The sequence below is a fragment of the Nycticebus coucang genome, chromosome 5 (genome assembly GCF_027406575.1).
Source record: "Nycticebus coucang isolate mNycCou1 chromosome 5, mNycCou1.pri, whole genome shotgun sequence".
In the NCBI taxonomy this organism is placed as follows: Eukaryota; Metazoa; Chordata; class Mammalia; order Primates; family Lorisidae; genus Nycticebus; species Nycticebus coucang.
In genome coordinates, this window is record NC_069784.1 from 120,409,436 (window position 1) to 121,562,868 (window position 1,153,433).

At 39.2% G+C, this 1,153,433-nt stretch overlaps 2 protein-coding genes, 1 non-coding gene and 2 pseudogenes across 14 annotated transcripts; 4 read left to right on the forward strand and 1 right to left on the reverse strand.

The window, feature by feature from the left end:
- Window positions 1-2,669: 2,669 nt before the first annotated feature.
- Window positions 2,670-46,847, forward strand: STX11 (syntaxin 11). Of its 4 annotated transcripts, XM_053592707.1 has the most exons (3): window positions 2,670-2,794; window positions 2,909-3,102; window positions 45,099-46,847. In XM_053592707.1, the coding sequence occupies exons 2-3, from the start codon at window positions 3,030-3,032 to the stop codon at window positions 45,965-45,967; spliced, it is 942 nt and encodes a 313-aa protein (XP_053448682.1). In that variant the 5' UTR covers window positions 2,670-2,794; window positions 2,909-3,029; the 3' UTR covers window positions 45,968-46,847. The 4 variants fall into 4 exon arrangements, with proteins under 4 accessions (XP_053448682.1, XP_053448683.1, XP_053448684.1 ...); XM_053592708.1 differs by lacking the exons at window positions 2,670-2,794; window positions 2,909-3,102 and adding an exon at window positions 14,170-14,385; XM_053592709.1 differs by lacking the exons at window positions 2,670-2,794; window positions 2,909-3,102 and adding an exon at window positions 14,170-14,334.
- Window positions 46,848-66,732: 19,885 nt separating this feature from the next.
- TRNAL-UAA (transfer RNA leucine (anticodon UAA)) lies at window positions 66,733-66,815 on the forward strand. Its single transcript has one exon. It is a non-coding gene; the product is annotated as a tRNA-Leu (tRNA).
- A 44,276-nt stretch (window positions 66,816-111,091) lies between these two features.
- On the forward strand, window positions 111,092-644,622 carry UTRN (utrophin). Of its 9 annotated transcripts, none has more exons than XM_053590883.1 (75): window positions 111,092-111,537; window positions 117,872-118,042; window positions 220,634-220,695; window positions 248,021-248,113; window positions 249,321-249,398; window positions 249,756-249,848; window positions 252,585-252,757; window positions 255,747-255,862; window positions 256,551-256,711; window positions 261,259-261,462; window positions 262,898-263,079; window positions 263,897-264,047; window positions 265,152-265,271; window positions 267,474-267,575; window positions 270,083-270,190; window positions 270,439-270,618; window positions 271,545-271,714; window positions 275,707-275,830; window positions 280,686-280,773; window positions 285,763-286,004; window positions 286,176-286,356; window positions 287,743-287,891; window positions 288,552-288,764; window positions 297,330-297,443; window positions 298,053-298,208; window positions 302,565-302,735; window positions 305,215-305,394; window positions 307,848-307,982; window positions 309,954-310,103; window positions 312,212-312,373; window positions 313,149-313,277; window positions 314,744-314,917; window positions 316,717-316,872; window positions 320,946-321,116; window positions 324,266-324,445; window positions 326,774-326,902; window positions 327,211-327,381; window positions 329,443-329,604; window positions 330,027-330,164; window positions 334,547-334,738; window positions 335,758-335,930; window positions 339,562-339,712; window positions 340,959-341,134; window positions 345,376-345,511; window positions 346,643-346,792; window positions 349,589-349,664; window positions 355,515-355,729; window positions 357,789-357,906; window positions 361,289-361,494; window positions 364,525-364,679; window positions 379,259-379,448; window positions 466,933-467,105; window positions 490,422-490,578; window positions 517,207-517,336; window positions 538,117-538,385; window positions 545,551-545,697; window positions 548,540-548,618; window positions 552,591-552,651; window positions 570,605-570,666; window positions 572,909-572,983; window positions 580,902-581,103; window positions 587,953-588,038; window positions 592,236-592,393; window positions 595,211-595,377; window positions 600,068-600,179; window positions 614,085-614,221; window positions 619,355-619,393; window positions 619,612-619,677; window positions 621,149-621,214; window positions 629,106-629,264; window positions 629,572-629,812; window positions 632,732-632,840; window positions 634,634-634,726; window positions 640,742-640,764; window positions 642,612-644,622. In XM_053590883.1, exons 2-75 carry the CDS (start codon window positions 117,964-117,966, stop codon window positions 642,618-642,620), a joined length of 10,305 nt encoding a protein of 3,434 aa, XP_053446858.1. In that variant the 5' UTR covers window positions 111,092-111,537; window positions 117,872-117,963; the 3' UTR covers window positions 642,621-644,622. The 9 variants fall into 9 exon arrangements, with proteins under 9 accessions (XP_053446858.1, XP_053446862.1, XP_053446861.1 ...); XM_053590887.1 differs by having other exon boundaries at window positions 287,746-287,891; XM_053590886.1 differs by lacking the exon at window positions 111,092-111,537 and adding an exon at window positions 112,184-112,224.
- LOC128585704 (RAC-gamma serine/threonine-protein kinase-like) lies at window positions 525,993-527,478 on the forward strand (annotated as a pseudogene).
- A 374,970-nt stretch (window positions 644,623-1,019,592) lies between the features above and the next one.
- LOC128585585 (phosphoribosyl pyrophosphate synthase-associated protein 1-like) lies at window positions 1,019,593-1,020,361 on the reverse strand (annotated as a pseudogene).
- Between the last annotated feature and the right edge of the window lie 133,072 nt (window positions 1,020,362-1,153,433).

Below are 1,153,433 nucleotides of genomic sequence, written 5' to 3' on the forward strand. Positions count from 1 at the left end.
TAGACCGTTGGGATGTCCTGTCCTCCCTTCACTGGGGTCCCACCATGGCAGGTTGGAATACCAGGCCAAGAATTCAGACCCTTGATCCAGCCTTGTTTCCCTGGATCTATACCATCTTTCCTATGCAGCACAACCATACCCAGCCAGTGTTTCAAACTTTTTCTTCTTTTGAGAGAGTTGCACTCTGTCACCCTGGGTAGAGTGCCATGGCATCATAGGTCACAGCAACCTCAGACTCCTGGGCTCAAGTGATCCTCCTGCCTCATCCTCCTGAGTAACTGGGGCTATAGGTGCCCACCACAGCACCTGGCTAGTTTTTCTGTTTTTAGTAGAGATAGGGGTCTCACTCTTGCTCAGGCTGGTCTTGAACTTATGAGCTCACGCAATCCACCTGCCTCGGCCTCCCAGAGTGCTGAGACTACAGGTGTGAACCACTGCACCTGGCCTCAAAATATATTTGAAGTTTGCAGGGGTCCAACTGTTCTTAAAAATCGAATTTTCACTTGGATGATATGCTAAAACATTATAATTCAGAATTACCTGCATACTTGACTTGGTGAGTATGAAATGTCACCATTTAGATCTGGTTTGACAATTGCAGAGGGATGAATGAAAGCTTGACTCCAAGAAAAGATCACCTGATGTCTTGCTCATCTTCAGCACTACAGAAAAGTGGTGGGAGAGCTGAGTCAGCACACAGCCCTCCAGCAGTGTAGGCAGGCCTAACAAAGGATCTGCACCCCAGAGTTACTACCAAGCTCACATCAGAACGGAGATGCACCACACACACTATTTCTTTTTTCTTTTTTCCTTTCCTTTTCTTTTTTTTTGGAGACAGAGTCTCTTTCTTGCCCAGGCTAGAGTACCTTGTCCTCAGGCTAGCTCACTGCAACCTCAAACTCCTGGGTTTAAGTGATCCTCCTGTTTCAACATCCCCAGTAGCTGGGAACACAGGTACCTGCCACAACACCCAGTTAATTTTTTTTTTCTATTTTTAGTAGAACCAGGGTCTTACTCTTGCTCAGGCTGGTCTCAAACGCCTAAGCTCCAGTTATCCTCCTACCTCGGCCTCCCAGAGTGCTACGATTAGAAGCATGAGCCACCATACAGGCCTGTACACAATATTTTTTTTTTAATTTTTTCTTTTCTTTTTTTATTGTTAAATTATAGCTGTGTACATTAGTGTAATCACCTGTACCCATTCTAAGATGCACCATAGATGTGGCCCCACCCATTGCCCTCCGTCCATCAAAACCTCCCCCCTCCCTTCCCCTTCCTTGGCCCTTTCCCCATAGTCTTGTGCTATAGTTGGGTTATAGTCTTCAGGTGAAAGCTATAATTTAGCTTCATAGTAGGGCTGAGTACATTGGATACTTTTTCTTCCATTCCTGAGATACTTTGCTAAGAAGAATATGTTCCAGCTCCATCCATGTAAACATGAAAGAGGTAAAGTCTCCATCTTTCTTTAAGGCTGCATAGTATTCCATGGTATACATGTACCACAATTTGCTAGTCCATTCATGGGTCGATGGGCACTTGGGCTTCTTCCATGACTTAGCAATTGTGAATTGGGCTGCAATAAACATTCTGGTACAGATGTCTTTGTTATATTGTGACTTTTGGTCTTCTGGGTATAAACCTAGTAAAGGAATTATAGGATCGAATGCAGGTCTATTTTTAGGTCTCTAAGTATTCTCCAAACATCCTTCCAGAAGGGACGTATTAGTGGGCATTCCCACCAGCAGTATAGAAGTGCGCCCTTTCCTCCACATCCACGCCAACATTTCTGGTTTTGGGATTTTGTTATGTGGGCTACTCTTACTGCAATTCACCAGCAGTAAATATAGTCCTAACTATTCAATAAAGACATTCTCATTCAATGAAACTTGTGTTTTGGCATTTTACTTTAGGGAGAGTTTTAGATTCTTTCACTCTTTAATCAATCATTGATTGATGATTCAGGACAAACATATAGTTTAAAAGAAAAAATCACAAAAAAATAATGGTCATGCAAATGAGAGTCTATTGTAGTCAAAATAAAGAGAATCATATGAATAACAAGTGAAATCCCAAACATCTGAATTACTTCTCTACTTTGAGAACAAACCCTTGGGGTTTTGGTTCATCAAAACAACAGTAAATCAATGCTGTTCATTTTAATATTAATTTTATACTTTTAATGTGTGGATTGGTTTGGATTTTATGTTTTTTTAATGGGTCTATAGCCACAGGGAATTTATATCATCTTTATGTTTAAGTAATACTGCGTCCATAATATATTTAAGTAACATTATAGTAGACATAATACGTTTGCACCATTTTTTTCCCCCCCTGAAGAAAGACTTACTCCTTAATTTAGTTGGAGAGATGCTATGCCAGGTCCATGGAAGAAATAAGGCATGGATACATTATACCCGGCACCCACATTTACATTGTAATCAGTTGCAATTCCAGTTTGAATGGGAACATTTGTTCTGTAAATGTTTCTTTGAGACTAGAGATACAGAGTTGCCACAAAAGTTCCTGTTTCATAATTCACCTTTGTCCATCACTAACTTAGAGAAAATAGCATTTAAAGAAAACAGCTGAAGCAGCCTCCTTTCAACACCCAAGGCCAGTGATGCAAGGCTGTGTCAGCCGCTACCTAAGTTTCCTCTTCTTGCTCTGGACGCACAGTAGGGTAGTGCGGTGAGGACGGAGAGAAACAGCTGCCAGCTTCTGTCTGCAAGTTCTCCGCTGCAAGATCATCATCCCCAGGGGCAGATATCCTCGGGAGAGACTGTCCTTGGCGTAGGTGAGTTCACTGCCCAGACTCCAGTCTGTTTTCACTATCACTTTTACTCAGTTCATCATTTCAAACACATTTGTTTTTTGTGGTGCCAATATTGCACTTTGAAATTTTCTTCAGGTCATGGAAGGATGCTACCAGGCTGTGGTCCAGGCACTCACAGAAATTATAAACCATCTGTGAAGAGGGAATCCATCTATCTGAAGAGTGTGTTAAAGGGAAAAGTAAGACAAATCAACACATGGAGCTGCCGCCAGGGGATGAAATGGAGGAAGGGGAGGCAAAAGAGAAGGAACGCAGGCCTCAGCCTCAAAGTAAGGCTTTTTGGTAAAGAAGTCACGGGGAACAAAATAAGATGCAAAAATGTGTAGTTTTATTGTGAAAATCACGCTTGTTGGAAACTAAATAATTCCAATTCAAACCCGGTATTTCAAGGCTCTGGCTCAGGGATGATTTGTAATAGGCATCCCGTATTTGTTATATTTCTGCTTTTCTGTTTCACTTTTATCTGCTCTGCAGAAGAAGCCAGTGGTGCAAAAAGGAGTTTACCAGAAATGAGTATTGAGTAACAATCTCGTCTAAAAATACTTTTGCAATTTGTTATGCAAAATCACAGTGGCAGAAAAACTGCTTTCCATTAAGGGCTAATAAGCAGATAAACTATACTATCGCTAAACCAGATTTGTTTTTTAACCTATTCTCTTTCACAGAGAACTTTTCCACTATTTCTACATATTAGAGTGCCAACAAGTTTTAAACTTCAGGCCTCTTACAAGTATGCAAATATCTCACAGGAAAGTTTTCACTTAGTTGAAAGTTGTGTTAAAAATACAACAGTGTTATTTTAAAAATTGTAGGTGGGGTAAAATTTAACTAATACCAAAATAATATAATTTCTACTATTTGTTTTCTCTATCTCCTCGTTTAACTATGCACACACGAGAAAGAAGCTTACTAACCAACGAGCAGTTGGCTCCTCCAGGCAAGTCATCTCTTGCGTACTTTTCTTTTTGTAGTAATTTTTCTAAGTTTACTGGGAGTTTCCTATTTCTTTTTGAATGTGAATAACAGGGTGAAAGAAATAATTTGCTTTGGAAAGTCCTTATCTTTTGGTTCTTTTGTGGTCTTTCGTGTGATTCTTAGATTCTTTATTAATGGTTAAGAACCTGGACTTTTGGACACTTGTATTTCAATCTAGGGTCCCTTTTTTTTTTTGAGACACAATCTCACTTTGTCACCCTCAGTAGAGTGCTATGGCATCATAACTCACAGCAACCTCAAACTCCTTGGACTTAGGTGATTCTCTTGCCTCAGCCTCCCAAGTAGCTGGGACTATAGGTGTCCTCCACAACACCCAGCTATTTTTAGATTTGGGGGTCTCACTCTTGCTTAGGCTGGTCTTGAACTCCTGAGCTCCGGCGATCCACCCACCTCGGCCTCCCAGAGTGCCAAGATTACAAGCATGAGCTGCCACGCCCAGATGAATCTAGGTTCTTCTACTTGATGGTGCCTGGACAGTGGGCAAAAGATTTGAAGTTTTACTTTACTTTACACCTCTTTCAAATGGAGTTGGGATGTACATACCTCACGAATTAGTGATGGGAATTAAATAAGATAATATATGAAAGACAATAGTGCTTGGCATGCTGTAACAGAACAGCAAGTATTGGTTTCCTTTAATACTGGCATTAGTAGTATGAAGTATATATGTTCTTTTTGTTCTTTTTCCTTTCTTTTCTTTCCTTCTTTTTTTTTTTTGAGGGACAGGATCTTGCTCTATTACTTAGGCTAGAGTGAAGTGGCATAGTCGTAGCTCTCTGTAACCTCAAATTCCAAGGCTCAAATGATCCTTCTGCCTCAGCCTCCAGCATAGCTGGGACCACAGACATGTGCCACCATGCCTGGATAATTTTTTCTAAAAAATATTTTGTTGAGATGGGGTTCTCACTATATTGCTCAGGCTAGTCTTAAATTCCAGCTTTCAATCAATTCTTATGCCATGGACTCCCAAAGTGCTAGAATTAGAAGAATGAGTTATATCTCTCACCTGAGGTTTATATTTTTTAGTGATCTGGCACTTGCTAAAAATTTTACAGTTAAATCTTAAGCTTCAAGGAGCAGAAACTGCTTTTTGGTGAGGCTGTGTACATTAAGTAGAGATGGCTTGTTTGCAGTACTGAAAATTTTGCAGATTTCATCACATACCTAGAATTAATTTTTAAACCTATTAGATGTAGAAATATACTAAACCTTAACAAGTAACCTATTTACTTTATAACTTCATAAATTCTCATTTATGATTTCCATAAATGGCAATTCATGTAGAGAAGCTATATGCAAAAAGCGTGGCCTATGAATCTGAAAATATTTTTCTAGTCTGTCTGCATGTACTTACTGGAGAACCATTTATATGACATACAGCATGGTTTCGTCATAAAGCTACCAAGTGCATCAAAATAGGAGATGATAATGTCACGAGGGAACATTTTTGTAAGGACTATAGTTGTAAAATCTTCAGAGCTGGCATTTGGAGACTGTGATCCAGCTACTAATTAAGGATGCTGTATCAGTTAAGGTCCCCAAGGGAAATAGCGCATTCAAATTAGGATAATTCAAGCAGAGTTAATAAATAAGGAGACTACTATAAAAGTGTAGGGAGGGTGGAGAGGAACCAGAATGGAACCCAGGGCTGAGAGTCACAAGCAGGGAGAGTGCTGTGAGCCAGGAAGGAGAGAGTGATGTAGAGTAGACTGCCTTAGGGGGACCGTGACCTTCTGTGGAGGGCCCCAGAGAGCCCTTCTGTTTGGAAAAAGTTCCCTGGCCTCATTCCCTGCCTTTGCTCTCCTGCCAGAGTCCCCTATTGGCTGAGCCTAAGGGAAGCCATGGGGCGGAGGCACGTGTCAGAATAATTCATGCAGATCAGCCTCCCCGGTACTCTAGCCAGGGCAACTACGTGAGACTCTGTCTCAAAAAAAAAAAAAAAAAAATTACATATACACACACACACACACACACACATATTTATACATACATATATACACACACACATTTATACATACATATATATACACACACACATTTATACATACATATATACACACACATATTTATACATACATATATACACACACATTTATACATACATATATACACACACATTTATACATACATATATACACACACATATTTATACATACATATATACACACACATTTATACATACATATATATATACACACATTTATACATACATATATACACACACATTTATACATGCATATATACACACATATTTATACATGCATATATACACACACATATTTATACATACATATATACACACACATTTATACATGCATATATACACACACATTTATACATACATATATATACCCACATATTTATACATGCATATATATACACACACATTTATACATACATATACACACACACATTTATACATGCATATATACACACACACATTTATACATACATATATACACACACATTTATACATACATATATATACACACACATTTATACATACATATATACACACATATTTATACATACATATATACACACACATATTTATACATGCATATATACACACACACATTTATACATACATATACACACACACATTTATACATGCATATATACACACACACATTTATGCATACATATATACACACACATATTTACACATACATATATACACACACACATTTATACATGCATATATACACACACATTTATACATACATATATACACACACATTTATACATACATATATACACACACACATTTATACATACATATATACACACACACATTTATACATACATATATACACACACACACATTTATACATGCATATATACACACACACATTTATACATACATATATACACACATATTTATACATACATATATACACACACATATTTATACATACATATATATACACACACACATTTATACATACATATATGCACACATATTTATACATGCACACATATTTATACATACATGTATAATGGCAGCCTCCCCACCTGCTGCCATCATATAAATCTTGGATTCATTGTTTCTTGTATTCACTGGTGGCAAGTGTTTATAAAAGAGTTGTAGGTTTATAAATATGCACTAGACAAGATCCTTACAGGAATTAAATTTTAAATTGCCTTTTGAACAATGGGGGAAAGAATCTAGCTTACAATCTATGCTCTGAAAAATTTTTTTCTAACTATGTGAGAATTGGGCAGATATTCCTCTAGCTTGTTATATCTGGGTGCCTTCCTCTAAAAGGATGTCTCAGGGTCCTGAGCTCAGTGCTTACTTTGTCATACATTAAATCATCTGTGAACACATAGTTTTTGAGAGTCTCCAGTGTGCTAAGTACTGTGCTAGGCTTTGGGTACTAAGCAAAACAACATAATCCCTGCCTTATCAAAACTTACAGTTTAGTAAATAAGTGAGTAGAATGATTCACTCAGTATACTCAGGTACTTAGAATCGTTGAAGATGATTTAAATCGTGTTGGAAATCTGCATTCCTAAAGAGAATCTGTAAGAGCCACAGAACCACATGAACACTGAGTGTCCAAATATCATATTTAAACATGAAGATTAGAGAGCTCAGAGCAGACGCTGATGTGCAGAAAAGCTACAGACTTATTAAGCAGCCCATTTCCTCTCTCTTAAAAGAAAGACCTTTAACTTGAATTTTAAGCTGGCTAGTTCTGGAAAAGGTTATCCAAATGTGATTTGCAGCTGGGCACGGTAGCTCACACCTATAATCCTAACACTCTGGGAGGCTCAGGCTGGTGGATGGCCTGAGTGTAGGAGTTTGAGATCAGCCTGACCAAAAGCAAGATCTCATCTCTACTAAAAAATAGAAAAACTATTCAGGTGTTGTGGTGGGCACCAGTGGTCCCAGCTACTTGGGAGCCTAAGGCAAAAAGATCGCTTGAGCCCAGGAGTTTGAAGTTGCTATGAGCTATGATACCAGGGTACTCCAGCCAGGGCAACTGAGACTTTGTCTCAAAAATAATACACACACACACGCACATATATATACATACATATATATATATATTTGATTTGTGAAGCAAGGCACAAGTGGATACCACGATCTCGAAAGTGCTAAGAACTGTTTGCAATACTAGAAATGTTCTATTGTGCATCATACAATATAGGTATCCTAGCCACTATTTGTGGCTAATATGACAGAGGAACTGAATTTCGAATTTTATTTTAAGTTTAATTAATTTAGATGTAATTAATCACATATGGCCATGGTGAAGTACAGTGCAGATTTAGAAGATGTCCTGGCTGGGTTGGCTGAACACAAGTTGCTTCATTTAACCTCATCTCTCTTTTCGACGGGGTTAATAACAAGGTTAGTAAATCAACATCATGTGCCCCACAGGGTATGAAATAGAGAGAACTCTGTTTCAGTCTAATGAAATTAAGTGTTGGCAAGATGGTGAAGAGACTGGAACTCTGTGCATTGCTGGTATGAATATAAAATGGAGCAGCTGCTTTGGAAAACAGTAGAATGATTCTACGAAAAATTAAACATACAATTGCCATCTGATCCTACAATTCCACTTCTGGGTATATACATCTCAAAAATGAAAGCAGGGACTTAGATATTTGTATCCCCATATTCACAGCAGTGTTATTTGTAATAGCTAAAGGGTGGAAGCAACACAAGTGTCCACGGAGGAGTAAATGGATAAACAAAATCTGGTGTATACATACAAGGAAATACTATTCAGCATTAGAAAGGAAGGAAATTCTGACATATGCTACAAGATGGATAAACATGAAAGACATAATGTTAAGCGAAACAAGCAGTCACAAAAGGGCAAATATCATATAATTCAACTTACATGAAGTAGAACGGTCAAATTCACTAAGGCAGAAAATAGAATGGTGGGCTCTAGAATTCTACCGGGTATATATCCAAGGAGTATGAGATCAATATGTCAAGCTTGTCTCTGCACATCCATGCTCACTGCAGCGCTGTTCCCAATAGCCAAGGTACGGGCTCAACTTAAGTGTCCTGCAGTAGATGAATGGATAAAGAAAATGGGGTGTCTGAACACAACGGAGTCCTACTATTCAGCCTTAATAAAGAAGGAAATCCTGTCATTTGTAGCAACATAAGTGGACCTGGGGGACATTATGGTAAGTGAAATAAGCCAGGCACAGAGAGCTAAACACCACATGATCACACTTCTATGTGGAATCTAAAAAAGCAGAACTCAAAAAGAAAGAGTAGAATGGAGGTTACTGAGGGCTGAGTGGGGGAGGGGATAGGGAGATAATGTTAGAAAAGAAAAGTAGAAACGTGGCTGCCAAGGGCTGGGGGAGGGGAGAATGCGGAGTTAGTGTTTAATGGGTATAAACTTGCAGTGGGGGAAAATAAAAACTTCAGGCTATGGATGGTAGCTGGTGGTTACAAGGCACTGTGAATGTACCTGCTTAATACCACTGAGCTGTATGCCTTAAAATGGTTACAGTAGTAAATTCTATGTTTTATAGATTTTGTCACAGTAATGCAAAAATCTTAAGCATATTCTCTGTCCTCAGAGAGTCCTCAGACTAGCAAGAAAAAGTGCAATGGTAATCAGTGATTACTATGTGGTGCCGGGATGTGGAATGACTATTTGGCTGAGGACAGTGGAGTTGCACCTCAGAGGGGCTGCTGGGCTAGATGACCTCCCCGTGGTAGGATTCCATGAGTTTAGGAATCCTGCACACGTTAGGAATGGCAGCAGTGTGCAGAATGGTGGTCATAGACCAGATCTTCATCCAGCTGCCATGGCCCTCGCCTGCCCTGCTTCCTTGGGGCCTCACCCGAGGGCCCTCATTAGTCATCGCTTGTCAAAAAGCCCAGCCGGAGGTGAGAACTAACCTCTCCAGAAAAATTTATAAACCGAGAAGACCAACCCAGGGGGTTCAGCTGGGTGTGGGCGGATTAATTACATAGGAAAATCCAGATCGGCCATACTGCAAACCTTGTCATCATCAGAATGTGCCTCCTTTCACAACACAGCTCACACATCTCACTCTGACAACCAACCTGCGGTTTTCCAGCTGAATCTCTCTACCTCCCAACTACAGCCATTTCTTGATCCCCTGGAACTTCTAATCCATTGACCCCCGCCAATACCTTTTCACTTAGTCTCAAAACTGTCGTTCACATTCTCTCTCCCCCCCTTACCTGGTTTACGTGTCATGTTCCTTCATCATAATCATTCTTTTACATACACACCCTCTCTTTCATCATACTCACCGGGCAATTCCAAACTTTGGTTACATGTAGATCTCTGCCCGGTTATTTGTACCCAAGTAGGTAGATGAGCCTGGTGCTATACCAACCGTCTTCCTTTCATATTCATGCTTCCTGACCTTGAATGAGGCTTTACTGCTACCCAACAATCTAACTCTATTTTCTGAGTCCATTTACTTTCTCGCTGTCCTGGATGGCTCACACTTTCTCCTTGCTCCTCAAACTTCCTCACCTGTCCTCAATCTTAGCTGATGATCTTGTTTTGTATTTCATTAATAAAGCATGTTCGTGCCCCCACATGCACCAGCATCTGTGTCAGACATCCCATACATTCTGATTCCCCAAGAGAGCGATGAACACTCTCTTCTCCTCTTTAACCCCAATTTTCCTCTCGTTCATTGGATCCCACACCCGTTCATCTGCTCAGGAACATTGCTCCAGCAAGTATCTCCTTCTCTCCTATATCACCACTTGTTCCTTCCCCTTTTGTTCATGCCCATGAACAGGCAAACATGTATATTAAAAGTATGTTAATTAAAAAAAAAAAACAAGCTCCCTATCTAGATGGCTCCTTCCAGTTTGTGCTCCACTTCCGTCTCCATTTACTCTCTTTTTATTCTCTCCGAGCTCACTCCAGACAGGCTTTGGTCACCACACCACCAACACACTTCTTATCAAGGTCACCATTGACCTCTGCGTGGCCAGGCCTCTTGCTCAGTTTCCAGTGCTTATTTTACCCATTTTAGCAGCATTTGATAGTTAATCATTCTTTCTCGAAGCATTTTTTCACTTGATTTTAGAACACCGTTGCCTTTGTTTACCTGCTGCCTCACTGATCATGCCTTCTCATTCCCCTTTCTTGATTCCTTACCTTCCTGACCTCTGAACTTCAGTGTGTCACAGGACACAGACTTCAGACGTCTCCATTCTGTCTGCACCACCTACATGCTGAAGCCCTCCAGACGTACATCAGCATCCCAGACTCATCTGACCAGTTGCCTTTGCGACAATTTGACAATTCCAAACTTAAAGGGGTTTGTGTAGAAGACAGTTGTTGTTGTTGTTGTTGTTGTTTTGTAGATATAGAGTCTGGATAAGTTGCGCAGGCTGGTCTTGAACTCCTAGCTTTAAGCACAGCCCATATCTCAGCCTCCTATAGTGCTGGATTACAGGTGTTGAGCCACCATGCTCAGCCTTCTTGGAGTAAAAACCTTGACTTGTCTTTGGCTCCTCTTTCTCTCTTATGCCTATATCCGATGAATCAGTAAGTCCTATCAGCCTCTCCTTGGGAACACATCCAGAACCTCGCCACTTCTCACCAGCTTCACTGCTAGGGCTTTGTACTAGTCAGAACTCACCAGAGAAATAGAAGAAACAGGATATAGTGCAGTGGTTCTCAACCTGTGGGTCGCGACCCTAACGACCCTTTCACAGGGGTCACCTAATATCAATTATTTACATTACAATTCATAACAGTAGCAAAAATTACAGTTATGAAGTAGCAATGAAAATAATTTTATGGTTGGGGGTCACCACAACAGGAGGAAGTGTATTAAAGGGTCGTGGCATTAGAAGGGTTGAGAACCACTGATAGTGCAAATATAGGTAGATACTATCTATCCATATATTGATAGATCTTATACATATGTTAAATAAAACAAAGAATTGGTTCATATAATTGTGGAAGCTGAGAAGCCCCAAGATCAGTTCCAGTCTGAATTTGAAGGCCTGAGAAGCACAAGAGCCAATGGTATAAGTTCTAGTCTGAGTCCAAGGTCAGTTCCAGGAGAAGACCAATGTTTCTTTCAAAGACAGTCAAGCAGAAACAGAATGAATTCTTTCTTACTCAGCGTTCTTGTTCTATTCAGGCCTAAAATGAATGATCCCACCCCTCTTCCCCAATCAGGGAGGGCTATCTGTTTTACTCAAGTCTACTAATTAAAATGTTAACCTTAAAAAAAAAAAAAATTAACCTTATCAGAGAAGCCCTCATAGACACACGCAGAATAACATTTAGCTAAGTAGCTGGTCACCTCCTGGCCTAGTCAAGTTGACACATCTAATTAATCACTACAGCTTTCTAACTTGCTGATCTGCTTTTATCTTTGTTCCTAATCTAGCCTCTACATAACTGGATTTTAAAAATAAGCCTCATTATTTAGCACCTCTGCGAAAAATTCTTCAATGTCTTCTTATCTCAGATATTAAATTAAATTGGACTATCATGACCACCAAGGCCCCGCGTGCTGTGTTCCCACTCTTAGTCCCAGGGCTGTCATTCTTCCCCCACTCTTTCTGTTCTGCTCACACTGAGGTTTTTTCCAAGAAGCCAATCATGCTCCTGCCTTGGGGTCATTACATTTGCACATCCTTAGGCTTGAAATGGTCTTAATCCACCTTCTCACCTCCCTCAATAATTTTCTTATCTCAGAGCCTTGCAATAAACCTATTTTAAAAAATATAGTACCCCTCATCCCTCATATTTTACTTCCTTGTAAAATTAACTGCATTTTTAAAAACAGTTTTAGATTTACGGAAAAATTGCTGCATGGTATGTAAAGTGCTACAGAGAGTTCCCATAAATTCCATTCCCAGATTTTCCTATTATTAGCATCTTACATTAGTATGGTACACTCAATCACAACTAATAAACCAATTTTAGTTCTTATTAATAATTTTCTTAGTTTTCGTGTAATGTCCTTTTTCTGTCCTGGGGCTCTGCTAGGCTGTGGCACTGTTTCAGGCTTCCCTTGTTTTTGATGACCTTGACAGTGTTGTGGAATGTGAGTCAGGGGTGTCCACTGAAATTTTGTTTGATATTTTTCTCACAATGAGGAGTGTCAGTCAGGTGTGTCCACTATAGAAATTTTGTTTGATGTTTTTCTCACAATAGCTCAGGTTATTAGTTTTGGGGAGCAAGGCCATTTTCATCACATCCTATCAAGAGGACATAGCAGTACGACTCCTGACTGCCACGTTGCCCTCCAGCACCTGGCTGAGTTAGTGGTTGTCAGTCGATAAAGCTACCCTTTCTCCCCTTTCCACATTGCACTTTTCTGCAAGTCATTATGCATAGTCCACACTGAAAGAGTGGAGAGTTATTCCTCTCTTTCTTGAGGGTGGTTTATTTAATTATTTAAAATCCCTCTGCATGGGAGATTAGTCTCTTTTCCCCATTTCCTTATTTATTCAATATTCATTTATATCAAAATAGACCTATAGTATGTTTTACTTTGAGTTGTAATCAAATAATATTTTATTTACTTTGTATTTCCTCAAATTGTTCCAGCTTTGGCCACTGGTAACACTTCTGTTTGGTTCCTGGGTTTCTGACATTCCTCCATCCGTGCAGGATTTGTTGATTTTTGTTGTTGTGTTGTTTTGCTTTTTAACACTTCCTTTCTTTTAAGCTTTGGCCGGGTTTTTCAAAGTACTTGCCACCACCTCGCATGACGTGTGCGTTCTCTCTCTCTCTCTCTCTCTCTCTCTCTCTCTCTCTCTCTCTGCGCTGAGATGCCGGGACCTCGAGGGCAGGGTCTGGGCAGCACCTTGTGCCCACAGTGGTACCGTCCGCGCTCAAGTGGACGTCCATCTGATGTTCGGGGAATACGCACCGGCAGGTGTCGCGGCCGATTTGAGGGGGGCTCGTCGGCGTGGGTTCTGGGAAGGCGGCGCCGAGCCTCGGGTGACTGGTCCCCGCGGGAGCAGGACCAGCCGCGGACCCTCGCGGCCACACCTACGCTCAGAACCGCCTGGAGCGTCTCCGCGCGGAAACGGACTGCAAATGTCACCGGCGCAGCGGGGATTCCCAGGGAAAGTCCGGCGCGCTCCTCGCCTTGGGGACCGCGGGATGAACTGCGGCAAGCACCCCCGCCTCCCGGCCTGGGCCCGCCGCCCACGGGGACCCCGACAGCCGCCAGTGCGGCGTGGGTTCCGGGCAGTCTGGAGCTCGCTGACCCCGGGTGGGGCGGGAACCGGCGCGCAGGGAGCGCCGCGCCCCAGCGCTGTCACCACGGGGCGGGGCCTGGTCTCCAGCTGTGGTCGCTTCCGAAGCGGCGGGGGCTGGGCCGGCGGTGCCCAGATGCGGCCGCGACGGCGCGGAGCTCGGGCGGCCGCGGAGAAGCCGGGAGCCCGGCTGGCCGGAGTCGCGCGACAGGTGTCGGTCCCCATCGCTGAGCCAGCGCGGGACCCGCGCCCGGCCAGGAGAGGAGCTTCGTGGCTCGCACGCTCACTCCGGGTGCTGGTTCGTTTTTCTCTCCTTGGGTCCCCTTTTTTCTTCTCGCTCCTCCTGGGGGTAAGGACGCACCCTCCTGGGCTGTGCCGGGTGGCGAGTGGGGCGAGGCCGAGGGACCTGCGGGGATGCGGCCCGGGAGGGACTGTCGCTCGCCGGGGGACTGTCCTCTGTGCCTTGGGGGGCGGGGTGGGGCTTCCGATCTGGCACAGGTCCTCAAGCCGCCTCCAGTTACCTTGGGGAACACAGCATTGGGTTTCTCCCGTAAGTGGAATGATTTATCTTTGATTTCCGAAAACGAGCGATTTAGTGCTTGACAGGACTTCCTTCAGAGACAGGCTGCTTTTTTCAAGTATCCAATTGAGACAGGTTCTGTAAGTCAAAAAACTGAAGTGTTGTGTTAATCAGTGGAGACATTCTTTCAGTTTGATCACCTCCTCATTTCCTATTAGGGTTCACTTTCTCAAAAGCACCAGAATGGGTACTTCTTGACTTGAACTTGACTGTGACTCAGAAGCCGCTCAGTACAGAGTCCCGCACTGTCTAGAAACAGTTCCTTCCAAGTCCGCCTAGGACTTTGTTTTATAAGAATGGGGAAAGCAGCAGTGGCGATGCCTAAGAGAACCACACCGTCCCCACACCGCCCCAGAGGGAATTCTCTTTTTGTAAAAGAGTCCCAGCTGAGATCTGTATTACTTCCTGTGGTTCTCAGGCACTTGTTATAAGACTTTTCTCAGCAGAGGGAGGAGTTGTTATTTCCACACGAGTATCCAAAAATGAGTCACAGGGCTGCTCTCTTAATGGTGAAGCTTTGTTAATGAACTTTTGAGACGTGAAGTTTGCTCTGTCTGTATGTAAGATTCTAGATGTGAACTGCCTGCCTGCTAAACTGGGGCGGGCTGTGTGGGAAGTGACAATTCAAGTTTTCAGTTTCCTAAAGCGCCTGATAGTACCACATACCAGCCAGGGTCACTAGGCTGATCTAAGATAACCATAAAAATCATGTGCTTTGCCACAGAAGCCCAAGAGAAAATTAATTCCATTATCAATAACCGTTTTTGCTATTGTTTTCACCATATGGTAAAAATACGTCCTTTTTCTTAGTGATTATAAATTACTCTGAAATTCAGATATTTGAGGCCGTTTTTCATCACTAAATTAGTGTTAAAACCACACGAAAATTTGTGAAGCAGGCAGTGCGAGCGGAAGGCGAGAAATTAAAATGTTGAAGCCAACAGGTAGCTCTGGGTAGCATCTTAGGAGGTGGACAGTAAGCAGACAGCAGAGAACAGCCCCAGGGCTGAGTGGAGCTGAGTGGAGCTGAGTTCAGCCCCAGCCAGCAGTTATCAGGAACCTTCTCTCTGCCAGCCTCTCCCGGAGCTCTGGTTCTACAACCATGAATCCTGCTGACAGGGGCCTTAAAGATTAGTGGGGAAGGCCAGCAAATCTACTGGAAAATCTCATATATGAGGTGAATGCTTCGATAAATCCAAGCCTGGAGTGGAATTACTGACCCAATCTGACTGATGTTTTTGCAGATCCTGGGATTTGGAATGGACTGCATCATTCCTGAAAGAACAGGGAAGCTTTTGCATTTAGTCATCTGCTTTTCTTTGTAGGCAGCCTATTCCTTTCTGTGATCTAAAAATACGTTAATTAAAAAAGCATGATTTTTAAAGTGCTTCAATTAATCATATTTCCTATTATTAATAACCATATAAAAATAAACCCAGCCTATTATCACCCCTTGGCAATTACAGGCATTTTTAGTCATTACCTTTTTAAAAATAGTGTAACTAATTAATAATTTATAACTTTATAATACTGTATTGAAGCAACTTTCTTCAATAACAGCAACTGTTTTTATAGTTCTGGTTCCTCTTATTAAACACACTATAGCTGTATGAGTCAGATGAGTAAATTCGTTGTATCCCAGTTTACTGTTGGGATTGAAATCTGCTGAAGTGCTTTTGGACTTGGTGCCAAAATATATTAAATTTCCCCAATTCTCTAAGATATCCAACTAGTGAAGGAAACAATACTCGATTGGAGATCACTTTACATTAACTTTCATACTTTATTTCTCTCTTAAGAGCCTCTAATTTACTTTTTCTATAAGAAATAAAGGATCGGGGCGGCCCCTGTGGCTCAGTCGGTAAGGCGCCGGCCCCATATGCCGAGGGTGGTGAGTTCCAACCCGGCCCCGGCCAAAGTGCAACCAAAAAATAGCCGGGCATTGTGGCGGGCACCTGTAGTCCCAGCTACTCGGGAGGCTGAGGCAAGAGAATCGCTTGGGCCCAGGAGTTGGAGGTTGCTGTGAGCTGTGTGAGGCCACGGCACTCTACCGAGGGCCATAAAGTGAGACTCTGTCTCTACAAAAAAATAAAGAAAATGCAATGTTAGTAATTGACAGGGCCTCGAATTGATTGCAAGCACCTGGCTCCGGAGCTTGAACTCTGAACAGCTCTGCTATGATATGTTGTTTCAATGATGAATGAGCTAGTGGTGTTTAGGATGTTGTGGCAAATTAAATTGGGCTAGCCTCAATACCTGAAATGCCCTGGGCAGCATGACACCTCTTCCTCTTACCTTCATTCCAAGAGATACCTGATTGATCTAGGAATAAGCCTGGAACAATCAGACATTTTCTCTTGGGAATTTAAACATTTCAGGGAAGACCCACAGTGCCTCAAGATTCCCAGGACTTAACCATTGTGGTGGCATGGCTGCCTTGGTCACCACCCTTCCCAGGCCCTGGATGCTTACTTAGCACTTGTGTTTCTTAGAAGCGCTCAAGGCTTTTTGTTGCTAAGATCTTCCAGAGGGAAGCAGAAAGGCTGGCAAGTGGGAAGATTAATCTATCAAGCAAGATCAAATTGTGGAAGAATCAATCACTAGCAAACGCAGGCGGGTACAAAACCCAAGTCTAACATTTCTAGCTTGGGGTCTGCCTTCTGGAGCCATTTGGTCTGGTTTACCCTGATGGTGGTGCCTGCCTTCTTCCCTGCTCTCATTTCCAGAGTCTTATTAAGTGAACTTGATTCTGCTGTGTCCTCTGTCGTCTTGATTTTAGCTTGGCAAATGATTCAAGTGTCTTGGGTCCAGATCCTTCTTTCTATCTGGGGTCTCCAAATAGATTCTTTTGGTCCTGACAAAGGTATTTTGACTGACAACTCTGCTCACTTGCAAGTCTGATCTCAACTCTTAACTCTTCTCATTGATGATTCATCCCCCCCTGGCTGGGACGAATATTCTTATTTTAATTAAGAATAAAATTAATTAATTATTTATTGATTATTATTAATTATTTAATTATTCTTATTTTAATTAAGAATAATTATTTTTAATTATTTTTTAATAATAATTATTAAATTATTTAATTATTATTTTAATTATTATAAATTATTTTTATAATAATTTAATTATTTAAATTAAATAATTTAATTATTTTTAATTAATTGTTAATTATTAATAATTAATTATTATTAATTAATTATTATTTCCTCAAAGACCTCTCCTTTGGACCATTTAAGGATCATAAACACTGAATCAGTATACCCAAACTGAATCAGCAAACCCACCTATTAAAGTTTTAAAATGTGCAAAGGTCTAAAACTTGAAGTTTTGAAATGTTTTCTCCCCATATGAATTCAATGTTTTATTCAACATTTCTTCATATTTATTGGGAAATCATGATATTTATAGTTGCCTGTTGGATAATAACGACATGAAGCCTTCTTCCGGGGTGATTAGACCACGTTTACCCCTTGGTCTGGATTCCTGTTCTGTCTGCAAGTCATCTGGTGTTCACATGAAGAGAAAGGGAAGGGTCTTGGTTAATATTTCTTGTGGGTTTGTCTTGCCTTTTCAATTCAACTGTGGTTTCCCTGAGAGCAAAGAATTGCTAGAGTTGGGGGCTTGTTCCGTCCTCCCTTAGGCACTTCCCAGTTCTAACCATGCTGTGACTTTTGCTCATAGTAAAACCATCTGTCAGGGTTAGTCATTTTTTGGCTGCTCCTTTTCAATCTATGAATACCAGACATTATTTGTGTATCTCATTCAACTTCTTTTAAGTCTTCGTAATTTGTCATTTTTAATATGAATTCGAGTTTTAGAATTGGTAATTCTCGATTATTCTTCCTGAGCAGATTAAATATATTTTTAAATAGATTTATTTATTTACTTATTTTTAGTGGATCAGGATAATCAAGAAAATACTAAGTGCCCTGAAAAATATTTCCCATTTCGTATGCCTGTTTTACTTGTTTCCCTTTTCAAAGTTGGAAAGTGGTGTTCCATCCTCCTTGCATAACTTATTGGATAATGATGTGATTTTTTTTAGCTGTTCAGAATACTGGAAATTGCCCTGTTGCTATCTTCATATGGAAACAGTGAGCAAGTATTTTGTTCTGTCTTCTGTTTCAGTTTCAGGGTTGCAGCAACGCCTGCCTCTTCTCATGGTTTCATTGTGATTCTCTTCTACGCTCCTCATTATGTTGATTAGTGACACAAATCTGTTGATTTGGGATAAAGTAGGACACAGTGTGTAGGCTGAATTCTGAATTTTACTATGTTTCCCACCTCCTCCTCCCTTACCTGATTACTGTGTGTGGTAAACCAACATACGTGTGTGTATAATGATGTTTAGCTGACAATATGATTTAGCTCTTTATTAAGAAGTACTAATAAATATTAGTAATAATAAATATTATTTATTTTAATTTTCTTAAGAGCCTGGAAGAACAGAATTAATAAGTATTATCATTATTGTTATTGTTGCCTGTATTCACGTTTCATAAATGAACAAGCAGAAAACACCTAGAGAGATGATTAAAGGATCCCACAAGATTACCCAAGGAGTCAAGTGCAGAGGCCTGCTGGATTATGCTTCCCAGTAGTTGTCTGAAAGGGCAAGTTTAACATCTCAGGTCAATTCCCAGGAAATAGCATTGAGATTTGCATACAAGAAGTTTTTTTTAGGGAAGTGCCCTGGGGATTCGCGGTGGGGAGTGGGGAGGGAAAAGAGAGAGAGAACAGGATTTTACAGAGGGAGAAATTGAACAGTGGTGCGTGAACAGCAGCAGCCTTGAGATGAAGAACTTTGGCACTGGGGTGTCCCTTCACAATTGTCCTCTGTTGCTCTGAGGGGTTGGGCACTCATGCCCCTCATATCAGCTAGCCATTGGACATGGGCCGTGGCTCTTTTCCGTCAAGGGTAATTCTCAGAGCTGTGAGCCTTTGGCAGCTAACCTCCCCAGCAGCTGGGGGAATAAGGACCTTGATCTTGAAAGGATTTGGATACTACATCACCCTCTACCTTTGTATCCAAGAGAGCATTCTCCTAGGCAATGCCTCGCTTATGTCTGACACAGACCATCGCCCTGCAGAGTGGAGCCCAGAAAGTTGGCATTTTGTCCAAGGCTTTTTAAAATTTTTTTTAGACAGAGTCTCAAGCTGCTGCCCTGGGTAGAGTGTCATGGCATCATCATAGCACATAGCAACCTCTAATTCTTGAGTTCAGGCAATCCTCTTGCCTCAGTTCTTTTTTTTTTTGTTGTTGTTGTTGTTGTTTGGGCTTTTTTTTTTTTTTTTTGTATTTTTAGTAGAGACAGGGTCTTGCTCTTGCTGAGGCTGGTTTTGAACCGGTGAGCTCAAGTAATCCCCCTGCCTCGGCCTCCCAGGGTGCTAGGATTACAGGTGTGAGCCACCTGTCTGGCTTTCTCCAAGGTTCTTAAGGATTTAGCATAGCTGACCAGAGAGCAAGAAGACAGGTGGCCTTAATGCTTGGACGACTAGAAGCACAGAAGAAAAGCCAGGGGAGAGGAGGCCCTGGTGAGCTCAATGGTGCTGCCTAATCAAGAGGGCTAACCTCTCACTCCATACCCAGAGCACAAGCAGAGTGCATGCTAATCCTTTCTATAACTCTAGACTTTAGCACTGTGAAATATTAAAAGAATTTTGTGATATTAACCTGTAGTTCCTCTCTCCTTCTCCCTCTCCACTCTCTCCTAAGCCCTTGAAAGGCCTCTGACCAGTCCAGTGAATCTCAGTTGTAGTCCTTAGAGCGTAAGCATCAGAATTACAAGGATAATTCAAACAAACAAAAACAAACAAACAAAAAGAAAAAAAGAGAAAAAGTCCAGGGCCACATTCTAGATCTACTGGAACAGAATCTAGGGATGGGGCTCATGAATTGACAATTTTCAGCACATCTTTCTGAAGATTTTGATACATGCTGTAGAGTTTGGGAACCACTGTCCTAAACCATCATGCCCTTGAAGTCCCTGAAAAGCCTACTGGGACTTTTCAGATTACCAGGAAGCCATGGGAGCCATGGGACAACAAAGGACCACCTGAGCCTCAGTGAGGGTCATCTCTTGTTTTTCATTTAAACTCCTGATGTGGGCAACAGAGACCCTGGCCCAAATTCCTTGGCTGGCTTCTGTCCAAGGTTGTTGGAGAGAAAAAGGAGAGAGGAGAAAGAGAGAGAAAATGTCTCTCTGGCTTGGCCTTGTACTATCTTAAATAGCAGGGTGAGAGATACCATTGTTTTCAAATAGTTGTAGATGGAGGAGGGTGAATCAGTGTTCTTAAGGGGAATCGGTAAACTTTTTAGGACAGCGGTTCTCAACCAGTGGATCACGACTCCTTTGTAACAATGAAAATACATCGCGGCATTAGGAAGGTTGAGAACCACTATTCTAGGAGAATAAGGAGGTTTTAGGAAATCTCATGCCAGATGAATCTTTGAGGTGCTATCTTAAAATTTTAATGACCAAGATGAGAGATAACTTTGGCAGAAAGGTTAATCATTCATAAACGCAGGAAAATACATGATCTGATTCATTGAAACAGTCTATAATTTTTCTTCATGTGGAAAAGCATTTTTAAGCTTAGCAATTTGGGGTCAGGTCATTGTAGGAAATATTAGTCACCTAAGGAATTTCTGATAAACTCCTAGGATATCTTTTTTTTTTTTTGGAGACAGAGTCTCAAGCTGTCTCCTTGGGTAGAGTGCACTGGCATCACAGCTCACAGCAACCTCAAACGTTTGGGCTTAAGCGATTCTCTTGCCTCAGCCTCCCAAGTAGCTGGGACTATAGGCACCCACTACAATGCCCGGCTATTTTGTTGTCGTTGTTGCAGTTGTCATTGTTGTTTAGCAGGCCAAGGCCGGGTTTGAACCCACCCAGCCTTGGTGTATGTGGCTGGCGCCCTACCCACTGAGCTACGAGTACCACCTCTCCTAGGATACCTTGATTGTTTTATTTCATCCTGTAACATCAGACTACTGTGGTTTCTACAGCTCCATGCATTGTGGCTGTACTCAGGCTGTCTGTGCCTGGGTTCCCTTTCCCTTCTCTCTACCAAGCTAATTCCTGTTAAACCATCTAGACAGAGTCGGCCCAGACAACACCTTCATGAGGAAGCCTTCCCTCCCCTTCACCCAGGTGGAGTTTGGCATCCTCCACTGAGCTCTGAAAATAGACCCGTATGTCACCTCGTCATAGTAATTATCATCCTTATTCTCCATGCTAAATCCTTAAGAGCCTTGGACAAGGCCAGGCGAGGTGGCTCACACTTGTAATCCTAGCACTCTGGAAGGCCGAGGCAGGGAGATTGCTTGAGCTCACCCGTTCAAAATCAGCGTAAGGGCAAGAACTACCTTTTTCATCTTTGTACCAGAGACCTAGACTCCTTGAGAATGACTGAGAAAAGTAATCATTCTGGTGAGCATACTTATTCAAAAAATATTGATTAAGGCTTTCCTATTTGCTGGCCACTCTGGGGTATGTTGCAAACATGGAACTTACCAGCAAGTGGAAAAGATAAAGAATTAGTAGTAGAATGTGTTGTAAAACAATTACCAATACAATATAGTGAGTATTAAGAAAAAGAGATTACTGGCAAGTATGACATTATAGAACTTGAAATCCAGCCTACTCTAAGATCAGAGAATGTCCCATCCTCATGAAACATAATTTATATAAAAATAGAACTCAGGAGACTGGCTTTGGTTATAAGATGGAGGCTCTTTTTAACAAAATATCTTTTGGCCTAACTGGTTCAAAACTGACCAATTTCTGTGTGTGTGTAAACTTACATTACAGCTCTTTAAAAGTTAGGGTCTTTTTTTTTTTTTTTGAGACAGAGTCTCACTCTGTTGCCCTGAGTAGAGTGCTTTGGCATCGTAACTCACAGCAAACTCAAACTCAGAGCTCAAGCAGTCCTCCTGCCTCAACCTCCCGAGTGGGAGTGCTGTTACCTGCCACAATGCCCAGCTAGTTTTTTCAAAGTAGAGACAGGAGTCTCACTCTTGCTCAGGCTGGTCTTGAACTCCTGAGCTCAGGCAATTCACCTGCCTTGGCCTCCCAGAGTGCTAGGATTACAGGAAAGGGCTCTACACATTAGTTTTAGGGATCTCATTATTATGACCTACAAGTGTGCTTGACGAGTTGCCTTTGGGTTGTGTTGTAGGAGACACTGAGTGGAGCCCATTGCATCTGGAGGCCATGTCTGCTCAGACTCCACATTTTTCCGGTTCACTTTCAATGCCTGGATGAAGAGGTCACAACCTTAGCGTTGTAATTTGCAGGTCCACCCAGCTGAGCAGCTCTTGCTGGTCCTTTTCTCCCTTTCTGGCCAGTTCTTGTTCTCTTATTATTTTTGTGCCTGCTTAATTCTCTCCATAAATTGTAAACTTAGGGCAGAGATTGTGACTTCTTGATTTGTTAACCTTTAGATCCTTTGTTAACCTTTAGAAAGTAATCAATGGTTCTCTAGGGAGAACCTATTTTTCGGTTTAACATGACATTACAAAGCAAATAAACCACCTGCTGACACGAGCATATTGAACCTCTGAATGCTTTCGGTAATGACCACGAATGCCACCCATTTGGCTGATTGCAGGGGAGGAAAGAGTAAGTCACGGAGCAGTGCTTGCTAGATGTAGGTGGAGGTCTGTAACGCTCTGCTGTGTCCCATTGAAGTCAGCTTAAACACAGCCGCACCATCCAGCATCTTGACAACATTGAAACCAACACATGGAATGACAAACCAGGTGCAAGTGAACATTAAGCTCAGGCTTGAAGTCCAATTTCAAGTGAATGGACAGGCGATGTCCTATGATGACCGTCTACCATGTAGACTCATCTCTTCCCTCCTATCCTTGGCATGGTCCTTGGTTTATTTCAAGTATAACTTAATTTATGTTCTAATTTTTTGCTATGCTTTTACTGTAAATGCATAAACAGAGCATGTGAATAGTAAGGGATAATTCTAGACATTTGTTCTTCCATTTTATATTTTGCATAGTTTGAGCTTGGTTCATCACTGATGTGTAAGTAATGAGTTTAGCCACTTTGAATCCTGTTGAATACTTTATTAATTATAAATTAGTTCCATATTAATATTTACATTACGAATTTGCATTTCTTGATTAAAAAGCTAGGGTAAATAGATTATTTTCTTTTTGAAAATGGATTCTTTAGAGGATGAAGCTTATTCCTCAAGGAATCATAATTATAACAGTGTCACTTCTTCTGAGAAGATTAACAGTTGGGAGAGGAAAATCTGGTTTAGTCAGCATACGTTTTTGTTGGTGAGCTGGAAAGTTTCTTAAGTTATTAACGACCTTTGCTAAAACTCCAAATACTATAGATGTTTCCCCTTTCTGCTGACAGGTAGGTACCCACTCCCACATCTGTTAACAGCAGCACAAACACTATTTTCATTTTTATTCTTTCCATCTAGTCCTAGTAACGAAAATATAGATCAACCTTGTGTCTGATCTTTTCTCTGACTTTTGGCTACGTTAGTTAAGTCTAAACTAGCATCGTATTTTTAATTTATATTTACTTGGCAAGTAGCAGATAATGAATACCGTTTTGTATTTTCATTGAGAATATTTCATCCTCTGTAAATTGTATTTCTATATATTTTGCCCTGTATTTTATTGTTATGTTACTTTTTTTCCCAGTTGGGATTTTTCTCTTCATACGATAAATGGTGCTTGTACTATCTATTTTGGTGCAAATAATTTCTTTGAATCTCTTACCTTAATTCTTAATATACCTGGGGTTTTTTTTTTACAGAGATTTCAAACTTTATAGTCAAATTTAGTTATCATTTTCTTTGAGATTTCTTCCATAGCTTCATATCTCATTGAAGTTATCATTATCCCAAATAGTCAGCCTCATTTTCTGTTAGTGTTTCTGTTATTGAGTCTTCATTTTTAATCCTTTGATGTCCTCAAGGCATTTTATGGGGTTTCTGGTAATGGTCAGAGAGAATTAAATTTTTGCTGGCTGATTGAAGGGAAATCTGTAAAGAGGTGTTAACGTGAGAAAGAGAGAGAATCAAGCAGGCAAGATGGACCGTTTAGAAGAGTTCTTAGTTACTCCCAAGCCAAAATCCATAGCCTTGCCCCATCGGTTAGTGTTTTGGATTTCCAGAAAGTCTTTTTTTTTTTTTTAATTTTTTTTTTTATTAAATCATAGCTGTGTACATTAATGCGATCATGGGGCACCATACACTGGTTTTATAGACCGTCTGACACATTTTCATCACACTGGTTAACATAGCCTTCCTGGCATTTTCGTAGTTATTGTGTTAAGACATTTACATTCTACATTTACTAAGTTTCACATATACCCTTGTAAGAGGCACCCATTTCCAGAAAGTCTTTTTTTGTTCTTTTATTGTTCTTTTTCTAGTTTTTAGTTTTATCAAACTTACATGTACATAATAAAAGAGTCAATAAGTTCTATAAAACATTTAGTGAAATAAGCCAGGCACGGAAATCCAGATAACTCATGTTCTCACTCATATGTGGGCACTCAAAAAGTTGATTTCATGGAGATAAAGAGTAGAACGATGGTTATCAGAGGCTGGCAAGGGTAGTGGGTGGGATGAAGAGAGCTTTGTTAATGGGTACACACATAATAGTGAAAATGAATGTTTGATAGCACAGTAGGGTGACTGTTGTTAACAGTAATTTATTATATATTTCTAAATAGCTAAAAGAGAAGATCTGAAATGCTCAACATAAAGAAATGATAATGTTGAAAGGACGGACATCCCACCTGTCCTGAAGTGATCATTACATGCTTCATGCGTGTATTATACATGCAATGCATGCACCTCATAAATATATATGGTTATGTATCAATAAAAACGAGATAAATATGGGGATAGAAAAATGAAAAGTGAAAGTCTGATGAAAAAAGTCGGCACCCCTTTTCTGTCTTTTCCACCTCACCAAAGGCAACCATTTTCAACCACTTGTGCTGATTCTTTTGGTTTTTATCTTGATATAATAACACACTTCCTATTGCTTCGTTTTCCAGTTTTAGGCCTTATCTATTGAGTTCTCCATAGAGAAGGTGTAGCTCAGTTTTATCTCTTCCTTCACAAGTCATGCACCCTTCCTGCCCTCCAACCCCCCTGTATATCATAATTTAAGTCAGCTTAATATTTATTCACTACAGTTTTATGCTTATGGAAATGCTAATCACAGCTGAGCTATGTATGACACCATGATTACTTTGTTATAACTATTCTTTTGGTTTCCTGGAAGTTAATCGTCTAGAATTTTTGTAGCTTTATACTTCCAACTGATTATCAACCCTAAATTGTTTAAATCTCCACTCAAGAAATTGTGTTGTTTTCTGTTTAAGAAATTTTGAATTCTGTCATTTTCGTCTTCCTGAAGAAATCTCTCCAGCAGCCCACTCACCTAATCCAGACTGTTGGCCTTTTCCGTCAAGTGCAGGGCTATCATTTTAGATTCTGTCTGCCATCCTCCTGATGTGCTGTTGACTCTGTCCTCTGTTGGATCTTGTGCTGGGATTCTATACTCTGCATATTTCTCACTTCACTTCATTGGTTTGCTGGAATGCATTCTCCAGTATCTTCCCGAGAAAGAGAAGAAGGGAAATAACACTTTTTCAGATTTAGGCTATCTGAAAACATCTTTATTCTTCCTTCACAGTTGACTCGTACCTTGATGAGGTATAGAATTCTGAGTTGCAAATATATGTTCCTCAAACATTTAAAGGCATCATTCCACTATTTTTTAGTTTCCTGTGTTGCTGTTTATAAATCCAAAGGCATTTTGACTCCTAATATTTTGCATGTGATCTGTTTTTCTCTCTCCTCCACCCCATCAGCTTATAGTATGTCCTCTCTGGAATTCCTGTTGTTTGGAATTTGAATGTACAGGACTAGACCTCTACATTTGTTGTCTTTACTCTATTTTCACTTTTTTTTTTCCTTTCTTTCTCCTTTGTAGAAAAGGATAGTCCCGTTTTTCTGCCTGTAGGATATAGGTCAGTGTGGTGGGAAGTAAGTAAAAGAGGAGGGCTCAGACGTCCAACGTCTCACATAAAAATATTCACTTACTCCTTCCCTTTTCAGCTGGTAACTCTACCCAAGTCTAGAGTCCTCTGTTACCCTGTTCAAAGTCTAATCTGTCTATTCTCCTTCCAGGAGAGATTAAAAAGCTTCTAGCCAAACCCAATTTGCTGATACCCCACCATCACCCCCATTCCTCTAGGTACTCGGCCCTTCATTCTGATTTCTGAACCTGTGGGTGTTTATTGTAGGTTGTGATTTAGGTTGCTTCTCGGCCTGTTAGCTGAGGATTCAACTTTCTTAAATGTGCTAAACCAGTTACCATTTATCCATTTGCTTTACAACTTCCAAAATTGTGTTGCCTCTCCCTTCTCTCCTATTTTTTACTCTAGTTGGCTTATGCCTTTTAGAAAGTTCCTTTAGCGACACAGAGTATCTCCCCAAAGATAAAGAAGGCGTCATGTCAATAAGGTACCTACATTCATATGTTTATCGCAGCACAATTTACAGAAACAAAGATGTAGAATAAAACTAAGTGTCCACCAGCTGATAACTGGATAAAGAAACGTGGTGTATATACACCATACAATACTACTCAGCTATAAAGAAAAATGAAATAATGTATTTTGCAGCAACCTGGATGGAACTGGAGACCATTATCCTAAGTGAAGTAATTTAGCAAAGGAAAATCAAATATTGCATATTTCCACTTATAAGTGGGAGCTAACCTATGGGGTTATGGTCATACAGAGTAGAATAATGAACATTGGAGATTCCATAGGTAGGAGAGGGGTGAGGAATGAAAAATTACCTCTGGGGTACAATGCACACTATTGAGGTGATGGGTACATTAAAAGCCTCCCAGTATACAATAAGTCCATGCAACAAAACTACACTTGTACTCTCGAAATGTATTGGAATCAGCCAGGCAATGTGGCTCGCGCCTGTAATCTTAGCACCCTAGGAGGCTACGGTGGGTGGATTGCCTGAGCTCACACGTTCGAGACCAGCCTGAGTAAGAGCAAGACCCCGATTCTACCTTCACATGAAAGCTATATCCCAGTTATAACCTAAGAATAGGGAGAAAGGGGAAAGGGAGGGGAGGGAGGGGGGAGGGAGGAGGAAGGAGGGGGATTAATGGGATTACACCTGCGGTGCATCTTACAAGGGTATATGTGAATCCTAGTAAATGTGGAATGTAAAGGTCTTAGCAAAATAACTAAGAAAATGCTACAAAAGCTATGTTAACTACTGTGATGAAAATGTGTCAAACGATCTATGAACCAAGTGTATGGTGCCCCACGATCATACTAACGTACACAGCTATGGTTTAATAAAAATAAAAAAAATAAAAAGAATAAAAAAGACCCCGATTCTAAACATAGCTAGGCATTGTGGCAGATGCCTGTAGTCCCAGCTATTTGGGAGGCTGAGGCAAGAGGATCACTTGAGCCCAAGAGTTTGAGGTTGCTGTGAGCTATGACATCACAGCCCTCTATGAAGGACGACAAAGTGAGACTTTATATTTTAAAAAAAGTTCATTAGTGGGGTTTTGAAGGGAGCAAAAGTAAAGATAAATTAGTGAATTTACGGAGAATATAGAAGGCATCTTTGCAAATATAAATGTGTTTTCTGGCTGGAGTAGTAGATTAAGTTATTGGCACATAGGAATGGATATATTTATCAAAATAGCTATTCACTGCCTTAAAACATAGAGAATGGAACACAGGACTGGGGTGTTAGGTAGGCACGCTTGAGTTTGCATAGGGGATGGGGAAGGGTGAGGGACATCTCTGATTGTCATCAAGAAGGGAGGCAGGATAAGATGGCACGCCATGATGGGGATTCTTCAGGTGAGGATACATTAACGGTAGTAAGTAAAAAATTAAGTTATTCAGTTATCTCTTACAAAGTTTCCTATTAGTGGTCATGAAGAGTGTGTATGTTTACCAACATGAGTGAAAACACAAGTGTTATCTAAGAAAATACTTGCATTTGTTCAGAATTCATTCACTGTGTGTAAATACCTTTTGAAATTGATAGTTGTATTCTGATTGGCTCAGAGCCAGAAGTCCAATACAGGGCTTTTCAACTTTACAGCTTTATTTAAACACTAACCTGTTTTATGTTGTGTTATAGTTGAATAGTTGAATGATTGAAATTATGAAATTCATTATAAATATACAGAAAACGATGAATTTCCCCCACAATCTTCATAGTTCTGTCTTGAAATGTATCATAAGTCTTTGCCAGATAGTTGATATTGGGGAAGTTGTATAAGTCAGTTTTGGCTTTAGCTATTTCATCAGTCTTCAACTTTCCAACATTTTTATTTTTTTCTTTAAAAATGCTTTATGTAAGCATTCTTCTTGTGTAGAAAATATCCATGAGTTTTTATAGAGATGGAATCTTATTATGATGCTCATGTTGGTCTCCAACTCCTATTCTCAAGTAATCTCTTGGCTCAGCCTCCCAAAGTGCTGATATTACAGGTGCAAGCCACCATACCTGGTTAGAAAAAAATATTTTTAAAGGATTGGGACCATAGCTCTTTTGCTCACCAAACTAACCTTATCATCTCATATTGCCTGGCACATAGTAGGTACTCAACTACTTGTTGAATAAATACATGAAATTACCTATCAGAGTGATACAGAGGTTTTTCTGTTTAGGGCTGAACAGGGACTTGTATGTTTTAGGCCTGGACAAACAGATTTTTGAAATTGTATTTTCCGATATAAGATAGGAGAAAAGTAGTTTGATTAGTATTTGGTTTGGGCAGTTTTTATGTCTTCTCCTGCTGGCTTGTGGCCAAGTATGACAGGTTTCCAAGACCTCCCTGCTCTCAGGCAGTATATGAACCCCCTAGACAAATGACCCACATGGATTTCCCAGTTGGGTTCCCCCCTCACTGCCAGAGCTTCTGTTGCCTTTCTTTCCTTCCATATTCCTTTCTCTGTCAAATAAATTCTGCCCTGTCACTTATTAGTGTGGTCCATGGGTTCAATCTTTGAATCTCTGAGACCAAGTACCTGCCACTAAGAACTATTTCAACAAGAAAAGTAGCCTATGCAAATACATGTATTCTGAAAGATGTTGACAAGAACATGAACCCATAGTCCACTTTACAAATATTACTTAAAAGCTCATTAACAGGCTGCCCAACTTGTTTTTTAAAAATAAAATAAACCTGGCTTGGCGCTTGTGGCTCAAGCGGCTAAGGCACCAGCCACATACACCTGAGCTGGCGGGTTCAAATCCAGCCCAGGCCAGCCAAAAACAATGACGGCTGCAACCAAAAACCAGCCGGGCACTGTGGCAGGGGCCTGTAGTCCCAGCTACTTGGGAGGTGGAGGCAGGAGAATCGCTTGAGCCCAGGAGTTAGAGGGTGCTGTGAGCTATGATGTCACAGCACTCTACCCAGGACAAAAAGCTTGAGGCTCTGTCTAAAAATAAATAAATAAATAAATAGTAAAAAAATAAACCTAATAAATGCCAAAATGCCATTATTTCTATGCTGTTGCATAAATTTTAACCAATAAAACTGAAACACTTTAATAGTATGTTAAAATTTAATTATAAAGAATACCGAACACACACACACACAAAGAATACTGAACAGTAAGTAGATGATGGCATAATATTTAAAGTTTTATGCATTTCATGATTGCCGGGGATTATTCTACATGGATACTGATAGTCTATTTGTGAGAAAAAAAAATGAAGTTATTCTTTAGCCACACAATTTTATGCAAATTTGAAGGGATAGAAAGTTAGCCACTATATGAACATTACCAATATCACCGCAAAGTTTCAACATCCCTTTTATCCATATAAGTGAAAATTAAAAGTTAGTATTAGTATTAAGACATGTAGAAGATTTCCTTTTCAACATCTATAGGTGTTGATTTCCTTTTCAGAACAATTGTTACAATGGATCAGTTTAAACGGGGGTAAATGTACAAGAAATTTAGTCAGCTACTTCTTTTAGGTTAGTTTTGCTCTAGAAGAAGTTGTCTTCTTTGATGGGTATCATACAAGGTATTCACTTTGATAAAATTTTAGTATGATAAGTTAGTTTTCTTGGCCCTCTTTTATATAGTAAGTGGGAAGCATCTAACTCCTACTTCCCTGAGGTTCTGACTGAACACAGGGCATCAGTGCTCTGTCCTTCGAGTTATAATATAGAAACGGAGAATAATTCTTCGGTGCTATAGGATCATTTTCGATCACGTGGTACGCACACGCTTATAGTACTTGTAGTATCTTGAATAAACTATCTGGTGAAATAAACTGATTATGGACAGCGGTACTCCAAAATAATGATTCCTAAGACTGCGTTTGTAAAATACTTCAAAGTTACAAAGCGCTTTCATGCATTCATTCATTAATATTTTTATTTCATATTTTACATACATTAAATAACATATATGATTTACATTATTTAATGATCAAAAGGTAACCCTGACAAGGTAGGTAATGTTGTTATCATTTTACATTTGAAGAAATGCACACTCAGGGATGTCAACTGTCTCACTCAACTTCACATGGCGAGAGATGAAAATGGGGGTGAGGCCTCATGTATCTGCTGCATTTGATTTCCAGATGAAATTAGCAGTAGAAGGAGCTGCTGTTTGTTTCTTCTTAGGAAATTGATCAGGGCTTCTCTCCATGAGGTGAGGAACAGGACATTTCCCCTTCGTACTCCTGGGTCTGATTGAAAACTAAACATAACCTACCACCACTAACAACAACACCTTATTAACTGAGGGGAGGGAAGGGAGGACTAAGCTTACCTTTATGAGATACTTATGAAGGAGATGCTCGATGGATGTGTAATGAATTGAGATTGTTACTCTGCTCCCAGAGGAAATCCTAGCCACTAACTTTATAAACACCAAGTCTTAAAGGTATTAGTCCTCAGACTGGCTTAGGGACTTCAAGGTTTGTTCAGAGTCCTTGGTATGTACGGAATTTGAGTAGCCACCCTGAGATTCTTAAACGTGATGGCATAGAATTTCCTCTCCATTTCTGAGTTGTCCTTGGAGGTTTTTTTTTTAATTTTTTAAACTTTAATTAATAATCACATTGGGGGGAGGATGGGCGGAGGGAGGGTAGGTGGGATTACACCTGCAGTGCATCTTACAAGGGTACATGTGAAACTTAGTAAATGTAGAATATAAATGTCTTAACACAATAACTAAGAAAATGCCAGGAAGGCTATGTTAACCAGTGTTATGAAAATGTGTCAAACTGTTTATAAAACCAGTGTATGGTTCCCCATGATTGCATTAATGTACACAGCTATGATTTAATAAAAAAAATTAATAATCACATTAAATTAATATGAGGGTACATACAACATTTAGGTTACAATGTCCTTGGAGTTTTTTAAACCTGATTTCACCTGGACAAAAATTTTGTTGGTGGAAAATTTACAAAGTACAGTGTAACCTGTATTTGCCCCATGTGGTCCTGCATTTCTGAAGGGTCCGCCTGGGAAAAAGATACCCCAGAGAAATCGTGTCGTTTACCTGGGAAATGGAATATATTTCACAGTAACAAGATCAGTTCTTTGGAATTCAGTAACCACAATATTCACTATAGAAAAAAAATCTGGATGGATATGTATCGGATTTTCACATTGGTTATTTTATAGAGTTTTTATATGTAGCTGTAGTTGATGGTGCAAAAATTTTACTTTTCATGTAAAACAATTCTGTATTATTTTATTTATTATTATAGGCTGAGTATCCCTTTTCCAGAATGCTTGGGATCAGAGGTATTTTGGATTGCTGATTTTTTCAGATTTTGGAATATTTGCTTACGTACAATGAGAGATCTTAGGGCTAGAACCTGGGTGTAAACATAAAATTTATTTATGTTTCATGTATGCCTTGTACACATAGACTGAAGGTAATTGTATACAATATACTAAATATTTTTGTGCATTAAATAAAGTCTGTGTATACTGAACCACCAGCAAGCAAAAGTGTTTCTCTCTCAGCCACCCATGTGGACAAGCTAAGGTTCAGCATCACCATCCTTACTGACCCTGAATATATACGCCACGAGGAACAATCATTTTCTTACACTTATTCACACAGAAGTACTTAACAGTAAAAAAATGGCATACTATTAATACAGTGAACAAATAGTGACTAAGTGGCCCTGTAGCATCCCCAGAATACCTGTGTCAGCTGTTAGCAATAGCAACAAACAGTGGCAGGCTTTCAGCCTCCCCTGCGGTGATGTATTTTGATTAAAAGATTCCCGTACACTGTATTTTTTTAAGGTGGGAAGAAACATCAGAAGCAGTTGAACGACCATAAAGTAGGTCCTGAGGGCTGGGGAGGCCTTGTGCTGGACGGCTTTTTTTTTTTTTTTTTTTGTAGAGACAGAGTTTCACTTTATGGCCCTCGGTAGAGTGCCGTGGTGTCGCACAGCTCACAGCAACCTCCAACTCCTGGGCTTAGGCGATTCTCCTGCCTCAGCCTCCCGAGTAGCTGGGACTACTGCTGGACGGCTTTTTAACATGTTCCCTCCCAAGTCGTTCTGCCTTGGTAACGGTGGGTTTTGTCTTGGTCATCCCTACTTGGTTTTATAAACTGACATGGCTCTTGTTCTGCGGTGAACACACAGCTGCTCCAGTCCTTTCAGTAAGCCCATCAAGCCTTTGCTGTCGTGTTGCCTACTTTTTCTGCAGTTTTAAAAAGTCATCTTCATTGTCCCTGTTATCATGAACACCGTATTTCAGAACCGTTTTGGCTGTTTCACCATCAGTCAGTGAAGGAACACTGGAGCCTCATTATCAATGTGGAAAATGTCTTCAATATCCACTTCTTCCAGCTTACTCCGGACTCCGAAGGTATATGTCGTGCATATATGTGAGGAGGCCGGACATCCTTTTTCTCTCACTTGACATATGGAATCCTTCAAAGTAATCACCTTGTTCCTCATCATCCCTGACGGCATTTGCAGAGGTCGTGCCGGGCTGCCACACGGTGTCTGCAGGCTCTAGGGCAGTGGCGTCTAGGGCTTCCTTCACACTGAACTTCTGAAAACCTTCCACACCTGTGCCTCTGTTCACTGCTGCTAGCATGCTGTTCAAGGAAGTGTTTATATATTTACTCCTGATTAATCTCAGGATACCCTGCTCACATGGATGAATGAATGAAGTCACACTGGGAAGGGAGGAGTGGAGGATCCATGACATCAACATTATTTTTGATGAGAATTTCAGCTGGAAGATGAACAGATGTGAAGAAATAACAATTTCTTGCCGTCATCATGCTAGTCCAGCTTCCTAGCAGTGGATGGGAAGCACTGGTACAAAGTGCTTGTGAAACCGATCAGAAAAGAAGTCCCCAGTGATCTGTGCCTTTTGCATAAGGATGGGCCAGAAAGAAATTCTTCCCTTGAAAACAGTGAGGAAGCCAGCTTTTGCCTATCATAGCAAGTTTATACTTTACCTTGACTTCTGCATTAGCACATCCCAGTGCAGTTATTCTGTCCTTGTCATCCTTAATTCCTAAAGGGGCTGTCTCATCAGCCGTTGGCAGTGTCTTTCTGGGGAAAAAGTGCCAATGCAGTGATGTTCCATCAGCATTATAGACTTGTTCTTCTTTCAGACTTTCATCAGCATTGACCTTGGCAAACTCATCAATGAATGTCTCTCCTGCCTTGTGATCAGCAGATGCTTTATCATCACAAATCTTTAAAAATTTAATGCTGTGTCTTTTCTTAAATTTCTGCAACTAGCCTGTAGGCTATTTGGCTTTCTTCCATTTTTTCAGTGCTCACCAGTGCACTACGGAGGGGCGTGTGTGCACTCTAGTGCTTGATGGTTCTGTTCTTCCAATACATGATGGAGAAGTTCATTGCGAGCTTTATGCAGTGTTTTTCCTCTTTGTTAAAAAACTAACTTCTGTTGATCTTATCACTGTTAACTTGTAGAGGTATCTGCAGGCCTTTGTGACATTTTCAGTAATATCTTTACACTACAAAGAACAAACCACAACACCCAAATCTACAGTGAGTGCTTCACATAGTTCTTGGCCCCACGTGGGGAACCTGTTGTTTGTGTCCAGTGCACATGCATGATTTTATTACCTTTTGCAGGTGTGCTTAGACGGAGAAATCAGGAAGATGTGCAGAAAAGATACCTGGCAGCTGAAAAGGGCTGGGAGGGTCTTTTTTTTCCCTTACGGGCACTGAATAAAGTGCCTGCATTTTGACTGCAACCCACCACATGAGGGTAGGTGTGGAATTTCCTACTTGTGACGTGTTGATGCTCAAAAAGTTTTGGATTTTGGAAAAGTTCAGATTTCAGATTTGGGGGTTAGTAATGCTCAACCTTTATTATTTTATTTTATTTTTTTATAAAGAGCATTATGAGTTGCTTTCATAATCAGAAATACAAAGATTTTATAATACAATAATTGGAAGAAAGAATTTTAAACATCAAATAATAAGCAACCCATGGTGTTAGAGTTCACTTATGGTCATAGATGAGACGAGAAATAAACTGTCAGTGGTGTATTAGCAAATGCTCTGTACAGAGTGTTTGCGCTCTGCCAGGTGTTGGTCTCGGAGCTTTACTGGGCTTATCTCGAGTCAGCCATCCTGTGAGGTAGTTAACACGTAGGGAAGACCAGGTAGAGAAGGCGGCTCACAAAGACACGTGATATATTGGAGGCTTGAAAAGCACTCATCTGTTAGGAATGGGCCTCTCTGACTGCTGAGAATCCCCAAACCAGAGAGAAATCCCAGGCAAGGTCTGGGAGTGGCTGAGGTGGGATCTGAAGAGGCCTCCACATGTCTGCCCAGGCTGAACACTTGGCCACTCTGCTGTATTTGCCTGAGTAGATGCAGAACTCTAAGCAGATCCTATAGCTCTGAAAGGAAGTATCCTGATTACCTTTAACATGACTGTGGGTTAGGAAGGCCATAATTGATTTCTGATGTTCCTTAGAAACCTAGTCCTTGCTCACTAGTTTTGGTTCTTTTTAGTGTGGGGGAAAGAAACTTCTCTGGTCCAATCTTTGATGACAGAGGAAGGTTTGGGCTGTGGCCGTAGGGTTGTGTTGGTTGAGAAGTCATACTGAGCCCACCCACTATTTATTTTGGTGATCTGAAAGGTAGCCTTGTGATACACTTAAAACTACCCACCCCCATTTGAAAACTGGCTCTTCGAGTTCTCAAAACCTCTTGTCAGACTGAATTTCAGCCAAGGTTTAAACTGTGGACTCTCGCTGTGCTCTCCTGGGCCCGCTGCTCCAGGCCTCCTGGTTAACACACTGCATTGACCAACAACTTGCGCAGAGCCTCTGTGCAGAGTCTACTTGTATGTGAGATAATCTTTTTTTAGCTTCTTTTTTCTTTTTAACTGATTATGACCACAATCCTCAAAAGAAAAAGAAAGACTGTCTTCAGACACACTCAAAAAACATGCTTTCCTGTGTGCGTTTTGTATTGATTTTTGCATATCAGTAGAATATCATAAATGTACACTGAATTAAAATCAATTTAGTATAATTTAGGCCACAGTCCATCAAGTAGATGAAACACATCATCAGGGTAATTATTTGGTACATATTGCTTATGTCTGTATTTTTTAAATCCTAGCAATAAACTTTTGTTTGTAAAGGCATGTGAATTTACTTTCCTGAAATTATGATTCATGTCAGTCTTCTAGGTTTTCTTTAAAGAAGAGTGGACCTTAAGGGACACAGAGAAACCCAAAGAGGAGTGTGTCAGGTAGCTCTGTCAGTAAAACAAACCTTTGCCCAGTAACAATTTGTTTCTCTCAGCTGCAAGTATCTAATAAGCTAATCCATGCCAACCCTCTGCAATAGTCACGTGGCAGATAGTGAACCCTGGTGGGTCATCCCCCGTACTCAGCTGGGCTAGGTCTTGCAGTTACAGTGGAGGGTCAGCTGGGAGCTTTTCTTCCTCTCCATGTGGTCTTCATCCTCCAGGCGGCTAGCTGAGCTTCTTCACCTGACAGTTTCAGTGTTCCCTGAGAGGGTAAGCCCTAAGGCAGTGGTTCTCAACCTTCCTAATGCCACAGCCCTTTAATACAGTTGAGAACCTCTGCAAGGTATCAGGGCCGTTCAAGTCTCTTTTTGCTTCACATTTTCTGCAGTGTTCTTCGTCAAAGGAAATCTCTTGGCTAAATCCAGATTCAAAGAACAGAGAAATCAAGCTGGGCATGGTGGCTCATGCTGTAATCCTAGCACTTTGGAAGGTTGAGGTGCGTGAATCACTTGAGTTCAGGAGTTCAAGGCCAGCCTGAGCAAGAGCGAGACCCCCGTCTCTACTAAAAATAGAAAAACTAGCTGAGGTATTGTGGTGGGCACCCATAGTCCCAGCTACTTGGGACGCTGAGGCAAAAGGATTGCTTGAGCCCAAGAGTTTGAGGTTGTTGTGAGCTGTGATGCCATCGCACTATACCGAGGGTGACAGAGTGAGACTTCTGTCTCAAAAAACAAAAACAAACAAAAAACCAGAGAAATCGACACTACTTCTTGATGAGAAGTACTGTTAAGAATTTGTTGCCATTTATTGTAATCAAGTATAGTCCATCTCTGAAATCATTCTCATTTCTCTTGCAAGGAAAATGACTCCCACCCGCATCCAGGGATTCCTTGATGACTCATCTGATGATGGCATTAGCCTCTAAGTCCAGAGACTTATCCCCGATCTGTATCAGATCTGGGTACGGATCAAACTCCTCAGATCCAGCTTCTCAGACGCTGATCCTCCGGATCCTGAGACAATGAACCAACAAAAGACAGGCTGCCGCCCCCTGCACATCTAACATGGTGATGAGACAGGAAAAGGATGACAAAAGCAGACACTCCATTTAAAGGAAAAAAAAAAAAAAGAGCCACAAATAGGATAAAATAACAATCTCACTGGCAGAAAATTCTGATTGAAGGAACTGAAAAGTGAAAGTGTATGTGTTGGAGGCCTCAAATGAGCAGAGTGATTAAAAAGGAGAGCCTGCTGTTTCACACTGGGCTCCCCAGCATGCTTTGAATAACCCCTCCTGCTGTTCGCTGTAGAGGAAAGAGAAAACAAGAGACACTAGAGACATTTTAAATTATTTCTTTTAGCCTCAGACATTTATAATCTATCTCAATGAACACTCTTCAGACTCTCAAATTGTGCTTTGAATGAGCCCGAAGAAAATATCAAATGTGTTCTTGCTCAATTCACTTTAAGACCCACCACACATTTATTGTTGTTTTAAAGTAACTTTAGAGCAAGAAGAAAACAAGAACTTTGGGGAACTCTTTATATTAGCTTAAAAATTTTGGAAGTTGAAAGAATAATTTTCCCTCTTAAATGTGTCCTTTTAAAAATCAAAACATAGAGCACTGGGTTTACTCAATGGAGTGATGTTATTAAGTGTGGATCTGAATCAGCCATTGGCAAGGGTGCACTTTTGTCCTTCAAGGGTTGCGTTACAGTGGTGTGTTGCCCCTGTGCCTATGGAATGTTCTGGTCCCTGACTGATGACTGTGGCAGTGGGGAGGGCTGGATGAGAGGGGCTGGACAAGGTGTACAAAAGTGATGCCATGGGATTGTCAGGTTGTGGTCTCCTCAAGGATGAGAGGGGTTGGATCCGTCCCTGCTCAGTTCACCAGGTTATATGCCCTTGGGTTGGGCAGCAGTCACCCAGAGGAAGGGGCCTTTTTCTAGTTTCCACAAAGATGTTATATAAGCTGTATACAAAGGGTCATCAAGGACCAGTCGTGGACTTTCTGATTTGTAACCATCATTTTCTTTTGACAGCAATTTAAAAATTGGCATAAAATCAGGACACAGGAGATATACAGAGGGTGCCAAAAAACGTATACACATGGAAAAAACTGTACCAAAATTGTAATACTTTGGTCACATTTGACTTCTGCAATTACAAGAGATACAAGATACAAGGTAACAAATGTTATCAGTATATGTTGAGTATTACAATTGTCATACAATTTTTTTCCTTTCTTAAAATGTGCATATATTCCTTTGGCACCCTTTGTGTATTATAGGATCTGAGAATCAGAACGTGGGTGCTGACCAGAAGTCCTCATTTGGAGTGCGTAATCTTGAGGGCAAGATCTTTTTTGCTTCACAAATAGCTGCACAGCATATACAAAGTGGGCAGGTGTCCACACATGCACTTTATTTCCTATCGAAACAAGAATGCTAAATATTTTGAACTCACATTAAAACAGAATAAAGTCTAAGGCACTTCTTCATTGTGGATACAGACAGAGAGGTCCCTGCGTGTGTTTGCATTTGTTCCCCTCCAGGGATCTCCAAGGCGACCTCCACAGTAAACCTCACATGCAGCTTTGTGCCTTGTTTCCCACGTTGGAAGTTTCTCACAGTTTTTGTAAAAAAACAAAAAAACAAAAAACATACTTCTGTGAAACAGGAAAAATTTTGTTTCTTGTTATGAAGCGAAATTGGCTTACTGTATGTATTATTGTGTAACGAATTACCGCAGACTGGAACAACAGAAATTTCTTCCTCACAGTCCTGGAGGCCCCATGTGTGGGCTTCTTCTGAGGCTCTTCCCTGGGCCTCCTCATGGTCTTTCCTCTGTGCACGCATGTGTCCGTGTTCAAATGTCCTCTTCTTATAAAGATGCTAATTGTATTGGATTAAGACCCACCCTAAAGACTTCATTTTAACTTAATTATCTCTTTAAAGACCTTAACTCCAAACACTGTTACATTCTGAGGTACTGGGGGTTGGGGCTTCCACATATGAATTGGGAAGCCTAACAACTGGGGGGCACGTAATTCAGCCCATAATAACATCTAAACACTTTTTTCCTTGTCCCTTTCACAGCAGGCACAAAGCCTCTCTTTTATGCTCAGAGAAATGATTGTGTGTTATGTTCATAAACGGTTCTTCCCTTAGAGGCAAGTTGCAGCAATGGCTTTCCCGGCTGGGCTTTGTGGCATCTGTCATTTTGGCTGTTTATGTAGCTGTCATCCCCATTTGTTAACCTTCTGACACAGGTAGGAGCTGGCTTTCTGAATCATTCCTTCCTGTTATGACAGAAAATTTTAAGATTTTTTTATGCCAGACATAGTAAGCTCTTTACATCAGGATCTAGGTCCCCAGGGCCAGCATATTTAACTAATAGAATATTAAGTCCTCCTTCATCGTTCACCCTGAACATTGTTAGAATTTATTCATGTACATGACGGTGCCTCATAATAGTAAAGCTCAATGTTCAGTTTTGTTCAATTCCCCTTTGGTCAGTGTCTGCAACAATCATTTAATATGATTTTCCATTCTAAAAGGAATAAACTATTGCAAACATTCTTGGTTGCTCTACATTTTGAGCTTCATAGATGGTTTTTATGCCACACACTGACTGAGAGTGAGTTCTCAGTTGACCTTGATTTCTTATCTAGCTTCCATTCCCAAAAGCCAGAAGGCACTGCTTCTGAAAACCACCAGCTTTCCCCAGGGGAGAGAGTCTGGTAGCCATGCTTTCTTTCCTCTTTGTTCATTGTTTTCTCAAGACTGCCCCCAACCTGAGAACTATTGTTAAGTTCTCCAGATGCATGCTACTTATGAATAAGAAAGCTGCCATGATAGGTAGCTATAAAATAGATCACAAACTAGGGTGTGCATTAGAATCACCTGGAGATCATCCTGGACCCACTGGATCAGAGACCACAGGGACAGGTGTCTGTAATGTTCACAGCTCTCCAGGTGATTCTGTTGCCTCCTAAAATCTGAGAGCTGCTGGAACAACCATCATCTCTTTGCTCTTTTGTTTTCTCTTACATAAAATTTTATTGCTCGGGGGGAAAAAAGTCTTAAGCAATTCCTCCTTCCTTTCCTGTTGGATCTAGTTTTCAGAACAGGTTATACGCATGCTTGAAAAGAAAATCAGAAAGCAGAAGAAGATTTCTGGTAATTGTGAATTTTTTTTTTTTTTAATTCTTCACCTCCATGTGAATCAAAGCCAGATTGATTTTAGCAACTTTATGACCACAATTCACCAGAGTTTATTACTTTATCCTTTCCTGCAGTGAGAATTGTTTAATTTTTCTTTCTCATTTGCCAGAGTTCACTTTTTAGGATTGTATAATACAGAATCCAGCTACTGGACACTGAGGTATTTTGATGTTCTTCTTGTACCCACGTCTGTATTTTAGTATAACATTGGCAAGGTATGTATTTTTAACTTTTTTTAGAGACATTCTTAGAAATAGCAGCCTCTTCGTTGACTTTCTGTTGTAGTTTTCCTAATGCTTGCTCGTGGGCAACAAGGAGACCTTTTATGTCAATGGGGGTGAGTTACCCGGGGCTGGGCTGAGCCAGGAAAGGTGGGCAGGAAGGGGAAGTGAAGGCCTTGTCTGTACCTCCTCAGGGAGTCTGTACATCCCCTGCACACTTCCTTCCTCTCTTCTTATCTCTTCCTCTTATGTTATGGACTTGGGCCTTCAAGGGAGCTCCAGGGGCGTCCAACCTGCAGCCCGTGGACTGCATGCAGATTATTTGAGGACTGTTTTGCTTATCTGTAGTGTCAGACATTGTGAAAAAGTACAGCCAGGCCTTTTATTTTTCCTCATTTAGTTTTTGTTAGTGTTTGTGTATTTAATGTGTGGCCCAAGACTACTCTTATTCTTCCAATGGGCAGCAAAAAAGGAAAAAGGTTGGACATTCCTGGTAGGTCTTGACCTGATTTAGAACATATGACTTTATGTGTATTAGGTCTTGAGAAAGAATGATTTCTCTGAATATCTTCCAAGACCTTTTTCTGTATGGTTGAATTTTGCTTTGCTCATCATATTGTAAATGAGATGATTTCCCCAAATAGCTTGTTCATGGCTTTGGGAGAACAAACGGGGCATAGGACTTGCCTAGGACTAGTGGGGTAGTGAAATGATCCCTAACATCCTGGGGTGTGGCACTACCCATTATCTTTCATTGAAGTGTCTTGTAAGACTTGGCCCTAGATGCAAGGAAGGAATCTAAGATCTATTCTTGCTTGTTCATTGGAATATATCCATTCTATCCAGTGTGCCTATCACATAGTAGAATATATCAGGTTTTAACGTAAGCAGATGGATACAGCTCAACTCCGAGCTAGCCGGCTAACGTACTTTCCCCGGGTAACATAAGGTGTCAACCCTGTGGTACTACTGACACTTTAAAGAAGGAGCTAATTGGCAGCACCTGTGGGCTCAGTGGGCAGGGTGCCGTCCCCATATACCAAGGGTCCCAGGTTCAAACCCAGCCCTGGCCAAACTGCAACAAAAAAATGGCCGGGCATTGTGGTAGGTGCCTGTAGTCCCAGCTACTCGGGAGGCTGAGGCAGGGGAATCGCCTGAGCCCAGGAGTTGGAGGTTGCTGTGAGCAGTGTGACGCCACGGCACTCTACCGTGGGCAATAAAGTGAAACTCTGTCTCTACAAAAAAAAAAAAAAAGAAGGAGCTAACAGCATTTATAATTTTGTTAATTTGTACTTCCTTATTTAATAGTGGAGTTTTTATGACTACCATTTCACACCTTTGCTAAAGATTATTTAGTGTAATGGTTAAGTGGTGGTGTTCTGGAGCCTGAGTATTCACTTCCTGGTGACCTTGGTTAAATTCCTTTATCTCCCTGGCTCATGCCAGCTCTGGTAATGGCAGTACCTACTTCATAGAGTCTGCAGGAAGACTGAAGAGAGTATTGCATGAAAGGTGCCTAGAAAGTATTAGACATACAGAGTACAGTTTTGGTCTAAGTCATTTATATTTCTTCTTCTTTTTTTTTATTGTTGGGGATTCATTGAGGGTACAATAAGCCAGGTTACACTGATTGCAATTGTTAGGTAAAGTCCCTCTTGCAATCATGTCTTGCCCCCATAGAATGTGATGAACAGCCTTTTCATTGTGTTTGAGTGAATGGATTTTTGGTAATATTAATTTATTTATTATTTCTTAATACTATGGGGAGACAAACATTTTGGTTGTGTGCGTTACTTTCGTAGTTTGAATCAAGGTTATAATTCTGTCCACCTCCCAGACGGTGTGCATTGTACACGGTAAGTGGGAATTTACCCTTTCTCTCATCTCCCACCTGCTTGATCTCACTGAGTTTTACTACCAGAAGTGCACCTGCATGTTGATCATTTAGTTCCAATTTAAAAATGAGCATATGTGGTGTTTGCTTTTGCATCCTTTAGATCAGCAGTGTTCAACCTGTGGGTCGCAACCCACAGGAACTGTATTAAAGGGCCGTGGCATTTGGAAGGTTGAGAACCACTGCTTTAGATACTTCACTTAGGAGGATGGCCTCCAGTTCTACCCAGGTTGTTACAAAAGTTGTTAATTCATAATTTTTTATGACCCCCTAATACTCCATGGTATATGTAGACCACCTTTTATTAATCCAATATGTATCGAAGGAAACTTGTGATTGTGACTTGTGTTGCTATTAACATTTGAATGCACATGTCTTTTCCTTTGGGTACATATCCAGTAGTGGGATTGCTGGATCAAATGGTAGATCTTTTAGTTCCTCGAGCTATCTCCATACTACTTTGCATAGAGCTTGTACTAGTTTGTAGTCCCAGTTCCTTTCTCTCCGCATCCATGCCAGCATCTACTGTTTTGGGACTTCTGGATAAAGCCTTTTCACTGGGGTTAGGTAGTGTTTTATATATGTACACACACACACACACATACAGTATCTTAACCCATTATCTGCCAATTTCACCTCAATTTGTGTTTCAAAATGGAGAAATATTTGAATATCAAGAAATTCAGGCCAGGGAAAGGCTTCAGTTTTGGTCCAGGCTGGGTCTTTTTTCTGCCTCTAAGTCATAGTGCTAAGACAGTGACCTGTCTCATTGTTGAAAAGGTCTAGTCTTGATTTTAGTAACCAGATAGTAGAAATAGCATTTTAAACAGGTTAACTTGTTGTGTTAAAAATCTTTAGCATTGAATAAAAACTCTAATTTATGCAAATAATGGTCATGGCAGATGAGAGATCATGAATAATTTTCCATTTATCCCTAGATCCAGCTTCTCAGAATTCCATTAGTGATGCTATAGAATTAATAACTTCAACTTGAGATCAAGATCCCTGATAGATCGTATAGCCATTAAGTGCTACTACCTCCCCCCTCTTTTCTGCAAACCTTATAGAAGAAAGAGAATCTTTTTTTTTTTTTTTTATTGTTGGGGATTCATTGAGGGTACAATAAGCCAGGTTACACTGATTGCATTTGTTAGGTAAAGTCCCTCAAGAAAGAATCTTTCCAGCCACATAGTTGCAAAATGGTCTCAATTTTGACATATACATACATGCTTCTAAAAATGAAACCTTTTCACTTCACTGGAAAAAATATGGATATAAGGAACACGATTTTGTCTTGCTTAGCAAGGAAATTATCACAACCACCCTTGTAAAAACACAGAAATTCTTCTTGAGCCTCCAATTTGTTTCAAAAATGAGTAATAGTGGGCAAATATTGCTGCTGCATGATGGATAAATGGGAATGTGTTATACTATTGCTACTAAGCTGTGTATCATTGAAATTTTTCATACAAAAAACTTTTTAAAAAGTGTTGTTAAGGATGTCTGCCAGTAGGGAATGATATTGGGGAGAGGACTAAGAAATATCGACTTTTAAAGTGTACACTCCTAATTAAATTTCCATTTATTTTGTTGTTTTACTTCAAGCATGTTTTAGTTTCATAAAAATTTTTAAGAGAAAAAACGTTAAGTCCTTGTTTATGTGGTAACTATTCTTTTAAGAGTTGTTAGCAGGTACAAGAGGGGACACTGAAATAGACAAAACAGGCAACATTCAGCGTTGGCCCCAAAGCCTTGTCAATTGTCCTTATTTAAAAACTCTTAGCTTACAAAAAAAAAAAAAATTAAAAGGGGCGGCGCCTGTGGCTCAAGGAGTAGGGCACCGGTCCCATATGCCGGAGGTGGTGGGTTCAAACCCAGCCCCAGCCAAAAAAAACAAAACAAAAACAAACAAAAAAAAAATTAAAAACTCTTAGCTTGCAAATCTTTTCTTCTTATTTTCCCCTTTTCTGTGTCTTGATTTGTGATGGCTGGAAAACGTAAAGCGAGGAAAAGAAATCGTTTTCCAATGCAATCTAAAATTTTAAATTGCTGTTTGAGTTCTGGGCACCTGTGATATTTGACCGCAGATACCTATCGGCCTTAAAAGACAGCTCCATTCATGCCTTTGGGTCATATTATTTCTTTTCTTGTAAGCACAATGCCATAGAACTTTTAGCTCCTTTAATGTACTTGCTACCTACACTCAGGAATAAGGAATTGGAAATGCTGAGAGTAGAATCTTTATTTTAAGCGTCGACTCCCTGCACACAAATATGTGACTCTCGCTAGACGAATTTAACCTCACTATCTCTACCTTGCAGGCAAAATGAAGGACCGGCTAGAAGAACTTCTGGAGTTGTCCAAGAGCTATGACCAGCAGTTTCCAGACGAGGACGATGACTTGGACTCGGTCCACCAGGACATCGTGTTCGAGACGGACCACATCCTGGAGTCCTTGTACCGCGACATCCAGGACATTCAGGATGAAAATCACCTGCTGATGGTGGACGTGAAGCGCCTAGGAAAGCAGAACACTCGCTTCCTCACTTCCATGCGGCGCCTCAGCAGCATCAAGCGCGACACCAACTCCATCGCCAAGGCCATCAAGGCCCGGGGCGAGGACATCCACCGCAGGCTGCGCGCCCTGCAGGAGCTGAGCCGGGCAGCCGAGGCCCAGCACTGCCCGCACTCGGCCGTGGCGCGCATCGCGCGTGCGCAGTACAACGCGCTCACCCTGACCTTCCAGCGCGCCATGCACGAGTACAACGAGGCCGAGATGAAGCAGCGCGACAACTGCAAGATCCGCATCCAGCGCCAGCTGGAGATCATGGGCAAGGACGTCTCGGGCGCCCAGATCGAGGACATGTTCGAGCAGGGCAAGTGGGACGTGTTCTCCGAGAACCTGCTGGCCGACGTGAAGGGCGCGCGGGCGGCGCTCAACGAGATCGAGAGCCGCCACCGCGAGCTGCTGCGACTGGAGAGCCGCATCCGCGACGTGCATGACCTCTTCCTGCAGATGGCGGTGCTGGTGGAGATGCAGGCCGACACCCTGAACGTCATCGAGCTCAACGTGCAGAAGACGGTCGACTACACCGGCCAGGCCAAGGCGCAGGTGCGCAAGGCCGTGCAGTACAAGAAGAAGAACCCCTGCCGGACCCTCTGCTGCTTCTGCTGCCCCTGCCTCAACTAGCCCGCAGCACACCCGGCAGCCTCTGCCCTGGCCGCCGCCCAGCCCGAGGGGACCGCAGGGCAGCGCCCTGGGAAAGCAGCCAAAGCCGGGCCTCTGCACGCCCAGCCCCGAGGGGACCGCCGGGCAGCGCCCCGGGAAAGCAGCCAAAGCCGGGCCTCTGCCCGTGGGGAGTCGCCTCAGCTCCTTAGGGAACGCCGTCTTTAGGGAAGGAAGAAACCGAAGGTTCAAGAATTCCAGCCCAGCTGGTGCTTGGAAAGATGGCCCAAGATGCTGATGGCTCTTCAGTAAAGACGGATTCCTACTGAAGTTACCCACATTACAACTAAAGTATGACACATTGCTCTCTTACCCTCCCCATGGGGGATAAATAGATAACTAACGTTCCTGACTGTAGGGTAAATGTCCAAGGCATGCCTCCTAATAAAGACTCAAGGAGGAAGTCAGTTTTTTAATAGCATGAACTCATTATGAAAGCTTCAACTTGTTTACCCTGTCCCGAAAGTTCCTGGGTTCTATTCCATTGTGAGTGAAATTGGCTTTGGAAAAAACTTTCCAAAAGACATCCTTCCTTTATGATTTTTCATATAGTTGATGCTATGTGATTCCCTCCCAATGTAGACCTTCCTGCTCACCTTCCCTACTTATCACACTGAACACTTCCTATTTCCTTATCTCTTTCACTTTTAACATCATCTACCAGATTATATTTTTGGATTATTTTTCCAAATATTTTTAAGCACTGAATATTGAACAAGCACTCCAATTGAAGTATATATCAGTCACATTTTATGTATTTTTTCACAGATAAAAATTATTTTAAATGTATATTTTTACTTATTACATATGCATATGTATGTAATTGTAAAATACTAATATTCACTAAGACGTGTAAATGATGACCAAATAGTTTAACTTTACTTTTTTTGTAAAGACGGTACTTAGCGTTGGTTTGCGTGTTTTGTGTTTTTCCCACTGTAGTCTACATCTCCATAGTCCAGTATGGGTCAAAACTTTATTTTGAACAACTCTGTGTTAGTTTTGGCAGTAAAGACAGGTTTTGAAGGCTGAAAACAAATACAGAACTAGAGATAATAAAATAACATGCTTAGAAATATTACCTTTGTTTTACTGTGATCATTCTTTTCATGCACTGAGATGGAGTAATTTAAGTAAAATAATTGTAATTTTCAAGTAAGATTAATAAATGTTACGTTATAAATACTGGTTTTATATTTTTGTGTCTTGATTATTTAAATCTCAGTTTGCTGTTTTATTATTGTTAGCATTTTCTTCCTCCTAGCTCCTTGAGGCCACTACACCTGCATGGAACTCTGAGTGACAGAGGGAAAAAAAATGAAAAATTCAAAGCAGTCACATGAAGATGTCTTGTTTTTTCTCCTGAGTTACAGTAGTTTAGCAAAGTCATTAAGCTTTAGAGATATGGTTTCATTTGCAAACTTTATAATGTACTTACCCACACTGACCATGTTTCCTGTCCTTCTGAGTCAACTCTTAACTCTTTCTACTCATGAATTAATACGTGAGAAAGTTTAGTTGGTTCATATTTTTCAGGTCCTTCAGGAGGTGGAATTTTAAAAGGAGTAGAAAGAAGAGTCTGTGAACTCTTCGTAGCTCATTACCTGACCCATGCATGACCAGGAAAATCTAGCCCTGTCCCTAACTTGAATTTCATGGTTAAATATGAGAATTGTGGAAACTGAGTCCCACCAGGCTCTTCACAGGCTTATCTCATTTGTTTCACCCAGTTATCTCCAGGGATATGTTTCACCGTTGACTTAATTCCTTTTTTCTGAGGGAAGGGAGCAGGGTCTTCACACAGCTCCATTGCTATGCTTTTCATTGTAGAGAAAAAATATTACAAATAGAGACCAATAGTTGGTTTCGACAAGAAAGAAAGCTTCCTAACTTTGACTTGTTTAAACCCATAAAGCATTTTCTTTTCTTAGGACCATCATAAAAGTAAGTGATTTTTTGCGGCTTTGTATATTTTTATATTACCTACATTTTACATTGAAGAGGCCGATAAGACTGCACTTGACTGTAAGAGACTAAGTGAAGTATTGTCTATGGAAAGGTGAGACTCTTTTTCCTGTTCTTTAGTAACCATCTGAGTGTGGCACAGTGGTTAAGAGTATAAATTCTAGACCACATTCCCTAGGTTTAAATCCTTTCTCTGCCACATACTACCTGTATGACTTAGCTAACTTCCTTATCCTCAGTTTTCTTATCTATAAAATGGGGATACCAGTATCTACCTCATACCTTGGCCACAATCAAATTACACATAGGTAGTGACAATTCCAGAAATGTCAATAGAATAGGTGCTTACCTATGATGCATTGGTATCTAGGCATTAATAAGAGTTAGAATGTATTTTTTTTTTATTATTGTTTCAGGTTAATTTGAGAGTACAAAGAATTAGGTTTGCATTTGTTTGCACTTGTTAGGTAGAGAGGAGTTAGAATTTTTTAAATACCAACTATTCAAAAATGTTTGAACTGTGGCATCACAGGAGTAATTTTATTGCCTTTCAAGATAACAACTTGGAAAGTGATCTTTTTGTGCCAAGGCCTTTCTTTATATTTCTTTAAATACAGTCCCAATTCTTTATAATTTAATGTCATATGCAAATGTTTTTCAGTGTCTACCTTAGAAATTTCTTATCTTGACAGGAAACTACAGAAGATTGTGTATAGCTTAAAATAGGATAATTATAGCCTTGGTTTTTCTATATGAATCCTACTAGTCTGTTTTTTACCATCAGACATATGTCTATTCCTTTCTTTGAAATATGCGAAGTATTTCCAACTGCAGCATGCAATTCATTAATTTGTAATCAAGATGATAGTTGGAAACATCCAGTTGTAATCAGAGTAACAGTTGACTTGTTTTGATAGTAGAATTGAAAATCATTGCAATTAATGAAATAGGCCTATTAGAAATGGAAAATGAATAGGAACCAGAATGTAACTTCATCATCATGTAAATGCTGTTTTTTATTACCAACACGTTATTAGGAATAGGCAAGACATCTCTATATGTGAGCATGTTTTGTTGTAAAGATTATATGTTTACTGATGAAAAAGTCAGTTTTCTGAACTGATGTTCTGAGTGAGACTGCAGAGGATGCTTTCAACACAGTGAGATCCTGCAAGTGAGAGACAAGTCCCTAACCCTACCATTTTGTAATTCTTGACATTTATTTTTAAAGTATGTTTTATACCCTATTTTAATTTTAAGCTTCCATAGCCATTTCTTGGACCTCTTCTATTTTTCCTAATTAATACCTCTACATTTTCATAGTCCACAACCAACTTTTTATTTATTTATTTATTATTTACTTATTTATTTTTGACACAGAGTTTTACTTTGTAGACTGGGTAGAGTCCCATGGCACCATAGCTCACAGCAACCTTAAACTCTTAGGCTTAAGTGATCCTCTGGCCTCAGCCTCTGAGTAGCTAGAACTACAGGCGCCCACTACGTGCCTGGCTAGTTTTATTGTTTTTAGTAGAGATGGGGTCTCACTCTTCCTCAAGCTGGTTGAAAACTCCTGAGCTCAAGCAATCTACCCCCGTCTCAACCTCCCAGAGTGCTAGGATTACAGGTGTGAACCGCCACACCTGGCCTACAACCCACTCTTTTAGTCTTCCCTCTGTATCTTAGCATCCCATAATAATTGATAGTAAAAATAAGAGAGCATGTAAAATTATACATATTAAAATATATATACAGCGAACTGCTACAAGTTGACCACCTGAGGGACTGTAACCCTACTGTACTGATAGGTAGAGAGTGTCTGGTCTATGAAAATTAGGCCAATTGAAGGAGGAGGTCAGTGTGGGGATCTGGTCAACTATGGAGGTTCTAATGTGTATGAGATAATGCTATGGAGCCCACCACCTCCCCTACCCCTCAGCGTTCCTCCTGTTCACTGTGTCTTACCACAGCAGCATCACCGAACAGCCACTTGCTGAGGTCAGACGATGGCTCTGTCTCCCTTACCTCAGCAGCTTCTGATTGGTCTCGGCCTCTCGTCTTGCTGTCTCCTGTCCAGTGTCTACTCTGTACTGCAGCAGAGTCACAGTGCCTTTTTGTTGTCACTCTGTTGTTATTGTTTTTAATTGTGGCTAAACATACGTGAAATGTATGTTCTTAACCGCTCTTAAGTACACGGCACTGTAGTATTAAGTACATTCTTTTTTTGTGTAACCAATCTCTGGCACTCTTTTCACCTTGCAAAACTGAATCCCTATTCTTAATAAATAATAACTCTTCAGTCCTCCAGCCCTGGTAGCCACCAACCTGCTTTCTGCCTCTGTGAGTGTGACTGCTCCGGGTACTTCACAGACATGGAATGGCACAGCATTTGTCTTTTTGTGTCTGGCCTATTTCACTTGGCATAATGTCACCCAGCTTCATTCATGTTGTAACATGTCAGACTTTCCTTGTAAAGCTGAATAATGTTCCGCTGGATGTATATACGTGTGCGCACACATCCCGCATTTGTTTATGGATTCGTCTGTTGATAGATACTACATTGCTCCCACCTTTTGGCTGCTGTGAATAGTGCCATTCATCTGCTTAAAACTGTGATGGCCACCCACTGCTGTTGGCATAAAATCCCATCTCCTCAGTGAGACCGCAGGATCCAGGCCCTGCTTGTTTTTACTCTCACCCCCACATGGCCTCTCCTTATTCAGCTTTGGGCATTCCTGCAGGCTGTTTCCCTGCCTGATTCCCTGCCCAGGACTTGGCCCTGTGTTAGTCTGGGTCCTCTGAGCAACAGTCTCCAGGAAGGGCTGAGGGGTGCAAATATTCTATTAGGAAAACTGCCCCAGAGAGAAAATGGGAGGGAGTCGGGTCAGGGTGAGAGCACTGTCAGACTGAGGCGAGGCTGACCCCAGTGAAGGTCAGTGAGGAGAAAGGTCCTATAGAAGCTCAGTCTGCATGAGAGGTATTTGGCATCTCCCAGGAATAATCCTTTCTGCACTCAGTCACTGGCTGGGGAAAAGGCTGTATGTCAGAGCCCAGAGCCCACCTGCTTGGTTCACGGTGGGAGCCGTGAGGTGCATCCTTACGAGCCGTGTCACTCTCATCTTCACCATGCGAGCTGTGTTTCTGCTACTAGACTGCTTTTTTTTTATTTTTGAGAACAACCAATAGCATCATATTTATATTTGATTCTTAGCACTTTGCATGCTGTTCTTTTATATATCTTCAGATATTTGTGTTCCATATGCAGAAATAGAGATATTCAGAACTTCTTTCTGTTAGGAATGACTTTCTGTGTATCTTTTTGAAGGTACATATTTTACAGCAGACAGCACAATATCCAGTCTCGCCTTCCAGAGGGGGAGAGTGCTGGTGGCTCTCAGAGGCCGGGATGGGAACAGTGTCCTGGGAGCAGGGGTGGGACTTGATGAAGGGAAGGGACACGAGATGGAGAAAAGGCCACCAGGGGAGAAGTAGATCCCCCGGAGAATGAATGGCCAGTCTGAAAGGGGCTGAGAGGAGAGGGGATGGAGGGCGCAGAACTGGAGCAAACTGAGACCAGGATTGGGTGCTGTGAGGCAGAGCCTGCAGGAAACCTCTTAGTAAAGGTACAGACTCAAGTTGGATGCAAAGAAATTGTGAAACTAAGTTTTATCTGGAAAAGAAGGTTTTTTCTTTTTACTTTTCCAAGCATATAAAATGAAGATTTTAAAAAATGGGAGGGCAAAAGGAGGGGGGCTGGTGTACTCTCACCTAAGGGGCACAATGTAAGGATACACCCTTACATTGCACAGCCTCTGGGTGAAGGGCTCAACTATAACTTGAACCTAACAAATGCAAACAATGTAACCTAATCATTTGTACCCTCGTTTTAATCTGAAATAAATTTTTTAAGAAAAGAAAAAAATTGGGGACAAAATGTGTTGGCCTGGGTTTCAGCTGGACATACCAACGTGGCATCTAGTGGGGTAATTTGCACAAAAGTACGTAGCTCCCTGCTCCTAGTCATACAAGTGGCTTTGACCTTCAGTCCTAAACTCCCCTCAGTCACTGAAGTTGCTATGTATGAGCAGCACCCGGCAGCACCTGTGGCTCAGGGTAGGGCACCTGGCCACATACACCGAGGCTGGCGGGTTTGAACCCAGCCCCAGCTAGCTAAAACAACAATGACAACAACAAAAAACAGCAGGGTGTTATGGCAGGTGCCTGTAGTCCCAGCTACTTGGGAGGCTGAAGCAGGCAGGAGACTCACTTGAGCCCAAGAGTTTGAGGTTGCTGTGAGCTGTGACGCCACAGCACTCTATCCAGGGTAACAGCTTGAGACTCTGTCTCAAAAAAAAAAAAGAGAAGCACCTGAGATGGCTTGGTGTATTTATCTCTCTCAATCTATTTCTCCAAATATGTCAGGGCACCCACACCCATTCCATTCATCTGCTTGAAACTGTGATGGCCGTTTGAAACAACCAGCCTGCTTAGGAATCCCAGAAAAATCTAACTGCCTGTGTAGTGCGCAGAAAAATAACTGCCATACTTCAAACACACTGCAGGAGTTTGAAGATTAAAGAGAGAATGGAGAACATTAAATAGCTCTTGCTTAGACCAGCAAGGCCCCCAATTCTCTCCCTGCTGAAGTCAACCCAGCAGACTAACTGTCATGTGGGCCCCAAGTGCCTCTCAGCCACCAGCAGCCTGGGCCCCAACACTTTCAAAACATGGATTTGGACCAAATCAAGAAGAGAATCTCCAGGAGGCAGGGAGCATGTACAAGGAATGTAACACCTAGATAAAAGAGAAAAGATTATTTAGCCTCCACGTGACAAAGACAGGAATTCCTCTTGTGGGCAGGAATGTTTAACTGGTTCATTCTTTTGCCTTGCCCTGTGGTTTACCCTGATGTCATCTTCTCAAAAGGGCGGAGATGAGGTAACCTGGTTTTTCTTCATAATCTTCCTCCACAATCTGTAATCTGGTTTATGGAAGAAACTTGTCAAACAAGAAATGTTACCTAGTGGCAAGATGTTAGGACATGCAGTTACCAAGAGAAAGTAAATTGTTTGGGAGATAAAAGACCTTGTCTGTTCTCTGAAACTCACTGGGAGGAGAGCTGCTTAGTCTTGGTTCCCTGCATTGGCCATTATCAATATATGAAGTGACTTTGCAAGAAATTCTCATTTCCAAAAGGAAACCACAGCTTTATTGGGAAAAGTTGCATCTTTCTTCACAGATAAGAGTGTCAGGGCTACTTAAATGGCCTAGGAGGACGTGGCAATGAAAAAGAGAAAGCCTTTTCCTTCTTGATAAGAGACACAAAGGCTTAAAATAAGTTTGTTTTTTTTTTTAAGGAATAATCCAGTGGTGTGAGTGAATTTAAGTCATAAAATAAAAAGAAGACAGTGTTGGGAGGCCAAAGTGGGAGGATGGCTGGAGGCCGGGAGTTCAGGCTGCAGTCAGCTGGGATCACACCAGCTCACTCACTCCAGCCTGGGCTATATAGTGAGACCTTGTCTCCGAAAAAAATAAAATAAAACGAAAGTAAGAAATAAGGAAGGATGACCTCTTCCTAGATGGAGGGGAGGTCAGAAAGCACGAGAACCCTCCATGCAGAGTAGGGCAGACTAAGAAGGAACACAGCTGAGGTGGACCAAAACTTAGAAAGGGAACGCTGGAAATAGGACAAGTGAGCTAGCCCAGTTTAGTTTCATCTGTGTAACAACAACAGAAATCGTAAGTGAACACTGGCTTGGCTGATTATGTCCACAGGGACCATGGTTACAGCTAGAAGGCGGTAGGTTTTCTTTCTTTCCTCTGTGTATGCCCTGTTAATATAATTTGGTCAAAGTACATATTATAATAACCTATGGTATAATTTTTTGCGGGGGTTTAACTTCAGTGCGGTTAGCGGGATGAACATGTTAAAATTTTTTCCTAACACCTAAATGTGTTTATAGATTTTTGATAACTCAAAGCCCCTTTGTGTTCATTTGAAGATTATTTTATTTTCCTTTTTGTACTTTCTTTGTAAAAAAAATTTTTTTTAACACTTTGTCACCCTTGGCCTAGTGCCGTGGTATCATAGCTCACTGCGACCTCAAACTCTTGGGCTCAAGGCGATTCTCTTGCCTCAGCCTCCCAAGTAGTAGGAACTACAGGTGCCTTCTACAATGCCTATTTTTAATAGAGACAGAGTTTCACTCTTGCTCAAGCTAGTGTCAAACTCCTGAGCTCAAGCAATCCACCTGCCTCAGCCTCCCAGAGTGCTAGGATTACAGGCCTGAGTCACCTAGCCCAGCTGTAAAAAAATTTTAAAAAGCTTGCAAGTCACTTTTCTCTTTATCTTCCTATTGCATTATCTATCCTCTCTACTGAATAAAACTGGGAGAGAATGATGCTATCGTTTAGTCTCATTTCTTTGTTCAGTCTGCCTTTTTTACCTAGAAGAAAAATTTTAAAAACATATGCATATTTCTATTTTCAAAATTGTCATGACTTCTTACAAACAAAGTAGAGGCTGTGGTTTACACCTCACATGAAAACTCATGGAAATCAAAGTATACCATGTAGCAAGGGAGCAGGTGAATTCCTCCATAAACCTTGCAAAAACAAACAAACAAACAAACAGAAAAGAAATATTTATGTATTGAAATTTATATTAGCAACTCCTCTGGTTTATTTGGCAGGAGAAAGGGATGTGATTTGCCAGCAGCTCCCAGACCCTGTATGGGCTTGATGGACAGGATTCGCCCTGCCCTTACCTGCACCTGGACCCTACACAGCAATAAATCATCAGATGCAGTTAAAGGGAACAGGGGAATTTACTGCTCCCCAGTACTTGGTAGCATAAAGACAGCCTTACCTCATCTGTTTTTCATGGTACTGGGTCAAATGTGTGGGCCCACGCAACGCTGTGTGAAGTGGCCAGGAATTCTGCCCTTACCTCTTTCCTCTCCTTTTAGATGGGATCTCTATGGCTGTGCTATCTTATGGTGATAACTACCAAACTTTTCTGCAGAGAAGATGGACCACTATGACCTCAGCAGCTGTCTTAAGTTTGGCTGATAAGAAGCCAGCACACGGTCTCAGTGTCGCCCAAAGTTCCCATGCGCTGTCAGGGTGAGCAGGCAACATCCTTGAGCAACTGACACATAAGCTAGAGTCATTGTCCAGGGCGTGCAAAATGGCTCTCTTTCTCACCTTTGAAACAGATTGTTTTTGAGTGGTAGGGGTCAGGTCATCATGCATCCAGCCAGGTTCTACCCAGGCACATCATGGGATGAAGAGAGACCATGTGGGCATCAACTCATGGCTGCCCCCTGCCTATGGCTCTGGCCTGTGCCTGTGCTACGTGCATGAGCCGTTCACTCAGTGATCCACATCTAAAGATCTAGGCTAAGAGCTCTCTGGCTCAGCGCCCATAGCACAGTGGTTACGGTGCCAGCCACATACCCCGAGGTTGGCAGGTTCGAACCTGTCCCAGCCTGCTAACCAACAATGACAACTGCAACAAAAAATAGCCAGGCGTTGTGGTAGGCACCTATAGTGCCAGCGACTGGGGAGGCTGAGGCAAGAGAATCACTTACACCCAAGAATTGGAGGTTGCTGTGAGTTATGATGCCATGGCACTCTACCGAGGGCAACGTAGTGAGACTATCTCAAAAAAAAAAAAAAAGAAAGAGCGAGCTCTGGATTTTAACAGCTTACTGTTCTTCTTGAACGTGTCACAGGTTCCTCAAACTCATCATTCTTCTCTTCCTCCTACAAACCTTCAATAGCCCTGTTAGCATCCTGTCAGCTATCCAGAGACAAAACACCAGTATCATTTTCATTTCCTTCCTGTCCATCCACGACTAAATTAAATTGAAGAATTATTGCCAATACCGAAAGAAAAAGGTTAATATCTGTGGGCTGTTGTCCAATTAATGTAATCTAAAATGCATGCCAAATACCTAAGGTGTAAAGGCAATTATAATTTCCTATCTGAATTTTTCTAATTGACCCAAAAAGAAAGTGGTTCACAATTCAGAGAATTGTGTTTTGATGGACACTTAAATTCACATAATCCTTCATATTAATGGTTGTTAATTCAATAAATGTCTACTATGTGCAGAGCTGATATTAATTAATTTTTTATATGTATGTAAGTTGCCTAGGACCAGCTTCTTGTAGACCTGTTGTCTCAGTATTTTTTTTCATGACAGAGTCTCACATGTTGCCCTCAGTAGTGCTGGGCATCAGAGCTCACAGCAACCTTAAAGTCTTGGTCTTGAACAATCCTCTTGTCCCAGCCTCACAAGTAGCTGGGACTACAGGTGCCCACCACAATGCCCCGCTATTTTTGATTTTTTAAAGACCAGGTCTCACTCTTGCTCAGGCTGGTCTCAAACTCCTGAGCTCAAATGATCCACTGCCTGGGTCTCCCAGAGTGCTAGGGTTACGGGGTCACAGGCATGAGCCATGGCACCTGGCCCCAGTATGATTTTTAATAGTGTCATTTTTCACTTTCAGAAGTGTCCTGTTTGAGTGATAAAGTTATATGGTCAGCCAACAAATAGATATGTAATCTGAGAGTACCCTTGTTTGACATTTTCTAAGTTCACCCTGCCCTTGAATCTCTAACCAGTTTAGTCTGAGCCTGCATCCTGCACTGCTGCAGGGAGACCAGGCCTTTTGTGATTTGGTGGAGCCCATAGGGACAGAGGAGGGCCGGGGTTTCTTCACTGCTACTTCCTGAGGCCATCTTTCTCACTGGCGAGTGGAGGGGGGGAGAAGCAAAACAGGGCTGCGCTTGTAGCTCTACCCCCTAGTTGGCGGGTTCAAAACTGGCCGGGCCAGGCGGCACCTGTGGCGCAGTGAGTAGGGCGCAGGCCCCATATGCCGAGGGTGGCGGGTTCGGACCCAGCCCCGGCCAAAAATTGCAACAGAAAAATAGCCGGGGGTTGTGGCGGGCGCCTGTAGTCCCAGCTGCTCGGGAGACTGAGACAAGAGAATCGCGTAAGCCCAAGAGTTAGAGGTTGCTGTGAGCCGTGTGACGCCACGGCACTCTACCCGAGGGCGGTACAGTGACACTCTGTCTCTACAAAATAAATAAATAAATAAATAAATGAAAAATAAAACTGGCCGGGCCTGCTAAATAACAATGACAATTGCAACAACAACAAAAAGAATACAGGCGGGCATCTGTAGTCTCAGCTACTTGGGAGGCTGAGGCAAGAGAATTGCTTAAGCCCAAGAGCTGGAGGTTGCTGTGAACAGTGACGCACCCACGGCACTCTACCCAGGGTGACAGCTTGAGACACTGTCTCAAAAAAAAAAAAAAAAAGAAATAGAAATATTCCTAAAGGGGGAAAAATGTTAGAATAAAATTATACAAGGAGGAGACAATTTTTTAAAAAACTAAAATATTAAAATTAAAATACAAGGGGGCAGCACCTGTGGTTCAAAGGAGTAGGGCGCTGATCCCATCTGCCAGGGTGGTGGGTTCAAACCCAGCCTTGGCCAAAAACTGCAAAAAAAAAAAAAAAAAAGGAAAGGAAAATTAAAATACAAGGGTGAAAATATGAATGTAATGAAAAACGCAATTGTAAGATCAAATAATTAGATTTAAGATCAAAAACATAAAAAGCTATAAAATGTAAAAATCAGATAAAGTGTATGAACATAGATTAAAAACAAAAATTCTAAACTGAACTAGAAATAAACATAGTCTCAAAAAGATATAAAATTCATATTTTCTAAGGGAAAGACAAAGATAAAGAAAATAAGAGAAGCAAAACACTTAAGAAACAAAGAACTAAAGTTGACATGGGGGAAATTAGATAGAATAAATTACTACGATGATGCATGTACAGTGCTTCTCTCACAGTCAGCTGATGCTGAGGTGGTGCTCCATAAAGCAAAATCTGTCTTTAATAAAATTGGAAAACAAAAGACAAGGGGGGAAAGAGAGGAGTACAGGGCAGGGAGTCCTTGGCAACATTCCCATTAGAGTTTTCTAGAATTGGGCCTGGGATAGCTAGGAGGTAATTGCAGAGCAATACAAGGACTCCAGCCCCTGGCCCTCATCCCCTGTCCCCAGCAACCTTGAATCTCTTTATGGTGTCCATTAGAGATGACCAAGAGCTGCTGGAAAAAGCCTCATCACAAACAGGGTTGGTTGACTTCACAAGTGCTCAGCCACCAACTCTGTTCTTTGGCATCCCAAAGAATAGAGTGCTCAGATATCCAAAAGTGCATCCAAAGTATTTAGTAGTTTCCAGTGTGAAGCAACCATTGACCTCCCATTCTCACCCCCAGACAAGAACATTTCTCCTGGTAGTAATGGTAGTGATAACATTCCGAAAATCTATGAGCTGGCCATATTTTTTCATAATATAAATGGTATAAAATATGGGCGTAAAGTATCCTGGAGGTTGAAGCATTTAACTAATGTTGAAATAAAAGAATGATGCTACAAAGTGAGAGATTTGTGGTACATTGAAAGTGACATTTACGGGAGGCTGAGGCAGGAGAATCGCCTAAGCCCAGGAGTTGGAGGTTGCTGTGAGCTGTGTGAGGCCACGGCACTCTACCGAGGGCCATAAAGTGAGACTCTGTCTCTACAAAAAAAAAAAAAAAAGAAAGTGACAATTAATTCTTCAAGGACAAGAACATAACTTAGGAGAAGGGAGCTTCAGGGATCCACACAATTATATTTATATATATGCATATATAATTTATTTATATTTCATATATAATACTTTATATGTATCTCATATATAAGTATATATATGCACATACAGAAATATAGAAGTAATGTATATAAATACAATTTATATATGCAAATATATAGATACACACACTCATAAAAGACAAGTGCACCCTCTGGAGATAGGCTTACTTATGAGAAAGGTAAATGGTCAGATAGCAAACCAACAGCAGGGAGGCAATCAAGAAAGCAACTTCTAGAGAATATTTTCAGTTTTGCTCAGTCTACATATATTTGCATGAACACTCAACTAAGAAAGCTTTTGGCAAAAACCCTGCTGTGAGAACAGTGACCATAAAATCTGAATATGTATCCGAATTACTGGACTCGGAAATGTGGATTCAGGGAATTGGAGTGGGGCGAGAGAACTTTCATTTCCAACAAGTTATTGAGGGTGATTTTGATGCTGTTTGTCCAAGGACCACACTTTGACAACCACTGGCTTACTTTTAAGCCATGTTAACCACAATATAAAACAAGAAGACTGGAGGTAGTTGGCTTCGGATTGGCTGTGGCTCAATAAGGTCTTTAAGGACAAAATCTCTTTCTAACCTACTGTTCCCACATCTTTGGGTGTCAGCTGCCCTGTTGCCACCACCACCACTCCACTGTGGTCACAGTGTGCCTAACACAGCTCCAAAAATTATGTCTTTACATGATCCCATTCAAGACAGAAAGGAAAAGCAAAGAAATAACACAAGGCTTTTACTTCCCAAGGCTTTGTTTTTCAATCTAGAAAGAAAATCTTTCCCAGTACCCCAAGCCAAGTTTCTCTTTTCCCTCATTGGCCAGAACCGGATCACATGCACTTTGTCACCCCACCAATTATTACATTGACAAGAGCAATGGAATGAAAATGCTGTTTTAGACTAATAATGATTTATTCCTTGGGGCTGGGGAAGGGATCTCTCTCCTCTGAAATCAGGGCTCTCTCCCTACCGCCTGAATAAAATAAGAATTCCTTCAGCAGGGACAAAGGTGGGAGTGGCTGCTGGGTAAGCAACAAACACTGGCTTTTGCCAGCCATATTTTATGTACATTATTTCACTTAATTTTCACAACATTTTTCTTAAATAGGTGTTCTTGTTTCCACTTTATAGACGAGGAAACTGAGACTTGAAGATGTTCAGTAAATTAGCTACACATCTAGAAAAAAAATTAGAATTTGAACTAGGGCTATTGACTACAGTTTGCATGGTACCTTTACACTACTAACCACTGCTGCCTCTTAGCTCAGAAAAATCAGTGTTGTCATAATGACAGCCCTCAATTATGGACAAAAAGGTTAATTTACATTTTGTTTACTATATTTTGTATGTGTATACTAATTTCATAAAAATTTAAGACAAAAATTTAAATTCTGTAAGTACTTAAATAGAAAAAATGGTCACCTAAATTAATATATTTCTTCTTTTTTTTGGAGACAGAATCTTACTTTGTTGCCCTAGGAAGAGTGCTGTGGCGTCATAGCTCACAGCAATCTCAAACTCTCGGGCTCAAGTGATCCTCTTGCCTCAGTCTCCCAAATAGCTGGGACTACAGGTGCCTACCACCACACCTGGCTGTTTTTAGTAGAGACAGGGTCTTGTACTTGTTCAGGCTAGTCTTGAACTCCTGAGCTCAAGCAATCCACCTGCCTAGGCCTCCCAAAGTGCTAAGATTATAGGGGTGAGCCACTGTACCTGGTCCTAAATTAATATATTTCTAATGAAATCACATATCTTAATTTTTATTACAGTAGTGCCCCATCTTTCAAAGAGAAATGTTCCAAGACCCCCAATAGATGCCTGAAACTAAGCTAGTACTGAATCTTATCTATACTATGTTTTTTTTTTTTTTTTTTAGGACACATTAAAATTTGCTTTAATACTTCTTTGGGGGGAAAAAAAAAACACACTTGTAGTGAATGAACAAGAAACATTTTTATGCTATTATTTGTATCTACCATGCCATGAATTCATCGGGGAAGAGGTTCCAGCAGCTCAGGGAGGCACCTTGCCATTTAATGTGACAAAGTGTTGATTGACTTTTGAATTCGTGGGAAATAGGTCCCAGCACCTTGTATCACTGTTACATGGGGTCTATTGGTTATCCTGTGTGCCCCTGCTGTACACATATTATGCCATGAGCTCATGGGGAATAAATAGGTTCTTGCTCCTAAAAACATGGGTTCACTAGTACTCCTGTGTGCTATGTTATATGCTTATTATGCCATGAATTCATAGGGAATGGGTTCCAGGAGCTCAGGCTCCTTTCCGTTAGTTCTCACAAAGTGAGCTTCTCTGGGTGGCGCAGGCTGGCGCTTCAGTTGAACCCAGGTGCCTTTCTCTTTGGCTTCCTTCTTTTTCTGATCATTTTCCTTCACGTGTTTCAGGAAGCTATCTCGGCTCTTAGAGTGCTTAATATGCTCAATACGAACATTAATCCTCTTCGCGAGGATCTTGCCCTTAACTTGTTTGTTTACAACAATGCCAACAGCATGCTGGGTAACATTGTAAACTCTTCCAGTTTTGCCATGGTAACATTTGTGCGGCATGCCTTTTTGAACAGTACCCATTCCCTTGATGTCTACAATATCACCTTTCTTATAGATGCGCATATACGTGGCCAAAGGAACAACTCCATGTTTTCTAAAAGGCCTAGAGAACATGTATCGGGTGCCTCTCCTCTTTCCCTTTGTGTTTGTCATGTTGGTGAATTACGGGAAGATGGCGTCTCTGGCCGAAAGGCTATACTATGTTTTTTTGATCTGATCACCCAGAGCAGGGGTCCTCAAACTGTGGCCCACGGGCCACATGAGGTGGTGTGATTGTATTTGTTCCCGTTTTGTTTGTTTACTTCAAAATAAGATATGTGCAGTGTGCATAGGAATTTGTTCATAGTTTTTTATTTAAACTATAGTCCGGCCCTCCAGGTCTGAGGGACAGTGAATTGGCCCCCTATTTAAAAAGTTTGAGAACACCTGACCTAGAAGGTTACTAAATGACTCATGGGATAGGGGTGGGGAGCATAGACAGAGTGGAGAAGCTGGCAAAGGGAGAATTCATATCCTAGGCAGAACACATTGGTGTAGTGCAATTAAAAATTTAAGAACTGTGGCTGGGTGTGCTGGCTTACCTTCACCCTGGTAACCCTAGCACTTTACTAGGCTGAGGCGAGAGGATTGCTTAAGGTCAGGAGTTTGAGATCAGCCTGAGTAAAGAGTGAGACACCCTTTACCCTCCCCCCAACTTCTCCTCTTTACAAAAAAATAGAAAAATTAGGGGGCACCCATAGCTCAGGGGTTAGGGCACCAGCCGCAAGCTCTGGGGCTGGTGGGTTTGACCCCTGTCTGGGCCTGCTAAACAAACAAACAAACAACAACAACAACAACAACACACACACACACACAAACAGGAGTTGTGGCTGGCACCTTTAGTCCTAGCTACTACGGAGGCTGAGGCAAGAGAATCACTTGAGCCCAAGAGTTTGAGGTTGCTATGAGCTATGATGCCAGAGCACTCTACCAAGGGTGACAAAAATTCACCAGGTGGTAGTGAGCACCTGCAGTCTCAGCTACTTAGGAGGCTGAGGCAGGTGTATCACCAGAGCCCAGGAATTTGAGGTTGCAGTGAGCTAGGATGACATCGCTGCACTCTAGCTTTGGAGACAGAGCAAGAACACCATGTCTCTAAAAAGAAAAACAAAAAAACAAAAAACCGAAAACTTATGATTTGTTTCTTTCTGGAATTTTCCATTTAATATTTTCAGACCACTTTTGACTGCTGGTGACTGAACCAAGGAAAGCAAAACCTTAGATAAAGGAGCCTACTGTATTATAAGAAAGGTCAGGGAGGGATGGACCTTTCTAAAGTCTAATTGGGAACTTGCCCAGTTTTGCATGTTCACATTTGTAAGTGTAGCTTATATTTCACTCATTTAACTTTACAACTACATGTGTGGTGGGAAGATGGGATTTAGGGAGAGCATTGGAGGGGAGTTACGCAGAGAAGAGCAGACCTGGGGGAAAGTAAAAGAAAGACGAGGAACGAGGGATCTCAATTTAGTATGACTAGGATGATATGAGTAGGAGTAAGATGTTTCACATTCTAGTTTCCTTCTATAGGGTTTGATTTTCACACAACTCTTACAACTTGAATCTGTTCAGGAAAAGACATTTTCCTTTTGAAGGAGAAAGGTAGGGGAAAAACCACATTTCAGGGAATTCTGGAGAAGACTGAAAGTAAAAAAGTGACTTGGAGAGAACTTTTAGGCAACCCATTCGAGAGTTTGAGAACAAATGAAAGAAGAAGAGTTAGATTTTAGTAAGGGGTTCAGCAAGATCATTCTTTTAAAATAGATGTGTGGAAACACAACATATACCTGTGACCACATCATCAATGCTGGAGAAACTAACTTTGGCTAACGTGTGTATTAGCTCTCCACAGTTGTATGAAAAAGAACACAAAACTTAGTGGCCTAAAACAACAGATATTCATGACCATACATAATTTCTCACGGTCAGGAGATTGGGGCATAGCTGGGTGGTTCTGGCTCGGGGTTTCTCCTGATTTTCCACTTGTGTTGTTGCCCAGGGCTACAGTCATTCAAATTTTGACTTGAGCTGGAAGATTTGCTCCCAAGCACACCCAAGTAAGATCTCAGTTCCTAGCTGGTGTTTACTAGAGGCTTCAGTTCCTTATGATGTGGACCTCTCCAGAGGGCTCTTGGTGACATACAACTGGCTCCCTCCAGGCCGGAGTGAGTGGGACAAGAGAAGGCAACCACGATGGTAGTAGCAGTGCCTTTTAATGACCTCATCTCCAAGGTTGCGCCTCTTCACTTTCATTTTATTCTATTCATTAGGTATGAGGGACCACATTCATTCAAGGGGAAAACTAGTCTTTGCCTATTGAAGAGAGGAGTACCATAACATATATGGACATATTTTTTAAACTACTGCAGAATTTAGAAACAATATCATGGTTTAAATAAGCACACATACATAGTGAAGAATAGTTTAAAAAACAGTGTGAACTATTTCTCATAAGAAGTATGTCAAATGCAGTTTCCTGAACCTGAAGCTATTTCAATGTCATAAATCTGTCTTAATACTGTCGTATACTCTCTGATATTGATGCCGTGTTCCATTCGAGGCTGGACAAGCACCACCACCACCCCCCACCCCCCCATTTTCTAGGCCTAAGCAAACAGACTTTTTCTCTCCAAACTGCACTCTTTGAATACCCCCTGCCACTAATCAATTTAGAAGTCTGCCAAGCCCTGGACAAGTGTAATTACCCAAACAATATAAAGCTCCCACAGGAAAGACCCTCAGGGGGAGTTTCCCACTTGGGACTCTTCCCTCTGCCAGAGGCCCTGGTTGCCCTTCTTTCATTCTATTCTGTTTTATCTAATAAATCCTATCTTATCACTGATCTCCGTAGTCCTTTCTTCCAATCTCTAAATCCACAGATCAAGGATCTACTGCAAAAAGCAATTCTGGCAACAATATTGCCAGTAAGAACAAATGGCATTGCAATGGTTTTCACATTGTGTTCCAACACTCAAGTAAGTATTTGCTATGCCTTGTGATCGTCAGCAAGTTTGGCAACTTTTCCCACATTTGGGGAATTTCTTCCATTTTGAGGGCTGCTTACTGAGGCAAAACGCCAGACCCCAGGGCAGCTAGGATTCAGGGCTGGAACTTTGGTTCTTGTACCCAGATACTTTCGTGTAAAAAGTAGATTTGGAAGACAGCAGCATGGCCCAGAATCCAGTTTCCAGTAAGGATGGAGGAAATGATCCCAATAATAGGATCAGCCTTTGGATTCTCTCTCCAGAGCTCTGCCTTCCCCATGTTGAATTTATTCTCAGATAGTCTGTCTTTAGGGCACCTTGTGCTTTATTACCATTTATTCATTCTCAGAAATTTCATTACTGCTTCATTTAAGCAAAGTAACTTAGCAGTCAAAACAGTAACAGTTTTGTTATGCCCCTATATTCCATGCATCAGAAATTAGAATAGGATACCATGGGCACATCTTGTCTCTGCTCTATGACATGGGTACTTAGCTGGAAGGACTCAATGGCTGGGGAGATGGGTCAATTGAAGGCTCATTCAGTCACATTTATAGCAAGCAATACTAGCTGTTGATTGGGGGCTGTCAGTTGGAGCAACCACATGTGGTTACTTGGGCTTCCTCACAGAATGGTGGCTAGGTTCCAAGTTCAAGCAAACAAGATCAAGAAAACAAGTGATGTCGTACCTTTTATGATCAAGCCTTGGAAATCACATAGCCACACTCTTCCATAGATACAAGCTTTTCCAGGTTCAGTTAACAGAGACCATAGACCCACCCATACCTATTAATGAGAGGGTATCAAAGTCACATCAGAGATCATTTGGAATGGCAGATACTGTTGGAGCTCTGCTGTATGGCAGATTTTATCTATACAAAGAGGACCACAGATGGACAAACTTGTGCCAGGCCTTAACAGATGACTTAAAGAGCAGCCAGAGAAATTTAGTATAATCTTGGTTCAGAAGACACGTAAGTAAGTAACAGTCACTGCCAAGTGACTGTTATTCAGAACTGTCTTCTAGGATTGTTGAAAGCTGAGTCTGGGATTAAACAAAAATATCATTCAAATAGTGCTATGGTTTGACTGTGTCCCCCTCACACCTACTTTACAAGGTTAAGATGATTTTTTTTTTTTATTTTTTAGAGAGGGTGTCTCACTAGGCTGCCCAGTATAGGCAGTGCAGTGGTGATTCATAGTAATGATGACAGTGCACTACAACCTTGAACTCCTAGGCTCAAGAGACCCCTCAGCCTCGGTTTCCCAAATAGCTGGGACTATGGGCACTTGACACCTTACCTAGCTGAAAATTAAATTAGATACAATACGTAGGGGCAACCCTACCAGTTGCTATCCTGAGGTGCTTTCACAGGGGCAGCTGTGACAGAGTTGACTGGAACTCAGGGAACCAGGGCAGCAGGCTGGGTGACAGCCTCCATGATCAGGCGGGGCAATATAACCCCACTGCGTAAGGAGCCACTAGTGAGGTCTGACAAAGCCTTGGAAGTTCTCGGTCAAAGACAGCGCAGCCCGCACTGTATTACGGAGGGCGTGGTGGGACAGCTCCGGGACTGCCTTGTCACTCTGTAATGTGCCCCCTGCCGCTCCAGGGCACAGGGCCTTGGCTCTGCGCTAGACTCGAGGTCCTGAGTGGTGGGGAAGGGAGTGGAAGTCCAGAGAAAAGGGACGACGGGACGAACTGTACATCACGTGTACAGAGGGAATGGGAGTGCTGCAGGACAGGACATCAACTCCTATTAACAACTGCACTGTGGCGCCGTGGGAACACCGCCATCTGAGGCGGTGCAGGGGGTATGGTGGCTGCAGCCGCCGGGGAGGGCGATATGCCACGCTGCCCTGCATGTGGGGTGGCGCAGTGTACACACATAGAGCCACACAGCTTCTTCCCGTGTGACTCGGGGCACATGCTAGGAAGAAAAGCAGCCCACAGGTGCAGGGATCCAACAATTCTGCTGCCGCCAGGGCGACCCCTTCCTTGAAGTTTATTCTGTTTAGAATAACACAAACTAACGCCTCCCTCTGGGCTGGATCCGCGCACCGTAGGCCGGGAGCCTCTAAAACGTGCTCCCAGAAACCCGTAAGTTGCCTGGCAGGTTTGTTTCCGGCGCCCGCGCACCTCGAAATTGAAAGTAGGACTGTCAGGGCAGCGGCACTGCCCGGAGCAAACCGCCTGCCGAGCGCCGCCGCCACCCCAGCAGAGAGCGCGCCCGCTCGGCTGCAGTTGTCTTCGCCGCCGTGGCAGCCCGGGGACAACAGTGAGCGGCGGCGTCTGGAAGCCCAGATGACAGCAAGGAGGCCGCCAGAGCCCGCAAAAGGAGAGCAGAAAGAGCAGCGACAAAGGGTCCTCGGAATTCCTGCGGGAGGGTGTGCAGAGGACGGTGGAAGTGGGCTTGTAGGAAGAGCGAAAGGAAGATTGCTAACCTGTACCAGGATGGCCGAGTGGTTAAGGCGTTGGACTTAAGATCCAATGGACATATGTCCGCGTGGGTTCGAACCCCACTCCTGGTACATCCAGTTTTTCCTCTTTACTTTTTAAACAATTAAAATGTCAATCTCGCCAAACACGCCAGGCCTTGGATGTGAGAATTCCGCCCGGCTAGGAGAGGCGTAACCCCCACAAGGCGAGCCTGCGGGGCGCGGGGCGGCGGCGGAGCTCCGCAGCTGCAGGGCTGCAGGCGGCCTGGCGGGGGAGGGCTTGAGACCTCTGCAGAACAGTCTAAAATGCACTTCTTTTTTTTCCTCCTTCATTTCACTAAAGTTAATTGTGTGCACACAACTCTTCATTAGCTCCTAGAAGAGAGGGACTGTATGCATCACAGCTGACTTGGATTCGACTTAGAAGTTTTAAATACTAACAGCCTAGTCTACTTTTTTCCTGCCTGCCTTCCTCCCTCCCTTCCTTCCTCCCTTTCTTTCTTTCCTTCTCTTCCTTTCTTTCCCTTTCCTTCTGTCGCTTTCCTTCCGTCCTTTCCTTCTTTCTTTACCTTTATAAAAAGGAAACCCATCTAAGACTTCTAAAAAGTTGCCAGGGCAAAGATCTTTTTTCCTTGCTCCAATCAGTTGACAGTAAGATACTGACTCGGTGCCCCGTAACCACCGCTAAAATCAGGAAATTAACATTGTTCATTTTCTACCGTACAGTTCTCAGACCTCATTCAGTCACCAGTTGTTACAAGAATGTTCTTTATAGCCAGAGCCTCCTGTTCGGAGTTTGTCGGGGCTCCTTAGGCTCCTTCAAACTGGATCAGTTCCTCAGCTCCTCCTGACTTTTATTTTTATTTTTACATAAACATATGTTAATTAGGTTTCCTTTTTTTTTTTTGCCTTCACAAAATTAAAAAGACTTAAAATTTAATAACAATAACAATATTTAAGATAAGGATTGCCCTTCTGATTTTTATACTCTTGACACTTGTGAAGATGACAGGCCCGTTTGTAAAATGTGTCTTTGTCAGTCCTGAGTTTTCTGATGTTTCCTCCTGATGACATTGAGACCCTGCTTCTTCAGCAGTTCTCATTGCATCCTCGCAGGTGGTGTGATTTTGGTATCCTATTACTGACATTAACTTAGTTCATGTGATTTAAGTTTGTCTGCCAGGCTTCTCCATTATAAAGTTACTTTTTTCCCTTTGTGACTAATACTTATTTTGCCTGAAGTGCTTTGAAGCTGTGTAATAGCTCATGCCTTGTCAAACTTTTTTTTGTTTTGTTTTGTTTTTTTCAAACTTTTATATTATTCAATTCTTTATGGAATTGTAAGTTATGTAAATATGTGCTCATGTCGTCCTAATCAATGGTTGCAATCCATTCTATCATGACTCTTTTTAATGCTCAAAGTGTCCCAGATTTGGCTAGCAACAGTTTGTTCAAGCTGACTGTTGACTTATCTTCATCATTCTTTAGCTCTTCCTTACTTTCTAAGATATTCCAGGTTCCTCTTGAACTTTCCTGACCCAGCTCTAGAATCAGTCATTTTCCAAAGATCTCTGAACTTTTTAAGTAGAGAACAGTATTTAGAAAGCAAGATCTCAATGCTACGTGTGGTCATTAATTTTCAGGTGTTGCTGGTCCCAGCCCCTCTGGTAGATAGAATGTGTGTGCGCACACAGGCGCATACATCTGTATTTATCTATGTACATATCTATTTATATACAGGAGTTCATATCTCCACTTCAGATTCAACACTATAGACTTCGTTACAGTTTTTCTCACTGTCCACATTTGTAACTACTGAACTCTTCACTCCCAGTTGTAGATTTCTACCTTGCTTTGGGCCATCTAACATCTTTAGAATTAAATTGTTCAGGAAGGAAAGAGGAAAAGAAAGTGTCTAGGTAGTTTGGAAATAAACATCTTGTCAGCACCTGAGAGTTGGCTGAGTTAGTCCCTGATAGATACTTGGGATTCATAGATAAATAATAACTCAGCTTCTGTCTCAACCAGCAGAGATAATGAGGGACAGAGATTTTAATAAGCCACTTTTATAATGGAAAGTTTATGAATTATACCAAAGGGTCTCAAGGAGCAGCTTGGAAAGTTGAGAAGTGAAGGAAGAGAAGAGAAAATTCTTAAAATATAGCAAATATTCTGAAATTAGATTTGAATCATTTATATGCATGCCACCACTTAGCTTATAATGATTTTCTAATAATTATTTTAACAATAAGAACATAAGTCATTCCTTTGATTTATAAATTGGAGTGTGGATTTATATAAGTTCTTTTTATGAATTTGAACTAGTTTTAAATTTTTCAGAATTCTTTGATTTGATGATCTATTAGGATTTTTTTTGAACTCTGTTCTGTGGGAAAAGCCCGTAGCAATACATTTAAACAGTGACACCTACTGGTTAATTTGAGGGAAATTTATTTGTTAAATTCTGTCTGCCTTATCCTGGCTATAAAATCCCCCTAAATTGTTGTTCCACAGTTACTGTATTTAGAAGCAGATTCAGGCTATGTCTACCCGAGGTGATAAATTGACTTTCTTTTTTCTCTCTTAGTCATTAATGATAAATCTGCTGTTGAAAAGAATCATAACTCAACTGATGCAACTTGCATGATCTATTTTAATCAGGTTTGGTAAAGTAAGACACACAGACACAAAATGGCTGTGGTGAAGGAAGACCCCCTAGAAACAGGACATTCACCACGACATCCAGGGACACACAGAGTCCATCAGGGTCAGACAGAAGCAAAAGTAGGGAGTGAAAGCAGAGGCCGACAACAGCCTTTATTGTGGTTTTTGCAGGAAGGAATGGATGAGCCAGGATAAGCATGCTTTGGATTGGCTAGTTTGAGTAATTTCATTGGCCCTAGGGTGTAAGGGCTGTTGGGAGTTGTCTGATTAGCTAACCCTGGTAGAGACAGTCCCTGCCCACTGAGTGAGGCCCCAGATGCTAGAGACTCAAGATTACAAAAAATAAGAAAATATAGTTAGTTCAGCATGGGTTTAGACATTCTTCTAGTTCTTTTTTTTTTTTTTTTTGCAGTTTATGGCCAGGGCTGGGTTTGAACCCACCACCTCTGGCATATGGGGCTGGCACTCTCCTCCTTGGAGCCACAGGCACTGCTCATATTCTTCAACTTCTTTAACTTCTCTCTTGTCTTCTTTCTGCAGACAGGGTGGGCCTTATCAGATTTGCAAAATCAAGATTCAGAAGCCCAAAGAGGCAAACACTTAAGTAGTTTTTGAGTCATTTCTATCCACCTAGGCTATACAATATACTTGTGGAATTCAAGTGTCAAAGTTTATCTTTGGCTTGGGGTTGTATTTCCATTATTCATTGCTGTAGTGTAGTAAAGCCAGCAGTTCCTGAATAAGATAACTCTTTTTTTTTGTATGTTTAAGAGACAGGGTCTTGCTTTATTGCCTGGGCTAGAGTCCAGAGGTGTCATCATAGCTCACTGCAAACCTCAAACTCCTGGGCTCCAATGATCCTCCTCTCTCAGCCTCCTGAGTAGCTAGAACTACAAGTGTGTACCACCCTCCCCAGTTAATTTTTCTTTTCTTTCCTTTTTTTTTTTTTTTTTTTTTTTTGTGGAGACAGAGTCTCATTATGTTGCTTAGGCTGGTTTCAAACTCCTGACCTCAAGTGATCCTTCCATATCAGCCTCCAAAAGGGCTAGGATTGGCTTGACCCTTGTAGCTCAGTGAGTAGGGCACCATTCATGTGCACCAAGGTTTGTGGGTTCAAGCCTGGCCCAGGCCTGCTAAACAATGACAACTGCAACAAAAAAAATAGATGGGTGTTGTGACAACTGCAACAAAAAAAGTAGTAGTCCCAGCTACTTGGGAGGCTGAGGCAAGAGAATCGCTTAAGCCCAAGAGTTTGAGGTTGCCGTGAGCTGTGATGTCACTGCACTCTACTGAGGGCAACAGAGTGAGACTGTCTCAAAAAAAAAAAAGTGCTAGGATTATAGACATGAGCCACCTTACTTGGCCATGAATGAGGTAGTTTAAAATTGCATTTAAAAAATAGATTATTAAGAAAAGTGTTGAATATTTGTCTCAATTCCATAATCTCACTTATATATAAACAGAGGAATGTGTGTTTGTGAAATACAAATCTAGCTCCAATGAGGCAACACATTGCTGTTCAACTTTTTAAGAGTCAACTGATTCATCTTTTAACCCAAGCTCTAATTTTTGTTAGCTGTGTGATTTTGGACTGGCTGTTTAGCTTCTCCATGCCTTTGTTTTCTGACCTATAGAATGTGGTTCACAATTATAGTGCCTGTTAATTTGTTGTGAGAGATAAATGTGATGTTGATAAAATGCTTAGAAACTGCTTAGCAGGTAGAATGATCAATAGATTAAGCTACCATTATACTTTAATGAATCTTATAAAGTATACATATGGATTGACTGGGAGACCAGTTTTGCTCCACATGCAAAGTTGCTCATGGAATTGATTCTGTTGGATGTACACTGTATTTTCCATAGCAACTGCAGTGGAGTAGAATAAATCATGAGCAAAAGATATAATTTTTGAAAGAGAAATTTGGGAGAGGGGCATAGATTGCATTTTTCTGATTTGTTTTATTAAACTCTTTTTTCATTTAATAGTTTTTAGATGTCTAATTTTCCATCATCAACAACCTCCTTTGAAACAAAATTCTGAGTAATTCCCTGAATACTTTTTAAGTTAAAAAAATAGCAGCATTCTAAACACTAACTTTTCAAATGCACAATAAGAGAACTTATTGTTTCCCCCTGGGTATCACACCCACTGGGTTAGTCACAAATAGCTATATTAAGGATGTTGTTCACATTTTTTAAACACTAGCAATTCTGACCCACCCAGTTCAGCTTTTTAAATACAAACTAACTTGAAACTTTTTAAAAAATTCCACTGAAGAAAAATAAGAAACCCATATCACTTGGAAGATATGCAAAATGATATATAATATTCTCTTTTAATTGCAGCAAACTACATCCCAGAGTGTAAAGGGGTGTTGAAGTCTGTTATTTTGCAGGCCAGCTCTTTTGCTGTGATTCAGTGTAATGCCCAATCCTATTAGTACACTACAAAGAACAACGTGTAAAAGTACAGTCTTATAGCTGGCTAAAATAACAAATGAAATTTTAGAGTGGTCTAATGAGTTGAAATGACCTCAGTATTATACAAATCAAGTTAGTCGATTTCTTTAATGCTGATATTAGTCTCCTATGAATAATGCTCAGACCAAAGTACGGTGAAGATGAACTTGGGTAATTATGGGTGGAGAAGCCCGCTGGGTGAATCTGGAGCGAAAAGTATTTCTCCCACTGGATTTCTTTGTCCTGCTTCTATATCCCAGCACTAATGACTGCTTACAGAGCACACAGCAACTGCTGCCTTTGCCATCTTTTCAAAATGTCTGGAAAGTTTTGTAGAGAGACACTGACACTGAAAGCTGGCAATCTTCAGTTGCAACTGAGCAATTCATTCATTCAGTATGTATTTTTAAAGTGTCTAGAATGGACACGCCTATGCTGGGTGCTGGGGTATACCAGTGAATAAGATAGACAAAGTCCTGCCTTCATGATGTTAAATACCTAATCGTACCATTAATTCAGTCATAGTTCTTTCGTGGCTTTCTCCCTGAACTGTGGGGTGTGATTGAGAGGACGAGAAGAGAGGCAGAGGCCTTTCACAGAGTGATGGAATGGGAGCGGGGGTAGCCAGTAGCCACCTGCCCATCACTGGGAGAGAGTCTACATTCAGCTCACAGAGAGACAGGGGCAGAAAGAGGGAAGAGGAGAGGTGGAGGGAGAGGGAAAGGAGAGAAAAAGAGAGAGAGGAGGGGAACAGGGAGAGAAGGAGAGAGAAAGGAAAGAAGTAAGAAAGGGAACAGCTCCCGTGGCTCAAGGAGTAGGGTCCCGGCCCTGACCCTATATACCTGGGGTGGTGGGTTCAAGCCCACCCCGGCCAAAACTGCAAAAAAAAAAGGAGGGGAGGAATAAAGAAGGGAGAAAGAGAGGAAGTCTCCCAAACCTCACTTGAATCCTGGGTCGAGTTGTTTTAGAATCAGCTCCACCCTTGTATTTCCAAGTTAATTCAATAAATTCCTCTTTTATGTGTGGATGGATGCGTGTTTGTATTGGTTTCTTATTATTTGAAGCTGAAAGAATCTTGGCTAACTAACATAGCTGTTAAGGATTGGTATATATTTGAGTATCTTTATAAATGAAAAATGTAATGTTTCAGAAGGGGAACAGGTAATGGGTTCATGGAATTTAATTACAGGCTTATCGAATGTAAGAGTTGGAAGAGATTTACGTAGACGGTGCTTCCAATGACGTGGAAATAACCCCCTCTAAACTAGTCTGTAGCTTAGAGGTCCTTAATAGTGATGACCCTGGCCCTGGCGGCCGTTTTGGGAAAGTGTGGGAGCACTTTTGGCTTGTCTCAATAGCTCGTGGAGCCTTCTACCATGAAGAAAGGCCAGGGATGCAAGGCCTACTGCAGGATGTGGGAGTCTCACACAATAATGAATTGTCCTTCATCCTGCAGGGTTTTGGAACATTCACCAGGATATTCCTGTGGGTTCAACGGCTGTTTATCTGAACACATAGCCTAGGTCCACCTTTCTTTCTGCCTCCCTCCCTCTCACTCTTCTTCCCTCCTTCTCTCCCTTCCTTCCTTTCTTCTTTCTTTTTGAGACAAAGTCTTACTCTGTTGCCTGGGCTAGAGGGCAGTGGTGTCATCATAGCCCACTGCAACCTCAAACTTCTAGCCTCAAGCCAGCCTCCTGCCTCACCCTCCCAAGTAGCCAAGACTATAGGCATGTGCCACCACACTTGGCTAATTTTTTTAATATTTTGTAGAGATAAGGTGTCACTATGTTGCCTAGGCTGGTCTCAAATTCTTAGCTTTTTTTTTGTGTGTGTGATTTTTTTTTTGGCCAGGGCTGGGTTTGAACCCGCCACCTCCGGCATATGGGACCGGTGCCCTACTCCTTGAGCCACAGGCGCCGCCCGTCAAATTCTTAGCTTTAAGCCATCCTCCTGCTTCAGCCTCTCAAAGTGCTGGGATTATGGGGTAAGCTATATGCCTAACCCAGTTTTTCATATTAAACACAAAATGTTTATGCAGACTCTCATTGTGCAGTGACTTTTTCAAGTACATAGCTACAATGAACATCAAGGGGAAATTGTTCCTTAGTTCAACACCCTTGCATCAGGATACACGTGTGGCGGCTGTGTTCCTGGATTGCATGGATTCTGTCATTGATAATCACGCTCTAGCACTTACATATCAACTCTCAGACCTTTCCCCTTTTGTATTTCTTCTCGCTAGCATTAGCATCCAATAATTTTGAATTATTACTATGATTTTCGACAAATGGTGATTTTTTTCTGTAACTGTTATTCCCCCTACATTTGTTAGTTGACATTTGACTGTAAGATAGACATTTTGTTTGTTCTTCACATATTTATTTGTTGATTTCAATAGTGGTTCATGCAGTCCTATTTTATTTTATGCATTTTAACCCATTATAATTATTAACTACAGTTTAGCTGTTCAGATTTTCCCAGGTTTAGCCAATGGAAGCCCCTCTAACATGGTTCCTGTACTATTTGATGGTTTACACTGGGCACTTCTTTATTTTCTATACAATTGCTTTAGGCTCATCTAGGACGTTTCTGTCCATCACCCTGGGATCATTCAGATTTCTAAGGAGACAGGATTCCTTAAAGGGGTATTAAGAAACCAAAATCTGGGTACCAGGTGTGTTTGCTAGTGGGATTCATTGCTTCTAGTCCCTCTCCACACGTCGAGCCGTGAAATATGTGTGTGTCCTGCTGTGTGCACACCAGATAGTAATACTCAATACACGGGTCATTACAGACGTTCTGAGATACACGAAAATCCAGAAAAGTAAAATCTGCATGGACAGAAACAAATGAAGCCCTCCCAGCAACACCAATAAGCCGAAACTTGCACAGATGAATCAGAAAGGTCCCTGTCAACTGTGTTTCTCGGAAGTAAAATAATGGACCATAACACCATGTCTCAAAACTTTTGTAGTGACCTAAATATATACTGATACTGAAAAATGAATACAAGTCGCATTTGAGCACATCTTGTCATTGCAGAAGTCAAACGTGACTTAAATATTATAATTTTAATACAGGTTTTTCCTTTATTAAACTGTGTATACATTCTTTGGCACCCTCTGTGTGTGTGTGTGTGTGTGTGTGTGTGTGTGTGTGTGTGTGTAAATATAAGGATCCCTACATCTATACCTGTATCTCCCTATACACCTGCAATTCCAGGGCAGCTCCATAAGGTTAATTCAAACTTTCTTCTCTCTCATCTTTGTACCTACAGTATGGTAAGACATCTGTCTCCCGTTATCCTCAACATACTCACTTATTTGCTTAATCTCCCAGTGGGCAACCAATTTCTAGTCAAAAATGCTGGCCAACTGGGTCCAGCCTACTTGCTCTGGTCATGCTGACCTGACATCTTCCCCAACCCTGGGCCATGCCTGTATACCAACTAGCTATGAGTCTAAAGGCTGAATTTGAACTTAACAGCTCTTTTTCTTTTTTCTTTCTTTTTAAAACCAGGTTTTGCTCTGTTGCCCAGGCTGGTCTTGAACTCCTGGCCTTAAGCTATTTTACCTTTTCCTCCCAAAGTGATGGGGATTTTATGTGTGAGCTGCTGCTCCTGACCAAGACAGCTCTTTTAAAAGTCTTTATTTCAGCTGGGATTTTTTCTTTTTTAAGTGATTGAGATTCTTTTGATTGTGATTATGTCATCCAGTCCATTAGCTATCCTTTCTAGTTTGGGGCTACCCAAACAACTAATAAATTTTTACTCCATTTGTTGACAAAATCTTGAACGCAATAGGAGCAAGACTTTCTTGCTATTAAATACATTCTTTCCAGGTGGAATTACTGCATTAACACACACTCTGCATATGTCATTGTCCAACCAGCTTCAAACTTACTTTTAATGACTATCTGATCTGGCATTTATTCACTGTCACCACAAGAATATTTGGAGATGTACTTTCTAATATGATGCCAAAATTAAATTGCAGTCTGCCTTTGGCTGGTGCAGTGCCCTTCTTTAAAAAATTATGTCCGTTTGACCTCAGATGTTATTAATGAACTTATGCTGGCTACTACTACTCATTGCTTAAGTTAAGTAACTTGCTTAAATCGTGGCCAGGGAGGTGAAGACCTGGAATTTGAAATCAGGCCGGTATATCTCTAAAGCCTTGCTCTTGCCATAGTGACTGCATCAGTTTGCATGAGGATGGGGAAAGGTCCTCTTCTTTCTGTTTTTACATTATTCCAATTTAATGAGATATCATCAGAGTGCAAGTCTCGGCCTAGAGGTACACTCAAGGGCAAGACAAGGAAGGGTAAGTCTAACAAGGCCCAGGAGTTACCAACTGCCCCATTTCCCTAGGGGTAGAAAGGCAGCTATTTTTAAATAGCTGCTTGAACCCCTTGCTAAGACGTTCTGCTGAATTGTCCATTTGATGTATAGATTGAAACCCAATTTAGAAAGGCAGGTGTATGTCTCCTAAAGAGCAAAGCATTTCTAAAATACAATTATGAAATTAAATTATCGTGTAAATACCTACCTAATAATATGCGTGTAAAATATCTACCTAATAATATTTTAATCTCTCAAAATATCAATATTTCAAATATTTGTATTCTGGTTCAACTTTTTAGTTCCAGGGAAGGTAAGGATTTTTTATTGTTGTTTTCTTCTTTTTTTTTGTGGTTTTTGGCCGAGGCTGGGTTTGAACCCGCCATCTCCGGCATATGGGACCAGCGCCCTACTCCTTGAGCCACAGGCGCCGCCCTGTTTTCTTCTTTTTAAACACCGTTAATCTGAGGCTCACTAAAGCTTAGAAATGTGTTAGTCACTTAAGACATACCAATGTACTTGATAAAGATACCTTTGCCAGACCCCTGCCCAAAAAAGAAAGAGAGAGAGAGAAGAGAAAACAAACAAAAATCTCCTGAAATATAGGAGCTGTCCACTGAAGCTATTTTGCAGGACTTCATAGAATGTTGTGTGTAAAGATCACATTCTTGAGATCATGTGGAAGGGGTAAGTTCAGAGGAAAAGGAAAGATTCTGAACAAAGGCAGACTTAAGTCAACAAACAGGAAGAAAAAGCCCCACAGAGAAGTCTATGAATTCAAAAGAAGAGGTGGGAATCCTTATTTTTGGAATACTTAGAGATATACTGGGCAAACTAACAGGGGCACTTCTGGGGGCACAGTGTCAAATGGGCAGCCACTCAGAAAAGCCCTCCCTCTGGGACCCTGCTGCTTAGGGCTCCTTGGCTCTCTGAGCTTCTGGGGTTGGCTGCCTGTTGCCTCTCAGGATAATGGCCTGTGGGCCCCTAAGTAATGACGGTGCCTGGATGCCTGCCCCCCATGCACTAGGCCCTTGAAAAGAACCCTGCCAGTCATTCATTTTATCCATAAAAATACATCATTTCTTTACTAGGTCTTCATACAAAAGTAACATTTCCATCCCTCGTGTCAACAAATAAATCTAGATATTTTCTCCTGGTTTTTTTCATTGTTCAGAAAAAAATGTTGCCATGACTTCTGGTTGTTCCCTTCCCTTCTTCTGTTTTCCATTTCTTCCATAGAAATTGAAGAACAGTGTTGAACTGGACACAAAGCTGGCAGGAATAAACCCCTCATTGTCCAGCTTATCTCTTAGCTGTGAACAGCAACAGGAATATGTCTGGCCAGTGATTGATAAGTACGGGTGTTACTAGAAAACTTCCAGGAAAACATTCTTAAAAGGTCATATGTGTGTGCCCTGTGCCTGCTCCTAGGAACATGGATGTGATGGCTGGTGCTTCAGCTATCATATTGTACCATGAGGGTGGAAGCCACAGCCTAGGGCTGGAAGGAAAGTGAGCTAGAAAAAGCTCTTAAGGCCTCAGTAAAGCAAAGCCACCATCCTAACCCTGGAATACAAGCCATCAGTAAGATTGAAAATGAACTGTTATTTGGTAAAGGCTTCTTTCATATGCATCCAATGCTAATCCTACCTGATATTTGTAAAAATTACTATAAACATTAGTATTAGTATAAGAAATATTAAAATAAACAAATCACTGTCCATTAACCCACATTTGGCTTTTTATTTTTATCATATGTCCTCGCAATTCTGCTGTGAAATACTGACCCATTGTCAGTTCTAAATTGTCAAGTTCTAAACCTATTTACCTGAACATTGACCTAGAAAAAAAAAGTATCTAACTGAAAATACAGTACCAAGACATCCCCCCACCCCCCACCCCCCAGTGAAGACTGTGAAGGAATAGTCAGAGTTGCTGCAGGAAACAACGACAACAACAACAACAAAATTACCAAAGTCTTTTGTTGATCAGCTGATAAACAGTACCAACTCCTTGTAGTCTGGGAAAGAAGATATGAACTGACAGATGGTCAATTGGATCTAACAACTAGGAGATCACATCACATACTCAGGAGCCTGTTAGGTAGTGGGAATGGGGGTGGGACAGTACAGGGGGTTCAGGCAGGAGGAAGAGCTGAGATTCTGCACATACACATATCAAAGGCTAAATCCAGCACACAAACCAATTTGGGTGGGTTTTTTTTTTTTTTGGTTTTTTGGCCAGGGCTGGGTTTGAACCCACCACCTCCGGCATATGGGACCGGTGCCCTACTCCTTGAGCCACAGGCACCGCCCTTTGGGTGGGTTTTGATTGTATTCAATGGCAAAGTTAGTTAAAAAGTCAGTTTGTTGGACTTTTCAAATCCTTTGAAGCCAATTAATACTTGTATTCAAGCCCAACCTATGTTAGAGGAACCAGAAAACTGCTGAGCAGCCTTTCTTGGAATGTAAGATCTTTATGTCAGACACTCCAGTCCTGCCAAAGTCCTTCCTAGGGGCCTCTGGGAAGGGAAGGAAGCACTCACCCAAACTGACCCCAGTTTGATTTTTTTTGTTGTTGTTGCAGATTTTTTGGTCTGGCTGGGGTTTGAACCTGCCACCTCCGGTATATGGGGCCAACGCCCTACTCCTTTGAGCCACAGGCACTGCCCACCTAGCTTGACTGTTCATGTGGGTATTGACCGGGGAAGGCCTTGGCATCTAGGCAGCTGTTCTGTTGTATCCAGAATTAGGCACTTACTACCTGGAGGGAAGCAAGTTCCAGAGAAACTGACCTGCTTTAGAGGGCTGAAATCAGATGGAAATTTGAAACTTGGAAACATTCCCCTCTGCACCCGATTTTCTATAATTGTTTCCTTTTTGGTAAAACTTGGTATTTTGTAAAGTCATCTATTCACATAAAGACAGTTTTCTTCTTTTTATCTCTGGTTCTCAGTGCCTTGTATTACCGCTTGCTAAATATATTTCACCGTTTTATTTACTTCAGGCTGAAGTGCTGACACCATTATGTGGCTTCCCCACATCTAGCTCCAGGCTGCACATTTCAAAGATAAATCACTGTAATTATTTATTCTCTTGAAAAGGAACAGGAGGTGTAAAAGCCAAACTAATATGCACCTTGAGCCCACCCCAATGACACTTTGGAAACCGGTTGCTGGAAACCCTTAAGTTTGGCTCTGTACCTCCAGATCCTCTAATAGTGTGAACTAATTGAGGTTTGTGGAATGAGTTGGGAAATTTTACTTATTTTTCAAACGCTACCAACCATAGCTATTATCTATCTATCATCTGTATATCAATTATCTATCTATCTATCTTTCTGTCTATGGTTGGTAGCCTATATATATATATATATATATATGTTTTTATTGAGTCCTACTATTGTTGAAACCACCAAGGAGTTCCAGCCTAGGTCTAGTTACTCATTGCACAAAGACCCAATTAGTGAGACAAGGACTGCCAAAGAAGACAGGGATTTTTTAAAAATATATGTCTTGTTAGGAGAATGGGAGAAGCTGTCTCAAATCTGTCCCTCTAGCTGACCAAGGTCATGGGCTTTTAAAGAAGGTCCCATGTTCTTTGGGGGCATGTCCTGGTGTAGCTAACAAGGGGCTGTGTGCATTGGGGGAAGGTTGTAGGAGATGGTGAACTTTGGCATCAGGGGTCTTCCCAGGGAACTTCAGAATCTCAGCTCCTTTGTCTTATAGAAAATCCACCATTTCTGGGAAACAATTCAAAAGGACAAGTAGTTAGCTAAATGATTACAAAAATACATATGGGGGTCATTGAAATTTGTTCATGGAGCCCGTTGCAGTCCAGTGTCAAGCCTCAGGGTTGGCTAGTTCATCAAACAAGTGCAGAAACAAAGTGAAAATTAGAGGTGTGGACAGAACTTTCAAAGTCAGGGCTAAAGAAGTATTTATTAGGTTGCTTTGGTTTATTTTTAGAAGGCATTTTTTTTTCTCACTAATAATGGTCTTAGGTAACTTAAAATGTAACCATAATCACAAATACTAATCCTCTTCCCTTCATTTAAAAAAAAAAAGGAAAGAAAATTTGCTAAAAAATTATCTCCTATTCTACTTTAAGATATAAATAGAGGTTTTCTGAAATTTTTTTTCCCCCTCAGGTACATCAGCAAATAATGGCCCACAGTTCAGTGGTAGTTTGGATTGATTTTGCAAGGACAAAATGCAGAAAGGCAATCACTGTTCTCACTCAGGAAATGCTCCAGCTGTGGGAACTTAATGTTGAGTATAACCTCTTACCCCATGATAATTGCTAAGTTATGCTAATATATATATATATATATATATATTTTTTTTTTTTTTTTTTCCTGCTACAAAATTTTCTTGGTTCATTCTTGGGGAGCACCTTCCAGACCCTTGGGAAAAAGCCTCGGCTGGTCAGAAGTGGTTCATGTTTTAATTCTCCCTATTCTTGCTCTTGTTATTTTAAATGTTTTTAAAATTTAGTCTTCTAATTGCACACCATACAAGGAAATCTCAGTGGAAAATACTAGGGGATAACAACTCATTCTTACCTAAGCAATTTTTTTGAGATGAAGGAAACAAATCACTAGAAGCAGCCAAGAAAATATAACTTACATAGTTCCAATTCACTGAAAGTTAGTTTTCTGAAAGTTAACTTACAGGATAATATGATATATCAAATTTACACGAATTCATAAAATTTACTAATAGTGAATTTAATACGAATGCTTATTCACTATTTGCTTTCACAGGAAGTTCAAGAATGTTTCAGTGCAGACTTTTTTCTTATACAAGATTGGGAGCTGGGTGCTCATGTCTGTAGTCCCAAATACTCAAAAGCTTGAGGCAGGAGGATTGCTTGAGGCCAGGAGTTTGACCTCAGCCTAACTAAAATAGTGAACCCCCCGCCCCCCGAAAAATAGCAACACCAAAAAATCTTAATCTGGTGTGGTGGCGTGCACCTGTGTTCCCTACTACTCCAGAGGCTTAGATGGCTTAGATGGCTAGGATTTGGAGGCTGGAGTGAGCTGTGATTGTGCAACACAGCAAAACTCCATTATCTCTAAACTCCATTATCTCTAAAAATATGTGCATGTGTGTGTGTGTGTATGTATATATATATATATGTATACATACACACACACACTTACATGCAAGATTGTTTTAGCTAAATTCTGATTTCCTTTAGATTGCTTTAAACATGAAATAAAAATTTATTGCTGACAGAGCTATGAAAACATTCCTGTTGGGGCTAATAAATATGTAAGCAAAATTGATAAATCTGCTAAACTAATCATTTGGCAGGTTTGCTTGGTGTAAAGTTGGCAGGTAATGACTTGCCTCCTACCCTCACAGTACAGTGTGTACACTGCACCAATCCAGGGGCCTCTGTTTGCATCAACTAAGATATGAATGAGGCCCCTTGGAATTATGCAGCACAGAGACCTCCAAGCCACCCTGGGTACTACAGTGTCTGGCCACAGCCAAGGGGCATATGGGGAGCTCTCGTAACATGACCAGTCGTTTTGTGGAGGAGCACACATATCCTCGGATTCAAACCAAGGGGATGGAGCGGGGTGAATGATACGGCTTGCAGAGTGTGTGCTGTATACTCTGTGTACCTCCAAAATTCATGTGAAATCCTAATACCCAATGTGATGATATTCGAGATGAGGCTTTTGGGAGATAATTAGGTAATAACCTAATTAATCACCAAGCATGAGATCAGAAGATTGGGTCTTTGAGCCATAGTGATGCTAGCCCAACCTCCCAACCCTCAGGAAAGTGAGGGTGGCTAGAGATTGAGTTCAGTCATGTGGCCAGTGATTAAATCAATCACTTCCTTATAATGAAACCCAATAAAAAGCTGGTAGCAGTAGCTCATGCCTGTAATCCTAGCATTCTGGGAGGCTGAGGCAGGTAGATTGCATGAACTCATGAGTCTGAGACCAGCCTGAGCAAGAGTGAGACCTCATCTCTACTAAAAATGAAAAACTGAGGCAAGAGGATTGCTTGAACACAAGAGTTTGAGGTTGCTGTGAGCTATGACACCATAGCATTCTACCAAGGGTGACAGAGTGAGACTCTGTCTCAAAAAAAAAAAAAAAAAGAAAAAGAAAAAGAAACCTCAATAAAAACTCCAGACACTAAGGGTCTGGTGAAGCTTCCTGGTTGGTGAACCCATCAATGTCCTGGGAAGATGCTGTATCCTGACTTCATGGGGAGAGAGCATGGAAGCTCTGCATTTGGGGCCTTCCCAGGCCTTATCCTATGTCTCTTTAATTGGCTGTTACTGATTTGTATTTTTACAATAGAACCATAATCATAAATATAGCACTTTCCTGAATTCTATAAATCATTCTGGCAAATTATTGAACCTGAAAGGGATAGTAGGAACTCCCATTTTTTTAGCCAGTTGGTCAGAAGTGAAGGTGACCTGGAGACTCCTGGACTTGTAGCTGGCGTCAGAAGTGAGGGCAGTCTTGTTGGGGACATTCCTTAAACCTATGAAGTCTGATGCTAATTGTTGGGGGTTAGCATCAGAACTGAACTGCAATATCATAGCAATCACGTTTGAGAATGACTATTCTAGGAAAAGGTGATTAAGAGCATTAAGTGAGCCTGGGTGTGGTGGTTCATGTCTCTAATCATAGCTCTCTGGGAGGCCAAGGTGGATGGATTGCCTGAGCTCAGGAGTTTGAGAATAGCTTGAGCAAGAGTGAGACCCTATCTTTATAGAAAAACTATAGTGGTGGGTGCCTGTAGTCCCACCTACTTGGGAGACTGAGGCAAGAGGATTGCTCAAGCAATTTTGAGGTTGCTTGAGCGATGATGCCATGGCACTCTAGCCAGGGTGACAGAGTGAGAATCGGTCTGAAAATAAAAAGAGCATAAGTGAATGCCAGAATCAAAGGATCCATTCAGGTCAGAGCAGAGGTATCGTCAGGGTCCCACTAGAAGGGGAGGTTATGGAAGGAATTAAAGGGCAGATAGGAATGAGGCACTGAAAACCCCCTGTGGGAATAGGAGTAGATATTATGAATCTGGACAAAAGTTCAGACAGTGCCTATATTTTGTGGAACATTGTAACTCAACACTCAAACAGACATGCTTCATGGTCCCCAGAAACAAAGGCTGTGGGTACAGACCCATAGGTGCTGCCTAGCATCACCACCACCAAAAGTCATTAGAAGAAAGCTCTCTATTTAACCAGGACTAATGAAAATACTAGAGTTTTCCTTACTATAACTGGATAGAGGCCAATAAGTACAAGATTTCAAGAATTTAAATTCTTCCCATAAGTAGTTTCATAAATAAAATATGACAAGCATACAATAATTTTAATATATTTTGGTGTCCTGGATGTCTTGATAGTGAAGTGTAAATGGGAAGCTCTTTGTAAGATTGTGTTGTCAGCAAGAAAGGTGAGGGGACTGGCTGGCTTCCAGGAGGTCTCAAAGGGTGATCTTTATCCTCATGAAATGATCGTAGTACACGGTTGTTCCCATCTTTAACTCAGATAAGCCAAGTTACACTGAGTGAACCCCAGAATCTGAAGTACATAAAGTAAAATACATACTTATTAATTTATTGTATACAAATATGACTGAAGATTCTCTGTACACAAACTACAAAGGAAAGAAAAATTTATTAAAATGTTATATGGTCAGCAGACAGCTAGAACAAAACAAATCTGTTGCACCTGTTGCAACTTTGATCCGAATGTTTATGTTTCCTCCAAATTCATATGTTGAAATCCTCACCCCCAAAGTGCTAGTATTAGGAGGCGGGGCCTTCGGGGTTGATTAAGTCATGAGGGAAGAGCCTTCTGAATGTGACTAGTACCCTTACAAAAGAGACCCAAGAGAGACCCCCCTCACCCCTCCCACCGTGTGGGAGATGCAGAAAGATATCACCCATGAGTCAGAAAGCTGGTCTGTGGCCTTGATCTTGGACTTCCAAGCCTCCAGACCTATGAGAGATAAATTTCTGTTGTTTGTAAACTACCCAGTGTATATTTTTTGCTATATTAGGTAGAACAGACTAAGACATGCTCTTGGATTGCCTAATGGCTCAAGTTTGTGAGATGTAAGGTATCCATCTCCACTGTGGTACTCTACCCTCCCGCTCTGTGACCAGCCTTTGGCCCTGCTACATGGCATTGGCTAAGCCCTGCAACACTTGTCTCTGTAACTGTCCTTTGCTTTGCTTTCTTTACTGATCAATGTTCTCTGCTGCTTGATTCTTCTTTCTTTAGATGTGTAACTAATCTTAATCAAGTTACTGCCACATCTTGCAGGCCTGAGAGTAATTCTCCTTGTTATTAAGTTGATTTTATATACCTTTCCTCTAGTTCAGTATGTAGTGGTATTATGTTTGACTCTCAGAGGGTTATTTTTAAAATCTCTTTGTTTTCTTCTAGTTTAAAAATATTTTAATAGTAAATACAGAAAAGTATAAAGTACAAAAAGCATTAATATTTTCCCCACTCAGTTGGAACATAATTATATTTACTTACAAGGTTTGTTTCTGGGTGTCTGGGTGGCTGCCGAGTATTACACTTTTTTTTGAAACAGTGAGATATCATTGTTAATGAGATATCATTTACATACCATCAAACTTAACCATTTTAAGTATACAATTCAGTGATTGTTACTAAATATATGGAGTTGTGTAACCATCATCACAGTCTAATTTTAGGACATTTCTATTAGTTCAAATTGATCCTTCATGCTCATTTGCAGTCAATCCCCATTTCCACCTCCAGCCTTAGGCAACCGCTAACCTACTTTCTGTCTGTAAAGATTTGTCTCTTCTGGACATTTCATCTAAACAGAATCATACAATATTTGGCCTTTTGTGACTGGCTTCTTCCACTTCACATAATATTTTTGAGGGCCATCCACGTCGTAGCGGTATCAGTCATTCGTTCCTTTTCATTGCGGGATGGTCTTTCATTGTGTGGATACACCACGTTTTATTTATTCATTCATCTCTTGATGGAGGATTGAGTGCTTTTTACTTTTTGCCTATTATGAATACTACTGCTGAAAAGATTTATGTGTAAGTCTTTGTATGAATATATGTTTTCATTTCCCTTGAGTAGATATTTAGCAACCTCAAACTGTCTCTTGCCTCAGCCTCCTGAGCAGCTGGGATTACAGGCATGTGCTGCTACGCCTGCTAGTTTTTCTATTTTTGGTAGAGATGGGGTCTCACCCTTGCTCAAGCTGGTCTTGAACTCCTGAGCTCAAGTGATCCACCTGCCTTGGCCTTCCAAAATGCTAGGATTATAGGTGTGAGTCACTGCGCCCAGCCTCTTTTTGGCAGTTTAAAGTTTCTTTACCCAGGGCAACAGAGAGAGAAAATACAGCCCCCGCTGGATGCAGCTTTTTTATCTTCTGCTTCTTGTTAGATCCTGGTTGCTGTCAGGGTACCCAATCCTAGAACTCCCTCTCCTTTTTTTAACCAGCTCATTGTAATTGAATGCTTTGGTCTGGAACCCAGAGAACAGTGTCTTAAGTAGATGCAATGTTTTCTACTCTCCTACCATGAGTAGGCTACCAGCACACAGACAGGACCAGGAAATAACAGCCCTTGATATAGTTTCAGAATGGCGAATTCTGTCACTTACTATCATGTTGACCTATGAAGTTCATGGTAAAGGAGGTGATGATCTGTAGTTTCTGGTCAAACCTCACTGGGGATCCTGAGTTCATATCGGGATATCACAATATGAGGTTTTTCTAAGAAACACAACCTGCTTTTCCTCTCGGACACCACCTCTTTCCTTAGCTAAGGCAGGAAGTAAAGTCTTACCAGTAAAGTCTTTACTCCTTGCTCCTGACAAATTAGTATATTGCACTATGCACAATGTTGCAAATTAGCATATTGCACCATTTGGAACTCTCTGTGGCTCTTCGTCAGGGATTGGTTCAAGAGGAAGCATGTGACACATTTAGACCTACTAAGACGGGGTGAGACTTGGTCTAGGTTTCTTTTTTATTTTTTTATTTTTACTTTTTTTATTATTATTATTTTTTTTGGCCAGGGCTAGGTTTGAACCTGCCACCTCCGGCATATGGGACTGGCACCCTACTCCTTGAGCCACTTTATTTGTGGTTTTTGGCCAGGGCTAGGGTTTGAACCCGCCACCTCCACGCACATGGGACTGGCGCCCCACTCCTTGAGCCACTTCTGAAAGGATTTCATTCTTCTCTAGTAGACTTGAGGTTGCAAGAAAGTAAGGCTGTACATTAGCTACCTTGCCTTGCTGAGGGAAAAGTCTGGCTGGATAGAGACCCTCCTTAGTAGAAAATGGAGCTGAGAGATGACAGAGACGATGACACCCGATTCTGGGGGTCTTCTGTGAGCCCCTGTTTCAAACGACGCTGTCAGTGAATCATACCTGGAGTTTTTAATTATGAGAGGAAGCTTTCACTAGGTTTCCTGCCATATGCAACCAAACTAGCTCTGATTCACACACTCTTTAAAAGAGACACTAATAAATTAGAACCAGCCTAGAGGTCTCGCTCACCTTCTCTCCTTCCTGAGAGGGACCCACTTCCAACTGTCCTTGGGAGTGTTCTAAAGTTTCTCTTAGTTCTTGTAAATAAAATCTCCCTTTGTTACCTGGGGGGTGGGGTGGGGAACAAGCATAGAAAAGAATGGTCACAGGGTGATCAGAACCGTGTCAAAGGGGGAGGAACAAATGGTGTTTGGCTTGGAGAAAGAAGGGCTGGTATATTAATGTATCAGGAGGAGTAGAATGTGGAAGGTACAGGGATATATACCATAGAGAATTATCTTCAAATATGTAAGAGATTCTCAATTTAGAGGTGATTAGATTTGTTCTATTAAGCTCCAGGCAGATAAATTAGAATTCACGATAGGACGATCCTGGAAACAGATTTCAACTAAAAGTGTTTAAATTTACCCTGTCTGAATGGAGTGAATTGCAATAATAATGTGTTTGCTATGTCTGCAGTGTTTTAAGTGACTTATTAGGGATGTTGACTTATTAGAGAGGTTGCAGAGTAGATTCAAGCAACCCAATGGTTGCTGTTTCCTGAACTTCAGTTATTTGAAGGCCATCTGTGTAATTTTTCCCATGTGGGAGAGGTACAAGATGTACGATTTTTTGTTTGATATTTTCCTTGCAGCAACTCCCTTTTATGTCTAAATATGCTTATTTTAAGATGAAACCTTATATCACTACTATAAATAACAAAAATCAATGACCAAAAAAAAAATGTAGTAAAATAAAATAAAACAATGTTACTAAACTCCTAACTGGATGTTGTAAGGCAGAAGCATGCCTGTGGTCTGGTTTCTCTTTGTTAAAAGGGAGATTAATGTTTGAGGATTTGATAACACCAAAATGATCATTTCTCTTTCTCTATTTAGAATGAGTGAATGAAAATTGAATGAGAAATGATCTTCTCACTAAGCAATTCATTGCTTTTAATGTCTACGTGCCAATTAAAATCGTCAATATACTCACGTTTGGGAAGCCCACAGTAGGGGTGTGATTTACACTAATGCACCCCAGCTTTTTCACAATTTGTCACATACAGAGAACAATATTTGTTGGCACAGTGGGATAAACTAAGGCATATGCTCAACATGTAAGTAAGTCTCCTAGGGCAGCTGACTCCAGGACAAGGAGTACCCACCACCCCTACTGGGGGCAGAGTTGATAGCTATATGGACAAGTTAGTAACCCTCCCAATTAGCATTTCATTAAGAGTTCTTTTCTTGAATCTATGGTTCTATACTATTTACTCTTTTGTAAGTTTTGAGATCTAAACACTCTGCTTGTAGTAGTTCTCCCCCCTGCCACCTTTTTTTTTAAGACAGAGTCTCACTCTGTCACCCTGGTTAGAGGGCATCATAGTTCACAGCAACCTCAAATTCTGGGGCTTGAGCAATCCCTCTTGCTTCAGTATCCTGTGTAGCTGGGACTATAGGCCTGCACCCCTATACCCAGCTAGTTTTTTTTCTTTTTAGTGGAGATGGGGTCTCATTCTTCCTTAGGCTAGTCTTGAAGTCCTGGTCTCAAGCAATCCACCTACCTTGGCCTCCCAGAGGATTTCAGGCATGAGCCACTGCACCCAGCCTTGAAATAGTTCCTGTTTGGATACATGTCTGAGAGCTCATAGGTTGGCAAAAAAAAAAAATCTCTGTACCTTCTGGAAAATTCTCTTGTGAGATATTTGGCATTCTCCCTTGTACATATGATAGAGGAACAGTACTAAAATCAAGTTGCTATGTTACAGTGGGAAGACAAATCCCCCTTCCTCCCCGACCAAATGAAACCAAAGACTGCTTCTTTTCCTGGGTTTATGCTACCCTTTTCTCCAACCAATGCACTGGAAAATCTGACTGAATCAATTGTGAATGTGTGCGTGTGTGTGCGTGTGTTCAGTAGCCTTTTTCACAATGTTTCTAATCTTACATGCGTAATTGCACATTAATTCTGAAAACAGTTGGTTCATTCTAAACCAGACACTCAGGTAAGACAATGTAGTTGTCTTTAAGAGTAGTATCTTCCTTATTTGGAAGAATTTGGAACTCTCTGTGGCTCTTTGACGGGAGAACATCTGATACCAGTTTACAGATTCCATGATTCATTAAAGAATTTTGGTTTAATCATATTCCTTTAGATTTCTGTCTTTATCCTAAAGATTTCTCCACAAACATAGTTCACTATTTTCCTGAATGGATAAATTATTTCTCTGAATTTATTTGTGTATCTGTGTTCTGTGTGGTCTTTTTTCTAATTGTGGTGATGTATGTCATTGGCGTTGAGTTTTTCAAGTTCCTTTCTGGGGTGGAAGATCATTTTTGGCTTCAGACCGGAATGTCCCAGAATAACTACTGTTTAAAAGACTCCTTGTGTGTTGTAATTTCAAGGAACTCTCATGATTGAAGCTGAGATCTATGTATAGGCACCAAACAGAGTAGGAATATTTATATCCCTGATGTCTGCTCAAGGATTCCCGTTACTTCACAACACATTTAGCCCCCCATCCTCCACTTAAGCCTGGAAGAGGCAGAGCAGTGGGTGGCATCTAAAGATACTACGTAAGAGGCAGGATCTTGATTCTCCAGGCTTATCAATCACCTACGGACCGTGTTAAAATGTAGATTATACAGATTCTGATTCAGAAGATCTGGAATGGGGCCTGAGAAGTTGCCTTTCCCCAGATGATGCTGGTGCATAGTTGGTGCACTATACTTTGAGAGACATTGGTCTGTAGTCTTTTCTGAATTTTCCTGAAAGTAAGACTCCCCTGCAGTGGCTGTTGTACATGCAAATCTTTCTTGTAGGAAATCTGATTCAGAGGTCTGTGCTGGGATCTATAATAGCTCGTCATTTCTAGAGTCCCTCCATGCTCTGGTTCAAAGTTGTTTCTTTGATCTGCCCACATTCCTCTACTGCTCCCTTCATTCGCCTTTCTCCCTCCTTTCTTCCCTCCCTGCCTTCCTTTCCATACAAGTATTTGTTGAGCATCCCTTGCTATATGCTGGGACAGTTCTGAATAAGAGAGCGAGGTCCTGTCCTTGTCTAAGTCTAGCAGGTGAAACAGACAATACGCAAGGAATCAGGTCAACAGGAGAATTCCGGTTTGTGACACATGCTAAGAAGAAAATTAACAGGATAATGGGTGGGAGAGGAATGGGAGGACATTTAAGCCAAGGCTATCAGGTAGCTCTCCAAGGAGGATGGTTAAATGAAAATTTGTATCCACCTTCCAGCCTAAGACACACTACTTGCTGAACATGCCCTGTGTTTGCAGGGCACAGGGCCTCTGTGCCTTTCACTGTGAGAGCCTTCTTACCAAATCCATCTGCAGTTATTTAAAGACCAACCTAAATGCCATCTCCTTCCTGCCCGCTCCCCAGCCATATGTGAAGCTACTCCCAGAAACCCCAAAGCACCTGCTGTACCTCTATTCTGTTCTTAATCGTTCTTCCTTAAATCATAATTGCTTTGTGATAATATTGGCCACATTTGGCGAGCACACACTATTGTTTTACACACATTATTTCAAATGAATCAGTAACATTGGTGGGTGACATGATTATCTCCACATTACAGATAAAGAAACTCTAACTTCAGGAGGCCAAATAAGTTGCCTGAAATTACATAACAAGCAAGTGACAGCGGAGATTCAAACATGACCTTCCACTTGGTCTGTTTTGTCCCTCTTGCCAGCTTTTAAGCAACATGAGGTAAGTGATTACTATATCTTTGTTTCCTTAAATTAAAAATAACAATCCAGTTGCAGAAGAGGGCTCCCATCTGTGTGTTACAAAGGAGAAAAAAAACAAAACAAGGTCGCAGAATTCCCTTCCCACCTTATGTAAACTTATGGTAACAAAACACCACACCCTGAGAGGCTTCAAAGCAGAGTGAGACTGTCTCCCAGTCCTGGAAGCTACTCGTGTGCCTGTGCTCCCTCAGAAGGCACTGGAAGCTTCTGTTCATGGTATTTCTCCCAGCTTCTCGTAGTTCCTTGGCTTGTCGCCTCATAACTCCAGTCTTCACATGGCACTTTCCTTGTATGTGAAGCTCTGTGTTCAAATTTTCCCTTGTTATAGGGACACCAGTCATGCTGGACTAGGGGCCCACCCTACTGACTTGACCAATTACATCTGGAACGACTCCATGTCCAAATAAGGTCATAGTCTGAGGTACTGAGGATTAGGACTTCTAAACTATGTTGGAATCCTTCTTGTCTTCCTCCTGATCTCTAAGGAAAAGCTTCCCATCATCACCACTGATTATGTTAGTGGTGATATTTTCATATGTGGTTTTTCTTAGGTTGAAGTAGTTTCTTTCTGTTCCAAGTTCAATAAGATTTCATCATGAAAGTGTGTTGATCTGGTCACATGCTTTTTTCTGTATCAATCAAGATGTTCACGTCTTTTTTTTTGTTCTTCATTTTGTTAATGTAGTTTATTACCTTGACTGATTATTGTATGTTGAACCTTCTTATATTTCAGGAATAAATCCCCCTTGGTCATGATATGTAACCCTTTTAATATGCTGTTGAATGTTGTTTGCTAGTATTTTATTAAGGATTATTGCATCAATATTCACAAGGAATTTCTTCTCTGAATGTCTTTGCCTGGCTTTGTTATCAGAGTAATAATGCCAGCCTAATAAAATGAACTTGGATGTGTTCCCTTCTCATTAATTTTTTGAAAAAAGAGTTGAAGGAGGATTGGTGGCAATTCTTATTAAAATATTTGGTAGAATTCTTCAGTGAAGCCATATGATCCTGGGATTTTTTTTTTTTATTGGTAGATCTGTTGTTTTGTTTGTTTGTTTTTGAGACAGAGTCTCATTCAGTCCCCCTGGGGTTGAGTGCCATGGCATTATAGCTCACAGCAACCTCAAACTCTTGTGCTCAAGCAATCCTCTTGCCTCAGCCTCCCGAGTAGCTGGGACTACAGGCACCCACCACAATGCCTGGCTATTTTATTAGAGATGCCATCTCACTCTTGCTCAGGCTGGTCTCTAACTTGAGCTCAAGCAATCCAGCAGTCTCGGCCTCCCAGAGTGCTAGTATTGTAAGTGTGAGCCACCATGCCTGGCCAGGAGATCTGTTTTTTAAATAAAAGAGTATTTTAATTATTGTCTTTAGAAACTATGAAGACTGTATGTGAGCTGGGAGTGAGACTGTGCCAGGCAACTGCCAAAGAAGAATCATCTATTCTATGACTTGTCTTTTGTCTTGTCCTTCAAAAATATGTTATCAGCTATGATTATTGTTGTTTATCACCTCACATTATTTTCATCCAAGAATTTATCATAGTTTACTTCTCTTCTACATCAATTCTAGACTCCTTTTTTATGTAGTTACATGCCACATCCCTGATGTTCTGTGCCAACTTGCCTTTTGATTGACATCACCTATTTGGTGCATTCATTTTCCCCAATTGCTGCGTCTCATGTGTGGTAGAGAAAATACTGTGAAAAGATTTTTTTTCTTCCTACCTATCTCATTACAGCATCCTGACCCACTTGCCCAAGTAAATGCACACAAATCAGAGATCTTTTAAGAACCAAACTGTTAGTTATCTTGATCTCTTGACTTACAAACTGATGATGTACTTGCGAGACGAGTCTTCAGACATGGCTTCTGCTTTCTCTTCCGATAATCTAGTCTTAAGTCTTCTCCTGGACAGCCACAACCCAGGTGATCTTTTGGGAGGTTTTTGATTACTGAGCCATTCTCTTCCCTTATTATTGGTCTGTTTATTTTCCTTTTCATCATGATTTGGTCTTGGTAGGTTGTGTGTTTCTAGGAATTTTTTCATTTTTTCTGGGTTATTTAATTTATTGGCATACAATTGTTCATAGTATTCTCTGTCTTAGTTTGTTTTTGGAGGCTATAACAATACAGAAGACTAGATAATTCATGAAGAAATGGGGTTTATTCAGTTCACGGTTCTGGAGGTTGGGAAGTCCAAGATGGGTGACACATCTGGTGAGGGTCTTGTGCTGCTTCACAGCAGGGTAGATAAGAGGGAGTGGAAGCAAGTGGTTATGAAGAGACGCATGCCGGGATTGGGCTGAATTTTTTTTTGGGGGGGGGATTGGGCTGAATTTTTAACATCCCACTCTTACAATAATGAAATCAGCCCCTTGAGAATGGCATTAATCCATTCATAGGGGCTCCACCCCCATGACCCAAACATCTCCTACTAGGCATCCCCTGCCCAATGCTGCCACATTGAGGAATTAAAGTTCCAACAGATGAAATTTTGGGGGACACTTTCAAACCATAGCACTCTTCTGATGCTCTTTATTTCTGCAGCATCAGTGGTAAAGCCCACTCTTACCTTTCTGATTTTAATTATTTGAGTTATTCTCTCTCTTTCTTTTTTTCTTAGTTTATCTAGATAAGGGTTTCTCAATTTTGTTGAACTTTTCAGAAAACTCTTAGTTTGGTTGATTTTTAAAGATTATTTTTCTATTCTCAATATCATTAATTTCTGATCTAATCTTTAGAATTTCCTTAAGATAGTAAACATTATGCTATCTGCTTTTTTATAAAAACCACAATTAAAAAAGAAGAAGAAGAAGAAGAAATTAGACCAGTCTCCCTAGGGGAAAGAATGAGGGTGAGGAACAACAAAGTGTCAGAAGGGAACTCTGGAGGGTGATGGACTGTCTGGATGGCAGTGATGTTTTCACAGGTATGAACGTATATCATAACTCCTCAAGTTGTACGTTTTATCTATGAGCAGTTTATAGTATGTCATTATGCCTCCAGAAAGCTGTCAAATTGTGGATTTTCTGAAAACAAGTTAAACATTGAAATTTGCAGGCACATGTTATTTCCAATGAACTTTTTAGTCTAAGTGTAATCTATTCAAAATTCTTTAACTGAAGAGAACGGTAGGTATATTTGTCTCCTTTACGCTACATGTTCATAACATCGCAATGTTGATACTGATCTGCTGTTAAAATTCTGAGTCAATTACTCTCAGCTTCCTTCAGAAGCAGCAGCGTTGTCAAGGGACTGAAGCCTGATGGAAAGATACACTCTCATCCATTCTTCATCTTGACTCTTTCTCTGTCACATTTTCAGGTATTCCTCCCTGGTTGTTCAATGAAATGATACTGTTCTCTTAATTTTTAAAAGAAGACAGCATTTATGACCTTCCAGACACTTGTATGTTTAACTTCGGAGATTGTTTTTGTAAGAGTTTTATTTATCAACAATAAAACCAACAGTGATGTCACACTACCCCAGATGGCTTTAGGATGCTAATTGTGTTGGTGAAATCATACAGTTTAAATCACAGATGTGACTAATTTTACACTAGTACTTAAAAAAGAAATCGCTATGAAAACAAATGGAACTTAAATCACTACCATGTATTATACATTTTTTAATAGGTTAAAAAAATGTTTCCAGGCAACTAGATTTAGGTACAATTTAACATTTTTGTCTTTGGTTCTTGATGAGTACCATGTCAGGTTCTCCTGTTTTTTGCCTTTGAAACTAGAAATTCTCTTTTCACCTAATTAATTTGATTCTCAGCTCCACCACCTTGAACCCATACAACAACTCCAGCTCCACAGAATGGCTTCATTTGCAATTTAAATCTCAAAGGCTTCCATTATTCCTGTTGAAGGCTTTAATGTAATTTATTAAACATTTACTCAAAAGATATTATTAAATGGACATCAAACTATGTGCCAGGGCTCTATATCAGAGATACAATAGTGAATCAGGAAAACAACAGATATCAAAGAAGCAATTATAAGATTGATGAGTGTTACAATAAAAGAAGCACTAAATGTTCATTATGGGAATATTTCTTTTCCCTCTGGGTTTCAGGAGAAAAAAAATCAGGTTAAAAAAATGACTATACCTTGGGGTGTGTCACACTTTATGGGGGCAAGACATGATTGCAAGAGGGACTTTACCTAACAATTGCAATCAGTGTAACCTGGCTTATTATACCCTCAATGAATCCCCAACAATAAAATAAATAAATAAATAAAATAAAATAAAATCGTAATAATGACAAACTTTCATTCATACAAGTTATACTACAATTTGCTCTTATACAAATAATAATGAAAATTATTATTAAAATATAAAAAAAAGACTATATTTTTCCTCCAATTTCCTATTCCTGGCAACTCAAGGTATTTAAGTAGAAATAAGTCCTCTGACTAATTTTTTTTTCTTCCTTTTTAGGAAAATAGAAACATCCTTCATAGTAGTAGTCATACTTCAGCTTAGCTGCTGACTTGGTAAGATCAGGTGTTTATAATAATTCTTAGTTTTCTCTTGGCAGTTACAGCTGGTTTTTCACATTTTATCAGCTGTCTCTGCCTGGGAGATACTTAAAAGCTACCCTCAAAAAATGACTGCATTCCTATGCTTCTAAACAGTGGTTAAGCCAGTTGTTAGACCACATCTACAAATTGGTTTTCTAAAAGACTTGAAGAGACTGTTTTGATCTTAGATTTCTGGAAATACCTGGGCACTCTCAGAGAAAAGACCCTGTTGACTTTAAGGCCATGTTTACAAGTCAATAGCACAAAAACATGTTTGCTATGAAAACCATTTGCTACATCTACAAGCACAGTTAAGCTTGTCAGAGAATAAGTAAATGAACAACTTGACTGTCTTCTGAAGGATGAATGGGCCAGTCCCAACCCCAGCGTCAACAGCAACAGAGGAAGGGGGTAACATCAGTTTGAAAATGCCAAAGAGAGATAAGGAGCTTTTCAAAAGGACAACCTGAGATTATCTTTCAACCAGAACTAAGTCAAATAGAAGATAAGTTACATGTTTGCACAGAGAATCCCAATACCCTGTTTCCCCGAAAATAAGACAGTGTCTTATTGTCAGGTGTGCTCCCAAAGATGCTCTTTTTTTTTTTTTTTTTTTCTTTTTTTTTTTTTCTTTTTGGCCAGGGCTGGGCTTGAACCCGCCACCTCCGGCATATGGGACCAGCACCCTACCCGTTGAGCCACAGGCGCCACCCCCAAAGATGCTCTAGGTCTTATTTTCAGGGGACGTCTTATCTTTCCTGTAATTAGGTCTTATTTTCGGAGGATGTCTTATTTTTGGGAAAACAGGGTAGTATGTATCACAGGCCCGGAGTCTTGCTCACTTACGTGAGAGACATTTTCTTCATTTGTCACCTCAGTTCTCAGAACCAGGAAAGGGCTTTGGCACTTACGTCCCCCCCTAATCCTTACCCTCCTAACATACCTGCTGTGAAGGGGGGTTTGTGAGACCAGGTCAGCTTTTCTCTTGACTCTTTAATTCTTTTGACTGACAAGGACAAAATATTCTCTTCAGAATAATCAAGCAGTTTGGATGGGTGTCAACTCTTCTGGTAGAAAGAGCCCTGAACTGTGGGGAATCACTTAATTTCTCTGGGTCGCTCTCTCTTTTTGTTTCATGTGTTGGATTAGAAGGTTGCACATCTGAATCATGTGGGATACTTATTAAAAGTAGAGATTTCTAGGCCCAACCCAATACATTCTGACTAGTGGTCTGTCATGTGAAGTGGGTGGGGTGTTACATCAATGGGAATGTGGGTTGAGGTGTATTTTCTAAAAGCTCTGCTGGTGATTCTACTGGGGGATAGGCAAGTTCTGCTCTAAAATGCTCAGAGGTGGTTTCAGGAAACAAGGCTACTTATAATTCCACAGTAATACCTTAGTGTTGTTCTGCATAAAGTCCTACAGCCTCTGCTGGAAATACAATATTAGTTGTATTCTCCCATCTTCCACACACTAATCCAGGTTGACCCCAGGGTTATAAAAAGTAATAATAATAATAAAGTCAGTACTAACATTCACCATAGTCCTGACATTGATCTTCATATGTCTTTATTAATTCTATTAACAACAATATGAGATAGAGTATTAGTATTATCCCCATTTTACAGATGAAAACCAGGGCATGGAGAAGTCAAGTGACTTACATGTGACAGTCACACAGATCACAGACTATGCTGGCTGAACTAAGGCTAGCTTCAGGGAATTTTCTGCCTGGAGAAACCCAAGTTGCTTCTGTCTAACATTGGGTGGAAGTGTGATTTTAGAAAAAGTGCAGGTGTTGGCATCAGACACTTACTCAAGGTCTGGCACAAACACTCACAAGCTCTACAATCTTGGGTGACATTACTTAGCCTTGCTAAGTGCCCTTGGCTGTTTGGGTTGCTGTACAAAATACCATAGACGGGGTGGTTTAAACAACAGAAATTAGCAGGGCGTTGTGGCGGGCGCCTGTAGTTCCAGCTACTTGGGAGGCTGAGGCAACAGAATTGCTTAAGCCCAAAGAGGTGGAGGTTGCTGTGAGTTGTGATGGCACAGCACTCTGCCCAGGGCAATAGCTTGAGGCTCTGTCTCAAAATAAATAAATAAACCCCAGAAATTTATTTCTCATAGAAATAAATCTTGGAAGTCCAAGATCAAGGTACTGGACAATTGTTTTCTGGGGAGGGGCCTCTTCTGGTTTTCAGATGGCCATCTTCCTGCTGTATCCTCACCTATTTGGGAAAGAGCAATTGACTGCCTTTCCTCTTCCTGAGAGCTAGAAGACCTGACCCAAATTATTTAAAACATAATACCTGTCTCATTACAGGTTAATTCACAAGTCAATCTGTTTTCCCCCATCTATTCATCCTCTCTAATAAGAATTTGTCACACCTATGTTCCCCATTGACCCCCTCCTTTGTAAAAGGCATCTAGGAAGGTATCTGACCATCACCACTGAGACACTGGGTGATGTTCCTGTGATTCTCTCTATGTGCATAGTAGTTGGAAATAAACATATCTCTTATTAATCTACCTGAACTGTAAGTTGATCTTTCAGGGAAAGAAGGGCAAGTTTCCACAACCCCTACAACATCTATTGCTCCACATTTACCCAAGGCCAACTTCCAGTGAAGAAATATAGCTCTGAAAGCATTGGCCCACGGCAACATTCTTCTCCTTGCCAGAATTCTTTAGTAAGTGAGCTGTCACCCAGCCCCGCTGTTCTGTCTCTGATCAGTCAAAGGGGTGTAGAAACATTTATGCTCTCTCCTCTGGAAGAATTCTTCTGTGACCTCGTTCACCTCCATTTCAGCTTATAGAATGAGTGAACATCTTGCTGAAAGAGGGAAAAAGCTTAGTTTTCATGGAGATTCATAAACAAGCTGAGATTGAGTTTCCTTTTTTGGAAAATTTTCTGGATTTAAAAAACGTCAGTTCTACTTTTAATATTTTCAAAATGTATTGGTTATGAAATTCTTGGAAAAATAGAAGGTGGTATTGAAGTATTCTGAAGAAACTGCAGAGTAATCACAAAACTACACAACTGCATCAGAAACAAAAGCACTGACAGAAAAACCTCTTTTTCAACATCAATGGAAAAATAAGTGTAACCGCTGAATCTCTATTTGGCAGGACCCAAACACTTGGCTTCTTAAGGTAACCACTGAGAGGCTGGAGGTCAAGTCGAGAGAGGTGCCAGGAAGACACCACACCGTTATCCAGCCAACTGAAGACAGTTCATCAATCCCAAAGACAGAGAAGTGAACAAGGCAACTGCTTGAATTTAAAAAGTTAGTCCTGGCAATCTTGGCTTAGTTGATATAGTGACCCTGCAAGTTAATACTGAACAAACCACACTCTGGTCTTCACTACCTTATCATTAGCTGAAGGAAGGTAAGCAAAATCCGTAGAGTTCTGACACAGCTGGACTGAGCCTTCTAATGGAATAGCTCTTGGAGAACCTTCTTCTATTGATGGCATGGTAACAAATAACATTTACTGATGATTAAACAAGGATTTATTCACACCAAGAATAGGCAAAAATGTACTCACATGTTTTTGTGTCTTAACCTCTCTTCTTTCCAATCGTAAGTTTTCCTTGGCACAACTTTTCTCATTCACTTAGTTCCAATTTTATTTAATCTTTATATAAATAGCCTTAAATCCCATAGAGAAATCAGCAAGTCACTAAATAATTAAATACTAAGAAAGTGACGGCGAGGATTTTTTTTCTTTCTTGCTTTTTCTCTTCTCTTTTTTTGGAGGCAGAGTTTCACTCACTTGCTTTTTCTCTTCTCTTTTTTTGGAGGCAGAGTTTCACTCAGTCACCCTAGGGTTGAGTGCTCTGGCATCACAGCTCACAGCAACCTCGAACTCTTGGGCTCAAGCGATCCTCTTGCCTTAGCCTTCTCAGTACCTGGGACTATAGGCGCCTGCCACAACATGGGCTATTTTTTAAGAGATGGGGGTCTCACTCTTGCTCAGGCTGGTCTTGAACTGGGCTCAGGCAATTCACCTGCTGTGGTTTCCCAGAGTGCTGGGATTACAGGCATGAGCCATCGCCCAGCCCTCTCTTTCTTTTTTAAAAAAAGACTGGTTGACAGTCAGTGATCTCAGGCCTGAAGTATTTGACTTTCCCCTTTGTTTAGGACTCCCATCAGCCTATCTAGGCAAGTGATCTCCAATTAAGATGGCGATCTCCTGCTGCCCCTCCTTTGCATTTAACAAGTTGAGATTTTGGATTTTGCATTGTTTTAGAGACTTAAATACAATTGCTATCTTTTTAGTTAATGTACTTGTAGTTATTGTAACTACCCTGAGCTAAAACATGAACTAGATATTTGCAAACTCACACAAAATGTGCTTTGACTTTGGAAAAAAATCACTGCTTTCATAATTTCAAAGGACAACCATCAGAACTGTATTCTTTCCCCAGTGTGGGAACATTTTTAAAATATATATTTTAAAGGATTTTGGAACTACAAAACATACAAAAGCCCCAGTGTTTAAATTAGAAGTTAGTAAACTGTTCTAAAATCTTGCTAAACTAATTCTTGGGACTTGTTTGCCCAAGCATTCCCTGATGTGTTGAAATTGAAGGAAGAAAAGGCTCCTTTTCCCACCCTTCCCCCACCGTGCGGGAAGAGCTGGAGCTAGAAGCCTGGCAAGTGAACCCCAAAAGGAGACTTAATCCCTTCCCAGTAAGCGTGGGTACAGTGAATGCTACTGGGACAGGATACCGGTTGAGTATAAGCCTGGCCGGAATTCCCAAAACAGAGCACAGCCGGTTGGCAGAGGCACGATCCTCCAAATTCACAGCTGCTACCAGTTTCCCAAACTGTTTTTAGAATCTGCAGGGCTGGGAATGGAACAGGTTACCCTCACTAAGTGTGGCTTGGTTTGCAAATCTAGGACAGGAGCCAGACAGAGGATTTTCTCCCATAATTCCGAAGATGATGTGTGCTATTAGACTATTAGAACTGGGCCCTTGCAGATCGTTTAGTGAATCCACCCACTCATTTTGCAGGCAATGGAGGCTCAAAAAGTTAAGCAATTTGCCTAAGGTCCCATAATTGGTCTCTGAATAGAGCTAGGACTCCAACCTAGTATTTTCTTCCAAATTATTAAATAGTTGATAAACCAAACGGTACATTAAAATTTTCATATATAATTCGAAGATATATAAAACATAGACTTTGGCATATACATTTAAATGTAACCTGTAATAAAATACAAAATATCAATATTTACCAACGTACCCATTTGTAAGCATAAAATTCAGTGACATTAAGTATATGTACTTTATTTAATATATATTTCAATGCCCAGGGTCTACATGCAAATTGAAAAGGTCAATCAAAACTATTTTCCCTTATCTGGCCAGGTGCAGTGGCTCACACTGTAATCCCAGCACTCTGGGAGGCTGAGATGGGTGGATTGCCTGAGCTCAGGAGCGTGAGACCAGAAAAAAAACCTAGCTGGGTATGTACCAGGTGCCTGTAGTTCGAGCTACTTGGGAGGCTGAAGCAAGAGGATTGCTTGAACTCAAGAGTTTGAGGTTGCTGTGAGCTATGATGCCACAGCACTCTACCCAGGGTGACAGTGTGAGACTGTGTCTCAAAGAAAATAATTTTCCCTTATCAATCTATTATTTAATGGACACTTACTCTGCCACCATACTCCTATTGGAGTCAGCCTCGGGGCTCTCAAGGAGCTTATTGTTTATTGTTAAGGCCTTGCTACATAATTGGCATATAAGTAACTATGAAAGGCAGTGTATGAGATGTTTTAAATGACAGTGCTGACAACAATGGTGAAGAATCCAAAGGACACATCGTCATGGGATGAGCTCCAGAAGAGCTACACAGAGAAGGTGAACTTCAGCCACATTAACAGAAGGGAGAGAGAAGATGCGAGGATGCTTCAGGTGAGAGAACAGAGTGGTGCAAGGCCCAGAGGTGGCTGTGAAAGACTATCCAACAAAGAGTGGACAGACAAGTTTGATGGTAGCAAAACTATAGTTTGCTGCAACCCTTCAATGGTCAATTTTACCATGGAGGGCCCAGGGGTGTTCAACATTTTTGTTTTTCTCGGTTGCACACTGGAAGAAGAAGAAGAGTTGTCTTGAGCCACACATTAAATACATAAACAGCAGTGAAAGATGAGTCCAAAAAAGGTCTGTGCATACTTTTTGTGATATCCAACACCATAGCTGAACAAAAAACAGCCCTCACAAAATCAGCCATGCATTCTTCTGGCTGTAGGTTAGACACTCCTGCTATCGAAGATGTGTGGGATGAGACAGTTACCATGTTAGCGAGTTGGTGTGATGGCCAAGCATAGGATGGATTGAAGGTGGAGGAGTTGCACAAATGAGGCAAGTTAGGAGTCCATTACAGAAGTTCAAGTACACAGAACAGAAGGGTTGGCAGGATTGGAAATGGGTAACACAGATACATGAAACAGTGCAACAAAGAATGAATAGGACTATTTAATCAATTAGATTTTGGGAGTGGGGAAGAGAGGCAAAAATACTAGGTTCAGGGCGGCGCCTATGGCTCAGTCGGTAAGGCGCCGGCCCCATATACCGAGGGTGGAGGGTTCAAACCCAGCCCCGGCCAAACTGCAACAACAAAAAAAAAAATAGCCGGGTGTTGTGGCGGGCGCCTGTAGTCCCAGCTGCTCTGGAGGCTGAGGCAAGAGAATCGCGTAAGCCCAAGAGTTAGAAGTTGCTGTGAGCCGTGTGACGCCACGGCACTCTACCGAGGGCGGTACAGTGAGACTCTGTCTCTACAAAAACAAAACAAAACAAAAAAAACCATTGATATTTTTTTCTTTCTGGAAGGTTTCTTATACCTTCTCTTCCAACTTAGCAATTGAGTGTTCATTTCTACAACCATGTTTATATATTTTTTGTTCCCTGTAAGTTTAACTTTTAGAGCCTCTAATTCTTATTTCATTATTTTAAAATCTTCTATTACCTCTCCACGGATATTGTTATTATTTTAGTTTATTTTTTAAAGATGGGGGTCTCACTGCGTTGCCCAGACTGGCCTTAAACTCCTGGTCTCGAATGATCCTCTTGAGTAGCTGGGACTACCTTACTGGGCTTCTCTGTAGATAGTAACACTACTTTTAAAAGTATTTTTTAAATACTTTTCTCCTTCAGCCAGCCTAGTCTTTATTTCCTTCTAGTTGCCTTCTTCTGTTTATACATTTTATTCCATCATTTGTGTGAGAAGTTGTCCTCGGGTGTCTGATAATTTCTAATTGAGTATTGATGATTAAGGGTTTTAGTATAGAAAGCTGAGCAGAAGCTCTCAGTACATAGGCGGCTCTTCTTCATTCAGTGCCATGGGTAGCTGTTTGTCTTGTAACCTCCATGTCTAGCTTCAGGTGTTTCTTCCTGGGCTGTTCTGGTTTCCCACAGAATGTACTTCTTGTTCCCTGTACGAAGGACAAAGAGCTGGCTGCCCGTATTCTGCTTGTTGTACTGGGAGTGGAATCTGGGGATGTCAGCTTTGGGTTTACATAGGCAGTCTCCTTTGTTTTTGGCATAGTTCCCCTAACCTTGATTTTGTTTCCCTCAACCCAGAGCTCCTCTGGCTTCTCTGTTCCAAGAATCTGTTTCTGATCTTCCCTGGGGTTACAGTGCCCAGCTGCATAGGGTGGGCCAAGGAATTGAGGGATCTAAGTACTTGTTTCAACCAATCCCTTTTTATCCATTCTCCAGCATCCTCTATTTCCAGGGTACTCGGTACCTTCAATTCCTGGGCTTTTGCCCAGCATTTCACTGGAAAATAGATTTGTTCTCTGCTGCCTCCACTACTGACTTAGACTATACTTTAGGTCTTGTTCATTAATATAAGCAAAAGTAAAAAAAAAAATCCTTACTTAATACATCTAAATTATGTATTCACCTCAAATTAACAATGTAAATAACAAAATAGCATGTGATAGATTTTATTTTAATGGAGCTAAATTGCTGCTGTAAATATGAATATGGTACTTATTACTGTGTTGGGGGTTCTTTTCAGTGCATCATTCATACACACCGTGTGTTGAATGAGAAACACATTACCCATCTCTCCCAGTTTGAAATCCAGGGTAACCTTTCTTCAGATAGCAAGATTTGTTATCCTGTGAGCATGATTTAGCAAGGATGTGTCATTTACCTACTGAGCTCACATCTGTTCTTTTCACTTTAGTTTCTAATAAATAAGACAGTACTTCATGGTGCCAAGAAGATCATAAATGCAAGGAAAAATCTGGCTCTTATTTTAGAAGTATTTTCTGAGGAAATTTTGCACTGCACACCTGAGTTGACTGGAGATACTTTCGAGCTCTTAGACCCCTGGGCAGAGGTGAAGGTGAAGGAGAAGGTGACTCTTTTATCCAAGGAAGATATGTGCTTGTTTAGAATCACAGAAATGAAAAGGCACATTTTCCTGGATTTTCTTTGTAAATACCATGTGACTAAAGATACTTATTGGAGAAATGGTGCACTCGATAGGGCGACATGGTTTCATGGTAGTGTAGGCAGCTAGGAGTGTGAGGTCTGTGGTAACATAACTGCGCTGGGAAGCAGTTTGTCCTTACCCTTATTTTATAACACAGAACTGTTGAATTGGTTAAAATAATCAATACTTAAAATTGTCTGCATAACACCAATGAACTCCTCAATATTTTACCCTTTTACTGTGATGGAATCCTTGGGATTGCACTCAAGTTTCCCACAGCTGGAAATGCCTAACAGTCACTGAGAAGGCTTAGCACTTGTTGGGGCAGGGAGTGGGGGCCACCCAGCTCGTTCTCCAGCGACAGTTCTCAAACTGTTGCCAAACTGCAACAGAATGGGAAAACTGATGTCACAATATGTCTTTTTTCTTTTCTTAGAGACAGGGTCTTGCTCTGTCACCCAGGCTGGAGTGCAGTGGTATTTTCACAGCTCAGTGTGACCTCAAACTCCTGGGCTCCAGTGATCCTCCTTCCTGAGCCTCCCAAGTATCTGGGACTGCAGAGCATACCACATGTCTGGAAAATGTTTTTGTACACACAGGGTCTCACTATTTTGCCCGGACTTGTCTGGAACTTCTGGCCTCAAGCAATCCTCCTTCCTTGGCTTCCCAAACTGTTGGTGTTACAACTCTGAGTCTTTGCACCTAGCCAATTGTGTCTCTTAAAGGCGGGGTAAGAACACAGAAGATTTTGGTATATCTAAAAACTATAAGATAATTTTCTAGAAGTAAATAATGGTTGATAAAGCAGGGGCAATTGATTAATATAATGTGGTCAGGCTTAGGTAGAAGTGGTGTTTATAATATGGAGAAGTGGTGCCCAGAGGGAGGAGTCCTGGACTGGGGGTCATGAAGATAGTCTGGACTATCAAGCAGGCCCCTTACATATCTCGCAGTTGGGCAATTTCGAGTTTGCCCTCCAGAGGGGCATCAGAGTGTTGAGCTGACTAATCAGGCATTCCTGGCCAAAGAGTTGCACCCAAGCAAGAGAGGCGTAGCCTGTGCTAGAGTGGCCATCTATCCGTAAGGGGATGCCTTCGGGTTACATCTCGGCAGTGCTGGTATTCTGTACTCATACTACTTTGTAACTGTCCACTTACTACGTCGGTCTTTCTCACTGGATCCTGAGCTCTTTGGAGATAGCCACTGGGGCTTACTCCCATTTGCACACCCAGCTCCTGAAGCAGATCTTGGGGATTCCAGGAATGTTTTCAATAGAGGAATGTGTGCATCCCTTGGACGCACCCAGGAAGCTGACCTCTGGGCAAGGAAGCCACAGAGGCAGGCTGAGGGTTAGGGCTTCTGTCAAACAGGCTGAAACTTAGGGCACATTTCTGTTCCAATGGTTAGCTGGAGTTTGGGACAGGAGGAGTAATACACAAGTAGACCTATGTGATGTCTAACCACGGCCTAGAAATCTTGCTGGTGGTCCCCACCCTTACCAGGCTAAGGCTGCAGATATGTTTGGATTAGCATGTGTTGGGGCTTTGGGGGACAAGAATAACAAAATGTTCCTCCCACCAACCCCCACCAGTCAAACATCCCGCACTCTCCCTTTGCCTCCAGTCTTCCTGTAGACCCACTCTTTATCCAGTTAATTTGTATATTAGACAGGCCTCATTCTGTTGCAAGTGACAGAATTCCAACACAAGCTAAACCAGGATAAAGGGAGTCGGGCGTGGAAACCAGAGACTCTCACTTCCTCACGTTGACTTCTCACACTTTTTTATCTCACTGTGCAATCATTCATTTTCTCCCTGAGTAGGTATAGAACTCCAGCCTGTAGGAAAAGCAGGAGAGGGGCCTGGAGGGATTGTGAGATAGTCTCAGTTGTATGTTAGAGTTCCCTAATTACAAAGAGGAAAAAGAGAATCATCCTGCCCAGTGCTGCCAAGAAGATGACTCAGGGAGGACAGCCTGGGCCTGAGCTCCTGGGCCCTCTTAGATTACGATTGGCCGTTCCTGGGTCCTAAGCCCACCCCCAGGCTAGGCCAAGTGATTGACAGCCCCACAAAAGCTGACTGCAACAGGAGAAGAACAATTTCTCCAAAAGAGGGAACAAGATGCTGGGCAGACACCAGGCAACAGATGTCTTTTAGGATTCCTACTTACCTGCAAAGGCTCATCTCAGGTGTCACCGCTCGGTAACGCCCACCCCTCCTGTCCTTGTCCTGTTGGGTTACATCTCAGCAGTACTGCCATTCTGTACTCATAGTATTTTGTAACTGTCCGTTCACAGGTCGGTCTTTCTCACTGGACAAGGAGCTCTTTGGAGAGAGCCACTGGGGCTTACTCCCATTTGCTTACCCAGCCCCTGAAGCAGATCATGGGAGTTCCAGGAATGCTTTCAATAAAGGAATGTGTGAAGATGACCTCAACATGGCAGCGGGTCATCCTGAGTTAGGAGAAAAAGGAAAGGAACACGGTAGAAGTAAAAAGAGGTACCAGACACTATGGCAAATGTGCTATATTAACTAACTCATTGGATTCTCACAACACTCGAGGGAGGTATTATTCTTTCTATTTTATAGATAGGAAGCTGAAGGTTAAGTTCCACAGGTTCGTGTCGTTAATAACTGCCAATATTGTAACAAGTATTTAGGGAGCTTAAGTCCAGCCTAGTTCTCCTTCAGCTATACCACCTTCCTCTCCTCTTTCCCCTGCCCCTCTGCCCTCCTCTCCCCTTCTCTCTCCTCCCATCTCCTCCCTACCCTTTCTTAGGCTCCTCCCCCTTCAGGTTAACAATGAACTCAGTATTACCCAAGGATCCTCTCTTTACACTTCTTAGTAATTTGGGTATCCCTCCAAATAGATTATTTTATGTATGTATGTATTGAGACTGAGTTTTACTCTGTCGCTCTGGGTTGAGTGCCCTGGCATCATTGTAGCTCACAGCAACCTCAAACTGCTGGGTTCAAGAGATCGTCTTCCCTCAGCCTCCCAAGTAGCTGGGCTACAGGCATGTGCCACCAGGTCTGGCTAGTTTTTCTACTTTTAGTAGAGATGGGGGGAGTCTGACTCTTGCTCAGGCTGGTCTTGAACTCCTCAGCTCAAGCAATCAACCCATCTCAGGCTCCCAGAGTGCTAGGATTACAGTTGTGAGCCACTGTGCCAGACAGATTATATTATTTTATTTTACCTAAATGTATCCCCCAGCCAGTTGTGTGTCTTTTATTTGCTTCTCTATCTGTAAAATTAGAGGGTTGAAGGAGACACTCTAAATTAATCTTTTCCAGGGCCAACATTATACAACTATAGAAAGTAAATTAAACCAAGTACAAGCTTGGCACCTGTGGCACAATGTTTAGGGCGCCGGTCACATACACCCAGGCTGGTGGGTTCGAAGCTAGCTTGGGCCAGCTAAATAACAATGACAACTGCAACAAAAAAATAGCCTGGCATTTTGGGTGGTGGGGGTGGTGGTGTCTGTAGTCCCAGCTACTGGGGAGTCTGAGGCAAGAGAATCGCTTAAGCCCAAGAGGTTGAGGTTGCTGTGAGCTGTGATGCCATAGTACTCTACCGAGGGCAACATAGTGAGACTGTGTTTCAAAAAACAAACAAACAAACAAACAAAAAACCCCCGAGTACAATTAACAAATAGGATAAACCCAACATGGGTGTGTGGTGTGTCTTTTATTCAGGTTTTCTGATGCTCAGGGGTAGTCTTACCTGAGCAGGTGGCCTGGGCTTCCACCCTGTAGTCACTCTGAGGCTCCTTCTTCCGTTTTGGGGCCTCCTTTTTCTAGCCCTTTGCTTTACTGGTTGCTCTTTTCTCTCAGCAACTCAGTCCTTTTATTTTGCTTTTAGCATCTTCTCTCTCTCTCTCTTCTGTCTTTCCATATAGTCTCATTCTGTTGCCCCAGGCTGGGGTGCCCTGGCTTCAGCCTGGCTCATAGCAACCTCAAACTCCTGGGCTCAAGCAATCCTCTGGCCTCAGCCTCCCGAGCAGCTGGGACTATGCCCTTAGCTTTTCATTCCTCTCCTTGCCTTCTCTCATCAGACTTGGTCTTTGGAGCCTCATTTCCTCTGTACTAGGCTAGGCTGCCTACTCTCAGATAAATGGCCAGCAATATTCCCGAGGGTTTTAGGACTCTAGGTAACCTCATGGGTGGTCTGAATCTGAAGAAACACTTGAATTTGAAGAAGTCAAGCTAATCATGAATACTTTGAAATTATGATCCATTCAGCATGGATTCTCCATTCCCCTAGAGCAATTTCTAGACCCCCATCCCCAATCATGCAAAGTGGCCTATTTGAGGCTAGGCCCCTAGGGCATAGTGGCTCACAGTATGGTTCCCCAGCCATCCTGATCTAAAGCTGTAGCTTCATGAGCCCCCCAGACCTACTTTTGGGAATTTTGGGGGGACGGAGGGCAATCTGAATTGAAAATATGTGCCCCTGGTTATTCTTAAGCTCACTAAATTGTGAGGAACTCTGGCTTTGTGCTGTTTATTCTCTGAAAGTTTCATGTGTTATTATTTCTTGTTTCTTTAGTTCTATTACAAAGAATTTTATTTATATCATCTATCTTCAGCTTGCACAAAAGTACTAGATATTTGCCTGAAGAAATCAGCAACAATATTCAACAAATATTTCAGTATCTACATGTATTACATACAAGCTGCAGATTTATACTTTGTTGACCCGAAAAAGATAAGGAAAGGCAAATTCCCTAAAACCCTCCTCACACTGCCCCCCACCTCCCCTAAATGTGTCCATGTGGGGCTTTATTCATAGTCAACCCCAAGGGTAAAGCTGAGGAGTGTTTTGATTTTAATTTTCTTTTTTTCAGAGATGGGGTCTCACCATGTTGCTCAGGCCTGGACTTGACATCCTGGCCTCACATGATCCTCCCATCTCAGCCTCTCAAGTTACTGGGCTTACAGGTGTGAGCCATTGCACCTGGCTTTGATTTTCTTTTGCACATTGTGTATTTCCCCATGTTTATATTGTTTAAAGAGAAACTGCATTTTTCTATTCTTGAATAAAGTTTAGCCGTGAATGTTTTCTTTGTAGCTCTTATATGAGGATGCAGTTTCCTATATAGGAACAATATCCAGGTGAATCGTGTCTGCTTATTATGCAGACATACATACGCATTTGTATGTACATGTGATCCTATGTGTATGTTACTCATATCATGATCTTCTATGTCAGGGGCTTTCTCTCCTATCGTGACACCAATTCCATTTTCTTTAATTTTCACTGTTTTATGGTGACTGTAAAGACCACATCCCTATCACTTTCTCCAAATTCTCTGCAGTGATCTATGGTATGGGGAGACAAAACCCCACAGAGCATTTTCACTTACCTCCCAGCAGCCCGTCTCCACTGTTCCCCACCTAGATCCTCAAGATGTGAAGGAAAACCACACTGTCTGCTCTAGCGAAATACAGCTCTCCCTGGTCAGCATCTCCCACCAAATGTGGTTTCCCATTTAACAAAGGAAGCAAGAGCAGGCCCAGCTTAGGACCTATGGTCATTCCGCAGTCTCTCCCTGAGAGAAGGAGTCCAAATAGTTAGGACCTGGGTCCCAGGTAACTCGCCACATGTGCAGGGTGAGTCACTTATATGCAGACCGTGGCTGCTGTTCCCTGTGCCCCATCCCTTATAGTCTTGGGGGAAACATGACTGGTTGTGCTCTCAGAGTTTAAAAACCTGGAAATTACAAGACCCAAAACATGGGTGTTTTTCAGAAATTTTGAGCAAATAAATTAATATTTGTGTTGCCTGTGACATTTTACAAAGTACTTTACATTTATATCATTTTAAGTGACAAAGCCTCAAACACGCCAATGTGGCCTTATTATCTATTTTAGTTTCACTGAAGAGGTGAAGGAACCACTGAGCTAGAGCCAGCCCCTTATTATCTATTTTAAAGAGGAAATCTGAGTTGCCAGCAACTCATCCAGGATACAGTGAGTAATGAGTAACTTGAAGTGTCTGAGTGATGAGTAACTTTCAGTGTCTGGTAGAATTATCAGTTAAACAAAATCCTCTGCCTCCTTTGATGCAGCCAGGCTCAAGTAGCACTTGATCTGTTCTGTTCTTATGGCATTTATCAGAGATCTTGCATATATTTACTTGTTTACACGCCTTATCTCACCTACCAGATTCTAAGTTCTTTAGGGTAAGATCGCTATCAGATTTATCTTTGCATCACCCACAGTGCCAGCAGACCTGGAAGACTCCTAATTAGGGACTGTTAAATGAATGAAGTGCATGTATAGTTATACCCATTTTAAGTTAATCCTTTTAATTTTATTTGACTTCTACGTAGAAAATCATGAAAAGGAAGGAAGCTGAGCTGGACATTTTATAAAGAAAATTCTCTTTGGGGACTCCCTCCTCCCCTTCCCCAAACACTGAGGAAGGGAGGAGACTTTCATTTTATTACTAACAAAAGGCTAGTGAATTTTCTCTCCAGAAAATTCATTTAAGGCCCCTAGTGGTTTAACGTTTACTGCCGCTAAATGAACTCTCAAATATTCAGCCAGTAATAAGCTAAAGCTCGTTTATCAATCATCCTTGCCTCTTAATTTACACGAACTAGGAATTTAGGTTGCAGTCTTTTACTTTCTCCTCCCACAGGCACACAGGGAAAGAAATGTGTAAATAAGAAAAATGCACACACAGCACAAACCCATTTCTTCCCCAGATATATTTTGGCCAACCCCTCAAGCTCGAGAAACAGGCTCGGTAACAGATGTGTTTGTGTGCGTATATTGAAAAAATAGAAGAAGAAGGTACTCTCAAACGCTACTCGCAATATCAACCAATATAAAAAGAAATTTCACGTCTCGTTTTTCATAACATTAAAAAAGACTCTAAGAAAATGATGTACAATCAATCTACCGCTGGAACTAGGACCAAAAAATAGGCAGCGTCAGCAAACTGAGACGGACCGAGTTGGGGGTGGGAGGCAGACGGAGGTCGACCTCTCACCAAAAGAAATCGTCCCAGCTAGACAGCAGGTTTGCCCAGACGGGCGTGGTTACATTTTCTGACAATTTGAAGAAAGGGAATTGTGTTTGCGCGAGGCATCCAATTCTAGCTGCGGGCTTTGGGCTCCCGGCACGCACCGTTCACTCCGGGGGCCGCGCCGGGCGCACCTCCCCAGCCCGCAGCGCGCACAGCCGGGCAGCTGCGGGCTGGGAGGGCGCGCAGGGCTGGCGCTGATTGACGGGGCGCGCGGTCAGGTGACCCAGGGCGCCAAGTTCCCGGAGCGGTGCCTGTGGTGGCCGCAGGGGGCCGGCTGAGGCCGAGCCGGGAGCGGAGATGGGCTGGTCTCCGGAAACTAAGTTGCCAGGCCGGCGGGAGAGCCGAAGGGGAGCGGGAGCGGCGGCGGCCCGCAGGTCCAGGCCTCCTCGGGAGACCGAATCCCCGCTGCCCCGGCGTGAGCTTCTCCCCAGGGGGGCGGTGGCGCGAGACCGATTGGTCCTGCGCCGCACCCTCCCTCCGGTGCCATCTGAGCTCTTTTCCAACAAAGGGGCAGGCCGGCGGCCGGGAGGAGGAGCGGGAGGAGGAGGAGCCGCCGCAGGAGCCAGGGGCTCTCGCGCACAAAGTTGTGGAGTCGCCTGTGCTCGGAGGCGGGGAGCGGCCAGCTGCTGCCGGCCGCGGGCTTTCTCCCGCCGCGGGGCGAGGAGGAGCCTCCGGGTCCCGAAGCCGATTGGGGGATCGCGGGGAGCGGTGCCCCCCTTCTTTTGGGTCATTTCTGCAGACGGAAAACTCGCTAGTGTTTGGCAAACTTGGTGCCTGCGCTCCCGCTCCAGGTTCACGCTTTGACTGTTTTGTTTTTGGCGGAACTACCAGGCAGGAAGATTGCACAAGTCAGGGGCGTTTTCAGTAGGGTGTCAGTTTTTTTTCTTTCGGATCTTGTCTGTTTCTCCACGTTTCATTTTTTTTTTTCACTGAACTCACATCACACACACCCCCGAGACTACTACGACCCAAACAAGTCCCGAGCAGCCCTGGCTGGCTCGGGGCGCGGCGGCCTCGGAGAGCAGGTAAGCCGGTGCATTATTGAAGCCCGGGGCTGGGTAATGTGACCAGAGTCCCGAGGGAACGGGCGGGGGCCGGGAGGAGGATGGATTCCTTCTGCTGCTGCTTCTCAAGTCTCTGAGTCGAGGATGTAACCAAGTTTTGAGTGCACTTTCCTTGGAACCTAAGGGGAGCTCTCCGCAACGGAAGAGAGAAACGTGAAGAGAGCTCGGGCCAGGAGGTCCTAGGAATGTGCTATCAGCGAACGACCCAGACTTCTCGGACTGGTTTTGTGCTGCCTCCTTGCTCCCACAACCCTGCTCCCGGCCGGGATGAGAGGGTCGCGCGTTTGTGCCGCGCGCAGTGCAGGGCGCTGGGCCAGTGATCTCCAAGAGGGGACGTGGCCTCTTAGGAGAGCCTGTCACACACACCCCGGCCCGGGAAGGCGGGGCTCGGGCGGTGTCCGCAGGGAGAGGGTGATCAGAGGGTGGCTGTGTGGTTGCTTTCCAGATGGCCGCCCCACAGGGAACGTGCTCCACCTCTGGGTGGTTGCTGCTCCCGAGGGTGGGGCTGGGAAGAGTGTGGCGCGATCACCAGCACCCTGCCAGTGGCCCTGGATAGAGGTTAAAGGCACCAGGGCGAAATGGGGGAGTAGTCTGCAGTCTACCCTTCTCGTTTCCCCACTTTTGGCATCGCTTGCTGTAACTGACAAGGTAATTCAAGCCCCCCGTTGGCCCCAGGTCCAAAGCGCTGGTTGCCCAAGGCCACTTACAAAACCAACAAAGCACCAATTGTAGGCTGTGCAACTTTCAGATGGCGCGTTGTTAAAAGAGATTTTCCCCCAAGCCCCAGATTACCAAAGGGAGTCGTTCAAGGGTATTTTCAAGGGAAGGAGAGAATGTGCCTGACCTCCAAGAGCCTTGGGACTCGCACTTTGTTTTTCAGTGAATTGGAGAGCCTTGGGTCTGACTTCCTGGCCTCGCTCTCTGTGCTGTCCAGGGAAGGCCTCCTCTTTCTCAGGCTTCAGGTCACTTAGGTCACGGGGCCACGCAGGTCAGTTCCCCATGCCGGGCTTGGGAGGGTCACTGCACGGATCGCCCTGGCCAGAGCGCACGGAGTTCGAGGGGAGGCCGGAACAGCCGCGCTCCTGGCCTCGGGGGCCCGCAGCAGTGGCCTTATCTATTCCTTTGTAAATTGCCCCAGTCTCAGGCAGTCGGGCTGGCCACCCCTCCGGACTGGTTGCGGGTGGGCGTTGGGGGAGACGCAGGCTGCGGATGGCGCAGGGTCGGGCGAGCGCTGGAGGAATGCGAAGCTCGTGGGTACCTCAGCGATCAGGACCAGGAGCCATTCCCCGCCCCCTTTACCAGCTTGTAGGAGACCGACAAGACAGCTCTTTAACTCTCCTAACCACAGTAGTATTAACCTTCCCTGGAGCGCTTCCGTGTGTGAACGGCAGTTCTTGGTACTCAGCGATTTCTTTTACTATGTTTCAAGCAGAGTGGCAAACTCTTGTCCCCTTGTCTTCACTTCTACTGTCTTGTATTCCGCGTTTTGGTTCCTGAGTGAAAGAACAGTTTTTGCCCAAAGACTTAACATTGCACTCCCAGCATAATGGACATTGGTGTGTGTGTGTGTGTGTGTGTGTGTGTGTACACATACATATATATGGTGTATATATTATATATAGTCTAATTCTCAAAATTTAACAAATTAAAACATTTTTGCCCTTAAGACTATCTATCCTCTTGTCTTTTTCACCTTAGCTTTATTGCCACATGTTATTTTGCCTTCTGGTCCATACAACATCCAGAAATGTTCTGAAGGAGTTGGTGAATGCAGAGTTGAGTGAATTGATTTGAGTGAGAAATAGCTGGCTAAACTTTCTGGAACATCATTTTCAGGTAAAGGAAATCTAGGGCAGTGGTAACAATGGATTACAATTGTATAGGGCTTAATGTAGTACAAGCAGTCCCAGGTTGTGAATAAGATAGGTTCTGTAAATTTGTTCTTATGTTGAATCACTATGTAAGTTACCTGTCATAGCCCCCATTCATAAGTGGGAGCTACCCTTAAATTGAATGTTTGTAATTCCAGGACTGCCTGTATCTTATTCGTTTATAATCAATTTCTCATGTAGAGTTTTGTGGGAGATCACATTCCCTCCATCTCAGAGGTGTGGAAGTGGAGGGTCATGTTAGGACACACCCTCGTGTGAAACTTTGTTGCTGCAGTCGTGGATGATTTAGAAGGAGGTGTCCTTTGCCTTGTGTTACTCAAACTGGAGGCTTCAGGCCATTAGTGGCAACAAGATGTCAAAGGCCATCCCTGTTTAAATGGTCGTTGTTTATTCTCCCTTCTCCTTATTTTTTCCTTGCCCTCTGGTCACCTTTTCTGCTGTACCTTTGCAGCAGGTAAGGGATTTTCATTATAAAAAAGAGAAAAAAAATGAAAGTTATCTTAACAAAAGTGGCAAGTAAAACATTATAATGAAGCATGACTGCTCATGTGCAAATGAAATGAAGTCCTGTGTCAACAGTTGACTTTTTAGTGGAGTGGACAAAGGCTTTGGGCAGCATTGAAGTGGAGACTCTTGGGTAAGACCAATTGTGAAAGGAAGCATTAGACTTATATTTTAAAGGGAATACTCTGTAGTTTTTTCCAGGAAAGAGAATTTTCTTTAGGCAAACCTAATTTCCATATACAATCTTCTGAACAGAGTTTTTGGTTCTTGAATATGATGAAGTACATTTAAGAACTTAGCAATCAGCTGGGCATGGTGGCTCATGCCTATAATCCAAGCACTCTTGGAGGCCTAGGCTAGTGGATTGCTTGAGCTCAGGAGTTAGAGACCAGCCTCCACCAGAGTGAGACCCAGTCCCTACTACAAATAGGGTGACTGTATTTTCAGTTACTCAGGAGGCTGAGGCAACGGGATCACCTGAGCCCCAGAGTTTGAGGTTGATAGTGAGCTATGATGCCAGGGAACCCCACCCACGGCATGCAGTGAGACTCTGTTTCAAAAAGAAAAAAAAAAAAAAAGAAGAACTTAGCAATCTTTTACAGTTATATACCTGAACAAAGGAATTTAATCATATAATAACCCATAAATTCTTAACAGTAGTAGAGCCACATAAAAAATGAAAAAAGGTTTTTATATTCTCATAAAACCTGTCAGATTGATGATCCAATCCTGTATATCCAACTGCCCTTTGTCATCTCCACTTATATATCTCAGAGGCACCTCAAATTCAGCAAGTCCAAACCACATGCTTTCTCCTGCTGGCTGCCTCCAGTTTTCCCCAGCCCGGTGGATCAGCCCACTCACCCAAGCCAGAACGGGGGCAGCATTTTGCATGTAGTGTCCTGAACCTCTGAAGTCCTGAACCCAACCCTATTGCCCTTCTTTACTGAAAATTGAAATATTTCATATATTTACCCATTTCTTTTCATCTACCTTTATTTAGGCCATGGTTGTTTCCTGCCTATAACATTATTTTATAATGGAAAGAACAGCACAGTAACTACCCAGGTACCTTTTAACTAGTTTCCTCACTTTGCAATATTTGTTTCATATCTCTCTCCTCCAGGCATCTCTCTCCCTCACACTATATGTCCATGCATGTGTACATACATACATGTATCAACATATATACTGATCTAGATAGATATGTGCTACCCTATGTGAACTGAAGTTAGAGATATTGTCACACTTCACTGCTAAATATTTTGTCATGTGTTTCTTATACTCCAAGATATTCCCCTGCATAACAATGCCATTCATTAATGTTAAAAAATTTTAACCCTGATATAATGTTGTCTAAAACACAGTCCAAGTTCAGATTTTTCAAATGATACTGTAAAATATTTTACTCTTTAAAATTCTTAATTTAATCACATATTACATTTAGTCTCCTTTAATCCACAGAGTTCTCTCCCTGTTTTCATGACACTGCCCATTTGAGAAGCCCCAGGCCATTTGTTTTGAAAACTATCCATAGTCCAGATTTGTCGGCTGTGAGAATCTTCATGTTTAACATTTTGTCAAGGAGATAGTCTATTCCATGGCATTACATGGTGCCCCGTTGTTACTTATGTGAAGTTTGATCACTTGGTTAAGGTTAGGAATTTTTCCCCAACATATTATTATGAAAAATTCCCAAATATACAAAAGAGTTGAAAGACATTTTCATTGAGTGTCCATATATGCATGGCCTGCGTTCCTTAATTAGCATTTGCTGTATTTTGCCATAGTTTCCACTGTCCATATATTAGTCTGGTCTACCTATAAGCCACAATGATCAAAAGGCCAATCTGGTCATGTCCATTCCCTGCTTAAAACTGTCTGCTGGCTCCCTATTATTCTTCAGACAAAGACCAAAAGCCTTACTTAGCATGGTCTCTGAGGCCCCTGACCCTGATCTTGTCTGTTCTACCTCACCTAGTTCAGCTGTCTTCTATCTAAAAACACTGTCCTGTGCTCAGCTCTCTGACTGCTCCATCATTCTTACTACCGCTTTATAGAGGAACCTCTTACCTTTCTCTTTTCCCTTTTTTTTTTTTGTAGTTTTTGGCCAGGGCTGGGTTTGAACCCACCAGCTCCGGCGTCTGGGGCCGATGCCCTACTCCTTTTAGCCACAGGTGGCGCCCCCACTTCCTTTTTTGACTAAATTCTTGTTGTCCTTGCAGGCTTAGCTCAGGTGTCACTTCTTTCAGAAGGCTTCTCTAATTGCCCGGGGCAGGTCAGACTCCTCTGCTGTATGCTCTTATTACTCTATATATCTCCCTTGTACATTTGCAGTCTATGAGTATGGTAGTGAAGTCATTCATTACATAATTAATTGCTTAGTGTCTGTACGTTCCATCACGGCAGAGGCAGTGTCTCTTGTTGATAGTCATATGTCCATTACTTGGATCGGTTCTTTACACATGGTAGGCATTCAATAAATAGGTGATTAATGAGGCCAGGCGTGGTGGCTTGCACCTATCATCTCAGCATGTTGGGGGTTTGAAACAGGAGGATTGCTTGAGAGCAAGAATCTGAAATCGGCTGAGCAACATAGTGAGATAATATCGCCTTAAAAAAAAAAAACCAGAATGATCAGCAGAGGGGTGGTGGTGGCACACATCTGTAGTCCCAGCTACTGAAGAGTCTGAGGCAGTGGTGGGACTGCAAGCTAATACAACCTTTTTGGAAGGAAGTATGGAGAACCCTCTAACCACTCAAGTTAGACCTCCTGTTTGATCCTGCAATCCCATTACTGGGCATCTACCCAGAAGGAAAAAATCCTTGTATCATAAGAACACTTGCACTAGACTGTTTACTGCAGCTCAATTTACAATCGCCAAAATGTGGAAACAGCCTAAATGCCCACCAACCCAGGAATGGATTAACAAGCTGTGGTATATATACACCATGGAATACTATTCAGCCATTAAAAAAAAATGGAGACTTTACATCCTTTGTATTAACCTGGATGGAAATGGAACACATTATTCTTTGTAAAGCTTCATAAGAATGGAGAAGCATGAATCCTATGTACTCAATTTTGATATGAGGACAATTAAGGACATGGTGGGGGGTGGGGGAAGAAGAGAGTAGAGAGAGAAAGAAGGAGGGAGGGGTGGGGAAAGGAAGAGCAGAGAGAGGGAAGGAGGGAGGGTGGGTGGGACCTTGGTGTGTGCCACACCTTTTGGGGGTAAGACACAATTAGTAAGAGGGACTTTACCTAACAAATGCAATCAGTGTAACCTGGTTTCTTGTACCCTCAATGAATCCCCAACAATAAAAAAAAAAAAAAAAAAGTCTGAGGCAGGAGGATTGCTTGAGTCCAGCAGTTCAAGGTTGCAGTGAGCCATGATTGAGCTACTGCACTTCAATGAGAGCAATAGAGCAAGACCCTATCTCTAAAAAAAAAATTGCTGAATGAATAGTTACTATGTATAATTGTATATAACTATAGGAGGTTGGACAATTAAGTTCCTGAACTCATCCTAGAAAAAGTGCTACATTACCTCCCTGCTGAAGACCCTACAATCATCTTTGGAGTACTCTCCCTGGGAAGTTATGTACTGGCACTAGTACCTAGTCCACCCTTCTAAGCAATTTTGGAACTGAGAGCTGTCATTATACAAGGTCTGACAGTTAAGTTCACACAAAAAAGTTCTTTGAAGGGTGGACTAGGTGCTGGCCTTGGCGAACAGTGTCCCAAAGGGAATACTTCAAAGGTGACCATAGTGTTATTTCAACAGTGAAGTAGGTAGCATTTTTTCCTAGGAAAGAGTTCACAAACTTAATTGTCTGGACTCCTATATTAAAAAAATACGTTTTTTTCAAGTCAGTACTTTCCCTTTTCTTTTTAGGTATTGATGTCAAACTGAACTCCTGTGGAAAGTTGAAAGTCTTAAAAAGAGGACTTGGAAAAGTTTTTGGATTACACTGAAACTCAGCCAAGATGGCCAAGTATGGAGAACACGAAGCCAGGCCTGATGATGGGCAGAACGAGTTCAGTGACATCATCAAGTCCAGATCTGGTAGGTGGTGGAAGCTCGAGACAGTTAGGCATTTTTATATATAAGCTACTTAGGAGACATAGGTTCCTTGGCTTGTTTTGCATTGTTAAATTGTGAGGCAAACTTCTATTAATAAACTTCATTCTGGTGAATGACTGTTATTTTGTAGAAAAGTAATATAATGTCTTTGTATTCTATCTTACTTTCTCAGCCCAGTTTTGTCTTGTTTGTTGACAGGGCTTGCTACTTGCAGCTGAATGCTATTCATTTATAAGACCACCCCATTAAAATATGAAAGGATAGCTGAGCATTTTTTGCATATATTTTCTGGAAATTGAAGGGATTATATGCTTAAAGTAGGATGTGCCATAGTTCCTGGAAGGAAAGATCTCGCAATTTCATTCTCTTACTATATATCCTCACCTCTATCCCTGTTAGTGGCCATTACTCGGCCAATAGTTGTCCTCCTACCTTGAATCTTCTTATTCCAAAGGTAACGTTTTCACTGAGGTAATCTAATAAACTAGACTAAGATGGATTAATGGTTTTCATATGGACATTTAAATTGGGGACCTCACCATCCCCCTCTTCTGATCTTTATGTAACTAAGTGTTTTTTTTTTTGTGCGATTTTTGCCCGGGGCTGGGTTTGAACCTGCCACCTCTGGCATATGGGGCTGACGACGCCCTACCCTTTTGAGCCACAGGCACTGCCCATAACTGTTTCTTAACTCTGGCTGTACAAATGTCTCAACTGGGGAGTTTTTAAAAATGCAGATGCATTGGCTCCACTCCAGACCTATTGAATAAAATTGTTTGTATTTTTAAAAAGCTTCAAATATAATTCTGGGACAGGCTTGAAAGGGAGATATTTTTGAGCAGGCAGGGCCTTTCTGAACTTTGAAAATTACACAGAACTCCACTATGGGTGTGAGCACTATACTTAAGTAACTTTGAGAACTACTTTGAGGTATAACATTATATCTAGTGTCACTTGAAAAACAAAAAAGGAACCCAAAGCTGTTTTACTGTGTGAGCCATCTTTGTATTATGTTTGGAGTTTATTTCTCATTCTTTGAAACTATAGAAATTTATACTAAAACTAATATCTAAATGAATTGTCATAGAGTACACATTTTGCTTCATGAGACTGGCATTGGTTGATTAGTAGAGATTTTGGTTATTAGAGATTTGGCCGCAAATATTTTGTGACTGTTGTGTAGCTTGAAGGATCCTTTGGAATTGCAGCTTCATATCCAGTCAGTCATTGTAAGAGTTCAGTATTGAGGGATTGATTAGGCCATACTAGTTTCCCAATATTTTCGAAGAATACTTGAGAATATTCTATTTCTCTAAAATTCTTTCTGGTTTGTTCCATTTCTCTAAAATTCTTTTTGTTTCTAATGTTTTATTAGTACAAAATACTATGTAAATATAAGGGATTATTAATGTCCTTAAGAGTACAGAATATATATTCAGAAATACGTCAATACAATAAAGAGGAAAATGAAAGAGAGGCAGTACAGTGTCTCTGTAATGGCCATGTTCTATAAATTCTTAGGAGTTCTATTCTTAAATAGCTTTCTGAGTCAACCTCCATTATAGCTAGACCTTTGATATTTATAACTTGTACGTTATTCATGTCCATAAAAGAGTAATCATATAAGTTTAAAAATACTGTGTATATGTGATGAGCACAGAAACTTACAAACTACTCTTTAAAGGTAAAATTATTATTTAAAAAGGCTGACAAATCTCATATACTTAGGGGAACGTTTGCTATATTTTTAACAAATGCATATCAATTAGCCAAGTAATTCTATTTCTAGAATTTTTCCATAAACAGAACTTAAAAATGTACATTCAAGAAGATGATCACAGTATCATTTATAATAGAAAAAATTGGAGACACCGTAACTCTCTAATATTGGGGATTGGTTTGGTTATGTTTTCCAGAATATTTTGAAAGGATCACAAGTTCTAGGATTGTTAATGTGTAATTGAAAAAAACATGTCATGGTCAAACAACTTTAGGAAAATACTGTTGTAAGACTGCTCTGTTTCTTTACTGTAGTGCATCTGAGCAGATCATACAGCATCTCAGTGGACCTAATTAGAGTATAACCATAAAGTGGAAGATTATACATTCATAAAAAGTGATATGGATGGGTATACATATGGATATGGAAATATGGTCTTGATATAGTAAATAAAAATATATGTTATCTGAAAAGTTATTATTTTTACAAAAACTGGTATATTATACACTAAAATATTAGTTGTGGTCATCCTGACATTTGGAGATTATTATTTTTCTCCTTTTGCCTATGTGAGTTTTCTAAACTTCTTTACTGAACCTATATTACTAAGTTCTCATATTTTTTAAGACTATCAAATTGTTTAGAATGTTAATGTCAAGCTTATGACTATTATTTTTTTTTTTGGCACCTACTTCAAAACACATTGAAAGTTTAGCTGTTGCATACCTGAGCTATCAGTCACATTCTTTGGGCTGGATAATGTTGCAAAAGCTAGTAGATAATTTGGATTTGAATGGGCCTATTAGCTCTCATTTTGCTTTCTTGAAGGCATTTTTTGGATTATTTTAAGGTAAGTGCTTAGTATACAGGGGTAATAGCTCAGGATACTCCAACATTTATATTGGATTATCCCTATTTTCAGGGATTTTTTTGTTAGATTAAGTCATAGGAATCGTCAACGTATAATATATGGTTTTGAAGACCCTCCTCTGACATGTTCTATGCTGGATTTGTTGCTTTTTCATTTCTTAAAAAGGAATATTTTCTTATAGGGGAATTTTGATTCTAATCTGCTTCTTCAGATTTCTTTGGGGGATGGTTGGGAGGTAGGAGGATGGAGATGGCAGTGGAAGAAAACTAATGTTGAGAGTGCATTGATCAATTTAATCTTGGTTTGTGAAGATTCTTCTTTATCCTCTCCAAATCTTTAAGTTTGGGCTGTCAAAAAGCCTGGCAGAATAAAAACATATGCATTTTATGATTAATAATTTGGATTGTTCACATCATGCTCATTCAGTATTGGTTTCATGCTGTGTGTGAGGTTTTCAAAATTGTATTTATTTAAAGCCATTTCCACCAACTAAACAAATGCGAAGTTATCAAGGGTTGATAATGAAGTAGTTTCATGAATATAAAAGCCATACATTTATTTATGATTGCAGTGTATTTGCCTTGGATTTGATCTTCAATGATCAAGGGTTTGGGGTTGTGTAAATGTAGACCTTTCTTTCTCTAACTTAAAAGCATGTAAATCAAGTTTGTCACCAATGAGTGTATAAGGCTAGAAAATTATGTTTTCTCTTCTTGTCTAATCCTGAGATCTAAATTTTTATTTGTTTTTATTTTTTAGAGATAGGGTCTTGCCCTGTCATCCAGGCTGTAGTGCTGTGGTATGATCATAGCTCACTGAAGCCTCAAACTCCTGGGCTCAAGGGATCCTCCTGCCTCAGCCTCTTGACTAGCTGGGACTACAGTCACTCACCACCATGCCTGGCTGATTTAAAAAAAAAATTTTGTAGAAATGGGATCTTGCTATGTTGCCCAGGCTGGTGTCAAACTGCTGGCCTCAAGTGACTCTGCCACTGTGTGCTAGGATTACAGGCGTGGCCACTGCATCCTGTCTCTGGGATCTAATTGTTGAGGGAACCTTAGGCGCCACCTAATCCAGCCATGCCTGTGACACCCTCACTCTGCCTCTGTTTGCACACCTCCAATGATGGGATCTCACCAGTAAGGATGATAATGATAATTCTAGCATGTTACACTTACTGAATACATTCTGTACACAGATGGTGGAGTTAAGAGTTGAATCCTCACAAGCACCATTTTACATTTGACAAACATAAGCCACTCTGAAGTAATTTGCTGCCCTGGCCTTCTTCCTATTTCTCCAAAGGTTCAGTTGTGCCTGTCTCAGGGCCTTTGCACATTTTTCCTCTTTTAATCTTTGCCTGGCTGGTTCCTCGCTGTCATTAAATGAAAGCTTAAATGTTTCTGCCTTTAAGGGAGCTTCCCTCCTGACTTCAGAAAGTAGCTCTGCCAGTCACTCCTGATTGCACTGCTATATTTAAGTTCCCTATGTTGTTCTTATTGCTAAATGGTGCTTTTGCTGGTGTGTTTGATAGTATCATTCCCACTAGAATTTAGCTACTTAAGAGCAGGGACCAGTATATCTCTGGTACCAAGCGCAGTCCTTAGTTTATAATAATTGGTAAGCAATTTACCTATTATTCAATGAAAAATCTGCAGTTTGGAAGTGCCTGAGGTGGGATTAGAACTCAGGTGATCTCACTCCAGAAACCCTGCACTTGACCTCCATGGAGTGCCCAGTCTCCCAATTTACAAGGCAGTTTATTCTGTTGTTGCTAGATGATTTTTCTTCATTTTGTGTCTAATTCTGTCTCTTAAAAATTTGCATTCTGGCTTGGCACCTATACTCAAGCAGCTTAAGTGCCAGACACATACACTGGAGCTGGTAGGTTTGAATCCAGCCTGGGCCCGCCAAACAACAATGACAACTATAACCAAAAAAATAGCTGGGCATTGTGGTGGGTGCCTGTAGTCTCAGCTACTTGGGAGGCTGAAGCAAGAGCATCTTTTAAGCCCAAGAGTTTGATGTTGCTGTTAGTAGTGATGCCACGGCACTCTACCCAGAGTGACAGCTTGAGACTGTCTCAAAAAAAAAAAAAAATTGCATTCTATTAACAGTATTTAAACAGCCTTTCTGTCTTTTCCTGCCTAGTTAGCAAGATTGGGACCCTGAGCAGGGAGGCAGAGCTTCTTTGGACCCCTGGCTGGCATCACAGCCCTGCCAGCAGACACGACCCACTGCTGCTGGGCCTGGCGTGGCCTTCTTTGATTTTTGGCTCTGGTGTCTGCCATTCTCTGTTGAGCATTTACAAAGAGGAAAATACCAAAGGACAGGCAGTCCTTTGGGTGGAAGATAGAGAATTGATAATCTGTTTCTGACGTGAATTCCCTTTTCTCTTTTCCTCTGACTGCTGCTCAAGGCTGTTAACTGGCCCAAGTTAAAGAATGCAGTGGATCTCAGATGCCCTGACATTTGGCACAGTTTAGGTCCTGGTCTGACGCCCAAATAGGTATCTGTGATATTGAAAAGGTTGGTAGAGGTGTGTGGGGGAGGGAAGCAAAGTCAGGGTAAGGAAATAAAAATAAAACAAATTATTTAATATGGAACATATATACCTGGTTACATTTATAGCAAGCGTCTTGAAAATCTGCTATGTTTGCGATAAAGTAAACTTGCTTAACAAGATTCAGTTTTGTGAAAATTCTGAGGAGGATTACCTTGTTTATCTTTCCAAGGCCTTTCTTGAGGAAAGACAGTGTTTATGTTGTATTTAGGGAGTCATTGGTCTACTTCTTTCTCTTACATTTAAAGAACTATCTGTGAGGGGATTTTTCTGAACAGCTTAAGGGACGGTGAAAAATAGTTCATTTTGTGTTTCTCCTAAAGCTTTTCTTGGCTGGAATACCTGTGCTTTGAAGGAAAGTCTTTGAGCAGGTTGGTTTTTTTCCATGAGCCCTGGGGATTTGAGGTGATGGACAGTTAATGTGATGGAAATTCAACTCTGGGAGAGGAGGGCAGCTATTCTTGTGATGCCTGTAAAAATATTCTCCATGTTGTTACCTCATTATGCTGAAGTAGTGCAATTATAAGAAAGTTTTCTGTATTAATGTGATTCTCATGACCAGTTAGGATGGCTGTGAAAGCTTTATAGGAGATCCATTCACAACCGGAAAATGTGAATTGCTGAGAATGAAGGTAAGCAAAGGAAGTGCATTAATTATATAGACAGGATGGAAAACTCAATTTTTATTGAACCTTATTTGAACCCAGGAGTTTGAACTAGATGCTGATATGATGATTTTTCTGGGAACAAGAGAACATGCAAGACCATTTGAGCGGTCACGAATATTAGTTAAAATTTAATCTAAAGCAATGGAATAGGGTACTCAGGTGGTTTCAGATGTAGATTTTTCTCCCTCCCCCTTAAAACTCTGTGTGGAGCATGGGCATCAACTATGTCGTGTTTTTATCTTTTTGTATGGCTTAGCTGTTTAATAATAAATAGACTCAATTCAATATTTGAAATGTGACTCAGTGTGAGTTTTCCTTATGTACTCTCGAGATGCTGGTTTGTGCTGTGAGAATTAAAACGAGGTCTTCGACCTTTCACTTTTGGTTCCTCTGCCCCTGGATTGACACATGTGAACTCCAGGAGGGAGGTGAAGCATCCAGCTTCCGTGTAGCTCTCCGGCCTTTGCGCTTGTACCTTTGAATAGTCAAATATCTGAGGTTTATTTAAATCCTATGAGGCTTCTCTATCAGCAGCTCATTCTCTTGGCTCACTTAGTAAGGGGAAATATTTTGTATGCTCATCTCGCAGCTAAGATTGAGGTTTAGGATGGTACCACCTCACCTTCAATTAAAAAAAAAAAATTCAATTTCTTGGGCGGGGCCTAGTGACTCACACCTGTAATCCTGGCACTTTGGGAAGCTAGGCAGGAAGATCACTTGAGGCCAGGCGTTCCGGAACAGCCTGAGCAGGAGTGAGACTCTGCGTCTATAAAAAATAGAAAAAATTAGGCACAGCTGCATGGGAGGCTGAGGCAGGAGGATCTTTTGAGGTGGAGGTTTTGGTGAGCTATGATGCTGCCATTGTACCCTAGTCCAGGTGACAGAGTGAGACTTTGACTAAAAAAAAAAAAAAAAAAAAAAAGAAAAGAAAAATCAGTTTCTTAAAAAAGGAAAAATCAATTTTGTCTTTCACAGCATTGGAATGCAATAACATATAAAGAGTGAGAATAGTATTTTTTGTGTGAAAGTTTTCTAAGGAACTTTTTTTGGTGGATTGATGGCTAGTATTATTTATGCCTGGTTCAATAATCTTAACATTTAATTGTGTAGCAAAACTTTTTTTTTCAAAGAGCAGAAAAAAGTAAATAATGACATTTCTGATGTAGCAGAGAAATTCAATAAAAAACTTGATTTTGTGTCTCTAAAGTGGTTCAACTTTGAAATAAACATATCTACTGAAATTTCAAAAGTATTATCTGTTTGGATATTTTTCTCCAGTTCCATCATCTTAGTAGTTGAAAATACCTTCAATTCCATTTTCTCATTAAGTTTTTGGTATAGAATGTTTATGTGAAGAAGCTGGGGGAGGGATTGCATTTTGAGGTTGATACTAATTCACTGGTTCTCTTGCCCCTCAAAGGCTATGTAGGAGTCAGGCTATTTAACATTGATTTAGTCATTTTTAGATTTATGCGTATGCTTTTATTTTGAAAATTGAGATTTTTCTATTTTTATTTTTTAGAAACAGGGTCTTGCTGTGTCACCCAGGCTAGAGTGCAGTGGTGTGATCACAACCCCCTGTAGCCTTGAACTCCTAGGCTCAAGCAATTCACCCGCTTCAGCCTCCCAAGTAGCTGGGACTACAGGAACACATCATCAGGTGTGGCTACTTTTTGTGCTTTTTGTAGAGATGAAGTCTTGCCATGTTTTCTAGGCTGGTCTTGAACTCTTGACTTAAAGGGATCCTCTTACTTCAGCCTCCCACAGTGCTGGGAGGACAGATGTGAAAATTGAGTTTTGAGCTTGTCCTATGTGGATTTCCTAACTCAGGTTATATGCCAGAGCCAGCCTTCTGGAACCTGACTCAGATATGTGGAATGGTGTCCTGGCCTCTGGAGTCTTAATAAGTTTGGTGGTTTTTCAACTTAGTGGCTGTGATTGATAGACAGGGACAGCTGAGTCAAGTGTCTTAGAGCCCTGGTGACAGTGATCTGCATGTCAGAGGACCAAGGAGACCGCTAGTCAAATGCTTGTCATCACGTGTATTTAAAAAGACAATATATATCATGATTTGGGCATTTTTTTTCACTTACCCTGTATTTGAAGATTTTGGTTTATGCTGAGTAAAAGTAAAATGTAGGTCAGGAGAGTGATACAACTTGTTGCCTGCCTTTCTTATTGTGGCCCATTGAACCAGAAGATCAGACCAAAATACTGAGCACTGAAATGCTTCTTCAGGGAGCTCCTCAGTTGCTGCCTCAGTGTATTGAACCGCTTCCTGCTGAGAGCCTAATGTCACATCCTGAACACTTCCCTTCCTTCATATACAAGTATGGAGTCCTCTGGTCAATTCATCAGAAGAAATGTATTGTGTATATTTTGTAAGATGTTGTTTCCAACACATATGTGTTTTTGAGTCTTGGTGAGAAAACATTCTCTCTTCTGTCCTCTATGATAGTTTTCTCATCTTCTTTAAAGTCAGAGAAACATAATTACATATGTGTTTGCCTTTCTGTTTTTTAAAAATTCTAAATAGAGGACGGTGCCTGTGGCTCGGTGAGTAGGGCGCTGGCCCCATATGCCGAGGGTGGCAGATTCAAACCCAGTCCCGGCCAAACTGCAACAAAAAAATAGCCGGGCAGTGTGGCAGGCACCTGTAGTCCTAGCTTCTTGGGAGGCTGAAGCAAGAGAATCCGTAAGCCCAAGAGTTAGAGGGTGCTGTGAGCCATGTGACGTCACAGCACTCTACCCGAGGGTGGTGCAGTGAGACTCTGTCTCTACACACACACAAAAAAATTCTAAATAGAGCCAGGCGATGGTGGCTCATGCCTATAATCCTAACACTTTGGGAGGCTGAGGCAGGTGGGTTGGTTGAGCTCAGGAGTTCGAGACCAGCCTGAGCAAGAGCAAGACCCCATTTCTACGAAAAATAGAAAAAAAACTAGCCAGGAGTTGTAGTGGGTGCCTGTAGTCCCAGCTACTTGGGAGGCTAAGGCAAGAGGAAATCTTGAGCCCAGAAGTTTGAGGTTGCTGTGAGCTATGATGCCATGGCACTCTACCCAGAGCAACAAAGTGAGACGCTTTCTTTAAAAAAAAAAAAAAAAAAAAAATCTAAATAGATGACATATGGTACTTATGTTTTATATAGTAAAATAGATTTGAAACACAATAGTTTGCTTACCATTCTTTTAAGATGAATGAATTTTAACAGATGAAGTGATTTCTATGTCGAAGGTGAATTAAGGAATTAAATAATTTATGGATTACCATAGCATACTCCCAATGGAACTATGAAAAAATCCCAGAGATCTTGTGTTAACTTTATACTCCATTAACCAAATCCAATCAAACCAAACATGAACCCCAAACCTTATGTAAACCTTGGGTTATTTACAGTAATGTCTTAGAGTTCCAATCTTTACTCTCTTTGAAGATACAGGAAGGAATCTTCATGTCTTCATTGATAAAATAACCTTCAAGACGATTTGAGATACATAGTTTCTGCTCCTCATATCACAGCGTGGAATTTGAGATCATGTCTCAGAATTTAATGGCACCTGTTTCTGTGGCAGTTTTAAGATTGGGGATCAAAAAGGGAGCACCTGAGAAGGCCCATGTGGATCATAATCCGTGTGGGAATAGAAAGTTTTATGCAGAGTTCGGCCACCTTGAAATGTGGGGTTAAGGTTTAACGAGCCAGCCGGGAGGAGGCTTTTCAGATTTACTTAAAGCAAAGAGACAGCGAAATCTACCCCCAAACAGAGTCTTAAAAACGAAATTTCGGGGGCGGCGCCTGTGGCTCAGTCGGTAAGGCGCCGGCCCCGTATACCGAGGGTGGCGGGTTCAAACCCGGCCCCGGCTGAACTGCAACCAAAAAATAGCCGGGCGTTGTGGCGGGCGCCTGTAGTCCCAGCTACTCGGGAGGCTGAGGCAGGAGAATCGCTTAAGCCCAGGAGTTGGAGGCTGCTGTGAGCTGTGTGAGGCCACGGCACTCTACCGAGGGCCATAAAGTGAGACTCTGTCTCTACAATAAAAAAAAAACAAACGAAATTTCGGTTTAACTTGTTCACAATCCATTTGTCAAAGTGAATTGGTACATTGCCAGTGTTGAAATTGTTTTGTCTTTTAAATTTAAAATGCAAATATCAGCGTGGAGCTGAGGAAATGAATCTGAATCTTACTTGTGTCCAAGACTCCTGGCCTTGCCCACTGTTGGGGGGTTCTTGAATAAACCTCTTTGTGTCCCGTCACCCCATGCAGTTCTGCAGAGTGTAAAGATGTTTTTTGTGTGTTTTTACATGTGGTATGGTGCACTAAATGTGTAATATATCAGGCTCTTAATTATATCTTAACTCCCCCTTTAATACTGTTCATATAGAAAAATCAGAGTTGAATTAAGTTATTTTGACTTGCCTGTGCTTTTCTCAGATATGTGACCTGTTATAAGTCAGAAGAATGTTGCTATGTGGAGAACACACACGGGCTGGTTGTGGGTCTCCGGGTGGCAGTCTTGTTGGGCATTTGATGTAGGATGGCTCTTATTCTGGGGGACTTGGTATCAGGGCTCCTTGCTTGGAGAGGGGGACTCTCATGTATGTATATTCAAAGGAGACATTCAGGGGTGCCGAGTGCCCTCCCCCCTTTCTAGCAGCGCTGCCCCCCGCCCCTGGCTGGCCCTCTCCCCCGTCCATGTGGAGGAGGCACATGGCAGGTGAGCAGGTCTGCCTGTGGTTCTTTTCTGACCTCGGTGACTTTGCTTGTTTTGTTTTCTATGTTAGATTTTTCTTGCCGCGCCCCCCTCCCCCATGTTAAAACGTCTATTCTTCAAACAGCATAAATGCCACTGAGCATTCTGCTCCCCAATCCCCACGCCGAAGTCCATCTTTCCCCTGTCCACTCTTTCTTCCGGGGAGTGTGTGGATGGATGCTGTTCATTCATCAGCTCTCCGACGCTAGCCTTTAGCTTAGTCTCCACACAAGGTGAGTGCTCAGTAAAGGCTTGCTGTGCTCTCTGATTGCTGAACCGTGTGCATAGACTCATTCAATCAGCAGATGTTACTGTTCAGTCCTTGTTGCTAGATGCTGGGCTCAGAGGTGAGCAGGACTCACGTCTCGTCCTGAGCTGCTCTCAGGCTAGTTGGGAAGCGAGGCATCAACAGATACCCACACGTGAACCAGGGAAGGCTACAAAAGGTGGTGGGGTCACAGAAGGAGGAAGACAATTTTTTGCCTAGGTGGGAAGGAGAACGCCTAGCCAGAGAGAGGGCTGTGAGAGGAGGGGAATGTGAGATATGTCTTTTTTTTTAAACAACATCTTGCTCCCTTGCCCAGGCTGGAGTGCAGTGGCCTCACTGCAACCTCAAACTCCTGGGCTCAACTGATTCTCTTGCTTCAGCCTCCTAAAGTGCTAAGATTGCAGGCATGAGCCGGTATGCAGGCTAGGCAGTATGTCTGGAGAATGTGTAGGAGGCAGCCGTGTAGACAGTGAGGGACGAGCATGCCAGGTTGATGGAAAATGACCAATGCTTTTTGAGTGCCCGTGGCTGGTAGGTGTGTATGTGGCTGGAGTAGTGAAGATGAGGGGAGAGGTGAGGGCCAGATTTTGAACACTCTTTTTTTTTTGCACTTTTTTTGCCAGGGCTGGGTTTGAACCCGCCACCTCTGGTATATGGGACCAGTGCTCTACTCCTTTGAGCCACAGGTGCTGCCCTTGAAAGCTCTTTTGAAGCAAGGTTTAATCTTACCCTGTAGGGAGCCCCTGCAGGATTTTAAGTGGGACAATGATCCCTGACTGTGCCGTTCCTCAGGATAACTTGGTTGGCAGTAGGAACTGGAGATTTAGAAGGGAGCACCACTGAGGGAGGCTGGGTAAGAGTTGTGAAAATAATTGAAGTTAGAGATTATGGGGACATGGGCCAGAATGGTACAGGCAGAGATGGAGTCAGGGAAAGGATCGGAAAGAGGTTAGCAGTTAGTAGCAGCAGGTATAAAGCCTACTATGAACTTCCCCTTCCTGGGATTTGTTTTATGTTTTCCAAATCGTTTTATAATTCAAGTTTTCAGCACTTTCAGTTATTAGCTCTCTCTCCAGAATTCATATTCTTAAGGAGTTTCTTAACAATTTAGTTATTTCTGCTTCTTAGAGAAGTTGATTACTGGTGTTTTTCAAACATTGCCTCTTGGTCAGTATATGTATGCAACTTTGAATTGAATTGAGTTTCAATAGCATTTGTATTTCTTTGTCTATGTACTGAAAGAAAGGTCATACTTTGGGAAAAAGTAGATTACTTTAAATGAGAAAAAAGAGGAAGTCTATTCATGTTTATGCAGTATACTGTAAGAGTTCTTTGAAAAGGTAGCAATGAAAGGTAACATTAATCTCATCTTAAAAATGAGGATAAAAGTCTTAGACAGCTAAAAGAAAATCTATATGCAGAAAGAGCCTGGAAAGCTACTTCAGACTTTAATTGAAGAGTAGAATGTTTAATGTGATGCTGTGAAGATAATGTCATCCTATCTTACAAATTTCAGCTTGAACAGATAGGATAGAATAAATGCAAATTAAAAATAGATTAAGAGCAGATGTTGAGAAATACCTTTCATTTAGGGAATAATTAAGTGGTGCAAAGGCCATTGGAGTTCAGTCAATAAAGCTGGGATGCTCAGAAATCATAATTATTCAGGTAACAGATGCTTCTCTTACTGCGACCAGGCTCTGCTGTGGAGGTTTTGGGAATAGGAGAAAGAAGAGGCATTGTCATGCTGGTTTTAAGTTCTATCTTTCAAATCTGAAGTTCAATAGGCTACCTAGATTCTATTTAGGTAAGCTGGTATTTCAGAAATGGTGGTTCCCTTTAAGAAAAAAACAAAGGTCTGGTTTGTAAACTCTTGCAAGCATTTTTGGGTTGTGTCTTTGTGGCACCTAAGTTTTTGATTTGGTCAGTGAGGGACTTTTGTATAGCATTTTGCTGCCTTGCTCCTATGCTATATGGATCAGCACAGGGTGAATGAGTCTCATTTTCACCCTTTCAGCATTCAAAATGTCAAAGGGAGGACTTGGTGGGTCCCCTGATGTTTCTGGTAGGAGCCATGATCAACTGTGCTGATAACTCAGGAGCCAAAAATCTGTGTATCATCTCTGTGATGAGGATCAGACTTCCTGCTGCTGGGGTGGGTGACATGGTGATGGCCACAGTTAAGAAAGGCACACCAGAGCTCAGAAAGAAGGTACAGTGGTAATTCAACAAAAAAAGTCATATGGAGAAAAGGTAGTGTGTTTCTTTATTTTGAAGGTAAATGCAGGTGTCATAGTCAACAATAAAGTCGAAGTTCAAGGCTCTGCCATTCCAGGACCAGTTGCAAAGGAGTGTGCAGATTTGTGACCCAGGATTGTGTCTAAGGCTGGCAGCATTTCGTAATTCTCCAGCTTATTTCTAAAAAACAGTTGAAAGTGTTTGGCCTCCCCCCCCAAAAGACAGTTTCAGTTGAATGTCTGTCTGTCACCTACAGAGGGTAGTTAGGCAGGATTTTATGAAAACACATTAAACAGTTACACAGTTTTAAAAGTACATGGATCATTACAAAAGTTTTGAGATACTCAGAAATCAAGAAATGTAAAATCCATGCGGATGGAAACCAATGGAGCCCTCCCAGCAACCCTGATGAGCAGAGCAAGTGAAACTTGCCAGGGGAATCAGAAAGGGCGCTGTCAACTGTGTTCCGTGCGGGTGAAATAATGGACCGTCACACAGTCTGTCTCCAAACTTTCACAGTGACATGTGAAATAGGTTACTGTGAGAGCTTCAGGGGAGGGGTACTCGTGTCTGGGGGCCTCAGGAAAGGCCTCTTGGGACAGTAGATGTCAGGCTGTGATCTGAAGGATGAGTCCAAGGTAGAAAGAAGGGGGTGGGTGGCAGGGCTGTTAAGACAGAGGGAGTGGAGGGTGGATCAGTGGTTTGGAGGTGAGACTGATGAGTTGCTCGGAGTGTCTGAAGCAGGCTGCTGGAGAACTGAGCTGAGATCAGTCAAGGATGTTGTAAGCCACCATTAGGAGTCTTGGATCGCATCCTAAGTATTTAAAATTAAAAACCTCTGACAGATTAAACCTTTAAAAAACTACTTATTATTTTTTAAAATCTTAAGGTATTCAACCTGAAGAAAGGTACAGGAAATGATATATCACATATGCCTGTGCCTTCCTTTGAAGTTCATCAGCTGTTAATATTTTGGCATATTTGCTTTAGATCATGTTTTGAAGAGCTAATCATGTCAGCATAGACATATAGTAAAACTAATTTTGAGTACGAACAAAAGTCGAGTTGCACCATGTATCAAGAGGTATCGTATAGAAAGTTCAGGTGTCTGTAGAAAGTACTCTGTAAAGTTCGTGTGTTCATAAATATATAGCAAAATACGGAGTCTTTCATGGAAGTTACAAACACCAAGTTAAAGATTGTGGATTTCTGTAGAGGAAATGGGAGAGGAGGCTCTTCAGTCTTGTCTATGATATTTTAATTTCTCAATGAAAATAGAAATAGTATCTGAAACAAATAGAAAGTAATGCTAATTTGTGAAACTGGGTGATTGTCTGTCTTCAGCCCAGTTCCTTGGAAACAGAATTTGAGACACAGATGTGTGTGCACTTGAGAACAATTCCTTAAAGAAATGAGGGAAGAAGAATTGGGCCACAGGAGAGGCTGAACCATAGTCAGGGGCAGCAGGTCCACCATCCGACCCATTGGGGGCTGTGGCGCTGGGATGGTTCTTCAGGGATTTCCTACATGGAGACAGTGGTGCTGAGCCTGGGGACCCATGCTTTCACCAGGGGGCTTGAGGCTGACCCTGGGAAGGGAGTGAGGTGAAAGTCAGGCAAGGCAACTACCTTTAGCCAAGGGCAACTGTGACAGTGATGCACAGCTGCCTGTCCCCAGCTGCTGACGTCCAGCCAAAGCATCACCTTGTCCTGAAAGGCAGATCTGTGTAGGGGACAACAGCATCTGCTATAATCACGTCCTGTGTGTCATTTTATTATTATCTATTATTGTGTTATAATCTATTTGCATGTTTAAAAAATGTGAAATATTTTTAAAAGCCTCCAGTTCTTCCCAAACCACTCTCCCAACACATACACGCACACCACACACACATCACACATCATACCCCATTACCATAAACCCCAGCCGTAATACCATATCAGGTCACATACTGTTGTGTTTTCTGTTTTCCCTATGGCTTTGGCAACTGGGGGGGACTTCCTCTCTCCTGCTCATGGTTTTGGAAGGCCTTGCTGCCTCTGAAAGGGTTTAAGTGGAGGGACAATTGGGTCAGACTTGCTCTAGCTGCAGCATGGGTGGCGTGGGTTGGGGTGCTGGTTGGTGCAAGGCTGGGGTCCCGGAGGACTGTTGAGTGGCTGTCCTGGCTGAAGGGTAAGAGATATTTCAGACTGATGTTAAGAGGTAGCTGGGAAGGAGGAGAGGAGAGAGTCAAAAGCTTTAGGTGGAAGATGGACCTGACTGGACACGGTGGTGGTGACGGATGAGATGGAGAGGCAGCAGCCTGGTTCTTGGCTTCAGCACTGACAGGTGAAGCCTTTCTGTCAAGGTTTTGTGGGGAAGGCAATGGACATGGGGATCGCGAGTGAAGTTGTAGAGTGAGTTTGAGCTGCCTATGAAATGTCTGGGAGAAACACAGACGCATATATATTTTTTTACACATATATGTTATCTCCTACATATATTGATGAGAATGGCTTGGACTAGGGTCAATCCTTAAAAATTGGCAGCTGGAATCTTGACTACTCTCCTCAGATATTTGTTGAGCTCTTTTAAAGATATTATGAAAATTTCTTTAAGAACTTCAGTGCATATTTTATTTTTCTTTGCTTTCTCTGAGATTTTTGACCCTAAGAATGAACATCCGGAGGCGAGACTCTGAAAGATGGTCGATGACGACAGTGATTAAGATGAGGAATAAGGAAATGGTCCTTGATTTTTAATATTGCCAGCAGATATTGGCCCCTTTGTTATGGACTATATTTATCTCCCAGAGGCATAGGGAGCTGACTTACAGATATTACTTTAGCTAACCTCCTTGGAGGCTTGGGGAGGGAGAAGAGAGGATATCTTTATCAATAAACACTTGCAGTGTATACAAAATTTTTTATTCTTGTGCTTCTGCATATTTTCTGGGAAAAAAAATCCACATTTTTTTCATTATGTTCTCAAAGGAGACCTATGACCTTCTGAAAAGTTAAGTCTTATCATGGGAAAAGTGACATATTATCAGGGTATCAGGGTTGTGTCTTCCTGCTGTTTCTGTATTTTCTGATGGAAATGAAATTGGCAGTCTAGAACTCTGGCATGAGTTTGGGGCACTGCTGGAACTCAAATTCTGGGCCTTATTTTGCCTCTGTTGTTTCAGAGCCATTCAAACAAAAGGTCTGATTGCTAGAATTAGAGTGAGTCGATACAAAGTTTGAAGGGCAAAATTTCTGATACTATTTGACCCAGTTTTGCATATAATGAATTTTTATTTGTTGATGAATCTTTCCCTTTTGTTGCTAAAAGTGGCAAATAATCAGACATAGATTACTAATTAACAGTCTGGCTCAGCTATTTTTCTTTTTAATTAATGGAATTTATGCTCCATCAAGCTCAGGTGGAGTGAGGATGGCAGTGCTTTGTCTTTTCTGACATCAAAGAAAATTTCTTGGTTAAAATATCTATATGTTAGTTGTGACTGGCGTGCATGTGGCCTCTGCTCCCAACCCTTTCCTGCTGCCAGAGAGGTGACTTAGTGGCCCTGGCTGGTCATTCCACATCCAGACCACGTCCCCCCCTCAGATCTCATGCTGTTGAGTCGTATCACCCACTCAGCCTCAGTTGTGAGACATCGCTCTCTCCTGCTGTCCCTCCCTCTCATCTCCAAGTGAGTTTAGTTTCTAGGTCACTGTCATGTTCTCCAAAAGTTACTCTTGTTTCAGTGATTTCAAGGTAGATGCAGTTGATCCTTCCCAAACTCTATCCTCGTGATTTCCTGAACTTCTTTCTCGTGATCATGTCCTCCACTGCTGTGGTTATATCCTGGCCTCGACCACGTTATCATTTATGATGCAGCCTCTCCATGATCTGGATTTTAGGGTCCCTACTTTCTACCCACTGTGTGTTATACTTGTAGCTCACTCCCTCTTCTAACTCCAGGACCCGTGATTCTACCAGGGTCTTGAAGCCATTGGTGCGACAGCTGTTACTCTGTCGTCACCTCTGTCCTCCTGTCCTCTCGTGGCTCTTGGATTCCATGGTCAGCCACAGTCACTCCTTGCACGTGCCTTCAGCTACCCTGTTGTTCCTGCTCCATCACAGGTGTGTCAGACCCCACCTGGTGAAATCCAACCCCTCATCTGCTCCGTGCCAGTCCCCATGAGGGGGAACATGGCTAGAATAAAATATACAACCCAAACTCCTGCCCTGAGGACAGCTCATGATCACAGGGCTTGGCCGTCACTCCCATTGTCCTAGATAATTATTTCATACTGTCCCCTCTCTCTTGAAATAGTCACGGCTTCTTCCCCATCCTGACTGTCAGCTGATGACTTTCTAAGAAAATTGAAGCAAACTGAGGAAGAGCCTACAAGTCGCAGTACCACACCTGTCTTGCACCACGCATCTGTCTTCATCCAGAAATTGCCATGACCACCCCCCCCCCCGTGTAGGAGGTTCCCACCTTCTTTTATTTGCTCAAGGACCTCTGCCTTCTCTCTTCTGCAGCCCTACTGTTCCCCTTGCGTGGGTCCCTTCCATCAGCGTACAAACATGGTACTGGTTCTCTTCCCCTGGCCAGACTCCACTCTGATCCCAGCTGACTCTCTTGCTCCCCCCCCCGCCCCGTGCCTCTGCTTACTCTGAAAGAGTTCCTCAAGGATTTTATACCACAACAATTGCAATTCCTTTCTTTTCGTTCTTTCTTAAAACCACTCACATCAGGCACAGCCCCCACCAGTCCACTCCTGCTCTTAGCACCAGTGACCGGTGACCTCTGTGCTGCTCACTCTGGTGGTCAGTGCTCAGGCCTTGTTTTGCTCCATCTCAGTATCCTCACCCCCGTGATCACGCCCTCTTCCAGGACATGCTGTTTAAACCTGGCTTCCCGGACACCTTATGTGCTCCTGGGTTCCCTCTCTTAACACTGGATGGCCCAGGTAGTCCTTGGACCTGCCGTCTGTCACCACTCACTGCTTTTGTTCCCTTTCCTGGTTCCAAATATCATCTGAATGGTGGACTCAACTTTCTCCCGTCTCCCAGACATCTCCCCTTGAACTGCATACTTGTATTTCCAACTGTCCACTTGACATCTCCACCCATGTGTTCAAATGTGAAAATCTGAACTCCTCTCCCCTCAACCCCCATCTGATCCCATGGTCTTGCCCATCTCAGAGATAGGCGCTCTGATTCTTCAGTTGCTCAGACCCTCAAGCCATCCCCTTTAGTCTTTTCTTTCTCTTATTCCCACATTCTGACCTATCAGCAAATCCTGCAGGCTGCATTGTCCTAATACTGTTTGTACAGAATCTGATCCTGCTTTACCATCGCCCCTGCTGCCGCCCTGCCCCAGGCACCATCACAAATTCCTGAATTTCTGCAACGACTTCATAGAACCAGATATTGATGCATTAGTTTCTCCTTCTGGTCTCCCAGTTTCTTCCCTTGGCCCACTGAGGCTGGTCTGAACCCCTATTAGAAACATCCTTTTCAAAACAGAAGCAGATCATGTCACTCTGGGTTCAAACTCTTTAAGTATCCACATTCTACTTATAATAAAAGCTAAAGACCTTACACAGGGGTGTCCAACCTTTTGGCTTCTATGGGCCACATTGAAAGAAGAATTGTCTTGGGCCACACAGTAAATATACAAATATTAACGAAGGCTGATGAGCTAAAAAAAAAAAAGTCCTTGCAGTTGGGACTCTAGGCGTCTGCCACAACGCCGGGCTATTTTTTTGTTGCAGTTTGGCCAGAGCTGGGTTTGAACCCATCACCCTTGGCATATGGGCCTGGTGCCCTACTCACTGAGCCACAGGCTCCGCCCTATTTTTTTTTTTTGTGTGTGTGTTTTTTTTTTTTGCCGGGACTGGGTTTGAACCTGCCACTTCCGGCATATGGGACCGGCGCCCTACTCCTTTAGCCACAGGCGCACCCCAACTGCTCTGGAGGCAAGGCAAGAGAATCGCGTAAGCCCAAGAGTTAGAGGTTGCTGTGAGCCGTGTGACGTCATGGCACTCTACCCGAGGGTGGTGCAGTGAGACTCTGTCTCTACAAAAAAAAAAAAAAAATGATAATAAAATTAAAAAAAAGAAACTTAAAAAAAAAAGTCCTTGCATAATTTTTATGGTATCTGTCACCACTGGAGGATAAACATAAAATCCTCACATGATAATCCTAATTATGTGGCAGCCTGCTCAGAGAGTCTTTTAAAAATCATCGATCAGGACCAAAGTTTTCAATCACTAATACAGGAAGTATATATATGTGTATATATGTAATAAAACATCTTTTAAAAATATTTTATATTATATAAATAAGAGAAAAGTAGGTGACATAAAACTAGAGGAATATTTGACATTGTATTTGAGAAACTAAGGCATCAGTATCAGGTTCAATGAAAGTCATTGCAATTCTCAGTGAGTTCTCAAGGTGCTCATCAGATATTTTGATTCTAATTTTACTCTTTTTTTTTAAGTTATTGTACTTTTTTTTTTTATTATTAGGGATTCATCGAGGGTACAATAAGCCAGGTTACACTGATTGCAATTGTTAGGCAAAGTCCGATTCTAATTTTACTCTTAATGTGCTTCATTCTTGAAAACAGTTGCTCATGAGTGTGGGTGCTGCCAAAAAGTGATGACATGAATAAGGTGTAATTTTGAAGTGAAGGAAATTTGTCTTGGGGTAATAGGACCTATCGAAGTACAGTCAAGACACATGGTCACAGTTTTCTTTATGTTGAATGTCAGGTTGCAGCTCTACCATGCCATTTGAAAATTGGCAGGTAACATATTTATGTTACTGAAAATGGAGTCACAAATGCACCAAAATGTCAACTATTTTCCCAGAAATCTTAAAATTTGTTTTCAGTTTTTTGTATCAAATTGAAAAGCAAGGCTGCATATTTTTTGATGCTTACAGGGATGTTCATAGGACTGTGTTTAGCAAATGTGTCAAAAGGCATAAGATGATTTACCATAACTTCAAGTTTCCTTCGGAGTGCTATTTTGGTTTGAAACATTATATTGTTAAGTTGTTTTCAACTTGAAGATGCTTGTTTAACTCATTTAAATGAGTGGTTAAATCCACTAAAAATACTAAATCTGTAAGCCAGTTTTCATCATCAAGTTCTGGCATCAATTTGGTTTTTGATACCATAAACAACTTGATAAAATGCTGCAAATCATAAAATCTTTTCAACATTTGGCTTAGTCTTAGCCATCTTACTTCTGAAAAGTAAATGATGTTGCCGTAGTCAACATCAGTACTTTTAAGGGATTTCTGGAATTGGCGATGATGCACTCCTTTTGCCCTTAGGAAATTCAGTCTTGATGATGATTTGAACGATGTTATCCACTTATAAAGTGTTTGCACATAAATTTTCTTGGTGTATTATGTCATGGCACTTCATCAAATGTGAGTTTCAGTAGGCAATTCCATTGTGTTCTATTAATTTTAGAAGTCTCTCTCTTTTACCTGCTATCATCCATGTCTATACCAGATGTGTTGACAATGGACAAAGAAGGTTTATTTTTTATTTTTTATTTTGAGACAGAGTCTCACTTTGTTGCCCTGGGTAGAGTTCCAGGGCATCATAGCTCAGAGCAACCTCAAATTCCTGGACTCAAGTAATCCTCTTGCCTCATCTTCCCAAGTAGCTGGGACCATAAGCACCTGCCACAACATCTGGCTGGTTTTTAGAGACACAGTCTTGCTCTTGCTCATGCTGGTCTTTAACTCCTGAGCTCAAGCCATCTGTCCATCTCGGCCTCCCAGAGTGCTAGAATTACAGGAGTGAGCCACCATGCCCAGCTCCCCAACAGAGATTTTTTTTACTGCTTTGTGTAAATCTCTTGATTTAGTTGTGCCTTTTAATGGCACTAAAGAAGCCATTTCTTCAGTGACATTGTATTTGTCATCTATACCTCTGATAAAAATGGCAGGTTGAACTGTATTTTTAGTATCAGTGTTATCATCCATCACCAAAGCATAAAATCTAAAATTAGCAGTTTTACTTCCTGAACTTCTTTTGATAGATTTTCCAATTTCTTCAGTTTGCCAGGCTATAGACTGGTGGGTGTGACCAACTGATTTTTAGAAATAGCTTCTCTTTTTTCAGGGCAAATTATGTACACCATGCTTTCCATGCATTGCTTAATAAACTCACCGTCAGTAAATGGTTTTGATTTTTTTGCTATTAAATAATGCTGCTACATAAGTAGCTTTCACAATGGAATCCATCTGAGTTGTCACTTTAAAATTACAAATGTGTAATCCCTGAGAAAAACATCAGTTTAATCCTTTTACATATTTTATTGTCCTGATTGATTCACTCCATATTAGCCTTTGTGTTTCTCCAGCGCTGATGACAGATCACTTAAATTATTTTTAACAGTTAGACATGAAATGGGAAGACCGAGGTCAGTGTAGTGTTGATATATGTCAGTGTGTGGTTGCCAACTGCCTTTCCTTTTCCAAGATTGTCTTTTACTATGTCATTATATTAAGTTTTTATTTGGCATGAAAATGCCCATTTAATGAAATGGTGATAGTTTTCCTATGAGATGAGTTCTGGCTTCGGAAGCTTCCTTCAGGTTACTACACACTCCAAAAGGGCCCACATGTAGGGTACTTGAACGTAAGGATGTGAATACTTCACTTTGTTATATGATTTTTATTCCTATTTTTTTTTTTTGCCTCAGAAGTCTTTCTGCAAACATCTTCCTAAAAATTGTTTTAAGTACAATTTTTATTTTAGCATAGTTTTAGATATACAGATATATTTTGAGGATAGTACAGAGAGTTCCCATCTATCCCCCATCCAGTTTTCCCCACTGTTATCGTCCTATATTAGAATTGCATCCTTGCAGACACGTTCTTTGATGGTGGCCCATTTTGTGGCTTTCTCCACAGCACCATTTCAGAGCATGGGCCTGGGAGATGGGTGGCCCACTTCAGGCTCCTGAGGATTCTTTCTGTTTTGGAAACACAATTAAAAAATCATCGCTTTGGTTGTGAAATTCTAGAAAATCTTAAAATGAAAGAGCTTACCTTAATCTCAGAGAGGAGCTGGATTCTAGTTTTGGCTCAGCAAATAATCAGCTCTGTGACCTTGAGTCAGTCACTCAGTCTCGAGGGCCGATTAATTGATTTGTTGGTAATGTAAGGAGTGTGGCTCTATGACCTCACACTGATGGCTTTGTAAGCTCCAGAGCACCAACCGGTTAAGGCTTACTTGTGAAAGTTGTGGTTATAAAAGGTGATATTCTATTACTTTCTTCCTTCTCACAGTAGTTTCGGTTTTGTCTGCACTGATCTTGTGATCTTCCCAGATATTTTACATGCTCGGATTCTGGCCAGCAATATTGCTGTCGAGGTTATGGAGATACAGGCTGTGTGATGGCATTGGAGGGAAGTGTTGCATCTCTAGATGGGATGATCTATCAGGCATGGCATGATATTACTATTTTATATAATAGTTTAAAAGAAGAATAAGGAAAATCCCACAGGGTTTAAAATTTTTATTAGCACTCTCCTGTAGATGTATTTTAGGGAGTGTTTCAGGTTTGAATCTAAGTGTGCCACCTACTAGCTGTGTGACCTTGGGCAGATTGCTTAGCTGTTCTGTGTCTCAGGCTTCTTATCAATAAAGAAGGAACGGCACTTACTTTCTAGTGCTGTTATAAAACTTAAATGAATATATATATATATAAATTATAAACATCAATGTTTATAATAACACCAATAAATGTTATTACAACATGGGTGTATTTCTTTACAATCTTTTTAAATAACCATGTTAAAAATAGTTTTAATCATAGTGTAGTAGCAAAATTTGTTTTTATATATTAAATATAATCTAGAATTTTGCTTTTTATTTAATAGGAAGATATTCTAGGATAGATTAGACTAAGAATTTTCATGGTTAATTCTCATGTGGAATTCTTTTATTTTTTTTTCTTTCTGTGTTTATATATTGTATATATGTTTTTCTGGTAGGATTTTTGAAAAAGTAACTCTGGGCCAGGTGCAGTGGCTCATACCTGTAATTCTTGTACTCTGGGAGGCTGAGGCAGGTGGACTGCTTGAACTCAGGAGTTCAAGACCAGCCTGAGCAAGATAGTTGGTGATAGTTTTCCTATGAGATGAGTTCTGGTGATAGTTTTCCTATGAGATGAGACTGAGCAAGAGTGAGACCCTCAGTCTTTCTATTTTTTCCTAAAAATAGAAAAACTATTCAGGAGTGTGGCAAGGGCCTGTAGTCCTAGGTACTCAGGAGGCTGAGGCAAGAAGGTTCGCTGGAACCCAGAAGTTTGAGATTGCTGTGAGCTGTGATGTCATAGCACTCCAGCTTGGAGCAACAGAATGAGATTCTGTATAAAAAAAAAAAAAGAAAGAAAAGAAAAAATAACTTCATTATGCAACATCTCTCCTCCCCCATTTTGTTTTATTTTATCTTACTTGCTGAGGCTTGATACCATATTCTTTTGGCTGGGATCACCATAGTTGACTCACGCAACTAATTTACAACAGTTTATTTAGATCATTTGCAAATGTGTTAGTTATACACTAGTGTATAAGGAAACCTCAAAATACAGTGACTTGAAGAGGCTTGGCGTTTATCTCTCTCACTTGATAGTTTAGAGTTGGTGGGTGGTGCAGGGTAGCTGGGGGTGGCTCTGCTCCACGTGGTCTCTCAGGGATCTTGCTTCCTTCTGTCTTGTTTTTCTGCCATTCCAAGTGTTGTCTCAGGTTCTTGGTGGAAGCCCTCCCCTCAGTGATATGTCCAAGTTCCTGTCTAAGGAATGAGAAGTAAAAAATAAGCAGTTTTCTTCTTAAAGGATGTGACCCAGAGGTTGCATTCATGATTTCTTTTTACATCTCACTGTTGCATCTTAGTCACATGGCCTCTTCTACGGGGGGTTGAGAAATGTGGTCTGTGGTGAGCAGCTGTGTAATGAGCTCAAACTGGGGCGGATGGGGAAGATGACAGATTTATGATACTAAAAAGAGCTAAGGGGAGAAAAGAAGGGGAGAATGGATAATTACAAATTCACTCTTACACCAATTTGGTGGACCAGATTTGAGTTTGGAATTCTCGAGTTGCTCAGAGTTCTGTGCCAGGACATGGTGGCAGGGGAGAGCTGGCACTGGCCAACTTGCAGATTTTCCTCTTGGTCTGCTCAGGCTGGCTTCATTCTGCACTGAGAAGGGCTTTGCACCCAAGTTTGTGGTCACTTGGCCAAGTATCCATGGTCTCTCTCCCTACCCTACTTGCAAACAGTGGTGTGCGTGGTGCACCCTTGGGAAGTGAGCTCAGCATTCATTGGAGTGGGATTACCCGAATCTCTAGACTGTGCCTTAGAAGGAGCCACATGGCTCTGAGCATGCTTTTCCCCTTGGTCCTCTGATCTGTGTATGCCATGGAAAGAGTAAGACCTTCTAGAAGGCAGGTATTATGGCAAGATCCTCTCTTGTCTAGGTCTAAGAAACATTAACTTGATTCAGCTGTTGAAATTTTCCACTTTCCTCAGGCTTCTGCTTCACTAGCATTTGTTCTTGTCATTTACAATATGCATGTTATCTCCTTAGTCCATTAGGAGTAGATGAAATGTATCTAAGATGAAATGGGGGACCGTTTTAACACACGGTAAGAGTAGGGACGGTGCAGGCTGGGAGGCTGCAGTGTATTCACTCATTAGCTTAATGTTTCCAGCAGTTTAAAAAAAAGAAGAAACTACCTCTGAGTGGCCCTTGTGATTCCATGGCAGTGTGCCCAGACTAGAGGGAGCCAGGGTTGGGAATGAAAACTAAGATTCACTTTGAAAATCCAGGGGAAAAATGTAACTACGCAAGTCCTAAGAATGTGCTTAATGGCTTGCGTCTTCTGAGAGCAAGGGGAGCCCTGGTGTGGACCTGGCATCCACGTCCTCTGTCTGCCCAGCCTGTGGGGCCCTTCCTGTGACTGGCCAACTGGACCCCAGACACAGATTCTAACCTATCCAGGGCTGAGCTCAGGGATCACGACAACTGGCTGATGGGAATTGTAGTTGAATCTCCAACATGTGAAACTGTGCTTGGGTTGACCCGCAGATCTCCTTCCATCTGGGGTGCGTTATGATGAACTCTCAATGCCCTATGCAGATCCCTGGGACCCAATGTATTTCGGAATTTATAATTTTCTTTATTCCATTTCAGATGCCTTATAATCCATATATCATATATCATGCAAGGCTTTCAGAGGAGTTTGGGACAGCACCCTATAATCAAATATATTAATATCTCTGCAGCAAATGTGTGAATACTCACACTAAGTGAAACAGAAACGAGGTTGTAAGTTGCTTCAGGTCAGTTCGCCCGTGTTTGCTGCCAAATGGCTTAGGAACAAAACCCTTTTTGGTTTCCAGAGCTTTTCAGATCCTGGCATTGCGGATAAGGATTGTGCACCTGGAATGGTGACCATTTTCTCTGTGTTTATTCTGTGTCCACTTGACATGTGTAGCTTTGTAAATGCTCCCAGCAGAACTAGGAGGAAGATAGGTTTTTTGTTTTTGTTTTTGTTTTTTTCTTAGAGAGAAGGAATCTGGTTTAGTGAGGTTGAATGGCTTGCCCAAGATTAAGAGAAGGTGCTCCCTGCACACAGAGCCCAGGACCCCCAGGCCTGGGTACTTACTGAATAAGGAGTTTCTAATTTTATTATTGGGGACATTGGAACATAAGCTGGCCTGCAGGATCTGATTGCACATTTAATGGTAGCTGAAAAATAATATAGCAGTGAAAAGTGCCCTTGGATGGAGTCGTCCTTTGTAACATTGCTTCTTAAGAGAATGCTGAAAGTTCCACCAGCGGAGTCCGTGGCCCGGCCTGCGGCTTATCCTCCTGCCTGCAGCTCTCTGGCTGCTCCTCCAGGCCTGGCGGGGGCAGTAGGTCAGGGCACTGCTGCGGGGTCTGATGGCAGTGTGGGCGGCACTGGGGTGAGTTGTAGGGAATAATGGAAGACAGGTTCAGGTGCTCGGTGTGGATAGAAGAGGTCAGGGAAGGGGGAACTGACCATGAGCTGAGGTTCTGACACTAGGTGGGCAGGGCCCAATTCCAGACCCCACTTCCTGTTCTCACCTAGCACAGTTAGTGCAGCTGCTAGGCGGTGTTTTGCCTCAGGCTAAGGCAGCCCCTTTGGGTGGGCAGTTGGACAAAAGCAGCCCCTCTGGAGAGACATAGTCCAGTGCATACTCTCCTGAGTCCTCTGTCCCTTGACGCCCTCCTGTGTGCCACTGTGAGGCTGGATTTCAGCCTCGGGTGCCACCTTGGCCTGGCAGAGGGTAGACTTGAGACAGCTTGGCATGAGTCAGAATTTACCTGAAAAGCACTTTATACGTGGTAGGACTTTGGGATTACTTGGCGATGATCTGGTGGAAGGGCTGTGACCGCCATGTGTCAGATGAAGGCACCATGGCACTATGGGCTGCTGAAGGTCCTCTTGAGAGTTGGGTGTTCAAGGCTCCATTGCTGAACCAGTTAGGACTGGTTCCTCACTTCCTCTTCTGAAGTGGAAGAGACAGCCGGGGCATTTCAGGATGTAGGAGTATTTCTCCTGTTGTTTCCTTCTGCACTGCCTTCTCATCTTTCGTTGGTTGTATTAAAAAGCAGATAGACTGATACTGTTCCCTATTTGGACATATGAGGCGATTGGCAGCTCTTATTCAGGTCCCAGTGGGTTCAGTTTTGGTGCCAGCTGAGTCAGGATACACGGCCATAAAACAAGTATCGGAAATTAGAAAGTCTGGGTAAATATGTTTAGTATAACAATCGCTTTCTTAGCCGTATCTTCATTTACATTGTGTTTATTTAAAATTAAACATAATCTGTTAAACTTTTACTTTACATAATGTATGAGTTTAGGAGTCTTAGCCAAAGTCAACGTTTTTTATAGGAAGTACCTGGTATACATTAACTTTTAAAATTGTATCCAGTTAGTGACACCATAAAAGCTAGCAAAGTGTGAATGAGTTGATTGCTTGCTAATCTGGAGCATGTGTGGGAAATTCATTTTAGATGGAGAAAATATTTCCCAAAAAAGTAGAGGAAGGTAGAGAACTAAGTGTGTATGTGTGCTGGGCCCTTTCAAACGTACTATTTCATTTACTCCCTACAGTAATTCCATAGGAAGATATAATTGTTTCTGTTTTGCAGACAGCTTTGTGCCTGAGTTCTTAGTACTTAGCACTTACAGTAGGTGTTTTGGTCATAGGTAAAAAGACTTACACTCCGTCTAATTCTGAATTTTTATAGAAAGTCACAGAGGAAGTAGGATTTCAGGAAAAAAATCAACAAACATGTAGAGAGGGGAAGCAATGATTAGTAAGATAAGTCTATCCAAAAGCAGATAGGCTACAGAAACTGCTTGTTAAACTTCAGGTGCAAGTTTGTCTCGAGGTTTCGTATTAGGCAAAGCAATAAGAAAATGGTTAGTTATGAGAGTGATGTAATCCTTACATTTTCAAAAATACATTTGCTTGGCTCGGCACCTGTGGCTCAAGCTGCTAAGGCACCAGCCACATAAACCTGAGCTGGTGGGTTCGAATCCAGCGCAGGCTGCCAAACAACAATGACAGCTGCAACCAAAAATAGCTGGGTGTTGTGGCAGGTGCCTGTAGTCCCAGCTACTTGGGAGGCTGAGACAAGAGAATCACTTGAGCCCAGGAGTTGGAGGTTGCTGTGAGCTGTGATAACACGGCACTCTACGCAAGGTGACAGCTTGAGGCTCTGTCTCAAAAAAAAAAAAAATACATTTGCTAAAATGAGGTACAGTTTTTTTTCCTCCCAGCCTTGGGGCCCCAGCATCCTTTTTCCCTAGAACCTCATAAATAGGGCAGAGAAGGATGTGGACAAAGCTGTCTCTCCAGCTACAAGTGATACTTAGATTCAGAGAACTCTCATTTGTGGCCTCTTGGATGATAAGCCAGGTGCAAATAAATAAGTTCATGAAAAGAAAAATAGAGATGGGAGGAGGTTCTCCAGTGATTTGCCTTAATCCAGGAACAAATCGAAGCTTTCTAATCTGATTATCTTGATAAATTATCAAATTTTGTAATATTAATATGAGGATGGTACCCTCTCTTACTTTTCTTTCATAGATTAAGTTTTAAAAATAGTCCTCAGACTTTCCTGTCAAAAGAACCCTTTGGAATCAGATCTCAATGGCATTTTTCCCATTGTTGTATATGCGTTTCTGCTCTGGCAGCCGGTAAATCTTAACATAAGCTTTCTTTCTGGGCTTTGCGCTTCCTTCCCCTTCCTGGAAATAGTTTCCAGATGAGATTGTTTTCTTTTGACAACCTCAAACTGTGCCTTTCACCATTTTTTTGACCTATTATCTTTTTGCTGAGTTTCACTTTTTGGCTTAAGTATTCTACTTTTAGGATTTTTTTTTTTTTTTTTTTTTTAGGTGCTCTGTATTATATCCTGAAAATACCAAGTGTTAAGAGCCTGCACAGTGGCACTGCTAAAGATGAGTGCTGTGGCTTTCCCTGTGACTTCTAATTCTTTAAGGAAAATTTTTCCTTCATTAGATTTCTTCTTTTTTACTCTTTTATGTTCAACTAGAGCAGGGGTTCTCAACCAGTGGGTTGCGACCCACAGGAACTGTATTAAAGGGCCGCGGCATTAGGAAGGTTGAGAACCACTGATTTAGAGGATGCCAAGAAATATGACATTGCTTAGTTTAATTCTTTTATAATGTCTATTGAAAAAAAAGACAAACTTGCTTAAAAATTGTTTGAATTAAAGTTGATTTTCATAATATTTAGTTCGTTTTTTTTCTCATTATTCCTTTCATATTTTGCCCAGTGAAGCCACATGAATTTCACCCTTTCAATGTTTCGGCCCTGGGTGGTGTGTCTGTCCAACAGGCTATTAAGCTGTGGGCCTGGCATTTTCCTTGGAAGTGCTATTTTGGGACATGCCAGAGTTTTTCTACTTTTGTGTTGCATTTTGCCAGAGACCTTGGCAATTAAGGATTTGTTGATAAAATGACTTAAATTGGTTTATGAGACATTTGCTTGGTCTTCAGGATTTAGATGATTGTTGCTCCGACTAACTCGGGTGATGAGCGTCCTTCTGCTCCCCTCGTCATGATCTCTTCTGTACGTGAGGGAGCCTAGTATATTTTCTTGTAGAATTTTGAATGTGCTAAGATTTATTTGAAACATTGTGTGCATCTGTCTTCAAGGTTTGGTCCCGAGTTATTTAAGGTAAATTTTAAAGGTACAAATTCTGGGGACTCAGTGGAGTAAAAATAACGGTTCTGTTGTGTTAAGATGATGTGAGCTCAGCGAGTTTGGCTAATATTGTTAAGAGGCTGTTGCTTTTGTCACTGTCATTATTACAATTGTCATTTCCTTTCTTCATTCCTGGCCTCCCTTCCCCTCCTTGCTGTATTTTCTCTTGATTTGCTGCTGGCTGTTGATGGTGACACAGGGGACGTCTCCTAACCCAGGTTACCAGGTCTGGCTGAATGGGCTCTGACCCAGGATCCCACCCACTGGAATTTTGCCTTTGTGCATATCATAAATAATGATAATTATGGAAAATGATTATGAAATAATGAATTATAAACTGATTGGAATGTGCCTGATGCTCAGACACGTGCAATTTGACACCCTGGTTAGATTTCACCAAGTAGGAAGTTGGGAGACTGAAATCTAAGGAGATGAAGTATTCTGGAACAAAGAAAAGTTTCTTATAGGTGAGATAACCGAGGTCAAAATATTAACCAAAAAAATTAGTGTCACTCGCTTACTTTTTGGTCTGAGCTCTGATGATGCCGAGCTGGCTTATGCCTCATTTACTAAGTCTGCTTTTTCACATCTGTGAAGCGCTTCACAACTCCCGAAATTCTACTTCTGCTTTGTTTATCACATTGACTGACTGCCCTTTCATGCTAATGGGGCTGGCGTGGGGGCTGCAGACAAGCTTGTCCTGTGGTAATGCCTGTAAGGGCACCGCAGTGGGAATCGGCTGATGACTTTCAGTGTCGAACATACTCACACATGTTTTGGTGTTTGCTTAATTTTAACCTGAAACTCCACATGAAATAATTTGACATATATGAAGTAAAGTAGTAATGAGAAGTACGGCAGTATTTAATGGGGTTTTTCCTTTTCTTTCTTTTGTTTTTTGGGAGACAGAGTCTCATGCTGTCACCCTGCATAGAGTGCTCTGGCGTCATAGCTCACAGCAACCTCACACTCTTGGGCTCAATTGATCCTGTTGCTCGGCCTCCCGAGTAGCTGGGACTACAGGTGCCCTATTTTTAGTAGGGATGGGGTCACACTCTGGCTCAGGCTGGTCTCAAACTCCTGATCCACCCACTTAGGCCTCCCAGAGTTTTGGGATTACAGGCATGAGCCACTGCACCTGGCTTAGTAATTAATGGTTTTTGAACATTCCTTATGCCAATCATGATTTAACCTTTCTATTCTTATTTTACATGCACACCCATATACATCCATACTGTGTATACAGAGGGTGCCCCCAAATATAAGAACAGATAAAACAATATTAAAATTGTAATACTTGGCCTGGGCACAGTGGCTCACACATGTAGTCCTAGCACTCTGAGAGGCCGAGGTGGGTGGATCACTTGAGCTCAGGAGTTCAAGACCAGCCTGAGTAAGAGCAAGACCCCATCTCTAAAAATAGCCAGGTGTTGTGGCAGGCACCTGTAGTCCCAGCTTCTCAGGAGGCTGAGGCAAGAGAATCACTTGAGCCCAAGAGTTTGAGGCTGCCGTGAGCTATGATGCCATGGCACTTTAGTGAGGGAAGCAAAGTGAGTCTCTGTCTCAAAAAAAAAAAAAAAATTGGACACTAGTTTCTGTTGCTTAAACATATGTGCATGTTTATTTGGGATTTGGCTGTTTTTGTTTGTTAAAGATTTTATTTGTCTGGGTGTTTGTGTGACAAGTGATCTCGGTGAGTCCTTGTGGAGTGCACCTTGTTGGCAAGCATCCATGGAGTGCATCCAATGGATGTACCTTCTCTCATCTGTGAACCTACTTCAGCTAAGCCACCCACCAAATTTGTGAGTGGTCTTTCTCAGCTGTCCTGCAGGTGACTTTGTGGACCAGGAATTTATTGCCACACCCCCTCCACTTTGTGACTTAGCACCAAATGGCTTCCGTCTTTCCATAGAAGAATGTGGAAGTTTAAGAAACCTCGACTCAGAAATGTTTTCTGCACAGGGGCTCATTCAAGGAGACTGACATTCTTTTTTTTTTTTTCTTTGCAATTTTTGGCTGGGGCTGAGTTTGTTAACCCCCCACCTCCGGCATATGGGGCCAGTGCCCTACCCCTTTGAGCCACAGGCACTACCCGAGACTGACATTCTAATGGGAAAAGTTTCCTTCTTTCCAGGAGAAGGAGAAGTGGACTTCACAGGCCACTGTAGTAGGTCTTGCTTTGAGCAATTTATTCCTTATGAATACTATTCAGCCATTAAAAACGATGGCCATAGCCGGGTGTTGTGGCGGGTGCCTGTAGTCCCAGCTACTTGGGAGGCTGAGGCAAGAGAATCGCTCAAGCCTAAGAGTTTGAGGTTGCTGTGAGCTGTGACACCACAGCACTCTTCCGAGGGTGACATAGTGAGACTCTGTCTCAAAAACAAAAACAAAAAACAAGCAAACAAACAAAAAAAATGGAGACTTTATAGAGTTGGAACACATTCTTCTCAGTAAAGTATCACAAGAATGGAGAAGAAGAATCCGGTGTCCTCAATTCTAATATGAAGCCATGTATGTAGATGATCTAATACAAACCCACATAAGAGAAAAACTCGAATCAATTCAAATTCGTGGGTAGGGAAATGAGGGAAGGGTGAGAGGTGGCTGGGGGATGGGGGTTATGGTGTATGGCTCACCTCTTGGGGGCGGGACACAATTATAAGAGGGATTTTACCTAACAAATGCAAACAGTGTAACCTAATTCTTTGTACCCTCAATGCACCTGAAACAAACAAACAAAATAATAAAAGAATTTAAAAAAAGGATAAAAGTGACATAGGGAAATATGTAGAGAGGGTCTGATTCTGATCTTTTAGAAGATAAATCCTATTTAAATGTGGAGAATAGCACTATTTTGGCTTGCCTAGCAATTCAGGGTCTGATGTGCCCACATGTAAAGAACAGAGATGTTTGCAATCAACTCATGCAATGATGTAGGAAGCATCACTCTTAGATTTGGTGATTGTATTAATCATGTTTTTTTTTTTTTTTTGTAGAGACAGAGTCTCACTTTATGGCCCTCGGTAGAGTGCCGTGGCATCACACAGCTCACAGCAACCTCCAACTCCTGGGCTTAAGTGATTCTCTTGCCTCAGCCTCCCAAGTAGCTGGGACTACAGGCGCCTGCCACAACGCCCAGCTATTTTTTGGTTGCAGTTCAGCCGGGGCCGGGTTTGAACCCGCCACCCTGGGTATATGGGGCTGGCGCCTTACCAACTGAGCCACAGGCGCCGCCCTAATCATGTTTTCTTAAGTGACTGTTAAATTCTGATGACCACTAGCTAGGTGGATTAAAGACTATTATTTGTTAATATTCTCATATCATTCAACTGCATTCTTCTCATCAAAACTAATTGATTTTTTTATAATGAACAAAATTGTCATATGAACAAGAGCCAGAACAGGCTTCCCTCTATCAAATTAAGGATGGGATGGAAAAAAAGCAAGATCAATTTTTGCGATAATCTGTTTGGAATGGTAGGGGATGTTAAATATTCCTGCATCAGAATCTGGGTACAGCATTAATATTTATTTTGCATTTAAGTTTGAAGTCACTTAGGAGTAATTACCTTTATTTTTTTTCTGAAGCTTTCTCAGAAACATTCAGGTATAGAGTAAATAAAAGAAGCCAGTGCAGTGGCTCATGTCTATAATCCTAGCCTAATATTCTTTATTTGGGAGGCTGAGGTGAGAGGATTGCTTGAGATCAGGAGTTTAAGACCAGCCTGAATAACATGGTGAGACCCCGTCTCTACAAAAAATAAAAAACCCAATTAGCCAGGCTAGGCAGCACATGCCTATAGTCCTAGGTACTTAGGAGAGTAAGGCAGGGGGATCTGGTGAGCCCAACAAGTTTGAGGCTGCAGTGAGCTATGGTGATACCACTAGACTTCAGCAATAAAGTGACACCCTATCTCAAAAAAAAAAAAAAAAAAAGAGAGAGAGAGATAAGAAAGAGCATCCTATTCAATATTTCCTCTCATTGCTTAGTATGTTTTGGTATATGACTCAAAGTGGGCAGAATATTTTTCATAAGCTTCCATGATGTCTAGGGGCTTAATCAAATTGGTCGTATGTGAGCTTTTAAACCATGTAATTTGGGCAAAAGCTTGCAATTTTATGAATATTTTTGGGAACCTTACCTATTAGCTTGAGATGTTTCTGCCCTCCTTAGGTGTGGTGTGGGAGGGCTCGGCGCCTGTAGCACAGTGGTTATGGCGCCAGCCACATACACTGAGGGTGGCGGGTTCGAACCTGGCCCTGGCCAACTAAACGACTGCAACAAAAAAATAGCTGGGCGTTGTGGTGGGTGCCTGTAGTCTCAGCTACTTGGGAGGCTGAGGCAAGAGAATCACTTAAGCCCAAGAGTTGGAGGTTGCTGTGAGCTGTGATGCCACCGCACTCTATTGAGGGTGATATAGTGAGACTCTGTCTCAAAAAAAAAAAAAGTACAGAGGTGTGGTGGGGGAATCTTGGTGTCCGCTGTACAGTTCTTTCTGGTCTAAAAGGTGGTCTTTAGAAAGCATTTCTGTATTTCATCAGGTTACTATCAGAAACGTATGTGTTCTCTTTTAGCCAAGATGAGGATTGCTGTCTGTGTTTTCAGAACTTACAGGCGTCACCAAAGCGAGCTGAATATCTGGGTTCTGGAAACCTTTGCATTGGGTGTGTCTTTCTTTCATTACTAATATTCTTTATTTTTTTTATTCACAAGTTTATAATCTAGTGAGGAGGCAATTGCCTAAAATCCCCATCATTATTAATATTCTTGATACAATTATGCATTTTTCTTTAGTAAATATAGATGAATTTTGGGTTTCTCTATTTATTAACCCTCATTTTCAGAGATAAAATTTATCGACATCTTTAATAAAGCTCTAATGCAATTTAGGATTTTCAGTACATAAAGTCAGCCTGTCTTGAGGTGCCAGAGTAGAAGCTGTAATTTGTCTGTGTTGCATTACTAAGCGTAGAATAACATTTCACATTTTAAAGTAAAATAAAGTAGTCTTATGCTAGCACTATACAATTTCACTATATATGAAATCACCGTATATCATATTCTGAATATTGAAGTCAAATTTCAAATTGTACCTAATCATGAAGATAAAAATTAACTGACAGTCTCAGTTGATATTATTAATACGACTGTGCAAAGTCGGTTTTGACCATAAATATTCATCAAGACCATCTTTGGGACGCACGATGTTGGGCACCGTGTCTTGTTTGCACACCGTCACTGTGTGGAGCCCAGTGGCAGGCTCCTCGAAGTGGCACCAATTTGAGAGTCCTCCTGAGTGTCATCTGAAGACAGCAGAGCTTATCGTGAAAAGTGGTAGAGCAGTTTGTGTTTGCTTGCTGTCATGCTGCTGTTGTAATTATAGCAAAAGAACAAAAAAGGCATAAACTCATGCAGCCAAATGGAGTGGAAACCGGATAATTATGGACGGGAGGGGAAGATGATGGTGGGCTGGGAACTGCCGCCAGGGCCCAGTGGGGCTCTCGGCAATGGCTTCCTCATGGCCCTCCCAGACTGTCAGCCCTTTGACTACAAGACTCCAGTCCTGTCTAGGGTTAGGTCAGGGACAGTGGAAGAGTTTGGAGCTAAAAGCTGACAGTTAGGTTGAGTCTTCTCTAAACAGCCCCCTTAGACTCCTACATCTTCCCTTTCTTCCCCACCTGCCCAGGAGGAAAAGAGGGTTTTATCTCCTCTGGAGAAACTGAACTGGGGATCCCTGGCCAGAAAGGATGGCAAGGCTCTGATTTGACATCAGGAAGATTAAGTGACACCATGATGTTCCCCAATTCCTGATAGGGTTTGAGTGTGTCCCTCAACGGTGATGTGTCGGAAACTTAACGCTCAGTGCCACGGTGTTGGGAGGTAAGGTGATTCGGTCATGAGGGCTCCCCCCTTATCGAGGCATTAACGTGATTATCGAGGAGTGAGTGAGTTATCTTGAGAGTGGCTTGGTTATAAAAGCAGGTTCGATTTCCTCTTTTTATTGTTGGATGGCAAAGCAAGAAGGCCTTTGTCAGATGCCAGCGCCATACTCACAGACTTCCCAGGTTGCAGACTCTGAGTCAAATAAATTTCTGTTGACTATAACTTACCCAGTCTGTGGTACTCTGCTATAACAGTGCTGAATGGACTAAGATGGTCTCCTATCACCTACTAGCCCCCAGTTAAAGGATGCTTTTATTGGGAATACTGTATAGGCATATCATATAAATTAATTGCTGTACTTTGAGCCTACCAGTGGTTGGCAGATAACATTCAAGTCTACAGGCTCGTGAGAGCCTCTTTTTTTTTTTTTTTTTGAGATAGGGCCTTACTCTGCCTGCCAGGCTGGAGTGCAGTGTACCAACTATAACTCACTGCCACATCAACTTCTGAGGCTCAAATGATCCTCCTGAATAGCTGGGACTACAGATGCAAGCCACCACACCTGGCTAATTTTAAAATGTAGTTTTGTAGGGATGGGGTCTGACTGTATTGACCAGGCAGGTCTCTAAGTCTTGGCCTCAAATGATCCTCCTGCCTTGGCCTCCCAAAGTACTGGGATTACAGGGATGAGCCATCGTGCCTGGCCATCAAGCCTCATTTTGAAAGGCTGCTGGGAGTTAGCAGCTGTTTGAGGGAAGCCTTTGCCATTAGAGCTACATCAAAACAAACAGGAAAGAGGACCTTAGGGGAAACAGAGGAATGTGTCATATAATGATTGGATTATATGATATTAGTCATATAATATCATAATATCCTCCAAGAGATAGGAAAATAATAGCATCTTTGAAACAAGAACAGAATGTGATTAAAAATGAGGTTCAGAGAATAAGAAAGAGATCTTAGAAATTAAAAGTATGATATCAGAAAGAAAATCTCAATAGAGATTGGAGGAGTGGATATATAAAGAAAGTCTTATAATGTTTGACTTACAGTCAGGAAGGAGCTTTATAAGCCTAGTATTGGGAAATGTGTAAACCACTGTCAGAAGAAACAGCTCATGGGGGACATGGGGTGGCCCCTCAGGAGCGTGCCCGGGGCAGGCCTGCTGTGTTTTGTTACAGTACTATTTTTGATCAAAAAACCCCCTGCATTTATTACTTGTATAAAAATTGAAACATATGTGTGATGAGGGATTTAGTTGAGAAATCATTTTATTGGTAAATTTTATCGATAGTATAGGAGATGTTGGTCTATTTTGGCAATCACATAAACTTCTGTGAGTGATTTTGGTCCCCCAGTTTTCTTTTCTTTCTTTTTTTTTTTTAGCTCTCTTTTCCCAGCATCAATTTCTTGCTACAGTCAGGCAAGATTATCCTAACATTTTCAATACCTCCTCCAGGCTTGACAAGCTTTGTGGCTTTAGAAATCATCTAAATCATCACATTGTGCTTATGAATTGTAAATACCCAGATTATTCTGAGGAAAGTTTCCCTTCTGACATGACAGCCACGTATTTTCCACGCTGCTATTTATTACAGGAATGTTTTCTGTTCAACATTTTACACTTGGGATATATTTAGCTCACTAGTAATGAAATAGAAATGCGAGGAACTGGGAATTTTACGAACGCTGAGCGGGAGCAGATTTGCAAGCTGAAATCTTATCTTTCCAATGTTTTCTGACTTATAAACCACTTTTAGTAGTAAGTGGCTTCCTTCTGCTCTTCACGGTCACTTACAACCATAGCTATCTGTTGGGGTAAAATACACCCTCACTGATTTTTAGATCTGGAATATGCTTTAAGGGACCTATTAGTCCAATTTCTTTGCCTTGTTAAGTGAGAAATTTCACTCAGGGGGGAGAAAATGGTTTTCCCAAGATTTATATGGGTTTATTATTTTTAAGATAGAGTTTTTACTCTGTTGCCCTGGGTAGAGTCTCATGGCATCATAGCTCACTACCTTGAACTCTTGGGCTCAAGTAATCCTCTTTCCTCTGTTTTTTTTTTTTTTTTTTTTTTGCTCTTCATTTTTAGTAGAGATGGGGTCTCGCTCTTGCTCAGGCTGGTCTCGAACTCATGAACTTAAGCAATCCACCTGCTTCGGCCTCTCAGAGTGGATTTTCCCAAGATTTAACTGTTGTGTGATGACTGGGGCCACACTTAGTATTCTTTCTGCTTCTGTGGGCTACCTGGACCTCAAGGTACTTCTTGCTGACTTTTCTTCAAATCTCATTCATTGCCGATGGTTGTCTGGTGGATTTATATGTGAAAGGGATGCTTCTGAGGGAATTTTAGGCTTATATTTATTGTGTGCAGTTGACGGGGTTTTGTTAATATTTTGAAAGAGATGTGAGGTACTGAGCCCATAGATCAGGGTGACCTTGGGCTTAGAATCTGTTTCAGAGACAACCAAACCATGGAAAGAATGAGAGACAAGGGATATGGGAGGAAAAAGTGGAGGGGTGCAAGGATCATTTTTTTCCCATTGGTGGGAGAGAGTAAGTTACTGGACTGGGGCTGCTGAACAGACATGGCCAGAACTTGTCTTAATTTGTGTAAGCGGGACTATGATATTTGGCCTTACAGAGAAGTTCTGATCATGCAACTAGGGCTGTTGGCTGCTCTCCAGATGCTGTCGAACTTGATTTTGGTTTCTCCTCTGAACCTCTTTTCTGCTGGTTGGGCCTCTGGCTATTGCCCACTGGCCTCCTAACTCCATCCAGGCCTGGCCTCGCCCTCTTTTGTCCGCCTGTTGTGGATTTCAGGGGTTGGATGGTTAAAGCAAGTTACAGTAAGATGTTAACAATGACTCTTTTTCTCCTCCTGGAGGGGGTGTTCGTGTATTCACAAGAGTTGTTACAGAAGTAAGACGGGGTGAATCTCTAGTTGGTTGACTGGGACAGTCGTTTAATGTATTTTGTGGCCTTGCCTGTCTGGGAACCTCCCTTGGCAAACCCAGAGACTTAATAGTTCAAGAGTGAATCTTTTTGGAAAGAAGTGGGAAAGATTTCATCATATTAACACTTGGGAGTGTTGAATAGTTGAACTGCTCATTAATTATTAAACTTGTCAATGTCCCTGGAGAATTTCTTCTTTTATGGTTACCTTGTACTAAAACCAAGGAAACAATATTTTTATTTATTGTAAAATAGCATCTTTATTGATTTTTTTATTTTGAATTGCCTTCTTATACACATTTGTTATTCTTTTTGTAGTAAATAAAAATATGTCCCATTGAAAACAAAATGTAAGCGTTTCTTGGTGCATGACATGTTTATATGTCATAATAGTGATGTGGATTAGGGTTTTCTTTTTATTTATTTATTTATTTTTGCAGTTTTTGGCCAGGGCTGGGTTTGAACCTGCCACCTTCGGCATATGGGGCTGGCGCCCTACTCTGTTGAGCCACAGACGCTGCCCCTTTTTTATTTATTTTTGAGACAGGGTCTCACTCTGTTGCCTGGGCTGGAGTGCAGTGGTGTCATTGTAGCTCACAGCAACCTCCAATTCTTGGGCTCAGGCGATCCTCCTGCCTCAGCCTTCTGGGTAGCTGGGACTACAAACACGCCCCACTGTGCTTGGCTACTTTTAAAATTTTTTTGTGGAGACAAAAGTCTTGCTGTTGTTGCCCAGGCTGTTCTTATTGATCTTCCACCTCAGCCTCCTCAAGTGCTAGGATTACAGATGAGAACAGCTGGGTTTTTACTCTTTGTTCTCATCACCTTTATCCGCTGCCTGCCCCATGGACTCCTTTGGGAGTTGAGTGAAGCCAGAAAAATATTTTAAATGAATAAAATAGAGTACGTGACATTATAAAGGAAACCAATTACTTTGGCATGGACTTATCAAAATACTTAAAAAGCCCATTATAGAGGAATATTTGCTGTTCATTAGTATAGTCAATAACAAGCTGGAACAGCTCTGTTAGACTGTTTTTGAAATAACAGTGAGGCAAATGATTTTTTTTAAGATATCTGCCTCTGTTTGTAAGGTGATGGGAGAATGGTTATGATTTTCTTTCGTTGGTAATGCACTCAAAGATACTGCTAATAGTGTGTTTTGTGACCTGCCTTTATAATGGAAAAAGATGAAAAATTCTGTTAGAGGTTAATGAAAATACCTGATTGTTTTTCCAGTCGAAGTCTGTAGACCACCTGCCTTGTAATCACCCCCGAGGACGATGAGGGTTTAAAATGAGCATTTGTTTCTTTAGAGCTTGGCAGCAGCAGCAGTGTGCTGTGAAGAGTGTTCTAACACAGACAGCAATTTTAAATGGAAATAACTCTTTGATGAGTGTGCCATAGGCCAGGGACTGAACCGGGCATGGTCGACAGTATTGATAAGTGCAGTAATGGTGTGTGGCCTCCTAGACTGTCGAGACTAGTACAAGAAGCATGTGTCAAACTGCAGAGCACAAAGCAGTTGTTCATGGCACAGGGGATCAACATTCTTCAGTGTTGTAATGGCCGATCCTGAGGCCACTTCACCAGGCCTGGCATGGCTGGGAGTGGTCAGGGAGGGCCCTCTTGAGGAAGCTGTGCAGGTCAACAAACAGCTCAAGGTGGTAGAGGGTGTTGACTGAAGGCAGAGCCTGTGTGTGGTCCAAAGTTGGCAGAGATTGGCCCACAGAAAGCCTGAATGAGGCTGGTGATTGGGAGGAAAGTGAGCAGAGAGGTACATTGACATTGGCAGAAAGACGCCGTTTGCATTTCACTCAATAATATTTCTAAACCTGACAGATGAGGCATCGTTTTACTTTTTAGTTCGAGGCCATGTATAATTTAGTGCATTAATGGACGGATCCATAAAAGCTTTAGGAATTAGTTTGGCATCTATAGGTTGGAAAAGTAGATTGTAAAATTTATAAGAACAAGCTGTCTCGCAAGAGCTAGAAACTTAAAACAAGAATATTTTCTATTGTTAGGTGCCTTAACATTTTTCCTCACGGAGCTTTTTATTTGGCTTGTATCTAAGGAAAACCTAAGGAGAAGGGAGGAATCGCTTTGCATCTGTATTTACTGAGCAGTCTGAACCGTGATGTCTGTAGAAACGCATACCTTGCTGTTCCTAGGCAGATAAGTGCTGTCACACATTCGGATTTTAAGGCGACAGGCACCACACCTGGCAGACGCTCAGACCCAGCATGCCAGGATTGGGCTCTGCACAGAGGCAGGAATGTAACCATTCTGGTTGGGGCAGTTGGGGAGGGACTCCTTTATCCACGGTTGCCATACTGTTTGGCCCAGTTTTTCAATTTGACTCCATTAAAGCACATTCTCCAGCCGAGGGGTGCACAGACCTCTGTGTCTTCAGAGCATGTGCTGTTGCTTTGGGAGGACGTGCTGAGCCCAGGAGAAATGGAAGTGACATCTGATTCCACAAATGGAGATGGCAGAGAGTTCCAGGCAGGTAAAGAAGACGCGCGTACAATGTTGTGGTTACTTAAATTTTTGGCCATCTGTTCATTGAAAGGAAGCTGAGGCATGACTCAATCCGCCAAGAATTAGTGAGAAAATTCTTGAGTAACAGATTCTAAATTATTTGTCCTCTGGGTAACCTAGGAACTTAAAAGAAATTTCTTTTTGTTAATAATAGGAAATAAGATAGTTACACAGCAAGAATATAATGATGCCAGTCATTTAAAAACATTTTGAAAAATGGTTTGTTCTGTTCACCAGACCTAGACTTTCTAGGGGAGGACCATTCTCAGCCTCAGAGCTGAGCGCAGGGGCTGGCACTTAATGGATGTTCGACTACTGTGAATGGATTGGGTCCAATGTCTAATGACACATTGTAGAAGTTATTCTATCACTTTTCTGCGATGGAAGATTTGCCCAAAAGTGTTTGTTGTGTGAAAGTCATATGGGGTAGAAATTAAACTGAGTTAAGGAGCGTAACCTTGACACTGTTCCAGATCTCCAAAACCCAGAAATGAATTAGTGTTCCTGCATTCATTGAATTTGTCCGTTGCTCTCTGGTTTGGTCACTGGCTCACTGTCATGGATTTTCATATCTGCTAGTGCCAAGTTCCATGATAGGCTGCTGGGAAACAGATAGATAAAGCAAGACCCCTGCCCTGCTCACAGGCTTCTGAACACAGCGATTCTTCACAGCGTGGTAAGAGGTGTGCTGGTGACACATTCGAGGTGCTTTGGGACCACAGATGAGGAATAATTCATTTCTGGAGTTTTACTCTTTTTTTGGAGGGTTAGGAAATGATCCTCTGAGAAGGGACTAGAAAAGAGGCAGAGAAGAATGTGGAAGGGAGGAACTCCAGGCCAAGGGGGAAAGTGTTTGTGAAGGCAGCGGCTCAGTGAGTCACACAGTGAGTGTGAGTCACATGATGAGATGCCATTTTCAAGTTTTATAACTCACCTCTGCTCACGGCCTGTCATCGCCCCATTCAGCCGCACTGGCAGCTTTCAGCTCTGGGAACAGCCTCCGTGTGCAGGCTCTTCCCTCGCCCGGAACACCCGGAAGACCGGCTCCCCAGCTCCTGGTGAGCTCCTCTTCCCTCTGGAGGTGGGCGTGGGATTAAAGGGCACCACGCCTGTCCTGACTCGCAGCTGAAGTGGATTTCCATGCTGGTGCCTGCACCCCCCACCTGTTGTTTGCCTCGGCTCACCGCTCATGGCCTTGTTTACTTGCTTATCTACTATAGTGTTAACAGGTGCCCAAGACTGTGCTCTGCTGTGGGCAGGGACCAAGCTTGGCTTGTTCACCTTTGTACGCTGCCTGTTCTATAAGGGGTGAGAGAGCCTTTCCAGTGAATGAATGAAAAGGCATCATTAAAAAAACAAAAACACTTGTAATGGACTTGCTATTCCTGTTTATTCTTTAAAGTTTGAGGTAATTCTTTTATTTTTTTTTATTTTTTTTAAGTTTGAGGTAATTCTTAACTAGGCACATAGGCACTCAGCTAAGAATTTTATTCAAGATCGTTGGGTATTACCTTGAGGTTAAAAAAAAGTAGATGTAGTTTGAATCTTGGAAGGAAAAACCTGAAAATAAAAACCCTAAGGATTCTTTAAATGAAATTTATTGGGAAAAGGGAAATTCCACTTGGAATGCTTAAGTTATAAGTTAAAGTGAAATTCATAAGTTAAAAAAATTGAACATAGTGTGTTATTAAATCAAGCCATTCTTTATAGTAATTTTTTTTAGTTATTTGTTACACTATATTTTTATTTGTATTGCTCACTTCTCTGACACCTACTGATAATTTTTTTTTTTTTTTTGAAGCAGAGTCTTACTCTGTTGCCTTGGGTAGAGTGCCATGGTGTCATATCTGAGAGCAACCTCAAATTCCTGGGGTCAAGTGATCCTCTTGCCTCAACCTCCTGAGTAGCTGGGACAATAGGTGCCCACCACAATGGCTAATTTTCCTCTTTTTAGTAGAGATCAGGCCTTCCTCTTGCTCCAGCTGGTCTTGAACTCCTGAGCGCAAGAAATCCACCTACCTTAGCCTCCCAGAGTACCTCCTGATAATTTTGTTGATTTATTCTTATCTGTGATATAACACTTTATTCTTTTTTTTTTTTTTGAGACAGAGTCTCACTGTGTCACCCTCTGTAGAGTACTGTTGCATCACAGCTCACAGCAACCTCATACTCTTGGGCTTAAGTGATTCTCTTGCTTCAGCCTGCCAAGTAGCTGGGACTACGGATGCCTGCCACAATACCTGGCTTTTTGTTTGTTTGTTTGTTTTTGTAGTTGTTGTTGTTTGGCAGGCCTGGGCTGGGTTTGAACCCACCAGCTCTGGTTTGAACCCACCAGCTCTGGTGGCTGGCGCCCTAGCCGCTGAGGCCTCCTCCCCACTTTTTTTTTTTTTTTTTTGAGGTAGAGTCTCCCTCTGTTGTCCAGGCTAGAGAGCAGTTGTGTGTCATTGCCACTTGCTGCAACCTCAATCTTCTGGGCTCCAGTGATCCTTCTTCATCAGCCTTCTGAGTTGAATAGCTGGCACTATAGGTGCATGCCCCCACCCTGGCTGATGGTTTCTTCTTCTTTTTCTTTTTTGTAGAGACAGTGTCTTGCTGTTGCCCAGGCTGGTCTTGAACTCCTAGCTTCAACAATCCTCTTGCCTTGGCCTCCCAAAGTGCTATGATTACAGGTGTGAGCCATCAAGCCCAGCCTGAACACTTTATTCTTATTGTTAATATCATTATTTTTAAACACAGATATCAATCTTTTTATTCAATACAGTTTCCCTATATTTCTGTCTGTGGGCTAAATATCTTTACCATTTTTTCTCCACTGCTTTTGTCAATTTTTATAGCCCACCAATGGCTTCATTTCTACACCATCTTATCCACACTCTGATTTTTCTTCCACGTGTCACACATAGAAGAAGACGTATTTCCATAACCTATGATGAGCTATCATGTTGAATAAAATTACACAACAAAATTTAACTGGTCAGTTCTTTAGGAATGGCAGGTGGAAAATGTTATGTGTAGTGGCATATTGAAAGAACGAAAAATTTAAAGGTGGATTGCTTAAATGAGTGGGGTTGGTTTTCCCAGTGAGTCTTCTCCAAAGGAGAATTCCATATGTGGGTCTGCTCATCCCTAGGGGCTGCAGATGGGGCTTCTGAGCTTCAAGCAGGGATGGGGGTAGTTTGCATCTCCTGATCGTGCCTTGGCATTGTCTCTTGCCCTTGTCCTGGACCTTTTCTTCGAGAAGTGGAAAAGCATACACTTACACACTACTCTGCAGGTGAGATTTTGGTGATCTCTACCTGGGGGGAGGAATTGTTTTTGTTTGCCTGTTTGTTTCATCTATTCATTCAATATTTATTGGCCAACTATTGTGACTGTGCTGATCACCGGGCTTTTAAAAAAATGTTGTATGCGACCCAACCCTTACATTATTTGGGGGCAAACTGTTTCAAGCGAGGACGCCCAATAGAAAGAAGTTGTGTGTCAGCAGAGAAATGCACTGTGGTCTGTCTTTTTTTTTTTAAACAAAATTGCTGCTGGCAATAGAACGTGGCTGATGCGCCTTCTGACATCAGTGCCTAAAGCTGGGCTTCTCTGCTGAGCTCTTTGTGCTGCGGAGGCAAAAAGCATTTTGAGAGTCTTCATTTCACCGGAACCTTGCACCTGTTGCTGGCTATTCTTGCATATGAAATCCAGAACCTAGAGTCACTTGCTTTCATTTCCTTCTCCTCCCCCCTCTTTCCGGGGTATATGTGTGTGTGTGGGGGTGGGGTGGGGTGGGGTGGGGAGTTGGATTAGTAACTCCCATGAAGAATAACCACTTTCTTCCGTCTGGGCTATAGTTTTAATGACCTCAGGAGTAGTAGCTTTGTCTTCCTGTCACTGAAAGACTCACATCTGAGCAACCTCAAGAGTCAGAGGCCCGTCCTGTGCCAGAGTTTGGGACTTCAGGGGAGGGGAGTGAACAACTTCAGTGGCAGCGGTTGCCACCCAACACCTGGAACCTTTCTGCTATTGAGGAACATTTATTTCCTCTTGGCTTCATCTGATTTTTGGCTACGACTCCAAGGAAGACAGGAAGTATAGTGTAGTATCATTTACTTGCATAAAAATAATTTTGAAACCTCCAGGGAGCTGCTTTCGAAGGTACACGGTGGGGGAGAAGAAGGAAAGGCTCTGGGGCCTGTCCCTGGGACTGAGGTTAAGGACACTCACAGCATGAATTTGGTGTTTTACTCCCTCCTGAAACTTCAGCTACCTCATTTTTCTTTCTTTTTTTTTTTTTTTTTGTAGAGACAGAGTCTCACTTTGTGGCCCTCGGTAGAGTGCCGTGGCCTCACACAGCTCACAGCAACCTCCAACTCCTGGGCTTAAGCGATTCTCCTGCCTCAGCCTCCCGAGCAGCTGGGACTACAGGCGCCCGCCACAACGCCCGGCTATTTTTTGGTTGCAGTTTGGCCGGGGCCGGGTTTGAACCCGCCACCCTCGGCATATGGGGCCGGCGCCCTACCGACTGAGCCACAGGCGCCGCCCGCTACCTCATTTTTCAAATGAGAGTTGAAATATTGACACAAGCTTAACTTGGAAGAATTTTGCAGCCACCAATGAAGATAAATGTGAAAGAACTTTAAAGTTCAGGGACCCCTAGACAGTACATTTTTATCTCAAATTATATCCTGATGGTCAAATGGGAACCTGGGTAGTTCTAAACCTTTACTGCAGGGACAACCTCCAGGAAGTTATTTTAGCCCAACTTTCCTAATTTAAAACCAGCTCTGTTATATTTGATTTGTTTATACTTTTGTAGATAGCTTTCCTCATGGACATTTGCTGGAAGAGAAACATTTCATGTGAAGTGGAGCTTTCTGTGCTTCACGTAGGTGCTCCCGATGTGTAAGCTGCAGGAGGGCCTGCTCCCCACCAGTAGGGGCTGCCTCGGAACAAGAGGGCCCTGCGTGGGATTTTACCTAATTTCTAAATCATTTCTCCTTTGTACCTTCCGGCAGTGTTTCTAGGTTCCTCCTTCCATCTGCATCCCTCTGCTTTGCGACTCCTCAGACACTTTCTTAATAGGCTGTCTGTGTATGGCTTCCCTCGGCCATGGTCACTCCCACCTGTTCACTCTACCTCTGCCCTCTGCTTTCCCCTTTTTGCATGTGGTGGCCTGTCGCTGTACTTGAACCTGATCTGAACTTGAATGGCCACCTGTAGCACATGGGTTGAGTCGCCTTCCCAGGCCTGGGCATGGTCTCTCTTCACCCCTGCACCGCGTGGAACAGAGTAGGCGCTTGGGAAACCTCTCAGTCAGCCAGCTGGCGCTCACAGGGCGCCTCCCTGGATTTAGGCCCTGGGAACCTGCGGCTGCGTCTCGTGGCTCGTAAACTCTTGAGTGATAACCATGACTGGCATTCTGTATTCTCTTCTGGTTACCTCTTGGGACCTCTTAATAGCACATGGACACCCCGGGGCTGATATAACAGCTCCCTGCCCTGTCGGTTCCTTATCATCGCTTCTGCCTGATTGTATCCCCTGGATCCTTCATCTTCACTCTCAGCCCTAACTTGTCACAAGGGAATGATTATACCTCATGCCCAAGTTGACAGATATGACACATGAGAGTCTGGGTGGCTGTGCCCATGGTTACACTGGACCATCTGTGTGTGGTACCAGCTTCAGCTGGCTCTGCAGATGACTCACACATGTCCATTCCCACATCTTCTGAGGCCGACATCCTCAGAATTGCATGAAGGGAAAAACAGAATCCTGTGATCAGGGTTGAGATGCATATAGGTGTGTCTGATGGACGGTAGGTGGGGACAGAGGTGCCTGGTGGAGGGCGGAAGCCGATACGCTGGGGACTTCACTGCAGGCTTGGCATCTCCATGGGCAAGCTGGATTGTGGTGTTTCCTGGTGGAGGGGGGAAGCCGCAACAGCCAACAGTGTCCAGGGTCTGGCACCTTCAGCTGCAGAGGGCCAGCAGGAAGACAGGCTGTGGCTCAAGTTTTCTGAGGTAGAGATTGTCACTGCAGGTGGGCCTTACAGGACACCCGGTCATTCCTCCTATGATTTCACTGCTATTTTTTAAAGTGCATACACAAAGGAGTAATCGCTATGTATCTCCTCCTACCTTCCCATGAAGCTTGAAAGTTCTAGAGCTCTCAAGAAATTGGAGAGTTCTTCATAATGCCTCACCAAGGCACTTTAAGAAAACTCACTTGCTGTCCTTTGCTCATATTTGTCCTTACCCAGGAAGCAAATATGTAGACAGTTTGATGACATCACCCCCTTTCTTTTTAAAAAATAATATTTAAAAATTCCTTCCTCTTTTTTTAAATATTTGTGTGGCTTTAGTCACGTCTTTCACAGTCTCCTTCAATAACTGTTCCGGCCTCCCTGAAGAACTCTGACAATGGCCTTCCTTCTTGTCACTGGAGTGAGACGTCGGCAGCTGGAGGGGCCGCCCCAGCACCTCTGCCTTAAGTTGTCAGCTAGGTAGTGTTCCTGCTGTGGCCCTGGCAGATTGGGTCCTGCTTCTACAAAGCAGTAATATCACTAAGCACCTGTGTGGCATTGGCGTCAGCCATAACCTCAGTGGGCTCCAGGCAGTTCCCACTTCTGTTTGGACTCAACACTGCCAGTGAGAAACCCCGTCCCCCCGCTGCTGTTTTGAGAGGAGGGCCACCCTGGGAGGGAGCCATGACTTCCCCTCTTAGCATCCTCCTTACCTCCCGGGGTGGTGGGAGAAGCTGTGTGCACCCACTTACCTCACCCTACCCCCTCATGAAGGGATTCCGTGGGCTTGTGGTCTGTCTTGTAATCTCGCTACTTTCATGCAGCGTCCCTGAGATAATTGTAAGAAAGGTTATAATTTAATCCTGAAATACAACTTCTAGGAATTTTCCATTTAACTCATTCTTCCAAGTCTTTGTCGGTTTGCACATTAGAAAATGAAACTAGTACTTAAACACGATTTCCACCCTGCTGCCCTTTTATTCCCTTCTTTTCATTCCTTAAAGCAGGGGTCCTCAAACTTTTTAAACAGGGGGCAAGTTCACTGTCCCTCAGACTGTTGGAGGGCTGGACTATAGTTTAAAAAAAAAACAGCTGTAAACAAATTCCTATGCACACTGCACATATCTTATTTCGAAGTAAAAAAACAAAATGGGAACAAATAAAATCACACCGCAGCATGTGGCCCACGGGCCGTAGTTTGAGGACCCCTGCCTTAAAGTTAATGCCTGAAGTCTGACTCTGTGTGGTTGGGGATACTTTCTAAGATCTTCAATGGTTTTGGACTTCGATTTAAGTCTCTTTAAAATACTTTTGTTGATTATAGTGTCATTCAATCCCATTAATATACTATAATGGAAATAAAAGCATGATTCCAGATTTTATTTATATCTTCATGCTTTGGAAAAACAATCTCATGAGAAAACACTCAACCCACTAAATACCATCCTTGACATTACTTTTTTGGGTTTGTTTGTTTTTTTTAAAAAAGATTTTCCTGGCTTTTGCTTTTAATAATCATTTTAACTATACTGACAGTAGCGTACTGAGTATTTTTAGGTATGCGTTGTGATAATCATGTGAAAATTCTTTTAGTGTCAACATGTGGGATTCTGTTAATAGTCATTATGGTGATCAAGGACTGAGGTAGATCTTCCTATCTAGGTGTGAATGAATTAAGAAATCCCAACAGTGTGCTCTTTGATTATTTTAGAAGTTGTATTCTAAACAATAATACTGTGATGAAAATATTAAAGGGAGTACTTAGACTGTGAGATTTTGGAGGACAGATTATGCCTTTTTCATTCTTGCATCCTTGGGTGTAATGCCATGTAGGTGGCAGGTACCATCAGGGGAGCAGGTGACCTGAGGAAGGATATTAGATCCCATCTTGCATGGGTGACCTTTAGGGATTTTGAAGGCAGCCAGTTGTGGGTACTCTACATAAGTCACTTGAGGGCTCTGTGGGAGGGTGATTGGGAGTGAAGATCCCCTAGAGGTGGAGGGAACATTGCAGGTGGCTTTGCCAGGAGACCAGGTAGAAGAAGGCTTAGAGGAGGGGGGAGGCAGGAGACTGAGAAGCTGCGGCTTTCACCATCCTTCACTGCGCTTATAATGTCCAAAAAGAGCTCTGAAAATCAAAAGGTATTTTCTTTGTAATTCATTTTGATAGTGAAATCTGAGCTTGACCTGAGCTCGTTTGGTGCTGAAGCTTGACCTGTACAACTAGAGTTCCTTTGAAATCCTTACTCATCCCACTCCCTGTTCATTAAACATACACATTTGCCACGGAACGATTAACATGTTTGATTAGGGAAGATTGTCCTGGATCGTGCTGTTTCCTGTTTTCAGTGTGACTTGTGCTGTATGACTTTTCTCAAATAGGATAAGTTCTGACTTGGCCACACATCTGGCCTTAGAGTTTTGGGCAAGGGGTTGTGAAACTATTTGACCTGAGTTATCTCTTTACGAGATAAGGTGGTGAGATTGACTGGATAATAGAGAACTAGAGAGGAAAAAATCCTTTCTAGGAAGGCTCAATGATAACACTACCTCATTAGTATGAAGGGAAGCAGAACTTTGGGAGGGGTTTTGGAAATGTTCATTAGATAAGGCATGATTTATTGAAAAAACATGAAGTTTTGAAATGTTGCTGGTACGTGCCCTTGGACCAGAAAAAGGGGACAGTGGGAGAAATTTGAAAGAGAACGATAGATTAGTTCACAGTATTGCATCCATGCTAATCCTCTGGTTTTGATAAATGTGCTCTGATTATGTAAGATGGCAGTATTTGGAGAAGCTGGATGAAGGGAATATGAGAACTCTGTGTACTATTTTTATAACTTCTTTTATAAGTCTAAGACTGTTTCAAGATAGAAAGTTTAAAAAAGAGAGAAAAAATTGTTCGTTATATCAGGAAATGGCATCACCCAACCTGCTTTTAAGGAGGGAACATCTATTAGTAGGAGTCTAGTTTTCTTGCAGAAATTGAAGTCTAAAAAACACAAATCAAGTAGAATTTCAGTCACCCCTTCTCATTTTCTTTTCTTTCTTTTTAAAGCTGACCCGGTTTCTATCCTAAGATTAATTTATCATTTTCTGATCTAAGGGGAATGTTTGACTCTAGCGTAAGTGCATGAAGAAGAGTTATGAAATGAAGCCCGTAGCATCTTGAGGTTGTGTGGGAGACACCAGAACTGGCCCCTAGCATTTGGTCTCCCTGGTATCAGAACGGATGGTTTGGCTCTGGCTCTTGCTTGCTGCTCTGCAAGGTCAGGTGTAGGTTCATTATTCAGGACTGGCAGTTATAATACAATGTTCACAGCCAAGAGGGTTTTGTAGATAACAGGAAGAATAAAGAAAATGTGTGCCTTTCATGGCCAAGGTCGGCTGGCCTGGGTTTGGTGGTGCTGATGTTGCCGGGTGTGTGTTTCCCCCCTGGAGAGAGGATTAATTTCCCAATGCCTTTGCTTTACTCTCTCACTTCAGCACCACCTCCTGTAGTTTTGGCTGATTTGTTTTGTAATTCTCTCTCCACTCCAGTCCTTTCTTTCCTTTTTGATGAGAGTAGACATAGGCTGGCAGCCAGTTGCTGTTGAGCTATAATAGAGCTAGTGGTATGAACAAAATTTGATTATTGCTGTCAACACCAGATTGAATAAGAAAGTGCATACCCTAGACAGATACTTGCAACATAAATGGTCTATTGATTTCACAAGAACTAGGAATGGGGCCACCGTGTAATCTAGCAGAAGAACGGATCTGTGAATAGAGCAGGTTCTGACCTGACAGAACAGTTTTAAAAAGAGCCCCTTCCTATTAGACCATTTTAGAAGAACCTTGAGATAACTTGCGATACACTGATTTAGCTCTTGATTTTCCTCCCTTTCAAATATTCACAGAAACGCCAGTGAAGCTTTTGCTCTTGTGTTTGTTCACTGGTGTGCCCCTCCACCCCCCAACATAGGATCTAGTTCAGAAGTTATATTGGTTGTCACAGACCTTATTTGGCCCCGACCTATGATGATATTTCCACTTAGCTTAATATGAATACTTTAGAAATTTCCCACAATGGAAAGTTCTATTTGACATGTGAAAGTTCAGTGGTCGGTTTCATAGTTAGCTGGATGCCAAGAAATAACTAAAACAATGGATTACATAGTGCAGCCTTGGGACGTGGAAAATTTTTTAGAAGATGGACAAAATCATATCATTAATACATGTGGCAAGGCCTGAGGCCTTACACTGAAAAGTAAAGAAAGAAGTTTTTATTTTTTTAAAGTTAATAGCCTTTTGGTATTTTTCTTTATGGTGCTTTATATAGATTTTACTCTGTTTAGTTTTTTGAGGGAATCAAAAAATTAAATCCTAAAATAGGATGTTTTAGAAAAGAGGTAATTAACATCATGGTACCTGAATTTGTTCAAACATGGTAAGGTCTGACAAAAGGGATGATCCCTTTGATTTAGATTTTTTTTGGGGGAATAATTACTGTTTTTCTTGTAATACCACACCTTTGAGAGGGAAGGAGAAATTATTGCTCATTTCAGATCCTCACTTGCCCTTCTTGTTGATTACCTTCAAAATTCGAGATCCTTTTTCCCCCCTTGAGATAGAGCCTCACTCTTTTGCCCTGGGTAGAGTGCTGTGGCATAGTCATCACTCATAGCAACCTTTATCTCTTGGGCTCAGGAGATCTTCCTGCCTCTCAGCCTTTGGAGTAGCTATACTATAGGCACTGTCAAGAAGCCTGGCTAGTTTTTTTCTATTTTTTTAGTAGACAAAGGGTTTCGCTCTTGGCTTAGAGTGGTTTCCAACTCCTGAGCTCAAGGGTTCTACCCATTTCAGTTTCCCAGAGTGTTAGGATTACAGGCATGAGCCACTACACCTGGCCCCCAAATTTGAGATTCTTAATCTTATATCATGTCTGGTCTAAAATTTCTTTCTTTAAGTAATTATGGCTATTTGCTTACAAGAGGCTAATTTAATTGTGTCTGTTTCTGTTTAAGACACATACATAGTCCAGGCACCGTGACTCTCACCTGTAATTCTTGCCAAGGTTGTGTGGATCACCTGAGCTCTGAAGTTTAAGACCAGCCTGAGCAAGAGTGAGACCCCATCTCTACTAAAAATAGAAAAACCATCTGGCATTGTGGTGGTTTGAACAAATTCAGGTACTAAGCCACTTGGGAGGCTGAGGCAAGAGGATTGCCTGAGCCCAAGAGTTTGAGGTTGCTGTGAGCCGTGATGCCACAGAACTCTACCAAGGGCAAGAGTGAGACTGTGCCTCCCCTCTTCCCCCCAAAAAAGACACATACCTAGAGACAAGTGGAAAGAACCAAATTGTGAAGATTAAAATGTTGTATTTACATTTACAATTTCATTTTCTTACAAGTTTTTAGAAGCAGCCCTTTGGTAGACAAAGAAAGGCCCATCTACTTTACTAGCCTCTTACTAGAGATAGTAATTTGAGGCCAAAACGTTTAGCTGATGGGAACACATACAAGTCTACCAGTAAAGATGTTGGAATTCTTTGATGCCTCTTGGAAAATAGCCATCATCCACGATGGACACCGGTTCTCAACCTGTGAGTCGCAAACCGTTTGTAACAATGAAAATACATCCTGCATATCAGATATTTACATTACAATTCATAACAGTAGCAAAATTACAGTTATGAAGTAGCAATAAAAATAATTTTCTGGTTGGGGGCATCACACCATGAGGAACTGTATCAAAGGGTAGCCGCATTAGGAAGGTTGAGAACCACTGCTTTAGGATCTTGCTTCAGCATTGTAGCCAGTATCCCTTCTGGTCAGGGGGTGCCCATGCCTCACTGGTTTGTTCTGTATTTCAAATATTTAGCCCTGTCTAATCCTTATCTTAAACATTGTTATTGTTATTAAATTTTAAGTCTTTTTAATTTTGTGAAGGCAAAAAAATGGAAACCTAATTAACACACGTATATGTAAAAATGAAAAAAAAAATATTTAGCCCTGCCTATGGAGATGGAGACATTCTGGGGCTACTAATAAAAACTGGGTTTTGATAGTCATCAAGGAACTGCAAATCAAACTGCAGTGAGATGTTGCTTTATACCCCCTAAAATGCCTGCAATAAAAAAGAGGTAATAACAAGTGTTGGCGAGGAGATAGAGAAATTGGAAGCCTCATACACTTCTGGTGGAAATGTAAAATGGTGCAGCTATTTGGGAAGGCTGTCTGGAAACTCTTCAAAAGGTTAAGCACAGAGTTACCATATGACCTGGCAGTTTTCTTCCTGGAGATATTATCCAAAAGAAGTGAAAATTACATTCGTATAAAAAACTTGTGCAGAAATGCTCACAGGAGAATTATGGGTATAAGTTAGAAGTGGAAAACAACCCAAATGTCCAGGAACTGATGAATGAATAGGTAGAATATGGTTATTCCATACAATGGAATATTATTCAGTCTTAAAAAGAATGAAATAACTACATACATGCTGTAACCTAATGAATCTTGAACGCATTATGCTAAGTAAGTTGAAAGAAGCTGGTCACAAAGACTATGTACTGTGCGATTTTACTTACATGAAATGCTGACAATAGGCCAATCTATGGGGACCAGAAGCAGATTTTGTTTATTTATTTATTTATTTAGAGACAGAGTTTCATTTTGTCATCCTCAGTAAAGTACCATGGCATTACAGCTCACAGGAACCTCAAACTCTCAAACTTAAGCAATTCTTTTGCCTCATCCTCCCAAGTAGCTGGGACTACAGGTGCCCGCCACAAAGCCTGGCTGTTTTTTTTGTTATAGTTGTCATTGCTGTTTAGCTGGCCTGAGCCGGGTTTGAACTCGCCAGCCCTGGTGTATGTGGCCAGCGCCCTCCCCACTGAGTGATGGGCACTGAGCCCAGAAGCAGACTTTAGTGGTTTCCTCAGGCTGGGGAGAGAGTGACTGCTTCTGGGACGATGAAATGTCCTAGAATGGATTGTGATGATGATGGTCATACAACTCTGTGAATACACTAAAAATCATTGAATTATGCACTATAAATGTGTTACTTGTATATTATGTGAATTTCATATCAATAAATTTTTTACCAAAAAAATAAGAATTGGGCTTTGATGATATATAATCTGTATCATTGTGCTTTTCGCCCTGTCTCTCCTCACAACACTCCCAGGGGACAGCTGAGATCCTTTCTCCCATTTTATGGATTTGGAAATTGAGGCTTAGAGCAAATATTTTCCTAGCATCGCACAGCTTCTTGTCTATGGAAAATATACAGATAAGGAGGAGAGTGGGACGAGTATTACTTCTTTTTTCTTTACCTCCAGGAAGACAGATGCCTTTTAATTCAAATCAGTGTATATTCTGACAAAAATACATATGTGATGAAAACCTTTGGTAACAAGTAGTTTCTATTTCAAAGCAAGAGAGAAAAAGGATTAAAGAAGGACTGAGAAAGTAGATGAAATAGCTTGAGTGATGCTTTTCTTTTTTTTTTGCATGCCTGTGGATAGCATGTGCATACTTGATAGTAGCAAGAGGGCCAGACAGAGACCCGAAAATAGAATAGGCTGGAAAATATGAGTAAAATTGTCACCTCTTATATTTTTGTGAGGTTAAGCTTATTTTCCCCGTAACAGCAATTTTGAAGGGTTTAAGAAAAAATCCTTTTGAGTTTTATTTGTTCAAGTTTTATATAGATAGGCAGATAGATAGATGCTAAAGTGAAGTAGGCCCAACTTCTTCTTTGAGGTATAGTTAATATGTAGCCAAATTCTTCAGGTGGTTGTATGCTCAGGGCTCATGCCTTATTTATACGCCTTGTGGGTAGGGGGTGGGTGGAGTGGTTCCTTACCCTCCCACGCTGTCAAAACAGGAAGCAAAGTAATAATGTCTCTGTAGCAGATCTGGGACATTCAGAGGCCCTTAGTTGTGACAATTAAAACAAAAACAAAAACTGATAACAAAAAAACTACCCAAGGAGTTGTCACTGACTGCAAAGTGTAGCTTCCTGTCGGGTACTCAGAGGAGGTTGGGTTAGGTTTTGTTAGATCCTTTCGTGGGAAAAATAAAAGCCTCTCAAAAAAACAGGACATCCCAGTGTGCAGTTCGCAGGCGGCTTTTGTTGTCCGCTTCCTCTGCATCCTTTTCCTCGTTATCTGAGCAGATGTAGGTGATGAGCGGACTGGCAGCCACCACGTTTCATTGGAAAAAGTGCAGATTTGATTTGCCAGGGCATTTGCCTCTCCAGGCTTGCAAGCGATCGCCAGGTAAGTTTGTCAATTTGCTTGCATTCAGGCCAGGGAGGTTTTGCAAAGAGGACAGACGCCAGTGAAGGCAGGGCTTTCTCAGTCACAAAGCTGCTACGCGCAGGCCAGGCTGGTGCTGGGACAGAGGGCCTGTCCTTCCCCATGTCACATCTGTGGTGGACTCTGAGGAGCAGCAACCAACAGTGTCTGCTTTGTAATTCACTTCTAAAAGGGGCCACTTTCTCAGAGTTATTGGCTTCTTTAAAAGCAGTAGAGGAACCTTCCGTTTGTTGGGACCAGCAGGTTTCACTTTATCTCTCTGTATTTTCGAAGTAGTTCACTTCGGGTTGTGTTGAGCATTTACCTGTCACATGAAGAAAACATGTTTTCTATGTTGACGGATATTGTTAGGACCTATCCCATTTGGCATTTGACTTACTCTGCTGGCTAAACAGGCATTTTACTTTTTGAAATACATAGTTGAGAACTAAGATGAGAGAATGAAGCATTTCTACTTTGGGGGATAATGTAACTGATGGGGTTTTGGTTTTCATGCAGGCTTGTCTCTGGGAAGTACAGACAGCACTTCACACGGGGAGGGTGTCCTGGCTTTTCTGTCACTGGAGTTTACTTCCGGGGTGACTCAGTTTCTCTGAATGGTTTAGATGTCCATATCTTTTTTCCTGCATATGTGTGCACTGATCGTATGAGCTTTCATATGAGGAAAACCCTAAAACGCTGTGTTTTCTTTGACCATCGTATCGTGCGTGAATGTTGTTACCATTCAAAAACTTTGAGGCTGGTAAGAGTTTTTTTAAAAATTGTTTTTCTTTTTTCTGTATTAGAATTACTGTCGTTGAATTTGTCCTTCATAACTCCAGTGAATGAGGTGTTAAGTGTATAAGTATCATTCTCTGGGGAGCAAATTTAAACTACAGTATTTGGAGCAGCCCGTGTCTTCAGTAAATTTGGTTTCTTGGACAAGGGTAATGGGAGACTGGTGTGTGAAGCTTCTCTTGTTTGGCTATTTTCTCCCTAAAAACCCATGAAGTTCCAACACAAAATCAAAATACCTTTCAGGAACCTGAATTAAAAGTCTGTGCATGGGAGCAGCACGTGCCCTTTCAAAGATTTCTTTGGACTCTCACTTAATCCTCCTCCTTTCCCTGGCATTAATAGTCTCTGTAGTTTGCTGGTCTTTGTCTTGCTACAGAGGGTCTGGGGTAACCATAGAGGTTGAAATCAGAAGACAATTAGAAGAAAAATACAAACAAACCTTTCAATAGTAGGCAGGCTTTTAAATGAGTAGATTATAGCGTTAAATGTATTTAAAGGCTGTTCTGGTTGAGTTCTGGTTTATTTAGATAGCATTCTTTCTTGCCCTATGACCAGTCAAAAGGCTATAAGGTAATAAAAAACATTTATTTTTAATAACATGTATTTCAGGGCATGTTATTTTAATAATAATAAAAACAATCAATGGGTATATGATTTCAAATTCCACAAGGGCCTGGGCTCTCTTCTTGTTTCTCATTGGTTGTTACCCAACTTGGATTTCTTTGTGTGACTGTAGTGTAGATCTCTTTAGTGATCTTATTAGAAATAATGATGTTAAAGTTAATGTTTAAAATAATTTTTGACTGGGTGTGGTGGCTAATACCTGTAATTCTAGCACTTTGAGAGACTGAAGCGGGAGGATTGGTTTGAGCTCAGGAGTTTGAGACCAGCCTAAGAGGAAGACCCTATCTGTAGGAATAATATTAAAAAAAAACAAAAAAACCCCAAAACTTAGCCAGGCATGGGTGGTACATGCCACTATATTCTAGCTCAAGCAACAGAGTGAGACCCTGTCTCAAAAAACAAAAAACAAAACCACCAAAAAAACCTGTAGGCCTGGAACAGTGGCTCATATCTGTTATCCTGGTACCCTGGGAGGCTGAGGCATGAGGATTGCTTGAGGCCAGGAGTTCAAGGCCAGCTGGAGTAAGGTATTGCTGGAGCAATACTTCCTCTCTACAAAAAAATAGAAAAAAATTAGCTGGGAGTGATGGTGTATGGCTGTTGTCCCAGCTAATTGGGAGGCTGAGGCAGAAGGATCACCTGAACTCAGAGTTTGAGGTTGCAGTGAGCTGTGATGAAGCTGCTGGACTATAGCTGGGTGAGACTTTGTCTCAAAAACAAAAACCCTAACATTTTCATTGAATGTTAATAATAAGTGAGAGAGATGAAGTTTTTTTTTTTGTTTTTTTAAAGGCTTGAAAATGTGAAACAAATTATTTGGAGGCCTACAGGACACTGAGGCATCTATTAATGCCGGGATGATTTATGTCTGGAAGTTGCCTGTCTCAGGAAACCACTTCTGGGAGGCCCTGCTTATCTTACCATGCTTCCTGCTTTCCTGCTGCAGACAGGCCTCTGTGTTAGCTGCTTCCTCTTTAGATGGACAGGTTAAAAGATTCACAGCCTGGGCTCCCGTTACAGTCACCCAGGTGCTGGAGCCCCATAGCCAGACACCCTGATTTAATTGGATTAAGCCCTGACTCTGTGGCTTTTTGTAACCTCTCCAAGGGTGTCCCCTTGGAGCCATGGTGCAGGGAGACAGGGAATGTTGTCATTCCCCAAGGAGAGAAAGCTCTGTTACCTCTGTCCCCAGCACCTGATTGCGGGCATGGCAGGCTGGAGCCTCAGTACTTGCCCGAGGGAGGATGAATGACTGAAGTCTGAGCAACAGGAAGCTGAGAGATTGCACAGAGGGTTAGTTTTGGTCTGGACTCATGCAGGGGAGTGTGGTATGTTAGACAGAGCATTGGCCATGTCTGAAAAGACACATCCAGGAAGAGGTCACAGGGAATAGGCAGCTACTCTGGGTGAATGTGGAGACAGGGCTCCTGGCTGGAGGTGTCTTTATGAGGCAAGGCAGGTTGAGGGGCTGGGCAAGTGTGAATGCAGCGTGGGGCCAGTTGGAGATGCTACCAGGAGGCTCTTCTGAACTCCTGATTCATACATGGCTCTTTCTTTCCTTTCCCTCCCTCCCTTTCTTTGTTTCTTTCTCTCTCTCTCTACTGTGAGACAGAGTCTCACTCCATTGGCGTGGGTAGAGTGCTGTGGTGTCATAGCTCACAGCAACCTCAAACTCTTAGGCTCAAGTGATCCTCTTGCTTTAGCCTCCCAAGTAGCTGGGACTACGGGCACCTGCCACAATGCCCAGCTGTATTTTCTGTTTTGTTTTTTTTTCTGCAGTTTTTGGCCAAGGCTGGGCTTGAACTCACCACCTCCGGCATATGGGGCCAGCGCCCTACCCCTTTGAGCCAGAGGCGCCACCCATATATTTTCTGTTTTTAGTAGAGATGGAGTCTCACTTTGCTCAGGCTGGTCTTGAACTCCTGATCTCAAGCGATCTACCCACCTCGGCCTCCCAGAATGCTAGGATGACAGGCGTGAGCCACTGTGCCCAGACTCAAGGCTCATTCTTAGAAAGCTCATTGCAGTTGTTGGAACTCCTGCAGGTTTATGACCACTCTGGGTTGCTGAGGACTTCTGTAATTTTTTGTTCTTTTCTCTATTTGGTTATCATTTATTAGCTACCTGCCTAGTAAATGCCTTGCTCTGGGGAAGGTGTAGGGACATACACAATTCTTCCTGTACTTAGCTCAGGAAGGGGCAGTGTGAAGGTTAATACAAAGTCTGGTGGTGGCTGGAAGGAAGGGGTGTGATTGTCTTTGTCATATATTAGGGACCACCTGACCCTCTGATCGATTGTATTCAGATAAAGGAGCACGGAATCTGGAGTGATAAGTGTAGCGAGGTCTGTCTGGAAAACTTCTTAGGACTTGTGCATTTTGTGTTGATCTTAATGTTTGTAGAGAAAATGACTTGGTGGTGAGGAAGCCCAGGTAAATATAATTTGCAGAGGTACAAGAATTAGAATTGTTAAGTTGGGAGAAAAAGGTAGAGAGAATGAATTGTTTGAAACAAAAGAATTGGCAAGGGTAAGAAATGTGATTAACATGGTACTAAGCAGTTCTTCAAAGGATGGGATTTGGCCCTCAAGATCTGGGTTCCAGGTACCCCTGCCATCGACCCTGAGCCTCTGAGATGGGGTCTCCCCACTTGTAGAATCCCCCAGGGGGTTTGTGGTCAGGATTTATGATGTAACACATGTTAAAGTACTTTGCAAGCTATTGTAATAGTTTCAGGTAAATAAAGGTAAATAAGTTCTGTAAAAGTTACAAAAATCTATCCAGTTGATAATGGGCTTTGCCTGGTGTTTCAAGTCTAGAAATAGGAAATCAAACCTCCTATTCATTAAGGTATATGGCTGTACATGCTGTGGTCTTTCTAGTGTATTTTTTCTTGGCATTACTTGAAAGGCGAGCTCATGAAACTGGTCTTGGATCTGTTTCATGTTTTCACTTGGGTTCTTTGACCTCTACTCGGAGGGCTCCAGCTGCTTCCTATTCTAACTGTTCCTAAATCCTGAACTTGTTGGAGGGCCATTGAGGGGGCTAGTGTGGGAATTAGATAGGATCTGGGCACAGCGACTCCCTTGCTCCCGTCCCAATATTTTGACCTTAATTTGAACAGTTTGGTGAACTGGCAAGTCAAGTAGTTTTTTCCCACTGAACTAGAACTTCCATTGTTCTGCAGAGGAAGATGAGTCATAGCCGAGTTCTACCATTGTGCTGAAGTGAAATTTTACTCTAGTACTAAAGGAACACAGGGCAAACCTTCTGTCTCCATCTAGGGTATTGCAACTTGGGTTGCAAGCTGGGCAGGAATCCATGTGGTCCTCTGTAGAGCTGCTCTCAAGTAAAAAGAACATTTTATCATAAGAAATTTTTGACCCCAAGGCTCATTTTTCGTCATGTATTTAAAGTGTCCTTAAAAATACCTTAAGTAATAAGGCTCCTTCTTAAAAAAAATTCCACACATAGGCGGTGCCTATGGCTCAGTGAGTAGGGCGCCAGCCCCATATACCGAGGGTGGTGGGTTCAAACCCAGCCCTGGTCAAGCTGCAACAAAAAAATAGCCGGACGTTGCGGTGGGTGCCTGTAGTCCCAGCTACTCGGGAGGCTGAGGCAAGAGAATCGCCTAAATCCGGGAGTTGGAGGTTGCTGTGAGCTGTGATGCCACGGCACTTTACCGAAGGTGATAGAGTGAGACTTTGTCTCTACGAAAAAAAAAATTCCACACAAATGAAAATTATACACCATCAAAACTTGTCTTTCCCTCTTCTCTTCCATAAGCAGTATTAAGAGTGTCATTTGTCCTGCTACACTTTTTTCTATGAAGATACAAATGTATACCTTTATTTTTACTTTCTGAAGCCAAGTTGAAGCCATCCTGTATCAGTGGCATCTCACTTAAAAAATTGCTAAGACTACCTGTGTACACATATCTTAGCTCACTTGAGTAATTGCTGGGACAAATATGCTTTTACTGTTTAATTATCATCCACAAAAGAGGGAGAGATTAGAGTAGTATATAAATGTTTGAACTTGGATTTCTTTTTTGAGGAATTGAACCTTTCTTACTGTGTTTGTTGACCGTTCGGATTAATTCTTCAGTGATTTGCCTTTTCATGCATTGCCCATTTTCTTCTGTTGTTGATCCCTGACTTTTAAACTCTTAATGATTACATAGGAAATTCCTGCGAAACAGCATCGTTTGAATGGCTCCTTTGAATGTATTTTGAGCTTTAAGCTGGCTAACCACTACCTTAAGAGACAGATGTTACTTCCAGATCCCTGGGCCAGAGCTTTCAGTCCTTGGACTGAATTTCTGTATTTCCTCTTTCTCTTTGGCTGGTGTGGAGCCATTGTCATCCCAAACTGAGCTGAAACTAGTTATTAGTTAGGTGCCCTCGCTATTTCATTACATTTTTTACGTACTGATAAATTATTTTCAGATGGATGGTAAAATCCCAGATTTATTTATAGGAAATCCCATTTTCCACATGTTTTATAGAACATATTAGAGTTAGCAGAAAAAGGCTGTGGAGTTGAGCTTAAAATTAAATCCCAACTATGCTATCTCCTGAGCCTCAGTTTCCTCTGTTGCCAGTGGAGGTAATGGGGGTATTGTAATATTTAAAGGTGTATGCAAGATTCCTTGCATCTAACTTGGCAAATTGTGGGGAGGATTGTAATAAATGGTGGGTGTTTATGTTTGTAGAAACTTTAAGTTAATACCGGAAAAAAGACATTTAGATGCTAAATGAAGATAAGACATTAGTTTCCATGATGTTCCATATGCACCACCATATTGAAAAGTTATCAGTTTCTCCTCAGCCTTTAATTTAGGATTTGGTAGTGATTTTTCACAGTAAGGCATCGAGGTTATACTTCTACGCTGGGCTCATTTAACCACAGATTCAGAACATGGCAGAAAAGAGCTATATGGGACAGCAAAGAGCTTGTAGTTGCTTGGAGGATATCTTTGTGGCAGGGTGCCCAAAATGTTTTGCTGGTTTTGGAGTTCACTGTCATTTGTTCGGAAAGGTTTTTATTGTTTGCAAGGAAGCAAGGCAAGCAACGCGAAAGGGCACATGCCGCCTCCCCTATGAGTCTGTGCTGTTTGACCTATTTGCCTTTGGAGTGTTATATAAAAAGTTTTATTTAGTCTGCAAAGAGTTATTTCTCCAAATAGAGGAAAAGTGTCATGGTAGTCTGGAAACATGATAGATTTCAGCTGAATGCTGCTGATCCAGATTGTTGGAGAAAAGTGGTGGAGGCGGAGATATGGCACTTGTGAAATGGGCAGTTGCACAGATTCTCCCAGGTCACTTAGGGATCCATTTGGCCCTTTGACACCATCACTGACCCTTTTCCCCTGGCCCAGCCAACCTCTTGCAGGAAACCTATTGCCAGAATAAGTCTCCTGGCTTTTGACCTGACCTATTTTCTTGTTGACTTCTGGGTTCTGGACCTTTCACTTCTGCTTGGGCTCCTTGGCCATCACTCCCTTTCTGGTTAAGTAGCTCCGGATTGTGTTTGGCAGGAGAAATCTATTCCCCCGGCAGATTCACTTTTCTCCTGAAATAACGCTAACCTACCATGCAATCTGGCATCTGCCAATCTTCTGAGAGCTGTCAGTTAGTGTTAATAAATATTTATTATCTAACATTAACAAGTGTTGCAACAGGAAAAGTATAGTCCCTTTATTTTTGTGACAGTGGCTGTAGGGACTTCTGGAAATAGAGGAGAAAAACATTTTGAAATGAAATGAATTATTGATTTTATCTTTGCCCATGTGAATTTTGAAGAACATTGTTACATTCTATCTGCTCACATGCATTAAAAAGGGATGGTATATTTCATAGGGGTAGATATTAAACTGGGAGGTTAGGGATATTTTGCAAGTGGGTTGAGGAAACAGTCCTCATTTCCCCTTTCTTGTCCTACAGGATCCTTCTTAGTTACTCACCTTCCTATCTATTTCTCCTGGTGTTGCAAGGAGAATCTTACATTTTATAATGAGAACTTATTTTGTGACCAAATGTGCACTATTTTTAAAAAAAGTCCTTGAGAGTGCATTCTGTGTATTCCTGAATTTTCTGCTGGCCTTACGTTGCACAATTGCTGAGTAGTAAAATCCAAATAAAATAAGAGATTGAAGGCAAATCTATTCCTTGATAACTGAAATAAAGAATCGACATTTATTTTCCATAATTTGGAAGTCATTCAGTAAATAGTGTTTGCCTGGTTTTATGATAAATCATTGTTACCGTTGGGTGTGTACAAGGAAGACCATAAGCATTGATTTCCTGTGATTTTCTAAATTTTCTCATCTATTTGTGCTTCTTGAGTAGTGCTCAGTTTTCTATCAATTTCCACTATGCTGCACCTGGTTAAGAATTAAAAGTTAAGGGGAAAAAAATAGGATCAAGGAGCCAAAAATAAATGACTCAATGAACATTTATTGAGCACCTGGGGTTTGCTGGCTTCTGTGGTAGTTGATACAAGTGTTGGGGTGTTTTATTATTACCATTATTATTTTTTGAGATAGTCTCACTATGTTGCCCTCAGTAGAGTGCTGTGGTGTCACAGCTCACAACAACCTCAAACTCTTGGGCTCAAGGGATTCTCTTACCTTAACCTCCTAAGTAGTTGGGACTACAGGTGCCTGCCACAACTCCTGACTAATTTCTTTCTATTTTTAGTAAGGGGTCTCGCTCTTGCTCAGACTGATCTCCAACTCCTGAGCTCAGGCAATTCACCTGCCATGGCCTCCCAGATTGCTAGAATTACAAGTGTGAGAGCTGCGCCCAGATGGGGGATATACATCTATATATATGATATATATAAATATATATTAAATAAATATTTATTTATTTTTTGGCCAGGGCTGGGTTTGAACCTGCCACCTCTGGCATATGGAGCCGGCACCCTACTCCATTGAGCCACAGGCGCCACCCCAGCCGGGGGTTATTTTAAGAGTAACAGTTCTACTCACTAGCAGCCCAGACGCACCGTGTGTGCCTTGCATTCAGGGCACAGAAATTGTGATGAACATTCGCAACCTGGAGTGTGTAGTGCAGGAACCTCAGTGAAGCACTTAACATCCTTATTTTGTGACTGTTTTCTTATTTCCTACTTGGGTATCAGCTTCTAGATCTAATGCGCTGAATTAGAAAGGTAGTAGGTGTGAATGTTGCTGCAATTTGACACCCTGATAATAATGAGATATGCCGGCTGATGGGCGGATTGTAGAGGAGATGAATAAAATAAAAAGAAGCACAAAAAAAAATCTTAATGTTGAATCACCAGGATCAGTGGGGCACTATTGAAAAAGTAATTACCATGTGAAAAGACTGTTCCTCTGATGTGGCTATTCAAGTTAAGGTTGGAAGCTTGGATTCAGGGTCTAGAATCCTATTTTTATATTTTGTCAGACCCAAATATAAGGGTCTGAGTTAGGCTTTTCTGCGCCACCATGTGGGTTGGTACTTTGGAGCTGGTGTTCAGTGACTTTCGAAGGCCCAGTGACTGTTCTTGGTACCTAGCAGTTCTCCAGAAGCAGGGTGTGTCCTCATGGTTGTTAGGTTATTGAGAATTCACTCCTGTGGTCGTTTAAGGACACCTTTCCTGGGAATGTTTTCCTGACCTCCAACTTTGGATTGGGAACACCTCTTCCCTGCTCCCACAGCTTCCCTGCCAGAATCACATTCAAAGATTCTGAGATATGTTCCTCTGTCACAAAACATGTGGTATGTTATTGATCAATGGTTTTGAAATTGTGGTATATTACTGTAAGGGGTGGGGGTGGGTGGGAATCTACATTTTAATAATCTATCCTGAAGGTCATTGTGTATGTTTGAGAACCTCTGATTTAAACTATGAGCTTGAAGATAGATCCATCTGTTCTTAACTTGTTTTTGAATCTTCAGACCTATCTCCAGCTCCTGGCACATTTTAATTGCTGAAGAAAAATTGGGGGAATTTTTCTGAATGTGATAGAATGTGAATGTGATAGAATTCTAATAAAGAATGCGTGGAAAGAAGGTGTGCCTAGCGAATCTGTCATCATGGTCAAAAGCCACCTGACTGATTTTTATTTATTTGTTTATTTATTTTTTGAGACCGAGTCTCACTTTGTTATCCTTGGTAGAGTGCCCTGGCAGCCACAACACCTGGCTTTTTTTTTTTTTTTTTGGAGATGTGGGTCTCACTTTTGCTCAGGCTGGTCTTAAACTCCTCAGCTCAGGCATTCCACCCACCTTGGCCTCCCAGAGTGCTGGGATTACAGGCGTGAGCCACCGCCCAGCCCCATCTGAATGATTCTTGACCATTTTTCCTTTTTGTTTTGTAAACTGATAGTATGCAAAACTGAACATTTAATATGGATATATCAAAGTTAGCTTGCTTATTTTCTTGCTCAAGAAAATATACTTTATTGTTTGCACTTTACCTTTTTAAAAATAAACTTTCATTTTAGAATAGTTTTACATTTGCAGAGAAGTTGCCTATATGGCACCTAGAATTCTTGTAGACCTTGCACCCAATTTTCCCCGTTGTTAACATCTCACATTATTCTGTTCCATTTGTCACAATTCATAAACTAATACTGATACATTATTATTCATTGTCATTATTGTTATAATATTGATCAAAGGCCTCCTTAAGAGTTATTGTTGAAGATTTGTAGATTTTATAGATGCAATAATATTTATAAGATATGCCTATTTTGACGAGAGTTAAAACTCAAAACTTATAAAATTCTTACACACAGTCCTAGTAGCATGTAGACCCACAAAGCAAATAGGCCAATACTTGTGATAATTAGATTATAGGACATTTTTTAGATGTCAGGAACCTAAAAAGGGGAAGGTTACTTTTGAAGGCTAACATTTGCAGCCTGTATTACTCCATGTAAATGAAAGTAATTATTTACATCTCAGGTTTAGTTAGACATGGTAATTGTTTTAATTATTCATAATTTATGGTATATTCAGGTACTTCTGTACTATGCAAAAGATTTAACAGGTTGGCATAGGTCGCAACCAATCAGATTGGTGTCCAAATAACCAGAAGTGGTGCTGGCTGGTAGATGTGTCTGTCCTGTTAAGGTCTAAAATGTCCTGAAAATGTCTCCAGGCATTGGCAAATGTGTCCTAGGTGACAAAATAAATTCCAGCTGAGAAAGCCCTGATCTAAAGTGGTTAAAACAGGTTGGCACTGCTCTAGTAAGTACTTTCTAAATATTGCTGTTATTATTATTTTTGATTTCTTCTTTGGTTTATTTATTTCTGATAAATTTTAAAATATACAGCTTAGCAAGACACATTAGGATTTCTTTGTAGTGAAATCACGTTTTAACATTAAGGTTACATTTTTGATGGTAAGATTTACTTAGAATTTGTCAGAAACATACTGTGTGGTTGGAAGAAATGTTAAGTTCTATTCATAAAGGAGGTTTCCAACTTTTTCCCCTTTGCCTCACCTGATATCTTTCTTTCTGACACTGCAGCCTCTAGACAGGCAGGGCCTCTAGGGGAACACGTAGGTATGGGATTTGGGGAGCAGTTGTTCTTCTAGACTTTCTCACACCCACCCACAGATATTGCATTGATAATGGCTCAGCAAGGGTAAGAGCCCATGTTTTGGTTTGTGCCAAATTCCCCTCATTTCCCCATGATGATATGTTATTAGTTATCCTGATCCCTGTTATTTGTTAAGTTAATCTGCGCTTCAAGGATCTCAGAAGATCACAGCCTTTTATTTTCACTGACTTCAGTTGTAATATATGTTCTGGGTAAGTGAGAATACACTTAGACATGTAGGAGCCAAACAATTTAATATCCACAAACAATGTTTTATATTTAGCCTTCCTATTCACTCCTCTTCAGTGTTCTAGAAACAGATGCTTAAATTGTTTAAACTTCTGTTACTGATTCTGAGGTATCCATTTCCCTATTAACAGGATGAAGATTTTTTTTTTTTTAAATCCTCAAATCCTAGAGAACAGAAGATTCAGTGGGGTAAGAGGATCAGATAAAATCCATCCATGTTAGGATTACTGGACTCAGTACTTGTTGGGGGAACTCTGCCAACCTTATCTTTTTCTTCTTGGAAATTCACTTAGCTGTTTTTGGCAAACATTTGCTGATATTGATTTGGAAAATAATTATTTTAAAACAAGATCCTAAAAATCACTTTATTGCAAAGATATTTGCACCAGAATGTTTATTGCAGCCCAATTCATAATCGCTAAGTCATGGAAGAAGCCCAAGTGCCCATAGACACATGAATGGATCAATAAATTGTGGTATATGTACACCATGGAATTTTATGCAGCCTTAAAAAAGACGGAGACTTTACCTCTTTCATGTTTATATGGATGGAGCTGGAACATATTCTTCTCAGCAAAGTACCTCAACAATGGAAGAAAAAGTATCTAATGTACTCAGCCCTAGTATAAAACACAAGTACGGTGCATTTTACAAGTGTACATGTTAAATTTGCTAAGTGTAGAGTATAAATGAACACAATAACTAAGAAAATGCGGTGAAGGCTGTGTTAACCAGTTTGATGAAAATATTCCAACAGCACATTGTATTCCATAATTGCATTAATGGTACACAGCTATGATTTAATAATAATAATAAAAAGAAACAACAAGATCTTGTTGGTTAAATAATTGTTAAGTCTACTTAGACAAATTAGTAAACTTATTTCAAAAGCAGGGCTCTGCTCTTGCTGTAGAGAGAGGAAAAGAGGTAGGAGGCTCTTGGTTCCCAACCCCTTCTTGTCCTCACATGTGCTCAGACAGTTGTGTTGAGTCCAGAACTTGGGCTTCAGAGTCAGACTGCCTGATTAGAATTCAAGTTCTTCCATTTCCTAGTTCTGTCACATCTGGGTAAGCTGCTTAATTTTAACTGTCTGTGACTTCTGCTGAAAAATGGGGACAGTGAAAACATCTACCTCATACTGACATTGTGGGGATTAGATCACATAGGAATTCATATGGGAAGCATTCCATAGATAGTGCTCATAATAGCCAACAGCAATAATGTTACTCTTACTATTAATACATTTTAAATAACAGTTTAAATTACTTTGTATATGACCAACTATGTTAACAATTTGAATTACCCTAACAGTTTATATGTTACACGCAGATACATACTTTATGTGATAAAGGTAAAATGAATCAGGTTTAGTAGAATTGAAATTTGGTTTCTCTTGCCTATTCTCTGTAGGTGATAGTGAGCCAGGGAATAACTAATGGATAGGAAGATGTAGATATAAAATTTGGGTAATGTAGTCTTATGCTGAAAGTGTCATGACTTGAAAGTTTAATGCACCAACACGCTGCTGTCCCATGGAAATTCTTATTCTCAATTTCTTAATATTAACTATCTTCTTATTCTATGAACTCTTGTGCCCTTAAATAGTCTTTATTTCCTAAAAATTCCAATCTTTAAAAAAAATTCCAGTTTAAAAACAATTTTTTTTAGAGATGAGGGTCTAACTATGTTGCCCAGGCTAGCCTCAAACTCCTGGGCTCCAGGGATCCTCCTGCCTCATCCTCCCAAGTAGAAAATTCTAATATTCTTATCTCCAATGTTGAGTTTATTTTCTTTTCAAAATCACAATAGTATCCAAAAATATTAGAAAAGAAAAAATATACATTTCTATTATCTTTACAAAGTAATAACTTTCATTTGTTATTTTTCCATCTAGTCTATTTATACTTTAAAATAATTGTAATTATATAATATTTCTAATTTTTTTTTTTAGTTTTGTATTATTTCATACACATTTGCCGTATTTCTTAAGTTATAATATATTTAACATTTTTCCTGTTTGGGGGTATTTAGTTTATTTCTACTTTTTCAACATTATGGGTAACAGTGCAGTGAAAATTATCTTGATTCTTCTATAAAAGGGAGACAATACAAATACCACAGCACTGCTGTGAAGGAACAGATGCAAAGCAAGTTTCTCAGTTGTGACCCTTTTACTCTTGTTTTGAGAGCCGTCCTGTGCATTGTGGATGTTGAACAGCCTCCCTGACCTCTTCCCCACTAGTGGTGACAAAGAAAAATGTCTCCAGACCTTGCCAGGTGTCTTCCGGGCACAAATTTGCTCCCACTTGAGGATCCCTGATGTAAAGTCTTTGGTACAGCCCAGCACTGCTCTAATGAGTGTAGTAGAAATATTTGCTATTATTATCATTGTTGTTGGTATCATTCTGCATTTATTCATTTCTGATAAATTCCTAGAAATAGAATTTCTGGCATAAGAGGTTTACTTTTAAGGTTTATATGAACATGTCAGAATCTCTGGGGGTCCAGCCGGTATCCAAATGTGAGTACCCCTTTCCTTTCAATTTTATCTTTAATTACCAGTCCAGATGAGCATTTCTTGTATTTCTTTATTTGTATTGCCATATTGGACATTTGAAGATTCTGGTAATGGCCTTTGTTCACTCATCTTTTTAAATTTTTTAATTTTTTGCACTGCTCTGCCATCCAGCAGTTTAAGTCAGGAAGTCACACCCTCAGTCTGGGCATTGTACCTCATAGCTCAATCCCCCGCCCCCCTCCTTTTTCCCCCCTGGAGAACAGAGCCTCACTCCTTGAGGGAGGAGATCATCTTGAGCTCAGGGTTGAACCACTTGAGGTTCTGGGCCTGCACGTTCACTGTCTGCTCAGGCCCATCTTCTTGGTCGGGAACTGCAGCAGATCCTTGGTGGTCGTGGGTTTCTGGGTAAGGTAGCGGTGCACAGAGCCCTCAGTCACTTGCACATCGCCGCTGCTGGGTGTCGCCGGGCCGGATGGTGGCTGTGGGGCTGACCTCCCAGACAGGCCCTGGGGCCTGGCGTCCAGCCGCGGCCGCTTGGCTGCTGGCGTCTCGCCTGTACGCTTCCCTTGCTCCAACCAGTTGGCCGCGGACCCCGGGGCTGAGGCGGTGCTGGGTGTGCCTGGGGGGCCGCTGGCCCTCGAGCTGCCTCCTGAGGGCTTCTGGAGGAAGGCCATGAAGAGGGCCGAGGAGGCCTTGCTGTCAATGTCAGTCTCCCGCAAGCGGTTGGACTCCTAGCTGTCTTTTCTGCGCTTCTGCGGGGCCGGTTCCTTCTTCGCCCCTTCCTCCCTGTTTTCACACAGCTCATCAACACCCTTGGGCCCCTCCTCCTGCCGTGGGACTTTGGGCTTGCCCTCCGGCTCGTCCTGGGAGCTGCTGAAGCCGTCCAACATGGAGTCCACCTGGTGGCCTTCGAAGTCCTGGAAGGCCTCATCATCCGAGCCCTTCTTCCTCTTCCCACCCGCCTTGGTGGGTGGCACCTTCTTTGCCTGAGGGGCTCTGCTGCCCCTCTCGCTGCTGGCCATGCCGTTTTCGGATGACATCTGCAGGGCGCCCTCTAGGTCGGGGACGCGCAGCTCTCTGGCCTTTTTGTCTTCTTCGCCCTGGACCTGGTGTTGGTCCCGGTGCTGGTCCTTGGGCCGCCCCTGCTGCACGATGCTCAAGTGGCTCTGCGCCTTGTTGCTCCTCCGGGCCTCCCCAGCCTCCTCAGCAGTGGGTGTGCGGTGCCGGGCCAGTGGCATGAAATTGTACCATTCGTGCACCGGGAAGGCCTCGAAGGACCTGTCAGGGCCCTGGGTGAAAATGTAGTAGGACGTGTTCTCTGTCACGCTCCCCCTCTTTATGCCTTTGAACTTCCGGCCTGATTCGCCGCTGACATGGAGCAACCAGGGCTGGTCCTCGGCCCGGAAACCTTGGAGGCCAACGCCGTCCTTCTTCCCCCGAGCCTCGTCTTGCTGCTTGCGGCTGAACTTGGTGCCCGCACCGGACAGGGGCATTTCTGCCTCCTGGTACATTTTTATGTAGCTCAAGTCCCGCTCCAATTGAGCCTGACTCCAAGTAGCAAAGTTGACTTTATCAGCTGCATTAAATGCCATTATGCTATATTTTTTGTTCGTGTTCTTGGGAACACGAACTACGCACTCGGTGACAGTCTGGTCCACAGGGCCTGGGGTCGCCATAGGCAATGGTGAGATCGGGTCCAGTCCGACCAGATTCTTCTTATCTCTCCCGAAGTTCACGTCCCTCAGTCCGCGGAAGCCTCCTTCTCCGTGTCGGGTCTGTGGCCACGAAGCAGGACCCCAAACCCCAGACAGCTCCAGAAGCAGTGTTCGGCCAGATCTGTCCCCGCCGTCTCCTAACCTGGAAGTGAAACTTTCCGAGGCCACCTCTCGTTGGCAACCGCCTTGGAGGTTGTCTCCTGTGCCGCTCCTGCCTCTCACCAGAGAAGGAAGTGCGAGCTGTGTCTGAGACAAGTGAACCAGCTTCTGGCACTGGCTTGCTTATATAGCTGGTGAGGCCACGCCTCCCTGACACGCCTTCCTGACGTCAGCACAGATGATGAATATTCAAACAGCCTCTGGGTAGCACAGTGATTGAGATCCTTTCGGTTGACTGTGTCTTTCCCAAACGGTACTTTGCTACTGCTGACTAATGCACAGTAATCGACAGTGGCCCATAATATGAGACTTTTAAACATTTAATTGTAAGGTGACGTCTTTTTTTTTTTTTTTAGAAGAATAATTTTATGGGAAAAGAACTCAACTTTGTATTTAGTGATATGTGTCACATAACAGACGTGGTTGCCTCTAGTTTAAGTATCCTTTTGGAAATGATCCCAGTCCTAGCCGTGCCAGAGGCTGCTGGTACTCCATCTTCGTGTTTTTGTCACTTCCAGTGCACTGGGACTTCTACCTGCAAGACAACTGCAGCCCTTTGCCTGACGGTGTTCTCTGGCTAGAAAAGCTCACACCAGGGCTGCCAGGTAGCGCCAGCCCCAGCACCCCGCAGGTCCCCCAGCCAGTGACTGCTCTCGTATCAATTCTCAGCTCTCTTGCATCCCACCTATCTTGAAATGAGTATTTCCCATCCTACCTTGAAATGAATATTTTACACTGGGTGTCTGAGTTCCTTCCAGCTGGATTACAATTCGTTATAACTTGCTTGGTAATGGCTCATTTACTGGCCACTTTTCCTTGTGTCTCCTTTATTTACTTCCTACCCTGATAACCTAGGATCAGCTCCAAAATAAACTACCCATATGCAAATTTTTGTCTTAGAATCTCCTTGGGTGGGTGGGTGGGGGGACCAAACTTCCATGTTAGCCAACTTTTTCTTTGGCCAGACCAGTGCAAGTAAAGATCAGATCAGAAGAATAGAAATATTATGAACACCTTTCTATAGTAAGAGGTAGATAAGTTCAGTTTCACTGATTCAAGAGATTGCTTGGAAGGTAAATAAATACTTTTGTTAGGCCACTGCCAAGTGTGTCTTAAGAAAAAGTCTCCAGACTGTATAATGAAGTTAAAGCCATGGTAGGATGGCATTTCATGTCCCTGCCTAATGTTACTTTCCACCCACTTCCTTCATACCATGGGCTGACTTAGGGGCCTGCTGGATTTCAGAAAGACTGTTTTTCTTTTTTTTGGGAGACAGAGTCTCACTTAGTACAGTGGTCTTCAGTGACATTAGCTGCAAGTGAATGTGACCCACAGTGACACAGAGTGAGTCCTGGCCAGCATTAAGTTTCACTTTTTCCGTGTGAAAGTTCTTCCTTTGTTGTTTGTGATTAATAACTGGATGGGCTATAATAAAAGCCAAATGATTTAATTGTTGAATACAGTCTTGAAGGGCATGAGAAACTGCCTGTTCAAATTAAACTTTGCCAAGCTGTGTTATAAAGGTCTGCATCGGCACTTGCATAGTTTTAAAAATAAGGCAGAGAAGGCTGGATGTGGTGGCTCACACCTGTATCCTAGCACTCTGGGAGCATGAGGAGGGTGGATTGCTTGAGCTCATGAGTTTAAGACCATCCTGAGCAAGAGAAGGCTCGTCACTACTAAAAATAAAAAACTAGCTGGAGTTTGTGGTGGTGCCTGTAGTCCCAGCTACTTGGGAGGCTGAGACAAGAGGATTGTTTGAACCCAGGAATTTGAGGTTGCTGTGAGCTAGGCTGATGCCACAGCACTCGACCCAGGTGACTGAGTGAGATTGTCTCCAAGAAAAAAAAAAAAAAATGAAAGAAAGAAAAAAGGAAGGCAGAGAGCTGGCCTGGTGGCTCATACCTATAATCTTAACAGGTTGGAAGGCTGAGGTGGAAGGATCACTTGAGGCCTGGAATTTAAGACCAGCCTGGGCATCATGGTGAAACCCTGCCTCTACAGAAGAATTTAAAAATTAGCTGAGAGTGGTGGTGTGCACCTGTAGTCTCCTAGCCACTTGGGAAGCTGAGGCAAGAAGAGGCAAACTCTTGAAACCCAGAGTTTGAGGTTGCAGTGAGCTGTGATTATGCCACTGCGTTCCAGCCCAGACACCAAAGTGAGATCTTATTTCAAAAAGAGGACAAAATAAGGGAAAAAGACAATGACACACCATTTTTCTTATGATACAAAAGTTGACTGTGCTTGATGCAAGCCTTGGGTCCTGGTACCAGATGACTTATGAAACAGATGGGTTTGCCCTGTGAGCTAGCACTTTAAAGCACAGGTGTATTGAGGACCTACTCTGTGCTAGAATGTTCAGAATGAGTTTATTGCACTAGACATGTGATGGAAGATTAGCTATAGATACACCTATTGTGTTAATAGCTCAGTTTTTCTTAAGTTTTGTATTGTATTTGTTTGCTATTTGAAAGATGATTTGGAGGAAGTTTCTCAGTCTTCAGCACTTTAATTTTATTATATTTTCCAAAGAATTTAAAATTACATATAATAATGGATGGATACACAGCCGTGCTTAAGTTTAAAAGTAAGGAGACCAAGGTGCATGAAATACCGTATCTTACAGGACTGTGTTTTGTTTTGTTTTTTTACTTATCAGCTTTTTAACGTGTTTTCTAGGCTTTCGACTCAGAATTTAGGAAAAGATCGTTCTGTCTGTACTTTTACCCCTTGTAGAAGAAACTAATTTCCTCAGATCTTAATGAAATATTTCTATACATATGTCCATTTGCATAGTTGAGTTGCCACAAGGTCTGGCAGTTGTAACTTTCAAATCCTAAGGCTAGGTTCATTTTGAAATTGACACCCAGACAGCTTGGTTTTCACAGAACTGGTGTGGTATAAGATACTTGAGGCCTGACTCACGTGGTTCAGTCCTCCTCCTTGCAATGTTAGTACTACTTGATTGCTTTTCAGGTGGATCTTAAATCTCCTCTCTCTGCACAACTTCTAGTTCATAATTTGGCTGATGGGAATTTTATTGTGCGGTAGCAGTAACGGCAGACAGGAAGGATACGAACTCCTCAGTCAACTAATTCCCTTTATAGTCTTTCCTTGCTTAAAACCACCCATCCAACCAACCAACCAAAACAAAAAAGAAGATGAGATCATATGGGCACGGAAGATACACAACATATTTTGTTGGCTGGGTGTGGTGGCTCATGCCTGTAATCCTAGCACTCTCCGAGGCTGAGGCAGGAGGATTGCTTGAGCTCAGCCTGAGCAAGAGGGAGACCCATCTCTTCTAAAAATAGAAAAAATTTTCCAGGTATTGTGGCAGTTGCCTATAGTCCCAGCTACTCAGGGAGGCTGAGGCAGGAAGATTGCTGCTAGCCTGAGCAACAGAGTGAGACTCTATGTCTTAAAAAAAAAAAAAAACAACAAAAAACAAAACACACAGAAAAACCCCCCAAAATATTTTGTGATGAAGAACTAAGTTACCATATAAATTCAAAAAGTGAGTATGGGCCATGTCTAGGGCTGGGCTTCATGGAGGCTGGAGGGAAATGTTCTGTGTAGCGGGCACAGCATTAATAGGGCGTGGCTGTAGGAAAGCCTGGTGAACCACATGCTAGGTGAATACTTGGCCCTGGAACCTATAAATGGACCTGAATTTGAAGGCAGTGGGTAATGTTTGGAAGTTCTAAGTGTGATGAATTCATGATCGGAAGAAGGCTGATCCGTCAGAGGTGTTTAGGATGCAGATGGTGAATAGATGAGGGGTTATTGTAGGACACTGAGGGCAAGGTCTGGAGGAGCTAGATGTTGAGGCTAGGAGCATGAGAATGTTTAGGGCCTGTTGATTAAATTGACTTATGGCAAAGCTCACATCGTGGATTTTAATATTTAAAATTCTGTTGCCAAAAGCTGAGCTCACTCTATTTTCAGTGCAACTGTGATGGAAAGAGCTTGTGTGTGATTCTTATTTCTTGTTGGAGTGACCCTATCAGTTTGTACTGATAGGGCACTCAGCTGATACCAGTGGAAATTGCTTCTGACTGTGACCTGTTGCTCTCCACCCGCTCTCTTATGCTTTCCCCAGGAAAGGCACAAAGAGTGTTTTGGGTCACACGTCCTTCCTTTCAGGTCAGTTTGTGTGGGATTACCCTGTGTGGAGATTTTGTGTGTGGTGCGATCTGCACGTTTAACTCACCTGAGGCTGGAAGCTCAGGCACTTGCAGCTTAGCTCTGCCTGCTTTGTGCTTTTATGTCTTTTCTTTTGTTTTTTGTTTTTTTTTTTTTTTGGTTGCAGTTTTTGGCTGGGGCCGGGTTTGAACCCACAACCTCCGGTATATGGAGCTGGCACCCTACTCCTTGAGCCACAGGCACCACCCTGTGTTTTACTTCTGATATTGTATTTCCTGGTTTGTGGTCCGCAGCAGGGATGGGTGATGGAGAAGTATTGCAGATAAGTGGGTATATTAGTTTCCTTTTGCCGCTATATCGAATCAGCACCAGTTTGGTGGGTTAAAACAACATATATTTATATTATTTTATAGTTCTGAAGCCAGGTCAGAAGTCTGATACGTACCTTGCTGAGCTAAAATCAAGCAGGGCTGCGTTCCTTTTGGAAGCAGTCAGGGAGAATCCATTTCCTTGACCTTTCCAGCTTCAACAGGCTCTCCTGCTGCCTTCTTTCATTTAGAAGGGTCCTTGTGGTTCCATTGGGGGTACCAGGATAATCCAAGATAATCTCTCTACCATAGAGTACTTCCATCTGCAACTTTAGTTACCTAATACACTCCTAGGTTCATGACATTAGGACATGAACATCTTTGGCAGGGAGAAGAGAGGAGAAGGTGCATTATTCTGCCTACCACAGTGGATAACTCTTGATCTGCATTTCTTTTTAAAAAGAATGTCCGCAGAAAGGGTTCAGAATGGTGGATAATAGTCTAGTCATTCCTCCTTGTCCAAAATGAATTTCATCATTTTCTTTTGGTAGCTGAGTTAATAATTAATTGCTCTTCCCCCACCTCCCGAGACAGAGCAATGGCCCTGGAAAGAGTGCAGTGGCATCACCATAGCTCACTGCAATCTCAAACTCCTTGTGCTCAAGTAATCTTTCTTTCTCAGACTCCCAAGTAGCTTGGATTACAGGCATGTGCCACCAGTCTTGGCTAATTTTTCTATTTTTAGTAGAGCCAAGGTCTCTCTTGTGCTCAGGCTGGGCTTGAAATCCTGAGCTCAAGCAATCTGCCCACTGCTGCCCCCAGAATGTGGGGATTACAGGGGTGAGCCACTGCACCCAGCCATCATAAGCTTTTTTAAAAAAATAGGGTGAGTTTAGTGCCAACCTCAGAATTAGAGTTAATGAGTATCTTTTTGTGATTTAGAAGGTGTCTTTTTACTGTGTTTGGCTTAAGGGATTTTGTTTTGTTTGTTTTATCCTTTAATTTCTATTTTGACCTTTTATAAAATGAGAACTTGTAGTACTCCTTAAACACAGTGTTCTTAAAACTTTTTTTTATTCAGAGAGCTACTTAAAAAATTGATGAAAGGTATGGAATTTCTGCCTCTGCTCAAATCCACGTATTTAAGTACATACATTATTTTTCTCACAACTTTAAGAAGTTTGAGAAGTCGCTGAAACTTATCAAGGTACGTTCATTTTATTCATGTGTGTTCATTCATGTCCATGGTTTTAAATTTTGCAGGACCATCTGACATTTTTGAGTAGGTTTTTTTTCTTTTTCAACAAAATATTACATATATATTTAAAAAGTCAGACATTTCACCACATAAAAATTATACCCTACTCCCTAGGGCAGGGAGAACTCTCAGCATGAGATGGTTGTTTTTTTTTTTTTTTGGTTTGTATGCATTTACTAGCATATTGAAATATGAATTTCTATTGCATGTTTTTAATAAATGTAAGACTGTGTTATTTATTTTGCTTGCAGATTTCTCTCTCTCTCTCTTTTTTTTTTTTTTGCCTTAGCTAAATATATTGCATCTCTTTCCCTGACAGGACTGGTAGCTCTAGCATGTTCTTTTTAAATACTCTTTTATCTTTTATTTAGCATGAACATAATTCTACAGACATACTGAAATTATTTTCAGATTAACTTATATGTTTCACATAGTTGGTGGCAAAAAAGAAAAAACCACGAGAAGAAGGAATCAGAGTAACCTCTTAGTTGCTAACATCGGCTGTGTTCTTCATCTCAGAGAGTGGTTGTACAGGGCTGGGGGAGGCATACATTATAAGAACAGGGGGTTGTTAGCAAGAAATAGACCTCCACCTAACAAAACGCCCACTGCGACTATTTACAATGTTTGAATCTCAGCAAAAATACCACTTGTGTTCTGAATTCCTTTGTTTCAACTACATAACTCAGTAAGAAAGTTTCCTACACTTGAAAAGAATAGGCACTGTTTAGAGGCCAAGTTTTGCCTTCTTTTTGAGGCTGAATGTGCTCTATTTTAAGCTATTCTTTCTTTTCAAGTTAGGAAGGGCCCTCCGGTATTTCTGTGTAAAGCAACAGTAATACTACGTGTTTTTAAGTTAATTATTTTTATTCCTGCTGATTTATTTAGTGCCTTTTGCGATAGCATCTAATGAGCTCTGTGTTTCTGATGGTACATTCTTTTTATTTATTTATTTATTTATTATTTTTTTATTGTTGGGGATTCATTGAGGGTGCAGTAAGCCAGGTTACACTGATTGCAATTGTTAGGTAAAGTCCCTCTTGCAATCATGTCTTGCCCCCATAAAGTGTGACACACACCAAGGTCCCACCCCCCTCCCTCCTTTCTTCTACCAGTGCTTGGAGGCAGATTGCCTGGGTTAAACTCTGCTCTAATTTGCTTTAGCTGTGTTTATTAACTGTTTCTCATCTTATTGGCTGTGTATATTAACTCTGTTTTCTCATAGTCCTATATCATGGCAGTTATAATGATTATAATAAGATAATGAAGTGAAAAGTCAACCAAGAGAATGGGAAAAAATATTTTCAAATCATGTATCTGTTATGGGGCTAGTGTCCAGAATGTATAAAGAATTCTTTTTATTTCTTCTTCTTTTTCTTCTTCTTTTTTTTTTGAGACAGAGTTTCATTCAGTTGCCCTTGGTAGAGTGCTGTGGCATCATAGTTCACAGCAACCTCAAACTCCCTGGACCCAAGCAATCCTCTTGCCCCTGTCTCCCAGGCACCTGGGGCTACAGGTATCCACCATCATGCCCAGCTAGTTTTAGAGATGGGGTCTTGCCTTTGCTCAGGCTGGTCTCCATCTCCTGAGATCAAGCAATCCACACACCTCCGCCTTCCAGAGTGCTGGGTATTTCTTTTTTTTGAGACAGAGTCTTACTCTGTTGCCCAGGTTAGAGTGCCATAGCCTTGGCTTAACTCACAGCAACCTCAAACTCCTACGCTCAAGTGATCCTCCTGCCTCAGCCTCCTGAATAGCTGGTACTATAGGTGCCCACCACAATGTGTGGCTAAGTTTTTTTTTGTTGTTGTTGTTCTTCTATTTTTAGTAGTGATAGGGTCTCACTCTTGTTCAGGCTGGTTAAAGAATTTTTAGAACTTAATCTAAAGACTAATAACCCAATTGAAAAATGGTCAAAGGGATAGACATTTCTTCAAAGCAGATAAACAAATGGCTAACAAGCCCATGAAAAGATCATTAGTTGTTAGGGAAATGCAAATCAAAAAACCACAATGAGATTCCACTTTGCACTCACTAGGATGGCTATAATAAAAAATATGGAAAGGGACACGTGTTGGCAAGGATGTGGAAAAACGAGAATCTTACATGGCTGGTGGAGATGTAAAATAGAGTAGCAGTTTTGGAAAACAGTTTGGCAGTTTCTAAAAAAGTTAAGTGTGGAATTATCATAGAACTCAGCAATTTCTCTCTAAGTTATAGACCCAGGAAAATTGAAAACAAATGTTCACACAAAAACTTGTTCGTGAGTGTTCATAACAGCAGTATTCATATAGGCAAGAAGTGGAAACAACTCAAATCCCCATCAACAGATGAACACATACACAAGGTGTGGTCTCTCCACACCGCGGAGTATTACTCAGCTGTAGGGAGCAGTGCAGTACTGATCCAAGCTGTAACATGCATGAACCTTGAAGACACACTTGGAGTGAAAGAAGCCTGGAAAACAAAGCTTCAGATCACATGCTTCACTCCATCTGCAGTGTCTGCAGTAGGAAAATTCACAGTGGCAGAAAGTAGATTATTAGGGCTTGGAGGAGTGCAGGAATAGAGGCTAACCGCTGTGGTCAGCAAGTTTCTCTTTGGGGTGATGGAAGCATCTGGAATTAGATAGCGATGATTTTTTGCACAATTTTGTGAAAATACTAAGAACCACTGAATTGTACACTTTAAACGGATGGTCTTTATGACGTGTGAAATACATCTCCATTGGCGAAAAAGTCATGACTTAATAGAAGAGAAGGGATGCCCTATGCCTCAGCATGATCAGCCCTCTGCATCAGTCACTTCTGCTGCTGGCGCCATCATCATCTTCATTATTATTAAAAAAAGATAGTTTCAGGCGGCCCCTGTGGCTCAGAGGTGTAGGGCGCCGGCCCCGTATGCCGGATGTGGCAGGTTCAAATCCAGCCCTGGCCAAAAACTGCAAAAAAGAAAAAGATAGTTTCTTGTATTTGCAGTTCTTTTCTTCAAATTACACAAATATTAGCAATTTAGTGCTTACAAAATATTTTTGAAGGTCTGCATTTGTGACCAGGTCCTGGGATGAAAAGCCTTTGAATTACTGTGGGTGTTCATGGTTTCCCCATTTGGCTTACATGGCATCTTCTTACTATAATATAAAATAAAGTACTTCTTGGCAGGCAGGTCTTATGGCATTTCTAGATTTCTTTTTTTTTTTTTTTTTTTTACCTCTCTTTCATGTGGTTTATCTTATTGGACATTTTCAACCCCAGTGATGGAGAAAAAGCAAAGAAATCAAGAATAGGATAATCCCAAGGAATTCCTCAACCTCTCTTTTTTGTTGTTGTTGAATAATTTCAGTGAATAAGGCAAATATTTTACATTTGTCAAAAATTCTATTCTTTGTCCTAAGTTATTTACAAAAGTTGGCTTACAAAAATACATAAAGCAAAATAAAGTAAAAAATGAATCAATGGAGATAAAACAAAAATAATTTAGATGTTAAAATGTAACTAAAAGTAAAGACTCTAAACACAGTTGAATTCCTCAATCCTGATGAACTTTTCTTTCTGTGTTTTCTCCATGGTTAGGCAAGGAGTTTATTCTTCTTTTGGGCAATAACTGCATGGTATGAGACTTCCCGTAGTACACTATGCTAACATAACCACACTTGGATGGTATTTGAAAGTGTTTTATGTAAAATCCATGTTGAAAATGGGCTCCCTTCTTGAGTTGGTTATCCAGAATTAACAACTGGACTGTGCTTGCTAAATGTGTTGGCCATACCTTAAACCCTGTGAGCCTTTCAAAACTATTAACAGATGAGACTGTTGAGACCCGGGGGCATTTCATGGTTTTAAGGATTAAATGGTATTTATGCGAGTATCTAAATGTCTATAAATCATAATTTATTAATGTGTCAGAATATTTAATTATGGCTAGGGAAATGTACACTGGCTATCTAATATAAATCTAAAATTGACCTGGGCTGTAACTTTCGTTTCTGGATTTCCTTCCTTAGTCTGAAAGGGCACTCTAATTTCATTATTATTAATATCAAGATAGTTTCACAGTTTCCTGGTCGCTGGGTGTCATGGGGACACTTTTTGCCAGGCTCTTTGTTTGGATATATGACCTTGTTTGACTTGTCTTTGATCTCTACATATTGTACCCCTGTTGACTTGGCCTGGCTAGTGCTGTTTGCCGTTTCTCTCTGGCCATTGACAAAGCTGTGACTCCTTCTTTCTTAGTGGGAGACCTGCCTGGTTCATGGAGTCTAGCATTCCCTTGTCAGGTGGATGCTGGGGTCTTGCTTGCTGGTGGGAGTGTATCCCTTGAAGGCCTTAAACACTGGTGTCCTTGTTCCCTCCCTTTTCCCCTTTGTCTGAGGGTACCTCTTTCCTGTTCTGGCACAAAGCGTGGCCTCTGACAATTGCCACTTTCTACATACATGACAGCTTGATGACCTGCTTTATTTTCTTCCCCTAGGGTAACTACCTTTTTATGCTTTATAGTAGGTTTTTGATACCCAGTGTCATTCTGATTTGAACTTTTCTAGATTGATTATTATATTCTAAACGTTAGTATGATTTATTTACTTTTTATTACTTAGAACAAATAATTTTAATGAGTACTGGTAATTGATGCGTTAAACAGTTATGTATAAAACTGCTATAGGTATCTGTAGTTGAATTCTTTTATTAAGATTTCACTTCTGCTGAAAAGCTTATCAAAGTAAAAATGGTCTAGCTTTATAACTTCCTTTATAAAAACAAATAAGTCATAGTTAATATTGATAATGCTATACTGTAAGCCACAGATTAGAAAAATATGTACTGTATTTGTCCCAATGAATGGAAGGCGCAAAGCTATAGTTCTTCAAATTCTTTTGACAGTTATATGTTTTCCTGTTACTAAGTAACATTTATTTCTATGTGCAAGAAACATTATACGTGTGCTTGTATATAGACCCAAGTTTGTCATATTCTATTACTAGGTGCTGTACATCTACTAAGTTAAAATATGTGCCACTTATTGGACTTTGGCACAATGATGAATTTATACATCAATCTGTATGATGTTGGAGTTTAGAGCCTTGGTGTTGGCTGACAGTGGTGTGGATCAGTGTGTGGGGAAAGACTGAGGGAGGCCTGGATGGCTTTTATTTCTTTGCACTGGGAGCTCCATGCACTGTATCTTTTCTGGTGAGCTGCTGTGACCACTGTTGTGGGGCTGCACCCTGTGTGTGGCTCTGTCTCACAACCCACAGGGCAGGCTCCCAAACCCCACTCCATCTCTGTTTACAAGCCATGAAGCATTTACTGGAAGTGAGGGACAGGGCCCTGCTGATTGACGCTATGTTACAGCTTGCCTTTATTAGTATTTCTTGGTTCTCCCATCAGTGAGTCTCTGATTTCTTCATCAAAAAATAATCTTGCACAGAGTCATCATCCTGTCTGCTTTTACAAAACACTGAGCTTTGGAAAGGGAAATGATTATTCATCAAAACGCTAAACACCAGGATAAAATGTTCCTATTTAGATCAATCAGGGCCAATTTAGTTTTCTAATGAACTTTAGAATTGCTTTTCTGGTCCGCCTTTAGGGAATATTTTTGTAACAGCTTTTCTCTCTTTTAATGTTTCTAGAAGTCATATTTTCATCTTTGCCGATGATAAAAGGATCTTTAAACACGTGAAAAAGATAAAATGAGAAAGTAAGTGGATACTCCCGATGGTGATGGTGTGACAATTTTGAAGAAGGTTGAAAAAGCAATAGATATAACAGATAGATCCATGTTCTTTTTATTGAAATGGACTAGACAGAGGTCTAGATTGAATACAGTTTCTTTAGACTCAGTGAACCCATTCAGCAAACTCATTTAGTAATTTGTAAAATCGACAACCTGTGTTAGGACCTTGGCATAGTGTGGAGATCAAAGTAGATACTTTTTGCTTGACAGTGTTGCAAGATAAGATTCCGCATAGGAGAGATCAGATGATTTAGTGCCTGTAAAGCATGTTAACTTAGATGTTCCAAAGTCCAAAGATTTGATTAGAAAGGAACAGAATTTAGGACACAAAGTCAGATGTTCCAAAGTTCAGAGAGTTGATTAGAAAGGGACAGAATTTAGGAGACAATGTCAGAAGGTTACTGGCTTTAGGTTGGAGACAAGAAATGATAGTAGCTTGGACTGGGGGATGACAGTGGAGATAAGGAGCTGTGGATGGACTCAAGCTATAGTTAGGAATTTGAACAATAGGAGTTGATAGAAATCATACATGTTGGTATTAGAAGGAAGAGATGTCAAGGATTGTTTCAGGGTCCTGGTATGAACAAGTGAATGGCTGAAGATGCAGGATAGCAAGTTGGGAGAGACGGGAGCTACACTAGATTTGCGAGGATACCACCAGTTCATTTGAGGTGTGTTAAGGGTGAAATGAGTCTGAGAGATATCTCAGAGGAGATGTCAGGTTGGTGGTTAGATACTAGTAAGTTTCTGTATCTTGCTGCACAGCAAATTATTTCAAAACTTAGAAGCAAATCTGTACTACTTCTCTGTTGCTGTGTAACAAATTACCCAACAACAAATAATTATCACCCCATGCAGTGTGCTGGGTCAGGGATTTGAGAGTGGTGTCGCTAGGCGATTCTTGCCCAGGGTCTCTCATGATGTGGCCCTCAAGCTATTGGCCGGGGTTGCTGTCCTCTGGAGACTTGCCTGCAGATGATTCCAAGATGTCTTATGCATATGGCTTTTGGCATAAGGTTTCAGTCCCCTGCTGGCTATTGGTGGGAGGCCACAGTTCCTCACCATGTAGTGCTCTCTGTAGGGCTGCTGGAGTGTCTTCATGACATGGAAAGTGGCTTCTCTTACCAGGAGAGATATGAGAAGTGTGAGGTGGAAGCTGTCATATCTTTTATGACATAGTCTCAGAAGTCCTCATCATCACATCTGCCATATTTTATTTGTTAGAAATGTGTCACCAATTCCAGTCTATGCTTGGGATAGACGGGGTAGGGGTAGGGAGTTAAGCTCTACCTCTTGAATGGATGATTACTGAATAATTTGTGATCTTTATTTCTCTCTCTCTCTTTCTTTTGACAGAGTTTCATTTTGTCGCACTGGGTAGGTAGAGTGCCATGGTATCATCATAGTTTACAGCATCTCAAACTCTTGGGCTCAAGCAATCCTCTTGCCTCAGCTTCCGGAGTAGCTGGGACTATAGGTGCCCACCGCAATGCCTGGCTGTTTTTAGAGATAGTTCTTGCTTTGCTCAGGCTGGTCTAAAAATCCTGAGCTCAGGCAAACTTGGCCCCTATTAATTCTCAGGAGAGATTTGGGCTTACAATACGATGTTGGGAGTTTTGCACATAGATGCTGTAGAAATGAGTAAATGAATGACCACTTAGTAGGAAAGAGTAAAATGAGACGATGCCTAGGCCTGATCCCTTAGGAAATCCGACATTTAGGGAATCTGCTGTGGAACGGTAGAGGAGAAGGAGAAAATTGAGTCTCTTTAAATGAGGGAATGAATGTGGAAATCATGAGTTGTGCATGTGCACAAAATTTTAGTTCTAAATATATTGATTATACTTCCTTATACTTTCTATTAAAAATAGGAAGCAGCATTAAGAATGCATAATGATGGTAAATAAAGTATTTAATGTCTAGACAATGAAATACCCAAGGAGCTTTGAGTAGGACATTATTAAGGAATATGTTCTGTAATGAAAACATGTTTGTAATGTGTTTTAAAGGCAAGTTAGAAAATATTATGTATTTTCCTTTTTGTAAAAAAAAGAAAAAAGGAGATTAAAGTGTCTAGGAATGTATACAGTGTTAACACTGGTTATCTCCGGGTGGACAGGGAATGGATGACTTAAACTTTCTTCCTTGTGTTTGTCTAAATCTTCCTTAATAATACGAATTGCTTTCATAATAAAATGTTTTCAAATATCCCCTTCCAAAGTAAAGCAAAAATAATTAAAATAATATTTTAATCGTGATTAATTTCCTCAATCGTGATACTTAAAACACGATTGAGGAAAATTATAGTGTAAAATTTGGCTCTGAACTGCCTGGCATTTCGTGACACCATCCCGTGACAAAGGGATAGAATGTGTGGATAAAATAACACTGTTTTCTAGTAGGAAGATCTCAGATTTGTCAAGACAGAGATTATTCCTGGCCCACAGAGGAAGGGGAAGAGATGCATGTTGCCCTCCTAAGCCATTTCACATGAACTACGGAGGTGTTCTTAAATCTTATTGATTTAAACAGTGAGCATATTTTTAAATGTAGGTTCTGCAGTTACGCAGGCAGAGGGTGGAAGGTGGTGACGTTTGTAGTATCTTGAGAATACGGTGGTTGACATTGTCTTAGACCAGAATCCTTCACATTTCCAGATGATTTGTAACCACCTGATTCCTTAAGCCTGGCTGGGGTCAAGAAATCTGTATGTTATGACAGCTCTCCAGGGGATGCTGATGTTTAACTGTATCGGGGAATTTGTGCAGTCTGCCATTCTTTTGGATAATGATGACGGTAGGTTTTTTTTTTTTTTCTTGAGTAACCCTGACCCTTGGGATCTGGTGACACCATCTCTGACAGTAGGTTTTATTGAGAATTAACCTCCTTGTATAAATAAATTGTTTAAGGCATAAAGCTCTCCAAGAGGAATTCAATGGAGTGGTTCAGAGCCCTTGTTCTACCTGGTAGGGCTATTGGGATGAAATGAGATAATGTGTACCAAATGATTACTCCTGTGTCTGGCACATGGAGCATTTAATACATGTCAGTTTTATTACTAGAAAACATTATTTGTGGACTGAGGCTCTGACGGCACCCTCAGTGCCTGCACCTGCTCTGTTTACTGGCCCTTCTTGGATCAGAATGACAGGGCATGTGACCTGAGGACTATTAGATTTCTGTCTTACTAACATCCCCTTTACAGAGCTAGAATGTCTCACTCCATATTGTTGTCCAGAAATATTTCTGAATTTCTTCCCTTAGATTTGTCTCAGTGGTGTAGATTGAGTTAGATTTGAAGTTAGCATCAAGTAAAATAAACTCTATTACCCCGAATTAAATAAGAAACAACTCATTTTTCTCAAGTAACCTTCAGTCCATAGGTAGATAATTCAGGGCTAGTTACCTGCTCAGAAAAAAGTGGCTGCATCTGTGTTCCTTCCAGAGGAAGTGGGTAGGCCCAGGGCAAGATGTTTGTAGTAGTCAAGTCTATTTTTATCAGTGAAATAATAGTTCTCCTGAGTTTTCTACTTAACGTTCTTTTGATCACCTCTGGCCAGAACTGGGCCATATAGTTGTCACGAGTTGAAAGGGGAGGTAAACATTTTAACTTGCCCCCTTGCTAAAGGGAAAACAATGGGATTGTTCTTATAAGCAAAAAGGGGAGAAAGGACGCTTGAGACAAGGCAACTAGCCATGTCTACCACAGTTGAGTTTGAGGAAATATTTCTCTCTTGAGTAAGATGGCTAAAGCCACAGCCACAGTGAAAACAATTCTGATTCTAAAATTCAGGCTACTTGTAATTATATTCCAAAAGAAGATATTCTGAAAAGAAGAGTTTTAAAAGATGAAATTGGAACCAAGTGAGATTTCCCCATTTGTCTCATTGGGGAATGTATCAGTTGAGACATATTAATATCTCTTCTTTAAAACTCACACTGACATGGACATGAAAATGTGTGTTGCTGGCCGGACGAGGTGGCTCACGTCTGTAATCCCAGGGCTCTGGGAGGCCGAGGAGGGTGGATTGCCTGAGCCCAGGAGTTTGAGATTAGCTTGAGGAAGAGCGAGACCCTGTCTCTAAGAAAGAGCCAGGCATTGTGGCAGCTACCCAGGAGGCTGAGGCAAGACAATTGCTTTGAGCCCAAGAGTTTGAGGTTGCTGTGAATTATGACACCATGGCATTCCACTGAGGGCAACGATGTGAGACTCTATCTCAAAAACAAAACAAAAACAGAAGAAAATGTGTATTTTGTATGTTTCCCCCTATTTAAAAAAAATTTGGTAAAAGAAGTGTAAAGTAAAATTTATCATTTTAGCCATTTTAAATATGTATTCATATTGTTATGTGACCATTACCACCGTCCTTCTCCAGAATTTTTCATGATGAAAAACTGAAAATCTGTATCCATTGAGCATTAAGTCCTCACTCCTCTCTTCCTCTCGGCCCTTGGCAACCACTGTGCTCCTTTCTGTTCATACAAGTTTTGCTGGGTACCTCCGGTAAGCGCAGTCATACCCCGGCTGTCCTTATGGGACTGGGTTGTGTCTCTTAGCTTGTGTTTCAAGGCTGACTAATCTTCTATTGTAAGTATATTGTGCTAATTCATTGATCTGTTCATGGACACTTGGGCACTTGGGTTGCCTTTTTTTGGGGGGCGGGGAGACATGGTTTCACTTTGTCACCCTGGCTAGAGTGCAGTGATGTCATCATAGCTCACTGCAGCATCAAATTCCTGGGCTCAGTGATCCTCCTGCCTCAGGCTCCTAGCAGCTGGGACATCAGCTAATTTTCTATTTTGAGTAGAGACGGAGTCTCACTCTTGATCACGCTGGTCTCCAGATCCTGAACTCAAGCAGTCCTCTTGCTCAGCCTTCCAGAGTGCTGAGATTACAGGCATGAGCCCCAGTCCCTGGCCATGCTGTTGTCTTTTAGATACTGTAAAGAACGCTCCTATAAACATGTTATAGGAGCGTTCTTCAGACCCTGCTTTCAATTCTTTGGGGTATATTATTACATGTGCATTTAACTCAGACCCAACTTCTCTTTGACAGGACCCAAGGTCATGGTGGATACAGATTATCCATCCAAACCTTTTTTTTTTATTCATTCTTGCTAACCTCCAGGAAAAAATCATCACCATGAATTATACGTTATATAGTCCATAGGATCAGGAAAGGAAGGGAGTAATTGTAGTGTTCCCAGAAGACACCAGTCATTGTATTGCCCTGGTGTAAAATGACACTAGGCTTTACGGTGCCATTAGGAAGGAAATAAAAAAGAAAACAGAGAATGTTATCCTTCCTTGCAAAGTCATGTTGACTGTGCACATGGATTACTATCTGAGATTCTGGTCTCCTACTTAAATGATCGAACAGTGAAAGGTATTCTATTGAAGGAAACCCAAGTCCTGGAGTGAATGCTTTTGTTGTTTTTGTAAAACTGACTAAAATGATTAGTACCCTTCAGTTTAAAAGGATAAAAGTGGAAAGAAGATATAATTATCAGCTATGATCTTACTTATTTCAGGAGAGTTTATTTCATAAACTTATTCTTCTAATCTTCAACTGTTAAACTAATCTGCACTTTTCGAAACGTGAAGTATGTTTAAGGCAAATGAAAGTTAGACCTATTTTACACTGAAGATAATTAGCAACTTTCCTATACATGGTGATGGTTCAGACTGCATTTACAATTTTTTTAAACAGGCAAATAGGTGTCAGGCTGGGGTGGCTCACGACAGGAATCCTAGTGCTCTGGATGGCTGAGGCAGGAGGATGGCTTGAACTCAGGGGTTCAAGACCAGCCTGAGCAAGAGCGAGGCTATCTCTACTGAAAATAGAGACATTTGCTGAGTGTTGTGGTGTTTGCCTTTAGTCCAAGCTGCTTGGGAAGCTGAGGCAGGAGGATTGTTTCAGCTTGGGAGTTTGAGGTTGCAGTCAGCTATGATGATGCCACTACACTCTGCCCGGGTGACCAATGAGACTCATTTTTTATTTTTTTGATACAAAAAAATAAAAAAAATAAATAAAAAGGTGAATAAACATCAGACTCACAGTAGACTGTTAAATAAAGATAGTTTTAATGGCTTAGCTGATTTGTGCAGGTGACAGAGTGAGACTGTATAAAAAAAGAAAAAGGGGAATAAATGTCAGACTCAGACTATTAAATGAAGATAGTTTTAATGGATTGACTGGTTTGTGTAATAAAAATAAATAAATAAAGATAGTGCTGATTTGGGGCATAACCCAAATGTTTAATAGTTGTAAGAGTTGTTAGCACCCTCATGTTCAGGGTTGGCCTGAATATGAGGTTTCTTGCAGTTTTGTGCATTCTAAGAAGTTTGTCTCTCCAATCCTAGCGGAATAAGATTTTCACTTGAAAAGGTATCAGAAGCTGATGTGAATGTTTTACAGAGTTATGTAAGTTGAAAACAAAAAAGTATACATTTTTCAGTATGAGACTAAGTATGTATTTTACTCATTAACTTTCAACTTATACCCTTTTAAGCAAAGTATTCTATGCCTTAAAGGCTGAGTTCCTAACTGTGACGTCCATGGGAGGAAAACTCCTGAGTTTTCAAAGGGAAATGCAGTGTCCCTTTCTGACATGGTTTTCCTGCTTTTTGTAAGTATTTATCTTGGACACAGGATGACATTTTAGCGGACTTGCCATTTTGCAAATTTAATTATCAAAATGACTCTTCTTCCTTTTCTGTGGTCTTACATTTTGATTTTAACTTGTCATGGCTCAACAATTAAAATATTCCAGTTAGAAACCAAATAGTATCAGTACAAGAGAATCTCCAAAAACCACTTCAGAAACACTCTTACTTTTCTTATTTTAAAAATTGTATTTCTAGGATCTGGCATGAAAGGACATCAGTAAAGGGCAGAATATCCTCATTTTTCTCCAGGTTTGTATTCTTTTTCTGAAAGTGAGTAAAACGTTACGCCTTTGAGGAAGTCTGTGTAGGTTGGTGATCTATTAGTAGCATGCAGTTTGCATTAATTATTTTTTTCTTCCCTTCTTAATAACTGATTAGCACCCTGATCATTTGGCCCTGAAATACTTAAATTTATTACAAAAGGTATATTTTCAATGATTCAATCGCTTCTTCTGTGTTTCTGTAGTGAGTAGACTTGAACCTGGGAAGAAAGTCACTTCTATAAACCCAGTTATTTTATGTCTGGCTAATTGTCTCTTCAGCCTGGAGGTGGAAAACTCACTGGAAAGGCAGTTGCAAATAAAACAATTTAACCTGGTGACTTTCAGTTTTAGAAATATGTGATTTTAACTATGCCTGGTTCAGCAGCCTGGCTCGGCTCCCTTTATATGCTTCTGTCTCCCGTCCTCTGGGATTTGGGAGCTTGCGTGGTGGCATCTGAAGTATCTCCCTGCCTCCTCACTCCTTCCTGTCTGCGTGTAATTACAGACAGGCAGTATCTCCCATACTCTCACCATCGCCACCAAAGCACACAGAGATACAGTCAGACCTTGTGTCAGTACAGTTTATTTATTTATTTTTTTAAGCTGCCAAATTCTCCTCCCTTCCTACTTATTTTCAAAGTGGAGAAAACCACGCCTTTTATAGGATGGGCGCTTTAAAAGAAAACATTACAGAAGTATTATAAAAAAATTCTAAAGTGTAGCGAACAAGAAGAATAGAATGTAAGAATCTCTGAGAATCTTCCAGCTTAGAGATACCCTTCTGATGTTTTGGTGGTTGGCTTTCTAATCATCCATGCGCACAATGTATTAATGAAACACTATAGGTATTCTTTTTTTTTTTTTTTTTTGAGACAGAGTCTCACTCTGGCATTCTGACTAGAGTACTGTGGTGTCATAGCTCACAGCAACCTCAAGTTCTTGGGCTCAGGTAATCCTCTTGCCTCAGTTTTTCTATTTTTAGTAGAGACAGGGTCTCACTATGGCTCAGGCTGGTCTCCAACTCCTGAGCTCAAGTGATCCACCTTCCTCGGCCTCCCAGAGTGCTAGGATTACAGGCGTGAGCTTCCATGCTTTAATGATCTGCTTTTTTACTCCTTAATGTATTGTGAAATTCCTTCTATATATTCATTACATGTACCTTAATGTCATTTTAATGGCTGTATTTATGCATGAAGGTATACTTTTAAATGGTTCCCCTGGATGGACATTGGGAAAACTGGCCCTTCCTGGTGGTCTGAGCTTCTTGGTGGGAAGCCCCTCTCTTACAGTTTTACTGGTTGCTTGATGTCTCCTCCCCGAGTATCCTTGTCAGGCCCTAACTCATTAGGTGCAAAGAGGAGCTTCCTTCCCTGATTGATTTCTTTTCCTGTGCATTAAAAAAAAACTTGTATTTGTTAATTTTATTTTTTAAGGGACTGGCAATACCATCCTTCAAGTTACCCCAAAGCCTGGGAATTTCTTGGGTTGCACTTTCCCCTTTATTATTCTTATGATAGATAATTCAGTAGTCTCATCCAGCATGGATCATATTGGTCAAAAGATGTAGTTTGACAGGAGGAATAAGTTCAAGAGATCTGTAGGTGACTGTAATTAATAGCGATGCCGTGTATACTTAAAAACTGCTAAGAGAGTTTAAGTGTTCTCATCATGAATATGTGAGTCAAAAAATATTAAAATTTTGTTTCTTAAGAACCAAAGAATTACAGAGTCTCATTGGGAAAACGGAATGCATGGTACAGAGAGAAGATCATCACCCCTGCCTCTAAGTCCTACAACAACCTCACCTTCATGGGTGAGGACTTCATTACCTCTCTGTCCCTTCAGTCTTTCCAATGTGCAATATGGGGGATTATAATAAGCCTCACACTGGCTGCTTTCTTCCAGCCTCCCTCTCCATGAATCCATTTTTCATATTAATTCCACTAAAGCATACCTCAGATCATGTCACACTTTTGCTCAGAAGTCAGCAGTCTGCAGAGCCTTCTCTTTGGAACTCTTACTGGGGTCGTCAAAGTCCTTTGCAATCTAGATGTGTAGCCTGTTTCCAAAATTCAATGGACTTGCAGCTATAATCAAAAATGGTCAAAGAGGCAGGGACTGGTGGCTCAGGCCTGTAATCCTAGCCCTCTGGGAGGCCAAGGTGGGAGGATCCCTTGAGCTCAGGAGTTGGAGACCAGCCTGAGCAATAGTGAGATCTTGTCTCTAGAAAAATTAGCCTGTTTTCCCAGCTACTCAGGAGCTGCAGCTGTTCTCTCTTCTACAGTGGCCTTCTTAACCATTTTTATGTGCCTTAAGCAGCAATTCAAGGCCTGGCTCAAATGCTGCCTATTCTTTGAATCTTTCCCTGATTCTCTTCTCACTCCCATCAGGAAGAAATATTTTGCCTATGAATTTATGAATGCGTCTGTACCTGATATATTTGTTATCATTGTTTATCTGCTACTTTGGCACTTGTTTCACCTGCCCCGCCCCCACTCCACCCCTGGACCATGGCTTTTCGAAAACAGTGCCTGGATCACTTTTGGGACTGAACATAGTTGATGCACAGTAAATGTTAACTGTTTCTTTGTTCAGTGTTTTTTATAAAATAGATGCACAGCTTATTTTCATTAAATGAGTAGGAAATATAAAACTTTAAGCAGTGACTATAACAAAGACTTGGAAATATTTCCAATTCTTAAGTCTATTTCTTGGACCAGAAGTCTTACAAAGTGACCTAAGCCAGTGGGGTCATGTGCAACTATTAATTTTTGCTTTATTTTTGATTGATAATGTTTAGCTCCACGTGCCTAATAGTAAGGCATGAAAGGGGTCCATTGTCTCAGTATCAGGATTATGAACTTCAGACCAGATTCTGCCATGAACATTGCCATTCATTGAGCAATCGTTATCAATAATCAGGCTCAAAAAGCATTTCATACAGCCTGTTACACAGACTTGGTAAGCTGCAGCTCTAACCTTTTGAAGGACATGGGGAGTCACAGGGCACAGTTGAAGTAAATACAGCAAGGTCTAGACCGGGCAATTCGGTGCATTGACTGCTCTGCACTTGAACTTTGCTGGTCCAGGTTGTGCTGTCGAGGTAAAATACACACTGATTTCAAAGACTTAGTAAGAAAAAAAGACTGTAAAATATCAAGATCTTTAAAAATATTTAGTAGATGTTGACTTGGTAATATTTGGGAGATTTTGGGTTAAATAGACTTACTATTAAAATTAATTTTACTCTTTTAAATGCATCTGGTAGAAATTTTAACATTATGTATGTGTCTGGCATTATGTTTCTCTTGGATGATGCCATCCTAGGGAGTGGGATTTAGTTACTTTTAAAAATCAGCATCAGATAACTAGACTGCTCCTAGCCAATAGCTGAACACAGGGCCTTTAGGGCTCTAGCCTCCCCGAGTCACTACATTTTATACTCTGATTAATCAATGGTACGGCATGTCTAGAAAATATTTTGACCAGTCCATATTCATTGAATAACACTGTATTCACCAGTGGGAGAATGTTTGTAACATTCTAATTATGGCAATTATCAAACCACAGTAAAAGCACATTTGGTCACATTCATTAGATTAATTAGCAACGTCTCTTCTGTTGATGACAACAAAGATAACCAATGCCCTTGTAGTGGCCCACTGTGATGTTTAGCCTTCCTGATTAATGTGCAGCTGAACTTCATCAGAGGGTTAAACTGGGTTGGGCTAGCTGAGACCTCCCCAGAGTTGTTCGCATATTGGGATCCGTGTGCCTCACAGTGACCATGGCAAGCTTTTCTGGTAGTAAGCCATCTTAGGTGGCTTTTTTTGTTTTTTGAGACAGAGTCTCAGTTTGTTGCCCTTCGTAGAGTACCGTGGCGTCACAGCTCACAGCAACCCCAAACTCTTGGGCTCACATGATCCTCTTGCCTCACCCTCCCAAGTAGCTGGGACTACAGGCGCCTGCCACAACACCTGGCTATTTTTAGAGATGGCGTCTTGCTCTTCTCAGGCTGGTCTTGAACTCCTGAACTCAGACAATCCAGCCACCTCAGCCTCCCAAAGTGCTAGGATTATAGGTGTGAGACACTGCGCCTGGCCCCTTCCTTCTCTTTCTTCCATCTTTTCTTTTATGATTCTTCTTCTCAACTTTACAAAAACAAATGCTCCCAATCTTTTACATACACCACCCTCCAATCTTACTTTAGTGCATTGCTGCAAGGCACCAAACAAGGGGACAAATTAAGAATGCAAAGCAAAGAGCTCGGTCTTAGGAATGATTGAAATGGTTAGTGGCTTATTGTATCCAGGGCCTTTTTGCCCAGATACTATTCATCTACTCATCCATCCATCCATCCATCTCTCCATCCATCTATCCATTTATCCATCCATCCATCCATCCATCTCTCCATCTCTTCATCCATCTCTCCATCCGTCTATCCATTTATCCATCCATCTCTCTGTCTGGCCGGCCATCCATCCATCCATCTTAGAAAGAGAATTCTGAAATGAGATGTTCCCCTGGGGACTTGCAGTCACATGGGTTTTAAATAGAACACTAAAATCAGACTACTCTTGTCAGAAAGTAAGTCTGAATTGGCTGATTAGTTTGACAGTGAGGGCTAGTTTTGCCAATTAGGTAACAGAGGAGACATTTTCTATTAATTGAATGAGCTAAATTTGCAGCTCCTTAACAATACGCTAGAAATTACATCTTTTTAACTATTTATATTTGTGATAAGTATTAGTTGTCAACTTAAAAATGTACATGGGAGTTCTTTTAGAGATTCGTGAACAGCAGTCTTTGAAACCTCTGCTTTAAATTAATAATATGTATGTTTAATTTTTCTAAACTATATGATAAATGTTATACAGGAAGCTTTAAAAAGAGAAAAAATGGTGCAAAAATCCACTCCAGGAGGGAATTGTTAGAAAGAGACAGACCCTAAGAGTGTTGGACTTGCTGCAGAGGGGCAGACTGGTGAGCCACGCAGGCCTTGTGGCCAAAAATTGCAAAATGCGGCCTAGGCCCCCGGCAGGTCTAGGGAAGGATGTTGAAAAGGAGTATTCAAGGATGCAGGATGGAGGGAAGTTTGAATGTTAAAAAAAGTGAGACTGGCAGAAGAAGGTGGTGTGTTCTGAAAATGAAGACGAAGAATAGTGGGAGAGAGACTCTCCAAGGATGGGGTATAGTAGAAAAGGCTTGGTAGCTCCACCATGTTCATTCTGGCCTTCAGGTTATCCAGATAATCGGCATCCACTGGAGACACTTTATTTTTGACCTATGGGTTCTTTGAGGGCATGTTGTTTGGTGCTAGCTGGGGACTCTCTTGCTTGGCAGAATTCAAAGGACAGGATTCCTTATGTGAATTGTTGGGAAGCCAACTGTCATCCTTTGATTCACTGGACTTGCTAGCTTCAGAATGTTATCATTGGCTTTTACAGTGTTCACTCCCTGATTACAGCTGCTGCTATTCTACATGCATACTCTTTATTTGAGTATGGTGACTCAGTGTCATGATGATAAAGACATACCATATACAGGGAAGGGTTTTCCTCATCAGCTCTGTAGAAAATAATAGCATTCCTATGTATGAATGCACAGAAGCATTTGGGTACTGGAAGTTTTATTCTCTTTCTCTTTGGTTATTTTTGTGCAAGTTTTTGTTTGTTTATTTGAGAATTCCTGTTTCTTGGATGTTATGTTGTTTTATTGTATGGATTTTTGAGAAAAATTCCTCATAACATGGGAAAAATAATGAATTGAAATAAAGTAATTAAAATGAGAATATTACTTCTTGGGTATTTGTGAGCATGAACATGTTTTTGCTCTATATTAACATAGAACCTGTCATGAGAAAGTCTGAAGGTCAGATTCCCTGGAAATGTATTTTACATTCAAAATTTTTTCTCCATTTTGCTTGCATGAGTTTTCATACATCAAGAGTCGTATGTTCATGAAATAGTTGTTCTTTCTTGAGATTTCTGTAAATGGTATGTAGAAAACAATGTTTAATAAGAATAAAGTTAGGAATTGAATTTCATTAGAAATTTTGTTTTTTTAAACAGAGTCTGACTTTTTGCCCTTGGTAGAATGCTGTGCTGTTATAGCCCACAGCAACCACAAACTCTTGGGCTCAAGAGATCCTCTTGCCTTAGTTTTTCATTTTCAGTAGAGACAGTGTCACTCTTGCTCAGGCTGGTCTGCAACTCATGAGCTCAAGCAATTCACCCACCTCAGCCTCCCAGAGTATTAGGATTACAGGCATGAGCCACCATGCCCCAGCCTTCTTAGAAATTTTCTTCCATAAATTAGTTAAGTTTTTTTATCAGTCACTAAAACAATTGTTTTCTATTGGCTTTTCATGACAATGACTGATATCATTATGACTCATTCAGCTTTTTTTAAATAGCCCCTCCTTGTTCTATGACATTTCAAGTGATTTTAATAAAAATCTTCACTCCCAGGACAAAAATTTAAAGTGAAGTGTTTGTAAGGTTTACATTTTTTACCCCCATATCGAGTTCTTGTTTGTTTGCATTTGCAACATATGTTATATGGTTGATACCTAGAATACTTAGAATTTTTTTCAAAATTTATTTCCAGAGGGAAGATTTCAAATAGTTCCAGATGCCTGTAAATCTTATAGATATTCTTTCAGGTTAAGTTTAGCAGCTCTAGAAAGTGCAAGCAGGAAAATACTGCCTCTTGTGTATTGTTTAAAAAAACTTGAAGAGTTTTTCAAAAGAAAGAGTATTTCAAAAAGAAAATAGATAAGAGGTAAATAAACTATAAAATTAGAGAGAGCTCAAGAATCAAAGGTTACATTTAATTCTGGAAATAATTCTTCTGAGGTAAACTAATAGTTCTGCAATGTTGTGCAGATTAGATGCAAAAAACTGTCTCTGAACCCCAGCTACTTCAAGGTGCATGCTGTTGAACTTGAACTAGTTGAGAAAGTCTTCAGGATATCTCTTAAGTTTAGGAGTTTTGCATTTTTGAAAGGCAGCATCATGAGTCCTTAGGGAAATGAGAATCAGAACTGCAGTGACATGCCACTTTATACCTACAAGGATGACTATACTTAAAAAAACAAAATAACAAGTGTTAGTAAAGATTTGGAGGCATTGGAAGCTTCTTACATTATGGTGAGAGTGTAAAATGATCCAGCTTCTGTGGGAAACATTTCGGGGATTCCTCAGAATGGTAGCATTGTTCTTAATAGGCAAAAAGTAGAAGGAACTGAGTGTCCATTTTTAGATGAATGGATAAGCAAAGGGTGGTGTATCTATATTTAGATAAATGGAATATTATTCAGCTTTCTCAAGGAGTGAAGTTTTGGTACATGCTGAAAAGTGGATGAACCTTGAAAACATGATGCCAAATGAAATAAACCCGACTCAGAAAAACAAATATTATATGATTCTACTTACATGAAATTTCTAAAACAGGTACATGCATAGAGACAGAAAGTAGATTAGAGTTTGTTAGGGGCTGGAGTGGATGGGTAGTGGGGAGTTCTTGCTTAATGGTTAATTAAGAAATGAATGGAATTTCTGTTTGGCTTGATGAAAAAATTTTGGAAATAGACCGTGGTGTTGGTTCTACCACCTGTAAATAAAATTAATGCTACTGAATTGCACACTTTGAAATGATTAAAATCACAAATTTTGTGTTGTATGTTTTACCACAGTAAAATAATATTCCAGAACTCATTGATTGGCAAACTTACAAAAGATGAATTTTGTGGTATGTGAATTATTATCTCTATAAAGGTGCTTAAAAAAAAAAAGCAATGCAGTTTTGACAGTAGGAAGAGACAGGGATTCTGATTTGATGTATGGTGTTCATCGTGAGACTAGCCCTGGACCCCTGAGTTCTCAGGACGGGCTGCCATCAACTGCCTACTCTGGTCTCTGATAGCAAGCTGGGCGTTTTGGGTGGGGTAATTTGGTTCTCAGCTGGAACATGTTCCTCAGATACAGAAAGTGACACAAACTATAAATACAGTTTAGGCAGGCCGTGGACGTTCTAGAACCCATTGGCTCCAGATTGTCATGAGATTTGGAGCAGTTCCAGGAAGTTTCAGGATAGCAGAGCTTGTGTTTACCAGGTTTTGTTTTGTTCTTGTTTTTGAAGAATCTCGATTTTTTTTTTTTACAAAAACATTTTTAAAGCATGTATTCCTAACTCTGTACTCTTCCTTTTTATGGGTATAAACCATTTTCAGGATTGGAAATTCTGAAGCTGGGGTTACCTTAGCTTATTATTTTGATGTCGTTATGTATTTTAGCCCTCTGTGTTTTCTTGAAAATGCACAGTTGTACTCAATATGCTCTTTGTTGTCAGGTATCGAGTCTGAGGCTGAAATAAGATGGTTGGTATTGATTAGCCTTTTTCTGTCCTTCTTCTGATCTTGGCATGAACCAGACTTCCGCTGCCTTTCAAGGTGTATTTTAAAGGTGCCTTTTCTCCATTAAGCTCTCTTTAACCTCATGCTACCAGGAAGTGCGTCAGAGTCGGGCCCAGAACTCAGTTAGACCTGGTTGTGTTTGGGGCACTGTATTGACTGGTGGGGGATGCTGGGCCGTTTACGGCGCTTCTTTCTCTGGCCTTCAGCCTTCTTTGAAAAATGGAGTTTTCTTTCTCCTTTTCACTCCATCCATCTCCACTTCTATTCCCCGTTTTATAGAGTGAAGCAAAAGTCTTGTTTTTAGGCTGGGTGCAGTGCTTACATGTCTCTGGTCCCAGTGCTTTGGGAGGCTGAGATGGGAGGATCACTTGAGGCCAGGAGTTTGACACTAGCCTGGGAACATAGTGAGACCCTGTCTCTGAAAAATATTAAAAAATAAGCTGAGTGTGGAGGCCTGCACCTGTGGTCTCACTTACTCAGGAGGGGGATTGCCTGAGGCCAGGTATCAGAGGCTGCAGTGAGATATGATCAGGTCACTGTACTTCAGCCTGGGTGACAGAGACCTTGTCTCTTAAAAAAAAATATGCCGTTTAAAGCTTTGATAACTTCAATGTGTAAGTGCAGCAAACTTACAAAAATATTTGGAATTTGATTATCTAAGTTTCTTGTATACTTAGGTAGTTTTGAGACTGAAAGGTGCATTTTTAGTTTTAGGTTTTTTTTGGGTCCTCTGAAGATGTCAGATTTTGAAAGAAACTTAGGGAGTTTAAGCACTCAGCTCGAAGGCAATCCGTGTCACGCCAGCTCTGTTTTTTTCTTTTTCTACATATTTGTAGTATTTTACAGATTATTATATAATATTTATTATTTCCATGTGACATTTTGGTACATATTGTTTGAATAAATGAACTGCTATTGTTCAGACACCAACAAATTAGGTCTATACCGAGTAGAATGGTGTGAACTCTGTCTGAGAAGTAGATTTAGAGTGGGGGTGATTCACATAAAGTACCCAGAAAAAGATGTGGGAGCGTAGTCTGAATTGCTTCCGAAATAATCTTTTTTGCTAATGTGAAATGGGCTTTTTAGGCTGTGTTAAATTTCGTGTTTGTGAAAGAGGCCTCAATAAAGTCAATCCAAGTTTTAAATCATCCAACGAGACATTTCTTTTTTGGCTTCAAGACGAGGGACTTCTTTTCTGAATAGCTGCATTTTGTGGAACTCATATTAGGTTAGTGCCAGCCGACTGGACACTCTTAAATTGCTTCGAAACATTTACCAGAGGATAATGCTCTCTCCCTAAGAGCAGTGAGCTTTAGCGGTGGTGTACATCTTCCCAAGATTTGTGTGCTTCTGTGGGGGAAACAACTCCTAATTTCTCTGCCATGTTTCCAGCTGAGGGTTTAAATGGAGATTTGTTGCTAAGTTCTGCAAAAAGAATTTTCGATGTGCATTTGAATTGGTGAAGTGAAAACATTTTCGAGCTAGTTTCCTTGAAGATTTATCAAGTAGTTTTGTTGCTTTCCTTCGCTTTCCAAAGAAATAAAATTCCAGGCGAGGCCGCAGGGAAGGCCCTTGGATCTGCGTGAGCATGTCAGAAGCATTTTAAGAAGAGTAAAATATTTAGAGGAAGAATTTGGAAGTAGCCTTGAGGGATTTAACATATTTTTCTTCTAATTCAGTCTCATGTTTGTCCCTCTACTGGAGAAAGATCATTAATGGATAAGATTTGCTAAGCCAGCAAAGGCTTTCAGAAGCTGAACGGTTTTCCCAAATCCAAATTAAAAAAAAATAGTTTTTTGAGTTTAAAAACCTAAAGGAATATATCAGGAAAAGGTGGATTTGTGGTGTAAATTATTTTTACTCTTTTCATGCAGAAAGAATCATGTATAAATGAATTGTGTATAAATAATCATGTTATATTTAAGTTTGTTGTCTACATATACATTTTTGCTTTGTAGAAATTAATAGAACTAATTGGCTTGATGGAGAGAGTTGAAATAATTTGATACTGTTGAAGTTCTGTATAAATTTCTTAGAGGGCAAAATGATGGATCAGAATAGCATGACAGATTTTTATTTGCTCTATTACCAGTCTGCTAGTCTGTTTTCACTGGTCTGATGCAGCCAGCTGGGTCAAGGTTATTTACCTTAGGTTTCCTGATGTGAAGGTCAGTTATATACTAGTAAGTGTTCCAAATGTATTGTGTTTTTAATCTCATAATTGAAAGGCCACAGGGTAATTCTTGTTCTTTTATTGCATTTCTGTTAGAAAATAAGGTGTGTGTGTGTGTGTGTCTGAGAAAAGAGAAATGCAAACTAAAGGCTTATAGAAATATGAATCCCGTTTTCTCCCCTTTTTAACTATATTAGGAAAATGAATGCAGAAGTGTTTATAAATTTTGGAATATTTTTTAAACACTTGGATGTTAGACAATTTTTCTTTTATAAGCAAATGCATTTTTTTTTTTTTTTGAGATAGACTCTCATTCTGTTGCCCAGGCTAGAGTGCCATGGCATCAGCCTAGCTCACAGCAGCCTCAAATTCCTGGGTTCAAGTGATCTCCCTGCCCCAGCCTCCCAAGTAGCCAGAACTACAATGTGGGGCTAATTTTTTCTATTTTTAGTAGAGATGTGCATCTCCCTATTGCTCAGGCTGGTTTTGAACTTCTGAGGATTAAGGAATCCTGCCTTGGCCTCCCAGAGTACAGCTGTGAGCCTCGACGCCCTGCTGTACAGGCAAATACTTTATCAATTACTTAGACTCCTATTTAGATATTGATTATACCCAAAGAATAAAGACTCTTATAGAAATTTTACCTTGTTAATTTTTATAAATACTTCTACATGGGGGAAATCCACTTTAAATTTTGATTTTATTGTACATATGATAAAATAGAAAGACCTTATTTATAATTTGATAACAGGTGCTCGTTTCTTTGTCAACTTTTTATCAGGAGAGAAACCTACATAGCATCAAGTACTTTAATATGTTTTCAAAATAAAGTTAAGTGCTCTGAAAAGAGCATTTATGTAAAGAAAACATGAAGTGTAATAATATTTTTCCCTTAGTTTTTTTTTTTCGCCATTTTTATGGCCCCCAAATTCTTAAGTTGTATGCGTGTTATGAAACTAAGAGAATTTAATATAAATTTATGACCTTTCTATATTTTTTATTAATAGGATTAACGAATAATGGATATGGAAAAGTTTATAAAATAAATCCTTTTGAATCTAGTAGGACAAATAATTGGATTTTCCAAGCTTCACTGATATTTAGTACTTAATTCATTTTGGTGGTCTGGTGTAGCACCCTCTGCAGGTTGAAGTGTGGTGGTGGCTTTATGTTCTGAGTATAATCCCCCTTGCGGTAAAGGCTCAGATCTTCAGTTATGTAAGCAAGTACTCTTACCTACTGAGCAAGTGCTCAATGAATGGCCTATGTGTGGCATTGAGTGGCTGATAGAAAGCCTGAAATAGGAGGTGATGGCTGTCTTCATTGTCCTTTCTGGAAAGACACCTCTCAATACTATTAACATCCAGAAGTTTCTTAGAGAGCAGTTTTGCTTTTTCTCCTAGCCACTCCCTTAGTGTCTTGGGGTCAGTCTCCAATTACCTTTATGGCTCTGTGGAGGTGTACTCTTTTCTGAAGCTGCTGATATATTTATTCCAGGAATGACCTTTAATTACAAACTCTCCTTCCAGAATGGGGTAAGGACCAAAGATACATGAACTTAGTGAAGTAGGAAGTGAACTTCTGATTATCCTGTTAAGGATCGGTGAGAAGGTGCGTGTTTATATGCACTGTGGAGAAAGCAGCCCCTCTGGGTTTGACACGGGCAGGGCAGACCACACTTGAGGCTCCTTCGTTATTATTCTGCTGTTATGATGAGGAGGCAGCCAGTGGGATGGATGGTGGCCATCTGGGCAGTAACACATACAGATGGAACCGTGGCTTTCTGCACTGATCCAGATGTTCTGGGGAGGGTTAGAACTACTTACAGATTATAATGCTACTTTGTAGGCTTTAAGCCAACAATGAGTTTTTTTTGCTGGTTTTAATAGAAAATTTGGGAAAGGTTGAAAAGGGTATGATTGTAAATAAGAGAAAGGGATCAAGTGCACATTTATTTATCTGCCTTGCCTACACTTCTACTTAATCCTAACAACAATGATCTGAACACCAGCTCCTTGTCAACTGTTTTTCACTTACAATCACTAATCTTTACAATTACCTCGAAAGCTAGTATTATTTATTCCCATTTTATAGGTGAGAACTTTGAGGCAGGAGACATTACAATGACTTATCCAAGGTCACACCATAAGTGCGTTGGAGTGTGGGCTGTTTGGTTCTGAAGTCCCTTTGCTCTTTTTGTGGTGTCACAAAGCCTCATTGTATGTAACCAAATCATTCTTACCATCTTCAAGAGATTCAGGGTACTTTTGTTTTTTAGGGTCAAATTCATTTGTGGTGGCTTAGAAAAGGAATTTGTAATCAAAACCAAAGCTGGTAATGTTTTTGAGTGCCTCTGGTTTCTCTGTCTGTAAAATCTTTGACTAGATTAGGATTGTTAAAACTGTTTATCAGTCCTATTGTAGGAAAATGGGTTACAGAATTGACCCTAAATCATGTACTATTGTTCTAGAGGGTGGAGGGTCGCTATTCAAAGGAAGGAAGTTATGAATTCATTAGTTTTTTTGAATAACTTTGATTTTTGTTTTGAACATGCTAACATTTTGGTCATGCTGAAATTTTACTTAAACAAAATGCAACAGAAAATATCACGTGTGAGAGAAAGTCAGATCGTGATTATATCTTATAAAGCTGGATTTAATAGCTGGCAACAATATGCTTGGCTTAGGGTGAGACCGCCAGGTCCCTTGGGAGAGGTGCCCGAGCCTCACCGCGTTGCAGGTGCCGTCGACTGTGTACGTGAAGAACCAGGCGGACATCACGTTCTGCATTAGCTGTGCTTCATCGGGCCCCATGAACCCCACTCACAGGACGGTTTTAAACTCCCCAGGATAGAGATAAGCTTATTTAGTGCCCTAAAAGGTACAAACTCTTAACACTTTCCCCTCTCTCTTTTTCCCTCCCACAGATGAGCACAATGATGTGCAGAAGAAAACCTTTACCAAATGGATAAATGCTCGCTTTTCAAAGGTAACCAAGACTTTCAAAAACTTTACAACAGTTCAAATGTCTTATTGTGATTGATGGAGTTTGGTTGGAAGTGCAGCAAAATTTCCCCACGAGATGTGATCTAACAGCAGTCTTCTGATATGTAGAGATATGTACTCTTCCTTAATTCTCTTCTAAAGTATGCTTTAATGGAGATTCTAAAGCGAACAGTTTGTATGATGCTTTTTACTTCTACCCGGCCATCTCCAGACACGGATGCCAACAGTTTTCCTGGTCTTGGTTCTGTGAATCCTGGGCACAAGGACAGGAATACCCTGTTGGGAAAATTTGGTGTTCACTTGCTTAAAAGAATGGTGATTTCATTTTGCCAGGTTAAAACCAAATTGTTATCAGTCTCTCTCTGCCCTGTCAAAACTATTGAGGGCCTCTGGATGTGGCTAATAATGTTGATTCTTTTCTTGTGTACTTCCTCAGTTTTTTCCCCCAAGTATCTGTTCTCAACATTTCTAACCACTTGGAACACAATTGATGCTCTGATCAATACATTTTTTTAGGGGCGGAGCAGGTGGGAGAGAGGAATTGACAGTGCTGTTTCAAATTTGTTCTATTGTGATTATTTTTTAGTTAGTGAAGTTGAGATTTCAGCTACTAATTCTAAGAGGTAGGAGGACAGTTCCAATTAATGGATTACAGAACTCTATTATAGCAAGATGAAAAATAAAGGTTGCTCAGAGAAATAGTCTTAGAGTCTTTTAAATAGTATGAAAACTACTTTAAGTAGGAGTTATTTTTTAGTATTTTCTATTTGAGAAAGTTGTAAGGTCAGGAAATTTAACAGTGGTACTTCTTTGAGGAAAAATGAAGACATTTTAAGGTTACTTTTGACTGCCAGCACTGTTTAAAAATTGCTCTGTGTCCCAATAGTTAGAGTTGATTGATTGCAATATGTCTTAGGTTTTATAAGTTTTTTTTGAAGGATATTTAAAATCAATTTTTTTTTAGATTTTCATACATTCAGAGAGGCACAAATGCAGTTTTTTACATGGCTGGGGCAGGTAGTGGTGAAGTCTGCGCTTTTGTGTAATTATCATCTGAAAAGTAAACATCATACCCATGAAGTAATTTTTCCTTCCTTGCTCTCTTCCACCCTCCCACCCTCTTCTCTGTGGAAACCATTATGTTGAGGGATCTTTTATTTTGCTTCTGAGAATGTAAGGAATGCGAGAACTGACTTGAACCAAAGAGTTAAGAATACGGAGAATTCAAACAGAACTGCTTACGGAATTGGTGATTTGATATGTAGGATTATTCCAAAGCTAACTCAGCATCTTTTGGTAAAATTTAAATTGTTTTATTCTAGAGACACAGGTAACTGCATGTGTGTTTTGGACTTTTGAATATGGCACATGACCATATTCTGGGAAACAGAGTTTTAGTAGCTGGGAGAGGCTGGGTGTGAGCTCTTGTATTCCAGCAGTCTCATGAGTACTCGGATGGGTGAGATTATTCATCCTGGTATTTAGTGAGGATGACATGGTGGAGCAACTGAAGCAGACTTAATTTTTAGCCGCTTAATTTATTCATGGGGAAGCATTGCCTTAGAACCACTTTCAGAGATCAATTTGAAAGCATCGTGGTCTTAGTAGACCTAAGTTTAGGGAACATTTGAAATGGGTGAGTTACTTTTGTACCAATTTATGAAAATGGGAGAGACATAGACAGCATAAGAGGATGTGTAAGGTATGTAGAAAAATAGAGATGACAGTTGGGAAAGAATAATTGAAAATAAATTTCTCAGTATTCACGGTGGGTCATTGACATCTTTAAAAAGTCCTCAAAACAGAATCCAGTAGCACCAGACTGGTTTAGTAAATGAACTTGATATTTGAATGTGTACCTTATTTTACAGTATAAATGGAGGCTTTATATCCCATGTAAATTATTTGTGTTGGGATGCTTGTAATGCTTGCGAAGACAATAGGAAGCATTCGGTAATTTTTATCATTTTTGATGAAAGTTCTAGTTATACAAATTGGCACAGAAGCTAAAAGCTTGTTTCTGTTTGGAGAAACAGTATCAAAAATGGATTGGTCCTGAAAACTTTTTCATTCAGATGACTTCGAGTGAGAAATCAAAATCTGGAAGGAATTTATCTGAGAAATTATGAGTATCTGGATATAATGAGATGGAGGACTTACTGCAGTGACTTTCAACTTCATCCATGCTATACTTTCATTCCCCTAGCTGTCTTACGCCCATAAACCCGGCTGCTTTCCACTGGGCGTGGCAGAAGACGAACCCGTCTCTAGACTGGGAGAGTTCCTTAGACTTCCATGCCGCTGAACCCTGTCTGTGCTGGGGAAAGGATGTGTCTGTGCACTTCCACGCACACATACACACAAATCATGTTGAAGGGAATGAATTTTGTTTTATTTCTTTATTTTCCATATCCTTTGAGGTATATTGTGGTATTCATCATCATTAAACTTTAGAGTATAAATATTCACTGGTCTCCTTACTTTCCTGGGTCCCTTTATGGAACAATAGGGCCCCTGTGCTGAGAAATTCAAACAGCCACTGATGCCATTTTTTGGCCATTTAGGAATTTGTTTAAAAATAGACATTTGCCTCAACATTTCCTTTGTGGTCCCCTCCCATCCAAAGTTTCTGTCAAACACCAGGTTTAGTTAATTCCAGTACATCTATGCATTCAAAAATCATCTACCACTCTCCGTCTTTACTGGCACTGCCCTTTTTCAAGGCACTATTATCTGTGTTGGAAAAGATTGTGAAAGAGGTTAAAATGGGCAAAGATGAATGGATGTCTATTCTAGTGTAGTCATCTGGGTTATTTCTGCCTTATATTATTTCTGAGGTCCTTTACTACTCTGTGGGTTGTGGATAATAGATAATAATGCAAATGAATCTTGTCCATAAAATATGCAGATTAGTTGGAATGCAATTGGTTATTGCCCTTTGAATAGACCAGTTTTTGCATGTTTTGTAAATTTACTTCAGTTTTTCATCTTTTTGTATGTAAACATGTGGTTCTTTGCATTCTCCTCTGAGCTTGCTATTAAATCTTGCTGGTTCCCTCATCTTTGACATAAAGCTATTACATTTATTACATTTGTCTGAGAGTCGTGACTTTGCCTTTTTTGAAAGTTATCCTTGAACACATGGACCACTGTAATAACCGGCACCTTCTCCACCCTTCCTTCCATTTCTGGTGGTAGCTACAGTGATCTCAGTGGGTAAGCCTGGGTGTTTATTTCTCTTCCATAAACTCTTTCATTGTTGCCCATTGTCCTTTCTAAGCAAAATAAATTTTTAAATTGAACCTGTATCTATTTAAGGTGTATGGTGTGGTGTTTGGGCCTCAAGTGGCATTGAAGGCCCTGTGTAGTTTCCCCCAATCTACTCGAATGTCATTTTACTGAACTCTCGTTCTCTAGTTGTGCTCCAGCCATATTTTCTGCTCCCCACCTCCCTCCACCCTGTCCCAGTGGACCTTTTCTGGCCTCTGCCCTTTCCCCTGGTCTCTCCCTGGCCAGCTCCCGCTCCTGCCCATTGCCTGAGCACAGTGTTGCTTCTTCGAGATTGTGTATCCCTCAAGGATACTTTCCCTAAGCTCCCAGACAGGGTAGATTAAGCTCTTCACTCTCCCATTGTTATCCTTTGAAGAACTTGTCATAACTGCACTTTATTTATTTATTTGAAGACAGAGTCCCACTCCATTGCCCTGGGTTGAGCGCCATGGCCTCATATCTCACAGCAACCTCAAGTTCTTGAGCTCTAGCAATCCTGCTTCTGCTTTCCAAGTAGCTGGAAGTACAGGCGCTTGCCACCACGCCTGGCTAATTTTTCTATTTTTAGTAGAGATGGGGGTCTCACTCCAACTCCTGAGCTCACACAGTCTACCTGCCTTAGCCTCCCAGGATGCTAGCATTGCAGGAATGAGCCACCATGCTTAGCCGTAAATGTACTTTTTTTGTTTTAAGAGACAGAGTTTCACTATGTTGCCCAGTAGAGTGCTGTGGCGGCACAGCTCATAGCAACCTCCAACTCTTGGGCTTAAGCAATTCTCTTGCTTCAGCCTCCCAAGTAGCTGGGAATACAGGCACCCGCCACAAAGCTCAGCTATTTTTTGGTTGTAGTTGTCGTTGTTTGGCAGCCCGGGCTGGGTTCGAACCCGCTAGATCGAGTAGATTTGGTGTATGTGGCTGCTGCCCTAGCCGCTCAGCTACAGGCTCCGAGCCCACAAATGTACTTTAAATAATTGTCTCTGTCCTCTCCTGGATAGAAGTAAACTCCATGGGTGCAGGGACTGTTTATTTGTTCACTGGCACAACTTTTGGCACTTAATAGGGACCCAGTAAGTGTTCATAGGCTTTATAAGTAAATGAATGACACAGACATACATTTAAGATGCCAAGTACTATCTATGATCATAAACCTGTTGGAGATGGTTGTGTCGAAAAGAGACTGGAGTGTGGAACTGAATATAAAATGGATAAAGTTGTGTATTGTCATAGATATGAATTCAATGCATCAAGACTTCTGCTGCATTTATTCACAAAAATAAGCAAACAAATCCAATGATGTAAACTTTCCCAATTTACCTGATTTCTTGGAGTTGTGTTGGAGCCATTGTTTACATAACCACTGGGATATAGTGCGTATTCGTCTTCCTATCTACCGCCATGTTTTTCTTCACATAGGATCCACCTTCTAAATTCCCTGTGAAGAAAAATGAGATTTAAAACTTAAAACCAGCTCAAGTCATTTGTTGTTAAGGGATTTGGCAAAGAGCTTGAGAATACTGAATAATGTAGGTCTCTAACTGTGTTTTGATTTTCAACTATACACAAAAGTATGGTAACTAAGATAGCACTCGTTGTAAATATGTATCATTTTTGCTGTAAATCCTTGTTAATTTGTCACAGTGTATACAATGCTTTGTACTTCGGGTACCCTGTATGAAAAGTCATACAGTGTAGAGTAAATTATAGTTCTTGGATTTTGAAAAGTTATGAAGTGCTCAGAAAAAACTGATTATCTAAAGGAGCTAAGAGTTAGGAAATTAAATACTTATTCCTAGATTTGCTGCTCATTTATTTATGACCTCAGGCAAATTATTCTCTAGCTTTATTTCAGGTTACTTGATCTATAGTTCGTTAGCCTTAAATACACTTAATCACTATTATCTGCCTCAGATGGCTTAGAAATGTTGAAGTATTGCTGTGAAGCATAGGTGATTATAATTACTTAGAAATGCTAAATAAAATCCTTATCAAGTACCCGTAACCCTGTGATCCCCTGGATCTGTGTGCCACACATATAAACCCAAATGGAAAACAGCGCTGGCTCCTTAAGCCCACTTTATTCCATTGTATGGTAGGTAAAACTTGAGTGTTTTGCTCTCCCTCATTTTCAGAGTCTTGGGTTTGTTATGGGGCTGGTTTCCCAAGGGATGCAGTGAAGGCCTCATTGCTTTGCTGTTGGGAAATTCGTTCTGACTTTGAGCCTGCATTTTCTTTGGCTGACTTTCAGAGCTGCTCATCTGGCAGAGCCCAGAATGTACAAATTGTAGGAGCTCTTGTATCAGTTTGGTGAGACGATGCTCAAAAAATGCTTAACAAATAAAGTTAGAGGATATGCAAGCTTAAAAATGTTGAACTTTTGTTTGGGCAAATTTCTGTTTTTCCCTTTTCTAAGACAAAAAGGAGCCAAGTTTTCGTAGAAGTTATAGTTCCAAACTTCAAAGTTAAATTGACAGAACGTAAGGGAAGACGTCTGGGAAGCATTTTTTATGGATTCCGTAAAGGACGACCTATTCACATGTGTTCCTTTTGGAGACAGTGGGATGCTGTTTTTAGTGTCCTGTTGTTTTTCTACTTTTTTCATGTTGGCAGTTCATCGTCACAAAAATGGGGATGGGAAAAGGTGTGGAAGGAGATGTGTAGAAGGAATGCAAGAAAAACAGCCCTTTCCCACCTGTAGATGATGTTCAATCCTCTTTTTACTGCTGTAAAGGAGACTTAAAAGTTTCCTTTCATGGTGAGAAATACCGTCTATAGCAGAGGTTTGAGCTTGATGAGTTGCATATTGGGGCTGCCTCTCGTTATTTCCGAAGTATGTGTATGGCAACTCAAGGAATTGTTTTAGGAACCACCCGTTCACATGATTCCTTAAAAAGAAATTTCAGTTTAAGCGTATTCGTTGATACCTCTAAAGAGAAAACAGTAAAATCCACTTTGTATTTCTTTCTTTTTTGTTTTAAGACAGAGTCTCACTATGTTGCCCTGGATAGAGTGCCATGGCATCACAGCTCGCAGCAACCTCAAACTCTTGGGGTTAAGTGATTCTTTTGCCCCAGCCTCCCGAGTAGGTGGGAATACAGGCACCTGCCACAACGCCTGGCTATTTTTTTTGTTGTAGTTGTCATTGTAGTTTAGCTGGCCTGGCTCATGTTCCAACCCACCAGCCCTGGTGTATGTGGCCAGTGCCCTAGCCAGCCACTGAGCTTCGGGCACTGAGCCCCCACTTTGTATTCTTAAATACCTGCTTCCAGACAGGTTTTGGCTATACCTCTGTAGACTTTATTGTTGGTGTCTGTTTTGTGTTTGTTCAGTTTGATTTTTTTCATTTGGTTGTTCTCAAAACTATACTTGCAAAATGGATTTCATCTGGTTAAAGTTAAAAATAAGTGATTGTCGTTAAAAATATTTTGTTAATCCTAGCACTCTGGGAGGCCGAGGCGGTGGATTGTTTGAGCTCAGGAGTTGGAGACCAGCCTGAGCAAGAGCGAGACCCCTGTCTCTACTAAAATTGGAAAAACTAGCCAGGCATTGTGGCAGGCACCTTTAGTCCCAGCTACTTAAGAGGGAGGAGGATTGCTTGAGCCTCAGAGTTTTAGATTGCTGTGAGCTATGACAGCATGACGCTCTAGCCTGGGCAGTAGAGTAAGACTCTGTCTCAAAAAAAAAAAAAAAAATATATATATATATATATGACATATATATTAAATGTTATTTAACATGCTGTGCTGTGTACATAACATGTACATAATAAATGGTTTTGATTGAGCCTATTTGTGATTGTGAAAAAAATTTGGTAATATCCACTGAATCTTGTAATTGATGAACAGTTTGGGGATTGATCTGCTGAGAGGAAATGACTTTACCCTTCACCTAGAAAAGGTAATAACTTATGCTTTTCCCTCCAGCCTTATGTGGCCCCACCACCTCCAGTTTCAGAGATGGGCTTGGGTTGTACAGGGATGGGTAGGCTTAAGCCAGGGTGGGCAGTGGGCTATGAAGAGTTAGTGATTTTGGGAAAGAATCTCGGCCTTTTAAATGAGCAAAGAGATGCTGGACTCATGTTCAGCTGTTATCTAACCTGGGAAAGTTTTAGCTCCAATTGTTGCAGGTTGGCATCCACCTCCCGTAAGAAGAGTCTGACTTGGGGGGAAGCTGATGCTGCTATTTGCGTTCTTTTCATCTGTTGGGGGAATAAAAATCCTGCTAACATTAGCACCCCTTGGTACCAACACAGCGTACAGAGAAAACACCCTCACAGCTGAGTACGCGTGCATGAGTGAGTGCATATGGGTAGTTGGCTAAAGACTGTAAAGTCTGGACAGAATTTCACACAAATACGGGGTAAGTAGAAGAGACAGCAAAGCACCTTGTCCCCGTCAGAGACAGGCGTATGTGCCTTTTGTCCACCTCCTGAGCAACTCCCGTGTTTACCGTGTAAGACTGGAGATCAGATTTATCTGATGCCTGAGCAAAAAGTTGAGCCTATTACTACTATGTTTTTAAGAAGACATCCTAAGGAAAAGGAAGGGTAGCTTTCTCTTCTTTAGGGAAGAAAGGAAATTTCTTTTTATTTACCTTAACATTGTCATTAGCCATGCCATTACCAGTGGCTCACCCAGGTCCCACAGAAGCCTGTCTTTTGGAAAACTATGTTCTTCAAACCTTTTTACCTCATAGTCAGTTGTGCATATGTGGGAAGAGCTGTGGTGTCTACTGAGTTTGCCTCCAGCTCTCTCCTGCGTGTGGAGTTGGGTTTTATTCATTCTCTGGTTTTCTTCATAAAGTCTTTCCCCAGGCTGATATCTTTCAGTGTTTTTGCTATGCTTTCTTTGAGGATTTTTATCATTTCATGCCTTACATTTAGGTCTTTTATCTATGTTGAATCAATTTTTGTCAGTGGAGAAAGGTGCGGGTCCAGTTTCAGTCCTGTAAGGTAGACGTGCATTTATGGACTTGATTTCAATGTGAACACTCTGTAAACCATTGGCCTATAGTTAATGTGGTGTCACCTGTGATTACCTGAACCATCTGTTTCTCTTGTCTCTATCTTCCTTTTCTTTTCCTCTCCTTTCCTGTTTCCAAGTGAACTTCTGAATGGAATCTTTTTCAATTCTTTAAGAACTTGTGCTGACCACCATGAATTCTTAGAGAATGGCTGAGAGCCCTGCATTCACTAATGGTTTAAGAGACCGTAGCACATCTGAAATGGTTCTCCCTTGTCAGGTGTTTAAGGATCCCCATCCGTGTTATTACAGTGGCTCATTTTGCTTTGTCTCCTTACTCAAAAGAAATGCTGCCTCTGTTCTTTCACTGTGGAATTGAATCACAAAAGTAGATACTGAAGATTATACAGTCTTCATTTCACTGAAGAAACCACACACTCTATAATTGTGATGAACCTACCTTTATCATTTTGCTTAATCTTTGACAAGAGACACAGTTCTTTTTATAAAAAACTATTGTTTTTTAATACTCAGTAACACATAGACCTTGTGAAAATGGAAGAAATACAAGTATAATTGTTAACTTAGATGACATGGTAAGCATTGTGCTCCCTGATGCATTACTGAGTGTTAGAAGATGAAGAATTACAAGACCGAAAGGGGTCTATGTTTTCTATCAGTGCTGAGATTTGAGATTCGTAAATTAAAGATTCTGGTTTGAAAAGACTGAGAAATACTAAATTCATTCTTCTTTTTGAATTTTTACAATAGCCAACTTCTTGCAAAAACAAATGGGAGAGAGATAGTAACACTTACAATGTATTTTCCATGCTGGGCATCAGTTTTTAATTATTCGGGGCATTCAGATGTATTTGAGAAGAGGCAGATACCTTGGCATTTACCTCCCTCTATGTCTGTAAGCATGTGTGTATACAGAGGCCATAGATGTGCCCCAGGCGTGTGCATATGCAATAAACAGTGGGCATAGTGACTGAATTGAACAGACTGTCTGAAATCCTGTTTGGAAAATAGGATGCAAATAAATAACAAATAGTCAGTGTCAGAGAGCTATATCGATTTTTTGCGGGACACACATCAGACATGTTAGTTTTGAGAACATTTAAAAACCCTTCTCTTTTCACATTACCCCATATTATGCATACTTATAACTTGATTACTTATAATGAGTGAGTTTAGGTAAGTCACAGGACAGAGTCTTGTCTCCTTATTACCCCTGTTACTTTGTACAATTTTGGCAGTTTACAGTCCAACCTAGATTGTAAATTCCCCTTGGTATGTTTACCATGTTGTGTCTATACCATTTTTTTTTTTCTTTTTTTTTTTTTTTTATTGTTGGGGATTCATTGAGGGTACAATAAGCCAGTTACACTGATTGCAGTTGTTAGGTAAAGTCCCTCTTGCAATCATGTCTTGCCCCCATAAAGTGTGACACACACTAAGGCCCCACCCCACTCCCTCCCTCTCTCTTTCTGCTTCCCCCCCCCCATAACCTTAATTGTCATTAATTGTCCTCATATCAAGATTGAGTACATAGGATTCATGCTTCTCCATTCTTGCGATGCTTTACTAAGAATAATGTCTTCCACTTCCATCCAGGTTAATACGAAGGATGTAAAGTCTCCATTTTTTTTAATGGCTGAATAGTATTCCATGGTATACATATACCACAGCTTGTTAATCCATTCCTGGGTTGGTGGGCATTTAGGCTGTTTCCACATTTTGGCGATTGTAAATTGAGCTGCAATAAACAGTCTAGTACAAGTGTCCTTATGATAAAAGGATTTTTTTCCTTCTGGGTAGATGCCCAGTAATGGGATTGCAGGATCGAATGGGAGGTCTAGGTTGAGTGCTTTGAGGTTTCTCCATACTTCCTTCCAGAAAGGTTGTACTAGTTTGCAGTCCCACCAGCAGTGTAAAAGTGTTCCCTTCTCTCCACATCCACGCCACTATCTGCAGTTTTGAGATTTTGTGATGTGGGCCATTCTCTCTGGGGTTAGATGATATCGCAGGGATGTTTTGATTTGCATTTCTCTAATATATAGAGATGATGAACATTTTTTCATGTGTTTGTTAGCCATTCGTCTGTCGTCTTTAGAGAAAGTTCTATTCATGTCTCTTGCCCATTGATATAAGGGATTGTTGGCTTTTTTCATGTGGATTAATTTGAGTTCTCTATAGATCCTGGTTATCAAGCTTTTGTCTGATTGAAAATATGCAAATATCCTTTCCCATTGTGTGGGTTGTCTCTTTGCTTTGGTTATCGTCACCTTAGCTGTACAGAAGCTTTTCAGTTTAATGAAGTCCCATTTGTTTATTTTTGTTGTTGTTGCAATTGCCATGGCAGTCTTCTTCATGAAGTCTTCCCCCAGGCCAATATCTTCCAGTGTTTTTCCTATGCTTTCTTTGAGGATTTTTATTGTTTCGTGCCTTAAATTTAAGTCCTTTATCCATCTTGAATCAATTTTTGTGAGTGAGGAAAGGTGTGGGTCCAGTTTCAGTCTTTTACACGCAGACATCCAATTCTCCCAACACCATTTATTGAATAGGGAGTCTTTCCCCCAAGGTAAGTTCTTGTTTGGTTTATCGAAGATTAGGTGGTTGTAAGATGTTAGTTTCATTTCTTGGTGTTCAATTCGATTCCAAGTGTCCATGTCTCTGTTTTTGTGCCAGTACCATGCTGTCTTGAGCACTATGGCTTTGTAGTACAGACTAAAATCTGGTATGCTGATGCCCCCAGCTTTATTTTTGTTACTAAGAACTGCCTTAGCTATACGGGGTTTTTTCCGGTTCCATACAAAACGCAGAATCATTTTTTCCAAATCTTGAAAGTACGATGTAGGTACTTTGATAGGAATGGCATTGAATAGGTAGATTGCTTTTGGAAGTATAGACATTTTAACAATGTTGATTCTTCCCATCCATGAGCATGGTATGTTCTTCCATTTGTTAATATCCTCTGCTATTTCCTTTCTGAGGAGTTCATAGTTTTCTTTATAGAGGTCCTTCACCTCCTTCGTTAGGTATATTCCTAGGTATTTCATTTTCTTTGAAACTATGGTGAAGGGAGTTGTGTCCTTAATTAGCTTCTCCTCTTGACTGTTATTGGTGTATACAAAGGCTACTGACTTGTGGACATTGATTTTATATCCTGAAACATTACTGTATTTTTTGATGACTTCTAGGAGTCTTGTGGTTGAGTCTTTGGGGTTCTCTAAGTATAAGATCATGTCGTCAGCAAAGAGGGAGAGTTTGACCTCCTCTGCTCCCATTTGGATTCCCTTTATTTCCTTGTCTTGCCTAATTGTATTGGCTAGAACTTCCAGCACTATGTTGAATAGTAAAGGTGACAGAGGACAACCTTGTCTGGTTCCAGTTCTAAGAGGAAAAGCTTTCAGTTTTACTCCATTCAGTAAAATATTGGCTGTGGGTTTGTCATAGATAGCTTCAATCAGTTTTAGAAATGTGCCACCTATGCCTATACTCTTCAGTGTTCTAATTAGAAAAGGATGCTGGATTTTATCAAATGCTTTTTCTGCATCTATTGAGAGGATCATGTGATCCTTATTTTTGCCTCTGTTAATATGGTGGATAACGTTTATGGACTTGCGTATGTTGAACCAGCCTTGCATCCCTGGGATGAAGCCTGCTTGATCATGATGAATGACTTTTTTGATGATAAGCTGTAATCTATTGGCTAGGATTTTGTTGAGAATTTTTCCATCTATATTCATGAGTGAGATTGGTCTGAAATTCTCCTTTTTGTTTGGGTCTTTTCCTGGTTTTGGTATCAGGGTGATGTTTGCTTCATAGAATGTGTTGGGGAAGATTCCTTCTTCCTCAATTTTTTGGAATAATTTCTGCAGTACAGGAATAAGCTCTTCCTTGAAGGTTTGATAGAATTCTGGAGTGAAGCCATCTGGACCAGGGCATTTTTTGGTTGGAAGATTTTTTATTGTTTCTTTGATCTCAGTGCTTGAAATTGGTCTGTTCAGGAGGTCTATTTCTTCCTGGCCAAGTCTAGGGAGAGGGTGTGATTCCAAATATTGATCCATTTCCTTCACATTGTCAAATTTCTGGGCATACAGTTTCTGGTAGTATTCAGAGATGATCTCTTGTATCTCTGTGGGATCAGTTGTTATTTCCCCTTTATCATTTCTGATTGAGGTTACTAGAGATTTTACTTTTCTATTTCTAGTTAGTCTGGCCAATGGTTTATCTATTTTATTTATTTTTTCAAAAAACCAACTCCTTGTTTCATTAATTTTCTGAATGATTCTTTTGTTTTCAATTTCATTGATCTCTGATTTGATTTTGGAGATTTCTTTTCTTCTACTGAGTTTAGGCTTAGATTGTTCTTCTTTTTCCAATTCCATAAGGTCTCTTGTGAGATTGTTGATGTGCTCTCTGTCTGTTTTTCGAATGTAGGCATCTAAAGCGATGAATTTTCCTCTCAAAACTGCTTTTGCAGTATCCCACAGGTTTTGGTAGCTTGTGTCTTCATTGTTGTTATGCTTAAGGAAGTTAGTGATTTCCTGTTTGATTTCTTCCTGCACCCATCTGTTATTCAACAGAAGATTGTTTAATTTCCATGCCTTTGGATGGGGTCGAGCATTTTTGTTAGAGTTGAGTTCCACCTTTAGTGCCTTATGGTCTGAAAAGATACAAGGTAAAATTTCAATTCTTTTGATTCTGTTGATATTTGTTTTGTGTCCCAGGATATGATCAATTTTGGAGAATGTTCCATGGGGTGATGAGAAGAATGTATATTCTTTATCTTTGGGGTGGAGTGTTCTATATGCGTCTATCAAGCATAATTGTTCTAGGGTCTCATTTAAATCTCTTATATCTTTGTTTAATTTCTGTTTAGAGGATCTGTCCAGCTCTGTAAGAGGTGTGTTAAAGTCCCCTGTTATGATGGTATTATCAGATATCATATTGCTCAGACTGAGTAAGGTCTGTTTCAAGAATCTGGGAGCATTTAAATTTGGTGCATAGATATTTAGAATTGAAATGTCTTCTTGTTGTAGTTTTCCCTTGACCAATATAAAGTGACCATCTTTGTCTTTTTTGACTTTAGTTGCTTGAAATCCACATGTATCTGAAAATAAGATTGCAACTCCTCTTTTCTTCTGAATTCCATTTGCCTGAAAAATTGTCTTCCAACCCTTGACTCGGAGCTTTAATTTGTCTTTTGAAGCCAGGTGTGTTTCTTGCAGACAGCAAATGGATGGCTTGTGTTTTTTAATCCAGTCAGCCAATCTATGTCTCTTCAGTGGGGAATTCAAGCCATTAACATTTATGGAGATAATTGATAAGTGTGGTAGTATTCTATTCGTCTTATTTGGTGAGAGTCCATTGCTTAGTTTTATCTTTTGCATCAGTGTGGAGGTTAGGTTCTGTCCTTTGATTTCTGAGTTCTTACTTTGCTGCTGATCCATTGTGGTGGTCAGTGTGCAGAACAGGTTGAAGTATTCCCTGTAGAGTTGGTCTTGTTGTGGTGAATTTCCTCAATGTTTGTATATCCGTAAATGATTTGATTTCTCCATCAATTTTGAAGCTTAGCTTAGCAGGGTACAGAATTCTGGGCTGAAAATTGTTCTGTTTAAGTAGATTAAAGGTAGATGACCATTGTCTTCTTGCTTGGAAAGTTTCATTAGAGAAGTCTGAGGTCACTCTGATGGATTTGCCCCTGTAGGTCAACTGGCGCTTACTCCTGGCAGCTTGCAGAATCTTTTCTTTTGTCTTGACTTTGGACAGGTTCATCACAATGTGTCTTGGAGAAGCTCGGTTAGAGTTGGGGCGACCTGGGGTCCGATAGCCCTCTGAAAGCAGTGTGTCAGAATCTTTGGTGATGTTTGGGAAATTTTCTTTTATAATATTCTCTAGTATGGCTTCCATTCCTCTGGGGCATTCTTCTTCCCCTTCTGGAATTCCTATAACTCGTATGTTGGAACGTTTCATAAAGTCCCATAATTCTGACAGTGAACGTTCTGCTTTCTCTCTCTTCTTTTCTGCCTCTTTTACTATCTGAGTTATCTCAAAAACTTTGTCTTCTACCTCTGAAATTCTTTCTTCTGCATGGTCTAACCTGTTGCTGATACTTTCCATTGCATCTTTAAGTTCCCTGATTGACTGTTTCATTTCCTTCAGCTCTGCTATATCCTTTTTATATTCTTCATATCGTTCATCTCTGATTTGATTCTGTTTTTGGATTTCCTTTTGGTTATTTTCCACTTTATTAGCAGTTTCCTTCATTGTTTCCATCATTTCTTTCATTGTTTTCAACATGTGTATTCTAAATTCCCTTTCTGTCATTCCTAACATTTCTGTATAGGTGGAATCCTCTGCAGTAGCTACCTCATGGTCCCTTGGCGGGGTTGTTCTGGACTGGTTCTTCATGTTGCCTGGAGTTTTCTGCTGATTCTTCCTCATGAGTGATTTCTTTTATCTGTTTCCTTGCCCTAATTTTCCTTTCACTTCCTCTTGCTCTTTAAGTTCTTGTGCCTGTGGACTAAGGGTTACAGGACCAGAAAGGTGAGAAGGTTGAAGAGCAAAAAAGGGATGAAAGAAAGGAGGACCGAGTGATAGGAAAAAAAAGAAAGATAGAGAAAGGAGAGGGGGTAGGGATAAGGAATATTGACAAAAAGAAGAGAGGCACAGAAAGAGGGAGACAGGGCAATATAGGTGTACAGTAGGGTACTTTGACACAACCTTAAAAAACCCCACCTTCTGGGGGTTGGGTGCCCAGTTGGGTGGTTCCCTTGAGGTCAGCAGCTCTTTGCTAACCTGGTCAGACACAGTACCCCACCTCCACCAAGTAGAGAGGAAAGACAAAAATGCTATAAATCAAACTAAAACAAGCAAACAGAAAACTTTATGGCGATAAAATTTGGTGAAAAACCAAGTGATAGCGGTAGAAACACTAGCAAAAATGAAGTTGTAGTTATTAAAAAAGGCAGCAATGGGAAATTATAATTAAACTAGAAAAATTGAGAAAGAAAAAGGGATCTGTATGGAAAAGATTGAAATTAAGAAACAAAAGAACATCAACAACGTCAAAATAAACAAACAAAAAAACCCAACCAAACAAAAAAAAAAGAAAAAAAAATACACAACCAAAAACAAAGCAGTTTGTATATGTTGTTGAATATTGTCTGGGCAACACGTGGTCTTTTGGGGTATGAGATGTTAGTCACAGTTCTGATACGACTGGAGGCTGCTGATTTCTCAAACCCCAGCAGGTAGACACCCTAAATCTCTCTTCAGCCCACTTAAAAGGCACTTTGAACTTGTAAACTTGCTGAGCAGAAGCTTTCCCAGCTTTTTCGCTGGAATCACTGCTGAAGTGGCTATCCACTTACTCAGTGTGCCAAAACCGGTCTCACTCTGCCCCTGAGGGTTAGGGCTGCAAGGCGGCTCAGACCCCACCCTTAGGCTACTTGGTTGCTGGGTTACCAGCTCCCACCCGTTTCTAGCTCTGCTACCCTGAGGGCGGAGCTTGCCGGGGCAGATCACTGACAATGGATCCGTGTGACCCACCGCCAAACACTATTAGCTCCGTCTGGCTCAGCGGCTCAGACTGGGGCCCTAGACAACGGCCAAAGTTCTCCGCACTCCCACTCAGGCCTTCCCCAAGGCAGTTCAACTCAGTGCCAAGTCCAAGGACATCAAAAGAGTTCACAGGTAAGGCCTTTCTGGTTTGCAGTCTCGCTGCTACTGAACTTACAGTTGTGGGCGGGTTTAGACGGGTTGAACACACGCGACCACTTGCCGTTTTTCCACTGTTTTAGTCCTCCTCTTGGGGTCCAGAAGTCTCTCGCTGACTCCCTGTATCCTCATAGGAGTGATGATAGGCAGTTCCCACCAGCCAGAGATGCCTGGAGTCCTATCTCCCCAGACTCACGGTGCCCAGATGCAAGGAAGCTGTTACTCGGCTGCCATCTTGGTCCGCCCCCCACCATTTTTTTTTTTTAATTGGGGACTCATTGAGGGTACAAGAAACCAGGTTACATTGATTGCATATGTTAGGTAAAGTCCCTCTTATAATTGTGTCCCATCCCCAAAAGGTGTGTCACACACTGAGACCCCCACCCCCTCCCTCTTTCTGTCTCTCTGCTCTCCCCTTCACCCACCCCTCACAGTGTACTAGGTCATTAATTGTCCTCATATCAAAATTGAGTACATAGGATTCTTGCTTCTCCATTCTTGTGATGCTTTACTAAGAATAATATATTCCACTTCCATCTGGGTTAGTATAAAGGATGTAAAGTCTCCATTTTTTTTTAATGGCTGAATAGTATTCCATGGTCTACATATACCACAGCTTGTTAATTCATTCCTGGGTTGGTGGGCATTTAGGCTATTTCCACATTTTGGCAATTGTAAATTGAGCTGTGATAAACAGCCTAGTGCAAATGTCCTTATGGTAAAAAGATTTTTTTCCTTCTGGGTAGATGCCCAGTAATGGGATTGCAGGATCAAACAGGAGGTCTAGCTTGAGTTCTTTGAGGGTTCTCCATACTTCCTTTCAAAAAGGTTGTATTAGTTTGCAGTCCCACCGGCAGTGTAAAAGTGTTCCCTCCAAGTCCACGCAAGCATCTGCAGTTTTGAGACTTTGTCATATGGGCCATTCTTGCTGGGGTTAGATGATATCTCAGGGTGGTTTTGATTTGCATTTCTCTAATAATTAGATATGAGGAGCATTTTTTCATATGTTTCCTAGCCATTCTTCTGTCTTCTTTAGAGAAGGTTCTATTCATCTCTCTTGCCCATTGATATATGGTATTGTTGCTTTTTTTAATGTAGATTAATTTGAGTTCTTTATAGCTCCTAGTTATCAAGCTTTTGTCTTGATTCAAAATATGCAAATATCCTTTCCCATTGTGTAGCTTGTCTCTTTGCTTTGGTTGTTGTCTCCTTAGCTGTACAGAAGCTTTTCAGTTTAATGAAGTCCCATTTGTTTATTTTTGTTGTTGTTGCAATTGTCATGGAAGTCTTCTTCATAAAGTCTTTCCCCAGGCTGATATCTTCCAGTGTTTTTGGTATGCTTTCTTTGAGGATTTTTATTGTTTCATGCCTTAAATTTAGGTCTTTTATCCATCTTGAATCAATTTTTGTCAGTGGAGAAAGGTGTGGGTCCAGTTACAGTCTTTTACATGTGCCAGCACCATTTATTGAATTGAGATTCTTTCCCCCAGTGTATGTTCTTGTTTGGTTTATCAAAGATTAGGTGGCTGTAAGATGTTAGTTTCATTTCCTGGTTTTTCTATTCAATTCCAGATGTCTATGTCTGTCTATTTTTATGCCAATACCATGCTGTTTTGATCACTATGGCCTTGTAGTACAGCCTAAAGTCTGGCATGCTGATGCCCCCGGCTTTGTATTTATTGCTAAGGACTGCCTTTGCTATCCAGGTTTTTTTCTGGTTCCATAAAAAGTGCAGAATTATTTTTTCCATGTCTTGAAAGTACAATGTTGGTATTTTAATAGGGATGGCATTGAATGTGTAGATTGCTTTGGGAAGTATAGACATTTTAACGATGTTGATTCTTCCCAGCCATGAGCAAGGTCTGTTCTTTCATTTGTTAATATCTTCTGCTATATCTTTTCTTAGGGTTACATGATTTTCTTTATAGAGGTCCTTTGTGTCTTTTGTTAGGTATATTCCTAGGTATTTCATTTTCTTTGAAGCTACTGTGAAGGGGATTGTGTTTTGATTAGCTTCTTATCTTGGCTGTTATTGGTGTAACAAAGGCTACTGATTTGTGGACATTGATTTTATATCCTGAGACATTACTGTATTTTTTGATCACTTCCAGGAGTCTTGTGGTTGAGTCTTTGGGGTTTTCTAAATATATGATTATATTGTCAGCAAAGAGGGAGAGTTTGACCTCCACTGCTCCCGTTTGGATGTCCTTTATTTCTTCTCTTGCCTGATTGTATTGGCTAGAACTTCTAGCACTATGTTGAATAGCAGTGGCAATAGAGGACAACCTTGTCTGGTTCTAGTTGTAAGTGGAAAAGCTTTCAGTTTTACTCCATTAAGTATAATATTAGCTGTGGGTTTGTCATAGATGGCTTTGATCAGATTAAGAAATATGCCACCTATGCCTGTACTCTTCAGTGTTCTAATTAGAAAAGGATGCTGGATTTTATTGAATGCTTTTTCTGCATCTATTGAGAGGATCATATGGTTTTTGTTTTTGCTTCTGTTTATATGGTGGATTATGTTTATGGACTTGGGTGTGTTAAACAAGCCTTACATCTCTGGGATGAGACCTACTTGATCATGGTGTATGACTTTTTTGATGATAAGCTGTAATCTATTGGCTAGGATTTTGTTGAGAATTTTTGCATCTATGTTCATTATTGAAATTGGTCTTAAGTTCTCCCTTTTAGTTGGGTCTTTTCCTGGTTGTGGTATCAAGGTGATGTTTACTTTGTAGAATGTGTTGGGGAAGATTCCTTCTTCCTTGATTTTTTTGGAGTAATTTCTGTAGTATGGGAATAAATTCTTCTTTGAGGGTTTGACAGAATTCTGGTGTGAAGCCATCCAGACCAGGACATTTTTTTGTTGGGAGATTTTTTTATTGTTTCTTTGATCTCAGTGCTTGAAATTGGTCTGTTCAGGAGATTTGTTTCTTCCTGGCTAAGTCTAGGGAAGAGGGTGTGATTCTAAATATTGATCTATTTCCTTCACATTGTCAAATTTCTGGGCATAGAGTTTCTGGTAGTAGTCAGAGATAATCTCTTGTATCTCTGTGGCATCTGTTGTTATTTCCCGTTTATCATTTCTGATTGAGGTTACTAAAGATTGTACTTTTCTATTTCTTGTTAGTCTGGCTAAAGGTTTATCTATTTTTATTTTTTTCAAAAAACCAACTCCTTGTTTTGTTAATTTTCTGAATGATTCTTTTGTTTTCAATTTCATTAATCTCTGATTTAATTTTGGATATTTCTTTTCTTTAGCTTGGTTTAGGTGTAGATTGTTTTTCTTTTTCCAATTCCGTAAGATGGCTTGTGAGTTTGTCGATACGCTTTCTTTCTGTTTTTCAGATGTAGGCATCTAAAGTGATAAATTTCCTCTTAGAACTGCTTTTGCAGTATCCCACAGGTTTTGGTAGGTTATGTCTTCATTGTTGTTATCCTCAAGGAAGTTACTGATTTCCTCTTTTATTTCTTCCTGCACCCAACTATCATTCAGCATATGGTTGTTTAATTTTCATGCCTTTGTGTGGGGTTGAACATTTTTGTTGTAGTTGAGTTCCATCTTAAATGCCTTGTGTTCTGAGAAGATACAAGGTAAAATTTCAGTTCTTTTGATTTGGTTGAGGTTTATTTTGTGTCCTAGGATATGATCAATTTTGGTGAATGTTCCATGGGCTGATGAGAAGAATGTATATTCTTTATCTTTGGGATGGAGGGTTCTACATGCATCTATCAAGCACAGTTGTTCTCGGGTCTCACTTAAATTTCTTATGTCTTTGTTTAATTTCTGTTTAGAGGATCTGTCCAGCTCTGTAAGAGGAATGTTAAAGTCCCCTGTTGTTATGGTGTTATAGGATATCATATTGCTCAGACCAAATAAGGTCTGTTTCAAGAATCTGGGAGCATTTAAGTTGGGTGCATAAATATTTAGAATTGAAATGTCTTCTTGTTGTATTTTTCCCTTGACCAATATGAAATGTTCATCTTTTTCTTTTTTGACTTTAGTTGCTTTAAATCCACTTGTATCTGAAAATGAGATTGCAATCCCTCTTTTCTTTCGACTTTCATTTGCCTGAAAAATCGTCTTCCAACCCTTTGAGTTTTAATTTGTCTTTTGAGGCTAGCTGTGTTTCCTGCAGACAGCAAATGGATGGCTTGTGTTTTTTAATCCAGTCAGCCAATCTATGCCTCTTCAGTGGGGAATTCAAGTCATTAACATTTATTGACATAATCGATAAGTGTGGTAGCGTTCTATTCATCTTATTTTGTGACAGTCCATTGCTTAGTTTTATCTTTTGCATCATTGTGGAAGCTAGGTTCTGTCTTTAAATTTTTGGGTGCTTACTTTGCTGGTGGTCCATTGTGATGATCAGTGTGTAGAACATGATGAAGTATTTCCTATAGAGGTCATTGTCTTGTGGCAAATTTTCTAAATGTTTGCATATCAGTAAAATATTTGATTTCTCCATCAATTTTAAAGCTTAGTTTGGCAGGATATAGAATTCTGGGCTGGAAATTGTTTTGTTTAAGTAGATTAAATGTAGATGACCATTGTCTTCTGGCTTGAAAGTTTCATTAGAGAAATCTGCAGTCACCCTGATGTATTTGCCCCTGTAAGTCAATTGGTGCTTACTCCTGGTAGCTTGCAAAATCTTTTCTTTTGTCTTGACTTTGGACAGCTTCATCACAATGTGTCTTGGAGAAGCTTTATTTGAGTTGAGTTGACCTGGGTCTGATATCCCTCTGAAGTGAGTGTGTCAGAATCTTTGGTGGTATTTGGGAAATTTTCATTTCTAGTATTCTGTAGTATGGCTTCCATTCCTCTGGGGCATTCTTCTTCCCCTTCTGTGATACCTATAACTCGTATGTTTGAATGCTTCATGAAGTCCTATAGTTCTGCCAATGAACATTCTGCTTTCTCTCTCTTCTTTTCTGTCTCTTTAACTATCTGAATTATCTCCAGACCTTTGTCCTCTACCTCTAAGATTCCTTCTTCTGCATGGTCTAATCTCTTATTGATACTTTCTATTCATCTTTAAGTTCTCTAATTGACTGCTTCAATTTCTTCAGCTCTATCTGCTATATCCTTTCTATATTCTTCATATCGTTCATCTCTTATTTGATTCTGTTTTTGGATTTCCTTTTGGTTATTTTCTACTTTCTCAGCAATTTCCTTTATTGTTTTCATCATCTGTATTTTAAATTCCCTGTCATTTCTAACATTTATTTATAGGTGGAATCCTCTGTAGTAGCTACCTCATGGTCCCTTGGGGGTGTTGCTCTGGACTGGTTTTCCATGTTGTAAGGATTTTTCCGCTGTTTCTTCCTCACTAGTGTTTTCTTTTATCTGTTTCCTTGCCCTAATTTTCCTTTCACTTCCTCTTGCTCTTTAAGTTACCGTGCCTCTGACCTAAGGGGCACGGTGAATCCTTTTGATGAATCCTTTTGGTACAGGAGTAAGATGATGAAAAGATTGAAGAGGAAGAAGGGAAAAAAGATTTAAAAAAGAAAAAAGAGAAAAGTGAGGAGATGAGTAGAAGGAAATATTGACAAAAAGAAGAGAGGCACAGAAAGAGGTTGACAGAAGTAATAAAGGTGTACAGTAGGGTACTTTTACCCACACCTTAAAAACCCCCAACCTTTGGGAGTGCTGGGTTGGGTGATTCCCTTGAGGTCAGCAGCTCTTTGCCATCCTGAGCAGACACAGTACCCCACCTCCTGCAAAGAGAGAGGAAAAACAAAAATACTATAAATCAAACCAAACCAAACAAGCAGAATACTGTACAGGATAAAATTGGGGGAAAACCCCAAATAACAGGGGCAGAAACACTAGCAAAAATGAAGTTCTTATTATTAAAGAAGTCAACAATGGAAAATTATATTTACACTAGAAAAGTGAAGAAAGTAAAAATGAAGAAAAATCTAGGGGGATGAAGTTGAAATAAAAAAACAAAAACAGAAGCAAAGCAATATATATATCTTGCTGAATATTGTCTGGGCAATAGGTGATCTTCTGGAGTATGACATGCTAATCACAATGCTGATGCCGCTGTATGAGATGGAGACTGGAGGCCTCTGCTGACTTCTTTGCCCTCAAACCCTGTGGGGTTGAGAGCCTAAATCTCTCCTCAGCTCGCTTAGAAGACACTTTAAAATGTTAACCTTGGCTGAGCAGAGGCTTTCCCAGGAAAGCACTTGTTGCTGGGATGTCTCCTAAAGTGGCTGCCTGCTTGTCTGGTGTACCAAAACCAGCCTCACTCTATGCCCATGAGGGCTGAGGCTGCAAGGCAGCTCTTCTACCGCCAAACACTTGAAGCTCTGTCTTCTCCTCTGTCTCAGTCCTGACCTTTGGTGCTGTTCACAATCACTAGATCACTCGCCCAAGGTCTTCCAGCCTGGCCTTACTTTGCAACCCTGAGGGTGGGGCCTGCAGGGCAGTTCTCCCACAATGGCTGTGTGTGGCCCACAGCCAAATAATGTTAACTCCGTTCCAGCCAGTGGCTCAGTCCTGGACCCTGGGCAACACTTAAAGTCACCCACACTCTTGCCCAAGTCCAAAAAAACAAAACAACCCACAGAGAAGGCCTTCCCTGTCTGCAATCTCGCTGCTGTTGTAGGTATAGCTGTGGCAGCCTCCAACCGAATGCAACCACTTGCCACTTCGCCACTGCTTTTGTCCTCCTCCTAGGGTCCAGAAGTCTCTCTCTGTCTCCCTGCATCCCCAAAGGGATGTTTCTGGGCAGAGTCCTCAAGCCAGAGGTGCCTGGAGTCTTCTCTCCCCAGTCTCACTGTGTGTAGTTGCAAAGACGCTGTTACTTGGCCACCATCTTGCTTCCCTCTAGTACCATTTTTTCTTTTACACCTATAGTTCATGTGGTCAGTGATGGACCACATATATGACAATGGTCCCATGAGATTATAGTAGAGATGAAAAATTCCTGTCACCTGGTGACATCATAGCTTTTGGAAGGTCTTAGCATAATGTAGCACTCACATGTCCTTGGCAAGGCTGGTGTTAACAAACCCATTGTACTGTCAGTCATATAAAAGTCTAGCAGTGCAAATATGTACAGTATGTAATACTTGGTAATGATAATAAATACTGGTTTACTGCCTTCTATGTTGTACTTTTCATCATTCTTTTAGAGGATCCTCCTACTTGTTACAAAAATAAAGTAGCTGTATAGCTGGGCGTTGTGGCGGGCACCTGTAGTCCCAGCTACTTGGGAGGCTGAGGCAAGAGAATCGCTTGAGCCCAGGAGTTGGAGGTTGCTGTGAGCTGTGTGAGGCCACAGCACTCTACCGAGGGCCATAAAGTGAAACTCTGTCTCTACAAAAAAAAAAAAAAAAAGAGAGAGAAAAAAAAAAAGTAGCTGTAAAACATTCTCAAGCCATGCCCTCAGGAAGGCACTGCTATCATAGGAGATGACAGTTTCTTAGGTGTTACAGCCCCTGAAGACTTTTTGTTTTTTCACCATGGAGTTGAATCATAAAAGTAGATCTGGAAGGCAGTGATAGTGATGATTCTGACCCTGTGTGGGAACTAGGTCAATGTCTGTGTGTCTTAGTTTTAACATAAAAACTTAAAAAGTAAAAAAAAAAAAAAAAATTTAAAAGAATGTAAACAAACACAACAGATTTGTGTTTTAAGCTAGATATTATTACAAAAGGGTCAAAGGGTTTAAAAAGTTAAGAAAGTTTATCAAGCTTCTTGAAGAAAGAAATTTTAAAAATAAGTCAGTGTAGAGAGTTTATAAAGGTTACAGTGGTGGGCAGGAATGTCCCAGGCCTTCACATTCACTCACCACTTCCTCACTGACTCACCCAGAGCAACTTCTAGTCTTGCAAGCCCCATTCATGATACGCTTCCTGTCCAGGGTGTTCATGAAGTTTGTGGGCAATTTACTATTAACTATTTTAAATTGCCCACGAACTTTATGTCCACCCTGTATAAGTATACCATTTAATTTAATCTTTTATATCCTTTTTTACTGTACCCTGTGTTTAGACATATTTAGGTACACAGATACTCCTATGGTGTTATAATTGCCTTCAATGTTCAGTGCAGTAACACGCTGTTCAGGTTTGTAGCCTAAGATGTGACAGGCTGTACCATACAGCCCAGGCTTACAGGAGGCGTGTAGGATTGTGTAAGTGTGCTGTGTTGTTTGCACAGTGGCGAAATTGCCTCAAGACACATTTCTCCAAAGGTATCCCTGTCATTAGTAATGCATGACTGTTTGAATTTTGAGTGCCTTGAAGGGAAGGACCGCGTCAGTCATCCTTGATTCCTTAGTGTCAGTGTACTACATGGCAGACAGCAGGCACTGATCCATCTTCAACCGCAAAATCGAAGACCCAGTTCTCCTACCGAGTGGCTGGTTGTTGGTACAAAGAATTTTTTATTCAAGTGTTTACAGATTGTTTTCTGGGTCCCACGTTTAGAGACTGTGATACCAAAGCCTCAGTGCTTTAAAGTGGTGTGCTAGGAATCAACAGTTTTCATTTTTAATTCATTGAAATGTGGTACATGTCTTTCTGCCCTCCTGGGAAGTCATTAAATACACCCTGACCATACCTCCAGTGATTAAATATTTCCTTTCCTCTATGTCACAATGCTGTGCACTCATAATTTGAAGGGTAGTGTAGCACAGATGTTAAGAACGTGGATTTGAAATCAGATTTTGTGGTATCTGATCTTGGTTCTGCCTCTCATTTGTATGGCACTTCCATGACTCAGTTTTCCCACCTGTAAAATGGGGATGATGGTGGTTTTTACCTTAAAATATTATAAAGAAATAAATGATACATGTAAATAATATATCTGAATCTTTATAAATCTCTTAGAACAGATTCAATATACAGTAAATGCTTGTTGTTATTTCTAAGAACATTTTATATTTCTACTGCCTACTTTCATATGGCCCATAAACTAAGAATGGCTTTTACATATTTAGGTGGTTGCCAAAAATCAAAAGAAGACCAATATTTTGTGACATGTGGACATTATATGAAATTCAGATTTTGGTGTCTACTAACAAAGTTTTATTGGAACCCAGATGTTAACGACTGGCTCGTTCGTTTATGCAGTGTCTGTGGCTTTCAGTTAGAACAATAGGCTGTCACTGTTTTTGAATGGGACGTGTTCTTACGGGTTGTCATATGACATATTAGTGAATCTGAGACTTGAGAAATCCTTCTCCGTGAATTGACACGGCCATGTCGTCATGTTCAGCACCTGCTTTTACCTTCCCCCTTGAGATGCAGAAGTGCTTGTTTTCTGAGTCCCTTTTAGATTGTCCATATGTTATAGCACTTTTATGATAGTATAAAACAACAAAGTTATGCATGTGATATAAATGATAATATCAGCTATTTATTAAATATCTGCTATCTTAGGTTTTTAACAGATAAACAAATAAATGTAGAAAGTCCAAGTAACCTCCCCTGAATTCTGTGGCTAGTAATAGGCTTCCTGTCTATAGATGATGTCATTGATAGATACCTATAAATATTTGTAATATGGCCAAATATTTATCTTTATTTTTGTGTAATGTTTTATGTTATTTTATTTTTTTAGAAAATGGAGAGTGGATTTGAGCAGTGGATTGCTGCTGCCCAATGTTATATTAGCTGCCCTTGACATCACTAAGACCTTTTCTGTGCCTAGATAACCCGGGGAAGGTTTCTCCACACACTTTTACCTGTATTTGTTTTTGTTTCTTTGCTGTGTCTAAGATATGAAAGAGAATCTAGTCACATAGTGGCTAATCTGCTGAACCAGGCTTTGTGCTTGTTTGGGGAGAAGGAGGCTTAGAGGTGGCAGGTGACAGAGGGCCACTCTGCCCTTCACGTCCACTGACAGCAGGGGGCAAGTCTTCAGCGTTCTGGAAATTTCTCTTGGCTTTGCTTCTGAAGTTCTGCCTCTGGAACACGGGTCTCTCAACGTGCAGCTCTGTTCCTGAGTGGGAAGGAGGGCGGTAGTCTCTGTGTTCCTGACTTTGTCACTGCCTGTGAAAAAGGCAGCTGGGAATAGAAAAGCAGCTTTGTTTCTGGTACAAATAAGTAACAGTTTATTCTTTGCCAATTTTCTACTGAAAACTTTATCATACTTGTCTTTACATGGAGTATGTGAGCAATGCAAAAGGCTCATGCTAAAAATCATTAACTGAGTTAATAATATTTATTTAAAGCAGGTCCTTACCTGCCTAAATTGAGAGGGGAGAAAGGAGTGTAAGCAATACAAAATTTTAGGCAACTTCTAATGTCTCCCTTCCCTTCCTCCATTTCAAGCTTAGAGTAAAACTTTGCTTCATATGACCTGTATGTATATATTTTTAAGTGAGAAATAATTACTTGCTAGTTTTAAAGAAAGAAGATAAACTAATTATTGGTTATAAAATGTATGATTGGCTGGAATTTAGGACTATGATTCTCCATGGAGATTTCATATTAGAAGGGAATCATTTGGTACAAGATAATAATATAAAATTTATTGACAGTACGCTTTACAGTCTTCAGGAACATTTTCATATTTTACATTATTTAGATGCAGAGACTTAGAAGGGGATTAGGCAGCTGAGCCAGGTTCATCAGGTGGTAACCCTGGGCTTAACACTGAGTCCTCCCCATTTTCTGTGCAGTGATCACTGTGTCAGTCACAACCCATCCTGTCACATACAGGCAGGGATCTGCCAAGCCTAGAGTGAATGCAGGGGGTACACTAAGGGTGATTATCAGCGGGAGTTGATTCTACTCATTAGTCAGGGACGAGAGGCTGGGAATTCTGTATGTTTTAGTAGTCAAATCCTGGACTGGTTCCAGACTTAAACACAGAGCCCACAGGGCCTTAATTGTTAAGCAATTAAAAACCAGAAGTACAGACTAGTGTCTGGGTGCTGACAGATGTCACCTGCTCCCACAATGGAGGTTCCGAAGGACGTTGTCTTCTGTGAATGTGAAGTGTGATGGCCGAGTAGGAATCTGCTGGCTGGCAGTTGGCTGCACCCAGGGGCGGAGTGCTCACTCGCAACGTATGTCTTTACTGTTCCCTCCTTAGGAGTATATACTATACTTAGGGCCTATGAGTGTTAGCAATAGGTTTATTTGCTCACTTTCTAATAAATAATGCAATTGATTTTATTTCGCTTAAAATGTTCTTTATGATTTCAAAATTCCCTGTATTTGTACTTGTTCTTTCTATGCAAGGCAAACTTGGATAGTCTGCAGATCATGTACAAGTTTTTAAATGAAAAAAAGAAAAAATTAAAAGAAAACCCACTGATTTATTTGGCCGGTTACATATGGAATTTCTACCATTGAAGTAATCCTTATTTTATTTTTTCTTTATAGAGTGGGAAACCACCCATCAGCGATATGTTCACAGACCTCAAAGATGGAAGGAAGCTGCTGGATCTTCTAGAAGGCCTCATAGGAACTTCTTTGGTGAGAGTGTCATCTTTGAGAAGGAGGCTAGGGGACGTCTCCAGTCATTGCTAACACTTGATGAGCCTCTGTGGGTACTTGAAATGTGAAGCCCGAAGTAGGAACATAAAAAAAAAAAAAGTGTTTTAACTAATGCTATAGTTAAACCAAACAATAGTTTGGCTTTCATGAGGGCTTTATTTTTCTCAAAGATAAAAATGACCTTAAATGTTCATTGCTCTGAAACAACTTAGGTTGTGAATTACCAAAAAAAAAAGAATTTGTAAGCGAGGGAATATGTTTTGAATAGTAGAGAGTATAGAGACAGATTTAAATACTACCAAATATTTTAAAAATGGCTGTTACAACCAACATATGGCATCTGTTTTTATTGTCAGTATTATCTTTGCGTTTGTTTCTTCATCAAATCCAACTCTATTACTTTATATGTAAGACACTTGATACATGAAAAGCTCTGCTAACGAAGGGGATGTATTTTATGGGCAGGTGTTTTAACAGCAGAGGTAGAATTCCTCTAACAGTAAGAGACGCACTCTCGGTGATGAATTTCTTTCTTGCTAAAGGTGGGAGGTTGTACTCTCTCGTTTGCCCTCCAGGTGGTGGGCAGACACTTGTTGGGAAGGCTGATCCCTTTCTCAGATCGGATTCCTTGGCAGTGGAGTAGAAAGAAGCTGCCAGGTTACCTTTCTCCAGGCGGGGCGGCATCCCTGTCTTCCCAGGGGGCTCTGGTAATGCTACCCGGAGCCTGGGATGAGAATCTCTGAATCCTCCCTGGCCAGACCGGGCACAACTTCTAAATCTATGTGTGTCCAGACCAATTTAAATAAAATAAGATTCTTTCCTGGAGCATTGATTTCCAGACTTGTCTGCACATTAGAATCATGGACAATCTTTAAAAAATTCCAAATCCAGACCATACCTTAGATCCATGAAGTCACAAACTCCAAAGGCAACTGGATACAGGCATTTGGTGATTTTTGAGGCTACCTGGGAGATTCCAGTGAGCAGGCAAATTAGAGAAGCAGTATTTTAGGGTGTTGTTAGTTGGTGAATTTGTGTACCGTAAACACCTTCCTCTAGGGTGGTACAGAGACCCACACCAGAGCTGCGCACCGACCTGCTTTTCTGTGCCTGTCTCCATGTCAGTGTTTGCCAGATATATGGAGGAACGATCAGTCTTATTTTGCTTTTGTGTTTTATTTTCCAGCCAAAGGAACGTGGTTCCACAAGGGTCCATGCCTTAAATAATGTCAACAGAGTGCTGCAGGTTCTGCATCAGAATAATGTAAGCTTGTGATGTGAATTTGGGGATTCTGGGCTGCCATCAACATTATTTGTTGTGAAACCAGCCACCTGCCTGATGCGTTGTCATCAACTGATACTTGGAAACCCTTTTTCTTATGAGAATATTGAACCTTTTCTAGGAGTGAAGGAACAGTCGTGTGCTTTTTCTGACAGCTTTATTGATGTATTCTGTGTATGATACATATTTGAGATTTAGGTTGACCTGATTCTCTACAACGAAATTTCTCTCATCATTCACTTATCCTTACTGCTGTCGACATGTACTAAAACAAAAACCTAGAGCTCCTCGAAGAAATTGTCCTAAAAACAATTTTTTTTTTGTCTTTCATTTTAATAGGTGGACCTCGTGAACATAGGAGGGACTGACATTGTGGATGGAAATCACAAACTGACCCTGGGATTACTTTGGAGCATCATTTTACACTGGCAGGTGGGGAAGTTTCCAGTCGCGTTTTAACAGAAAGTGAAAATGACTATGTGTTATTTTCCCAGAGCTGCCATGACAAAGGACCTTGAGCTTTCTTGAGTGGAGCAAATTGGCTGTCTCTCCATTCTAGAAGCTGGATGTTTAAGATCAAGGAGTCAGCGGATTGATTCCATCTGAAGGGGAATCTGTTTCCAGCCTTTCCCCTGGCTTCTGGGGGTTGTCAGCCATCCATGGGGTTCTTGGCCCGTGGCAACACAGCTTCAGTATTCTCGTGACGTTCTCCCTGTACGCTTGTCTGCGTCCCAGTTTCCTCTGTTTGGGAAGACATCAGTCGTGTCGTATTTAGGGCCCCTGCTACTCCAGGATGAGCTTGTCTTAGATAGTTACCTCTGCGGGGTCTTTATTTCCCTGTGAGCTCCCATTCTGGGCGTTAGAACGTCAACATATGAATTTTGGAGAACGTAATTCAACTCCTAACACTTTGGAATAGAAGAGGCTGACAAACTACTCTATTTTTCTGGCATGGGAAAAAAATAACTACGTTTCTTATGTTAAATTTAAGGCATTGACATTATTTCAGACTTACAGAAAAGTTGCGAAGATAGTCCAAAGAATTCCCAGGTTCCCCTAACTCAGATCCCCCTATGTGTTTTTGGCTCATTTTCTCTCTCTGCACCTAAATACTTCAATGTATACTTTCTTTTTTTTTTTTTTTTGAGACAGAGTCTCACTCTTGTTGCCCTGGGTAGAGTGCCAAGGTGTCATAGCTCACAGCAGGCTCAAGTCATCCTCCTGGCTCAGCCTCCTGAGTAGCTGGGACTACCGGTGCCCACCATCATGTCTGGCTAATTTTTCTATTTTTGATAGAGACAGGGTCTTGCTCTTCCTCAGGCAATCCACCCACCTCAGCCTCCCAAAGAGCTAGGATTACAGGCACGAGCCACCATCCCAGGTTCCTTGTGTATTTTCTAAAACCATGGCATTCTCCTGAAAACAAAGAACTCCATTATGTAAGCACAATATAATATTAATATAGTAATGTAAAGCGTGTAACTAATATTTATAACACTGATGTTATCATCATTATAACGTGTACTAAAACATAACATATAATTATTAAAACCAGGAAAATAACATTGAAATAATACAATTATACGACCTGCAGAGCTTAAGGAGAATTCGTCAGTTGTCCCATATGCTTCATAGGGAAAGAAAATGCCAGACCTTCTGTTACATTTATCATCATGTCTATTTAGTCCTTGTTAATCTGGAACAGTTTCTGAGTTTTTGTATTTCATGATATTGATATTTTTGAAACGTCCTGGCCAGTTATTTTGTAGAATGTCTGAGGTTTTTTTGAGAGCACGTTCAGGTTACTCCTTTCTGGCCGGGATGCCACAGAAGTGATGTGAGCTCTTCTCAGGGCACCCTGTGGGGGCAAGTGCTGTCCATTAATTCTTTTTTCTGGAAATGTTAAGTTCAGTTGTTTGGTTAGGGTGGTATCTGCCAGGTTTCTCCACTGTGAAGTAACTGCCCTTTGTTCTTTCACACCCGTAGTCCCAGCACTCTGGAGAGGCTGAGGTGGGTGGATTGCTTGAGCTCAGGAGTTTGAAAACAGCCTGAGCAAAAGCGCGATTACATCTCTAAAACTTGCTGGGAGATGTGGCAGGTACTGTAGTCCCAGCTATCTGGGAGGCTGAGGCAAGAGGATCCCTTGAGCCCAAGAGTTTGAGGTGGCTGTGAGCTACGATGCCGCTGCACACTTTGAGGTGACTGAGTGAGACTCTGTCTCAGAAAAAAGTATTTTGTGGGGATATATATTGAAATTATGTAAATATTTAGTTATTATCAAATGTTTATCCATTAATTTTAGCATCCGTTCATCATTACTCTTACCTGGATCGGTTATTATGGTGATGCTCAAAAATTGTGATTTTCTAATTTTATCATTTCTTTTACATTTTTTAGTATGCTTTCTACTTGTACTTATCTCTTGTTTCTCTGTGTTATCTATCTGTTCATTCATTCATTTACATATCAGTGCAGACTTATGGATTTTTACATGGGTTTATAGTATTTTACTGTTCATATTCACTTTGATGCTCAAGTTTTCTTAGATTTGGCTGGTGTGAGCTTCTTAAATTGGCTTCTGTGTCCTTTAGGTATATCTACATCAATATTGAGCACGTTCTTAAAATATATGTACTTCATTAGAATAATAGCATAAATATTAATTCTAGAGTATAATTGTTATTGCTATATGGAAAGGTATTCCATGCTTCGAGTTTGTAGTCAGTCGAAAGATATATTGATGTACACAGCTATGATTTAATTAAAAAAAAAAGAAAAAAAAAGATCTTCCTTTCTGTTTTATTTTAGTAGAAAATAAAAATTGAGTTTTCTTCATTTGAATATGTTTTTGTAAATGTATAGTATTAAAATAGGACCTGTTTTGAAAATGAACACTGCAATAAAGTAGTGTTCATTATAACCGAGCACAGTGCAAATGCTGTGTAGGGTTCAGTAATACCGGAAAGTGAGGTAAAAATCACCTCTAACTTCTAGTACCCAAAATGATCACAGTTAAAATGTTATGTTTCTGGGGTTTAAAGGAAAATTTGAAATAAAATGAATGCCAGTTACTTGCTCCATCATGATTAATTAGTACAGTACTCCTTACTCAAGGACTTGTTGGACTAACTGTGTTGGTGACAGGCAGGCCTGCTTTCTCATGAACAGGTGAAGGACGTCATGAAGGACGTCATGTCAGACCTGCAACAGACCAACAGCGAGAAGATTCTGCTGAGCTGGGTGCGCCAGACTACCAGGCCCTACAGCCAAGTCAACGTGCTCAACTTCACCACCAGCTGGACAGACGGACTTGCCTTTAATGCTGTGCTCCACCGACATAAGTGAGACATCGCTCTACTTAACTGTGGGCTCTACAAATTTGTCTTCTCTCTGTCCCTCCCCTGTCACTCCCCAAAGTCCTTTCTCCACCATCACTGCTCTCGTTTCTGCACTTTTTCTGTGAAAACCTTAAGGAAAGAAATATCATGGAAGAACACTACCCATTAAGTCTTTATTTCCGTGGGATTTAAATGCTGCAGTGCAATTTCCATGGGTTGTCCTGCATAATTATAAGTTAACAAATTCACATAGTTCAGTTCCACTCATTTAGCACTAACTAGTAATGTATACAAAGACTTGTGTAAGCTTATATTCTCATACCAAAAGTAAAACTCCATAAATTCAATTAAAAATAGTCAAATGATTTTCTTGTGAAACTTGTAAACAGATGCTAATTTTATGGAAGACCAAAGGTCCAAGAATAGCTAGTACGCTTCTGAAGAAGAACCAGACTGAAATACTTTACAAAAAGAAACCAAAGCTGACTACAGAGCTCTAGTAATTAAGACTGTGCAGTACTATAATGAACACTATAGTATAATAATAAGCTGAATCATTGGAAATTGCCAATACCTGATTGTTTTTGATGTATACCAATGGCAGTTTCATATAGTTCAACCTAACAGAATAAAGAGCTCAGAAATTACATAGGAAACTAGTAATTACAGATTACTAGATGGTATGGGATAATTGGTTATCTGCATGTAAATAAGTGCATTGGAGCCTCCCCTCATCAAACTCAAAAAATAAATTCTACATGGACCAAGGATTTAAATGTCAAAGTCATAATTTGTTATGTTTTTTTGCTGTTGTAGTAAATGATCAGTTTTCTCAAGTTTTATTTCCTGTATATTCTTTGCTGGTATGTGAAAATATAGACGTGTCTGCATTTCATAATTTTGTATCTGGAAACTTACAAATTTAGTAAGTTTCTGTGGACTGTGGCTTTTTTTTTAGCCTCCTCCCCTTTAAGAATGTCCTTGAATTTTGAGTGTTTTATTTCTTTCCTTCTCTGATCTTCAGTGCAATGTTGATTTGAATTGGTGATAATGAGCTGAATGTTTCGTTCTTGATAACAAAGGGAGTACTTTATTGTAAGAATGATGTTTGTTGCGGTTTTTTTGATATGCTTTTTATGAAGTTAGAAAATCCTTCCCTCCCAATCTTCTCCTACTCTTCCATTATCAGTTTAAGGAGGTCGTCTTTGTTCCTATTTGTTTAAGAGATTTTATCAAGAAATGGTTGAATTTTAGCAAATGCTTTTTTTCCATTTATTAATTAATTGATACAACAAGGTAGAGTGTTTTCTATGTACTAGATACAAGTTATACAGCAGAGAACAAAAGAGGCAAAAATCTCAGTGCGTTGATGCGTATGTTCCAATAGAGGGACAGACATTACTAAAAGGAAATAAAAATGTAAGTTATAGAGTACGTAAAAATGGTAACATGCTGCAGAAAACTACATCAAGCAAGAAAAGAGGCAGTATCTGGTATCTGGTACACCAGTGACTGTAGTGACCAGAGTGTCCCTGACTCTGGTAATAGATGAAATGTTTTGGGGGAAGGAGGTTGGGGAAAGCAAATCCCAGAAGGTAGATGAGTCTAAGATTCAAGAACAGATAGAGGGCAAAGAAAGTTATTAGCTTTTGGGAATGTAAAAGCAATAATAATGTCCAATTTGAGAGATTAAAAGAAAATTAAGATAAAAATGAAATATGGTACCAGACAATGGTAATGTGGAGAAGAAGGATTGGTTTTGTTTACAGATTAGAGCTGCATTTTTTTTTCTTTTCTTTCTTTCTTTTTTTTTTTTTTTTTGTTGAGTCAGGGTCCCACCCTATGCCCCTGAGCAGAGTGCAGTGGGCGTGGTAGCTCACCACAACCTCAGACTCGGGCTGCGGGCACCCCGCTGCCTCAGCCTCCGGAAGCCGCTGGGATTACAGGAGCTCGCTGCGGCGCCCGGCTGGGTTTTTCCATTTTTTCTTCATGAGTCGGGGTCTCACTGTTGCTCAGGCGAGTCTCGAACTCCTGAGCTCAAGCAATTTTCTGTCCTCAGCCTCCTACAGTGCTGGGATTACAGGCGTGAGCCACCGCACCAGGCTTTTTTTTTAAAAATTGTTGGGGATTCATTGAGGGCAAAAAGAACCAGGTTACACTGATTGCATTTGTTAGGTAAAGTCCCTCTTATAATTGTTTCCTGTCCCCAAGAGGTGTGTCACACCTTGTAACTTCCCACCGTGTACTAGGTCATCAATTGTCTTCATATCAGAATTGAGTACGTAGGATTCTTGCTTCTCTGTACTTGTGATGCTTTACTAAGAATAATGTGTTCCACTTTCATTCAGTTTAATACAAAAGATGTAAAGTCTCCATCTTTTTTAATGACTGGATAGTATTCCATGGTATACATAGACCACAACTTGTTAATCCACTGGACTGTTTATTGCAGCTCAATTTACAATCGCCAAAATGTGGAAATGGCCTGAATGCCCACCAACCCAGGAATGGATTAGAGTTGCATTTTCTGTTCTGCTAACCTTGATCATTTAATTGGAGAATTTAGTCCATTAACACTGATTATAATAATTGATATATTTAGATTCATTTTTACCACTTAGTTGGAGCTTCTCATTTCTCTTACCTTTTCCATGTCTTTTGTCTTTCTTGTCTTCTTTTGTATTGGTATATGCCTTCTCCTTTGGTTTTTTCTTTTACTCTTTGGGAAATATTAGATAGTACTTATACTCTTAGTGATTTCCCCAGAAATTAACCATTAACCAGACATATTTAACCAATACAAAATTCTTAGAGTGTGTTATCTTTTATTTTCATATTTATAAATTACTTTCAAATATTATATATTTGAAAAGCTTTTGGGATATAAAAATAAACTTAAAATCTAAAACTGAAGTATATTACAGTATAACAGCGCCTACTTTGTTTCCATATATTTCATCTTCACTGCATTTTGTTTACATGGTGATTTCAGACCTGATCTCTTCAGCTGGGATAAAGTTGTTAAAATGTCTCCCATTGAGAGACTTGAACATGCCTTCAGCAAGGCTCAGACTTACTTGGGAATTGAAAAGCTATTAGATCCTGAAGGTATTGTCCAATTTTTAATTTCATCTTGATTTTGCTTTACAATTTTGAATGCTTGAAAAGCAGCGTTTTTTTTTTCTTTTAAGAATAAATTATGAGAATTGAGGAACCTTTTTCTTTTTGAAGTAGGTACAAGGCATTGTATTGCAGACTAGCTATTCGTAATTTATACTTAGCAATTTGTAGGTTCCTTTAAGTAGAAATTTAATTATGACATTGGATAATAGTTCATCTAAATTAAGAGATTTAAAATTTTAAGAAAATATAATTATTAAACAATTCAATGTTTCATTTAGTTGACTGAAATGCATTTTTATGTGAGCTTCTTGCCTATGACGTAAAGACTTTAGTTATAAATTTTGCAGGGTTGAAGTCTAGGCTTACTTTCATAGTAAGAATAAAGTCTGTGTCTTTATATCATAAATAGCAACATATGGGAGCTTATCTTTGAGCATTTTGGGGAGTTGTTACAGAAGATTTTAAAACATAGGATATTGAACAAGAATGAATCTTTGCCTTTGTCTCATCTAGTGTGATGGGAAATAGCAATTTACTGAGCTATGGCATTGCACAGATTATATATTAGATATTGTTTATGGGAGCACTAAGAGTTATTTTATATCTAATATTGAACGGTTCACCTATTTTAGACATCTAATTTAAGCTAGATCTTATATTCTTCCACTTATAGATGTTGCTGTTCCACTTCCTGACAAGAAATCCATAATTATGTATTTAACATCTTTGTTTGAGGTGCTACCTCAGCAAGTCACTATAGATGCCATCCGTGAGGTAGAGACGCTCCCAAGGAAATATAAGAAAGAATGTGAAGAGGAAGAAGTTAACATACAGGTACAGGTGAATTTTTATTAAAACGTTTGACTTGCCATATTTATTTTCTCACGGGTAATAGTTAAAAACATGGTCCAAGGGTTTTTTCCTTCACTGAGAACCTCTTGGTTTCATCTAAGTTCCGATTATCAGTTAGCGTGTTGTCATGTGCGTGTAGTAGGAAAGCCTAACTCAACCAACTTCATTATGAAGGAAAATATATTATTTCACATGACAAGGCTGGAGTTAGGGTCTACGGCAGTTGATCACGCTGCTTCATGATGCTAATAATCTGTGTTTTTCCATCTACTTGTCGCCATCTTTTATCCCTGTTGTCATGTGATGAAGATGGGTATCCTCATATCAGGCTAGGTTTTTTCTAAGTACTGATTTTCTTTTTCTTTTTTGTCATTAAAAAAAGAACTTTTTTCTATTTTAATCTCACAAGGATGATCCAAAGATCTTTCTTTGTTTTCATTTAGGAGGACTAATCCATTTTAAGCTATTTGGCAAGGTTTTCATGAAGGGGATTACAGTGGTTTTATTCACAAATGAGGTTTTATTTTTTAGGAGATATAGATAAAATCATAATGTATTTTCTTCCTTAATTATTTTGAATTGATCCATTTTTTATCACATCCTATTTTATTCTCATCATCCCTTTGTTTAGAAAATGAGAGAATCCTAAGAGTTGGGTGAGACCTTAGAAGTCAGTTGGTTCACCATTTTAATGACCAAGCAAGTGAGGGATAGATATGGATTTCAAAATTATAAGAAAATGTATTTCAGAGTGTCAGAAAGCTTGGGCTCTGGAGCTAAAATTTTACCCTGTTGCTACTTGTTTTGGGTCAGTTACATAATCTCTTAAACGCAGTTTTATCTGTAAAATGTGCTTAAAACCACCCACTTCATAAGATAATGAATTCAAAGTACCTAAAACGATACTAATAAATACTCAGTAAGCACAAGCTATCATTATTATAATTTTTCCTGTCAGTTTGTTTTGGCATGCTCCTTTAACAAGTTTCTCTTAAAATATTATTTAATTCCCATACAGTGATAACAGTCATGAGTTGACAGAGCTTCTTCTTTTCTTCCTCTGAGATTCAGAGAACTTAGTTATTACATTACATTTTCTTCGAGTAGTAAGTACCAATTCTTTTATTTTTTTCCTTTTCAAAAATAGCATAATTTATACAGAAAGCAAAAAAAAAAAATTATTGAGAAACAGAGGATGAGAGAGGGGGCCTGATTATGAATCTAAGGCTCTTCTTGGCAGTTTTAAAAGTCAAGTGATGCTGAGGAAAAGCCTTAACTTTGTATAATTGGCTGAAAAAGTACCAGGAAACACTTGCCACTAGCAGTATAGTTACTATCCTGTGTTTTGACGGGGCATCCTTTTAGGTAACTCAGGTAAGCTGGCTTTGACCCTTGGGTTTATTGGACTGGGAAAGATAGGATATTTTAATTCATAGACATAAAGCCATTCTTTCTTCAAAAGAAAAGAGACTTCATTTGCCTTTCATAATACACAGATAAAACTATCACTTCTGGTTAGGGTTCATGGTGGCATGGTAAGAATTTCAGAAACCATTTGCTGTTTGATCAAGTCCAAGTGTGTTAACACGAACCTCTTCATTGGCATGCTTTCATTTGTGTCTTAGAGGCTGAATTATGTTAATTGAGAAATAAAATGTGATCGAGTTTTAATCATCTATTCTCTGATGTAATTTGCCATCCATTACTCTCCAATGAATGCTAATAACCCGACTTTCTCTCCTGCTTGTTTTTTATACTAACATACGCTTGTGGTCAGCAAATAGTTCCTGCGTTTCTGTTTAAATGTCTGTCCGTTGAAAGTCTCCTCATGTGTTTTGATTAATACCTTCTGCACATTTGCATTTAGACAGCGCCTTCCATCGCCCACCTCCTGGATGCTGGTGACCATCTGGGTGACCTTTGGCTGATTGCTAACTTTTTTAGTTCTTAGAAATCCTTATTAAGGCGCAGCAGTTTGGTACAAAATGATCTCCAGGGTTATTTTAGCTCTACAGTTTTAGGATTTTAGGTCTCAAAGTTAACTTATTTTCTCTCTGTGTTTGGCACCATCTGTCTCAGTGTTTCAGTTCCACACTCATTTTTTAACTTCTGTATTCAGTTTACTGGATGCATGAGATTCTTCTGCCTAAATGGTTTCTTGTGTGTGCTTGTCTTTCTGTTCCAGCCTGCATATTAATTAAAATCTATCTTCTCTTATAGTTTGGAAGACCCAGCAATAAGAGTGGACTTGCCTCTTTCTTCCCCAAGATTCTTGTGTGTGGGGTTTCCCCTCTATGAAATGTCCTTCCAGCCACCGTTGTGTTGCGTGGCAAGCTGCCTGATTTTCTTCAATTTAAATGGAACCTTTTCAGAGAAGTCTTCTCCAATTCACCTGTCAAAATCCAGCACTAGATACATACACACACGTGCGCAAACACACATACACACTCTCTCTATCTGTTTCTTATAAACTTTGTTTTCTTGTAAACTTTGTTAAGAATTTTAAATTATACCTTGGGATGGGAAAGCCACTGAGAAGTTTTAAGCAGGCAAGTCTTAGTTTTGATTACATTTTCAAAAGATCATTCTGGCTGTTGTGTGAGAAATGGATCGTGGAGTTGGGAGTGTGGGTTGGCAAGCAGGAAGTAGAGGCCCCCATCCCGTTGTAGTCCAGAGGAGAGGTGTAGATGGTTGTGAGGATGGCATGGATTTGAGATAAGTTTTGAATTATCTGGCTTCCAAGTTTTTAATTTTTTTTTTAATTTTAATTTTATTTTTATTTTTTGGAGACAGAGTCTCACTTTGTCACCCTCCATAGAGTGCAATGGCATCACAGCTCACAGCTACCTCAAACTCCTGGGCTTAAGCAATTCTCTTGCCTCAGCCTCCCAAGCAGCCGGGACCATGGGCGCCTGCCACAACTATTTTTTGGTTGTAATTGTCATTGTTGTTGGGCAGGCCTGGACTGTATTTGAACGCGCCAGCTCTGGTGTATGTGGCTGGCACCCCAGCTGCTTGACTTCTAAGTTTTTAGTTGCACTAATTAGGTGCATGGAGGAGCCATCTGCTAAGATGAGGAAGCCTGAGGAGGAACAAGTTCTGGAGAAAAATGAAGGTTTAAGTATGAACATGGTGTGATAAGCCTGTGAGGCATTGAAGTGTGATGCCAAGTTAGTAGCGGGATAAAGGACTTGGGACTTCAGACTCATAGGTGAGACGGTTCTTTAAAGCCAATGGTAGAAGATGAATTAACTCATGCAAAATATACAGAGGGAAGAAAAAAGAGCCCAGAGCTTAATTTTGAGGAGATTCATTACTAACAGGTCAGCAGCTGCTGTTGAACCCAGTGGGAGACCAGTATGGTGTCATCATAGAAGGGTAAGGAGGACTTCGAGAGGCTGGAGATGGTCAGCCCTGTAGAAGGATGCTACCAAGGGCCAGAGTGAGAAACGTGGGGTGATCAACTCTTGGGTTTTGCATGGAAAAGTTCTAGTTTCTGTTGGTTGTTCTAGCACAGTTATTATCAAAAATATTCTACATTTTGCTTCATTATTTGGTCACCCCCCAAAGGTGATGTTAGAAATGTAGATTTGGCAATGGTAAGGTTATTGGTGATATCAGCACAAGCCTTTCCAACTGAGCAGTGGGGCAAATGCACTGAGCAGTGGGGGTGAATAAGAATGTTAACAAACTGGCTGTTAAATACAAGAGCATTTCTTGTATTGTTTTCTGAAATTTCTGAATGTTTGAATTAGTCCATTTAAAAATTGTGGTTGAGAGATGACCAAAGTGGAGGTAGGATGTGGGCAGGGTTTAAAGAGGCTGGGCTCTCAAAGGGACCAAAAGAACCAGAGAGATGGTTGATTTGATTATAAGATATTAAGGAAATACTCAGTTGCTTAGAAAGAGCTTGAGAAAAATTTATTCCATGAGCTCTTGAAGCAAACCAAAAAAGGACAAGTAATTGAGGGAGTAATTGCTTTAAAAAAAAAAAATCTGTACAAGAGCCTGTCCTTGTGGCTGTCTTTTAGTGTCTAAAATGCAATGCCAACATGCAATTCAATGAAAGCAATTTACCTAGGGGTCAAAGCAGAGTTCTAATCTTTCTCTCTTTTTCCTTAATTTGCTTCCATCCTTGCAGGCCAAACCTGTTCCAGCTCCTTTATGAAACTTTCCTATTTTAGCCCTTGGTGAACGCAAATGTCATTCCTTGTTGGGACCATGGCATTTATCACCGTGCTATTAACCATTTTATGTTTGCTCAGAAGTGATTCATTTGGCTTATTTCTCTCTCTGGAGCTATATTAGACTCTCCCACAGAACTCCAGAGTGCGTGCCACGTTTGGACTCAGCCATTCCAGCACAGTGCATCCGTGCGCTCTGACTAATTCGCGTGTGGCATTGCTCCTCTGACTCCTGGGATTGGGGTTAATGCCTCTGATATGGTGGTACCTCCTTTAGGTTCTCCATATCACGTGTCCTTGTCTTCATGATAATTGTAGTTTTTCTTCTGGGCTTTGTTTTTATAGGGGACAGCTCGAGAGGAGGAACGCAAGAGTCTGGGAGCTGAAACCTCCGGCGCTGTCACCGAGGTCGACATGGATCTGGACAGCTATCAGATAGCACTAGAGGAAGTGCTGACCTGGTTGCTGTCTGCTGAGGACACTTTCCAGGAGCAGGATGACATTTCTGATGATGTTGAAGAAGTGAAAGACCAGTTTGCAACCCACGAAGTAAATATCTGTAGTTGCTGAACAGGGTCTATCTGCCGTGGGAGTTGACCCTCATTCAAGGGCTCTCTCCTGATGTTTGTTTACTGAATTCTGCTTTCTGTTAAGGTCATGGCTGATTTTAGGACTTGTGATAGGGCATTGTGATAAAATTGATGTGGGCGACTAGCTGCATCCAAATTAGATTTCTGATTTCAATCTTATTATAACGCGTGTGTTTTGTAGAGCTGCTCTCTTAAAGCAGTGCACAGTAATGCTCGTTTCTGAAGTGTATTGTTATAGTGAGACACAAAATGACAAAGCTGTACAACAATCTTTAAGTTCTGAGTTTTCCCCAGGAAGTGATTATTGTTTTCAATTGCACGATTAAGCCAATTCCTACCCAGTGTTCTTAACACTTTTTTTTTTCTTTTTTTGCGACAAGGTCTTGCTTTGTTACCCGAGTTGGAGTGCAGAGATGTCATCATGGCTCATAGCAGCCTCAAAGCCTCAAACTCCTGGGCTCAAGTGATTCTTAGGCTTTACTGCCTTAGCCTCCCAACTAGCGGGGACTATAGGTGTGCGCTACCATGCCCTGCTAATTTTATTTTTTTTGTAGAGATGGGGTCTTTCCGTGTTGAGGAGGCTCCTGTACAAGTTTACGGTAATGAAAGTTTCCTCCTCTTTTGAGGATATAAAAAATTGTTGTTGTGAATTTGACTATGGAGATTTATTATTGGTTAAGTAGTTGTTTTGTATAAGTATGTTAATTGACAACTCTTATTTGCTGTTTTGGATCGAAAATAATAGAATTGGTGATAATCCTGAAGCAGTTCATCTAGGGTGAGCATGGTGTTTTATTTATTATATTTATTTATAATTTCATGTTCATGATCTATTAATAGCACAATCAATAACTGGTATTTATCAGATGAAACATTGTTCTCTTTGAGTTGTTTCTGGTTTTATATACACCAGGTGTGTATTCCTATTTTCAGAGCTTACAACATTGGATCAAAGTCTTCCCTCCCTCCCTCCTTCCTTCCTTCTTTCTTTCTTTCTTTTTTTTTTTTTCTTGAGACAGAGTCTCACTGTGTCCATCACGGAAGTGTAGTACCTAATCATAGCTCACTGCAGCCTGAAACCCCTGGGCTTAAATGATCCTTCTGCCTCAGCCTTCTGAGTAGCTGGGACTACAGGCATATACAATCACACCTAGCTAACTTTTTTACTTCTTTTAGAGACTGGTCTCACTAAGTTCCCCAGGTTGATCTCAAGCTCCTGGTCTTCCAAAGTGCTGAGATTACAGGCGTCAGCCACTGCACCCAAAGTCTACTTAATTTGTTCTCTCCTGGTCTACCTTCTTCTGCAGCATTGCTATGAAGGACAGGCATTAGCAACTTACTCAGGTTTATTCTGCAGTGAGTGGCTCACAAATCATCATGATGTACCTTTCCAGGCTTTCATGATGGAGCTCACTGCACACCAGAGCAGTGTGGGCAGTGTCCTGCAAGCGGGCAACCAGCTGATAATACAAGGAACTCTGTCTGATGAAGAGGAGTTTGAAATCCAGGAACAAATGACCTTGCTGAATGCTAGATGGGAAGCGCTTAGGGTGGAGAGTATGGACAGACAGTCCCGGTGAGTGGAAAGCCAAGAAATTAACCCTTTAGTCCATAGACTGCTTACGGTTTAGTTCAAGTGGAAGTGCGCATGTGTGATCAAACAAGATCATTGCAGAACTTGCTTCATAAAACTCAGACCCTTGTTGGTACTGTTGCTGGAATGTTGCTCCATCTTTGTTTTCCCTTTGATGTGTTAGCCAAGCCAAAAGATAAAAGTTGGCATAGGGAACTAAGCAAAAAAGGAGAAAACATTGCAGAGGGACAGTTAACTATTTGCAGTAATATAATCAGCTAGCCGCTAACTCCGTATGAAGATAGGACTGTGTACTATTCATCTACCATCCCATTCCGTGCCTCTTTTTTTCTTTTTTGCAGTTTTTGGCTGGGACTGGGTTTGAACTCGCCACCTTCGGCATATGGGGCCGGCACCCTACTCCTTTGAGCCACAGGTGCCGCCCCCATTTTGTGCCCTTCTTTTAGAGCTTTCCCATGGCTCACTTTGTTTCAGTATTGTGCATTACAGAGCAAACTGCATTCCATTGCCATTTCCACCTATTTAATAAACAGGAATTCCTGATTGAATAAAACAATGATTCTGATATGAACACCGGGTGCTGTCACTTGCATTCTTTCGCTTTGTGTTTAGTGGCTCCGTCTAGGAAGAAAAAGAGACGTTTTTTCCTCTTGGTTTCTATAGCTGAAGCCTAAATGCTACTTTGAATGTGTGGACAAGGGTGTGTTGCCTTGCTCCGTGCCTCTGCTGCCTGGAGCTTGTATTTACCTTTGCAAAAGGAAATAGCTTGTGGGAATAATGCTGTGCCCCCCCACGCCAGGCTGCACGACGTGCTGACGGAACTGCAGAAGCGGCAGCTGCAGCGGCTCTCTGCCTGGTTAACACTCACAGAGGAGCGCATCCAGAAGATGGAAGCCTGCCCCCTGGACGGCGATTTAAACGCCCTACAGAAGCTCCTAGAAGAACATAAAGTAAATCCAGCTCATATTTTAATAATACCTTATCAAACATGAAAGAGCAGCACTTAGCATTCTCAGAGGCTGACGACTCATACCCTTAGCACAGAGAAAGGACACAGCTTCAGGGCCGTGTTTATTCAGCAGCTCACGGGGTAGGGTTCACGGGGATGTGACTTTTCGGAGTCAGGAGTGAAAGCACAGGTAGCATTTTGTTTTCTTAGGAAGGGACAACACTTCCGTAGGATTCCAGAAGGGTTTTTGGACTCGCACGTGGTTAAGAACCAAGCGTATTGGCGTCAGCGCACACAGGTGCTGCTCCTAATCCTTTCGGGAAAACGGTTGCTTTTTCTCTGACCCAGGAAAGCATGAAGAATTTTGGGGAAGGAACCAAAATTTGGTGGACAATTTAATTTGGTCACAAGTTTAGGGGGTAACTTTTCATAGTTTAGATAAAAAAACAGAGAGTAAAATATCCTCTCTGTACATTGTTTAAAGAATTTTATTAATCAGTGCAACCTGTCGATAACTAATAAAGCTTTAGAGGTACCTTAAACACAACAGGAGCAGGCATTTGACAACACTGTTGATAATGTTGAAATAAATCCCCTATGTACATATGTCCAATGACTACGCCCTTACCTGGAAAAGGATGGGAAGTGTCCGAATTGCTATCAGAGTAACTTCTGGCTACCATATAATGTTCTCCTTACCTCTTATTTAATATCATACTGCCTTAGATAAAATGATCTCTGACTATATATTTAAGCTCTGGACTTTTGCTTTAACAAGTCTATATTTTTGTCTTACTTCCTAGTATAGAACAATCCTTTTATGGAAAAATAATTGTTTTTCTTGCCACCACTTGAAATAAAAGTGATCATATTTCCCATTTTCAATCTGTTATGACATTGTGTTTTCAAACCGCTGTGGTTCATAATGAAATGTAAAGAGGTATAATGGGCTTGGTTCATGAGTAGAGCACTTAGGGCAATGATTGGAAATTTAAATATGATGCCTCATTGAGTGTCCTTAATTACTATTGACAACTAAGTACATTTTAAATAGGTAAATGTAAAAGAGTAGAAATCATGGTTTATCTTAATTTTTTTTCTCTAGAGTTTACAAAATGATCTTGAGGCTGAACAGGTGAAAGTAAATTCATTAACTCATATGGTGGTCATTGTTGATGAAAACAGTGGGGAGAGTGCCACAGCTGTTCTTGAAGATCAGTTACAGGTAAGGACCCTGTAAAGTGAGATAATCCTGAAGGGTGTGGGGTCTGAGACCCAAGCACGGGTTGCCCCATCCTTCACAGCCTGTCTTAGCATTCACCTAGGAGGGTAGAAAAATCAACTTTTGGTTGTACTTCCCAGGTGGGGTTCTTGTGGGTTGTAAGAGTACCCATGTGTTGGTTCCTTTTCATCAGTCCTCCAGGGGAATGGATGGGTCTGGCTGTGCTCTCCAGCTTCCTCCTTCACGCTATTAACAAGATTGGGAAGCATGGGAACTGATCTCTGCAAGTGGCCTACAGACTTTTTGGTCAGAATCACTTGGGGGAGTTTGTTCCTAGGCTCTAGGGCAGCGGTTCTTTGCGACTCACAGGAACTGTATTAAAGGGCTGCAGCATTAGGAAGGTTGAGAACCATTGCTCTAGGGAGACCTGAATCCAGGTGGAGGAAGGGATAGTGAATCTGCATTGCAAAGAGAAAAAATTGTATATACATGTTAAAATTGGAGGCTTTAATATCTGTGTGTCTTTGGCAGATTACTATGTAAACTTCAAAAGTTTTGGAATCCTCAATAAATTATCTTTTTTTTTTTTTTTGCACAAAGGCACTAGTGTTTCTTTGTAAGTCTTTATAAAGAAATTTGTTGTGGCTAAGGCGCCAGCCACATACACCTGAATTGGCGGGTTCGAATCCAGCCCGGGCCCGCCAAATAGCAATGACGACTGCAACCAAAAAATGGCCGGGCGTTGTGGTGAGCGCCTGTAGTCCCAGCTACTTGGGAGGCTGAGGCAAGAGAATCGCTTGAACTCAGGAGTTGGAGTTTGCTGTGAGCTGTGATGCCACGGCACTCTACCCAAGGTGACAGCTTGAGGGTCTGTCTCAAAAAAAAAAAAAAGAATTTGTTGGTATTTCATTTGAACGTTACCTAAGAAGATGATTTCTAGACTGTAATTAGATGATATAAAGTCATTTTTCTTTTATAAAGAAATGTCCTGAGACCTCAGTGCTGTAGTATTTAGTTATTACAGGAGTCTGATGGGTAGGTATTTCATGTGTTGACCATTTAGTCGTGAGGAAACAGAAACCCAGAGAGGATAAATAATGCTCTAGGCAGGGATGTCCAAGCTGTGGCCCATGGGCCATAGGCTGATTTTGTGAGGACTTTAATTTTGCTGATCTGTGGTGTGGGATATTACAAAAAGAATGGACAGACCTTTTTTTTTTGGCTAACCAGCTTTGTTAGCATTTGTGTATTTAATGTGTGGTCCAAGACAACTATTATTCTTCCAATATTTCACTGAGGGGAAAAAAAAAGGTTAGATACCCTTCTTCTAGGGATTTACCTAGACAAAGAGTGGACATGATCAGAATAGAGACATTGGCCCTAAGTTCTCTAGCCTTTGTGCTCTTAAAACTTGAACTCAAGTGTTAAGCATCGCAATAGTATAATATGAATTAAATAATTCTTGTTCACATGTGAATAATGAGGAAACAAATATTAGCATTTGTTAGATATTACTTATGATAAAATAATTTTCAGGGAAATCATGAAGAATGATTTTTAAAAATTAGATAATCAAATATAAATTTGATTATGTAGTATTTCTGATACTTACAATACTCTGTTGCTAATTTATGGAGAATTTCTATGGAAATTTTCATGTAACATAAACAGCAAAACAATTAAGCATGTTACTGTTTTATAGAAATTCTCTTATTCAAACCATAGTTTTTATAAATTAAACATTTTTCTTAATTTTGGTACTGTAGATGGACAGTTTCTTGGTATGTGAAAGATGGTAAAGAAATATAATTGATTTACTGATCTTTTTTAAAAAATGATTATAGCCTGGAAAATTTGAAGTACATAAAGTAGACATGTAGATATATGTATAAATGTCTAATGGTCATGTAAAAACCACAATGAAATGGAAAAGAGTAGGAATTTGAAGCCAAAGATACAGGATAATGTTCTACTAGTATCACTTTCTAGCTCTGAGAAATAATCTGTTAAATTCTAAAGGGATTAGTTTTTCTCATCTGCGCATTTACAGGATTGGTCTATATTATTTTAAAGCAACTTTTATAAAAATCATTCTAAAAATTGCTACCATGTAATAAAAAACAATGGAAATCATGAATTTCTGTAAGGATTGTGATAACTCTCTTTTAACACTGTGATGACCAAGGATAGTTTTTTCTTTTCTAGAAACTCGGTGAGCGCTGGACTGCGGTGTGCCGTTGGACTGAAGAACGTTGGAATAGATTACAAGAAATCAATATGCTGTGGCAGGAATTATTGGAAGAACAGGTATGAACGTGTTATTCAGAAGAGGAAAAATAAATAGTGAAAAGTAACCTATGTTTTATTGTGGCATTAGAATACAGTTACCTTCTTTGGTTTTCTTTGAAAGGAGAATATACAAATAATTGCTTCTTTAAGAATCAGATTTCTGCCCATTTTATAACTGATCATGCAGCTTATTTATTGAGATCACATCATATGACTCCATTATAATCACACTTAATTAGATCTGTGCTCATCATTTAGAATGTTAGTACTTCCATGATTTGTTTGACATTACAATTACTATTGGATTTATGTTAGGTAGTGTGTACAAATTTGCATCAGCACAATTCCTACCATGTGGTTTATGTTCAGTAAATAATGTATAAATGAATCCACTCAATACATTGTGAACCTGGAATCACAAGAATTTTTCTTGATATTGTTAACCAGGATAAGTACTGAAATTAATGGGAAAATGTTATTTGGTGACACCTTTGATTGAACACTTGGTTAAGAGCGTATTTTTTTCCACTAAGGATTAACCAATGGCATGAAGCCCCTACCTTATGTTTTTAGACAGAGTGGTGGCCCATTTCCCAGCCTTCATCCTTCCAGAAAAGCAACCAACCAAAAAAAAAAATAGAAAAAAGCGAAACTTTTCTCCCCAAATGCTAAACAGTTGTGGTTTAGAAAATAAGCAGATACTCTATTCCCACATCTCAGAGTGTCCATTTTGATTCTTTTAAATGCATTTCATTTCCATCCACAAAAAACAACCAAATTCTCTTTAGGGGGAAAAAAACCCCAAGCGTATGATGTTTTGTGGTTTACTAAATATGATGGCAGATAGTACATCTTAAAAGGTAGGCTGCAGAATTTATCCAAATAAAAGTTATTAATCACTACTCTCCCCCCATCTTTGGTCATAATTTTCTTATTAAGAATCACATGATGGGCCTGATTCTGATTTCCAGTATATTTACATTTCACTTTATGAATATTTACATGTACTTGGAACCTTCTATTCAAGGCCAGAGAATCTCATGGAATAGTTAACATTTTATTTCAATAATGACAATAGGAGACATTGATTGCTCGAGGAAACTTTGGTGTTATTCTTCTATCCAGTAAAGTAATTTCAAATTTGGGAATAGCTTTACTTTGATAATTTTAAAAGATATTAAGAAATAGGAAGTGGCTACTATTTTGATCATTTGTATTACTTTAGCTTCTACACTGACCTTTGGCTCATGTTCTTTTAGTGATCTGGCATTTTGGTTATATCTCTGTACGTGCGTGTGTGTTTGTGTGTGTGTGTTTGTGTGTGTGTGTGTGTGTGGTGTTTGTCCTTTTTCTCTCCTGCCATAGTTATTTATTTCCATATCTTATCAGCCATACTAGACTGGGGGCAGGATTCCTATCTGTTTTTAAGTTTCCTAATCTTCATTCTTTTTTTGGGGGGGTCAAATATAGAAGTGAGAAATAGTTGTTAAATTGATCAAGGCTGGGTGCGATAACTCACACCTATCATCTGAGGGGGGTGGATTGCCTGAGCTCAGGAGTTTGAGACCAGCCTGAGCAAGAGGGAGACCCCTCTAAAAACAGAAACATTAGCAAGGTATCATGGAGGTGCCTGTAGCCCCGGCTCTTCAGGAGACTTAGGAAAGAGTATCCCTTGAGGTTGTTGTGAACTATGATGCCACGGCACCCTACCCAGGGTGACAGATTAAATTAATTATTATTTAAATAAATAAACAAATAAATATAAACAAATCGATCCATCAAGAAAACAAGTGAGGAAGAATCAATCCCATTGCAAATACAGAAACAAGATGTTTTCCTCCCAGCTATATAGAAAAGGGTTTCTGTGGTAGATGGTACATTTTGGGAAGAATGATCTCAATGCAGCACAGTTGTTTTCTGTCTCTCCTTCAGGGTTATCTCTAGTCCTTATTAAATATCTTCTGCTCAGAAAACATTGGCCAGTGAAGTTTAAAAATCTTTATATTGGCTTTGGGCCATCCTCAGGCTTCCTTGTTAAATCATAATTGCTGTTGAGTGTTAGTGTGATTTCCTGGGTGACTGGATGGAAAGATCATTCGTTTGGGGGTGGGTTACAGACCCTGCTCTGCTATTAACTAGCCAAGTGATCTTGGACATGTAACTTGACTTCTCTCTTTTTCCTCCTCAACTGAGGGGCTGGAACAAGACAATTTCTTAGCTTCCTTCTGCCTCTAGAGAATTATAATATTTTTCGGGAGACTTGGATAGTTGGATTTAGCCTTTCCCTTCTACTTAACTCTTGAGAATTATATAGGTTTAGTTACAGGTATGGGGATAATATCAGGTTGATCTTTTGTAAATCTGATGGATAATATGAATATTTTAAAGATAGGTGTTTGAAGTCCTTGTTACCCCCAGGAAAGGGGAAGCCTCTACTTAAAAAAAGTTAGAGATTGGGGACCTTGATTGAATTGACAACAAATGATTCTGCAGACATATTTTTCAACTTTTGTCATTACCTGCAGTGTTTGTTAAAAGCTTGGTTAACTGAAAAAGAAGAAGCTTTAAATAAAATCCAGACAAGCAACTTCAAAGACCAAAAGGAACTGAGTGTCAGTGTTCGACGTCTGGCTGTAAGTAAGACTAATGCAATGGTGTTGCAAGCCTGTGTTATCTTAGTATTTTATATCAATGGTTAATGCAATTTAGTGCATGCAGACTCATTACCCAATACTAGACTGGACTGATGTGGAACCAGGAGTCTTAGGTTTAGCACAGTGGACTTCAACACATGTTAATTTTACGCATGTTTACATTTCTTATCTGGGATAATAAAGTCCCTGCTAATGGGGAGTTGTCTAATAAATATCTGAAATACTAGATTCTGAAGGAAGACATGGAAATGAAGCGTCAAACTTTGGATCAACTGAGTGAGATTGGCCAGGATGTGAGTCAGTTACTTGACAGTCCCAAGGCATCTAAGAAGATCAACAGTGACTCAGAGGAACTGACTCAAAGATGGGATTCTTTGGTTCAGAGACTGGAAGATTCCTCCAACCAGGTACCTCTTGATCTGGATAGTATGTTGTGTCGTTATGTAAAAATTTAAATTTAAATGTTCAGGTTTAATTTAGTTTTTATGAAATAACATATTAGTAGGTGAACTTAAAAGCTGATTCCTTATACCTGATGAAATTTCGGCATGTGAAAGTCTTCCCCCTTGGTTTTTTAAAGTAAATTTTTATAGATCTTCAAAAAAAAAACAACTATTATAATATCTAGTAATTTAATTTGCAGTACCTGATAACACTTAGATAGGTATCTAATAATGTTAAAGTCTTAATCTTATGGATCTTGAAAATATTTGCATTAGTGGATCAAAAATAAAACTTTGGTTTGTACATGAATGTTCATGGCAGCGTTACTTATAATAGCCCTAAAATTAGAACAAGTTAAATGTATGTCAGCAGATGAATGGATGAAACAAAATATGGTATATCCATACAATGCAATATTACTTGACAATAAAAAAAGAGTAAAGAGTTAACACATGCACATGGATGAGCCTTGAAATTGCTATGCTGAGTAAAAGAAGCTGGTTACAAGATCACATGCACTGCGATTCTTATATGAAATGTCCAGAATATGCAAATCCATAGAGACAGAAAGTGGATTAGTGGTTGCCAGGTCGTTCACCTTGCCAATGGATATGGGATTCTTTTGGGGATGGTAAAGAGTGGGGGTGATTATACAGCTCTCTGGATATACCACTGAAGTGTACATTTGAAGGAACCATTGAAGTGTACATTTCAAAGGGAGAATGTTGTAGCATGTGAATTATATCTCAGGAAAGCTATTATAGAAATTTATTTATTTATTTATTTATTTTTTATTGTTGGGGATTCATTGAGGGTACAATAAGCCAGGTTACACTGATTGCAATTGTTAGGTAAAGTCCCTCTTGACATTGGGTGATTTTTATTTCAGGTGACTCAGGCAGTAGCAAAGCTGGGAATGTCTCAGATTCCTCAGAAGGATCTTTTGGAGACTGTTCATGTAAGGGAACAAGTGATTACAAAAAAGTCCAAGCAAGAACTGCCTCCTCCTCCTCCTCCAAAGAAGAGACAGATCCACGTGGATATGGAAGCTAAGAAAAAGTGAGGACAGAGACATTTTTCAAAATCCATACTGCACATAATGAATTGGATACTTGCTTCTTGTTTTGTGCTATTGCGGATCATATGCAAATTTAGACATAATTAGTATTATGGAAATTCAGCTACTGAACTACTCACTGCCCCTGAGTTTCTGAATATATATATATATATATATATATATATTTTTTTTTTTTTTTTTCCCCTCTCTTTACACTAGCTAAGCATCTCAGTTGTCTTGGGTGATTTTATTTATCCCGTATTCACTTTGAAGATGTGTGCGGCTAACCCTTTCTTCCCTTCCCTTCCCTTCATTCACCTTGTCTATGACTATTTATTCTTTCATTAGCCACAACTCTTGACAATTTTGCTTTAGGTCGACATCCTCTTTCTTTGTGAATCCACTTCATCCTCTCACCACTGAAAAACACTTAATTCAGGGAAATAATTTGCTTTAATTAATTAATTGAGACGGAATCTCACTTTGTCTCCTTGGTAGAGAGCCATAGCATCATCATAGCTCACAGCAACCTCAAACTCTTGGGTTCAAGGATCCTCTTGCCTCCGGACAGGCACCAGCCACTATGCCTGGCTAGTTTTTCTGTTTTTATAGACATGGGGCTTGCATTTGCTGAGGCTGGTGTTGAACTCCTGAGCTCAGGCGGACCCACCCACCTTGGTCTCCCAGAGTGCTAGGATTACAGGTGTGAACCACCACTCCTGGCCAGTAATTCACTTTTAGTCTCCTTCCCCTGCCCCACATTCTTTTTTATGTTTTCTTCTTTCTGTTGTTAATTTCTTTGTCAGGTTCATTAGCATATTCTTCTTGCTTGGTTTAAAGACCCATCCTTAGCATAAAATGTTACTTTTCATCTTGATTCAAAAGAAAACCCAGGATCTTTATAAGAAGGGTAATTACAGCTGACATATATTGAGCTTTTAGAAATTCTACTATGCTATACAATGTCCCATGTACTGTACCTTACCTGTGTATAACAGAAAATCCTCAAAATCGCCCTTGGAAGAAGCTATTCTCTTGCTTTTCCAATAGAATCCCAGTACTTGGGTAAACAGCAATTATTTTGAGTCTGAATAAAAATGATATGCTTTACCTAATTTAGCTTATGTTGGACAAAGCAAGATTCCACTTTTACCAGATGTTGTTATTGTGATAATAAGCCTGTTTCTGCCTCTTAATAGCTTCTCCTTGTAGGACCAGTGTGCCTCTGAGGGGCAAGCAGCAGCAGTCGGATGTTTACTTTTGGAGCTGCGGAGAAAGGTGCTCCTGATGTTAGTATTAGAAGAGATTTCACATTTCCTCAGTGCATAATATCTGCTGGGTATGTCTGGCCTTCCATCTTTCTAGGGCTGACTTTGTGCATTTGGAAGCACAAGAGGTTGTAAAAGACTAGGTACATAAGTGTGAAATCTGTGTTTTAATATGACCCTATTGTATGGGGTGCATTATGCTGCCAGAAACCTAATGCCAGACCCAAAGTGACTTGAACAATGAGGTCACTGCTGATATTACATTACCGAAAGTCCAGAGGTAGGGCAGTGTTAATGGAGGGTGTGGTTAGCAACCCTCCATCTGTGTCTTTGTCATCCTGGGATGTTGGCTTTCACCTTCAGCTTTGCCTTCTCAGCAAATTTCCCCCTGGTCTCACTGGTCAGGATTTAGTCACTTGCTCATGCCCTGGGTGCAAAGGAGGTTGAAACTGTCTAACCTTTTTTTTTTTTCAGTATGTGCAGTTGTGTTTTAAGGGACTCAAACAGCGAGGAGGAGGAAGTGTGGACAGGAGGTGTCTGTTGGTTGGCAACCAGCTGTGGGGGCCATAGTCATCAGCTCCATGACTTCCACTTACGCAGACATTCTTTCAGTTAATTCTTGAACAGATAGAGGCTTGAGTTCATCCAGTTCACTATGGTTCAATCTCTTTGTTACAAAGGTTATTTTTATGCCCAAATTCTGCCTCTCTAAGTCTACCCCTGTGTTGCTAGCTCTTTCTGGAGTGATATAGACTCCTGTATACCTCTTCAATCTGTGGTCTGCCCAACCTTTGAAGATAACTTCACATACTTCACATTCTGATTTTCGGATTTCTAAAGTTCAGAGTATCCCTCCCCTTTCCTGGTGTGACATGGTTTCCAGACTGGTTCATAACTTCAGTCTGCTGTAGAAACCACTATTAGCTTGTCTTAAAATAGACTGCCCTAATAGTGGAGGGCCTTGAACAACTGCTTAGCACATTGCCCATTTTAACATATGATTAAAAAGTGGCAGCTTGTTCCCCCTTCTCTTCCCCGAGTGTTACTGGTGGCTGTTTTTACCAGCCCAGGGCATGGTGGGGCAGCTATTTCTTAGAATGTGGGTATCCATGACTGTAGCCCGAGATATCACATCGTTCTTGCTCATATTGAAAGCAGAATTTTACTGAGCCTCTAAGATGATTTTAAATGTGTGATCTCTGTAGAGTGTCCCCTTCTCTGAATGATTAAACAGAACTCTGCCATTCAACAGGAACGTACTCCCGTTTGAGTGTCAGCTCAATCCCTGGTTGTTTACTTAGACGATCACACAATTCTTTACATGTTGCAAGAAAAATTTACCTTGATGAAAAGACAAATATTCATAACTCAGTTTAAATGAAAATTGTCCCTCAAGAATCAGCAGTAACAACTTGTGTTCCTGCTTCAAGTACTGAGAAGCTCAGTGAGGAGGATACAAGCTCAGGGGACAGTCCATCACGGTTTGAACACCAGCTCTACCCTTTGTTGGTTCTGTGGCATGGAGCATTTAATTAAAGCCTCTATGAGCTCAAATTACTTCATCTCTACAAGGGATAATAATAGTATATACATCACAGGATACTTGGGAGGATTCCTTGGGTTAATAATGCGTATAAAACCCTTAGGAAGGCATCGGGCATATGGCAGCTATCAGTGCCTGTCTCCTCCATGGCTCCCTTGGCTATGGTTTTGACCTTCTCAAGACCTCTCAAGCCTATCCCCTTATCTTCCTTCCCCTCATTGCTGTTTTAGTTCTGGCTCTTGTTGCTGCCACAGCCTTTTCTCTGCTCCTGCCTCTCTTTCCGGCCTCCTCCTCAGCACCGTAAACAGAATCATCTCAGTCCCATGCTTCGGTTCCTCCCTTGGCCCTCAGCTGGCCTTTTATTAAGTCCAAACTCCTTCATATGTCCTGTGGGCCCTTCCTGTACCTGGTCTGTGTGATGCTTGGCCACCCTGTCAGTTGTCCCTCCCTGCAAGTATTATACGATACTCACTATTCCAGACACCCCTAACTACGTGTAGTTTGTAAAATGTGGCCTTCCCTCTCCACACTCTCCCTTGGCTAGGAAAATGCCCAAGTGCCATGCTGTCATTCTCCTTTAGGGAACCACCCTTCCCTGATTGGATTAGTTGCTATTCCTGTGAATTCCTGGAATTAGCACTTAGCAAATTCTTTCATTATTGCCTGCAAATTTCCACTGCGTACTAGACTAAAGGCTCCTTGAAGTCTGAGATTTGTGTCTGCTTCACCTTCTTATCAGCTGCTTAGCCCACGGCCTGCATATAGTAAGGCTCAAGCGTGACACATTAAACCCAAGACGGCATTGACTTTAGTAATGCCTATACTTGTTCTGTCTGATACCGTCTAGCCACATCTGGTTTCATTTCCTGGAAGAGTTCATAAAAATACAAGTGATTCTTAAGAGGTTCACCAATTTTTTTTAATATATAAAGTTTTAAAATATTTTATTTAATTATTTTCTTCAAGTATTTATTGACACTGTATCATATTCTTACTCCATTCATATTTTTAATTGTAAATGCGTGGTCTTCTTTTGCATGGTTACTGTATTTCGGGTAGCTGTTTGGGGGGAGTCTTTAAAGACACATACTTGGTGAGTATTTGGGTTGCTCTGTCTTGAGGAGCCAAGTCAAACAATAGAAGAAAACAAATGACAGATGGTAACATTTGAATCTTATATTAGGTTTGATGCTATCAGTTCAGAGCTGTTGAACTGGATTTTGAAATCAAAGACTGCCATTCAGACCACAGAGATAAAAGAGTACAAGAAGATGCAAGAGACCTCAGAAGTGAGAAAGAAGCTGAAGGTAAAACATAAACCAGAAATATCCTAGCGCATAAAATATTTCATCTCATTAGATTTTTCTGTTGGCCTGGAGATGGTGAGGGATCCAAAGGCTTTCTGTAAAATAAATGCAAGCATTAGGTAGCTTTTAGAACATTGTAGTAAATTGCGAATTGTAGTAAATTCACGCTGTCATCACATTCCTTTTTGGAGAAGGGTTTTCCCCCTTCTTTTTTCCTCCTCAACCATTGAGGTGTGCAGTAAGGATCACTTCCAGTAGTGAGTCCATTATTTTTACTATTTTTTAGCTTGTTGAGATCTACTTTAATCTGATACCTAACGATTTATGAGTTTGTGTAAACATGCTAAGATGTTTTGCCTTCCAAATAAAATTAACTATTGGAAATTTCAAAATTCCTTCAGTATATCCTCTCCAAAGAAGGGACACAGTTTTTTAAAAACAATAAATACTATTAAAGTGCTATTTTGCACCCATATGTGTGCATTACTGAAAAATGTGATGGGCATTTGCAATGTTTTATTGTTCCTGGCACTCATATATCCCTCTAATGTCACTTGCCTTAATAATTTGGGCACCTGATGTAAGTCTGTAGAAGCTTCTGTGTCAGCCATGGAGTCTGTTTTTGTTTTTAAAGAGTTTGGAGGGTATTTAAAAGCAATGTGTGTATAAATATGTAAGGTAGTGATTTTTGTTTTGTTTTGTATTTTTGAGATAGAGTTTCACTATGTCACAGCTCACAGCAAGGGCAACCTCCAACTCTTGGGCTTAAACGATTCTCTTGCCTCAGCTTCCAGCTGGGACTACCGGCACGCCGGGCTATTTTTTTGTTGTAGTTGTCATTGTTGTTTTTAGCTGGTCCAGGTTGGGTTTGAACCCACCAGCCCGGTGTATGTGGCTGGCACCCTACCCACTGAGCTACGGTTGCTGAGCCCCCTAAGGCAGTGATTTTCAACCAGTGTACCTGGGTGCAGGTGTGCCATTAGAGAATCTTAGGTGTACTGGGAATTTTTTTTTTTTTAACTGGGAAAATTTTTTTTTTTTTTTTTTTTTGAGACAGAGCCTTAAGCTGTTGCCCTGGGTAGAGTGCTGTGGCATCATAGCTCACAGCAACCTCAAACTCCTGGGCTCAAGCGAGTCTCCTGTCTCTGCCTTCCAAGTAGCTGGGACTACAGGCGCCCGCCACAACGCCCAGCTATTTTTTGGTTCCAGCCGTCATTGTTGTGTGGCAGGCCCAGGCCGGATTCGAACCCACCAGCTCAGGTGTATGTGGCTGGCGCCTTAGCCGCTTGAGCCACAGGCGCCAAGCCGTTAACTGGGAAAATTTTTAAAGATCATTAATTATTTTTGAAAGTTCAAAGCACATTAAATTACTTTTTTTTTTGGATCAACATAATTTACATGTGGAGCGGAAGTTTAACTGTAGGTTCAAGTGTGCTGTGAGATAAAAAAGGTTGGAAAGTGCTAGGCAACACAGGAATTGAGCGGAGGCCAGGACTACAGGGTATCTCTGCACCATAGTAAAGTTCAGAGGATGACGTGGCCTGAGTGGGCACCGAAGGACGGTGCGTGGGGCACAGCCGAGCCGGACATCCGTGAGCAGAGGCCCCCAGGTGGGCAAGAGTCTCGGGATTGCTGGAACCTCGGCTGCATTGTGTATGTGTATACGTACACGTACAAGTGCAAGGCATACGTATAAAAGTGGAAGTTACAGCTGTAAAGCGGGGTGGGCAGTCTGAGGCCGACCCTGACCCGCTGTGAATGTGTGCATGGGCAGTGGGTTTCCTCCTTACGCCATTGTAGATGCTCTTGTTCAGGTTATCACTGACCATTCGGTTTCCATATCCAAAGAATGCATTTCTGTTTTCATCAGACCAGCGCCCTCTGCAGCATTTCCCACTGTTTACTCTCTCCTCCTTCCTAGATTTTCTCAGCTGGCAGCGTCATAGTCGTGATGATCTTTCTCAACTGTAAATCCAATTGGGCGGCTGCCGGGCTTACCGTCCCGTGGGACCCCGCAGCGCCGCGGCGTACACGGCCCTCCAGAGGGCGCTCTTCCCTCCCTCTCCCGCAGCCCTCTCACTTCCCCACGTGAACCCTGAGCTCCAGTCCCCGACTCTAGCTCTGGTCTTACTCTCCTTCCTGTCTTTACTAGGGACTGTTTTCCTGGTTCTGCATAGTTCTCCAGTCAGCCCACCTTGCTGTGTGGCTGAATGCCCCCTACTACAGGAAGCCCCTCTTAGTCTCCCTAGAAAGAGTTAGTGATCTTTTGACTTCCATATGGCTTTGGCTGTACCTCCCTGCAAGGCCTGGAATCTACGCCTGCCTGTGAGGGCTTGGAAATCAGGGGTAGGCCAGGCACAACCGCTCATGCCTGTAATCCTAGCACTCTGGGAGGCCAAGGCGGAAGGATCCCTTGAGGTCAGGAGTTCCAGACGGCTAGCCTGAACAAGAATGAGACCCCTTCTCTACAAAAAAAATTAGCCTGGCGTTTTGGTGAGCGCCTATAGTCTTAGCTACTTGGGAGACTGAGGCAGGAGGATTGCTTGAGCCCACGAGTTTGAGGTTGCAGAGAGCTATGATGATGCCACTGCAGTCCAGCTGGGGTGAGGATAATTTTTCATTGTTCACGCTGAGCCCTGTAGTTTCGCACTTGGTGAAGCTCTTGGCTCATGGGAGGGTGATAATTGTGGGTGGGCAGGGGCATGGGGAAGGTGGTTGAGCTCCTTTATCAGAGCCCTCTGCACAGAGTTTGGAGAGCCAGAAATAAGGCCCATCTCCTATCATTTCTTATGTCTTACTATTCTGATCCTCAAACAACCCAGTTCTCAAAGACATTCAGGTGGAAGAGAATTTAGTAGTTACAGTGATCTTCGTGGAGCAAGTTCCACAAAATAATGATAAGATAAAGTCCATTCTGTGATCCAGGAACAATTTTACTGGCAGAAACTGTAACTATGACATCTGAGGGGATTAAAACAACAGTTGTATATGGTTATGTAAGGCAGGATTGGCAGTTCCTATGTGTTTCATTTAATATTTAAATAAGTTTATTTTTTGTTTCAGACAAATATTAATAGATGCCAAAGAGTTGGAAAAAGTGTAAAAAAAGAAAATTTAATTATTACCCTAATCCTTCTTTTTTAATTGCAAATTGGGGAAAGATTCAGCTTAATTTTTTTTCTTTTTTCTTTTTTTTTTTTTGAGACAGAGTCTCACTTTATTGCCCTTGGTAGAGTGCTGTAGTGTCCCAGCTCACAGCAGCCTCCAACTCCTGGGCTTAGGCAATTCTCTTGCCTCAGCCTCCAGAGCAGCTGGTAATACAGGCTGCTGCCACAACACCTGGCTATTTTTTTTTGTTGTTGCAGTTTGGCTGCGGCCGGGTTCCAATCCCTCACCTTCGGTATATGGAGCTAGTGCCCTACGCACTGAGCCACAGGCGCTGCCCCAGCTTCATTTTTCTTTAGTGAAGTAATATCTCATTCTAAGAGCTGAATTACCTAGATGGAGAATCTGTAGTCTAGTCTCCAGCTACTATAAGAAGTAGCAAAGAAATAAGTTTGTAACAAAGAGCAGATGATCATTTTTTCTCCAGTTTAATGGTGTCTTTTTTACATTGATCCTTAAACAAAAATAAATGTTGCTTCTTAGAATTCCTTACTAATATCTTCCGGTCTTTGACTATAAAAATGGTTGTTCTACCTGGTCACATTAAAGTTTGTGAAGATCAAAATTGGATGGTTAAATTTATTTGATAGTGCTTACATGTAAAGAATTCACAAGTGGGATTCTTCACTGGATTGACTGCTTGAAGTAATATGGGTCACCTAGAAGTTTTGATTGTGTTATGATACTATTTGAATATTTAGCTAATATTTAAGTATCAACTGGGGATAGGGGAACAGGAGGAATTTCAAATACTGAGTCGTATGCCTGTACACGCGTCTGTGTGTTTGTAATTTTGCTCATCCTATTCTCCTAGCCCTGACAAGACTTTTGTCTTGAGAATATCAAACTATAGAGATAAAAGTATTAAAATTAAAATTACAAGACACTCTGGAGGTACCTGTAACTTAATGGGTAGGGTGGCCGGCCACATATACCAAGGCTGGCAGGTTCGAACCTGGCCAGAGCCAGCTAAAACAACAATGACAACTGCAACAACAACAACAAAATAGCTGGGTATTGTGGCAGGTGCCTGTAGTCCCAGCTACTTGGGAGGCTGAGGCAAGAGAATTGCTTAACCCCAAGAGTTGGAGGTTGCTGTGAGCTGGGACACCAAGGCACTCTACCCAGGGAGACAGCTTAAGACTTTATCTCAAAAAAAAAAAAAAAAAAATTACAAGGCACTCCTCAGGCATAAGGAGCAAAATGCTAAGATTAGGGGCCTAATATAATACCAACAAATAATTCTGAGCTTCAAAAGATTTCCATCCCTTTTTCTTGTTAATTTTTGTTCACTGATCAGTGTTGTTTTGACTCAAATCATTATTTTTTGTGGTGTAGCATACTCTGGGCTATGTAGGTGAATAGGTATCCTGGATCTAAAACTTAATTTTGATTATTTCTTCTTGGTAGGAGCTCATAATTATAGTGTACTTTTTTTTTGTTATAAGAGAAACCAACGTTTTATACTTGTGATCCTTGTTAGAATTTATCTTTTCAGTTTTATTCATCTCTGTGACTGGAGAATAGTCTGGAATTGCATAGCTTTATTACTGGAGTATTCTTTTAGGTAAACTTTGACTAAAATATCTAAAGAGAATGTGGGAAGCACATTCAACCCAAAATTTAAAATGAAATCCTATTATATTGAGAAGAAAGTCTGCAATATTCTTATATTGGAACTTATTTTTAGGGATTAGAAAAAGAACAGATGGAAAGAACCCCCAGACTGGATGAATTAAAACAAACTGGACAAATCCTTGTGGAGCAAATGGGAAAAGGTATGGCCTTTGATGTTTTTATTTCATATTTTTTAGATGGTGGAATCAAATGATATTATAGTTTGACATATCAAATATTTAACATTCTCACCCTTTTTTCATTAGAAAAATGATTTTCAAAAGTTTTCTTAGCTAGCAGAATCTTTTAAAAATTGAGTTTTTATATTGAAGTTGATTATGAAAAACAGATAAAAGCAAAGTCGTTGTGTTTTTATATGGCATTAGGCCACCGGAAACCCTGATCCTTCAGTAGAAAAGTTAAAATTCAGTATTATACTGTGTAGAAGATTGTAAAACCTCATCCTGTGGGGTTTTATGTTGGGAGTATTTTTTGCAAGGGGTTACCATAGAAAACTCCACTGCAACATTTGGGAAATGAAGTTGAACTAAGGTAAATCCATGAAGGGCATTTGATTTTTGATTACTTTCAATGCATTATATTAATTTACTACAGTTTTCTATAGTTAAATTGGATAAGGTGTTACTTGTATTTGAAATTTTTACCTGCACCAAAGAATTTCATTTTTTTTTTTTTTTTGCTACAGCTTCCAGTGACCCAGAGCAGTTTTAAGATTAATATTCTAGCTACGCAGTTTTGCATATGGGTGTCTTGTTCTAGCTTTGATAGACTTTTCTTATATTCCCTATTCCTTACTCTAGTAATAGTAAGTGCTTTGGAAGTCTGCGGTAACTCTCCTTGACAAAAGCCACAGACATCTAAAGCAGAATTAGAAATATTAGTTTGACAAGAATCTTCAGAACAGTAGCCCTAAAGCTTTTTATTTTTTGACTTTATTATGGAAAATACAACTGTAAACAAAGCAAATGGAATGGTATAATGAACTTCCTTGTGCCAGTTACCCGGTAATTGATGATGTTCTGTAATTCTTGAACTATCTATCTATGCCTTTATTCACTCTGCAACTTCTTATTTCTGAAGTAAAATGTACTTACATTGAAATACACAAAACTTAGCTGTAATATTTTGGTGAATAGATATACCTGTGTAACTTACACAAATCACTGTATGGAGAACTTTCCATCTTTCTAGAAAGTTCTCTAGGGTCCCTTTTGGAGCAGTGACCTTCTTCTACTCCCAGAAAATTATTGCTCTTATTTTATTTTTGTGTATTCTGTATGCACACACATACGTGTATGTACACACACAAAATGCAATATATGACACGTGTCATGTATGTTCATTTATTTTGAAATTATGCAAATGTATTATCATCAGTTTATATATTATTAGTGAAGGTTAATTTTTCTCTAAATAAAATTAAATATACAGAACAGTATTTTCTTTCAAAATCTACCCTGAATAGAATATCTTACTTATTCTGCGTGTGGCCACCTCACCTGGAGATTACTCTTGCAAATATTAAAGGTACCTAGAGACACAAACAAACCATGATTTCCTTTGAGATGCTGATTCTTTAAATAGTTACAATAAATTAAGTGCTGAATTTATGTCAGTTACAATTGCAGATTCTTTTCTTCCATCTCAACATTATACCTTGGCATTCAGACTTAATCTGGTATGAATGTGGGATAACTTCATGAGTCTGCGTTCTGAATTTACCCCCATTTCTATGTCAGCTTTTAGGTGATGGTGGCAGAATTAGACTAAGTAGAATGACTCTTCCCTAGCAATCTTCATCTCCGTTTACTTAATCTCAGTGTCCTGGGTGGACGTTGGGGAGCAGTGATGTGTCATAGTGAGAACAGCAGTGATTGAGGAATGTGAACTTGCAGTCTCCTGTTCTTTTCTAGTTTCTTGGAACCTTTTTATTTCTTTGCTTTGTCATCTAGAAAGTGAGGGAGTTTATTAGCTGACTATAGACTTTGCTGGATAAAACTTTACTGGGAGTAGGCAGGTCCTAGAAATACACATGCTGGAAATTGAATTCATTTGAAGTGCCATTCACAAAAGGCCAAGTACTATTGCAGCCCAATTCATAATTGCTAAGTCATGGAAAAAGCCCAAGTGCCCATCGATCCACGAATGGATTAATAAGTTGTGGTATATTTACACCATGGAATATTATGCAGCCTTAAAGAAAGATGGAGACTTTACCTCTTTCATGTTTACATGGATGGAGGTGGAACATATTCTTTTTAGTAAAGTATCTCAAGAATGGAAGAAAAAGTATCCAATGTACTCAGCCCTACTATGAAACTAATTTATGGCTTTCATATGAAAGCTATAACCCAGTTACAACCCAAGAATATGGGGAAGGGGGAGAGGGAAGAGAGGGAGGGAGGAGGCTGGGCAGAGGGAGGGTGATTGGTGGGATTACACCTGTGGTGCCTCTTACAAGGGTACACGTGAAACTTAGTAAATGTAGAATATAAATGTCTTAACACAATAACTAAGAAAATGCCAGGAAGACTATGTTAACCAGTGTGATGAAAATATGTCAAATGGTATATAAAACCAGTGTATGGTGCGCCATGATCGCATTAATGTACACAGCTATGATTTAATAATAAAATAAAATTTAAAAAAAAGGCCAAGTACAGCATCAGGGAATATGTAATATGTGGTTTTATAAAGGTATGACTCTTTCCCCTAATGTATACTTGTCCATTTTAATAGGAAACTTTTTATATTTTGTATTACCATTTTTTCTCAAGCATTGGTAAAACTACAAATGCATTCATTAGAGGACCTTAATTCTATTTATTTTAAAAATATCATCCGTTTTAGAAATATTTTAGTATAGGAGTGAGAAGCTGGGAAATGTGGGAACTAAACTGAAAAGGGTCTATGTTTCAGTTCAGTTAGGAAGGCTTATCAAATTCTTCAGTAAAACAGAGTATTTGAACTCTTTTCCTGAGACTAGTTTCATCGAAAAGCCCATGACAACCAAGGGTGATAGGTCTTTTCCTGTTTAATGCATTTGACTTAAGTTTTGTGTTATCTCGTGGAGCATAAAAATGTTTTTTAAAAACAAAATCGTTTGTTTCATTTGACATTGTGGTGGATACACCTGGCTTTCTTGATTTAACTTATCTCATTCCTAGAGATCATCAGCTAATAAAATTAGAGTAGTTGGGCAACCTGGATAATGTGGCTTTTTGAATTGATATTCATGGCTAAGTATATAACAGTCTACGAAATCTGATGAAGGTCCTATGTTTTGTAAACATTTCCCTTGATGCTAATAGCGATATATTGAAAAGTGCAAAGTCAAAGCAGATTAAGTGCAGGAATATGTCATATTTTGTCCCTTTTAGATAATTAATAAAAGGATGTGATAATTAATTTTGGCTTTTCACTAGTTATCTTCTAAGAATGAAATGTTCTATAGAAATAGAAAAATTTATATTTCTGGATCTCTGGGAGTAAAACTATTATTTGTAAAGACAATTTGCAGTTTTCCTTTTTAAAAATGCAATTTTTAAAAAATCATTACCTAATGTCATTGCAACCAGCGGTATCCTAACCTTAGAGAAGGGTGATAGAAATTTTGAGAATTGGTTAGTCATAAGATATTGTTAGTGAATAAACACCCAAAGAAGTTTTTTTTTTTTTTTTTTTTTTTTAGCTTTCTTAGTACCTGAAATGAGTGTCTCTTAACCAGTTTTCTAGTTGAGCACTGATAATTTTCCATCTCAGAAGTTTTATTTGCCTGCTTCATTTTCTTCCTTGCTTGGCATCAATTACCCTGACATAAAGCAGGCTATGCTATTATTCCTTTGACCACCCAGGATACAAATGAACCTGGCAGAAGCAGAGCCTGTATCTCCATTGTTCAGATTGTTAGGAAAATGCTGATTTGCTTTGTTTACGACTCCCATTAACAGAGATAATTGAACATGGCTTTTGGTGTGAATGTTTTCTCTAGGCATTACCTCCATGACCGTGGATGGTGAACTCCAGCTAGTGACATGAGAGATGTACTCAAATTATGCCGTGGAATGTTCACATTGCTAATTTTGAGTGGATACAGGGTGCTATAGAAATTTTAAAAGTTGTATTGTCTGTGGATCCTAAGTGACCTTTTGTTTTACATGCTGTTTTTTTAGTATGAGCCCTCATTACTGGGATTTTGATTGCGTATGTTTACAAAGCAGGATTGTTTTATTGTCCTCCTACCCGAGTAATAAAAATGTGAATGCCCCTCCTTTCAACAGGCATGTGCTCCTCTGAATAGAAAGATTCTTTTGCAGATTTCCTGTACTTTTTCACAGTCATTTCAAAGGATTTGATTGTATAGTATATTAAGGGAAGGACTATGATAAAACCCATGATATATAGCTTTGTCATTTCTGAAAACATTCTTCACCTTTCCAAAATAGGAGACAAACAAAATTATGAGATTCCAGTAATAAAAATAATGACATTTAAAAAAATGAGTTTATAAAGTAAATAATATTAGTACTGCCTTGATATTTTGATATTATCTATGTGATGTGCCCAGTGGGTTTGCTGATGCGTCTTGCACCTGCTCCTGACTTAGCTAAGTTCCTTCTTCACTCACCAGTGCATTTCTCCGCAAAAGGAGTTCTTTCTTGCCATTGTTTTTGCAGTATACACCTCACGGTTTGAGGCTGGAGATATTTCCTCGTTTTTCTAGCCAGTTATCTTTTTTTTTATGACAGAGGTCTAGAGCCCCAGACAGATCAGGGCAGTTGATTTATTCTTTAGCTCAGATTCTAAGCTGGTGGGGGTAACCTGCCAAAGATGGAAATAACATTCCGTAGAAAAGCCAGTGGCTGAAGCTCTGCTGATGTGCCTTTTGTGACAGCCACACTGTTCTTGAACTGCTCTCCAGATGTCCTCCTTCCTTGGTCAGAGAATCAAAATAAACATAATTATTTTTAAGTGTGTTGTTTTGTTGTTGTGTTAAAAGGGACTTAAGGAAGTGATCATTATATGTGACATTGCCCCATTATTATGAATATGTTAGAATGTTTAGCACAAATTCAAGACGAATTTTGTAATCTTATATGAAGTGTCTGTTCTTTTTCATGTCTGTATAGAAGGTCTTCCTACTGAAGAAATAAAAAATGTTCTGGAGAAGGTTTTATCAGAATGGAAGAACGTATCTCAGCATTTGCAAGATCTGGCAAGAAAGATTCAGCTACAGGAAGATATAAATGCTTATTTTAAGCAGCTTGGTGAGCTTGAAAAAGTCATAAAGACGAAGGAGGAGTGGGTGAAACAGGCTCCCTCTTACCGGTCTCCCCAGCAGTCCTTGACAAGTTTGAAGGATTCCTGTCAGGTAAGGAGCCAACCGTCCGGAAGGTGAAAGAATTTTATCCCCTGCTGGTATTCAAAGAATTCTATGCCCTGCTTCTCATATAATGAGCCTTAAGTTAATTCTACTCTGATAGACTTTCTGTGAGGGCGATCATCTTCAGTGAGTTATGTGACCATATTTTCTCTTATGTAGCGGGCATTGACAGATCTCCTTGGCATCAACCCCAAAGTTGAAATGGCACGTGAGAGCTGCTTGGCTCTGAAGTCTCGGCCTTTTGCCCCAGATTTTATCCAGCAAGGCTTTGATAGAGTCCTGGGCCGTTATCAGTCTGTACAACAGGCTTTTGCGGCTCATCAGCAACAGCTAGAGAATGGTAAGCCCAGTCCCTTGGTTTTCTTATTTGATGACTTTAATGTCTCCTCTCTCATTTTACCTTAATTTAACAATTACTCCCAACAGTTCGACCTTTAGTATACTGGCTTGTTTTGTACTAGACTCACTGTTTTCCTGTTGCCTGTATTATTCAAGGTCTGAAAGTAGACTGGAGTGAGATTTTTTCCTGATTCACACTTGTTTGTAAAAACACAAACAGCTTTCACATGCTCTAGAATTGTGTTAACAGGATATAATGATTTTTAAAGAGTTTTTTTTTTTTTTAAAGGTGAAATGTGCTGTTGTTTTTTCCTTTGACTAAGGAAGTCACTTCATATGTTATTTGTAGTTGGACTCAAAAGAATGATCCCTCACTTCTGTTTGCTCAAAAATGATTAAAGTTTTAGCCATACCATCACTTCTTTTTAAAAGGAACTATTTTCCTTTTTCAGAATCTGAAAAATGTTAGCCTTCTTAGGTTTGGAATACATTTGGTTTTGGGAAGTTAACTGTTAGAGATTTTGAAAGCTCGTCCCTCCCCAGCTGCTGTTCAAGTTAGGAGTTGTGCTGTATTGTGTATTGGTTTGGGTCCTGCCTCCTTGAAAGCTCCGTAGGTAACCGCACCTTAACTTCAGCAATTGTTGATGGTGTGATGGCTTGAAGAATCTGTATGTGTGCATGATAGGCAAATGCTTTTGTTCTAGAAAGGCATTTGGGCACCATGTCTTTGTTTACTGAATCTGGTTAACCTGGAATGCGAAATAAACCAGGCTTTCATTTTTGACAGCACTCAGTAGGCAGTTTAACTTTTGCTGCCAATTGGCATCACCTCTTTGTGTTTCAAATGAACTTAACTTCCTGTCCATACAAGTGTTACTGTAAGTTATTTTTGTGGTAGTGACTGGCTTTTGCAGCCCTTCTTTCTCAGAGTACCCGGGCAGCTGGGTGCAGTGTATTTCTGTATGAGGTCCACTACTCTGTGGAAGGGTTTATCTACATGCTTGAGTTTACAGGAAGCCTGGTTGAGAGGATCTATTTTTTGTTTTTTAATTTCTTGTGTAGTTATTGGGGAAGAGGTGATTATATGGGACAAAAGGGACATTGTTCCATCTTCAGAGAGACATTTCATCATGATGAAATGAAGAATAATGACAGTGGGTTGGTTAATATTTCAAATGTCAACATCCGCCTGAATGAAGTCACTGTCTGACTCTCAGAAATGCCAATGGAATGATCTATTTCATTAACTAACAGAGACCCTTTTTAATTATGGGGTCTCACTTATGTATTAGAATTCACTTGTTATATATAGAAGACTAATGGTACTCATAATAATAATATTAGGTTCTTAACATTATATTCTCAAAGTAAATATTTTTAAAATAAGCAGAACTGAAGAGCCAAACTGGACGTGAATATTTGGAAACACTGACAATGCTGAAAGATACGTTAAGTGATTCAGAAAATAAGGCCCATACATCTCTGAATGTCCTTAATGATCTTGCCAAGGTGGAGAAGGCCCTTCAGGAGAAAAAGGTAATGTAGGTTAATTTAGGTTAGAGCTCTAGTACCACTCATATGATATAATGGGAGTGATTTTTCCAGAGATTAAAAAAAATATTGGTCATTTTGGTCAAAATTGTTCTACAAATTTCTAATAATTTGAAGGTTAGTTACTGTAAGACCTCAGAAAAAGAAAAGATAGTTGTTAAATATTTTTAACAGAATGAAAGCATATTTTCTCCTATTGTAATTAACCTGAAATTCTCAAGCTATTTGTAATTTTATCTTTAATAAAATGAGGAATATCTATCAAATTGATGTGATTTTTTTTTTGTATGTTGAAAAAAAAATGCTTCCTTGATCATTTAGCTGAGTATCCTATGGGTCTGTACTATTTTATTAGATAAAAAAGACCAGCTGCTGGGCACTGTGCACTCTGCCCACGCTGTGTGTGTCGTTCTAGGGGGTTTTGGTGTTGAGAATACGTTATGTTGCCCACACACAACAGTGCAAAGAAAATGCTTTCGCTTTTTTTATTATGCCTTTATTTTTCATGAGCTTTTCACAATTGTTTTTGATGAAAATGCTTTTTAATGCTTTTCAAAGAGACTTTCGACTTTATGTAGCCCCTATTATTATATCTCTACAGACACATTGTTGTGCCTGTTTTTAATCTTCTAAAACTTTTTCCAGACCCTTGATGAAATTCTTGAGGATCAAAAACCTACATTATGTAAACTTGCAGAAGAAACAAAGTCTTTGGTGAAAAATGTTCCTCCTGATGTAGCAAAGACATACAAGCAAGAATTTGATGATGTCCAAGGAAAGTGGAACAAACTAAAGGTCATGGTTTCCAAAGAGCTACATATGCTTGAAGAAATTGCTCCCAAACTCAGAACATTTGAGGTAAATCCAGAGGCCACTGGGAGTTTACGTTTATTACAGGGTAAATAGTAATTACCATGAAAGATTCAAATATCTATTATTTGAGTATTTTACATTCTTTCTAGCCCCAAATTTATTATGTACTTTAGCTGGCTTTTATCAAAGACATATTTTTAATGTGCTGGAGAACACTTGTATTTCTTTTGCCTTACAGAAAACTCTTCTTGGTCGAAGTAAACTGGACCTTGAAGATAGAAGAAAATTGCTTAAAAATGGTCAAAATAATATTTCAGGCATGTTGCAAGGGGTGCCCATGTGACCTCTACAATCTTTAGATCTACAATCTTTAGATTGATTGGAGTGGTAGAAGGAGCCCAGGTAGTAGCAGATAGCCAAGTTTGTGAACTTGTTTTTCTCCTTTTGTTTGTTTTTTAAGGTTTTTGGCATTTGAAGTTAAAATGCCAAGTTAGGCTATTGAAAAACATTGTTAGATTGGAAAAAGTAGATAGTTTCAGGGACACAAAAGTTCAGAAGCAGGATCCCTTGCTGCATCTGACAATGTTGACGGATGTTATCAGTGTCAGGTAAGACAGTACGGATTATAACATTTGTCTTTGAGAAAGATGGAAGTGGAGTTTCCAGATCCACCTGGTTTTCTGATAGTAAAGACCTGGATAGAGACTGAACCAGTCACACACTCTGTCCACCAAGGCTTCCTGTCCTCCCAGCACCTCTTTACCTTGGGCTTTTTTCTTCTTTTCCATTAATCAGGGATCTTTTCTTTCTTTTTTTTTTTTTTTAAATGAATAGATCTCATGATGTAATCTATAACAGTGCCTGGCACAGAAGGGGCACACCATAAAAACTTTTTAATGAATGAAATGAGATGATTAGGAGAAGGTTGAGATTTGGAGATGGCTTATATATATAGGATATCCTTAAAGTTTGTGTGCAATTTACAATGTAAAACTGTTTTAAATTGCACATTAACTTCCTGTGTGTGTGTATACATATGTATATAGTTAAGAGAGATATCTATTTTTGAGAGATATGTGCCAAATCTATTTATGTAAATTTAAATATAAAATACAGAATATATTTACATATAAAAACATAAGAATATATACATATTTAAATATATAAGTATAATTAAATATATAAACACATATACATATATGTTTGTATGTGTACGTATATTTGGATTCAGAGAAACGTGTAAGGAACATTGACAATAAAAGGCAAAGATTAAAAATGAAGGTGAGACTTATGAAAATGTGAGTTTTTGTCATCAAAGTCAGAGACCAGTGATAGAAGAGGGCTGGGAGACTGTCCAGGTCAATGGGGAGAGGCTCCAGCCAGATTCCATGAGAGGTGACCAGTGAATTTGGAGGGACCTCTTTTGACTTAGGAACTAATGGGCAGTTCCCATGAATGACCAGCAGGAGAAGACAGAGGAGGGGTTGTGTGTCTGTGTGAGCGTGTGGTGGTAGTGGCAGGAGGTAAGTGTAAGTGCGGTTCTAGACTGGGATTTCACTGGAAGAAATAATCAGGAAGAGTGATGTGTTCGGTGCCGCTCAGAATTTTTTATCCACTTAACTGTGTGACAATATACACTTTTCCTTACATATTGCCATTTGTAATTGTTCCCAACTTTATTTTATTTTATTTTATTTTTGTAGAGACAGAGTTTCACTTTATGGCCCTCGGTAGAGTGCCGTGGCGTCACACAGCTCACAGCAACCTCCAACTCCTGGGCTTGAGCGATTCTCCTGCCTCAGCCTCCCGAGTAGCTGGGACTACAGGCGCCCGCCACAACGCCCGGCTATTTTTTTGTTGCAGTTTGGCCGGGGCTGGGTTTGAACCCACCACCCTCGATACATGGGGCTGGCGCCCTGCTCACTGAGCCACAGGCGCTGCTCAATTGTTCCCAACTTTAAAAATGCGAATTACCCTTTTCCATTCTAAAATTTTGATAATCCAATTCAAGCATTGGATTATCAGTGATTCTCAACCCTCCAGAGGACACTTGTTAATATCTGGAGACAGTTTTGATTGTCCCAATTGTGGGGGAGGATGGACAGTGAGTAGAGACTCGCCATGCAGCTAAACACCCTACAGTGTATAAGATAACCCCCTAAACAAAGAAACTGTCTGTCCCCAGTTGTCATTAGTGGGAAAGCGGAGCTCATCTTTTCAAAATAGCATCCCTTTGTTTTCAAATTTAAGTCTGAGCTGTAGTGGGGAAAATTTAATGAAGATTAACTTCAAGGTTTATTTTAGACTCAGAAAAGTGTATTTTAGGGTTAGCTAAATGTGTGCCAGCATTTTAATATGGAATTTAAAGAGAATAATTATTCTTCCAAAACACAGAAGAGAGTCCTGTGGGTATAGTAACCCAGCTTTAGGCTTCAGTGGGTTGTTTACTAACATTGGGATAGGTCGCTTAATGTTGTTCCTAATTCAGGCACAACAATTAAAGTGGTGGGGTGTGTGCAGATATTTATTTCCATTAAAAATATCCCACATCAACTGTGTGTGTTTGGTATTAAGGTTTATTTATTGGGCTTTTGCAATAGCAGATTTGTAATGTCTAGTTTTTTCAAAATTTGCTTTTTTGTGTGCTAACTATAAGATTATTGACGACATCTGCATTTCTTAATTGTGCAACTTATTCACTGAAACACACACAGAGTACCAAAAAATGTCTACACATTTTTTTTTTTTTTTTTTGAGACAGAGTCTCACCATGTCACCCTGATAGAGTGCCATAGTGTCACAGCTCACGGCAACCTCTAACTCTTGGGCTTAAGTAATTCTCTTGCCTTGGCCTCCTAAGTAGCTGGGACTACAGGCACCCGCCACAACACCCAGCTATTTGTTGTTGTTGTTGTTGTTGTTCTTGTAGTTGTCATTGTTGTTTGGCAATCCCAGGCTGGATTCAAACCCGCCAGTCCCGGTATATGTGGCTGGCATCCTAGCCACTGAGCTACAGGCGCCAAGCCAAAATGTATACACATTTTAAGAAAAGAAAAAACTGCATTATATTTTTTTATACTCAAGTCACTTTTGACTTCTGCATTTACAAGGGATACAAGATACAATATACAAGATAACAAATATTGGTATATACTGAGTGTTATAATTTTAATTTTCCTTTCTTAAAATGCATATACATTTTTTGCACTCTCTGCAAGTATATGTATTTCAATAGATTTCAGAGGTACAGATGATGGCTTTTGTGTGACATGGATAAGTCGTGTAGTGTTCAAGTCAGGGCTTTTAGTGGACTCATCACCCAAGCAGTGTATATTGTACTCAGTGGGCAGCTTTTGCTCCCTCTTGCTCCCCCATCTCCTTTGCTGGGTCTCCAGAGTCCTTTATAGCACTCCGTATGACCTGTTGTTTAGTTCCCACTTATAAGTGAGTACATGAAATATTTGTTTTTCCATTCCTAAGATACCTCACTTTGGATAGTGGTCTCCTTTTCCAGCCAAGACGTTATTTCATTCTTCTTTAGGGCTGAGTAATACTCCATGGTATATATATAATATATGCCACATTTTCTTTATTCACTCATTAATTGATGAGCACCTTGGTTGATTCTGTATCTTTGCAAATTTGAATTGCGCTGCAGTAAACATAAAAGTGCAATGTCTTTTTGAGATCTTACTCCTTTGTTTGCTTCCAAGCAATTGCTTATTACTTAAGTACTTATAATACAATTGGGAAAACTTTAAAAATTTCCCCCAAAGTTATTAGATAATTACAACAAATATTCATTTGCAAGTTAGTGTTGTTTTCCCTTTTCAAATGACCTGATATTTTAGGCATTTAAATTCTATTTGCCTGTAAGTTATGAGGCACAGTAGTTTTTAGATTCAATGCCAATTTATAATAATGTTTCTTAGGAGCAAAAATAATTGGCTTGTTTATTTTTAAAATGCGTTTTTTCATTATGTAAGTAATACATGAAGAATGCACATTGTGAAGAAATAACAGAACTATTTAAAGAGCACACGTAAGAGCTCCAATCTTCCCTAATATCACTTTTGGCCCCTGGAGGCAGCTAATATTAACAATGGATCCTGGCTGGAAGTTAATGTATTCAAATTAAAAAAGAAGAGTCCAGGAATGCGGCTAATTCTAACAATTTTTTTTCCACATTATAGAAACAAATGATATTGGAAAGCCATGAGAGACATTGAAATAGCTAGCACACCACAGAGCTTGGAGTGTGAATCCCACTATTTAAAATAATAATTAATACCTTTTGTTGACACAAGTGATTTAAAGTTAGAAACTATTTTCATGGCTGTATGCTTGCTTTTTAAAATAATAATTGTCAAATGCTCTTGTTTATGTGCAAATTAAAAAAAATTTCATTATCATGGGTGCATAATAGTTGTAGATCTTTATAGCGTACAGGCATACAATATGTATTAATCACATCAGGGTAATTGGGAGTAACCATTGCTTCAGGCATTTATCATTTCTTTGTTTTAGGAACATTTCAATTCCACTCTTTTAGTTATTTTAAAATGTACCCTTACTTAATGTTGACTATAGTTATCTTGTTGTGCTATCATATATTGTTGATTCTATTTAACAAGGGTTACCTTTTCACCCATTACCAATCTCCCCACTTGTTGCTGTCCTTCCCAGACTCTGGTCACCATCTTTGTGCTCTGTCTCCATGAGATCAGTTGTTTTTAATATTTAACTCCAAGATATGAATGAGAACATGAGAGATTTGTGTTCCTGTGCTTGCATATTTTACTTAACAGAATGTTCTTCAGTTCTGTCCATGTGGTTACAAATAGCAGGATTTCATTCTTTTTTATGGCTATGTAATATTCTATATGTATATGTCCCACAAACTTTTTATCCATTGATCTGTTCAGATGGACACATAGGCTCATTCCAAATCTTGGCTATTGTGAATAGTGCTACAGTGAAGATATCTTTTCGATATGCTGAATTCCCTTCTTTTGGATACATACCCAACAGTGGGATTGCTGGGTATGTATTTTTAGTTTTTTAAGGAACCTCCATACTGTTCTCTGTAGTGGTTGCACTATTTTACATTCCCACCAACAATGCGCGAGGGTTCCCCTCTCTCCACAACCAAACAGCCTCAGAATTCGTTATTACTCATTTTTTCTTTTTTATGAAAGTCATTTTAACTGGGATGAGATTACATCTCATTATAGTTTTGATTTGACTAATGATGTTGAGCATTCTTTTGTGTATCTGTTGGCCATTTGTATGCCTTCTTTTGAGAAATGTCTAATCAGATCCTTTGCCCATTTTTAAATCAGGTTATTGTATCTGTTTTTTTCCTATTGAATTTTCAGAGCCTCTGATAATAGGGTGGCCATAAAGTTCATGTGCAATTTTAAAATAGTCAACTATTTTAAAAAGGTGCTGAGCTTCCCAGTCAGACCTTAGTCTTTGTTTTCAGGGGGCACATCGCCACTCTCAGAACTCAGCATGGGCGGGGTTCCATGCAGGGATGTTGATAGTGAACACATCAGGGGTTCTCGGATTCTGGTGTGTTCTGGTGTGTTCCTTTTGTGGGATGATTGGTTGGGCTACGTGGCTGTCTGTGTTGCTCTCCTCCTTCCTTCTCATGTCACAGTATGAGGGCGGGAGACGGGGCAGACACGTAAGAATTATCTGTGCCCACGTGGGCCTGGCTTTGTCTTAAAGAGGGAGGGAAGGAGGAAGGAAGGCGTTGAGGCCATAAAACTTCCTCCATAAAACATATTCCAGTGACTGGAGTAGTTAAGGCTGTTTTTTTTTTTTTTTTTCAATAAGAGCTCACTGTAGTTAAAACTCCTTGGAATATAATGCTTCCATATAAATTTTGAAAATCCATGGCTCAGGAGACTATCAGTTTTCCTTATTCAAAACTAAGCTAATGAATTTCCCAGTGATACAGTAGTAATGCATGCTTAATAAACTCTGAATGGAGATTAACAGGGCAACAGTCTGTGCTGAGACGTTAAATGGACTAGTTTTCAAGATCGTATTTTATGAACTCTGCATTTCTGCCTTTTTTGGATGCCCCACCTGACCCTTCCCTGAGCTTTTCTTCCTAAGAAGTCATCTATAATTTGATCTTAACGTGCTGGAGCCAACCCAGAAGAGGCCTGTAAGTGACTGAATATACCTGAGAGTGGCATGAACCTGTGTGGAGGGTGACAGACGGGCTGAAAGCAGAGGGCGGGGGAGCTTGAGGAAGGACCTTCTGTGCTCTGCTTGACATAAAGGCTGTGGAAGTGCTTGGGTGGGAGGGCGCACAGTATCAACAGAGGAGACAGAGAAGCCTGGCTCTGTTAGCACTTTTTGCTTCTCATCTTCATCAGAGAACGGCCCTCAAAGCTAGAAAGGGTAGAATAGTCATTATGGAGAATGCCTTAGAGACTTACCTGTGAAGCATGTGGAAAAACCACTCAGCCCCTCCTGATGCATAAACTTGCATCCCAAATAACAGTACGATTTTTATCCTCAATCTCAGGGTCACTTCATGATCTTGGGAGAAATCGCTAGAAAAATGGAGGTGGACAAATGACCTAATTAAGGAGAAGTGTTAGTTTCTAGCTGCTGAAGACCTACAGTAAGCTTGATGTCAGTTCCTGGCAAAGTGGTGAGATAAATGACCAACCAGAGACCCTTCTGTGTACTTAGGAGACAATGTGGTGGCCACCGGGAACCAGCATGGACACCACTGCTGAGCCTTGCCCAGACTCATTTCCTTTCAGGGCTGCTTCCTTTTATTTATCTCTTTTTATTTTTTCGGAGGGAGGAATACTAGATTATTAGATACACAGGATGATAGAATCTCACATTTGAAGATGCAGCTTCATGTAGTTCAATAATGCTCACAAATTATCATTCTTGGCAAGCCTTGATTTCACCAAAGTATTTGTGATCATCTCTTGCGACATTCTAAGAAGAAAGAAGAAGAAAACTAGGTAGATGCTACTATTACAGAGATTGCTGTATTTTGAAAACTAAGCCAAAAGTTTGTCCATTAATCAATGAAATGGTGTCCTTATGGGTAAATGCTTGGGTAGGCCCTGTCACTGGCTTTATTTTTCGCTCAACAAACATAACAACAAAAATAGAAAAAGGACACCCCTCTGTCAGATTCGTAGGTGAGAGATAGCTGGGAGGAGGAGCTGATGGGACAGTTAAATGACTAAAAATTTGAAATGTTTTGTGAGCTTGTTGTTATGCTATTAGCTATGATTGTTAACAAGGCAAAATTTTATATTTGTAATTATCAAGTTCTGAATTTATTACAGATATCAATTAAACAAAATACGAAAAGGAAATGTATTTTAAGGTAGTTTATGGGAATATTGGAGGGTTGGTTAAATGTATATTGTGAATGAATGATCTATAAACAAAAAAACAAAAGAAATAACTCTACAATAAGAAAAATAGAAATAAAAATATTTTACATGGCATTTTATGAGTATACTATCCATAAGTTAATTTCTGTCGTGGTGTCCAACATTGTTAAGCATAAAAATATTTCGCTTCAGTGGTATTTTAAGGACAGTAGAAAATGGATGTAGTTTCCAGAGCATGTTGATACAGTGGTGTGTGCACTACCCAGTATCATGTCCTGTAGACATCAGAGGAAAGATTGGGAATGTTGAATCAACAGAATACTAGAGAAAAACATGTCAGCTGCCTTCTAACCTGAAGGGCTTTTTTGAACAGAAAAGCAAATTTGTCTCTTCCTAGGAATGAACAAGAAGCAAAACATTGAAGAAGCAAAAAAATTTCAGCTCAGTACTAGGGAAATTAACAAGTGAGTCTGTTTAATGATAGAAAGGGAGGGAGTTCTTGGAAAGAAATGACCATCACTTTAGAACTGGAAATCAAGTTGCATCTAATTATTTACATGTGCATTCTTTAAGGCCCATTTTCGGTGTTACCCCCTCTGAAGTCTCTGTCTGCAAAATGTTTGCTTCCTCATTGTCTTTGAACCCTCAGCACCATAGACAATAACTGTATTGCAGTGGATGGTTACCACATGTTGGACTATCTTGGGGTCTCGGATAATAAGGCATCCAAACAACTGATCTAAGAACAATCTATTGTATTCCATTCCCTATGCTATTTGTTCATTCCTGCCCCCGAGGAGCTAACATAAGAAGATTTTTTTCTAAGTTATGTGACAGGAAAAGGTGTTGAAGCTGATTATACCTAGAAAAACATTTTTCCCTATACTTTGAATTTTTTTTTTTATTTTATTAAATCATAGCTGTGTATACTTGGAATTTTTAAGCAAAGAGGTTGCTTACATTTGGGCAAAATAGCTTGGTTCACTGGAAAGTGTTTTAAAATTTTTAGAATGATTACTGAGCTGTCATCTCTTGAGGATTTTAGCCCAGAATGAAGAAAATAATTATTTTCAGAGTTGGAAGATTTAGAAGATGAAATAAAATAAATGAAACTGATACTATCAATGTTTTGAAAACTTGCCCTTTCTCCCCTTTAGCTGTAGATCTTGCCATGTAGTTGAATGTCACTGAGTAATATCCTCCTCTGTTATTGTGTTTCATTTAGGCTGATTCAAAAGCCATTGAGAAGTGGACGGATGGTGTGAAAGACTTCCTAATGAAAGAGCAGGCTGCCCAAGGAGACGCCACAGGTCTACAGAGGCAGCTAGACCAATGCTCTGTGAGTTCTGCTGATCTGAGGAAATCTGTTGTAATAAATAACATTTTCTTCTTTTTCTTTGTTATTTGCTGCCATTATTAAAATTGTAAGAATATGATATGGAATTAAACCTGGATAAAATATCTTTCATCCTTTTACTTTATAGCTAATAAAAGACTGACAGAGCATTCCTATTTTTACGTTTGGCTATCGTTGTTGTAGCATTTTTGGATGGGTTAACGGGAGAATAGTTCCTTGGGAGCCAATTGTATATTGCTTTTCTTGTGCCACATAGTGAGGATTTAAGAAATACATATTGAAGAAACAAAATTTGCTAGTAATTCTGAGTATAATTTATATTTGGTGAAATCATCAGGCTTCTCTAAATTAATTAAAAGACTATTCCCTACTGAGAGTCAAGTATTTCCAATCTCATTTGGCAGATGGCTGTGTGAGGCACCAGGTGAAATGAATTTCATAAGGCACGATCGATCTGAAGTAGTTAAATGTCCTGACTCTTAAGCCAGAATCTGCTTCTATAATATTTGCAGGGATGCAAGCAGATAGGCTAGAATTACGGTGTCACTTATGTAGGAATGAATTCAACATGGGCATATTTTATGTGTTCAGGCCTTTGTCAATGAAATAGAAACTGTTGAATCATCTCTGAAAAACATGAAAGAAATAGAGACTAACCTTCGAAGTTGTCCAGTTGCTGGAATCAAAGCGTGGGTGCACACGAGACTAGCTGACTGTCAGACCCAACTGGAGAAGTTTAGCAAGGAGGTGAGCTTTTCAGTCATACTCTCTGTGGTTTTCAAGAGGTGTAGACAGTGGCTTCTCTTGAGTGACTAAAGCAATTTTATAACCCATGCCATTTGAAAACCTGATCTAACAATTACAGCACATGTGCCAAGAAAGGTGTATTTTTTTTTTTTTTTAAAATTAAGGGAATATACTGATTGTCTAATTTGGCCTGGGATTCACTTTTTCTTCTTGTGTTAAATCCAGCTTAACACACACATTTATGTTATTTGCTTTACTCCTAAAACATCTGAGTATGTGACTCAATAGTTACGGCTTTCATCATTTATATAATGAGCACATATTTATTCATCAGCTGCCTTAGTTCAGGCATCATTCTAGACACTGGATACGCAGCATCGAACAAGGACAAATGAACTCCCCATTAGGAGCTTGAATTATAGTGAGGCAGATGGAAAATGAATAATAATGTGAGGTAGGACTCGCAAGGGGTTAGGGTTAGGTGGGTTATTTCAAAGAGGGCGATCAGGGATTTTGAGACCAGGACATTTAATAGAGAACTGAGTAAAGTAAAGGAAGCTATGTGAGGTTCGGGTAAGAACATCTATGCATGGAGAAAAGCAAATTTTAAATCTCAGTGGTCAGAATGAGCTTTCTGTGTTCAATAAAGAATGAGGACAGTGTAGCTGGAATCCAGGGCATTCCAAAAGTCCTCACACATAGGAGGAAAAATGGGAAATGGTAGCTAAATGGACATTTATCTACAAAATATTCATTACAAAATTTTACAAAGAGGTGGCCAACCCATAGAGAATCTATTGCAAAATTTTGTAAAAATTATGTAGAGCAGAGAGGAGTTAGGGGATTATAGAACAGGAATATATGACGTTGAAGGTCAACAGAGGATGGATTAGACATAGGCTTGCAGGCAAGGTCTTTGGATTTTGTTTCAGGTGTGATGTTACATAGAAAGCAATTTGAGGGTTTTGAGCAGGGGAGTGACATGTGATAGGGATCTTAGACGAGCACACTGGCTTTCATGTGGATACTTTGCTCTGGAAAGGCAAGAATGAAAACAAGAAGAACACGTATGAGGTTATCGTACTTGGAGACAGCAGACGGCCCCTGGCACTAGGAAGGTAGTGATGGAGGTCATCAAAAATACTGGGTTTGGACTATATTTTGAAAACAGGGGACCCAAGTGAAGAATTAGATGTGTAATAGAAGAAAAGTGAAATGATCAAGGACAGCTTGGGATTTTTGCAAAGCTGCCACTTTGTGTGAACCGTGGTACTCTTTAACTGGAATAATGAAGACTCAGGGAGGAGAAGCTTGTGTGGGTGCAGGTGGAATGATGATCTCTATTCTGGAAGTGTTAAATGTGAGATGCTAGATGCTAAGAAGGAAAGGTCGGTAAGAGGGGAGACCCTTGGGGGTCCCAGAGGCCAGTGGAGGAAGCTCATTGTGTCCAGTGCTGATCACTGCTGAGGCCGATCAGAATTGAAAATCAAGCTTAAAGTCCGATATGAGGAAAAGACAGAGGCTTTTATTGATGTTGAGAAAAGTGAGTGCCACAGAGTAGTGGAGAAGAAAGTCACAATGGAGATTGTTGAGCAGGTGGTGGGACGTGAGGAACTGGGACAGGTAGGGTTCACTTGGAGAAATTTCTCTGTTTAGGGGAGCAGGGAAATGGATGTGTGCCAGAGATGAGGATCCAGAGAGGTGTTTTGGTTGTTTTTAAGAATGAGAGATATTATAGGATGTTCGCATGCTGAAGAGGAGGGCCTCGTTTAGACAGAGAAAGAAAGGAGGCAGAAGGGATTGCGATGAGGCCATTTCCCAGGCGAGGTCTGTGATCGCGCGGCAGAGGACACTGCTGTGAGTTCGCCCTCCGGGGTGATGGGCGGGGGGGGGGGGAACCACGTGGGGCAGCAGGACCGGGAGGAAGGTCTCTCCTGATCGCTCTCATTTCCTCAGTGATGTAACGGTGACACTGTGTACAGCTGCAGTGACTGACACAGGGATGAAAAATAGAGGAGAACACGTGAAACAGGCGTGTTGCACAGCCCTGTGGACAGGACAGGTTTCTTAATCCGGTGCTTTTGGCTGATGTTTATTTAGGAAAAACTTCTATTTGCTTAACTGAATATTTTGTTGTTGTTTTACCCCGACATCCTTATGTCAAGCATATTTGAATGTAAAGAAAAGTTGAAATAATAATACAAAGGACACCTACACACCTATTCAGAGACTCGCTAGGCTTTCCTGTTTGCTTTTTCTCCCTGCCTGCCCCTCTTTTTACACACATGCACACGCACACATATTTTATTTTTTGCTAGAAACGTACTTTGGACAGGGAGTTGAAAACATCATAACCCTTCACTCCTAAATACTCCAGCATGCTTCTCCTGTAAGGGGCGTTCTACAAAACCACACTATCATTACTGCAGTTAAGAAAGTGATAATTTTACACTATCATCTAATGTCCTAGGCAAATGTACATTTTTCTGGATGTGCTATAAACTGATGCCATGTACCTGAAGAAACTGGGGTTTGGGGGTGAGTAAAGAGGGAAATGGTTTGGAAGTGGCTTGGAGGAGCTAGGAAGGCAAGAAGAAGAAGTCTCTGTCTGTGTCCATCCGTCCATCCATCCACATACATATGACAACAAAGAATTCATTGTAAATTATTATTGATTCAAAACATGGGAATAAATATATATAGGACATTTTTAAGCATCCCTGAGCAAGGAGGTAACCATAATTATCTCTAGAGCAATTCTAGACTCTTGTATTTCATGGACTATTAGAAACATTGAAGTGGTTTTGGACAAACAATGTTACCAAATTTTTTTTTTTTTTTTTTGTAGAGACAGAGTCTCTGGCCCTCGGTAGAGTGCCGTGGCCTCACACAGCTCACAGCAACCTCCAACTCCTGGGCTTAAGCGATTCTCTTGCCTCAGTCTCCCAAGTAGCTGGGACTACAGGCGCCCGCCACAACGCCCGGCTATTTTTTGGTTGCAGTTTGGCCGGGGCCGGGTTTGAACCCGCTACCCCCGGTATATGGGGCCGGCGCCTTACTGACTGAGCCACAGGCGCCGGAGCCAGGATATAAAACACATCAGTAAACAAGAACAGTCTATTTCCCCTATTATATCCGTGCTATCATGAAAGAAAGAACATTTTAGGGCCTCCAAAATAGAAGGCATATCATCTCAGGATAATTAATTATAATTTTGAGGTTTTTAAAAAAAATGTTCATAACAGGTCTTTATTTTTCACATTTTTCTGTGGATTCTTGAAAATTATATAACTGCCTACTGTTCAAAAAGTACTAGTATAGAGGACTTTGTGGAAGTGGGCTCCAAGAATGTGTGTGTGCATGTATATATGTGAAAGTCTCACCACCAGCTTAACTTCCTGAGTAGCACGGCTTGAGAACTGGGCTGTGTGTGTTGCTGGCACTGGCTCCTAGGGTGCATGTGGGGGCAGTGTAGGGAAAGCTCCTGTTTGTCTCTGATGTTTGTGACTGGGGTCCTGTTTCGAGGGAGGGACCAGGAAAACCGCTAACTGTTGCTTCACCCTCACACTTGTGAAAACCATCCTATTCCTATGCTGGCCTTTGGCTACTGTCAGCTTAGGAGCCCAGTAAGCCCTGGTAAGGTGGCTGCTGCTGTGACATTTCATGTGAGCAGGAGCCGAATATGTCAAGGGCAGGTTAGACTATGACTGCAGAGTGCTGCCCTCTTCCCTGGTAAAAGTCAGCCCTGGATATGGCAGGAGCTCCCTGAAAATATTTCTGGACTTCTGTGAAGTTTTTAACTAACTCACTGAATCAGAACCTGACAAATATCTATTTGATATTTTTGAAGAATATTTGTGTGTATCTACGTGGGATATATAAATAAAGTAGATTATCAAAATCAAAATTTTATAGAGCAGTGTTTTATGAACAACTTTAATAGCAACCTCTCCCTTTTTGCCTTTTAGAAGTGAGATCCTAATGGGGAAATCTGTGTAAAAGGAGAAAATGCACATTTTGGTTGCTTTCAGGATTGTTTTTTCACAATAAACTCACGTGGTAGGAGGGCCTTATTGCTTTAGCCTGGATCCCTCCATCTGGATTACCGTCAGCAGTTGTGCATTTTCAAGACTGTCCTAGAGATGTCCAGATTATGTTATGGACATCCAAAATGTGGTCTAGAGTTCCAGTTACAGTGTTGTTCTCATTATTACATATAAGCCACAGTATCAGCACAAAATGTGTCAAAGCTTTTGTTGTGGAAAGTTATCCCTGTGTCTTTAAGTATTAAAAACTGGAAATTGGCATTGAATATACTAAAATTTGTTTGTTTGGGGAATGGCTTTTCCTTTCTAGATTGCTATTCAAAAAAGTAGGTTGTCTGAAAGTCAGGAAAAAGCAGTGAACCTGAAGAAAGACTTGGCGGAGATGCAGGAGTGGATGGCGCAGGCAGAGGAGGAGTACCTGGAGCGGGACTTTGAGTACAAGTCACCAGAGGAGCTTGAGAGTGCTGTGGAAGAAATGAAGGTGAGGCTGGGACAGCCAGCGGCTCCAGGCTTCACGCCTCCCCTCCTCCCTTTGAAACCAACTCATCCATCATTGGATAGCTGTAAAGCACCATTGTGTACACAGCATCTTTCATGGTTGGATTTCAGATTTTAAAAAGGGGGATGACTGCTGCTCTGATTTTAGTGGGGAAAGAAAATTAAGAGTCCATTTGTTCAGCCTGGCTCATGAGTTGAGTCCAGGAAGACCCTGGAGACAATCTCTTAGGGCAGAACTTTGGGAAGCCACAGAAAATGCCTTGAAAACATCTGGGTAGTAGGCATAAGGAAGAATTAATTGTATATTTTTAGTGGGCTCAGTATATCTAACATAAAACTTGCCATTTTAACAACTTTTAAGTGCACAATTCAGTGACATTATGTTCCGAATGTTTTGCAACCATCACCACTATCTATTGCCACAATTTTTCAGGAAGAATTATTTTTTTCCAAGGAACAAGAAAGACTTCCTGAATTGGTTGGGATTTATCTGTATTTTACCAGGTAGTGATCCCCCAGGGAATCTGTGGAGTGCACGTGGATCCAAAACTTTCTTAGAGCAGGTGGTAAGAGTAGTAGGAATGTATCAAGGAATTTCACAGCGTTGGATTCACTGGGTCTATTTCCTAGAAGCTTGTATTGTGCTGTCAGTAATCCTGAGCACTCTCTTTTTTGGTATAATGAAAGAACCGGGCATCATCCCCAAATTTCTTTTTTTTTTTTTGTAGAGACAGAGTCTCACTTTATGGCCCTCGGTAGAGTGCCATGGCCTCACACAGCTCACAGCAACCTCCAACTCCTGGGCTTAAGCGATTCTCTTGCCTCAGCCTCCCGAGTAGCTCATCCCCAAATTTCTATCACTGCTTCACTGCCCTTGAATGTTCAAGACCAAAGGAGGTCATGTCTGAAAGGCTATTTTTTTTTTTTTCTATAAGCTTAAATGAACACAGACTGTTTTACCCCAAAGTTAACTTCCCTGGAAGTGTAACTATAGCAAAAATCTCTGTGCAGTTATTTTTACAGGATCATCTGACATTCATGCATTATTATAGCGTATAAGTCAAAGTAAACATGACAAGAGACCTTCATTGAAGTGTTATTTTCACTGAAACATCTTATTTCATGTAACTGTTTTTGAAATTTTTATTTATTTATTTATTTATTTATTTAGACAGAGTCTCACTCTGTCCCCCTGGTAGAGTGCCATGGCATCATAGCTCATAGCAACCTCAAACTCTTGAGCTTGAGCGATCCTCTTGCCTTAGTCTCCCAAGTAGCTGGGACTATAGGCACCTGCCACAATGCCCAGCTATTTTTAGAGATGGGGTCTCATTCTGGTTCAGGCTGGTCTCGAACCCGTGAGCTCAGGCAGTCTATCCTCCTGGGTCTCCCAGAGTGCTAGGATTACAGGGGTGAACCACTGTGTCTAGCCTGAAAGATTTTTAGATGTTCAGTAGATACGGTATTTTAAAGGTGGCCCACCAAGTTAACAATTATTTTAATTTCATTTATTCTTTTCTTTTACACTTACTAACATTGTAGTTTGGGATTTTCTAAAGTTACTGTAGACGAGAGTTTAGAAAAATGAGATTAAAATCCTTGATTGGTCAACATTTTGTTTATTTTTATTCTTTCAAACAGCCTAGCAACTTAAAAAACACTAGACTTAATTACTTTCCCCCAAAATGGGGAAGTTCAAAACCATTAAGCAGGAGAGACAGCTGAAAGGGAAAGTGAAAAATCTGTTTCAAGTTGATTTCCTGAATGTGAGAGTGTTCATGTTGTGAAGTCAGGGAAATAGCCATTTCTGGATCAGAGAGTCCCAATTTAACTTTATCACCTTGGAAATGCCTGTGTTCTAGGAGGAAAAAAATACGTTTCAATCATTTGGAGAACTTTGTAAAGGATACCTTTACCATGGTACACATCTATTTCTGTGAAAATTCATGAATTTCAGTCTCATATGCTTAGCCCTCCAGTGATCAGTTATAATTAATTCACTTAGATTCTTATCTAGGACTCAGAATTTGAAATAATTTAATGTCAGGAAAGATAGTTTAGGATAACATAGATGTTAACGCTGCTGTTATGCAGTGAAAATGTTTCTGGGTGCTAGGTAGGTTGGGATGCATGCGCAAGTTTTCAGTGTTAACAATCTCATTTCAAAAACACTCCCTGCAGTGATTACCTAAATAATGTTCCACACCAGCAGTTGTAATCATCAGACATTTTAACTTTGGTTTAGTTATTTCCAAAAGAAAGACTGAAATTGGTTACTGAGAAAGGGAGATGATTTTCTTTTTTTTTATTTTTTTATTTTTTTATTGTTGGGGATTCATTGAGGGTACAATAAGCCAGTTACACTGATTGCTATTGTTAGGTAAAGTCCCTCTTGCAATCATGTCTTGCCCCCATAAAGTGTGAAGGGAGATGATTTTCAAGTGTGTCCTGTCTTGGAACAGAGGGCAAAGGAGGATGTGTTGCAGAAGGAGGTGAGGGTGAAGATTCTCAAAGACAACATCAAGTTATTAGCTACCAAAGTGCCCTCTGGTGGCCAGGAATTGACGTCTGAGCTGAATGTTGTGCTGGAGAATTACCAACTTCTTTGCAATAGAATTCGTGGAAAGTGCCACACTCTAGAGGTATGTTGTTTTTGTCAGTTCTGCAATCAACTTTGCAATGTGCTGACCATTTCTAAACTGACCTTTGGAAAAAAACTTTATTTTCTTTTAAATACTGATGGTAAGGAAAAAGTCGTTCTTGGGGGAGTAGATAAAAACGAAAGAGATATTAAAAAAAAATAGGAGGTGAAGATCTGTTCATCTGATGAACATCCCATGAAATTTCTTGGGAAAAATCTTTTAATATTTTCCGACTTTCCTTTTTTTTATGGATGTGATCAAGCTTTTTATGTTACAGATGATCTGTAGTGTTTGGTCCAGTCCTCAAATTTCTGAAGATGTTGTAAGATCTGCTTTGTTTTGCCTGATGGGAGTACACAGACATGAATTGAAGTTCTTTTATTTTGAGTGGTGTCGAAAGTTAGAGAGTGGAACTTCTAACTTCCTTCCTCTGAAGGGAGAGTGGAACTTAAATATGTTGGTAGTTTGCTGTGCCTTAGATAAAGTACCTTTTTGTCTCTCTGGACGTTAGATTTAAGATGTAGATGATTCTGTGTGTGAGTTTTTTTTTGTTGTTGTTAGATAAAACTAAGTTTTTGCTTGTTTAACCTTAGTATAAGTTTTGTCTATACCTTGTTGGAATATCGAAGAAACATTTCAATTTATAACAATTTGATTTAAATTCAACTCAACCTAAAACAAATTTTGGTATCAAAGTACATCCTGAAATGGTATTAAATGGCAACTGCCATATTTAATCTAAATTCACTCATTACTTGCATATTCTGAATCAGTGTTGTGCTGAGATAGTATCTATAATTGAGAGTGGTTTGTAAGAAAGCTACTTGATTGGGAATTAGTCTGCTTCTTGGGAGTGATTTTTCTATGAGTTGTCTTTTTTCCCCATAAGAAAAGAGGCTCTGAAGGATACCTGTGAAACTTACTAAATGTACAACGTAAATGTCTCAACACAGTAACTAAGAAAATTCCAGGAAAGCTATGTTAACCAGTGTGATGAAAATATGTCGAATGGTATATAAAACCAGTGCATGGTGCTCCATGATTGCATAATATACACAGCTATGATTTAATAATAAATTAAACAAATAAGTAAAGAAAGAAAGAAAAAAAGAAAGAAAAGAGGCTCTGCTGGCATCTAAGCAGACTTGTGGTCTGCTTTTTGGCTTGTAGGGGGCTAGAAACCTCTTTTTCCTTCTGCTCTCAGCCGAAGAGAAATTTGCGGCTGAGGGTGTAAATCTCGCTTGTGACATTTTTTGTATGCTTGGTTAACTGAGAATAGTTTTTGTATTTCTAATGGATTGGAAAACGCATGTGTACACACGTGCACACACACACACACACACACACACACAAAGAATCAATGGCAGAGACTGAATGGGGCCCCTAAAATCTAAACTATTTTTTGTTTGGCCCCCTTTAGAAACATTCGCTGGCCTTGTTTTGGAAAGCATACCTCATATGCAGCCAGACTGGAGTGTGTCTTTACTCAGTCAGTAGATCCCAAAGAGGACAAACCCACTCCTCTTAAATTTACCACTCACGTACGTTAAATAGGTCCCTTATATGGAATAAATATTTCTGCCCCCTTTTTCCCCCCAACATGGAAAATGTAGTGGTGAGGAATGAGTGATAGCAACTTACACAGTAGGAAAAGCATAACTCCATTTGGGGTGAGCTGTGGTGCGCTCTCTCTCTCTCTTTTTTTCCAGAGACAGGGACTTATTCTGTCTCCTAGGCTGGAGTGCAGTGGCATCATCATAGCTCTCTGTAACCTCAAATTCCTGGACTCGTGGAGCCACAGACACTACCACCCCTGGCCAACATTTAAAAAAATATTTATATAAAGATGGGGTCTCACTCTGTTCCCCAGGCTGGTCTTGAACTCCTGACCTCATGGAATCCTTCTGCCTCAGCCTCTCAAAGGTGTAGGATTATAGGAATGGACTGCTGAGCCTGGCAGGGCTCTCTTCTTAAATAGAAATGTCTTCTGCATTTAGAAAAAGATTGACTGTACAGCAAACTCTACGTCAGTTAGCTCTGAGTTGGAGAGGGGTGGGGCCCAGGAAATTTCAATTCTTATAAAATTATTAAAAGAATTTATGAGTGATTTTTCCCCTTTATTTAAAAAACAAAGTTTTTCTCTTTACCCCCCTACTGATTATATAGTTTGAGTTTTGATATTTAAGTCAGATCTGGAATTTATCTTAATGGAAAGAGTGTGGTGGCTTTTTTTCCATTTCTCTTTGTCCCCTTCCCCACCAGCTGGTCTAATACCATCTATTGAAGTATTCAAGTTTGTTTCATTTGTTTGAAAATCCAACTTTATCGGTCTCCAAATTCCCAGATACACTTACATCTAAATGAAATGATTACTGATTAAAGAGAACGGGTAGCGCTCCAGTTCCGATGGACGAAATGGCTTCTTGTCTAATTTACGTTGTTTTGTGGTTTAGGAGGTCTGGTCTTGTTGGATCGAGCTGCTTCACTATTTGGATCTTGAAACCAGCTGGTTAAACACTTTGGAAGAGCGCGTGAAGAGCACAGAGGCCCTGCCTGAGAAGACGGATGCTGTCAACGAAGCCCTCGAGGTGGAACCCGTGTTCTGGGGGGCGTTTTTGTTGTTGTGAGGAGGCTACATGGGTTTTAAAAAGAGTAACATGATGTTTTATTGGGCAAACCCATTTCCTTCCTCGGTGGTTTTCAGTGTCACTTGGCATTGTCTTCTGTAGCCTGAAGTGTTTATATCATCAAGTGTACTTAGGTCATTGGTGACCGCTGCATCAGCCCCGTGAAGTGGCAGCCTGTACATTTTAGACGTGGCAAAGCACTCTAGTGGTTTTCCCATTTATTTTCCAGTCCCTGCGCAGAGCCCTCTGTAATTGGGACACCTGCTCTCCTGTTTCATCGTACAGTTACTTGTAGTCTCTAAGCACAGGAATGACTTCGTTTGCAGTGGCTTCTAGTCTGTTCCCTTCAGATATTGAAAGTAAAAAGACAGGCTGAGAGCAAAGTAACTGAGACGTATGTGGGACCCTGTCACAGGAACTTGTCATCACGTCTGGCCCTGAAGTTCTTTGAGGCTGAGAAATGCACCTTATTCTTTGATTCTTTGTTGTTCCTCAGTTCCCAGCAAGAGTGTGGCACATGGTGACTTAATGACTACTTCTTAACTTAATTACAATGTAAAGAGGAGTAGGTTTGCTTATAAAAAGAAAGAAGGAAGGGGTGGTGCCTGTGGCTTAAAGGAGTAGGGCACCAGAGATAGCACCTGTGGCTCAAAGGAGTAGGGCACCGGCCCCATATATTGGAGGTGGCGGGTTCAAACCAGCCCTGGCCAAAAAGAAAAAAGAAAGAAAGATGGAAGGTACATATGTTTTAAAAACTGTAATAACATGGATGTGTGCCTTGAGTGGATGACTGAGGTCAGACATACTCACAAGACTGAAATGTGGCACCTGCATTCTCCATCTGGGAGATGGAGGCTCTGCTGGAATAAAGATGTCACTTCTCAAATAAAGCAGAGGGAGAGATTAAAAAAAAATGAAAAATATGAAAAGCTTACTTTAAAAAATATTTTCCCAATATGAAAGTTTATGTACAATACATTCTAGAAATACGGAAAATAGAGAAATGATAAAGGAAACTCTGATAAACGCTTTTAAACATTTTGTGTGTCTCTTCCTAATTATTATTATTATTTTTTCCATACACACTTAGAAAGTAGTATATTGCATCAAAGGCTTTGGGGTCACAAAGGCTTTGGAGCCCAGATAGAATCTTCACTCTTCTTTTATTTAAATTATTTAACCTCTCTCAACTTCAGTTTTCCCATCTGTAAAATGGGAATAATATTTAGTCTATATTATTAATTAGATTTACATATACACAGAATGTATGGATAAAACAGTGCGTCTATACTGTGTCTGTCATAGAAAAATAATGTCATTTTTACCTATTTTAGTAATATAATTAATGACAGTTGAGATAATTTTGCTTGTATAGTACTATTATCTGCCTTCCAACATTGCATCATACCATAAGCTTTTCTCTACATAATTAATAATTTTTGAAATTATTTGTATAGAATTATATCATCATATTCATGCTGATTTCTGGATTTTTTTTTGAGACACATTCTCACTATGTTGCCCTCGGTAGAGTGCTGTGATGTCACAGCTCACAGTAACCTCAGACCTTGGGCTTAAGTGATTCTCCTGCCTCAGCCTCCTAGGAAGCTGGGACTACAGTTGCCCACCACAACTCCTGGCTATTTTTTTTTTTTGTTGCAGTTGTCATTGTTGTTCAGAGGGCCTGGGCCGGGCTGGAACCCTCCAGCCTCAGGATATGTGGCCGGCGCCCAACTCACTGAGCTATGGGTGCCGCCCTATGATGGATATTTTTATGAATTAGTAATTTATTTAATTTCTGGTCTTATTCCTTAGATAGATTTCTAGAAAATAGAATTGCTTGTTTAAAAAATGGACATTTTTAGGATCTTTGATACATTTTGTCTTAGTAAAAGCATTGATTTTTTTTTTTTTTTCCTGTCCCTGGAACAGTCTCTGGAATCTGTTTTGCGTCACCCAGCCGATAATCGTACCCAGATCCGAGAACTTGGCCAGACTCTGATTGATGGTGGGATTCTCGATGATATAATCAGTGAGAAACTGGAGGCTTTTAACAGCCGATATGAAGATCTGAGCCATCTGGTAAGAACCGTGTGAGTGTTGACTGGGTCCTGATGAGATGGAGCTGACCCTAAGCCCCGTAGCATATAGAGCAGGGTCCTCTAAGTACCGCCTGCAGGATGCGGCCCCGCCGAGGACATTGATCCGGCCCTCAGGGTGGTGTTGCCGCCACTGCCTGTCCTGCTCCAGTGCGCATGTGTGGAGTGTGCGCGGCACTGTCCGCTCCCTCCTCTCTGTCTCTCGACTCCTCCTCTCAGTCTCGGACTAACTGATGCACACTTGCATCACTTGTTACGACTAGCTGTGACAAATATGGAACCGGACATTGACCATCTCATTAGCCAAAAGCAGGCCCATAGGTCCCAATGAAATACTGATAAGTTTATTGATTTAACTTTAGTTGTTCTTCATTTTAAATATTGTCTTTGTTCCCGTTTTTTTTTTTTAATTCAAAATAAGATATGTGCATAGGAATTTGTTTATATATATATTTTTAACTATAGTCCAGCCCCGCAACGGTCTGAGGGACAGTAAACTGGCCCCCTGTTTAAAAAGTTTGAGGACCCCTGATATAGAGTCTTAATGTTGGAAAGGTTTTAATGTTGGTTAAAGTTGGTAACAACTATAAAGTTGGCTAATGTTGGTTAAAGTTGGTAACCAATACTAATGGGAACATTGAGGTCAGTGACATATCGGGGAGGGAAGAATCGACCTTGTACTTACACAGCAGGCGGAACTTGATTTATAAAATTCATCTTTGATTTTATGAACTATTTAATTTTCACTAAGGCTCATACTACAGCCATATATAGAATAACTCATATTATTCTAGTAACTATGAGGGCCATTACGATTTGACATAAGCTGTTATGAAAGCCATAGTCTCTTAGTTCAGATCCAGGTTGTTTCATAACCTGCAGGCCCATATAACTCACTAGAGACAGGACACTGTTCTTTTATAGAAAGTTTGGGAGGATGTTAGATGCTTTTAAGCACATATTAAATAATAACTGTTGATGATTGGATGAATAGCATCAAGCTTTTACCCCAGAGCTTAGCATATAGTGGTTCAACACATATGAGTTTGGACAATTAAGTTAATGAACTCATCTTAGAAAAAGTGCTATATACCTCATTGCTCAATATCTCGCTGTGGCTGATACTCCTTTTGGGAAGCTATGCCCTGACACCAGCACCTAGTCTAACGTTCAAAGCTATTTTGGAATTCTTTTATAGAGCTGTTGTTATATGAGGTCTGAAAATGAAGTTCGTGAACTCATCCTAGAAAAGGCGCTTTGAAGGGTGGATTAGGCACTGGCATTGATGCCCAGCTTCCCAAGGGGAGCACTTTGAAAGTGACTATAGTGATATTCAGCATGGAGGTATGTAGCACTTTTTCTGGGATGAATTCATCAACTTAATTGTCAGACCTCCCATATATCTCTAGAAATTGTTTTGACTTTGGAAAAAAAGATTCAGATGTTTATTGATAGACATTTTTGTTATATTTTATGTTCTTATTGACAGACCTTGCTGATTTCTAAAAACACTCTAAATTTATAATAAAACAATTTTTTGTCTAATTTGTTCTGTAAGAAATCTTTACATTTTTTAATTTTATCGTATATAAAAAGAAGTAAAAGTTAGTAATTCACCTACGAGGTATGTAAGACCCTATGAAATGTAAGAACATTTGGGCGGCGCCTGTGGCTCAGTGAGTAGGGCGCCAGCCCCATATGCCGAGGGTGGCGGGTTCAAACCCAGCCCCGGCCAAACTGCAACAAAAAAATAGCTGGGTGCTGTGGCGGGCGCCTGTAGTCCCAGCTGCTCGGGAGGCTGAGGCAAGAGAATCACTTAAGCCCAGGAGCTGGAGGTTGCTGTGAGCTGTGTGATGCCACGGCACTCTACCGAGGGCCATAAAGTGAGACTCTGTCTCTACAAAAAAAAAAAAAAAAAAAGAAATGTAAGAACATTTTCATTGTTACCATTGGTAGTTATTATTTATTTACAAGGAAAGCTAAAGTCTTGAACTAGTGCTTTGTTAGATTTCTCTTAGTGGCCAAAGCACATGTATTCAGCCATTTATGTTTGTGCTGAGCACCTAATGATTCGGTTTCTCCCCTGTGTAGGCAGAGAGCAAGCAGATTTCTTTGGAGAAGCAACTCCAGGTCCTGCGGGAAACTGATCACATGCTTCAAGTCCTGCAGGAGAGCTTGGGGGAGCTGGACAAACAGCTCACCACCTACCTGACAGACAGGATAGATGCTTTCCAAGTTCCCCAGGAAGCTCAGGTACTGCCCTGGATGTCAGGGCTTTTGAATGAAAAAGAGAGCATATGTACTCATTTTCTCAACTCTAAGAGAACTTCTCCTGCCACTGAAAACTAAGAGTTTGTAGGAGAGACTATCCTTACTGAAGCTCTTGGGTCTCGGCACCTCTTGCTCTCTGTGTGAAACCCTGGTAAACGACCGACATCTTTTAATTGTAGTTTTCTTTGGAATTAGTACAATTCTTTTTCTTAATAAGGAAAACATTAGAAGTGACAAATGCAAGGACTTTAGCATATGGTAGCACGCGGTAGTCTTACAACACAGCAGCTTGTATTATTATTATTATGCCAAAAACTTGTTAAAACTTGTATAGGCCAGGTGTCAACATAGTGTTTACCCCTGGAATCCAGGCACTATGGGAGGCCAAGGAGTGGATTGCTTGAGATCAGGTGTTTCAGACCAGCCTGAGCCAGAGTAAGACCTTTTCTCTACACAGAAAAACGATAGCCGGGTGTTGTGGTGGGTACCTGTCGTCCTAGCTGCTCAGGAGGCTGAGGCAAGAGGATTGTTTAAACCCAAGAGTTTGAGGTTACTGCGTACTGTGATGCCTCAGCACTGTACTCAGGGCGACGAAGTAAGACTGTCTCAAAAATAAAATCAATGAAACCTGTACAGGTGGTCGTCACCATTATGTAAATATATTAGGTATTATATAACTATATGGAACTTTTGCATTATTTCTTTTAATATGTTTTTTTAAAAAGACATCCTCTCCCTCTCCCAACGTCTTTTGTAGAAAATCCAAGCAGAGATCTCAGCCCATGAGCTAACTCTTGAGGAGTTGAGAAGAAATATACATCCCCAGCCCCCAGCCTCCCCCGAGGGCAGGACTGCTCGAGGAGGAAGTCAGATGGATGTGCTACAGGTAAAGAGGGCAAGGAGCATCCTTTTGCTTTTCACTATCTTGTGTGTAGAAAGAAAAGGAGAAAGAGGTCATTGGGTGACCTTGGATGTGTTTGGTCTTCTTTTTTTTATTTTTAAGAGATCATTCCACTTATTTTTGACATTTGGATGCATAAGGACTCATGTAAAGCAGTTGTATACCATTACCTTCAAACCCCGTATGGTAAAATACATGCACAGTCTACCAAAAGGCTAATACATGGCAAAGCCTAAGGATACTACTGTGTAATATTGTGAATATGGAACTTGGAGACTTTAGTTACAGTACTATATTATCTATTCATTTTGAAAACATGCATTAAAATTTTAAATGCAAATTCATTCCTTATTTGAAATAAAATCCTCTAAGTTATAATAAGCGTTGGTCACAAATTTTCAGACCTATTCATGAAATCATAAAAAGAACCTAAAGAATTCTGTAATGCTGAGTGGGAGTCTGTAATAAAAACATTGCATATATTTCCAGTGTGATGTCTTTAGCATTTGTTTACTAAAATAAAATGCAGACATCAGTCTTTCAAAGTACAGGATCAGAAGGCAGTTTTCTTCTCCTTTGTCAATTTATGAAATGCATATTCATCCTATTTTACCAACAATTGTGTTTTGCAAATACGTAAAATTATATTAGTTAATACTAATGAAACACAGGTAGAATTCTAGCATGTGCAAATCAGTGATCGGCCACATCACCTTCTCTAAGAACACGATTCATTTTCCTCTTCTTCTCCATCTTCTTCATCATCACCTGGAAGTACTGAGTCATTCTTTCTGATGCAAACCATGGGGCAAGATGATGTATGGACAGTGCATGGCATCTCGGACAGCAGAAACAAATTGTTGCATGGGTGGAAAAATACTGTTTGATTTTTATGGTTGACTTGAGAAATGACAGAGCGAGCTGGATTTAGAAGTTAGCATTATATTGACTTTTTCTTTAATGCGGAGCCCCTGTCAGTTTTGCTGTGGCTGATGGACTGGGCAGGCTGAGTTCACGTGGGAGGCAGCATCAGACATCCAGTTCCTTAATGGTCTGAGTGACATTGACTTTCAGTCTGAACTTGTGATGAAGGGCGTTTTGAGTTCTAGGTTGTGGATGTATATTTTTCATATGGGTGAGAAAATTAATGAAATTTTAATTCCAGCGAGGCCAGCCAGCTCAGTCCAAATTTGTTATCAAAATGTATGATCCCTGGGATGGAGACACCGCATGTCAAGTGATTCATGGCACTGGGCGGTGCAGTTCACATGGGTGATTAGGCAACTTCACTGAGGTCCTTTAGGAATTTGTTTTTTCTTTTCTTGGTCATGTTATTGCATGTTTTGTTGGTGCTTTACAGATTTTTAGCAGTGTCTGTTGTATTAATATCATTTGATGAGAGAGAGTATCATTCTTAGATGAACTGCTTATTACTTTCATTTCTCACACAGAGGAAACTTCGAGAGGTATCCACAAAGTTCCAGCTTTTCCAGAAGCCTGCTAACTTTGAGCAGCGCATGCTGGACTGTAAGCGCGTGCTGGATGGTGTGAAAGCAGAGCTCCACATTCTGGATGTGAAGGATGCAGAGCCTGATGTCATCCAGACCCACCTGGACAAGTGTATGGTGAGGCTTGTGGGGTTAACATGTCCGCTGGGTTTTCCAGCAGCAATTATGACTAGTCCAGCACTTAAACACTTGGTTTTGGTTCAGCAATCATTATCCTACAGCAGTGTTGTTCAATCTTTTTTATCTTATGCACACATGAATCTATAGTTAAACCTGAGCAGCACGCTTAAATTATGTTGATCAAAAAAAAGGTAAAAAGAATATGCTTACTGTGCTTTGAACTTCCTTTGAAAATAATTTAATTAATGATCTTTAAAAGTTTTCACAGCACACTGGTTGAAAATCACTGACCTAGAGTGTCCTGAACAGAGGGATTGATGATGGAAAACATGTTAAAAAATAAGAAATGTGGTCTTTTTCCCCAAGGAGATTAGAAGGGATAAGAGAGAGAGCTTGGAGAAAGTAAAATTAATTATTTCAATGTAATGAGATAAAGAGACTGGAAAGTATATAACATGATGAAAACCCCAAAGAAAGTATATCTTAATCATGTAAGTTCCAGAAGGCTTCAGCAAAATGTGACTGATAAGCTAAGTTTTCCAGGATAAATTTGAGTTAGCTAGAAGAACCATACTTAGAACAGATGTCAGGAATATTCTTTCATTAAGAAAATCGTTTTCAAAGAAAGTAAAATTTTAACTTTTAATTTATGAAGCTTCAGCCTAAGAAGTAAAGAAAAAAATTATACTTAGAGTGGATGTCTGGAATATTATGGCATAAAAAATTCATTTTCTGGGAAAATATAAGCTTAAAAAGAAGTTTAAACTTAAGATGGGAAAGAGGAAATGATATAGAGGGCTTTATTACTTTTTTAGTCTTGAACTTTAGAATTCAATTGAAGAGAAATTTAAAAACAATGCGGCTAAGACGACACAATTTTAGAATTAGTGTTCTGCTGGAGAATCATGAAGAAACTTAACACGTGACTGGTTAGGACAAGAGAAGGCTGGGAAGTGTTTGTGCTTTTCAAAACTGCTCTCTCCACGAGTCTGTTTCTTACATGAGAGGAAGAATATACAGATAGGATAATTTTTAATGTGTATGTGCATATATGTAAGCATTTATTTCCTTATTGTGATATAGCGGCAATCAAAGCAAATGCTGAACTTGACCTCCTGGAGCGTAGTTCAGTGGTGACAATGTCCTGTGATAGGTTTTTAGGTTAAGATTACGATGTAATCTGCCCAGAATAAAACTTTTTGGTTTTAAGGTAACTAGGAATAGGAAAGCTCTGAAATTGGCACATAGAATTCTGATTTCCTGTATACATCTTAACCTATGAATTTTATATATGTTTTCACTGTATCAGTCCTGCACGTCCACTGTGATACACCTGGCACTTCAGAGAAATAAAAGCAAAAATATAAATGTTAATAGTTTCAAATCTTAACAACCAGAAGTCCCAGTGTTGACTTTTTGTAGTCAGAGCATTGAGGATTTTTTTAAAAATGTAATTTTAAAGATGAGAGACATTCAAGTTTTAGTTCTAATATTTTCCTATTTTATGTAGGAAAAATGTTTATATTATCAAGTACTGTTACAAATATTTAAAAAATGTCCTTTTTAAAAACAGGCATAAACTCCATATTTATTTTCTTGTCTGATTAGGAAAAGTTACTACAACTTTGACTTCACTTGACTTGACCTTTGAGCCCAATCTGAGAATGACAGTGCCCTTTGTTCTCCATAGTTAGGTTTTAGCTGTCAATCAGCTAAGGCGTGTTCTGAAATAATTCCAGTTGTCAGGTTTTCATTACAATGTGTAATTTGTCTTACTGTGGTTGTTGTTTTAAAAGAAACTGTACAAAACTTTGAGTGAAGTGAAACTTGAAGTCGAAACTGTGATCAAGACAGGGAGGCACATTGTTCAGAAGCAGCAGACGGACAACCCCAAAGAGATGGACGAGCAGCTGACCTCCCTGAAGGTGCTTTACAATGACCTGGGCGCCCAGGTGAGGAGCGGCCCCCGACACCTCTCCTTCTCCCCATCCTCTCTCGTGGATTTTAAACTTTCACTTCTCAGAAAACACAGATTTGAAATGTATGGCTGTTCATACATGTGTTTGATTTATTGCGATCATTTCTATTATATTTCTTTGACTGTGTGTATTAATATTATGATGATTAATAGTTTTACAGAAATTTATTTTTGATATTTAGTCCAGTTTATTATTTACACTTTTAATGACTATGGACGTTGCGGGAATTATTTCAAGAAAACTCTCCAAACAGTAGTCTCTGTATAAACTCAGGTTACTGACCCTGGGTCTTCTGGATCTAACAGTAAATGTGAAAACAACTGGGCTGTAGTAAGGAGTAAGTGACAAGAAGTTCCCATTAAGCTACTAGGAATTAAAATCTTCCCAGAAATCTCTCTAATTTAGGCATTTTAGTAATTCATGCTGGTGTCATTGGGCCATTTACGGTGGGTGACCAACTGGGTCCAGCAAGCTCAATGTCTTCTCTTATTGAGAATCTTTGCCCCAAACCCAGGAGAACAAGAAACTGTGTAGATGTGAAACGTTCTTAGCAATATTGAATAACTGCTTTAGACAATGTTCTGGATTCTTCTCCAGATATTTAATATGAACTACTTTCAGGTAAATTAAGATGGAAATTTCTCCATGAGCCTAGAGAAAAATAGCTGACTGTTACCAATTTAAAATCAGTAGGAATGACCAGCCTTACTTTATCTAGGTAATTTTGACCTCACTTCTGCAAGATGAGGTTGTTAATTTGATGCCTTTTGATAGATTGCCCATCTGGAGCATGTGTCTTTGAGCTTCTCTTTAGTACAACTGGAGTTATTTGTTTAGTATTACTAGGCACTTACTAGGTATTTTATGGTTGGAGTGTTATGGCTTCTTTTAGCACCAATATCTTCTTGTGACTGATTTTAACATTAAAGAATTTCTTAAAATCTCACTCAACTGAGACTTTGTGTCAGGAGTTATATGGGCAGTAGAGATACAGTTGTCAGGAGAAACATAAATTATCTGTTTGTCTAATGGAATATGGAGTAATGAAAGTGGAAAACGTTAAATCAAGGAATCACATAAAGTAATGTCAGATTATTGGTCTGAAGTGTTATGGAGGAACATACGTGGTACTTTGAGAGTACAGGTGAAGGGAGATTTGGCCCTGTTTTGGGTTAGGAAAGCTTCCCTGGGAAGTGATACGTAAGCTGATATCTGAAGGATGGGAGGAGTAACTGGGGTGAAACCAGGGAAGGAACTTATCTGGCTGATGGGGCAGCATGTGTAAAGGTCCTATGGCCAGGGGCAGCATATTCTATTTGTGTGGTTGGAGTAGAGAGAGCCAGTGTGGGGAAAATGTTGTTGGAGAGATGACGCCAGACCCTGCTAATGCCATAGAATTTGTATTAAAGATTTTAATTTCTGTCTCAAAAGCAACAATCAATTTTTGCAGAGTTTTGAGTAGGGAAATAACATGCTCACATGTGTTCATTAAAAGATCACACACAGCCATTTGGAAGATAAATTGGAGAGAGGCAGGACTGGATGTGGGGAGGCCAGTTAGGAATTTACTGTTGTACTCTAATAACAGATGATGGCGCCTTGAACTGGGGGAGCAGTGAGATGGAGTCAGTGGCTTGGTTTCAACATATGTAGGAAGTGAAATCAATAGGTGGTTTAGATATAGGGGCACAGAGAAAGGGAGAGAGAGAGAGAGGGATCAAAGATGACTCCTGGGTTTCTGCTTCATTATGTGGATGACCCCGTCACTGGGATGGAGTGCTGAAAGGAAAGGTGCGGAAAGGACGTGCAGAACTCATTATTGGATATATTGAAATTTTAAGTAATTTTGAGAATGTTAATTGGTGATACCAGGTCCTCACATGGTTATTCAGGCCTGGAGAATATATGTAGTCTGCAAAGATGGATTTTATGAGTCATCTGTGTGGAGTCAGTAATTAACATTTGTAGGGATGGTAAATTGCAGAGGGACAGGGTATGGTGAAAAAGAAGAAGGTCTGCTACCCAAGTCTTAAGGAATGATGCCAGTTAGTAAGAAATCTGAGGAAGATGATCTTGCAAAGGAATCTGAAATTACCAGCAAGCAATGGTAGGCACACCAGGGAAGCCAGGGGAAGATGGTGTTTGGAGAATGAGTGTAGTCTGCTGCTTCGCATATTTTTTGAAAGTTAAATATGTCGTCCACTTAAAAGTGTCTATTTAGTCCATTGCTATTGGAGTTATTATTGAACTTAGCAATGGCAATTTCTGTGGAATGCCATGGCATGAGGTCTGTGTGGGAATTGTAGAGGGAGAAAAGTCTTTAGGGGAGGAGAGGCCCAAGAAGAGAACTTGTTGAATGTGAGAGAATAGCTGATGTGAACAATCTTGTAGAGAGAGAAATGGTTGAATATCTAAGAGGGAGGAGGGATCAATGATTTTGTAAAAGATCCACAACTCGATAAGTGGATCCTAATTCAGTACACAGTATGTCTTAAAATATATTGATCTGATTGAGAAAAGTGCAAATTGTTTTCAGTTTAACTGTAAATTATTTTCATCCTCTTTTTGTACAAATCTTCGATGACATTAAGTTTTATGATGATTATGTAGCTGCCTGGGCATGTCAAAGTCAGATAAGTATCATTTAAATATATATATATATATATAGTGGTGCCTGTGTCTCAGTCAGTAGGGCGCTGGCCCCATATAACAAGGGTGGCAGGTTCAAACCCAGCCCTGGCTGAACTGCAACCAAAAAATAGCCGGGTGTTGTGGTGGGCACCTGTAATCCCAGCTGCTCAGGAGGCTGAGGCAGGAGAATCGTGGAAGCCCGAGAGCTAGAGGTTGCTGTGATTCCTGTGACATCATGGCACTCTACTGAAGGCAGTAAAGTGAGACTCTGACTCTGTCTCTACCAAAAAAAAAAAAAAAAAAAAAATATATATATATATATATATATATAATTCCCTTTAGTATAATCCAAGCATTTGTATCCTAAAGTCTGCACTAAGATGCTCTTAGAGTCATGAATTTTAATTAAACTCTGTCAAAAATAATGACACCTTTAAGAAGGAACTTAACAATGAATCTTTTAAGTATGAAAGAAGGAAATTGAACATTGGGAGGAGAAAAAAGAAATGTTATCCTACGTGACTTATTAACGAACTTCAGTCCTTATATTATTTTATATTATAGAAGACAATTTTATCTCATCTAAGACTTATCATTTAGGTGTTCTTATCTCTACATACCTACGTATAAAAAAATAAGACTCTATGAATTGTGTTGTGATATCCTAAGTGCCGTCTCTGCTTTACATTGTGAGTGATTGCTCTTGGTTTGAGACCCACCAGGTAATTGTGAAGGGTCAGACTGGGCTCAATCTGATGGCTGCCCCACCCTGAATTTGGCCTTGATCTCTGTAAGCTTCATTTTCCTTATTTGTAAAATAGGAAGAAGAGCGCCTGTCATAGCCAATTTTGTGATAGTTGCTTAACGTGTGTAAGATTCCCTAACGCTATGTGGAAACTGTAGTAAGAGCTGGGTAAATGTTGGCTCTGTTCATTTTGCTTTCTGTTAACAGCAGTAAGAACAAAATAATAGTAACATTGAAGCTGTATAGTCACGTACTGTATTTTAAGTTATTTGGTTTTTTCAAATATGTAATTATGAAAATAATGCTATTTCCCTCTTCCAATTCCTGTAATACAGTATGTATGTGTTTTTCGAACAGTCCTTCTTTGAGAGGATTCTAAGATGTCTTCTTTTCAGAATTATAATGGATATGATTTATTGATTTCTTAACTTTGTTCCAAGAACTGGGATGCGACCTAACTACGTCTGCTCCTCTCAGTCACTACTTGTTATGATCTTTTGAGCATTATCCCAGTGTCACGTAGGAATTACATTGTAGAGCTAAGATTAAAACCTGAGGCTGACACTTAGGAATCAGTTTGGACTTCTAGTTAATATTCTGATTGCTTCCTGTCTCTGTTCATTCCTGTCCCAGTCTCAACCTCTGTCTCCCTGTCTCTCTCCTTTTTTAGGTGACAGAAGGAAAACAGGATCTGGAAAGGGCGTCACAGTTGGCTCGGAAAATGAAGAAAGAGGCTGCCTCCCTCTCGGGATGGCTTTCTGCCACAGAAGCTGAGCTGGTGCAGAAGTCCACTTCGGAAGGGCTGCTCACGGACTTGGATACAGAAATCGCCTGGGCTAAAGTAAGTCGCCATTCAGAGGAATCACCAATGGTATGCCGGTGTAACCTATGGTGTTTGTTCAGAGCAATCTGGGCGGATACTGTTTCCCTCCATTTAAAACTAAATACAGCCGGTTCTTTTTTTTATTTTTCTGCATTATTTTATCCTCTTCTCTGTCCTAAGAAAAATACTTCTAAAGCAACTATTTTAATAATATGTTTTTATCTTGATTCCAAAAGCATTAAACTCATATGGATCCTCAAGGCCTTATGCTTATATGGTACTTGAAAACACGGAAAACAGTCTTTCTTTTTTACCAATAACTAATCTTTCTATTGAAAACTAACAGATGTAAAGAACATAGCATCAGAATAAGAAAAGTCAATACAAGAGTTTCCTTTTTTTTGAAACAGGGTCTCATTTTGTTGTCAGGGCTAGAATGCAATGGCATCACAGCTCACTGCAACCTCACACTCATGGGCTCAAGTGATCCTCCTGCCTCAGCCTCCCAAATATCTGGGACTGCAGGCATGTATCATAACCCCTGGCTAATTTTTCTATTTTATTTTGTAGAGACAGGGTCTCACTTGTGCTCAGGCTGATGTTGAACTCCTGGCCTCAAGAAGTCCTCCTGCCCTGGCCTCCCAGAGTGCTAGGATCACAGGGTGAGCCATTGTGCCCAGCTGTAGAGTTTTCTTTAGCCCCATCCTTACGTTGAAATCACAGAGATTACATAGTTATCTGCCAATTCTCTCTTCTGAGGTAGATTAGGATGGAACAAATACTTGTTTTACCAAGGCAATTCTGTTCACCTAAATTTATTTCCTAAGAAAGAAGCAAATATGCTAGAGAGAAGTGTTGAAAATAAATGATCAATGTTGTCACAGATACAGTATTTATATAAAGCCCAAAGTACCAGTTTTGACACCTGCTGCAGAGGTTTGCTGTGGGCCCCTAAGAGAAGATGCTTAGAGGTCGTGAGGTGGCACAACTCCTGCCCACTTCCCACTCTCTGTGGAGATGACAACCGAGAGAAAGGCAAGATACCAGGCCCCGGAAAGAATGTTCTCAGTTTAGAAGACAGCTCGTGAAAAGTGTGATCGTGCCATTGAGCTGTGCGAGTAAAAAGACGATGTAGAAAAGGATGTCTGGGGGAAATGAAGAACCTTGTACATTGTTGGTGTGTTGTGGGTGAATGTAAAACAATGGCGCCACACTTTATTTTTTTTAAACTTATGTTTTTCAAGGAAATAGGATCTTCCTTGTGTAATACACTTTGAAAACTGTTATTGTTCCACGAGTAAGATGTTGTATACGCTAATTGAATGAAATTTGCATATAGTAATTCAAAGATGGGACCAAAAATCATTTATAATCAGAATAGCCTGTTTTCATTTTCTTTTCCAGGTTCATATGGATATGCACCGGCATAAGCATACATTTAAAAAATAATTATGTTGTATCTAGTGTTTCATGACCTTCTTTGAAACACTTTAATATTTTCCTTTACCTATAACCATTTTTGCCGAGTGTATTAGGAGATTCATCATATTTCATTCTTACTTTGTTTTTTATTGTCTCTTTCCTCAATTCATGCCATTTACATTATTAACAATTTTCACTGTCGTATACAGTACTAGGATGAATATACTTGTAACTAAATCATAGCATACATTCATAGCCATTTCCTGATGATAAATTCTTAGTCCTAAAATGATTTGGTCAAGTGACGTGTCCATTTTAAAGTCTTACCTATTATGTAATTGTCCTTCAGGAATGCTGTACTCATCACCTGCTGGTGAATTCCTACTGCTTATTGCAACCACACCTTTGAGAACAGTAGGCAAACATCATATTTTGGTTATTTAATTAGAATATTTTCTGTTAGTTAATAAGGCATGTGTAGCTTTTTTAATAATTAAAAAAAAGGTTCAACAATAACAATAGCAGTGGGGTAGATACCCGCGTGTTGCTTTTTGATTGAAAGAACTTTGTAGTTTTAATTTTGGAAACTAGTACTCTCTCTTTAATTTTGTGACTATTCTTTTTGCCTGGTTAAACTTATGAATGTGTGAATCAAATTGTCATCCTACCATCCAGAGTATTATCTTTGCATAACACATTGTAAGACCAAAGCTTAAACTTGTAGTTCTTGTATGATTTATTTAAAATGAAATGGTTTTTGTAATGTTTATACAATAGATTATATGTTAAGTCACCTACTTCCAGGATATAATCCTTGCAAGTATATGTAGTCCATATCAACAGACTCCCTCTGCTGATCTAGCAGCTAAATTTATTACAAATTCCTGAGAGTTGTTAGTTCTGGGATTTTTCTGCATTGCTAGCTTAAATTCACTGAAAATGAAATTGAATTTTTACATCTAGAATTACGATGAAGATAATTGGTGTTTGTGTTTCTATTTAATAAATCGAAATTATAGTTAAAATAAATGAAATCATTATTTTCCTATTCCTGTGTTTGTTACATTCATTGATATTAGCTTAACTAAACATTTTAATTTTATTGCTTTCTTTCTTTCTTTTTTTTTTTTTAAGAGGCATAGTCTCACTCTGTTGCCCTAGGCTAGACTGCTGAGGTGTTAGTCTAGCTCACAGCAACCTCAAACTTTTGGGTTCAAGTAATCCTCCTGCCTCAGCCTCCCAAGTAGCTAGGACTACAGGTGCCCACCACCACCCAGCTAATTGTTTCTATTTTTTTCAGTAGAGACGGGGGTCTCACCCTTGTAAAGGCTGGTCTCAAGCTCCTGAGCTCAAGCATTCCTCCTGCCACAGCCTCCCAAGAATGCTAGAATTATAGGTGGCAGATACCACACATGGTCAAACATTTTAATTAGGAACTTAAGAGCTCTCACTATGTTAGTAAGTTTGGGAGTTTTGGAAACCTTTGCTGTATTGTAAATTATCTAGGGAGTCTTGGACTACACCTTATATGTGGAAGAAATGTTAAAAAAACTTAAGGTTGGGGTGGTGCCTGTGGCTCAAAGGAGTAGGGCGCTTGCCCCATATGCCGGAGGTGGCCGGTTCAAACCCAGCCCCAGCCAAAAACTGCAAAAAAAAAAAAAAAGTAATAAAACAAAACTTAAGGTTGTATAAACTTTTATAATGTTCTGTAAGATCATGTAGGTTTTGGTATTTTTATTTTCTAGAATGTTTTGAAGGATCTGGAAAAGAAAAAAGCTGATTTAAATTCCATCACCGAGAGTAGTGCTTCCCTCAAGAACTTGATCGAGGGCAGTGAGCCTGTCTTAGAAGAGAGGCTCTGCGTCCTGAACGCCGGGTGGAGCCGCGTTCGCACTTGGACTGAGGACTGGTGCAGCACCTTGATGGTATGTTTCCAGAAAAACTTCATGGTGAAATGATCTTCTCTCATTGTTTTAAATTGAATATAGCTTTGATTAAATTTCAAATTCTGTTTTCTCTGTGTCATGGTAATGTTTTGAATTCATTTCATGAGATTTCATTTTTTTTCTTTGAAAAGGCAATACCTAGGAAGAATTTACAATGTTTCTATTAAAGATTGAAATATTCATGGTATACATAGAAATATGTACTTTAACATTTTATTAATTGCACCTTACTTGTTTCATGTTAATGATGTCATAATGTATTTCATTTTCATACTATCATGAGCGAGTTTTACATATTATCTTTACAGTGCTTAATAGTGGTGTACCAGTTATGGGCCCAGTTTCTAGCATCTGTTGGCCTATGTAAAATTCTTGAATACTAGTTGGGTGACATTGGTCAAGTGACTTAAACGCTTCTTAAGCCTCAGTTTTCTTGTCTGTAAAGTGGATATTATATTTTCAACCTCATACAGTTTCTGTGATGATTTTGTGATTGAAAACATGTAGTTCTCTTAAACGCCTGTTCATAAAACAACCAATTCTAGATATTGTTATGATTGTGATAATCATTAAATGCTGTATGTGTATTAGTCTTTGGTTATACTGCCACTCCGTTAATTATCTCGTAAAGTATTGACCACTTAACCTTTATAGTGATTTTCTGTCCTTCTTACAGTAACAAAAAATATGTAGCAGCCCCACCCTCCCTTGCCATAGAGGAAATTGTTGTTTATAAATTACTTTTTTATTTAGACATACTAGAGATTGGTAATTACCTAGTAATTCTACAATTAGAAAAAGTAAATTATTATGTATTTAAACATTTGTTCAAATCAATGGAGCTATGTAGGGCAGTGAAGATCATGGGCTCAGGTCTGGATCTGTCATAGATTGAGAACCACTGCCCCTGGCTTATTATCTGTATAACCTTAGCTACATTACTAGGCTTCAATTTCCATATCTAAAAAATTGGAATAAAAATATGTATTATATATCTAGCAGAGCTAAATTTTGACTATAGTAAGTGAATATGAGTTTCTTGACTTATAGAATAAGTTCATGAAATATTTTATATATTCATTTTTGTTATTACTAGTTTTATTCTGTATCTTATGACCCTTACTTTTGTGTTCTTTAGTCTACCTTTCAAATTCTCCTTTTAAGAAGTACCTTTCCTCGTTCTATTAGAACATTTGATTAACCTGGTTGATGGGGTGTGTCAATTCTTCCTACTTAGAATGTAGAGAGAGCACTGTTGAAATTGAAATAATCATTTATTAGTTCACAGGTTTCTCAACTATTTGTCCATATTATAGATTAATAATGTATATTATTTATTTATTTAGAGACAGAGTGTCTGTCACCCAGGCTAGAGTGCCATGCGTCATCCTAGCTCACAGCAACCTCAAACTCCAGGGTACAAGTGATCCTCCTGCCCCAGCCTCCTGAGTAGCTGGGAGGCTGACTGGCTAATGTGGCTATGTTCGGCAGAGATGGGGTCTTGCTCTTGCTCATTCTGGTCTCGAACTCCTGAGCAATCTTTCCACTTTGGCCTCTCAAAGTACTAGACTTACAGGTGTGAGCCACTGCACCCGCCAGGGTGTGTCTTTTTAAAAACTCCTTTTTTCAAAATTTTCCCTCGTTCCTATATCCTATAAAATATAGACCCTAAGTATTAATGACTTCCCTATCCTTTTGGGTCAACTTCTAACTCTTTGCCTTAGTCTCTGCCACTTTGCTTAGTCGTAATCTGCATAATTGTTGCTGCTGTTTTCAAATCTGTCTGTCAAACACGTTTTATATCCTGCTTTAGGATTCCTTACTGAAGTCTGTGCCAGGTGTAATATTAAGTGCTGGTGACACTGAGGTGAAGAGATCTAGGCTCTGTCCTCTAAGCAGAGCATGCAGAATCTTAATCCATATTTTTCATCATTCTTTTATATTATTATTCCTTAAACGAATTTTCAAAAAATATGATTTAAGGGGACATTTGAGATCAGTTGTTATATAAGAATGAGGAATAAGAGATAAACTTGAAATTGAAAAAGAAACTTTCACCTTTTATTCTACATCAACTTTTTATTGTGCTGAGGACTCAATCAAATAAATTTAACAAGTCTTTAACCACTGCTGTGCATTTTTAGGGATGAGATTTATTCACTGAAGAGAGCTCTGCAGAGAAAGGTGGAAATCTTCCTTTAAATTCAGCATACAATTTGCTCTTTGAAGGTCTTTTAAATCTCTTCTATGATTATTGCTTTAAATATTTCATGTGATTATGTGAGCATTTTATTCATTCCTTTGTAGAACCATCGGAATCAGTTGGAAATATTTGATGGAAATGTGGCCCACATAAGTACTTGGCTTTATCAAGCTGAAGCTCTCCTGGATGAAATCGAAAAGAAACCAGCAAGTAAACGGGAAGAAATTGTGAAGGTAGCAAATATGGAGGAATTACTAACCCTTTAGAGAGGGGAATGCTCTGTTGTCATGTTTCCCTGTGGAAAGTGCTAAGTTACTTACACACATTCTTCCCAAGCAGTAGATTCACTCACATTTATTTTGGTAGGAGAAACTGAGATTGCCAGTGAGTTCTGTGGGAATAGTGCTTACTCTGATTAATTGTGCTGAAATCTCTTATTGCAAATCCCAGATAGTTATTTAAACCATCTCTAATGCTGAGTGAGCATCACACCCATATTGGATTTTCCCATGAGATGATTTTGTGTTTTTATTACTATTAGCGTTTACTATCTGAGCTGGATGATGCCAACCTCCAGGTGGAAAATGTCCGTGATCAAGCCGTTATTTTGATGACTGCACGTGGAAACTCAAGCAGGGAGCTTGTAGAACCAAAATTAGCTGAACTGAATAGGAACTTTGACAAAGTGTCTCAACATATCAAAGGCGCTGAAGTGAGTAATTATATTTTTATAGAAACCCATTTTCCTGTGAGCATGTACCTAAATGATAGATATATTACAATATCTACATCAAAAACTTTTAAAATTAAGATGATTTTAATCACTTTTCTTTGTCCTTATTTATTTGTGATTGTGCATATGAAGGAGAGAAAACAAGGAATTAATATCGAAGAAAATAACACATTTGATGAAAGGGTTTAAAGACTCAGTTGAAGGTCAGAATTAGTTACAAAATAATGAGACTAATTCCAAACCGAGGCATGAATAGTAAGCCCATTATTTTAATAGTCATATTTTATATGTGTGTTCAGATTTTTATGTTTTACATGTTGACAGACATAAAAGTTACAGATAATTTGACTTTTCAGACATAAGGTAGAAAAGTACTGCCTGATTTTATAAATTTAAAAAGGAGCTTTATTTAATTAAGAGGATAATAAATAAGAGTATTCCTTTAAAATGGTACAGTTTTTCTGTGTGTGTGTGTGTGTGTGTGTGTGTATCTTTCTCTCTTTTTACCCTTGTTTTATGAGGGCAGGAAAGGAAAATTCTTACTGTTGTGTTCTCAAGATCTGGGATGTAGTGGGTACCCTGTAAATGCAAAGTTGAAAAGGTCGAAGCACTTTGATGGTTTTTTAGATTTTAAAAAAAACATAGCTGACTTTGAGGTCATTCAAACCAGGTATTCATTCTAATATCTGAGTTTTTAAGGATCTCAACTGTGCCCATTGAATGGCATTTTTTGAGTATTCAGTTAATTCAGTCTCTAGAGAGTTGTGTGTTGAAATTATCAAAGAGGGAGGATCCTCTTTTTTGTAGGAAGTAAATGTTATTTAAACTGCTTTGGTTTGAAAAATCAGAGATAGTATGCCAAATTATGCTTCATACTCCCTATGAATATACTTAAGTAATTCTCCAGCTTACCTTGCTTTCGCTTTTGTCTCTGACCTTCTCCCTTAGCATTCTGATTTCAGCTCATTTTATTCTCTTCAGTAGTTCTCTGGGAGATTTTTCTTGGTATTAAAAAAAGGCACAAAATGTAGAGGTAGGGTGAGACGAATTACAAAGAAACAAAATTACCATTGTCCTCAGCAACAACCTCAGCCAACATTCTAGAATACATGCCTATTATTATTTGTATGTATAAAATATTAAATATTAACATTTTTATATCTTTTATGTCTTTGACATCTTCGACATGATTTTTAACGTCTGTGGAATATTCTAGTATATGATCCGTTACAATTTCCTAAGTGTTTTTTTTTCTACTTTTATTGTGCTTTTATAAATATTTTATTTGTTAAAACTCCATTTATGCATATCTTTTTGATCATCTCTTACTAGGCCCTTAAATGTAATTCTTAGAATTCCTTGAAATCAATGTAAACATTTCAGATACAAAGGCTATTAGATAGACTTTCCAAATAGCCCAGTGGAAAGTTTGTGGCAGTTTATACTTTCACAACCACGGTGTGAGAGTGCTAATTTCTCCATACTTAGCCAACACCAGGTGTTATTTTTCTGCCTTTAGTTTTATTGTAATCGTCATATTTTTAGTTACAAAAATAGGAAGTTTTTCTATATAAACATGTGAAAATATGGCATTGGGAAATAGGTACGTCTTTTAAGTTCTGAGTGTCAAAATCCAAGGAGAATTAATTCTACTGGGGAAACATAAATGGAGGGAGATTCTGTGGGTGACTTGCACTGGGGACCAGGTGGCTGTTCTTCCTTTCTGTGGCCATGGCAGGCTCCTGGATTGTGGCCGTGTTTTTTGCTGTGCTCATATGTGGTCTCTGAGTCCACCACGCAGCACTCCAGGCAGCCACCATTGCTTGCACACCACCTCATATACCTGCCGAGAGTTGGGAGAAGATGGGCCATTCAGAGAGGCCCAAATTGGTAAAATTGTTGCTATGTGAGTGAATGAAACTAAAGTTAGTTCAAATTAGTGCCAGTTCCCCTCTTGATGCCCCTTCTTCCCCTCTTGATGCCCCTTCTCTGTGATTAATGATGAAAATACATTTTCAGAGTGGTCTTTTCCTTCTATAGTTGCTAATTAGTCAACAACCGTTATCATACCAAAGTTTGGTCACCCCTGAAACATTTGAAGCTGGCCTGCCTTTCTCTGATTTGGAAAAATTAGAAAGTGACATAGAAAATATGTTAAAAGTTGTGGAAAAACATTTGGAATCCAGTGATGAAGATGAAAAGGTTAGTTGCAGGAGAGTTTGAAAGCTATGAATGTTTTCATTTCTCTTCTCTGTGAATTATATTTTTATATCAATAATGCTCATCCATAATTAACTGTGAAACAATGACACAGATCCGCATGTGAGTTTCCAGTGTGTATCAATGTAAGATTTGCCAAGTGATTTGTGTAATGCTTAAATAAAAATAGACACATGTTCTACTAAAGGTAATACTTTTTATTATTATCTAACTTCTGTTAAACTTGCTTTGAGATATTTTAACTTAAAATATAAAGTATTTGAAATAAAACCCCCAATTTTTGATCATTCGGATTAACATATCTTGAGTTACACTGCCATTTTCTGGTTCGTTCTTCTACTTGGAAGCTGATAGTGACACTGTGCATTTTTTTTTTTTTGAGTAAATTTTTTTTAAACATTCAGACAGATGAAGAGAGAGCCCAGATTGAGGAAGTTCTACAAAGAGGAGAAGAAATGTTACATCAACCTATGGAGGATAATAAAAAAGAAAAGCTCCGTCTGCAGTTATTACTTTTGCATACAAGATACAACAAAATTAAGGTATTATAATGAGACAGTCTCCGTTGCATTTGAATAACTCATTCAGCCCTTGCCTTGTACGTTGTTACATAATGGACACTTTGAAACACCCCAGTCGAAATATTATCCCCTCTGTTCTAGTGTATATTACTAGTTAATGCTTATATTTTTGGATGAAGTAGGACTCAAAGAAAATAGAAACATAAACACTTACTGGCTATTTCTTTTAGATTTCTGATTATACATTAAACCTGTAAGAGCTATATCCCTTTCAGAAGTTTTCTTACCAGCTCCCTTTTAAATGGCAATCTTTCCAGCTGCATTTTAAGTATGCTGGTGTTCAACCAGAAATCTGTTCTTTGCTAACTCCTTCTATAGTCCTTTTATTTGTTGATTTGGGTGTCTGAGCGGCTTGCTACCTATTAGGCATCTCTATCTGTGTATGTTACAGCCTCGCGATCTGTGCTAACCTGAACTTGCTGTCTGTCTCCTTCTCCCATGTTTCTTACTTTATCCCCCCTCTTATCTAACTACAGTCATGAGCTGCCTAACAGCATTCGCGTCAACAGCATATGCAATAGATTTCCTACAGGATTATAATACCATATTTTTTACCCTACTCTTTCTATGTTTAGATGTGTTTAGATACACGAATACTTCCCACTGTGTTACAGTCACCTACAGTTTTAGTAACAAGCAGTACAGGCTTGTAGCCTAGGGGCGGTGGGCCATACCAGATAGCTGAGGGGTGTAGGAAACTCTTCCATCCGTATTTGTGTAAGTACAATGCATGATGTTTGCACAGCAACAAAGTCACCTAAAGGCACAGTTCTCAGATCGTGTCCTGTTGTTACGTGATGCACGACTCTACTTTAAAAGCTAACCATTCTCTCCAGGGAGCAACGTCAACATCATTCTCCACCACTTCTTGCTCCTCACCTGTGTAGTTGCCCCTATCACACAGAGTAAGGATGAAAACCACGGGGTTAGACTGAAGCAAGATACGGGGCTGTCCTGCAGTTAGATACGGCTTTACCAGTCGCTTGTTTTATGACCTTGGGAAAGTGACCTAACTTCTCTTAGTTCACTGTCCTTTCCTTAATTCAAACTTACGGTTTACTCTTATGGGTTGTTACAATATGTCCAAAAAACCTGTTTCTTACGTTCAGCTTTTCTGACTCGGTATCATCCACGCCCTTCATCTCTTCCTCTGAATTATTCCCCCCAAAGTCATGACTCATCTCGTCATTCCTTCAAGTAAAATACTGTGCAGTGAAATATTGCAAAATACAGGAAGAGCTTGAAGTGCAAGGCTTTTAATATAATGACATGTTAAGCGTTCAATCTGAGCCCCGGGCACCTCCTCTTATATTGCTGTCACCTCCCAGGTAGTGCCTGGTACAGCCATGCTGGGTTTCTTTACGTTTCCCTAAACGCATCACCTGCTCTGGCACCACTGGGGTTTTATGCCCATATCCTGAGCAGGTTTTGTCTTTTTATTTTACCTGAAAAATGCATTATCCTTTAAGACTCAGCCCCGTTTTATTTCGAACATCTGTCACATCATATTGCAGTTCTTTGCTTTATTGTTACTGTTTAAAAAGAATCTTTTCCCCCTATTACTCCTTCGAGGATTCAGTCCATAGCTTACTCAGCTTTGGGTCCCAAATCAGAAATGATTACTGGGATAAAATAGAAATAATCTTTAGACTTTTAATATATAAAACACATTTTTTTTTTCAAAGTACTAACATATTATTTCAGGCTCATTTCATCTTGGTTTTACTAGCTTTAGTTATTGTAATTAAAATATTTTGTCCTAATTCATTAGGCCAAATACGTTATGTACTTCCTCAAATGTACACTTTTCAAAGTTGAGATTGTTCTTAAATGTGAACAATAGAGTCACTTGGGAGAAAAAAACAATGCCCAAATCTAACCCCCCCAAAAAGATTAAATCAGAATCTCTCAGGTTGTGTCGAAATGTGGACATTTAAAAACAAAACAAAACAAAAAATGTTCTAAATGATTCTATTGTGCAGTCAGGGTTGAGAAACACCAGTTTACAGGGCTCATTTTCTTATTTGAAAATGTGTCAAGTGACCTTTTCTCATTTGTTGACTAGAATATTACTGTTTTAAAATATGTCTGAGCTCTTTATAAAATACAGATATTGGTTGGGCATGGTGGTTTATACCTGTAATCCCAGCATTTTAGGAGGCTGGGCCAGGAGTTCAAGACCAGCCTGGGCAACATTGTAAGACAAAGTTTCTGCAAGAAATAAAAATACCTGCAGGCCTGATGGTATGAGCCTATATTCCCCACTACTTGGGAGGCTGAAACAGGAGGATCCCTTGAGTTCAGGAATTTAAGATTATAGTGGGCTATGATCAAGTCATTCATTCTAGCCAAGGTGACAGAGCAAGACCCTCTTTCTAAAAAAAAAAAAAAAAAGATATTAATTTCTCATCATACTTGCTATAAAATATTATCTTACTGTGTTTATCTTCTAATTATCTTACCTTTGTCAAGCAACCATTTAAATTTTTTGTGTACTCACACTTGATTCTGTTTAGTTTCATGTTTTTTATATCATTGGATAAAAGCAAAAATTAGGAAATTTTTATAAAATTCTTATTTCAAGTAAACTCTTTACTTTATCTGAACTTTAGTTTCCTGTTATGACATAGTTACATCATGTAACATTATATCTGTAGTACATTTGTGTTTCTGTGTCCTAGGAGAATTCTTTTAAAGTAAAAATTATCCAGACATAAAGCCTGGGGCAGATCTCGAGGACATTTTTTTTTTCTCATAGGGCATTTTGATTGATCGCTCTCTTGGGGAAAAAATCTATTTTGGGAATGTAGAAGGCACATGTTTAAATCTTGAACTGCTGTGGTGCTTCTGCAAGAGCATGACAGCTCAGAAAAAAATCTAATCTGGGTACAAAAAGAAACAGTCTTAGGGCGGTGCCTATGGCACAAGGAGTAGGGCGCCAGCTAAAACTGCAACCAAAAAAAAAAAAAAAGAGAGAAAGAAAGAATAAAAGAAACAGTCTTAATGAATATGAATTTTTAAAACTTAGAACACTATATTTGTAAAAATCTACTGACCCTCCTCCTTCACCTGAAGGCCTCTGGTACATTTGGCCTTGTAGAAGGACAGTTGTTTATGTAACTGCAGGGGCAGCACCAGGAACCCTGGTGGTGGTGTACTTGTGAAGGTATAGATGTGCCTCAAGTTTAATCACGAGGCTTGGTTGCATTTAGGTATCGTAACTATTTTCAAAATCCATAACTGAATGAACATGTATTTGTCATTGTTTTAACCATCATCCTTGAATTTATATAATTAATTTTTTGGAGATTCACCATAGGAAAAGTGCTAGCGTCTAGGAAGATGCCTTAATTATGAGGAGCTATACTTTGTCCCTTTGTGAATAGGAGACAGCATTTATTAAGTTGTAGCCATCTAGGAGTAAAGGACCCGAAAGTCCAGTGGGCCATTCTGGAAAGCATTTTAATACTTAGATCTGTGGAGAGGGTCCTAAACTTCCTGTTAGGGCAAATGAGTGGTCATGAGCCTCAAGTCTGTCTGAATTTAGCATGTTAGGACCTCTCATCTTCTGTAGGTTTTCACGTTCTGTAATAAGGTTTTCAAATGTTAGGGTTTTTTTTTTTGTTGTTGTTTTTTTTTTAAAGTCAGAGTCTCTGTGCCCTGGGTAAAGTGTTGTGGCATCCTAGCTCACAGCAACCTCAAACACTTGAGCTCAGGCTATCCCCTTGCCTCAAGCCTCCCAAGGCACCAGGGACTACAGGTGCCTGCCACAACACCCAGTTCAAAGGTTAAGATTATCTACTAAATTTCCTGGTTGTTATTTTAAACCAAGCTTCCATTGAATTTCCTGTATTATAGAAACATTTTTAATTTATTTATATTTAAATATTATTTATACATTCGGTAGTGAGGTCCAGAATATTTAATTTCATTGTCAATGTTTGATAAAGAGTGAAATCGTAATGGCATGCAAGCGTTTGATTTCACACACTGTTTTGTGATGGGCAGCGGAGTCTCACTCCCTCAGTGGCTCAGAAAGGGGTTGCTGTTTCCTGTTTGCTAAATGAGTTTAGATGACATTGGTCTTAAAGAAATTCTGGCAAATATTAACATATTTGTGCTGTTTAACAGCAGACTGCAGATAAAAATTAGAATAGAGATGGATAATGGTTTCTGTAGTAAGGCAGCTTTAAAATTAAAGAAAATTAAAACTGTTTGAGTTTGGTTCGTGGTATTGAATTTCTTCACACAACAGTCTTACACTTTTTTTTAAGAAGTTTTTACTTGCTTATTGTGGAGCTATTTTATGATATATGCATTATTTTTTAAAAATGTTTTTATAGGTAGTTCCTATTCAACAGAGGAAAACAGGTCAGCTTGCTTCCGGAATCCGTTCATCACCTCTCCCTGCAGATTACCTGGTTGAAATTAACAGAATTTTACTTTCCATGGATGATGTTGAATTATCACTTAATATTCCAGAGCTAAACACAGCTATCTATGAAGACTTCTCTGCTCAGGAAGACTCTCTGAGGGTAAATCTCCAGACACCGTCTTTGAATGGCTGTAGTTAATGTGGAAAGAAGAATTGGTCATTCTGCTGACTTCCATATATATATATATATATATATATATTTTTTTTTTTTTTTTTTTGTAGAGACAGAGTCTCACTTTATGGCCCTTGGTAGAGTGCAGTGGCCTCACACAGCTCACAGCAACCTCCAACTCCTGGGCTTAAGCGATTCTCTTGCCTCAGCTTCCCGAGTAGCTGTAGCAGGTGCCCGCCACAACGCCCAGCTATTTTTTTAGTTGCAGTTCAGCCAGGGCCGGCTTTGAACCCGCCACCCTCGGTATATGGGGCCGGCGCCTTACCGACTGAGCCACAGGCGCCACCCCGATATATATATATATATATATATTTTTTTTTTTTTTTTGCAGTTTTTGGCCAGGGCTGGGTTCGAACCCACCACCTCCAGTATATGGGGCTGGCACCCTACTCCTTTGAGACACAGGTGCCACCCTATGGTCTATTGATGTCTTTTAGAATTTGTACCAGGAAATTAATAATGTTTGTGAATAAGAAACCTTTTCTGTGTTCTCCAATAAAATATAATCAAATAGTTTTAATTTTTTAAGGCAGGTATGGATTTTTCAGTGTGTACAGTTATTATTTATAATATCAAAGCCTTTTCTTTTAATATATACAGACCATATTCCTGTCTTATAAACTTGATTATCCATTGACTTAAAATGTCAGCTTTTATCAGGCCATCTATAATAATTTAAGGTGGGTCCCTTGTTGAAGTGTGGAATGCCATCCTGATTATAAATTAAAAAATTTTAAATTCTATTAAAGTATTTCTGTATAATTTGGTCACAAAGAAGTCACTGATAGATTTATAGTTTTGATGGTTTCGTGTTCATGAGCAGCAGTTATTATGCCTCATCATTATTTTAAGTGAGAATTATACAATATAAATTTTTGATCATCTGCTATTTCTTTTTTTGTTGTTGCTTCACTGAATTTTGTTAATGTCTGACAATATATTTTTAGAATATCAAAGACCAACTGGACAGACTTGGAGAGCAGATTGCAGTCATTCATGAAAAACAGCCAGATGTTATTCTTGACGCCTCTGGACCTGAAGCCATTCAGATCAAGGATACTCTTACTCAGTTGAATGCAAATTGGGACAGACTTAATAGAAAGTACAATGATCGGAAAGGGTATGTGCAAATACAGTTCATATTTAATTTTTAAACAGTGGCTATAAGTTAATGGGCCGTGGAAATGGTCTTCTGCACACTGAGAATAGTGAGATATGTTTCACTTTCTTGTAGTATACTCATGCGTAATACATTGTGATGAGGGTAGTTCCTTAGAGAAAGAGGAATTGGGCCAGGTATAGATGACCATTTATGGCATAACATTTGGATAGTATGTAAACATTTTTAATTTTTAGTGTCTAGTGTCCATGTGCTTTGAAAAAATTTAAGAAGGATTTTCATTAATATTCGCTTTGTCCATATACTTGATGATAAATGTGAGTGAGGAACAGCGACAACTCCAGATAATTAGAATCCATATATAATCCCAGACCCTTTATAAGCTTCTGTTTAAAAGGATGTTTTTTGGCCTTCTCACTATATTTTGACCAGGTCTATTAATAGAAATAAAAACTGACAAGATTTTTGCCAGTAGCTCTGAATATAGTAAAGAGGCAGATAAGATATGAAATAGCCAAATATCAAGTACTGTATATAAAGAAAGCTAGCACAGAATAATACGCTGGAGACAGGCACATAAAAACTAGGCATCCTGTTTTTTATCTTTTAATATTATAGCAGTAATATTTTCCTTTGTAATTTTCTCAGTCACTCTTTTTATATTATTTACAAAGTTTTTGGAGTTCCGTTTCATCATATGGAATATGCCTGTTCACTATCTATCCATTTATTTATGGACTATCTGATAAGCATTGAGTGTTAATGCAAGGAGGCACTGTAGCCTCACACAATTAGTTATAAGGATTCTAGGACTGATGCACTAGGTACATATAGTCTCTTGCTCAGGGTCCAATGTATATAGTAGAAAAAAGTAGACAGGCAATTATTAGTGCATAGTATTACACGGGGGGGGGGGCAATACAGAAGGCCATCTTAGGGACCTGGAGGCATCAGGGAAGGCCTTTTGGAGATTGTGAATTTAGTCAGGTGAAGAATAGAACACAACATTGCATAAGATCATAGATAAGAGAGTGGGTGATGCCTTTGACGATATGAAAATAGTCTAGTAGAGCGCTATGAAACCAGGAAGGTCTAAAGTGGCCCTGTCAGAAGGACTCGTGAGTCATTTTCAGCAGTTTGTATATTGCTGTAAGAATCTTAGGGGCCCATGGCAGTGTTTTAGCATGGAAATGACAGTTCACTGGCTGCAGAATGGATTGGTGGAGGACAGGACCGAACCTGGAGAGACCAGTTGGTGCTTGTGACATGGCAGCAGCTTGATTCGGGAAGGCGCTGTGGCAGTGGAGACTGGGGGATGTTGGAGAGTTAAATGGTAGAACAGATGAAGCATGTGACTCATGGGATGGTGGAGTAAGGAAGCGGGAGGAGTAAAAGATGAGCCCCAACTCTTTGGCTTGGGGACCTAGGTGGGTGATGGTACCATTCTCAGCAGTAAGGAACATAAGCGACGACAAGAGTTTGTGAGGAAGATAGTAAGGCCAGCTGGAATATTAGAACTAGCCAACTTTTTTTTTTCTATTTCAAATCCAAACAAAGGATGGGAAAGATAAACAGATTTCTCTCCGTGGTCAGGGAGGTTTGCGATTCGAGTTGCTTGACTCCGGGACGTGGCAGCCCTTCGGGAGTCCTTGCTGCCACCCCTACGAGCAGCTGGATTAGAGCAGAGGCGATGGCTTTGCGGACTCCACCGAGCAGCCTCTGCACAGCGCTCTGCAGTTCAGTCCAGAGCTATGCTGCTTAGATTGTACCAAACTTAATGTTCTGTGAAAATGATATTGATCTTTTCTAAGTTTAATGTTTACATTCAAAGACTTTAAATCTTTGGAATAGCTTGTCCAGTTATATTTTCTATTCAGATTGCAGTATCTCAAAAATCTGGAAATTTTGATGGTTGTGTAGTTATCATACATTTTTATGAACAAATGAATATTTTAATATCTTCTCATAGTGTTTGTTTGAAGCGCTTTTATTTTTGTCATGTCTAAGAGAACATTGCTTCCCTGTAGGCAGCCAACAAATATTAAGTGAATTTTAAAAATAATTTTCATGGAAGAGAACAAAGTAAGCATTATTTAGGGGTTACTGAAGTCAGGAACCATTTTATTATTTTTAAAGTAAGAATAGTATAGTTTTATTATATCAAATAAAAATTTTATTAATAGGATTAACATTTCAGACATCTCTTATAAACCTCTTCCAGCTCTACTGCAATAAACAAAAGATAGAAAAAATTATTTATGATCTTAATCCTACAAAACTTTTCCTTCTTATATTTATTTTGTGTATTTGAATAGAGGAAGCCCTGAAGTTTTATTCTCTTTCATTTCTAAAAGTGTTGGGTTTACGCAGAGGTTTCAATAGCCTTTTTTCTCATTCCTAACTTGGATTTTTTTTGGCTTTCTTTTTTTTTCTTTTTATTTATTTTGAGACAGAGTCTCACTCTGTTGCCCAGGCTAGAGTGCCATGGCCGTAGCCTGGCTCATAGTAACCTCAGACTCCTGGGCTTAAGTGATCTTCCTGCCTCAGCCTCCCAGAAGCCGGGACTACAGGTGTGTACTACCACACCTGGCTAATTTTTGTATTTTAAGTAGAGACAGGGTTTTACTGTTGCTCAGGCTGGTATCAAACTCCTGTGCTCAAGGGATCCTCTCGCCTTAGCCTCCCAGAGTGCTAGTTACAGATGTGAGCTGCTGCACCCAGACCCTAACCTGGGTTTTCCATGCAGTTCTGTACTGTGCTGTATTCAGGTAAATGGGACACTCAGGATTAGCTCCTCACTACCCAAAGTACTTCTTGGGCTGCCATAACAAGGTACCACAGGCTGAGCGGCTTAAACTACAGACATTTATTTTCTCACAGTTCTGGAGACTGGATGTCCAAGATCAAGGTGGCAGAAAGGTTTGTTCATGGTGAGGCCTCTCTTACCTTCTTGGCGTGTCCTCCATCACCCGAGAGATCTCTGTGGTCCTTCTTCTTCTTCTAATAAAGACGCCAGTCCTTGCAGATGAGGGCTGCACCCCATGACCCCATTACCTTCTTCAAAGCTCTGCCAGCAATTACAGTCACTTTGGGAGTCAGGGTGCAACATAGGAACTTCGGTGGAACATAGTTCTGTCCATAACATAGAGATGAGGGAGTGTCAGAAGACTGCGAAGGGTTTTGGTCTTTTGGGCTTTATTCTGGGAACTTTGTCCTGGCAGTACAACAACATTTTCTTTGTTCTGAGAGAATAATGAATCATAGTTTACAATTCATGGCATTTAAATGTTAAGTGTATAAATTTGGGCAGGCTAATGTTCCTATAGCTAATCAACTTTGATTTTTTCCAAGCCATGGGAGGCTGAATCTTTTCCATTTAAAGCTGCCTTAGTGCGTGCGCGCGAGTGTGTGTGTGTGTGTGTGTGTGTGTGTGAGTGTGACAGAGAGGGAGGTGGGAGGGAATCATCAGCTGTAACCCCCTATGAAAACTGGTCTTGTGGAATAACAGACTGTGAGTTCACTCCTTTGAGGGCTTTCAATTTAAATGAGATTTGAATTACTTTTTTAGAAAAATTGCTTCTAGGCAGTTCCTGAAAGTTGGGAAACCTATTTTCTTTGTGTTGTCCTCCAGTTATTTTGACAGGGCCATGGAAGAATGGAGACAGTTCCATTGTGACCTTAATGACCTCACGCAGTGGATAACAGAAGCTGAAGAGGTCCTGACCGATACCTGTGCTCCAGGTGGCCGTCTAGACTTGGAGAAAGCCAGGCTCCACCAGCAGGTGAGCGCCACCTCCTGTCTGAGGAGGGGCATCTTCTAGAAAAGGTTACATGCGTGGTTCACATCTGGCTGTTAAGACGAGGTTCAGAAGAGGGAACCAAATACACTAATTTTCTCGGAGTCTATAAACAACCTGTAATTTTTGTTTCTGTTCTAGTTCCTGTTTCAGAGGTTTAAGAGAATTTGGTCATGTAGAATTTTCAATCAGGGTTTTAAAGAAATTTAAATCAAAAATACTCTTTCATGGCGAACTTGAAAAACAGTTTTGTCCTTAAATTTTTATATTCAGAATAACATTTGTAATATTTTGTACCCTAGACTTTATCAAGTACAGAAAAATATGTGTACCTCACCTTTGTTTTCTGGGCTTTAACACTTAGGCATCTCGTTTTTCTTTGTATTGTTGATAATTATCATAAAAGCAGATTATTCCTGAGCTATAGCAGGACAGCTGCTCATGTAAGTCTAATTCAGTCTTGGGAAAATATAACACCATTGCCAAGTCAGTTCTGCTGATAATGATAGGTCTTTAAAAATAATAGTAAAAAGCTACCAAAATTTCAGTTTTGTCATTGTTAAAAATAATTTTCATTAAATTTTTAAAATGTGTTTTATGTACAAGTTTCATGAGAAGTTAAAAATAATGCTTTTATTTTTCTTATAGGCATGCATGCCAATGTATTTTTGTTGTTTTTAGAATTACAGCTAAATGCTTCAATTTTACTTCAAAATATACCTGTAATCTAATAGTTAAAAACTTGTAGAGCAGTGAAGCAATGTCTCAATAAAATGCACTTTGAAGTTAACATATATACGGTAGGGCATAAGGGTGTATGAGGTATATATATATATATATGTATATATATATATTTCTTTTTATTTTTTTAAAAGAAATTCTTTTAAGCACTTATTTGGAAGAAGATGAACAATTTGCTTTAATCAAATATGATTGATCCTTATGCTTTAGTGTAAACAGCTGTTATTTATTTTATGTTCTTCAGCTTTTCTATTTCACTATATTTTGCCTGATGACATTCATGAGATGGGTTAGATTTCCAAATAGATTTTGTTTAGTGTGTTCATTGAAATGTAATTAAATTATTTTAAAATACCTTTTTCATGAACATAAAACGTCTTGGAAGGAATTTGTGTCTCTATTGCTTAAATTGATGCCACACTACTTATGTGAAGTCATTGCATTGTTAATAATCGTAGTGGAATTAATCTTGAGTTGGGCTTGATTGTAGGAACTCGAAGAGGGCATCAGTAGCCACCAGCCCAGTTTTGCAGCGCTGAATCGAACTGGGGATAGGATTGTCCAGAAACTCTCTCCAACAGATGGAAGCTTCCTGAAAGACAAGCTGGCAGGGTTAAACCAACGCTGGAGTGCCATCATTGCAGAAGTGATGGATAGGCGACCAAGGTAACTGCGTTGTGATTGTGGCACAGGAGTAAGCATATTTCATAGGTAGAATTTTTGTAAATACACTTTGATGAGTTTAAAATTCTTCTATTATCTGATGCCACAATAGGGATTTTTGTTCATTTTGAAAACCTGGACTGCCCACAGTTCCCCTGACTCTATTTTTAGGCTCTCCATAAACTCATACTTTTCTACTCAGATACCTGTATGCGTAAAAATCTTTAAATCTTGTATTTTGGACTGTTTATTGGGATATGATGATTATGGTGGGAAATAAAAGTAGTGGAAAACACACACCAACTTCTGGTTTGAAAATCTGAGTTCAAGGGAGGCCTTCTCCTGGCTTATTTCCTGATTGAAACCACATTAGTAATTTCTCTCACTACGTTATTCTTAGCGTCTTATATCCGTATATGTGAGTGCTGTGCAAATAAAAATATTCTTCATCTATATAACGTAATAAATATATCATTGTTAACTTATGTCGCATCATAAGGCCCAGATTTTATTAGAGCATCTTCTGGTACAAATATGTCGGATTACCAGTGAATATAATACTCAACATTATACATATTTTATAGATATAAAATTAATTTGAAGTTATTTTCTGAGATAGTCAAGATTTAATGAGTAATTTTCCTTTTGCTTAATTCATTCCATCTCATTAATGATCTTTTTGTTTATTTGTTGGGTATTGCTACTTTGGGGTTAAAAAGTCCAAGTTTTGGGTGGCACCTTTAGCTCAAGCGGCTAAGGCGCCAGCCACATACACCAGAGCTGGCAGGTTCGAATCTGGCCCAGGCCTGCCAAACAACAATGACAACTACAACCAAAAAAAAAAGCCAGGCGTTGTGGCAGGCACCTGTAGTCTCAGTTACTCAGGAGGCTGAGGCGAAGAATCGCTTAAGCCCAGGAGTTTGAGGTTGCTATGAGCTGAAATGCCACAGTACTCTACCCAGGGCTATAGCTTGAGGCTCTGTCTCAAAAAAAAAAAAAAAAAAAAAAAGTCCATGTTTTTTATTGACTAATTTTAACACTGTAGGTAATGTTTCAGTGATAAACTATTATTTTGTTAAAGAACTGTTGGGTCCTTTATCAAGTCCAGTATTATAATATGACCTAAAGTATTCAGGTATGATATGGCCTGTGGTGGCTTTTCCTTTAAAAATTTATGATTGTTTTATGTGTTTTGGTAAGAGACAAAAAATAATTTGTATGTTTTGGTTGAGAGATTGCCATGTGACAGAGAGTATTTGGCACTTTACACACATAGCCATATTTAATCTTCACGACTTCCCTCTCAGGCTGTGCCCCAACACCTGGGCCCTAGACCAGTGCTGGTCTGTGGCCTATTAAGAGCTGGCGCAGCATCACTGCTAAGCTCTGCCTCCTGTCCTATCCCTCCCTGCCACTTCTGTGATCAGTCCCTGGTGCTGAAAGGGTTGGGACTGTTTCTCTTAGAGGGCTGTTAGGCTGTGAAAACTGAGGGGCAAAGGGGAGAAGTTAAGTAGCTCGTCCAAGGTCTCATAGAAATAAGTGATGGTGCTATTCTGTGCTCTCAAATACCATGCTGTGCAAACCTGGGGAGAACACAGAGCCCCCGGGCCAAAGTTTTCTCTTCTTTAAGTGAGAGCTATATCACCCATCAACTCAGAGGATTGTCATGAAGATAAAATTAGAGTTTGTAAAATGCCCTGACTGTTCAGAATAAACTCTTAGAATGTCTATGTTTAACGCGAGTGTTTGTAAAATGTGCTCTGACTGTTCATAATAAACTCTTAGAATGTCTGTTTCATGAGAGTAAGTTAACCCAGAACTTATTCCAAAAGCATGTTATTGCTACATTTTGCCAATGACTGAGTCATTGATTTGATCAATATTTATCAAGTCTTATGTTTAGCACTGGGAACGCGTAACTAAGGATCTTGGAGATTACAAAAAAATGACTGAAGAAAACATTGTTAAGGAGATATTTTATTGTCACAGAGACAGGTGGGATGGGCTGTGGAATTTAGGTATTAGAGAAGAGGGATACGGAAGCTGTTTCTTGAAGGATTTATAGCAACTTCCCATAAATGTTTTCTAGGGAGGGACTTCTAGGGAGAAGTTGTGAACCAGCCAAGGGAGGCATGAATACCATGGCCATGGGAGAGATCTCCAAAGGATTGGACAGAGAGGAGGATTTAGGGTTCCAGGGGTAGGATTGGAAGCTGAGGTCCCATAAGATTTTATGTGCCAGATGAATCAGTTTGCTTGGAGACTTCTAGCTTAAAATGATGTATCTGTCAGGCCTTTTAAAAGAAAAACATGTACATCCTGGCAGGTATTAACCTTAAATGCAGAAATTTTCCTACAGATTTTCAAATGGATTCCTGTGGGTGTACCAATTATAGCTTCTGAAACTAACAAGGTGAAGGTAATACATATTAAATATTTAACTCATTTTTTGGAAGGGAAAAGAATAATAAATCTTTTGCCTAATATCTTATATTTTGACAAAAGCCATTATTTTCATAAATTCATGTTAAACTTCACTAAAGGTTTGGAATCTGTATTAAATTGGGACCACCTTGGGAGAGCGTCTATGTGCACTGTTATCAGAGTCATTGAGAATGACCATGTGTTTCAATTTGTTTTTGTATTGAGTGCCTATAGTTAAATGTTTGCGCCATTCAGCAACTTATGGTGTTATTCCTTAATGAGCAATTGTTATCTCCTGTTTGAATGTGAATTTATAATTTGTTTTTCCTCTGAAAGATAACACTTTAAATGCAGATTTTATTTAGCTAGTTTGCAGATGAAAATGTTGGATGACTCAAATATGTCTTATTGAAATCACTTGGTAATGTTACTTTCCTTCATGGTTCTATTTTCAAAGTACTAAATCAGTCATGATTACGAAACATTAGAAATTTAAATTTCAACTTTTTTGGGGGGGAACAAAAGGCCGATAGAAGTATTTTGGGTGTTTCCAAAGATGTTATTTAAGTTAAATACTTTTCAGTAAGGAGGGAAGAGGACCTGTTTTATAATTGACAGTCTTAACAATTAGTACTATTGCTTGATTGATTTATTTTTAAATCTTGAAGTAGTATTCTTTCCTGTGGGTACTTAAAAATTATGATTTTTGTAGTGATTTTCATTCATTTTAAACATAATACTCACAAATATTATAGATTTTTATTATATATTTAAGTATTATTTGATATTTTATTACATATATTACACTAATATATAAGTATTGTTTAATATTTTATTGCATATATTGTACCATCATTTTAGACCTTTTGTGATTAACAGTAAAAGTTATAACTAGTTATAAAAACATAAATTCTTATTAGGGATAACACAATATAATTTATTTAAAAATTGCATTCTGTTTTTAAGCAAGTAGTTAACTACAGAAACTATAAAAATAATACCACCAAGCTTTTAATAGCTTTCAAACCCTTTAAAAATATATATAATCTTATTGTCATAGGAATTCTAATCATATTCCTCTCTTTTGACAGATGGTTTATATTCTTATAAATGCTATTCTTATATTTGAAAGATCTAATTAAGGCAGTTCCTTTTTATATTCATTTGACTGTTTTTCTTGCATCATTTAAAACTTTTGCTTTGTTTTTTTTCTATATCTCTTTTTACAACTTGTGCTGTATTCAAATATAATACTTAGTATAATGAACTAACCAAATTTGCATTTTTTTCTTGTCTTTCCTAATACCTATAAAATTTTCCAAGGCAAGTATCTTGCCTGGTTCTGATTCTTTCTGTCCTATGAATAATGCAGAGTAATTGTTGCCACCTAATGTGACTAAAGTGTCATATAATGATGACTTTTTATTTCCATGGAGTACTCAAAGAGAATTATGTTTTTTTCTTATTATCTTAGAGAAAGACATTCTTGCATGTTTTAAAAAATGTCCATTATGTTTCACAGTGGTATCTAACTTTAAAAAGTCTTTTGTATTAAATGGCTATATAATTTTTCATGATGAGAGACGATTCTTTTGGTTCACTGGTTTTCAATTATGGAAAGATTCTTCTTCCATTATTATTAAACAGTTTTTAGTACTGCAGAATCTATAGTCTATTACTAAGATTCATTTAAAAATACTCATAATCATTAGGAATTCTTTATTTTGAGAAATATTTAGTAGGCTATCCAAAGCAAATGTATAATGTTGTGACTAATTAGGCAATTTTTCTTAATATTTTTCTATAATACTTTCTTTCAGATTAAAGGGAGAGAGTAAGCAGGTGATGGAATATAGAAACAGGCTGGATGAGATTATCTGCTGGTTAACAAAGGCTGAGAATGCTTTGGAAAAGAGATCAGTTGCTGAGCTGGAAGAAAACCTACAAGAATTAACAGTAAGTGGTTTCTTTGTCTGTGTATTTGCTAGCGCCTTTTGATAATTGAGCATTACACTTAAGAATAAGATAATTCCATTACTAAAGAAGAGGGAAAGAAGCTTTGTCCCTTCTGGTACATGCGGTGGACTTGTAAGAGAAAAAATAAATTTTTTTTTTTTTTGAAAGAGCAACTGCAATTTTTTGAAAGAGAAGGTGTTCATAGTTGTATATGTGTACAATCTTTAAAAATGCATAAAGGTGTAGGGATGTGAAATACAGGAGAACCTCCGTAAGTTGACCCCCACGAGACTGTATCAAACTGGTCAGTGTATGGAGATGGTCAATGTAAGGAACTAGGCCTGCTGTACTGATCAGTTAATGTGGTACACAGCTGGTTTATGAAATTAGATCAACTGGAGGTTGTCAATGTAGGGTGCTGGCCAACTATGGAGATTCTACTGTATATCCAAATCTGTACATATTTTCATACACATAAACTCTTTTATTTGTAGTGTTAAAATTAAAATACTTATCACAGAAGAGTAAGCTCAATGTACTCTTATTGAAGATAAAGGAATTGGGCGGTAGGTACATGTATACATAAAAGTGTGCATGAGAGGGTATTTACTAATTAGTTAAGAGGTTTTTGTCTGTAATGGAGTATGGTTGAGGCATTTTTTTGGGAAAGAAACTTTTAATAATGATAAAAGATCTCATGTGGCAAACGTTTCTTGTTTTCCTTTTAAGTTCGTAGTTTTCTTGGAATGTCCCTTTTGTAAACAACTTGGGGAAAGTTACACAGGGTATGGCAGTATTTTAGGATAGGGTAGCAAGGTGGAGATAAAATCAGATTGTGAAATTAATTGGCAATGTAAATATAATATAATAATACAACATAATATAACATATTTTGATTAAAAGGCAGGGTGCCAGAGAGTGCGTTTGTGCACGTGTACACGCAAATACTCACTGAAGATGTGTGCCCAGTGCTCTATCAGTCACCATTTGTCAACACGAATTCAATGTTTCATTTAAGAAATTAAAAATCCATATTTATAAGACTATTTTCCAAAGAGATTTCTAGGGTAATTCTTGTACTTTCTCCTATTTGATGACCTTCTAATGACACCTGTCTTCTGCCTCCTTCAGGACTTAACCCAAGAGATGGAAGCACAAGGTGAAAAACTCAAATGGCTGAACAGAGCTGAGCTGGATATGCTTGCAGACAAAAGTCTGAGTCTACACGAAAGAGACACAATTTCAGAAAGCTTAAGAACTGTAAATACTACCTGGAGTAAGGTGTGTGTACAGAGTTACTGTAACATATTTCTTATATTTATTGGTTTGCTTGTCAAAGAAGTGAGGTCTTGTAAAGATTATGCCTTTAAGTATATCCACATATGGGCATGTTTCACTAATGCTGACTAATGTTTTAGTTATATTTTTCATTTGTCTTAGAAGCATATATTTTGAATATTTTTATTTTACATGGTATTTTTTTTTTTGGTCAAGGTATTTATACATTGTATACTACACTAAATAATGATACATGCTGGAATTAGGCAATAAAATGCTGAATGCTTATACTCTGAAAATGAAGACCTTGAAGTAGCTTCCTGATGTGTATGAATTATCACATGTGTGTTTATTTTTAATGGTTTTATTCATTCAATATGTATTTGTCAATAGTAGTTTCCATTGGCATAGAATGGCCTGTGACTACCCATATGACTAAGATACCTCCCCCCCCCCCCCATACCATTACTTTTTTGCAGTTGAAGCAGTTACTCGATTTCTTTTTGTTGGGCTGGTACCTACCACACTAGAGTATGGGGTCTGTGTGGAACACTGAATGGATGTGTCTCTACCCTTGGTTTGCATGGGCTCCATATCAGTCATTTTCTCTCTGGTTGATCCTCTTAAAATGGCAGCCATTACCCTATCGCTGAAGACGTGGGTGTTTTGTTGATCCCATCTTTGCTGCCTGGATGATTCACGGTCACTCACCCTTCGGTAGCTCTGGCCTGGACCTTTCTCCTGGACCTAGACTTGCATATACAACTGCTGCTCAACATTGTTGTTATTGCTTAGGTCAAAACCTTGGAGTGAGTCTTATAGTAAATAAATTTTATCTCAAAAAAAAAAAACAAAAAACAAAAACCACAAAATACACTACATCAAAAAGTATACCCTGGAGTCACCATCACCAGCTTCTCCTTCAAAGTACATGTCTGCTTCATGGGTGTGTTAAGGATGGCTAGATAGCTACATACGATAAGGCAAATGTAGCAGAAGTTTAACAGTTGTAGATGTCAGGTGGCCTAGGCTATTTCCTGCACAATTCTTTCCAACTTCCCCTAGGCCAAAAGTATTATAAATGTGTCTTTCTCATAACCCATTGCTACTAACTTTTTCAAGCCACTGTCGTCTCTTGCCTTGCTCACTGCAGTGGCCTCTTTGCTGGTTTCCCTACTCCATCCTTTGCCCTTTGTCAGTTTCTTCTAGACAAAGCAGTTTATTAAAACAGAATTTAGATCACTACTAATGGTTTTCTACCTTGCTCACAATGCTTACTGTGACTTGTGATGGCCCTTGGGGTGTGGCCTCCTGCTCTCTCTCTGACTTTATCTTCTTGCTCTCTCTCCCTTGCACTCCTTCATGGACATACGAGCTCCATGTCACTTGCTGACCTAAATTTATCCATATTCAATCAAAACACACATGTTTATTTAGATAACCCTAAAGCTTCTATCATTGCAGATTTAACTTAGATTTTAATAGAATTCACTGTGGTGGATTACAAATGTCTAAGACCAAGACGAGAATCTCAACAAATGCACTTTGTAAAGTACTAATCTGTATATTTCATTTGTGCAAGCATTCATTTTTATTGGACTCCCACTTTATGCCAGGTATCCCTGGGAATAGGATGATACTGATTCTAAGCCAGAGATCTTATCATGAGTCATACAAGTGGAGAAGCAATTAAACCATGCAGGTTGCCATGGGGCATAAAGGTGGCACTTCTGTCTGGCCTTGAGGGTAGCCCTGGAAAGTTTCATGGAAGAGATCACATCCAGGCTAATTTGTGAAGGATTTTTTTTTTTTCTTTTTGAAATGATCTTCTATTTTTATTTATTAATATTAGTTGTCTATTTTTTGAGACTTTGGGAAAAAAAAGTATTGGTCAGGTGAAGAATGGGGGAAAGGACCTTATAGGCAGCAGGGGTAGCAAGAGAAGGGTCTGGAGGAGCCAGACTATGACCCCAGTGCACTGGTTCCTGGAAGTAACTCAGCATAGCCTGGGAGGCCGAGAGATGTTCTGAGAGACAAGAGTCTCCAGTCCTCACCTCGCATCACAAGGAATTTGAGCTCCATCTTGAGAACAATTCACTCCTTTGAGGGTAGTGGGCAGCTATTGATGGGTTTTGAGCAGAGGAAACTTGTGTTTCTGAAAGATTACTATAGCTGTGCTATAGAGGTGGATGGAGTGATCCCAAGAATGGCTGTAGAAAGATTAATTTGAGTCTTTAGAAAGGTTTACAAGGTGAATGGCAGGGAAGACAGAGGATGTATTCAGATTCGGACATGTCTGAATATCCAGTTGGTAGAAAGAGTTGGTCTGAAGGTATGTTTTTGGGGGTCTTCAGCCTCTCAAAACTCCATTTGGTACATGAAACCAAACAAGGACTCACGGGCAGACTCAAGTCCAGGGTGAAGGGTAAGAAGGCCACAACACCTGCTGTGTACGATGTTGGGGCACAGGCAGAGAAAAATAAGCCAGTGAAGGAACCTCAAGAAAGCCAGAGAGGTAGGAGGAAGATTGGGATTGCAGACTATTAACATAATTCAAAGGAGGGAGAGTAGATGGCATTTAATGGTAGCTAAGGACTGGTTGATGTTCTTGTTAGCAATGTGAGTGGGGCAGGGAGCTCTAGCAAGATGGTAGTGGATAGTGAAAGTGGAGACAGAATCTCAGGTATTAAGGCCGGTAAAAGCTGTAGTTACCATTCAGAATAACACCTGCTCTTTCAAAAATATGATCATCTTTATTTATATAACATTCTTCACTTTCTCTTTGGCCCAATGCAATAGATTTGCAGAGAAGTGCCTAGCATACCAAAGGAACGTGTCCGGGAGTCCCATCCTGTTCCACAGACAAGGATTGCTGGTAAGAAACTGTCTATTCCTTAATGCAGTTGGGTTCCCCCCCCCCTAATTTATGATGTGAGCATTATATATGAATTATAAAAACTTAAAAACATCATACAATTTTATTTATTGTTCTATTTTTAATTAATTACTTGAAAATAATGCTTTGTCTAAATCCAAGACATATTTGGCTGTGGACTGTGTGCAGGCCTTTGTTCTCATGGGAGAGAAGAACGGAGCAGCACCAGGGCAGCCTCAGGTCCTGCTGCAGGAAAGGGGAGAGACAAGGGAGGACAAGTGTGGACTGATTTCTAGGTCCCTGCAGCTTCTCAGGAAATCAGCTCTGACCCACTGCTCTGACACTTGGTTGCCATGTGGAATTAGCCCTGACCACAACTGGACACAAGAGATTTAGATGCCCTTGGAAGCAGGTTGGGGATGGGGAGTTAGAAGAGCTCACCATCCCGGGGAAGCTTTTTACTAACAGGTGCTGCCCACTTAGGTGTGGAGGAAGAATTATGCTTTCTCACATTAGTTTCCTTCTCTCTTTGTCCAGGTTAAGTCACAGGCGACTATGCCCCCATTACTGTCACTACTGGCGCGCAGGCCTCTGAACCACCTTGCCCTGCTCTCCCTCTGCCGTCACCCAGCAAAACCCCAAATGTGGTTAACCTTGACACCCACTTCCCAGGCCGCAGGTCCTTCTTCCTGCTCCTCCCTCTTCCTTCCTCTTCCTCTACCAACTTCTTCCTATTTGGTCCTTTGATTTCTCTTCTTCCTCCTCTCCTCCTCCTCCTTTTCTTTAGGAGTTGGGAAAAGTGATGAGAGACAAATTTTTTTTTTTTTCATTTTCTGAGATTTGCAAGCTTACTGAGGGCCAACTTTGTGTAACTTGTACAAGAATACTTAGGGCCCAGTTGGGTGCCTTGATGAATATCCCTAACACGTGAATTGATATGTGAGTACCTTGCTCAGCCCCATAATCATGGGAATGGATCTGCTGCACTTTATCAAATCTTTATGGGTTATCTTACTTTTAAACATCATTGTGGCAAAGGAGCAGGGAAGATCTGAGTACATGTTTAGAAGTATGAAAAGCTGACAGCAGAAAAATACTTTCCAAATAGATGGACAGTACGTTCTTTTTTTTTTAATTTATTTATTTATTTTTATTAAATCATAACTGTATACATTAATATGATCATGGGGCATCATACACTCGCTTCATAGACCATTTGACACATTTTTATCACAATGGTTAACATAGCCTTTCCGGCGTTATCTCAGTTACTGTGCCAAAACATTTACATTCTACATTTACCAAGTTTCGCAAATACCCCTGTAAGATGCACCACAAGTGTGATCCCACCGATCCCTCTCCCTCTACCTACCACCCCCCCTCCCTTTCCCACTTCCCCCTATTGTTAGGTTGTAACTGGGTTATAGCTTTCATGTGAGAGCCCCAAATTAGTTTCATAGTAGGGCTGAGTACATTGGGTACTTTTTCTTCCATTCTTGAGATACTTTACTAAGAAGAATATGTTCCAGCTCCATCCATGTAAACATGAAAGAGGTAAAGTCTCCATCTTTCTTTAAGGCTGCATAGTATTCCATGGTGTACATATACCACAATTTATTAATCCATTCCTGGGTCAATGGGCACTTGGGCTTTTTCCATGACTTAGCAATTATGAATTGGGCTGCAATAAACATTCTGGTACAAATATCTTTGTTATGTTGTGATTTTTGGTCTTCTGGGTATATGCCCAGCAGAGGGATTACAGTACGTTCTTAAAAGGATCCTCCTCCATGGGGCAGGGCTGAGACCTGAAGCTGTTCTGACTGTGTCCTTTTCTTCCTACACAGTGTTTTAATTCAGTTCCTTCTTCTTCCTAAGATTATATTTAAAAAGTAAAATCCATTTTAAAGTGAACAATTTAATCGAATTTAATACATTGACAATGTTTTGCAACCATTACTTTTATCTAGTTCCAAAATATTTCTATCTCCCTAAAGTAAAACCTCTTACTCATTAAGCAGTTTCTCCCCATTCCCTCCCCCTCCCAGCCCCTGGCAACCACCAATCTGCATTTTGTCTCTATGGATTTATCTATTCTGGATATTTCATATAAATGGAATCCTACAATGCTTTCTCCATTTAGCATAACGTTTTTGAGGTTCATCTGTGCCAGCTTCTTGCTGATTATACTCATCACAGAGTTATGACTAGGCACTCTGCTCTAAGAGACAATCTTGCAGGACTTTCTTCTGAATACTTCTTGCCATCCATTTCTCAACTAATAACCTCATCTCACTTTTAAAAGATAGAAAAACTTTTGTCAGACAAGAGCTTCATTTTCCCACCAGAGAATCCATCAAGCTCCCTGTGTTTGCAGACCATACACTCTGCATACTTCCTTTCTGTTCACAAGAACAACGATGATCTCTTTTCCTTTCTAAGATCCACAGCTTCTAGGCTAGGCATGTTGGCTCATGCCTATAATCCTAGCACTCTGAGAGGCCAAGGCAGGTGGATCTGAGCTCAGGAGTTCGAGACCAGCCTGAGCAAAAGTGAGGTTTTTGTCTCTACCAGAAACAAGAAAAAAAAGTAAATTAACTGGGCCTGATGGGGAGCCCCTGTAGTCCCAGCTACTCTGAAGGCTGAGGCAGGAAGATCCCTTGAGCCCAAGAATTTGAGGTTGCAGTGAGCTGTGACGCCGTGGCACTCTATTCAGGGTGACAGAGTGAGACTCTGTCTCAAAAAAACAATAACAAAAATAAGATCAACCTCTCCTCTTGTGCTTTGGATCTCATCTTCTCTTGACTTCTTACTTATTCTCTTTCTCTGCTTCTCTCCTGGGTTATTCCCACTGCTGTACATTTTCTTGCATGCGTCTCTAGTTTATTCATTTCAACTGATGTATAGTATTCTATCGCATGGATAAACACCACAATCCTCAGCATTCTCCTCTCTGACTGTGCTTACTCGTCCTCTAACCAGAGACAAGTTTTTAACTACATGGTTCAGCTAGTCTTCGGGCCAGTAAACGTGGAGTCACCCTCCGTTCTTCCCTGGATTTCAGAGCCAGTCCATCAGCGAGCTGTGTCAGTCCCACGCCCCCTCCCACCCACTTCTCTGGTCTTGAACACCTCATCTTATGTCTAGATGATTAGAATATTGTCCTGACTTGTCATCCTGGTTCTACTCTTGTCTCGCTAGACCTCCACAGTCTATTCTTCTGATAGCAGCTGGAGTGATGCTTTATAGACAGAGTTTGATTGTGTCGCTTCTTTGCTCACAGGCTTTTAATCACTTCCATCCACATGGGTGAGATGCAAAGACTCCCACGATCCAGAAGACCATGCATGATCTGCCCTCTTCCTGTCTGTCTAATCACATTTCTTAACTACTTGTCCCTTTGTTTATTCTACTTCAAATACACTGGACTTCTCGTGTTTCAGATGTACCAGGATACACACATTCAGCATGTATCTTGTCTCTTTCTTCTTGCCTTGGTTTCACTTCATAACACATACCCATCTCCCTACCAGAATGCAGGCTCCAGGGGAGCAGGCCCTTGGTCTCGTCCACTCCCACACCTCAGGGTCGAGAAGAGTGCATAGCAGCTAGCAGGTTGTTAAAAGGTACTTGAAGAACCAAAACAATGGAATTTTTTAAACTACAAAGAAAGCTAAGTGAAGATGGTGAGGTATTCTGATATCTAGTGGTGGGATACGGGGGGGACCTTCTGCTTTGCCCCCCCCCCGCCAGAATGCTGTGTGCATACTTCTGCCAGCTGCGTGTGGGGTTCTCCTTGTTCTCCCTGGTTACTACACCCTACATTTTGTTCTCAGGCTCCCTTTACACTTTAAAAAACTGAGGACCCCAGTTTATGTTTGCTTATGCGAATTATGTCTATTTATACTTACTTAACTAGAAAGAAATTTCACAACAATTTGTTTAAACATAACAATAATAAATCCATCGTGTTAACAAAAACAATTTATTTTTAAACATATTAACTAAATCTTTATTTTCCAAAACAAACAAAAACTTAGAAAAACTTAGAAACTTGCTTTACGTTTTTCAAGATCTCTTAAGTGTCTGGGTTTACAGAACGGGCCTGGATTCTCATAGCTGCCTCATCAGTTGGTCTCCTGGGATACGACGTATCTTTTATTCTGTAGCCTTGGATAAATCACCACATGTCTCTCACACATGGGAGAGAACGAGTCTGAAAAGACAAATAACTTCTTAGGATGATGATAATAGTTCAGGCACCCAGACCCCATGGAAGGGTCTCCGTCACTTTGCTACTTTGCTGCCGCATGGCCTGGGGATAAGGGGTATTTTATTTTAATTTGTATTTTCTCAATTATTGATGAGGTTGAACATTTTTTTCCCTATTTTTATTTTTATTACCTTTCTTATTTCTTCTGTGGATTGTCTGTGGACTTTTTTTGAGCTTTAAAAAAGTATTTTTGTTACTAATTCTTTATCTGGACTGTGCATTGCAAGTACTATCTCTCTCAATAGTGCAAAGGCTTTTAAAATCTTATGGTGCTCTCTTCAGAGTTCTTAACCACTAATGATTTATTAATATTTCTTTTGTGTGTTTTGTTTAGAGTTCATTCAGTGCTCTGATGCCATAAAGATATTCTATATTTCTAATAACAGTTTTGGTTTTCATATTTAGTTCATTATAAACCACCAGGAATTAATTTATCCATGGTACATGTGAGGTTAAAGTTTGTCCCATTATTTCCCTATTCTAGCCATGGGTCACCTGTTTGCCAGCATCATTTATTGAACAGTAAATGCTTCCTCATTGATCTGTAATTTAGTCTCTGCCAAGGTCAGGTTTCTCAGCCACCTACACTCCGTGACACTTTCAGTCTGGGTGAATGTCTCAGTCTATAATGCACTGAGTTAATTATTATTAGCTAAATAATGTAATTAAATATATGGGGGGGCATATCCCTGTACCAACAATAATATTTTGATAATATGCTCCTGTTGGAAATCTCAGTTGGAAACTGAGATTGCTTTATAAGAAAAGCAATTTGGCAATGAGTATTAAATTTATATTTTCTGACTCAATAATTCTGCTCTGGGAAATCTTGATAAGAAATGTGCAAAATACTCTACATGAAAAGAAATTGCTTGCAAGTTCTTTTTAAAAATAAAATTTTGGGAGCAATTTATCTTGCTGACAGTAAAGGGTTACATATGAAATTTACTAAATGTAGAATATAAATGTCTTAGCACAATAACTAAGAAAATACTGTGAAGGCTATGTTAACTAGTTAGATGAAAATATTTCAAATTGTATATAAAGCCAGCACATTGTACCCCACAATTGCATTAACGTACACAGCTATGATTTAATAAAAAAAAATTAGTGACTATATGTATAAATTATCACATAGGTGTTCATAGCGAGGTATGTTAAAAATGAAATATGCTTGTAAAGTTAAATGAAAAAGAATAAAAATTAAGAATAAGTTGGCTTTATAATCAAGGTAAAAACATCTTGACAAAATAAAATGATTCTCCTAATTTTCTCATGGTTGCTATATTTTTTACTTCTGTTTTTCTCGGTACTGGTGCTGATTATATTTAAGCTTTGCGGCCCTGGGATGTTGTGAAACTCTGTTTAGTTGGTTTTATAGCCACCAAAGATGTGGAGACCGTATAGGCAACTCCCTTGCCCTTTCGGTATGGACAAATGAAATGTTTAGAGTGTTGTTGTTTTTTTTTGCTTAAACTGAATCATACTTTAGTACAGACGCCACCTGTCCCTATTTCACCACCACGATCAGAATGTCCTGTTGTTTATTTTTGCTTTCCCACACTTTTTTATTTCAGCTCATCCTGCCGTCCAAAAGGTGGTGCTAGTTTCCTCTGCGTCGGAGACTCCTGTTCTGTCTCATCGGACTGCAGACATTTTAATTCCTGCTGATCTTGATAAAACTATAACAGAACTAGCCGACTGGCTGGTATTGATCGACCAGATGCTGAAGTCCAACATTGTCACTGTCGGGGATGTGGAAGAGATCAATAAGACCGTTTCCCGAATGAAAGTAGGTACACAGTGAAAGGCTGGTGTGGAGACCCTGCAGCCGGAGGTGTACCAGACCGGTCTCAGTCCTCCGTGTTTACCCTACACTGGGAGAGAATGCAGTTGGAGAGATTCTTTATCTGTCAGCCATCCCTGGCTAACTCCAAAGAGTAAAGCTTTCCTCCCATTTATACTCTCATCAGATCAGGTTTACTGATGTAAGCTAAAGACTCAGTGTATTTTTAAGATCTGAAACTGATGTCACACAGCTAGCCACGTTAATATAAATGCAAGTTAATGCTACATTTAATGCCTATAGTGTGATAAAGGATGTTTTCCTAAAGCACCTTTACAACTTATATTTCATAACAAGATTGTTTACCTTCTGGCTTTAGAAGTGAGAACCCCCTGATTAATGTGAGTATTACTGAATGTAATATATATGCAGATTACTACACATACACCATTTCATAAGAATTTCTAAAATTCTTTATCCATATGTAGTGATGCTAGGCTCTGGACTGTAAACTAAAAAGAATATACCAGGTAGAAATTGGGAATGTACAGCGTAATCATAACAGCAGCCATGATTAACTTTTACTCAGTGGTTATTGTATGCTGCACAGTTTTTGAAGTATTTTATATGCATTATCTCATATGCTTCTTTCACCACCTTGTGAGGAAGGTACTGCTTTTTTCCCCACATGACCAATGAGCCGAAGCTGGGGCAGAGGCCCCGAGTGCGTACAACTAGGCAGGTTGCCATGGCAAGGCAGAGCCTCATAAACACCACAGGGCAGGTACAAGCAAACTGGGTGGGGGAGCTGGGATGAGGACGGTATGGCTTCTCCAGTGATGGAGTGCAGACAGTGTGGGTTTTGACATCTGCAGGGAAAGTGATAACATTTCTGGTATAGAGAACAGGGTTAATGAGGAAATGAAGGACAGCAGGAGGAAATTAGAGCCAATGTTTGTACAATAAAGAACTAGAAAGGGAAGCAAGTGGGAAAGGCAGCTCCCGCTCTCTTTGTGTGGGCGCCTGTAGGTGCGCAAAGCCCACTGGACTTTCAGTCTGTAAGTAACTGGCAAACACATCTCTTTCCATTTCTTTTTCTTTTTAAAATTGTGGCTGGGAGCTCATGATAACAACGCTCTGCTTTAGTAACAAGGCGACTAGGATGGATTGGAGGCAAGAGATGCTTCAATCAGAGAAAAGGGCCCTTTCTGAGTGGCTAAGACGATGCTTTTGCAATTAGTGAAAATAAGGAGTAGGAGAAATGGGGTGTGAATGAAGGGCTGAGTGATTAGCTTTGGATGCGTTGTGTGGAGCAATCCTCATGCCCTTCAGAAGGAGGTGATCAGCCTTCATTGAAATGTGTTCTGGGATTCGAGATGTGAAGTTGTGAGCAATTCATTTGGAAATAACGTTTGACACTGCAGGAGTAACAAATCTACACAATTTGTGAATTCATCAAAAGGAAGGGCTGGAAGGGAACCCGTTGCCACCGTTTGTACTTGTAAATTGTGTTTTCTGTTCTTTATGACTATTAGTTCTATATTTAAAACATGCTGTTCTCCTGATATGGTTACTGTTTCTCCCATTTGGATCAGTGCTGAGAGATGCCAACTACCCAGAGCAGCAGTTTTTCATGTCTAAGATGATTTAAGTTGCACTTATTCCAAAAAACCACTTTCTCAGGTATCACCCTCATCCTCTATCTGATGCAGAATGGATTCGAGAGGCTGCAGCCACAGCCATGGTTTCCACAGCAGTTTTTACTCTTCAGTGGGCATTTCTTACTCAGACACAATATAACAAAGTGTCAGTATTTTATTATTTCATTTTGTGAAAACTAAAATACGGAAAGGTAAAGCACCTTGCCTGGTAACCCAAGTGTTAAGTGGAAGGACTGAGATTTGAACCCAGGACGTCTGATTTCAAATCGTGCACAGTATTGCTGATGACTCCTAACCCCGCACAGGAGGAAACAGCAATAGTAACAATTTTGATGTCATGTTTTGCTTCATTTTCTTATTGTATAGCTTATTAACTTGTCTTACTAATCATTTCTAATTAACAGATTACAAAGGCTGATTTAGAACAGCGCCATCCTCAGCTAGATTACGTTTTCACCATGGCACAGAATTTGAAAAATAAAGCATCCAGTTCAGATGTGAGAACAGCGATCACAGAAAAATGTAAGTTTTTAAAAAGAAATAATGTATCATCCTCTTTTCTTGCAAATGGTGCCACACACATACATTTTCAACTAGGAAATAGTATTACTTAGTATTTGATACTCTTTATTTATGAAGCTATCTAGCTTTCTCTTATTTTTTATTTTTTTGTGGATATCATCACAGTTCCCTTAGGAATTCCTTTTAAGTAATGACTGTTAATTTTAGTAATTATTTAACATTCAGTTTTCTTTTAAGTTAGGATTTCTTTTAAAAGAATCAGAAAAGTAAAAGAGAAACCATACGAATGCAAATCCATCCTGTTGTACAGTTCATTCACGACACCCAGGTCTTCCATGTTTTTAAAGGCACCTCAGAATTTATTTTGTGCAGTTACTGTGTGCCTATGTGACTAGCACAAATTTGGGAATACTTCAGTTAAAAACAAAATAAAATAAAACAAACAAAAAAACCCATACGAAACAATGGCAAACAAAAATCCCTGTTTGGAGTTTGCATTCTTGCTCAAAAATACCTGTTAAATCTGTGTGGCATACAAAACAAAGTCCAAATGCTCAAGAATGACATCTAGCGACTGTCCCGTTCTGCTGTCATCGTCCCATCTCTCACTCAGCCCCACCCGCCTCATCTGTAACTATCCTGGACTATATATAGGCACATTCTCTAAAACATCCCGACATTCCGGCCTCCCTACCATTAATCCTGTTATTTCTTTTCCCTCTTGGCCTTTTCTCCCCGGGTGAAAATTCTACTTAGCAGCTAAAATGCCACCCCCTGTGACGTCTTTCCCACCCTCTTCTCATGCCTGGGGACCCGTATTTTCTATATTTAGTTTCTGTGGTGGCCTCCTCCCCTCTTAACTTCATTGTGGATGTCTTAGCTGCTTTAATTCTCTCTCTCCTCTATAGATTGTGAATATATACCTTTCTGGCCTTGGACCCTTCACAGTTCCCAGTGCCAATCAGCTACTTTATAAATATTTTGTGGCAAAATATAAATGGGGAATGATAATCTTTTTCAAAGGAAGAAAGTCAACCATTACTACTGTAGAGAGTGTGTTTCAATTTAAAAATTAATGTGGCAGCAATAAGATTGCGAGAATTTTAGTGTCTGAGAGCATTGGCTTATTTTTTACTGCATAGACCATTTTCCTTCTTCTTTTGATTAATTGATCAGTTGATTGCATCTGTTATGGATCTCTCCCCCTCACATGCGGGGGAGCACCTCCACTTTAATGATACCAAACTATCGACAAAGCCAGCTCTTGTGTGCTTTTTCTACCATCTCATATTCTTTTTTCCATCTCTTCTCTCTTAGTCTAAAACTTCTAAGGTTTTTAGTTTTAATTTTTTTGTTAAATTATAAGACTTTCCTTCCTCTGAATACCTTTTTTTTTTTCTCATTTAATGTCCTCTCTTTGTTTTCTCCCAGTTTTTTTTTTTTTATTGTTGGGGATTCATTGAGGGTATAATAAGCCAGGTTACACTGATTGCAATTGTTAGGTAAAGTCCCTCTTGCAATCATGTCTTGCCCCCATAAAGTTTTTTTTGTGTGTGTAGCGGCTGCTCAATCTTCTTTACTCCTGATCACGTGAAAACCTCTTCTCAGCTGGAGCATACTGCCAATAGTAACCTGTTTTTTTTTTTAGCACTTGCAATGAATAAGCTATCTTGCTTATTTTTTTTATCATAAACCTGTGATTTTTATTTCCCTTGATGTCTTTAGATTTATTTGTTCAATGTTAAAGGATCCTATTAGTAATAGAATGGGTCATAAGTATTTTATGTAACTTTTTAACTGACAAGTAGAACATTATGACAGATTTGATTTGTCCTTTCTTTACCTTAAAAACTCAAGCAATTTATTTAAACTGTTAAAGAATGCAACATTTAACAGATCATCTCATTAAACAAATTTTTTAGAATTATGGCACTTAAGTGTAACTTACAGCCTGCTGAACAATCTTAGCTTGATAGCTTTTATGGTTTGCTATAACCATTATTTTCCCAAGAATTTTATCAAAATGTTCGATTATGACTCAGCTGGAGCATTAGCTTATAAATGTCTTCTTGAGCCTTTCAACCTTTCAGTCTGCCTGGCATCCAAAGCATCATCTAGTACTTTGATTTTGACCTTCTACCTATTTGTAATTAGTAGGTTATTACAGTATTCTATTGTTTACTAGTACTTCAGTTCGAAATCATGAACTTCCCCTCAAGTCATTAATCAAAAGTTGGTTTCCTTAGCTCTTTCTTTCCTGAACATTTGGACTTTGTTTTGTATGCCACACAGATTTAACAGGTATTTTTGAGCAAGAATGCAAACTCTATAAACAGGGATTTTTGTTGCCTGTTGTTTTTATATGTTAAAAATAAAGGGTAACAGGAGTGGTGACTCTGGCTCAAAGGAGTAGGGCGCTGGCCCCATATACTGGAGGTGGTGGGTTCAAACCCCACCCAGGCCAAAAATTGCAAAATAAATAAATAGATAAATAAATAAAAATAAAAGATGAGAGGAAATACAGAGACAGAAAGCTATAATGAGAGAAAGAGGAGGAGGAAGAAGAAATAATTAAACAGAGGAAAGAAAAGAGCCAGTAAGAAATTGTTATGATGAAGAGCTGCTGGGAACATACAACTTGAATCTATTTTACTTGAGCGTTTTTCTTGAGGTTGAACAAGTAAGAAGCGCTTGCTTTTATAGAAGTTCTATGCTACAATAAACAAATGTGAAAAGTATTCTTTTTTTTTTAAGAGACAAAGTCTCACTTTGTCACCCTCGGTAGAGTGCCTTGACGTCACAGGACTCACAGCAACCTCCAGCTCTTGGGCTTAAGCGATTCTCTTGCCTCAGCCTCCCAAGTAGCTGGGACTACAGTTACAGCTGCCCGCCACAACGCCCGGCTATTTTTTTGTTGCAGTTTGGCCGGGGCGGGTTTGAACCCTCCATCCTTGGTATATGGGGCTGGCGCCCCACCCATTGAGCTACAGGGTGAAAAGTATTCTTAAACAGTTCATTTTCTTTTAAAATAAGGACCACCTTCAAGAATTTCCTTTGAGGGTAACGAGTGGCTCTGTCTCCCACTTTCGGTTCTGTCCCAGCATGACAAACCAGGTTCTATGTGTACCAAATTAGTGGATGTTTTTATTGAGAGATGTTTTAGGGCATTTAAAATACAGTTTAACTCAAGACTTTTCTCAAGAACGGTTTCATGACGTATCAGTTGTGTAGTGGGGCAGTCGTCTGTCACAATCGCTTTCAAATGTATTTGTCCACTTGCTTCCCTTCCTCTTTGCTGTTTATAGATGTGTGATAGATTTCGGGTCAGGTATTTTCCTGAGAGTTGCTTATTGGGATTTATTTTCTGTCGTGTTTCCCCCAGTGGAGAAGGTCAAGAACCAATGGGACAGCACCCAGCATGGGGTGGAGCTGAGGCAGCAGCAGCTGGAGGACATGATTGTTGACAGTCTCCAGTGGGACGACCACAAGGAAGAGACTGAGGAGCTCATGAGAAAGTACGAGGCCCGACTCTACATTCTGCAGCAAGCCCGAAGGGACCCACTCACCAAACAAATTTCTGATAACCAGGTAAGACTCCGTAGATAGTTTTTGGCAGTGTCATTTTATTAGGTACATCTTTTCCCCTATTGTTAATTGTATCGTCCAGGACCCTGTTGGTAAGTTTTCCCAAGCTCTTAGACTATATGTTGAAATTTATATGAAGGATTTGATCAGAATGATTTTTTTTTAACTTTCTAGAGGAGTGTGCATGTCTCCTAGATTTATAGATGGATGACGCTTTGCAGGTGGAGCACACCCAGGAACGTTCTCAGAATTCCAGGGACCATCTTTTGCCTCCTTCCAGGCTTACCCTGAAGGCTATTTTTGTTTACAAAATTTTTTTGAAATTTTCATTTGAGAGCTGTTGTGCTGAACAAATCAGGTCATAAGTAAGTTTAGTTTCTCTTACAATGTTTATAAACAAACTGTTTTATGAATATCATAATAACAGGTATCATTTTGGGGTCAGCGGGGTCCTAGAGTCAGTACTACTGAACGCCTATGGTATTTATGAAGTGCTGTTTGAGATTCTCTCTACAGTCATAAAAATATCATTGAATTGGAGGTTGTGGTTGTGAAGTTCTATTTTGGTGTAAGACTTATTTGCTCTTTAGCAAGAGCAAAGTGTATGTTTGTGAAGACTGTAATAGAGAATATGTAGGAGACAAAATCTAAGACATAAAACTATGTTCATATTCTCCACAAGTGTAGACAGTCTATGGTTATCATTTAAGAAGCACTGAGCCATTTGTACCAGTTTCTGGATTATTCTCTAGGTGTATGACACCTGCTGGTCATTGTCACTGAATGAGTTAAAGGTAGTAACACAGCCCCTGGATACTCAACCAGGGGAATACAATTAAGAGTGGCACCACTCTGTAATCATCATATTCAGAATATCCCTTTCTAATCAACAGTGTAGTTCTTCTGAAACCTTACAGTGAATTTTTTTTTCTAATTGCTACAAAAAACATTATAGAAACATCCAGTTGTCCTTTAGCTCTGTGGTCCCCAGCCCCTGGGCTGTAGGCAAGCCTGGCGTGTGGTCTGTTGGGAAGCAGGCCACACAGCAGGAGGTGAGCAGTGGGTGAATGCAGCTTCATCTGTGTTCACAGCCGCTCCCCACTGCACACATCACTGCCACCCAGATGAACTAGGGCCTTAGATGCTCATAGGAGCCTGCACCCTACTGTAAATGGCTGTGTGAGGATCTCGGTTACATGCTCCTTGTGAGAATCTAATGCCTGGTGATCTGAGGTAGAGATACAACGTACTTAAATCATCCTAAAACCACCCCTTCCATCCCTCCAGTTCACAGAAAAGTCATCTTTCATGACATGAGTCCCTGGGGCCAAAAAAGTTGGGGACTGCTGCTGTAGATTTCATGAGGAATATCTGGGTCTAGAGATTCTCAGAGATTAAAAAAGTGTGTCAAATAACCAGTGCCTACAGACAAACTCAGCATCAGTTTGACTACTCAGGCAAACTCCCAGTAACCTGGCGTGGCTGTCGCGGACCGCCAGTCGTTGGGCCTCAGTCCGAGGGTGTTCAGGGTGAACGTTACAGGTGGATTGAAAGGTCGACGCAGGGTGAATTGACAGACTACTACACACCACGGGTGATGAAGAAAGTAGCTGCACTTTATTGATTTTTAAGTCTGGTATTTATACATTTTCTTTCCAGGGTTAAAACAATGTAATCATTATTTTGCTTATGCTTACAAATTATCTTTGTGTCTCCAATTATCTTTGTGTCTCCATATGTGGTTTATCATGCATTATATGTTTTCAAGGTTTTGTTCTTTGGAGGGAGGTGGTTTATTTTTTCAAGGTTTTTGTTCTAGGGAAGTGGTTTCATTAGTAACACCTGGTTGCTTCCCCTTATCTAGGAATGTCAAGGCTTGTAACTTCTCTTAGTTCTGTAATTGTTCTCAGTTTCTTATGATCTTTTTTAAAAACAGTTGAACATATTCTTTTATGTATAATGCTTGACTACTTCTATATATTTTTACTCTAATTAGTAACTATATTTTGATTTATAGTTAATTGCTTGTTAAACATTAAACTACTCTATTGATTTGTGTTACATATGAAAATTAGTGAAGTAAGATGTTTTTCTAAGTAAAGTTTTATTGCAGATGGTGATAATGCATGTTGTTAGAGAAAAGTTTTTCTGTGAGAGGCACCGTGGATGGTGGGTGTGCATATCGTGATGGAACATTTTGTTTGCCGTGTCTGCATTGTCTCAAGTCACTGACATTTATGGTAGGGACGTGCTGTTGTGCAGGCTCTCTTGGAGCCACTGAGTCCGGCACAGCCATACTTGCTGTGTTTAATTGTGGATCAGTAAGTCACTGTGTTTATTCTTAGTTTCTTAAAACAATCAGGCATTTAAACTTGACAAACAGGTTTTAGACAGGTTTTAGGCTTTTATGCCGCACCTCATGAGTTCCTACGTTCACTAAAAGGCATGCTAGGCAACTTATGCGCTGCTGTTGTAAGCCAGGGGGACTGGGGGTAACGCTCCGGGGAGCACAGACCGCCTAACCACGTACTTTACAACGCGGACAGAGCCATCCCACCACGGCCAGATGCCGGGGGTGCAGCACGTGGCCTCCTGATCCTTCAGGTAGCTCACTCTCTAAACATCCACAGTGATCCCAGGGCAGAGGCAGAGGCTTCCATATGGTCGGCTCATGGCATTTCTCCAAGCACATACCAAATGACTCTCTTTGTGTTCATCCTTGTCTGATGTGTGTTCCTATAAGGATCACAAGCATAGAAGACGGAATGAAAAAGACCAATGGTTTGAAGAAGTAAAATACCTCAAAGAGATAATAGCATCATCTGTGTACCTCTTTACTTTCTTTGAAATTTTCATTCTCACTTCAAGAATTATTTTGGATTAAGCTTACATGTAAGAGTTTGTGTCCTATTTAACTTTTTTACTGTGATATCTGTCCAAAACATGTTGGAACCTCCTGGAAGTATCTTTTCTTTAGTGATACTAGTTTCGGAGTGACCACGTCTAACAATTACACTTGAACTTGCACCTTAGATGTTGCTTCAAGAACTGGGTCCTGGTGACGGCATCGTCATGGTGTTTGACAATGTCCTGCAGAAACTGCTGGAGGAATATGGTAGTGACGACACAAGGAATGTGAAAGAAACCACTGAGTACTTAAAAATGTCATGGATCAATCTAAAACAAAGGTAACTCTAAGGCCTTGACAAGGAAATGTGTATCGTCACGTTGAGAATTTGTCACTTTGGTTTTCTCATGGAAAAGCCAAATACAGATATATGACCATTATAAGTATACTTTATTATTATTATTTTTTTCTAGTTTTTATACTGTGATATGCTGGGTTAGTGTTATGCTTAATCCAGAATGTCTATTTATATGACATCTACTTGAAGTTCTACAATGGAAGTTTTCCTTGAGTGCGCCTATACCTTGCCAATGATCATTTTATGTGTGCTGATCTTCTTATGCCCCTTGGTATTATCTAACATACATTTGTAGTACTATGATGGAAGGAGCACAGGTATTTAAAGATGCATCAGGGAAATATTATCCCTAACAATAATTATAATAGTGTGCTGTTTGCGTGCAGCATTCTAAGTCGAGGACCAGACACACAGGGATCCAACGTGTATTTAGGGTTTCAACTAATTTGTAATCTTTTCTTCTCATTACTCTGTCTAATCAGTATATTTAGGGCAGCCTAAAATAGCATGTGTGTTTACAAGAGATTTGCCTGTCACTTGAACATCTAGAATTTGAGGAACTGTAAACAGTGGTTAGCATCTCTTTAAGACTGTGTATTTATATTCATCATTAGTAAAAAAAGTGTTTACCTTATGCATAGTATTGGGAATGCCTGGTTGAGGTGAAATTGCACACATTTGCTATTAAAATACAGCTTTCTTAAATCTATTTTGACATTAAAACACACTTATTTTGCTCTGAATCAAATGGGTAATGTTGGTGTTCTTCCTGATTTATATTTCTGATAATAAAGGGTGGCCAAGAATTTAAAAACAGTTTGTTGTGGGAGAGTTTTGTACATTTCCTGAATGTTATTTTTAGTTAGAATCTCGAATGCAGTTCTGAAAGCTCAAAGAAGATAATTACGAGGGCAGTGTGTGATCTTGAATTCATTGCTGGACACATGTAGTACCTAGGATATTGGAGAAAATAAGATTGGGCTAGTAAATGTAAAACTTCACAAGTGATTAGAGCAGAATGGCTGTAAGATTGATCTTTTGAGCATTTTACTGTTTTACGTTTTTCATTACGATGGTTTATTTGGATACACTAAAGTTACCAGAATTAATGCAGGGAGGAAGATAAATTAAAAACAGCTTTAACCTTTAGAGAGATAGTCCTTAAATATAATTTATCTGCGTGTTTTCAAAAATTCCATGTATAAGAGTTAAGACTTTGTTTTTGTTGCAAACAATACCAGAAAAATTGATCACGTAGGAATGTGTGACCTGCTTTATTTACCAACTCCAATTCTTTTTTTGCTTTTACTTTGTAAATATTTTAAGACAGCCTACAGAAATAGATTAGATGGAAGAAGCAATTAAAAATTAATTATATGCCAAGGTGATCTTTCATTTGTCATAGCTAAGGCAACCACAGTGTTCCAATTCTTTTATAGTTACAAGTGTTTATCCTTATTCTAATTTTCTTTTTGCATTTTTGGGGTAACATAATTAATTATATTAATATTTAGACATAATTTAGATATATTGTTATCTATAAAGCAGGGAGAATAGAACAAAACTGGCTTACAGGATCTCTCTGAATGATAGCTGGGATTTCTGTATATTGAAAGAGTTTTGTCTTTCAAACAATGATATTTATAGATTTTGATTATTCTAAACGGACATCTTTCTAGAATATATAAATTTTTCTATGCCTTAAACAATGTATATGAACCTATATTTAACATTTTGGGGGATTTTTTGGCATTATTATTGCAAAGATAGAATTTAGGAAATCTAAGAAATGTTAGTGACATTATGGTTCATCTAAACTAGTGTTTATCAACCATTTTTATGTTATTGCTTCCCTAAGGAGCCTTTTTGGACTCCCGTTTCTTACAAAATTTTAATACCACAGTGTACAGCGTGTCTGTTTCTGTAATATATGGTGGTACTTTATATATAAAAAGAATAAACTTTTCTGTGCCCTTCTTTCCACAAATAACCTTTGTTGAGAATACATGCTCTAAACGAATGCTCTCAGGCTCAGAGAAGTTCAAGGACATGTTCAAAGTCACAGAACAGAGCCAAGACAATATTTTTCTATGCCTAACGATAACGATGTTCTTCGTGCTCTGAGTTCTAAAGAATTGGTAGTCATTTTATTCAGGCTGCTATGTTTGTGAGATTTTGTGCTTTATTTTTAGTGGGTAGGTCTCACTGGGTTTCTTCTCATCGTCAGGCACTGTGGAGGCCTCTTCTTGTGTATTATTTCATTTAATCTTAATGTCACCGCAGGTGATGCATGGATGAATAAACTGAAGTACAGAGAAGTTAAGGAATTACTCAAGATCGCACAGCTCAGAATGGTGGAGTTGGGATTGGAATTCTAGCCTTTTTGACTGCCCAATCAGGCTCTTCCCCTCTTTAAAAACGGTTTTTGTTCTTTGAATCACAATGTCAGCTATTGCTAATGAGTGCTTTGTGTACCTGCTTCTTGGATCAGTGGTTCTGCTTACTGGTTCTTATCTGCGTTGAATTTAGAAACCTGGTCAGATTAAAGGTATGGTGGCCTCTTCTATGAATAATGTAGCACCTTCCAGCACAGGTCCATCATACCTACTGCAGTGGCTGCAAGAGGCCTTTTACCAGGGCTCTCCCTTATCTCTCTGCCTATTCTGTATCATTGTCAGCCACATTCTGGAGGGGTGAAGGGTTGTTGTGCTTGCACATTGGATACTATTAGTGCAGCATAACCTGTGAGGTTAATATCAGCTTTCAAAGGAAATGTGTATGAATTGCAGTTGGCCAGAGTAATTTGGCTATTCACAGTTATGGGTTCATGATCCCTTATCTATAATGCCAAAATCCACAAAAAGCTTTGATAACAAAAAGTTTTGAATTGATGTGAGGCTATTTGTCATCGTCTTTATTTCTCTTGCTTAGTGGTGAATAGCCTTGGTTCTAGCTGCAGAAATATTGATTGGTTCCTCAGACCTTGCTCAGGGGTAATAGGTAATATAGATACATTTATAATATTAGTTTTCCAGTGTACAAAATTTTTTTTTTTTTTTTTTGTAGAGACAGAGTTTCACTTTATTGCCCTTGGTAGAGTGCCGTGGCATCACACAGCTCACAGCAACCTCCAACTCCTGGGCTTAGGCGATTCTCCTGCCTCAGCCTCCCGAGTAGCTGGGACTACAGGCACCCGCCACAACGCCCGGCTATTTTTTTGTTGCAGTCTGGCCGGGGCTGGGTTTGAACCCGCCACCCTCGGTATATGGGGCCGGCGCCCTGTCACTGAGCCACAGGCGCCGCCCACAAAAATTCTTAATTCTGAAACACAGCTCATTCTCAGTAGTTCAGATTGTGTGAACAGTAGGCCTGTCTCTAACTAATCTACAGATCTGGACCACTAGTTTTTCACCTATGACCTTCCTTTCCCTTCTGTCTCTTAATGCCAGTTAATAATGTTTTTAGTGCTAATTGCGATAGGAATGGCTGAACTGGGTTTGTGGTAACTTTTGGAATGTGGGTGGCTGATTTGGGTCTGACATGTTACTTTAGCTCTACGTGTAGACTCGCCAAGGCTAAGACAACGTTTTATATTTGTGTGTGTATATACTACATACACACAGTTATCTATGCTGAAGCATTAGAAGGGAAGTGAGACAACATTATAATGGCATGCTCTAAAGAATGTCTTTTAAATCTATAATTCTATGTATTTTTCTCCTAGTCCTTGTTTCCATGAAGTCATATTTTGCGTTGCCTGTTTTAAGGCGTTTCTGGGATTGCACACGCAGAGCAGAAAGCACACTGAGAGTGGTGTCTGGCAACCTTTGGCTAAAATTCCACTTTATGCACTTACCTTCTGTGTGAACCTGCAACAAGTTATTTCAACTCACTGGGTCTCTATTTCCTTGGTTCTTAAACTTGGAGGATCTTGAGCATAGTGAGGTCAAAATTAATTACATACATAAAAGTTCTTAGTGCGTGGTGTATGCTGAACACAAGGGTGCCCAGATGGCCATCCTCTGCTTTGTCATATTCTGTCTTTCTGATAAGTCCCAGGCCTTCATTCTGCTTCACGTTACTTATTACGGTTAACTTAGCAGAAGGTTGATTCATTGTAAGTTGTTTTTCTACAGTCATCGTAAAGGGTCTCTACTTAAATTAATGATAAAAATACTTGGTTTTCTGCTTTACCGAATGTAGGATAGATATCCTAAATCTTTTTTTTTTTTTTTTTAGTCCCCTCTGCCTTCTCATGGCTCAGCTTCTCTGGGCTCAACAAGCTCTCCCACGTCTGCCTGGGAGGAATCTGCGAACTTGGTATATTTATACTGTGCTTTAGGAAGCCCTTTGACACACATTACTTGTTCCTGAGGAGTGCTGCTTCTGGGTGGTGACTGCGCTCCATGGAAAGAGGATTGTGGTTTAAAGCTATGAGCCAGCCCTGCAGGCTGTTCAGATTCTTCCTCTTCCATCCAGTTGTGTAACCAGGGCGATGTTCAAAACATTGAGTAATCAGTAGCACAGGAATCAGCTAATCAGGACAGACTCCCGATATCCTAAATCTTTATTGCCAGGTGAAACTTCTTAGAAAATGCAATTTTCTTGGTTAGTGAAATCATTACAGTTGCTGGCTTTATGTTGCCTTTAAGTGTTTTCTGATGAAGTTAAAGTCTAACTGTCTTGGGATGAAAGGCTACAGAATTTTAAAAAGACACAATTATTTCATGCAAGAGCCACAAATACACATTTATCCATGGAGGGAACTTCATTGTCTTCTTTTGAAATGATGTTGTATTTCTCGTTAATTTGTTAATAATGGCTAGCTGGATATGTGGAATGGAGAGTCGTCGCTTTCCATTCCGATATGTAAACACCGTGTATCTCATATAAAATACTGTGTTAAATATTGCGTATACTAAAGATTGAATTTGTGAAGGCCTTGACTATTCGGAAAACAGGTTATGTTCTAAAAATTTAAATTTACTTTGGATCGTTTTCCTAATTTGTTGTATATTGTGAAGCTTCTCCCATTTATATTTCTACTCTTCCAGTAGTGATTATTTATCGTTCCTTAAGGTTAATAAAAATGAAGGATTTTTCTTCAGTATCTATCTATTGTTCAATTTGGTCAATTCCTTTTAATAGGCATCAGTAGAAAACACTCCTATTGAGATTGTATCAGGTAGGCTCAACCTTTGAGCTCTTCAGAAGACGCTGTAGTGGCTGTCATTCCCAAATCTACAGCCTTCCGTGAAAAGCACAGGTAGCCTTACCCTTCTAGCCTGAGGTCAGAGATTAGGGTCAGTCAACTTGATTTATCCTCTCAGAAACTTACTTCTTCCCTTGAAAGTCACCTTCACTTTTCAGCCTGTTTCTTTTATTTTTCTTGCTGGCTTTTCATTTTTAGTTTTCCCTTCCAAGCTGGGAATAAAACTGGCCAAGAAGAAAATTGCAAAAATCATATTCTTCTGTATTTTCCTTCTTAGTTATGTTGCTTTAAGATTTCGAGTACCATTTTATTGTCTTAAAAAATGTTGCCAACAGTGTCTTTATGGTGTATGCCTGAGAATGCTAATTCATTTTGTAAATATCAAGCGTAAGTATGCAGATATTTTCTCAGTACATTTTGCTCTATATCAGACAAACTAAAAGGCTAGTGCCCATAGTCCTTGTTTTTGCTTTCATTTGTTCTTTTTCCATGGATTAGCAAATTAATTAAATGAGCATTTATTTACTTTCCCATTTGGCAAACTCTATGATTAAGCCTGAAGACTTGAATCACAAATACATCCTATGCCTGCCCCCAGGAAGCTTACGTTTAATAGGGGTACTTATGTAATATAAGAACAGGAGATTGTTTTGGAAGGGAGAGAAATTGAAGAGATGCTATGTAAGAGAGAGATTTCATTAGCTTAGGTAAATTTAGAAAGCATAGCTTAGAAGGTGACTTTTGAGTTGATTTTTATAGGTTAAGAAGGAACCATCTGAAGAAAATTCCAGAGGGAAGGGCAAGTATGTGTCAGGAGGCACAAAATCATAGAATGTGGTTGAAATATGATTAAGAAGAGAGTAAGGGCTTGGTAGGAAGAAGAAGAGGCCAGATTGTGCTGAACTTTGTAAGACATGGGAAGGAGTTTGGATGTCATAAATACAATGGAAAGCCATGGAGTTCCGAAGTAGGGCAGTGACACCGTCTAACTTATATATGCTGCATAAAAACTTTGATGGCCCTGGATTTTAGGTGGAGAGTAAGTCGTAGAGGTAAAAAAAGAATAATATGGAGAACAGAAATGAAGTGACTGTTGTGGTCTAGGTGGGAAATGGTGGTGACCTTGGCTATTGTGAGCCAGCAATAATAGAAAGAAGGTGGTAGATTTGAGAAGTGCTTTCGAAGTGGAAAATCCACTTTGGTGGATTAGATATGTCATTTCAAGGACTAGAAATCATCAAAGATGTTATTTTTATAAAATGATGAGAGAGGGGCACCATTCACTGATTGACAAAGGCTGTGAGAGTTTTGGGAGGACAAAATCTAAAACCTGGGTTTTTGGTCCCCAAAAGACCACAGATCATTGTGAGTATCTGCAGTGACTAATTCTTTACCTCTACTGCCTTTTTTTCCCACAGCATGCCCTAATATAGTTCCAGAAAAATGTTACTTTATTTATGAAAGAACTAAATTACCTTGAGACTGTATACCCATTGAAAAACTTAAGGAGTTGTTTTATTAAGTTTTCCATCTGCCACTTAAACTACTGATGCAACTGTTTTCTGCTCTAAAAGACATAAATATATTTAAGTCTCTTATCACTGTAAAGGTCATGTTTTTAATACACTAAAATATAGCAACACATATCTGTGGGTTTCCTAAGATACTCTTATCCATTGATGTCTTCAAGAAAAGATGTATCTATTGTATTCAAATACTCTTTTGACCAATTATAAGCCCATGTTCACTTCATTAAACAATATATTATACCTTATAGCTTAAAATACCAAATATTATTTAACACCTTCAAAATGACATTTTTAAAAGGCAGTTATGTAGGGGGCCTTGTTTTGTTATCTTACATAATAAAACATAAAACCATAGCTGCTTTTATTACACAATCTCTTTAAGAGCTAAGAGTTTACATTTTAACAAAATCCTCATTCCCTTTAATGTAGACTATTATGAATCTGTCACCGTGGATTTTCTTAAATCTTTTATGGGAGGCTATTTATATTTTCAGTGTGTACCATTTCTTGCAGTGAAGACTTCTATAGTCTGTTACTTTTTCTGTTTAAAGAAAAAAAAAATTATCCTGCTAATGTTACTCTCCTAAACTTAAAAGGTTGTATGTTTTAAGTTTGCAGCCTATGCTTATCTTTGTGATTTTTAAAAAATCACAAAAATCATTTTTAAAAAATCTTCCTTGCCTTTGTCTTCTAGCCACAAATCCTAAACTTAAAATCATTTCTTTTCTTGCAATAGTGTTCCTTCTCCTGTATTCTCTCATTACGTTTCTCTGGTCTTCCTCCAACACCGTTCCAATCTTTCTTGAGCCGTAGCAGTCAGAACTGCCAAATGTAAAATCGACATTGAGAATCGTAGACTAATACAAGTTCATCACTGGGTGGGAGCTGAGAAATCTTCCCCGTTCAAGCCTCCCAGCCCTTTATGCTGTCTGCACACCCCGCATCCTTTCTCATCAGTGACCTTTCATTTACATGCAGCGATTCTTAACGAAGCCGAATGTGAAGCGAGGGATGGAGGTGAGAATGGCGGAACTCTTCTAATCCCTGTGTTGGATTATGGAGTTTTAAAAGGACCCCTGGAGATTTTGCAATGGGTCTTTTACTGATCTAGTATAAGCCTCTTATTTTAAGGCTGAAAAAAATAAATTAGAGATTTGAAATGATTTACCACAAGCTATCTAGCTAGAAAATGGCAGAGGTGGGGGAATTCTATCATTTTCTCCTGAGACCTGTGTACACATGACAGTAAGGGCAATTTATTAGCCTCGGTGGTACAGTATGCATATGTATTCCTAAGCCTCTGACTTTAGGGACTTCTTTTGCTTTATGTTATTGTAATAAATCATGAGAAATGCCTTGAAATCGATTAAAAAATCTTATAAAATTCAGTATTCTGTACTCTAGCCTTCGCTATTATTTTTAAAAATAAACTTAAAGGTAGAGGAGACCAATACAGTTGAGCTACATTCTAGTAGAAAGTTCATACGAATTATGTTGATTTCAAAAACCACAATACAAATTAACGTACATTTTCACTAAGTATGACTGTAAGTTTAAAAATGTATTTTTGTTATCACAATATGAAGGCAGTTTGGATTGTTGTAAACAGAGTTCATTTTTCATTACGTTCATTAGTTTTAGTAGTTGAGTGCATGCTAAAAAATTTGACACCAGCTACATGTGCATTTAAAAAAGTTCACCAGGACACTTATTACAGATTGCACACTTGCACGTTGCAAGCAAAACTAATTTCCTAGTATATAACCAAATTCATAAGCAAGGTTAGAGAAAATTTTATTTATTGTTTATTATATTTTGATATATTTATGTGTGTCTATCTTATTTTCTCCTTAAAATATTGCTGTAAGGGAGATATTATTTCTAGCACTGTGTTAATTTAGTCAGTAAATACTTGTTGAATTGCTACTCTGTGTGGGTGCTAGGGATACCATGTGCATGATGATTCAAACAGATGAGAAAAATCTCTTGCCCTCATAATCAGAGTCATAGTCACATGGACAGAATAATGGTGGCCAAAAATGAGGAGGTTATTCTGGCTTGTCTGGCTGGGCCCCTTCTTATCCCATGACTCAGTAAAAGTGAGAGGGAGGGAGAGGGGTATATCAGAGGGATAAGATGTGAAGACTTCACCCATCATTGTTGGCTTTGAAGGTGGAGGAAGGGGCCACGAGCCAAGAAACACAGCAGCCTCTAGAAACTAAAAAAGGGAAGGAAATGGCTTTATTGTTGCAAGCAATTTGCTTTTGGTCTAGTGGAGATCTTCGTTGGACACTAATGGACAGAACTTCAAGATAATACATTTGTGTTGCTTTAGACTACTAAGTTTGTGGTACTTGATTACAGAAGCAGTGGAACACCCATAGCCATGAGCTGCATCAGGAAAAGGTACCATAGATTTGGATGGTGTTTGTACTGAGTTCAGTAGACATTTACCAGGTGGGAAGGGGAAAATTAGTGGAGTCTGGAGGCAGGGGGAGGGAAGAGGAAGGGTATTTAAGGTAAAAGAAGTGAAATGTAAAACTCTGGATATGACAGAGACTGTAACCTTTTGGAGAATTACTAATTGAGTCATTTTTGTAGATGAAATGCATGAGGCTTGGAGTGATGAGATGATTCTTGGGGAGGTGAGCAAGAGCGGGATCAGGGAAAATCTTATGTGCTAAGCAGAATTTAGGGATGGTGAAAATGATGCTTGAGGAAATAAGGCAGTTTGCTCAAGCTTTTATGGCTATTTGGTAATGGTGCGTTGTCCACATTGATCCCAAACTCATATTCTTCTGTTTACACAAAGTAGACATCTGTTAAGAAAACAACTAAAATTTGTTGTTGTTGTTGTTTTTTAATAGTTTCCTAGGCGATGAATATTTTTAAAGAGTATTTTGTTGTTCCCACTGATGACCAGCAGATAGTTGACAATTTGACAGTAAGTCTCCTAGTTTCTAGATTCAGAATGTTCTACTGGTCATTAAAGTGTGTTGCTGGAATTACGCTGTCTGAGGCCAAGAGCTCGTGATCTTAGCTCACTTTTCCTGTGAAGCATGACTTTAGGCTTTCTACTCCCTGCTAACTTGGTTCCTTATATGTGGTGTATAAATGCTTCTCGTGTGTAGAGAGTCCTCTGTCTCCAACCTTAGGGTTCTCAGACATTTACATCCTTTTCCTTAATCTGGGCAGAACTCATCTCACTAATCTCTAATGATCTATTTTTTATGACAGCTGTTGCCATATTATGTACATTTGAAAATTCTTAAATAATAAGAGGATTCTGATTATGGACAATGAAAGTGTGTGACTTTATTACATTTTTTAATGACCAAATTTTATATATTGAATATTCTTAAAATACGAATAGCCTGTTCATGACAGATTAGTTGAATGTGTATATTCTTTTAACGCTTTGCTTTCTAGTTCTTTGTTGGCAAACCCTTTTTCGGTTGTTCTTAATATTTTTTTTTTTTTTACATATACCACAATTTATTTATTTATTTATTTTTATTGTTGGGGATTCATTGAGGGTACAATAAGCCAGTTACACTGATTGCAATTGTTAGGTAAAGTCCCTCTTGCAATGTTCTTAATATTTTTTTCAGTTGATCTCTTATACACTGAAAATATGGGCAGGATTTGAGGATAAAACTTGATCAACAGCACCCACCTCAATTATAATATGGGTAACTTCTTAATTTTAAACATTAAAGAAATATACACCTATGATTACCAAAAAAAACTACCTAGTTTTATAACAAAAAATAGTTATTCTCTCTTTACTCACTGTAATCCTCCCTCAGAAGCAGGAGGATTCTCCTTATATCATTTATGCATTTTTATATTTAAAATATGATGAGTATGCCATTATCTTTTAGTTCATCAATATTAGACATTGTCTACTGATGTTCTGTTTTGGTAAGTATTTAGGAAATGGCTTTTTTATGCCACTATTGACTTCCCTTATTCATCATTGAATTTTCAGATAAACATATTCAATGGTGTTATTATTATTTCTGTCTAAACATTAAGAGCCAAGCATTGACATTTACTGTCATTTTGTTTCTTTGCTGTTTGTTTTACCTAAAATTAATAATTGGCTTCCTTTGTGTGTGTCTACTTTTCTTTGCACCCACTGCTAACCCTTCCACATTTTCCGAAGACCTGACAGTACAATTTTCCACAAAGTCACTCACATTAAGGAGGCTATCACTTCCAATATTATTTCTTGGAGACATTTCTCCTGAAGACACGCTTTCTAACCCTGGTGCACAGCCATCATTCTGGGTGTTTTCTTTGCTTTTCTCCTGGTTTGGAATCCCTAGTTCTTGGATCTCATGTGTTTTTATTGCTTTTTGCTTTTGGTTTGTTTTCCCCTTGGCACATTTCCTCTTTTTTCCTGAATGTATCCTTTGTAAGTTTTGTCAAGCTAAAGTAAGAATGCAGAGTAGTTGCAATGGTGATGACAGCCCTCACCTTTCCAGTTTGAATTCCTTCACTCTTTTCTGTGACCTGCTTTTACTGTCAGCATGAGCGCCCCTTTGCTTCTATCTGGGTTGGATCTCTGTTTTAATGCTTCTCACATCTTCTTCCTTCTTGATTCTCAAACTGAGTTTTGTGGAGATAATCACCTAGGAGCTTCTTAAAAAATGGTCTGTGGGAGAAATTTTAAAGGCATATTAAGAGATAGGTTGTCATTATTCCATAAATACATATTATTATACTGTAATAAGAACTCTGAGGAATATGGAGCTATAAAAAACTATTTCTGCCCATAGAAAGTTTATAGACTAGGTAGACAGACAAGAAGTCTCTATGATATAGTTAAAGGAAAACTTAAGAGTAAGACAAAAATCATAATCCAACAGCTTTTCAAAGATAAATAAGGATAAATAGTTGTGTGAAGAGGAAAACTTACCTCTTATGAACTCAGAGCCAGGAAGTCTACTTTGGATAGAATGTTCTGGAAGTGGCGGCTCTTAAACATTCAAGAAGTGGTAGGATTTTGAAAAATGGAGATGGATGGTCAGAAGTATTTTTTTATATGGATGTAAAATTTTTATGTGGAAAGATCATTAAGAATATCTAGAGAAAAAGCTCTTTGACCTAAACAAAGTATTGGGCAAAACTCTGGGATAAAGTTGGAAAAGTTGGTGATTGATTATGGAGGGACATTAAATTCTAGGTGCGGTAATTTGAATTTATTCTTTGAGTTAGTGAATACATGCTGAGATGAGAATTTATGTATCCAGAGTGTCCTGTAAATGGGTTGTAGTATGTAATCTTTCGTGTCTGGCTTCCTTCACCTAGCAGAATGCATGTGAGATTCCATCTGCATTGTTCCATGTATCAGTGATTTACTATTTTTATTGATATGTGAGTACACTGTTGTATGCAAGAACCGTATTTTGTGTATCCATTTGGGTTGTTTCCACTTCTGGACCATTACAAATAAGGATGTTGTAAACGTTCACATACAGGTTTTGTGTTGACACACGTTTTCACTTCTCCAGGGTGAATATCCAGGGATAGGATGGCTGGATTGTATCACAAGTGCATGGTTGGCTTAAAGCTGCCAGCTGTTTTTCAAAGTGGCTAGACCATTATACACTCTTTCGTGCAATGTAGGAGGGTTGTAGTTACCCCACATTCTCACCAGCACTTGGTGCACTCATTTTCTGAAAGCAATATGTGGTGAGGTTTGAATGCACATTTCTATAGTGATTGATGGTGCTTGTTTGCCCTATGAAACATATACCTCCTACGGTGATCTTTAAATCTTTTACCCATTTTTTAAAGAATACGTTTATCGATGTGTAAAAATGATACTTATTCACTATAAATTCAAAAAATGCCAAAAAGTACAAATAGGAAAGTAAACCAATTTAAAGCCTAGTGCTTAAGAAGTTAACATACCATACATTTTTCTCTTCTGTGTATAAATGCAGATAGAAGGATCATGACAAATGGATGGATGAGTGAATAGATAGGAGAAAAAGATAAAACATGAAGTCATATTAGCTACACTGATTTTTATTGAGATTCAGTTCATATACAGTAGTCTCTTCTTACCTGTCGTTTCTTTTTCTGTGGTTTCAATTACCTGTCGTACAGTACAATAGGATATTTTAAGAGAGAGACTGCATTCATAGAACTTTTATTGCAGTATGTCGTTATAATTGTTCTATTGTTAACCTCTTATTGTGACTGATTTATAAATTAAACTTTATCATAGGTATATGTATAGGAAAAATCACAGTGCATGTGGTCCCTGGCCCTGTCTGCAGTTTCAGGCTCACTGCACATCTCCCCTGCAGGGAAAGGGCACCTTTTGTGCTATGAACTTTACCCTTTTCACAGGGACAACTCAGTGGTTTTTAGTACATGGACCATGTTGTATAACCATCACGACTTCTAGTTTCAGAAAATTTATAACCCTAAAGAACATTCCATGTTGTAAGCAGTTAGTCTCTGTTGCCCTCCACCCCCTGGTTCATCTACCTTCTCTCTTTAGGGATGTGATATTTTAGAAATTTTACATAGATGGGCTTTCATAATATATGGTGTTTTGTGTCTGGCTGTTTCACTGAGCGTCTTGTTTTCAGTGTTCATCCATGTTGTATCAGGTATGAGTCTTTCATTCCTTTTTATAGCTGAATAGTACTCCTTGTATGATATACTGTATTGTGTTTATCAATTCCTTGATCAATGGTGACATCTAGGTTGTTTCTATTATATGATTAGTATAAATCATGGTGCTATAAACATCTGTGTGCAGATTTTGGTATGGAAGTATGTCTTCAGTTCCCCTGGGTTTAAATACCTAGGAGTGGAATTGTTGGTCCCCATTTTTTCTTTTTTTTTACTGAGTTGTCTGTTTTCTTATTATGGGGCTCTGACATATGCATAGTTTTAAATGTTGGCTTTAGAGATATGTGTATCTTTTAACTCAGGTAATTCCAGGATAGTTCTATGTTCAAATTTTTATGTAGATTGAATGAAGGGTTTATAAAAGCTTGATTGTCCAAAGTGTTCTAAACATAATTAAGTCAAATTAAAAAATAAACTTGTAGGTGTGTCCCCACCCATTACCCTTCCTCCACCCTAACCTCCCCCCTCCCTTCCCCTTCCTTGGCCCCTTCCCTACAGGCGAAACTTACTAAATGCAGAATACAAATGTCTACATACAATAACTAAGAAAATGCCATGAAGGCTACATTGAACAGTTTGATGAGAATATTTCAGATTGTATATGAAACCAGCACATTGTACCCCTTGATTGCACTAATGTACACAGCTATGATTTAACATAAAAAAATAAAAATAAATTAAAAAAACTTGTATTTAATATGAATTGTGTAAAAATACATAAAGTTGACCCTCTAAATTATTTTTATTTTTATCTTAAATATTCAGCTTTCACTTCCTAGAGTTGATTTAGTCACTGATTTTATGAATATTTCTGGATATTGCTTTTTGGGTGCCTCGTGTTATATCAAGGTATTGACTTAGAACATATGGGGGAATAACTTAATGTGCAATTATAAGATGTGCAACATAGTCATCATTATGTTACGATGCGGACGTGATTTTGTTAGTATTCATGTGTCTCCCTCTCACTCTTCTCACAATCCACATGCCTCCTCCACTAAGGATTATTCAAGAGACACATATAAATAAGTCTCCAAATTATATTCAGTGACTTAAATAAAAGTTCCTTTGAAGCTGTCTGTTACTCTTTTATTTAAGGTATGTGTGCTGTGGAATGTCACCCTGTAAGTAATGGAACCTGCCTGTCCTGTTGTTACTTTCAGTATTGCTGACAGACAGAATGCCTTGGAGGCTGAGCTGGGGACAGTGCAGGCCTCTCGCAGAGATCTGGAGAACTTCCTAAAGTGGATCCAGGAAGCTGAGACCACAGTGAACGTGCTGGCGGATGCCTCCCAGAGGGAGAATGCTCTTCAGGACAGTGTCTTGGCCAGGGAGCTCAAACAGCAGATGCAGGTAAATGCCCGGGAAACTACAGACAGTGTTTGCATTTGTACCACGTTCTATGGATCCATCTCTGTGCAAATTTATTACTGTTAAAAGGTGAGGCTGCCACCTTGTTCTGCTATGAAATCCCTGCTCTCCTGTGAATAATTAGTTCCTAGAAATAAAATCTGTAAAATATTTTCACTTAATATTAGAGGAAAAAACACCACCTGGTTTTATGAAAGTAATAATTATTTATTTAGAGTTAGAGGCTCATAGCTATTCTGTTTTCTGTCATTTTAAGCCCTGTTACAGTTAGCTTTATGGAATCCTAAATTATAAGGACATTTTTCAGTAATGTGAAGTTGTTTCTTTCCCCATTTATTATATATACTTAATATAAAAGCTGCAAAAGCTGTACGGCTTGGTTTACAACGAACAATATTAGCCTCGAAGGTATTACTTGTATGTCTTTAGCTTGATAATTATGATTGTATGTACAGAACGAGGTTCGAATTTTTCTTCTCCATGCAGTATGCTAATAGTTACAATTAATCTCATGAAGCATGTGTGAATCTTTTTTTCTGCCCCGCCCTTGAGCCTCCCATTTCGTCTGCCTGGATTGACCTATTCTTGGCAATCATATAGGCCTTCTCCCTTAGATCTTAGCTCCAAACCTATGCTAGTAAGAACCTTTCCTTGCCATTTCAGTCTCACATCAGTTTGACCAATATTTTTTCTGGTAACAGCTTGTGAACATGTGTCCCCTTGTCATTTGATGCATGTCTCCACCTGTCTCAGTTGAGCACACGATTCTTAAAGGACGTGATATTATTCCACATCGTTGCCTATTCAGGGCCCTGTGTGCAAATCCTAAGTAAATACTAACTGCCACTCTTGGACCGAGGCTTCACGATTATGAAATTCAGTATTGATGACCTTTTGAATTGGTTCTTAGGAACTCTTTTTCCCTTGAAATATCAAAAAACTCTTTCTTAAAATGTCAATAATTACGTGGCTCTGGATAAAAGGTATTGAGTCTTTTTTTGAACCAACTTTTATTCTTATAGTTCTTCTCTATGTTTGAAATTATTTTCATTAAACAGTTATAAAATTTTTTAAAAAGGCATCTTTTGGATTGGGCTTATTTGGAGCTTGTTCCCATGCATAAAGTCTCTTACGGTGTTTTACCATTAGGTTCCTAAGACTAACTTAATGAAAATCTATGTTTCTTTACATGAATTCTTATTTCTTGTTCATTTTGTAATAGCTTTGTGACTTGGTAGTTGGTATGACTGGACAAGTGTAAGAGTTAAATCCAATCCTTTGTCTCATTCTCTGGAGTCTCATGAGGTCACAGTCAATGTTCATTGACAAAATATTTACCCATCATCTGGATTTTAGGGGATTATAGAGGGCTGTAAATATGGATAGCCGCTGGAATATATTATTTTTAATGATTTAAACAACTATAAGCCTGACCTATAAATGTTCCCAGATAATTTATGTAATGGTGTTAATTTCAATATCTATGTTGGCTATGCACTTAAGTGGTGACAGTTTATAGACCAGCAGTGAAAGGAGGCTTGAAATGAACCTTGGTAATGAGCACCAGTGACACAGGCCTGTTGCAGAGTTTAACCATGTCTTCTGACACATTTAATCTTAGGATAGATTCTTACCATAACCAAAACTCTCCTCAATATTTAATGAATATTCAAACTGTGGAAGACAAATGTACATAGAAATGTTTAAAGTCTTTCTAAATAAAAATAGCTCAGCACAGGATTACTTGTCGAGTAGCAAACAGCATTGAGAAGGAAAGGTTGCTGACAAAAATACTAAAATACATTATAATATGTATAGAAATGACTTCTCAAAAATAATTTAATGTTACTGAAATGGAATCTTTTGGCTCAAAGAATGTAATAAAGAGGGTATTTATTAAGAGCCTTCTTAAATCTCTGTTTATCTAAAGATAAACACGTACATTTGTTTAATGTATAGGATGCGTCACAAAATGGAAATTTGCATGATTTTTCCCTCTCTTCCTCCTTTATTAAATGCTCTTAATTTTAAAGCCTTCTCCCAGTCTATTTAAAAAATATTCTATGGCTTTATTTTTAACGCCTTCTAGGTAGATAGCTGTTAGAGACTTAGTACCTTTCACAGAATATTTCTGAGGTAAGAAAATTTTAATTTTCCTATGGGCCTGTGTATTAATGAATCTCCTTTTGTGTGAATGATCAGGCCATTTAAAATAGAGACTTGTTTGGAAATGGAGAGGTGCTTGTTGAAGGAAATGACTGTACAATAGCACATCAAATCATAAAATAAATTTTCTGTGATGTGATGGTGGCAGCAGGTGGGTACGTGTGCAGTGCTGAAGCTGGTGTTTTGTCACAATGAATAAGTTGGTTTTATATTCGGTTTAAGTTGCATCTTGGGTAAATTTTGATAAAGGACAGTTCTGAAGCACATGGAAGATGAAGATGAGTTTGGAGGAGTATGCTGGGATACACACCATTTCTGTTAAGGATGGATGATCATTCGGATTTCTGTAGTTATGTTTATTGCCCTGTGGCAAGGCTGTTAGGTTTTATCCCTCAGCCAAGGCCTTTTGGTACGAGAAAAGCTGATCCTTGGGAGACTGCAAGAGAGACAAGCTCCTTGAGAGCCAAGGAGTGCAGATCTTAAAGGGTCTTGTATGTCTTGCTAAGCATTGTACATTTTAGCCTGCTGTCAGTGGGGAGAAGGAATAGAGGATAACTGAGCGAGAGTGATGCAATGGGGTTTCTGCTTTATAGGAATCTGATGACATTTTTGAGGAATGAGTTTAAATGAAGTAAGAATGACAGCAGGCAGATCTGTTAGGGCATTCGTGTAACCCATCCTCTGGTTCTACTGACCAGACGGGAGGCAATAGAGGGGCGGGACCTAATGACTTGACAGTATGGGCATCGGATGGGGAAGAGTCGGGAGGTGGTACTAGAGCCCGCACCTGGGAACCCAGGGAAAGGAAATACCACGGCAGGGGTGAGGTTGGCGGGAAGTGTGAGAAGATGGCGTGGATTCCATTTAGACCATGTTGAAATGAGGCATTTGTGTAACACCCAGGAGATGCCTGGTTTGTATGCAGGTGTTGCTGTGAATCTGTATTCAGACAGTTTGGCCAAAGATGCAAGAACTTTTTATTCTTTTTATTTCATTTTATTTTTTGCTCTTGAGTGAAAGACTTCTAACAAGTTTATTAATTCAAATCCATTTATTCCTAATTTTCGTGCCCATGTTCTAGATTATTATTATTTTAATTCTATTTGAAAATTTAAGCTTTCCATTTAGCAGCACCAATTAATTGAGATGTTCTTATTCTTTTCATGGATAAAATATTGAGACCCTGCTGCTTTCTGGGGTGGTGTTTCAATACGTAGCTGGTATTGCTCTTTTAATTTGTTTTTAGGATTATTATACTTTTAGCCTAATTTTTCTCCTCTTGTTCCATAGACACAGATTTTGATTGCAGAGTGTTTCAGATCTTTTTCTGCACCTACCTCCATGCATAGCCCTGTGTTTGGGGGTAAATACTTCCCATGTACCAGTTCTGGAAAAGAAATGATGACTTCGTATTTTTATTTTTATTTTTTTGCAGTTTTTGGCCGGGGCCAGCTTTGAACCCGCCACCTCCGGTATCTGAGGCCGGTGCCCTATTCCTTTGAGCTACAGGCGCCCCCCGACTTCCTATTTTTTATAACAACTCCATTGGTATATATAATCCATATACTGTAAACTGTATTAGTATATAATCCACACACTATGCGGTTCATCCATTTTGAGTTTACAATTCACTTGTTTTTTAGTATATTCACAGAGTTGTGCAAACCTTGTTGTAATCAAATTAGAACATTTTCATTACCTCGAAAAGAGATCGTTTACCCTTTAGCAGTCGATTCCCCATTTCTACCCCGGAAAAGTCACAGATCTGTTTTTGTCTATTTGCCTATTAACTTAGTGTTTTAAATCATATTATTTGACTACAGCCTATGCTTTTGGCTTCACATGTGTATTAAAACACTGTTAGCCTCACCAGAGGGAGGCAGTGTGGATTCTTAGCACAAACCTTCAGGGAAAAAAATATGCCGCAGGAACCCACAAAATTCTGCTTGATAAATATGACTCTATAAGACCCAGTAGAACTTTAAATCATGCTAAAATGAAGGACAAAGAAAGACAGATGAAGTGAAAGAAGAGAAACAAATATTTAAACCCTGTATTTCTTTCAAAGACTCATGGTACAGTAGAGAGAGCTGAGGCTGGGCACTGCCCAGGTTACTAATTTGAGCCGGACACTGATAATGAGAAACATCTGGGTTCTATTTCTGGCCGTGCTCTTTGACCCAGTCATTTAATCATTTGGGGTCATTTTGCTCATCTCCTGATAGTACTTTACTCCCGTGGCCATTTGTAATGGTATTCAGACTGCAGCAGAGAGCGTCTCAAGTCTGTAGACCTACACATCAGAAGCCAAACATTCTAAATTGAGTCTTTATATGATATAATTATGGTCTCATATTTTCTATTCATAAAATTAGAACAGTTTTATGGCAACTAAAATGAGATCAAGAAGATGCTGCCTACAGGGGGAATATTCAGTAGTCAGTTACAGACTTTATTTTTTATTAACTTCGCCATTTAATTAGATGAGTACTAACCTATTTCATTTCTAATGGCTTTCCTCCTGGTCGGTCATAAAGGAGGGACTCCATGGGCAGCTCTTAGGGTATGTTAGGTAAAGCACCATACCCCCTGCCAGCATTTTTGTTTGGTTTTTGTTTTGCTTTTTTGTTTCCCGTGATCTTGTGCTGAGACCAGTCTGGAGGTGATTTATGAGCACTTAATGTATGGGCTGCTATCTTTGGAGTCGGGTCCCCTTTAGGTCTTCCCGGGATTTATAACAGCGTCTCTTATTCACTCATTCACAGAGCATTGCCAGAGCTGTATTTATCAGGTGGTGAACGCACCCCTCTTTAGAGAGAGGGTGAATGCTACTTTCTCTCTTAATATAAACCAGCTACAAGGCGTGCACTGTGGTGGCGGCAGCGATGTGTTGAATCTCTGTTCCCAGGGGGACGTCTGCTTTGTATCTGCAGCTTTAATGTTTCACTTAATATCCTCTTTGGCTTCTGAGCGCACTCCTCTCCGGCAGCCGGCAGCGCTTGGCGGCTCGACAACTTGCTGCATTTCTGGCCCTGCCAGGCTGAGCAAGTGAGGGCTGTGAGCATCTGCCGGGGGTCTTCCTGGGTGGCGTTTGTGCTTTTGAAATTGAGAAGAAGTTGAAGGAATACCAGACTGCTTTTTTCCTAGAACCTAACCCCCGTATCTTTCAAATGCATTCCTGGAAACGAGCATGCTCAGAGAACTGGCAAATCATTGTCCAGTGACCGGGAGGAAATCATCGTTGCTCTTCATTTATAATGCAAATTCTGAGGTGTCTTCACAAGTGTGGTAAACTTAAAATGATGGCTGTGGTGAGAACGTCTCTGCAGAAAGTTGTGGTTTTGTTGCATCGTTTACAAAGGATGGCAGTTTCCTCTCCTCGGTATCAGAAGCTCTGTAAGGTAACTGAGTGATTGAGAATAAGGATCTCGGGGATCTGACAATTCTACTGTTTCTCAGGCTCTAAAAACTACTGTTTCAGGTTCTCTTGTCAAGAAAAAAATTTCCTTTCTTAGTAACTGCTTCTAAAAGCTGTTAAAGTGCATTGCTTAATTATATTCTGTTTAAGAATCTGAAATAGGTACTGTTTTAGTACATAGTTTATTTTGCAATTGACACAACCTTGTCTTCTGAGACCGGCTTGTGAACTGTTTGGGAAAAAATACGGCAAAACTACTCTATTCATTAAGACCTGTTACTACCTCTGTGGTACTGTGCAGTGTCTTAATACTGAATGGCCTGTTAATCTTATGTAAATTTCAGTAAAATTAAGAGCAGATTTTAAAGTAATCTTTCAAGAGATCATTTAAAAACTATCCATCGTTTTATAGCTAATTTTTTTACAGTGAAAAAAATTAAAGCACATTTAAAAAATGATCAGACTGAATCTCATCACAAAACATCCCCTTATATTCTTGAATCTTCACTTACTGTAGTTGAAAAACTTAAAAACTTAATTTCCTTTGAATGGGTGGATTAAGTGGACTTTCAGGAGGCAACTTGTTTGACAGTTGTAAATTTCTACTACTACCTCATCTGAACATAGACCATTGAATCAGCTGCTGCTTTTATTTATTTTTTTTTTTTAAAGCTAGGTGTTTTCTTTTTTTTTTTAATCGTGGTTTTGTTTTAGTCAAACTATGTTCAGGCTGTTTCATTATTTTTGTCAAAAAATTAGATGTATTTCATGTAAAAGGAGGAAATTCTAATAGGAATGCTAAAGCACCCCCATGTTCTTCCCTCCTGTTATAGTCTTTGTACCAGTCTCAAGGATGCCTCTCTTTGCTCTGTTAGCTGTCCAGATTGATTTGTAATTGGAAAAACTGCTTCTGAGACAATATTATTTTTCTGCTGATATAAAATATGACGTGTTCAAGCACCCAGACTGTGCATATAAGGCAGCAGATTGGAATGGGGAAACAGCATTCTATTAACTTTATCATATTGCATTGTTAATTCTTACAGTTTTGGCCAGTTAAATGTATTTATTTAATAATTTTTTTTCCAAAAAGTTTTGGGAGACAGATGAAGGTAGTGAGACATTCTTTGCAGAAATACGTAGATGGGTTTTCATTTGCATCGTTAGTTAAAATTCAATACAGCTTAATGAATGCAATTGCAAAGATTTTTAAACCTAATTATTTCAATGTGTTGTGTTTTGGTCCTCTTCAAAGAATAAGTTTATCCTGGTAAACATTTGTGCTTTTCATAAAAAGGCAATTTTAATAGTAGAGAAGAAAAAAGCTCATTTACTAATGAGCGTTATTTTTTTAAACTACCCGTATGAATATGTAAAATTTTTTTAAGAGCAGGGTCATTATTCTGAACCATTTTTATGTGTACTTCCACAAAACCAAATAGTTTTCTCAAGTCATGTGACTCAGGTATTCAGTTAGTGCAAGGTATGAAGTTCTGCAGAAAGTTGCTAATTAGTTTCATAATTATACCTCAAATAGGCACAAGTTACAGAAGTTATAGGTAACTCCTATTAGATGTACTCTTTGGGAATACCTGAGATTTATCATTTATTTCCTAAAGATGCCATTAACATTTAAATAGTTACAATGAATGGTAATTTTTTTCTTTTAGAAAATTAAAATTTGTATTATTTACTGTTGAAATGTTATCTTTCATATATTTTCACAAATGCAAAATTAATAACTGCCTAGGTAAGGTAATGAGAAATGTACAATTCCAGCACGTTCCAGCAGGTGTCAATATAAGGCAGTGATATGTGAGGTTTTGGCTAAAGAAATGGAAATACAGATTAGGAAGTGACAAAATTACTATGAAATAAATGAGCGAGTAAGATTTATATATTGCATGGTCATATCTTCAAAACTTATGTTAGTGAACTACATTAGTTCACATGATATAAATAAAAGTTTTAGTTACAGAATGAAGTGTAAACTAACAGTTGCTGTCTCAAATACTGACAAGCGTCTGTACCATCTTGAAAACACTTAATTGTATTTTAATTCTCAATAGTCATATGTTTTACTTAAAAATTTAAATAGGTTTAGCATTTATTTGCTTTAAGACACTAAATTCTCTTCGTCTAAATTTTAAATAAGGTCATGACTTTTCTCCTTCCCTATATCTCCTACATTCTTTAAATTTAGTTTCTTAGAAAAAATGCTGTAAGTTTCAATATTCTTAAAAATGTAGAGACAATCTACTGTAAATAACATTTACAGGCTGAAGTGAATGAGAAAGATGTTGCATAATCCAAGTGAAATTTGACAATTTTAGATTCCTATTGGCATTCTGAGATCCAAATCTGTTAATATTTTAATCTCGAGCTTAATGTCTCTTTAAGATCACTTTTTTTTTTTTACATATTATATTGAATTTCAGCCTGTTTTTAGACTTTTTCCTCAGCAGCACTTATTCTTTCTATGCTTATTTTTATATTTCTCTCATCAGTCAGAATCTGTCAGTGTGTATTATACAAGTGGAAATGTGTGTAAAATATTCTCACTTTGTGGATCTTCCTGAAGGTTTCAAAGAGAATGAGATAATGAAAACAGGCACTTCACAGTTCTCAGAGTTAAAATATACTTTTCCCCCTTTTAACTTATTTGTACATTCCTTTGTATTTTTTGCCTTTAAAAGTATTTATTCCTGGTTATACATCCCATAAAATATGAGTTGGAAGCTAAAATATAAGTTCTGTTTACTTGAAGATATAATTAGCAGCATGGAAATGGCCCTGATGACCTAAAGTCACCCTACACTATTTACTATTTTTTCCAGATTTAGTTTTGATTGCTTAGTTTCTTTAAAATATTCATGACTATAAAAAATAATTTTTCTTCTCATAGAGCACAGTAAAAGCCAAACTAAATGTAAATGATTTTAAAAATAATATTGAATGTCATTTGCCTTTATTGTTATATAATTACTTTGGGGTGTTTTATGTCATTAAATCTTTGGATTAAAAACTGGTTTTCTTAGTTTATGTTGAGTCAGAAAGGATTTTTACAAATCTCTTTTTTCTCAGTGTCGATTTTTATAGAATGTTTAATAATTGAGGGCATGGTAAAAGCAGCTTCTTGTAGAGTAGATTGGGATGTGAATCGTTATAGAAGAATGAGAAAAAATTAAAAATTTAGTGTTGTAAATTGAGTTCTTCGTGACTTATACATTTTCCAAATTTTGATTTAAGCAATATGACTTCTGTTTGCCTGCATGTGTATGCAAATAACTTTAGCTTAAGCTGATTTTAATCATCTCTAGACTTTTTGGATCACGTAGTCCTATCAGCAAAAATTTTGTAAACACTTAGCTATAGAGAGATAGATATATATTTATTGAAAGGTTATGCACATATGCCATGGTAAAAATCATATGATGAGTATTAGTAGAGAGGAAGTTTGTTCTTTACTTTCTACTCTTGGCTTCTTGTACCCTCTGGGCTGTCTTTTTCTATGTGGTATACACACCATTTTGGTGGCAAGTAGTTTACATAGAGAGTGAAACTGTTGCTATTCTTAGCCTGGCCTTTTGGGAGGCTAAAGCTTTCTGGATGCTGCTGATCTCAAAGTCATCCCTGGAAAACTGTGCATTCTGTGGTATCAGGGCAGCTGCCTCTGAGTACTCTGCAAAAAATAGAAAGACCAGAACATTCCACCCAGCAAGTCATGATTGCCTGGTGATTTCTACCAAAACACTTGTGCTGTGTGTGTGTGCGTGTGCATGCGTTCACCCGTGGACAACCCAGAACAGTGTAGATGCTTGTAGTGCCAAGGGGTAACAGATTATGATCACAAAGGCACACTAATTTCTCAGCAGAGATTCACTGCTGAAGTACGTTCATACATTATTTTTTGTTTACAGGTATAGTCTCTTATGTTTTGAGGTAGCTAAGGTAGAAGATGAAGTTTTTAGAAGATGAAAATATTGGATGGAATGGTAGATTTTCAAGAAGTTTTTTAAACATTTTTTATTTGCAAACATTTCCCCACCTTTTTTAAAGGTGGAAAACTCTGCTATCTTTGAACAATTAAATCCTCAAGTGTTCTAGGGTGATAGAGCTTCACTTTGTCATGATTTGAGTGTTGAGATGTATGCATTTTAAGGTCAACACTCGGAGATTCCCTCAGTTTTTCTCGACAATCAAATCCATAGAGATTGTTTGGAGCATAGAGAAGGTCAGAGTCATGACCCTGTAGTCTGCAGGTTAGAATCTCCCCATGAGGATGGTGCCTATGGCTCAGTAGGGCGCCAGCCCCATCTACCGTGCGTGGCGTGTTCCAACCCGGCCTTGGCCAAACTGCAACAACAACAACAACAACAACAAAAAATATAGCCAGGTGTTGTGGCGGACACCTGTAATCCCAGCTACTTGAGAGGCTGAGGCAAGAGAATCGCCTAAGCCCAAGAGCTGGAGGTTGCTGTGAGCTGTGATGTCACGGTACTCTACCGAGGGCAACAAAGTGAGACTCTGTCTCAAAAATAAAGAAAGAAAGAATCCCCCCTTGAGCATATGATGAATCGTCTCTTTTTAATCTTGAGAAACTCTTGGTTTGGTTAGTTCAGAAAATTCATGAAGGCTGAGGTTTTTAATGAAGAAAAATGGCATACAAAAGAATTTGCCTTTTACTAGGTTCTCTACAATGATGCCTTAGAATAATGAGGTTCTCTAAGTTGTGCGAACCCCCTGGGTAGACGGCTTTGCCCTCTGTTTTCTCTCTATTTCCACACTTCCTGATCAGACTGACGTTCCAGATATTCTGACCAGACTGAGGTAGAATATCTACATTCCCACGCCACGGTCAGATATTTTTGCTGTGACTTCCGCAGGCACAAGCACTATTTTCTTTTCTTTTTTTTTTTTTTTGCAGTTTCTGGCCCGGGGCTGGGTTTGAACCCTCCACCTCCGACATATGGGGCCGGCGCCCTACTCCTTTGAGCCACAGGCACTGCCCACAAGCACTATTTTCGATGCCTGCTCCCTCTCCTTTTGTAACAGCTTCCCAAGCTGATATGTTTATCAGAATTATTAATTTTTAAAGTTAGCTAATTAAACATTTTTTAGTCAGGAAACTCATGTATGACTTTTAGCTAAAAACACTATAATTAGTTCTGATGTAATTCTTCTTCGCTTAATTAAAAAATAATTCATATTGTTCTGTAAGATTGGATTTTAAAGTTGTTTTATAGACATGATGTCATTGTCATTTGGCTAAATCTACAAATATTATACTAGTACAGATCAGAAAGAAACAGAATGTCCTTCTGAGAGAGTTGGAATAGTGTTGTGGATAGGAATAAAAGGTCTCCTTTATTTTTAGGGGTATTATTTGATGATTGTAGCTAAAAGGTTAAGAGTTTTTGTTTTCCTAGGGGTAAAGTTTATTAAATTAATTTTTATTTCAGAATATTAAGGGGATACCCACCTTTTGGTTACGTGGTTAGCTTTTATACATTTTAAATCAGAGTGGTAAGCTTGCCCTTACCTAGAAAGTGTGTGCGGTGCCCAGGCAACGTACCATTTAGTTGTGAATTTAGCCTTTCCCTTCTCACCCCTCCCATTTTTTCAAATGGAAGTTTCCAAGCTATCTGTACTGCTAGATTTTACATGTACAGACATTATCCTCTCTCTCTCACTCTGGACTACGAGTACTGCCAGCTTCTCTTAGAATATTTGGTAGTTTATTTTTAGTTCCGTAAAAGAAGCAATTAGTAGAGCCCTCACCGTAGAGAGAGAAGAATATAGAAAATTTCACGCTATGGTAGTTTTCTCAGTTTCACAAAATGTATTTATTTCCAAGCAAGGTAAATGAGTCCAAATAATTGAAACTGGAGAGGCTGTGAAGTGCATCTGAAGATTTCTTTCACTTTTCCTTTCTCTATTTTGTTCAGTTCTATGGAATTTTAAAAGATTAATTTGTTACAAAGCTCACTTATAAAAGCAGACAGTACCTTTTAATGCTTCATAAATAGTTTGCTGATATGAAAGGATGGCTTGATAAAGTCTAAACAAGAGTTTTGGAAAGACATCAAATGGAAGAAGATGTGAAACTGTTTTTACAATAAACGACTGTTTTGCTTTTAAGAGAATTGAGAGAAATAATGGCTGAGTCTAGTAACAAAATGACTGTTAGCATCTTGGTGCTGCTGCTAAGATTTGCTTACATTTTAGTATTTTAGAGTTACAGTGTGTTTTATCATATTTGCATCATTGATAAATATAATATTAATTAATGTATTATATTATTGTGTATCATTAAAAGATAGGAAAGTAATCTTTAACAACTGGAGAAACAAGTTTTGTCAAGTAAGAGGTGAAGGAATATGCCCATAGTTGCTTAGCTTGTATTGGTACAACTTGTACTCAACAAAGGTCTTCTGGTTCAAGATCACTGTCTCTCTACACTTAATTTCAAATTATTTTAGGAGTTATACTCAGCTAAAATAAGCCATTCAATAGTAGAAGATACAGAGAGGTTAAACATGCGCTGAGGCATCTTGGAGCATGAGAAGATGTTGGAAATCATCTGATCCAACCATTTCATTTTATAGATAAGGAAACAGAGATCATGTATAGGGGATGTTTTGTTGCTGACACTTTTGGAGAGTGACTTTGTACTTGTTTTCTCACAGTTTAAGCACAGTAAAATATATTCTTTTCAGAACTATTTTGATGTTCAAGTTCTAACTCTATCATTGGAAGAGAACAAAGATCTTGTTGTAGTTTAAATTTGTACATTGGATGCTTTTGCAGTGTTTTCATTTTGCAGTTTTGTATAAAAAATGGATTTGTTCTTTTTAATTCAAGTTAATATAGTTGGTTCTGGGGTTTGATTTATAATTTAGTTTGTGTTTGAGTCTTAATAATCCAAATATCAAATTATGCATTTGCTGAACCACCTAGATGCCTAGCTCTGTAGATCCAAATGTAATTTTTTTTTTTTTTAAGTGACAGTGTCTTTGCTCTATTGCAGTGGCCCAATCATAGCTCTCTGCAGCCTTGAACTTCTGGACTCCAAGTGATCTTCCCACTTCAGCCTGCCAAGGAGCTAGGACTATAGGTGTACACCTCCATGCCTGGAAAATTATTTAAGCTATTTTTTATAGAAATGTGTTCTTGCTGTGTTTCCTGGCTAATCTCAAATTCCTGGGTTCAAGCGATCCTCTCCCCTTCCCCTCCCAAAGTCCCAGGATTGTAGGCACGAGCCACTGAGCCTGGCCCCAAATGTAGTTTTTTCATCATTATATTTAAAAAGGCATAATAAGGCCAAGGAGGGTGGATAGCTTGAGCTCAGGAGTTCAAGAACAGCCTGAGCCAGAGTGAGACCCCTGTTTCTAAAAAAAAAAAAATAGCCATTGTGGCTGGCTCCTATAGTCCCAACTGTTCAGGAGGCTGAGGCAAGAGGATTGCTTAAGCCCAAGAGTTTGAGGTTGCTATGAGCTATGATGCCGTGGCATTCTACCGAGGATGACTAAGTGACTCTCTTGTCTCAACGATAAAGAAATAATTAAAAATAAAAGTAAATAAATAAAAGGTCATAACAGCAATTAAAAAAAAATCAAAAGGAGTCAACTTTCTAAACTGGGATTTTTTTAAATAAGAACCATCTTTTTTAAAAATTTTGAATTCAATTGAAAGAACACATATTGAGTGGCTGTCCACGTGCCAAAGATAGGTGCTGAGTGCTATAAACGTAAAATGCAGTGTTGCGTTTTCTATGTAAAACAAGGAAGGTAAATAAGTTGTGCTGGAGAATTTTAATGGTTAAGAGAGTTTAGACTGGTCTAGAGGGAAACTAGGTCCAAACAAGATCCATGTACCAGTTACATATCAAGTCATCTACCATCTCTGCGTTTCAGTTCCCTTTTCTGAAGATGGAGTTGGAATCTCAATCTCTCTTTCTCTCTCTGTTTCATTCTGTCCCTGTCTCATAAACTTGTTGTAGGAATTAAATAAGTTAATATTTTAAAAATGGTAAAAACAGAAAAACAAAACAAAACAAAAAAAAATGGTAAAAACAGAGGCTGGCACCTAACTGCCTTATGTGTGGCTACTACTGTGACCACTATCACAACTCTATTCTCACACACTGGTTGTGTGGTCGACTGAGATAAGCCATGTGATCTGCCAGCACAGCCTCCTGTCTCTTGGGAGCAGTAGTGTTATCATCACCCTCCTTCATCTCTGAAGTAACCCTTCCCTCTTAACAAGGAAGTTCATATTATAGTTGGCCTAGAGAACTTTTCTAAAAAATTCATGCCCCACAGACTTTGGCTTACTCGGTCTCAGATGTAACCTGGACCAACCCAGGTTACACAAACCACTGCTTTCAACCGTGAAGGAGGAAAGAAAACTCTGAAGTTTTCCCCAGGGTTATTTTCTTGGAGACACAGCTCGAAGACTTAGCAAGAGCAAACTTCCCTTGCCCAGAGGGTTTGTGATAGAAACTCCTGCAGGATGGGTGTTCCTTAATTCAGGAGGAAATATCTTTGGGATTATTGGTTAGGCTTCTGGATAGCACCTGGAAACCTAGTTAACCCACTGTGAAACTGACATAATGCTCATTTACATAAAATATCTATTTAAAAAAAGTCTTATTCCATTGCCAGAAACTAATCAGAGCAAAGGAAAGATGTCATCTTTACTGTGATGTAAGAGGGAAAACGAACATATTTGCTTAGTGTGGAAAGAAATACTGAGACTTAAAGGTGCCTGTCAGAATTTTCAAGAATTATGCATTTTGATTCTATCCATTTTGAATCTGAACTTATCCCCTAAACATCTAAATCTATTGTTCTTGGTTTAGGTCTTGTATTAATTATAACCTTTTAAAGAAGTTCTTGGTGTTTGGCTCAGAAATTTTATAAAATGAGTTTTGCTTTTTTCAAGGTATACTTTGGATAATTAGAGAGGGAGATGAAATGGGAACCTTTTTGGTTGAAAACGTTATCCGAGGGAGTATTTATTCTGGGTTCAGGATTTTAAAAGACAAAGGTGTGTATGCACCTGGCCAGAGCAAGCTGCCATGGACCAGCATCCCTCAGGCCAGAACTATGTGAAATACTTTTCGCTCTTCAACTTTCTTCTGGGATTTTATAACCTTCCTTTTAAACTTTACATATCATGAATGCTTTTTTAAGTCTTTTATTGTGATTTTTTTTAAACAGCGTCAATAAACTTCTGTGAAATGGCTGCACCATAGTTTATTCAAGCTACCCACTATGGTTAGACAACAAAATTGTTACCAGTGTTCTCATGACAGACAATTCTGTGATGAATATTCTTATAATCACTGAGTACAATCCGAATTGTTCCACAATATGTTTTTGAAGTAGGATCACTGGACCCGAAGGACCAGAACATTTAAAGGTTTTTGACAGATGTTGCCAAATTTCCCTCTTGAAAATTTCCCTCTTGTAGTTGTTCATGTGTTCACTACTGGCTCAAATGTCTAATTTTTTTTTGCAGTTTTTTTTTTTGGCTGGGGCTGGGTTTGAACCCGCCACCTCCAGCATATGGGGCCGGCGCCCTACTCCTTTGAGCCACAGGCACCGCCCCTCAAATGTCTAATTTTTGTACCCTCACAGACAATAGATGATGCCAATTAAAAATATCTTATGAAATTATTAGATGAAAAGCGTAACCCTGATGTAGAATATAAACTAAGACTTAGGATAAATGACTTGCCTAAGTGTGAAGCCAAATATTCCGTCTTAACAACTGTCTGAATGCTACATACTGAGAACCCAGACATTGTGGTGTCTACAATGGAGTGTGGCAACACACGCGTGCAGTGTAATAAAGCTAGAAGTTGTTAGAACACAAGAAGGTGTGGTAAGTTCTGAGGTGACGACGTCAGGGAAGAGTTTAGGGAAAAGGTGGTGCTAATGTGAATCCTGAGGAATAGGAGGAATTCTAGCAGAAAGTTCTGAGAATAGACGACTGATGGGGGAAGATGGAGAGCACAGGAGTATGCTGCATGTTGGGTCCATGTGCATCAGAAATGCCTGTGAGGTTCATCCGGGTACATTTTCCCCTTAATGAACAAATTGCTCGTTTGATTGCCAGCCATGTTTGCCAGATCTTTGACTTATGATCATTTCCGAAATTTAGCCTATTTTCAAAGGAAAAATGTTTGCAAATATTGGTAATATCCAAACACAGGGAGCATTTACAGAAAGAAATTCTAAAAAAGAAATTGAGTGATATTTGAATCCTTGAAATAAGGACAGTTCTTCAGAATATTTCCTTTAAAGGCAGCAGTCTTCCTTTGGATGCAAATTGTTTTGGTTTGGGATTGACAAAAATGTTATAAGGGAATGACACAGTATTTCAAGCAAAAATAAAAATAGTTCACAGTGGAAGTCAATCTACTAGTATAGACTTTAATTATAGTGTTCTAGAACTTTAAGGTTTATACAAATTGTAGAAATTACTTGACCAGTTTCCTTCTTTTATAAATGAGAAAGCAATGGCTTAACATGTATGCAGAGCTGTGTTCTAAAGTACTTTAATATATTATTGTGCACTCCTCAAGGTCACAGAGCCCCCTGGTACTTCATATTTAAGCTTCCAGGAGATTAGTCTGCAATATTCCACTGCATTTTATATGCACTTTTTTTTTTGAGACAGAGTCTCAGTTTGTCACCCTTGGTAGAGTGCCTTGGTGTCACAGCTCACAGCAGCTCCAACTCTTGGGCTCAAATGATCCTCTTCCCTCAGCCTCCTGAGTAGCTGGGACTACAGGTGCCCTCCATGATGCCTGGCTGTTTTTAGAGATGAGGTCTGGCTCTTGCTCAGGCTGGTATCAAATTTCTGAGCTCAAGCAATCCACTTGCCTTGGCCCCCAAAGTCCTAGGATTACAGGCATGAGCCACCACGGTGGCCGATATGCACTTTTAAAAATAGAATTTATATTTAACTTTATCGTGTATTATAATTAACTATTTCTTTGTTTTACAATCTGAATTATAAACTTGTTAAATTGGAGGTTGTGTCTTATTTTAGACGAGTCCTTTGAATGAAATAGTATTTGTAATTGAATTAACAACCCAGATTTCAATATTTCCTTATACCCTATGTACTTTGACTCCAATTTTTTCCTTTTCAAGAGCTTTATTGATAGATAATTCTCATATAATTCACTGATATTTTAGCATATTTATAGAGTTGTGCAATCCTCACCACAATCTAAGTTTAGAACACTTTTTATCTCTCAAAAAGAAATCCCCCATTCTCATTACTAATGAGTAATCAGTCCCCATTTCCTCCCACCTCACGGCCCCAGCCCCAAGGAACCACAAACCCCCTTTCTAGGTTTCTTCTTTTGAATAGTGAAATGTCAGTAAGACTTTGATACCATAGTGTTTGGTAAATGTCATGGAAAATAATTCTAATTTATTGTGATAAATTTACATTTTTATCTTAGAGAATTTGATAGTTTTGAGTTTTAATTATTCATAACAACTAAATAGAGTAGCTTATGTGAAATGATTTGTAAACCTTATGGAACGGAACTATATATAGTGATTTACTTGTCATATTAATTATAGTACTATAAAAGTAAAGTATGATGGGAAAAATGCTGCATTTGGAATCAGAAGGCCTAGGTTTGATTCCTTACTTGCTGTTTGATCTTATTTAATGCACAAGTGATACACACATATAAATCCTCAGTTTTGTCACATAGACAGTAGGAATAATATGCATTCTATTTATTTTAGGAAGATATTAAAGGCCCAGTGTGTTAATGCATAAAAATTTGCTGTGCAAAACTAGAGTGTTACTGAAATTGAAATATCAAATTTTATGTGGTTTATTTTTCTATTAAAAAACAACAAAAACCAATGACAATATTTATCGACATATGATTTGACCACTGTTCACTGCTGGAATGCTTTTGAAAAGAGTGAAAGAACACATTCAGTAAAGCTTCTGTTTGTCTCCACTCAGGTGGCAGAATGTTGAATACAAACCACCTTATGTCTTTGTGCGGTGCTGGGCTCGTTCATTTTTCTTCTTTCTTAAGGAATACAGCCAGCTTCTGTATTAAGGTACATTCACTGCCAGTAAAATCATTTCCAAACAACTTAGATTCAAACTGGGAGTACATAAAAGGATGCATGTCTTCAGAGCAGGACTAATAGCCCCTGAGGCCACAGTTTCTAGTCAAAGGGAATGTTCTGAAGTCTTTATTCAACCTGAAATTAGGGCAGCCATAATTTTGAAAATCTGTACACCAGTAATCTTAGATGCTGGTGAGCACATGTAAAACTCAGGAAGGTTTGAAGAAGATCTTTCTTGAATTTCAATATTAATTGAACATTCTGGAAATTATCACATGATTTTTGAGTAACATCTATATGGTGAGTGAGGTTTTGAAAGGTAATGAATAACCAAAATTTAATGATTGTAATGACCCAGTGCTGTTTTGCATTACTTCTTAAAGCAGAACCTAGATTCGTTCATTACATAGACTGTCTTTGTGGAAGATCCTTGCATGATGTGGTGGTAAGAAAAGGAAAACATTTACTCGTTTTAAAAGTAATTGCCTCTAATGGAAGCCTAATGATCTATTACGCTTATTTCTAAAAGCTGAGCAACAAAGCTTGATAGGAAGCTAGTGAAAGATCTGAGAAATTATACAATCTAAACCAAAATTTCAGGAAATTACATGTGGTTGGGAATCAATACTTCATTAGACAATTTAATAATTCAGTACTTTACTTGTGCCAAATGTCATCCTTCCTTTAAAAGCTGGAGTGATTTCTAGAAATGTGTCTGCAACAGTGAGGGTTAGCTAGGGTAGAGGGCTGCTTCTGGCCAGCCGTCTTGCAGGTTTCAGTAGGGTACGGTCTCTTCAAGCTTCTGATGCAGATTCAGCAGGGCAGTGAGAATAGAATTTCCTTGTAGGTATTGAGATGATTAAACTTAACAGTCAAGGGTGCCTTTGAATATTTTCAAGTTTAGCTTCCTCAATTTTTTAAAGATAGGGAGGCAGAAGCTTAGAGGGGTTGAGTTGTCTGTCCCAGGATTTAATAGTTAGTGGCTGTAGCTGAACTGCTTTGATAAGAATATATTCTAGTTGGGGATTTTATGGAACTATACTACAAAAGTGCATTTTACAGGTTTCCAACCAGGAGTGTTGACACCAAATAAATCAAGTAGCTAGAGTGGACAATTTACTTGAGGATGGTTCCAATAAATAAGTAAAATACACCTCTCTAGGTGAAATGGGTATGACGGTATCTTAACAGCTGTTGAATCTGGTTGTCAGTGTATGGGTGTTTATTTTATCATTCTTTGAATTATTCTCGAATATTTTCATGGTAAAAAGTTTTGTGAGTAATGACCGCACTACGCTAACCTGGCTTGGCCAGGCCCCCCGAGGCCTTGCCTATTCACCTGTGCAGAGTCGTAAGGGAACTCCAACTGCCCGCTCTGCGCATTCTGCACGTTTCTACTTAGGAGGCTGACAAATGCCTAATAGTTGAAAAGTGTCTTGATTTACCTAGTGTTAACATGTACTGAACCTGTAGCTTTCATTCTTTTAGAACATTTAAATTTAAATGGAAGACATTTTAAAACGCTCATTTTTTTTTTCCTTTTACAAAAGCTACGCATGCTTATTACGAAAGTTTGACTTCCCCAAGCATGACATATGCAGTGTTGATATCCTCATTTGCTGTGTCTTCCACATTTATCAAAGATACTAGAAATGTATCAAGGTTCTATTCTTAAGCTCTGGAACTATCCTTGTCTTTATGTAAGAAAGACACATAGGCTTTGCCAAAAGAATGATTTACTCATAGCAGGTTTCTGCAATACTCTGTCCTAACTACATCTTTTTGTGATGCTTTTCTCATTTCTCTCAGTTTTTTTACTTAAAGCTGCCGCTTGATAATTTGACTTAATCACATACGGCGTGCTTCTTTGAGGACACATGCTGCTGTTGTCTTTGAATCATTACATGTTAAACCTCCTTATATCTAGCACTTTTTACATTGCCAGATAAACTGAATTTTCCCCTTATCTGGTGAAAAAATTATAGAAATCATAATGTTTAAAAATAGGGTTGTTCCTTATTTGTTGAAAATTATATCGAGCAGCATACTTAATCCTGGTTTTTAAGAATGAATCAGAATGCATGTTGTTAGACTAGAAACGACTCAAACGGTGTTGGAAGACTTTAAAATTATTTATTTATGGTATCTAATTTGTGCTCTTGATTAACCTCCCTGCTCTTTAAAGTCAATCAAAATTAGCAAATAGTTTATTGAAGTTTGGGAGAAATTTTATTTAAGGCTCAAAGCACTGAACAGAGCAGTGAAATGTTTTCTTTACTTATAAGGGCCAGAAATTGAAGACCAGGGGTCAACCACACTATGTTTTTTTCTGATACGTACCTGGGTAGTGCAGGTATATATGGGAATATTGGGTGGTTGATTAGGGCTAGAAGCAAGTGAGGAAGGGTACTCAAAATAGTTCTGCATGATATTATTTTACATTGAAATAATCTTTTAGGAGATTAAATAAAGAATTAAGCTACTTGTGAAACAGGGCAGCGAGGGGAACCCTGGGTTGGGGGTGGGAAGATTATCTTTCTGGACATTCCTTCACCTGAGTGAAGTGAAATGGATATGTGAGCTAACCGTGCTGAACTTTGTTGGTTATTTTATCTCTCTGTTGGTTTCCCTGAGGCATAAAAATTGTTGTTTTTCTTTAAGAAAAACCTCTGCATTCTATTGACAGAGGTATGATGACATCAGCTTTTGAAGATGCATCTACAGCAAGTAAACTTTAATTTTGTTTGGCACATTCATATAGATTTCATTAGTTTTAAAAAATAGCATTTACATTTTATTCCCAGATATATTTAAAAAGTGCTTACTTGGATAAATGCAGAAAGGAAGAAAGAAGAAAATAAAACCTGCCAGTTGAGTCTGCTCCTCGGCGGGGAATATTATGAATGTCTTACTTGACTTCGTTTCACCCTTCTTTCCTTCCTGGACACAGGCATACCTTGTTTTGTTGCACTCTGCTTCACTGTGCATTGTAGATAATGCAGTTTTTACCAGGTGAAGGTTTGTGGCGACCCTCCATTGAGCAAGTTTATCAGTGTCATTTTTCCAACAATATGTGCTCACGTTGTGTCTCCATGTCACTTTTTTTGGTAATTCTTGTGATACTTCAAACTTATTATTACATCTGCTATTGTGTTCTGTGTTCAGTGATCTTTGTTGTTACTATTGTCATTGTTTGGGGGAGCCACACACGGTTGCCTTCTATGACAGCAAACTTCACTGATAAATGTTGTATGTTTGGAATTCTCCACCGACTGGCCATTCCCCCATCTTATTCTCTCCTTGGGCTTCCTTATTTCCTGAGACCCAACAATATTACAGTTGGACCAGTCAGTAACTCTACAATGCCCAACAATATTACAGTTGGACCAGGCAGTAACTCTATAATGCCCAATAATATTACAATTGGACCAGGCAGTAACTCTACAATGCCCAACAATATTACAATTGGACCAGTCAGTAACTCTACAATGCCCAACAATATTACAGTTGGACGAGGCAGTAACTCTAAATGCCCAATAATATTACAATTGGACCAGTCAGTAGCTCTACAATGCCCAACAATATTACAGTTGGACCAGGTAGTAACTCTGCAATGCCCAACAATATTACAATTGAACCAGTCAATAACTCTACAATGCCTAACAATATTGCAGTTGGACCAGGCGGTAACTCTACAACGCCCAACAATATTACAATTGGACCAGTCAGTAACTCTACAATGCCCAAAAATATTACAGTTGGACCAGGTAGTAACTCTACAATGCCCAACCGTATTACAATTGGACTGGTCAATAACCCTGACTATTGTGGAGTTATCAACTGGTCCAGTTGTAATATTGCTGGTCTGAGTGAAATCAACCCTTTATTTTAAATCAGCGGTTCTCAACCTGTGGGTTGTGAGCCACAGGAACTATATTAAAGGGCCACAGCATTAGGAAGGTTGAGAACCACCACTGCTCTAAATGAAGAGCTAGAAAATGGTTAAGTTTAGTGAAAGAAAGCATTGAAAGCTGATAGACCAAACGCCAAGCCTCTTCAGGTTGTGAATGCAAGGGGAAAGTTCTTGAAGGAATTAAATGTGCACTTCAGTGAATGCATGAATGATGAGAAAGTGAAACAATCTTATTGCTTGATACCAAGAATGTTTGAGTGATCTGGCTAGAAGATCGGACTACCTACAACATTCTCCAAAGCCAAGCCAAATTCAGAGCAAAGCCCTACTTCTCTTATGTTCTGTAAGGGTGAGAGAGAGATGGAAGCTGCAGATGGAAAGTTTGAAGCCAGCAGAGGTTGGTTCATGAGGTTTAAGGAAAGGACCCATCTTCCTAACATCAAACTGGGAAGGGGAAGAGCAAGTCTGTGAGGGGCTGAAGACTTCAGTGGGGAAGTAACCGCAGATATGGTGGAAATAGCAAGAAAACTAGAATTAGAAGCTGCAATCTCATGGTAAAACTTGTGTGGATGGAGACTTTCTTCTAATGGATGAACAAAGAAAGTGGTTTTTTGAGACGATTTCTACTCCTGATAAAGACGTTGTGAACACTGTACAGTGATTGATACACAATCCAATAAACTTAGGATTTATTAATAGAATACTACATATTAGATAAGCTTATTTAATAAAGCAGATGCTTTGAGAGGGTTTGAGGGGATGGACTCCAGTGATGAAAGAAGTTCTGTGGATAAAATGCCATCAGACAGCATGGTGCATTACGGAGAAATCTTTTGTGAAAGGAAGAGTCAACTGATGTGACCAACTTAATTATTGTCTTATTTTAAGAAATTGCCACAGCTATCTCCACCTTCAGCAAACTTCCCTGATCCATCAGCATCCATCAACATCAATGCAAAACCCTTCACCAGCTAAAAGATTCCAACTTGCTGAAGGTTCAGGTTATCATGAACATTTTTGAGCAATAAAATAGTTTTAAATTAAGGTGGGTACTTTCTTCAATGTTGCTGTCATCAATAGGTTCTTGGAAACTGTGACATTAAGTGAAGTGTATGACAGAATCAATTTTACCATAAGTCAACTGATATAAACAAGAGTTAAGTTTCTATGGCATATTTATTACCATAAAACATCAACAAACTTCTAAATAAAGACAAAAATACTTCTAATATTAAACATCAAAATACATGTGAGCTTTATATACACTTAAGAAATATTAGTAGGCCAGGCATGGTGGCTCACACCTATAATCCTAGCTCTCTGGGAGGCCAAGTCGGATACTTGTGCTCAGGAGTTTGAGATCAGCCTGAGTAAGAGCAAGACCCCATCTCTACTAAAAATAGAAAAAACACTAGCTGGGTGTAGTGGTGCATGCCTGTACTCTCAGCTGCTCAGGAGGCTAAGGCAAGAAGATTGCTCGAGCCCAAGCACTTGAGATTGCTGTGAGCTGTGACACCACAGCACTCTACCCAGGGCCGCCGAGTGAGGCCCTATGTCAAAAAAAAGAAAATAAAAAAGTAAAAAAGTAAGAAAATTATTTATCCAGTGTTGTGAATCAGTGGGTGCTGCTGGTTGTAGTGGTGGTGGGCTAAATCAAGGAAAGTGAGAACTGTGAGGACCCCGCCCTCCCCCCATGCACCCTCAGATCCATCACAGACCCCGCAGCTCACTGAGAGCTTTTGGTTGGTTGGTTTATTGTTGTACATTTGCACGATTATTGTACGATTTAGGAGTTTTTGTTTTACAATCATTTGTATTCATTTATTTATTCATTTTCCAACCCAATTATTCCAGTGTAGGGTGGCGGGTGGCCAGAGCCCATCCCGGCAGGTGCAGGTACCAGGCATGGACAGGAAGCCATTCTCTTGTCGGCCACTGACACTCACACAGTCATACTGCCGGGACTGTGCCGACGCTCCCTGGAGCATCTCACAGGCTCAGCCTTGGGATGTGGCAGGACACCTGAGTTCTGGAGAAAACCCACCCGACGTGGGAGAACTCAGCCTCCATACAGACAGGGGTCCCAGCCAGGAATTGAATTTTTTTTATCATCAATATTATAAGGAAATTATGTTGAATGAAATGATATTAAACAAAACAATGTTATTTCAGGCCCTGCAGTACATTGTTTTTTTTTTTTACATAATGGCATTGCACATCTAATAGACTACAGTACGGTGAAAACATAACATTTTTGTGCACTGGGAAACCAAAAAATGTATGTGACTCACTTTAGTACAATATTCTTTTAATTGCTGTGCTCTGAAACTTAACCTGCAACATCTCCAAGTATGTTTACCTGTATGTGAATCATTTGTTCACACAAATTTGGAATCACATTTTATATATTGCCTTTTGCTTTCTTAAATGTTAGGGGATTTTTTTGTTTCTCCTTAATAGCATTTTCCTAGCATTTTTATATTCTTTTATTTTAGAAGTCATTTTTTATAGGGCAGTGGTTTCTTTTCCATTGTACTTTGTATGTTGGACAAATAACTTTTTCTGATTTGGACCTTAAAGTACTGCAATGGATTCTTTATGTATAAATCTTTCACTGTACCTGATGAACATTTGTTGTTAGAAAAGGTTCATCTGCGTGACTTGACTCTGCTAGATCAAAGGCTACACATTGCCAGATGACTTTCCAGAAGCCTGTCCCAGTGTCTCACCATCCTCTCATTAAGCCTTGCCTTTTATAATTGTTGACATTTTTATTAATTTGAGCATTTTATTCTGCAAACTTTGATGACTTATGACAATGTTTTTCATATTATTTGGCCATGACAAATTCTTTATTTCCTTTGAGGTGTTATACATCTGTTTGATGTTTCGGCACTTGGTTCGCATCCCTTTGATGTTAAGGAATGCTGATTACTTGGGAAGCAATTTTCTCATTGAAGTTATGAAGTATATTGTTTTCTAAGTATTTGAGAACAAAATCTAAGTCACCACAGTAAAACATTTTAACACTTTATGAAAAAAACGAGGCATCCTAATGATTTTATTAAATATCACAATATTGATAGATCTGTTGGTTGCCCCCAAAGAAGGCAGAAGTTAAAAAGAATAGCTCTGGGATTATTTAAATAATTAGTTTTTTTCTTTGGAATTTACTTCTATATTTTTAATTAATTCTGAAAAGATTTAGTCTACTCCTGACCCAGCAGGGATGGGTCAACATCAGTACTCAGTTCCATGTGATTTAAATCAATAGAACGTGTTTGAATTAGAGGGGTGCGGTGGAAATAGAAGGCTTTCCGGCGTATGTATCATGTCTGCGTCTGCATCTGTATCTCCACTTCCCTGTTTCTTTATCATTTCAGAACTATTGTTCTTCGTAATTTGACACTCTGTTTTGTCACTTTCGAGCTCTTTTGTACGTCTATGCAGTAGAAACAGTAATCTACATCTCTGAGGGTTTTTATAAGCTAGACTGTGTATGTTAAGGTCCTACCCAGCACATTGCTTACAGGTGTACAGATTATCCCAGAAACATCATCCTTATCCCTCCGTCCCCCATGGTCTTCAGAAGGACCAGCAGGTATGAGAGAGAAGAGGAGTATGAAGCGGAGTAGTTTCTACTTAACTATGAATGACTTTGCCTTAAGAAATCAGTGAGCTGATGTTAAGAATTTCAAGAATTGAAAATTACATCTTATTAATCCTCAACAACAAAAAAAAATAAAGAAAATTACATCTTATTACAACACTTCATAAAATTATGGCTGATCTTCAAGATTGTAATAGATCGACTATAGACAAACATGACCTTTTAAACTCAGGAACTTTATACAACTGAATTAGTATTATTCTACTAAAGGTGTATTCTTAATGTCATGTGAACCTGGCTTTTTCTGTCTTGTTTTTCCCCCAAACACTGTAGGGAACATTATGTAATTGTTGCTGCATTTTGACGGTTAGAGTTTGATGGTGTGTTGGATGGTTTTAAAAGACAAAAAAGTCACTAAAATCTGCAATTTTTTTTTCTGAGCCTAGTGTCTCATGATATTCTTGGAAGGATGCTGTCACCCGGCTCCCCTTTAGCTCTCTGTTATTATTGTGTAAAACTCTAGTGCTCTGAAAAACTTTTCCCCATTCCCAGTGAATGTAGACTTCTCTCTCTGGCACTGGCTTGATATCACCTCCTGATTCTTAGGCCTGCTTGTACAACCTGTGTACCAATTTATGTGACCCACTCAATACATCATTTTTTTCCTTTCCTGACAGTTATATCCAAAACAGCAAGATAACAAAATTTGTAAGAAAAATAAAATTTTCTTGCATCAAAACTTTATAGCACGTCTGTTAAAGGTTTGCTATATGCTGAGAATCACACTCTGATGTATTCAGCATTGGCATATGATAAATATTCGGGAATACTTGCTGAAATGTGTTAGGATAGCGTGCGACTGTGTTTGTTAGACAGGGCATAGACACCAGAGATTCCTTTGCAGTTTCATTGTTAAACTCCAATTCCAGATCTGTTCCCATTCTTCTCTCCTTATGATTGAATAACTTTCCCCTTACCATCAGTTTGGCAACCTGTCCATTATTTGTTTAAAATTATTTAGAAGTGAATCAATATTTTATTTACTGTGTCATCTCTACTTTAAAAGCCTACTGTCCTATATATTTCTTCCAACTAATCTCAGAATTTTTTCTTGCCTTTCGTCTTTGATATATGAACTTAATGTTGAGTGTAAACTAAAAAATTTTCATTTTCAGATTGTGTTGATATAAATGCAGTTTCCTGGTATCTAGATTATTTAGACATTAAGTAGAAAAAATTATCGGGAGGATTTTAGAGAGCTTTTTATTCTCATTTTGAATCCTCATCTTTTTTGGTAAATGTTTGCCTTTGTGAATTGCTAAAAAGAATAATTTTCAGGTTTTCTACCTTAGTAGTATTTATGTTCACACAGCAGTGATTCTTGGGAAGTTATCACATGGAATATATTCTGTGATTTTGTGGGTGTGTGTATCTTAACACTTTAATTTGAGAGTATTTGCTCAATTTCCTAATGGAAATAAATTCTGATTGTACCCCATTGATCTGAAATGTGACATTTATCAGCGATCACAAATGAACTTGGTTTTATTCGGTACTATTTATAAAACGATGTTTGACATTTGGAAATAAAGTAATTGATACATAGTGTGTTGGTTGGGTGGTGCCTGTGGCTCAAGAGTAGGGCGCAGGTCCCATATGCCGGAGGTGGCGGGTTCAAACCTAGCCCCGGCCAAAAACCACACACACAAAAAAAACCAAACATAGTGTGTTGGTTATTTGGTGTGATAACATCATCTTAGGCAAAAACACAACTTCAAATCATAGGCAGTTGATACACTCACAGATCTAATTGCTATAATACAAACCACAAAAGACAGAGAAAAAGAGAGCAAGCGAGATGGTGTCTAGGACCTATAATAATTAGCATTTTCAGTAACTACATCTGTTGCTGCAATATTGGCAGTATTGCAAGAGAAAGTGTGATTGTTGAGATTGGCTAATGTTCAGTTTAAGTACCACACAACGTACTGACATTTCCAATATTTTCACTAGTTTTGCATTTCCTCATTCCAGTAAGTATGTGTTTTTGAGTTTGCATGAATGCTTTGTATTATATTTTAAAAGTTCCTCAGACCTCCTCTCCAAGTTGATCTGGGTTGATTAAAGCTATCTTTCCAGTGGGACGAAGTAGCATTGATCCAAATTGTCATAGCCATATGTTATCCAACACCCTAGAATTCGATGCTGTGAGTTTGATCCTACCTAAAGTAGTTACTCCCAGAGTTAGAAATTCTCTCTAATCTACAACACACATTTTCCTCGAATGTTATTGTCTTAGCTTTCTTGGAATTTCTGATTTAAACTGTAATTTCTAATTGAGGTTTAAGAGGCAATATCAACGCTAAACATTTAGTGCAGCTTAAGTCAATTAGGGTAATTTGACAGAAAACTGGTTAACAATGATTCCTCACTCACAGAGGGTGAATCCCTCTAAGGTGGGGGGGGGCGACATGAGCAGCTGTTGCTGCCACATACACTGTGTGATGTCCTTGGCCTCATTATACAGCCTTTTCCTACCCGTTTGCTGGTTTGGGATGATGTTAAAGTGAAAAAAGAAAAATAATCAATTTTCTCTTTTAAGGTAAAACTCACCAGTGAATCAACATTTGAATCATATACTAAAATACATAAACAATCTTAGAGTCTGCATAATTGCTGATGAGAATAAATGTGGAGGCAGAAATTATGTTTCTGGAAATATTATGACGAGCTGCAATATTTCCCATGTAAATCTTGTTAGCCCTGTCTGTAACAAACAGGATCTCCGTTGAACTCTATTCTGGGAGATGGTACGTACTGTGAAAGTGATTTCTGTGGCCCAATTTAAAAAATTCTGCAAATTATGTCTTCTTTTGGAGCTGCATGATGCACACAATATTTTCAATGCTATGAAAAATTCTGTTATTTAACTTGGTTCATCTCAATATTTTCCAAACATTTTCTTTTCCCCTGAGCCAATTTTTTATCATGGAAACAAGTTTGGGAAATGCTGTTCCTGCCATATCAACATTTATCTGCTAATCCTGTTGGTTGAAGTTTACAAAAAGGGGCCATCCGTCTTACTAGGTCAAGGCTAGTTGTCTGACTTTTAATAGGCATTTCGAACTCTTTGTAACTTTGATGGCATTATCAGGGTGGGGTGGGATGCTGGACTTCATCAATGCACTTAGAGATGGACACGCGTGATGCCAAAATTGACCAGATGCTGCTGTATAAATAAATTTATGAATTTATTATGGGAGGTGTATTGTCCAAAGACTGGTATGCCCCTAAATCTAGTTAAGTATAACTCAGAGATAAACTGGAAGAGAGTAAGCAAGAATAAGGGTTGATGAAATAAACTTACCTTAGGATGACATTGTCCTATTTTGTTTGGAACTTTCCCAGTCTGGGCATTGGCATCTTGTTGCCCAGAGAAATCTCTCATTCTTGGGCAAATCAGAATGGTCATTCATTCTACTGTGCTGTAACACACAGCATAGCAGTAGTGGTTTCTTATGTTTCCAGATTTCATTTTTCTCTCACCTCCCTGGGGTTAACAGACCTTATGTGTCAACTTGACCAGGCCATGGTACCTAGATCTTTGGTCAGATTGTTCCTGTGAAGTTGTTTTTTTAAGGCTTAAATCAGTAGACTTTTAGTAAAGCAAATTTTCCTCCCTAAAGTAGGTGGGTCTTGTCCAATCAGTTGAAGGCCTTAATACGTGTAGAAACAGACTGACCTCCCCAGAGGAGAAGAGAATCCTGCTAGCAGATTGCTTTTGGACTTGAACAGCAAATCTTCCCTGGGTCTCCAGTTTGCCAACTTACTCTGCAGATTTTAGACTTGTCAAGTCTTCACAATTATGTGAGCCAATTTCTTAAAATAAATCTCTCTTGAGGAGTGACATTAGCAAGATGGTGAAATAGGAATAGGAGTTCTCTAGCTTCACTCCCCACACAACCCCCCCACCCCCCAAGAAACGCAATTAGCAGATATGCACAGGCAAGAATGGTATCATAAATATCCCAGGACTTGAGAGTGAGGCTGAGACGGCCCTTTGGTTGCAGAACTGGGAAGAGCTGTGGTGGAACATCAGGAAGAAGAAGGGTTCTCTTTGACTGTCCTGCCCCTCCCCCGAGCCCTGCATTACCATGCACAGAGAATTTCCCTGGACCCGCTGTTGCTACTGTGGGAAAAGTGAGTTTGAGATGGATATGCAGCTTCCCCACCAGGCCAGGACCCCTTGCAGCAGGGAGAGAAGCAAGAAGGACATAAAGGACTTCCTTGTGGGGCGATTTTAGAAAACTCTTCAGGTGGCGTGTACTCTCAGACATGCAAGCAGGAGCCAGCTCCTTTGTGCTTCCCTAGCTCTGATTGGCTTGGTTCTGAGAGAGGGATTTCATCCTGGTATTTGCAACTTTCACACCACAAAGCAAAATATGTAGTAGCAGCGCAAAATATAAAAATAAAGTATTCAAAGCACACAGTCACAAACAACCAGGAAACCACAGAGGAAGAGAGTGAGGGAGAAAGAAACAAAGGAAGACAATTAGAAAAAGAGTACAAAATGGCAGAGGCCGTCCTTCCCCAGTAATGACCTTGACTGTGAATGAGTCACGTTCTTTCAGTGTAGAACTGAAAAACAGTTCTCAAATTCATATGGACCCACAGAAGACTCTGAATAGTCAAAGCAAATCTTGAGCAGAAACCTCAAAGCTATAGTCATCACACTCCCTAATATCAAAAACTGTTATTGAGCTATGGTGATCAAAACAGCATGGTATTGGGACAATATTGACAAGATTCTGCTTTGACCAGTGGAATAATACAATAGTCATCACACTCCCCAATGTCAAAACCTGCTGTAGAGCTATGGTGTTCAAAACAGCATGGTATTGGGATAACATTGACACAGTTCTGTGTTGACCAGTGAAACAATACTATAGTCATCACACTCCCCAATATCAAAACCTGCTATAGAGCTATGGTGATCAAAACAGCATGGTATCGGGCTAAAATTGACACAGTTCTGTATTGACCAGTGAAATGAAACAGAAAACCAGAAATAAACCCACACATTTGCAGTCAACTGAAGGAATGGATTATCTTATTCTGAGCCAGAACATTTTCTTTTGCTTTCTGAAGTTTCAGTAATGCTTTAGCACTAGGAGTCTTCTCAGCAACCTGGTTGGCCTGTCATTGATTTTTTTCAGTGGATGTGAGTGTTGTCCAGAGGAATCACTGTAATACTGGCATTTAATGCTTTCTGCCTGCTTCTAGAAGGTGTTGGGGGAAGGTGTTAAATGAGACTGTTGGTGGCAAGACCATAAATTCAAATATTACCTTAAGACAGAAACAATAAAGCATGAAGAAAAGATCCAGCTGATTGTAGGAAGAGCAAACGAAGGAGAAACATAAGTGGAAATAGGAGCTACCAAATCATTGAAAAAAATACAGAAAAGTCTCAACTTCTCCCAATGACAGATTCCTGGGAGGGTTTCCAGTGAGGTTTTGAACCTGTTAAGTTAAATACATCTTTTTAGTCTGGGCTAATCTTTCTAAATAAGTACCAATTCTAGAATAATTGTACAGTTTTCCAGGTACATATGGATTTCATGTCAATTGCATGTTTTGCAAGCAAAATAACTGAATGAATGAACAAATAAATGGGCAAATCAAAGGAGCCAGGTGTTCCCTGAATGTCATCTGTCAGCTTCCTTCCTTCAGCAGGTTGGTCAGAAAGAGCCTCACCAATTAACTTGTAAATGAGTTCCTTGAGATGCCTTTCCACAGTTGTGTTAATTGGATAAATTCTTTTCAGTATTTTGGGCTATGGAGTCTGTGTGAGGTTAGAAATATAAACTTTTTCTAAGTTGTTTCCTTCCCAGGAAAGTTATATTCATGATAATCACAGGAGTTGAGAAGCAATTGTTGATATTAAACAAAGATAACTTCTAGTTTTCAATATAGTCTTTTAAGAAACCCTGAGTATTCCAAAGGCATAAATTAGAGCACTTTGTTTTCTTTTACCAAAGGCTTCATCTTGTTCCATTTACAGTGGGTATAATATTTGATGGAAAATTGAGATACAGGAAAAATACTAAATTATTATGAAATATTATTACAAATAAATCATAAGCATTTTAGTATATGAAAAACTGTTTAGGAATACTTCTATTGAAGGCCTGTCTATAACTCTCTAGTCCTGTCATTTCAGGGAGGAATCAGTATTATGTATTATAAAACTGCACCCTTCTCAATGGGACAGCTTCCTAGCAGTCTTTTCCTGTGTTATTTGGCATAATAATAGCATATTTCTCTGACCTTTGAATGTATGCACCTGATTGTTTAACTCTGAGCCTTAATAAGCATTGTTTTCTCTGCCTGTATAGACAGGTCTCTTTAGGAGTTAGCTTGTCTAAATCCTTCTGTTGTCAACTCAGGCATTAGTTTTCCCGGGAAACTCATCTCGACTGCTTCTCCCTCTAGACACCTGGCCTTGGAGTTTCTCTGTGCTCACAAAGCACCTGGTCCCAGCCTGTCGTTTTCATCCTGATTATTTTCTGCACTCTTTAGTTCAAGTTAAAGGACTACAGGTAATGGCTGATTGCTCATTTTGTCACCTGATGTGTGTTCCATTCCTGTTTGGGCCATCTCAGTAAGCAGGTTGATGTCTGTCTCAAAAGTGTTCTCCTAAGCATCTGTTTCTCTTTAGTGGAAGCCACACCATTTTAACTGGACAAATAAAGTAGCCATCCAAGTATTCTTTTTGCTTCTAGTATTACTTTACTACAGTGTAAGCAGCCTTGGTGATTTTTTAGACACATAAATCGAGTCATGTCAATTTTCTTTTAGACATTATAAAGGCATTCGTTCCAACACAGTTGTGGTAAAATCTAATCCTCCTACTCTGCTGTATTCCGTCTTCCTAGCAGGAAGGAAGGGGCAGGATCATTTGTCTCTCTGCCATTTTTTCTTAAATCACTCCTGTACTCCTGGTCCCCTACACTTGAGCCATATTGGTTTTCTTCCTTGTGCATACCAAATGTTCCTATCACAGGACTTATCTCCTCGTGGGAATGTGTAATATTTTATCTGATGTTAATTCATTTACTCTAAACTAAATGAACAGTGGGCCTTAAAGCCTGTATTGGTAAAATCTTGAACCATTTTTAAGAAGTATTGATTCTGAATTATTACTTAAGTAATTCTCACAGTTAATTATAATTACCGTTGGGCGGAGGCAAGAGAATTGCCTAAGCCCAAGAGCTGGAGGTTGCTGTGAGCTTGACGCCACGGCACTCTACCGAGGGTGACAAAGTGAGACTGTCTCTTAAAAAATAAAGTTATAATTACCGTTGAACATAATAAAGTAGAGCTTAGGACTAGAAGGACAACTTATTGGATATCTTTAAATTATAAAAATGAGTCATAAAGGTGAGACAGATAACCGTTAGCAAATCTTTTGGATTAAGCCACAAACAATAATACTTTGCAGCAGCAAGCATTGTAACGCTAATGATAATTGTGAGTCATTTATATTTGTTTCCTCTTCAGTCATGGATCAGTGTTTGCTTTGGAAGTTTGTGGTTTCTCTGGATAGGTTTTTAGAAAAGATTTTAAAAATTGAGATCAATTTCCTATAACCTAGAATTAACCAAAGTGAATGTCTTTGATAGCCGTTTTACTTTGGTATTTGTATTATCATAGTTATTTAACATCCTAGAAGAAGACCCATTATGTCTTACTCATTCTTTTTCAAGAAAAGATTACTTTAGTCTCCCAAAATTATATGCCCACTGGCTCATTGGATGGTCTCTCTGACATCTATGCCAGTTCTGCACTTATAAACTGTGAACTTGCGTTTCTCATGCCAGGTTCTATTTCAGATACAGGTGGACCTCAGCTTAGCCAGCCCACCATGGCACTCTACCACCTGGTGTAGAAATCTGTTAGGAATACAGGAAGACTGTTTGTGGCCTTTATTGACTATTCCTTTGCCTTTGAATCTGTGAACCAAAATCTATTATTGAATAAAGCCCCATGAATTCCGTTCTGACCCTGCATTACTGATTTTCAAGCATAACTAGTGCCGTAATACTGTCACACTGTCGTGGGTTACATTCAATCGAAATGATGTCTCAAGATATCAGAGGATGATTTTCACAGGGATTAGACAGGAATGGGTTCTGTCTTCCATCTGTGCACACACTGTAAATTCTTAATGCACTGATGAGACTTTGGGCTGAAATAAATTCACTGTACTCTTACTATGGTGAACAGAAAGAGAGGCATTCTATAGTATATAAATGATATGTTTAGCAACATAAATGAAGAATATTTTGAATCATCTACTGGCCCAGCTATTCAATTCCCACCATCGGTTAATTATTAGGAAATCGTCACCACAATTTCATATTTCCTGTATCTAACCTAGTGTGGCTGTAAGTATGAAATAGCACATCATCTCAGTTTGATGTCGAGGTTTACATTTGGCAGCCAATCCTCTTAGTAGTATCAGCATCTGACAGTTTTTAGTGCGAGACCTGCTGAAGTTATGTTTGTGGAGGCCAGACTCGTGAGTGCTGGATTATGTAACATTTACTTTGAACATCCTCCAGTCCGATGTCATTATGGTGGAGCTTTGTGGATGAACTGTAGGAGTTTACAGCCCTCGGCTTTGTGTCTAGTGAACTTGTCTCCTGGACGGCTTCCACTCATCCCAGAACAGTTGAGGTAGATTTTTCTTTAAGAATGTGTTCTTTTTATTCAACTCCTTGTAAATGTCCATCAGTCTTGCTTTGCATGGGCAAGATGTTGAATTTCATCCGTAACACAGAACTACTGTTCTACTGGGAAGTGTACTTGTGGGGGAGCATCATCTCAAATTTATTGCCACCCACTCAGTACCATTCAGAGCTTGCTTGGGAGTTTAGGGAGGATTGTCTGAAATATGCACTCCAACTACTTCTCCAGATATTCAAAATCTCTCCCTGGAATTAGCAGACCATTGAGGAAGCCCTTGCTTTGTGTCAGTTTGTTTCTCTAACAGCTTGCTAAGATTAAATTGCACCTTAGTATTTCAAAAAGAAAATACATGTGAGTGTTAATGAAATTACATTGTAATTTAGAAGATGGATCTGTTTTGCAAACAAAATTAAAACGTACAGAGACCATTCAAAGAAGCCATCTGTCTCTATTTGAAAGTTATAATTGGGATTATAATTTTTAATGTCATCATCATATGGGAACTTTGACATATCAACTTGAGGTTTTATCCCTCCTTTGTAACATCATACAACTTCCAAATTTGGAAATCTATTTGCCTGAAACCTTTTCTTTGTATTATAAAATTTATATTTATTTTTTATTGTTGACGCTACTGGGTACAGTGGCTTTTGAGTAGAATATTCTTAATAAATATTTCTTCAATTTGTGTGAACATTTTGCCACAAACCAATCTTCAGCTTGACATTTGAATTTATACTTCTGTGTATTAATTAGGTATGTACAAAACAGAGAATTAACAACTGCACTTCAGTTATAGACTAAAAGACTTTAGCGTTCATTTTCATAATCTGTGTGCTTCAAATAATTATAATAATCAACTGTTAATCAGAATACTTTAACAACTGAACCCCATTTCAATTTTATTTACCTATTCAGCTATTCATTCATTTGAAAAATATTTAGTATTGTGCTTGTTATGTTCTTGGCACTGTGATAATCTTTACCTACTTTTTTTCATCTGTCATTACTGCTTAAAGTTTGGAAATTAAAATACTTTGTATTACCTGCTATATTAGTTAAAGCTGCTGTATCATCAAACACAAAAATAGCCAAAAAAGTTAAAACATACCAAATATGTTTTATTCAAAGGCACATATTGTAAATGACGCATTTAGGTATAATGTTTAATACATTTTTTATTCCTTCCTACAGAATTTTTGTTCTTTCAAGAAGTGCCTTTTTGAAGATAAAAATTAAAGTGACCATGAGCAACTTTGATGCTCTTAAATTATCTGATCCCTTAAAATGAAACTATTTGATTTTATTGACACTTAGCAAATAGGCCATTATGTTAGATATAATTGCTTCATGATCATAGTAAGTTAAAAGTCATCAGTGACTCCCTGAGGGTCTTAGTAGCATATTATGAATTTGCTATCTATATGATTAAATAACCCTACAAATTCATATTATATTAGTCAATACAAGCATTTTCTTATTGTGGCAACAGACTAGACAGCTTTGGGATTGTTATTATAGTTTTTGAAATCATTAATTAGCAGTATGACCACAATTTCATATTCATAAGTAACATCCAGCTACTTTTTACACCATGAGAATTATTTGGCATCTAAGCAGTGTCTTCTTTAAGTGATGCCATTATTCTCTGAGAACTCTTCCTATCAGTTTGGCCACTCATTATAGAATGAAGCAGAATACATACTCACCGGGGCAGAATACAGTTTTACAACTTCTTACACCAGAATGTGAGAGAAGTCCAATTTACTCTGGAAACTGTTGGGTGTTGGGTGTCTACATGGAAAAAGGTGTTAAAATGCCTTGTGAAATTTTACAATGCTGAATACATTTCTTACTCTATGTGATTTATTTCTGGAGCGTTCCTTTGATCTATGTGAAGTTGCTCTGGAATTTGGTTGAGTTTGCCAAAAGTGCCAAAAATATAAAGCATCCCACCTCTGCTAATTCTAACACATAATCTGGAGAAGACAAAGTTAGGTGGACTCCACAGAAGGGAAGGGGCCTTTAAAATGATCTCACGTCTCTCCTAATTCGGAAAGTCTGATTTTGTGCAGTGTTCATATTACAACTGAGTTAGAAATACAGAAGCATTTTAAAACAATGTGAGTGATTCTACAGCCCACCCAGAAAGGCATTCCTTCTGTAACGTGAAAGGTCTTTAAAACTGGAGTAGCTTACCCCATGTGTAAGTGTGGGCACCCCTTGGCCCAGAGCTCGCTCTCTCTCATATCCAGGGTACCTACGTGCATGAGTCTGTCTGTCCGTCCGTCTCTCTTTCTCTTTTTTGTTAAATTTGCATACAGACTGTTATAGGTTAAATTCCCTTTGAATTGTTGATTTACTTTAGATGCCTTTTGCTTTTTAGTGACCCTAGTTTATTTGGGGTTAGCTCATAAATTTAATGAGGTCATTGTGATGGCCATGATTGCAGAATGGAAAATATCACTACCGTGTGCCAGTCTGTTTAAATCGTTTTTACGTACCCGCCTGTGGTGCTAAACCCTCCGTTTGAATTTTATTGGCTAGTATGTTTTGCTCCAGTACCAGTCTCTTTACCTCTTACACCTGGGTGAATTAACGTGGGTGTGAGTGCCGTTGCTCTTTCAGCTTCTGTTCCAGTCTAATAAAGGCACCATCTGCTTAACTGGTAGACATATAGGCCTTTCTAATTTTCAGAACTGTTCTGAGAAAGTACAGTTTCTATGGGGCAAGAAGAACCAGGACCCTTTACAATGTATTATTTGAGACATGTTCAATTTCTTCCATCCATGTGCTGAAATGTATGTAGCGAATGAGAAGCAGCCTCCAGAACATTCCTCCGTTTCTCACAGCCTTTCCCCATCTCTTGTGATACATCTGTTTCTGTATTTCACTGTCTGCTTGTGAAGTCTCCGTGAATGTGGGACAACACAGCTCCGTTTTAGACAAACTCTTTACTTTTTTCCTTTTTGATTCTGCTACTTTTTAAAATAACATTATCATGAAAATGAGGAGGGAATAAGGAATTATTGTAGAGTGATAGGGCAGCTTTGAGATATCACGCAATAGGAGGAAAGAATGGAAAGGAAAGGAGAAAAAAAGAGGAAGTAGGAGTTTTTTTTATTCACGTAGACTTAAGTGAATGTGTGAATGAGACAATTCTATATTAAGAGCATCTCCAATGCAGTATTAGTAGGGTGATTGAGCCTGTGATTTAGTGCAGGAGCTCAAGGAGCATCTGGAAGTTAGACTGTGATCTTGGGCAAATTAGTTAACCTCATTGGGCCTCAGTTTCTCCATCTATGAAGTGAAGAAATTAATAATTATATTACCTCTTAGGGTTGTTGTGAGGATTCAATGAGCTATTACAGATAAAGTGCTTAGAAAAATGCCTATCTGATTGCAATATTCATTTTTAATAATAACTGTTAGTAGAAGTAGGACTAACAATTTGAGTGAGTTAGAAAAATAAGAATTACAGGGTGGGGGAGGAAGGGACAGGTGAAAACCTACCTAACAGGTGCAATAAACACTATTTGGGTGATGGGAACACTCCTAGCCCTTGCTCAAGTATTACAGAAGCATCCATGTAACCAAAAACATTTGTATCCCTGCAATATTTTGAAGTAAAAAAAAATGAAAAACAAGAATTGCTAACCTTTTAGAGATCAACAGTTGTTTTATTGCTAATGTAAAGAGACCATTCTGCATGTGAAACTTTTCATGGTTCTCCAAAGAAACCATATACTTTTCTAACTTTACACTTTTTCTTTTGCCTAGAATGTTTTTTTTCTAGAAAGTTTTGCTGATCCTTCAGGGCTCAACTCAATTGTTATCTTCTCCGGGAGTCCTTTTGGACCTCCTGCAGGCAGAGTGAGTTCTGGTAGCACTTGGTTAATATCTTAATACAGCACTTATATAATGATAAGGAGACACCTTACCTTCGTACGTCCTCTCCTTCCTGGCTAATGCAGACTCTTCCCATGGTTTTAATAACCAACATGTGTATGTAGTCTGTGTGCATGAAATTGGTGGCTGTCATGGATGGCTGATTGAGAAAAGTAATGTGATCCTCAGAGTGTTCACAAGTCAGGTTCTTTAATACATCAATCACAACCTTGTCTTTTACTTTCAATATGAGATCCCATTTTGAGAGTATAACAGATATCTGATTCCTTTCCTAACAAAGCCTCAAGAGAACGCTTAAGCTGATTTATTCATGGAAGAGGAGATGTTTATTTTCTTCCAACTCCTCCTCTTATTCCTCCTTTGCCTCTTCTTTTTGTCCTTTTTTCTTTTTTTTTTTTTTTTCTGAGACAGAGCCTCAAGCTGTCGCCCTGGGTAGAGTGCCGTAGCATCACAGCTCACAGCAACCTCTAACTCCTGTGCTGAAACGATTCTCCTGCCTCTGCCTCTCAAGTAGCTGGGCCTACAGGTGCCTGCCACAACACCCGGCTATTTTTTGGTTGCAGCTGTCATTGTCATTTGACAGTCCCTGGCTAGATCTGAACCCACCAGCTCAGGTGTAGGTGGCTGGCGCCTTAGCCGCTTGAGCCACAGGTGCTGAGTGGTTTTTGTCCTTTTTTCATCTCTTCGTCCTTCTTCTCCTCTTTCCCTCTTTTTGGGCCCAGTTACTTTAGTTTAAATTCAGGCTTATGTTTATTCATCCCTTTAGAGATTTACTTCATCTTAGTATAAATAGATTTCCATTATATTCATTAAGTATTTTTATTGTATTTTTCATGACATTTAATTAATAACCAGTAGAACATTTTCTGTTTTAACATGATTCATAAATAGTTTTAGCGTTACCCTTCTTAAATCTATCAGTGAATTAGTGTTTTATCTTACAACAGATGGTGTCCTACAATTGAGAAAAAATATTGGTGATATTATAGCATAAAATTTAAAGATAATAGGCATACATAAATTTGTGGGATCACCTGACAGGAGACATATACTTGTTTATTATTTTTAGATGGATTAATGATACATTTTTTCTGATCGGTGCAGGTATATTAGAAATCATCTATACTGTAATGTTCTATCACCCAATCCAAGAGAGAGATAAAGCATAAACATTTATAGGCTTCTATTGATAAGTGAATCTTTTAAAGATGTTTCCTGGTAAAGAGGAAATTTAACTCTAAAAAACAGGAAAAGGTTGTAGAAACTCCCATCTGCTTTGGAAAGTGATTATTGCTCTCATTGTAGACCAATGATTATTACAGATGATATCTGTTTCATTCTGAATCATTTTTGTTTTATAAAGGAGATTAATTAATATTAGAACAAGATTATTGGGAACTTTATAAGTATTAGTATAGAGAAAATGTTGGTAATGTGTTTGGGGTGCCAAGTATAAGTGGCATTTTAATGAAACACTGTAGCAGCTCTGCCAATCAATCCGGTTTCTTCCAGAAAATTATAAAGGAATCTCCTATATAAACTTATTTCTTACTGATTTTACTCCATTTGTTGAATAGAGGACTGAACTTTGGTTTAGGTCCTGATTTTGTAACTTTAACTACCTATGTGAATTGAGTTAAGTCATTTAAATTCTCTTGGCCTCATTTCTCAAAGGTCGAAATGATTCATTTAGCATTATGTTTTACTGATCTTAATAGAAACATTAATGGCACCGGGAAAATGTGAGTCTATAAAGCCATTTTTTCATCATTTAAGGAACTTACATATAAAAATACGCCTTTAATTCACCTTTGAAATTTTTTTTACCAAGTGTTTTATTTGTAAGTGACAGTGATAGGATTGAGGGTTAAGGCTACTTTGTAAATCACTTTAAGTGATTCTAATTACTACCTTTAACTACTCTATTTCATCTGTAGATTGAAAAGGATCCTTTTTAGAACACTGGGGAAGGTGGCTTTTCATTTCATTATAGCACACAGAATTTAGTGAAGAAAAAATGGTAGACTCCTTTTAGGTAGATTTCTAAATCAGCTGTTTGAAATCTTTGTGTAAAAATGCTTTGAGATTTGCAAACTACAGAAATAGGAAATGGTTTCATTTCCAATATTTCCAATTCACTCTTTGCCTTGTCAGTGTTTTACAGATTTTGAAAGGCTTTGAAAAAGGATTATTCATGGAATTTGTTCCCTTCATTTTTGGGAAATTATCCCACATTGGGAACAGAAAAATAAAAAGAAGAAAAATATCTGATACTTTTAATAAACTCTGGAATTTTGGAGGGCAGACAAAACTGTATCTTTTCAGTAATAAAAGAAAACAAATAAAGTAAAATAATTATTAAGACAGAGGAAGAAAAAAAAAAAAGACATAGGAAGAAAGTTCTATAGTAATTCAGACCTAGAGAGATTATTTCTAGTTGGGGAAATTGTCAACCTGATGGACATTTAGTGCTCGGTGTCTAGAGGTAGCAATGGAGGGAAAGGAGGAGACAGCTCAGTGGTAGCCCAGCAGTGGGATGAAGTGTGGCCAAGTCGTACCTGTTAAATAGGAGCATATTGGGAAAATAAGAATAGAAAGGTAGTATTAGGTCAGATGACTAGGATTTCAAGTTCTTATCAAAGAATATGAACTTGATTATTTCTCGATTTGAGCAAGTTACTAAAATTTTTAGAGCAAGGGAGGGTGTCACTGTGCTTTAGAAAAATTAATCTGGCCACAATATGTAACATAGTCAGAAGAGAAGTCAGAGGAAGGAAGAAGAGCCAGGCGTGGGGGCATTATCATCAGCTCAGGGAAGAGTCAGTAAACCACTGAAGAAGGGAAATGTCAATAGAAATCAGAAAGCAGGAGACTGGGGCTGTTAGAATCAGTAAAAAATAGCTGCTGATGTCTGGTTATGAGGGGTGTATGAGAGAAAGAGAAGGAACCATTGGAGATGCTTCCAAAATTTCAGCTTAGAAGACAGAAGGGTGGTGGGGGAGCATTACCAGAAAGAGGGAAGTGAGGCTGGGGGCAGGGCAGAAGAGGTAACGGGAGAGGGAGGAGGAGTTGCTTTTTGGATAAGTCAGCTTTCCAGCTAGGGTTGGCCTACAGGCAGCTGGTGAGGATCAGTACTAAGAGGATCAGTACTAAGATAATGTAGGAACTCAGAACTTCAGGAGTGCAGTTTGGGTAAATAGCCCTAGGAACTTAGATTAAAAGTCAGTGCTCCATGAGGCAGCTGAGCACAGATAGTTGTTGACAGTGAAACCAAATACCATGAATGCTTTGAGGGGGTAATGAGGCTGAGAGGTTTCTTTTTAGCAAAGTAAGAGAGCTGAATGTGTTTCCACTCCGAGGAAAGAAGGCGGTGGAGAGGAGAAGATGAACGATCTAAGAGGCGAGTATAATGCTTCTGAAATTCCACTTCCATTTCCAAAGCACTGATTAAAATAGAAAGTAAGGCACTCTAATGGCTCAACCAGGATTTATATTATTGGATTGGAAATAAAAGCCCTAATGAAATACTTTCATTATGAAGAAAATGTCTATCTATTTTCTTCCATATACATGGAAGAAATGGTTAGATGCCTCCTCAAAAGAAACCAGTGGATATATTTGAGCTCGAGCATGTAAGCAAGTAAGTTTCAGACACAGAACAGCCATGTTATACTGGTTAGTGATGAATTCATTAATGCTGAGTAGATGTCTTGAAAAAATTGTCTCTCTTCTTCATCATATATTTCAGGTACCCTCATAGGCATATGAAAAGCTACATAATTACACAAGCAATCCCCTAGTTACAAACATCTGACTTATATACAACTCACACGAATGGAAGCTATTATAGTAAATCCCCAAGTTAACATCATCCAACTGATGTATGACTTGCAATTATGATGGGAGGCTCTTACAGGTAATAAATAGGTAAATGTATCTGCTCCAACTTACATACAAATTCAACTTAAGAACAAACCTACAGGACCTATCTCATTCGTAACCTGGGGACTCTCGCTCATAACCTGGGGGCAGCATGTACTATTTTGCATTGGATTTTTATGGTTTTTGCTTTCCAGGGAGAAATTTGACAGGATAATCTGTGAGTTGTTTGTGTATTTGTTTACTTAGATTACTTGTGACTTCTTGACTTGCTTGGTTTTCAGAATGAAAACCTTGAACTTTATTAAGAAAATATTTTGCCTATTTTGGCTTATAAATAGTACCAGATCTAAAATCACCACCATTAGAATTTATCAAGGTTTTTCAGGGTAGCTGAAAAACTTGAGAACTGAGATAAAGAAATAGGTGCTGAGTTCAGAGAAAAGTTGCCAAATATGTGATGAAATATAATAATAAAAATATCTATGAATTGATTTGGTTTAAATATTTCCCCTGGTATCTGTTAGTCCCTATTACTTATTAGAATCACCCCTATGTAACATGGAATGAAGTCTGATCTATAACTTCACTAAGGTTATTTTTGCTTTCTCTGGACCAATTGATTATAATATAATTTGTCTTCTTCCATAACAAAAATGACTGAGAAATGTTGACTGCTTAATGATTTTGAAAACATAAACAAAATTGGAGCTTTGGTTCTGAAACTGAAATAGAAAAATATTTAATTTCTAGCTGAAAAACTTTCTGTTGACAGTGAACTGAGCAAATAATTTTCTTTTCAGACAATATTTCTACAGCTGCATCACAGGAATTAGGGCCTGACAGTGACCAATAGTTCATTTTCATTGCCTCAAACTTAAAAGTAAACAAATATGGACTTGGAAAATTATTAATGAAAAAAGTATGTTAAAAAGTGGTAGATGTTTGTTTAAAGAATTAATGAAAACCCCAATTTACATTTTTAAACTAGTCTGTGTTATCTCTCACCTTTTCAATTCATTTGCCATGGTACTGCCAAAATTATCTCAACAAATATTTAAAAATTCTCCTTATCGCAGGGTCCATAATAAAGTTACCTATCCTTAGCTATTCATAGTGAATATCAGTATAACTTATGATTCAAAATAATGTTCACAGTTTCAGAAACATGTGCAGGTTTTCTGGCTACAGGTGCTGCTTCAGGCTCCTCCAACTCAGACCCCTCTCCCATCTGATCGAGGACTCGACTAGATCAACACCCAAATGACTTTCAGATCTCAGACATGGATCTGCTTTCTTCCTCCCCTTCCTGATGTTCTTCTCCAATTCTCCTCTCCCTTCAAGATATTTCCATAGTTCAAAATAATTCCTCATAAAAATAGGCCTATAATACTATCACTCTGGGAGGCTGAAGCAGGTGGACTATTTGAGCTCTGGAGTTCAAAACCATCCTGAGCAAGAGTGAGACTCCATCTCTACTCAACATAGAAAGACTAGCTGGGCGTTGTGGCACATACCTGTAGTCCCAGCTACTTGGGAGGCCGAGGCAGAGGATTGCTTGTGCCCAGAAGTTTGAGGTTGCTGTGAGCTACGACACCAGGGCACTCTACTCAGGGCAAGAGTGAGACTTTGTCTTAAAAAAAAAATTGGTAGATTTGGTAACAGTGGTTTGTGCGTGGCACAACTGCTAGTAGGCCACTTCATTTTCCTCAGCACTGAGTTCGTCACTTGTGTAATATCAGGTTTGTGCTGTGGGTTTTCTTTTGCACAAAATACAGCGTGTCTTTATTTCCCCTGCCTGTCTCTTTTAAGTGGTTCACTTTGCAGGCTACAGTTGATGTCTTATGTGTTTGTAGATGGTTGAGGAATGACATTTGGTGTACACCCACAGAAGGGGTTTCAGACCCCTTTCAGGAGTCTTTTAGCCTCTCTGTGTTGGGGGAGGAAGGGGGAAAATGGGGGGTCGAGTTAAGGAGTGTGGCTTGGATCCAGTGGTACTGGATGAAGAGGGTCCGGCTGTCTGTCACTGTCAGCCAATAGGCAGAGATGGGGATAGGTCTACAACTTTATTGGTCAGAAAGCCAGAGTTCTGGAAAACAGCGAAGAGTAGCCTCTCCAAAACTGTTCTGATTTTCTGTTTCTAACATTATAATTTCAGACCTTTGGGTTCAAAGTGAAGACTATGTTAATCCTTATCTTAAACAATAGTCATGATTCATAGTAAATAATCAGTATAACTTATGATTCAAAATAACATTCTAATTCAAAAGTTAACCTCCTAAATCAATCTACCTGAACTACTCAAGATAGGCATCCTTAGGGTCAGAGCTAAATTTACAAAACACTAAGAATGGGAGATAGAGGGTGAAGGTCAGGCAAGACCCAGGCAGACCAGACCAGCTGTGGCGTGTCTGCCTTAGCCTGCCTGACTCCACCTTATTCTCACTACAGGTGCTTTCAATAGCATTGTCTCCAGGAGGAGGATATTGGAAACAGTGGTGCTTTGCACATGGGCATCACATCTAAGTGGTGTCATTTCCCACTGTAGAGACCAAGAATTGTGAACGGAAGTAGTCGCTGGTACGATAATTTTGTTTCTTCACATGGTTTCAAGTAAGAGCCATTTTGAATAATATTGATAACCCTGATCTTTCTGTCTTTGAATTTGGTTACTCTGACTGTAAATAATAATTTTATAAAAACTGTGAAATATATTAAAATATAGAAAAGGTGGCAATGTAACCAATCTAAATGTACTGTTCAGTGGTGCTGAGTACAGTAATGATGGTGCACCTCTCACCACTATCCCTGGAACTTTTTCTTCATCCAGAACAGAAACCCATTGAACTCTCAGTCCCCACACTCTACCTCCCAGTAGCCTGTGGGAACCATCATTCTAGCTTCTGTATCTATGAAGCTGACTGCTCTACCTACATCATACAAGTGAAACTATGCAGTATCTATCTTTTCATGCCTGGCTTATTTCACTAAGCATAAGGTTCTCAAGATTCATCCAGTTGTATGAGCATAAGGTTCTCAAGATTCATCCACTTTTCCTTTTTAAGGCTGAATATTATTCCATGGGATATAGGAACCACAATTTGCTCATCTATTATCTGCCTGTGGACACTGGGTTGTTGCCACCTTTTGGCTTTGGCGAATAATGTTGCTGTGAACATTGGTGTGCAACTATCTGTTTTGAGCCCCTGTTTTCAATTCTTTTGGGTCTATATAAACAACTTTTAAACCAGATATTTATTCATGTCTTATATCTCTTGTCCCAAGGTACCCATCTTTTGAAAAATCTATGTACATATCATATTCTTTTGTTATTGTACTCCTGGGAGAAAGGTGTTAGTCCTTTGAAACTGTGTTTTACCCTCTTTGGAATGTGTGCAGAACTCCATTCCTTAACCTTCCATCTGGAACCATTAGTTTCTATCCCATAAGAATTCCACTGAAGTTAGGCTCTTCAGAAGCTCTGCTGATCTGTTTAAACTATGTTTCTTTAGAACTTCCAACAATTTTAGCTTTTCCTTGATTTTTTTTCTCTAACAGACATGCTTTTAGGTAAAACTCCTTCATCCTAAGTTGCTCTCTGATCTGGCTTTTGTGGTTAACTCATTAGGTAATGGGTATTATCTAATAGAGTCCATGGAAACATCCTGTTGATTCTGTTTTGTTTGGTGTGTTGTGATTGAGGGTTCTTACCCTATAATGAATCTCACTTCCCATCACGGTGCCTGAGGCCGGGGGTTCCAGATGGGATGTTCACAGCCCTCACCTCTTTGGAATCCAGTGGGTTTTGTGGATGAGAGCAGCCTGCCCTGGGAGACTGGAAGTTCTGGGACGGAACTAATCAGGGCACATAACCTGTATGGACATTCTACCTATAAATTAATGCAAATCTTTGGGCTGTACAAATAAGGCTTGGCAGCTATTAAATTTGATTAGTGATTACCATGTGTATAGCAAATTGATTATTATATTGATAGTTCTTTCCATGAAATTTTCTTTTACTCTGAACTTGGCCATTAACAGTACTCACAGCTCTTCCCCTTTGACCAAGAGACACAAATCCTTACTGCCACCTTCAGTTTAGATATCATGTGTGAGCGAAGCTATAACATATTCATTTGCTGTTGCTCATTTTTCCAAAGGCAGTACAGGCTTGGCGCACTGTAGCTGAGTGTTAGGGCACTGGCCACATACACCAGGGTTGGCGTGTTCAAACCCAGTTCTGGACAGCTAACCAGCAATGACAAGTACAACAAAAAAATAACCAGACGTTGTGGCGAGCACCTATAGTCTGAGCTACTTGGGAGACTGAGGCAAGGGAATCACTTAAGCCCAAGAGTTTGAGGTTACTGTGAGCTATGATGCCACGGCATTGTACCGAGGGCAACATAGTGAGACTCTATCTTTAAAAAAAAAAAAAAAGAAAAAAAAGGAAAGGCACTACAAATATAATATTTAGTTTTAAAAAAAAAATTTGTAGTAGGAAATCTACCCTGACTGTAGACTGCTGTCGGTCTCACGAGCTTCCTGTGTGCTCTTGTAGAGATATTTGCAATATTCCTTTTTCTTTTAAAGTGTGACATCCACACTAAACAGTACAAAGCATCTGTGGGCAGTGTAGAGAATCATAATTAGAACAACCGGTCAGGAAAACATTACTGTGGTCCTTAGATGCTGTCTGTGTCTGCATCCTGGGTTGTGTTTCTCCCTCTTTTCTCAAAGTGTCACCACTGCTGTGAATCTTGTGGTTCCCATTCTGTGTACAGCAAGGACGTGGGGACACTGCCTCCTGGATGCTCTTCTTACAAACGGTGTGGTGTAGAGACTGATCGTTTGCGCAGATGTTTCTGTGAAATCGCAGCGCTTCTCATCTGAGCTGAAACGTGGCTTCTTGTTTAGCCATGGTGTAATTTAGATATTTGAAAGATCATTCCACCTGGAAGGGCACTTTAAGATTAACATATATTCATGTCATTTTGGCATATTGTACACCGTAATGTAGAATGGAGACTTGGAAAATGGAAGAGAACTTCAAAAATTTTAGAGCATTCAAAGTGGCATTCTCATTGGGAGTTACTAAGTGTATACCAAGTCTATCATGGGAAGGCTTAACATTCCAGAAGAGAACTTAGTCATGTTAATTTTCATTATTTGCAGAGTGCCTGATATTAAACAGGTCATTAATAAATTGAGAAGACGTGAACTGAACTGTTTATCTGTCATATGTATGTTTCCTTTATTCTGCACCCCACTAATACTTGCCCTCTGTGTGTCGGCCTGAAGATTTGCCTCAGTTTCAGTGTCTCTCTACCTGACTATGTGTCCTGTGCTGCAATTGTCACAACTCCTGTCCCTCATTTAGTTCCCATCTTTCACAATAAGCATCCCAAGAAGACTTCTCAGGTTTCTTTTCATCTGTATGGGGGAGAAAGAGAAGAAAAGAAGGTTTTTTTTATTATTTTTGTTTTTGGTTCTTCTCTCTTCCCTTCACACATGTAGTAGTATCAGAGGCGACGTCCCCTGACCTCTGTTGAGGGCGTCAGAAAGACCCTTCTCTATCCTTGGCTGTAGCCGAACCCCTTAAGAGACATTCTCTCCTAGGGTAAGAATTGAGAACAAGTTTTTGAGATTTCCCTGCTAGAAGTAAATATAGATGGTAAAAATAAGATGAGGGGAGAGGTTGGGCGAGAGAACTAACAGCTATTGTTTTATTCTGTCTGCTAGTCACTCATTAGAGGGAGAGAGAGAGAGAACTAACAGCTATTGTTTCATCCTGTGTGCTAATCATTCATTTCACCTGGTAACTGTTCCGTGAATATCTTATGTTGCATAACTTGTGTTCCACATATTGGAGCAGGGAGGGAGAGCTTGGAAAAACATTTTATTTTGGAGAATTTAAAAAGTATTCATGGCTTGTCACTCTTTAAATTCCAAAAACTACTAAATTGCTGGAATAAATAATTAAGAAAAAAGGTTTTGTGGTAGAAAGGACTGGCAGGGAGAACAGAGAATTTGGCATATGTGTTGGAAAATCATTGTCATTTAGCAGGTAATCAAGAATGTTAAGAGAGGTGCTTGACATAATTTCAGCAGAGTGTAGAATATTTTCTTTCATTCTGTCTACCACAGATCAGTTCTTTAGTTTGCCTCGTCTCCCATTTCTTGTTTGTGAGGGCTTTGTCTTTTATCTTCTTTTTCTTTTTATTAAAAAATAAAAGGCCTTTAAAAAAATGTAAACATTATTTTAGTTGGCCTTGGGAAAACAATGATGTCATACTTCATTGTGGTACATTAATGCTCTGAATAAAAGAAAAAGGGCAGTGATTTAGAAGGGATGGAGGCTGAACTTTCCATGATGAAGCAATTCTGACCTTTGCTGAGTAATCTTTAAGGCCTGGCATTCCCACCTTTCATATGTGAAGAAAATATTTTTCAGATACTTTGGCTTCTAAGGGACCAGAGGAGCCTGAGGATACCCCAAAATGTAAATAAAAATTTTCGAACATGCATCTTCTTAAGTTTTCTGAGTTCCCTGGGGACCACTCAGCTGTTAGAGTATCTTGAGAGAACCAGAGTTGAGAAAACCCAAGAGAACCAGAACTTGAGAAAACCCAATTTTCTCTCAGTTCTGTTCTACTTGAAAACAATTTAGGCTCAATTGCTATAAAGAATGTGAAAATGAATCTTCTTTTTTTTTTTTTTAACATTTGGATGTTTCGTTATTCATATTGTCTGTATTTGTACTATATATCCAACTGTTAAATGTATCTTTTATAAATATGCTGAAACTAAAAGGGAAAGGGAATGCTAAGAATTGTTTTAAATATAGTCTTAGGAAGAGGGGACACATGTCTCTACATTGAAGGTCTGGGAAGTAATAGATATGGACCCACAGATTGATATGTGGTAGCTTTCTTAACAACTTACTTTCCCCCAGGAAATTCTGTAAATATGAGGAGTAAAGTAATAGCAAACATGATTCTTATGTCCAAATGATCTTTCTTGACAGTAGAGATGTATGATTTTGTAGAATATTGTCCTCAATATTGAACCGTGGAAACTCCCTTCTCTAATGGCCACTCATTTATTTATTTTCATCCCATTTTAATAATAAGAACATTCCAGTGAATAGATTTCATGAATGTTTACATAATGTGTAGGAATATACTTAACTTTATATGCTAAACTTTTACTTTTTAAGGTGTAATTTACACAATCGATAAATGGCGTAATTTAAGACTTTGCCAATGCTTCATTGCACATTTGCAAAGAGGCATTTAACAAAATAAACTTGGAATGCACATTTATAATGCTTTTCCCTGTTCCACCAGATATGATATTCCTTACAGAGTAAAGAAATTGGAAGTGTAACCTGCTGCTTCTTCATTTTGGTCACACAATTTTTTTTTTTTTTTATCAGAAGTGTGGCATTGAATTGTCTATTGTTTTGCAGGGAGTACATTATCTTGGTGAACACACAATTCCTTTCCCATAGTCCCCAGAGCAATCTTTAAAAGGGAAAGTCATGTAAATATCAGTTAGTGGGCTGTACCACACTTATATTCTTTTGAGTTCCATTTGATGAATTGACTGGATATTTTTAGTCATCTGTTAGAGTCATGTTCATTCTTTTTCTTGCCTGTGATATGATGAATTCTTTTAAAATCGTTTTATTCAACTCCAGGAAATTGAACATACTTGAAAAAACATTATTTTGCAGTTTGTCAGAAAATTTATCTCATCACTGCCTGACTGCCTTGCAATCTCAAGCACTGTTAGCGTAACTGTGTTTACTCAACTACTCATGGTGTGAAAGGTGCTCAGGTTAGAAGGGCATTAGATTAGACAGGCTTTCATTCTGCTCAGGTCTGGCTGAGCTGCATGGCCGAGCCAAGGAGCACAGCAACCCAGCAGTCAGAAGTTGCCCAAAGAACTCCCATCGTTCAGCCCCATTCGGGCAAAATACAGGATCGTTCTGTTCTGTAGTAGCGGAGTGCCCAGGCAGGTGGCTGGTATGGGTATCCAGGCATAGGACGTGTGGATATGCTTCACAGTGATCAACAACTCAGGATCTAAGAGCCCAGTAAATAGGCCATGAACATTTGGTTTTAAGAAAGTCTTCACAGCAGGGGTCCTCTAGAACTGTCTTGATTAAGGAGATTGTTTGGAGAAGCCCTGTTATCCATTGTGGGCCTTTCAGATTGGCTGTCACTTTGTGACTATCTATTGAGGGACTTTGTTGATCATCCCTTTATTATTTTGCATGAATTTATATTACATTTATAAAATATAAAATAAAACTATAAATTATAGAATTAGAGTTGCCGTGTGGGTGACAACTAGAAGATTTTGCATCCGTTAATCTGCTACAGATGCGTAGATGGGATGTGTTAGTTTCTTTCTGCTTCTGGCCAAGGTCAAGATCAACCAAAACAATGGGAGTGAGTCTTATCTTGTTAATATGGTTTTTTTAAACAGCTTTATTGAGATATAATCCATATTCCATACCCTTTAGATTATATAACTCAGTGGTATTTAGTATATCAGCAGAGTTGTACAATCATCTATTTCAGGATACTTTCCTCAGCCTCTAGGCATTATCTCAGACATTCCCCCAACCCCTTGACATCACAAATCTACTTTCTGTTGGTATACATTTGCCACTGTGGATGTCTTGTGTAAATGAAATCATACAGTTTGTGGTGTTTTATGGCTGGCTTTTTTTACTTAGCATCATGTTTTCAAGGTTTGTTCATGCTGTAGCTTGCGTGGGTATTTCTTTTCTTTCTTGGTCAGTAATATATTCCCTTGTATGGAGAGACCACATTTATTTGTTCATTCATCAGGTGAATTTCCAAAATTGTTCCCACTTTTTCTTATTATAAATAATACTGCTAGGAACATTCATGTACAAGTTTTTGTATGAGGCTAGGTTTGCATTTCTTTTGGGTAGAAGCCTGTGAGTATGTTTTTAGTCTTTTGTATGTGCTTGCAAATGTTGACATCTAGTGTGAAAGGTTTTTAAATACATTCAATAATATAAAACCTCCAGTTTTTGTAGGTGCCAATTAAAAAGCTTTTTGCATTTTTCTTCTCTAAATTGATAAACCTGTCACTCTTATTGGTAGCTATCTTTTCTTCTTTAAGGATTTAATAATCCAAATCATTAACATTTTAAGCCCCGTTAGCAATTTCTTTGGCTTGTGACCTCTTAGACAATTATTTTGTTACTTTTAATATGAATGTGATGACTATTGATACCATATTTGGGTGTTTATTTATAATTTGTATTTATGAATTTTAAATACCTTGTAAACATATGTGATAGTATTTTTAAAAGTGGAGAATTTTAAGATATAGTATGTTGTAAGTTTGTTTGTTTTTTGAGACAAAGTTTCACCCTGTCACCTTAGATAGAGTGTAATGGTGTCATAGCTCACAGCAACCTCAAACTCCTGGGTTTAAGCACTCCTCTTGCCGCAGTCCCCTGACAAGCTGGGACTGCAGGTACTCACCACAATGTCCAGCTGGTTTTTCTAATTTTTTTTGGTAGAGGCGGGGTCTCACTCTTGTTCAGGCTGGTCTCAAACTGATGAGCTCAGACAATTCACCTATCTCAGCCACCCAGAAGGCTAGGATTATAGGAGTGAGCCACGGTGTCCAGCCTTGTTGCAAGTTATTAATAGATGTGTCCCTTCCACTGAAATGTTGAGTTTTGTGACTTTCTTACTCTTGTAATGAGATTAATAGCTTTAAATTGGATTCTCCAAGAAAGAAAGAAGATAATTCTTGCTTTTGCTGACCATATGATCTTACATTTAGACAACCTTAGGGACTCAACCACAAGCCTCCTGCAAGTGATCAAGAAATACAGTAAAGTCTTGGGTACAAAATCAGTGTCCACAAATCAGTAGCCTTCATATGCACCAATAACAGCCAAGCTAAGAATGAAATCACAGACACAAAATCCTTCGCAATAGCCTCAACGAAAATGAAATATCTGAGAATATACCTAACAAAGGATGTGAAAGATCTTTCCAGAGAGAACTCAGAAACCCTGAGAAAACAAATAGCAGAAGATATTAACAAATGGAAGACCATACCATGGTCATGGCTGGGAAGAATTGACTTTGTTAGTATGTTCATACTACCCAAAGAAATCTACAGATTTAATGCAGTCCCCATTAAAGCACCAATGTCATCATTTGAAGAACTTGAAAAAATAATACTGCATTTGATGTGGAACCAGAAATAATAACAAATAGCCAGTGCAATTCTAAGAAATAAAAACATTCTGGGGGCATCATATTACCAGACTTCAGGTTATACTACAAGTTGAAGTGATCAAAACAACATGATACTGGCATAAAAATAAAGATACAGATCTATGGAATAGAATAGAGAATCTAGAGATGAACCCAGCCACATATCACCATTTGATCTTTGATAAACTAGACAAAAGATACACTGGGAAAAAGAATCCCTATTTAATAAATGATGCTGGTAGAACTGGTTAGTGACATGTAGGAGGCTGAAACCAGACAAGCACCTCTCTTACCCACTTACAAAAATCTTTTCTCATTAGATAAAAGATTTAAATCTAAGACATGAAATAATAAAAGTTCTAGAAGAAAGCATTGGAAAAACTCTTAACAAAATTGGCCTGAGAAAAGATTTTATGAAGAAGAACCCCTTGGCAATTGCAGCAATACCAAAAAAAATAAATAAATGGGACACAATCAAGCTAAAAATCTTCTGCACAGCTAAGTTTATAATAATTAAAGGAAATAGACAACCTTTAGAATGGGAGAAGATACTTGCATATCTGATAAAAGGCTGATAACCAGAATCTACAGAGAACTCAAACTAATTAACAAGAAAAGAGCAAACAATACCATTTATAAGTGGGCAAGAAACTTGAACAGAAACTTTTCTGAAGAAGACAGACAAATGGCCAACAAACACATGAAAAAAGGCTCATCGTCCCTAATTATCAGAGAAATACAAATCAAAACTACCTTGAGATAACACCTAACCCCAGTGAGAATGGCCTACATTGCAAAATCCCAAAGCTGCAGATGCTGGCTTGGATATGGAGAGAAGGGAACACTTTTACACTGCTGGTGGTATTGCAAACTAATACAGCTTGTATGGAAAGAAGAATAGAGAAACCTCAGAAAGGTAAAAGTAGACCTTTCATATGATCCCATGAACACTTTGCAAAGTGTCTGCCCAGAAGAAAAAAAATCATTCTACCATAAGGACATTTGCGCTAGAATGTTTATTGCAGCTCAGTTCACAATTGGCAAAACACGGAATCAACCCAAGTGCCCATCAACCCATGGATTAATAAAGTATGGTATATGTGTATACCACAGAATACTAATCAGCCATAAAAAAGATGGAGACTTTACATCTGTTGTGTTTATCTGAATGGAGTTGAAGCACATTCTTCTTAGTAAAGTATTACAGGAATGGAAAATCAAGGATCCAGTGTACCCAATACTAATATGAAACTAATAGATCATGTTTACATGAGCGAAAAAAGAGAAAAACACAATTAAATCCAAATGGGGGAAGGGGAGAAGAGGGAAAAGAGAGGATGAAGGGTAATTGGTAAGCTCTCACCTAAAGTGCACAATGTAAGGATACACAGCACACCCCCTGGGTGAAGGGCTCAACTATAATTTGAACTTTACTTAAGAAACACAATATAATCTAGTTATTTTTACCCTCCTAGTAATCTGAAATTTAAAAATTGAAGATTATAAAGAAGGTAGGCTTTAGTAGCAGAAATATTCTTTTCTTCTTAATTCCAAGCATGTTAATACTCATCTTTGTAGCTTACCCCAGGGCTATAGCTTACAGTTTTAGAATTTTTGCAGTATAGAATTCATATACTTGGATTTTCACTTGTTTGTGGTGAGTCCATCTGAAAATAGCTTTTTCTTGTTCCTTTTTATTGATTCGTTCTCTAGTTTCCTTTCTTGAATTCCGTCTTATCCTACCTTGTATGGGTCTTACGAAAGAACATGATTTGGTTTCTGCCTTGAACTGTCTTTAAGTTTGATTCCAAATTATCACAGAGGGACTTTGAGTTTTTTTGTGGTAACTGTTTTGTGATGCTGTGGTTGAAGTCATGCATCTTTACTGCTGTCATGTCATCATGTTCACAATCTAATGAATTTATTTGGCCCTTACATTATATACCCTTCCACTGCCTTCCTTGATATTGTGCATTCATTTATATTACATTTACAAATTACAAAATAAAATTATAAATTATAGACTAACATGTTTCTTGGAATAAAAACATGAATACAGCAGCATGTAAAGTTGTAATGTGAAATGTCACATGCCCGTGGTTCTATCCTTCCCAAGTTCCACAACCCAGAATAACTACTGTTTCTTATTTGGACTAACAGAAAATTTTAAAATAGGTATATTCAAGCATTTGAGTCACATACATGTTCTTTTTTAGAGAAATGATGTTGTTCCATAATTGCATGTGGGTCAACATCTTGACCTTCCCCATCCACCTGTAATTGACATTGGAAAATGATGTAACTAATTTCAGCTTTTCTGTCTGCTTTGGCAGACAGGAAGCTCTAGGGTGGAGCTGTCAGGAGCCTGGTGCTCAATTAGAGTTGCCTACTGTAGCTCCAACTTTCTGACTTAATTTTCTTCTCTCTCTTTTTCTTAATTATTCTTAAAAAAAATTTTTTTTTAAGTTTTATTATGGCTTCTTTGTGTGAGCCATTTTTAACAATTTTAGTGAACAGGAGGATTTAGTAATAGAAGAGAAATATTTGACCATAAGCATCTGATATTGTTAGATCCTAGTCTGTGTTTGTATAATTTTAGTACTTTGGTAGCTCAAAACATAATATTTAAAAAATTGTTTTTCCAGCATGGTAATGGGTAGTGAAATACTCCAAAGGGTTACCGTAGATCACAAACTCAGGAAAGCATTTCATCTAATGAAAGTACTTTTTAAAACAACAACAAACAACAAAGACAAATGATTTTCTAGCTGAAATATTTGAAACAATTTTGAAGTATAGGGAGACTTTCCTTAAAAAAAAAAAAAATGCTTATTACCCCCCAAAGATAAACTCTCGTTTATCTGGTATCCTGTTGGAAATCTCATTGTTTTTATTCATTGGTGCCGTATTTCAGTAGGAAAAATAGTTCGTGTTTTTTGTCATTCTTTCAGAATGATTTATCACACTTGGTGCTCCTTACCTCTAGACCCTGGATGGATTCACAGGAAGCAAATCACTAGAATATCTGTTTAAACAGTGAAAGAAGTTACTTAAGATGCAAGGCTATCCTTGTTTGCCACTGTACATAGAATTTCATAGTAGCACGATATCCACATATATCTGTTTGGAAAATTGTATCAGAATTGATTGTCAATGAATCAAAAGTACTAAATCGTGCTCTGTGTTAGCAATGGTATTTAAACTTAATTTTGGAAGTTGTGTGTGTGTTTTGTTTATGTTTTCTTTTCTTGTATGATAGAAGGCCGTACTTTAAACTGTGGCTCTTGGTTATGATCCCTTTGGAAGACAACGGGGGTGAACGGGCCCATCTATCATCAAGTGACTAGATTGCTAGGATTCCATGCGTATTTAAAGAGCTTGAACTAGAATTCCTGTTCTCACATTCTTACATTTGTGAGTGGTTAACTTAGCCAACTGTATGTTTTAGTCTCTTACGGATCAGTCAAACAAAGCTATTCTGTAGCATTCCCTCATTAGTCTTTTCTGTCAGTCAAATGCTTGCCATGGCTTCTACCCACATTGTTTTGACATCCTCACTGCCTATTTGCCCTCAGCATATTGCAAGCTAGGTTCTCTTCACCCACAAGGAACTCCCTGCTTACTTCTTCCCTGGCTTTACCTAATTTTATCATTCTGTACCATTTTACAATGAATTTTCTCCTTTAGTCTCATCTCTTGACTTATCACATACTCTTAATTTTATTGCCGTACTTGGCTATTTCTTCCCTTTGTCTTATTGTTCACACTCTTCCCTTTACTCAATGCTTCATTATTTTTCTTTATTCAATACTTAATTACTCACATTTCTGTCTTCAAGGATTTTCCCTAGATGTACTGTTCCATGGCTTTTGCAACTATTTGTTTGCTAATGACTCCTAAATCTTTATCTCCAGCCCCTATCTTTCTCCTGAGCTGTAAATTATTGTGTTCCATCTGTTTACTGGACCTTCAAGTTGGTGATTCAGTGGACCCTTCAAAACTCAATCCATTTCTCTAACTATATTCCCTCTTTTGGTTGATGTTGCTCAGTCATCCAGCCAGAGATTTAGGTATCATTCTTGAACACTTTGTTTCTATCACTTTCTACATCTGATCAATCAAATATACAGTCCTCTTGTTTCTTACTTTTTCTTTATCACTTTGTCAGTACTTCTAGAATCATGAAGCCATATAAACAGACAGGGCGATGTGGGCTATGTTAGGCTGCCTATAGAATGTTGCTGTGGGAGTTTCTATGTAGAAATGGGGGCCGTCGTCAAAGGTGACTTTCCAGGGGAGACGGTCTGCAGAAGAATGTGTTGGCATTTTCCAGGCTGCAGAGCTGTGGGAGGGGTTGGGGTGTTGCATGAGGTATTTGTTACAGGGGCAGGAGAGAGAGGCTATTTCTATGAAAAAAAGGATCCAGCATGTGTCAGATATTCAGCAACATTAAGATGTGGAAAAAATGGCTTCGTGGACAAAGTATTTTAGGCTTAAAGATAGAGCAAACTATGGGGTTATGATAATTATGTTCAAATAGAGCATTGATTTTCAACCAGTGTTTCACAGGATACTGGTGTGCTGTGAGAGCCTCTTAGGCGTGCAGTGGAAATTTTTATAGATCATTATTTAAATTATTTTCAAAAGAAGTTCAAAGCTCAGTGAGTATATTCTTGTTTTTACTCTTTTTTTTTTTTTTTTATCAACATAATGTAAGTGTGCCATGGAAGTTTAACTATAGGTTCAAGTGTGCCATGAGATAAAAGAGGTTAAAAAAACAGTGAAACAGAGGAAGAATCATCTTTTGAAATTGTGAGTTTGTTCTGAGGAAGCTAAGACATAGCAGACATATCGTGTAAGCACCTTTCCCCCCCTGCTTAATATAAAGAAGAAATTTGGGAATTGGATGTTTTGAGAAGCAGTTCCCCATTGTGTCAGGTGTTAATATGGAAATTGGCAAATGCTTATCAAGTATATCAGAGATGGAATTGAATCATTATGAAGAGTGGACTAGAGGACCTCTAAGATCCAGTCGCAAACAGGATATATAAGAGTGTTCCGACGTTTAATACTAAAGAACCTCAGAAGCTTTATAGTTTTAGCTATAAAGATTGAAAATATTCAGGGTGGCGTCTGTGGCTCAAAGGAGTAGGGAGCCAGCCCCATATACCGAAAGAGGCGGGTTCAAACCCAGTCCCGGCCAAAAATTGCAAAAAGAAAAAAAAAAAACTATATATATATATATATATAGTTTTTTTTTAATAAGAATATACAATTAATAGACAATGTCTAAACTCTTTTACATCTTTCTCAACAGGTATCGTAAATATAATTTATATATTTCTCTACTGAGTTTAGTAGCTTAAAGTTTCTTGCGAAAGTGCCAGGAAAAAAGGGTCTCACTTAGTTTCATATCCCTTAAAGAGTATCTTATAACTTACTGAGTTGAGGCAGGTAGATGTATAATCAGGAGTGCAGTTTATATTTATTTGTTCAAAGCTCTGTTCTCATGAAAATTGCTACATAAATACTTGTTTTAACAACTGTTATTATTAGGGGTTTGTATGAAAGTCTGCCAACATGGTCCCAATATTTATATTAAAGATCACAGTGTTTTGAAAACAGTTTCTCAACTATGAACTTTGTTGTTTTTGAAATCTAAAATATACTGCAGTTATTTTCAGTGATTGCAGTTGAAATAGTTTTATTCAGTCTTTTTTTTTGCATGTGTGTTCTTAAAGAACAGAAGTTCGTGGACAAAGAATACCTATTTATTTCAGTTAATAAGTAAATAAAGCAAAATAAGGGATTCTTTTTCTAGAATTGAGGAAGGTCAATCACGAAATACTATTCACTTAATCATTACTATCCTAGGGATACCAACTCATTTTCACCACTGATAATAACCCATTATTGAAATTACTCCTTGGCCCTGAGGCAATTATAGATTCTGGATGCCATGTTTATATTAAATGATACTCATATGTCAAAATACTACTTTTAGAGTTTGAGTTTGTCTTACACTTTTAGTAACTTCAAGTGAGTAGAACCCAGTTATTAGAGAAAAAACACTCGTGACCTGAATAATATTTCCATGAATAAAGTAATTAATTTGTGATTGGCTAATTTTCTGCTTTTCAGTTCATGGAAGTCTTATTGCTGAGGAATCTTGACACAGGCAATGCAGGTGTTTACATGAATATAAAATCAGCAGCTATATTTAGCTATAATTAAAATCTAGTACAGTATGTAAAACCTATTTATCTTTGACTAGAACTTATTTCCAGTTAATGAGGTCTCAAACAAGGCATACGGTGTATGTCCCTTTTTGAAAACATGATATTTTCTTAATTACCGTCTATGTTTGGGTTAGCCAATTTTGACTCAGTTAAAAAGCTACAAAATCATGATCTGAACTTCTCTTTTTCTTGGGTAGTTTTCCTTTAAGTTTATACTATTTGTACAAATACCCACTATTATGAGCCAGAGAGTTTAAGGTTAAGGTGTAGTGTGAGTCCACAGAGGTTTGGACTCATTTGTGTAAAGCCTAATTTTTTTTCTTAGTTGTTCTAGTCATGTTTAGATCTTTCTTCTTTTCAACCATTTCTTTCTCTTTTTTTTCTTATTGTTTCTGAGGGTACAAAGAATTAGGTTATACTGTTTGCATTTGTTAGGTAAAGTCCCTAATATAGTTGTATACCATCCCCAAGGGAGGTGCTATACACTGTGTTCCCCCAACCCCTCCTTCCTGTCCTTTCCCCTACCCTCACTCCCAACTCCCCCCACCCCTGAATTGATTTGAGGTTTTCACTTATGTGATTATGTATTAGATCATCTACTGCCTTTATATTAGAATTGAGTACATTGGATTCTTGCTTTCCATCCTGTGGTACTTAACTAGGAAGAATGTGTTCCAACTCTATCCAGGTTAATACAAAAGATGTAAAGTCTCCATTTTTTTTTTTAATGGCTGAATAGTATTCCATGATATACATATACCACAGATTGTTAATCCATTCCTGGGTTGAGGGGCATTTAGGTTGTTTCCACATTTTGGCAATTGTAAATTTAGCTGTGATAAACAGTCTAGTGCAAATGTCTTTATAATAAAATTATTATTTTTTTTTTTCTGGGCAGATGCCTAGTAATTGGATTGCAGGATCAAATGGGAGGTCTAATTTGAGTTCTTTGAGGATTTTCCATACTTCCTTCCAAAAAGGTTATTATTAGTTTGCAGTCCCAGCAGCAGTGTAAAAGTGTTCCCTTCTCTGCACATCCACGCCAGTATCTGCAGCTTTGAGACTTTGTGATGTGGGATATTCTCCCTGAGGTTAGGTGATATCTTAGGGTGGTTTTGATTTGCTTTTCTCTGATAATCAGAGATGATGAGCATTTTTCAAATCTTTGTTAGCCATTCATCTGACTTTATCAGAGAAGGTTTTGTTCATGTCTCTTGCCCAGTGGTAGGTGGGATTGTTTGCTCTTTCTTTGTTGATTAATTTGAGCTCTGTGCAGATTTTAGTTATCAATCCTTTATCAGATTCATACCCTGCAAATAGTTTTTCCCATTCTAAAAGTTGTCTATCTGCTTTACTTGTTGTATCCTTAACTGTGCAGAAGTTTTTCAGCTTAATTAAGTCCTATTTGTTAATTTTTGTTGTTTTTGCGATGGCCACTGAAGTCTTTCTCATAAAATCTTTCCCCAGTCCAACCAACGTCAAGAATTTTTCTCACACTTTCTTCTAAGATTTTTATAGTTTCCTGTCTTAGATTTAAATCTTTTTTTTTTTCCATCTTGAGTCAATTTTTGTATAAAGCCTAAAGTTTGTTCTTAGTGGTCCTAGTCATGTTCAGATCTTTCTTTTTCCAGCCATTTCTTTTTAATTTTCTGTTAATCTGTTGTTATTATCACTTTGCTCATCTTTTGTGTGTATTTGTGTGTTTGTGTGTTTGTTTTTCTAACCCTAACCCCAAGAGGCAAAGGTGATAAACTTTGAGGGATTCCCAAGTATGTTTCTTCATTTCTGAGTTTTGTGTTTGTTGTCCTGGCTCTCAGCTAAGTTACACTCCATATGGCTCAGTTCCACCTGTTTTATACTAGGGGCAGGAAAGTTGTTTCAGAGATAAAAGGTTACAAATCTGCCCACCTCCTTCACTCTGCCCAAGAACTCTACAACTTCCCCTTTTCTTATCTATTTAAATGGAAATACTTCTTTGTTTTGGGATAATTAAAAACAAGCAAACAAACAAATAATGAAGAATTTCCCCAGCCCACAAAGGAGAGGATTTTTTTCCCAGTAGGACAGTTGTTTTATTATAAGTGTAAAGTGTAGTCACCCCTAAAATTGAGGGAATAGATACTGGTAGGATCCCATTGTATCTACTTCCCTGGGTGGATTATATTTATGACTGTACTATGTAAAGTAGATCTTATATTATCAGGAAAAATTTGAACCTGAACCTAATGTAATACTTTTTTTCTTCTTCTGGGTTAACATAGGCAAACTTTTCATTTTTCCATGGAGTCTCCCAAACGCTCTGTTTTAGACCTTATTCTGTCCAACGTGATCATATACCTTCAGGAAAAATAATAGTTGATTGCCCTAGAAAATTCAATGATGCATGGGAGAAAAAAGGACAAGGCAAAAGTTAATGGCGTTGTTTAACAGTGGGCTCTTGCCTCTATCAGAAAATAGTGGTATGTAGGAAGTAAATACTGGAGTGCATAATTTTTTTTTATTTAAGTGCAGAGAATTGCACCTTTATGGCTGGGCGTGGTGGCTAATGCCTGTAATGCATGCTATCCTAGCACTTTGGGACCCTGAGGTGGGAGGATTGCTTGAGACCAGGAGTTCTAGACCAGCCTGGGAACCTCATCTCTGCAAAAAAATTTAAAAAGTTAGCCAGGTGCAGTGGCACTGGCCTGTAGTCACAGCTACTCAGAGGCTGAGGAAGGACGATTACTTGAGCTCAGGAGTTGGGAGTGAGCTATGAGGAAGTCATTGCACTCTAGCCTAGGCAATAGAGCAAGATTCTGCTTTAAAAAAAAAAAAAAAAGAATTAAATTAATAACTTAAATAAGCCAGCTGTGGTGGCTCACACCTGTAATCCCAGCACTCTGGGAGGCTGAGGTGGGTGAATTGTTTGCGCTTAGGATTTTGAGCCAATTTAAGTAAGAGCAAGACTTTGTCTCTAAAAAAAAATGAGCTTGGCATTGTGGAGGGTGCCTGTAGTCCCAGCTACACGGGAGGCTGAGGCAAGAGAATCACTTGAACCCAAGAGTTTGAGGTTGCTGTGAGCTACGACAGCACAGCACTCTACCAAAGGGTGACATAGTGAGACTCTGTCTCAAAAAACAAAACAAACAAATGAACAAAAAAACCCTTAAATACATGAATAAATAAAAGAATTGCCTCTTTTTAAATAGTGGTAGACCTTAGATAATATTTAGTTATAAAGTATTTTGTTTTAAAGTTATCTTTAAACTTAATGGTTCTGTATTTTTCCTTGGTCTTTTGTTTTAGTTCGAATTGAACAGAAAACACAAATACTTGGGTAAATAATATAAATATGATTTACATCATGAAATGGTGTTTTGCAGTATTAACAAGGTAACAAATGCACAGGTGACTCTATCTCTTTGATTAATGACAGGAGACAGAATATTAAAGCTTAGAGAAACGTAAGAAGCTGGAAAAATAAAATGAGATGACTCAGAAATGGCAGCCTTAAGGCCAATGACCAAAACATCTATGTGGAACAGAGGGGATGTTGGGGCTTGAAGACAGCAAATAAAACAAGGAGAAGACGGTTATGGAAACAACTATGTGGGTGATGTGCTTCTATGGGCTTCTCAAAGCACGGTTCTGATGTCGGCTGAAAGTGGGGGTTTGAGTAGAGTTGGCTGCTAGTTATGGCAGAGGGGGAGAAGGCATCTCTTTAAAAAAATTTATGTCAAAATGGTGTTCAGTGGGCCATCACATTGAATCAGCACACCTTTACTGAAAACATACTGTGTAGCACTCACTCTGGGGGTTCATTTCTCTTACTCTGTGAACTTGAAAACCTTTTCTTGTTAATCTTTACCATGGGTCACTGAACAGATTCTGTTTCACCTGATTAAATAAAGGGTAACAAGGACCAGGTCTCCCCCTGCTACTTTACTGTATACTCACTTGGCAGTTGACTTTGTCACACTTCTACCCCCTCCACAAGATTAAGAAAATTAGTGGTTACAGTGTCATGCAGTGAAAAGTTATGGAGGCCTACATTTCCCCACCTTTTTAACCTCCATTTATTTATTAGAGAAGTATTCCCTTAAGTGTGTGATGAGTCAACATTTCTTTTGCCTAAGTCCGGCAAATCAAAGCATTGTTTAATTTAAAATGTTATCAATTGTGTTCATGCTAATTTCTTTCCCATAACATTTAATTGGAGACTTTTTTTCTCATTTACCAAAATGTTACTAGGTTCCTCTGTGGCTGTCTGCTATTTGAACGGAGAAGCAACTCATTAGAATAATAGAATAGCATGACTGCCATTCTTCCATTCTCATAGATTTTTCCTTTTTTACAGAGACTTTTTTTAAAGGAAGCAGTTCAAAAATGTATTATGTTAATAAAATATAAGATCCGTATTCTCCCTCGAGGCACTTTTTTATTTGGCCATGCCATCCTTCCTTTCTTCTCTAACATGAAACTGATTTTCCCAAGTACGGAAAATCTTTCATAAAAATTCAAACCAGAAAAATAAAAACATCACTTTGGGGGTGGCTTTTAACCTAACTAAAGATACTGCACGTTACAGAAGTATTTCTTGAAGATTACATTACGTAGACAGCTTTCTCGGTACCCTGAAAATCAAAGTGAGTTCTACATTTTTAAGTATTTTCTTTCAGGCACACCTGTTGCTAATATTTATATGTAAATGATGCCTGTTTATATGTGAGTCCCAATGAAGTGGATAAATGAAAACCTGTTTGTGAATTGCTCATGTTTGTTACTCTTGGACAGATAGTTGGGATGGCTCCTCTTGCTACACTATTTTGTCCAACAATCTCTCGTCCTCCTTACCTCTTAGGCTCAGAGAGGATTGGAAGGGACAGCCAAATCTTATTCTAAAAAATGCACTTTCTAGAAATAAAGAAAAGCCTATTCTGAAAGCTCAGTTTGGGATTTTTTTTTTCCTGCTATTCTAGTTCTTAGAGTTAATCCATTATTTGTCACCCAAGAAGGCTTTCTAGTAAACTGATGTATTTAATTAGATCCTTAAAACCCATGGGATTTATAGCGATCGTTTCTGTCCATTGTGAATCTGCTCACAGTTGTTCTTCATGAAACCCTGGAATGGCTTTTCATGTATTTTTGTGTCAACCTAAAATAACCTCAGAGAGCCAGGCTCACCAGAACTGTTGTGCTTATTTGATAATAGCAGAGGATGGCAGTCTGGGGTATGTGTGCTGTGACAGTTCATAGGCATCTCCCAGTGGGACTGGGGCCAAAGAGAGACTTTGAAAGACAAAGGCAAGTTCACTTAAGCTGTTTTGTAACAAGAATCTTTGCTTACAGGGCCTTGCAGGAGTTGGCATTAGCTCATTGGTGAAGACAGCTGTACAGTCGGGTGTCCTTGTAAAAGTGCTTGTCTGGAATCTGCAGCCTAGAGGAATTCCCTTGTGATAAGTCCTGTCACGGGCAAGCGTGCGGTACACGTGGGGATTTCTTATGATAAGGGCTGCTGTGAGCATTCATGCATGAAGACTCCCAATTCTATTTTGCTAGTGTTTGACATAAGAGATTCCAGTTCGGTACTTTCAGCTTGATGTGTGGATAAATCAGAATGTAAGCTCCTCCTAAGTAAGAGTTTTATGTCTTTTTTTTTTTTTTATCATGATATCTATTACCTTTGCCACATGATAGATGCTCAAAGGACAATACATGGTGCCATTGTTATATTTTCTTAGGGACTATGTTGTTTAAAGGACTGCTGTAATAAGCGCTTCCCATGTGACAGACATTATGCTAATTTTTTATCTATTCTTTCCACTTAACTTATTATTGGAAGACTTTATAAGTAAGTGGAGTGGAGACAGGTTAAACTCTTGCTGAAGGTCGTACAGAGAGTTGACTTGAGACTGCCCATGTTGTTATGGTCTCATCTTCTTCTTCTCTGGCTGTTGCTCCAATTCTCCTCTTCCTTTTTAATGTAATTAAAAAATTACATTCTTCGGAGGCACCTGTGGCTCAAAGGGGTAAGATGGTGGCCCCATATGCTGGAGTTGGCGGGTTCAAATCCAACCCCGGCCAAAAACTGCAAAAAAAAAAAAAAATTACATTCTTCTCTTTATACTAGAGTGAAAATATATGGCTAATTTATTATTTTTCAGTTATAGTTCAATGCTGAGCAGTTTACCCTAAAGATCCATTCATTCCTCCTTTGGTTGGAAAATTCACCAACAGAGCGAAAAAGAACAGGAGGGAGTGATGCCAGGGGAAACCCGTACAACTTTGAGATAAATTCTATTTTTGTTTTAATGTTAATGTTTAACTTCTGATTCTTTAGCAGTATTTACTCAACTGTCAGTGAAATGATAAATCTTCTACCTCATTTCACAAGAGGGCAGCACTTTCTTTGAAAATTTCAAGTATGACTCAAAAAATACAGTCAAATTAACTTTTTCCGTGATGAAGTTAAGCTTGAGTGATTTGCAGGAAGAAGGGAGCCTGTCTTTCTTTGAGGCAGTTCATGAGTAAGATCAATGCAAATCTGCAGGCTAACTTGGTGTCCTTTTAAAAAAATGAAGAGATGGATTAAAATCAACCCCTAGAATTTTTGACTTGAAATTTGAATTAGATTAACTACTTTGGTAACTTTGTATAAATGTATAAGAGTCTGCCAAGATCATGACTTTCTCTTCAATTATGGGATCACATTAAGGACGTATATATGGTGAATATATTCTAATTTTTTTTATTCTTGTCAAATAAAAAGGATGCATTGAACAGTGGTTGTATGTTTTGTATTCTGCAGGTCATTTGAGGGGCAAATAAATGGAACTGTTTTTTCCTCTCAAAGAGCTTGCTCCCTCTTGGGGTTAGACAGAAGGTAAAACAAATTGGCAAAACAACTTATAAACAAATCCAAGCAACATGGAAGTAAAGTACATGATGATCATACAGCACAGAAGGTAAAACAAATTGGCAAAACAACTTATAAACAAATCCAAGCAACATGGAAGTAAAGTACATGATGATCATACAGCATAATGGAGATGAGCTATTTGGATGGAAAATTGTCGAATAAAAGCTATAGGGCAAGGCTTTGAAGAGAGAGTGGAAATTGAATTCAACCTCAATGGCAGAATAAAATTTGAATAGATCCAAAAACCAGGGATGCTGTTGTTTAAGAGAATAGAATCCCATCAGTAGAGGAAAAGTAGAGTACACATCAGGGAAAGCTAGAAAGGCATATTGTTGGACATTGTAACTAGCACTTGGTGTGAAGAGCCAGGCCATGTTATGGCACCTCCGAAGCCAGGCAGTGTAGAGCTACACTTCCTAATAACATAGACATAGGTGACGATCTACATTTAAATTTAAATATACCAAAATGTAGTTCCTCAGTCCTATTAGCCACATTTCAAGTGTTTAATAGCTATACTGTTCTATCGAACATTACATATACAGAACGATTCTATTATCACAGAAAGTTCTATTGGATAGCAATGCAGTGCAGTGTAGACATTTGGGGGTTGGGATATGAAGCGCCATTAAAGGTAGAGGAGGCCATAGGGTATGATGAAGAACATTTGAATTTTAAAGCTGTGAGCAGGAAACCAACTTTTTAATTGGGTAGGTGTTCCCCACAATGTCATAGTATTTACATTTTACGTTAGCTGCTATTTGTACTCATTTGTGAAAATAGGGGATGAGATAAAAGGAGCGACTTTTTCATTTGTTTCCTAAGAAATTCAGTTTGGTTGGTCATGCAGATAAAGAAGATAATCTGAGGATACAGGGAAACGATGGTGTGAAGGATGGTGGGAAGTAATCCTGCAAGGAGCTGAGAGAGTATCAAAAACATTAGGAGATTTTGATGTTTAAATGGTTGGTATGTGACGGTATATATATTGTTCATTCCAAGTTGTTTTGCAGTTTTAAAATTTTTGAGCTTATGGGTAGCTGGTATGTATGACATTGATTTAGTAATTCAATTATTGTGTTTTGGTGTGTGCCATATATCAGAAACCGTCGTAATCTCTGGGAATACATCAGTACACAAAATGGAAAGACTTCTGCTATTTTAGAAATCGCTTCACTGATTTGTTGTTCATATTGTATCATTTAATATAGCTTTTTAATTGTGATCAGTGATAAACTTTCATGTAATCTATGTATATTTCTTGCAAAAATTGTGTTACTAATAAAAGTCAGCGTTAACTCTTTAACAAGTTGTAGTAAACATTTTGGAGAAAATATGCAAAGATATTAAAAGATATCATTCATTTCGCTTCTCCAAATAATATACTGTAATAATATATTTTCAGGTTTGGGGGTTTTTTTGGTTTAAGATAGACTCTCACTTTGTCACTCTAGGTAGGTTGCTGTGCTATTATCATAGCCCACAGCAAACTCAACCACTTGGGCCCAAGCTATCCTCTTGCTTCAGCCTTCCAAGTAGCTGGGACCACAGGCATCTGCCACCACATCTGGCTAGTTTTTCTGTTTTTAGTAGAGACAGGGTCTTGCTTTTACTCAGGGTGTTCTTGAACTCCTGAGCTCAAGCAATCATCCCATCTCAGCCTCCCAGAGTGCTAGGATTATAGGCATGAGCCACCACCCCTGGCCAGGTTTTTTTTTGTTGTTGTTGTTTGTTTGTTTTGCAGTTTTGGGCCGGGGCTGAATTTGAACCTGCCACCTCCAGCACATGGGGCCAGCGCCCTACTCCTTTGAGCCACAGGCACCACCCCCTGGCCTGTTTTTAGAGTTCTTATTAATTTTTTGAAATGTATGAAAGTTTAGTAGAACCCATGCCCCCTAAAAGGCACTGTTGGTATTGCATATAAATATAGGAATGCCTTAATTGTCCTGTAACTAAAACCATCCAATTCTCAATGACTTTTTATTGAAACTGAGGACCAATCAATTATATAGAATTAGTGAATGTCTTTTTGATAAGAGTGTTTGCTCAAGTGTCAGAGGAACATTTTACACAGAAAAATCAAGGTCCGGACAAAGGTCTCAGTGTCAGCCAGCTAGATAAGCGTCACAATGAAATCACAACACAGATCTTTTGACTTTCTTATTTATCCCATGAAAGATATAATATCTAAGGGCCAGCATGAAGTAATACAAATAATCTAGTTCATAGGTAACATCAGTTACTACTCTCTCATATGTTTAAAAAGTTTTTTCCATATTGCTTTTCAGACTGTCATAAAGGTAGAATAACCTGATTCATAATTTCTGTGAGAAAATTATGTTCTAATGACTTAAGGTCTTGCCATCCTGATCTATAATCTTTCTGTAAGAGTATGTACTATTAACCAGAAAGTAATTGAGACGCATTAAAAATATATATGGCATGGCTAGAAAGGAATAACCACTGGCTTTGGGAGTGGGAAGATACTGTTGAGTGCTGGGCGAGATGATACAACTCACTGAGTCAGAAAAGATTTTGGAGGCTTGGCGCCTGTTGCTCAGCGGCTAGGGCACTAGCCACATACAATGGAGTTGGCAGGTTTGCAACAAACAAACAAACAACAGTGACAACTACAACAAAAAATAGCTGGGCGTTGTGGTGGGCGCCTGTAGTTCCAGCTACTTGGGAGCCTGAGGCAAGAGAATCACTTAAGCCCAAGAGTTTGAAGTTGCTGTGAGCTATGATGTAACGGCACTCTACCGAGGGTGGCATAGTGAGACTCTATCTCAAAAAAAAAAAAAAAGATTTTGTAGGAATATTTAGGTTGCATTAAGTTTTCTAAATTCATTTCATATTTTTCAATAAGATATGTATGGTTTTGTCGCCTTCTTAATAACATCTATGGTGCTTTGAATCTACTAAATAACATAAAAAGTGTCTATGTGGCATATTTTTGGTTTTTGTACATTACCAACAGCAGTTAGTTTAGTGATCAAGATGGTTATTATAATTTTGATGAAAGTGGCAGTATAATAATGACATCAATTTCATTATATGAATGTCTTGTTAATTATAAAGGCATCCAAAGTATTATTGCAAAAATATTTTGTGCAATAGCAACTTTGAGTATTTGTTCAGCCTTCCAACGTCACGGTCTCAGTGCTGCTGTGCATCTTATAGTCATAAATACTGGATTTGGTATAGAGCTTTTAAATGTCCTGTTACTGCTTAATTTTTCCATATTTTAATGTTAAATTTAAAACACCTGCAGATCCAATTCTGGATTTAACTTGTGCTGGACATTCTCTGTTTTGGGCAACTACTCGGTCTAGTCCCAAACAAGGACATGGTTGATGCCAGAGTCAGATGGCGTCTTCCCCTGTCCCCTGTCCCCAGGCATCTGCTTCAGCATTTTGTGATGGTAACAGTCACTGAGCATCAAGCATCCTTTCTCCAGACTTGACAGTGGGGGTCCAGGCTGTTTCTTTTTTACGACTGCACTTACACATGTGAAAGGAGTTGCTATTTATATTGCCGCATCTCCCTAGCTGCTGGGAGACTCTGGTGGTGGATCATTGAGTCCAACTCAAAAGACTAAGCGATACTTCAACTGCCTGAACAAATACAGCCAGGCATTCATTTTTGAAAGCAGAAAGCTCGAGTTATATATAATGCCTATTTAGACACAATGTTGTTATTTAAATAAGCAGGAGTTAACTAGTTATAGAATAACTCTTGAGAACAAAGAAGCTTTGTCCCTGTGTCCTTTAGAAAAGTTTACCATTGACCAACTCACTGGTGCTGAAGGCTTGTTTCTGTTGAGGGCTGATGTGGTAGAATGTTAGACCATCTGGCACTTCGAAACTTCTCAAACGTTCAGAGGCAAAAATAATTGTCTCTGGTGGTGTTAACTTTCAGATATAATGATGCCACCACTTTTGGAATAGATATCTACCTAGGAAGATAAATGTGTTTGACTTGGGGATTTTCCATCTATTGATTTAATTTTATGTGAAAAAAGTAACACATGCTGTGATAAAACTTTCACACAGTAGAGAAGATTTAAAATTAAAATATCCCATTCCAGACACTCAGATCTACAGTCTTTCAGAGATAACCATTATTGCTATCTTATAAATCTTTACAGAAATATTATCTATAATATGTAGCTAAATAGCCCCCTCCTTTTTGGGCATATTTATAGATACATCGAGAGACACATATGTATAATTATAGATATATAGATATTTATAGATATGTACACACACATGTACATACATACAAATGTATCCTATGTATATACATACATATTAGAGATTATTTATTAGCCATTGAAACCATTTCCTCTTTTCTATAGCCACACAGCACTCCATTATGTGAGACTGCCATAATTTATTTACCCAGTTACCTATTGGTGGGCATTTATTTTAGCTTTTGCTATGTCAACTAGGACTTTTGAACATCCTTGTACCTATATCTGTACACATGTTTATAAATTTCTTGGGGCAGAATTTCTGAGTCATAGATTATATGCAATTTAATATTTGATGAGCATTGTTAAATTATCACCTACCTCCAAATTCGGTAGATAATAATAATCTCCAGGAAATGTAATGGCTTACCCTAATTCTGTTGAACACAGGGATTCTTCACTTTATAATCAGCCTCCTGATTTTCTTGTAAGCTGTGTAGTACATTGGGTTCACTGTCTGTGGAGTACGTTACTGGAAACTTTTTGGGAGAAACAAAGGTATAATGTGGAACTCATTGCCCAGAGCAGACATATGAGAAAAGTGAGATAAGGTACAGAAAATAAATATCATTCTAAGAAAACAAGGATGATTGTGGTCTGTGAGTTTTTTGACCACAAATAGGAGGGGAAGCCATATTTGTAGATGTAAATGGTTCATATGCTCAGGGTACTAACTGGCTGTTGATGAGATCAGTAAAAGTTAATCATGATTAGGGAGTTGAAGTAGGTTTGGGGTATGATGCTGTAGAGAATTTTGAATAGAATACTAAGCAGGAAAGTGGAAGGGCCGTGGTTCAGTTGAAATAGTAACTCAGCTATGAATGGATTATCCTGCAAGTATCAGAAAAAAACCCACTGCTTGGTACATATGTATTACACCCAGAAATATAACTGATCTCATGGGGTTAGTTTGAACTTCCTCTACATTTACTCAATCTTCAGTTCCTTAAATACAAATTCAGATTATAGGAACAATGCCCTCTTGGGGAAAGTACCAGTTTTTCACTCCTGAGTGAAAACGGCTTGTACTTTCAATTTTGACTTATTTAATATTTTGAACATTTCATCACTGTTATTAACATTTGTACTTTAACTTGGCTTCAATTTTCCAAATCTGGTAGCCTTTGCACACCTTTCAAAAACCCTTTAAGGATCTTTATTCCAGAGCCCTGTGTGATTTAGTTTCATATCCCACAAGCTCGTGCTGGCAAAAGACACCTGGCATTTTGAGGCTTGGCCGCCTGAGCTTGCTTCATTCTTTTCTGATGGTGCATACTTTTTAGAACGGATATGGCCTGGAAACATTAACTGCTCTGGGCATTATTTTTAGTCACCTAATAAAGTACTCTCTGAATTATTAAATATTTAGAGGGTTGGTGAAGGTTGACCCCTGCACATGGTTGCCTAATTCAGAAGCAGATCAATTGGTATTTCTCTTCCTAAACCTTACCTCGCCCACCTCGTCTTCATAAAGAAGAAAAAGCTCTTTGTGCCTTTTCAAGTGTCTATAAGAATCTTCTAGCTATGAGTTATAGAAATATGTATACACACACACACACGTGTAAAGTGTTTGAATCATTTTCTCATGAATCATAATCTTTATTGCCCAATTACCACCTGCATAATAGTCAAAATAGATGGCTTTATTTTGAAGAGGCGAGCAGTAAAAATAATTCTTTGTGTACAAAGCATATCGCTTAAACTTCCTGGGATGAAAGGAGAGCTCCCCCTTTCATCAGAGGGCTCAGGTCTCAATCTTTAGATTGAACTTTCTGCCCTGTAGGGCTGTATATTACCTTAAATAGCTACCAGCTGACAGACTTTGCTGATGTTAACTAGAAAACCGTAATGTAGGGAGTGGGTCTCTCCTTAATGGAACTTCTGTGGTACAAGACAGTGAATTGAAATCACAGATCCTCATTAGGGTCTTAAAGCTATTTTATGTTTGAATTAGTAAATTGCAAATTAGAAAAGTTATGAAAAGGAGAATTGTGTATATGTCTTTCAGTAAAAAGAACTTGGATCTTTCTTTCAGTCCGAATGGGCTTTTAACAAGTAAGTTTTTCTACCCATGCCTGAAGATCCTCACTCTAGATTAGGCGTCCTCAAACTGTGGCCCGCGGGCCACATGAAGTAGTGTGAATTGTATTTGTTCCCGTTTCGTTTTTACTTCAAAATAAGATATGTGCAGTGTGCATAGGAATTTGTTCATAGTTTTTTGTTTTTAAACTATAGTCCGGCCCTCCAACGGTCTGAGGGACAGTGAATTGGCCCCCTGTTTAAAAAGTTTGAGGATGCCTGCTCTAGACGTTGAACAAGCCATGATGTAGCGATTTATGTGTGATCACCTCTTGACCTCCATATGCTTCACTTTAGAGGCTCCTAAGAAGCTTTTCTTCTTTTCTTTTTGTTCTTTGTATTAGCCAATATAAAGAGCAACCTGGTTAGGTATTCTCTTCACAGTTTTAAAAGTTTGAATTTAGTGTTTACTAGGAAGTGCTCTAAGATCCACTCCAAGAGTTAGGATGCAATTTGTTTTTTGACAAAGCATTTAGACTGCTCTTTTGACTTAAGTCTTATGGCCTTAATAAAATTCATAAATAGATAATCTTCTAACAAATGACATGAAATCTAGTTTTTAGGTGTAGAAATTTTCAAATTACCCTCACCTTTGAAAGTTCTTGGGCAAGCCATATAGACAGTTAGCTCTCTCCATTTTAGCACTGGAATGTGTTTTTTATTGAATAATTTAGATTGAGATTTTATTGAGTCCATTCTTAAATGTTCCTGTGTTCTTGGTGGTTCTGAAAGTTTTACTTTCTCATGCAACTCTATGTCTATATTTGAGACATGTCTTATTTATCTAGAAATTCCAGGGCTGTTCCACGTTCCTCTGTCACAGGGATTGGTGGTATTAAGTTTATTCTTCCTCTTGAGGATTAGTGAACAATTTGTTTGCACACTAGTTGAAACTGGCAAAATGTCAACCACTTCAAATGTCATCATTCAATTTATTAAGTCTCTTTGGTGATACATTGCTTTCACTGGAGGCCTCTATTTTTTGTTTTAATGATTACAGGATTACAGACATTAATGTATCAGAGGGGGTGTTCGGTGAAAAAGGGCTATGGAAATGTAAGGTATAGTAGCAAGATGATATTTTGTGTAGACTTTAAACTGAGAAAGTGTTCCCATCTTATATTGGATATCAAACACAATTCATAATAAAATGTGCTCTCTGCTAGAAAAGCAACATTTACATTTTACAAATCATATGTTACTATGTTATCAAACAGCAAGTTACTTTGAAGAGTATATCAAATATTTAGCTATTTGAATTTTTTAGAGTATCTTTGGACTTTTACATAATCTATTTGCCTTTTATACTCAAAACATAACATTTTTAGTTGCTTTCCAGAGTTTTTTGAGAATATAGTGGCCCTGTACTGAAAACTAATTACAACTTTTAAATGTTGTTTTGAATGATTTCATATCCTTTTGATGATCCATTTTGAATCTGGATCCACTGGGTTTTGCGCCTTCTGCCTTTTTCTTTTTTTCTGAAAAGGCTCTTATCATGATTTCATTAATGTTTTAGTTTTTGATATTTTACAACTGTAAGCAACAGAGCTTTATTGAAGCCTTCGCTTTTCTGCACTGGCGGAGGATGTCAGTTCTAACCGTGGGAAGTTGATACAGAGGCATCGCCTTCTGGACATTCTACTCCAGAGTTCTGTATGTGGGAAGGTGCTCTTCCTCTTTCCTTATCCTGTCTAGGACACAGATACTTAGAAAAGTTCCCTTGCTCTTATCTTTTGGGGAAAAATCCCTGACACAAAGGATCCCTTTTCTTTTTCTTTTCTTCCCTTCCGTTCCCTTCCCTCCCCTCCCCTCCCCTCCTCTCCCCTCTTCTCTCCTCCCCTCTCTTTTCTTTTTTTTTTTAATTTCAGGGTAAAGTGAGGGTACAAACAACCAAGTCACAACATTTGAATTTGTTAGGTAGAGTCCCACGTGTAGTTATGCCATATACCCCTACTTTGTGCCCAGTCAGTGGCAGCACCCCAAGCCCCCATTCCTTCTCCTTCATTCCCTCCCCGCAGCTTGAATTGAAAAGCGTTTTTCTCCTACGTGGGAGTGAATTAGATCGTCTACTGGCTTCATGTTAGTATTGAGTGCTTTTCCATTCTTGTGATGCTTCACTGAGAAGAATATGTTTTAACTCCGTCCAGGGTAATACAAAAGATAAGATGTCACCATCTTTTTTATGGCTGTAGTCCATGGTATACACATAACTGCAGTTTGTTCATCTGTTCCTGAGTTGATGGCAATTTGGGTTGTTTCCACATCTTGGTGATTGTAAATTGAGCTGCAGGAACAATCTAGTACATTTGTCCTTATGATAAAAGGATTTTTTTTCCTTCTGGGTAGATGCCTAGTCATGGGATTGCAGGGTCAAATGGGAGATCCAATTTGAGTTCTTTGAGGATTCTCCATACTTCTTTCCAAAGGGGTGTGTTGGTTTGCAGTCCCACCAACAGTGTAAAAGTGTTTCCGTCTCTCTTGGTCTGTGGGGCTGTCTGCAACTTTGTTACTTTGTGATGTGGGCCATTCTCACTGGGGTTAGGTGATAGGACAAGGTGGTTTTGGTGATAGGACAGGGTGGTTTTGATTTGCACTTCTCTGATGATTAGGGATGATGAGCATTTTTTCACGTGTTTGTTAGCCGTTTATCTGTCTTCCTCAGAGAAGGTTCTGTTCATGTCTCTTGCCCAGTAATAGAGGGGATTGTTAGATCTGTTTTTGTTGATTAATTTGAGTTCTCTATAGATCCTAGTTATCAAGCCTTTGTCAGATTCGTAATATGCAAATACATTTTCCCATTCTGAAGGTTGTTTATGTTCCCATTCTTAGAGGTTGCTTTAAGTGTCCTGTCCTTAGCTCTGCAAGAATTCTTTCTTTGCCCTGATTTTTCTTTTTTTTTTTTTTCCTTTTTTTAAATTTTATTTTTGGTTGTTGTTGCACTTTGGCTGGGGCCGGCTTTGAACCCACCACCCTCAGTATATGGGACTGGCGCCCTACTCACTGAGCCATAGGTGCTGCCCTCCCTGATTTTTCTTATGCCTTGTGTTTAGCCTCGGGTAAGGATATAAGATATTTGAGGCTGCACTAATAGCATATCATTCTTGTCTTGGTATACAAACCCATTAAATATAAAGAACCCTTTAGAGAAAGATTTTGGTATTCTCTGTTGTTCTGCAGAGGTTTTATTTAATTCACTCTTCTGATATGTGCATGGGGGATGGCGTGTTTGCACACGTCTCTGATCACAGCCATCCAGCACCCTGGGTGGTAGCTGGAAGTTTGCCCAGCTGAGAAAGATTGTACTTTTTCTCTCTTGCCTTTATTTATTTATTTTTTGTATGGTGCTGGTGATGGTGACAATGCTGGTGGTTTCTTTTTTCTTGCATTTATGTAAAAAGTTTATTTGCTGCTGTTGAAAGATCTCTGCATGTGGCCATAGAACCCTCACAGACCAGGTTCCCTGTGGTCAGGTTTTGTGCAGGTTTCTTTTGCTAAGTTTCTGATGGTTGGTCTTCATGCTGAAGTCAGTGCTATTTTGATCCTAACTGTAGGTTATTTTTACTTGTGGATTTCTGAATAACCAACCATTAGATTAACACATTTGTTTTTGAGATCAGTAGTACCTGTGTATAAATCTGGAGTAGGTGTGTTGGGGGAAAACACATATTTTGCTAGAAAGCTCATGAAGCCATTTCACCCCTGGGGACATGTAGGTTTTTTATGAATAATAATGAAAATACTTTAAAAGCTTGTTAAATTTGTATAGATGGGCATATGTAAAACACGTGCTATTTAAACACTGATAATGAAAATAAGTTGGGAATGAAATGGAAAGAAAAATAATAATAACCACATTGTAAATGGTTCCCTGATACATTTTCAGTTTTTTCTGCTATTAAATGTAATCTCTTACTACATATGTTTATATGAATGCTAATAATTTTTATATTTAAGCAATTCAACTTGCCTTTTTGGAGATGCATATTCTAATTTCAGGGTCCCCCTCAGCCCTTTGGTCTGTGTATGCTCTGGAGCAAAAAGTAAACTTTGTTATATTGAGATTAATATCATTCCACTTGTGATGGTATTATCATCAAAAACACTTTATGTTTATGATGAAATTTTGCGTACAACTAGAGAAATATGTTCCATATGGATACTTCTGTCATATTTAACTTTTATTGGTATGTAAATAGCTATGTAATGCAAAAGCATAATCACATTTGCCTTGGAATCATTTCTGTAATATCCCTATAAAGAATTTATAATTTGGATTGAAGTTTTTCCTTTGAAAGTATTATACTTAAAACTTTGTGCAACATTGTTTCTCTGAGTGCCAATAATAATTTAACATCAAAATAAAAGACACATTCAAATTAGTTAGTACTCACATTTTGAATACAGTAGTTTTACTTGTTAAGTTTTAAGTCAAAAAAAAGTCAATTCCCTGTATGAAAGTGGTCGGAATGATTTTCAGTGTCATCAGTGAGATCAAAGCCCTTTCCTTTTAAAGCATTTTCCCTATCATTTTAAAAGTAACTGTGCATATTTTCTTTTGTGACTTGTATTGTTCTGTACACTCACTCCCTTTTCTTTTATGGGTTGGCTCCCAGTTGGAATATGGGTCCTGCGATCCATTCAGGATCGAGACAATGTAAGAGATACCGTATTGAAGTTTGGGGCAGCAGGCCTCCAGGAAGTGGGAGTGAGCTTCACTTCAAACTGTGTGCTGGGTGGTGGAACGGGAGGACGCTGATTAAAATAATAAACAACTGCTGGAGAGGGAAGTGGATTGCCACACTGCTGTCAGCTCAGGCAGAGGAGTTGCTGAGGCTGACTGAGGCTGCTCTCCCCTGCCACGGAGCCTGCAGAGGGGACCCTGAGATTCTCTGCAAGAACTTTTCTCTAGACAGATAGAACAACTTTTAAAACAACTTCAGTTCTGATGCCTTGGCAGCATCCCTTAGGCTGGGTCAACCTAGGGGAAATGGACTAAAACTAGCTTGGTGGTTACCATAGCAACCCAGGCTGCTGGTGTCTGGGAGACTGAGAACCGGTGGCCTCCTGTCCCGGGGTAGAGCGCTCTCTTCCTTGTTCGAACTCTACATAAGTCATGCTCTTTGAAAACTGGCTCTTTACCCAGGAATTTTTTTTTCTCTTTTTCTTTCTGAAATCAGTCTGAATGGAGGAAGTTGGTAATACTTGGCTTTTATTTTTTTTCTTCTCTCATGCAAGTTTCCAGGATATAGCTTTTTTTTTTTTCTTCTGTGTGTAATTGAGAACAAACTCTAAGCTTGGGGCCCAGGAGGAACAGTTGTGGCCTGCAGGTCATTAGCGAGGTGAGCAGAAGGGAATCCTGGGCTTCCCAGAGAAAGAGGAGACCATGCCCGCCTCGTGGAACGCAGCTACCAGAAAATACACGAGCAGGTCTATTCCTTGCGAACTCTGAAGTCCATGAAAAAACGGACCCACGGTGGGGTGGCTAAAATGTCCCAGCGCAAGCTGCTGCTGCTGCTGGACCATAGCTCAAGGGCAAGGCTTGTAAAGGATTTTACAAAGGATTTTAAAGTATAGCTGGAAAAGATACGGTTTGGAGAAGTGAAACGCTGTTGTTTGAAGAAAGTTTGCCGGAAAGATGTAGGCTTCAAGGGTTTCTGGACGATGATTGGTCTGAACTTCAGCTTACGAGAATTGCTGACAAAATTTGAAAAGGTATGCAGAAAGCCAACTTCCTGAATCGACCTTTTCCTTCTTTTCTTTTCATGTGTGTGTGTTTAACGATGCTGTTAGGTGGCAGATGTTCTACTGAGTGGTTATTTAATTTATAATGCATATTTGATTTTGATGTCTTCTCTAAATTGGCTTTTCCAAGTAAAGAGCAAATTAGCAATTCTTTCCTTTGGTCTGGAGGGCTTCTCCTGAGGCTTGTCACTTTAGGAATTCCACACCAGAAGAAATCCTTTGTACTCAAGTCTGCTGGTAACTTAATTGAAACTTCTTTTGGAGAAAAAAAAAAAACAAAACTAAAACAAACAAAAAAACTCAGTAACAAACACCTGGTTTGGGTGCCAGAGCCTGACTTATCAGTCCTGGATGGGTTCTGTTTCCCACACCCCTTAGTTTCTCCCTCCAGACCTCCCCGTGCAGCCCTTCTGCCTGAGGGCGCAGTTCTGAGAGGCAGGAGAAGTCCCCCCACCAGGATGGCCCATCTGACCACAGGCTTTATATTTTTATCTGTGTATGTCTTAAACGTGGAGCACTTGTATGCACTGTGGGGCTTTAATGCTCAGATTATTAAATTTGTGTGCAGTGCCTTTTTTCCATACTATGGCTCTTGGCACAGTGTAGGTTGAGTCTAGCCTGCCAAATGCTACCTCACATTTATAGTTAAAAAGAAACCCTTCACATGCCACACTGGGGCTCTTGCCCTCCCTTAGCATCGAGATGCCCAGCACCAATCTTCTGATTTCCAATCTTTAAATTAAAAGAGAGGCAGAAAGTGGTGAAGTCCTGTCTCGCTAAGTGCCTAAATCAATTATTTATCAGTTGTTAAAAGCTGTCCTCAGCGGCTTTCACCATGGGTTCCCTGTGGTTCAGTGCAAGTATAAATACTGGAGAAGCAAGATGGTTCTGAGTCATTAAAAGAATAATGGGCTTTTCCATACAAACTGCAGTTGCCAGAGGGAAAAGTTGGAAAACCTTCTCGCCATTTGAAAGTTTGGAGGTTTTTCCAAAACAATTACAGTCATTCCTTGCCTTCTGGTGGTAGGAACATTATAGTGGGAAGTGTGGGGAAAGAGGAATTTAACTCCTCCCGGCAGGTGCTCCCTCCTGGACACAGTTGCACCCCATCCTCTCCACACCCCAACTGCAGTTGTGAGGATTAATGCTTGTAACATGGGCAGACTTTGACCTCTCACTTTAATGTGTTGTTAAACATCTAAATTCTTGAAAGGAAAAGATGGTTCCCTGTCAGCTTGCTCACCAGGTAGAAGGAGCAAAGAAAGGAAAGAATATCTTCCTTATGGCAGCTGGTAACAGCAGGTGACAAACTTTATGACCCTAAAAGAGGTCTGTTGCCTTGGTTTGTATAGATTTCTCTGTTTCTTCCCTAAAAGGTATGGGGCATATGTTACATGAATAATTCATTACTTAGGCCCCCTGAGAGGCAGTAATTGTGGGCAATAGCTGGACTTTTGTGTTGTAATTGCTGCGATTAGTCTTAAAAGCCTAGGTCAGAAACCAGAGGTTAGCAACCTGCCTCAGCCTTCAGGCCTGGTGGAGTTAGAAGTTCTGGTCATGTTAATATATTTCTTCTGTTTAACTCCCAAGCCTTAGTTTCTGAATATTTCTTATTTTAGTAGTTGGATTGACGGTAAAGAAAGTCTACTGGTTTATTCCTGCCAAAGGTTTGATTTGGGATTTTTTTTTTTTTTTGAGACAAGTCAAATTCAAAGAAATGATCCTGCTACCATCACAGTCTGAAGTTCTCCACGTGTTTATTTTCACATTAGACATCCTTTATAGAAACCTATATGAAAGTTAATCTCTTTGCCATATTTCACCTGGAGGAAGTTGTCATACATGAATGTATTTCCCCCCAACTTAAGTCTTAAATCCTTTGTGTATTTTTTACAGAAGCTGTCTCATGTAGTGAACCTTTGCTACATTGATTCATTGCCAGGAACACTGAGATTATGAGAAGGTACCATCACCTCACACCTCTCAAATACAGCTACCCCCCTTCCCCCATCCCTAAAAGCAGTAACGCCCTTTCTAGGGAGAGGTCAAGGCCCCCTGCTGTAACCAGAAGCCACAGGTTACCTGCAGAAGCTGAATCGCAGGCTTTCCACATACAGAGGTTGAATCCCTTTGCTCTCAGTTCCCTTGTCCTATCTTCTTACCAGTATTAGTGACCTGTTTCTAGACAGAATGCAAACCTTGGTGATTCAACATGAATCGCCACAACAGGTAGTAGTTGTAATTGCTGACTCTGGTGTTTAGGCTCTGACAATTAAAAGGTGATTCTGCTGTGTTCCTCAAGCCGTTTCAGGTTTTAAGAGAACTGGTGTTCCATTTGGGGATAGTAGACCCGAATCTCGCTGTGTTCAGTAGTTGAGGCTGGCGGCTGAGTGGGAGCCCTTCCAGGGATGACTAACATGGATGTTATAGAGTCAGATAATTCCAATTCCCAGGGAAAGCAGACCTTCAGCACAACTTCAAGGCAGCAGTTTGCTTGTGGGGATAAATTTAAAGGGGTGTTCTAATTGGTATTTCTGAATTTTAGAGAAATCCAGTGGTTTTGTGATTTTTTTTTTTAATTGGGTATCCATTCACATTTGAATATTTGGCCCATGATTGGGTATCTAGTCCCCGAATGTAGGGGCCAGGATTGCAGCACAGGCAGGATGGGCAGATTGTACTTAATACTCATTTTAGTCTTCTAGAACCAGAAAGGACAATGCTGGGAGTCCCTGAGGTTCCAGGAAGCAGGAATGGTCGTATTCCCACAAGGTGACGTCTCATCATGGGTCAGGGAGCCCCCGCTGGAAGGAACCAGGCATATCCCCGAGTGGTGCATAAAGGGGAAGAACTAGAATGATCTACTGGCAAGACGAGCCTGCCAGCAAGCAGGTCCTCATTGCCTACTCTGGTGATGAGGGGTGAACAGTGAGTCCAGGGATGACTGTCTGGGGAGTCATCTCCAACTCACTGTTGACTTGAGACCCACACTGGTCCACCCAGGAACCTCTCTGAAATAAAATCTGTGGGTTAGTTTTATTGCCACCCTGACTTTAATTAATTATTTTTTCCTTGAAAGTACTTCATAAAGTATCTCGTGGCTTTATGGAACTATTAATATACTGGCACCCTTGAGCCCTTTGCTTATATCCTGACTTTACTTTGTTTAGTAGTCACAAAGAAGAGAGTAATGAACAGTTTTAGCCCAGTGACATTTTGAATGATTGTTGCCTTTTATTAATTTATGCAGCCCTTCTCCTAGATGATTAATGATAATGGTAGTTCTCTAAGGGTTTTGTTGGTATGGGACCATGTAGTTCCATTCTCTTGGTGAATCCTTGGAGAAGATGTTTCCACAAAGACAATGCAGAGAGAAGTCACTCAATGCTGAATTTCTATATAGCATTTACTTCCTTCAAGATGACTCTAATTTTTAAAATGCCAATTGAGGCTCTATTGTGTTGCTCAGTTTGCAATACTGAATTGTAAAACAAATAGGTAAACTTCACATTTTCAAGGTCTACTCTTTTATTCCAACTGCATTGCGTATTACGAAGCATGTGGTGTGTACCAGGTGCTAGTCTGAGTGAGACGTGGAAAAGATAGTGGGGAAGACCTTCCCTCGTTGAGCTTCCAGCCTAGTGGGAAGATACAGACCTTACACCAGGACGTTTTAAAGGACAAGTGCCTGCTTGAGCAAAAGCAGAGGGAGTTGTAAGAGTAATTGTATAATAGTAGTCCTGGTTAACGTCCATGCTCATAAAGTCTCTCCTGGAACAATTACATTTAAACTGAGACTCCACAGAAGAGTTTCAGGTGAAGGAAGGAGAGATGAGATTGTGTGTCAGTGTGCTCCTGTATATGGCCTGTGGGCGGCCCCAAGTGGCGGGAAGAGATGGGAACTTTCTGGGCAATAGGAACTGCTTCACTGGGTCAGGGGTGAAGGAGTTGTATGCCTTGGGATTGCAGTTTTAAACATTGAGAATGCAATCATTCTTATCTGTTCAATTTTGATTACACTATCTTATTGGGGGAATTTTAAGGTGAGGCAATACTTTGGCCTCATGAAATAGTTAATAACTGCTCTTGAGAAAGTTGTATTTGTGTGCTATCTAATCTGCCTTTGTATGTATTGCACCTCAGAAGGGAAGCTGCTGGGTTTTAATTCTCTACAGTTTTAGTGTATTTTAGAAACAATTGGTTTAGAGATGAGGATTTGGAACTATTTTTTGGTTGTGAAAGATATTTCTGCTTGTAGCAGTGTTTACTGTGTTGAAATTGTAAATGTAATTTGTTTATTGACTTTTGTGATTACCAGTTGGCTATTATCTTAAATGTGCAGTACATTGTAAGTTTGTTCCACTCAGTAATTTGACTTGTTTCTACTCTATTGTATTACCTATACTTTTAATCACAGTTAATGGGAAAAGAACATTATTAGCATTGATTTCTTAATTTATAAATGTTGCTATAGACCTCGTGATCTTACCTCTATTGTTAGCCAAAATATAATTCAGTACAGTGATTAAAATCTGTGAGATTAGTTGTTGGAAGAAAATGAAGTTTATAGAATAAATTTAATAATTGATTGGGATCAATAAATTAAGTGAAATAATGAAGTGAATAATAAATGGAAATGATACATTATCTCCAAAGTCTCACAAACTGTCTCAAACATATTTACATATGACATAACCCTTGATAATTTTTTTTGGTTATTATTATTTAGGTAATATCTGATTTTTTTAAATAAGTTGTGATTCATTTTCAAAACCTAAAGCTCTAGGTAATCCCACTGAGCTCCTGAAAGTCAGTTTGAAACTGTCTCTGAAATCCAGTCTATCTTTTGAAGGGAATGGTGAATTTATTTTCCCCTAATGTTTAAGTTTGTTTATTTAGCCTGAGCTTTGGGACATGATAGGGAAGCTGTTTTAACTTCCTTCTTCTTTGCCTTCAGGAAAGGGGTCATAACTCCTTCAGGGAAAACATTGCTGAGGCTGTGTAAGGTCAGGTAAATACGCCGTGCAAAAATAAACCAAAACTATGTCAGCAAGACCCAGAGAGGAAGCATTTATTCTAACACATGTTGGTCATTGAAGATTTCCGGGTGCTACTATTCTAAACCTGTTTTCTGTCACAATTCAAATAATAATTAAAAATCTGGAGGAATATTTTTGCTTATGTGGCTACAACTTGCTTGATGATAGATCATTATAAAGAAATAGTATGTGATCACATTATAAGGTGTTCCCAGTTCCATCTCATTGGGTTGTATCATGAAAGAGTATAAATTGGTATTAAAAGATTATTAAATAAGGAAAAATTGAATAAAAGTGTTTTTCTTTGTTTGTGAAGTTCATTTTGGCCTGGATAGTGGATGTTGTGCACAAAAAGACCAATTATTGATCAGAGAGCCTCTGTGAGCTTTTGCAGCCACCTTCTGGGGGGCTGCTCTGAAAGGTTGCCTCTTAGGTTTTTGATGCTGTTTTACTTAGAGACAAATATCTAGTCCTCTTTTCTCTAACCGCTGGCTTTTCTTAACATTCTAGATTATCCTTGCATTCTTTAAAGACACTTTTCAAGTGCATCCTTCAGACCCTTCTTCTGCCCTGTTTTCAGATGTCAGTTCACTGCCCAAATATCTTGTTATGGCCCCTCTGTGCACATGACCGGCTTATGTGAAATGCTTGGAAGAGCATTGCTTTGTGCTTCTAGATGGATTACACTTCCATAACTAATGATTAGTAACTATTCAGTGCTGCTTAATGGTCGTAAGGGCTTGCAGGTGACAGAGGTACACATTAGTAGGGCCAAGTGTCCCAGCTGTGCAGTGAGAGTCAACCTTATTTCATGGAAGTTTAATTTATTGTAGCATTTAATGCCACATCAAGGCCATGATCTGACAGCCTCCCATGCTGACATCCTGATTTTAGAAGCAGGGCATCAATGCACAGCAATTTATGAAGGAGCATGATTCATTAACTGCGTTTAATTCTAAATTTCCAGGGAAAGCTTAGGCAGGATTTTGCTGTGCAGGCTTCTAAATAGTTTTAGGTTCTCTCTATTAAGTTTTAAAAAACAAAACAAAATGATTGCTACACTCCCTTCCAATTCTACAGTTGTCTGTTTTTTTGAGTTTTTTCCTGTCACGACGGTGGCTAATTTGCCAATCAGGGTAAACTTAGTCATACATTCATTCTTGGGTTTATATACTTATTTTGTATCATCTGTCATTATATTTTACATGAGGCTCATTCTATGTCACAGATACAGAAGAAATATTAAGATGATTTTTCTGTTTGGGGAGCTCTTAGTAACTAAATATGCCACCAAATGTTAAATGAAACAAAATGATGTGTGCTGATTTCCTTTCCTTTGATCCCTTTTTGGGTGTTGCTTTTTTTCCCTAAGTTTTGATGATGTTCACGTGTGGAAGGGTTTCCACTTAGTGAGTTATCTTCCACCATGAGCACCATTAGTGCTGTTAAAGACAGCTTTGTGGAAATATTTACCATCATTGGCTGGGCCAGTTGTGCTGTGCTGTTACAGCACGGTAGCTGGGCTGGAAAACACGTCACCTGACCTGAGGTGAGGAGGCAAATGAGCACCTGGTCTTGGCACCTACATTTCCTGAAGTCGGGGGATGCTCTTGTAAAATTTAGAAAACTATTCATATATCTTAATCTACTTCTATCTTTCTACTTTTCTTGGATGTGGAAAGAAGCAAATAGGCTCATCGGGATGTCGTGGTTTGAAGTTGTCTTGTGATTTGAGGTGTGGTCCACCCACAGTGACGAAGTTTAGGAAATTTGAGGTCAGTTTCTCCTTGGCAGTGTTAGAGCAAAGAGATGCCTCGCTGGTGTCATTGGGCTTATTGAGAAAGATGGCCACCATGCGAATACATAGCATACGCTTGAAAACGTTGCAGACTTCCCTGCTAACCTTTCACTGTGTCTCTTTTGATGTCTTAAAATGCAATTCAAGACACAAAAATAGAACAACTCTATTCTGAAGAATAGGAATCATGTTGTCTAGGAGATGACACCAAAGAACTTTTCAGCAAAACTTTCTTTTCTCTTTTTCACTGAGATTTTCTATAGGAAGCATCTGAAACTACAATTATAATGAGATTGTCATTTTCCATGCATGATATTGCCCACCCTGAGAATCTTGCCTCAGTGTCTGACTTTCTTCCCAGGCTGCCCTTTGTGTATTCTGCACTTCTCTGGGATAGAGTTGCCAGTGAAATGCACAAGATTGCACAATCTCAGAGTTTTTGTTCTGTACTTAGCCCTAGTTCCGCAGATTACATTTTGCAGGGGGATGGGATTTGTTTATGTCCTGAGGGTCAGAGAACCTCAGAGGCTTGCAGATTTGGAGCATAAATCTTGTAGAAGATGTCCATCAAACTTTGTTCCTCTCACCCACTCTGCAAATCGGACCCTTTTAGTATCATGTTAGACATCACAAATCCTATCAGAAATGATGATGAGCAGTTCTGCCCCTTCATCTTATGTTAAGTGACAACTTCTTAACATGCTGGTTGGCACAGTGAGGTGCAGATGGGCCTACTTGTGTATTTCTGTTTAATGTTGGCTGTGGGCAGTTGAAGAACAGTCTCTTGGTTTTTGCTCTCTTAAGCTTTGGTTCTTGAGGGAAGGCATGGATGTGATTATCAAGAGTTCATGTTAGATAACTGAAAACATTCTGAACATCCTATTGAAATTTTCACTGTGCTCACTTACAATTAGAGAGACTCAAGAGGGTGTCAGTTTGGGCTCCTATAACAGAATACTATAGACGGAGTAGCTTATTAACAACAGAAGTTTATTTCTCACAGATCTGGAGGCAAGGAAGTCCAAGACCAAGACAAGCAGCTTTAGTGTCTGGTGGGGTCCTGGTGTTCTGGTTCATAGATGTCACCTTCTAGCTGCATCCTCACATAATGGGCAGGGCAAGTCAGCTCCTCTCTTTGATAAGGACACTAATCTCATTCATGAGAGCTCCACCCTCATGCCCTAATCACCTCCTAATACTCCACCTTGGGGGTTAGGGTTGCAATATACTAATTTTGCCTGGACACAAACATTCAGACTGTTGCATAGTAAAAACTTAAGAGTAGAAGAGCACTAAACTGTGGCCTTTAAGAGTTAGCTCTCCTGGGCGGTGCTTGTAGCTCAAGGAGTAGGGCACCGGCCCATATACCAGAGCAGGTAGGTTCAAACCCGGCCCTGGCCAAAAACTGCAAAAAAAAAAAAAAAAAGAGTTAGCTCTCCTTACTAATTCAGATTTACTGCCTAAAATAGAAGTTTTATATTTCTGTTGTGTGTTGCTTTACTGTCCATTTTTAATTCATACCTTGGAAACTCACATCATACCTTCATAGCCCCCTCTGGTGTCTGTTTTTCTCTTTGTAAATTCACATTTATTTATGGGATGTCAATGGCTATCACACCAGACATAGCTACAACTAGTTTGCTTTTGTTAAATTCAGGAGGAAAAGATAATGATTAAATTAACATAGATCATTGTGTTGACAATCTTATAAGTAGGCAGTAGTAAAAAAATTGATTAAACCCCATGTTCTAAATTTTAAACAGTTACATTTATCTATTATAAAAAGAAACATTTTGGAGGAATAAGTTCTAGTGTTCTGATTACTGGAGGATGACTAGAGTTAACAATAATATATAATTTCAATAGCTAAGAGAAGGATATTGAGTATGCCAAACACTAAGAAATGGTAAATGTTCGAGATGATAAATATACTAATAACTCTGATCTGATCACCATACATTATACGTGTTGAAACATCCCTAGTATGCCATGAATATGTACATACATATTATTGTGCATATAATTAATTGTATATTTGTCAGTTAAAAAATTAAATTAAATTTAAAAAGAAATATATAGAAGAAAACTAAAATTGCCTGTAATCTTTTTATAGAAAGATTATGCTATTTTATTTATTTTTATAGCATCTTAAATGTACATGTGTGTAATTATATACAAATACAGATGCAAATTTAAATACCTACTTTTAAAATGAAATTATCATAATATATAGTTTTGCATCTTTTGTTTTTAAACTTTATTTTGTATTACCACAAATTTATTATAACAGTTTCTACCTTTTTTTTTGAAACAGAGTCTCTCTATGTTGCCCTTGGTAGAGTGGTGTCTCAGCTCACAGCAACTTCAGACTCTTGGGCTTAATCGATTCTCTTGCTTCAGCCTCCCAAATAGCTGGGACTACAGGCACCCACGACAATGCTGGGCTATTTTTTGGTTGCAGTTGTCATTGTTGTTTAGCTGGCCCAGGCAGGGTTCAAACCTGCCAGCCTCGGTGTATGTGGCTGGCGCTGTAACCACTATGCTACGGGCACCTAGTCAATAGTTCCTACATTTTTACATCGGAAACAATTAATGTATTAAATGTTAATTCATAAAGTCTACCTAAAATTCAATGTTTTATTCTGATTATAAAGTATCAAACATATAGTGTTTTATATGTTTGATAGTGATTATAATACTTCCTCAAAATATGAACCAACTTTTATCACATATAAAATTCTCATTTTAGGTAAACTCCAGCAAATTTATTTTATAAAGAAAACTATTTTCCTATTTAATAAGAGACAGCCTTGTATTGTTAGTTTTTATTTCTTACTGAGGATAATCTTCTATATGAAGATGTTCTTTTACATTTTTAGAAATTAATTTTATAAGATTAAAGGGGGCAAACTATTAGTAAGTTTGTCAAAATGTGAAAAACATTTGAGATTATCTAACATCTTAGTGACATCTCTAAAGCATCATATTTTAAGGGAAGTTTTGCCCAGGTGTAAAGGCAAAAAAATAATAGATATGGGTATTAGTCAAAGTTTGATGATTTGTCAATAAACATATGAAATTTCAAAAATTGCTCATTGAATTTGGAATACATCTGACTAGCTGATGCATGACATTTAGATTATAATACATTCTTTTTAAGAACTGAGAAATCAATGTATCAAAGATTTAAAGATGATTATTTTCAGTGTAAGAATTTAGAAATGCTCAAATTGATGTCATGGGAGGTGAAATGAACCATTTTGCTTGAAAGCAACTCATCCGTGAATATAAAAAAGCAAAGCTCTGTACAGAAAACCCAATAGCTAATACTGATATTTGCATTATCTCTGCTTTTTTCTCTTTAGGACATCCAGGCGGAAATCGATGCCCATAATGACATATTTAAAAGCATTGATGGAAACAGGCAAAAGATGGTAAAAGCTTTGGGAAATTCTGAAGAGGCAACTATGCTTCAACATCGACTGGATGATATGAACCAAAGATGGAACGACTTAAAGGCAAAGTCTGCCAGCATCAGGTCAGAATACTCGATATCAAAGTACAAATAATGGGAGGGAGCTATCTGTGATTTTTATTATCAAAAAAGACAACCTTGCTACCAATGCTACTTTCTCAGAAATAGTTTAAGATTTAAATGCAAAGACTATTTTCTTGAAATTTCTAATTTTAGCTCCATTTGTGTCCAATGCTCTCTGCCAACTGTTCTGACTACTCATAAATGTTCATATCATATTTTAAACCTAATACACTATTACTGACATTACTAGCACCTGCTAATTTCTGTTTAACATGACCCAGCATTGTATTAAGACTTTTACAAACATTATTTCATGCTAAAAAAATCCTAGTAAGGTGGACGGTAAAATCCTTTCTTATATGAGGAAAGAGAGGTTTAAGGAACATAAGGCACTTGCCAAGATTTTGGACTAACAAGCTCCAAAATCAGGATTTGCATCTAGAGCTTGTCAAGTTTTGGCAATGAGTGTGTTATGCTTCATCATGCTGCGTGTACATTGAATTTGAAGATGTATTTATAGACATTAAATATCTTGTAAGGACATCAAAACAGAAAACTGATGATTCATGGCTGCATTTGGAGAGAGTAAAATTAAATAGGGAGGAACCTTCGGACTAGAATTCTGACTAGGAAAAGACCTTGAACAATTACCCAGAGCGACAGAAGAATTATTGTTATTGGTAGCCACGAGAATTTTAAGATTGTATTTAATTGACAGTGGGCAGTTAATCCAGATGTATATGAACTATTACATATAAGTTTAGGGAATACTGACTGAAGAAAATGTTGTAGAGAAACATCCAAAAGAGGAATGTTGATAGAAAGTCCTAGATCAGGTCTTTTTCTTTTTCTTTCCCCTTTTTTTTTTTTTTTAACTTTTTACCGTGTTTCATGTGTACAATCTTAAAACTATGTAGTCTTGAATTTGTCTCTTTGCCTTTACCATTTACTCTCTGATCTTGGGTAAATTAGTCCCTCTGAACCTTAGTTTTCTTATTTATAAAATTGGAATGTAAATATTTAACCCTCATGATCATTGTGAAGGTCATTTGGTAGTTGCTTAATCAATGTAAAGCCTGTCTGAAGAAGCATCCAGCTTCTGTGTTCGTTTTATTTATTTATTTATTTTTTAATACCTATATGTGGTACAGTGGATCTCTTTGAACTGGTTTTGGGATTTCATAGAATGACTTCATGAAGAGCAGAAGTCTTCACTGATTATTTATTGTGAATGAATTTTTTTAAAAACTGGCTTCCAATATAATTTCCTGCCAAGCATAGTTGTACACCCCTGTAATCCCAGTGAGTTGAGAGGCAGGAGGATAGCTTGAGTTTAGGAGTCAAAAGTTGCAGTAAGCTATGATCATTGGGTGACAGAGTGAGAGACCCTGTCTCTAAAAAATAAAAATTAAAAAAAAAATTGTCCTGAAAGGTTTTTATTCTGGTGGGGCTCATAGAGGGGAATTTGCAGTTCCTCTTACATGTAAGGAGGGAAGTAACATAGAAGTGCATGGATGCCTCTGTGTAAAGGTCTCATTAAAAATTGTGTCAGCGATAGGAACAATCCAAGATGGCGGCCGAGTAACAGATTCCCTGCAACAGGGCACGATGAGTCTTGGGAGATGAGACTCCAGGCATCTCTGGCTGGTGGTATCTACCTATGATCATCCTTTTGAGGATACAGGGAATCAGCAAGGGACTTCTGAACCCCAAGAGGAGGACAAAAACAGTGGAAAACTGGCAAGCAGTTGCGTGTGTTCCATCGGCCTAATACTACCGGCAGCCATAGTACAAGCAGCAGTGACACTGCAAACCGGAAAGGCCTTACCTGTGAACTGCTTCGGTGTTTTTAGACTTGGCACTCAGTAGAACTGCCTTGGGGAGAGCTTGAGCAGGAGTGCGGAAAACATTGGGCATTGTCTAGGGCCCCAGACTGGGCTGCTGAACTGGATGGAGCTAACAGTGTTCAGCTGTGGGCCGCAGGGAGCCATTGTGAGAGAAGTGCCCTGGCAAACTCCGCCCTCAGGGTCACAGAGCAAGAATCGGGCAGGAGCTAGTAACCTAGTGACAGAGCAGCCTAAAGGCGGGGACTGAGCTGCCTTACAGCCTTAACCCTCAGGGGCAGACTGAGACCAGTTTTGGCACACTGGAGCCTCGGGCTGTTGCCCTGGGTAGAGTGCCATGGCATCACAGCTCATAGCAACCTCAAACTCCTGGGTTGGTACTGCCTGGACCTCCATAAGAGCTGCGCCCGCCGGGCCTCTGCATGCCCAGACCAGGAACTGCAGGAGCCACAGAACCCTGCATACTCCATTCTGTACCCTCCCTGCCTCCCCACCAGCCACCTTGTCTGGTCAGGGACTCTGGTAGCCGCGTGCCCTCCAGAGCCCTCCCTGCCTCTGTGCAGAGCCCTTCTCCTAGCCAGAGACTGCTGGAGCTTTGGGCCCTCTGTGCCAAAGTCACTGGGCGCCAGGGACACCCAGAACCAGGCGCACCACCTTCCACCCTGTTGCCGGATCCGGGTGTGTCACACCCCAGAGCTGCTTCCACAACCAGAACTCGCTGATGGGGAGCCCCAGAGGAACTACACAGGGTCATTCCCTACAAAGATCCAGCAACAATAGAGTGATCCCTCTGGGGTCTAATCTTGGAGAGACATCTCCCCAACTCTGAGGACAGCCAGAGGCAAGGGTGAAAAACAATCACGAGGCAAAATCAACAGAAAAACTATGGCAATATGAATAATCAGAGTAGATCAACTCCCCCAAGGATAATATAGGGCAGACACAGCACAAGATCCCATGCACAAACAAATAGCTGAGATATCAGAAATCAAATTCACAATCTGATAGCAAATAAGATCGAATTAGAATTCCAAGCAAAACCCAAAAGATACCTCAAGAATTCAATGAATTCAAAGACCAAATGACCAAAGATTTTGACACATTGAGACAAGAAGTTGCAGCCCTCAAAGATCTGAGAAACACAGTAGAATCCCTCAGCAACAGAATGGAGCAAGCAGAAGAAAGGATTTCTGACACTGAAGACAAAGCTTTTGAATGCTCCCAAACTCTCAAAGAGGAAGAGAAATGGAGGGCAAAAACAGATCACTCTCTCAGAGAGCTCTGGGATAATATGAAGAAAATCAATATTCATCTTACAGGGATCCCTGAAAGTGACGAAGTGGCTTCACAAGGCACAGAGTCTCTTCTCCATGAGATCATGAAAGAGAACTTTCCAGACATGCCAAAAGATTCTGAATTTCAGAGAGCAAACAGTTTCAGACTCAACCCAAATAAGACATTGCCCAGACACATCATAATCAATTTTACTAAAATTAATATGAAGGAGAAAATTCTGAAAGCAGCCAGACGAAAGAAAACCATCACCTACAAGGGCAAGAATATAAGAATCACTGCAGATCTCTCTGCTGAAACCTTTCAAGCTAGAAGAGGATGGTCATCGACTTTTAATCTCCTAAAACAAAATAGCCTTCAACCCAGGATCCTGTACCCAGCTAAACTGAGTTTCATTTATGATGGAGAAATTAAATACTTTAACAACATTCACATGTTGAAGAAATTTGCCATAACTAAACCAGCTCTCCAGGATATTCTCAGACCTGTCCTCCATAAAGACCAGCGTAATCCTCCACCACAAAAGTAAACCCACCCAGAAAATTTTGATCAAATTCCAACTTCCACAGTCACAAAAGGATTAAAAATGTCCATGGGACTCTCGAAAGGCTTATCAATATTCTCAATAATGTGAATGGTTTAAATTGTCCTCTAAAGAGGCACAGGTTGGCCGAGTGGATACAAAAACTCAAGCCAGATATCTGCTGCATACAAGAATTACATCTTACATCAAAAGACAAATATAGACTCAAGGTGAAGGGATGATCATCTATACTCCAGGCAAATCTATACTCCAGAAAAAAGCAGGCATTGCAATTCAATTCGCAGACGCAATAGGCTTTAAACCAACTGGATAAGGATGGACACTTCATATTTATTAAAGGTAATACTCAATATGATGAGATTTCAATTATTAATATTTATGCACCCAACAGGAACGCACCTCAATTTATAAGAGAAACTCTAACAGACATGAGCAACTTGATTTCCTCCAGTTCCATAGTAGTTGGAGATTTTAACCACCCCTTTAGCAGTGCTAGATAGATCCTCCAAAAAGAAGCTAAGCAAAGAAATTGTAGATATAAACTTAACAATTCAACATCTGGACTTAACAGACATCTACAGAACATTTCATCCCAACAAAACTGAATATACATTCTTCTCATCAGTCCACGGAACATACTCCAAAATCGACCACATCCTAGGCCACAGATCTAACCTCAGCAAATTTAAAAAAATAGAAATTATTCCTTGCATCTTCTCAGACCATCATGGAATAAAAGTTGAACTCAATAACAACAGGAACCTGCATACCCATATGAAAACATAGAAGCTAAACAACCTTATGCTGAAGGATAGATGGGTTATAGATGAGATTAAGAAGTTAATCACCAAATTTTCGGAACAAAACAATAATCAAGACACAAGTTATCAGAACCTCTGGGATACTGCAAAGGCAGTCCTAAGAGGGAAATTTATAGCACTCAAAGCCTTCCTCAAGAAAACGGAAAGACAGGAAGTTAATAACTTAATGGGACATCTCAAGTAACTGGAGAAGGAAGAACACTCCAACCCCAAACCCTGCAGAAGCAAAGAAATAACCAAAATCAGAGCAGAATTAAATGAAATTGAAAACAAAAGAATTATACAACAGATCAATAAATCCAAAAGTTGGTTTTTTGAAAAGATCCATAAAATAGATAAACCTTTGGTGAACTTAACCAGGAAAAAAAAGAGTAAAATCTCTAATTTCATCAATCAGAAATGGTAACAAGGAAATAACAACAGACACCTCAGAAATCCAAAAAATCCTTAATGAATACTACTAGAAACTCTACTCTCAGAAATATGAAAATCTGAAAGAAATCGACCAATACCTGGAAGTACACCACCTACCAAGACTTAGCCAGAATGAAGTGGAAATGTTGAACAGGCCTATATCAAGTTCTGAAATAGCATCCACTATACAAAATCTCCCTAAAAAGAAAAGCCCAGGACCAGATGGCATTACGTCAGAATTCTACCACATCTTTAAAGAAGAACTAGTACCTATATTACTAAACCTCTTCAAAATATAGAAAAAGAAGAAATATTACCCAACACATTCTATGAAGCAAACATCACCTGGATCCCCAAACCAGAGAAAGACCCAACAAGAAAATAAAATTATAGACCAATATCACTAATGAATATTGATGCTAAAGTACTCAATAAGATCCTAACAAACAGAATCCAACAACACATCAAAAAAATTATACACCACGACCAAGTGGGATTTATCCCAGGGTCTCAAGGCTGGTTCAATAACATAAATCTATAAATGTAATTCAGCACATAAACACACTAAAAAATAAGGACCATGTGATTCTTTCAATTGATGCAGAAAAAGCTTTTGATAATATCCAGCATCCCTTCATGATCAGAACACTTAAGAAAATTGGTATAGAAGGGACATTTCTTAAACTAATAGAGGCCATCTCCAGCAAACCCACAGCTAATATCATATTGAATGGAGTGAAATTGAAATCATTTTTACTTAGATCAGAAACCAGGCAAGGTTGCCCATTGTCTCCATTGCTCTTTAACATTGTAATGGAAGTTTTAGCCATTGCAATTAGGGAGGAAAAGGCGATCAAGGGTATCCACATAGAGTCAGAAGAGATCAAACTTTCACTCTTCACAGATGATAAGATTGTATATCTGGAAAACACTAGGGATTCTACTACAAAACTTTTAGAAGTGATCAAGGAATACAGCAATGTCTCAGGCTACAAAATCAACACCCATAAATCTGTAGCCTTTATATATACCAACAATAACCAAGCCGAAAAAACAGTCAAGGACTCTTCCTTTCACAGTAGTGCCAAAGAAGATGAAATATTTGGGAGTATACCTAACAAAGGGCGTGAAAGATCTCTACAAAGAGAACTATGAAACTTTAAGAAAAGAAATAACTGAAGATTTTAACAAATGGAAAAACATACCATGCTCATGGCTGGGAAGAATCAACATTGTTAAAATGTCTATACTATCCAAAGCAATATATAATTTTAGTGCAATTCCTATTACAGCTCCATTGTCATATTTTAAAGATCTTAAAAAATAATACTTCATTTTATATGGAATCAGAAAAAAACCTCAAATATCCAAAATATTACTCAGCAATAAAAACATAGCAGGAGGAATCACGCTACCAGACCTCAGACTGTACTATAAATCGATAGTGATCAAAACAACATGGTATTGGCACAAAAACAGAGAAGTAGATGTCTGGAACAGAATAGAGAACCAAGAGATGAATCTAGCTACTTACGATTATTTGATCTTTGACAAGCCAATTAAAAACATTCAGTGGGGAAAAGATTCCCTATTTAACAAATGGTGTTTGGTGAACTGGCTGGCATCCTCTAGATTGAAACTGGACCCACAGCTTTCACCATTAACTAAAATAGACTCTCACTGGATAAAAGATTTAAACTTAAGACATAGAACTATAAAAATTCTTGAAGAAAGTGCAGGGAAAACTCTTGAAGGAATCGGTCTGGGTGAATATTTTATGAGGAGGACTCCCCAGGTAATTGAAGCAGTATCAAAAATACACTACTGGGACCTGATCAAACTAAAAAGCTTCTGCACAGCCATGAACATAGTGAGTAAAGCAAGCAGACAGCCCTCAGAATGGGAAAAAATATTTACAGGTTATACCTCCAATAAAGGTCTAATAACCAGAATCCACAGAGAACTCAAACGTATTAGTAAGAAAAGAACACGAGATCCCATTTCAGGCTGGGCAAGGGACTTGAAGAGAAATTTCTCTAAAGAAGACAGACACATTATCTACAAACACATGAAAAAAACCTCATCATCCTTAATCATCAGAGAAATGCAAATCAAAACTACTTTATCATCTAACCCCAGTAAAAGTAGCCCACATAACAAAATCCTAAAACCAGAGATGTTGGTGTGGATATGGAGAAAAGGGCACACTTCTACACTACTGGTGGGAATGCCCACTAATACGTTCCTTCTGCAAGGTTGTTTGGAGAATACTTAGAGACCTAAAAATAGACCTGCCATTCAATCCTGTAACTGTTTTAGTAGGTTTATACCTAGAAGACCAAAAACCACAATATAACAAAGACATCTGTACCAGAATGTTTATTGCAGCCCAATTCATAATTGCTAAGTCATGGAAAAGCCCAAGTGCCCATCGACCCACGAATGGACTAGCAATTTGTGGTACACGTATACCATGGAATATTATGCAGCCTTAAAGTTAGGTGGAGACTTTACCTCTTTCATGTTTACATGGATGGAGTTGGAACATATTCTTCTTAGCAAAGTATCTCAGGAATGGAAGAAAAAGTATCCAGTGTACTCAGCCCTACTGTGAAGCTAAATAATAGCTTTCACATGAAGACTATAACCCAAGTATAGCCCAAGACTATGAGGAAAGGGCCAAGGAAGGGGAAGGGAGCTGGGAGGTTAGTGTGGAGGGAGAGTAATGGGTGGGGCCACACCTACCGTGCATCTTAGAATGGGTACAGGTGAAACTTACTAAATGCAGAATACAAATGTCTGCATACGGTAACTAAGCAAATGCCATGAAGGCTACGTTGAACAGTTTGATGAGAATATTTCAGATTGTATATGAAACCAGCACATTGTACCCCTTGATTGCACTAAAGTACACACCTATGATTTAACAATAAAAAAAACAAAAATTGTGTCAGCATCAGCGAATCACTTGTTTTAAAAGACAGAGAAATTAGAGCGTGTTGGGCAGTGAGATAATACACTTGTTTAAGAATTGCGTTTTCAACTGTCTAGATCCTGTAAGCTTCCAACTTTCTGTTCCACAACATGTAAACAAATACAAATATTAAAAATGTTAACACAGTAAAAAGCATCCATTGAGGAGCCAGCAGAATCAACATTTTAGGGTAATGAGGTAAAAGTTACAGGGTGACTTGTTTTCTAGGCGGAGTTCGTGAACTTAATTGTCAGGCTTTGTAGAAGTAGAACTGAGTCCACTCCATCTACATGAGCTGTGAAGGGAAGAGGAGAGAAGAACCGATGGCTGTAGCCATAGTATCACACGTGACAGCGTTAAGAGTTTGTACCAGCGGCAGGGGCTAGATCTGTGTCTGTAGTGACCCTTCACACATTAGATATGTTTAGCTAGAAGTGAATGATGTGTCCTTTGTGTTTGTCTCCAAAAGCATGGTAAAATAAATTACATTATCATAGTCATTATTAGTTGGGTATTTATGAAAGAGTAAATGGTTTATTATTTCTCAGCAATGGACCTTCATCTTGGAAGCATAGCCCCTACAGGAGCGGCCCAGGATAGGGTTCGGTAGAGGTATACCCGGGGCTGGATTGACTGTTTACAAACGCTGGCTTTGCCACTTAGTAGTTGAGCCACCCATATATGCCTCTGTTTCCTCATATGTAAAATTGGGATAGTAAGAATAACTTCCTCACTGGGTCGCATGAACATCTTGTTTATTTATCCTCTGTAAAGTATCTAAAACAGTGCTACATGGTGAGTACTTAATAATTTTTAGCTACTACTATTGTCATTGGTTACCACCTCGTTTGGCATTCGTCAGTTTAAAAGTCATAGATAGTCTCTCTACCCCATCTTTTTTCTACCTTAGTCACTAATGTTGGGGGTTTCTGAGAATGTCATCAATAAATAGCATCTCCCTTTTCTGCTGGATTCTGAACAAGTACAAAGCAGAAGTGTGGTCAATAGGTTGCATCATGTGGCCAAAGGAGAACTCACATGCCATGTTGATTACTGACAGAGGCCAGGCTGGAAGAGATAACTTAGACTAGAGGTGATTGGACTAGTAACCGAACTCCAGAATGAAACAGAATTACCAGCAGTCACTGGTTCAAGTGGCCTCCCATATGGAAGAGAAGAAAAGAATTCAGTCTCTGTGGCCTGTGCTCAAGAGGAAAGGGTGGACTGAGCTAAGCATATCCAAGTTACTCACCCTGAATTTGTCAATCAGATTCATCATGCTGCCTCTGCAGGGACTGATTGGGGAAACAGGAGGAAAGGCCACAGTGTGCTTAGAGAGAAAACCCTCCCCAGGGCCTTGGGGTGTGTTCTCCCTACCCAATATGCAGGCATCCTCCACCTCCCAACTTTCTGACTCCTTCATTTCTTATGGCAGCCGTCCCCAACCTTTTTGACACAGGGACTGTTTTCACGGAAAACAAATTTTCTTTGGGCAAGGTCGGGGAGGTAGGAGGTGGAGCTCAGGCAGGTGCTGATGCAGTTTGGTCAGGATCCTAAAAGGCCATGCCCAGGAGTTGAGGACTGCAGCTTACAGGAAATGACGCCTCGATAGCAATTTTCTTTTTCTTTTTTTGAAACCAAAATGTGCATTTTTTATTGTTTGGAATTCATTAAGGGTAAACAAAGAATTAGGTTACACTGATTGCTTTTATTAGATAAAGTCCCTCTTATACTTGTGTTCTGCCCCCAAGAGGTGTGCCACACACTGTGTCCCCCACTCCCCTTCTACCTCTGCCTCTCCCCGCTACCTCGTTCTGCTACCATAACCTTGAATTAGATCACGTATTGCCTTCATATTAGAATATAAATATACACATTGGATTTTTGCTTCGCCGTTCTTGTGATAATTTACTAAGAACAATGTTTTCCATCTTCATCTGTGTTACTATGAAAGATATAATCTCCATCTTTTTTAGTGGCTGAATAGTATTCCATGGTATATATGTACCACAGCTTGTTAATCCATTCCTGGGTTGGTGGGCATTTAGGTTGTTTCCACATTTGTGATTTTAAATTGAGCTGCGATAAACAGTCTAGCACAAATGTCCTTATGATAAAAGGATTTCTTTTTCTTCTGGGTAGATGCTCAGTAATGGGATTGCAGGATTAAATGGCAGATCTAATTTGACTTCTTTGAGGATTATCCATACTTCCTTTCAAAAGATTGTATTAATTAGCAGCCCCAGCAGCAGTGTAAAAGTGTTCCCTTCTCTCCATATCCACACCGGCATCTGCCACTTTGAGACTTTGTGATGTGGGCCATTTTGGGGCTAGGTGATATCTTATGGTGCGTTTGATTTGCATTTCTCTGATGATCAGGGATGATGAGTATTATTTCATATGTTTGTTAGCTATTCATCTGTCTTTAGAAAGGTTCTATTCATGTCTCTTGCCCTGTGATATATAGGATTCTTGGATCTTTTCTAGTTGATTAATTTGAGTTGTCTATATATCCCAGGAATCATGGTTTTGTCCAATTCATAATATGCAAATCTCTTTTCCCATTCTGAAGGCTGTCTGTTTGCTTTGGTTATTGTTCCCTTAGCTGTATAGCAGCTTTTCAGTTTAATTAAGTCCCATTTGTTTATTATTGGTGTTGTGGTGATTGCCACAGAAGTCTTTTTCATAAAATCTTTCCCCAGGTTGATATCTTCAAGTGTTTTCCCCACACTTTCTTTGAGGATTTTTATTGTTTCGTGCCTTAGATTTAGATCTTTTATCTATCTTTTTTTTTCTTCTTATTTTTTTTTTTTTTATTGTTGGGGATTCATTGAGGGTACAATAAGCCAGGTTACACTGATTGCAATTGTTAGGTAAAGTCCCTCTTGCAATCATGTCTTGCCCCCATAAAGTGTGACACACACCAAGACCCCACCCACCTCCCTCCTTCCCTCTTTCTGTTTCCCCCCATAACCATAATTGTCATTAATTGTCCTCATATCAAAATTGAGTACATAGGATTCATGCTTCTCCATTCCTGTGATGCTTTACTAAGAATAATGTGTTCCACGTCCATCCAGGTTAATACGAAGGATGTAAAGTCTCCATTTATTTTAATGGCTGAATAGTATTCCATGGTATACATATACCACAGCTTGTTAATCCATTCCTAGGTTGGTGGGCATTAAGGCTGTTTCCACATTTTGGCGATTGTAAATTGAGCTGCAATAAACAGTCTAGTACAAGTGTCCTTATGATAAAAGGATTTCTTTCCTTCTGGGTAGATGCCCACTAATGGGATTGCAGGATCAAATGGGAAGTCCAGCTTGAGTGCTTTGAGGTTTCTCCATACTTCCTTCCAGAAAGGTTGTACTAGTTTGCAGTCCCACCAGCAGTGTAAAAGTGTTCCCTTCTCTCCACATCCACGCCAGCATCTGCAGTTTTGAGATTTTGTGATGTAGGCCATTCTCACTGGGGTTCGATGATATCTCACGGTTATTTTGATTTGCATTTCTCTAATATACAGAGATGATGAGCATTTTTTCATGTGTTTGTTAGCCATTCGTCTGTCGTCTTTAGAGAAAGTTCTATTCATGTCTCTTGCCCATTGATCTATGGGATTGTTGGCTTTTTTCATGTGGATTAATTTGAGTTCTCTATCGATCCTAGTTATCAAGCTTTTGTCTGATTGAAAATATGCAAATATCCTTTCCCATTGTGTAGGTTGTCTCTTTGCTTTGGTTATTGTCTCCTTAGCTGTACAGAAGCTTTTCAGTTTAATGAAGTCCCATTTGTTTATTTTTGTTGTTGTTGCAATTGCCATGGCAGTCTTCTTCATGAAGTCTTTCCCCAGGCCAATATCTTCCAGTGTTTTTCCTATGCTTTCTTGGAGGATTTTTATTGTTTCATGCCTTAAATTTAAGTCGTTTATCCATCTTGAATCAATTTTTGTGAGTGGGGAAAGGTGTGGGTCCAGTTTCAGTCTTTTACATGTAGACATCCAGTTCTCCGGAGCAACACCATTTATTGAATCGGGAATCTTTCCCCCAAGGTATGTTCTTGTTTGGTTTATCAAAGATTAGGTGGTTGTAAAATGTTAGTTTCATTTCTTGGTTTTCAATTCGATTCCAAGTGTCTATGTCTCTGTTTTTGTGCCAGTACCATGCTGTCTTGAGCACTATGGCTTTGTAGTACAGACTAAAATCTGGTATGCTGATGCCCCCAGCTTTATTATTTTTTTTTTTTCTTTTTTTTTGTAGAGAGAGAGTCTCACTTTATGGCCCTCGGTAGAGTGCCGTGGCCTCACACAGCTCACAGCAACCTCCAACTCCTGGGCTTAAGCGATTCTCTTTCCTCAGCCTCCCGAGTAGCTGGGACTACAGGCGCCCGCCACAACGCCCGGCTATTTTTTGGTTGCAGTTTGGCCAGGGCCGGGTTTGAACCCGCTACCCTCGGTATATGGGGCCGGCGCCCCACCGACTGAGCCACAGGCGCCGCCCCCCCAGCTTTGTTTTTGTTACAGAGAACTGCGTTAGCTATACGGGGGTTTTTCCGGTTCCATACAAAATGCAGAATCATTTTTTCCAAATCTTGAAAGTACGATGTTGGTATTTTGATAGGAATGGCATTGAATAGGTAGATTGCTTTGGGAAGTATAGACTTTTTTTTTTTTTTTGTAGAGACAGAGTCTCACTGTACCGCCCTCGGGTAGGGTGCCATGGCGTCACACGGCTCACAGCAACTCTTGGGCTTACGCGATTCTCTTGCCTCAGCCTCCCAAGGAGCTGGGACTACAGGCGCCCACCACAACGCCCGGCTATTTTTTGGTTGCAGTTTGGCCGGGGCTGGGTTTGAACCCGCCACCCTCGGCATATGGGGCTGGCGCCCTACTCACTGAGCCACAGGCGCCGCCCGGGAAGTATAGACATTTTAACAATGTTGATTCTTCCCATCCATGAGCATGGTATGTTCTTCCATTTGTTAATATCCTCTGCTATTTCCTTTCTGAGGATTTCATAGTTTTCTTTATAGAGGTCCTTCACCTCCTTCGTTAGGTATACCCCTAGGTATTTCATTTTCGTTGAAACTATGGTGAAGGGAGTTGTGTCCTTAATTAGCTTCTCATCTTGACTGTTATTGGTGTACACAAAGGCTACTGACTTGTGAACATCGATTTTATATCCTGAAACATTACTGTATTTTTTGATGACTTCTAGGAGTCTTGTGGTTGAGTCTTTGGGGTTCTCTAAGTATAAGATCATGTCGTCAGCAAAGAGGGAGAGTTTGACCTCCTCTGCTCCCATTTGGATTCCCTTGATTTCCTTGTCTTGCCTAATTGTATTGGCTAGAACTTCCAGCACTACGTTGAATAGTAAAGGTGACAGAGGACAACCTTGTCTGGTTCCAGTTCTAAGAGGAAAAGCTTTCAGTTTTACTCCATTCAGTAAAATATTGGCTGTGGGTTTGTCATAGATAGTTTCAATCAGTTTTAGAAATGTGCCACCTATGCCTATACTCTTCAGTGTTCTAATTAGAGAAGGATGCTGGATTTTATCAAATGCTTTTTCTGCATCTATTGAGAGGATCGTGTGATCTTTATTTTTGCCTCTGTTAATATGGTGGATAACGTTAATAGACTTGCGTATGTTAAACGAGCCTTGCATCCCTGGGATGAAGCCTACTTGATCATGATGAATGACTTTTTTGATGATAAGCTGTAATCTATTAGCTAGGATTTTGTTGAGAATTTTTGCATCTATATTCATGAGTGAGATTGGTCTGAAATTCTCCTTTTTGTTTGGGTCTTTTCCTGGTTTTGGTATCAGGGCGATGTTTGCTTCATGGAATGTGTTGGGGAAGATTCCTTCTTCCTCAATTTTTTGGAATAATTTCTGCAGTACAGGAATAAGCTCTTCCTTGAAGGTTTGATAGAATTCTGGAGTGAAGCCATCTGGACCAGGGCATTTTTTGGTTGGAAGATTTTTTATTGTTTCTTTGATCTCAGTGGTTGAAATTGGTCTGTTCAGGAGCTCTATTTCTTCCTGGCTGAGTCTAGGGAGAGGTGTGATTCCAAATATTGATCCATTTCTTTCACATTGTCAAATTTCTGGGCATAGAGTTTCTGGTAGTATTCAGAGATGATCTCTTGTATCTCTGTGGGATCAGTTGTTATTTCCCCTTTATCATTTCTGATTGAGGTTACTAGAGATTTTACTTTTCTATTCCTCATTAGTCTGGCCAATGGTTTATCTATTTTATTTATTTTTTCAAAAAACCAACTCCTTGTTTCATTAATTTTCTGAATGATTCTTTTGTTTTCAATTTCATTGATCTCTGATTTGATTTTGGATATTTCTTTTCTTCTACTGAGTTTAGGCTTAGATTGTTCTTCTTTTTCCAATTCCATAAGATCTCTTGTGAGATTGTTGATGTGTTCTCTTTCTGTTTTTCGAATGTAGGCATCTAAAGCGATGAATTTTCCTCTCAAAACTGCTTTTGCAGTATCCCACAGGTTTTGGTAGCTTGTGTCTTCATTGTTGTTATGCTCAAGGAAGTTAATGATTTCCTGTTTTATTTCTTCCTGCACCCATCTGTTATTCAACAGAAGATTGTTTAATTTCCATGCCTTTGGGTGGGGTAAAGCATTTTTGTTAGAGTTGAGTTCCACCTTTAGTGCCTTATGGTCTGAGAAGATACAAGGTAAAATTTCAATTCTTTTGATTCTGTTGATATTTGTTTTGTGTCCAAGGATATGATCAATTTTGGAGACTGTTCCATGGGGTGATGAGAAGAATGTATATTCTTTATCTTTGGGATGGAGTGTTCTATAGGCGTCTATCAAGCACAGTTGTTCTAGGGTTTCATTTAAATCTCTTACATCCTTGTTTAATTTCTGTTTAGAGGATCTGTCCAGCTCTGTAAGAGGAGTGTTAAGGTCCCCTGTTATTATGGTATTATCAAATATCATATTGCTCAGACTGAGTAAGGTCTGTTTCAAGAATCTGGGAGCATTTAAATTGGGTGCATAGATATTTAGAATTGAAATGTCTTCTTGTTGTATTTTTCCCTTGACCAATATAAAGTGACCATCTTTGTCTTTTTTGACTTTAGTTGCTTTAAATCCACTGGTATCTGAAAATAAGATTGCAACTCCTCTTTTCTTCTGAATTCCATTTGCCTGAAAAATTGTCTTCCAACCCTTGTCTCGGAGCTTTAATTTGTCTTTTGAAGCCAGGTGTGTTTCTTGCAGACAGCAAATGGATGGCTTGTGTTTTTTAATCCAGTCAACCAATCTATGTCTCTTCAGTGGGGAATTCAAGCCATTAACATTTATTGAGATAATTGGTAAGTGTGGTAGTATTCTATTCGTCTTATTTTGTGAGAGTCCATTGCTTAGTTTTATCTTTTGCATCAGTGTGGAGGTTAGGTTCTGTCCTTTAATTTCTGAGTTCTTACTTTGCTGCTGATCCGTTGTGGTGGTCAGTGTGCAGAACAGGTTGAAGTATTTCTTGTAGAGCTGGTCTTGTTGTGGCGAATTTCCTCAATGTTTGTATATCCGTAATTCATTTGATTTCTCCATCAATTTTGAAGCTTAGCTTAGCAGGGTACAGAATTCTAGGCTGGAAATTGTTCTGTTTAAGCAGATTAAAGGTCGATGACCATTGTCTTCTTGCTCGGAAAGTTTCATTAGAGAAGTCTGCGGTCTTGATGGATTTGCCCCTGTAGGTCAACTGGCGCTTACTCCTGGCAGCTTGCAGAATCTTTTCTTTTGTCTGGACTTTGGACAGGTTCATCACAATGTGTCTTGGAGAAGCTCGGTTAGAGTTGAGGCGACCTGGGGTCCAATACCCCTCTGAAAGCAGTGTGTCAGAATCTTTGGTGATATTTGGGAAATTTTCTTTTATAATATTCTCTAGTATGGCTTCCATTCCTCTGGGGCATTCTTCTTCCCCTTCTGGAATTCCTATAACTCGTATGTTGGAACGCTTCATAAAGTCCCATAATTCTGACAGTGAACGTTCTGCTTTCTCTCTCTTCTTTTCTGCCTCTTTTACTATCTGAGTTATCTCAAAAACTTTGTCTTCTACCTCTGAAATTCTTTCTTCTGCCTGGTCTAACCTGTTGCTGATACTTTCCATTGCATCTTTAAGTTCCCTGATTGACTGTTTCATTTCCTTCAGCTCTGCTATATCCTTTTTATATTCTTCATATCGTTCATCTCTTATTTGATTCTGTTTTTGAATTTCCTTTTGGTTAATTTCCACTTTATTAGCAGTTTACTTCATTGTTTCCATCATTTCTTTCATTGTTTTCAACATGTGTATTCTAAATTCCGTTTCTGTCATTCCTAACATTTCTGTATAGGTGGAATCCTCTGCAGTAGCTACCTCATGGTCCCTTGGCGCGGTTGTTCTGGACTGGTTCTTCATGTTGCCTGGAGTTTTCTGCTCATTCTTCCTCATGAGTGATTTCTTGTATCTGTTTCCTTGCCCTAATTTTCCTTTCACTTCCTCTTGCTCTTTAAGTTCTCGTGCCTGCGGACTAAGGGTTACAGGACCAGAAGGGTGAGAAGGTTGAAGAGCAAAAAATGGATGAAAGAAAGGAGGACCGAGTGATAAGAAAAAAAAAAGAAAAATAGAGAAAGGAGAGGGGGTGGGTAAAAGGAATATTGACAAAAAGAAGAGAGGCACAGAAAGAGGGAGACAGAGCAATATAGGTGTCCAGTAGGGTACTTTGATACAACCTTAAAAAAATAAACCACCTTCTGGGGGTGCCCAGTTGGGTGGTTCCCTTGAGGTCAGCAGCTCTTTGCTAACCTTATCAGACACGGTACCCCACCTCCACCAAATAGAGAGGAAAGACAAAAATGCTATAAATCAAACCAAAACAAGCAAACAGAAAACTTTATGGGATAAAATTGGCTGGAAAAACCAAATAATAGCGGTAGAAACACTAACAAAAATGAAGTTCTAATAATTGAAATAGGCAGCAATGGGAAATTATAATTAAACTAGAAAAATTGAGAAAGAAAAAGGATCTGTATGGAAAAGGTTGAACTTGAAAAACAAAACAACAATCAACAACATCAAAATAAACAAAGAAAACAAAAACAAAGCAGTTTGTATATGTTATTGAATATTGTCTGGGCAACACTTGGTCTTCTGGGGTATGAGATGTTAATTACAGTTCTGATACGACTGGAGGCTGCTAGTTTCTCAACCCCCAGCAGGTAGACACCCTAAATCTCTCTTCAGCCCACTTAAAAGGCAGTTTGAACTTGTTCACTTGCTGAGCAGAAGCTTTCCCAGGGAAGTGCTTGTCGCTGGAATCACTGCTGAAGTGGCTATCCACTTACCCTGTGTGCCAAAACTGGTGTCCCTCTGCCCTCGAGGGTTAGGGCTGCAAGGCGGTTTAGACCGCACCCTTCGGCTACTTGGTTACTGGGTTACCAGCTCCCACCCAGTTCCAGCTCTGCGACCCTGAGGGCGGAGCTTTCCGGGGCAGATCACTCACAATGTCTGCCTGTGACCCAGTGCCAAACACTATTAGCTCCGTCTGGCTCAGCGGCTCAGACTGGGGCCCTAGACAACGGCCAAAGTTCTCGGCACTCCCGCTGAGGCTCTCCCCAAGGCAGTTCAGCTGAGTGCCAAGTCCAAAGACACCAAAACAGTTCACAGGTAAGGCCTTTCTGGTTTGCAGTCTCGCTGCTACTGAACTTACAATTGCGGGCGGGTTTAGACGGATTGAACACACGCGACCACTTGCCGGTTTTCCACTGTTTTAGTCCTCCTCTTGGGGTCCAGAAGTCTCTCGCTGACTCCCTGTATCCTCTCAGGGGCGATGATAGGCGGATCCCACCAGCCAGAGATGCCTGGAGTCCTATCTCCCCAGACTCATGGTGCCCAGATGCAAGGAAGCTGTTACTCGGCTGCCATCTTGCTCCGCCTCCTCGATAGCAATTTTCATTTCTGCTCCTCTGTTCCTTCTTCTCCTTCCTTTGAAGCACAATCTGCTCCTTACCTGGCCTTCTATGGTGAACAAACTCTCCTACGTCTTTAATATTTCAATAAACTCTTCCACCACCTCTCTCTGTAATTGAAAGTTGCCTTTTCCCTTAATTGCCTGCTTTACTTGAAGTACTCTTGAAAAGAGATTAATTTCCCTATTTTCCTCATCCAGCAGCCAATGGGAATAGTCCAAATCTCTAACAGCTGCTGTGGATATCAGACAGGCCAGCCACAAACAGCAGAAGACACACTGGCTGAAAGAGGAGCCTGGCACACTGGGACAGGAGAAATTGCAGCCTAACTGCCACATCTTGAGCATTTCTTCTCTGCCTCTCAGCAACTTCTTGCAGGTGGACATGTCCACGGCCTGCCCACTCTTCACCTCATTCTTGCTTCCCCCTTATCTTGAGGAGGCTTGGCCACAGATGTCACTGATTTGGGCATCTACTTCCCTTGTCTTTTCTGTGCTTTTCTCAGCTCTTATTCTTGACGTCAGTTTCCACATTGATGACTTTATATTTTAATTTCCAAGTTTCTTTTTACTTTATCTGTAAAATTCTTTATTCCTAATCTTAGTCACATAGGCCTGCTCATCCTGGGACTCAGTCAACATTCCTGTCATCTTAGCATCCCTGAGATGATCACGCTCCAGGAATCCCAGGACAAAATGTTTTCTGGACCACACATTTCATTTTACTACATTCCACCTGGCCATGTCCATCTGAACGTGATGAGTTTTGCCCTGTTAGTTAGAAAAGAGCTCTCTGCAGTATCAGATCAAATCAGAATGGTTTACATCATCATCAGTAAAACACCTCTCCTTCACATTACAGTTACAGACTCTGTCCAGAGGAGGGCTTTCCTTCATTAGCTTATTATCTACTGGGCCCTTTACTTAACTTTATGGTTTTACCTAGCATTTATAATCTATCTACAGTATTCTTACTGGATTGGTTAAAAATGCATATTCTCTAGTATTTTCAACTGTTAAATTCTTAGCTCTCTTTTACTTTTTTCTTTGGAAACAGGGCTCCATTCTGTTACTGAGGCTAGAGTGCCATGATGTCATCACAGCTCACTGCAACCTCACACTCCTGGGGTCAAGCTACTTCCCAAGTAGCTGGGATAACTGGCATGAACCAGCATGTCTGGCTAATGTTTAAATGTTTTGTAGAGACACGGTTTTGCTATTCTATTCAGGCTGGTCTTGAATTCCTGACCTCAAGCAATCCTCCCTCCTTGGCCTCCCAAACTGCTAGGATTACAGACACAAATCCCCAAACTCAGCCAGCTTTCTTTTTGTCTTTCCTTCTTCTTCCTGAACCTCCCTGTCTTTCTTCTAATCTTTAGCTACTTTTCAGACTTCTACTTACTGTAATGTGCAATAATCAGCATCTTGAGTTTTTTTTCTCCCTGAACTTCCTCTTTTTTCCAGTCTGACACTCTGATCACCCCTTGCCCCACATCCTCTCCTGTTCTTAATCTTGGGCTGTCTAATGTTGCCCTACAAAGTAATACATGGTAACGTTTCTTCCACTGTAATTAGACACTTTCTACTTATAATTGGCATTATGTTTTTGAATGATTTTCTATCAATCATGTTCACCCACATGCCAATTTTAAATGATTTCAAGATTTCTTCTTTTGTCCCCAAACCTCTGTCTTTGCAGGTGGCTTTGCTTCATTTTTTCTGAGAATGAGGCCTTCTGCTTGATGCCTCTTGTGCTACTTGGCGTATGTAATATTTGTGGGATCTGTATTTCACATTGGCCTTTAATTGCACTAAAGTTGATTTTAAAGTTTTTATGATGTAAAAGTTGTCATGGCAGGAAGTATTTCCTCTAGTTTATCATCATTTTTAGGAAAGAAAATATATGCCAAGATCATAATAACAGCTAATATTTGTTTAATATTTACATGGGAGATCCTCCCTAAGTGCTTAAGAGACATTATTTCCTTTGATCATGGTGTTGTCATTGGAATGATGTAGTAATGTGTGGCTCAATACCTTGGGTTAATATGTTAAATATTATTTTACATTCCTTTTGGATGACCATGATTAAACTTTTAAAATACTGAAATCCAACATGCCAAATATTTTTTAACAATATAAAAATAACATATTCAATTATAAATTTTATAATTTTACTTAAATCGTTATAAGAGAAGACATCTAACAATTTGCAATTTCAGCTAAAAAATAGGCTTTTAGGTATTTTTTATTCAGTGGAAAAAAATGTGAATTGGAAATACACTAATAATTTCTGTACTGTGAATGATATGGTTTAAATTTTTATGTTAAACTCACTTAATTTAAGATTATGTTAATTAAATATCCACTTATCAGTTTAATGATGTTTAATATAGAACCTTATTAACATACTGTTTCAAAAGCCAGTGAAATTGTCAAATCTAATGAAAACAGAGTTCAAAGATAAAATTCTATCTTCCCTTTCTTTTTTGAGTCTCTTCAAAATTCAGGGCACTTTTTTAAAAAGCCCAGAGAGAAGATTAACCTTTAACATAATCATTTACATCTGATGTTATCACATTTTACAATGTCATGGATACCACTTTTAGCTTTAGATAGTTGGTTTTGCTAACCATCTTGTAAAACTACTAGAATTTCCTTTTCCCAGATCTAATAGAGGAAGATTCCACTTCTCTCCTCTTTCTTTTTCCCTTCTGCAGTACTTTCCAATAGAACTTCCTGTGGTGACAGTTGTCTGTATCTGCACTAGTCAGGATAGTAGTCACTAGCCTTACGCAGCCTGCTGAGTACTTGAAATGTGTACCAATGCAACAGAAGATCTGAATTTCAAACTTTATTAATTTTAATTATCTTAAATTTAAATATAAATAGCCATATGTTGCTGTTGGTTACCATATTGGAAGCACAACTTCGGCGTTCTTTTCAACGCAGTCAGACTAAATTCTGAGAACTTGACTCTTTTCTCTTGGTAGGTCTTAATTCCTTTCTGGGAATAGGAATAATCCCCTTTTAATGTTATTTCTTACTCTTTCACTAACTAAGGTATTTTATTTCATTATAACCCAATTTATAATTTGTAGATTTAACCATGAACCCAAAAGAAATTGTGGTAAGAATGCCACAAATTCAACTCTTAATTCTGTGCAGCCCCTACACAAAGATGGTATATCTTTGATCTCTCTTAATTTGGGTCATTATATTACTTGGTAGAGCTCCTTTCTAATTGTATCTTTACTGGTCCACAAGTACTATATATCCCGAGCATTTTCTATCTGCCCTTTTAAATGCAGTCCATGATGAAAGGAATGTAGTAGAAAATAGCTTGGACTTTGAGTTGGATCCCAAATTTTCACTATGGCTTCCTGAGCAAATTCTTCCTTCTCCGGGCCACAGTTCCCTCGTAGAGCTGTTGTTATGTTTCCTATCTTAGAGTACATTTGATTTTCTTACCTTTGTCCTAACTTGCCCCTAGACCTGTTGATGACATAACTTTCTGAAACAGGATAGCACCTGCTGTCAGAGGGGGTGTTCCATAAATGCATGCTTGTATTAAATAAAGGAAAAAAACTATATTTTAACAAATGCCCCTCCCCACTCACTCACACCATTTCCATTTAAAAACTATACTTTGAGAAAAGGATTAACTGCTGACAGATATGGTTTCTCTGAAAGATAAAGGATTTTGATCATTTAAAGCAAATATTAGCTTGTGATTTTCTCTATACTTTCTACATTCTTAAATGATGGGGTACCATTTTTATGGATCTTTGCCTTCTAACAAGTTTTTCCACTACATTTTAAAAAATAGTCACTTGAGAATGTTTAGAAAGTTGTAAGAAATCATTTAATTTAGAAAGTGGTAACTTGTGTAAAGTATATTTTGTAGTACGTGTAGACGCCAACCTAGGTTGATAATATGGTCAATGAAAGATATCTATTGCTTTGAACGTACCAACTGCCAAAAGAATGAACTGAAGCAGTTAAGCTGTTAGAGTAAGTGGTTGTCGAAACCTGTGAGTGCCCACAGATACGTGTTAAATAAAGAAATATTTTAGGGTGGCGCCTGTGGCTCAAAGGAGTAGGGTGCTGGCCCCATATGCCAGAGGTGGCGGGTTCAAACCCAGCCCTGGCCAAAACTGCAAAAAAATATTTTAAATGAAAATTTGAAAACATGATTGATAACTAGTGATCAATCATCTTGGAGAAACTGAAGTTTTTAAATGTTTATAGGAAAATAGAGAAAGTAAAACTAAATTATACAGAAATTGAAAGTTTCTTCTTACAAAGCATTCAACCTACTGCCCAAGAAAAAGCTTTCATCTTTCCAGATGAAAGAATCAAAACAAAACTAGAACTCTGAAGGCTCCTACAGAAGCATGCATTTACTTGGGCATATGGTAGTAATCCACTAAACACTTAGTTATAATCTGTTGGAGAATATCCAGAACAGATTTGCCAGGCAAAGATTCTGCCAGATCAGCTCGCTGTTTACTATGGAAAAATAAAGTTGCAGAGAATCCCATACACCAAGGTTTTCTTTTTTATTTCAAGGCCACTTAGTTGCCTCTTTTAAAGAGTCTTACCTTCATCCTTATAGATGGTTCTTCAGATACTGAGTGCCTTAAGTTTCAGTGATCAGTTTCATTATTTCTGTGCATTCAAAAGTGTTAATTATATTGGCAAAGACATTTGTGTGCTCTTCAATAAAATAAGTGTTTGCAACTAGATTTCAAAGGACAATAACATGTGATTTAGTTATTGATTGATGAGTTCAACTACAAGCATTGAAGATGTAGGATCAAATCATCTGAAATAAGAGGTCAGGGTATGCACATACGTGTTCTGAACACAGAAACACTCCAGCACTTGTTGATTGAGGACATCTGGTTTCTAGTTGTCTTTTGCATTAAAGAAATGGCAACAACTCAGTCAAATGTACTTGTTTCAAAGTGGCTAATACTGAAGAGAGTTTTCAGTTAACATAATTGCAATTATTTAGTTCTGCTCTGCGACAAGTAAAATCATTGTTTATCAGGGAAAGGTAATTACATATTTGGCCCAGAATTAATCAATATGAACGCAGGCGAGCTGGAGCCTGAGCAGAATCAGGACTTGTTAAAACACAATTTTGTAAAGTGAGGTCAATTATAGCACCTGTGGAATAAACAGACGTGATAGTGCAAGAAAACAAATTTTCTAAGCATACAGTTCTCAGAGAATGATAAAATGCTTTGAGCTATCCTGTATTTATAGCATGGCTTACTTACAATAACTTTGTATTATAGGAAATATATTTTTAAACCACGATCCAGTGTCTTTGTTGGAGGTGACATTAGATGGCCCTTATAAGATTATCATGCTTGATACAGCAGTGTATATAGTTTCTGAATGCAGTTTGAACTTCTAAGTGTGGTTGTCTCTCAACAGGGCCCATTTGGAAGCCAGTGCTGAGAAGTGGAACAGGTTGCTGATGTCTTTAGAAGAACTGATCAAATGGCTGAACCTGAAAGATGAAGAGCTTAAAAAACAAATGCCTATCGGAGGAGATGTTCCAGCCCTGCAGCTCCAATATGACCATTGTAAAGTAAGTTGACCACCTGTGGTGGGTGTCTTTTGTTTGTTTTGTTTTTTAATTTTGGTGAAGTAAATACTTGAAATAAAATTCTAGATAAATTTCAGAGTTGAACTGATTATCATAAGTTCCCTCCCCACCAACCTCTGCTTCTAATTGCCAGTATTTAGGCGTTTTATTTAATTTCTCTTCATTACTTTAATTTGTTTCAAAGTAAGTTGTGACTCCCTATTCAAGTAATATTTTTGAACATTATAGGTATCTAAAGTATAATGTTGCTTTTCATTTATCATGAAGTTTAGAATAACACTGCATTATATTGGGAACTTTTCTTAACTATAACTTGATTTAATCTTAAATTTAAAAGTCATAGAGTCATAAATAATGACAACATATCTTGTTTTATTAAATGAAAATGAAATATAAAGACTTGTGGTAGTAACAATAGCAAAATCTTAAAGCAAATAAAGACTATAGTATTTTACATCATTAAATATGTCTAATTTTCTGAATTTAGCTTTTTCTTTGAATTATATTTTTATTCTGCTGAAATTTCTGTCTCTATGTAAATGTGGACTTTTTAATTCTGAATAGTAACCGGATATGCTGAAATGGTATCAACTGACACATTCATTCTTTAGATTCTTGTCTTATTTAAATTTTTGCCTTGCTCACTTTTAATTGATTTATTTAATATCTCTCATGCTGATTTTTAAATATATTGCATTTTATCTTGTTTTACTGTATTTTTTACTCTTCGCTTGCAATGCAAGTTGTCACTCTAGATCTGAACATTATAATGTGATGGTAGAATTCTATCCTCATTTAAAAAAATGACAATCACTAACCCACACATCTTCTAAAGGAACTTGTCATCTGTGTGATAAGTTGCCTTAATACAAAATGGTAAGACCTTGAAGTTTATTTTATTTTAAACCCTTGTGACTAGGTTATTAAAATTACCATGTGGGTATGTTTTCTCTTTATACTTAAAGAGAGAATATGACAGAAATAGCTTTAAGATAAGAAAAGGGAAATGCTATTGGTGTATAATATGCAAAATAATAATAGAAGACTTAAAATCACTTAAGTAAAATCACACTTTCTCCTTACTTTTTTCAACTTTCCTTTCTATGAATTATTCAGAGAGTATTCCCTTTTTGTGGGTTAAGGTGTTACAGATGAAATAGAATAATACAAAGCTCTTTGGGTAGACGTGCTCTGTAAGGAATGAAAGCTGCTCAGGACTATGTGCTACTAGCTTTGACCCGAACCTGAATCTTGAGGTATGAAACGATCTTCCTCTTCTGGCCTTATCACATAAAGCGTATCTCAGCCTTCACAGTCAGTCCTAGCTATTTTTTGTTTCCCATCCCAGCAAGGTTACCTGGCTTTCAGTTGGGTTTTGCTCTATTTTGGAACGCCCAGGCATTTAGGTAATAGAGATAATGCTGATAAAGGCGCTGGTAATAACATTGGTTCATTTATTCAGCAAGTGTTACTGAGGGCTTAATATGAGCATTATTCCAGTCACTGGGGAATCAATATTAAACAAAACCAAGTTCTTGCCTGATTCTAAGTAGAAGAAGGACACTGAACAAAGAGGTGATAAACATGCATTATATCCGTGGTAATGAGTGCCATGGAAAGAACAAAACAAGGCGAGTGGGGGAGTATCTGCAGAGTTGCTACTTTATGTGGAGAAGTTTGGGAAAGTAGCACAAATAGGGCGATTTTGGAGCAGAGACCTGAAAGGGGCGAGCTTACTAAAGTACTTAGTTCCCTTTCTTAGGGGTAGAAACTTTATAGAAAGGGGATGGGAAGTGCAACGGCCCTAGAACTGAGGCACATTTGGGGCCTATTTGAGGAGTAGCATGGGGGCCATTGTGGTTGAAGCAGTTTAGCCAAATAGAGAGAGAGAGAGACAGGAGACGAGTCTGGGTTGGGAGTGGGAGGAGGGGTTCGGGTCATAGAGCTTCTTGGAATGTCTTTGTGGAAGATGTGATATATGTTCTGCTGTGATCTGGCCTGTAGTATAAAAATTACGGGTTCAATTACGGGTTCACGAATGGGCTACAGTAATCCAAGGAGGTGAAGGTGGTGACTTGGACAAAGAATAGCAGGAGAGATGAGGAGTAACTTGCTTCTGAACACATTTGCAGAGGATCGACAGGGTTTGCTGGTGGATTGGGTGTGTGGCTCAGGAGAGAAATAGTCAAAGCAAGTCAACAGTCGAAGGCTTTCAGACCAAGCAAATGTAAAATGGAAGTAGCAATTTAGGGAGATGGGGAAACTGCTGGAGGTGCAGTTTGGGGAGGAAATCCAAGAGTTTGGTTTTTGGCATATTTAGCTGTAGATGGTAATGAGGCAGTTAGATCTGTAACTCTGAAGTTGGAGAAAGGTGAGGACTGGAGATAAAATTCATTCGTCTGTAAGGATGAAGAATGGACCAGTCCATGGGATTGGACAAGATCACCTGGGTGGTTATAGTTAGAAAAAGAATTCCAAGAAATGAGCCCTTACAGAGCTGCAACTTTCGAGGTTGGGAAGATGAGGAGGACCTGGAAATCAGAGCCCCAAGGGCAGAAGAACCAGAGAGAACAGAGCCTGGGGCACCAGAGAGGGAAAGTGTTTTGTGAGGGAGGGCGTGATCACCAGGATCACATACTCCTGAGAGGTCGGGTAAGGTGAAGACAGAAAATTAACCATCTAGAGACAGTCTTGTTGAGCATGAACAAAAGTTTCAGAAGTACGATTGAGCTGTAGATGAGTGGCTTCAAAAGAGACTATGAGTAGAAAAGTGTATAAACCATGTCAAGGATTTTTACAGCACAGTTTAACAGAGAATAGCGGCAGTAGCTGAAGAGGAGAATGGGGAATAATGATGGTTTTATAAAGATGGGGGATGATTTAGTATGTTCTATGTATGCTAACAGGAATGATTGTGTAAAGTGGGAAAAGTCAGAGATGCAGGAGAGAGAGGACTTTATGGGGACACAGTGACAGAGTGGGATCCGGTGCTCAAGCGGACAGTTGGTCTTACACTGGAGAGCAAAGAGTTAGTTCATCCATTTAACCGGAAGGGAATGTGGACAAACAAAGTAGGCTGGTGGATTTGGGGGTAGGAACATAGAGACGTTCATGTATTTTTTCAGTGTAATTAGAAGCAAGATCATCAAGCAAATATGAGAAGGAAGATGATGTGGAGGGTTGGGGGGAAGGAGGTAGAAAAATGTAGTCTAGAAGTATCTAAGTTGATAAATTAGGAATTTATAACAAAACTACAGGGCGACAGTAAGGGCCTGCATGAGGTCGGTGGTCATGCATTTAGTGAGAACATGAATTTAGGTCTCACTTTAGGAAACAGCCGACATGAATGTTTTTCTTTATCTGTGTTTAGTTGCTTTAATGAAGGTGCAGAGTTAAACAGAGTTGAATTTAGCTAAACAAATGTGATGGAGGAAGAGATCCTTTATCACAAGGCAGATAAAGGATCATACGAGGGAGTTATAGGAGTGATTGAATGTGGGACTGACGGTGGTGTGAGGATACGAGGGGGGTAAGGGACAGTGAGGTGGTGTTGGAAGTAACTCACATAATCCAGTGGGACTAATTGTGTCGGGAGCCTGGTGGGGTGTGAAGTGTAGAGAATTTGAGTGGTGGGCAGGGTCTTTAGCAGAGAGCCTATCAAGAAGCTCCAGGGTAGGGGAAGAATTGTCTATATGGACAACAAAATCACTAGGAACAGGAGGGAGAAATCTAAATGGTGACTGTAAGAATAAGGGTAATGGTGTACAGTTTGGGATTCTGACATAAAAATGATGTTTTCACTCTCCATTTATCCTCTTCATCTTAAACCTACTCAAAATACTTTTGTTGGGGAGGGAGTGAGGAATAGTGTAAGTTGGATGTTTACGGCTGCTTTCTGGATTTCTTGGCACCTGGTTCTGGGCTCCTCCCAGGTTACTGTTATTATTCTTTTTTTAAATCATAATTTCCATCACTTAGCTTGTTGCTGTGATCCAGGCTGCTGTTGGGGGATGTTCTTTTCCAGTAATTTGGTCCTACCAGGAGTTTTTATTTCATAGTCTGTACTTTGTTAACTTTGTGAGTTATATATTCGATGGTTTATATGAATAGCACTGATTAAATTCCTGACTTTTGAGCTCAGTTGGGTCCCCTCTCATTGTAATATCCTGGCTAGGAACAATGATTGTAAAACTTTCTGTTGATTCTGGATCCCAGAATATGATACTTTATCGTGTTCTGTCATAGTCTGCCCATTAATTTTTCAAGATCCCAAACTGTAGGCTTTTAAAATATTATTTAATAGTTATAGTATTAATAATACTATATTATTAGACTCAATTATTTATTGGTTTGATTTCAGAATATTAGGGGGTATACTTTTTTTTTTATAGACTTTGTTTTTTGTACATATTGAGTTAAAGTTGTTAAGTATTCCCTTCACCCAGATAGTGTGCTCAGAAGCTTTATACTTAATTCTGAGAACTAACCAGGAATAAGATATCAGTATATACCAAAAATAAATTATGGAATAGATTTTAGAGTAATATTTATAGGGATGTATATAGGTTTGCTTAGGTTGCCATAGAAAAGTACTGTAGACCAGGTGACTTAAACAACAGAAATTTATTTGCTTACAATTCTGGAGACTGGAAGTCCAAGATCAAGGTGTCAGAAGGGCTGACTTCTTCCCAGTCTTCTCTTACTTAGCTCATAGATGTTTGTATTTTCTCTTTATTTCACATGGTCTTCCTTTGGTGCATGTCTGTGTCCCAGTTTCCTCCTCTTATAAGGACATCAGTCATACTGAGTTAGAGCTTTTATTTTAACTTAATCACTTCTTTAAAGTCCTTGTCTATAAATACAGTCACATACAGAGACCGGGGCAGGAAATATAAATTGGAGATGGCAATTCAGCCAATAATAGGATTAAATAATAATAATGTAATAATTCCTACTTTTTAAGTAGTAAGTATTGCACTGTTGGTAAGTATTGCGCTATTTCACTTTATCTTCAAAACATCCTGTTCTATTTATCCGCATTTTCCATTTAAGAACTTTGTAAATCATAGACCTGAAGCAATTTACCCACTATTACTTAAGGGAGCAATTAGCAGTGTCAGGGTTTAAATTTAGGACTTTTGACTACAAATACATCTATTGTTCATTCAATACCATTCTGCACCTTGGGGATACACTCTCATGTTTTTGTTTTTGTTTTTATTGGTTTCTGTCTTGTTTTCTTTGCTCTCTAATGTCACTTTCCTGGCTTAGTTTATGGAAAAAATATGAAGCTACTTTTCTCACCCTATATTTTTCTTTAGCTGCCTTCTGAAAATAGATAAAATGAACACTAATGTATTATCCTCAAGGACTAGTATTTCAGTATATAATGTTACCTTTCCACTAAAGTAGCACTTAGTATGTATTAGTTGAAGAAATTGATTCACAGGGTCTATAGAAATAAAAATTGCTGGCTATCCATTTCCCTGTAGAACATGACACAGTACAGAAAATTGTGTTTGGGTCTGGGGTAAGCATTCTATATAGGTCATTGCTGAAACAGCAGGACTGGTGGATTCAGTGATTCTCTCCAGGATGGCCATGAAGTATTAATAAGTACATTAATTGGCTTTACTCCTATAAATTATACAGAGAAGAAAAACTCAAGGAAAGAAATAAAAGGTTAAGGCATGATTTTTCCATATTTTCTTTATAGCTTGTGACATTTGCTATTGACTTGTGAGTAAAACCTTGAAATTCTAGTGTTCATGAGCCCTTTTTATGTGAGACATGAGATAACCTATACGTGGCTGTGAGCTTTAGATGCATTGGGGAGGGGTAAGGAGTGGGAAGTGGCTCCCATGTGTGTGATGGATAATCGGGGGTAAAGATGTAAGTGAGCTTTGTTCCTGAGGGGTATGGTCCGAGGCACCAAGCTGGAAGGAGAATACTGGGGCTGGCTCTGTTTCTGACTACCTGGGTAACCCTCAAAAAGTTCTGACTTACCCAAGCTTCAATTTCCACATCTGTAAAATGGAAATAATAAGTAGTGTCTTAGTCCATTCAGGCCACTGTAACAAAATACCATAAACTGGGTGGCTTATAAATAACAGAAATGCATTCCTCAGGATGAGGGTAGATTTGGTGTCTGGTTCTTAGATGACAGCTGCGGTGACACTGTCTGGTTCATAGGTGACATCTCACTGTGTCCTCAAGTGGTGAAGGTTCTCTTTTGTAAGGTACTAATCCCAGTTCATGAAGGCTCTTCCCTTTAGTTCTAACCACCTCCTAAAGGCCCTATTTCCTAATACCATCCCTTTAGGATTTCAACATACGAAGTCTGGGGAAACATTCAAACCTAGTGAGCTGTTCCATTTTTCTACACAGAACTCAGTTCTGAGAATCAAATGCAATAATGTAGATGACGGTAATTTGGGAACAGTGAAGCACTGTAGAGCAATATATTGTTCTTTTCAGTAAAATGTGTTTTCTCAAAAGCAACCTTCCTTCCCAATAGCCAAGAGTAATGTCTTAAAATTATATTATTATAAGATACATAATTACAATTAATTTTAATTCATATCAATATAAATCTATATTATATAGTTAGGGCACATCATTCTGCATTAGTACATTTAGGGCAATATTTTTTAAAATGTGATACCTACAGGTAATGATTTACTTTTCTTACTGAATGTCACTAACTATATCATTGAATAGACTTGGTTTAATCTCATCTTTACATCCAGGAATTCTCTAATGGAATTAAATTTAATAGTCTTTGGCCAGTTCTAACTTAAACATAATTCTCTAATTTATCCCAAGTCTTTTCTTAAAATCAAAATCTCTTATGGGTGTAGATATGGCTGGTCTATGTTCTAGAGCAGCTTTTTTTTTTTTTTTAAGTCCTGGAGTTATCTTTTTTCTCTGCTGTAAGGAGATATCTTTATTTAGTGTGTATGTATATATAATGCAGAATTATTAATTATTAGAATTGAAAGGAACCTAAAAAATAAGTTATTTCACTCATCTTACCCATAGCTGAGGAAGGTGAAAGGTGCATGTGGTTTAACGAAATCTGGGTCTTCCTTCCTTCTTTTCTCTCGCTCCCATTTACTTACTGTGTGCCTGGCAATTTCTAAGACACTGGAGAGATACTTGTTCAGAAAACCGACTCAGCCTCTGTCTACATGGAGTTTACATTCAAGGGAAAGCCTCTGATTGTCCTTAAACTTATGGTTCCTTTTCTCTATTTCATGAGAAATCATTTACAAAATGGTTTGTGGTTAAACCATGAACTTCCTTCTCTTATCCCAAATCTCTGGTTGTCTTTGCTCACTTACACTTATCCATTTCTTTCTTTCTTTTTTTTTTTAAATCCATTTCTTTCTTTCTTTCTTTTTTTTTTTTTTTTTTTTTTGTTGCAGTTTTTGGCCGGGGCTGGGTTTGAACCTGCCACCTCCAGCATATGGGGCCAGCGCCCTACTCCTTTGAGCCACAGGCGCCACCCCCACTTATCCATTTCTTTAACCTTGACTTTGTTCCCTTGGTGTCTTAGTCTGTTTGCTGCTGCTATTACAGAAGGCCAGAAAGGGGGTAATTTTGTAAAGAACAGAGGTTCATTTAGCTCACAGTTCTGAAGGCCCAGCAGTTGGAGTGGAAGGTGTCTGAGGAGGGTCTTCCTGCTGTGCCAGCCCATGTTTGGAAGGAGGAAAGGGAAGAGACTGTGCATGACAGAGAGAGGATGGGGGCCAAACCTATCTTTCATCAGGAGTTCACACTCCTGTTTTGATAATGGCACTAATCCATCCATGAGGGCAGAACGGATGGTCCCACCTCCTGAAGGTCCCACCTTTCATACTCTGACCATGGCGGTTAAATTTCAGCTTGAGTTTGGGGAGGGCCGTGGCATTTGGTTACAGTTCAGGCAAGCTTTCACTTCATGTGCAAATTTATTTCCAATCTCTTTTCTCTAAGGGATTATGGAATTCTTTCCAATTATAACATTGTGATGTAGCTTTAAACAGAACATAAAATAACTTTGTAAGCGAAGTTTTTCATAGATCTGTTCTGGCATACTGAAATAAAGTGGTTTCTTCCTTTTCTTTTGGTTTTGTCTATTATTAGGCAACTCTGTCAGTAATTTTTTTTTGAGCTCCTGCTTTTTAGGTCTTTTAATTGTTATAGTAAAGTTAAAAAAATCTTTTTAACTTCAAAGAACTCTTGCCTTCCAACTGAAAACTACAGAATTAGAATCAATCAAAATCAACCCTCAAGTGGCTTAATGCTCATATTAAGCAAGGTTTTTTATTCCCTAAAATTTCTCCAGAAAGAGGAGGACCTTGTACTTGATTTCTGTTTCATTCACTAATCTTACAGGTAGCTGTCAGGATTATTTTATTTCAAACAACACAGTGCTAATTAATTTGACATAATCTCTCCATGCTAATTTAGGATATCTAAAGAATACCAAGATGGAATTTATTTTTTAGGATACAAAGAAAACAAAACTTGATTTATTCATTATTTCCAATAGATCTGATCTTATAAATGCAAGTTTTGAATGCCACTGTATACAAATCAATTTAAAAAGCGATACCAAACGTCTTCTCATTGTGAACAAGACAAATACACTTCCACAGGATACATTTAAAATCAACATGTTAATGTTATTCAAACAAGCACTTTAGTTTTTCATTGAAATTGCCTGTGCTGGAACATATTCTTCTTAGTAAAGTATCTCAAGAATGGAAGAAAAAGTACCCAATGTACTCAGCCCTACTATGAAACTAATTTACGGCTTTCACATGAAAGCTATAACCCAGTTATAACCCAAGAATAGAGGGAAAGGGAGGGGAGGGAGGCGGAGGGAGGGTGATTGGTGGGATTGGAAAAAATCCCATGCCTGTGATGCCTGTGACATCATCATATGCAATGTAAGAAAAGAAAAAGCTGTGGCTCTGGCCAGGTATAGGGCCTCATGCCTGTACTCCTAGCACTCTGGGAGGCCTAGGTAGGTGGATTGCTTGAGCTAGGAGTTTGAGACCAGCTTGAGCAAGAGTGAGACCCCACCTCTACTAAAAACAGAAAAACTAGCTGGGCATGGTGGTGCAGACCCAGCTCCTCAGGAGGCTAAGGCAAGAGGATTACTCAAGCCCAAAACTTTGAGATTGCTGTTGTGAGCTATGATGCCATGGCACTCTGCCCAGGGTGATAATGTGAGGCTCTGTCTCAAAACAAAAGAAAAGAAAGAAAGATAAAGCCATGTCTCAATACCTAGGTGGATGCAGAGTCGTTGCATGTTAGAAAGCTTTTGTGTCCAATGATATTATAATCTGACATCAGAGTCTTGTGAAAAATTTCAATACAATGATTATAAGTAACATTGGACTATTTTACCTATATGCGTAGCAGTTTATATATTCAAGTTTATTGAAAATACAGTTTTGTCCCTTCTCCTTTGGAAAGAGTGCTGTTTCTTTTATATTCTGAGGCATCTCAGGTTGGGGACATGACACATGGGCTCAATAAGACCAAGTTTCAAGTTCCACCTCCCCTACTTACTAGCTCTGTGATCAAGTCTTTAGGGGCAGATAGTCTCTTCAGTCTTTAGTTTTTACCCATCAGTATAAATACACCATTTACCATAATGCACATAGTATGTGCTCAATAGCGATAGGTGTTGGAGTTATTCTTTGAACTAGGACTTGGATTTTCTAGTATATTTTTAATTTTAGTTCCTCCAGGTCTGCATTTTGTAATTTTTTGTTTCTTTTTTCTTTTCTCTCTTCTCTTCTCTTTTGCTTTTTTTTTGAGACGGAGTTTCACTTTGTCACCCTTGGTAGAGTGCAGTGGCATCACAGCTCACAGCAACCTCCAACTTTTGTGCTTAAGCGATTCTCTTGTCTCCGCCTCCCAAGTAGCTGAGACTACAGGCACCTGCCACAATGCCCAGCTATTTTTGGTTGTAGTTGTCATTGTTGTTTGGCAAGCCCGGAATGGGTTCCAACCTGCCAGCCCTGGTGCATGTGGCTGGCACCCTAGCTGCTGAGCTACAGGTGCCGAGCCTGTAATTTTTCTTAAAGTTATTTCTTTGGGAATGATAAATTGTAATACCATAACTTACATTTATCGTTTTTGTCTATTTGTGATTTAAAAGATACTTTAGACCACTCAGGAAATTGGACGAAATCATTGAAACAACAATATTTTTGAGGATTTAAAAAAGATAAGATATGAGTCTAGAGACTAGAAGATGATTTATTTCTAGTTCTTAATAAAAGAAAACAGCTTATCATGGAAAGGGCAAACCCATAAGATGTGAGTACTATGCATGCACTGTATTTAGTTAACTTATCAAAGGTTAATAAACAAATTACAAATGTTTAAGCATAAGGCTAATTACTTTTAAAAGCTATCAATATTTCAATGTGCCATAATTTATAAATAAAGGAACAAAATTCATAATTCATAACAAAATTTATTCAAAACATTATTTTAAGTGCATTTACATGACTATCCTGGGTCCAGTCTGCTTTCCGGATCACAGGTAACTATGACAGGAGAATGGTATCCTTAGATTTATACATGTTGTCACTCGTGCTTAGGAATTGGTTTATAAGAGCTAACATATTATCTTTTGATTCCTACCTATATTTATATATTTTTACCTATATTTGTGAATTACAGTTCTTTGTATATGCATCAATGATTTAATAATTTAATGACATTCTTTCGTTCATTTTTGAGAGACAAAGTTATTCTTTGATACCAGCAGTGCTAATGACATCATCATTCATCACTTCATCCATCTATCCATCTATCTATCCATTCAGCCCCCCACAGTATCCACTCAATGCATTAATGTTAAAATTAATGCCTATTTACAGACATACGGGGGTATACAGAGTGGTACAATGGACGTTGGAAACTCAGAGGGCTGAGCGTGGCAGGGGGTTAAGGGAAGAAAAATGATCTCTTTGAATACAAAGTATAGTATTTGGGTGGCTGATAACACTAAAAAGCCTAGGCTTCACCACTACACAATTCATTCATGTAACCAAAAACTACTTGTACCTCTAAACCTACTGAAATAAAAAATAGATAAGTAAATAATTAAAGTTAATGATTCTAAACAAAGAGTAGGAAGGCATAGATAGCCTCTGTACTTCAGGGTTATATTTTAATAATTCCTACTATTAAAAACTGGGTGCTTGTGATTTCTTGGTAACATCCAGAAGGTAGTGGATCTGAGATCTCTGTTCCAGAATGATACTACATAGTATAGTGTTTTAATGCACTCCCTCTGTTCAAACACCTAGCAATTATGGATAAAATATAAAAAAAAAAAAAAAAAAAAACAGAAAACCAAACATGGCACCATTAGGCTCTAAAACATGACAAACTTGCGTAGACCAGAAACAAAGCAGGGAAGCAAAGCAGCCAGTGAGTGAGGCTGATGCTGCTGGGGAAATGTGGCAGCCGTGGAGATGATCAGGCTGTGTCAGCCCCACAGCAAAGGCTGCAGAAGCCTTCTCTGACCCCTTGAAATGAGTGATCATGGATTGACGTCCTTTCTTTCTCTCATGGAAATGCCCCTAGAGCTCAGATTATGAAACGTCAGTGTATTTTGGACCCTAATCCAATGGCTATATTCCCTTGGATGTTTTAAACAGTGACTCAGAGCATTGATACGTTTTCAGCAATATCAGTATTAAATACTTTGTCCAGTGCTTTAACAATATATACACATAGGCAGATGCATTAAATAGTAATCAGAAAATAGAAGAAATCATAAGACTCTTTGATGGTAAAATGTTTGGCTTGGGGCCCACACAAAATAAATCGCTCAGTGAATGGAGGCTAATCTCTCCTCCCATAATTGTTGGGCATCTGTCTTGATAGTTTTGATCATTTTTATTTTGTGTAAAACTATCTAGGCTACAGGAGTTATTTTAATTTAATTAAACTATATTAATAGTTTTACCCTTTTTTTTTTTGAGACAGATTCTCACTTTGTCACCTTTCGTAGAGTGCTGTGACGTCACAGCTCACAGTAAGCTCCAACTCCTGGGCTTAGACGATTCCCTTGCCTCAGCCTCCTGAGTAGCTGGGACTCCAGGTGCCCACCACAACACCCAGCTATTTTGTTGTTGTTGGAGTTTGGCCGGGGCTGGGTTTGAACCCACCACCCTGGGTATATGGGGCCGGCGCCCTACCCACTGAGCCACAAGTGCCGCCCAGTTTTACCATCTAATACAACCACAGAGCTAGCCTACAGTTATTATCTAGGATTAATCTATCAAGTTGTATAGGAGGTCACTTTCTAGTCTTTGCAAGTATCAATTTGGTAAACTGTGCAATCATATTACTTTTCTCATGTAAGTACATATTTAATCCCCTCAGATGTTAAAATAAATTACTATTTTATAATATGTAGTGGTTTTAAGAACTGTTTTTAGAATAAATGGGAAAAGTTGAATATTCACATTTAATGACTGCAATCAAATTTTTAGTATCATTTTTAAAGTTTTGTCAAAAATGAGGTCACTTAACATGCAACTTCCCTTTAAAGAATAAATATAAGATTATCATTCAATCCACAAATTACTTGTAAGGCACCTACAACGTATGTAGAGTTAATTTGTAATGTGAGAGATTTACTATAGTCAAATAGTCTTAAGATTGGATAAAATTCCAGATGCAGTTTTTACTGTTCCGTTTGCATTTGTTTTTATAACAATGTAAATAAAAAGTGAAGTAGGGATGGTTATCAGAATGCTAATACCATTTCTCCAACAACATTCATATTTGATTTTAGAAAAGCAAATCACCAAGAATAATTGAAAGTGCATGATTGTGTGTGCGTCCTTTCCCTCAGGGCTACTCTGTCCCTTGTTTAACCCAATTTAATTCTTATACTGAAGCCTTATTATATAAGAGTCAGGACATTCTGGCCTTCAGCTGAATTGCCAAGATACAGTAGCAAACTTATTTATTGAAATAATAAAAATCTAACATTGTCTTTAAAACAACAACCCCTCACCATTCAATTTAGTGTGTGTATATGGAGTGGGGTAAGGTTTATTCGATACTAAAGTCATCTGAGACTCTAAGTATGATTTTGTAATTTTTGAGGCTTTTCTGTGTTATGAGGTTACCTAAGGTGGGAAATTGAACTTTTTCTAAAATAAAAAAAAATTAACTTGTGGCCGGGTGCAGTCTCACAACTGTAATCCTAGCACTCTGGGAGGCCAAGGTGGGTGGATTGCTTGAGCTCAGGAGTTTGAGACCAGCCTGAGCAAGAGCAAGACTTCATCTAAGAAAAATACTGGGCATTGTGGTGGGACCTATAGTCCCAGCTACTCAGGGGCTGTGGCAAGAGGATCTCTTGAGCCAAAGAGTTTGAGGTTGCTGTGAGCTATGATGCCCCAGCAATCTACCCAGGGCGACAGAGTAAGACTCTGTCTCCAAAAAGAAAAATTAATTGATTAATTAGTTAATTAATTTCTAAGTTCCTCTCCAACCTTTGCCACCTATGTTGACTTCCTCCTTATCGGCTTAGTAAAGAGGCTACTTGTGGGCAGGTCTGAAGCAGCAGTTCTCTAAGTGAGCCTGCACCTGCCTGCAGCAGACCATGTAGTTGTCTGTACTTTGCCTTGTCTCCTGAGCCTTATAGGTAACATTGAAACCTTACCTGAAAGGCCATAGAATATCCAAGTTTAGAGGGAGAGGTGAGGCAGCTTTACAGCTCTCACTCTCTGGTGGTGAAGCTAAGAGTGGACAACAAACATAGGTGAGAAATAGAGGTCCATAAAACCAACTGTTAACAGTCCACCCCTTCGCTGCCTCTGGACATATTTAGCCCAGAGACAGTTTCTTTTATCTCATAGTTCATTTGTTCACTCAGGAAGCTTCCATGCTGCCCTGATGTTCGGCACATACTTTGCTGGATATACTCAGCTTGCATCAGTTTGTAAGCCGTTTTGCTGTCATGAGCTCATTGTCTAGCAGCAGAGACAGGCTTAGAGACGGGTCACTACCATAGATACTGAAAGTGCTGTACTGGGGGGATGGACACACAGCTAGGGTGGGGGGGGCACAGATGAATCACAGTTATTTGTTTTCACAGTTATTTGTGCTTGGGAAGATCTGGAAAGGCTCCACAGAGCAAGAAGTTTTTGAGCTAGTACTTTATCTAGTAAGTCTAACATCTGGGCTTTCTCATGAACAATTCTGTTATAGAACAAGGAAGAAATCACTACAGTGTGTTATCAATCACCAACACCCAGGGGAGAAGATCCTCCAAATGAGCCAGTGCATGTCTTGGCATATACTGTAACTATACCTAGAAGAAGACTGAAAGAGAAAGAAAATAGAAGGTTAGGTCCTTATATTTAATACAATGCCAGATAAGAGTGTCCCTTAGTTGAAATATTTGGGACGAGAAGTGTTCAGATTTCAGATTTTTTTGTTATTTAGGAATATTTTCATTGTACTTAACAGCTGAACATTTTTAATCAGAAAATCTGAAATCCAAAATGCTCCAAAGAGTGTTTCCTTTGAGCATAATCTTGGCACTCAAAAAGTTTTAGATTTTGGTGCATTTCAGATTTCGATTTAAGCATACTCAGCCTGCATAGCGTGTATTTGCTGGATGAAGGGACACATTTGTGTGTGCAGGTATTTTAAAGAGTTTACAGAGGAATACTGTTTGATTGTAATACTTTGATTATAATACAGGATTCCAGTCTCGGTTTTAGCATTCATACTTAGTATGGATGTTAGTGGGGTAGAACCAAGAGGAATTTATATACTAAGTGTTCATTTAGGGACATTAACCAAGACTTTACTTGGAAAGCCCTATGAAGGATACGTATATATATTTTTATTTCTCCTGCATACCAATGGAAAGTAAGTCTGTTTTCTTTCTCTTTTTTCATGCAGTTTTATTAGTGCTATCAAATTTAATGACGGTTCTGCCCTTTTTTGCTGTCATACTATAATGACTTCAGATCCATATATGCCGATTTAGCTTTGAAAGCAAGTTGGGCGGAGGGGAGAGTAAATTACATTCTTGGAGATACTCCTTATGTTTGCATCAGTTTTTTTTTTTTTTTCCTGTTTGCATCCTGCAGTAAACAGTTAAGTGCTTTTTTTGAAGCCCAAAGTTCAAGATGCTGTGACACCCACAATACCTCTGTTTACTAGAGCCTGCATCAGCCGCCTTGTGTGCAGGGCCCAGTTCTTGGGTGACCCGTGCGGTCACCCAGGGCTCTGCTCTTAGAAGGATCCTGCACTTGTTTGATCGCTCTGCTGCCACTGTCTTGAAATTGTTGCAGCGTGGGGGCAAGGGGCCTTGCAGTTTACTCCACGCTGGGCTCTGCAGATCACATAGCCAGACTTTCTTGCCTCAAAATCAGTAATGTATACGTTTTGACCCAGGTGAAATGGAACACTGATGTAGAACAATAATGAAAGCTTGTTAAAAGTAACTTCAAGCATCCTCTGGGTCCTTACATGAGTAAGCCACCCGAGCCACTCTGAATTACATTACGGTCGTCCACCCACCAGGGTAAATTGTCACGGCTCTGTGAGTGTTGGCTGAGCTCGGACCCAGGGTCATCCTCGGCCCTCCTTTCCTGCCAACTCACTAATAGTTCTTCTGTACTCCCGTCACTTGACTTCTGGGACACCACGCTCCTGATTTTTCTTCTCATGTCCCCGGTCTCCTGAAGTCGGGGTGCACCGGGTGTCAGGCCAGCTTCTCTTTCCTCACTCCTTCCTGGGTTTCGATGCCATCTATGTGCCAACCACTCCCAAATGTGTAACTTTTTAGATGTCATCTCTGCTTGGGAGTATAATGAACATCTCACACGCAGTATGACCACGCTGATTTACTGAACTGACTCCCCCTCTACCTCAGTCTTCTGCATTTTGATTGGTAAGATCCTGTTTCCATTGCTTACGTAAAAAAATACTGATCGCCTTCAGTGCGCTCTCTCTCTCTCTCTCTCATGTTCAGTCCATTAAGAAATCCTGTTGGTTCTGTGTTTAAAATACAGAATCTGGATCCACCAGATTCCTCTACCTCTGGCATATTCTGCACAATGGCCGGAGTGTTTCTATTCAAAGAAACCAAACTCTGCAGTGGCTTCCTAGCTTAACCAGAAGAAAAACCACAGTCTTCAGAAGGGTCTCCCAGGCCCCGCCTGATTTGCTCTACCTCCCACTCACACCGTAAGCATTTCATCTCTTGCTGTTTTCTCTCTTACCTGCAGGTTTCAGCCGCGCTGGTCCCTTGCTGTGACCAGGCTGTCCTGTGTGCCGGGGTGCTCTCTCCCCGTCTGCTCGGATTGCAGCCTCCATCCAAGCACGCCTGTGCTCTCACCCTGCTCCACTTCCTTCCTTGTTCATAGCATGTGCCCTTATCACTTCTTTTCTGCAGACTGGCTGCCCAGTAAATATCCTCTGAATGTTGACTGAATGAAATACCAAAGGGAACGTGTCCTCTGGTGTGACTGTTCCTTTCGTCTCTTTATCTCTCAATAATCCTTTCTTGTTCATGTTCTAAAACAATATTACATTTTGAAACTATTTCTCCTTTAGATAGCCAAATCTTTAATACAGAAAATAGCTGACCTAGAAATGCAAGCAACAGTCTTTTCTCAGCAGCTAGAAATAGTTTCCATTACAAGATGTATTTGAAATGTAAGAAAACTGATCAATGCACTTAATACTTTAATATTGCAGTCAGTTCAGAAGTTGCCGTTTCCAGCCCACATTGTTCTAATCAAGAGTGGGGAGGATTTTATATGAGGGGAAATGAATTGGCATATCTTGGTTACTGAGTTAGCTTTTAAAAGATAGCTTCTGATGTCCCTGGACATGCTGGCTATTGCCCACTGCTGCTGGTGTTTGTGCTTCTCTCTGCTGTGCAAATTGGATACTTCTGAAAGCTAGATGAGTGCAGATTCCTCACACACATAACGTATGTAAGGAATCTCTCACTCAGTAACTACGGTGTGTGCATTCATTTTATAATACACGTAGCCTCAGAGAGATCAGTGAAGTAACACGTAATGGGAAAGTTCTATGATTGTTAGAGATATGAAAGCAAGCTTCTAGAACCCGTTCATAATTCTTTACAATCCTATTCTTTAAAAGTAGTAATTTCTTCAATGCCAAATGAGCTCCATTCTGGTAGGCACTTCTATCTTAAAAGTATAATGTTTAATTATGAAAAATGATAACATATGATAGATTTATAAAAATAAAGACCAGATCAGTTGGCCATAGTTTAGTACGCTTTTCGTTCTGCATTATTTCCCTTCCGCATGTTCACCTTCGGCAGGTTTCACGAGGCTGCGCAGTTTTCATCCTGCCCCTTTCACGTAGAGATGTGTCAGACCTGTTTCTTCCTGTTGCTGTGCAGTCATTATCACAGTAATTTTTCAAGGGTTACCTAATGGTCCCTAGTGTGGCCATTCCATAGAAGTAAGCCTAAATATATTGCAGGTGTTGGAGATGTAAGTTGCTTTCAATTTTAAAAAAATCATAAGCCATGCTATAATGAACACTTTTGTGTTTGTAGCTTTTTGGGGATCATTTTCTTAGGATCTATTCCCAAAGATGAAATTCCTGTTTCACACAATATGACCGTAGTAATGACTGTTGATGGATTGCCAACCTACTTTCCCCAAGTGATCGAACCAATTTTCCGCCTCCGGCAATATGTGAAACTGCAGCTCTGCTGCACCCTGGCCTGAGAGTTCTCATTTTTGTCTTTCTTTTCTGTCAACCTTATTTTGTTAGCACTGAAATACTGATACTCTGGAAAGCGTGAGAGGATATCGGACACCTAACTCAAGATTCTCCCTCAAAGAGAAGGAAGAAGAGAACTGGTGGGATATGTTTGACTTGGTCATGCCTAGAAGGGTTGGGGGAAAGTTGCTTGTGGTTTCTTGACCACATGATTTGAAGGAGTTTGGTATAGCTCAGATTCCTGTGTGTGACATGCTCTGGGTGAACATTTTCATCTCCCCAGATTTTTGCTTCACTCCTTTATTTGGGAACAAATTATTTTACAAAAACCCCACTACATTTATTTTTATTTTTTGTTTTCTAAGAATCTAAAGTGACATAAGAGTCTTGTCATACAGTTTTATGCTTACCAAATACTTTTTATTATCTTAGTCAAATAGATTCATGTTTTTCTACAGTTAAATGATTTGTCCCTTAGAAGAATTAAATTTATTCAGTTGTTTCTGCAAATGGAGGAGGGGGTGGTACTGATATTGGTCACCCAAAAGTAGAGATAAAATTGCTAGAACTTTCTTCCACAAGTAACAGTGAATAGAGGCTTTGGAAAGAAATTTGATCTTAGAGAAGAGTGGGGAAAGAACGTAAAATTAGCATCCTCTTACTAACAATAGTAACTTGTTATTCTGTAGCACTGAATAGTTTCAAAGTCTGTTCCCACTGCTTTCTCCCCTGTGAGGCTGGTGAAATGAGTTGTTAACTCATTTCATGCAGAGAAGTCAGGTCTCCCCTGTGAGGTTGGTGAAGTGAGAGACATTGTTAACATGCAGAGAAGTCAGGGCCAAACCCAAGGAAGGGCTCGAGGTCAGTGCGGCCTTATATGTGTGGTGAGGACAGGACTAAAGGACGAGGCTTTGGCTGCAAATCTTTACCTGGTTTTATGCCACCACAAAACACTATTTTGTACATCAAGCGCCACTTGATATATAAATTTGGATGATGGAGCTAGGATGAAGAAAGGAAAGGAAAAAGTTGCCCCCCCCCACCTTTTTTTTTTTTTTTTTCAGCCTGGGTAGGGTGCCGCAGCATCCTAGTTCACTACAGCCTCAAACTCTTGGGCTCAAGGAATCCCTCCACCTCAGCCTCCTGGGTAGCTAGGACTACAGGTGTGTACTACCATGCCTGGCTAGTTTTTCTGTTTTTTTTGTTTGTTTTTTTGAGACAGAGCATCAGGCTGTCGCCTTGGGTAGAGTGCCATGGCATCACAGCTCACAGCAACCTCCAACTCAAACGATTTTTCTGCCTCTGCCTCTCAAGTAGCTGGGACTGCAGGTGCCCGCCACAATGCCCAGCTATTTTTTGTTGCAGCCATCGTTGTTGTTTGGCAGGCCCAGGCTGGATTCAAACCTGCCAGCTCAGATGTATGTGGCTGGCGCCTTAGCCGCTTGAGCCACAAGTGCTGAGCCTAGTGTTTCTATTTTTAGTAGAGCTAGGGTCTCAGAAAGAGTTGCTCTTTAAAGAAGGCAGGTGGCTTCCAGGGTCCCGTTAGTACACACACACATTTGCATGTCTTCTCCCTCTATTTACGTCTGGTATGGCCAGGTGCTAGTTTAGGACGGGAGAGGATACCAGGTATTCCTGTCCTCCATCCCGCTTCCCTCAGACCCTGTTTTCTTATTAGGAAACTTGCAGGATCCTATCTATGTGAGCACTGCCAGGAATAACTGCTATTATAACTGCTGTTTGCTTGGCAGAAGCTCAGCCCTTCCAGTGAGCTGATGCTGTGCTCATGAGGGCCAGGAGCAGCTGATGGATTTGCCAGTGCACCTGACCTGAGCCGCACTGGGCACGTCTGCATCCCTCCTTATCCCTTAATCCTCTGGCCATCCCCCTAAGTTATAGCAGGTGAGGAGAAATGTTCCCAGACCATTTAGGAGCATAATTGAGAATCTCTCTGAAGGCATTTAAAGTTGAATAAGCAGTAATTTATTCTGCTGTCTGGCACTCAGAGGAACACCAGTGGCTGCCAAAGAGCATCCTGGGTGTGAAAGTGAAGGGGTCAGAGGGGAGGAAGGGCAGACTCTAATAAAGGGGACACTGGGCTCTTAGGAACTTGGTTGAGAATGAAAACTCTGTGATTTAGGTAGATAAATTCTGACATTTACAATAAAGTTTTATTAATCTGATATTCTAGGGATTCTTTTAGTTTGAGCATGCTCACGATACGTAATAGGGAAACCATGGACACTAGATTACTTTACATTCTGCTTTCTTGGATTCATTTCCTTCTAAATACTTTTAATCTAATTTCAGTTTCTTCTTCAACACACAGTTAACATGATTTTGAGAAAGTCGACCCCCCCCCATGCATTTGTATGTAATGGGGCTCCTTTTTAAGTGCTCCATCTGCGCTGCTGTCAAAGATTTGTGGCATGTCACACTTTCTGGCTGGCATAACTAATTCCCTCCTCCCCCCCAGATGACACGTTTCTTAAAGACTGGGTCCAAAGCATTTTTTTTTTTTCCCCTCCAAAGCTTATTTATTTATTTTGAGACAGAGTCTCACTCTGTTGCCCAGAGTAGAGTGCTGCGGGATCAAAGCTCACAGCAATCTCTAACTCCTGGATTTGCGCAATCCTCCTGCCTCCGCCTCCCGAGTAGCTGGGACTACAGGTGCTGGCTACAACACCTGGCTTCTGGGTCCATAGCAGATTAACTGTTGTCTCCTCTTGTGCCAGCGTATTTCTTTATATACCGTATGAGTGAATATATCTTTTAAAATTTTTGTTGAGCTGGAGATCTTTGTTGGAAAATCTACACTTGAATGCCACCTGTTGAATGTTTTCTTACAGACATGTGTTTTCCGTTTATTATTTTTGACTCTTGAGGTGTCTGGGATTATATGCATTTCTACTGAGCAGCCTAGAACATACCACCTTTAAAACAGAATCTGCATTTTCCATGTTGAGATTATTTTACCTTTTCCTCCTAGTTACACCTGATGCTGGCCTACCACTGGACCAGAACTTGATTTGACATATGTGTGTCTGGCAGGAGGTTGAGGGTCTTGCCGCTTACCTACTACAGGTTTCTTATTTAAAATGCTTGCGACTAGAAATGTTTCAAAATTCACACTTTTGGGGATGTTGGAATATTTGCATATACATAATGAGTTATCTTGGGGATGGGACCCATGTTTTAAACACAAAATTCATTTATATTTCAGATATACCTTACACACATAGCCTGAAGGTAGTTTTATATGATACTTTATATAATTTTGTGATGAAACAAAGTTTGCACATGTCAAGCCTTCAAGAAAGCCTAGGTGTCAGATGTAGAATATTTCACTTGTGACATCATGTCAATGCTCACAAAGTTTTAGGTTTGGGATTTTCTGATTAAAGATGCTCAGCCTAGAGAATGGAAAATGCATAAAGTATGTGACAGGTCATCATATAGGAGCAGTTAGTTCAGTGCCTGAGCTTTGAGTCAGCAGAGTAGCCAGAAGTCTGGTAGGTGGAGAAGTACATGGTTATTAGGTGCTTCTCTCAACCAGAAAGATTTTCTCTCACCCCCATGGCCCAACTTTCATGATATAAAGTATTTTCAGAGGCAGTCACCTCACCCTTCACGCACTGGACCCTGACAGCTGGATGTGCACCAGCCGCAGGGCCTTGGCACTTTCCGTCCCCTCTGCATAGACGGCTCTTTCGCCAGAGAGTCTCATGGTTTGCTCCTGCACTTTCCTCAAGGCTTTTTCACATATCACTGTTTTCGAAATGCCTTTCTTGGCCACTTATATACAATATTGTCAGCCCCATCTTCAACACACCTGTCTCTTTTCCCCTTACACGGTATGGTAAATTGTTATAATAGTGAATCATGCCTCCCCGTGTCCAAGCCCCTCTGCAGAGGGATGGTTTTCCTCCTGGCATCAAGAGGAAAGTGTTTATGTCTCCATTCTCTTGAATCTGGCTGGTCTCATGACTTGCTTCCAATAACAGAACATGACACAGAGAAGTGCAAATTCTAGAGCTGTGCTGAGATGGTCACCCTTAGCCACATGTACCATTTATATTTAACTTTAACTTACTTACAATTAGGTAAAAGTTAACTTTCAGTTCCTTAGTTTGACTAGCCACAGCTCAAAAACGTAACTAGTGGTTACCATATTGGACGGCAATTAGAAACCACACAGAGGGAAACCAAGGCACCGCAGCCAGTGGGCAGTGGTGGTTTCCAGGCATACAAGGCCGCTGTGGACTGCTAGCCCCATTCAAGCTGCAAATGACTTTAGCCTCAAAGGTAATCCTGGGTGGTAGTAGTGGCAGGGCTAGTCAAATTGCCAACCCACAGAATCATGAAAAATAAATTGTCATTTTTTTTAAGCCACTAAGTTGTTTTTTTTGCAGTTTTTGGCCGGGGCTGGATTTGAACCTGCCACTCCAGCATATGGGGCCAGTGCCCTACTCCTTTGAGCCACAGGCACCGCCCTAAGCCACTAAGTTTTAACGGGGTTTGATACACAATAGTGATAATGAATACGCCATTCATTTCTAATGAGTAGTAGTAGTTTCAAAACACGTCCTACAGAGCTACCTCATGGGTGAGGATGTGAGAAAATGTGAAAAGATGGAGTGAACCCATTACCATCTCTTCCAGAGAGACCAGTTCCTTTTCTACCTAGGGGGACAGGAAAGTATATTTGCTATTAGTAAAGTAAAAACCCACAGATGACTGATACACTTTTAACACAGACTAGCTGATACATGGTGGAAGAAAACTAACCTTACATCGAAAAATTATAACAGTAATTTGCAAAGTAGAAAGTTAAAATCCATTAATTATTTCAATTTAGGGCTCAGTGGCTAGGTTGCCAGCCACATACCCCAGAGCTGGCAGGTATGAATCCCGCCCAGGCCTGCCAAACAACAATGAGAATTAGAACCAAAAAATAGCCGGGCATTGTGGCAGGCAGCTGTAGTCCCAGCTACTTGGAAGGCTGAGGCAAGAGAATCACTTAAGCCCAAGAGTTTGATGTTGCTGTGAGCTGTGACGCCACAGCTCTCTACCCAGGGCTACATAGTGAGACTCAGTCTCCCAAAAAAAAAAAAAAATTATTTCAAGTTAGAATGAACAGATTTGGCAAGGTCTTTGTTCTCTTTTGCGCTGCAAAATGGTACCTTTTAGCATTCCACTGACAGCACATGAGGATTCCCGTTTTTTCACATCTTCACCAATATTTGTTATTGTCTGGAAACAGTTGTTTTGAATGAAAATATAAAGTCATTAAAATAGAAAAATTCCAATTAAAAATTCCTCACTCAAGAAGGTATACACATACACACACACATCATGTGATATTGGAACTTAAAGCTGAACGCCACTTTGTAGCTCTGTATACAAAACAACTCACTGGAGTTCTAATTGCCTTATCATTAATGTTACCCAGGTGGTTGGGAAATACAGGTTTTCTTTTATGTCTAATTGAGAGGTGAAAGAGTGGTGAAATGATTATATGTGTAATGCTGTTGAAAGTTAAATCCATTTGTGACTGCAATTAAATATAATTGAAATAGGACAAATTGAATAACAAAATGAAATACGCAAAAAAGGCCTGAACAGACCCTGCCGAACGTGTACTGCTGTCTAGGGTGTTTGGACGGTGAGCTGAGCCCCATGTGTGCACCGACCTGGCTCCTTCTCACTTGCTGGCACTTGCCTCCTTCCCTGGTGTATCAGAGGAGCTCAGGAGACATTCTCCAGCCAGCCCCTGGGCAGAGAGGATTTTTTTTTTATGAAGTGCTGGACTTTTATGTGGTCAGAAGGGAAAATAGATTCTCTAGACACGTGGGGCTTTTTAATAATATTCACACTGGAGACCTGGCAATGATACTATAAAAAACAAAAATATAAATCTGACGGATGCCCACTCTGCACCGTTCGTGTCCAGCTGTCGCTCTTTCCTGGGCTGAGCCCTGGGTGCAGCAGAGCCCGGACAGTGGTCCTTTTGGCCCACAGCTTGGGCCTTAGGTGAGGCCATTCTCTGGGTGCTGAAGGGCTTGTAGTGTTCTGGGGACATAGTGACACTCCCTCATTCTCCTGCTACTGTTCAGTGTTCTCTCTTGGGAGCACTTTTCTTTCCCCAGACTGAGGTTAGGCACCAACTCTGCCAGGAAGCATTTCGGAGTCCTCACAAGCTCTCAGACTTTAATTTTCTACTGTTATTTTCTGGTTTGTCTTGTGTGCTAAGTCTCTAAATACTGTCCATGAGTCCATCCTCCTGTTTGGTGTTCTCTCCCACAGCTCCCATTAAATAGGTGATAGTCCCGTGATTGCCCTTACCAAAGGAAGAAATCTGGCACGGTTCTTGCATAGCAGTTTAAGAATCGTTTACCCCTCCCACATTTACTGGCTAGATTTGGGTTAGGGAGATCAATACTCAACAGCTGCTAAAATTTTTAAAAAATAATTTTGCTATATTACTCGCTGATTTTCACTGCTATTTTTTTTCAAGCAATGTGATGATTCGTGTCATCATTTTATATTTCCAGGTGGTTTGGGAAATAAATTCATTCCTCTAGAGCTTCTTGCTGTAATGACAATGATCTAAGTTAAAAGAAAAATTGGCTCAAGATCTACAAGTGTGTATATATATTTCTGGATTAAAAACAATGTGTGTTTTCCCATTTCTCTTGTGTCTCCTTTATTTCCATGTGTCAGAAGCTTTAAAAGTCAGAAGATAATCTTTTTTACTTCATAGGATGTTATACCCTGGAACTTCTTCTTTTTTTTTTTTTTTTTGGTAGAGACAGAGTTTTCACTTTATTGCCCTCGGTAGAGTGCCGTAGCGTCACACGGCTCACAGCAACCTCCAACTCCTGGGCTTAGGCGATTCTCCTGTCTCAGCCTCCCGAGTAGCTGGGACTACAGGCGCCCGCCACAACACCCAGCTATTTTTTGGTTGCAGTTTGGCCAGGGCTGGGTTTGAACCTGCCACCTTCGGCATATGGGGCCGGCGCCCTACTCACTGAGCCACAGGCGCCGCCAGAACCTGTGGCTCAAGGAACTTCTTCTTATACCCTGGAAATTTCTTTTTTTCCTTTAAAAACTTTTTTTTTTTTCAGTTTCTTAAAACGTCTTATTTTTACTTATCACGAGTGCATACTATTTATGAGGTCCATGTGTTGTTTCGATACAAATATACACTGTGTCATAATCCAATCTGAGCAGTTGGGGTGTGCTTTCCCCCAGGCATTGATCATTTGTGCATTTCTTAAATAAGAGATGACAGGGTTTTGTCCCCTCTCCACTAACATGTCATTTAATACTCCATCGGTGTTAATTTTTGTGGGAATTTTGTTGACCTGGGCTAGCTTCACAGTTTTTTGGTTTTATCAATACTAGGAAGGCTGCCTAAACATATCTGTACATTTCAGAGAAAATTTTATTGCGTCCGTATCCTGCATTTCATTGCTACATCAGAACTGCAGGTTGGTGGTTTTATTGGTTTCCTTTTTTTCTTTTAATTCAATTTTTGTATTGAAGTCATAGTTGTACATAGTTTTAAAAGTCAAATAGTATTTACAGTGTTACGCAAAAAAAGCTTTTTGTCTCTACATCTGTTACTATTCCTTGCCTCCTCTTTATCTCTTTCCACCGCCTCACTATAGTTCTTTCTTTCTTTCCTCTTTCCTCCCTCCCACTTTCCCTCCCTCCTCCCTTCCTTCTGATATTTAGCACCATATATTTACATAGGATTATTACTCTGGTACTTCTAGGTATTGTTATTTTTACTTCTTATAATCTGCAAACGATGAGGATTTAGCCTGCAATATTCTGTCATCCCAAGATAGTTTTGTAAAATATTACTGAAAGATTGGTTATGTTCAGAAAGAAAGATTGTTATTGGTTCTGAAATGCTACTAGACTGCAATATTTTATAAACTAACAAACTGGGTTTTCAGGTATGTTACCAGGGAAAGGCAAAATAAAACACGGAAAGCAAAGTATCAGAGCCAGTAGTGTTCACGTGTATACTTTTAAAAAGATAACAATTCTTGATTTAGCAACAGCCTCTAAATGGCACATGAAAAAAATCTTCATTTGTTCTTACCTTGCAGTCGGCACTGAGGGAGGCTGAGTGGTTGCTGAGGGAGGGGAGGCGTGGGGGTGAAACTTTAGCCTCACTGAAAAGAAGAAAAGTGCTAAAGAGAAACTGTTCAGAGAATCACAGATTTGCATGAAAAACTTCACAAAGGAAAAACAGAAATTGCCTCAGCATGAGAGATGGAACATATTTTAAGATAATTGGAAACTATTTTATGTGCTTTCTCTTTGGTTTAGCTTTCATTTCATATAGGTACTTTAATTTGTTTCTATCTCTTAATTTTTTTCTCGATATATTCTGAAGAATGTAAAACACTTCTGAGGATCTCATTACTACTTGTGAAATTACCTTCCTCTGTACTTTCGGATCTCATTTTTTTGTCAGTCAGTGTTACAAGAAAAAAAGATCCTAGAACAGGCTATTATATGTTACTCAATCTAGTGAAAAGCCTGAAAGGACATTTTGCATAAGTTCATATGCTACAGGATAGCGGTGTCCCTTAGGTGAATGTTTAAAGTCTTTTTTTCATATTTAAGTTCTATGGGAGTCATCTTTTTGCTTTTATTCATAGTTTTCATCATTCCTACCTGTAAAATTGATACCGTATTTTCACTTCTAACATAGCTGGTTGTTCATGGTTCCTTTGACAGTGTGAGCAGAATGGTCTATTTAGGGATGTTCCATTATTTGGTGAATATGTAAGTTTACAAATTCGACTTTTGCTTCTCTTTGCAAAGGCCCTGAGACGGGAGTTAAAGGAGAAAGAACATTCTGTCCTGAATGCTGTCGACCAGGCTCGAGTTTTCCTGGCTGATCAGCCAATTGAGGCCCCTGAAGAACCGAGAAGAAACCTGCAATCAAAAACAGGTGAGACTGGGCGGCGCCTGTGGCTCAAAGGAGTAGGGTGCTGGTCCCATATACCAGAGGTGGTGAGTTCAAACCCCGCCCGGCCAAAAACAGCAAAAAAAAAAAAAAAGAAAAAAACAGGTGAGACTGGTTCCTTCACTACATCACACAAACCATATGTCAGTGGAACAAAAACCCAGAATCAAATAGGAAATTTCCATTTGGCAGATGAGGTACTAATATTTACAACTTTTCTTCTAAATGTTACTTTAATTGAATATGTCAATTAGCTAACAAATATATAGATTCCTAAATTAAGAAAACAAAATTGCTTTGTATTCCATAATTTTAAAAGAAAATTAACTGCAAAAAAAAGATGTATCTAAAAAGTACACTGTAATTGTAAAAATAATTTCTCTAAGAAGTAAAAATGTATGTTTCTTATGTTTAAAGAAGTTACATAATAAATAATTGTAAATAGAGGAAGGTTATTAAAATGTAATAGTAAATATATAAAATATTTAAATATCTACAAAGTACGATTACTTTTGAAAATGAGACCCTGAAGTGTCTTTGTTTTACCAGCAGACAACAACCTGTATTTAATTTAAAAATAACAGCCTATAACATTTATGTGCTTTGGCTTAAAATTGAAACAATAATGACTTTTCTAGCAAATAGCTATATATCACACAGTAAATCTAAGAGAAAATGTATCATGAACTTGGGGTCCATCATATATCTTTATTATGACTTTCCACTGTTAACAATAAAAGCATTCTGGTGCATTTTAAAAAATAAACATGTCATTCAAAATATGTTTCTATCATTCACTTCACATAGTAACAGGAAACCTGAAAGATTGCTTGTGTCCAGCAGGGTAAATCATGAGCATTTATTACATGTAAGGGAAGCACAGTTAGGAATACTTTGGAGCTGGACCTGGAGTAGACATTTGCACAGGGAGCCATTTTCCTACTGAGACTTACTCAAGGAAACTCTTTGATTAGAATAAATTTATTTATTTATTATTTATTTGTTTATTTTGAGACAATCTCACGTTGCTGCCCTTGGTAGAGTGCCATGGTGTCATTGCTCACAGCAAATTCCAACTCCTGGGCTTACGTGATTCTCTTGCCCCAGCCTCCCAAGTGGCTTCTCTGGGCATCCACCACAACACCTGGATAGGTTTTTTTTTTTTTTTTTTTTTTTTTAATTTTTAATAGAGACTGGATCTCACTCTTGCTCAGGCTGGTGTCAAACTTCTGACCTCAAGCCATCCACCCAGCTCGGCCTCCCAGAGTGCTAGGATTACAGGCCAATTATTTTTGATCTTTTGTTGCTAGTATCACTGTTTTTCCAGTCAGCCTACTGAAAACCTAAGTCAGTGCTGAGTCTTCCACTGGTATCAAACTCCACAGTCTGCAAATCATTTATAATTGTTATTTCTATCTTTGGATAATTATTCTTTCTGAGTTCTCTATTATATATGTATACGTGCACACATGCATACCCACTACCTTTAGTCCCAGATTCTCACCATTTGTGTACAGTCTTGGAATGCTTTTAGCAGAAACCATTGCTACTTTGGTACCACATGTCCCAATACAGTGTTCTGTCCTCCGTGTGCTCCACGTAGCATTGGCCCATATATCCTCTTTCCTCTGTTTTAGTCCTGATGGAGCAAATCTTATCACCATGTTGTAGTTGTTTCCCTTCCCTGACAAATATATTGCATACTGACAAAAGTTCTTGGTTCTGGCATGCTCTATAAGAATCTTTGTGATCCAATCCCTCTTGATTTTTCAACCTTTTTTTTTTTTTGGCCAGGGCCAGGTTTGAACCTGCCACCCCCTGTATATGGGGATGGTGCCTTACTCCTGAAGCCACAGGCGCAACCCGATTTTTCAACCTATTTTTTCACAACTGTTTTCATTGTCTGACCATTATACACTATTCTACTTCTTTGAATGATCTTAGAATTGTCTACCTTCTCTTCTTTTATCATCTGAATTATTTTCAAAAGAATGTTTTAAATCTTGCTTATTTTCCTTGACATAATTATATTAGAATGAGTAAGAGCCACAGAAGTGAAACTAGTGCAAACCCACTCACTTTACAGATGAGAAAATTGAGGTCCACAGGGGATAAGTGACCTTCTCAGATCCCAGCCCAGTGCGATACCTAATATGTGCTGCTTCCATTTATAGTGATTTGTTTTCAGATGTTAAAATACTCTTACTTTGCCCTGAATTGAATAATCCAGTTTTAATAGTTTTACGTACTACGTAATGCCTGCATCCCTCAGGCATTCAGTGAAACCTTGGTAAAGAATGCATGGCTACATCAATGAGAGGTATTAAGAAATTGTTTTATCTACTATCCTGACTTTACATGTAGTCTATTAAGGGAACATTTGTATGACCCAGATGGTTGCGATGATTCTCTTCTCTCCCACCACCAACACCACTATATTTAAAAACAAAGAAAGTGTTCAATGAATCCCCAACAATAAAAAAAAAAAAAAAAAAAAGAAAGTGAACCCAAGTTGTAGAGAGACCTTTGGAAGGGTTGAATTCACTAACCTCACAATCAAAGAACTTTCTTTGCTTCACAATCTTGAGTTCATGAGGTAGAACTGTAGATAATCGTATTGTAAATAGTAGAGATGGATAATTGGATCATTGATTTTTAAGGTAAAATACAAATAAACCCCAACTTTTCAGGTTAAATGATCAATATTTATGGAGTCCTCTCCTCTATCTGTCAACAACCCCTTGCTCTCTCCTGGCACCCGGACTCTGTTCTTCCTGTAGGCTTTGCATCTTGCTCCTTGACACTCTGCCCTCTGAGTTGCTTAGGGCAGAATTCCTTGAGCCACCCTTGACTTCCTTGTTCTTTTATTCCCTAAGTCCATTACATCAGCAAATCCTGTCATCCCTACATTCAAAATGCACCCAGAGCCGGATCCTTTACCATTTCCACTATCCCCTTCTGGTCTAAGCTCCCACCACCTCTCACTTGGATTGTTGCAGATTCCTCCAACTCATCTCCCTGTTCTGTCCTTGCTTCCTTATTAGAGATTTCCAACATAGTAGCCATAATGAGCACTTAAAAATGTAAGTCCTAGCAGATCACTGCTCTGCTGCAAGCTCCTGAGGGCTCCTCCTTTCACTCAGAGGAATCAGATTCCTGGTCGCAGCTTGCAGGCTCTGAGCTGACCCGCTCCTTGTTACATCTTTGACCTGGTCCCCTAGAACTCTGCCTCTCATTCCACCCCCGTGGAACGTCAGCTCCACGCAGACCTATGTTTCGGGGGTTTGTTTTATTTTGTTTTTTTACTGCTATATTTTGTATAATCTAGAGCATTACCTGGCACATAATGGGTGCTTATGCAGTGAATGGATGTATGGGCCGAGCATTGTTGGGGATGGATAAAGCATAAGACACATGTTCCTGATAAGGTTTCTATTTAGTTAAATATCAAAACTAGCCCAAAGGGTGAGAAAATGAATATGAAAGGGTACATACTCAGGTTCTGGGTTGTACCCTCAAGGTTCTAAGTGGTGTGGGCATTTCAAGAGAGAATGAGTTGGAAGGTCAGAGGGGATAGGGTGGCTCCCGAGCTAGCCTTCGGGATATGGGTGGGGTATGATCAAGGCAAGAGGGGTGGCCACACTGGGGACAGGATTCTCAGAGCAGCTGTGTGTTGGAGGATCAGTACACAGCCGGCCTGGTGGGCAGAGGGTGCCTAGACAAGGGGTGGGGATGGGGAGCGAGCATGTCTGTGCTGTGTGGTCCAGACTACCGAGGACCCAGGCACTCAAAACATTGCACCTTTATACAGCAAGAAAGAAGGCACTACTGAAGGTTTAGACATCAAGGGTGGGGTTTTGTTTGTTTGTTTTTAAGCTTGGGAGAAAAAAACAAATGCACTTATCTCGCCTTACCCATTTATCCATTTTATTTATTTATTTAAGATAGAGTCTTAATCCGTTGCCCTGGGTAGAGTGCTGTGGCATCATAGCTCACAGCAACCTCCAACTCTTGGATGCAAGTGTTCCTCTTGCCTCAGTTTTTCTATTTTTCATAGAGATGGGATCTTGCTTTTTGCTCAGGCTGGTCTCGAACCTGTGAGCTCAAGCAATCCACCCATCTTGGCCTCCCAGAGTACTAGGATTACTGGATGTGAGCCACCGCACCCAGCCACCTTATTCATTTTAAAGTCTACCTTACATCTGCTTTTCTTGTCTCCTTGCTCCCCCAATACTTTGCAGAAAGTTTAAAATAAGCTACACTGTATCCTATTTATAGTATTGCTCTAATTTTAAAGCTTCACTTGACTATAACTTCTCTTCAGGAGCCAGTCGCTCAGTGGTTAAAAACATACTGCTTTCTGAGTTTTTATTATGCTGTTACATTCAGGATGTTTCAAATACTATGTTTGATGAAGGGCAAGAAAACATGGTCAAGTGAATTTATGGGATTTTTTTATGAGTAGCTATTTTCAGACTTTATAATTTCCTGATACTATTTTCTGTAATACTGGCTGATTTTACCTGCTGTTAAAAGTAAATGAAAAAGGGCGGCGCCTGTGGCTCAGCGAGTAGGGTGCTGGCCCCATATACCGAGGGTGGTGGGTTCAAACCCAGCCCCGGCCAAACTGCAACAAAAAAATAGCTGGGCGTTGTGGCTGGCACCTGCAGTCCCAGCTGCTCCGGAGGCTGAGGCAAGAGAATCACGTAAGCCCAAGAGCTGAAGATTGCTGTGAGCCGTGTGACCCCACGGCACTCTACCGAGGGCAGTAAAGTGAGACTCTGCCTCTACAAAAAAAAAAGTAAATGAAAAAAGATTGGCCATAATACTTTTTTGTACTTTGTTGTTTAGCATGACTCACGTACAGCCACTATCAGAAACATTTGAACATTAGCGTGTGATGCTATACAACCCAATGATGTAGGGCTTAAAGCAGGTAGGAATCATGTCATGATTTTTTGCAGTCTATTTAATAAGCATTTTTTGAGTATGCCACGTGCACCATGCAATAGCCAGATGGATCCACTTCTTTACCTTTAAGTAAAGGTAAAGAGGAGCACAGTGGCTCCTCTTTATACTCTAATCCTATTCCAGAAAATAACTGTGCTCCATGGATTTTCTCCTCAATGCTTTTTCTTTCTTCCAGTTCCTTTTGCAAATGTTTTCTATTATCAATTGTCTTGTAGTGTTGTATGTATTTTTTTATTTTTTGAGACAGAGTCTCATTATGTCACCCTCGGTAGAGTGCCGTGGTGTCATAGCTCACAGCAATGTCAAACTTCTGGGCTTAAGCAATTCTCTTGCCTCAGCCTAGCCTCCCAAGTAGCTGGGACTGCAGGTGCCCACCGCAATTCTTGGCTATTTTTTTGTTGCAGTTGTCCTTGTTTAGCAGGCCAGGTCCAGGTTTGAATCCACCAGCCTTAGTGTATGTGGCTGGCGCCATAATCACTGTGCTGCAGGTGCCAAGCCAGTATGTACTTCTTACATGTTAAAAAATCACCATGAAAATGATCATCCTATAGGCCCTTTTTTTCTGGTCTTTTGCGAGGCCTGTTTCAGTACTTTCTTCATTAGTATCTTTCCATTAACATGGATGCGAGAGTGACAGATCTAAAGCACACGCCTGGCATTTGCTCTCCTGATGTAAAATCTGCCCTTGGAACGGGATCTGAGCCCTCAACCTGTGCTGGAGGCTGCACAGTGTGGTGGTCTCAGCTTTTCTGTTCAGCCCCACTGGTGTCTCTCTCTGCACCACCCTCCATGTCCACTGGACACCGGCCTTCTCATGATGTTCTGCAGGAAGTGGCTTCCTTGACCATTCCAGTGCCCATCCCTCAGGCTTTGCATCTTCCTGGATACCTTCCTGTCCTGATTCCCTGGCACCTGTCATCTCTCTCTGATGGTGTTTCCGATCTCTGTGCCTGAAGCTCACCCTTCCCTCTTCCTAAGTGACTGCTCCCAGTGATTGAGAATCTGAAGAGTATGAACAGTGGTCTGAGCATCCAAGGTAGACATTGCTTGGAAAACACAGGCAGATACTATTCGTAGTTCCTGGGGAAAGCCACACGAGTACTCTCCTAGAGGTGTTAACTCAGACTTTAAACAAGTTGGACTTGATGTCCAGTGAATTAGCAAAATGGAAATGGCACGACAGGAACAAAGGTGGGCACTGAGAAATGGTTCTGGCAGTCTGGCCACAGCGAAGAGAAAGAAAAATTATTACAGGGATATATGAGAATTCTAAAACCAACAAAATGGTAGTGTTTTGGAACTTTTAACAGTAAAAGAAAAACTGATTCTGTGAATTATGATTAGTATACTTTCAAAGGCAGAATATAAATCAGTCAAGAGAAGGCACAGGAATTCATACTACATTTTAATAAATAGCCTGCCAAAATAGAAACCATTAAAAATAAGTAGTGCTGACTCAGTGGCTCACGCCTGTAATCCCAGCACTTTGAGAGGCTGAGGCGGGTGGATTGCTTAAGCTCAGGAGTTTGAGACCGGCCTGAGCAACAACCAGAACCAGTCTCTACTAAAAATAGAAAAATTAGCTGGGCGTCATGGTGAGAACTTGTAGTCCCAGCTACTTGGGAGGCTGAGGCAGGAGGCTTGCTTGTGCCTAAGAGTTTTAGGTTGCTATGAGCTATGACACCAGGGCACTCTACCCAAGGGTAACAGAGTGAGACTCTGTCTCAGATAGATAGATAGATAGATAGATAGATAGATAGATAGATAGATAGATAGATAGATAGATAGATAGATAGAGCTAAATGAGTGAAAAATAGCTGTCTGGAAAATTCAGCTACCAAGAATAGCTCACCTGTCTTGTAAATGGCTATTAAGTATGATTTTTAATTGAACTAAAATGATCTGAATAATTATAGAAATTTTACGAAGTTTGAAATTTTTGTCAGTAGTCTTCTTATCTTGTTTGAGCAATAGGGGAATACTTCATTTTATTTAATCTGTATCATGTCAGTACAGGAGAACCTCCATAGTCAACCACCTCCCTACATTGACCACCTCCTTAAGTTGACCTAATTTTCATAGGCGGGACATGGATCACAGGTACATGTCAGTAGCTCCTTATGTTGGCCACCTTCAGATCTTGACCAACTCGTTCAATGTCTTGGGTGGTCACCTTACAGAGAGGTTCTGCTGGATATAATTTTTCCTTTTAAGGCAGTCAAATGGTTTTTCATTTGATTTTAATCGCCAGTTTGGCTCTGTTAAAAAATAGCACAGTAGAACAATTAACCTTTTGTTATCCTTTGCATTGTTCTTTTCATTTTTCAAACGACTTTTGCGTTCATTCTCCCATCTATTTCTATGAACTGAGCAGATCATACGGTATTGTTTTTTTAATTTAATAAAAATACAAAGGCCAGGAAGATACTGTGGCTCTGACAGAGGTCTTCCAGCTGATGCAGGGTAGATGCAGGAATAGAGCCCTAAACCTCTGTGTCAGTGACTTCCTTGATCCCTGGATTTTCGTTGGCTTTGGACTCATCTCTGTTTCCTCTGATTGCTGGGCCGTCTGGCCACTGACCTCCCAGCTCTGTCTTGACTTGTGTCCAGGGTCTCTCAAGCTTACATCAGTGTTTCTGCTTTGTCCCTTGTGTTGCTAACTCCCTTTGCTGTTCTCAGTCCCCAGATGTGAGTTCCTGTGACAGCCACACAGGTGCATAATGAAGCAGGGTAAGGCTTAGCCCACCCCTACCTTACACTGTGGTGGGAGTCAGGGGTCGCCTGTGCCTTCTCACCTGCTGAGTACCTTCCGTTCAGGTTAAAAGTCAGATGTGCTTAAGAGTCAGAGCCTTCTGTCTGCACGCCTCTGTCCACACTGCCTACAGGTGCAGGCAGGCAGGCACTCATACGCACAAGCACCCCCTTCCCCAAAATGTTTTATGGTTTAAGGTTAGGGTATCAATCACTAAATAAAGCTGCTAACAACCTTACAGGATATTTTGCCTCTAAAAATGTCTAGAAAATTATATAATGTATAAAAAACTCTTACTCTCTTAGTTTTTTGTTTTCTGTTTTTTTTTGAGACAGAGTCTCACTCTGTTGCCCTGCGTAGAGTCCATGGCATCATCATAGCTCACAGCAACCTCAAACTCCTGGGCTCATGAAACTTCTTGCCTCAGCCTCCCGAGAAGCTAGAACTTCAGGCATGCACCACCATGCCCAACTAGTCTTTTTTTCTATTTTTAGTAGAGATGGAGTCTTGCTCTTGCTCAGGCTGGTCTCAAACTTGTGAGCTCAAACAATCCACCCGCCTGGGCCTCCCTGAATGCTAGGATTACAGGTGAGCCACTGTGCCTGGCCTTTGATTTTTTTCTTTTTTTAAGATTAAAAAAAAATAGTTGCATTATTTTGTTCATAAATTTTCCCACAAATCTTCTTTAAACATTGTTCTAGTGCTCCCTCTCTGCGGCCCTGCCCAGCCCTGCCAGCTCCCACCCTCCTCCCTCCTCGCAGCCCTTCGCCTGCCCTCCTGCCGGCCACACTGGGCTCCAGGGGGCCAGAGGCTCTGTGGGGTGGGGGGAGGACAGCTCCATCCTCCGTGCAGGCTGAGTTATCGCTAGAGAGTGGGAAGGGCAGCGGCAGCAGCAAAGAATCCATATCTTAAAGCTGATATCACAAAGTGTCATTTCTCCAAGTTGGTGGCTCAGAGGGGAGCCATCATGAGCAATGTTACCATTGTGAAAGAAGGTTGGGTTCAGAAGAGGGGAGAGTATATAAAAAACTGGAGGCCAAGATATTTCCTTTTGAAGACAGATGGCTCATTCATGGGATATAAAGAGAAACCTCAAGATGTGGATTTACCTTATACCCCCAACAACTTTTCAGTGGCAAAATGCCAGTTAATGTAAATAGAACGACCAAAGCCAGACACATTTATAATCAGATGTCTCCAGTGCACCGCTGTTACAGAGAGAACATTTCACGTAGATACTCCGGAGAAAGGGAAGAGTGGACAGAAGCCATCCGGGCTGCAGCAGACCGGCTGCAGAGACGAGAAGAGGAGAGAATGAATTGTAGTCCAACCTCACAGACTGACAATATAGGGCAGGAAGAGATAGATGCTTCCACAACCCAGCATAAAAGAAAGACAATGAGTGATTTTGACTATTTGAAACTACTAGGTAAAGGCACTTTGGGAAAAGTTATTTTGGTTCGAGAGAAGGCAAGCGGAAAATACTGTGCTATGAAGATTCTAAAGAAACAAATCATTATTGCAAAGGTTGAAGTGGCACACGCTCTAACTGAAAGCGGAGTATTAGAGAACACTAGGCATCCCTTTCTGACATCCTTGAAGTATTCCTTCCAGACCAAAGACCGTTTGTGTTTTGTGATGGAATATGTTAATGGCGGAGAGCTGTTTTTCCATTTGTCGAGAGAGCGGGTGTTCTCTGAGGACCGGACACGTTTCTATGGTGCAGAAATTGTCTCTGCCTTGGACTATCTACATTCCAGAAAGATTGCATACCGTGATCTCAAGTTGGAGAATTTCATGCTGGACAAAGACGGCCACATAAAAATTACAGATTTTGGACTTTGCAAAGAAGGGATCACGGATGCAGCCACCATGAAGACATTCTGTGGAACTCCAGAGTACCTTGCATCAGAGGTGTTAGAAGATAACGACCATGGCCAAGCAGTGGACTGGTGGGGCCTGGGGGTCGTCATGTATGAGATGATGTGGGGAGGTTACCTTTCTACAATCAGGACCATGAGAAACTTTTTGAACTAATACTAATGGAAGACATTAAATTTCCTCGAACACTCTTTTCAGATGCAAAATCATTGTTTCAGGGCTCTTGATAAAGGATCCAAATAAACACCTTGGTGGAGGACCAGATGATGCAAAAGAAATTATGAGACACAGTTTCTTTTCTGGAGTAAACTGGCAAGGTGTATATGATAAAAAGCTTGTACCTCCTTTTAAACCTCAAGTGACATCTGAGACAGATACCAGGTATTTTGATGAAGAATTTACAGCTCAGACTATTGCAATAGCACCAGTTGAAAAATATGATGAGGATGGTATGGACTGTGTGGACAATTAGAGGCGACCACACTTCCCTCACTTTTCCTACTCTGCAAGTGGACGAGAATAAGTCTCTTTCATTCTGCTACTTCACTGTCATCTTGGATTTGTTACTAAAAACAATTCCTGGACATCACCCCCCAACCTTCCAACATCCCAGACCAACCAAGGGGCTTCACCCCTCACCACCATGAAGCAAACACACTCCGATTTTGGGGTTTTGCATGAAACTGTATCTCAGGCTAAGGTCCCATGCTGTTGCTGCTACTGTCTTACTATCATAGCAACTTTAACAAGTAATTTTACAATCTTTGGAAGTCATGAGCCCACCATTGTTCATTGTGCACCAATAGTCATCTTTTGACCTCTTGGTTTCTGTTTTTCCCTAGCAGTGAAGGCTAAATGAGATACACTGATTGTTGGTACATTTTTTAACTTTCTAGAAGATAAATCAAAACTAATTAGACTAAGAAGATTTAGCTTATAGTTCAGAATAAGCAATTGTGGAAGGGTGGCGATGTGCATATGCAAAGCTTTAGTAAAGCATATCAGATCAAAGCATAAAGGAGGTGCCTATCACTCAGATTTGGGTGGAATTTAGTAAGAAGCAAGCATTCGAGAGAGGGACTGAACAACTATTGAGATAGCTATCTATCTATTTTTAATTCATGGTGGATACTGCAGAGGAAGCCCGATATCACCCATGGACATCAAGACTTCACGGGCATTCGTGGGCAAATGAACATTGTTCAACCAAGAAATGAAGGCGTATGCACAAAGTCACGTAAAGCGTCTTATTATACAATTTGCGCCAGAGAGCATTTTTTTCCCCTGTGCTTGGAAACCTTTTTCTTTCTTGATATTTATCACCTCTGATGGCTGAAGAATGTAGACAGGTATAATGATCCTGCTTTTCACCAAAATTTGTACACCAAGATTGGAAAGAATAGTGCATAGTGCTTCCTGGTGTCTCCTCAAGGTGCACAAATTGGTAGGATGCTGAATAACAATGGAGTCTTCCAGGGTGTTGCTTAAAGGCAAATAAAGCTGAAGGATGCTACATAGCTCATGAAAACAAAGAGAAAGAAAAATGAATGGCAGGAAAATGTTGTCCTAATACGCTTTGGCCTAGTTAAAATATGTGCCTTTTCAGTGTGTTCTGTTCATCACAACAAGGTAAAAAGGAAACATTAAACTCAAGTCTTTAAAAACTTCATTTATTGAAATTCATATGTACCACCTAACGTACAAATGAGCAGATTTAGAAACATAACTTCAAGTTATTTCTGCAAACATTATACCAGGAGCTCTCCTCATCCAGTATTAGACTTCAGCTCCAGCCCATCCTTGGTGCCGGGACACAAATGTGGAGATAAGGAAGAGCCCCCCTGCAGTCGGAGGCGGCATCACCTGAGGAAGGTCACGGTGCATTGTGGCATATCAAGTATAATTCAGATGAATGTAAATATCTCTTTGTAAATCATTTATTTCACTGTTCCATCCAGGTTAACAATCAGATTGTGGCATGCTGGGTAACTGGAAAAAAATGATAATAAAAAAGTAAGTTTAAATAGAACAAAAAAATTATTCTAGTCAAAGCATTACTGTTCCTATAGCTATTATTTTATTTAGATTTCCCTGATCATCATTTTTGTTTTAGACTGGTATAGTCAATTTTGCTTCATTTAAATGATACTTCATTAATAATGACAGGAAAAAATGAGATATTCCTTAATTTAGTGTGGAGTTGTGGTAGCTTATGGTGCATGTAGCTGTCTGTATGTGTATGTGCTACACAACTTTATATGGTGATTAATGATTAATAACATCATCTTTTCAGATAAAAGAGTATATATGGATTAATGTTTTCCCCTTTTGTCCTTTCATAAGTGACTATGTGTATTTAGTAATATTAAATATTTTAACTCAGAGTACATTCTTTTCTTTTAATTTTTTTTTTTTTGAGACAGAGTCTCACTTTGTCCCCCTGGGTAGAGTGCTGTGACGTCATGGCTCACAGCAACCTCAGACTCCTAAGGGCTAAGCAATCCTCTTGCCTCAGCCTCTGACATAGCTGGGACTACAGGTGCCCACCACAATGCCCAGCTAGTTTTTAGAGATGGGGTCTCACTCTTGCTCAGGCTGATCTTAAAATATTTCATTATATTTTATTTTATTATTTTTTTTATGAAGAAAAATTCTTTATGTCACATATTTTAGAAAGCTAATATTGGGTAATTTTCTTCTTGGTGAAATCTCACATATTTTATGACGTAACAAAGAAGTGATAAATGACATTTTCAGTGCACTATGTTAGTCTATTTTATGCAAATATTAGCAAACGTGCAAATAGAATATCATGATCATTAAATGAGCAAAAATGTGAAATTATCACATAGTTTGGTAGAAGTTACTTTTTTGCTGATTCTCTGTATAACTTAAGGTTACAACATGATTTTTGTGGTGTCTAATAAAATGAGGCCAATTACACATTACTAATACGAGTAATTAGGTTAGTAAAACTAATGGGTGTCTTCTGCCCAGGGCTTTTTGTTTTCCTAATAACAGCTTTATTGATTGGAACCCCACTAGTCGTCAGTGACAGGTGCACAGCTTCCGTAAGCAGAGGCATGAGGGCAATGTCCTGGCCCCTGTAACTAAGCCACAGTAAGGGCAGGGACACAGATGGCCATAGGGACTGCAGTGCCACCCAGAAGGCTTTCCTCAACATCTTCCTCTCAGGCCTAAGACTTGTCATTTTCATAGCTTTCCTGTGACCTTGCATCTCACAGCCTGGAAGGACTAACTCTTCTTTAGATCTAGACCATTCCAGGAGAGGGCTCTGAATTGAGTCAGCTTGAATAACATGGGACTCAAGGTGACCTAGTGTCCCTCTTTAATTATGATGCTAAGTGGAGAAACATCAGTTCCCGTAAGGGAAGGGGGCAGTGAGAAATGTCAGCGACTGTGGACACATAAGCCAGAATTTAACAGGTGCTCACAATGTGCCAGGCCCTATGCCAAAAACTTATGTGCCTTGTTTCATTTAATTCTCATAACAACTCTTTGAGGTGTGAGTACTGTTACCACCCACTGGACAGATCAGAAAACGGAAAGTGTGAGAGGTTTAGAAACCTCCTGTCACCTGACAGAGCCAGAATCTGAACCAAGGCTTCAACTCGATGCTCAGAACTACCAATTCAATCATTAACATATCTAGATAATTCAAGAAATCAGATTTTATTTTCGATATTCTTCTACTTTAAAAGAGTTCATGTTATAATTACTGTAAATATGTTGATAACTGTTGGTTTTTCCATTTGCTACTGCTTTTTCTTTACTGAAATGTCGCGATGCTTAATAGACTCACACACCAGTTCGCTAATTTCCTAACATGGAGAGCAAAGGTGTCGAGGCAGTATTTGACTTTGTCCTTTATATTTTCAAACAAAAACTTGAAGTTAGGCCAGGCAGTGTGGCTCACACCTATAATCCCTAGCACTCTGGGAGGCCGAGGCAGATGGATTGCTTGAGCTCATGAGTCTGAGACCCACCTGAGCAAGAGTGAGATCCCATCTCTATAAATGAGCCAGGAGTCATGGTGGGCACCTGTAGTCCCAGCTACTTGGGAAGCTGAGACAAGAGAATCACTGGAGCCCAAGAGTTTGAGATTGCTGTGAGCTATGACACCTCAGCTAACTGTATTGAGGGTGACAAAGTGAGACTCTGTCTCAAAAAAACCCCTTGAAATATAAGTAATTGCTTTCAGGTCTATAGACCATGGCAATAATTTAATTAGCTTCTCAAATCTAAATTCGATTAGTAAAGTGGTAATGCCTGAAAAAGCACAGAAAAATATACTGTTTCTTTCCCAGCGTTCTTACCTACCGAGCAGTAATGTGATCCGTCACAAATTAAATTCTGTAATATCTATCGGGATATAATGAATCTAGTCTTAACCTTCCCTTAAATATAATGAGCCAGCTGAGTACGCCCATCGATTTGGTAAAAATCCAAAAAACCTTTATTCATGCTTATGGATACCACAGTAATGAAATCCCATTTAATAAGCAAATATCAATAACATTATTGACGAAGAATTATATGATAAACTTAGTTTGATGGACACAACATTTTCAATTAGGTGTTTGCCATCTGCTATGTTCTCTAATCAGTGTTACAACCATCCATAAATCACATTTGCCTCATAAGAAAAGATGGCAATAATTTACATGTGTGTGTTTTATTGTAATCAGCATGTGGGACATTACTTTCCGATTTAAACATAAAGGACAGGAGAAGGCTAAATGCTTAGTTTTTTGTTGTGGGTGTTGCTCCTTAGTAGAAAGCTGGAAGCTTTCAAGAGTGAATTAGAGCTTTTGCCATTCTGGGGGACCGGTAATCCTAGCAAAGGCATGCATTCTCCTCTTCAATCAATTTATCACTTCTTTAGGCCGTAGGTAAACAAGAGAATACTTAACTCATAAGAATGGCTCAGCATGGGTGGAAAGCTCCTGACTTCTTAGTTGCTTGGTCACCAACCATCAGCTGCTGTGTGTAGCCGGAAAGCAGCCTAGGAAGGGGTGGGCAGTAGTGTGGCTGGAAACTAAAGACCTTTAATCTAAGACTCCTGTCCTTTGATTCTTGAAGGAGAAAGGGGAGAATTTTCTCTTATTCTTTTTTTTAATTTTAAAGGCATTGTGTGTATAGAGACCTATGTATTCATTTAACAAGTATTCATTTAGTGCCTACTATTGGGCAGTGGCTGTTCCAGCTATGACGGTACAGCGGTGGACAAAACAGGTATCATTGGCCTCCTGAAACTTACCCTCTCAGCTGTTCTCCACTCCTTTCAGGGCTCCCAGTAACCTGTCTACTGCCGTCGGCACACATCAAATTTGAGTAAGTCATAAAACTGCCAGTTCAGGAAATCTTAGTGAGATCTCCGGTTGCTCACCGAGGTCCTGGTTGTCTGTTCCATGGCTTGCTGCTTTCCTGCTCCATCCCTGTTAACATCCTTCATCGTCAGCCCCTATTTCTTTCCCAGCTCAACCCTGAGTTTCTTTTCTTTGGCCCACTTTGTGGGAAAATTAAAAAGGTCTTTAGATTCCATTTCTACCTGGGCTGAATTCTGGTCAGAAGGCTGTTGAGCTCCCTACAGAGTGTGGGCTGTGTCCCTGGTTCCTGTCCATTTGTTTCCCCTCTCTGAATACTGTGAACTTGGTATGTGGAAGTTTCCCTAACTCTCTTTCTTTGGAGGTCTTGATTTTCCCCTAAATTATCTGTATTCTGTGTCTATTAAAAAAAGGGGAGGGGGGATTTGAGAAGTCCCTGGCCGCATGGATGCACCCATATCATCTTTCATGGCCCTCTTGAAAGACTTAGGCCACACGTTAATTAAGCAGGTTAATCTGCTCTTGGGAGCCTCTTGGTTATCATCATCTTATACTTTATTAGATGAACATAATTAGAAGCATTAATCAGCGGATGGCACTTGACGACATACTTGTGATCTAGTTTATAGTGAGCTGCTGTTGATGTGCAGACTAGGAAACCGGTAGAATCCTTTTCAACACTGACTGAACGTTTCAGAGAGATTACGTTGATCTCAATCATTTAATCAGAAAATTTGGGAAGAATGTGTCACCTGGTATTTTAATCAGAAACCCCTTTTGGTCATGAAGTGGGAGAGACTGAGAGAAAGAGAGAGCAGGGCAAATCTGTGTCCTTGAATTCTTGCTATCACATTAACCTGGTGTGCTATGTGAAAATCTCTAGAGATGTCTCAAACTTTTACACTAAGTAATGAAACAGTAAAAGGAACAAAAACAACAAAAATAATCTTCCTTGAGGGCCTGTGGTGTGCCAAGCATATGGCAGTAGCTTTATATATGTTAACTGAGGTTCATAGAGATAGGAAACACGTCCAGAATTCCAAACTAGTTAGTATTGGAACTGGCAGCCTTCCCATAATCTTTGCTTGTACCAAATTGTCCAGCAGACAAAATGCACTTGCCAATTTTTTTCTTTTTTGTCTTAATATTTCCTTTTTATCTTTTGGTGAAATACAATGTATGAGGTTATAGTCACTTACAAACAAGCAAATAGTACAAATGAGATGTTTGGAATTACCATACCCGAAATGACTTTGTAGAGTTTATCCTTAACTTTTTATAAATGCTTTACGTGAACATGAGAAGGAGAGAAAAAAAAATTAAATGGAAAGATATCCACTTAAAATTATGAAGCTGGAATTCTCAACAAGAAATAAACCTAAAAATTCCATTTAGTTCTAGCTTGGTGCCTGTGGCTCAAGTGGCTAAGGCACCAGCCACATACACTGGAGCTAGCAAGTTCGAATCCAGCCCGGCCCCGCCAAAACAACAATGACGGCTGCAAACAAAAAAACAGCCAAGTGTTGTGGCCGATGCCTGTAGTCCCAGCTACTCGAGAGGCGGAAGCAGGAGAATCACATGAGCCCAGGAGTTAGAAGTTGCTGTGAGCTGTGATGCCACTGCACTCTACCGAGGGCGACAGCTTGAGGCTCTGTCTCAAAACAAAACAAAACAAAACAAAACAAACAAACAAACAAAAAAAATATATATATATATCTGTTTAGTTCAACTCAATGCAGTATTTAAATCTGAGGACATAATAATCTGTAGATGAGTATTGCCAAACCAAGATGGAAAGAAAATAGCATTCATGACATAAGGCTATAGAATCTTAAGAATTAAAAAGTCACAATGACATTTCTAAGTGTCAAGGTCCGAACCGAGAAAGAAAAGGCAATAATTATGGGAAATCTTCATTAAAAACAATGCTAGGCTGGGCGGCACCTGTGGCTTAATGGAGTAGGGCACCGGCCCCATATGCTGGAGGCGGTGAGTTCAAACCCAGCTCCGGTCAAAAACTGCAAAAGAAAAACAAAAAGAAAAAAAAACAATAAAACAATGCTAGGCAGATTCTAATAGGTTTCTACCATTATTTCATGGAAGAAACATACTTTCATTATTAAATTTTCAAAAACCTTTTGCATTAGCCCTCAGAAGGATATTTTCTTTTCCTCTAGTATTAAAATTTATTTGAGATAATATTCAGCCTTTCTGACATTTGAATTGAGGCAAAAGAGACTCTTGGAATGAAATACTTTCCTAGCAGGAGAAAATAGGGTTTCAATTTGATAAAACTGGGCTGGGCCTGTCAGGTGCCTTGCCTGGGAGCAGCAGTCGGGCTGCGAGCAGGGCTGATCCCAATCTTAGTCTCCTAGTCCAGGCTTGTTTTCCATTGGTGTTCCAGTGAACCGTATGACAGTCTTTACCCCCATAGTGTAAAGGAGAGCATGGCATAAATGCTATAACATTAATTTGTATATTTAAAGAAATAAAGGTAATTGGAAAAGAAAGAAAACTTCAAGATTAATCGTTCCTTTTTTTCCATTTCTTTCTTCTTCTTTCTTGTTCCTAGTTATCTGTACTCCCTCAAACATCTATGTAACACAATAAAAGAAACAGCTACTTTAACATTATAAAATATCAGTGTGATATTTATAATTTTTATATATTACATAATACATAAATTGTCATATAAAGAAATAAAAACAAGTAATAAAAGTTAAATATAATTCTGCCCTCAACATTTGGCCAGTTAAATGGGAAGCTCTGAAGGGAGGAGAATGGAGCGGGCCGGTGTGCACAGGAGCGCAGCGCAGGGTAGGCCAGGAACATAGGAGAAGCTCTTCTGGTCTCAGAATTCTTACTCAATTGGGTTTTATCCCGCTGTTTTCTTTCTCACTAGGATTAGGCTCTATTACTGTCTTTCAAATGTAAATTAGATCACCTCTTATCACAGAGCTTCATTTGCTCTCTGGCCTCCCATATTTAGTGGCTGTGCTCTGAGTGGGGTTGGCACAAGAATCCACTGGAGTGGTAAAGTCCTGTAAGCTTCAGCTGCAGGGGGCAGAAAAAATCAGTTTATATGCCAATAGCCTAGCAGCGTTCCATCCTGACAGCTATTAGAACCACCAGGCAGCTGTGACCTTTAGCCCTGCCAAGCCCCACCTTGACCAGCTACATCAATACCATTTGGGGTACGGCCTTTATTATCACCCTTTAAAAGGTAACTCGCTCACTTTCAGGGTGTTTCCTATAGAATACCAGAGTTCAGAAACACTGAAGGTTCCCCACTCTGGTGTGTGGGCTTTAGAATTTACCACAGATTATCTATTCAGAAAATGTGAAGCAACCTTTGACCTTTGATTTTCAAACGAGAGGATTTTTTTTTCTTAAAGAATGCATTCTTTCTCTTTAATTCATTTTTTTCTGTCTTTTTGATGTTTTAATTTCTTTCCCTGTTTTTATTTTATCTCCAAATTATCATAACTCGATATTTCACGTGTTGCTTCTTACATGTTTCACAAATGTTCTGGAAAGATTTTACTTTGTTTTAGACTTTGTTCTTGGCTTATAGTGTGCCTTACATGGAGATTGTTGCTGCCATAGAAGGCGCTTTCATTCTGACTCAAAAGTGATTAGTTAATATTTTTCCTTTCTGGGAAACAGATGGTGAATTGAACGTAGAGCTTTGCTTTTCTTCTGAATAGCTGTTTGAGTGTGGATTATGTAAGAAATACTACAAAGGACTGCTCAGTCAATAGATTTTACTTTTAGGGAAGACGAAAAAGATGTTGGAGCCAGTGAAGATGTTGTGTCCTAGGATGGTAGTCTCTCTGTCCAAGTTGTTCAATGACTGACTCAGGAGCAGTTTTTACGTTAGCTGAAGAAAATCATCATAATTAAGTTGTGCCTTCAGAAATTGGCATTTTACTTTATTTTTTTTACAATAGTCAGTGCTTAAGATATATCCTTGAAAAAACCCAAGTGACTTATTAACAAACACAGGTGTGTGTTTAATCATAAAAATTACCATCCCTCATGAGGCTAAGAATGTTTTTTGTTCACCTCACACATGGAATTTTATATTTATATAAAATATATATATTATATATTCATCATTGTATAAAAATCTTGGAGGCGTTAAGGATTTAAATAAGGATTTAAATTTGCCTTTCCAGTGACATACTTTTCTTCAGAAACCTTGGAATCCTGACACGTTGCATGTTTTACAACTTTTCTCCAGCCTCCTTGCCTCCCTCCCCAGCTGTTACTTAACCCTGGTTCTCTAATTCACGCATATTCCTAGGTTAACGTATTCTGGTATATTCAGCCTATCTACAAGTTGTGATGTTTTCTATTCTTTTCCTCAATTCAGTCACCGAGGGATTTTTCAGGTCTTTCAGTGGCCTCACATCACTGACCCCTAGTTCTGTGGTTGCTAAAGGCTTTATGTTCCCTTTGGGTCCTAGGGATTTATTGCAATTAAGCTGATTTTAAGTCTCACTATTGCTATCTAGAATTTTCCAGAAGTTTGGATAGACAAACATATGTATCTCTCCTTTTTCACTTGACTCTTACACAAAACTTAAATAAAGCCAGACAGGCAGACACATTTGTGTTGAGGATGAACGTTTATAGTTTAGAAGACCTAGCTTTTCAGTTTATCATAAGATGTAGTTCATCTTATGATAGAGTTTGACAAACTTTAGCTCCTTTTACAAATGATTTGGAATATTTCGAGGTGGAGTGAAAATTGCTAATGTGATTACTACTGAAAGATGGGATGTCACCCCAAAGAACATACAGTCTGCCTGGGCTGTGTTTATGACCTGCCTGTTTCCAGTGGAGAGTGTGGACGCCACTGTTAAAGCAGCAGAAAAGAGGTGTCCTTGGAGGTGGAGGGACATGAGGCCACAGGAGTGCTCAGATGTGCAGTAGACCTAACTAACCTGCTTTGCAGCTGTCCTCTCTGTGTTTGTCACATTCCTCTGCCATTGTCACGTCAGCTCCTTGTCTCCGTCTGTTCCTCTTGGCTTTGCACTTGACTTTGGTTTCTGTCTGTGTCCTTTGCTTCTTCTCTCCTGGACTCTTTCTCTCCCTGCGTATACCCTGTGGCCTTGCCGTGTGTTGTGCCCCAAAGTCTATTTCAGACATTTTGGAAGCCCTTTTGCTCTATTCCACACTAGGGATGGTCCTTGAAATCTTGCTATGCTCCTGTTGAAAGGTTTATGGTCATGCTACACTTGTGGGCTGCAGAAAGTGCCCTATATTAATAATGAACTGTCAAACAGCCTTAGAGATGATGACATATCTAAGATACATTCTTTGTCTTCTGCTATTTATTTTTTGGGATGCAATAGATTGATCTTGTTCTCTGAGAGTTTTTCTTCATAACTTGTAGCTATTTTCCACTAATTATACTTACCATTTTTCTTGAGAACAAGGAAATGAAGCACTGTCTTTGGGTTTTATGTAACTAAATATATGGTAACAATTTTTTAATTTCTTGATTTATCTTGTTATACTTTAGGGTTTACAAATATATTAAAATTCAAAAGTCACCAAAAATGTGGGGCCAATTTATTAATATATCTGTTTTCGTCTTCCTTTTACCATATTGGTTACGTGTGGAGGGGAATTCATGGAGGAAGCGAGGAGAAACTTTTTCTTACCCTGACCAGTTTTTACTCTGTAGTAGTTTTACTCTTTCTCTGTATACCCTGGTAGCAACTCTTCAAATGGTGATATTCACAGGGGCTATAAAGAATGTGCAATCAGACATCCAAGCTAATACTTCCTCTTTTAAATCACAGATTTGACTCCTGAGGAGAGAGCCCAAAAGATTGCCAAAGCCATGCGAAAACAGTCTTCTGAAGTCAAAGAGAAGTGGGAAAGTCTAAATGCTGTTACTAACAACTGGCAAAAGCAAGTGGACAAGGCGCTGGAGAAGCTCAGAGACCTTCAGGGAGCTATGGACGACCTGGATGCTGACATGAAGGAGGCGGAGGCCGTGCGGGGGGCCTGGAAGCCAGTGGGAGACTTACTCATCGACTCCCTGCAGGAGCACATAGAAAAAACCATGGTCAGCACAGCTGCCTTTTTAAGTAATGTTTTCTTAAAAGAGCCCCACACACATGAATTGCTACAAGGGAGTGTTATAAAGCCAACTCCAGTGCACCCCTCACCCAAGTCTGGAGTCGCAACAGGTGCTTTCCACATGTCCCTCACCATCAGAACTCCCTTTCCCCAAATAACCACTTATGTGACTTTTACAATAGTTTACTTTTATTTTTCTTTATATTTTTTATCCAACTGTGCATCCATAAACAATATAGATTGTGTTTACCTATTTTTTAAAAATACTTTAAAAGTCTTTTGATCTCTAGATGTTCCTTCTCTTTTTTTCTTTTTTTTTTTCCTTTTCCTAGAAATTTAGTTGTTGAAGAAGCTAAATTGTTTTGTAGTGATTCATGTAGCCTGGATTTTGTAGAAATGTGTACACATGGTATACTGTATAGGTTTTTCTCCACTCTGTAGCACCTGTAAATTAGTAGCAGGTTTTACAAGTTTAATCAAAAGCATACTGTTTTAATTGGTAATTTTTATCTACAAGTTTGATCTCAGTATCTGAATATATATATATATATATATATATTTTTTTTTTTTTTTGTAGAGACAGAGTCTCACTACACCACCCTCAGGTAGAGTGCCGTGGCGTCACACGGCTCACAGCAACCTCTGACTCTTGGGCTTACGTGATTCTCTTGCCTCAGCCTCCCGAGCAGCTGGGACTACAGGCGCGCGCCACAATGCCCGGCTATTTTTCTGTTGCAGTTTGGCCGGGGCTGGGTCCAAACCCGCCACCCTCAGCATATGGGGCCAGCACTCTATTCACTGAGCCACAGGCGCCGCCAGTATCTGAATGTATTAATGGGTAGCTTAGATATAAATTCTGTTGGTTGTCAGGAATTGCCCAAAGTTAAGGGTTAAACTTCTTTTGGTTCTCATATTCTAGAACATTTCTAGGAAAAAAAATAATTAATGAGATGTAGGCAGTAAGAGATACAAGTAATAGATTTAGTTTGGTATGTAGTAGAATTGTAAACTGTGTACTAAGGAGTCATGATTCAAATCAGTGGGTCACCCAGTGAAAAATTAGAAGTTATTAGACTGACTGTCTAAAAAGAGTGGAATTTTAATTGCAAAAGTTATATATCTTTGGCATACATATCGAATAGCATTTTCCTTTTGTATGCATGCAGCTGAATAAGAAAGAGAACTAAAATCTAGGAAATTTAACTGGATACTCAGGGAAATTACATAAGTTAATATATATGTGTGTGTGTGTGTGTGTGTGTGTGTGTGTGTGTGTGTGTGTGTGTGTGTGTGTGTGTGTATTGACACAGGAATAATAATAGCAACAAGTAGCATTTTTGAGGCTTCCTATGTGCCAAGAACTGTTCTTAGCCTCTTTGCTAGGATATGTCTTTTAATTACCAGCTCCACCCCTCAAGACAGGTATCATAATCAGCCCATTTTACATATAATAAAAATGAAGGTAATTGCTCACACCCACATAGGTAGTAAGTGGTAGAGTTTTCATGATATTTTTTCTTGCTTTTCTCTTTCATTGTAAAGACCTTTATGCACAACTTTAATCAACTATTTAAATTTAAAGCTTTAAAAGTTAAATATTAAGGGGGCACCCATAGCTCACTTGTTAGGGTGCCGACCACATACTCCAGGGCTGGCGGATTCAAACCCAGCCTTGAGCCTGCCAATAAAAACAAAAAACAAAAAAAACCTAGCTGGGCGTTGTGGTGGACACCTGTAGTCCCAGCTATTAGAGAGGCTGAGGCAAGAGAATCACTCTAGTCCTAGAGTTTGTGGTTACTGTGAGCTATGATGCCATGGCACTGTACCAAGGGTGACGAAATGAGACTCTGTTTCAAAAAAAAAAAGTTAAATATTAAACTTTCAACTTAAAAAATTTACTACTTAAATAGTATTGGCGTATACAAATATATGTAATGGTCTAGCTACCCTGTAAACGAAGTAGGCTTCTTCCTGTAGCTCCAGTATCCTAGAAACCATTTCCATGATCTGAGTTTGAATCAACCCACTGAAAGTAAAGCCTTTTTAGCACAGTCTCCTTGGAATTTACATACTTCTTGTGTTTTAAGAGGTGATTTTAAGCACTTAAAAATCTTTAAGTCAGTGGTTTACAAAATGTATGTCCTATTAAGCTACAAAAATACCTCTTAGTTAGAGCAGGAATTTACCCATTTGAATTTTAAAGTATCATTTTATAATATAGAATGATTTTGTTGGGGGGAAAATAAAGAATTGTATTTGGGGTTATTAAATGCCCCAAAGTTTAGGAGTTACTAATCCCATTTGTTTAAAGGACTACCCACTTCTACATCCAAATCTTTGCTCAAATCTCTCCTTAAGTGGAAAGCTAGGGATAATATAATACTATTTTATCGCAAGGAGGAAACCATGAATTAAAATATTTTAACATCTTTTTAGGAAAAAAGAAAATAAAATTGCAAGTTTTACTAAGGCAAATAAAATAGATTCAAAGTCTGAGATGTTTTATATGTAATTAAAGTATACCACAAATCTTATTGACACTACGGTCAGATAAAAATAGGTATTGATTATTGCTAAACATGATAAAATATACCAAAGCAATTGGAAAGCAAAATCTTTGGGAAAAATCAAATAATTCCAAGTCCCTAAAATTATCCTTAATCATTCTTATTTGCAGAATGCACACCTTCTGGCAGGAGACAGGTTTGGATTCACACCTGCCAGTGGGCTCCGCTTAGCACCTTTGATATTAGTAGATGTTTCCATTTTTACAGCAAGGAAGGCCACATAGGCTCATTCTCTAAGAGAGAAAGTACAGCCAAAACATGAGAAATTGGTTCTTTATACTAGAACACACAGCCATTCTAAAACCATTTTAAAACTGGCTTTATTTCAAGCCCCTTAATTTAGACTCTCTTAAACTCTAATTTATCTTTTAAAAAACAAGAGATAAATTTTCCTAATAGAAAGATTCCTTATTGCCATAAAACACCTCACCATAAAAACAAAACAAAACCCAAACACTTTGTCAAAGCTTTTTTAAGGGTTTCACCTGTGGTGAACAATACATTGTTTCTGTAGGGGAAAAATTTAAATTCCTTTATTCTATAATATTTTTTAAAAAGTGTGCCTTGAAGGTATAGTCTAATTAAAAAAACTTTTACTATCTTTTGAAATAGAACTGGTTATTATTTAAATTATATAAATCTCAGAATATTTTCCAGCATTTCATTTTTAATCTTTAATACCTAAAAAACAAAACAGTTAATTTTAAAAACTAGTTACAGGGCGGTTCCTGTGGCTCAAAGGAGTTGGGTACCGGCCCCATATGCCGGAGGTGGTGGTTTCAAACCCAGCCCTGGCCAAAAACTGCAAAAAAAAAAAAAAAGCTGGTTACAATTCTTGGAGTTCCCCATTGTTCCTATAGACAGACTACTACATATTAATATATAAAGTATCAATCATGACTGAGGATGTCTTGAAGGATTTGAGTTCTGTAATTGTTCTCAAACTGAATCTGAGGGAACTTAAGACATGTCAAAGTCCAGACCGAAAAATTCTCTTTCTCCACCTAACACGCACTTCCCTCTGTCCCATGCTTCTGTATTAATTACTAATTCTTTACACCTGTAATGCCTCTATTTCCATACAGTTGCTCTTCTTCTTTTTTTTTTTTTTTTTTAAGAGACAGAGTCTCTCTTTATCACTCTTGGTGGAGTGCCGTGGCGTCACAACTCACAGCAACCTCCAATTCCTGGGCTTAGGTGATTCTCTTGCGTCAGCCTCCCAGGTAGCTGGGACTGTAGGCGCCCGCCACAACACCCAGCTATTTTTGTTGCAGTTTCCACTGCTGCTTTTGCTGGCTGGAGCCGGGTTCGAACCTGCCACCCTTGGTATGTGGGGCTAGCGCCCCCACTGAGCCACAAGCGCCACCACAATTGCTCTTCTTATTTAACCTTATTTGTGTGTCTGTCTTGGTGTGCACATTCTGTCATCCATAGAAGACCAACATATGGAACAAAATGGAACATACGTTGGAATGGACCAACGTATGCAATGGAAAAGTCTAAATTTCTTTTTATTCTGTGTCGCAGCAATACCCATGTCCTTTTGGGCTTCACTTCTACGTTTTTTGGAATATTGGTATCTGCAGGGTTCTGGCAATATTTCTTACTTTACATATGTTGACTTCCGTGTTCAAATATCGCTTGTAGACTATTTCCAGCGTCTTTATTTCCCACACCGACTCTGGGCTCCAGATCTGACTGTAAACTGCTCATCTCCACCTTCAGCTTCTTTATTTGGACTTGGACATGAGAAGAACTTTGAACACTAAATCTTATTCTCTAATTTTGCCTAAGATTACTTTCCTTTGTAAAAATACAGTTGATTCTTAATAGTTTTTGAGCTTATACATGTGAAGAGGAGGGAAAATTTTACCTCTTCCTCTTAGGGTTTTTCACATGGGGCTGAGAATTAAACAGATGCAAGATATTAACAGGGAAAAAGCATATAAATTTATTTTATATTGTTTTATGTAACACAAGACACCCCCCATAAGGAAATGAAGACCCACAGAAATGGTAAAGCCTAAATAATTTTATATTAGGTTGAACAAAGAGAGGCAATTTTGTAAAAATAGCTAAGTTATGTGGTTAGACGAAAGGAAGGTTAAGTATTTTAGCAAGGTCTGTTTGTACAAAATTGTCTCTACCTTAACTTTTCATCTTCAATGATTGATAGGTAACTTTCCTCCCGCTATAGGGAGGGCATTTTATTTTTTTAATATATTTTATATTTACTCATTACACTAATGCATGTCAATCTCCTATCCCTTCTACAAAGTGGGCAGGACTGGAATAGACATTTGCATTACAGAAGAAGAACTTCAAGGCCAGACAGTCTGGGTGCTGCACCCAGTGGAAGTTCCAAAGCCATGCAGGGTCCTGATAGCCAGTCCAGTCCCTGTGCCAAGTGGCCACCCCCATGCACAGTTAGGGCCAATGGAGGGGCTCTGAGACAGGTGAGGGTCTTGTGGGGAAAGACTGACGGCAGCGGAGGCCGGAACTGTGCACCGCAGTAATGCAGCGGTGCTGTGGAAATCATGTCACCTGACTACCACAGCCGCCAAGGGAGGACATTTTCAATATGGGGGTTTCATCTCCTGCTTTCAGTAAGAAACAACCAAAGGTCTGAGTGCCCTTTTGCACCACCTGTTGTTTTTTTTTTTTAAGTGCCTTCAGCTCAAAATAAACTTTATGCTAAAATGGGTTATTCAAAAGTGACACCTACTGCCATCCTTCACATTCTGTAGAAGGGGGTAGTTAAGTAGAAAAGTTTTGGAAGAGAAAAGGAAAGGGGAACATGGTTAAAGAGGCTTTATATATATATATATATATATATATCAGGAAGAAGCCAAATTAATACCGTAGTGTTTTAATAAAACTGTGTAGTCTCCAAAGCACTATGGTATATATTATTTCTTTACTAAACATATAATGGTCAAAGAACGGGGCTCATAGACTTAGGCCTCGCCTAACAGGGAATTGGGAATATAGAAATGATAAAAACCAGAGGGCCAGGGCTACCAGGATGCTTACAACACCTACTACCTGTAAGTTAAATTTGGTATGTGACTAACTACAATTTTGTGATGTACCAAAGAATTAAACATACACTGTTCTCTATTAGCATCCCAATTCTTTCCTTTTTCTATCATATATTGCCTTAATCTGGCCCCCAGATATCACTTTAGTGGGCCTTTGTCAATACAAATGAATTCTGACCTATTGGATTGCAAGTCATGGGCTGAATACTTGTGAGTGTCTGTTTTCAAGAATCTTCCGTTCTTTATTGGGGACATCAAGAATATGGGTGCTCATAAAACCAAGTACCAAGTGCTCTGAGAAGAAATGAAATTTAAAATATTTAATAACTGGTTTGGTAGGGCGGTATGCAGTCACAACGGCCCCACCTCAAACCCCCAAAGTGTGGGACCTGATGTGTCCTGCTCAAAGTCCTGGCTAGGTTGGAGAGGGCAGAGAAGGCATTCTAAGAACACCTGGGAGGAGCCTGTAGCACAGGCTGCAGGGGGAAAGCCCTCAGGGAAGTCTTCCTGGTGGATAGAGACCAGAGGTGAGTCCTTTAAAGGATCCCTAAGATCCAGGCAAGGACTGTCGGAAAAATGGAACCTAAGCACAGATGCAGGTGGAGTTATGTGGAGAAGAGAGAAAACCACTGTTGTCATTCTCTTGGCTCTCACGGGACGTGTTACTGTCGCTGGATCCAAAACGTGTTTTGTTTTTTCTTCTGCCCTTCACATACACCCTCTGCCTCCCCCAATGCCAGCACACTCTGCTGTGCCCAGAGGTGGCATGTGTCAAGTCTAAGCCTCATTTACTACTTTTCCTGTAGCCTTGTCTCTCCCTGTCCTGGCCTGCACCACAGACAGTGACCATTCATGATTTTGAAAAGGACAGAGCTTACCTCTTGGGAATAAAATAAGCATTCGTTTTGTGATTAGGTAAGTCATTATTACCGGCCACTTTCTAACTTAATTTTAAGCCAAAACAGGTTTAAATCAAGCTGTTGCATTGGGTGAAAAAATACTAAAGGAGCTGTGTTAGAACAGGAAATAACATACGAAAGGAAATGAAGGCCAGAATCAAGACGAGAAATCAGTAAAGTAGAAAAGAATGCAAACGTTTTCCAGACTAAATTGAATGCAATAAAAAATTACAAAAAGAGCTACGTAATCATTTAAGCGAGTTTGAATTATGGTTTTTCTCCTCATAAACTGATGTATTTTGTTGGGGTTATAGAGAGTGACTCCTGCTCTTCATCCAGGTTACTAAAGGCTAAGTTAGCTCCCTGTGGCATACACAGGGGATTGGTTCCAGAGGCGCTGCAGATAACAGAATCTGAGTATAGTTAAGTCCTGAAGTTCCTGCGGAATCCACCTATACAAAAAGTCGGCCCTCTCTAGCCTCGGGTTTGCATCCCCTGAATACCATACTTTACCTGTGTTTGGTTGAAAGCCTTTCATGCACACGTGGACTTGCATAGTTTACACCCCTGTTGGTCAAGGGTCAAGTGTACTGGCTTTTATTATATTCTTTCCCTGTGACATATTTTCTGTCTTTTTCTTGTAGGCATTTAGAGAAGAAATTGCACCAATCCACTTAAAAGTTAAAACAGTGAATGATTTATCCAGTCAGCTGTCTCCACTTGACCTCCATCCATCTGTAAAGATGTCTCGCCAGCTGGACGACCTGAATATGAGATGGAAACTTCTGCAGGTATCAGCTGATCCCCCGCATCCTGCAGGTTTACACCCTGGTGGCTTTGAGCCCTCCCTCGCTGTGCCACCATGCGCCATCATTTTTTTTTCCCCCTTCTTTTGTAGTTAGTAAAGAATTTAGCATGTGGGGACACCAGGTATTTGCCTTTCAGTATATTAAACCCAAGGGCCTTGTTTATGTATACATACAGATTTTAATGTTTGTTTTTTTTGATGTGTTATTCATATGATACTTGTAGAAAATTACAGAAGGTCAGATAAGTCACAGTAATTGAAAACTGTGGTAGGTCATAGAAACATTTTTTTTCCCATAATGACTCCTTTAGGAATCATTTTTCTAAATTTCATCATGTGGTTGTTTTGTTTTGTTTCGCAAAGTAAGAAAGTCTCCATCCCTTTTCTGCCAAGTAGTTGCTATTTAAGTGTCTTGCTGATTTTTTCCAGATTCAGACTGTGGTTGCATTTACCTTTAGCTCTTATGTTGCTCTTCTGGTGCAATTTTTTTTTTTTTTTTTTGTAGAGACAGAGTCTCACTGTACAGCCCTCAGGTAGAGTGCTGTGGCGTCACAGCTCACAGCAACCTCCAACTCCTGGGCTTAGGCGATTCTCCTGCCTCAGCCTCCCGAGTAGCTGGGACTAAGGCGCCCGCCACAACGCCCGGCTATTTTTCTGTTGCAGTTTGGCCGGGGCTGGGTCCGAACCCGCCACCCTCGGCATATGGGGCTGGCGCCCGACTCACTGAGCCACAGGCGCTGCCTGGTGCAATTGTTTTAATGACTCTAGACCTCACTGAAATAGGCAATTTTGGTATAGCACATAAAAGTATTTTATTTGACAGATATGATATTTTGTATATAACGGGTTTGCTGAATTAATGCAAACATCAAAATATTCGAAGGCTCGTATTTTCTTAATGAAATTGAAGAAGTAAAGAAATGAGCATCTAGTATTTGACAATCTTCTTTCTTTGCAAAGAGTGTTAATCTGGGATTAGTGAGGGAAAATCTGTTGAATTCATATGTGCTTTTCTAGTGGGTGGAACAAAAAAGTGTTTGATCTTTTTGGTTCTGTCTGGTGCTTCATCGCTCTGAAGCATTATCTTCATGTGAAGGTCCTTATGGTCTATCTTGATTTATTTCCATTCTGCTTCTGTTATCATCATCTCCAAAGATTAGAAATCAGGGAATATGCTGTACTTGAAAGAAGACATGTATCCTGTCTCCCTTATCTATGATCTGGTAACCACTAGAGCTCAGATGGTAGTTGCTGGTTGGATAAGAAGGAAAAAAGTCTATGCTGACAGGAAACACTGTTAAGTTTCAGGAATGATGTTTACTCATAACGTGTGGCATGTTAATGCTTTTTGACCTTAATAAACAAAATACATACTATTGCAATTTAAATGGCAAACCGGGGGAAACTAGAGCTGTCCAGAGAGCCAGGTGCAAGTTTCAATGAAGGACAAGTGAAAATACAATTGTCAGTCTACGTGGAATGATGACCAGCATTACACAGACAAAGACCAGGAAAGGGGAAATGGAAATTCAGTAGACTTGATGCAAGTTCATATCAATTTACATTGATTTAGTGTCTCAGTATAATAACAGTTTGCATTTTCATAAAAGAACTATAGAATGTGTGTAAACAAATATATAGGATGTGTTAAACTCCTGGTGAATTAACATAATTAATTGAAGATACATTCAATTACATGCATACATTCCAACCCCTAGTAAAGAGGATCAGACACAAACTTGGAGGAAAATAAGATATTCCGTACTCATATACCTTTTCCCTGTCTTTTATCCATCATCTCCCTCCCTCACTCACTCTATATCTACATTTCTACCCGTCATCTGTCTATCTATCTCTCTAGTGTCTGTCCCCTGGAGTATTCTAGGCTTCTTTTTCATTTGCCCTCTAAAGCACATTTTACTGTCTTCTTTACCGAAAAGACGTTAGTAGTCACAAATCCCATGGCCACATCTTGACTTTAGAGGGTTTAGAGCAGTGATTTTCAACCCGTGTTCCATGGCAGACTGGTGTTCCGTGAGAGGATCTTAGGTGTGCTGTGAAATTTTTTAAAGATCATTAATTAACTTAGTTTTGAAAGCACACCAAAGCACAGTAAGTATATATTTTTTTGGATCAAAATAATTTAAGTGTGCTGTGGAAGTTTAACTATAGGTTCAAGTGTGCAGTGAGACAAAAAAGGTTGGAAACCAGTGGTTTCGAGGCAGTCCACTGCCCCAAGGCTGTGTGGAGTGACAGGGCGCACATTCCAGCACCGTGACCGGGCTGTGAGCAGCGTCGCTGGAAGGGTGGTTTTAAGGCAGTCCACTGCCCCTGAGGCCGAGTGGAGCAATAGGGCACACATTCCGGCACATGACTGGGCTGTGAGCAGCGTCGCTCTTCATTTCTCCATTTTTCTGTGTGTAAAGTGGAGATAATAATAATGTTTAACCATTGTGTTTATTCTTAGGATTAAAAGAGTTAATTCATACAAATTAGTTACAAGAGCACCTGGCATTATTTACTATTCCTTTCTGCAGAAGGAGTCCTTTTTTTTTTTTTTTTTTGCAGTTTTTGGCCGGGGCTGGGTTTGAACCCACCACCTCCAGCATATGGAGCCAGCACCCTGCTCCTTTGAGCCACAGGCGCCGAGAAGGAGTCCATTTTTATACCATTACTTTGATACCTGAGGCAGAGAAGGAGTCTGCACAAGCTATTGTATCTTGGGCAACAGCATCATATTAACTATAGTCCTTACATCAAGGATATGATGACAGCCATTGTTTTGAAATCCCATTATTTCCTCTGTCTTGTGTGTGGATGTGCAGGTTTCTGTGGACGATCGCCTTAAACAGCTTCAGGAAGCCCATAGAGATTTTGGACCATCCTCGCAGCATTTTCTCTCCAGTGAGTACTGATGAGCTGGACTGACCTCGTTAATTTAATAAAGCAGTATGTCCTTTCACTGTCATTAAGAAGCAATATTCCTTGGTATAGATATACGTATTTATTATGTCAAAGTTATAAAAAGAGGCATTCGTGTTAATGAAAATGTTTCTTATTATTATTTCTAATGATAATGATGACAATTGATAAATCTTTGAAATGGGACAGACAGGAATTTTTCTTTTACGATGGTTTTTCACTAGACTCTCTCATGATAACAAGTCTTACATCATCATTGCTTTGCCATGGGCAAAGGTTATGAACTATTTCATAATAAAGAAATTATTGTTATGTTTTAAGATTTCTTAAATTTTTCTCCTTCCGAAGTAATTATTAGTTTAAAATCCACCTGTGCCTTGTTCCTTTTTATTATTTTATGGTATATATTTTACGTATTTACGCAGAACATGTGAATACCTGTTGCATCCATCATCTTTGTATGTCATTTCTGTGTGTTGGAAGCATTCACGTCCTCTCTTCAAGCTACTTTGAAATAGGAAATAGGTTCTTATTAACGACAGTCATCCTACTCTGCTAAAGAACATTAGAACTCTGTGTTTATAACCGTTAACCAACTTCTCTTTATCTCCCCTGAGCCCCCACTCACAGACCCCTCCCAGCCCCTGGTATTTATCATTCTTTCCTCTATCTCCAAGACATCAACGTTTTCGCTCCCCCAGAGAGTGGGATCGTGCAGGTTCTGTCTTTCCGTGCCTGGTTTATTTCCTCCAGTTCCATCCATGTGGCTGCCAATGATGTAATTTCATTCTTTTTTATGGCTGAATAGTATTTCACTGTCTGTATATACCACATTTTGTTTATTCATTTATCAGTTAGTAGACACTTAAATTGATTCCATATCTTTGCTATTGCGGCACCTGAAACTTTATTTTTTTTATTTATTTTTTATTTTTTAGAATTATTTATTTATTTATTTATTTTTAATTTATTTATTTTTATTGTTAAATCATAGCTGTGTACATTCGTGCAATCAAGGGGTACAATGTGCTGAAACTTTAAAAGTAAAAAAAAAAAATCACTTTCCATACATGTTTAAATGAGAAGATTTTGGTTTATTAAGCTCACTACAATCACAGTTAGCTTTTCTTCTGGTCAAGTACTGGTCAAGATTTAGCCAAACCACAATTGTAGATTTTTATGTAATATTCTCCGAGTGGAATTTTTAATTTTAGGGACTGTTCATGAGATCTTGAATAAATAAGTTTTTACTTTATCATTCACTCCTGAGGACACTAAAGGACGTAGAATTTAGAGTCACCCAGATTGAGTTTAAATATTCATCCTGCCATTTTGCCAGAGCTGTGACTCTCTAAAAGTTAATTTCTTTGTCTTAAAATACCTCTTTCTCCTGAGTATTTTGAGAATTAAATGACAAAGCATATCCAGTTACACAAAGCACCTCACCCAGTTCTTGACACAAATGCTTTGAGTAAATATTAATTCCTTTCCTTTTATTTCCTTTGACAAATATATGTAAGAAAGCAATTTGTTTCCTTTAATTCGATTTAAGTAATGTTTAAAACTTAGGGCAAAGCTTATTTCTCAATTATGACAACTTCTTTGTAACTATTACCATGGAGAAAACTGAAGTAATCCCATGCCGTACAACTAAATTGATTGCATTTATGTTTTCTCTTAATCTTGTTGTCACTGTTGATAAACTGCTTTACCTCAACTAAAGGTCAGGCTGTGCTTTTACAATTCAAGAATCCTGATCAGTCATGTCCTGCCCTTCCTGACTATCATTTGCTCCCCCCACCCTCGCCCCAACACACACACGTTATGTTTCATGAACTCTCAGGTAGTCTATCTTCAAGTGACGTATAGTTCTTCCTCAAATACACTGTATACCTGGGTGCCAGGATGCATTTTTAAAGTTTGGATACCTTCAATGTTGATGAAAATTTGCAGTATACTCATAAAGTATTAAACATGCCAGATTACTTAATTTTATAGGATGTTAAACTAAGTGCTATCATCAAATTAAAGAGGAATTTGTAAAATAAGAGACTCTCTTTTCAGTTCTAAGGATTAATTATCTTTAATATTGAAGAAACCCTACACCTGGCAATCACTCTCATGATAGGAATCAAGCACACGTTCTTTAGGAAGTGACATATTGTGAAATTCAGACACATTTTATGAAACTCAAAATACACCGCCTTTCATTGTTCAACACTCATGGTCCTAGGAGATTGAAGTTATTCAAATCAAAACAATTATTAAAATGAATGGGGAACCATAAACAAAATCCCAATTAGTAAATTTAATAATTTTTATCCCTTGTTGCTTACAATCTTTGGCTTTTTTATATTTTTTGGACCTGAGCCATGGTTATGAAAGAAGCTTGTTTAGTTAGGCACAAAATAAAAACTGACCTATTAGCCTGGTGCCAACGCTGAAATGAGGTTGGCTCTAATGAGAAGTTTAACATACCTTAACAGTTCTTCATTTTCATCCCCTGTCTGTAGTTTTAATGGACCTAGCTGGAGAAAGGAATGCTTGCATTTTATAAAGATGAGCTGAGTAGAAAAACTGCTGAACTAGTGTTCAGAAATTCTGAGATCACATCTGAGCTCAACCGTTTATTTATTAGCTGTCACTTTCGGGGCAAGTTATTTTATCTCTATGTATTCAGTTCTTTGTCCATCAAATGGAACTTTAATGTGTGTTTTGCTGGCTTACTTACCAAAAGATATATTTGTAAGTGCTTGGCGAAGTTTAGAATGCTATATATATTTGTAGGCTATTAATATGACATGAAATTCAGAAAAAAAGTATTGCTGACAACTAGCTACACAAGGGCCTGCTGATATCTGCAAAGTTTTCTTCAAATTTTCTTATTAGTTCATTTAGCAAAATTTCCTTTCCAGGTCTAGATTCCCTTATACAGCTCTTCTTAAATAACTTCTAAAATAATTGATTTTAATGTAGAAATAATATATTTTTAGAAATAAATAACAACTGGGATTGTAAGCTATAATAAAAAAACTTATAACATCTAAATTATAGTAATGCCTAGTGCAAAAGTAGGAAACGGGACTCAATGTGCATTTTAGATAAAAATAAGTATTTGGAATTTTTCTGCCCAGATGACTGCCTTGGTTCTTTACAACCTTTTGCCTGTTTTTATTTTAATTTTCTCTTTTATTATTTCATATAATTAAATTAGTTTTAAATGCCATCTGTGCTGGAGAGCTATTCTTGTGACTGTGATACAAAGTAAAGAATGTTATTAGTGATCTGGAAAACTCAGGCTTGAGGAATCTAATTTTTCATCTGGATATGCCAAATAAAACTAATTTGGGTTTTAGCTTTATCAGAAATATGCAGAGTACATGATGGGGTGTGGTGGTTTGCACCCATGATCCTAGCACTTTGGGAGGCTGAGGTGGGGGATTCTTTGAGACTGGGAGTTCAAGACCAGCCTGAGCAAGAGTGAGATCCCATTTCTACTAAAAATAGAAAAAATTACCTGGGCATAGTGGTGGGCACCTATAGTCCCAGCTACTCAGCAGGCTAAGACAGAAGGATCTCTTAAGTCTAAGAGTTGGAGGTTGCTGTGAGCTATGATGACACTAGTGCACTGTAGCCTGGGTGACCAAGTGAGACCCTATCAAAAAAAAAAAAAAAAAGCACTAAATTTGAAATTGTGGTGGTTGTAAATATTAAAATTTGATTTTTAGAAGTATTAGCATGGAACCTGTGTCATTCCTTTCCTCATTTCCAATGAATCTTCAAAGCTGTTCACTGTTTGGCTTAGTAGATTTCACAATTAATAGGAATCTGGGTCAAAGACCAGAGCAGTTCGCATTGAATGGGCTGTAAAGTACGTTCAGTTGTTTTGCATTAAGGTATAAGGCTTTGGAGTCACCAGTGTTTTCAATAACCTCCCTTTGTTTCTTTCCTCAGCTTCAGTCCAGCTGCCGTGGCAAAGATCCACCTCACATAATAAAGTGCCCTATTACATCAAGTGAGTTGATTTCAATTATACTTTATGATACCAAGAAAATAAAGTTTTATTGATAAATTAAGAAGCTTCCCCACCCCCATAACTTTTAAAAATGGAATTTGGCCCTATTATCTGAAGGAAACTGCATATATTTTAATAATTGAAAGAAATTGGTTTAAAAATTAGAGTGATGGTCTTTTATGAGGTTGGGGCTAGGCTATATAGGTGTGTTTAGCTAATATTTTTTTAAAAGCAGAGATCAAAATATTTGGGGAAAGCGACAAAATTTTCAAATACTCTTGGCATGGTAGGTCTCACACTGTAGTGATTCTAAATCATTTTTCTTTCTTCCAGAAGATGCATGTAAATATTCTTACACTCTTCCCATTTTAATTCATCAAAAAAAGCTAGTGATTTGTGATGAAATCTTTCCTTGTCTTGCGGAAGTTATTTGCATTACGAGTGTAGACTCATCACTGTTTTTGTTGTGACATGAGTCTCTCCTTGTGTACTGTTTCTTTTTATTATGTGACATTTAATAAATTTAGTATAATTTACACCGAATCTTAGTAGGACTTAATCCTTGGTTTTCTTGGTGTGTTGTCATGGGACAGAATAATAAAATACTATTTCTACAGTCCCTTGAAGCGTTAAGTTAGTAATGCTATGGATTTACACAATGATATGGTGATGGGAGTCATAATTGACTCTATTTTATATGTAAGGCGAACAGCATCGTAATCCCGGGAGCACTTACTGATCAGGAGACAGCTGTGTTACAAGTTAGCTATGTACCCTCAAGTAAGTGGGATGAAAGTCTCTGGGCCAAGTTGCCTTTATATCATTCTTGAAATGGGGTGTGATATCTCCAAAATCTATGCCAGTGCTAATAATTGACTCCTCCAATGTACCTCCTCCTGAAAAAATTTATTTGAAGTCAGTGATAGTGAGATAGTATTTCTTATAAAATTTTTATTGTAGTCCGAAATGTATCCTCAGGGTAAAAAAAAATTGTTGCCACGATATTAATACTATATAGAAAACTTAATAAGCAATATCCCTTGTCTTATGGGAAGTCAATACTTTTATCATTATTCCGTCTACACTGTATTGAGTTGTGATGAACTTGAGAACAAGGTATCAAACTAGTTGATGGTGTCCTATTTGTATAAGCATTTGGAAAGAGGTCAGAAGCTGGACAAGGTAGCATATATCTCCCCATCCCCCAAAGACACCCACCTCCTTGTCGCTGGGACCTCTGAAAATGTTAGATAGCCTAGCAAGGGAGAATTAAGGTTGCAGATAGTTAAGTCTGCAAATCAACTGACTTTAAATTAGGGAAATTACCCTGGATTATTCTGATGGATTCAGTATACTCCCAGAAGGTTTTAAAAGTAGAAGAAGGTACCAGAGGACTGAGAGAGAGATTTAAAGATGGTAATTGCTGTCTTTGAAAATGGAGGAAGGGGTCATGGTCCTGGGAATGCAGGTGGCCCCTACAAGCTGGAAAAGGCAAGGAAATGGGATTCTCTCTTAGAACCTCTGGAGAAGAAACACAGCCCTGCAGGCCTTGATTTTAGCCCAGAAAGAATTGTTTTGTAGCAGTCTTTGAATACATGTACTATAAAAAAATCCAGAAGTTCATGCAAATTAATCAAAATTAATTAATTTACTGAATTGGCCTGGAATCCTGCATCATCTGACTTTTTAAAAACACAAAGGAGGGCGGCGCCTGTGGCTCAGTGAGTAGGGCGCTGGCCCCATATGCTGAGGGTGGCAGGTTCAAACCCAGCCCCGGCCAAACTGCAACAAAAAAATAGCCGGGCGTTGTGGCGGGAGACTGTAGTCCCAGCTACTCGGGAGGCTGAGGCAAGAGAATCACATAAGCCCAAGAGTTAGAGGTTGCCGTGAGCTGTGTGATGTCATAGCACTCTACCCGAGGGCGGTACAGTGAGACTCTGTCTCTACAAAAAAACATAAAACACAAAGGAGATCCAGTAAGGCAGATTTTTGTTTGTACTAAATGAAGAAAATGACAAATTTCTTGCTTGAATATGTGTGTACAATGAGTATCTGTTTGATTTGGCCCTTTTAAAGTCCATCCTTAATTTTAGCTTTACTGTTAAAAGGAATTTCTGTATGTCCAGGTCAGTTATATGTGATTACAAATTAAACTGTCTGAAGTCAGAATTTCTCTAATTCATATTGTTTATAATTTGGTATGATCTGGTACTATTGCATTCTTGATCAATCTTTGAATTCTTATGGTGAAGACTGGTAGAGTAAAGGCTAGTTTTGTTTGGCATCCTATAACCAGCAGTGGAAAATATACATACAATACAATGGCCGGCAGTGTTTTAAATAACAACCTTTAGCATTGTAGCATTCTAAAATATCTTCTCCATCACTGGTAAAAGATTGGATTTTCTTAAACATATATAGTTTTAGTGTTAAATGTCTTTAAGTCTTTCAGATGTTTAGAAGTTTGCTCATTTGTAGAGAGCAAATTCTCCTGCTTTTACAAAACTTGTTTAACCAGAATTTTTTTTTACGTGCTCTGTTGTGTAATTTAACAGTTTATTTCCTCATAAAGGAAGAACATCAAGCTCTGAAGGTAGGGTTATAAAAGCCAGTATTTCTGGATGAAGAATTGTTATGAAAATAAAATTTAATTAATTAGCAAGTAAATGATGGATGAAAAGGCTTTTTAAATATACAACCCCCTCTGCATGGCTGCACAAATAAGTAGAAGAAAAATGTCAGAAACAAATTAAGCATGATTGTCTTGCAACTAGAATTTCCTGGGCAAATTAGAATGAGTTAATTTTAGCCAAGAAAAAGAAATAATACTCAGGTAGAAATACTCAGTGTTTAAATATATAGTTTTATGTACTCTACTCCTGGAATATAGCAAAAAAAAAAAAAAAAGTTGAAAGGAGAATAGGAAGGAAAAATAATTTTTATGTCATATTTTAATTTTATAGATCAGTTAAAATATACTCTGGTTTAAACCCACTGCATTTCTGACTCTCTAGATAATTCTTTATTAATACCTCGAAGTATGCTGCAATGTCTCCATGACTCATTTTTTTTTCCAGAAAATGATAGAATATAAATTTGAATGGAAAGCATCTATGTATTATAAATCCCTCATGTTAATATCTTACCTCGAACCTCGTATTTTAAAACTGTGCTTTCTACCTCTGAGACAGAGTTTCTGAACCTGGTCTAGTTATTTTCCCCCCAGGATAGTTCAGGGAGAGCTCATTGTATTCTAGGTTTAAAGCAGTTTAAGATAGCTCCTACTACCTTCAAAATATTCAGAAATCTAACATAAAATCCAGACCGCTCTCATTCTAAATTTGTGGTCCTGTGTTTGTGTTTTCCATATGTTGTTCATTTCTGCTGCTAAAAGTTAATCTCCAGGGAGTTTGAGGGATAAAAGGAATAATGATGGATAAAAGCTTTGGGTTAAACTTTCCTAATATCATGTCAAAGTCATTGCTTCTCCTTTTGTTCCAGAAGTGAGAATAGTGATATATCATCATGGTAAATAATTGCTATGGAAATAATGATGATGAATTGCATTTTTGAACACTGTTTGCAGGTGGTGTACAAAATCCTGTGCATGGATTATCTCTTTTAATTCTCACAGAAACTCAGTGAAGCACAGGGACTATGATTACATCCACTGACAGGCAAAGCTTAATAAATAATCAATGAACACATTAATAAGTGAGTAATAAATACACATGATCACACAGCCAGTAAGAAGAGCTGGCGTTAAAACCCAGCAACTGTCTCCAGCTCCCCACTCTTAACTGCTACGCGGTACCACATCCTGTCTCTGTATTAGTTGAGGCAGAACTTTGTAGTCACCTGGAAAATTTAGATAGGAAGAAGGATTATATTTAGAAAGGAGAATGACAGTAGAAAAAAATAGGAGCAAACATCCTTTCTTTCACAATATCGGCTGGTTACCATTTACTGTACACCTACTGTGTGCCAGCATGTGAGCACAGCTGTCCAAGGACACAGCCCACACTTTTTATGGTACTCCACATTACTTTTGTGTAGGCTTTTCTGCAGGTGGATATAGGCTAATATATTCTTTAGATATTGAAAGCAGTTTCACACCATAGTCTGATAGTGGACACAAGTGCTTTCTATGGATAGGAAGATGTCATTGTGCACAGTCCTGCAGGTTGGAGCCTGACAGGAGTTTCCAGGTAGGAGACAGACGGGCCCTCTGCTACCTCTCCCACTCAAGTGGTCAGGAGATTTCTGGCAGAGGGTAGGTTTCTGTCCGTGAGTAAGAAGGCCAGCAAAGCTCATTCATGAGTTCTGTGGGACTCAGCATGCACACGGCTCTCTCTCTGCACATGTGCCCATCAGCGAGCAGAGTACTTAAAGGACAGTAGAAAAATGCAGTCAGGAAATGGGATTTGCCTTCTTCCTCTACAGTCTCCTCTCTAAACCTGGTGTGCCAGACTTAGTCTTGGTACAAATGACTGTGTTTGGGTCAGGGCTTGACCAATACAACTTAGTTCTATAGCTGTTTTTCCCGCTGGAATTTGAAGTGCAGACATTAATTCTTCATGGGGTTTATTTGCATAGACTGCATATACTTGTCTTGGAAGAACTAAATGTAGGATGTACAGGAGAGAATTAATGCATGTTTCTTTAATGGAATGTGGACCCAGTTTAGGCAATATAGAAGAAATAGAGCCTTATGTACAATATGCAGTTTAACATACATGCGCATGGCTTTCGTGCAGACATTTTAGTAATCCTGATCACACAGACCTTGCCTATCATGTTCTCTAAATCACGTTTCTCAATATTGCAAGATATTAGCCAGAATAAATGAGTCTGTACAAATACCATTCTTTCATTTCTCTCTTCTTCTAACTTCCCCTTTGAGTAGGTCTAAATCAAGATTCTGTTCAATTTATTACATCTTCATAGCTGTGTACATTAATGTGATCGTGGGGCACCATACAATGGTTTTATAGACCGTTTGACACATTTTCATCACACTGGTTAACATAGCCTTCCTGGCATTTTCCTAGTTATTGTGTTAAGACAATTATATTCTACATTTACTAAGTTTCACGTGTACCCTTGTAAGATGCACCGTAGGTGTAATCCCACCAATCACCCTCCCTCTGCCCATCCTCCCCTCTCCCTCCCCTCCCTCTCCCCCTTCCCCATATTCTTAGGTTATAACTGGGTTATAGCTTTCATGTGAAAGCCATAAATTAGTTTCATAGTAGGGCTGAGTACATTGGATACTTTTTCTTCCATTCTTGAGATACTTTACTAAGAAGAATATGTTCCAGCTCCATCCATGTAAACATGAAAGAGGTAAAGTCTCCATCTTTCTTTAAGGCTGCATAATATTCCGTGGTGTACATATACCACAATTTATTAATCCATTCGTGGATCGATGGGTACTTGGGCTTTTTCCATGACTTAGCAATTATGAATAGGGCTGCAATAAACATTCTGGTACAAATATCTTTGTTATGTGATCTTTGGTCTTCTGGGTATATACCTAGTAGAGGAATTATAGGATTAAATGGCAGATCTATTTTTAGATCTCTAAGTGTTCTCCAAACATCTTTCCAAAAGGAATGTATTAATTTGCATTCCCACCAGCAGCGTAGACGTGTTCCCTTTTCTCCACGTCCACGCCAACATCTCTGGTCTTGGGATTTTGTGATATGGGCTAATCTTACTGGAGTTAGATGATATCTCAAAGTAGTTTTTATTTGCATTTCTCTGATGATTAAAGACGATGAGCATTTTTTCATATGTCTGTAGGACGTGCGCCTGTCTTCTTCAGAGACTTCTCTTCATGTCCCTTGCCCAGCATGCGATGGGATCACTTGTTCTTTTCTTGCTTATATGTTTGAGTTCTCTGTGGATTCTGGTTATTAAACCTTTGTTGGAGACATAACCTGCAAATCTCTTCTCCCATTCTGAGAGCTGTTTGCTTGCTTTACTTACTGTGTTCTTGGCTGTGCAGAAGCTGTTTAGTTTTATCAGGTCCCAGTAGTGTATTTTTGAAGCTGCTTCAATTGCCTGGGGGTTCCTCCTCATAAAATACTCACCCAGACCGATTTCTTCAAGGGTTTTCCCTGCACTGTCTTCTAGTATTTTTATAGTTTCATGTCTTAAGTTTAAATCTTTAATCCAGTGAGAGTCTATCTTAATTAATGGTGAAAGGTGTCGGTCCAGTTTCAGTCTTCTACAGGTTGCCAGCCAGTTCACCCAGCACCATTTGTTAAATAGGGAATCTTTTCCCCACTGGATGTTTTTAATTGGCTTGTCAAAGATCAAATAATGGTAAGTAGCTGGATGCATCTCTTGGTTCTCTATTCTGTTCCAGACTTCTACTTCTCTGTTTTTGTCCCAGTACCATGCTGTTTTGATCACTATTGATTTATAGTATAGTCTGAGGTCTGGTAGTGTGATTCCTCCTGCTTTGTTTTTTTTTTTTTTTTGTAGAGACACTGTACCGCCCTCGGTAGAGTGCCGTGGCGTTACACGGCTCACAGCAATCTCTAACTCTTGGGCTTACGCGATTCTCTTGCCTCAGCCTCCCGAGTAGCTGGGACTACAGGATCCTGCCACAACGCCCGGCTATTTTTTTGTTGCAGTTTGGCCAGGGCTGGGTTTGAACCCACCACCCTCAGCATATGGGGCCAGTGCCCTACTCACTGAGCCACAGGTGCCGCCCTGTCCTCCTGCTTTGTTTTTATTTCTGAGTAATGTTTTGGCTATTCGAGGTTTTTTCTGATTCCATATAAAACAAAGTATTGTTTTTTTAAGATCTTTAAAGTATGGCAGTGGAGCTTTAATAGGGATTGCATTAAAATTGTATATTGCTTTGGGTAGTATGGACATTTTAACAATATTGATTCTTCCCAGCTATGAGCATGGTATGTTTTTCCATTTGTTAACGTTTTCAGCTATTTCTTTTCTTAGAGTTTCATAGTTCTCTGTATATAGATCTTTCACATCCTTTGTTAGATAAACTCCCAAATATTTCATCTTTGGCACTACTGTGAATGGAATAGAGTCCTTAACTGTTTTTTCAGCTTGACTATTGTTGGTATATATAAAGGCTACTGATTTATGAATGTTGATTCTGTAACCTGAGACACTGCTGTATTCCTTGATCACTTCTAAGAGTTTTGTAGTAGAATCCCTGGTGTTTTCCAGATATACAATCATATCATCTGCGAAGAGCAAAAAGTTTGATCTCTTATGACCCTATATGGATACCCTTGATCGCCTTTTCTTCTGTAATTGTGGTGGCTAAAACTTCCATTACAATGTTAAAGAGCAGTGGAGACAATGGGCAACCTTGTCTGGTTCCTGATCTAAGTGGAAATGATTTCAATTTAATTTAATGTATACAGCTATGATTTAATAATTAAAAATAAATATAAAAAATTAAAAAAAATTTTAAAAATTAAAAAAATTTACTACATCTTCCTTTATATTTTTGTTTTCTATTCTTATGTCCATTGTTGATAATCCTGCAAAGCTCTTTGAGACTCTCCTCTTACTTTCCAAGGCCACCCTCTACGTTCTTTAATCTGTCAGTTGCTGAAAAGTGGTGAAGTTTATAGTAACAAGTGAAATCTTACAGAGTGAGCAGTGGCTCTTTCTAGCAGTTATAGGGTTCATCTGCATAGAATGTATGGATTTGTCTTGGAAGAACTACCCCTATCATCTAGAGGAGAGAATTAATTGTGTTTCTTTTCTTTTCTTTTTTTTTTTTTTTATTAAATCATAGCTGTGTACATTGGTATGATCATGGGGCACCATACACTTGGTTCATAGACCGTTTGACACATTTTCGTCACACTAGTTAACATAGCCTTCCTGGCATTTTCTTAGTTATTTTGCTAAGACCTTTACATTCCACATTTACTAAGATTCACATATACCCTTGTAAGATGCACCGCAGGTGTAATCCCATTAATCACCCTCCCTCCATCTACCTCCCCCTTCCCCCCTCCCTTTCCCCCTTCTCCCTATTCTTAGGTTGTAACTGGGTTATAGCTTTTATAACCCAGTTACAGTGAAGGTCCTAGATTAGTTTCATAATAAGGGTGAGTACATTGGGTACTTTTTCTTCTATTCTTGAGACACTTTACTAAGAAGAATATGTTCCAACTCCATCCATGTAAACATGAAAGAGGTAAGGTCTCCTTCTTTCTTTAAGACTGCATAGTATTCCATGGTGTACATATACCACAATTTATTAATCCATTTGTGGATCGATGGGCATTTGGGCTTATTCCATGACTTAGCAATTATGAATAGGGCTGCAATAAACACTCTGGTACAAATATCTTTATTACGATTTGATTTTTGGTCTTCTGGGTATATGCCCAGTAGAGGAATTACAGGATTGAATGGCAGGTCTATTTTTAGATCTCTAAGTGTTCTCCATATATCTTTCTAAAAGGAATGTATTAATTTGCAATTCCACCAGCAGTGCAAAAGTGTTCCCTTTTCTCCACATCCATGCCAACATCTCTGGTCTTGGGATTTTGTGGTATAGGATAGTCTCAATGGAGTTAGATGATATCTCAAAGTAGTTTTTATTTGCATTTCTCTGATGATTAAAGATGATGAGCATTTTTTCATACGTCTGAAGGCCGCGCGCCGGTCTTCTTCAGAGAAGTTTCTCTTCAAGTCCCTTGCCCAGCCTGCGATGGGATCCCTTGTTCTTTTCTTGCTAATGCGTTTGAGTTCTCTAATTGTGTTTCTTTAGTGGAATGTGGACCCAGCTTAGGCAATGTAGGAAAAATAGTCCTTCCCTAAATAAAGGCAGAGAGGAGTGTCAGCGGGAACATCTCCCAAGTATGTGGCCTGGCAGGGAAGTCCAGCTAACAAAGTTCTTCAGCAAAGAACTAATATAACACATTTTATCTTTAAAGGCTATAGAAAACTTATCCCAGAACAAAATAAATCCATACAAAAGTATAATTAACAATGAAAAAACAGGTATGGTAGTCTTAATTTCTCTTTCATCAAGCTAAGGATGGCATCCTTTGGTTCCAGATTTTTAAGTGGAAAACTCTTGCAACACTCTTTGAATCTGTTTCCAGAAGTAGAGCTTATATTTTTTTATTTTAATGATAAATAAATGAGCCAATCACACCTGTGATTCCAGCGCTCCTTTTGGGAGGCTGAGACAAGAGGATCACTTGAGGCCAGGAGTTGAGAGTAGCCTAGGCCAAAGGCCCTGTCTCTATAAAAGATTTTTAAATATGAGCCAGGTTGGGGACCACCGTTCGAGTGTATTTACCAGTGTCCTGCACCAGCTTCCACAGAGGCTGAGGGAGGAGGATTATTTGAGTCCAGGAGTTCAAAGTTATAGCAAGCTATGATTATACCACTGCATTGCAGGCTGGGTGACAAAGCAAGACCATGTCTCTAAAAAAAAAACAAAATAAAAATAGAAAGAAAATAAATGAAATAGAAGCATAAAAGACGGACTAGAGAGTCTGTTTTTCTAAGAATCTGTGACTCTTCATTGGAAATACATATTTAAAATTCACTGGGCCAACTCTGCCTTGAGGAGGTAAGACTCAAATTGCTGTATGAAAAAATATAAGCACCTTGGGATCACTAAACTTCTCCTGGGCTTGGGACAGCTTTAGACAAATGAGCGTACTAAGGCTAACCAGAAAACTAAATAGCAGACAGCCTTCCCTGCAGCAGGCAGTAGGCAGCCAACCACCCTGGAAACCTAGGGCAATGGACTCGTGCGGGTCCGTAGCCTTGTTAGGAGCCAGGATAGGAGATGAGCAGCAGGGGAGCCAGCGACCTTCATGTGTATTTACAGCAGCTCCCCTTCCCTGCATCATCACCTGAGCTCCTCCTCCTGTCAGATAAGTGGCAGAATTAGATTTTCATAGGAGCATGAGCCCTACTGCAAACGTCATTAGCAAGGGATCTTAGCCACACGCTCCCTAAGAGAATCTACTGCCTGGTGATCTGAGGTGAAGATGCGGTGCACTTGAATCATCCTGAAACCGTACTTCCCACGCCCAGTCCATGGAAAAACTGTGTTTCATGAACAAAGTTCTAGTACCAAAAAGATTGGGGACCACTATTCTGATATATTTACCAGTGTCCTGGTTAATTTAGACAACTTAGGTGAAGTTGACATTATCTTTGAAAGATAGTAGCTAGCTCAGGGTTCAAGAAGACAGCACCTTTATTGCAATTCACCTGTACATTGCTGGGGCCATGGAATAGAATTTGGCTTGGAGTCGTCTAGATTACTCAGTTCCACTGCTCTGCGATAGCTCCATCAGCCTAACTCTATAGTTGGATTTTTAGGGTCAGGGATGCAGTTAATAAAGGTCGACTACACCATGCAGGAAGGATGACTGTGGGGCCACTGCAGAATTAAAGAAAGATACCTGTACTTTAATGTGTAAAGATTACATTTTTTTTGTGTGTGTGTGTGATTTTTGGCCGGGGCTGTGTTTGAACCCACCACCTCCGGCATATGGGACCAGTGCCCTACTCCTTGAGCTACAGGCGCAGCCCAAGATTACATTTTTAAATTGCCATTGAAATTAGCAAAAGTACAGAAGTAGTAATGATTTGAAAATTGTGAATAGGACATCTTTTTTTATGCTGATTATAAAGTAAAATAGTATACTAAAGATTTTACACAACCTTATAGAAACAATTACAAGTAATTAATCCCTGCTTTTAACAATATATAAATGAAAGAGATGAAGTAGTAAAAAAATTGTAAGCTAAAAAAATGTAAATTCAATGATAAATTCTCTGATGCGAACATGATCCTGGTGTCAGCACCCTCAGGCAGGGCCGTAACATAGATGACCTGGAGGAAAGTCAGTTGGGACTGTTGATTATCCCAGTTTGAGAATCAGAGAGGTCAGGGTAGGGCCGGGTAGGAGGTGGGGTTCCCCTCGAGTTCTGGGCCCATGTGGAAATATCGCAAGGTAGAGGTCCCCCTGGGTTTATTGAGTATGTGAATGTTTACACTTGAGACAGTTTTCCAGTGCCCTCAAAACAAGTGTCACGTGTGCCTTCCCTCACACCCTGGGCACATCAATTTTCATCATTCATTCTACTTCATTTTAAGACAAACACAAACAAGCCTTGTCTTAGTGTTTTATATCAAATGTTCTATTAGTGTTGTCTGCAATATTGACAATTTGTTTGGGGGTGCACGGTGGCCGCCCTCTGCACAGGCCTTTACCTGTTTGTGTCCTTGAATCTGCTCCTGAGTGTGAAATTATTTTAAATGCATTTTATAGTCAAATCTGACAGGCATGTAGTTCTGCATTGCTTACAGAGTAATCGTCCTGGCTGGAGGCTTCTAATGATATCTTCTAAAGGAGACTCTATATTTCTGTAGTATCTATTATTAAGGAAGATCATATATCCTGAACTTCTAACAAAAAGTTTTTTTTTCTTAAAACATGGACTTCACACTTTCTTAAGTTTTCCCTTAATTTTACTGTGATGCTTTCAAAAAGCCTAACGTTGGATTTCCTGCCTATAAACCTGAGAGGACGGTAAACAGTGTATAATTATGAGGGGATTAAGAAGCTGCAGAACTTTGACTGGATCTGTACGAAAAACAAAGTATCAAAACAAAACATGTGTACCCCCCTAATATTCTAATATTTTAAAAAAGAATAATGACCGAAATAAAAAAAAATTTTTTTAAAGAAGCTATATAGGTTTGGCACCCGTAGCACAGTTGTTACGGTGCCAGCTGCATACACCAAGGGTGGCAGGTTCGAACCCGGCCTGGCCAGCTAAGCAACTCCAACAAAAAAATAGCCGGGCTTTGTGGCGGGCACCTGTAGTCCCAGCTACTTGGGAGGCTGAGGCAAGAGAATCGCTTAAGCCCAGGAGTTGGAGGTTGCTGTGAGCTGTGATCCACGGCACTCTACCAAGGGTGACATAGTGAGATTCTGTCTCAAAAAATAAAAATAAAAAAGCTTTATAAACCCAAGTAACAAAGAAGTGTGCTCCCACACGGCCTCCTCATCTGCTTTCCATCCTCTCCCGGCCCGTCAAAACAAACATAGATTCGCACCCTCGCCCTCACCCTCGCCTCCTCCGAGCACGCACAGAGTGAGAGTCAGCATTCATATGTTTTGCTCTTGGGTTAAATAAGGATCAAGGAGATTATAAATTCCAAAAGAAGTATATCACCTCTTACATCTTTAAGAAGGTATTACTCAGATAAATGATGTCACACCAGATTGCCGATATTTATTTTCACTCTTTATGCTTTGGTCCCCTGAATGCAAAATTGACCAATTGGGAGCCCTTGCATGATTCCTTTGTATTACTTTTGTAGGCAAATGGATATGAGCAAAACCTACCTTTTGCCTTGTCAACTTCATTCTCTGGGGATTTCTGTATATTTTTTTCATAACACCTCTCACTTTCTACTACACTGTATAACTTAGGAAGCTCTTTGACTGTTTTCTTTCTCCCCGTCCTAGGGAGTGGCCCTTCCACTTAGCACTGTGAAGTTCATTGATAATTTTGATAGAAGCGGTTTGGGTGGAAGAGAAAAGGCAGAGGCCCTATCCAAGTGGGTTGGGTAGTGAACGGGATCTGAGGCAGTGGCTACGGTACACTACTCGGTTGTGAATTTTGTCTGAAAAAGAGGAAAAGAGGCACAGCTAGTGGAAAATGTAGATTCAAGGCGGGGTTGTGTGTGTGTGTGTGTGTTTAAGGATGGTAGGTCAGTAAACATTTATATTCTGGGGCAAATAGTCTTCCTGAGAGAGGGGTTGATAGCGCAGCACTGGAGTTTTTACAGAAAGCCACTGGGAAGGGTCGGCCTTTGACAGGAGCAGGGATGGTTTCTCAGTTAAAGCAGGAGAGAGGAAGACGGACTAGCAGGTGGGAGGTTTACTGATTTGGTGGTTGGAAGATACAAGAGCCCTAATCCAGCGGGTTTCAGTTTTTAATGTGTGAGATTAAGTCAGATGGGACCGAGGCAGGGAAAGAAACTTTCTTCAGTTTGGGGAAGAGAAGGCAGGAGGAAATTGTCGCCTTGGGGTTTAAGAAAGCAAGTAATTAGATGAGGGCACGCAGTGGACATTTGAGGTTCGAAACCAAATACTTTAAGTAAAATCAATCTTTCTGTGGAGTGATTTTTTTCCAGTTGTATTCATTCACAGCTGCTCAGGTCCAGAGAAGGCGAGTAATTGAGCTGCTCCCGGCCTGGGATTTGCCCGGGGTGAGGGAAGCAAGAGAGATGAGGTTGTTTGTAATGATTATAATGATAGACCACGGACTCAAATTTGGACAGATTTCATCAAGAAATATTTTAAAACCTTCATTATGCAAATATACTTCCATCTCAAGAACTCAGGCTTAAAATCAGAACATCTGTGTTCAAATCCCATTTTTGTTACTTAGTAACAGAAGATAACTTGACCTTGGGCAAGTTATCTGAGTGCCTTCTTCCCTAGTCCATAAAGGGTGGATATACCAGGTCATAATTATAACAGAATTGTAATTCGAATTGAGTTAACACACAGAAAAAGTTTAGAAAAGTACTTGGTACAAATAGAGTGCTCAAATAAAAGGCCATTACTGTAATTAGCATTATACATCCTGACCCAGTCTGTTATATTTCACTTTGCCCAGCAAAGAAGAAATTTTTCTCTTCCTGTAATTGTCTTATCCCTGAGCAATATACATTGTTCTTTTTCCCACGTTAGTGTTTTTACTTAACTCACTCACTGTTAGTTTTTTCTCTTATATGCCTTTATAATTATAATTGGAATGGGATGATAAACAGCAAGCCTCACAAAATCCAGTTAAGAGCATACAATTAAGTAGATGGCAGCAAGTAAGTATATTTGACTGTCAGTTTGGAGACAAGCAGGATGCCTTTTGAACATGTTTTAAAGTTTCATGGAAAAAAGTAGACCACTCTAATGAGGACAAATGGGTTTGAAAAGTATCTCTCCAGCTGTCATTTGCCCAGACATCAGTATCTTACCAATCTATCAAAAGTACATGAACTTTGCTGTGGGTTGTCTCAAATATTAGGTAGTGTTGGGACACACTTTTGTGTTTTATTTGTTGTTGTACGCTCCTACATTATCTATATTTTACTGTCTGTGGCTCGTCAGAGTATGTTGTTATTCATACAAATAATAATAGGTCAGGGATATACTACTTACTAACTTTATTGGTTTAATATTTCAATAAAGTCCATAAAATGTGGGGAGCGCATGTTATCTCAACTGGGACACTTAAGAGTCAAGGGCACTTTTAATAATTATACCAGGGCACCAGTGTATAATTCCCATACACAGTCCAGTTTTAAGTAGGTCTGTCCTAGGTGCCAAAGGATAAGTTACAAAATAGGTAAAATCTTGACTCTCATCAGATATAAAAGGAGTTTGTTTTTATTTAGTGCATTAATAAGGGAACCAGTGAGAAGTTACGATGGATTCCAAGGAGAATATAAAGCCTCACATCTTTGTAGTGAGATAAGGGAACTTAAAATGAATTTACAAAACTATAGATACAAAACTGACAAACTAGTCAATATCCACAGGACAGTAATCAATTGCATTCCAGTGGACCCAATTTGCATTTCTGTGGACAAAAATAATTTGCCTTACTATTGGTTTTCTTCAGTTTGCAGAGTTAAAAATAGCTCAAAGATGAATTAAGCTTCACAGGACACCTCTTAGTTTTTTGTTTTTTTTTTTTGCACACATCAGAGACCTTCACAACCTTTCCCTACCTGGGCAAAGCTGTGCTGGCTGGGCACCCCCGTGATATGTCACATACTCTCGCTGTTGTCTGCTTTTCGTGATTTTGGATTGAACTGTTAATTGTTGCTTTGTTAGACTTTTAATTTTTTAGTTTTTCTTGCAGAGATTCCTATGTCTGGTGCCTTTTTTTTTTTTGCAGTTTTTGGCCAGGCTAGGTTTGAACCTGCCCCTCGGGTATATGGGGCCGGTGCCCTACTCCTTTGAGCCACAGCCACACCTGTCTGGTGTCTTTTAAAGAAAGGATTTTTAGTAGTCAAAGTATGATTTAATTTGATAGCTTATTAAGCTGCACAATATGAAGTCCCATCCCCTTGCATTTTTTTATTAAATTATAGCCATGTACATTAATGCAATCTTGGGGTACAAGTACTGGTTTTATATACAATTTGAAATCTTTTCATCAAACTGGTTAACATAGCCTTCATGGCATTTTCTTAGTTATTGTGTTAAGACATTTATATTCTACATTTAGTAAATTTCACATGTACCCTTGTAAGATGCACCACAGGTGTGGTCCCACCAATTACCCTCCCTCCACTCATCCTCTCCCCTCCCCTCCCCTTCCTATCCCTTTCCCCTTGCATATTTGAGATTAGTTGGAACCCAAGCTGTTGTTATTTGGGGGAAGGGGAGGATGCCACCTTTATTCTGTTTTGGTTGTCTGCCCTGGGAGAACTACCCTGTTTCCCAGAAAATAAGACATCCTCTGAAAATAAGACCTACTTACAGGAAAGATAAGACGTCCCCTGAAAGTAAGACCTAGCACATCTTTGGGAGCACACCTTAAAATAAGACACTGTCTTATTTTTGGGGAAACAGGGTAGGAGCAATCTGGTAAGAGACGCTGAGCCATCTGCAGCTGTTCAAATAGTCTAAGCCTTTGGGTTCATTGTGGATTTTACTTTAACCTCTTCTCCCCCACTTGGGGAAAAAAAAAAAATGGAAAGAAAGAAAATCCAACAGCCAACTACTTCTACTTTTGTAAAAACATTGTTCGGTAAGCTTTTGTAACCAGAGGCTGCATTTATTTTCAGTGTTGGCAGTTCTCCTTAACGAATCAACTGGTATTGAATTGACAAAGGGAGATGCCGTTTCCCTCTCTCCATCTGTTTGCCAAATGCATGTGCTCCCTCACCTCTCAGCAGTGGTTCCCCTGAACAGGGCCATTTGCAGGGGATGTTCACCTGGAGTTCTCAGTCCTCTCCTGACTGGGTAGTGGTATTTTCCCCGTATCGTTCTGGAGGGGTGTGTCAGGGAAAGCACCACCACACCTGTGATTCTAGAGAAAGCGCACTTACCGTATTTCTTGTTTAAGCGTCAAGTGTGGCTCTACATTCCTGACGGCTTTAGTCTGGTTCTTGAGTCTCAGTTTGTGCCTTCATGATGGGACATCTGTCTCTGGACAGTACTGCTGCCACGGGCATTGAAATTACTTGAAAGACAAGGAAACAGATCCGCTGAAGTTCGGTAGGCTGGCTAAGATCGGAGGCCCTTGAGACATTACTGAAATTGTACAAGCTTTTCAACAAATCCTTCTTTAATTCTTATTGATGATAGGGAGGAAATTGTTTCTGAGATTCTGCATTTCTGGCAAGCTCTCAGCCAGACTGTGAGTAGTAAGAATTCAGGTCAGACAACTTCAGCACTTGCTCTGTGGTCCTCGCTGCAGTTTCCATAGCGAAAGGGTGGAATGGTTTTGTTGGTGTGCAGTAGAAGACCATGAAAGGGAAATACTTGCCTCTGCTTTGGAGTCAAGAACCAGCATGGAAGAGCCAGACAACCCTCCATCTCGTCCCAGACAGATCTTTGCATTGTAGGTATATATTATTTTGTTTGAGATTTTGGAATTTCCAGGACACTTTGTATACCAAAGTTCAAATATAAACTTTAAATATTTGTCAAAGCAAATTATGAGCTGTTTGCTATTCTTTTCCCAATGATATAATACCCCACTTTTTTGATTTATTACATAAGTTTTTAAATAATTTTCTTAAATTTGAAGTTATGGATATTAAATATTCATCTCTTGTGTGCTATGCTGTTTCACTTAGCTCACTAAACAGAAAAAAACTGAGGGTCATCTGAGAAGTCTTTGGAGGACTATTAAATCTTATTGCTCTTTTCTGACCTAGATAAGGGAAAGTGAACTCTTTTTAAATGTAAGGCCACTGACCCATCAATATTATGAGCTGTTTAACACACACACTACAAAGAACCTAATTTAAGCACTCCATTTATCTATTTTTATCTTCATCTTCTTCCCCAAAGATTTTTAACTAATATATGAATTTGTTTTAGAATTTGCAAAAAGAGAAAGTATAAAAGTTGTTTTAAAAGTGAAGAATAAGGATCATGAGGAAAACAGTTCAACATATACAAAAAACAATGCTTATTACACAAGAGAAGCTGGGAAGAGGGGTACCGGGTCGAAATGGCACAGCCAAAGGAGAGTAGGGAATCCAGATTCCCATGAAGAGGGAAAGGAATGAATTTTGTGCTTAAGATCTTTCCATGCAAGGTTGCAGAGGAGGGAGGGGCTCCGTAGATGGTGAGGTGATGTTGTTCAGAGTTAAACTCTTAGGCCAGTAATCTCAGCACTTTGGGAGGCTGACAGGGGAGAACTGCTTGAGGCTAGAAGTTCAAGACCACAGTTAAACTCTTCATAACCCTAGTCTTTGGGAATGTTATTAGGAGGGTTGAAGTACACAGACTTCATAGCCCTTCTGCTGTCATAAGATTTGTTCTGAATGAGAATCGATATCTGCTACACAGAAGTGGAATTATTCTGGAACCTACATTGATCTCGCCACGTTGAGCCCAGTGCCCGAGGGTCCACGACAGTCATGCTTTCGATCTAAGTTTTAATTTTTAGCTACAATTTTTTTTTTAAATAGACAAAGCAAAAATTTTTCCTCTGTATTCTCACTATATAGTTGCTCAAATATAATTTATTAACGGTTTCAGATATTAAGTAATAATTGGGCATTGGGTTTCTGAGTGGTCCATGATGGGGATAATTTGGTATGTATATATTTTTAATTTATTTAAAACTTCTCTATTTGGGTATTCTCTGTGTTGCTTTTATACTAGGGTTTATAGTCTTCTATTATTTTAATTTTACCTTTTGTTCCCAGCCATCAAACACAGACAACCTGTTGGGATCATCCTAAAATGACTGAACTCTTTCAATCCCTTGGTGAGTGTTGCTTTATTTAATAGTAGTGAATTAGACTAAACAACCAAGTACTACATATTCTCAGAGGGAAACTTACAGCCAGCTCTTCTTCCATGGAATGACACGTTGAATCATGTCACTGATGTGTAAAAGCAGCTGAGCTTCCATGTGCAGTACAATGAACAGGTATTGCTTTTCTTCTTAAAAGAATCATGTGCTGGGCGGCGCCTGTGGCTCAGTGAGTAGGGCGCCGGCCCCATATGCCGAGGGTGGTGGGTTCAGGCCCAGCCCCGGCCAAACTGCAACAAAAAAAAAAATAGCCGGGCGTTGTGGCGGGCGCCTGTAGTCCCAGCTGCTCGGGAGGCTGAGGCAAGAGAATCGCGTAAGCCCAAGAGTTAGAGGTTGCTGTGAGCCGTGTGACGCCACGGCACTCTACCCGAGGGCAGTACAGTGAGACTCTGTCTCTACAAAAAAAAAAAAAAAAAAAAGAATCATGTGCTTTGAAACTGTGTGAACCAAAAAGAGTTGACATAGAAGAAAGAATGTAATTGTAGGCTTTAGTTCCCTCATATTGAGTCATCTTAAACACCAGCTTTTTAATGCAAAAAATAAAATAAAATAAAATTCAATTAGCAACCTCTAACCCACTGCTTTAAATTTGGTTTTGGCTCACTTTTTACTCAGTAGATTTTATCAAATTAGCTTAACTAATTTCATTTCATTTAAATATAAAAATGTAAGAGAACAGATTCGATGAGTTGGATTGAATTTCTGGTAGAGTCTGACTTGCAATTGTTGTTTACTTCCTTCAGGGTGCTCCAGAAGCTTTTAACATTCTCTCTTTGGGTAGCCAAGGGGCTGCCAAGGGTGAGAGCAGCAGCTGGAGCCTCCCTTTCCCACTCCCATTTCAGCCAGAGGGGTCACCCCTTTTTATCCCTCTAAACAGTGGGTTTCTATGTGGATAGCTGAGGGATTCTGCAAAGGTTGGACAAGCAAGACAGAAGCACTGGTTTATAAGATGAGTGGAAAATTTTTGTTGTTTACTAAATATTCTTCTCACTTCATTAGTGTCTAAAACTCTTGTCTTTAGGAGGTAAAGAGGGAAATAAAGCTATCCATTGTTTCTGAAGATCTGAATATTGATTATAAGGTCACTTTCACCAGATCTACAGAGGGGAAGAAGAAGCAAATAAATCAGGATAGAAGGCAGATAAAAATAAGAAGAGCTTCATGAGTAGTGAGATGGACATCAGGGCGGAAAGAAAACGATTGTCCTTGGGGAAAATGTCCTTGGAGGAGAATCCCCATTAGCAGTAGGGAAAGAAGGCCCTCAGCCTACTGTGCAAGGTGCTGATTAAGCCATAATAAAAACCGTGCTTCCCTTTTCTCATCTTCTATTTTTTCTTATTTAGGAGTGGAAAGGTGTGTCACCTTTCCTCACCCATCATAAGGGTCTCAGTGACACTCCTGCAAGACAGGTTAACAGAGTAAAGTGTAATGGATTGATTAATCAAAGTTTTATGTGCCATAGGAACCTTTAGAAATGAAGACCTAAAGATGCAGGGGGAAGTGTCTATTTTTGTACTTAGATTCAATGAAGAATGGGCAGCCAGTGGAAACTAATTGGAGAAAAATTTTGATCTAATGGCGATAGACTGAGGGGGAACCCAGCAAAGCCTGTCTCTTCAGATTCTTCCAGGCCTCTCTGTGTGGCATATTTTTTCTCCAGGTACAGGTCACCTATCACATGAGGGTGACCTTTCAAGGGAAAAGGAATAAGGTCAGAGAGTGGCTTTTCAAAGTTTAATGGCTTGCTTTGAGGAAAAGAAGTTCAAGTTTCTATGGCTCACCTTGGGAAAGAGGATTTTTGGCTTCTATGCATCACTTAGAAGGGAGAAAGAGGGACAGGGGATAGGCAGATGGAAGATCAGAAAGACTTTGCTTCTGAGGCCTTCAAAACTCCTTCAGTTCAATGTACTTAGCACAGCAGGGCACCATACTTTGGGGTATCACGTTCTGAGCCCAGACAGCTATTTGAAAATGCTGTCTTGGAATTTCCTGTGTAGCATTACTTTGGGACATCTGAACATGGTGCTCATAGTCATTTAATTACTTTCTTAAATACATGTTGTGGGATTTAGAAGACTTGATTTCAGAGAGACATAGTATTTTTCCATCATCTGAAATAAGCAAACACATTCTTGGCATTCAATATAAATTAAATAATAAACATTCTTTTGAATTGTTCCTTTTTCCATTTCAGCCGACCTGAATAATGTACGTTTCTCTGCCTACCGTACAGCAATCAAAATTCGCAGACTACAAAAGGCACTATGCTGTGAGTTATTCTGCCAGAGTTAATCAGATTAACTTTGGATTGCCTTTTTTTTTTTTTTTAAGAAAAAGAGGGTGTGGTGTTTGTAAGGTTAATCTGATTTCCAGGGTGCCCCACTCAATGGAGTTGGCTGTGTTTCTGTAAAAGCTTTAGTATTTGCCCCACCCGCGTGTGGTGGTGAAACAACTGAACATATGCCATGCTCAGTTGGAGAACAAAATTAACCAAAACACAGGAGAAACATGAAAAGCTTTTTCAAAAATTATGCTGCCACCAATTTCAAAAGATACTATCACGAAATCAAAGTAGTGGGTCATCACCTCTTTGTAGTGCTTTGTATCCATTTGGAAGTGTAATGTTACAGTTTGTCTCAATACAATCCCATAATAAAGAAACACTGAAAAATCATATTCCTCATCCAAATTTGAACTGGCACCTTAGCAAATTAGATAAAAGTCTCTATTTTATTTTAAAATGTGTCTAGAAAGTTTAGCATTATCAAGGAATTTTTGCTGCTAAGGATGTGTTCCAAGAGATATTCTGTGATAGTCACTTTGTGGAAAAGGATATTCTCTCCTCAAATAACCTAAAGTTAAATGGAAATATGAATGCTTATAATAAAATATAGATCTAAGCTAACTGGATTATATTTTTGGATATGATTTTAATGATTGAGTCTACCCAAAGAACATTTAGGCATTATCAGGTAGTTGTCATGAAAGTGACATTTGGGTATATTTTTAAGGTAGGAAATTAGAAAGTTATGAGTATTCTCCTGTGCCACCTTTTGGTAAATATTGATTTTTATCTAGGCAGTTCAGTGAAGGTTTGAAAATTATCCTTAGGGCCAAGCATAGTGGCTCACGCCTATAATCCTAGCACTCTGGAAGGCCAAAGCAGGATGATCACTTGAGCTCAGGAGTTCAAGAGCAGCCTGAGCAAGAGCAAGATCCATCTTTACTAAAATAGAAAAAAAAAAAAAAAGTATATGGGTGTGTCCCAACTACTTGGGGGGCTGAGGCAGGAGGCTCACTTGAGCCCAGGAGTTTGAGGTTGCTATGAATTATGACACCACCGCACTCTACCCAGGGCAACAAGGTGAGACTCTATCTCAAAAAAAAAAAAAAGAAGAAGAACAAGAAAAGAAAAAGAAAATTGTCCTTGGAAAACTGATATGCTGCTTGGAAGTCAGTAGAAATTGCCAATGACTTGTGAGCTGGCTACAGTGTCATGAGGGTTGGCCTTTGCCCAATCCACAGAGCCCCAGAGATGATTAGCAGGTTGTAGTGGTTCCAGTGAGTGTTGCAGAATTGCCAGAGCAAAGAATGAAAGCCAGCACACTCTGGCTGGGGACCGTGTGTTGAGTGAGAAGAGGATAGGAAATAAATTACAAACATACAGAGGGGATGTTTGGTCTGTGCAGGGAGTCCCTGGTGGCAGCACTTTTGCAAAGAGGCTCAGCTGCACCACCGGGATCCTGAGGACAGGTCTGGAAGGTCTTCTCAGGCCTGATGAGCTATCAAATGAGGACAAACGACCCAGCCTCAAAATCCTCTCTGACAGAGGCCTGCTTTGTGTTGTTACATACACGGACCCAGTTTTCAGTAGCACTTCTGGTGGATAAACGTATCAACACATTCTGAGTTTTCTTTTGTCAGCCCTTTTAATCCTGTAAAGGGAAAACTCCCTCCTCAACTCATTCCTTCAAACCTGAGAGGAACAAGCGGGACACTCCTCCAACTTCTAAACTAAATGACATTTGGTAATGTCAGTTAGGAAGGTGCTCGGTTGTGGTGGATTTTAAACGTACAAGGCCCTGTTGGTAGAGTCTGCCTGGCCCTGGCCGCCTGCGCCCCGCCCCCGCCCCATCCTTTCTGTTTACTTGAAGTGCCCTCACCCTTCCTATGCCATGGCCTATGATCCTTTATTCCTCCCAAATACTGTTAAAAAGGTACCTCTTTTGGAAACATCGACAAGCTAATCCCACCTGCCTCCAAGTTTCCCAGCACTCTATGACTGCCTATAATGCCAGTGTCTCGCCTGAGCGACGTGTGCCTGCCTTTGTGTGACAGCTTGACTGCCCTCTCCCCTGAGAACTGCTATAGGTCGGGTCCCCTCTCACTTTGTGTAAGTCCCCGCCCAGCGTGATGCCTGCAGGCAGAGGGCACACTGCTGTCATCCATTCCCTTGTGGGTGCCAGGATTGTGCAGTTGATAAAACAATGTAAAGAGACTTGGTTCTCACACTCAAGGAACTCAAATTCAGAGAGAGAAGGTTACTCATGGCACCAGCCCTGCTTGTAACAGTTCCTGTTGCCCTTGGAATGGAATGGCCTTTTCCATTCCAGACAGACAGGCCTGTCTCTCTGCCCACCTCCTTCACTGTCCTCCACCAAGAAGGTCCCTACTTCATCATCAAGTTAGTGATTGACATGAAAAACTCTGTTTTCTGTTCCTCCTCCCCCAGAAGTGCTTGTCCTGGCCCTCAGGCTGCCCAGGTTTTATGGGGCTCTCTACGGCTCCACATAGAACTGATGGTTTCCTGACACAGCACTTGTCAGTGGGCTAAGTTAGGAATGAAGGCAAAGCATGGGTCATGATTTTCAATATTTTTTTTATTTATTTATTGTCTATGTCTTCACATGAAGTAAGTCTTCTTGGGAGGGACAATTCTGCATTCTTCTTCCCATAAGATCTCATATAGTTTCTGACACAGAGCAGAGTTGTTTAGGACACAGTGAGTAAATTATTTGAAATAGAAGATTGCGTAGCTATGTAGCAGAAGACATGTACAAGGGGATTTGTAGCAGCAATTTTCAATAGTAAAACCTGTTTAATTTTGGCATATTCATAAATGTGCAATGATACAGCATCAAAAAATAAATGAACTAGCAATCAGCATCAACATGGTTGAATCTTAGAACTATAAAATTGAATAAAAAAATTAAGTGGCAGAAGAAATTTATACATTTGGTTCCATTTATATATTATTCAAAACCATGCAGAACTAAGCATTGTATTATTTAGAGACACATCATTCTTCTAAAAAGAATCGCATTGCATATCTTCAGCTATGTGATGAATGAATTGATGGGTATCAGTTCTATTACCGTTCTTTAGACTGCAAGGGTACTGTGTACAGCAGGACCTCTGTAGACTGACAACACAAGGGACTTAAATGAATTGATGGGCATCAGTTCTATCACTGTTCTTTAGACTGCACAGGTGTACTGTATAGAGTAGAACTGCCATAGATTGACCACACAAGGGATCGTAACAAACTGGTCAACACTTGGAGGTGGTGAACATGAGGAACTAGGCCTACTGCACTGATCTGTACATGTGGTGCATGCCCAGTCTATGAAAATTAGGTCTACTTAAGGAAGCAGTTGATGTAAGGAGGTGGCCGCCTATGAAGGTTCTACGTATATTCTTTTATTTTGATTTTGAAACTTTATGTTGTAGGCAATAGCAGAGAAGCCGAAGGGAAAAGCATTCAGAGGAGGGAGAAGGCAAGTTCCCTGGGTAGCAGACATAATAGCCAGGCCGTAAAAGCGACAGATGACCTAGGCATGTGGCTATTACCCAGGGAGGAGAAGAGGGAGTTACATGCTTTAGAATCAAATATGTGGATGGAGTTCAGGGAACATCAAGTAGTGGAGTCTGAAAGGAGTAACTTAGCTGTCTGCTCAATGTCTAGAAAATTCCTCAAAGTCAATTTAGGTCACTGAAAAGGTCATTTCTTTTGTGAAATTTTTCTTCCTTCTCCTTCTTTCTTCTTCTCTCAAGTAGTGGAGTCTGAAAGGAGTAACTTAGCTGTCTGCTCAATGTCTAGAAAATTCCTCAAAGTCAATTTAGGTCACTGAAAAGGTCATTTCTTTTGTGAAATTTTTCTTCCTTCTCCTTTCTTCTTCTCTCAAGCTCTCATAGTATTGTATTTAATGTATGGATATTTTCCTTAAGGGAGTGGAGAGCTATGGACTACTTCCTGTCTAGTGAAAGCCTAGAGATAGGGCTAGAGATGGATGTGGGCTTTAGAAGTTTGGGTAGGACCTGAGAAAGATTGAAGGGCACAGGAAACAGAAAATGAGTAAATAATTCAGGGGAAAGATGGTGAAGGCTGAACTGGCTGAGTAGGAAGATAAGCAATAAGGGTGTGGGTTTGTAAGACAGCCTGTGGGAGAAGGGATGGCTGGGGAACTTTGTTAGTTACTAAATTATGGAGGCTGAAAAAGGGAAGGTATTAGAATAGCTATGGATTTAAGCATAACAAGAAGGACAAGAAGGCAAGACCTTTATTTGGAACATGTGAGGGTAGAAATTCCAGCTCTGGGAGGGAACCAAGCTATGGGAGCGTGATCAAGTGTTTAGGCAGACAGAGGTGATATTGGAAGTCAGGTCCTTGAGTGCACCAGGTGCTTAGATAAAAGGCTAGACAGGAACGCTTGAGCATCACCTGCATTTCTAGGGTGCTTGGAAGAGGATATAGGAAAAGTACTAAGAAGAAATGGTCTGAGATTCAGTCATGCTGGTGCTGACAGCTAGTTCATTTATTTTTGATGCTGAATTATTCTAGCATCAAGACTTGGAGAAAAGTCACACAAACCCAAGGTTTGGTACAAAACATTGTTAGTTTTATTCTTATTTTTGACTTTTTTTGCAGAACAAGAGAATGATGATGCATTTCCATTAGACCCTGTGGGCCTTATACGTGGGATTAAAGAAAAAATCTAAGAGTTAGATAAAAAATGATCCTGCCGTTTGTTTCATTTACCACATGACTGAGCTGTCATTTGTCTCCCTCTGAAAAGAGAAAATCATAATCATAATTTGCTGTGATTTAAACGTAGTCAGTCCTTTCACAGTGCCTCAATGTGACACATTTCAGAAAGATGTGCGCTTGGTTTAGGTACTAAGGCGAAGTGTCAGAGTAAATCACTGAAAATGGAAGACGTGATAGTCTATGGCATGTGGCAAACTGCTGGCACAGCTCCAGAGCAGATAACCAGGGGGACTTAGGAAAGGAATCCAAAGACTGCCTGAGTCAGGAAACGGGCTTCGTGGCGTTTGGTCTATTGTCATTTTATGCCACATGGGGCCCCAGTAGCAGTGCTGTGCTGCCAGCATAATTAATATTTGAATTCACAAACATTCATTTAGAGCCTTTTGCAGTATTTGAATGTGGTCTTCTGCGTCCGTAGGGAATCGTAGTTCTGTAGCTCCTGTTTGTTATAAAATCCTTCCCTTTGGCAGGTCTGTGGAGAAGGAATTTGAATTTTGTTCCTGCCCTCTAGAGGTTTAAAACTTTACTGTAACCACACAACACTCATGTGGTTTGCATTTAACCCTTGAACCATGTAGGGGTTTGGGGTGCTAACTCCACAGCTCCATACATTTGAAAATCTTACAGCTTTTGACTCCTCAAAAATCTCCTTATTAGTACACTGTTGATCAGAAGACTTACTGATTATATAAATAGTCGATTAATACCTATTTTGTATGTAATATGAATTATATACTGATTTCTCACAATAAAATAAGCAAGAGAACAGAAAATGTTATGAATACAATCATAAGGAAGAGAAAATACACTTACTAATCATTAAATGGAGGTTGGTCAACATAAATGTCTTTTTCATGGTCGTCTTCTGGTGAGTCGGCTGAGGAGGAGAATGAAAGGAGGCCTTGGCCTTGCTGTCTTAGGCATGGCAGAGGTGGGAGCTGTGGAGGGAGGAGGAGGAGAGCCAGAGGCAGGCACCCTCAGTGTAACTAGTTCTGAAGAATAGTCATGTACAAGTGAAGCTGCTCAGGTCAAACCCATGTTGTTCCAGGGTCACCTGTATAGTGCCAAGAAATATGGCAAAAATGAAATGACAATTCCACGTGGTGCTTCGTTTTGTTCCGGACGCTATCTCTAAACTCATGTGGAGCTTATGCGAGTTATTTTTGACATTAGCTTCAGTTTACCAGTGATGTATTTGACATCTGAAAGAAAGAGATTGGCCTGTTATCCAGACTCGGCTGTTCTATGTTTATTTCTCTCTCTCTCTCTTTTTTTTTTTTAAAAGGATGTCTTCCTTGTTGAGTTGTTTTTGAAATCATCTTACTCTCCATAATTATAAAGTTCTTCTTCATTGTCAAGAACTTGAAAAAATAAATAATTCTGTGGTATTCGAGCAGCTAGAATGACCCTGTTTCGTAAATGTCTTTAAATATTCTGAGTTCACAGTTATTCACTGGTTAAAAATGATAAATACAAAGGAAGCTATTTGTTCATTTTGGTTTACTGTCAAAATATGTAAATTTTTCTGACAGAATAGTTTTTGCATCAGGAAAGAGAAGATAGTTAGTTGGCTATATATATATACAGAGGGTGCCAAAAATACATACACATTATAAAACATGTTATCTCTGTGTTAATATATTATATTATGAATATACTTTGGGCACCTCTTACAGTCTCAGAAGTCAATTGTGACTTATCTTCATCATTTGTTATCAGAATATATTGAGTATTACAATTTTAATACTTAAAACGTGTATACATTTGTTGGCACCCTCTGTGTGTATGTGTGTGTGTGTGTGTGTGTGTGTGTGTGTGTGTTTGTGTATATTTAAAGTTCCATTAAGCTTATCTTTTTAATGCTAAAAGTTAAATATTAGAAATAGAGGAAGAATTTTATAAAACAATAATTGCTGTAAGCAGACCTTAAGTAATGTAGATTCTAGAATTTTCTTTACCCCTATGCCAAGATTCAAAGGCATCGTCTTCATGCTTAATAAACATAATAGATACATGGTGGTTTGTAACGTGTGCCTGGCTCATCCGCTTCTCCTGTCTGCTTCTCTGTAACCACACAACATGCAGGTAAGCTGAGCCCCATCCACGCTGCAGGCTGCCATTCCTTAGGACCCCCCGACCTTGCTGACATTCTTTTCTCAAGCAATTCTGTATTCCTGGAATTCTTTCCTTGCTTCATGTGGATCCCTTGTATCTTATCTACTTTTCAAGACCCATTTTAAAGTCTTGTCTCCCCAGAGCCTTTTCCATTTGTCCTTCCTGTGCCCTGGCAGTAATAACTCAAAGAAATCGTGTATTTCTCCTTGAAGGCACTTTTATGCCTCCCCTTAGAAAAGCCATCAGTATCTCTTTGAGAGCAGGGGCTCTGCTTTTCCCTTCTGTGCACACCATCCCTGTTCTAGCACTGTTGATGCTCCACACATGAAGAGTACAGTGGGAGCAAGTACATGAAGACCAGTGGACGCAGGGTCTGTCCTGTCCTTCTCCTCAGCGGCAGGTGCCTCTGTGTCAGAGCATCATGGAAGTCAACCCGGTCAGAGCCAGATGTGATGGATGGCCTTATAGATCAGGTTCCGTTCAGTAGGCGGTGGAGAAGTATTGTTTGTTTGTTTTAACTGATCATCTTCAGTGAACTTTGTGGATGACACGTGCATGTCCGTGTTAAGAAACTTGGAACAGTTCTGCAGTGATACAGAGGATGAAGGAGAGGTCATTGATCAGACTGTCTGCAGGAGTTAAGATGAGGACAGCACTGTAACACTAGTAATATTCTACCATTTGTATAGATTTAAAGATTCATGCCTTTCTGTATTTAAAGACAGAAAGGGCCTAGAGAAGGGAAAGCCAGAAAAGGAAAGTAGGAAAGTTGGTGCTACCAAGAGCAAAAAATGGGCTGAGATTGAAAAGCAACAGAGTTCAGATTGAAAAGTGTGGAAGTGGGGTCAAATGTAGGCATGGAAATGTGTTCATTTCTTTAAAAACTGAAATTAGATCGAAGGGGTAGATTCTTAAATTGAAGAAACAAGCAAACACTTGAGACTACAAGCGTTTTTGTTTCAACACTTTCGTTTTCGTTATGTCACGTAATGACTAAACAGAATCCTTTTTCTCGCCTGATTAGTGGACCTCTTAGAGTTGAACACAACAAATGAAGTTTTCAAACAGCACAAGCTAAACCAGAATGATCAGCTTCTCAGTGTCCCAGATGTCATCAATTGTCTAACGACCACATACGATGGGCTAGAACAAATGCACAGGGACCTGGTCAATGTGCCGCTCTGCGTGGACATGTGTCTCAACTGGCTCCTCAATGTGTACGACACGTAAGTTTGTATTTTATGGTCATTAAAATGCTGCCATCGGATGAAATATGTTGTTAATTGGAAATGTCTAAGTTTTGAAAGTGAAATTATTTAAAAAATACTTTTCCCAGTGGAAATATTTGTATTAATTGTTGAAAATGAGTGACTTTCCAAATCATTAAGCTCTTAACAGGAGATAGAACAAAATAGAATGTACAATTATTATTTTAAGATTTTGCTTCAATTTATAAAAGCTGTCAAATGTGTATATTCTCCGTCAAGAAGCCAGGGAAATCTAAAATAGGTAAGTCCTAGGTTCCTTCTTGTTTCATAATATCTTATAGTAATTTCTTTTTTATAAGAAAAAAATCTTATATTTTTGTTATGAATTAAAACGATTTATTGATGCATAATAATTTGCTCTGCAATCTCTGTATGACAGATGAAGAGCTATTTGAATGGCAGTGGATGGGATTTAACTTTTCTTTTGCTATTAGCTTTGTTTATTGCCATAAACAAAGTGGTTACATGTATATATTGTGTTTTAAATGATTTATGTTATAGAACACGCTAACATCTGTAATTTAAGTTGGTGCCCACTGTTACATAAAGAGTACCCTCAACTTCCTGCACAACTCATTTGCTGTTAATTTGGCCTTTTTGACTACGACAATGTATCTGTGAAATAATCAATTTTAGGAAGACCTGCTGTGGGGTGACATTTCTGAAACATTAGGAATTATTCATTTTTTCTGGTGAGGGGTTAGAATATGCAAAGATGAAACAGGAAAGCTTCAACTGTCGTTTTTCTCTCATACCCTAAAATCAGCTATAGGAAAATTTGTATTTATCAGCCTTTTATTTGATTTATAGGGAAAATAGATGATGGTTCATAAATGTACACATTTACCAGCTGTGTAGTTTTTGTACCATCACGTACAAAAAGTAAATGATGATGACAATAGCTTTGGAGTTAACTAAATCTTTTTCCTTTTATTTTTACTTCACACATAATGTGCATACTCATGGGTTACAGAGTGATATTTTGATACATGTATACAATACATAAAGATCAAATCAGGATAATTAGGATACCCATCACCTCAAACGTTTATCACTCCTTGGTATTGGGAACATTTTAAAATCTTCTCCTCTATCTTTTTGAAGATATACAATAAATTATCGGTAACTATGTTTACCCTATGGTGCTATAGAAGTCTGGTCCTGAACCCCAGGGCTATGGATGGGCACCAGTGGTGGCCTGTTATGAAGTGAGCTGCACAGCAGGAGGTGAGCAGCTGGCAGATGAACAAAGCTTCATCTGTATTTACAGCTGCTCCCCATGACTCGTATCACCAGCTGAGCTCTGTCTCCTGCCAGATCAGCAACAGCTTTAGACTCTAAAATAGAATCACTCCTTCTGTAAACCACGCATGTGAGGGATCTAAGTTGCACATTTTTTATGAGAATCTAATGCCAGATGAGCTAAGGTAAATGTAATACACTTGAGTCATCCCCAAATCATCCCCCACCCCCTTCTGTGAAAAACTTGTCTTCCATAAAACAGGTCCCTGATGCCAAAAAGGTTGCGGACCACTGCGATGGAACACTGGAATTTCTTCTTTCTATCTGGCTATAATTTTGTATCCATTAACCAACCTCTCCCTATCTTTCCCTCCCTACTTTATTTATTAGGAAAATCTTTCTCTTTCAATGTTCATAAATATCATAACAAAGTCTTCTTTAAAAAATAACCAAATAGCCATTGGGTACTTGAGGGTTCTTAAGAAACTTCCTGAAACATGAATCTCAGTTACTGTTGATATATTTTTTTTTTTTTTTGTAGAGACAGAGTCTCACTTTATGGCCCTCGGTAGAGTGCCGTGGCCTCACACAGCTCACAGCAACCTCCAACTCCTGGGCCTAAGCGATTCTCCTGCCTCAGCCTCCCGAGTAGCTGGGACTACAGGCGCCCGCCACAACGCCCGGCTATTCTGTTGATATTTTTTAATATATTTCATTTTAATGTTACTCTTTGATTCTTCTTGGGTAGAATATTACTATTGCCATTAACCCACCATTAAGTTGCTCTTTAATATTTTTAAATACTCAAAAGAGACATTTGCTACATTAAATTCATCAAAATAGTTGGTCCATTAGATATAACTGCAAAGCCTGTGCTTTAATTTTCTGTCCCAGGAAGATTGGTAAATTCATAGAATACTTAGGAACTTCTTTCAGCCCGATAGAGTTTGGCGGAGGGCTTGAACATCTTGCACGACATTTTAAAGGAAAACTAGGAAAGAGCCTACATGGCTCCCCTTTGGAATTGTCTGTGGCTCTGATGCACTGGATTCATTTTCTGCAGCTGCCAGGACAAAACATGATAGACTGGGTGGCTTTAAACAACAGGACTGTATTTCCTGGCCAGTTCTAGAGACTGGAAGTCTGAGATCAAGGTGTTGGCAGGGTTGCTCTTCTTCCGAGGCCTCCCTCGTTGGCAGGCAGACAGCCGTCTTCTCCGTGGTTTTCATGTAGTTTTTCTTCTGTGCTGTCCATATGTTCATATCCTCTACCTATAAGGATACTGGTTATATTGGATTTGGGCCCATTCCAATGACCTTATTCTAAACACAGTCACATTCTGAGGCACTGGAAGTTAGGACTTTAAAATGTGAACTTTAAAAGGACACATTCGGATGCCTAATGGACATGTAAGCTATTTTCGCTGGATGGCGCAAAGGGAATCGTGCCACTTAGCTGGGAAGAAAGCAGTGTGTGAAATGTGGTGAATCCCATTCTAGGGAGTTACATGCTGGCATAGTTTCACTCCCCACCATCAAATGTGAACGCGTGGGACAAGTTACACTAACGTACTGTTTCTTATTTAGAAAGACAGGATTTTGAAATTTCTCATTTTTCATTTTAAAGGGAAAAAAGCCCTTTGGTATTGATCTCCCTTTCGTGCCAAAGAAATACAGCAAAGACTACTGGGTCATGGTGGTGCCTGTTCTGGCTAGCTTTCTGTCTTGGAGAAAAGTATCATAGATTAATTTAAAAAACAAACAAAAAAACAGCTACTTTAAGGATGGCAATTTCAGATGGCTAGAATTGACTACCCAAGTTTCTCTAGTAACTATGACTTCTTTATCTAAATAATACTTACTAACTCCTTTGAAGCCATCATTCTCTTTGAGAACCTGATAGAAGCTATGACCTACTCCATCCCTGCACCAGGACCTTACATGTCTCTGAGAAGCCTGTGAAGCTCAGAACTGGCACCTTGTACCCATGCTTCCGTTTCATTTGGCTCTTCTGACAGTCATCCATTAACCATATATTCCTGACTGACTTTTTGTAGTCTGGTGTAGAGTCCAGTCACCAAATCAGAACTGGTGTTTTCAGCTTCAACCAGCTCTTGAAATAATGGGTAATGCACACACAGAAGATAGTGTAATTCTCAAAGCAGGACTTTGGGGATTTTCCACTCTGCTGTCTTCATTTTACTTATTGAAAAGCTGACCCAGTGAGATAAGACAGCTTATCTACCTATGGCCTGTTAGTGGTGGTTATTCAGATTTTTGGAGATAATCATTTGATTATTCACCACATGTCCACACCTAGAAAAAATAGTTCTTTATAAGTTATTTTAAGTAAACTAGTTTTTTTTTTTTTCAAGTTTTAACATGTACTCAACTCTTCCTAGTATTTTGAACTTTGTAAAAAAACTCCATTTTCGTCTGTCATGGATGACAAGAATTCACATTTGGGTTGTTGTGTGACTTGGCAGCCACTTAATGATGGCATCTCAATTTCTCATCTGAAAATATTGAGATAAAAATATCTGCTGTGCTTACCGCACAAAAGGTGATTGTGAAGGGCAAATGAATTAATGTATGTGAGAAGGACTTTAAAAAGACAAAATTGATTCCATTTGGGAATTCACAGCCCCACTCAGTCTTCATCTTCTGAGGTTAAAAAGTCTTAATTTTACAATATTCCTCGTAGATTTAATGGAAATCAAAAACGTTTAAATTATGATTTAAAGCAATAGTCTGGGGTACTTGCTTTAATTTTTTTCCCTGTTGAAAATATTAACCTCATTTGCTGCAATGTTAAGTCATTTTTTTCTACTATTCCCAGATGGATATAAATTTATAAGGTAAATATCTTTCTAGTTAAACTAGTTTCTGGAGTTACTTATGAAAACTATCAGGGACCCAAATCTTTAAATATTGCGCAGTGTCACTCACTAATACATTGTATTGCCTCCTATTGGCTCTTACCTCCAGATGGCTTAGTTCACATCAGAGCCCTTTATTGTCTGACTCTGACCCCACGTAACCTGTACGACTTGGTCATCCATTCAGCCTTGATGCAAGGCCTTGATCTCTGGTGCTCACGTTCAGCCTCTTATGTTCTGCTCAAGCTTTTCCTGTAACACTCTGCTTTCTCCTACTTAGGACAGTCCAACCCTGGCATGCCTTGGATGTCTGAGTTTGGATTTATCTTCTCTATCAAATATGAGAGACTAAAGACTACGCAGAGTAATCACTAAGCAGTAATGACGACTTAGCTACATGATCTTGTACTTGCTTCTTTATTTCCATACATAAGGGTTGGTTTCCTGTGTTCTCTACTTTCCGCAGCTGATGTGTGAGTTCATCGAGGGAATGGTGTCTTCTACTTTTCTGTTGGTCCTCCCAGTATAAAACAAACTGGGACCACAGTACTGATGGTGGGATGACTGACAGTTTCAACCGTCTTCCTGATGATGTTCCTTTCTTGCGCGTGACCTCAGAGTGGTTGTCCTGCTCTGATGTCCATCATTCTGATCATTTTTACCTTAAGGGACAGCCACATTGCCATGCTAGTGGCCATTCATTCACACAGCCTTTTGTTATCCTCTGCAAGTCTACTGTTCGATTATGTCCAGAGAGTAAACATATCCCGATTTTTGAAAGGGAGAAAATGAACATTGTCTATTTCATGTGATAATTAGGAAACTACTAAAAAATGTAAAGTAGAAATATAGGTGGGAGCATGGCTTACAGTATGATAAGCCCAGATGGTAAGCTCAAAGGATGAATTCACAGCCAGTATTTCTGTAATTGTGAGAAACTGGAATGAGTAGATTGATTTAGAAATTCAGCTTATGAGGGATATATTTATTTTAATATTAAGGATTAATTTTTTCACTGTTCAATTCTGAAAGTTATACATAGTAAGGGTTCAATAAGTTTATTGGATATAATTTATTAATGATATAAATTCTAAATTCTAGGCTATTGAGGAACTATTTTGAAAATATGTCTCACCAATTCCTAAGCATGTTTTCTTTTTTTCTTTATTTTATACTTTATATGTCATGGTATATATACAGAAACTTACCTGAGTATTTATAATTTAAGAATGGAAGAATATCAGTTAGTATTAATAGTGAAAATACCAATAAAACCAAGATTCAAATACAACTGGACAATAAGACTGCTTTGAAGTTATATAATACAAATATTTATATTTTAAAAATACTATAAATTACTAAATTTTATGTATTCATATGATTATATAAACATTTCGTTATAGGCTTTCAGTACACTGTGTGTGTGTTTAAAAAACGTTATCATGAGAAAATTGACAGTAAAAACCTAAACTGAAAACCAATCCTGAATCTGGAGCATAAAGATGGTACTAAAGACTTTTCTCTGCAATGTGTGCTATTCCATGGCAAGAATCATACCTTATTATTTTTACAGTTTTTTTTTTAATCCCTAGGATCTAGGACTGTGACTAAAATTTGGTAGATAATTAATTCAGTAATTCTTTGATAAGCTATCAAATAAAACAAGTCTCTGCTTTTCGTGATAAAATGTTTCATCTAGTTTACTTTTAAGTGAAATTGAAATAGTTTCTCATTAGCATAGTGTGGAACTATTACCTACTGTTGATTAATTAATGGATTCTGTTTTAATTATAATTTGATAGTTCCCCAAATAAAGATTTCACATCTGTCTAAGGTCGAGTATTAAAATTACAATAGTAATTTGCAGAAACTGCATTGTGGAAACCGAGTAAATGAAGACAAAGAATGTTTAAATACTCAGGAGGTTACAAGCCCTCCGGATATAGCTAATTTTCCAATCAGTTTTCTTAACATTTGTTTTTAGATATATCACTAGACTTCACTTGCTGTATTAAATCATGTGTACTGTGTATATGTAGCTCTAGCTAATTTGAATCTTAGATATATAATTTTTTTTTTTTTTTTTTTTTTTTTTTTTGTAGAGACAGAGTCTCACTGTACCGCTCTCGGGTAGAGTGCTGTGGCGTCACACGGCTCACAGCAACCTCTAACTCTTGGGCTTACGCGATTCTCTTGCCTCAGCCTCCCAAATAGCTGGGACTACAGGCGCCCGCCACAACGCCCGGCTATTTTTTCTTTTTGTTGCAGTTTTTGGCCGGGGCCAGGTTTGAACCCGCCACCCTCGGCGTATGGGGCCGGCGCCCTACTCACTGAGCCACAGGCAACAGATAGGTTTTAATTTATAACATTTATAAAAGTCAAATCGTTTCAGCTTTATAATTATCATTTTCATCTCGCTTTTATTTGTTCTTCTTATTCATGTGTTATATGTAAAATGACTTCAGGCTGAGTATTCCTCCAGACTTAGCCAAACACACTACTAAAGTATGTTGTGAAATTGTGACAAAGATTTAATATTGATTGTTCAAGCGTATAGAAAATTGCATCTTTAATATGCAATTGTGTTTTAATGATTTACCCTCAAGAAAATGGATATTCAGAAATAATTATCATACAGTCTACAGTTTTACATGCATTTAACTACATTAAGATTCCTATAATTTCAGGGGTCGAACAGGAAAAATTAGAGTGCAGAGTCTGAAGATTGGATTGATGTCTCTCTCCAAAGGTCTCCTGGAGGAAAAATACAGATGTATGTAAGACCTTTAAGTGTTGTTAGTAATAATAATTATTGTAACAATTTTATTTGGGACTTACTTTTAATGATTTGCTAGTAATAACAGCTTTCATGTTTTTTAACCCATACTTTGTGTGTACCAAGGTAGACAAAGGGTTGCAAAGAGATTTGGATTTAAAAGCTAATTAATTATAGGTCTAAGAGGTGTGGTGCCTTCATGGACTGAGAACTGACTACAAATTATATCTCATTTAATTCTTAGAATAATCTCCCCATCCAGGGGTCGTCAAACTACGGCCCGCAGACCACATGAGGCAGTGTGATTGTATTTATTCCCATTTTGTTTTTTTACTTCAAAATAAGATATGCGCAGTATGCATAGGAATTTGTTCATAGTTGTTTTTTTTTTAAACTATAGTCCAGCCCTCCATCGGTCTGAGGGACAGTGAACTGGCCTCCTGTTTAAAAAGTTTGAGGACCTCTGTAATGCATTGATTGGGATTTCCATTTTCCAGCTAAGAAAATGAATGGTGTGGCTCAGCACTTGTAGCTCAAGCAGCTAGGGCGCCAGTCACATACACTGGAGCTGACTGGTTTGAATCCAGCCCGGACCTTCCAAACAACAATGACAACTACAACCAAAAAAAAAAAAAAAAAAATAGCTGGATGTTGTGGGGGGCACCTGCAGTCCCAGCTACATGGGTGGCTGAGGCAAGAGAATCACTTAAGCCCAAGAGTTTGAGGCTGCTGTGAGCTGTGACGCCACAGCATTCTACCCAGGGTGACAGCTTCAGACTCTGTCTAAAAAAAAAAGAAAGAAAGAAAAGAAAAGAAAATGAATGGTGAGATAGGTTAAGAATCCAACAAGTCATAGAAATAGATCTTAGATTTTTTTTTTTTTTTTGCTCCAAATCCCCCCAATTTTTTCTATTTCCATATACTTCCAATGCTTAAGAAAAAAAAGTTAAAATGGTTTACAACCTTTATGGACATATGCAGATGATAAGCTCAAATAGACAGTATTTTATTGTTGTGATAAAATTAAAAGCAATAAAAGTCTTTTCGATTTTTATTATTGAATCAAATAATATGAATATTATCCATATTTTCCCTAATAAATCAGTGGTGCCCCTGTAGTTGTCAGTTAATAAAAGGCATCTTGACATTGGGAGGGGCACATGCATGGGAGCCAGAAGACCTGCCTTCAAATCTCTGCCACTTAATAACCAAGTGTATTTGGCAGGTTACGTAATTCCACTGAATGCTACTGCATAAGAGGCAATATTACCCCCATTTCATAGTTCAGGAGGCTGAAATTTAGTGAACTTTCTTCAACTGAAAACTGAAGCAGATAATTCCTGCTTCAAAAGGGATTAGAGATATCATGTTTAAAGTACCTAGAAATAGCAGGTTGTAAATAAATGGTAGCAGTTGCTGCTAAGTCTCTAAACTCTTAACTCCTGTAACATATCTTTTGATTGAATTTTGTCCTTAAAATGTAACTCAATCCTGCCATGCATATTCCCAAATGATTCTTTACTAATAAATCCACATATTTGTGGGAGAAGGTTAAGGATATTTCATGAATTGAAAGGTTCCAAAAAGCAAGAGGATATTTGATCACAGGTCCGGTAAACTTTAAAGTTTTGTGTCTTAGGTGAACAGTCAGACGTAAAAACTTTCACTTTCTGGGATCACTCTGAGGTTGTTTGTTTTTGAATTTCATATCCAGAATATGATGGCTTGTTCTTCCTACATAGTTGGTCCAGAACGTCAGTGAAAACATACGTGGATTTGTATAAAGTGAAAAGCTGATTGTAAGATCCAGGGTGATGGAGTGAGAGTCTAGTAAGCCAGGCAGAAAAATGCTTGCATGATGCTTTTGTTTTGTGGCAGTTGATCCAGAATTTAACTAGTCTTCAGTATCACAATAGTGAAAAGACTTCAATTTCCAAAGTTTTATCTACAATGATACAGAAATGAAAATGTTAATGAAAGCATCAAAGTTCCAAAATTAGTAAAGGACATGGATGTGATCTATGAGTTAGGGTTTTCTTGTGCTCCTGAAGGAGTTAGGCTTCTCCGAAAGTAATAGACATATTATGGCGCTGTATTTACTCTGAAACAAATACAAATTCAACCTCAAAGCTTCCACTTTCCATAATTCAACATTAAACTTGCAGATTTTGGCAGGGAAAGCCAAACCTCTGTGATGAAAATTTCTGATATTTAATTTAATCCACGAAGTATGCGATTTCAGGACTTAATTAAATAGGAAATCTCTTGGGTTGTAAGTTTTAATCTAGGTCTTTTCTGGGCTATCCAAACTCTGGAATATTTGGGGTTTTGTTTTGCTTTTTATTTTGAGGTCCTTAGCAATTCTGATTCCAGTGACATCAGAACACCTCCTCATTATTGTTTCCTTTGTTAGAATTAATATTTAAGACAATTTACTGTTCAAACTCAATAGCAAAGGCACCACCCAGGGTCGTGTCTCACTGTTGATTTTGTAATGGCCAGTGTGGGGGCTTTACCCTCCTGCATCTCTCTCTCTCTTAGTGGTCTCTTGAAAATATCCCAAATTAGATTCTAACAATATCCTGGTGTTCGTGCAGGGATTTGGGCCTTAGATTGTGGCTTTCTTCTTGTGACCCACTCCCACATCCTGACATCAGGTTTTATATCTGAATATAATGTTAAAAAAGTGCACTCTTTAAAGAATTTAAAAATATGTCAAAATGTTGAAGGACATTTTTCTTCTTAGGTTTTATGTGAGTAGTTTTCCCTTACTAGTAGCAGAGTAGTGTGGCTATTGGCCTCAAAAGAGGAAAGGTCAGGCACCATTGATCTTGCTAAAAATGTGCACTTCTCTGTAGAGATTATTCTACTTATGCATCAACTTCATATTTATTTAATAAACCTCTTCCCAGGAACAGGTTTAAAATGAGCATTATAATAAAACTCCTAGATAAATAGGATAAATTTTGGCTATGATAGTCTTATTTTTTAAAAAAAGAACATCTACAAGTAGAGCTCTAACCAAATCGAAGTGAAAAAAATAATAAAAAAAATAATTTATCTTAATTGAATTCTTTTGCTGTATGCATACTTATAATTGAAGCCACATTTCATTGGAATTACTGTGTTAATATCACTGAACTTATTTTAGTAGTTTCAAAATTCGCTGTTGACAATATTAGATCTCACATTATTTCCTTTTAAAAAGAGAATGATATATTTCAGTCTGATACTCATTTTTATCAGGTATTGCTTAAAAATTTTTTTAGGATTAAATAAATATTTACTTTTGTTCTCTTTATGGATAACTTCATATGAAAAACTTTAGATTTTGTTTGCTCTTGAATTTTTAGAACCAGAAAATTTCTTTCCATAAACTGTTAATTTCTATAGCGAAGTGGATTGTTTTTATTTGAAACTATTCCCTATTCCAAAAGTAAGCTCTTAACACATTAGGTTTATTATTGGAAATACTGTCAGAATTTTAATCTTCAAAATATTGTATATGGTGAATAAAAGATGAACCAATACTGCAAAGAAGAGAGAAGTATATATTTTATTAAATTAAAAAATTATAAAATAGATCAATTTTTTTTATGAATGGAAAAGGGAATAAAAATTTATTGGCCCTAAAAACAAATAGGTACAAGTTCTTGGACTTTCTTAATGTTTTTTACATAAAATAGATTTGAGCATAAAAATCTTTAAAAGAAGGTGAAAACATATATTTAATAGAATATTGAATTTAAGAGTGAACATAAAACTTTTGTAAACAAATCTGTTGAAATTTAAAGGCTTGCTATTTGAGGTGTATTTACTCCTTTGACAAGTCATGAAAGAAGCTTTGCTTTAGCTCATGATCTTCCTCAGAAAGCAGGAAAGTCCCTACAAAGACAATAAAATTAACCCACACCATTTATTGTAACTATTTACGAAGCAGATTCATCTTTATTGATCTATTTATAGGTATGCAACAGGATATCAGATTATGTGAAGAAGCACGTGGCTAACCACTTCCTGCTTGCACACATGCAGAATATTAAAATCACTGGAATCCAGGAGACAATCTGATTCATGTCCCCCTAAATTATTTTTTTAATCTGCATAGTTCAATCCACGTTCCCAAGGCAGGCTTTAAGTAAAAGAGCACTGTAGGCGGGTGGAAGCTACTAGCCCCCTTGCTTCTGTTTGCAGTTCTCTTCAAGGAGGTGGCGGGGCCCACGGAAATGTGTGACCAGAGGCAGCTGGGCCTGTTGCTTCATGATGCCATCCAGATCCCCCGGCAGTTGGGAGAAGTGGCCGCTTTCGGAGGCAGTAACATTGAGCCTAGTGTCCGCAGCTGCTTCCAACAGGTAAGCGCAAAGATCAGCCATGGATAGCACGTGTTGGGGAAGGGCGGTGAGGATGTTCCAAGAAATGCAATAGGGGGTGGCACCTATGGCTCAACAGTAGGGCGCTGGCCCCATATGCCAGAGGTGGCGGGTTCAAACCCAGCCCCGGCCAAAAACTGCAAACAAACAAACAAACAAACAAATGCAATAGGGAATTCACGCCGAGGCCAAGCAGTGGAAGACTTTGGGTACCAGCCAGTAAGTTTGTATTTTATTTCTTAAGGCATATTTGATGCAAGGAATAGCGACCCCTGCAAGGACACTTACTGTTTTTCTTTGGATATAATCTGAAATCTTCAACCTGTGCTACGAGGTTAAAGATTTTCCTTTTCCCCCACACCGTGGCCTCCTCATGTCCGCTCCTTCCCTTCCTGTCTGCTTTCCAGCCAGGCAATGTTAGTTCCCTGATTCCTGCCTTAGAACCTTTGGACCTGTGCCTCTTGTTCAGAATTCTCCTCCTTCCTCTCTGCCCACTAACTCCCTTCTCATCCCTGAGCCTTATTCCCTCTTGCCTGTCAGCTTAACTCTGTCTTCCTGAAATCTTTCTCTCACTTTTTCAGAGGAGATTGTAGTTTTCTACTATATTCATCTTAATATCCATTTTCTCTTCCTTCTCATGCTCATCGCAGTTATAGTTACAGACTGAACTGTATGTAATTCATTGCTTGGTGTTTGTTTCTTCTATAGGAATCTAAGCTCCACAAAGCAAAGACTATGTCTTTTTTCCTGTTGTGTTCTGTCTCACTCCATTCAGGGTGCAATAACAGAATACCATAAACTGAGTGGCTTATAGACGACAGAGATTTATTTTTCACAATTCTAGAGGCTGAGAAGCCCAACATTAGGGTGCCAGCAAATTCGGCACTTGATAAGACCCCATTTTCTGGGTCATTTTGCCCTCTTGCTCTGTCCTTACATGGTGAAAGTAGAGAATGAGCAACATTGAGCCTGTTTTGTAAGGCCACTAATCCCCTTCATGAGGGCCCCACCCTTGCGACCTAAACACTTGCCAAAGGGTCCACCTCCTAATACCATCCCCTTAAGAGTTAGGTTTTAATATATGAATTTTGGGAAGACACAAACAAGCAGACCATCCCTGTGCACAGAGCCTTGAATATCATAGCTACTTTAATAAATATTCATTAAATAAAAATGCCCTGTGTTCTTTTTAGGTAAGATTTTTTAAAAATATAAAGTAAAGATATTATTAAAATAGTATTTTCTTTGGCAATATATATACAAAAAAAATGATGTACAAAGTTTCATACTGATCTAAGTTACTAGTATTAAACTCGTAAAGCAGTTTAGTTTCTCTTTAATGTTTACCGTGTATAAAGGCATTTAGAAATGTTCCTACTGGTGTTGTACATATGCATGAAGTACAAGCCTACAGACATTTTGCCAAAGCACAGCCAGTGATTTATCATTGCTAAGGAAAAAGAAATGCTCACGCCATATCTTTGAGAAGAATGGATGTCATGGGTTATTACATTTTATAATGGCCTTTTTTCTTATTTTAGAAATACAAAAAAAAAATCAAGTGAAAATTCTAAATATGATTTATAGTCACATGTGTTGGTTCACAGAATGACCTCAGCACAGCAGGAGAATGATGTTGGTAGGAAAAAAATTTTTTTTGAGTTTCACTGTGTCATCCTCGGTAGAGTGCTGTAGCATCACAGCAACCTCAAACTCTTGGGCTTAAGTGATTCTCTTGCCTCAGCTTCCCGAGTAGGTGAGACTATAGGCGCCCACCACAATGCCCACCTATTTTTTGGTTGCACTTGTCTTTGTTTAGCAGGCCTGGGCCGGGCTCGAACCCACCAGCTTTGGTGTATGTGGCCTGTGCCCTCCTCACTGAGCTACAGGTGCCAAGCCAATGTTGGTAGAAATTTAATTCTTCACATATGAAAATTAGTTAGATTTGAAGTGGGATTGAGAAGTTTTGTATAATTTCTCATGATGAATTTGAAAATCCTGCAAAGTACATTCTTCATAACAAAGCCTCCAGGGTGGTGACATAACAGGACTTTGCTTAGCATTTATAGTGGCCTCCGGCTGTGTAACATTTATCTATGAGTCTTTACTTTGACAAAGGTTTATTGTCTTATATGAGTGAGCTTTATAGAATCAAATTATTTGTGTGAACAGGTGACCTAGAATTGTGTGGTTCTGGTTTTGCTTTTTTTTTTTTAATCCGAGTATATTAAAGTAGTAGTATTTTTTTCTTCTTCCTGTGTAATAATTTCTTCTTTTTCTACTTTTTTTTTCTTTTGTGAGGACAGACTAGTGTCACTCAGTTGCCCTGGGAGAGTGCTATGGCATCATAGGTCACAGCAACCTCAAAACTCCTGGGCTCAAGTGTTTCAGTCTTGAATCCTTCTGTTTCAGCCTCCCGAGTAGCTGGGACTATAGGCACCCACCACAACACCCAGCTAGGTGTTTTGTTTTTGTTTGTGTTTTTGTTTTCTATTTTTAATGGAGGTAGGGTCTCACTCTTGCTCAGGCTGGTCTCTAACTCCTGAGCTCAAGCAATCCACTCGCCTTGGCTGCCCAGAGTGCTAGGATTACAGGTGCGAGCCACCATGCCCTGCTGCTTTTTCTACTTTTAATTTCTGGAATTTTCTTGCCTGGAAGAACCTTAAAGCTTTTGTGACTTAACTGACCTGGAAAGAGTTATGTAACTTTTCCCTTCTGCACAGATTCTCAGAAGATTATACAGCTGCAGTTTACGTGAAGCTGTTTTCTCCACTCTTAACGTATTTATTTCTTCACCAGAATAACAACAAGCCTGAGATAAGCGTGAAGGAGTTTATAGACTGGATGCATTTGGAACCGCAGTCCATGGTGTGGCTGCCAGTCTTACATCGAGTAGCAGCAGCCGAGACTGCAAAACATCAGGCCAAATGCAACATCTGTAAAGAATGTCCAATTGTTGGATTCAGGTGAGATGTACCAGTGCTGGCGACAACCTATCTTCTTTCTCATTTCTGTAAGCTCAGTGGTTTACCAGCATCCGTTTCCAGTTCCCATTCGGAAGTTCGTAAAGAAAGGGGATATTCAGCATCAAAATGGCATTCTTTCTTGTACCTCTACATGAAGCTTATTTTATTATTGTTATCAGTAGTAGTAGTAGTAGTAGTAGTATTTATACTACTTATATCAAGAACCAGAGAACTTTATAAATTCCTAATTGGGTCACATAAACGTTCATGCATGAGAATTGCATGCCTGATTATAAATATAATTTCCAGCAGTGATGGAATTTGATAGATATTCTGAGATCTACGAGGTCAAACTTAGCGAGCAGGAAGCGACATTTAAATATTAACTGAGAAGTAATCAAGGTACTTTTTGTCACTTCTGCCAAGTCTGGTGGGAAGCGCATTAATTAGCCCTACTGTCAGCCTTCCCCCAGGAGTGCTGCTAAGGCCACACTTTAATGTAATCATTGTGTCAGACTCTTGAGTTTGTGACCCCAGACAGAATGAGCAGAGTCTATGGTTTGTCCTAAGGTGAAGTTTTTCGCCCATCCTCGTCCTTTGGTCCCTTAAGAGAAGAATGCATTTGACCTCTTAGAATATACACTACATTTCTCTTCTGAGAGAAATCTAGAAAATAGGCCAAGTTTAATTTGGAAGTCTACAGTGAAACACCAAAAGCCTACCAGCAGAGGAACTCAAGGTTTGAAGCACACCTTTCATTCACACCTGATGACAAACCTCCAATGGAGACTCAAATCAGGAGGGCTGGGATTGGTGGTTGCTGTGTATAGTGAGAGTGTCAGTGTTTTGAATTAAACAGAATCACTTTCATTTGGCTTTATCAGCATAATAGTTTGTATGAAGCATATCATTGCATTCTCTGTGGGTGGCTAACGTAAGAAATAGAATTTATATTTCCTCTTCTGTCATGTATACTTTGTGATATAATTAGGAACACTGTCTAAATTAGTATAATTTCAGAGGGCTTTGCCGCTGTGTGTCCTGAGAGGATGGACAGGCAGGTGGTTACTGTGAAGAAGAGTCTGCATGAGCCCAGCACAGAGGCAAGGTAGCAGATGTCCCCATGGAGTGAGAGAGCAAATGTCAGAAGGACGGTTTACACACAGGGGATTTCTTGGAATGGTTAAGTTAGAAGAACATGGTGGACATAGACAAGAGAGGAAATCACTGGAATGTGGCAAGCTCAGATACTACTGGAAAATAATCCACAGGGGAAGTAGAATTATCAGAGCTCATAATCACCACCATATACTGTTTACTATACTATGTATGCCGAACACTGTGCTAAAACATAGTGCTTTTATTGTTTTCTTTGCTTTTCCTAAAAGCTCTGTAAGATCAGGAGCATTATCTTTATTTTACACATTAAGGAAGTAGGACTCAAAGATTAGGCAACTAGCCTGAGGCCAGGTGACCAGAGAACAGAGATGGAGTTGAGATTCAAATCCTCAAATCCAGATCTTTTTGGTTCTGGAATTCAGACTTTTTGTGTTCTTAATCATGGTGGTTTTAAAAAGCAGATTAGCTTTTTTAGGAGAGGAAGGATATTAAGAAGTAATTAAATTATACCAAAAAGAATAATTGATTTAGGACTTTAATTATTAAACCCAAAATATTACACTGAAGATAAACTGTAATGTGAAGCCAAAGGAAATAACTGGATTAGTTGATTTAGGAAGAAACTGGCTTATATAAAATCTGTCATATACAGCTATTGAGATGCTGTGAGGGATCAGATTTCTCATAGACTGTGGGTGTGGAGAGTGACGGGCAGGACAAAAGATTCTAAAAAACATTAATATTTGAATGACCTTTAAAGTTTAATTTCTTATGGTAGCAAAATATTAATATTTAACAGGTGAGTTGTGGATACATAGATGTTTATTATATTACTCTCAACTTTTGAATGAACTTGAAATAATTCATAAGAAAAATATGAAAGACCAATCATAAAGGGTGAACACTGTTAAGTGTTAAATTTCAGGCATTTAAGTTTTGGTATTAATATAAAATTTACCTATAAGGATCTCCATGATGAAAATAAGAAGTGGACTGGTGGTCAGCAAGTAAGGCTGTGCAGGAGACAGTGTGCTGAGAACCAGCTCTGGAGTTAAGCTGCTTAGATTTGCCTTTTGGATCTGCTGTTTAGCTCTAAGACTTTGCATAAATGACTCTGCCTTCCTGAACCTGAGTTTCTACAACTTCAAATTCAATGAGTGTTTCCTCATGGGGAAAGTGACCACATGAAAATCTAGGGAAGTACCTACCACAAATATTAGCTCTTTTCATTATTACCAGTAACATCATTAGTGGGATAGTACCTAAGCTTACAAGTAGGTCATTGAATTTATCCATTAAGTGGAAATAATGGATAAAAACCTGGGCAATGATGCTACTGAGTAGAAAAGAGCTATTTCAGGGACAGAAAGATGAGCAGTGTTCTTAAGAGAAGGAAGCATAGTGTTGTTGAAATCAAAAAGAAGGCTTTAGAAAGGTGGTGAAAGTATGTGTACAGCAGAGAGATTCTAAAGATCTTATGTGAGAACAGACCTTTGAATCAGGAGTCGTCATTGGGAATCTTAGAACGCATTCCATGTCATGATAAGGAGGAAGGCAGGTCTCAAGCTCAGGAAAATATTAATAAGTAGGTCATTATGTGCAAAGAGCTTGTTCAAGAATTCTAGCTCTGACTTGGAAGTATGTCAGGTTATTGAAAATGGAAAGATGGTAGATAACATACTGTCTTCTTTCTGTACTGAGACTATGATTATGCATCTAAAAGTTCTAGTTTCCAAATGAAAGAGAAATATGTCTCTAGTTGATACCTGGCCTAGAGACAGGACCAAGCCAGCATGTCTTTAAACTAATGCTGACTTAACTTTTGCATAAAGATTATGCATGAAGGGAATGAATGTAAAAACGATTCCAATAGTAAAATGGGGCCAAGGTGGAAGAGGTCTGATTAGCTCTTAGTTGTAAAGCCTCCTTCTCTGAGGCTACAGGAAGAATGAAAAGCCACGTGCAGAAATAAAGATAGAGGAGTATTTGCATTGTAAAATAAACTTCACTTTAGGTTGTCTAGCAAGCTCTTGCTCTGGATATGCACGTACATGCTCAGACACACGTATGGATTCATTTCTCTGAACTTTTATAAATACTGCTGGAGCATTTCACTGATTACTTTCAAATTAAATTTTAGTGAAATCTTAGATTTACAGAATGTTTTGTTGGCTGGGAATTTTTTTTCAGTCAGAATCCCTCGTAACCACTTTATAATAGCATAAATAAATACATTAGTAGCATAAATTTTAAAAAATGACTTTTTTTCATGTAAATAAAGTGTGTAGGTAGGCAATGCAAGACTGATCTGGTTCCTCTGTATTTTCCTGGGTCCCTAGTTCTCTTTTTATTCTCTTTCACCCCTAATATCTGACTTCCACCTTTAAGGTCACCTCAAGCTAACAAGATGGCTCTTGTGGAGGTCAGGTTCATTTTCAGAAATAAGGAAGACAGAATTTACCTCTTCCCATTTGAGTCAGTCCCTTGAAATACCAACTAGAATTCCCACCCAGTGACTTCAACTTGTAGCAGTCACCACTATCAGCAAGAGAGACTGAGAAACAGTATTTTTCACAGGGCACTTTGCTAACATGGACTAATAGTACAAGGGTCTCTTGCCAATGCAAAAGGGATATTGGCTATCTGCCAAGGGAGTATTCAGCAATAAACACAATTCTTGGTCGAAGAAAAGATTCCAGTCATCTTTGTCAAACCATGCTGGTGGGTCAACAGATACTGTTAGTGTTTGTGATTGTTTCAAACCTTGAGAAAGTAAGCTGGCGATAGTGTGTGGAGATTGATTTCCTTCGGATTGATTTGCAAGTGATTTTGCAGGTCATTTTAGAAGCTACTCAGCACAGTTGACTATATTAATCTCACCTAACCTTTAAATTTTGTGTCCTTTTCACTGTTAGTCCTATCATTTCATTTTTTTCCTGTACATATGAGTATAATTCATATTCTTAGTTCCACTAGAATGGAAGATTCAAGAGAAGACGTTTTCCACTCAGATCTATAGAAAATACCATCTATTTAGAGTTGCACTCCTCTAAATAAGATTCTGCAAATGGAAATTAATGTGCAGAGTCACTCGTAAGTGAGAGATCTGAAAACACCATTTCCATTCAAGAATGTATTGTGATAAAGGTTTTATTTAGTTTGTTCCTCTTCTGTGGTATTTCTCTATTTTAATTTTTTTTTCCTATGACTAGTTTAAGCCAAGTATAAAAATGTTTATTGAAAAAACGAATACCTTTGTGAAAGAATTTTAGGATTCATTTCTAATTGATGGTATAATTAATATTTTAAAATGTGATCTGCCAAGCCGACAAATATAATTCTTTCCTTCTCTACCATTTTCCATGGAAGAAAAGAAACAGTAAAGAAAATCTTCGGACATGAATATTTGTCTCTTCATATTTATAAACACATGGACACATGTTCTAGAGACTTGAAATCCCAAATTTTACTTGATTTACTTTTTGGATAAATGAAATTCCTTACCACAAATGATTGATTTGGACTAAACAATAGGAATGCAAGCCAATGAATTTTCTTTTCTTCTCTTTAGGTATAGAAGTCTAAAGCATTTTAATTACGATGTCTGCCAGAGTTGCTTTTTTTCTGGTCGAACAGCAAAAGGTCACAAATTGCATTACCCAATGGTGGAATATTGTATCCCTGTAAGTACCAAGCCATTGTTTCTAATGCATTCCTTTTGAATTAAATAGTGTCTAAAATTTTGTCTAAAAACAAAATTTAGACAAAATTTAGACAAAATTTTAATAATGTCTAAAATTTAAAATACATTTAAATTTAACATGTTTGGGGGAAAAATGATAATGTTCAAGATTGCTTAACTGTGTTTTTGTTGTTGTTTTCTTTTAAGTAAACACATCTATGTTGAATTAATGCAGAAAAGTATACTTTCCTTCTGAAAAATTAATTTATGAACATTTTTCACATTTGTATTTTGATTTTAAGCTGAAATTTTTTCGATAGCAAGCTCTTTTAAGAGCTTGCACTGGCCTACATGGAAAATGATACTATGTAATGAAAAACCATGTTTCTTTTAGACATATTTAAGACATATCTTCATAAATATTATATTCACAAATAATAAAGAAATTAAAAATACCATTCATAAATCTACCTCTTGAATAAAATACCTTTTAATATTTTTCCTACATTTCTGATTTTAAGATTTTATTTGTTTTTATCTAGCTCTTGAATAAACTGCCTAGAAATATTTTTCTATTTGTCTGATTTTGTTAAGATTTTTGTCTTTACATTCATGTATTTTTGTTCCTAAATATTGTAGTCAGAAATTTTATACAGTAAATATTTCTCCAAATTGTCACACAGGGTAATTTTTCCTAGTAACAAAAATTTTAATTGAGTAAATTACTCTAATTTAGTAAACCATTTCCCTTCAATTTGGACATTTAGTTTATTTTTCATTTTTTAATTTATGTTTAACCCTCATAAACATCTTTGTGAAGATAGGTCTTTCCAAATATTACATAAATTATACTTCCATAGAATAAAGCACTAGAGTAGAGGATCTGAATCAAGGATTATGAGTATTTTTATAGCCAAAATAATTGATACCAAGTTGTTATTCCAGAGAGGTTTACCTCACTTCATATTCTCATCACACTTTATTAACGTTGGGGTTTTACTATAGCCTCCCTCCCTCAGCATTGGACACTGGTTCTTGTTGTTCTTTGAGCTTAAGCTGCTTTTTCTGGAGTTATCATCATGTTCTGTCAATGGCTGTTCTTTACCTTCCTTCCAAAGAGTGCTAAAGCTTATAAAGCTGCATATTTTCTTTGGTTTAAGGAATTGAATTCCTTTTTTGGATCATGAATTGACAGAAAGGCAGCAAAACTTATGATGTATACACATATAAATCTCACAGTCCTAGGTATCTTATTTCAAAAAATAAGGGCCCTGGGTATGGGGAGGAAATCTCTAGAAAAGGCTGCTGAATTATAATGGATGAAATACCCAAACTGCATAATAGCTTTAACCGGGGGGGGAGAATCTCCAAAAAAATTTCGTGAAGCATCATTTATTACTGTTATTAACTTACTTATTCACCCAACAAATTAGTATCGAACACTTACCATGTGTCAGGTGCTATGGTCAAAGATAAACAAAGCCAGACGCTAGTTAAGGTCAGATTTTAATCAATAATGTACTGATCTCGTGTGTGTGTGTGTGTGTGTGTGTGTGTTTGCGTACACGCATATGTACACACTTTGATTTGTACTGAGGTGACAGGATGTTTTCAGGGGACACTGGAGGAGCAGAGGGGGAGCACAGGGGGGGTCTTGAGCAGAGTCAAGTGCCTTGAAGGAAACAAATGGATCGTGGCACAGAATGCTTAGAGGAAGGGCTTTAGACAAAGAAGTCAGGTAAGGTCTGCTGGAGAAGTTGGCATTGGAGTTGAGACCAAAGGTTGGGGAAGAACCAGCTGTGTGGAAAGCTAGTGGACGGCACTGCAGAATGAAGAAACAGCACGCAGGGTCTGAAGTTGGAAGAGTTGGCATGACTGGGGCACAGAAAGACAGCAGAGCCTGCTTCACAGAGGCGTGCAGTAGGGAGCACTGCCTACATAACTTGAAGCACCCAAGCAACATGAAACCATGGGGCCCATTGTTTAAAAAGTGTTAAGATTTTCAGGATGGCAGCAACAGAGCAGTGAGCCAAGTTCAGGGCCCTTCTGAGCGTGGGGCTCTGTCCATCTGTGTAGGACACACATCCTTAAAGTCCACCCTGGAGTTAGAAAAGAAGCGGATGTGACTAAGGAACTGAAAGAAATGGGACAAGTTTGACAAAGAGGGAATTTTTCCCTTTACAAAAGGATGAATGGTAAGAGATGGGAAAAAGAGAAAGACAGGTATCAGGTCTTATGGAACGCCCTGGGAATCACTGCAGCGAATCTGAATCGGGGAGACATATAATATTAATATTTACATGATAATAGAAATATAGGAAGCTAATTTTAAAGGGCTAATGCCAAGATAGGAATATCATCAAGTAAATATATGTTAAATTCTGATAGTAAAGATGTATAAAATTACATTTTTCTTTGTCTTAAACATAACAATTCCTAATGATTTTACAAAATACTAGAACAGTTGGAAATCAGCATAGCTCTAACAGTGGTTGGCCAGTAGAAGCTTGCTTGAGAATCACTAATACAACAGATGAATTTCACTCTACAACTACCAATTTTAAATAATTTATCCACAGTCCTTCTTGTTACATAGTCTTTGAAAAGTCACTGTTATCCTTATAAGATTACCGCTTATCCTGAATTGGGCAGGATGGCTTCCTTTTCAAGACCTGCTTGGGGAGGTCTTTGTCCTTTTTCAGAGGTTGCACGATGACCTTATCAACAGCCTACTTATAAATCATCTCTATAACAGGTTATTTTCTGCCTTTGACCCTACGTCTTATAAAATAACAAGAAATATATGTAAATTGAGTTTTTGAGGACATTTGCATTTAATACTAATGAATGACTTAACTGCTTTCCAAAATTTCTTTTTTCTCACCCAAATTCTTTAAATGTTTTACTCTCATTTTTAAAGTGAGCTTTATTTATGGTTCACTCATCTTTGACCCAACATTCCCTAAGCTCATTTAATGTCTGCCTTAGAAAATAAACTCAAACGTGAATTTGCTCAGTACAGCGACAGCGTAAGTTGAACGTTAAATGGCTCAGACCTTTCCCCGAGGATCTGACTATGTAACATTTTTTAGAATGATTTTAAACATTTGGATCAAGATAGTAGTCAAACGTTTTTCTTGTTACTTAGGCGCTATACTTTTGAATTTGGGCATTATTATTTATTTTAAAAATAGTTAACCTTTTATATTTAAAAATGTTCAGATTTGAGATTTCTGTTATTAGAATAAGAATTCATGAGCATTTAATCTCATAGTGACAATTACCTTATTGGATCTTCTTTAAAATTATCTTTGTTTTTCATAACCAAAATTTAATTCAAATTAGCAATATTTCTCTATGTTGTTAACACATACGAAAGATAATCTCCAAAGATAATCTTTGAGATCAGTTCTGCTATCATAGTGAATTTCATGTATACAGAACGTTATTAACTATAGCCACCAGTCTGTGCATTAGATCTTCAGAACCTATTTGTTGCATAACTGAGAGTTTATATACTCCCTTACTTCCACTTGGTAACCACCCTGTGTCTCAGCTACTATGATTCCACATGAAAGTGAGACATGGAGTATTTGTCTTTCTATAATTGGGTTATTTCTCATAGTGTAATGACGTCTAGGTTCATCTATTTTGCCGCAAATGGCAGGATTTCCTTCTTTTTTAAGACTGATTACCATTCCATTATACATAGACACTACATTTTCTTCATCCCTTCCTCTGTTGTAGAATTCTTAGATTTATTCCCTGCCTTGGCTATTGTGAGTAATGCTGCCATTGACATGGGAGGACATATATCTTTAAAGATATGATTCTATTTATTTATTTACTTTTTGGCTATGTGGAATAAGGGGATTGCTGGGTCATATGGTAGTTCTATTTTGTAATTTTTAAGTAACCTTCAGGTTGTTCTGCATGATGGTTGAACAGAGATAGTCCTTGTTTAAATGAGAGAGCCAGGATGAGGACTTTCACATATGATTTGAAAGAGTTCATGCAGTTGCTGACAGTGAGAGGGAACTGGATAGGGTTAAACACTAAGGAGAATGGGAAATGTTTGGAATTGCTCCTAAGGTCAATCATGAGTCACAAAGAGATGAGTAAATTGCTTGCTAGGTTGCTGCAAGAGTGCAGCTGAGGTTAATTGGCAGAGATTTGTGGTTTGTCACTCCATCATTGCTCAGCAGCTTTGGATTGAAGAAATAATAGGTAGAGTTGATGCCACAAGAGTGAAAAATCCAAAGGTGTTAATGATACTCTGGTTAATTGGGGCTATCCCCAGGTTCAGGGGCTAGAGATCAAGATGATGGGGCAAAGAAGAGATTTCCCCATGTTAATGAAGTGGAAAGAAGGATGAGGGGATTCATTCAGTGAAAGATTTCTCTAAGTTAGAAATTTTGGACTGGAACATGTTTTTAGTAATGATGAGGCCTGGGCCATGGCCATATCCCAAAGTGTGACTAACGTGGAACAGAGGCAGTTTTAAAGATGAGGTGGCACTTGGAAGGCCATTGTTATGTCTGTAGAAGAGGCAGATGATAGCGGTGTCTGGCATTGTACCGTCAGAGAGAGTGGGGGTGGGCACCTGCGGCCCTGGGGCCACATGTGGCCTTCTGGATCTTTGAGTGCAGCCATTTGATTGAATCCAAACTGTACAGAACCAGTTCTAAATAAAAGGATTTGTTCTGTGAAGTTTGGACTCTGCCAAGGGACTACATTTAGAGATCTGGAGGCCACATGTGGCCTTGATGCTGCTGAGGGACTACATGTGGAGATCTGGAGGCCATGTGTGGCCTTGATACTGCCAAGGGACTACATGTAGAGATCTGGAGGTCATGTGTGGCCTTGATGCTGCTGAGGGACTACATGTGGAGATCTAGAGGCCATGTGTGTGTGGCCTTGATACTGCTGAGGGACAACATGTGGAGATCTGGAGGCCACATGTGGCCTTGATACTGCCGAGTGACTACATGTGGAGATCTGGAGGCCATGTGTGGCCTTGATACTGCCGAGGGACTACATGTGGAGATCTAGAGGTCTTGTGTGCCCTTGATATTGCCAAGGGACTACATTTGGAGATCTGGAGGCCACATGTGGCCTTGATGCTGCTGAGGGACTACATGTGGAGATCTGGAGGTCTTGTGTGCCCTTGATATTGCCAAGGGACTACATTTGGAGATCTGGAGGCCACATGTGGCCTTGATGCTGCTGAGGGACTACATTTGGAGATCTGGAGGTCTTGTGTGCCCTTGATATTGCCAAGGGACTACATTTGGAGATCTGGAGGTCTTGTGTGCCCTTGATATTGCCAAGGGACTACATTTGGAGATCTGGAGGCCACATGTGGCCTCGATGCTGCTGAGGGACTACATTTGGAGATCTGGAGGTCTTGTGTGCCCTTGATATTGCCAAGGGACTACATTTGGAGATCTGGAGGCCACATGTGGCCTTGATGCTGCTGAGGGACTACATTTGGAGATCTGGAGGTCTTGTGTGCCCTTGATATTGCCAAGGGACTACATTTGGAGATCTGGAGGCCACATGTGGCCTTGATGCTGCTGGTTTCCCACCCCTGAATGGGGAAAAGGGAAAAAATGTCTTTCTTCTCATCTTAGGTTCATGGCCAGAGCCCCACCACAAAGGACAAATTAACAAGAGAAAAGCATACAAATGTATTTAATGTCAGTTTTGTGCAACACAAGGAAATGAAGACACCCCCCCCCCCCCAAGGCAGCTTAGGGCAGCTTTTTATGCTTATGTTTGATGAAGTGTGGACAATTGTGCAGACATACTTGGAGCAAGGTGGAGTGATCTAATGGTAATAAACTAGGGGGGACTTAGCAAGGCCTGACTGTTCAGATTCTTCTCTGTGTCTTCAGATAAAGGGATGTTTTTTCCCTCTGCGAATGGGGAAGATTATCTCTTAAGTGAGGATCTTATGACCTGCTTTAGGGGGAAAGAGTGGAAGAAAGTGAGAGAGCTTCTTTCTGCTTCTGCTGTTTTCTGCCAAGGGGCTATATTTTGGGGTTGTGTTCCTGAACTCATCTAGTAGGTAGTATAAACCTCCTTTTTTCTTGGTCTTTGGGAGAGGGAATTTATGTACCCAATAAAGGAGAGGTCTATAGGGGAAATGGTATTATCATGGGAGCATCAGGAGTGATTTAAGGAGATAGGCTGAAATAGCAACTCAGAACAAGAAGTAGGGAATGTGTAAAAAGAACATAGAGCTCCCCATCCTGGGCAGTGTATGTGAATAGACACGCTGTGTGCATCTGGTGAGGGAGGGTGGCCCCATCCCTGGAGGGAAAAATCAGAAATGAGAAAGGTGAGATGTCAGAAGGCCAAGATAAGAAGGTAGTCTGAGAGACGGGTTAGCTCAGGGAGAAGGGTTGGGTTCTTCGCAAAATTCTATTGCTTGAAAGGTCAGCAACATTAGTTATTTGCAGCATTTAAATTGTGGGGATAAATTTATTGTCAGTTTTCCAGCTCACTTGCTCGGTTTTAGATACGACTAGTTTCCACTGGTACTTTTATTGGGATTTTGATGAGAAAATGAGAAAAGGGGAGGATGGGGAAAAAAATACCTTGATTCGAAACAAGTTATTAAATTAATACCACTTAAAATAGATCTGTATTGCTGGTTTTTAAAAACTTCATCCTGTTTTTAAAGCAACAGGTTAAACAAACATACTCTTGTTGATATTAGGTATTTTATGCAGAAACAAACCAAACTTTCACATTTCTGGTGTTTTTAGAAACTGTAGATGAATTCTAATTTTCTAGTGAAAAAAACAGAAAAGCTTTTCTCTTTTAAGTTAAAGGTTAAATTATGCCCTTTATTTATGACTGTCTGCCAAAACCAAAAGGAGAAAAAAAAAAACGGTTGTTTTGTTTACTCGCCTTCACCCTTGCCAGCATCAGTGTATTTGTAAAACTATAAAAAACTGATTCATTCTTTGGAAAGGTCTCCTTTGAGAGTGTGGTTTGGTGTTGCCAGTCGTCTTCTCGAGATGTGATTTGGAGCATTTGCCACTATGCTAAAAATGCAGCCTCAGTGCTGCTTCCCTGACCTCAGCCTCATGAGGTGGTTTTCCGCTCTTGCCCACTTCATGTTGTTTTCCCAGGAAGTCTAGTGCGTTCAGATTGTGTCATTGGCTTCAAAGGTGAGCTTTGGACAAAATCTATTTCACTTCAGATGGGCTATTGCCCTACCTGTTCTTGACCCCTTGGTGAGTCTGTTAATGCTGATAATTTTTGTTTGTTTTTTTTTTAGTTTCATACTTTCCCATTCGGACTTGAAAGGCTCTGAGCTTTTCTTACTTGATTGCATCCCATCCATGAAATTCAAATGTGTCTGAATTGTTTACTTGTTGAAATCAGTGAAACTTAAATAAAAACTGAGAGGCTGTTTTGCAATTAAAAAAAAAGAATAAACTGTTGAGGATGTCTTTAAAATAAATCCTACTATATTAAAAGGTGCTGCTTAGAAGCCCACATGTGCCATTTGGGAGTGTTGACTCCTATATTTAAGGAGTAAATTCTAGGCGAGTTTGAGCCTCACCTGGACCTGACTAAAAAAAAAAGGAAGCAGCAGAAGTAAATTCTGCTAAAGAGGGTCCTGTTCAACAATGATTTCAGCACTTGTGCATGATCCAAATAATGATGTTTAATTATTCTACTCCTGTACCAGATGACTATTTTAGGTTTTTTATATGACCTTGATTTACTTCTTTATAACTTGTTTTCCTTTGTGTATAACCTACTCAGTTTTATAGTTAACAGTTATAAATGTAATGTTAGGAGGATCTGTTAAACAATTAAGTTTTATTGCTATCTCAAGTTATGAATTGACTCAAAAATTACTAGAAGAATTAAAACAAATACAGTTTTTTGTTTTTTGTTTTTTTTTTACTTGCAGTTCATTTTGGTTTTGCTTAAATTGTTCAATAGTTAGAAGTTGTGTGCTATAGCCTTTAGGTTATTTGGCATCATTGTAAATAGTCCCTTTTCATGGCTACTTTGTGGGTCTGTGTGTTAACAGCAGGAGAGCAAGAGTGCTTTTTACGTTCTTTTTTTTTTTTTTTTTTTTTTTGAGATAGATTCTCACCTGTTGCTCTGGGTGGAATGTTGTGTTGACATCATAGCTCACACCAACCTCAAACTCTTGGACTCAAGCCATCCTCCTGCCTCAGCCTCCTGAATAGCTGGGAGTACAGGTGTGCACCACTGTGCCTGACTAATTACTAATCTTTCTATTCTTTATTTAGTAGAGACAGGGTCTCACTCTTGCTCAGGCTGATCTTGAACTCCTGAGCTCAAGCGATCTTCCTGCCTTGTCCTCCCAGAGTGCTAGGATTATAGTCACAACCCACTGCCCCCAACCCAGTAGCAGGAGTCCTTTGAGCTAGAGTAGTAAAGCAACTTAATCAAAGACCTACTTGATCATGAATACCCTGGGGGTTACCATTGCTGAATTCTAGATTCTTCTGCACCTTATCCTTACTATTCTTTGTGATTCACATTAATAAGGAGGAAAGGCTTGGGCCACATATCTGTTTTTGAAGTTCAGTAGCCCATAGGTGTCAGAATTTAAGATAAAAATATGCAGTTAGTAACATGAACAGGAATATATAGAGTAACAAACATGTATTTTTACATATGTGAACAAACTCAAAAGTTATAGGAACTCTAAATTATGCTTCATATAAAGTGTCTATATATTGTTCTCAATCAAAGATACCATGAAAGAAAATTTAAAATCTCATAACATTTTTGTGGCTGGTAAAATAGAACCAAAAGGGTGAAATGTTATCTCAATCCCACCTTACAAAAGATTTTCTTTAGGGTTTTGGTAGCAACTTACATGAACAGACTTTTTCCGGAGTTGATTTTATATCCACTGACACCTTCTCATATTTTATTCATTCATTTGTATTAGTTGGTGGAAAGCAAGTTAAGAATTGATTAATTCTTATTAGCTAGATGAGTTTTCATTATCATCTTACTGCTACTTAACAGCAGTACAGTGGAGTGAAGTATATTTTGAGTATTCTTATGCCCACTTGTCTGTGTAAGTTCACTTCTAAAATATTTGTCATGGTGAGTCACCATCATTAGCTTTCCAAAAACGACAATTTGCAGGGCAGACCTAATTTGTACCTGTGAGTTCGTAGGTACTTGTTAAAAGTCAGTCCACAGGGATTTGGGGAAGATGGCAGTACCAGGTTTCAGAGTTTTTAAATCTATTTTGCCTCTGCCACTTTCTTCCCATTTTAAAGTTGTTACATAAAAAAGGACAGGGCAAAAAAGACAGCAAAATCAAAAATTAAAAGACAACGTTAACAACAAAACTAGGTGACAAGATATCTCCAAAATAAATCTCAGTGACAGCAAGCCATCCCTGGCTCCCAAAGCCTACAACATATTTTGTGGATAAGAGGAAAGAGAAGGAAGCAAAGGTTTCTACGAACTGGAGGATCCCATAATGGACAACAGCTATTCAGTGGGGAGCTGGTTGGAGAGCAGATCTGAACCCTGAAGAGGTTTGCCATGGCCAGAGCCCAGGATTAAACAGTGGAATCCTCTGACCCTCTGTGACCTCCCAGACTAGACCCACTAAGGATTCCTTCTATTACAAAAGAGCCCCATGCTGAGGATAACTGCTGGGAATGGAACAAGCCTTGAGCAGGTCAGCGCCATAGAGATGAAAGAAAGAGAAGTCCAGTCCAAAGTGTGTGGGGAGTGGGGGAGGATGGAGACCTGTGACTAGGAAATCCCGGAACTCAAGTGCTGCTAGTGACTGAATGTGTATGTCTTCACAAAATTCGAATTGAGACCTAATCCCCGATGTATTGGTATTAGAAGATGGGACCTCTGGCAGTGATTAGGTCATGAGAGTGGAGCCCTCATGAATGAGACGGTGCACTTAGAAAAGGGACCCCAGGGAGCTCTGTCATGTCTTCTACCAGGTAAGAGCACAGTAAGAAGGCAGGTGTCTGTGAACCAAGAAATAGACTCTCCTCAGACACCAAATCTGCCAGTGCCTTGACCTTGGACTTCCCAGCCTCCAGAACTGTGAGCAATATATTTCTGTTGTTTATGAGCCACTCAGTCTATGGTGTTCTGTTATTGCAGGCTGAGCAGACTAAGATATGTACCATACTGTTAAATATTATGCAAAAACAAAAGAAGAGGGATCTTGGTGAAGTTAGAAAACCTTTTCTGTCACTTCATTCTAAATGTTCAGAAGTATTAATGTTACAGCAACCGACCTTGGTTGAAATTTGAGACCTAGTGTCAGTTCACTTACAAAAACCTGATGATAACCTCACAGGCTCCGAGGATTACATGAGAGTGAAGGGTTACAGCTGGTAAGTGCAGGGTTCTTTGCTAACGTGCTGCCCTCACTTCATCTAAGGGGATCCCCAAAATATTTTGTTCTCCTTCTTTTCTTACAACAATCAACAGAAACCCAGTCTTTCAAGAAATGCCTGAGTCATATAAAATGTTGGATAATTTATCCTGTAATAAGTATTCCTTTGAGTTTCATATTCTTACAATATCAGTAGTTATTTCCTTTAAAAAATGAACAAAATATTATACCTAGGGTGAAGGTAGAACTGAATTTGATTATATTCATTATGCTAGGTGGGTGGTTCTTTTTTTCTTTTTCACTAAAACATTACTTTAGCACTTTAAAAATGCTAAACAGAAGCTACAGTCATTATATAGCAAATTAGACCAAGTATGTATAAATATTTTAACATTTTTGGTGCAAAGATAGGCTTAAATCACTTTCTTGGCTCTATCCCAACAAAAAAATTGCATTCTGCTGGCATAAATATAATCCCTTGCTCCTGTGGGATGAATTACTTTTCATTTTTTTCTTTTAATATTGCATAAAGTTTATGGCACTAGTGAATTAATACCCTTAGATTACAACTTTTGGTGGTGGTTTTTTTCCTCAACATAAAATAGTTGAGGAAATAAAAATGTGCTATTTCTGTGTGAATGTGCACTAACTTTCTAAAAAAACATAGGAATGAGCATTAATAGAAACTGGATTTAATTTTAGTCTCTGCTATAGCTTTCTGGGAAGGTAGACAGGTGTTTGCTGGGGTTTTGTGCATGGGGAGAGAGGAGTTGTTTTGGTTGGTTAGTTGGTTTTGCTTTGGTCTTTCATCTTGAATATATTTAGCTAAAGAATGTATGATGTGGAATTAGACTTGCACTTTTGAACGGTTTTTCATTTTTGTCCCAAACAAGAGTTCATGTTGGAACTCAGATAAGCTAAAAGAAGAACATTCTGCTAAGTGGAAGGAACCAGTTATAAAAGACCACATATTGCACGAATCCATTTATATGAAATAGCCAGAATAGGCAAATTCACAGAGACAGAAGTAGATATGTGCTTGTCAAGCATTGTGGAAAGAGGAGGGTAATGGGTACAGAGCTGCTCTTTGAGATGACGAAATGTTCTATAATTAGATGTCACTGATGGCTGTTCAACTCTGAGAATATACTACAGATCACTGAGTTATACAAAGGGCACTGCCCTGTTCAAGGCAGACTGGGGAAGGGGTGTGGTGCCCGATTCACCTGGCCTTTTTAACCACCCACCCACACTGTGGGCTGTGCTTTGAAAATCATTGGCTTAAATTTAGAATCAAACCTTTTCCTTTACCAGGAGTGAAACCAGCCCAAGTAAAAGCTGAAGTCCATTTCTTCATTAAGTACTTCTGTGTATATTAACAGAGCACTAAGAGCAGACATAAAATAAATTGGATCATAAGTGCTTGTCCTTACACAGAGGGCTTCTTTTTGTATTTCTATTATGGAAACCACGTTCTCTCTTCCCTCTTTACCAAGACATTCAGAGTAAACATAGCCATAAACTTAATCTACTGCAGTGTGAAACCCATTGCAAAAGATGTGACTATCATTTATAGTAGATATATTCTTTTGGCTTTATTCTTAGTCCCAGGAATTCCTTCTCTAAATATTTCCTTCTTTGCACCCAACTATATTCTGCTTATTTCTCCATTCTATCTGTTAAGGTCTTAAACCATCACCTCTCAAAGCAACCATTTTTCTTCCACAGAGTTGCCTTAAATTCTTTTTCTTTTCTTTAATAATTATATATTTTTTCCCCTGTACTTCTGTTTTTTATTTGGGATTGACTGAGTCCATGTAACTGTAGGTCATTATATGGTTTATTTTCAGTTAGTCAGGAAAAGATTTGTCATTGTGAATCTCATGGAAAGACCTATAGTGATAGCACAGGGCTGTCCTTTTTGGAGGTTTTTTTATTTGCTGCAATAATATAAAAATTGGTGAATTTTAGATTATAAGTAGCTTGGCCTTATTCGTGCCTCCTTTCTTCTCTCCAACCCTAGAAGAATCAAAAGTTCCTTTAATAGTTTATTATTATTATTATTTTGAGGTCTTGCTCCATCACTCTGACTAGGGCGCAGTGGCCTTATCATAGCTCACTGCAACATTAAACTTTGGGGCTCAAGTGATCCTCCTGCCTCAGCCTCCCAAGTAACTGGGACTACAGGACCCCACCACAATGCCTGGTTAATTTTTCTACTTTTTATAGAACTAGGGTCTCCCTCTTGCTCAGGGTAATCTCAGTCTCCCCGCCTCAATCAATCCTCCCACCTCAGCCTCCCAGTGTATCGGGATTACAGGATTAAGCCACAGTTCTCAGTCTAAAAGTTTCTATCATTGTTTACTTGGAAGCAAAACATACTCAGGTAGAATGAGAAGGAATAGAAAGTAGCAAAGCTATATAAGGGTTGACTCAGGTCTTAGTTTTCAAAAATAATTATTTTTAAGTTTCTGTTTACAAAATAGATTTGTAGGAATCCTGGGTGTGTTTATCCTAAAGGAAAAGATGGAGGGCAGAGACTGGGAGCAGATAAGCAAATCCATTTATCACTGAGTTTCTGTTTTAGAAAAGTTCTCTCCCACCTCATCCCTTTTTCTCCCCCAAAATGGGAGTGAAGTCTACTTAGTGTAGGTTGAGCAGCTAATTGGGAGTCAGAGAATCAAGGTCTTAATTCAGCTTTGTGGAAATAAATATGTAAATATTTTAAATACATCTTCAGAAAGACCAAAGTTTTTGCAATGTTTGTATTGCAAAAAAAAACCCTAGCATTGTGCTAAAGAAATGGGGCTTAAAGGACAACAGTTCTTGAGATAGTATGAGGGGATGGGGTTGGGGTAGTGCCCCATCTCACCCTAAATGATTATTAAGCTCATCATCTTGAAATGCTTAAGGAAACAGCAGAATTTTATATACCATTGAAAATCTACTGCAGATAAAATAATTGTAAGCCTGCATGGTTGGGAAAGGGCAAAAAAAATGACAGTAGTCCTTAGCAAACAGGGAGCCCTGCTCTTTCTCTCTTGCGTATTGTTTTCTTTTCTTGCCAGACTAGAATATAGCTGACGTGTGTGGATGCAGAATGGGCTATGTGACCAACCTGCATTTATTATTTAACCTGCTTAGTTAAAATCATATAATATACTTTGTCTTCACTAAATCTTTAGTAGCAAATTGCAAATTTTTTAGGGGTGGAATCATCCATAACATTTCCAAAACGTATTTTACTTTGGGGCACAAGTTTTCAAATATTGGGAAAATGAGCTATTTATGGTTTATTTTCAACAAAAAAAAAATTAAAAATCATAAACTTATCACTGGATACATTGAATGACAACTTCTAACTGCCGAGTGTTTTCATGACATTGTGCATTATTCTAAAAATGCATTCAACTGCCCAAACTCATTTACCTACATCCATTCACATCTGCGCTGATTTTATTATGGATAATTATTGCATTTTTAATAGGGAAGTGTAATTTTTTTTCAACCTTATAGACAACATCTGGGGAAGATGTACGAGACTTCACAAAGGTGCTGAAGAACAAATTCAGGTCAAAGAAATACTTTGCCAAACATCCTCGGCTTGGCTACTTGCCCGTCCAGACAGTTCTTGAAGGTGACAACTTAGAGACGTAAGTTTGATTTTCGTAGTAAGTCTTCTGTGACCATTTATGTCTAATGTTTTCTTATTTTTATGGTAGTGACACAAGAGAAGTTATTTAATACCAAAAAGATTTGTCTTTGGTAAAATGTCTCATTTTAAAAGAGGTAAATTAAACTTGGAATTAGCCTTCACAGCATAAGTTTTTACTATTTACTTTTCATAATGTCACAGCCAAGATTCCAGGTTTAACTTGACATATGTTTCTGGACTTAAAAAAAAAAAAAAAATATATATATATATATATATATATATATAGTCATGTGTTAACTTTAATATACATTAGTCTTGCTTTTTATTTTGTCATCTCTTTTCCTTTTAAAATTATTTAAATCAAATTGTGGTATTATATGGTATTTGATTCTTTCATTTATTTTCCATTTTTTCCCTCTTGGAGGGTTGTTTCGCTATTTCTAACAGTATGTTTTGCACTTATTTTGTAACTTTTTAATATAAATTTATTAATAATACTTAATCTCTTGCTTCACATACATAGCTATGATAAAATCTTGTAAAAAATCTCACATTATGTCTCTAATCAATCTTTGACCATGAAAACAGCAAAATGAGATAGCTTTATGTATTTCATGAAATATGCAAACTTCTTTTTAATACCATATATTTGAGTTGACAAGCATAAATGAAAGTTAGAAGATAATAGAACTACCATGGGATTATAATGCGAAGGAAATAAAGAATTTCTAGCCTGAGAAGAGATTCAAGAAAGTAATTTTAACTTACTAAACAGTTATGTATCAAGATCAAAATAAGTATGATTTTAAATCTTTGAATCACTTTTAAAGATAACGGCATAAATATTTCAGCTCGGGCCATTTTCTTATGGTTAAATCTTGGGGAAAATGAACTTTTATTGCTAGTCATCACCAGAGCTTCTGGTCACAAAATATATCTGCATTCGAGTCAGGGAAACACACCTTCTCAAATGACTATAAAAGAGGAGTTTACTCACAAGAGTGAAGTATGAAATTTTCTACTTCGTACCGTCCAGAAAATTGTCATAAGAAGTATAACAAATGTCTTGAATTCAATTTTTATGAAGTAAACTTTCTTTAACCTTCAAAAGTCCTAGGTCCTTTTATTTTATACTATATGAGAGACAATCTAAGAAATATTCCAGTGTGTTATGACACTCAATGTCTCAGATATCAAAAGAGAAGAAGAAACAATTGATTATTTTTTTTAAAGAGAAGGGAGACCACCGCCAAAGCATGGGAGGGACAGTTATTTCTCTGTAGATAATGTCATGTGTGGTATACAGAGAGATCTACAACACAGATGCACGTGTGGAGGGTCCATATATAACACGTACAGAGCATAAGGAAGAATGTAAACTTTTTGACAACTCTGGTTGATATCAAACTATATATAATTAAGATATATGTCTTCCTAATCAGATTTTGGCATGGTAGAATTTAGAACAAATTTCATTCAAGCAATTTCAGTATAAAGAGAGCTAGCTACTAAAATACACTCAGGAAAGGTAGATTTTTGGTTCCCTCTTTGTTATGTGAATATACTTTTATCCTTTTCTTCAAAAGGTTGTATGATAACATATTCTTGTTTTAGTATTGAATAATAGTATTAACTGTGCTCAACACCTACGATAAAGACAAAGTTTTACTTCTCTTTGTATCTGATAAATTAGCCTTTGGCATGGATAATTCTGAGGCGCAGAATTATTTCATGGTGCTTTAATTTACAGGATAATTTGAATAGGATAGGTTTGAATTAAATGGTGTAGCTTCCACTCTTCTGCTAAACCAGTGGCGTTCTGTGTCCCAAATAGCTACACTGTTTACAGGAATCATGCCAAGAGATGCATCTTTTACATTCCTTTTAAACAATTTTAATAGTTTCCTTTCCATTGAAAAATAATCACTGGCATCAATCATTCTATTCTGAGTGATGCTTTTAAATTAAAAATACCAAATAATTTTGTGCTGTGTTTTTTGGGTAACAATTCCAAAAATGCCTCACCTCATTGAGCATGAATTTACCAGCATTTTCAGGAGAGGAAACAAGAGAAGGAAAGGAAGGAGAGTGTCAGATTAAATCAAATGCTGCAAGATCCTTATTGAAAAAGATTCACTGAGCAGCCCGAACAGTGGGCAGGTTTTCTTCTTCCTTTAATGGTGACCCAATTCTCTGTATTTGGTGTAATCCATTTTCTGGACACCCTCTTTAGTATAGGGCCACTTAATTTTCTGCTATAACAATTTATGTGAGCAGGCGGTAAAGTTTGATTTTGTTTATTCTCCTGTTTGTGGGAGGAGAAAATTGGAGAAAAAGCAGTGAAATGGTAAATGTGTTGAAGTTACTTATGAAGCTGCTTAGAATTTTCTGTTGGTTCTGTCTCTTTCTTCCTTGCAAAACATGATGTCTTATCCCCTGCCCAGTAATTATGCTGCCTCCACGAAGGGGAGACGGTAAACAAACCCCGCATTGACTTAACTTCATAACTATGAACATTTTTTCTAAAAATAAATCAATGTAAATGAATAGAGTTTGATTAATAATTGACCATTGGAAATAAGCTTGGGATACAAGCTAAAACAGTAGCTGAATTTGAGACTTGTGAGAGATTATTATTGATTTAAAAGGTAGGTTGGTTTCCCTAAAGATTAAAAAAGTAAAATGGACACCTTTCCCTGTATAGGTTAAAGAAGAATAAGTAAGTTGAATGTTTTTCTTTTTTTCTTAGGCCTTGCTATAGCAATAACCTTCTCATAGTAAACGTAACTATGGCTGCAGTGGCACTGGAATGGGAGGGGCGACAGCTAAGCTGAGATCTGAAAGTCTAGTAGGGCCACGTGTTGAGTGTGTGGTGTGGGAGGAGGAGACCTACAATTTCTGGGCAAAGGAAGCATTTTCAAAAGCCTGGAGGCAGGATGTTTGAAAACGGGGGTGGGGAGCTGGGAATAGTGGCAAGAAATGGAAGTGGAGAAAGAAGCTGGAGCCAGATAGGTGCTGGAGGGCCTCCTAACCCACACCGAGAGTCTGGAGTTGATCTTCCCTGAGAGCTGTGGAGAGGCACTGAGGGGCTTCCCCTAAGAGAGCCTGGGATCTCACTTACCCCGGTCTGGAGCAAATGGACAGAAAAGGCAAAGGACAGGGAATATGAGGAGCAATCTGGTGAGAATTTAAGACACTAAAGGGGTCACGAAAATCTTCAAAGTCTGGTTACATTTCATATAATGTTAAGTATATATAGTAGAATCTGATTCTTTGAATATTAACATGTGATTGACCAAAACACACCGTTCAGCCACCACATTGGGAAGCAGGGATGTGCTGCATTATAAAGTCTGAGTCCACACACACATGGGTCTTACTTTTAACTCCTTTTCATCATAGAGTCTGCCTGCACAGTTGTTTTCTTTCTTTTCAGAATTAAATGAGATAGCGTATCACAAACTTAACTTTTTCTTCCTGTAAATCAAAATACAGGAAGTCAGTGAAGCCTGAAGTTTGATTTTTTTTATCTTCATTTCTTTTCTTAGAATTTTCCAAAAAAAAAAATATATATATATATATTAATAAAATCAAAACCTCCCAGAGAAACTCTTTAGTTTAACTGCCTGCCCTTGCCATTCTTATCATACTTCATGAATCACTTTTGTGCTAACTGGATTAAATTCACAAGAACCAGTCGAGCAGTTTCACAAAGCTTTTCCAAGGAAGATTAAGATCAAAAATACATATTTTTCTTCTATTTAAAGTTCATGGCAAATATTTTGGTACACTTAAGTCTTAGAAATAATCTCTTAAGCAGTTACTGTTTTTAGAAAATGTATAGCAAGTGATACATCTGATATTTAACATTTCTATTTCAAACTTAATGAAATGTAGTGATGTAAAAGAGTGTTAAATAATACTTCGTTGTTTTGTTGTTATTGTATCTATTTCCTGCACATATAATTAAGTGCACTGATAATATCGAGTACAGAGCAAAAAGTAGCTCCAAAGAGTCTTAGGTTTTTTACTCTTAATAAGATGACATTCCATCTCTTTTTACTCTTGGCTATGAAGACATATAATATGCACTTTATAGTAGGTGAGAATGAGAAAAGTATATATTATACATACATATGTTTCTTAAGTATATATGTATAATTGAAATAAATAAAAAATCAAGTAGACTTGGAATGATTTTGTTTTAGTCATTAACTTTTGCAGAAGACATTACTTATTTTTTAAATAGAAAGCTAATTTAAATTACTCCTTACTCAGAAAAGGTAGACCTTGAACTAGCTTTTAATTCAGATCAATTGTTTAATTGTTTAATTGATCTGAATTAAAAGCTAGTTCAAAGTGGGAGTGGGGGGTGGACTTGAGAATTCCTACAGGACGTGAGATTGAGGGATACTCCAGGGCTAAGACTGATACTGAATGATCTGGCTTGGGACTCAAGCAGAACAAGCTTTCGGGTATCAATTCCTAGATTGAGCTTTTGTATAAAATTTTGTTTGATGAAAGCATGTCATGATCTACAGGAGTGTGTTCAGCTTCACTGATGAGGTGACAGTTTTGGCAAGGAGGTGCGGGTTGTCTGAGCTTCGTGTTTTCTCAATGTGTCTGTGAAGTTGAGGTGCTTCGTGTCCACCTGGGTTTGAATTTTTACACTTAAAATCAGGTGAAGAGTCAGGAATAGCTAATTTTATGACATTTCTGCCATCAGCATAGAATGTATGCTTTAAGTTTTAGCTTCACTTTTCTAACCAAGTTCTTTCTCCAGGAAAAACAAACACATGCTTGCATCTCCCCTTGATATATTATACAACATTATCTTAAAATTATGCTGTGATTTTGAGCTATTTTGGACCATCTGATTTTTCCCCTACATAAGGCTGTGAAAGGTGTGTTTGCTGCCCTGTAACAAATAGCAGATACCTGAATACACAACGTCTTCCCTAGAATCAACTGTGACTTCTGTGACTTTTGATTTCCCTGTGGTAAATCACAGGGCAGCCAAATATTTAAGTGGAAGACAATTGAAAACCTCCCCGCTCCCTCCACTGTTTTCGTCTTAAATTGCTCTCCAGTGTTTGTTCTGTGACTCTTGTTTCCCTCTCCCTCTCTGCAGTCCTATCACACTCATCAGTATGTGGCCAGAGCACTATGAGTGAGTATTCACAGCGTGCAGGAGCCCGTGTTCTGATCAGGTGTTCGCGTGGGGCTGATTACTAAACTCTTGGTCTAAAATAATATTCCTGCATCCTGGGTAACAATCCTAGTGGTTTTCTTGCATGGCAAATTCATTATTTAACTAAGCTAACATTTCTAATAGCAATAACTCTCAATATTTGGGCTTAAAATTGTTGCCTTTTTTTTCCTTTAAAGTCCCTCTCAGTCTCCTCAGCTGTTTCATGATGACACTCATTCCAGGATAGAACAATACGCCACACGGTAAGAAGCTCTGACCCAAGCCTGCTTCCACACTGATGACTAAAGTGTATCTGTTTCTAATTAATGTGACACCAGTAGCTTATACGTATCTTCATTTAAGGAATGTCGTTTTGCAGGAGTCGTGATTCCAATATATTTGGAATCTGGGCTCTCATCTTTTCACGTTGCAATTTGCACTTTACCAAACACCTGCTGTACATCCTATGAAAAGTAAATCTCAATAGGGTGTGATTATCCAGCTCATGAAACTCCAAACACTGAACAAGCAGCATTTAGATAATGCAAACCAGTTTCAGCCAGTGAAAGTGGGATTGAAAGCATTTCCAGGAGATGGTGCACATATGAATTACAATATGTAATTAAATTTATGCTAATGCCTTAGGACAGGACTTTATTTTGAGAGTCCCTAAATAATATAAAATGCAAACTGATTTTGGTGGCAGGCCCAAATTCAGTGAAAAGGCCCCTGCAGATACCTGAATACACAACGTCTTCTTTTCAGAAAAGTGGCACATACTAAGCGCCTATGGTCCCATTAACTGGCTATGTATGTCTAAAAAGGTTCAAGCAGCATAAAAATAGTAACATTTGAATTGGATCTGACCCAAGTATAATTTTGGGAAAAGACAGACTGGGGCAGATGGAAAAATATAGTCGAAATCGTTGAGCTGGGAAGGGACATGGCTAGTTTCCTGAACAGCAGGGAGGGAGGAGGAGAGCAGTGAGAGAGCACGGGGCCTCGGTGAGGTCTGATAAGGAAGGCCCAGCTGCCCAGGAGTCGGATCATGTCCTTAGGAAAAGGGAAGTCGGAGAGAGACTTAAAGCATGAAAGGGACGTCTTCAGATTTCTGTGAAAATGTAACCCTCACTTTAATGTAGAAGACCAATGAGAGGGCTAACTAGAGCCTAGGTGTGGGAGATCGTCAGGACAGCGGTCCCCAGCCTGTTTGGCACCAGGGACCGGCTTATGGAAGGCAGATTTTTCATGGATGGGGGGTGGGTAGGCAGAGCTCAGGCAGTGAGGCTAGCAATGGGGAGTAGCTGGCAGCTGTAAGTTAATCACCACCACTCACCTCCCACTGTGCTACCTGGTTCCTAAGTTTCATGGAAGACAGTTTTTTCATAGACAGAAGGTTGGGAAGGATGGGGGTTCAGGGATGGGTGAGAGGTGGAACTCTGTGACCCGCCTCCTAATAGGCCAGTACTGGTCTGTGGTCCCGGGGTTTGGAACCTGCCAATTTAGGAGACTAAACAACATGGCATAAGACCAAGGCCTACAGGCTTTAAGGCAATGTTAATAGAAATGTAACTCAGCATTCGATGTTTTAATTTGACCATCTTGTTAAGAGATTTGTCCCTTTCCATGTTGTGTTCGAATTTTGACAATTTAAGAATGATGGAGGATATGCCTCCCAGTTGACCATGTCCTGTGTGAGGCCACATTATCTAACTGCTTTTCTTTATTTTGCAGACTGGCCCAAATGGAAAGGACTAATGGGTCTTTTCTCACTGATAGCAGCTCTACTACAGGAAGCGTGTAAGTAAATCGTGAAATCGGCATTGCCTGGGAAAGCTGTGTCTTTTGTTACAGCTATTAGAAATAATTGTCATTGACTGTGGCTCTGCATTTTGATCCCAATCAAAACTGATTAAGTGTCCTTCCGTAAATGTCCACATAGATTTTATACTTTCAAGCCACAATAGCATAAACTGGGTATGTTTATTTACTTTGTTTTATATAAATTAATGAAAAAAATCCTACATTGGTCAACTAATCTACCTTAGAAATATCAGATTATTTTATTTAGAATAACAGGAATATATTCATTCCCTTTGTCTCAGATCTGTTTGTTTTAACACATGGAATTCCACAGAATTACATGCCCTTGCTGTAAAATTTCTCTCCCTTCTGTTAGTTAACATTTCTCCATGATATCTGCGTTTACCAGTTCTGAACACACACGCGCTTAGACACATCCTCCCCACCACCCTTCTCGAAAAGTGTGAACTCCTCTGACAATATTTTGTTTTATTAGCAACTAAGAAAAGACTCGTTGACTTCAGAATGCCTGTTGAAACGCTTTCTAGCTAAACGTTTTATCTTTGATTTGCCCGTTTGTGAATAGTCAACTTGTTGTGGAACTTTCTCAGCAACTATTTTATCTCTGATTACCCGACTCTGTGTGTCATCTTACTTTAGGGACTTTTCTTCCTCCTCCTCTTTCTTCTCCTCTTCCTCCTCTTCCTCTTCTTCTTCCTTGGAATTCATGTTTTTGATTCTGAATGATATCTAGAAGATTTCACTAGTCTCAAGTTTATGTGACTTACAACAGGCTCATTGCTGTTTGGATCTAGCAGGAAGCTGTAAGGTAGAGAGAAAAGTTGTAGAACATTTGAGTTAGAGGGTACAAGTGTTTTTGGTTACATGGATCACTTTTGTAAGGCTGGGTCACAGCTATCAGTGTGTCCATCACCCAAAAATTATTCATTGCACCTGTTAGGTAGATTTTGCCCCTCCGCTCCTACCCGCTGCCCTCTCTGTGCACATGAGTATTCATCAGTTAGTTCTAATCTCAGAGCGCGTACATGTGGTATTTGCTTTTCCATTTTTTAGATCGGGGTCCTGAAACTTCTTAAACAGGGAGCCAGTTCATTGTCTCTCAGACCATTGGAGGGCCGGATTATAGTTTAAAAAAAAACTATGAACAAATTCCTATGCACATTGCACATATCTTATTTTGAAGTAAAAAAACAAAACGGGAACAAATACAATATTAAAAATGAAGAACAAGTAAAGTTAAAAATGAAGGACAAGTAAGTAAAGTTAAACCAATATTTCAATAGGAACTATGGGCCTGCTTTTGGCTAATGAGATGGTCAATGTCTGATTCCATATTTGTCACTGTTAGTCACAACAAGTGATGCAAGTGTGCAAGAGTTAGTCTAGATCTGGTTGGAGATTTCAGATGTGTCATTCTGGAAAAAGTCTGTTCACAGACATAAGTGCTGCCAAAGATGGTTGCCATTTTGAGTGCATGGTTCCTGAGATTAGGGTATGTCTCAGAGGGGAGAAATGCATAGAAATTAGGAAGGCTGCTTGACTTGAATGCGTCTTCCAGAGAGTCACAATTCTGAAATTCAGCCAGCTCCATTTGGTAAATCATATCCACATTTTCAATGTCAATAGAAAATGGGTTACGGAAAAGCTGTGTCCTGTTCATGGAGACGAAGCTCTTTAAATCTAAATTGGAACTCCTTTTGCAACTTTTCCAGTGAATCCACACATGTTTTATTTGGGAACGCAACCAGTGGTTTTTCCACTAACAGATTTTGAGTTGTGGGGAGATGGCAGAAATTTTCCTCCTTCGCTTGTTTGATGAGGAGGCCTAATTTTACTTCAAATGCTTTCACATGTGATTGCATATCACAGATGAGCTTCCCCTTTCTTTGAAGTTGCACATTGAAACTGTTGAGTAGCTCTGTTACATCTGTCAGAAAAGCAAGGTGCCATGTCCATTCTGCATCATTGAGCTCTGGTACTTCTTTGTTTTGTGAAAGCAGAAAAGCTGTAATCTGTGGAAGTAAGTCATAGAATTGTTTCAAAATTCTCCCTCGACTCAGCCAACAGACTTTTGTGTGGTATGGAACATCTTCACAGGCAACATTTAGCTCAGACAGAAATTCCTGAAATTGTCTGTGGTTTAGTGCATTACCTGTAATGAAGTTAACACAAGATACCAGTTTTCATAACAGAGTCCTACTTCAGTGATTTACTACACAGCGCTTGTTGGTGGATGAGGCAGTGTATGGCTGTTGGATGAGAATGGTTATGTTTGTCCATCTCTTAGTTAATGCGAGCAATTACTCCTTTCTTCAACCCCACCATGCTAGGAGCATCATCAGTTGTCACACTGGCTAGTTTTGCTCAGTCCAGCTCCAAACTATTCACAGTTTGGCAAACCTTTTCATAGATATCCTCTCCTGTAGTTGTTCCTTTGATGCTTTGCAGTGCAGCAAGCTCTTCTATGACTTCAAAATAGTCATTCGTCCCACGAATAAAAATTAGAAGTTGTGGGCAGCACCTGTGGCTCAGTGAGTAGGGCGCCAACTGCATATACCAAGGATGGTGGGTTCAAACCCGGCCCCAGCCAAACTGCAACAAAAAATAGCCAGGAATTGTGGCGGGCTCCTGTGGTCCCAGCTACTGGGGAGGCTGAGGCAAGAGAGTCGCCTAAGCCCAGGAGTTGGAGGTTGCTGTGAGCTGTGATGGCACAGCACTTTACCAAAGGCAATAAAGTGAGACTCTATCTCTACAAAAAAAAAAAAATAGAAGTTGTGCAGAATCACAAACATCATTACTTTTGTCAAGTGCCAAGGAAAAATAGGAAAGTTTTTTTGTGGAGTTTTGCAAATGCTGATGCAAATTGTCTCCCATTTCTTCAATCCTTCATGTAATTGAGGGTCCTGAAAGACTCTGAATGAGGGGTCAGTGGCTTCTCAAGACAGCTTTCTGCTTCACACTCAGAACTGTATCTAGAGGTAACCAATGTCAAGGTAATAGAAATTTTGTTGCTGTTGAGAAAGATTAAAAATGAATTCAAGGCAATTTAAGCAAAAAGTGGTATGTTAGCTGATATCCATGATACTTTTAGAAATTATTTTCTTTCTTAAATTCTCTACTTTACCTCTAGACATCTCTTGAAGTTTTATTATTCCTGAATAATAACAGTGATGATACAAAAAAAGCCACTCTGCCTCTTCCATAGAACATGCTCAGAGCCGGGCACTATCTCAAGCACGTTGCCCAACTTTGTTTAATCCTCATAAAACCCTTTGAGAGAGTGCTTCACATTGTTAGCACCATTTTACAGATGAGTAAATGGAAGCCCTGAGAGGTTAAAAAGCTCGCCCAAGGTCTCACAGTCAGTCAGTGATGGAGCTTGGGTTCAAAGCCATGAGTGCTGGCTCCAGGCATGGGGTACCCTGGCCAAGCCACCGCGCTGTCTCTGCTGTATGGGTCAGAGGATGTGCCAGTCTCTCCATTCCTCCGGGAGGTCATCACTGCCCTTTGCCAGTTCTGCCTGGTCTTATCAACACCCCCTTTTCATTCGAGACCTAACCAGGTTTTCAATTCAGAAAGTTTTCTAAGCCAGCAAACTGCTAGATCAAAATCAAACTCTTAGGTTTGGTTTTGGGTGAACCTCAGCCACACAAACATTGAGCAATAAAAGAAAGCCCTATGCTTTGAGGTAAGAATGTTGAAATTTGAGTTGTAATTCTGTTTTTATGAAAGACCCTTTCACTCATTTTGGGTCTTCAGAACCAGCCATTCTGCCTGTAGTTTGAAACTCTTTCCTAAATTGATCCATCGGAGAAATTCTCTGACCCCCATTGCTTCATCGTTCCTGGAGTGAGTCAATTATTTGTTGTACCTCCACGTATCATGAGCTAGAATATGAACCACTATTAATGGCTTTTTTACCATATATAGACCCAATTCCCAATACTCCCTGTTTCTCTGAAAGACTAACTCTGGACAATTTAATAAGAAATGAATTTTAAGGGTACTAAGTATCTTTGAAGGAAGCATTGAGCAACCATGTGAGTCTCAGAAAGGGCCAAAACCTGTGATAGTTCTGGGGAATCTCAGGAGGAGGAAGTCAAGGACAATAGTTCGGTAAGCCACTGCTGGCTCATTCCCATCTGCCCTCTCCCCTAGGGTGACAGTGTTTATGTAGAAGGACTGAATGGGGATATGTAATTTGTATATCTGAAGCCTGGAACCAAATAATCCTTAATAGGAAGGAAATTCTTGTTATTTTTATCTGTGTCCTGTCTACTTTCAAAAGCTCAATGAATGAATCACAGTTCTTTTGTCATCTGATGTGTACTAATTTTGTAATCTAGATAGTATTTACTATGTGTAACTTAATTATAGTCTAACCCTATTCCTTCTGATGGCTTTGTTCACACAGACCTATATTTTTGCAACGTTTTCTATTTTAACACAAGACACCCGATTGATGTCTAACGACCCTAATCTGGTAACTCATGCTCTCTCTGCCTTTAAAGAGTGTGCTCTGGGTTTTTACTGTGTATAATTAAGAACTGGAATGTATCTATTTTTATATTTAATTTTTAGACTTAATAATGTGTGAAAAACACTTAAGACTAAAATTGTACATTATACGTAAATGATTTTTAAATTCCTATTTTTGTGAAAATCGCCATAATTATTTTCCAGACACCTTAATGAAAGAATATAATGATAGTGGTGATGATAATTATAATAATATATTAAACCCCATCAACTGCCCCAGAGAAGTGAACCTCTATAAATTTTGACAACAAAAATGCATCTCAAATCTAATTTCAGCTCTGTAGAAGAAAAATTTAGTTGCTTTAATATTGAGCACTGTATTTAATCCCTGATGCAGGCACTGTATTCATGTTCTAAGGGCGTAAATAACATAATGGTGGTTTGTGATATTGGAGGAACTCCGTGTTATCATCTCTGACCAAATTATGGCCACCAGATCACCAGGCAGATTAGGAGACAGGTTTTCTTTTAATTCTTGTAATTGTTCTGTTACTTCTCTCTTTAACTTTTTCGTTCAATCTTCATTTTCTTTTGGGTATATTATCCACAGATTTCATATAATTGTCTTTTTAACCGGCACAAGAACCAGTTTACTTCTTATTTATTGTAACACCTGAATCACCATCTTATTTTTATTCTATTTTGCACTGTCCTCACTCATTCTTTGTTTTGCCACGTGGACAAAGTGCTTTGCCTGTGTAAATGAATGGCTGGGTTAGTAGGACTCTCAATAATGTTCCACTGTGGTTGGACATTGAATATTATGGAAGGTAGGAGATTAAACCCTGTCTACAAAAGACTTTTTTTTTTTTTTTTTTTCTGATTTCTGGCTGACTGCTTGTGACTCTTTCATATTAAAATATAGACATCTCCCAGGGATTTGTACGAATGTTTTTTTGTTATTATTTTTCAGATTCATGTCTTTTCAGTTTCTAACTATATGCAGATCTTTCTCATCCTGACAAGTATTTACGAAATGTTCTACTGTACCCTTATTCTGCTATTATTTTATTTTGTCTATTTGTCCTGACCATATTCAGCTCTGTAATTTCCATCCTCCTCTGCTGCTTCTCTCCCCACATGCGCTGGTGCCTCCAGGCGTCACTGGCTTAGTGCTTCATGGTCCTTTGCTACTTGGTGTCTCAGTGGTGTTGAGCCCTTGGCTCACAGCCTGCTTCTGCCCCTGATAATATAGCAAGGTTAGGGCATTGGGCATTTACCTCCTATCAGGAAAACACACCATACACACACCCCTGCCAGGTTTCTGTTTGATTTGGCTAACTGGGCAACTGAGGAGCTTTTCAATCTGCTTTCAAATGCTTCTGTCTGCTTTGGTGGAGTACCCACTCTCTCGTCTTCTTCCCCTCACGCTTCTAAACCTAGATACAGCCTGGATTCTTCTAGAGGTTCCCTCATTTATTTCCCAATGATGCCGCATTTTCTCAGGAAAGGAAATCACAGGATGATGCCGTAGGTTACTCTAATCCAGTGTTTTTCAAGCTTTTTTAAAATCTCACAGCACACAGACCCTATAGTTAAACTTTCAGCGCAGACTTTCACTATGGCAATCAAACAAAAGGTAATAAGAAAGAACTATACTTACTGTGCTTTGAACTTCTTTCACAAATAATTTAATTAATGATCTTTAAAATTTTTCATGGCACACCAGTGTACCACAGCACGCCAGCTGAAAATCACTGCTCTAATCTTCATCCCATTTGTGTTCCTTATTTCACGTTTCTAACTATAAGACTTTCACCCCAAATCCCTTTTGAAATTTATTTGACAAAAGCCAAAAGATGAGGTATCTCTGATCTTAACCAAAGCAAATGAACTTAGTTTAAATGTAATACATATGTATAAACATATACACGTATACCTTCTATATCTATATATATCTAGAGAAGGACAGAAGGGGGGGAGTTTTATTGATAGAAAAAGCAAAATGAATCAGGTGGCTCATCTGACCCTCAGTCTGGCTTCTTGGCAAGTGTAACTCCGTAACACTTGTTTTTCTCATTTGCTACATCATCTTTCTCTGATCTCAGTGCTCAGGACAATGCTTTTCTAATAATGTGCTAATCTTCAGATAAAATTTCCAGTCCCCGCTTTGTCAGTGTAAAGTGTGATAACACCGAGGTGAATTTTCAAGTCAGAAGCCCAAGATGTAGAGCCCTTGCCCAGCATCAGATATTACTAATGAGTTCAGGGGCACAAGAAACCTCAAGGTTCAAGTGGAGTTGAGAGGTCCAGGACTTGCCAGCACCGTCTTATAGCAGGTCCTTTCTGGCTGCGTTAGGACACACTGTGACCCCAAACTACCAGAAGATGTCTCTAAGGGATAGTTACAGCCACGCAGCCTACGTAGGTGGGGACTGCTCCAGTCAGGGGACAACTCCATTTTATACTCTAATAGCTACATAACTTACGTGAGGTTTTCCTGATGTCCCAGCCTATAAATTCATATATTCCAGGGCTTATGTGCAAAGATCTATCAAAACAGACCAAGGACAATCTGCTCTAAAGTGATCTGCTACCATGAGTTGGGAGATCTCTCTTCTAAAGAAAGATCTCTCCCATGAAAATCTGGGCCCACCGTGAAGCATCCCTTTGCCATAAATGTGTCAATTTTGTCTGCTTTATTATGCTTCCACCCATGTCAGTCATTAATTCAGCCACATTGCTGCTAGTTACACATTACAACTAGTTCATTAGACAAGTAGTTAGATAAGTGAGAGAACCCAAGTGAATTGGGTGTTGTTTCTCATTCAGATGCAAAATGATCTAGCCTAAAAGTGACCTACTGATAAGATCAAGTAGAATATCGGAAGATATTTCATAAAATCTACAACTATAATTTGTGCTGATTTATTTAAATAAAAGCCATAAAGATTACAAATCCCATCATATGGGTTACAATGCATTTCAAAATTGCTTTCAACCAGATGCTAAAGGCAGCTTATTCTTACTCAATGGTCTTTTAATCCACTCTCTGGGCATTTGCCGATTGATTTTTGCCTACACTGTCTTTTATATTAACTGTTTGAAGGTTGTGCCTTATTTTTATTTCCTCTGCTGAGTAAACTCTCTCTTCTGAGGTTTGTAAGGTAAGAGCCGTTAGGCTCTGAAATGTTGGCTTATACATGGATACACATGTGCTGTTAGATGAATTTCTTCCTAGAGTTTTAAAAGCAAAGTGATGGCCAGACTGAGCTCTAAGGCAAACTTGGCCTGGCCGCCATCTTGGTCATCGTTGATTCTGCTTCCTTTGTGTCCAGACACGTCACTGTGCAGTTGTGAGCCTCTGGGTCTGTTCCTTTGTCACTAGGGAGGACGAGCACGCCCTCATCCAGCAGTACTGTCAGACGCTCGGAGGGGAGTCCCCGGTGAGCCAGCCGCAGAGCCCGGCTCAGATCCTGAAGTCAGTGGAAAGGGAAGAACGCGGAGAACTGGAGCGGATCATCGCTGAGCTGGAGGAAGAACAAAGGTGGGTGAGGCCAGGGAGAAGAAAATACATCATCTCCTCTCTCGTGTGAAGTCCAGCATGGCCGCTACCCATTCTCTGTCCAAGAAATCATGGTAGAGTCAAGTTAGAGGACATTACCAGATCTGTGACTGGGGGTTTTGTGACGGCATCTAGTTGGTTAAAGCTACAGTTCTATTCACATATGCCCATCTGACTGTTCATACAGATGTTGACATAAGGATATAGCATGAGCTAAATTTAAATTTGAAGCTCCCAGATAACTTTGGAGAGACGACAGCAGTGACTCCATTTTCGTTTTCTGCATCAGAAATCTGCAGGTGGAATATGAGCAGCTGAAGGAGCAGCACCTGAGAAGGGGGCTCCCCGTCGGTTCACCTCCAGACTCCATCATATCTCCTCACCACACGTCGGAGGATTCAGAACTTATAGCCGAAGCCAGACTCCTTAGGCAGCACAAAGGACGGCTGGAGGCCCGGATGCAGATTCTAGAAGATCACAACAAACAGCTGGAGTCTCAGCTCCACCGCCTCCGACAGCTGCTGGAGCAGGTAGGGTGTGCAGAATTCAGTGTCGCACTTCCTCACACCACCTGTCCGTTGCTGTGGGGTTTGGGCCAGGTGTCAGTAGAGATAAAGAGGTCCACTTTAAATGTCTCACTTCCATGGTTAATTTAGACCAGCTTAGAAACCACCCCCCACCCCCACATGTAAGCATTAAATCCTCTCTTGCACAAAAAATGTGTTTGCACAGCTTATGGTGAAATTTCCCAAGCTGACATTGAAATCTATCTCCACTCTGAATTGTTTGTGGGGAAAGACATATATCCGCTTAAATTACACATGGGCAGCCTCTGTGGAGATAAAGGGAGAGCAAGTGACCTGAAATCTGCATCATAAAGTTTCTTCCAGTGAGCCAGAAACACTGACTCCAGGAATAATTATTTTCTATTTTCAAGAAATCAAGTAACAGATGGTTATTAATTTGCCACTGTTATTCCCTAACACTGTACCACGTTTTGTGGCAGTTGCTTGCAAACTTTCCTGACAATAAGAAATGCCGTTTACATGATGATGAATATACTTAGAGGATGAGTACAAAATAATACTTGCCTTTATAGGAAAATGTCTACTCTGTTTTCTATTCTTTTTCCTTTCTTCCTCCCCCCCCCTTCCTTTCTTCCTTTTCTTTGTCTTCTGTTTTTCTTTCTTAATGCTGGTCGGGACCTAGTGAGTTGATTCTACAACTCATCAATCCGTAATAGTTTGCAATTTTGAAGAATACCACTCTGTGGGATGTAACAGAAGCCTCGGTATAGTTCCTGCCTGTGTCCGCAGTCTTGTTAGGGACCATAACAAGATGGGGACATATATAACAAGCATGCAGAACAAGGTAGTATCACATGTAAGAGACACAACACACCACAGAAGATTAAGTTCTTGATCACTCATCGTAGCTGGGACTCCTGTCACAGAATTAGTGATGGAGAAACCTTTGCCACAGGTTCAGAGTGTAGGATCCACAGGGGCCAGGAGCTCCTGTCACTTGCAGAATCCCTGCCATCAACACTTGTGTGGTCTGGAGCCTTTTTCTCTACTGCAGCCTGGGGCCCCTAGGCAGTGTGAAAGGGGGCCAGAAGTGATGTGTTGACTCGAAGCAGAAACAACTTTCTCTCCAGTGATCTTCTCAAATTTCGGAAAACCATCCCTTCGCAGTTGCCATGTCTTTTTTAACTTGTCAGAGTAATTGAAAACAGTATTAATTTCTGTATTACCTACTCAGTGGGCCATAGGCCACTCTTTATAGTTGACCACATACTTTATATGTTTCATGCTGTTTCAGAAATTTGTGTGAGACTATTCTGTGGAAGGCTTACTTCAGAGCCTCCAGCTTCTGTACCTTTAGAAAATAAAAGTTCTGCAAGAGCAACCCAAGTCCTGGCTTTCTAGAAGCTGTCTGGAATGTTTGAGTGTACTCACCTCAGTGCCATTTGCATACACTGGAAAACTACTTTGTTCTTACTACAAATTTAAAGTTTCCAAATCTCTCTTATATAGATTATGAAGTGTAGGCTGGGCATGGTGGTTCATGCCTGTAATCCTTGCACTCTCGGAGGCCAAGATGGGTGGATCACCTGAGTTCAGGAGTTCAAGACCAACCTGAGGAAGAGTGAGACCCCCGTCTCTAAAACTAGTTGGGCGTTGTGGCAGGCCCCTGTAGTCCCAGCTACTTGGGAGGCCGAGGCAAGGGAATGGCTTGAGGCTAAGAGTTTGAGATTGCTGTGAGCTATGACACCATGGCACTCTACCAAGGGAGACAAAGTGAGACTCTGTCTCAAAACAAGTTACAAAGTGTTAGTGTTAATAACTTAGTGCATGTGAAGAGTCACAGCAAAAGGAAGCCATATTTGAAACCTTTATTTGCCGTGGCTTGTTGGTGCTCTTGGTAGAGCCAAAGATTCTTCTGCTCACTCGTCCCTTCCCCTGTTCCCTCCGTCCCACTAGACAGCACTGCGTAAGGGTTCGTTTGCCTTGAGAATTGCGCAGTATTGCTCATAGACATAGCAGGTATCTCAATGGCTCTGTGTATCCCAGACTGTAGGACTCTTACCTCTTCTTAACAGTTCGTGTGATGAATGCCACGAGTAGATGGAAAATTCAACTCTGGTAGTGAAAACTTGCAAAACTACCAGGCTCCAGTCACTAGAGAGTTACTAAAAAAATCTGTATCAAAAAAAATCATAACTTTTGTACTCCCTGTATAGTGGACCACATTTTCTAATTTGATCATATACTTGTCAGCGTACCCACCACCATTTCAAAGATTTATGAAAGCGTGCGTTTACAAAGTATTTACTAGGTGACAAACTCTTCTCGTCATTTTAGATACAGTAATTCATCACTCCCCTCCTAAAGCTCTGTGACACAGCCACTGTTATTACCATCCCTGTTTTACCAATAAAGAATCTGAGGCACAGAAGATTATATAATTTGTCCAGAATTACACAACAGAATTGGAATTAGAATCCAAGATATTGGAATCCAAATTCATAAGCTCAACTACTCTCTAATAGTGCCTTTAAATATAAGCTGATCTTGAAATTGGATAAATTTTGTATATTAGAAGCCTAGTGCTGGTTTTTTAAAGATGAATGAAATATGTTTCTAAGTTCACTTGGCAGTTATTCAAATAATAGAGAGCAAATTGAAGGGTTTAAATGACATCAATAAATCAGTCTTGTACCATAACCCAGTGAGTTCTTTGAGGTGCCCAAGTAGAAAGGGAAGGATCAGTTGGTACTCAGGTGAAATACCAGCAGCCTCCTCCCCAACTGAGAATAAAATGTACTTGAAATTGTGTGAAGGCAAAGAACTGTATTAGTTTTAATTACCCAGGGCAAGGGAGGGGAAGTTGGAAAGGGAATGTTTTACTTTATAGTCATTTGAATCCTTTCTCTGCTGTGATTCCAGCCTGAATCTGATTCCCGAATCAATGGTGTCTCCCCCTGGGCCTTGCCCCAGAATTCTACTCTGAGCTACCCACTGGATCCAGACCCTGGCCCACAGTTCCACCAGGCAGGTCAGTATCCCCCAGACACAGCTACTTTGTGCTTGGCTGTTTGTGTGGTTTCATGATAAGTAGCATTCTTACATTAGTGCCTTGGGCATGAAGAGTTTTGTATTATCTTTGGGCTGAAATAAGTGCAAATCCATTTAAGGAATATCAAAAAATACATTTTTCTGGCTGGTCGCCCATAGCACAGTGGTTATGGCACCTACCACATACACTGGGGCTGACGGGTTCAAACCTGGCCAGCTAAACAACAGTGATAGCTGCAGCAAAAAAAAAATGGCCGGGTGTGTGGCAGGTGCCTGTAGTCCCAGCTGCTTGGGAGGCTGAGGCAAGAAAAATCACTTAAGCCCAAGAGTTAGAGGTTGTTGTGAGCTGTGACACCATGGTGCTCTACGAGCGGCGACGTGGTGAGACTCTGTCTCAAAAATAAAACAAAACATTCTTTTCGAATAATAATTGGGAGGGGATTGGTGTGCTCCCCCTTAACGGGGACAAGGTAAGAGCATATGGAACACCTCTTGGGTGCGGGACACAACTACAAGAGGGACTCTATCTAACAAATGCAAACATCATAGCCTAGTTGTTTGTACCCTCACATTAACCTGAAATTAAAAAAAAAAAAGAATAACAAGCCGTAATGTTTGTTTATATAATGTGTAGTAGTGGGTTAAATTTTGGTGACCCTTGAAAAAAACCTGCCCTTTCCTTTTGGAATGAGTGAGAAATTATTTTTTATTTGCCTTGAGAATGGTTCTTCTTCACTGCCTTCTTTTTTAAGGCACATTTTCTATTTCTAAAGTTTCACCTTTGTGCGTATTCAGTGTGATACTCAGCACTAAACCATTATACCAAACATGATGGTTTTCCCTGACCGAGTCTTGGTGCTCATTTGTCTATTTTTCTCCATCCACATCCGTGTGGACACTCCCTACCTATCCCGTCTGAGGCAGAGGCCCTGCCCAGCTTGTCACCGCCTCACCCTGGAAACTTGTCACTGATGTTAGGAAGGGCTCAGGAAACTAAGTACTCAGGAATGACAGTTTATTTTTAATCGAATCCAAATTCTAAAATCTTACTGTAGAATTTTAATGAAATTAATTTACTTGTGGGAAATCTTTTAGTGCATTAATCAGAAGAATAATAAGAGAATTGATTATAGAGTAAAAATACACATCAAGGTAAAAAGTATCATATGAGATACGATTCCTTTGTGGCAGGATAAGCTAGCCTAGGCCAAAGGCTCCAAAAACAAAGGAAGAAGGAAAAATAAAATGAGCAGAATATATTTTTGTATGAAAAGTACTCTCAAATAATAGATTTCCTGCTAGTTGAAATGATATGAAGTATTACTTATTTTTCAGTCTTGGTTTTCCCTTGGTGAATGGGTTCTTTCTACACAAACATCTGGTACATTGTAATTACAGGAGAACTTCCACATTGACCACCCACACCTTCATTGACCGCCCCCCTACCTTGACCTAGACTGACATGCTCCTCAAGTAGGTGTCGGTACAGTTGGCCTCGCTCTGTAGGTCGACCACCTCCATATGTTGACCAGTTTGTTACAGTGGTTTGAAAGGTCAACTTAAAGAGGTTCTACTATATATAAAATTATATTACCAACAAATTAATACAAAAATGATTTCCATATTCTCCCCTACAGCTGTCGTTTTCAATGAGAATTTTTCTCACATTCATAATTGGAGGCTGCTAGTAGTATTATCTCTTGCATTTGGGTTTTGATGAAAGTCCAGACATGAGTTTTAGGAGATGGTTGTTCTTTTTGTGTGCTGTCACAGCGGGAGAGGAACTGCTGGCCCCGCCGCACGACACCAGCACTGATCTCACGGAGGTCATGGAGCAGATCAACAGCACGTTCCCATCCTGCTGCCGTGAGTATGGGGACCGCTACGCCACCACTATGCTTTCCCTGCCCTTTCTCTTTTTCTGCTTGCAGCCTTTTGTCTTATTTGGTGAAATAACAAAAACTGGCATTAGAAGCAGGATTGAATATTATTTGAAAATAAGGTGTACATTACATATGTTGAGAACGAATATGAAACTCAGCCTCAATACCATCGCATCACAGGGATGCGGTAACAATGTAGTCCTGCTTTTTGAGATTCCTCAATCTGCCTTATGAGTGACAAGATGAAGATAAATAAGTCTGATTTTAAGAAGAAATTATGTTCTTCAATGCAAGCCGTCATAAGAAATGTGTATTACTTCAAAGAAGAGCTTTTATCGGCATGAAAATAGCCTGTCTAATGTAATTCCCTTTCTTTTCTTCAGACATTGTTCTCTGATGTCATCAGATTCTAGTACAGAGAGGGATTATTTTCCTTTTTCAATTTTTTCCCTTCTGGTTCCTTTTCTCATGAAATAAAATCGTCATTGTATAAAGTCCAAATAATTTAAAATATCACAGATTGTGTCCCTGTGAATTTTCCATATGAACAACTAAGATCCAGAAAACAACCCAAAAAAAAAAAAACAGTCAAATCCCAGAGGAGATTATAGTGCATAAAGTTTACGTGCAATTTAAAGTAGTTGTCTAATACGTAATGATTCGTATGTGTTCACTTTTGTCCACATGTTTTCTCTTCAGCATCTTACCACCTTGCAATTTCTGCAGAGCTCTCACCTAAACACTTCTGCTGTTTCTAACAAAAACTGCTTACTTACACAGATATACATATTATTTAATGCTAAAATTATATATTTAAATAATATTCTAAGGAATATTAAGATATGATTTATTTTGAGGGGGAATTTCCTCTCACACTCATGTTAAGTCTAGGCTGTCACTAAGCCAGGATCTCATATAAACTATAGCCTCTTATTTTACCCTTTTCTGTCATCTCCTTAGAAAATACCATCCTAAGTGAGAAAAAAGGTACTATCAGTTATCAGGAGTATACATAAATAAGATATACTGGCTTCATTAAAAAAATTATTCTTTTGGGGGCGGCGCCTGTGGCTCAGTGAGTAGGGTGCCGGCCCCATATACCGAGGGTGGCGGGTTCAAACCCAGCCCCGGCCAAACTGCAATAAAAAAATAGCCGGGCATTGTGGCGGGCGCCTGTGGTCCCAGCTGCTCGGGAGGCTGAGGCAAGAGAATCGCGTAAGCCCAAGAATAGAGGTTGCTGTGAGCCGTGTGACGCCACGGCACTCTACCGAGGGCGGTACAGTGAGACTCTGTCTCTACAAAAAAAAAAAAATAATAAAAAAAAAAAATTCTTTTGGGCGGCGCCTGTGGCTCAAAGGAGTAGGGCACCGGCCCCATATGCCGGAGGTAGAGGGTTCAAACCCAGCTCTGGCCAGAAACTGAAAAAAATATATATATATTTTTTTATTTTGTACCCCACTATAGTTTTAAAAATGTCCTTCTGAGCAGGATGTGAAGACAACTGTTTAAATAACATATATTTCTCCCTGAATTTTCAGGAGCATTTATCTGAAGGGTACGTGAGTTTCCATCAGCACACAGCATTTGCGAGTGTGTCATTTCCCAGGTTTTTATGTGTAATTCTATAATAATACCTTTTTCAAAACTGACGGAATCACATTTATGATACGTAAATGCCCACATTAGTCCCCCCAGAGCATGTGCATACAGCTGGGTACATTTTTGGCTTTGTGGAGTCCTGCAGAAGCTTAAGTGAGTAAGTGGAGGCCCATGTGCTATTAGATTGTTGCATATTTTTCCTGCTCTGTGACCACCGTAATAGAGGAACAGATTCCATCTTTTATGTTAATTATAATTCAAGATTGAAATTTTCTTTTTTTTTTTTTTAATTTTTAATTTCAGTGTGCTTGTTCATTCTTCTTTGTTCAAAGTACTCCTTTTTTGTTGATTTTCTTCTTTCTCCTGCAGTGCTGGCTGTTTTTGATGTTGTTGGTAGAGATGGGGTCTTACTCTGGCTGACTGCTGCTCATATGGGTTTTGAACCTCTGAGCTCAGGCAATCCACCTGCCTCGGCCTCCCACAGCGCTTGGACTACAGGCGTGAGCCACCACGCCTGGCCTAGATTGAAATTTTCTTAGAGGTTTTAGTACTAAGTTGTCTGTTACTTAAAGGCTAGATAAAACTTCCTCGTAGTTCTTATAAGTCAGAGTTTCAAATTTGATTTCTAAGTGAAATTACCTTTTAGTTCAGCTTACACCTAAATACATTAATAATTTTTTAAGAACAAATTCTGTACATCAAAGCCTGTATAAAAGTTTTAAATGTCATAGTGGACATTTTCAATTTAAAAGTGAGTCGGCCATGACAACTAGGAAGGGAAATATTTTTCAATGTAATCTTTGTAATGACTACAAAACACATAATTTCCATAGTAAAAATTTATTCAAAGAATTTGTGATTAACCAGCCAGGTGTTGTGGCAGGCACCTGTAATCTCAGCTTCTTGTGAGGCTGAGGCAAGAGGATCACTTGTGCCCAAGAGGTTGAGGTTGCTGTGAGAGCTACGACCTGCTGGCACTCTGCCCAGGCTGACAGAGTGAGACTCTTGTCTCAAAAAATAAATAAATAAATATATATATATATATATATATTTTTTTTTTTTTTTTTTTGTAGAGACAGAGTCTCACTGTACCGCCCTTGGGTAGAGTGCCGTGGCGTCACACGGCTCACAGCAACCTCTAACTCTTGGGCTTACGCGATTCTCTTGCCTCAGCCTCCCGAGCAGCCGGGACTACAGGCATCCGCCATAATGCCCAGCTATTTTTTGGTTGCAGTTTGGCCGGGGCTGGGTTTGAACCCGCCACCCTCGGTATATGGGGCTGGCGCCCTGCTCACTGAGCCACAGGCGCCACCCTAAATAATTTTTTTTTAATTGTGATTTTTACAAGTTCCATTTTTTAAAGCACTTACTCTTAAATCTTTCTCAAGATACATTATTACATCTAGATTTTGTAAGAGTGACACATGTTGTTTTTTTAAATGGACTCTAATAAAAGTAATCATAATTATAGAGCAAAAATGAATCTTAATAAGTAAACATGTTTATTTCAAGTTATAGCCTCCCTTTAAAGGCAAGTATAAAATTTTTATTGGTTGGAATTTTTTTTTTTTTTGCAGTTTTTGGCCAGGGCTGGGTTTGAACCCTCCACCTCTGGCATATGGGGCTGGAGCCCTACTCCTTTGAGCCACAGGCGCCGCCCTATTGGTTGGAATCTTATTAGTAATTCATGAGCATCATCAGTAAGACCCGCCTCACAGAGGGTGAACCTCTCCCTTGCTTTGGTTTCCTCTATTCTGGTATCATTCTCGGTGGGGGTGGTTTATGAAGCCCTTAGATTCCTTAAGGGGAAACTGGCTCCATATTCGCATAGTCTTAACTTTGCATGTTCACAAATTTGTACTGTTTGTAGTTTTCTGTGAATAAGCATTACTAGTCATGTGGTATTTCGAAGAATTCAAATAAATCCCATCTAAGAAATGACGAATAGTGTATTGTAGATGCCTTTGCCATCTGGATTGTTGTTTTTGGCTTCTAAAAGTCCTGCTATTAGTTTGGGTTTGGTTTGCTTTTCTTGATATTTATATTCACATTTTGCTTCATAATATACAAATATCCAAGATAAGGAGAGCTTTCTATAAAAATAAAGACTGAATTGGTCCATTTGTAAAATTGATGAATATTTTAAAATTCTGCCAAAAGTCATTAAACCTTTTAAAAATTGATGCAGAATAGCAATCAGCATGTGATGTAGACTTCTCAGTACAGGTTTTTTAATTGAATGAACAAATGAACTAATGATTCCATTTTCTGTCTGGGAAGGTTTAGTTGTTGACACTTTCCCACATAGTGCTCATAGTTCTACATAGGATTCATTTGCTTTGTTGCCCCTTTTAAGTTGTTCAACTAGCGAATATTTTAATAAGTCTTTGCAATTCCCAAAGCTTATTGACCACCTTTGCAGGATTTGCCTACACAAATCGGATTGGCACCCTCCCAAAGCCAAGCCAATCCCTTGAGCCCCTGTAACTAATGAGAACTATAAAATTGCTTGTCACCAGCGTACAATGAATTGATCTGCATGTTAATCTTGACTTTTGATCCTTGGTGGATTAAAAATTAGCATGACCCCAAATGAATTTCCACTCCTGGCAGTATTAGAATGAAAATGAAACTGTATTCATAAATCCTAATTGCATGAATTGCCTACTTTCTTTAACATGATGCTTTTTAATTGTATCTACATATTGCACATAACACTTTATAGTTCCTTCTTCTGAATTAATATCCCAGTTGGTCCTGATAGCATCCTTGAATTATGGCCTTTTACAGTCTTTTAAAATTATTTATATTGAGTTTCAGAGCAGAGAGACAGGCACTTCTATCTCTTTCCAGCAAAGAGTTAATGATGAGAATTTAATTGTGCTGCTTGTTTACCAACGTACATAGTAAAATTTCCATTGACTCCTGTAACCATTTCTTTTTTATTGTAAATTTTTTGTCAGGTTTTTTCATTTATGCCTTCCATATATATGGGATGCTGTTAGTAAGCTAAGTATCTTTGCTGATAAACCAAGAAATGCTTTGAATAGGATTTTTGACCCACAGGCATGTTTTCACTGTGAATTTCCTGTGTTTATTAAGCTTGAATGACATTCATCAAAAACTGAAAACCCAGTGACATGCAATGATTGCCTTTTAAAGTATGTTTGTATGATTTTTCCAGGAGAATACTCATAGCCTTTTATTCAATAAAAAGCTGTCAGGTTAAAAGTATTGGTCTGGAGCAAAATGGATTAAACTCAAGGGGCTATTTGTTATATTTGTTACAAGAAAAGCATAATTCTGTCTGTTTTGGAAAGAACATGTAAACCTATGGTGTAACTTAATAACTCAGCTCAACCATCCCTTGGGTATAGCTCACATATGAATGGAGGTCCAGTCTTTTTCTCTGGGTGTAACTTACATATTGGTGGGACCAGGCCGATTTGAGCCCAATTCCTCCCCCAAACTCTGGGCTCATACTTTCCCTCCAGGCTTCATAGAAAGAGCACCCTTCATTCCTGCCTTTTTTCTGCTTTGGCATAGAAATGTGAGCAATGGAAGGCATGTGACATGCTAGGAGACTAGGAACAATTCTTATTTGACCAAGAACAGATGCTGCCATCACTGGGGGCGGGGGTGGTCTCCTCTTTTATTCCCCACTGTCCAGAATGAGATAACGATACAGGGAAAGGGAGGTGTGAACTGCAGAGGCTGTAGATAGGAGATTTTGGAAAAGCACTCTCAGAGCCTATCATTGTCACGGGCTCTGGAGCAAGAAGGAATTGAGGTACTGGGGTCCAAAGTCAAATTAGACATCCTATTCTAACTTCTCAATGTTCCTCACTGGGCCTATCCAAGGCATTATTATTAATTCAAGTGTCCAGAAGGCTGCCAAGACTTAGGCCAGCCCTTCCCTAATGGAAGCCCTTGGCCACTTTCTTCCCAGGCCTGAGCAGCAAGCGTGGGCCAAGGTTGGCAGAAACTACAGCTCCACGCCCCTACTAGCACTTTGGTCACAAAAGATGCTGTTTAGCAAAATGAAGAGAACTTGCTATGTTCTGATGCACGAACTAAACACATGGCCTGATTTATATAGGACCTGTTGAGGTTTTTTCTTGTTTTAGAAGACGTTATTACTATCTAAATTCTTTTGGTACACATTAAATCTTAAATCACATGGGATATGTGAAAATAACTAGGAAAACTAGCCCTTTTGTTAAAGCATTTAGCCTCTACACCAAAACCTGGTTTCTTAGTTTCCTGTTAGCATCCATTTAACAGCTGGGTTAGTGTCCTACCTGGAGGGGTACATCCCACATATTTGCACGCCTGAACAGTTGCAACCAACAAACCAAGAACGCTAGCTACAACTGATTTATTTTCTTTTCTCTTCCAGCAAATGTCCCCAGCAGGCCACAGGTAAGCACTGATAGGTGGATTGGCCTAACCGTTACTGATCATGGCCTTGAGTAAGGAGATCAGCCACTTCTGCTTTTCCTTCTACTGTATTCTTTATGTACAAAAGTAAACTAGCTTGACATTTAAAGGTTCGTTGATTCTGCGTCACTGTTAATCAGTCTGCGGGGGCGGGAGAGGGGGGCTTCCAAGCCAGGCTCTTCCAGATACCAACAGTATAATGAGTGTGATCCTCGTTCTAACAGCTTTTCACTGGCATCTTATACAAAGTACACATAGTTACTCCTGATAGGCTTGGCTACTGCTATATCCCAAATCTCTGCTTAAGGTAGCTATCACAGAACATTGACTTTAAAAAGGGGGAGGGACTGGTACTAAAAGACATTTTTGTTGCTTCGAGTGGAGAAATAGTTGCAATTTTTTGTTTAAAATTTTGCTGAGAACTATTGGCAGCTATATAGCCTTATGCCCTTCAGAATTTTTCCTTATCAGATAGTTTTCATGATAATGTGCCACAAGACCACAGTAGCTCTTTGAAGATCATTTTCTTTCATGAACTTGTTTGTTAACCTTTTTGAAACAGTGAACCTGATCATTGATTGTCGTAGTGGCAAGAGGCGCTGGCCGCGGTGTATGGCTGGGCGTGGTGGCTCACACCTGCAACCCCAGCACTCTGGGAAGTGAGGCAGGTGCATTGCCTGAGCTCAGGAGTTCGAGACCAGCCTGAGCAAGAGTGAGACCCCATCTCTAAAAATAGCTGGGCACTGTGGCAAGCACCTGTAGTCCCAGCTACTTGGAAGGCTGAGGCAAGAGGATCGCTTGAGCCCAAGAGTTTGAGGTTGCTGTGAGCTATGACACCATGGCACTCTGCCGAGAGCAACAAAGTGAGACTGTCTCAAAAAAGAAAAAGAAAAGGGTGTGTGACTGGACTGGCGACGTGCTGAGAGCTGGGGGTGCCCTCTTCTGCTTGTTTCTATGGTCTGAGTGAACTGGATGCCTTCAGCAGGAGGTTTCAGAGGTGTGAGGAGCGCAGACGGGCTGGGAAACAGAGTGACTACAGCAGCGTTAAAGGCCTTCACTGGAGGGCCTGCATGAATTTGATGCAGTCTGCAGGGCTATGTGTCACCCTGCAGCCACGCTCACCCTCTGAGCACAGGCACCAGAGCAGCTGAGTATTGCATATAACCCAAGTTGAAGTTGGGATTCAGCTAAGTGCAGTGATTCAAGCAAAGAGGCAAATAGTGCTTATAGCGATTGAACCAGATGGGTGAGCTTGATAGTAAGAGAAGTGAGGACATGCCTGGTGTAGGAGCAGAAATAAAAGAGGGTCCTCTATATCCTTGTATGTCCCCTCTTGCCTGGGACATTTAACTTTATTGGCACCACCGCACACCTTGGAATGCGGTTCCTGTCTCCTTTTCCTCTTCTCTGGCCTCCAGCTTCGGACTGGGATGGGTTGGGACTGTGAAGGTGCCCTCTGTGCAGGAGACTTTCCCGGCACCCTCAGAGGGAGACAGAGTACACAGCCTCCTTCCCTCACCGTTTATACCCCCAGCAGACAAAGGCCAGGTCCTCTCAATTTTAACTTGGCTTTCAGCCTGGGCAAGAGAAAAAATGTCCAGACCTTCCTCTAAATTAGCTGCAGTGGTTAAAAAAACAGACTAGATAACTTCAGGATGAGAGAGAAGGACCTCATCCCAGGGAACTCAGGGTCCCATCTGGACACAGCTGAATAAGGCTTGACTCCTTCTGAAAACAGCACTTCTGTTTCCTTGTAGACTTCACAGTCTCTGCTACCTCTGATGATTTATGTAAATGTGGTTCTGAGGTGCCGTGTTTCCTTCCCACAGGCCATGTGAAGCATTCATCCAGCCAATCAACATTTCCTGACGTCCAGTATTGCCCTTTTCAGCAAATGCCAATTTCAAGTTCCATCGAATCAGAAGCTCCATGGCGCCTTTGACCCCTGCTGTTGAGCACTGACCGTGCGCTCTACTGAAGGAGTAAAACACTGACTATCCAAAGAGAAAAGGCTATTTTGTTTTTATAGTGACCGTATGTTATTGTTTTCTTCTTCCCTTTCTATGCAACTGTAAATTAATGAACAGAGAGGTATTTGGAAATGGTAATACATTTGTCACTGATTTGTATAATGTATACAGCACTGGGAAGGCGGGTGGGGACTTTCTAATACGATAGCGTCTTTTTAATAACAATGACAAAAAATTGCCTAAGAATTAGAAGACCACTTTTCATTTTTACATTCCTTCTGCTGTTCATATTAACCATGTACAATAACTTCATTTCTTTGATTCTTTTACCATGTTTCGTTTATTTATAATTCATCAGCCACATAACCAAATAGATTTAATGTATTTGTTTCCATGGTTTGGCCAAATTAATTCATATATTTCAATCAAATATTATATATATATACATATATATGGACTAGGCTGCAGCCTTGTGTATACTGTTTAACTTTATTTGACATCAGACACTTCTTTGGTGACCACTTAGATAACCACAATAAAAAATCCTGTGGGCCTAAATGGCATTTCTATTGGGATTTTTTTTTTCCTGCATTTTATTCAATTCTTTATATAAGTAGGTTTTCATTTCTTTATTTATTTTATGTCCCAATCTCTTTGATAGAGGATACTGCATTATCAGAGATCATTTTACCAAAGGTTGCCAATTTAAGCCTATTTTCATTTCGACATAGAAACAAAATTGATATGACCTTTCCTTGTTCCCAGGTCTTGATTTTTGTCATTAAATGCACAACTGACCTTTACCTGTCGTAATACCAGAACACGTCATTGCCTTTAGTTGCCTTGGAAGAGAGTTTTATTGTTGTCACGTATTTTCAAGTCCTTTACAATTCTTGAAACTCCTAGTTATTTTCTTTCTGAAAGCAGACACAGATTCGGTGCATTTCTTATTTGACCGCTTAACTGAACCAGCAGAGCTTGTATTTCCCTTCCCTTGATCAGTATGTTTGGAAAGGATGTTTATCAAAAGCCTGTGTCACTGCCTCTACAGAGAGATGGAGTTAGTGGCTTAGATGGTGGTACCTCTGCCTTTACCTTTGAGCACATTCAATTAGGTATTTGGTTCAACTTCTGATTTAACATTTAATGGATTAAGTTTAAGCGTGTTACTTAATTACCAAATGTAGAGAAACCAAAAAAAAAAAAAAGTGAAAATAATATGTTTTGATTGAAGCGTATGTACTTTTAAAACATTAAGACATTTTAACTTTGGGTTCTCTTTAACTGGGATCTTGCCAGAGGAGGCTTAAAGAAATTGCTATTCTTTTAGAATAGGTTGGGTGGGTTGGGGGCAGGGGTGTCTGTTTGCAGCATAGATATTTTGAGAAGAAGAGAATCGTTTTATATACGAGGAAAGCCATGATCACCTTTCTACCTCAGATCCATCTGCATCCATTGTGTTGGAAATAGCTTTACGCCACTGCATTCTGCAAAGTAGAGCTTTTATCAGGCCAGCTCATAATCAAAAAAGCACCTATTTAAAGAAAAAAAATTCCTTGAACTCTGAACTCCAACTTGTAGGATTTGGTGTATTCTTTGGTCTTACTTTGAAAAGTCACGTGTTAATTTGTTTTCTGCCTGTATTTGTATGCAAAATGTCCTCTATCTGCTATTAAGAAAAAGCTCCATAAAACACTACATTGTATCCTTCTAAGTAATAATAAATAAAAAGAAATATATTGCAGTAACAACAGTGGGAAGTAAGTATGTAATTCTTTTGAAATACGTGTTAAAGAACTAATCACAGATGATCATCTAATCTGGTTACATATTGTATTTTTCGTCCTGAATAAAAGTAATTTTAACACAAGATGACTTTGATATTCTTCAGCTGGATTCACTGTTAGAATCTGGGCTCTGAGTGTATTTATGATAATAAAACAGAGAGAGCGCCTCTAACCTGATAAATATACATGTTTTCCAGTCATTTCTCTCATTCACACTAATATAATCTCTTCTTATTCTCATTCTCCCCCAACACACACAAGTATAATTTTATTATTCTCAGTTTCCTTTAAGGTAGAAGACTTATTGTTAAGAAAAAAATAGTGTTGGGTGTTAAAATCCAACATATAAAATCCAAAATATAATTTGTTAAAATAAACCTGTTGCATTCTGACCAACAAATATTTTAAATATCCTGTCTACCATGAAGTAATATATTACGCCTGTCCTAAGGAAACTTTTGGTATCCAACAATTTGTTGAGAAGGTAGTTGAAATACAAGTGAGAGCACATGAAAAAGTTTTGATTTTGTACTTCTGTGGTTCAAATGTGTGCCCCAAGGTTCATATCTTGGAAATTTAATCCCTGGTGAATCAGTGTTGAGAGATGGGACCTTTAAGAGATGAGCAGATCATGGGGGCAGAGGTTATGAACGGATTAAGGTCATTATTACCAGCATGGGTGTGTTATCTCCAAAGTGAGTTTGGTCCTCTCTCTCTGTCATGCACTGTCCTACCCTGCCACCCTCCACCAAGGGATGATGCAGCAGGGAGTCCCTTACCGGATGCTGGGACCTAGATGTTAGACTTCCCAGCCCCCAGAAATGGCAGAAAGAAATTGATTTGTAAATTACCCAGTCTGTGGCATTCTGTTCTAGCAACACGAAACAGACTTAGACATATACTAAAGCTTTCAACTTCCTGTGTTTCGTTCAAATTATATATAAATAATGGAGTTTACTTTTGGATATCTGTCCCTCCACCCATGTTCACTGTTTCAGAAGACCAACTTTTGCAACGGCCTTTCTAAATTCATTGATAATTGAATGAAAATATAGCAAACCACCACTAGCACTCCTACTGAAACCTGTAAGTACAGTCCAGAAGCTTAATGGACGTATAATATCGACTTGCATTTTTTGAGGTATATTAAGTGACCAGAATGAGCCTGCTACAGAGATTAGGAAAAATAACCATCATATCTGATACCTGTGGTATCAGTTATATGTTGTCACAATAATGCTGCATGACAGCCACCAAACTTAAAGAGTAAACAGCTCACAGGAGGTGGGGTTCAACTGCTCCAGACAGGACTCAATTCTTATCTCAGCTGGACTTACTTGCACACTTGTGAGCAGCCTTGGATCACCGAGGGCTCTGCCGATCTTGGCTGTGTTACTCCTATGTCTGGATGCTGACTGGCTATTGACTGATGTGAGATGACTGGGGCACCTGGCTGGATTCCTTCATTCACCAGCAGGCTCACCTGGGACTCCTTCCTGCAATGGCAGAAGTGCATGCTAATGGAGGCCGTTGCTGGAAACCTATACACTATCCCTTCAGCCAGATTCCATTGTTTGAAGTAAATTATAAAGCTAGATATGGGGAATACATTTCATTCGTTTAATGAGAGAAACTGCAAAGTCATATGACAAAGGGCATAGGAAGAGAGATGGTAATGAACTGAAGGCATTATGTGTCCAAATAAAAACTTTAAGGTACACAAAGCAGAGGGCTATGGAAAGAATATAAAGCCTCCATTTCCTACGGCACAGGAGGTCACTTCTTTACAAGGCTGCCTTTTAAAACAAAACTCAACTAGGTCATCCCTTCTCCCCCAATCTAACAATCCAATTTCAAAAAGAACACAAATAGGAAAATAATGGCATGCTTGCGGCCAAGATCCTAAGAGAAGAAGACCTTAGGAATGATAGTAAAATTAGAAAAAAAAATTTTAAAGGAAAGAAAGAAAAAGTCCAAGTGAGAGAATGAAAGGCTATTATGGCACAGGGGCCCACACCTGTAATCCTAGCATTCTGGGAGGCTAAAGTGGGAGAGTCACTTGTAGCCAGGAGTCTAAGACCAGCTTGAGCAAGAGTGAAACTCCATCTCTACAAAAAATATCAATAGAAATATCAGCCAGGCATGGGAAGGTATGTGTGTAGTCCCAGCTACTTGGGAGGCTGAAGCAGGAGGATCACTTGGGCCCAGGAGTTTGAGGTTGCAGAGAGCTATGATGGCACCACTGACCAATGCCCTTGAGTCATTGAGTGAGACTGTCAAAAAAAAAAAGCTATTATAACTGCTTAGTAGATTTATTCAGACCAAATTGTTAACAATTTTTAGCTGGACAAACACACAACATATATGAGGTTCTTCACTTTGACCAAATGAGGTAGGGCACATGTAATATTGTACCCCTCGTATTTATTTAGAAACATGCAATTTATTTGCACTTTGCATAAACTTACAAACTTAACACTAATTTCTTATTTTAAAAGCCTTTAATTTTTGAACATATTTTGGAATATTAACAGTTGAAGCATATGTTTGTCATATTGTCTTTTATAAATAACTTATTTGTTGGTATTATTTTGAATTCTATATGTGGGCAATTAGCACCAATGAACTGACAATTTGCCTCCAGCCTAGTTCAGACAAGAAGACATAAATGTTGAATTTGTAATTGTATTAGTTAGGATTCTCCAAAATAACATGTTCTCACTTGATTGTGGAGATGAAGAAGTCCCACCATCTGGTGTCTGCACACTGAAGGCAGAAAGTTGGTGGTATAATTCCAGTCCACACCCAAAGGCCTAAGAACCAGGGAAGCCAATGACATCACAGTTTGGGGACAAAGGTCTGGTGTTTGAAGGCAGAAGAAGAATTGAGTTCAAATTCACCCTTCTTCCACATTTTTGTTCTATGGTGACACCCAATGGATTACTTGCTGTCCACCCACAGTAGATTTTCTTTACTCAATCTATGGATTCAAACAATAACCTCTTCCAGAAATGCTCTCACGGTCCAGCTATCTGGGCATCTTTTAGCCTAGTCAGGCTGACACATAAAAATAGCCATTAGAGTAATTAAATGAGTTCCCCAAATGGCTATGAGATGTAATCACAACTAGTGTCTGAGATTATGTTTTTAGGACCATTTTTTAGAAATACTAAAATATTGATTCAAAAATTTTTACTATAGATTAATTTTTATCTTTTTCCTTTTAATTTAGGTAAAATAAAATTGAATGGTACTACTCTAACTTTGGGGAAGAAATTAAATAATTCTAGTGTAAACTTGGTTCAAGTATGCCAATCAAAATTTAGAACAGTTTTGTTCATGATCCTCTGTGACTCTCAGGAGCTGTGCTTACCCAGTGGGAAACAGTAGATGAGCACACTGGCCTGCTCAGGTGTTTTCAAGCACATCCCTGCCCCACACATTCCTCATGGAACCTGTCCCATGTCCATCCCCATCCAGCAGGTGAATACTGTCAATGGCATCTAGAAAAGATGCTGTTGAGAACAAAACAAAATGTAAGGTGGGCACGTGTAGTCCTAAAATGTTAATGATGAATTAATAAAATTAAAAATGTAAGGAGTCAGGGCTGGGCACCATGGCACACACCTGTAATCCTAGCACTCTGGGAGGCCAAAGCAGGTGGATCGCTTAAGCTCTGGAGTTTAAGACCAGCCTGAGTAAGAGCAGGAACCTGTCTCTACTAAAAATAGAGAAATTAGCAGGGCATTGTGGTGAGCTCCTGTGGTCTCAGCTACTTGGGAGGCAGGAAGATAACTTGTACCCAGGAGTCTGAGGTTGCTGTGATCTAGGCTGACGCCACAACACTCTAGCCCAAGCAATTGAGTGAGACTTTGCCTCAAAAAAATAAAAAGGTAAGGAATCTTATGATTAATTGAAAGATATTAACCACGTATCAAAATTCTGTCCAGGCTTCAAGTTTAGTGGCTATTACTTCATTGAAAACAAAATATCCCAGTGCCTGGGGTATGCCGGACACCGCCCATGATGCTGAAAGGAAAGCGAGGGCACAAGTCCCTGGCTGGAGGAGTTCTTAATCAGATGGATAAGCCCCACGACAAGCAGATAGTTGCGGTTACAGTAAAGAGAGCTGGAAGAGAGATGAGCAGGTCCTGTAAGAACATGTTCTCTAGACCCCCATAGATGTGTTTGCTCAGGAAAAAAATATAAGGCATCAGCCACTACCTGTAGAAACATAGCCTCATAATATCACTGCAGTGGTTTCATGTGCTTATTGGTATTGTTAGAATATTCAGAAAACATCACAACAACCCCTGAAAATGCAACCCATGTGGCAGTGTTTCCAACAGAACGATTCCCTGGTTAAAGAGTGTAGAGAAACACAGCCTTCTCTAATGCCCATTGGAGACTTCCAAAGCCTGTGAACATATTAAAAGCTTTGAGAAATTGTGATGTAAAGAAATCTGCCTAATTGTGTATCACTCTTTATTTCTAAAGCGTTTACCACAGAACCCTATTGCGTTGTACCTGTTAACATTCTGTAGTGCACTTTTTGGATGCTGAATTGATGTCTTATGTATTAATTTTGCAAACATAGTAATCTATGAAGTCTATAAAAATGGCAGGTGAATAGTATAAAAATTATCAGGATTAATTCAGGATTTTAAAAAGGAGAGTAACCTTGTATAATAAAACAACCCACATACCCTATCATTAAAGAAGTATGCTAAAGCAGGGTAAGAATTAAGGGGAAAAGAAAAACCCCCAAAATGACAATTTGCTCTCAGCTTAGCTGGGTCCTTACTTCAGAAAATATTTATATCTCTAAAAAAATCATAGATTATTTCTAAAAGCTTTGTTTTCCTTGATGAACCATGCATAACAGGCACTTTTAAATTATAACAACAGGAGTGAGAAATGGCTCCAGTGCCCAAAAATTATTTTTGAGATCCCATTTTTTGTTTCTTTAATTAGAAATGAGGAAATCCTGGTTTCTGCCAAAATGGATTAAAACATCATCTAATTTGAATGTAACTGCCATGTAAGAAAGACAGCTATGAATACCATTTTTTTTCTCTCTTTCAAAAGCCCCTTACTCACTCTGGTCTGGCTCTTTTGCATACAGGTAATAAAACTGTTTTCAGATCTATTTCTAAGGGGTTGTTTGGTTTTGGTTTTTTTGTTTGTTCATTTTTAAAGCAGAACAATGCTCTAGATTGTCACAACCTGCTTGAAATATTTTATCAACTTATTCCTTTAGTGTTTTGAGTGAGCACATACTAATTATTAAATTCATTTCACCCATTCTGTTGATAACAAAAGAAGGACCCCAGATAATAATTATTGGAGATGCGCCCTGTGAATACAAACTCATTCTCCTGAGGTTGGTCATCAACTATCAACTCTATTTGTTTTTATCAGCCATAGATGAATTAAATGGAGTTTCAGAATCAGAACAGTTTAGGCCCAAAGCCATGAACATAGTACAAGTCACTGTATGTGGCCTAGTCTCAGAGACTATTTATCTAATTTAACCTTCACTTGGTTTTGTGAAGTTAAAAACAGCTAGATATCAGAGTAGTAAATTATGGTCCTCTTAACACCCTTCTTGGCATCACCTGGAGTCAGGATATGCTTTCCCCTATCCAAATACTGACTGGGAGGTCCTGGGGCCGTGCTCAGGAATCTGTGTGATAAATGACTGTCAGTTCAAGTACCACCAAAATAACCTGTTGATAGGAAAAAGCTCAACTTATTTTTAAAAGCAGGAAGAGAACACTTCTAGACAGGGTTTTTTTGGCATCTCAGAAGGGAAAGGGATTGATTGGGATGGCACAAGGAAGATGCTATGATGATTTAGGGTTGGTAAGCGTAACAAGGCCAAAGTTTTGAGGCAGGGTTTTTAAAGATTCTTAGGGAATACAGGTACTTGAGGTTATCTGTTGGTGAATTTATTAGTTTGATGTTCATATATGGGTTCTCAGAAAATTTCTGTGCCAGTTAATAAGGTTATAACAAAGTCTTGATGATGAAGACAGTGGAAGCCGTGTTAGTGAAGAAAACCACAAGTGTGTGAAGTCTTGGTGTAGACAGAGTGGCACAGGGGCAGATGCTTCTCAGCCTTAGCTAAAGGATGGACTGTTAGTATCTGCACACAGGATCTGTTCACATCTTCACCACAATTTGAGGCATCACAGTCAAGTACTATGTTCCCAGGTAGTTGTTCCGACGGCCATACCTGTCAGGTTTTCCTGTTCTGTGAGTTGGATGATCATTTGCTGGGTCATTACACAGGACAGCAGCTACGAACAGCACATAAAACTCCAGGGGTCTCAAATCTGAGTGCTCCAACCCAGAGAAATACTATGGTAAGGCTTTTGATTAGAATTTGTAGTCTGCTTCCCAGCCAGGAGCCACAAGTACCCAAACTAAACCAGAATACATCCCATCACGAATATGAAGAGCCTGCAGAATTAGACATGGGGTATTTGCAAAAGACTGGAAATTTGTAATTTCTTTGTTTGAATACTGGATGTCATTACTAGTATTATAGATACCAAAGAGGTCTAGAGGTCTGTAATCACAACAATCTTCTCCTAAACTAGCACCTGTTCCTCTTGAAAGGGCCATATTATGTTTAAAGCAGCTCCATTCTTAACCATCACTTGCCCAACTTCATGAGCCCCTCAGGCCAGCGGCTCTATAGCCAGTGTGGTATTAAATAGCTCTCCTGCTGGCATAGGGAGTGACATATTATTCTCTCAACTTTCCACACTTCTTGTAAAGCATGAAATGAAGACTCTTGAGGGGAGAATAAAGTAACCCAGACCCCCCCCTTGAATAGTTAGGACTCCAAATCAAGTCCTAATTTTTATCCTCTTGAAATATTATCCAGCATTCTCTTTGTCCAAGAAAGAAAACTTGATTGGCTAAAATATATTCTGGCATATGTCAGAGATTATCTTAAAAGTGAGCATCAGTTTAGCAACATAAGGAGTCCCTTTTAAGGCAACAGCCAAAAATCTAATACTTATCACTGGAGGAACATCCACTGATTTGGCTTTGCCAAAATACTCCTATGGAACGATGTTGAAGCACTGTCAAGCAATTTTGAACCATTTTTGTACTATTCATCAAGAGAGGTATGGTACCAGGCAATAAAATTTGTAGCATTCGTATCATTAGGTAGATAAAAAGCAGAAGAGAAATGGTATGTCTGTAAGAACCGTGGAAGTGAGACAGCCTCCAGATATTACTTGCTATTCCCAATGTCCATTTCTGTGAAAGTTCAACTAGAAAGACTAGCTCCCATGAAAGGTCCTTGAATATTGTCTTGGTGGAAGTAAGAACCAGCTTTTCTAGATTCAATGTAATAAGGGTTTTAAGTTTCTAGTAGTCTGTCCTGTGGTGGTGTTTGCCACCTAAAAAGTCACCTAACTGATGAAACCAGGTGCCTAAGAAGCCAATTAATTCATTACAAACCAATATTAATAATATAAAGAGAAGCTGAATATTTCCAAAAAGGAAAGGTACACAAGTCACACTGGCCATTTGGTTGTACATCTTAATCAGTTCTCAAGGAAATTCTAACTAGGTATTAAACTTAAACCTAGGAGTGACTCAGGATGCAAACAAACAACTCCCCTACCCCTCAAGGTTATTAAGAATAGCTGCTTTATCGATAACACAGTTAAAAAAAACCTAAAAGAAGCAGAAGAGAAAAGAAGATGTCTGGGAAAGTAACAAATTCATTTTAATGCATGATAGCCTGTGGTCTTGTTTCTTGGATGCAAAGTGAATTTAGAAGTCATGGAGGAACGGGTTTTCTTCCACAAGTCTATCTGTTATGGGAGGGATCCTAAGACTGCTCACCTAGAGGTCTTTGCGAGGGACCTCATCTTCCTTATGCTTCTCTGAAAGACACGATTCCAAAAATAACCCCCTTGGATTTTCGCTGTCCTGCAAGTTGTTAACAACAGGATCTCTCGCAGGAGAGTTGAAGGGCTGTTTTTCTCTGATGTCTCTTAAAAGATGTCTCTTCTAGGTATGTCTAGGTTTTAGGTTATGCAAAGGTGACTTAGAAAGATGTTGAGGAACAACAGTTTCCCTCTGTGGATGTTAGGACAGAATATTGCAAGAGTCCCCAGTGATATTTGGCATGTCTGCTTACAATACTGTGGATATAACTCTTAAAACCATGGGCTAGTCTATTACTAACTCGTAAAAGGAGAGTCTATGAACTGTCGCAGCTGTTAATCCCATTGTCATTAAAGTCAAGAACTAATATTGACTCACAGCTTAAGCCAGCACAGTCTCTGAGAGTTTATTAACTTAAGTTTCAGAAATATACTATTCTTCCTATTTTTCCTAAAAATTGAAGGTGATATGGATATGTATACTCCCAAGTAAGTGGCAGGGCTTTGCCAAGCTCTAATAAGTTTAAGAAAATTGGGTTTCCTGTCACTAAAGAGATGGAAAGTAATTTCCAAGTCTGGAAACACAAAATCAAGTAATTTGGGGGGCTACTGTTAGAGCTGCAAATATCTACTACTATAAATATCTGATGAAAGTCTTCAGTCTAACCGGAAATCAATAAATTCTGACCAGGACACTCTAAAAATTCATTGTGGAGTGCAGGTGTATCAAACCCACTTGGAAGTGTCCACAGTGTCCTCAGAGTTGGCTCTTGTCCATGTCTCATCCACCTGTGTGGTTTTTACTGGATTGTGCTGATGGCGCATGAGACACGTGTCAGAGGCACCCTTGGTCATTGTGATAAAGTTTCCTCACTGATGTTGATTGAGCACAGAGTCAAATATGTTCTGGCCAGGGTGAGTAATTCCAGGTAAAATTTTTGCAAAATTCTATTGCTGCCAAGAACCAACCTCAGAGTGCCTGAGAGTGAGTAAATTCAGGCAGTTTGCATCTAGCTATATCTCAGTGCCCTGTCTTTCTGCTGGAGTCAAGTCCTGGTGTTCTGGAGGATCTTCTTTGAACATATCCAAAGATTTGGCTTCTAAGAGTCTCATCTGAACTCCACATTATCTCCTTTTGTGCAAGCTTCTACCTTATATTGCCAACTCTTTGAGAAGCATAACACTCTCAGAACTTCTTTCCTCAGCATTCTTTCTTTTTTTTTTTTTTTTTTTTTTTTTTGCAGTTTTTGGCCAGGGTTGGGTTTGATCCCATCACCTGTGGTATATGGGGCCGGCACCCTACTCCTTGAGCCATAGGCGCCACCCTGCTCAGCATTCTTGATTGAGGTCTCTGCTGATGTCAACAACACCTCTTTGTTTGCAAAGTATTCCAAAAGCATGTCTACTCTTGGTATATGAACCTTCTTTTCTTTAGCAAACTGACAATCTCTGAAGAGGGCAGTGAGTTTATCACACGGTAGTTTGCTTCTACATGGAATCATATTTTAGGAGTAAAGTGAGACCAATTAGAGTATATTCCACCTGATATTTTTCTGGTTTAGTCTTAAGATATGTCTCATCAATAAACAAAACATAATCTTGGTTTTCTAAAGTAGTTTTTAGTATATCTATTTAGGGCTGATGATTGTAAATTATCTGGACAGTCATAAGGGTTCCCTTTTTAAAGAAAATAAAAGAAGAATTAGAATTGCAGTGTTGTTGTACTCATGCCACCTGTAAGAAAGACTTGGACCCCACTTCAGGTATAAATCAAATGGTGATTTATTACACCTGCGCAGGGGACTGTGGTGATTTATTACACCTGCGCAGATGGGTCACTGCCCAAAGGGCAAAACGGGGTTGAAGAGAAAAGTAGGCTATCTTTTATACCATTTTTGTTGCCATGCAAGCAAGCAAAAACAAAAGCAGAATGTGGCAGTTAGTTAGCCCAGGGGTGGGGTTACAGAGTTGGCTCAGGGGGGCTACAGCCTGGTGGTTGGTATGAGGGCGGGGTTACAGCGAGTCAAAGGGTTTGGCACTGGTTATAGCGAGTCAGGGGATTATATCATGGCAGCTGGCATGGGGACAAATTTGGCTAAGCTTTCCATCATTGTTTAGCCACTGCTAGGGGGTTAGGGTAAGTTCAGGGGGGTTACAGAACCGGGGAAACTCTGCTTGAGTGAGTTTTCACTATTGTTTGGCAAGGGAGCCAGGGAACTCAGAGAGAACTTCCTGAGAACTTAACCTGTTCTCAGAATTAAGCTAATAAGGGGGATTTGAGATGGATGGGGACTCAGGCTGAAACAGTTAGGGGCCTTTAGGGTCTTCTTGCTGGGTCGGTTACTGCAGCAGGATTCAGTAATGAATAGGAATATTGAAAACAAGAAATGAAGGAATAGGATTTCCTAGGAGGTAAGCCTTCTTCCTAAGAGTATTTATTTTCAGTGAGTGGAACAGAATGTACACCATAAAGTATCATCATGTTTAAAGGAGATTCTAAAATTCAAGTGAACAGTCTTTCTAGTTTAGCTGCTGTGGTTATTGCTCTTAGATGAGGTGATTAGACTTCTGTCAAAAGGTTAAGAGAGAGACTGTTGTAAGCTATTGGTCTCTGATGACTGACAAGAAGTTGAGAACACCCAGGGCTTATTCAAATAGCTAATGTTATGTGTTAATAGATAAGTGTATGATAGAATGGAAGGGTTTTTGAAGAATTAATTTAACTAATGAAGAGTGTTTTTGTTCTCAAAGAAGAGCTTTGGTTCCTAGAGATTTGGTTTAGTCACAGTGATATGGTGATTTCACAAAAGTTGGTAATTTCAGTAGGTAGTAAAATCCAGGAATCCTCTTAATTATTCCTTTGTTACTGTAAATATAACTTTGGAAACCTTATGCCCTTTCTGAAAACAGTAAGCAGATACGTGGAATAAATCTTAGAGCTTACCTCATTCTTAGAACACAACAGAAGGTCATCCACATATTGGCTCAGAATGGAATGACATGGAAATTTAAAGTCCTTGAGGTGGAGGTTGAAGATCTCAAAGACCTTGCTGAGCAGGAGGTGCCTCAATAACCCCCTCGACATCACGTAACAATAATATATTTTATTGTACTGGGAGAAAGCAAACAGGTACTGACTGTTTTGACCAAAAAGGTCAAATAAAACAAAACAAAAATTTACTACTATAAAATTGTAGCTTTAAAAGCTACCTAAAAGAATGAAATGTTGCAAGAAGACAAGGCTCAGTGGAGACAAAGAGCACCCAAACACCATGTTTATAAGAGGAAGGGCTTTATTCCAGCCAGAGGAGCGAGGCACAGAATAATTCAAAATGGCCACGCTCTCCGACTGACTCAGTCTTCTCCTTTATATCTCCAGTCAGAAAGTTCCAGCTCATGGTTACCTTTCTCACTGGTCAATTTGAATCAAGCTGGAGAAGTAGGCTCCACAGAAGTAGAAGCAAGCGTCAGCCTCCAGGTCCCAGGAAGTTAAGTTTTTACAAATTCCTAAGAGCTGAGTCACCACAGAAAAAACCTCACAGGTGTATCCTCAGGGTGTCCTTGAGAAGACCTCTGTTCTCTTAGACCTTACTTTTTCTGGGTATTCTCTCTCAATAGTATTTGAGTCTGGTACTACTGTTACCAAAGGTCAGCTGCCCATCACCGTCAGCCAATCAATATGCAGAGACAGGGATATGTCCAACAAACTTCATTTGTCAGAAGGCTGGGATTCTGGAGAACAACGAGAGTAGCCTCTCCAAGACTGTTCTGTTCTCCTATTTCCAAAATTACGGTTTTATATATAAAGGTTACATTAAATAATAATCAGCACAACTCAGTGACAATCTATTACAACATTTCCATTTCAAAAGTTAATTTCCTAAATCAATTCTCCTAAAGCAAAGACCACATTAACCTTTATTTTAAATAACAATCAGAATAACTCAGTGACCTATTACAACATTTCTGATTCAAAAGTCAATTTCCTAAATCAATCTTCCTAAACTATTCAAGATAAACATCTTTAGGGTGTGAGCTAAATTTACAAAACAATAAGAATGACAGACAAGAGATGAAGGTCACTTAGGACCAAAACAACCAGACTGGCTGTGTCATGTCTGCCCTAGCCTGACAGACTCCATCTTGTTCTCTCTACATGTGCTTTCACTGCAGGAAGTAGGAAGTAATCATCCTAATGTCTTGAGCAAATATATATACACAGTACCCTGGGTTTTTAACAGGGATGATATAAATATTATAAGGAATGCTACAAGGCATAATTCTTTCTTTGGTTGTAATTCTTCTTCAACCTCTGGTTAAAATGATATTATTTAAGTGTCTTTTTGATTAAATGTCTTTTTTTCTTTGGGTAAATACCTGGTAGTGAAATTGCTGAATCAAAAGGTAAGTCTACTTGTAGTTCTTTAAAGTACCTCCATACTTTCCATACAGGTTGTGCTAGTTTGCCATCCCACCAACAGTGAATGAGTATTCTCTTCTCTCCCCATTCAAGCCAGCATCTGTTGGGTTGAGACTTTTTGATATAAGCCACTCTCACTGCTGCTAGGTGATATCTCAGTGCGGTTTTGATTTGTATTTCCCTGAAGATTAGAGATGTTGAGTATTTTTTCATGTGTTCCTTGGCCATTCAATTATCTTCATTTGAAAAATTTCTGTTCATGTCTCTTGCACATTTTTAAGTTTGGTTGTTTAATTTTTTCTTTCTTGTTGATTTGCTTGAGTTCTTTGTAGATTCTGGTTACCAGCTCTTTATCAGATGTATAGTATGCAGATATTTTCTCCCATTTGGTAAGTTGTCTATTTGCTATTTTGATTGTGTCCTTGGCTGTGTAGAAACTTTTTAATTTGATCAGGCCCTATTTATTCATTTTTCTTGTTGCTGTGGTTGCTTTGGGGTTTCCTTCACGTCTTTCCCTGGGCTGATATCTATAAGAGTTTTTGTGGAAACAACCCAAGTGCCTACCAATACATGAAAGGATTAATAAAATATGGTATATGTATACCACGAGGTAATACTCATGTATAAAATAATGTAACAACCTGGATGGAACTAGAGAGCATTCTTCTAAGTGAAGTATTGCAAGAATGGAAAAAGAAATATCACATGTGCTTAATACTAAATTGAGCTAGTTGATCAACTCTTATGTGCACTGGTGGAGATAAAACTCAACAGAAGTCAAGTAGGTGGGAAGAGGGCAGAGGGGTAGGGTAAATTCACACATAACTGGTACAATGCGCATATATAGATAAAGGGAACTCATATCTTTGACTTAAAGCAAATTATGAAACCAGAATGTATGTAACCCTGTAATACTCGAAATTGTAAAAAAAGAAAAAATGATATTGTGTAAGTTTTAGTTGCGATTTAGATGGGGCAATCTTAACCTTGGTGGATGCAACCTAAATAATGGTATCTACATAAGCAGAATATTTGTCTATAGCAGTCTGATACTGCCCTGAGATCTTCTACAACGTGAGCTTGATTAAGATACACAGACATTGGTAAATCAATATTAAAGAAGCTCACGAGATTTCACCCGAAAATATGACTCTTTGGTATAAAGAGTATTTTGAATTAAAGGTCCTCAGAAATCAACAGGCCCTGGGAAGGGGCTTACCCTCCATCTACATAACCAGATGGACCCACCAAAGGAATAACAGACTTCCCCTTCCTGTTATCTCATTACACTGCAGGAAAGATAATCAAGAATGCAACCAGACCTGGCCCAAGTCATTTTAAATAGAATATCTATCTCTCAAGGTTAATTTAATTTGCAAAAAGAATCATTTACAAATCCATCTCTTTCCCCTACCCATTCATGCTTCCTAGTAACCATTTATTGCCCCTACACAGAATTACCTATACTCCTCACATCTTCTCCCCTCTTAAAGGAGGCATAAAAATATCTAGATCCTATTGGGGTTTTTCGTAATCATTCTGTGATTCACCCTGTGCACATGGTGAATAAACCTCCTCTTAGGGTAATCTGCCTTATTTGTGGTTGATCTTTCAGTGAACTTTGTGGGAAAGGGAAAGTTTCTACTCATTTCTACAATATACAAATGAGTTATGCCATTATTATGAACAGAAGGACCCTAAGAGATTTCAAGAAAAACACTATTAGGAGTTTTATTTTACATTTTAAAGTGAAGAATTAGCATTGTTAAAGGAGAATATTTAATCTAGCAATTTAGTTTGCACAGTTAACCACTCCCTATGAAGGTAGTGGGTGTGTGTGTCCATTAAGAAAGAAAACAATCATGTCTTGGTTCAAGAGGGTGATAGCTATGAACTGGAACTCAAGGAATGTCTTAAGATTATTAGACACTCACATCATCTGAGTAGTTGTTCACTCCAAAAGTGAAGTTGTATAACAGATGCAGGGTGTCAAGTTGATGCCAGTGTAATAGAGGTAAAGGTTGAGAAAAGGGCAAGGAAATGTTTTATGACTTGTCTCTCTTAAATCCTCACTTTCGAATGCAAGCTAATATGTTCTTTTTGGAAAGAAGTTTGAAGAATACTCAAGGAACTAAAAGTAGACCTACCATTCAATCCTGTAATTCCTTTACTAGGTATATAGCCAGATGATCAAAAATCATTTTACCACAAAGACATTTGCACCAGAATGTTTATTGCAGCCCAAATAATAATTGCCAAGTCATGGAAGCAGCCCAAGTGCTCATTGACCCATGAATGGATTAATAAATTGTGGCATATGTATACCATGGAATACTATGCAGCCATAAAAAGATGGAGACTTACATCTTTTATGTTTACCTGGATGGAGCTGGAACATATTCTTCTTAGTAAAGTGTCTCAAGAATTGAAGAAAAAGTATCCAATGTACTCAATACTATTATGAAACCAATACAGAATCACCTATGCTTTCATACAAATGATAAAACAAAACAATAGTCCAGAAAGAAAGAGGGAAGATGAGGGAGAAGGTAGGGAGTGGGGAGGCTGGGAGGAGGGAGGGATTTGGTGGGACCTCATCTATTGTGCATAATGCAAGGGTATATTGTAAAACTGTTAAGAGTAGAGTCTAGGCTTTGTGCCCATAGCTCAGTGGTTAGGGCACTGGCCACATACACTGGGGTTGGAGGGTTTGAACCTGGCCCTGGCCTGCGAAACAACAATAACAACAACAACAACAATAAAAAATAGCCAGGGCGGTACCTGTGGCTCAAAGGGGTAGGGTGCGGCCCCATATGCCGGAGGTGGCGGGTTCAAACCTAGCCCCGGCCAAAAACTGCAAAAAAAAAAAATAGCCGGGTGTTGTGGTGGGTGCTTGTAGTCCCAGCTACTTGGGAGGCTGAGGCAAGAGAATCACTTACACCCAAGAGTTTGAGGTTGTTGTGAGCTGTGATGCCACAGCACTCTACCAAGGGTGATGTAGTGAGACTCTGTCTAAAAAAAAAGAGTAGAGTCTAAATGTCTTACCAGAACAAATAAGTGAGGTGATGGTTATGTTAACAAGTTGATGTAAGCTTTCCACATTGTATATCACCTTAGCACATTGTACCCCATAAATGCATTAATGTATACAGTTATGATTTAATAAAATAAAATAAAATCCTCACCTTTTTGGAGAATTCAAACCTGCATTCCTTCCCCAAGGCCAGCATTCAAAGGGGCAGAGAAATGTTCTTTGCTGTTTGTTTTGTTTGTTTTGTTCTTTGCTGTTTGTTTTACTAGTATGGTAAACTACAGGGAGATGGCTCAACATAATTTCCAGGCAAAGATCAAGAGACCACAGTCACAGAGATAAGGTCAAGTTAAACCACCAATTTTAACAATTGCCTGAAGCCATGACACAAGACACTGGTCACAAAGACACAAGCCCTCCCCCACCCCCAACCCCTTTAAAAAGACCTCTATTCTGCTTGAAGCCAAGATGGCAGCCAGTCCACTGCTCTTTCCATTCTCTTTCCTTTTCTTCAAACCACTTGTCCTTTCTTTGTTCTCACTGATTTGGCCTCCGGGACGATTACTGAACTTTCTGTGACAGCAGCACCTGTATCAGTAAAAAATTGCAAGTTTTCCTTTTAACATTAGACAAATCTGTCCTTGGGTGAGTTTAAGGGTAAAACAGGAAATCAAGTGCTTGACTCTCCCTCAGAAAGCACATGTAGTGAGAATAAGCTGGAGTCTGTGAGGCTAGGGCAGACAGGATGCAGCTGGTCTGGTTGGTTTAGGTCCTGCCTGACCTTCACCCCTGTCTCCCATTCTTACAATTTTGTAAATTTAGCTCCCACCTCAACTATGCCTATCTTGAGTAGTTCAAGTAGACTGATTTTGGAGACTAATTTTTGAATCAGAATGTTGTTTTAGGTCATGGATTGTACTGATTACTGTTTATTATGGGTCATGGGTTCTGTTGATTAATTCTGCTGATAATTCTGCTAATTATTTAAGAAAAGGATTAACATGGTCTTCATTAAACTGCAGTTTTGGAAATTAAAGAACAGAACAGTCTTAGAGGGGCTACTCTCACTGTTCTCCACAATCCTGGCCCCACCAAATAAAGTTTGATGGACCTATGCCCATCTCTACACATTGACAGTGACAGGTGGCCAGATTCTCTTGGTCCTGTAACACACGGAGCACTTTGATTCATTTTTTTCCACTATAATTTCTTTCTTGGCTAATATAAGACAATTCTTTCTCCAATGTCTTTCTGTTGATAGTAATGACTATTTTCATAAAAAAACCTTCCCTTCTCCATAGACAATGAGTACAGGGGGGCAATTTTTTTGCCTCTGTAATGCCATGAATTTATTCTAAGTATTATTCTGTTTTTGCTCTAAGCCTTTTTCAAAATATTCAGTGAGGTATTGAAGGCCTGCTAAAAAGACTATTTCCCACTCTCAGTTTTGCTTTCATATTAAATCCCTATTTCTAGCTTAACACTATTGACAAAAAAAAATCTTTCCTCCTATACATCTCAGCTGGGGCCTCTGTTACAAAAGACAGATTAACAAAAGAAAAACTTCCCAAAGTTTATTCATATGTATATCTCATACACACATAGGAAAAATTCAAGGCAAAGTAATTCCAAGAGGTGGCTAGAACAGGGGCTATTTCTTCAGCTAAAACAAAAGAAGCATGGTGTGAGGAAGGCGACCAGGAAATATGGTAAACAAGAGTAAGGTTTGTTATGCAGATTTCAGTTCCTGCATTTTCTGTTGAGAGTCTCTGGTGATACAGAGTCAGTCATACTTATCTTCCTGGGACAGAGAGATTAATTTATAAATGTAAATTTCCTAACAAAAGGGTAACATTGTTTCCAGAGCTTCTCCTTTGTCTTCTTTTCTCCCAATAATCAGCTCAAAATAGCCCTTATGCAAAAGAGGCACCCAGATGCACCTTGACTTGCAATGAGGTTACATCCTGATAAACTTGTTGAAAGTTAAAATTATATATCCAAAATACATGCAAGACACTCACTGAACAGGATAGCTTAGCCTGCCTTAAACATGTTAATAACACTAATGTGTTCTACCTAGAATTGGGCACAATCATCTAACACAAAACCTGTTTTATAATGGTGTTGAATATCTCATGTAATTTATTGAATACTGTACTGAATGTGAAAAACAGAATGGCTGTATGCGTACTCAAAGTACAGTTTCTACTGAATGAGGTCCAGCTTCTTGGCAGACCTCTGTCCTGGTTCTTTGGCTCCTTGCTTGGAAGAATCACAGGGCTGGTGTGATTGAGTGCTTGCAGACCAAAAGCAATTTCACACAAACAGCTTTATTGCAGAAAAGGAAGCTATACAAAGCAAAACTATATTCCAGAGGGAGGAATGGATCAGTCTCCACAAGTAGGGAAAGACATTAAGGGCTCCAGGTGGCTTCTTTTTGTTGGTCTGGTCCAGGGGAAGACTTGCTGGAGGTGTGGTCTGTTACCAGATGACTGACAGGTGTGTTTTCCCGTGGTCCCTTCCCCTGATTGATCCCCAGTTTCTCCACCCTTAGGAACCTCCTTGACCCGCAGATCTGGTGCCTGCAGATTTGGTCTCTGCCTAACATCCCTCTTTGAGAGCTGTAGAGCATGAAAATCTTTGGGACTTGGGCTGAAGGTCTATCTTCTGTAGCTGCTTCGGCTGAACAGAGATGGCTGTCCAGGCTCTGTGACCTCTTTTAAGAGCTACAGGTGGAAGTCACTTGTGGTCTTATCCAGTGGCTCTGTGGGTGGCAATATTATCTTGTTTGGGTGTTGAGGGGAATCCCTGAGCTAGCATAAGCTTCACAGGGAACTATTAAAGCCTTGAAGACACACAAACTGAATGAGGTTAAAAATGTCTGGGCAAAGTATTAATAGATGGATAATGAAGCAACAATGTGAGAGCGAGACCCACATATTCTTCCAGCATAAACCAAAAACCATCACCAGGTGTGCAAATTCTTCTGTCAACTCCCCTGGGTCAGCTGAGCAGCTTTCTAGTTCTTTCTTATGTGTTTGGAGATCTTCCATTCAGAATGGAACATGGACCCTCCTAGTCTGTCCTGTGGAGTCTGATATGACCTATAAAGGACATATGGAAGTAATTCAGATTCAGAAAAGAGTGAAGAGAAGGGGTGGACCATATTCTGGTGTTGTCTGAAGTGCCTCTGAGGCTGAGGCTACAGCTCAGAGAAAGAAATCACTTGATTTCTTATCTGAAATGTGAGGTTTGTCCAGAGCCAAAGAGGTACCAGGACCTACTTCTATCTCCCTAATTTGACACTTCTCCACAAAGACTCACAATACTGGGGTTTATCTCTCAAGTTTATAAGGGACTGAACATAGGGTATTTCTGACTACCTTCCCTCCCTTCCACAGAAGAGATCTAATTGCAGAATAGTATTTAGGTTAAAAGACTCCAATTCTTAGGCCGGAATTCTCTGTCTGATAGTTGGTATTGGGACCAGGCTATGTAGCAAAAACACTAGTTTTGTTTTGCAAAAGCTGTCAGGTCCAAGGCTCTTCCAGTTTTATTATAGACATCCCAAGGGAGAATTGGCAGGGACTAAGGTTTCCAGTGTCATTGTCTTTATGGTAATAGAACAGAAAAGACCAAGAGTAGATTACTTATTGGACCTGGTTTCCTCAGGTCTGGCAGGTCTGGCTCAGGGCTAGTTTAGACTGTGCCCAAAATCTCTGTTCTAACTACCCATTGAACCTGGTGTCCCATCCTAATGTGTCAACTGCCATGCATTCAGGTGTCCCTCTCCTTGGCAGTACTGTAGCATGTGGACACCACATCCTGTTCCCAGGATCAGAATCCTCGCCTGTCTCCAGAAACCCAGGAGGAAACTCTCCCCTTTGTAACCACATGGGAGATGGCGGGGGCAGCCTGCCCTCAGTTCTCCATGTCTGAAACAGCCTAGGATGTCACAGGACACAGTACTCGAAAACTAAGTTCTAGTTAGAAAGAAAAGGATAGGAGAGAGAACACTTACATTACTAATGGGGCCTCACTATATGCAGGACATTTCCCACAGAGAAAACTTTTCCCTCTCCCACTCCTCTATTTCCTCGGTCTGAGGATAAACCACTCCTCAGAAAGCGGGCAGCCTGTTGACTGAGGGTGAGGGCAGTCCCATAAGACCTTGACTAGCATATAGCAGGACCTAGTGTTATAACAAAAGGGACAGTAATTCCAGTGTTTGTACCATATTTACACTACTCACCACATCTCACCAGACTTGGGAAAGCAGGGAGACATAAAGATGATGTGACAAGGCCACCTCCAGTAACACACACACTCCATCACCTTATCTTCAAAAAAAGAGAAAGAGAGGCTCCTAGGTTGGGGCCAGATCTCAAGTCCAGCCTCTTGGTGAACTGTTGTCCTGATTCTTTGGCTCTTAGCTTGGAAGAATCACAAGCCAGGCTGGTGCAACAGAGTAATTACAGGCCAGAAGTAATTCCACACAAACAGCTTTCATCGTAGAAAAGCAGCTTATAAAGCAAAACCATAGTCCAGAGCCAGGAATGAGTCAGTACCTGCAAGTGGAGAAAGCCATCAAGGACTCTCAGGTGGTTACCTTTTATTGGCCTGGTCCTGGGATGGGTTTATAGGAGGTGTGGGATGGTACTAGATAATTGACAGGTGTTCTGCATTTTTATGAAGTCCCTTCCCTTGATTGTTCCCTGTCTTAATCTCTAGGAAAGACCCTCCTGGCCTGTATCCACCACTTGCAGATTTGGTCTTTGCCTAATACTTTCACACCATCATGAAGGTCAAAAATCATAAATAAAGCCATTGTAAATCAAGTACTACCTTTATTTGAAATATCATAATCTAGTCTCCTAATGTTATAGTTTGAGTCATATTTTCTGGCCTTCTACAGTTATATAAGGTAGGGATATGGTACTGCATTTTGTTTGAAGGTGGTAATGAGTCTGCCCTTAAAGTGTTAAATGAACTCATTTTTTCTTTGCCTTTAAGAATATCAGAGTCCAATCAATTATCTTAAAGTCTTTGGGAATTGCCTCCAGGAGACTATGTTCAACACTTTTAGAGATTTTAAAACCCTCTAGATTCCTATGCAAATAGTACTCTTTTGCGGTTACTGTTGTGATATTTTGGTTCTTCCTATTCTCCTAATTATATGCATCTAAGTTCCCACTAATGAGTTTAATTGATATGGACTTGGACAGTCTGGCTGATTTGTTTCTAAAACTATTTTACATTCCTCTGAAAATTTCTGGGGCTAAGAAAATATTTGACAATGGCTCTGAGCTCAGAGGGAGGCCAAGACTAAAAATCAACCTATATAAGAGGTGGAAGAAACCAAAATATTCCACCTCAAATATAAAGAACATTTTGAATTAAGGCCCCTTAAAGATCAAAAACTCAGGCCAGTTATCTATTGCCTAAAAGAGATTCATCTTACCTCAAAGGATAAAAAACAATTCAGGGTGAAGGGATGGACGTCTGTAATACAGGCAAATGGAAATAAGAAAAAAAGCAGGGCTTGCAATCATATTTACAGATACAATTTAATATAAACAACAAAAATAAGGAAAGATGAGGATGGACACTACATATTAGTCAAGGAAAACACTCCAAATGAAGACATTTCAATAATTAACATTTATACACACTACCTGAATACTCCTGAATGCTCAATTTATAAAGGAAACCCTAATGGATATGAACAATTTTATATCTTCCTATACTATACTAGTTGGAGATTTTAACACCCCTTTGTCAGTTCTGGTTAGATCCTCCAAGAAGAGACTAAACAAAATGGACTTAAACTTGACCCTAGCACAAATGGACTTAACAGATATTTACAGAACATATAATCCTAATAAACTGAATACACATTCTTCTTATCAGCTCATAGATCATCCTCCAAAATTGATCATATCTTAGAATACAAGTCAAACTTCAACAAATTTAAAAGAACAGAAATTATTCCTGTATCTTCTTGAACCATCATGGAACAAAAATTGAACTCAATAGCAACAGAACTCTTCAGACTCAAACTCATGGAAACTAAACAACCTTAGGATGAATTATAGCTGGGTCAAAAATAAAATTAAGAAGGAAATCATCAGCTATTTGGAACAAAATGATAATGAAGACACAAACTGCGAAACCCTGTGGGATACTGCAAAGGCAGTCACAGAGGGAAATTTATAGCATTAGAAGCCTTCATCAAGAAAACAGGGAGCAAGTCAGCAACCTAATAGAACATCTTAACCAACTAGAAAAGGAAGATCAATCTAACCTCAAACCCAGTAGAAGAAAAGAAATAACCACAATTAGAGCAGAATTAAATGCAATTGAAAACAAACAAAAAAATCATCTGGAAGTTCAATAAAACAAAAAGTTGGTTCTAATAAAAAGTCCAATAAAATTGATTAACTTGGGGGTGGAGACAAGATGGCTGACTGAAGCCAGCTTTCCACAGAGGCTCCCGTCCAGAAGGAGAGTTAAAGGACAGAAATTTAGGGCAGCACCTGTGGCTCAGTGAGTAGGGCGCCAGCCCCATATGCCGAGGGTGGCAGGTTCAAACCCAGGCCTAGCCAAACTGCAACCAAAAAATAGCCAGGCATTGTGGCAGGTGCCTGTAGTCCCAGCTGCTTTGGAGGCTGAGGCAAGAGAATTGCGTAAGCCCAAGAGATAGAGGTTGCTGTGAGCCGTGTGACATCATGGCACTCTACCGAGGGTGGTACAGTGAGACTCTGTCTCTACAAAAAAAAAAAAAGAAAGAAATTTAGCAAGTAATCTGGTGGATTAGAGCTGCATCAAGAGAGAAGGTTGAAGAACGGACATCAACCCCACTGAGATGAGCTTTGACCCCAAGGATACAAACAAAAGGTATAAAATCCATCACCAAGCGGACTGGAGTCCCCTCCCCCATGAGAACAGCTCGAAGTGCCCCACAAACAAACGAGCAGAGTTCAAAGGTCCTCCCGCTACACTCCATGGTAGAGACCCTCTAAAAACTGGACCTACCTCTCCTACTAGGGTGCCATGGCATTCTCCTGCCAGGCATAAAACTGTATATATTCTCTACCTGCAGCTCCGACCTCCCAGCACTCTCCTCCACTCTCACTCTGAGGTCTGGAGGCCTGTCCCCCAGGAGTCCAGATTCTTGGGTAATTTCTCGAGGGGTGTGGACAGGGCCTAAATTGCAGCTGGTCAGTACTGACTCCGTGGCACGGGAGTGAGGAGAGGATGGTTGGCTGAGAAGGAACCACACCAGAGCAGCAGTGCCCAGAGGCACAGAGCAGCAGCCGTCTTTTGGCAACAATAGGGCTCGCTCCCAGATATTCTGAAGCCACACCCCCCTTTCCCAGGGCAACCAGAGGAGGCCAGGTATCTACTCAGGTGGCAACCACCACGGAACAGATCTGGGATGGAAATGCAGGCCCCGTGAGTAAAGAGTGCCTGAGGTGGTACCGGCCTGGGTGGAGCACAGGGACTAGAAATGCACTCGCAGAGCTGGGAAGTTCCCAGGGCAGGACTGACCCAGAGGACTGCTTTACTGAGCCTAAGATGCACTCGCCCCTCAGGGGATTGTCAGCCTATAGACAAAGGAAGACAGGAGGCTAGAACTGACAGTGAACTGAATACAAACCTGCAGGAACAAAGACAGGGCCTGAGGCGCAGGCTTTGGGAACTCAAAACAGCTTCTCTTCTGCAGGGGAATTTAGCAGGGACAGAAACAAATTCCCGCAAAGTTGTTGTGTTCTGTTTTGTCAGTAACATCAATCAGGGGAGGGGCTGGAACTGAGTGAACACCCCCCAGCCCCCATCAAGTGCCCAAGATTGTTAGGTCTCACCTCCCCCTGCTAGATATAGGCAGAGTGCAGTGGGCTGGCTGAGCAGAAATAGATTTTCTTGTGATTCGGGCAGGTGCAAACTCCTGGAGTATCTGTTCAATACAGGCAACTAGGTCACAGACCTGCGGGGCTATCAGTGACTGGGCGTGACAGAGGAGCAAGGTGGGGAAGGAGGCATCAACCTTCCCAGACTAATCTATTTGCTGGGTGGGTCCTCCTGACTCCATGGAGCACCGGAGCAAGCCATATCTGAGTAGTCACCAGACCCCTGAGATCCAGTTGCCAGAGACCTTTTAAACTCTCCCTCCTGAGACAGGTGCTGACTGAAACGATTGATTTGGACCTTTTGAACTGAGCCAATCACCCAAGGACTATTCAGGTGGTGCCCTGGGTGTGTGGTTGTAGGAAGGTTTGAGTTTCCTTTTCCAATTGTTACCTGTGGGGGGGGCGGGGTGACTTAATTGCTGGTATTCCTCCACAGCTGAGGAAGACAGCTGTTCACTGGAAGACAGAGTAACTGTTTCACTAGGGTTGAACAGAGACCAGCTGAAAACAAGACAGAACCACTTAGCCCTACCACACCAAACAGGTCCCCAGTTTCTCAGGCCATAGCACTGTACCGGTCCTTCACAAAGCTCCAGGGGAAAAATAAAAAGGTGTAAAAAAATCATGGGGTGGAAGCAGTGGAAAAACTATGGGAACGTGAATAACCAGAATAGAACAACCCACCCAAGGAAAGATATGGCAGATGTAACTGAAGATCCCATTCATAAACAGCCGGCTGAGAGGTTAGAAATCAAATTCAGAATTTGGATTACAAAAAGTATTAATAGAATGGAGGAAAATTTGGAATTAGTAATTTGAGGAGCAATTCAAAAGTTGGAATTAGAAATTCGAGGAGAAATGCAAAAGTTGTCTCAAGAATTTAATGAATTTAAAGACAAAACCACCAAAGATTTTGATGCACTGAAGCAAGAATTTGCAGCCTTCAAAGACCTGAGAAATACAGTAGAAGCCCTCAGTAACAGAGTGGAGCAAGCAGAAGAAAGGATTTCTGATATTGGAGACAAAGCCTTTGAACACTCCCAAACTCTCAAAAAGGAAGAGAAACGGAGAGCAAAAACAGATCATTCTCTCAGAGAACTCTGGGATAATTTGAAGAAGGCTAATATCCCCCCCTCATTGGAATCCCTGAAAGTGACGAAGTGGCCTCGCAAGGCACAGAGGCCCTTCTCCATGATATTCTGAAAGAGAATTTTCCAGACATGCCGAGACATTCTGAAATTCAGATAGCAGACAGTTTCAGAACCCCAGCACGACTCAATCCCAATAAGACACCCCCCAGACATATCATAATTCACGTCACTAAAGTTAATATGAAGGAGGAAATTCTCAAAGCAGCCAGACATAAGAAATCCATTACCTACAAAGGGAAGAATATTAGAATGACTACAGATCTCTCTGCTGAAACTTTTCAAGCCAGAAGAAGGTGGTCATCGACTTTTAATCTCCTAAAGCAAAATAACATTCAACCCTGGATCCTGTACCCAGCTAAACTGAGTTTCATTTATGATGGAAAAATTAAATACTTTAATGACATTCATATGTTGAAGAAATTTGCCATAACCAAACCAGCTCTTCAGAATATTCTCAGAACAATCCTCCATAATGACCAGCCGAATCCTCTACCACAAAAGTAAACTCACTCAGAAACTTTTGATCAAACTTCAACTTCCACAGTGGCGAAAGGATTAAAAATGTCCACTGGACTTTTGAAAAACTCAATACCCAAAATTTTACCAGACTTATCAATATTCTCCATTAATGTGAATGGCTTAAACTATCCTAAGAGAGCAGCACAGGTTAGCTGACTGGATACAAAAACTCAGGCCAGATATTTGCTGCATACAAGAGTCACATCTTAAAAGGTAAATATAGACTCAGGGTGAAAGGATGGTCATTCATATTTCAGGCAAATGGTAATCAGAAAAAAGCAGGTGTTGCAATTCTATTTGCAGATACAATAGGCTTTAAAACAAAAGTAAAGATGGATAAGAACGATCACTTCATATTTGTTAAGGGTAATACTCAATATGATGAGATTTCAATTATTAATATCTATGCACCCAACAAGAATGAACCTCAATTTATAAGAGAAACTCTAACAGACATGAGCAACTTGATTTCCTCCAGCGCCATAATAGTCAGAGATTTCAACACTCCTTTGGCAGTGTTGGATCGATCCTCCAATAAGAAGCTGAGCAAAGAAATTTTAGATTTAAACCTAACCATCCAACATTTGGATTTAGGGGACATCTATAGAACATTTCATCCCAACAAAACTGAATACACCTACTTCTCATCAGCCCACAGAACATACTCCAAAATTGATCACATCTTAGGTCACAAGTCTAACCTCAGTAAATTTAAAGGAATAGAAATTATTCCTTGCATCTTCTCAGACCACCATGAAATAAAAGTTGAACTCAGTAACAACAGGAATGTGCATACTCATACAAAAACATGGAAGTTAAATAACCTTATGCTGAATGATAGTTGGTTCAGAGATGAGATTAAGAAGGAAATTGCCAAATTTTTGGAACAAAATGACAATGAAGACATGAATTAAGTACTCTATTCCATTCACAGTAGTGCCAAAGAAGAAATAATGGGGAGTTTATCTAACAAAGAATGTGAAAGAACTCTATAAAGAGAACTATGAAACTCTAAGAAAAGAAATAGCTGAAAATGTTAACAAATGGAAAAACATACCATGCTCATGGCTGGGAAGAATCAACATTGTTAAATGTCCATACTACCCAAAGCAATATACAATTTTAATGCAATCCCTATTAAAGCTTCACTGTCATACTTTAAAGATCTTGAAAAAATAATACTTTGTTTTATATGGAATCAGGAAAAACCTTGAACAGCCAAGACATTACTCAGAAATAAAAACAAAGCAGGAGGAATCATGCTACCAGACCTCAGACTGTACTATAAATAGATAGTGATCAAAAACAGCATGGTACTGGCACAAAAACAGAGAAGTAGATGTCTGGAACAGAATAGAGAACCAAGAGATGAATCCAGCTACTTATCATTATTTGATCTTTGACAAGCCAATTAAAAACATTCAGTGGGGAAAAGACTCCCTATTTAACAAATGGTACTGGGTGAACTGGCTGGTGACCTGTATAAGACTGAAAGTAGATCTACACCTTTCACCATTAACTAAGATAGACTCTCACTGGATTAAATATTTAAAATTAAGACATGAAACTATAAAAATACTAGAGAGTACAAGGAAGAAGAGAGTGCAGGGAAAACCCTTGAAGAAATCGGTCTGGGTGAGTATTTTATGAGGAGGACGCCCCCAGGCAATTGAAGCAGCTTCAAAAATACACTACTGGGACCTGATAAAACTAAAAAGCTTCTGCACAACCAAGAACACGGTAAGTAAAGCAAGCAAACAGCCCTCAGAATGGGAGAAGATATTTGCAGGTTATGTCTTCGACAAAGGTTTAATAACAATAATCCACAGAGAACTCGAACATATAAGCAAGAAAATAACAAGTGATTTCATTACAGGCTGGGCAAGGGACTTGAAGAGAAACTTCTCTGAAGAAGATAGGCGCACGGCCTACAGACATATGAAAAAATGCTCATCATCTTTAATCATGAGAGAAATGCAAATCAAAACTACTTTGAGATATCACCTAACTCCAGTAAGATTAGCCCATATCACAAAATCCCAAGACCAGAGATGTTGGTGCGGATGTGGTGAAAAGGGAACACTTCTACACTGCTGGGGGGAATGCAAAAGGAATACATTCCTTTTGGTAAGATGTTTGGAGAACACTTAGAGATCTAAAAACAGATCTGCCATTCAATCCTATAATTCCTCTACTAGGTATATACCCAGAAGACCAAAAATCACATCATAACAAAGATATTTGTACCAAAATGTTTATTGCAGCCCAATTCATAATTGCTAAGTCATGGAAAATCCCAAGTACCCATTGATCCACGAATGGATTAATAAATTGTGGTATATGTACACCATGGAATATTATGCAGCCTCAAAGACAGATGGAGACTTTACCTCTTTCATGTTTACATGGATGGAGCTGGAACATATTCTTCTTAGTAATGTATCTCAAGAATGGAAGAAAATGTATCCAATGTACTCAGCCCTACTATGAAACTAACTTATGGCTTTCACATGAAAGCTATAACCCAGTTATAACCTAAGAATAGGGGGAAGTTGGAAAGGGAGGGGAGGGATGGGGGATGTGGGTGGAGCAAGGGTGATTGATGGGATTACACCTGAAGTGCATCTTAGAAGGGTACATGTGAAACTTAGTAAATGTTGAATGTAAATGTCTTAACACAATAACTAAGAAAATGCCAGGAAGGCTATGTTAACCAGTGTGATGAAAATGTGTCAAATAGTCTATAAAACCAGTGTATGGTGCCCCATGATCGCATTAATGTACACAGCTATGATTTAATAATAAAAAAAATTGATTAACTTTTGGCTAGACTAGCCAGAAACAGAAAAGTAAAATCTCTAATAACATCAATCAGATGGAAAAGGGGAAATAACAACAGATACCAGAGAAATTAAAAAAAAAAAAATCTTTATTGATTACTACAAAAAACTCTATTTTCAGAAATAGGAAAATGTGAAGGAAATGGACCAATGCTTAGAATCACATCATCTTCCTTAACTCAATCAGAAAGAATTGGACATTTTGAATAGACCTATATCAAACACTGAAATAGCTTCAATTGTACAAAATCTCCCCCAAAAGAAAAGTCCGAGACCAGATGCTTTCACATCAGAAGTCTATCAAACCTTCAAGGAGTAACTAATACCTATATTACATAACATATTCCAAAACATAGAAAAGGAAAGGATCCTCTTCAACACATTCTATGAAGCAAATTATCACTTGATCTCCAAACCAGGAAAGGATCCACCAAAGAAAGAAAACTATGGACCAATATCATTAATGAGTATTGGTGCAAAAATATTCAATAAGGTCCTAGCAAACAGAATTCAATGACACATCAAAAAAATTATGTACCATGATCAAGTTTGTTTTATCCAAGGGTAACAAGGTTGATTCAATACATGTAAATCTATAAATATAATACACCACATAAATAAAATAAAAACAAAAGACCATAAGACTCTATCAATTGATCCAGAAAAGGCTTTTGATAATATCTAGCATTCTTTCATGTTAGAACACTTAAGAAAATAGGCTTAGACGGGACATTTCTTAAGCCAGTAAAGGCCCTCTTCAGCAAACCCACAGCCAATATCATATTGAATGGAATAAAATTGAATAGATTTCCACTCAGATCTGTAACTAGACAAGGATGCCTATTGTCACCATGGTATTTAACATAGTACTGGAAGTCCTAGCCATGACAATCAGGCAAGAGAAGGGGAGTAAAGGTATTCAAATCAGGACAGAGGAAGCGACACTCTCGTTCTTCACAGATGACATGATCTTATACCTGGAAAACCCCAGAGATGTAACTATAAAATTCTTAAAATTGATCAAGGAATATAGCAGTGTCTCAGGATATAAGATTAATACCTATAAATCAGTAGCTTTTATATATAACAATAATAGTCAAGCCAAAAATGTAGTCAAGGACTCTTCCTTTTATGGTAGAGCTATAAAGATGAAATAACTGGGAATATATCTAACAAAGGATGTTAAACATTTCCAGAAATAGAACTATGAAACCCTGACAAAAGAAATAGCAGAAGATGATAAGAATTGGAAAAACATATCATACTCCTGGTTGGGAATAACCAACATTGTTAAAATGTCCATACTGCCCAAACCAATCTATAGATTTAATGCAATCCCCATCAAACCACCAATGTCAGACCTTAAAGAACTTGAAAAAATAGTACTATGTTTTATGTGGAATCAGAAAAAAACAGAATAGCCAATACAATACTTAGAAATAAAAACAGATCTGGAAACATCACCCTACCAGACTTCAGGTTATACTACAAATCTATAGCGATCAAAACAGCATGGTACTGGCACATAAATACATATGTAGATATATGGAACAGAATAGAGAATCTACAGATGAACCCAGCCACATACCATCATTTGATTTTTGATAAGTCTAACAAAAACATTCATTGGGGAAAAGAATCCCTATTTAACAAAAGCTGCTGGGAGAACTGGCTAGAAACCTGTAGACACACACCTCTCACCACTAACAAAAAATGATTCTCACTAGATAAAAAATTTAAATTTAAGACATGAAACTATGAAAATGATAGAAGAGAGTACAGGAAAACCCTTGAAAATACTGGAGTGGGTAAATATTTTATGAGGAAGTCCACCCATTCCCAGCAGTTGAAGCAATACCGAAAATAAATTACTGGGATTTGATCAAGCTAAAAAGCTTCTGCACAGCTAAAAGCACTACAACGAAAGCAAACAGACAGCCTTCAGAATGGGGAAGAATTTTGCATATTATGATTCTGACAAAGGTCTTATAACTAGAATCTACAGAGAACTCAATCAATAAGAAAAGAATAAACAACTCAATTTCCTTGTGGACAAGAACCTTGAAAGGAACTTCTCTGAAGATGACAGACGAATGGCCAACAAACACATGAAAAAATACTCATCATCTTTAATCATCAGAGAAATGTAAATCAAAACCACTTTGAGATATCACCTAACCCCAGTAAGAATAGCCCACATTACAAAGTCCTCAAACTGCAGATGCTGGTGTGGATGTGGAGAGAAGCAAACACTTATACACTGCTAGTGTGATTGCAAACTAATACAATCTTTATGGAAAGAAGTACAGAGAATCTTTAAGGAATTAAAAGTTGACCTTCCATTTGATCCCACCATTCCATTACTAGGTATTTACCCAGAAGAACAAAAATACAAGATCACACTTCAAAATAACTAAATTATAAATGTCTTACCACAAAACATAAGTGAGGTGATGGTTATATTAATCAGTTTGATTTAAGCATTCCACATTGTATATCAAATCATCACATCATACCCCATGAATGTATACAGTTATGATTTAATAAAAAGTTAAATTAAAAAAAGATTAACAGACTGTGGAAGAGACTTTTTTACATCTATATAATGACCACAAGGACCAACCAAGGTGAACAATTGATTTTCCTTTTCCTCCTTCTATCTCATTGTCTATTACAGAAAAGAAAACTGAAGAATGTAACCACACCTAATGGACCCTTTCAGAAGATAATGTAAATCTCTTAGGTTCATTCAATTTGCAAAGGGAACCATTAGGATTAGAAAAAGATTATGATATAACAATTTAGGATTTGTGGGCAAGAGTTTACTGGGTAGTAAAATCATGTTGACGAAGACAGTGGAATGCTAAAGTAAAGTTAGTGTAAAAGCATGTTAACATAGACAGTAGGCTGTGTGCACATGGATTTTGGATATTTGTAGTATTCTAGTATTTATACACTTTATCTCCATTGGAACATTGCATGTATGCAAAATGCACTATCCCAAATTGACTGCAAACACAGTTGTCATATTATTGTTAAAATGAACTGCAATCTTACAGATGTCAATATTAAAATCAACCAGTGAATGTGCAACCAGTAGGATTTAAAGAATACTTATCTTCACCCTAGCTTCGTTTTACATATCATAAAAGCTTCAGTCAGTCAATAGCTTATGTTATTTTAAGGTGAATCCTTGGTAAACAACTTAGGACCTGCCTCTTCTTTTCCTTTAAAAACCTACTTATAAATGTTTCTCATGGGAGTGTATACGTAGGGCACCTTGACTCTGTACTCTTGGGTTGTAATCCTTTAGCTGGGTCCAAATAAACTCTCTACTCATATTAAGTTTGCCTCAGCTTTTTCCTTTCAGGTTGACAAAATCAAGAATTTTGGTGATGGGGGTGGGACAGTGGTTTAATGTATTTAAGAAAAATCCCAGTGACCCTGAATCAGATAAGAAAATGTTTGTCAAATTTCATGAGACAAAAGAACTATTCTCAAGAAAGGAGAATCTTCAGACCAACGTCAGATAATCCTCCACAATATAGTCAATAAATGTAGGCTTTCCCATATTAGTTCTCAAAGTGTTGTTCCAGGACCATCAGCATCACCTGAAAACTTGTTAGAAGTACAAATTCTTGGACTCTACTGCTGACCTAGTGGCTTAAAAAATTCTGGGACTGGGCCCAGCCATGTTGGTTTAACACTACAGGTGCTTCCGATACTGGCTCAAGTTTCAGAAACTCCTAGTGTTAGGGCAGAATCAAACTGCTGTTCTTAACAAAGGACCACGGGATCTGTGGATGAAAAGGGAGAGTTTTATTTTCTATTAAAAAACACATTATAGACGGGGCACAGTGGCTCATGCCTATAATCCTAGCACCCTGGGAGGCCGAGGCAGGTGGATTGTGTGAGCTCAGGAGTTCAAAACCAGCCTGAGTAAGAGGAAACTCCTGTCTCTACAAACAAACAAAATAGGAAAACTGGTTAGTTAGACATTGCAGTGGGCACCTATAGTCTAGCTAGTGAGGAGGCTGGGGCAAAAGGATCACTTGAGCCCAAAAGTTTGAGGTTGCTGTGAGCTCTGAAACTAAAGCACTCAACACAGGGTGACAGAGTGAGAGAGACTCTGTTTCAAAACAAAAACAAAAATCTCAAAATAACTCACTATAGGTTGGAGAAACACAGAGTCCAGTGTAAATCAGAAGTATGCTCAGAGGACAGGAGATGGGGAGGTAGTATTCAGGTCTTTCTGTCTTACGTGCACATTTACCAGGTTTGAGGGGAGTTTGTGAAGATTTATATGGTATGTCAAGCACATGTGCAATGGGCAAACATATACGCACCATATTTTCTGTGTTCATTTTAGGTGGAGCTTTTAACATTAAAACATAGTAGGGTTTGGTTGTTTACATCAAGAGGTGAACTAGACAGCACAGGATGTTTGGCGTATGGCCCTCTGTGAACCAGTTGAACCTGGCCTGGGATCTCTGGCATTTTATCATTAATAGGAAAGGATGTTTGTAAGGGGGTGGGGAGGAATCTGGTGGGCTGGCCTCGGGCAGTGCATGGGGATCAGTTGGGAAACTCCCCGTTATAACCCTTTGGGCAATGTTTTTTAAAAGGTAGCTTCTGTTTAATTACAAAAAAGAAGACTTTATGGAAGGTGGTAATTTAGAGCTACAGGTACATAACCAACCTCTCTCCCTGTTATGGCCACTTGATGTTAGCCACAGGGGGTCCATTTCATTTGTCAGCTAGGGGTATATTTTAGTACCCTGAAATACAGATTACGAGGCTTCTTCTGACTATTTTGGGCCCCAAAGATACAGGAACTGAAGAAACTAAAGGAAGTATCCAATGTACCCAACACTAATACGAAGCCAATAGAAAAACAACTATACACTCACACAGGAGAAGAACACAAGTATATTCAAGTGGCAGGGGTGGGGAAGGGAGAAGGTGGGAGGAAAGGGGAGGAGGGAGGAGGGTTGGTGAGCTCTCACCTAATGTGCACAAGGTAAGCTTGTGCAGCACACCCCCTGGGTGAGGGACTCAACTACAATTTAAACTTTACTTAGAAACGCAAATAATGTATCCTAATCATTCGTACCCTCATATTATCTGAAATAATAAAATTGTAATAATAGTGGCAAAAAGAAAGTCAACTGAGGCTAGGAGAACTGTGGTTATTTTAACAAATTATAGGTACAGACATTTTTAGAGATCTCTGAGGACCCATACACCTAGAAAACTATTGTTCTGATGCTTTTTTAACAGGTAAAATCATGGTAACAGGTAACAGGTAAAAAAAATTGTATATTTATACAAATATAAAATGAACACGTTTTAAAATTTTTATTTCCTTCAGTTTATGAGAGGACCTGTAAGATATTAAAAGCTATGTACAGTTGACCCTAGTAGGGCTTTGAACTAGGCAGGTCCTTTTACACATGGATTTTTTCCTATCATATCTGGATGGAAAGTACCGTATTGTAGGGAAGTGAAACTAGTGTGTAAAGAGTGCAAATTTTTCCACATGCAGACTGTGTAAGGCCAATTACAGGACCAAGGATGCATGGATTTGGGCGCACACAGGAGTCTTGTATTTTGAGGGATGACTGTACGTGTGTTTATCAGACTGGAACAAAAGCAGCAAGGTTGAGATTTGCAATGGACGAGCCCGAAGGTGAAAGTGTAGGCAGGAAAGAGCAGACACACAGCCAGTCCATCTAAGGAACCAGTAGACCCAAGACATGGCATGAGACTTGATTAGAGACTTTTGAAAGTATTTCAAGTTTGTATGGTAAAATTGTAAATAACAAAATAACCATTTAAACTAGTTTTAAGTGTACAGTTCAATGGCATTCACATTGCTGTACAACCATCACCATCATCCATTTCCAAAATTTTTCATCATCCCAAACTGAAACTCTGAAACTTTGTACCCATTAACCACTAACTCCTTATCCTCCCTTCCCCCGAGACCCTGGTAATACTACTCTACTTCCTGAGCCTACGAATCTGCTTATTACAGGTACTTCATGTAAGTGGAATCTTAAATATCTGTGCTTTTGTGTCTGGCTTATTTCACTTTGTATAGTGTCTTCAAAGTTCATCCACACTGTAACACAGACAAGAATTTCATTCCTTAGGCTGAATAATATGTCATCATACATATAAAATACTTTTTGTTTATCTGCTCATCCCTCCGTGGACACTGGGGTTATTTCCACCTTTTAGTTATAGTGAAGAGTATGTTTTTTAGTAGAGTCTGGGGGGTGAGTGCAAATCACATGAGACTAATTGAGTAAGAAGCTTGTGAGACATTATCTGTATAAACTCATCTGAGAAGCCTAACTGTGAAAAAGAAAAAAAAAATGGAATATGAGCCATAAAGTGGAGACATACAGTGTTTCTTCAAGATGGAGCAGCCCATATCACAGGAGGTTCTGGTCTGCAAGATGAAAGGACCAGGGATCTTACCATTCTCTTTCTACCAATCCACGCAGTAGAAGAGCACAGAATTTAAGAAAGTTCAGTATCTGCTTACTGTGCAGCTAACAAGGGGAGAGCATCTCTGAAACTTCACTTTGGGGACTCAGAAGGTTTTCTGCAATAAAGAGTTGACCTACATTCATCCTACTAGTAATGGTCTTTTTCTGTGTCTGTCTTTCTCCCTCATTGCCCACCCCTCCCACATAAAATTCAAAGGCAAGTGGGAATTGGATCAAATTCTCTAATTGACTTTTAGAAAAGCCACATAACAATTACGACAGTCCCCAGCCATGATGGCTTATGGTTGTAATCCTAGCACTCTGGGAGGCCAAGGCAGATGGATTGCTTGAGCTCAAGAGTTCAAGTACAGGCTAAGCAAGAGGGAGACTTTGTTTCTACTAAAAAAAGAAAAACTTGCTGGGCATTGTGACATGTGCCTGTAGTCCCAGCTACTCTGCAGGCTGAAGGAAGAGGAACTCTTGAGCCCAAGAGTTTGAGGTTGTTGTGACCTATGATGATGCCATGGCACTCTACCCAGGGTGACAGAGTGACTCTGACTCAAACAAACAAAAATTACAACAGTTATTTGCCTATAACATGCCAACCTGGGCACCATTTGCCACTAAGCTTCATGGAAAATAGGAAACAAAGATGATTTCTAATGCTGAGAATGTACTTTTGTTTTAAATGTAGAAAGGAGGTTTTCTATTTCCACAAGAAACACTCTGTGATCCTTTGAACAGAAAACTTTCTTATTTATCTCTTTTAAAAGCAGCTAGTTAAACACTGCTGAGCAGTATGCATCTGACCTTCCCTTGATCTAAGGTCACCCTTCTCTCTCTGATTTGCAAGAACTAGGTATTTTCTTCAGGGAATCAGGGTAATTCCTTTGACAACATAATTTGTGAAAAAGTTAAGAAAGTTCATGGGCTATTACTCCTGAGTTTTTATGAATATGTTTAATTATAGCTGATAAGATTTAATAACCACAGGACTTTCACATATGAATTCCCTAAGATAAAACCTGTCCCTAAATCTGGTCACTTATTAATTGCCTTGTGGCTCTCTAAACTTTGAAATGATGCATTCATTGCTTGAGATTCTTCAATTAATTCCTCCGTGGCACTTTACCAGAAATTATAATAATAGATGCTGCCTTTATCAAAAACTTGCTGTGTTAGACACATGTGCTAGACCCATGAGATACATTGTGCCAGTGCTCAGGAAACCCACAGGGAGCTAGCTACTATGGTCCCATGTTGCAGGAGAGAGCCAGCTCAGCAGAGGCACCACCACAGCAGGTACCTGGAAGGTCAGGGCTTCAAAATCAGATACCCCAGAGTTGTGTTCTTACCTCAAAAAACAGCCCCTCCATGAAGATCACTTGAGCCCAAGAATTTGAGGTTGTAATGAGCTATGATGATGCCACGGCACTCTAGCCAGGGTGACAGAGCCAAACCCTGTTTTAAACCATCCCCTTAATAAACAACAAAACTCCCCACACAAACCACAAACCAAAAACCAAACCAAAACAAACAGAAAAATGCAGCCTCTCAAAAGAGCAAGCATGCTACAGGCGATTTAACCAATAGCAATCAGGATAAAGCTCCAATGAGGCAAGGACATTATGAAGTAAGGCTTGGGAATGACAACTGTCTTCAGCAGAACTCTAGAACTCCAAACTTCCTCCATGCTTATTATAAGACAGCAGTTTAGTAGGCCAGGTTGGGGACATCAAACGCTGTCCCAAACTGTATCAGAGACATTCTGGGCATCAAGCCATTGCTTCCTCTGTTCCTCAGGTGTGGAGGGCTGTGTTAATCACAGCCCCTGGTTCATGTCACACCATCCCATCTTGGGGCCAGCCCCCCCTCCTGTTTTTATCTGTATAACTATAGCCTTTCGTTGTCACTCTCCACCCCTCTTCTCCTCCCCTTGCCACCAAGGCAGACATTTCTATGTGTTCTTGAAGACCTTGCTTGTGGTGGTGTGTGGGAGCATGTCTCAGGAAAAATGACTGTCCCTGGGCCTTCGGAAATGTCTTCCTTCACGGGTACTTTCCTGCTCCGGTCTCAGGAGGTTTCTGTGCAAGTGCATAGACGTTGAGGCCTCACCGACTGTGTGGACATTGAGGCCTCACTGCGCAGCATCCGCCCACATGGGAGCTCTGGGCCAAGATGGGGAACTCCAGCCAGTGGCAGCCCTGCCTCTCCCCAGCCAAAGACATTTCCCAAGGGAGCTTACTCCCTGCAAGCCTGCTCTTTCATCTCAAGATGAGGGGAACAGTATTTGCCTTGCCTCCCTCACAGGGTGGTAAAAATCCAAATGAGATAAAGACCGTAAAGGAGTTGGGAAGCTGTGTAGCATTGAAAGTGAAAGCTCACATGTATGGCTTTATCTAATATTTGTGCTATGAAAAGAGGTGGCTCTTTTGACAAGGCCACTTTTCAAAGGTGCCTCCTAGAGGAGAAGTTTGATTCCAGGCTGCTGTGGATTGAATGGAGTCCTCTGAAAATTCACATCGTGAAGTTCTGACCCCTCGCATGGGGACATTTGGAAGTGGCACCTAGAAGGAGGTAATAAAGATCAAAGAGATTACAGGATGGGGTCCTTGTATCCTTAGAAGAGAAGCAGACACATGTGCTCACAGAGAAGAGGCCACCCGGGGACACAGCAAGACAGCAGGTGTCTGCAAGGCAGGAGGAGGCCCCACCAGAAGCCACCCTGACGGCGCCTTGATCTTGGACTTTTAGCCTACAGAACTGTGAGAAAATAAGTGCTTATTGTCTAAGCAACCCTGGTTTTGTCACGGCAGCCTGAGCAGATGGATGCACCGGCACTCCTTAGCAAGGAGTGATTTGTGTACAGAGAGGACAAAGGCTTGGTTCTGAACCCTGGAAATTTCAGGAATGATGGAATATTCTCCATAAGAGGTGCATTTACTGTGCATTTACTTATTTACTGTGTCTTGGACTTCTGGGGGAGAGTCACAGCTCAGGCTGACAGTTCTGCTCCTCCTGAGACGGGAGCAGGAAAGTGCCTGTGAGGGAAGACATTTCCTAAGGCCCAGTGACAGTCATTTTTCCTGAGACATGTCCCCAAACACCACCACGAAATCCTGGACAATCCATTTGTTGGTGTCTCTAACACTCAGAACAGGAAAATACAAGCACTGATCCAAGTTTGCTTGGGTGGCAGGTAGTGGATTAACTAAGTTTCTTCCCCCTTTGACACTGCAGTGTCTGATTCCTCTTTGGGGATCTGTGGTCACCGATATCATTTCGGGGATTTCCAATATAATTGATAAAAAGTAGTCAATATTATTAGATAAACATCTGGCACTAGAATTCCTCTTAAGAAAAGAACTGTTTTTGTGTTTGGAATAATACCCCAGAAGAGCTTAGGGCACTCAGTGGCATGTCATGGTCTCCTGGGAGCATTACTGTTCTACAGGAGAAATGTGCCCATTCTTCTGGAAAGGGGGTGGGGAGGAAGAAGACAAATAGAAGAAGAAAGATAAAGAAGAAGAAGGAGGAAGAAGGGAGAGGAGAGAGGTTTGCCAATGGCCGTGTGTGCTGTATTAGGACCCTTCCCCAGGACTCCTCCTGTCTCCAGTCGATTTACCAAATGCATCTACTGTGAACTCAGTGAAAGGCGAGGCTTGCCTGGCAGTGACTGGGACTATTCAGCTGGGCCCAGCAGTGGAGATGAAAGGCCCCCTGAGCTGAGTCAGGCGATCATGGCGAGGGCTTCTAGGCTGTTAGAGATCTTAGCAAATGTGATCTTCATATCACATTAACCCACCAACAAGGAGCTTGGAAGACACTCAGACAATATGAATAGAGAGAGCTAGGTGGCCACTAACCTGCTAACTCAAACAACATGAATAAAGAGAGCTAGGTGGCCCCAAATTTCCTAAACATCTGAATGGAGTTTGGAGGACTTTCCCTAATAAAATATCTTCACTGCAAGCTAAGGGCTTCTCTCACCATCAGCATCATGCTTTCCCTCGGGGGATTTTCCCAGAAAGTTCGAGTCCAGGGAGGCAAAGTGAAGAACGGCTACCCTGTCAGCGTGCAGAAGAAGAAACTAAGGGAGCCACAGAGGTGTCCGAAACAGACACCCAGAAGCCAGTGGCAGAGGCAGGTGTGGAGCTAACAGGAGTGACTATAGTCACCAGGGCAGATAGACTCGGAAAGCTCCTACCAGCATCTATGTGCAGAACCCAGGAAGCATTTATCTGTCCCAGGGCCACAGCAGCTGCAAAATCAGGCAACATTTTCAGATGTATCGGGAACCGAGGGTTACAGGTGTGGGTCTGAGAATATGCATCACCAGCCTAGATCTTTCCATCCTCCCTTCATCCTTGGCTGGCAGCAATTTTCCAAGGCTTAGGCACGGTTTCTTCTATATAATGAGGCATAATTTTTACATAGGTGCATAATTTTAAACTTCAGAAAAATAGAATGAGAAAGGATGGAGAGGGAGCGTGGGACTGGCAGTTTCGCCCTGAGCTACCACTTTAGAGCCCCTCTCTGACTCCTGACGTGCGTATTTTGTGTCTCTCCTGGAGGGTTGTACTGACCCACTTCTAATCTACAACAGGAGATGGAGAGGCAAGTCATATCTCTGTTCAGAGGCTTCTCCTTTACCTGCAGCCCTCTCTGCAAGCAAAAAGTGGTTCTCTCCTATTTCTTACCAACAGTAATTATAGCTCCTGTCAATTTTCCATAAAACGATACATGTGAGAAAAAAAGTGAAAACCTGATGGAGCAAGACATGGGGTTGAATAAGAATGTCACTTCCCTTCTCCAGTTTCACGTTTCTCTTAACTGTAGCGAACACATCCCCTTGGAGACAGAAACCCGTCTAGTTGTGACAGAAATGGATAGCAGGCAATTCTGGCTGATTGCCACGGAAGTGTTATGACTCCATTTCAGTAGACAAGAGATACCCAGAGAGTCTTCTCCTTTGTAGCACGCTCATCTCCACCCTTCACTACATTTACTTAATTGGAAATAAGAATTTAAATTGTGGGGATAAGGATGCTCCTTTTCTTCTCTCGGGCCATCAGCTGGAACATCCTTATTGCAGGGTCTGCTCCCAGAAACAGGCATGGGGCAGGGCAGACAGAACGCTTCCCTGGAGGCGAGCTGGCTTATTCAAGCTTTGTGTTCCTGCAGGCCCGTGTGCCAGGAATACATGCAGAAAGTTCTGGAAACATTAATGTGGAGCTAGTCAGAAATAAAAATTCTGGCATCTGGCTTCTTTCTGTGGAAGTTGGAGGTCATGTTGAAAGCCCAGTCATAGTAAAATTGCTCCCCAGGCTCTCAAGTATCTCACCAGGAAAAGTGGGAGAGACGGGAGGGAGGGCATGAGTGGGAGCTGTGTGTGGCCCAGAGGCAGCATGTCAGAGGGATCCCCATGGAAGGGGAACCCAGAGAAAGCAAGGCAGAGGCTGGAGGAAGCCCTTGATGGCACACCCTCCTTCTGCCCTGATGCTTTTGAGGAGAGCTCTTCCTTACACCACCTGAGAAAGACAGAGCCAGAGAGGCTTGGAGCAGGTAAAAACCAACTCTGTGGGAAGTGAAGACTTTGCTGGAAACCTGAGATGGGCTTGACAGCACAGCAGACGTCATGTGGATGGAACACCACCCCGTGTTCAGAAGTAGAAAAACAAGCCACAGAAACGTGCTGTCCCCTCCACTGTTTTCACACATAACCTGTGACAGAAGACACGAGACAGCACCGGGAGGCTCAGTCTGATGAATAGTGACAGTTTTTAGAGATGTTTTCTGTGGTTTGCCAACATGGAGTTCAGGGTCAGCCTGTTGTGCTTGGAAGAGACCTTGGTAGAAATCCCTGTGTGTTAGCTGACACAACAGACAGAGCTTTTCAGATGAAAAGGAGACACGCAATTGAGTCTTGTTCATCTGTTTTAATAGTTATTCAAGAAAACAGCACTTCCCAGTGTGTGGAAATATAGCTTGCTCGACTCTGGCTGTGGGAGTCCTCAGAGTGTGACACTTCAAAGAAGTCCAGCATCCTGGCCAGAACGGTTAGAGGATAAACCTGTGCCTTGTAATCATATGGGGGAATTCTAGCAGGTCTTGTTGGTGGTGATTTTTAAAAGTCACTGGTTTAAAATAGCCCAAGTGGTTCTGGGCAAATGGGCCGACTCTGCTGGAAGCTGAGGCTGAGGACAAAGAAGGCCTTCTCAGAGCGTCCCAGGGAGGCTGGGCCCTGAGCCGGGAGATGGCGCCCAGGATGGCTGCTGGAGAGGGTGAGTGTATAGGCTGGGTGTGCCCAGGGAGAGCCACAGGCTGATCTTTAGAAAGATCAGGAGGGAGGCGCCTGGGCAGGGCCACCACAGGACGCTCCTCAGGTGTGCCCTGCCGAGCAGTCACCTCCCCAGTGTGCCAAATTTGCCACATGCTGAAGGTACACAGTGGTTGCCTGGGAAGGACTTTTTCTACTGGTGCCACAAATCCCCTCCTTTTTTTGTAGAGGCTGAATTGTGTCTCCCTAAAATTCAAGTGTTTGAAGCCCCAACCTCCAGGCCTCAGGATGTGACTGCATTTGAGGTAAAGCCTTTACAGAGGTGATAGAGTGAAATGTGGTCATTAGGGTGGGCCCTAATCTGACCTGACCAGTGTCCTCAGAGGATAGAGACCCACAGAGAGCTGTCAGGAAAGGCCACGCAAACAGGCAACACAAGTGTGGCCACCTCCAACTCAAGGAGGGGGCAGCAGAGGACACCAGCCCTGCTGGCACCCTGATCATGAACTTCTAGCTTCCCAAAGAATGAGCAAAACAAATTTCTGTTGTCCGTGGTGCTTTGCCATGGCAGTCCTAGTGAGCTGTCGCTTCTCATTTCTAAGACCTTTATTTCCTTTTCTTTCTCCTATTTCTTCTCTTGCATATGAAGCACAATTTAAAGAAAACATCTCATATTTGTTTGTCCTAAAGTATGACAAAGAGACCTTGAAATATCTCCTCAGCTGTCTTGTCACTTGAATTTTACATGATTCTTGCCATGAGGCCCAGGTATGGAGATCTGAGCGGACAGCCAGGCCCCAGGGCAGATGTGGAGACAGTGCTCTTTCTGGAATGGTCCTTGGACAGCAGCTCTGCCATGGTGTGCCCTGGAGCCTCCGGACAAAGCCTGAGATAAGGACTGGGAATCTGACTTTTGCTTCCTGGCACACTAGCGATGAAGTGCCAGGCCTGGATGTGGGATGTCAGGGTCCCTGTTTAAAAAACTCCAGGGACCCCCAACTTCATCATCCTCATTCGGCGAATCTTCAGCTGAGAATAAAGGAAAATGCCGCACTCCAACTCCAGACTCAACAAGGTCATAGGAACCCCAACTCAAAAGGATTTAAATACAACAGACTTTTCTTTAATCTTGAATAATGGCGAGTCCAGAAGTAGAGCTGGCTTCAGGTGGATTTAATAGTTCCAGCTGTTCGCCCTCTCGCCTTTGCCTTATTCAGTGTCACTTTCGTTGTCAGACTTGCCAGCAACCAGAAGAAAAAGACAAGGTGATTTTTTGTAGCTTTTTCTTAGCAACTTCTCAGAAACTTCTTGGAGGATTTCTCTCTGTATCTGTTTCTATAAATAAGGAAGGCTGCAGATGGGAATCAAAGCCCGGTAGTGACTGATGACATCCATGGCACTGTGCTTTCCTTCTAAGTTATTACCTTACTTGAGAACCTAGAGCAGGGGTCCTCAAACTGCGATCTGTGGGCCACACGAGGCGGTGTGATTGTATTTGTTCCCGTTTTGTTTTTTTACTTCAAAATAAGATATGTGCAGTGTGCATAGGAATTTGTTCATAGTTTGTTTTTTTTTTTAAACTATAGTCTGGCCCACCAACGGTCTGCGGGACAGTGAATTGGCCCCCTGTTTAAAAAGTTTGAGGACACCTGACCTAGAGCAATGAATGTGAAAGAGCTCAGGAAATTTCACCCCAAAATATGAGTCCTTCGTACAAAGATTATTTGAATTAAAAGCCCTTGGAGATCAATAGGCCCTTGGATGGGGTTTAACCTCTATCTGTATAACTATAACCAGAAGGACCTCTCTAAAACAAACAAACAAACAAATAAAAAAACCAGTCGATTGCCCTGTTGTTGTACTATATTGTAGGGGAGAGAATCAAGAATGTAACCAGAACTTGCCCAAGTCATTTTAAATGTAACACCTATCTTTCAAGATTAATTTAATTTGCAAAAAGAATTATTTACCAGTTAATCTCTTTCCCTCATCCTTTCATCCTCCCTACCAACAATGTCTTGCTCCTAAACAGAATCACCTACACTCTTCATCCCCTCATGGCAAAAGGAGTGTATAAAAATGTCTGGATCCCATTGGGATCACTCTGTGACTCTCCTATAAATGAACCTTTTATTGTGAGTTGATCTTTCAGTGAACTATTTGGGAAAAGGGGACATTTCTCTGCACCCATACAGATGATAATAGGAAATGGTATATTGACTTTGGCCATTCGGTGGTCAGGAGCTTCTAGCCCCACCCAACAGTGGGATTGCTATGAGACCTAGGGCATGAAGAGAAATTGAATTGCCAGAGAAACACGGAGCTGTACTTCAAGACTCAGGCAGGTCCATGATCCAGCTGACCTAACCTATTTCACCTGAGTAATGATGCTTTTCTTTTGGTCTCTGCTTGATTTTGCACATTTTATCATTTCTCTTGGTATCCACTATTGGTAAATTCTCTCTTACTTTGCCATCCAAATTCTATCCAGAGATAGTGTGTGTGGCAACCCTGGGCAGTGCCTTTTTGCTCTCTCCCACTGCATTAACCTATGGCCAGGTTGTGCTTAGGTTGGGAGTTTGACCTCTGATCTCATCATTATTCACCTCTCCCTCTTCAGCAGGGGTCCAGGGGGCAGAGCAGAAAGCTTGCCATATTCATACCTCCCTCTTATAAAAGAGCAAGTCTAAATGCTGTTAAATGTGATTACACCAAAAAAGAAAAGGGTGTAATGGCCCAAATAAAAATGAAATAAAAGCCTAATGTTCATATCCTCTTCTCCTGTAATGTGGTATGCTCCCTTCAGTGTGTAAGAAAAGGGAAACATGAAAGGGACTATAATTGGTTATGTTTCTATTTCATCCGACTTTCATTAGATTTTCAGCTCCTGCAATACTAAAACATATTGGGGGTTTTCATGAGCCAAGCCCCTGATGTTCACCATTATCTGAGTGTTGTTCTTGCAAAGGAAGTACATGAAGTACAGAAGAAGGGAATAATGATACAACAATTCAAAAAACCCCGACCTCTATGCAGAGCACTGGTCACCACCCAGGTGGGCTTAATGCTGTGCCCAGAGCTGGGGCCATGAGCTGTGCCTTCTCTCTCCCTCTGACATCCCCCCATCCCCTTCTTCACTGTCCATGCCTCCTGAAAAAATCCAAAGAGAAAATGGAAACTGAGGATACAACTCCATCACTGCTGGTATATCTGGTCATTCCCAGGACTTTTACTGAGAGTTTGTTACTATGCTGAGCTACCAAAGCGTCCACGTTGACGAGATCCCATCTCTTGGCTAACTGATTAAATTCAAGACCAGGGAAGCTCCGGCAGAGAGACCTGCATATGAGAAAGGAGAGGGAGGAGAAAAATAGTCAGTAGAAATTCAGGGGCAGGTGTCAGTGGAGGTGGCCATGGAAGATTTTCTTTCTTTTCTTTTTTTTTTTTTATTAAATCATAGCTGTGTACATTAATGTGATCATGGGGCATCATACACTAGTTTCATAGACTGTTTGACACATTTTCATCACACTGGCTAACATAGCCTTCCTGGCATTTTCTTAGTTATTGTGCTAAGACATTTACATTCCACATTTACTAAGTTTCACATATACCCTTGTAAGATGCACCGCAGGTGTAATTCCACCAATCCCCCTCCCTCTGCCCCCCTGCCCTCCCTTTCCCCCTATTCTTAGGTTGTAACTGGGTTATAGGAACATATTTTTCTTAGTAAAGTATCCCAAGAATAGAAAAAAAAAGTATCCAATGTACTCAGCCCTACTATGAAACTAATTTATGGCTTTCACATGAAAGTGGAAGATTTTCAAAAGGGAAATTTATCTTCAACTTGGCACCTTTGATTATTTTATGACTTTTCCTGATTGTTTCATGTCTTTTCTCTCTTGCCTGAGTTGTAAGCAGAAGCAGGTCTTATAGGTGTTTGTTTCCTACAGTGAAGAGCAATATTCTGGGTGTGGAACAGGCAATCAAGAAATTCTTATTAAGTTAAGGAACAAAAGAATCCTTGTGAGCCACCCTCCAGAAATCCAGTTATAAGAACTACTGCTGTAATTATAAGATCAATGCCAATTATTAAGGGTGAATTTCATGGCAATAAAGTAAAGCTTAAGTTGACATTAGGTGATTGGTCAGGAAAGGATTGTAAAGAGTGTTGGAAAGGCTGAAGCTGAATGAGTGGAAGAGAGTTGAAGGTGCATGCCTGTGTGTATGTGAACTCAAGTGGACCGAGTTAATGGAAGTTTAAGATTAAAAAAGAAGGCTCAATGGGCGAATGACAGTCATAGCCCAATGTCTCCAGAACTGTAGCAGAAATAAAACAGGACCAGTAAACTGAGACCTGCTATGGTCTGATAAACAGACCTCCTCTGCTAGGATGAGTCTGAAGCAAAAGCAATTAGAGATAAGGAGACACCACAAGACATGAAAATCACCTAGAACAGGACCTTATATATAGGGAGAATGTAATCATGTTAGTTGTCATCAACATTGCACAGAACTGTCAACATATCAGTAAAAAATTCAAAGTAGAATTTGAAATTTTAGTGACCACATGCCTATGCACTTAGGTAGTTATTTCTTCCTGTTGGCTACTTCATAGATTTATGTAATCCTGGAGTAGACGGATGTGTGACTTTATGCTGCAAACATGCCTATGATAGCTGTCGTGAATGCCCAGGGAAGTCTTAAACATTAAAAATCTTTGTTTTCTCTGTGTTAATGCAGCAATGGGCATACATAAATTTTAATTTTTTAGCAGGTAGAGGGAACCACATCTGGCTGAAGTAGTAAGGTCTTCCTGCCACTATTCAGTAATGTCTATGTTGACCGTCTAATGCTTTCTTGTCCCTGCTTGCCTACTAGCAGCAATGGCTGGGTTAATTGCCAATCTAGTTGATGCTTTGCTTTTTAATTTTTTTTAAAACCCATTCATGGTTTTTTGTGAATGCATTAAATAAGCAGAAAAACTGGTGTAAAATTCTAGAATTTTTGTATTAAAAAGTCAATGGAAAGAGATTTCCTTAGGGCATCACATTAAATTCAACTAAAGCTGCCTCTGTTTCTCTCCAGTGACAGCTGGTGACTCTGAATGAATTATGGTTCCTGTAAACTACCTGTGTTTCTCTCGTGTGCTCTTTTCCTAAGTAGATATTAAAGAAATGTGTTTGGAAATTAGATTGCTGCATCTAATCATGATTTTCCCTTTAGCTTTTCTCTTTTATGCCTCCCATATGAGTAGTATTATTTTAAGAAAAAAATTTTTTTTATTAAATCATAGCTATGTACATTAATGCAATTGTGGGGTACAATGTGCTGGTTTTATATTCAATTTGAAATATTTTCATCAAACTGGTTAACATAGCATTTTCTTTCATGGCATTTTCTTAGTTATAGTGTTAAGACATTTATATTCTACATTTAGTAAATTTCACATGTACCTTGTAAGATGCACGGTAGGTGTGGTCCCACCAATTACGCTCCCTCCACCCATCCTCCCCCCTATTTTAAGAAAATTTTAAAGAAATTCATTTAAAGAAAAAAACAAAAACATCAGAATGACATATTTGCATCTAGAGGTCCAAACCTTACCTAACCAAGCAATCTTTATCTTGACATCTAGTTTAAGACAGAGCCCAGAGTTGTGTTGTTTCCCTTGAAAGATGCCATTAAAATAATAGTAAAGGGGTTTTAAAGAGCTATAAACTCACAAAAGTAAAAAGAACGGGAAGAAAGCTACTGCCAGATGAAAAATTTCAACAAATACATGCCTTAACAGTCAGAGTTCTCTAGAGAAAGAAACAATAGAATATCTATGTATTAATTATGAGATTTGTTTTGGGGAATTGGCTCCTGCAGTTGTGGGGGCTGTCAAGTCTGGAATCCACAGGGCAGCACAGCAGGCTGGAGACTCAGGTCAGATCAGATGCTACATTCTTGAGCACTTTCTTTTTGGGAAACTTCTGCTTTTGCTCTTATGGCCTCAAATTGAGGTCAACCTACATTATCAAGAGTGATCTCCCTTTTTAAAGTCAACTGATTATAGATATTAACTACGTCTACAAAATACTCCAACTACAACACCTAGTGCGTTTAATTAAATAACTGGGTATTGTTTCCTTGCCAACTTGACACATGAAACTATCATGTGTAATGACCAATGAGACAGGGAGATGACAATTGTAAATGGAAATGACTGCAGCCTGGAAGGGGCTGATCATTCTCCCTCTACTTAAGAAATGATCCCCCCACCCCCTTCTCTCTCTCACACACCACACACACAGGCATACACCTGCTCCTATTCTAAGCACAGACTGCTTGGAGCCCAAATTCTACTAACCCATGTCATAATCTGTGGTGGACAGACCTTAAGTGATTCCTAATAATCACTTTTTAGTATTCACATCCTTGTATACTTCCCTTATCACTCCTGTGGTTATATTCCCATTATGTACAACTTCGCTTTGCAAGAAGAAGACTTGCTGTAGAGAACTCCTAGTGGGCTTAATGAAGTAAGTAGCCATGCCGAGGAAACCCGGATAGTAAGGACTTACAGGTGACATTCTGGTGATGAGGATGAACTCAAAGTAACTTCTGCTAACAACTTGAATAAGTTTGGAAGCAGATACTTCCCTGGTTGAACCTCCAGATATAAAATGCTTAGGGATCATATTAACTAAAGTTGTACACACAACTGTGCATGAAAAGCTAGACATTGCTGAGAGAAACTAAAGAGTGCTGAACAATTTAGGAGATATGACATGTTCGTGAATCAGAGAACAAATTTTCTAGATGTTCGGTTTCCTTGTTAATCTGTAGATGAAATGCAATACCAATCAAATACCAGCATAGTTTGCTGTAGCAATTAATAATCCAATTCTCAAATTAATGTGGAAATGCAATGTAAAATATCTATAATCATATTTGAAAAATTGGAGGACTTCTATCCAGCTTCATATCTTATAGTAAAATGTATAAATCAAAAGAATGTGGGATTGGTATAATGATAGATCAATAGATTGGTGGTACAGGATAGAGTTAAGAAATAGACTCAAAGATGTATGGTCAATTGATTTTTTTTTTTCCCAATAGATTTTAGACCAAGTTGCAAAGATAATTCAATGGCAGAAGAATACTCTTTCCAACAAATAATGCTGCAACAATTGAATATGAATATGCAAAAAACCCTATATCTTATTAAAAAATTAACACAAAATGAACTATAGTTCTGAATGTAAAACCATAAACCAGAAACTTCTAGAAGACAGCATGCAGGAAATATTTGTAAGGTTGGATTAGCAATGATTTTTTTAGATACAGCTCTAATAACATCCATAAAAGACAACATTGATAATTTAAATTTTATCAAAATTAAGACCTCTGGTCTTATAAACGCCTTGTTAAGAAGATAATACTAGTGGCAAAGTAGAACAAAATATTTGAAAATCTCCTATTTGATAAAAAAACCCTTATATCTAGTATATGTAAAGAACCCTAAGAACAGAACAAACAAAACAAAATCCAATACAAATGAGTAAAATATTTGAAACAGCACTTCACCAAAAAAGATATGAATGGAAAACAAGGCCATGAAAAGATGCTCAATATCCTTAGTCATTAGGGCAATACAAATTAAAACCACAATCATATACCATTAGATCTATTCAAATGATATTTACTCAAGAGAAATGAAAATGTACATAACTGTATAAAAAGTTGTACATGAGTTTTAGTGGCTTTATTTATAATGACCCTGTCTTAGCTTCTTGGAGTTGCTGCAACAAATTACCACAAATTTAGTGGCTTAAAGCAATAGAAGTGTATTCTCTTACAGCTCTGGAGACCAGAAGTCTGAAATCAAGGTATTAATAGAACCATACTCCTTACTACTTAGCCATAAAAGAAAAACAATGGTGGTCTAGTATCTTTTGTGACAACCTGGATAGAACTGAAAACCATTCTTCTAAGTGAAGTATCCCAAGAATGGAGAAAAAAACACCACATGTACTCAGCACTAAATTGGAACTAATTGATCAACAGTTATGTGCACATATGGAAGTAAAACTCACCAAAAACCAAGCAGAGGGGAGGGAGGGAAGCGAGGAAGAGGAAATTTGCATCTAATAGGTACAGTGCACACCAGTTGGGTGAAGGGCACACTTACAGCTTTGACTCAATCTGTACAAAAACAAATTATGTAGCCAAAATGTGTGTACCCCTTATATTCTGAAAAAAAATATTAAAAAATAAAATGATGAATGATTATTTAAAAACAAAAACAGAACCATACTCCCTTCAAAGATTCTAGGGAAAATAAACCGTGAAGTCATCGTTTGAATTCCCAGATTCAGCTATTCCTGAAGCCACCCATAACCTTGAATTTCCCAAATAAGGGTGCTTCCGAATTCTCCTTTTAGTCTTTAAATAGTTTGAATTGAGTTTCTATCACTAAAACTGAGGAGAACTCCCAAAATGCTGAATGTGTGTCACTACAGAACAGACACTGTGGCCATTGGGGTGTGTTGCCTTGTGGAACAAACGCTGTAGAATGCAGGAATATCCAGGGAAAATGGAAGGTAGCACACAATAATTAAACCAAGCAGATCCAGATACACAGGGAATGACACTAGCATTTATTTTTTTAATAATACAGGGAAACATGGACACCAAGCAATTTAAAAATAATTCATTAATCTGCCTGAAGAATGACATTGTGTTGTCCTTTGGAGACAACAGAAGAACATGGTGTAGAATTGTCAAGAGTGGGTCCTGTCAGACTGACCTAGCTTCTGTTTCTGAATAAAATGCCTGCCAGATAGATTAATGGGGAGTTTTTAACTGTAACAGAACATTAAGTTCGAGACAGCTCAGCCTCACTGCTTGACCTTGGCGGAATAGCATTTTCCCTTGGGCCCTCAGCTTCCTCATCTGTGAACTGAGGCCATTCCAACATTTGTGTTCTTCAATCCCATGACTTAATTTTCTTGGAAAAAGAGGAGGAGGATGTCTGGCTGATGGGCCAGAGGGATAGGCTAAGAAATGCCTCCTCCTGGAGGTACCCATGGGGTAGGTGTCCCTGAAATGGCACTGTGACATTTGGGGCTGGATAATTCTTTGTGTGAGGGGTATTTTGGCTATTGTCAGATTCTTAGTAGCATCTCTGCTATTTACCTACTTGATATTGGCAATAACCCTCCCACTCCCAGTTGTAAGAATCAGAAATACCTCCAGACAAAGCCAAAAGTCCCCTGGGGGGAGCAAAATCACACTTCAGTTGAGCCTTCTAGGGGCTTTGTGACAGAGAGGAATGCTTAACCTGGGGAGGCTGTCAGGGATGCAATGAGTCAGATCGTGCTGGCATCTTGGAAAATAGGATCACAAAGGATCTCAGGGACTTGGACAGAGTGGTCAGAGGCAAACAGTCTGGTGTATAGTACAGCCCAGCTGAAGACAGGGCACCAGAGACAAGTAAGAAGCACCCCCTTAGAATGGGGGGAACACAGGGTGAGCGTGTTTGGATGCCAGGGAATAAGAGACTCAATAGCACAAAGCCAGTGGCAAAGAGGCAAGTTGTGATTTGGGGTGTGGAAGAAATAATGTTTAATGAAGAAATAGAAGTCTGGCATTCTCCCTGGTTCCAAACTGGCTTGTGCCGTGGTCATGACCCTCTGCTGAATAGGCTCTGCTACCCCCAGCTAAGAGACCTGGGGAAGTGACTGAAGAGCCCTCAGAGAAGAGCCAGAGGAAGTCACTGACAAATTCTGCTGTGAGAGTGCCAGGTGCACCTGCTGGAGGGTTTCTGCTGTCTCCTGCTCCTACCCCACCTTCTCAGGGGGCATGTTCTTCTTTTTCCTCTATTTATTATTCTTAATTATTGTTTTTTATTTTATTTATTATTATTATTAATTATTATTTGTACCTCGAGAGTTCACTCTGACCCATTTCAGCTTTGTCCCTTTTTATCCCCAATCATTTTGCCCACCTTAAGGGGCTAACTTACTCCTGTCACTGAGTCTATGTAGAGACTGTTGAATTGGACCATTTTTGTTTAATTTGCTCAACCTCTTTGTTTGGAGTCCTGCCCTTTTTGCTTGCTGGATGCACTGAGCAATTTAGTTAAAGGTTACTCGGGATGTTGAGTAAGAACTATGCCTTTGACTGGATATCTGCAAAGATTACAAAAGAAACAAAGGAAGCAGTTGTTGAATCTGCCCCCTCCTCTTTCTTTTTAGACATTATGAATCCTTATCTCAATAAGGAGAACCAGCAAAGAGTGAGAAAGACAAATAAAGACCAACTACAAGAGCATGGCAAGCCCACAGGAAATTAAGAATCACGGGATATTTGTCTCTGAGAGACAAGGGGAATGGGAAGTCATAAGGAGGGGTCACAAACTGGAGTTCCATATATGGCTGCTGGGGAGGTAGGTGTGTGTGTGCCATAGGAATGTATGTAGAATGTGGTTGCAAATTTTTCACCGTAAGCTGAGACTTCAGGGAAAATGTAACTTTTATCTTCCCCATATTACTGATCATTTTTAGAGCCTCCACCCTCTAAACAGGAAGGAGGATGGGACGCATGTGTATGCATGTATGTAAAGGGGAAGAACTAATTTAGTCTAATCTAGTAATCTTAGTATGATAAACAGCATATTAGTAGGGTTATATAAATAATTCAAGATCCCCATGGTAGAAAATCCAAAAGATACATAAACATAAAGAAGAAAGTAAAAATCACTTGAAATTCTATCTTCTTAGGCAACCACCAGGAACATGTTAGTGACATCCTTTCCTGATCCAGTAACCTGAGCAGGCCCTCTGAGGCTGAATGTTTGGCAGGTTGGGTCCCTGTGCTTATCTTCACCAACATGCTGTCTGGGTGCACCCGAGAGGCGCCGTGTGAAATCCCGCCAGCAGAGTGGAGGGCCTCAGACCCATCTCTGATCTCTACAGCCTGGTTGTTGGTCCCTAGTCTCTGCTAAATGGATGCTGGATGGCTTTGTTCATAGCTATAGCTGGAGGCTGATATGACTCATGGTTACACCTTCCTGGCCTTGGCCAGAGTGCTGGTTTAACTGGTCTCCATTCAGCCCCTGATGGGTCTACAGAGCCTTCTGAGCCCCTGGCACCTCCTTTGTTTGGCTCCCTTACCTCTACTGTTGAGGCTCTCCTGAGCTATTTTTCCAGGCCAGCTACCTGTCCATGAAGAGAGGGAAGCCTCAAGATGATCTGCCAAAATATGACTTGGATTCCCGTTCACAAGTCCGCCTCTCACGCCATTCCCCCCACTTGCCTGTACCTCCTGCTCCAGCAAATCGTGCTCTGTTCTGTCACTGTCTCTTCCATCCTGCCATTTCTGTTTCTTTCTCATCTGTACAGCCCTGTGGGGCTGGGAAGGGTGTGTCTCTCCCTACCTCATCCTAACACCAGCCTCTCTGCCTTCCCAGAGGCTGTCGTGTGGGATGAGGTGAAAAGAGAGCTGGAAATACAGTTCCTGCTTGGGGGGTACAAAGAACATGGTAGCCTGAGTCTCAGGATTACTCCCACTGAAGAGAGAATGGAAGGAAATGGTTACTCCCCACTGAAGCAAGGGTCTTTAATTCAAAATATTCTTTACATGAAGGGGTCATATTTTTGGGGTGACATTTTCTGAGCTCCTTCCCTGTCTATAGTATTCATGCAGATTATAAGATTTCCCCCTCTCTGGAAGTTTTACAACTATTGAATGACTCTAAATTCATAAATAAATCTTCCTTATTTCCCTGTCCCACAGGGGAAGTCTCCTACAATGTCCCTAAGTCCCTCTTGGGTCATCAGCTATGTTGGTTGTTTCTTAGGTTCCTGGTGGAGGTGAGTAGCTGGAATTACTTGTGCTTGAACCCCTGGGACCCAGCTCAGTGCCTGGTACACAGTTGGCTGCCCACCAACATCATCGAAGGGAAGAATGAAAAAAATCTAAGCTAGGTAAGTGCTTTTTGAATATAGCTGAAGTTTATTTTGCTGGGAGACTGAGGAACAGAGGAGATGCCCCTCTAAGGTCATGGGTGAGTCTGCGCATCTGTGTACACATACCCATGGCCAGACAGCAGATATTAAAATCTGTCAATGTTTCCATGCTGTCTACCTAGCCGGCTGCTCTGCTGTATACTGACATCTGTAAACAGGTCATTTGTATTCTTCTGTCACGTGCATTACTCTGAAGGAACATCCCTCAGGTTCACAGAAATGAGTTAACTCGCAGGCTGGACGGATGATGGATAGGTGGCTCTTTTGCTAGCCCAGTCAGATTTGGAAAATGCCAGATACCTTCGCCATTCTGCCAGTGTGCTTGTGCGTGTGATTAGAGAGCCGGGGGCACATTCAGAGCATGAGCACAAGAAGCAGACGTTTTTCCCCCAAAGGAGCTGTCTCGCACTGCCATCACAGCACTGGGGCAATCTGTAACGTCCTTTCCACTCCTCGCTCTCCTGGAGAGAGGCCTGACAGAGCCTGTTCTCTTCACTTTTCTCAGCGGTGTCTTTCTCTGCCTAATTGTCCTGTTTACTCTTCCTGTTCTCTTTTAAAAGCTTGGCATTCAAAGCGGAACTAATTTTGTTTTAGGATGTTGCCAGGAAGCAACACGAAGTCTACCCACTTTTGAATCCCACAATCCATTTTCTTTCTTTTTCCAGGGAAAAGTAGGGCATTTGTTGGTATGCGTACTTCTGGTATCTCTACTTTCTTAATTCCTTGAGCAGAACTTCTCTGTGCTCACTGTTTCATCAATCAGGATGGAAGAACACTTGAGCTCCTCCTCTCTGTAACCAGCCTAGAGCCATCCAGCATCCCTCTTGGGGCCATGGGGTAAACCTGGTCACATCTGTGAGATTAAAGGTACACTGGAATATAGATTGGTGCTGGGGTACCCTGACTCCTTCTAGAGAATTTTAGGACATCATGAGCATAGAATGAAAAGAGTTCTGAAATTAAATCACCCACACTCCCACTACTAACATCTACCGAGAAGAAAAAAATTTTTTATCATAAAGACATTTGCACTAGAATTTTATTGCAGATCAATGTACAATGACCAAGATGTGGAAACAACCTAAATGCCCATCAACCCAGGAATGGACTAACAACCTGTGCTATATGTATACCATGGAGTTCAGCCATTAAAAAGATGGAAACTTTACATCTTTTGTATTAACCTGGATGGAGTTGAAACACATTCTTCTTAGTACAGAATCACAAGGAAGCAAGTATCCAATGTACTTAATTTTATTATGAAGCCAGTAGATGATCTAACACATACTACACAGGAGAAAAACTTAATTCTATTCAAGTTGGGGGAGGGGGAATAAAAGAGTGGGATGATGAGAGGGGAGATTGGTGTGCTGCCACTTAAAGGGTACAAAGTAGTGGGGTATGGTACACCTTTTGGGTGCAGGACACAACTACAAGAGGGAGTCTACCAAAAAATTTCAAAAATTGTGACCTGGTTCTTTGTATCCTTACAGTAACCTGAAATAAAAATAAAAGAAGAAGAAGAAAAAAAAAAAATCTGGATCTCATTCTCTGTTCTTATTTTTTTGTACTTGAGACTACTTCCAGGAAGGCAAGCTTTAGGGCAGTGGTCCTCAAACCTTTTGGCACCAGGGACTTCAGGCCACTGACCAGTAGGGTATTACTTTTAAACCTTCTAAGGAATGTGGTATTTTATGTCTTTTAGAATATTGTTGATAGGAACATCAGGAAATGTTCTTTCTTTTATTTGTTCTTATAGAATCCACAATGCCATTGAGAAAGTTTGTGCCTCACATTTCTTACAGATACTTGCTCCTCATTGCTTGAATATAAAGCTCAACTTTTTTAATCAATTGGAATTAAACACTGAATTAGTTTGCTAGGACTGTCATAAAATACCACAGATTGGGCAGCTGAAACAGCAGAAATTTATTTCTTGCAGAAGCTGGGCATCTGAGATCAAGGTGTCACATTTTGAACTCTGTTGAGGGCTCTCTCCTCAGCTTGTGGATGGCTGCCTTCTTGCTGCATCTTCACATGGTCTGTTCCCCATGTGTGTGCACCAAGTGCCTCTGTGTGTTCAAATTCCCTCTTCTTATAAGGATACCAGTCAGCTTGGGTTAGGGCTCACCTTAAAAGGATCATTTTAACTTAATTACCCCTTTAAAGGCCTATCTCTAAGTATAGTCATATTCTGAGGTTCTGGGGTAAGCGCTTCACTATATGAATTATGGGGAACATGATTCAGTCCATACAAATACCTACTTTTCCCCCAAATATTTTGTGCCAGCCACTACTATGGGCACTTATGCTCTTGTTTAATCCTCACTATGATCTTGAGTGGTAGTGCTGATTATCTACCCTATCAGATCCTTTAAGCCAGCCTAACCCCTCAATATAGTACTACTGCTCAAGGTCACACTCCATCAAATGCAGAGCCATGATTCCAAACTCTGACCTAAGCTCAGTCTTCCTCTCCTTACTCTATGTAGCCTCCTGACTCATACCAGACTTTTGAAAAACATATTCTCCAGAGGTCATCTTATCAGTTCAAAGTCCAATAAATCAACTTGTTGAGTAGAACTAGAATAATTTCTTCTTTTTCTGGTGACACATTTCCTCACTTCCTTTAGGAAGAAGCATGGAGGAAATCGTCTGTATTTTCATCCTGATACAGTTATGATTCTATTGATCAAACTATGTGTTAAAGCTTTTAGGGATCAATCGTGGGATTTCTGAGGCATGATAAAGGTCAAAACCCTCTGTGGTCGGCATCTCCTACTTCCATGGTGATTCAGAAGATTTCTTTCCGAGTTGTTTGATTGGTAATGTTCAAAAACCATATTCTTAGTGTCTCTGATATTTAGAACTATGATTCAGAGCCCTGTGTACTATTTCTTGTCATAATCAAAACTGATTTTCTAAGGTTTTCTTTCACAATGAATTAGAAGTTGCTTTTGGATCTGACTTTGATCTCTGCTCTTGGTGCTTTCCTGAAAGTTACTTCTAATTGACGAGTTAGCTGGGAATCAGGTAATGTAAGGTTTTTATGACCAAAAAAACTTCTCTTACTTTTTATTCCTATTTGTCTGCCAGGAAGAAATGTGCCTCAGGTTCCATGAAATGACTCAGCATGGAAAAAATTCTCCTACGTATTTGTTAAATACACAATCTTGGGAGCTATACCACATAAATAGTATTAAATATGTATCTCCTGCTGTTTTTATTTTTTAAAGAAATTTTATGGAGGTATAATTTATATAAGATAAAATGCACAATTCTAAGGGAAAAATTTCATGCAGTTAAGTTTATTCCTTTTAATTATTTATTATTATTTTTGAGACAGAGTCTCACTCTGTTACCCTAGGTAGAGTGCCATGGCGTTATAGTTCACAGCAATAGCTCATAGCAACTTCAAACTCTTGGGCTCAAGCGATCCTCTTGCCTCAGCCTCCTGAGTAGCAACCACTACAATGCCCAGCTATTTAGAGACAGGGTCCACTCTTACTCAGGCTCATATCGTGAGCTCAAGTGATCCATCCACCTTGGCTTCCCAGAGTGCTAAGATTACAGGTGCAAGCAACTGTGCCCAGCCAGAAGTTTATTCCTTTTTAATCACCCAGTAATAGTACATTGTACAAAGGTACTACCCCTGTTTATCCATTACATATCAATAAACATCTGGGTTATTTCCAGGCTTTGGTAATTTAGAATAAAATATATACAGAGTATTAAATAATAACCAATATTATATGCCAAGTAATTTTTCTTTTGAGTTAATATTGAGGAATGAAATTACTGGGTTATATGGAAAGAGTAATTCAACTTTCTAAGTAATTGTTAAATTGTTATGGAAAGTGGTTGTGCCATTTTATTGCTACATTCCGATGAGCAATGTATGAGAGTTCCTTTGGCTATTGTAAATAGTGCTGCTATGAATATTTGTGTATGTATATTTAAATATCTGTTTTCAAATCTTTTGGAAGTAGGTTGCTGGGTCATATGGTAATTCTAGGTTTAAATTTTTGAGGAACCACCAAACTGTTTTCCACAGTGGCTGCACAATTTTATATTTTTTCCAGGAGTGTCTGAGGGTTCCAATTTTTGCAAATCTTTGACAGCATTTGTTATTTTCTTCCAGGATTAAAAAATTATTTTTATTATAGCCATCCCAGTGGGCACTAAGTGGTAGGTATATCACATCACATTTGATTTGCATTTCTCTAGTGTTTGAAAAAAACCATTGACATTATGGTAGTGATGGTATTGAATCCGTAGATTGCTTTGGGGATTATGGCCATCTTAACATTTAAGTATTTTAACCCATGAACAGGAATGTCCTTCCATTTACTTACATTTTTAATTTCTTTCAGAGAAGTTTTGGAGTTTCAGTGTACATCAGTGTACATGTCTTATACCCTCTTGATTAAATTAATTCCTAATATTGTAGACTTTGATGTTGATATAAAATTTTCTTCTTAATTTTGTTTTCAAATAGTTTATTGCTTATACAGTGAATGTGTGTGTACCTATATAAAATACAACCGATTTTAGTGTATTGATCTTGTATCCTGCAACTTCATGGTATTCATTTATTAGCTTAACAGGCTTTTCTTTTTAATGGGCATTTTTTCTTTCTTTTTTAAAACTATTTCCTATATAGTAAAATAATATACCATAGTATATTATTTGTATATAAGATTATGACATCTGCACATGCGGGTAGTTTTACTTCTTCCTTTTCAATGGATATCTTTAATTTCTTTTACTTGCTCAATTGCTCTGGCTTTAAGTCCCAGTATAACATTGAATACAAGTGCAAAAGTGGGCATTCTTGTCTTTTTCTTGATCTTAGGAACTGAAAACTTTCAGTTTTTCACCATTGAGCCTGATGCTAGCTATGTTTTTTTAATAGATGTCATTTATCACGTTGAGGAAGTTTTCTTTCATTCCAATTTTGTTGAGTGTTTTTATCATCGGTCAAATGCTTTTTGTGGATAAGCTAAGAAGATTGCGTGTTTTTCCTTTCCTTCATCCTATTAATGTAGTATATTACATTGATTGCTTTTTGTATGTTGAAACACTCTTGCTTTCCTGGAATAAATTCCAATACCTTGTCATAACTTTTGAAGAATTATTTTTGCTAGCTATAGAATTCCATTTTGGTAGCATTTTCTTGTAGATATTGAAAATATCATATTACTGTTTTCTTTTTTTTTTTTTTCTTGTAGAGACAGAGTCTCACCTTATGGCCCTCGGTAGAGTGCCGTGGCCTCACACAGCTCACAGCAACCTCCAACTCCTGGGCTTAAGCGATTCTCTTGCCTCAGCCTCCCGAGCAGCTGGGACTACAGGCGCCCGCCACAACGCCCGGCTATTTTTTTGTTGCAGTTTGTCCGGGGCTGGGTCTGAACCCGCTACCTTCGGCATATGGGGCCGGCGCCCTACTCACTGAGCCACAAGCGCCGCCCCATATTACTGTTTTCTATCTTGCCTTTTTTTCTGACATAAAGTCTGTAGTCATTCTTTTATTTTCTGTCTGCTTTATTATTTTCTCTTCATTGCTGGTTTTTAGAAGCTTTATTATGATGTACCTTGGCATGATTTTAATTTATTTCTTATTTGAGGTTTATATATTTTCTTTGATTTGTGGATGTATAGTTTCCACCACATTCAGAAAGATTTTTGTCTATAATTTATTCAAATATTTTTCTATACTCATTCCCTTTCTTTGGGACTATAATTACATGTATATTACAGTATGATATTGTTCCAGATGCACTAAGGAGCTGTTTTTCAAAATTACTTTTTCCCTTTCTCTCTGTGTGCTTCAGTGTGCATGGGTTTCTATTGCTATGGTTTTAAGTCACTGATCTTTTCTCCAAAAGCTTTTGCTTTTCTCAATGCAGCAAGACCACTGTGTTCTTTGTTTTTCCTCCCTGTGCTTCAATCTAGAAAGTGCCCCAAGCAGAAATCCAGAGTAATTGTAGCACTTACCTTGTTTTATTCCCTTTCTCTGGGATCACAATCTCACACTGCTTCTTGTCTAGAGCCTGAAGGTAATTGTTTCATTTGTTTTATCTGATTTTTAAGTTGTGTAAGAGGGTAGGAAGACTTGGTATTAGTAACTCCATCATGGGCAGAATCACTTAGTGCCGGATTGATAGTTTGGCTTCAGCTTTTTAAACTGATTGCTTTAGTATAGATGTCTCTAAATGGTTACTTGGCTCTGAAATTGATTGATAAATCAAGAGCTCAGTCTCTAGGACTTCAGAAATTTAAAGCAGGAAGTAGAGAATGTTTGACCAGTGTATCGAACACATAGAAAAATTCAGCCACCTGAGAAGCTGGTCCTAGATATGTAGGAGAGAATGCATTTATCTCAGACTCAAGTTAGTCCTCTTGACAACATACTGATTTCCATGGCACCTGCCCACAAAGAGCACGTGTTGGCCTCAAATATTTTAAGAGACACCACTGTTGCCAGCAGTGAATATTATGAGCATTATCTTATTGCTCCTGATCATATTTCATGTGCACATATCTAGGTTTCTGAGGGGCACCATATGTAGTTCAATTTAGTTAGTACGTAGAATGTAGAATAGAAGAAGAACTGTAATTTCAAAGCAATTAGAAGGACATTATCAACAAAAAATTTAATTATAACAGCTATCATATATTGTGGGCATGCTAGAGGGTAGGTACTATACATGGAATACTTCTAATCCCCATACCCGCATTGAAGGGAAGAAAGTCTAATGCCCATTTTACTGAGGCAGGAACCGTGAAATAAAGTGCTTCTGAGGTCCCGGGTTCAGCAACAGGGACCAGAATTTAAATTCCTATCAGATGTATTCAGAGGTTTTGTTTTTTCCACTACATCATTTTGATACCAGCAAATTCTGAAAAGGGGGAAAAACCACGGACTCTTGTTTCTCTCCCATTCTACACTTTGTGGAGGACACGACCATCACTCTTGGCAGCAACAGTTGCCTACTGTAGCAATAGTGTTACTTGCTTTTATCATGAAAGGCGCTGATAGATGCCCACACCCAAAGGTTCTCATATCCCAACACAATTTCCTTCATGCCTTCTCAGGCTTTCCCCTGTTCATAGGTCCCAAATACTCTTCTGAGGCTCCCATTATCACAACACCTCTCCTTAGCAATGACTTACAACAACACAGAGGCTCCTCTTGGAAAAACAGAGTGGTTCCAGCTTCAGCAAGGATAGTATAAGCTTGTTCACTTGTCTACATTCAAATTTTAAAATACTCAGGTCAATAATCAAACATATTAAAACCATATTTAATTTAAAAATTGCCTTTGGTTAACACAAAAATTAAATAATCCTGTCTATAAGCCCACATGAATGTAGCTATTCTATACGCTAACGAAATCTTGTTGATTCCCTTTTGCATGTTACTTGGAATATGATGTGAAAATACTAAGTTATAGTTTTAAAACACATTAAATACTTTGGGAGTAAAAGGAAATATTCCAGGTATGGAAAAAAAAATTGAGTCTGTCTGAAAAATCACTTGTAATATGAGATTTTGAGCTCCTTCTCAAAAAGCTCATTTTTCTTACTGTTTTTCCAGTTGACAGTCATATTATCTTCTTGCTTTGTTAGTGGTCCACCTCCTGTTATCTTAAAAATACACCTGAAAGCAAAGAGATGCTATTTTCTTTCTTTTTTTTGGGGGGGGGAGGCACAGTGAGTTGTTACTAGTGATTTCTAAATGGCAAGTTTGTGTCATTTTCATAATTTACCAGCAATTTTCTAGGACTAACAAGTCATATTTTGTCCAGGGACAATGAACCAAATTTTGGAATTATAAACATTAATACATATAATAATAATTTAAATATGGAGAAAGTAATAATGGTTCCTTTGCTATTTCTTCTGCTTATCTAATCTTGTCTTCATTGGGAATTTAAATTGCAATTATAAATGATAGTTACCTGTGTGCTACTTTCACCTCCTACCATATATATATATATCTATTTGGCAACTGTGCTGGGACTCGTACCTTCCCTACCATATTATAAACTGCTTGAAACAGGGCCATGACATTCGTCACCCTTGCCTCTCATGCAGGGTCTGGCAACACGTCTGATAAACAATAGATATCTGTAATGTATAGTAAATGAGAGTTCAAAAGTATTTCATTTCCTAAAATAATCACAAACATACATTGTCAGTATGGGGGAGTCTCATGAGAGTTCATTGATAATCTCTTTCATATTTACATGTATGTACACACGTATATATTTTATACATATATATATTTTTAAAATATATACATATATACATTTAAAAACTTCAGAACAGTGAAAAGAGCACAACAAATTCTCACATTACTGCCACCGAACATTAGTGATGGTTAACATTTGATTATGTTTTCTTTAAATAGAACAAAGGCATAATGGATATAGCTAAAGTCTTTTTTAATGGCCCCTGTTCTGTGTTCACTCTTCTTGTCCTTGTACATTCTTAACTGAAATGTGTTAAATTCTTTTTTTTTTTTTGTAGAGACAGAGTCTCACTTTACTGCCCTCCGTAGAGTGCCGTGGCATCACACAGCTCACAGCAACCTCCAGCTCTTGGGCTTACGTGATTCTCTTGCCTCAGCCTCCCGAGCAGCTGGGACTACAGGCGCCCGCCTCAATGCCTGGCTATTTTTTTTTGTTGCAGTTTGGCCGGGGCTGGGCTTGAACCCGCCACCCTCGGTATATGGGGCCGGCGCCCTACTCACTGAGCCACAGGAGCTGCCCAAATTCTTTTAAATTATATTCATCTGAAAGACTTTTACTTCACCTTTATTCTTTGCTGGTTAGTAGAGGATCTTAAGTATACAAATATTTTCTTGTAATGATTTGAAGATACTGTTTAATTCTTTTCTGCTTTCAATTGTGGACATTGATTTATCTGTGACTAGATCCATTCTTTCTATGTTAAGAAATAATATTTTCTGGGTGGTGCCTGTGGCTCAGGGAGTAGGGCACCAGTCCCATATATCAAGGGTGGTAGGTTCGAACCTGACCCTGGCCAAAACTGCAACAAAAAAAATTAATTAATTAATAAAAAAAAGAAAAAAAATAGTATTTTCTATCTGTTTTATTTTTTTTAAGGTTTGCAGTATTCCACAAATCCATTATACTACTAGTAGATTTCTTTTTATTTATCTTGCCTTACATTAACAACTCAAAGGATTCCTTGTTCTGGTGATTCATATCTTTCATCAATTCAAGATAATTCTTAGTCCCCCTGCCTAATCTTTCTATTCTCTCCTTCTGAAACAATATTTGAATGAAAGAGATGTATGTTGCATCTTCTCAGGAAATTCTCTCTCATTACTTCTCTTTCATATTTTCTCCTATTCATTTCTTTTGATGAATTAATTTCTTGCCCTTGATCTTCCATTTTATTAATTATCTCTTTAGCTGTACCTAATTACTTGATAGTTTATCAACTGAGAATTTAATTTTATTGTTTATTTTTAATTTTTTCTATAAGTATTTAATCGTTTTAATTTTTGAACCAACTTATATTTGAGGATTCTATTACCCAAGTTCTTAGGGCATTAAATTTGCTTTTAGTTGTATCTACTAGATTCTGTTTCTGAATAATTCTGCCCTTGTGTATTTTATAATTCCAGATTGGGAGCTCGTGTTTGGTGTGGCATGATTTGTGAAATATTGTGTATTTTGAAGATAGTATATTCTTTCAGAGACTTATGTAGGGACTATCATCATCTTGGGACAACTGGTATGCTGGTTTCTTACCCTAAGGCAGTGATTTCCAACTGGTATGCCATGAGAGACTTTTAGGTGTGTTGTGAAAAATTTTAAAGATCATTAATTAAATTATTTCAAAAGAAGTTCAAAGCACAGTAAGTATATATATATATATATATACACATATATATATATATATTTTTTGATCACCTTAATTTAAGCATGCTGGAAATGTTTAACTACAGGTTCAAGTATGATGTGAGATTAAAAAAGGTTGAAAAACACTGCCCTAAGGGATTTTCAGATGATTTAGTGTAAAGTCAAACTGCAAACTTGTGTGAACACAGGCCTAACCTCTCTGAAAAGAGTTTTTCTGTTTCTGTTTTTTTTTTTTTTTTTTGAAGAAGATACTAGTCTTAGACAAACAATAGGCCTTGTCATTCTTTTGGGCTGATGGATGATGTTTTTCTAACCCACCCTTTTACTCTCTGGGTATAGCACATCAAGAATCCTGGCTTCTTGAGAAGGTCTTTGGTTCTAACCCTTTGCCTAGCATGAGCTCAAGGCCCTAATTCCTGTCCCTATGTGGTTCCTAGAGCCCATGCACCTTGAGAAGGAAATCCACCTTCTCTCTATACAGTGGCACCATCAACTTCTGCTTCCTATAAATATCTTCTTGTTTTAAATATAAATGCCCTGGGGAATTTATAGTTCTTGGAAGGTATTTTCAGAGTTTCTAGTGTTTTGTGAGGGAAGAGTGTATTTCCAGTTATTGGTTGTACATTGCTTTACCAGAAACTGATGTTTCTATTGGGTTTTCTATTTAGATAATCTTATTTTATGTATTAGATGACACTTTTATTTCTGCCTTTCAAGAACACATATTTTTTTCTTTGTTTAATTGTCTAGGACCTTCATTCTTGAACTTAATGGTAATTTCATCATTCAGAATTATGTTGGCTATATATTTTGGGTAGATTGCATAATCAATTGGAAAAGTTCTAGTCTAATCCCAATTTCTTAAGAGCTCTTATTTATTTTAATCATAAATGGGTCTGACTTTATTATATTCTTTTCCTGTTTATGTTAAAATCACCATTTTCATTTTCCACTAAGCTTTGCATTTTCTAAAGTTGAGAGTTTTGCCAACCTATTAAAAACATGGTAGTTATTCTAACGTTCAACTTAGAAATATTCTAAAATTCAACTTATATTTTGATTTATAAGATGAACATAAATTAATCATCATACCATTTCCCCTCCAACATTTTTTACTTAAAAAAAATAATGAAGCCTATGGAAAAGTAAAAATAAATAGTACAGTGAACAAACATATACTTTTTGTCTAGATTTATTCACTTTCTGCCATGTTTGATGTCTGTGTGTCTCTCTGTGCAGACATGCATGCACACAGTCAGACAGTATATTTTACTGAACCACTTGAAAGTAATTTATAGCCATTGTTATGGTTCTAAATGCTTCAGCATGTATTTCCTAAGGATGCTCTCCAATATAATTATAATATTATTACTCAAGAAATTCTATAATATGCTGTATGTCATCCTTAATAAAGGATATTAAATACATTCCTTAATTTCTATTTCCAGATTCAAATATAAATATTTATGAAGCATTGTTGCTATTTCAAGCATACAAGTGGCTACAGAATGGAATAAAATGCAAAAATGAAAATATATTCTTTGATGGATTGACATAAAATTTCAATGGATGGGAACAAAAGAGCACTCCAGCTCAGAGTACGGAGTAGGGATGAGATGCTAAATTTTGAGGGCTGTTAAAGAAAAAGAAACAGAGCCAGTCACCAGTTAAAGTAGTGAAAAGCTTTCATTCAGGGGTTATTGCAATAGAAAGAAAGACCTCAGTATAGATCTAGGCTTAATTTCTAGAAGTGGGGGAAAATAATTTTTTCTTTGTGCTAAAGCCACATTGCTTCTTTGGGTGGTCAAAGACTAAAGATCTCACTAAAGAAGCATTCTTGTTAAAGTTACAAATCTCAGTTACAGAGTTATACAGTTTTCATTGACAGGCTTGAAAGGAGCCAACGTGTCATACCACACAATTGAGGGCAGTAAGTCCAGGTTGGTTAGTAATGGGCCTAGGCAAAAAGACATCTGAACCAGCTTGTTGTGGGGGTTCAACATCTGCTAAACACTCAGCAGCAAAATGTTAAAGCAAGGGCCAGATTTATTATGGCCAAGAAAAAGAATTATGAACAAATTTGAAACCTTAGATGAAAAAAAAGTTTTTAAAGGAAAAATGATAAAATAACTTAATTCACATAAAAGGAACAAATAGAAAAAACTGCATAGAAAAATCAAATTCTAATAAAAATCTCTCCCCACATACTCACTCATTCCCGAATACAACATTCACTAGACTGAGTTTATAGGCAAATTTTTTGCAGACTTTCAAAGAATAGTCAAACTACATCTTATAAAAAATGTTCCTAAGAGTATAAAAAGACCTAAAGCTATCTGACTCATTTTTATTATCTTATATAAAAACTGGAGAAAGATAGTATAAAATAATAAAATTGTGAGCCAGGAAATTGAATCTGACAACACATTGCAAGTAGTCATCATAACCATGTTGGTCTATTGTAGAATAAAATGATAGTTAAACTTTAGAATATCTGTCAATATAATGTTCCATATTACCTGGAGATTAATAAAGAAGAGTCATATGCAGAAAAAAATTGATGAAATTTAACATCAACTTATGATAAATCTGTTAGCATTATAAATTTAGCAAACCAAGAACAGAATGGAACATCCTTAATTTGATATTTAACGATCAACTGATAGAATAAATGTATTCCTATTAAATTCAGGAATAAGACAAGGTATCTGCTGTGTCTACAATCATTGGTAGGTGCTGTCCTTCCAATAAGAAAAAAAAAAAATTATGGTGATTCAAAAGAGGTAAAACTGTCATCACTTTGCTTGAAATTATCATCATTTCCTAAGAAATAAACTAAGAATCAATGGGCAAACTCACTCTTTGTGCTAAAAAGAGAGATCAGGAATAGAGGAACTCAATAATGTCTCTTTATACCAATAATAACAAATAAAAATGCAATGGAAAAAACACTATAAAAATATTTAAGTCTGTTTCAAGAGCTAATCTAAAGTAACGGCTAAATTGAGGGTTTAAAAAGATTAACTTCTTTACCAGGGGAAAGTGGAACCAGAGGACAGCTGAGTCAAGCCCTATAATGTTTTCAGTCAATAATTCTGCTACTTGTCTGTGTTTAGACGCCTGCTTTTGCAACAAGAGTGTAGTCACATGAATTCTAACAATTCACTCCAGGAGATCCTTCCTACTGGAATGCCCCCTCCTAGTCATGTGTTATCTCCCCCAAAGACTGAGCTCCTTGCAGGTCTTACCATGTCTCAGTCATTTGTGTGTCTTTAGTGCCTAACAGTGTACGACAATAGGAGAGGGCTCAGCATATTTTTCTTTGTTGACTGGCTGGCACTCAGAAAGGAATTTTGTGAAATGATTTCATGTATTTTCTGTGTACTTGATTACCTGCCACGATATATAAAGTTATTTGTGTAGAGCTATGCACATGTGCAGGATGGATGTCATAACTTATATATCATATAATGATATATAAATGTCTTTAAAAACAAGATAATTTATTATTAATAATTTAATACTCAAGAGACTACTTCTCTACGGAAACTTTAAGCCAAGAACACTGGCTTTGTGTTTGTGATGAAATGCACGTCTCCCAGGAAAAGGCTCAGTAGGATGATGATACTAAAGAATAAAATTAGCCCTACAGGCCACTGAAAACATACCCATTCAAGGATTCTAGGGAGATCTTTAATGCCTTGATTGTGAGTCCAATACTTAGGGATTCATTCGGTGTCTTCTCTTGAATTTTTGTTCTAAGGTAATCAAACTAGGAGTGAGTTTCCTACTCCTGTTTCTTCCTTAAATGATCTCTTTCGGTTGTTTCTGATAGATGATTGTCTTTTATAAGATGACTCAGTTCTGGGAAGGGATACTGCAGGGGAGTTGAGTGTTGCTACACAACTTGCCCCTTAGCTTTGCTGGCACTCAAACATGTTACCTTTCTTCTTTATGATTCATTTTTGCCCTGATAAAGATAACAATAGCATATTACATTTACACATTGCTTTATAGTATACACCTTTTCATGTTTTTAAATTAAAAATCACTTTTTTTTTCTCCTTTGTCTTCAAATAAAATCTTAGTTGGAAGTTTAGAATAAATGTTCAGATTAAAGGGCTGAGATACCCAGGTTGGTGGATGTATGGTTGAGGGTGGGGAGGAAATTGTGTCTCTGAGGACGACTTTGCCTCCTGGAGCTGCATGAGTCAAACCTCAAAACCACTGACATGTGTTGTTACCACAACCCTTCAAACCCAGTCAGGGCAGGCATTTTTCATTTCAATTTTCCAGGCAACTATATTTAAGCAGTTTGGCCAAGATCTTGCACCTTGTAAATGACAGAACCAAGATGGAACTGACATTTCATCACATGAACTCAGTATTCTCTTCAGAGATGGGGTAGGTAATTACAACCTGGCAAAAATTAATCTTACATATGAAATAAGTAACATAAGTACATTGTATTTATTTTTATTTTATTTTCTGTGATTTTTTTAATATTTTAATTTTTTTATTATTAAATAATAGCTGTGTACATTAGTGCAGTCAAGGGGTACAATGTGCTGGTTTCATATACAACCTGAAATATTTTCATCAAACTGTTTAACATAGCCTTCATGGCATTTTCTTAGTTATTGTATGAGGACATTTGTATTCTGCCTTTAGTAAGTTTCACCTGTACCCATTCTAAGATGCACCGTAGGTGTGGCCCCACCAATTACTCTCCCTCCATCCCATCCTCCCCCCTTCTCTCCCCTCCCTTGGCCCTTACTCCATATTCTTGTGCGACAGTTGGGTTATAGCCTTCATATGAAAGCTATAAATTAGCTTCACAGTAGGGCTGAGTACATTGGATACTTTTTCTTCCATTCCTGAGATACTTTACTAAGAAGAATATGTTCCAGCTCCATCCATGTAAACATGAAAGAGGTAAAGTCTCCATCTTTCTTTAAGGCTGCATAATATTCCATGGTGTACATGTACCACGATTTATGAATCCATTCGTGGGTCGATGGGCACTTGGGCTTCTTCCATGACTTAGCAATTATGAATTGGGCTGAAGTAAACATTCTGGTACAGATGTCTTTGTTATATTGTCATTTTTGGTCTTTTGGGTATATACCTAGTAAAGGAATTATAGGATCAAATGACAGGTCTATTTTTAGATCTCTGAGTATTCTCCACACATCCTTCCAAAAGGAACGTATTAGTGTGCTTTCCCACCAGCAGTGTAGAGGCGTTCCCTTTTCTCCACATCCACACCAACATCTCTGGTTTTGGGATTTTGTTATGTGGGCTAATCTTACTGGAGTTAGATATCCAGATATCTCAAAGTAGTTTTGATTTGCATTTCTCTGATGATTAAGGATGATGAGCATTTTTTCATGTGTCTGAAGGCCATGCACCTATCTTCTTTAGAGAAGTTTCTCTTCAAGTCCTTTTCCCACCCTGAGATGAGATCACTTGTTCTTTTCTTGCTAATATGTTTGAGTTCTCTGTGGATTCCGGTTATTAAACCTTTGTCAAAGGTATAACCTGCAAATATTTTCTCCCATTTGAGGGCTGTCTGCTTGCTATACTTATTATGTTCTTGGCTGTGCAGAAGCTTTTTAGTTTGATCAGGTCCCAGTAGTGTATTTTTGATACTGCTTCAATTTCCTGGGTAGTCCTCCTCATAAAATATTCACCCAGGCCTATTTCTTCAAGAGTTTTCCCTGAACTTTCTTCTAGTATTTTTATAGTTTCATGTCTTAAGTTTAAAACTTTTATCCAGTGAGAGTCTATCTTAATTAATGGTGAAAGGTGTGGGTCCAGTTTCAGTCTTCTATAGGTTGCCAGTCAGTTCACCCAGCACCATTTGTTGAATAGGGAATCTTTTCCCACTGAATGTTTTTAATTGGCTTGTCAATGATCAGATAACAGTTAAGTAGCTGGATTCATCTGTTGGTTCTCTATTCTGTTCCAGACATCTACGTCTCTGTTTTTGTGCCAGTACCATGCTGTTTTGATCACTATCGATTTATAGTACAGTCAGAGGTCTGGTAGTGTGATTCCTCCTGCTTTGTTTTTATTTCTGAGTAATGTTTTGGCTATTCGAGGTTTTTTTCTAATTCCATATAAAATGAAGTATTTTTTTGAGATCTTTAAAATATGACAATGGAGCTTTAATAGGAATTGCATTAAAATTATATATTGTTTTGGGTAGTATAGACATTTTAACAATGTTGATTCTTCCCAGCTGTGAGCATGGTATGTTTTTCCATTTTTTAGCATCTTCAGCTATTTCTTTTCTTAAAATTTCATAGTTCTCTTTATACAGATCTTTCACATTCTTTGTTAGGTAAACTCCCCAATATTTCATCATCTTTGGCATTACTGTGAAAGGAATAGAGTCCTTGACTATTTTTTCAGCTTATTGTTGGTATATATAAAGGCTACAGATTTATGGGTGTTGATTTTGTAGCCTGAGACATTGCTGTATTCCTTGATCACTTCTAAAAGTTTTGCAGTAGAATCCCTGGTGTTTTTCAGATATACAATCATACCATCTGAGAAGGAAACATTTGGGTCTGAAGATGAGGAAGATTTTATTCATCTTTGAGTGGGAACAAATGTTCCATTATAAAGAGGAAAGCAACTCTATGAAGAACACCCTAAAAGATGAAAAGCAAAGGTTTGGGGGTGGGGAAGTGATAGTCCCTGACTTTACAGCATATCAATGCCTCTGATCAATGCCTCTGTGCAAGGGCCCATGCTGTGGAGGAGCCCTGAGTAACAGGGGGAAGATTGCCTTCCAAAAGTCCCCCCATTAAGTTGAATAAAACCTTTGATAGGTATTTATTCTGTAGTAACAGAAAAGTCAGAATTTTACCTTTTGAAAGTTAGTTTTTAGAAATCCCAATGTTGTTCCTAGTCCCCAGCACATAAAGGATGCTCAATAAACAAATAAATGAATACAAAAGGTAATAATTTTTTCTATTGTCAAAAAATGATTATGGAAACTTTAATAATTTTAAATAATATTACAAAAATACCTTCTCTTCCTTTTTCTATCTTTTACTTGTAGGACCTGGATAGTATGTGTTATTGATTGAGCTACTTTATTCTAAAAGCAAGCTATTCCACTTTGCACATGACATCCAGTGTTCCTTTGTTTCTTCTCATGAGATTAGCCTGTAGCTATAACATACCACATCTCAGCTAGCAGTAAAGGGGATGGTCCTAAGTGCTACTTGGAGAAAGAAAAAGGATCAAACAGACAACGTCTATGTTCCCTGGATTACAGCTTATATTGGTTAGGATTCTTTTGCTTACAAGTAATAAAAAGTCAATTGAAACTACTCTAAGCAAAAAGGGAAATTTATTGGAACGAGAACGCACTATCATTGAATTTGAGGCCAAGAAGCAACTAGACCTGAGACCCAAACTAAAGACTGCAATGTCGCAGGGAACCCAGCGAGTTCTTGTTCTGTCTCTCATTTCTGCCTCTTTCTATATACATGTTTTTCATTACTCCCTCTCACTTCTTTCTTCTTAGCTATATGGCCTCATTTAAAATAGCTGGTGTCTCTTGTTTTCAAATAACAGTTACTTATTGCAGACTAGTGACCCAGTAGAAAGTAGATGTCTTGTACTCTCTGGCTATAGAATTGTTTTCTAATTCCCATGACTGGAATGGATTGCCAGTTGTGTCAGGCACGTGATCAATGAAACCGCCTGGTTGGAGGGTGGGGCAGCACACTCTAGGAATATGTCAGCGTCTAGAGCAGGGGTCCTCAAACTGCAGCCCACAGGCCACATGAGGCGGTGTGACTGTATTTGTTTTCGTTTTGTTTTTTTTTTTACTTCAAAATGAGATATGTGCAGTGTGCATAGGAATTTGTTCATAGTTTTTTTTTTAAACTATAGTCCGGCCCTCCAACGGCCTGAGGGACAGTGAATTGGCACCTGTTTAAAAAGTTTGAGGATGGCTGGTCTAGAGTAACCTTGCAGATAGTGGGGAAGGAAGTAATTTCTAGAAAGATAGAATTAGTTGGACTTTGTTTTTTTTTTTGAGACCTCTTGCTCTGTCACCTGTGCTAGAATACAGTGGTGTTATCACAGCTCACTGCAGCCTCAAATTTCCGGTTGCAAGCCATCCTCCTGTCTTAGCCTCCTGAGTAGGCACCTGCTACCACACTCATCTAATTTTTCTATTTTCTGTATGGATGGGGATCTCGCTCTTGCTCAGGCTGGTCTTGAACTCCTGACCTCAAGCAAATCTTCTCTCCTCAGCCTGCTAGGTTTATACTTCTCTCCTCAGCCTGCTAGGTTTATAGGCGTAAGCCACACCATGCCCAGCCTAGTTAAATAATTTAATAAGTGCTCACTACAGTAACTTTTAAAAACCTTCTGTGAAAAAGGGAAACTATAACGGCAAACTAGAAAAGCATAAAACAGGACAAAGCTGCAGTCTGGTAATTAAGAAGGAAGATAAAGAATTTAAAGTTGTGGAAAAACAGAACAAATGAGACTCATAGGGAAAATGGAGAAAGTGGAAATTTTCCAGAAGAGTGATAATGGCGGTTGCGTTTTCCTAGAGGTGTTTGGAAGTCTAATGAGAAAAGTTTAAAAGCATTTTGTCCTCTCATATACTATCTAATACAACTTTCTGCAATGTCAGAAATATTCTATATCTGTACTACCCAATTTGGGAGTCCACTAGCCACATGTGGCTACTGAATGCTTGGAATGCAGCTGATATGACTGAGAAAATGAGTTGTTAATTTTATATAATATAATTAATTTAAATTTAAATATCTACATGTGTTAGTGGCTAACAGATTGGAGAAAGCAGCTTCATACCTGAGGAACTGAATATACAAACAGACAATGGCTACACTATATGTAAAAATAGAACTCTGGCCCATTACCTTCCCCAGGAAACTAAGCCCGGAAGCCAGCATCTCCAAGTCAGCCTTGTAGGCAGTCAGACCCCTATCTGGGAATAACCAGGAAGCCAATCACCCCTGGAATGTAAAATGGCCAATGCTGTGGGAAAGAAATCCTCATGGCTCTGACAAGGGGGTAGCCATTTTGGGAGACAGCTGGGAGGGTGGTGGCAGAGCAGGCCATAAACCAAACTGCATTATTAAAGCAAACCTCCTCCTCACTCCTTAGAATGTTTCAAGGCCATTGTTCCTGGGAAACAATGGAATAGTAACTTTTACTCTGGCCCCTGCAGGCAGTCCCTTAAGGGCGTAACTCCTGGATTTGCCCTGAGTGCAAAAATTAGTCCCTCTGCAGGAGGGATGACTCCCTCTGGGAATCCTGCGGGCTAAAAAAATACCCCGTTTCCCTGAAAATAAGACATCCTCCAAAAATAAGACCTATTTACAGGAAAGATAAGACGTCCCCTGAAAATAAGACCTAGTGCATCTTTGGGAGCACACCTGAAAATAAGACACTGTCTTATTTTTGGGGAAACAGGGTAATAAAAGCCTCTGGAAACTGTGTGAAAGCTGAGCTGGCTCCTGGTCAGACTCCACTCTGCTCTTTAGCTCTCCTTTCTTTGCTAATAAAACCTTTCCAATCCCTGGACTGGGCTCCTCTCCTTTTTCCCCCACACCTCGATTCTACCCCTGGTCTCTGCAAACTGACAACTTCTTTAATTTTTCCACCATTTCCAATTGAGGACCATCCAGTGAAAGCAAAATATGCACCCCCAGCCAATCATGTGATATACTCCTTTCATCGTTAGCTTCCTCATACAGACGCCTCCTCTCAGGGCATATCTGAAACCTTCTCTAATTTCTGCTCTAAGCTTTTCCACTCCTCTTCCTGCCTGTGCGTCTCTGCCAAGACACAAGGGATGGGAGCTGACTCCTTTGTTATAACAAGCTCAGAATAAATAGTCTCTGCTTGTCCTCATGTGCTTGATATTTATTTATTCCCATATGCATTGATTTAGTTAGTGAATTTTATTTGTTCCTGTGTGTATCACTTTATTTGCTTGGCACATGTTCATCAGTGCTGTATTTTCATGGTACTTACATGGAAAATCACTATTTCATAGGAATTCATATTTTAAAAAAAATTGACAAAAATTCTAGTTATTCTTAATATGTGGGAACATGCATTCAGTTGTCTCCTTACATTTATTACACATGCCCATTTATAAGTATATGAATTAGGGTTGCCAGATTTAGTAAATAAACATAGGACACAGTTAAATTTGAATTTTATATAAACAACAAATTAGTTTTTAGTATAATTATATCAAATGAGTTATTCGTCCTATTGTGCTAAAATAGATTCATTATTTATCTGAAATTCAAATTGAACTTGGTAGCCTTTCGTCTGGCTATGTGTCCCATGCCCACTTTGCACACAGTCTCACTCTGACCAGCATTTATGTAGAGTGCTAGTTTGAGCAGGAAGATCAAACAGAACCAGATCTGTTCGTGATTATCTTACTTTGCTGTGTCTCTCTTTCCTTTGGTAGAAAGAGAGTGAGAATGAAGGTAGGAAGCAGAAAGCAGAGCAAGGCACAGGTGAACTCAGGTGGGGCAGGGCGACTAGAACAGACAGAATCCCTTAGACACCAGCCACATAGTTCCCACAGCCTCTGTGTCCTGGTGGTGCAGTGCTATTATGCAGGATTCTTCAAGAGATTCTACAGCTTCTGTAATTCTTCCAGGAGCCCAGAAATGCAGTTCATCTTGCTAAATGTGAATAAGCTTCTGTATCTGCCTGGTCTGCTGATCCTGACTCAGCAAAACTATAATGCTCATTCATTTTCATTGAATTTCAGTGAGATCCTACTGTGTGCCAGATGCTGTCCTAGTTGGTGGGATTTTTGCTGAGTATACAACAGATAAGATCCCTGCTATTAAGGGTCAGATAGTCTAGTCTAGGTGAAAGATGGTAAGTAACAATAAATGATTATATGGGTGGCTGATAATACTAAGGGATATGAATCAAAACTAAGCAAGGTAAGTAGAAGGAAAGTAAATAGAGTCAAATGCCAATTCCTCCCCCAAATCATCAAAATGGCCTGCTGCAGAAAGCTGACCACTACCTTGACAGAATATTATTATTATTATTATTTTAGTTATTTTTTATTAAATCATAACTTTATACATTGATGCATTTATGGGGTCCGGGTACTGCTTCAATATACAATGTAAAATTCTTACATTAAACTAAGTAACACATCCATCACAATTATACTTATTTCTTAATAGTTTTGAAATGTACCATTGCATCATGCACATTACCCCCCCTCAAATACCCTCCCTCCTTCCATATCCCCCCTCTTCTCCCTTTTCTCTCCTCTTCCCTTCTACTTTCTGGACTACAGTTATGTTTTGCCATTCATATCAGTGTGTAGGTGCTTATATATTGATTTCATAGTAGTATTGAGTACACTGAATACATTTTTTTCCATTCTTGAGATACTTTACTAAGAAGAATATGTGGGAGGGGGAGACAAGATGGCGGACTGAAGCCAGCTTTCAACAAAGGCTCCCGTCCAGAAGGAGAGTTAAGGGACAGGAATTTAGTAAGTATCCTGGTGGACTTGAGCCTCACCAAGAGAGAAGGCTGAAGAACGCACATCAACACCGCTGAGGCAAGTTGTGATCACAAGGACGCAAACAAAAGGTACAAAATCCACCACCAAGCGGACGGGAGTCCCCCTCCCCCATGAGACCGGCTCTAGAGCCCCACAATTGAACAAGCGGGCAGAAATTAAAGCCCCTCCCACTACACTCCACGGGAGAGACCTTCTAAAAACTGGACCTACCTCCCCTACTGGGGTGCCGTGGTGTTCTCCTGCCGGACATAGGGCTGAATAAAACTTTGGGAATCCTTTGCCGGCAACCCTGAATCCCCGGCGCTCCCCTCCCGCCCACTGAGGTCTGGAGGCCTGTCCCCCAGAACTTCGGATCCTTGGGTGATTTCTCAAGGGGAGTGGACAGTCCCCGAGTTGCGACTGGTCAGCATTGACTCTGAGGCGCGCGAGTGAGGAGAGGGCACCGGGCTGAGGGGGAGTCACGCCTCACGGCACTTCCCTGCGGTGCAGTGCACCAACCCTCCCCGGGCATAGGGGGCCCAAGACTGAATCAGACTCTGGCCTCCCCGCTGAGAGCTGAGAACCCCTACTCTCACTCGGGGTCTGAGGGCCTATCCCCCAGGAGTTCGGCTCCTTGGGTGATTTCTCGAGGGGAGTGCACAGTGCCTGAGCTGCGTCAGGTCAGCGCCGACTCTGGGACACGTGAGCGAGGAGAGGGCACTCCGCTGAGGGGAAATCAAGCCTTGGCGGCACTTCCCTGCGGTGCAGTGCAGGAGCCCTCCCCGGACCGTAGTATTGCGTGAAACTGAATGAAACTCTAGCTTCCCCCCGCCCCACTCCCAATCGGGGTCTGGGGGCCCATCCCCCAAGAGTTCTGATTCTTGGGGGATCTCTTAAGGGGTGTGGACCCAGCACAAACTGCGGCCGCTCAGTGCTGACTCTGGGGCGCGGGACAGAGGAGAAAAGGGTCGCCTGAGTGCCCACACCAGAGCAGCAGTTCCCTGGAGGTAGATCAACAGCCGTTTTTTCTTTAACGGCAGAACGCTCACTTCTGGATATTCTGAGGCCACACCCCCTGTCTCCCTGGGCAACCAGAGGAGGCCACCGGTGACACGGCTCATAAACCCAGAAGCCTCCAGGGCGGGGCCGACCCAGAGAGGTGTTCAGACGCAATTCTCCAGCAGCAAAGACGTTTGTACTCAAAACAGCCTGTCTCCTGTAGGCGACGACAGGAACAGAGACAGAACCTCACAAAGTTGTCTGTTCTGTTCTGTTCTGTTAGCAGCATCCATCAGGGACGGGGCTAAGCCTGAGTGAACACCGCCTTCCCATCACCTGCATCAAACACTCAAAGATGTCAGGCCCCATCTCCTCCTGCTAGATAGCGGCAGTCTGCGGGGGCCTGGCAGACTTCCTTGAGATTCAGGCAGGTGCAAACCCCTGGAGTGTCTGTTCACTGCAGGCAACTGGGTTAGCCATCTGCAGAGATACCAGTGACTGGGTCCGACGGAGGGGCAAAGTGGGGAAGGAGACGTCAACCTTCCCAGACTGCTCTGTTTGCGGGGTGGCTCCTCCTGACTCCACGCTGCACTGGGGTGAGCTGTGTCAGAGGAGTCACCAGGCCCCTGTGATCCAGTTCCCAGAGACCTCTTGAACCCTTCCACCTGAGACAAGTGCGATTGAGACAGTTGATTCGGACCTTTTGAACTGGGCTAATAGACTGAGGACTTTTCAGGCGGTGCCCTGGGTGTGCGATTGTAGGAAGGTTTGATTCTCCTTTTCCAACTGGGGCCAGAGGTGGGCAGGCGGGGTGACTTAATTGCTGATTTTTCCACACAGCTGAGACTTCAAGCCAGAGTAGAAGTTGCAATAGGATCGAACAGAAACCAGCTGAAAACAAGACAGAACCACTTTGCTCCACCACACCAGACAGGGCCCCAGTTTCTCAGGCCACAACACTGTACGGGCCCTCGATAAAACCCCAGGGGAAAAACCAAAGGGAGTAAACCATGGGGCGGAATCAGCGGAAAAACTCTGGTAACATGAATAACCAGAATAGATCAACCCCCCCAAGAAAAGATACGGCAGATGTGATTGAAGATCCCATTCATAAACAACTGGCTGAGATGTCAGAAGTCGAATTCAGAATTTGGTTTGCAGACAAGATTAATAAAATGGAATTAGGAATTCGAGGAGAAATTCAAAAACTGTCTCAAGAATTTAACGAATTTAAAGACAAAACCACCAAAGACTTAGACACACTGAAACAAGAACTTACAGCCCTCAAAGATATGAAAAATACAGTAGAATCCCTCAGTAACAGAATGGAGCAAGCAGAAGAAAGGATTTCTGACATTGAAGATAAAGTCTTCGAACGCTCCCAATCTCTCAAAGAGGAAGAGAAATGGAGAGCAAAAACGGATCAATCACTCAGAGAGCTCTCAGATAATTCGAAAAAAAATAACATAAGCGTTATAGGAATTTCGGAGTCTGATGAAGTGGCAGCCAAGGGCACAGAGGCCCTTCTACATGAAATTATGAAAGAAAATTTTCCAGACATGCCTAGAGAATCTGAAATTCAGATAGCAGACAGCTTCAGAACCCCAGCACGATTCAACCCCAATAAGCCATCTCCCAGACATATCATAATTAGCTTCACTAAAGTTAACATGAAAGAGAAGATTCTCAAAGCAGCCCGGCGAAAGAAAACTATAACGTACAAAGGTAAGAATATTAGAATAACTGCAGATCTCTCTGCTGAAACTTTTCAAGCAAGAAGAGGCTGGTCATCAACTTTTAATCTCCTAAAGCAAAAAAACTTTCAACCCAGGATCTTGTATCCAGCTAAACTGAGTTTCATCTATGATGGAGAAATTAAATACTTCAATGACATTCATATGTTGAAAAAATTTGCCATAAGTAAACCAGCTCTTCAGGATGTTCTCAGACCTATCCTCCACAATGACCAACCCAATCCTATACCACAAAAGTAAACTCACTCAGAAACTTCGGATCAAACTCCAACTTCCACACTGGCGAAAGGATTAAAAATGTCCACTGGACCTTTGAAAAACTCGATACCCAAAATTCCACCAGACTTATCCTTACTCTCCATCAATGTGAATGGCTTAAACTGTCCTCTAAAGAAGCATAGGTTAGCTGACTGGATACAAAAACTTAAGCCAGATATTTGTTGCATACAAGAGTCACATCTCAACTTAAAAGACAAATACAGACTCAGGGTGAAAGGATGGTCATCCATATTTCAGGCAAATGGTAATCAGAAAAAAGCAGGTGTTGCAATTTTATTTGCAGATACAGTAGGCTTTAAACCATCAAAAGTAAGGAAGGACAAGAATGGTCACTTCATATTTGTTAAGGGTAATACTCAATATGACGAGATCTCAATTATTAATATCTATGCACCCAACCAGAATGCACCTCAATTTATAAGAGAAACTCTAACAGACATGAGTAACTTGATTTCCTCCAGCTCCATAATCGTTGGAGATTTCAACACTCCCTTGGCAGTGTTGGATCGATCCTCCAGAAAGAAGCTGAGCAAAGAAATCTTAGATTTAAACCTAACCATCCAATATTTAGATTTAGCAGACATCTACAGAACATTTCATCCCAACAAAACTGAATACACATACTTCTCATCAGCCCACGGAACTTACTCCAAAATTGATCACATTTTAGGTCACAAGTCTAACCTCAGTAAATTTAAAGGAATAGAAATTATTCCATGCATCTTCTCGGACCATCATGGAATAAAACTTGAATTGAGTAACAACAGGAATCTGCATACCCATACAAAAACATGGAAGTTAAATAACCTTATGCTGAATGATAGCTGGGTCAGAGATGAGATTAAGAAAGAAATCACCAATTTTTTGGAACAAAATGACAATGAAGACACAAACTATCAGAACCTCTGGGACACTGCAAAGGCAGTTCTAAGAGGGAAATTTATAGCACTGCAAGCCTTCCTCAAGAGAACGGAAAGAGAGGAAGTTAACAACTTAATGGGACATCTCACGCAACTGGAAAAGGAAGAACATTCCAACCCCAAACCCAGTAGAAGAAAAGAAATAACCAAAATTAGAGCAGAATTAAATGAAATTGAAAACAAAAGAATAATACAACAGATCAATAAATCAAAAAGCTGGTTTTTTGAAAAGGTCAATAAAATAGATAAACCTCTGGCCAACCTAATCAGGAAAAAAAGAGTAAAATCTCTAATATCATCAATCAGAAACAACAAAGACGAAATAACCACAGACTCATCAGAAATCCAAAAAATCCTTAATGAATATTACAAGAAACTTTATTCTCAGAAATATGAAAATCTGAAGGAAATAGACCGATACTTGGAAGCACGCCACCTTCCAAGACTTAACCAGAATCAAGTGGAAATGTTGAACAGACCCATATCAAGTTCAGAAATAGCATCAACTATACAAAACCTCCCTAAAAAGAAAAGCCCGGGACCAGATGGTTTCACGTCAGAATTCTACCAAACCTTTAAAGAGGAATTAGTACCTATATTACTCAACCTGTTCCAAAATGTAGAAAAAGAAGGAAGACTACCCAACACGTTCTATGAAGCAAATATCACCCTGATCCCCAAACCAGGAAAAGACCCAACAAGAAAAGAAAATTATAGACCAATATCACTAATGAATATAGATGCAAAAATATTCAACAAGATCCTAACAAACAGAATCCAGCAACACATCAAACAAATTATACATCATGACCAAGTTGGTTTTATCCCAGGGTCTCAAGGCTGGTTCAATATACGTAAATCTATAAATGTAATTCAGCACATAAACAAATTAAAAAACAAAGACCATATGATTCTCTCAATTGATGCAGAAAAAGCTTTTGATAATATCCAGCATCCCTTCATGATCAGAACACTCAAGAAAATTGGTCTAGAAGGGACTTTTCTTAAACTGATAGCGGCTATCTACAGCAAACCCACAGCCAATATCATATTGAATGGAGTTAAATTGGAATCATTTCCACTCAGATCAGGAACCAGACAAGGCTGCCCATTGTCTCCATTGCTTTTCAACATTGTAATGGAAGTTTTAGCCACCACAATTAGGGAAGAAAAGGCGATCAAGGTTATCCATATAGGGTCAGAAGAAATCAAACTCTCGCTCTTCGCAGATGATATGATTGTGTATCTGGAAAACACTAGGGACTCTACTACAAAACTCCTAGAAGTGATCAAGGAATACAGCAGCGTCTCAGGTTACAAAATCAACATTCATAAATCGGTAGCCTTTATATACACCAACAACAGTCAAATTGAAAAAACAGTTAAGGACTCTATCCCATTCACAGTACTGCCAAAGAAGATGAAATATTTGGGAATTTACCTAACAAAAGACGTGAAAGATCTCTATAAAGAGAACTATGAAACTCTGAGAAAAGAAATAGCTGAAAATGTTAACAAATGGAAAAACATACCATGCTCATGGCTAGGAAGAATCAACATTATCAAAATGTCCATACTACCCAAAGCAATATATAATTTCAACGCACTCCCTATTAAAGCTCCACTGTCATATTTTAAAGATCTTGAAAAAACATTACTTCGTTTTATATGGAATCAGAAAAAAACCTCGAATAGCCAAGACATTACTCAGAAATAAAAACAAAACAGGAGGAATCACACTACCAGACCTCAGACTTTACTACAAATCGATAGTGATCAAAACAGCATGGTATTGGCACAAAAACAGAGAAGTAGATATCTGGAATAGAATAGAGAACCAAGAGATGAATCCAGCTACTTACCGCTATTTGATTTTTGACAAGCCAATTAAAAACATTCAGTGGGGAAAAGATTCCCTATTTAACAAATGGTGCTGGGTGAACTGGCTGGCAACCTGCAGAAGACTGAAATTGGACCCACACCTTTCACCATTAACTAAGATAGACTCTCATTGGATTAAAGATTTAAACTTAAGACATGAAACTATAAAAATACTAGAGGAGAATGCAGGGAAAACCCTTGAAGAAATTGGTGTGGGTGAGTATTTCATGAGGAGAACCCCCCGGGCAATTGAAGCAGCTTCAAAAATACACTACTGGGACTTGATCAAACTAAAAAGCTTCTGCACAGCTAAGAACACAGTAAGCAGAGCAAGCAGACAGCCCTCAGAATGGGAGAAGATATTTGCAGGGTATAACTCTGACAAAGGTTTAATAACCAGAATCCACAGAGAACTCAAACGCATCAGCAAGAAAAAAACAAGGGATCCCATCGCAGGCTGGGCAAGGGATTTGAAGAGAAACTTCTCTGAAGAAGACAGGCGCACGGCCTTCAGACATATGAAAAAATGCTCATCATCTTTAATCATCAGAGAAATGCAAATCAAAACTACCTTGAGATATCATCTAACTCCAATGAGACTAGCCTATATCACAAAATCTCAAGACCAGAGATGTTGGCGTGAATGCGGAGAAAAGGGAACACTTTTGCACTGCTGGTGGGAATGCAAATTAATACATTCCTTTTGGAAAGATATATGGAGAACACTCAGAGATCTAAAAATAGATCTGCCATTCAATCCTGTAATTCCTCTGCTGGGCATATACCCAGAAGACCAAAAATCACAACATAACAAAGATATTTGTACCAGAATGTTTATTGCAGCCCAATTCATAATAGCTAAGTCATGGAAAAAGCCCAAGTGCCCATCGATCCACGAATGGATTAATAAATTGTGGTATATGTATACCATGGAATACTATGCAGCCTTAAAGAAAGATGGAGACTTTACCTCTTTCATGTTTACATGGATGGAGCTGGAACATATTCTTAGTAAAGTATCCCAAGAATGGAAGAAAAAATACCCAATGTACATAGCCCTACTATGAAACTAATTTGGGGCTCTCACATGAAAGCTATAACCCAGCTACAACTTAACAATAGGGGGTAGTGGGAAAGGGGGTGGGTGGGTAGAGGGAGGGGAATCGGTGGGATCACACCTGTGGTGCATATTACAGGGGTATTTGCGAAACTTGGTAAATGTAGAATGTAAATGTTTTGGCACAGTAACTGAGATAACGCCGGAAAGGCTATGTTAACCACTGTGATAAAAATGTGTCAAATGGTTTATGAAGTGAGTGTATAATGCCCCATAATCATATCATTGTATACAGTTATGATTTAATAAAAAAATTAAAAAAAAAAAAGAAGAATATGTTCCAGCTCCATCCAGGTAAACATAAAAGATGTGAAGTCTGCATAGTATTCCATGGTGTACATATACCACAATTTGTTAATCCATTCATCGGTCGATGGGCACTTGGGCTATTTCCATGTTTTGGCTATTATGAATTGGGCTGCAATAAACATTCTGGTGCAAATGTCTTTGTTGTAAAATGATTTTTTTATCATCTGGGTATATACCTAGTAGAGGAATTGCAGGATTGAATGGTATGTCTACTTTTAGTTCCTTGAGTGTGTGCACCAAACTTCTTTCCAAAAAGGTTGTATTAGCTTGCATTCCCACCAGCAGTGTAGAAGTGTTCCCTTCTCTCCACATCCACACCAACATCTGTAGTTCAGGGATTTTGTGATGTGGGCTAATCTGACTGGAGTTAGATGATATTTGAAGTAGTATTGATTTGCATTTCTCTGATGATTAAGGATGATGAAAATTTTTTCATGTGTTTGTAGGCCATGTGCCTGTCTTCATCAGAGAAGTTTCTGTTGAAGTCTCTTGCCCACATAGAAATGGAGTTATTTATTCTTTTCTTATCGATTAGTTTGAGTTCTCTGTAGATTCTAGTTATCAGACCTTTGTCAGAAGCATAACCTGAAAAAATCTTCTCCCATTCTGAAGGTTGTCTGTTTGCTTTACTTACTGTGCTCTTGGGTGTTCAAAAGCTTTTTATTTTGATCAGATCTCAGTAATGTATTTTTGGTGTTGCTTCAATTGCCTGGGGGTCCTCCTCATAAAATATTCTCCTAGGCCAATTTCTTCAACTGTTTTCCCTGCACTCTCTTCTAGTGTTTTTATAGTTTAAATCTCTTAAGTTTAAATCTTTTATCCAGTGAGAATTTTTGTTAGTGGTGAAAGGTGGGGGTCCAGTTTCAGTCTTCTACAGGTTGCCAGCCAGTTCACCCAGCACCATTTGTTAAATAGGGAGTCTTTCCCCTCACTGAATATTTTTGATAGGCTTGTCAAAGATCAAATGGTGATAAGTAGCTCTGTTCATCTCTTGGTTCTCTATTCTGTTCCATAAATCTACCTCTCTATTTTTGTGCCATTACCATGCTGTTTTGATCACTATAGATTTATAGTATAGCCTGAAGTCTGGTAATGTGATACCTCCTGATTTGTTCTTATTTCTGAGTAATGTATTTGCTATTCAAGGTTTTTTCTGATTCCATATAAAATGAAGTACTATTTTTTTCAAGTTCTTTAAAGTATGACAATGGTGCTTTAATAGGGATTGCATTAAATCTGTAGATTACTTTGTGTAGTATGGACATTTTAACAATGTTGATTTGTCCCAGCCACGAGCATGGCATGTTTTTCCATTTATTAACATCTTTAGCTATTTCTTTTCACAGAGTTTCATAGTTCTCTTTATAGAGATCTTTTTGTTAGGTAAATTCCCAGATATTTCATCTTCTTTGGCACTATTGAAAAAGGAATAGAGTCCTTGATTGTTTTTTCATCTTGACTATTGTTGGCATATATAAAAGCTACTGACTTGTAAGTATTGATTTTGTATCCTGAGATGCTTCTGTATTCTTTGATCACTTCTAAGAGTTTTGAAGTTGAGTCCTTGGGATTTTCCAGGTATAGGATCATATCATCAGCGAAGAGTGAGAGTTTAATCTCCTCTGACCCTATTTGGATACACTTGATCACCTTCTCTTGCCTGATTGAGATGGCTAAGATTTCCATTACTATGTTGAATAGCAGTGGAGACGGTGGGCATCCTTGCCTCATACCTGATCTGAGTGGAAGTGTTTTCAATTTTACACCATTCAATGTGATATTGGCTGTGGGTTTGGTGTAGATGGCTTCTATCAGTTTAAGAACTGTCCCTTCTATGCCTATTCTCTTAAGTGTTCTGATCATGAAAGGATGCTGGATATTATCAAAGGCTTTTTCTGTGTCAATTGAAAGAATCATATGGTCTTTGTTTTTTATTTTATTGATGTGATGTATTATATTTATAGATTTGTGTATGTTGAACCAACTCTGTAACCATGGAATAAAACCAACTTGATCATGGTGTATAATTTTTTGATGTGTTATTGAATTCTGTTTGCTAAGATCTTATTGAATATTTTTGCATTGATATTCATTAATGATATTGGTCTATAATTTTCTTTCTTTGTTGGAGCCTTTCCTGGTTTGGGTATAATGGTGATATTTGCTTCATTTAATGTGTTGGGAAGTATTCCTTCTTTTTCTATGCTTTGGAAAAGGTTGTATAATATAGGTATTAGTTCCTCTTGAAATGTTTGATAGAATTCAGATGCGAAGCCATCTGGTCCTGGACTTTTCTTTTTAGGGAGATTTTGTATTGTTCATGCTATTTTAGTGGTTGATATAGGTATATTCAAGATTTCTAATTCTTTCTGGTTGAGTTTAGGAGGGTGGCGTGCTTCCAGATATTGGTCCATTTCCTTCAGATTTTCATATTTCTGGGAATAGAGTTTTTTTCAGTAATCATTGAGGATTTTCTAAAGTATCTGTTGTTATTTCTCCTTTATCATTTCTAATAGACGATATTAGAGATTTTACTTTTCTATTTCTGGTTAGGTTGGCCAAAGGTTTGTCAACTTTGTTAATCTTTTCAAAAAACCAACTTTTTGTTTTGTTGATCTTCTGAATGATTCTTTCATTTTAAATTTCATTTATTTCTGCTCTGATTTTGGTTATTGCTTTTCTTCTGCTGGGTTTGGGGTTGCACTGTTCTTCCTTTTCCAATTGCTTGAGATGATCCATTAAGTTGTTGGCTTTCTCTCTTGCTGTTTTCTTGATGAAAGCTTCCAATGCTATAAATTTCCCTCTTAGGACTGCCTTTGAGTATCCCATACGTTTTGATAATTTGTGTCTTCGTTATCATTTTGTTCCAAGAATTTGGTGATTTCCTTGTTGATCTCATTTTTGACCCAGCTATCATTCAGCCTAAGATTATTTAGCTTCCATGACTTTGCTTGAATATGAAAATTCCCTTGCTGTTGAGTTCTGCTTTTATTTCATGATGGTCCAAGAAGATACAAGGAATAATTTCTACACTTTTACATTTGCTGAGGTTAGACTTGTGTCCTAGGATATGATCTATTTTGGAGGATGACCCATGGGCTGATGAGAAGAATGTATATTCAGTTTTATTAGGGCAAAATGTTCTATAGAGGTCTGTAAAGTCCATTTGTTCTAGGGTCAGGTTTAATTCTAATATTTCTTTGTTTACTTTCTTCTTGGAGGATCTATCCAAAACTGTCAAAGGGGTGTTAAAATCTCCAACTATTATAGTGCAGGAAGATATCAAGTTGTTCATATCCATTAGGGTCTGCTTTATGAATTGAGGAACATTCTGGTAGGGTGCGTAAATGTTAATTATCAAAATCTCTTCATATTGGATGTTTCTATTGACGAATATGTAGTGACCTTCCTTATCTTTCTTTGTCTTTCTTGGTTTAAAACTAATTGTATCTGCTACTAAAATTGCAACCCCTGCATTTTTCTGGTTTCCATTTGCCTATTTTATACAAGTCCATCCCTTCACCCTGAGTCTATTTTTATCTTTTAAGGTAAGGTGAGATTCTTGTATATAGCAGTTATCTGGTCTGAGTTTATGTATCCAGTCAGTAAGCCTGTGCCTCTTTAGAGGACAATTTAAACCATTCACATTAACTGAGAGAATTGATAAGCCTGGTTGTGTTTTGGGTGTCATGATTTTCTGATGTCCAGTGGACATATTTAGTCCTTTCACCACTTTGGAAGTTGGGTTTTGTTAAAAAATTTCTGGGTAAGTTTACTTTGGAGGTAGAGCATTGTGTTGGTTGTTTAGGAGGATGGGTCTGAGAATATCCTGGAGAGCTGGTTTAACTATGGCAAATTTCTTCAACATGTCTATATCATCAAAGTATTTGATTTATCCATCACAAATGAAACTCAGTTTAGCTAGATACAGGATCCTGAGCTGGAGGTTGTTTTGTTTTAGGAGATTGAAGGTCGATGACCATCTTCTGGCTTGAAACATTTCAGCTGAGAGATCTGCAGTCATTCTGATGTTACTCCCTTTGTAGGTGATGCTTTTCTTACATTTGGCTGCTTGTAGAATTTTCTCCTTTGTCTTAACTTTGGCAAAGTTGATCACAATGTGTCTAGGAGATGCTTTATTTGGACTGAGTCTTGCTGGGGTTCTGAAACTGTCTGCTATCTGAAGTTCTGTATCTCTTGCAACACTTGGGAAATTCTCCTCCAAAATTTCTTGGAGTAGAGCATCTGTACGTTTAGGACCATCCTTTTCTCCTTTGGGAATTCCTATAAGATGAATGTTTCATCTTTTGGAGTGATCCCACAGCTCTCTCAGGGAATGATCAGTTGTTGCGTTCCATTTCTCTGCCTCTTTGAGTATTTGGGAATGTTCAGAAGCTTTGTCTTCAGTTTCAGAGATCCTTTCTTCTGCCTGGTCAACTCTTATACTGAGGGATTCTATTGTGTGTTGAAACTCCTCAAGCAACTTTTTCATTTCCTTGAGCTCTGTTATCTCTTTTCTCATTATGTCCATATCTTTGGTGACTTGGGCTTTGAATTCATAAATTTCTTGAGACAACTTTAGGACTACTCTTTGGAGTTCAATTTCTATCTTTTCTTCCATTCTATTTAGCTTATTTGCAATACATATTCTGAATTTGATTTCTGACATTGCTGCCATTTGTCTATGCATGGCATCTTCAGTTGTATCTCCTTTGTCATTTCTTGGGGGAGGGTGGGGGTTGATCTTCTCTGGTTATTCATGTTGCCAGAGTTCTTCTGTTGGGTCCACACCATGTTTAGTTTTCACCATTTGGTTATTAGAACTGGTAGGGTGAGATTGAATTGGGGTTCCCAGGTAGTAGAGATAGCCCATTACCAAAGTGCTAGGCTTTGTAATTGTGGCTTATCTCCTACAACCTTACAAAGGCCCCTTTCAGAGTTTTAGCCAGAGACTCTGAGGACCTACTTCGTGGTATAGTGCAAGCTAGCTTTGTTTTGATATCAGCCAACCTCTACCCTATCTTAAGAAACCACAGTATTAGGTTTAAATTTCGACTGTGAAGAGTGCCCAGTCCCCACCCTTCAGTTCTTTTTCTCTATAGAACTTCGAAGTTCAACCTTAGAATGTCCCTGAGTGGACAACCCCAAACACAAGTTCCAACCAAATTGTCTCAGGCTGTGCAAACCCTGACCAACAGAGAGGGATTCAGGGGTCTCCAACAGCACAATTGGAGCCAAGGATTGATACTCCCGCCCACCAGACTCAGTCCACACTGTTGTCCACTTCTCTGCTCACAGGCCCAGCTGGAGCCAGGGACCACGCCCACATCCACTGGTCTCAGTCCATACACAGCTAGCCTCTGCTTGCCAGACCAGTTGGAGTCAGGGAATCACGCCCCCACCTGCCAGTCTCAGTCCACTGCCTGGCAAGCCTCTGTTCACAGGCTCTGTTAGAGTCAGGGCATTGTACTCCACCCGCAGGTCTCAGTCCTCACCTAGTAAGCCTCTGCTCACCAGTCCCACTGGAGACAGTGGACCACACCCTAGCCCTCAGGTCTTGGTTCACACCCAGTAAACCACCGCTCGAGGGTTCTGTTGGAATCAAGGGACCACGCCCTTGCTGTCAGGTTGCAGCTTGCAGGCCCAGCAGGGGCTGGGGACCAGCCCTTTCTGCCGAATTCAGTCAACATGGGGCAACCACTCTCCTGCTGTGGATGCCATAAGAGCTAGAGGTTCTGCACCCTGTACCACCAGACACAGCCTGAACCGAAATGTCAACACTACCACAGCCTGGGCAGTCATAACCAGGAGACAGATCCTCCTCCTGCTGAGTGTCCCCTTCTTCCCACATCCTCTTTCTTCCCTATTAGTCACAGATTTGGTCCTGATAGTTGGCAGTCCACACTATGCCCAGTTCTCTCAGGACAAGACCAAACACTCTGTACTCTGCAAGGGGAAGAACTTCAGACCACCATGTGACGGGGAAAGGGTGGACTGAGAGTTTGGACTTGTGGGGAAAAATATCTGTTCAATTTTGTGTCTGACATGGCGGTGTCTAGATTCATAAGTGGGACCTCCCAGGAGAAAGATACCTGGAATTTAGTGACTCTCTCCAATGAGGTAAAATGAAAGGTCTTTTGTTCCCTGCTTGTTTTCAGATAGCCTGCGGCAGGCCCCCTGCTTGGGGGAGAGGTCTCCCATCCTCTAGTTGATAGGCTTTGTACCTGTAATTTGTTTTCTTTGATGCTCTTCCTTGGAGTTACATGTGCCGAACTTCCTTCTTGGCTCAGCTTCCCATCTTTGGCTTCATAGAGTCCAATTCCATCCAGTTTTTCTTCCTCTACTCAGGAGCCTCTGCTGAGGGTTGCTACCAGTCAGCCGTCTTCCCAGAATTGCTTGACAGAATATTAGAACTAGCTCAGAGCAAGAGGGAAAAGATGGGACACTGATGAGTTTTTGAGGTCTAGTTTAAGCCAGGTCTGTCAATGTCAGATTTGAATGGGTTTTCTGGACACAGACAGGCTATAATTGGAAGAGAGCTTTGAAGAGTAAATTGTGTTTGAGTTGCCCAGTTGAGCATTCTGTTGTTCTGAGAAGAGGAGGTTTACTTGAATGAAAGCATGGTTTGGATGAGTGGATAATGGGAAGTTCCTGAAATAAGCAGCTTCATCCTTCTGGGCTAGAGTTGCCTGGAATGGGGATGTTCTGTTTCTGCAGACAGTGAACTGCACAGTTGAGATCATTTGAGTGCTGGGAGCTATTTCAGAACGTGTGGTTAGGGAAGCTTCCCTAGTTAATGAAAGCTTAGTAGAGGCCTGAATGATGTGAAGGCTGAGCCATGGGCAATTCTGGGAAATTCAGCACTGTAGCCAAAAGAAAGAGCAAAGACTAAGCCTCTGGATGGGAAAGATTTTGAGTGTTCAAGGACTCTCAAGAGACCAAGGATGGTTGAGAAACAAGTGAGCAAGAGGGAAATTACTTGGAGATTACTTAAGAGCCAGCTTATCTGAATTGAATTATAAGGAATATGGAAATTCTTCGATGGTTTGAAAAAGAGGAGCAATCTGATTATTTTGTAGTGTTAAAGGACAACTCTGGCAGGGAGATCAGTTAGGAGGAAGTGGTCCAGATGATAAGACACTGGTGTACAGGTATATTTTGAAGGTAGATGTATTAGAAGTAGGGTGTTAGGGAAAGAGGAATTAAGGATAACTCCCCTTATTGTGACTTGAATAACTGGGGGAAAGGTTATGCCATAAATTGGGTTCCTCCAAAATTTGTATGTTGAAGTCCTAACTTACAACTGTATTTGAAAATGGAGCTGCCAGAGAGGTAATTAAGGTTATATGAAGTCACATAACCTTATAAGAAGAAGACGAGACACTGAGATCTCTTTATCTTATGCACACCCCCAGGACAGGACAGGTAAGGACACAACCAAAAGGCAGCCAACTACAAGCCTAGAAGAGAGCCCTCCAAAACCCAACCAAATGGCATCTTCCTTTTGATTTCTGGCCTCTGGAATGTTGAGAGAATAAATTTCTCTACCCAGCCTGTGGTATTTTGTTATGGAGTCTCTAGCAAATTAATACACCATGTAAACTGTGAAATGAGTAGATGTGGGTGTGTGTGTGAGGGATGGGGGATTAAAAATTAACAGTTCTCCTTGTGGAGATAGTAGTTGGTTACATGAATCTTAAAATCAGGGTAAAGACTGTTGACATACAAAGGTAACAGTAATGTATGTTTTAGGGATTTTGATTTTCCTTTTCTTCCCTAAACATCTGACTTCATCACCACCAACATTCTCCATTCCTGCCTTCTCTGGCCCTTACTGCTGTTATGTCATTTCTCTTCTTTCTACTGAAAACTAGTTTTCTGAAAAGCATTAGCTTTGGTGTGGACTTAGTGTTAAGTACTCTGAGTTCAGGTCCCACCTCTAACACTTAACTATGTCTACTCACGGTTTCTTGGGCAACCAATTCATTTAACCTCACTGGACATTCAGCTCCTCGTCTGAAATAAGAGTAAGGATATTGTCTTACAATGAATGAGTAGAAGCAGTGCATGAGAAAAATGAATGTAAAAGCATTTTATAAGGTGAACATTGTAATCAAAATGCATGTGTTCATGGATGTAATTCAATGACATTTTAGGGGAGTGAGCTAAATTCCTATGGATGATTATATAGAAACATAGAGAAAATACTTGACCCATGAAGGACATGTCTAGCCCTAATGATGTAGGAGAACTTATGTCTACTCTACTTCCCCAAATGTCTTCAGGTAAACTAGTGACTGATCAACCTACAAATGAAAACAGTTTTATCCTCAATTCTCTATTGAGTGGATCTATTTCTACATATAAACTAGGCTGTTTTGTTCTAGAAGACATAATACAGGATTATAACTAAAGTTGGAAAATCACAGGCTTTTAAAGAATCCTTTGATATATTGTGTACAGGTGACAAAATTGCAGCTGAATTCACCACTCTCCTATTCTTTGGCCGTGGAGATGTTGTTTATCCATCAGAGCACACTTTTCTATCATGTCCTTATATAGCCTCAATATCCTTTTCTTTATGGTAGTCATGATGTAGCCTGTACCATTTAGTCTTAGTGAGAAAATTTCATTTTCCATCAAGGATTTAGTTATATCCTCTCATTGTACAGAGGGAGAAACTGAGACCCAGAGGAGTAATTTGTCTAACAGCATGCTTAATGTTTTCAGTGGTGCTGAAAATAGCTAAGCTGGTGCTACATTCCTACATATGTAAAATAAATGTGTTTGTTATGAATGTGAACACCATCTCCCTATGCTTCCCACTCAACACACACATACATGATTGGTGCATTTGAAATTGTTTTTATGACTGTAGATATCCTCAAGGAAGCTGGAAATGCCAATGCATCTTTCTTGACCAACATTAGTAATGAAAGACTGCCTTCTGAGTCCTATTACTTTGGTTTTTGTCTAATTAATTAAGTGAATAAAATAAAAGTAAAAACAGAAATTGCTAGATTCCTGCAATTTGCTGTTAGCTTGCTATATTCCAGTCAAGTTCTGGCATTCTTAAATATCTTTCAACTTGATATAAAGGGCAGGCAGAGAGATTTATCCTCTTTTGATCTTATTAAGGGCAATGATACATTAAGGGATGCTATCATGTCTCAGCTGCCAAAATATAGCACTAATAACACTGCCTGCTCTCTGAACATAACCTTCTTCCCATACCATCCTTCCTTCCTTGACAGGCATAATTACTTGAATCATCCTCAGGGGCCTCTTAATGAAACTTGCTATGTTTGTGGCAACTTTTGTTTTATTTTATTAGGCATAAGCAACACACAAAAGCAGCTGCCACCTTCCACAAGGAAAGGAGAATGTCAATTCATTTCTAATGATGAAGTAAATTGAAGGTGCCTAAATTCTATCGATAATAAAAGAACCACTTTCCATTTGGACTAAGTAAGTCCTCAGTATTCAAGCCCCTATGTTATAACACTTTTGTTGCCATCTAGCCTCCACTTATGAATTTGTAAATCTTTTATTAGATTATTCCTGTAACAGGATGTTTAAATAGAACTGGTCCTATCTTAATTTCAATTGAGGCCAAAGATAGTAGATGCCACCTTCTAAAGTAAATTGATTTTGTTTTGTTTTCTTTTTGTGGATAGAGTGCCATGGCATCATAGCTTACAGCAACCTCAAAATCTTGAGCTCAAGCAATCTCCTTGCCCTGTAGGCACCTGCCACAATGCCCAGCTAGTTTTTCTGTTCTTAGTAGACAGGGTTTCACTCTTGCTCAAGCTGGTCTTGAACTTCTGAGCTCAAGCAAACTCTCAGAGTACTAGGATTACAGGGGAGAGCCACTACACCTGGTTTCTAAAGTGAATTTTAAGCCAGGCCATTGTGATGGAATTGACTCTTGAGCTACATTATGGGTCTAAAAACTGTCCTGTTATTGGGCATAGAAAGAAGAATTTGGAGATTTCTTTGGAGAGCTAGCTTATTGACTTCAACCGATCAAGAGAGAGGATGTGTTGGTATAGGGGGCAATTGCCTCCTAATCCCATCTGGTGAAACACAGTGTTTTTCAACTTTTTTATCTCATGGTACACTTGAATCTATAGTCAAATTTCCACAGCACACTTAAATCATGTTGATAAAAAAAGAGTAAAAGAAAGAATATATTTACTGTGCTTTGAACTGTTTTCAAAAACAATTTAGTAATCTTTAAAAATTTTCGCAGCACACAGTTTGAAAATCACTCCAGGGATTCCATGGAGATCCCATTCTATACCATGTATAGAATCTCAGTACATGGTAACACAGAAGTGTGGGGGCTTGATTCATGCCTGAGAAAGCCAACTCAGTTGTGATAAGGAAGGGGCTGTGTCTGTGGAGGCCCTGCCTTCCTTTTTGCTGCACAAATGCTAGGGACCAGATGTGTGATGCTTACTAGTAATGTCAGCATGAAGTAATTTTAAAAAGAAGCCATCCTGGAAGAACTTTTAGTTACAATAACATAAAAAACTTGGTAAATCCCTTTAGACAAACTGGCCAAAATTGTTAAAAAAAAAAAAAAAGTAGAGCCCAAAGTGTGTAGACTGCCATCTGAGAAGCATGTATTCTTAAAACACTGGAGTGCTTTGAGGAAGAACAGAAAAAGTCTATGGTCTTTATGCGTAGACTCCTCTCATCCTCTTTCCAACCACCAGAACAGTTGGCAGAAAATATAATCTCATCAGTGTGGGGCTGGCCACAAAACCCCAGCAGCTTTATTGCCAGAGGGGGCAGAGTCAACGTGGGGAAGGAGGCAAAACCCTATGGCTATGTCAGCTAAAAGTGAAGAGCTTGATAGGAAACAAATGGGAAAGACCTGTAGCTTTGCTGTCTCAGGTCTGTGGTCCTCATTAGGTGAACAGTGGATTAGAAGTTTAACAAAAGATCTTGGAAAAGAGAAGGCTATAAAAGGGCTAAGATAAGCTTTTCATACATTTCTGGTCTACTGGAAAGCTACATTTATTACAGCTTTATCACAGCATAAAATATAAAGCAAGGAGTACTTGAGAACTTGCTGGGAAGATGATATACAGATTAATAAACAGAGTGAGCCTATGGGTTTGAGGTGTTGGAATACAACCTCAGACTATATTATTGGCCAATCTGAGCTATGCAGCCATGAGGATTAACCCTAGGAAGCCAGGTTAAAATACAAAACAAGAATAAAAAGAAAAAAGAATAGAGACATCAGTAAGTGTCCATTGTTGGGGATTGTTGTGTATCCAAATTATTTCAAAAGAAGCACTCATAATAAAACAGAATCCATAGTTACTGTAACAGATGATCTAAGATGTTCATTTCAACAACAACAAAAAAATGATAATGCACACACAGAAATAGGAAAGTGTGACCCATGCCAAACAAACAAAAAAAAATCACAAAACAAAACAAAAAACTCAACAATTTGTAGACACTGAGCCAGAGTAAGTCCAAGAGTATGCTCTTATAGACAAATACTTCAAAGCAGCTATAAATATATTCTTAGAATTAAAGAAAAATATATTGATAATGACCCAACAAATAGGGAAACTTGCAAGAGAAACAGACACTCTAAAAAAGAACCGAATAAAAATTCTAAAGTTAGAAATCTCAATACCCGAAGCAAGAAATTCCCTTGACAAGCTCAAGAGTAGATTTGAGATGAGTAAAAGAAATAACCAGTGAACCTGATGCTGGATAGAGATGAAGAATGGAGAGAAAAAAAGGCAAATGAACAGGCTTAGAGTCTTGTGGGATAATACTACCCTGTTTCCCTGAAAATAAGACAGTGTCTTATTTTAAGGTGTGCTCCCAAAGATGCGCTAGGTCTTATTTTCAGGGGACGTCTTATCTTTCCTGTAAGTAGGTCTTATTTTTGGAGGATATCTTATTTTTGGGGAAACAGGGTACAGGTGTCAGTACATGTGTAATGGGCCTCATAGGAGAGAAAGGAAAGAAAATCAAAGAAAAATGTTTAAAGAAATAATTGTAGGGAGTTTGTAGGGAGTTTCCCGAAAACATTAATTTAAATATCTATGAATATTAATGAAAAATGAAATTAATAATAATGAAAATTAATGAAATTAATGATAATGAAATAATTGTAAAAATGAAATTAATAATAATGAAATAATTGTAGGGAGTTTCCCGAAAACATTAATTTAAATATCTATGAATATTAATGAAAAAATTAAATATATAAGAAGTTCAACAAATACCAAGGAAGCTAAACAGAAAGACACTTCTAGAGATTATAGTGAAACTGATAAAAGTAAAAAAACAAACAAACAAACAAACAAACAAACAGAGAAAATATGGGAAGTTGCCAGAAAAAAAGTGACTAATACATCCAGAGGAAGAACAAATGATGAGTGACCGACTTATCCAGAACAATGGAGTCCAGAAGGCAGTGGAATGTGCATTCAAAGTTCTGAACATGGAGAAACCAAACATGGAGAAACCGTCCATCAAAAATCCTATATTCGAAGATTCAACTGCAAGACTCCTGGAAGTCATCAAAAAATACAGTAATGTCTCAGGATATAAAATCAATGTTCACAAATCAGTAGCCTTTGTATACACCAATAACAGTCAAGATGAGAGACTAATAAAGGGCACAACTCCCTTCACCATAGCTTCAAAGAAAGTGAAATACCTAGGAATGTACCTAACAAAGGAGGTGAAGGACCTCTATAAAGAAAATTATGAAACCCTAAGAAAGGAAATAGCAGAGGACATTAACAAATAGAAGAACATACCATGCTCATGGCTAGGAAGAATCAACATTGTTAAAATGTCTATACTTCCCAAAACAGTCTACCAATTCAATGCCATTCCTATTAAAATACCGACATCATACTTTCAAGACTTGGAAAAAATGATTCTGCATTTTTTATGAAACCAGAAAAAAAACCCTGTATAGCTAAGGCAGTTCTTAGTAATAATAACAAAGCTGGAGGTGTCACCATACCAAATTTTAGGCTGTATTACAAGGCCATAGTGGTCAAGACAGCATGGTACTGGCACAAAAATAGAGACATAGACATTGGGAATTGAATAGAAAACCAGGAAATGAAACTAACATTTTACAACCACCTAATCTTTGATAAACAAAACAAGGATGTCCACTGGGGGAAAGACTCCCTATTCAATAAATGGTCCTGGGAGAACTGGTTATCCACAGGAAAAAGATTGAAACTGTACCCACACATTTCTCTACTCAGAAAAATTGATTCAAGATGGATAAAGGACTTAAATTTAAGGCATGAAACAATAAAAATCCTCAAAGAAAGCATAGGAAAAACAATGGAAGATATTGGCCTGGTGAAAGACCTCATGAAGAAGACTGCCATGGCAATTGCAATAACAAAAAAAAAAAAAAGTGAATAAACAAATTAAACTGAAAAGCTTCTGTACAGCTAAGGAGACAACCACCAAAGCAAATAGACCACCTATACAACGGGAAAGGATATTTGCATATCTTGAATCAGACAAAAGCTTGATAACTAGGATCTATAGAGAACTCAAATTAATCCACATGAAAAACCATCAATCCTATATATCAATGGGCAAGAGACATGAATAGAACCTTCTCTGAAGATGACAGACGAATGGCTACCAAGCACATGAAAAAATGCTCATCATCCCTAATTATTAAAGAATTATTAAAGAAATGCAAATCAGACCCATCTAACCCCAGCGAGAATGGCCCACATCACAAAAATCTCAAAACTGCAGATGCTGGCATGGATGTGGAAAGATGGGAACACTTTTACACAGCTGGTGGGACTGCAAACTAGTACAAGCTTTTGGAAAGAAGTATGGAGAACCCTCAAAGAACTCAGGCTAGACCTCACATTTGATCCTGCAATCCCATTACTGGGCATCTATCCAGAAGGAAAAAAAATCCTTTTATCATAAGGACACTTGTATTAGACTATTTATTGCAGCTCAATTTACAATCGCCAAAATGTGGAAACAGCCTAAATGCCCACCAACCCAGGAATGGATTAACAAGCTGTGGTATATGTATACCATGGAATACTATTCAGCCATTAAAAAAATTGGAGACTTTACAGCCTTTGTATTAACCTGGATGGACGTGGAACACATTATTCTTAGTAAAGCAGCACAAGAATGGGGAAGCATGAATTCTATGTACTCAATTTTGATATGAGGACAATTAATGACAATTAATGACACAGTGGGGGTGGGGGAAGGGGAGAGCAGAGAGAGAAAGAAGGAGGGAGGACGGGGAAAGGAAGAGCACAGAGAGGGAAGGAGCGAGGGGGTGGGGTCTTGGTGTGTGACACACTTTTGGGGGCAAGACACGATTGTAAGAGGGTCTTTACCTAACAAATGCAATCAGTGTAACCTGGTTTTTTGTACCCTCAATGAATCCCCAACAATAAATTTAAGATTGAGTGCTTTGAGGTTTCTCCATACTTCCTTCCAGAAAGGTTGTACTAGTTTGCAGTCCCACCAGCAATGTAAAAAGAAAAAATCCTACATTCGATGAAACTCTCTTTCAAAAATGAAGGTGAAACAAAGATATTCCCAGATAAACAAAAACTGCGGGAATTAGTTGCTGACAGACCTGATCTTCTGGAAATTCTAAAGGAACTCCTTCAGGGTGAAAGAAATGTCATTTGAAAGTGAGTCAAATTCATGGGAAGAAAATTAGATAAACATGTGAGTATATTATTGGGGGGCCTAATGCAGCCACACACAAGCCCTTTCCTCTCCCCCTATGAAAAAGACACAAATGATCTGGCTAGCCCCAGCCTCCAGAAGTTCAGGCCAAAAGACTAACTTTATAGGCAAGCTGTGGAATGGGCTCACCCCTCATGGTCCCATATGAAAGAGGTCTCTAACTGCCCCACTCCATGTACAGACACCACCTTTGCACTGCCCAGGTGAGTCACCCTCCCATTTCAATAAACCTGGCCTGAACATTTCCTCTGCGACCTCATCAACGGGCACCATGGTTTATACCTTTCATATATGCAAATAAAGCTGTGTGTGTATACATGTATATCTGTATACTGCACAAACTATATTACACATGTATATATAGTAGAACCTCCATAGCTGACCACCTCCCTGCATTGCCCACCTCCTTAAATTGACCTCATTTTCATAGACCAGACATGTACTACATGTGTGTGACAGTACAGTTGGCCTAGTTCCTCGTGTGAATCATCTCTGCATGTTGATAAGTTTGTTGTGGTCCCTTGGCTGGTCAAATTATAGAGGTTCTACTGTATATATTTTGTCTCCCTCTTTTTTTCTCTGGCCTGTCACATGGGGAACAGCCAGCACAAAGCAGAGACAGAAACTCAGGGTGAATGAGATGTGGTTATGAAGAGAAGAGGATTCTGTGTGTCAAGATGTTTGCAGTCAGAGGGCCCCAGAAAGGGAGTCTGCGAAGAAGATGCAAAAGCGTCCTCAGGAAAAAGAATCAGCTTTGGATGTTTGCTAGATTCAGAGAGAATGAGGTCATTTAAAGCAAAGGTAGTCAAATCAGAACTTTTCAATCCTTCTTAGCATCCCCCTCCCTCTGCTTCTATTCTGGCAGGGTTTGAAATAGCAAGTTAGTCAGTGGGGAGGAGAAACCACACTCCTTTCTAAGTGGCAGGCAGCCCACCTATGACTGGCCCTAACACAGGATGAGGAGAAGATGAGGATTGTCTTCCAATCAGGACTGAACTCTTTGTTAACATTGAATGGATATTTTGACTCCTGAGTTGTTTGTGAATTAAAGGATCTGTAGAAACTTCTGCTACCTTAGAAAGACCAGAGGACTTGAGAGCCCCTCACATGGTGGTAGAGGACATTTTACCCTCCGCCCCTCCCTAGAGTGTTGGCAAAGTTCCTTTCATGAATTCGTCCCATCCTTCATGCAAGTTACCTGTCCAGTATGCTTCCTTGTTCTTCACCATCACTGAGATTTCTGTTCTGTTAATCTTCCCATTTTCACCCTCCCTGTTCATTCCTCTTCTGATTTAACACGATTTCCTCTTCAGAGAAGACTTCACAATTTGTTGCTTCAACCAATCCTTCCCTATGTGTTCAATGATTTCTATTTTTCTGTCACACAAATAATGTAATCAGTCTCACCTAACTGGTTCCCTTTCCTGCCTCTACATGTGAATTAGTGAGTCTTAGAGAAAAATTACACACCTGAGTTCTTTTTGGTGCCAGGATCACGTAATGGTTTCCAGACTCAGCTGGGCCACTTACACTGTTCGGCAAGAGCTTGGTCTGTCTCTCATCAGTTTCCTCTGCCCTTCACTCCATGGGCATTACAGACTCTGGCCACTTTATTCAAGTTCCTCATTCCACACCTGTCCTCCCTTTTGTCAGCTGGCGAAGCTGGTGTCTACACCGCAAAGATAATTGAAGTTGAAGTGGGATAACCGTCATGCTCACTCACAGTTTTGCTACTTCTCTAGCCTTAGGGAAAGAAGCTTCTATTTACAACTAATCTTGAGCTCATTCATCCTCTCCCATCCCTTCTATATTTACCATTCTTTTGTACTTTTAAACTTTTCTTCTTCTCTGGTCCCTTCACACCTTGTGAACATGGGAGAATTGTTCTCACTTTAGATGAACTACTCCGCCAGCCCTCTACATCCCTTAAGCCTCCGCCCAGGAAAGATCCTGTGTTAGGGATCATGGCACCCTTCACACCAAGCATATTAAAAAAGTTGTACTTTCTGCCTTCACTTTTGCAAAGCCTCTCAGTCCTCAAACTCCTAGAAATGTATGTTCACACCGTCTGGTTGACAAACACAAAGCTGTTTTCTCATCCTCTCCAGGAGACCGTCTCCTCCTGTGTATCAAGGCCACCACTCTCCCTGGATATAGGCCTTCTACCCTCATACTTCAGCTCTCCCTATTTCTGTGCATTCTGTGCTCAGAATTTGATATTTACTCTATATTTTCTCCCTAAATGATAGCTGGTAATCTCTAAGTTTTAACCCATGCTAACCTGTGTCTGTGTGTTTAAGACCTTGGACATCTTCACTCAGATTTCCATTCTATAGGCACCACAAACTCACTGTGTCTAACAGTCATTTTGTTATCTCATCCCAACACACATGTGGATAAGCAGGTAGACAAATTTCTTGCCTATCTTGGGAATGGATCCTCTATCATTTTGCTGTCCGAGCCAGGCACCTGAGACGAAACCTCACCTATTTAATTTTCTTCTCCTCTGTCTACCTATATTCAAACAGTTTTCAAATCATGCCTATTTTAACGGACTGATATTTAGCCTATACATTTTAACCTCTTCTGTTACGGTCTTGGCCCTCAAAACCCTCATGGACTATTTCTACACTCTCTTTGTTTCTACAACTTTGTTATACCCAATATTTTAAAATGTATTTTCCTGTAGAAATTGCTTTAGTTCCTATATCTTTCAAGTTAAAGCTTAAATTTTTTTAAAATCAGGCTGATGAGACCTTTCATGATATAACCTTCTTATATTACCACTTCAGACACCGCCACACTTCCTCCCTCCTCAATGCCACCTCCTCTTTTGATCTTCACCAAACTCTTTGCTACTCTTCAAATGTGCTGTGTGACTGTAACCCAGTCCCTTTGCGCACCCAATTCCCACTGCGTCCATGTCTTCCCCTTCTTGCTGCTCACTTTTCAATCTCAGGACACTCCCTTCTCTGGTAGAACTGATTCCTCCCTATTTTTTTTTTTTTTTTCCACTCTGTTCCATTGATGCCATCGTGTCAACTTCAGATTCAGGTGGCCTTTCTTTGAGGTTCCTGGGGGAAGCCTCAACTTCTTCATTACTGCACGCAGAGTGCCTGTTTACATAGTAGGCACTCAGCCATGATTTCTTTGGGATAACTGAATTAGTAACAAAAAATTGCTCTGTGTCTAGGCAGCAAACTTCCTTCTCTCATCAACCTGATTTGCTCAGATTCTTGTGAGTGTCAGGACTCACAAACCATCTTTAAATAGGTCTGAATTTCATCTCTTGATAAAACTGAGGAAGGGGTCAGGCTGCAAGTTGGCTTCTAGGTCTTTCTTTGGATCTCTATGCTAAGATTCTTCAGTGAGTATCGAGGCATTGGTTCAAGTGGGAGAAGACATACCCTGTGATTGTTTTTTTATATTGACTAATCTATTTTTAAAATAAATAATCAAGAATTTTTGAGTGCCTGGTTTACAGTCCCGGTCACTCTTCTAATAATTGGCACAGCGAAGGTCATCTGAGGCTCTTAAATTAATTGGGAAATGTGACCTAATGTCCAGTATTGTGTCTTCAGTTTTTCAGAGAAACCAAAGCACATGAGATTAAATGACTTACCAAAGGAGATTTCAAGTTACCAGTGAAATAAGAAGAAATGCTTGTTTCTTTTAAGTCCAGTCCTGGACCCCATTCCATGTCCTTTTAAAGAAAACCAGAAAATGAAATTGGGTGTTATTGAAATGTTCTTGAATTGCTAGTGTTTCAGGTTAAAAGTTTTGCTTTGTTTTGTTTTTACTTCACTCACTTTCTTATAACCCAATCCATCAAAGTTATGCAGAGGACGTGGTGCTACATTTGTGGCTTGCAGTCACCTCCAGCCAGTCTTAAGTCTGAGTTTCCCACTGAGTGGAGGTGTGATTTTGGACAATGACTTAACTCCTGTAAGCCTCAGTCTCAGCAGCTAAATGAATCTGGAGTATTAAAAGATGTGACTAACTTTGACCCTAAAGATTTGTTCCTTACCTGGACCATGTGCATAATAATGCACAATGTGCCACAGCAGGCAGAAGTAGCTCCCAGACTGTGGTTCCATAAGAAGCACCGTGCGAGTGCAGGCGAATGGTAAGTAAAGCCCTACACCCAAAGTTCAGCTGAAACCCCAAAGATGCATAACTTTTGATCATAGGGCCATTAACTTTTTATTTTCATTTTTCATAAATTTGAAGTGTCCTCTTGGTTCAGCAATGATAGAAATAATCTCCCTGTTTAACTAAATCTCTCCCCATCCGCACCTGTTTTTCTTTAGTGCCTTTCTGTGATGGCTGTCCTCCTGTAACTCAAGTCTTTTTTCTGATATTTATTTTTCACAAACTATTAGCCTGTCATACAGCTTATTTTTGACCTGCTCCTTCTATTATATAGAACCTGGAAAGCTCATTGGTCTAGCTGATAAAGCTATAGCCCAAAGCTGTGCAATTCTAGAGATCTAATTCTGGGACAGAAAATCCCTGGGCAACTCAGGGAAAAAAGCTATTTGTTATTATTTTGTTCTATCTCACTCTCTTTGTAGATTTGATGTAAGTATACCCCTAAAGAAGAGCTGTCAGATTCTCTACTTAAGTATCAGCAATTCAAGATAGTTTGTATACTTAATACACACAGTATTAATAAAACTCTCTTCGTCATTCAGCCATTGCTTGCTTGTTTGTCCCACCACACCTTTGAAAAATGTCAAATGCACATTCAGTAACCACAACACAAATGGTGTTTTTTAGGGAAGGCTGCTTAGCTAAGCGTCTGAGCTTCCCTGGCATGAGTTTTTCTCTATCTGCACCAACTCCAAATCTGAAGGGTCAAATCAAAAGGACTCATTTCAGGAGATGAATGTTTATCTTTATTTGACGTGGGTTATAACAAAGTCCTCAACTATTTCTTCTTAGTATCCGAGAAAGCCGGGTAAGAAGGAAGGGGTTACTCCGAACACTGACCCCGCCGTCAGCCCAGGCAGGGGTGAGTCAGGAGGAAGCCTGGCAAAAGGGAGGCCTAGTGCTCTTCCTCTTCCTTGTGGTGCACAGATGCTTACTGGGGGGCATAGAACTCAAAACAAGCCAGGGAAGTTTCCTACTAACCATTACTGTCCTCCAGCAGTAGAAATAAGCTGGCTGGAATAGTGAGATAATCCTTTGGAAAGTACAGAAATGAAACTGTCAACTTCATGTTGAGAAATTGTTTTGCCATCTAGATTATGACTACGAAAAATTTGTGGGACCCCAGTTTTCAGAAGTTCTCTCAGTTACCTAATAATCCCTTACAGGCTTAGTTATTGACCTTAGAATTCTGATATATTTTTGGCAACTTTATGACACAGCCATCTTGGGTAAATGGTTTAGAATGATGCACATGGAATTCCAGAATGTAGAAATAATAGAGCAGAAATCATGGGATTTAGAGTAAAAAGGGGTGATCTAATTAGAAGTAAACTGCATGAAATGAAAGAAAAAGTTTTCAGAATTCAAGGCTCCTGATAGGAAGGCAAGTGAAGAAGGTAGTATTGATTGAGGTAGTTACTGGTTAGCCCTGGGACATTTTTCGAGTCCATTAACTTCTGTGATCCAATGCCATTGGAAATACAAAGGATACGAGATATGTCTGTGAATCATTCACGAGATGACTTTAAAACATTCTCTTTAATTAGTGATGACAACCAACTGGCTGGTTAGGGGGCCTCAGCGGAGTGGATTAGATTAAGTCCACACCAGAGAGTGTTTAGCGACCTACACACGGAGGAGTGTTCTCCCATCTCATCAGAGCTGCAGGCCGTGCAAACTCTGTCTGAGCTAGCTGAAAAACACCCTTTTGACATTGAGAAGAGACCTTTTTAAAGTGAGGATGATTGAAGCAATGTATTTTCCAGGAGAAAGAGATGTGAGGGAAATTGACTCCATGGAGAGCAAAGACCTTCATCATATTAAGGAGAAGGAAATGAAAAACGATGTGCCCGACTATCCCAGGGAGCTAGAGAATGCACTCTTCTAGGGAGCAGAATAAAGTACTGTTTTCCAAATCCTGTATTTTCTCCCAGGATTCCAGGCCCCATGTGGAGGAACTCTAAGCCCAATTGACAGAACCTGCATGGTGCCTCTGCCCTTTGCCCTGTCTCTGATGGCATGTAGGGAAGACACAGCCCCACAGCCCATGAGCGTGCCCACTGACCCAGAAGGACAGTCAAGTTGTGGGAAGGGTGGGCCACACAGACACTTGCCCTGCAGCTTCATAGCTTCCAGAGTCTTTCTCTCTCTCTGCCTCTCTGTCCCCTGTGCAGGAGTGTCAGAGGATCTGACAGGTGGTGACATTATTGCATTTGGAAACTTTAGATGCTCCCTGGAGTGAGCTTTCTCACTTTGCTAGCCAGAAGTTATGCATCATGGCCTGGGTGCAACATTTTAATGTATTTATTTGTTTATCAATTTATTTAATTTTGTTATTTGCTGATGTGAAATAAAATCTAGACCAGATTGGAGAACACAGAATTACTGAACAATATAGCTACTTCTCACTAACATTATAGATGTTACTTGAAACAAATTCACCATGAATTTTTGCCTGAATTATTTCAATGTTGCCAACTTTTGCCTTTCAGTCTATTCTTCACCAGTGGCGTACCTTGGAAAACATAATCATGTCACTCCTCTGCTCACGTTCCTGCAACGACTCTTCATTTCATCTCAATTAAAAAAGCCAAAGTCTTTTCAGTGGCCTTGGAGGACCCTGATGACCTGGATCCTTATGAAATTTCTCTTCATCTCTACTACTCTCTCCCCTGTTCTCTCCACCTCAGCCACAATGGCCTTCTTGCTTCACACATGCCAGGCCTTTGCACTCCCTGGTACTCCTGCCTGGAATGCTCCCTCTGAGTTCCTCCTGTCAGCTCATTCATTTCCTATAGGTCTGTCCTTAAAAGTCAGGTTTTTTAAAGGCAGCGCCCATAGCTCAGTTGGTAGGGAGCTGGCCACTTACACCTAAGGGTGGAGGGTTCAAACAATATCATCAAAGCTTAGAATATTATTTGGTACATAGTAAATACTTGAATTACTAAATTGTTGAATTAATAAATACTTTGTTCATAGTCATCTAACTCTTAAAAGTGTAATTTTCTCCCTTTTCTCTGTGTACTTGGGAACACTATCTTTTACTTTTATTTCCCCACTTGCATGTTCTTGTTCACTACTTAAACAGGAATGAAATCCTTAAATTTACAGAGCCTTGGAAAAACAATTGTGCTGTACCCCTACTTGTTGACATAGGAACAAGCTTTGGCATACTCAGGGGTTTCATATGTACCTGTGAAGTTACTTGTACTGCATGGTGGCATAAGTGTGTTGACTGGACTTAGAGCTGCTAGTAGGTAAGATTAAACTCTATATGGGTCTTTCATGAAGCCAGTGTGTTTTAGGTCTGCTCTGCAAAACCCCCCATTAAGAGATTGAGAAGGCTGGGGTGGTGCTGGTGGCTAACGGAGTACCAGAGATGGCAGGTTCAAACCCAGCCTGGCCCAAAACTGCAATAAATAAATAAATAAATAAATTAATTAATTAATTAAAAAAATAGAGATCGAGAAGGCAAGTGATAGGGGAAAAGTCTTCAAAACACATTCCAATGAAGGACTGATCTCCAAAATACGTAAAACTTAAACTCAACAGTAAGAAAATAAAAACCCCATTAGAAATAAGCAAAAAATATGAACAGACACCTCACCAAAGAAAATATAGAGGTGGCAAATGAATCTATAAAAGGAGGCTTCACATCTTATGTCATCAGGGAATTGCAAAATAAAAAACAACGAGATTTCACTACACATGTCCTGGAAGGGCCAAAATTGAAGATGCTGACCAGATCAAATGCTGGTGAGGACGTGATCAGGAGGAGCTCTCATTTCTTGCTGGTGAGAATGCAAAGTGGTACAGCCACTTTGGAAGACAGTTTAGCAGTGTCTGACAAAGCTAAACATACTCTTACTATATGATTCAATATTCATTTTTGATCCTAAGGACTTACCCAAATGAACCAAAAACAGATCCACACAAAAACTTACCCACCAATGTTTTTATCAACTGTATTCACATTTGCCGAACTTGTGAGCAACCCAGACATTCAATAGGTGAGTAGACAGACTGTGGTATATCCATACACTGGGATATTATCCAACAATAAGAAAATGAGCTATCAAGCCAATAAAAGACCTAGAGGAAACCTAGATGCATATTCATATTACTCAGTGAACAAAGCCAGTGGGAAAAAGCTATATATTGTATGATTCTAAATATATGACTTCCCAGAAAGGGCAAACTATGGAGACTGTAAAGAGATCAGTGGTTATTGTGAGTTTAGGGAAACTGAGAGAGAAATGAATAGGTGAAGCTCAAGAAATTATTAGAGCAGTAAAACTACACCATGTCATAGTTAATGGAGGATACATAAACATTATGCCTTTGCCAAAACCCACAGAACTGTACAACACAGAGTAGATCCTAATGTAATCTGTGACTTTAATAATAATCAATATCAGTAATATCAATATTAGTTCATCAGTCATAACAAATGTGCCACATTTACACAAGATGTTAACAATAGGGGAAGTTGGTGGAGGTGGGTAGCCCACAGGGCGTATAGGAACTCTCTTTTTTTGTTGTTCAATTTTTCTATAAATCTAAAATTGCTCTGTAAAAAAAGGGCCATTTAAAAGATCTAGATAGAAGTCTTTTACAAAGGCAGTGTGTTCTTTTAAAGTATGGTCATGGATAGAGAAAGGGAGGGGAAGAGTGGAGTGGAGATGTGAATTTAGACAAGATTGCAAAGTGTCATTCTCAGTCTTCATTAAATGGCCTTGGCTCTTGGCCTGCTGGGGAGAAGCCTATTCCTGAGTTGATTTTTCATTTACTTGAGATAGTGGACTCCCATGAAGATCAGTTAGAAAGCCCTAATGTTTTGAAAACTATCCACTCAAAGTTCTTCCTCTGATCTGATGACATAAAAAATGGCTAAGGTGGGAAACTGGCTGGATGAAACTATGTGCTAGAGACAGAAAAGACTTCAGACTTGGTCTGTCTGTGGGCTGTGAGCACTGGAAATGCAGAGGCAGACTCCAGGAAGGAAGGGCTCACCCTGCCTCTGCCGAGCCACCCTGATTCAGGGCCCAGGAGAACATGGGAACTCACACTTATGCCTCTGAATACAAAGCACTGACCTTTTTCTCAAGTGTTCCAAAAGGCAGTCTGCTTAGTTCTAGAAGGAATCAAGCAAGTTTGAATCCAGGAAATGCAGATTGAGGCCACATGTTTGAGACTGTTGGCTGGGCTTGGGAATGGTTACCAAATGTGGAATGGCCCATGGACCTTTGGTATCCTGCTGAATCCATGAGTAGCAGTGAGAGGGTGCTGGGGGTTAATGGGAGGAAAAGAATATCACCTCTTCCCTCATACAGTATGTCAACTGGAGCTCAACATCATCTTCCCAAACATGCCTTCTAATTAATGCTAGAACTGCACACCAGCCTCTGAGGTCAGATGAAATAGGCACCCCTCAAATATTGAAGCAAAGGAGAACAGTCTTTTTGATGACATCTTAGTGCCTGACAGAGAGTTGTTTGCAAGGTGAGCGAGGACCTAACCTGTACAGCAGACCACAGTGCCAGTCAGTGTCAGTGAGGGTGAGTGAGATTTCTGAAATTGAGCTGGGCCAGGCTGTGACTCTGTGTGTGGCCAGAGGACCATGTGGTTAGAAACTGCTTTTCTCACAGAGAGGATAGGTGCCCTGTAATGAGCACCCACATTTGCCCAGCCCATCCTGTGCAGGCTGGGGTTAGCCTCAGTTTTATGTGTGTTTGTTCTCTCTAAGCATTGAGGACAAAGCTCAGATTGAGCACAGAGCAACCTTTTAAAATATTAAAATCTGGTCGTAATTCTCCTGCCCTGGCCTCACAGTGCTCTTATAGTAATATTCAAAAGGTTTCATGGGTCTCTTAGGGGCTATGGAGTCTAATTTCTGCCCACAACATTAGAGCTGTTTTCTGCCTCCACACTTCACTCAAGGTGTTCTGGACACGATGACCTTCTCTCTGAGCCTGAATTGCACAGACTGCTCACTCTCTGTCTGGAGTCTCTTTTCCTGTCACACCCCTGCCACCAAAACTTGTGCCAATTTCTTTTCCCTTCCCTTCCTTTCCCTTCCCTTCTCTTCTCTTCTCTTTTTTCTTTTGAAACGGAGTCTCGCTTTGTCACCCTTGGTAGAGTGCTATGGCATCTTAGCTTACAACAACCTCAAACTCTTGGGTTTAAGTGATCCTCTTGCCTCAGCCTAGCTAGGACTATCGGTGCCCATCACAACACCTGGCTATTTTTAGAGATAGGGTCTCACTCTGGCTCAGACTAGTCTCGGACTCATGAGCTCAGGTGATCTACCTGCCTCAGCCTTCCAGAGTGCTAGGATTACAGGCATAAGCCACCACACCTGGCCTGTTTCTTTTTATTAAAGAATATCAGTTGTTTTTTTTTTTGCAGTTTTTGGCTGGGACTGGGTTTGAACCCGCCATCTCCAGCATATGGGGCCGGCGCCCTACCCCTCTGATTAAGGAGGTGTAAGTGTTTGTATTATGAGGATATCTTGTATAATGTTTAAGTCGAGGCTTTGAGTGTGCCCATCACCAGAATAGAGTTTTATTTATTTTTATTTTTTTATGCTTATTCATGTAAAGATTTTTTTTATTTTTTAAATTAAATCATAAACACATAGATCATGTATACATGAATGCATTTATGGGGTATAATATGCTGATTTCATATAGAATTAGGAATGTTTACCTTACACTGGTTAATATATACCTCTTGTATTAAGACATTTATATTAATAGATCCGACATGTACCCTTGCATTATGCACCATAGGTGTGATCCCACCATTCACCTTATCTTGATCTGATCTCCTTCTTCCCCTCCCATCCCTCCCTCCTCCCTCCTTCATCTTGGGCCATAGTTGTGATCTATTCTTCATATGAAAGTGTGAGTTATTGTAAATTGGTTTCATAATAGTACTGAGTACATTGGATATTTTTTCTTCCATTCTTGAGATACTTTACTAAGTAGGATATGTTCCAGCTCCATCCATGTAAACGTAAAAGAAGTAAAGTCCCTATCTTTTTTAGGCTGCATGATATTCCATGGTATACATATACTACAATTTATTAATGCATTCATGGGTCGATGGGCACTTGGGCTTCTTCCATGACTTGGCTATTATGAATTGAGCTGCAATGAACAATCTACAAATATCTTTGCAAATGTCTTTGTTATAAAGTGATTTTTAGTCTTTTGGATATACACCTACTAGAGGAATTGCAGAATCAAATGGCAGGTCTACTTTTAGATCCCTGAGTATTCTCCATACTTCTCAGAATAGTTTTTATGTACCAAACATGTAAGTTTTTATCCCACATCACCTTCCTGCCCTCCGCCTTCTTGGTTTCTCATGTCCTTTTCATCACTTTATACCCATTTGTACCCATCTATTAGCTCCCACTTACTAGTGAGAACATATGGTGTTTGGTTTTCCATTCCCGAGATATTTCACGTACGATAATTGTCTTTAGTTCCCTCCACGCTGTTGCAAATGACATTATTTCATTCATTTTTATGGCTGAGTAGTACTCCATGGTATACTGTCTGAAAAGTATCCAGCCATGTATATGAAAAATAACACCTACATGGCTGGATACTTTCCAGATAGCCCTCATATATACCACAATTTCCTTAGCCATTCATAAATTGAAGAGCCCAAAGGTTAATTCCACTCTTTGCAATAGAGAGTTGTGTTGTCATAAACATTTGAGTGCAAGTGTCTTTTTGATAAAATGACTTCATAGCCTTTGGATAGATACCTAGTAGTGGGATTGCTGGATCAAATGGTAGGGCTATCTTTGAGGAGTCTTCATTCTGTTTTCTACAGAAGTTGTTCTAATTTACAGTCCCACCAACAGTGTATAAGTTTCTTTCTGTATCTACTACAGTATCTATTTTTTTCTTGTACTTTTAAATATTGGCCATTCTGATAGGAGTAAGATGATATCTCATTGTAGTTTTAATTTGCATTTCCCGGATGATTAGTGATGTTGAGCATTTATTCATATGGTTATTGGCCATTAGTCTATCTTCTTTCCAAAAACTTTTATTCATATATTTTCCTGCCATTTAATTTGTTTTTTTCTTTGCTTCTCTGTTTGGGTTCTTTATGAATTTGGGAAATCAATCCTTAATCAGATGTATAGTTTGCAAATATTTTCTCCCATTTTGTAGGCTGTCTTCTTTTTTTTTTTTTGTGTAGAAACAGAGTCTCACTTTACCACCCTCGGTAGAATGCCATGACGTCACAGGACTCACAGCAACCTCCAGCTCTTGGGCTTCTGCAATTCTCCTGCCTCAGCCTCCCAAGCAGCTGGGACTACAGGCACCCGCCACAACGCCTGGCTATTTTTTTGTTGCAGTTCGGCCGGGGCTGAGTTTGAACCCACCACCCTTGGTATATGGGGCCGGCGCCCTACTCACTGAGGCACAGGCGCCACAGAGTAGGCTGTCTTCTAATTCTGTTGATTATTTCCTTAGCTGTGCAGAAACCTTTTAATTAATTCTCACTTATTTATTTTTGTTGTTGTTATATTTTCCTTTGGGGTTTTGGTCATAGATTCCTTGCGAGGCCAATGTCTAAAGTAGTATTTTTCCTATATTTGCTTATAGAATTTTTATAGTTTCATGCCTTATATTTAAATCTATCTACCTTCAATTAATTTTTGTATATGGCATGTGATAGGGGTCATATTTCATTCTTCTGCATATGGCTATTTAATTTTCCTAACACTATTTCTTGAACAAGGCTTCCTTCTCCTAGTGTAGTGTGTTTGGTCAAAGATCAGTTAGTTATAGATATATGGCTTTATCCTGGGTTCTCTATTCTGTTGCATTGTTCTATGTCTCTACTTATATACCAGTACCATGCTGTTTGGTAACTATAGCCTGGTATTATCACTTGTAGTCAGATGATGTGATGCCTTCAGATCTTTTCCTTTTTTTTTTTTTTGCTATGGGCCAAATCTGGGCTGACCCAATGTTTTATTGTAACATAGCCATGCTCACTGTCCACAGCTGCTGTGTGTTACAGTGACACAGTTGAGTAGTTCCACAGAATCTGTATGACCTACAAAGACTTAAGAGGTTTACTGTCTTGCCTGTTACAGAACAAAGTTGCTGACCCCTGCACTTGATTAAGGACAAAGGAAGGAAAGTAATTTCTGATCAGTATCTATTGTGTACCTGGCTCTGAAGTAGATTCTTTCATTTAATTTCTATAACAACCCTGTGGAAGAGCTGTTATTGGTCCCATTTTACAGATGAAGCATCTAAGCTTAAATGCAAATGACTTGCTCAAGGTCATCCTGGTGCTTAGTGTGAAAGCTGGGATTCCGATGGGGATGCCAGAGCTGACCTGGTTTTCTTCCTGACATGTATTCAGGTGCCAGGGAATTTAGACAATAACCACATACACAGATAACTTCTATTTATAAAGTTCAAAAACCACTCCTAGATTAATAAGTGAGTGGTGTGGCTTCTTCCTCATGAGCTGGATAAAAGTGAACTGCCAGCTAAGTAGCCGCTTGTCCAAGATGGGCAGTTACTGATGGCTGGTAACAGGGGTGTGGTGGGGGGTGGCATAGTGCAGGGCAGGCAGTACCACCTCAGTAAAGCATTTCAGGAGATGTGTCTTTTGGTGGATAACACAAGGTCACTTGTCACATTACAGACTTTCTTCTTACACTGGATTCTCCAAACTTGTCCTAGAAGATACGGCTTTGTTAGGTTAGACTGAGTGGTACCTAGAAAATGTATGCATGACACAGCTGAGCCCATTTCTCCACAGAGATATCAATGGCTTCAAATGCCAGATTTTGGCATCTCAACTACAATTCGGTGACTCAGCATTGTTGAATTTTGTCTTAGGACACCCATAACCCAATTGTAAAAACTTCTTTAGCACCAACTAAGGATGTCCTTTCACATAAGTTATTTTGGATTCAGTGCACCAAATATGTAGATCTGAAGAGCTTGTTTTTTGTAACTAGGCTGGGTAAAATTCCATGCCCGATTTTGTGGTAGCACAAAGATGGCCACCATTGCTCCCGCCCAGAGATGGATCTGGACAGTGGTGGTTAATACCTGTTAAACATGAAGGTTGAGAGATTTTTCCTTGGGTTAACTTGGTACTGATTTTTACCTTTTTATTCTAAGAGGTAAAATGGGTCTAGACAGGGCCCATATTATCCTTCAACCCTCATTTTGATTAGATGTTGACATATCAATGCTGCCTCACTGATAGTAACAGTCATTAAGACAGGTTTTTTCTTTATTGTGATAAAATGTGCACAACAAAATTTACCATCCTAACCACATTTTTAAACTTACAGTTCAGTGGTGTAAAGAATATTCACATTTTTGTAAAAATGGATCTTCAGAACTTTTTCATCTTATAAATCTGAAACTCTTTATTCATTAAACAACTCCCATTTCCCCCTCCCCTGCCCAGCCCCTGGTAATCACCATTCTACTTCTGTCTCTATGATTTTGACTACTCTAAGTACCTCGTATAAGTGAAATCATGTAGTAATTATCTTTTGGCAACTATTTTATTTCACTTAGCATAATGTCTTCGAGGTTCATCCATTCTGTAGCATGTGAGAGGTATTCTTTCCTTTTGAAGGCTGATAATATTCCATTACATATAGTTACCACATTCCTTTCTTTATTATGGCTGCATAGTATTCCATGGTATACATATACCACATTTTTTTAATCCATTCAGGGGTTGATGGGCATTTGGGCTGCTTCCATGACTTGGCAATTATGAATTGGGTTGCAATAAACATTCTGGAGCAAATGTCTTTGTGGCAAAATGATTTTTCTTCATCTGGGTAGATACCTAGTAGTAGAATTGTAGGATCAAACAGTAAATCAACTTCTGGTTCCTTGAGAATTCTCCATACTTCTTTCCAAAAAGTCTGTATTAGTTTGCAATCCCACCAGCAGTGTAGACGTGTTCTCTTCTCTCCATATCCATGCCAACATCTGCAATTTTGGGATTTTGTGATGTGGGCTAATCTGACTGGAGTTAGGTGATATCTCAAAGTGGTTTTGATTTGTATTTCTCTGATGATTAAAGATAATAAGCATTTTTCATGTGTTTTTTGGCCATTTGCCTTTCATCTTCAGAAAAGTTTCTGTTTAAGTCTCTTACCCACAAAGAAATAGGGTTCTTTGTTCTTTTCTTATTGGTTGAGTTCTCCATAGTTTCTAGTTATCAGACCTTTGTTGGACTCATAACCTGTAAAATCTTCTCCCATTCTGAAAGCTATCTGTTTGCTTTGCTTGCAGTGTCCTTAGCTGTGCAGAAGATTTTTAGCTTGATCAAATCCCAGTAATACATTTTTGGTGTTGCTTCAATTGCCAAGGGGGTCCTCATCATAAAATATTTTCCCAGACCAATATCTTCAAGCATTTCCCCTGCATTCTTTTCTAGTATTTTTATAGTTTCATGTCTAAATTAAAAACTTTTATCCAGTGAGAATCAATTTTTATTAGTGTTGAAAGGTGAGGGTCCAGTTTCAGTCTTCTACAGGTCAGTAGCCAGTTCTCCCAGCACCATTTATTAAATAGGGATTCTTTTCTCCAATATGTGTTTTTGTTAGGCTTATCAAAGATCAAATGACAATATATGGCTGGGCTCATCTCTATATTCTCTAAACTGTTCCATAAATCTGCATCTCTATTTTTATGCCAGTACCATGCTGTTTTGATCACTATAGATTTGCAGTATAACCTGAAGTCTTTTAATGTGATGGTTCCCGATTTTTTCCCCCCCCCAAGGAAGGTATTGACTATTTGAGGTTTTTTTTTTTTCTGATTCCATATAAAACCAGATACTATTTTTTCAAGTTCTTTAAAGTATGACATTGGTGTTTGTTTGTTTTTCTTTCTTAATATTACTTTGGCTATTTGAGCTCTACTTTTGGTTGCAAATGAGGGTTAGGATTATTTTTTCTAATTCTGTGAATTATGATGGTGGCATTTTGATGAAGACACAAGATCCTATCATCAACAAGCAAGGATAGTTTGACGTCCTCTTTCCTGATTTGGATACCATTTATTTTTTTGTCTTGCCTGATTGCTCTGGCTAAGACTTCTAGTACTAAAACTTATCCTTCTTTCTGAGACAATCTGGTGACCAGTGTCTCTAATCAGCCATCTTGCCCCACCCTTGTCTTAAGACCAATTTCTACTCTTTCTTCAGGTATGAGGTTAAATGAGGCTTTGAAAGGAGCCGCCTTGCCCAACATCTCCAAAAGTAGGGTGCCTGAAATTTTGTGATTATTGTTCCTTGTGTATTTTCATGCCTATCCTAGCTGTAATCATTCAGCTAGCTCCTTGTGAATTAGCCTGCAGACTCTATGAGATTAGGAGCTGCTCTTGTTTTAGACTTTGCTCCAGCTTCAGTTCCCTCCACAGGGTGTGGCATAAAGTAGGTGGTCAAGAAGTACTTTGTGAAGATTGAAAGATATGAACTTAGACCTAAGTCATTTTAGTTTCATGCTGGGATGGCATAACAAGGTTGCATTGCTGAGAGAGTCTATTAACATGAATATTTTAAGCTTAACAAAAGGGTCTCACTATTTTTTTTCCTTACATAAAAAGGCAACAGTAGAACTCTAGTAGGAATAAAATTGCAGGGAGAATTCAGTTCTCATGCTTCAGAGAGCAAACCAATCACCATCGTGGGGTAAGATGAAGGATGTCCCCCTTTTGCCTCATTCATCAGTTGTTATAATTGGCAGACTTCTTAATAAATTCACTTTTCTTCTGAATGATCTTGGATGTGGCCTGGTGCATTTCTCAGCAACATTACAAAGGACAGAGCAAGAAAATATTCTAAAAACAAGGCTGTTATATGTTCATCAAGGAGAAAGGCAAATATTTGAAAGGTGCTATCTTCTTAAAGTAGATTTAGGTCAAATATACCTGATAGATGAATCATGCTTGTGGAAAAGTGAATTCATTTAGATTTATATCCCAGTGCTTTCATTACTAAGCACTTTGGAATTCTGAGAAGAAGTGTTACTTTTCCCAAATTCAATGTAGGCAGAACTCTTCTACTGAAGGAAAGGTTCTCAGAAACATCTTCTCATCCCACCACTTAAAGACCCAAGTGTCTCTTTGTGAGAAGGATGATTTCCTTACTGTCTCAGAATTCAGGAGTTCAGTGCTATGGACTGAATGAATGTTTTTGTGTCATATGAGGTCTGACAATTAAGTTTGAGAACTTGCTACCATGCACTTACATCGGCAGCACTGTATAAACAGCTCAGTAAGGTTTCATAACCTTGATAAATCAGTGTCTCACAGCTGTGATTGTGTGGATGTGTGGCAGTGCCTTGCTGAGTGGCATTCATTATTGTTGCTGTGTGTTTCCGTGTACTATCATGAGAATATCATAGCTTGAATCAGAGCAATAAATAAACATTCATAAATTTCTTATTAAGCTTTGCAAGAGTGGAAGTGAAATCAGGGACATGTTAATCCAAGTTATGGGGATAATGCCATAAAGAAAACAGCAGTGTACAAATGGACTAAAAATTTTTCTGAGGGAAGAGAAAGTGTCACTAACAAAGAGAGGTCAGGGTGGCCTGTAATGAGCAGGACTGATGAAAACATTGCAAAAATTTCTCAAAGTCTGCATCAAAATCATTGGCTGGCTGCGAGAATCATAGCAGCTCAAGTAAACATTGTAGGGATACAGTTAGGAAAACCTTAATTGAAAATCTTGGTGCGAGAAAGGTGTGTGCAAAAATGTGCTCTTGCATCATGACAATGTACCAGCTCCCACTGCACTGTGAGTGAGGGAGATTTTAGCCAGTAAAAAAATAGGTGTATAGGAGCATCCTCCCTACTTATCTGATCTGGCTCCCTGTGATTTTTTCTTTATCCCCAAATAAAGGAAATATTGAAAGGAAGACATTTTGATGACACCCAGGACATCAAGAGTAATATGACAACAGTTATGATGGCCATTCCAGGAAAAGAATTCTAAAGTTGCTTTGAAGCATGAACTACACCCTGGTGTTGGTGCATAGCTTCCCAAGGAGAGGACTTCAAAGGTAAACACCATGATATTCAGCATTGAGGTATGCAGCACTTTTTCTAGGATGAGTTGGTGTACTTAATTATCAGACCTCATATGTCATCTCCCCAGTGTGATGGTATTAGGTGATGGGGCCTTTGGGAGGTATGGCTTCTATGGTGAAGCTCTTAGAAAAGAATTCTAAAGTTGCTTTGAAGCATGAACTACACCCTGGTGTTGGTGCATAGCTTCCCAAGGAGAGGACTTCAAAGGTAAACACCATGATATTCAGCATTGAGGTATGCAGCACTTTTTCTAGGATGAGTTGGTGTACTTAATTATCAGACCTCATATGTCATCTCCCCAGTGTGATGGTATTAGGTGATGGGGCCTTTGGGAGGTATGGCTTCTATGGTGAAGCTCTTAGAATTGGATCAGTGCCTTTACAAGAACAGATACTTGAAAGACATCGTCTTTATCCCTACCATGTAAGGATACAGTAAGAAAATGGCCATTGGCAAATGTCACCAGGACCTGATCTGGTGCCATGACCTTGGACTTCCAGCTCCAGAACTGTGAGAAATAAATTTCTGTTGTGTGAGCCAACCAGTCTATGGTAGTTAGTATAGCAGCTTGAACTGAGTAAGACACTTGGGAATATTTGTGATTAGCTCTTTTGAGACTTGTGTTTAAATGAAGAAACATAATACAGATTGAGATTCTCTTTCTCATCACTAGATGCAATTTCTAGGAGGGTAGGGATGTCTGTTTTCTTCACTATTTTATTCTTAGAATAAAATGCTTATCACAAAATAGATACTAAGTAAATAGTTGTCAATCACAGTTTAACCAATTTGTCTCAGTAATCTCAATATTAAGAGCTTTATTTACTGTTTTTTTAAGGAGGGAGCTGGCATTCTAAGCAGAGGAAGCCATCCTGATTGGCACATTGGAATCACACCAAGACTGGCTGCGGGGAGTGCTCTTCTGGCCATGGTGGGGCTCACTTGCATGTCACCCAGAAGAGACAATCAAATTGCCATTTGCTGAAATTCTCTGCAATTATAAAATTATAGTCAATGATTCTGGCAGTTAGACCAACACTTTGTTTTCCTTTATTGAGGCTGGCATTAGTAGATGTAAATTTTTCATCTTAAAATGGGTAGTTTCTTTTTCTGTAGTATTTTTAAGAAACTGAAGATTCCATGATTTAGCTTAGAAAATATAAATTTAGTAACAGCATGCACTCTAAAGAATATGAGTATTTTGCCTGTTTGTGTGTATGTGTGTGTGTAGCTGGAGTTAGTTGAATTTTAAGGTTGTACTGAAATATTTTAATGGGAAGAGCTTTGTTTGCTCTCTTGGTCCTCCTAATTTACATTTCATTCTGTAATGAATAGACTTGTTGCCTGGGACAGGCTCCACATATGTGAGTTAAAAGATATACTTCCTTTCAGTTTGCATTTCTACGTGAGGCAGGAATTCAATTGTACACAAAATCTATCACTTTAAACAAACAAAATTGAAATATTTCCAGATGACTTGACTTTTGCTAATAAGATGAAGTGTGGCCAGGAATAGTATGAACATATTTCATCTCATGGGACTTGTGAACAGTATGTTGTGCTCTGTTGGTCAGAGCTGGTTTGAATCCTGTGATTACTGCCAACTGACTGTGGTCAAATCCTGAAACCTCTTTATGTCTCATTTTTCTGTGTTGCTGAAATCTGTGATTCAGAAATCTATAAATGAAGATTAAAAACATTTACCTCACCTGATTCTTGTGAGGTTAGATGAGATAATGCATTTAGAGCTTGACACATAGCAAATGTGTGAAAAATGTTAGTGTTCCTTAATACCACCATCTCATGGCTTGACTTTTGTGTTCTTTCCTCTGTTGTTTCTCTAAGTTTTCACATTGGCAGGATGATTTCCTTAAAATTACAATCACACAAACAATTTATAACCTATAGAAGTGCACTCATCTACAGAAGAGCCTGTGTTAATAAAAATAAAATCTTACTGAATTCCAGTCCCCCTTTTTACCCCTATTATTTCGTGGGGTCTAGAACAGTGGTTCTCAACCTTCCTAATGCCATGACCCTTTAATACCATTCCTGTGGGCCGCAACCCACAGGATGAGAACGGCTGATCTAGAAGGTCAGACTTTTGAGGAATTAAATTGAGAACCTCAAGACTCCTTATCACTGTAGAGACAAAGGAATTTCCTTTTTGGCAGCTTTGAAAATGGTAGTATGCAAACAAAAGTTTACCAAGTAAACCTATTGTTCCCTAATGTTTCTGTTTATTTATTAAGCTTGTACAGAATTCAAAGCAATAACAATGAATTATGGAAAAAAGTTATTATCTTGAATTTTATAGCTGAAGGTTACAAAGTCACAGGCAGTGTACCCCTCTTAGACAAAGGTAAGAGGGGCTCTGCTCTGGCCTTTCTCTGGCTAAATGAGGAGTTTGTAGGGACAAGAGGATGTGCCTGATAAGGGCCCCTGTACCCCGTCTAGACCATATACAAAGTACTTGGGATCCCAGAACTCCTTCCCAAATGGCCTCACATCAACCTCCTAAGTCTGTTGTTCCTAAGCAGAGCACTGATAGGACGTGTGCACACATGTACATGGCTAAGGAGCAATGGTTTGGGGAGTGGGGGTGATACAGGGTTCTCCCACTCAAGGCTGGACAGACACCCCCCATTTTCCTAGGCCTGAACACGCACAGGTCCAGACCCCCTTTCTCTAGGCACAAACAGGCCCTTTGTATGCCATTTTCTGGACAAAAACTTATAAAAAGCAGCATGATGTGTATCTGATCTGAGCTCCCCTCCGGGAGGAGGAAAGACACCCTACTGCCTTCCCTGGAGCAGAGAAGAGCTCGCCCACACCAAAGACTATAGGGACACATCCCTCTGCACTGTGGCAGTTCAGAAATTAACTTCTGCCCACCAACCCCTGGTGCCAAAGGATTGTGACACATTCCAGAAATGCATCCCAACCCCCCAAACCCCCTGCCTCCAGGATTGGAAAAGCAGTATATAAACCCTAGGTGGGCTTCCCCTTGGGTTCCTTCCTGCCGTGGAGGCTTCCTCATCTATCGTTTGTCTTTCATTAAATTCTGTCCTGTCACTGACTCATGTGGTCTGTGGTTCATTCATCAACTCCAAGACCGAGGACCTGGCAGAGAGAAGTTCTGGCTACTGGGGATGGAGAGGGGGTATTGAAGAGCTGTATGTGTGAACTGGGCTATTTCCATATGTATATACGTGGTCCTCCTCACACAGGACAGAACCCAGGTGAGGTGCAAAGACGAAACAGACTACAAGCCAGGGTCCTGGGCAGGCTGGGAATGGGTTGGCTTTCCTGGTGCTCTCACATCCTGGAACTCAAGGAGTCTAAGAACTCTGAATTCAAATCTAGCCTCCGGGATCTTTTAGAGGTGTGTATTGAAGTAGACAGCTGAAATGCCTTGAATTTAGCTGCGTGTGTCCTTGGTTTACGACTATGTAACTTCTGTGCTGTTATGCTAGGTGAGATTCCATTTGTACTCTTGCCATAGACCCTTCAGACGGTAAAGGCTGCCTGTCACACAGGCTGTGCTGCCAAGAGGTGAAGATTATGGAATATCAGAGTGGGGACTTTCAACATTCCATGTCGTGCAATCACCTCATTTTACTGAGAAGGAAAATTAGATCCTTTAGGCGCTGGTAAAATTTTCAGCTTTATAGAATCTTTGATGAAAGAGGACACAGGTGCAGCTAATTCAGGAGTATGCCGATTTAGAATCCCTTCCGTCACGTTAATTTTTGCATTTGAAATTTATCGGAAGATATTGATAGTTTATTGTGTTCTGTGCATTTAAAAAAGTGATTTAAGTTTTCCTGACAAGCGGTGGCTGGAAGTATACTGGTGAACCAGAGTTCAAGCCTCACACTTTTCCAGCCAACCACTGCCATCTTCTAGAAGCTCCTGGCTTAAGCCCTCCAAGGAGTTGCACACCTAGAGGATGGCACCTGCTTGGCTGTTCTCTGCTTCACCCCATGCCGTCATAGCAGTTGCTACTGATTGCACCAAGAGAAAGTGCCCAATTTAAGGGAGGATATTTGGCTTGTCAAACAACCGTTAAGTGGCTGATAGGATTGTTTTGCTTGACAGGGATGTTAGTGACTAATTAGATTCCCTCTTAGGAAATTGAATGCAAAATACAGGCAGAACTGGAGGAAGGTAACAAAGGCAGAAGCGAAGTGCTGCAGTATGAGCAGCATGAATAAGCAGAGCTGGAAGGGCAGGAGCAGCGAAGTCAGGGAGAGAAGCCAGACGCAGAGTCTGAGTCCCACCGGAGGGGAAGGCGGGCTGAGGGCAGACACTCCTACGGCTGAGAAAGCACTGGGGGTCGGAGGGGAAATAACGCCATCCTTAGCACCATTCAATTCCCCATGATTTAGCAGTTCCTGAGGCTCTGAACTTCATAAGCACCCCCTGACTAAAACTGGTTTTTCCTCCCAAGAATTCTTGCCACTTGGCTTTTCCTGGAGGCAGGAAACAGAACACTGATAATGGACAGTATGTCTTGAGCCCTCACCTTTTGCCAGAATTGTTTTAAGGGTTTTTCAAGTATATTCTCTTTAATTTTCAGATATAGTTCTTTGAAGTAAGCACTTCTATTAGCTTGATTTTACAAATAAGAAAATAGAAAGCAGAAAGGTTAAATAGCTTGACAAACATCACGCAGTGAGTAAGGACAGGACTTGGAATTTGGATGCAGAAAGTGTGATTTAGAGCCCAAAGTCTAATTGACCACAGGATCCCACCTCTACATGGTTGAGGTTTGTTCTCTGCATTTATTTCGGCTGCCGTGTTCTACACACTCACCATACACCAGCTTATGTGCCTTGCAGCCCAGAGTGCCTGGAACTCTAACTCTTGGTAATAAGAAACTTGCCAGTTTCAATTGCAAGGCAATCAATTGTAACTCCCTTTTTGGTAGGCGTATCCTCAGAGGGGCTATGCTAACCCCGATGTCTACATAATAGGCCAATTCCTTGGACTATCATGTTTCTCTTTGATTTGTTCCTAAGATAGTGGTGTTCTGATCATAACGCATCCTGTCCTAAATTCAACTGATTTGTCATGTATTGTTTCCCTAGAATGAGATCTCCTGAGAGTACAAATTGTTTCTGTATTTTTTGTCTCAGATACCTCTCACACTATTTGGAACAAGTAGATGCTCTAAACAGTTCAGTAAATGAATGTGATGCTGCCTTCTTTGTACTGTAGGCTGCGGATGTCTGTTCACGTTCTGCCCTTGCCTACCTTGGGACAACGGGTTAACGGAGAGGTTATACCTAATTTAAAGTGGCTTCTAATCCAGAATACTAACGAGTAGGCATTAAAAGAAATTACAAGAAATTAATTCTTTTAATTCTTAAAAGAAATTACTTTGGTGTAGATCAATAACTTTGGGTCAAGATGTATGTAATTGGGTTAATAATACCTAATTTAAAATAATACCTTTATTTGTATAGTACTTTATAGAATGAAAAGTATTTCCATTTAAACTACCTAATTTGATACTCACAGTGAATGTGTGGAGATTTAGTGCTCCAGTCTTGATGATTACTCCTTCCTAGGATATGGTGGGCAGCCTCGTGGGCGAGCGAGTTCTTCTCCGCTCTTGCAGACCTAGGTATTTCTCTATTCTGTGGGTTACTGGTGGCTCTGCCTAGAAATCTCCAAGATTAGGGTAGGGAAGGAGTGGAGATGGATGAGCTCCCGCTTGTTTCCATCTGTGATCAGACTTCTACAAAGAGAATGACAAATGATGTCTTTTCCGTGGGCGCTGCCTCCTTTTCCTCCACATCCTGCCAGTTTTCTTCAACCCAACACATACCCAAACACGAGGGAGGTGGAAGAGAATTTGGCTCCAGGCTCAGGTTTCAGAAGGGATTATATCTTTTTCTAAAGACTTTGCCTTTCAAAGGAGGTTTCCTGCACTCTTTCACTGCCTCCCATCACTTTTCTCTGGTGCCCCACACCTTTCCTTGACAATCTCCATGGGTTTCCATGGCAGATGCTTCCATCCCCTTTCTACCTTCTAACTTCAGCCCAGTGTTAACCCAGGAGGCTGTCTCTGTTCAGTCATGAATTACTCAGAAGGGAGAATGTGGGCCATGGTCTTGCGAGAAATGATGGGCACAGGAGCTTCATATCCTCTTTGGTCCCCCACCAGAGACAGGCCTCATCCTCCCGGGATGCCAGGACACATCATCCCAGCCAACATTATTTTCTCCTCTAAAGTCATTCATCAGCATGTGCAGCTGGCAGGCACCAAAATCCCTGATATAAAACGGCACAGTATTTGCATTTTATACTCTGTATGCTTTAAATCATCTCTAGATTACTTAAAAGACTTAACAATGTAAATGCTGTGTAAATATCTTTTATTATATTTTTAAAAGTGTTGTTATTTTTTCTTTATTTTTCTGTCTGCTGTTGGTTAAATCTGCAGACATGGGACCCACCATAAGGAGGGTAGATCCTTTTCTGCAGTCAGATCTCAGGTAGAGAAGGAACAGTGGTGCTGCCCTTGGAGAACGGTTAAGGTTGACATAATGGTAAGGGCCTTTGACTCTTTGCTGTGCCTGGGTCATGTTTCAAGAACCTCTACTGTGTGCAAACTGGTTTCTTTTCACAATCCAGGAAGGATGACCCAATCCAGTAAGGATTTTGAAATTTCAAATCCTTACTTTTTCTGCCTCAAACTCTATCCATCCCAACCCAGGGAGTGGGGTCATAGGACTAAGAAAATGAAATTGTAAAGAAATTAAGTTATTGCCAAGTAATGGCAGATGTGAGACCAACTTGTCTTACTCATAAATATTAATTGTGTACTCTGCAAGGGATTTACTGGCAGCTCTGAGGAATCTTCTGATGATAAATTATTGAATCTATTTGTTGATCTCATTTCTATACTTCCTTTCCAGCTCCCTTTAAAAAAAGGTGTTAAATATATTCAAAAGCTCTTGATTTAGAATGGCGAGGAAGTAAAGTTGCAAACTGGAAATTTCCGAAGACAAAGAGCAAAGGTTAAATATTCTTTACGTAATAATTTCTTCACAGATTCCGTGGAGGTGATGTTTATAACATGCATATTCTACTTAATTATCTCCTCCTCTTATTCTCTGCCTTCTACATGGAAGAAACTCAATAAACTTGCCATTAGAATTCTGTATATTGAACGTGCTTGAGTTATATTATTTCAGAAGTCAGACCCCTGTCAATATTCAGGCCAGGATAATTCACCATCACCAATTCTGCTCCACCTTGAGTTTTTTTTTTTTTTTTAAATCAATTTCTATGAAAGTTAATATGTTTGTCAAAATTAAAAAGATTTGAAGAAAAGTGTTTCCCTTTATTTTTGGTGAATTCAGTTTTTGCAGAAAATTTCTGGTTCATTATTTTCAGAGCAGACGTGTGCTCCTTCTTCATTCAGCCTTTCTGATCAAGTTAAAGATCATTGGGTTTAATAAAACAAACAAGCACGTCCTCACTTTGGTTCCCTCCAAAAATCCATTTCACCACACGATCTCCTTCCTCCTCTAACGGGCGTGTCTCTCTTTCTCCTATATTTAATACACACCTGCAGAAAGTGGAATTTCCCTTGGTGAATTTAATAACCATTTTATGTTATGAGAATTGGTTTCTTCACCTTGGCCGGGGCCTACCCACTGCTGGGGCATATTTCCAGAAATTTGAGGAAAGCAGCACTGGTTTTGAGCTAAGGGTAGTGGACACTTCTATTTGTTTTGTTTCCAAATTGGTGGAGGTGTCACAGGTTGGCTATGACCTGTGGTCTTCCTAGCAGCTGAGAAAGAAATGTGATTGGCATTCAAAGGCTTGCTTTCAATTCAGGTCATTGAAGGTGAAGGTGAGCCACACAGTGAGAACGGAGGCTGCACAGATACCTGGGGGAGGTGGGCCTAGATCTCATTTCTATACTTCCTTTCCAGCTCCCTTTAAAAAAAAATGTTAAATATATTCATGTTTATAACAGGGTGGTAAATGAGACTCTAAGTGCTGTTTGTTTTTTTTTTTTTTTACTCACAGCTAAGCCCTCAGAGCTAAAAACAGTAGTCCAAAAGAGGGTTCTGGGTCCTACCCAGAAAATCAGGATTTCCTTGAGCTAAGTGAATGGTTAGCCACCCTTTCCCCTGGGGAGAGAATGGGATTGCTTGCCATGACTAAGTGACTAAGAGGAACCTACAAAGTTGGGAGGGATGTTCTCTGGGAAGGAGACTGCCATCTCCTTCCCTCCTTAGGTCATCTACATTAAGATGTAAAACTTAGGTCCCCGGGATCAGAGCAAAGCACGGAGAGATTTTTGGAGAACTTGACCTGTGTCTCCTAGACTTTGGGATGGCAGAGATTATATCTGCTCCTCCCCTGGAAAATGCAACAATGGGAATCTAGCTGACATTGCCCCTGATGTAACATGAAAAGAGAGGGCCTCCCACAGTCCTGGACTTGACAGGGAAAGGAGCTGAGCATTTTCCTGACAGCCAGAAGAGGTACAAAGCAAGAGCCAGGCCTTTCATCTTAAAAAGGGCCAAACTCCAGAAAACTGCCTGCTCCCAGGAAGGACCCCAGCAGAGCAGCCCACAGGGTGCACCCCCCGGGCAGCAGGACTGAGGGATGTGAATAAACGTCTGGCCAGAGAGTCCACAGGCCAGGCCAGAAACTGGTTGTGGGGTGGTCTCTGTAGGGAGGGGGCCACATGATGTCGGAAAGAAAGAACCGACATTTGAACGGAAGGCTTTCAGGTGATACATCGTTGCTGTGCTGGTCAGGGGAGCCCTTTTGCCCCTGACTTCTCCATCCTCTGCTTCTCCTGCTCCCAGGAAGAGGCAGCACAGTGAGAGGGAAGGAGCAGCGAGGGAGGGGCACGAGAAATTCACACTTGTCCCTTCCCTTCTGCAGGGATCTGAGCTGCGTCAGGCTCAGGGGAGGCAGGGAAACTAGATCAGTAGACAGACTGTGAAGCTTGATGTTGGACAGGACTAGAGCTTTTGATACTTAAAAGATGATGCTATTCATTCTTACACAAAAGGCACCAAAGAAGCCGTGAGATCTGCCTGGGAGAGAGGAGGAAATGCAAACACGAGAAAGAAGATTTTTTTTCCTGCACATTCGTCTGTTCCCAATGTACTCAATAAATAATCAGTTACATGCTCCATCAGTATACTTTTGAAAACACTTCACGTCATTGTATTTCATTTCTGTTAAGAAACCCACATGGCCAGACTCCTTAAAAGACAAAAGACATTCTGAGGGCGTGAGTGGGAGAGGATCACTGCTGATTTCCATAAGGAAGATTTGAATACCCTCTACAACAGGTGTCCTCAAACTTTTTAAACAGGGGACCAATTCACTGGCCCTCAGACCGTTGGAGGGCTGGACTATAGTTTAAAGCAAAAAACTATGAACAAATTCCTATGCACACTGCACATATCTTATTTTGAAGTAAAAAACAAAACGGGAACAAATACAATTCACACCGCTTGATGTGGCCCGTGGGCCGCAGTTTGAGGACGCCTGCTCTGCAAGCTTTCTTAGCATTTCCCCAAGACTCTCTCTCACCAGTTCCTTTTGGAAATGCTGAGACTGCAAATACAGTTTGGGGAAATTCAGGCCCTGATTCGTAGCATTGGTTGTTGCCAGAATTTTGCTTTGCGTAACAGTATACATTGTTGGTAGTTATGAAGAAGTTTATTATCTTCCTATAAACAGGAGTGCAGGGGAACTATTTATTTCAAGTTTTGTATTAGGTCTCTTTCAGTGCTCTATTATTCTAGCTAAACCGTGGGCTGGCTATGTGCCTAAGTGTAGAGAATACAGTACCCCTGGGCAGAGAGAAACTTTAACTGTAGTGAGCTGAATAATTACTTAGGACTTCAATTTCATATAATTATAAAAGAATTTTGGAATTTGCTATTTGGAGACTGGTTCTGAGGTGGTCTAAAGTTCTAACTTATAGTAACACAAATTCTACCAGGCTCACATGCAATAAATGGAGTTTCCAAGCAACCAAACCTTGCGGCTTCTGTGAACCATGTAGAAATGACATGAAGTGATGGCTTTATAAATGGCCAGGGGTACAAGCACTAAGAATTTTAGGCCTACACCATGCAATTACCATAAATTAAATGCTTTTGCATCTGTCAATGTTTTCCAGAGAAACAAAGCAGATGTATATATATTTTTACAGGCATATACACATATTTATTTATTTTTACTGATTTATGTTTTTATTTTGGATTAATATAAGAGTATATACAATTAAGTTATATTGTCATTGTTTGCATTTGTAAGGGAAAGTCTGCTTTGTCATTGTGACCTCCACCCAGAAACTGTGCCATGTATTTGTATATCTTACCCATTAGGTGAGAACTTACCAAACCTCTTCCTCCCACCCTTCTTGAAATTAACTGAGTTTTTCTCTCATCTGTGGACGTTGTTGTTAATCTACAAGTTTCGATTTAGTATTAAGTGCTCAGGATGCTTGATTTTCCATTTCTGTGATAATTTACTTAGGAGAATGTTGTCCAAATCCATCCAACTTGTAACAAAAGATATAAAATTTCCATTTTTTTGTGGCTGAGTAGTATTCCAAGGTATACACGTACCACAGTTTATTAGTCTATTCGTGTGTTGAAGAGCATTCTAGTGGTTTCCACATCTTTGCAATTGTACATTGGGCTGCTATTTGAGTGCTAATGTCCTTATGATAAATGCCTCTTTTTCTTTTGGGTAGATACCTAGTAATGGGATTTATTATGAGGAAATTGGCTTACATGGTGATGGAGGCTGAATAATCTCATGATATGCTGTATGCAAGCTGGAGACCCAGGAGAGCTGGAGGTGTAACACACCTGAGTTTTTGGCCTAAGAATCAGGGGAGCCCACGGTGTAAATTCCAGTGGAAGAGCAGGTGAAGATGCGATGTCCTAGCACGAGTGGGCAGGTAGGGAAAACAGGGCCAAATTCCTCCTTTCTCTGTCCTTTGTCCTATTCAGTCCTTTAGCAGACTGGACGATGCCCACCCACATTGGGGGTAGGGAGGATGATCTACAGTCATGCAACACTTAACCAGGATACGCTCTGAGAAATGTGTTGTTAGGCAATGTTGTTACTGTGCAAACATCAGAGTGATTTCACCAAATCCAAACTCCACAGAATAAATCTCTTTATTAAAAGGATTTGTGCTGTAAAATTTGGATTCAGTCAAAAGGATGTGGAAGGCCATGCACGAATCTCACCTCGTTTGCAGCCTAAGGTTTGCTCTTAGGCTGCAAACCTGCCTAGCGAGTTAGAGCAGTGAATACATACTGTTGTAGTGTAACACGATGCCAAGTATTTGTGTATTTAAAAATATGGACATGTAGAAAAGTACACTAAAGGTACAGTATAAAAGAAAAAAAAATGATACACTGCATAGAAAGTTTACCATGAATGGAATCTGGAGGACTGGAAATTTCTCTGGGTGACTCAGTGAGTGAGTGGTGAATGAACGTGAAGGCCAAGGACATTACTGGCTTAGTCTACTACTGAAGACTTCATAAACTGTGTACTTGGAAAATTTTCTTTCTTCAATCATAAATTAACCTTAGCTTCCTATAATATCTTTGCTTGCATAAACTTTATTTATTTATTTATTTTCAGTTTTTGGCTAGGGCTGGGTTTGAACCCGCCACCTCCGGCATATGGGGCTGGCACCCTACTCCGTTGACTCTTGTGTAATAGCATTGAGCCTAAAATACAAACACATCGTATAGCTGTACAAACATATTTTCTTTCTTTATATCCTTACTCTGTAAGATTTTTCTATTTATAAGACTTTTAATTGTGTTTTACTTAAGAAAACGTTCTTTAACAACTAAGAAGCAAACACACACATTAGCCTGGGCTTACACAGGGTCCGTATCATCAGCGTCACTGCCCTCCACATCTTATCCCACTGGCAATAACAGCATGGAACTGTCATCTACTATAATCACAATGCCCTTTTCTGGAAGACCTTGCGAAGGATCAGCCTGAGGCTGTTTTATAGTTAATTTCTTTTATTAATGAAAAGTTTTCAAAGAGTAATTGTGCTATGACCTTGTGATGTCTGCAGTGTCACTAGACTGGAGAAATTTTTCAGCTCTGTTATAATCTCACGGGACCCCCATCCTGTATGCAATCTATCCTTGACTGGAATAGCATTATGGCTGCACTCCACTGAAACACTAGTCTCATCCAGAAACACCATCACAGACACATCCAGGGATGTTTAATCTGAGCTCCCAAGGCCCACGCAAGTTTCATATAAAGTTAACCGTCACACTTTTCCTCTCAAGAAGAGACAGATTGGTCATGTCCAAATACAGGAAGAAATGTATTTCCTCTTTCTTTTCATGTCTCATATGGATAAAGATAAATAAGTATAAAATGTGGTACCTAAGTTTTAGATTAGACGCATAGGAACAAATTTAAATAAAGATTGCCAAGACAGAGCGTGAAGTCTCTCGTGCCAGGACTGGTATTGTAGCAAAGGCAGGTAAGGTACCAGGGCTGGTTCTGTTGCTGGGATATAAGTCACCAAGGGCAAATGAGTGGGCTCTGGAAGTCCATTCAACATGCCTGACTGTCATCCCCCATGGGAGAAATAGCACTGGTTTTCAGTAAACTGAGAAGCGCTGGGCTGCTCTTACATGGCCTTCCACGTGTGTGTTTCTAGAGCTGGGTTTTTCAAACTTGATCTCATGACACGTTTGGACCTATAGTTAAACCTCTACAGCACACTTAATTATGTTGATCAGAAAAAAGAGTAAAAAAAAGTCACTGCACTTTGAACTTCTTTAGAAAATAATTAAATTAATGATATTTTTCTTTCTTTTGTTTTTTTTCTTTGAGACCTAGTCTCACTCTGTTGCCCTGGGTTGAGTGTGGTGGCATCATAGCTCATAGCAACCTCAAACTCTTGAACGCAAGAGATCCTCTTTCCTCAGTTTTTCTATTTTTAGTAGAGAGGGGGTCTCCATCTTGCTCAGGCTTGTTTCGAACTCTTGAGCTTAAGCAATACCCCCGCCTTGGCCTCCCAGAGTGCTAGGATTATAGGTGTGAGTCACTGTGCCCAGCCCTAATTAATGATGTTTAAAAATGTCGTGGTATACCTCCCATGGCACAGCAGCATGTGGCTGTGCACCGGTTGAAAATCCTTGTTCTAGAGCATCAAACAAATCTCTTATTCAGTTGAAACGAGAACCTGGGTTTAAGTGCTTTCAAACTGAACTACTTTTCCTGAAGAATTTCATGATAGCTTCATAATTAAAATCAAGAGGCTTCTTTATAATACATTATTTAAAAAATCATCAAACCTTCTACTCATTTCCATTTGGGAACAAGGTGCCTCTTTGCAAAAATCTTAGAAATAGGCAAACCCTTTCACAGAGCCTCCTAAAGCCCTAATTTTCTGGAAATGGTAAATGCATATGTCATTAAATAATGTGTTCCTTTTAAAGTGGGCAGTTAGTGGGTAAAAATCTAATTTCCTACCACCCAAACCATCATGATGAAATCTCACCTGTACTCCCAGTCAGGAGCCTCAGTGAAACCATATATCAGGAACTTGTCATCATGAGAAATATGAAGCAGGAAATGTAAGTTTCTATTATTGTTGTGTGATATTCATAAGAAAAATAGGATCACAGACTCAGTGAGTCTATAAAGTAAAGTTATAGTTTTAATATTAACCTACATATTTAGATCATCTATTGGCGTAGAATCATAATAAACATTCTCTTGAAAAAGCATCATTCATTTTTAAATCCCTCATTATAATTTTCCTAGTGTTATGTAATCATTAACCCATATGTCAATACCCAATAAAAATAGACTGTTATTTACCTTGGAGGACAAATTATAAATTACCTTTTCCTAAAATACTGTCTTTAATCAAAGGCAATTTTTTCCCTTCAAATATCATCCCTCTTTCCTCCCAGGCTTTCAACAATTCTCTTCCTGTCTTTTGATCAATACTTTGAAAGAATTTATAGGTTATAACTATGTCCTTCTGGGTCTCCTCCTCTTTTCTGCTACATACATTTTGCTTTGGAGGCTCTTTAAAAACCATCTCATTTGACTGCTGAATCATTCTGGGTTGTCCTCTGCATCTTCCGGGAGGATTATTATCTACATTGGCTGAGTTGTTGGGGAGCTGAAATGCACATGAGAACATCTGTATGATCACTCACAGCCATGTCTCCTCTTACACTCTGGCTTAAATCACGCACTGTCTTGGGTCAGGTGGAACCCACTAAGCTCTGTGCCTTCTCATTGCGGGGCCAAGAAGAGCTTCTTAAATCACTGGGCCTGGCCTAATGAGATGGTGGGAGAAGAGGGTAAAAAAGGAGCAGATACAGCAACTTGTCTCCCTAGCACATCCTGTGAGAAACCGTTGATACTTTCTCCTACTGGCCCAGCAACCATCAAGCAGAAAGGCAGATGCTGGTGAGCTGGGTCCCTAGAACTTTGGTCGTGTCCTAAATCTAGGACTCCATTCCTGGGTAAATCAAGGGTTCTGATTGGTTGTTATGAAATCATCCTCATTACATCACATTCCATACTACATCATTGCAAGTATTTGAAGAAGTAAAAATCAATACCTTAGGAATTCTGGAATCCTTCATACCTGGCATTTGAAAATAGATTCAAGTTCTCTAAGCTTTGCATGACCTTTCTATAAGGAACTAGTGGAAACTGTCATGGCACCAGTGCTATAGTGGCAAATGTTTCACAATAGGCTTTCTTAAAAAAAAAAGACAAACTATGCACATATATATAAACGTAAGTTTATTATAAACCCTGTGACATAAAGGATATGTAATTGACATAATTGACAAAAACATACTAAAACACACCATACTCTTTTTTGTAAACTTCAGATAGCCAATTGATTTTCACAGAATGTTGGAGTTGGTTTTCACTGAACTTTTTATCCTTATGAAGCCAACCTTTGGTTATAGTTAATGAACAACTGTCGTTCTGATACGAATGTTGGTTGGTATTTTTAGTTACATCAGTGAGTAAATCAAAGTGAAATGAAAGAATACAAATGTATGTCAGAACTTCATGAGTGTGTCAATGATGCGAGCGACTCCCTTGTTTCAAGTACTGAGAAAAAGGCTCATTTTTTTTGGTGCTATTCACCTGGCAGTGGCAACAGACCTGAGTTTAATCTGCATTACTGATGTGCATCACTTTCTCGAGTCTAGACTGTAGAAAAAGCATAACCTGAGCTGTGATTGGCACCACCATAGCAAGCTCAAAGCCAGCAGCAGTGTGACAGCAGCTGCACACGTGCTTCACTGCCCATTCTTCCAGGCGCACGTATGTGACAGGTAGAGCTTAAAGACATAGACAGCACAGTGGATAACTGGCATGTGATGATCTCAGGGTAGTTTTTAATCTTTATTTGAAATGATTCCTTGAATTATAAGTTTATATAATTTGATTTTTTTTGAGACAGAGTGTCACTCTGTTGCCCTGGGTAGAGTGCCCTGCTATTATCATAGCCCACAGTCACTTCTAACTCTAGAGCTCCAGCTATCAGCTTGTCTCAGCATCTAGCTAGCTAGGAATACAGGCACTTGCTACAATGCCTGGCTATTCTTTTAGTAGAGACAGGGTCTCTCTGTTGCTCAGGCTGGTCTTGAGTTCCTGAGCTCAAGCAATCCACTTGCCTTGGCCTTCTAGAGTGCTGGGGTTACAGGCCCGAGCCACTGCATTTAGGGTGGCGCTTGTGGCTCAAAGGAGTAGAGCACCAGACCCATATGCCTGAGGTGGCAGGTTCAAACCCAGCCCCAGCCAGAAACTGCAAAAAAAATTTAATTTTTAATAATGTCTTTGGTTAATGACTGACTTATAAAGTTTCAGAAAAGTTAATAGTTGGCTCTTGTGAAGCAGTTCGAGTGGGCCTCAGGACACCCCTGACCACAGCTCATAGGCATTAAAATTTTGTTATGATGGGAAATGAGATCCTGAGTGGCTCTGGGGGGTCATCTTGTCCATTGCTTATCCCCAGTAACTGTGGACCCTGAGCTGCTGTGCTTTGTACGGAAGACTATATGTGGAGCTAGGTCTGCTTTGTTTTCCACATCACGGAATTGATCACTGGGAACCATCCCCCGCATACGTGGGCCCTTTTGAGGGGAACAGTGGCCAAGAGTGACAGCTCTTGGTAGGGGCTGTCAGGAGGGTGGGCTGGACCCACTCTCTTCCCATGTGCTGATCTCCAGGTTATGTGTGTAAGTGTGTGTTTCAGGGGGAATGTGGGGGTGGAAAAAAAGGGAGATGTTGAGAAGTTGTATCCTGCACTTCAGGACTCTAAGACCCTTTGGGAGTTTAGGGAATGTCTGGCTACCTCTCAGAGGAAGATTTTCTCTATAAATTCAGATGTAATCAGAGAGTAAGCATGAAAATGACAAAACTCTTTGGGAGAAATGAAGTTTCAAAATTGTGATTATGTAGAATGGGAGAGGGAAAAGTTAAAATCATCAACTCCAGCTGGGACTGGAATCATAATAGTGAAGAAGAGTTAACATTTACTGATTTACTGCATAGTAATAATATGCTAAGCACGTTACATGCATAATTTCACTTAAACTTCACAACCACCATGTAAAACAGATTCTCATGGTTTTTGGAGAGTGAAACTTGTTGAGATTGTTGGACAAGGTGATACCTACAGAAAAGGGCAGAGCTGGAATTTACAGAAAACACGAACATTTGAATCAAGAACACATGACTGCCCATGTATTGGGATCAAGAAGAACAGGGCTGGATTTTACTGGTTACATGGGTTAGAAAGGCAAAGAGGAGTGAAGGAGCTATTCTTAGTTCTTTGGAATATTTGTGTATGATCAGCATGAAAAAGATCAGTCCAGCCATTTCTCCCACCATTAAAACCATGGGTTAAATACAACCATCACCACCGTTATGGGCTCAATGCTTGTATGGTGGTATTTGGGTGTGGGGTCAGGATACCAGGACAAGGTGGTCTTCTACAAACCAAGAAGCACATCCTCACCTGACACCATCTGGTGCCTTGATCTCGGACTTCCCAATTTCCAGAACTGTGAGAAATATATGTTTGCTGTTTAAGGTTCCCAAATAAATGTTTGTTGTTCAAATCTATTGGTAATTTGTTTTAGCAGCCAGAACTAAGGCAACTACCACCAGCAATAACAAAACCTATGAATAACAAAAGGGTGGTGAAACTCCAGGGGCCCAGACAAGAAGACTGAAGACTATAATAACAGTTTCCTCAGTTCAAGCTGCTGAACCACTTAAAAATCTATCTTCATAAAATATAATTTTATCCAAAAACTCATTTGAGGGGAACAGAGGCAAATGAGCACTGACTGTAAGACTAAAGATAGAGATCAGTTAAGAAGCGGTGGGAATCTGTCCCTTCACATGGTAGTAATAATGGCTCATCAGGCTGAGCTCTGACTGCTTGAAGCTCCACCCATAGCAGGAGTGGATAGGAGATAGGAGAACGGGGGCCACCACCCATGTGACAGGCCCATGACATGCTCTGCACTGGTTTGCCTCTACTGTAAGTCTTGAATTGTTAATTTGAATTTGGCATGTTCTGTACTTTCCTTGTACACTCAACCCCTCTTATTATATTCAAAGTGGCAAAACTGCTGGCAACAATATTCTTTTTATTACCCAAATTATCTATTAGCTTGCTTAATATTTTAAAAGTCAATCTTATCATAGCTGTTACTGTGGCGGTATTACGAGCCAGCCCAAATGCAATTCTGATGAAGAGAAGGAAGCAAAAAGAGACACTTGCTAGCTAACATCGTACATGGCAGTGGTAAACACCACCTGAAAATTCCATGCCACTCTTCCTTCCTCATGGTTAAATATTTTACTTCCGAACATTTTTAACCATGATCAGTTAAGACAACTGTCTTCACTCCAATGTCTTCTCATTTTAGATGGCTTTCGAGTGTTGGTTGCCCTTTTGGAAATCATGCTAAATGAAAGTTGAATCAAGGAAATATTTGGTTAGTTAAGGTCATGCTCAATGCCTTCTGTGTGTGATTACATTTTTGTTAGCTGTGCAAATGTGGGAATGGCTTTCAAGAATCCTCACACGACTTGCTCAGTGTTTTAAAACAATAGTGCAGGACCAGAGGCTGATTGCAATATAAACACGTTCATATCCTAAGGCACTGGAAATATGTGGGTGGTGAAGGAAAAATGAGGTTAAGAAAGTTTGCAGCCAGAAGCTAGTCTATGGAAATTCCTCTAGTTATCAAATATTTAGTGTGGGAGCAATTCAATTTTTCTTAGTTGAGCCATTCTCTAAAAGGAACATATTTGCTAATGTATTATATGCAGTTATTTAAATATTATATATATTTTTCTTCTTAAAATTAAAATCATAAGTATATTATTTATCAGAATTTCTATATTTGTAGAGCATTATGCTCTCCAATAAGAGTACTATAAATATTAAGTGCTTCTCTGTGTGTGAAATCAGTTTTCATCTATCCTAACAAATTAGTTCACACTCAGTATTCTGAGGAATATTGTTCTGAAGTAGGTTTGGAGATTCCAGATGAATTGGCACGTAAAATCGCCACCGATATAGCAAAACAGCTGAAGAAACAAGTGGTGCAATGATAGAACTGCTACATATATTCATTAATATGTTCAACTTAACATTAGAAAATGTTATGCAACTATGGAGCTTATGATAATAGGGCAATAGACTAAAAATAAGTTTGAGTTGTTTTGTATGTGCCCTAAATTCAAATTGATTCTGTCCTATTATGCGGAATTATTAATTAAAAAAAATCCAGATACTATAGGAAGAGAGTATTCTAATGGAAGCAAGTGATATAATAAAAATATAATAATAAATTTGGCACAAAAAGACAAAATTTGGCAATATGTCAAAAACTCTCCATTGTGACTAAAACTAAACATTTTGATGGTGAAAATTATTAAAAGAAAATAACTCTCATGGACAAAACAAAACCATGAAAAAAGTTAATAGACTGCCAAATTGTAAACCAAAAATAGAAAGAAAACGAAGGTAGCACCAAAGAAAAACACAATTCGTACAGTCGCTAGTGTATGCAGGAATTTCTTTTTTTCTTTTTTTTTTTTTAATTAAATACAGGTGCTTTATTAAGTTCTAAAGATCCTGAGAGCCTGTTGTCACAACTTTTTTTTTTTTAATTTTAATAACATGTTTAATCTAATATATTCAAAATACTATTATTTCAACATGTAATCAGCATAAAAATTATTGAGATAGTTTACATTTTTTCATACTATGTCCTTGAAATCCAATATATGCATGTTTTACATTTATAGCACATTTTAAGTTTTTTTTTTTTTTTTTTTTTGGCTGGAGCTGGGTTTGAACAGCTTTAGTGGGAAAATTAATTGACCTTGATAAGTGCCATGTTCATCCTGTTAAATTGATTTTAGCACTAATTAGTAAAAGAAAGGTTTTTTTTTTCCTCCCAAATTATGATGCCAGTAATATTTACAGAGGATTTAACAGAATGCACAATGGACAATAGAAATATTTCTACGTCAGTATTATGAACCACAACAAAAGAACAATGTTCAAGCTGTTATGAAATCCCAGCAGTGGATATGGGCAAGATGTTGCATATATTGTATAATTGATAAAAATGTTTTAACTGCCAGATATCACTTGCTGAAAGTCAAGAGGATACTACTTACAGACAAGAAGGCATTGGAATTACACATCAATCAAAAACAAATGTTCTAGATGACACCTTGAAGATGAGAGAAGAGAGAAGGGTTGGTTTTATCATTAAGGTTTAGCATTGTTTTTAAACATGAAGAGTAGCTATGCCTATAACTACTTGACAATTTATAATTATATAAATTTGTGGGGTACAAAGTGATGTTCTGACTTATAAATGCCATGTAGGATAATGAAATAAAGCTAGTTAATATATTCATTATGTCAAACACTAAACACATTTTTAATCATGAGAGTAGTTGAACTTCACTCTTTTATCAATTTTGAAATGTATCTTAAAAAATTCTACCTACCTGAGATTTTGTTCCCTTTGACCAGCATCTCCCCATGCCTCACCCCCAGCCTCTGAAACTACCATTCTACTTTCTGCTTCTAAGACTTTGATTGTTGTAGATTCTACATATAAGAGAGATCATGGGGTATTTGTCTTTTTGTGCCTGGCTTATTCCTCTTAGCATAATATTCTCCAATTTCATCTATGCTGTCACAAATGACAGCATTTCCTTCCTTTATAAGGTTGAATAGTATTTCATTGTGTATACCTGAATATACCACATTTTCTTTATCCATTCATCTGTTGATGGACACTTAGACTCATTTTATAATTTGACTATTGTGAACACTACTGTAATGAACATGAGAGTGAAGATATCTCTTCAACAAAATGATTTTAAATCTTTTGGGCAAATACCCAGAAGTGGAATTGTTGGATCATGCTATAATTATATTTTTGGTTTGTTGAGGAACGTCCATATAGTTTTCATAATGGCTGTACTAATTTACATTCCCACTAATAGTGTACAAGGGTTCCCTTTTCTCTGCTTCCTTGCTAACATTCATTATCTTTTATCTTTTTCTTTTTAGAGACAGAGTCTCTAATGCCCCTGGTAGAGTGCCATTACATCATAGCTCACAGCAACCTCCAGCTCTTGGGTTTAGGCTATTCTCTTGCCTCAGCCTCCCACGTAGCTGGGACTACAGATGCCCGCCACAACGCCCAGCTATTTTGTTGTTGTTGTTGTTGCAGTCTGGCTGGGGCCAGGTTCAAACCTGCCACTCTTGGTATATGGGGCCGGCGCCCTACTCACTGACCCCACAGGTGCTGCCCTCTTTTATCTTTTTAAAAATAGATATTCTGACAGATGTGAGATGGTATCTCATTTTGGCTTTAATTGCCTTTGCCCAATGATCAGCAATGTTGAGCATTTTTTAATATGTCTGCTATTTGTATGTCTTTTCTTGAGAAATGTCCATTGTACATTGCTTTTTCACTTTTGAGGTTGCCAGGCTGGAGTACATCATCAGAACTCACTGAAATTTCAGATTTCTGGACTTAAGGGATCCTTCTGAGTAGCTGGGACTACAGCCTGACTAATTTTTTGTATTTTTTATAGAGATGAGGTTTCACTCTGTTGCACAGTCTGGTTTTGAACTCCTGGCCTCAAGCGATCCTCCCTTCTCAGCCTCCAAAGTGCTAGCATTACACCTGGGTGCTTGTCTATTTTTTAATTTTTTTTCTTACTATTGAGTTGAGTTCTTTATATACTTTGGATATTAACCCCCTATGAAATGTACTATTTGTCCACATTTTCTCCCAATCTGTGTGTTGTCTTTGTACACTGTTATTTTCTGTGGGTGAACATTAGGGAAGTTAGGATTATGGGAATAGAGTTAGATTGATATAATAATGGAAGGATTGTACAAAAGTTTGTGCGATCAGGGTCAGGTATGCAGGAGAATGGGAGAGGCCATGATCCTCCAAAAAGGAACACATTGTACTGGGGACTTTAGGAAACAGTTTGGCATGAACATCAAAGGACTTCAGGAAAAGGTCTGCAAGGGCCTAGCTAGAGTCAGAAAGGACCAAAGGAAAAGGGTCTGCGAGGGCCTGGTTAGGGGCCTGAAAGGATCCCACGATAAAGGTCTGCAAGAGCATGGCTGGGGGCCTGAAAGGGCTTGGGAAGCCATTTTAGGACAACATGTAAGGCTAACTCATTGAGCAAGAAAGATTAGTTCTTGTGGGTGTGAGATAAGAGGATTCAGCTTTGCTCCTCCTTGCTCCTGAAGATGAATAAGGCGACAACTAACCTGCCCCACAGGAAACAGAGGATTAACTGGGTGGCATCTAGCTCCAAAGTCCATGCTCCCATTTCATTTGTTTTCTATAATTCTGTTTGTGATTGATAAGTATCTTAAGAAAGTAAAATTAATAAAAATAGCTAAAGGGTTATTGGGTGGGTAATCCAGAATTAGGCAGGAGAAACTGCAGAGATGCTGTATGTTATTGCTGCAAAAGCCATTAACTAATCAAGAGAAATAATAAAAACTGAGTGCATCTGGAGTCTGAGGTCTTCAGTGTCTCTTGCATGAAGGGCGTTGACCTTCTGGGCCCACTCTATAAATTCTACTCTTTTTCTATTGTCTGTCTTTATTTTCCTCATTCCCTCATCACCGCTGAGCACTGGAGACTTTCACAGGTTGTGTGGGGGGCTGGCTCCCTACAATTTTCTTTGATATATGGAAGATTTTTAGTTTGATGCAATTCTGTTTAACTATTTTGTGTTTGTTGTCTATGCTTTTTGAGGTCAAATCCAGAAAATCATTGCCCCAACCAATGTCATGCATTTGCCCCCTACTGTTTTCTTCTAGTAGTTTTATAGTTTTGGTCTTACATTTTGCATCTATTTTGAGTTGATTTTATGTAGATGGTTTGAGATAAGGGTCCATTTTCATTCTGTATGTGTATACCCAGTTTTTGTATTCAAAATTTTGTTTTTGAAGAGGACCTCTTAAATTATATAAGCTTCAGAATCCCTGAGACTCTTGGCCTGTTCCTGCTTCTGAACTTAGGCTTCCTTTCAGTTGGGAAGGTCTCTTCCTTCTCCCTCATGGGACCCCTCTTTTCTCACTCAGAACCAGTTGTGGTTTACACTTTCACTAAGAAGTCCAGAAGGTGACTTCAGCTTTAGGAGTAATTACATATTCCTGCCCTGGAGCTCTGAATTCCCAAAGAATGGGGGCATGAGAGGAAAGGATGGGAAAATAATGCAAGACTGAAACAAAAATTATATTTTCATCTAGCAGCCTGCTACACTGGATTGCTAGTCAGCATGCCTGCCCCTTGCCATGCTATCTCCTCAATCTCCTGTTACATTCAGAGTAGGCTCACAAGCAAAAGTTAAAGTACCAAATGACAGCCTCACTTGGTCATGTGACTCTTACAGATTTATTTATTGGGCCCCTGCTCTTCCTGAACAATCCTGCATTGTCCACCGATGTAATTTTCAAAGGTTTTTGACCTTTAAAGAGGGACCTTAAGCTGTGTGCAGAGGTTGAAGATGGGGACTCAGGTGGCCCCCAGAAAAACCATGTCTTTTTCTTCTTTATATGCTGGATGACATAAGATTTTCTGAAAGAAGTTCTCTGTGTTTAACAGTATTAAACATGAGTTTAAGAGAATTTTAACAGTATTAAACAAGAGTCTTAAGAGAATTTTAAACTCATAACTTGTAAGGGTTCTTAAGATGTAGCCCATCTTCTGTTCCAGGGTTATCAATGCTAGTCTGCAACACAGTCTATTTCAGCCACAGAGAACTTTCTCCTCTGTTCTCAAATATGCTAAGCACTCGCCACGTGACAAGCTCTTCCCTCTCTCTCTGGGGTGCCTTTACTTCTCTTGTTGGACAAACTCCTTTTGCCCCAAGTCTCAGCTTAAATACTCCTTCTGTTCAGTGTCTTGTTCACTTTTATTTTTTATTTATTTATTTTTTTTGCAAACCCGTGTAATTATTTGTTTATTGTGCATCAATTTCCATACAGGACTCCAACACTGTGGCAAATTATCTGTTCAGTTTCCTCATTATGGCTTTTCCAACAGCACTTGCCTTGTTAATGTTGTATCTTTAGGACCTGGCTCAGGATTTGGTACACATTTAAAGGAATGAAGGAAAGATAAAAAAGTAGCTAAACTATATTTATCAAGTTAAGGTATTACTTCCTTGAAAAGGCATTTTCCGAGTTACAAATACCTAGTTTTCATTTGTTCTAAACAAATGGATTTCCAGCTCTGGTTTGCCTTTATTATTTCCTCTGCCGTCACTATTGAGACAGTGGTAGGCTGTCTATCCACAGGACATTTCCTACTGGTCAGTTCTAGGAATTAATCGCTGCAATGGGTCTTCCCTACCAGTTCCTTTCACCTCTTGAAATGAGAGTATGTGGAGGATGTGTTTGCCTATTTCTTTGGAATATTCCCTCGCCCAGCATTCACTCTGCTGTGGAAAATCTAACCTCCCTCCTTTACAGGTATCTTAGGAAAATCCCCTTTTCCTTCCTTTATTGTATTCCTAAGATACCCTCTAACCACTGTATAATTTAAGAATCATGATGATACTGTATTTTCATCAAAAAAAGAAAAGGTTGCTTTTAAAACACTTTTATCTCATTCATACTGAGTACAGTGTGTGGCAGGTAATGGGGCCATAATGTTCACTGGGACAAACAGCTTCCCTGACATAATGCTTGCAGTCCTGTTGAGAAGACTGAATAAAAGAAATACTCGGGTAAGTAACCACACTAACTACTAATAATTATGAGTGAGATAAATGCAGGAATGCCCAGTACCAGGTGGTTTGCCGCTTGATAAGGAGAGTCCCCTGCCCCGAGGTGCGGAGGAAGGTAAATGTGGGGTACCTGGGTGAGGAGTGGCAGCTTGTGCAGGAATCCTGAGCTCAGAGGGGCTGGAAAGGTTGAGGAAGAGAAAGTCTGTGAGGCAGAAACAGAAGGCTGGACCTGAAGTTTTTAACAGAGCAAAGTAACCCAGCAGTGCTGTCAGCCTTGGAGCTGTTAATACCCCCAGAGGGTCTTCTTCAGATTAAATCTCTCTCCTCAGTTTTGCTTTTTCTGTTGTTTGATTATGAATCCAGTCACAGTATTCCCCCCACCCATCTACCGCCCTTCAATGTAGTGCGTTTTAACTGCTGGTCAGCTTATTTGGGCCTCTGTGGAACTCTGACATCTTCGTGTGTTTGCTGCCAGGCAATAATTCCTTTGGAAATCCCAGGCTTTCCGTATTCTTCTGGTGCCCTCTGTTTTTAGGAGTGTGAGTGCCTGGATCACGGGACAGGTGTCGTGTCTGTGATGACTGCTGAGAGGTAAACATTAACCTCATTCTCAATGCCAAATGATAAGGCTTCTGTCTGCCTGGGAAATTGTGGTTTTTATAATTTTATTGCTGAAGAAATAGTTGTCATGGCCATGATTTACATCACTTTCAACAGCCATTGGGTAGGTACTGTTAACGTTAAGTGTGCTTTCAGCGCACCCAGGAAGCGCCCCCTAGTGAGGGTTTTGCTCAATGCTTTGTCAGAGACAAGTGTATATTTCCCTAGTTTTCTTGACATAATGGATTGCGTTTTCAAAATTTCAGGCGATTTCTGTTCATGATTATTTTAAGCCCACAAGATGCTCCTTTATGTCAGGAATTGCTCTTGTTGTACCACTGTGTGCTTTAACCTCGTCCTCGACGCCTTCAGTGTGGTGGGCTGGCAGTTTGCACCTGTGCAATTCAAATCTTTGCCATTCCAAACTAACTTTGTTGAATCCAGCAAATATTTGTGAGTGCCTACTGTGCAAGTGACACAATTATAGGCCCCATGGAGGATAGAACAGACACAAAGACGTGGGTCTAAAAAATACAGCAGCCTACAAATTGGAAAATAAATGTAATCATTGATTGACCTTCTGATTAATACAGGGCAGCCTTATGAAGAGTCAGAATCACAGCACATGCCATGCAAGAGCGAGGTTTGTGTCTGAGGATTAGACCGCACTGGTAATTTTTTTTTTTTTTTTTGTAGAGACAGAGTCTCACTTTATCGCCATCGGTACACACAGCAACCTCCAACTCCTGCGCTTAGGCAACTCTCTTGCCTCAGTCTTCCAAGTAGCTGGGACTACAGGCGCCCACCACAATGCTCTGCTATTTTTTGGTTGCAATTTGCCCGGGGCCGGGTTTGAACCCGCCACCCTCAGTATATGGGGCTGGTGCCCTACACACTGAGCCACAGGCGCCGCCCTGCACTGTTGAATTTTTTGTGCTCCTTTCTGGTTTGTTTTCTTACTTCTCTTCTTGTAAAAGAGAGGCAGTACGCTGTCATTAAGAATAAAATCTAGAATGCATCTATTTAAGCATGTTTCTTAGTTTCTCTGTGACTCAGTTTCCTCTTGGTAAAATGAGGTTATAAGAGTATTTTCTTTAGAGATTAACTTTGGGGTCTAAATGATTTAGCATACACAAAGTTCTTAGAGCAGTGATAGTGTGTGCTAAGCAATTAATAATAATAACTTTATTAAAAGATGGTGTTACATTAAGGTGTATTTGGCATATCTTGGTTCCCTGGTTTAGTCCAACTTTGGGTCTTTCTAATCTGTAAGTTGGCTCAAAGAGATGGACACATTCATTCATTCCTTCTTTAACCCATTATTTATTTAATAAGCATAAATTGGGAGCTATGGTTTAGGTGCTGGCTATACAGTGAAGAATAGATAATATGCTGGGAGGCGGGGAGGAGCAAAATAAGTACTTGTAGCCTTTTGGGGTTTCATGGAGCAGTAAAACTGCAAAAATAAAATTAGGGACTGCCAAAATTTTATTTTTCCAGGTAAAGATATTAAAAAGAACCAGCCACCACTTAGTATTACTGTATTTTAACTCCACAACAGTAGGAAGTTAATATCAGAATAAGTGAGTCTGTAAAATAAAATAATTTTGCATTGAGAATAAGAACTGGTTTTGTTTACCTGGAACATAATAGGTGCCCAATAATAATTTTTTGGATGAACAAGCCATGTCTTGTGTTCCTAGGGCTTCTGCAGACCAATGGAACTTAGTTTGTAGATCAGTATTTAGGAGTGTGGGAGAAAACCGGCTTCCAGTGGAGCAGCTGGATTAGAATCTGCAGACACCTTTTATTTCATGCATCTTTAAGGAGAAAGTTGATGCAAAGGTGTAAAGTTATCTGAATTACAGAAAGTGGTGATCAAGAACCAAATAAAAAGGGCTACTGGGAAAAAGGCTTAGTTAGAATTATAGGGCTGAATTTTATTTCATAAATCAAAACTTTTATGAGTTTTGTGGTCTTTATATGCTTTCCGGTGAAGGGCTCTATCCCTGAGAGTTTAAATAGAAACTTTATGGTTAACTGTTAAAAATCTCAGGAAGTACACTGCTTGCTTTCAGTAAAGATAACGAGACAGGACTGTAGAGGTATAAATTGAGAAACCTGTCATTCCCTGGGATCATCATTTATCAGTGCCCTTTATTCACTGCAATCCTGTTTTCAAGGAATGTTACTGTTTTCTCATCTTTCATTCTTTATCTTCTAGCACACAACTGTAATAGATTTACATCAGTAGGATGCTTCCTCCCAAGGCTTATTAGATATCATCAAGTGCCACATTTTCTCTTAATTTTAACCAAGGTCCAACAATTTTTTTTTTCTAAATAGTTTTACTTCTACCCAACCCACTGACTAAGAAGTGAGTATAACCCAGCTGATTTCTTAAGATGGAAAGTAGCAACATTTCTTTACATAGAATATTATATGTTCAGCTAAAGTGGAGGTGCCTTTGTGCTTTTTGAATGCCAGCATTTGAAGGCCAACAAATTAGTGTGTAAACAGCTAATAGAAAGGGTGTACCTCAGATTCTGCTTATAAATGTGGATTTTTTAGGGACTGGGAGAGACTGACTGATGAGTAGGACAGAATTTGGGGGCAAGACGTCAACTTGAACATGGCAAGAATAGCGATGTCACATTTCCTGGAAGTTAGGGTTTCCTCTTTGGGTCTGCCGGTGAGCCTCGACACACACAGATGACCATTCCATCTGAAGTTCACCAGTCTGACATCTTCAGCTTCTTAGGGACATAGCAATTAAATAATCTCTTATCAAATGCCATTATGATTATTTAAATTTTATACTTTGTCTCCAACTTTCTATCATCAAAATTAATAATTGCAATCAATGAAAAAGAATTCATCTTCTTTTTATATGAAAAGATCAAGATCAGGAATATATGTCAGAAACACAAAGTTCATGAAGAGTTATTTACATTTCACTCAAAATCTGCTTACCCTTATTCTAGCCTCAATTCTAATGTGTTTACTTATTTGCTTTGTTAGCTTATACAAGTAGAAAAGGATTAGCCAGAAGAGAGTCAAGAACTTGGAATTATCAAATTAAAGTCTCCAATTATAATTGAATTGAAAATAGCCCTGACTGCAAAAAATATTGCAAAATAATCTAAGTTGCAATCGTTAAAAACAAAACCAAACCAAAACCCAGTTCATTCCATTCAATTACAGAGACATAAACTCTAGTGTTCCTTGATTCTTTTCCTCATAAAAGTAACATTATATTCAGCACATTTTGATTAGATATATTTACCAGCAATTTATATAATGGAAAAAATTTTGTTTTCTTTTAAACATGTTTAAAAAGAAATTTAAGGAAAAACTGTCACATGGGTTATTCATTTCTTCTGCTGGGGAATTCTAATGAAATGTTAAAATTCTAGTGAAATATGTTTATGAGACTCAGGATTATAGATAAGTGTATCCTCACTCTCTTCCCAGAACGTCCTTTCATTCTCTATAACCATGTCTCTACTTAGGAGTCAGGGAGAAGCAGCCAAAGGAAAAGTTCCCAGACTTAAGCTGCAGGCCTATTTTATATTTTCTGGGGAAGAAAATTTAAAATACTCATTTTCCTTTCTGTGGTGATATCCCTTAGAACCTACAAGAAAAGCAGGATTTATGTGCTATGGGCAGTGATCAAATGGACATCGAGCATTTATTTCCTAAGTTGCCCTACGCATCAGCTTCCCGAATGTATTTTCTGAGTCATTTTCCTGCTGCGTAGTATTTCTACATCTGGGTGACTGGGTGCTTCTTTTGGCATTTCTCAAATCAGGCCATCTTAGCTACTGCATAGGGTGGTGTTAGGGTCAGGGACCAACTCCAAACCTCCTTTCCATGACTTGATTGTTTCAGCACCTCCTGATCTCTGCATTTTCTGACCTGGAATATTGGTAGTTTATGCCACAGAATTAAGCCTTTGTGAGCCCCTGGATTCCACTGTTGCTTTTCCCCTTTGGTCTTCATAGCTCTGAGATTGGGTCAGATTATAAACTACATGAGGGTATCTCATAATCTTTTTGTATCAATCACTGAGATGCAGTAGTTGTCTACATAGTTGCTAGTCAATAAATGTATGCTGACTAGCTAATATAGTAAAATATAAGTTTAAGAAGAAATTAAGGAAATATATTGATTACTAAGGACATATACAATATTCACATTACCATATTTTGAATAAATTGACATACACTATACTGTGAATCAAAAATAATTTAGTGTAGATAAATATACCTAATTACTTATAATCTAGCTGCTTACTTGAAATTTCCCGAATTGGTTATTGCTACAGATGTTGGGAAACACTCTGGTGCTTTCACTACTATCATTAAACATTGGGGAGTCTACAAAAGTTTCCATCAAGCCTCTATAAATGTGATACTTTTAAATACTAGGCAAAGATGATTAATTTCATATGGGCTTTACTGAACATTTATGTCCTTTAATAATTATACCAGTTATAATCTCTTTTTATCTCAGTCCTGATCCTAGATTTTCAATTTATGATTCAAAGAACAAGGACAACTGCAGAGGGACATTTTTCTTTTCCTTTTTTTTTTTTTTTAATTTCAGATTAATACGAGGGTACAAGTGTTTAGATTACCTTGTCTTCACTTTTAAGGTAAACTTGGAGTTGTCATGGAACCCTTTACCCAGGGGCCTGGCTGAGCACCCTCTCCTTGTGCACAGTCGGTGAGAACTCACCAATGACTCTCCCCCCTCACTCCTCCCATCTCTTTCCTCTCCCCTGCCCCTCACTAAGGACTATACTTGTCCTTTTCTTCCATGGTGGCATGTTGTTGTTTATATATTGGTTTCATATTAGTGTTGAGTACGATGGATTCTTTTTTATTTTTTCCATTCTTGCGATACTTTACTAAGAAGAATGTGTTTCAACTCCATCCAGGTAAACCCCAAAGATGTAATGTCTCCATCTTTTCTTACAGCTGATAGTGCTCCATGGCTTGTATATATCACAATTGGTTAATCCAGTCAGGGGTTGATGGGCACTTGGGTTGATTCTATGTCTTGGCAATTATGAATTGAGCTTCAAGAAACATTCTAATGCAAATGTCTTTGTTGTAAAATAATTTTTTTCTTCTGGGTAGGTACCTAGTAATGGGATTGGAGGATCCAATGCAAGGTCCACTTTTAGTTCTTTGAAGGTTCTCCATACTTCTTTCCATAGAGGATATATTCATTTGCAATCCCACCAGCAGTGTAAAAGTGTCCCTTCTCTCCACATCTGCAGAAGTACATTTATACTTAATGTTGAGCCTAAGATTTGGCAAACTATCTATGGTAAAGGGACTACTATAATTATTATTTTTAGTTTTCAATCTGTTGCGGGTAAAATACTTGTGTAAAATACTATAAAAAATGAACTTGGATGTTGTAGCACTACGAAATTTCCTTTAATAATTTTACTATAAATCCACCATTTATACTTGCACATACTTGCATAGGGTACAAAGTGATGTTACGATTTATGAATACAATGTGAAATAATTAAATGAAGCTAATTAACATACCCATCATCTCAAATACTTACCACCTCTTTTTCTCTTCTTGTTCACTTACAACTATTTGTGGTGAGAACATTTGAAATTTAAACCTATCAATTTCAAAATGTACAGTACACTATTATTAACTATTATATGTTCATCATCTGTGCAATAGACCTAAAAAAAAAAGGTTCATCCCTCCTGTGTAATTGAGGTTTTGTGCCCTTTCTGTTTTTTTGTATTTATCTCATTGCACACCAATAGCAAACAGTTTGCCAGCTGACATAGATTGGCAGATTGCACGAAGTAGCATCGGTTTAGAGACATTAAGCCCTGGATGTCTTATTCGGGTTGAGTCATGCTGGAGTTCTGAAACTGTCTGCTATCTAAATTTGGCAATTGTAACTGCTCTATTTAACATCTGTGTCTCCAGGAATCACTTGGGCCTTGGGAATCTCAAGGATGTAGACAGACCAGAATCTCTTCCTCTTAGCAGCTGTTTGTCCATGGGAGTCTTATTTACCTCCATAGCCCCAGTTTCTCCATTTCTAAAATGGGGTTACTAACTATATCCACAAGTCAGAGTCCAGCTGGGAGGCAGAAACTATAGAGGCATTTTTAAGGGCGAAGTTTCACGTAAAACAAATTTTTAGACTGTAACAAGAGATGGCTATACTGAGGGATTGCCTGATAGGAAATGAGGAAAACTGTAAAGAATATAGGAACGATGGAGGTAAAGAGTGGTGGTTTTCTCTAGGGCTAAGAGATAGCACCCAGAGCCCCCCCCTTCCCCCCTCCAGACCACCCTGGAAAGGACTCCTACAAGGTTATGGCTCACTGGGTGCCATAAAAGTTGCTGTGGTGCTAAGCTTGTAGAACTTTCTGGAAATTTACCTTCTGAGGTTCCAGGGGAATTTTCAGTGATGCTGCCTGAGATGGGTAGGGGTCAGAGGAAGCTTCCAGATGCTCACACGTGGGAGTTTCTCTACATGGAGTCTCTAGTTTCCAGTCTGTCTTTTGCCAGGTGTCCCCAACTTCAGTTGTGCCTTGTTAAGAAGCAGGTCAAGTCCCTGGGTTGAGTGTGACAAATTCTCAAGTCCCTGGAATTTTTTTTTTTTTAAATAATTTAGAGGAAGGAAAAAGAGAATAAGGAAGGTAATGTAGCTACTGGTAAGATAATATTGACAGGCCTTTCTCCAGGAGGATTTAGGGCTCATTTTCAGCAATGTGGTGAAAATATAATTAGCTTAGTGGTTTCGAAGCTACATCCCAAAGGAAATATTAATCTGATTTCTTTGGATGGCAAGAAACTCAAACTAACCCTTTCCAGCTTAGAGAAAAAGAATTCATTGGAAAGATACAATGGAAGCTTGTAAAATTTGAACAGCCTGCAGTTTAGAAGGAAATGTTCTAGGGCAATTCTGGTCACATCAACAGCAGAAACTAATGTTTTTTCAACTTTCAATGTTTGACATGATTTCAACTCAGTTCTAGTGAATGTCAGTCACCAGGTATCACCATTAGGCCTAGGAAAAAGGCTCTGTCTTATCCAAGTTGGGCAGGATTAAAACTTTACTGGAATCCTCCATTAGTTGTCCAGGGCCCAGGGTCACATAGCATGGTCATGACCAACAGAGATTAGAGCTGAGAATCTGAGTCCAGACCAGAAATGCAGCTCCATGTTGAACCAGGCAGCCATTGAAGAGAGCATTGCACAGAGGAGCAGTTTTTATTTATTTATTTTTATTAAATTATAGTCATGTACATTAATGCAATCATGGGGTAAAATGTGCTGGTTTTATATATAATTTGAAATATTTTCATGGCTGGTTAACATAGCCTTCACGGTATTTACTTAGTTATTGTGTTAAGACATTTATATTCTACGTTTAGTAAATTTCACATGTACCCTTGTAAGATGCACGGTAGGTGTGGTCCCAGCAATCACTCTACCTCCACCCATTTTTCCCTCTCCCCTTCCCACCCTATCTCCTTTCCTCATATTCTTGAGCTATAAATGGGTTACAGCTTTCATATGAAAGCTATAACTTGGTTTCATAGTAGAACTGAGTACATTGGATACTTTTTCTTCCATTCTTGAGATACTTTGCTAAGAAGAATATGTTCCAGCTCCATTCACGTAAACAACAGACGAGCAGTTTTACCTGTGGCACAACGTTGCAGATAAAATGGTTGAGGGACTATCTGGGAGCAGCCAGCCCTGTTCTCTCATGTGATAGCTGGTTTTCATTTGGGAATCTTCAATTTGTGACTAGCCAGATTTCCATTTCCATCAGATAAAGCCTGGCAGTAATGAGCACCTTCCTGATAACTCTCGTCACGCTTTTCCAAGGAGCTGAAAATGGTAATTAATGCACAAGCTGTGTTTATTGGTTCATGAAATTGAGTGTGTGTCGTCCTTAGATATAGTGTCTTCTTGAAAGTGAAAGTTTGGGAGGAAGTGGGAAACAGTGCACGTTAAAGACTCAATTTATTTGACAAGATGCTCCAACAAAGACAACCTCATGTATATGAAAATCCTGGGCTCTTGTTTGCTTTGCCAAAGTAGAGGCAACAGAGCATGGAGCAGGTGTTCTCCCCTCCCTCCCCTCAGTACCCCGCCCACGCCTTCACAGCACCCCTTTTCTTCCTCAGCCAAGCACAGAGTTGGGATGACATTGTCTGTTTCCCTCAAGGACACATCTCAGACATGGCTCCCCCAAACTCCTCTCACTCAGAGGTCTTAGTGGCAGGCAGGGGGAGCAATTTTGTCTGATCACTTGCTCAAAGCCCTCAGGGAAGCACTAATGCTTGGAGGGCCGGGAAGACCCCTTCTGCCCAGAAGAATATAGGAAACTATGCTTAATAAGGATTCTGGGATTAGGAACCTCATGGCTGGAAGCTCTCAGTCTGCTCCTTTTTAGAAGTTTAAATTATGAGCTTTGTTTGGTTATTGGCAAATCTGGATTTCATAGGGTTTGTGAAAGAAATTCTGAGGCTCCAGAAAATCTTAACATACATACACAAGCAGAGTACACATACAGACATATAACATGTACATCTCTTTCATATACACACACACACTACTTGTACACAGAACCACGACACCACACATAGACAAACCACCCACAAATGCATGCACTCACACATGGGCAAACACCCTCACCTCAGCACAGAGACACACATCATCTACGTGTGCATGTTACACTACCCGTACATACACAAGTCACAGCCCCAACATACCCATTCACACCTGTGCACATCCCTCCACATAACACTCGAATACACAGTAAACATACACAATGTGCACATTGCTTAATATCAGACGGCACTTGACATGCCCAAATGTATGCCCCTCCCGCATGATGGTGTTCTGGCAGCCAGAATGAACTGAGCTATCCCTGTGCCATCCCTTCTGCGTAGCACCCCCTATTCTTACCCTTCTTATCTCCACCAAGTTTTTTCCCGTGATGTAGAGGACGCTCTACTTCTACTCATTGTGTGAGTTCAAATCTGGAGGAAGCTCTTTTGAGAAGTTTTCCTGATATTCCTAAAATCCCTTTCTCTGTCCTGACTCCAGCTTCTAGCTTCCATAACATTCTATATTGGCCTTCAGTTTGCAGATTGATTATCCCACTGTAAAGTCATTTTGTATTAACCATAAATTGCTTGAAGGAAAATACTTCTCGTTCTCAGCACCTAGAGTAGTACCTGGCACAAAGCTGAAATTCAGAAATACTGGTGACTGAGTGACCATGCTCCGTGCTCCTGGAACACTGCATATAGCATTTTCCTCGTGGCTTTGTAATTATTTTGTTTCTATATATAGAAAACTTACTTATAGCTCTGACATTTATTGAAAAACCAAAAAATCATTTTTTTCCTTTGTAGAGACAGAGTCTCACTTTATTGCCTTCATTAGAGTGCTGTGGTGTCACATAGCTCACAGCAACCTCCAACTCCTGGGCTTAGGTGATTCTCTTGCCTCAGCCTCCCAAGTAGCTGAGACTACAGGTGCCCATCAAAACGTCCGGCTATTTTTTTGTTGTTGTTGCAGTTTGGCCCGGGCCGGGTTTGAACCCACCACCCTCGGTATATGGGGCCAGCGCCCTACTCACTGAGCCACAGGCACTGCCCCAGAAAATATTTTAAAATGTAAATTATTCAAGTGTTCTGTTTCATGAGAAAGACCCCAGCGTATCCTCATATATGTGTAAAACCACATATAAATATTTTTACACTTGAAAGAGTTGATTAACAGGTGCACTAGCTCTAACACCATGTTTAATTTGTAAATTTGACGTTTATTAGAAGAAAGGAATGTGTTTTGTGTCCACTATGGGTAGGTAGCACCCTTTGTGATGCACCACAGTGAAAGGACACTGTTGTGATGCTGTAAAAAAAGAAACATTAGCATTTCCAGCATATTTTAAATGTGCATTGACAGAAGATGAGAATAACAAGTGGTTTCTGAGGCATGTTTTCTCATCTGTTCAATTTCTGTATTTTAGTGAACATCTTACATTTATTGGTTAAATCTATTTCATCATTGTGAATTATTTTCTTAAGGGAAATGATTAAGAAACTCTCTCTTAGGGGAAGAGTGTGCAGTGATGTGAGTTAATCAAACACAAATGAAAGAGTATTAAATTCGATGAAGCAGCTACATTTGCTAAATATTTTTTTTATGTGTTTCATCAAGGCCAGGGTCTTGTTCTTAAAAGGCTTGTAATCTAATTGGGAAGGCAGAGCACATACATAAAAAGATGAATAGCTCTATGAGGAATCCAGATGAGTAGTCCAGACAGTAAATGTTTCAGATTTCAGAATCTGGAGAGGTGCCTGAAAGCTGAGGTGGCTGGGTCTTGAGCTGATCTTCAAATAAATTAGAGGGGGGATCTTCAAAAATGAGAGATGTCTGTTAATAAGTACAAGACTTTTTTGGGTGATGATGAAAATTTTCTACAACTATAGTGAGAATTGTACAACTCTGTGACTATAATAAAAACCTTTGAATTCTATTATATATTTCCAATTGATAAATTGAATTCTACAGGCAGTCCGGGAATTACAAACATCCTATTGACATCCGACTCACATTTATAAACAACGGCTATTACAGGTAATAGAAAAACGTGCCTGCTCCTGTTTACATACAAATTCAACTTAAGAACAAACCTATAGAACCTATTTCATTTATAACTGGGGGCCTGGCTGTATGTGAATTATAAACATATCTCAATAAAGCTGTGATAGTAAAAATATATTAGCCATGGTCTTGATACTAGCTACGGAAAAGGGGACTGTAGGAGGGATGGGCATTATCTTTCCCTTTGTTTTCTTTCCTCTGCTCTTTTTTTTTTTCTTTACATAAATGGTATGTTGCCAATGCTTAACTTCACAATTGAGTTCACAAGTCACTAGACCAATGAGAGGACATCTCCAAAACAGATGTAGATGATGGCATATCACGTGGAATTCTTAAATTATTGAGGTAGAAATTGTGACAGGTGTGGCACTTTCTATCTCCATTATTTTAAGAGAATATGGGAAAAACATTTTAACAATACATCTTACAAGGGTACATGTGAAACTTAGTACATGTAGAATATAAATGTCTTAATGCAATAACTAAGAAAATGCCAGGAAGACTATGTTAACTAGTGCGATGAAAATGTGTCAAACAGTTTATAAAACCAGTGTATGGTGCCCATGATCGCATTAATGTACACAGCTATGATTTAATAGTAATAATAAAAAAGAATAGTTGCAACATATTAGGTGGAAACTTGATGGTGCTGTGTGATAGTGGAACACTGTGAAGAGTAATCGATCTTTGGCCTATTTTGCTCTCACAACCATTCTTTACTTTCCTCTGACTTTGCTGTGTGTATGAGGGCTATGACGGGAGGGATCACTTCCATGGACTGGATTTCCCAGATTGTAATGACTACTGGCTTTTAGACTAGTTGACCTGCAGGAGGCTCTGGGGGAATTGAAGGTCAGAAAGAGATGAGAATCCAGGATTTCTCTCGCCCTCCCTTGCTAACTTGAGGGGCATTTCTGGAACTGGTTCTATCTTCTCTGAGGCTATAGCTTGCTTCTGTCATGGTTCTTGCTTCTTCTGGCTGAACTTAAATCTTGAACTTCCTGTCAAAATCTCCTCTTCTCATTCTTCCAACCAAGATTATTTATTAATAAACCACATGTTGCCTCTCCATCCCCTATGCTATAGTCTGAATGTCCCCCAAAATTCATGCAATGAAACTTGATCCCTATTGGTAGTATTGAGAGGTAGGGAAATGATTAATCATAAGGTCTCTGCTTTTATGAAGGGATTAGTGCCTTATAAAAGGATTGGAGGGAACTAGAATAGATGCTACCCTTTTACACTCCCACATTTGCCATGTAAGGACACAATGTTTGTCCCTTCTGAAGGGCACAGTAACAAGGCACCATCATGGAAGTAGAGAGACCCAACTTTCAACAAACACCAAACTTGCCTTGATTTTGGGTTTCTAAGTCTTCAGAACTGTGGGAAAGGAATCTCTATTATTTATAAGTTACCCAATTTGTTATACTTTGTTATAGCAGCAGAAATGGAGTAAGATGCCCTGTTTGGTTTTTCAGGTTTTCCATCATGTTTAACCAATTCCTATATTAAGTTGTTTAAAGTATTACGAGTAGTTTTTTGTTTTCTATTTGCATCCTTAAACTGACACAGTATGAACATAGTAAATATTTGTGGATGGAGTACACTTAGTATATGGAGAACTAGAAAAATTCTAAAGCCATGAAAGACAAAAGGAATGTAGGGGGTGTGGGCATATAGGTGAAAATATTTAGTTTTATTTTAGACATGTAGAATCTGGGAAAATATGGTAGTAATGAAAGATTGCCTGAAGTACAGGGGAGGATTGGGGCTGGAAAGACAAAATTTGAGATTTGTTTCCAAGAAATAAGCTATGTAGCAGAAGCAATAGCAACAGGAAAAATTAAGAAGGGGGAATTCATAGAAGATAAAGAGGAATAAAAGAACATAGAAACTTGAGAAGCCCTGGAGATAGACTACTTGGGAATCAATAAAGTATTAGAAAGAGTAGTAACAAAATTAAGGAGAGGATCTGCTTAGCAGTGACAATAATGCCATGGAAACTAGGCAAGAAAAATAAAGAAGGAGAAAATATGTTGGGATCCAGAGAAACAGTGTACTGAAAACAGACCACACGTGCTTCTTTTAATGAGAGGATCAAAAGTTGCAGGCAGATGCTTGCCTACAAGTGGATCTTATTGGAAAGAACATTATAACACTCCAGAGACATGTAGAGTGAAGGAGTGATTCATTTGGCAAGTTCAAAGGTATCCGTGGCAAGGCATATACAAATGGAGAAAGTCAGGATGAGAGAACCCTGCGGTGCTATGCTTACCTGGCAGGCATTGTGACCCAAATTGTTAGGGGGGTTCATCTACCACCACATACCTCTGGATTTATTGGAGAGCTGCTTGGGGCCTGTGCAGAGACATTGCACTGGAGAGCAGGTGGAGCAGAGATCAGGTGACTGCCATCCTGAGTTCTCAAGTGCATGGTTCTAGGTCTGCCTGAGAATTAGCTTTGTAGCAGCAGCCTTCACATTGCCCCCTCCAGGTGGGAAAGGGAGCAAGCAGAATAGATGCTCCCCTATGCCATGCTCTGCTACTAGGAGCTGATCATCCCTCTTCTCCCAGTGCATCTGAGCGGAGAAGACCCTCAGGCACCACAGATACCACCTCAGAAATCTTGAGGAACTGCTATAGTGGGATCTAGGTAGAGGGAGAACATTGGCTGTTCAGTGCCCTTGACCCACCTCCGCAGTTCCTGGCTGCTGGAACCAACCCCTGCCTGCGTGTCTCAGCAATCATAGTCCCTGAACCACCAGTATAGTTTTCCACTCAAGCAGCTCTGCCATTGTGATCCCCAGTTATGTCTCTGAGGCCCTAGCTGCACTTGGGCCTGAAGCTCCTCCCCTATGGTTGCAGAGTTCCTACCAAGTCTATGACACTACCTGTGAGATTCCAGAATTGCACCTGGACTCTAAGACCTTAGTTCCGAGGCTTGACCACTGTTGCTGGGCCTGTGGAACAATCCTGGGGTCAAGAGCTCCCCCAGGGACACCCCAGGCTTGAGCTGCTGTTATACCTGGACCTGGTTTGAGAAATGCTCACAGCCCAAATACCCATGACCACTGTCTAGATGGCTTCACCCAGCTACCACTGTCACCTCTGTAGGGAAATCCTGAGAGGAGCAATTTCCCATGATATTATCTTCCATGGAGAGGGTCTCACTCAGCACCCAACTCAAACTTCCAACAGTGATCTGGAGAACAACCTATCATTCCATATGAAGATCATCTAGCACTAGATTGAACTGTGATAGTCATAGAAGAATGGGACAAAATAGAACCACTGCTCTACAGGCTCCCAGTGCACCCATCTCTCTCCTGCTAGGTCAACATTCTGGAGTAAGACATGAAGGTATTATCTTAGTACCTCCCTCTCTTCCTGCTAAGTAGGACAGTTCCAAGCAAAAGAGAACAGGTGCCCTGCAAACCTATTAATCCTGAGCCAAGAGAAGATTCAGATGAGAAGACACCAGCAAAAGAACCCTGGCAACATAAAAAAATAAAATAGTCTGACAACTCTAATGGATCACAACGGAGATATAGTAGGGGACTTTTATCAAAAGGAAATTGTTGAAATGTTAGAAATGGAATTCAAAATATGAATGGCAAATAAGATGAATGGAACTGAAGAGAAAGTTGAAAAATAACAAGAGTCCTCCCACCCAAAATTTTAGGACATAAATGAAGAAGTCTCTAAAGAGCTAGGCAACATAAGAAAGGATATAATGGAACTTAAGAAAATGAAAGAGTCATTTAGGAAATTTCAAAACATAGCTTCAGCAACAGACTAAACCAAGGAGAAGAAAGATCTCAGAGCTTGATAACAAGGCTCTGAAACTAACCCAATCATTCAAAGAGAAGAGAAGAAAATAAAAAATACTGAGCAATCATTCAGAAAGATATGGGATTTTGCAAAATGAACTAACATACAAACTATAAGTGACCCCGTGGGAGAAGAAGAAAGAACTAAAATTATGGAAAACCTACTTAAGGGAATTATTTAATTTTTTTTTTTTTGTAGAGACAGAGTCTCACTTTATGGCCCTCGGTAGAGTGCCATGGCATCACACAGCTCACAGCAACCTCCAACTCCTGGGCTTAAGCGATTCTCTTGCCTCAGCCTCCCGAGTAGCTGGGACTACAGGCTCCTGCCACAACACCCGGCTATTTTTTGGTTGCAGTTCAGCCGGGGCCGGGTTTGAACCCGCCACCCTCAGTATATGGGGCCGGTGCCTTACCAACTGAGCCACAGGTGCCACCCTTAAGGGAATTGAGGAAAACTTCCCCAATATTTTTGGAGATTCAGACATCCAGACACAAGATGGTCATTGAACATTAGGAAGATCCAAAACACATAGTCATCAACCTGATCAAAGTCAAAATGAAGGAGAAGATTCTACAAGCAACCAGATGAAAGCAACAACTAACCTACAAAGGACAAGCCATCAGGCTAACTGCAGACTTCTCAGCAGAGACCCATAAGCCAGAGGGATGGGGGACCCATCTTCAATCTTCTTAAACAAAACAACTGCTAGCTTATGATTTTGTGTCCTGCAAAGCTAAATGTAATAATTTTTGGAGAAATAAAGACTTTTCCAGAAAAGCAAATGCTGAGGGAATTTGTCATGAGCAGACCTGCCTTATACATGGATCAGCACAATAGACAGCAGTATAAAATCACCCAAAGCTAAAGCTGACAGCTCATATAAAAAAATAACACAAGAGTAGGAGAGAGGACTACTACTACTCCTCTCCTACTCTTTTGTGGGATAATAAAGCAGAATGCTACGCAACATGATGAGCAGAACAGCAACCCCCCTATCAATACTGTCACTCAATGTTAATGGTCTGAATGTTCCACTCAAAAGACATTGGCTGGGTGAACAGATGAAAGAAAAAACACAACCCAAGTATGTTCTATCTCCAGGAAACACTTTTAAATCACAAGAACTCACACAGACTTGAAGGGATGGAACAATATATTCCATGTGAACAAAAACCAAAGGGAAGCAGATGTAGCCATTCTTGTATCAGATAAAACTGACTTTAAATCAACAATTATAAAGATAAAGATGGTCATTATATGATGTTAAAGGAAGCAATTCAATAAAAGAAGTAACAACCCTAAATATATATTCATCTAATAGAGGAGCTCCCAGATACATAAAGTGATTTCCACGAGAACTAAGTAATGAAATAAATGATATCATCACCTTCTGGGGAGCTGAGAAAGAAGGATAGCTTGAGCTTAGGAGCTTGAGATCAGCCTGAGCAAGATTAAGATGTTGTCCTTAAAAATAAAAAAGAAATTAACCAAGCATGGTGGTACATACCCATAGTGCCAGCTACTCAGGAGGCTGAGGCAGGAGTATCACTTGAACCTAAGCATTTGAGGCTACTGTGAGCCCAAGCCTTGATGCCTCTGCACTCTAGCTGGCAGTGACAGAGTGATATTCTGCCATATATACATATATATGTGTATATGTATGCATATATGTGAGATTCTGCCATATATGGAGGAATCTCAGACATACAGATATGCATCATAATTACTGGCAACTTCAATAACTCACTGACAGCTGGACAGATCAAAGCAGAAAAAAAAAGAAACACTGGACTTAAACAAAACTCTAGGACAAATAATCTAACACATTAGAACATTCCACCCCCAAAACTACTGATTATACATTCTCATCAGCACATGAAACATCCTCCAAGAGTAATGTAACACGGGCAGCAAAACATGCCTCGACAAATTCAAAAACAATGGAAATCTGACAGTGTACCTTCTTAGAACACAGTGGAATCAATTACAAGAGAAACACTTAAATCTACCCAAAGTCATGGAAATTAAACAATGTGCTGCTGGATGATCCTTGGGTCAATAATGAAATTAAGATAGAAATCAAAAGATTCCTTGAACTGAATGACAGAAGGTACACAACCTATTAAAATTGGTGGGATTCAGCAAAACAGTCTTAAGGGAAAAAATTCATAGCCTTAAAGACAGAAAGTCACAGATTAACCACCTAATATTACATCTCAAGTAAATAGAAAAAGAAAAGTACACTAACCCAAAGTCAGCAGAAGAAAAGAAATAACAAAGCTCAGAGAAAGTATTTAAATGTTAGATAATGCAGGGTAGTCAGTGAGTCAGAAGACTGAAAATATTTACTAAATGTGTTTATGAAGAGGTTATTAATGACCTTGAAATTGTGGCTTCATAAATAATGGAATAGCTGATCATGAATTGCCAAATGGTTACTTAGGTGGAGAAGAAATTGAAGTTAACAGTATACAGAGATAATCTGGTAATAGAAATTTCCTTAGAAATGAAAGAGCTAGTATAATAAGGTAGATAGGTCACATAGGTATTTTTTTGTTCACTTTTTAGAAAATGTAATATCTAGATACACTTATATATGAAAGTAAAAATACCTGTGGATAATGCATAAATGGTAAAGAATGAACTGAGAGGTAAAGAATGAACTAAGAGGATGCATAATGGAAGAAAATGCTGCTAACAAAGAATGAAACAAGATTCAGGGCGTTGGACAAGGATACACTGGGCAAAATGTAAAATATTTGTTTGGAAACAGATATACTGATAGACATAATAACAGACATTATAGATGGAGAGCTGGGAAGTTTAAGCATCTTATTCTAAGTAGCTTGGATACCATCTGGAAAGATGAGGGAGTCAGAATGTGACAGTGTATGAGCAACAGCTGCAGTGAGGCTTTCAATGGCTATTCAACCACAGATGAATAAAATGTTGATGAGCAGTTTTGAGAGGTAGTTGAGGATAGAAAGCAAGAAATCCATGAACTGTAGGTGTCAGCAGGGAGGTGACTGGTAGGCAAGGTTAAGGAAATGCCGGTGGTAAGGGTGTGTTCAAGGAGCAGTAGGCAGGTGGAGAGTCGATAGCATTTAATTGCTATCTGAACGAGTCAACATAGAAAATGTTAAGTGAAGGCTGAGAACAAGTTTACTGCATTGATAAAAAACATCCCTTTGGGTGAAGTAGGTGAAAGGTGATGAGCTTGGCTTCTGATATTTTTGACATTTTAAATTGAAAATGTCTAACCGGCAATGGATTTTGGTCTACATCTCAGGATAGCAGATATAAATTGGGAGTTAACAGGAAAGAGTTGATAGTGAAGCTCGGAATGTGAACAAGAATTCTGTGGTAAACAGTGCAGAACAAGAAAGGTAGAATGCCAAGGTTTAAACATACAACCACATCTGGGGATGCGAGAGAACGTGGAGTCAGAGAACGAGATATGAAGAACTAGAAACTTCTCTCACGTGGAAAGTAGCAGTTCTTCTTCCATTTAAATTCCCAGCCCAACAGTTTCACAAGGAGAGTGACTATTCCTGCACATTTGCATACTAATAGACGCCTTCCAGAGCACTCTGAATGGCCCTAATGTTTTTCCACATTTAAGAAGATGAGCCCATTCACAGGAAAGCACACCAACCAAAAGGGAAATTTCTGCAAATGGTTTGTAATGGGCACAATCATGGGTGACAAACAGAAAAGTCCTAGAGTTGTCTGTGTAAGAGCTGAATGGACATATTTGTATGGTTGAAAGAGCAAACATGGAACTGCCATAATCAATTTGCAAAGTTTTGCTTAAAAATTAGACACATGACTCTTCTGTCCCAAGTTCCTTGAAATGGATTATGATCCTGCCATGCTGTCTCAGGAATGCATTGTGGCCACTGTAGTAGCTAAGTCTCTTCCAGGGCATCTGACACAGAAATGAGACATAATATTATTCTATTCATTTAGGATAAGCTCTTTGCAACATGAAAAGCTCTGGTTGCTCAGAGGTGACACTCTTTTGAAGCAGCAGGAGACATCCTGGTAATAGTCATCTTCCATCCTTAATGGAGTAAAGTCAAATTGCTTAGCCCAGAGGCCAGTATGGCGGATGGACGTAGGAGTAGGGTTATGTCAATTTCACATAAGAAACTTTCTGAAACACACAGGTCTGTGATCTCTCCCCTTTCTCTGCATCCCTCCCCAAAACAGAACCAACTTACATTTACCTTGGGGTGCCTCCTTGTGATTGTCCAAAGAGCCTATACATCAATAGCCAATTAAACTGTCTGTATTGAGGAAAATTTCCTGACTCGAAGACCTAGAAGCATCTGTGTATCAGTATGAAAGCCTTCTAGAATTTCTATAAGCTGATATGTTATTTCTCTTCTTCAGAATGAAATCTTAACCAGATAAGATGATGATTTTCTTTTTTTTTTGGAGACAGAGTCTCACTCACTCTGTTGCCCTGGGTAGAGTGCTGTGGTATCACAGCTCACAGCAACATCAAACTCTTGGGCTTGAGCAATCCTCTTGCCTCAGCCTCCTGAGTAGCTGGGATTACAGGCATGTACCACTATGCCCAGCTAGTTTTTCTATTTTTGGTAGAGACAGGTCTTGCTCTTGCTTAGGCTGGTCTTGAACTCCTGAGCTTAAGAATCCACCTGTCTTGGCCTTCCAAAGTGCTAGGTTTACAGGTGTGAGTGACTGTGCTTGGCTAATTCTACTTCTTGGTGGGGCTCAGATCTGCTCTCTCCTTTCCAATCCCCCTGCCATGTGTGGCTCAGACTACCACTGTCTCTAGCCTGATTATCAGACTAATCTCTTATCTCATTCCTTACCTTCATGCATTGTTTTTCTATTTCTATCAGAATGAACTTTTAAAAGTTCATTCTTTTAAAATAAAATTCACTCATTTATTCAAAAAGATTTGAAGTGTGCCATGAAAGTTTAATTGTAGGTTCAAGTGCGCTGGGAGATTAAGGAAAGATGGAAAACCACTGAGATTCTAGATAAAGAAGGCAGCCTGTGCCCCAGTGGGAGAGGAGGACGGGTCCCTGACATGTTTGAAGAGCTGAGAGAAGGTCAGTTTGGCAGTAGCCTGGAGAATGAGGTGAGAGAGAAGAGCCGGGGAGAGGCAGCAAGGTTCAAACGGGGCAGTTTATTATGGGTCCTTTTCAAGGTCTTTGGTTTTCATCATAAGAGCATTGCAAAGTAATAGGTTTTAAAGGTGGTGAAGGTGAGATTAGATTTGCATTTTGACTAGGTCTGCCTTTGATGTGACTATCAGGGTTGAAGGAAAACCAAGGCATCCGAGAAGACCAGAGAGCACTGTATCACCATAGTTCAGATAAGAAATAGCGGTAACTTAGAATATGGTGGGGACTGCAGAAAGGGAGGGAAATTGATGGGTTGGAGAGTCATTTTAGCAGTGATTTGTTGACAGGATAAATATGGGGATTAAGAAGATTTAATATAAAGGGTGCTGGTATATTTCTGACTTATGAGACAACATAGGTGATGGTGACATTGACCAGAATCTGGAGCCCTAGATGACAGCTAGTTTAGGAGGGAAACTCTGTGTACTGAGTTTCAATGTATTGGGCTTAAAATGACTTGGATATGTCTAAGTTTACAGGTATTTACTGGCTTTCCATTGTGCAGAGAGTTAAATCAAATCTCTTCAAGATGGGTTTATAAAACCTCTGTGACCTACATTTCACTTTCCTCTTCTCTCATTCATACACATACTCCGTATTTGGACCATCCTGAGTTAGTGGAAACGTCCCAAATGCCCCAAACTATTTCATAGCTTCATGGCTTTGCAAATAACTATTTCTTCTACTGAGCAGTGCTTTATATGCTCTTGTAGAATGGATTAACTGTTGCTTGATCTTTAAGACAGCTTAAACATCATCTCCCCTGGAGAGAGTTCCTTTTAGTTTTTCTCTAACATTATGGGTGTGTGAGTGTGTAGGTGTATATGTACGCAATTGTTTATGATGACCAATTTATTAGTCTCTTCCACTCAATGGTGAGTGCCTCTGGACTATGTTTTCCTCATTTTTGTAAGTGTAGTCATCTCTAAAAGAATTCAATGATAAAGTAAATGAAAAAAACAAATTTTGAATTCTTTCTCTCCTTTCTAAGAAATAATTTTAAAATATAGACCATTTTTGGTTAATATAAATAGGAGCTACTGATAAGACTAGGAAATCAGAAATCATGTACCTGGGAAAGATCAATGTTAACAATATTGAACTAAAGAATCAATCTGTTTCCTTGCAGATTCAAAAGTAAAATCTCTAGTTAAAAGGTTATATGCATCGCGCCTCCTGCCTTCGTTCTAAGTAACACCATGCATCTCATGAGATTAGGGTATAAAATGGTGAGCATAACATTAATTGGTATAAGTGAAAGCAAAAGAGAGTCCAGCTCATATGTAACTCTAGTCACACAGAGTGCCACTGAGGATCGCTGACTTATACTGTAGATTCACACATACACACTCACACACACTCACACAAACAAAAAAGTAAGCTCTGAACTGAGGCTATTTGTTAGAATTACTTTTGTTTATTGTATAGCACTTTCAAAAATATCCCAAATATGTTTGCTTTACTTTGCTTTTTAAAAAGGACAGCATTTTAAATCAGTTGGTATCAATTAATTCTAACACGTCAGAGTGGTTTGCTAATTATTAGGAATCTTTTCCATAGATTCATTCATTCTCTCATTATTCACCTGGTTCCTTGGCTGAGGAGACATGTGACAACAGTTGGCTGTGGACTCCTTCGTGTAGTTTTGAAGGCAGCATGAACAGTGTGTCTCCTGCCCTGTCCCTTTGTGTCTCATCTGGCCAACCACTCACGCTCAGGTTGGGCAGTTGCATATACTTGACTCATGGCCCCAAATCCCTACATTGCTTTTCTTCCCTATGAGTTCAAATGAATTTTGTGGAAATCTAAAAAAGAAAGCAATGACCGAACACCTACCTGGCCTACCTCTTCAGCCCCTCCACTTTGGGTCCCAGCCTTAAATGCAGCACATCTGTGTCTCGTTTCCAGAACCCCTCTTATCCTGGAACCTGTAGAAAATGTGGAGATGATGACTGAATTATAAAGCCCTGTTCTGGGGACATGGTAGTCCATTCCAGGGAGTTGATCAACTATTTCTCAGGTTATCCAGAGGATCTCGGAGAGCTATTCTGCATGAAGTGTGTGTCAAGCAAATGGGTTTAAATGGGTTTAAAAATGACTTTTTTTTTTTTTTTTTGCTGTAGGTTGTACTTAATTTTTTCATTTTTATTGTTTTTATTGTTTTAGGTTGATTGAAGGTACAGAGAATTACAATGTTTGCATGTGTTAGCTAAAGGCCCTCTTATAATTGTGTCCTGCCCCTAAGAGGTGTGCCATGTACCCCAACATTGTGCCCATGAAGTGGGAGTGCACCCTAAAAATGTCTGAACAGTGTTGTAGCAAAGTTTTGCCATAGCTCAGTAGTACTTAAGCTCTTAGGAAAGCCATTGAGCAGAAGGGCCTAATGGTCCATTTGGAACTTTCTTAGCTCACACTGATCTGGTGTCATTAACTTTCATTCTCTGTTGTTCTTTTTGTATCATTGTCTTTGTTTCCCTTGAAATAGTAGTTTTTTCATTATTCAGAGTTGCATTATTTCTATGTTAACCCTACTTTCACTCCAAAATGTAATGAGTTTCGATCCATCAATGTCCTGTAGGGTACGGTAGAATATGCCATCCCCAAATATGCCATGTTGGTATAAGGATTATTTTTAGTAAAAAGCATTTTAAAAACAACAGATGCCAAGAAGGGCATTCTTTCCCTTTTTTTTTTGGTCACAGGAGATAAAACTCCCATGTGAAAGGTGCTCTTCTGTTGCAGGAAAAAGGAAGATGTTCTTATCACCAGAATTAGGGAGTCAAGGCCAAGAGACATCTGCACAAATAAATCTTGTTAAACTACCCCTCATCTCCTACTCCTTCTCCCACAGTTAACTGCCCTCGCCCAAACCCCTTTGTCTTGTCAGCTTTTCACAGTTTACTACTCTCTCTACGTCTTGGCACATATGCTTTTGACTTTAAATGCTTCTCTGGTCTTCATTTCTTTTGTGAAAGTTCCCAGTCATACTTAAAAATTACTAAAAAAGATTTGTATGTCTTTCTCCTATTAATCTGTCTTTTGGTAGTCTATTGACAGAGTCCCAGTCTGAGCCCACAGATGGGTAGAAGAAAAAGGTTTTGCGTCCTCTGCAGTCTTCTTCCAATAATCTTATTTTCTTACTTAGGGAAAATTTAGTTTGTAACATAAATCCAAGTACAATTTTATGCTAAAGATGGTTTATCATACTTATTGCCTTAAATGCTATTTTTTAATTAAAGAAAGGTATATTGCTTCAGTTTTTTGAGTATTATAAGATAAACTTTTTTATGTTTACCTTTTATTTATTTTTCATTGAAGATGAAAATTGCATATGATTTTTATGCACAGCATGTTGTTTAGAAATACGTAAACACTATGGAATGGCTAAATCAAACTAAGTAACATGTATTACCTCACATACTTATTTTCTTTTTTGTGGTGAGAACGCTTAAAATATACTCTTAGCAATTTTTTCAGGCATTCAACAGATTGTTATTAACTACTGTGTTGTGCAATAGATCTCTTGACTTTATTCCTTCTATTTAATTGAAATTTTGTTTTCTTTGACCAATATCTCCCCAAGTCTCCAACCCACCATTGTTGGGTGTTGAATAGTATGAAAAAAAAGTTCGTAACTATTTAGACCATTTGATCCAAATCAATTTCATATAAAACTTTCATAGTTAAAACAAATTAAAGCAAATTAAAACTAGTACTCTGGATAAAAAGAGTATTTAACACCAAAGAGTAATATTTATAGTAACTTCTCTGATGTATTATCTAGATTCTCTCTTGAGGACCAAGGTACTCACTGAAAACAGTGTACTCACTGAAAACAGTTTTTGAGCATCTATTATGTGGCTGAACAGCGAATAAGACAGACATGGTCTTTGTCTTCATATCATAAAGAAGACTTTATCATAGACTCTTTCAAAGAGCTATGGAACAAGGAATACATTTAATGACTAGTATGAGAAGAAACACAGGGCAATGCAATACATTTTTAATAAAGGTAATATTCCAATTTTTACTTCTAGAATTACAGAATAATAGGAAGATAATTTCTTGAATTTGGAAGAGTTTCTTTCATTGCTGAATGGAAAACAAAAATAATATCCCACTCAAAGGCATCCAACTTTAGTTGTTTTGCTATAAGTTTTGGTTGTGACCTTCTCCTGGTTGACTTCATCCAATTCTTCAAGGCTAGAGCTTGTTGAAACTCAGACAAAAACATGGTGTTTTGTTCATTCTAAACTGATTAAAAAAAAAAAGAAACCACAAGAGCTCTCTAACTTCTCCCTCACCTAAAGCGTAGGATAAAGTTATTTTCTGAAGTTTTCTTATTTGCCTAAAGTCCTGACCTACCAAAGAAAAAAACATTACCTCTGGTTTCCTCCTTGAGTTTTCATTAACCCAATCCACATTGTGGGAAAGAAGACCAAGTGTGTCAACAAACCCGGACAGACTTTTCTCACAAACCACTGTCTCCTCTGCGGGCCAACAGACTTTCCCCAGACTATTGTATGTACTTTAGGTCTATTAAATTCTCCCCAGTAATCATTTATTGTCTCTCAATAAAATTTCTTTTCTCCCAGCTCCCATAATCTGTTTTGCCAGGATCCATGCCCCCTTCTTTCTGTAATTTCAAGATGGTATATCAGCTTCTGGACCCAATTGGAGGATTGGGTCTTCATTCTGAAGTCTCTCGTGTCATGTAAAATATGACCAAATGAATTTGTATGCCTTTTCTCCAACTGATGTACCTTTTATGGGTTGATTTTTCAGCAACCCTTCAGAGGGAAAGGAGAATGTTTTTCCTCAGTCTCATTCTAGGCCTTCAATGACAGTGTTTCTGTTTTCATCACAGAACTTGCTGCTATTAGTAATCACATGGCCTTTACTTTTTGTCTGATTTCCATGCCACCAAAAGGCTGGACACTTTATTTACCTATGTATTATTCAACAACTATTACTATGTGAGACATATAGTTTGCTCTGAATAAATGTTTGATGAATCAATAAGTAAAACTCATGAGACAATGAGGCAAGGCTGAATTTCTGGTTGTTCTATGGAATATGAATGATGCTATCACTTGCTTGACCATTGTCTATTAAATTAAGAACATTGAAATTCCAAGGAATTTTATTGATTCTTAAAGGGTGTAATGGTCAGATAAGTTTGGCAATCATTGAATTAAACAAATTTAATCTAATTCCTTCACTGTGGGATTCCTCAGAGCTTTTAACCTCCTGATATATATGTGACCTTATAAGGGAGGTAAACTGTTCAGAATTTTGAACATTATTCTGATATGGAACTTTTTCTTTCAGGAAATATTCAAAATTCCATGGGATACAGTTTGGAAAATGCTTGCTTACTTTGTAAGCAGGTAGGACCTAGTGACAGATCATAGAGCTTTGTAATCTGGTGTAGCAGTTAGCAAGGGTTAGAATGCCTGGGCATGATTATAGATGCCCTTGGAAAAGCCCTGAGGGATGAACTGACAAGACATGCTGTGTTTCTGGTCTTTTGGGATGGGTAGACTTTTGGGTAAAACTGGTTTGTCATAGCAAAGTTCTCCCCATCCTGAATGGCAGCAAGAAAATGGCCAATAAATGCCTTGCTCTGGCCCTTGTTGAGCTGGCCTGTTGCCTCTGCCCCTGAGGTTTCCTTTGTTCTTCAAGGTTTACCCTGTTAACCTTGGTACCCCCTGGAAAATCCTCACACTGTGCTTGCTGCTATGTTTTTTCTCAAACATAGCTTACTGGTTTACTTCTTTCCCTCCAATAATCCTACTGCATAGCAAGAGTTTCTTTGAGATCAAGAGAAGATCTTCCAACATAAGGAATTTGTCTCAGAGTCCATGCCCATGGGTCCCTGTCCAGTGCAGCTCTGCCCAGTGGGTGTTTTCACTTTTCAGATCTAAACATAAGACCCTGTGAGTGACAGACACAGACCCATGATGCAGGTCCATCTGGCACTCCCCTTTTGCAGGATTTTCCAGTGGGCTACTGTAGAGAAGCTCCTACATGTTTTGGCCTCAATGTGGCCACCACCTGAGAATTCCCCCTGTCCTGGTGGTACTGGTCTTGTAGGGTAACCTCATGGGACTCATGTCTTTCTTTCCAGAGCTACACTTGTCAGGAACAGGGGGTTGGTGAATAGAAAGGAACCTTCCAGATGGCAGCCACTTCTGTACGGACCGAATGATGCCACTCTCATTTCCCCAGGCCTGGTGATAGCATTCTTGCCCATTTCCCCAGAGTGCCCTGTATTCATATATTACTGTGTAACTAAAATTTAATCAGACACTAGCAACCATCTTCAAATTCTTCATTTGCTTCCATCCTGGTTCTAGCCTATCCAAATAGAGTCCAATCCTGCACTGTGGAAATTAATTTCTCCAGCATGACAAGTGCCACTTGTCATGAGAAGAGGTTACAGTAGGGGTCACTGCCTGTCCCTTTTCAGAAGCTACCTGTTAACTGCTGGCAATTTCTAGAGATGTAGCCTGCCACAGAGACATTTTGACATTCTCTTGAGGTAGGCCACTTTTGCTTGGAGCAGCCAATATTTGCTGGAGCTATATCAGACAACATTGTACCAATCGGTCATAGGGTTGACTATTTCATTTTCATCTTTAAATTGAATCCAAAAGTCTTGAAGATGTAAATAATAGTGTCCTCGAAGTGTTTTAGCCTCACGAAGAGTTAAGATATTTTCTCCTTATAACAGGGTTATTGTGAGCATAGAGCAAAATATTTAACATGCCTTGTACATTAATCCACACACTAGATAGTCAGTGAATTTTAGTTCTTTTCTCTTTCTCATATAATCTAATGCAAAGCAAATGAGAATATATTTGCCTTCAGTATCCATTTTTTCTCTGCCAGAGCGCTCATGTTCCTGTGTTAGAATTTCAGCAGTTGTAAACAGTAAATTAAATTCTTCCATAGGTTACACTGAGGGTTTTGAACCCATAGTGTTACATCACTGAATAAAAATGGAAGAGTCAAATTACACAGGCTGATTATTTACTTCCCGGCTCTCATTGACATGCAACTGAGTTAATACCTTTTCATTCCTAGCCCTTCTATTTTAGCAGTCCATAATCTTTCCTTTCTGTGAGGGAGGCAAATGGTATTCTTGGTCCTGATTACCTGGATTAATACTGAAAACTCTCCTCAGACTGATGTCCTAGAGAAAATTGAAAAAGTTCTTTCTTTTTGAAATGGCTTAAACTGTGAGGATGGAACAAAAGAGTCATCTCTTCGATAATCATCTCACCTTCTTGTCACTCAATGTCCAATTAAATAAATGGGCTGACCTTTTGTCAATTGCCAGCAGATCTGTTTTTCACAGTTTAATCAGCCTGCATATCATATGACCTTTGAAATTCTCTTTTCACCCTTCCCTTTGTCCATAAATATGATGAGAGTGGGATGTGAAGAGAAGAGGCGTAAAAATAAGATAAATATGCAGATTTCTGTAAGCATTCTTCATATTCTAAGTCACCTTTTCTCTTTCCCCTGGCAAAAATAATTATGCCATTGATTTAACTTATCAGAGCCACTGAATGACTTCAGAGTACTGTGGGAGCCTTCCATTCAGGAAGCTGTCTTAAGAACCGATTTTTCTCATTTTCACTTCTATTCCTATCTCGAGAGAGTCCAGAGCTTCCATTTAAACAACAAAGCACACTCTCTTTAACCGAAAATTAGTTGGGGGGGAGGGGGATAGGTGCTTGAAAACAGGGATGTATTGTCTCTCTTTGAAAGATTTTAGGAGTCCACGGGTGTGGTGTTATAATGGGTATTTTTATGCTGCAAAGATTGGATGAGAGATGATTCTTTTTCTCAAGAAAAAAGTCCTTGACTCACGAGGGATGACTCACAGAGAGACGCACCAGAAAGGCAGACAGCAATGTAAAAAGAGAAGAAATAAAGATTCAGTAACATTCACATAGATGTGTCTGCAGTGCTCATCTGCACTTATGCAGAGATTACCTACCCTTCAGTCCGACCCTGCGATACAGGCAGCGGCACCATTACGAGAGAAGTTTCTGGAAGCCAAGTATTTCAAGAGTACAGATGTTGCAGCACCCGAGAAGGGAAAAGTTTATCTGTCATCTTTTCTTTCCCTTCAACTCAGATGAAAATGGCAGCTTTTAATTACTGTGTGCCCGGACCAAGAGCAAAATAATAAAGGGGAGCTAAAGATAGCTTATAAGACTTTTATTTTTAGTAATATGACCTACCAGGTATCCTACTACTTCCCCCAAAATGTTGTTAGGTGAAATTGAAAAGGACACTTTGATTGCATGGCTGAATTTTAAAGACAGAAAGGGAACACTCTGCAAGGAGAACGCTGAGAATCAAATCGCTGAGCTCTCTGAAGGGCATTAGCTGGATCTAGTGACCAGGTATTAATTGCTGTTGGGAATGGGAAACAAAAAGTTGGACTATATAAAATGAGAAATTAATTAACTTTGTATAAAACCAGGACCATAACACTTAGTAAAAAGATGGGTTGAGAAAAATTATAGTAGGATCTCTGTAAGTTGACCAGCCGAGGGACTGTAACAAAGTAATCAACATGCAGAGGTGGTCAACATAAGGAACTAGGCCTAGTGGACTGATATGTACATGTGGTGCGTGTCTGGTCTGTGAAAATTAGGTCAGCTTAAGGAGGTGGTCAGTGTAGGGAGATGTCAACTATGGACAGTTACTAGCCAAAGTAGACCATGAGAAAAGCTATCTGCCATGGCCTTACTGGTGGGTAGAAGGAAAAAATTACCTCCGAGAATTTGTAACCCTAAGTCTGGCCTCATTTTATTCACTGTTTTGAAAAGATGATGTTTACCTATTAAGAAAACTTAAGGTGATAATGCATATTAGCATAGCTCCTGGGGATGCTAAATAGAATCCAATGGAAATTCTTTTTTAGTTTTTTGCAGTTTTTGTTTGGAGCCACGTTTGAACCTGCCACCTCCAGTATACGGGGCCAGCACACTACTCCTTTGTGCCACGGGCACAAATGGAAAATTTTCCAAATGGAAATTTTTACAGCAAGGCTATGCTGTCTACCCAGGCCATGAGTGAGTGACATTGGAAGGAGCAAAATAGAAATTTAGGTCCTCCTAAAATGTCAAATAATAGGTTGCCGAGATTCATAAGATTCATATTACTGTATTTTCTTTAAAGGAGTACTCATACAAATAGTCAATGAAATAAAAATATGGTAAATTAATTAGATATTGTATAGCAAAGCAGGTAGGTTTGAAAAAGAATCAAAATGCAATTTCTGGAAGTGAAAAATATGATTGTTGTAATCAAACATCTAATAGGTTAAAGAGTAAGACACAGTGAGGAATTTGTGAACTGAAAGCTAGAAATAAGGCAATTGAACAAAATATGGCAAAAAAGTCACAAAAAAAGATAAAACACATAGTAGATTAAATGACGGAAAATTGAATAAGAAGATCTCACATTTCACATGCATCCAGAAAGAGGAAATAGAGGAAACGAGAGGCGATATTCAAAGAGATAACAAGTGGGAATTCTTCAGAATTGAAGACAGATACGAATCTACAAAACAAAAATAATCCTAAGCCAGATACATTTCTTTTTAAGACATCTCCACATAGAAACACACTGTCATACATTGTTAGTAGACTAAAACTTTTGCGATTTCTTTTTTTACTGAGGAATGTCATGTAATTTTCTTTCCTTTTCAGTTAAATAGTAAGAGTTAGTATTTTGCTACCAATGAGGCCCTATGCATTCATTAAACAAATATTTTTTGAGTTCGTGCTATGTTCCAGGCACTGTGTTATGTGCCAGAAATAGAGAAGTGAACAACAAAAAAAGTGGCAGAATCTCTCGTTACGGAGTTACAGCCACCTCTTAATAAAAGGTCATTCACTAACTGGCTGGTATGTGCAAGATATTTCTTCAAAGACACCTGCACTTTCAAAAAATAATAACGATTTTGAGCCAGCAATATTTAAAACATTTTCCTTTAAGAAATTTATTTCTTTTTTGTTGTTTTGTTGTTTTGTTTTGTTTTTAGACACAGAGTCTCACTTTATTGCCCTCGGTAGAGTTCTGTGGCATCACAAGTCACAGCAACCTCCAACTCCTGGGCTTAGGTGATTCTCTTGCCTCAGCCTCCAAAGTAGCTTGGAGTATAGGCGTCCACCAGAACACCTGGCTATTTTTTTGATGCAGTTTGGCTGGGGCTGGGTTCGAACCCGCCACCCATGGTATATGGGGCCAGCGCCCTACAAGAAATTTATTTCTCATTTTTACTTGTTGAATTAAGATTTCATACAGAAAATCAGTGAAACCTTGTAAGATTATTTCAGCATTTTCACAATATCATCGCAGTTTATAGCATTTTTGCTACTGAAGTAATGATACCTGAAATATGTCTGCCAAAACACACATTGAGAGTTGAGGAACTATCAGGCAATTACATTTATTTCATTAATTAAATTTATGAGGTAATCATATCTTACTGGTTAAAGAAATGAACAGGAAATTGAGAAATTGAATCCTCAAAGTCTATTTCAAGTTGTATGTAAATGTACCTGACAGCTCGAGGGCAGGGGCTTTGTCTGCTTTATTTTAGGGTTCTATTTCCAACATGTAGCACAGCCCCTGGCATGAAGTAAATGCTTAATAAACATGGATTGAATACTGGGATGTGAACAAGTGACCACTGCCAGCCAACTAATCCAAATCGTACCACACAAGGACAGTCAGAAAAATTAAAATCAAAACCAAATTGCATTTTTCTTTACTACATTTTAGGAGATAGGAGAAAATAAATAACTACAACATAGGAAAATACCTTGGATTCTTTAAATAAAAATTCCATGAGTTGAACTATGATGATGGTTACAGTTTTAAACTTTATGATCTGAATTAGTTCTCCACTCATTTTTATTAAGTATCAGCATAAGTATAGAAAACCTAGTGTCTGACTGTACTTGGCAAATAGAATCACTCATTGGCAAATCTTCTGTGTTTGGGATTAAATGGATAATGCGGTGTGTATAATGTAAGAGAAAATTAAATACAATGGCTGTCTAACGCTGATAAAAAAATATCCCTAACATTTGCTGACCTCTTCAATTTTTTGGTAAGAGGATGAGCTCTGGATCAGCATAAAATGAAATAAATTTAAGGAGTATCTGTGCCAGAATTTTCAGCCTGCATTTCTCAGCCAGGAATGATCATATTGTAATCCTACTTGAGATCAAATCAATCTCAAAAAGAAAGTCCAGGGGGACCAGAAAGTGCATCTTTTAACTTCTTATGTATGTCACCCGGCAGGGCGGGTGCCATGATGTAGGTGCAACCTCTGCCTTGTCCCTGTTGCCACTGATGGTGGCAGATGAAAGCCCAGTTAAGATGCAAAGCACCACAGCAAAACTTGGGCTTTAAAACAGCAAATCCTGCTACAGGACAGAAGCTCCTCTTTTAAGAATTTTAGAATGAAAAGGGTTCTTAATAAATACTGAGGATCATTAGCAATTGCTTTGAACATAAAATATATTGGAAAGGGATGTGTTTGGACCTTAAGCTGATTTGAGTTTAAAAAATGGATGCTGATGAAAATTTGAATGCATGGACTCATGCCCACAGCCTAAGTTGTGGGAAAGGAAGGAAGAAATATGTGGCTAAAGTAATCTCAAAACAAGACACTAAAGCAATTAGGTTGGCCATGTCCAAAGAAACAGACGCTAAAACTGGCCATATAGGCTAGTTACCCAGAACTATAACACTTGGAGAAAAGCAGACGTATATGAATAAGCTCCCACTTGCCAATATTTAAGAGCGAATATTGTCAAAGATATTGGGGAGATTGGAGCTTGGAGTGAGTGTTAGGGAATTATTTGTTGCCATTGGCAGGGCTGGGGGAGATAGGGAGTGAGGTGGTATCTGCCCTGGCCTGGCATCCTCTGGGGATCGTTTCTGTATTGGGATATCTTCATAGACAAATGCTGAGAATTGACACCTTACTGTTCCCAAAGAAGTAGAATTATCATAGGGATTATTATTATTAACTAATCCATTGTTAGGAATATAGGTAATTTTTTCTCTCCCCAAGTAAGTGTATCAAACAGAATTCACTTGCTCTTTCACAACCTCTCAATCACAGCCCTATTGCAATGACTAAAGAAGACACATCAGGTTTTTAATTATTAGCAATCTGGCTAGCACTGCATAACAAAGTTTACTTGCTAATTGAGATGAAACGTGTTTTGCCATCAACACGTTGAAAAAATATTGTGTGTGCACGCTACAATATTTGTTTCTCTCTTTCCCTAGCCTAATATGAAAACATCATTAGTCTAGCACCATTTGGTCATCAGAACTTCTCTGAGTTTCCTAGCAGAACTGTGCATTTCAAGGGAACTGTGCATTCAATATGTTGAGCTCCACTCATCAATTTTAGAAATTAAATGGGTATGCTTATTAACATGAGCTTTTGCCATTCTCCAAGCTTTGAAAACTGAACGGAAAAAATGGCATTACAGAATCCACACTGGGAAAATGTGAATAATGCCAGTGTTCTTTTTCTGTGGGGGAGGCATTCTTCAAGGGCAGACCAAATTGTTTCCGCTCTATATGCATGGGTTGGAGAGAAGCAGCTTATCAAAAAGACGGGAAATAAAAGAGCAGGGTAACTATTACAGAACTTCAATTTAGAATTTTGGAATTCTTTGTGCTCAGCCTATTGCATTTGAAAGTCACCAAGATCAATACGGGAGGGTTTTAGGAGGCACACAACTTGACGGCCAATCTGCTGCCTCCAAATTCCTTAATTAATGCCTTGGTCCTTGGGGCTGGAAGGAGGTCAATACACACGTTTTTTGGATTTATTTATTTATTTAGACTTGGATAAAACTGACTTTATATCAACAAAAGCAATAAAGGACAAAGATGGAAATTGTATAATAATGAAGGGATCAATTTAACAAAAAGATAAAAAGATATAGCAATCCTAAATATATAAAATAGTACTTTGAAAGCAACCATAGTGACACTTATCAATGAGGTATGAACATTTTCTGGGATGAGTTCATGAACTCAATTATCTTACCTTGTATATACACCTAAAACCAGAGCTCCTGGATTCATAAGACAAATACTACTATACCCAAGAAAAAGAGATAGACACCAAATTTGGATTTAAATGTATTTCAGTTTGGGATACTGTCTTCAAAGGACCTGGGTATGACTTGCGCCACCTCTTGACCACAGTAAATCTGTTTTCTCTTTAAATAAATGAGGCTAGAAATGTCTTTGGATTTAGCTTAGGATTCACGTGTGCTGACACACCACGGAGGAGGAAGGTGCCAAGAGGCATGAGGAAAAGCCGTTGGTGAAAGAGTTTCAGATGAATCGTGAACTGTTTCTTACTCTCCTTACATAATCTGTTTTTAGCAAAATCTGTTGTATTGAGAGTCAGGCTTTTTAGTGTCTGGCACTTCCTGTAAAGAGAGTTGATTAGTCTTACCTGAGGAAAGAATTATGCTGACAGGCAGTAGCCAGTAGTGACCTGAACAGATTCATCTTTCCACACCGTCTATCATCTTTGGATCCAGAGTCATCATGTTCCTTCAGGAAATGAGACTGCCATCTTCTGGTGGCCTTCAATGTAGTCAGGTGACTCTCACTAATAAAGTCATTTTCCTTGCTATACAGGTTACTCTTTTACTGTTTGGGAATAAAAATTCAGGTTTGGTCAACAAAATGGAGGCTCTATTGCATGCTATTATTTTTCTCAATTTCTCCTTTCAATGCTCATAATAACTCATCTGTGTTGTAGGTATTATGATGGGATAAAAAATGACTTGATGATTCACTGCTAAAGTCTTCAAAAAGTATCTGTGAAAACTCATTTGAGTTTCTCATAAAGGTAAACACACACGACACAGTAATATGAGTATCACCGGCGGGCAATGTACGTAGATGAGTATATATAATACAGTGCCTAGATGTGAAATAGAATTTCTACAGCGTTTTCTGATTATGTAAAAGAGAGCCATATGGTTGAATATATAAAGTTAAATGTAATATAATATCTCTACTTTACAAAGGGGATAATTAAAACTCAGCTGGGTGCCCCAAGTCATATATTAAAAGAAACAAAACTAAAATGTATACTAATATATTTTGAATCAAAACCTGGTGTAAACCACTGCCTGCTTATAAGACTTTAAGGCCTATAGAAAAGACCAAATGCATCAGAAGGCAATAATTTTCAATAAGATAAAATTTATCTGACTTTTATTTTTCAGTACTTGTATTGTTGGCTGTGTTGTGATTCCAAAATATTTCTTCCTTGTATTTGCTTACTGTCAAGATCTTCTGTTTTTTGAACAGATACCATATCTCAGCTCATTTCTTCTCTCTTTACCACAGAGAATTTAGATAACATTATGGAAGCATAATCTGTGTTGGAAAAAAAAGCTGCTTTCGTTCTCACACTGACTAGCCACATTTATATACTATCTGGTTCCAGAAAGGATTTGAAGTGCAGTATACAACATAAAGATCTGCTCAAAAAAATCTGTGAAAACAGACATTAACAACAAGAAGCATGACATTTAATAAAACATTGTCCAGAAATCACATTAATCACCATTCATTAAGGCAATTAATATAACCACTAAACAAGGAACACCAGAAACACACCTGTATCAAAGTTAAATTAATTAGTGTCATTAACACTGATATCTTATCATTATATCAAGGTGACTGTAGGGTTAAGCAAAGGTACTACTTGTAGACTGGAGTTAATAATCACAGGCTGGTCTTCTAAGGTGCTGGTCAGAATTTGTAAATTAGGGTGTGTTTCACATAGTCAGACTCCTTATAATACAGGCAAAGTCAGTTAGATTGGTTAGTCTGTGGTTTTATCTTGGAAGCTGTGAGTCTGAATGAGGTGCAACATTTGACTTTAGATCCGTTGCTTGCCTGTATATTTCACCTGTTTTGAGGGTCAGAAGATAGCTTTGCAAGTTGTTCTGTGCCAGTTCTCAAAACTGAAATAATTTTATTTTTAGCAGCTTTAATTCTGCAGAGATGAAATTTGTGATTCCTCCCTCATACCCTCTAACAGTTATATATTAAAGTCATTCTTCAAATATTTATAAATTATCAGGTATGTGTCAGGCATGGTGCTCTTGCTACGTTGCATTTATCATCTAGCTAGGCAGTGATTCAATTGTATGATTACAACAACAACCATAATTTGGTTTTTCCAGAATTCTTCATTTAAAATAATACTATTTTTAAATGAGTTACTTTCTAATTCATGTGGGGAGATATCTGGAGTTTACCTACTATGGCAGAGACTGCTGACTAGCAATGTATGTCTTGATTCATGGATGAGCTTACAGCTACCTGAAATTGTAACTTCATTTCTCTGCTTTTTGTAGTGAGATGTGGCCACTTGATGAAGTTATGACAAGAAGCATGAGTGAAAGTGGTGTTTAGATTTCGGGAAACATGTACCACACAAAGGGGAAATGTATACACTCTTCAAAACTTCCCCTTTCCTGATCCGTGGAGTGCAGATGTGACAGCTGGAGTTCCATCAGCCATCTTGGACCATGAGGTGAAATCAATGTAATAAGGATAACAGAGAAATAAAATAGAAGAAAACAGTCTTTAAGGATCATTTAAGCCCATGGACCACTTAATCTCCAGAATTCATTTACTTGTGTAAGAAATATATATTTATCTTGTTTAAGCCATTTTGACTTCTGACTTTCTGTCACCTGTCAGTCTGTGACTGTTATATCTGTTTTACTCAAGAGTAAAGTAAGTGGGAATTAAAAGTATTTCATGTTCCATGGACCCCCCCACCCCCAGAGAAACACAATGGTTGAATTATTGGACATTTTAAGTTTTAGAAATTTTTAATTATGAGATTGTATAAAGCTTCTTATATGGTACCTCTAATATTTTAGAAAATTTTGCAGATGTGATCTGATTTGGTCCCTATGGAAAACTCATAAGGAAGAAGAGAAAGTACTAATGACCTCCTTTTAGGGACAAAGGAAACTGTGACTCAGAAGAATTAACACTTATTGGGAGGGTTAGTGACGTGTCTCTAGAGCTAAAACTCAGGCCATCCCTGATTCAGAGATTTTTTTTTTACCGCAGCTTTTGAGTGAAAATTACCTTTTCTCTGGCACTCAATGATCATGAAAGATTGATAAGGACACCCCATTTTTGTAATAGCAACTTAATTTTGAGTCTATAATAGACCATCGCCACCACCAACAAAAAAGGTATTTTGACTTTTTTTGAGGCACCAAACTAGAAAGGGTTATATCTGGGAGTCTTGGGTTCAAACTTGACTGCTTGTCTGCTAAATGAAAAGAGTAAGAAAAGGTTATCTGTAAGGGGTACACTTTCTCTAGGGTTTCATCCAGAACAGATACTTTCTGACTGGTTACAAGATTCTAACTAATATACATGTTTGTTTTCTATTTTGGGAAAAATCTTAAAGAATCAGAGAATGTTTATGGGTTTAAAAAAGGATAATACTTCCATAAGATATTTGGGTCCATTCTATTATAGGAATCCTTATCTCAGAATAAATATCACTAAAGCTTTGTTTTAAATTGAGAATAGCTTCAATTTCTGTTGGTTTCCATGGCAGTAGGGTTGCCATTTTTAGCGAATAAAAATACAGGATGCCCAGTTAAGTCTAAATTTCAAGTAAACAGTGAATACTTTCTTAGTATAAGTATGTCCCTTACAATATTTGGGAAATATGCTAAGAATTATTTGATGTTAATCTGAAGTTCAAATGTAATGGGGTGTCTTTTGTCTGGCAATCCTCTGTGGTAGATACTACAGCCTGGCTCTTTTACTTTTAGTTCAAACTCCTTCTGGTGTCCCGCTGTGTCATGGAAAGTTGTGAAACATTTTCCTTGTGATTTATGTACTGTCCATCTGATGCACTCATGTAAAACTTCAATTTACAACCAGGTTGTATGGCAAGAGAAAGAGGAAGGAAGCTCCATCTTACTGATGCAGATCTTACCGAGGCAACCTTCTTCTGGAACTAACAGATGTAAACAGAACTGGTTAGTTTGTAAGCTATTTTCTGAGGAGGGCAGAAGAAGCAGTCCCTTTGGTAGCCCAGGGAGTTGGTGCGAATCATGCCTGGAAACTCAGTTGAGAAGCTGTTTCTTTGTCTTGATCCTCTAATAAATTGCTTGATCCTGTAATAAATTCCCTTCTGCTTAATGTACCTGGCATGGCTTCTCTTCTTTGTAACTGGACCATGACTGATGGTCCCTAAATTATTTTGAATATTAAAAGGAAAGGAAAAAATGAGATGTTCTTTTCCATTTTTAATCTTATAAACAATATGTTAAAAATAAACATTTACTAAAGAAAAAAGCATAGCTTCCATCAGACCACCCTAAATTATCCTTTATTTCTACTCATCAAACAAATCATTTCTTCTCTTTATTCCAGGCCTAGTTCATAGGGAGACATCATTTTTCATGTTGCAATCATAAAGGAGATATAATTTTAAATTCAACTTTTTCCCCCTTAACATTATAGCATAAATACTTTCCATGTTTACATAGTTTTCATAATTATTTTAATGGCGGTATAACAGCTCTTCTAGCTGATGTTATAATTAATTCAATTATTCTCTTCTTTTTGAATGTAAAGTTTTTTGCCACTATAAATAATTCTTTGGTTAATAAGTGTTTTTCCTTTCTTCTGAATTTTTTCCTTAAGATAAATTCCCAGCTGTGGGACAATTGGGTCAAAGTCTGTGAACATTCTGTGTCTTGTGAAATGTTTCTCCATATTACCTTCCCCGAGGAACGTGACAGTTTTAACTGTGTGGCAAGTTTTATTGATGCCTGAATTAAGGAAAGTCAGTGGAGCTAAATACGGTTCAGTATCTGTATACCCCTCCCCCCCAACACACACACGTGCGGTGGGGAAAAAGCATAGAGCTTGCAGTGGCCAGCGCAAACAAAAAGCAATATCAGAAGGCCTTGTTCTTTACAGAACACGATTCTCTCTTTTTCTTTAAATGAAGTAAATTTTATTTACTTTAAAGTTTTAAAAACTGACTTTGTATCAGGAACCAGACATAACTTTTCTGAGCTTATAACTCATTTTCCTATAGTTTGCTTCTTATTCAGCAAACATGGCAAACCATCAAGAATAGATTACGTTGATTAATGCTTATTAACACCAAGTGCTTATTATTTGTTTTCAGAATTGGCTTTGGAAATATTGCTGCTATATTCAAAATATATAAGAAACTCCTACAACTCAATAGCAACCCCCCCCCCAAAAAAAAAAAACTGGATTAAAAAATCAGCAGAGTCACTGTGGAGACATTTCTCTGAAGAAGACACACAATAGCGACAGGTATGTGAAAAGGTGCTCCACATCGCAAGTCATAAGGGACATGCAAATCAATCCCACAGTGAACTATCACCACTCACCTGTTAGGATGGCCACTCTCACAACAACAAATGTATGGGCAAGGATGTGGAAGAAAGAAAACCCTTATGCACTGTGGATGGTAATGTGAATTGGTTATAGTTACCCTGTAAAATAGTATAGGTTCCTAAAACAAACTAAAAATAGAATTAACATTTGATCCACAAGTCCTACTTCTGGGTATATATCCAAAGAAATTAAATCAGTACCTTGAAGAGATATCTTCACACCCACATTCATTGCATCATTACTCACAATAGCCAAGATATGAAAACAGTGTAAGTGCCCAGCAGCGAATGAATAGATAAAGAAAATGGAAGACACAAGCTAGACCCAGAAGGACAAATACTACATGATCTCACTTGTATGAGGAACCTAAAATAGGAAAACTCATAAAAGCAGAGAGTAAAATGATGGTTGCCAAGGGCCGGGGTCAGAGGGAGACAGAGAAGTCAGAGCATGAAGTTTTAGTTACATAAGTTGAATGAGGCCCAGAGATCTACACTACGCCATAATGTCCACACTTAACTACATTGTATTGTAGACTTAAGAATCTGCAAAGGATGGGAAGCTGAGGCAGATGGATTGCTTGAGCTCAGGAGTTTGAAACCAGCCTGAGCAAGAATGAAATCTTGTCTCTACTAAAAATAGAAAAACAAGCTGGGTGTTATGCTGGGCACCTGTAATCCCACCTACTCAGGTAAGCAGAAGGATCTCTTGAGTCCAGGAGTCTGAGGTTGCTGTAGGCTATGACATCACAGCACTCTACTCAGGGTGACAGAGTGGGACTGTCTGAAAAAAAGATGGGCAAAAGAGATAAATCTTATTAAAATGTCCTTATGAAAAGTAGAACTAAATGACGAAGGCAGGAGGAGGAAAAAAATAATGCTGTTGATTCCACGGCAATGCACAGTTGGCTTTTTGTGAGGAACAAAGAGATAGGAACTTTATTTTTTAAAGAACAAAACTGTTCTTCAAATTAGTTCTAAAGATTTCCAGATTTGGAGTTTTGTCCCAGTTATGGCATTTGATCTAGACTTAGATTAAATTTCCATTTTATTACTTTCGATGTAGCTTTTCAGGTGATCAACTCTAACTAAGGGAAGGTGGCTTTGGATGCCTCACAGAGAAGAACATGGTCCTTCCAATGGTAATTTTGGTCCCATTTTGAAGCTCAAAATCAAAAGGCTTTCAAGTGTCAGATCTCCCTGTGACCTGATGCTCTGTAGGTGGAAAATTACAGACAAAACCAATTATTTAATTACCATGTAAGCAGCTTTCCTCAGCTTTCCTTTTCCTGATCTGACTCCATTAGGTGAAGGTCAACACTTTTTTTCTTTAAAAGGCCTGATAGTAAATATTTTCAACTTTTAGGCCATACAATCTCTGTCATGACGGTGTACTCTGTAGTGTGAAATCAGCCACTGAGAATGTGTAAATGGATGAGCCTGGCTGTGTTCCAACAAAATTATACTTAAAACAACAGGCAGAGGACTCATTTAGCCAGATGGTCATAATTTGCTGATCCTTGACTTCAGGAATCTGGCTTCAGATAACCTCCAGCAGTAATCCTACTTTGTTTTAGAAATCACTTAACGCTAATAGGATTATCAACTCCACAGAGAAAGAAAAAAAAGTATTAAAAAATGGTTTCAAAATGAACTCTCATGATACACTAAAGAGAAATAAAGATTGCATATAATTTAGAAGCAATATAATGCATATAATTCAGGAAAGGATGCCAGTGATTAGAAATAAACTTGTAAGAGCTATTAAGAATGGGAAAGGGCTTAGGAAAATGGATTCCCTTAACGTGGTTGAATGGCAACCATCAGTCTTAAGCATCACCCCTATGTCCTAGCTGTCTTTTTTCTGTACCACTCCCTTGCATGTCTGAGTCAATTTAATATGAGTTAGTTGTTAAGGAGAGTGAGTGAGTGCTGGGCAGTGCTTTTCCCCACCTAAAGTGAACCACCATCCTCGGAGCTCCCAGGGCAGAGAGATGGTGCTGCTCCCTCACTGCTCAGCCTGGCCGCAGTGCACAGACCCTGTGGCACTGCACGAGAGGCTGGGTCTCTGGGACGAGTTGGAATGGGGTGGGCAGTGGGAGTGCAAATCCGACCCTTGAACCCACCGTCTGGGTTCAGACAGCTGCCCCGAGTCACCCATCTCAACACGGGACATTAAAAGGCTTTCATAAATATCATCTTGCCTCTTCTGGGTTAGGTAGGAAAGAAGGTCTTTTTCATTTTTCTATTACTTCCCAAGTAAGCAAGTAAACAAAAGTGAAAAATAGAATACTTCCTGCTGTTAGTAAGGTCACTAGACTTCAATGCACTAGTCACCTTTAAAAAATGACCCAGGAGAAACCTGAGACGTGACAACCTTTCTGCTCCTAAAGAAGCAGCAAAAGCAAGCCACCGAAGAGGCGGGGACAGGAGGAGCGCCCCAGAGGACAGTGACTCTGCTTGCCCTGTCTGGCGAGCAACCCTGAACATTTTTCTCTCCAGGCTGTGCAGTGTCCTCTCAGTCCCCGGCTCCTTGCTGTCAGACTCCTGGAAAGCTATTATTCTTCTCCTCTTTAGAGGTGTCTGGATTCTCAGCCCCCTCAGCTGAGACTTGGTATCTGTCCTTGGTTCCCCCATGGCTTGATCATAATTAGAGGTGTTAACTTTTCTTTAAATTAGAGTCACTTCCAATTTCAGAGTTGGAAGTGACTGGAGAAGTGTCAAGGGATGGAATGGAGACCCAGAGCTGACTTTTCTCTGCCCTACTAACTTCTCCATGTCACAAGAACGTTCCTTTCTGGAATTCCACGAGTGACCAAGATATCAAAAAAATTTAGGTGCCATTACAGTTTTGCTGAGTTTAAGTTTTGTCAAGTAAAGACACTAAGTAAAAAAAACCCTTAACAGCAAAAACAAACAATTACTACCATAACTGCTATCATTTCTAAATTGAAAGGACATTTTAAGCACCACAAGTAGGCCATCATCTCAGGAAAAAAACAAAACAAAACAGTGCTTTAAATTGAATTCATTTTGTTTTACAAAAATCTCACTACAGCGTCCTTCTATTTTTCATTTTGCCTCTGACAGCTTATAACTTAATTTTGAACTGGCCTCTGTCCAATGCCTGGTGTTTGGGGAAGCACTGGTGTAATGGAAAGAATCTTATCTTTGGAGTCAGGCAGATCTGGCTTCAAATTCTGGCTCCTCTGCTTGACCTTGAGCCATTCAGACGGTGGGTCTGCGGCTGTCCCAGGGGAGAGAGTGCTTACCTGGCTCAGTGCATGGGGTGAGGAGTGTGTGCCCGAGTTGTGTCCTCTCTTTTTCTCCTTTATGTTCACAATCCTGAAATAACAAGAAACAAAGCAATCGCACCCTGAAAGCTATTTTTAACTATTTTCTTTTTATTGACGTAGACAATGTTATTTAAAGTGTAGCCTTTCTATAAGTTCACAAATACCAATTAATAAAAATGACTCAGGTGATTTTTAAATCATGCCTTATGATATTTTTAACTGTTGGGAAATAAAACAAGATAAAATTAGATAAAAACAAACACAGGGGTGATGCTGATGCATACCTCAGCGCCTGGCTATGTCATCTGACAAGGACTAGTGCATTGACTGAACTTCTGTAGGGCTCCTGTGAGCCCCTTTCTCTACCCAGCTTCATTCCTTGCCCATCAACCTTGGCCTCCCGGCCCAGCTCACCAGGAATCCTGTGAAGCCAGTCAGCGGAAGATCCTAGCCTTTGATATCTAACCAAGTCCTTTTTAGAAATTTTCCATTCTTTCCCTTACCTGGGCCACTGGCTATACATCCCCAGCTGCCCTAGTTGTATTGGGAGTTGTGTTTATTTTTTCCTTGTATTTTATTTTTTTTTATTGTTAAATCATAGCTGTGTACATTTGTGCAATCAAGGGGTACAATGTGCTGGTTTCATATACAATCTGAAATATTCTCATCAAACTGTTCAACGTAGCCTTCATGGCATTTTCTTAGTTATTGTATGTAGACATTTGTATTCTGCATTTAGTAAGTTTCGCCTGTACCCATTCTAAGATGCACCGTAGATGTGGCCCCACCCATTACCCTCCCTCTACCAAAACCTCCCCCCTCCCTTCCCCTCCCTTGGCTCTTTCCCCATATTCTTGTGCTATAGTTGGGTTATAGCCTTCATATGAAAGCTATAAATTAGCTTCATAGTAGGGCTGAGTACTGCTGCAGTGGACATGACCCCCATGGCAACAGTCCAGAATAAAGTCTTCTTGGACTGTTTACCTCTGTGTAGGGCAATTTTTCTTTGCCATAGCCCAAACCCATACCGTGTTGGAAAGAGATTTTTCTAAAAGGATGTGAAAGGCCACATGAGGAATTAAGCCCAGGAACCATCAGCGGTGAGGTTTATAAATTACAATTCTTTATTTCAGGGATAAATAGCAGATGGAGTTGTTCTAATTTGACTATTTAAGGGGAGGAGAGAAATCAATTTCCATTCCTAGGTGATAAACCATTCATCCAGGAAGGGATTGGGCAAAAGAGTCATTTCTTTTTCCTTCATGAAGTGTTCATTAGATGCTTTGTATTATCACGTTTATAGGATTTAGAAGAGGAGCGAGGAAGCTTCCTGAGGTGCCTTCACTGATGACAGGTTTGTTGTGGGTAAAATGCTTGTGGTTGGAAGTTTTTTTCTAGCAACTGTCAGCACTGATGTTGCTGTTAGTAACTAACCCTTTCCAACCTGTTTCTTTCCTGTTGCTTCATGTTGACTTTCTTAATCACCAAAAAGAAAGGAAGGGCAGCAGGGAGAAGCTTCTCAGAAAGTTCACCATTCTCTACAGAGCTGCTTGGGAAGCCAGGTGATTTGCCTTGTACCTTTTTTGCCCTAAAGTATTTCCCCCCCGTAGTGGTTTACACATTGTTTCACAACATGGCCGGCCACAGCCTCACATTGTAGGTCCTCTCCTATCATTCTATGGTTTATGATGTTATTGACCACCTTGAGTTATCTAATTTTCATAGACCACACATGCACAATATATTGACCAGTTTGTTACAGTCCTTTGGGTGGGAAACTTGCAGAGTTTTTACTGTGTGTGTGTGTATGTTTTTTTTTTCTTTTCCCCAAAGCGCATGGGAGTTTTGCAGCCCCGAGCACATCCTGAGCACAGGGTGGCCCGTTCAGTTCAGGTGCTCACGCGCCCACAGGCTTCCCATCGTGCTCCAAAGCAGCCAGCCGGCTTCTCCTCAGTCCTCGCTCTGCCCCGTTTACAGGACCGCTTTTCAGGTGAGAGGACAAGAGGAGCCTGGGAGAAGGCTTCATCAAAGGTGCTTCCAACTATCAGGGAATCTGGGAAGTGGAGGTAAATCAAATGTATAAGAAAGAGAAGAGCTGCAGTGCCCCACAAAGAACTGCTGCAAACCCCCGGCAGTCGGCAGCTCCGTGCCTGCCTGCGGATGGTCTAACCTCGGAGGAACCCCGGAAGACCCCGGGCTCCGATTCCGAGCTCCGTTCTCGGCCCTCCTGCCCGCTTCATGTGAGGGCCTGAATCTTGAGGGATTTTTATTCCACTGGTGAAAAAGATCCAGGTAATTGTTTTTTACATAAAAGCATTGACATTGACTAAAACATGCTAGTGGAAATACTAGGCATGAAGACCAGTGGGAAGAGAATGTTCTTAAAAATGTAGTCTGCATGCAATTCTAGTCTCGGTTGGGTGCTTACGTATGCATGAGGATGGCTGGACACTGGAATATTGCTTAAATTTTATGTATTTATTAGTGTATTATTATAGTTTCCTAGGGTGGCCATATAAACTACCATATACTAAGTCACTCGAATAACAGAACTTTATTCTCTCACAGTTCCAGAAGTAACGTCCCAAATCAGGGTGCCGGCAAGGCCATGCTCTTGCTTCCCAGATTCTGGTGGCTGCCAGCAATCCTGGGCTTTCCTTGACTTGACTCTGACTGACTCTAATTTCTGCCTGCGGCATTACCATGGCTGTCCTCCTTGTGTGTGTCCATGTCTTGGTGTGGAGTTGTCTGAGCCTATTTCTGTCTTTGTGTCTCTGCTCTTCCTCTGGTAAGGACGCCTGTTAGACTGGTTATCCCCACCTGCTCCAGGATGACCTCATCTTAATTTCACCTGGGGAAACTCTATTTCCAAATAAGCTCACATTCTCAGGTGTTAGAGGTAGGGCCTCAACAAATCTTTTTTTTTTTTTTTTTTTGAGACATTGGCTCACTTGATCATCCTTGGTAGAGTGTCGTGGCATCTTAGCTCACAGCAACCTCCAATTCTTGGGTTCAAGTGATCCTCTTGCCTCAGCCTCCCAAGTGGCTGGGACTACAGGTGCCTGCCACAACACTGGTTATTTTTTAGAGACGGGGTTTCACTCTGGCTCAGGCTTGTCTAGAACATATGAACTCAGGCAATCCACCCACCTCGCTGGGATTATAAGCGTGAGCCACCGTGCCTGGTGATATCAATAAATCTTTCTAGGGGACAAAATCCAAAAAGAGGGAAAATACCTTATTCTTTTTTTAACACTTGCATAAAATTGCATGGTATTTCACAGTATTTCAGTCATGTTCTGCACAATGACATTTTGGTCACTGATGGGCCACAGCTATGACAGTTGTCCTGTAAGATTATAATGGCATATTTTTTTATTGTGCTTTTTGTCTATTAGATAACTTTAGCTACACAAACAGCATTGGGTTACAATTGTCCCCAGTGTCAGTATAGCAACATGCTGTACAGATTTGCAGCCTAGGAGCAATAGGCCGTACCAGAGAGCCTAGAGGTGTGCTGGACAGCAACATCCAGGTTTAGATAAGGACAAAGGCAAAGGATATTTGCACTGTGATGAAATCGCCTAACAACACATTTCTCAGATTGTTTCCTTATTAAATGATGCAGATTATTTCTAATTTTTTACTGGTACAAATGATGCTTCAATTTGTCTTTCAGCCCTTTGTTTATTTAAATATTTGTCTATTCACTTATTGTTTGCTCATCTCCCTATTTGACTGCAAATGCCCTGATGTCAGAAACTATATTTTTCCTTTTCATTGTAGTCATCTCAGCTCATAGCATGATGAAAGGCCAGTAGCCAAACAATGAAAATACCACTATTGACTCATGAGAGCAGTATGAACTTTTGGAGGTAGATTAAAACATATTAAAGATGTTGCCAAGTTGTTCTCTAAATCAACTGTACCATTCTATCTTCCCATGATTATCCCCTACTATATGTGCTTACCACACTGTACCTTATCAATATTTAAAATTTCCACCAATCTGATGGGTGGAAAATGGCTATTTATTAACATAAAATGATTTTATTTTTAACTTGTTTTGCAAACCTACTTGATTCTAAGCTTCTCAAAAGCAGCATATGTTTATAAGTATCCTTGTGTTTTTAGCAGTCTGGGGCATAGTAAGAGCATAACAATAGCTAGTGAATATACTTGGCCTCCATATTTGATCTTCTTATCTAATATTTTTTTCTAAGTCCTGTATTAGTTTTCTAGCGCTGTGATAACAAATTATTGTGAATTGGAGTTTATTCCTTCACATTTCTAGAGATTAGAAGTCTGAAATCATGGCTCTGGCAGGCCTTGCTACTCACCTCTTCCTAGTTCCCGGTGGTAGGTGGCAGACCTTGATGTCCTTGGGGTGTCAATGCATCAGCAAAATCTCTGCCTTTGTCTTCACACAGCCTTCTCCCTTGTGCCTGCGATCTTCCTAGAAAGACAACAGTCATTCGGTTAGGCCCCCCACCAACATTCATCTTCTGTGTAAGACCTGTGAATGTGGTCATTTTTGAAAATAGTGACTTTGCAAATGTAATAGAGTTAGTATGAAATCATACTGGTTTGAATGGGCCCTAATCAAATGACTGGTGTGTCTTTATGAGAAGAGGAACACCGTTTAATTCAGTGAAAGACCTAAAGAATTTCTTACCCGATTATCTTCTTATTATCCTTATAGCTGAAAGGCTTTCAGGTGTCTCTTGACACCAGGTATTAAAAACTCCCATGGGAGAGAGATTAAAGATGGCAGCTGAGTAACAGCTTCCCTGCAACTGGGAACAGCGAGACTGGGGAGACAAGACTCCAGGCATCTCTGGCCGGTGGGATCTGCCTATAATCATCCCTTTGAGGATACAGGGAGCCAGCAAGGGACTTCTGGACTCCAAGAGGAGGACAAAAACAGTGGAAAACTGGCAAGTGGTTGCGTGTGTTCGATCAACCTAATCATGCTGGCAACCGTACGTACAAGCAGCAGTGAGACTGCAAACCGGAAAGGCCTTACCTGTGACCTGTTTGGTGTTCTTGGACTTGGCACTCAGTTGAACTGCCTTGGGGAGAGCTTGAGCAGGAGTGTGGAGAACTTTGGGCATTGTCTGGGACCCCAGACTGAGCCACTGAGCTGGGCGCAGGAAGCCATTGTGAAAGAACTGCCCCGGCAAGCTCCGCCCTCAGGGTCTCAGAGCAAGGATTGGGTGGGTCAAAATAACCTACTGACTGAGCACCCTAAAGGCGGGGACTGAGCTGCCTTACAGCCTTAATCCTTAGGGGCAGAGTCAGACGGTTTTGGCACACTGGAGCCTTGGGCTGTTGCCCTGGGTAGAGTGCCATGATGTCACAGCTCATAGCAACCTCAAACTCCTGGGCTTGGTGCTGCCCAGACCTCCATAAGAGCTGTGCAGCGACCCCCGACCCGTGACCCGCACCCACCGGGCCTCCACATTCCCTGAACAGGAACTGCGGGAGCCACGCAAACCTGCGTCCTCCCTCCTGTGTCCTCTCAGCTTCCACACAGGCTAGTTCATCTGGACAGGGATTCTGGTAGCTGCGTGCCCTTTGGAGCCCTCCCTGCCTCTGTGCAGAGCTCTTCTCCTGGCCAGAGACTGCTGGAGCCTTGGGCTCTCTGTGCCAAAGTTACTGGGTGCCTGGCACTCCCAGAACTGTGCGCACCACCCCCAGCCCTGTTGCTGGATCCGGGTGTGTCACAAACTAAAGCTGTTTCCACAACCAGAACTCCCTAGCTGGAGCAGCCCAGAGGAACTACACCGGGTCACTCCCTACAAAGATCCAGCAACAATAGAGTGATCCTGCTGGGGTCTAATCTTGGACCCCAGCACACCTCCCCAACTCTGAGGACGGCCAGAGGCAACAGTGAAAAACAATCATGAGGTGAAATCAACAGAAAAACTCTGGCAATATGAATAATCAGAGTAGGTCAACTCCCCCAAGGATCAATGGGGCAGAAACAGCACAAGACCCCATGCACAAACAAATAGCTGAGATGTCAGAAATTGAGTTTAGGATCTGGATAGCAAATAAGATCGAATTAGAATTCCAAAAGTTATCTCAAGAATTCAACGGATTCAAAGACCAAATGACCAAAGATTTCGACACATTGAGACAAGAAGTTGCATCCCTCAAAGATCTGAGAAACACAGTAGAATCCCTCAGTAACAGAATGGAGCAAGCAGAAGAAAGAATTTCTGACATTGAAGACAAAGTTTTCGAACACTCCCAAACCCTCAAAGAAGAAGAGAAATGGAGAGCAAAAACAGACCACTCTCTCAGAGAGCTCTCGAATAATTTGAAGAAAACTAATATTCATCTTGTAGGGATCCCCGAAAGTGACGAAGTGGCTTCACAAGGCACTGAGTCTCTTCTCCATGAGATTATGAAGGAGAACTTTCCAGAGATGCCAAGGGATTCCGAAGTTCAGATAGCAGACAGTTTCAGAACTCCAGCACGACTCAACCCAAATAAGACATCTCCCAGACACATCATAATCAATTTCACTAAAGTTAATATGAAGGAGAAAATTCTGAAAGCTGCCAGACGAAAGAAAACCATTACCTACAAGGGGAAGAATATCAGAATAAATGCAGATCTCTCTGCTGAAACCTTTGAAGCTAGAAGATGATGGTCATCAACTTTTAATCTCCTAAAACAAAATAACTTTCAACCCAGGATCCTGTACCCAGCTAAACTGAGCTTCACTTATGATGGAGAAATTAAATACTTCAACGACATTCACATGTTGAAGAAATTTGTCACAGGCGGTGCCTGTGGCTCAGTGAGTAGGGCACAGGCCCCATATGCCAAGGGTGGCAGGTTCAAACCCAGCCCCAGCCAAACTGCAACAAAAAATAGCCGGGCGTTGTGGCGGGTGCCTGTAGTCCCAGCTGCTTGGGAGGCTGAGGCAAGAGAATTGCCTAAGCCCAAGAGTTAGAGGTTGCTGTGAGCCGGGTGACGCCACGGCACTCTCTGAGGGCAGTGCAGTGAGACTCTGTCTCTACAAAAAAAAAAAAAAAAGAAAAGAAATTTGCCACAACTAAACCAGCTCTCCAGGACATTCTTAGTCCTATCCTTCATAAAGACCAGTGTAATTCTCCACCACAAAAGTAAACCAACCCAAAAAATTTTTGATCAAATTCCAACTTCCACAGTCTCAAAAGGATTAAAAATGTCCACCAGTCTCTCGAAAGGCTTATCAATAATCTCAATTAATGTGAATGGTTTAAATTGTCCTCTAAAGAGGCATAAGTTGGTGGACTGGATACAAAAACTCAAGCAAGATATCTGCTGCATCCAAGAATCACATCTTACATTAAAAGACAGATGTAGACTCAAGGTGAAGGGATGGTCATCTATATTCCAGGCAAATGGAAAGCAGAAAAAAGCAGGTGTTGAAATCCTGTTTGCAGACGCAATAGGCTTTAAACCAACCAAAATAATTAAGGATAAGGATGGACACTTCATATTTGTTAAAGGTAATAATATGATGAGATCTCAATTATTAATATTTATGCACCCAACCACAATTGGGTGCATTTATAAAATGCACCTCAATTTATAAGAGAAACTCTAACAGACATGAGCAACTCGATTTCCTCCACTTCCATAGTAGTTGGAGATTTTAACACCCCTTTAGCAGTCCTGGATAGATCCTCCAAGAAGAAGCTAAGCAAAGAAATTTTAGATTTAAACTCAACCATTCAACATCTGGACTTAACAGACATCTACAGAACATTTCATCCCCAAAAAACTGAATACACATTCTTCTCATCAACCCATGGAACATACTCCAAAATCGACCACATCCTAGGCCAGAAATATAACCTCAGCAAATTTAAAAAAATAGAAATTATTCCTTGCACCTTCTCAGACCATCATGGAATAAAAGTTGAACTAAATAACATACCCATACAAAAACATGTAAGCTAAACAACCTTATGCTGAAGGATACATGGGTTATAGACGAGATTAAGAAGGAAATCACCATATTTTTGGAACAAAACAACAATCAAGACACGAATTACCAGAACCTCTGGGATACTGCAAAGGCAGTCCTAAGAGCGAAATTTATAGCACTGCAAGCCTTCCTCAAGAAAACGGAAAGAGAGGAAGTCAATAACTTAATGGAACATCTCAAGCAACTGGAGAAAGAAGAACACTTCAACCCCAAATGCAGCAGAAGAAAAGAAATAACCAAAATCAGAGCAGAATTAAATGAAATTGAAAACAAAAGAACTATACAACAGATCAATAAATCCAAAAGCTGTTTTTTTGAAAAGATCAATACAATAGATAAACCTTTGGCCAACCTAACCAGGAAAAAAAGAGTAAAATCTCTAATTTCATCAATCAGAAATGGTAATGATGAAATAACAACAGACCCCTCCGAAATTCAAAAAATCCTTAATGAATACTACAAGAAACTCTACTCTCACAAATATGAAACTCTGAAAGAAATCGACCAATACCTGGAAGCACGCCACCTACCAAGACTTAACCAGAACGAAGTGGAAATCTTGAACAGGCCTATATCAAGTTCTGAAATAGCATCAACTATACAAAATCTCCCTAAAAAGAAAAGCCCAGGACCAGATGGCTTTACGTCAGAATTCTACCAAACATTTGAAGAAGAACTAGTACCTACACTACTAAACCTCTTCCAAAATATAGAAAAAGAAGGAATATTACCCAGCACATTCTACGAAGCAGACATCACCTTGATCCCCAAACCAGGGAAAGACCCAACAAGAAAAGAAAATTATAGACCAATATCACTAATGAATATAGATGCTAAAAAACTCAATAAAATCCTAACAAACAGAATCCAGCAACACATCAAAAAAATTATACAGCATGACCCATTGGGATTTATCCCAGGGTCTCAAGACTGGTTCAATACACGCAAATCTATAAATGTAATTCAACACATAAACAAACTTAAAAATAAAGACCATATGATTCTTTCAATTGATGCAGAAAAAGCTTTTGATAATATCCAGCATCCCTTCATGATCAGAGCACTTAATAAGAAAATTGGTATAGAAGGGACATTTCTTAAACTAATAGAGGCCATCTATTGCAAACCCGCAGCCAATATCGTATTGAATGGAGTTAAATTGAAATCATTTCCACTTAGATCAGGAACCAGGCAAGGTTGCCCATTGTCTCCATTGCTCTTTAACATTGTAATGGAAGTTTTAGCCATTGCAATTAGGGAAGAAAAGGCGATCAAGGGTATCCACATAGGGTCAGAAGAGATCAAACTTTCACTCTTCGCAGATGATATGATTGTATATCTGGAAAACACTAGGGATTCCACTACAAAACTTTTAGAAGTGATCAAGGAATATAGCAATGTCTCAGGCTACAAAATCAACAACCATAAATATGTGACCTTTATATATACCAACAATAACCAAGCTGAACCAACAGTCAAGTACTCTATTCCTTTCACAGTAGTGCCAAAGAAGATGAAATATTTGGGCGTATACCTAACAAAGGACGTGAAAGATTTCTACAAAGAGAACTATGAAACTCTAAGAAAAGAAATAGCCGAAGATGTTAACAGATGGAAAAACATATCATGCTCATGGCTGGGAAGAATCAACATTGTTAAAATGTCCATACTGCCCAAAGCAATATATAATTTTAATGCAATTCCTGTTAAAGCTCCATTGTCATACTTTAAAGGTCTTGAAAAAAATAATACTTCGTTTTATATGGAATCAGAAAAAAACCTCAAATAGCCAAAACATTACTCAGCAATAAAAACAAAGCAGGAGGAATCACACTACCAGACCTGAGACTGTACTATAAATCCATAGTGATCAAAACAGCTGGTACTGGCACAAAAGCAGAGAAGTAGATGTCTGGAACAGAATAGAGAACCAAGAGATGGATCCATCTACTTACCGTTATTTGATATTTGACAAGCCAATTAAAAACATTCAGTGGAGAAAAGATTCCCTATTTAACAAATGGTGCTGGGTAAACTGGCTGGCAACCTGCAGAAGATTGAAACTGGACCCACACCTTTCACCATTAACTAAGATAGACTCTCACTGGATAAAAGATTTAAATTTAAGACATGAAACTATAAAAATACTTGAAGAAAGTGCAGGGAAAACTCTTGAAGGAATCGGCCTGGGTGACTATTTTATGAGGAGGACTCCCCAGGCAATTGAAGCAGTATCAAAAATACACTACTGGGACCTGATCAAACTAAAAGGCTTCTGCACAGCCAAGAACATAGTGAGTAAAGCAAGCAGACAGCCCTCAGAATGGGAGAAAATATGTGCAGGTTATACCTCTGATAAAGGTCTAATAACCAGAATCCACAGAGAACTCAAACATATTAACAAGGAAAGAACACGTGACCCCATCTCAGGGTGGGCAAGGGACTTGAAGAGAAACTTCTCTAAAGAAGACAGACGCACAATCTACAAACACACGAAAAAAAGCTCATCATCCTTAATCATCAGAGAACAGCAAATCAAAACTACTCTGAGATATCACCTAACCCCAGTAAGAGTAGCCCACAGAACAAAATCCCAAAACCAGAAATGTTGGCGTGGATGTGGAGGAAAGGGCACACTTCTACACTGCTGGTGGGAATGCCCACTAATACATTCCTTCTGGAAGGATGTTTGGAGAATACTTAGAGACCTATAAATAGACCTGCCATTCAATCCTATAATTCCTTTACTAGGTTTATACCCAGAAGACCAAAAGTCACAATATAACAAAGACATCTGTACCAGAATGTTTATTGCAGCCCAATTCATAATTGCTAAGTCATGGAAAAAGCCCAAGTGCCCATCGACCCACGAATGGACTAGCAAATTGTGGTACATGTATACTATGGAATACTATGCAGCCTTAAAGAAAGATGGAGACTTTACCTCTTTCATGTTTACATGGATGGAGCTGGAACATATTCTTCTTAGCAAAGTATCTCAGGAATGGAAGAAAAAGTATCCAATGTACTCAGCCCTACTATGAAGCTAAATTATAGCTTTCACATGAAGACTATAACCCAACTATAGCACAAGACTATGGGGAAAGGGCCAAGGAAGGGGAAGGGAGGGGGGAGGTTTTGGTGGAGGGAGGGTAAGGGGTGGGGCCACATCTATGGTGCATCTTAGAATGGGTACAGACGATTGCACTAATGTACACAGCTATGATTTAACAATAAAAAAAAGATGGAAAAAAACAAAACAAAACAAAACAAAAAACTCCCATGGTTTTTGTAGGATAATATTTAGAAATAAACTTATCCTACATCAAGCACACAAAGTAAATTCAGTGTGAGTTTAAAATGACATGCTTTTCTTCCAGAGGCTTAAGAGGCTTGGACCCCCCTGGGTTACTCGCAGAGTTAGGCTTTTTTGGAATTGTAAAATTCCTTAGGCCTTTTCTCTGAAGCAGTACACCCCGTGAAGCCTGAGATCCAAGGGCATGCCGCCCTTCCTCAGAGATACGGGCCAGAGGGTTGACATATGTTAACAACATATTGTCAGAGGTCTATAGGTGCTCTGCCCTGAAGAGCAGAGCAGCAGCCAGATTACAGTGATCCCAGGGGTCTGTTTCCTTAATGTGAATCCCTCAAGATGGTCCTTTTTCAATTGGGATGAAAAATACACCTGTGGTGCATCTTACAAGGGTACATGTGAAACTTAGTAAATGTAGAATATAATTGTCTTAACACAATAACTAAGAAAATGCCAGGAACCAGTTAACCAGTGTTATGAAAATGTGTCAAACTGTTTATAAAACCAGGGTATGGTGCCCCATGATTGCATTAATGTACACAGCTATGATTTAATATTAATAAAAAAAAAGAAAAATGTTTCTCCACAGACTTCTACCTCCTCCTCGGACCCGTGCCCTTTGAAACCTGGAACTGGTGTAAATGCTAATTTGAAATTAACATACAGTCTATTTCCTCTGCTAACCTCCCCTGGCTTACCTCCAGCTCCTTAACCCTAGCTCTCCCGCACACCTCAGATGTTGATTTGCTGCTTTCTTAACTCCTAACTCTTTTCTTCAGTTCATGCTGCACACATTTAAATCCTCTCTGGCTTTCATGAATGTAGGGGCCCGTGGGGATGTAAGTACACGCACGCAGGTGCATGTGAAAAGTGGAAGAGTCAGATGGGAAGATTTGTCACTACCTGCTTACCCAAGTGCTGGCGAACAGCAGTAGAAAGTTGTCATCCAGAAGCAGTCCAAACTAGAAGATAGCCTCTCTGTTGTTAAATTTCAGATGTTTAGGACAGGGCTTACTGTCTAGGGCAGGTGAGGTTCAACACACACTCAAGCACTTGGTGCCATAGTGCGCTACCTCAGAGACCATCCCTTTTTCCCGGGTGGTGATATTTTCTGCCAGCTGTTGTGACTCTTTCATTTGCATGTGGCTTCTAGATAGCTTCGCTCTGATTAAATGACCTCTTTTTGGACTGCTGCACACCACGTCACTAAAGTCTGCTGTGTTCTGGGCAGGCCCCAGCTAAGCCACGTCCCCTGAAGGCATGCTTCCTGTGACCTTGTGGGGGGACTTCATTGCTCTGATTACACGGACACTTCCTCTGTCAGCTCACTCAGCCTAATCAGGATTCACTGCTGTTGGGGCCTTTAAAGTTCCCTCCTTCCTCCCTTTCTTCTTCCTCACATATTTATTAAGCTTCTATTCTTTACCAGGCTTGGGGCTAAAATCTAGTAAGAAAAATTATAACGAGATATAGGATTTGCCCTGAGAAACTGAATATACAAATAAACAGTGACTAGATCATATGTAACAACAGAAGTCTGGCTCACAACCTCGGTAGCAATCACCCAGGGCGATCAGAACATTGTTTCTGGCTGTCATGGGCTTCTCTATTCATTACCTCTGCTTCCAACTCAAGACCTACTAAAAGGCCAAATGTGCTTCCCAAATCAGTCACATTAGAGGCACCACTTCTATTTAGCCTGCCCCTAACTCCCCCTTGCCAATAACCTCCAATCAGAGCATACCTGAAGCTTTCTGTTTTTGGACTATAAAGGCTTGCCACTGTCTTGACTGCCTTTGAATCTCTGCCGAATGCAAATAATAGTGCCCGTTTCCCTTGCTACAGCCAGCTCTGAATAAATACCCTCTGCTTATTCTTATTTGGGTAGACCTTATTTCCATAGCCCCTTTAGGAACTGTTAAATGGTAAACAAAGTCATGTTAAAATTTTAAGGAGTTTATTTGAGCATTTAATGATTCATGAATAGGGCAGCCCCTGATTGCATGTGGGTCAGCATTTTTCCACAGAGGCAGGGTAGGGGTGGGAGAAATGAGACAGAAACTGCTGTAAGATGTTCATAGAAGCAAGATGAAGAAAATACACTTGACTGGTTAGAGTGGAAAGTCCCTAGTTAATGGTTAGTTGTCTGTTTCTGATTGGTGAAGTCTCTAGCTTGATTTTACCATGTATACTGGGCTTCAGATTGGCTTATGTAGGAACTTACAGAGCTGGAGATGCTCCAGACTAATGGCCTCCTGTTACATTTTTATTTATTTATTTTTTATTAATATTAAATCATAGCTGTGTACATTAATGCAATCATGGGGCACCATACACTGGTTTTATAAACAGTTTGATGCATTTTCATCGCACTGGTTAATATAGCCTTCCTGGCATTATCTTAGTTATTGTGTTAAGACAATTATATTCTACATTTACTAAGTTTCATATGTACCCTTGTAAGATGCACCGCAGGTGAAATCCCACCAATTACCCTCCCTCCACCCATCCTGCCCCCTCCTTTCCTTCCCTCTCCCCATTCCCCATATTCTTAGGTTGTAACTGGGTTATAGCTTTCATATGAAAGCCAAAAATTAGTTTCATAGAAGAGTACATTGGACTTTTTTTTTTTTTTTTTTAACAATTTCCTCCTTTAATCAGCTTCTCACATACGAGAGATTGACCAAAACTTCTGCATAAGCACCATTCCTTCTCACCCTGGCAGCTGCTTTGTCTTTATCTCAGTGTTGAACTCTTAACTTATGACCTCAGGATGAAGTAGTATTCCTTTGTTCATCTTGTTTTTTGGCCCTCTAATCTTCGCCAGGCCATCTGGTGTATGTTGATGGTTGAAACACGCACTGAAGACCCTTGAGAAGACACAGCACAGCGGGTGATGTGATGACTGTCAGAAGAGTGCCAAGAAACTGGAGTGTGCTCCTTAGCCAAAATCCCCAACAAAAGAAAAACAAAGGCAAAGGATTAGAGCAAAACATAACCTTAACCTCTGTCTCAGAGTTCAGAGGGCAGTGACTCAAAAAATTTTTTAGATTAGAGCTCAAAGCATGGTCTCCTGGCCTGCAGTTTGAATGGCTCTTATGGCATCAGACATCTTGGTGAGCTCTCTGAGTACCCAACAAAGCAGCAAGGTACAAAGCTTCTGGTATGAAATTTATATTGAATTGACCAGTTCCCACTTGCAGGGCTTCTGGAACAGGGGAGTTTATATATAACAAAATTTCAAGACAATGAAGAGCAGTAAAAATTGGTATCTACAAGGGCTTCCTATACATTTTTACTAAAACAATTTTTCTCCCAATAGTTGCCCCCATATTTTCCAAACATGATTACAGTAAAACTAATTTGTTTGTAAAATAAGTCATTAAACTTGGCCTGATTTTTACATAAGACAGCAGGAAATTGTAGTAGGATGATCATACAGACTCTTTTAAAGTCTGCTTTGCTGGAACTTTTAACAAGGAATTTCAGATTAGACTTTGAAAAGCCTCCTCAGGTTAGAAAGCTTTGCCAAGAACTTGCCATCAGACTTCCCCTGCACCACCTATAGATTTGGGAAAATTTCTCTTTTCTTGAGGTCTTCAAAATTTTTTTAAGATTCCTGGGCCTTAGTTTAATAAGACCCCAGAGCAGTGTTTTTCCAAGAGGCTTTATTGGCTCCATAAAGTAAACCTTAGTTCTTTAAACTGTCTGTTCATATTTGAATCTGTGCATATTTTAAAATATGACCTTCCAACCAAAACCTTGGGAATATAATTACTGTTTCCAATTATGTTTCCTGTTACAAAGGAAACTGATTCTTATTGAACTTATGTAAATAATTGTATTGCCAGGAAAATAAGAATATCTAATAGTTTTTGAATTTGGGGGAGATCAGATAGGGAGAAAAAAGTAATTCTTCAATTTTCATTCATAAAGGTATTCTTTACCAAATTGCTATAAACTATAGATAGCTTAAGAGAAAAGAAAAAGATTTTCTTAAATCTGGAAGATGTTAAAGAATAGTAATATTTCAAACAAAAAGGCTGTAAAAAAATGTAATTTCTTCTTTATCAGTTAATTCAGCCCCATATAATTAATTCTTGTTCAGCTTGATGTGAGTTACCAGTTTTATGAACCACTCAGTTTCTTCACTAGAGTTCTGGAAAATTTCACCTGATCCAATGGTATGATCCTTAAAGTTAGAAGCCTGTACTTGCCTTAATCCTCGTCATGAATCTGGTTGAAAATAAAACACTTTAAAATTGTAGTCGCTTGCAAAAGCTTTCAGGAGGGCACCCGAGTACAGTAACTGTGGATGGCAAGACTTAAGATGGTCATGCTTAAAGATCTGATGAGAGTTTCTTTTAATGAAATTGACAAGGAACCATCATCACTTCTGTGACAGACAACATTTTAAGGTAATAGCTAGAATTATGACTGATAGCTTTATATAAAGCTATATAAAAGGGTCAGATTTTTGGAATTCTGGAGTGTTCTGAGTGTATAAAAGACCTTTTCATAAAGGGTCAGATTTCTTGGAATTCATACAATTTCTGAAACACACCTTAATAGCTCAACTATATAAATATAACTCAAAGAAAGTTAAGTGTCACCTATTATCTGACAATGCTTCCCAAATGATTTAACACATCAAATAAGCCTAGTTATTTTAACATTTCTTCTTTTAGAAGGAGAGAGAATAAATTATTTTGAGATATTTTTAGGGGCTCTCTGGAAGCTCCCAAAGTTAGTTTGAGGTCAAAGAGACTTAATTTGGAATTTGATTTTGGGAAGTTATCAAAAATGTCAAAAGGTTTAAGTACTTTATTAAATGGGATCACAGGTCTCTGTGACACTATAGTCATTCATTTAACCAGAGTGATAATTAAAAGACCTTAAAGGCTAATGCGGAGAGTTACATAGTTGTAGAAATTATTAGCTCTTTTAATAGAAAGAACACATTGTTGATTCTGAATTAATCAAAGCCTTGAAAAAGACAACAAAACACCAAAAATTATTTTAATAGGACACACAATTTGTTTCCTAGGCAAATTACTCAAAACGTGAAGAAAACTCATAATTTCTCACCAAATGCAGACCAATGTTTCTTGAAACTTTGCTCTTTTAACAGAGAGAAAAGAAGCTTCTGGTTTTGTATCAATGTACTTTGGGTATTAAGGCTTCATTAAAAAAAAATTGTAAGTAATTTTCTTTAAATCTCAGCCAGCGTGCACACAGAAAATGCCTTTTCCATGATTTCTCTTCTATAAACCTTCTATAAGTTTCTTATTCCTATTCAATTTTTGTCCTATATTCTTCTTTTCCATTGTTGGACGTCAATCATTCTACTTTAAGACAAAAAATTACTCTTTTTTTAATTAACAAAAACGCATCATTTGTACCAAATAGCTTTGCTTACCAAAAACATGTTTTTCCTTATATACAGAGTTGTTTCTCTGATTTCAATTTTGAATCACCATCTATTAATTAGAATCCTTAACTGTTAGCAACTTTAATTTCTAGTGAAAATTAGGAAATAAGCAATTGTAAGCTATCTGTGACATCAGCATTCTGTAGATAACTACCCTTTCATTTAGAAGTATCTGTTTTCTCAGAGTATAATTTTTTATTGTGGCACAGGAAGTGTTTACTAACAGACCCAAATATGTTTATTTCTTTTCTTATAAGAGGCCAAATGTAGATAAGTTTACATTTATGTTTAGTAATTAATTTCAGTAATTTATCTTATTTGTAAATGACTCAGATATTTAATAAATACTCATTAAACTCAGCAAAACTCTAATGGTACAATGTGTAAAAGATATTTGGAAAATTATTTTGGGACATATTATAAAATAGAAACATTTTGCATTGGTTCTTATTTTTCTAACAGGTATGGATAACTTTATATAATTTCTTTTTTTTAAAGCAAGTTAAATAGACCTCTTTTATAAATTAATTTTGGTAATACTGCCTAGAAGTAGAAAAATATATCACTTACATATACTTACAACACACATAGACATACATGAATATGCAGACAGAAGCAGATCTCACAGCTTCCACGCTAGAATTTTAGCCATGTACCAAGAACCAGAATACAAAATTCACTAGTTTATAAAAGAATATCTGGATCTGAATTCTGTTTCTGGCTGATGGAACAAGATTCAATAATTTTGTTCAGGTGACTAAAGCTTTTAACCTACGTTCTGGTAGGGAAATACAGATGTAATATAAATAAAATTAGTAGAACCTCTGTAAGTTGACCACCCACAGAACTGTAACAAACTGGTCAACATGCAGAGGTGGTTAATATAAAGAACTAGGCCTACATATATGTGGTGCATGTCTGGTCTATGAAAATTAGGTCAACTTTAGGAGGTGGTTGGTGCAGAGAAGTGGTTAACTATGAAACTTCTACTTTATATTTGTTATTCAATGGTGAAAAGAAAAATGGACCATTGTCAACTATAAATGAAAGAATCTTAGAAAGGACTGTGATGGAAAGAGAACCTTTTGAGGGAGCAAAGTTTCTACACACTTGCTCTTCCTCAGGACGGTCAGTGGTCAGCATGCAGTCTTGCTCCAATGAGGTTTTTGTGAAGCTGAGTATTGTTAAAGAAAATCTGGCTTCCTAAGAAGAGAATGATACAGATTTTGGCTTGTCATGCCTCCCAGAAATTGAAGCTTTCTGGAATAAGCCCATCCATCAGTCCGTGTGAAGCAAATGGCCTTCTCCCGCCATATGGGCTTCATAATAGTTATTGCTACTCCCACCTCGGTGCCAAGAACAAACTGAGTGTAAAAATTGAGAGTCATTCAGTGGATGGAGAATTTCCATCAAACGTTTTGACTGCCATGCAAAAAAGGTATGATGATGTGATAATCTCTTTGAGGGGAAAAGGAGGTGCAAGGATCCCTGAAGGTAGAATGCCATCATCACCGCATAGTGTTTATTTTTGTAAAGATGTTGGATGATTGCGAGCTAAGATGACCTAATCCATCTACCGGCACCTTTTGGTGATGCCTACCTGGCCTGGCCGGCAATTCCTGGGCTGGACACACTCCCCTAGGGGTGAGGGTGGGCTGAAAATGCCGGTATTGCAGCTGAAGCTACTGACTCTCTCCTCCCATGGTGAACCAAGCCCCTTTCATATGGCACATTATGTTTCTTCAGCTATGCCTGTATCTTCTTTCTGATCATAAAAAAAAAAAAAATGTGTGAGCCTAGGTGTGAGTATTGTTTTTTGAAGAGGAATTTGCTAATTTTTTTCTAATCTTTAAGCACTGATTTTGAAGTTTAGCTCTCAGAGAAGAAATGTATTTCAGAGTATTCCTGCCCCCAGCCCATAAGAATTGACAAGAGCTCTGATTTAGAAAATAATCCCTTTTCTTATTCACTGATTGACCTGTTCCGTAATTGTTAATTTTGATAATTATTCCTTGGTGTAGGTGTGAAAGATCAGAGCTATAATAAGTCTGAAAAATTTCACTCATGTATTCTAGAAGGGAAGCTTGATGTTATGCTCTTGTTATTGAATCTCTTTTCTTATTTATCCTTTGAGAATTCTCAGTGGTATACTGGAAAGCACTGTTAACCTGAAGTTTGATCATGTGGGTTTTTCATTGTTTGATCGTTATACAAATATCAAACATGCAAACATCAAACATCAAGAGAGTGATAGTTTTGCTAAAGTAAAGAATTAAACTCCCTGAGACTCAGCATTTTTAATATCTGTAAATGAAGATAACATCCAACCTGAGAACTTCGTGAGGATCTTGGGAAGAAAAATGTAATTTGTTAAAGTACTTCATGAATAGTAAAGTGCCCTGCAGTCATATAATTTTATTAATAATAGTTTTCATAATTATAATCTTAGAATATTTCATTTTCACATAGCAAACATATTTTGTGGTACTGCTCAGATTCCTTCTGCGGGATTGAAGCATTTATTCCCAGCTGCTGGAAGAGCTGACCCAAGATGACACTCTGCTGTCAGTCTCACTTGGGAACTGTCTTGGTTAAGGTTACATCTCACTCAAGGTCATACTTCTTTCCAGGGACGGCTGACATCAACAACTAATTAATACAATAATAAATATTACTGTGCCCCTGGCCTCAACTTGGGGCAACCCTAAAGGGCAATCCAAACCTTAGAGCTCTTCTGGAGGTCGGCTAATGTCTTCCCTGGACTGCATTCCAGCTCAACATCTCCCTCAATCCTCTTTTCTTCTGTTCCTTTGCACAGGTGTTGGCTCCAAGATTAATAAACCCAGGCACACTCATCTCTATGCCAATGTCTATTTTCCAAAGGACTCAAACTGCAAAATTGGGTACCAGATTCAAGAAGAGGGCTATTGGTAGGAGGAGGGAGGGCGATTGGTGGGATCTCACCTAATGTTCACAGGACGAGGCTATTTAAGCAAGGCCCCCAGGGTAGGGCTCTCCTACAGCTTGAGCTTTACCTTGGGAGTGAGAACAATGTAACCTAAAAATTTGTTTCCTCATATTAAACTGAAATAAAAAAAGGAAAAAAAATGCAGGACAAAAACAAACAAAAAAGAAAGCAGATGCTGAGAAGGGATTTCAGAGCTGGATCGCCTACTGTGTAGCTGGAGCATGGAACTATTGGTTTGGGGAACACAGCCCTTGGCACTAAGCATGTAGTACAATTATTTAAATATTCACTGGTGGTGAACTGGTATCGTTTAGTGACGGAAGCGAATTGTACCATTAGCTGGTACCATGTATGAGGCATTTTGAAACTAGTAACTATAAGGACAATAGGACTGGTCAGGGACTGATGATATTGTAGTCTGAAAAATGTTAATGTAAAGCTAAGTGGGATTAGTTGGCAATTAAAGCCAAGTGAGAAAGACCTAGGGTTTCCTTGGTAGCATATGAAGAGGCTCTCATTTCCTTAGGTTGAAAGGCAGAGAAAACAGAAGGCCAGCCCTGGTTGTCTCATAAAGAGATTGAACTTCAGAGAAGGCTAAACTCTAAAGGAAGACTGCTTTGCTGTGCCAAAGCAACAGCCCTGCTTGAAAGGCGATGGAACCCTTGATGTGGGATGGACCAACCTGTTCTGATGTGTGGTGAACCTTGCATCCTAGATCCCACTGGGCCTACAGAAGTGAGAGTCTGGCACTCCCTCTTCATCTGAGGAGTGTTCAGAGGCCTCTCGTGGAAGACACTGTGTGTTCCCTTGGGATCCTTCCCTCCTGGGCAGTAGGCAGATAACTAGATCAGGGTCAGGGATGTGCAGCGTCTTCTAGGAGATGGAAAGGAGCATACTAAGAAGGACAGGCAGACCTGGACGTTGTACTAGTAGGAGCCAGCACAGCACACATGTGACTGTGTTCTGAGGACAAGAGGCTAAGAAGCAGAAGAATATAAATATGCATAAAAAAGAGCTTATCGTTATGAGCACACTTTCCCAGAATATAGAATTTAATACCCTGCAAACACCCAGGAGATGAGAGGAACATCCTGCTAAGAAAGCTCCAAGAAGCCTGGAGAAAGATGTGTCCCTTACCAAGGGAGGTAGAAATGTCAGAATTGTCAGAATTGCTAGAGCAGATGATGAAAGATGGGAATTAAAAGGCTGAGGAGAGCAGGCTTGTTAGAGAGGACATGAGATGCAGTTCTAGAAGTTGCCCAGGATGACGGCATTCTGTGGCGGCACCTGAAGGACATGCCGCTGTCCGTGGCAATGAGGGACGCACCAGTGGGCATGGAGGTGAGAATCCTCCATCACTGAGCAGGCCAGGAATGGCAGTGTTGGGGGGCAGAGGGGCTCAGTAATGGCAAAGGGAATCACAGGATCCTGAAAAAAAATAATGCTGGACAGTGGCATGTTACCATCTCAAGCCAGGTGCCACTTGTTATAATTAGCGGCAAGGGGGAACTGGCAAAAATGGGGGCCTGGTTCCCAGAGAGCCACCCCCAATACTATACCACCCTCGAGAATACCAGTTTTGACTTGGCAAATTGACTCCATTTGAACCCTTCTGCCCTGGAAGGAGCAGTGATCCATCTTCACAGGAATGGACAGAGATTCAAGGTATGGCTTTGCCCTTGTTGCCTGATGGGTTTCTGTCAGCACCACTATCAGGGGGAAGACAGAGCATTTGATCCCTAAGCAAAGATTCTGCTACATGAGACTGATGGACCCACTGTACAGTCAAAGAGGTGCAGGTGTAGGGGGTCTCCAAGCACGGCCTTCATTGTCGTGCATTTGACAACACGCAGTAGTGCCAGATTGAAAGAACAGAAGAGCAGCCTATTGAAGGCACAGCTGACGGGCTGCATTTCACATGGTAGTATTTTACCAGGGTGGAGCTCTATCCTCTGGATACAAAATATCTTAAATAAAAATTCGTGCAATATTGACCCTCATAGGTGGATTATATAGAGTCAGAAACGAGTGTGGAAGAGGAAGGGGTGACCCCGCTGGCCATCACTCCCACTGGCCCCCTTGGAAAACTTATACTTCCCATCCTTGTGAGGCTAGAGATCTTTATCCTCAGAGTGGGGAGCTTTTGCTCAGATAACACAGCCAACGTCCTTTTAAACTATAAGCTAAGGCTGCTCTCAAACAGTAGCCGAGATGCATTTCCTTTTTGACCGAGAGAACTGACTCTGATCAGGGGAGGGGATAGGGTGGCGTTACACAGTAGGGGGATGGAGGGATACATCTTGCACAAGCTGACTCATTTTTTACTTCTGGGTATTCCCTTGGCCTACGTTGACAGTGAGTAGATAAGTGTAGCAACCCCAATCAGGGAAGGGCTTGGCTATCAGACCCCAGGGATATCTGAGTCATATCATCAGATAAATTACTGTGATCAAAGGAAGTACTAGCTGAGGGTAAAACTGCTTATATTAAAGTAATATAGACCAGGAGGCAAGAACCATGGTAAAAGTCTGATTTCTACAGAAGTATAGATGTAACTAAAAGTTAAGCAGCTTTTGATTCATTACGTGCCTTCCTGGAATTGCTTATAGCCTTTGAGTCACATATCCCTAACTGGCACAAGATTCGTGACTACCTCAATCACTTCTATAGATAATACCACTGTTTTCTGAAACCTAAGACTGGTCTCTGAGATATCTTCTGGGCTCTACATTTGGGAGGACCAAACTGACACCAACTGGTGGCCACACATGGAAACTGACTCAACAATTCCTGTGACCCTCTACTCAGAGGGAACTATCTCAGAACAAGAAGACAATTTCCGTTTCCTAATCCTATGAGTTCTTCCCCAGCCAATCAGCAGACCCAATCCCCTAGCCCTTTGTCTACTAAACTAGCTTTAAAAACCTTAGCCCTCAAATTCTCAGACATACCTGAGAAAGTCTGTACCCCCTGCTGTCTCAGTGTCTTGGCTTTACCCTGTGTTAGTCAAAGAACCTACCTGGCCGGGTGATAATGAGGGTAGGCGGAATCAAGACTGGATGGTAAAAGAGAGAGACAGGGAGTGTCAGTTGTGGGCCTGAGACTGTATCTGGTAGGGGTTTTCTCACTAGCTTTGTTCTTCTAAGCTACCCCAGGAAGAGAGGTACGCTGGAATCCTGGAGGAATTGCTCTGAACCTTTAGGAATATGTGGATTTGTATGGTGCTAGTGAGGCTGTGTAGATGGGGTGATGTGCTGTCCAGATATCCTTTTGGGAATGAAGGACTTGCTTCCCAGCTGCTAGGAGGGCTGCCCAAAGGTGGTGCTCAACTGTCAACCCTCTTTGAGAGTTCTTTCAACTGAAGAAAAAGGACTCATCCAAAGTCATGCCTCCTTGCAAGGGAAGGCCATGTCCAGTGACTGTCACATAGGGAGTGTAATGCCCCTGCCTCTCGCCCCAACTCTGGGTGGTTGGCACGGGCTGACAGAGGCCATCAGGGGCTCGCACAAGGTTCTACTTCTTCTGTGTAGTTCTTTTCTCCTCCCTTGATTGGTGTTACTTCCACTGCTCCTGTGAAGCAGGGTCTAGGCTAGTGTGTTTATTAGTGTGACCAGCCCCCACTGCAGAGGAAAGGAAGTCCAGACTGGGAAGAAAAGCTGAAATAATTTGGCCCTTTTTTACCTTCTTTTCTGTCATTGTGAAATTTGGACCTTGAGAAACTGGAAGATTTAAGCTGTGTGGAGCAAGATGAGAGGTCACGTAGAGTGTATGTGTGGTTGGAGTGGGCAGTGAGGTTGGTAGAGTTAGAGGCAGGGAAATAGAGGGGAAAATGCATCATTTACAAGCAGAAGCCATGGGGGAGAGAGAAAGAGCGAGCGGGGGAGAAAGCACAAGAGGGATATTGAGAGAGTCCTCAGACTTCCTGCTTCCTGTGTTTTAGCAGTAGTTACTGGAGGCTGAACTATACTTCTTTAATATTCCACTAAATCAAAACCCTACTTCTGAGATCTCAGACACATGAAAATAAACGATTTTATTGGAGTTAGCTTGAGCTGATTAGCCTCTCGGTAACTGAAAGAGTGTTGACTAAAATCTTTAGTTTTTAAAACTATACACGTGCTTTTATATTACTATAAAAATTAAAAATCTGAGCTAATGCTTTAGATGCATATAATGCACATGTGTTGACATTTGTAGTAGTCAGATAGTGCCCCATAGAGAACACTCCAATACTGTGGTGTGTAAATTTTTGGCCTAGTAAGTGAAATAGAACTCAGACAGAATTACTTTTCACATTATTTTTCTTTAATAGATAGTATGGGTAAGTCCATGAGAACAAAAAAACTGCCTTGTTTCTCCCTACTGAGACGTTTTATAAAAGGACCAGATCCGGAGTGAGAGGCAGAGAGGGAACAAAAGTGATGTCACGCTAATGTCAGTTAATAGGAAAAAAATTTTATTCAGATTTCCAATAGTCACTTCTGATTTTAAAATTTAATTTTCACAGAAAACATCTTAGTGATATTTCAGGAAGGACATTGTATACTTCTTAAAGTAAATGTGGAAAATTATTTTAGATGTTGTGTTAATATGCAAAAATTTGTCTCTGTGGCCAGGGAGTAGTGGCATTCTGTGTGATTTCAGCATGCCTAGAATTGGCCACGTGGGTAGGGATGACAGGAAGAAGGGAGTTTATTGATAGTCAGTGGTTTTCAGTCAAGTTTCCAGGACAGCAGTGGTGGCAGCTGGCAGCATCTGGCAGTGTGTTGGAAATGCCACGGGACTCATCTGTGCAAAGCCAGCATGCCTCAAACCCTAACCTACCGAAAAGAGCATCCTACCAATCCCGCTGACTTTGTATGGCAGCTGGCAAGGAGAGTGGTTTTCTTTTCCCAAATTATGATACCTCTGTGAGAAGAACTATGACCTCAGATCTTGGGAATATAGATTGTAAGTGGTCAGTGCTTTGAGTTTCAGGAAACTGGAGCCTTGTGCTCTCAGCTACAGGTAGTTTGTACTTCATGGTATCCCCTGAGATGTGTACTTTGGGAGTACTCCCCAAGGGCCAGATGGTTCGAGATGGGAAAGGAGATTTGGGGCTAGGATCTTGCTTTAAACTCTTATTCATAGTTTATACATCTATCCCTTTGAAATATAGTAAATTTTTTTATGATAATGATAAAAAACCTTTCTGGGACAAATATTTTGATTACACAATTAAACAGTCTTTTAGCCAAATTTATTTTCTAAACATATTTCTATTAAAAATTAACTAGAACATATACCTGGCATGAGGAGTCCACATATGTTTCCCTAAGTCACTGAGTGGAATAAATCCATTTTCTTCTACTCATTAGATCAGCTACATGGAATCTGGGTCTAAAATAAAATTCAGCAAGCTGACCTTAAATTCCAAAAGGGAGTAAAAGGACAGAGAAGATGCATCTGTTTCTTTTTCATTTTCTTTAAGTCTTCATAAATATTTTGATGTTTTCTTAAATTTCTCTAACTGGAGCCATTTCTAATTATTACTCATTCGTGAGATGATATGGCATTGTGTGAGAAACATAGGCTTTAAAATGCGTCTGTTATCATGACATAATGATATTATGGCTTCATTAAGTCCTAAAGTCCTAGTGTATTAATAGATATATTAACTAATCACTAACATTAATTGAATTATTTTTAAAAACATACTTCGGTCATTATAATCTTTTATTCTCAAAGCCACTTAGCATCACTTCAGAAGGGGGGAAAGGCTAATGGAATACAAGTAAATATATACTATTAAGTCCTTTAGATTTTTTCCCACTTTTTTTCATGTTATAATTTTTCTGTTCCTGAAATGTGATTGGCATTTTATTCTCCATGTGTGTACATAGAGTTGGCCATCAAACATGCTGGTTTGACTAAGGAAATGAGTACAAGGTGTCATGCAAGGTCTCTGTTATCACCAGTATATTTCATTCAGCTCTGTCTTGTTCAGATGTTCCTGCAAAGAGCAATCAAGTCCTACTGCATCCTAGAAAGTTTTCATGATTGGCTGGGCACGGTGGCTCACATCTGTAATCTTAGCACTCTGGGAGGGTGAGGCAGGTGGATTGCTTGAGCTCAGGAGCTCAAGATGAGCTTGAGCAAGAGTGAGACCCAGTCCTACTAAAAATGGAAAAACTAGCCAGGCATCTTGGCAGGTACCTGTAGTCCCAGCTACTCAGGAGGCTGAGGCAAGAGGATTGCTTGAGTCCAACAGAAGATTGAGGTTGCCGTGAACTATGACGATGCCATGGCACTCTATGTGGGGCAACAGAGTGAGACTCTGTCTTTAAAAAAGAAAGAAAAAAGAGAGAAAAAGAAAGAAAAAAAGATCTTTATGATCCCCCCAAAGCCTTTGTGATCCCCTGTTTTCTCTGTACACTGTGTGTGCCATTTACCTGACACTGATCATACACTGCCTCATTTCTTATCTGTTACGTTCTGTCTAGCAGCTGAGTTGCAAACCTTCTGAGGAAGGAACATTCTCTTCCAACTCAGTGTATCACATGCAAGGGAGCCCCAGTAGGCTAGCAGCAGATTTCTCAGCAGAAACCTTGTAGCCACAGCACAGTGATATGGCATATGAGGGCTCTCTGGAAAGTATCTGGCCATTTATGTCTGTTTTTCATAGGATATGGCTGGATACCTTACAGACAGCCCTCCTATTCAAAATGCTAAATGATGGGAAACTTTAGCTGTCTTTCATATATGAAGGCTAAATGAAGACTTTTCCCCCAAAAACAAAAGCTAAGGGAATTCACCACCACTAGACCTGCCTTACAGGAAACAAAAAGACATTCTTCGAGCTTGAATGAAAGGCTGCTAGCTAGTAATATGCAAACATATGAGAGGATAACATTCACTGATAAAAGTAAAGGGTCACGTTCAGGATACTCTAATACTAGCCTGCACATGTTAGAACCATAGAATCTTGTATAAAGCATTACGACAAATGCAGTTCAGCTCCCTACTTGCTTAGGTATATAAATATTTATTATTTTAATGTACTGTACTCACAACTCTCCTCAAAGATTTCCTCATAGCAAATATGACAAAATGTTTCCCCAAGAATCTCAGCAGTCATGCAATTCAGCAATATTCTAGACAATGTTGTTCTCTGAGGCGTGCTTGAAAAGAAAGCCATAAAGAGAGAAAAGAGAATATTATCAAAATGAAGCAGAAGTGGAGAGGGCCATGTCTCCAAAGACTGCATACATAAGTAAAGAAAACCAGATGGTCTGCTTCATTAGGAAGATAGGAAATTTGATACCAACATGCACCAAGAATTTTGGTTGTCAGCTTTTCTACAATTTTAAACTTCACCTTCAATTGCAAGTTAAACTGATTCTGCTAGAAAATCCTTCTGTTTTATGATGCCATTGAAATTTATTCTGAGAGGATTAAGCCATTATTGTCTTTATGTGTGTGATACCCTCCTGGATTAAAAAAAAATGTCTATCTTTTAAGTTTATGTAAATCTGTAGTCAAATCTTCCTTCATGTCTACTTTCATATTTTTCTATCTGGAGCAGTGTTTTTCAACTTTTTTATTTATCTCACCGCACACTTGAATCTCTAGTGAAACTTTTGTGGCAGGTTTAAATTATGTTGATGGAAAAAAGGAGTGAAAAAAAGAATATACTTACTGTGCTTTGAACTTCTTTTGAAAATAATTGAATTCATGACCTTTAAAAATTTTTGCAGCACACCTACAATCCTCTCACGACACACTCTCACAGTTGAAAATCACTGGGCTAATGGGTCAGAGTCCCAGGTTTCTCCATCTCGGCTTCTTTTTCTTTTTCTGGACTCTCTCCCCTTTCTTTTCCTATTGTTTTTGTGTATTCTTTCTCTTGATGTCTTATGATACTGTGTTATTGACTTCACTGCTTAATGTCACTGTGATACCAAATTACTGTTAAAACCTTGCCATGGGGATTGAGCAGTAGGTTTTTCTTTTAAGGTGAGATCTCATGCTAAAGTAAAAAAGTTCTATCAAGACCTTATTTACCTTGGATGTTTAATGTACTGTAGTCACAATTCTCACACAGAGAAGTTAATGGTTTAAGTATCCCAGAAGCAATGTACTTGCATAGGATTTAATAACTAAATATTCATGGGCCCCTAGGGAATCAATACATGAACTTCAAGGTAACCAGGGACCCTCTGAAATATAGATTTTATTTGTAATAAAATATTATTATCTGTGACAAATACTTGCAATTTTTGAGAATTCCAATAGTGTTAAGTTCTTGGAAATTCTCTGCTTATAAATTGGCTTTATCTAAATTTATTCTCAAATACTTGGAATATGCATCCTTTGCCACTGAATCTTTGTGGTGCTATCTGCCATGCTTAAAGTCTGGTTACTGGCATTTTGGGCTATTTCCTTCCATTCTCTAGGGGAATATCATCTCACTTCAGAGACAAATTTGCACCAATGGAAGTGGTTGAAGTTTTTAAAATCATTACAGTTGCTAATTTTCAGTGTTCAACTTCAGAGACTTTACTGGTATAAATGTTTCCAGAAGCGATGCTGTTGTGTTGAAGTTAGTAACTAAATGTCCATGATCCCTGGAGGCATCAATGCAAGGTCTTTAGGGAGCCCAGAGACTGTCTGAAATATTGGGTATTTGTTACATCTGCTCATTTTTTTCCTAGATAAAGAATTGATTGTTCTATCAGATTCACAGTAAGGTTAAGAATCTTTTTTTTTTTTTTTTATTGTTGGGGATTCATTGAGGGTACAATAAGCCAGGTTACACTGATTGCAATTGTTAGGTAAAGTCCCTCTTGCAATCATGTCTTGACCCCATAATCTTAGTGGGAGGTGGCATAGGACAACTGCATGGAAACTTCAGTGTGAAAATCTCTGTTAATTGTTTGATACAAGACTCTTAGCCAGTAGTGACTCACAGGAATCTGAGTTCCACGGCCATTTATCTTAGGACACATATCATTTCTAAATGTATGGGGCAGAGGTACAATGGTGTAGACAGATCTTGTTATCTCTCACATTGTGGACACCTATCAGCACCCTGACAATGTCATTACTTTTTAAATTGACTTAGGAGAGGTAGGCTTAGAGGGAAAGAAAGAACCACTACTCTTCCCTCCAAGTCACCAAAACCGGTTCAGAGATGACTTGCTGGATTTAGGAAAGATTTATGGTAAGAAACTGCTAGCACTTTTGCTGTCCTTGGTGTCAAGAAGTTCAGTGGAAGATTCCTTATTCAGGTTCAAGATGGTTTGGTAAAAGAATCCAATCTTCAGGCAGAAGGAAACAGTGAAAGTATTTTCTGGCTATCAGTTGGTTCTACACTTAATAAGAAATAAAGATTTACTGGAACTCTTCTGGCTGGCTGTTGGTGCTCTGGAGTTTTCCAGCTCAGTGCAATAAATAAGAGTCAAAGTACCATACTGCCTTCAGCAAGGAAGCAACCTAATATTTATAGGCTTTAGAACATTAGAATTTTCAAGGCTGACTAAAGCAGTCTGAAGTTGTCTGTGCTGCGTTCTTCTCCTTCTCTTCTCTTTTTTTCGCTCCTCCTTTCGCTCCTTTTTGCCTATAGAAAATTTAGAGAGCTTCAAGGAGGACATTGGATTTTCCCAATGAAGTTATCAGATAGTTACCCAAAAAAGTTGTCCTGCCAAAACTACTACCAAGGTGTAAATCTATGCTAAAACATCTTACTACATGAAGTTTTAAGATTGTGCTTAAACACCCAAAGGTACTGATCTGTGACTCTGAGTCTGGGGATGGTTCCTAGTGACTCTCTATGTAGGGGATGGAGAAGGGTCTGGGGCATCAGACTCAAAAGATCTCAGAATGGTTAGGTAACTGAAGCTTAGCACATATCTTCTCTTGAAGTTGGCCAGCGTCCTTCAGATGACCATGGATCAAAGAGCCTCTCTTTGCCCACCTTCCGCAAATGAATGCTCACTTGTCTCCAAAAGAAGTTTAAGTTGCCCTTTCACTAATTCCTTCCTAGGTGTTCTGCACTGCAGCAGAATGTGAATGTCTGGAATTAAGCCCTGGTTGAATACAGGTGTCCCTTGGGAATGGAGTATTCCTTCAGAGGTGACTCAGATGGATGCCCTGGCCTTTCATAATGCTAGCCTGCTCTCTGACAATCCTCAGCATGTTCTAATTATCACCAACCCTTCACTGTTCACTGTTTCTCTGTTCTGTCTCTGGATATGCCACACTCTCCAGAGTCCTTGCTCAATCCCCTGTGCAGTTCCAGTATTGTCCCTGGATATCTGGGTTGAATGTCAGGGAGCTCCATCTGCCCTAACGGGTGCTGTTTCCTCATGGCTGCAGGATGCCCTCTAGTCCTGGGGAAGCTGGGGTTGAGATAATAGAAGGGGCTTCACTTCTCGTTCTGTTCCTGCCCCATAAAAGAGCTGTGTTCTTATTTTCTCCTGAGGTTTTTGACACAAACAGCATGGTGACCATGATAATTGATTTTTTTCTTTTGAAAATCTCACAAGTCTAGTTTACATAAGAAATGTTTCTCCTATTGTTACAAAACAAATTTTAGTCACATTTCCTAGAATATAAAAATACTAGCCTTAGTATGTACAAAAATACAGGATTTCCGTTTTTCCAAGGATCCTTCTACCTACTGTCACAGCTAAACGTATGTTAACTGATAATGCTTCAGCATTTCTGGGATTAGTGGCGTCTCATTTCCCAAATTTCTCACTAGTGCTCAAGCTTCACCCTTTTAATGTAGAAAAGTATTTTGGTGCTTCCTGTCACATTAGAAGCTTTGAGACACAGACTCCTTAGACAGTGTGATTAAAAGTGCTGTCAAATCCTCAGTGGATTGGGGGGGTTTAATCTCCTTGTTGGAAGGAGCTAAGTGGGACTACACCATTGTCCCTTTGAAGTCTTGGTTTTCATTGTAGTCTTAACTTTTTTAAGGTGGATTTATGTTTTGGGGATTCAAAATCAGGACTGAGTCCTGAATCAAGTTCAGACTGTAAGGGAAGCTGTCCTGACATTTACCGTGATCTGGCCACTAGCCAGGGCTGTCCTCCTGGCATGCTCTCTCAAGGCAGAATTTGATCTATTTTGCTGGACATACACAGTGCATGGAAATATATTTATATGAGCAGATGAGTGCTCTCAGAACCCTTTTTCGAATGATTTAAAAACCTACCTTGTTATAAATCTTGCGGGATGTTTGTAATGATGGTCATTTAGGAAGTTAGAGGAAAAGGCAGACTGATGGTAGGTAATAAATCATAAATTCACAGAGCATATGGGGAAGGCTGACAAAGGGCCTGGCCATCCAGACAGTGAGATGGAAAAAAGATAGCATTGAGTATGTGTATTGTAAAACAGACTATCTTTATAACTGCGTATAATGTCTACAGAACCTGTTCATATGGAACCTTTCATACAGAACCTTACATACTTTAGTCTGTCTTTTTGTTTTTGTTTTTTCTTTTTTTTGGTTAATGCCTTAAAATTGATCCTTTTAAACAAAAAATAATATAGGTAACTTTACATTTTCCCCAGTTTTCCAAGCTTGCCATTTATGATGACTGGACATGTATGATTACTATGTTGTGAATGAATTGCTGTACTCAACAGAAAGAGTTTCTAATCCCAAAATTTCATACACATTTCCTAAGACATTTTAGTCTATGCAATAATAGCACATTCTCACCAAAGACAGTGTATGAATCGATGGAGCGCATTATTCACACACCACAATATAATGATCAGAACACCTTTGTGCTTCATAGAAGGCCATGCCCAGTTGCAATACCTGTGACGATGAGATAACCGTAGCCACAGATGCTCAGGGAGGGAGGAGGATGAATCGCCCAACAGACGCCATCATTGTTTATAATAAACACTGGGAATAAGGTAAGACGGTTTTCCTCACTACCACTATTACATAGATTGTAAATTTACTTTCAAAGTTTAAATTGATGACCACATAAAATTAAGATAGTGTGGACATGGGGCAGTGCCCGTGGCTCAGTGGGTAAGGCCCCAGCCCCATATATTTAAGTAGTGGGTTCGGACCCAGCCCTGGCCAAACTGAAACAAAAAATAGCCAGGTGTTGTGCAGGCACCTGTAGTCCCAGCTACTCGGGAGGCTAAGGCAAGAGAATCGCCTAAGCCTGAGAGTTGAAGGGTGCTGTGAGCTGTGACACGACAGCACTCTACCAAGAGTGACAGAGTGAGACTCTGTCTCAAAAAAAAAAAAAAAGGATAGTGCAGACAGAAGCAATGTTTATAAGTTAGTGTATTACAAAAACTTCGAAAACCAGCCTTTTAATAATTGCACTAATGCATGGCTGACATATTTGCATCTACTGAATAACTGCTGAAAGGATATGACAGTTTATCTTCCAAATAAACTGTCATGTGGAGCTCTAATGACTCCTGTGCACCCCTTTGGGGCTGCCTTTGGTCTGGGGTAGGAGGCAGGTGAAGACTATTCAAAATCCTCACTTCCTCTGAGTTGCATTTGAAAACTTTTCTTCTTCAGGCAGCTTGCCTTGCCTCCTTGGCCCTAAGCTCTCTCAGTTTCCAAAGTGCTTATGATTTGGATGCAACCTTTTGGCACTTACTTCCTGACATTGATGAACCTTTCTAAAAAGATTATGTTTCTTGAATTCAGAGGCTGTGAATTATGTTAATTTTTTTTATTATCCAGGGCCCAGGCCATTGTGTATATGGCAAGCACTCAATAAAACTTGGCTGAATTGTATGCAAATATATAATAACAGCATTTTCAACCTTATGAGATTTTTAGAAATCCCTTAATTCAAGTCCTAGTTCTATAGATGAACAAAGTGAAGCCAACAAAAGTTAAGTTCTTCCTCAAGATCATATGGCTAATGTAATTTTAAAATAATCCGAGCACTGTATTTGCTTAGGAGGTAGAAGTTTCATTCATATTCTTATATCACCTATTTGTTTTCTTAATAAGTTTCACTTTTCACCAATATTGCAGAATTCTACCTCGCCCCTACTACTGTTGGGTTCAGTGAAGATTTGCTGTATTTGTTGTTCTCTCTAGAGCTCTGGTGCTGTGATTAATTGTGTAACAACACATTTGCAAATGCCTATAAGCTCTTTTATAGTTTGAGGCTTCATTGTGGAGTCTTTATCCAATGCTGCATTGAAAATGATTTCATCTCTGCTCACATAAGAGCTTTGTTTCTGTCATAATGTTATTGCTTACCACGATTAGACCTGCATCGTGGTTTGGAGAATGGGTGTTTGTCTCCCCGACTGTTCTGGGGCTATCTGAGGGGGAGAATCACAGAATAATGTCTTGGCTTCTCCATAGCACCTCACCCAGTTCTTTGAATACAGTAGAAACTTCATCAATGCTGAATAAATTGTTTTGTCCAGTCTAATATAATGAAATGATAGTTACAAAAACGTTTTCCTGAAAATCAGGCATTTTGCATGGAATTAAGAATGCTAACCAGAACTTATTGTTCATTATTCTAAAAGGAAAAACATTATAATACATGTTGACACAGAACAACCAACCAGTTTCCTAAAATATAACTAAACCAAGTAAATGAAATATCCTGGGTAGAAGTAACTTACCACATTAGGAAGTAAAATGCTTAAATATCCTTTCCTGATCACCAAACCATTAATTAGGCTATTAGTAATGACTTTGTAGACCTTTCCATGTACAGTTTTTACACCATATCATGAATATCATGTTTATGATAGGTCACAGACATGGGCATAGCAATATATAAAGTTGTTAGGAAAAAAAAGCAAAAAGTAGTTATAAGAAAAAATTACTTTCTTATAATGAACTCTTTGTCACTTGAGGCTTGAAAGAGTTGAGAATGAATTTGGGAGAAGAGTTTAGGCAGCTGTTCGTCCAAGTGGCGGCTGTGACTGGGTGGGTGTATTAGTGTTCTTGGGCTGCTCTAAGAGAATATCGTGGATTGACTGGGTGGCTTGTGAACTACAGGGATTTACTGCTTACAGTTTGAGGCTTGTGAACTACAGGGATTTACTGCTTACAGTTCAAGGCACTTAACCTTAACTCCAAGGTTAAGTGCCAGCAGAGTCACTCTGGTGAAGGCTGGCTTCCTAGTTCACAGATGGTTCCTTTGTATGGTGTCCAATGGGGTGGAAGGACCAAGGAAGTCCCTGGAGCATCTTTTATAGATCCCCACCCTTGTGCCCTAACCACCTCCCAAAGGCCCCACCTCCTCATTCCTTGGAGTTAGGATTTCAACATGTGATTATGGGGGGACACAAATACACCACAAAAGGGGAATTTTAGGCAAACTCTTCTATTAGAATTAGAGGAACAGATAAAGAGCCACCATGTTTCTGGGCTGCTCTAAAGGGTCTCAATCTTCAGGGGAGCTGGTTGAGGTGTTGTGACCAAAAAAAAAAAAAGCTAAAAGCAACTGCACTTTGCTAGTTTAAAAGAAGGAAATTTTAAACCAGGATTATTGTCACATCATGGATATGTCCCAGCATCATGTTTGTCAGCAGCTCTGCATGTCCTGTTGTTCTATGACCCTCTCTTAGGATCTGTTCACCTACTGCCAGCAACAGTCAAGACCCTCACATGCCTTTGCACTCTTTGTGATGCTGTTAAGACTTGTGACTGCACATGAGGGCATTAGTAATGCTGTTCTGAGTTTCAGTGACATCAGTATAAATTTTTTTCTATCATCATTGTTAACAGAAAAATACTGGGTCTTTTTGTGTTGAAAGATCCATGAGTTTTATGAAGTTTATATATTAAAATCTAAGAGGGGCTTTACTGGGAAATTGCTCACATGGGATATATTCCATGGAATAAAGTGTATCATAGTGCTTTGTTCCACTTCAAGGGTCTAAAATTCTTCCATGAGAATAAAATTTTCACACCATATGATTTCAAATAACCCAAGTCATTAAAATATTTATTGAGTACATAGGATGTTACAGCATCATCAAAGCATTGTGGAGGAGACAGAGATGAATTAGGCAAGGATTCTGAGATAAAACCTGTCCAGAATCAACTACGTGACTCCATAGAAAATGATCATTTCTAAAAGTAAAGAGAGGGAGCACGGAAGAGTGGAGCTTTGTAGAAGGAATCTAAAGGAATTGGCATCATCTTTTGTGATGGAGTTGTAAATCAAGCAGGAATATGAGCAAACCTGCCCTCTTGTTTAAAGGCAGATTTGCTGTTTATAATTAGAGGTGTTCCTATGAGGGGGTGAGGAGAGGGAGGTTATTTATGTTTGTGAGTTGAGTTTTCAGCAGTAAGCAATGATTTTATACTGAATTGTGTCTCCTCTCTCACAGGCTCTTTGAGGGCTGCAGCAGCCCAGGGATAATGCTCCAGTCTAAGGCTTTTAACATAGAGCAAACCTATTGGTCCCATAGTTAAGAGCTTCTGTCTCCAGGTCCTCAGAATATTGGAGACAGGAGTTGGAGAATTATAAGCACATCATAATGTTATGACTGTTTAGTGGGAAATTACAGTGACTATAAATTAATGCTGATTGAGCACAAACCAGGAGACTTTAATTCTCACAAGGGACTCTGTTTTAAGACAACATAGATTCGTAGAACATAGGAACCAAACAAAATAGTAACTGGTCTCTCCCATCTGTGGTGAATGCTGCGTGTTATCCATTTCCCCTCCTGCATTTCCTTGGGCCACCCTCTCAGCCACTGGGTATGGGATTTGACCTCAAACCTATCTAAAAGGATGGGTTTTGACATCATAAATCTATCAGTGTGCCTCTTTCTTTCAGGCAGAGTGATGGGATCAGGGATATTCATGTCATACCAGCAGACAGAATTACATGTGAGAAGATGTTTGCTGGGGCAGACCTGAAGCAGAAGTTCCCTATCTCTTCAACAGGAAAAGAAGAAACTCCTTCTCTTTTTCTCTTCTTTGGAAGACTTCTAAGGAAGTCAGGTCCAGAACTGATACAGCATCTTTTATTGTTACTGTTTTATTTTGTCTTGCTTTGTTTTAGGTTTTGGCTCCATAGGAAGAAGGATGGATGGGTGTCTTACAATGCATCAGGGTAGGTCAGTGTAGGCTAGGGTAAAATGGATACTATGGAAAAGTACAGAGAGAGAAATCAGGCCATTGGTGATAATGTTAGGGCTATTGGACCAAGCTTTACCTAAAGCTGGCTCCTGTGTTGGACTTTTATGTTCAACGAGTTATATAGTCATCGTTTATTTAAAGCAAGTTGAGCTGGGTCTCCTATTATTTGCCACCAGAAGAATACCAATATTGCACCTGGTGTTAAGAAAACTAAATTAGCTTTATCCTGCTATCTCTTGGAGCTGACGTGGCAGGGATTATAAACTTCTTGGGAATGAGTAAAACAAGAAAATAAGTGAGCTGTGTTGCCTAATTGCTTTATGACTCATTCTGAATATTTTAAAGTTTAAAATTGTTAAGAATACCAGCTAACATCATGATTTCTTCTTCTTTTTTTGTCTTTATGACCTGTGACAGAGATAATGGCATCAAAATACTTTTAGACACTCTGTGCTTAGAGTATTTGAGATAATTGCTCATCGCTTATTCAGGCTTTGGAATTGTGTAAGGTAGACAACTTTAAAGCCAGTTTGCTATTGTTGGCTTCAGTCATAATGGACTATTTATAATAGATCTAATGCCTTTTAAATAGAATGACCCATTTCCCACATTAACCAAATCATTTAGAGTGATTCTGGACTGGTCATGGTGTAGGATAAAGAATATTCCCAATGCTATCATGCTGCGAATCTCTTGACTCTGGATGTGTGTGTGCATGTGGGTGCACACATGAACACATAGGTACATAAGTGTTCAATGTGGGTGTGGACCCAATGAGGGACAATGAACTTTGAAATAAAGCTTTTATAAAAATAAGCACAAAATGACTCTGAACAGAGTGAAGGGGAGTCACCTTGTAGCAGGAGACGACTTGCCTTCCATGTCAATACATTTAAAACTGCCTTGGAAAATCCAATTGAATTAACTAAAAAATTTCAAATTAATGAGAGCTCAAGAGAAATGCACAAAAAATCATTAATTAATCTTAATACCAGCAACAACTGGTAAGCAATTGAAATGGAAAAAAGCTCTATTTACTATAGCATCTCCCAAACATTAACTAATCATGATTTTTAGATTTTCTCCCCAATATAATGTTAAATAAAAATAAAACATTACTTCACTTGATTTCTCAGCCCTCTGTTAATGCTAAGTTTCTCCTGAAACTCTATTCAATGTCTGAAGGGAACTGAGGATTTACTTTTCTACCTTATATGAAACTGTGGTCACAGCTTCCCTTTTTAAGGGCCAAAAAGACATTTAGTCATGTCATCTGACGGCAACTTTCCTTCCCCCTTAGAGGTACCGGGTACTCCTCAGTCCACCAACAGTAATATAAAATTGCATGGACTCTAAAAATTAATTCATGATGGATGAAAGACTTAAACTTAAGCCTGGAAACTAGAAGAATCCTAGAAGAAAATGTTGAAGAAACTCGTACAGATTTTGCGTAGGCAAAGAATTCATGAAGAAGCCCCCCAAACAATCTTAGCAACAAGAAAAATAAGTAAATGGGACCTCGTCAAATTAAAAAGCTTCTGCATAGCCAAAGACACAATCAAAAGAGCAAATAGATAACCCATAGAATGGGAGAAAATGCTTATATGCTACACATCCTATAAAAGACTGATAACAGGAATCTACCCAGAGCTCAAGCAAATCAGCAAGAAACAATCAAACAACCCTATTAAAAGGTGGGCAAAAGACATGAACAGAAACTTTTCTAATGAAAATATCCTAATGGCCAACAAACTGATGAAAAAATGGTCACCACCTCTAATCACTGGGGAAATGCAAATCTTATTGTGATAAGATAGCGCCCAACACCAAAGAGAGTGGCTTGTATTAAAAAGTCCCAAAACAACAGAAGCTGGCAGGATTGTGGAAAGGAACACTTACACACTGTTGGTGGGACTGCAAACTAGAGCAACCTCTATTTTGTATGGAGAAACCTCAAAGAACTTAAAATATACCTACCATTTGATCCAGAGGGATATATCCCCAAAGGAAAAAAAGGTCATTTTGTAAAAAGGACACTTGCACTCAAATGTTTATGGCAGCATAATTTGCAATCACAAAGACATGGAAACAGCCTAAGTGCCCATCAGTCCATTAATAGATTAATAAAATGTGGTATAGGCTTACTATGGAGTATCATTGAGCCATGAAAAAAAAAATGGTGACCTAGTATCTTTTTCAACAACCTGGAGGGAACTGGAGACTATTCTTCTGACTGAAACGTCACAAAAATGAAGAAACAAACACATGTGCTCAATATTGAATTGGAAGTAACTGATCAACATGTAAGTGCACATATGGAACTAAATCTTAGTGGGTATAAGCTGAGGGAAGGGAGAGGAGGGGATGTGTGAACTTACAGCTATTGGGTAAGTGCACACTTTCTAGGTGAATGGAACACTTAATGTAAATAACTTTAATTCAAACTTCGATTCAAAATGTATATAAGCAAAACATCTGTACCCCTTAGCATTCTGAAATTAACAATTCATGCCAAGGTGTGAAGCCTGAAGGACGTGTTACACTAGCCTTCTGTTTGCCTTATTATGCTTTACGTAAGCCATCTCATGAGAACAAAGGAAATGACCTGAACCTGGGCTGTACTCTGCTCTTTGAGTGACATGTGTTCACACTAAAGAAAAATTTTCACATATATTCATGCAACAGACATTTACAGAGTGCCAGCCACATGGCAGATAGCATTCTGAGTTTCAAGGAAATAAAATTATATTAGACAGACCACTGTTTTAAAGTTTATGTAATTCTATCCTAATATAATGGAGTGATGGAGAGTGATGGAGTGCTTTTTTAGATAGTTTTAAGACCCTGAGGCAGGAATAAGTTTGAGTAACAGCACAAAGTTTGAGTAACAGCACAAAGGCTCTGAGGTATTAGAAAAGAGATGATGGTAAATTTAGAAAGGAAGACAGAGGTGGAATCGCAAAGGACCCCACAGGTCAATGCAAGGACTTGGGTATTGCTTTCAGGTGTGACCTTTTTTGGACTTGAAAATGCCAAGAGCTGGGGAAATGGCCACGGCAAAGGAAGGGCAGAAGGTATCAGCTGAGGGTGGGTTATCATATTCAAGGACACAAACCATGGTGGGTTAGACCACAGTCAGGGCTGTGGACGTGGTCATAAGTGGTGCGATTCAGAATGGATTTGAAGATGGAGCTGACAGGATTTGCAATGGATTGGCTATGGGCGTGTGAGAAATAGGAGTCAGCAGGACTCAGAGTTTATTGAATTTACTGGCCGAGCAAGTGGCTAGGTAGGGAATGAGGGGAAGTGAGCAGGTTTGGGGAAGGAGAAAACTCCAGAGGACTGAGAGGGCCTTGTGAAGTCTGAAGTGCCCATCACATTTCCAGACTGAGAAGTTAAATTGGCAGTTGCAGACGGATGTGGGTTTAGGTTTTGTAAGATCAAAAGCCTTGCTGATATGAGATGTTCTCTTTAATAAAAGTAATATAAAATCACAAATCAAAAGCCAAGGGCAAATATAAATACATAGAATAAGAAAATAAAATCACAACAGATTATAAAAACTACAAATTTTTAAAAGCTGACAAATACCAAAATAACCCTTAATTTAGAACATGATAACATAGCATTTTAGCTAAGTGTCTGAAATGGGTCTACAATTCATTTTGCCTGTATATTTTATCTGCATACTCTCTGATTCGATCTTTATATCACATGATTTTGTAATAAGTAACATTTCCTAAAGAAAAGATAGTTTATTTTTTTCTCTAGCATGACCTTAGGTTTAATTAGAGTTTTAAATAAGTTAATGAAAGCCTCGAAGCATAAACTACATGACTGTACAGCCAAATAGAGATGAACTTCTTATTTGTAGTACTTCTCCAGAATTGATCTTAGAAAAACATGAACTCTGATACATTCTGTTTGTACAATCTCTACCAGAAAAGAAAAAAAGGTACCATATATTTATTGTTATATATGCTGTACAATTAAGGATTTTCCTGGTAAAAGGGAAATTTCATTGTGTCTAGACATCAACAAGAACTAAACCTCCAATTACAATTTTATATTTGATAATTGGAAGACTTTTCCTGAGACTCTTATATGGCTTCATATTTGTCTTTCATTTTTCTTTTTTTTTTCAGATAATAAAAAGCACATATTGTGGGAGCTTTGATGACTTTGACAAACATATATACCCCTGTAGCCATCCCTTAAAATGTGATAAATAACATTTGTATCACCAGAAACTCCCCCATCTCACTCTCTAGTCGATAATTACTCTAGAAGCAATGTCTGCTTCAATTTTTATCACTACAGATTAATCTGTCCTGTTCTACAACTGGGACCCCACAGTGTGTAATTTTTGTGTCAGGCTTCCTTTGTTTTTAACATCCACACATTTTTAAAATGTGTCTCAGGAGTCCATTCCTTTGAGTATTTTCCGTTGAGTGAATATGCCTAATTGATTTGTTCTTCTATGGATGGACATTTGGTGTTTCCAGAATTTGGCTATTATGAATAATGCGTCCTTAAATATTTTGTATGAGGTTTTTGACAGATTTTCAGTTTTCTTAGTTAAATATCTAGGATCAGTATGGGTAGAGCAGAAGGTGGCTGTATTTTAACTTTACTAGAACCTGCCAAGGAATTCTCCAAAGCGATTGTACTGTTTTCCACTCTCCCCAGAAATGTATCAGACCCAGTTGTTGAACATCCCTGCCATGTCGGCATTTTTAAATTTCAGTCATTTCAGTGGGTGTATGGGCTTTACGCATTTCAAACCTTGTTTCTTCCCCACTACCCAAGGACATCTGGTGCTGAACGCCTCTACTTCTAGGACATGGTATGTGTGGCCCGGCCTCTTATGTATATATTAATTTAAAGTGAGTCAGAACATAGGTCATTAGGAGTATTTCTGGGATTGGCTAGCAATGCCTTAACTATTACTGAAAGTAACTTCATGCTCCAGAAATATAGTTCACTAACCACAAACTAAATATATCTCAGTATCGACTGCCTTTTAACAAGGTCTCCAGACTTTCCTGGGAGAGATACTTTTTCCTGTAGCATGTTGAGGAGTGATTTTCTCTGACTTCAAGCTTCATGAGAGAGGTTTCATAAAGAATACTTGAGAATCTTACTAGGTGTTGCAATGGTCCATTGTTGATATTAAAAACAAAGACATCGGCCGGGCGTGGTGGCTCACGCCTGTAGTCCCAGCGCTGTGGGAGGCCGAGGCGGGTGGATTGCCTGAGCTCAGGGGTTCAAAACCCATATGAGCAGCAGTCAGCCAGAGTAAGACCCCGTCTCTACCAACAACATCAAAAACAGCCAGCACCGCAGGAGAAAGAAGAAAATTACCAGAAAAGGAGTACTTCAAACAAACATGAACAAGCACACTGAAATTAAAAATAAAAAAAAAAATTTAAAAAAAAAAAAAATAAAAAAAATAAAAACAAAGACATCCTCAGAGGTCTCCCTTGGTGTGTGTTGGTGTTGTCCCTGGCTCAAAGACTCCAAGCCTCTGGCCGTTTGAAGATTCTGTAAACCACCTAAAAATGCCTTTTGATAGGTAGCTTTTCTGCTTGAGCTTAGATGGAGTAGATTCATATTCTTCTATCTGAAACTGAGAGGAGAGTGTGCCCCAAAGTCCCCTTCTTCCTTCTCTTCTGGAAATGGATGCATAGAATTTCCAGAGCTCGATGCCATCAAAACAGTGACTGAACTCCCCTTGCCCATGAAGCATTCTGGTGCCTGCCATTGGTGTGGACAGCAAGGAAATGCACCAAAAATCCTGGTGTGTTCCAGGCATTGAATCAGTTATGCTTCTTATTTTTAATTCATAAGTGACAAATCTGACTTGTGCACAAGTCTTTTGTGAGCTTGCTTTATCCTAAGGGATAAATATATTGACTGTATGCTGACAAAAAAAGAAAAAAAAAGATCAAGTTGTTGAATATAAAGCTGCAATCACAAGCTGAGCCTTATTACATTTTTTGTTTTTTTGAGAGAGTTGACTCCTTGTTAAAGACACAGCCAGGCCCATTTCTTGGTGACACTTTGATATTGCCATGAGGTTTTCCTGTCAATATTTACTGTTAATGTAGGTTCAAGAAATATTATTGAAATATAATATAACAATAATTAATAATATTATATAATAATATATTATTTCAATATTATTGAAATATAATTTAGATATATTGAATACATTAATAAAATATACTTTTTAAAAAAGATAAACTAGTTCCCTTTCACAATTTTTTTTTTTTTACATAAGCCTTCAAAATTTTAATTTGATCTAGGAAATAGGTCCCCCTTCAACGGCCTCTCCAACCTAAATGAAAAATGGAAGAATCAGCCTTTTATTGAAGTCAAATTTAGGGTTATAGCTTTACATGCAGAGTGGGAAATTGAGGTGATGGAAATGACAAGACAAATTTGAATGTGAAATAGATAATCCCCCCCCTCAGATAATGGGGCAGATCTTCCGTGTGCAGAATTCTTTGTGCAGGGAAGATTCCTTTTCAATATTTAAAAAATCTTATTGGGTTCTATGGGACTCTTTGTACCTGAGTTACATTCTCTCATTTGGTCAATACATTGCAATTCCTTTCGTATTCTTTCAAGTAATTGAATCGACTTAAAATTTTGCCTTGGTGACCCAGTAAGTAAGAAGCCGCTTGTTGAAAAGTAGTGATTTAGATTTGGTGATTGTGAGTCAGTCTCAAAAGGCTCTTCTATAAAAAGCATAAAGTAAAAGTGTTCAAGGATACTTCAGGGAATTAACAGCAACATTGAAAATGACTTTAGAGGGAGTAGAAAGTGCCAGAACCTAGAAAAAGCCTGAAGAGTCACGTAGAAAGAATTAGAAGTAAATTTAGCTGCCAGAGAGTGGATGGTACTTTATGGCCAAGTTGCCCTATAATAATCACTAAAACCAGGGAATTTCAGTTGATTGGTCTTAATTTATATTTGATGGAACAATGTCAGTTGATGGAATAATTTGGGAACATTTAAGTAGAGAGATGTGAAGAAGGTAGCAATCACACTTAGAAAATGATTTGACAGTATCTACCAAAACTAAACGTATACTTAATCTGTAACCCAGCAATTCTATTCCTAGGTGTAGACCCAAGAGAAAGAAGGCATGTAGCTACAAAAATCCGTGTGTAAGCAGCTTTATTCACAATACCTCCATTGGAAACAATATCTAAAATCTCCACCAATAGGAATGAATAAATAAATTGTAGGATATTCATATAATGGAACACTAATTGGGAAAAATAGCAAGATCTGCAGCTATGCTTTATAAAATGGATATATTTTATAGATATAATGCAAGAATGAAAGAAGCTAGAAGCAAAAGATGACAAACCGTATGATGATATTTTTATGAAGTTCATCAGTGGACAAAGCTAAGCTATAGATTTAGAAGTTGGAGTAGTACTTACCTCTGAAGTATTCACTGAAAAGGGACATGTGGCAACTCTCTGGGCTTCTGATATTGTTCTCCACCTTGACCAGAGAGGGGCCTCACAGGTGTACACACATGAAAAGTTTGCTGAGCTGTGCACTTAGAACTAGTACACCGAATTGTATGTTTTATCTCAATAAAACAGTCCTTAAAAACTCCCAGTAAAGTCAGCGTTTGGAGGAAATAATGCAGTCATGTGCCACATAATGATGTTTCAATCAAGGACAGACTGCGTATACAATGGTGGTCCCATAAAATTATAATGGAGCTTAAAAATCCCTATCCCCGTTGACATCATAGCTGTGATAATGTCATAGGACAATTTATTCTAAAAATAAATTTAGAGTAGCTGAAGTGAACATTGTTTATGAGTCTATAGTCATGTACAGTAATGTCCTGGCCTTCACATTCATTCACACTGACTCACTTGGAGCAATGTCCATCCCACAAGCTCCATTCATGGTAAGTGCCTGTTACAGGTGTACCATTTGTTAATCTTTTATACTTCATTCTTGCTGTACCTTTTCTATGTTTAGATACACAAATCTTTACCACTGTGTTTACCGTGACATGCTGTACAGGTGTGTAGCCCGGGAGCCATAGGCTCTAAAGCCTCAATGTGTAGTAGACTGTATCACCTAGGTTTGTGTAAAGGCTCTCTGTAATGCCTGCAGAAAACCAAAATTGCCTAATGATGAATTTCTCAGAATGTATCCCCATACTTTATTACATCTGTCTTTTTTTTTTCACTTCTCAGCTAGATATTTTCAACTTAGTAAATAAATAATTATAATGCCTAATAGACATCATGAATAGGGCCAAAGGCCGCTTGACTCTCTACTTACCACTCAGCTGGTGGATCATTGCTAGTCATTGTTGGAAAAATATTTTGTAACCACTATATTTCCTAGACCTTAAAACTAGTGTTATCTCATATTATACCATCTGCTTCTTCCTAAATAGTGTTTATTATAATCAAAAGCAATAGGGATCCTTTTCCAAGGGCATCTTCTCCTTAGTTTGACTAGCTATGGTTTCATGAGAACATCACTCAGGTGCCAGACCCATGGTTTTGTCTATTCAACAGAATCTTGTCTCCCCTCAGAATTGCTGTGCATTGAGATGAAGTAATTTAAACCATTTCCTTGCATTAAAAAAAGAAAATAAGCTATGTACTTGATCTTAAGAATAAGTCAAAGCAAAAACAAAAAAACCAACTAAACAAAAAGGAAAAAAAGAAACATTACAAACTAAATTAAAATGTAGTAGCCTAACACCTGGGAAGGACTAATCTTAGCTGATATGATCTCACAGTCACTTGCCAGACGTGTCTTCCGCACAGTTAAGTCTGGACTATAATACTAAGAGATTGCCATCGACAGAGAAATAAAACACAAAGCTGAGACGTTAGTGTCATGTCTCAAGGTACATAAGCCTTGTGTATCAATGGCATCAATCGAAGTTGTAGGCTGGCGTGTATTTCTACAAGGAAAAAGTAAACTTGCATATGATTCTTAGAAATACAAAATCTAAAATCTGTAATTGGAATGCAATTCCAAATGACCATACATGCAGCTCTTCTTTTAATTTTTTTGGTGTTTTTTCAAATTTTAGAATTTAAGAGGCATATACATGGTTTGTTTACATACTTAGTTTTTATAGATTGAGTCTAAGATATAAGTATGCCCTTCACAGAAATAGTGTGCACTGTACCCAACAGGCGTGAATCTACCCATCCCTTCCTTCCCCCCAGCTTGATTTTCATTGTGATTTACTTTTATCTGTGCACTTAAGTTTTGATCAATTAGTTCCAATTTGGTATTGCATACATGTGTTTGCTTCTCCATTTTTGTGATGTTTCACTTAGAAAAATCACCTCCATTTTTGAATGAAATCAAAATATCTGTCTCTAGGGCCTGTTCTATCACTTACTATCTTTATAACTTCAGAAAAATGATTGTCTACATTAGCTAAAAGAAGAGAAAGTGGACTTTCTAATTCACTATGTTCTTATTCACTTCTGCATCTTTCTAAGCCCCTTCAATATCCATGGGGAATTTATTGGTTCCAAAATGCCCTTGAACACCAAATTCAAGGATGCCCAACTCCCTTATGTAAAATGTTGCAGAATTTGCATATAACCCATGGATATCTTTCATATACTATAAATCAGTGATTTTCAATTGGTGTGCTGCAGCACACTGGTGTGCCACGAAAGCATCTTATGTGTGCTGTGAAAATATTTAAAGACCATTAATTAAATTATTTTCGAAAGAAGTTCAAAGCATAGTAAGTATATTACTTTTTCTACTCCTTTTTGATGAACATAATTTAAGTGTGCCATGTAAGTTTAACTGTAGGTTCAAGTGTGCCATGAGATAAAAAAGGTTGAAAAACACTGCTTTAAATCATCTCTAGATTACTTATAACACCTAACACAATGCCTATACATCATTTCATTTAAGTAGCTTCAATGTGACAAATTCAAGGGTTGCTTTATGGAACTTCATGGAATTTTTTTTTCTTGAAGATTTTTGACCCTTGGCTGGTTGAATCCATGGATATGGACCCCATGGACATGGAGGGCTAACTACCTATATATAGAAATGAAGGCATAAGCTCACAAAGGCAAAGAAAATGGGAGAAGTACAGCTGGAAAGGTATGCCAGCAAATACATAGTGAAAGGAAAGCAGGTGGAAGTACCGCCTCTGATTTGGCAGAGCAGAGTAAGCTGAAACCTAAGTAAGTGTAGGCTGAACACCAAGAGGATGCAGGCACATTCTCATCACACTGGAACTGGAGTTATCAATTCCTGAAAGATGAAGATGAGTGGTGGAGCTAAAAACAGGAGAATGAGTCAAAAGTTGCATCAAGAGCATGTGAATCTTTCCAACCCAATCCCATGTGTCATGTTGCCAGTCAGCTACTGCTGCTGCCCCTGGCAGGAGATGGGCAGCTTCTCTGGAGATGTTTAACCAGGAGGGCTATACGCTTGGAAAACCAGGAACACGAAAGAGTGGTAGCAATGTGCTAAAAACCAAGAGATTAAAGAAAAGTCTATAAAACAGGCATTGTTCTCTCAGTGTAAATTCTCTATCTTACACATTCTCTCCACCTTGTTCCCAAGTGCAGGTTACCAGCTTTGTGCCCTTCAGCTTGGCTTGACTGGCCCAGAAGATGAGACCAACAGACATGGTCATTCAGGGAGCTCCCCCCAAAACAGGCTGATTGCTTCTCAATCACCCTATAGAGAAGCAATTGTTAAATTTGTAGTGGCTCATTCTTGTTTTTTTTTTTTTTTTATTAAGTCATTTGTACATAGATCATAAATACATTTATGCCATTATGGGATTCGATGTGTTGATTATTTGTACAAATTGGAGTGTCCACATCCTACTGATCAACATAGCTTTCATCTCATTTACCCAATTACAGCATTAAGACATTTGTGTTCTACACCTGATAGATCCAACTCATACTTGCATTGTGCTCCTGTAGTGGCTCATTCTTTTTTTTTTTTTTTGTAGAGACAGAGTCTCACTTTATGGCCATCGGTAGAGTGCCGTGGCCTCATACAGCTCACAGCAACCTCCAACTCCTGGGCTTAGGCGATTCTCTTGCCTCAGCCTCCTGAGTAGCTGGGACTACAGGCACCTGCCACAACGCCTGGCTATTTTTTTGGTTGCAGTTTGGCCAGGGCTGGGTCTGAACCCACCACCCTCGGTATATGGGGCTGCCGCCCTACCGATTCTTAAACATGCACAAGTCACTGAGTATGCTGCACAGTCAAGAAAATTTTCTAATATGAAAGAAACTAAAGTAAAAGAAACAAAAGTTAAAAACCCAGAACAATTAAAGTTATAAAAAACCTATAATTAATATTCTTCTAAGAAAATATTATCTCCATTAATTGAGAAGAGGATGCTGTAAAACAGTAGTGAAGAAAGAGCTCTTAGAAAATGAAAAAACAGAATGTTAGAAATTTCAAAGTGATCAATGAAACATAAAAGTTGATCAAATCTCCCAGAAAGTATGCCTAACACAAAGTTATGGAAAGCAAGAGAGAGGAAAAATTAGAAGAAAAGAAAGAAGTCATTACTTCTTACTACTTACTAGCAGACATTTCCCTTAAGTCACAAATAAAATGATAGTGGTGGTTGGAGGTGGTTATCAAAGAGACAGTACTGAGTATGCCAGCCATTGAAAGGGTCGGAGTCTGGGCAGCACACAGAATAAGGAAGAACTTCCATCGTTACGTCATTTCCAAATACAGCTGAGGGAAAGCAGGGCTCCCGCAAAGGATTGTGGGTGAGATTGACCCTGGACTGACTTTTCAACAATGCACTGAAAGCTATAAGATCATGAAACATCTTTTAGATGATCGAATATCTTCTAGAATGAAGATAATGGAAAATGTGGACGGAACATTCTTTCCAGACTAGAACATAGCTAGACAATTTAATGTAAATGTGGAATAAATTCATTTTCATGTAAGCAAGTTCTCAAAAAAGCAAGTTCTCACACATACTTTCTTGCCAGGCTAACAGAACAATTGTTCAGTAAATGAGTTAACAAAAAGGAAGACACCCACCATCCCATCATTGAGACATCCTGTTTACACCCATAATTCTCTTTTGTTTGTTTTTTCTTTTTTTGAGACAGTCTCACTATGTCATCCTCATTAGAGTGCTTGGAGTCACAGCTCACAGCAACCTCAAACTCTTGGGCTTAAATGATTCCCTTGCCTCAGTCTCCTAAGTAGCTGGACTACAGGTGCCCGCCACAATGCCTGGCCATGAAATACACTGATTTTGAAAAAATTTAAAAAGTAAGTCTCTATAAGTCAATCAGTCTTAGAAAGTTAGTAGATAATAGATTAGAGACAAAAACATTTTCTTTGTTTAAGAATTATGGGTGTAGGCAGTGCCCATAGCTCAGTGGTTATGGCACCAGCCACATACACTGAGGCCTGCAGGTTCAAATCTGGCCTGGACCAGCTAAACAACAACGACAACTGCAACAAAAAATAGCCCCAGACGTTGTGGTGGGTGCCTGTAGTCCCTGAGTGTCCATCCTTCACAATACAGTTGTGCATCCTAGCTGAGATGATGGTTGTGAAAATATTTTGAAAAAAGCTAAGTGCTATGCTGCTCCACAGATGCAGAGGGTTATTCCCAGCCTCCCCCAAGGGAGGACCCACCTTATATAAGTGTGTCATACTTTTTGTTAACTTGAAGTATCCTCAGTCCTTCTGAATTTCCTTGGCTTTTGATATGAGGAGTGCAACTACTGGAACATCCTTTTCTCTGCCTCTTGGCATTTTGATTTGTGTTTTCTGAGAAGTGTTCCTTTCCAAAGTAATCTCATTAGCCAGCATTTGGAAATGATTTGGTTTTCACATCATGTAACATTTGCTGAGTTTATCCGTCCCCTGGGGCCTCCACAGGACAGAACGGGGGAGAAAGACAAAAAGCTCTTAGAAATGCCATTATTATTGTAATTATTCACTAAGGCAGAAGGTGGTTTTATCTTAGATTCGAAGCCTAGCTGGGAGGAGGGAAGAGGGAAAATCACAGAGCCAGAGCCCATGTCCGCTACTGAACACTTGCCTGGGGACAGTCTAGCCACACTGGGAGGATGGCAGGTTGCAGGATGTTTGGTCCCGTTCCATCAGTTTGGATCTGAAGGAGGGGATGTAGATGTGGCAACCTAGAATTCAGGGCCTCAGGCAAGACTGGCAATGGATTCAGCTAGAGCTGCCACCAGGAAAGTAGATTCTTAAATGACTCAGAGGCCTAAAGAATACAGTCAAAAACTTTTTCTATAACAAGGTTTACGACCCTCCCTATACTTCTGCCCCCATCATGGAATATGTGTCATTTCCAGAATCTGCTGTGCTCTTTGGCCTCTGCCCCTCTGCACATACTGGAACCTCTGGCTGGTCGGCCCACTCCTAGGCCTGGTAAACTCTTGGTTTTCCTTCCAGACTGAGGATCAGTTGCTCACTCCTCTGGGACTCCCATAGAAAACTTCAGAATCTCAACCTGTGGGTCGCGACCCCTTTGGGGGTCTCCTGCATGTCAGATATTTACATTACAATTCATAACAGTAGCAAAATTACAGTTATGAAGTAGCAATGAAAATAATTTTATGGTTGGGGGTCACCACAACATGAGGAACTGTATTAAAGGGTCACCAGCATTACGAAGGTTGAGAACCACTGCCTTAGGGCATTTACTCATTAAGGTTTGGCCGGCATATCTCTCTCCACATGGGATATTGAGATTTTTGTGAACAAGTGCTTTCACCAAAGCTTGAGACCTTTCATAGTTCATGTTGGAATATCAACCAATCCTGCTTGAGAAAGGCTGTCAGTACTATGTGTCTGGAGTTCCACTGTAGGGTAAAAATGCCAAACTACTGTTGGACTTACCCTCCTTGGGTCTTAGTGATCAGGCCGCAGTGCAGCTGACAGTCAGGACTCAGGTGGGGAAATGTTGTCAAGGCTGTGCTGGGGAGGGTAAGGTTGTCTCCTTGTAAACCTGCTGTATTTGGGTGAGAGTGGAAGGGGTGGAGTCTGAAAATGCTGCAATTTGAGGGCTCCATCCACTTCACTCAGCACTCTGCAGATAGTTCTAAAGATCTTAATTTCAGCCAGAATCCAAGAGGTAAAGTGCCACTGACAGCACATGGCTTTGGGCATCCTACGAAACTCTTTCTACCACCAAACAGAAGCCTAGTTTTGAACCAGTGATATGCCTATATCCAATCTTGGCTTTCTAGTTTTATAACAGGACTAAATGTTCTTAAGTTGAGTGAGGAGTTTTAAAAATTGAAGCTGTTAGATATTAGAGTGTTCTATGTCAAAGCTCAGGCACGACTGTAGTCCTAGGACAGTGTCAGTTTTCCTCTCTTCAAACAAGAGTAAAATAGTTCCTGGATGGTGAGAAGCATCATGTGAATGAAAACACATAAGACGCTTCCCATCATGCCAAACATAAGAACTTAATCAGTGTCATGTCATATTTTATTAGAATCATGTGAAGCACCCAGAACTGAAGGGCTTTGGGGTCACCAGATGAGGAGGTCTTGGTGAGAGGAATGAAGAGGCTTGACACAGAGTCTGTGTCGGGGGATTGGGGAACTCTGAGGGGAGCTCTCCTGAGTTAATTGCAGGCCAGTATTTCTTACCACCAAGCAGGAAAAAGTTGTTAAAAGTTACTTATCAGACATCAGCATTAAAAAGAGGGGAATATGGAAAGTGTCAGACAGAATGTTTCCAACTTGTTTTTGCAAAATCTCAGACCTTAAGCAAGACCTCTGTCTCCAGTGTCAAGAGACCTTTGGAATCTAGAGAATCTTTACCGTAACCATGAGGCCTGGTAGTGCCACACCTCACCTGTCCATTCCCCTTTGGAGGCTAGTTTTCTGATCCCCTGCATGTACACTGCTCACATGCCGTTCTCATGATTCTCCAGGTCTCTCAAGTAGGAAGTGAGTCTTATGCTAAGGATCGGGGCTCAGTTTTCTCTGCACAGAACATACCAAAACCTTATCACATGTTAGCTCCCTTCCCATTGAATGTCTTGGGCCCTATCACAGAGGTCAATTAATTTTATAAAAGTCAGATAAATGTACGGAAATGTGACCTCTCTCCCTCCTTCCCTCCCTTCCTCGCACTTGAGAGCATTTGAAGCATAGGTTTTCACCCTCGTGGGCTTCGTGCAGCCCAAGCATCTCATTCCTTCTGTGGCAGGTTTCCTGTGCAGCACGAGGGTAAAGAAGCCAAGGCTAAGTGCTGTTCCCTCTGTGTTAAATGATCATGCATTTTCTTCTCCCAAAAAATGAATTAACAATTGTGAGCTTCACAACTCTTATTCCTTCTATCCTGTGACTCTGCTGAGAAATCACGGCCACACCTCTACACTGGTGTCTGGGAGAAAAAACACATCAGAGGCAGCAAAATACAGTTTAACTAAAAATAGAATTATAAGCTTTTAATCTATATTTTTGAAAATGTGTGGCAGGCATGGTAGGGCCTGAGGAAGGAGAGAGAGAAGCCAATATTAGCAGTTCAGCCTAGCTCCTGCCCCCTTTCTAAGCAGCACTTAAATGCTGGGCTGATGACTGAGTCCTCTGCTGGGGACCAGCTCCTGTGGTGCTGGGGCACAGGTGGGTCCCAGCCTTTCTAAATCTAAATGAGCTCTTTTCCCTGGAGCCTGCAGGAAGCCAGAAGAGGACCTCTCTTCTGCAGTACAGGGAGGGCTGCTGAGTTCAGGGGATTAATAAGTGGACTCCAGCAGCTTTAGCTTCCGTGGTTTGGATCCAGGCAAGACAGTTGGAAATATCAGCTATTTGCTGGCTCATGCTAACTGAGTGTGGAGAGCCGCTGTGTTCCTTTTGATACATTTTTATAGGCCTTCAGAAAAGTCTAACTTTGGTTCTTGACTATGCTATAGTTTCCTATGTGTTTGTTCCAATTTTCTTAAAAAAATTGATGGGGATAATGGTTCAGATGTAAGCTATTACAGCTTTGTTAAGATTCATAATTGCTACTCTGTACAGGCCTGGCAAATTTATCAGGAAAAGGCTATTCCCAAGTGTTAGGATGGCTTCTGATACTAATAAATAAGAGGAAATCAATCGTGCAGTGTTATAGATTCATCAAACCTTGACTGTCACCAAAGCCGTAGGTGTCATTATCTGTTGATTGTATTCACAGGGAAGGAAGACCTCTATGTGTGGGCAGAGTTCTAGATCTTTGTGCAGAGAAGGATGCATTTCTGTTAAGACAGTATACTGCCAAAACTTTGAGGATTTAGTACACATAACTAGAGAAAATTGAGAAAAAAGTGCAATGATGACTTGCCCAATGAGTAGTGAGGACCAGCTCTTTGGAGGGCCTCCCTTTTATTTGCAAAGTGACTTTTAAATAACCTCCATTAGAGTCTGTTCAGAACAATTCTCCTTAGCTAAGATATTTTTGAAATCATGGACTGAGACATAAAATTTCACCTTAACAATTTTAGTTTCCCCTGGGTTCTAAAATCAATCCTGTCACTCCTGGTGTGAGCCTGTATGATCTCTTCCCCTCTCTGTATTTAGTTTCCTTAGTGTGAAAACAGAATTGGATCATGGTGGAACTCGATGATTAATCAGTTTCCTTCCAGCTCTAAAAATTGAAAAGAAAATTCTTTGTAAGTAGGTTGGGGTCAGACAGCAGAGAATTCATTCCTAAATAATGCATAGACACCAGTAAAATTGATCCACTCATTGGATCGCAGAATATTATATATTCCCAAACCACTTTTGACTAAAGTAAAAGAGAAAAGGTGTTTCAATGAATGTTTATGAATCAGACTCACAGTCTCCACAGGAAATAGCCAGCACATTCAAATGGGCACATTTAGGAGAATTTAGATGAAATAACTATTTACATAGATGTAGGCAGGTTCAAAGAACACCAAGAAGGTATAGTAAACACTCCAAATGAACAACACAAGAAACTGTTAACTCTTTTCTACCTGAAGAATAAAAGGAGAGAGTGGCTACTGAAGCCCAAAGAGAGGTCTCTAACATCAGAATAGACAGGGACCATGCACAGGTCCCATGGCCTTGAGCAGGAGGGACACAGTCATTACCAACCCACAGCTCCGCTGAGGAGATCTCCTCCCTCCCTCTGCTCTCCCTATTGACTAAATCAAACCCAATGCCAGAAAATAGGGAGTCTGTGGATGAGATCTATATTATTCAGGATTCTACAGAGAAACAGAGCCAACAGGATGTGTGTGTGTGTGTGTGTATAATATATATGTCTGTGTATGTATACACACATATATCCACATACATGTGTATATATTATATACATACATATATGTGTGTATATATATATATATATATATATAGAGAGAGAGAGAGAGAGAGAGAGATTTCAAGGAATTTGTCATGTGATTGTAGGGACTAGAAAGTGAAATCTGCAGCTTGCCAAGCTGGAGACCCAGGGAAGAGTTCATATGTAGTCTTGAGTCTGAAGAGGATCTTAAGGAGGAATTCCTTCCTTCCTGGGGAATCCTGGTCTTTGCTCTTAGGCCTTTGCCTGATTGGATCAAGTCTATCTATAGGAAGATAGTATGCTCTACTCAAAGTTTAGCAGTTGAAATGTTAATCACATCTAAAAAAATACTTTCACTCACTGCAATGTCTATGGTATGCTCCTGGCTGCCATGTGTTACCCAAGTTGATGCATAAAAGTAACTATGACAGGATCCGTCATGGTAGCCCACAGGGATGTGGAGGGCTGGGAAGCCCAGAGAGAGGATCTGAGAGGAGGAGACACAAAGAGAACGTTCAGCAGCCCGTATATACAAACTCCAACAGACTTCCCATTCTTTCATTCCAGGCTTCCTAAGGGTGGGAGTAACAGTCCCTTGCACACTGCTGGCTTCCCAGTGGCTAACCCAATACCTGGCACATACTGTAGTACATTCCTCAAGAGTATTAGTTGAATTGACTCAAATGTTATAGAAGCAAGTTCTGAGAAATGAGTCCTTAGGGAATTAGCTCTGGGGAAGTAGCAATATCTTGGGAGCAATTTGCAAGAAAGAGGTAAATGCCACGATGATTTTCTATCAACCTTTGAGCATTGAACAATGCACCACATCAGTTTAATCAGTCAAGATCATCTCTGCTAAGCTTTAAGACTGGATGACATTTCCAGGCTTCACCCTATGCTGTATTAATAGAATAAATTTAGTCATTGAACTGGGTGATCTCCTGTGCTGGCAAAGGATCTTAAATTGTTCCTTTTGTAACCATGCAATTATATAAAGAATTGGCTATATTGCTAGGGCGTGATGGAAGTCATTTATCAGGTAAATAATCTCAAAAAGAATCTAGTCCTAATGGTTCACACCTGCCAGGATGTGACACCAGATTTACTCCCAATAAAGAAATGGGCTGGGAATCAAAATGCATCTTAGATGCCTCATGACAGTGAAGAAGGAATGCAAATGGATAAAGTTGAAAAGACCTGAATAAAGTACACCCTGGTTTATTTGACACAGGTTTTTTGAAAGTTCTGAAGTGGTTTTTCAAAAAAGCTACTGAAATATTATCCTTTGAAAAATCTGTTATTTATTTATTTTTGCCTGTTCCTTTCCACTATCCTAAATCCAGGAGCAGGGAAAGGTGGGAAGGAAAGCAGACAGTCGCTAGGAAGAATGTCATCTCCAAGGCAGCGGTGTCACCCAGGAGCACCACGGTACTGTCGAAATGCCAGTCTGGCTCTCTGTGTGTGGGGGGATGTGATGAGAGTCTTTTTCTTGTTTCTGTTGCTTTCCTGGTTTGCTGTCAAAATGGGCAGGTCTTTTAAGTGGAAAATTAGCATCTGAGAAGAAAAGGAAAAGAAATATGTAAATACTTCATGCAGGGACTGGAGGCTACTGCTTCTCCTGAGGTGTGATTCAAAAAATTGTCTTACAGGGAAGACAGGCAAAAGTGGCAAAAGGGTGAAGTGACTGAAAATTATCACTGGAACATTCTCTTTCTACACCTGCTTCTGCTTGTACTCTAAAGTTCACGCCATCTCCCCAACGCGCCCGCAGCGCACGCGCGCGCGCACGCACACGCACACACACGCACACGCACACTCCTCCTGCAGCTCTCCTGGGGCATATCTCTACAGGGTCTGCTGTAGCTATTTCTCGAGCCAGCCTATTGAATTGATCTCTCTGTCCCCGAGCTTTAGCATGGCACCTGGAACAGTGAAAGTGCTCAGTAAATCTTTCTCCAGTGAATGAAGCTTCAGTAAGATGTTAGATAACAGGGTCTCAGTCACTTCTGGGGGAGGAGTGTTGACAATTCAATGAGAGATTCTTAAAGCTAGAATCTCTTATAGTAGAACTTCTGGAAATTGATGAGAGGGGGACAGGAACATGCGCAGCTGGCTTTGTCTGGCAGTGAGGAAAGCACATTCCACTGTATTTTGTGAGCAGAAGACAACGCCTATGTTTCCAGCACTGCAGGTTGCGTCTCAACCAGGGGCATCGAGTCACAGAAGGCAGCCTTGGCTGGAACCTGCTGTCCTCTGCTCCAGAATAAACCAGGAGACAGTGGGTGCCCTCTTTCCAGTCCACCAAGGGAAGCAAGTGTGGAGATGGCCCAGCCGCAGTCTGGCCCTTGCTGAGTCACCGTGTGTCCAGTACCCTTCTCCCCCAGAGCAATCTGCTAAGCTGACTCTGGCTCCATCAAGTTAGGCCCATGTCTTTATTTCCTAGCAGAACCTAGCAGAGTATTTAGCAGCTGTTTTTAAAGTTGTTAAATAATTTTTTTTCACCTGATTAATTTCAACTTGACGGTTGAACTATAAATCTTTGAACATCTGGTTTCACTAAGGAAGTTACCATTGTATTTTCCAATGCCTTTTTTTTCCTGGTTAAAATATTATGTAAATGAATTCTTCTTCCAATATTCTCCCATGACTTCTTATTTCATAAAAGAGTTCTTTCCCAACCAGTGTGCTAAGAATGGGTGCCGGCATACTGAAATAGTGACCCTCATCCCAGCCCAGGGCCGTTCAGATGTGGTTCCGGGAAATTCACGTCCTTGGCCCAGTCTCTGATCAAGGCCAGCATCTGTGTTTAACTTGACTTAACTGTTTGAATGTTACCCTTGCCTTCATATGCCATGAAGTAAGGGGGGAAATAAAACAGTTGGAAGGTGTTGCTCTTCAGCAGGACTTGGCAACATTTTTTTCTGTAAAAACCAGATAGTAAATATTTAGGCTTTGCGGGCTATACGGTCTCTGTCACAACTGCCCTCTGCTGCTATAGATGAAAGCAGCCAGAGGCAATAGTGAGCTCATGGGCATGGCTACGGTCCAACAAAACCATTGACAACCACAGGTGGAAGGATGGGAAATTGGCCTGAGGGACTTGGTTTGCTGACCCGTACTCCACAGGACTCTCTTTGGTCAAGTTGATTTCAATCTCCCGGTGGTCTTGCTCTTCTCTGCCTCTTCAGCCTCATCTTTTACTGGCTAAAATGTCCCACACCCCAAGGACATTGTCCCTTTTGTGTCCAAGTAGTTATGTGTCCTGCCTCTGTGTTCCCATAGCAACACATTCACATATTATCTCACTTTGACTTAATCCTATGTTGGAAAAGTCTGTCTACTCCATCAGATCATAATTCCCTTTGTTATGGGGAGTGTGTCACCGTCCTATCTGTAGCCATTAAATATGTCACATTGTTGGTTCTCAATGTTTATTGGATAAATAAGAAGGAAAACAGTATAGAAAGAAGAAATAAAGGATGGAGGGAGGGAAGGAGGAAGAATTATCTCTCTGAGCATTACAAGTTTCATTGTTTCCAAAGTATTTGGGCTAAAAGAAAGGTGCTGGTGAATAGGGAAGGTGAATAAGGCAACAGAGAAAATGAGCAGATGGTATATTTAAGGAGAAAGTTGGGCTAAAGGAAGTAGGAAGTTGATTGAATTCTACAAAATTCACTGGTGCTACTGGCTCTGCATTATGTAAGAGTTACTTGGTATTAGCCCAGATAAACCAATATCATAAAATGTGTATATGTCTTAAGCAGTAAAATAAAAGGTTACTGTGACTAAAAGCAATTCAGCAGAGCATTCGCAGTGTCTCTGGGGCTCTAGAATTTATGACAAGTGAATGAACCAAAAGTAAATGAATCAAAAGCCATAATAAGAAGTGACTTCAAACTAAAATTTAGTTAATAATATGCCTCAATTATGAACTACACTTAGAAACATTATGAATTAATTTCTTTCTCCTCTCCTCTATCCTCCTTTTATTTTTAAACCTCTCCTGTGTTAAAAATAATCATATAATGGTATTTTCTGTGTGATTTCATTTAATTACAGATAAGAGCTAGATGAAAACTTCCTCATCTTAAAGAAAAGTTCCGAATTTCATGAGCTAATCGTAAGTGTATCACTTTAAGTTATAAATTTCTAACCTCTAGGGATTAACCCCAAAATATCTTTGGTAATAGGCAATATATAGTAAAATTTAGGACGGAGAATTTATAAAATGCCGAAAATTAGAGTGGCATTCTCATATTCATGCCATAATTTGTACCTTATAAAAAACATACTTCCACATATATCATTTTAATTTGTCCCTAAGACTGAATTTGTAGGAGTCTAGTCTGTAGAAAATGAGGTTTTCAGTCTTTAATATTACCTTATCATGGACTAGTTATAGTCACTGAAGAGAAAGACAAAGGAGAAATTTGTTATCTGCTACTCAAACACCAAATTCTTAGGAGTATGCGACACAGCTGGGAAGAATAAATTTATTCTACCTTTTTTATTTTTATAGCTTTAGAGGGTGCAAATGGATTTTGTTGCTATAACAGTGCTGCTATGAACACATGAGTGCAGAGTCTTTTTGATATAATGATTCCTTTTGTGGGAGGTAGATACCCAGTAGAGATTAGAAGGTAATTCTGTTTTTGGTTCGTTGAGAAATCTCCATATGTTTTCCATAAAGGTTCTACTAGTTTACAATCCTACCAACAGTGTATGTATATGTATTCCTTTTTCTCCACATCCTCACCAGTAACTTTTTTGTTTTGTTTTTCACTCTGACTGGTATAAGATGGTATCTCCTTGTGGTTTCAGTTTGCATTTCTCTGAAGGTACTGATGTTGAATATTTTTTCATGTGTTTTGCCATTTGTATGTCTGTCTTCAAAAGAATTTCTGTTCGTGTCTTTGCTCACTTTTTAATGGGATTTTCTTGTTTTGTTGTTGTTGCTATTGTTAGGTTGTTTGTGTTTCTCGCAGATCCTGGATATTAGCCCATTGTCAGACACATAGTTTGCAAATACTTTTTCCCCTGCTGTGGGTTTTCTGTTGACAATAACCTTTGCTGTGCAAAATGTTTTTAGTTAATTAAATCTCATTTATCTACTTGCATTTCTTTTTGAAGTGTTAATGATGAATTCTTTGCCAAGGCCAACATTTAGAAGAATTTTACCTAGGTTTTCTTCTGGAATTGTTATAGTCCCAGGTTTTACATTTAACTCACTTATCCATCTTGAGTTAATTTTTGTATGCAGTGAGAGATAAGGTCTAGTTTCATTCTTCTGCATATGGTTATATAATTTTCCTAGTTCCATTGTTTATGTGTCATTTCCCCAGTGCATGTCCTTGTTGACTTTGTTGAAGATCAATTGGCTGTAGGTATGCAATTATATTTCTGGGTTCTCAATTCTGTCCCATTGATCTTATACGTGTATATCTGCTTTTATACCAGTACCATGCTGATTTAGTTCCTACAGCTTTGTACACATAGTACAATTTGAATTCACGTAACATGATACCTCCAGTTTTGTTCTTTTTGTTTATGATTACTTTGGCTATTTGGTTCCATATGAATTTATGATTGTTTTTTCTAATTCTGTGAAAAAATGCCTTGGTATTTTGATAGAAATAGCTTTGAATCTATAGATTACTTTGGGTAATGTCATTTTACGGATGCTGAGTCTTACGATCCATAAGTATGAGACATTTTTCCATTTGTGTCATCTACAATTTCTTTCATCCGTGTTTGTAGTTCTCATTGTAGACGTTTTTCAGCTCCTTGGTTAAATACATTCCTAGGGTTTTTTTTTTAATTTTCATGGTTATTATAAATGGGATTGTTTTTTGGTTCTCAGCTTGATCATCATTTGTGCGTAGAAATGCTACTGATTTTCAAATGTTGATTTTATATCCTGAATTCATTTATAAAATCTAGGAGTCTTTGGAGAAGTCTTTAGTACTTTCTATGTTTAAGATCATATCATCACCAAACAGAGATAAAGTGACTTCTTCTTTTCCAATTCAGATGCTTTTCCTTCTTTTTGTCTTGCCTGATTGCTCTGGTTGGAGCTTCCAGAACCATGTTGAAAAGGAGTGGTGAACATGAGTGTCCTTATATTGTTTCAGTTCTTTTTTTTTTTTTTTTTTGGCTGGGGCTGGGTTTGAACCTACCACCTCCGGCATATGGGACCGACGCCCTACTCCTTGAGCCACAGGCGCCGCCCTATTGTTTCAGTTCTTAAAGGTAATGCTTTCAATTTTTTTCCCATTCAGTATGATATTGAGTGTGGGTCTGTCATCTGGCTTTTATTTGAGGGTATAATCCTTCTATGCCTAGTTGTTAAGAATTTTTTTTATCAAATAGCATTATCTTTGCTGCTGGATTTTATTGAATTCTTTTTCTGCATCTAATGAGATGATCCTATGGCTTTTGTTTTTAATTCTGTTTATGTGGTAGATCATTTATTGATTTGCACATGTTTAACCATACTCAAATGTCTGGCGTAAAACCCACTTGATTTTGATGTATTATCTTTTTGATATGCAGTTGGATTTGGTTTACTAGTATTTTGTGGAGTTTTGTGTCTATGTTCATTGGGGATAATGGTCTGTATTTTCTTTCTTTTCTTTTTTTTTTTTGTAGTTTTTGGCCGGGGCTTGGTTTGAACCTGCCACCTCCAGCATGTGGGGCCGGTGCCCTACTCTTTGAGCCACAGGTGCCGCCCTGTAATTTCCTTTTTTTATTGGGTCCTTATTTGTTGCATCCTTTCCTGGCTTTGCTATGAGGATGATACTGACTTTGCAGAATGAGTTAGGAGATATTCTTTCTTACTCAGTTTTTGGGAACAGTCTCAATAGAATTGGCGGCAGTTCTCTTGTATGCACTCATATATAGTAGAATTCAGCTATGCATCTGTCTGATCTTGGGCTTTTCTTCTTGGTTATTTTAGCTAGTGGTCTATTGATTTTGTTTTCCCTTTCAAAGAACCAAGTTTTTGATTTCTTGAAAATTTTTAATTTTTTTGTCTCAATTTCATTTGGTGCTGCTCAGATCTTTGTTATGTCTTTTCTTCTGCAAACTTTAGGTTTGGATTCTCCTTTTTTTCCTAGCTCCCGAGGTGCAATATTAGGTCGTTAGTTTGTGATCTTTCTATTTTTTTTTGATGTAGGCATTTAATGTTATACAGTTTCCTCTTAGCACTTTTTCTGTATCACAGAGGTTTTTCTATTATATGCCTTCATTTTCATTCATTTCAAATAATGTCTTGATTTCTGTCTTAATTTTGTCATTGACCAAAGAATTATTCAGGAACATATTGTTTAATTTCCATGTATTTTTATAGTTTTTAGGGCTCCTTTTGGGATTGATATCTAGTTTACTGTGATTTGAGCAGATACTTGATGTAATTTTAATTTTAAAAAATTTAATTAGACTTGTTTTGTGACCTAACATATATCCTATCTTGGAGATTGTTCTATGCATACTCTGCATAGAGAGAAGAATGCATACTCTGTAGTATTTGGGTAAAATGCATAGAGAGAAGAATGCATACTCTGTAGTATTTGGGTAAAATGTTTCGTAAATGTTTGTTATATTCTTTTGGTCTAAAGTCCAATTTAAGTCTAATGTTTCTTTGTTGATTTTTCTGTCTTGATGATCTGTCTTGTTCTGTCTGTGGAGTGTTGAAATCATCCATCATTATTGTATTTTTCTCTTTCTCTTTTTTTGGAGGGGGTGTCTAGTAATATTATTTATGAATCTGGGTACTCTGGTGTTGGTACTAATATATACATTTAGGATTGTGATATCTTGTTTTTGAATGGGTTTCTTTATCATTATATAATGCCTTTCTTTGTATTTTTTTATTGTTGTTGATTTAATGTCTGTTTTATCTAATATAAGTGTAGCTACTCCTATTTGATTTTCATTTTTGTTTGTGTGGGATATCTTTTTCTACTTCTTTACTTTCAGTTTATATGTATCTTTACCTTTAGGTCAGTTTCTGAGAAGCATGTGGTTAGATCGTTTCTAACTCATTCTGTCAATCTATATCCTTTAAGTGGAAAGTTTAATTTGTTTATGTGTAAGACTATATAGATATGTGAGGTTTTGTTTCCACCATTCTATTAATTGTTGTCTATTTGTTTTGTAGTCTCATTCGTGTAATCATTTTATAAGACTTGTGAGTTTTATACTTTCATATGTTTTCATGATGGCAAATAGTGACTTCTCATTTCCATATTCAGTATTTCCTTGAGCATTTCTTATGTGATTGGTCTAGTGGTGAAGAATTGCTTCAGCATTTTGTCTGGGAAAGACTTGATTTTTTCTTCACTTATGAAGCTTATTTTAGAAGGATACAAAGTTTGTGGTTGATGCATGGTGGGAGCTTAGCTGTGGGTATGTAGGGACATGTTGAGTGACACAGTAAACATTGGGGACTCAGAATAGAGGACTGGTAGTTCTTCAATTAGCTTCAAATAGATTGTCTAAACGCTTTGATTTTTCTTCCCCCTTCAGGAACACCTGTGATTAATAAATTTGGATACTTTATGTAGTCCCATAGTTCCTAAAGAATTTGTTCATTTTTAAAAACTCTTTAAAAATTTGTCTTTCTGGAATAATTCAGAACATCTGTCTTCCACTGCTGATTTAGTCTACTGTTATAGCTTTCCATGGTATTTTGTAATACCTTCAATGAAGTTTTCATTTCCAGAAGCTCTGTTTGTTTCTTCTTTAAAATATCTTCCTTTTTGGTAAGTTTCTCATTTGCATCCTGAATTGATTTTCTTATTTATTTGTATTATTTTTTAGATTTCTCTGAGATATCACAAAGCTTTTTAAAAATAAATATTTTGAATTTTTTATTTGGCATTTTCAGCAACTAGCAGAGTCACCATTGCTATGCTAAAGAGCCTGCACAGGGAAGGAACAGCAGCCTGGGCTCCAGAGCCCGGTAGGTAGTGGTGACACCCACCTACCTCCCCTGCCCTCATTCTGAGGGGTCCCAAACAGCCTGTGTTCAGATCACGAAATTGCTCCAGGCTGTAGGAGTCCCTGTCTGGGAAAAAAGACATGTGTCCTAGGCCACATCCTTCCTGGTCAGGTCCTGGGAAGGGAGGTGGGGAGCACCTAGCTGTGATACTTACAGCAGGAGCTCAAGCCACTGTCACCTCTCAGTGCTGGTTGAAGGGATTCTTCCCTTGCTTGAGCTTAGATCTCAAATCTCTCCCTCCTGTGATCACTACCCACAGTAGCAGTTATATACCTACAAATCCTCTTTTCTGCTGGGTTGTTGCCTCTGCACCTTTCAAGATGTCAGGGTTTTTATCACTTTTTTTGTTGAGCTCCCACATTCCTTCTTGGATGAGAGTTCACAGTATGCACCTCTACACATTATTTTGCTTTTTTCAGGTGGTTGAGACACACTAACAAAACCTCTAATCCACAATTTTGTGGGGGAAAAAAATCCAGATTTTTTCTATTGATTATTTTATGTATATTATTAAATATTCTCTGTGTAGGGTTATGACTTAATATCAAACATGTTATAGTAACATTTTTACTTGATAAAAAGCTCAATGGGTAGGGCACCGGCCCAATATACCGAGGGTGGCGGGTTCAAACCCAGCCCCAGTCAGCTGGAACAGCAATGACATCTGCAACAACAATAACAACAACAGCAAAAGCCAGGCTGTAGTCCCAGCTACTCAGGAGGCTGAGGCAAGAGAATTGCTTAAGCCCAAGAGTTGTAGGTTGCTGTGAGCTGTGATGTCATGGCACTCTACTGAGGGAGACAAAGTAAGACTCTGTCTCAAAAAAAAAAAAAAAAAAGTTGCTTTTTGCATTCATTTCTGGTGCTGGTATCACTAATATTTTTCATTTGCTCCAAAGAATTCAGGCCTTTAACGTTCAGAAGATAAAATGCACTAGCTAGATAAGACCAATGATTAAAATAGTACAGTGGCTTAATGATGAAATAGGATGTGTATGCTTGTTCTTGTACAGGAGTTATATGTTGAGATGCGGTTGTTTAGCTGAAGTCCAGAGGAATAAGGCTACTTCCCTTTCAGAGTATTTATGGCTCTACATTCTTGGAAGGCAGCTATGCTAACTACTATACCACCAATGCCCGCTGGCTCTACATTCTTAAGGGAATGGTAATTCTTGATGTCAAGAGCAAAGGCAGAAAAAGCTTCTCAGATAAAAAATGAAAACTATGAAGGTGGAGGAAGAAGAATATTATTTTATTTTTCCTCTCTGAGTCTTGATCTCTTTGTCCTAAATAGATGTGTGTAAGGAACTTAGCTCTATGATTCCAGGAAACATGGAGGATATAATGGCACCCACTTTCTAGAAGTGGACCTGGAAATAGAAAGAGTTAGATACTGTGAGCACAGCAAACAAGTGTTATCTGTTAAGCAGTAGTGTCTACATTCATGTTATTATAAGAATACATTATTTTTCTTTTTTCTTTTTTTTTTTGGCTGGGGCTGGGTTTGAACCCACCACCTCTGGCATATGGGGCCAGCGCCTTACTCCTTTGAGCCACAGGTGCCATCCCCTTATTTTTCTTTTCATTATGGTGGAAAACTTAGAGAAACCTTACCCAAATGTCTCAGCCTTGCATGACCTAGATCCTTACGTACATGATCATATGTGTAGTGATTCTTCTACTAAATATTTGAAGGAGTTTCTGGGTCTCTGCGATCAGCGTGGAGGCAGCAGTGGGGAATAATGAGAACTTTCTAAGGAGGAAGTTGGATTTCCCTAGTCCAGGGAATACCATCCCTAGAGATTCTTCTTCAACTTCCAAACTTGGTTCATTATACAAACAGCCATAGCTGCTTAAGCCAGGTAGAAACTTTTCCAAAATCATATAGTCCATTCACAGGCTCCATATAGGACTGCAGCAAATTTGTACCTAAGCTACACAGAGATTACAACAACAAATTGGCCTGTAACACAGTTTCTAGTTATTGTCATCTTGCAGTAATAATAGTGCATCTAATAATATTGAGCATATAATTTGATGACACATAAAAGCAGTAATTTAAATGGTATGATCAGTTTTGAATGCTATTAGTTTTTCTTCTTAGCTTGGTTTGATTTCTCTAAAATTTATTGCTACTCAAAAGCATACCAGTGCACAATATTTTTTCTTAAAGTCCATTTGTATACTTTGTTGGTGGAAGCAAAACTGAATTAGTACACAGAATGAGTACACAAAAATTCTCCCCCAGTTGTTCTAAATCAGTTCACCCAGGCATTTCCATCATTGCCAAAAGGAAATGATATTTCTGGCTTTCACTCATGCTTGACGACACCCTGCCACACCCACAATAAAACTTCTCTTTTCATGTTTCTCAAAACTTGGGAGACTCGTTAAATTATTCACCACCAGGTAAAGAACACATTAAGCTTATCTTTTGCTAAAATGTTGTTTTACTTTATCTTTTTCTGCTGTCAGTTATGCCCTTAGGATACATTGCATTTGAGCTGAAGCAACATTTAGGGCATTTGGGTAATAAATCTTCCTCGAGTTCTGAGGAAAACAGTATTTCATTGGCCAACTGAGATATGCCCCTTATTTAACCAGCAACAGGGCGATGTAAGCAAATGTTTTCAGCATCAGTATTTCGTTTGGCCTAATATGTATTTTTTTTTAATTTTTTTATTAAATCATAACTGTATACAATGATATGATTATGGGGCATCATACACTCACTTCATAAACCATCTGACACATTTTTATCACAGTGGTTAACATAGCCTTTCCGGCCTAATATGTTTTAATGTTCTATAAACTTAGATGATTTTAATGGCTTTAGGTTCTGTAAACAAACACATTTACAAGATGCAGAGAAAATTTTCCTTTAGTTTTTTTTTTTTTTTTTAGTGGTTGTTTGGAGAGATAAAAATACAATTTCTACATTTTGAAGAAAATACTCAAACCTTATCCTTGGGATCCATCAAGAGATATTCATTATTAGGATCTAATAGATAGCATTTATTTAACAATTACTATGTGAGAACATCTGTTTAAATGTTTTGACTGTTTAAACATGTTGTGAGCCCTCATCACAGAGTCTCTAGGACCAAATGCCATGATCTTTATTATCTCCTTTTACAGGGAATAATAGGTGAAGAAATAGAGGTGTGAGGAGGTTAAGCAACTTACTCAAGGCTCTACTATCATGAAGTAGCAGAGGGAGTGTTCAAACTTGGACTTGCCCAAGAACCAGTCTTCTCAGCCACCAGGCTACACTACATGCTACTTTGACATTTTGAGCTGAGGACAAGTGACAAGAAAAGGTCTTCCCCTTTTTAGCCTAAAAGCAGGATGGAAATTTGTAAAGATGTCCCCCCTATCTTCTCTCCCAGGAAGGACAGAAGTGACTCATCAGAGACAAATGCTACGCCATAAAAGCCCAGAGGAATCTACATGAAAAACCCGTTACCAACTGTCCCTTACGTTCTATTAGTTTCCCCTGTATATTTACCTTCCCTTCATTTGCTGCCCTAGAAATTCAAATTTCTTCTGTCTCATCATTTATCTAAAATGTATTATTGTTTTGCTAAGATGCTATATAAGCTCAGGTTCTAACCTCCCCTTTGAGTTACTCATGGTTGAGTGATGCAGTGCTCATGTTAGTCAGTTTCTGTTTGTTTTTCTCAGGTCAATCTGTCCTTTGTTAGTCTAATTCTACAGGGCCCCAGCCAATGACCTACCATGGGTAGTGAAAAAAAACTGTTTGCCCTTTCCTACAATACCAGGGACCAGATGCCTTACGTGCATTATTGCTAATACCTGCCATGGAGGGGAGGTAGGTATTATCACCTTGCATTTTATAGATAAGGAGTGTGAGCTTCTCCATGACCGGAGCTTGCCAGAGCTGGGATGTGAACTGTGTGGTTGTGCTACATTTCATTCTTTCTAAGAGCACACACTTTGACTCAGTTTAGTGCTAGTAAGATGTTGAAAGTTTTCACTGTGCATTCTATGATCTATGTTGGAAGGGGGAATAATTTAAGAGCTAATTCTAGAGCTTCCAAAGAAACTTTCCACAGCACTTTGCACTTCACAGAGGAAACGACTAATTAAATTGAGGACTAGGTACTTTGGGTTCTTGTAATTGTGAATTGTAACCCAGAGGCAAGCCTTGAACTGGGGTCAGCTTGTACTGGTTTTCTAAAAGGGCTCCTGGGAATGTAAAAGTGGGTGATGAAGAACTAGGAAAGTACCTAGAATCAGGGTTTAGGGCCTAAGGAGGCCATGTACAGTTTTAGGAAATCAATCAAAAATGGGTCAGAAGCAATAAATACAACTAGATAAAACTCGCCTAGGTATATCTAGCCATATTTGATTTGGGGGGTTAAGCTTTAGGATAGTGAATTATAAAGCGTACTAGTATAGCCCAGCTTCTTTGTTTACAGCTTTCATAAAAATAAAAATACATCATTTTTCTCTTGAAACATCCTAAAATAATCTCTTTTCTACAACAGGCAGAAAAAAACCTTTAAAACTACCTTGGGGAACATGGTGACTGTCCAAGTGAAAATTAGGGGTTGTTTTATAAAGACAGACAGTTAATTCTATTCGAGGGTTCATTATTTATTCAGTTATTTTCACAAAGTCCACCTATAATATAAACTGCTATAAGGCACAAATAAGAGATAAATAGACAAATAGTTAAATAAATAGTTTATAGTGATACAAAAAACAGCAGGAAAAAAATAAAAGCACAATTAGATAACTGAAGTGAAAAAAAATTAGCTGAAATTTCCTATGTAGCAGGGTAGCTCTGTCTCTGATGACATTGCCCTGGCTGTGCTGAATGAGAGCTGGAGGAATGTTAAGAAGCCTCTGGAAAGGGGAGCTGACTATTTACAAACAGTGCCACACCTTTGGTTCTGCAAAGGGGCAGACATTGTCCAACCGGCAGCACAGGGACGGCTTTAGGCAAATTGCTTAGCAGGCGAAGTTAATATTATTTTTTTCGTATTTTCCCTTCTCTCGCTGGGTGGCTCTTCCTGAATGTCCCTTCCCTTACAGAGTGAGCTGTCTAATAGTGTCCTTCACACTGAGCCAATAGAGATTTGAGTGTAATTCATCCTGGGAGCCTTTGGAAAAGACAGGATTGAGGGCAGAGGTAAGTGTGAAGGGGCTAGAGAGGACCTCAACACAGGGCTCACTGTAGTATTTTAGTGGGAAAGAATTGTTTTGTGAAGCTTTAATTTTAGTTTGTGTGTGTGTGTTGCATACAATGAGAACTATATCTTAACCTACAGGTCACAGTAAAGAATATTTGCAGGCCAGTGGAAGTACAGTTAATAATCTCATTCAAATCTCAGCTATGGGACCTTGGGCAAGTTTTTTAGCGCATTTGTGACTTGATTTCCTGATCTCATATAGGTATAATATGGGGTCTTTTTCTATTTGGGGTGCTGTAACAAATAACCACAGATTGGGAGATTTGTGAGCAAAAGAAATTTATGTCTCGCTGTCCTAGAGGTTGAGAAGTCCAAGATGAAGTACCAGCTGGGGACCTGGTTCACAGATGGCTATCTTGTTGTAACCTCACATGGTGAAGGGGCAAGGGAGTCTTTAGGGTCTCCTTTATAAGGGTACAAATCCCACTCAGGGGGGTTTAATCTCATGACCTAATCCCCTTCCAAAGGTCCCACCTACAAAAACTCTGACATTGAAGATTAGGTTGCAATATATGAATTTGGAAGGGATGCAAATATTCAGTCCCTCGCAGAACCTGTATCATGGGCTTAGTGTTACGTAAGTTAACAGACACAATGCACTTACAGCAGGGCCTGGCAGAAAGTTAAGTGCTCACTGAATGCATGAGCTTATGATGGTCTTATCACTGTTACTGCTGTCACCTGGGAAGGTTGGCTGACACGCTGGCCACTATCCTCACAGCAGAGATAGAGAAAGTATGTCCTAAAACCAGTAACACTGAGGCAGGGCACAGAGTGGCGGGGTTGCCCTGTACTCATCCGGGGCTGGATGCAATAACTGGTGAATGTCCGTTGTGCCTACTTGATTTCATAGACCAGTTTCCTTGAGCTTGATTTCTCTCTGAAGTGAGGACAGGGGTTTGCCCACCCGCTCACACATGTGCGATATAGCAAATAGTCGCAGTCCTTGTCTGTGCCTGGAGCTGGCCTAGGTGATGATGAGACCGCCCTGAGCTAAATGGCTGAGGTTTCCAGCCTCAGAAATGTTTTAATGGAAGAAAGATAATAAACAAGCACATTTTAAACATGACAGATAGTGAGAAGTGTTATCAAAAAATGAAGCAGGGTGGAGATTGAAATGGGAATAGTTGCTGTCTTCATTATGGTGATGTCTGGGCAGAGACCTGATTGAAGAAAGGGGGGCACATATCCAGGACGGGGTCTTCCTGCAAAGTGAGCTCAGGCCTTAAGGTGGAAGTGTGTTTGGTGTGTTCCAGAAACATTGAGAGGCTGGTGTGGATAAAGCAGAGCAGGTAAGGAGCAGAGTGATGTGGACAAGGTCAGGGGATTGAGAGAAGTCAGGTCACAGGGGCCTTCAAGGCCATGAGAGGGGCTTTTTGTTCTGTTCCAAGTGAGAGGAAGAGGGAGTGGAGTGTTTGATTGGAGAAATGACTTTTTGGAAAGAATCATTCTAGCTGCTGGAAGAAGGTGACATCAGGGCAAAGCAAGAGCAGGGAAACTGGTAGGAGGCAAAAATCCCAGGAAAAATGATAGAACATGTGGTCATTCTGGAAGGAGTGAGAAGCAGTGGGACCCTGGATACTCAGGGAAGAAAAAAACCAAAGGCATTTGCTGATGGGCCACATTTGAGAGAAAGAGAGGGGTCGACAAACCCTTCCATTCTCAAGTGCTGCACCTTGAATGTGGTCCCCTGAGCAAGGCTTCTTAACTGCAAGGGGCGGGAAACAAATCCAAACTAACAAGATGGAAAAAAAAAAAAAAGAGAGAGCTCTGTTAGACTGTGCACCTCATAGGGACAGAGACATCCATCCAGTCTAGCCAGGAGCCTTGAACCACAGTAGTGACTCATGAAATGTTTAGTAAAATTAATGTGAATGAAAAAGAAGGCAGGAAGGTGTCCCTATCCCCAAATATTTGGCATGAAGGAAAAGATTCAGAGACATGTAAGTGATCCACTCAAAGCCAGAATGCCCTCAGGGGGCAGCATCCGGTCTGCATTCCTCAATCTTCTGGTCTGGATATAGAGTTCTTTCTAATTATACAGAAAAATAAATTTGATAATCTATATGTTCTCTAAAGTAAAATGCTGATAATTCAGTGATTTTTCTTACAAGCCTTTCCAGAATGTGCAGGTGCTTTCTTTGACAAAGAAACCCAATATGCCAAGCAAAGAAAAATCAGATGACTCTCAGGCTGAGAAATACAAGTTGCCAAAAAAAAAAAAAAAGTATCATGGGAAACTATTTTAAAAGACTTTGGAGAAAAACATTGCAACATATCCAATGAAAAGGCAACTTGCCCCCAGACTAAAAAGGCTCCGTGGAAAACCAAACCAAACCAACCTATCAAACAGTAAAACACACCCTAAAACTAAAAATCCTGTAAGGAATAGGATGAGTGGTCTTCTCTGGTCTGGGCAGCCCCCTCTGCAGAGCTGTGTTGCCCACAGCATCACCCTTTGATGTCAAGGGCAATGATCTGACCAGGTGAGACAGGTTAGTCATGCAAACCAAATTTTTCAGGATGAGAGTTTGCGAAAATTCTCATTCAAGTTTGCTTGAGGCCCTTTCTTAACTGACAGCAATGATATACACAGATTTCTAAGCTTTGTTTTTCTAAAGTCTAGGCACAATATATGCATTGGTAAAAATACCACATGCAATTAATCTTGCTGTTGCAAATGGCTGTCCAATTCACAGATTATCATAAAGAATCCCTGAAATTTGCTAACGTCAATGGTTTTTCCCAAGCCATGATATTTCCAGCATTTATTTCTTAATTTGTTCATACCGTCACTCCTCTGTCACTCACTTTAATTTCACTAAAGATTTTGTGAGTGCCTACTGGGTATAACATTCAGGCTAGATTGGACAAGGTCTCTGTCCTTGAGAAGTTCACAGTCTACCAGAGTGTGAAATTGTGGGTGGGTCAATTGTGTGACCAAGGGTATTCACATGGCAAGTCACTAAAATGCGATCTTTGCTATGAGCTCAAGTTTTACACAAAATATAGACTATTTTGTCAGGTAAGTCAGCTAGTCAGCCCATTTTAAAGTCTAACTTTCTCCTTTTCGAAGTGTTTTTTTTTTTTTTTCCTTTTTAAGAATTTTCATTGTCTCTCTAATTATGACAACAATTAGCTTGGGGTAGAGATTTATCCACTGCAAGCAATTCTAAATGGACTTTGGTCTGAACTTTCATCAGCTGGTGAAAAAGCCTGCCATTTATTCGAAGATGGCTTTTGATGTAGGTTTTATAGTTTCATATTTATTCCTCTGAATGAGGTGATAATTGTTTCCGAGGATGAACAAATAATGGTTTCATTTATATCTTGTCTCTTTTGCTTTCCCAAGATTTTCAAGACTAATATTCTAATCTCCCTGCTTATCCTTATCAGTCACAATGTGGTATTCACTATTTGGAGGCCCTTTCAGAAAAAGAAATCATGCAGGGGTTGTAGGAAGTATTTCTCATCTCAGACAGTGAGACCACAGAAGTAGTGAAGAAAATTTAGGTGATGATATTGTATGGTCCTCTACAAATTAATGCACATCTCACTTATTGATTCATATTCTTTTTATTTTTAAAAGAGCAGTATTCAACTACCATGACATCTACGTGGACTTTGAAGAGCTCTATCATTTCTCAGCTTAGTTGAAGTAGGCCTGAGCCCTCAAACCTACTGTGACTCATTCCTCCTCCAGTGACGCGGGTGAATGAGCTGGGGCTTTGATTGTCCTTTATGACCCTAACTAGCTCCCTAGATCCATCCAATGAGCATTTAGATCATATCAAGATAATTTTAGGAGATTTCACAAATTTCATATTTGAAACAAAGGATTTATCCCTTGTGGTAAAAATAAATCAGGCCAGGAGTGGTGGCTCATGCCTGTAATCCTAGCACTTTTGGAGGCCAGGGCAGGAAGATCACTTGAGGACAGGAGTTTAAGACCAAGAAGAGTAAGACCCTATCTCTACAGTAAAATAGAAAAATATTAACCAAGTGTGGTGGCACATGCCTGTAGTCCCAGCTAGGAGGAGGGAGGAGGATCACCTGAGCCTGGGAGTTTGAGGTTGTTGTGAGCTATGATGATGGCACTGCACACTAGCCCGGGTGATGGAGTATGACTCAGAGAAAAAAAAAAAAAGTAAATTGCCTTGAAATATTGTTATTATTTTGACCAGAAAAGATGCCTATTACTGACTACTTCCTGGGAATGGTATTTGTCATTAGGATTATCGCTCATTTTACACGTGGAACATAAACAAGGGCTGCAGAATAATACTTTCTTAACATTATTTATGGTTGTGGTAATAAAATTGTGCTCTCCTTTGCCTGTGTTGTGATCATACTCCCATGGGACAGGACAGACTTTGTCTTTCTGATGTATTGGCTCACTTGAAATGTTCAAGCTACCTATCCATTTCAGCCTTATTAGAAGCATGGAACTTTTATTATACACTCGATTCCCCACACCTAAAAACTTTTCTGCCATTGTTCCTTTTTTTTTCCCCAATAGCAATCTATCTTGACCTCCTCTAAAAGGTAGTCCTGCTTTCTAACCACGAACTCTAAGGAAAAGTGGATTTACTGAGAAGCCCTAGAATAAAAAAACAAAAAACAAACAAAAACAACGAAACTTGTGTCCTGTGGTAATGCCCACTGCTCTTTTTTCTTCATTCGTTTTTCTACTCTCCTCTTTGGAACTTGAACTGCATGTTCAAAGCTATCCCCAGTGGAGCCACAATGACACTTAGAACTAGAGGAGAGGAGAGGATCCACTCTGCAAGTCCATCGAGTAAAATGCTTTGTACACAAGAGATACGAATTCAACATCAGAATCAAGGTAGAGTGGCCTTGTTTTTCCCATCGTATTTGGATCTGGGAACCAGAGATCGGTGTTATTTTACCTGGTAACAACGTGACACAAGTCTTAGTCACCTTGGCGGTGGCCCCATCCTCTCCCAAGATGACAGGCATCCGAGAAGCTGCTGAACACATTTCTCTCATCAGGTGAACACACCAACTTTTTTTTTTTTTTTTTTGAGGCTGAATAGATATTTAGTCGTTAAATTTCAGAGCATCAAAACTGAGTGCTTCAGTAAAGAGCAAGACGTAAAGAACTCTTATTCCATTAAATATCAGGCCTACATCTTTGTATAGGTCAAAAATACAAGCAGATTAAAGAATATTACATAAATAAATTCACAGATGATAGATAAATACAAAATTTCAGGGAAGGTAAGGGTAGTATTTCTTTTGGAGTGAGCAGCATGGAAGGCAGCCACTATGCTCTATCAACTCAGAAACAGACTCTTGAGACAGAACAAGCTGCTGATTTGTCCTAACACACACTATTTTTTTGCAACAATTATATCAATCATGCCTGCCAACAACTATTTGGTATTTAATTGTTATGTTTTTCTATAATGTTACCAGTTCAATTAATTCTTTCTAACATTTGTTCATAATCTATGATCAACTGGCACTGACTGGTGACCGTGAGAAAGCTGGGAAACGTACAGGGTTGAGGGGCTGACTCAAAAGTCTTGACCAACAGTCCAAATCTCAGTAACCAAAGGAATATTCCAAACATGAGTTCACTCTGGGACAGAATTTCTTGCTTGTTTATCTTCTATTTTGTATCATATAATGTGACAAATATCTCAAAATATTTTAAAGCAGGTTTATCTAATGGGAAGAAATGTTTATTGGAGGCATGTAGTTATAACGCATGCTTTATGTATACGCCTATATAATGTCTTCCTAGGGAAAGTATTCAATACCATATTTTTCTTATGTGCAGGAGATTAAAAGAAGGCTGTAGAGATGCAGGGATGTCTGAAATGAAACCTGGTAAAAAGGGAGGGAATATAACTATGCATGCTACTGACAAGTTTAGCTTTCAGTAAAATAAATAAATCAATCAATCAGATTTTCTTTGTTTTTTTTTTTTCCATCCTGTTCTCAAATACAAGAGAAGAAATCTTTCGATACCTATTTTTAAAAGATGTTCCTCCAACAGTCTATTTTGAAAAAATGTCAAACCTACAGAAAATTTGCAAAAATAGTGCATTCGGTACCCATATGTCATTTACTTAGATTTACCAATTGTTAACATTTTGTCACATTTGCTTTCACTTTCTCTCTCTATTCAATGATCCCTTCTTTATATAAGTTGCAGATAATCATGGACCTTGAGTTCTTTAAATATCCTCCACGAGCATGAGCTTTCTCCTGAAAAACTATAATGCAGTGATCAACTTGATAACTTAATATTATTACCTCATTCATAGCCCATATTAACAATTACATGTCAATCTTAATAATGTTCTTTGTAGTTTTCTTTAATTCAAGATCCAATTAAGGGTCATGCATTGCATTTAATTGTCATGTTCAATAGACTATTTAAGGCATTAGAAGAAAACCATACTCTTTGGAAATACTTCTCTCTGATACTAATTTTTTTTTTGAATCTGTAAATGAATCTCCTTTATCCCAAATCACAAATAATTACTGGATTTGCTTGTTTTTCACATGAAAAGTGCCCTTACTGAACTGCTTGCTTTATCCCTTTATCCTTTTTAATTCTCTAGCTCATCATCAACTTAATTAATTCTGCCATTAAAGTAAAAAGATACGGGTGGCGCCTGTGGCTCAGGGAGTAGGACGCTGGCCCTATATGCCGAGGGTGGTGGGTTCAAACCTGGCCCCGGCCAAACTGCAACAACAAAAAAATAACCGGGCGTTGTGGCGGGCGCCTGTAGTCCCAGCTGCTTGGGAGGCTGAGGCAAGAGAATCACATAAGCCCAAGAGCTGGAGGTTGCTGTGAGCTGTGTGACGCCACGGCACTCTACTGAGGGTGGTAAAGTGAGACTGTCTCTACAAAGAAAAAAACAAACAACAAATAAAGTAAAAAGATACTTATTTTGAGTATTACTCTGATAGGACCATTATTTCTCCTGATATGAGGAAAGTCATACATTTATCTAGGCCAAGGGTTCACAAATCTTTTTTTGTATAAGACCATGTAGTAAATTTTTTAGTCTGTATGGGCTTAAAATAGTCTCCATCAAGACTATTTGACTCTGCTATTATAGCTTGAAAATAACCAGGGACTATATGAAAGAACAGGCGTGATTATTTGCCAATAAAACTTTATTTACAAGAAGAAGCACTGGCCAGGATTTTCTCTATGGAAACAACACTTTTCTGACCCCTCATCCAGGCTAACATAAGTTCATCTATTCTAGGCTAACAGTAGGTGGCAACAATTAAGGAATTATCCTCAAATAGCTTTATTTTATGTTAGCTGCAGCATACCATAGACAGTCCACTACAAGTAAAAAAGTTTTATCTAAATCTTGGAAAATATTTAGCCTACTTCAAGATGTTCACACATACCAGTTCAATAATTTATTAAGTTTTAGTATCTGCAACAGAGAGACTTAGTCTTTATAACAACAGGCTGCTCAAAGATTTTTGTCCAAATAAAAGAAAAATAAATTAGAAATTTCAACTGAAAACCCTGGGCTAACATTTTAAAACTATCTTTGATCTGCTGGTAGGTACGTTAGGGACTACAGGTTACTGGGAAATAGGCTTTATTGGAGTGGGTGGGAGGTTTTAGCGAAACCCTAATGATTCCAAAATAAGGTTGCCTACAGTGTCTACACTGGAGACTGGTGTGGCTGGTTTGCTGTCTGCTCTCTGCCTCTTTGCTGAAATACATAATGGCATAAAATATGCAGACTGGGCTAGCAGGTATCTAGGGCCAGAGTCTTCTGTGAAAGAGGAGCCATTTCATTTGTTTCTCTCATCCTTCTGTCCCAACATCTGCATTTGTCATATGTACTAAAAAATAGAAAAGTATTTTAAGTGTAATTTTTTCCAAGTTGAAATTTAGCATTCATATTTTAAAAAAGCATGAATCATAAGTTGCACTACTTTAGTGAATTTTTAGTAAGTACACCTATGTAACCACTCCTCAGATCAATAAATAAAGCATGAAAAACATCCAGCAGACTCTTATTGTCCTTCCCAGTAATCCCCTCCACCAAAGAAAACCACTATTTGACTTCTATTTTGTAGAAGTCAAAACTTCAGTTTTGCATATTTTTGAACTATTATATAATTGGAATTTTGTTGTGAGTACCTTTTCGTGACTCACTTCTTTTACTTGTAAGATTTTAACATTATGAGGCAGTAATTTATTCATTAACATTGCTGTAGAATATTCTGTTACCTGGATATTTCACATTTTACTTACCTCTGTTGATGGAAATGGAGTTGTTTCTAGATGTTGGTTGATACAATTAATGCTGCTATGTACAAGCTCAGGTCAAGTCTCTTGCTTTGTTGGAGCATATAGTACACAAAAGCAGAATTGCCAAGTCCTACATTATACGTATATTCAGGATTAATAGATACTGACAGTTTTCTAAAGCAATTACACCAGTTTACATACATCAGTTGTATGAGAGTTATAGTATCCTGTTCCAGTGAGGTTGTGTTTTTTTTCCTATCGACCTATAGGAATTCTTATATATTTTAGACTCAAAGACTTTTTAGGTTGTACACATTGCAAATGTCATCTCCCTTTTCATAACTTGCCATTTCATTACCCTGATTGTATCTTTTGATAAGTAGATGACCTTGATTTTGATAGCATTTATCAGTCTTTATATTTAATGTTTCTTGTGCTTTGTGAAAACTTTGCTTGCCTCAGTATGAAAAAAAGATATTCTTCTATGTTTGCTTTCTAGAAATTTTATTGTTTTACCTTTTATATTTCATACTTTGAGCTACTGGGAAATAATATTTTTGTGTGATATGAAGTAGAGGTGAAGAGTCCAGTGTTACAATATGGACAATCCACTTCCCCTTGCCGTTTATTGAAAAGAACAATCAATCCCTGTTTCACATCTCTGTCAACTTTCTCATAAATAAATAACCATCCATAATCCCCCATTCTGTTAAATTGGGTTATTTGTTTATATTTGAGCAATGTCCACATATTCTAAGTACTGAAGCTTTATAATGAGTCTGGACATCTGTCATGCAATTCTCTCAACTTTTCAACTTCAAAGCAGTCTTGACTTTTCTTTGTAATAAACATGAACATTTATTTAGGTCTTTAATAACTTCTACAACAATATTTTATCACTTTCTGTGTAAATTATCTGAAGTTCTTCCATTATTTTGCTGGAATAATCTTGTTGAGGTTTGTATTTTGACCATGTATCCAGTGTCCTTTCTTATTAAATCTGATAGTTTTACTTGTTAATTCTAATAGTTTATCCCCCCCAGCAAATGTAATACTATTCTGAATTCTATCACCATAGACTAGTTTTGCCTAACATGTTAATGCTATTAATACTTGAATTTTTACATATAAGATCATGAGTTCTACAAATGATGACCACTTGATTTATTTCTTTTCAATCTTTATGTTATATATGTCTTTATATTGCCTTAGTGCTCTGGTTAGAACCTCTAGTACAATGTTTAAAGAGAATAGAGATGGGCATCTTTGTCTCATTTTTAATTATTCAGGTAGAAAGCTTTTAATATTTCATCATTAGTCATGATGTTTGATGAGAAGTTTTTGGAGTTGACCTTTATCAGAATACAGAAGTTCCCTTTCATTTCTTGTCTACGGAGAGTTATTTTATCTAAAAAAGAATGCTCAGTATTAAATTTTTATCAAATACTTTTTCTAAATGTATTGAGAAGATCACATAGTTTAGCTTATTTAAATAAATTAGTTGAATTAATTGATTTTTGAACATTGAAGCAAACTTGTATTATTGGAATAACACAAATTTGTTATTGGGTGTTCATAATATATTATCTATATATTACTGGATTCAATCTGTTAATATTACATGTAGAAATTTTGCATCCATATTCATGAGAGAGACTAGTTTTTAATTTTTATTTCTTCTAATCTTTTTACCAGGTTTTGAACCAAGGTTATAGTGCCCTCAGAAAACAAGCTTTGAAATAGTTTCTCTTCTGTTCTATCCTGCAAAAGTTTCTTTTGTGTGATGGTACAATTTCTTTCTTAAACATGATCAATAATCTGCTTCTGCTACCATCTGAGTCTGGAATTTGTTTATTGGAAGATCTTAAATTTAATCTTCATACATAAGTATATATTTCTTCTTGTGTCAGTTTTAATATTTGTGTTTTTCATGGACTTTTACCTAAGTTTTCATATGCATTGCCATATATTTATAATATAATCTCATTATATTTTTCATGCCCATAAAATGTGTAATTATATGCCACTTTTGTGACTAGTATTTATATTTTTTCTATTGTCTTTTTAAAAATATCCTACTAGGTCTGACCTATTTTATCATTCTTTTCAAGGACCAACTTTGCTTTCATTAATTTTTTTCTATTTCAAGTATTTCTATTCTTATCATTTTTAAAATATTAGCTTCACATTTGGTTTGTCATCCTTTTCCTAATTGACATAGTTATGTAATTTTCAGATTTCTATTTTCTAAAATATGCATTTAAGATTATACATTTTCTTCTAGAGAAGGTATTGGTTGCATCACTGGACTATGTTACATCATATTTTTTATTATCATTTAGTTAAAATATTGTCTAATTTCTTTTTTATTTAAATTTTTTATATTTTGCAGTTTTGGCCGGGGCAGGGCTAAAACCCGCCACTCCCAGTATCAGGGTTGGTGCCCTACTCCTTGAGCCACAGGCATCGCCCTGTCTAATTTCTATTATTATTTGCAGCTCAAAAATATGCAAATACCTTCTGGAAAACTTTGGTGCAAAATGTCAGGCTCACTTCTTTGAGTTTTTTTTTTTTTTTTTTTTTCTTTTCTTGGAATCTTAAGTCCTGAATGCTTTTGTTTTTCTAAATTTCTGACTGACAAAAGCTAAAACTACCAGTTCCTTCTCAGCCTCTGACTGTTGGATTATATATAAATCAGCAAATACTTAGAAAGAAGACATGATGTAACAGATCAGGCGACTCGATGTGCTTCCTTTCTTTCCAGGAACTGTCATGCTCAAGTCTTGGCTGCCTTATTTGCTATCCCATTTTTTAAAAACAGCTATTTTAAAAATATTTCATTCAGTTTTTATAGATAGTCTCAGTGGAAAAAAATGATTTGAATCAGATATCATAGCAGAAGCACAAATCACTTCATCAAAAAATTTCTGAACTGATGAAATCTTAGAAATTAAATAGAAGTTTCACAACTGGTCACATGCTACAAATTACTTGGTGACAGAGCATGAGAATATGTAATTCTTAATTTCTTATAAACTAAAAGGCACACAGGGATATGGCTCTGGTGTCATAGATATAGACACAAGGCAACGGGGGCCTCTTCACAGCCTTGACTTGGGGGGCAATCTTTTTCTAATCCTGCTGGGTAAATCATATTTATGAATATGAAAAGGATAGACCCTCAGACTGTACTCCCAAACTTCAACTGATGGATATCTTTCACCACATACTAGGAATTGTGCTAGGACTGTGTGTGCAGACATCAAAGCACGCGTTTTTCCTCATGAAGCTCACGGCCAAGTAGGGAAATGAGGGATGTGAACAAACAAAAGGAAAATTATTTCCGTGGGGTAAAGCATGTGATGCAAACACCACTGGAGGGGCAATGAGACGCCCATAAGGCATGTAACCTAAGTAAGTGCATTCACATATGGACTCCCTGCCTGATGATGCACAGTGGTTAGTATACCGAGACTCTGGGGAGGCAGCCGAGGAAGGATTTGCAGTCATAAAGTAAGCAAATGATTGGGGGGCAGAGAGGAAGAAGAAACCTCAAATCCACACCTCAGGAAGTTTTGGGATTGGGTTATGAAGGGGCTGGATAGTGGCTGATGTACGAGGATCACTGATGGGTGAAGAAGTGAGGGGTAAAATCATGGGACAGGAGACAAAGAAAACACAGGCTGTGCTGAGTTGCTTCCCTTTAGCAGCTGGTGTCTAGGAGTTGGTCTCAGCCATTGCAATAGAATTAAGGATCTGAAAAACCCTTTAAGCAATTCTTGAGCAAGAAGGTCTTAAGAGTCTAACATTCAAGATTCTATCTATAAGAACAACGGGGGAGCAGGAGGTCAGCATTCCACATACCCTTGGATGGTTAATAGCTTCAGGGGAGTGGGAGGAAGTGTACCAACACCCTGGATAATGTGTGATTATAATTCTGCCTAAAACCTGGCTTATAATTCTTATTAGCTCAGAGGACAGTTTCAGCAAAGTTGAAACAGCTCTCAAGGTAGACAAACAGGAGAAGGGAAGTCCAGGAAGAAGAAACAGCTTGTGCATAGGATAGAGACAAGAAAGAGTAGGATATGGTTTGGGAATTTATAAGATTTCCACCCCCCCTTTTTTTTGGCCAGGGCTGGGTTTGAGCCTACGACCTCAAGTATATGGAGGTGCCCTACTCCTTTGACCCACAGGTGCTGCCCTTTCCTCCCCTTTTGTTGAACTTAAAGTACAAGGTTGGAGAAAGAAGCAAGCAGGAAGAGAAAGAAGATGGCAGACTAGAAACAGCTCATGAACCTGCTTCTCTCAAGGGAAGAACTCTGAACTATAGGCAGATGCCTACCTATGGATATCTCTTCTTGGAAGGAACCCCAGAGAAACCTCAGAGAAGCAACTCGGAGAGAAGGAGAAGGTGATGGGGAGATTCATTCACCGAGACTGAAGGGATCTGTGGGGAGGCATCCACACAGGGTGAAGATTAGGAAGACAGAGTGCTAGGGCACCACCTCACCCCATAGGCACTGTGGTTGAATTGTGTGGGGCTAGCTAGTCATAGCTACTCAGTAGGCTGAGGCAGGAGGATTGCTTGATCCCAGGCATTTGGGGTTACGGTGAGCTATGATGATGCCACTGCACTCCAGCGTGGGCAACCAAGCAAGATTGGCTTATTAATAATAAAAAAATGCAGTCTAAAACTAGATTATAATGGGTTGAGACATGGGTAGAAGGAGAGGATACAGACATATTTAATATAATTCTTTTTTACTTGGCTATAAGAAAAAAGGGAATAGTTCTTAAATAAAACTATGACTAAGAGAGTTAATTTAAATTGCATGAATATAAATTCACATTCTACCCTGGATTTTTGAAATTTAATATTAAGTGGAAATTGAAGTAGACCTATTTTGGATCCCTGAAATTCCAAAAGTCACTTGTTAGAATGTTTTGCATCTGAGGCAAGCTCCCAGAGAGAGCCTGAGTCTCTCACCGCCACACACACTCCTGCACGCACTTCCAAGCAAGGGGCCCTCTTCATGCCTTCAGCGTGGTATCAGCATGTGTTGAAGGTCAGGCCTCAAGCCTGGTGCTGGGCATATGACAGTGAGCAAAATAGACACAGACCACGCACTCCTGCTACTTAGCAGACTCATAAATGTAGGATTCTGAAGGCTGTAAGGAACCTGTGCAGGGCTACAAGGTATCATTTAACAGGAGGATGTGAATTCATCTCAGGGATGAGGGCTGTAGGTAGGGAAGAGATTCCTAGGGAAGTAGAGTTTGAAATCAGAAGAAAGAGTAGGAGTTAAGTAGGCAGAAGAAGAAAGTGTGTGTGAGGACAGGAAGCATTTGGGGCAGAAGAGAGAGGGAAATGGGCTGTGGAGGGAGTGCCAGGAGTGCTGGAGCTGAGGTGGGTAGTGTCAGGCAGGCATGAGAGCAGGAAGAGTCTGTGGCTCATGTTCTGGCTTAGAAAATCAGGAAAAGGTTTTAAACAGAGGAATGATACTGTCTAGTTTTAGCTTTAGGTTAGTCGTGCATGATGCGTGGCCTGTAGCCCCAGCTACTTAGGAGGCTGAGGCAAGAGGATTACTTGACCCCAGGAGTTTGAGGTTGCTATAGCGATAATGGCACAGCACTCAACCCAGAGTGACAGAGTGAGACTCTGACTCAAAAAAACAAAAAAAGTTTATAGATGAAAGGTGACTAATGGATTGAAGTGGCGTGGTAGTGATTGTGGAAGTAGATAAGTGTAGACCAATTAAAATAAAATTTAGTGAAGTCATCAGGGTTTGATAGGTAAATGGGGAAAAATGTTTTAAGGATTATGATATATAATGAGCATAGAAGTCAAGAAAGTTAGAAATGCTGGTTTTATTCTCTCAAAACTCTGAAGTATAGGAAATAACAAAATGAGCCACCATGGATTTATTCATTGTATTTATAGGATTCTGTTTCTGCCCATTCATATGTCATAAGATGATAAATTAAATCTAGCAGAGTTACCTGAGTATTTGGCTAGAAGACAGTCTCACAAAGCTATTCCTGCAGGGTTCTGGTTGGGTTTAATGAGAAGCCCTGAAGAGGGTCAGGTCACCCCTTGAAAGCTATACTCTAGCTTGGTCCTCAGCAGAATTGCCTAAACCTGAGCTGAGTGCTGCTCGCAGCTCAATTAATGTCTTTAATTTCCCAAGAACATCAAAGACTGATATTTTTCCTTTCTTGAATGTGGATGCTTTACTCTCCAAGACCATGTTTATGGGACAAGTTGTCTGGCTCACCATTTTATGTACCTATTCAAATGAATGACTGGGTTTGATTTGGCTTGATTGGATAATATAGAGCAATTTCTTCACTGCAATAGCAAGACATGTTCCTCTTGTAGGTGGCTGTAGCTCATGAGTGCTTTTGAGTGGTTGTTTGGTCAATTCAGTTCCACTCATTCAATGCTTATTGAGCATCTAATGTATCAGGCATTGACCTGTGCTCTTAGGATGTGGAGATCTGTACCATACAGCTGTTATCTTTGATCATGTCTTTGAGGAAATTATAGTACAATGAAGAGAGAAATATAACTAGGTAATTTGGTTTAAGTTATTTCTAGTTATAGAGGACCTGCTATGTGCCTACTGCTCTCATTAGTGTGTTGGTAATCAGTAAACCCATTGATTCACAAACTTAATCACAATAGAATGTACATCTTCTAGGATGCTTGAACAAAGTGCATGTTAGAGAACTGAGTTGACACCAGGCCATTTTCTAATCATTTCTATGACTGCAAAAGTTCCAAATAGAGTTACTTTGGCTGCCACTTAAAATGTAGTCTTTGATTTCTAGGTCTGATGTCCATCTTTGCTTCTATCTTTTACATGAAAAGTTCGGTATATGCTATTTAAGTCTGACAATAGTAAAAATACTCATACCTTGTCCTTTGGTTCATGGCATGGGATAGAAAAGACCATAGACCTACAGGAAAAAGCCATGAACAACAACATGGGAGGGAGAACACTTAAGTTTCTGCCATCCACTGACCATGAGGGGAGGGTCTTGCTTATGTTGGTAACTGGGGCCCTTGAGGGTTTAGTTCCCCATTGTTTTTAATGACCAAAATAATGTAAAACTGAACTAGGCTTTTGGTTGTTTACACATTACCCATTTCTTTCCTGCTGAATACCCTTTCTTCTCACAGTAATCATTAATTGCTGGTGTACTTTTTTTTATTTTGTCAAGCAGCAGGAGACAACTCCAGGGTCACAAGAAAATTTTATCTGTTTGCAAAAGGAGAGGAAATAGATGCTTTTGAGGAAATTAGCTGCTGACATGCAGAAGTCTGGTTGCTCAAGATGCTATCTGAGACTAAACATAGACATCACCCTTGTTCCTCTGGAGCCCTCTCCCTTACTCACCACATAAAAATTCCCCACTGGTTCATCTTCTACGTGAAGTTTCACAAGGATGGAAAAATGAACACCACATTTAGTCACTATTAAATTGGAACAAATTGACAGACACTTGCATGCACATATGGAAATAACACTCAGCAGAAATCAAGCAGGTAGGGGAGTGAGGGGGTGGAAAGGATGGGTACGTTCACACCTAATGGCTACAGTGCACACCATCTGGGTGATAGGCACATGTGTAACTTTGACTCAAACTGTACAAAAGTAATTTATGTAACCAAAATGTTTGTCCACCCCTAATATTCTCAAATAAAAACCAACAAAACCCTCCCCAACTCATGTTTATGACAAGGTAGATCCAGGCAGATTTTCTCTCCTGTCTTCTCACTTTGACCAAATCAAATAAAACTTTGTCTGCCTCCAAGCACCACTGTCACAACCTTTGGGTTCAGCTAGGCATTGGGTACAGGAACCCGAAATGGGGGCTCTGCAACACCTTCATAGATACTCATGTGCTTTGGTGCCCATGTGCTCAAAATACTGTTTGGGAATGAGGCTGGGTGTGAGTATGACAGAGCCTGAGATTATGAATCTGTCCTTCCACTTGCTGCTTACTCCCACATCGACTCATTGTTCTGGTTTTTCCAGTTGGTTTCTTATAGATTAGAAATTCGCATTATCTGAGAGGTGCCATGTTGTAGAGATTCTACATCAACCCAGGATAAATGCCTTTCTAGAAAATGGCAACTGCTAGTGTGTCTAGCCTGCTTGTAAACTGCTGTGATTCCATAATGAGAAATTCCAAAATCATTTGGTCCTTAACTACTTGGCGTTGGATTAACCTCACTAGCATCACTTACCATCACATCCTTCCATACACTCTGAGTTCCTCAAAGTTCCTGAACTTTGAAATCTCTGAACATGCAGACCATGGTATGGTACTGTGCCTTCACATAGGCTCCTTTGTCTGCCAAGAACACTTTCTTCCAATTACTATCCTAGGCCTACTTAAAATATCCCTTCCTTTTTAAGCCTGGTATGTGACTCGCTGATATCTTTGATTCTTTTCTTCTTTTAGGAACATATGAGACTGTACTTCCTGACCCACTTTGAACTTATGCAGGGCATGTGACTTGCTCTGGCCAATGCAGTGAGAGAAGTTTGTTTGCCACTTCCACGTAGAAACATTTTGGAACTTGTGCCTGACTCTCGACACTCTTCCTTCCTTGTTGAGTCAACCAAGGAAGCCAGGTGTTTGAGATGATGGAGCCACTGGGTAGCAAATCTCCCTTTAGCCATGGACCACAGACCACACCACACCACAGTAGAACTGGCACATGTGAGAAATAAATCTGTGTGTTAAGGCCACAAGAGTTTGGATTTTTTCCGATGCCACAGTCTGCCCCATCTTGATTGAGAACACACACCTCTCTCCTCCAGACAGATTTACCTTCCAACCCCTCTCTATCCCCACAGCATTTTATATGTGTTTCCCTCAGTGGCCTGTGACTTCCTCAACAATGAAGGCCACGCCTTATTAATCTGCATATCCCCCAAACTGACCACAGTTTCTGGGATACAGATGCTCAATACATATTTGTTGAGAATGAGGTTCTAACCTTGGCTTTATTGAGCAACTTAACATCTATGTGCTCGTAGCTTCCTCTTGTGAAAGTGTGGATGAGAATGACCAGTCTGCCCTCTCAAGGTCAAGTGAGTTAGTAAGAGTGAGAACACTTAGAAAAATATAAGGATAGAAAACAATAAATTATTATTGTTGGGCGCTAGGGCTGGGACAAGCAGCAGAACCGGAGGTTGTCTGTAGATCATGTGGGGAGAAGGCTCCCGCTTCCTCCCTCTTTATTTTTGCGCAGAGCTCGAAGGTTTTTCTTTTTTCTTTTTTTTTTGGAAAACACTTTTTAAAGTGGAAAATAGAGGACAAGAGGAATAGCAATTTCCTAGTCTCTGGAGTCCCTTGACCAAATCCCCATCCTTCCTTTCCTGCATTGTCTGGCTAGCCTCTTTCTAAAAGGACTCTGTACGCAGGGGTTGGGTCCAGCCTGGTGTAGAGATACCACGCGTGCCCTGCCCTCTCTTTCCACTCCCTGCACAGACACAGCTTCGAACTCCTGGCACCTCTAACTTTCTGCTATTCTGGATACAGGAGTGTACAGGAATTTCTATATGAAATTCAGGTCCAAAGTTCCTTGTGCTAATAATACCCTTGGCAGAGGTCCTCATGAAATGATGAAATAGACAGTGGAGGATAAATACCCCAAGTTCTTCACCTTTTGGATGGAACAACTCTGAACCATGTTTTACCAAGTGGCTTAGAGGCTGCCCAGGGGACAGAGCCCTGCCCGCCTGCAGTGCCTGCTCTGGCTTCCTCCTCATCCTAGTTTTCTTCCCTACTCTTCTGCCAGTGCTCCTGAGGATCAACCATTTGCACTTGAACCCTGTGTCTGGCTGTCCATCTGGAGAACCCAACCCAGCCTTCTTAAAATATTTCTCATGTTTTAATATAAAATATATGAATGAACATATATTTATTGTTATAAAACAAAATGAATATATGTTTCAAAACATAATAAGCATATGTAAAGCAATATTAAATAATAGGAAATTAAAATTTACCACTAATTGCTCTAGAAATAGACATTTCTCAGATTCATAAAGGTTCTTTGGTGCAATGCCAGTGTAGAAAACACTCTGCTTCAAACACTGTCCGTCCCAGGACAACTTTTTCAGTAACATCCTTCCCCTGCTTCCAGTGAGGCCACTGGCTCACTGGGAACAACCGCTGGGAGTGTGAGGGATTATGGAGCCTGGGCTCATAACTTCAAGAGGATGCTGACCCTTGAGACCTAAGTGTGAGATTTATCACAAATTACACAGGTACCTTCATCCTTAATACTGGAGCCTCTGTCTGTCTCTTTGTTGGTGTTTCCTTTCAGTCACAGGGGAAGCAATGCAGGGGATCAGCACTGTGTCTTTTTTCCATCTTCCAACTTTGAAATGGCTGATGAAAATGAAGAGAGTGTCCTGACAGCCATGGCAGAATTGTTCCTTGAAACTTATTACCTCTTGATTTCTAGCTTCTTCCCCAATGCTGTTTTCTACATTTCAGAGCATAAGCTAGATACAGTTTTCAGTGTGGCTTGAATAGACACTGTGGGCGTCAGAGTTAAAGTTTGCCTCCTTACCAGGAAAGGAGGCTCCAGAGAAATAAGGCAATACAGAAATAATGTAGCCCCAGAACCACAGCAAGGAGAGCAAAAATACCATAGATAGTATATTAGAAATTTAAAAATTTTGGCAAATGGAATAAGTTTTCATTCTCACATGAAATCTCTCTGGTTCCTATGTATAATAAAGACTAATTAAAAAACAAAGAAGCTTTGAGAGGCAGGTTGAAAGGGAAAATACATGAGCATTTGTGGGTGTGTGTCCTGGCCATTTCGACCACTTTCCCAATCAGCAATGATGGCAGAGAGGAATTTGCGCTGATTGCTGAACAGCTGAAGTGATTGCATCCCCGCTGAGTAGCAGTTCAGGCATTTGGGGTGAGAGAGCACTTGCTGTGTACAATGACCATTGGCAGGCTTTCAGAAATTCTTGCTAAATTTGAAAATGGGTTTGGGAACAATATCAATTTATGCCAAGCCAATTCAATAATTGGTGAAGAAACGAGAAGGGAGCCTGTTTTGGAAATAAAACATCTTCAAATTAGAGGGTTGATATTCTCGTATCATCCTCATTCTGGGATTCTTTTCCATCTGTGAATTGTTTATTTTTTTGTATGATTCTGCACAATTAGTATTGCCCTTGTAAGTTGTTCACTAGGCATTTTCCATTTTATATGTTTATTCATTCACTCTATAAATATTTTTAAGGACTTACTATGTTTGAATGTCCTATCTAAAATTTACCCAGATAAAATGATTGAGGACATGGACTATTCCCTGCATCAAGTAATGAGAAGCAATGGGCCGAAATAGACTAGCAGATTCTGCTAAGCTGGGCAAAGTTCACAGGTGCTTGTGCAGTCCCCACCCCCAATACTTTAAATGTCCTGAGCATTCAGTGTCAAACTGTATGTGGCAAAACTGTAACAGAGGAAAAATGCCCCCATGATTCGTGGGACTTAGGAAACTTGGGAACCTAAGTCACTGATTCTGCTAGTGGCCTGTCAGTTTGACTTTCAGCCAATAAATTAACCTCTCTTCATCTCAATTTCCTACAAAGGCAAGAACTTTCTCTGTTACTTTTATTACTTTAGCCTCAGACCCCAGCTCTGGTGGAACTTAATAAACAGCGCTTGAAAGAAGAAATAAAACAATTTGATCTCAAATATCTAGGGTCCGATCTAGGCCACAAATAAACTGTGAAGACTCAGTGACAGCCCCTGGCCTCTGGCTTACAGTAAAAGTGGCTTAGTGACCCCCTGGGCTTTCACTTTAGGCTGCAGCTCACCAGAGAGATAGGTATCTAGTCACTTCAATGGTGAGCACTGGTGAGCCCAGGAAAAGAAAGGGCAGGAGAATTTACCCTAAGACCTAGCTCAGAACTAGTCCAGGTATTTTGTGTAGGAAAGATAAGGGCATGGGGTAAAGGGAGAAATAGTATATACCTCGGTGCTGGCAAGGTACACTATATCTAAAAACAGGAATTCATGTTAGTCTAAGCTGTTTGTCAGGTATCAGAAAAAAAAAAGGCACTTAATTAAAAAATCCAGTGACATCTTTTCTGATTACTTTGGGCAACCTTAGGTGTTAATTTCTCTGCAATCTTATTGCCTTCTGTGTACCTGTTTTATTGCTAACAACATAGTTTATTGTCAGTGAGAATTTGTTTTGCACACTAGGCTATATGTTCCTAGAGACAAAAATGCCTAGGACATAGAAGATGCCCAATAAATGTTGGTTTAAAGGATACACTGTCTTCTCTGGGCATGAACATTCACAAATGCTGCATTACCGCCATGCTTCATGAACATTCACAGAGCTTAGTTTTATATTTAATAATGTGTTTTGCTTGTCAGAAAATACTTTAATGCTACTTACTCTACAAAGTGGAAGAGGGGAATGTTTCCTCACAGCCTTTCTTTGACACATGTATTAATTTTTGTCCTTTAATGGAAATGATTAATCACGTCTCCTCTACCTTCCAACAATTGGTTTTTTAGGTCATCCACAAAAGGCACATCACAACCATTTGAAACTTGATACAGACTCATCATAAAGGGAAATTGTGTAGTGTTTTTTTTTTCCCTGTTGTAACAATATTGCATTTGCAATTAACAAAATCAAGGAAAGGAAAGAAAACGTCATCTCTATTACAGAGAGCAATTCCGATATAGTCAAGAAGCGGTTACTATTTTGGTTCATCAGGAATTGTCATAGAACAAAATTTGTTGTAGGCAAGGAAACAAATCTGTAAAGCATTGTTACGATCATCCATCTGCCAGTTATCACAGAAATAGCCTCTTTGTACCGTACTTAAATTCTGTAGAACAAGATTTATTTAAATACATTTTAACATGTTATTTGGCATTGTAAGTAGGAAGGGGATCTCCAAAACAGCCTAATTGTTAATTATTTGCCATGGGCACCATTGCTAGGTAATAAACAGCTCTAGTGTTTTTGGGAAATTTGATGCATTTGGGTCAAAGTTTGATTTTTTTGTACAGGGATTCTATTTGGTTGAGAACCACAGACCAGGGTGAGAAGGGGCTTCCTTGCTGAAGGGATAGGTCTCCTGATCCTTCTTGCCTTATTTCAGCACACTGGAGTTTCTCTCTCTTGACTAGCTCCTCTGCTGGAAACTGCTGACTCCCCCAGTTTCCATCTTTGACAGCCTCAGGAGCATCTCAGCAGGTATGCTTTCTTTACTGGGCAATGAACTTTGGAGAGGGAGTACAGAACATCTTTAGTCCTACAGCTTTGAACTTGACTAAAACAATAATAAATGAGATTTCCTTCAGGCTGGGCATGCCAGATAACCACTCTGTTGCTTTGATTAGGTGAAACTTTACAGACTGAGAATAAATGTCTTGTTTTGCCGCTTTATATTACAGAGTTGGATTCATCAGTTTAAACAACCAAATGTTTAAACTCTTAGATTTAAAAAAAAAATCTGATGAGAAGGAGTTATTTTTCTACTAATTGTAAAATTTTTTATCAGTAAAGCTCGTGAAGAAATAGCCATTAAAATGTTCATTCAACAAATTTGTTTTGAAAGCCTTTTATGAGCTGGATTCCATGCTGGGTTCTTTAAATGCAAAGTCCCTGGCTTGGACTAACTCGTGATCTCTTAGAGAAGGTTCTATATAAGCCAACAAAGCAGAGTGCCAAGTAATAATGACTTTAGTGCAACAGCAGTGAGAGCATCGCAAAGGGCCCTAACTCAATGTCACCTGAGTTTCTACCCTGTGTCATGTTCTCCTCTATACTTTACATATATTATCTCCCTGATAAAAGATCTAATGTAACCAAGGAATTGTTGAGATAATAATAGCTATTTTAAAAATAGTTAAGGCCTAGAAAGGACTTTGCCTTTTCTTGTACTCAATATGTTTCAGTAATTTAATAATAGGTGACCCACATAAGAATATATGCTTATTCTTTATCCAAGTGGATGAAGAATAACCAAATACGACGGTGAGTAGAGCAATACAGAACGCTAGAAATGAAGGACTTGAGGAAGGGGTTGCTGATAACTCTCAGGTCAACGTGAGAGCTCAAGCGTGTGTGTTTCCATTGGTTCACCGCCCACACATGTGTAGAGCTCCTGTATAATGTCATTAATTTAAAAATAGAGACTAGGCCAAGAGGAGGCTGGTGAAGAATTGTTTCTTTATATGTACATTGGGGGCATTAAAGTGAAGGGACAGGTGAATTTGGGAAACAATCAGTTTTCACTTTTACTGCCACAATCTCCTATTTACTGGGCACCAACCCTATGTGAGGCACTAAAGCTCTTTAAAGTATTGAGTACATTAACTTAATTTCACGACACTCATCCCAAGCTATTATCACAATTCCTCTTACAGGGGAGGGTGCGGGCCTTAAAGCATTAAGTGGCATGTCTCTAGACTGGCTTTAGTGTTGGAGTTGAGATATAAACCCAGATATATCTGATATCACTACCTGCATCCGTCCACCCCCAACATTGACCAGCAGATAATGACTACAAAAGAATTTTCCCGCCCATGTTTGCCTGGGGAAAATACATAGAAATGCCCTGGGCAGGGGTGTGCAAAACAAAACGTACTCAGCTGCGTCACAAAAGAGTGAGACAATGAAGTCCAAGTTGTTCATTTCTGCTAATTTGCTTTTGTCTATAATCTGGCCTTTTGTATCTGTAGGTCAACATCTGTAGTTCAAGCCACTGCAGATTGAAAATATTTTAAAAAATTGCCTCTGCATTAAACATATACAGACTTTTTTTGTTATTGTCATTATTCTCCAAACAATGCAATGTAACAATTATTTACATAGCTTTTACATTGTATTAGGTATTATAAGTAATCTAGAGATGATTTAAACTATAAAACATATGAGAGGATGTGTACAGCTTGTATGCAAATACTATGCATAAACACATATGTATTTACATCAGAAACTTGAGCATCTGTGAATTTTGGTGTCTGAGGGAGGTCCTGGAGTCTCCCACAGATACTGAGGATGACTGTATATATTTGATAATATAAACACTGTTGCTGCTATAACATAGAGATAATGAGATTGAAATGACAAGGCCTATAAACAATTGGAGAGGTTTTATTTAACACTAGCATGTGAAAATATATAAGAAATAAAGTGGCATATTTCTTTTTCTTTCTTTCTTTTTTTTTTTTTTTTGCAGTTTTTGGCCAGGGCCGGGCTTGAACCTGCCACCCCCATGTATGGGGCCAGTGCCCTACTCCTTGAGCCACAGGTGCCACCCATAAAGTGGCGTATTTTTTAAAACTAAGCTTTTAAACTAAGCTTTTCTTTTGCAATAAGCAAAAGAAAAATAATAGTGGCTCACGCCCGTAATCCCAGCACTGTGGGAGGCTAAGGAGGGAGACTTGCTTGAGCTCAGGAGTTTGAGACTTGCCTGAGCGAGAGTGAGACCCCGACTCCTAGAAAAATGAAAAACCCAGCTGGATACCGCAGCAAGCACCTGTAATCCCAGCGGCTTCTGGAGGCTGAGGCAGGGAATGCCCACAGCCCGAGTCTGAGGTTGCAGTGAGCTAGGATGCCATTGCACTCTGCTCAGGCATAGGGTGGGACTCTGTCTCAACAACAACAACAACAACAAAAAGCAAAGAAATAAAAATAAAAAATAAGGAAATAAAAACAGGAAAAAATAAATTTAATGTTCTACTGATAGTAGTGTACACATCTTTATAAATAGTCATGTAAATAAAAATTCCATTTTTCCTTCCTTTTTCTATCTTACACAAATTTTATAATCTTTAATTGCTAGTTTCCGTATTTGTCTAGTGAAATAATTAGTAAACTTAGGTGCATAATAAAATTCTTCAGAATTAGGAACTCTCTTGACAATAATACTATGTCAATTCAGTCTTATATTTAAAAATTGTTGGCATAATGCTAGAATCTGCCTTGTAATCTTTGTCAGTAAAAGGGTTCTTGGTGTTAAATTTTTTCCCTTAAATATTTGACATCTTTCAAGGCTTGTCTTCAGATCAGTTATTTGCTCTGTGGGTTATCTGTAAGATCCCTGCCTGTGTATAGTTTTTGCTTTCTGTCGTACACTTTTCTGTTTTTTCATTCGAGATGCAATTTCCTTCCAGGCAATGGAAAGTCTTGGTCTTTAAGATTGTGGTATAACTTGAGGGTATATTTTGACTAATCTTGATGATGTGGTACCTGAAGAAAAATAAATAAGAATAGAAATTTGGCTTCCTGTTTCCAAGATCAGGACGTTTCATATTCAAGTTTGCTCAAATAGACAACTGGACTTATTCTTTCAAATACCCATGCTATCAGATGATATGAATTATCAGAAAGACTTCTTGAAGGGGTCTTGCTGCCTGATCCAACCTCTCTCTCCGTTTTTGTCTGGATTGAGTTCAGCGTTTGGCAGGTCTCCCTCCCCAGACTCCATTTATAGGACTCCCATGTCCGTGATTGGCCCCATGTGTACCCTACACGCTCAATGGCATATTGATGAGATGAACTGAGTCCTCGTTAATCAAATGGGAATTCAGTCAGAAGCCTTCCTTCACTAATTCAGAGCTCGTAATTTCTGCATGAGTATTTGTTAATAAATCATATGAACTGCCACTAACCCAAACATTATTTTACATATTTGGATACTAGTTATGCGTGTGTGCACATGTGTGCACATGTCTTTATTGGCATGAATCTGGGAAGATGAATAAATGAATTTTTCAAAAGTCAGGTAGAAATACAAATGAAGCAAAGGCAGTGATTGAATGGCAGAGCCCTGCACACCAGCCCACTTTAACTTCTGATGCTGGTAACTAAAGCAGATTTGAAATATCTGGGAAACCTGCCAGATGAGAAACACTGAATGTATTTTCTAGTTTTCTTCTTTTTCTTAAAGGTTAGATTTAGGCTTCTAACAAACATCTTGCTAGAATGAGAAACATCAATCAATCTTGTGCACATTGTGTGTTCAGGATGCAAAGCCTCCAGTCCTGATGGAGTGACTAATGTTCACACTTTCTCCCATCCTACATGTTTATCCAATATCTGGAATCATGAGCATGGGGTCTGACTGATCAATTCCATAGGATTGAAACACAATCAAATGAAAAAGAGGCAATGTCTGTAAATTGCAAATGACCACATAGATGTAAAGTATTGTTTTTAATGAATGACTCTCTTAACATTAACTATAAATAATAGGATGGATGATAAATGGCAGTTTTACTGGGAACGTTCTAGTTGATTCTATTCCTTTGCTCTGTACTCTCCTGCTGGGCCCCGGTAAGGAGGGACGAGGAAGGATGCTGAAGACAGGATTCTGAGGCCACTCCCTTCTTAGACGATCCCTGCATTTCTTTGGCAGTGGCTTTGGGACCATGTTTCCTTCATGCTCAGTTTATTAAATCTATTTTGAGCATAATTGTTGGAAGCCTAAAGAGAACGAAACTCAGATCTTATCAGAAGTAAGGTCTAGGGTGAGCTGGGTAACCCCTCTGACCCTTATGGCCTCACCTGTAAAATATGGTATGACAGTAGTTACCAGTGTTTATTTTCTGTAGGGTGCTGTTCTGGTGCTTTCTTACATGAATGCTTACTTGATGGTATTTATTTTAAGCAGTATTCAGTACTTGTCTTAACATCTTGGCAATACATAGCTTCCCTTTCTCCACATAATAACGATGGCATTGTTTTAAAAAATAGAGGCAATAACTCTACTCTATATCTTTACTGTTCCCTAAAATACAGCAACTCATGCCACATATAACCAATATTCAAGCAAAATATTCTTATTCGGCTTTCACGCTCATCTCTCCAACCTGTCAGATCAACCCACAGTACAGTAAGAGGAGTATGAAGGAAAAGAGCAAACCATATGTCCAGTCCCTGGAAAGGGCCCATGTGCAGCAAGACCCCAGAGTTCTGGGAATTCTCTCTGTCTGTCATTGTGACCACATGTCACCCCTGCAGTCTGTCCTTCTATTCCCGAGTGCTCAGCCTCTTCACTTACACTGCTCCCCTCCCATCTGCTTTGTCACCTCCTGCAGACGAGTTACAGCTTAAAACTCACATCTCCCCCCACTGTGGCTCTCTCTCTGAGAGGACTTCACACGACACAGAAATACCTAATGGTACAGTGTGAGGCGTCTGAATGTGGATTGCTTCCCCCTCATCCCGGCTTCCCCTGCGGTACTAAGTGAATATTCTCTCCATCCTTATGTGACTCTGAGGAACTCTGAACCCCCACTAAAGAAAGATGTGCTCCAAGATGACCTGCAGTCTTGAATCTGCAACTAAGTTTTGTTATCACTTTTAACCCGAGTGTTTCAGGAAAGATGAGAAGTAGGTAGCTAGACAGACAGACAGCTACACAGCCAGATCTGGAGCAGTGAGCCCGTGGATATACGGCCATAGATCCTAAATAGAGTCATGGCTAAAGAAAGCCCTAGCAGTGGGCACAGTGGCTCATGCCTGTGATGCTAACACTGTCAGGCTGAGGCAGGAGGATCCCTAGAGCTTAGGAGTTCAAGACCAACCTGAGCAAAGTGAGAACCCATCTCTACTAAAAATTAAAAAATTAGCTGGGTATTGTGGCGGGCACCTGTAGTCCCAGTTACCCTGCCTTGGGAGGCTGAGGCAGGAGGATTACTTGAACCCAGGAGTTTGAGGTTGCTGTAAATTAGGCTGATGCTGCAGCACTCCAGCCCAAGTGACAGAGCAAGACTCTGTCAAAAAAATAAAGAAAAACAGAAAAAGAGAGAAGGAAAAAAGCCCTAGGATATCTTCTGCCTCACCAATTACATCCTACATCCTACATGAAGCTGCTACATGGGGCCATAATGTGGCCTTTTTCACATGGTCCTGCAGGAATCTTCAGAATGTAGGTACAGAAACTTCATTTCATCAGTCCAGGCCATTTTCTAGACTCATGAAACACTGGATTTAGGATTATGGATGTTAACATATTACTCTAATTATAGCTAAACCTGGGAGAGAAGATGGATTGGCCAAAAGCAGAAGGTATTTGAGTGACCATATACAAGTGCACAGTAAGAAAAACACCAACGTAGCATTTGCTATAAAAATATTTACACCAAGCAATTAAAGCACGGGGTCATTTTTCTTTGTACTCTAAGGATATTTATATCTCAAGGATGTTTTGTTTCAACATGGGACAACTTTGGTGGCTCATTGCAGCTCCACAGCACCCTGTGTGGTCAGACCTCAGACCTGCATCACACCGAGATTTTCTTCTGCTCCACCTGCCTCTTATGTAAACTTGAGCTGGCCCTGTGTGTTTCATTTGTTTTTCATACCTATTCATTCCTAGCCATTCTTTTTTCTTTCCTCTTGAGCTCTGTTCACTTTGAAGACTGTTGCTATTAAGACAAGGAATACCCAAATACATCACTTAAATGTTAATCTTTCTACAGATTTTAATATGGAAGTTTGAAATCTATTCTGATTATACTAGTTATCCTTTAGTGGAGCTATTTTCATTTCACAGACTTGGACTTAGAGAACTCGAACTTGGTATGCAAATATGGGCAAAAAGATTTGAATGTGTTATTTTTCATTTTGATATGGAAATGAGAGTGCTTTGAAGATCTGCATGCAACAAGGGCTACCCATAAAGAAGAAAATAAACCAAATGTCAATGGAAGACACAGAGATTCTGAAAACAAAAGTCAAGAGATTTACCCAAAGTCGGTGAGCACATCTGTTGCAGAGCTAAGAATAGGATGTCACCTAACTCCTTGGCTGATGTCCTGTACAATAAATCCCTCTGGTCAATATTTCTTATCATGTTGTGATGGCAGTGGACAAAACAGACAAACCTTTAGTATAACAAATGTGAGTCCTGGTTCCTGGGCTGTTTACTTGAGTTCATTTCCATCCTTAAAATCTTCTTTTCTTTCAACTCTTAGGAGTACTTCAGTCTTAAAGTTTTTTTTTTCTACTTAAAAAAATATATATATAAATAGATGGCATTTAAGAAACTAAAAATAAGTAGACCTCATTTTGAAAATTATGTATGAAATTTCCTGTAATTTCTATCTTACATGCAAGGTACAGTTCAATTACTGAGCAATTTTTGTCATTATTACTCCAGCCTACCAAAATTAATTATCATGCCTTCCATAGTCCTGTAGGTTCTTACCTTTTTTGTTCTAATTATCTGTGGATCTATCTAGTTTCTTTGGATGCAGGTGATTTTTTTTATTCCTACTTGCATCTCTCATCTACTACTTAGTATGCATTTCATATAGTGTGAATTTAATAAATGCTAAGATAAAAAATGCTCATATACACCTTTAGTAATATTTTTGTTCTGGTTTCCATTTTATTTTCAGGAAGTATCAAAGTAGATGCAAACATAGACCCAACAATTCAATCCATAATAAATATCACACTTGGGGCTTTCCCAGGGTTCACTTTATGTGCCATTTTGCTCTTGCAACTGTGCAGCAGGGAAGAAAAAATTCCCTTGGGTCTGCCACTGGTAGAGTGCAGCCCAGAGGAAGGGAGAAGACCCTCTGCCTTGATTATTTCCTTACAACACATGGGGTAGAATCATTTATTCATTTGCTACCCATTGTTTCTGCTGGAATTCAAGACATCTGGTAAAGTTCAGAAGAAATGATGGGAATGAAAAGAAGAAGAAGGTTCAGAAGATGATTAAAATTTCAGGATTGACATTCTCCAGAACAGCATGTGTTTAAGCTACTTCCAAGATTTGCAAGGCAAATTCAAGCCACATGGACAGCACTGAGTGGTTTCTGGCATTTCTGCAGATCTGAGATGGCTGTTATCTAAAGATAAACTGTGACTCATGTCTGATGAGGAGCTGAATCAGTGGTCAGTGCCTGTAGTCGCTGACCTGAGAAGCAAATGCAGGGATGAGAAAGGGAATGAATCAAGAGGTCAAAGTGGGTTGCCATCCCAGGTTATATGGAGGAGAACAACTTAGAAAAAGGGGCATAAAACTAAACCAAGTTGGCTGCATTATATGTATTGATCTCTGTGTATGTGTATGGAGGGGGGGGGTAGTTCATCAAGCTTACCACACATACGAGTGTCTGTGTTAGGACATTGACTACCGCAGGATTAGAAATTTGCACTCTGAAAAGCATGGTGTTTTGTGCTTTTTGTTTTTCCTTTATATATTTACCTTATTTAAGGGCCCTTTCATTGTTAAAATAAGAATTATATGGAAAAATTCTGGTCTGCAGTATCTAACGGGACCAATGGCATAGAATTTTGATCTGGTGACCTTCAAATTAATGTGATTGATTCATTGGTTGATATGTTGTTGGACACCCCAACTTTATAAATAGACCCGAAAAAGTCTAATTAACAACAACAAATTGTTGCTGAGCTGCTGGGACATGGGGTTGCTGAGACCACATACCTCCCTAGACTGCGAGGACATTTCATTCCGGCTGGACTGGCCTTCAGATCCCCCATTTTCCATTGAAAACACATCCCCATGTAGTGATGGTGTATCAGCTTCATTAGTCTACTCTGGTCTGAATTTTTAAAAGGTTTTTGGAAAATTTCCAGGGTCACGGATCACAGCACATTTTCAGAGTGCTTGAACCTATCAGCCAACTATTCTCTAATCTATTTGTGCTGACAACTGGCTAAGTAGGTCCAGTTATGTGGCACTGACTCACTGGTGCAGTGCAGAGTTTGTGCTCTGAACTTCTTTTTTTTTTAAATTTTAATATTTTATTTAACTCAATAATTCACAGATATTTTCAGTTTAACACATAACCATTATCAAAATTAGTGAAGAAATCTTTTGCCTTCTTTTTTTCCTGGTTCTTAAGGTTTAGAGATATGGGGGGTATTTTACTCTTCGCTGTATATTTTAATGGCTCGGTAGCCACATGTGTCTGGGGGATTCTACATAGGACTTTGCTGGTTAGACGCTTGCTGGCTTCCTAAGTTGGCCAGGTATCTATTGTATGAAATAAGCCACTCCCAAATTTAGTAGATTAAATTGTTGCTTTGTTATTTTCTCACGATTCTCATCCAGCTTGCACACACCAGATTGGTAATTATTGCTTGAGTCAATTATTACTGTTCTAGTTGTGAAATTTTCAAGTTCCTTGATACCTTCTACATTTATCAGTTGGGATTCTGTGGTAAAGAAGCGCTTTTCCTACTCCCTCATCTAAGTCATTTATTTAATTATATAAGCAGCATAAACTCGTAGAATCTTGTTTTAGTCAGTAGGTTATAATCCGCTCGCTATTCATTTGAATGTTCAAGTTGTCTGACTACAATATATATATATATTTTTTTATTGTTGGGGATTCATTGAGGGTACAATAAGCCAGGTTACACTGATTGCAACTGTTAGGTAAAGTCCCTCTTGCAATCATGTCTTGCCCCCATAAAGTGTGACACACACCAAGGCCCCACCCCCTCCCTCCTTCCCTCTTTCTGTTTCCCCCCCATAACCATAATTGTCATTAATTGTCTTCATATCAAAATTGAGTACATAGGATTCATGCTTCTCCTTTCTTGTGATGCTTTACTAAGAATAATGTCTTCCACGTCCATCCAGGTTAATACGAAGGATGTAAAGTCTCCATTTTTTTTAATGGCTGAATAGTATTCCATGGTATACATATACCACAGCTTGTTAATCCATTCCTGGGTTGGTGGGCATTTAGGCTGTTTCCACATTTTGGCGATTGTAAATTGAGCTGCGATAAACAGTCTAGTACAAAAACAACCCTGAGATATCATCTAACCCCAGTGAGAATGGCCCACATCACAAAATCTCAAAACTGCAGATGCTGGCGTAGATGTGGAGAGAAGGGAACACTTTTACACTGCTGGTGGGACTGCAAACTAGTACAACCTTTCTGGAAGGAAGTATGGAGAAACCTCAAAGCACTCAAGCTAGACCTCCCATTTGATCCTGCAATCCCATTACTGGGCATCTACCCAGAAGGAAAGAAATCCTTTTATCATAAGGACACTTGTACTAGACTGTTTATTGCAGCTCAATTGACTACAATATTTTTAATTGAGAAAACATTCTCTTCACACCTGCTGAGGTGCCTGCACAATCAGCACAAATTTTGTTACGTAGATGATATCCTCAATTTTGTTTTTTCTCCCTACATTTTGAAATATTTAAATGCTTCAGCCCAGATATTTCACAGGGCCCATCTCTTTGCTTGCAGACTCCCATGCCTTTCTTCAGCAAATATGTTTATAAGACAGTTTGTCACGCAAATGGTCTGAGTGTATATTTCTTTTGAAAGTTTCACCAAGTTCAGTTGCTGCCATATATTAGAGCTTTTCAGTTTCATTGCAATTCAGTATGGATGCCTATCCAATTAACAGTGAGCCTAATGAACAGAAGGTTCTTCCTACAAGTTAAGATATTGCCTAAGCACAACTGGGTATATATTGAAAGGATGTTACATCAGGATGTTGAAGAGACATCTGTGCTCCCACGTTTATTTATTTATTTTTTATTGTTAAATCATAGCTGTATACATTAATGTGATCATGGGGCACCATACACTGGTTTTATAGACCGTTTGACACATTTTCATCACACTGGTTAATATAGCCTCCCTGGAATTTTCATAGTTATAGTATTAAGACATTTATATTCTACATTTACTAAGTTTCACATGTACCCTTGTAAGTTGCACTGCAGGAGTAATCCCACCAATCACCCTCTCTCAACCCATCCACCCCCATCTCTCCCCTTCCTCTCTCCCTTGCCCCTATTCTTAGGTTATAACCGGGTTATAGCTTTCATGTGAAAACGATAAATTAGTTTCATAGTAGGGCTGAGTACACTGGATACTTTTTCTTCCATTCTTGAGATACTTTACTAAGAAGAATATGTTCCAGCTCCATCCATGTAAACATGAAAGAGGTAAAGTCTCCATCTTTCTTTAAGGCTGCATAATATTCCATGGTGTATATATACCACAATTTATTAATCCATTCGTGGATTGATGGGCACTTGGGCTTATTCCATGACTTAGCAGTTATGAATTGGGCTGCAATAAACATTCTGGTACAAATATCTTTGTTACAATGTGATTTTTGGTCTTCTGGGTATATACCTAGTAGAGGAATTATAGGATTGAATGGCAGATCTATTTTTAGATCTCTAAGTGTTCTCCAAACATCTTTCCAAAAGGAATGTATTAATTTGCATTCCCACCAGTAGTGTAGAAGTGTTCCCTTTTCTCCACATCCATGCTGACATTTCTGGTCTTGGGATTTTGTGATATGGGCTAATCTTACTATAGTTAGATGATATCTCAAAGTAGTTTTGATTTGCATTTCTCTGATGATTAAAGATGATGAGCATTTTTTCATATGTCTGTAGGCCATGCGCCTGTCTTCTTCAGAGAAGTTTCTCTTCAAGTCCCTTGCCCAGCCAGCGAAGGGATCACTTGTTCTTTTCTTGCTTATACGTTTGAGTTCTCTGTGGATTCTGGTTATTAAACCTTTGTTGGAGACATAACCTCCAAATATCTTCTCACATTCTGAGGGCTGTTTGCCTGCTTTACTTACTGTGTTCTTGGCCATGCAGAAGCTTTTTAGTTTGATCAGGTCCCAGTAGTGTATTTTTGAAGCTGCTTCAATTGCCCAGGGTGTTCTCCTCATAAAATTCTCGCCCAGACCAATTTCTTCAAGGGTTTTCCCTGCACTCTCTTCTAGCATTTTTATAGTTTCCTGTCTTAAGTTTAAATCTTTAATCCAGTGAGAATCTATCTTAATTAATGGTGAAAGGTGTGGGTCCAGTTTCAGTCTTCTACAGGTTGCCAGCCAGTTTACCCAGCACCATTTGTTAAATAGGGAATCTTTTCCCCACTGAATGTTTTTAATTGGCTTGTCAAAGATCAAATAATGGTCAGTAGCTGGATTCATCTCTTGGTTCTCTATTCTGTTCCAGACACCTACTTTTCTGTTTTTGTGCCAGTACCATGCTGTTTTGATCACTATTGGTTTATAGTATAGTCTGAGGTCTGGTAGCATGATTCTTCCTGCTTTGTTTTTATTTCTGAGTAATGACTTGGCTATTCAAGGTATTTTCTGATTCCATATAAAATGAAGTATTATTTTTTCAAGATCTTTAAAGTATGACAGTGGAGCTTTAGTAGGGATTGCATTAAAATTGTATATTTCTTTGGGTAGTATGGACATTTTAACAATGTTGATTCTTCCCAGCCATGAGCATGGTATGTTTTTCCATTTGTTAACATTTTCAGCTATTTCTTTTCTTAGAGTTTGATAGTTCTCTTTATAGAGATATTTCATGTCCTTTGTTAGATAAACTCCCAAATATTTCATCTTCTTTGGTACTACTGTGAATGGAATAGAGTCCTTAACTGTTTTATCAGCTTGACTATTGTTGGTATATGTAAAGGCTACCGATATTTGAATGGTGATTTTGTAACCTGAGACGCTGTTGTATTCCTTGATCACTTCTGAGAGTTTTGTAGTAGAATCCCTGGTGTTTTCCAGATATACAATCATATCATCTGCGAAGAGTGAAAGTTTCATCTCTCCTGACCCTATAGGGATACCCTTGATAGCCTTTTCTTCCCTAATTGCGGTGGCTAAAATTTCCATTACAATGTTAAAAAGCAGTGGAAACAATGGGCAGCCTTGTCTGGTTCCTGATCTGAGTGGAAATAATTTCACTTTAACTCCATTCAATACGATATTGGCAGTGGGTTTGCTGTAGATGGCCTCTATCAGTTTGAGAAATGTCCCTTCTATACCAATTTTCTTAAGTGTTCTGATCATGAAGGGATGCTGGATATTATCAAAAGCTTTTTCTGCATCGATTGAGAGAATCATATGGTCTTTGTTTTTTAATTTGTTTATGTGCTGAATTATACTTATAGATTTACAGACCTTGAACCAGCCTTGAGATCCAGCGATAAAACTGATTTGGTCATGATGTATAATTTGTTTGATGTGTTGCTGGATTCTATTTGTTAGGATCTTGTTGAATATTTTTGCATCTATATTCATTAGTGATATTTGTCTATAATTTTCTTTTCTTGTTGGGTCTTTTCCTGGTTTGGGGATCAGGGTGATGTTTACTTCATAGAACATGTTGGGTAGTCTTACTTCTTTTTGTACATTTTGGAACAGGTTGAGAACTAATAACTAGTTCCTCTTTAAAGGTTTGGTAGAACTCTGACGTGAAGCTATCTGGTCCTGGACTTTTCTTTTTAGGGAGATTTCGTATGGTTGATGCTATTTCAGAACTGGATATTGGCCTGTTCAACATTTCCACTTGATTCTGGCTAAGTCTTGGAAGGTGACGTGCTTCCAAGTAATGGTCGATTTCCTTCAGTTTTTCATATTTCTGAGAATAAAGTTTCTTGTAATATTCATTAAGGTTTTTTTGAATTTCTGAGGAGTCTGTTGTTTCGTCTTTGTCGTTTCTGATTGATGAGATTAGAGATTTTATTCTTTTTTCCTGATTAGGTTAGCCAAAGGTTTATCTATTTTATTGACCTTTTCAAAAAACCAACTTTTTGATTTATTGATCTGTTGTATAATTCTTTTGTTTTCAATTTCATTTAATTCTGCTCTAATTTTGGTTATTTCTTTTCTTCTACTGGGTTTGGGGTTGGAATGTTCTTCCTTTTCCAGTTGCTTGAGATGTCCCATTAAGTTGTTAACTTTCTTTCTTTCCATTCTCTTGAGGTAGGCTTGCAGTGCTATAAATTTCTCTCTTAGGACTGTGTTTGCAGTATGTGTCGTTTTGTTCCAAAACTTTGGCAATTTCCTTCTTAATCTCATCTCTGACCCAGCTATCATTCAGTATAAGGTTATTTAACTTCCATGTTTTTTATGAGTATGCAGATTCCTGTTGTTAGTGAGTTCAACTTTTATTCCATGGTGGTCCAAGAAGATGCAAGGAATAATTTCTATTCCTTTAAATTTACTGAGGTTAGACTTGTGACCTAAGATGTGATCAATTTTGGAGTATTTTCCGTGGGCCGATGAGAAGTATGTGTATTCAGTTTTGTTGGGATGAAACGTTCTGTAGATGTCTGCTAAATCCAAATATTGGATGGTTAAAATTTCTTTGCTCAGCTTCTTAATGGAGGATCTATTCAACACTGCCAAAGGAGTGTTGAAATCTCTGACTATTATGGAGCTGGAGTAAATCAAGTTGAACATTCTGGTTGGGTGCATAAATATTCATAATTGAAATCTCATTATGTTGAGTATTACCCTTAACAAATATGAAGTGACCATTTTTATCCTTCTTTACTTTTGTTGGTTTAAAGCCTATTGTACCTGCGAATAGAATTGCAACACCTGCTTTTTTCTGGCTACCATTTGCTTGAAATATGGATGACCATCCTTTTACCCTGAGTCTATATTTATCTTTTAAGGTAAGATGTGACTTTTGTATGCAGCAAATATCTGGCCTGAGATTTTGTATCCAGTCAGCTAATCTGTGCCTCTTTAGAGGACAGTTTAAGCCATTCACATTAATGGAGAATATTGATAAGTCTGCTAAAATTTTGGGTATCGAGTTTTTCGAAATTCCTGTGGACATTTTTAATCCTTTCACCACTGTGGAAGTTGGAGTTTGAGCAAAAGTTTCTGAGTGAGTTTATTTTTGTGGTAGAGGATTGGGCTGGTCATTATGGAGGATAGGTCTGAGAATATCCTGAAGAGCTGGTTTGGTTATGGCAAATTTCTTCAACATATAAATGTCATTGAAGTATTTAATTTCTCCATCATAAATGAAACTCAGTTTAGCTGGATACAGGATCTGGGGTTGAAAGTTATTTTGCTTTAGGAGATTAAAAGTCGATGACCACCCTCTTCTGGCTTGAAAAATTTCAGCAGAGAGATCTGCAGTCTTTCTAATATTCTTCCCTTTGTAGGTAATGGATTTCTTACATCTGGCTGCTTTGAGAATTTTCTCCTTCATATTAACTTTAGTGAAGTTAATTATGATATGCCTGGGGGGTGTCTTATTGGGATTGAGTTGTGCTGGGGTTCTGAAACTGTCTGCTATCTGAATTTCAGAATCTCTTGGCACGTCTCAAAAATTCTCTTTCATAATTTCATGGAGAAGGGCCTCTGGTGCCTTGCGAGGCCACTTCATCACTTTCAGGGATTCCAATGAGAGGCATATTAGCCTTCTTCAAATTACCCAGAGCTCTTGAGAGAATGATCTGTTTTTGCTCTCCATTTATCTTCCTCTTTGAAAGTTTGGGAGCGTTCAAAGACTTTGTCTTCAATGTCAGAAATCCTTTCTTCTGCTTGCTCCACTCTGTTACTGAGGGATTCCTCTGTATTTTTCAGATCTTTAGGGCTGCAAATTCTTGGTTCAGTGAGTCAAAATCTTTCATGGTTTTGTCTTTAAATTTGTTAAATTCTTGAGACAACTTTTGAATTTCTCCTTGAATTTCTAATTCCGACTTTTGAATTCCTCCTCGAATTTCTAATTCCAAATTTTCCTCCACTTTATTAATCTTGTTTGCAATCTAAATTCTGAACTGATTTCTGACATCTTAGCCAGCTGTTTATGAATGGGATCTTCAGTTACATCTGCCGTATCTTTCCTTGGCGGGGGGAGGAGTGGGTTGATCTATTCTGGTTATTCATGTTACCAGAGTTTTTCCACTGATTCCACCTCATGATTGTTTTACCTTGTTTGATTTTTCCCTTGGACCTTTGTCGAGGATCTGTGCAGTGCTATGACCTAAGAAACTGGGGATCTGTTTGGTTTGGTGGGGCTAAGTGTTTCTGTCTTATTTGTAGCTGGTTTCTGTTCAACCCTAGTGAAATAGTTACTCTGGGTTGAAGTCTCAGATGTGGAGAAATACCGGCAATTAAGTCACCCCACCGCCCACAGGCAACAATTGGAAAAGGAAAATCAAACCTTCCTACAACCACACACCCAGGGAACCACTTGAATAGTTTTTAGGTAATTGGCTTAGTTCAAAAGGTCCAGGTCAGTTGTCTCAGTCAGCACCTGTCTCAAGTGGGAGAGTTTAAAAGGTCTCTGGCAACTGGATCGCAGGGGTCTGGTGACAACTCAGATATGTCTTTCTCCGTTGCTCCATGGATTCAGGAGGACCCACCCAGCAAATTGATTAGTCTGGGAAAGTTGATGCCTCCTTCCCCACCTTGCACCTCTGTCACACCCAGTCACTGAAAGCCCCACAGGGCTGTGACCCAGTTGCCTCTAGTGAACAGATACTCCATGTGTTTGCACCTGCCTGAATCACAAGGAAATCTATTTCTGCTCAGCCATGCTGCTGCGCTCTGCCTCTATCCAGCAGGGGGTGGTGAGGCCTGACAACCTTGGGTGCATGATGGAGGCTGGGGGGTGTTCACTCTGTTCCAGCCCTGCCCCTGATTGATGTGACTTGCAGACCAGAACAACTTTGTGGGAATTTGTTTCTGTCCCTGCTAAATTCCCCTGCAGAAGAGAAGCTGTTTTGAGTTCACAGAGCCTGTGCCTCAGGTCCTGTTTTTGCTCCTGCAGGTTTGTATTCGGTTAGCTGTCAGTTCTAGCCTGCTGTGTTCCTTTGTCTATAGGCTGATGATCCCTTTAGGGCTGGGTGCATCTTAGGCTCAGTAAAGCAGTCCTCTGGGTCAGCCCCACTCTGGGAACTTCCTGGCTCTGCATGTGCATTTCTAGTCCCCACGCTCCACACAGGCCGGTACTGCCTCAGGCAAACTCTTTACTCATGGGGCCTGCGTTTCCATCCCAGATCTGTTCTGTGGTGGTTGCCACCTGAGAAGATGCCCAGCCTCCTCTGGTTGCCCAGGGAGACAAGGGGTGTTGCTTCGGAATACCTGGGAGTGAGCCTATTATTGCCAATAACGGCTGTTGCTCTGCGCCTTGGGGCACCACCACTCCGGTGTGGTTCCCTTTCAGCTGACCATCCTCTCCTCACTCCTGTGCCACAGAATCAGCACTGACCAGCTGCAGTCTAGGCCCTGTCCACACCCCTTGAGAAATCACCCAAGAATCTGGACCCCAGAGGGACAGACCTCCAGACCTCAGAGTGAGAGTGGAGGGGAGTGCTGGGAGCTCAGATTTGCAGGTTGAGAATAGATACAGTTTTATGCCTGGCAGGAGAATGCCGTGGCACCCTAGTAGGAGAGGTAGGTCCAGTTTTTAGAGGGTCTCTCCCATGGAGTGTAGTGGGAGGACCTTTGAACTCTGCTCGTTTGTTTGTGGGGCACTCCGAGCTGTTCTCATGGGGGAGGGAACTCCCATCCGCTTGGTGATGGATTTTGTACCTTTTGTTTGTATCTTTGGGGTCGCAGCTTGTCTGAGTGGGGTTGATGTGCTTTCTTCAACCTTCTTTTTTGGTGCAGCTCTAATCCACTAGGTTACTTGCTAAATTTCTGTCCTTTAACTCTCCTTCTGTATGGGAGCCTCTGTGAAAGCTGGCTTCAATCAGCCATCTTGTCTCTGTCCCACCTGAAACTTCTGAGTTTCTGCCTTTCTCCCCAGGCTGCCCTTTCTCAGGATGCCCCTCAGGGTGTCATCCTCCAGGTGACATCAGTCTCAGATGACAAGATATTCTTTCCCACAGTTTCTTTTAAACAGTTTTCATCTTCCAACTTGAAACAAATGAAGGACAGTTGGGAGCAGAATTTTTGTGTAGTGTTCCCTACAGCAAAGGAAAAAGGAAAGGGGAACTAACAGACTCCAAAAGAGACTCTCTGGGAATGTGCCCTGCTGAGAGATTGTCCTCCTATAGCTCTTTTCCACTCCAACTTTGAAAGGTAACTTGTTAGTGTGTCTTAAAATGGGATTATTTCCCCTCAAGAAGTCCATCTTACTGTAATTTAAAAGTATTTTAATTTATAAAACAAACAATTCTCTTGCACTTTATGTTTTCATTAAAATCCACCAAACATTTGGCCGTGTATGACTTGAAAATGATGGTGAAAGTTGGGATTTCCCTCTTCTTTTCTTGGAAATCATACAGATATCACAAGGAGAACATGAAACAGAAATACAAATTCCAGAGAAACTTGGAACTACAAAGTAAGTAAAGGGGCTTCCAAAACAAGTGGAAATTGAGCAGAGAATGTAATGGGTCAGCACCTTCTAACATGGGGGACCTCTTTCTGTTCAATTTCCGTGAAGTGGAAATTGAACAGAAAGAGGTCCCCTATGTTAGAAGGTGCTGGCCCATTACACCTTCCTGAGGGGAAAAATACAGACCATCCTGAGTGTACACCTGTGGCGCCAGGGAACCTGCGTGGGAGTTCCCTTTCAGGGGAGAGGCATGTGCACCCAGGGACAAGCCCTGTAGTTGTGGAAGAAGGCAAAGGCTTTACACTGCCCACAAACCCATAGCTGTCCATCTTCATTAATGTCCAAACCAGCTTACCTACAAAACCTGGGTCATGAAGCATTCTCCTCCAAAACTTCTCCAGAGTCCAGGCCATTCTCATATAAATCACCTTTGATCCTTCCTCCAAAATTTATCACATAGTTTATTTATATTTATTTTTGAAGTTCCTCTTCCTTTTGTTGTTTTTGAATTTTTAAACAGTGTTAGACAGGATGGTGTCCAACTTCCCTTCCTTTACTTTTGTTTCTCTCTGCTATCTCTTTTCTTCAAAAATTGTTCCACTCTTACCAGGCTGCCCATTGGTTTTGCTGTTACTTGTTGCTGCTTACCTTAATCTACCTTGGCTTTAGGTTTTTTATTTTTTACTTTTATTAATGTTTAATTAGTTTATACATCTGACAGATTAAAATTTGTTAAACATTTAAATATTTTTATATGTTCTGATTTTTATTAAAAACATGCATTTTTAATGATTATTAAAAAAATGCTCATTTGAAAATACAGAAAAGTAGAGAAAAGAAAACTCAAATTTCTTTCCAAATTTGCATCATCTAGCAATAACTTCTCTATACACTTTAACGTATTTCTTCGTTATCTTTTTCCCAGATGTTTTTACATGTTCACAATCATATTGTATGTATTTTAAAGTCTATTAACTGAGAAATAGTAACAGATCCTGATGCTGCAAGGAAAGAGCTATTGAAATGTAATATCTTCCCCTGGGTCATTTATTAAATTTGCCCAAGTTATTTTTTTTAATTTTAAAAATTCTGTGTATTTTAAAATAATTTTTCCCAATTTAAAAGACTGTTTACAATCATTTAAAATCAGATTTGAAGACGCAATGTATTCTTATTCAGATTGTTCAGACACAAACACATCTATTATATTGTTCTGTATAATACTGGTTTGCTCTTTTTTTAAAAAAAAATTATTATTAAATCATAGCTGTGTACATTAATGCAATATGGGGCACCATACACTGGTTTTACATACTATTTGACATATTTTCATCACACTGGTTAACATAGCCTTTCTGGCATTTTCTTAGTTATCGTGTTAAGACATTTATATTCTACATTTCGTAAGTTTCACGTGTACTCTTATAAGATACACCATAGGTGTGATCCTACCAATCACCCTCCCTCTTCCCCTTCCCCATATCCTTAGGTTATAACTGGGTTATAGCTGTCATATTAAACATTTAAATATTGTTTGCAAACACAATTAGTTTTAAACAATAAAGCCACTAAAGTTATAAATCTAGGAAATTAAATTTTCTTAAATTTAATAACATTTGCAAACTTGATTAAATTCTCTGAAACATTTTAATCTGTTACCAAAAGTTCTGCACTTTTTCCCACAGCTATACCAGAAGAACAAGAATAAGTGGTTTGAAGAGAAGGAAAGAGAAGTTCATTAATTTGCAGGCAAATGAGGAGGTTGGCAGACTCCCATCTCAAAGTACTGGTGTGCGCCTTCTGAGCAGAAGCACAGAGCTTTTAAAGGCTCTGATTAATCCTCTAATCCCATTTTGCGCTAAGACAATCTTGTGACCTCCATCCCAATTCATCCCATCTCCTGTGGCACAAAGAGCAAAAAGGCACTCCCCCAACCCTCGTGACCACTGGCCTGAGGCAGCGATGTAGGTTTTAGTTCTCAGAAAATGGTAAGGCAGTTTTTAAGAGACAGAAAATATTTTTGTAAATCATTTTTTCCAAGCCATTCTCTCTGTTACATATTCCCCATTGTCAACTTTACCCTTCCATATCTATGAAGGAAAAGGTGATGTAGAAGCTACCCCAGGGTGCTAGGAAGGGTCTCTCATAAACTATTTCTTAGGGGCTTAGCTTTAGCCTGCTTCTAAAGGGCTACCTTTATCTAGAAGACAACTCATTTTAGGTGGGTTTTACATAATGCTCATTCTAAATACAGGGCTGGGTTTAAGTTTTGCTTAACTGTAGCAGTTTCTGGCTTTAAAAAATGAGACCTACATTTTAACCAAAGACAGATCAATTCCTTAAAAGACAATTCAACAAAAACCAATTTTCTGAAGAGTTAATTTGTTGACTGACAATTCTTTGCAAATACAAAATTAATCATTTTATAAAACTTTTTAAAAGAGAAAAATTTGTTTAAATGTATGCAATGGATAAGAATATATTTTTCTTATGAATGTGACAATATATTCTTCTTAAATATATTCAATAAAAATATTATAGGAATTGCTCTCTAGGCAAATCTTAAGGAATATTTAATGTGTTAAAATTTAAGGGTAGTGTAGTCTTATTATCAATATATTCTTCCTTTAAATATAGTCATGAAACTTTATTGAATATATCAAATATATTATTCTTATGGAAACATCCTCACTTTCAGCACTTTGTTTTGAATTTTTCAGTTTGAACCTGTTATTTTTTACAAGTCTTTTTTTTGTTTTTTTGCAGTTTTTGGCCGGGGCTGGGTTTAAACCTGCCACCTCCAGCATATGGGGCTGGTACCCTATTCCTTTGAGCCACAGGCACCACCCTTCTTTTTTACAAGTCTTTTGAATTCACTTTCTGTCTTACTAGTATTTTGGCATTTTCAGGGTTCATATTTTGTTGTATGAGTAATGACCTAATTTATCAAATTAAATAAAATAATTCTTTTGACTATTTAGAAAGCATGTAAAAATTAGTATGACATGCAATATTTGTAACATTTGTCATGGGTTTCAGTATTATCATTGCATATTGAGGTATAACATGAATACAGAAAAATGTATAAATGAGGCTGGGTGCAGTGACTCATGCCTATAATCTAGCACTTCAGGAGGCCCAGAAGGGAGAACTGCTTGAGGCCAGCAGATCAAGACTAGACTGGGTGAGAGTAAGACTCCATCTCTGAAGATATACAGAAAAATTAGCCAGCCATGGTGACACACAACTGAAGTTCAGCCACTTGGCAGACTGAGGCAGGAGCCTCACTTGAGCCTAGGAATTTGAGGTTGATTTGAGCTGTGATGACGTGGTGATGATGATTGCTACTGCACTCTAGCCTGTGCAAGAGAGTAAGACCTTGTCTTAAAAAAATAAAAAAAGCAAAAATGATAACCATATAATTCAACAAACCTCTTGTATATATGCCTACTAAACCAGGTCAACACATAGAACATTTTCAGCACCCTGAAAACCCCACCCTCTCTATCGCTGAAGGTTAGTTTATTTGCTCATAACAACTTTTTAAAGAATGTTAAATTTGCATCTATTCTGACTCCCTACTGCCTTAGCTTTTGGAATCAGGGCAAAGCAAAGGAACTTCTTGCTAGTGGAAAGATAGGGGCTGCTGGTCCCAGGAAAGGGAGTGATGAAGGGTAGAGGAGAAGAGGCACAGAGTGTGAAGGCGCTACAACTCTGGAGTCTTGTTGTCATACTTCTCTCTTAGACCCTGCCAATGTAGCTGATAGAGTTATAAGCATCATAAAGAATTAATAATATAATCTATTGATAAGTAAATGTACAAAATTGATGATTTGATGAATTGATCTTTTAGTGACCTGCCTCTCAGTGAATTATTCAGTGGACACAGATTTAAGATGAGGCACTCTGAGTCTACCATATCCTCTGTAATAATAGCCAAACTATTCAACTGATTAAAGGCAATAGCTTCAGAACTGGAAGGAAGGAATGTGTTAAATGCACGGGCTTGTAGAACTGCAAGTCAGTACGGTTCTCAGTTGAATTTCTTCATCCATTCAGAGATAATGGTAACATAAATAGACTCAAGGGGTTCATAGAAAGAGGAACATATTAACTTCTGACCCACAAGAAAGTTGGGCAGGATGACCTGACAAGACCCAGTCCTAAATAGCTATTTCAAGACAATGAAGTGAGGATGGCTTTGCATAGCTCCAAGTAAAACATTCCTGTTGGCATCAGATCATTTTTCATAGTGATCCTGATTGTTGTCTCAGATCTTGTGCAAAACCTGATCATAGACTGTTTCTTTGTGAGTGGGATGGGAGGATGGGAATGAAGGCAAGAGGAAAACAAGGACAAACTCGGAGTTTTCAGGCTTGATCAACTGGGTACAAGGTAGTGTCATTTGCTAATTGGGAAAAGTAATGATTTGTGAGCAAAATAGAGACCTTGGTTTCTATGAGATCACATTTGATGTTCTTACAAAATGGCAAGCAGGCAGTTGGATTTGCAAGCCTGAAGCTGAAAGGAGAGAGATAAATTTAGGAATCTTCAGCCTATAGATGTTATTTAAAGTCATGAGAAAAGCAGTGTTTTTAGAACTGTGAGTCACGATCCATTAGTGTTATTACATCATTTTAGTGGGATAAGACCAAAATTAAAAAAAAAAAAAGAATAGAAATAAATGCAGTATAGTGGGCTAGAAAATGTCTAAAAGAATTATGTAGACATAAAGTATTATTTTGTGAGACTGATATTTTGATGTCTAATCATGTAAACTGTATGTGTGTAAGTGTGTATGTATATTTATATGTATTCATAGGAATATATATTTCTATGATTCAAGCATACAAGTGTCATTAGGGAAAGTGAAGAAGATAAGAAATTGGGCCTAGGACTAAGCCTTGAGTCACTTCACCATAGGTCTTATAAATGAGGAACTGGGGGAAATAATCCTAAGAAGTACTAGCTGGTGTGGTCTGACATTTAATGCTGTGCATCAACTTGACTGGGCCACGGGGTGCCCAGATAGTTGCTTAAACATTATTTTGGGTGTACCTGTATTAGTGTTTCTGGATAAGATTAACATCTAAACCCAGAGACTTCATAAAGCAGATTACCCTCTGCTGGGTGGGTGGGCCTCATCCAATTCGGTGAAGGCCTGAATAGAAAGAAAGGTTGAAAAAGGACATGTCCTTCTCTCTGGCTGGCTGTTTTCAAGATTAGACACTGATCCTCTCCTAGGATTAAGACTCAAACTGTTGGCTCCCCTGGTTCTCAGATCTTTAGGCTCAGACTGGAATTATTCCACAGGATCCCCTGAATCTTCAGCTTACAGATCTGGGAACTTCTGAGCCTCCATAATCACATGAGCTAATTCTTGAGATACAGCCATGTTGGGGTCAGCTGATGAGACAGTTGGAGGGGGCAAAGTGGAGACAAGGTATGTGTACATATACAAATACATATATATATATATATATATATATATATATATATATATATACACACATATACATATACTATACATATACATATATCTTGCAGGATGTTTGATTATGGAGGGCCTAAACCTGAAGGAGATAGGATAGTGCAAGGTGGTTTTATTTTAAGTAAAATAGTAATTGAGATAAAATTTTCTTTAGAGATGAAAAAATGTTAAATATATTTGCCTCTCACTCCATTAACTGTAGCTCTGAGACTCCGATGTTGGTTTCTTAGCACAGATTAAGGATGACAGCATAGGTTAGTTGGGAGTGGCTGCCTGGTTAGTGGTGCTGAGAAGGATCATGAGGCTGTGTTTGCTGTCATTGCCTTAGATTGAAGTGTTGAAATATAGGTAAATGAAAAAATTATTTTAAAGAGGGGAAGTAGCATTTAATGGCTAAATTTGGTTCAATTGCCTTTAAAAATGTCATTCACTGAACAAAAGTATTTTTTTAAATTAAAAGCTGTGTACATTAATACAATCATGGGGTACAATGTGCTGGTTTTATATACACTTTGAACTGTTTTCATCACACTGGTTAACATAGCCTTCCTGGCATTTTCTTAGTTATTGTGTTAAGACATTTATATTATATACCTAGTAAATTTCACATGTACCCTTGTAAGATGGTCTGTAGGTGTGGTCGCTACTACACTCCCTCCACCCATCCTCCCCCCTCCCCTCCCTCTCCCCTTCTTTTTGGGCTATAATTGGGTTATAGCTTTCATAAGAAAGCTATGAATCAGTTTCATAGTAAGACTGAGTACATTGTATACTTTTTCTTCTATTCTTGAGATACTTTGCTAAGAAGAATATGTTCCAGCTCCATCCATGTAAACATGTAAGAGGTAAAGTATCCATCTTTCTTTAACACTGCATAATATTCCATGGCGTGCATATTTATTAATCTATTCATGGGTTGATGGGCACTTGGGCTTCTTCCATGACTTAGCAATTATGAATTGGCCTCCAATAAACATTCTGGTACATATATCTTTGTTATAATGTGATTTTTGGTCTTCTGAATGTTGACCTAGTAGAGGAATTGTAGGATTGAATGGCAAGTCTATTTTTAGATTTCTAAGTGTTCTCCAAACATCTTTCCAAATGGTAGTGAGAAAAACAGCCTGGTACTGGCACAAAAATAGAGAGGTAGATGTATGGAACAGAATAGAGAACCAAGAGATGAGCCCAGCTACTTATTGTTATTTGATCTTTGACAAGTCAATTAAAAACATTCAGTGGGGAAAAGATTCCCTATTTAACAAATGGTGCTGGGCAAACTAGCTGGTGACCTATAGAAGACTGAAACTGGACCCACACCTCTCACTATTAACTAAGATAGACTCTCACTGGATTAAAGATTTAAATTTAAGAAACGAAACGATAAAAATACTAGAAGAAAGTGTAGTGAAAACTCTTGAAGAAAGAGGTCTTTCTGATTGAGGTTAGTAGAGATTTTACTTTTCTATTTCTCGTTAGTCTGGCCAATGGTTTATCTATTTCATTGATTTTTTCAAAAAACCAACTCTTTGTTTCATTAATTTTCTGAATGATTCTTTTGTTTTCAATTTCATTGATCACTGATTTGATTTTGGATATTTCTTTTCTTCTACTGAGTTTAGGCTTAGATTGTTCTTCTTTTTCCAATTCCATAAGATGGCTTGTGATATTGTTGATGCACTCGCTTTCTGTTTTTCGAATGTAGGCATCTAAAGCGATGAATTTTCCTCTCAAAACTGCTTTTGCAGTATCCCAAAGGTTTTGGTAGCTTGTCTCTTCATTGTTGTTATACTCAAGGAAGTTAATGATTTCCTGTTTTATTTGTTCCTGCACCCATCTGTTATTCAACAGAAGATTGTTTAATTTCCATGCCTTTGTGTGGGGTCGAGCGTTTTTGTTAGAGTTGAGTTCCACCTTTAGTGCCTTATAGTCTGAGAAGATACAAGGTAAAATTTCAATTCTTTTGATTCTGTTGATATTTGTTTTGTGTCCCAGGATATGATCAATTTTGGAGAATGTTCCATGGGGTGATGAGAAGAATGTATATTCTTCATCTCTGGCATGGAGTGTTCTATTCTATATGTCTCTATCAAGCACAGTTGTTCTAGGGTCTCATTTCAATCTCTTATATCTTTGTTTAATTTCTATTTAGAGGATCTGTCCAGCTCTGTCAGAGGAGTGTTAAAGTCCCCTGTTATTATGGTATTATCAGATATCATATTGCTCAGACTGAGTAAGTTCTGGTTCAAGAATCTGGGAGCATTTAAATTGGGTGCATAAATATTCAGAATTGAAACATCTTCTTGTTGTATTTTTCCCTTGACCAATATAAAGTGACCATCTTTGTCTTTTTTGACTTTAGTTGCTTTAAATCCACGTGTCTGAAAATAAGATTGCAACTCCTCTTTTCTTCTGAGTTCCATTTGCCTGAAAAATTGTCTTCCAACCCTTGACTCGGAGCTTTAATTTGTCTTTTGAAGCTAGGTGTGTTTCTTGTAGACAGCAAATGGATGGCTTGTGTTTTTTAATCCAATCTATGTCTCTTCAGTGGGGAATTCAAGCCATTAACATTTATTGAGATAATTGATAAGTGTGGTAGTATTCTATTCGTCTTATTTTGTGAGAGTCCATTGCTTAGTTTTATCTTTTGCATCAGTGTGGAGGTTAGGTTCTGTCCTTTAATTTCTGAGTTCTTACTTTGCTGCTGATCCATTGTGGTGGCCAGTGTGCAGAACAGGTTGAAGTATTTCCTGTTGAGTTGGTCTTGTTGTGGCGAATTTCCTCAATGTTTGTATATCCATAAATGATTTGATTTCTCTGTCAATTTTTAAGCTTAGCTTAGCAGGGTACAGAATTCTGGGCTGAAAATTGTTCTGTTTAAGTAGATTAAAGGTAGATGACCATTGTCTTCTTGCTTGGAAAGTTTCATTAGAGAAGTCTGCGGTCACTCTGATGGATTTGCCCCTGTAGGTCAACTGGTGCTTACTCCTGGCAGCTTGCAGAATCTTTTCTTTTGTCTTGAGTTTGGACAGGTTCATCACAATGTGTCTTGGAGAAGCTAAGTTAGAGTTGAGGCGACCTGGGGACCGATATCCCTCTGAAAGCAGTGTGTCAGAATATTTGGTGATATTTAGGAAATTTTCTTTTATACTATTCTCTAGTATGGCTTCCATTTCTCTGGGGCATTCTTCTTCCCCTTCTGGAATTCCTATAACTCGTATGTTGGAACGCTTCATAAAGTCCCATAATTCTGACAGTGAACGTTCTGCTTTCTCTCTCTTCTTTTCTGCCTCTTTTACTATCTGAGTTATCTCAAGAACTTTGTCTTCTACCTCTGAAATTCTTTCTTCTGCATAGTCTAACCTGTTGCTGATACTTTCCATTGCATCTTTAAGTTCCCTAATTGACTGTTTCCGTTCCTTCAGCTCTGCTATATCCTTTTTATATTCTTCATATTGTTCATCTCTTACTTGATTCTGTTTTTGGATTTCCTTTTGGTTATTTTCCACTTTATTAGCAGTTTCCTTCATTGTTTCCATCATTTCTTTCATTGTTTTCATCATGTGTATTCTAAATTCCCTTTCTGTCATTCCTAACATTTCTTTACAGGTGGAATCCTCTGCAGTAGCTACCTCATTGTCCCTTGGCGGGATTGTTCTGGACTGGTTCTTCATGTTGCCTGGAGTTTTCTGCTGATTCTTCCTCATGAGTGAGTTCTTTTATCTGTTTCCTTGCCCTAATTTTCCTTTCACTTCCTCTTGCTCTTTAAGTTCTCGTGCCTATGGACTAAGGGTTAGATGAGTCCTTTTGGTACAGGACCAGAAAGGTGAGAAGGTTGAAGATCAAGTAAGGGATGAAAGAAAGGAGGACCGAGTGAAAAGAAAAAAAAATAGAGAAAGGAGAGGGGGTGGGTAAAAGGAATATTGACAAAAAGAAGAGAGGCACAGAAATAGGGAGACAGAGCAATATAGGTGTACAGTAGGGTACTTTGACACAACCTTAAAAAAAACCCACCTTCTGGGGGTGCCCAGTTGGGTGGTTCCCTTGAGGTCAGCAGCTCTTTGCTAACCTGATCAGACACAGTACCCCACCTCCACCAAGTAGACAGGAAAGATGAAAATGCTATAAATCAAACCAAAACAAGCAAACAAAATTTTACGGGATAAAATTGTGTAAAAAACCAAATAATAGTGGTAGAAACACTAGCAAAAATGAAGTTCTAGTTATTGAAAGAGGCAGCAATGGGAAATTATAATTACACTAGAAAAATTGAGAAAGAAAAAAGATCTGTACGGAGAAGGTTGAAATTAAAAAACAAAACAACATCAACAACATCAAAATAAACAAAAAACAACCAAACAAAAAAACAAACAAACAACAAAACACAGAACCAAAAACAAAGCAGTATGGATATGTTGTTGAATATTGTCTGGGCAACACGTGGTCTTCTGCGGTATGAGATGTTAATCACAGTTCTGATATGACTGGAGGCTGCTGACTTCTGGAACCCCAGCAGGTAGACACCCGAAATCTCTCTTCAGCCCACTTAAAAGGCACTTTGAACTTGTAAACTTGCTGAGCAGAAGCTTTCCCAGGAAAGTGCTTGTTGCTGGAATCACTACTGAAGTTGCTATCCACTTACCCAGTGTGCCAAAACCGGTCTCACTCTGCCCCTGAGGGTTAGGGCTGCAAGGTGGCTCAGACCCCACCCTTAGGCTACTCAGTCACTAGGTTACCAGCTCCCACCCAATTCTAGCTCTGCAACCCTGAGGGCAGAGCTTGCTGGGGCAGATCACTCACAATGGCTCCCTGTGGCCCATGGCCAAACACTATGGCCAGCTCAGCAGCTCAGACTGGGGCCCTAGACAACGGCCAAAGTTCTCCGCACTCCTGCTCAGGCTCTCCCCAAGGCAGTTCAACTGAGTGCCAAGTCCAAAGACACCAAAATAGTTCACAGGTAAGGCCATTCCGGTGTGCAGTCTCACTGCTACTGAACTTACAGTTGCGGGTGGGTTTAGACCGATTGAACACACACGACCACTTGCCAGTTTTCCACTGTTTTAGTCCTCCTCTTGGGGTCCAGAAGTCTCTTGCTGACTCCTTGTGTCCTCACAGAGGAGATGATAGGCAGATCCCACCAGCCAGAGATTCCTGGACTCCTATCTCCCCAGACTCACAGTGCCCAGATGCAAGGAAGCTGTTACTCAGCTGCCATCTTGCTCTCCTCCTATCAACAAATTTCTAATAAACTTAGGGAGTTAAGGCATATACACACAACTAGACAATCATCTAATACCTCAATGCCTGGCATAAGATTGTTATAGGCTGAATGTTTGTGTCATATGTTGAAATCTAACCCCAATGTGATGGTGTTTGGAGGTGAGTTCTGTGGGAGGTAATTAGGTCAGGAACATGAACCCTCATGAATGAAATTAGTTCCCTTATAAAAGAAGCCTAAAGAAGCTTGCTCAGTCCTACCACCCTGTGAGGATACAGTGAGAAGGTAGCCATTCATGAACCAGAAAGTGGGCCTTCAACAGATACTAAATCTGTCAGCACCTTGTTCTTGAGCTTCCCAGCCTCCAAAGCTGTGAAAAGTAATTTTTTGTTGTTTACAAGCTATGCAGTCTACTATAGCAGCCCAAATGGACTTAGATTAACAAATATGGAACCCTGATAATCACAAAAAAATTATCAGGCAGTGCTGAAGAATGCTTCCTTGTGGAGAAGTTACTTTTTTTTTGAAATGTTAAATGTGCATCCATGGTTTTCATATTTGGAGGCATTTTTAACTATAACTTTGATAAAAATTATTTTGTGTTCAATAGAAAGGCCCTCTTAATCTCAAATCATTCTCTCATTAGCCTATTACGTTCCTAAAATTAGTTTCCATTGCTTGGGTGTAAGCCCCTTGCCGAGCTAATTAAATCCAAAATACACTAAAGGAGGAATGAGAAAACCATTATAGAGATATTTTAAAAGTTATTGTTTTTAACATTGAAAATATAAAGAAAGAATATGGCTCTTTTTAGAGAAATCTCCTAAGAAGAAGCTTTTAAAAATATCTATCAGAAACAAGTTAATCTAGTAAAATACAAAATGTAGCTAAGCAAAATTATTCCCCATTAGCTATTCCATAGAAAAAAGTTAACATCTTGGAAGGACAAGTGTTCCCAGGGCTTAAATTTCTGGTCAACAACCCCTTTAGAATAGAGGGACATGTTTATATACATTCACTTATTCTATTCTATGAGGTAGTTACTTTTTCTATTTTACAGTGAAAGGAAGGGTGCATGGAGAGCTAACTATAATTTGCTCCAGGTCAAGCCCTCAGGTCTCTTGACTAATTTCTGTGTTATTGTCCCTTGCTTTAGCCATCTGTCTATGGGAACACAAGTATCTCAGGCACTTACTGGTTGAGTGATGGGCTGAACAAATTAATTGAATTTTTATTGAGAAACTTACAGACTGAGGGTATTCTCTTTTTGCCATGAGCTTCAAAGTGGGTGGTACCCAAATTTTGGTGTATGATCAATACTTGGGCAAATTGGTAACATTCAAGGATTTCACTCTATTGTTTACTGATTGACTGTTTTTTATCACCTAATTTGATAAATTTTAATTTTAGGGCTTTCCTACCTTTGCTGGCTGAACTCCATCTAGTCTATTAACTACTGTCAATCTTAACCCACCAAACACACTCTAAAATATAGAAGAACAACGTCCAGTTAATAACGACTGGCACACCAGTAGTTTGAACCTTTCGATAGCAAATCAACTAACTGTGTAGAGTCATGGGGGATGTGAGCAAAGCAGAGAACAGATGAAGCTGACCTGTATACTGACTTCTGGAATTTTTCTCCAGGTTTCAGGCAACATGATTTAAGATTCTTAATGAGTTAGGTTGCTGCCAGAAAAATCCTTGGCTTCATTTTATAGGGGAATGCACTTCAGCTCATATGTAGATGATGTCATCTCATATGAGATTTCTGTAATTATTAATACATATGTTCTCCCCATTTGTAGGCACTAATGGTGTGATAGTTAAAATCCTGCCAAAATTTTATTATGGTCATGAGTAGTTTGGCTTCCCATGTGTACGCACGTATTATACATGGCATTATGTTGGGAATTAATTTTCTTGTAGGTTTCAGCAGTAAGAAGCTTAGATTTTATTCCTGAGATCTTGGATAAAGGACATAACATAATTAGAATATGTCGGAGGAAATTCTGCCTGATTCTGAAAGAAAAGAAATTTATTTTCTTTCTTTCTTTTTTTTTTTAAGTTTGTTTCCACAACCCCATATCTTTAGTATCCATGTCCAAGACTTACACAAAGTCCAACATCCTCCAAGAACTGCGGGGACAGGGGGTGTTGAATTTATTATGTGGTTAGACTCAGAACTAGAAAGCATAGTAGGCATGAACTGTAGACCTCATAGCAAAGTATATTGTGCACACTTGATATTGTATTCTCATCAAGAAGTATTTTAACCACCAACCTTCCTTCTTCAGGAAGATTTTGTAGTTTTCATATTTGCTTCCCATAGATAAGAACGCTGTTAAGATGATTTCTATGCCCGTGATGTGGCCTTTCTTGTCACATCAAATGAAAAAAGAGTACACATGGTGTTTATCTTTTCATTCTTTAGATACCTAACTTAGGATAATTGTCTCTAGTTCCATCCAAATTGTTACAAAAGGCATCAATTTATTCTTTTTATGGCTTAATAGTACTCCATGGTATACATATACCATATTTTGTTAATTCTCTCATGAATTGATGAGAATTTGGGTTGATTTCACATCTTTGCAATTGTGAATTGTGCTGCAATAAAATTCAAGTGCAGGTGTTTTTTTGATAAAATGACTTCTTTTCCTTTGGATACTCAGTAGTGGGACTGTTGAATCAAATGGTTGGTCTATGTTTAGTTCTTTGAGGAATCTTTATATTGTTTTCCCACAGAGGTTGTACTAATTTGCAGTTCCACCAACAGCGTATAAGTGTTCTTTTCTCTGCATCCACACCAGTATCTATTTAATAAAAGGCATTCTAATAGGGGAAAGGCAATATCTAAATGTGGTTTTAATTTGGATTTCCCTGATGTTAATTATGCTGACCTTTTTTTATATGTTTGCCTTCTGTTTGTCTATCTTCTTTTAGAAAACTTCTGTTCATGTCTTTTGTCCACTTGTTAGTAGGGTCATTTGAATTTTTCTTAGTGATTTGCTTGAGTTCATTGTAGATACTGGTTATTAGACCATTATTAAATATATAGCTTGAAAATATTTTCTCCCAATATGTAGATTGTTTATTTGTTCTGTTGATTAATTCCTTAGCTGCACAAAAGCTTTTTTAATTTAATCAAGTCCCATTGACTTGTTGTTGTTGTTGTTGCTGTAATTGCCATTGGAGTCTTAGCCGTAAGTTTTTTGCCCATGCCAATATCTACAAGAGTGTTTTTTACATTTTCTTTTACAATTCATATGGTTTTATGACTTACATTTAAGTCTTTTATCCATCTTGAATGAACTTTTGAATGATGGTGAGAGATGCAGATCCTGTTTCACTTTTGCATGTGGCTCTGTAATCTTTCCAGCATCATTTATTGAATAGGGATTCTTTTCGCCAATGTATATTGTTGTCTGCTTTCTCAAAGATGTTTTGGCTATATATGTATGGTTTTATATCTGCATTCTCTGTTTTGTTCCAGTGGTCTATGTCTCTATTTTTGTGCCAATACTATCCTGTTTGTTTACTATAGGTTTGTAGTCTAGTTTGAAGTCTGGTAATGTGATGCCTCCAGATTTGTTCTTTTTGCTTAAGGTTCTTTTGAATATTCAGTCTTTTTTCTGTAATTCTATAAATGTAGAATTATATTTTTCTAGATCTATGAAATATGATGTTGGTATTTTGATGGAGATTGCATTTATGCTCTAAATCATTTTGGGTAGTGTGGACATTTTAAGATGAGCATGATATGTTTTTCCATTTGTGTCATCTGTGATTTCTTTCCTCAGTGTTTTGTAGTTCTCTTTGTAGAGAACTTTTAACTCCTTAGTTAAGTACATTCCTAGGTATTTTATTTTCATTGTAGCTATTGTGAACTGTATTAAGTTTTTGATTTGAGTCTCAATTTGAGTGTTATTGGTATATAGAAATTCTACTGATTTGTGTACATTGATTTTGCAACCTGAGGCTTTACTAAATTTATTTGTCAATTCCAGGAGTCTTTTGATGGAGTCTTTGGGATTTTCTTGATAGGCGATTACATTGTCAGTGAAAAATGATAGTTCAACCTCCTCTTTACTGATTTGGATACTTTTTGTTTCTTTCTCTTGTCTGATTGCTTTTTAAACTGTTCAGTATTTTGATGTTCAATGTGGGAGGCCTATGGCCAATTCACATATGCTATTGCTTATTTTCTAAAGGAAAGCCAGATGTCCAATGTCACTTGGTAACATTGATTTTCAAGGTAAAATAAAGCTTACAGAGAGAAGATAGTGGAGTGTTGTTAGTGGTTTGCCTAGATGATAAAATCTCTTGTCAATAGCAGTACCAGAATTTCACTTTCAGGACTATTCAAGATAATTCACACAGTGTTGCAATTATTGATGCACTAAAAAATTATGAGCAGATTTACAAGTGGGCTATCTTGTTAAAAGAGCAACTGAAACAGAATTTTTAATTTTATTTTAGCATCTTTACATTTAAAAGAGAGCTTTTAACACTTGTCAGCAGTTGCTGAAAGTAAGGTTAGGTATAAATAAAGGAAAGTAAGGTTAGGTATAAATAAAGGAAAAAAAAATACTGCTTACAAGAAACCGATAGCAAACTCCTTAACAAGTGGTTTTGAGAAATAAAGTTTTAAAAATTGAGTTAAAAATTCATTGTTCAAATTGGCCATTTATACAGAAAATCTTTAAAATAAAAAGATGATTTTTTACAATTTAGCAAATAATGATTAAAAAAAAAATGCCCTGAGGTACCAGGACATAATGTGAACCAAACTGTGTAGGTATATTATTGATAGTGGCTACTCAGCATGACCTGACTCTCAATTTCTACCCATTCTTCTACTCCAAATCATTTTGTGTTTGTGTCAGAGCAATTTGCACATATTTAGGGGCTCACAGACAAGTGATGTGCATAGAATCAATATTAGCCAGGTCTTACACTATTTTTGATGAAGAAATCAGTGGCATAGTTTTCTCAATTGTCTAATTTAGATATTGGGCTTCTCTCAGTTGTACATATTTCACTTTGTTGGCATGTTATTGCATATCAAGCATCAGTTTATATTTAAAATATATTATGCAATACAAATACAAGAAGAATAGGACATTTGTGAATTACATTATTCCAAATTGCATAACAGGAGCTTTCCCCATGAAGGAAAAATGAAATCTAAAAATAAATCTAAAGTTTTTTTGTTCCCAGAGATTTCTTTTTCATCAATATAGCAAATTAGCTATTTTGGTGACTCCCTGATTAAAACAAGTGAAATTGTTAACAAGATATCCTTTGAAAAGGTTTTTAAACACGTCAATGAAAAGAAAGGATGATGAAGAGGCAAAGCAAAATTTAAACAGGAATGCTAGGGGCCAGGCAAGTGCTAATATTGCCATTGACTCTGAGGCTATCTGCATTGAAACCTTGAGTTTTCCTTATGAATGATAGACAGGTAAAGGGAGTGGTTATTTCCTTTACTAGATACCATGGAGAACCTTACAGGAGACTTACACATAAAGTTCAGACTACAGAGAATTACATTCTTTAGTACGAGAAAGCAAGGAAACTATCTTTACCTGGATGTAAAGTGGAGGGAAAAATAATCTCACCTGAGAAATGGCAGCTTAATTCAGCCTTCATGAAGCTGTGTCATCTTGATTCATTCTATCTGTATTCTCTAAAAAAGCCTCAAGCAGCAAATTTAACATGGTGCATGTTTGAAAGTGACCCCAAGCTAGTGACACTAGTTAACAAAAATCCCCTCTGGAGGAACTTAACTTCAACACAGGCCTCAAAGTATTCTTACAGGAAGAATTCTAAGGAAAGTGAGATCACAAAGGTCCTGTGAGAAAAAGTAAGACAAGACAGACCTGCAAGTACTCTTGACATTATCAGATATTGAATTGTAAATGAAAAACGGAACTATGTACATCAAAGAAAATTGCAAATAAATTTGAAAATTTGTGCAAAGACTTTAAAAAACCTAACATATTGGGAAAATAATAAAATAGAACTTCTAGAAATTAAAAACGTACAAAATAAAATTTTAAAACCCTATATATGGATTAAATAGCACATTAGACATAACTGAAGAGAAATTCAGTGAAATAAAAGGTAGAGCTGAAGAAATCTCGGACACAGATCCCTCAAAACAAGATGAAAGGGATTGCAAAAACATATGCTATGCTTATGGGGGACAGGAGTGATGTATTTTTATCTTTTCAAAAGCTTTTTAGGTGAAATTTTTAAAACTCTGGAAATTGTCACCATAAGCCCTGCATGAAAGGAAATGCTCAAAAGTGCTCTAAATATTGAAAGTAATGGTAGATATATACCAGAGTAACAATACCCAATAGTAAAAACTCAGCTCCTATAAAATAGTAATAACACAAGGGAGAACACATAGCAAACATACAGTCAACATGATGACTGGAAAAGTATTTCACTTATTAATATTGAATATAAACAATCTAAATGTGGCACTTAAAAGTTACAGATTGATAGAATGGATTAAAAAATAAAAAACATAACCTCAAACATCTACTGTCTTTAAGAAACACATTTAACTTATAAAGAGTCACACAGATTCCAGGACAAAGAGTGGAAAAAATATTCCATGCAAAAGGTAATCAGAAATGAATAAGGGAAACTATTCTTATATCAGATAAAGCAGAATTTAAATCAATAACAGGGAAAAAAGACAAAGGTGGTTATTATATATTAATAAAAGATCAATTCAACAAGAAGATCTAAGAATCCTAAATATATGTGTTTCCAACACTGGAGCTCACAGATTCATAAAACAAATGACACTAGACCTAAGAAATGAAATAAAGAGCAACATAATAATAGTAGAGGACTTCAACAGACCACTGACAAAACTAGATCATCCAGGAAGAAATCAAGAAAGATATATTAGACTTAAATGGGACTTTAGAACAAACGGAACAGACATTTGCAGAACATTCTACTACAAAACAGCAGTTTATACATCAGCACATGGAACATTTTTGAAGAGAGACCATATGTTAGGCATAAAACAATTCTCATGAAATTTTAAAAAATTAAAATAATACCACCCATATTTTCCATGGAATAAACTATAAATCCAGTCCCAGAGGAAATCTCAGAACTTTGCAAATATGTGGAAATTAATCAACCTGCTGTTGAACAATTGTTGGGTTAGCAAGGAAATCAAGATGGAAATTAAAAAAAAAAATTGAAGTAAATAACAATAGTGACATTAGTTAATAAATCTCTGGAATACAGCAAAGGCAGTGCTAACAGGAAATTTCATAGCACTAATTGACTACATCAAAAAGACAGAAAGATTACAATGATAACAACCTAATGTCACACTTCAGGGAACAGAAAAAACAAGAACAAATCAAAACCAAAGTCAGCGGAAGACAAGAAATAACAGAGATCAGAGCAGAACTAAATGAAATGGAAGGTAAATAAATAAATAAAACAAAAAGTTGGTTGTTTGAAAAGAACAGAAATACAGCAGATCGTACAAGACTAATATGAATGCCACTTAGCACACAAACTAGAAGATCTAGAGAAAATAGATACATTTTTGAAAACATACAATGTCTTAAACTTGAATAGGAAGAAATAGAAATCCTGAACAGACTGATATCGAATATCAAGATTGAATCAGTAATAATAATAAAAAAAAATCCTCCAACTCACTAATGCAGAAGATCAGACAGATTCACAGTCACATTCTACTAGACCTGCAAAGAATAACTGGTACATTGCTTTTGGGTCAGCATCTCTTCTCACTCACATTTCCAACTCTCTGGAAATACAGGATGCTTTACTGTGCTTAAACAAACTTTCTCTTTGTCATGTGAAAGCCTTTTTCATGCTGCCTGCCCTGCTCTAGTTTTGCTTGTGTTTTCTACTCACTTTCTCTTTCTACTTGCTCCATGCCTTTCTAGTACTGCCCAGTAAATGGAACCAGGTCAGCTGGGTTTGAGGAACTTAACCCAGTAACCCAAAAGTAAAGTGATCAAGAAGCAGACCTAATTTTTCTGAAAGCTTAACTTTGTAAGGCATTTACTTAGCTTTGTTTTTATCTTTAGGGAAGGAAGGTAACTAATCTATAAGGTTAGTAGATTCACAGTAGGCATAAAAGGATAGAGAAAAAGAAAATGCAGTTGGAGTTAAGTCTGTGGATATAAAATTATTTCTAATCGATCATGTAAGATTTTTATGTGCCTTTTGTAAGGTTTTTCTTTTTTTTAGAGATGTAATTTTTATATACTTAGTCTTTTAGAAAGATCTACATGCTAATCAAACATTACATTTCATTGTTTCTGAGGTATTTGGGATCCCTTTTTATTATGTTGTGCCTTCCAAGTGGTAACTTTATTTAGGTTAAAACTTTCACAGTGTGTTGACTGCAACTCTAAAGTTACATTTGGTAATGCTCACCTGTTTTTCTAGAAAAGTATAGGCTCTGGACCCACAGTTCCTATATATATAAAATTGTGTGGAAGTCCATATGGAGAAGTTCTATACGTCTTAGATGCAGATGAACCCATAAATACCTGCCTTCTTGTACTCTTACCTACAAGAGATCTTCCTACGGGACCCAGTCTAGTTTCTATTTGACCTAGTCAGACACCCAAGGTCTTCCTACTGGACTCAGTTCAGTTTCTGTCACATCTTCCAAATGTAGTTCAATAAAATATGCTTAAATAATTATAAAGAGCTGAACACAAGTTGTGGAGCTTGTACTCAAGAGGGACATACTGGTGGTGACCTCTAAATGTGCAGCTAGAAATAGATCGTAAGAATCTCAACAGGGTACCTATGCCTGTTTACTTGTTGATCCTGAGCATCATTACTGTGGGCAGAGGGCTTACAGATCTCACTTCTGACACCAGAACTGTTTTAAAAAAAGCCAAACTTTACATGTAATAAATGTATCAGAGTTGAAGAATGCTTCAAAAATCACTCAGAACCAGAAGAGGTTTAGAGAATTCTACTACAGCAACATGAGAAACAAGGTTTTATAGACTGACACAGAAGACAAAGAAAATGTATTTGATTGGTTAGAGCAGAGGGACTCTGGGTAGAGATTAGTTGACAGTTTCTAATTAGCAAAGGTGGTCATTTCATTTTACTGCTGTGTTGGACTTTAGTTTGCTTAAGCAGGAACTTAAAGCTCTAGAGTGACCTCAGCCTAATGGCTCTCAATTAAAAAAGTTTTAGCAGTAGGAAAGTGGTTATTTAAAATATGATTGTCTTTGAAACTTGTGCTTGTAGCTCACCATATTGCCTTCTGAATTATAGGGACAATTAGAAAAAAGTAAGGCTGGCTTATCTACATCATCTTGAAACAAACAAAAAAACCTCAAAACATATGTCTTGAAGCATTTATGAAGCAATCTTTGCTTTAACTATTATTTTCTTCTGATGGTCCTGTTCAGTAAGTGAAGAAAGGAAAAATACTGAGTTAAAGTCAATATACTGTTTATTGGTAATCTATGCTATATAGAAGCATATTTGTTTTGTTTATCTCTTGTCCTGATAGAGAAAGGCAGAGCAGGACTTAACAGCAAATCAAAGGTCAAAAGAATAAAGGACTGAATAAAAGCCTAACAAAACTGGATCATAGTATTTTGGTGTTGGAATTTCTACTTTTGCCATTTGGGTATTGAAGAAATCAAGACAGCAGCAGTTTGTGGAATAATTTTTTTTTGAAAGAAGAAACCCCAGCCCTTTCATTATAGAGAAGTAACATGAACTAAGCACCAACTCCCATACCACTACAAATAGCTGGTCTCATCTGTATGTTAGAATAATATATATACCTCCTAAAAATTGGGCAATGTAGGATTCTGAAAGATATGTTTATAGGCTCTTTCCTCGTAAAGAATAATGCTCAGGCTGCAGCTGCCTTCTCTGTATGACTGATTTTGGATCTGTTATCAGTATTAATTTTAATAAGCAATTTCTAAGATCCCACAGAAATTTATTTTAAGCTATTCTTTATTTATTATACTAAACCAAGTAGAGAAAGAATGTTCCTCAGATTTTATAGACAGAAAACTGAGGTACAGAGAGATAAAGTGTCTATTAGAAGAAGCTGGTAAGCTAAGATGCATAGTGAATTTGTGAAAGTACAGGTCTATTCTTTGTTTCTTCCATGTGCTGAAATTTACCTAAATTTTCTAAGTTTACAGACCATAGAGAGGAGGACCCAGGAGGAACACACTAAGGAGAACTATCCCAGGCCGGTGTTCCTGGAGGAAATGAATTGCATTCTGGGGTCCAGCTCACTTTATCAGCTAGTGGGAACCACCCTCCAATATTATGAATAGAAAAGACACTTCTGCTACTTTCATTTCATAAAGCTTAGTGTTGCCTGCAATTAAGTTCAAGGGTGTGAGTGTGTAGCAATTAACTTCAGTCAGAATTAGCTTTTGGAGACAGGAATTTAAGGCGTACAAAGGATAGATCCACATTTGTTTCCATAGCAACACGACTTTTCCCCTTGAGCTTGGTCCCTAAATGTTAATTTGGTGCTTTCAATCTAAATTTTAAAATCATCTGAGCTAATGTTAATACCTTTTATAACTACTCAGAATTCTAACAGATGCAAATAGCCCCAGACCTCAGTGTAGTGAAAAAAATAAATAATTACCACTTCAATTTTGGAAGATGAAATTTAAGACAAAAATAAAGAGTTAAAAGGTGGTTCATTGTCATTGTTTTTCTTGTTAGATATTATGTTTCTTCAGAGGAATAATAGGACATTTGAATAAAAAATATGGTAGGGTAAAAATGTGCCTAAAACATGAAATAATGGAGACATTTCTTATGTGTTAGTAATCTCCCAATTCTTGATGACTGAATCTAGTCATGTTTTCCTGGGTTGGGCAATTTCTAGTAAAATCCGAAATCTAATACTGTGCTGTGTTTAGGATTCTTTAAAAATGAGTGTTACAATAGCTACCTTTATTTTAATTTAATACTTTATATTTTTTAGGTATTAAATTTAGGCCACAAACTGCAGATAACTGCTTTTTACAGTTTTCATAGCATTTGCTGTTATTTATACTTGATAATCAAAGCTTTGAAACTTTTTTCTAAACATTACAATATGATGGTGCTAAGGGATCACTATTTTTTGTAATATTACTCCTTGAATCTCAAGAAAGAAAACAATAACAGTCTTGAAAAGCCAGAAAGATATGCCTTCCTTAGTTGTACGAATATAGTCATCTGCACGGTAATGATATTTTGGTTATTGATGGATAGCGTATGTGACAGTGGTTTCTTATGATTATAATAGTGTATTTTTATGGTATGTTTTCTATATTTAAATATGTTTAGATACACAAATACGAAAATTGTGTTACAACTGCCTGCAGTATTCAGTACAGTGATATGCTGTACAGGTGTGTAGCCCAGGAGCTATAGACAACCGCATGTAGCCTAAGTTTGTAGTAAGCTATTCCATCTAGATTTGTGTAGTGCACTCTATGATGGCTGCACAATGATAAAATCACCTAATGGCTCATTTATCAGAATGTATCCCTATCACTGAGCAACACGGGACTATGTGACTCTACCAAATTGTCAAGGATGGGGCTGTGTATGGTCTATGCCACTCCATAGGAATTTCTATACACATTTGAAAATGCTAGACTATTGAGGCCTGGCCCCAAAACAGCATGTAGCTAATGGCTCCATTCAAAAGAATTGTCACTTCTCTATTGTCCTTTTCATTAGTCACTGTCACTGTTCTGTTTTGCTACTTTCATTTTTCCTCCAGGCAAACATCCTGTAAGGCATTAAAAAGAAGGGTGGGAGACTAATTAGTGTGTCAAGAGGAGCTAGAGGTTTGGTGAGAAATTCAGAATCTCATTTTCCTTTCCCCCCTTAGAATTGATTTTGCTGTCACCATTTAAAAAATAACAAATGGATGTGCTTCTATTATTTGATGGAGATAAAGTACTTCTTCCTCTCCAAGTATAATTTGCTGCACATTCTATTAGCCAAATATATATTTCAGAATCAAAATTATTAAAAATTTTGAATACATCTTAAATAGTCTAATTATTTGTGACTATAAAAATGGATTGATTGGCTGTTGTTTATATATGTAATTAGGATAAATCCAAATAGATGAGAGATAAAAGATGTATAATCAGATTAGAGTGCTTGCCAGGAAAGTAATGATTTTTTTTTAAAAGCTATGCATCATGGAGAAAATTTTGCAATCTTCTATTAAAAGTATTCTATTTATATAGTTTATTTAGTTGCAGATTAAATCAGAGATAAGATTTTTTGTTGCTGTCTTTTAATTCACCTCTAGACTTCTGTCTGTCTAGGTAGAAAGTCTTTTTTATACAGTGTGGTTTGTGAATGTTGATGATAGGAAGGTTTTACAGGTTAACTCTTACTGTTGCTCTTATTTTGTTTTATTTTTTTGAGGAAGAGTGGGAAGGCATCAGTTCTCTCTACAAATGCTTTTTATGTGATACTGAAAAGAAGGTGCAATTTGTTCTTATTGTTATCTTTTTTTATTGATATTTACATCCTTCCCATTTGTGTCTTGATGATATGGGAAAGTAGACTCTTTGGTCAGGGGGTGTCATTAATCTGAAGGTTAACCCTCCATGTCAGCTTCACCGTTCTGTAAGCTTTGCTGTTTTCTGCACTTTTCTCGTGTCCTATTTCTCAAGTGATAAATTTATGTCAGGCCTGTTTATTTCCAACTGGATTGCTTTTTTATATAGTTTGATTAAAGGGATTGATTTATTTCTTCCATCCTCCCTCTGGAATGATACCCTGATCTTATTTTCCTACATTATTTTATATTTATTTATTTGTTTTAGTAACTTGGTGACAAAGAATTCATATTCTTCTGTGTTCCCCTGCCCTTGACTTTCTTATAGAAAGTCATTTTAATGATAATATACTGTGATTGGTCAACAGAAAACTTGCAGGATACATGTATGAAGGTGTTTTATTCTTCTTTCTATTGGAAAGTTAATCTGTCCCTCCTTCCTTCCTTCCCTCCTTTCTTCCTTCCTTCACTTTCTTTTTTTGCCTCTTATATGACAGCTTTGCTGTAGAGAAGCAAATTTTGGTTCTTCCTAATGGGGCCAGGGAAAGTGCCAGAAGGTGGAGAAGCATTGGGTTAGGAATCAGAGTGAATTCCTATACCCATAAGCTCAAAAAGATCAGGTAAATCCTAAGAAAATCAGGCAGGTTTCCTTTAAGGAATGAGTATAATTTTCTTTAAGTCCCTTCAAGGTCTAGTTTTCATGATCACCTGTGGGAAGAGGGACAAACAAATCTTCATCTTCTCAGAAGACTTTCAACAACTTGGTTGGAAACTATTGGAGTTTATCAATTAAAAATTATTGCCTGGCTCAGTGCCTGTAGCTCAGTGAGTAGGTGCCAGCCATATACACCGAGGCTGGCAGGTTTGAGCCCGGCCCAGGCCGTCTAAACAATAATGACAACTGCAATGAAAAATAGCCAGTCTTTTTAGTGGGTGCCTGTAGTCCCAGCTACTCTGGAGGCTGAGGCAAGACAATCACTTAAGCCCAAGAGTTTGAGGTTGCTGTGAGCTGTGACTCCACAGCACTCTACTGAGGGTGACATAGTAAGACTGTCTCAAAAAAAAATTTCCTTCTCCTAAGGAATTAGTGAAGGGCAATTTTAGAGTGTTAGAAAATAGAAGAAAGATTGGAGAAGTTCTAAGTGAAGAACAAGGGCAGACAAAGCCAGAGAATCTAAGCAGTGAGTCCTAGGGAGAACTTAAGGGCTTTGGCCTTGGGTCAACTTCATCTGAGCCTTACCTTGGCTATGTTACTTTCAGCACATTCTCCAACCTTTATGACTGCCATTTTAGTTATTTGTGAATAGAAAATTACATTATGTTACATATATTATAATATATACTCCCCAGAGTTATTATGAGGATTAAAGGAGGTAGCAATTTCCCTGGACTGTTTCTTCTTGAGGGCAGAGATCTTGCCTTTTATACCTTTCTATGCCCCAGAATCTAATACAGTGCCCGGCACATAGTAGGTGCTCAGTGGGAGCTTAAAAGAGCAAGATATTAAAGACGTAGGTCAGGAAGATAATGAAAACAAAGCAAGAAAAATAGAAAGATTAAAAAAAGAATGGGTGAAGCCTGGAGCCACTGTCTCCTCTTCTCATGTCTGTTGGGGTGGGAGCTCTTTCATTGTTTTTTCTAAAGCCATCAAAATGGAAATTGGAAATACAGAATAAAAGTATGGGGATAAGTTTTCTTTTAAAATAAACTTATAAGCCAGACCCCACTTCTCTACCCTGTCAAATGTTGATGATAATTTGTTCAATATTCCTATTTCAACCTACTGAATTATGAGAACTTGCAAGGTCATTGCTACCACTCATACTGAACCACATGTGGCAGCCTCTAAAATTATGAGATGTGTCACAATTAGACTAACAAGCCCAGAGAAGTAGTGGTGAGTCTTGCTCCTTGTTTTCTCAGTGATATTTATTAATCTGCATTTGACACTCTGAGAAATGCTTATGAGTTGTAAATGGCCAGTTCAGAAAGGTCAGCTAATGTCAGCTCAGCCCATGGTGCATTGCAAATGAATCCCAACTACAATACAGCAGCATTCTGGTGCTATACCTAGCATCGATTTTGAATAGTTTTCTCACATTTCGTCCCTACAAAATATATCATGTTATGGTGGATTTGAGGGACACCCTTCTCTGTTTACATCAAGATCAAGAACCTGATGTTAGCAAGAACTTGGTGCTATCATGGAATTTTCTATGAAGATCTACTTTTGATGCTTATTTGTGCCTCAAAATTCAAAATAGTGAAATCATTTAAGAAGAAGGTGCAGAGACACAGAGATGGACATTTCATAACTCATGAATATATTAGAACACACCTAAACAAAACAACACAAAATTCTCATAGTAAGAGGTGGAGCATGATGGCGGATGGGACTGACATGTAGCCCACCTCTCCCAAGTCATCAGGTGAGAGGAAGGGGGGTCTGGACCTTTTCCCCACATGGATTATTGGTGTGGACAGACAGCTGGAGACACGCAGCGAATTGGCAGATTGCTGTATATGAGGTGTAATTTAAAACCACGGACTCTGTTGTAGAGGTTTTCCCTGCTTGGCTGTGCTGGCTGGCAGTCCCCTCCCTCACAAAGGACAGCAGCTTGCAATTCCTGGCAAAACCCAACTGATGAAAATTTATTCCTGAGCAGAGTTTGGCAACAGAAAGTGGAGCCACTCAGAATCACAAGGAACGAAGCAACCCAATGGAAAATTGAAGGGAAGGGAACCTGCCCGGGAAACAGACATTTTGAATTGTCCAAAATGGCCAGCACCTTCCCACAGAACAACAGGAGTGATTAAATAGACCAGACCATTCCTGGTGGGGAATATTGGTGTGGGCTGGCAGTTCAGGCTGCACGGCAAACTGGCGGGTGGCTGGACTCAAAAGTCCTGATTTAAAAGTGAGACTCTGAGCCACAATAACTGAGTATAAGGTTTCCGTGTGCTGCAGCTGCGGTGGCAGTGAGACCCGGCGGCAGCCAGCACCCTAGCCCACAGCCGATTGCAGTTGCCAGTTTTCAGGAGAACGCAGGAGCAGAGTGGAAAGATTTATGAAGTGTGGACTCCTGCACTGAGTTGGGAGGTCAGATAGGAGTACTGTCTGGACCAGAGCAGGTAAGGTTACACAGCAATTAGGTAAAAAAAATTTTACAGAAACTCCAAAATGGCAATCAGCCAGGTAGGGTGGTTACCGTGGTAACAGTATAAACTGTGATTTGGGTATAAGCCTGGGAACCACTCACAGTGCCACCTGGTGTCCAGGAAGTATATTGCATTGTAAATATACTACAAAAGTTGATCCCTACGTCATACATATAGATGTATATTTCTACATGTGTACAAGAATAATATTTTTGTGGTTGGTGCCTTTTTTTCATCATCATTTTCTTGGAGGAACTATTGTTAATTTTTATTTTTTATATATATTTTTTATTTTTATTTTTTCTATTTTTAACTTTTTTCTTTCTTCTTTTTTAACTTTTTTATGAACACCACATTTTTTTTCCCATTCTCTCTTCCTCTTCTCTTCTTATGGTTTCTGAGAGTGCTAACATCAGATTTCAAGAGGGTTTTTTTGTCTGTTTGTTCATTTTATTTGTATGTTTTTTACCATTTTTATTATTGTTTTTTCTTTCTCAATTATTTTATGATTATCATTATTTTCATTGTAGTTTTTGTTGTTGTTATTGTCTGTATGTATATGTGTTTCTGATTGTTTGTGCATCTATGGGCTTGTGTGTCTGGTAGCCTTTTTATCTTTTTATTTGCTCATTTGGTCTTAATGAGTTTGGTGTTTCGACTTGCAATTCCCAGCTCTCAACACTCCCCTCCACTCTCACTCTGAGGTCTGGAGGCCTGTCCCCCAGGAGTCCAGATACTTGGGTGATTTCTCGAGGGGTGTGGACAGGGCCTGGACTGCAGCTGGTCAGTGTGGATTCTGTAGCACAGGAGTGAGGAGACAACAGTTGGCTGGGAGGGAACCACATCGGAGCTGTAGTGCCCTGAGGTGCAGAGCAGCAGCCATTTTTGGCAAAAATAGGGCCCACCCACAGATATTCTGAAGCCACAACCCCTGTCTCCATGGGCAACCAGAGGAGGCCAGGCATATTCTCAGATGGCAACCACCTTGGAAAAGATCTGGGACTGAAACACAGGCACTGTGAGTAAAGGGTTTGCCTGTGGCGGTACCAGCCTGGGTGGAGCGCAGGGACTAGAAAATGCATGCGCAGAGCCAGGAAATTCCCAGGGCAGGTCTGACCCAGAGGACCTCTTTACTGAGCCTAAGACACACCTGGCCCTCAGGGGATAATCAGCCTATAGACAAAGGAAGGCAGGAGGCTAGAACTGACTGTGCTACCACTACAAACCTACAGGAGTAAAGACAGGACCTGAGGTACAGGTTCTGGGAACTCAAAACAGCTTCTCTTCTGCAGAGGAATTTAGTAGGGACAGAAATAAATTCCCACTAAGTTGTTCTGTTCTGCCAGTAACATCAATCAGGGGCAGGGCTGAAACTGAGTGAACACCACCCAGCCTCCATCAATTGCCTAAGGTTGTCAGGCCTCACCACCCCCTGCTGGATAGAGGCAGAGAGCAGTGGCCTGGCTGAGCAGATACAGATGTCCTTGTGATTCAGGCAGGTGCAAAGCCCTGGAGTATCTGCTCATGGGAGGCAACTGAGTCACAGCCCTGTGGGGCTATCAGTGACTGGGTGTGACAGAGGTGCAAGGTGGGGAAGGAGACATCAACCTTCCCAGACTACTCTATTTGCTGAGTGGGTCCTCCTGACTTCACGGAGCACCGGAGCAAGTCATATTTGAATTGTCACCAGACCCCTGCTATCCAATTCCCAGAGACGTTTCTCACTCTCACAACTGAGACAGGTGCTGACTGAGACAATTAATTTGGACCTTTTGAACTGAGCCAATTGCCTGAGGAGTATTCAAGTGGTGCCCTGGGTGTGTGGTTGTAGGAAGGTTTGATTTTCCTTTTCCAATTGTTGCCTGTGGGGGGCGCAGTGACTTAATTGCTGGTATTTGTCCACAGCTGAGACTTCAATGTAGAGTAACTATTTCACTAGGGTCGAACAGAGACCAGCTGAAAACAAAAAGAACCACTTAGCCCCACCACACCAAATAGGTCCCCAGCTTCTCAGGCCATAGCACTGTATGAGTCCTTAACAAAGCACCAGGGGAAAAGTCAAATGGTGTAAAATAATCATGGGGCAGAATTAGCGGAAAACTCTGGTAACATGAATAACCAGAATAGATCAACCCCCACAAGGAAAGATATGGCAGAAGTAACTGAAGATCCCATTCATAAACAGCTGGCTGAGATGTCAGAAATTGAATTCAGAATTTGGATTGCAAACAAGATTAATAGAATGGAGGAAAATTTGAATGTAGAAATTCAAAGAGCAATTCAAAAGTCAGAATTAGAAATTTGAGGAGAAATTCAAAAGTTGTCTCAAGAATTTAATGAATTTAAAGACAAAACCACGAAAAAATTTGATGCACTGAAGCAAGAATTTGTAGCCCTCAAATATCTGAAAAATACGGTAGAAGCCCTCAGTAACAGAGTGGATCAAGCAGAAGAAAGGATTTCTGACATTGATGACAAAGCCTTTGAACGCTCCCAAACTCTCAAAGAGGAAGAGAAATGGAGAGCAAAAATGGATCATTCTCTCAGAGAGCTCTGGGATAATTTGAAGAAGGCTAATATCTGCCTCATTGGAATCCCTGAAAGTGATGAAGTGGCCTCACAAGGCACAGAGGCCCTTCTCCATGAAATTTTGAAAGAGAATTTTCCAGACATGCCAAGAGATTCTGAAATTCAGATAGCAGACAGTTTCAGAACCCCAGCATGACTCATTCCTAATAAGACATCCCCCAGGCATATAATAATTAACTTCACTAGTGTTAATATCAAAGAGAAAATTCTGAAAGCAGCCAGACGTAAGAAATCCATTAGCTACAAAGGGAAGAATATTAGAATGACTACAGATCTCTCTGCTGAAACTTTTCAAGCCAGAAGAGGGTGGTCATTGACTTTTAATCTCCTAAAGCAAAATAATTTTCAACCCTGGATCCTGTATCCAGCTAAACTGAGTTTCATTTATGATGGAGAAATTAAATACTTTAATGACATTCATATGTTGAAGAAATTTGCCATAACCAAACCAGCTCTTCAGGATATTCTCAGACCCTATCTTCCATAATGACCAGCCCAATCCTCTACCATAAAAATAAACTCATTCAGAAACATTTGCTCAAACTCCAACTTCCTCAGTGGCAAAAGGATTAAAAATGTCCACTGAACTTTTGAAAAACTCGATACCCAAAATAATACCAGACTTATCAATATTCTCCTTTAATGTGAATGGCTTAATCTGTCCTCTAAAGAGGCACAGGGTTAGCTGACTGGATACAAAAACTCAGGCCAGATATTTGCTGCATACAAAAGTCACATCTTACCTTAAAAGACAAATATAGACTGAGGGTGAAAGGAATGGTCATCCATATTTCAGGCAAATGGTAGCCAGAAAAAAGCAGGTGTTTTAATTCTATTTGCAAGCACAATAGGCTTTAAACCAGGAAAAGTAAGAAGGATAAGAAGGGTCACTTCATATTTGTTAAGGGTAATACTCAACATAATGAAATTTCAATTATGAATATTTATGCACCAAACCAGAATGCACCTCAATTTATAAGAGAAGCTCTAACAGACATGAGCAATTTGATTTCCTCCAGCATCATAATTGTCGGAGATTTCAACACTCCTTTGGCCGTGTTGGATCTATCCTTCAATAAGAAGCTGAGCAAAGAAATTATACCATCCAACATTTGGATTTAGCAGACATCTACAGAACATTTCATCCCAACAAAACCGAATACACATACTTCTCATCAGCCCACGGAACTTACTCCAAAATTGATCACATCTTAGGTCACAAGTCTAACCTCAGTAAATTTAAAGGAATAGAAATTATTCCTTGCATCCTCTTGTACGACCATGGAATAAATTTGAACTCACTAACAACAGGAATCTGCATACTCATACAAAAACATGGAAGTTAAATAACCTTATGCTGAATGATAGCTGGGTCAGAGATGAGATCAAGAAGGAAATCACCAAATTTTTGGAACAAAATGACAATGAAGACACAAATTATCTGAACCTCTGGGATACCTCAAAGGCAGTCCTAAGAGGGAAATTTATAGCACTGCAAGCCTAACTCAAGAGAATGGAAAGAGAGGAAGTTAACAACTTAATGGGACATCTCAAGCAACTGGAAAAGGAAGAACATTCCAACCCCAAACCCAGTAGAAGAAAATAAATAAACAAAATTAGAGCAGAATTAAATTAAATTGAAAACAAAAGAATTATACAACAAATCCATAAATCAAAAAGTTCTTTTCTTGAAAAGGTCAATAAAATAGATAAACCTTTGGCTAACGTAACCAGGAAAAAAAGAGTAAAATCTGTAATTTCATCAATCAGAAATGACAAAGACGAAATAACAACAGACTCCTCAGAAATTAAAAAAATCCTTAAGGAATATTACAAGAAACTTCATTCTCAGAAATATGAAAATCTGAAGAAAATTGACCAATACTTGGAAACACGTCACCTTCCAAGACTTAGCCAGAAACAAGTGGAAATGTTGAATTGGCCAATATCAGGTTCTGAAATAACATCAACCATACAAAATCTCCCTAAAAAGAAAAGTCCGGGACCAGATGGCTTCATGTCAGAATCTTACTAAACCTTTAAAGAGGAACTAGTACCTATATTTCTCAACCTGTCCAAAATGTAGAAAAAGAAGGAAGACTACCTACATGTTCTATGAAGCAAACATCACCATGATCCCCAAACCAGGAAAAGATCTAACAAGAAAAGAAAATTATAGACCAATATTACTAATGAATATAGATGCAAAAATATTCAACAAGATCCTAACAAACAGAATCCAGCAACACATCAAACAAATTGTACATCATGACCAAGTTGGTTTTATCCCAGGGTCTCAAGGCTGGTTCAATAAATCTATAATTATAATTCAGCACATAAATTAAAAAACAAAGACCATATGATTCTCTCAATTGATGCAGAAAAAGCTTTGATAGTATCCAGCATCTCTTCATGATCATAACACTTAAGAAAATTGGTATAGAAGGGACATTTCTTAAACTGATAAAGGCCATCTACAGCAAGCCCACAGCCAATATCATATTAAATGGAGTTAAATTGAAATCATTTCCACTAAGATCAGGAACCAGACAAGGCTGCCCATTGTCTCCACTGCTCTTTAACATCGTAATGGAAGTTTTAGCCATCACAATTAGGGAAGAAAAGACGATCAAGTGTATTCACATAGGGTCAGAAGAGATCAAACTTTCGCTCTTTGCAGATGATATGATTGTATAACTGGAAAACACCAGGGATTCTACTACAAAACTCTTAGAAGTGATCAAGGAATACAGCAGTGTCTCAGGTTACAAAATCAACATTCATAAATCGGTAGCCTTTATATATACCAACAACAGTCAAGCTGAAAAAACAGTTAAGGACTCTATTCCATTCACAGTAGTGCCAAAGAAGATGAAATATTTGGGAGTATATCTAACAAAGGATGTGAAAGATCTCTACAGAGAACTATGAAACTCTAAGAAAAGAAATAGCTGAAAACGTTAACAAATGGAACAACATACCATGCTCATGGCTGGGAAGAATCAACATTGTTAAAATGTCCATACTACCCAAAGCAATATACAATTTTAATGCAATCCTTACTAAAGCTCCACTGTCATACTTTAAAGATCTTGAAAAAATAATACTTAATTTTATATGGAATCAGAAAAAAACCTCAAATAGCCAAGACATTACTCAGAAATAAAAACAAAACAGGTGGAATCATGCTACCAGACCTCAGACTATACTATAAATCGATAGTGATCAAAACAGCATGGTACTGGCACAAAAACAGAGAAGTAGATGTCAGGAACAGAATATAGAACCAAGAGATGAACCCAGCTACTTATTGTTATTTGATCTTTGACAAGCCAATTTTAAATTACCAGTGGGGAAAAGATTCCCTATTTAACAAATGGTTCTGGGTGAACTGGCTGGCAACCTGTAGAAGACTAAAACTGGACCCACACCTTTCACCATTAACTAAGGTAGACTCTCACTGATTAATAACAATTTAAACTTAAGACATGAAACTATAAAAATACTAGAAGAAAGTGCAGGGAAAACCCTTGAAGAAATCAGTCTGGGCGAGTATTTTATGAGGAGGACCCCCCGGGAAATTGAAGCAGCTTCAAAAATACACGACTGGGACCTGATCAAACTAAAAAGCTTCTGCATAGCCAATAACACAGTAAGTAAAGCAAGCAAACAGCCCTCAGAATGGGAGAAGATATTTGCAGGTTATGTCTCCGACAAAGGTTTAATAACCAGAATCCACAGAGAACTCAATCGTATAAGCAAGAAAAGAACAAGTGATCCCATTGCAGGCTGGGCAAGGGACTTGAAGAGAAACTTCTCTGAAGAAGACAGGCACACAGCCTACAGACATATGAAAAAATGCTCATCATCTTTAATCATCAGAGAAATGCAAATCAAAACTACTTTGAGATATCATCTAACTCCAGTAAGACTAGCCCATATCACAAAATCCCAAGACCAGAGATGTTGGCATTGATTGGAGAAAAGGGCACACTTCTACACTGCTGGTGGGAATGTAAATTAATACATTCCTTTTGGAAAGATGTTTGGAGAACACTTAGAGATCTGAAAATAGATCTGCCATTCAATCCTATAATTCCTCTACTAGGTATACCCAGGACCAAAAATCACATCATAACAAAGATATTTGTACCAGAATGTTTATTGTAGCCCAATTCACAACTGCTAAGTCATGGAAAATGCCCAAGTGCCCATCGATCCACGAATGGATTAATAAATTGTCGTATATGTACATCATGGAATACTATGCAGCCTTAAGGAAAGATGGAGACTTTACCTCTTTCATGTTTACGTGGATGGAGCTGGAACATATTCTTCTTAGTAAAGTATCTCAAGAATGGAAGAAAAAATATCCAATGTACTCAGCCCTACTATGACACTAATTTATGGCTTTCATGTGAAAGCTATAACCCAGTTATAATCTAAGAATATGGGGAAGGGGGGAAGGAGGGGGGAGGATGGGCAGAGGGAGGGTGATTGGTGGGATTACACCTGCGGTGCATCTCACAAGGGTACATGTGAAACTTAGTAAATGTAGAATATAATTGTCTTAATACAATACCTAAGAAAATGCCAGGAAGGCTATGTTAACCAGTGTGATGAAAATGTGTCAAACTGTTTATAAAACCAGTGTATGGTGCCCCATGATCGCATTAATGTACACAGCTATGATTTAATATGAATTAAAAAAAAAGCTGGAAAAAAAAGAAAAATACATTCTCACAATAAAATTAAGGCATATATTTTAGAAAGCCAATATTGGAAACTAATTTAACATTCGGGAACCTGTTGAGAAGAGTGTAAATGAGAAAAAAGAACCTTTACATCCTGCCCAGGTGCACTTGCCTACTCTACTTTGGGGCCATCGTTACAGCAGGCTCCCAGCCCTCACTTTGCACTGGATGATCAGGGACTGTGACTTCAGGGGCTCTGACAAGTGATGGCAGCTGCTCTCCTTTCTGGTCATTCTTTTAGGTCCATGGGAGTAATTCTTCTATGTGATGTTGAAGCCCAGAAGTGGTTAATTAATTCAGTTTGCAGCTTTTGTTTCCATAACACAGATAATGTCTGTGTTGTGAATTTCATGCCCTGTGTACTTAAGACTTCTACAGTGTGAAAGGTTTTGTTTTAATGAGCACTAAAATTTGGTCTTTCAGAATGGAAATTTAACATGAGAAGTTGGTCAACAAGAGAGGCATAAGACAGCTCAGTATTGATGAGTTTTAACTGAACACCTACTATGCTCTAACACAGTGCTGGACAGTTTAAAAACAGAATAGGGAACATGGCAGCCACAGAGGGTTGAAATGTAGCTCTGTATCCTGGTCATTGTTAAGGGGTGGTGCGTTAGTCCTACGGTAAATGACATTGATATTGCACTTCAGACTGTAGGGCCTTTCTTACTTGTTTTCAGTCTTGTGTGTTTTGTAGCCTCCTAGAAATGTCAGTGTGATGATCCATCTTGAGGAATAATCCAGTGAGTCTATTAGAGTGATAAGTGGTAGGCTTTTGCTAACACGGAGAGAGCACACAGTGCCATTGGAAAGAAAATGTCCTTGGCTTCTCCCATTACTCATATCTGCGTGATGCTGTGTTTCTTCTGCCTTATAAAATGGCCTTTCCTCATGCTGCTGTGTGGGCTGAAAGGTCACATAGCCTTTGGTTTATTAGAGCTCTCAGAGAAGAGCTTAATATTTTTTAACAGCATTTCCTCCCTACTGCATTAGAAGCATGTCAGATTGGAAAAATCAGGCTAGGATGGACTAAAGTGCTTCTTTACTTGTGTTAGGTGGTGCATTTGCTAACACCAAAAATCTTGCAAAACTTGGTTAGTTGGTTATTTTCTCTGAAAGAAACTGTGTTCTCTAACATCCTCTGGTTTGTCTTTACAACAGCTCTGGGAAGTAGGAGAAAGGAGCAAATATTACTCTTCCCTTCATACAGATGTGACAACAGAGGCTCAGAAAGGTTACATTTCTCGCTCAAGGTCATTTGAGGGTTTATTTATTAGGTCTGTAAATATTCATTACTCATAGAGTAATTGGCAGAGGCAAACGTATAATTTTATTTTCCAGCTCCATGTTTTCTCTAGCTTGGGTTTCTATTTCCTTATAAATAACCAGATGCAAAATGTTTCTTTCTGAAAACCTGATCATATGGGGCCTTAAACACAAATACTTGTGCAAAGTGAAAGAGGATTGTCCCTGATTCAGAACTTACCTTCCTAGACTTTAAAAGCCTAAACCAAGGAAGAGGTGGCTCCTTCCTTTGGAAATCTGTTTCTACAAATTTTTAAAATGATATCTATTACTTCTCACATATGGAAATTGGCAATGAAATGAAAATATATAAATACGCTTGGCTTATTTACAAACCACCTCAGAAAACACATACTTTGGTTTTTTTTTAGAGACAGAGTCTCACTTTGTCACCCTCAGTAGAGTGCTATGGTGTCACAGCTCACAGCAACCTCCAGCTCTTGGGCTTAAGTGATTGTCTTGCCTCAGCCTCCCAAGCAGATGGGGCTACAGGCGCCCACCACAACACCCAGCTATGTTTTGTTGTAGTTTGGTACCTACCATTGTTGGTATATGGGGCCAGTGCCCTATTCATTGAGCCACAGGTGCTGCCCAACATATACTTTGTTTTTCCCTGTTATTTGAGGTCTTTATCTCATTTTAAATCTTAGAGAGATTCTACTCCTGCCCCCCACTAAGCTTTGTATTATAGATGTCAGCTCATAACTGTGACAGTTATTGACTTGGCGGCTAATCTCAACCTCAATTCAACAGCAATGAAGAACTTTCTCCTGGTTGGGTGATCATCCTTGGAAAGGCGTATCTAGGTCAGTGAGGGCAGGTAGATGTGTACTGTGTTCAATTAAAGGAATGGCAGGGTACCAGACTGAGATCCTTCTCCTCCTCGGATACCCAGTGCATGCACCTGTTCACCAAATCTGTTCATTTCTCCTTACTTTTGGAAACTAACACAAGCGACCAGGAGCAAAAGAATGATTGTATGTTTTTAAAGAATATTCCTATTAGTAACTGTGCTTAAATATGTTGTTTGCTTTAAGATTTCTATCATCTTGCTCTAGAGAGAACATTGTTTTAGTAACTATGCTCTGTTGAACACCCTGCTAGATGCTTCTACCCTTCGTGGATAGAGAAGAGAATGAATTGTGCAGGAGCTGAGGCACAGAGGAATTCAGACACAGGAAACTTCAAACACTCTGCAAGTTTTTCTATCATCTTTTCTCGTAAGTAAAAACCAATATATTTGTATAGTGCTTTTCATTTTACAAAAGAGCTTCTCATTTAAGAATTATATTATTATTCTAATATTATTCCTTTTTATTGATGGAATAACTGAGGTTTGGAGATATTAAGTAAATTGGCCTAATTCACCCAGCAGGGAAATACCCTGACCTGATCATTACATATCATATGCATCTACCAAATACTCATATGTACCCCATAAGTATGTAAAATAATTTGTATATATGAAAAAAATCATGGTGTAGAGCCTCCACTGGTTCTTATTTCTCAGCCATGCTCTCCTCCACTGTCCTTTGTCCCTTTCATTAATAGGGCAGCTCCCTCAGGGCAAGGGCTGTGTCCTCAATACCCTGACTTTGCCTCCCAGCAAATCCATCAGTTTTTGCACACAGTAGTAAATCAGTAAAATCTGTCATCTGGCTGGTGGGAAATAGTCTTCTGTGGATTAGTGGAACGGCGTTCTCCCTTCTCTGGGCAAGGTAGCTGGGCAATTTCATCTGCTGTCTGCATTGCTTGTTGTCATCACAGCGCCAGGCCCTGGCTAGAGGGCCAGCTTTTGTTCAGAAAGCCATCTTTCAGTCTCCCAGATACATGCAACTTTCAGCAGAATTGCTGACTTCCAAGCATTTTAGAGGAAGATGAGATTTGCTATCTACAAAAACAAGACAGCAAGTGCTCTGGCAAGCGGACGGCGTAATCTGGCTAAGTTTAGTCTTCGCGATGAATCATCTAGAGGCTGTTACTTGCTCTGGGTCGTTGGCTGTTTTATTTTTGGAAAATGTGAATTTCAGTTAAATCCATTTGGTGGTATAAAATCGGAGTGGATACAGTTCAAACTAGATAATTATAGGTCAGCTAGAGGTGATTATCTCCGCGGTGTGCTCGCCCTCGGGTGAGAAGCTCTATGCCAGACTTTTAAAGCAACTTTTTCTCTCTTGTGATCAATTTAGTGTAAATGCAGCTCTTTGAGGGCATTCCTTGCATCATCTTAACTTGGTTTGTTGTCTCTTCTCAGAGAAAATAAATCTTCTGGCCAAAATTTTATCTAAAACAGTGAGAAAAAAAGAGTGTGGTTGTGCTGAGTGGCTCTCTGTAAGTACGTCTGCCATAGCCAGGACACCTCTGGTTATCCTTTTCTGAAGTTATTTTGCAAAGTTTTCAGGGCAACTTCAACCCAACCTCCACAATCAGAGATTCTTTTCTCTTTCAATTTTGTAGCTCTTAGAGGAACTTCTGTAGGAAGATTAACAACACACTTTTCTTACTAGCCAAATGCAACTGTAGGGAATGGGTGAAGTCTCCTGGGCTGATTTGTGTCTGCAATAGGCAGGAGGAGGCTTGGAGTGACAAATGGAATTTTTTGCCACCTAGCACACACCTTTCCCTGTGTTCCAGGGTTTTTCTGCTATTGAACAGCCGTACCTCCTGCCTGACTGCCTTGTGATAAAGTCCAAGAGTCCTAATAAATGTGTCACCAATATTAGATGCTTTATATCTGGTTTTTCATTACCCACTTAGGTCTTAGCAGGAAACAGCAGAAGTCTATCATTTAGACTTGACTTAAAATAAGTACAAACTTCCCCAGTGGTGGAGAAAAAAATTTTTTTTGAAAACTCTTGTGATGATCAATATAAGCTCACTGGCTTTCTCCACCGAAGCCATAGACAATTTCTGGCTTGTATAACCTACAAATATAAAGTCCATGCTTTCTAACTTTCACTCTTTCATCTAGACTGCAACAAGTGTCTTATATTTGTGTCACAGAAGCACATCATATTATGATGAAAGGAAAGTAACTTTTTAAGGTAGAAGAATATGGCTCAACAAATGGAATAGTCATCAATTGGCTGAGTAGTCTGGGTATGTTCATTTAATCTCTCTGAGGCTCAGTTTTCTCATTTAGGGAATGAGGATAATACCTCCTCCTAGAAGTAGGGAAATCATTCGACAGGGTTTATAAACCAACAAATATTGTGAAGTTAATAATTGTTAGCCTACTACAAATGTATGCATCCCTGTGATTTAATTTTGCCACATATCTATGTGGCAGAATTTGGTGTTTTATACTGGTATATGGCTTACAATTCCTAGGGTCAATGAGCACGGTACGTGTGGACATTTCTTTTTTTTTTTTTTTATTGTTGGGGATTCATTGAGGGTACAATAAGTCAGGTTACACTGATTGCAATTGTTAGGTAAAGTCCCTCTTGCAATCATGTCTTGCCCCCATAAAGTGTGACACACACCAAGGCCCCACCCCCTCCCTCCCTCCCTCTTTCTGTTCCCCCCCATAACCATAATTGTCATTAATTGTCCTCATATCAAAATTGAGTACATAGGATTCATGCTTCTCCATTCTTGTGATGCTTTACTAAGAATAATGTCTTCCACGTCCATCCAGGTTAATATGAAGGATGTAAAGTCTCCATTTTTTTTAATGGCTGAATAGTATTCCATGGTATACATATACCACAGCTTGTTAATCCATTCCTGGGTTGGTGGGCATTTAGGCTGTTTCCACATTTTGGCGATTGTAAATTGAGCTGCAATAAACAGTCTAGTACAAGTGTCCTTATGATAAAAGGATTTCTTTCCTTCTGGGTAGATGCCCAGTAATGGGATTGCAGCATCAAATGGGAGGTCTAGCTTGAGTGCTTTGAGGTTTCTCCATACTTCCTTCCAGAAAGGTTGTACTAGTTTGCAGTCCCACCAGTAGTGTAAAAGTGTTCCCTTCTCTCCACATCCACGCCAGCATCTGCAGTTTTGAGATTTTGTGATGTGGGCCATTCTCACTGGGGTTAGATGATATCTCAGGGTTGTTTTGATTTGCATTTCTCTAATATATAGAGATGATGAACATTTTTTCATGTGTTTGTTAGCCATTCGTCTGTCGTCTTTAGAGAAAGTTCTATTCATGTCTCTTGCCCATTGATATAAGGGATTGTTGGCTTTTTTCATGTGGATTAATTTGAGTTCTCTATAGATCCTAGTTATCAAGCTTTTGTCTGATTGAAAATATGCAAATATCCTTTCCCATTGTGTAGGTTGTCTCTTTGCTTTGGTTATTGTCTCCTTAGCTGTACAGAAGCTTTTCAGTTTAATGAAGTCCCATTTGTTTATTTTTGTTGTTGTTGCAATTGCCCTGGCAGTCTTCTTCATGAAGTCTTTCCCCAGGCCAATATCTTCCAGTGTTTTTCCTATGCTTTCTTGGAGGATTTTTATTGTTTCATGCCTTACCAGCACAGTGACAAATGTAGATAACAATTTAAGATACGCCATCAGAGTATGGAGTAGGGCAACTAACAATTGAGAAAAGCCTAATTAAAAAAAAAAGAAAAACATGGAGATTAGAGTTCTAGAATCATAAAGCTGGAAAGGACCCTGAAGATGATACAGCATTTACCAATTTATGGAAAAGCAAGATCTATAGACATTATGGGACCAGCTCAAGGTTCCCCTGGCTATTTAGTTATGGGCCCACAGCCTGGCCGCAAGTCTCCTGACCTAATTTCTCAGCCTCATCCTGCCCTGCACATGGAAATTCTAACCTGCTCTTCGGAAGCTCTACATGCAAGCACATGGGACAAAAGGAAAAGTTACCAGTTAGAAGGGAGGGATAATTTAGAATACAAGGTATTTTTGCCACATGGACAAATTATTACAATGGAATTCTACGGTGCCTGTCACTCCTACCTTCCCTAGAAGAGAGGCTGGGTTAACCCAGGTTGCATCTCCATCTTCTGCCTCTGTCTTTCTGAGATCTCAGCTACATTCTGGATTCTGTGAGATGAAAGGAAATGTTCTTTTTAAAATTTTCCAATCTGGGAAGTGTGTAACATCCAGAATCCATTTTCTAATATTCATTCTAAAGATTCTGGACTCTGGCTTTTATAATGCACATTTGACTTGATAAATTAGAGTGCATGGTCAGTAATTTGAGGGCCAGATAAACTTCTAGAAGGCCAAATAGTTGACTCGTTTAGTAACAAGAATGCAGTCCATCCTGTTGTAACCAAACTAATGCCTCTTTAGAGATACAGAACACTTCCCAAGCTCTAAGTCAATTCTCAGAATTTATTTTGGGGAGAAAAACAGGTGCTGGCAGATAACCAGATAGCAGTTTTTTGGAGCCTTGGTTTCCTCTGACAAACAGACATAATAATCTTTGTACAGCACTGAAGGGAGGATCCAATGAGGTATGAATTTGATATACTTAGCACAGTGCCTGACACATGATAAATACTTAAGAAGGAAACTTCCCCCCCAAAACAACCAGAATTTGAAGAAGGGGGAAAAAATCTCTCATTTTGTAATAAAGACAAAGAAGGATATATTCAAAGGCTATTTTTGACAAGGTACAGGCACGAGTTTCGACTGTGTTAACTATTTTGATCAGAGGACATAGAGAATGGGTAAGGTTCCAGATCGGTTCACTGGTTTCTCCTAAAATGTGCAAAGCGTCGACTTAGATGTCTGAACTACTCTACACAGGAAGTGAGCTGTGCGATCAGACCATGTTTCATAGTTGAACTATTTTAATGAATATTAAAACCATTGTGAGTTATTACATTTTTAGTTGGATTAGTTTATGTACTTCTTAAACAGATATTTAAATTCAGGGAACATAGCTTGAATCCAAATGCCTTTACTTCCTGTCCCTTGAATAGCTAAGGTTTTGTTTCTGAGTTATCAGCAACTGATTTTTAGTATGTTCTAGCTCAGTGTAGCAGTGACATTGGACGTTGGCCAAAAAAAAAAAAAAAAGTATATAGAAAGTTGATTAAAAGACTTCACTTATCAGCATATGTTCTAATATTGTTTCAATTTAACAGGTAAGATTCAGTGCTTATATAAACATAATTGATGATATAGAATGGACATTTGAAAAGAACAAGCTAGAAATGATACAGGTTTTTCATTTATCAAATTTTTATAAACTGCCTTTTCTAAATTCCTTGTTTTATTCACATTCATTTTATCTGACTCATTTTAAATTGTTAGGCATTATTATTTGAAAAATGAAAACTAAAACCCAGATTTATTCTTAAAGGAGTCTGAATTCATAGTCATCTGAAAATGTAGGAAAATGGAAATATATTTCAATTAAGCAAATTTTGGTGTAATAAGAGTTACGGACTTGTAATACCTCAAAAAGTAACTGTGTTCTTTTAGGAGTATGCTAATTTGAGAGGAGAGGGAAGAAAAGTGATAGCCTTGAGAAAACTTTTCATATCATCTGAAAAAAATTAGAAATTGATTTTTCATCCTTCTTCTTCCATATCATGGCTTATCTTTCTTTCTTAGAAGATTTCACGGCTTTGAAAATGCTCATTTCAGGGTTTAAATTATTTCCCTTCACTTCCTGTTCTGTTAATAAAGATTTATTTTTTTCTGTTGGCTAATCATCTTGTCTAAGTATTTTATTTCTTCATTTAAATTATACACAATAGATAATAAATCATCTATTTACTCAACAAAAAACTTAGCCAGTGCTTGGGAAGAGATGAATTTGACTGACACCTATCACCTTGAATCACCTGTCCTTGCCCAGGTCATTCCAGGGACATGTTCTTGACACATTCAGAAGTCCCAATACCACAGTTTCTGGCTATAACTGTTGATTTTCCTTCGTCTTCATCACTGTGATCTTTGACTCTTCCTGGTGACATGTTGGTTCCTTCTTTCATTTACTGGACTCAACATTAACTACTAAGTTAACCAGATTTTTTTTTTTTTTTTAACAAAGTTGAGACCCCACTCCCTAGGGATATAACAGACAGTATTTCCCCAGAGATAAGGCTCTGGACTCCTAACATTTTTCTCTTCATTCTTCTACTAATTCTTTGCACAACCCCATCAGTTTCTTCAGTTACAAAATTTTATTCATAAGTTGGCAGAGAGCTGTTTGATGACTTGCCAAAACTAAGATCAGCCATAAAATTTTCAGCTTTTGATCAAACTAAGTTTTTCATAGTAGGGTGACTTTCCATTTCCTTAAAATTGCCTGATAGAAAAATTCCATTTTACAAAAATGCCATCTTACAAAAATTTAATCAATTTCTAATTTATTAAAAATAATATGCAAAAAGACCTCAATATATAATACTTTCATTTTTACATTAGGGTGTACCCTGATTTTTATGCAATGAAATGTATTTTCAGTAGCAAATCACCTATTTTCAGTGTCACACAGGAGAATATGCTCCCAGAAGGAAAGACAAGATATGACAATACCACCCTCCACACAGGATATGACCCATTAACAAGCATTTAATTTTATTTGTTTTTAAAATAGACGCTTTAAATGTTTTACCTTTTTTCAGATAAAAACTACATGTATGTAATGCCTTTATGATGATGCCTTTCCAATAAGGTAGTCAAATGGCTAAACTGCTGAAATGAAATTCGCAAGGTCATTTAGCATGGGGCATATGTTTAAAGGGAGCACAGAATTCCCCCATCCCTGGGAACCCTCATTGACCCTGGCTTTGAATACTCAGGAAGTCATTCTGGTTATGCCATTGCTTCATTTACTAGACCACACTAATTATATAAAGCCACTGGAGATGAGATTTAATCAGTTTGCTCATAGCAAATGTCCTATAAAGAAGGTACAATCTATTTAAAAAGACTAGGCTTCTAGAATTAGATTCTCTATTCTAATCTTCTACAAGGATCCTTTTTAAAGCAACTTTGAAAGATAGTCATCAGGCCACTGATTGTGTATGTTCAAGGAACCGGCAACTCCTCTTCATTCTCTCTCTCCCCCTCCTGAGCTGGGGTTCTTTTCCTCATTTCTAGCGCATGAGAAAAGTTATCTGAGCTATATATTTAACTTGCTTTCTGGTTATGTTCATGTCAAATTTCTAGTTGTTGATAGTAGAAGCAGGGACTTGTTATCTCAGTCCTTAATATTATAAGAAATGAACATGAAAGGTCTTACTATGCATTGAATTAATTAATGTCAGCCTCATTGCCATTTCTACCTGCTGGTCTTCATGCCATATTCTGATATCACCTAAAAGGTGATACGTAAGAGCTTTTTACGTAACAGCTCTTTACATATTTGCAGATAATTATGTCATTCTAGTTCCTCTCCATAGATTTAAAATTCACAATTATCCATTCTTTAAATACTTTTTAGTTTTTTGATTAAAAATAATGCTGCAGGTGTGTTTCAACCAATGGAAATGGCCTAGACAAATGCTATTCTTCTGGTAATGCAGTCTGTGATCACACTGTCCATTGAGACAGCCCTGGAATCTATTGACTCAGATTAAGTTTAGTCAAGAGAAAGTTCCTCTATGTGCTGCTGTAATATAAGGTAAAACTGATGTGCAATTTTGTTGATTGTTTTCAGCCAGTGTAGGGAGATTGAAGATACATGCTAACTGCATTTTTTTGGAAGGCTCTGTGGTATCTTTTATCTATTTGAAGTGGTTCAGCTGGACTATGGAGAAACAAAAATATCCACAAGTGAAATCTTTAAAATTAATTCAAAGACACCATAACTTTAGCAAGCCTAGAAAGGAAAACTTTACTACAATATATTAAACATGTGGCTGACATGGCCTTTTCACTTTTATTGAGTCAATTTATAGATTTTTTTTTACAAAGGTCAGGTTTTTAGTATTTTTTATTTCATTTCTTTCTTTGAATTTTCTCTTTGTCATTGGTCTTGGGACTATACCTTTAATTTAAGATGCAAAATATTAAACATACTTTTTTTCTGCAAGTTTTTTCCTCTTGCCAATGAAAACTTAACCCTAATAAAACACTTGCAGATAAATTTGGTGTGATGCAGCAGGTGGTTGTCATTTGTATTGAATGAATAGGTGGTGCATTTACTGCCATCTGGTGGAGTATTTTAGAGGAAAGAGAAATAGCAACTAGGTTAGTTAAAAAACATTAAAAATGCCTAATGTGATAGCATTTCTTCACTAAATCAGTATACTAGTTTAAATGGAGCCATGTGAAAATAATCTGGGCCCATATAAAACTTAAATGAATCTGAACCAAAGGAAACAGTGATCTCCAATTGCATTTCCTTCTTCTGGCTATTAATTTTTCTAGCTATTAATTTGTTGCCCTAACATAGGTAGCAATGCTTATCTGATTATAATTCAAATTTGGTTGCTTACATGTAGGCAAAAGTCAGAAAATCTAAACCAGGAAGTTTCTAGCTTAGTCTTTCTTAATTTTTGATTCTGTGCATTAATGTTATTTGTATTTCTTAGTGAAGTGGCCTAATTTTAGCTTTTTTCTCCTCTCATCTGTGTTATACGGTGTGGTCTATGCTCCAACAAACTAAGATAAATCAGGGGAAATTTATCTTGCTGTTCCTCACCCCAGCTTCCCTTTATGTCCTCATGTTCTTTACTATTTTTATTTTTTGTTCATGAACAAATTGTAAAGAATCTGATACTAATTTTGTCATTTTCCTGCTACACATTTTGGGGAAATAAATTTACCTTTCATTCTCGGATTACACATCTGTATAATGGTAGGGTTGACTTATTTATGTTAAATGGTCTCTTGCAATTCTGCAACTCTGCAAAGTCATAAATACATTAACTTAAATTTAGATTTATTTGGCCAGTTAATTCCTACACAAGTGTTGACAGTTTATTCGGGGCACTAAAAGCTGGTAGACTTGCTCAGAGTTCATATTAGATTAAATTATTTGCCTTCTGCAAATCATGCCACATTGGCAGCTGGTTTATTATTTAAAAATTTTACCACATTTATTATTTTCTCTTATTTATCAACATTTATCAAGTGCTGAAAACAACATTAGGAAGCTAGAAAAAAGCAAATGATTATAACATACCTTAGCATTTCATCTATTTGAATGTTCCTGAAAGTCATTGGTAATATTTGATAAAATTATCAATGCTTGGGCACCATTAATCCAAATTCAGTAGGTGTAGGATTCTAATTTAATTGGTCTGGGGCAAACTCATAAACCTGTATTTTCCAGAAGTATTTTAGATGATCCTGATACAAGTAGTAAAACACACCACACTAAAAGAAAACTTAATATGAGAAATGGATATAATAAAAAGGCAAGCACAAGATATAAGAGAACAAAAAGAAGGGGTATGTAACTCAATTAGAAGGATTCTGGGAGGCTACTAAGAGTAGATAATGAAAAGGAATGAATCCCAAAAGAAGTCTAAAATAAGTCTACAGTTTCAAGCAAAAGAATGAGAATTCCATAAAAGAGAACTTGGCACTTTCAGGGTTTAACAAATTGTTCAATATTTTGGAAAGGTACAATTTGAGAATAAAAATGACCACATATTCATATGTAAATTGAGTGTCAATAAATTTAAAAGAACCAATTTAGATAAAATTTTCTTATTGCAATTAATTTAGAAATCAGGAACTTATTTTCTATTCCATATAAACGGAAAGGTAAAAGTTGGATATTTAAATAATTTGCAGGACAAAGAGAAATCATTAGAAAAATTAAAAAATGACAACTGAATTCTGAAAATGCTACTCATTGGAAGTAGTGGCGGGTTCAAACCCAGCCCTGGGCAAACTGCAACAAAAAAAAATAGCTGGGCATTGTGGCGGGCGCCTGTAGTCCCAGCTGCTCGGGAGGCTGAGGCAAGAGAATCACGTAAGCCCAAGAGCTGGAGGTTGCTGTGAGCTGTGTGACGTCACGGCACTCTACTGAGGGCAGTAAAGTGAGACTCTGTCTCTACAAAAAAAAAAAAAAAATCTTTTTAGGATATCATTTAAAACCCATGTGTGGTATTGAGAAACCTAAACATAGTGATATACAGGAAATAGTATTTAGAGGAAAAACTAAACTCTTAAAACAGACATTAAAAAAGTAGAAATGTCAAAAATTAAAGAAAAGGAAAGGAAATAATTAATATATAAACTACAGAAAGTACAATCCAAACACAATGGAACAAAACCAGAATTATTGTATCAATTTACGATCTTTTCAGAAGTTAAAACACAGGCACACATGTATGTGTATTTCAATCTATGAATTACTTAAACGTGAGTTTTTCATAATTTGAAACTTGAATTGAACCTATGAACTGTTTAAACATGTAGATTTTAAATTTCAGACGTGTGATGCTTAAAAGATATTGTTTTTATTGATTTCTAAATCAAGTAAACCACAAATATTCACCATAATATATTTCCAGCTATATCCAAGAATATATACGTTCTTTTTCAAAATGAATTGTTGTGGGATAAGTTATCAGACAAATGAACTCATTGTTAGTTAAGCTACAGATACCAGTGTGATGCATGAGCTGTCTCTTACAATTTTCCTATCTGTAACCAGTGAGAGAGAGAGAGAGGATGTATGTGGGTTACTATGAAAGTTTTGAGACAGACTGTGTTACAGTACCTTATTTAACTTCCAAGAAACACAGTCAACAGCATCCTTTCTGATTATCAGCATTGATGGGAGGGCTTCATTTGTTTCTATGTTCATGCAGATTTTATGTTTCCTGATCTTTGTGTATCTTAAAACTTTTGTAATATATTACTATCAGGGGAATGGACAAAGATCTAATCCTATGTACATGTGTATATATAATGGAAGTATCTTTCTTCATTGTATGTTGGTAAGATAAAGAGAAAAAATGTATTTCTGATGTAATTCAAGACGTTTATAAGTGAATTAATGAAAGGGTTATTTTGCCTAAATCTTCAATCTCAGATGATTAGCATAATACCATTTCTATTTCTAATAGGAATTATAAAAGCAAACATGTTATGATAATTAATATAATTAAAATAGAAAGAGACTACCTACCAAAAGGACTACAAAATATTCTTCTCAACTACCAAATATAGTCCTATTACAGTTGGCTTTATCTTTCTTAAAATCTTACTGAAACAGTGAAAAATTTAAAAAATACATTAAAATCTGCAGTACTTTATGGTTCATAAACATGTTGCATTGGTCTGAAGTTGTAATAAAAAAGTGTTGATAATCCTAGATACTGCACCTTTTTCTCCCTTTTAATTGCCTACTTTTAGGAATTTTATACTATAGCTGTTGGAAGTTTTGGAGAATTTTGAATAAGGCAAGAAGGTTTGAAAAGCTAACCTGAAAGCTTGGGGAATGTGATTATATGGAAAAGAACCAACATAGTAGACTGAAACTGCCTGTATAATGAAACCTGTGAAATACAGCTAAAGCAGTAGCTAGAGAAAAATTCATAGCAATAAATGCTTTATTGGTAAAGTCTTGAATCAGTGATATAAGTTTCTACCTTAAGAAAAAGAAGAACAAATTTATGTCAAAATATACAAAAAGAGGGAAATAATAAACATGAGAAATAATCAATGGAATAGAAAACATAAAAACAATATAAAATATCAATAAGACCAAAAACTGGTTATTTAAAAAAATCAATAAAATTGAAGCAGCTATAGCCAGACTGATAATGAAAAAAATAAGAAGACATAGGTTCTTAGATTACCAATAATAAGATTGAGGGAAATAACATAACAGATCATGCAAATATTAGACCAATAAGAAAATAAAATGAACAATTTTATGGCAATAAATTTGCTGTTCATATGAAATGTATAAGTTTCTTACAAGGTATAACTAAGTCTTTCTATAGACTAGGATGATTTACTTGTGAATTCTAACAAACATTTAAGGGAGAAATAACATCAGTTCTACACTAACTCTTCCTAAAAATAGATTAAGAGTGTTCCCAAGTTACTCCATGAGGTCAGCATTACAGCTAGTAAAGACAGGGTGCTGTGGTTACATATAAAATATGTCCTGCTAACTTCCTTGCTGCTTTAATCAGTTTTGTGGCTAGATGTGACGTGAAGTGAATTATCCTTCTTTTAATTTGGGTTGTGGACATTTCCAGCATGCGTATGGCCTATATGGGAATCCTTATGCTGCTAATAAGTTAAAACGTCTACTCTTATCATAAAATGACTCGACAAGAAGGAAGCAGTGTTAATTTTCACTTTTCCTCCTCACAGGGTAAATAGGGTTGCCGTTTAAAAGACAAAGAATTAAGTAAAATGTGCATAACAGAACACCCAATTTCCTGTGACAGATCCAATTAGACCTTTTGAAATCACTTTTGTTTTTGTTTGTCTCTTACAGTAAGAAGTGCATGAGGTAGAAAGTCTAGAACTGGCAGAGTGACTTCCTGGTGCCCCAGGGACCTTGGCTTGTTCCACCTTTCCACTCAGCCTCTAGGTTAGATTCTCCTTGTAGGTCTCAGGGTTGAAAAATGGCCGCTCCACCTCTTGCATCACATCAGCGTTTCATACAGGAAGAAAGGAAAGGGCAAAAGGCAAAGGTGTTTGTACCTGCTTTCAGAGAGCTCACCAAGAGCTTTCATTTCTTCAGGTAGAAGGATGTCACTGGCCATGTCCACTTGCCAGGGAGTCTGGGGTTTTGTTTTATGATCTGGAAGCATTGCTGGTATAGCTTACAGCTACCATGGGGATACCAATGGCAAGGAATAAAGGGAAATGGATATTCAGTAGGCAACAAAGTGCCACATGTTTTCCATCCTGTGATCAATAGAGGGCTTTTGCTGACCAGCTGTCTCACAGTGAAGCCATTGGATCTACATACAAAGGTTAATCTCATGGATCTTCATAGACCCACAGAATGATCCAGTTGTTTCTACAGCAACCTCTGTTTTTCTTTAATGTAAACTTTGAAGAACCGTGTAAAGGGGCGGTTACCTGAGGTTGAAGGATGCCTCTCTGTACCTGGTATGTAGATCGTAGTCCTCAGATTCAGACAAACTTGACCTAGGAACATAAAAGGAGAGGGTTTTCTTTTTTTAAGAAACACATGGATTACCCCTACGTAAGGCTTTTAAATGTCTGTCTGAATTGTGCCTACTCAAAATGCTAATTCATTAAAAAACTGTGCAGACACCAATGTTCTAATACTACTTTTTACAAGCACATGGATGCCTGGAGAATGACATTCTGGGCTGTTCACCAGTGAGGGAATTTTAATCTAACATGATTGCTCACTTTATTTCAAAAAATAGCTAATTTATCAGTCAATGGACTGTAAAGTAATTCATTTCCTTAAAGATGATAAACATTTTCCACAGCAACTGTGATTGTTGAGAAAAAAATAAATATATTTAGAAACAGTGAAGAATACACAAGCATTGTTGCTGAATGAATGAAGCAATAATAACAGAAAGGCCCAGCAAATCTGGATTTTGTTAGTTATTCCTCTATTTTCATTTTCTAAGACTTGCAGAATTTTACTTTGATTGGCTTTCCATGTTGTCAAAAACATCCAGATGCCAATTTAGAAAGGTTTTGAAATCTTTTAGACATGGTTTCCATCTACCAGTACTTTAATATCCTCTCACCAGTTTCTTCCCCACTGTGAAGAGATTTTCCTTAAAAAATTGAACTCTTTAGCCCAATTGATATAATTACAATTGATATTGTAATTTATGACAATTTTAATGAATAATAAAATTTTAGAAACCTTCTCCAGTTCAAAAGCAAAAACAACTTTCCAACTGAAATAAATTTGGAGCCATTGTAAATAGTTGAAGTTTAAATTGGAGTTGATGAAATGAAAAACAAAACAAAATGAATACATATTGAGTATGCTAATTATATGCTAGGACCCTTTCATGTGTCTTATGCAGGGAATCCTGTTTTAAGAGTTGGAAGGCCTGGTTTCTATACCTGGGTATATTATTACCCAAGTGTGAGACAAACACATATTGATGCCTCAACTTCACATTTCTCAGTTACTAAATTAGGACGCGATACAATTAATAGCTAAGTTAAAAGATACAGTATCAGTTTATTTTTTCAGTAAGTCTGCTTTCTTCAAAGAGGAATGTGGATATGACACTGAGTCAAAATAATTCCCTTTATTAGATTTATGAAAATGATCTATATTCTTCAGAAAGAATCAGACTGGGCTTCTCAACACAAAGTACTGTGGTAGGTTTGATATTCAAACATAACTGAATTGAATTTCTTGACTCACATATGGGCATCTAAATCTTAGAAATACTCTATGAACTTCTGGATCCACTTAAGAGGCTTAAGTAAGGACCAGGCTTGAATACTTGACCTACCAGAGATAGTCCTTTTGCCAGTTGACCAAATAATACAGTAATACTATTTACTATTTACTTACCATATACTTTTTGGAAGGCACTGAAATTTTTCTGTATTATTTTGATCTTTAAAACAAAGCCTCAGAAGTGGGTGTTCATGATCCCATTAGAGCAAACTGTTTCCCATAGACATTAAGTAATTGTCCATGGCCAAATGATTATTAAATACCAGAGCTAAAATTCAAACCCAGGTCTGCCTAACTTCAAAGCCTGTGCTCTTTCTCTCACCCATCCAAGCCTAAGTCAATTCCTAAACTAGAAGGATGTTGGATTCTTACTGGCCACTCCCCCAGTACCATTGCCTTTGGGAGCACTGGAATTCCCTAGAATTTCCTAAGTGGTTTGGAATGTTTTGGAGAGTTCTGGGACTATTATAAAATATACAAACAATATAAAGTTGTTCACAAAAACCACACAGCTCCTTCAAATGGTAATTACAGGCAAGGAGTTATGAACAAGTTAACGTTTAACCTTGGCTTGGAGGAAAAGTAAGGTTTTGGCAGACAGGATGAAAAGTAGAAAGACAAGGAAAAAAATGTATTCAGGAAACATTGAAATGTCCTTACACATAGAAGTGTACAGGGACTCACAGCTGAGTTTGGCAGTAATATTAGAAGAAAGAAAGGCAAAACAAGACTTGATGTGTGTCTATTATGCCCCAAATACTCTGCTGGACTCTTTACAGATAACGTTTCAAGGCCCACCAGGTGGGGGTGGGGGTTAGCAAGACAAGAGTGTGCATTTGAAATATTTGACAATCAGAATTTGATGACATCTTTTGAACAGGTGTAACCAGATTGGTGCCTGGTTTTAGAGCGATTACTCAGTCAGTCATCTGCTAAATATAGAAATCATGTAGAATTGTGGAATGCAGGTGGAGCCCTAATCCATGAACTCATATAAACACCTTGGATACACAAATGCCTTCCTTTCCCCTACCTCCCATGGAGTAATTTATATTTTCTTACTTTTAATTGTAATTTATGACAATTTTAATGAATAATAGCAGAGAATGTTTTATTTTTGTCATTTTTCTTTCTTTCTTTTTTTTTTTGTAGAGACAGAGTCTCACTCTATGGCCCTCGGTAGAGTGCCGTGGCCTCACACAGCTCACAGCAACCTCCAACTCCTGGGCTTAAGCGATTCTCTTGCCTCAGCCTCGAGTAGCTGGGACTACAGGCGCCCGCCACAACGCCCGGCTATTTTTTGGTTGCAGTTTGGCCGGGGCCGGGTTTGAACCTGCCACCCTCGGTATATGGGGCCGGCGCCCTACCGACTGAGCCACAGGCGCCGCCCGTCATTTTTCTTTTTTAAAATTTACTTCCCATTTTTGAAATTTAAATAGATTTAGGAGCTACAAGTGGTTTTTGGTTAGATGGCCAAATTGCATAGTGGAGAAGTCAAAGCTTTGAACATTCTCATCATGGGAGTAGTGCACATCATACCCCATAGGTATTGTAATTTTTCATGCTGCAGCCTCCTCCCACTCTCCCCAATCTAAGTGTCTAATGACACTCTGCAGGACCACACATACCCATTTCTTAGCTCCCACTTTGAAAGTATGCTATATCTGGCTCTTTGTTCCTAGGTTACTTCACTTAGAATAATGGCCCCCAGTTCCATCTAAGTTGCTGCAAAAGATATTATTTCATTCTTTTTGATGACTGAATAGTATTCTACAGTGTGTGTATGATCATATTCTCTTTATCTAGTCTTCAGTTGGTAGGCACCTGCATTGATTCCACATCTTTGCAATTATTAATTGTGCCACAGTAAACATATGGGTGCAAGTGTCTTTTTTATCAAATGACTTCCTTTCCTTTGGGTAGATCCTCAGTTGTGGGATTGCTGGATTGAACAGTAGCTCTACTTATAATTTTTTGAGAAATCCCTATACTGCTTTCCTTAGAGGTTGTGCTAATTTACATTGTCACCAATAATGTATTAACATTGCCTTTACAGCACATCTGCACCAGCGTCTGTTTTTACTTTTTAATAATGGCCATTCTGACATGGCTAGAGTGGTATCCCATTAAGGTTTTAATTTGCATGTCTTTAATGATGAATTTTTAAGTTTGTTGGCTAGTTATTTCTCTTCTTTTGAAAAATGTCTGTTCATGTCTTTTGCCCACTTTTTAATGAAGTTTGTTTTTTCTTGATTTGAGTTCCTTGTAGATTCTGGATATTAGTCTTTTGTCAGATGTATAGCTTACAAATATTTTCTCCCATTTTGTAGGTTGTCTATTTACTCTGTTCATTACATCCTTTTTGTCTACTTTGTTGATGATAAGTTGGTTGTAGGTATTTGGCTTTATTTCTGGGTCTTCTATTCTGCTCCATTGGTCTATGGGTCTACTTTTATGACAGTATCATGCTGTGGTTACTATTGCCTTATACACATACTATAATTTGAAGTTGGATAATGTGATACTTCTAGATTTTTTTCTTTTGCTTAGGATTATTTTGGCTATTTGTGCACTATTTGGTTCCATGTGAATTTTAGGATTGTTTTTTCTAATTCTTTGAAAAATGACATTGGCATTTTGATAACAATGACATTGAATCTGTTGATTATTTTGGGCAGCATAGGCATTATGACAATCCAAGGGCATTGGGTGCTTTTCAATTGGTTTGTGTCATCTATGATTTCTTTCATCAGTGTTTTTAGTTTTCCTTCTTGAGGTCTTTGAACTCCTTGGTTAAGCATATTCCAAGGAATTTTTATTTTATTTTTTTGCAGCTACTATAAATGGAATTAAGTTTTGATTTGATTCTCTGCTTGATTGTTACTAGTGTATAGAAATGCTACTAATTTGTTTACATTGGTTTAGTAACCTGAGACTTTGCAGAATTCATTTATTAGTAGTCTTTTGGAGGAGTTTTTAGAGGTTTCTAGGTATAAGATTATATAATCAGCAAACAGGGATAGTTTGACTTCTTCTCTTCCAATTTGGGTGGCCTTTATTTCTTTCTGTTATCTAATTTCTCTGGCTAGCACTGGACTTACAGTGCTATGTTGAATGGAAGTGGAGAAAGTGGCATCTTTGCCACTTATACCTAGTGGTTTCTAGGTATAAGATTATATAATCAGCAAACAGGGATAGTTTGACTTCTTCTCTTCCAATTTGGGTGGCCTTTATTTCTTTCTGTTATCTAATTTCTCTGGCTAGCACTGGACTTACAGTGCTATGTTGAATGGAAGTGGAGAAAGTGGCATCTTTGTCTTATTCCAGTTTTGGGGAGGAAATGCTTTCAACTTCAGCTATTCAACATAATGTTGGCTGGGTTTGTCATATATGACTTTTATTATTTTAGATAAGTTCCTTCTATGCCTGTTTTTTTACAGGGTTTTATCGTGAAGGGGTGTTGGATTTTATCAATTTTTTTCTGCATCTATTGAGATGATCATATGGTTTTTGTTTTAATTCTATTTATGTGGTGAATTACATTGATTTGGGTATGTTGAACTATTCTTGCATTTTGGGGATGAAACCCATTTGATCATGGTGAATTATTGTTTTTTTGATGTGCTATGTATGGTATTTGATTTGGTAGTATTTTGTTGAGGATTTTTGCATATATGTTCATGAGACATGTTGATCTACAGTGTGTGTGTGTGTGTGTGTGTGTGTGTGTGTGTCTTTTACTGGCTTTGGTATCAGGGTGATACTGGTTTTGCAGGATAAATTAGGGAGGATTTCCTCCTCATCAGTATTATTGAAGAGTTTCAGTAGGATATGTACAAGCTCTTATTTGTGTGGCAGAATTTGGCTATGAATCCCTTTGGTCCTAGGCTTATTTTTATTGTTTTTGTTGAGAGATTTATTTCGCATAGATTCAAGCTTGTTGCACCTTCTTGTCTGTTCAGGATTTGTATTTACTCCTGATTCAAGTTTGAGAGGTCGTGTGTTTCCAAAAATGTATCCATTTCCTCTAGATATTCTAGTTTGTGGGCATAGAGGTATTTGTAATAGTCTCAAATAATCTTTTGTATTTCTGTGGTATCAGTTGTAATGTCTCCCTTTGCATTTCTGATTAAGTTTATTTAAGTCCTCTGTCTTCTTTTTGTGGTTGATCTAGCTAGTGACATATCAATTTTGTTTATCTTTTCAAAGGACCAGTTTCAATGATCCTTTGTATTATTATTATTGTTATTATTATTATTATTATTTGATTTCCATTTCATTTGGTTCTGCTCTGATTTCTGTCACTTCTTGTCTTCTACTAGCTTTGGGTTTGGTTTGCACTTGTTTTTTTAGTTACCTGAGGAGTGAAAGCAGATGGCTAATTTGTGTTATTTCTATATTTTTTAAGTAGGCATTTAGTGCTATGAACTTCCCTATTATCACTGCTTTTATTTTATCTTAGAGATTTTTGTGTCCTAGAGATTTTTGTGTCACCATTCTCATGCAACTCAAAACATTGTTTATTTCCATCTTGATTTTGTTATGGACCCAAAGATCATTCAGCAATAGGTTGTTTATCTTCCATGTATTTGTATAGTCTTTAGAGTTCCTCTTGGAATTGATTTCTAATTTTATTACATGATCTAAGAAACTACATGGTATGATTTCAATTTCTTAAAATTTTCTAAGAGTTATTTTGAGGCCTAACATATGATCTATCTTGGCAAATGTTCCATGTGACGATGAGACAAATGTATATTTTGGAGTTTTGGAGTAGAATGTTTTAAAAATGTCTGTTAAGTCCATTTGCTCTAGAGTTACGTTTAAGTCTAATGTTTCTTTGTTAATTCTTTGCCTTGATGATCTGTCTAGTTCTGACGACAGAGTGTTGAAGCCACCCATAGTATTATGTTGCTATTTATTTCATTTCTGAGGTCAAGGAGTATTTGTTATACTGAGAGCTTTAGTGTTAGGTGCATATATGTTTAGGATTGTTACAGCTTATTGTTCAATTGATCTCTTTATCATTATATAATGACAATCTTTGTCTTTTTTATCATTGTTGATTTAAAGTCTCTCTTATCTGATAAGAGAGTAGCTACTCCTGCTACTTTTTAATATTTACTTGCATGGAATATGTTTTTTCCATCCCTTTACCTTTTGCCTATGCCATTCTTTATGAGTTAAAGGGGTTTCTTAGAGACAAAAGATATTTGGGTTTTGGTTATTTTTATCCATTTTGTCAATCCATATTTTTTAAATGTGGGGATTCAATATTAGTATCAATAGTAAGATACTTTCCAATCATCATGTTGATTTTTTATCTGGTTGTTTTGTATTTTTCCTTGTGTTACTGTTTTTACCAGAACTTATTCTAAGTGCCTGACATACATTTTCTTAGGTAGAAACAGGAGGTCTTATTTGATGGAATGTAAACTGAGGTATAAACAAATTAAGGAATTTGCCCAAGAACACACAATTGGTAAGTGCTAATTCTGGGATTTTTACTCAGCTACAAATCTAGAAATTGTGTTCCCAACCATGATGGTACTAAAAAAAACAGGCTGAATAAAGAGGTGCTTTGCAACGTGTGGAGAAATTTTCTTTTCTTTCTTTTTTTTTTTGTCAGTGAAAGTGAAACATTGGCTTGAGAAAGCATGGATAGTAAATCAACTAAAGAGTAAAGTTAAGAGCATCCCAACCTTAGTCAGAATGCTGGAGATAACTCCTTAGGTAGAGAACAAATAAAACAGGGCCATTAGGAAAGAGAAAAATTGAAGATGGCAGCCGAGTAACAGCTTCCTTGCATCTGGGCACCGTGAGTCTGGGGAGATAGGACTCCAGGCATCTCTGGCTGGTGGGAACTGCCTATCATCACTCCTATGAGGATACAGGGAGTCAGCGAAAGACTTCTGGACCCCAAGAGGAGGACTAAAACAGTGGAAAACAGGCAAGTGGTCGCGTGTGTTCAATCCGTCTAAACCCACCCACAACTGTAAGTTCAGTAGCAGCGAGACTGCAAACCAGAAAGGCCTTACCTGTGAACTGTTTTGATGTCCTTGGACTTGGCACTGAGTTGAACTGCCTTGGGGAAGGCCTGAGCAGGAGTGCGGAGAACTTTGGCCGTTGTCTAGGGCCCCAATCTGAGCTGCTGAGCAAGACGGAGCTAATAGTGTTTGGCGGTGGGTCACACGGAACCATTGTCAGTGATCTGCCCCGGCAAGCTCCGCCCTCAGGGTCGCAGAGCTAGAAACGGGTGGGAGCTGGTAACCCAGCAACAAAGTAGCCTAAGGGTGGGGTCTGAGCTGCCTTGCAGCCCTAACCCTCAGGGGCAGAGTGAGACCGGTTTTGGCACATTGGGTAAGTGGATAGCCACTTCAGCAGTGATTCCAGCGAGAAAGCTGGGAAAGCTTCTGCTCAGCAAGTTTACAAGTTCAAAGTGCCTTTTAAGTGGGCTGAAGAGAGATTTAGGGTGTCTACCTGCTGGGGTTTGAGAAATCAGCAGCCTCCAGTCGTATCAGAACTGTGACTAACATCTCATACCCCAGAAGACCACGTGTTGCCCAGACAATATTCAATAACATATACAAACTGCTTTGTTTTTGGTTGTGTATTTTTTTCTTTTTTTTTTTTTGTTTGTTTGTTTATTTTGACGTTGTTGATGTTCTTTTGTTTTTTAATTTCAATCTTTTCCATACAGATCCCTTTTTCTTTCTCAATTTTTCTAGTTTAATTATAATTTCCCATTGCTGCCTTTTTTAATAACTACAACTTCATTTTTGCTAGTGTTTCTACCGCTATCATTTGTTTTTTCACCCCATTGTATCCCCGTAAAGTTTTCTGTTTGCTTGTTTTGGTTTGATTTATAGCATTTTTGTCTTTCCTCTCTACTTGGTGGAGGTGGGGTACTGTGTCTGATCAGGTTAGCAAAGAGCTGCTGACCTCAAGGGAACCACCCAACTGGGCACCCCCAGAAGGTGGGGTTGTTTAAGGTTGTGTCAAAGTACCCTACTATACACCTATATTGCCCTGTCTCCCTCTTTCTGTGCCTCTATTCTTTTTGTCAATATTCCTTATCCCCACCCCCTCTCCTTTCTCTATCTTTCTTTTTTTTCTTATCACTCGGTCCTCCTTTCTTTCATCCCTTTTTTGCTCTTCAACCTTCTCACCCTTCTGGTCCTGTAACCCTTAGTCCACAGGCACAAGAACTTAAAGAGCAAGAGGAAGTGAAAGGAAAATTAGGGCAAGGAAACAGATAAAAGAACTCACTCATGAGGAAGAACCAGCAGAAAACTCCAGGCAACATGAAGAACCAGTCCAGAACAACCCCGCCAAGGGACCATGAGGTAGCTACTGCAGAGGATTCCACCTATACAGAAATGTTAGGAATGACAGAAAGGGAATTTAGAATATACATGTTGAAAACAATGAAAGAAATGATGGAAACAATGAAGGAAACTGCTAATAAAGTGGAAAATAACCAAAAGGAAATCCAAAAACAGAATCAAATCAGAGATGAACGATATGAAGAATATAAAAAGGATATAGCAGAGCTGAAGGAAATGAAACAGTCAATCAGGGAACTTAAAGATGCAATGGAAAGTATCAGCAACAGGTTAGACCATGCAGAAGAAAGAATTTCAGAGGTAGAAGACAAAGTTTTTGAGATAACTCAGATAGTAAAAGAGGCAGAAAAGAAGAGAGAGAAAGCAGAACGTTCACTGTCAGAATTATGGGACTTTATGAAGCGTTCCAACATACGAGTTATAGGAATTCCAGAAGGGGAAGAAGAATGCCCCAGAGGAATGGAAGCCATACTAGAGAATATTATAAAAGAAAATTTCCCAAACACCACCAAAGATTCTGATACACTGCTTTCAGAGGGCTATCGGACCCCAGGTCGCCTCAACTCTAACCGAGCTTCTCCAAGACACATTGTGATGAACCTGTCCAAAGTCAAGACAAAAGAAAAGATTCTGCAAGCTGCCAGGAGTAAGCACCAGTTGACCTACAGGGGCAAATCCATCAGAGTGACTGCGGACTTCTCTAATGAAACTTTCCAAGCAAGAAGACAATGGTCATCTACCTTTAATCTACTTAAACAGAACAATTTCCAGCCCAGAATTCTGTACCCTGCTAAGCTAAGCTTCAAACTTGACGGAGAAATCAAATCATTTACGGATATACAAACACTGAGGAAATTCACCGCAACAATACCAGCTCTACAGGAAATACTTCAACCACTTCTGCACACTGACCACCACAATGGATCAGCAGCAAAGTAAGAACTCAGAAAACAAAGGACAGAACCTAACCTCCACACTGATGCAAAAGATAAAACTAAGCAATGGACTCTCACCAAATAAGACGAATAGAATACTACCACACTTATCAATTATCTCAATAAATGTTAATGGCTTGAATTCCCCACTGAAGAGACATAGATTGGCTGACTGGATTAAAAAACACAAGCCGTCCATTTGCTGTCTGCAAGAAACACACCTGGCTTCAAAAGACAAATTAAACCTCCGAGTCAAGGGTTGGAAGACAATTTTTCAGGCAAATGGAATTCAGAAGAAAAGAGGAGTTGCAATCTTATTTTCAGATACATGTGGATTTAAAGCAACTAAAGTCAAAAAAGACAAAGATGGTCACTTTATATTGGTCAAGGGAAAAATACAACAAGAAGACATTTCAATTCTAAATATCTATGCACCCAATTTAAATGCTCCCAGATTCTTGAAGCAGACCTTACTCCGTCTGAGCAATATGATAACTGATAATACCATCATAACAGGGGACTTTAACACACCTCTTACAGAGCTGGACAGATCCTCTAAACAGAAATTAAACAAAGATACAAGAGATTTAAATGAGACCCTAGAACAACTATGCTTGATAGACGCATATAGAACACTTCACCCCAAAGATAAAGAATATACATTCTTCTCCTCACCCCATGGAACATTCTCCAAAATTGATCATATCCTGGGACACAAAACAAATATCAACAGAATCAAAAGAATTGAAATTTTACCTAGTATCTTTTCAGACCATAAGGCACTAAAGGTGGAACTCAACTCTAACAAAAATGCTCGACCCCACCCAAAGGCATGGAAATTAAACAATCTTCTGTTGAATAACAGATGGGTGCAGGAAGAAATAAAACAGGAAATCATTAACTTCCTTGAGCATAACAACAATGAAGACACAAGCTACCAAAACCTGTGGGATACTGCAAAAGCAGTTTTGAGAGGAAAATTCATCGCTTTAGATGCCTACATTCGAAAAACAGAAAGAGAGCACATCAACAATCTCACAAGAGATCTTATGGAATTGGAAAAAGAAGAACAATCTAAGCCTAAACTCAGTAGAAGAAAAGAAATATTCAAAATCAAATCAGAGATCAATGAAATTGAAAACAAAAGAATCATTCAGAAAATTAATGAAACAAGGAGTTGGTTTTTTGAAAAAATCAATGAAATAGATAAACCATTGGCCAGACTAACGAGGAATAGAAAAGTCAAATCTCTAGTAACCTCAATCAGAAATGATAAAGAGGAAATAACAACTGATCCCACAGAGATACAAGAGATCATCTCTGAATACTACCAGAAACTCTATGCCCAGAAATTTGACAATGTGAAGGAAATGGATCAATATTTGGAATCACACCCTCTCCCTAGACTTAGCCAGGAAGAAATAGAGCTCCTGAACAGACCAATTTCAAGCACCGAGATCAAAGAAACAATAAAAAAGCTCCCAACTAAAAAATGCCCTGGTCCAGATGGCTTCACTCCAGAATTATATCAAACCTTCAAGGAAGAGCTTATTCCTGTACTGCAGAAATTATTCCAAAAAACTGAGGAAGAAGGAATCATCCCCAACACATTCTATGAAGCAAACATCACCCTGATACCAAAACCAGGAAAAGACCCAAACAAAAAGGAGAATATCAGACCAATCTCACTCATGAATATAGATGGAAAAATTCTCAACAAAATCCTAGCCAATAGATTACAGCTTATCATCAAAAAAGTCATTCATCATGATCAAGTAGGCTTCATCCCAGGGATGCAAGGCTGGTTTAACATATGCAAGTCCATAAACGTTATCCACCATATTAACAGAGGCAAAAATAAAGATCACATGATCCTCTCAATAGATGCAGAAAAAGCATTTGATAAAATCCAGCATCCTTTTCTAATTAGAACACTGAAGACTATAGGCATAGGTGGCACATTTCTAAAACTGATTGAAGCTATCTATGGCAAACCCACAGCCAATATTTTACTGAGTGGAGTAAAATTCAAAGCTTTTCCTCTTAGAACTGGAACCAGACAAGGTTGCCCTCTGTCACCTTTACTATTCAACATAGTGCTGGAAGTTCTAGCTAATACAATTAGGCAAGACAAGGAAATAAAGGGAATCCAAATGGGAGCAGAGGAGGTCAAACTCTCCGTCTTTGCTGACGACATAATCTTATACTTAGAGAACCCCAAAGACTCAACCACAAGACTCCTAGACGTCAACAAAAAAATACAGTAATGTTTCAGGATATAAAATCAATGTCCACAAGTCAGTAGCCTCTGTATACACCAATAACAGTCAAGATGAGAAGCTAATTATGGACACAACTCCCTTCACCATAGTTTCAAAGAAAATGAAATACCTAGGAATATAGGTGAAGGACCTCTATAAAGAAAACTATGAACTCCTCAGAAAGGAAATAGCAGAGGATATTAACAAATGGAAGAACATACCATGCTCATGGATGGGAAGAATCAACATTGTTGAAAGGTCTATACTTCCCAAAGCAATCTACCTATTCAATGCCATTCCTATCAAAGTACCTACATCGTACTTTCAAGATTTGGAAAAAATGATTCTGCGTTTTGTATGGAACCAGAAAAAAACCCGTATAGCTAAGGCAGTTCTTAGTAACAAAAATAAAGCTGGGGGCATCAGCATACCAGATTTTAGTCTGTACTACAAAGCCATAGTGCTCAAGACAGCATGGTACTGGCACAAAAACAGAGACATAGACACTTGGAATCGAATTGAACACCAAGAAATGAAACTAACATCTTACAACCATCTAATCTTCCATAAACCAAACAAGAACTTACCTTGGGGGAAAGACTCCCTATTCAATAAATGGTGTTGGGAGAACTGGATGTCTACATGTAAAAGACTGAAACTAGACCCACACCTTTCCCCACTCACAAAAATTGATTCAAGATGGATAAAGGACTTAGATTTAAGGCATGAAACAATAAAAATCCTCAAACAAAGCATAGGCAAAACACTGGAAGATATTGGCCTGGGGGAAGACTTCATGAAGAAGACTGCCCTGGCAATTGCAACAACAAGAAAAATAAACAAATGGGACTTCATTAAACTGAAAAGCTTCTGTACAGCTAAGGAGACAATAACCAAAGCAAAGAGACAACCCACACAATGGGAAAGGATATTTGCATATTTTCAATCAGACAAAAGCTTGATAACTAGGATCTATAGAGAACTCAAATTAATCCACATGAAAAAAGCCAACAATCCCTTATATCAGTGGGCAAGAGACATGAATAGAACTTTCTCTAAAGACGACAGACGAATGGCTAACAAACACATGAAAAAATGTTCATCATCTCTATATATTAGAGAAATGCAAATCAAAACATCCCTGAGATATCATCTAACCCCAGTGAGAATGGCCCACATCACAAAATCTCAAAACTGCAGATGCTGGTGTGGATATGGAGAGAAGGGAAGACTTTTACACTGCTGGTGGGACTGCAAACTAGTACAACCTTTCTGGAAGGAAGTATGGAGAAACCTCAAAGCACTCAAGCTAGACCTCCCATTTGATCCTGCAATCCCATTACTGGGCATCTACCCAGAAGGAAAGAAATCCTTTTATCATAAGGACACTTGTACTAGACTGTTTATTGCAGCTCAATTTACAATCGCCAAAATGTGGAAACAGCCTAAATGCCCACCAACCCAGGAATGGATTAACAAGCTGTGGTATATGTATACCATGGAATACTATTCAGCCATTAAAAAAAATGGAGACTTTACATCCTTCGTATTAACCTGGATGGAAGTGGAAGACATTATTCTTAGTAAAGCATCACAAGAATGGAGAAGCATGAATCCCATGTACTCAATCTTGATATGAGGACAATTAATGACAATTAAGGTTATGGGGGGGGAAGCAGTAAGAGGGATGGAGGGAGGGGGGTGGGGCCTTAGTGTGTGTCACACTTTATGGGGGCAAGACATGATTGCAAGAGGGACTTTACCTAACAATTGTAATCAGTGTAACCTGGCTTATTGTACCCTCAATGAATCCCCAACAATAAAAAAAAAAATAAATAAATAAATAAAAAAAAAAGAAAGAGAAAAATTTCAGTTCTATTTAAAGGGGACCCAGTGAGAATTGCATTGAAAATAAAAATCAGGGCCAAATCTACCAGTCAAGGATATAAAATATCCATTATGTTTCCAAAATTCAAGATCTAGCTGAAAATTCTGAGGTGAATTATGAAGGTATCTCAGTGCTAGCAGCTGGACAGTACCGCAATATGGCAAGGTAAGTTTATGTGTTAGAGAATGTGTTAGAAGGTCTGTGTTTAGAAGACAGTATAGCTATTCTGAGCTTAAAAATGAGGTTCAATTGCTGAATTCAGTTTGCCATTAAAGTGACTTGTCCAGAGCTGAGGATAATTGCAACTGGATCTTAAGTCTCAGTGGTAACTAGTCTCCAAAGTAACTCATCCACGGTGTCTGTGGTTATGTGGAGACCTGTGGAAGCCAAGTTGTAGCTGTTCCTGTTGTAGGTCCACTACATGGAAAACTCACATGGGTATTGCTGGTGGCCTTATGGGGGGTGGACATTTTGGTGAATTCACCATTAGTCCAGTTTTTGGATCTATAATACCAAGGACCGTTTATCATTAGAATAAATCTCAGTGGAATTTATTCATGTCATCCAAATGCACAGGAGGTTTATTTATAAATCATAATTTAGTTCTTAATTTTTAAAGTCTTAAATTTCTCTTGGAATAATTCAGAATATAAATAATGGGAGTCTGGGTGGCAATGTGAAGAGAACATATGATACAGATTTAAACAAAACTTTTTGTGAGAACCTTGAGTAACTTTTTAACAGTACTAAACCACCAGGAAACAGAGATGATGTTATGTCATAAGATTAGTTTGACTCTGGAATATTCAGCTCAAGGGCAAATGGCACTGGTTGGGGAAAACATCACAGAATACTAAGGCTGGCTGTAACATGATAGCTGAATATTCAAAATGCAGGGTCCCAGAAAAGGAGTGGGTGTGTGAATCAGGTTAAGAGCCCCAATTTAGTGGTTGGATAAGAGCAGTATTAGGATTCTCTGTTGTAGAAAACACTAAACTATAGTTTTTATTACCCCAGAGTATGGAACTGTCAAGACATCAAACCATAGGTCTGATCAAATAACATTGGTTTCCAGGGTTGGCTTCAGTGATAGAAAAAGAGTGGCAAGATGGAATGGGGGAGCCAGGGTAATTTCAGCTGGAGTTCTATGCATTGAACCCCAGTTCATCACAGGAAGGTAGTACCTCATGCATTTGATCCAAGCCCTAATATTGAATTTCTGTTCCTGTAGTATAATGGAAAAAGTTTTTATTCTTCCTGCCCATCAGTTTTTCTAAGTTTGGGAACTGTCAAAGATCAAGGAAGGCAGCCAAGGCAGTGTGTATCAGCATTAGAGCAAGAGATAATAATACCAGCATTCTAGAGAAGTTTACAACCTCATAAAGAGTATCTTTTTCTAGTGCCAGTGAGGTATCCTCTGAGGCCAGGTATCTGGAAATCTAAATAACATTGTCTCAGCACTGTCTGCCAATTTCTCGGCCTGTGGAAGTCACACTGCAGGATTTCTCTGAACTCCTGTCTCTATTTTCAAGGGGATTCTTTATTCCCTTCCTTTCCCTTTCCCTCCCACCTTCTTTTCTCTCTTCACATTGTCAGCCTGTGTTATGCACCATGTTGACCAAGGTATGAAATTAAGTCTGTCTCTTATTCAAGTTTAATGCCCATATATCTACCCACACAAACACACACTCTCCAACTGATCGTGACTCTGATAGATGTTACTAATGACTTCTGGAAATGAGTGAGACAAGCAGGTCCCCCTGAGGAAAAAAAAAAGCACAACAGGTACTTAGGCCAACCTACTCCATGATATTTCTTTACTCCTCTCTTCTTCCTCCCTTTTCATTCTACTTTACTGATATTTCCCATTTTCTTTTGGGCAAAAATCCCACAAATTACTCTTCTTTTTTCAGGAAAACCAATTATAATGTCTCACCTTTCTTAAGGGACCCATTAGGCAGTATTGTGAGTATCATTTCCTCCTAAAGAGAAAATTTTCACTGATCAGTAGAGATAGTTAAAAAAAAAAGATCAGAATAATAGTACTACAAGAATTCAGAATCTTTCTTAAATGGTGCTGACAAATTATTTGCTACGAATCACTTAGTCAACTTATTTCTTTTTATCATTCTAGCAAAAGGTTCTGTTAGTACAATGTTGCCTAATGACAGGCTTCAAGTCATTTATTTTAGCTTTCCTTATAATCACTGCATAGAAGTTTTAGCATATGGATTTTAGAAGGCACTCTAGTCTCATCAGCAATACTTTTAAAATAAAATATCTTTTAGAATTAGATTCTTTCTAGAAATAATTCCACAGGTATCCAACATACATTTTTATCTTGTTTTTGTCAGGTTTAGTTTCTGGAGATGACTCTTTAACCTTCTCCTTTGATTTTGAAGGTGACTTTTACATGATACTGATCATAGCCTGTGCTCTGGCCATTGCGTCCATGAAGATTTTGGTTGAGTTCCTTTTTGGTGTCAATCTAAATGGAAGTACAGTTGACAGGGATTCAGAAATATCCCTCTTGGTTTTGTTGTGCAAAAAGTATTGACTATTTAACCAACATTTCTGGTTGGACTCTGATAGAAATATTCTGTTACTCTGTAACAGGTAAGTTCACCCTATTGTGATGGTGGCCTGTGTATCTTTTAGAGAAAACATTATTTTATTTGGCTACATTAACAACAAAAATATTTTGAAACTGAATTAGCACACAGATATTTAATCCTAGAAAAAATAAAGAATAACAAAAATAGCTAGGAATCTAGAACAAAATTAAGTATGATATATTGTATAATACTTTATATTATACATTGTCAGTTGAAGTTTAAGCATTAAATTGAAATTTTTTGAAAGCTGGTAGAAGAATTTTATAGATTTTTGAATTTTTATAGAGATCTTTGGGGTATTTCAAATATCTCAAATAATCTGTGTATAGTTTTCCATGGAACTAGGTTGTGTGGAGCAAGTTGATGAAACATCACAAAAGGAAAGATGAATATAAAACAAAAAATTGTTCAAGTATGTGGGTGACAAATGGAACTCCTTCATCCATTTTTCTAATAATTTTGCCAGAGCAAAAGCAATCTTCTCTTGTCAAAAATATTGCATCTCTCTCTCTTTCTCTCTGTCTTTCATCTCTTTAAAGCTTTCAGTGTATTAAACATCATTACCTACTTGGTGGTCCATTGTTCCATTGGTGGCTTAATATACTTAATCACATGCACCTTTCTTATTTTAACTCCTAAACAATAAAGAGATAGCAACAGTAATAAAATAGCTTCAAAATACATACTTAATTTAAACAATAATTTCCACATATGAAATGGATCCCTGTGTTTTTTTTTTTTTTTTTTTTTTATTGTTGGGGATTCATTGAGGGTACAATAAGCCAGGTTACACTGATTGCAATTGTTAGGTAAAGTCCCTCTTGCAATCATGTCTTGCCCCCATAAAGTGTAACACACACCAAGACCCCACCCAACCCCCTCCTTCCCTCTTTCTGTTTCCCCCCCCATAACCATAATTGTCATTGATTGTCCTCATATCAAAATTGAGTACATAGGATTCATGCTTCTCCATTCTTGTGATGCTTTACTAAGAATAATGTCTTCCACGTCCATCCAGGTTGATACGAAGGATGTAAAGTCTCCATTTTTTTTTAATGGCTGAATAGTATTCCATGGTATACATATACCACAGCTTGTTAATCCATTCCTGGGTTGGTGGGCATTTAGGCTGTTTCCACATTTTGGCAATTGCAAATTGAGCTGCAATAAACAGTCTAGTGCAAGTGTTCTTATGATAAAAAGATTTCTTTCCTTCTGGGTAGATACCCAGTAATGGGATTGCAGGATCAAATGGGAGGTCTAGCTTGAGTGCTTTGAGGATTCTCCATACTTCCTTCCAGAAAGGTTGTACTGGTTTGCAGTCCCACCAGCAGTGTAAAAGTGTTCCCTTCTCTCCACATCCACGCCAGCATCTGCAGTTTTGAGATTTTGTGATGTGGGCCATTCTCACTGGGGTTAGATGATATCTCAGGGTGGTTTTGATTTGCATTTCTCTAATATATAGAGATGATGAACATTTTTTCATGTGTTTGTTAGCCATTCGTCTGTCGTCTTTAGAGAAAGTTCTATTCATGTCTCTTGCCCATTGATATAAGGGATTGTTGGCTTTTTTCATGTGGATTAATTTGAGTTCTCTATAGATCCTAGTTATCAAGCTTTTGTCTGATTGAAAATATGCAAATATCCTTTCCCATTGTGTAGGTTGTCTCTTTGCTTTGGTTATTGTCTCCTTAGCTGTACAGAAGCTTTTCAGTTTAATGAAGTCCCATTTGTTTATTTTTGTTGCTGTTGCAATTGCCATGGCAGTCTTCTTCATGAAGTCTTTCCCCAGGCCAATATCTTCCAGTGTTTTTCCTATGCTTTCTTGGAGGATTTTTATTGTTTCATGCCTTAAATCTAAGTCCTTTATCCATCTTGAATCAATTTTTGTGAGTGGGGAAAGGTGTGGGTCCAGTTTCAGTCTTTTACATGTAGACATCCAGTTCTCCCAACACCATTTATTGAATAGGGAATCTTTCCCCCAAGGTATGTTCTTGTTTGGTTTATCAAAGATTAGGTGGTTGTAAAATGTTAGTTTCATTTCTTGGTTTTCAATTCGATTCCAAGTGTCTATGTCTCTGTTTTTGTGCCAGTACCATGCTGTCTTGAGCACTATGGCTTTGTAGTACAGACTAAAATCTGGTATGCTGATGCCCCCAGCTTTATTTTTGTTACAGAGAACTGCCTTACGTATACGGGGTTTTTTCTGGTTCCATACAAAACGCAGAATCATTTTTTCCAAATCTTGAAAGTATGATGTTGGTATTTTGATAGGAATGGCATTGAATAGGTAGATTGCTTTGGGAAGTATAGACATTTTAACAATGTTGACTCTTCCCATCCATGAGCATGGTATGTTCTTCCATTTGTTAATATCCTCTGCTATTTCCTTTCTGAGGATTTCATAGTTTTCTTTATAGAGGTCCTTCACCTCCTTCATTAGGTATATTCCTAGGTATTTCATTTTCTTTGAGACTATGGTGAAGGGAGTTGTGTCCTTAATTAGCTTCTCATCTTGACTGTTATTGGTGTACACAAAGGCTACTGACTTGTGGACATTGATTTTATATCCTGAAACATTACTGTATTTTTTGATGACTTCTAGGAGTCTTGTGGTTGAGTCTTTGGGGTTCTCTAACTATAAGATCATGTCGTCAGCAAAGAGGGAGAGTTTGACCTCCTCTGCTCCCATTTGGATTCCCTTTATTTCCTTGTCTTGCCTAATTGTATTGGCTAGAACTTCCAGCACTACGTTGAATAGCAAAGGTGACAGAGGGCAACCTTGTCTGGTTCCAGTTCTAAGAGGAAAAGCTTTGAGTTTTACTCCATTCAGTAAAATATTGGCTGTGGGTTTGTCATAGGTAGCTTCAATCAGTTTTAGAAATGTGCCACCTATGCCTATAGTCTTCAGTGTTCTAATTAGAAAAGGATGCTGGATTTTATCAAATGCTTTTTCTGCATCTATTGAGAGGATCGTGTGATCTTTATTTTTGCCTCTGTTAATATGGTGGATAACGTTTATAGACTTGCGTATGTTAAACCAGCCTTGCATCCCTGGGATGAAGCCTACTTGATCATGATGAATGACTTTTTTGATGATAAGCTGTAATCTATTGGCTAGGATTTTGTTGAGAATTTTTCCATCTATATTCATGAGTGAGATTGGTCTGAAATTCTCCTTTTTGTTTGGGTCTTTTCCTGGTTTTGGTATCAGGGTGATGTTTGCTTCATAGAATGTGTTGGGGAAGATTCCTTCTTCCTCAGTTTTTTGGAATAATTTCTGCAGTACAGGAATAAGCTCTTCCTTGAAGGTTTGATATAATTCTGGAGTGAAGCCATCTGGACCAGGGCATTTTTGGTTGGAAGATTTTTTATTGTTTCTTTGATCTCAGTGCTTGAAATTGGTCTGTTCAGGAGCTCTATTTCTTCCTGGCTGAGTCTAGGGAGAGGGTGTGATTCCAAATATTGATCCATTTCTTTCACATTGTCAAATTTCTGGGCATAGAGTTTCTGGTAGTATTCAGAGATGATCTCTTGTATCTCTGTGGGATCAGTTGTTATTTCCCCTTTATCATTTCTGATTGAGGTTACTAGAGATTTGACTTTTCTATTCCTCGTTAGTCTGGCCAATGGTTTATCTATTTCATTGATTTTTTCAAGAAACCAACTCCTTGTTTCATTAATTTTCTGAATGATTCTTTTGTTTTCAATTTCATTGATCTCTGATTTGATTTTGAATATTTCTTTTCTTCTACTGAGTTTAGGCTTAGATTGTTCTTCTTTTTCCAATTCCATAAGATCTCTTGTGAGATTGTTGATGTGCTCTCTTTCTGTTTTTCGAATGTAGGCATCTAAAGCGATGAATTTTCCTCTCAAAACTGCTTTTGCAGTATCCCACAGGTTTTGGTAGCTTGTGTCTTCATTGTTGTTATGCTCAAGGAAGTTAATGATTTCCTGTTTTATTTCTTCCTTCACCCATCTGTTATTCAACAGAAGATTGTTTAATTTCCATGCCTTTGGGTGGGGTCGAGCATTTTTGTTAGAGTTGAGTTCCACTTTTAGTGCCTTATGGTCTGAAAAGATACAAGGTAAAATTTCAATTCTTTTGATACTGTTGATATTTGTTTTGTGTCCCAGGATATGATCAATTTTGGAGAATGTTCCATGAGGTGATGAGAAGAATGTATATTCTTCATCTTTGGGATGGAGTGTTCTATATGCGTCTATCAAGCACAGTTTTTCTAGGGTCTCATTTAAGTCTCTTATATCCTTGTTTAATTTCTGTTTAGAGGATCTGTCCAGCTCTGTAAGAGGAGTGTTAAGGTCCCCTGTTATTATGGTATTATCAGATATCATATTGCTCAGACTGAGTAAGGTCTGTTTCAAGAATCTGGGAGCATTTAAATTGGGTGCATAGATATTTAGAATTGAAATGTCTTCTTGTTGTAGTTTTCCCTTGACCAATATAAAGTGACCATCTTTGTCTTTTTTGACTTTAGTTGCTTTAAATCCACATGTATCTGAAAATAAGATTGCAACTCCTCTTTTCTTCTGAATTCCATTTGCCTGAAAAATTGTCTTCCAACCCTTGACTCGGAGGTTTAATTTGTCTTTTGAAGCCAGGTGTGTTTCTTGCAGACAGCAAATGGATGGCTTGTGTTTTTTAATCCAGTCAGCCAATCTATGTCTCTTAAGTGGGGAATTCAAGCCATTAACATTTATTGAGATAATTGATAAGTGTGGTAGTATTCTATTTTTCTTATTTGGTGAGAGTCCATTGCTTAGTTTTATCTTTTGCATCAGTGTGGAGGTTTGGTTCTGTCCTTTGTTTTCTGAGTTCTTACTTTGCTGCTGATCCATTGTGGTGTTCAGTGTGCAGAACAGGTTGAAGTATTTCCTGTAGAGCTGGTCTTGTTGTGGCGAATTTCCTCAATGTTTGTATATCCGTAAATGATTTGATTTCCCCATCAATTTTGAAGCTTAGCTTAGCAGGGTACAGAATTCTGGGCTGGAAATTGTTCTGTTTAAGTAGATTAAAAGTAGATGACCATTGTCTTCTTGCTTGGAAAGTTTCATTAGACAAGTCTGCGGTCACTCTGATGAATTTTCCCCTGTAGGTCAACTGGCGCTTACTCCTGGCAGCTTGCAGAATCTTTTCTTTTGTCTTGACTTTGGACAGGTTCATCACAATGTGTCTTGGAGAAGCTCGGTTAGAGTTGAGGCGACCTGGGGTCCGATAGCCCTCTGAAAGCTGTGTGTCAGAATCTTTGGTGATATTTGGGAAATTTTCTTTTATAATATTCTCTTGTATGGCTTCCATTCCTCTGGGGCATTCTTCTTCCCCTTCTGGAATTCCTATAACTCGTATGTTGGACCGCTTCATGAAGTCCTATCTCATTCTGACAGTGAACGTTCTGCTTTCTCTCTCTTCTTTTCTGCCTCTTTAACTATCTGAGTTATCTCAAGAACTTTGTCTTCTACCTCTGAAATTCTTTCTTCTGCATGGTCTAACCTGTTGCTGATACTTTCCATTGCATCTTTAAGTTCCCTGATTGACTGTTTCATTTCCTTCAGCTCTGCTATATCCTTTTTATATTCTTCATATCGTTCATCTCTGATTTGATTCTGTTTTTGGATTTCCTTTTGGTTATTTTCCACTTTATTAGCAGTTTCCTTCATTGTTTCCATCATTTCTTTCATTGTTTTCAACATGTGTATTCTAAATTCCCTTTCTGTCATTCCTAACATTTCTGTATAGGTGGAATCCTCTGCAGTAGCTACCTCATGGTCCCTTGGCGGGGTTGTTCTGGACTGGTTCTTCATGTTGCCTGGAGTTTTCTGCTGATTCTTCCTCATGAGTGATTTCTTTTATCTGTTTCCTTGCACTAATTTTCCTTTCACTTCCTCTTGCTCTTTAAGTTCTCGTGCCTGTGGAACTTGCGGGCGGGTTTAGATGGATTGAACACACGCGACCACTTGCCGGTTTTCCACTGTTTTAGTCCTCCTCTTGGGGTCCAGAAGTGTCTCGCTGACTCCCTGTATCCTCTCAGTGGTGATGATAGGCAGACCCCACCAGCCAGAGATGCCTGGAGTCCTATATCCCCAGACTCACGGTGCCCAGATGCAAGGAAGCTGTTACTCGGCTGCCATCTTCGTCTCCTATAATTCTTAATAGCAAAGTCATCTCCATCTTTTATCGGATCCCTGTTTTTTATACTAATGGTGGGGCCCCCACTGTGCTATGTTATGAGAGAAACTCTCAGGGAGAAATGAGCCAGGCAGAAGTGGATTGTGGGTTGGGGCAGTATCAGGGGGGCACCTGATGAAGACAGCAAAGCTATTTCCTTCCTCCCTCTTGGGGAGGGGCCAGGAGACCAAGTCCACAAGTATGTGACAACCTGGAATCCCTGCCCAGGTGTCACAACCCTGGTAACCAGCACGCTGCACACCTTCCACTGCTTTTGGGAAGAGTTTTTCTCTGGGGCAGGTGGAGCCTACCTGGTTCTTAATAAGGGAAATTGGTGCAAGCTGCTGCACAGAACTGTGAGAAGAGATAGGCGGAGGAAGAAAGATCAAAGGACCTCAGACCCCGAGCCTTCTGATGGAGCCAACAGAGCCGATCTTTAATCCTGCACAGAGTGAGAATGGCACAGAAAACTAAGAATTTCAGTAGGGTGTCCTCTAAGGTTGGTTCTGTCCTTGAATTTAGGGTAGTTGGAGGAGATGCTCATAGTATAAAATTCCTTTCTGAATCCCCCAGAGTATTTTTCAGAGTCATCTTGCTTATTTAGAGGCCCTCCTAATGTACCAGAGACCTGCATGCCAGTGACCCAGACCCGAGGGGCAGATAGCAGAGCAGGCATCTAAGTTAAGGCTGTAACCAGCAGAGAACTACAGTTTTAATATAGCTATTATAGAATAATTTTAATATATTGCAAATTAAATTATATACACATACTTTCCTCACAAAAATTAAATCTAGAAAAAGTAAAATATAAGAGTTAGCTTTGGTTTGACTGTTTTTTTAAAATTTTTTATTTTTTTACTCCTTTTGCTCTTAAAGAAAGTAAAAAAAAACACATATTCTCTTCCCATGTTCCTAGGTTGGACTTCTTAAGGCCCCAGGTGTGCAGCATGTTAGGGAAGAGAAAATTTATTCCTGCAAACAACATATCTTGCTTTACCAGCCTGGGATTCCAAATAATACCATATTTTTTTCTGTATTCAAGTAAGATGATATTATTTTCCCATTAAAGTCTTTCCCTGTTGGAAAAGCATTTTTCCCCTATGTCTGAAATCTTTCTCTTTTGATAACTGCAACAACCCCAGGGTTGCTGTTTTTGCCCATGTTTTCAAGGGTCAGGCCTGTTTGCTATTTTGGTTTTGACTATATTGATCCTATATGGCATCACTAAAACTCAGTCCACCTTGCCCACTGAAAAACAGTCTGCCTGAAGCTAAGCATGTATCTCAATAATGGCTTGGCAATCCAGTAAAATGGCACAATCCTGGCCTCTCCTGAGATGTGTTCTCTAAGGCACTTCTAAATATAGGAATAAAGTAGAACATGGACTTGGGTATTTCAGTTTTCTGGGGCTGATGCAATTACCACAGATCAGGTGGCTTAAGACAAGAGAAATTTGGTGTCTGACAGTTCCTGAGTCTAGAAGTCTGAAACCCCTGTGTCGGCAGGATGGTGTTCTCTGTGTGAGCTCTAGGGGAGGATCCTTCTCTGCCTCTCCTGGGCTCTTGTGGATCACCACCCATGGGTGCTCCTTGCTTGCAGAGGCTTCACTTCAACTTCTGCCTTCCTCTCCCACAGTGTTCTTCTTGGGTGTGTCTTTCTATAAGGACACCAGTCATTGGATTGTGACCTACTCTAATTGTCTTCATCCATTCGTGTTGCAGTAACAAAACACCAAAGGCTTGGTAGTTAATCAACAACAGAAATGTATTTCTCACAGTGCTGAAGTCTAGGAAATTTAAGATCAGAGTGTCGGCAGATTCAGTGTGTGGTGAGGGCCCATTTCATAATTCATAGATGCCTTTCTGCAGAGTCCTCACATAGTGGAATGGGCTCTGTCAGACCTATTTAATAAGGACTCATCCTGTCCACGAAGGTTCTTTTCTCATGACCCGAACTACCTCTCAAAGTGCCCACTCCCATTTCCATCACTTTAGGGGTTGGGTTTCAATATATGAATTTCAGGGAGACGTAACATTCAGACTATGGCACTGATCCCGTATGACCTCACCATTATCTCTTTGTATCTTCATATTCACAGGTATTGGGCTGAATTTTGGGAGACAATAATTCAACCCATAACATTCCATCCTCTGCCTTCTCCCCCAAATTTATACCTTTTTTACATGCAAGATACATTTCATCATCTCAACATTCCCCAAAGTCTTAACTCTTATAGCACAGAACAATTTAATTCTCCCTTGATTATTTGATGTGGCGTACTTTCCCAGTCAGTGGCCTGACTCAGCTTTAGTCATTGGTTACTTGGAACTTTTAACTTAAACACACACACACAGAGAACGTTTTTCTTCAGATATTTTTCAGTTTAGGTTTAGGACCATGTCTTCACTAATAAGTAGGAGCTAAATGCTAACTGTACATGGCTATATAGTAGGATAATAGACATTGTAAACAGAAGGTGGGAGGAGTGAAGGATGCAAATTTACCTATCTGGTAAATGTATGATATTCCATTCACAGGTACACTAAAAGCCCTAACTTTAGCATCATATAAGTCATCTATGTGATAAAAATGCTTGTACCCTCTTAATATTTTGAAATTTAAAGAAAATGGAAAACATCCAGAAAAATAAGACTAAAGCATGATCTTAGGGTTCTACACAAAATAGCTTTTGTGAGGCATTACCAAGTGGATCTTTCACGATCCAGGTTTATTATGCTTCGAATGCTCCTATCTGAATTTGACCACACTTCCTCTTCTTAATCTTGGTTGCGTCTCTTCTGTTTCAATGAGTGCTCATAGAAATATGGCATGAGTTTTCAGCTATTAAAAAAACATTTAAAAATTTGAAAGTTATAAGTAGTGGAAAAGTTTGAATTTCTACTTGGAATTTGGAGAATCTGAAATATGGGTCCATATTTTTAAAAGAAACCCCATATGGACATAAAAACTCTCTTAAAAATAATCTTTTATTATAGAAGTAAATTCAACAAACCAATGGGAATTATTAAAAAAATCAATTGAAAGGCTGTTAGGCTGAGATGGCTCTGGCATGTTCAGTTCTTACATGAACAAACTGATGCCAGGGCTAATGTAAACATTAAAAAAATGTAAATTTAGTCAATCAGTAATCACAAACTGATTTACAGCTGGGGGCATTCCACTTTAGGGAATTAGTTATATTTTCTTTGTTTTGCTTCTGCAAGCAAATTCTAAAAATTTTCCCCTTGTACTCTCTCATGAAGCTGGACCACTTGTGATCTAGAGTTGCCCCATTCATGAATCCCTATCTTTTCAAATAAACTCTTCAAAGTTTTAATGTGCTGAAGTTTATCTTTTAACAGAACCAAAGAAGCATGGAATGAGATGACTCTACTTTTATTTCCTTCAGTGCTGAAGAAAGAAAGGTTCAATTGTTGAGAAAAGATCAACTGCACACCAGCCCTGCTGGTGCCATAACTAAGCCCTACACACGTCAACATAGATTTTCTGTGACCCCAGTACACTAAAAGCCCTAACTCATTAAATTGAATGATTTTCTTTTTTATTGCTGGGGATTCATTGAGGGTACAATAAATCAGATTAAACTGATTGCATTTGTTAGACAATGTTCCTCTTGCAATCGTGTATTGCCCCCAAAAGGTGTGGCATACACCAAGGCCCCATCCCCTCCCTCCTTCCCTCTCTCTCCTCTTCCTTTCTCCACCCCTCCCTCCTCCTTTCTCTCTCTGCTCACCCCTTCCCCCACCTCACCATGACCTTAATTGACATTAATTGTCCTCATATCAAAATTGAGTACATAGGATTCATGCTTCTCCATTCTTGTGATACTTTACTAAGAATAATGTCTTCTATTTCCATCCAGATTAATACAAAGGATGTAAAGTCTCCATTTTTTAAAATGGCTGAATAGTATTCATGGTGTACATATACCACAGCTTGTTAATCCATTCCTGGGTTGGTGGGCATTTAGGCTGTTTCCACATTTTGGCGATTGTAAATTGAGCTGCAATAAATAGTCTAGTGCAAGTGCCCTTATGATAAAAGGATTTTTTTCCTTCTGGGTAGATGCCCAGTAATGGGATTGCAGGATCAAATGGGAGGTCTAGCTTGAGTGCTTTGAGGTTTCTCCATACTTCTTTCCAAAAAGGTTGTACTAGTTTGCAGTCCCACCAGCAATGTAAAAATTCCCTTCTCTCCACATCCACGCCAGCATCTGCAGTTTTGAGATTTGGGGATGTGGGCCATTCTGTTGGGGTTAGATGGTATCTCAGGGTGGTTTTGATTTGCATTTTTCTAATAGATAGGGATGATGAACATTTTTTCATATGTTTGTTAGCCATTCATCTGTCTTCTTTAGAGAAGGTTCTATTCATGTCTCTTGCCCATTGATATATGGGATTGTTGGCTTTTTTCATGTGGATTAATCTGAGTTCTCTATAGATCCTAGTTATCAAGCTTTTGTCTGATTCAAAATATGCAAATATCCTTTCCCATTGTGTAGGTTATCTATTTGCTTTGGTTGTTGTCTCCTTAGCTGTACAGAAGCTTTTCAGTTTAATGAAGTCCCATTTGTTTATTTTTGTTGTTGCTGCAATTGCCATGGCAGTCTTCTTCATGAAGTCTTTCCCCAGGCCAATATCTTCCAGTGTTTTTCCTATGCTTTCTTTGAGGAATTTTATTGTTCCATGCCTTAAATTTAAGTCCTTTATCCATCTTGAATCAATTTTTGTGGAGAAAGATGTGGGTCTAGTTTCAGTCTTTTACATGTGGATATCCAGTTCTCCCAACATCATTTATTGAATAGGGAGTCTTTCCCCCAGGGTATGTTCTTGTTTGGTTTATCAAAGATTAGGTGGTTGTAAGATGTTAATTTCATTTCTTGGTTTTCAATTCGATTCCAAGTGTCCATGTCTCTATTTTTGTGCCAGTACCATGCTGTCTTGACCACTATAGATTTGTAGTACAGACTAAAATCTGGTATGCTGATGCCCCCAGCTTTATTTTTATTACTAAGAACTGCCTTAGCTACACGTTTTTTTTTTTCTGGTTCCATACAAAACGCAGAATCATTTTTTCCAAATCTTGAAAGTATGATGTTGGTATTTTAATAGGAATGACATTGAATAGGTAGATTGCTTTGGGAAGTATAGACATTTTAAAAATGTTGATTCTTCCCAGCCACGAGCATGGTATGTTCTTCCATTTGTTAATATCCTCTGCTATTCGCTTTCTTAAATTTTCATAATTTTCTTTATAGAGGTCCTTCACCTCCTTTGTTAGGTATATTCCCAGGTATTTCATTTTCTTTGAAACTGTGGTGAAGGGAGTTGTGTCCTTAATTAGCTTCTCATCTTAACTGTAATTGGCATATACAAAGGCTACTGACTTGTAAACATTGATTTTATATCCTGAGACATTACTGTATTTTTTGATGACTTCTTGGAGTCTTGTGGTTGAGTCTTTGGGATTCTCTAAGTATAAGATCATTTCGTCAGCAAAGAGGGAGAGTTTGACCTCCTCTGCTCCCATTTGGATTCCCTTTGTTTCCTTGTCTTGCCTAATTGTATTGGCTAGAACTTCCAGCACTATGTTGAATAGTAAAGGTGACAGAGGACAACTTTGTCTGGTTCCAGTTCTAAGAGGAAAAGCTTTCAATTTTACTCCATTCAGTAAAATATTAGCTGTGGGTTTGTCATAGATAGCTTCAGTTTTAGAAATGTGCCACCTATGCCTATACTCTTCAGTGTTCTAATTAGAAAAGGATGCTGAATTTTATCAAATGCTTTTTCTGCATCTATTGAGAGGATAATATGATCCTTATATTTGCTTCTGTTAATATGGTGGATAACATTTCTGGACTTGCGTATGTTAAACCAGCCTTGCATCCCGGGGATGAAACCTACTTGATCATGATGTATGACTTTTTTGATGATAAGCTGTAATCTATTGGCTAGGGTTTTGTTGAGAATTTTTGCATCTATATTCATTGATGAAATTGGTCTGAAATTCTCCTTTTTCTTTGGGTCTTTTCCTGGTTTTGGTATCAAGGTGATATTTGCTTTATAGAATGTATTGGGGAAGATTCCTTCCTCCTCAATTTTTTTGAATAATTTCTGCAGTATGGGTATAAGTTCTTCCTTGAAGGTTTGATAAAATTCTGGTGTGAAGTCATGTGGACCAGTGTCATAGCCTCTAGTGACCCCTATGGCCCTGGACTCAATCGCCGTAGGAAGGAACCAGGCATGACATGGATTAGAAGTACAAGCTTTCAGGAGGTGGGCTAACCTTGCTTGCAGTATAACCCTGAGCAACCTCCACAATAGCCTTTTATTGACACAACACAAGACAGGTGAGGGGAGTGTTAGATAATGATTGCGTGCCTAAGGATCATGGTGGGCTCGGGCTCTTTCTCGGCAAGGAGCATCTGCGGACGAATTGCCCAAGGGTCCATTCCCCAGCTGCAAATCATCTTGCTCAGAGGTCGTCTGGCTCTTGTGTCCTCTACAGACCAGGGCATTTTCTTGTTGGAAGCTTTTTTATTGTTTCTTTAACCTCAGTGCTTGAAATTGGTCAGTTCAGGAGCTCTATTTCTTCTTGGCTAAGTCTAGGGAGAGGATGTGATTCCAAATATTGATCCATTTCCTTCACATTGTCAAATTTCTGGGCATAGAGTTTCTGGTAGTATTCAGAGATGATCTCTTGTATCTCTGTGGGACCAGTTGTTATTTTCCCTTTATCATTTCTGATTGAGGTTACCAGAGATTTTACTTTTCTATTTCTCGTTAGTCTGGCCAATGGTTTATCTATTTTATTTATTTTTTCAAAAAACCATTTATTTTTTCAAAAAACCATTTTTGTCCTTGTTTCATTAATTTTCTGAATGATTCTTTTGTTTTCAATTTCATTGATCTCTGATTTGATTTTGGATATTTCTTTTCTTCTTCTGGGTTTAGGCTTAGATTGTTCTTCTTTTTCTAATTCCATAAGATGGCGTGTGAGTTCGTTGATGCACTCTCTTTCTGTTTTTCGAATGTAAGCATCTAAAGCAATAAATTTTCCTCTCAAAACTGCTTTTGCAGTGTCCCACAGGTTTTGGTAGCTTGTGTCTTCATTGTTGTTATGCTGAAGGAAGTTAATGATTTCCTGTTTTATTTCTTTCTGCACCCATCTGTCATTCAACAGAAGGTTGTTTAATTTCCATGCCTTTGTGTGGGGTTGAATGTTTTTGTTAGAGTTCAGTTCCACCTTTAGTGGCTTATGGTCTGAGAAGATACAAGGTAAAATTTCAATTCTTTTGATTCTGTTAAGGTTTGTTTTGTGGCCTAAGATATGATCAATTTTGGAGAATGTTCCATGGGGTGATGAGAAGAATGTATATTCTTTATCTTTGGGATGGAGTGTTCTATATGCGTCTATCAAGCACAGTTGTCCTAAGGTCTCATTTAAATCTCTTATATCTTAATTTAATTTCTGTTTAGAGGATCTGTCTAGCTCCGTAAGAGGAGTGTTAAAGTCCTCTGTTATTGTGGTATTATCAGATATCATATTGCTCAGACTGAGTAAAGTCTATTTCAAGAATCTGGGGGCATTTAAATTGGGTGCATAAAAATTTACAATGGAAACATCTTCGTGTTGTATTTTTCCCTTGACCAATATAAAGTGACCATCTTTGTCTTTTTTTACTTTACTTACTTTAAATCCACATGTATCTGAAAATAAGTTTGCAAATCCTCTTTTCTTCTGAATACTAGTTGCCTGAAAAATTGTCTTCCAACCCTTGACTCGGAGGTTTAATTTGTCTTTTGAAGCCAGGTGTGTTTTCTGTGGACAGCAAATGGATGGCTTGTGTTTTTTAATCCGGTCAGCCAATCTATGCCTCGTCAGTGGTGAATTCAAGCCATTAACATTTATTGAGATAATTGATAAGTGTGGTAGTATTCTATTCATCTCATTTTGTGAGAGTCCATTGCTTATTTTTGTCTTTTGCATCATTGTAGAAGTTAGGTTCTGTCCTTTAATTTCTGAGTTCTTACTTTGCTGCTGATCTATTGTGATGGTCAGTGTGTAGAACAGGTTGAAGTATGTCCTGTAGAGCTGGTCTTGTTGTGGTGAATTTCCTCAATGTTTGTATATCCGTAAATGATTTGATTTCTTTATCAATTTTAAAGCTTAGCTTAGCAGAATATAGAATTCTGGGCTGGAAATTGTTCTGTTTAAGTAGATTAAAGGTAGATGACCATTGTCTTCATGCTTGAAAAGTTTCTTTAGAGAAATCTGCGGTCACTCTGATGGATTTGCCCCTGTAGGTCAACTGGCGCTTACTCCTGCCAGCTTGAAGAATCTTTTCTTTTGTCTTGACTTTGGACAGGTTCATCACAATGTGTCTTAGAGAAGCTCAGTTAGAGTTGAGGTGACCTGGGGTCCGATATCCCTGTGAAAGGAGTGTGTCAGAATCTTTGGTGATATTTGGGAAATGTTCATTTATAATATTCTCTAGTATGGCTTCCATTCCTCTGGGGCATTCTTCTTCCCCTTCTGGGATTCCTATAACTCATATGTTTTAATGCTTCATAAAGTCCCATAATTCTGTCAGTGAACATTCTGCTTTCTCTCTCTTTTTTTTCTGCCTCTTTGGGGGATTTCTAAGGTTGTGTCAAAGTACCCTACTGTATGCCTACATTGGTCTGTCTCCCTCTTTCTGTGCCTCTCTTCTTTTTGTCAATATTCCCTTTTACCCACCCTTCCTTCTTACTCTTTTCCTTTTCTTTCTTTGTTTCTTTCTTTTTTTTTTTCTTTCTTTTATCCCTTCTTGCTCTTCAACCTTCTCATCCTTCTGGTCCTGTACCAAAAAGACTCATCGAAACCCTAGTCCACTGGCATAGCAACTTAAAGAGCAAGAGGAAGTGAATGGAAAATTAGGGCAAAGAAACAGATAAAAGGAATCACCTGTGAGGAAGAGTCAGCAGAAAACTCCTGACAACATGAAGAACCAGTCCAGAGCAACCCCTCCAAGGGACCATGAGGTAGTTACTGCAGAGGATTCTACCTATAAAAAAATGTTAGTAATGACAGAAAGGGAATTTAGAATACACATGATGAAAACAATGAAGGAAATAATGGAAACAATGAAGGAAACTGCTAATAAAGTGGAAAATAACCAAAAGGAAATCCAAAAACAGAATCAAATAAGAGATGAACGATATGAACAATATAGAAAGGATATAGTGGAGCTGAAGGAACTGAAGGAATCAATTAGGGAACTTAAAGATGCAATGGAAAGTATCAGCAACAGGTTAGACCATGCAGAAGAAAGAATTTCAGAGGTAGAAGACAAAGTTCTTGAGATAACTCAGATAGTTAAAGAGGCAGAAAAGAAGAGAGAGAAAGCAGAACGTTCACTGTCAGAATGATGGGACTTCATGAAGCGGTCCAACATACGAGTTATAGGAATCCCAGAAGGGCAAGAAGAATGCCCCAGAGGAATGGAAGCCATAGTAGAGAATGTTATAATTTCCTCACTTTCATTCGATAGTAAAAGCTCAAATGAAATGTAAATTTGAGCAACTTTCTTTATTAAACAGGACACTGAGTTTTTGTGTCTGTGGGGCAAAGGAGACAAGTCCCTTCCTGCTCCTTCCCACTCTCCCTTCCTTTCTTCCTTCCTTCTTTCTTTTTTTCCCTTCTTTCATGTTTTATTCCTTGCTGGATTGGTTGACAATTATAAGAAGACTTAGGAAATGCAGCATTTTAATATTTTGACTTTCAAAATAATTGTGAAAACTTCCATCTGTAAGCCAGGCTGAAATAAGAGTATTTACTGATTTCCCTTGTGAGCTGTGGGGATAAAACCCTTACCCCCATTACCCATCCCTCATCTGCATCTCTCAGAGACACAGAGAATGTTTTTCTGTTTATTCTCAAATGCTTATTTATCTTATTAAGTCCTTTTGTTTTTTTTCATTGGGATGAGGAGATGTTTTACTGCTCATATCACTATCACTTGCCAGACAGCTGATATATCATATGTGACACTAGAAAAATAAAACACTAATTTATATTCATGAAGTTTTCATTTATGCTTTCTAAACAGATATAATGCAATCTGTCTAACCTCTCCAGGAAGTTCTAGAGCGCTGTCATCTTGGTATACTTTCTCTCCAATGTAAATAGGAGAAAAACAGCATATGAAAGATAAATAAAAAAATTGGAATTGATATTTTTCAGATAAATAAAATCATAAAGAATTAAAAAGTGGTGTTTTAAAATTTCTGAACTTAATTTTACAATACTTCAGAAGACCAAACTGAAAACTTTGTCCTGAAATTCGGGAATTATCATATTGTCTCCCATATACATATGAATATTTTTGTTGGTAAACAAGCAAACAAAAATCAAAAGATATTTATCATATCTGGGCACATTTAGCTCAAGACACCTGTATGGGGAGCCTCACCTGTGAGTTTACAACAGCCAACTCTTTCCCTTTTTTCTTAGTCTATACATTTTTAACATGTCATGTATCTCAGTGAAACTACACAAAAAAAAAATTATTTTTTTCCTAATCTTTTTATGGCTTCATTCTTTTAATTAATGTCAGAATTAATTGTCACCAGACAAATAGGATCAAATGGTTTCAAGGCTTAGTTTAAAGATCACTTTCTTAGAACAACACCAAATTCCTGGTTCCTCTCCACAGAACTTTGTATGGTGTAGGCAATTACTTACTTGAAAATATTTGTTTCATGGCTGCTCATCCTTAGACTAAGCTCCATGATGAGAGCACTGCACTGATGCTGTTCCTCACTGCCACCCAGGGCTGAACACAAGACCTCTCTGGGACATGCATATACTGCACTTGCTCAAAAATACATTGAATCAATGTTAAGATTTTTCCAATTATCTTTCAAGTTGTTGAAGTTTTTAGTGTTTGCATAAGAACAGCTGTGGGTTCTTGGGAGGGACCTGTCTCTGGGGTAAACCAACTGGCTTTTGTTATGAGTCCAGAGGTAAGTGTTCCTTTGTATGTGTGACTTACATCCTGGAAATGAAAACAGTGAATAATCTGTGGCTAATGTATTTGTGTTGATGAGAACAAAATTAGGTTTACTCTGTGACTCAGCTACTTCTTCCAGCAGAAGCTAAAGCTGAGGAAAATAACATTTCTGTCCGAAATGGAGATGAGAGTAATCAGTGACCAGAGAAGTGGGCAGGCCTGGGGAACTTGGGAGTTTGAATCCAATTCTAAATAATTTCCCATCTCAGCAGAGGAGAACTAAACAAATTGAAATAGAGTTAGAAACTTTTGTGAAGAGTTAAGTTGGAAAACAGTATATTGGTAAAAAAAAATACTAAGTCTCTGATGGGTCTGGTGCTTAGGAACATTAATGAACCTGGAAAATGCCCCTAACACGCCCCATGGTAAGACAAAGCTGAGCTTATGGCTCAGAAAATTAAGGAGAAGAGAGGTAAAGGTCAGGATGTTCATGAGGCTTTAGGATCTGGTTTGAAGGTTAATATTAAGTAAGAATTATGATACATTAGTGTAAAATAGCAAGGCAAGGGTTTTGTGGTGAGTTAACCAAGAGTTTTGACGAGTCAGCAGTTCACTGCTATGTATTATAAAGGCCAGCAGTCTGGTATTGGCTTGAGTGGGATTTTGGAGAAGTTTTGGATGAGCAATGAAGTCATCTGCAACTTTTATCTGTGTAAGTAAGAGGTTTCTGGAATTGTAAGGCTCTGTCGATGGAATCAATGGGATAGAAAGGTCTCACTAAAAGCATAGAGTAATCTGCCTGGGAGTGGAGGGTTTCAAATCTCTGTACTCTTCTTCCACTGTATCAGTCTTCAGTTTTAGCAAAAGGAGACCCTTCAGAGGAAGGTTGGGGAAACAATGGCTACTTTAGCACAATTGTAAAAGTTAACAGTGGGAAAAAAGTATGATGTCTTTCAAACTACCTATTCTGCCATGAGCAAGGCTTATCCTCTAACCTTTGCTTTAGGGTGGCTATTGGAACACACAGACTTAAATCCCCTCACTCCCAGATTACGAATGAAATAAATTCCTCAAGCAATAGACAACCTGCTGGATCAAGAAAGAAAGGGAAATGGTAGATGCTACATTTACTTATTTAATTCATTTTCTTAGATGTTTCCAAAATATTTGATGAGGGAAACTATTCACAGTGGGGAAATATAAATTTATAAAGTTAGTTATTAATTCATTACACATAGTGCAATAATGGTATAAGCAATATAATCTTTCTGATAGATATGTGGGGAAATGCTATTAAGTGGACAGCCATAATTTGTTTTGTCTTATTATATGCTTGGTTAGAAATGGCCACTCTCATAATCAAATGAATACCAAATGAAGTAAACATTGTGATGCAATTTCAACATATGAAAAATGTCTCTAATAAAATACTTATTTAATTTTCTGGAAAAAATATTGCAACATGACAAAATGCATTAAAATGTTTGTCATCTAAAATGTAGAATGAAAGGCTAGCAATTCCCTCTGACCTGGCTAAGGACACAAGAAAAACACATTAGAACTCTAATGGCTATGAAACCACAGGAACACACCTGAGCCAACAGCCATAGCATCTTCAGGTAGCAAGAGCTGGATTGACCAGGACATTGGTGCTGCAGTCTCTTTTCTTGGTCTTCGTGAGACTCTACTTCTTCCGCAAATACTTCCCTCTGAGGTGATGGCGATGAATCCAAGTAAAGCAGGGGTCGCAAACACAAATGCCTTCAGAGAACAGAACTTACTCTAAGAGTGATGTGGGCCAGAGTACCACCATGGAGAGCACTACGGAAAGGGGGTGACTGGTGAATTACAAAGAGCAGCAACTCAGATCTTCTTCTCTGTTACTATAGAGAAATAGATACCTAATCTGGCTAAGGGTTTCAATGTTTCAAGAGACAATTCAAAATTTTATATGGTAGTTTCCTAATTATAATATTTTAATGTCAAAAAAAATTTTACACATCTGTAGGCTGAATTTTGCCCGGCCTTCATCTTTCTTAATAGCTGAAGTCCAAACACATAATGGCCAACACATAATCCTCTTTTCCCCTTGCCCCACGAATTTGTTATAAGGAAATCACTAATGGTGTTTAATTTGAGGGGGAAACCCTTACTCCATCCAGAAGAATCTTCTATCCCCTATAGCAGGATCAGAATTTCAGCCATTCATGGTTGTTTTTTCTTTAGGACAGAGGATCCTTTAGTTCCCTGTCAAACATTAAAATATCCATGGTTGTCATCTCATTGAGGTAATGGAATAAATCTAATTAATTGGAAACTTTTTCTGAAACTAGTCTACCAATAAAGAAAGAAATCAAAGCACTATAGAAATGCCACTACTGTGAAAAGAGTCATTTTTTTGGCGTGGAGACTCATTCCCTGGCTGTGGCTGGAGAGACCTGACTGCTCAGAATCTAAGGGAGAGGCTAACTGCCTGCGTGAGATAGTTCCTGGGTGGTTCTCTTGTCATTAGTTCTTTGGAAACAGAAAATACATGCAAAAACATAAACACTTAAGCAGTGGTTCTCAAACTCTAATGTGCATCAGAACCACTTGGAGATTTGGTTTCTGATGCAGTGGAGAATGAGCGGGACTGAGAAATTTCATTTCTAACAAATTCTCAAGTGATGCTATTGCAGCTGTTCCTGGGACCACCTTTGAGAACCACCGCTCTAGAGGAATGGGATACAGTCCAGTTGCCCAAGTGAGGCCCTGGGAAGCATGTGCAGGAGCCAAAAGTGAAGATGAAAGAGCCTGGAACAACTTCAGCTGCTTCATAATGTTGTCTTGAATCTGGTGCTAGAGCCCAACACTTAATGGCATTGCAGACTTTGCCTCTGGTTCCCTCACTCATCAAATATTTATTGGCATTAGCCATGTGCCAGACACCATACTAGGAATATTCTCATAAATTAATTAGTTTATTAAATCACCATGTAGTTCAGCTGACAAACATTTATTGAGCATCTATCATTTGCTGGGCCACAGGCATAGTTGCAGGAAGGATATTGGTCTCAGCTGCCATGAATCAGGAGCCTTGGCTCTTGGCTTCTCTACACTCATTCATATTCAGAAGATGGCACAGAGAAAATCTTGGTTTTTTCTATGTGAGCTTAACAGAACACAATCGAGATGGTTGCCTGCCTTATCTGGGGGAATGGTGTTTGGCACAGATCCCTGAAGCTTGAAGGGATCTGAACTGTGTCTGTCTGTCTGAACTGTTCTGACAGCTCTGGCCTTGTGGGCCCAGTGGGGACAGTGAACACTTCACTGTTCTGAGCAAGCAGACTTCCCAGGGCCACCCCTGTGCTTGGCATCAGGAACCCAGGGATACTTTTGCTAGAAATGGTGCCTTTCCATTAAAGAAAAGAAATGCATGTAAGGCAGGCTGTCAAAACCTGCCCCAACACAGCTCTCCTGCAATGTTTCATAGAAAACATCCTTTGTGTTCCACAGGAAGCCTGCCTTTTCTCTGTGTCTGCAGACAGTGGGTAATAGAGGGCAGAAAGTCAGAAGCACATGCATTTGTCAGTTATATAGGCTGCCCCATATTACATCTCATGACAAATAATTCTTTTTTTTTTTTTTTAATGCAAAAGCCAGGGTTGGAGAACTGGGAGGCTCCAGAATATTATTATCTTGGATTCAGACATCCAAGACAAAAAGGGACTTTTGGTTTACTCTGTTTTTTGATGCCCTTGGTTTCCTGGGTCTTTCAAAATATTTAGAAAATTTTCCCTAAGTTATGGCCATATCTTATGAATATTTTATAAGTAAAGCTACCCTTAGCTGCAGTTTCCCATTTTCCCTACATATGGCGATTTTAGAGGTGACTTTTGGAACACCCTATATTTTAGGAAGCCTAAAAAATAGATTATAGTAATTTTTTAATCAACAATTTTTTAATTTTATTTTTTTAATTTTTAAATTTATTTCAGATTAATATGAGGATACAAATGATCAGGTTACAATGTTTGTATTTGTTAGGTAAAGTAAGTTCCTGTTGTAGTTGTGTCCCGCACCCAGGAGGTGTGCTACTGACCCTTACATTGTGCCCATCAGGTGGGAGCATACCAATCCTCTGCCCTTCTCCTCTTTCCCTCCACCAACTTGAGCTGAATTGAGTTTTTCTCTTCTGTGGGCATGTGTGTATACTGGCTTCGTATTAGTATTGAGTCCATTGGATACCTGCTTTTCAATTCTTTTTTTATTTTTGACAAATAAATTCTTTTATTTGCAACTTTAGAGCCACACAGATACCCAGAGATGGGACACTATTTTCTAGTCTGATGTCCTTGGGATAAGTAACAACATCAATGCTTCATTGTTTAATGGCTGAAGGCACAGCAGTTTCTGAAAAAAAAATATATATATATATATATATAGGATTCTTTATCAAAGACTTGAAGTTGACTAGAGAGAGGATGACAGGACAGGAACAGGGCAGGCATTCAGCTTCCCTAACCGGGTTTGACATCAATACTTGTACTTCCCTGCAGTTGAAACAATGATGGTCATTACAGACTTAAGACTTTATCTGCTTTTAACTCCTCTTTTACATCAACAAGATTTTCAGATTCTTTCCAGGAAAGCATCTATAAGTTTTGTTTAAGGAACAAGGCTGATGGTGGCAGCCATTTAAGGCCATTTTATTGATCCATTAGCTCAGTCTTCTTCTTGACAATCTTAATGCCTCCTACCCACCAATCTTGGTGACAGAAACTAACTCTGATTATTTCCAGTCCTCCTTTGCAAGGAAACATGGTGTACATAACTGATGGCACTGCTTTTCACATGTTTTCCTTAGATGTTCCAGAGTCAAGGCTAATGAAAGCTAGTCATCCATAGTGATGTTTCGGAAAAGGTAAGCCATGGATTCTCCATTGTGGATTCTTTGAATAACTTCAGAAAGAATCAAATTTATATCCACAGTCTTGATCTAGGGACACTGCAGCTTCTGCACCTCCTGAGGCACAGTATTCATCACCACCACCTCATCAACAGAGGACTCCTCAATCAGGCGGGGGTATCTGCAGACAGGATACCATGGGTGGCCATGACAGAGATCTTATAAGCACCTCTCTCTTTCAGGATATCTGCAGCAGCAACAAACTCTCCACATCATCAATAATGTCATCCAGTATGATTGCAACGTGGCCTCCAACATCTCCAACAACAGTTATCGGTGGCTCCTCTTTGGCCATCATCAATGGCAACTCCAGGCCCAGGTGCACAGTGGCATTTTTGACCCTAGGGGGAGAGTGGCAACCATCATCCATGTCCAGCTCTGTGCACTGAGCTTCCTGGTGGATGACAGCCAAGCTCAGACGCAGCCTCTCAGCAAAGACTGGACCCTTTCTGTACCATGAGGAGACTTAGCTACAATGACCGAATTTCTGTAATTTGGAATTTCTTCCTGGATATACTGAGAGCAGGAAAGGTGAGGCTCTGAGGTTGTCCACATGAAAGCCGAAAAAGCCTTGTATCTCCTCTTGGTGAAGATCCATAGTCATAATGTGAGTTAGACCTGCTTTCGCCAGCATGAACACGAGGAGCTTGCACACGATGGAGCCCCTCTTCCTCATCTTGCTCTGCTTTTCCATTCTTGTGATACTTTACTAAGAAGAATGTATTTCAACTCCATCCAGGTTAATACAGAAGATGTAAAGTCTCCATCTTTTTTATGGCTGAATGGTATTCCATAGTAAACATATACTACAGTTTATTAATCCATTCATGGGTTGATGGGCACTTAGGTTGTTTCCACATCTTGGAGGCAATTGTAAATTGAGCTGTGAAAAAGAATCTAGTGCAAATGTCCTTATGATTAAACGTTTTTGTTTTTTTTTTCTTCTGGGTGGATGCCTAGTAATGGAATTGTGGGGTCAAATGGGAGGTCTAATTTGAGTTCTTTGAGGATTCTCCATACTTCTTTTCAAAGAGGCTATCTTAGTTTGTAGCCCCACCAACAGTGTAAAAGCATCCCCTTCTTTCCACATCCACACCAGCATTTGCAGCTTTGGGACTTTGTGATGTGGACTATTTTCACTAGGATTAGGTGATATCTCAGATTATTTTGATTTGCATTTCTCTGATGGTTAGGGATGATGAGCATTTCTTCATGTGTTTATTGGACATTTTTCACCTTCAGAGAAGGTTCTATTCATGTCTATTGCCCAGTGACATATGGGATTGTTTGCTCTTTTTGTTGTTGTTGTTGATTAACTTGAGTTCTCTGTAGATTCTGGTTATAAACCCTTTGTCAGAAGCATAACATGCAAAAATATTTTCCCATTCTGAAGGTTGTCTATTTGCTTTAATTATTTTGTCCTTAGCTGTGCAGAGCTTTTCAGCCTAATTAAATCCCATTTGTTCATTTTTATTATTGTTGCAATTGCCACTGAAGTCTTCTTCATAAAATCTTTCTCCAGGCACACAAAATATCAACAACTTTAATGTGTTTAAATGGGATGGTTACTTTAGCTTCAATGTAGAGATTATTTCTTTGCGATATCACTGTGAATTTTTAAATGTTATATTAATGTTTAAAACAAGAATGGTTCAGCTTATGATTCTTAAAACTGAGAACTTTTGAGACCTGGATCCTACTAATTCAGCTCTGTATCTCTCCAACACTTGCCATGTGGTAGATACTCAATGTATATTTGTTGAATCCTTGAATGCTAGAATGAGAAAATGAACTTTAGAGAGTAGCATTCACCCCATTCATTTCTGGTGGAAGAAATAGTCTCCCAGGAGTGTGGCAATGTCTTCAGTTATCCTTGCCAGGGATGCAGGCGAGACACCATCTCCTGTCTTCCAGGGCCACATTCAGTGCACCGTATCTGCCAAATCCCCACTGACTCTTAATGATGAGTGTAGGTGAGATTTGAAGAGTCCAAGGAAAAGTGAGTCAAATCCAGAGAGCAAATATTTTAATATAAAACAATTTAAATAAATATAACTTTATTGGAATGTAATTTTGTTTTCCTGTCAGGATAAAATTTAATAAAATTTTTAATTTATAATCCTAAACTCAAGTGAAGAGTTTCATAAAATCTCCCCAAATCCATTAAGCAGTTTTGGGGAAACATATGTACACCTTTTACTGCAGTTATTTTAATGGACTTGATAAATTGAATTCACCAGTAGTTGGTAAAATCTCTGTTTGCCTGGAAGGAAGGAGAAATGTTTAATTTCTGCATCTGCTCAGGAAATTATTTAAACCTATACCTTATCCTTGCTGCGGGATAATAAGGATTATCTGATACGAGGCAGTATGGAAGCCAAATTAGTTCTGATAAGTCTCTGCGTTTATCTCCTCCATGCTGCTCTCAGTGAACAGACCACTCAGGGGTCAACCTCTCATGGCTTCTCCCGGGTCAGCTGCTTTTTCCTCAGAAATACTCCCAACCTGACTCTCTTCTCCATCTCTTTTGACCAAAATGCTGCATCATCTGTTCCTTCCTTTCTTTCACGCTGCTGTCAGTTATCATTCTGAAACACAAGACAGATTATGTCATTTCCTAAAATCCTAAGTAGCTCTCCACTGCTTGGACAGTGAAGCCCTGTACTTACTGCAAAATGCTTGGGCGCCCTGAGGCTTTGCTCCAGCTGCTCTTTCCAGACTCCAACTCTCCTCACACGGACTCTGTGCCAGCCATGCTAAACTCTAACATAGCCTCTTCAGATAGATAATAAATGAGGAAGGCAGTGAAGTGCAGCTGTTGAGAGCAGGGGCTCTGGACTCATACTGCCTGGGCTCGAAAGCCAGCTATGCCATGAACTTGGCAGTAAGTTGCATCACTTCTCTGAGTCTGAATTTCTCACTTGTAAAATGAGTCGTGATAGACTTCCCTCATGGGGCTATGAAGAGTTAACTTGAGATGACACCTGCGCTGTGCTTAGAGCAATGCTCCAGCCAGAGGTGCTGGCCACAGGTTGGCCATCATCATCACTCATGCCACTCACTCATGGCATTGCTCAGGATCTGCTCTGGATCTCCTGGGGATCATACCCTGCAGGGAGCTGTTCACTCACTGCTTGGCAACCAACAAGGTATTTTTCTGGATGCACGCAGGTCTTTGTCCCTTTTTTTGTTGTTGTGCCTTGAGTTGTTGTTAGGCATTATGCTGTTGTTCTATCTCCTCGAGATGATGAAATCTTTGAGAGCAGGAACTTTATCTGCTTTGTCAGCTTAGGGCTTAGCACCTGGAAAATACTTGATAAACATTTAGGGAAATAGAAGAAACTTGTCTATGAGTCATGCAAAGTACTTTGTGTTTAAACCCACACATCTAGGAAAATAAATCTGATTTGGAACTACTACTTATTTATACCCTTATATAAAAGCTAATTTCATGTATTCCACAATTATTGATTGAGTTTCTGTTATTACCAGTTACTGTTTTAAGCATGCTACATACAGCAAGTAAGAAAAAGGCCCATTTTCTATCTTCAATCCTGGAAGATGAAAACAGTTAATAGAGAAGATTAAGAACATGATAAACACAATGGGTAAAAAGAAAGCAAGGAAGGAGGATAGATGAAAGGGTGCTATTTTATATGTGGATAGTTGGAGGATAGATGGAGGGGTGCTATTTATATGTGGATAGTTTAGGTAAACTTCCTTGAGAGGGTGATATTTAAGCAAAGACCTGAGGACCAGATGCAGCTACTCAGAGAGAGATTTTCCCAAGCAAAGGGAATCGCCAGCGCCAAGACTATGAGGTAGAGCTTTCCGAGAGGGTGCAAGGACCTCATGGTATGGCTGGAGTGGCATGATCCCAGGACAGAGTGGTGAACACAACTTGTAAACATGCATGTATGTGTGTATATACATTTTGTAGGATATTATGAACACTGCCTTGCATCTGACTTTTCATTTCACACTGTAATTTAAAGGGTGTTCCACATCAGTGCATATGGCTCTGTTTCCCCATTTTTGGTGGAAGTATAACATTCCTTTGTCTGCTTGCATTAGTCTGCATTTTATCACCCCCAGACTGATGGATCTTTGGTTACCACAGGTGATTTTCATAAGAAACTTTCTGAAGTGTCATTTCTCACAAGTACTAGTTGCCTATAGGATATTCCTAGAAGCAGAATTGCTGACTTAAATGCATCACCATCTTAACATTTTAAAAAATATCTTAAATTTGGATAAGTATCACCAAATTACCACATACAAAGGTATGGCAATTTCTATGTCCACCAGCCTTTATCCGCCTGTTTAGGCACTAAGTGAAAAATGGCACCTCACTAATATTAATTTGCATTTCTCTGATTATGAGTAAGTTTGGCTATCTCTTCATATGTTTAGGACCTATTTGTATTTCTTGTTCAATGAGCAATCTGTTCATGCTGGAGTCTTTTTTGGATTCTGCTTAATTGTCAAATGTTCAGAGTCTAATATGTTCTAGTTAATACACAAGAAATTCTGCCCTTTTTGGTTCTCTGATTAAACATTGTTCTAGCCTCTGTCATCCTGCTGCTTATTTAACAGATAACTATATCAAAGTATTTTATCTAGACTCTCCCCTAGTGAATATTTGTGCATTGCAGGTGTGAGCTGAGGGAGGTTGGGAGTGGATGGTAGTGTTGTCTTAGGACAGCTGGTTAGATTTAGCTTAGTTCCTCTGTTTGATAGCATATGAAAGCCCAAAGCCTATTCTTCGCCCCCAAACTTTCACCATATCTGGGAGTGAGGGGGGTCCTATACTCACAGTCTCACTCTCTCTGTTTCTTTGTGTGATGTCTTTGTTTCTACCCATCCCATTGTAAAGACAACAAACTCATCTGTTTTTGTCTCTCCCAATCAATTCCATGGTTAACATGTCTTAAATCTGGTCTAATTTACCAAAGCTGTGATGCCCTGTCTTTTTTAAAAGCATGTTTCCTTCTTTTTTCTCACTCCCTCTCATATTCTATATCAATCTCTCCACTTAACTCTTTCCCCTACTTCTTTATCAAGTGTAAAATAAATAGCTCTCTTTATGTTGCCTTTCAGTGAACACATTTTGTGAATTCTGCGTGACCTTGAGATCTCAACCTCTGTACAAAATGGCGTATCTAAGTATTTCCTCCAAACAATGTGGTGCTCTGCTAAGGGGAATTCTGGTGAACCACGTTTCTTCCATACACATAGATCTGGCATTCTCTGTAATTTTGACATGTATCTTATCTACTAATGCTGGATGTAGGGATGGACTGAAGAGCTATAATGTTAGCTTAAATGTCCTGTGATGCTTATAGTTCATGAGAAAGAATTTATAAGGCTATTCAAAAGAAAAACATTTTGTGTCAAGTGCAAAGGTCTCAGTGATAAGATGAAGGAAAGAAATTTTCTTTTTCTTATATAAAGCTTTTTTTAGAGTCTTCATTAATAGGCACTGTTGTCCAACTTCTCTGATGGTGCTATAGATTCATTCCATCAACATAAGATGTTGTATGGTAGATCAACCCTTGGCTTCTATTACACTTTCTTTCAGAGTCCGTGTCCTTCATCTTATACCCCTTATGTATTTCTAATGGTAAGGGCAATGCTCATCACCTAGTATATGTTTAATAATGTCACTGAATAAATGTACATGGTTATGGTCTAGATTAAAATCATGGGATGGATATCTCAAGGTTGAACTGAACACTGGGCCAAAATAATTATTTCACTTTTCTTAATTTTATTCTCCTTATTGTAAAATGGGACAATAATAGCAATCACTTTCTAGAATTTTTGTGAGGATTAAATAAGATTATAATACATAGTGGGCCTTTGGTATAGTGCCCACCACAGTAGTTGCTCACAAAACATGACTGCTTAATGCTGACAATCATGTCAGCCATTTCTCCTAGTAATACTGATGGTCAGCACCATCAAGAAAGCAATTACTGAGTCTGCTCTTTTCACTCACTAGTATTATTAGCTTTAACAGTGAGGAAATAGGCCTTATGGTGGCTCATTTTCTCAATAAGTGAGCTCAGGGATCATGCTGGCTTTATTACTATTTTTTAATTACAAAGCTATTTTACTTTATTTTCTCAATTAGAAAACAGTGAATGGAAGGAACATCCAAAAATGGCTCACAATCTCACCACCCAATGGCAAGCACTGTTGCCATACATATTTTTCTCCTGAAGGCCATTTTTTTTCTACATACCCGTTACTGGGATGGTAGCGGTTGTTCCTGGGGGATGACCTTGATGTTAAACCTGCTGCTTAGTGCAAGAATCATGGACACTGAGAATGTGCAAATTTAAAGGATGTATAGGAAAAGGAGAGAGGTTTAACCTGAGCCCAGAGCTGAGCAAGAGCCCCAAGTTGAAGACAAGAATAAAACCCTTGGTTGGTGTCAGATCCTTGAGAGAGCTATTGATGTTTGTACATAACAACCGTAACTTACTACTTCCTCAGCTAATTGGGACTTCAGCAACACCTAACTTTGAAAATACCTTGTCTTCTTATATTATGATTTGTCATCATATTACATTTATTGTTTTATCAATAGCCATGTTTCTCCCTCTGGGAGGGAGCACCTGACAGTCTTAAAAAGATTTGTCACAAACTCACCACCTATTTAGCCACAGCTATTAAGCAATAGCAGTAGCCATTCTTTTTATTTATTAAATCATACTAGACTAAAATTTATTTTTTAATTTTTTTATTAAGTCATATGTACATAGATCATGAATATATTTATGCCTTTGTGGAACTCAATGTGTTGATTATTTGTACAAATTGGAGTGCTTGCATCCTATTAATTAACATAGCTTTCACCTCATTTACTTAATCACAGTGTTAAGTCATTTGTTAGATTTGACTTGTACCCTTGGAATATGCTCCATAGATGTGGTCCAACCATTAACTCTCCCTCTACCAAACCACTCCCCTCCCTTGATATCCTTCTCCTCTTCCCTCCTTCATCCTGGGCTATAGTTGTGATTCATCTCTCATATGAAAATGTGAGTGATTATAAATTGGTTTTATAGTAGTACTGAGTACATTGGATATTTTTTCCCCATTCCTGAGATACTTTAATAAGAAGAATATTTCCCAGCTCCATCCATGTAAACATAAAAGAGGTAAAGTCTTCATCTTTTTTAAATGCTGCATAGTATTCTGTGGTATACATATACCACAATTTATTGATCCATTCAGGTGTCCATGGGCACTTGGGTTTCTTCCAAGACTTGGCAATTATGAATTGAACTGCAGTGAACAATCTGGTATATATATCTTTGTTGCCAAATGATTTTCAGTCTTTTCGATATATACCTAGTAGAGGAATTGCAGAATGAAACAGCAGGTCTATTTTTAGATCCCTGAGTTTTCTCCAAAGTTCTTTCTAAAAGGAATGTACTAGCTTGCATTCCCACCAGCAGGGCAGAAGTGTTCCCTTTTGTCCACATCCATGCCAACATCTGTAGTTCTGGGATTTTGTGATGTGGGCTACTCTTACTGGAGTTAGATGATATCTCAGTGTGGCTTTGGTTTGCATTTCTCTGATGATTAAAGATGAAGAGCATTTTTTCATGTGTCTACAGACCATGCATCTGTCTTCTTTAGAGAAGCTTCTGATCATGTCTCTTGCTCACAATAAAATGGGATCACTTGTTCTTTTCTTATTAATAAGTTTGAGTTTTCTGTGGATTCTGGTTATTAGACCTTTGTCAGAAATATAACCTGGAAAAATCCTCTCCCATTCTGAGGGCTGTCTACTTGCTTTACTTACTGTGTTCCTGGCAGTGCAGAAGCTTTTTAGTTTGATCAGGTCCCAGTAATGTATTTTTGATGTTGCTTAAATTGCTTTGGGGGTCCTCCCAGGCCACTTTTTTCAAGTGTTTCCCCTGTACACTCTCCAAGAATTTTTGTAGTTTCATGTCTCAAGTTTAAGTTCTTTAACCAGTGAGAGTCAATTTTTGTTAAAGGAGAAAGGTGTGGGTCCAGTTTCAGTCTTCTACAACTCGCCAGCCAATTCACCCAGCACCATTTGTTAAATGGGGAATCTTTCCCCCAATTTATATATATATTTTTAAAGGTTAAATGATGATGTATTTATTTATTTATTTTTATTTATTATTTATTGTTAAATCATAGCTGTGTACATTTGTGCAATCAAGGGGTACAATGTGCTGGTTTCATATACAATCTGAAATATTCTCATCAAACTATTCAATGTAGCCTTCATGGCATTTTCTTAGTTATTGTATGTAGACATTTGTATTCTGCATTTAGTAGCATCTTAGAATGGGTACAGGTGAAACCAATTTATATTTTTGATAGTCTTATCAAAGATCAAATGATGATAAGTGTTTGCGTTCATCTCTTGGTTTTCAATTCTGTTCCATACATCTACCTCTCTATTTTTGTGCCAGTACCAGGCTGTTTTGATCACTATAGATTTACAGTATAGTCTGAAGTCTGGTAGTGTGATTCCTCCTGATTTGTTTTTATTTCTGAGTAATGTCTTAGCTATTCGAGGTTTTTTTCTGTTTCCATATAAAATGAAGCACTAATTTTTCTATCTTTAAAGTATGACAGAGGTACTTTAATAGGGATTGCATTAAATCTGTAGATTGCTTTGGGAAGGATAGACATTCTAACAATATCAATTTTTTCCAACCATGAGCATGGTATGTTTTTCCATTTGTTAACATCTTCAGCTATTTCTTTTGTCAGAGTTTCATAGATCACTTTATAGAGATCATTCACATCCTTTGTTAGATACACCCCCAGATATTTCATCTTCTTCAGCACTATTGTAAAGGGAATAGAGTCCTTGATTGTTTTTTTTCACCTTGACTATTGTTGGTATATATATAGGCTACAGATTTGTGAGTATTGATTTTGTATCCTGAGATGCTGCTGTATTACTTGATCACTTCTAGGAGTTTTGTAGTTGATTCTTGTGTTTTTTCAGATATACAATCATATCAATTGCTAAGAGTGACAGTTTGATGTCCTCTGATTGTATTTGGATACCCTTTATTCCTTCTCATGTCTGATTGTGATGGCTAAGACATCCATTACAATGTTAAAAAGCAGTGGAGACAATGGGCAACCTTGCCTGGTTCCATTCAACTGTGGGTTTGCTGTAGATGGCCTCTATCAGTTTAAGAAATGTTCATTCTATGCCTATTTTCTTAAGCGTTCTGATCAAGAAAGGATGCTGGATATTATCAAAAGCTTTTTCTGCATCAATTGAGAGAATCATATGGTTTTTATTTTTCATTTTCTTTATGTGATGTACTATATTTATAGATTTGCATATATTGAACCAGCCTTGGGACCATGGGATGAAACCCACCTGGTCATGATGTATAATTTGTTTGATGTGTTGCTGGATTCTATTTGCTTGGATCTTACTGAATATTTTTGCATCAATATTCATTAGAGATATTGGTCTATAATTTTCTTTTCTTGTTGGGTCTTTTCCTGGTTTGGGGATCAAGTTGATGTTTGCTTCATAGAATGTGTTGGGTAGTATTCTTTCTTTTTCTATATTTTGGAAAAGGTTAAGTAATATAGGTACTAGTTCCTCTTTAAAGATTTGGTATAATTCTGATGTGAAGCCATCTGGTCCTGGTCTTTCTTTTTGGGGTCATTTCTTATAATTGTTCCTATTTCAGAACTTGATATAGAGTTGTTCAACATTTCCACTTCTTTCTGGCTAAGTCTAGAAAGGTGGCGTGTTTCAGAGTATTGGTCTATTTCCTTCAGATTTTTGCATTTCTGAGAATAGAGTTTCTTGTAATATTCATTAAGGATTTTTTAAATTTCTGAGGAGTCTGTTGTTATTTTGTCATTACCTTTTCCGATTGATGAAATTAATAATTTTACTCTTTTTCCTGGTTAGGTTAGCCAAAGGTTTATCTATTTTATTGACCTTTTCAAAAAACCAACTTTTTGATTTATTGATTTGTTGTATAATTCTTTTGGTTTTCAATTTCATTTAATTCTGCTCTAATTTTAGTTATTTATTTTTTTCTGCTGGGTTTGGGGTTGGAATGTTCTTCCTTTTCCAGTTACTTGAGATGTCCCATTAAGTTGTTGAGTTTCTCTCTTTCCATTCTTTTGAGGAAAGCTTGCAATGCTATAAATTTTCCTCTTAGGACTGACTTTGTGATATCCCAGAGGCTCTGGTAATTCATGTCTTCATTATCATTTTGTTCCAAAAATTTGGTAATTTCCTTGTTAATCTCATCTATGACCCAGCTATCATTCAGCATGAGGTTATTTAGTTTCTATGATTTTGTCTGAATATACATATTCCTGTTGTTACTGAGTTTGACTTTTATTTCATGATGGTCTAAGAAAATAGAGAAATTATTTTTATTCTTTTAAATTTGCTGAGGTTAGATTTATGACCTAAGATGTGATCAATTTTGGAGGATGATCCATGGGCTGATGAGGAGAATGTGTATTCAGTTTTGTTAGGATGAAATGTTTTGTAGATGTCTGTTAAATTTAATTGTTGAAAGGTTAAGTTTAAGTGTATAATTTATTTGCTAGTTTCTTATTGGAGGATATATCCAAGGCTGTCAATGGAGTGTTAAAATCTCCAACTATTATGGTGCTGGAGGAAATCAAGTGACTCATGTCTGTTAGAGTCTCTCTTATAAAATGAGTTGAATTCTGGGTGCATAAATGTTAATAATTGAAATCTCATCATGTTGAGTATTGCCCTTAACAAATATGAAGTGACCATCCTTATCTTTCTTACTTTTGTTGGTTTAAAGCCTATTGTATCAGCGAATAAAATTGTAATACCTGCTTTTTTTTCTGATTTCCATTTGCCTGATAATAGATGACCATCCCTTCACCCTGAGTCTATATTTATCTTTTAAGGTAAGGTGAAATTCTTGAATGCAGTAGACATCTGGCCTGAGTTTTTGTATCCAGAGCCAACCTGTGCCTATTAGAGGACAATTTAAGCCATTCAGATTAATTGAGAGTATTGATAATCTGGTAGTATTTTGGGTATCGAGTTTTGAAAGTCCAGTGGACATTTTTAATCCTTTCACCACTGTGGAAATTGGATTTTGATCAAAAGTTTCTATGGCTCAGTGAGTAGGGCGCTGAGCCTATATGCCAAGGGTGGTGGGTTCAAACTTGGCCCTGGCCAAACTGCAACAAAAAATAGCTGGGCATTGTGATGGTGGGTGCCTGTGGTCCCAGCTACTGGGTAGGCTGAGGCAAGAGAATTGCCTAATCCCAGGAGCTGGAGGTTACTGTGAGCTGTAATGGCACAGCACTCTACCAAGGGCAATAAAGTGAGACTCTGTCTTTACAAAAAAAAAAAAAAAAGTTTCTGAGTGAGTTTACTTTGGTGGTAGAGGATTGTGCTGGTCATTATAGAGGAGGATATGTCTGAGAATATCTTGAGAGCTGGTTTAGTTATGGCAAATTTCTTCAACATGTGAATGTCTTTAAAGTATTTAATTTCTCCATCATAAATGAAACTCAGTTTAGCTGCATACAGGATCCTGAGTTGAAAGTTATTTTGTTTTAGAAGATTAAAGGTTGATGACCACCGTCTTCTAGCTTGAAAGTTTTCAGCAGAGAGATCTGCGGTCATTCTAATATTCTTCCCCCTTGTAAGTTATGGTTTCTTATGTCTGCCTGTTTGCAGAATTTTCTCCTTCATATTTACTTTGGCAAAGTTAATTATAATGTGTCTGGGAGATGTTTTATTTGAGTTGAGTCATGCTGGGGTTCTGAAACTGTCTGCTATCTGAATTTTACAATCTTTTGCCATGTTTGGGAAGTTCTCATCGATTATTACTTACAGTAGATCATCTGTGCCTTTTGAAGCAACCTTGTTGCCTTCAGGAATTCCAATAAGGCGAATATTAGTTTTCTTTGAATTATCCCAGTGCTCTCTGAGAGAATGATCTGTTTTTTCTCTCCACTTCTCTTCCTCTTTGAGCATTTGGGAGCATTCAAAAGCTTTGTCTTCAATGCCAGAGATCCTTTCTTCTGCCTGCTCTATTCTATTATGGAGGGATTCTACTGTATTTTTTAGATCATTGAGGGCTGCAAATTCTTGCCCCAATGTGTCAAAATCTTTGGTGATTTTGTCTTTGAAGTCATTGACTTCTTGAGACAACTTCTGAATTACTCCTTGAAATTCTAATTCCATCTTTACCTCCATTCTGTTGATCATTTGTCATCCCAATTCTGAACTCGATTTTTGACACCTCAGCCATTTGTTTATGAATGGGATCATCTGGTGGGTCTGTTTTGTCATTTGTTGGGGTAGTTGCTCTACTTTGATTATTCATGTTGCCAGAGTTTTTCTGCTGATTCGGCCCCATGATTATTTTTCACCATTTGGCTAGATGGGCTGGTAAGGTGAAATTGGATTTGGGGCTCCTATTGTTGTGGTTAACCAACCCTTTGCCAAGGATCTGTGACTGTAGCTTTTTCCCCTACAGCTTTGCAAAGGACCCTTACAGTATTACAGTCTAAGGCTCTGGGGACCTACTTGGTGTGGTGAGGGTAGGTGGCTCTGTCTTGTATTCAGCTGATCTTTTCCTGATCCTAGTGGATCAGTGACTCTGGGTTGAAATCTCAGCTATGGAGAATATAAGGAACTAAGACACCTCACTGCCCATCTGCAACAACTGGGAGAGGAAAATCAACCCTTCTTATTGCCACATAACCAGGATACCACCCAAGAGGATCCTTGGGTGATTGGCCCAGGTTAGGAGTTCTAAGCCAATTGACCCAATCAGTAACAACTCTCAGGTGGGAGAGTTTGAAAGGTCTCTAGCAACTAGATAGCAGAGGACTACTGGCTATTCAAATGTGGCTAACTCTGGCACTCTGTGGAGTCAGAAAGGCCCATACAGTAGCAAAGTTGGACTGGAGGGCTAGTATCTCTTTCCCCACCTTGTACCTCTTTCATGCCCAGTCACTGGTAACCCCACAGGGCTGTGGTCCTTCTTCCTCCAATAAGCATATGTGCCAGGGCTTTGTGTCTGTCAGAGTCAAAGGAAAGTCTATGTCCCCTCAGCCCAGCTACCACCCTTGGCACCTGCTGGCTGGGGTAGGTAAGGCCTGCCTGCCTTGAGTACTCAATAGCAACTGGAGAGTGTTCCACCTGAGCTCAGTCCAAACCTGAGGAAAACAAGTCAGCAAATGATTTTCTCCCTCAGCCACTGCTCTTTTGCCCCAGCCACTCTGCAGCACTGATGCCCCTATAAGGCGAGGTTTGGCTTCCTCTGGCAGTTCTCAGAGTTGGGGAGGTATCTCTCCAAGATTAGACTCCTGTAGGATCACTCTACTGTTGCTGAATCTTCATGGGAGATGTCCCTGCACAGCTCCCAGGTGGTTCCCACAGCCAGTGAGGTGGCTCAAGCGGCTGCTCCAGGAGCCTGGGGCACAGGTCTCCAGCAGCAGGGCAGGATGAGTGGTGTGCAGTTCTAGCAGGGTAGGATGCCTGACGGCTCTGGCAGGGCAGGCACATGGTGGCTCTGGCAGGGCAGGGTAGCTCTGGCTGGACAGGACACGTGGCAAGCAGCTCTGGCTCGGCAGAGTGAAGGGCACATGGCTCTTAGACTAAAATTTAAATAAAAGAAGTTCATTCATTATTACCTTAATAAGTTCAGTGGGTATCAATTGCCTGCCTGCTATATGCTAGGCATAATCCAGGGCTTTGGTTAAAATGCAATGAACAAAACTGATGGTTATTGCCAAAAAGGTATTCCAAATAACAAGGAAATAAATGGGAGACAGTCAAATCAATACAGTTTAGGACTGTGATAAGTGTATTGAAAGAAAGAACTTACATTGCTGAAATAGAATAAGATTGGAGGCATGGAGACACCTTTCAGTAGTTAGGGAAGACCTCTATGGGGAGGCAACATTTCAATTGAGACTTAATGGAATATAAAGGTCACCCAGACACGAACTTTGTAGGAGAGCATACTGACGTGGTAGCTAGAAGGAGCTTGCTTCCTAGGGGTACTAAAAGAAGACCAGTGTGGCTGGCACATGAAGGTGTGCAAAGTGAGAGGTCCAGATTCAGCTGGCCAGGCCAGGCCTGATCACATGGGCCTTGTAGGCCAAGTTAAAGGGTTTGGGTGTCTCCACACCTCCTATTTGCAAACTCATGGTTTCTCCTTAGCTACTCTGATCTGGACAACCTCTGCAAACATTATTTGTCAAGCACACCTGTGCATAATGTTACCTTGGTGTCTAAGTGTGTACTTGTATTCCTTCTGCCTGGATGGAAATAGTCATCAACTTGAATTACAATGTCTGCCCAGAGACCTGCAAGTGATATAATCCTGGGCAAGTTCTGAAACTCTTCTGAGCCTCATATCCTATAAAATTATGAAGAGGTAGATCTCAATACTTTGATGTGAGAAATAGATAAAATAATATATGTGAAATCCTCTAGCAAGGGGCCAGATGAAAGCTAGCTGGAAATAAATGTTAGTTTCCCAGTATCTCTCCACTTATATGCATTCCATTCCTTTGCCTTTTCTAAACCATCAAAGGATTTTTGGTTCTGTACCACCTATTTTCCTTTAATAATTCATTTCAGTTCACTCTTTCTGTGTCTGTCTGTCTTCTCCTAATAGATTAGGTAGAGACTGTAGACTTCACAGTAATGAGTAACCTTGGCCACAGAGGCAATGTTAAGTTAATCTGTGGGTTTGCATCTTTATAACCCAGTAAAGCAAAGGAAATCTTGACTGGCAAAGCTGTGGAGGATACAGATACCAAAATGGAAAATGAAAATGGGTTTTATGATTGCAGGGAGGTTAAGGAGAACCTGCTTAGGGAGCTTGTGGTGAAGAGGAGAAAATGCTATATTACAGCAGGAAAGATTATGTAACGATGGACAATTTAGAGATACCTGTGGTTTATGCCTGTAACCCAAAGCTATGTGGTTATCTTAGTGGGGAATTAAAACAAACATTATTTGGATTCCCAATTAACTTATCAATTCAAAATTTATTTTATGCCTACTTTACAACATTATGCCTTAAGCTAAATGTTGGTCAAATATCTGAAATGAATATCTTAATCTTGGATTGATTGAATAATGTTATGTGGGTGATTTTAAAGTAGTGAACTGAGGCATGGATTTCTTCCATTATATTTTTCTTTAAATATTCTGTCCCTTACATTAACATAGGTTATAATATATATTTGTTTCTTGTAGATCAAATGCAACCATAAGATTTTCAAATGCAAAAAATGATGAGACATGTTTTCATAAATAAAAGAACAATAGTATTTCAAAAATTCTCTTTTCTTGAATATTACTTTTATAGGTATAATTGCTGAGAGTATTGGTGAATTTCAATAGAGGAGCATAATATATAATCGATGAAATCTAAAGATTTTTTTTTTTTCACATTCCTATGTAGAACAGAGATCAGCAGAGTTGCAGGGGTCCTCAGACTACGGCCCACAGGCCACATGAGGTTGTGTGATTGTATTTGTTCCTGTTTTGTTTTTTTACTTCAAAATAAGATATGTGCAATGTGCATAGGAATTTGTTCATAGTTTTTTTTTTTTTTAAACTATAGTTCAGCCCTCCAACGGTCTGAGGGACAGTGAACTGGCCCCCTGTTTAAAAAGTTTGAGGACCTCTGCTATAGGTATTATTTTACAATTCTACCTTTAAGATCATTTTTAAAATATGTCTAGCTTTTAACTATACAGAGAATTTTGCCATCTTTACCTTCAAATTGTCTTTCAACTTTTTTTTAAGGTAAACACTTTAAAAGCAGGGTAAATTATAATATGGAACAATCCCCTGAATATTTTTATTTCCCATTTTGGAAGGCTTCTTTATCCCTTTATCCTCCCAGATTAATATTTCTTTGTTTTATCCAATAAGTGAATTTCTCAGATGCATAACCATTTGATTTAGAGATTCCACATGAATAAGTTTATCCTTTATTCTATTCAGAAGTAGAATAAAGACCTTTATTATATTAGTCTGAGTATTTCTCACAGGTATTGAATTTATCTTCAGTCCAGTGGTCCAAGTGGCTCTCTGTAATTAGATGTAATTATGTGTCATATTAGTCACCCAGGCCACAGTTCTGCTACTCTTCCCCTTCTACCTTCTTCATATTTTCTTTCCACCTCCCTTTTTAGTGTCTCCCTGTGCTCCCTACCAAGAAGACATCTCTAAATTATATCCTACTTCTGCAACTGGCTGGGACCGGCTCCTGTGAAAGCCTATAATCAGGAGTGATAAGAGGAGCACAACATTGTTATTATGTCCATTTCACCCCCAAGGAACATGTCTTTAAAATTTGCAACTTTAAATCTCTGCTTAAAAGCCCCCTGGGTCAAGGTAGGTGTGCCTGATAGTCTTGCTCTAAAGCTGATTTCTCTGCTTTCCTGCTTGGCTTGGTCTCAGTGCATGTGCTATGATTTTTCTGATTTGTTTTCTCTTGCAGTTCCTTGGAGTGTAGCAGCCAAAATAACAGCATGGTTTCTCACAGCTGTCCAAGGCATACTTGCTGGCCTCCTTCACTTTTTTCAGGATTCAGTAAAAAAACAACAACACACACACACACACACACACACACACACACACACACACTACAAGTACCAAGCTCTAGCCCATGCAGACTCTGAGTGGGATGTGAGGTCCAGGCAAAGATCAGTAGAATGTGGGTCCACTGGTCATTTGTCTCTACTCTGCGCCCAAGGTCCTGGTAGTCTTCAGTAGCCTCCTCCTGAAGGATTAGGTGGGGACAAGAGTGCTACAACGCCTAGTTGTCATTTTCCACTTTCTTTTTCCCCATCGACTTTGCTCTTCCTTTCTGTTTTCCAACACATTTTTTCCCTTGCAGATTATTTTAAGCTTCTTAAATGAACCAATGAATAAATAGTATAAATAACAGTTTGTTAATCCAGCTAGCATCAAAATTTCAACCCCGCCCAGTATTTCTCTCCCCCAATTCACTAATCTTTCCTTAGCTTTGGTGTGCAGACCCGATTTGGTAGCGCCCAGTATCACACTAAAGGATGGGCAGATATGGCGTTGCCATGGAAACAAGGTAATTGCTCAGAGGATTCATCTTGCTTGGGTAATATTGAAATAACTGCTGTACAGTTTCCCATTCATTACAAAACATTTACAAGAAAAATGTGATGTGTTTCATGATGTTAAAGTGTTTGCCTCTTTTTAAGACTCTAAGTAAAAATTTCTGATTAGAATAAATGCTAAGTGGGATAAAAACTCTTTCATAAAAAGTGAGTTTAAAATATTCAAGAGGTTATTGATGACAAGAACAATCCATTGTAGTCCCTAGGCCCAGACAGGCTAGAGGATGTCAGTGCTTCTCTCCCAATCTCAGGTGCTTCGCGGGTCCAGCTGGGCAGAGCTGCCCCTTGGCCCTCCTTGCATAACCGCGCACAGGTGGAGTACGCGCATGCGCAGTGCAGTGTGAACGCCATTTTGCATTCCTTTCTTTCTGACTTCTATAGCACAGAAGGACCATCTTTCTATGTCCTACCTTTTCCCCCTTTGCCTATTTTTTCAGATGCTCACCCACAATAACTTTTATTAAAGAAAAGAAAGGAAGTTTTTTTTTTTTCTCCCATTGTCCTTGAACAGAACTGATTTCACCACATATTTTCATGCCCATCTGTGAAATGCCTCCTTGCTCTGCAGTCCGGGCTCAATTGCTTTTCACTGAACGTGCCTCCTAATGAGACGTTTATTCTTCTTCGGCTCCAGTCTTCTTAGCCAGCAAAGCAAGATATGGATCAGTGTCCCGCAGCTTCTTGTTCTCAGCTCAAAAGAGGCTTCACGGCCATCGTGCTGTCTGGTGGGGGGCAATTTTCTTTTCTAGCTGTAGTGCAGAGCCCCTGAATTCTCTAGCTTGAACAAGCCCGTAGTACACTTTCTAAAGGTGGGCGTCTCCTCACAGGGCTCTCGCTCAGACCTAGTTTAACACTGAGGTTCAGGGTATTGGATTTAGACAAATTCCAAATTCACATTCTGCCCCGACATTCTGCAGGTGGGTGACGCTGGTCTCAGTCACTTCACTGAGGCAACCTGATCTGATCAGCTTGGTCAGGCATTTTTCTTAGGAGCTTCTGAATAGCCTGTGCTGCTGTTATTGTTGCCCTCACCATTCTTTTATTGAACTTAGTTATCTGTCCTTCTTTGGTAGACTTGAGCTCCTTGAGAATGAGTCTCTCTTATCTAGAGTTGCTGGCATGTGGCCTGGTACAGGGGTTAACAGAAACCTTCAAGAAATATTTGGTGAGCGCAATAGTTCGTTGGTTAAGTTGATGCAGTGATGTTGCTCAGATAACAAATTTGTCAGTGCAACCTTCCTTTTGAAAAGAAATTTGGAGAACACTTAGGGAACTAAAAGTAGACCTGCCATTTGATCCTGCAATTCCTCTACTAGGTATATATCCAGAAGACCAAAAATCATTTTACAACAAAGATATTTGCGCCAGAATTGTTATTCCAGCCCAATTCATGATTGCCAAGTCATGGAAAAAGCCCAAGTGTCCGCTGACCCATGAAGGGATTAACAAATTGTGTTATATGTATACCATGGAATATTATGCAGCCTTACAATGATGGAGACTTTTACCTCTTTTATGTTTGTGGATGGAGCTGGATCATATTCTTCTTATTAAAATATCTCAAGAATGGAATAAAAAGTGTCCAATGTTCTCAGTACTACTATAAAACCAAGGTATAATCATCCACACTTTCATATGAAAGATAAAACACAAGTATAATCCAGGCTGAAGGAGGGAAAAGGAGAGGGAGGGGAGGGAAGAGAGTGAGTGGTGGGACCTCACCTATCCTGTATATTAGAGGGGGGTACATGTCAAATCTATTAATAGTAGAGTATAAATGTCTTAACACAATAATAAAGTGAGGTGAAGGCTATGTTAACCAGTTTGATGTAAGCATTCCAAATTGTGTATAAAATCAATACATTGTACCCCATAAATGCATTAAAGTATACAGTTATGATTTAATAAAAAAATTAAAAAAAAATAAGAACAACTTTGTCAGTGCAGTAAAAGCAGATGTCAAGGAGGGAGCCTTTCCCAGCCCTTCTCTATTGTGCCACTCTATCTCCTAAAATGTATTCCAAAGCTCCACAAGGACCAAGAAGGGTTAAGAGACCAAATGTGTGGTTTTGTGGCTATGCCCAAAGAACCTGATCTGGAGGTTTGTCTGTGTCCTTATTTGTGTAGACTCCATACCAAATTTGATGCTTTGCTTGGATGGTATAGTATTAACATCTTTGCTTCACAAATGTGATACTAATTGTTTATTCGTGGTGTTATTAATTGGATGGCTACTTTGTCACTGGGTTTTAAAGGCCACAGGATGGAGCCAAATCATGACAGCACCATTTCCTCCTGAGGTGTTACAGAATCTAATTGCAGTTTCACTAAAATAAATAAAAATAAAATATATGTGCTTATATAAAATGTCAACCAAAATAAATACTAATCTAAGTTTCTCAGAGTAAGAGTTGAGCCCAAACAATGAACTAGCAGTAAGCCTGTCAAAATGCAGAGGGTGGAGGTTTCTAGGTGCTTCATCATAATTTTATTTGCCTAGGGCATTTGAATAAATGAAGTGAAATGTTGCCACAAGTCTCTGAATCTTTGATAGATAATTTCTGGACCTCCTGCTGAAATACTGTTGGTTAATTTTCTGCAGTAAATTTTCTCAGTGATTGTCACAGCCTGTAGTAACAAATGACTTTTTCTCCCATATGTTACTATGCCTGAGGGCAGAGAGATGACACACAGGCTGTTTGTGTGTCTGTGAGAATGTGGCTGTGTGTACATTTTCTTATGAAGAAAAAATAACTTTCTCCAGAGATTTTGCTGAAAAATCCCATTCTTCCTCCCAAATAGCAGGCATTTAATAAATATTCATTGGATTGCATTCTATTTTTGTGCTATCTCACGGTGTCCCTGCCTCTGCAGGACTCGGGAGCAGAGTAGAATGAGTGATGAATATGGGAAGAGAAGACTAAGGGGCTGCTGTTCCCGTGTAGTCCTGGTTAGAGGTCCAAATTGGCAGTCAGACTCACAAGACACAATAAGCTTTAAGGCTATGTTTCCTTAGCTTTATAAGGATACAGGGCAGGAATTCAGCCAGTACAGAGTCTTTCCCCCGGGCCCAGGAGCTACTCAAGTACACAGCTCTTTTCGTCTTCTCCCCTGTGAAGAGTGTGGTGCAGCCATCCCAGACGGGAGAGTGTCAGGCTTCCCACACATCTTTTGTATGATTCTAGTCACGTGATACCAGGCCTGCCAGCTTTCAGCTCCCACGGCCCGAGTATAGCTCCACAGATCAGACATAAATACAGCCAAGCAGAGGCAACAGTCCAAGTTTATCTAAACTCTGTAGTTTCCAAGGAGGCAGGGCTGCAAGAAGGTAGACTCTTGTCCTACACCAGTCGAAGCCTGATGAAAAGCCTGACACAGGTATTAATTCTTGCTGTTTGTGTTGTAAAATATACACAAAAAGTGACTTTAAAAAGGGAAATGTTACCTTCCATTGACTTTCACTGCCCAATTGGTAAGGTGCTCATGGGGGAAAGCACTGCATCAGAGGGAAATGAAAACTTCAACCAGTAAGTGTTAGGAGGCTGATTGGCCCTCTGGGAGAATAACTGCTCTGTGCACCCAACAGAGCTCCTGTTGAGTATTTATACTAAAACTCAAGAAGATTTTCTTTATAGCATATAAAGAATCCCCTTGGATTGTGGATACCGGATACCCCAGTAACTCAGTCTGAGAAATTTCTTTCCTGTCTAGGAACCTACTCTAAATTTCTTTAATAATTTCACACTTATACTTTGAAAGAGAATCCAAGAAGTATCTGTATGAATATGGGAAGTATCTGTATGAATATGGGAAGATACAACCCATCCTATGACTGGGTTGAAAATCTAAGAGTCAGGCTTCGTTCTATATTCTACTTAACTCATTATGTAAAATCAAAATTCCTAGTTCAGTTTACCTAATTTGGGTGTGGTTGGAAGTCTTATTTCTTTGGAAGGAAAGGCATTGTACAATTGCAATAACAACAAATGCACCTTCAATAAAAAAATTAAAAATATAATAATTGAGTTCACACATTTTCCAGGACTAAAAATTCTAAGCCATTCACATCCTGATAATGAAGACAAATACTGATTCCAAAGATGAGTCTGAATCATGATTTGCCTCAATGTAGAACATAATTGAATACTGTGTTTTCCTGGGTAGATATCTAGCCTTTGATAGTAAAGCCATTTCTTCTCACTTTACTTCCTATTTCTCTTTTTCATTACTGCAAATGGAAAATAACTTAAATGTTGTGGTGTTTATGAAATCAAGCCTCATTTGTGAGAAATAAGACAATAAATGTAATGCCCATAAACATCAGTTTAGACACAACACAGAATGGACAAAAATGACAGAAATTGTTTAAAAACCTATCAGCATTATGCCCCAATTTATGTTGTTCTAAGTGGACTTCTGCAACTGGAAAACTACCTTCTAATGGAAAGCTTAATTTGCATACATTACTGACATAGTTCAAATTATTTGTAGTTGACTAGGGAAAAATCACTAAAATATTATGGATAGAAGAATTGTAAAATAGTAAGAATTAATATGCATGATGTTATTAAGATATTTTTATAATGTAAATCTTAGCATGATACCCCCAAAATCTCTGGTTAAAAATGCTAGTGAAGATAAATGATGATAATTTCTGTATGTCTGCTTTTGCTTTGTCTATGTAAAGTACATTTATAGTGCTTCTGTATCTAATGGTTTAGTTCCCTATCATTCAATTTTTTGAAGTCTAATAATAATACTCCTATTGCTTCTTCAATTTTCCCCAACTAGAAACATTACATAATTCATATCTAACATATATCAACATAAGTCCCTAGATTCTGTTTAAATAAAAATTATCTTTCAGTTGAGTTATTCAGTACATTTGGCAGCTTAGTGTATATAAGTATGTTTAATGAATTGATTGTTTTGTTTGGGGCAAATGACCAAATAAACCAGCTATTTTTGCATCATGAGTAAATTCTTAAATTCACCATACTTGCTGCAAAGGGGAAAAGTACAAAGTTCTTCTGAGATCACAGGAGGATAATAATTAGAAGATAATGTCTTCCAATGGAACCATCTAGTCACCTTCTTGCCAAAGGTCACCCCAGTGGTCTTCATTCCCAATGGGAAAAAAAATAGGCTTTATCCAGGTAGCTGCTGACCAACATGCTCCGGAATAATTCAAAACATACTTGATTCTACAAGATGCACTTTCTGCTTTGATACCTTATTGTCACCGTCAGGATACCTATCAAGAAATTCGCAATGAGTTCCAATCTTGTCTGAGTTATAGAAGAGGGATACATGTCAGTTATAATATCCCATTTTTGTTAGGGGAGAGGGGCAGAAATGAAAAATCTATGTCTCAGAAGCTTCAAGTATACATTGTACATTCACAAACGTTTCTCCTTTAATCAGAAAGTTACAGTTTAGTTCACATCTCCTGAATAACCTTTTTCACTTGAGAGGCTCTGACTCAGCAAGCTTCAAAGAGGAGAGAGACAACTTACAGGTGCCAAATTCCACTGCAGATAATTTGTTAATATTTACGGTCTTGATCCACAAGATGAGTTATGTGAACACACTACAATTTCCAGGAGAACATTTATGAGACTGTGGATTGGAGTTGGAAAAGATAGCTTCGGGGAAAAAAAGAGAAATCACAGATAACAAAATGTTAAGATCACTTAAAGCGACCTTAAAGTAATATGGTAGTTATTTGGCATAACAAATAAAAACTGGAAACATGCACACAAGTCCATTTAACTCAGACACTCACAAATATTTATTGTCTCTTTAGATCACTTAACTATGGCACAGTAAGTTTCTAGAAACCTAATAATCATGGCTTGATTCTACTTTTCTAATTAGAACATTAAAGAGATAATAAAATGGTTTATTTCTATCCAACATGCTCTTTATCTTGGTTTGTATATCATCAAAGAAAATTTCTATTATTTGATATGCATAGAGTATGTACATTTCTAGCCATTACAGTATTCTGGGCTGCCCACCTGAGATTGAAATAATAATAAAATCTATGAAATAAAGCAGTGTTTATATTAATATATATACTCACGATGAAGACGTTAGAAATCTCCCTCTGATGGTGCAGACTTGGGATGCTGTAAGTTAAATCACGTTTCTCTTGTGATAAATAGTGTCATGTTCCTAAACGCAACAGGGAAAAAGAAAGGTAGAAAATGAATGTGGTCCTTGCTCTGCGACATTGTTTTATAATAGCATTTATATGTCTATTGATAATTTGCTACGTAATTTCACATTTGGTCAAGTTTGATAAAAATGAACTTCTTGATTAAAAAAAACCCTCATATTGTCAATGAAAACTGAAAACTGGACATCTGTCATTAATTCCATGTCCTTAAAATCAGAAAAGTTTAGGACACATATCAAAGTTATGACATTATCCATTATAAAGTAAGGTAAAAACAAAACACTAGCTTTGTGGTAGACAGACACAGTGCCAAAGACTAAGGACTTGCTCTAAAAATCCATTTCTAACGAACACTGTAGTAAAAATAAAAATGATTATTTAAAGGGAAAAACATATTTTTTCCTTCAGAATCAACATCTAAAATGTGGTCCAATTCATCATTAAATGAGTAGGAGACATTCATCACCAAGACTATTTTGCATGAAAATAAATCATGGGCATTAACATTTTTAAGTCAATATATATTTAAAATTGCACAAAGAAAAAGTCTACTGTTACCCTCATTTTGTTGTCCTTGGGAGAGACGATGCTGCAACATTCCCAATGTTTCCGTGATTTTTTTTCCACATTTGATTTTCTGGCTGTCTGCAGACTACAGCACTGGGAGTGGTACATCCCTGTATGATGCAAAAAAGAGCCATTTCCATCATGCCCACATAATTATTTTATGGATTCCCCTCTGTCTTGATCTGATTAATGAATGTGACAGTCATACATATCCAATCACAAATAGGTTTTGCAAACTAATTTTACTGATAAATTTGGAAAGATGATCACCAGATAGAGAAGAAAAGCCATAGCAAACCCACGATGTCTGGGTGGCGCTTAGGCTGACCTTGCAGAGAGAGGCAGTTGAGTTGTGGCGTAGACTGAGAGCTGAATATTTCCCACACCCACTGATAAGTCTGGCCATCCTCCTAGACTGGTCATGGCAGGGAATTTTAGTGCAAATTCTGGCTTTTTATCAAGTAATTTTTCCTATGTCTGCTGGCTGAATTTTTACATTTCACTGAATTTCCATAAGAAATGTGTTTAGAACAATATTTCATATCTGAAATACGTTTACATTTAGAAGCATTGAATTTTAGATCAGAAAGCTAAGAGAACATTTACTCCAATCCATCATTCCCACAGATGATGGCAATAAAATTCAAAAGGTTAAGTGGCTTTTCTGAAGCCATGAGATTTTTTTATTTATAACAAAGCCTAGACATTCTCAATATTGGTTCAGAGCTCTTTCTTTTCCACTTCAGGATGACTCTTTCTTTAAAAGCTTATAGCACTAAAATCTCTTAAAAGTATGATTTCTTTTTACCTAGGCTTTAAAAGAGTTTTAGCCATAAAGAGTTTTTAATTTCATGTATGCAAATTATTCAGTGAAAGGTACAGTATAGATAAGTTAAGAAGGGCTTCCAGTAGATTAATCCATTTGACATTTCCCAGCTTGAGTAGTAGTAATCAATTATGTGTAACAAAAGAAAACACCTGTTAATATTTCTGAGCATTTGTGAGCTCAAAGAAAGCAGAAACCATCTCTAATGAATTTCTTCCTTCTTGGTGCCTAGCAACTCATCTAGTGCATAGTGAACCACAGCTACATTTGTTGAATGACTATAGAAAACATTTTGATAGTGAGAAATCAGAAGAAATTAAAATTCTGTGACATAAAACTTCAAGGACAGATTCCTGAAATCCACGTACCTTATGGACACATCATCAACAAAGAGTTTGGGAAGATGACAAATTTAACAACTGGATCAAGGAAAAGGTTTATCATTTAGGAAAACTAGAAAACTTTAGTAGTAATTGCAACCCAGCAGACTTGGGAAAAGAAGCGGAGTTGCTAAAGTAGGAAGAAACAGGGTTAAACCAATGAAAGAGTAGAGAGGGCTGAAAATTCGAAGTGGAGATGTGAATTGACTATACTTGGCTAGACCTCAGTCAAGTCTGGAAAAGACACTCTGGTTTTGTTTTGCTTCCAAAGCTGACATCTACAAGAAACAGAAATCATAGACTCTCGGGAGTGAAACAAACCCAGTAGGGGTGATAAACCTTCTACCCAAAGTCTTCTTATAGTGCACTATTTTTATTTTAACTTTATTTCTTACAGAGCAAAACAAAATAATTCTTTTCAATTGCTTTCATGCCAATATGTATTCTTCTGGAAAACAGAATTGGACCCAAAGTTACGTGAAAAAATAATGAGGTCGAAAGTGAAAAACAATCTTTTTCCAAAGAAGTCTCATGCTAGGACTGAGATTAACTTTCTAACTAAAATGTAAACAAAGTGAAACTTTTTAAATTTGGAAATTAAAACTAAATTATTCAGGTACATATATTATAGCAAGGAAGGGCTTGTACAACAACAAATGTGGACAACTTGGTGTCCTGTAGCATGGACAACACAACCAGATATGATGGGAGATGTTAGGCCCTCCTCCCATTTGGGAGGTAAACAGATTCTCGGTTCCCATACTGGTTGCTAGACTTAGTGTTAACAGGAAAAATGAATAAAAGCAAGTGAAGGGGTTGTGTCAGAAACCCACGTGAGCATGATATAAGATTTTGGAGATTTGGGGGCAGGGAGAGCTGGGCTTTGGGAAGGTCATCTTAGAGGCTCTGACCGAAACACGCAGGCCATCTAAGGCAGTGAGCCTCTTTTGTGTAAGTAGGTTAGGGGAGATTGAGAGTTTTCTCACTTGAACCTGCCAGAATGGTTTCTAGAGAGTAGAGAAACCTACATTTTGTCTCAATTTATCTTCCTTTCCCAGGTAAATGCTGACATACAAAACTTCCGGAAGCAACAGAAAGTCCACAGGAAATACACTATCTGAGGTCTGAGAAATAAAAACTTTTTATGGCGTTGAGGGGCTGAGTGCAAAAACGAAACAAAATGGGTAAGATTTTCATGAAATGTAACCTCAGAAAGTTGTGAAATGCTCCAGAAGTTTTTGAAACCGACCATGAGATAAAAATGCTCATAATATATTGGAACTAACTTAGAAGGAAGGTCAGGACACCGCCATGTCTGAATGGGAGATATAAAGCCCAGTGAATACAAATTGATAACGCTAAGGCGGGAGACCATTTATTGCTCTTCCATTTTTCTTTTAGGAACAAGCAATAAAATTGAAATGAATGAGCCAATTTTAGATCTCATTTTCATACAGCATCATTTCTCCTGAAGGTTCACCAGGGATAGAAACTAAAAGAAAAAGAAAGAGGAAAATCAACTTACTTCATCTTCAACTCATTTTATTGAAGGGGGCGGGGCATGAAATTTGGCCTGAGGAATACTCTTTTTAAAAATACAGATTGTTAAAGTAAAATACAAATTCTTAACTTGTTACAAATGGGTTTTTATTCCTATGTGCCTATGCTCTTAATTTGTATACTAACCCAGAACTCAATACCCATAAACACGTACATACACATGTACACACACAGGATCACACCCTCAATACACATTCTGTTCTCTCTCCGTCTTCTAGCCACTAACTGCTTGTCTACTTATCATCACTTATAAGTTATCTAAATTCAGTTTTGGTCCTGTTTTGATGAATTTTTTTTTAACCCTCATGCTTGTACCTATGTTTAGGTATGTGTCTGCTTTAATTAGACAATTGTTGGTTTGAAAGAATTTATGAAGAGATTCTACATGATTCTCTTTTTGGGAGTTGCAGACTATCAAGAATTGTGAAATGTCTGAAATTTTATCCTACTACCAAGCTCGAAAGGGAGACTGCCACAGCTGCATGGATTCCAGCAAAAGCCATGAAACCCGAGGATCAGAGACAAGGGACTATATCCCTCGTAGTGCAGTGGACTGGACCACACAGGCTTCATGTTCTCATTGGTTCCTGGTTGATCTCTAGTCCCCAGACTGCAATGTAGCAAGCACAGCCCAGGCTGCTGCACGCACAGTGGTTTATGGCCTGATGTCCTTGAGCTGAGGAAAGCTATTCTTTTACAAGGGCTGTCAGCAAGCATGCTTAATTTTTGCTGCAGAGAAACATTATTTTTATTATCCTCGACAGCAGAAAAGAATACCAATAACCTCTCCCCCCCAAAAAAAGCCTCCCCTCTATCCCAGAGGAATGTACTCTATCTCCCCAAACTGTTTGCCTTATAAACATCCCTGAAAAGATAGTCCAGAACACAATATTGTCAGTGCCTTTGAGCAGAAACATGACAGAACTGTAGTGAATTGTCTGCCAATGCATCGATAGCTGAGCCCATATGCTCCTAAGCATTCATTTTATTAACAGCCCAAGAAAAAAATTTAGTTCATGTGTCAATTTTCACAAATTTCGCCTGTAAGACAACAAGCTCTAGTTCTCTCTCTTTTTTTTTCCTCTCTGTCTTTTTTTTTTTTTTTTTTTAAATCAGTCTTGGCACAGAGACCTCAATCTCGTGCTCTGTTGCTTTCACAGCCTTGGTTGTTTTTCAAGTGTGTGCCATATTTGGACCATCTCTTTCTTTCTGTCTGTCATTCTTTCTTGCACTGCCGTCCTATGCCATTTGGGCAAATGTTCTACTTCTAGTTCTTATTTGCTGACAACGTCAACCAATGTTTGCCCCATGCTATTGGGGCGAACATTCTACCTCTAGTTTTTAATTGTTGCAACTGATGAGTCACTTTGTCTGTATTTCTGAGGAGTCCTCAGTAGGTGAGGGTTCTAGCAGCACCTGATTATTTTGGTCCTGGATTTTTTTATGTGATATAGTGATCTCCTCTTCTCCTTCAAGATCCCTCTGAGGATCTATCGCTTCATCCCATACTCAAATCAATTTCACAATGACAGAACTTCAGGAAAGCAATATTTCTAGTACCTCTGTGAAAAACAAAAGTGGATGTCCAGCTTCTTAAATTTGGAAGGAAGATTTAATTAAAAAATTGTATACTGTGAGTGGGAAATGCTATTCATAAGATAATGAAAATAATGAAAAACATACCTTCACTTTTGCATTCAGTGGAGTTTGGGCCCCTTCAATAAACTCCTAGGACATCACAGATTTACCCCAGTTTTTTTATCTTTGTTCAAAATGTTTTCAGTTTTCTTCAGAACCTAACATGTATTTTTTTAATTTTCTTCCACAGTAGTCAACTTTTAACCTTTGATACTGCATCCTATTTTTGGAAACAGTTAAAAGCTATTTGGAAAACAATAAAAATTATGGATACAAGCTGTGTTAAAAAAAAAAAAGTATATACACATACTGAAAGAGATATCCTTATGTGGTTGGTAGATAGGCCCTTAACACAGTCCTGGTGGAGAAGTTCCAAATGTTCCAGCTTTTCACAGCTTTGGGGACATTAAAATAGCTCTTCTTCTCCCAAGGAAGAAAGCTCCTTCATTGAAAGTATCAATGACACAGCTATATTAAAGTGTACTCTTTTCTCTAATAGGCATCATTGTTAAGCCAAAGAGATTATATCAAAATGGAAGAGTTTTGTCAGTGGACATGGTCTGGTCTTTTCCAGGGCCCATGAAATCACCTGGTGACATGCCTACATTGTTAGCCAAATAACTCTGTTTACTTCTGTTTCTTATGTATGTTTTATACCCTCCTTTGCTTTCTTTTGATTTTGAAAGATACTATGTTTGGTCAGAAATAATGGGTACTTGTGAGTAAATTTTATTCACATGGCACTGAGTTAAATTTAGGCAAGTTATTCAACCATTCAGCCTAAGTTTACTCAAATATAAAAATGGGAATATTAATACCTGGTTTGCCGGATGATTTTTAGATTAGTGAGATATTTGAAAGTGGCAAATGGAAAGGGAGTTGACACTCAGCAATTCCCTTCCTGCCCTTGTGGTACGTTTCTGCGTGCCCTGTTCACTACCGTATTTTGCATACCTATTTAACATATTTTTTAGAGCAGAGGAAATGGGTTGAAGGTAGCTGAGCTGCCAGCTTCAGAGTTATTCTCACAATGCATGCCTACTCAAGTCAGAGGCAAGATAAAGAAGGGAACCTACCTCAAGCTACTGGGCTAGGCTTCAGTCCCACAATGATGGCCACAGAAGCTATTCAGAAAGTGGTCTCTCAGTATGTAACCTTCAGTGAGGAAGCATCAGGGAAGACTTGAGGCCACTCCTCCATGGGGTAAAAGGAACTGAGGATAGCAGTGGAGTCTTCTACAAAAGAATAAAGAATTAAGTTAAATTCTCTTCCATATGCACAGTCAAGCTTCTCCACTGGGGTGGCAACTGGGGACCCTGAATATGAGCAGACTGGGGCTCCTCAGCTCAGGAATGGGACTGTGGAATGTGGATAGGAGGTAAGCTGGGGGAAAAGACAATATTGAACATTCTCCTTTTCTACTTTTTTCTGGCTATCAGAAATATGTGAAGATTTTGCTGAGTAGTACTAGCATTGCATAAACCATGCCCCTTCGACTGGGGCAGTGCCTGAATCCTATTTCTTGGGAGTCTAGGAGACACTGCTGGAAGGATCTGAGTCCAGCAGAGGTGAGCAACTTGGTGTCCTAACACCATAAAATCCTAGATGTGGCTGGTCCTTCCCTAGTGATTCTTGTTTTCTGCTCTTGAACTTCCAGAGTTCTTTTCAGGTATCAGGTGGGGATGGGGACTTTAAATGCCAGTTTAAATACTGTGTTCTCCATTGAACTTGAGGCTGTGGGGAAGGAAAGGATTGATTGGGTACTGTCTTGGCTTGTTTTTGCCTTTACTGCTGTGTTCCTGTATCAGCATTCTGAGATTGGCCGGCAGCAAAACTCTCATCCTGTGGGAGAAACCCTGAAGTCGTAAGAGGAAAGGAAAAAACTGCACCTACAATTGGGAGGGGAAGAAAAAGAAAATCTAGGGATCGATAAGGGCTCATCTAATCTGCATCAGCACCCTCTATAAAATTTACCTTGTTTTCCACATACTTCATGACCTGGGACATTGCATTTTTATCAAAAAAGCATCTTTGTTCATTAAAATAATCAATAATGCTTTTCACTGGCAGAAGTGAGTACTAGAAAAGGATCCTAGTGCGCTTCTAGTGACAAGGCTCCTGGTAGCTGCTGAATTGTCAAAACATGAACAATAACTACTGAAGCTCAGTCACAGAAAGAAAAAAAACTAGGGGACTCTTTATAGGTAGGGGACTTACTTTTTTAAAAGATTTAAGGCGCAAACAAAAAGGAGAAATTAGTGAGAGAACCTGGAACATAGTTGAAAAATTAGGCTCTCATTAGCATCATCATATGTATTTACAATTCTAGATATAGGAACACCTTTCAAAAAAAAACTTTGCCTATGAACAATGCACTGCAGTGAACTAATGAACTTGATAACCATGTGATCTGTTATCTTTAGTGTTGCCGAAATGTGACTCCCTGGCACCAGTGCACAGGGAGCATACGGGGAGGAGCAACGGGGGCATACGGGGGAGTGCACAGGGAGCATATAGGGGGAGTACACAGGGGCATGGGGGAGTGCACAGGGGGCATGGGGGGAGCACAGGGGATATTCAGGAGGAGTGCAGAGGCATACAAGGGGAGTGCATGGGGGTATACAGGGGTAGTGCACAGGGGCATACAGGGGGAGTGCACAGGGGGTATACAGGGGGAGTGCACAGGGGTATACAGGGGGAGTACACAGGGGGTATACAGGGGGAGTGCACCGGGGGTATACAGGGGGAGTACACAGGAGATATACAGGGGAAGTGCACAGGGGGTATACAGGGGGAGTGCACAGGGGTATACAGGGGGAGTACACAGTGGGTATACAGGGGTAGTGCACAAGGGTATACAGGGGGAGTGCACAGGGGGTATACAGGGGAGTGCACAGGGGGCATAGAGGGGGGTGCACAGGGGGTATATGGGGTAGTGCACAGGGGCATACGGGGGGTGCACAGGGGGCATGGAGGGTACACAGGGGCTATATGGGGGGAGTGCACCAGGGGCATGGGGGGTGCATAGGGGGCCTAAGGGGGGTGCACAGGGGTTATACAGGAGTACACAAGGGGGCATATGTGGGAGTGCACAGGGAGCTTGTGGGGTGCACAGGGGGCATACAGGAGGGTGCACAGGGGGTATTCAGGGGGAGTGCACAGGGGGTATACAAGGGGAGTGCACGCGGGTATATAGGGGGAGCGCACAGTGGGTATACAGGGGAGTACATAGGGGGCATACAGGGGGAGTGCCCAGGGAGCAGGATGCGGGAGTGCACAAGGACTGCCCAGGTCTTGAGTCCAAACCAGGTTATTCCCTGCCCTGTGCTCACTGTCTTAGTCTGGCCAGGTGGCAGACCTGCATTGTCGTGCAGGGTGCACGTTGGGAGCTGCTGGTTTATAGCCCAGTCTGCTCCTGGTGTCTGCAGTGAAGGATGGTTCCAATGGGAGAGCTGCGAGGAATCTTAATGTGCTAGTCCCGCGGCCACCAAGGGCTGTGCATCATCTTTTCAGGTCATCGCTGTCCCTGGCTTTCTGGCCTGATGGTTTGGAAGATGAAATTGTTTTGCAGGAGGCTTTGGAAACTCAGTGCATCTTGGGCGCTTCTTCCACCTTAACCATTTTAAAAGCAGTGCTTTCAGGTGGCTGGGATGCCTGTGAATAGCTCTTGATGTGCTTTACTAAATAATGTGAAAAATCAATATTTCATTCCAGGGGACTGCTTTATTTCACAAGGCTTTCTTTCTGGCCGCTCACAGTTCTGGTATAGACTTTTTTTACTTTCTATGAAGCTCTGAAAGACCAATAATAATTTGTTACCTTTTAAGTTTTTATCAATGAAATCCCTTTGGCTGTCAGAACTTTTCTTAACCAATGTTTAGAGCTTGAGCAACAGAAACGTTTGAGACTATTCTTGAATTAGAAATTCAATTTTATCCTACTCAGTGCAACCACTGCTCATTGACATGCGCCGGATGTCATAAACCCATCCACTGAGGGGCACCAGGCAGAAATTTAGAGGCATAAACACTTCCCCACCCCACCACATGCAAAGTACCAGCAAATCCTTTCTACTCTATATCTGTACCAGTCTGGATGCTCCAAACAGCATACAGGGATCTGTACATCCTATGGGTCTTCTACTTATATAAACACATACACACGCACATATTATATAGACAGAGAAAGAGAAAGAAATAGAGGGGGGGAGAGAGAGAGAGAGAGAGAGATTTACTTTAAGGAGGTTGCTCACATGATTGTAGAAGCTATAGGCCTGACTTTCACAGGATAAATCAAGGGACTAGAAGTTCAGACAGAATTTCTATGTTGCCATCTTGAGGTGGAACTCTTCTTTCTCTGGGTAAGCTCAGATCTTTGCTCTTAAAACCTTCCACCAACCACATGAGGCCCGCTTACATTATTCAGGGTAACCTGGTTTACATAAAGCCAGCCAATACATTCACAGCATTATCTAGATCAGTATTTGATGGAACAGTTGAGCTCCCCAGCCTAGCCAAGTTGACAGCTAAAATTAACCATGACAGTATGCAAAATGTCACGACTCTCTGTACTTTTCTTTATTGTCACTGCTACCCTTATGTAAATAACCAGTTTCTTTGAATTGGATAAATGCAGCAATTTTCTGCTACTCCATGTCAGTCAGCCCACCATAGCTTTTGCTGTAAGCACACCCTAAAGCTCAGTGGCTTACACAGGTAGGGGGTTGTTGCCAGAACACTTTACATGTTGGTTTTGGCTCTATTCCCTGTGTCATCTTTGCTCAAGGACCTAGGCTGAAAGAGCAATCTCTATTTGAAACATGTTACTCTCATGGCCAAGGGCAAAAGAATAATAGCAAAACAGTATGATGGCTCTTTCCAGGTTCACTTTGATGTGGCTTAAGTTATTTTGCACATACTTTATTGGTCAAGGCATGTCAGAGGGCCAAGATTAATTCCAATAGCCAAAAGGGCTATCTTTTTGTAGGGAATATGTGAAACAATAATATACTTACCACAATCTTTCTCTATCTGCTACTCTCCACAGATGATCAGAGATAGTCTTAAGATAAAATCGGACTATAAAGCATTAAAAAAGCTTCAAATATTCAATGATGTGTCAGTCAGGGTTCTCCAGAGAAACAGAACCAATGGATGTATATGGGTGTGTGTGTGTGTGTGTGTGTGTGTGTGTAAGCACATGCATGAATAAGTAAGGTTATTATAAGGAACTGGCTCACACAACTATGGAGGCTGATAAGTCCTAAGATCTGCAGAGTGACCCAGAAAGCTGGATGCCCAGTGGTTTAGCTTTAGTCCAAGTGTGAAAGTCTGAGAATCAGGAGAGCCAATGCTATAATTCTGGTTTGAAGGCCAGCTGATTCAACACAGTGGACAAGCCATGTTTCCATTTGAGCCTGAAGGCAGGAAAAAAGCCAATTCAAGGGCAGTCAGAAAGGAGGAAGCCTCTTTTATTCTTGAAAGGGTCAGCCCTTTTTTTCTATTCAGAGCTTGAACTGATTGGCTGACATCCACCCACATTGGGAAGGTCAATTTGTTTTACTTAGTCTACCAATTTCAGCAAACATCTGGGCACCCTGTGGTCCAGTCAAGTCACAGAATTCACCCACAAAATATCAACCAAACTGGAACAGAGGTGTTCTCAAATTCCCAACACACTGGAATAAAAACCCAAACTTCCCAGTGTGACCCACAAGTCCTGGCCCTCTTCACCCTTCCAGTATCTCAGGCCAGACTTGCACATGGTTGTTCTAATATAATCACAATGCCATTTGGCTGCTCCTGAAACTTACCAACCTCATGGATGCTACAGTATTTTTATATTCACTGATCTCCTAGGCTTAGATCACTTGTCCCCATGCCCCAACATTTCCCAGGACACAACTAGATCTTTCCCATTTTCTTGACCCTTGGTTTAAATAACTCCTACTTGGAGATACTTTTTTTTTTTGAGATTCTCTGTCACCAAGAATAGAGTGCCATGGCATCCTAGCTCAAAGAAACCTCAAAATTCTGGGCTCATGCAATCCTCCTACTTCAGCCTTCCAAGTAGATGGGAATACAGATGCCTGCCACAATGCCTGGCTACTTTTTTTCTGTATTTTTTTTTTCCTGATAATCCTATCTACGGTAGCAATGCCTCTCTCACTCTATTCAATTTCATTAACCCATAATCTCTGTTAAAGTACATTTTTTATTTCTTTTTTTTCTTTATTAAATCATAGCTGTGTACATTAATGCAATCATGGGGTACAATGTGCTGTTTTTATATACAATTTGAAATATTTTCATCAAACTGGTTAACATAGCCTTCGTGGCATTTTTTTAATTATTGTGTTAAGACATTTGTATTCTACATTTAGTAAATTTCACATGTACCCTCGTAAGATGCACCATAGGTGTAATCCCACTAATTACTCTCCCTCCACCCATCCTCCCCCCTCCCTTCCCCTCCCTATCCCCTTTCCTGATATTCTTGGGTTATAGCTAAAGCTATAACTTGATTTCATAGTAGGGCTGAGTACAATGGATACTTTTTCTTCCATTCATGAGATACTTTGCTAAGAAGAATATGTTCCAGCCCCATCCATGTAAACATGAAAGAGGTTAAGTCTCCATTTTTTAAGGCTGCATAATATTCCATGGTGTACATATACCACAGTTTATTGATCCATTCATGGGTCGCTGGGCACTTGGGCTTCTTCCATGACTTAGCAATTATGAATTGGGCTACAATAAACATTCTGGTACAAATATCTTTGTTATAATGTGATTTTTGGTCTTCTGGATATAGACTTAATAGAGGAATTGCAGGATCAAATGGCAGGTCTATTTTTAGATCCCTAAGTGTTCTCCAAACATCTTTCCAAAAGGAACGTATTAGTTTGCATTCCCACCAGCAATGTAGAAGTGTTTCCTTTTCTCCACATCCATGCCAACATTTCTGGTTTTGGAAATTTGTGATGTGGGCTAATCTTACTAGAGTTAGATGATATCTCAAAGTACTTTTGATTTGCATTTCACTCATGATTAAGGATGATGAGCATTTTTTCATATGTCTGTAGGCCATGCACCTGTCTTCTTCAGAGAAGTTTCTCTTCAAGGCCCTTGCCCAGCCTGAGATGGGATCACTTGTTCTTTTCTTGCTAATAGGTTTGATTCTCTGTGGATTCTTGTTATCAAACCTTTGTTGGAGGTTACTTACTGTGTTCTTGGCTTTTCAGTTTGACTAGATCCCAGTAATGTATTTTTGGTGTTGCTTCAATTGGCCAGGGGGGTTCACCTCATAAAAGATTCGCCCAGGCCGATTTCTTCAAGAGTTTTCCTGGCACTTTCTTCTAGTATTTTTATTGTTTCATGTCTTAAGTTTAAATGTTTAATCCAGTGAAAGTCTATCTTAGTTAATGGTGAGAGGTGTGGGTCCAGTTTCAGTTTTCTACAGGTCTCCAGTCAGTTCACCCAGCATCATTTGTTAAATAGGGAATATTTTCCCCATTGAATGTTTTTAATTGGCTTGCCAAAGATCAAATAATGATAAGTAGCTGGGTTCATCTCTTGGTTCTCTATTCTGTTCCATACATCTACTTCTCTGTTTTTGTGCCACTACCCAGCTGTTTTGATCACTATCGATTTATAGTTTAGTCTGAGGTCTGGTAGCTTGATTCCTCCTGCTTTGTTTTTATTTCTGAGTAATGTCTTGGCTATTTGAGGTTTTTTCTGATTCCATATAAAATGAAGTTATTTTTATGAGATCGTTAAAGTACGACGGTGGAGCTTTAATAGGAATTGCATTAAAATTGTATATTGCTTTGAATAGTATGGACATTTTAACAATGTTGATTCTTCCCAGCCATGAGAATGTTATGTTTTTCCATTTGTTAACATCTTCAGCTATTTCTTTTCTTAGATTTTCATAGTTCTATTCATAGAGATTTTTCACGTCCTTCATTAGGTAAACTCCTGAATATTTCATCTTCTTTGGTACTACTGTGAATGAAATAGAGTCCTTGACTTTTTTTTTTTTTTTTAGCATGACTCTTGTTGGTATATATAAAGGCTACAGATTTATGAGTGTTGATTTTGTAACCTGAGATGCTGCTGTATTCCTTGATTACTTCGAAGAGTTTTATAGTGGAATCCCTGGTGTTTTTGAGATATACAATCATATCATCTGTGAAGAGCGAAAGTTTGATCTCTTCTCACCTTATGTGGATATCCTTGATCACTTTTTCTTGCCAAATTGTGATGGCTAAGACTTCCATTACAATGTTAAAAAGCAGTGGAGACAATGGGCAAACTTGCCTGGTTACTGATCTGAGTGCAAATGATTTCAATTTAACTCCATTCAATAGTTAAATAGTCCATTCAACTGGACTTTATCAGTTTAAGAAATGTCCCTTCTATACCCATTTTCTTAAGTGTTCTGACCATGAAAAGATGCAGAATATCATCAAAAGCTTTTCTGGCATCAATTGAGAGAATCATACGGTCTTTATTTTTTAATCTGTTTATGTGCTGAATTACATTTATAGATTTATGTATATTGAACCAGCCTTGAGACACCGGGATAAATCCCATTTGGTCATGGTATATAATTTTTTTGATGTGTTGCTTGATTCTGTTTGCTAGGATCTTGTTGAACAACATTCATTAGTGATATTGGTCTATAATTTTCTTTTCTTGTTGGATCTTTTTCTGGTTTGGGGATCAAGGTGTTGTTTGCTTCATAGAATGTGTTGAGTAGTATTCCTTCTTTTTCTAGGTTTTGAAAAAGGTTGAGTAATATAGGTTCTAGTTCCTCTTTAAAGGTTTGGTAGAATTCTGATGTGAAGCCATCTGGTTCCAGGCTTTTCTTTTTAGGGATATTTTGCATAGTTGATGCTATTTCAGAACCTGATATAGGCCTGTTTAACATTTCCACTTCATTCTGGCTGAGTCTAGGAAGGTGACGTGCTTCCAAGTATTGGTCTATTTCCTTCAGGTTTTCATATTTCTGAGAATAGAGTTTCTTGTAATATTCATTAAGGATTTTTTCAATTTCTGAGGAGTCTGTTGTTATTTCGTCTTAACCATTTCTGATTGATGAAATTAGAGATTTTACTCTTTTTTTTCCTGGTTAGGTTAGCCAAAGGTTTATCTATTTTATTGAACTTTTTAAAAAACCAACTTTTTGATTTATTGATCTGTTATATAATCCTTTTGTTTTCAATTTCATTTAATTCTGTTCTAATTTTGGTTATTTCTTGTCTTCTGCTGGGTTTGGGATTGGAATGTTCTTCCTTTTCCAGTTACTTGAGATGCCCTATTAAGTTGTTAACTTCCACTCTTTCCATTCTCTTGAGGAAGGTCTGTAGTGCTATAAATTTCCCTCTTAAGACTGCCTTTGTGGTATCCCAGAGGTTCTGATGATTCATGTCTTCATTGTCATTTTGTTCCAAAAATTTAGTAATTTCCTTCTTAATCTCATCTATGACCCAGCTATTGTTCAGCATAACCTTATTTAGTTTCCATGTTTTTTAATGAGTATTCAGACTCCTGTTGTTATTGAGTTCAACTTTTATTCCATGAAGGTCCAAAACGATGCAAGAAATAATTTCTATTCTTTGAAATTTGCTGAGGTTAGACTTATGACCTAAGATGTGATTAATTTTGGGGTATACTCCATGGGCTGATGAGAAGAATGTGTATTCAGTTTTGTTAGGGTGAAATGTTCTGTAGATGTCTGTTAAATCCAACTATTGAATGGTTAAGTTTACATCTAAAATTTGTTTGCTTAGCTTTTTTTTTTTTTTTTTTTTTGGAGGATCTATCCAACACTGCCAAAGGAGTGTTAAAATCTCCAACCATTATGGTGCTAGGGGAAATCAAGTTGCTTATGTCTGTTAGAGTCTCTCTTATAAATTGAGGCGAATTCTGGTTGGGTGCATAAATGTTAATAATTGAAATCTCATCATGGTGAGTATTACCCTTGACAAATATGAGCGACAGTCCTTATCATTCCTTACTTTTGTTGGTTTAAAGCCTATTGTATTTGCAAATAAAATTGCAACACCTGCTTTTTTCTGATTTCCATTTGCCTGAAATATAGAAGACCATCCCTTCATCCTGAGTCCATATTTATCTTTTAAAGTAAGATGAGATTCTTATATACAGCAGATATCTGACCTGAGTTTTTATATCCAGTCAGCCAACCTGTGCCTCTTTAGAGTGCAATTTAAGCCATTCACATTAATTGTAAATATTGATAAGCCTGGTAGCATTTTGGGTATAGAGTTTTTTGTAAGTCTAGTGGACATTTTTAATCCTTTCACCACTGTGGAAGTTGGAATTTGATCAAAAGTTTCTGATTGAGTTTACTTTTGTGGTGGAGCATTGTGCTTATCATTATGGAGGATAGGTCTAAGAATATCCTGGAGACCTGGTTTAGTTATGGCAAATTTCTTCAACATGTGAATATCATTGAAGTATTTTAATTTCTCCATCATAAATGAAACTCAATTTAGCTGGATACAGGATCCTGGGTTGAAAGTTATTTTGTTTTAGGAGATTAAAAGTCGATGACCACCCTCTTCTAGCTTGAAAGGTTTCATCTGCAGTCATTCTAATGTTCTTCCCCTTGTAGGTTATGGTTTTCTTATGTCTGGCTGCTTTCAGAATTTTCTCCTTCATTTTAACTTTTGCGAAGTTAATTATAATGTGTCTAAGACATGTCTTATTGGGGTTGAGTTGTGCTGGGGTTCTGAAACTGTCTGCTATCTTAATTTCAGGATCTCTTGGCATGTCTGGAAAGTTCTCCTTCATTATCTCATGAAGAAGAGCCTCTGTGCCTTTCAAAGCCACCTTGTCACCCTCAGGAATTCCTATAAGGCAAATATTAGTTTTCTTTGAATTATCCCTGAGCTCTCTGAGATAATGATCCCTTTTTCTCTCCACTTCTCTTCCTCTTTGAGTGCTTGTGAGTGTTCAAAAGCTTTGTATTCAATGTCAGAAATTCTTTCTTCTGCCTGCTCCATTTGGATACTGAGGGATTCTACTGTATTTCTCAGATCTTTGAGGGCTGCAAATTCTTGTCTCAATGTGACAAAATCTTTGGTGATTTTGTCTTTGAATTCATTCAATTCTTGAGACAACTTCTGAAATGCTCCTTGAATTTCTAATTCCAACTTTACCTCCATTCTATTAATCTTATTTGCAATCCAAATTCTGGATTTGATTTCTGACATCTCAGCCATCTCTTTATGAATGGGATCTTCAGTTGTATCCATCATGTCATTCCTTGGAGGAGTTGATCTACTCTGGTTAGTCATGTTACTGGAGTTTTTCCACTGAATCCACCCCATGATTATTTTAAACCATTTGGCTAGATGAGCAGAAAAGGTGAAGTTTTGTTGGGGGCTCCTGGATTAGTGATTAACCAGCCCTTTGTCCCAGAGCTGGAACTGGTGTCTGTGCCTTTTCTCCTAGAGCTTTGCAAAGGACCCCTACAGTTCTAGGGCCTGAGAAACTGGGGACCTTCTTGGTGTGGTGGGGCTATGTGGCTCTGTCTTATTTTCAGCTTGTCTCTGTCCTACCCTAGTGAATCAGTTACTCTGGCTTGAAGTCTCAGCTGTGGAGAAATGACAGCAATTAAGTCACCCTGCTCCCCACAGGCAACAACTGAAAAAGGAAAATAAAACCTTCCCACAACCACACTCAGGGTACTACTTTATATAGTCCTTGGGTGATTGGCCCAGTTCAAGAGGTCCAAATCAATTGTCCCATTCAGCACCATTCTCAGGTAGATGAGATCAAAAGTTCTCCAGCAAATAGATAGCAGGGGTCTGCTGGCAGCTTAAGTATGACTTGCTATGGTTCTCTGTAAGGTCAGAAGGACCTACCCAGCAAATGAATTAGTCTGGGAAGGTTGATGCCTCCTTCCCCACCTTGCACCTCTGTCACACCCAGTCACTGATAACCCCACAGGGCTGTGACCCAGTTCCCTCCAATGAGCCAATGCTCCTGGGGTTTGCACCTGCCTGAATCACAGGGAGATCTATGTCTCCTTGGCCAGGCTGCCACTGTTCTGCAGGAGGATCTGAGGTCTGACAATCTCGGGTGCTTAATGGAGGTTGGGGTTGTTCACACAGTTCCAGCTCTGCCCCTGATTGCTGTTGCTGACAAAACAGAGCAATTTTGCAGAATTTGTTTCTGTCCTGGCTATATTCCCCTGCAGCTAAGACACCATTTGAGTTCACAGAAACCATGACTCAGTCCCATCTGTGCCACTGCCAGATGCTGGGGTGTCTGTCTTGGCTGCAGTCTGTGTTGGGGTGGGCATGGTTAGAGTTCACACTCAGCTTTCGGTTTCCCGCCTGCCTTGTCTCAGTTATGATCCCCTGAGAGCCGGGTGTGTTTTAGGGTCACTTAAGTGGTCCTTCTGGCTCAGCTCTTCCCTCAGAGTATGCTGTCTCTGCATGTGTCCCCACCATGCCCTGCCCAGGCAGGTACTGCCTCAGGCATACCCTTTACTCACGGACCTGCATTTCCATCCCAGATCTCTTCCACCAGTGGTTGCCACCAGAGAAGATACCTGGCTTCCTCTGGTTGTCCAGAGAGGCAAGGAGTGTCCCTTCAAAACATCCCCGGGGTGTGAGCCCTATTGTTCCCACTGCTGCTGCTCTGTGCCATGGGGCACCGCCTTTTCCTCTCCTGTAGGGTTCCCTCAGCCTCAGTTCACCATCTTCTCCTTAGTCCTGTGCTGCAGAATCAGCAAAGACTAGCAACAGCCCATGCCCTATCCACACCTCTCGAGAAAATGCCCCAAAATCTGGACTCCATGGGGGAAAGGCCTCCAAACCTCAGGGTGAGAGTGAAGGGGAGTTCTTAGAGTTCAGAGTTCAGGTAGAGAAAATATACAGTTTTATGCCTGGCAGGAGAGTGCCATGGCACATTTGTAAGTCCCCTGTAGGGAAGGAGTTCCGGTTTTTAGAGGGTCTCTCCTGTGGGATAAAATAGGAGGAGATCTGAACTCTGCTAACTTATTTGTATAGAGCAGGCATCCTCAAACTGCGGCCCACGGGCCACATGAAGCAGTGTGAATTTGTTCCTGTTTTGTTTTTTACTTCAAAATAAGATATGTGCAGTGTGCATAGGAATTTGTTCATAGTTTTTTTTTTTAAAACTATAGTCCGGCCCTCCAATGGTCTGAGGGACAGTGAATTGTCCCCCTGTTTAAAAAGTTTGAGGATGCCTGGTATAGAGTATACTGTGAGCCGTTCTCATGAGGGAGGGGACTCCCATCCGCTTGGTGATGGATTTTTAACCTATTTTTTGTTTCCTTGGGGTCACAGCTCTCCTCAGCAGGGTTGATGTGTGTTCTTCAACTTTCTTTCTTGGCTCAGCTCCAAACAATCGGCTTACTTGCTAAACTTCTGTCCTTTAACTATCCTTGTGGATGGGAGCCTCTGTGGAACGCTGGCTCCAGTCAACCATCTTGCCTCTGTCCCTCCACATTTTTTATTTCTTAATGGTCATTCTTAATTATCTAAAATTATGTTACTTATTGTCTCTCTCCTCTACTGGATTTAATTGCCAAGAAGGTCATAATTGCAACTGTTTCCCTTACCATTGTCTATCTAGCCCTAACACAGAGCCTAGCACACTGCAGGTGCTCTTTAAAGATACATCAAATATACCGAGGGTGGCGGGTTCAAACCTGGCCCCGGCTGAACTGCAAACCAAAAAATAGCTGGGCGTTGTGGCGGGCGCCTGTAGTCCCAGCTACTCAGGAGGCTGAGGCAAGAGAATCGCTTAAGCCCTGGAGTTGGAGGTTGCTGTGAGCTGTGTGATGCCATGGCACTCTACCGAGGGTGATAAAGTGAGACTCTGTCTCTACAAAAGAAAAAAAAAAAAAGATACATCAAATAAATGGAAAATTGAATGGGCTGTGGGAATCTTAGTAAAGAGTGAGGCAAATTTATTGGTCCTAATAATAGTTGCAACTCAATCTAAATGAAATATCTTTACAAATAGAAAATAATTAAGTACCTTTATAATTCTCCAGAAAAATATGATTGCAAGAGGGACTTTACCTAACAATTGCAATCAGTGTAACCTGGCTTATTGTACCCTCAATGAATCCCCCCAAAAAAAAAAAAAAAAAAAAAAATCAAGTTAGTGCCAGGAATTCTTGACATTTATGTGGCTGTTTATTCTTTAGTAATAATGTGAGGCCAGAGAGGTTAGGTGTAATAACTCAAGGTTACTGACTAATATATTTGTGTGATTGGTTAAAAATACTAACATCAATTTGACAGAGGTAAGTAAATTCTGATTTCCCACGTATTGGTTTATTTTGCATTATGCCAAAGTGGGTTAGAAATATTATAAGACTCAGTACATTCCTATTTAATAAGCCACTGTCATATGCAAAAGTTCATCTCTAAGTCTCAGCTTCCTCAGACATAAAATAACAATGACAATCTCTCTCTTCCAAAGTTCCTGGCATAGATCACATCCCACAGAAAATCTCCAAAACCTGTAGCTGTTGGGTGTTTGCTGGGAAGCCTGGGATGCTCTAGTCATAAGGAAGACAGGATTCAAGGCAGTCTGACCGCATGTTTTCAGGATAAATGCTTTACAACCCAGGAGATCTGGGAGAAAGCAAGACAGCAGAGACACTCAGAAAAATCTTGGTTAGTGTAAATATAAGTACAGATACTCAGGAATAGGAAGAAATGCCCAGCACTCAGAGAACTAAGTTTCCAGGGCACAGCCCAAGCTACAAGTCTGGTGCCAGGCTCCTTCACCCTTTTCTAACGTGACTCAGCTGGCTCAGGCTTAGAGGCACAAGTGGTGGAACTCACACTCTGGGGCAAGGACATATAAGTTGTAATCAGAGCCATAGCAGGGACTTCAGACTTTATGATCCTCTCTGTAAGTTCAAATAAGAGATTATCATTTAGCTGATAATACTTTGACTCTATGGCATTCACATAATACCTTATCACCTGAGCAATAGTAGTTTGACCTATGCAGGATGTAGGGTGTCACTTGATGGATGTGAAAACTGAAGCTCAGAATGGTTAAATCACAGACATCACCCGTGAAGCTCAGAATGGTTTAATCACAGACATCGCCCGTGATGTCCAGCCTAGAATTTTAATTTTTATACTGGGTACCTACAATCAGTAAATATCAAAAATGTACAATAAGTGCCACCACTTCTACCTTCCTAGAAAGATCTGTGTCTATTTTGATCACTTATCCAATATACCCTCAGGAAGTTTGGTCAAGTAAGGCCAACCATGCTTCTGGACTGTGAATCAATAGCAAAACATATTTTGCTAAGTTTCCAAAGTTCAGGTGTCAGGAGTAGGTAGCTGCCAACCAAGGACAGTATATCTCTTCCTTTCCTTGGAAAACGGATGATACTGATTCTCCCCCGACTCACCCTATCACCTAGACTGGCCAGGCTGGATGCCAAAGTGAGGTGCTGCTGGGACTTTTGTGTAATTGTAGATGTCACCTGAAAAGGAAATGTGTCAAATCCTCATTAGTCACCAACACACTGTTAAATCAGTTCAGCAGGGTGAGAAAATCACAGTTGGATGGCATTCTGCATATATCCTTAGTTTACTTGCTAAAAATAAAGATTTACTTCTTAAGGAATAACTATGAATAAAGAAGTTTCTACTGGAAAATAAAAATCCAGTAGATTGTGGTTCTTGACTTTGGTTGCACTGTAAAATAATCTGGGAATATTCTGAAATCCCTGTGTCCAGTCTGCACTGCAACAGTATCTCTGAATCCCCCAAGGCAGGACCCTGGGTCTGGTGATTTTGGAAAACATCCCAAGCAATTCCACTGGGAGGCCAAGGCTGATAACCACTGATCTGTGTATTTTCCCGCATGAGTAAAATAAAAATACTAAGCATTTTTTAAGATTTTTTTTTTTTTTTACTCACAGTAGAACTAACAAATTGAGTATTTAAAGCATAGAATTAAAATAAAATTACTTTGGATCAGGCACATGGAGGCTGGGGATAGGTGAGTGGGGTGATACCTTTACCCTGTAAGTGGCCATAATGCTTTTCTTTAGTGAACTTGTTAATGGTGAAAAGAGAAAAAGAACCAAAAGGGGAACAGAAATTACCTATAGTGGTTCTGATAAGAAAAATAGATTTGAGAAATAAAATCTTATATCCATTATTACCTTTCTCATGTAATTAAAAAACAAAATTGATAATGGAATATTGATTGCACTTACATTGTATTTCTTCCCACTTTAAAAAATTAAAATATAATGTACATAGTATAAAAATCACAGTTTTTCTTCTTTTTGAGATAGAGTCTCTTTCTGTTGCTTGGGCTACCATACAGTGGCATCATCATGCTCACTGCAAGCTCAAACTCCTGGGCTCAAGGGATCCTTCTGCCTTGGCCTCCTGAGAAGTTGGGACTGAAGATGCACCACCTCACTGGGCTAATTTTTTTCTATTTTTTGTAGAGACAGGGTCTCGCTCTTGCTCAGGCTGGTCTTGAACTCCTGGTCTGAAGCAGTCCTCCTGCCTAAGCCTACCAGAGGGCTACGATTACAAGTGTGAGCCATTGTGCCTGGCCCTAATTTGCTCCTTTTAGTTCTATGGATTTTGTGTATAGTTCTATGGATTTTGACAAATGTAGTTTTATAGCTACTTTACAGAACAACTTCCTTACCTTGCAGAATTATCCCCTTCCTATCTATAGGCAACCCCACCTCTAGATGCTGACAAACACTGATCTCTATTCATCTAGTTCTGCCTTTTCTGAATGTATTATAAATGGAGTCAAACAGTTCTGTTGTATTTTTAATATGATAGTTTGATAGAAACTAATTAATGTGTAGATGTTGCACAATAGACTCTGAAATGATCACTTTATCCTTGCCTGAAGGAGAAATCTGTCATCCCTAACCATGAAGACTCACTTGTGAGTGCTACTGGCATTGTAAACAGACATGCAGGCCTGGAGGAGGTGAACTGCGTGGGAAGACAGAGTTTACCGGCTTAGATCAGTGGTAGAAATACTGAGATCAATCTGGAGAACCACTACTCACCTAATTAAGCCTAAGGAATTAAAACACATGACAGAGAAAACATTTATTTATACACATAATTCATGAAAAATAAGTGTTTATCTTTCTTATCACAAAAATAGTATTTAGTAGGAAAATTAGACAAACAGGAACAGGTAAGTAAATAGAAAGAATTCCCCCAACCACTGATCAAAGAAAAATCATAATATTTACCCAAATTTTAAAAATATTTCACACATAGTCATACAGTATATGAACATGAAGAGACACATTTTTTCTTGTAAAATGGGGATATTTTGCATATCAAAAAATATCTTTTTCTCAAAGATTTTTACTAAATTATGAATATTTTCCTTGTGCCAGTACTACACAATCATGGTTGAAAGAATAGAAGAAAGTGGCCTTTGAACATTGGAGAGACCTGACTATGTATTATCCCAGCTCTCCCACTTCCTAGATCTGTGACCTTGGATAAAACACTGAACTTCTCCAAGCCTCATTTCTTTCATTTAAAAAATAGGGACAATTATATCTAATTTGCAGATTTATTATCAGAATTAAGATAAAATGAGATAATACAAGTAAAACATTTAGCACAGTGCCTTGGAACACAATAATTACTCAAGATAATTAACACAAGATAATAAAGAAGAAAAATCCAGGATACAATTAAAATAAATTCTTTTTTTTGGCAGGGAACCATTCTCCCATTTCTATTTTAAAATATTTATTAATCTGCATTCTCTAGCTGAAATTTTCACAGACCCCATGACTTTTCTGTTCCTTTTTAGGCAACTGAGTCCTAGGACAATTTAAGCTGTAAATGTATTCTAATTCAGAAATTAGATTGCCTACTCCCAGACAATAATAAAATTCTCAACTTGATAAAATGTTGAGTGTTTTCCCAGACTCTGCTTTAGGCTGGAAGACCTCAATGGGCAAAGTAGATGTGATGATGACTTTTCTATTTTTCTGTATGGCCCAGTTCCTCCGTCCTTGGCCTACTACTTAGTTTCTGACATTTCTCACATTGCAGTTGAGAAGAAGGAGTTGTAAGTACACAGGAGAAATCTTGCTGGAACTAGTCCTTATAAATAGGCCTGGGGGTATTGGGGCTAATGGATTGCTGATCTCTTGGGGGCACATTTTTGGCTCTTGGGAGTACCTGCTATCTGCTGGGCCCTCTGCCCCACTGCTGCTCTCTTGAACCAGGTGAAAGCATCTCTATTCCTGGTAGGCTCTCAGGAGTGCTTCTTTGCCCCTAGAATCTGGTCTTCATTTCCAAATTTTGGTTACTTTTGTTACTCTGCCCCTAGGCTGTCATTTTAAATAAACCCCGAATGGTACTTTTCTAGCATCTGAAAGTCTTTTTCTCCTTGGGGTTCAGGAAAACCCTGGAGAATCCCTTGCCCCAGGTAGGTGGAATTGGAGGCCATCACGTTTCAACTTCATGACTAAAGCTATTAGGAATAAAGAAACAAAGTCAGTGTTGTCATATTAATAAGAAAACTAATCTTGGTTTGTTATTTGTTCACGTTCTAAATGAGTAAAGGGCCAAGCTCGAATTTTCAACAAACTTCATGTGATTTCAAAAGTCTTTCCATTGTACTATAAATCTGTAGTGAGTGCTCAATAGTTAAATACTAAATCTGCTATAGCTCTGTACAGAAATGACAACAAGGAGCCCTGAGAAAATAGGCAGGACCTATAAAATTAAGAAGCAAATGATTTTTCTCAAATATTTGAGAGAACCATTTACTGTTCAGCCAACTTGTAACTGCAATGATTTCTTTTGAGCATTAACTCAGATAACTCATGAAAATTTCTTTCTATTTTTTCCTCTCCTAAGCTCTCATTAGCTATTACAGAGTAAATACTTTCACTAAATGAAACACCAGAGTTACATCCCAGCCACCTGACTCCTGGTAATAAAGTATCAGCTATCTTGAGAATAGTCCAGGTACATAAAATACAGGCTGTACTGATGCCACAGTGTTGGCTCGCATTTAATTTTTAACGACCCAGTTAATGAACCATGGTCATCACTGCTCATTTGACTTGGTATTTGACCAGAATAGTTGGCCAGTGGTGAAAGGTTTTGAGGCCTTTGTTTTTTCCCTTTTTTCACTAAAGCATTCTCTCAGAATGGCATCTGAGAAAAAGATTTGGAGGTGTATGAGGACTTTCATCATTCTTCCAGTTTCATTACTCAATGCCCCGTGTGAGCCTGGCTCACATCCAGGGTCTCAGGGCCTCTGGCTGCTACGAAACCCACATCCTGGTTGAAAAGGCTCCAATATCGGGTGACATTATGACTTAAGAACTGGAAATAGGTCAAAAATAAAAATATTGCATTCAGTATTCTTGTACCATGCTGGAAGATTTAATTCCCTACCCCAGGGAATAATTGTGAAAAACCTATACCCCCTCAGAGGGATAGGGGCATATTGCTGGCCTGGTAAAATCACACTGTTTTTTCTCATTTTGCCCTTCAGAGGATTAACCATCACAGATTGACATAGCTGGTAAAAATTTTTGACAAATGCTTCAGCAAAAATAAAAAGCATTGCTTTTCACATACATACACACCTTTCCTAAATCCAGTTCTTTCTATAAACGAGCTAGTTTTGTCGTTGCAGTTAAGAAAAACACAATTGGAACCAGCTGACACAAAAATAGAAAAGATACTAGGAAGATACACATATTCTAAAGTGTATGGGGACACCAAACTGTGTAACAGAACCAGAGGTCATAAAGTCTACTGGGCTTCAGACATGGGCCACGGGAATGGAGCCCTTGCCGAAACGGGAAACCTTCCTTCTGTGCTGTTTGTCTTGCCTTTTCTCACACTTTTTCCTTAACCCACTGAGTCACTGTAAATTTACACAAGATCTGATTTTTGCTACATGAACTTGGACCAGTTTGTTGTATGGCTAATACTGGGGTTAGTCGCCTTAGTGACCACTCAAGGTCCTCAAACTCTTTAATAAAGCAGCACAGAATCGAATAATATCCAATAGCCAGAGTAGGTCTTGAATTCATTTTTAACTTTATGACTTAGAGTCTAGATGAATCTGTATGACAGTGAGGCCTTTCTCTCTCACCCATCACATAAGAAGACAGATGCAGGTAAAAAATGTTGCCTTTCTGAGTTATAGTTGTTTTATGCACACATAAAATGAAGAGGCCTGTAGGTTAGAAAATAATAATATACTATTGTTTTTAGCTTCATAAATATGCATCTGCACGTAAGTCTTCCAGTTTTCAGAGGCTCATGGCTATATTCCGGGACATGAATTTGGCACATATTTCTTATTTAATGTTTATGTGCTTCTCCATCTGTTGCCTGATCATTGGATTGTGGAAGAGCATCCATCTGGCTAAAAGAAAGACCTGTTTCTACTTCCAAATCTGTTTTCACAAAACAATAGATCCATTTTCAAAGTTTGTGTATGAAAATGGAAAGGCATTGTAGGACAGGTGACGTACAAGAAGCAAATTCCTGCCCTTGCTTTTATCATTGTCTCTTTCCTTCATAGCCTCCCCCGACACAAGGCACAGTCACGCACACACAACTCATACTTCACACACACAGAACAAGAAGATCCATGCTGCTCTCGTTATTACTTGAAATCAAAGCAAAAAGCCACAAAGCGGGCAGAAGTGGTTATTAGGTTTAGCTCTGTTAATAAAACTTGCATTGTTACAGAAGAGCCTCAATTCATTTTGACAGACTGAGAGCCACATTTTAAAAAAATACATATTAACAAGACAGACTTTGACCAGAGAGAGAAAACCATGCTGTTAAGGGGTATGAAAATCGTATATTTGAGAAATAATGAAAAGAACCAGACATGCCTTCGGCATTTGTCACTCAATGTAACTCAATGGCAGAGCCTCCTCTTGGCTTTAAAAGTTAAATGTCACTGTTCACATCTTTCTAGCTTAACACAAATAAGCTTTAACAATTTTATTTCAATGGCATATAATTATTTAAATTCTGTGAAATATATATTAAATCAAACAGACATTTATTCTACCATTAACAAGGCATTGTGCTAGGTACTGGGTATTATGGCTGAAGGTTTGGGCTTAGCTTTGGTTCTACAGCATTTGAGTGGGTGTCAGGATGGTCCTGTGTAATGGGCAAGTAGATATATTCTGGTCTGAGCCTGAATAGAGAAATCAGGGTTTGATGTGAATAGATGTTGATAAAACTTACAGAGAAATTATGATTAATATAATCAGCACAGTGGAAAGACGGGGGGCCTTTCTCATTCATCACATAAGAGATAGAAGCAGGTGAAAAAATGCTGCCTTTCAGAATTATAGTCATTTTATGCACACATAAAACTCTGGGAACGGAATTGGAGTATTGCGGTTGCCTACATTTTAAGGGGAGTTAAACCTGCATGCCCTGCCCTCCTCTCTTTGCCCACTAATCCAGCCAGCCACTCAGTGTCTCTATTCAAATTCAGTTGAGGGCAAGAAAAGATAGGTATCATTTTCTACTAGCCGCTTAGGAGGGGGTGTATGCATAAAAAGGTGACAGAGAAATTAGTTTCCCCGAGAGGAAAAGTGTTAAAATTAGTCAGGAAAGTAAGAACCAGAAGAGTAGAGTGTCCTCCTTGATCCCAAGAGAGAGGAAAATTCCAAAAGCTGTGAGTGCTCTGCAGTATCAGAGGACCCAGAGAGGAAGAGAACACTGTAAAAAGCAAGTGACTCTGTTGGAGTTGTTCTAAAACCCAAGGGGAAGTGGGGTGTGCAGTGAAGATCCTGTTTTCAAAGCATAAAAAAGGACACTGAAGTGGAGGGTGGAGGTTGTTACGAAGTGAAGTCTTTGAGCATTGCCCATTATTTTTAGAAGTTCCTTACTAAAGAAAATAAATAAGACAGTAGCTTAATGCAGAGGCAGGATCAAGGGAGGGATTTGTTTTAGAATAGGGGATATATAAACATGCTTGTAATCAGAAGAGAAGAAACAAGAGGAAAGTGACGATTGAGGATAAAGAAACAGGGATGATTGATTGACCAAAGTCCCAGAGGACATAAGGATGAAAGGCATCACGATAAGAACGGGAATGATTATTTTACATAAAGGCAAAGTAATTCTTCCTCTGAGATAGGACTAACAGAAAAAAGTCTGGGTATAGATCCAGAGAAAATCCAAGGTGAAGGGGAGTATAATCAAAGTAGCTGATCCCAAGAATCTCAGGAAACGTACCCCGTGTTGGGTGCGGTGCTTGGTCTTCAGTCAGACATCACTCTGGCCAGAGGATGGTGAAACTGTGGGTTTGATGTGAATTATATCTGACCCATGTGAGCATCAATCAGCACTTAGGTTATTATTGTGAGGCAACAGTTTTTTACTCAGCATCATTTAATGACAGCCTGAGTCTGGGCTGGTAAGGCTCGCTGGTCCAGTGCTGAGGTCATCTTTCCTCGAGTGCACCTGCATGGCAGGGCCCAGCGTTTCTCCATTCAAGGCTGCAGTACTGACCAAGGTCTGTGAAGGCAACTGCTGCTTTTTGTGAAAGGCAGCAATGTTTGGCATTCTTTCTGGAGTCTGTCTGGATGAGTGAGTACACAGCCTCAGGAAGGGATGAGGATGCAGCACAAAAATCAAACAAAACTTCAACAAGCAGAATTCGCAATTAATTTATACTTCAATGATAAAATTGAAGAACATAAAGCTATTACATACTATTGGGTAAATATCAGGCAATTGTGAATAAATTACAAGTTCCTGTTGGTATCAGAAGCCAGAAAAGACTGTGTTTAGATCTGCTTCTTTATTTTGACCTCTCCTCATTAAGCAACATCTCATATAGGTAGTCTAAATTTCATCCTGGATTATATCAGATCCCCTGCAATGTTACATCTCATTGCCCAGGATCACTTTGGCTGGACTGAGATTTTATGGACATATTGCATCAAACACTCTCTTTTCGTCTCTGTAGAAACACTGTTGAAGGTATTGTCACCAGAGCAAGCAGTATGCCCTTTGTGCAGGCCCGTGAGAGTAATTTTTCTTTGGCCTCAGGGCTAAAGTTGAATTTATTCTGAGCAACTGGAGCATTTTTGATTCTATGGACATTGGGGACATTGTAATTGGTTTTTATTTCTTTTGTGCTTTGGCAGTGTATCAACTGAGAATGCTGTTAGCTACAATTACCTAGGATAACTTAAGGGAGAGGGATTTTATTTTTATTTTTACATAGCAAGGAGTCTGAAGATAAGTGACTTTTGGGGCTGGTTTAACATCTCATACAAGGACTGAGGTCTCTGAATGCCTGTCAGACCCAGAATAGCTGCTGTAGCTCCAGCTCTTGCTCTAAACTTCAGTGTGTAACAGAATCACCTGGGAAGATGAGAAAGAACCCAGGGCCCCAGGCTCCTCCTGGGAGAATGGGGCCTGGGCCTCTTGTGTACTTACCAGGTTTCTACATGATTCCACTTTTGGCCAAATCTTCAGAACCGTGCATGCCTTGTTTTCTTAGAGAACAATCTCAGATCAATCTCTCTTAATTATGCTCCCGCAAAGCCTGGGAAAGACTTAAATTTCTAGAGATTAAAGTACTCTGTCTCTAAACGCAACATTTGCTGTTAAGGAAGAAGCAGAGAAACAGGTGTTAAATGGCAAAGGTCAGTGATTCATGATCAAAATTGCCTCAAGTTAATATACAGAAACTTATTTTATATTTTTGTGTGGCAACTTTATTCCGAATTAGTTTTGTTTTCCGTTGGCTTTTTTTCCCCTGAATTTTCTATGAAAAAAAGATTAGTTGTTACATTTGAATGCACACATTTCCATCCGCTATGTTGTCATGGCAAAACATGGCCACTTGCCTCATTATCAGTGGAAGAATCTAGGAGTGGTGATATTCTCCTCTTAAAGCTGCCTTGGGGCCACAGCAAGGAGAATTGCACGCATGTTCCCTTTTCTACTTACGTTCTGGGCTGTGAAGCAGGCTGATTGAGTCATAGCATCAAAGTAAAACTGAGACTGCATTTCTATTTGGCATAACTTGGGATTTGCCTATTCTGGAAATTCTCTTTTAGCCTAAGAAGCTTGGTTATTTCTTGATATTTTATGGCTCCAGCTTATTAGAACACAGTCCCCACGGAAATCATCGGAAAATCATTGGAAAACACCAATGCTCTGCCCCTCCCCATTGGGGGTGAGGCCTTGATAACTAAGTTTTCATTGAAGGCTCTGCAGGTGATTCTAACGAGCAGTCGGGGTTGGGGAGCCACTGCTCTGGCTGATAGACTCTCTGACCTCACTCTTTTGTGCTCTGATTTTGGTGTGGTTCATCTGATTCTATTCTTAACTTCAGTTTCTGTTTATGCATCTCACTCCCAGGATCTCTGTCCTTCTGTTCCCGGATATGAACCTGATTTTTATTGGTGACAGCTCTTTTAGTTCGAGGTTGTTTTCCTTGACCCTAGACCATAAATCTTAATTAACCCTGTGCCAGCATTTTCGCAGCAGGAGCTGAGCTTCTTTTTCTGACTGTCAGTAGTGTGCCAGCTCATCCCACAGCCAGCCAGAAAGTGTGGGGAAGTCTCACGGCTCACACACTGCCTAGAGGCAGACACTTACTCACCCCGTGTCATCACAGTGTTCCATCTTCAGGAAGCCTCCTGGTCTTCATTCCATCCTCCTGTCCCATCTAAAGCTCAGCTACAAGTTGTCCTTTGGTCCCAGCCAGTTTTGACTTAAACTCCTCCACCAAGCAAACTCTTTTTGTTGTTGTTTAATCTTTTTTAAAAATTGTTTGGGGTGCGTAAGAATTCTAAACCTTCACAGAGAGCTGGTTGCTTTATCCCCCCAGTTTCTAAACCTGGAAATCCTCCCAATTGTGCTATACCCTGTGGATCCCTAACAGATCCTTCTTCATAACAGAATTCTTGCTAATTTAATATTTATCTTCCAAGTTTAATCTTTAAAACCCATTTTCTCATCCACTTTCTTTGGATTCTCCGCCCTCTAGTTATACCCTATATATCAAGTTGCCTGCGAACACCAAATACGCCTCCAGTATAGGTCATAAAATCAGTGGTTAAATATCCAGGCTTTGGAAACAATCAGCCTGGACTCAAATCCTAAATCTATGACTTCCAAGTCCTAGACTGGGGGCAAGCCCGACGCTGCCAACCACGGCAGGCTGTTTGCGGGTAACGCACCTGGCTGCCAGCAAGGAGCAGCAGCGCCTCTCCAGGCCGGACGCGGTCTTTCCCTCCCGCCTGCGATTTGCAGGTAAAGAAGCACATCTGTCTGACGTGCACCTGGCTGTGGTGTGGTGGTTATTCCTCACATGGCCTATGTTTAGGAACAATGTACACTCTGAAATTTCCTATTGTTTTAGCTCATCTGGACTGTTATAACGAAATCTATAAACTGGGTGGGCTTACAAACTGCAGAAATTTATTTCTCGCAATTCTGGAGGCTGGCAAGTCCATGATCATGGTGCTAATGGATCTGGTGTTCGCTGAGGTCCTCCTGGTTCATGGACGGCTGTTGTCTCGCAGTGTCCTCACACTGTAGGAGGGCCAAGGCAGCTCCCTCGGGTCCTAAGGACACTAATTATATTTGCGAGGGTGGAGTCTGCTACGGGCCCCACCTCTTAATACTAGCACATGGGAGTTAGAATTACAACAGGTGAAAATTAGAGGAATACTTTTTTTTAAAACACAACTATAGTCCAGAAAGAATGGGGGAGAGGAAGGAGAAGGAAGGGGAGGGGAAAGGGCGGGAGGAGGGAGGTATTGGTGGGACCTCACCTATTGTGCATAATGCAATGGTACATTTCAAAACTGCTGAGAGTATAGTATAAATGTCTTACCACAACAAATAAATCAGTGAGATATGGCTATGTTAATCTGTCTGATGTAAGCATTCCACATTGTATAACAAACCAGCACATTGTACCCCATACTTGTACACAGTTATGATTTAATAAAAAATGTATGTAAAAAAGCCTGAGAATGCACATAATTCTCAGATATTAGGTTCCTAGGCCATGGTCTAGGTTTTTATTTTCACAAATAATAGAAGAAGGATATGGACATAACATGGAAGGGGTATTTTTACATGTGTTTCAGAACCTCATCATCTAACGGGGTTCCCAGAGATTCTGCTCACACGGCCTGTCAGCAAACACCGGTGTTTGTGCACAGAGGTCCCAGGACTCCACTTGCCAAAATCATTCAGGCTACTGCTTCATAATTTATATAAAGGCCTAGTTTCAGCAACCTGTGAGAAATGTTAGAAGACAAATCTAGCCATTGATTTACAACTTACTTTCCAAGGTAACTACAGTTCAAGGCTAATTTACTTAAGTTGGGCATCTCAGTTTTCATAAATGTTTACTTTCTCTGATGCTGTGGTCTTTGTCTTCATGCTTAACTCTAAACTGAGTAAGGACTGGATTAATTTCTGCAGAAAGATAAACAAAACCATTTTTTAGGGGGTTTGGGTAAATGTTTGCTAAATCCCTTTGGTCTGAATGGTTGTATCATCAATACACAATATGATTAATCAGACCTCTAGGGAGGTTCATGGTTGGGGGATGGGAGAGCATTAGACTTTGGGACAATCTACACATGAACTATTATCCCTGAGGTTGTCCACAGTAGCTCCGTAAGGTGTTCTGAAATCATATTAGTCAAGCAGAAAATGAACCTTTGGTAGCTTTGACTACAATCAGAATTAGGTCCTTATCTTCTCCTAAAAGGTAGTGTAGATTAGCAGTGAGAAATACAAGTTTTGCACTAACAAAAATCTGGGTTTAAATTCTGCCACTGAAAAAGTGGCTGCAGAACTTTAGACAAATGACTTTGCTTCTCTACACTTTACTCTTCTTATCTAAATAAATGGAAGTAATAATTGCTAAATGTGGGATTTCTGAATCTACTTTCATCCTTAGCACACTAAATAGTCCACAAATAATAGAATCAACATTATCTTTGTCATCATTCTTTTCTTTCACCCTAGCAATCTTTAAGACAATAATCTATTTTTTTTAATGAATTCACATTCTGACTTTTATGAGGTTCAGTTGTATGTCATTTTCATTTTTATTTTGGTAAGTCATGTCTTAGTCATTTCCAGTGTAATTCTTGGGCCTCTGGACTTCGTTGATGGAGCACAGTGTGGTATTCAGTAGCTCACAGGGTGAGGGTGAGGGGCTGGGGCTGCACTAGTTCTCAGTGGCTTTCAAATGATGACATTACTGTCAACTATTAATTTAGTGACTATATTGGACAAAGTTAAGTTTCTTATGGATTACTGGGAATATCTCTAATTTGTGCCAGGTGTTCTTGAAGTTCTTAATGGCCATGATATGAAACTTTCCAGATTAAAGAACCTCAGTCTCTGTTGGCAAAGATTAACTCCACCTCAATTGGAACCAGAAGGATTTCTCTGTGGACCTCAGAGAGCTACACTAAAGAAAATATAAATCTTTCTTACAGTATTGAAGCTTTTTTTCAGCCTAAATTTGGGTTAGGACTAACATCAAGGCATCTTGCCACCTCTCATGGCTTCCCATCTGTACTTTTACAATTTTTCTCCAACATCCCTGTCCACGGCTACTATTTTTGCTTTGCAAAGTTTTGAGTTAAAGCAGGATAGACATATTAATGACTATGGGGAAAAGATTGGTGACACATGTGGTGGCTGGAAATGGGTGAAATAAACATGTCAGATACAGACAAGGTCTTCACAGACTGGACTGTGGTCCTAACACTTCAAGCATCTCCCTCTGAAGCCCTCCCCAGTGACTGGAATAGTGCCTGTGTGTGCACTGCCCTCTCCATTTTGCTGCTCTACTCATCTTATCCTGATTCATAATAACTTTGGATGACATGTTCTAGAATAATACTGCTGTGTTCAAATCCTAGTTTTGCTTCCTTTGTCTCTAAGCCAAGGACAATTGTGATATCTCAGGGGCTATTATAAGGATCTCTACAACAATACCAGTGAAGTATTTAGCAAGGTGTCTGGCATGACAACTACTGGATGTTAATATTTTATTCCTATAATTACTCGCATGTGGCACCCTGAGCTCAAAGTATGGATCCTAGATAGGTTCCACTGAGATCTTGTTTATTTTGGATTGCCAGCTTAGGGAACAATCCTCCTTCAGTTCAGGCAAAGAGAGCTTTTACCAAAAGAGATGACACAGCTTAAAGGCATCCTCATAGCATTGTGAAACATGTACAGATGAACATCCCATAAAGTTACCAAGGGTGGGTAAATGCAAGCCTGGAGAGAACCCCCTTACCAAGCTCACGGCTTTGTAACCTGATGTAGAAACCCAATTTCTCCCCTCGTCCCCTCTGTCAGTAGATCTCAATCAGTAATAGCTCAAGGGATCAAGCCCTCACTAAAGGGCACAAGAAAGGGATAATGAGAATTAAAAGAATTTACAAAAGTTTGTTTCTCAGTGACTCCATTTGAAGCACTACTGAAATCATTGACTTGCTACACCAGAAATGACCAACACAAGTGATCTAGTAGAATACTTCTAAGGGGATCTTATTTTGCATAAATATCTATAAGAGCTTGAGAGGCTTTGGGAAGAACAAATATGTAACTATAAAGTAATAGAGAGGAAAAATCACTAACAATGCTGATGTATTAACTAGACTCTCTGACCAATTAGCCAGGCCTTCACACTGCAGTCCATATTAAAACAAAAAGGTTGTAAGAAAGAAGTGAATCAAAATGGCAATAAATATAAGATGCACATTTTACCATAATTGCCAAGACATTCAGGAATAAAGGAGTTGTAATATATGTTAGGGATAATATATGACATTTGATGGTGTTCAAAGATTAATGTCAGTTGTGTTCGGGCATTCCAGTTTAACATAAGGTTACTTCTGTCTTCTTCACCTGTTACGGCAGTGCCTGAAATCATATCATTGTCTTTGTTATTAATCAGGCTCTCCTTAATTCTCCTTTTTAAAACCTAAAATAATAAAAATGTGCTCCTAACTTCTTAATTTGAAATATTCGTAATCCATCTTTTGGATATCTGAACAGAGTCACATGAAAATGCAAGATAAAATATAATCCTCCCAAAGCACAGAAGGCAAGATGGCCGTTGATGTGAAAGACGTACGTAATTCAACACTACTGTACAGTACGCGGCACACTTTACATATGGGCAGTAAGTAAACAAATCCTTTAGAAATCAGGTGCATATCTTCTGGGCAAAAGAAGAGAATTCCATTTTAATGAGGTCTGAGAATAGTATAGAATGATAGTGATATTTACCATGAAGGTTACAATAACTGCCTCTTCCCAATATGATAAATCAACAATAATCTTGCACTCTGGTATTTCGATAATGGCATTTGAGGAAAAGTCTATATATGTCACTCTTAGTGAATAAACAATGACTTTAAATTCACTATATTATGAATCGCAGGAACAATACCCAAAGCATCTTGGTGGAATGAGCTTGAACAATAAAATGGGAAACACTCTAAGACCCTATGAACATCAGCACAACACCGTGAGGCATGAATATTTTCTCCCTTGTTCATTTTTGCTTTTCTGGAAGCAATTCATTTCCAATTTTATATCATGCCATATTCTTCACTCCAGCTAATAATTGTTTATTTCTGGGTAATATAACCTGAAAAATGACAGCACGGAACTGTTAACAATACCTCAGGAAGACACAATAATAATTTCTCTCAGGTATTTGTCTGAAAAAATAAAGAAGAATATGGCAAGAAGGAAGTAAATCTGATAAGCATTAAATGGCTGTGTTGCTTTTTGGAAGAAATAACATAAACAATGTACCCGTTCCATCAGCAAATATACATCGCTGTGCACAGTGAAGGTGAGCACAGTGACCACGTGTCCCTCTTGTATCCCTGGTGCTCATGACCGCCAGCATCAAGTCACCGGCCTTTCCAAGAGAAATTGCAATTTTAAAACAGATGTGACACTTACTTTCTAACACAGTAACCAAGAAATATTTAAAAGGTTTTGTTGCCTGAATTTATGGAGACTTTATTCAAGAGGGCAAAATTCTTTTATAAAGAAGGCATTTTGTATTCCTAACGACTATTTGCTCCATGATGGATCGAACCTTGTTTTGAAATAACTTCCTCTGTGCTCTGTAGCTCTCCCGTGTCCTCTTTCACTAACCTGTTTCTGGTGTCTCTAGAGGTCCATTTGTTCAAGAAGCAACAATACTAAAAAGGACTGAAAAGTGTGCTCCAGAGGCAATGATACCATGGCTGCAACAACCAGGATGCTACTTTTTCATTCTGAATATGTGCTCTTCTATGCCATGGCTATCTGCTATGGGTTAAGTTGTATGCCCCAAAGATACAAGTCCTAACCCTCCATACCCGTGAGTGTGAACTTACTTGGAAATGGAGTCTTTGGAGATGTAATTGAGTCCATGTAGAGTCATTTGGGTGGGCCCGGCTTCAATGTGATAACATCCTTGTAAGAAGAGGAGAAGAGAGCTACATGATCACACAAGAAGAACACTGTGTGACAACGGAGGCATAGATGAGAGTGACACTCTGTCAACCAAAGAATACCAAGAATTCCAGCAATACCAAAGGCCAGGAAACAGATTTTCCACTATAGCCTTCAGAGAGCAAATGGCTAGGCATCTCAAGTACCTTGATTTCAGACATATAGTCTCAAGAACTGTGAGAGAATCCATTTCTGCTGCCACATTTCTGTTACAACAGCACAATTTAATCCATTAATTAAATTTAAATCTCGAGAGTAAGAGGCTATGAGCTAGTGAATGTATCAAGAAAAACTAATAAAACATGATATGGGTATCAGCCAAGGATGTGAATATGTCTACACAGAGGTTAACAGCAGGGTATGTTGCAATGATCACTAAGTAATGTGAAAGGTATAGGCTGACCATGTTTGTCTCAGATTGTTCAGGCAGTGCTGGTTTCCACTTATTTTCTGGGTTTAATAACTAATATGATCCTTTTCATTTTCAAAATATCCCAGTTTGGATGTCCCTATTTCATCTCACTCTACGACCATCTTGCCTTCTGTCAGCCTGCCCTGTGGACCTCAAGCTTCAGCATCAGACACCTGATAGCAGCCTTACCAAGTTTAACTCTCACAGTTTCACAGGTCAAATCCTTGGAACAAATCTTTACACACACACACACACACACACACACACACACACAATATCCCTCCTACTGGTTCCGCTTCTCTGATTGAATTCTGATTATATAGGTGTCTATGAGAACTTGTAGGTAAATTGCCTCAGAGTGCTTCTGTGTGTGTGTACATGTGCATGACTGAGACAAAGGCCCTATAATTTAAGGTAATAACTAGTTATTGGAATAAATATTTTAAAAATAAATCTCAAAAATTTAACACAATGAAATTCTTTTTTGGCTCTACAAAAATCTAAAGTGTGCATTCCTTTCTGTTGGAGAAAAAGCACATTGTTTTGGAATTATGTATTTATTTCTTTATTTTTGTTGGAGGCAGAGTCTTACTTGGTTGCTCAGGCTAGAGTGCCAGGGCATCAGCCTAGCTCCTGGCCACCTCAGACTCCCATTTCAAGTGATCCTCCTGCCTCAGCCTCCTGAGTAGCTGTGACTACAAGCACATGCCATTATGCCTAGTGAATACTTTATGTTTTTAGTGGACATGGGGTGTCACTTTTGCTCAAGCTGGTCTTGAACTCCTTAACTCAATGATCATCCTGCCTTGTCCTCCCAGAGTTCTAGGTTTTCAGGCATAAGACATCGTGCCCAGCCATTTTTATAGTTATTTAGTAATCCAGACTGAGGAATTCTTCTGTCTTCAAACAGTAGCTACAGAGATTTTTCTAGGCAATAACAGTTAGCCAGTAGATATGATAAAATATGGGGTAGAATATACCTTCCTACTTCCTGGTCACTTCAAGTTAGAAGTGACACTCCCTGCTCCGTGTATATTCTGTTGGTGAGAACTGGCTCCATGACATCACTTAGAAGCAAATGGTGGCTCTGGAAAATGGAACCATTGTGGGGGAAGGGCTTTCCCTGATACAGCTGCATCATGGAAAAGGAACACAAATGTTTGGGGGAACAGCTAGTTAGCACTTCCATGCAGAATGTTTTGTAAAAAATGTTGATGACACATTTAAAAATAATCATCTTTGTTGGCTCTCTAATTTCAGCCTGGTTTTGGCTTGCTTGGAGAAAAGAATGAGAGTTAGTCTGTAGGGAGGCAGAGAAGAGGACCTGGCCAACTTTAGGATGGTGTGTTCCATTGTATCTTGAGAGGAATTAAAGGCAACCCAGCCTGCAGCCACATTAGGAGGAAATCTGGCCCTTGGAGATCAAGCCAAGATGGAAATATTCACCTGAAAATTCTGTGCTAACTACCAATGTCATTAACATCTAAGCTCCATCTAAATGTGTGTTGAAGGTAGCTGGCCAAATCCTGGATACAGCAGCACCACCACAATTTCATCTTTTTGTTGCTTGGAGTTAGTCGGCTTCATGTAAAGACATCAATTGGCTAGAGCTAGCAGTTCTGTACCAAGTTTTGTACACTGTTTGGAATAGGTTGGCTGGCTGAGTTTACAGGCCTTTCTTTTCCCCCCCCTAGATTTGGGGTGCTTTGTGCAAAAGCTGAAGTTGACTTCTACCTAAATCCCATTCTGTTTTCTATATCCTTTTTATTAAGCAGTTCGGTTTTCTATATAAATAAGTGATCATAGAATTGCAGTTTAGAAAGAAATCAACATCTAATTAGAACTCACATATGTTTATGTTTTTTCTCCATTTAATCGTTAAGTATGTAAAATTGTTTTTCATTTCTTTTTTTCTAATTTGATTTTCTATTTTGGTATTTTACCCTTATGTCTATCTCATGAGCTAAAATTTTGTAACCTAATACAAATCAAGAGACCTTCAAAGAGACAAGATTTTCTAAGGACTGTATGTAACTGAACAAGTTGCACAAATGCTAAAATACTTTTCTGCTAGAAGCGACCATCTGATAAATTCTTGACTTACTTTACTGACACTTTTTTCCCTTTCCTAAGAAAAATGGAACAATAGGAGCCACGATTTTTCACTTAATTATAATCAATAAGGATGTCTGTTTGGTGCCCTTGAGGTAAGGCAAGACTCAGAAGGTACCCTTGCCGTCTTAGGGCTCCAAAGGAGGGAATGTTGAGCCTAGAACAGCATGTGAACTAAAGCTAAGACAAGCATATTTCTATAAACTCAGGAAAGAGTAATTCAATTTGGAGAGGAAAGTAGCCCAAGACTATTAAAAATCTTTCAAAAAGAAAATTTTGCAACCCACTCACAAATTATTCATGGAAAAGAAAAGAGGCAGCTAAGAATTAAAAAAAATTCATTTCTCAAGGACATTTAAATAAAGGAAAAGAGAGAAGTAACTGACATGGTTGTACAAGAATGGGATAGAGTATATTAATGGTATTAGAAAAAGCTAAAAACCCAGAATTAACAAAACTTTCCACAAATTCAGTAGATCTGTGACATAAAAGGCATTATTTTCTAGATAGGAGATTTAAAACTGAGTTAGTCATGCTCTTCATTTTCAATATGTTTTTAACATGTTGTCAAAAGAATAAAAATATGATTTTAAACATTTTTTAGAGCAATAAAAATTAAAAATGGAAGTCTCATAGTTTTATCAAGAAACATAAGTATAAAATACTAAAAGTAATAACTTTTTGATTATTGTTTTGGTTCATTTTTCTTTCCTGTAAATAAGTTTTAAGTTAACAAGGTCTAAATTCAGTGTAAAATCCTGCATTTAAAGACATCTATTAAACTATACTAGTAAAATATTGTTTTATAGCTATTCAGACAAAAATATCTAGGAATTTTACATAACTGTAAATTTAGTGTAAGAAGGAAGAGTGAGAGTCTTTCAAGCTAACTAACATAAATTTAGATTTTATTTTATTTTATTATTTTTTTTTATTGTTAAATCATAGCTGTGTACATTAGTGCAATCACCTGTACCCATTCTAAGGTGCACCACAGATGTGGCCCTACCCATTACCCTCTCTCCACCAAAACCTCCCCCCTCCCTTCCCCTTCCTTGGCCCTTTCCCCATAGTCTTGTGCTATAGTTGGGTTATAGTCTTCATGTGAAAGTTATAATTTAGCTTCATAGTAGGGCTGAGTACATTGGATACTTTTTCTTCCATTCTTGAGATACTTTGCTAAGAAGAATATGTTCCAGCTCCATCCATGTAAACATGAAAGAGGTAAAGTCTCCATATTTCTTTAAGGCTGTATAGTATTCCATGATATACATGTACCACAATTTGCTAGTCCATTCATGGGTCGATGGGCATTTGGGCTTCTTCCATGACTTAGCAATTATGAATTGGGCTGCAATAAACATTCTGGTACAGATGTCTTTGTTATATTGTGACTTTTGTTCTTCTGGGTATAAACCTAGTAAAGGAATTATAGGATTGAATGGCAGGTCTATTTTTAGGTCTCTAAGTATTCAAGGATAGAACTCCAATCGTTGAAGCTCACGCTGTTTCAGCTAGTCATATCTAAAATCTCAGATTTATAAATGAATATATTGAGTTGCCTGTTTTAAGTGGTGTAACTTGTTACAGAGCAACCCTTTCAAAGAGAGTTATTAACAAATAGACAGATACTAAACAAATACAGGCACACACACATGCATACACACACACCCCTATTTGAAGACTCTGAAGTGATCTTTAGGCAATCATGATTCAAGAAATAAGAAAAACAAACTGATAAAGGCTTAGTGGCCTGTGAAATTTTCTCCCTTGAGCCATTTTAGCAAAAGTCTAAAAGTTCAGAATCTGTAGAAGATAAGAGGCTGGGGGTTTGAGCTAAGCTTTCAACAGTCTTACCTGCTAAAGCAAGGCTGCTAAGGCAATCAAGACTTTAAAAATGACAATTTTAGAAAAAAGGAAAAATATCTTGAGGGGAACCCAGTAATCTGAACATTTTCCCTCTTGAGGAATTTTCCAATTCATAAACAGTGCAACGCCAAAGGCAACAGGGCAGAGCAGAAACGTTTGGCGAAGTTTAGGCAACTGAGTTGAGTTTTCAACATCTCCCAAAGATATGAAACTAAGTTGGAATCAAAGCCTGTCAGGGAAGGGTATTCATATTTTCAGTTAGAATTCCTGGTTATCTATACTCTAGGATTAAAATTAAAGAAGAAATTAACCACTATACATACAAGAATACAACTGATCTTCAATCTAGCTATATCCCAATCTGGATTAAGATGACATGACTCTATTCTGAATGTCTGAAAGAAAGAAAAAGTAAATTCTATCTGAAAAAAAAAAAAGGCAGCATTAGCTGTAACCTTAAATTATCTCCACACATTTTCACCCAGAATTAATGGTCTACCCTTGCAGACTAGGAAACAGAAACAAATGTCTTAAAACAAAACAAAGCAAAAAGGACAATAAAAATCAAACAGCAGGCCATTCAGATATTGGTGTTAATAGAAACAGACTTGAACATAGCTTTGATTAACACATCACGGAAGGGAGATGAGAAGATGGTTAACTTTACCAGAGAATTGGAATCTATAAGGACATTGAATAGACAATGAAATGAATAAGCAAAAATTGGAATAATTAAAATTAAGTAAACATGGTTTAACTGTAGATTAGACATCCAGAAAAGAAGATTACTGTAATAGGAAACAAGTCAATAAAGCATATTAAGACAGTAAGAAGAGAACGAAAAGCAGAAATACGTAAGGAAATGAAAGAACCATATAGGGCACAAACAAAGACACGGGTAATTGATTTCAGAACAAGAGTTGTTAAAGTATGGCCTGGCTGCTTGTTTTTGTAAATAAAGTTTATGTCATTATTTAGGACTCTTTTTGGGTTACAATGCAGAATTGATTAATTCTACCAAATGAGCTACAAGTATAAAATATTAACTATCTGGCTGTTTAAAGAAAAGTTTGTCAAATCCTCCCTTGAGGACCCAACTTATCCTCCCTTGAGGACCCAACTTACTGCCTCCAGTCAATGTGATTTTGGAAATCCATACTTTTACATAATGACTTTTTAGTTATAACCACAGAAGTAATGGGATGAATAGAAAAAAAAAGAACAAGATGCTAGACTTAAAGTAAAATATATTATTAATTACATTGAATTGTCAGACTGAACAAATATTTAAAATGCGAAGTATATGCTGTTTATAAGAGACAAACTTAAATACAAAGACAGAAAGAGAAAATGTCACAGAATAGAAAAGATATGCACTCTACAAACCTAAGCAAAACACACAAACATGAACATACACAAACGTGTACACATACACATCCATACACACACACCCCAAGAAAAAGTTTGTACTGTTCTTATCAATCGAAGTTGATTTTAAGGCAAGAAACTTTACTAGTGATAAGAGATGGTTCATTACAATAAAATGGTTACTTTCCCAGGAATATGTATCAATTCTAAATTGGATGAAGGTAATATTAACAATATGGCCTCAAAATATGCAAAGCAAAACTGAATGGGACTAGGACAAAAAATACATAAATTTTATAATCATTTTAATACACTTCTCTTATTAACTGATGGAGCAAGCAACAAAACCAAAAACTATTTGAAATACAGTAAACCTTCAGAGTTGACCACCTCCCTACCTTGACCATCTCTTTAAGTTGATCTAATTTGCATAAACCGGACATGCATGACATATTCTCAATGTACAGTGGGCCTACTTGCTCATGTTGACCACCTCCATATGTTGACCAGTTTGTTACAGTCTCTTAGGTGGTCAAATTACAGAGGTTGTACTTGAAAAATACAATGAAGAAACTTGGCAATGGGTGCATATATTTATATATTTTTTTGATATATATAATATATTATATATTATAAATATATAATATATTTATTATATTACATATAAATATATATATATTAAATTAAATTATATATATGTTTTTTACACTTTTTTGTTGTTGTTACAGTTTGGCTCCGTATATGGGGCCGGCGCCCTACTCACTAAGCCATAGGCACTGCCCGTCAATAGGCATATATAGAAACTACATACAGAAACTTCAAAAAACACATTCTTTGCAGTTGTTTATAGGACATTTACCAAAACTGACTTTTCATGCAGTCAGTCTCAACATATTTAAATTGAAATTGTTCAGCACATGTTCTATCAATAGTGGAATTAAGGAAAACAAATGCAAAGAAAAGGGGAGAAATTCCCAAGTGCTTAAATCTATGTGCATTGAGGGTCCCCAGGGCCATTTCCAGGTTGAGTGATTTGCTATGAGGACTCACAGGACTCAGCAAATTGCCACACTTATAGCTCTGATGTACAAATGAAAGGACAGAGAGCAAAATCAGCAAAGAGAACGAAGGGCTGTTAGGGTCAAATCCAGGAGAAAAAGCTGCAAGCTCCCAGAATCTTCCACTAGCGGGGAGCACACACTGTATTAGTCAGAGCTCTCAAGAGAAACAGAACTAATAGAACATATATGGACATATATAAGAAGAAATTTATTATGGGAAATGGCTCCCATGATCATGGAGGCCTAAAAGTCCCACGTTATGCCATCTACAAGATGGAGAACCAGGAAAGCTAAGGGTGTAATTCAGTTTGCATCCAAAGGTCTGGGAACCAAGGGAGCCTCCAATGGTGTCTCTCCCACTCCAGGGCCAAAGACTAGAAAACTAGAGGCTACAGGGACCCTGAGGGGAACACTGGTGCAAGCCCAGAAGCCTGAAGGCCTAAAGAGCTAGGAGCTCTGATGTCCAAGGGCAGGAGAAGATGGACACGCAGCTAACAGACAGAATTCCCTTTTCCTCTGCACTTTTGCTCTAGTTGGGTCCTCAACATGTTGAATGATGTCTGCTCACTTCAGTGAGATCAGATTGTTACTCAATCTGATGTATCCATGTACTGATTCAGTGCTAACCTTTTCCAGAAACAGTCTCACAAGCACACATCCAGAAATAATATTTTACCAGCTCTCTGAGTATTCTTTAACCTACTCAAGTTGACAGATAAAATCAACCATCATACATAGGATGGGCTTAGTTCCACCAGCAAATTGTGACAACACATCTGACATGTTGCCAGTCAGGAAAACTCACTGCAGACTTAATGCCAAGGGTTTTTAATGGAGGCTAGTCATATAGGCAGCATCTGCCAGGTATGTGTCAAAATTCCAGACTCCCAGAAGGAAAGCAGGTGTTTAGCATAAATCATAGTCTTTGTCTAATTTAACAGAGTGAGACTCTCTAATTAGTTTTGGGGATAAAAGAAACTTCCCCAAATCCAAGTTTCCATATCATCAAAAGGCCAACTTTGTAAGCATGCTCTTCTTGGTTATGTTAACTCTTTTCTGCATAGACCAAAGAAAATGTTACATTGAGAATTAGCAAATATTTTTAATTAAGTGATAATGAAAATATGATGCTTCAATACCTGTGATGAAACTAAAGCCGGGCTTAGAAATTTTAATCCCTAGATGCATGGATTATCAAAAAACTGCTGAAAATAAAATCTCTACATTCCCATATAAATAGATCAGAAGAATAACAGGAAATTAAACTCAAAATAAGAAAAGAAAAAAATATATAACAGAGGAAATCAACAAAGCCCAAAATTGCTTCTTTGAACAGTTTAATGAAAATGGAAACCTCCTGGGAAGATTTATAAGGAACAAAAAAACATAAATTACAAACCCACAAACACCAGGGATGAAAAAGAAAACATGATAGATGTTTTATATATGTATATAAAATTATGGTCAAAATATATTATGACCAGCTTTATCCTAATCAAGTTAAAAATGTAAAGGAAATAAAAAAATTCCTTAAAGAAAATATAGCTCATTAACAGAAATAAAAATATAAATGTATCAAATCTTAATAGACAGGTATATGATAAAAATAAATGTGTAATTAAAAACTATTCCACAAATAAAGTTCTCAGATAGCTTTAGCAATGCATTCTATATACTTTTCAGTAAAAAATGACACTAAATATACATGAACTCTTCTAGAGAATAGAAAAAAGAGAAGCACTTCCCAACCGTATTTATGAGGATAGCATAATCTGTCATCCAAACTTACAGAGACATTACAAGAAAGGAAAATTACAAACGCAAAACTCCTAAACAAAATATTAGCCAAATCAGATTTAGGACTATGTAAAAATATAATATATCAGAAAAAGTTGGGTTTATTCCCAGAATGCAAGTTTGCCTTAACATTCAAAACTCAGTTGACATAATTTAGCACAGTTATGAAATAAAAATATTTGATAAAATTTCAATGCCCTTTCATTATGTGCTGTTACATAAGCAATGTAATCTCAGTTTGGAGGATACTGAGATTGGCTAAATAGAGTGGTGCTATCATAGAGAGGGGCAGTTGTAGAGAATGTCTTGTGAAACTATCTCAGCAAATAGTTGAGTAACATGTCTAGTCTATGTCGTAGAAGCAAATAATTGGTCACATGATGCTTCACTCCTCTTGTCCTCCCACCAGAAAAGAGCCCAGTGTTTCCCCTGCTTTTCGTGGAAAGAAATTTCCTCTAGAAAACTACAACTGTCCTGCATTGGTGTTGCTCGAAATAGGAAAGAAGCAAGGAACAGGTTCATCAACCCACTGGTGCATGTTAGTTTATCTGAGTAGGTTAATTTTTAGAAGTAGTCAGAAAGGGCCACAACATAGGTATATGTTTTCTATGGACTAAATGTGTTCTTCCAAAATTTATACCTTGGAGCTTTAACACCTAATGGGATGGCATGAGAAGGTGAGCCTTTGGGGAGGTAATTAGTTCATGCGGGTGGAGACCTGGTGGATGAAATTAGTGCCTTTATTACAAGAGACATGAAAGACAATCTCTCAGTAAAAAGATGATCGGCTGCAAACCAGTAAATGGGCCCCCATCAGAACCTGCAGGTACTGGCCCTATGATTAGACATCCCAGTCTCTGGAACTGTGAGAAATAAATTGCTGTGGTTTAAGCCACCCGGTTTATGGTGTTCTGTCATAGCAGCCAGAACTGGCTGAGACAACATTCAAGCCGAATGAGAGAGGATTCAGGAAGATTCAGATTCTGGAGATTGTCAGAGCAAACTCACCCAAAGCGCCAGGTTGGTTAGGGTCCCTGGGCAGAAGTGAAAGCATTTTGCTGAGGAGGAACGAGGAACAGGAGAGACAATAGAGGCAAACCCGAAAAGAAAAAGAAAACTTAGGCTCTACATTCATAAGAGACCTCAGAGAACATCTTCACCAAATGTTGAGAAATTAAAGACCTTGGGGTTAAACTGACTTCATGAAGTTAACGGTTGCAGAAAGAAAAATAAGAGCTCTAGGGTCTTGATTTCTGCCAGAATGTCTTCATCACCACATTAAAACAAAATTACAGCTTTCTATATTCATGTTTTTTATACTAATTTGACAACTGTTCATCTAGCCTGCAGATATAGATAAGAATATAATTCCTACTTTAAAAAGAAAATGAGGCACTTGAAATAGTGTTTACGTGTTTGTGGTTACTTTTGTTAACAAATGTGAAAAAACAACAGTTTGGAGAGGCAGATAAAAGAAATGGCAACTGAGTAAACATTCTGCAACATTTCCCAGCTTCCTTCCTAGACATCTTGCTCCTTGAGGAAAAATATTTTGACTGATTTACCTGTATTTCTATTTCATTGTATTGCAGTGTAGATGCACATGGTAGTTCAGTAATCAATATTTATTAAATAAATAAAGAAAAAATTGTTTGCTTTTAAAAAACCCCTAATGATCCTTTGTATTAGTCAGGGTTACCCAGAGAAACAAAACAGACGTTAAGTATGTATGTATGTGTATGTGTGTGTGTGTATCTGTTGGGGGCGAGAGATTTATTTCAAAGAACCGGTTTAGGAGATTGCGGGAGTTTAGTTAATCCACAATCAGCAGAGTAGGCAGAATAGGCTGGCTAGCTGGAGCCAGAAGAGCTGCAGTTCAAGTGCATGGGCAGTCTGCTGGCAGAATTCAGGGTTGCTTGAGAGAATTTAGTCTTTGTTCTGTTTAGGCCTTCCCCTGATTGGGTGGATCCCACCTGCATTGTGGACAGTAATCTGCTTTACTCAAAATCCACCAATTTAAATGCTAATCTCATCTAGAAACACCTTCACAGAAACATCCAGTGACCAAATATTTGGGCACTGTGGCCTAGTGAAATTGACAGGAAAAACTTAACCATGACACCACTGTTATTATCACTGTCAGACTTCTCTGTTTCTGTGTCCACCCAGTCATAGAAGAACTAAAAATCCAAGCAATACAATAATTCAACATCATGTAGACATCACCTGTCAGTCTTCCTCAAGTAGGGACTGTGGTCGCCAAATACCCATGTGCTTCTGTGTCACAAGTCTTCCTGTTGGGGTCTTTGCGAGTCCCTCTAGTATAGCTGTTGGAGGCACACTGAGACAGGCATAGGAAACTGAAGGATTTGTTCTACTCATAGGTCCTCAAGACAGGGGGCATGACAATGACACCACACAGAGAGCCATGTAGGAGGAGGTCCCAGGATGCAGGCTCAACCAAGCAGGTGGCAGGGTGGGAGAGAGACTGATTTTGATTGAGGGCCCTCAGGCAGGTGACTTTAATGTGGGCCAGGGGAGAGTGTTCAAGCAAGAGGTGTGAGGGGATTTCACTGGTATGTTTGACTGTCACTACTTCAGAGTAAGGGGAGGGGAAGAAGCAGAACTTGCCTGGTGGCAGGGACCAGCCTTACCACACTGGTGCAACTGGTCTCCCAGCCAGTATACTCCCGCCCTGTATTCGCCCTGTTTGTGGGGGTGTTGAGGCATCGGGAAAATATAAAGTTTTAAAAGTCTGTAAGACATGTCCTCTTCTAAATTTCTGAGCCTCCTTTCCAGTTGATTGGGCCTCATGACTGAGTTCTGACCAGTGGGAAATGCACAGTGACTGCAGTCCTTTAAAACATCTTCCAGTTCCTCCATGACCAATGGGTCATGCCCTAGTGACCTTGGAGGTGATGTGTCCTGGATGGCATAGCCTCATGGTAGTGTGGGACATGAGGCCTTCATCATGTTTTCACTGACTCAGAAAACAGAGTCCCTATTGTCTTAAGGCTTTGTAAAGTCAGAGTTTGTCTGTGATACTGGCTTTTAATTAATTACTGCCTCTACCCCCAAACACTATAATACAATGTTTCTGAAAATCTAAACTTTTGTATTGATTGATGGCCTTGAAAATTACATATATTCAGTAAGCGGCTTGTCCAAACCACATTTTCTTGGAGTTTTCTAATAGAAGAGTACCTGGGCCAGTGCTGTGTGGTCACAGACCACTTATGCATTCATTCTCAACAGCTTTACCTGATTGCAATTGGAAATACCTCTTTCTGACTAATACACATGGTACATTCTCATTCCTGGGCTTTTATCGCTGCTCCAAATAATGGATGATTAGAATATTTATTGATTAGTGTTCCAAATGACATAGAAATCTCTGTTCATGTTAAATGTTCTTGGATACTTAGAACAGGTATCAAATGAATACCTACCATATTTCTAGACAATGACAGAGTTGAAGAAAATATAGGGCCCCTTTCCTTGCTCTCAAGGAATCTATCAGCTTTCTGGTGAAACATACCCATTTGAGAGCTGATCTTTATAACATGTGTTTACTTTTCACTAAGGAGCAGCCTTTTCACAATTGTCAAGCTTCCTTTGATGTGTTTTTGTATTCGATCTTTTTTTTTTTTTTTTTTTTTCGTAGAGACAGAGTCTCACTTTATGGCCCTCGGTAGAGTGCTGTGGCTTCACACAGCTCACAGCAACCTCCAACTCCTGGGCTTAAGCGATTCTCTTGCCTCAGCCTCCCGAATAGCTGGGACTACAGGTGCCCGCCACAACGCCTGGCTATTTTTTGGTTGCAGTTTGGCCGGGGCCGGGCTTGAACCCGCCACCCTCGGTATATGGGGCCGGCGCCTTACCAACTGAGCCACAGGCGCCGCCCTGTATTCGATCTTAATGTGTTTAACTCTGTAGTTTGCCATCCTATTATAGTTTCAGCAATAAGCCAAGTGAATAACTTTAGAATTAAAGAATTCAGGAATAGTGGTGTAAAGAGAACTGGAGAAGGTTGCCTGCCAAGAATGAATGAGATAATTCCATCAGTCTTGGCAATTAAAAGATAACTTTGGTTTTCTTCATGTGGAGAACACCCCTCTCAAAAAAAGAGTATTTAGACCAGGTGGTGCCTGTGGCTCAGTGAGTAGGGTGCTGGCCCCAAATACTGAGGGTGGCGGGTTCGAATCTGACCTCAGCCAAACTGCAACAAAAAATAAGTAGCTGGGCATTGTGGCAGACACCTGTAGTCCCAGCTACTTGGGAGGCTGAGGCAAGAGAATTGCCTAAGCCCAAGAGCTGAAGGTTGCTGTGAGCTGTGATGCCACGGCACTCTACCAAGGGTGACAAAGTGAGACTCTGTTTCTGAAAAAAAAAAAGAATATTTAGACCAAGAGACCAAAAGTCTCTTAGAGTAAGTACTACAAGAGCCATGAAGAATTTTATTTTCATATTTTATAAAAGATTGCTAATTTCTCAGAAACAGACTGTTGAGCCTCAGAAAACAGTATTCCAAAATGAAGTCCTCAAAAGAGAAAGTTCTTCTCTGCCTTCCTCTCAGTGCCCTGGAAACTAGAATCCCTTTCCCCTAAGGCAGGTCATAAAAGCCAGAATCTCTCTCCCTGAAAGCCAGACACAAAACCTAAAATCATTCTATGTAAAAACTGGCCATAGTATACTTCTCTGACCTACCTTGTTTGTTTGTAGGTCATGGGACCTCCATTCTAGAAAGAGACCTGGCCCACATCTAGAAGGAAGAAATGCCTTCTCAGAAAGGCCAAGAAGAATCTAGATAGACAGGCTCTGCTGGGTCTCCCCATCCACCTGTTAGCATTAGATTGTACCATTTTTGTCCAATCACGGCTGTCTATACTTGGTTGAACCTGGCATCTTTGGGTCTTTGTTCTGAAGGCTCCTGTGTATACGTGTTAGATACATGTGCTTTGTCTTTTCTCCTACTAATTAATCTGCTTCATGTCAGTGATTTTTCAGCAAACCTTTAGGGGGCCAGGGATCTTTGCTCCCTGCAATACGCTTAAGCACTTTAGTTAATCAGAGAATATTACGACATACAAACTGCATGTAATAAGCTAAAGAAACAGATTAAAGTTGAGAGAAAAAGTTGATTGAAGTTGGAAAATGTTCACCAGAGCTCTGGATTTAATAGAAAAGAATCGGACAGAAATTATGTAACTGAAAAATATTAATTGCAGCTAAAAAAAAAAGGAACACATTAGTTCAAAGGAGCAACAATAAATCTTAAGCCTGACATTTGAACAAATATTATGGAAACCAGTAGACAACAGAATGACATTTTTAAACACTGAAACAAACAAACAAAAAACCTTTTCAACCTAGAACTTAGTAACAAGTAAAAAATATTTTCTCTAACAATAAAGATAAAGGAAAAAGCTTTTAGCAAATAAAAGCTGAAATAATCCATTGTCAGAACACCTGCCCTACAAAAAACATTAAAGGAATCTTTTCAGGCTGAAAGAAAAGGGATCTCAGAAGGGATTACAAAACTATAGGAGGAATGAAGAGCAGCAGAACAGGTGAAAAGGTGGGTAATTGAAAAATGCTACTTAAAACAGTAGCGACAATGTGTGGTTTAGAATCCATGTAGAAACAAAATGTACAATAGCCATAGCATGAAGTTCAGAGTGTGGGAAATGGAGTCAAACCATTGTAAGGTCTCAGCATTGTTTCAAGAGTGGTGAAATATTACTGTAAGGTCGACCATGGTGATTTAAGGATGCATGTATTTATCTCTAAAGTAACTTCTAATAAATAGAAAAGTACAAGAATACCTAAAGGATTTAAAAAGGAATGTAAAATGGAATAGGAATAATAAACCATCGCAAAAGAAGGTAGGAAAAAAGGAACCAAGGAACACGAAACAGGGGAAACCAAAAACAAATACTGCAGTGACGTAATTGATCTAAACCCAAATACTATCAGTAATTAAATTACATGTAAATAAATGAATACTGCAAGGTTGGGGAAATTCAAGTGGCTGGGGGCAATCAGAGGTTTCTGGGAAGCAGCTCTTTGGATCCATTAAGGATGAATTAGTCCACTTCTCAAGTTTATGCCCATGTACATCAGCCCTCTTGTGTATCTGCCATGCAGGTAAGAATGTAAAGAGCATTGCTGCCATTTCCTTTCATGTCCCCTGTGTACCCTTCTCAAATTTTGTCTCATTCTTTCCTTCCTAACTGGTAATGGCTATTCTGTGTTTACTTTATAGACCAAATATATGCCTATGAATAAATAATACAGTGTTCAGTTCTTGTTTTTAAACTTGATGTAAATTGGATTATACTATATATTCACCTTCAACTTTGCTTTCTTGTTCACTATTAAGTTCCTAACATTTACCTATATTTTTTATAGGCAGCTGAAATCCAGTCATTTCCCTTGTTACAGTCTATCATATGATTGTTCCATACTTTTTCCATTCTACAGTGGACAGATACGTGTTGATGTCTGAGTGCATCTCTAGTAAACATTCAGAGGTCCCATAGTTGACTTGCATTCAATGCACAAAATCAACCTTACTAGAGAATGCTCAATTGTTTTCTGAAGTGATTATACATGACCAGTTTTAAAGTGTACCAGTTGTTCCATATCCTTGACAGCACCTAATTTTTGCAAATAAGGTAGGAAGAAAATGGATTGTAATTTCTGTGTAGTTCCCTGCCTACTAATAAGATTGAGCATCTTTTTGTATGTTTATTTTTACATGACAGAGCCTTTCTCCCTGAAATCCTGCTCTAAGACTTTTGTCAGTATTTTCACACAGTATTTTTTCTTGATTTTCAAAAGCTCTTTTCTTAAATTTATTTCTAGATACTTTACTTTTGCAAGTTATTTAAATTCTCCTGTTCAATTAAATTGTGTTTTCTGTAGTTGTTTATGTGGTGAGATGCAATAGATCTTTTAAAAATTTATTTTGTATCCAGAAAACTTAATAAGTTCTTATTATTTCTAATATTGTATATGTTCAGTTTTTGATTTTATATACTCTTTTTATCCTATTGTACCTAGAATCTCTCTGCTAGGTCCTTGGTCTTGGCTATTTTAAGGATGAATACAGGGACTTCTGTGAGTAAGTGAAAGGATAGATTTCATTAACAGATAAGAAGAGAAAGAAGATAAAGCCCCCACCCCCACCCCCAGGGCAGCAGAGTGGGGTCCCTGAGCTGGTAGCCTGTTTGGGTTCTGTCTAGGGGGTTATATGCAGCTTTTCCTACCCTGCAGGCAGGGGAGGTTTGAAGAGATGAAATGTATGTCTAAAATATGCCACAACCATTTGGCAACAAGAACCTAGGGAGAGAAGTTAATTTTTTTTTTTTTAATTGTTGGGGATTCATTGAGGGTATAAGAAACCAGGTTACACTGATTGCATTTGTGAGGTAAAGTCCCTCTTACAATCGTGTCTTGCCCCCAAAAGGTGTGGCACACACCAAGACCCCCCCTTCCCTCTCTCTGCTCTCTCTCTGCTCTCCCCTTCCTCCACCCACACTGTGTCATTAATTCTCCTTAATTGTCCTCATATCAAAATTGAGTGCACAGGATTCATGCTTCTCCATTCTTGTGATGCTTTACTAAGAATAATGTGTTCCACTTCCATCCAGGTTAATACGAAGGATGTAAAGTCTCCATTTTTTAAATGGTTGAATAGTATTCCATGGTATACATATACCACAGCTTGTTAATCCATTCCTGGGTTGGTGGGCATTTGGGCTGTTTCCACATTTTGGCGATTGTAAATTGAGCTGCAATAAACAGTCTAGTGCAAGTGTCTTTATGATAAAAGGATTTTTTCCTTCTGGGTAGATGCCCAGTAATGGGATTGCAGGATCGAATGGGAGGTCTAGCTTGAGTTCTTTGAGGTGGGGGAGAAGTTAATTTTAAAACTTCTCTTGTGTAGAAAGTAGTCTTGTTTAGGGTGTGTCCTCTGCTCTGGGAGTGGCGGCGTAGGTGGGACATTTATCAGACTGGTTCTTTTGTTTAGGGTCTGTGATCAAGCTGATTATTGAGCTTGTTTAGGTCCAGAAAATGGGCTTCATGTTCCAACCCTGAGTGGGGGAACCTGCATGAAGGTAATGTAGGAAGTTATGTAAGTGTAAACCTTAACACTCAAAGTTTAGTTTTTTTCTAGTAAGTATAAAAACCCAACAAAGACAACATAGGAATTACTTTCACAACACATAAAAAATCCTTGTCTCTTTCAGGCCAGCCAAAGAGGCAAAGAAAAACTTTTTGTAGTTGTGACTGCTTTCTGTGTCCATCTCAGATGTAGTTACTTTTATGGATGTATTAATTATGATCTTTTTTTTTAATTTGGCCAGGGCTGGGTTTGAACCCGCCACCTCTGGCATGTGGGACCGGTGCCCTACCCGCTGAGCCACAGATCTTAAAACATTTAAACTTTAATAACAAGTTTAAAACTAGTTTTATTTAACAAAGGTTACCAAGTTCACATGAACTAAAAGGCATTTGAGAGTTTTTTAATGTTCTTGATAAAATATTTAAGTGTTTAGGTTTTCTTTAAGCAATTAATTAGAGCTCTTTTACATATTTTGGTAGTGAAAAATCACATACACATAACATACATAGGCACCTGATCATATAGACATACAGACAGAAGTAGATATTTTTAAGTGAAAAGACGTGGAAAGTTTATAACTGATTTTACAATAATTAAGATATAGAAACAACCTAAATGCCCATCACCTCAGGAATGGATTAACAAACCGTGGTATGTGCATACCATGGAATACTATTCAACCATAAAAATAGACTTCACATCTTTTGTATTAACCTGGATGGAGGTGAAATGTATCACAAGAATGGAAAGGCAAATATCCAATGTACTCAATACTGGTATGAAGCCAGTAGATGATCCAATTCAGACCCACATAGGAGAAAAATTCATTTCAACTCCAGTTTGGGGGAGGGGGTATGAGGGAGAGGGGAGAGGGAAGGGAGGGTTTGTGGTGTTGTCACTGAATGGTACAATGTAGGGTGTATGGCACACTTTCTGGGTACAGGACATAACTATAAGAGGGACTCTACTTAACAATTTCAAATATTATGATTTGGTTGTTTGTATCCTCACATTAACCTGAAAGAAAAGAAAAGAAAAGTCTAAAGCATACCGAGGAAAAGATAAAGGTTGTACGTAAAATCCCAGTTTAATCTTTTTCTAGAAGTCAGAGAAAGGAAGGTATAAGATCTTTTCCCACAGAGGGTAACTGGGAAGCTGTAAAAGGAGTGAGCAAAGACTTTATCTTCCAGTGAGTAGAGAAGCTAGGGAATACACAGAGGGTTTGTATTTTATCTTTCACTTCAATCATGGAGATAGGAGAGGGAAACAGAGGTCCAGAAAATTCAGGAAGAGCAGAGGAAGGGTCTAAGTGTCTCTGGTGTTTATTAAAATCAGTTTTCTTTTTTATTTTATTTTATTTTATTTATTGTTGGGGATTCATTGAGGGTACAATAAGCCAGGTTACACTGATTGCAGTTGTTAGGTAAAGTCCCTCTTGCAATCATGTCTTACCCCCATAAAGTGTGACACACAACAAAGCCCCACCCCCCCTCCCTCGGTCCCTCGTTCTGCTTTTCCTCCCCCCCATAACCTTAATTGTCATTAATTGTCCTCATATCAAGATTGAGTACATAGGATTCATGCTTCTCCATTCTTGTGATGCTTTACTAAGAATAATGTCTTCCACGTCCACCCAGGTTAATACGAAGGATGTAAAGTCTCCATTTTTTTTAATGGCTGAATCAGTTTTCTAACCTGTGCCAGAGAGAAAGTTACCTAAGGCTTGACTAACCCAGTGTGATGAAGTTGAACCTGTTTTGAATTTGGGGTCTGTCCATGAAACCAAAGCAGTTTGGGGTCCGTGGGTATGGACGAAGTCCGTTCAGGGGCTCTCTGCTTCCAGGAGGTGAATGCAACTCCCTATTTTAAGGACAAAGCATTCCTACTTTCAGTTCACCTCCCTTTTGCAGAGTGGACATGTCCCTGTGGGGGCCGCTTCCTGGGACATTGCTGCTCCAGGGACCCAGAGTTGTAGTGGAAACAGAAATTAGTTTCTGTAGAACGGGGCAGTCTTGGTGTCTTCTTACCAGGCCCTTTTGAGTAACTCTATCTCTGAAAACTCTCTTATAGTAGCAGCTACTATAAAAATTTTTTTCTGTCTTGGGGCCTCTGTTAGTTCCACTCCCATGCATGCATGACCACCTTGCCCCATCTTGACCTTGAAAACCAAGTATAAAAGTTCCGCTTATGAACTCTGAGGCCCCTTTTCTAGTCGTTGGAGTTTTAATCACATATTGGGGACTACTGGGAGATGAAGTGAATTGAAAAAATGTATTGTCTCTCCCTAGTTCAGGTTCTAAATTAGTTAAGAGGCAAAAGGCTTCAGACAGTTATGAAAGGAAAAGGGCTGGATTTTCATCCTGGCTCTGAGTGATTGCAATGACTTTTAACTCTGCAGCATCCTTGATGAGTGGTAGAGATGGAGAAGAAGCAGGAAGGGGAACTGGGGGAGCCCAAAGAGAAACATCATGTGGAAAGTGAAGACAGTGGGAGAAATGCAGAAGTAACACATGGTTGGTAGAGTGAGGATCAGGCCAGTGGTGATAGAGGATCAAGTAGGGTGATTAAAAGATGTATTCTTGGGCCAAATTTTCTGGACATTTAATTTAAAATTTCAGATGAGGGCCAATGAGTCCCAAAGTTCTGAATGAATGCTGCCCATGATGGCAAGTAGGAAAAAGAAATGGGGATGGGGGGGACTTTAGGGATGGTCAGACACCGAGACACAACACTGAGTTGGTTGACAACCTTTGAGGTGCTGATCAGACATGTGGTATCCCTGAGGTCTGAGTTAGACCTGAAATGCAACATAAGGTGCTGGCCAGAAGGTATGAATCCCCATGTCTTGGTGCAGACTGAAACCAAGAGAGGAGTTTCCCAAAGTCACATGTCCCTGTGTCTGGGTGAAGTCTGGGAAGCGGTGGCCAGGAAGCATCTTTCCCAAGCATCCTTCCAGCAGTGGCAAACCAGTGCTAGGTACTCCATAATCATGAAGCTGCTGACTCTTTTTCAAGTGCATAGCCATTTCCAAAGCCCTGGAGACACCTACCACATGAGGGCACTAAGAATGAAGTCCTAGGAGCTGTGTAGCAGAGAAGGGAGCAGTTTCGGGACCAAAGCTAGCAAATGACTTCTCCCAGTATGGAGCAAAGAAGTGATTTCTCTTTTTCCTCATGACAGCCACCCAAGATGTTAGAGTGAAAGCTAGTGAATGTGGGTTTTGAGAAAGATTTCTGCAGACAAAGATTAGGACAGAAAGAAGAAAAAGTGTATCTTACTTTTACAGACTGAAAAGGGCCAACACAGAAGTGAAACACAGAGAAATAGTGTTGGTGGAAAGAACCAGGTATTCAAGCTTTTTATTTGGGGATATAAAGGTGGTGAAGAAGACTTTTGGCTGTAGCCAAATTAACAAAGTACTATAAACATCTGCGTCTGCTTCAGTCTTCTTAGTTCAGTCTGATAACAGCGGTGGCTATATTTTTCTTGGAGATAAGCTTATTGCTGGAAATGTGACTTTGCCCTTGAGGTATGGTTTTGGGCAGGAACTGAGGCCTGTAGCTTGCACCCCTGCTGTATGCTCTTGTCTGCTCTGGAATGCCTCAAGGCTATCTATAAAGGCAGTTTCTAAAAGTCAGTTTTTAGTCAATAGTTCTTAAAATTTACATTTCCTTTCTATCCATTTAGCTCTTTTCAGATGTTGTGAAAACAGTGCTTCCCACCTGGTGCTTGTTAGCAAGGTAGGAAGAGAAAGAGAGAAAGAGAGAGAGAGAGAGAGAATGAATATGAAATTGAGCTAATGTGATTGACTTTAGCCCTTACTGAGAAACTATGAGTCAGATAATTTTTTGTTATTGATACTTTTGTGTTATTTTAGCAAGGTCATCCTTTCACTAATTATTTCCCAAACCCTTCACTCCCTAATACTATCACTTGGGGGTTAGGATTTCAGCACATGAATTTTGGAGGGGACACAAGCAATCTGACCACATCATGGCTTGGTTCATTATGTCATGAATTTATGTTTCCATCTCTAAAATTATTTGATGTGAATGCTCAGAATTTGGAGGGAAGGGAACTAAAGATTTGGGATCTTTCACAATCTTTATAATAATTTGACAACAATAAAGACTCTTGATCAATGTAGGCTGCTGTTTCAGTATGTCTCCTGAGTCAAAGTAGTAACTATACCATCCCTTTCCCTTGCTTCTCTCCTCTAAGTCTCTGAACTTGAACTCCTCCTCAAACTAAGGCATGAGTTTTTCTGCTATATGTTTTGATCATGTCCTACATTTCTCCTTTATCACATTTATAGTAAATTAACTGTTACTACTTATTTGTATATCATCTGTCTCCACCAAAAGACTACAAGCTCCATGAAAGCAGACCCTTTAATGTTCAGTTTTTCTACATTTTCTAGCATAATATCTTGCATATAATGTTAAAGGAAAGCCAGAATATGTTACCCCCAAAAGTATTTCTTTGATATGTTTTGATACATCTGCCACAATTCTACCAGACAGAAGTAATGATATGAGGTGGTCTTTTAAGGAGAAATTTGCATCTGTACAGAATCTCCATGTAGCCATGACTTCCTTTGTCTGTATCTAGGAAAGACTGACAGTCCAATGCCAAGCCCCTTCCTTTGTTCCTCCCATAATCTGTTATGTCACAATCCAATACCCCATTGTTTATGAACTTATATATCTTATTAGGAGGTTGAATCTTCATGCTGAAGGCTCCTGTGTATACATATTAAATAAAACTTGTGTGCTTTTTATCTTATTAATCAGTCTGCTTAGTGTCAGTGGTCAGTGATTTTTTTGGTAAACCTTTAGGGAGCCAAGACTCTTGGTTCCTACAATATGCCCTCAACCATTCTTTGTTGAATGACCACTGATAGATAATGGTCAGTATAACCTTATTAACAAATAGATAACTTTCATTAAAACAACTCTAACTACATTATCTATCTATCTAAACACACACATACTCTGAAATGATAACTCTTATTTATTGTTTTAGGAGTTTATGTTAATACTGTCACTTTAGAAATCCATTTGGTAATATCTATACTAAACAATATACACATCCCCTATGTCCTAGCAAGTATACAATAGAATTATGTGTAATTTGCAAAAGGGAGATATTAGCTATATTTGCTAGATGTTAACAAAAGAGAGATACTGAAATTTTGACAGCAGTCCTATTCATAACATCCTCAAACTAGAAATAATGTAAATGCCCATTAAGAACAGTGGATTAAATAAAAGAGTGATATATTCATGCAATGGAATAATACACAGACATGAGAATGAACAAACTACAACCATCTGAAATATAGATAAATGTCATAAACATAATTCAAAGAAAAAAGAACCAAATACAAAAGTAAACATACCATAGGATCCTGCTTATATCAAATGTAAAATTAATGAAAATTAATCTATGTTCTTAGCGTTATTAAAAGCTTGATATTTATACCTGCACCCGCATCATTAGAATGAGGACAAGTGGTTGAACAATGAAAAAGAGGAGCTTATTAATATTCTAAATGAGGAGAATTTTGGACTCCCATCTTAAAGTACCATTTTCCTAATCATAATCAGAAAGACAGAACTTTTAAAGGGAGGATTTGTTGTTTACTTAAAGTTGATGACTCTTATCAATTTTGTCTCTAGGGAAGACAGTCTTGTAACCTCCACAAGCCCAGACCTCCTGGATCTCCTTCTGGAAAATTTGTTTAAGCTAACATTTGCAGAATGAAGAAGAAAAGACATTGTCCTACCTTTCCCAGCCACTGGCCAGAGGCAGGGATTGGTTTTAATTTCCAAAAAAGAATGGGGAAGGCCTTGAAAAGAAAGCATACAGTTTTACCTTTTTTAGGTTGTTCCTTCTGTCACAATAGAAGTCAGGATGGTAGATGTCCTGTGGGTGAGGATTGCATAGTACTGGAAGGAGTGGAATTCCTGGGGTGGTAGGAATATGATACTGGGACTGGTTAAATTTGTATCAGTTCATCAAAGTATAGAGCATATTTGCAGTTTCTATGTATTTTATACTTCAACAAAATGTTGTTTGTTTTTTCAAGTGAGAGAAGCATCGTGGACAAAGAAGCAGAGAAAATTATTATCTATTCCAAATTTTGCTCCTTAAGAATTATATGATCTTGTTCAATTAATTTGGTCATTTTAGGTCTTTTTTTAAATTTTATTTTATTATTAAATCATAGCTGTGTACTTTAATGTGATCATGGGGCACCATGTCATTTTAGGTCTTGATTAATCTGCAGAGTAAGGGAATAACAATATATACTAATATGTAGTGACAATGAGTAATTAAAAATTAAAGCCAGTTTGTCCCTTGAGGTTTCCTCTGAAGAATTAAGTTTTAAATCAATGCTTAATGAATTAGTGAGAAGCATGACGTCCACCTTGAAGAGCTAGGAGGAGTTCAGGGTGGCTATCTTAGTATGGGGTTGCTATACAGGAAGTACCCGAGAGTAGGTAATTTATAAAGAGAAGATGTTTATTTGGCTCATGGTTCTGCAGACTGTACAAGAAGCAGGGTGTCAGCATGTGCTTCTGGTGAGGGATTCAAGGAGCTTTCAATAAAGGCAGAAGACAAAGTGGAGCAGGCAAGTCACGGCCAAGAGAAGGAGCAAGGGCTGGGGAAGTGCCACATTCTTTAAGCAACAGCTCTTGAGTGAACTAACAGAGTGAGAATTCACTCATTACCACAGAGAAGGCATTAAGCTCTTCCTGAGGGATCTACCCCCATGACCCAAACTCCACCCAGTAGGCCCCATCTCCAATTCTGGAGACTGAATTCCAGCCTAAGATTTAGAGGGGGCAAACATCCAAACTATATAAGCAGTAAAGAATCAACATGAATTTGACTGGGAAGTACTGTGTTTGGAGAACAGTAATTGGTCAGCTATAAAACAGAACTGGAGAGTCATAGGACGAAATGTGGCAGTGGCCAGGGATCAACTTGACATGGGCAGATAAGATGCCACATACCTGCTGACCAAAGATGTGAAAGCTCTGTAACTTGACAGTTACTTTCTAAATACAAAACTGTGAAATTGACTAGATGGCTTTAGATTTCAGAAGCTGACAACTGTTAACAAAATTAAGCATCTCCAAACTAAATATGTACATTCATCATTATCCATCAAATGTTGATATTTTAGCCCAAGTTTTTGTATTGACTCTGAAGAGGTTCAGAATATGCCACCCAACAATATGCCACCACGGCATATTGATTACTTTGAGCTAAAAGAAACTGAGAACCAGCCAACACAGGAAAAGTTCTTCACTTCCCACTCAACTGCCTAAAATAAAGTTTGAAACTTCCCTTTTGTAAGGAGAAATTTACATCTATAAAAAAACTTTTCATTAGGAAAGGTATCTTTATCAGGAATAGAGCTACTCTGAGGCAACTTTGATCACACAGAGACTTGTTCTGCATAATAAGGCAATGTTTATTCACCATAATTTCCTCCCCTCACCCTGATATAATTTGTCTCCACTACCTCCCAGAGGCCCCCAAACCCTTTTCCTTTCTATATCTCAGGATGGTAGACAGGCTTCAATCATCTGGCCATTTCTTTGAGTCTTATATTTTTGTGAAACTCCCATGCATTTGCATATAACTAAAATTATTATTCTCCTGTTCATCTGTTTGTGTGGATTTAATTTGTAGACCAGCCAAAGAACCTAGGAAGAAAAAGGGAAGCAGTTATGTTCTTCCCTGAAACACTCTACTTTTAAGGAGATAAGAAGAGACAGGCCCATCCCTGCCTTCAAGAAATCAATAATCTGTTGAGCAAGACAGACATGGATATTAACATTACATGATAGTTGGGTGGTGCCTGTGGCTCAAGGAGTAGGGTGCCTGTCCCATATGCCCGAGGTGGCGGGTTCAAACCTAGCCCCGGCCAAAAACCAAAAAAAAAAACAAAACAAAACATTACATGATAGTTAAGGGCTTAGACAGATATTAACACAGAATCCTGTTGGGACCATTTACAGTGAGAACAGAATCCATGGTTTTAAATTCAGGGAAAGCGTCCCTGAAGGCAGATATTAAGCTAGTGATAAAGTCTTAGGAGTTGAACTTTTAGACCAGCGGTTCTCAACCTGTGGGTCGTGACCCACAGGAACTGTATTAAAGGGTTGCGGCATTAGGAAGGTTGAGAACCACTGGTCTAGACCTTTGACCCTGGCAGATTTACTACTGTAAAAGTCACTTTGTGCGATTACTTGGCTTCCAGACATACAGCCTGTCATGGTTGTGCCATATGTGCCTGGTGGCAGCATAGTATAAAAGAGGTGAAGCCAGAGCCAAGGAAAGGAGCGAGGCAAAGGACTGTGATCTAGCAGGGTTGCTTGAAGATGAGCTTCTGTTAGGTCTCGGATTGTGTTGATGAAGTCATTGTGCAGATTAAATGGAATATGCACCAAGTTCCTTTTAAATCCTAAAAACTGGATTATTTATTAGTTACTACTATATTTTCTCAGGGCATTGTGGTTTTTTTCATTAAGGCTAAAATATCCAAAATATGTTTATTCCAATGGACTAGAAAAGATGACCAAGAATTTCCTAAGAAACTCTGAGCACCTGACCAGGCTAGCTAGTGGGACACAGAAATAAAAACACTTCTGCCCAGAGGGCAAGCTCAGGTACTATCAGAAAGTATAAACAAATAATTGTAACGTGGGACATGCCAAAGGTGGTGTGGAAACCATTTGGGTGCCCTACAGCAAAATTGCCATTGGAATCTCTAAGTCACTCAAATAAGCCTTAGTAAGTCAATATATTTGCCAAGCAACTACAACCCAGGGGCAATTACCCTAGTTTTATATATCTACTACAAGCAAATTATCTCTCCAAATCCTCCCTACCCCTCGTTGGAGATAATACATGCAAAAATAAATTTACAAGAGAAAAAAGAGTCTGAGAAAGAATCCTAGCAGAAGTTATCTCTGAATTTGATTCTTAAGGCCAAGGAAAGACTTACATCTTAGGCAGAAAGGACAGTCAAACCTTTGGAGAAGATTTGGTGATGGTGAGACCAAGAGAAGGTTGTCATCTAAAGAAACAAAGAGAAATCAGAATACTGAAGGTAGCTTAAGCAATATCAGAAAGCCTGGACTTTATTCGTACTCAGGAGGGAAATATCTAGGAGTTTTAATTATTAATAACTAAAATCTAGGAAAGGGTATTTTGGTGTTTATGGAGGTTGTGCTGGGGGAGGCAGGAGAGGAAAGTGGCAGGATGAAGTCTAGCAAGTGAGGGACACGTTCGATTTGTTCTATCAAATTCTTTACTTCTCTAATTCACAGAACCTCAAATACTTCAACACATCTAACACACCAAAGCATGTGATACCAGCCATTCCACCTTGCCAGATTCCTCTTATCATACCAGTTGGCTTAGTGCCATTTGCACCTCAGCAATAATAGTTGTTGATAGCATTTCATCTTAAGGCTATTTTTCAGAAGTTTTCAGTCGTTCTCAATTTGGCAAAAGCAAAGTTTGAAGCCACCTTGCTGGATTTGCTTTTTAATCAGTGTGGTTATTTCATGACAGAAAGTAGTTGTTTTCTTTTTTATGACACATCATCAACACAACCACTAATTTAATAAGATAATGTACCAAGAGCCTTGGATGCTTCAGTGGTTAATGAATGTGGCAGGATTCTTTTCAAATCAGCAGCTCTGAGCAGGAGATAAACAGCGGTGTTTAAACAATGAAAAACTTTGAATAAGGAATTAATGGGGTGGAGAATTGCTGCTTTCAGACTGAAAGGATCTCATCACCACCCCCACAATCAAATGATCTCTAATCAAAATGATTTTTTCTGATTGAAGGAAGTGAGACCTTCATGCATATAACCAGCCTATCCAAGTTTACTTAAGTGTGCCCTGCCCCCCCACATGCATGCATTCCTTTGCTCTCTCTCTTCCTCTCTCTCTCTTTCTCTCGCTGTCTCTTTCAAACACACACATATACATACACCACATGCACCCATGCATACACACACACACACACACACACACAGGGACCTCACAGAAGCCAATTTCCAGAGAATGAAGATATAGTGAGCTTTCTGGGATTATCAACCACAATGAAACCTACCTGAAGCAACTTCTCATATTTAATGTTCATTTATCAAGCCTTGGACCTAGACACAAAGCAACATTTCCTTCTTATTCAGTTTACTTCTTTCAGAACCTTGAAGAATAACGTAAGCAAATCCCCCAGCTCTGTGGTTTTTACCCACTTCATCACTGATTGCTCTTAACAAATGTGTGTACATTTGTTCCCTAATTATCCATAATTATAGTTCTTTCACTTTCTAAGAACTCAGAAGACAAAGTGAAGAGACAAAAAAACCTAGACTGTATACAAATCAAATATATGGATATAAAAATAAATGACAAAGCTTCTTAAAAGCAGGACTCTACCCAAGGCACAGAGAGAGGCTCTGTCTCAAAAGCAACAACAATAAAGAAACAGGTTTCTGAAACTTTTTGTTTACTTAAAAGAGTCCTAAGAAGCCAGTAAAGGGAGAAATAAACAAAGAATAGATCTGCCTTGGTAATTAATTAATTGTTAAAATACTTAAATTTTCAATTCCAGTTAGGTCTGTCTCCATCAATATCACCCCTTCTTACTTTAAAGCAAAAATATCACAGAACATAAGGTTTATTGGAATAATATATACACTACCACATCTCCATATCCAAATTCATCTTTTACTTCTAACCCACTTCATGATATAGAGTTCTAAAAACATAAATTTAATGTCATTTGACTCAATATTTAGTTTGTTCTATTCAATGCTTCTTTTGTTGTCCCTAACATTGAAGGTTCTTTCCTCAACAACATTTGATGTAGGAATTTAAACCAACTATTGAATTATTTTAATAATTTAATCACCAGCTGTCTGGAGCAGTCACATTTCAGAAAAGTATTTTCACATATCAAAGTTAAGCATTGCTTTCCACATCACCTCATCATTCTCCTGCCTGCCCAGTCTCCCTGCAGGAACAAGTTTATACATCGAAAGAGTTAATGTTTTTGTGTGCAAGTGTGTGCCAGCACAGGTGGTCATGAGGTCTCTATGCCACATAGCTCTGGACGCTGTTCATATATAAGACGGGTGCCCCTCACATCAGCAAATATGTCTCAGCGTGCTTACTTACAGTGACAACTGTGACTGCCTGTCGGGTAAATAGGCATACTCGTGTTGACAGAGCCACTCATCCCTGCCCAGTAGGTTGATCACATCAAATTACATTATCTGAATGCTGTTTGGCACACACGCACTCAGAACATGAGGGTTAACAACAACTCTGATGAAAATAGCACATCTCTCTACAATAAAGGTACTTTTCAGATGGAATGGCCCTAACTGACTCGCAAGCTCGCCTGTCTGCCCAAGCTTTCTGCTGGGCAGTGAGAAGAACACCAGTGCTATTTGGGATTTCCTCTGACCCCCTCCAGGAAGGTCTCTGTTCACACAGGACAGCACCGTTGACTAGGCTTCCACTTCCCAAGTCACAATCCCATCTTGATTTCCTGATGTACTGGATCAGCCATGGGGGAAGTTCTGCTAGCGGTGCTCAGAGGGCCGGCCACACCCTTCTGAGATGTCCCTTGCACTTGGTGGGTGATTCATGCCACATGTCCCTGAGTTCTTGGCTTCAGCTGATTACAATATGAATAAGTGGGTCTGGAAGCCAGAAAGTCTGGCTTTCCATGCTGGCCAGAGGCCTGTAAGATAGCTTGATAGGAGACTCTTGTCCAAGAGGATGCTGTGCACCAGTGACTTTGCCAGCCTATTTAGATCCTCTCAGGTGGTACATTTGAAGGAGACACACAGAGGAATCTGGCAGTTAGGTCCACAGAAGCAGAAAGGACTAGAAAAGAGAGCAGGAGAGGAATTGTGAGGAGCAGAAGTCATGAGGCACCAAAGCCTTAAGTAAGAAGAAAGCACCAGGTAAAGGGGACAGCAAACTGAGTCAGTAGTGGCAGGAGCACAGAACTGTAGACTCATTGCAATAGAAAAGCTTGGAACATGGGACAACGGATGCCCAGGTCTGATGAAAGTCCATTGGGTCACACCTGAGACAAAAGCTCCTTTGAATTCTGTGCAGCCTTGGGGCTCCTGAGAATGTTTCCTGTCTCCTTCACTTCCCTGTGATTCTTTTCAACAATTGTCCATTATTTGAGGAAACCTGAATGGGTTTTTGCTTCTGACCATCTTAAATGAGTCTGATTAATAATTCTGAAATTGCCACCTGATCACATTGATTGAAGCATCATAGTCACCTTTTTATAAGCACTTAGAATTTACTCCTACAGTTAATCAATACCACATGTGATTTCACTTATCAAACTATCAAAGGCAAATTTATTTCCATTTTCTCAGGTGGCATCTAACTGCAGCCCTGGTGTATTGACTCACGTAGATTCTTTTATAATTCTTCATTTTGTTTAAAAGCAGAATTGCCAGATTGCAGAGTATTTCTGCCACCACCTTCCTTAGTAGGACGGGCTGCCATCTTACTCGTCAAAGTACAGTGAGAAAGCAGCATTTCCTTACTAGAGGCCGTAACTCTGAGAAGTGATGTGCACTTGGAGTAACATAACTTTGCTCTAATGGTGAATCATTTGCAGCCAAGTTAAGCAGAAGCTGGTCATGGCTGCAGTCTTCTAACTGCTTTAAGTTAGGGGATCATTGCCTGATTATTCGTGCGTTCAATTTTATAATAAAACAGTTGTTTGGCATTATGAGATTGTATGAGAAGGTACCTGTGGGCTGTCCTTTCCAAATGTTTAATGCCCAAATCCCAGCATGAAAACAAAATTGGCAATGACGGAGGCTGTGAGAGACCACTGAACATTCTGTGATCAGATGGGCAAATTAAAGAGAGGAATCATGATTTCAGGTGTTCTCATTTTTCATCACAACAGAAAATAGAAACAAGATAGATGATGACTGTCAAGTCTTCAGCATCTACTATGAGCACACACTCCCCAGCCTTTCTGCATCACACTCGTTGTCAAACCACGCGCTGCCTACCCCTGTCAAGGTTGGGCTTAGCAGGGTTTCAAGTTGAAGTCATGATCTGAAATTCAAGGGTTGCAATGATGATATGAAATTAAAATGGTAAAAAGCTCTGTGAGAAGACAGAAATCATCCCCAGGGGAAAGCTAAAGGGACCTAAAGGATTTAGGTAGAATTTGGGCAGAAGAGTACTTGACGGCATGAGCTTTGGGCTTCAGAATTCTTTCCCAGAATGGTCTTTCTGGCCACAAGCCTGCAATGTTCTTCTGTTACTCTGGGTTATGTAGCACATGGACGAAGTGAAGTTACGACACTGGCAGGGACTGGGAACTCTCCCAGGGTGCAGGGCTTTCTCCAGGAAGGAGTCCCTCTCTCCCTTGGGTCAGAGGTGGGAGCCCTGCTATGGATCACCTGTGTGGGGATGCACTGAAGAAAGAGGGAGTTCATCTGCCTGTTCACCCCAGACAGGATAGTTCCCTTGTGACATTTTACTAAACAAAATACAGTTTTGTTTAAGTAGATTAATAGGCTTTTATTCATTAATTCAAAAGTGATTTGATGAAATAATGATCCCATTAAGCGTGAAATATTTGGGGATTTAGAAATACGGGAAAACTGCAATTAGGTTTTGAAAGTACGGACATAGGTTGAATTTGATGTTACCTTCCTATTGTGAGCAGTATTCCCCGATGAAAATAGCATGTAGCTGGGATGATTTGACTTCCATGAGCAGGGAATACAGCTGAAACTATAACATAATGGGAGCATTGAAAGACACATGGAGTCTATCGTTTTTTAGCTGCCGTTGTTCTTCCTGCTCTCATATATAACAATACATGTCTGAGAAAGGATTTCTTATTTGTTATGGGTTTCAGAGCAATCTCTGTTCTGTAGGGAATTCTGTTTCGGCTTAGGTACCTGAATGACAGTCAACATTTATTGTTACAAATTTTTTTTTTCCTACAGTTTTAAATCAAATATCCAAGCTGCTTTCACCTCATACCCTAAAGCTCTGTGACTAGGGGATTAGAGTCCTTGCTGCCCAGCACACCAGTGGTGAAGAAACAAATGTTAATATCAGAAACCCAAGGACGCTACCAAACTCCCCAGCAGATCTCAGCAGAGAGGGTTACATTACTAAATCTTCCTTAAGCCCAAGGTTTCCTCTGCGGGGTGTGTGTGTGTGTGTGTGTGTGTACGTGAAGTCATCGGTTTTATAAGCAGCAAACTGTGACAACTGAAAACGTGAACAGGATTTCATGTTGAGACGAAAGGAAATTTGTAATAAAGGCAATCTAACACTTTAATGGTCTATGGAAGAACTGTATAGTATTGTGTCTCTTGTACAAATAAGCCAGTCTTATCGACAAAAAAGTTATCTTTTATAAATAGCCAAACTAAGCACTTGTGAGATAAACTGAAGGAAAGAAAATAAGTCAGAGGGAGAGAGATGTAATAATGGAGTCAGCAGAACTGGGGAAAGGGCCCTGGGGAACCCTGCCCCCCTCCCTGCCAGAGGGAACCTGCCTTTGCTTCACTTTCTTCTCCCCTGCACGGACCATGGCATGGAGATGCTGTTTAAACTAGCCCAGTGCCCGTGGCGACTGGCATTTATGTCTTAACATCTATTGGTGGGTGCTCCCAGAGCCCGTGCTGCCCTGTTGATACCCTCATTATGATCCGAAGAGGAAAATAAAATAGAAAACAGATATCTTATTTTCTAACTCATTAACAGCTTAGATAGTAGCTGATGCCTCTCTATAGTAAGTGAGTCAGTAGAAGAAAAACCTACCTGTGGGATCATTTTAATCCCCTTAAATGATTTTATATGTCTGTTGACTGTTGTACTGGGGTCCATCCCAAGCAGCCAGACGCAATCATGGCTGGGTTTTCAGCTCCAAGTCATATTTGTAAATATTGAAGCTATGACCCAGATGGTCCTATCACGGAGCCCAAGAACCATGAAATTTATATAAGTTTTTGGAAATACTCCCTAAAAGTCCCAACTGTCCTCCTTTCTACTTTCTTCCTCCATTCCAGTTATTCTTACACTAATCGCTTTCGAACAACTTGGACTCCTCCCTTCACCTCCCTGCCAGGTTTAACTTGTCCACCTCCCAGGCTTCTGAGACTACTTCATCAAAGTCCAGATCCAAACCCTGCAGAAAGGGCCCTGCATGGAGCAGGAGAACCAAGGAGAGACTGAGCAGGGAGAGGCCTTAGTAGTCAAGGCAGAAAACCCAACAAGGCTGAGCACATATTCTTTCTTACACCCTAACATATTATGTAGTTATGTTATTTTATTACACCTGCACTAATGGAATAGACTTTTGTCTGGGGAGCAAAAAAGAGGTAATTTTGGAAGCACATACAGTGTACTGCAAAAGTAATGAACTTATATGTTCACACGTCCTCATGTATTCATATTCTGGATGATACAAAAGTAAACACTACGGAAAATCTTTCATCTCTTTACCCAGCTACTCTGTTCCCCTGCCGGGAGGCAACCAACGTTGTCAGCTTATAGCGTATCCTTGTGGAGATACGTGACGCAGCTATGAGTGAACATGTCTTCTCTCCTCCATCCCTTTTCACCCAAATGGTAGCACCCTACACACACTGTTCTGTGGCTTGCTCTTTTATTTTGGGGTGGGGGAGGATGATCTCCTCATTGGGCCAGGAGAGAGTCATCATTTTTGTGAGTGGGTAGGATTCAAATGGGCACGTTGGCATCAGATGCATTAAATGATTAACTTTTCCCACCTCTGCTTTGAATTAGCTGAGACATTAGACAAAGTGCAAGACTGAGGGTCAAGTTTGTCCTTGCTGTTAAAGCCAATCCTGGAGAATGCAGCTCAGGTGCACAACAATAATTTCCTAACACTGAATCCTCAGATTGGGCTGACTGATCAACCCAGACACAGGAAGCTCAGAGAGAAGCCTTTACGGATCCCTTCCCCAAAGCGCTCACCACTGGGTGCAACAGGTCTGAAACTGCTGCAGGCTGACCCCCAAAGGAAAGGGTGGACTGGGAAGCTGCACTGGCTCGGCTTTATACTCAAACTCACAAATCAGGTCACTCATTTAGTAAACAGTGGACAAGAAATTAAGACATTTCCTCCCTGATGAAAACCGGAAGAACGTTGCAGTAACATCCTCCTATAACATCAGCATTACGAATGAACCACAATTTGGTTGATGGACACAGGGCATCCAATTCTTTGTTATTACAAACATGTAAGAATATGAATATTCAAAAATGAATAACACTGTACGTACAAAATTTCACACACATAGAATGGCAAATGCCTGGGTGTGAAATTGCTGAGTTGAAATCTATTTTATTTTATTATATTTTATTTTATTTGAGACAGAGTTTCAAGCTGTTGCCCTAGGTAGAGTGCTGTGGCATCATAGCTCACAGCAATCTCATACTTTTGGGCTTAAGTGATTCTCTTGCCTCAGTCTCCCAAGTAGCTGGGACCACAGGCGCCCGTCACAATGCCTGGCTATTTTTTTTTTTTTTTGATTGTAGTTGTCATTGTTGTTTGGCAGGCCTGGGCTGGTTTCAAACCCACCAGCTCAGGTGTATATGGCTGGCGCCTAGTCAGTAAGCTACAGGCACCGAGCTATAATGGTTAAAATCTTTGAAAGAATATCTAACATATAATAAAATCCCTATAAATGCTTGGTTTCTCTTGTTATTAATACCACTCAGATTAAATGTAGTGTTTGAAAAATTAAAACAAATTTAAAAGATTAAATTTTTCTATTTTGCCAAGTAGCCCTGTAAGGAAGTCAGAAATTTGTGAAAAAACCCTATTTCTTCACACCCTTCACAACATGATGTATTACTAATGTATTAATAGGACCTTGTAATTTTTGTCAATAGTACACAGAATTTGGTATCTTTATGATGTTGTAATTTATCTCTGTCATTATGAGTAAGGTTAAATACCTATCTTAAATTTAAGAACTCCTTTCTCATTTTTTAAATGAGAACTGCCTCTTCATATTTACTCTCCATTTTTATATTGGATTGTGGTGAAGTGTTTTTATATTCATTTGTAGAAACTTTTATATTTAAAAATGTTGTTAATAATACAATTATAAATCTCTTTTCTAGGTTATGGCATTCTTTTTACTTTGCTTATGATGGTTTTGCTACACTGCATCTATTTTTAGAATGATCTGATTTATCGGACTTTTCTATTTTATCATCTGAGGTTTGTGTCATTCTTAGAAAGGCCTTCTCTGTTCTGAGACCATTCAATGTTTTCCCCATATTTTTTAAGGACTCTCATGATTTTTATTTGTATTAAAATCTTTGAACAATTTGATTCCAACACAAAAGAATTCAATTGACTATTTTCTTTTCTGGGTTGCTGCAAAGTATCATTTATTAACAAATCTGTATTTTTTCATTAGTTTGAAGTTCTAACAGTTATGGATTTCAGGTTAATGGAGTCAGATGAACCTTCAAACTAGAAGTCATCTATTTGAAACTGTTGTCCATAGTTGTTCCTTTCCTTAACACTTTTAAAAAGATTCAAATTCTTACTTGTCCATTTACTATAATAGTTGTGCAAATCTAGACGAATAAACTTTTCGGAGAAAATGGCTTTGGGTTCATTGTGAGGATTATATGACAGAATATGTAGTCTGGTAATACAGCAGTCATTAATACGTAGTGTTTAATCTTGTGGTCTCATTTTAACTCATCCTTGCACCCCTCCCTTGCAATGACCTCTGATCAGTACTGCCATTCATCTTGTGCTTATGAAACTCCAAGAAGGGACCAAAATCTTTTGCATGGAGATGAATCAGAGATTGATTTGCCCCAGATTTCCTTGGGGGAGGCTGACAGGTGTTACATGACTGAGCACCTATATAGCTTAATAGAAACTATGCTTCACACTTTTATTTAAGACACAAACGCAGAAGTAGAGTCTTTACTTTTGTAGATGTAAATCATTAGATGTTTTTGATTGCCTGCTAAATATACCAAGATCATTTGGAAGTAGGGAGGAGTGACATGGGAAGCCTTAAAACAAAGCTGGTGAGATCTTGGGGTCTTCTCCACTTCTTCTCACAGGAAAGTAGAAGGAAACGATTTCCTGTGTCATTTCAAGAGGACTTTCAACTCAACCACCCTATGTTCTAAAATATGTATTCAGGACCAGATTCTAGAGAATAATAATTATTAGAACTTCTTCTTCTGGTAATCATAACCTTTCTTCCTGTTTTAGTTTTTTTCCTCTCCTTTATGTAAATGAAAAGTAATTGATCACAATCTCTTTCTTCTTATTCAGGAAAATAATTATTAACCGTATCTCAGTCTTTTCTTGTAAAATATACCAGCTCCTTTAAATGTTTCCCACAAATGTTCATTGAAGATAATTCAGCCAAGAAAGAATGAGAGAATTGGAGCCAATTATGATAATAACACATGAGGTGAGTTAATCACAGCCAAACAAAAATGAATAATCATTAGCGGCTGATGATTGCACTTTGTGAGGAATTCAATATTCATAATTTTTAATTACTCTTAGACACTGACTCTTGACAAAATATAACATTTGTGGATATATGCGTAAACGTTACATGGTAATTATGTTAATATGATTTGGTGTACTGCAGATTTGAGAGTTTGGAGATGTATGTTAACAGTAAAAAGCAAACTGAGTGTTTTGCTATTTTAATGCTTAAACTGTTTTCTGTTAAAAGACATTCAGTGTTCATGGAAGAGTAACTTAGGTAGAACCATAAAATCATAGAATTTCAAAACTGGGATAGACTTAATAGATTATCTTATTCCAGCTGCCTGAATTTACACATGAGGAAACTAAAACTCAGAAGGTAGAGAATTTGCCCAAGTCACCTGATGTGTTGATGGCTATGACTGGGGTGTTATCCAGCCCTGACTCTTGGTCCAGTGATAATTTCATATTATATGCTATACTTTTTAAACCAACACTTATTTGAATAGTAAAGGTGTCAGACATATTTTGTATCAATTTTTGTCTTCACTCCTTTACTTAATTCAACAGGTTTTGACAGCGTTTTCTGGAACACAGCATGGTTACACAAAGATGACATCACCCAGGGTTTTTTTTTTTCTTTAATTTTGGATTCATCTGAGGGTACAAACAATTAGGTTGCATTGCTCACGTTTGTGAGGCCAAGTCCAAGTTGTAGTTGAGCCCTTCCCCCAGGAGGTGTGCCTTATAGTTCTGTTTTCAAATCCTCTGATTTCCTCAGAGGAAAAGTGACGCTTGGATACAGATTCGGCCTGTCCTTTACCTTACATGGAATAGACAGTCCATAACCATCTCTTGACTAATGTCCTAATGTTAATGATTGGCTCAAGGACCCAACTCAAATTAATTATATTTTTAAAAATACTATGCATATATCTTTTCCAGAAAATGTGCTCATACGAAATGGAAAAATGATTTATGAGGTCACATAGTCTGGTATTTGTGAGATATTCATGTTGGTAACTGGATCTGATATGTAAGAAGCTACATCCTTTTCTCAAGGTCCTTCCCTATCGCACACTAAGTGGAAGGAACTCCAGGTGTTCAGGTAAATAATTTTTTTATGTGGTTGAATCATAAAGACTTCGTGTAACATGTGTTTTGAAAGGTTAATTTCCATTAACCTCCCCTAAGTGCTCCTGAAGGACTTGCTTTCAGAGTGACCTATTTATAAAATTCAAGGGAAGGGAGAAAATAAAAGGGAATTTTCTTCTAACAAGAGAAAGTTGGACTCAAGGGTCAGCTTTGAAAATTAACATTATATTAGTAAAAATGTTTTTGTTTAAAAATGCCAAGACCCAGGGTAGCACAGGTGCAGTGGCTAGTGGAGAATATTTTTCATCACTGGGCAGGACAATCCTCCTACCTCCCACCAGCCTGAACAGCTCAGGTAGCTGATGAAAACCCAGCATCAGAAATTGCCCCAAATGATTTTTTTCAAGAAATTGAAATTTTTCTTACAAGAGACTATCTCTGAATGGTCAGAAATGTACAAAATAACCATTTACACAAATTATGAAAATAAACAGAAAGGAGTTGCCAGAAGTTTAACAAAGTAAAACATGGCTGGAAAATCCAGCTGTGGACTTAGGTCCAGTCTGAGCAAAATGACCTTCCTCATTCTTACTGTGCCTGACGTCAGGGTTCAAAACCCAATGGGCCTCTGTGGGTATGTGGTGTGGATGGTGCTATTAGTGTTTTCTGGTCAATGTGTGCTTTCCTGCAAATGTTGCAGGCTCATACACAAACAGACACAGCCTGTGAAGCATCCATAGCAGGAACACGTCTAGGTACCATCACCCCAGCACTGTGGGTTTGAGTTTTGAAACTACATGATCATGCTTCTTCCTGTGTCCTTGTTCTCAATCAAGAAGATGAAAGACAAATGCAAAGGTCCCTCTCCCAAGGCAACAATTTACAATGAAGGAGGCTAGAGAACCCCATTTCTTTCCTCGGTGCTAATCACTTCCCTTCCCAAACCTCCCCCACCCTTTCACTTTCCTCACTGACTCCAGCATCACAAGTAGATTCAGGTCACATCCAGTTTTCAATTCCTGCTTTCAAGTCCAGTGTCTTTATTGGAATGACAAAGTATACAAGTGTTGCCCAAATTAATACATCATAACTCTGTGCCTTAGAACAAGTAATGTTTGCTGTCGGCTTCATATAACTTCTTATTTCTATGACACTGATACTGCTGACTCCTTGTAAGGCTGCCCTGGTTCTTTATTCTTTCAGCCAAGAGGTATATAGGTCTATGCTTCCCACTTGTTGATCCAAGTCAATTTACTGGTTTTGATAGCTGGGGGTAAATGTGATCTCTAACTTTCTCTGTGGACAGGGAAAATGAAGAATGCTAATTCTTTTTTTTTTTTGTAGAGACAGAGTTTCACTTTATTGCCCTTGGTAGAGTGCCGTGGCATCACACAGTTCACAGCAACCTCCAACTCCTGGGCTTAGGTGATTCTCCTGCCTCAGCCTCCCGAGTAGCTGGGACTACAGGCGTCTACCACAACGCCCGGCTATTAAGAATGCTTATTCTTGACCAATAGTGCCGTGGCCAAGGACATGTTGTCAGCCTGTGTTTAAGGTCAGGCCCTACCTCTTAGGGGACAAGTTTCTTAACCTCCCTGTCTCTGTTTTCCTGTCTGTGTGCCTGTTGAAATTTTAAAATTTTGTAATAAAAACATAATGTGTCTATTCAGAAAGAAAAAAAATGTTTATCAAAATGAGTAAACCACACAGATGTGATATTCAGGACACAGCAGGAGAGGAAGCCCGGGGGAGCAGCTTGCCTGGGAGTGCAGTCATCAGCTGTGATCTGAGGAAATCCCAGGCTTGGGAGTGAGAGTGGAGAGGATGGGTCAGCAAACAGCCTTGGCTTTGAAGTGTGAATGAGGGCAGGAATGCGCTGGGGCCCTTTCAGGAGGCATGTCCTCCTGTGGGGCTTCTCTGTCCTGGACCCTTCAGCTCCCACTATTCTTCCCCCACCCTCCCTTCTTCTTATTTCCTTTCCATAGATTTCTTGATGGATTATAAATCAGAACTCCTCCCAGTCTTCCTTTTCTTTACATTTCCTATCTCATTAGAGACGTTCTAATGTATGCATATGGTTTCCAGGATATTTTAACAGGTTTTCTGCTGTACTTCCCCTCTTGTGTTTAGGGGAGACCATCCTCTATGAAGTCCAGCTTCATCCCTTGTGCACAGTCCTGTGATTTTCTCATCAAGAGCTAGTTTCCCTCTTCTTGACTCAGGACTGGCTTTGGCTAATAGAATATGGCAGGGGCAGCACTGTAAGAATCCTGACTCTTGTCTCCTTTCCTTGGAATGCAGCTCCGAGACTTCCATGTCCAGAAGCCTGTCCAGACACATAGAGAACATGTCTCCATCTCCATCTTGCATAAATCACCAGAGATGTGAGAGGGTCTTTGCTGAACAGCCAGGTGACTACAAAGTCATGAATTACTCTAGCAAGTTGCTGAACCACAGGAATAGGAGGAAATCAACCATAGTTATTTCAAGCAACTAAGTTTTGGGTGGTGTGTTTTGCAGCAATAGAAAAATAAGCCAAGGCAAAAGCAAATGAGGAGAGTGCGGTGGCAGTGGTGGCGCAGCCATTGCTGGACAGCCCAGGGGAGAGCAAGGCCTGAGCTTCTATGTCTAGGCACAGAGAAGCCAGTTTTAATAAAAAGACAACTGGGGGAGGTGAGAGCAAGATGGCGGCTAAGTAACAGCCATGGGAGATAAGACTCCAGGCATCTCTGGCTGGTGGGATCTGCCTATAATCATCCCTTTGAGGATACAGGGAGTCAGTGAGAGACTTCTGGACCCCAAGAAGAGGGCAAAAATAGTGGAAAATCTGGCAAGTAGTTGCGTGTGTTCAAACGGTCTAATCTCGCTGGCAGCTATAAGTACAGCAGCAGCGAGACTGCAAACGGGAAAGGCCTTACCTGTGAACTGTTTTGGTGTTTTTGGACTTGGCACTCAGTTGAACTGCCTTGGGGAGAGCTTGAGCAGGATTGAGGAGAACTTTGGGTATTGTCTAGGACCCTAGACTGAGCTGCTGAGCCAGATGGAGCTAATAGTGTTCGGCTATGGGCCGCAAGGAGCCCTTGTAAGAGAACTGCTCCAGTAAGCTCCTCCCTCAGGGTCACAGAGCAAGGATCGGGTGGGAGCCAGTAACCTAGCGACTGAGCAGCCTAAAGGCAGGGACTGAGCCACCTTAGAGCCTTAACCCTCAGGGGCAGAGTGAGATGGGTTTTGGCACACTGGGTAAGTGGATAGCCACTTCAGCAGTGATCCCAGCGATAAACACTTTCCTGGGAAAGCTTCTGCTTAGCCAAGTTTAGAAGTTTAAAGTGCCTTTTAAGAGGGCTGAAGAAGATTTCGGGTCTCCACCCTGTGGGGTTTGGGAAATCAGTGGAGGCCTCCAGTTGTATCAGTATTGTGATTAACATCTCATACTCCAGAAGACCACCTTGCCCAGACAATATTTCCCAGACAATATTCAACAAGATATATATACTGCTTTGTTTTTAGTTATTTTTGTTTGTTTGCTTTTGTTTATTTTGTTTTTTAATTTCAACCTTTTCTGTACAGATATTTTCCTTTTTTTTAATTTTCTTTCTCCATTTTTTTTACTTTAAATACAATTTCCCATTGCTGCCTTATTCAATAATTAGAACTTCATTTTTGCTAATGTTTCCACCCCTATTATTTGGTTTTTCACCCAATTTTATCCTGTAAAGTTTTCTGTTTGCTTGTTTTGGTTTGATTTATAGCATTTTTGTCTTTCCTCTCTACTTGGTGGAGGTGGGGTACTGTGTCTGATCAGGCTAGCAAAGAGCTTCTGACCTCAAGGGAACCACTCAACCTGGCACCCACAGAGGTTGGGGAATTTCTAAGGTTGTGTCAAAGTACCTTACTGTATGCCTACATTGCTCTGTCTCCCTCTTTCTGTGCCTCTCTTCTTTTTGACAATATTCCCTTTACCCACCCCCTCTCCATACTCTTTTCTTTTTCTTTCTTTCTTTTATCCCTTCTTGATCTTCAACCTTCTCATCCATCTGGTCCTGTACCAAAAGAACTCATTGAAACCTTAGTCCAGAGGCATGGGAACTTAAAGGGCAAGAGGAAGTGAAAGGAAAATTAGATCAAGGAAATAGACAAAAGAAATGACTCATGAGGAAGAATCAGCAGAAAACTCCAGGCAACATGAAGAACCAGTCCAGAGCAACCCCTCCAAGGGACCGTGAGGTAGCTACTGCAGAGGAGTCCACCTATCAAGAAATTCTAGGAATGACAGAAAGGGAATTTAGAATAAACATGATGAAAACAATGAAGGAAATGATGGAAACAATGAAGTAAACTGCTAATAAAGTGGAAAATAACCAAAAGGAAATCCAAAAACAGAATCAAATAAGAGATGAACGACATGAAGAATATAGAAAGGATATAGCAGAGCTGAAGGAACTGAAGCAGTCAATTCGGGAACTTAAAGATGCAATGGAAAGTATCAGCAACAGGTTAGACCATGCAGAAGAAAGAATTTCGGAGATAGAGGACAAACTTCTTGAGAAAACTCAGATAGCTAAAGAGGCAGAAAAGAAGAGAGAGAAAGTAGAACGTTCACTGTCAGAATTATGCGAGTTTATAAAGCAGTCCAACATACAAGTTATAGGAATCCCAGAAGGGGAAGAAGAATGCCCCACAGGAATGGAAGCCATAGTAGAGAATATTATAAAAGAAAATTTCCCAAATATCGCCAAAGATTCTGACACACTGCTTTCAGAGGGCTATCAGACCCCAGGTCACTTTGACTCTAACCGAGCTTCTCCAAGACACATTGTGATGAACCTGTCCAAAGTCAAGACAAAAGAAAGATTCTGCAAGCTGCCAGGAATTAGCGCCAGATGACCTACAGGGGCAAATCCATCAGAGTGACCGCAGACTTCTCTAATGAAACTTTCCAAGCAAGAAGACAATGGTCATGTACATTTAATCTACTTAAACAGAACAATTTCCAGCCCAGAATTCTGTACCCTGCTAAGCTACCAAAACCTGTGGGATACTGCAAAAGCAGTTTTGAGAGGAAAATTTATCACTTTAGATGCCTACATTCGAAAAAAACAGAAACAGTGTGCATCAACAAACTCACAAGCCATCTTATGGACTTGGAAAAGGGAGAACAATCTAAGCCTAAACCCAGTAGAAGAAAAGAAATATCCAAAATGAAATCAGAGATCAATGAAATTGAAAACAAAAGAGTCATTCAGAAAATTAATGAAACAAGGAGTTGGTTTTTTTGAAAAAATAAATAAAATAGATAAACCATTGGCCAGACTAACTAGAAAAAGAAAAGTAAAATCTCTAGTAACCTCAATCAGAAATGATAAAGGGGAAATAACAACTGGTCCCACAGAGATACAAGAAACCATCTCTGAATACTACCAGAAACTCTATGCCCAGAAATTTGACAATGTGAAGGAAATGGATCAATATTTGTAATTACATCCTCTCCCTAGATTTGGCCAGGAAGAAATAGAACTCCTGAACAGACCAATTTCAAGCACCAAGATTAAAGAAACAATACAAAAGCTTCCAACCAAAAAAATGCCCTGGTGCAGATGGCTTCACAACAGAATTCTATCAAACCTTCAAGGAAGAGCTTATTCCTGTACTGCAGAAATTATTCCAAAAAATTGAGGAAGAAGGAATCTTCCCCAACATATTCTATGAAGCAAACATCACCTTGATACCAAAACTAGGAAAAGACCCAACCAAAAAGGAGAATTTCAGACCAATTTCATTAATGAATATAGATGCAAAAATTCTCAACAAAATCCTAGCCAATAGATTACAGCTTATCATCAAAAAAGTTATTCATTACGATCAAGTAGGCTTCATCCCAGGGATGCAAGGCTGGTTTAACATATGCAAGTCCATAAACGTTATCCACCATATTAACAGAGGGAAAAATAAAGATCATATGATCCTCTCAATAGATGCAGAAAAAGCATTCGATAAAATTCAGCATCCTTTTCTAATTTGAACACTGAAGAGTATAGGTGTAGGTGGCACATTTCTAAAACTGATTGAAGCTATTTATAACAAACTCAGAGTTAATATTTTACTGAATGGAGTAAAACTGAAAGCTTTTCCTCTTAGAACTGGAACCAGACAAGGTTGTCCTCTGTCACCTTTACTATTTAACATAGTGTTGGAAGTTCTAGCCAATACAATTAGGCAAGACAAGGAAACAAAGGGAATCCAAATGGGAGCAGATTTTGCTGACAACATGATCTTATACTTAGAGAATCCCAAAGACTCAATCATAAGACTCCAAGAAGTCATCAAAAAATACAGTAATGTTTCAGATTATAAAATCAATGTCCACAAGTCAGTAGCCTTTGTATATGCCAATAACAGTCAAGATGAGAAGCTAATTAAGGACACAACTCCCTTCACCATAGTTTCAAAGAAAAAGAAATACCTAGGAATATACCTAACAAAGGAGGTGAAAGACCTCTATACAGAAAATTATGAAACCCTAAGAAAGGAAATAGCAGAGGATATTAACAAATGGAAGAACATACCAAGCTCATGGATGGGCAGAATCAACATTGTTAAAATGTCTATACTTCCCAAAGCAATCTACCCGTTCAATGCCATTCCTATTAAAATACCAACATCATACTTTCAAGATTTGGAAAAAATGATTCTGCGTTTTGTGTAGATCCAGAAAAAAAAAAAAAAAAAAGTATAGCTAAGGCAGTTCTTAGTAATAAAAATAAAGTTGGGGGCATCACCATACCAGATTTTAGTCTGTACTACAAAGCCATAGTGATCAAGAGAGTGATCTATTTAGTGGCACAAAAATAGAGATATAGAACTTGGAATCGAATAGAAAACCAGGAAATGAAACTAACATCTTATAACCACCTAATCTTTGATAAACCAAACACGAACATACCTTGGGGGAAAGACTCCCTATTCAATAAATGGTGTTGGGAGAATTGGATATCCACATGTAAAAGTCTAAAACTGGACCCATGCCTTTCCCCACTCACAAAAATTGATTAAAGATGGATAAAGGACTTAAATTTAAGGCATGAAACAGTAAAAATCCTCAAAAATCATAGGAAAAACACTGGAAGATATTGGCCTATGGAAAGACTTCATGAAGAAGACTGCCATGGCAACTGCAACAACAAAAATAAACAAATGGGACTTCATTAAACTGAAAAGCTTCTGTACACCTAAGGAGACAACAACCAAAGCAAATAGACAACCTACACAATGGGAAAGGATATTTGCATATTTTGAATCAGACAAAAGCTTGATAACTAGGATCTATAGAGAACTCAAATTAATCCACATGAAAAAAGCCAGCAATCCCATATATCAATGGGCAAGAGACATGAATAGAACCTTCTCTAAAGAAGACAGATGAATGGCTAACAAACATATGAAAAAATGTTTATCATCTGTATCTATTAGAGAAATGCAAATCAAAACCACCCTGAGATACCATTTAAACCCAGCGAGAATGGCCCAAATAACAAAATCTCAAAACTGCAGATGCTGGCGTGGATGTGGAGAGAAGGGAACACTTTTACACTGCTGGTGGGACTGCAAACTAGTACAACCTTTTTGGAAGGAAGTATGGAGAACCCTCAAAGCACTCAAGCTAGACCTCCCATTTGATCCTGCAATCCCATTACTAGGCATCTACCCAGAAGGAAAAAAATCCTTTTATCATAAGGACTCTTGTACTAGACTGTTTATTGCAGCTTAATTTACAGTCACCAAAATGTGGAAACAGCCTAAATGCCCACCAACCCAGAAATGGATTAACAAGCTGTGGTATATGTATTCCATGGAATATTATTCAGCCATTAAAAAAATGGAGACTTTACATCCTTCGTATTAACCTGGATGGAAGTGGAAGACATTATTCTTAGTAAAGCATCACAAGAATGGAGAAGCATGAATCCTATGTACTCAATTTTGATATGAGGACAATTAATGACAATTAAGGTCACAGTGGGGGTGGGGGAAGGGGAGAGCAGAGAGAGAAAGAAGGAGGGAGGACGGGGAAAGGAAGAGCTGAGAGAGGGAAGGAGGGAGAGGGTGGGGCACACCTTTTGGGGGCAAGACATGATTGCAAGAGGGACTTTACCTAACAAAGGCACTCAGTATAACCTGGCTTATTGTACCCTCAATGAATCCCCAACAATAAAAAAAAAAGAAAAAGAAAAAGAAAAAGAAGCCAAGGAATCAGATTAAATGCAGTGTTAGAACATGTCCTGTTTGTCATCAGGTGTAGCTGTGAATTCACAAAGGTGCAGGTGCCTGTCACCATTAAGGGAGGAAATAGCAGTTAGGCAGGTGGAAACCCTGGACCTGTCACTCCTGAAGCACTTTCTTCCCAGAAATAGCAGCACAGTTCACAGCAGCAGTTGTCCTGTGGAAGATACAATTTTTTCACTTACTGAGTATATGTATAGGGTGTCCATAAAGTTCGCATGCCATTTAAATAGTTGTCTATACATACACACACAAAAAACAGGTTACAATTGTATATTTTTTATTGGTAGTTAATGTCAAGACTAGCTTACATGCTCCTTTCTGTGTCTTGATTCTTTTCTGTAAAACTTCAGGAATACAGGCATTGACAGATTTCTTGCCTGCAAAGTCTGGGCATGCCATCTTGAATTAGAAGTGAAAGCAGAAGAGCTGCTGTTACAACTCCTAGAAGCAAAAGGCATGTGGCAGAGTAAGAAGGCAGAGCAGGAGTGGATTCACACTGAGCGGTGTCTCACCAGATGACCCTTAAGTCTAGGACACAACTCCCCTGGGAATTTGATTTGGGGTTATGATAGCTCAGTGCATGGAAACTTTTTTTTTTTTTCTTTCGAGAGAGTCTCACTTTGTCACCCTTGGTAGAGTGCCTTGGAATCACAACTCACAGCAACCTAAAACTCTTGGACTCAAGTGATTCTCTTGCCTCAGCCTCCCAAGTAGCCGGGACCTGCCACAGGCACCTGCCACAATGCCCAGCTATATTTAGAGATGGGGTCTTGCTTTTGCTCAGGCTGGTCTCAAACCCGTGAGCTCAGGCAATCCATCTGCCTCAGCCTCCCTGAGTGCTAGGATCAAAGGCATGAGCCACCGTGCCCAGACCAGCGCACAGAAACTTTAACATACACAGGGCAGGACCAGTGACGCTGAAAGGAGTAGTCCTTTGGGCAAACAATAAAAAGTGGTGGAACCTTATGCATAGACAGCACATGCAGCCTTGAAAGGGGACAACAGTGGTTCTGCTCTGTTGATTTTTTGGAATGAAAGTCCTATCTATCCAAGACTCTATAATTTTTCAAGAGAAATTAGTAATTTTAATCATTACATGAAGTCTCTGAAGTTTTAAATGCTACCTGATAACTTTAGAAGAATGTACAACCTTGGAAGGAACTCACAAGTCACGTCTGAAGGACACTAGTTTGTGACCTCTGGTAAGTATAGTCAGAAGTGGGAGCCACTATATTTAACAGTTGAATGGTCATTCACTGTGGTTAGCATTGGGTAGGCCACCTACAGCCATAGTGCTGGGCCCTGCTTGTCACAGTGTTAACCTTCATTGCTGGTTTATGAGAGCATGGAGAGGACATTTTGGCAGAGGCTGGAGAGTTGGAGAAATGAGCTTATGCTCAGGGGAGTCCAAGAGGCAATGATGTTTTCCAACCAGTGTGGAATCATTTCAATATATTCACAAGTGGTGGGGTTTATTGGTATGTTCCAGAAAATTATCAGCTCTGTAACAAAAAGAATGAGTCTACTGTCTCCAATATTTCTTTCAGTATTTTATTCTCATCTTTATTATTGAAAACGAGGAGATTAATGTAAAATCTTGCTGTTGACTATTATAGCAGCTCTTACTGTTATTCCCAAATGGCTCTTCTATTTCCCAGCAGTTGTCTCCACAGCAACCACTTATGTTTTTATAAATCTCAGAGAAGAGATGGGGAAGAGGCAGGAGTAAAGGCAACATCTTTACAAGCCGAGATTTTCTTTTAAACATGAAAAGTTTCTAATAAAAGCTCAGAGCCTTTGCTTTCCAATTTATAGCCGTATCTTGAGTGGCTGAATACTGGTTATAACCTAGACAAATGAAATTCACAGCTAGATCAACCAAATATTTATTGAACATTCATTGTGCATCTAACACTTTGCTAGGTGAGCCAGGGATACTAAAGAAAAATCAAGCTCTAAAAGACCATCACAATTTCATAGGGAAAAGAAAATTGATACCAAAGAAATAGTTGAATGAGGGTACAAAATGAGAGTGGATTGATCTGAGTGGAGGTGCACATTGAGGAATGATGACAGGTGAGCTGAAGGAGGAAGAGAAATTTGAATTGTGTGATGACAAAGTTTACCTTCTGAAACTAAGTGCTCTGGAGCTCAACTTAAACCAATTGCCTTCCTAAGGCACTGTGAGGGCTATTTCCATCATGCCTCAAGTGATGATTAGAAGCCCTAGTTTCCCAGATCATTCTCCATCATCCCAGTACAGGGTGAGCGTCTCAACTTTAAAACTCTAAAATCTTCCAAAACCAAAACTTTTTGAGTACTGGCATGGCACTCAAAGGAAATGCTCCTTGGAGTGTTTCGGATTTCAGATTTTTGTATTAGGAATGTTGACCCGGGAAGAACAAAGCAAATATTCCGAAATCCAAACTCTGAAACTCTTCTGGTCCCGAGCATTTCAGATAAGGGATAGCCAACCTGTGTTCATGCTGCTTCCTAAGGCCGCGACCCTTTAAAACAGTTCCTCATGTTGTGGTGACTCCCGACCATAAAATTATTTTCGTTGCTACTGGCAGAACCACTGATATAGACTAACCTGACCTGCTTCCCTCCCACACCACGTTCCACACACCATGTGGTGCTCTCTGCAGCACACAAAGTCAACAGCAATCACCTCCAACAAACTGCGATCTCTTTTCCGAACATGGCTTTCATCATCTAGTCATAACTGAATTTAGCTGACCTCTGATGACATTGCTTCCCTTGAAGTATGATCAAGTAAAGTCTCTACAACCTTTACTCTCAAACCTCATGTATCAGGACCAGCAGGTGGAGTTTATGACCTTGCTTTTCATTTACTATTTTTTTTTTTTAGTAACCCAAAACTAGCAGCTTTTTATTATTAGAAAACTTTTGATAATTTTAATGTTTTTTTAACTATTTTTCAAAATTTCAGAATATTACGGGGGTACAAATCTTTTGCTTACCTGAATTGCTTTTGTTCAATTCAAATTAAACTTATAAATATCCTCATTACCTGAATGGTGTGCATTGTACCTGTTCCGTGTGAATCTACACCCCCTCCTGAACCCTCCCACCTTCTTTGTATCAAATGTGCATAGGAGTGTTGATCCATTCATCCCAATTTAAGATCTGAGCACATGTGGTGTGTGTTTTCCCCTCCTCTCCAGTTCTATCCAGGTAGTTATAAAGGTAATCATTTACTCCTTAAAATTATTAATTTCCATATATTATTATTTATTTTTATTATTAAATCATAGATGTGTACATTAATGCAATCATGGGACACCATACACTGGTTTTATAGACTGTTTGACACATTTTTATCACACTGGTTAACATAGCCTTCCTGGCATTTTCTTAGTTATTGTGTTAAGACATTTATATTCTACATTTACTAAGTTTCACATATACCCTTGTAAGATGCACCGCAGATGTAATCCCACCAATCACCCTCCCTCCACCCCCTTCCACCCTCCCTCCCCTCCATTTTCCTCTTCCCCCTATTCTTAGGTTATAACTGGGTTATAGCTTTCATGTGAAAGCTATAAATTAGTTTCATAGTAGGGCTGAGTACATTGGATACTTTCTCTTCCATTCTTGATATACTTTATTAAAAAGAACATGTTCCAGCTCCATCCATGTAAACATGAAAGAGGTAAAGTCTCCATCTTTCTTTAAGGCTGCATAATATTCCATGGTGTACATGTACCACAATTTATTAAACCATTCATGGATCGATGGGCACTTGGGTTTTTTCCATGACTTACCAATTATGAATTGGGCTGCAATAAACATTCTGGTACAAATATCTTTGTTATAATGTGATTTTTGGTGTTCTGGGTATATACCTAGTAGAGGAATTATGGGATTGAATGGCAGATCTATTTTCAGATCTCTAAGTGTTCTCCAAATATCTTTCCAAAAAGAATGTATTAATTTGCATTCCCACCAGAAGTGTAGAAGTATTCCCTTTTCTCCACATCCACACCAACATCTCTGGTCTTGGGATTTTGTGATATGGGCTAACCATACTGGAGTTAGATGATATCTCAAAGTAGTTTTGATTTGCATTTCTCTGATGATTAAAGATGATGAGCATGATGTCTGTAGGCTGTGTGCCTGTCTTCTTCAGAGAAGTTTCTCTTCACGTCCCTTGCTCAGCCTGCAATGGGATCACTTGTTCTTTTCTTGCTTATACGTTTGAATACTCTGTGGATTCTGGTTATTAAATATTTGTCGGAGACATAACCTACAAATATCTTCTCCCATTCTGAGGGTTGTTTGCTTGCTTTACTTACTGTGTTCTTGGCCATGCAGAAGCTTTTTAGTTTGATCAGATCCCAGTAGTGTATTTTTGAAGCTGCTTCAATTGCCCGGGGGGTCCTCCTCATAAAATACTCGCCCAGACCGATTTCTTCAAGGGTTTTCCCTGCACTCTCTTCTAGTATTTTTATAGTTTCGTGTCTTAAGTTTAAATCTTTAATCCAGTGAGAGTCCATCTTAGTGAAAGGTGTGGGTCCAGTTTCAGTCTTCTACAGGTTGCCAGCCAGTTCATCCAGCACCATTCATTAGATAGGGAATCTTTCCCCCACTGAATGTTTTTAATTGGCTTGTCAAAGATCAAATAACGGTCAGTAGCTGGATTTATCTCTTGGTTCTCTATTCTGTTCCAGACACCTACTTTTCTGTTTTTGTGCCAGTACCATGCTGTTTTGATCACTATCGATTTATAGTATAGTCTGAGGTCTGGTAGTGTGATTCCTCCTGCTTTGTTTTTATTTCTGAGTAATGTCTTGGCTATTCGAGGTTTTTTTCTGATTCCATATAAAATGAAGTATTATTTTTTCAAGATCTTTAAAGTATGACAGTGGAGCTTTAATAGGGATTGCATTAAAATTGTATATTGCTTTGGGTATGGACATTTTAACAATGTTGATTCTTCCCAGCCACGAGGATGGTATGTTTTTCCCTTTGTTAACATTTGCAGCTATTTCTTTTCTTAAAGTTTCATAGTTCCCTTTATAGAGATCTTTCACGTCCTTTGTTAGATAAACTCCCAAATATTTCATCTTCTTTGGCACTACTGTGAAAGGAATAGAGTCCTTAACTGTTTTTTCAGCTTGACTATTGTTGGTATATATAAAGGCTACCGATTTATGAATGTTGATTTTATAACCTGAGATGCAGCTGTATTCCTTGATCACTTCTAAGAGTTTTGTAGTAGAATCCCTGGTGTTTTCCAGATATACAATCATATCATCTGCAAAGAGCAAAAGTTTGATCTCTTCTGACTCTATATGGATATCCTTGATCACCTTTTCTTCCCTAATTGCAATGGCTAAAACTTCCATTACAATGTTAAGGAGCAGTGGAGACAATGGGCAGCCTTGTCTGTTTCCTGATCTGAGTGAAATTATTTCAATTTAACTCCATTCAAGACGATAATGGCTGTGTGTTTGCTGTAAATGGCCTCTATCAGTTTGAAAAATGTCCCTTCTATATGAATTTTCTTAAATGTTCTGATCATAAAGGGATGCTGGATATTATCAAAAGCTTTTTCTGCATCAATTGAGAGAATCAGATGCTCTTTGTTTTTTAATTTGTTTATGTGCTGAATTATACTTACAGATTTACATATATTGAACCAGCCTTGAGACCCTGGGATAAAACCGACTTGGTCATTATGTATAATTTGTTTGATGTGTTGCTGGATTCTGTTGGTTAGGATCTTGTTGAATATTTTGGCATCTATATTCATTAGTGATATTGGTCTATAATTTTCTTTTCTTGTTGGGTCTTTTCCTGGTTTGGGGATCAGGGTGATGTTTGCTTCATAGAACATGTTGGGTAGTCTTCCTTCTTTTTGTACATTTTGGAACAGGTTGAGTAATATAGGTACTAGTTCCTCTTTAAAGGTTTGGCAGAATTCTGACGTGAAGCCATCTGTTCCTGGACTTTTCTATTTAGGGAGGTTTTGTATGGTTGATGCTATTTCTGAACTTGATATGGGCCTGTTCAACATATCCACTTGATTCTGGCTAAGTCTTGGAAGGTGATGTGCTTCCAAGTATTGGTCAGTTTCCTTCAGATTTTCATATTTCTGAGAATAAAGTTTCTTGTAATATTCATTAAGGAATTTTTGAATTTCTGAGGAGTCTGTTGTTATTTCTTCTTTGTTGTTTCTGACTGATGAGATTAGAGATTTTACTTTTTATTTTCCTGTCTAGGTGAGCCAAAGGTTTATCAATTTTATTGACCTTTACAAAGAACCAAATTTTTGATTTATTGATCTGTTGTATAATTCTTTTGTTTTCAATTTCATTTAATTCTGCTCTAATTTTGGTTATTTCTTTTCTTCTACTAGGTTTGGGGTTGGAATGTTCTTCCTTTTCCAGTTGCTTGAGATGGCCCATTAAGTTGTTAAACTCCTCTCTTTCCGTTCTCTTGAGGAAGGCTTGCAGTGCTATAAATTTCCTTCTTAGGACTGCCTTTGTGGTATCCCAGAGGTTCTGATAATTTGTACCTTCATTGTCGTTTTGTTCCAAAAATTTGGCAATTCGTTTCTTGATCTCATCTCTGACCCAGCTATCATTCAGCATAAGGTTATTTAACTTCCATGTTTTTGTATGAGTATGCAGATTCCTGTTGTTACTGAGTTCAACTTTTATTCCATGGTGGTCTGAGAAGATGCAAAGAATAATTTCTATTCCTTTAAATTTACTAAGGTTAGACTTGTAACCTAAGATGTGATCGATTTTGGAGTATGTTCTGTGGGCTGATGAGAAGTATGTGTATTCAGTTTTGTTGGCATGAAACGTTCTGTAGATGTCTGCTAAATCCAAATGTTGGATGGTTAGGTTTAAATCTAAAATTTTTTTGCTCAGCTTTTTTTTGTGTGTGTGGTTTTGGCCGGGGCTAGGTTTGAACCCACCACCTCCAGCATATGGGACCAGTGCCCTACTCCTTGTGCCACAGGCGCTGCCCTTTGCTCAGCTTCTTATTGGAGGATCGATCCAATGGTGCCAAAAAAGTGTTGAAATCTCCAACTATTATGGAGCTGGAAGAAATTAAGTTGCTCATGTCTGTTAGAGTTTCTCTTATAAATTGAGGTGCATTCTGGTTGGGTGCATGGATATTAATAATTGAAATCTCATCATATTGAGTATTACCCTTAACAAATATTAAGTGACCATTCTTATCCTTCCTTACTTTTGTTGGTTTAAAGCCTATTGTTCTGCAAATAGAATTGCAACACCTGCTTTTTTCTGATTACCATTTATTTGCCTGAAATATGGACAACCATCCTTTAACCCTGAGTCTATATTTATCTTTTAAGGTAAGATGTGACTCTTGTACGCAGCAAATATCTGGCCTGAGTTTTTGTATCCAGTCAGCTAACCTGTGCCACTTTAGAGGACAGTTTAAGCCGTTCACATTAATGGAGAATATTGATAAGTCTGGTAAAATTTTGAGTATCGAGTTTTTCGAAAGTCCAGTGGACATTTTTAATCCTTTCGCCGCTGTGGAAGTTGGAGTTTGATCAAAAGTTTCTGAGTGAGTTTACTTTTGTGGTAGATGATTAGGCTGGTCACTATGCAGGATAGGTCTGAGAATATCCTGAAGAGCTGGTTTGGTTATGGCAAATTTCTTCAACATATGAATGTCATTAAAGTATTTAATTTCTCCATCATAAATGATACTCAGTTTAGCTGGATACAGGATCCGGGGTTGAAAGTTATTTTGCTTTAGGATATTAAAAGTTGATAACCACCCTCTTCTGGCTTGAAAAGTTTCAGCAGAGAGATCTGCAGTCATTCTAATATTCTTCCCTTTGTAGGTAATGGATTTCTTACATCTGGCTGCTTTCAGAATTTTCTCTTTCATATTAACTTTAGTGAAGTTAATTATGATATGCCTGGGGGATGTCTTATTCATATTGAGTTGTGCTGGGGTTCTGAAACTGTCTGCTATCTGAATTTCAGAATCTTTTGGCATGTCTGGAAAATTCTCTTTCAGAATTTCAAGGAGAAGTGTCTCTGTGCCTTGCAAGGCCTCTTCATCACTTTCAGGGATTCCAGTGAGGCAGATATTAGCCTTCTTCGAATTATCCCAGAGCTCTATGATAGAATGATCCATTTTTGCTCTCCATTTCTTTTCCTCTTCCTCTGAGCATTCAAAGGCTTTGTCTTCAGTGTCAGAAATCCTTTCTACTGTTTGCTCCACTCTGTTATTGAGGGCTTCTACTGTATTTTTCTGATCTTTGAGGGATGCAAATTCTTGCTTCAGTGCTTCAAAATCTTTGGTGGTTTTGTCTTTAAATTCATTAAATTCTTGAGACAACTTTTGAATTTCTCCTCAAATTTCTAATTCCGTCTTTTGAATTGCTCCTTGAATTTCTAATTCCAATTTTCCCTCCATTCTATTAATCTTGTTTGCAATCCAAATTCTGAATTCGATATCTGACATCTTGGCCAGCTGTTTATGAATGGGATCTTCAGTTACATCTGCCATATCTTTCCTGGGGGGTGGGGGGTTGATCTATTCTGATTATTTATGTTACCAGGGTTTTTCCACTTCTTCTACCCCGTGATTATCTTACACCATTTGATTTTTCCCCTGGAGCTTTGTCGAGGACCCGTACAGTGTTATGGCCTGAGAAACTGGGGACCTGTTTGGTGTGGTGGGGCTAAGTGGTTCTGTCTTGTTTTTAGCTGGTCTCTGTTCGACCCTAGTGAAACAGTTACTCTGGGTTGAAGTCTCAGGGGGCTTGCGTTTCTGTCCCAGATCTGTTCCATTGTGGTTGCCACCTGAGTAGATGCCCGGCCTCCTCTGGTTGCCCAGGAAGACAGAGGGTGTGGCTTCAGAATATCTGGGAGTGAGCCCTTTTGTTTGTATCCTTGGGGTTGCAGCTTGCCTCAGTGGGGTTGATGTGCTTTCTTCAACCTTCTCTCTTGGTGCAGCTCTAATCCACCAAGTTATTGCTAAATTTCTGTCCTTTAACTCTCCTTTTGGACGGGAGCCTCTGTAGTTGTAGGTGCTGAAATGCTTGCTCTCTCTCAGCATCATTTGATACAGCTCTAACACTTGCACGTGGCTGGAGTCTGCCATTTTGGAAAGAAAAATAATAAATGGGTCCTCTACATGGAGGTCCTGAGTTTAACCTGACCTACAAAACTTCAGCCAATGCAAAAATCACAAACGAAATAAAACGCAGTGTCTTGGTCTTAGTAGCCAGCATCTGGCCAGGCCTACACCCAGATCACCGCTGTGGACCGTGGTGGGCACCAGGCGCAGGACACTGCTTTGGAGGTGGGCCACCATATTTTTAAAAACAAAATAAAGCAGAACAAAAAACAGGACTTCTGAAAATCAGACTACCATATTGTTGCTGTCAGTAGAGACTTATAGGATATGACCAATATACATTAAACTGAAATGTACAAAAAATTATACAATCATAGTTTTTCACACTTAAAAGATGAGTAAAGATTATTGTAGTGGAAATCCATTTATCTGTTTCTGACTGAGAAGATGAAACTCTTTGATCTCATTGCTATCTCTGTGTCCTCTGAAGTAATTAACATACTGCCTGTTTTCCCATGCTCAAATTGGCTTTTAAAAATCATTTAAGCGTATGTAATATTTCTAAATGGAAGACATATGCATTTATCCCTAAAGATATGTAGCTTTGTTCAGCATGTTTTTACAGTTTGTAAGACTTGCTTTTTTATGTATATATTTCACAAAGTGCCTTTGTTGCTCTAAATTATATTTATGAAATTTTCTTGTGTTGGCATATGGACTCCAGTTCCACCACTTTCATTTGTCACTATCCTATCAAATATACAATTTATTAATTTATTTTGCTCTTAACAGACATTGGCTTATTTACGTTTACTGTGGTGGTTTTTTCAATTACAAACAATGGTGATCAGATGGGTTCTCTTCTTTAATTTGGCATTGTGCAGCACTATTTAATCTTCTAATATTTCACTATTGTGGAGCTCTCAGAATTAATCCAATATGACTATACTGAATTGTTTTTAAAATATTCAATAACATGTTTTTATGTACATCACATGATCTTCCTTTCCAGTATATGTATTTTTTCCTCAAATTTGTATTAGAAGATCAGAATCCCTATCCTCATAGAAGGAGTTAGTGTTATTTTTTTTTCTATTTCCTGGAATAGTTTGTAAAGATTGGAATTATCTATAGACTTTCATATTTAATAGATATCATCTGGGTGGTGCCTGTTGCTCAGTGAATAGGACACCGACCCCATAAAATAAGGGTGGTGGGTTTGAACCCAGCCCCGGACAAACTGCAACAACAACAACAACAAAAATAGATATCATCAACAAAAGTCTTAGTGTCACATATTTTTATTAGTAGATTTTTAATTGCCTATTTAAAACCTTTAATGGTTGTAGGCCTTTGAAGATTTTAAATTTTTATTTAGAGTTAGCTTTTATAAGTTATGTTTTTCTGGAAAATAATTTACTTCCTTTAGTTTTCAAAATATTGTCCTGAACTTGTGTGAGCATCCGTTCTTATTTCCCAATTTCTCTTCTGTGTCATTTCATACCCCCTCATTTCAGATATGTATCTGTGGCTTCTCTTTTTCAGCCCTGTCAGAGGTTTAGTACTTTCTCAACCTTTCCCAAGAACATTCTTTTGATTTTGTTAATGCGTTCTGTGTTTATTTGTTTTCGAATGCCTTTCTTTCTACTTTATCTTTGCTCCTTTGTTCATTCTGCTTCCATAGTCATTATTCTGCTCTTCTTCTTTGTACTAGCTTGTTAATTTTCAAAAGTTTCAAATATCCTGCTTAGCATTGCTACAACTATTACTCAAAAGTTTTACTAGATTGCATTTTTGCTATTAAATACATCTGAGTATTTTTACATTTCTCTTTTGATTTTTTTATCCATGAATTATTTAGAAGTGTGTTTTTCATTTCCAGGAGCATTTGTTATTCTATCAATCTTATCACGGGTGTCTTCCTCAATGGTATTGTGGTCAGAGTGCATGAGCTCCATCATATTGATTCTACCAAATTTGGTTAAACTTGTTTTATAGTATACTTTATGGTTTGTTTTTTTCTAAAATATTTTTCACCTATGGATTCTGAAATGCAGCATATTCCTGTTTCTTGCCCTGTCCCACCAGATGTCCCTGTTCTGTCATTTTTGCAGGAATTTCCTTCCCTATCAGCCTTCCAAGTTTGAGAGGGCCCCCAGGGCTGCTCTCAGCCTCCTTTTCTTTGCACTCCATGTCCTCACACCTTGCTTTATATGTAATCTACGCACTGACTACACTACTGCTGAACTGATATGTGCAGTTCCCGACCTCTTCTTTCAGGTTCAGATGATGCATTCAGCCCAGTAACTCTGCTATGATACCATGGCAGATTGAAAAATGCCCTCCTCCTGCCAAAGCAAAAACAAACCACCCCCAGAAAATAAAGAACAAAACAATCCTCAGGTCTAAATCCTTGAAAATTGTGAATATTACCTTATTTGGAAAAAGAGACTCTGCAGAGGGACTAAATTGAGAATCTTGAGATCAGGAAATTATCCTGGATCATCCAGATGGCCTCTAAATACATAATACATGTCCCTATAAGAACAAGCCAGAAAAAAAAAAAAAAACTACAGAAGGACAGAAGAGAAGATGAACAGAAGAGAAGGCAATGATGGAGCTCAAGATGCCAGCAGCTAGACGCTCAAATTGGCAAGAATGCATTCAGCCTGAGCTCCCAAAAGGTATGTGGCCCTGCTGACACCTTGCAGGTGGCCCAGTGAAACTGATTTTAGATTTCTGGCCTCTAAGACTGGGAAAGAATAAATTTCTGTTGTTTTCAGGCACAAGTTGGTATTTGTTGCTGCAGCCGTGGAAGCCAATGCAGATGACCAATAGACATGCTGACCCAGTCTCTGAAGCGGCACTCCTGATTGCTCCCCAATCCTGCTCTGATTTCTTTCCTTGTCATTTCCATTTCCAAAAACTAAACTAGAAGAGAGACTTACTATTTCCTTTTTTTCTGCCTCTGCTTATCCAATTCAGTAGCATATTGAGGTGATATTACCTTCAAAATCTAATTTCAATGTTTTCTCATCTCTGCTGCTACCTCCACTTTAAGCCACCATTATTTTTTCACTGCAATTACTACAATAGTCTTCTATAAGTTTGCCACACTTGCATTTTTTCCACTCAACAATCCATTCTCCATATAGGTATCAGCACGATCTCTAAACAATGTAAATCAGATTAAAGTCTCCCTTACTTCAAGCAGCCTAGTGAGAACTTGTATGACCCATCCCTGACTACCTCTCCAGCTCTTCTGCATCCTTGACCAGGATCTGTCCTACCCCCCACACTAAGCTGGATTTGGTCTCCATCTTTCCATGTGTTCTTGCCTCTCCCTGGAACACTCTGCCCCAATATTTTTTCATGTTAATGTCTTCTCATTATTTGTGTTAAATATCACCTCCTCCAGAGAAGCTGTCACTCTATATATCTATTTCTTTACCTGTATCTCCTTCTAACTCTTTTTGTCTCTATTACCTCTCTCTCTGCTTTGATTTATACTCTCTCCCCCTACCTATCATCTAGGTATCTTTCTACCTACCATCTATCAGTCATGTGGGTATCTGGAGGTATGCTAGCCAATAAAGCATTCTGTGGCATTAAAAGTGTTTTTCTGTGCTATCCAATATCCAGCACTAACTATACACAGTGATAGCACTTGAAATACATAGTATGACTAAGGAAATGAAGTCAGAAACAATTTAGTCAATTTGCATTTAAATCACTGCAAATAGCTCCTGGCCCAGATCAAAGCAAACTCTACTCCTATCCTTACCTCTTCCAGTAACTCTGTATCTCATGGCCTTGTTTCACTCCATTCATCGCACTCTTTACTGTCTGACATGATCTTACTTAATTCACTCATTTACATGTAGATTTTCTATCTCCCTTCTATGTTCTATTAAGTAAGGGGCACTAAAATGAGGAATTCATCTGTTTTGTTCACCATAGTTTTTCCAGCATTGTATTTGGTAGTCATAATTATAGCTGAAGCCATGTCAGGAGAAACCAGCAACTTGGATGAACATACCTGACTTTGCCTTTAGTTAATATGAGATCACAGATGTTAAAGCCAGCTAACATTTAAAGGCTACTTTTTATGTGCCAGACTTTGAGCTAAGCAATTAAATCATTGCATAGCTATACAGTAACACTATTAGGTGTTATTTTTATCTCCACTTTGCAAATGAGGAAATGAAAACTTAGATTCATTAATTTGGAACTCAAGTTCTCACTTATGACCCCTGTGCACTATTACTTCTATCTCTTCAGGGAAATGCTACAGACTAAGTGGGTTTAGCTTAGATGATCTTGTACTCTCCTTAAGTATTAAGAGTCTATAATTCTATAACAACTCAGAACAGTAGTCAATAAATGATAGCCCTCTGGGCAAATAATGCCTGGTTCTTGTCTTTGTAAATAAAGTTTTCTTGAAACACAGCTATGTTCATTTGTTTCCCTATCATCTATGGCTGGTTTTATGTTAGACTGGGTGAACTGAGTAGTTGTTATGGATAACTTCTGAAACAATTACCATCTGGCCCTTTATAGAAAAAGTTTTCTGATCCCTGTTACAGAAGTTTGTAATAGATGATTCTCTATGTATAAGTCACCATTTTATGGCAAGTTTTGATATGTTAATTAATTTTAACTTCTGTCATTAATTTTCCTATTTTCCATCACTCTTAAAGTAGTTCATACTATTTTCTAAATAATCTTAAGAGCAATATGTGCTTACTAAGAAGATTTTAAAACAAAGTAAATTTTTTAAAAATCCATTATCACTACCATTTAGAGGTAAGTATTGCTTTATGTTAGTATATTTCCTTTCAGATCTCTTATTTTTACATTTAAGGTCACAGAGCTTGTGTGTGTTTGTGTTTCTATTGAACAATTTTGAAGGCATTCTCAATATGAAAATAGTGACATCCTGTATAAATAATTTAACCTAGTCTCAAGATGTTTAGCAAACCTCAACACACTTCATGTGACCCCCAGGCATTCACTATGGTCTCATCATTGTTTCATATCAAAAAAATAGATGAGCAGGACCTCCTAGAGATTCATATCAAAAAAATAGATGAGCCGGACATCCATGACAGCTGCTCTGTGACCCGCGATCAGTGCCCGCCCAGACCTCTGGAAGAGCTGCGCCACAACCCACAACCCACTATTGGACCCTGGTAAGAGCTGCACTGCGACCTGCAACCTGTGCCTGCCAGGGCTCTGCATGCTCTGACCAGGAACTCCGGGAGCCATGCAAACCCGCATCCTCCCTCCTGTAACCTCCCTGCCTCCACATCGGCCCGCTCATCTGGCCAGGGACTCCGGTAGCCACGTGCCCTCCAGAGCCCTCCCTGCCACTGCGCAGAGCCCTTCTCCTGGACAGAGACTGCTGGAGCCTTGGGCCTTCTGTGCCAAAGTCACTGGGTGCCAGGCACTCCCAGAACCATGTGCACCAACCCCCACCCTGTTGCTGGATCTGGGTGTGTCACACTCCAGAACTGCTCCCACAGCCAGAACTCCCTGGCTGGGGGAGCCCCAGAGGAGCTACACTGGGTCACTCCCTACAAATCAAGCAACAATCGAGTGATCCTGTTGGGGTCCAATCTTGGAGAGACACCCCAACTCTGAGGATGGCCAGAGGCAATGGTGAAAAACAATCATAAGGCAAAATCAATGAAAATACTCCGACAATATGAATAATCAGAGTAGATCAACTCCCCCAAGGAACAATGGGGCAGACACAGCACAAGATACCATGCACAAACAAATAGCTGAGATGTCAGAAATTGAATTCGGAATCTGGATAGCAAATAAGATCAAATTAGCATTCCAAGCAGTAATCCAAAAGATGTCTCAAGAATTCAACAAATTCAAAGACCAAATGACCAATTTTGACACATTGAGACAAAAAGTTGCAGCCCTCAAAGATCTGAGAAACACACTAGAATCCCTCAGTAACAGAATGAAGCAAGCAGAAGAAAGGATTTCTGACATTGAAGACAAACCTTTCGAATGCTCCCAAATTCTCAAAGAGGAAGAGAAATAAAGGGCAAAAACAGATCACTTTCTCAGAGAGCTCTGGGATAATTTGAAGAAAACTAATATTCGTCTTATAGGGATCCCCGAAAGCAATGAAGTGGTTTCACAAGGCACAGAGTCTCTTCTCCATGAGATTATGAAAGAGAACTTTCCAGACATGCCAAGAGATTCCGAAACTCAGATAGCAGACAACTTCAGAACTCCAGCACAACTCAACCCGAATAAGACATCCCCCAGACACATCATAACCAATTTCACTAAAGTCAATATGAAGGAGAAAATTCTGAAAGCAGCCAGACAAAAGAAAACCATTACCTACAAGGGTAAGAATATTAAAATAACTGCAGATCTCTCTGCTGAAACTTTTCAAGCTAGAAGAGGATGGTCATTGACTTTTAATTTCCTAAAACAAAATAACTTTCAACCCAGGATCCTGAAACCCAGCTAAACTGAGTTTCATTTATTACGGAGAAATTAAATACTTTAATGACATTCACATGTTGAAGAAATTTTCCATAACTAAACCAGCTCTCCAGGATATTCTTAGACCTATCCTCCACAAAGACCAGCATAATCCTCCACCACAAAAGTAAACCCACCCAGAAAATTTTGATCAAATTCCAACTTCTACAGTCACAAAAGGATTAAAAATGTCCACTGGACTCTCAAAAGGCTTATCAATATTCTCAATTAATGTGAATGGTTTAAATTGTCCTCTAAAGAGGCATAGGTTGGCTGACTGGATACAAAAACTCAAGCCAGATATCTGCTGCATAAAAGAATCTCACCTTACATTAAAAGACAGATATAGACTCAAGGTGAAGGGATGGTCATCTATACTCTAGGCAAATGGAAAGCAGAAAAAAGCAGGTGTTGTAATCCTTTTCATAGATGCAATAGGCTTTGAACCAACCAAAATAATTAAGGATAAGGATGGACACTTCATATTTGTTAAAGGTAATACTCAATATGATGATATTTCAATTATGAATATTTATGCACCCAACCAGAATGCACCTCAATTTATAAGAGAAACTCTAACAGACATGAGTAACTTGATTTCCTCCAGTTCCAACTGGAAGATTGGAGATTTTAACATCCCTTTAGCAGTGCTTGATAGATCCTCCAAAAAGAAGCTAAGCAAAGAAATTTTAGATTTAATCTTAACCATTCAACATCTGGACTTAACAGACATCTACAGAACATTTCATCCCAACAAAACTGAATACACATTCTTCTCATCAGCCCAAGGAACATACTTCAAAATCGACCATATCCTAGTTTAGACAAATCTAAACTCAGAAAATTAAAAAAAAAAATAGAAATTATTCCTTGCATCTTCTCATATCATCATAGAATAAAAGTTGAACTCAATAACAACAGGAACCTGCATACCCATACAAAAACATGGATGCTAAATAACCTTATGCTGAAGGATAAATGGGTTATAGACGAGATTAAGAAGGAAATCACCAAATTTTTGGAACAAAACAACAATGAAGACATGAACTATCAGAACCTCTGTGATACTGCAAAGGCAGTCCTGAGAGGGAAATTTATAGCACTGTAAGCCTTCCTCAAGAAAACAGAAAAAGAGGAAGTTAATAACTTAATGGGACATCTCAAGCAACTAGAGAAGTAAGAACATTCCAAACCCAACCCCAGCAGAAGCAACGAAATAACAAAAATCAGAGCAGAATTAAATGAAATTGAAAACAAAATAATTATACGACAGATCAATAAATCCGAAAGTTGGTTTTTCAAAAAGATCCATAAAATAGATAAACCTTTGGCCAACCTAACCAAGAAAAAAAGAGTAAAATCTCTAATTTCATCAATCAGAAATGGTAAAGATAAAATAACAACAGACCCCTCAGAAATTCAAAAAATCCTTAATGAATATTACAAAAAACTCTACTCTCAGAAATATGAAAATCTGAAAGAAATCGACCAATACATGGAAGTACACCACCTACAAAGACCTCGCCAGAACGAAGTGGAAATGTTGAACAGGCCTATATCAAGTTCTGAAATAGCATCAACCATACAAAATCTCCCTAAAAAGAAAATCCCAGGACCAGATGGCTTTCTATGAAGCCAACACCACACATTCTATGAAGTGAACCCAACACATTCTATGAAGCAAACATCACCTTGATCCCTAAACCAAGGAAAGACCCAACAAGAAAAGGAAATTATAAACCAATATCACTAATGAATATAGATGCAAAAATACTCAATAAGATCCTAACAAACAGAATCCAACAACACATCAAAAAAATTATACACCATGACCAAGTCGGATTTATCCCAAGGTCTCAAGGCTGGTTCAATATACATAAATCTATAAATGTAATTCAACACAAAAACAAACTTAAAAATAAAGACCATATGATTCTTTCAATTGATGCAGAAAAAGCTTTTGATAATATCCAGCATCCCTTCATGATCAGAGCACTTAAGAAAATTGGTATAGAAGGGACATTTATTAAACTAATAGAGGCTATCTATAGCAAACCCACAGCCAATATCCTATTGAATGGAGTTAAATTGAAGTCATTTCCACTTAGATCAGGAACCAGGCAAGGTTGCGCATTTACTCCATTGCTCTTTAACATTGTAATGGAAGTTTTAGCCATTGCAATTAGGGAAGAAAAGGCGATCAAGGATATCCACATAGGGTCAGAAGAGATCAAACTTTCACTCTTAGCAGATGATATGATTGTATGTATGGAAAACACTAGGGATTCTACTACAAAACTTTTAGAAGTGATCAAGGAATACAGCAATGTCTCAGGCTACAAAATCAACACCCATAAATCTGTAGCCTTTATGTATACCAACAATAGTCAAGCTGAAAAAACAGTCAAGGACTCCATTCCTTTCACAGTAGTGCCAAAGAAGATGAAATATTTGGGAGTTTATCTAACAAAGGACGTGAAAGATCTGTATAAAGAGAACTATTAAACTTTAAGAAAAGAAATAGCTGAAGATGTTAATAAATGGAAAAATATACCATGCTCATGGCTGGGAAGAATCAACATTGTAAAAATGTCTATACTACCCAAAGCATTATACAATTTTAATGCAATTCCTATTAAAGCTCCATTGTCATATGTTAAAGATCTTGAAAAAATAATACTTCATTTTATATGGAATCAGAAAAAATCTTGAATAGCTAAAACATTACTCAGAAATAAAAACAAAGCAGGAGAAATCATGCTACTAGACCTGAGACTGTACTATAAATCGATAGTGATCAAAGCAGCATGGTACTGGCACAAAAACAGGGAAGTAGATGTCTGGAACAGAATAGAGAACCAAGAGATGAATCTAGCTACTTACCATTATTTGATCTTTGACAAGTCAATTAAAAACATCAGTGGGGAAAAGATTCCCTATTTAACAAATGGTGCTGGGTGAACTGGCTGGTGATCTGTAAAAGACTGAAACTGGCATTGCCACAGCCACTATGCCGAAATGAAAGAAAGAGAATCTGCACCACTTACCGCCATGGCAGCAGCCCCCATTACAGGAGAGGGAAGAGACTGGAGATGAGGAGGATGGGAATCCCGTCAGACCACCCAGCCTTCTGGGCCCTCCCCCTATGGCCAACGGAAAGCCTGGTGATCCCAAGTCAGGAAATCATCGAGTAGGAGAAGATATTTGGAACAAATATAACCAATAAAGAACTCATATCTAGAATGTATAAAGAACTCATCCAGACAAGCTATTAGGAAAATTGACAAAAGACCAGAACAGACACCTTATAAAAATGGAGATCTAAATGAACAAGAAAAGTGAACAAGTACTCAACATCATTAGTCATCAAATAAATGCAAGATAAAAGCACACTTCAAAATTGGAACTCTTGCATGCTGCTGGTGGGATTGTAAAATGATGTAATCACTATGGAAAAAGAGTATGTTGGTTTCTCAAAAAGTTAAAAATAGAACTATGATATGACAGTCCCACTTATACCCCCCAAACTGGAAGTAGGATCTTGAAGAGGTATTTGCACATCCATGTTCATAGCCGTACTATTCACAAAGTCGAGAGGTGGAAGCAACCCAAATGCCCATTGACAGAAGAATGGATAAACAAAATGTGATACATTCATACAGTGGAATACTATTTGGCTTTATAAAAGAAGAAAATGCTTTCACATACTACAACATGGATGAACTTTGAGGACATGTGTATGCTAAGTGCAATAGAAGACAAGTTCAGTGGGCCAGGTGTAGTGGCTCATCCTATAATCCCAGAACTTTGGGAAGCTGAAGCAGAAAGAGTACTTGAGGCCAGGAATTTGAGACCAGCCTCAGCAACAGAGTGAGACACGCTTGTGCACCCAATGCCCATCTACAAAAAGTAAAAAGATTAGCCAGGCACAGTGACACACTTGTAGTCCCAGCTATTCAGAAGGCTGACAGAGGAAGATCACTTGAGCCCAGAAGTTTGAGGCTTCGTGGTATGTGATCACACCATTGCACTCTGACCTGGGTGACAGAACAAGACTCTGTCCCTAAAAAATAAATCCTTTAAAAAGGCAAAAAAAAAAAAAGACTGAAACTGGACCCACATCTTTCACCATTAACTAAGATAGACTCTCACTGGATAAAAGATTTAAACTTAAGACAAGAAACTATAAAAATACTTGAAGAAAGTGCAGGGAAAACTCTTGAAGGAATCTGCTTGGATGAATATGTTATGAGAAGGACTCCCCAGGCAATTGAAGCAGTATCAAAAATACATTACTGGGACCTGATCAAACTGAAAAGCTTCTGCACAGCCAAGACCATGTGTAAGTAAAGCAAACAGACAGCCCTCAGAATGGGAGAAAATATTTGCAAGTTATACCTCCAATAAAGGTTTAATAACCAGACTCCACAGAGAACTCAAACGTATTAGCAAGAACAGAACAAGTGATCCCATCTCGGGGTGGGCAAAGGACTTGAAGAGAAACTTCTCTGAAGAAGACAGGCGCACAATCTCCAGACACATGAAAAAAAGCTCATCATCCTTAATCATTAGAGAAATGCAAATCAAAACTACTTTAAGATATGACCTAACCCAGTAAGAGTAGCCCACCTAACAAAATCCCAAAACCAGAGATGTTGGCATGGATGTGGAGAAAAGGGCACAATTCTACACTGCTGGTGGGAATGCACATTAATACGTTCCTTTTGGAAGGATGTTTGGAGAATACTTAGAGATCTAAAAATAGACCTGCCATTCGATCCTATAATTCCTTTATTAGGTATATACCCAGAAGACCAAAAATCACAATATAACAAAGACATCTGTACCAGAATGTTTATTGCAACCCAATTCATAATTGCTAAGTCATAGAAGAAGCCCAAGTGCTCATCAACCCACAAATGGACTAGCAAATTGTGGTACATGTATACCATGGAATATTATGCAGCCTTAAAAAAAGATGGAGGGCAGTGTCTGTGGCTCAGTGGGTAGGGCGCTGGCCCCATATACCGAGGTTGGTGGGTTCAAACCCAGCCCCGGCCAAACTGCAACCAAAAAATAGCCAGGCGTTGTGGCTGGTGCCTGTAGTCCCAGCTGCTCGGGAGGCTGAGGCAAGAGAATCACGTAAGCCCAAGAGTTAGAAGTTACTGTGAGTCCTGTGACATTATGGCACTCTACTGAGGGCAGTATAAAGTGAGACTCTGTCTCTACAAAAAAAAAAAAGATGGAGACTTCACCTCTTTCATGCTTACATGGATGGAGCTGGAACATATTTGTCTTAGCAATGTATCTCAAGAACGGAAGAAAAAGTATCCAGTGACCTCAGCCCTACTATGAAGCTAATTTATAGCTTTCATATGAAGGCTATAACCCAAGTATAGCACAAGAATATGGCGAAAGGGCCAAGGGAGAGGAAGGGAGGGGAAAGTCAGGGTGGAGGGAGAGTAATGGGTGGGGCCACACCTAGGGTGCATCTTAGAATGGGTATAGGTGAAACCTACTAAATGAAGAATACAAATGTCTACATATAATAACTAAGAAAATGCCATGAAGGCTACGTTGAACAGTTTGATGGGAATATTTCAGATTGTGTGTGAAACCAGCACATTGTACCCCTTGATTGCACAAATGTACACAGCTATGATTTAACAATAAAAAAATAAATAAACAAAGTCACTACCAAAAAAAAAAAAAGAAGACAGACGCATGATCTATAAACACATGAAAAAAAACTCATCATCCTTAATCATCAAAGAAATGCAAATCAAAACTACTTTGAGATATCACCTAACCCCAGTAAGAGTAGCCCACATAACAAAATCCCAAAACCAGAGATGTTGGCATGGATGTGGAGAAAAGGGCACACTTCTACACTGCTGGTGGGAATGCACACTAATACATTCCTTTTGGAAGGATGTTTGGAAAATACTTAGAGATCTAAAAATAGACCTGCCATTCAATCCTATAATTCCTTTACTAGGTTTATACCCAGAAGACCAAAAATCACAATATAACAAAGACATCTGTACCAGAATGTTTATTGCAGCCCAATTCATAATTGCTAAGTCATGGAAGAAGCCCAAGTGCCCATCGACCCATGAATAGACTAGCAAATTGTGGTACATGTATACCATGGAATATTATGCAGCCTTAAAGAAAGATGGAGACTTTACCTCTTTCATGTTTTACATGGATGGAGCTGTAACATATTCTTCTTAGCAAAGTATCTCAGAATGGAAGAAAAAGTATCCAATGTACTCAGCCCTACTATGAAGCTAATTTATAGCTTTCATATGAAGGCTATAACCCAACTATAGCCCAAGAATATGGGGAAAGGGCCAAGGGAGGGGAAGGGAGGGGGGAGGTTTGGTTGGAGGGAAAGTAATGGGTGGGGTCACACCTACCGTGCATCTTAGAATGGGTACAGGCGAAACCTATTAAATGCAGGATACAAATGTCTACATACAATAACTAAGAAAATGCCATGAAGGCTACGTTGAACAGTTTGATGAGAATATTTCAGATTGTATATGAAACTAGTACATTGTACCACTTGATTGCACTAATGTACACACCTATGATTTAACAATTAAAAAAAAATTTATGCTGAAAACCAAAAGAAAAATGCTGAGATAAATATCAGACTAAAAGAATGGAGAGATATTGGTATTTATAAATTGAGTAAATACAAACAAACAAACAAACAAAAAATAACAAAAACAAAAATGCTAAAAAAAAAAAAAGAAAAGAAAGGTGACAGAACAAATAGGTGTTAGCATCTGGAGTGCCCAGGGTTCAAGTGAAAATATGCCTTCTAGCGTTTCTCTATTCCATTTGCTCTTGAATTTGCAATGACCACACTGTGGTATTTATGATTGATGGAGTAAAAAGCATGCAGAATAAAATGTTGGGTTTTATATATGGCAGTAATTTTTGTGAGGGGAAGCTCTTAAGGAAGAAATGTTTATCACTTATAAGGTTTCTACCAGAGAAATGTAGGTCTGCTGTTTATGTCAGAGATATTCGAGCCTAAAAATTAAAAGTAGAATATGGGACCATTTCAGATCCTTCTTCTACTAGTTACTAGCTGGATGATATCATGATTACTGAACCAAATTCCTAGAGCAACCATATAGATTCTATAAAATATATAAAGTTACTTAGAAGATAGTACATAAGCTTAGCTGAGCTATTTATCACTGAAATGAGATCGTAGTTTTGGAGGAGGAGATACAAAGTAATTTTACTTTTGTTCCCTGTTTAGGTTGAAATGGAGTTATTTATTTATTTTTTTCTAACAAAGAAAGTATTCATCTAATCTATAGTGGTGCTGGTGCAGTATGACACAGGTAATGCATTCATTTTGAAGTAACCTCTCAAATTCCAACACTGTGCCATTGGGAAAAGCCTTGGATACTATTTATACCATTCTCCTAAGGACTTTAGTTAAATTGGCTCTCCTTTCTCACCCTTGCAGAATCTTTAGAAAAACATCGCCTTTTAGCAAACTAAGCACCTCTCTCTCCTTCCTCCCTATGGCTAATTTTCATTTTAATTGTGTCCTACAGGACATAGCTAGAGAGACAGCGTGGCCCAGAGCCTCATTTCTGTCTTGCTGACGATGTGAGCAATGGAGCTTGAACCAGGTCCTGAATCTTTCCGAGTTTCAGTTTTCTCAGCTCTGAAGTGAGTATATTAATAATTATGCTCTCTAGCTCACAGAGATATTGTGAGGATCAAATGAAATATGGTGAAAAGTATACACACAGTATTAAACCAAATATATTTATAGCAATATTGTCACAATTCCCATTCTTCTTCCACCCACCTGCATTCGTAATTCTGAAAGGACCATAGATTTCTCAACAGAGTCGCACGAGGCCGCAATGACTAGTAGACAGCAGATCGTTTATGTCCCTGCTGGATATTGGCACAGTTGCCCATGAAAAGCTCTTCCGGTTCACTGATGCCAAACTGATATTCCGTGAGGCAACACAACTCAACAGGGCAGCAGGGACAGAACTCCCTGGTGTAAACAACAGGGAAACATATGTAGAAAAAGTGTGTTTTTCCAGGAATGCAACAAACAACATCTGGAAAGATGAAGACAAATGTGCTTTTCCCACTTGGCTTAAATTTCCATTGTGATCGACCAGAACTGAATTCTCCAAATATTTAAATACATCTGAAAGGCAGAAAGGGCAAAGAACAAATTATTTTTCAGAAAATTGGCCTCCTGACTGTTACTGTCGGTGCCCATGCCCAGGTAACCGGCTCTCCCAGCAAAGTACTGGCTTAATCCAATCAGTAATGCTATTAGATGGCAAAGGCTTGGGAGACTGAAATTTGACTTTTCTTGTCCAGCATATAATTTCTCCCTGTCAAATTATAGCTTTGTACAAATCTTGCAAAATGTTATTAGAATTTGAGATCCCTCTGAAATAGTCCAATGTTCTATCCACTTTTATGTGTGCATTGACTATGTATACATTGCAAACACACCAGAAGCAGACTCTTAGGTACAGAAAACACCCAGCAACCTTGCTTTCTGTGAGTTTTCATTTTGAGGTTGATAGTATTTATGTCCCGCCTACTCCCAAAAGGATTTTGAGTAGTGTATATTATTAATACTAAAGTAAAAAGGAAGGGGGGAAAAGAGATAATTAAAAATAAAAATGAGACACCATAAGAAAACCCTATATAAACAGATTTTACCTGTCCCCCTACAGTGAGTTAATTGTTTTGGGACTTGATTTAGCTTGCTTTATCGCAGCTACTAAAGAAAAGAGATTAAGTTATGTTGCCTAGTTAAATATTCCAACAAATTCTTCCTCCATCTGTTGTGCATATTTTTCTGAAAAGGTAAGAGTTGCTGTCAGACTGAACGTAGGTGGGCCATTGTAATCTCTGTTTTATTACAAAAACACTGTTCAAATAGACAGATGTGGTATTGAACTTTTTAAAAGGTAAAGGGTAAATGTGGATCTATGCCAGTCAAGGTGTTTTAGTTTATATTTTTAAGGGCCTGAGATAATTACAGCTCAGCTACTTCTTAGGGTCACCTTAGGGATAAAATTGGACAAGCTCATTAATAGATGCTGTATCTATTTGGATAGTCTCTCTTAAGACAAAAGATTCATTTATCAGGTATCTATATTATTTCTTCTTGAAATTTAATCAGACCCTTTGTGGGACTCAGTAAGGAATACACTTAAAAACCCTACTAAAGTACTTTTGGAATCATAGGCTGAGTAGGAATCAATGAATACTGGGAAAAAATATAAAATCAAATATGAAGAGAGCCTAACAGGCAGATGAAAATTTGAAGGCAACAAAAATTTCTCATTTAAAAGATACTTTAAAATAAAATTTATGTCTGCTCTGAGGAAGTTGCTCCTTTTGAGTTCCTATAATCAAGTACATAGTTTGACAAGTTCTGGAAACGGATCGATTAGGATAAATACTAAATTACTTAGGTGGCAAGAAGCTTTTTCACTGGAACTTTTACTACACTAAATGAATGATCACGTTTTAAAGCAACTATACAAACTAACTCTGACTGAGTCTCAACTAATGAAATTCTCAGAATTTGTAACCAGAAATAGTTAATTAATAGCAGTAGATAACCTTTATTGTAGATTCACCAAGTGACAGAAATACTGTTAAGTGGTTTATACAGGTAACCTGCTCTCTGTTAGTATAGAAAATACTGCCTCTTACCTCTCATCCCAGGAACTTGTGTCCCAGACATGATTTTTCACCATTCTGCTTATAAATAAGAGTCAAATTTAGTCTTTTATTCTAAAAATATTTATTGAGTACTTACTATCTGTCTGTCACTGAGTTACATACTAAAGAGGAAAGAGTTTCTGCTAGAAAATCGGCAGGCCCATCTCTCACATCAGCAGGGCAAAGGCAGGAGTAAAAATAAACATACATGCTGTTGTCTAAACATTTAAATGTTATATGTCAAACTAACAATCCGTTATGTAAAATATATTCTATTCTGCTAGTTTGAGAAATATACTTTCATGACACCCTAGAATGATAGGATCTCATTTAGAATTCTTGGGCTCCTATGCTCAAACACAGAGTTGAGGAAAAAGCATATCCCAGCACCTAGACCCTAACACCCTTCTCATGCTACCCTTGGCTTTGACTCACGTCAAGATGCTCCTGATGTGCGTGTTTGCCCGGCTCTGCCCACACACCTACACGCAGCCTCCCTTTGGTTATCTCTAGTCAGAAGTGACCACTTGTGTGGGTTTTCCATCCTCAGAAGAACAGACCCTGGAAGAGGCTCACAGAATTCTGGAAGTAGGCTCAGGGCCACTGGGCAGGGGATTCTAGAATGTGAGCATGTGGTGGAGGTGGGGGAATGATGTTTGTCTAGGTCTAAGGGTGGTAACTACTGCATGTAAATAAAAGCTAACTATCCCAGTAATTGCCTCCACATACAGGCTGCCTACCTATAGTGCAGCCCTTTGTGCTACCCATAATGACCTCCTGCAGGAATTCAGAAAAATGTCTGGAACTTTCTGGAGGATGCCCACCCAGAACCACCCCTCAAACCCTCTCTTAACTCCTGTGTAAATGCTAGGCTTCTACTCTACACAAACCAGCCCCCATCTCCTAACAAGCAACAGATGTCCATTCAAAATCCAAGAGAATTGTACCTCTGTTTCCCTCGGAGCTAACATGCCTTTCTCAGGTATCAGTCTTCTTCTTTTATTTATCAGTGTCCCCAGTATTAAATATTTACAGATGTTCATGTATTTATAAATGTTCCCAATACTAAAGGACTCGTGGCATATTTTCTAAGATAACATGTTAACATTCTAACGTAGAGTACCTCTTCAAAATTAACAAAGAGACTGATGTTTAACACAACTTTTCCAACCAACTTTTAATATTTAAAATTTTTTGGAGAATAGAATTTGCCAAAGGCAAATATGACTGTTTTCCTTCTTTTGTACACTCTTTAATTTTCTTTTGATACCTTATCAAGTTTTTTAAACTAAGTTGGAATAACAGCATGCCTTGAGCATGGTTTCATAATAATCAATAAGAACTTTTACTTTGGGATTTTCATGAGAATATAAAACAGTATATAAAAATATAAACTAGTATTATATTGGTGAAATAATCGGCACTGTTGAAGGATTACTACTACTATTCTTCACTATTATATTCACTGTTCAGTAAGAAATAACAGGAAGCTTCAAGTCAATGAATGACAGACTTTCCAGCTGAAGCAGTAAATAATCTTTTGAACTCATTTTGTAATTGATGTTAATTCAAAAATAATTCTCTTTTCACATTATCCTTAGTCTGCTTAATTCTATTTGGCATCTAGCTTTTGTTCTTATGTTGCACCATGAATCAATCCTTTTGGATCATGAATTAGTAACCCTCCAAAATAAAGTGACAAATTAATTAAATTATGGAAGGAAAATGGTTTTCAATTCCATACCCCAGTAGAGAGGACAGGGACATTGGAAATTTATGATTACATCAAGTCCACTAGATGTTCTTTGCTGTATTTTCTATAATTGCTTAATAATAACTCAGGCCCGAGGACAGAGCAATCACTCTAAAAAAATTTTAAGAATATTAATATCATCAAATTTGACTTGGTAAAGTCATATAAGCCTCATCAATGAAAATTTTACTAGGAAAACTTTTCCAATAAAAATGCTGAGGTGGGCGGTGCCTGAGGCTCAGTGAGTAGGGTGCTGGCCCCATACACCAAGGGTAGCAGGTTCAAACCCAGCCCCGGCCAAACTAACAAAAAAATTGCCGGGCGTTGTGGCGGCCGCCTATAGTCCCAGCTGCTCGGGAGGCTGAAGAAGAGAATCACCTAAGCCCAGGAGCTGGAGGTTGCTGTGAGCCATGTGACATCATGGCACTCTACTGAGGGTGACAAAGTGAGACTCTGTCTCTACCAAAAAAAAAAAAAAAAAATGCTAAGGTCAGGGAATATTTTTATAAGAGTTTATCACATTAATTTGTACCATACAACACATCTTATGGGCAATCATGACAAGTGAATAGCTATATACTCATACACACTTGAGATACTTTCTTGAAAACAAACCATATTTGTAAGTGGTGATTTGTAAATGGCGATTTTCCTCTATTAATTTGATTATCATTATGAATGCCGTTTTCTCTATAAGAAGACTAGAGTAGTCGCTTCTTAACAGCAGATGCAATAATCATGTTCCCCTCATATATTTTAGCTTGCATTTCAAACACCTGAAAGTGCCATTTGAAAACCAAGACAAAATCCAGGAAAGAAGAATGAACTACACTAGTCATGAAAATAACCACTGGCCTGTGAGTCCCAGATACTAAAGAAACTATTTAACGTCTAATGAGAATCCGTGTGTCTGAGGTAGATTGAATGTACTTAGCTTTTTTCTCTCTTTCTATTTTTGGTTTTCATCAGTGAGGGATTTATTTTTATAGATAATTATGGGATCTTGCTCATACGTGACATTGTAAAGTTGATCAATCTTTGCTCAAACACCTCCAAAACGTTTGCTGTCCCTAACACTTTCCCTTGCCTTGAGAATACATTCCCCGCTGTTCCTCCTTGCCCGGAGCACATGCTCATGCTGTCCCAATCCCTTTTCTTAGAGGGGAAAGCAGTTAATCTTCTAAGCATATTTGCAGACTCTGAAAGGACCATGGGCAGAAAAGGTTTTATGTCACAAAAAGCATTAATAAATGTGGACTGGCAGATGTCCCGATTAAGCAGGTAGGAGGACATTTCTGGGCAAAATACTGGCTTTCTAGGAGCTGACTCAGGAAGTCAGGAGGGAGGCAACCACTGGGCTCCCTGATGACACATTAGGCACCAGGCCCCCGGTCTGCCTTTGGCCATATGGTACCTGCCAATTCACACAACTTTCCACACTTAGTCACAGTTCGTGATACGAAGCAAAATAACACAGGGAGTCTGTCTGTAAGGGATTGCACCTCTTGCTATGCTGTCCGCCTCCTGGATATTAAAGTATCCCTAAGTAGGCGTCCACGAAGTTTACAGTAGAGAAGCAGCCTTGGAGCCAGAGCACATGCAGAAAAGGCTGAGAGCTGAGGTCTGTTTCCACTACTGCTATACAATTTCCTAACTTCTGATAATAGCCCGTGGACTACTAGCGCAGCTTGGAGTCCTTCCAGTGATTCTTTGGCCACCTAGAAAGTAACTTTGCCTTCCTTTCTTCTCATTCTCTTTCAATATCTTTCTCTCAGAAGGAGGCTTTTTAGTTTTTCCAATGCTATGTTTGCTAAGTCCCAAGAATGAAAAACATCTAAGTTCCTAAGTTGGGCAAAGAATTCTACCTCATGAAATATTACTCACTTCTTTCCTTTCTTATTAAGTTATTCATTTGATAACCATTTTGAAATAGTTCATTATTTGGATTTCTATTTCATCTCCTGAAAGATATACCATCATAATTACTTTATTATTACATTCCATTAGGCATCCAATCTGAGAAGCTCACTCAAGCACACTCGCGTAATTTGAATTTAGTTTTACTTACAGTGAAATTCCTTACTGATTGAAACAGGTGAAAAATTTCTAATATCTGTGGTTTCAGCAGTTTACAGGTATATTGCTAATGAGAATCTTGCTAGCATGTAAACTTCCTCTAAGATTGTCCTCAAGGTAATTAAATTAATTTCACCAAAATTTCAGAGTAAATTTTTCATCTGTATATAGGTATAGTATTCTACAGTGACATCCTATAGACTTGAGTCCTGAAACAGTGTTTCTCAGTAGGGTGGCCCCTGTGGCTCAAGGAGTAGGGTGCTGGCCCCATATACTGGTGGTGATAGGTTCAAATATGGCCCTGGCCAAAAAAAAAAAAAAAAAAACAACTGCAAACAGTGTTTCTCAGCATAGACATTTTCTTATATAAGCATAGTTGACTTTGAGGCAAATAGGTAATTAAGTTATAGAATTATTTTATATGACTGAGAAGAAGGTCTTAGAAGTCTAATTCATTTTCCACCTTAGGAAATAGTAGTCAAATTCTAGCACATAGTAGATGCTCAATGTGAAACTGAACAACATATTTAAATATTTTCATAATCAAGCCCACCAGAATAACAACATTTCAAACGTCTAACAGTGCTAAGCATTGGGAAAGATGTGTAGCATATGTGAAACTTACATATGTTGTTGGTAGAAGTATTAACTGATATCATTTTCGAAAACTGTTTAGCAGAATTTACCAAAGGTGAGCATGGCTATACTATGAACCAGCAATTTCACTCTTAGATATTCAATAGACGTGTACACATATGCAACCGAAGTCATGTACAAAAATGCTGATAGTAAGACTAGTAATCCTATCTGAAAAACAGAGGCAACCAACATGTTCAGTCAACATTAGAATGAGTAAATGAGTTATAGTATGCATTCAGAAATTAGAAAAAAAATTCATCAATGAAAATAGACCAAATATTGTTATACACCACAATGTGCATGAATCTCTCTCTCTCTCTCTGCC

Coding starts and splice junctions, on each gene's coding strand:
- UTRN (XM_053590881.1), top strand. CDS start 172,984: ATGAGCGGACTGGCAGCCACCACGTTTCATTGGAAAAAGTGCAGATTT. Junction 548,619..552,590: donor CTCGCAGCATTTTCTCTCCA/GTGAGTACTGAT, acceptor TTCTTTCCTCAG/CTTCAGTCCAGCTGCCGTGG. Junction 600,180..614,084: donor TGGTGGAATATTGTATCCCT/GTAAGTACCAAG, acceptor TCAACCTTATAG/ACAACATCTGGGGAAGATGT.
- STX11 (XM_053592707.1), top strand. CDS start 3,030: ATGGAGCTGCCGCCAGGGGATGAAATGGAGGAAGGGGAGGCAAAAGAG. Junction 3,103..45,098: donor ACGCAGGCCTCAGCCTCAAA/GTAAGGCTTTTT, acceptor TCTACCTTGCAG/GCAAAATGAAGGACCGGCTA.